Below are 1031457 nucleotides of genomic sequence, written 5' to 3'. Positions count from 1 at the left end.
GATAAAAATGTTATGTAGCCTGTTCTTTCTTTTTACAGTCCATTTACAGCTTTAGTTCTTTTACTAAATCTGTGTCTTTAAGCTTCGTTAATTTAGGCCGATACTGATGTCCATTAATTCTTTTAGTACTGATTTTTTCCAATTAATGAGGTAGTTTTAAAGCTTCCTCTCAGAATTTGGTGGATAGGATGATCCATAAAGCAGGAGTCCCCCAAACTTCGGCCTGCAGGCCATGGACCCTAGAGCTGAAGAAGGCCATTGATGGGAAGGCCAGGCCCTGCCAGCTGGAGATGAAGCCAGGCTGTGCTTCTGAAGACACCACTGGGAGGTGAGTAAGGGAAAGGATGAAAGGGAAGGGAATTGAGGGATAAGAGAGGAGAGAAGGGTGGAGGGAAAAGGGGTGAATGAATAGAATGAGAGGGAGTAAAGTGAAAGGTGGGGAGTGAATGTGAGTTGTGAGGGAAAGGGGGTAAGTGGGAAGAGAGGGAAAAGAAGTGAGTGAGAGGTGTGAGTAAGGGTCAGGGAGGTGACAAGAAGGGATGTGAAGGGGTGAAAGGAGGGGAGTGCGGGGTGAATGGGAGGGGTGAGAGTGAAGGGGAGGGAAGGGAAAGGTGGGAATGAGAGAGAAGGGAAAGGAGGGGTTAAATAAGAACTGAAGTTGGGGAAGGGGTGAATGAAGGGAAGGGATAAGTGGGAAGGGGAAAAATGAGAGGTGAGTGAGTGGGTAAGAAGGGGACGCGATGAGAGTGAAGGTAGGGGAGTAAATGAAATGGAAGGGAGGGCGCACACACACACACCTCAGGCAAATGCAGGGGAAGGAGAAGCCAGGGTACAGGGTGTGGCAGGATCTCCATCTTCCAAGAAATGTAAAATTATTATTAGTGCCACTCCATCTAGTCCTTGGGAACCCTTTCCCCTCTTTCCCAGCATCTGAAAGGATACAAAGGGTCAGACATGCCCCCCCCCCACCTACCTAGGAAACTCCAAGGGGTACTTCCCCCCCTACCTCATCCCAACCCTCCTGGCTATTTGAAATTTGCTATGTGGCCCTTCCCTTAGAAACATAGAAACATGGTGTCAGAAAAAGACAGTATGGCCCATCCAGTCAGCCCATTTTCATCACTTCCTTAGAGATCCCCTGTTTTATCCCATGCTTTCTTGAATTCAGACTGTTTTTGTCTCCATCACTTCTACTGGGAGGCTGTTCCACACATCCACCACCCTCTCTGTGAAGAAATATTCCATAAGAGTCTGCCTCCTTTCAACTTCATCGCATGAGCCCCATTGAAAAAGGCTCACCTCCTGTGCATGGAAACTTTTGAGATATCTTATCTCCCCTGTCTTGCTTTTCCTCTAGGGTATATATATTTAGATCTTTAAGTCTATCCCCTTGTACTTTACAATGAAGACCACTGACCATTTTAGTAACCACCCTCTGGACTGACTCCATCCTCCTTATAGCCTTTTGAAGATGCGGTCTCCAGAATTGTACTCTGAATTCCAAACGAGATCTCGCCATGGGCTTATACAGGGGCAATATCACCTCCCTTTTTGGGCTCCCAAGCATTTTTCTGGCTTTTACTGTCTCTTTATCCACCTGTTTGGCTACCTTAAGATCATCAGATACATTTACTCCCAGATCCCACTCTTCTTTGTGCTTAGAATAATTTTTACCCCCTTAAAAAGTTAGGGGATGTCTGTCTTAAAGCAAAGTCCCATATCTCATACCTTGAGTCCTATTGTTCAGCACAAAGTTCTTACTCCTTCTCCTTACTTCCCTGGTTGGTATTCCTGCTTTCTACATCCTGATGATGTAGATGTGGTTAAGACAAGATGGGTGCCAAAGATCTTCTTTACTGCCTCCTCCTTTCCAAGAATGAACCCAGATCCATCCCTCCAATGAGGACTCACAGGAGTCAGGGTAAGAGACACCAGTCCTCTTAGATGACAATCACTGAGCCCTGAGCCCTAGGCTACTCGGACATGTCGGAAAAAGTAAATCCTTCATAAGGGGTAACCAAAAATAGAGAAAGGTTTCCAGAAAGTCATGGTAAGGTTAGGCAAAGACACCCTTTCTATTTTCATATACTCAAGCTTCATCCTTAGAGGCCCAAGGATCCTTTCCTAAGCATATTGACATGCTACCTGTTCAAGGTATAACTAAAAGTCCACACCCTAAGATGGTGGCGTGGGTTTACGTACTCACAGGACTCACCATTCTCATCTCCCACATGGGGGAGCTGTAACCTACAATAATTCTGTTTCTGTTTCCCTGGGACAAATGGAACAGTCCTCTTTGGTAGAGCTCCTTTAGGCTTTCTACATACAGATAGTGAAGCTGGTTTGGACTAAAACCAAACCTCATTCAGCCACAGAAAGAGAGAGAATCTGGCAGCAAATAAGAATTAGTCTGCCTAATTTCATTCCCCGAGCAGTGCCATTGAACCTGGCTGATTCCTGGCTTTACCCTCACTTCTTCGCAACCAGGCTCCCTTTTTCTTGAATTCTGTAATTGTTTATGTCTCTACCACCTCTGCCGAGAGGCCGTTTTGTGGGTGGGTGGCGCCATGGCAGCATACGAGGTAGTTGGTCAAATTGAGGCAGGTTTGTGAATCTGGACCATTAGTGGGACTGCTTGAGCCATACCTATTGCGATGCACCTGCAACACTCACTGTGTGCGTTGCCTTGCGATGTGGCTGTGTGATCAATGTGCTGTGTACAGAGGTAGGCAGAGGCCAGAATCCGCCTGCCTGCCTGACCTGCAGAGAGTGAATAAAACTTGTGGCTTTGTTGAGGTCAGCCGCCGACGCCTGTAAATTTGACCTAGCCATGATTTCTAATCCCTGAACCCATGCACCTGACCTGCTGTCCCCCTCAGACCCAGCAACCCACACGGAAAGTGGCGTTTTCTGGACAGAGAGCTCTTTTCTATGGCAATCTCTCTCATTTCTTTTTTTATTTCTTTGTAATAGTAATTACACGTTTGTGGAGTTGGATTATTCACAGCTGTCTGCACTTCTGCCGCTGTCTGGACCCCTGTCTGTTTCCTGACCCAGAAACGACACCCAACAATGGCCTCGATCAATAAGACCTTTAAACCAGTTCTAATAAAAATACATTTCATTTCAGATAAGAAAGAGGAGGGAGGGGAGAGGGAACCCATAGCTGCTTCTCTGTTCTTCCTTGGCTGTGAACATTGTGACTTTAATACAAAAAAAAAAAGAGGCACATTGCAGGGGTATATTTTATAGTCACACATGATTGCATTCTAGCTAAGTAAGTGCAATCCAGCCAGACACTATAAAAATGAAATCCTGGACTGAAGTTGCTTTTTATTCATGAACATACAAGGAGCTGTCAGAGCTGAAATCTTTCAGGTACTTTATAACAGAGATGTGAAGAGAGAAGCTGAGGATAGTCAGGAGTGTGGTGAGAGAAGATCCCCAGTAGCCCAGGCAACGTCTCGTAAGGTCTGACCGGGCATGGTTAGCAAAGATTTTCTCCTCTTCTGTGTGACCGCTGGATCCCAGTGTAAAGAGCAACATTTTAACTATTTCATGCTCTTGTAACTATGATCTGTGTTATGGTATACCTTGTTGGTGACTAATAAACATGAAAATTAAAAAATATATATATATAGATAATCCAGTCTGCCTCGGAGGACAGTTCTACCCAGCTGTTGAATTCTCTCTTTTCTCTCCTTTGCTTGTTTGCACCTTGTTGCATGAATGGGCACAACCATGGCACTCCTTCTTTTCTTGGAGGTATAGATCCCTGACGAGCTGCATTGCCAGCTGCCAAAATCCGCCAGGGTTGCCCGTAAGAGTGGGCAGCAGTGGTACTGGCCCTCACAGGGCCTTTCTAGGGGGGATATGGTGAGCCTTCACTTTAGATCATGATGGAGCTCGTTGCCTAACCAAATCAATTCAAGGCTCCAGGTTTGCTGACCTTTCCTGATGACTTGTTCCTCGTGACTGCTGTAAAACTGTCACCCAGCCTTCGGTGATAGAACAAGAGCTCACGCTGTCCTCCATTTGAAAGCGTTTTCTACCGTGTTATACCTAGGCAGGCGCACTCCACTTTGCCGATAGCCCAGAAACCATCAGCAAGCGGAGCCTGCCCGCTGGGTGGTGTTAACTCTTCCATTTCTGTTCTTCTAGAGGAGCTTCATCTCCGTGGCCCACTGGCAAGTATAGCATGACCTGCTTTTTGGGTTCCAGCGTCAAGGTGGAGAACTCTTCTGCCTGTATATCTATCCCTCCATGTGTTTTCTGGGGTGTAGCTGGATATGCGTATGAGCGTGCAGAGCACAGCTTGGATAGCAGGGACTTCTGTCCCGGGCTGGAGCACTTTGGGCTGTAGTAATGATGAATTCCTCATTCTGCACCTTACCGTCTGTCTGCAGGCAAATTTGGTACACATGGCCCTATTATACTTCTTGCCCCTCTCAATGTCTGAAAACTTCTTTTTTTAAAGAAAGTATTCTTAATCTTTACTGATAACAAAATATATATTTTAATCAGGATCATTACATGCTTTATAAATAACACAAAGGGCAGTTCAGCTATATTGCAATCATTAAAGTAGCATCAGATATATTGCAATTAAAATAAAGTGATCAGACACAAGACTGTTATACATGGCAGGTTGTACAAGTATTTTCCATGCTGAAAGCAATGTAGAAAATAACTAAATATAGGGAGGGGGGGAATCCTTCTATTTTTGATAACTGCTGCTCTCTATTTCTATTACATTTCTATTCCACCTTATCAATCTCAAAGGATTGCCCTAAGCAGCTTACAACAAGATGAAAAATGCAATTTGTCAAAATACATTTGATAAATAAATTTCATAAAATCAATATATAATAATATAAACAACACAACCCTATCACACGGTTTGAACTTGCTGTCTACTCTCACCCTGGAAATTACCAGGACTGACAGCCATCCACACCTTCTTCTCTTGATCATTCAGCTGCTGATCCTTCCCAAAAGCCAGGGCTATGATGGTGGGGACTCTGAGCCAAGGCCAGAAGGACTGGGCAGTACGGTTCTTGATGCTCTTCGGCAGGTTCGCTCATGCCCCCGCCGCTTCTTGCTCGGCTCACATGCCCTTTTGCTGACTATATTGATCAATAAGACGTTTACTTAGAAGCTGTAGTGCAATATGACCAGGGAGACCGCTGTCAGGGTACATCGCTGTTCCTTGCTGCACTTGAGAATTTTATTACAGTTTCCATAGATATTCACTACGAGTCAGGCGTTGTGCATCCTGGCCTCCCCACTCCTTGTCCTGTTATATTTGCTGCTGGTGAATTGGAATGCTTTGTACAACAATCACTAAATAAAATCAATCACAGGCTGGGGTTATTGTAACTTTAAATAGTAATACAATGGGATGCAAGATATTGCAAGACCATTCTCTTTACTGCTGTCTGTCGTTTCTGTGCTCCCTCTGACCCCTTATCCTTTCCTTCACAGTGAATGTGGTGCCAGAGCGAGTTAAAAGACTCAACCACGGCTCTTCATAAGCTTTAGCGAGCCTGAGGTCCCCATTAGTTTTACAAAGTCTGGTCTGCCCCTGGCCCTTTTCTTTCTTACTTCCCCTTTTCACAGATTCACAGGGGAGGTGCAGATGTGTGGAGTAAGCGGTGGGATTTCAGTTCAGTCACCTCCAAGAGGACTTTGTATGAGGCGCCCCCTACAGGAGCCAGGCCAGGTCGTTGCGATGCAGATGGAGAGCTTGGCAGCGCCGCACTGGCCTAGGGCCCCAGAACCAGTGCTGGCATCGCTTCTTTTCTGCATCAAGGATGACAGGGAACCTTGTTAAGGAAGGTCAATACTTTCTGTAGTTCAGAGGCGGTGGATAATTGAAAACGAAGCCATTAGAGTTCTCGGGAAAAGTTTCAGTATTACATCTCTCTGTCGGTTGTGCTGGAGATAAGGGGTGGCGTTTAGCTCCCTTTATGTTCTGTTTTACTAAGTTTAGTAGTCACCACTTGCTGCAGCCTCTGTAAATAAATGAAATTGTTTTATTTATTGGGGGGGGGGGGGGGGGGGGTGGTGACTGCATCAAATGTAAAATCAGGGGAGTTCCTGTTTTATGGGGCCTGGCCTGGCTGTGCTTCCTTGGCTGAGTCATTTTCTTTCCCCATGTGTTGGTTTGCCCAACTGGAATGGGGGTAATATATGACCTTGTTCCTTCTTCCCTCTCCCATACTGGAAGTTTCATGCAATCTGGTTGTTGGAACTCTAGAAAACAGCTGCATATCAGAATAAGGCAGTGCACACATAACAACTGCATCAAAGAGATGGACACAGGAAGAGCAGAAAAGAGTTAGAACAGATGTTTTGCAGAGGATCCTCTGTGTTTATCCCACACCCTTTTGAATGCTGTCACTGTTTTTGTCTTTGACACCCGCTCCAGGAGGCCATTCTAGGCATCCACCACCCTTTCTGTGAAAAACTATTTCCTGATGCTGTTTTTCACTTTATTCCCCTTGAGTTTCTTATCATGTCCCCAAGTTCTTCAGCTTCCTTTCCATTTGAAAAAGTTTGTCTCCTGCACATTTTTAATAGCTTAGCTGCAGAGAAGTGAAGGGCAAGCTGGAGATCAGCTGGGGATCTCGGCTGTAGCACTAGGAAGTAAACTGGGCATAGTAAATCGGCCTAATGGTCCTTACCTGTCCTCAGATTCTGTGCTTTTATGGAAGCTCTGTGAGACAGGGCTCAAGTGCATTACAGCATCAATAAAAACTGGAACTCACTGTTGCCAGATATACATAGATATAGATAAATCTCTTTCTGTTGTTGAGTGTTTCGGAGTCCAGTGTGGGCATTTTAAATTAATTTTACTGTTCCTCTCTTGTTAAGCTGGGCACTTTACTTTATTGAAAGGGTGCTGAAACTGCTAAATCAGTTAGAAATCATTATGGATAAACATGGCAAAAGCAGCATTTCTGCTAGTGCCAAGGGTCACTTGCGATCTGAAGCATGCCTTATCAGCACAGCTGCCCCTGCTAGTGGGTGCTGCTTGGACTGTGCATGCTTACTGGGTGCACACTGCAGGGGCTCACCTGTCTGCTTTCTCATGGACCTGCATTATAATATTTTAGGAGACTGTACCATCATCAGGTGCCAGTTTGCTAACACTATGAAATGAACCCCCTTCAAGTATCCCAAAATTAATCTCCACAGTTTGGGCAGCAGCAACAGGATACATTTCCCCCTCCATCCACACACACTGCCCTCAACCTTTCATTAGCAATGTTCCCCTAACACCATTGCAAACTAAGGGCTGGATTTACTAATGCCGCAAGGCATAATGAATTCGGCGGTAACGGGGGGCAAATGGGAGGCTGTCCTGCGATAGCCAGCATAATAGGTGTAGTTATTCGGCACGAAACTAACAGCGAAAACGCAGCGTACCTTTCACTGTCGGCGAAGTCTTCGCGGCGTCAGCCTTGGTGCCACCCCGACTCCTCCTCTTCCGGGGCTGACGCCACCCTGACTCCACCCCGATCTTGGTATCGCACGCGATAAGGGACTTTTCGTGTGCGATCTGCTTGGAAAATGACCCCCTAAATCATTAATTTGTAAGAAATACATTTCTATTACTCCTTCTCATTTCTATAGAGCTGTACTAGTAGACATATGCAGTACTCTAGTATACACCTAAGGAGACAGTCCCTGCTTCCTAGAGCTTTCAAAGTAGCTGGTTCAAATCAACAATGCTATAATCAAGGAGAGCCAGGGTTTAAGATTTCTTGAAAAAATTCTAGGTAATGTGTGTACCTAAACATTAAGGGGCCAAAAATTGAAGGATGGCTGCTCAAGTAACTTAAGCTGGACATGAGTTATCAGGCTAAGTTACAAGGAATATTCAGCAGCATAGCCAATGTCTGCGGTAAGCCGTTACGTAGCCTGATAAGTTATACCCGCTTAAATTAAACTGGCTAAGTAGCATCACCCATATCCACCCACTATCACACCAGCTAAGAGATAGCCGGATAAGTGACTTATGCTCCTAGGCTTACATGGCACTGTACAGATATAAGCATGAGACAGTTCCTGTTCCACGGCGCTTGCAGTTTAGTTAAGACAAACAAGAGTCAATGGGAAGTGCATTTAGGGGGTAATTTTCAAAGGAGTTACGCATGTAAATGTGACATACTATCGTAGCAATTTTCAAAAGCTATTTACTCGAGTAAAGTGCACTTACTTGAGTAAATCCTATGGACAATTCAATGGCATATATTGTAGCAATTTTGAAAAGCCCACTTGAGTAAAGTGTATTTACTCGAGCAAAAACCAGTTTTGCTCGAGTAAATGCTTTTGAAAATCTGGCCCTTATTGTATAGAAGCCGGTTCAAAAAGGTGAGATTTTAAACTGGATTTGATTATGGCCAGAGAGGGAGCACGATGCAGGCATTCCAGGCATTCGGTGCAACAAGGTAGAAAGCCTGGGGTCCGGTGTTGGCGGTGAAGGAAAAGGGCACAGGTAAGAGCAACCTGCCTGATGAACAGAATTCACAAGGAAGGGTGCAGGGAGCAAGAAGATAAGTAAAGGAGGAGCTGCAGAGGGAAAGTAGTTGTAAGTGAATAAGAGAAGCTTGAACTGTACACAGAAGCAGACAGGGAGCCAACGCAGCGACTTGGCCACAAATGTTGCTGGAACATGCTTCATAAGCTGCATCATTTTACTTTAAAGGAATGGAAACGAGGATGGAGGTGCACGGGCATTTGTCATGGCGGAGGGGGTGGTAGGCGAGTTTCATGTTCTGGCAGCAGACCAGGTGCTCTCAGCTGAACCTGGGAGTGCCCTGGCAGAAGGATCGTTTCTTACTGACAAGCAGGGCTTTCAGTGGCAGTGGATAAGGACCGTGCAGCCCCTCTGGAAGGTCACCACACACACAGTTCCCCAGCCCGGGTGCAAAGGGGCTGTTTTCGTGCTTCGCTGTTTAACACACCCATACAGCAGATCGTTGTCAATGAAATGAATGAGTTTCAGAAAGGGAGGGAAGAGGGCTTGTGCACTGCCCTTGGTGGAGACCAATGCATCATAGCACATTTCGGCTCTGCTCACCTGACCTGCAGATTGAATTGCAGAGCTGAGCAAACATTAATCAAAGCTGACAAGTAGGTTGAATTTTTGAATTTTCTCTCTTCAGAGCTCTGAAAATAATATCGCCTCACACTCTTAACAATGAGGCACACACACAATATCCTTCGGAATTGTCTTGTCCAACACTTACAGCGGAAAGTCCTTTCGTGCTGTGAAATTACTCTTCTTTGAGGTACTGTGAAAATGAGAAACAGGAAGATTTTCATATTAAGAAGAGATTAGTTTCTTTAAAAAAAAAAACAACAAAAAACCCCCACAATATCCTACCTTGCCTCCTACCCCAGCATCTCGAGAGAACTGGAGGATCATGTATTAAAGAGCAAAGCATCAAGCGGTGTTACTGTTTAAAAGAAAGGCAAAAGAACAATTTGGGGTGTAAAAATATAGTGAACATTTTTGATTCTCATAAGAGAATTAGAAATCTTGTTAGAGGACTTTCTGATTAACAACATTGCTACCGCTGTAGGGTGCCTGCCCGAGGATAGACCTTCTTAAATAACTCATTTTCCAGGTAGCAACACCTTTTTAAAAAGAGAACTTGAGATAACAAAATGATCTGCAGGCCGGGACAGCACTAATATTGTGCCATGAGTTGCCTTCATGGATTTGTTCCAAATGCTGAGCACCTTTTGACTCTTGTGTGTACTGAACTGTTCAACATTTTCTACATGCTTTCTTTCCTGGAATATCTTTTTTTTTTTCCCCCACTTGTCTAGCACCTGAGCTCATCTAATGTGCGAGTATGCACGTCCTAGGCAGAGCTACAGATGTTAATCCGAGCTGAGAAAGTATCTTGTCAGTTATACAGAAGCAGAGAGTCCTAAAAGGCTGTCAGCCTGATCTGGCCTTTTATTTTGCTAGCAAACCTTGGAAGAGACCAGATTTGCTTGGGGAATATTTCCATTGTTATTCCCTTTTTATTATTTGAGCATGGTGGCATTCCGACACAAACTTGCCATGTTTTTGTATGTGGAATGTAAAAAATGACATCAAGGCGGTGCAGTGTGTTGATGATACCATTTATTCTGTTTCCTGCACTGCTCTGTGCCGGCATGTGTCACCTTGAACTCACTTTAAGTAGGTTCTCTCTTGCTGCAGGGATGTGTCATGGTTCATATGGCATGCCCAGCCAGGTGACATTACCTTGTGGCTGAATGATACTTCTTCTTATATGCTTGTTAACTGTAAACTCGCTGATATTGAAGATGGCGCCCTGCTTCTTCTGGAAGCATCCATTTTGTGCCAGAGGTAGTAGCAGAACGTGTGCTGGGACCTGCTTCTTTAAGTGAGTCCCAGATTTGGTCCCAGATCTCCGCAGGCCTGGTTGTGAGTAGTGATGTCTGTGTAGTAGGTGTGTCTGTGGGTCATGGCATTCCCCAGCGGGGGGGGGGGTGCCCTGTGTTTAATAAAATCCCATGCCCACAGGAGTGCAAAGGGAGTTGAGTGCCTTTCCAGCAGGAAGGAACTGGTGGAAGAGTCAGTGCCCCCTCCCATAGGGGAGTGCTGGGAGGGTCTTTCCCTCTGCGGGGAGAGCACCCAGGAGCTGCCCACTCCCAAACAGAGGGGGTGCTGTGCTGGAGGAGGAGGCCCCAACTCAACTTCCCCTCCAGGGAAGGTGGTTGGGGCCCAGGGGCAGGGTTCCTGGGTCCTTCAGAGATGGAAGAGACCTTGGAGTTCAGGTAAGCGAATTCCCGAGAAGTGTTACTGTGGAAGTTTGAGTTCTGCAGGACCAAGGAAGAGGGATTTCTTCAGACAAGGAAAGTATTGGAAAAGCGTGGAGGAACAGAGGATTTTCTCTTGAGGAGTCCAAAGGAGGAGGGTCCCACAGAGTTGCTGACTGACAAAAGGATTCAGGTAGAGGCTTCTCGGAGTTTAAGAAGTAGGAGAAATAACAGATAGGGAAAGAAGGAGAGCTGCATCCCAAAACATTTAGGGCCGGATTTTAAAAGCCCTAAGCGTGCCGGGCCTATTTTATAAAGGCCCGGCGAAGTGCGTAAAGCCCCGAGATGCGTCTAAGTCCCGGGCCTTTACAAAAGGGGCGGCCTGGGGCGGGGGTGGGGCCAGAGACCTCCAGCACAGCAGCCATTTGCCGCTGTGCCGGGGGATCGCGTACCGGCAGGCTGCAGAAGGTAAATAAAAATTTGGGGGGGGGGGGGTTTAGGATAGGGCTGGGGTGGGGATAGGTTAGGGGAAGGGGGGGGGAAGTTTAGGGGAAATGGGGGAAGGCCGCGGGCGTCGGCACGCTCAAGATGCACTAGTGTGCACCCCCTTGCGAGCGCCGACCCCCGATTTTATAACATGTGGGCGTATATGTGTGCACGTGCCGGGTAGCACACGCACATGTATACCCATGCATATGTATGAAAATTCACCCCTTACTGGGGAAGACCCTGGAGAGGAGAGCCCATGCCCCAGACAGCTTCCTTGACAAAGGTCTACAGCATTGCGATACTGTGGGAGAAGGAGATATTTTTATTTGAACTTGGATTTTTTTTTTCCCTGAACTGCTTGGTGCTTTAGTTATTGGTGTATCACCTGTGAACTTTGTTTTACTGCCATTGGCGCTGGTAAAGAACTTTATTTTTGAACAGCAGCCTTGGAGTCAGCTTGATGATGTTTTGGAGATACTGGATTGGAGTTACTGGCAGACGAGTAATCTTTTCCTCCCTGTGCGGGAGCCCCAAAAGATCATGGGGCCCTACCTAGTCCTTGAGGCTCCCAGTGTGCTCCTGTGCCCAAGAGCTGACCAGGAAGAAAGCTACACCTTCATCACTACTCTTTCGGATAGTGCAAAATGGCTCCTTCCTGAAGGGTAGAGACCTTTACAAACTAGATCAATGGGCTGTGAACTAGCTTCACTAATTATTGTTCAAGTGGGTGAATGTTGATTTGATCAAAGAGCCATCTTGAATTCTGACCATGAAGGTTTTCCTTTGGTGATATCCCAGCACATGTTATTTATTTTTTGGTGCTACAGTTGGATGCATTGTAGACAGTGAATGAGATAAATGAACAACAGTATTTAAAAAGAGAAGAAATTAACGTTTTTTTTTTATTTTTACCATGCTGCCATGTGAAGCAAGATCATTTTAAAAGATAAAAACTTGGGGGGGGGAGTAATGTCTCCTTGAAATCTAAAAGGGGCTGACCCTATTGCTCAGCAATTGGGTCAGCACTGCCATGTGGAGGGACTTGGGTGCGACTCCTGGGTCAAGTATTCCTCTCCCTTGGCCAGCTGGGACTGGGGGATGTTGTGCAGGCAGCATTCCTAGCCCTTGGGTGGAGGTGGAAGCCGTAATCACTGTGCCATGTTGACGCCTAGCAGCTGGATTTAGGGCCCACGATCGCAGGGATGCGGAAGGAGCCCCAATGCGTGATCCCTGGACAAAGGTCCTTCACTGCACTGACAGGAGCAAAGTCAGTTGCCAAAGGAAAAAATCCTTGGGTAGTAGTGAATGAAGGCTCATGACGCTGCATCCCAACCCTTGTTCCAATTGAGCCAGAAACCAAAAGGAGCTGGAGGAAAATACTAGGTCCATAAAATGTGGTACAACAAAAACAAACAAAAAAAATCTACACCTCCTGGCAAGTTTCAGGGAGTCAGTTCAAATGTGACTGATGGGCTTTTCTGGAATGTGATTCGCCTGTGGACCCATTGCATTCGAATTTGGACCTGAGTATATTGTGATCTCAGTTGTCTTGGTAAGTGACAACCATTTTACGGTTGTCATTGATTTGTAGGTAAAAAGTATCTTTAAGCACTGCGGGACTGCAGCACCTGCCCATCCATCATTTTAAAGCAGGCAGTAGATGATTCTGCATAAACATTAAATATGAGCCCTGGCAGAAGCTCCGACCATAAAATAAAAATCAATTCCTTATTGACATCTGGATTTGGTGCTGAGCTCTTCATTCAATATCAAGTGTCAGTAGCAATTATTTCTCCACAGTCACAGACATTCCGGGCAGCGTGAGGTAGCCGTTCTTCCTCCGAGTCCCCTTCTGAATGTTGTGGTAAATGTATGGTTCAGGATTCAAGTAGCCAAGGTAGTATTGAAGTGCTCAAGTTTTTCAAAGCTGCACACAGGAATTGTCTTCGGATTAGGGATGCTCTTGTTTGAAACAAAACAGGAAAAGTTAACAAAATTTTCTGTCGTCTTTCACTTCTTTTGGAAAACAAAATGAACCATGAATGAAATGTTTCTTGGGAGGGGGGGGGGGGGTTGTTGTTGTTTGTTTTTCCTTGCTAAGCAGCTCAGACTCCTCACTGATCCATGTCCCTACTGCAAATACAAAAAATTCAAAGCCCCTTCAGAGCTGCCCCACCCCTGATTCCTCTGTGGCCCCTGCTTGGCTACTATAGTGTATTAGAGTGTGGTTTTTGACTTAAAATGCATAATCTTTCAGTAGAGGGTTATCTAAAAAAGGTCAGAGGTGTCCTAAAGTGTGCGCTATTTTTTACTACGGGGACCATCTAGAAAAGAAGTTCAGAGGAAGTTCAAGGGGTGTATGTGTGTTTTAGCTGAGTGACAGGGTGGCTCTTCCCCCAAAGGGATGTACAATTTGAGGATTATAAAACATGCCTCCCACGAGGCACAGGAGGGGACTGAAAAGGCTGAGGAGTTTCTGTTTGATGGTTGAGTTTTTGGATAAAGTCTGAGCTAGTGTTCCCATGAGCAGTGAAGTAAGAATTAAGCTGAAGTTTGATTTAGAGAAGATCTGTATGTGTGAGTGAAAAGCTGGAAGAAAGGGAGGCCAACAGGGAGAAGTTGCCCTTGAAAATAAAAGGAAGTCTTCTCTGGATTATCTGTCTTTTGGCCCTGGGAAGACTGCCCCTGGGAGAGAGTGGAGGTATTCTTGCAGGTCTAGCTACTGAAATGTGAGTACTGTGTTCAAGACCAAGAGAGACTCTAATTTTTACTGGGATCGCAGAAGACCTAGTGAAGAAAGAAAAGAAGGCTAACCTTGGGACTAATTGCAGTGTTTGAGATTTGAATTCTTTTATTTTTTTTGTAACTATTTATTTAAAGCAATTTTTATGAATACACCATGAGCCTGACCATATAAAAAACATATACTGTACTGGTACATAGTAAATTAACACACAGCATAACCAAGAAAAACTGTAAGGAATGACTCAAAGATAAGAAATAAAAAGATGAACATTACTGTAAGGTACACTGTCCAACCACCGACCAGACACCAATAGTCCAGACTTAAAGGAGAGACCTCTGCCAGGTCCAATATGGGGCCCAAATTTTGTCATAAAGAGTGATTTTTTTCTCCAGGAGAAAGATTGGCCATTCCTTGGTGGCTACCTCTGCCTGAGATCTGAATTCTGAAGATGTAATTTGAATGTCTGTACTTTGATCTGGATTTTTTTTATTACTTTGCTATAATTTTGATTTTTTTTGTACTTGCTGAACTGGTTATTTTTCAAGTAAACTTCTTTTTCCGTTTGGAGCACCAACTACTATATGGACTGCACTTTATTTTTAGAAGTGACCTCTTCCTAATTTGGTCTTGCAGGAAAGCCTGCTCCCATTCCACGGGACCCAGAGATTTTATTCCCCTACACCGGTTAAGTGAATTCAGTGCTCTCCGAGGCTGAGTAGGTAACCTCCAACTGAGTGGAAGGGTTTACATCTCTTACCCCATCATTGATATTTAAAGTCCAAATGGGGCAGATGCAATCCCCTGTTGCCTCTGCCCTGTTAGGTTGATATTTTAAAATTGTGCCGGCCAACCCTGAGGCTGGCACCATGTTGTGCAGACATACAACAAAACGTCTGTACAATAAAATGGTACCGGCCTTAGGGCTGGCGCCATTTTGAAATACTGAGCCAGTCAGGGCTGGAAGACAGTTTATGACAGGGGATTGGAACCATGAGGAGAAATATGCCCTCATACAATGAGGTGTTGTGTGATGTACTCAGCCCATAACCACACGATCCTGTAAGTTGGGTAGTATAGGGGAAAAGCGAAGATTTTGATCAAAACGAGAGGAGAGGAAGGGGGAGGGTGTGGTCCTTCCCTGATATTTTCCATGAGCAAGGGGCATTTTTGGATCACTTTCCTGGGTTTCAATAACATCTCAGAACTAGATGAAGGAATTTTAATTTTTAAGCTAATTTTTGGCAGATTGTTAAATTCCCCGTATGGATCATAATCCAAACACAAGGTGCACTTGTAAAATACCCAGTCCAGTTTGGGTCACAGTTCTCGAGGTATAAAAATTGACTCAGCTCTGCAAACCAGTTTGTCACAAGCCACGGTGATCAAATTGCAGAGCTGGTTGAGTGCTAACCAGCAGAAACAAAATAAAGACTGTTTGCTACACCCAGTTTTCACTAAACCAGTAGTGGTTCATATTAAGCTTATCCTTGGGATCTATATCCTCAGAAGTCAGCAGAACAAGTTGCTTGACTCATTGGTCCAAGGCATGTACTTAATCTTGGCCACATGCATGCTTATTTTTTGTGATGCACATGTAATATAATGTTCAGCCAGATGCAGCATGTTGATAAAGTTGTCAGCAAAGGTTATACAGCACCAGAGGGCATCTTGGAAAAATAAAGTTCACTGTTCCTGTTCAGACTGTGTGCCGAGTATATCTCTAGGATGGGGCCTATTTATTTACTTATTTCTCATTTCTTATATACGGCACATCAGATTCCAGATCTGGCCAGAGCGGTTTACAATTAAAACATAATAAAGTACATTCAAAATAAAAAATTCAAAACATTAAAAACTCCCAAATCTTTCTATACCACTGCCCAAGCTATGATAGAAAAAGCCAGGCCTTTACCTTTTTCCTGATGCTGAGAGAGTTCTGTTCCATCCTCACTGCCAAAGGAGCCGAGTCCCACAACTTGGGACTGCTAACAGGGAACATCCTTTTACTATTAGACACTCTACAGATATCCTATCTAGATGGAACCAACACTAACGCCGCTGATTTAGAGTGTAAATTATGCATAGGGACATAACATCTGATCTCTTCTTGTAGATACCCTGCACCTCCCCCCCCCCCCCCCCCCATTTATAAACATCAGAGTCATTAACTTAAAATTTGCCTTTCTTCCATAGGTAACCAATGAAGGCAACTTAATAATGGTGTCTCAGTCTTTCCATGTGAAAGACCAAAAATCAAACATGCAGCCATATTTTGTACAATCTGTAAATTTTTATACTCTTTATTGGGAGACCCACCAAAACAACATTACAATGATCTAATATTGGACAGATTAACACCTGAACCATCAATCTAAAAACCGGTGTCTCTAAGAAATTTCGAAGTCTCCTCAACTGCCTAAGCCGGAACCAAATCCTCTGCACCACCGAAGAAATATGTGTATCCATAGTTAGAGCCTCATCTAATAACTCCCCTAGACTCCTCATTTTTTTACTTCTTTCAACTACCACATCCCCTATCTGCAAATTGATAACTTCCTTCGAAATTCCCTCTCTCCCTAGTTGTATATAGGGATAAATGTGCTGGGGTACATTTTAAAACACAGCGCACGTGCGTACTTTTGTTCGCGCACCAGGCGTGAACAAAAGTACGCCGGATTTTATAAGATACGCGCGAAGTCTATAAAATCCTGGGTCGGCGCACGCAAGGGGGTGCACATTTGTGCAACTTGCACGCGCCGAGCCCTGCGCGCGCTGCCCGTTCCCTCCACCTCCCCCCACCTTCCCCTCCCTTCCCCTACCTAACCCACCCCCCGGCCCTATCTAACCCCCCCACCTCTGTCGCACAAGTTACGCCTGCTAGAGGCAGGCATAACTTTGCGCGTGCCGGGCCAGCTGCCGCGTGCCATGTTCCGGTCCGGGGGCTGGTCTGGAGGCTGCGGCCACGCCCCCGGGCCGAAACCATGCCCGCGGCACCACCCCCGGATGACGTGCTGACCGCATCAAACCCCCCAACATGCCCACCCCAAGAAAGCCCCGGGACTTACGTGCGTCCCAGGGCTTTACGCGCGCCGGAAGCCTATGCAATATAGGCTCGGCGTGCGCAGGGCCGTTTTAGAAGGGTTACGTGCGTACCTTATGCGCGTAACCCTTTTAAAATCCAGCCCATTCTGTCTTCTCCACGTTTACTAAAGGCTGTTGAGAGACAAACATCCCAACATGTTATTTAGCCCTCCATTAATTCTAGACAATGATTCAGACAAATCTTCCTTCACTGGAAAAATTAGTTGCACATCATCAGCATAGATAAATCCATTGAACCTCTGTTCCTAAATAAGAGCACCCAAAGGCTGCAAAAAGAGATTAAACAGATGAGACAAAGGGGGAACCCTGTGGTACCCCATAATCTAATCTATATTATTTAGACAGGCCCCCCCCCATACATACCACAGAGGACCATCCTGTCAAAAAAGAAGATAACCAATCCCAAACTTTTCTTCCTAAGCCTAATTGTTTACATCTTTCTAAAAGTAACCCCGGTCTACCATGTCAAAAACACTAGTCAGATCTAACAATATCACAACTACAGGCACCCCCTTATCCCTATATCTCAATATCTCCTCCTGTACTGATATTATCACTGTCTCCATACCATAGTCCTTTCTAAACCCAGACTGACATTTATCTAATACCCTCTCTTCTTTCAAATAGTCAGACAACTAAGAACACACTACCTTCTCCAAAACTTTAGCTAGAAAAGGACAATTAGAGATAAGACTTGTGAATAGTTAAACTTAAATAGTTAAACTTGTGAATAGTTAAATAACCTTATCTCTCCTACTCTCCTCAACAGTTTATCATGTATCCTCCTCATAATCCACCTATCCTAAACTGAATTAGTTGTCATAATGTTTATACACTCTAATTTATTGTAAAGCTAAATAATGTTTATCTATACTTATCTACTCTAAATTATTGTAAAGCCTGTTGCTACGTTACGTTACAATGTGAACCGAGGTGATGTTTTTGACGTGCCCCGGTATATAAAAAATTCTTAAATAAATAAATAAAATAAAATAAGACGATAGCTAGCAGAGTTAGATCTATCCAATGAAGCCCGTTTCAAAATGGGGGTTACTACAGACTGTTTCAAAGCCCCTGGCAAGATACCATCCTCCAGGGATGCATTAATCAACAACTGTAGTCTTGCTAAAAGATCTTCTGCCAAAGACCTAATCAAAAACGAGGGACAGGGATCCAATTTACAAGTGGTCATCTTACAACTTTTCAGTAGAATCGGTAATTCAAGGATACCCACCTTATCGAACTCTAAAAGAATCTTCCTATCCTTTTTAATGTCCAAACTCACCACTTTCTTAACCCACTTCTCCCTCGTTTCAACAACTGACTTCTGCCTAATCAATTCACCGCTATCCTGAATTTTCTTATGCCCAAAACACACAAAGCTATCCCCGTTCAACAGCTCTGGAATCTCCAACTTAGGACAACAATCTCCCCCTAACAAAGATTGTGTGATCTTAAAAATTTCTGATTCTCTGCTTTCTCAATCCTGGTTTTCAGAAAAATTTTTCACGTATCTGACTTAAAAAACATATCTATTCGCAGTTTTACACCAATGTAATTTATCTTCCCATGCATGAGATTTTATCCAAATTCTTTCTAGTTTATGTAGTTCTTATCATTGTTTATTCAAATGTGGTGAAAACCAAGGTGCAGATGCCCCCCTTTTATTTAACCTCTGTTTTTCCGTAGGAAAAAAATCAGCAGAACCAGGGGTCATGATTTGAAGCTCCAGGGAGGAAGATTCAGAACCAATGTCAGGAAGTATTTCTTCACGGAGAGGGTGGTGGATGCCTGGAATGCCCTTCCGGTGGATGTGATGAAGACCAGAACTGTGAAGGACTTCAAAGGGGCGTGGGATAAACACTCTGGATCCATAAAGTCAAGAGGCCGCCAATGAAGAGTGGGTGACTCGGCCAGAATGATGGCTACTGCCTGGAGACAATACCCTTATTAAATAAACATACACATGCTTACTGTGACTCCAATATCGCTCTAAGCTTCAACAGCAAGAGGAAATGTGGAAAAAAGGATTCACACTCACAAAGAGGGGAGTAGCTGGCTTGTTACGGCGGTTACTACCCCAAATCAAATAAGCCTGAATACTTCACTTTCAATGCATATACAGCATAGTTCTCTGCTTCAACGGCAGGGGAGAAGAAAAACTGATACTTCACACATCCAGGAGAGCTCTCTGCTTCAACGGCAGGGGAGAAGAAAAGAGGGTTCGCACTTACAAAGCAGGGAGTAGCTGGCTTGTTACGGCGGTTACTACCCCAAACCAAATGTGCCTGATACTTCACTTTCGATGCATATCCAGCATGGCTTTCTGCTTCAACAGCATGGGAGAAGACTGATACTTCACGCATATCCAGCATAGCTCTCTGCTTCAACGGCAGGGGAGAAAAAAAGAAAACTGATACTTCACGCATATCCAGCATAGCTCCCTGCTTCAACGGCAGGGGAGAAGAAAAACAACCAATAAGGGCTGTATAACATAGTCTGGGTAAAACAAATAAGCATGGGTGTAGCTTGCTTATTGCGGCGGCTACTACCCCTAACTAATCAAGCTAGATATTTCACTTGGATGCAGCTCCATCACTGCTCTCTACATTAAAGGTGGGGGTGGAAGGGAAATAGAACCAAGAGCTAAGAGAAACAGATAAGTATGAGAGAGAAAATGTGTGAAGCTTGCTGGGCAGACTGGATGGGCCATTTGGTCTTCTTCTGCCGTCATTTCTATGTTTCTATGTTTCTCTGGGGCGATCCTATCCAACACTCGCTTAATAGAGGAATTCCACTGGCCCACCAAATCCTTCACCTTCCCATTCTCTAATAACACATTTTCTCTCCCCCCCCCCCCCCCATTTCAAATAAAACAAATTCTCAAATTTGTCTTCCAAGCTATAACTAAATAATCAATACATAACAGTCTACAACATGACATGGTGTCAGAAGTTTGAACCTCAGGCAAGTTTAACAGTTTCAGAATTAATTTCCAGCCAATGGTGAGCCCCTCAGTGAATCAAGGTGGCAAAGCTCAACCCTTCTGCTGGCCTCAACTGATGAACACGCATCCCGGCCTAATCGGCATCAGCTGTTTTTACAGGTACAGGATGGCAACCAAGCTGCATACCGAGGATAAGTTGGTGCAAATGTGCACATTCATTTACACTCTGAGGCCTAAAGATAAACTTATCTTCAAGTAATTTGTCTTCCAAGCTGAGGGAGACAGGAACAGATATGAAAAGATCCTAGAAAAATACAAGGAGTACTTTTCCCCAGGTGCAATGTAATTTGTTCACCAGCAATCTCAGCTCAAGGGGGAACCGGTGGAAGCTTTCATTAGGCAGCTGTACGAGTTGGCTGAACACTGACTTTGGAGTTGCTAGAGGAACAGATCCAGGACAGGCTGGTGATTGAAATTCAGGACAAAGGTACATCACTGAAGCTGCAATTGCAGAAAGCCATGACACTGCCACAGCCATAGTGATGACTAGGCACTCTAAACTAGTTAAGGCAGAGAACCAGGCTCCAATTAAAGAGTACATAAAGGAGATATTACTTGGAAAAAATAAGCATCCATTTATGAATCAAAGCTAGAGCAAGTTGCAGAATGAAGCAAGAATTCAGAGACTTAAGCCCCAGAGAAAAATGAGAAAATGTGGAAGATCATCTGCCCACCAATGCATGTCCAGCCTTTGGCAGAAAATGCAATAAGTGCCAGAAAGTTGGCCATTTTGCAGTTGTGTGCTGCATTCAGGGCTGGTGGAAGCACTAGGCGAACTAGGTGGCTACCTAAAGCGCCACAGTTTAGGGGAGGTCGCCTAGTGTCCCTACTGGCTCTTATTGGCTTTGCCCGACAGAAGGAAGAAAAGACCAGGTTGGCATGACCTGAAGGAGCATCAGATGGGGCTATGGAACTGGAACGAGGACTCAAAAGGTAGAGCAGTGTCCACTGGGCCTGCACAACCCAAAGAAGTAGCAGTAGCATTGGCCTCACTGTGCAGGCTGAAGAAGCAGCAACATTAACTGGGCCCATGGGGCCAGAAATAAAGAAAGAGAGAGCAACATTGGCTAGGTCTGCACAGCTCAAAAAAGCAGCAGGAGCACAAGTATTGGCTGGGCCCGCGGGGACAGATAAAAGGAGAACTCAGGAAGCACAGCATCAGCCCGGTGCATGGCCTGAAGGTGCAGCAGCAGTTTTTATTTAGTTAGTTAGTTAGTTAGTTAGTTAGTGGTTTTTTTATACCGGCATTCACGATAGGCATCACATCATGCCGGTTTACATTAAACAAGGGGTGAGTAAAATTAGAAAATACAATAAAACCTTGACAAGTGTGAAGCTGGAAGTGTTGCAGTTACAATAAAACAGTTTCAACTGAGCCGCGTGGTTGAAGACAGAAGAAGGAGTGGTATTAGCTCCTTTTCAATATATTTATAAATGATCTGGAAAGGAATACGACAAGTGAGGTTATCAGATTTGCAGATGACACAAAATTATTCAGAGTTGTTAAATCACAAATGGACTGTGATAAATTACAGGAGGACCTTGCGAGACTTGAAGATTGGGCATCCAAATGGCAGATGAAATTTAATGTGGACAAGTGCAAGGTGTTGCATATAGGGAAAAATAACCCATGCTTTAGTTAAGTTACACGATGTTAGGTTCCATATTAGGTGCTACTAGAGATGTGCAAAGCCTGAACCTTTTGGTTCGGGCTTTGTTTTCAGCCCGCCGCAGGAAACTTTGTATTTCCCACGGTTTGGGCCTTTGTAATTCAGGGGGACCCAAATTTCGGGTTAGTGCGCGCTAACATTTTAACGTTAGCAGCGCTAACCTGAAAACTGAATGGATAACACATTGAAATCGTCGGTTCAGTGTCCTGCAGCAGTCAAAAAAGCAAACAGAATGTTGGGAATTATTAGGAAGGGAATGGTTAATAGAACGGAAAATGTCATAATGCCTCTGTATCGCTCCATGGTGAGACCGCACCTTGAGTACTGTGTTTAGTCCTGGTCACTGCATATCAAAAAAGATATAGTTGCACTGGAGAAGATACAGAGAAGGACGACCAAAATGATAAAGGGGATGGAACAGCTCCCCTATGAGGAAAGACTAAAGAGGTTAGGGCTGTTCAGCTTGGAGAAGAGATGGCTGAGGGGGGATATGATAGAGGTGTTTAAAATCATGAGAGGTCTAGAATAAATGTAAATTGGTTATTTACACTTTCGGATAATAGAAGGACTAGGGGGCGCTCCATGAAGTTAGCAAGTAGTACATTTAAAATTAATTGGAGAAAATTCTTTTTCACTCAACGCACAATTAAGCTCTGGAATTTGTTGCCAGAGGATGTGGTTAGTGCAGTTAGTGTAGCTGGGTTTAAAAAAGGTGTGGATAAGTTCTTGGAGGAGAAGTCTATTAACTGCTATTAATCAAGTAGCTTAGGGAATGGCCTCTGCTATTACTGGCAACAGTAGCATGGGATCTTTTTAGTGTTTGGGTACCAGGTTCTTGCAGCCTGGTTTGGCCACTGTTGGAAACAGGATACAGGGCTTGATGGACCCTTGGTCTGACCCAGTGTGGCAATTTCTTATATTCTTATGTTCTTAGAGAAGAAGTGTCCCAACAGCGGAGGATGCCTAAGGAAGAGGCTGCTGCAACCGCTTGTTGTGAAGAGAAAGAAGATTAAATGAGCATGTGTGTGTGAGAGCACGGGATAGTGTGTATGAGAGAACATGTCAGATTATACAGTATATGTAAGTGTGAGAGAGATTATATGTGTGTGAGTATGTGTATGAGACAGCATGTGTATGAGAGAACAATTGAGAACATATATGTGTAAGAGAATGTCTATGTGAATGACAATCTGAGAGTGTGAGCATGTGTAAATGTGTTAGAGCATGTATGCATTTGAGTGCAAGAGCATGTATGTGTGTGAAAGAGTATGTATGTGAAAATATGTGAGAGAGCATCTCTATGTGTAAAAGCATGTGAAAGAGCATGTAAGTGTGTGTGTGAAAGCATGTATGAAAGAGACTATGGGGTCGATTTTAAGACCTGTGCACGTATGTCCATGTGCGCATAGTTCCCGGCGCACGTAGATGGAAGTGGCTATTTATAACACGCATGTATTGGCACACATTTGTTCTAAAATACAATATCCGCATGCACATGCGTGGCGGATTTTAACATCCGCGTGGGCAGATGGCTTCCACGTGCAATGGGAGTAGGACCTCCCCAGTCCTTCCTAGTCCACTCTAATTAAGGAGGGAACTTCTGTATACCCCTACCTAACCTTCCTACCTTTTTCCCTCTCTTCCCCCAACCCCAAACCCCTTCCTAGCTACTTACCTTTTGTTGTTCAATTACTTACTGCTCCTCAGGAGCAGTAAGTAATCTCCGGCCCGCGCTGTCCTGGCCTGCCCCAGCCCTCCCCACCCAGATCAGGCCCCTGGCTAGCACTTTTCAAAGGCCAGGCACTTCGGCGCATAACCCCCATAATTCGCGTGCGCAGGGCTTTTAAAATGTACTTGTATGTGTACATGTGAGAGAGCATGTGCATGAGAGTCAGTATGTCTGTGTGTGGGAGAGAGCTAGAGGGGAAAGTTTATGCACGACCACTCCTCCCTTCCACTAATCCACAGCAATCTCAGGATGACTGGAAATTAAAAGTTCTCAGGTATGGAGAGCGGGTATTTGTTTTAATTCTTATTAGTTTTAATTATTACTGAGTGTTATTTGATGTGTCTGCTGTTTTGAAATATTTTATTGCTGTTTGGGAAATTTTTTTTAAAGTTTATATATTATTGGATGTTATTCTTTTTGACAGCTGTTTTGATTCATATAGTTTTATTATTATGATAGAATTTTTAATTATTGGATGTTTTTCTATTCATCAGCTATTTTGAAATATTCTTTTTATTAGTATGGTTTTACCATTATGATTTTATTTTTTTATTTAAAATATCTTATTGACCACATCCCTGACCCAAAAGAGTCATCTAATGCGGTTTACAAAATCAATATGCATAATTAAAACTGCATTTAATACAAAATGTTTTATATTTCTTGATTTTATTGTTTTCTATTTTCTGTTATGTTTTATATTGTTGCATTGCATAAAATGTCTGGCATCTTGCAGTTTCCAATTTTGGTTCAGTTTTTGTCTGCACATTTCTATTTATACTTTATGGTTTCTTTGTTCTGTATTTGGCGAGGGCGCCTAATAGCCTTGCACCAGCCCTGGCCGTACTAAGCAGGTACAAGAAATAATCACACAGGAAAGTGAGGAAACCTTAATTTGTAGGCTCTGTAAAATGGAAAGTAGCCAGTAAGAAGCTGATTGTGAAGAAGTTAGCATCAGATCAGGAGCCTGCATGATACAAGACTCTGCAGGTTGCAGGTACACCAGTGAAATTTAAAATGGATTCTGGAACAGACATCTCTATCATAACTGCAACTGTTACTTTGTAGGAAACCTCCTCTGAAGCTGATGAGCTCAGTGGTTTTGGTACCCACGTGAGGTCAGTTCATTGTATGTACTTACCTTGACACCCATGATGGACCCAGGGAATATTTTTTTCCAGCTAATGGCAATAGATTCAGCAGGTGAAAATCTACTGAGTAGAGCAGCAGGAATTGCACTGGGACTCATTCACTAAGTTAAAGCAATAAGTGTTTTCTGGTGAGATGTGACTCTTAATGGGGGAGCTAGTCAAAACTGTCTTAAAACAAGGAGTAGAACCTTACAGTAGAACCCTCCACTGTTGTCTGATACTACTATTATTGAAGATCAAGGCAAAAAATGTATGAAAATAGCTTTGTGTGATTGAAAAAGTAACTGAACCAACTAAGTGATTTGCACCTATGTTCCCAGTGGCCTAATGAAAAGGGAGCCTGTGTGTGAATCTGACAAAACTCAATGAAAATGTCAGAATGGAGAAATTCATCCTTCCCAACGTAGAAGAGATAGCATCCAAGCTGGCAGGAGGAACTGTGTTCTCCAAACTTGATGCAGCCAGTGAATTTTGGCAGATCCCATTAGATTGGAAGACAGCCAAGCTGAGTACATTCATAATGCTAAGGGAACATCACTGCTTTCAGAGACTTCCATTTGGTGTGACATCAGCCCCTGAAATATTCCAGCGCAAGATGATGAAACTTCTTGAAACCACAATGGCATAGTGACTTACATGGATTACAGGTTAGTCCATGGGAGCACACCTGAGGAACATCACCGCTGACTGGAAACGCTACTTAAGACAATAGTGGCCTCAGGATTGAAATTGCAGAAAGAAAAATGCCGGTTCAGACTACCTGAACTAGAATTCCTATGACAACTCATTGGAAAGGAGAGAGTGACCGCCAAGTCTGAAAAGGTTGGAAGCAATTACAAACTCCTCAAAATTCTAAGGAGCTCAAACATTTCCTTGGGACAGTGGACTACTTGGGGCAAAACCTATCATAAGTTTCTTCATCTGCTCAACCTTTGAATGCTCTCTTGAAACATGGGAATGGATGGATATGGGACCAGCCTCAGCAAGCAGCTTTCAAAACTCAGAAGTAGGTAGTTTCTGAAGCTCCCATATTGTCTTTCTTCAAGCCTAACCTGCCAACCATGGTGAGCGCTGATACAAAAAGCTATGGCATAGGAGGAATCCTGCTCCAATAGGACAACAAACACGAATCATTCTGGCAGGGAGGTGATACACCCCAAACAGAAAAAGAATGCTTGATGATTGACTGGGCTTCTGAAAGATTCTACTAGTATCTTTTTGGCTTGGAATCCTTCAGACTAATGACCGACCACAAGCCTCTGATTAGCCTCATCAACAGCAAAGGCCTAGAAGAAACACTCTTGCGATGCCAAATATTTCTCATCTGATTGATGAAGTTCAGCTGAGTGGCTGAATATGTGCCTTGGAAGGACTTGATAGTTGCAGACATGTTGTCCCATCATCCTTGATGCCACTCTGCCCACAAGCACCGGACCAGGAAGTTTCAGCCTATATTTGGGAATCAGAAAAACACAGACTAATAAGGAGCCCACCACTGATAGGCCTGGTTGCTGCGACACAGGCTGATGATGAGCATCGAGCTGTTCAAAAGTACATAGAGAATGGTAGGCCAGACTGCGTTCAAGATGTTCTGCACATAGCAAAAGAATGTAATTCAGCCACAGGACATTTCTCTCAGTTAGATGGAATTTTGACATATGATAATGGCACTGAGGCTCCTAAAGAGTCTGAGAGCTGAGATAGTACAGAGAATATATCTTGGTCATTTAGGACTTACAAAAATGCAGGGAGAGTTTGTTGGCCAGGCACTGAATGCCAGGGTGAAGAGAAAGTTCTCTCTTACCAACATTGCCTCATCCAGAAGTCTGGCCAGTGCAAAGAACCTCTCTTCCTGTCAAAGCTGTCCAAACGTCCTTGGCAGAAGGTGGCAGCTGACCTATCTGAAATTAAAGGTAAAACTGACCTACTAGTCATTTGGATACTTCTTTCGCTGGATCAAAATCCTGCACTTACCTGCCCTCTCTCATGCAGCAATAATTAGAAGACTAAGAGCCTCTTCACTCAGTTTGGATACCCAAGACCCTAGTAACTGATAATGGACCACAGTTCAAGGCCCAATATTTTTCAGGCTTCTTAGCCATGTAATAACAAGCCTATGTTTTCACTAAGCGAATTAACTGGCAGAAGGAGCAATAGCCACCGCAGAAAAGATCCTGTATCAACCTGATTCTTATCTTGCCCTTCTGACCTTCTGCGCCACACCAATAGAACCTACAAAGAGCCCAGTTGCTCTTTGCACCACTCACCCTTTGCTCCCAGTGATGCTTGCACCACAGTAACCTGACTGTACTGCCATGCAACAAAATGATGCAAAAGCTAAAACGGAGCTATGAGACTTCTACAATAGACCTCAATCAGTGAAACTGCTCCTAGGTCTCATCCCAGGAGATCTGGTTCACCTTCAAACAGATGGCAAGAAACTTTGGGGCCGGTCAGTCGTGGTTACTGAATAACATGACACTGCATTTTTCCTTGCTCCAAACCTCAGATGACATTTTGACCATGTATCATCAATGGTATGTCCAACTTATCACTGGTGAAGTAGACCCTGTACTAGACGCTCCAAGCTCTTGGGGCCTGCTCAAAGCAGTGATCTGTAGAAAGACATGACCACCAAATAGTGAAACCCATTACTTGACTGGATTTATAGTCTGGAGATGGACTGCTGGGGGATCAACTTTAGAAGGAATATGACAGTCTACTCAGTGCCCCAGGGTTATTCAGAAATGCTACATTTGTTTTCTAATATGTGAAAGTGTTCGCTATATAAAAGGGGGAAGATGTGATGGGTATGATGCCCAGTAGTTCAGCATGTGTAAGTTCAGTCAGATGCTTCATAGATTTTGGTGGCTGTGTGGATGGTTGCAGGGTTTGGTGGTGGTGGACATGGAGGTGGGGAGTGGGGCTGGGAGAGGGGTAGGAATTGGATTAAGTACTGGTCTTGTGAGACTCGACGAGGAAGATGGCAAGCCCTGAGTTGGCCTGCCAGTGAAGGTAATGGAGGCAGGTGCTTCAGTGGAGTCGGAATGTGCTTGAACACATGGTGGTAGGCAGGGGTGGGGTTGGATGAAGGACATGGTGGGGAACTTGTATCCGTTTGGATTTGGGAGTTTGTATGCTTGTCTTCCCAGAGTGGTAGGGATCCAAAATGGAAGAATATCAATTGGGTAGACTGGATAGGCCAATTGTCTTGATCTGCAGTCATTTGTTATGCTGCTATGTTATGTGTCTTTGAACTCTGCAAATAGTTGATTTACAAGCTTGTTCCATTCATTTACTTTATTAGTGTAGAAAAATTGTTTCTAAATGTCCTTGCTTTCATATCTCAGCCTTCCAATCTCATTTAACACTGCCTCTCCCCCCTGGGTCTGCATCCAGCTGCAAGCATGCCTCCTTTCATTTCTGGGAGAGTTGCCTTTTGTGCTTGCTATGTTCTCCAGGAGGTCTTGGAAAACGTTCTCCTTTGCAGGGGACAGACTTGCCTAGGATTTCCAGCTAGCTTTCAAAGCGATCGGCCCTCTGATCTGAAGACTGCAACCCGTGGGGGCACGCACTTAGTGACTCAAAAATGACATCAAGGGGGCTGCAAAACTTCTCAGGCACCTGAAAAAGAAATCAAATGGCTTTCATTTTCTCTTGACTCTGGAACGCTAGACTGTTATTTTCGCTGCTCTTAACATTTGAAATCACTAATTATTATGTTTATGCATGTACCAGAGATGTGAAGGTAGCGAAATACCTGCTGTAATGTACTACCTGGGGACAGTGCAAAATGCCTTTTTCATGTAGATATCTCATCTGCTAAAATGCTGCTGGTCTCTGAGCAGATGTGTGCAAGTGCCATGACTTCCTGCTTTGTGCCAGAACCCCTCTGGGAGCTGTGGCAGAGAATTTCATCTATAAGGAATTCAGAAATGAATCAAAAACAACTTCTCAGCCCTGCGCTTCAGGGTGCTGGATAATATGTGCCAAGAAAGTCTAAGCAGATTCTGCATTATTTCCTTCCTGTCAGGTGACCAGGGGGCTCCCTGTTATAAGGCAGAGAAGGAAAGAGTAATGGATACCTGCAACCACACTTCCCAGGAGGAGGTGGTGAAGACAAAACAAAATTCAGGAAGGTCTGAGATAAGCATGGAAGATCCCTCGTTATGAAAAAGTGAAGGAAAAGTCAGAGATCAACTAAGGCCTAAGGAAGTGCACCAGCGATATGCTTTCAGTTTGAAGTGACATGAAAATATCTGTAACATTAGTTAATTTTGTGGTATTTCCATAACCAAACAGCAGGAAAAACCTTTTTTTTTGTTTGTTTTAGAATGTAAGCTAAAACAAACAAACAAACAAAAAAACCCCCCCATCTCCTGTCTCCATTCCCTCCAAAATGAAACGAATTACAAAATGAAAATTTTTCCCTGCATACTCTTAGAATAAAATTGGGCAGACTGGATGGGCATTATGGTCCTGCCATCATATTCTGTGTTTCTGAATTTTTATCCACATTGCCTTCATGGACTTGTAGTTAGTCGTGCCAGTTCAGGAACTAGAAGTCAACAGATATAGTATGGGGAAAACCAGAACTGGCTCTTCCTATCCCATTTGACAAGAAGCTATCTGGTCACTGTAACAGGACGGTGCCTTATCCCTCTTCTGCCACCTCTCTCTCTCCTATGATGTGCTCTTGGAGTCCCACCGATAGCATCAGTCAGTTGGATGCCTTCACAACCCTGTTAGCAAGTCTTGGTTACTGGCTACATTTGGGAACATGTTGACACCAAGACATGGATTGTTTTCAATGTACTGAATCCATGGATTAGAACCAATCAGCTAGAAGAGCATCACCAAATCGGGACACCCATTAGTACCAGTGAATTTGTTGCCATGTGTAACATGAATTTTGAATTGTCATTGGTAGGTTTGATTTTAAAATGTCCATAAATAATTATCAGAACTCACTAATATTCCTGGGAGGCTACAAAAACAATCCTTCTATAGGAATTCATCCTAAATCTGAATAGTTACAACTGGGACACCCCCAACTCCATGATCAAAGCATGGACAGTGACCTCCTGGGACTCAGATGTAGGCCGTACACAGCTTCTGCCAGAGCCCTGGACATATGCAGCTCTGTGCACACTGACTGATGGTTGCTGCTATTCATGTTTGCTCTTGTCTGGTCCCTGTGATCCTGATTCAGTGATGCTTCCTTTGCTTCTACATGTGAAAGAGAACAAGCAGGCTCTAATATCTGTGCTTGTCGAACACTGTCAGTAAAGCACAGGGAGAGGGAACTCGTCCTCCAGGTGATGCACACATCACGTTCATACTTGTCACACCAAGTTAACAGCAAGTGCAGAGGGAGTTCATGTTTCCAGTTTCTTAGACCTAGCCCTAACCAGCTACTTTCTGCATCTTTCCTTGCTGTAGCTCACGACTGTTTGCATTTGCAATGCTCAAAACTTTGACAAATAATAAGTTTAAAGTCCATGGGCAGTGTTTTGAAGTAACCTGCTGACAAAATACCTTCATAGCCTGACCATGCTTAGTATCTCCTGTGTGGCTCCGATTTTAGCATATCACTCTGAATAAGTGGGGAAGCTTGCACAGCCTCAGTGGGATCCCAATCCCCTAATCCACACAAAGTAAGGGCATGGTGATAATCTTAATTAGACTGCGTCTTGGAGGCCTGAGATAAAGAATTCTGTAAGAAGGCTTACCCTGCCTTACCTCAGTGTGTCCTCCGGTGATAAGTCACTTTCTGAAGATGAGACTTCTTCTGTTTGCTCAGCCATGGAAGCTGTCTTTACCATCACTTCTACTGGCTTATTTTACTGAACAACAAAAACTTTAATTGTCATTGCTCAGCCACTGCAGAGGGCATAAAGAGTCCAACGCTCAAGCTGTGTTCTGCCAGCAATAAGATAGCTATCCTCAGGTAATGTAAATAGCTTCCCTGATGTTAGCGCAAGAAACGACACAAACTGAGCGTCACATATTATCTCACCATGTAGGGATTCTGTGCTTGGGAAAAAAAATTTTTTTTCAACTGCTTGTCCTTGTAAATACAGTCAGTGATGGAGTTAGGATTTTGCCACCCTAAATACTGTTGTTTTCCTCCCTTCTATAAGGGGGCTATAAGGTCAGAAACAGGGAGCAGACAGACTAAGGCACAGCCTCCAGTTCCTGCAGCTGCTCAGTGGTAGATTCTGTGGCACATTATTTTTATAATATAAAATATGGAAATGTTAGATTATAATTTATTTTCTTTGTATTGGGTGAGGAATAGGTGACCTCAGTTATCATTACAGGGAGGGGATCTCAGGAATGGGGAAACCAGGGACAGGATGAAGAGAAGAAGAGGACTGGGGTTAAGGCAGGGAGGGAGAGGGAGAAGACAGAGAATCAGGGCCTGTGGGGATGGGAGATGGAGAAGATCAAAGGGAGGAGAGAGCAGGAATCTGGGATAGAGGAGGGAAAGAGGGAGTTTCTGGAATTGAGGATGGTGGAGGGGAGGAGTAGGAGGAATTGGAGGATCTGGGGAGAAGGGGAAAATGTGCTGGAGGGATTTCCCAGGGTATGGGAGAAAGAATCTGAGATGAAGAGAGAGAGGATCTGAACTGTGATGGAGGGGAGGTGGGAGGGAAGGAAACTGACGTCCCTACCATGCTCCAATCCTGATCCCAGTGGCTCTAGACAGAATGATGGTGGGGTGGGGGGGACAGCAGAGGAGAGGCCAAACTGTCAATTCCATACCTTGCCTTTTAATTCTCTATAAAACACAAAAAGAAAAAGCTTCAAGGTCCTTCTAAGCAGTATAACCAGTTTCAACTGCCAATAAGACTACCATTAAAATTATTTGATAGCATTATTTAACCAGTTCTTCTATATAGGAAGGGAGTTCCTTCTGCAGTATATGTAGGATGGGACCATTTTAGTATAAACCCTGCACCTTCAGTACAGTACAGTAAAATACACTCTATATCCACAGACATTCCTTCAGCGATGGGTGCAGAATAGACCTAGGACATTTCCCTTTACAACTTATCATACAGAAAAGATATTCAAATTCTGGTATCACTTCAGAAGCAAACAGCAAAACAAACTCCATGCATTATCAAACACTTTGTGAAGTTACACAGAACCCTTCATGAAGACACTCAGAAACTATATACTAAACCTACCCTACCAAAACGGAACTCCCAGGACTGGCTGAGAGCATGTCCAAGATAGAGGATGTCGTGCAAGTGTACTCCATGAGCATGGTTGAAGGCTCCATCACATAGATGACAAAGGGCAAAAGCAAGCCCCAAGTGTACCCTGTGGCCTCAGTGGCTACAATATCTGCTGGCTCGATGGATGCTCATGATTTTAGAGTGGGGCTGCCTGAATCGTCTAGAGCTTCCCCCAACTGTGTAAGTTTGTGTGTGTGTTAGAGAAAGTGATCCTATGTGTGTCCCCTCTATCCCTCATACACAAAGGCTCTATAACAAACTCATGCACACAGGCTCTCATTCTCTCTCACCGCCACACACTTCCAGGGCCGTGGCAGGATGGGGTCCACTGTAACCCTGCCGGGTCTCTCTTTGGGCCACAAGGGCATAGGGTCTGCCATGGCCCCACTAGGCTTCTATTTGGGCTGCGGTGGGATGGAGTCCACCACACCTCTTCCAGTCCTCTCTTCATGTCACTGTGGAATGGGGTCTGCTGTGGCCCCCATAGAACCTCTCTTCAGACAGCAGCAGGATGGGATCTGCCACGACCGTGGCCAGGTCTCTTTTTAAGCCACAGCAGAATGGGATCAGCCATGGCACCACCATCAGCCCTCTCCTCTGTCTCCGTGGGTTATGTTGGTAGTGCCAGCAACCACCTATCTTGCTCACTCCAAATATTGGCTCTGTGGGAAGGCATATAAATACTGAATACTCAAAATTCATGGGATGCAACAGAGTAAAATCTCCCAACCATATGCTATCTGGTACCCCCAAGAATAACCATGCCAATTGCTCAACTTTCCCTTGAACAGCAATTATATCTCCCATCTCATGTATGGCTTACATCCCTTCTCTTTACAGTACTTAAACTCTCCATACATTAGGAACTCTTCCCATCTCAGCCCAACCAATCATAAACACATAGAATAGGCACATTACTCCCAGATTCCTCATCCTTTTGAACAACAGTTTCCATGTTGGACAATTTGAGTTATATCCTTTACTTACAGGCCCTTTCACTCCATAACCCACACTGTTATCACCTCCCTGGACCTCTCAAACTTGTTTGCACTCACTTCTCCATATTTCCAGCAGTGTACAGGGCCCACCTGTTGCCTCTACTCTCTGGAACTCACCTAGGCCTTCCTCATCTTGGATTAACCCAAATCTCCTTTCCCTGCCAGCTTTTCCCCTCAGGTGGAAGAAATACCTTGGTGCTCCATTGTTCTTTTCCCATTTATTCAGGAGGAGGAAATCCTTCCTTCACACCATGGCCTTGGGTCTTTTTCCTTGATGGGAAACACCCCTGCAGTGCCCTTTCTATACTGGAGAGGTTCCCTGGCCCCATAAGCCCATGGACTGGCTACTCCAGGCTCTTTACATCCTGGAGGTCTCTCTCTCTCTCTACCAGCTCCTTTCTAGGAAAGGCAAACTCCTCCAAATGCTCCAGAATTTATACTTCTCGGGGACACCTCTTCCACTAATCACCTCAACCTATACTCTTAAGGGGACCAGTATACCACTCCACATTCACAACATTAAAATATAATATTAGGCTTCCCCACTACAAGTGCCATCCTATGATCACTCAGACATATTCAAACCAGTTGAAATATTTTAGATACAAATTTGAACAATGAGAATTCTGGGGCCTCCCCCACCTAAAATATCTTGTACCACTAGAAGTGAAAAAGAGCACAGTTTTGAGGGGCTCCCCACAATAAGTTGGAATTCAATTAGGAATTGGATATTGCATTTTTTTAAATCTTCCTAAGCTGTCTACTTTGCCCCCATTGGCTTTGTTGAAATCTTGAAGATTCCAAAAAATTCCTGTCTTCCAATCTCGGAAGCTTATCTTCTTTCTCCACTAGCTAAACATGAAGTTTCTGAAGGCCAAGTTGGAGCTCCTCAACTCCTGATTTCCGTGATGTTTCAAAAGTGCTGGAGAAGGAAGAAAGAGAGGATCCTGAATTTTTGACACTTATTGTAAAAGTTGTGTTAGAACCAGATAAGGCTTGAGTCTTGAAATTGTTGTTTTAGTTATAAAATACTTTATTCCTTAATGGTTAGGTTAGTGTTTTCCGTGATTTAGTCAGAGCTATGCAGAGGAAAAGAAAACAATTTATTCTAATGTGTCCTCAGGATCTGTAGTAGGGGGTCATTTTTTCCCTAAACATTTATCCATGTAAATGTTTTGGTAAGTATCAAGGCTTAAAATATGTATTTTTTGGCCCTCTTTAGCATTCTGCCTTTTTGAATGCTAGAATAGAATCAGTTGGGCATCCTTCCCTATTCCATCGGTTTGACTGAATTTCTTAGATGAGAAATTTGCTATGTTAATTATAGGCAAGCGCCTACTTGTTCGCTTCCCTTTTTCTCTTTAAAATTGTTCTTTTTTGTTCTCTTATATTTTGATGGCACACTCCCCCTATGTTGTGGACTGTTTGCGTAGCATCATTGACAGTGTATTTTGGAATGTATTTCATTATTCTTTATTTATTGTTCTCTTGATGATTTTCTTTTCAAAACCAAGTCTATTCTTAATCTTCATTTGTAATGTTGAAACTGATTAAAAAAAAACCAACTCCCAGGACTTACATAGCAACAAACCTTCCTATGAAAAGGCAACACTGAAAGTATTACACCAGGCCCTTTGAAGAAACTAGGGATGTGCAGCAGGGACGGATTCGTCCCATTCAGTATTCATATTCGTCGGGACCCATCCTACCTTGTCACAGGGGCACAAGATGGCGCCGGCCGTCCATTGCTCCTACCATGTGACAGGGGCTGACCAATGGCACCGGTAGCCCCTGTGACATAGTAAGGGCAAAGACTATCGGCGCCATTTTGAATACTGGCAACCGACGGCCCGAGTGCAGAAGATCACTCCAGGACCCCCGCTGGACCACCAGGGACTTTTGGAAAGTCTTGGGGGGGTCAGGAAGGTGGGGGTTTATTCGTTAGTGATACGTTGTATTCGTGGGGGTTCGCCATACATTTCGTGACCCCCATGAATACAACAAATATGGCATATACTTTGCGGATTGCCAATACATTGCAAACGAATGCACACCCCTAGAAGAAACCAATCAAGTCAGATTGCTACACAAACACTACATGTGTCTAGCAGAACCCCTCACCTTAGTCACATAAGCAGAATGCAGACTGATCCTTACCTAATAAAGAATAGGGACCACGAATCAGAAACAAAAACATGCAGATAAAATCTGAAATGAAAACCCAGAGAAGCCAGACTCTGTCAGCAGGGCATCACTGACAAAGAGAAATATATTTCCACCTGAATTAAGCAAAATACAAAGATATAAAAAATACACATTACTAAAGTTGGCATATTTCAATCACTAAAAAATTGAAAATAAAATTCTTTTTTCTTCCTTCGTGGTTTGGGTGGTCCCAGATTTTCTTTTCAACTTTTCTCATTGGTCTTCTCCTAGTTCTTTTTCCAGGGTCTCCTTTCTATTTTTAATTTATTTTCTCTTCCTATGTGTTCTTACCTCCATCTATCTCTAACTTTGTCTTCTCCTTTAATAATTTTTCTCCATTTCTCTTTTATTAGCCTCTATCCACACTCATAAATATCTCCTCTCCCTTTCAAACTCCAGTCCTCAATCTCTCTCTTTTCACATCTCACCTACCAACTTTTCACTCCCATTCTCATCCTTCCCTATTGCCCCATCTCTCTTTCCCTAGGATCCTATTCAACCGACTTTCATCTATTCCCTAGTCATCCATTTCTACCCTTTGTATTAACCCTCTCTCAGGTCCTCATCTACCTTCCTCTGGCTTTTGTTTCCTGACCAGCCCCAGCACCCCTCCCTGGTATCCAGCCTATTGTTTCTTTAACCTAATACCCAGCTCCCCCATTTCCACTCTTGCTCATCCCTTTCACAGATCTGTCCCTTTTTACTGCCTCTCAACCTCTCCCCATTCCCACCAGGTCCTTCACAACATCTCTCTATTCCCCTCACGTTTTGCACCCTGTCTCACACCTCAACCTAACATACTCCTCCCCAATTACCTAGTCCCTGAGTCCATGCTCAATCTTTCAGTCTAAACTCTCCTCCAACCTCCAAGACTCCAAGGAATTCCCACTCTTCCATACAATCTCTGAATTTGTGCACTTCCACTCTCCCGCAGAATCCCTAAATCCCTGTTCCCCTTCCCCTCATTCCTGAGTCTCTACTTCCCCCTCCCACCCCCACTCCGAGCATGCAGCTTGTTTCTACTGCCTCTTAGGGGCCTGCCTTTCCCGTACCTCCTTCCTCTCTTTTCCAGCACATAGTAGAAAGCAGAAGAGAGGTGCCATTAAAAAGTTTCTTTTTAACTTACTTGTTCCTCTGCTGCTGCTACTGTTACAGGTACCTCTTCCTACCGCATGGTTCAAGCAATTAGCTAGAGAGCACTGCAAGGTTAAAACATCTGATTGCAATTTGAACTGCAAGGGAGGAAAAGACACTGACGGCAGCAGAAGAGTAAGTCATTTAGAAGCACCCAGACACCAGTGACTTTTCCATGCTCTCTACTGTACCATGGGGGAGGGAGTTTGGCAGGTCTGGTTTTAAACAAAATGAGGTCCAGCGCATAAACTTAGGAGGAAGTCCTGGATCCTTGGAACTAGCCCTCCTGCTCTCCACCCATGACCTGTTCTTGCCCTCCTCCTCCTCATGGCCTCTTGCTGGGTACCCCCCTCTTGCCTTCCTCCCCCTTATGGTCCCTTCCCAAATGCTTACCTTCCTGCCCTCTTCTCTCTGACATCCCCCCCCCCCTTAGGTGCTGTCCCTATGTTATGGGATTCACCTGAGCCTGATCAACTCAGGTCAAATAAAGTTAGTGAAGCCTATGGACCTCAGAAGGACCAGATACTGACCCCGAAATCATAAGATGTATTTTACGACGCTTGCGGAAATATGCAGTGCTTGGGCAACCTGAAAGCAGTAGACATGCTAAAAGGAAAGCACCAATAGATACATTTGAGCTTGGCCTACAACATTTAGGCAAGTTGTAGTTAGGCTGAGGTAAGCGAGTGGGAGGGGGATGCTTCTCCTACTACTGGGCGGCAGCTATTTTGGATGCAACACAGAACTAAATGATCAGACCTGTCAGAGATTAGATCTCTTCAGACTTCAGGCTTGCAGAAGTGATACAACTGATTTCTTGGGCCCTTACATAGCATCAGTAAGGAATGTATGCCTATTATATTATATTATTATTCTTGTGCAATCAACCAATCAGTGATTATTTACTTATTTACCATGTATTTTATCTGATCAGTATATACCGGTACTCATGATAAACCTGTTACTATTATTTATCTGGAACTGAACTGTGTGTGTGTGTGTGTGTGTGAGTGTGCGTGTGTGGGTGTGTTAGAACCACTGTACCTGAAGTGGGTATGAATTATAGTGAACTACTATAAGGAAGAAGCAGCAGAGCGCTCTGAGCAGGCAGGTTGCAGTGAGTCCCTATAAGAGTTAAACTGTGTGTTGTGTATATACTTGTAGGGTAAGCCCTGTAATAGTCACAGATAGATAAATCCCGTTGTGTCAAAGCTCGGGATCTAGGGGACCCAGGTAAGCCCTGTCAAGGTTAAAGGAAAATCACAGGTAAAACACAGAGTGAACCCCATTGTTCAGAAGCTATAGTGAGCTTAGGAGTTGTAGTCTGTCTTTTTCCTAGTTTGTTGGTCTGAACCTATAACACGCTCCTGCTCTCCAATGGTCTTTAACTGAGTGATCTCTTTCCTGCCTTCCCCCATCATGGCCCCTTCCTGAGTGCCTGTACTCCTTGGACCCTTCAGTGCTTTCTTATCTACCTCATCTATTACCCCTTCTTGAGTGCTCAGTGTCTTCCTCCTCCTCCTTTCCTGTGGACCTTTCCTGAGTGCTCTCCTTCTCCTATGGCCCTTCTGCCCTCGCCCTCATGATTCCCTTCTGGGTGCTCTTCTTCTCTCCCCCTGATGGCCCCTCCTTGGGTGTTCTCCTTTCTGCTTCCCCCTCTCTCTTTCCCATCCTTAGGCTCAATCCCTCACATTATTTGGTTGACTCCAAGGTCAGGGTTGGAGAGCAAGCAGAATAATTGCCCTAAGGCCCCAAGCCACAGGGAAATCCGTGTCCTGCCTGAGGTGAAGCCAAAGAAACCATGATCCAGGCAGTGGAAATCATAAAGAGAATATTCACAGTGCTATGATATGCACACACTCATAGGCCCTACATCAGCCACACCCCTTTCTCCCAGCAGAGGGCCTCCTGTTACCTAGGAAACTCAGACAGGAAGAGGGAGTGGGGCTGCCGGAGGGCCTAGAAGTGCATGCATCTCATAGGGATCGTGAAGATTCTCTCTGATTTCCATGGTGCCAGCCTAAAGATTGCCACTGCCGCGATCATGCTCTCTTTGGTTTTGCCTCAGGCAGGCTGTGGAATCCTCTAAGGCTTGGAGGCTCAGGCTGTAACCCTGTTTGCTCCCCCAAAGCCAGTTCTGCAGAATGGAGTAGCAAGGGGGTGGCAAGCCTTAATTTTTGGAAGGGCACTTACCAACCCTTGTCACCAAGGCCCCTGTAATGAGGCCACTGCCTGATCCTTCTTGCATCCCCTCTTTAACTTTCCACCCGATCTGGCATACTCTCTCACACATTCTGTACCAGTCCCTTCTCTCTCACTCACACACAAACTGCCCCTACTTCCATAGCCCTTGTCTCTCACACACAAGCCCACTTACTCCAGCAGATCCCCTCTTATTCCTCAGCCTCTTTCCTCACCCCCTCAGTGATCCTTCACTCAGTCCCTCCTAATCTCCCCAAAATAATTCCCCTTTGCTCTATCTGTACCAGGCTTACCACCCCCCTCCCCAGTCCATGAATGACAAGAGAGGAGTTGCTGGATTAGGGAGCAGAGTAGCTCTTCTTTGCTTTGCTAAGTCTGCTTCAAGCTCACCCCTTCCCCCTCTTGTTTCCTGCACATTGCATGGGAGGGAACTTCAGCCAATCTGCTGCCCCTAGATTTTCGCCATGCTAAGCACAGATCTAGTGTTCCTAATTGACAAATCCAGGCCTGCTTCCCAGTCATGTATTCTGCTACTGGCTTGAACTTCATCAGTTGGATGCGTAATCTTTGACATTGTAAGAGTATTTGTGTTGCAATTCCTGGCCGTGGTAGCCCCCGGCCAGGACCCCTACCTTCTCGGGTGCACGAGAGCAGGACCCTCTCTCGATGCAGCAGACGGCACGTGGGCCGCGACATGATTGCCCCGACGTCCCTGCAAGCAGCGTCGGGGAGAGCGCGGCAAGCCCCGCCTCTTAAAGGGGCCTTGGTGCGAAGACCAGGCCGGCCCCGGAAGAGGACGTCAGCACCCAGGGAGATTTAAACCTCTCCCTGGGACTCAGTAGACGCCTTGCAACGAGGCCTCTGAGTTGCTGCTTATCTTGATGTGTGTTTGCTCCTTTGGCTTGATTTTGGACTGGTTTGTGGTTTCCCCTCTTGTTAGCCGCCTGCCTGACCCTGCCTGGATACCGACCCTGCCTCTAGCCGCCTGCCGACCCTGCCTGGACACCGACTCTGTCTCTAGCCGCCTGCCTCGACCTTGCCTGGACACCGACTCTGCCTCTAGCCGCCTGCCTCGACCTTGCCTGGACACCGACTCTGCCTCTAGCCACCTGCCTCGACCTCTGCCTGGACTAGGACTGCCGTCCATACCACCTTCCGGAGACGTTTCCATCGGGGCTGTTCCTTGGTGAGTTACCACTCCTTCTCTCTGGACCAAGGGTCCACAACAGTATATTTGCTTGTGATCAGGCTAACTAGAGGCTTGCAGTTGGTCACTGGTCTGTAGGATTCCATACCACAAAGATACTGATGAAATCTTTTAGAAGTCCAGACAATTAACAAGTATTCTTTTTCTGTTTGGAGCAAATCAACTCTCTGCCTTTGTAGGAGTGTGAAAACAGAATGCTTGGAAATGTTGTAGTGTTCTTGGAGCAGGATTCCTCTGCGCCATAGCTGCTTGCATCTGTGCTACCACCATTGGTAGGTTAGGGTTGAAAAAGGACAATATTGGAGTTTTAGATATCATCTGCTTCAGAGTTGCAAAAGCTACTTGCTGAGGCTGGTCCCATATCCATCCAGTCTCATATTTCAGGCTTTTATGCAGAGGTTCAGCACTTGAAGAACCCTGCTGTAGGTATTGCTAAGGATGTGCTTTTGTTTGAAACGAAACTGGAAAATGTAACATTTCCTGTTTTATTTCATTTCATTTCCCTCTTTAATATCTCTTACCTCACCATTGGTCTTTAAAGTCCAAATGGAACAGGAGCGATCCCAAGTCATTCCTGCCCTGCTGGGTCGCTATTTCAAAATGATGCCTGCTGGACCTGAGGCTAGTGCTCTTTTGAAATACTGACCTGGCAGGGTAGGAGCGACCGGGGATTGCTCCTTCCCCATTTGGACTTTAAAGAGCAAGGATGGAGTAAGAGGAATCAGAGGGTGGAGGCAGGCTCAGAAGAGGGCCTTGAATTTTTTCATTTTTGAGGCATTGGGGTATTTTTGGTGAGGGGGGGAAGGGTCCCGTTTCATTTTGTTTTTTGTTGTATTTCTCATTCGTATTGTTTAGTTTTGTTTCAAATTAACAAAATGAAACAAAATAATCCACAAATTAAACAAACAATGTAAAAAGGAATCAAAACAAATAAATGTGTGTATTTACATAGTTTGTTGCTTCCTTTTGTTTTTCGATTCTTTTTTAGGCATTGCCCCAAGTAGTTCCCCATCCCAAGGGAACGATTGAGCTGCCTAGAATTTTGAGAAGTTTCTACATTTGTAAATGACTCCTTTCCAACGAGTTGTCCTAGGAATTCCAGTTGAGATTGGTCTAAACTGGTATTTCCCTTTGATTAATTCAGTCCTGAGGCTGCTATTGTCTTTTCCAGTCGGCGGTCATGTTCCTCAGGTGTGGTCCCCTATCACCCATGTAAGCTGGTATGCCATCATGGCCTTCAAGAAGTTCAGATTAACACCGGAGCGTTGGTGCACTCTACTGTGTAGATAAACAATACCAAAAGTGCACAGAAACTTCACTTGGACTAGTATTTAAATTAAGCAATGTTTTTTATTTCTTCTTAAACGGTGTCTCCTGAATTATAAACTGTCACATATCAATATTTCTGAACAGCAGTCCCCGACACGGACCGTGTTTCGCCTGTCCAGGCTGCTTCAGGGTTTTTTTGGTCCGTGTCGGGGACTGCTGTTCAGAAATATTGATATGTGACAGTTTATAATTCAGGAGGCACCGTTTAAGAAGAAATAAAAAACATTGCTTAATTTAAATACTAGTCCAAGTGAAGTTTCTGTGCACTTCAAGAAGTTCAGCCATCTTACATTGGAATATTTCAAGGGGCTGAAGTCAAACCTTATGGAAGTCTTTGGAAGCAGTATGAATGTAGTCATCTCGGCACACTCTCCATCTAACAGGATCTGTCAAGATGCACTGGCTGCGTCACGTTTAGAGAATCTCCAGGGCTGGTGGAAGCACTAGGCAGACTAGACAACCACCTACAGCACAGCAATCTTGGGGGCGGCAGCCGAGTACTTCTACCGACTCTGCTCCGCTGTCACATTTTAGCAGCAGAATAAGCTCAGAACTGGTGCCCGCAGGTAGGACTTTTGGTTACTGTACCTCCTTCTTCCCTCCCCCACGGTGTTGCTTGGGCCGCCGGGGTGGGAAGAAGGATGTTCAACAACAACATGAAGGAGCAGGAAGAGCACTGGCCCCACGGGCCAGAAGAAATGCTTCCCAGGGTGGAGCAGTGACAGCCAGCCTTCGCAGCTGGAAAGGAGCAGGAGCGATATCGGTGTCCCAGGCAGTTTCAGAGATGAGCAGCTTTGCTTGGGCCCATGTGGCAGTGAAAGGAAGAGAGGAGCACTGAGCAGGAGCAGCCTCGGCTGGACTTGTGCGGCTGCAAAAAGAAAGAGCGAAAGGAGGTGTCGGGACTATGGGCCTGCCCAAGGAGGCTGCTACTACTGCTGCTTACGTGTTCTGAGAGGAGGGAGGGAGAAAGGAAGCATGACTTTGTGTGCATGTGAGGGAGAGCATGAGTGTGTTTGTGTGTGTATGTATATGTATGTGAAAGCATGTCTGTGAAAGCTTGTATGCATGTGAAAGCGTGTGTTATGATTGTTTTATGTTGCTTGATGTTCTATGAGGCATGGTGATGTTTCTGTTTCTCCATTGTTGCACTGCATACAGAGTCTGGCTTCCTGCAGTTTCCAGTTCAGTTTTTGTCTGCATGTTTCTATTTATACTTTATGGTCTCTTTATTCTGAATTTGGTGAGAGTCCGACTGTGTTTTGTATGTGTGACCAAGGTGAGATATTCTATTATCATTTATTTTCTAATTAGGGATGTATAGCAGCCTGGCTTAATCCATTTTCCTAATAGGAGGTGTATTGGTGTTTTAGAGCCTGGTGTAAGATTTGCAGGGTTGACTTTTCATAGGTAGGGTTGTTACTGTTTGAGTGCTGGTAGTTAGTACTCTTTTGGTATATTGCAATTGCAATTCAGTTTACTCATGGCTTTCTGAGGGCCAAGCTCATACCAAACAAATGTTATAATAGACCTAATACAAGTCCAGATATTGAGGGGAATAATATACCTCTATAACTCTTTCTGTTAACCTCCCTGGTTACAGAGACTTCTTTGTAACCAGGGAGGTTAATAGAAAGACTTATAATAGGCCTAATAGCATATAAGTACCAAGCGTCTCTTTTCCAGGGTTTTCTCTTGGTATCACAGTAGTGCATAAAAATATAATATGTATGTTGTGATTATTTTTACCTGAGAATCTCCTTTTGCATATTTTGTAATTGTGTATGTGGGGAGGGGTGTGGAGGTTGAGACGCAAGGCTATACGGTTCGCCTGAGGCACCTAATTCCCTTGCACTGGTCCTGAGCATACCATTCCTCCTGCCAGCTTGGGCATAAACTCGTCTAGTGTGGGATGGATGAATTGCTCCCCTTTGACATCTTTATTGAATTCCCATTTCATTTGGTCACTGGAAGCACAGATGCACACCATTCTGTTGGTTCAGTTATTTTATCATTCACACCGGTCATTCGTTTCAGCTTTGCCTTGATCTTTGGTAATAGTGTTATTGGAAAACAGTGTGGGCTGCTGTACTGTAAGGTTTTCCTTCTTGTTTTAAGGCAGCTATGACAGGCTCACTCCTTTACTCAGTGGATTTCCATATATCGAATCCAGATAAGTATGACTTATCCAGGTAAGTGGCGGCGGCTGAATATCTGCCTGGGATCAGTGGCTGCCACTTAACTTAGCTAAATAGTTAGCCGGTTAAGTGGCGGGCAGGGTGAGTTAGCCAGATACCTTATCCTGTTAACTCTGGTCAGGCCGTAGATCTGTCCTACAGTTAGCTGGATAGACTTATCTAGCTAACTTTAAGATAGCAGGTATATTCAGCAGCACGCTCACGCCACTGAATGTATTGGCTAGGTTAGCCGGATAGGTTTCTCCAGCTAACTAGCCGAGCCGCACAGCGGCTGAATATGGGCCTCTTAATAGTTTGGAGGCAAGGTAGAACAGACATTTATTGCCAAGGAACAGAGAGGCCGGGGGATCTGAACATTCTTATAATGTGAGACAGATCTTGAGAAAAAAGGGGAACTGTTAAACCTCTTTTCCTAGATAATTTAGGAGTGCGGGTGCGAGAAAATGTGAGCAGGCCATCCTGAGCCCCAGCTGAAGCAAACACCAGGGGAATCCAGAAGGGCCGAAGCCAGCACGTAGGGGCAGAGACCGCATGCCTGCTTTGGAAACGTTGCTGAACTAAGACAGAGTTTGGGAAAACAGGGCTTGCTGCTGTAGTTATGGGAAGAGGACCTACATAGAATAATTTTGTTTTGTATGAATGACTGTAAGTGGCGACAAGGGAACTATCATAGACAAAGAAGGATGTTTCCTCTCACACACGAGCCGATACGGTACAGTGTTCTCCGGTGGAGCGCACTGTTAGCCCGGGTTTGGCCGCGCGTTTTCAAAGCGCTAGCTTTACCCCTTATACAGTAAGCGGTAATAGCAAGTCGAAAACGCGCGGCCAACCCCCCCGAAACTAATAGTGCCCGCAACATGCAAATGCATGTTGCGGGCACTATTAGTTATTCCCGCGCGATACAGTAAGTAAAATGTGCAGCCAAGCCGCACATTTTACTTTCAGAAATTAACATCTGCCCAAAGGCTGGCGTTAATTTCTGCCGGCACCGGGAAAGTGTACAGAAAAGCAGAAAAAACTGCTTTTCTGTACACCCTCCGACTTAATATCATAGCGATATTAAGTCGATATTAAGTCGGAGACCCGAAAAATAAAAAAAATTAAAAAAAACATTTTTATTTAAAATTGGCCCGCAGCCCGCGGGTCAGAAGACGGACGCTCAATTTTGCCGGCGTCTATTTTCTGAACCCGTGGCTGTCAGCGGGTTTGAGAACTGATGCCAGCAAAATTCAGCATCGGCTGTCAAAAAGGAGGCGCTAGGAACGTGCTAGTGTCCCTAGCGCCTCTTTTTACCGCGGGCCCTAAATTGCATAGGCCACCCTCCTGAATCGCGTGCCCAGGAGAGTGGCCTGTGCGTGCGCCAGGAGATAGGGCGCTCGCCGGCTCTCCCGTGCATTTTTCTGTATCAGCCTAACAGTCAGTGAGGCCTACTCCAGCGCCCATTACAAACTGCTGTCATCTGAAAGGATAGGGAGGCAGGTAATTTCTGGAAGGCAGAGCGACAGGAACAAGAGGGGCTGAGAATGCCTGCATCAAGAGACCTGCTTCACGGCATCTGCCCCTGTCCGTGGGACTGGACGACAGCAGCTGTGCATTACCACTGACTAGGCCCCGTCCAAGTGTAACCGTGAGCTCACAACTGTTGGTCACACATACACTTGCATGAGACCAGAAATTCTGATCAGATTTTCATTGCTATGGGTAAATCCCACTAATAGATGTGCTGAGAACTGAGTTGCTGTCCAAGTGTTTTCCACACCACAGTGCTCTTCTGTTGGTGCTCATACGTGGGTTATAATCTATGCCATAAAGAGAAATATGGAAAGAAAGTATAACTAAGAGAGTAAAGTCTGAAATACAAGACTGTTACACCCACTGGCCACAGCAACCCGCGGCCGGCACAACTCACCCTGTGCCTTACTTTGCTTCTCGCTCCTGGTGCTTTTAGTAGATACTAGCTGAGTATTTACATCGAGCCTTGTCTCTATATGTTGACAATATTAAAGGTAATGTTGAATAATTCTTCCCTGTTCTACATCTTACCTGTTCTCCTCCTTCTCCTGTATTATATTATAGTTATCTATTTTATTTATCAAAAAAATTTTTTTATATTAAAATGATTGGGTTGTTTTATTATTCATTTTAATTATTATATTTTATTGTAGAGCCCCTGATGCAGCCATAGGGCGAAACTTTGGCCAGAGACAGGCACTTTCAATATTGTTCAATAAAATTCTCTCCAAGGCATCGGTCTAGCTTTTGTTTTCTTCACCTTCGTTGCTTTTCTAGACTGTCTACCGCCTTGCTTTTTGGGACCTGCTCTACGGGGTTCCTGCTTCAGCTTCTCGCTACAGAATCCTGCTATTGTGCTCTTGCTCTGCAGAGCCTGCTTTGCACTCCTACTCCACGGGATCCTGCTATCCGCCACATGGCAAAGACAAGTGAGATGCAGAGCCACGCAGCAGCCATGCGGCGAAATCAGGAGGAGCTGCAGGGCCGTGCAGCCAGATGAGATGGAGAGCCGCGTGACCAAGATGAGGAGGTGCAGCCTGCAGGACCACGTGGTTCCCAAGCAACCAGAAGGAAAAAAAAAAACTGCGAGGATTTCCCAACCTACCTCGCAGCAGAAGTGGAGGGCCAGGGCTGCTGGGAGAGGCCTTGGTGTAAGGGTGTGGGTGTCTGAGCTTGTGTATGTGTGTGTGGGTGTTTGAGCAGAAGCAGAGTGTGTTTGGATGTCTGAGCATGTGTGTGTGAGAGGAGGCATGTGTGTATGTCTGAGCATGTATGTGAAAGGGGGGCATGTGTGTGTGTGTGTGTGTGAGGGAACACTGAGATAGATGCAAGGTCTAAGGATGATGGTTCTAGGTGACCAGAAGGAAAAAAAAAGCCACAAGGCAGTTCCCAACCTGCCCTGCAGAAGAAGTGGAGGGCCAAGGCTACTGGGAGAGGCCTTGGTGTAAAGGTGTGGGTGTCTGAGCATGTATGTGTATGTTTGTATGTGGATGTCTGAGCAGAAACAGAGTGTGTGCTTGTATCTGAGCATGTGTGTGAAAGGGAGCATGTGTGTGTATGAGGGAGCGCTGAGACAGATGCAAGCTCTAGGGATGATAGAATAAGAGGTCTAAATAGTAGTCGTTTTTTTGTGAGAAATCCATTCTTCGGTTTATATTAGGAAAGGTTGTGGTATTGAAGCATAGGGTGTTCTCTTTATGTGTGTGTGAACATGTTGTGTGTATGTCTGAGCATGTATATGTGAGAAAGAGAAGTATCTTGTGTGTGTGTGAACATGTATATGTAGGAGGGAGTGTATGTGAGCATGTGTGTGAGTCTGAGAATGTGTGTGAGAGAGAGAGAGCGCATGTGCATGATTGAGGGAGAGAGCATATGTATGTATGTGTATGTATAATTATATATCTATGAGAGAGAGAGGAGAAAGTTTATACATCCCTCTCTCACTAATCCACTATACTCTCAGTGACTGGAAATCAAAAAGTTTACAGGTATGGAGAGCGTGAATTATTTTATCCTTACTAGTTTTAAATTCTGGATGCTGTTTGATGTGTTTGCTGTTTTGAAATATTTTATTGGTGTTTAAGAGATTTAAAACATTGTTTATGACTTTTTAATATTGGATCTTCCATTCACCAGCTGTTTTGAAATATTCTTATTAGTATGTTTATACTGTTATGATTAATGTATTTATTATATTTGTTGATTTTATTGTTTAATGTCTGAGGATTAGTGGTGGTTTCCCATTGTAGCACTGCATAGAATCTGACTTGTTGCAGTTTCCTATTCAGTTTTTCCTTCATGTTTCTATTTATACTTTATGGTCTCTTTATTCTATATTTGGTGAGGATCTGTCTGTGTTCTGCATGTGTGAGCAAGGAGAGGTATTCTGCTAGCATGTAGGAATCTATAGCAGCTTGGTTTCTTCTGTTTTCTTAATAGGAAGCATACTGGTGTTTTAGGGCATATTGTAATATTTGCAATGTTGCCTTTCATAGGTAGGGTTGTTATATTTTTAAGTGGTGGCAGTTAATGCTGTTTTGGTGTGATAGGTTTATTATATTTTAATTGTAATTTACTCATGGCTTTTGAAGGTCAAGCCCACACCTAACATGTATTACAGTAGCCCTAATGCCATATGGGTTCCAAGTGTCTTTTTTTGTAGGGTTTTCTGGTGGCACCAAAGAAATGAATGCAAATACTTGTGATCTTTTTTTACCTCAGAAGACTGTCCTTTGACTATTCTTTTTCATGTAAAACCTGAATAATGAATGCATAATTTTTACTGTGTATGTGAAGAGAGCAGGAGGGTATAAGATTTGCCTAGGGCACCTAATACTCTTGCACCAGAAATGGATTCCAGGGGAGGGGGTGAAGACCCAGAGGGTAGAGGGGTGACACTAATGTCCAGCCACACAGTTCAACCACTAAGGGCCTCATTTTCCAATATCGCATTGGTAACGCATTAAGGGGCGTTTCCCATGCAAATGAGGCTTTTTTCGTGCAGCGGGGAAACTTCGCATACACTCCCTAGACAGGTATTTGTATCCCTATGGGAGGCCCACCCAGTAACTCGAGGTGGGGATTAGGTATGAGTGTAGGGGGTTGGGGCCACTTTCACATTCAACATGAGACGTACGAACAGAACAGTGGTCTCTTGTGAAGATTTGATGGCCTTCGGAGTAAGGAAACTCACTCCAAGATGAGATTTGGGCAATGTTCTCTCCACCTAGCTTGATGGACAACAACAAGCTAGGTGGAGAGAACATTGGCCAAATCTCATCTTGGAGTGAGTTTCCTTACTCCGAAGGCCATCAAATCTTCACAAGAGACCACTGTTCTGTTCGTACGTCTCATGTTGAATGTGAAAATGGCCCCAACCCCCTACACTCATACCTAATCCCCACCTCAATTTACTGGGTGGGCCTCCCATAGGGATACAAATACCTGTCTAGGGAGTAGACATTATAGCAAGTCTCTCTCTCTCTCTCTCTCTCTCTCTCTCTCTCTCTCTCTCTCTCTCTCTCTCTCTCTCTCTCTCTCTCTCTCTCCCCCCCCCCCCCCCCCCCCACCCCACATGAACCTTTACTGGGCTCTAGTGCACAACAGATCACAAATGACAGGGTTGTAGCTGTTAGTGCAATTTGCGAACTTATCTCCTTACTCCTTGGAAAATGACCCCCTAAAATGTAAGAGCAATGAAGATGATTGTTAATTTGCCCATTTTAGGTGCTCCCTCTCTTCTCACTTCTCTTGCACCATTATCCATGGAGAAAAACTGCTCCCCTTGCAATGTAGGAAAACTGGAATGGGTTTCCAGCATAGAAAACCCCCAAGCAGAAAAGTATAGCCCTTTGGGTCCTTGTATCAAAATCCTCTTACCCTTGCTTCTTCAGGTCGCTCAAGCAACCAAATCCTTGCCCCAATCCTCTGGGGAACGCCCTTCCCTTAAAACTGGTTAAGTCAAAGTCCACAATATCTTTTATCCAAAAGTCCTTCAATATCAAAATGCAAAAGTGATGAGCAAAGTCTTATTCAAAAGGTACTAATCTATTGTCCTTTGAGACCCTGTTGAAAGCCTCAATCTCCTCTTTCCTCCTTATAGATCCTGGAGAGGATCCAAAGCTCTGCAAGATAGTGCAAACCCTGAAGGGATCACTTACTCTCCTTTCCACTATTACCTTCAATCCACTGCTTCCTTGAGATTTTGGGGAAATCTCTTTACACTCTCTCTGCTCCTCTTCCCACTGAAGTTGTGAGCATGCTCCTGGGAAATAGATACTCCTGGTGCTATTTTGTACTGTTTGTCCCAGGATGTGGGTTTTACAGAAAAGAGGCATCCTGGCCTGACTGGAAATTTCAGAGAGAGGGGAAAAGTTTATATATTGTCAAATAGGGAAACCCTTTTTGTTTTTCATTTCTCTGTCCTGCAGAATAATACACCCCCATTGCCTTCTCAGGCAGGTCCAAGCCAACATTTTACCCAACCATTGTTTTCAAACCCACAGAGCTGATGCCAGGACAGAAAACCACAGCATCAGGAGTCTTTATTCAATGTGCCCCTAGCAGAAGTTACAGATTGAAGTATAAATGAGCGTGCACAATTGCATCACCTTGTCCTCCGCAAACTGCTGGTGCCAGTCAGGCCAAGATGCCGGATTTACAAAGTTGAGGGTTGAATTTCACCATCAGGATGCACTGAGGGGCTCACTAGGGGCTGGAAATTGGCTCTTAGGTTGTCTGAGTCACCTAAGGTTCAAACTTTTGACACCACATCCTATTGTAGATGTTTACATGTCAGTTATTTAGATAGAACTAGGCCCCCATTTCCAGTCAGTCTCAACCATACAGTATTTCTCAGAGCACCCTTTAGTGACCCATGACCTTTGTCACAACTTTATTAACACAGCCTGTGGTTGAACATTATACACGCTGAGCATTCTACTCCACATCACATCCCACTAGCCTGGGTCCCTGGATTGAACCTGGTTGCCCAGAATAGAAGAAATTAACCAACTGGTCTTGAGAGAACAATCGGAAGGGTGACGTGGGAGCTCTGGCGCTATGCCTACCCTTATCTCCCACTGTTTATTATGAGCATTATGGGGCTGAACAGGGATGAATGGGTCAGCAATGACATTTATTATATGAATGCCATGGATGTGGCCTGTAGAACCTTTCCCCAAGAGCACCGTCTGATTCAAACAAGGAGGAGTGGAAGGTGGGGAGAAGTATCCGGATGCATGCCATGATATTCTTAGCAGCAGATGGAACACCAATGACCTATTCCAGTTCCAGTACCCGGATTTTGCCGGAAGGGCTCACAGCGAATATTCCAAATCCTACTTGGTTCAGCCCATTGGTTTCTGAAGCTGTTCCAGACTGTTGTTGGGATTGAACTATTTCAGTTTGTGTGCTTGCCTGTTACAAGAACCCCTGTTGTTTCCAGTAGAGAAGAATCCAAAAGAATTAAATAGACATTTTGTTTCTGTGTGTTTGTGTTACTTTCTCTCCCGGCAGGAGCTGAATCATCTTGTCAGTTGCTAAGGAGAAAGGGATGGGAATATGCTTGATTTTTTACGTTTAAACTAACTGTTGCTGATGGGGATAACAAGATCCCTGAAGATGACCTTGTTCAGTCCTAGGTATTGATTACCTGCACTTGAATAGTTGGCTTGTGAAGTGCAAGGACTGATTTAATTAATAGCTTAATGTTGTTTCTGTGAAAAACCAAAGAAGTAAAAATGAAGAAAATGAAAAAATATAAAAACAAATGTTCCATCTATTTCTTTTTTGCCTGTCTTCTAATTTCTATATGTGATATTAATTCTACTAATTGGTATTTTATTCCCAGTGGTTTTGGTATTGTCAGAAAGCAGTATTCCAGAGGAATGGATATCCTTTTTCATTAACTGAGGACCCAAGGTAATAAGCTATGCATTAAAACAATGTGCTGAAACTGAGCATAGTTCCTTAATGCACATGCTAAAAAAGGTGATGGCATGCTAATGTATCAGGAGTTTAAAAAGTGTGCAGAAGACATTTTTAGCACACATAACTTACAATTCATGCAAATAAAACATGTTTTCTGCATACAAATAGGGCCAGATTTTAAAAACTACATGTGGGCGTAGATTTGTGCACGCACAAATCTAAGCCCAATTTTATAACATGTGTGCGCAGCCGCGCGCATGTTATAAAATCCAGGGTCGGCGGGCGCAAGGGGGTGCACACTTGTGCGCCAAGCTCTAGGGGAGCCCCGATGGCTTTCCTTGTTCCCTCCGAGGCCGCTCCGAAATCGGAGCGGCCTGGGAAGGAACTTTCCATCCACCCCACCCCCCCTACCTTCCCCTCCCTTCCCCTATCTAACCTGCCCCCCAGCCCTACCTAACCCCCCCCCCCCCATATCTTTGTTATTCAAGTTGCGCCTGCCTCTGGGGCTTGTGCGCATCACCGGGCCTATGCAAAATAGGCTCGGCGCGTGCAGGAGCGGGTTTTCGGCGTTACGCGCGTAACCCTTTGAAAATCCGCCCATAGTGTTTTCTGTGTGTAAAGCATGATTCGTGTGCACAAAATCAGTTTAGTCTACTCGCCTCTGTCCATTGGGGGTTTGGGGGGGGGGGGGGCAATAGCTAATATCTTCATTAACGTGGAATTTAAATGGAGGAATGCTAGTGTGTGTGCACAGTTTTACATTGGTTTCTGCACACATTTTTTTTTGCGTGCAAACTCCTTGCTGCATGGAGAGTAAATTCTGCACGCAAAAAAAAAAAGGTATGGACCTTCACAGGTAAAGCTGTTATTATGGCATGTGGCATTGCTTCCACTGAATTATTCTTGCAAGTCATTTGTTTATGCTGGTTCGTATGTTTGAAGGATGAAGCTTGTTACGTTATCTCTTGAATAAAAAAAAAAAAATTCAAAAAAATAAAAAGCTGTTATTAAATCAGGGCCGTAATTTTCTTTCCATTTTCCCTCTATAGGTCTAGGAGGAAGGAATCAGTTTTCTAGTCTGCTCATTTTGATAAATGTGCTCACATCAACCAAGTGAATAGCAGTGGTGGCAAGGGCCTCCTCCACAGGGGATCTTAGATAATAATGGTGTATCGTGGGCATCTAACACAGAGATCCAATAGTGTATCTAAGTGTGTGATTTCTCCCCACGGAGATCATACTATAGAAGGTTTTCTGGTTTTTCTCCTGACTTGGGAAGTTTACTGGGAATTAGTAGAACCAGACTGGTCACTCTCTTCTTGTGATGGTTCTAAAGGTACTGCATGTACCATTGTGGTTCTAGGGATGGGTTCTAGGTCATCAAACTCATTGCCCTTGATGTGAAGTGGTACATTTCTCCCCTTTCCATGTGGAGTAAGCATAACTGTTGTCAAAAGAGTTTTTATGTACCCGGGGTGTGTGTTAATTTTAATTTAGACTTGGAGAGTACAAGTCTCAGATTTCTAGGTAATGTCTAAAGGTGCTGCAGAAAGCTTTGGAGTCTGTTACCTGCTGCTTAGTTTCCATTACTTTTTTGACCTAAAAGAAATGGGTTATGAGATTTAATGTGTTGTGATGTGTCTTAACCTGTTTCATCAGCAGGTGGCAGTATTTCCATATTTTCTCTTTTCTAGGTGGGACACCTGTGCTGACTGCAGGGTTATCAAGGAGGTGCTCCTTGATGTATGTCCTCTGGATCACAGAGATACCATCTTATGGGTTTTACCATTTTCATTTGCGACACGTACTGTCCATATACTGTATGTGTGTGATATAAAAAAAAATAATTGTCCTTTGTGATTCCTAATTTTTTTAATGGGGGGTGGAGGGAGCGTTTGTAGGGATGGCAAGGCCCTATAAAAGAGAAAATGTTCCAGCAATGGGAGTGTAACACAGGCACCTTTCCGGGTTACCATAAGGCCTTGGGAATAGACCTGTTAATGCAGTTAGAGAAATATAATTAGGGGGAGGATCCATTCGTTTGGCAGCCTGCCCGTTGCGGAGCTATAATGGATATCCCTGGCAGGAGGTTTTATAGCAGAGTTCTGCAAAGGGCTCTGGGGGCAGACCAAGCTGAAAGATAGAGGGGGAAGTTGCAGGTTTCTGGGCCTACCTGGAGCCTTGGAAACCCTTTGAGACCCCTCCAGGGCAGGTCAGGGCTCCACTGCTGTTCTCTCCACACACACAGTGCAGAACAGCTGCTCAGGGACTGATTTTGATTTTTGGACCTTTGATTAGAAGGAGCCCTGCTGAAGGCCTGGGCCTTTCCGAGACTCAGGTTCTGGGGAACCCTGAGCTGAAGGGTTTAGGAAAAATCTGCCCCTGAAGTGGTGGTGACCCGTTGCAGAGGACATCCGGTGTTCTCTATTTTGGGGAATAAAGAAGTTAATCTTAAGACCTGGGAGGAAGGATTTTCTGGCCCTCTTCTTACCTATCGGTGGACCTGCAGTTCCATTCGGGATCCCTCCCACCAGGGATCCACATCCAGAGAAAGGACAACTAACTGTGAGTAAATATTAGATCTAACGGGAGGACACCCAGCTGGAGTCTCTGAAACCCTGGGGCGATACAAACATTAATCCTGTGCCAAGACAGATTTTTGTTCCCATCTGGGAGGGGCTTCCACCCAGAAAAGGGGCCCTAAGCTAAGGGGAACACTGCTCAACAAGCCAGGAGGGTGGTGGGATTCCCAGCCTTACAAAGACTCTTGCACAGATAGAGGCTGCAAGAAATGTACACTTAAGGGCCGGATTTTAAAAGCTCTACTCCCGTAAATCGCCTTACGCGTGTCGCCGGGCCTATTTTATAAAGGCCCGGCGACACGCGTAAAGCCCCGGGTCTTGCAAAAAAGGGGCGGGGCGTGGGCAGGGCAGTCCGGGGATGGGGCCAGAGGCTTCTGACACTGTGGCCATTTGCCGCAGGGTTGGAGGATCGCGCGCCGGCAGCCTGCCGGCGCGCGCAAAAAGGTTTGATAAAAATTTGGGGGGGGGGGGGTTAGAGTAGGGCTGGGGGGGGGGGAAGGTTAGGGGAAGGGGTGGGAAGGTTAGGTTAGGGGGAAGAGACCGGGGAAAGCCCGCGGGCGCCAGCACGCACAAGGTGCACTAGTGTGCACTGCCTTGCGCGCATTGACCCCCGATTTTATACTTGCGCACGCAACTTATAAAAACGGCCATACATGTGTGCAGACCAGGTAGCGCGCGTACATGTACGCCTGCACGCAGGTCTTAAAATCTACCCCTAAGTGAGAGAGAGAACGAGAACCGTGGAGCTGGAAATCATATTTATTATGCCACCAAACCAACTTGTATACAATGAAGTATTAATTTTGGACACTAATCTGGTGGTCCTGGTGTTTTTCATTGGGATGCACAGTACACATTCACCTAACCCAGGGAATTCAGCCTAGGAAGTCAGTCAGTCAGTCACCCCACACTGGGACCTGAGAGGACTCCTTTCTACCCCTAGTCAAAGAATCCACTCCCTGGGAAGGGAGAGAGATCTAAGAGGTGGTCAGGGTTCCTGCCCCAAAGAGTATAAATAACTTAATGGCCTCACCAGTGCTGGACCACATACCGGGGGTGGGTTTACAGGAGGTTCAGGAAATGTAAGTGTCTATCTGAGTGATCGGATAGGGTGATCCAAAGGGTGGATCAGTGAGCTAAAGATTATAAAGGGGAGGAATCCTGGGGGAGAGGCAGCAGAGGGGCTGTACTCTTCCAGAGCTCCGGTGAAGGAAAGAACAGTCACCTTTCCATTGGCAGAGTGTGTCTCTCCCATCTGCTGCTTGTTGGAGGGAGCTCTAGGGAGGTTGCAATGGGACTATGGGAGCTGATCAAGGGAGGTTGCAATCCCTAGGACATGAGATGGAGAGCTTGTCTAAGAGGCAGTTTTCACCAGCAAGGTATTTGGGAAACAGTACTAAGTAGGAGAAGAGGATTCCTTAGCACTGAGAGGTATCTGGGGGGAAAAGGGCCAGATTTGCATTTCTAGCACTCACAGGCAGTGTAGTGAGAGAGGGGGGTGCTCCCTTCCTCTGAGATGCAGGGGTTTCCACTTCCATTCCACCCTCTACCAGCAACGTACTAAAATGGTGGCTTTCCAATCCCGCAGCAACAGCAGTGGCAACGTAAGAAAAGAGATTCGGCGCAGGGCCTGCAGCAGCCCATCTTACGCTCGAGGCCCTGCCCCTCGCACTTTCCATAGTAACAGGAAGCCCATGTGGGAGGAGGGGTTGAGGCCTCCGCAGTGCCTTCAGCGTGAGATGGGCAGCTGAAGACCCCGTACAATTTATTTTCCAAGTTCCTGCCATGGGATCAGGATGCCACAGCTTTAGCTAAGTAGAGGCAGGCCGGGATAGAGACATAGCAGCATTGGCAACGCTCCGCCACCTATCAAAGTCTGGTGCCGGAGGCAGTTGCCTATGTCTAAATCCAGGCCTGCAGGAATCCTGGGAAGTTCAAGCGTTCTCTGCTTAATTTCTTCAAGGAGAAAGAAGATTTGGGGTTGCATTTGTGGAATCTGTAAAGGCTGTGTTTTCCTATTTGTATAGTGTCTGCTATTGTTAGAAAACTATTTTTTGTGCTTTTTCATCTGCACTGCTGAACTTTGATTTGTCTCTAAAACAACACTTGGAGTGGACTAGTTTTGTTCGGCTGATCCCCTCATAGGTGAATCCTGATCCCCACATCAAGAATCTGTGCTTCTCCAGGACTCTACAACGAATGGTTTAGAGCTCAGCAGTCTCTGAAGGCAACTCTCTTGAAAGGGAGAGGGTTTTGTAAAATGAAGGAAAACAAACACAATTTTGTTTTTTTTTTTCTTTCATTTTGTTTTAAAATGAAATGAAACGGGAAATTTCGTTACAATTTTCCATTTCATTTCAAACGAATGCACATTCTTACTTTGTATTGTCTTGATCAAAAATACGGCTGCTTGTGGGATAAGAAAGCAGGGCCGGGCCACCTCGCTTTCTGATTGGCTGGTCTCGTGTAGTTCTAGAATTTTCGCGCATTGCTCTTTCTGTCTGATCTGTCTTCATGCAGGACTACCCGCCTCCAGTCCCTGGTTCCTCCTTGGATCACTTTGCTCACAATCTTTTACCCTCTCGGACTATCCCTGTTCGGGTTTTGCTACAGTGTATCACCACACTGCACATTTAAGCCTTCTAGTAGATACCCCTTGGGCGAAGCCTTCTTCTACTAAACATTTGCCTGCCCCTGCAGATCTTTCAGTCATGTTTTAAACTATAATGGGTCCAGCAGTAGTTACTGCCCTTTTTTCTCTGCGTGTGTTCTTCATTTTGATCATTCTGTCCATTATTGCTGTCAGAATACCACATTTAGTCTTTGGTAGAGTAGACAGAGAAATGTATCTGATGTCACATCAAGCAGAATGTATTTAAAGCTCTGCCCCTTGAAGCATGAATTGGAAAAAATGAGCTTTGATTCATGATTACATGAATCCAGGACAGCTACAGAATGCAGTATATGTCAGTTAATCTCTTCTTTTTTTTTGTTTTGCAACAGTCCTGCAGAGATGCAGGGGGTTACCAGATCAGAAGTGATAGACTAGGCCACTTTAGGTTTTGCACCACTGTAATCCTAGCTTTCACAGAAAAATGAAAAATTATGCATTTAGCCAGATTATTGGACAAAACCAAGATAGTGTAACTCTTATGCAATGTGGAGTCCTCTGGTAATCCTAAAACAGGGCATCCCAAGCCTATCCTGATGACCCCAGAGCCAGTTGAGTTTTCAGGATCCCTGCCATGAATATACATGAGATATATAACTGCATACACTGATATACTGGTATATGCACATTTATCCTATCCATATTCATTGTGGATATGCTGTAAACCTGATTGGATAAGGGGTCAGCAGGACAGGTTTGGAAAGTCGTCGTCCCCCGCCCCAAGATCATAAGATTAATATAATATCCAACTTCTGGAACTATCACTAGAAGGAAGAAGACAAGTAGAAAGCAAAATACAAGCTAGCCCAGAGGCAATGGAGATGCGCTTATGAAATCTAGGGCTCCACTGGGATCCTAAAAAGGAGGAGAGCCTAGTTAATAGGCCAGGGCAGTGCAGAGTAAAGTAGCGCTTTTATCTTAGCGCCCCCACTAGAAGCTATTGAGTCGGCGTATTCCTGCTTGCATAAAAACAAGTGACCCCTAGTATCTGTGTGAATTCTTAGTTTGGATTTAGAAAAAGAAGGAGCTTTTCCTTTCAATTCCCTTAATTTGCTCAGTGTAAAAGGCCCAAAGTCGTGGCTGAGGACTTTTAGAAAATATTATAATGAGATTAACTCCCAACTCCCAACCCAGTGGCTATTGAGACTTTTTGTAGTAATTGTATTCTGTGTGATTTTTGTTCGGGAGCAAGCTTTTATCCAGCCTAGCCAGAGAGAGGTGTAAAAAGATAGGGTTTTTTTTTATCATCTTGGTGTCCCTCAGACCAAGGAATTCCCTTGCTCATCTGGCAAAAGCTGGAGAAGGTGTAGAAATATACCCATCCAGGATCCAGCAGAGGAAGCAGGAAAGAGGAGAAGTGTTGTCCCATAAGGTGTTCACCCATAACAGATACCTATTCTATAGGTAGAAGGGAGTCAATGATGTAGCTGACTGGTACAGTAGAGCCCAGGTGAGCAAACCTTTTGAGCAATGGCCCCCCTTACATTCATGCAGTTGGTTGGGGAGCCCCCAAAATGGATTATTTCCTCTATCTAAATCTATCTAGCTATCTAGTATCCATCAGGCAACCACAGCCAGTGAATCAAAGCCCCCCTTTTGTTTCTGAAAGGAGCAAGCACACACACAAACAAACACACAAACACAGACAACAAACAGGCACAGAGAGCCACACCCTCCACAGCCAGACAGACACAGATACCTCATATCCAGACAGACATATATACCCCACACCCAGATACAGAGACGCCACAGAAAGACAGAAACCCAAACAGGCACAGAGACTCAGAGAATTGCAGAAAAATATCAGCCCGAGGGATTTCTTTCAAAACCGGCTTATGTGGTAACTGTCTGACTCCCTTGTGTGCTTTCCCTGCAGGATGTGTTACAACAGTTCCCAAAAGCACACCAAACTGACGCTTCAGAGGTACATCATGTAACCTGGGGCCTGGCAGAATTGAGCCAAAAAACCTGCAACATAAATTTCACATTTTTCCTAAATAAGTAGAACTCAACCTACACCAGGGGTGAGTAACCAGAGCTGTGGACACTCTTCCATCCATGCAATCGGTTGCCATCTGTCCTCAAAACTAGTTACAGCTCTCATATATATCTTGAATTCATGGTCTGCATTAAAGTCTCTTGCCATCCAATCAGCTCTTCAACCAGTTGCCAAGTAATGTGACAAACACTACCAGATACGCACACACAGTCTCTCAATTTCAAACACCCACATACACTTTTTCAGACACCCACTTTTGGGCCGATACAGTACAGTGCGCTCCGACGGAGCGCACTGTTAACCCGCCATTGGACGCACGTTGATGGCCCTATTAGGTATTCCCGCGCGATTCAGAAAACAAAATGTGCAGCCAAGCCGCACATTTTGCTTTCAGAAATTAGTGCCTACCCAAAAGGTAGGCACTAATTTCTTCGGGCACCAGGAAAGTGCACAGAAAAGCTGTAAAAACTGCTTTTCTGTGCACCCTCCGACTTAATATCATGGCGATATTGTCGGAGTTCCCGACGGGTAAAAATAAGTTAAAAAAAAAATTTGAAGTCGACCCGCGGCTGTCGGGTCGAAAACCGGACGCTCAATTTTGCCGGCGACCAGTTTCCGAGCCAGTGGCTGTCAGCGGGCTCGAGAACCGACGCCGGCAAAATTGAGCGTCTGCTGTCAAACCCGCTGACAACCGCCGCTCCTGTCACAAAAGAGGCGCTTGGGACACGCTAGTGTCTCTAGCGCCTCCTTTTGCCTGTTTCTACCGCCGGGCCTCATTTAAATACAGCATCGTGCCTGTAGGCGAGTGGCCTGTGCACGCGCCGGGAGAGTGGGCATTCGCCCGCTCTCCCGCGGACTTTACTGAATCGGCCCGTTTGTGTTTGAGAGTGTCTGCAGGTGTCTCTCTCTGACATGAAAACACCCATGCACACACTCTCGTTCTATGTATGGGTATGTCATAGAGAAAGAGTGTGTATGGGTGTCGTTCTGTGTCTCTAAGAAAGACACCCACATACCCACACACACACAGTCTCTTTCTGACACACACAATCTGTCATTGTGCTACTGCCTATATGCTCACACAGCGAGTGCCGCAGAACTGCACAGCATTATGTAAAAATCTTTTGCTTATTGCCAGCCCTTCCCCTCTCCCATTCCCACCCCTTTTTTGCACCCCCACTGGGGCCAGCTAATCCTTTCAGGAGGAAAGATCAGCCTACAGAAGCCTCCTCAACACCACAGGCACTTCCTCTTGGCTTACCCCATCCCTTTTTGTGACTGTAACTTGCCTCCACTTCTCCATGCCCCTGCCACCATTCTAGTGAAATTTCCATTGACTGAGCACTACAGAGAGGGTTTTCCACAGACTAGGACTAGACACTTGATGACCAGGGATGGGGACGGGGTTAGGAGTATGTCCCCTCCCCTTTATTTGCATAAATATGTAAACATTTGCATATATTTAAATCCTGCTGCTTGGAACCCATATGATGTTAGGCCTGCTCTATAATACATGTCGGGTGTGGGCTTGACCCTCAGAAAGCAATGAGTATACTGAATTACAATCACAACATCATAAACCTCTCATAGCTAAACAGCACTAACTGCTAGCACTCAGAGTAACAACCCTACCTATGAAAAAGGCAACACTGCTGATATTACACCTGGCCCTAAAACACCAATATACCTCCTATTAGAAAACAGAACAAGTCAGGCTGCCATAGATCCCTACACACTAACAGAATACCTCATATTGGCCAAACATGCATATTACAGAAAGACCCTCACTAAAAGCAGAATAAAGAGACCATAAATTATAAATAGCAATATTCAGACATAAAATGAAGTGGAAACTTAAAAAATACAGACTTTATATGCAGTGCAATAGAGGAAAAACAGAAATAACACCATTCCTCAGAAAGCATCTAACAATAAAATCAGAAAATATAAAATATCATAATAGTAAAACCATACAAATAAAATGAATAAATATTTCAAAACAGCTGATGAATAGAACATTAAAATATAAAAATGTTTATACATTTCCCAAACACCAATAACCGACCCCAAACCTTGAAGGGTGCAAGATACAAGTACTTTTTATATAAATAAATAACATTTCAAAACAGCAGACTCATGAAATAGTATTCAATAATTAGAACTAAGGATTAAAACATTTCCTGCTGTCCCTACCTGTGACTTTTTGATTTCCAGCCACCTTGTGATTGTCATGGATTATTGGGGGAGGGAAGGTGGGGGGGGGGCCCACATAAACTTTTGCCTCTCATATACACACTCATTCATTCACAGACGGATGCACATGCATGCTCACTCACATGCTCTCATTCATACACACATACATACACACACACACATTTTCATTCACATATACATGATCTCTCATGTTTTCTATGAAATACACACTTGATGTCTTTCACTGCTTTCACTGGCACAGCATGCTCTCATTTTTGCTTTCACTGACACACACATGCTCTCACACACACACACACACATTCTTACATATGCACTCACTTATGTTCTCACTGACATACTCACATATGCACTCACATATACGCTCTCATGCACATGCTTACATATGCTCTCACTGACACATCCTCTCACATGTTTTCACTGACACACACATGCTTACATATGCTCTGAAACACACATGCTCACTCACATATACTGTCACACACCCCCATGCTCTCAGTGAAATCCAACAAGCTTACGTATGTTCTCAGTGTGATACAAAAGTAGGAAGGACTGTCTCAGTCAAGTATATGTTGTTTTTTCAGGCATTGTGTCTTTCTCCCACTCCCAGCAGCAACAGCATTCCGGAGCAGGACACTGTGGCCACCTCATTGTTTCCTCCCTCCCTCCCCCATTTCTACTCAGTACTTGGCAAATCGATAGCACACTAGAGAGAGGCGGGCTGCAGACAAAAACCTCAAGAGGCACAGAGGGAGCACAGCGGGTGTTGTGTTCACGTTGCTGTGCTCTGCTCCACTGCCGCTGACAGAAATCACCAGCGGGCAGCAGCACCGCCGATGCCTTCCCTCCCCATCCTTGCATTCCCCCTCATGGTCATAATGACTGCATCCAGTCCCAAGAAGGGCGGCATGGAGCCCGCTGTGGCTGTTGCAAGTAAGGTGCCGGGAGGGAGGGAAGAAAGGTACATAAGGGCGGCGCCACATGGGTCAGTACTGTGTAGGAGGGCAGAGGGAGGCAGCAACAGCCACTGCGTGTAGCTCAATTTCCAAACTTACTAGAAGCAATTAGTTGAGTCAACTCCGTTGAGTGAAACAAAAAAAAATGGCAGGTGCAAGATACCGCAGCTGCGGGAGTCACATCTGCTGGCACACTTGCATCGGAGAAGAGCCAGAGTGGGGAGGTAAAGTAAGCGTCCCATGCCCCTGTCTGAGGTGAGAGAACAGGACAGGTAGGCAGGCATCAGCTGTCTAGGAGAAGGAGGCCTGACTTGAGGGAGGAAGGGAACAGCTATCGGGCCAGCCAGGATAACGGAGAGCTCCTTGAAAGTTGCAGCCCAAGGCATTGAGTGAGCAGTAAACACTGCACAGCAGCAGTGACTGGTGCTCTACGAATCCTGACATGCCTACCGCTGATTGGCCCCTGGGCTTGCTTGACCGGATTTTACAGTGTCCGGTTACACTTGTAACCGGACACTGTATTAGTGGCTGCAAAACCAAGCTGTCCGGGCCAAAACCAGGCAGTTGGTCACCCTAGCTACAGAGCCTGCTGCTTTTATGGTTTCCTAGGCTCTGCAGTGCCTACCTACTCCAGGGGCCGGCCGGGAAGATCAGATGTATGTCTGTTCCTCCAGGGCTTAACAAAAGAAAATGAAGCCCTGGCCCAGTCTGTAGAGAGCCACAGGCTCCAAAGCAGTACAGCTCCAGAATCCTGCTTTCTCACGTGGATCCAGTGCAGCCAGGGCTGCTGCATGGGTATTAAGCATCATAGGTAAACCTAACAGCCTTGTACCCCCAGCCCCTTCCTCCCCACACACAATTATAAATTATGCATTTATAACTGCTTTTACATTAAAAAATGACATTCAAAGTACAGTCTTATGAGGTAAAAGTATCACTTACAGCACATACAATATATTTATATGCACTGCTGTGCTGCCAACCAGAAAATCCTGCAAAATAAAAAATAAAGAGACACTTGGCATCCCATCTCATTAAGCCTGTTGTAACAGATGTTGGATGTGGGCTTGGCTCTCAGAAAGTCTTGGGTAAATTGAATTACAATTAAAATATAGTAAAACTCCACTATCAAAACAGCAATAACAGCCAGCATTTGAACAATGACAACTCTACCTATGAAAAAGAAACATCACAAATATTACACCAGGCCCTAAAACACCAATTGGGAAACCAGAACACGTTATGGTACTATAGGTCCTTATACAGAAACTACATGCTAGCAGAATACCTCACCTCTGCCACCCATGCAGAACACAGATCAACCCTCACCAAATACAGTATAAAGAAATCATAAACGTATAAATAGAAATGTGCAGACAAAAACTGAATTGGAAACCGCAAAAAGCTAGATCCTGTAGACAGTGCAACAATGGAAAAAGAGAAACATTACCATTCCTCATAAAATATCAAATAAAGAAATCAAGAAATATAACCCTAACCCTAAGCCATATTAATAAAAGCAATAAATATTATAAAACAACTGAACATCCAATAATTAAACTCATATAAAACTTTTTAAAATTTCCCAAAAAACAATAAAATATTTTAAAACAGACATCAGATAACACCTAATAAATAAAACCAATAAGAATTTTAAAAATCCCCCACTTTCTATACTTTCCAGTCACCCTGAGATTGTTCTGGATTAGTGGGGGTGAGGGAATGCACAAACTTTCTCTTCCATCACATGTCTGCTGATACATGCACCCACTGACACACACATACTCTCTCACATCTACTGATACACACACACACACACACACATATATGCTTCCTTGCATCCACTGACACACACACATATGTTTCCTCACACTCACTGACACACACAGGCATCCTCAAACCCATTCACACACACACACAAGCTTCCTCACACCCACTGACACACTCACACATACTCTTCCTTGCATCTACTGACACACACACACGCTTCCTCGCACTCACGGACACTTACACACATGCTTCCTCAAACCCACTGACACACACGCAGATTTCCTCAAACCCACTGACACACAAACACATACACACACACACAAGCTTCTTCACACCCAATGACATACACACACATGCTCACTTGCATTGCTAACACACACACTCACACAGACTCACCCACACGTCAGTTACACCCACTGGCTCAAACAGACACACACATACACATGCTCAGTCACATCTTCTGACACATACACACACACACTCTGCCTTGCAGCCACTGACACACAGGCACACATGCATGCTCCCTCGCACACTCCCACTCTCACTTCTGCCCTGCTACCTCTTGAATATGTAAAAAAAAAAAAAAATGTACTTATACTGGTGAGCAGGAGGGATCCAGGCAGGACTATCAGCTGATGGCCCTGCTGTGGGAAGAGGTAGGAAGAAAGGTCCAATGTAGTGGGGTGGATTATTTTTTGCTGCGGCCCCAACATAAAGGGGGCTGTCAACAGAAATCAGTCAGAGGCCTTCAGCCATGGTGAGGCAGCAGCAGAAAGTCTGCTGGCTGCCTCACAGGGCAAAGAGAGCAATGGGGTGGTGTGAGGGAAGGCCTCAGGTGCGTTTCTTGCCACCGCGGTGGTGAAGGGAGGGGGTGGGGCAGTCTCACAGGAAGCCACGGGAAAGAAACAAAACAAAAATGCAAGCATATAGGGGTAGATTTTATAAATGTAGGCCTGCTCCAGGCAGGCGTAACTCGCGCGCGCCGATCGCCTGCCGCCGCGCGATTCCCCGACCCGGGAGTGATTTCGGAAGCCTTGGCCACGCCCCAAAATGCCCCCAGGCCAGCGCCATGCCCCCGACACGCCCCCAGAAAGCCCCGAACGTCACGCCACCCCCTGACACGCGCGCGCCGCCGAGCCTATGCAAAATAGGCTCGGCGCGCGCAGAGGGGTTTTGAAAGGATTACGCGCATAACTTATGCGTGTAACCCTTTTAAAATCTACCCCATAGAGCCTCGCTGCAGGTTTGGATACAACAAAGACAGTTACATCACACTCGGACCCAGAGAGAGGCACAGACACACCGAGACACAGGGAGAAGCACAAGCAGACAAACACAGAGACATACACTCCACACCCACTGAGTGACAACACACATAGACAAACCACACACCACAATGTTAAGGGCTGGAAAACTTTTTAAAAAGCTTAAGTGGCAGTCAAAATTTTTAAGGAACTGAAACCCCCTTCCCCATCTCAACCTGCCCTATTAATTTCTTTTTGCTTTTTCACTGATTTCATGAATTTTTTTCCTATTTTTCTCTCTATTTTTGTATTTTCCTTAGGGTGCTCCTCTTTACTTACTCACGTTTAGATTTTCTTATTTAATCTTTTTTTTTTTCACACTTTTTGCCTTTATTCTCCCTTCGCCACCTCCTCATTCTCTCTGGCCTCTCTTCCCACTCCCCTCCCCTCCCCCTCTCTCCCTGGGTAGGGATCCAGCAGCAGGAACTCTTCCTGGGCCCAGGTCTGAGATGGGCAGTACTTCCTGCATTCTGGGACGCTGCAGTGGCTCCTCCCATTTTCAGTTCTGCCGCAGAGTAAGCAGCTCCCCTGCCCGGGGCCCAGGGCCCAGGGCCCAGGGCCCGCCGCAGCCAGCTGCTTCTCTCTCCAGCCCACCGAAAAAGATGCATGGCTAAGCTGTGGCAGACTTACAAGGATGCCACTATGCTCTTGCAGCTCCCTCCCTCCTGAGTGTGCACGGCACTAAGACCTGACAGTGTAGCCATTTTTTTTTCTTGCCTGATTGGGCAGCCAGCGTGCCCCCCTTTCAGGATTGTTTAAGGCTCCCCCTGCCCAGTTTGCTTAGTCCTGACATACACAGGGCTAGGAGGTTTATCCTTCTCCACTATGATAACCCTTCAACCAGGGACAGAAGGACAACGTGATACCACCAGAGACTTAGCCCTAACATTGAGTATATCCTGCGACTCACTCAGGAAAGCCCCCAAATATGGGAGGGTTACTGAAAGGTTCGCAAAAACAGGAAAACCTTGTCCTCTGGACATACCAGCTTTGCATTAACACTAAATACGTCTATGAGCTATCCCAAAGCTCCCTGCTTCTGAACATTCAGGTCTGGAGAGGTCTAATGTCCAATGATTTATCTGGACTTTTCTGGACTACCGGGTTTTGATTTTTCCATTGCTGTGTTACTTTTTTAAAATGTGCATTAAAAAATATTAGGCTCTTGACTTTAGTTTACTTCCTTGTCTTGGCCATTGTCTGCTCAGGACTGATGTGCTGCTGGCAACCTTTCTTGTGATCGTTTCTTCTTCCTCCTGTCCTGAAACCTCTCTTAGCCTCTGTCTGAAGTCCCTGCTGGATTAGTGTTAAAGTGAGAAGGAGGCTTAAAATGTACCTTCTTGATTGGAAGCAAACAATTTTATCCCAACCCTTCACCCCCACTTTCCCCCATACCTGAAAGACTTTATAAACCCCAGTAAGCCATGCAGCATGCTGCCAAGTAAAGTTTTGTTCTCTCAGGGACGCTTCAGGTTTCCTTTTGCTCTTTTTGAGTTTTGCAGGTGGTCATATATGCTTCTTAACTGGACAATTGCAGCCCTGAGGTGTAATAATCATTGCTCACAGCCACCATTTAAAATAACAGTGCTTTAGTGCTGCATTTTCTCCAAGTGGCTCAAGGAGAGCAGAAAAGCTTTTTTCCCCCAGCATCTTGCTGTCAGTCTGAACAAGAGCCAAGGACAGCAAGACAGGAGAGCGATGGAGTCAACCAGAGGAGGGAGGCGAAGCCGCAGCTCACTTAAGATTCCAGCTTGCCTTTTGTGAGTGGCGTCTGCAAACTGCAATAAGATCGGCCCTAGCACTGCACCGAGAATTCAAAACAAAGGAAGAAAATGGAGGCGGAGGGCAGCCAGAAGACTCTCTATACTAGATAAGGATTTATTTTATCCCTCTTTTCATGTTGCTTAATCATCAGCCTGATAGCCCAGCCAGATCAAATCAACCCTGTAATAAAATCAGCCCAGGTATCCTAATGAGTATGCCCATGTTTTAAAGAACACTTACCAAGCCGCTGAGTGTCTGTTTGCAAAATAGTTGATATATGTGGCTTCCAGGGAGGAAGGGAATAGCTCATCCCTAGGAGAAAATCACCACCTGGTATTTGCCAGAGGAAGAGCATAAGCGCTGTGCTGGAACATGCAGTGAAACCAAATGGGAGAAAATGGATGGGACCATAACTCACATTCTGGCGGCTGATAAAATATGGAGAAAAAAAATGTAATGCCTCTGCCGATCTGCCAAGGATAAAGAGCAGGGAGCTGATACGGCTGTCATTTTTAGCATTCGTTTTAATTATCCAAGCATCATCCGCGTACCCAAGCTCGAAAGCTGGTCAGAATGTACAAGAAAAGAAATGGATGAGCCAGGCCCAGGTGGGATACAGCGGGGGTAGGAATGCAAAGTGAGCAGTGGTCTGCGAGGACTAAGGGAGACGTGAGCCATGGACAGGGGATTTGGCAAGGCACTTTAAGGGGGAAGCGCAGTGTATTTGAAGCAGGCTTTAAAGGTGGGGAGGCAGGCCCAGATTTAGGCACAGGCAACTGCCCAGAGTGCCAAATACATAGGTCAAAGAGGAATGCAACTGTGCCAATGAGGAGCCTGCTACAGCTGTCCATTTCCACGGGGCCCTGCTAGAGCACTCTGAGATTTTAGGGGTGGGGGAGAAGGGACATCTCCCTCTTTTCAATCCCCAGGATCTCATATCCCCCCCCCCCCCCCCCCACATACACACACACACACTCTCTCCAGCCCTGCCTATGGGTGCCAAACTCTTATATCCGGCCCTCTGGGGAGGGAGAAAGAAGACATAACCAGTTCAGTAAAAGATTTGCAAGAGGAAGACTTTTAAACTCCAGTGCATAAGCATACGGTAGAAGCAGAAGAGTGTAACAGCAAAGAAAGACCTCCAGGCCCATTCAGTCTGCCCATTTTCTGGGCCTGCTACCACACCACAGACCCTATTTGGCTTCTGGCTTGTCCCGCATTTTCTCACCTCTGTGCATCATTTGTGCCATGCTTGTTCTAGGAATATATATTTCTTTTACTGAACAGGTTATGAAAGAGCAAAGAGAAGGTCCAGTGTAGACTCAGCTTGGATTGTCCTATCTGAGGGCCGACATTCACAAAAAAGCTGAACACTTAAATTAGGTGCCTATTTTCTGCCAAACTTTGGCACCTAGGTTTTCAGCTGGAAATTCACCGAAATATAGGGACCCAATATATAGGAGCCTAAATTGAGATCTGCAATTCATTTGTCTAGAATTAGGATCCTAAGCTAAGGGCCTTGTGCTGAAAATCAGTGCTAAACTCCTAACTTTGTTTCCTCGCCCTAACTCCCCCCCCCCCCCCCCCCATCTTAGCCATCTACATTTTAGGTTTCTAAATTTAAAATCCTAATGACATTAGGATCCTAAATTTCATAACTCAGCCCAGGGGCGGTTCTATAATGAGGAAGGGTTAAGCAGCCGCTTCAGGCAGCAAGATTTTGAGGCTGCAAAATTGCCCCCTGAAACCTTCCTGCCACAGCCACCTCACCCTTCATGCAGGCAAACTCTGGCAACAGGACTGGCAGTGTGGAGCCATGACATGTTGGCAGGGTTTCCACTCCCCGCCAGCAAAAGATAGATCATAAGAAATTGCCATGCTGGGTCAGACCAAGGGTCCATCAAGCCCAGCATCCTGTTTCCAACAGAGGCCAAACCAGGCCATAAGGTCCCAGTATCCCATGGCAGCTCAGCATTGTGACATGCTGGCAGAGTTTCTCCCTGCCAGCAAAAGAAAGGTCCCATGGCGGTGCTGGCGCAAATAAACATGACAGAAAAAGAGCTGGGCAGCGCAGTGGCTGCAGCCCAGAGTCCATGGGCTCGAGTTGGGGTGTGTGTGTGTGTGCGTATGAGAGGTGGTGGGGGTGGTGTATGTATATGGTGTGTGTATATGAGAGGTGGTGGGGTGGAGTGTGTGTGTGTGTGTGTGTGTGTGTGTGTGTGTGTGTGTGAATGAGAGGGTGGTGTGTGAGTGTGTGTGTGAATGAGAGGGTGGCGGGGGTGCGTGTACTGGATTGGATCGGAATGACTGTGTCCCTCAACCTCTCTGGCTTCATGGAGGAACAGAGCCTTGAGTGGGAGCCTATAGAATTGTCACAGCCTCAAGCCAGCACATCACAACACCAGTCTGAAGCATCACACCCTCAGTAGAAGCAGCCCCAAAGCCCTATCATGCCACATTTAGAGGCCCAAAGTCCTACACTCTATACCACCATCACAGCACCAGCACCAGACCCAGCACTAGTACCAACAACATCTCCGCCACCAACAGAGGAATCCATGCACGAGCAGCTGGACCAGCTGGAAAGGAGGCAGGGGGTACACCTCTGACACATATGAGCAGAGCTAGTGCGCCTCAGGAGGGCTGTCAACAGGCAGAACCAGATACTGCGAGATCAGACAGCTGCAAACACACAGAATGTTATGACGTTGGCTGCAGCAGTCAATAGCATGTTGAACGTGCTGACGCAGATCCTGTAAAGGATGCCTGAGCAGTAATCCAAGTCTTCCCCAGCATCACTGGAGTCCATATGCTGCAGCAGTCCCTGGGCTGATAGATGCTTGAGGTGTAGGCCCCCAAAAGAGATGCCCACCCCCCCAAGTGGTAAGCCACAATGTGGCAAGAGGCCATAAAGGATCAAAGGTTGTGGCATCGAATGGCAAATAAGAGTTGTACCAACATTCCTGAGCGGGCCCTTCTACAGAGTTCCTGTGTCGGCTAGATAGAAGAAGCCTGCTGGGCCTGTCCTCACTACAGAGTTCCTGTGCTGGCTAGATGGAAGAAGCCTGCTGGGCCTGTCCTCATTACAGAGTTCCTATGCCAGCACAAAGAGGAGATAGTCTACTGTCAGCCATTGTGATTCAGAGACCTACCTCTAAAGCCACATTATGGCTTTAGGAAGCAAGACCAGGTAAGGACAGGTGTTTTAATTGGGACAGGAAGACCTGGTAGATGTGTCCGTTATAATTTCTTTTTTTATCGCGCCGGATAATCGCTGTGATAATACTTTGCGATATCGGCCGCGGGAGCATGTTAGCTTTTTTCACTGTACCGCAAAAAAAAAAAAAAAAAGTTTAGTTATTTCCAGCGTTAAATCCCACGATAGTCTGCGTTTATCACACGCCACGCTAGCAGACCCTCATTTCCATTTACTCTGCCCAAACTCCTCCCACTCAAATACTCAATTTTTAATTTGCATACGCATGTTCCGTTGCATTCTTTATCGTGCACATTACGGAATTATTGCACACAATAAGACCCAAACATGAAATGATAAATGAGCCTGTAAGTTAGGTACCTAATTCTGAAAATCGGTGCTAAGCCCCTAACTCCGCCCCCGCAGCCACCCAATTTTCAGGACCTAAAATTTAGGGACTCAGCTTTAGTACATTTTCAAAAGGACCAATTTAGGAGCTGAATTTCAAAAGTAAGGAGCCTAAGCCCTTTGAAAACTGACCCCCTAAATTTTAGGATGAAAATTTGGGAAATTTTAGAAACCTAAAACTGAGGCGCTTAAACCTAGGCCTGCTATTTCCTTGTTTAAATATAGGCCTACAGTGCCAGAAACCAGCACTGCGCTGTTAACTTTCTTTTCCCACCGTGACCCCCTTCCTTGCCCCGCTCACATTTTAGGTGCCTAAATTTTAGTTTCTAACAAAAATAGGCACCTAAATTTACGTGCTTAGCGAGAGGAGGTATTCATTTATGCAAATCTAGTAATTTAGGTGCCTAGATCTTTTGAATATTGACCCTTGTGTAGTCTGAGCTACTAGTTTGCTCTTTGCTCCTTTATCTCCTTGTACCTCAGTTGACCTGACTATAGTTGATTAATTACAGTAACAGTGGCATTCCTTCTCTCCTTGCCCCTTCGGAAACTTTCAAGGAAGTACGCCAGGGCATCCGCTCCAGAGGTTACTCCTGTATGCTCATTTCTTACTTATTAAAGTAAATCGGGATCCTGTTGAAAGAGAACTCTGTAATACATTTATTTATTTATTTATTTAAATAATTTATATACCGGAGGTTCCTGAGGATACATGAGGATAAGCTCCTGGGAATGTGTGGCGTGCTTCTCTTGAGGCACGCCCTTTCATTCGTACTCCCAGGGCAGGGCACACATCCCTGCTTGTGGAATCCGTTTCTTGCATAGACACTTAGGATCCACTTCACAATAGTTATGCAGCCATACAGAGGTGCTGAGGCAGGTTTTAGCCATTGGGATTGTCTAAGTCCATCAGTTGGACTGGCTAGTTCAGTCTTTTCCAGTTACTAAATACCTGGGCGCACATTTCTGAGAAGAGTTTTGCCGTGGTCACAGAAATGGGAGAAAATGTTTTCGGAACGGAGACATGGGCTCGTAGCGGCCGCCCGAAAAGTTGGAATCGGGCCCCATCAGTGCGCATCCTGCCCGCCGTCTGAGCAGTTCAAACTTTGCTGCAGCAGTGCGTCTGCATCCACAGTCTGAGGTAGCACTGAGGAATTACATCTGGTCTGTGTTACCTCCCAGAAAAGTGGTTGGAATTGCACAAGCTTGAAGCTTGTCAGCAGTGTTGCCAGATGTCAAGGGTTCAGCCTTTTCTGTTTCTGTCTCAGTTGCTCCCTCCTTTTGTCATTCAGGCCGCATGCCCAGCTTACAAGCTCAGGCTAGGCAACAGAGACTGTAGTCAAGGTGGCTCTCTTTGTTACATTGTTTTCCAGAGAATGCTTTGTTCCTTTCTGTTCTTTTGCACCTCATACACAATAGCTCATCTTTCCGATAGCACAGGGCGATGATAGTAATGAAAAGTTGGTGGCATCCCTGGTAAATTACTCCTGTTCCATTACTGCTCTGCCAGCAGCTGAGTAATAGATCATAGTGAATGTGTTATGGATGGCTGAGCTGACCAATTCCAACCTGCCTGGCCGCGCGCGGCTTCTGAAATTTTGCCTCAGTATCTTTCTGGGAGAAAGTCCAGATCTAACCTGTGATTCTCAGCACGCTGTAAAAGCTGTGCTCTCCTCATATTTCTTGGCGTCTTTGCTCAAAAGACTGTGAATCAGGCCAGTGTACCGAGAAGGAGCTCAAAGTTGTGCACTCGGTCGGTAGAAAACCCGTTCCCTTGCCACTATTTCAGACTGTCTGTCATGATCTTTTCCAGGGGTGCTGGACATCTGCTTATCATGCTAAGAATGTGCACAACAAAACCCTGAAATGTGCCCAGGTTACCTGTGTGATATGGAGTGTAATGGTCACTTAAAGACTATGTTAATAAACTTGTTAGCAAAAGTCCTGAGGCACCCCAAGGCACGCTGAGAAATAACAAAAAAGTTCACTGTTCCTGTATGGACTGTGTGGCCAAGTCTCTTTGTCATGGGACTTTACCATACCTAAATAACTTGTATGTAGCAGTCTATAACATGAACTAAACAATACAGAGGTAAGTGTGTTAACTGAGTATTTAGATATTCTCATAAACAACAATTTTTCAATTTTCTGTAACCAAATTTTATTTCAGATTTACTTGCCTTACTAACATAGTTCTACTAACTCACTTGGATTTAAAATAAATGGTTTGGGTGGGGTTGAATGAACTGAGATTGTACTGGTGTATGTGTGTAAGAGTGGGTGATATGAATGTACGTTAGGTATGGATCTTAGATTTTGAGAAAAAAATTTCACTGTTAATATGTATTGTGAGAAAGTTTGTTCATTGTTTATGAATATTTTGAGTAAGTTAGTAGAACTATGTTAGTAAGACATGAAAATTTGAAATAAAATTTGTTATATAAAATTGAAAATTTGTTTTGAGAACATTTAAATAAACAATTAATATACTTACTCCAATGGTGTTTAGTTCATAAGATTCTTTTGGAGAAGTGACCTTGAATATAGCCAGATTTTGTGATACTATATTGGACAGTCAATAACATCACAACTTGTAAATAAATAAACAGCATGACTCAAAATTGGGACTTGAGCACCATGAGATGGAAGGGACCCAATTCATTAAGGTCTTCCCACATAGAAAAGCCTTTGTGAATCAGGCCCAAGATCTTCAGGTTCTTGTGGTTGTTGCTTTTTAGGCATTCTTTAAAGTGAGTTCTGGACGTATGAAACCAACCTCCCAAGGGAGAGAGGATAAAGAGCATGCTACCATTTAAGTGAACTGCAGCAAAGATAAAAAGAGGACAATGCAGCTATGTAACATGAGCCACCAGCACAGGAAACCCAGAAAGAGATTGAAAGGTTTGTCAGGCCCCTTACTGTGAAAGTGCTTAAATGACCATTGAATAGATGAGTTAAAGACTCAGGTAGGGGAATTTGCATGCCATAGCTCCCTAGACTACTGCTAGTAACTTGCAGTGAAATATCACTTTAAAGCATACAGAACTATGACTGGAAAAGTCCTACATTGGAGAATTCTGAATGAAAGAGGGATTTATGAGAGAAATGTACTGAAAAAACAGTCCTAGGAAACAAACAGATTCTCACCCTGACTATCAAAGGGAGTCAGATCCTTGGGTACCCAGTTCTCAGACAAAAACAAAACAGACAGAATGGAAGGGTGTTCACATATTCATTTCCCATGGGTCTACCTGGGTCTAGAAGGTGACCATCCAGACTAGGTAATAGCAAATGACTGACCATGAGCTTAATAGAGCTAAAACCACTAAGAGTTGAGACTGCAGAGGGCCTAAATCACTGAATGCTAAACAAGCCATGTGCCTAGTGGAGCTGTATATCCAAAGCCAGGAAAAGCCATCCTACCAAGGGAAAGGAACCGAAAGACAGTGGCAGATCCAGAGGTAGAGCTGTCCCCCCAGGAGGAAGGGGACCCCAGGAAGGCATGGACCCCAGCAGCAGATTGAGAGGAGGCACTGGGTCCCTCTTGAGCAAGGGGACACCAGTGGCAGATTGAGCAATCCCCCAGGAGGGCGTGGACCCCAGCATTTGCATGGCCTTTTAGTGGAGCGGAAGCAGCACCAAGGAGATAGCAAGGTTTAGATACAATGGACCCCACCAGCCCAACACTGCCCACCAGCCCAGTTGCATCTTTTCACATAAGACTTGGGAAAAAAGGGAGAACAATAATACTTGATTAAATGGGAAATCAAGAGGGTAATTCTATTCTACAGGGTGGTATACTGTGGGGGGCCAACAACCCGAAATTGCCAAATATTAAATGCTCTTGCTACCTTGTAAAAATGAATATAGTTTGTGGCCTGAGACTATTAACCACAAGTAGATAAGTGTGCTGTTTGACATCCTCTTAGCAATGTATATAGTCATGTAGAAATGTATATATTTGTATAGTCTAAGAAACCTGTATGTATTTGTACATACTGCCAGTCTTTTTCTGAGTCCCATTTGTTTTCCTGGGGTGAAGGGAGGGAAATCCCACCCACTAACACCTTCTTCTCCAGATGGAGGCACCAAGCGCCAAGAACATGAGAACTGATAGAGTCTGCCCTAGGGGGGCTCCCACCTGGTCAGTCCCGAACCCAGGAAGTGGTCAAGGGTACCTATAAGTTGGTTTATTATTTTTCAACTGCATGTGCAACTTTTCTGGAAGCATAAAGTTACACAGGCGTAACCTCCCCCCTTTTCCTGGGGGTCACCTTTGTATGCTGCAGAGGTGGTGAGCTACACTTCTGCGGCCCTGGGCACAGTAAAAGTCCACCAGGGAGGCCCAAGGGAAGTTTTACCAAAACACGAAGTCCACTGTCCACATTTCTAATTGGTTTCGAAATAGAGGTTTTTATTTTGTAAACATAATTTCTTCAGAGAAAGGCTTCTTAAATTTGTAGTGTCAGGTTACAGTTCAGCAACTCAAATACATTTTTTTCCCTGTCTTCAAATATTTCTTTGAAGATGAGGCTCCAATTCAGACTTCAGCCCCAAGGCCTTCGGGGCATTATTCTTTCAAATGACAAAAATCAAAAGGATCAAAACAACAAAAATCTTTTCTTTCCTGGAGCTTCTCCAGCAGGAATTTCACCCTTTCTCCTAGGGTTTCCTCCTTCTGAATGGCTAACAGGAGCCTTCAATATAGTCAGATTTCAGAATTCTTCCAGCTCAGGACCCCTCTTCTCTTCTTCCTCTCTCTCTCTCTTAAGATGCCTCTCACAGCATTTTAAATAACTTCTCCCCAACTCATTCCCCCCCCCCACCCCTGACATCATCCTAATCTTCTCCATGCATCTCAGGCTCTTCCAGCAAGCATTACCTTAGTAGCCCTCCTTACAGAGGAGGATTTGTGGGGGTGGGGGATGGGGGTGGACGCAGAAACAGCGGGGACACTCCACGAGGAACGTCTTTCACCCTGATCAGGTCCCGGGATCAGTCGGGCTAGGAACAGGAGGAGGCTTTTTTTTGGCCCCCGTGGGGACCTGTGAGGGAGCAGCAGGAGGGTGTTGGAGAGAGAGAGACAGGGCTGAAGCAGGGGTGGAGAGAGCAGAGGATAAGAAAGGGAAGAACGTGAAAGGAGAGCGAACTGGCTGAAAGTGGAGGGAAGTGGAGAAAGGGCTTACACCTGGGTGGCATCGGCAGAGGCAGGAGAAGGTAGTGAGGAGAATGTTGCTGCTGTGGAACTTGCTGAGGCTCCGGTGTGACCAGAAGCTTTACTAGAAGATGGAGGTGGGAGGGGCCATATAAAGAAAGCCTTTGGAAATCGTGTGCACTCCCTGCAGTGCGCCTTGCCAAACTTTTTCACCTATGTTCTTGACACAATTTGGTGGGGAGAAATGGTTCCTACCTCAGACCACAGTTCTACTTTTCCCCCCATGGAAACTTAGTTTCACTGCATTGAAATGTTAAGTCCCTGTGATTAAATGAAAACAAGTTATTTAGTGATATTTTCTGAGCTGAGAACTTATATAACTCTTGGTGTATGTTGTAAACAGACACAAAAATACTTTGCTGAAAACTAAGTAGGATAAAATGAGAGCTAACTCTTAATTAATGTAATTACCGTCATTGTAATTTTAATTTAATTGCTGCTTGTGCTGCTGTAACACCCGACCTGTCACATTTGCAAACTGCTTAATTACACAGATCGGGCCCCATCTCTGTCGCATCCAATCTATCAAACGTGCTATTTATTGTATGGTTAAACATATGAGGAAAGTATATATGTTAAACTGAAATACATCACAGTACTGCCGTGAAAGCTGATAAAGGGCCGCCGATTCCTGTGGCCCACCTGTACTGGTTTACACTGTGTGAACCAGGGACTGGCCACAGATTGCCAGCTGGCCAGCAGTTTGTGCTTTGTGGCAGGTAGAGGGGAGGAATCGGCGGGGGTTTCACCCTTTAAAGTCAGTTGGGGAAAAATATTTCCACTTCTAAGTTCCTTTTGAAGTTTTGGTCCTTTGGGATGAACCTGGCCTTTAATGGGCTTTGGCAGGTCTGCGTTGCTTATGTTGCCCTGACTGCACCTGGCACAGTGTCCCTGCCCGCCTCTTCCTTACTGTCAAAGGCTGACACCGGATGCTCTGGGGGCTGCCACTGCCCCGAGCTTCTCTTCTGAACTGAACACAGCCAGAGCAGGCTAAGAGTTAACACGTGCCTGAAAAGCCAAGAAGAAGAAGAAGAGGGCAGCAAAAGAGTGGCAATCTGTATCTTTTCTGATCTGCTTCAACCTGTTTTCTGCCAGAGATGAGAGCAATTTGTGAAAGAGAGCTTGAGGCATGATTATTATGTGCCTCTGTCTATGTATATATCTGTCTATGATTAAAGCTTTCTGTAACTCGTGATGAGGTTCCCATGCATTATAGGATGAATGCATAATGAAATATTAAATGGTGGCACGTGCCTTTCATGATCACGCCACATTCAAGAAGAAGGGAAGGAAAAATGTCTTCATGGCAAGGAAAGCAAGCGCTCTGGAAGTGTTTGGGGGGGAGGAGGAGGGGAGGGCTGCAAAATGGTAGCGGACCTGAAGATCGACCGGGACAGGTTCAGACAGCTCTGGTGTGTGGGGAAGCCCAGGTAAAGGGCATGTGCTGTGGGTATGGCAGTAGGATGGGGAATGGGCAGAGTAGAAGGCCTTTAGCCTCCCTCGTATTTCTGTGTTTCTCATGACTGACCATGAGCTTACGAATGGTCAGATCTTAGACAGGTCTCTCCCTTGCCTTTTCCCTTTGAGAAGCAAGTGTCCTCTTTTGATCTGCTTTGCAATTGATATGACCTGAGTGCAGTTTTGTTGGTGTTCATGAAACAGAACATGATTCAGTCACCAAACGGATCAGGATTTCGGATCTTGGAAGACAGATCAGAAGGCAGCAGTAATTGCCTTCTAGGAAGGAATCTTTTTTTATTTTTTTCATTTTGATCAGAAGGAGGAGAAGATGCCTGATGAGAACCAGATGGCTAGGCGCAACAAGAGAGGTCGTGGATGACGACTCCCTGACGGCAACATGATGGGAAGGAGTAATGAGAAGAGAGAGGGAGATAAACAGGTACAAAATGATGAATTCTTTTATTGCAGCTCGTGATTATAACCTTGAAGTGTAATCACAAAATCATTCCCCAAACCAATTAAACAGGTGACTTTAGCTCTCATTTCCTTTGGCATTTTGATGCATTTGATTTTAATGACAGGGATGATGGGGGTAAGTATGGCAGAGATTGTTACTGATTCATACGACTGCACAACAGAAGCAGGTGCAATTAGAGACCTTTGAATAGAGTCGCCCAACAGAGCGAGCATGCCCAAACAATCACCATAGTCATTCCATCTGACAGCTCCTTAGAGATGCTCAGTGCAAGCGTAATTAGGAGTTTTCTGTAGAGGAAGAATGCAGACATGAAAAGTTTTTTTTTTGTTTTTATGTTTCCTTCTTTTTTTTTTTGTTGTTGTTGTTATATTAACTTCTGCAAAAATACATCTGGAGCAGCATCCATGCAGCCTGAAGTGGGGCCTATATATTAGGGGGGGGGGGAGGGAGAGGGGCCGTTCTAGCTGCATCTTAGCAAGCTTCAGGCCTCTGCCAAATTTTTGGGGGGGGGGGGGGGGACCTGACTTCAGGCTTCCAGCCTGCAGAATAATATTCTTCAAGCCTGCTCATGGCCCCTGTTTGCCGGTGCGACGTCAGCAGTCAAGTGCCTAGAAAGAAAAGCTTGGCTTCAGCAGACTCAGTGTGTACCCCAGAAATTCTGTCTCAGATCCTGGGATGGGCTCAAGTAGACTGTCTTGGAATTTGAATTTTGGGCTTAAAATTCTCTCTAAAGCTATGGATTGTGTTTCTCTGCCGGGCCTTATAATAAAGAATTATTTAGGCTAGAAGTGATGGGTACTAGACCTTGGGAAGGAAGAAGGCTAGGAGAAGTGAAAAACAAAACAAAACAAATTAAAAAAAAAAAAAGTATTAGTCCCATCAGATTCTTGAAAGCAGCAGCACCACTGGGACCCACAGAAAGAGTTTGGTGAAAGCTTCTTCCCTTCTGCTGTGAAATATGAGTCCTTGCCCTTCCAGGGGTACACGAACAGCAAAACCTATCTCACAGAGTACTGTGGCCATATGCAAAATATCCCCGACATGTTTTCAGCAAATTTCTCTTATTTTCTAGAGCCAAGAAGGGAGAGAAGACAATGGGGGTGGAGAAATCCTGATGTATCACTTAGGCCCATGTTTACTAAATCTGGTTATCCAGGCCCCCAATCCAGCCTGTGTTTCAGGCCCTCAATCATTAGTATTCATCAAACATATTTACATACATTTAATATCAAGGGATAGATTGGTTTAAATATTTGGATAATCCCCCCTGAAGCCCGGATCACTTTGGGTGTCTCAGTGTAACGACGGACCCTACAGTCACGCTGCCGATAAGTCCTGGATATTTCCTACAGAGATAGTGCGGTTAAAGAGAATAATTAGGGGAGGGGGGGGCTGGGATGGACGTCCCCCTCTGAGAGTTTCTTTTTAAGCAGCTTCCTCCTGGGACGCTGGGGGGCAGTGTGGCTTGCTTTTGACGTTATAGCAGTTGTGTAGGAGCTTTTCCTAAGTTTGTATATTGGGTAAGGACTGATCTCGGATTACTTTTTTTTTTTTTTGGGGGGGGGGGGGTTTAAGAGACCTTTAGTAGTAGGAAGCCTGGTGAAACCCTGTGCAGCTCCTGGGCTCAGGGCATGGAGAATCCTGTGTCTGGGGCTGCCCAGATTGGAGAAGGCCAGCCCCTCTAACACCCTCAACGAGGACAGAGGAAGGTGGTGACCCAAGGCCAGGACCTTCTGGGGGTTTATCTCATTTTTGGGAAGAAGATTTTTGTAAAAAGATCTGGGAGGAGGTGTTTAGCTGCCTCTCTCCCTGCCCACCTGGAGAACGTTGGGAGCTGCGTGCTTGATCCAGAGGGATCCCTTCCATTAGGGATTCAAAGGAGAAAAAGAAACAAGTAAGAGAAACAGGATCCTACTAACTGTGAGCCAAGAGATAATTACGAACATTGAGGACACCCATCCGGAGTCTCCACACCCTGGGAGAGCGAGAGGTCTGGACTCTGTGCAGAGACTGTGAGTTATATTTTTACCAGTTTGGAAGGACTCCACTTATGCTGAACCTGGAGGTTGCCCTGCTGAAGGAAACACTGGCACAGACAGAGGGACAGAGACTATAAGAGAAAAGCAGGGAATTTGTGGTGCTGAAGGTTAAGCTTATTGTGCCACATCTCGTTTGACTTTTTTTGCAACAGTAAAAACTTTAATTCTGGACACTAACCCAGTGGCTCCAGTGTTTTGTTTGGCACCCACAGTGAAGGGAAGGTGCCCCTCTCCCAGGGACAAGAATGAAAGGTACAAAGGGTCACCAAGCTTCGCCCCCATCAACAAAGGATCCCGAGCCTGGAGGTAAAGAGGAACATGTTAGAGCTAGCTTGGAGTGGTTCCAGCCCCAAAGAGACTATAATTTCCTTTATGCAGTAAGCTCCCCGGGGTCGGGGGATTTGGGAGGAACTACTGCACTCAGGCAGAGAGCACAAAGAGGTAAATCGTATTTGGACTCAAGGAAAGGCAATGCTCACCCTTTGAAGAGGGTTGACATCCTTTCACTGGCTGCGTATCTGCCAGTGTTGGCCACAGGAAGAAAATAGTTCCCAGCCAGCACCACTGAGCTGAGAGGATGCACTAAGGGTCTCCCGCCGGGGGATGCAGGAACATCACAGGAGACGGAGAGCAAGAAGTCCCATCAGCCACTGCATTTCGAGAGTAAGGTCAGACTTTAGCATTTGGTAATATTCATCACAGATTTCTGCCAGACCTAAAATGTCAGGGAAATATCAACAGCCGAGTTTAATAAAAGGTGCGAACAGGTCTGGTAGAGAGATGGGATTGCAGGGCAGAGAAGGCAAGTCTACTGTCATCACACTGCCATCAGTGGATAAGAAATTTAAAAAATTATTTACAAAGCAGGGGATAGTTACTGTTACAAACGAGTAGCATACTTTCCTCCTGGTCCTAATTCCTTGGTTAAACTAATGGAGGTCTGTAATTTGTCCAGGAAAGGACCTACATTGTAACAGTCAGTCGGAGGAGTTGTAGAGCTGAGAAAGAATAATGCAATATTCTGTTCTCATACAGTATGAGTCACCCATCCAGGCCGCTATGCACAACATACAGTGACTGATTCTGCAGCCGAGTAAATTATTGTAAATGAAGAAATCTTTGTTTCAGAGCTGTGGGATTCGATAGGAAATAAATCTCTAATCATCTGTCCCCACAGAAACCCACCAAAAGGCGTAATTACTGTATTTAAAAGCCATAGGGAAGAAATCTGTAACCACCACAGGTGTGATTCAGAGAACGAAGGACAAAGGTAAGCACCTACCACTGCGGGTTAGTGACCTAACTGGGACCTCGTCACCTTAACTTATTCTTTTCATGCATGCTTTTGCCAGTGTTTTGGGTGAACTGTAGACATTTAATGAGATTATGTCAGGATAGGGTCATACTCTCCCTTTTTTCATGGCTTCTTTAAATACTTTGTGAGGAAATGTGATGAGGAGGGCTCTAAAAGTCAATTTGGGAGAAATTAAAATATAGTACACCTCCAGGTATTGTATTTCCTAATGGGAGATGATGACTTGAAAAGTGATAGTAAAAACAAAATTAAATGCAAAACAAGTACACAGGGGGCACTCCAAGTGGGTGTACGCAGAGGTGGGAGTAGAATTCTCATGTACCACTTATTTTGCATCCCCTGCCCTTGGAATGAGTGCATGCTAATTCATTTTTCTCCTACACAATAGACAGTGCTTGCAAATGCTGAGTTCAATGCAAGGGAAGAAAATGGAGCAAAAGTAAATAAACTCTTTAAAAAAGGTTTAAACTATCAGCCGCAACTATTCTATGCAACTGTAACATCTTAAGTATTATCTCAATCTCTCAGTGCCGGTGAAAGGATGTCCAGCCTCCTAAGGCAGTGATGTCTTCATTTGATCCCCCCTCGCTCTCTCTCTCTCTTTCTTATTGCACACGATAAACGACCCCAGCTCCTATTTATTTATTTAAAACCTTTTTTATACTGGTGTTAGTGTGAACATCACATCGGTTTACAATATAACAAAATGAATAGAAAATACAATTAACAAGGGAATAAAACAGGTGGGCGAAGAGAAACGCGAGAAAGCAGCATAGAAAGATAGTACAACTGGTGTAGAGTTCTTAACATAGGTAACTATTGGAACATATTATGTTGGAGAATATCATTGGAACATATCATGTTGGATAATATCATGAATGCTAGTTATTATATACATTAATAGAACATAAAGATCACAGTGTACGATGGTAGAAGAAGATGATTGATGGTTATAGCAGGGGGGGTTGCTAGTCAGGAAATGCCTGTTTAAATAACCATGTTTTTAGTTTCTTCCTAAATTTGAGAGAACATGATTCGAGATGAAGTGCTGAGGGCAGGGTATTCCAACGTGAGGGGCCTGCGATAGTGAGGGCACGTTCCCTTGTGGTGGAAAGGTGTGCTGTTTTTAGAGAGGCCACGTGAAGGGTTCCTTTGTTGATTGTTCTAGTGGGACGATTAAGGTGTGCAGAGGTGAAAGGAAGGTCAAGCCAGTTGGAGTGGTGGGAGTAAATGGCTTTGTGGATGATAGTAAGTGTTTTGTAAAGAATGCAAGAGGGGATGGGGAGTCAGTGGAGGTCTTTGAGAATGGGGGTTATATGGTCTGTTTTACGGGCATTTGATATGACTCTTGCCATAGCGTTTTGGAGCATTTGGAGAGGTCTTATTGTGGAGTACAGGAGACCCAAGAGTAGAGAGTTGCAATAATCCAGTTTAGATGTTAGTGTGGTTTGGATTAATATCTGGAAGTCATGGGAGTGTAGTAAGGGCTTGAGTTTTTTTCGTACATTAAGTTTAAAGAATCCTTCTTTGAGGATAGAGCTGACGTATCTCTTGAGATTTAGTTGTTGGTCCAGGAGAACTCCAAGGTCTCTTACAAGTGGTTGCGAGGAGATGAGCTTGAAGGCTGGGTCTAGAGCAAAGGGTGGTTTAGGGGTGGTGTGGTGGGAAATGAAAAGTAGTTTGGTTTTTGTGGTGTTAAGTGCAAGGTGGAGATTGGTGAGGAGAGAGTTGATAGATTTAAGGCAGGTGTCCCAGTGCGATAAGGCATCTGTGATAGAGGAGTGGATTGGTATGATGATTTGCACATCATCGGCATATAGGTAGAATTTTAGTTTGAGATCTGAGAGGAGTTGGCAGAGTGGGGTGAGGTAGATATTGAAAAGGGTGGAGGAGAGGGAAGAACCCTGAGGAACCCCATGTAAGAGAGGATAGTGGGCAGATGTGGCATTACCTATTTTTATAGAGAATTTTCTGTTAGAGAGGTAGGAAGAGAACCAAAGAAGGGCTAAGCCTGAAATGCCGATATCTTTTAATCGGGTGAGGAGGTGGTGATGGCATATTGTATCAAATGCGGCCGAAATATCGAGGAGGGCAAGAATGTAGCTGTTCCCTTGATCCATGCCTCTGAGGAGGTGGTCGGAGAGCATGAGGAGGAGGGATTCCGTGTTAAAATGTTTGGCTCCTCAAAGAAATATATACCCAAAAGTGGAAAATACCCTCTGTGCGTCACCAATCTCATCCATCCTTTCAAAACTGCCACCCTTACTGGCTAATCAGCCAACCCACCCACTTCCGGCACCCTAGGCCACCGCCTACCCCACCTAATGCTTCCGCCAGCCCTGCTATCTCTTCTTTGGTTGTCGCAGATAAATGGGCAGACAGTTACTCATAAGGCATTCTTTACTATATGTCATATAAGGACATCTAAATTGTTTTGTTTTTTTAAAGCATGTCATATTTCCATATTTCTACAACCACTTATATAGGACAGAAACATAGACGGAAGCAAAGAACCTCTGGTGGTTAATTGTGGTTAATCCTGCACTCCAAAGAATAAATAAATTACTGTGGACTGATTAATTATGATATTAATGCATGAAGTTCTGATTTACACAATGACTACATAAGAACTTCAAAGGAACTCTCCAGTGTGAAACTGCTAAATTGGAACTCATCAAAACACTATTGCCCTAGGTCTGAACAGAGACAATGGCTTCATGACTCACTACAACTATCTATGTAACTGTTATCAGATTATTCTGTCTTTTCACACTTACCTCAGTTGTCAATAGGCTATACTATAATGCTATTAACATTCTCTCCCCCACCAGGTCCTGCCTAATCCAATACCTTCTCTTTGTTTTGTATATATTTTACCTATCTCCTCCTATACATCACTTCATGCATCTGAGGAAGTGGACACTGTCCTTGAAAGCTCATGCTTCAATAAATTGGTTCGTCTATAAGGTGCTCCCTGTCTCCTGTCATTTTTTGTTACACCAAATTAACAGGGCTTTCCCTTTGAAGATGCTTGTAATTAAGAATTCTTTCATAGCTCAACTATTGAAATTAAACAATCCAGCTAATGGAATACATTGCAGATTATATGGCTGAGGGCTCAGAGGTATATGAAGGAAGCAGATAGTGGTCTGGGAAGGTTGGAAGAGACGAGTCCTGTTCTTCAGAGCTCTGAAAGAATCATTACAGCTGTGCTGCTAACCGGGGCTGTTGATGGAGCTGGCGGCAACTTTTCTTTCAGGCCCCAAAATGGCTTGGGATAGTCAGTTTTCAAACTGATTAATGCAGATTTAAAATAATAATAATAATAATAATACTTCGCCTGCGTAAACCGGCTGGCGGCTGAGTTTGTGCATTGTTCCACAAGGCCCAGATTTGTAGTTGCATGGAGGGGAGGTGGTCCCAGAGTGCACGTAGCAACATAGCAAATGAGAGCAGAGAAGGATTATCCGGGCCATCCGGCGTGCCCAGGTAAGCAGCAGGGTAGGTCAGGGGAGGAAGTGTAGCTGGGCATTTTCCAATCTTCGTGTGCACTTTTTGCAGCAAAACCTCTTTCCCGCCCAGAAAGAAGGTGCAAGTGGTTGCATAGCATTTTACACCCATGGCACTTTCAAAGAGATGGAGCAGCAAGACTGGATTTAAGAGTTTCACACCCATAGGCATGGTTGGAGAGTGGAGAGGTGGGTCAGAGACCTTAGAGATAGTAAAGTATACATACATATATATATATGTGTGAGTGTGTGTGTGTGTGTGTGTGTGTATGAGGGGAGGGGGGAATCCCTTTCCCCTTATCATCCCTCCAAGTCCTTGACTCCTATAGGAGCACTGCTTTGAAGTGGATTGCTGGAAAAGGTTTCTCCCAAGCACCGTTGCACTCCTCTTTGGCCTGGGTATTTGGCACCATAGGCTGTTGCCTATGCCGCCTACGCCTATATCCAGGCCTGTGGAGCAGAGGAGCCGTGGCTTTGAGAATTGCTGCGTAAGCCTGTGGGTAAAAAGCATGGCCCATCTTTGTCCCGATATGAACAGTGTGACAATGGCCCCTTCACAATGACTGACCATGAAAAGTTTACACTTTGTTCTATATAAACTGCTCCATAGATACTTTGCAGGTCTGTAATGCTCCTGTTTGACCTTCTGAATCTGAATGTAGGCATTTCAATATTCGTTCCCCCCTCCCCTTGCCCCCCACCTTTCTGTCACATTGAAAATTTAGCTGGTGCTATGAGCAGTGTAAGTTATGGGATATAGAGGAGATGTTATCTCTTGTTGGTTGGATGAAAGAGCTATGAATGTATAAATACACCTCATGCCATTCTATGTCAGGCGACAATACTCAGCTGCCAAATTTTCAAAACTATACCGAAGGACATTTGAAGGTGACTATCTTAGAGGGGCCGTAACCAGTTTTCGGAAGGATTAAGTATAGAGGAACTTTCTTGAATGACAGAGTGGGTGAAAAGGCATGTTTTGTACCCAGAATGAAAGATCTTTGACAGCTCAGTCGGTGAAACAAATGAAATATTCTGCACAGCACTTTCTTACTTTGAGGATTAAGGACTCTTATTTTTAGCGAGAAGGGAACCTTCTCCAACCAGGATTTGTGAACATTTGGTTTTATAATTTTAGTCAACTTTAACTGAGTTCAAAGCTGACGGATTCTTTTTTTTATATATTTCAGATTTACTCAGGTTGGTTCAGCTATGTGCAAATATTTTTTTAAGTTCCTGCTATTTGAGGTATTCAAAAGGAATTCAAGTTATTATTATGGATCTGCAAATATCAGCATCTAAACTACATAAAACAAAGATTCAACCTCAGTGAATATGGAAATGTAAATCAAAGGCCTGGATTTATCCAAGCAAAGCCATGGATAGCTCAGATATATCCCCAACATGAACTGAGCCCTACCCTGGTTTGACTCTGATTATCCAGCTCCCCAGCCTCCATCTGCAATAGTTCACCCTGATTTTTGTGGTGCATTTTTCAGTGTTTACAGAACATTACCATTCTTAAGGAAACAATGACATCTAATCTGCAGCTTTTCAGCCCCCTTTCTGCATATTTGGGTGCACTGATTGTATAGGGGGCAAGTTAACAGAACTGCATCAAGCTAATGCCATGTCTTCAGGATCTAGTGGTTAACTCCTAAGGCAGTGCATTCTGCAGGCCAGCAAATAATTCATTGTATTATTATAATGATAGATGCTAGAAAACCAGGACTGGAGTAGAATCTTATACTAACAATGATTTAGGCTGGCAGTTCTGTAATGGGCAACCTTTTGTTACTAATTGTATGTGACAAACACAGCTTACGTCCATTTTGGGACTAAAAATAACCCATCAGAAGGATTTCCAAGTCACACTGCTCTTCCAGCAGGCTTCCTCTTTGGAGTAACATGCAAACATGCATTTCCTCCGACATACCCAAAGCCCTCCTAAGCTGCTGATTTATAAACTAGGGTTTGATGTGCACCTGGAAATGTGGGCTTGTTGTTCTGAGTTAGGTAGGCAAGTGTGTGTGTGTGGGGAGGGGGGGGTCTTATTCACCAAAAATGTGACCCAGTGTTAGAATTTTGTTGATTGAAGATACATATCTGAATGGTAAGTCTTTCCAGCATGTTTTACAATATGTTATGTTAGTAAACCTGGGCATTTGTAAACATTCAGATGTCAGCTTTGAAAATAAATCCAACTTTTGCCTAGTAGCAGTCAGTATGGAAATATAAATGGGTTCAGACGAGAGCATGGGTTTTCAGTTCTGTAGCAGTGTTTTAATAGCAGTAGAAGAGGACCGGAAGTCGCATCTGCATACTGCTCCCAGCATGCCCCGGGAGAGGACTCCAGAGGTCAGAGCAAGCAATCCAGGTTTCAAACTCCACAGCCCCAGCTTCCAGGAATTGAAGCGTGGCTCCAGCCACGCACGGAGCGGATCGGCGGCCTCCAGACCCCTTGCAATAGAAGAGGCCTGGAAGCATGCGCCACTAGACACGCAAATCTCAAACCACTCAAGCCTTTGAGTGAAGATCAACTTAATGGTGGTTGAAGAGGATTGGAAAGTATAGCTTTGGAAATTCTTAGCACTTAAAAAAGTTTGGAGAGAGGTTTAATAAGTGGGATATATTCTATAGAGTTTGTGTGTTTCTGAGATAATAAGCAAGCCAGAGGGAGTTAATTCTAGTGTCTTCCTTTCCCTCCCACCCACTCCTCACTCAACCCTTGATTTTTAGGCAAGAGACAGTTTCTCAGTAAAAAATCAATCTTTTCTAAATCATACCATTGCACCAGCCATTATTGAGAGTTTAATCATCCCCTTGTAGGTCACTAGCAGATTATTTAGTGAATATACCTATAAATTTAAAGTACTCTAATTCTAACTCCCTTAGCAATCTAACTTAACTAAGAACTCAACAAAATTAAGATGAAGGCAGCAGTCCAGCAGCAAGAAGGAGACTTTGCAGTCCTTTGCATCAAGTGTCACATGTATGATTTTTTTTATCCCCAAGTGAGAGATCATATGTGTGCACCCGGTGCAAAGAGCTCCTAGATCTCAGAGAATGAGTCTGATCTCTGAAGGCTAGCATGGCAGACCTGAAGGAGCTGAGGCAGCAGAGAGGTACATTGATGAGACCTTCGAGAAAGCGTAGCCAAGTCCCAAATCCAGCCTGGTAGCCTCGGTGGTGCCTTGGATCAGAAAGTTCTCCCACTTTGAGAGCATTAGCCTGGTGTAGCAGGGAGTGATCCTGAAGCAAGGACCTGCAATCTTAGAAGCACAGTCCAGATGCATTCCATGCATTAAAAAAGGTGAGGGAAAGGCAAAACGATTACCGGCATGGTTAAAAGGTGAGGTAAAAGAGGCTATTTTAGACAAAAAAACATCCTTAAAAAATTGGAAGAAGGATTCAGCTGAAGAAAATAGAAAAAAACATAAACATTGTCAAGTTAAGTGTAAACCTTTGATAAGGCAGGCTAACAGAGAATTTGAAATGAAGTTGGCCAGAGAGGCAAAAACTCATAATAAAAACTTTAAAAAATATATCCGAAGCAAGAAACCTGTGAGGGAGTCGGTTGGACAGTTAGATGACCAAGGGGTTAAAAGGGCTCTTAGGGAAGATAAGACCATTGCAGGAAGACTAAATGAATGCTTTGCTTCTCTGTTTACTAAGGAGGATGTTGGGGAGATACTGGAGATGGTTTTCAAGGGTGATGATTCAGATGAACTGAACCAAATTACTGTGAACCTGGAAGATGTAGTAGGCCAGATTGCCTCACAAATCTGCTTCAGTTTTTTGAAGGGGTTAATAAACATGTGGATAAAGATGAACCAGTAGTTATAGTGCATTTGGATTTTCAGAAGGCATTTGACAAAGTCCCTCATGAGAGTCTTCTAAGGAAACTAAAAACTCATGGGATAGGAGGCGATGTCCTTTCGTGGATTACAAACTGGTTAAAAGACAGGAAACAGAGAGTAGGATCAAATGGACAATTTTCTCAGTGGAAAAGGGTAAACCGTGGAGTGCCTCAGGGATCTGTACTTGGACCGGTGCTTTTCAATATATTTATAAATGATCTGGAAATACGACGAGTGAGATAATCAAATTTGAAGATGATACAAAATTATTCAGAGTAGTTAAATCACAAGCAAATTGTGATAAAGTGCAGGAAGACCTTGTGAGACTGGAAAATTGGGCATCATAATGGCAGATAAAACTTAATGAGGACAATTGCAAGGTGATACATATAAGGAAAAATAATCCATGCTGTAGTTACATTATGTTAGGCTCCATATTAGGAACTACTACCCAGGAAAAAGATTTAGGTGTCATAGTGGATAATACTTTAAAATCCTCGGCTCAGTGTGCTGCAGCAGTCAAAAAAGCAAACAGAATGTTGGGAATTATTAGAAAGGGAATGGTGAATAAAACGGAAAATGTCATAATGCCTCTGTATCGCTCCATGGTGAGACCACACCTTGAATACTGTGTACAATTCTGGTCGCCGCATCTCAAAAAAGATATAGTGTTGCGATTCTGCCCTGTTTGGGCAGTCTCTCATCTTTTTTTTTTCCTTTTTCCATCTCTTCTCGCGGTCCGGAGGCTGCCGACGAACTTCCCACGCGGCTAGAGCCGCGCTACATTAGTCCTTGCACTCAGGGACCATCCCTGCTCAGCTGTTGCATGGTGGGCCTTGCCACCATGTCTCCCTGTGGCCCAGAGGCCGCCAATGCGTTCTACATGCAGCTGGAGCCCCTCTATTACATCTAGCATGGTCCGGAGGCCGCCGACCCGCTCCATGCGTGGCTGGAGCCGCGCTGCTATTCCTTATGTGGAAGATGGCCGCCAACAGCATTGCCATGTAGCCCGGAGGCCACCGACCTTACCTTAAGCTCCCTCGGGAAGGGCCCATCATCCCCGGGCTCTCCTGGGGCATGGAACCGCCAGCAGCCTCTCTTCTGCGGCAGGGAAACCGCCAACCATCTCTGAGCCTGCTTCAGGGCCTAGCTCCTGCTCCTGCAGTCTTCCTCTCAGCAGGGCCGCTGTACAAGGTCCTGCCCCTTTTTCCTAAGGGGCGAGGCCGCGTCTCTTCTCTCTTCTTAAAGGGACAGCATGGGACTGGTGCACCTCTGATGTCATCAAGGGAGTTTCCTCTTCAGCCCTATCAAAAGGGTCTGGCTTCACTTCCACCTGGCCTTCGCAAGGAGCCAGTCCTCTTTAGGACTTTTCTTCATTTCCAGCTTCTTGTTGGCACTCTGTTTTTCATGGACCAATACTAGAAGGCTCTGGAATAAAAGTTTTTAAATAAATAAATAAGGGAAAGCTACGATTTACTGCATGAAAAATCGAGAAAACCTTTGACTTTGATGAAAGTGCACATGGAGTGCTGCATCCAATTTTCAGGTACCTCTGCTTTCATTTAATGCTGTGGATTTTTGTGTTTATTTTGCTGATATTGGTTTAAGTATATGGGAAATATTTATGTAAGTATATGCATGTTTGCCACTTAGGTATTGTTTTTGAAGGGCATTTAATCAAATTAATAAAACAATCAAATCAAATCCAAAACTGGCTGGCCTTATGACTGGTGAGGGCAGCAGGGAATAACTGAACAGTACACACTATACTTAACCAGACAGCAGAGCAATGAGTCTGGGTATTGCATGTGGGAACTGAAAAGAAAATCAAATGGCAGCATTACCAACCAGTATAAATTCTTCCATCTCTCTTGTTACAGGTGCCTACTTTAATTTTCAGGGCTTGCCCAAAATCAATAGGAGGAGAACTGGACCTCAACCCATATCCCCCACCTGTAGATTAGGACAATTTTGTCAGATGGTTACTTGTCTGCAGTCTACTTTTATGTGCAGGTTTTACCACTTTTTACACTGGAAATAAATGATGCAGCAATGTCCCTCCTATAGCTGGTACCCTGTACTGCTAGGTGTTTAGTTAACACAGTTTCACCTTTAACCAAAGTCATTGTTGCTGAGTTTGTAGTTGTGTTCCAAGGGTTTGAACCCTTCAAACCCATTTCTTCAGACATACAAGCACCAGGTGAACACAGCACCCTCAATTGGGCATAACTTGGTTCTTGATTCTATGTTTCTATGGTTACAAATAGCCTAGAAATCACACAAAGTTCAGAAAATGATCTTCCAAGGAAAAAGCATTGATTGAAAGTGGAAAACATTAAATTCCTCATTAGAAAAAGGAAAAGGCAAAACTGTTTAGTAACGGTTTTTATTTTATTTCAAGAGACAGCTCACATCTAAAAAAATATATAATGATTATTACTTTAATATCAACTTGTGCAATATTGTGTAAGATCCCTTTACCATGCTAAAAATAATTTCCTAACCCAGGGTTGGTCAAATCCAACTCCTAAAGCAAGGAGGAGTAATGTCACAATCATGTACACCTTTTATCTGGACACAGGGTTAGATTTTCAGACCTAAGCGCATGTTATAAAATCGGGGGTCGGCCGCGCAATTTTGGAGCAGCCTGGGAGGGAACTCCCCAATCCCGTAAACTAACCTCCCTGCCCCTTCCCCTAACCTACCTGCCCCTAGCCCGGACCACCCCACTCCGCCCCCTCCCCTTTTCTGAAGCCCCGGGACTTACTCGCGTCCCAGGGCTTTACGCGCATGGCCGGGCCTTTTTAAAATAGGCCCGGCATGCGTAGGCCTTTTAAAATCCGGGCCATAAGGTTTATCAGGAGGTGAATGCAAGAGGTTCTATACTGAGAAGAGAGAAGAGCTCAAGAAGGCAAAAAAAAGAAGAGCATGGTTGAAAAGGTTGGAGATTCTAAAATTTGTTTATAGATGATGCTGACTCATCCTCTCACAGGACCAGTGAATAATCTCCCTGTGGGGACATTTGTTCCGGAAGATTCTGTTGTAATACTCCTATGGGATGGGCAGGATGATAAAATGGTGGCAGGAGGATGCCCTAAATAATGACAGAGAGAAAAGCTCCTGGATAGTATTTTGTTGGAGAATTTGAGAGAGATGCCATTTTTCTATTCAGCTAGTACCTGCTTTTCAGATTTCAAATTCAAAATCTAGTGTACGGCTTGCCCCCTAAAACAGAGGAGGAGGGCAGAAGGAATAAATGTGTTGATTATAGTGCTTGGTTTGGACTGGATGTAAATAAATTCTTTGCTGCATTTATTCACTACAACCTCTACCTCATGTCCACTGGAGCAACCAACACTTGTATGGAGCTTACAGTTTGTGGTGCTTCCCCACCAGAAGGCTCTTGAAGACCATTTCACCCCTTATGGAAAGGAACCCTTAAACTTACGTTATAATCTTCCCGCTGTACAAAGTCTACATCTGTATTACGCTTGCATGATTTACTAGACTTTTTCAGTAGTTCAGATTTCTAGGTGCCATCTTGGTTTTGGAAAAAGTTTAATTCTTGTGAGGCTGTGGCACTTTGTTGTGGGCCCATATAAAAGAGTTTTCCAAACAGCACGAAGAAGAAGGGACCCGTGCGGTCTCCAAAGCTCATGTACGGAAATCCTCGGATGATTCTTAGGCTGGTCCAACAGGAAAAAAAAAACCCCCCAATTCCGTCCCCCCCCCCCAAAAAAAAAACAATTCAAGACCAAGTTACATACACCCACAACAGGGCTTCTCAACTTCAATCTTCCAGGACCAGCAGACAGGTTTGGCAAAGTAGCCCTTTCCTTAGATCATTTTATTCAGCCACATTTGATGAATACTCATTATAGGTTTCGTGAGAACTAGAACCATTTGCAGCCCTTATTAACCCCCCCCCCCAACCCCGACAGTGCAAACACCCCCTGCCTTCTTTCACAAGATCCGATAAGCGTATGGGACAGCAGGAGGCTTCCCTCTCATTTTTTTGTCACCTGGCCCTTACTACCCCAGCCTGATACCCTCATGAGGAGATGATGCTTTATTTTTTTTTCTTTTGCATGGGTAGCTTGGGGGTTGGGAGCAAAGGGAAGGTTCTTGTTGAAGGTGTAAAACAACCAATCAAGTGTGAACACACGCTGCCAGGTGAACAAGCATGCTTGAGCTTAGGTTGCTGCTGCAAACCAGTTTGACCTTCAGCCCCCCTCTCTTCCTTCTCCAGAGATTATTGTACCACCCAGGCTTGCACAGCAAGAAAAGCAAAGCCATGCATAATCAGCTTCAATTTCCATATTTCAATAAAGTCAACAGGATCTTGGGATGCAACTTAAATTCTTTTTTACATTCGCTTTTTCAAAATGTGCCAAGTAAGGTTGGTTTTTTTGTTGTTTGTTTAAATTCCACCTCTAAATCTGCTTAAATATTTTCATGTCCTTATTGTTAATTTTCTGGTAGCATTCTTCTCTCCTGCTTCATGTCAGCTGTTTCCTTATGGCCTTAATCTTTCCATAACAAAAATTATACACAGGGAAAAAAAAAATGACTTTAGGACAGTGAGGAAAGAATCCACAGTCACCGGGGCGGGGGCAGAACTGCATGTATTATGAGTTTGAAATTGCTTCTGTGTCAATCTTTGTTTTCTGTCAGGTCACAGGCATTCTGCCGAGGGCAATGAGTTTCAAGACCCATTCTTTTGCAGTTTTTAGTGATACAGTGTTTTGAAAGATATTGCACATACAATTCCTGAAGAGAAAATTCATTGCTTTGGATAAAACATGACTTCTGAGGCCATTAGTTGAGCTAATGTACTGAAAAAAAAGTGTTTCAGGTTTGCAGGAAGAGTTTCTGTGTCTCCAGGGCTTGTCTTCCTGAGCAGAGGTAGACTAGACAAGGACAGAAGTCAATATTCGCAGACATTAGTTTGAGTCTAGGCAACCTCCAGAATCCCATGTTAAGGCAGCCTCGCAAGTGACTTCATGACATCAGCGGAACTAAGACAGATTGCCATGGCATAGCTGTAGGACACCTGTGGATCCCTGCAGCATATACTGCATAAGACCCCAGGGCTGTATATTGTATACTATTCAGAAACATTCTTACAAAGGAAGAGACAAGGTCAGAGTTTGGTCAAAGAGGAAATCTGCTTTCTAAATGTGCAGAATTGATGACTCCGGGGTATGTATGACATACATGGGCCTTTCTTCAGAAGAATGTGTACACACACACACACACAATTTTGCGTTGCCAATGCTTTTCTCGCTTCAGCATGCCAGCTGTCAGAACTTTACTCCTATTTTCCAAATGATGACAAACATGAATCTTGCAAATGAAATTGTGTGAATTTAGGGACATTTCTGAAAACGATATCTGCAAGCTGTTTTATCTTTGTTTTGTTATTACATTTTTGTGTATTCTTTTTTTTTTTTAATGCCCTGATGCTGTTTGTTTTTTGGATTGTATTTTGGTTGAATGTTGTGTATTCATCCGTTGCCCTGGTTGGAGGGATGATTTTATTAATGGAAATAAATAACACTTGAAAAACTTTGGAAAGGGAGATTTAAATGGGGCAAATAGGATTGTTTCATTTCCCACTGAACTGTATCCAAGTAAATGAAAGTTTAGAAAAGAATGTGCTTGGCTGATATTTTGGGTGAGGTGTTGAGCGCAACTGTGAAATGTATTTCCTCCAAAGAAGAGAATCTGGCATCTTGATCTGCTCATGAGTAATGTTTTGGTGTATTTAAGATTCTTCTCATCAAGGCTTAATTTGTAGGCAAAAAGGAAGTAGAGCAGGGAAGGGATTGAGGCCAGGGAAGTGTGTGACCTGTGTGAGGGGCCAGGGCTGGGGTTGGATGTGAACACACTCTTACTTTATTTATATGATTTATATTCTGCCTATCAGGCACTTCCAAGTGGATTACATTAAGGTACTGTAACGTCCTCCTTATCCCAGTGATCCTCCATCCTCAGCTCTCACCACTGCTCATCACTCAAGCTGTTCTTTACCCATTAGTGCAGTGGGGCCAGGAAACTGAGAGACCCATCAATGACAGAGACGGTGGGACAGACAGGCATTCACCCTATGTGTATTCGCACACAGCCATTTTCTGTCACAGCTGGGAAGTCATGCAAAAATCAAGGCCATGGGACGGAAAGCAGCTCCAAGTCACTCTGCTATGCTTCTTCTAGGGGTTGTGCCGCCACCAGCTCTGCTGTCTTTTCCATGGGTTCTGGGGAAAAGGCGGTAGAACACTGTTCTGGGACATTTCACCAGAAATCAAGCCCTGGATAACAGACAGAAAAATGGGGTTTAATGAGCACAAAGCTGAAATTTGTGAGCAGTAGTACCAGTCTCAAGGCTAGGATTAAAAGTTTGACAATGGGCACCAATCCTGACAATTTTCAAACTTGTGCTAATTCAGTCCCTGTACTTTAGAGTGTCTGCTTCAGGATCACCTCTTCCCTTCCTGTTCCTTGCAGGAGGGTGGGGAGAAACAACAGGGGTGGAGAAACATGACAGCAGAAAAAGACCTTTATGGCCTATGCAGTCTGCCCATCCACACCAACTACTCAGCTTCATGATCCCTACCACACCTTCAGGAGATCCTGTGTTTATCCCATGCTTTATTGAATTTAGATACTTATCCTTGTCTCTATCTCTACAAGCAGGTTGTTCCATGGTACCACTAAACTCTCTTCTAAAGAAATATTTCTTTAGATTACTTTTGAGTCCATTCCCTTTCATCTTTATCCCATGACCACTTGTTCCAAAGCCTCCTTTCCTTTGAAAGAGTCCTGCCTTCTTTGCAGAGAAAGCTTGGAGGTATTTAGATGTCTCTATAGTATCTCTCCTGTTCTGCCTTTCCTCTAAGGTACATATGTTGTGATGAAGTACAACCAGCTCGGGGGCAGGAGAACCTGGGCTGGATTAAGGCTGGGAGAACCAAGACCCGAGTTAGGCAGCAGGGAGCGCCTGAGGGCCGCCGAAGAACCACAACTCCCAGGTTCACAGAGGCACAGCTGAGCCAATGGGCAATAGGAGACGCTGATCAGGCAGCTAAGCTGAGCTCCGGTGAATCGGACACACCCGAACCAGGGGTGGTAGAGGAGGAAGGTGTGCCAGAGTGGTTCGTGTGGCCTGAAAAGCAGAGCTCCTCAGGGAATGAGGAGGAGATGGACATTGATTCCTCAGTGGAGGAACTCTCGGACTCCAGCATGGAAACGGGGTGAGTGATACTGCTGAAGGAGGGGGAATTTAATGTGGTTTGGGGAATGTTTTTACTTTAGTTTGGCTACACTGTGCTTTTCTGTTTATTGGAGTGGGAAGGCCGCAACCTGCTGCACAACCGAGGGGAGTTGGGGCGGGTTGTGCAACTCCCAGGCAGGGCGGTTTGTTGGCTGGAGAAGCCAGACGGTGTGTGTCCCTGTGCAAGGGGGAGTTTTGTGGCCCTTCTGCGGTTGGCAGTGGGAGCTGTAGAAAAGTAAAAGATTGATACATTTTGATCACGAACTGTTTTTGTGTTTATTCATTGGGAGCTTGGCTGGGACTGGCTGCCAGGCAGTTCCCTAGCACAAGGGCAGGCTCTGCAGAGGCCTGGAGGCCCACAGCAGGGTCTGGAGAAGAGAAGGGCAGATGAGCCCAGCAGCGGAGATCCCTGTAAAAGGGAAAGACTGGGGACAGTGCGGCGCTGGAATACCCTCCTGTGAGTGACGTCAGAGGTGACCCACGACAATGGTTAGATTTTTAAGTCTGTCTCCATATGCTTTAGAATGAAGACCACTGACCATTTTAGTAGCCTCCCGCTGGATTAACTTTAACTGGTTTATATCCTTTTGAAGGTGCAGTCTCCAGAACTGTATACAGCATTCCCAATGAGGTCTCACCAGGGACTTACAGTATATAGAGGCATTGTCAACTCTTATTCTGCTGCCCATTCCACTCCCTATGCAGCCAAGAATCTTTCTGGCTTTTGCCATCAACTTATCCACCTGTTCTGCTACTTTAAGATCATGACATATGAACACCCCCAGATCCTGCTCTTCTTTCATGCTTGGAATAATTTCACCCTCTATACTTACTTCTCATGTGGGTTTTTGCAGCCAAGGAGGTTCACTTTATTTTTTTTTCATTTTAGTCTTTATTATGTTTTAATTATTTAACTGATATATGACATTTGATGACACCAAAATTAGAAAAAAAAAACCAAAAATTCATATCAAGTCCACAATAAGGAGGAGAACAAAGAAATAATAGAGCATTTCAAATAATAACAATATCTACCCTATCCCCATACTGAGATCCCACCCAGTTTGAACTAAAGGAGATCAAACAGATTTATTAACTAGGAAAGTCTCCAAATGTGTTGGCTCAAAAAATATATATATTTAAGAATAACTGTTTGCGCACACCATATGCTTATCTAACCCAGTATTTTATAATCTGCACATATCATATATGCACAGGTTCTAAAATACATGTAAATCTACCCTGCTACATTCACACGCATGTAAAAGATACACTCAAAATGATATTCAAGTTAGCCAACCTGATCTTGCCCCTGTCATGTGACTGGGGCAAGGTCTGGGGATCAGACCTAAGCCATGAGTAGGGGCCTAGCTCTGACTGGAAGAATTGGAAGCAGTCCCGTGATGGCATCTGGGGTGCCCCCTAGTACTCAGCTTGGTCAACACCATTTTTCAAAATAAAAGATACACCCCTCCCCTTTCACCAATTGGAAACATCGCATGATAGATATGGTGACAATGGAATATCATGCAGTGTTTTCACAGCTCGCTAAGCTATAATGCTTTCTGTCAAATTTGGAACTCCTTCATTGAACAACTGAAGACTTCTGGAAGATGCTACATCTCTGCAAAAATAAATATTAGGTTCTATGAGTGTAAGTTGATTGTACTATTAATCTAAATCTAATTCGATAGAACTACATGATGCTCTCTTTTTTTCAATGTGTTGGGGTATAATATAAGTCACTGTGAACCTGGAACATGTAGTAGGCCAGACTAAAAAGTAGCAAATCACCTGGATTGGATGGTACGCAACCCAGGATTCCGAAGGAACTCAAAAATTAAATTTCAGATCTTTTAGTTAAAACTTGTAATCTATCATTAAAATCTTCCATTGTTCCTGAAGACTGGAGGATGGCCAATGAAACCCCAATATTTAAAAAGGGCTCCAGGGGCGATCCGGGAAACTATATACCAGTGAGCCTGACTTCAGTGCCAGGAAAATTAGTGGAAACTATTCTAAAGATCAAAATCATAGAGCATATAGAAAGACATGGTTTATAATGGAACACAGTCAACATGGATTTATCCAAGGGAAGTCTTTCCTCACAAATCTGCTTCATTTTTTTGAAGGGGTTAATAAACATGTAGATAAAGGTGAACCGGTAGATGTAGTGTATTTGGATTTTCAGAAGGCGTTTGACAAAGTCCCTCATGAGAGGCTTCTACGAAAACTAAAAAGTCATGGGATAGGAGGCGATGTCCTTTCGTGGATTACAAACTGGTTAAAAGACAGGAAACAGAGAGTAGGATTAAATGGGCAATTTTCTCAGTGGAAAAGGGTAAACAGTGGAGTGCCACAGGGATCTGTACTTGGACCGGTGCTTTTCAATATATATATAAATGATCTGGAAAGGAATACGACGAGTGAGGTTATCAAATTTGCGGATGATACAAAATTATTCAGAGTAGTTAAATCACAAGCAGACTGTGATACATTACAGGAGGACCTTGCAAGACTGGAAGATTGGGCATCCAAATGGTAGATGAAATTTAATGTGGACAAGTGCAAGGTGTTGCATATAGGGAAAAATAACCCTTGCTGTAGTTACACGATGTTAGGTTACATATTAGGAGCTACCACCCAGGAAAAAGATCTAGGCATCATAGTGGATAATACTTTAAAATCGTCAGCTCAGTGTGCTGCAGCAGTCAAAAAAGCAAATAGAATGTTAAGAATTATTAGGAAGGGAATGGTTAATAGAACAGAAAATGTCATAATGGCTCTGTATCGCTCCATGGCGAGACCGCACCTTGAATACTGTGTACAATTCTGGTCACCGCATCTCAAAAAAGATATAGTTGCGATGGAGAAGGTACAGAGAAGGGCAACCAAAATGATAAAGGGGATGGAACAGCTCCCCTATGAGGAAAGGCTGAAGAGGATAGGGCTGTTCAGCTTGGAGAAGAGACGGCTGAGGGGCGATATGATAGAGGTCTTTCAGATCATGAAAGGTCTTGAACGAGTAGATGTGACTCGGTTATTTACACTTTCGAATAATAGAAGGACTAGGGGCATTCTTTTTCACTCAAAGCACAATAAAGCTCTGGAATTTGTTGCCAGAGGATGTGATTAGTGCAGTTAGTGTAGCTGGGTTCAAAAAAGGTTTGGATAAGTTCTTGGAGGAGAAGTCCATTAATGGCTATTAATCAATTTTACATAGGGAATAGCCACTGCTATTAATTGCATCAGTAGCATGTGTTCTTCTTAGTGTTTGGGTAATTGCCAGGTTCTTATGGCCTGGTTTTGGCCTCTGTTGGAAACAGGATGCTGTGCTTGATGGACCCTTGGTCTGACCCAGCATGGCAATTTCTTATGTTCTTATGATGTGATAGAAGTCTTTTAAAATCATGAGAGGTTTAGAATTGGTAAATATGAATCGGTTATTTACTCTTTCAGATAATAGAAGATCTAGGTGGTACTCCATGAAGTTAGCAAGTAGCACATTTAAAACTAATCGGAGAAAATGTTTTCACTCAATGCACAATTAAGCTCTGGAATTTGTTGCCAGAGGATGTGGTTAGTGCAGTTAGTGTAGCTGAGTTTAAAAAAGGTTTGGATAAGTTCCTGAAGGAGAAGTCCATTAACTGCTATTAATCAAGTAATAGCCACTACTATTATTGGCATGATTTCATTTCATTTATGAAGATTTATTAATTGCTTAACACAAAAAGATCTAAATGATTTACAATAAAATAACAATGTTTGGGTACTTGCCAGATACTTGTAGCCTGGATTTGCCACTGTTGGAAACAGGATGCTTGGCTTGTTGGACCCTTGGTCTGACCCAGTAAGGCAATTTCTTATGTTCTTATGGCTCTACTTGTATTGTATTTGTATGTGCTGCTGTGAATTTTGCCAATAGGCCATAATATGCCCTTTTAGTTTTGCCCACTGCTCTTCTACTACTCCTTTCCCGTCCAGCTAATGACTCCTTGAAATACTCCCCTATATCAAAACAGTGTTCCTGAACTGTAGGACCTTTGCCGTTGAACTCTTTGCCACCTGCACTCTGATACTCTGTTGTCTGCTCTGACTGTTCCTGGCTCACCTCTTCGTCCTCTCTTCCCTGAGAATTGCCTGGAGGGAAGGGCAGGGACAGAAAAGAAAAAAACCACTCCTGCTACTTTGCCTCTTAAGACTGAAAAGAAATGGCAGAATTAATTTCCCGACCTTTCGCCCAGAAATTAAGTCCCTTTATCTTAGAAAGCCTAACTTTAGATTCTATCTTCAGTTTTTTTCAGCGTTTTGTAAATTTATTCATGAACACCAGGAGGCACCAGAAGGAAGATTTTTTTTTTTTTATTGCTTAGGTCTGCCTAGGATCTCTCTCCTAGGACAGTGCCTAGGTTTTTCCCCCCTCACTTAAACACTTGGCTTACCGGCTTCAGAATCAGTGTCTCCAATGAATGACAAGTGTCAGTCTACCAATGAAAAGCCAGATGGGAAGGGGGATCAAAAGCAGACCTAGGCTCGAAGAGGCCTTTGAAGAGCGATCTGTACCAATAGATGAAAGAAAACAAAAAGTATGAGGGGAGACAAAGAGTATTCCAAGACACGAAGGGCCAGATGTGCAGACAAAGAAAATCCTCCGGTGATGGTAATCACCTGACCTGCATCTGGCACAACTTTAAGGCAGTTTCTATGGCAGCAAGCACTTGGCTTCGCTGTGAAAGCTCTTAGGATCAGCAAGTTTTCCCCAGCCATAATTATTTGCGTCTACTCTGCTGAAAAACATACACTGTTTGTGAATATCTTTTCTAAGCTCTTGGTCCCTGTAAATCTGGACTAACTCAGACTTGGAGAGAGAAGCAGGACTATAGCTCAAGGACAATTTGATGATATTTATTCAATTCAACATTTAGTGCCAATATAAATGCAGAATAAATCCCAGCTGAACCATAGTGACTGCATAAAGTCAGGGTTTTTTTTTCCCTATTATTATTTCTGTAGGTCCTCCACATTGCATTAAATCAGTTCCCAGTAAAAAGCATTTTCTTGCTATTGTTCACTTAAATGGTTTTAACAACCTTGGAAATATTCATGAGTTCAGGTTACCTCAGTCTTCTAATCATGTTGGCTTAAAATTCACATTTAATTAACCTTCTCACCCCAGGCATAAATCAATAATGCAACTCCAAATTCTTTTCCATACTGACAAGGAGTTTCATTTGGAGAGAGACTTTGAAAATACAGACATTGGGATGCCTATAGGAAATGGTGAACTTGCTTGGAGCAGAACTAGTATGAAGACTGTGACCCGGATGCAAATCCATTCATAGAAAGAGAGAAAAATGATGGATGACAGGAACTGCAGGACCATCTGGTCTGTTTATTCCCGAGGTAATACCGGAGATCCCGCCCACCTTCAAGCTTCATTCTCACAGCCCTGCATCAAGGGATCTTCTATGCTTATCCCAGGCTTTTCTGAATTGTGTTATTTATTATTTTTATTTATTGTTTTCTATTTGATATTCCACTTTTTTTTTTCTTCAAACACAGCTCAAAGCAGATTCCATAATAAAGACAACCGCTCTTGGCTTCTACCACCTCCACTGGGAGGCTGTTCCATGCATCCACCACCCCTTTTGTAAATAAATATTTCCTGATATTGCTCCGGAGTCAACTCACTTTGAGCTGCATATCATGACTCCTTATTGTATGGAAGGTCATCCCTGGAAACATGGCTAGTGCAGAGGACACTGTTTCCTCAATAGTAACTATCACTGGGGGGGGCATGGGGAGAGAAAGATGGACTGTTTTCAGGTAGTACCCCAGGAACTGATGCACGCCTACAGTTCAAAATAGCAAATCTCCACTGAGTGCAAGCTGTGGGGCAAGCAATAGCAATGCAGCTTTTTCTACTAAGTCATCTATCCCGGAAGAAATTTGGAGGATGGATTAAACAGTGTATGAAAAGGTAAAGTCAGTATAACACATTTGCGAAATATATATTTTAATGATGCATAATAAAGATGAAGGTCATCCCTTACTAAAATTTAACGAGTTAGATCACAGAAGCTAAGTAGGGTCAGCCCTAGATAATACAAGGGGGGGGGGAGGGTGCACAAGGGAAAACTGCGTGGGCTAAAGAAGGCGCTGGCAAAGCTCAGCAGTTTTCTGCCATGGAAAGGGCACAGGCACAGTCATGGTGCCACGATAACCTGACCTTTGATGACTAAAAATAGGCAGCAAGAGGATAGGAAAAACCCGCCACAAGAACTGCTTCATTTGGTGGTGGTTGATAGCCTTTGCACTATCACCAGCCTATTTTGTTTAATTATTTATTTACTTTTTTTTTTAATATACCGACATTCGATCTGAGATATCACATTCATGACACACCTACTGCTAACAGCATGGATGGATACCGCATTCATGTATTCATGTTCTGGATTTGGATCACAATAGCATGGTATTGGTCTACTTTGGCATTAAAAGAATAATATAATAACAAAAGTAGATACTGCATGCACTAAATTCTGGAACACTATTGCTTTACTACAACTGTGATGCTGTTATGGATTTGGTATCCTATACTGTTTGTAGGCTTAGTATAGGGCAGGGATGGACATAAATATCAGCTTAGCATTAGTAGTGAGGTTAAGGCTTCTCAGCCTCTTTTCAGCTTTGTGCCAGCATGCAGAAACACTTCTGGATGGCATCATGAAGGCTGTTACTTTCCCACAGAAGAAAATAAATTATGCCCAGCAACAACGTTGCTATTTCAAGGGCCATGGAGATCTAACAACCAGCTGCAAACAGACACTACCTCCAGTGCATGAAGCTTACATGACTAAAGGGGTTATTTTCTAAAGCTAGCGCACGCGAAAGCTAGATCGGGCAGGGAGTCGGGGAGGAGTAGCCACCGGAAGGGGAGGAGTCAGGGCGGCACTGAGGCGGACGCTACGAAGACAGCGCGGACGACGAAAAGGTAAGGAGCCTTTTCGCTTCCAATTTTGCGTCCAATAGCACCACCTTTTACAATGGCGTTCTTGGGTGCGAAAGCCAGCAGCGATCGCACCGCGGAGGTGCGATCGCTGCCGGCTGTCGCAGGCCCACCCCCCGCATCGCTCCCCACTGCACCGCGTAATTCATAGAGCTGTGCGTCGTTAGAAAATCCCGGCCTAACTCAAGGACGAGATGGTTCTCCCATACGTCTCTCCCTCACTGCCTATACAAACATTCTCTATCTCCCCCGCCCCCCTTCCTGCAAGAGATGCCCAGCCAAGTGATGAATCAACAGGTCTCTACTGATATTTGCAACAATAATCGGAAAGGGAGAAATCTTCAGGTATGGAATTGCATCCATCTATGTGCAAGGACTATAAAGAAACTAGCAAAGGCAAGAATTCCTCATCATGAGCACATCCGCATCTACAAGAGAAACAGCATGGGACCTGAAGAATGGTATTTCTGTTTCCTTCACTTCTGGCCACAGTGGGGAACCGGTTGATTGGGTGTGAAAGAAATCCTGTTCATCTGATTAGTCAGGAAGAGAAAGATGCTCTGTGTGGAACTGCACACTGTAAATTCGAATTTTGTGCTTTGTGTACACACCAGGGCTGGGCCAGGAACTTGCCTTGGTGGCCAAATTCTGAAGGGGCCCAAGAAGTGGGACACCTGCCTCTGTCCGACTTCCAGGACATAATCTCCAGGCTCTGGTCCTCTGCCTATGGGCACCATGATCTTAAATTTGGCCCTGTTACCAGGGTTAGAACGTGACAATGCTACAGATTTAGCATTTAGTTTTAGTCTTTTGACCTGGCACTTTCCTCCTGCTCCTTTAAGTTTACAGCATAATCAGAACCAGGGCTGGGATTTGGTGCCATGAGCCTTCATGCAAAATGTTTTCCCCTTTTCTTTAAGGCATGCATTGGGGGGGGGGGGGGGGAGAGAGAGAGAGAGCAAGCCATAATGACCTTTTTTTTTTTTACTTTTTTTACTCTTCGGGACCTCTGACTTAATATCGCCATGATATTAAGTCGGAGGGTGCACAGAAAAGCAGTTTTTACTGCTTTTCTGTGCACTTTCCCGGTGGCGGAAGAAATTAGAGCCGACCTTTGGGTAGGTGCTAATTTCTGAAAGTAAAATGTGCAGCTTGGCTGCACATTTTACTTTCTGTATCCCGCGCGCATACCTAATAGCGCCATCAACATGCATTTGCATGTTGATGGCGCTATTAGGTGCCGCGGGTTGGACGTGCGTTTTCTTCCCCTTACTGAATAAGGGGTAAGGGAAAATGCGCGTCCAATAGCAGGCTAAGCGCACTGTACTGTATCGGCCTGTATGGGAGGCCCACCTAGTAACTCGAGGTGAGGATTAGGTGTTAGTGTAGGGATTAGGGGACACTTTGCCATTCAATATGAGACTTACAAAAAGAACAGTGCTCTCTTTTGAACATTTGATGACCCTCGGAGTGAGGAAACTCACCCAAAGATGAGATTTGTGCAGTGTTCTCTCAACCTGGCTTGATGTTACCCAGATAACTTAGTTCTTCACATAGGTATTAGCGCAAATTGTGATAAACTCCCTATTACCATAAAACACGCCCCTTTTCCCATTTTAGGGTCTATGGCCTAGATTTACCGCATTTCGATAAATCCAGGCCATAGACCCTAAGGCCGCTCACTAGGTGCTGCCACTGCGCCATACCTATTACTTCCTCTCCTCCAGATAGATTTGGTGTTTAGTATTGTGATACAGTAGCATAGCAAACTATGGATTAAATATAGCATACTACAGCTACTATACCGTGGTAACCCTAGGCCTGGCCAGAGTTTTGGAATCTATACATTCAGCATACTCTAAAGATGGAGATGGAACTTCTAGGGCTGGATTTTTCAAAAGGAATTCCATGTATTATACCTGGTTTTATGCACACAAATGGGCTTTTGAAAACTGCCCAGGGAGTTGTGTGTGTATAGAGGCACATGCAAAAGCGATACTTTTACGTGCGCTGGAAAGCGATGTTCTGGAGTGGAGTTCGGGGGGGGGGGGGGGGGGGGGGGGGGCATAGGGCAACCATCCACAGACATATAGTCGAGAGCATGCGCTTAATTTTGCACACACACACACACACACACACATCTAGTCGGCCAGGGCTCCACACGCACTGATTTTCAGAGCAGAGTTACGCACGTTAAGTCTGCTTTGAAAATTCAGGCTAACATCTGCCTGTGCCTTTCTCCATGCAGACATTAACCCGATGCGAGCTGTGGTAAAATCGCTCTCTAAATGCTGGTAGGGCATTACTCAAAGCCGTGCAATGGGATGATTAGCATTGCTGTACAGGCAGCATGCCTGCAGTACTGTAACAATGTTCCCGTAATTTGGTTTCATTTTGATTGAAAAACGAGTACCTCCACATCCATCAACACAGATTTAATGATACAATAAGGTCAACAATTTGCCCCCCCCTTTTTTTTTTTGTTTCTTTAATTGAGGGACTCAGAGAGGGATTTTTGTATATAAAGCAAGTAATCACACACTAAATGCTGCTGGGGGTTAGACTTATGTTACCATAGTTACAATTCTCCCTCCTAAGTCATAATAATCAAGGTTATATTATTATATCACATATTCTAGTACAATGAGATCTAACCACCAGGGAGCAGATGGTATCTTTATTTGCTGTGCTTTGTACACCATTAATATAATGTGGGTATGTAGAATTAGTGCTGTAATTGTGTTATGGATCCTAGGATTTTTAAAAGAAATATTCCTGGTAAAATTTAGTATTCATAAAAAAAAAAAAAAAATTCCAGGTTTGACAGCACTGAAAACTGCATTGATCCTTTATCTATGGAGCAGAATCCCAACACACTGACTGCCCTGCCTTGGCTGCGCTCAGGATGGACTCGCTTCTGAGGGTATCAGAGAGGCAAAAGGGTAATTCAGCTGTCAGCCCTGTCCTCTCTGAACACATTGAAAACAAGGCTACCAAGCAGGGCTGTAGCCCGGCAATTTGGCACCTACGGCCAAGTATAAAATGCACTATCATCCCGTACACAACGCTCTACTAAGGGGCTTCCCAAGCCTGACCTGGGGACCCCACAGCCAGTCGGGTTTTCAGGATATCCACAATGAACATGCACGAGATACATTTGTATATCATAGAGACTTAGCATAAGCAAATGTATCTCGTGCATGTTCATTGTGGATATCCTGAAAACCCGACTGGCTGAGGGGTCCCCAGGATAGGTTTGGCAAGACCTCCACTACTACATCGTGAGCTGAGACCTCAGTGAAATGTTTTGGGTGGGTGAGGGGGTATTTAAAACCTATTATTATTTATAAGTAACCTGTGGCCCTATTACCAAAAATGTGGCCCTTAACCTCTACCCACCTAATTAGTAATCTATACATTGTTAAGCAGTAGCAGTTGAAAAGAGAGTGTGCGCCTTTAAGTCAAGATGATGGCATGCCTTTTTTGCTTCTATTGAATTATGTGATTTTTTTTTTATTATATTAATTAGGTTCTAGATCTCATTAACAGCAAAGCAAACCCCCTCCACTATTAGGCACATTGTGATGTAGTACAAAACCCTGTCAAAAAGAACCTCTGGAGCACCCTGCAGTACCATAACATCACTGACACCCAGGACTTGCACAACAACCTTACTGCAGCGGCCTGTGGCTCCTGTTATCTAAAGCCCTTTGCACAGCAGGCTCCTCTCCCCACAGACCTGGCTGACCCACTCACTAAGCACTTTTCACTGCTTACCTTCTCACTAGGTTTTCCTATTTGCCACTTATTTTGTCAGCCGTATGTTTCTCCTTCACAGCTGCTTAGTTTTGTAACCTAATTTTTTTTCTTTTTACTAGGAACTGTGACCCCAGTCGCTTCGCTGGCCACTCCTGCCAGTGGGCTCTCTGCTCCATGTTCATGCCGAAGTGTAAAATGCAAGCAATAGTTGGGTGGAGCAAGTGACCTTAATGATAGGAAGGGTGGGGAGAGAGGTAGAGAATTCTAAACCCCGCCCATCTTTTATATTCTCTTTGACCAAATGTGCATGAATGCTAAGGGAACTCCCAAAAGAGAGAAGGTGATAATTGTTATGACAGGATGGAGGAAGGGGGGAGGGGGGTCGGTGTCTGTGTGTGTGTGTAAGAGGGGGAGGCATTTAGTGGGAAGGCATGGGGACGGGTGTAGATCAGAAGGCTTGCGGGGGGTGTGTGTGAGGGTGAAAGGGGCATGAATATATATGTGGCAGTGGATGGAGTGTATGTATGCGGTGGGAGTGGTGGTGTAGGTAGCATGTGTTGTGGGATTGCTGTGTGTGTGTGTGGGGGGGGGGGTGTGTGAATGGTGAGGGTTGGGGTGTACATTGTTTTCCCTTGCATTTTCCATATTTTCTTCTTATCCATCCCCCTCCCCACCATTGTGGGGATGGTGTGTATGTGCTGTGGGGTTGTGGGGTTGTGGGAGTGAATGGGAGATGCTTGAATGGTATTGGAAGGTGAGTGGTGTGTGTGTGTGTGTGTTGGAGGGGGGAATCTCACCTCCCATTTTTCCCCCTACTTTCCCTCCCTCATACCTACCTCATTCCTCCCCTGTGTAGATAAGTGTATACTCTTTCCCCCTCTCCCTCATTGCATTCTCCACTTTGTACCTCTCCTCCTCCCCCCATGTATGTATGTATGTATGTATGTATGTGTGTGGGGGGGGGGGGAGGGGGGATGTGTGTTTTGGGGGGGAGTACACTTTATCCCTTGCACTCTCCACATTCTTCTCCTGCTCTCATGTAAATGTGTTGGAGTGTGTGTGTTTGTGTTATGGTGCTGGTGTGGGGGTGATTTGGAAGGGTGTGCATGATAATGGGCAGTAAGCTGTGTGTGTGTGTGTCTGTGTGTGTGTGTGTGTGCACGCACTGTCCCCCTCAGAATCTTCACTTTGATCCCCCATCCCACCCCCTGTGTGTGGACTGTGGCGGGGGGGGGGGGGGGGGAATGTGTTACAATATTGGTGTAAGTGATCTGGCATTGGTGAGTCTGTGTGGTGGCATCAGGGATGACAGAGCATGTGGTGGGGTGTGTCAGGAAGTGACCAGAGGTGTGTGTGTGTGTGTGTGTGTGTGTGTGTATAGAGGGCTTAGGAAGTTACTGGAGTGGGGAGGAGATTTTGGTAAGTGACTGGAGTGAGGGTATGTATGGGGAGAGGTTTTGGGGGAGTAATTGGGGATGGGGCATGTGTGAAAGGGATGTCAAGGAATGAAAGGGGATGTGTATGTGTGTGTGAACATAGGGGTGTCACAGTGACTGGATATGTGGTGGGTGTTGGAGGGTGTCTGGGGGTGGATGTATGTTTATTTATTGAAAAATGTATACCCTGGCTATAGTCCTAGGTAGGTAGCAATAATACATGCAAAGTAGTAGAGATAATATAGCAGTACATCAAATGAAAAAACAAAATAACTATACAATGGACATTAAAAATATAAGAAAGAAAGAAAACAAATAATAAAAAGCAAAAACACACAGTCTAAATTAAAATACACCCTGCACACTTACCTACATTTGGGAATGACTAAGTGTGTGTGTGTGTGGGGGGGGGGGTAGTGTTGGGGAGTGACTGGGGGTGTTTGTGAGGGATGCCATGGAAAGACTGGGTTCTATATATGTGTGAAAGGGATGTGTCAGGGAGTGACTGGGGTGAGGGTGATGGTGTGGGGGGCAGTGTCTGGGTGATGAGCGTGTTGGGAAAGCGACTGGTGGAGGGTGGCAGGTGTTGTGGCAGGGGAGTGATAGAGGGATGGAAAAGTGTCAGAAGTGACCCGAGATGGGGCATGTGTGTATTTTTTTTATTATTTTACCCCAAGAACTTTGATAGTTATTAATGCAGCTAGCTTACAGTTAAACACTCACAGTCAACAGAGTCAATACAACAAAATCATAATTATAACATAAAAACTACATAAGACAAATTAAATCAAGAAATGGCCTGAGCATAAGGGGTGTCAGGGAGTGACTGGGGGGTCGGAGAGTATCTTTGGTAAGGAATGACTGTGGTTGGGATGTGTGTGTGTGTGTGAGGTGTTAGGATGTTATTGGAATGGAGGGGAGTGACTCTCCTCTCTCTCTCTTCTTCTCCCCCTCCTGTGTGTGTGGGTGGGGGTGGGTGGTTTGTATGTGTTGTGAGACTGGAATGGTGGTATGTGTGCTAGGGAGGGGTGTGTGACAGAACTGGGATGTAGGGAGGGTGTGGGGTGGGGAGGTGAAGATGAAGGTGGCTCAGTGTATAAGGGGAGGTAGGGAGGGAGTGTTTGGGAGAGGAGGTCTGGCGGGAGAGCTGTGTCAGGGGCAGTGGAGCAGTTTTTTGATTGGATAGGGCCAACCTAGTTCTGCCCCCCTCCAGCTCCTCCCCCAACTCTGCCCAAGCTCCACTCATGACAGTTTTAGATTTTTATTTATTTTATTTTATTTAAGGTTTTTATATACCGAGAAACGTTGGGAACATTTTCTCGGTTTACAGAAAAAATATAATGCAGCAACACGCTTTACATTGAATATGGAACACAGAATGATCAATCTAGGGGGTATCCAAAAACCAGAAGAGAAACGTTGAAGATGTCTACTTGGTTTACAGAAAAACGTAATGCAGTAACAGGCTTTACAATGAACAAGGAGCACAGGGTGATAATAATTCTATAGGGTATCCAAAAACAAGAAGAGGAGTTATAAATAGAACGCATAGCAGGAAATTGTATAATAGTTCTAAAAAAATATTTAGATAGGGAAGCAATGCTCTGGGGATGAATAACAGAGCAATGTGTGAGGCGAAGGGGAAGGTGTAGTTGAAATTGAGGACGTTAAGTGGGAAGTGAAAAGAGGGGCAAAGGCTAAAGGGTAGGGTATGTAAGGCTAAAGGGGTATGGTGTGAAAGGGGGGGGGGGAGGAGGAAATTGTTGTTTACGTGAAGGCTTGTTTGAAAAGCCAGGTCTTGAGGTTCTGTTTAAATTTCTTGGGGCATAGAAGACTGGGGGGCATGTTGTTCCAAAGTGTGGGACCTGCTATGGAGAGAGCACGGTCTGAGGTGGACTTAAGTTTTGAGAGCTTGTAATAGGGTGTGTGCAAGGTTGGCAGATGTTGGTTTCTGGTGGGTCTGCTAGAGGTACGAAATTGGAGGCGTTCATTGAACCAGTGCATATTTTTGAAGTGTAGAGATTTATGGATGACAGTGAGGGACATGTATACAATCCGGGAAGTGATTGGCAGCCAGTGTAGGTGTTTGAGTACAGGGGTGATATGGTCATTTCGGTGGGCATTAGTGAGGATCCAGGCGGCCACATTTTGAAGCATCTGAAGGGGTTGGATAGCGTGTTTGGGGAGGCCTAGTAAGATGGCATTGGAATAGTCAAGTTTGGACAGAATGGTGGCTTGGAGAATAGTGCGGAAGTCGTTGAGATGTAGTAGGGGTTTGAGTTTTTTTAGAATACGAAGTTTGAAGAAACCGTCTTTTAGAGTAGCATTGATGAACTTTTTAAAATTAAATTGATTGTCTAGGGTGACGCCGAGGCTACAGACATGGGGGGCGAAGGTGATGGGAGATGGTGGTGTGTTGGGTAAGGATAGGTTGAAGTTGATATTGAAGGGTGAGATGACTAAGAGCTCAGTTTTAGCGGTGTTGAGGGCAAGGTAGTTGTCAGAAAGGAGGGAGCTGATTGAGGCGAGGGCCGAATCCCAGGTTGTCATGGCACTGGACAGTGTGTCAGAGATGGGTATGAGGATCTGTACATCATCCGCGTATACGATGTGCGGAAGCCCAAGATCTGATAAAATGTGGCAAAGGGGAGGAGGTATATATTGAATAGAGTGGAGGAAAGTGAGGAGCCTTGAGGGACGCCTTGTGTCAGGTTATATGGTTTTGATTCACAGTTCCCAATTTTTACCCTGTATTGTCTATTGTCGAGGAATGATTGAAACCAGTGGAGAGGGGTGCCAGAGATGCCGATTTCTTGGAGGCGTTTTAATAAAATGTTGTGGTTAACAGTATCAAATGCGGAAGAAATATCCAATAAGGCAAGGATATATGATTGGCCCTTGTCTAGGGCTTTTAATATGTAGTCTGAAAGTGAGATGAGGAGTGTTTCAGTGCAATGGTGTCTGCGGAACCCGTATTGGGAGGGGATGAGGATGTGGTTTTCATCTAGGTATTCCGTAAGTTGACGATTGATTATTTTCTCTAAGATTTTAGAAATAAAGGGGAGGTTGGAGATGGGGTGAAAGTTGGAGGGATCATCAGGGTTAAGGGAGGGGTTTTTAGAATGGGTTTTATGATGGCTTGTTTGAGTTGGTTAGGGACAGTTCCCGAGTGATATGGATCTATTGATGTTGGAGATTGGTTTGGAGATGATGTTAGGGATAGTGAGTAGGGTTTTAGTGGGAATGGTATCTGAGGGATGCACAGCGGGTTTGATTTTCTTCAGGATGGATTCTATTTCCATCGTTGTGTTCTCGAAGGAATTAAGTGTGGCCAAAGCGTTGGAAAGTTGGGTAAAGGAGGGTAAGATAGTGGCGACATTTGTGTTATTGGTTGCTTGGATTTTAGGTGGAAAGGATGGAGCAGTGAAGCGTGACATGATTTTAAGTATCTTATTGTGGAAAAATAGGGCAAGGTTTTCACAGTTGACTTTGTCAACTGTGCTGGGGTGGAAGACAGGGGAGCTTTCGTTAAGTTGGACACAAATTCGAAAATGGCTCGCGCATTAAATTGGAGTTGATGGATTCTTTGGGAGAAAAAGTCTCTCTTGGTTTTGTCTATGGCCTCTCGGTAGGTGTGGAGGTAGGCTCTGAATTTTGCTAGCTGGGCTGGTGTGGAATCTTTACGCCAGCTTTTTTCTAATTTATGTAGATTATGCTTCATGTTTTTTAGCTCCTTATTTGCTGGGTTGATTACTCGAGTTTGGGTAGGGCATACTTTGTTGGCAACTGTGCTGGTTAGGTGTGACCAGGAAGCGATAGCAGATTCAGCATTGGTCAGGTCGAGTTTGGTAAGTTCCTCAGTGAGGGCTGCAATTAGGTCGTCGGTTTTGCAGGGTCTCGGGAAGTGAATGTTTTTTTAGATTGTGTAGGGTTGTGAGTATTTTTTATGGTGCCAGTGGTTTTGATGCAGAAGTGGTCGGACCAGGGGATAGGATTGCATGTAGGAGGATCTGATAGGATCAGGGCGTTGGTGAAGATGAGGTCGAGGGTGTGGCCTGCCTTGTGAGTGGGGTCAATAATTATCTGCTTGAAGCCAAGGGCATTCATTGATCCTAGAAGGGCATCACATGAGGAAGATAAGGGTTTTGTGTCCATATGGAGATTGAAATCCCTAAGTATGACTGCAGGTGAATTTATGTCAATGTTTTTGGTAACATATTCAATACATATTCAATTACAGTTAAGTCATTCTGTCTTACATACATTCTTCACATTAGTCAAAGTATAATTATTCATTCCCAGACATATTAAATGCTTGATGCCTCAAAACCAAACATAGTGCTAAAGGAGGAAACAAACAGAGAAATAGAAAAGACAGCATTACTAATAGAAATATCAGTACTAAGTAACTATTTGTGATCACGGACTACCCACCCCAACACACACACGTGCCCTCTAACAATGGGGCAGAACAAGGTATTTCCCCCTGCATTTCATCACTGAAAAATATTCTGACGTCATCTACGTAACAGAAACGCAAATCTCCCCCACTGCCAAGCACATTGTGAAATAATACAAAACCCTGGAAATAGAAAGCACATATGATGCTGTCCCACCTGCCACCACAGAAACTTTACCTTCCGTTACTGGTGGAAATCCTTTTTGGGAGAGCCATTGGCCCCCTTCTTTCTGACGCCTATGGTGCGTGTGTAGTAAGAGAGGGGGTGTGGGGGAAGAGTGAGGGGTTTTAGTGTGTGCAGGGGATAGTGGAGGGATGTGGTGAGTGAGTGTTGGGGAAAATGGGAGAAGTGACAATTATAGGGGAGTGGGAGAGTGGGGGTGTGTGTGAATGTGGGGATGCTGTTATGGTTATTGATGTTTGGGTGGATCCTTGGACACTGTGGCAGCTGACCAGCAGTCCTGTGAGGGACCACAGTGTCAGGCTAGACTCTGGACACACAAACACAGATTTGAATCTTTTATTAAACAGTCTTGGAACCACCAGAGGTGGCAGTAGTGAGTAGTGGATGTTGAGCCCGGCTGGGCAGGTCTCTCACAGAAAGCTGGAACAGCAAATCCTCTGCTAGGCTGTGCTGTAGTGGAAAGAGACTGAGAGTTATGAGTACATGATAAGAAGCATTCACAGTCCCAGGTAGAATTAGGAGAAGCTCCGAGTCTGGGAGAGCAGAGAGACTCAGTTGTAATGTACTCACGTTGCAGTAACAGAGATTCCACCAGACGGAATCTCTGTTCTGGTATCGGAACAGAGGGCAGGCCCTCGAGGAGAGAGTACCTGGTTCCAGTGATGCAGTACTGTGGAATAGATGGTAGTTGTACTCACAGATGGAAACTGTTAGTGAAGTCTTCCAAGTAGAAAGGTTTGAAGATGCAGGCAGCGACTCAGGGAACATGGGCCCTCGAGGAGCGAGTACCAGTTTCCTGATAGCACCTGAAAGAAGCAGAAGAGGCCCCCCGAGGAGCGGGTACCCCGTTAGCAACCCCGAAGGGTGCAAGAGTTCCAGATAGCGCTGGAGTGGCAGAGCAGCTTCGATATGGAGAGCAAATCCCATCCGTAAGGATACCGTTGCTTACTCGATGAGCTAGCAAATATTGTAGGCTTAAATATCCGGGCAGTGTGACATCATATCAGGGGGACGCTGCTGAGGTTTGCACCAATGTGGAAATAAAGATGAGGGTGGCGTGTGCGCGCACGCCCTAAGGTACCTTGGAGGAGCATGGTGGGAGGCAGCACCAAAGCCGGTCCGGGGACGCCGGAGAGGATGGCAAACAGACGCAGCAGCCAGTAGTCCAAGGTGAGCGGGAGGAGCCACAAGTAGTGAGAGGTAGGCGGGGCGAAGCAGTCGAAGACCGACTGTCATAACAGATGTAATGGTTTTTATGTGTGTGGGGGGGTTTGCACACTCTTCCCTTCCCCCCTACTATCACCCACCCCTCCAGCCTCCCTCAAGCCAATCTTCCCCTCACTCTCCCACCCTGTCCCCCACCCCCATATACTCCGGCACTTTACTCCCTCCCTTCCCCTCCCTCTCGGGCTGGGACATCATATTCCTGCCACTGGTGGGGCCTGGGAACCCTTACTAGTCTTTCTGCTACAGACTAGGGATGTGAATCATTTTTCTGATGATTGAAAATATCGTACGATATTTTCAAAGTCATCAGAAATCGGGGGCTCCCCGAAACCGATAGGAAAACCCCACGAAATTGTTCGTGGGGTTCTCTTATCGTTTTGGGGGAGGGCGGGAAAGACGGCACACAAAAACAACCCCTAAACCCACCCGACCCTTTAAAACAGCTCCCTTAGCTTCCCCTACCCTCCCGACCCCCCAAAACATTTTAAAATTACCTGGTGGTCCAGTGGGGGTCCCAGGAGCGATCTCCTGCTCTCGGGCTGTCAGCTGCCACTAATAAAAATGGCACCAATGGCCCTTTGCCCTTACCATGTGACAGGGTATCCGTGCCATTGGCCGGCCCCTGTCACATGGTAGGAGTAATAGACGGCCGGCGCCATCTTTAAAAATGGTGCGGGCCATCCAGTGCTCCTACCATGTGACAGGGGCCGGCCAATGGCACGGATACCCTGTCACATGGTAAGCGCAAAGGGCCATTGGCGCCATTTTTATTAGTGGAGGCCGACGGCCCGAGAGCGGGAGATTGCTCTCGGGACTCCCACTGGACCACCAGGTAATTTTAAAATGTTTTGGGAGGGGGGGAAGCTAAGGGAACTGTTTTAAAGGGTCGGGGTGGGTTTTTTGTTTATTGGCTCGGGCGCAGCCGATAAAAAAAAAAACCCGATCGGGCGAATGGTAATGTGCACACATATTAAGTGCACTAAAAATAACACTACATTAACACACCTAGGGGCATTACAGTCAACCAACCAAGGACATAATTTTGATTTAACATCATTTTGAGGTCCATATTAAAAGCAATTTTGCCAGATAACTCACAAGTTATCCTGCTAATTGGCAACATATTGAATGGTGGGGCCTTTGGATAAATGATAGCTGAAGAAAAAAAAGAGGCTTACTGAGGCAAGCCTAAGCTATCTGGCTTAGCTGATTTTCACTTGTAACCAACTAAGGGGGTCATTTTCTAAAGGGATCGCACGCGAAAAGACCTTTTTCGCGTGTGATAGCTAAATCGGGGAGGAGTCGGGGCAGAGTCCACACCAGAAGGGGAGGAGTCGGGGCGGACTCTGCAACGAGTTCTCTGATGGCGAAAAGGTAGGACACCTTAACACTGCCAGTAGTGTGCCCAATAGCGCCACCTTTCAAGGTGGCGCTATTGGGTGCAAAAACCAGTAGCGATTGCACCGCGGAGGTGCGATCGCTGCTGGATTTCGCAGGCCCCCCCCCCACCCGCTTCACTCCCCACCCCCCCATTACCGCCGGATTCTCTACAGTCTGCGACCTTAGAAAATCCAGGCCTAAGTTATCCAGCCTTGCGTGGCCAGATAATTTTCCACTTAACTGGGTATCTTCAAAGATATCGGGTTAAATGGTACTGTTAAATGTTTATGACGCGCCTTCCTGTCCCCTCCCCAATGTGTCATACATGGATCTGCTGAGCCACTCCTCCAATGTTAAGAAATATATGCGATCCACAGGTCGGTGACCCCCCCCCATCCCATCCCCCTCCCCCCCTTTTTTCTTTTAATTTAAATGTAGGCTCTCTCCTGCCTCTCTCCCCACTTGCAACCTCTGTAACCCCAGGCCACAACCTCCATCCCCTCTCAGACCCAGAAACCCCCAGCTTGGAGCGAGGTACTCATCATCCTGCTTCCCAACGCCTCCGGTGCTTCTCGTGTCCGAGCACGGCAGCAAGGTTCTGGGAGCTGGTAAGGGAACGCTCTGCACCTAGCCGAAGATTTCTGGGTCCAGGAGAAGGGAGGGATTTGGGTTGCATGGCCTGACCTGTTAAATATCCAAGACAATTTATCCGGCTAACTTTTGAGGGAAAACTTGTCCGCTCACCGGTTTACCGAATATGGACATCCATACTTCCTGGTGGGGTGTGGTTAGAACCAAGAGGCTCCACCATCACTGCCATGCACAGAATACAACTAAGAATGAAACATGAACAATCACTATTTCCATAAATAAAGCATTTTGCAAGTTGGAGAAAAATCAGTTTCCTCCTCCTAAATCTTCCTGTAATCAATAAATGTAAATGTTTTGTTCCCTTTCTGCTGTGCCGGAAGACGGGGCTTTGGAAGAATGCCCTGCTGCCTTTTACTCCGTCCTTCTCTCTAAGAGCTCATTTGTAGATGGGCTCTTCTGTGCATGGCCACTCTAGCACACAAGGACGTGATATTTCCTGCTATATCTAGAACAGCTGTCAGAAGCTGCTTTCCTCAGGTCGGGGAGCTGTAAAGTAGCTTCAGGTTGGAAAGCAATTGGTAGAGATATTTTACCATCTTGCTTGTTGGCCATTATCTTGTTATAGCCTATATAGCACGGATGTAGGAATCTCTGCAGGGCTGAAAACACCCGATATCGGACCAGCATACGAATAATCCAGAGATGTAGTACAGGAGCTTTCATAGACCTTAATCAGATGTGTTCCTGTAACACACAGACCAAGACTGCCTGGTGCCAATGACTCTTGCATGACAGGGTTCAGTTCAAAGCAAGGTATTTCTCTTAATCTGACATTCAGAGTAAGAAAATCAAAAACACATACCAAACCCTCTCTGTGGCACCACTGAAGCGCCCTGTGCCAGCCATTCTATTTCCCCGAGTCTTAATTTACACTACTGTAATTGAAACTAATAAAAATAATCCTGTTCCCACTTCCCTGTGGGATCCTTGTGCTGTCTGAGTGCCAGAAATTGGCCCTGCTAGGTCATTTACCCCAGAGACTCCCCGCTGCACTTTTCAATGCAAGCAAAATTTACTCACTGTACAATCCCACTCTTTATTTTATTTCCAGATTAACAGACATGCCTGCATTTTTTTTCCACTAAGTTTTTGTTTGGTTTACGCTGTATATAAACACACACATACACACACATCTGGAATGAATGCAGCCTTCCAAAATATATAACCAGCTGGAGATAGGGTTTATTTGGCAAGTCCCTTTAAAATGCTACAGTGCTCTATGGCTGAGGATATATGCCAGCAGAAAGTGTAGAAAAAAAAACAACCCTTTGCCATGTGCAGTGTGATAAATCTTCCAGGGCCCATGATAAATAAAGAATATTGCAGCATCTGTACACCCATCTGACCAGATGGAGAAAAAAAAAAAAGAACCTGGTGGGTGAGGAGCTGAGTGCTGCATCTGAAGACCTCAGCAGTTTGCACCGTTTCAGTCCCATTCAGACATTGCCAATTAAAGATGCATTTTTTTGTAGCCACTAATTCATTTTCTAACAATGAGCACTGTTTGGGGGAAAATAAGCTTTCTTTTTGCCAGTTGAAACAGTATTTCCACAATGAGAAGTGCACTTAATTATTGTTTTGCCTTTCTTCTGGAGAAGCAGTTGATAGGCGGTGTACGTGTGTGGCCTGTGAGTTCCTCTGCCAAAAAAAGGCAACACACACACACACACACGAAACAGCTTTGTTCCTCCTTACAAAATGGCATCCATAAAATTAAGTAATTTGTTTGGGGATGTGCAAGCATGTGACCAGGGCCAGATTTATGCTTTTGGTGTCCATAGTCATAGGGTGAAAGCAGGGCTAGGCATGACTGCAGGGTGAAAGTAGGGTCCCCCGTCCCCTGCCCCCAGGAGTTTGTACAGTGGGGGGTTTCACCACCAGAGAGTGCCTTTTGGAAGTAGCAGTGGTTCACAGCCTTAAAGTAGGAAAAGGCTCCTCTTTGGTCTGGATATTTGGCTTCTTCAAAATTTGGCACCCTAAGCAGTTACCTATCTTGCTTATACCTAAATGTGGCCTACATATTTCCCCCGCCCCAGGCTTTGAACCTGTGATTTTTCCTTCTGCTGCCCCATTAGATTGGGCAGGGGATGCTTTAATTCCTCCTCAGCTACCTCCTGCAGAATCACACACTGCAAGCAGAAGGCGCTACGGAGTTCAGGCTGCAGGAGAGCTCTCATCTGTTGGTTCCTATATTCCTTATTTATCATGGGCCCTGGAAGATTTATCACGCTGCACGTGGCAAGGGAAGCCTGTTTGGAGAAAGTAGAACGTGAGGAAAGGATTAGAAGAACGTTGGCTGAAAAGGTTATAGAGATCAGAGAATAGAAAGGCTTTTCTAAGACCAGAGGGGCAGATTTTAAAAGCCCTGCGCGCGTAAATCCAGCTGGATTTACGCGCGCAGGGGACTTGTGCGCCTATGTTGCATAGGCCGCCGGCGTGCACAAAGCCCCGGGACGCGCGTAAGTCCCGGGGCTTTGCTTGGGGGGGGAGGGGGAAGGTTGTCGGGGGCGGCATGGCATTCGGGGGTGTTCCAGGGGCGGGGCTGTGGGCGAGGCCTCTGAACCAGTCCCCGGGCCGGGGAATGGCGCGCCGGCAGCCCACCTGCGTGCGCAAGTTACACCTGCCTCGGGCAGGCGTAACTTTCTTAACAAAGGTAGGGGGGGATTTAGTTAGGGCTGGGGGGTGGGTTAGATAGGGGAAGGGAGGGGGAAGGTGGGGGGGGGGCCGGAAAAAAAAGTTCCCTCCGAGGCAGCTCTGAAATGGCTGCTTGGCATGCGCAGGTTGCACAATTGTGCACCCCCCTGCTCGCACACCGACCCTGGATTTTATAACATGCCCGCGTATGTTATAAAATCGGCCATCGATTTGTTCGCGCCGGGTTGCGCGAAAAAAATCTACGCCCGTGCATAACTTTAAAAATCTACCCCAAAGCATTTAAAGCGAAGTGGCATATCACAGATTTTATTTTTATTTTATATTCATGAATTGCTTCACAGATTTAAAAAATAAAAAAAAACACCCGAAGCAAGGTACAAAATCAATACGTACAATTCACTCAATAACATATATAAAATAGAAAATTAATAAAACAATACACCGTAATAATATGGGACTCATTACCTACATTCCTCCATACATCCTACTTTCTCACTGCAACAATTCAGATGTTCAAAGACTGAGTGGTAGTGTAGTCCTTCAACTTAAAATGATGATGTGTTTTCTTGGACACACAGTACTGCTTCATGAGCTCAATATTCAAAAACAAGCGAGTAAGTTTTCTGGTTAAAGCTATGCGTGTAACTTTATCCCATGCATGCATGCGTCTGCCATTGAAAATACCCAGATAAAGTTAGGTGCATAACTTCAAGAAGGCTATTTTTCTGAGCAGACTACACATAATTTTAGCTGCCTCTTTTTTTTTGTCTGGATAAATTCTGTTCACACATGTGGGGCCGATGCAATAACAGTGCACAGAAAACAGGCGCTCGTGGTTTTCCTAACACATGCCCAGCCACCTCTTCCATATTCAAATGAGGGGGGGTCACGCTAAAAAGGAGGCGCTAGGGGAAAAACGTACGTCCCTAGCAGCTCTGCATTGGGCGCACAGGAGAGATGGTCGTGAAGCAGATTGGGAGAACGGACGCTCAATCTACGAGCGTGCTTTTTCTCCCGCTACCGGCTTAGACACGCATAATTTACATGGCCTGGACTGTGTATATTGGGCTTCCAGAATTTTATTTTTTTTTAACTAAATACCGCTTTATTTGGTTCCTCTTATTTAGTATCGTGACAATTCTATTGAGAGGAATCACAGAAAAGAGGATTTTTCTTTTTTTTTCAATGCATCCTTGAGTGTGGCTTACCTTTATGCCAGCCCCAGGCTGGCGTAAAATTTTCCGTGTTTCAAGGGTACATTGTCTATGCGTAAAATGTATTGGATCGTGGGGATTAGCTAATAGCCTCATCTACGTGAATTTGCACGTGATGAGCGCTATTAGCTATGCGGGGATTTGGACGCGCTAATCCTTGTATTGGATCGGGGGCTATGGACGAGGCGCGCGTCCAATCACGTGTTAAGCCATGTGCAACAGCTAGTGCATGGTATTCCATCGGCCTTAAAATGTATCCACTGGGGGGGGGGGGTGGAAATGGAACAATTAGATCTTACTTGCTAATTGAATTTCCTCCAGTCCTGACAGACCAGTAACCTGTGGGATTCCCCCTCCCACCAGCAGATCGGGGCAGAGTGCAAAAGCTTCCTCCTCTGATGTCACTACCATAAAGGCTGGCCCAGCAGAGGGGAAGTCAGTGGTCTTTAGCCGAAGCATGGCTTGTTGTTTGTACCTTTATAGCCTTTTTCTGAACCACACTTTCTCTCTTTTTTTTTTTTTTTTTTGTAAGGAGACTTATCAGCTCGCTATCCGGACTGCTCCCTTGTCTGTTCGTCCTCGTCAGGGTGATAATTCCCCTGGTATTATAGAACACTAGTTCCCTACTTCTTGCAGTAAGGAAATCCAGAAAAAAAGAAAACGTAATGAAAATGGTAAAAAAAAAAAGTGGAGAACAGCCTGCCTTCTCATTCCGCTGTGCTCCCTTGCTTCTTCTATTCTCATTTACTTATCTAGGTACATATTATCCTCTTTATTTGTTTATTTTTTTACTTATTTATTTATTTATTTATTTTTATTTTTTTTTATGGGAGGGATCTAGACTGGTCTGTCAGGACTCGAGGAAAGCCAATTAGCAGGTAAGATCTAATTGGACCTTCCTCATTGTCCTGCCAGACCACCTGTGGGATTGTACCTAAGCTATACTCGCCCAAGTGCTGCTTCTTGGATCCCTGTGCTAAAACTTTACACCTCCAAGACAGAGAGGAGACATCTATAATGCTTTGTAAAAGTGTGTAACCACTCTGAATTCTGCCCAAGACGTTGCCTGTGCTCTTGTAGAATGCACCCTTATGCCCTCTGCTACCAGTTTGTTTTCCATTATGTAAGCTGCTGTCTCCCTGATCCATCTAGCGATTAAGGCTAGATGGATCAGGGAGACAGCCTGAACATTTCTGGGCACTGTGAACATGATAAATAGCCTGTCTGACTTCCTGAATTTATTGGTCACTTCCAGGTACTTCAATAGGCACCCACGAACATCTAGGAACCTCACATCTCTGTGTTTTCCTATACACTCCGCCTATCTAAATCCGGGAAGAGAGCTGGGCTGATTGAGGTGAAAGTCCGATACCATCTTGGGTTGGAAGGTGGATACTGATCTGCCACTTTTTCTTTTGAGAAGGATAGGTTCGGAGCACTGCAAGATAGCGCCTGCAACTCAGAGATCCTTCTGGCCGAAAACAGGGCTACCAACATCACCTTCTTCAGTGTTAGATCTCTCAGGGAAACTTCCCTAATGAGTTCAAATGGTGCTTTGGCTAGAACCTCCAGTACCAAGTTCAGATCTCTTGACGGCAGTACGACCTTTCGAGGTGGTCTCACCTGCTTTGCTCCCCTGAGAAAGTGCAGCACGTCTGTGTTAGTAGCCACCGAGATCCCTTTGCATGGCCCTCTGAAGCATGCGCTCGCCGCTACTTCTACCCTCAGTGTGTCGACTACTAGCCCTTCCTGTAAAAAAACTGCAGGATCGAGGCAATCTCTGCTTTCATCTGGGCCAACTTTGTACTTTGCACCAGGATTCGAAAACTCGCCAAATGTAACTATATGTGAAGGAGGTGGTCCTCTTCCTGGCCTTTAACAGAGCAGCGATTACTTGGTACTGGAGGTGCTAGCCATCACTTTCCGAGTTTGCCATCACTATTGGCCCCTGCTTGAGGGGTGCTGGCGCCCTCATGAATGAGACTAGTTCCACCTTCTTCAGTCTCATTAGATCTGCGTACCAGGGATACCTTGGCCAGTCTGGTGCTATTAGTACCACCCGTCCTGGGGGTTGAGAGATCTTCCTGACTACCTTGCCTATCGGCCAGGGGGGGAATATGTATGCCATCTGATCTGCCGGCCAAGATTGGGACAGTGCGCCCACTCCCCTGCAGCCCTGTTCTTTCCTTCAGCTGAAGAACCGACTGGCCTTGGTATTCCTCTTTGTTGCCATTAAATGCCGCTTTGAAGTGCCCCATGCCCTCCTTATAAGCGCAAATGCTTCTGACAGCTCCCCTGGGGTCTAGCTTCCGCTGCCTGAGGAAATCTGCCTGTACATTTTCCACTCTTGCTCTGTGCACTGCAGAGAGATCCAAGGAATCCTCTCCACCACCTTCATAATGAGGTCTGCCTCTTTTGTTAGGGCTGTGTTCCTTGGGAGTGGGATTTCCAACAGGGTTCATATTTATTCCTGCAGTTTCCCTATCCTTCTGTCCGTTAGATACACCTTCCCTAATTCATTAGAGTTACATAAGAAACTGCCATGCATCAAGCCCAGCATCCTGTTTCCAAGAAGCCAAACCAGGCCATAAGAACCTGGCAATTACCCAAACACTAAGACGAACCCATGCTACTGATGCAATTAATAGCAGTGGCTATTCCCTAAGTAAACTTGATTAATAGCCGTTAATGGACTTCTCCTCCAAGAACTTATCCAAACCTTTTTAGCTACACTAACTGCACTAACCACATCCTCTGGCAACAAATTCCAGAGCTTAATTGTGCGTTGAGTGAAAAAGAATTTTCTCTGATTAGTCTTAAATGTGCTACTTGCTAACTTCATGGAATGCCCCCCAGTCTTTCCATTACCCGAAAGTGCAAATAACCGACTCACATCCACTTGTTCAAGACCTCTCATGATCTCAAAGACCCCTATCACATCCCACCCCCCTCCAGTCATCTCCTCTCCAAGCCGAACATCCCCAACCTCTTCAGTCTCTCCCCATTCGGGAGCCTCTCCATCCCCCCATCACTCCGATTGCTCCTCTCTGTACCTTCTCCATCGCAACAATATCCTTTTTGAAATGCAGCAACCAGAACTGTACACAGTATTCAAGGTGCGGTCTCACCATGGAGTGATACAGAGGCATTATGACATTTCTTAGTCCTTCTTGTACTTATTTTATTTTTTTTCCCTTTTTTACTTGAGTTAAGTACAGAGTATTAGTTTTTAGTTTATTAAGAAAATACATACAATTTTGCATAGGGATTCGAAATGAATTATATTTATCTCTAACTTTTACTATCTTTTGTTTTACCTTTTTATTTTTCTTAATTACTTGATGTTATGCTCAGGCTTGTGAACCCTTGGCCAACGAAAGGATGGTATACCTTTCGGAAGATCCGTAGGTTCTCTCGTTGGGAGGCAAGGCAAAGCAGAAGACGGGATCAGCTGACCCTCGGCACTGGAGACTGAGGCGACTGCGGAGGCGGATGGAGAGACGAGAAGAGGAGCTGTGTCTTCACCACTGGAAGTCTGCGATCCTCCCAGGAGGAGCCCGTAGGGACCCAGACCGCTGGGGCTTAGGTGGACCTTTGAGAGGTCAAGGTATCGCTGCAAGGGCTGACTGGAGCTTCGCCCTGGAAGCCCGCGGTCCCCCCGGGAGGAGCCCGTAGGGACCCAGACCGCTGGGACTTAGGCGGGCCCTTGGAGTCGGTAGTCTAGAAGGAGTCCTAGGTTGAGTGTCAGAGGGTCGTCGCTCACCAGTCCGAGGTCACACACCGAGGGTTCACCACTTGCCAGTCCGAAGTCACACACCAGAGAATCACCGCTTGCCAATCTGAAGTCGCACACCAGAGAATCACCGCTTGCCAATCCGAAGTCAGGAACCGGGAACACCAAGACGAAACAGGAACAAGATCCAAAGCTCAAGGAACTCACCGAAGCAAGCAGACTAGACAGTGCTGGAGGACGTTGCCAAGTCACTGAATGAGCAGAGGAAGCTTCCCTTTATACTTCCCCTGCTCAGGATGATCAAGAACAGGTGAAGCTGGTTAAAGGGATCAGGTCCCTTTAAATCAGTAAAGGAGGCGCTGCCTCGCGCCTAAGGATGGCGGTGGCCATCTTTGATTTCCCCCGCGGAGGAGAGACGCCGCTGGACACCGCGAGGGGGGAGCAGGACGGCTCTCCCTGCAGCGAGCAGCACCGAGGGCCGCGCAGACGCGATGGCCCAAGTCAGAGCCCTCCCCTGGGGCTCCCGTGGCGGAGGAACGCCGCGGGCAAGGAAGGGGGGCCGCGGTCGTGGTCTGCCACGGCCGTGGAACACAACACTTGATTTTTATTTTTATTATTTAACTTATGTTAAAACAAAGATGGAAAGTAATTATCGCGTTTTTATGTGTAATTATTTGATTGTTATTTATTTTGTCTTATCTTTTATTTGACTATGTAAACCGCTTTGATCAATTATGCAGTTGCCAAAACTGTATAGAAATAATTTAAATAAATACAAATTTCCATTTTATTAGCCATTCCCTTCCTAATAATTCCTAACATTATGTTTGCTTTTTTTGACTGCCTTAGCACACTGAGCCGATGATTTTAAAGTATTATCCACTATGATGCCTAGATCTTTTTCCTGGATGGTACCCCAGCATCTGAGCTGGATGGAATTGACTCTGTTTTGTTCACAATCCCGCCCAATTTCTCCAGGACCTGAATTGTTCTCTCTGTGGCCTGTCCTCCTTCCTGTAGGGAGTCGGCTTTTATTAGCCAGTAATCCATGTGAGGGTGCATTTCACCCCCTTCCTTCTTTACAAAGGTGTTGGTGGTGCCCTTCCTAAAGGTCCTTGGCGCTATAGCCAGCTCAAAGGGGAGCGCCCTGAACTGGTAATGCTGACCGGCTATTTTGAATCGTAAGAAGCACTGGAAATCCTTCCTGATGGGAATATGAAAGTTACGCTTCTGACAGATCTAAGGCTTCTTCCAGGAATTCCCCTGTCCTTGCCGCTGCTTTACTGTTGCTAGTGACTTCCCATGCGGAAATGGGGAACCCACCAAGGCTTTGTTTACCCGCTTTAGGTCGAGCACAGGCTGAAAGCTCCCTTCTTTTTTGGGTACTAGAAAATAAACTGAGTGTACTCCCCGTGCCTTCTGACCGGTGGTACCAGGATGATGGCCTGGAGCTGGACTAACTTGTCCGTCTGCTTGACAGCCTCTCTCCTGCTTGCCTTGCATGGGGAGGAAATGAAGGAATCTTTTAAGGGGAATTTTAACTCGAGTGATACCCTCTGCTTATTATATCCAGGACCCATGGGTCCTCTGTTATCTTGGCCTACTCCTGATAAAAGATCTGTAATCTACCCCCCTACCTAAGGAGGCCTGCTCCCTGACATTGCACGTTTTTGTCGCTTGGATGTTGGCTTCCTTTGGAAACCATCTGTTGCCCCAAAAGGGTTGAAATCTGCCAAAGATGATAACGGGGGGGGGGGGGGGGGGGGGAATCTGGCCTCTACCGCCTCTCTGTCTATACTCCCTGGACCTTTGTCTCCAATTACCCCACCCCCTCACAAAGCCTCTGGGCTTCTCTTCCGGTAACCTCTGGGGTCTTGTTCCTCCACAGTCTTTGACCATCTCTTCTGCATCCTCTCTGAACAGTAGTCTCCCTTTAAAGGATAAGCTCCCCTAGCCTGGTCTTGGATGCCGAGTCTGCCGCCCAGTTTTTCAGACATAACAGCCGTCTTTGCCATGATCTCCGTTGCTGCTAATTTAGCTAAGACTCTCATGAGGTCATACAACATAAGGCTCTTGCCGATTCCCCTAGGGTGGCGTCCGCCCTATCCCCCCAGGGTCCTGCTTCCTTGGGACCCTGGATCTCTTGCTGAGACCAGATTAGAAGGGCCCTGGCGCTATGCAATCTCCAGGGTCGGGGATGATAGCGCAAAATCTTTCTTCAGTAACGTCTCCACTTTCCTGCTTTCAGGGCTGCCTCGCCTTCATAGTTTTCTTTGCTACTGCTGTGATAGCTGCATCCACTCTAGGAAGATTTAGAAGCCTATCCTTATTCTGCTGTTCCATTAGATACAGCCTCTGCATAGTTTTATGGTTTCTAAGCCTAGACTCTGGCACTTCCCACTCCGCTGTCAGTATGTCCTGGACTGCTGAATGAATGGGAAATGCCTTGCACGATTTCTTTATCCTTGTCAAGATGGGACTTCCCTTTATTCTAACTTTGGGCATTTCTTCCTTCAAACTCAGGACCCTCAAGACCTTTGAAATTAGGACTCCCAAGTCATCTGACCTAAACAAACACACAGCTGAGTCCCTAGTCTCAGGTTCCTCCTCCCCCCCAATGGGGCTCGGGTGGCTGGTACTGCTTGGCCGGGGCTGCCCCACCCTCCGACGCTGCAGAGGAATGCCATCCACCGACCGCCCTGAAACCAGCTCCAGCAGGGATGGAAAGGACGCGCTTCCCAGTGAGTGCTGCTCAATTGGCCTGGCCTTTGTGGCAGTGATGTCAGAGGAGGAAGCTTTCGTGCTCTGCCCCCATCTGCTGGTGGGAGGGAGAATCCCACAGGTTACTGATCTGGCAGGATGACGAGGAAACTTAAAGCTTGGCTTCTGTCCGGCTAACTCCAAAAGCTAACCAGACAAAGCCTTTGAATATTGACCTCATTGTATCCCAAAGCTGCATTTTAACACGCTGATTGTGCAAGGAGGGTCAGCAGAACACGGAAGGGCAGTGATACCAGATAATGGATAAAAAGATACATTAAAGTAGAAGGGCTCTCGAGTGTTACCAAAAGACTCTTTGCTACAGTTATTGTAGTAACACTCCTAGGTTAGGTCCGGGTGAGGTATGAAGAAATTGCTTGCTGACGATTCCAGCCTGCTTACCATACGCATTAAAATAGTTGAAAAACAAAAAAAGAATGGACGTGAACCAGCTTATCTCAAGACAAATTTCAGTCAAGTTGCTTGTTTCATTAATTGGATGAATCTACCCCTTTTAGTGATCGTCCAGGCAATTTCTCTCCTGTTTTAAAATGTTATCACTCCCGTTAAACAGCACATTAAGTAGAAGGCTTTCTAATACTGAAACAAGAATAATGATTAAATATTAAGTATGCGGTGCCCTTAAGCTTGCAAAGATCCTCTCTCACCCAAGCCTCTCATTTTTCTCCTGTATGAGGTCCTGCTAGCAGAACACAGAAGGTCACGGGAGTTATTAAAAGATGAATCTGTCTCCGCCCGCTGCTCTTTAACGTGTGCTGTAAAGGTTGAATAGCGATGGGGAGGACAATATTCAAAGTCACAGGCCTACTGAACACTGCCTTCTTCAGTCTGGTTAAAAGCCTGGGTGGGTCTCCATTTGCATGCAGACTTTTAGCAGGAATGTGCAGAGGACGGGCTAGGGACACACGCCTTGATTTGATTTTCACATCTACACCCCTAGTTTTCCCAAGAAAATTTGTGCCTGCAGGAAAAGCAGTGCAAAGTTCACAGGTCCTTCAGATATGATTGTGTAGCAATTTTCAACATTTGCTACAAAGATTCATGGGTACTCGGTTTTGTGGTTATGGAGAGGTGAGGGTGTTTCTGAAAATGTGCCCCCCTTCCCAAAATTCATAACTGTATATGTGTAGTGATCTCTTTGGCCATGAATCCATGAAACCAGTAAGCTTAATTAACAGGGGCGTACATGAGAAGAAAAAAAAGATAGTTTCATTTCTGAACAGGGGTTGGTTCCTCCTTTGAAAATGAAATGAATAAAAGAATAACAAGCTGAGGTTAACCCCCTCTACCAGCAACAGAAGAAAGGCTGCACAGGAGTAGGGAAGAGGTGTTTACTGCCTCTTGCTGGCTGAGTGGGGGATGGGAGGGGGCATGTTTGCAGGGTCTTTTCCTCACTGGAGTTGCTGAGGTGGGAGGGAGATGTCCCAAGGGATGCCAGCATCTTTTTCTTTGGATTGGGTTGCCTGGAGAAGTAGGGGAATTCTTGCTAATTGGGCAGGAGGGAGGGAGAGGGAACTCACTAAAATGGTTTAGTGCTTGAAAGTAAGGTCAGTTATCGAACATATAAACCACACCAAACAAAATGTGGTATCACGTAAAATGACAAAAAAAAAGAAACAGGAAATGTTGTTGGTGTGTGTGTCCTTTGTAAACAGCGCATCTTTATCCATTAACAATTATCGACTGTAAAATTGTGTTAATTGGAAGTCTGCAATTTTGAAGGAAATAATGATTTCTGATTGAGCTAATGACCTGAATTATCTTGCAGTCCCTCTCTCACAAGAAAGCATGACAGGCCTGTTAGAAAGGGCTGAAATACTGAAATGCTTTTGGGGGGGGGGGGGGGGGGTTATATGCTGTGTTTATTTTAGACTACAGCAGAGTATTTTCTTGGGATGTGCTGTCATTTTAAAATGACATGAAAATGTAATGGATATCATTTGTGTCCTCTCACATCCACAGGGGACGTTTTTCACTGATTTGAATGGCTAATTGGTTTTTGTACTACTACAAAAATCACACCATGAGTTGTAAATCGGTATCAATACAGAAAAACAACCCAGTACTGAGGATGAAACAAACATACTACTCTTGCTATTGACAGAGACCTCCAATAATTAGACCTCAACAATGCCTATCATTCCATTTTTTTACATCCCCATTTTTTTTTTTTTTTTTGGTTATGCACCTTCTCCTACCCCAAAAAATCTCTGTGGGCTCTCATGCAACTACCCCTGGCCTTGAGAGAGTAGTACATCAGGAAGATAAAGCAGGGTAAATGACTGAACGCTCCCCCACTTTTTAAATGCTGTTAGCAGCCAGGCTCATCTTTCACCGAAGAGCCAGGGTCCACAGGATGTGGGACACACCTTTCTGGGATTCTTTTTCGGACCAGAGCAGGGCACCTTTTTGGCGCCCTGCCCTGTCGTTTATCCATAAAAGTAGTGAGAAGAGCCAGGGGTAGCTCCTAAGGGGGAACAGGGTCTTCAAGGGCAACCCCTCCCCCTCCGGTCTGGATCCCTTTGATTGGCTGGAGGGAAAGGCACTTGCCCATCTAAACTTCACCGTGCCCCCTCCTCCGGGCCACTCTCAGCCCTCGTACGAAAATGTCTGGAGCCCGCAGCTGAGAAACGCGAGCAGGCAGGGGAAAGGGCGCCACATTATTCTCGCCTCTCCTACGTAGTGTAGCACTGCAAGGCCGCCGATAGAAACAGAATTGGCCCAAGCCTCCTCCAGCGGCAATTTTTCTACCTATCTCTTTTCAAAAGGAAAATTCACTCACAAGAAATAATTAAAGCTGTCTTCAATTAAAAGAGAAGGAGAAAATTAGTTTACAGCTTTATCGCTACCTGAGCATCACTTTTTTTTTTCTTTTTTTGCTCCATTCCTCATTATAAGTCGCCTGTTCTCCGCGGCGTCCTCAGCACTCATCCTGCCCCTCCCCCTCGGAAATGTTTGCCCTATGCAATATGACCAGATCGGCGACTTTCAAGGTCAGGTGTCCTGCTGCGAGGACATTTTTTTTTTTGTTTGTTCCCCCCCCAGGGCCACGCGACGCCTCCTTCACAGGGCGCTGATTAAACACTGCCGCACCTTCCTCTCAGAGTAGCTGGAAAGGCAGAAAAACTGTTGTGCTGCGTCGGCCTTGCAGCTCTGTCTCGATGCAGTTTTTCAGCCTGACAGGATGAGGGCCCCCTCGCCTCAGTAAAACAAGCAAAAAAAAAAAAAACCCGCCAAATGGCGGCTTTAATCACCAAAACCTCCCCCCTCGTAAAAAAGTGCCTCGTCGGCGCCCGTGCACCGGGGCTGCTGGCTCCACAGAACACACCGTGCCCGGAGAGGCTTCCGTGTAACAAGAAAATGGTTTGTAATTGTGTGGGCAATTCACTTCTATTAGCTGCAGTGGGATGAAACCTGCACAGTCTCGAGTAGCTTTGACAGCAGAGAAAAGGGAAGGGGGAGGGAAACCAACCCAAAACCCCCGAGAGCGTACCATTTTCATAACTTATTTCATAATGAGACAGAATCTGAAACCAGAGAGCCACCTGAAGTAAAAAAGCGTTTCGCCCGCTTGTTAGCTGATTGGATTCATGGAAGCCAGAAGCTGCCAGTCTGCTCCTGAAAGGTAGCTATTATCACGGCAACTCTGACAGGAAACGGTGAACCCGCCAAGGCGACCTAACAGAATTAGCATGGGTTCCCCGCTAGCTCCGCACGGCTCGGCTGCTCATTAGAAGAAAGGCGAGGCGCTCGTTCCTAAACAACGGGGACAGTAATGTTTAATGAGAAGAATCAATAGAGCCTGATATACCGCCCAAGGACGAACTTCCCATGCCGGCAGACTTGTCACTCTTTCAATCCTTCCCCCACTCCCAGCCTTTGTTCTGCGGGCTGGTGGAGACTGGAGCTGAGCAGGGGAAGTGGTATGCTGAATTTGCGAATTGCAAAGACATCTCTGAAGATATTTCGGAAAGTGGCTTAGGAGAGCAGTTGTAGGTCTGCTGGTTTTGCAGGGTGGGTGACATCCGCCTGTGGCTACTGGCGGCACTTTCATTGAAAGTAGTTCTTCAAGTCGCCTTGTTCTGATAGGTTAGAACCCAAATGTAAGACACTTCCAACCGAATTAAGAATACAACCGAACCTAAAAACCTTCAAGAGAGAGCTAAAAAACCTGGCTTTTCACTAAAGCCTACCAAAACAACAACTGAATACCACACATAACCTCCACCAATTACCAAGACACTGGACCCTCCATGTATGTATGCCCCTTTACACAGGAACCCAGTAACTTACCACTCTTCCAGACGAACCCTGTGACCCCTATCCACACCATGTGAACCCTACCCTTATGGACCTAAGCAACCATTAGACACTGTATAACCAACAATCAGGCCGATGGAGCGCACTGTTAGCCTGCTATTGGACGCGCGTTTTCCCTTACCCCTTATTCAGTAAGGGGCGGAAAACACGCGTCCAACCCGCCGAACCTAATAGCGCCCTCAACATGCAAATGCATGTTGATGGCCCTATTAGGTATTCGCGCGCGATTCAGAAAGTAAAATGTGCAACCAAGCCGCACATTTTACTTTCAGAAATCATGGCGATATTAAGTCGGTGGTCCTGAAGAGTAAAAAAAGTTAAAAAAAAGGACAAAAAAAGTTGGAAGTCGGCTGGCAGCTGTCGGGTCAAAAACCGGACACTTCAGACGAGAACCGATGCCGGCAAAATTGAACATCGGCTGTCAAACCCGCTGACAGCCGCTGCTCCTGTCAAAAAAGAGGCACTAGAGACGCGCTAGTGTCCCTAGCGCCTCCTTTTGCCTGTTTCTACCGCCGGGCCTAATTTAAATACTGTATCGTGCGCACAGGCAAGTGGCCTGTGCGCGCACCGGGAGAGCAGACATTCGCCCGCTCTCCCGCGGACTTTACTGAATCGGCCTGAATGTAAATGTATAAATGTATAACTAACCTCTTTTCTACGATAACAGTACATCTGATCTTAATGTATATGATACCTCTGATCGTAATGTATACTATAATGCATGCATTAACTCTTTTGCATTGAAAATTGTAAACCGTTATAATGGCGATAACCGAATGCTTTATATATCTCTTGATATATAAAACTCGATAAATAAATAAATAAAATAAACTGCTTTGAAGTGCCTGTAAGGTGAATATATCTCAAATAAAAAGAAAGCTGGGCAAGCTTGTCTTGCGCAGCGACTATAACTTGGGGAGAAGCAGCGAGAATAGGAGGAAGCAAGGGGGGAGGGTTTCGGAGGAAGGCGGGAAGGGTGGCCAATAGGAAGGGACAATGCAGGATTAGAGGGGCCAATAGAAGGGGAGAGTAGGATACAAAAAGAAAAAGTTGTGAGATAACGGTGCAGATTAGTGGGGGAGAAGCAGGCGGCAAGTCTCTGTGCTGCGTGAAGGCAGCACACATATATATGACAGGGGCTTGCAACCTTAAAGAATTTTTCCCTGTGACGAGGCAAGTGGTGAGGGAATAGCGCAGTGAGGAAGGGTGGCTGGGAGACGGCGGCACGAGTCTGTGCATATTAGGGGAGGGGGTTCATGCCGCGTAGCAAAGACAAAGCGTGTAGGCCGGAGCAGGGGGCAACGGAGAAGTACCACAGGGGGCGAAAAGCCCCGATGCAGGCGGCGGGAATGGCGGAGCGAGACGAGCGCGGGAATGTTGGCCCGGAGGCAGCCCCTCTGCATCACAGATTGGTGGTTAGCTCGGGAGAGAGCGGGCCCGAAGCGGCTTCGGAGGACGATGAACCGGAGGTGCAGGGAGCGGGGCAGGGCGCAACCCCGCAGAGGCTAGAATTGTCGTGTAGTGCGTCGGGCAGTGATTTCCAAGCCTCGCCTCTCAGTGATCACGATTCACCCACCTCGCCAAGCGTACTCCCGGAATTGGGGCGAGAGTCCGGTTCCGAGTGTGGGGTTGTCCCGGTGGTGCCAGAGGCGGGTGGAGGGCTGACGGAAGGCCAGGCGGCGACCAAAGTGGCGGCACGAGGACCAGTACGAGCGCGTGCGCGCAAAATGGCGCCGGAGAGTGGAGAGCGGGAAGGTGCAGGAAGAGCCGCGGCCAGCTCGAGCAGGCAAGGAAGAGGGAGCACGAGAGGGAGTACTGGAGCGATACCAGCCATGCGAGGGAGACGTCGAGGCATGCAGCGGGTGACTTTTGAAGAGCAGGGAAGGCCGGGAAGGAGAACAGGGACTTCGCACCAGGAATTTGGTGAGTGTGGGGCCGCGATAGATGCCAGTAAACAGTCTATAGTAGCTCACAGAGGCTTGAGGTTGGGACGAGGGAGTGTGACGCCAGCGTTAAGCCAGGAGCGGGGGCTGAACTCACAGACTGAGCGGAATGATGAAGAAGGCGGTGGGGATTTCGGGTCACAAGGCCCAGTCTACAGAGGGAGGGACCTGAGGGAGGCGGAAGGGGGGAGGAATATGCCCGGGCGGGGCGGGAATCAAGGGTACCATGGAAGTGAAAGTAGGGAACCAATATTTGGGCGGGAGGTTGGCGCTGGTTTGTCTTCCTTCACAGGTAAGGCTTGTCAGAAGGACATGGATTTACGTGCACGGGAGGCTTGGAAGGAGCCGCCCGGGTGTGAGATGTCTTACCACAGCGGTTTGCAGGCCTGGTTGGCAAGTAGGGGAGAGCAAGAGGAGGCGACGCTGGCGGTTCCAGGATACAGAACAGGTAATGATGAAGGGTCTGGGGAAAAAGAGGGAACAGGAGGAGGAGAGAGCATGTGGGGAGTTCCAGTTATGGTTCGGATTCTTCAGAGTCGTCCACATCAGACAGTAGTGACTCGGGACAGCAGCGAAGAGTCTCAGGGGTGGGACCTTGTCAGGACATGGGACATCCGGCCCTAGCGTCTTTAACGGAGTTATGGGATGGGGTGCCCAAGAAACTGCGGCTGCGGATTAAGAAAAGGAGATATGTAAATATATTTAGACTGTTGGAAGGAAGGCGGGGTCTGCAGCAGTCACGCAAGAAGGGCAAGAAGAAGTAAAGGGACGGCAGTGTCGGCACACGAATTCCCAAGAATATCATCAACTGGGTAAGGGGTTTCCTCAGATTAGCCAGCGTGGTAGGGCATTATCAGCCAGGTAAATACGGAGCACTGTTGTCTTACTGTGATAGTATCCTGGGCGCATTCAAGGATTACGAGGGGTGGGCATGGTTGAATTATGATGAGCGATTTAGGGAAAAAATGGCCGGGAATAAATTTATGTCATGGGGTACCCAGGACATTAACTTATGGTTGACACAAATGACTAATAAGGGGACAGGGGCTGGCAGGGGTGGGCGAAGTGGGAGCACAGTGAGCACCGAAGGGGTTAGCGCTAGTGAAGGCCCTTCAAGTGTAGATAAGGTCCCGGGGGCAACGGCGAAAATGAGTGAGAGGAAGATGGCGCCCAGTACAGACGTATGCTGGAGATTCAACCGGGCCACATGTTTATTTCCAGACTGTAAGTTTCGGCATGCGTGTTCCGCATGCAATGGTGCACACCCAGTGGTTAAGTGCATGACAGCCCATTCGGTCCAGGTCGAAAAACCGCTGAAGACTGGAAAGTGCAGTTAAATAAAGGGGGGGCGATTGCTATAAGGGTAGGGGTGTAAATAAAAAAAAAAGAAAATCAAATGTATGGGAAGGGAGGATAGCGGTAACTGAGGAGTGATGGCGACACGGACGTGCTTCATGTACTTGCAGGCGTGTCGGGGTACGCGCGGATTGACGAGCGTGTAGCAGGCGTCAGGCGGGGAGACGAAGAGGAATGGGAGCTGATACGCTGTTCCGTTGCCCCAGCGACTTGGAAGGCCTACATGCAAGGAGCCAAGACCGTGATAGGTTTCTTACAAGTTCAGGGTTGGACAGCAGGTCTGGTGTCGGAGCATTTGGTGGGGGAATTTATTTTATGGGCCAGGAGGAGAGGGTATTCGGTAGCGTCAGTACGGTCGCATTTAGCGGGTTTTGCTTTCTTTCAGAAGATACGCGGGTGGGGTAGTCCACTTAACAGTTTTAGGGTCAAGAAATTGTTACAGGGATGGGAGAGAGGGCTAGGTAAGGCCGAGGACATACGACGACCCATTAGATATGAAGATTTGGAGCAGTTACTGGCAAGTTTGCCGCAAGTTTGTTGGTCTAGATTTGAGGTACGGTTATTTCAGGTTTCTTTTTCGTGGGCATTTTTTGGAACTTTAAGGGTCAGCGAGCTGGTAGCCTTATCTAGCTGCAGTGTCAAAGACACCGGGATTCAACGACAGTTTGTTCAGTTATTGGAGTCGGAGGTACTGCTTTTCATTGCAAAATCTAAAACGGATTAGGGAGGGCGAGGAGCAGTTGTTAGATTGGAACGGGATGAGAACTGGAAGATATGTCCGGTTAGGCTAGCGGAACGGTATGCGGAGATGCGGCCCAACAGGGATGGAGCTTTTCTGATGCATGATAACGGTAGCACATTGATGCGTTATCAGTTTACTAGTGTGCTGAGGGCGGCGTTGGGCACAATGGGTAGAGACTTGCGGGTATACAGCGCACATTCCTTTAGGATAGGAGCTGCAACCTCGGCAGCGGAAGCGGACGTCTCGGATAAGGGAATCAAAGGGTTAGGTAGGTGGCGGTCTAGCGCTTTTCAGTCTTATATTCGTTCGTGAGGAAATCAAGGTAAAAGAAGGGGATCGGGGGGGGTGATGTTAACGCTGTGTGTTTCTGTTGCAGATCGAAAGGGGTCACGGAACTTCGTGGGATGTGCCTGGATAGTGGGCCATTCATACATTCACAGGGCGCAAAGAAGAGCGCTGAAACGGCCTTACGGCGAAAATTTAGAGTTATACAAAAAGGGATGGAACTTGGCCTGGTTTAGTAAGCGGGGCATGACGTGGGACGAACTCCTGCCTTTCCTGTACGAGAGGATCGACATGTGGGGCGCCCCGAACATTTTGCTCATTCACTTGGGCGGGAACGATGTTGGATACAAAACATGCAGGGAACTTCTCACTTGCATGAAGAAGGACATTTCCCAGTTATGGAAAAGATGGCCTAACATGAGAATTGGTTGGTCGGATATAATTATCCGGCTGCGTAACAGGGAGGAGTTAATCTGGAGAATAGGAATTAAAAAACTAAATAGGCAGATGGGCAAATGGATGGGGTGGCAGGGAGGCTTCTGGGTTAGGCACCAGTGGTCGTGGATGGAGGAAGCGGGATTGTTTGCAGGGGATGGGGTGCATTTATCAGAGATTGGTATGGATATGTTTAACAATGCCATACAGGAAGGGCTAGAAAAGGAGGTAGCAGCATGGTAGGGGGCAGCAGTTGAGGGGAACAAGTTGAGGTCCAACTTGTTTGTGGCAGAAAAACCCGAGCCCAAGAGGAATTTGTAAGGCGGGCTTGGCGGAAGGGGGGGCGGAAATGGGGGCAAGCCTCGTGTAGCAGGGGGGGGCCGCTATACGGGGGACAGAAGAACTAAGGGGCTTGGTTCTCGGTACCTAGCTTACTCTCGCTGGTACGAGGCGGCGTGAGTGGGGGGGGGGGGGGGGGGGGAGGGTATTGTTACTTCACCATTAGGGAAACAGTGGTGGAGAAAGGGGAGGAAAAGCGGAAGGGAGGGGGGGGAAGTTTGGGAGTTGTTTTATGCTGTTTGTAAGGGCTCGGGTTTAGAGTTAGGAATAAACTGCGTCCTATTCAATCCCATCTACTGTGTGGAGTATATTGATTTCAGGGGGTAGGGAGGATCGAGCGGGTATTCTATCCACAAGTTAATTTAAAAACAAACAGTGCTTGAGCAGAAAAGGGAGCCTTATTTTCAGTGTACTCTTCCTTGTGTGGGCTCTCTCTACTCAGGGCTAGATTTAAGATTTTGGTGCCCATAGATATGACCATAGGGTAAAGGCAAGGATCCTGCTCTAGGAACTCGGAAAGCCGGGGATTTCACCACCAGAAATAGAAAAACAGGGGAAGAGGTATTTGGTCAGGGTGCCATAGTACTTCCTCTTGGAAGTGGCAGTGGTACATGGCCATAAAGTAAGCGGGAGAAGGCGTCTCCTAGGCCTGAGTATTTGGTGCCTTTGAAATTTGGCATCTTAGGCAGTTGCCTATGCCCAAATCAGGGTTTGCGTCAACTGCCCTCTCTGTACCAGGAGCCGTCCTCCCTGCATGTTTCGTTTTTATCTATTTATTTTTATTTAAAAGATTTTATATACCGTCATTCATAATCACATCACAACGGTGTACAAAGACCTTAAGAAACATTAAAATGCATTGGTCAAGGAACAATAATCAAATACAGTACAAAATATAACACAATTAAAAAAACTTCAAATATACAGTACAGTAATCAGAGGTAATTACTTCTTAATTTAAAACTATGCTTGTGGCTTATCTATAAAGGCTTGCTCAAAGAGCCACGTTTTCAACCCTTCCTTGAATTTCTTCAGCTCAGGTTCAAGTCGCAACTCAGCTGGCAAGGTGTCCCAGTTGCTTACTGCTTCACCTCTGTTTCTCATTAGAGAACCTTCCTGCAGTCTCCAGCATGAACTCCTCCCCATCCTCTCCTAAGCACCAGTGACTTCCTGTGACTTACAGGAGAAGATGTGCAGCAGGACAGGAGTCTTAATTGCATTCCTCATCCTTAGGTAGCTCTGGATGAGTTATGTCCTGGGTGGCAGAATGCAGGGGGGGGGGGGCTAGGAGCTTTTTTTTTTTGTTTCAAGACCACAGATTCCTGAAACCTGTGGATCCAGGTTCTGAATCTGCCCGTGTCACCTGTTTCTCATGCTTGGGGGACAGACAGCCTGTGTGCAAGCGTTTTGCCTTGCTGTGAATACTTGATGCCACGTTCCATAATGGCAACATATTGACATCCTTTTTAAAGGCGCTTTCATCCTAACCTGTGGGGCCGTGCCCTACTTATGCTGACTCCTCATCTTCCTTCCTTTCAGTCCTAGCAACAGTCACTAAGAAATAGCCCCTAAATAGCATTTAACTGACACACAGCTGAATCTTGACAAGCTGGAGCCACAGCTGAATCTTGACAAGCTTTCATCTGCTGGCAATGTTTGAAAATTGACACTTTTTTTTTAAATTTGTTCCCACCTCTTTTTTTTTTTTTCCTTCCAGCTCTGCTTCTACCTGTGCAGTCTCAGGTCTATAGAATATTTATTTGAAGTATTTATTTAAAATCTTTTATATTCTGCATTCTCCAAGCTATTGTTCGGTGTGGGGTTACACACACAGTTACACTCATAGTTAATATAAATGCAAGACATATTACAAAACTAAAACATCTTAAAATAACACCAAAAAACCGCCAGCTTTAAAAACGTAGCCTAATGTGCTAAATGGTATGCTCGGGGCTTAATTTGTGTGGGAAGGCTTGCTGCTCTACAGACTTAAGAGGTAGCGTAGCAGGGGTGCTCTGCTCCAGCCCTCTCCTCTTTGGGGGGAACCTGCAGGGAAGAGGGAGAAGAGAGGATGAGCCTGGAGCAGAACAGCAGTTCTGCTACCTAATCCAGCTCCTTCCCTCTTGTTCCCCCTCCACAAGGAGGAGAAGGGGGGTGATCCCGAAGCTGACGTGGCAGATCAACAAATGGGATATTAACAGGGGTTGAACTGGCAAAGGTTTGAAACTTTAGTGCCGGTCATCGAGGCTGCAACCCTGGCAGGCCCAGATTCAGGCACAGGGAAACATAGCCACCTGCCCCCCGGTGCCATATACTTAATAGACGCTGGAGCGTTGCCGGCATGCTGCCTAAATCTAAATCCAGATCTGCTGCCCCACTGCGGTTTTCCCTCCTCCTGTGGGACAGGCTCCGGTTACTGCAAGGAGGATGAAAAGAAACCCAATAATATGGGAGCCTTCGTCAGCCCTCTGGTGCTGATGGACTCTGCAGCACCCCCCGCTCCTGGCACGGGTTTCCCGGGTATCAGGAAGCCTGTGCGAGAGGAGGAGGAGGAGGCCATCAGGTCCCGCAGTGCAGGAGGGGCTGCTGGAGACCCCGTGCTGATTTTTTTTTACCTCTTCTGTTGCTGCTGCGGCCCAGACTTCAAGTTGGGGAGGGAGGGAGTTTGCCCTTCTGCCCTCCACCTCCCACCCCCACCGCAGGTAGGAGGAGGAGAACTCACCATTCCCCATTGCCTATGAGCAAAAGCCCCCCTTAATCCAGCCCTAAACCCTGGTACTTGATAAACACTGCAGCTCACAAGTTTCAAACTTCTGCTAAGTAGCCAGGGCTTAATTTCTGGTACAACCCAGAGTGGTGATCTGCCTCCTTTTTTTTTTCCCAGGACACAAGGAGACAAGAGTAGAGCCGGTGGTGTAAATCAGTCCCAGCTCCCTGCAGAACTGGAGCGGATCTGGTGGTGGCTGGATCATTTCTGGCCCCCCAGGCCTCAGAGAAAGCAGATCAGACAGTATTGGTGCTGCTTACCCAAAGACGAGAGCAGCCACCTGGACTTAAAAACATAAGAAGTTGCCATACTGGGTCAGACCACAGGTCCAACATCCTGTTTCTAATAGTGGCCAATCCAGGCTACAAGTACCTGGCAAGTACCCAAAAACGAAGTATATCCCATGCTACTGATGCCAGTAATAGCAGTGGCTATTCCCTAAGTCAACTTGATTCTTGTGCAATTTCCAGACACAATTGCAGACCATAAGAGAGGATGGGAAAAAGTGAAGAGACAGGAGGTGAATGACATCAACCAGAGCCGTAGAGTGCCTATGACCAATATGGCCACGGGCATTGGTGCCGCTACCAAAAGGCACCATAGTGCTGCCATGTGCTAATGAGAGCAGTGAGGCTGGTGGGTCCTCAGCAAAAGAAAAAGCAGCACGATCCCGTCAAAATAGACAACGTGGTCGGTGCGGCTTTAGTAAGTGGAAAATCAGCGCAGCCCCGCTGACAACGCTGCTGATTCTGGTGGGGCTGCATTGCTTTTCCACTTACTGAGGCTGTGCTAACCATGCCATCATTTTTGGTGGGGCCACACTGCTTCAGAGGAGGAGGAGGAGCGCGCCCTGCCAGAAATAGTCCAATGCTAGAGCTGTCTTGACCAAGTGGCCGAAAGTCATTCCCTTGACCACGGGGTCTGAAGAAGGAGACTGCTGCTCCCTGCTAAGTCAAGGACAAAGTGAGTGAGAGCATCTGTGTTTGTGTGTGGGAAAGTGAGAGAGAGCGTGTGTACATGTGTGGGAGAGTGAGAGCATGTGTGCATGTGTGTGGGAGAGTGAGAGAGCATGTGTGTGGGAAAGTGAGATAAAACGTGTGTGGAAGAGTGAGCGCATGCGTGCTTGTGTGTGGGACAGTGAGCATGTGTGCAGGAAAGTGAGAGAGAGCATGTGTGCATGTGTAGCAGAGTGAGAGCATGTATGTGGGAAAGTGAGAGAGAGCATGACTATGTATGTGGGGGAATGAGAGAGAGCATGTGTGTGCACAACTACCCCAGTTACTCTCTGCCTTATAATCCATGGCAATTTCAGGGCATCTGGAAATAAAAAATTCCAAGGCATGGATAATGGGGAATTTTTAAAAATCCTTATTTTAATTGTTGATTGTTATTTGATGTGTCTTTTGAAATATTGAATATTCATTAATTGTTTCAAATTATTCTTTTTGTTGGTATGGTTTTACTAATTTTGTTTTATGAGGAATGGTAATGTTTCTGTTTTTTACATTGTTACAGTACATACAGAATTTGGCTTGTTGCGGTTTCCAGTTTGTTTTTTTTGTCTGTACATTTCTATTTATAGTGTTTGGTCCCTTTATTCCATATTTGAGGATCTATGCATGTGTGACTGAAGTGAGTTATTCCATTAGTGTGTAGTTTCTATGTAGGGACCTATAGCAGCTTGGATTGTTCTGTTTTCCTAATGGGGGGTTATTACTATTTTAGGCCTGGTGTAATATTGTAACTTTCATAGGTAGGGTTGTTGCTGTTTTGAGTGCTGGCAATGTAGTGCTGTTTTGATAAAGACATTCTTTTTTCTCGTGGCTCTCTGAGGGTCATGCCCATGCCCAAGATGCATTACAGTAGGCCTAATACCATATGGGTTCCAAGTATCTCTTGCTTTTTTGCAGGATTTTCTGGTTGGCACCTCAGCAGTGCATGTAAATATAATATACATATTGTAAGTGATAATTTTACCTCAGAAGACTGTGCTTTGAATGCTCTTTTCATATAGAATCTGTTATTATAAATGCATAATTTTTAATTGTGTGTGTGTGTGAGGAGGGTGTGATAGGGTGGGGGGTGCAAGGCTGTAAAGATTTCTTAGGGCACCTAATACCCTTGCACTGGCCATGGGCATTGCTGTACAAACACTGAACAGAGTCTCCCAACTCGTGGTGTCATGTGTTGTGAAATGGGTGAGGGCGCAGTTTTTCACTTGGCCATAGGCGCCAAATTGCCTACAGCTCTGCCATCAGCCCTGCTGCTACTGGGTGTTTTCGTATATATGTGTGTGTGAAAGTGTATGTGTGTAGAAAAGAGTACACACTTGGCCCCTCCCCCTCGCACAAGTCATATCTGACCTTGCTCCTTCCTGCTCCGCCTCCCCTTATCCCTCCCACTCACTCCACAGTTCTGCTTCCTTTTTGTCAACAAATTAAGCTCTGGTTATGCTTCTATAAAGTAGAGAAGGCTTTTACTTTTTTATCTAAAACATTTTATATTTATCTCTTCCCTCTATTCTGCTGGCAATGTATTCTGCAAAGTGGGCCCATCGTAGGAAAGCGCTCTCATCTGATTATGTTGCAACCTCTAATTCCTTGTCGCTGGAATAGATAACAGTTTTGAATCAGAGGACCTCAGCGTACGCATCGGGACATGCCATTTCAACTTCTTTATCAGACAGTACGAGCCCTCAAGAGTAAAGCATTTTGTGAATTATGACTAGAACTTTAAAGTGAGCTCTCCACTTTGTCTCGCATGTAAGAGCTCACTCTCAGAAGCATTCAGATTATAGGTTATTCTAGATCTGCAGGGCTCTAAGCTTCATCGCTACCAGAGGACTTATTGTCCAAGGCCCTGGTATTTCTCAGATCCCCTGGCACGTAGCCTCTTCCAGCTGTTGGATTGCACAATAGCATAATGAGTAATAAGCCATTCTAGCACTAAAATTCATCATAGCTGTCTGACTTTTCCAAAAGGTTGTCTTTCATTGGTGAGAACTACTTAGAAGCCACTATCCTTGTGTCACTCACATCTGGGAAGACACGTCAGCACAGCTATTACCCATCACTTACACTTCTTTTTCTGGCAGTATGTGGCTAGTAGCTACTAATTACATTTTTTGCACCAGGCCATCTGAACTAATCAGGGTTAATTGAGCATCTTTGCGCAGTAGCTACTCAGACACCGTTGTCTTGGAACCAGGAGCTGAAGGACATGCAGTGTTTTGTTACTAGGTCAGTTTCCCCCTGTTCTGTCAAGGCCTGAGTACTTGCTCTTTGCTTTCCCAGAACGCTTACTTCCATCGATGGCCTTTTCACAGAAGAATACCATTTCCATTGGACTGCAGACTCTCAGACGACTTGGGTGTTCAGTGCTTGCCTTTCTAAACGACTTTATTCCTATTAAATTAAATCTAATAATGTGCTGAGCTTTAATTATCATTAAGAGCCAGAAACTCCCGCTAGCTGCCAACATAACTGAATTTCAGGCTTTTCATTCTGCACATCATATAGTCAGTATTTTAAACAGAAAGGCAAGATGGCAGTCACTCTAGACTTGGGATATCCCAACTGGCAGACCTGTGGTCCAGCAGCTCCCATGCACAGCCAGCAGTGAAATGGAGCATGGACCAGGGTGAGGAGACAGAGCACAGTCAGGTGCCTCACTAGTTAGCTGTTTTGGTCCTTCTGAGCAAAAGAAGATACAGCTCAGCTGAATCAATTCGTGAGAAGTATTTAATATCACTTTTTAATGCAGGCATGGAAATCGGATATTGCAGCCGGAGCTGCAATGACAGCTTTGGTGGGTGACACATTCTTCACCAAGTTACGGGGACAGCTTGACCCCATAGGATCCTTCCTGGTGTGGAAGATCCTCCCAAGCGTGGAGCAGGGAAGGCATCCAGCCAAAGCAGCTGGACTATTGTAGGCCGATAGTCCACTAGGTCTTGGAAAAGTTTTGGAGGTTAGCAGTGACTGTGTGTTTCTCCTCATATGAAAAGGTGTTATTTCAGACTGCATTTTCACTAGCATTTTTCACAGCCTTGCGGGTTAACGAGTTAGTGCCGCCCTCTAGGTGACTGGGGACAGAAGGTGGCTTGCGGGAGGATGATGTATTCTTACACCTGAAGGGGTCTAAAGGTAAAGATCAGAAGGTCCAAGACAGACCAAGATGCTAAAGATGTGTGGGCTAGTCTGCAGGAGTTGGTGGGAATTGCCAGTTGCCCTGTAGGCAACACACACACGGTCTTTCATGCAGGTTAGGAGCGGAGTCATTTTTGGTTCATCAAGATGGGTCTGCCCTGTCCAAATTTCAATTCGCATTTCTTTTCAAGAAATGCTTACTACATGCAGACTTCAACCCAGTGACTTTTGGCACGCACTCATTTCGTATTGGCAGAGTGACATTCGCGGCATCTGATATGCTCAAAAGCATTGGAAGGTGGAGGTTGGGCAGATTTAGAAACTATGAAAGGTCACACAAGGTAGTGGTGGGTTAATTAGGAGGTGGGGGTCGGGCAGATTTAGAGGCTACGTGAGGCTGCACAGGGTAGCAATAGGCTAATGGGCAGGAAAGTTGGGATGGGGTAAATGTTTAAAAAAAAAAGTATAGGATCGTGATTGGTTCAGCTATTATTAACTGAATCTTGTGGTTTGTGTTTTAGATCAGTTGAGGCAGGTTTGGATAGGCAGCCACTCAAATGTTTTTTGGGCAGGGAAGAAGGAGCATGTGGGATTCGCTCAGACAGGAGTTAGGGTTCAGTGGATGGGTGACCGTGGCATGACATAGGACTGGTTACCCCCGACATTGATTCATGTAGCGTGCACGAAACCCCCACTGCTCGCTATACTTATACATCCAGCCAGCAACAACTTGGTGAGCCTAGAAGGGGCTGAGATCATTTTGAGAATTATGTTGCAAATAATAATATTGTCTCATGATATTCCGAGGAGAGTGAGGCGCTTTGACATGGAGTTGAAAGATATAGAGAAAAAGGGTTAACTGGGAAATCTCCCAAGTTTGTTTCCATTTTAGGCAGTTTAGCCCTGAGACGTGATCTGATTTTGATGGATTGCCCAGGGCTGTATAAGCTCAATGCATGCATCTCTCTGACATCAGTATGGACACAGTGCAGACAGCGCTACATACCAGGAATTCAGCCACAGCATGTGAGGGGGAGATAGGGTAAGAAAGTGTGCTGTCCTGTTCCTCGGCAGGAGATACCATAGATTATAGGTTCGGCATGACAGTAGCAGGATGGATGATTGTAAAGGGGCCTAGCGCTACTCTGAAGACCTCCCCAAAATAGGCTAAGAGGAAGCTAATTCAGTTGAGAACACAGCCGGGTCAGTCTGGCAGACTGGTAGCACAGTAAACGAAGCCGAAAAGCAGCTGGGTTGGGCTGGCAGGCTGCAGTCACAAAGCGTTTAAAGCAATCGCAAGCAGGCATAGCCGGGTCGGTCTGGCAGGTTGATGGCCAGCCACGCAGGTGTGCCTGCTGCAAGCGACGACTTAGGGTAACTGATTAACAGAGGGAATATTATATTGTAAAAGCCAAACCTTAGCTGGTTAGGATGCATAAGACATGACTGTACTCTTAGATTATGAATAATGCTGCGGCCAGAATTCTTCCACAAAGAGACTGCCTGCTGATTCCTATTATGCTTTCTTAGGGCGCCATGAGGGTAGGTAATAAGGAAGCAGTGCCGTGTTGGGCCGGGACTTGCAGTGCCCATGTTAAGTCCTTGGGGAGAGGTGTCTAGACTTACTTCCAGTGCTGTTCTTTAGTCGACACCATCTGATGTTGCCCTAGGAGCAAGGCTTGATTCTCTGCCCTGCGATCCCAGCCAGCTTCATGAGGGGCTTGGCCACAGATTTGAGAGATCAAGATGCAGTCAATGCTATTTCTTCCTGTGCAATTTGGTAACCTCCCCCAGGTTCTGAGAAGTTTGCAGTCCCATTTGCTTAATTCTTCTGGCTTCCTCAGAGGTGGGCTAGGGCTGCTGACGGCTTGCACTCCTTTCAGCCGCTTGCCAGAATGCACATACTGCAATGGGTGTGCCATCATCTCAGGTCAGTAGATTTTTTTTCTCTCTCTCTGTTTCCTACCTACCTGGTATTCTTTCTCTTTCTGACACTAATCTCTTAATCCCTACTGCAATCTGCTATGAACATTGGGATGCATATTGAGTGGCACTTAGCTAGATAGCATGTGAGTTATCTGGCTAAATGCTGACTTTTGAATATTTCTGCCATTTGCCTGGCTAAATTTTAGCTGGATAATGTAGGGGTTTTCAAAGGGGGTTCAGGGGTGCAGTTAAATTAGCCAGGAAACTTATCCAGCTAATGCTGGTCATGCCTTAGAATCATCCTAAAATTATCTGGGTAAAGTTAACTGGCTAATTTTTTAAGATAGTTGGGTATATATTCAGTGGTGTTGCTGCGCCACTGAATATCCCGCTAAAGTCAGCCAGATAAACTGGTCCTGGTTTTATTTCGCTGCACGCAAGGAATTGTAGTCTTGCCTTCATTAGGGGGCTACAATAGGGAAGTCATACTACAAGGTCTTGCATGCAGTAGGAGGATCAACGTGACCAGAAAATCTGGAGTCTGTTGGCAGCCCTACGGCCAGTGGCTGACTGTCACCCCCCCATCGAGTCCATCGTATCTACGTTCTTCATGTCACCAGCTGTTCTGCCTTCCGCATTATCCACTGCTCTTGAGCTTCAAAGTTTTTCTTCCTCTTGCCCAGCCATCTCCATGCTCCCTGAGAACATTCCCCACTCCCCCTTCTCTTTTGCATGTTCTCCTGATCCTCCTCAGCTGGGAATATCAATCCCAATCCTGGCCCTCCAAGGCTAATCTCACCCCCTTCGGTACACATCAAACCGTTAACCCTCCACTCTCATTACTAACCCATCTCCTTTTTTCCTCTTCTCTCCCTGGGCAATGCCTGCTCTAGTTCCACCAAGGGTGTCTTCATTTATTACTTCCTTATTTACTCCATCTTCTCCTTTAGCCTGAGTTTTGGCTTTCCCCTGAGGACAGTGCCTTAGTTGCTGCCCTCTGTCATGGAGATTACCTTGTCTCCCATACACCTTGTTCAGTTGCTTGTGGTGGTGGTGTCAGGCTGCTACTCTTCTCCTTCCTGTCGGTTTCAGCCCCTTCTTCCACCTCAATTCCACTTCTCTTCCATTTGAGCTCCACTCCATCTGCCTGCTCACCGCACTGCCTCTCCAGGTACCTGCATGTATTAACTTTCTCATACTTTTCCACCTCAATTCTTCCACTCTCTGAGCATCATCTTGATAACTTTCATACTTAATCACCTCCCCCACAGTCTCATCTAGTCACCAGCAGTACATTTAGGAATCTCCAGGCTATTAACTCTTGCATTCTCACCACCACTCTCATCTCTCTTCTCCTTCACTATTGTATCAGAGTCTTTGGATGAGGCAGTTTCTGTGTATAACACTATACTCTCCTCTACTTTGGACATCCTTTCTCTTCCCTTCCCCGTCCTGTAAAATATATCAAACCCCAGCCTTGGCTAACGTCTAGAATTCACTTCCTCCATTCCTGTGTCCACTCTGTCTATGCTGACATTTCAAATTCATGCTGATCTACTACCAGTCTGTTATTGCGCTCTTCAAGCAAGACTGTTATGTCCATCTGATAAACTCCCTTGTCTCCAGCCCTCCCTGTCTCTTTGCCACACGCAACTCCCTCTTCAAACTGCCTTTGCCTCCCACCCTCTCCTTCACTCTCTGCCCAGACATTGGCTGATTACTTCCATGACAAGTTTCTTGAGTTCTGTACCAGGTTACCTTTACCTCCCCTTTCACCAGTTCATTCCTCTCCTCTTCCCGTGGTCTCTGCTACCCTTTCTTCCTTTTTGAAATCAGAGGAGGAAACTGTGTGCGCATCGTCTCTCCTCCTCCAAACTTTCCACCTGTTCTTTTTACCCCAAACCCACACAACTCCTGAGTTGTTTCTCCCCTGCCATATCATATCCTCAATCAATCACTTTCCACTGCAATTATTCTCGCAGTCTTCAAACAAGCTGTGATCATACCACTCCTCAAAAAAAAACCTCTCACTGCTCTGCTAACTTTTATCCTATGTCCCTCTTCATTTTGCATCCAGACTACTTGACTCTCTTTCGTCTCAAGCCATTCTTGATCCACTCCATCTGGCTTTCATCCTCTACATTCCAAAGACTCTAGCAACCTGTTCTTGGCCAAATCCAAGGGCCTTTATTCAATCCTCATCCTCCTTGCTGTATCTGCTGTTTTAAACACTATTTATCATCACCTACTCCTTGATAGTCTACGCCATCCTCCCTTGGATTTCAGGCTCTGTTCTGTCTTGGTTCTCTTCTTACCTCTCCCATCACACGTTTTGGGTATGCTCTGGTGGATCCTCCTCCCTCTGCTATCACACTCTCAATGAGTGCGCCTCAGGATTTCATTTTGGGACCTCTTTTTCTCCCTCTCCATACTTGTTCCCTTGGTGCTCTGATCTCCCATGGCTTTTACTACCATCTTTATGCTGATGACTCCCAGATCTCGCTCTGTACACCAAAAGTTTCACCAGACATCCTGTCCCAAATCTCAGCCTGCTTGTTTAATATTGCCACCTGGATTTTCCATTGCCATCTTAAAGTTAAGATGGTCCTGAAGCAGTGTTGCCCCCCTCTGCATATTATTTGCCACCTAGAAATGGGAAGAAATTAAGGAATAGGAAAGCTAAAAAGGATGCTCAGAGAAATATTAATTCTAAGATCTTGTTGGCGAATCATTAGGGCTTTTACTGGATTCACTGGGTAAGGCAACCTTGTGAGTAACAGTATTGTTAGAATGAGACTGGGACTGGATTTTTAAATTTTTCTTCCCCAGATGAAACAAAAAGATTTTGGGACAAGTTATAAAATAATTTTCTCAAATGTTACAAGGGAAAAACGAGCTCAAAGACAGAAATGTTTGGAGTTAATGTGACTGTGGGTAGACCTTTGGACCGTGGCAGGATTGGCTTTACTGCAGGGAGGAGCTCTGCAGGTTCCTACTATCGACAGGCCGACCGAGGTGAAGCAGAGACCGGTCAGGACCTTCACCTATAACAACCCACATTCCCCTCGGGTTGAGCCTTTGGGTGCTAGGGCCAGCAGGATTTAGTTGCAGTCTCTGCTGATGGCAGGAGAGGTCTGTAGTAAGCTGGGTCGTAGGCAGGCGGCAGTTAGATGTATCAGGGTTCAGGCAATGGTCTGAGGCAGACAGAGGTCAGTGGTATCTGAGGTCCAGGCAATGGGTCAAAACTAGGTATCTGAGAGAGGAGAAGAGGGATGGAAAGGGAGGGCAGGCAGGCGAGGACAAGGACAGGTGGGCAATGTAGATGGAGTAGACGGGGATGAAGACAAAAGACAAACTGAAGACAGCAGGACTGGAGATGGCAGGATGAAGACTGAATGCAAGGCTGGAATGCTGAAGCAACATGCTCCACATGAAGTAGTTGGACCTGTTGCTGAGGCAGTGAGGGAAAGACAGCAAGAGCCTTTTATAGACCTGAGCGTCTGAAGTCATCAGGAGGCGCCATGGGGCTTTTCCTTCTGCGGGCCCTTTAAATGCAGAGAGATCAGGCACATGCATGCCTAAGGAGGCGTACAGCTTGGCGGCAGCTTCTGGCCACTAGAAGCAGCAGTGATGCTTCAGCACATTGGAACGTGGAACCAGCCGCGAGGAGGCCCAGAGACATGGGACTGTGTTGGGAGCTAGCTAGAGTGGGCCAGCCAGGAGAGTGAGTGAGGGGGATCACGGGAGCAGTCCACAGACTACCAAGCATAACAGTTAAAACCAAAAGTACTTCCTATAGGGACTATTTTTTCTATTAACTATCCATTTAAATGAATTTAAGATATCTTAACAGACAGGTTATATTTTTACAGACAGATTAACTGTTAAGCGTATTTTTTTTAATCATCAGAAGGAATATGAGGAAAGGTTAAATGGTTCTGAATTGTCAATAGAAGACTGATTATGCATGTGATATTTCTATAACAATTCTTCAACATAATTTCCTTGGTTGCTTTTATTTTTATTTTTTTCTCTTGGAGCTCTTGAATTGCGGACTTAATTTTGTTTTCTTTTTTGAGTATTGAAGGTATTAAGGTATGTTATTGTTTGATTCCTTTTTATTTTCTTTGTTGTATTTCTTGAAAGACCTAAAAAAATAAGCATGGCCAAGCCAGAAATTATCATCTTTCCCTGCAGACTCACCTCCCACTTTCACCTTTGCTCTAGTTTTGTAGATAAAACTGTCATTCTTCCAGTCTCCTCAGCCCATAACCTTGGAGTCATCTTTGACCTCTTTTTCTATACACATCCAAAACATTGCTAAAATGTGTTGCTTTTTTTCTATATAACATCTCCAGAATTCCTTCCTTCCTTTCTGAACACACTGCCAACATCCTTAACCATACTTTTCTCACCTCCTCCTTAAACTGCTGCAACCTACTCCTTACAGGTCTTCCACCGAGCCATCTCTCTCCACTACAATCCATTCAAAATTCAGCTGTGTAACTTATCTTTCACCAATGTCACTCCACCCATATCAAGTCACTACATTTGCCTGCTATCCATTCCCACATACATTTCAAACTTCTCTTACTCACCTACAAGTGCATTCATTCTGCAGCCCTCATTACCTCTCCTCTTATCTCTCCCTACACCCCTCCTCATGAGCTCCACTCATTGGGCAAATCACTGTTAGCTTTACCAGTGTTTCCCAGTCTTTTCAAGCCCAAAGCACATCTACATTAGCAAAACTGTTGTGTGGAACACCAACCTCTATGGAGAAGACTCGTATGGCTAAAAGAAGACTCAACCAATCTCTCCCAAATTTTAAAATGGAGAGAGGGAGCAAAGAAAAATGAACCTATCACAGTGGATCTGCTCCATCTATATACAAGTGCAGGATCAGGGAGGTCATTGTGGTGCAGGCAGCTGGCTAAGGGGGGTCATTTTGTAAGGCTCATTACGTGCGAAAAGTCCCTTTTCGCGTGTGATAGCTTGCCGGGGGCGGAGTCAGGGTGGTGAGGAGGCGGACGCTGCTGTATCTTCACTGGCGATGATAAGGTAAGCATCGTTATCAAGGCCAGTAGCACGTCCAATAGCACCACCTTTCACGGTGGTGCTATTGGGTGCAAAAGCCAGCAGTGATAACACCTCGGTGGTGCAATGGCTGCCGGCTTTCGCAGGCCCGTCCCCCCTGCCCGCTGTTTTCACTGGATTCACCATTCTGCGATTGAATGGTGAATCCAGGCCTAAGTTAGTTACCTTGGCTGCTGTATGTGGCTGCCAGAGCTCCTTCACTGCTGCTACTCCCTACACTCAGGATAAGTCACATCCAGTGCTCCATGCAGATTTTCCTCATCTCACTCAGCTTGGGGCTAGAAGAGAGTCTGGAAAGACTCAAAGAATGAGAAAGATAAGGAGGTGCTGTGGGCGATGAGTACTGCACAAAGCCCGTCCCAGCTATCCATGCCCTGATGCAGCCCATTAATTAACACACTCCAGGCTCATGTTGTAGCTAGAAGAGGCGTGCATAACACACGTTCTCAGAAAGGAGCTCCTATACTTTTAAATGCCGCCACCACTAGTGTCTCTGGTCACTGCAAGGTGGTAAGAGCAGAGCCCAGGTGCTGGCCTGGATCTGAGCATCAGGCAGTAGTGACTTTTCTGTGGCACACTTGATCAGCTCTGAAGATTGGGAAACCATGATCTACCCTTCTCCTCCTCTATTGCCAACCCCAGACTCCATGCTTTCCACCTTGCTGTGCTGTTTTCCTAGAATAAACTTCATGAGTCAGTGTGTCATAATCCCTCTCTTTGGCCTTATTCAAATCCAGCCTAACAACCCATCTCTTTGAGACTACTTTTAAATCTTAACCCTGATTCTCCTGATCACATCCTTGTTGATTTTCACAATTTTCAGTAATAATTATGTACTTTAATTCTCTCATCTGCCCTATTTGTCTGTCTTGAATAAATCGTTAAGTGCTTTGAAGAAGGGATGTCTCATATATGCATTTGTACAGTGCTGTGTACATCTAGTAGCCTTATAGAAATAAGCAGTTGTAGTAAGTGAGCAGCTCTTTCAGTTCCAATGACTCCAGTAAATCGCCTATGTACCCAAGTCAGGCACTTCCATGGCAAAATGGGAATATTTGACCAGATCTGAGACATGTGTACAATTCTGGTCGCTGCATCTCAAAAAAGATATAGTTGCGATGGAGAAGGTACAGAGAAGAGAGACCAAAATGATAAAGGGGATGGAACAGCTCCCCTATGAGGAAAGACTAAAGAGGTTAGGGCTTTTCAGCTTGGAGAAGAGACGGCTGAAGGGGGATATGATAGAGGTCTTTAAGATCATGAGAGGTTTTAAATGAGTAGATGTGACTCGGTTATTTACACTTTTGAATAATAGAAGGACTAGGGGGCATTCCATGCAGTTAGCAAGTAGCACATTTAAGACTAATTGGAGAAAATTATTTTTCACTCAACAAACATTAAAGCTCTGGAATTTGTTGCCAGAGGATGTGGTTAGTGCAGTTAGTGTAGCTGGGTTCAAAAAAGGTTTGGATAAGTTCTTGGAGGAGAAGTCCATTAACAGCTATTAATCAAGTTTACTTAGGGAATAGCCACTGCTATTATTTGCATCAGTGGCATGGGATCTTCTTAGTGTTTGGGTACTTGCCAGGTTCTTATGGCCTGAATTGGCCACTGTTGGAAACAGGATGCTGGGCTTGATGGACCCTTGGTCTGACCCAGCATGGCAATTTCTTATGTTCTTATGTGTTTGAGGTCAGACAGACCATGCAACACCTTTTAGCCTGCTCTGCTTGAAAAAAAGCCCCTGCATAGTGTGGGATCTTGCTGAGGCCAACTCCAGAGCTTTGACATACTCTGGTCAGTGGAAAGAAATATGACTTTGATGGATGGACATGGGAAGAAGGAAGAGCTCTAGCGACCATTGAGGAAGCAGGAGCCCCAGGCACAAATTATTTCAGACTCTATCACTAGGCACTGCCCACTGAACCCGGCAAATGGAGCTAGCTTACCCTTCACCACTGAACACAGGTTTTCCAACCCTGAGTGCTTTCTTGGTCTTGGCACATTCAGATATGTGCAGGGCATAACACTGGTTTAGTCCTTGCTCATTTTATTCTTTCTTTGTGCATTGAAATTGTAATCATATAATAAAATAAAAGCTTTTCCCTTTGTACCTTCCGCAACCTCATGTCAAGGATGTTAAACTGCTGATTCTTTTAGGAAAAGAGAGCTATAGGCAATGCATTAACGCGGTGCCTAATTATTACGCAGGGGACAGCAAGAGCAGTAATTGGAAACTGGGAGCCGTGGCTAAAATGTAAGACACTGGTATTAAGATTTATGATAATAACACAGCTGATAGGTAGTTTTATTTTATAATGGCCAGTTTAAAATTTTAGTGGAAAAAAAAAATCTCACAGCTGAGCACAAAGTTGAAAGAATGGTCTGCAGTATTAAGTGCCTGGCGCTGGCTCGGTTGGATATTGATATGCATATGCACACCTCCTCAATTATTTCTGCTCTGTATCTTGCTGCCCCCCTGCCCTGCTGATTAATATTAATTTTGCAGTCGTGGGCTGTGCTTCGCTGCAGCTCTTACTGCGATGCCCGGAGCTTGGGGGGGGATTTTACAGTTCAGAAGAGGGGGCGGGAGGGTCCCCTGCCACTCCGTATTCTGTTTGTTTCGAGAGGGAGAGAATACTTGTTTAGTGGGAGAGTCGCTGACTCCTGGTATCGCCCGTCAGCAGAGATGGCAGCAAACAAAAGGGCGACTGGATCCACACAAGCATGGGACAAAACAGTACAGAGCGCGATGGAGGGGAGATGACCAGAGATGGCGTGGGGGAGGGGGCAACTGAGTACACTGAGGGTGCCAACAACTCTGATCCAGAGCTTCGGTTTAAAGGGATATCTGCCACTTGGTTTTAAGGGGGGAAGTGAACAATCTCTGCTTGGTATACATACGTTCATAAGCTGATGATTAGTAGCTGCTAGACTCAATAATGGTTGACAAGATCCGTCCTTTTCTTGAATGCTAGCCATGCTCTGCTTCTGTCTGTAACCAGTAAACAGGCAGGGAGAAAGCCAGGATTTGTGCAGACTTCCCCTCCTGCTCAGAATTTTCGTTATTTTTGCGCAGAATTTGGAGAGAGGCCCTGTGGCCCTGAGTGGAGCCCATCCTGCTCACGGCTGAAGATCAGCAGGTCTGTGACCAAAGAAGACAAGAGAAGGCCCAGCGTGAGAAGCAAGAAAGCTTGTGAGCCTCAGTGAGAGAGAGGGGAAGCTGTATGTGAGAGAGGGAGCCTGTGTGAAGGAGAATGGAAGTGAAGAGGGATTGGGAGAGATTGGGAGCCTGTATGTGTGAGTGAGGGTGTGTGTGAAAGAGGGATTGTGCCTGTGTGTGTTTGTGTGAGAGGTAGCCTGTGTGTAAGAATGTGTGTGTGAGAAAGAGAGTTAGCCTGTGTGAGGGGATGTGTGGCAGAGAGAGAGGGAGCCTGTGTGAGGGTGTGAATGTGTGAGAGAGAGCAAGGGAGACACACACGCACGCCTGTGTGCGTGCGTGTGTGTGTGTGTGCCTGTGCTAGAGGGAGCCTGTGTGCAGGGCTTTATGAGAGAGGGATCAAATTCTGGGAGTGGAGGGCTGGGGGTGAAAATAGAATGGAAGGGCTTGAGCCAGGAGGGGGAAGGGAGAGATAGTGGAGAGTGGAGGAGTTGGGGTCTGAGAGGGCAGAGTGAGAGAGGTATGGCCAGGGAAGTAGGAGGAGAGGAGGAGGGGACTTGCGTACAATGTACTTCTAGGGGAATTCTGCTTAAAATATTTAAAATGTGCATTTTTCAGTATTAACTTTTCTGTATTACATTTTTAATTACTCAAATAATGTGATGTATATTGTTTTATGACCAATATAAAGTATGCATAATTTTGCATAAAGCACTTCCAGATCCAACCCCAGTATGCAGGAAGTGATGGAGAATGACAGCCTCAGGATCCTAGCACAGCAGAGACTGCATTAACTGAAATCTACCATCATAGTTCTTGCGGATCTTTACATGAATTATTGCAGGTACCAGCACCCCAGAAGGATCTATAGGTTGCCAGCTTCAAAGTTCTTGATGAAATTTTATTCTGACACATGAACTTTGATAAAAGTCCTGCCATAAAAAAATCATATTTCATGCAGTACAAATGAACATAGTATGCTACGAAACTACCATGCAGTGCAAAGGAACTCACCCAATGGTGAAATGGAAGGCTACAAAGCCCATCAAATCTGAGAAGAAAAGTGAGACCTGTAGGTTCTATCTGCGTGGCTGTATTTTAAGAGTGCCCAGTCAAAAAGTTTCATTTTGTGTTGCTTTTTTTTTTTTTTTTGCTTTTAAAAAAATCATTTTATTTAATGTATCTTTTGTTTCTTTCAGTTTAAATGAATGAAAGTTAATGAAATTCTAAGGACCATTCCACCCAAATCCCTTCTACCATTTGCCGTTTTCAAAAAGATGGTGTCGGACTGGTGGCTCTCCGTCTTTCCTCATGCAGTCTTGTTAAAAGAAAATTACTCCATACCCCCTAACCTTCTTTGATCTCTCTCCCCTCAGAACTGCCTAGGCCAAATTAGAAGCAAGACTCCCCCCTTCCTTGTTTCCAGCTTAGTGTCCATCATTGGTATGATGTTATAGTTAGGCCAGATAACCAGACTAATATTCCCATTGTGAAAGCGAGGCTATACTGTGCCAGAGTCTTTTTTTTTTTTTTAAAGAAAAGTAAATTGATGTGGTAGAGGATGGATTTTTTTTTTTTTTTTAAATGGATGGAGGGAGACTCCCTGGCCCTGATGTCCTCTTCTTGAAAATGGCGAATGGGAGCGGTGGATCAAGAGGTGGCTCCTGGACCAACCAAATTAATATATACTTTTGTTAAAAGGCAGGCTTTGGAAAGGCACAGGCTACGTAAATGAACTTTTGTTATGTGCTGTATGTTGTTTCAGATGCAAAATGACATAAAGAATATGGAAATATTAACTGGGCAGACTAAATAGCCCTTATTTACTAACAGGCCGATACAGTACAGTGTGCTCCGGTGGAGCGCACTGTTAACCCGTGATTGGATGCACGTTTTTGATGCGCTAGCTTTACCCCTTATTCAGTAAGGGGTAATAGCGCATCAAAAACGCGCGTCCAACCCCCCGAACCTCATAGCACCCGCAACATGCAAATGCATGTTGATGGCCCTATTAAGTATTCCCGAGCGATTCAAAAAGCAAAATGTGCAGCCAAGCCGCACATTTTACTTTCAGAAATTAGCGCCTACCCAAAGGTAGGCGTTAATTTCTCCGGGCACCGGGAAAGTGCACAGAAAAGCAGTAAAAAATGCTTTTCTGTGCACCCTCCGACTTAATATCATGGCGATATTAAGTTGGAGGTCCAGAAAGTTAAAAAAAAGTTAAAAAAAAAAAATTGAAATCAGCCCGCGGGTTGAAAACCGGATGCTCAGTTTTGCCGGCATCTGGTTTCCAAACCAGTGGCTGTCAGCGAGTTTGAAGACCGACGCCGGCAAAATTGAGCGTTGGCTGTCAAACCCGCTGACAGCCGCCACTCCTGTCCAAAAAGAGGTGCTAGGGACGCGCTAGTGTCCCTAGCGCCTCTTTTTGCTGTGGGCCCTCATTTGAATACAGAATCACGCGCACAGGAGAGTGGCCTGTGTGCGCGTCGGGAGAGCGGGCATTCGCCCGCTCTCCCGTGACTTTTACTGTATCGGCCCGTAAGTCACTACATTTCCATGTCATTTGCAAATGAAAGCACATCCCTGTGTAGGTCCCCTTTCCAAGTACACTTTTAATCTGGAGTCACATGTAATGCCAGGGCTTAGTCCTGACTCAGTCTTGTCTGATCCTTCCATGGGGAGAAGGCTTGCTTTCAGGGCCCAAGGCATATAGATAGTATATAACCAGAGCCCCCGGTTTTCTGTGGCAGATTTTTCATGATTCTGTGGCAAAAGTTAGCAAGTTCCGTGGCAGATTCTTCAGAATGCTGCAGCAATTATGTGGGAAAATTTGCCTATTAAAATGTATATTTTTTTTACTTTATAAAAATATTCATTTTCTGACATTTTGGAGTCCAGCTGGTTTATTTGGTCCTTTATTAGAGGGAAAGGGATCTTAGTGAATGGAGCTCGGAAGTAAGGAGGGGAAGGGATCTGGGAATGGGGAGAGAGGAGATGTCAGAAGAGGAAAGAATCTCAGAGGAGGGAAACCAAGAAGAGATCTCAGGCAGGAGGGTTAGCGGGATGGATGGATGGATGGAGGAGGACAGAGGATTCAGGGAGGAAAAGGAAAGAGGAGAGGGAAGAGGGATCAGGAATGGGGAGGATAAGTGGGGATCAGGGATGAGGTGGCAGAAAAGGAGAGGTTAAGGAGGAGGAAGATACAGGGATGGGAAGGAGGAGAAGAAGGAAGAAAAATCAGAGATGGGAGAGATCCAGAGAGAGGAGAGGGACGTATCCCTCCCCTGGTTCCAGTCCTGCTCCCCCTCACATCCCAATCCAACTCCCAGATCCCTACCCTCTCTCTCCCCCTTCTTTTTTTCATTCTGTTCTTTTATTGTTTCTCATCTCACCCATACACCCCCCCACACACCCATACACCCCCACACACACCTCTTCCCCAGCATCTGTTCCACAAACCCTTTTCCATAACCCCTCCAACCTCTCTATCACAACCCAGTCACATTTCAATCAACCCCGATTCCCCCTTTCCCTTACCGCCCCCCGGTCCTGCCTTACCCCCACCTGTTTCACACAACGTGCCCCCACCACTATTATGACACCTTTCGCATCGCCTCCTTCCCTTACCCCCCCCCCCTCTCTAATACCCTGTCCCCAGTGGTGTAGCGAAGGGAGGGGAGGGAAAAGCCTCTGGGTGCTGTGCTGTAGGGGGCCCCCGGGAGCCTCTTGTATTTTCTTTCAGCCGCCAGCAGGTAGAAATCGAGAAGAGGGTATTATTTGAATCGTCTGCTGTTCCCGTGACCTTAAGCATTTCCCCCAGGAGCGTAGTGGTAGGAAGGGGGTCATGGGGGAGGCAACACAAAATATAATGGGCCCTGGGCGCTGGAGACCCTAGCTACACCAGCACCCTGCCAGCACTGATCTCGCTGGAAGGAGGAGGAGGAGGAGGAGAGTGGCAGCACGTCGGGCTGTGTCTTACTCCTCTGCTGGCCAGGCCTCCTTACTTCTTCAGCTGTGGGAAAATGTTTTTTGTAAGCAGAAATAAGCCTTGGCCGGCAGAAGATCCCAGCTGACATTCTGCTGCTTTCCTCCTCATGCCACTTGATAAATGTCAAGTGGTAAATAAAATAAAATTGGTCCTACCTGATGCCCCTTGTAGTGTCCAAGTGCCCATGCCCGGGCATACAGTGCTGGGGAGAAGCGAGAGAAGAAGCCGGCACGTACGGCTGGTGTGGTGAATGGAGAGGGCCCAGCCTGTAATAGGGCCCCTGTTGCACCTCGGAGGATGCCGGCGAGTGAAGGGAAGGGGGCAGTACCAGCCCAAAAGAAAGTGCCCAACAGAGGCTATTGGCAGGAAGCAGAGCGCCTCGTGCCTTCTGCAGGGAAGAGGGGAGGGAGGTCTCCGGACAACAAGGCAGAGGCTCTGTCGAGCAGTGGGAGCCTTGGGGGAAGCTCCCGCTTGCTACTTTTGTGGCAAAGTTGGGCTCAGCAGAGATGGCGCCGAGGGTTCTGCGAACCCAGATTGTGGGGCCCAGGTTACAGCGCCGTCACTCTCTTTCACGCTGTCACATTTAAATAAATATGTGGTGGTGGTGGTGGTGGGGAAGGGTGCATTAGAAGGAAGATTGATGCAGTGAACCAGGACGTAGGGTGGAAGAGGAAGCAGTGTGGAGATGGTGGCTCACGGAACAGCAGCCTGGGCTTTAAAGTTTTCTGATTCCACCTGGCTCCCTGGTCTCATGCAGCGCTTCCATGAGGACCAGCAAATTCCTGGGAAGGGGCAGGTTCTGTAGCTGCGGATATAACAAGGGAGACATTTGACACAAGGTTTTGGTGCTGCAAAATAAAATGTCTTCACTAACAGAGATCAAATCAGAGAGTTGCAATTTGCAGTTCTTTCAACAGAACAAATCCTCCAATAGGCACTAGATTTTTCCCAAAGTAGTTCCTAAATCATGCTGTTACAGTCTCCTGGGAACCCCCTCACTCCTTTTCCTGGGGTTAAGGTTCCCATGGATGGATGTTCGGTTCTCTGACTCCCAAGGACCGTTTCTGGTACCCGTTTCTCCAATACTTGGCGGATTCCTGAACCAGTACGTTGGATGAGCAGCTCTCTCCTTTCCAAACTGGACAGGCACCTGATACTCACTTCTCACCCCGCCTATGTTCACACACATTTCAGGACCCTCTTTCCCCCACAGAAAGACAGACCGAGGGTTAGAAATTTACCCCTTCAAAACAGGGATACTCTCCACCTCACTGCTTCCCAAATCTTTAGCCAATGTGATCCCAGTTTTAGCACTTCGAAATTCACATGACAACAGAGAACGACTAAAACAAATTTGCAGGGGTGCAGGCTCTCTCCAACAATGACTCCACTCTCACACCTCCTTACTCTAGCTTATCCCAGGGCTGGTGCTTTCATTAGGCAAACTAGGTGGTCACCTTAAGTGCCAAAATATTGGGTCTGCAAAATCCCCCCCCAGCACAAGTCCCCGAGGGGAGCTGTGCCAGAGCCAGCACTGCCAAAGAGAAGAGTGTTGTGCTGGAGCCCTGCCACTGGTAAGAGGAAGCTCTCGCTGGAGCCCTGCCACTGGTAAGAGGAAGTTCTGCGCTGGAGCCCTGCCACTGGTAAAAAGAAGCTCTGTGCTGGAGCCCTGCCACTGGTAAAAAGAAGCTCTGCGCTGGAGCCCTGCCACTGGTAAGAGGAAGCTCTGTGCTGGAGCCCTGCCACTGGTAAGAGGAAGCTCTGCGCTGGAGCCCTGCCACTGGTAAGAGGAAGCTCTGTGCTGGAGCCCTGCCACTGGTAAAAAGAAGCTCTGCGCTGGAGCCCTGCCACTGGTAAGAGGAAGCTCTGTGTTGGAGCCCTGCCACTGGTAAAAAGAAGCTCTGTGCTGGAGCCCTGCCACTGGTAAAAAGAAGCTCTGCGCTGGAGCCCTGCCACTGGTAAGAGGAAGCTCTGTGCTGGAGCCCTGCCACTGGTAAAAAGAAGCTCTGCGCTGGAGCCCTGCCACTGGTAAGAGGAAGCTCTGTGCTGGAGCCCTGCCACTGGTAAAAAGAAGCTCTGCGCTGGAGCCCTGCCACTGGTAAGAGGAAGCTCTGCGATGGAGCCCTGCCACTGGTAAGAGGAAGCTCTGTGCTGGAGCCCTGCCACTGGTAAGAGGAAGCACTGTGCTGGAGCCCTGCCATGGGTAAGAGGAGAAGCACTGTGCTGGAGCCCTGCCACTGGTAAGAGGAGAAGCACTGTGCCGGAGCCCTGCCACTGGTAAGAGGAAGCACTGTGCCGGAGCCCTGACACTGGTAAGAGGAAGCTCTGTGCTGGAGCCCTGCCACTGGTAAGAGGAAGCTCTCTGCCGGAGCCCTGCCACGGGTAAGAGGAAGCACTGTGCCGGAGCCCTGCCACGGGTAAGAGGAAGCTCTGTGCCGGAGCCCTGCCTCTGGTAAGAGGAAGCACTGTGCTGGAGCCCTGCCACAGGTAAGAGGAAGCTCTGTGTTGGAGCCCTGCCACTGGTAAGAGGAAGCTCTGTGCTGGAGCCCTGCCACTGGTAAGAGGAAGCTCTGCGCTGGAGCCCTGCCACTGGTAAGAGGAGAAGCACTGTGCTGGAGCCCTGCCACTGGTAAGAGGAAGCTCTGTGCTGGAGCCCTGCCACTGGTAAAAAGAAGCTCTGCGCTGGAGCCCTGCCACTGGTAAGAGGAAGCTCTGCGCTGGAGCCCTGCCACTGGTAAGAGGAAGCTCTGTGCTGGAGCCCTGCCACTGGTAAGAGGAAGCACTGTGCTGGAGCCCTGCCATGGGTAAGAGGAGAAGCACTGTGCCGGAGCCCTGCCACTGGTAAGAGGAGAAGCACTGTGCCGGAGCCCTGCCACTGGTAAGAGGAAGCACTGTGCTAGAGCCCTGCCACTGGTAAGAGGAAGCTCTGTGCCGGAGCCCTGCCACTGGTAAGAGGAAGCTCTGTGCCGGAGCCCTGCCACGGGTAAGAGGAAGCACTGTGCCGGAGCCCTGCCACGGGTAAGAGGAAGCTCTGTGCCGGAGCCCTGCCACTGGTAAGAGGAAGCACTGTGCCGGAGCCCTGCCACAGGTAAGAGGAAGCTCTGTGTTGGAGCCCTGCCACTGGTAAGAGGAAGCTCTGTGTTGGAGCCCTGCCACTGGTAAGAGGAAGCTCTGTGCCGGAGCCCTGCCACAGGTAAGAGGAAGCAGTGTGCCGGAGCCCTGCCACGGGTAAGAGGAAGCTCTGTGCCGGAGCCCTGCCACGGGTAAGAGGAAGCACTGTGCCGGAGCCCTGCCACTGGTAAGAGGAAGCTCTGTGCTGGAGCGACCACCGAGAGGTAGATAGGGAGGGTGCATAACCAAAAGTTTGCCTAGGGTGCACAAGCCCCGGCTGATCCTCTCTCTCAACCTCCACCCTCTGTAGTCAATCTGTTCTCTTCGCCTCCACCCCTCCAAAGGACCTCCTCACTGACCTTCCTCCCGTTCAGCGGACTCCCTCTCTCAAGCTCTGCCCCTCCAGCAGATCCTCTCTTATATTCCCCCTGCTCCTCTCACCTCACCAGTCCACCCTTTCAGCCCTTTATTGCATCCCCCACCTGAAGCTGTCTTACCCCCCAAACTCTTCTTATAAGCCTAACTGATCCTGTTACCCCCTCTCCCCTCCCCATCCCCGCTCACCTCCCAGCCTCACTCCTCCCCACCAGTCCTTCTCAGTCACCCTAGCTGATCTCCTCAGCCCTCTGCTCCTCTCTTACATCCCCCAGTTCATCTTCTTTCATTCACCCCTCTCCCGCTCCACAGTCAATCCATCTCCAGCTGATCTAACCTCCAAGCCCCTCTTGCATCTGATCCTTTCCTTCAAACAGCACTTTTTCCAAAGAACCCCCTGGCCAGAGTCAGCGGCAAATTTTCTTTTGGGCCCTGGGCCAAAGATGGATGACAACTGGTGAGGGCACACTGTTGATAGGGGCAACATTTTTCTTTTAGGTAAGTTTAGTGGTGGGTGAGGTGAGAGGAGCAGGGGAAATTGCTAGTGGCCCATGCTCACTCAGGTCTCCCTTTCCCTGCCCTCCCCTTCCCTCGTGGCTGGCTCCAAACCCGATAGTGATCTACAAGCAGCAGCAACATTAGTAATGAAAGTCATTGCAGGGGGACCTGTGAGCCAGTGTGTAAGCTCCCAGACCCTTCAGCAGCTCCAGTTCCTCCTCTTGCAGGGCTTCCTGTAACCACAGAAACTCATGCAAGGCTGTGGCCACTGGAGGGCCCGTGAGTGTGTGCTGGCTCACAGGCCCCTCGCTGACTTCCACTGCTAATGCTGCTGCTTCTGGTGCCTGTGAATTTGAAGCATTTGTGACCCCCAGCTGAAAGTTTTGTGACCCACACAGTTTGTGATACTCTGCCTTTGGAGCAGCTACTTGTAGTGCAGTATCAGCAACGATTCTTCAGGGACCTTCTGTGTCACCCTCCCTACATACTGTAGGATGCTGGAGACACGGGGGAGGGCAGGAGATGGGTTCTTCCCCCTTCCCCAAATGCCTCTCTCAGCTCCAAACCCTCTGAGCAGAATATCCGTGGGGTTCACTAACCAAACCCTGGGTAATGCCACAAATGGTTTAGTCCATTCACTACTCTTCCAGCCTCATTATGTCCTCTGCTGGGGTCTCAGAGCTGTCAGACATGGCAAGGGGATAATTTTGTATTCTTTTATGTGGATTAGAAACCTTCTAACTAAACCAGATAGAGAAAAATGTGTGTGTGGGGGGGGGGGGGCAGATTTTAGGTTATCTTCTGATTGTGACTCCAGGGATGCTGTTTAGCAGGTCTCTTAATGTGGATCTGCAGCTGTATGGACCTGTGTCTCTTTTATAAACACATGGGGATCAAGTCTGGATGTTGACTTCCTGGCACACATCGCTTACTTATGGAGGATTCAAACTGAAGAAAAGCTGACTTTTTATTTAAATACCTGTTTATTATGACATCAGAGGAGAACATTACAACAAAATGTACACATAGTAGAACAGCATAAGTTTAGAAATCACAAGCAAGGTTGTCTTAATAAACCTAACTCACTAACCTCTCCTCCATAGATTTAAGACACTGTAAAACTATGGAAAAGCTTCAGCGAAGGGTGGCCAAAATGATAAAGGGGATGGAACGGCTCCCCTATGAGGAAAGGCTAAAGAGGTTAGGGCTGTTCAGCTTGGAGAAAAAATGACTGAGAGGGGATATGATAGCAGCCTATAAAGTCATGAGAAGACTAGAACATGTAAGTGAGAATCGGTTATTTACTCTTTCAGATAATATAATGATTAGGGGGTCACTCCATGAAGTTAGCAAGTAGCACATTTAAAACAAATCAGAAAGTTATTTTTCATTCAACACACAGTTAAGCTCTGAAATTCATTGCCAAAGGATGTGGTTTAGGCAGCTAGCATAGCTGGGTTAAAAAAACCCAACTGCTATTAATCAAATAGACTTAGGGAATAGCCACTGCTTATTACTGGCATTAGAAGCACGAGATCTATTTGGAAACAGGATGCTGGGCTTGATGGACCCTCGATCTGACCCAGTATGGCAACTTTTTACGTTCTTTTGATATTGTGCGCCTCTGCACCTTACCCCCTGGCCCTCAACATATCCATACTCATTCACACTTAAAATAAACATAAAAGAACGTAAAAAGTTGCCGTACTGGGTCAGATCGAGGGTCCATCGAGACCAGTATCCAATGCTGACTTGTTGGTGCTGAGCATCACATTTATGGCAGAGATATGGAGATGAACATAAACCATGCAATCCCCTAGAGGTGCTGACACTCCCTCACAGTTACCCTGCCACTGCCTTTGTTCTGCTTTTTCTTTTCTTTTTTGATCTGGCAGCTTCCTCCTGCTCCTTTGTATTTCCAGCTCGGTTGCAATCTAAGCGGTACCACGAGCCTTTATTTGCAAACTCCCAGGGGGGGGGGGCTTTTGTTTTATATGCTGGACCCACCACGCCTCGCCTCCAACATATCTAGTTTGGCCATTGCAGCAATGGTCCATACCTGTGGCCCTTGCACTAGGGCTCCTCCCAGGATCCTGCAGTCTAGCCAGCAGCTGTCACACTTAAGTGATGCATCGTTTTATTTAGAAATATTAAGGAGGTAGAACCTTCCACTCAATAAGAGTGCGTCCAGTCATTACCCTTTAAATACACTGATGGAGCTTCACATGGACAGACACAAACACAACGCACAAACACGCACACAAATTAGGGAAATGAGGCTGGGGGCAAGGTGGCTGAGAGAAGGAACTGAGGCTGTGGAGGGGGCTGTTGACCCCTTCTGCTCTGATAAGGAAATGAGCTGCTGAGAGGGGAGACTGAGGGTCCAATGCAATAAAGTGCACCCAGCCTAGCGCACAGGTTTACACGTGGTTGGACGCACGTTTTGGATGCGCTAGACTAGCATTCGATGCAATGAGATTAGCGCATCCAAAACGCATGCCTAAATGAGTGCGTAGCCGGAAGCGCTCATCACACGTAACTTCCACGTAGATGAGGCTGTTAACTATTACCTCTGATGCAGAAAATCGCCAGGAGCCCAACACACCCTTTTTAACCCTGCAAATTTAACTCCAGCACCGGAGCTGGCATTAAGTCATTCCGCCAGTCAAGGGCTCATGAAAAATTAAAAAATACCGTTCTGTGCGATTACTCCTTCTAAATATTGTTGCAATACTTATATCCACTATCTGTGGGTGTTCATTATTCCTTTAATCTTGTTATGACCTGATCTAAAAAAAAAAAAAAAAAATTTTCTGGACACACAATATACAGGTGCCAGACGTGCATATTGTGCATGTATATTGGACAAAATCAACTGATGTGGGATAAATCGGACACTCGTATTGAGCGCCTGTTGCAACTGTCGGCGCACGGCCATATCTCCTGGGCGCTCGATGCATTCCAGCAGGAGGGACACAAAAATCTTCCCTAGCGCATCCTTTTTAATGCGGCAGCTCATAAATATTGCATCAGGTGCTGTGGCTGTGCGCGCATTAAAAAAAAAAGGGTGCCCAGTTTGGATGCACGTTTTTAAAGCCCCTCGTGAGATGGTGGCGTGGGGCTGGAATTAAAGCTGTGGGATGGGCATGGGGGGTGACTGAGGCTGAAGAGGATTGCTGGGGGGATGCTGAGGGGGATTTCAAAAGGAGATGGAAATTTTCAAAAGGACATCTGTGGGTAAACAATGTTCTACATGCAGAAATGGACTTTGAAAATATTGCCTGCTCAATATGAAGATAAACTTGCATGCATATGTCATATTCTCGTGTTAGTTTACCCAGACTGAACAGTAGGGTTGTGCATTTGTTTGAAACAAATGGTGAAAATGGATGAATGAACTCATTTTCACTTCATTTCAAATGAACTAAAAATGTTTGCAAAAACACAAAAAATATACATATTTTTTTCATTCTCAGTAAATAATAGCACTATTATAATTATGCAAATACATTCAGAGGGATGTTTATCCTGCCGAATATCCGGGATAAGCTATCTGGTTAATTTTAGCTAGATAATTTGTCCACTAGCTGGCTCACTGAATATGGACCTCTAAATGTGCTTTCTAGAAGCTGATCATATCATCTGGCAGGGCAGAACCTGAAAGACAGGAATATAAAAAAAAAAATTAAGACAAAGAACAAGGTTCAAATTGAATACAAGTATAGAATACAAGAGTGTTTGGAGGACCATAAATTTTTATCTGATGGTGATCTTGTGTACAGTACATCCTAGAAGATAAAGAGAAACAGGAATTAAAAAGGACAAGATGAAAAAGTTTAGATTGTTAGATGGGGTTTTTTTTGCTACTTACCTGTAACAGAAACCAAAAAGGGTTATCAAGAACATGTTGAACCTGATGTGGGTAGAATAAAAGTGAAAGAGAGAACTTACCTATCGCCATACCTCTTTTTGGAAGGAAAGGAATACCTGTTAACAAGAGGAAGTGTGCTTGTTCATAAAAGAAAGATGTATTTTAGAGTGTACAAAATCTCCCCAGTTATCTTCTATGTATTTAAAAACCTTTCATGACTTATCTGTTTCTTACCAAATTCCATTATTCTGATAACCAGCCCCTTTTCTTTCTTAAGGAACAATTGTTGCACTCCTTTAAAGTCTGGTTATTTGAATAGTATAGTTCATTATACTGCTCCCCCCCCCCCCCTCAGAAATCCTCCGTTCTGCCTAGAGTAGAAAACAGTTTTCTTGTATTTTTTCCATCCTAGACCCTCCTCTCACCCTCCAAGAGAAACACTGGGATTCCCCCCAGTTACCAAGTAACTCTGTAGAGGGGTAAAATCGTGTCGGCTCTGTATCTCCCTCTCCTTCGTGTAGACCCCTGGAGAAGGGCATCCGGTATTTCCCCCAGCCCAAACTGCAGTGTCCCAGTGTGTACTACACAGCAGTGGGAGGGACCCAGGAGTGTTGTATATGTGCTTGGCAAGTTGTGCACAACTTGCCAACTTATTTTATGCACAGTGTTACAAGATGACGCCCTCAGTGTAAGGAACGTTTGTGGCCCTCCCTGAGTATACCTTTCCAGCCTTGAGCTGGAATGCACCCTGTGTATACCACAGCAGGACGCTTTTGAAGTCTCAAATCCTTTCATGTATGATGGCTGTTCTGCTGCTGAATACGAATAGCTGTAATTCTCCAGTTTCAGCACCTGGAGACTTTGTTTCCTTCTTCCTGGTGCAGAAACTGCAGCCTCAGGATGAATTTCCGTGACTGAGGTGCTGCATTGCCCCACTTAATGCTGCGTTCACTATCCCCGAGAAAGGTGTTTTATTAATTCATGATGACTTCATTTCACATTTAATCTGTCATGGATTTCCGCATATTCAGCAGCGTTACACGTTCCTGCCTGCCCCGTTTCTAACCAGCACTTCTGATTTAAAGACTCCTTATGCTTCAGCTCCAGGTGTTCTGAAGGAATATATTTTTAAAGAAGCTGTTTGGAGTTCCAGTGCAACACAAATAGAGTGCCATTGCTTTTCACATCAATCTATAGTGTTCCCTCTTAATATGAAGCCTCAGTTGCAGCAAACTGTTCTCTCCCCTTCCCTCACCTAAGAAATTCTAGGGTATTCTTTCTAACAAGTGAACAAATTCCACTCTCACAAACCCTTTCTAAACAAATACATATACTGGCTTTGTGTGAGGAGGGAAGAGGTAAAAAGAAGAGATCTAGCCACGTTCTATTACTGGGAGGGTGACTGGGATCACAAGAGATTGGTTACTTGGTTTTGTATATATATATAGAAGTCAGCTTGGTACAAAGTCATCTGTGAGGAAGTTCAACAACAGAAGGGCACATAAAGGTCAATTAAGTAATGCTGGAACCCAACTTTTAAGGGATTCATTGTCTGTGTGTAAGACTGAATCAGAATACCTAGCTAGAGAGCATGTCTTACAACCTTATCTCCCCCAGCCCCATGCATACACTTCACCTCCTCTTCATTGAAGGAAAGCTGAAATATATTGCCCAAGATATCAAGTTATCACAATGAGGTACAGGGGTGACACCAGCTAACCTGAAGAAGGACTTGTCTTGAGTCACAGTGAACAACACTATCTAACTATACCCTTCATGTTAACCCAATAAGATGTATCACACCCTGTTAAAAAAAAAATTCAGTTTTGTACCGAACCGGTTTGGTTATTAGAACTCTGCCCCACAGAATATTCTGTGATTGTATGATGACGCGGTGGCTTCATACACACTGAAGCAGCCTGAAGAGATGGGACAGTTAGAGACTCCAGAAAGCAGAGGGAGCTCTAAAGGGAGATCCAGGGGGAACAGTGCTTCAAAGTGGAAAGAAAAACTATACTAGAATTGGTTAGAGGGCTGTAAAAGCCAGGAGGAACAGGAAGCAGAGGGCTGCTGGGAAATGTAATTTGGAGATCCTTGGCAGAGAACTAATTAGGGATCAAGGTAGCAACCACAGAAAGGTGTGTTACTAATTGGAAGGTACAGCTGAGGCTAATTAGAGACTGCACAATATCAGCATGTCTCTTAAGAACGAGAACACTGCCTTTCAGACAGAAAGAGAGGGAGAAGGGGGCTCTGCCAGACCCTGCTACAGAGATGCCCTCAGGCTCAGGTCAGGGATTTTTTGAATTAGCAAAAAGCTACAGTTGGGAAGTAGGTTCTGTATGATTCTAGGAAACTGGGCTGGCCTACTGCTGTTGTCCGAAGTATCTTATTGGGGACATCCTGGTGTCTCAGGAAAGAAACTGAAAGTTTCAAGTGTGAGGTGAACACTAATGCCTGGAATAAAGGTGTTTTACCACAAGTGTCTGGCTCTGAGCAGTGTGTTCCAGAAAACTGTCTGCGGGTCCTGAAGCACTTAAGGCAGTGGCCTGTGACGGTCACACTAGATTGTGTTCACTGCAAGCCATGCTTCTCATGGGCAATAAGCTCTCTTTGAAAACTGGTATAATTTATGTACATATTGGCTGCTTAAGTTACCCATGATTTTACAAAATTGCCCTCTCTAAATTCAGGGAGTGGGTTGCTGTGGAATCACACTATTTAACACGTCAAAAAGGCAGAACATGCATACATGCACTTTGAAAACTGTCCAACTGAAAGTACCCACTTAAGTTACAGCCACTAGCCACAGTGCATACATTTCCCAAGTAAACGTATGCACATGTTGTTATACGCATACCTTTTGCTTTTAAAGTTAAAATGCCATCCAATCCCACCCCTGGTAATGCCCCTCCACAATTCCGGTCAATTTACATGCTAGATGTTTAAGTTTACCTGTGTACTTGTTGGCAGTTGTACAAAACTTAATTTTTATGTGTAAAACAGTGTTTTACATGTGGAAATGCATTTGAAAACTACCCTTATACTTGTATTAATTGCATAAATATGGACAGTACTGCAGAAGGGCAAATAATGGATAAGATAGTACTGTTTCCCAACCAGTGTACTGTGGCACACTGGTGTGCCTTCAAAACTGATCAGGTGTGCCACAGAAAAACCACCACTGCCTGATGCTCAGATCCAGGCCAGCACATGGGATCTGCTCTGAGCACCTTGCAGCAAGAAGAGACACTGATGGTGGCATTTAAATACATAGGAGAGGTTCTTTTCTGAAAATGTGCGTAATGATGCACGCCTCTTCCTACCTACAGCATGAGCCTGGAGTGTGGTAATTAATGGGCAGCCTCAGGGCAAAGGATAGTGCACATTGCCCACAGCACCTCTCCAACTTCCTGAGCCTCCTTTGAGTACTTCCTGACTCTGTCCTAATCCCAGACTGAATGAGATGGAGAAAACATGCATTGAGCACTGGAAGTGACTCACCCTCAGGCTGATTCAGAACGGATTGCGGGAGAACGGGTGCTCCGTGTTGAACGCCCACTCTCCCAACGCACGCCCAGGCACCTCTCCTGGGCATGCGATCCTATTTTTAAATGAGGGATCACGCTAAAAGGAGGTGCTAGGGACAATTACGCACCCCTAGCGCCTCACTTTTACCAGTGTCGGTTTTCCAAACTCACTGACAGTGATCAGTTAGGAAAATGGACGCCGATAAAACTGAGCATCCGTTCTCCTAATCGGACTGGCCGCTAGGATATTAAGTCGGAGGAAGCCCAGAAAAGAAGTATTATTTTCTGCTTTTCTTTACACTTTTTCGGGCTGCTCATAAATTAACACCCGCCCAATTTGTGAGCGTAAAATGTGTGGATTGGCCGCACATTTTACTTACAGAATGCCGGGTAACTAACTAATAGCCTCATCAACATGCATTTGCATGTGATGAACACTATATTAGTTTTCAGGGGGTTTGGCCATTCGTTTTCGAGGTGCCCAACCCCTTACAGTATAAGGGGTAATAGACACCCCCTCGAAAACCCGCAACCAAGCGCACTTTACAGAATCAGTCCATCTGAGTGTTGGGAGTAGCAGCAGTGAATGAGCTCTGGCAGCAAGATACGGCAGGCAAGGTAAACTAACTTAGCCAGCTGCCTGCACTGCAATGACTTTTCCCTCTAATCTGCACTTGTATGTAGAGGGAGCGGGTCCATTGTGTTGGGTTCATGTGCCTTTGCCCCTCCCTCCCTTTGTTTTAAAATTTGGAAGAGCACGTGATGGAGCTTTCAGTGCTCCCCTGGGTCTTCTCATGGCCATATGAGTCCTCTCCATGTCCTCACTGCCTACTTACTCCGTGGAGGTTGGTGTGCTGCAATACGTTTTGTTAAATGCAGGTGTGCCTTGGGCCTGAAAAGGTTTTGGAAACACTGAGATAGTGCCTTGTGCTTAGGTTATAACACTGCAGGCCACAAGGTAGTCAGTTTGGTACCTGTAAGCATGGCTGAATTTAAGGGATGCGCAATATAGGCAAGTGCCTCAAGTGCCAAATTCTGAAGGCGCCTAAAAATAAGGTCTCCCCGTTGCTCTCCATCTCTGAGGCAGTCTCCTTCCCCTCTCTGATGTCTGACTTCTCTCTCTTTCTCTGTGGATCTACTCTCAGTTCTCACTCACACTGGAGCCTCTGGCTGATTTGTGTGGTCAGTCAGACCTTCCTCTGGCAGGCAACTTCTCTCTTCTTCTTGGCAATAGCACGTTTCTGAAGGAATCCTTGGGTTCCTCATTACTCAGAAATTCCACAGGAATACTTCTCTCAGCACATCTTGCAATCCCAGGCTTCCTCCTCTCCTGGACTCCCTTCACCTTCCTCTCAGTAAGGCCTGGCTAACCTCTTCCATAGGTGCCAGTCACCTTAAGAACATAAGAAATTGCCATGCTGGGTCAGTCCAAGGGTCCATCAAGCCCAGCATCCTGTTTCCAACAGAGGCCAAAAACCAGGCCACAAGAACCTGGCAATTACCCAAACACTAAGAAGATCCCATGCTACTGATGCAATCAATAGCAGTGGCTATTCCCTAATTAAAATTGATTAATAGTCATTAATGGACTTCTCCTCCAAGAACTTATCCAAACCTTTTTTGAACCCAGCTACACTAAGGGGTAGATTTTCAGAGCCCTGCTCGCCTAAATCCGCCCAAAACCGGGCGGATTTAGGCGAGCAGGGCCCTGCGCGCCGGGAAGCCTATTTTACATAGGCCTCCCGGCGCGCGCAGACCCCGGGACTCGCGTACGTCCCGGGGTTCTCGGAGGGGGGCGTGTCGGGGGCCGGGCCCGGTCGTCGCGGCGTTCCGGGGGCGTGTCGACAGCGTTTTGGGGGCGGGTACGGGGCGTGGCTACGGCCCAGGGGCGTGGCCGCGCCCTCCGTACCCGCCCCCAGGTCGCGGCCCGGCGCGCAGCAGGCCCGCTGGCGCGCGGGGATTTACGTCTCCCTCCGGGAGGCGTAAATCCCCCGACAAAGGTAAGGGGGGGTGTAGACAGGGCCGGGGGGGTGGGTTAGGTAGGGGAAGGGAGGGTAAGGTGAGGGGAGGGCAAAGGAAAGTTCCCTCCGAGGCCGCTCCGATTTCGGAGCGGCCTTGGAAAGAACGGGGGGAGGCAGCGCGGCTCGGCGCGCGCAGGCTATACAAAATCGATAGCCTTGCGCGCGCCGATCCAGGATTTTAGTGGATACGCGCGGCTCCGCGCGTATCTACTAAAATCCAGCGTACTTTTGCTTGAGTCTGATGCGCAAGCAAAAGTAGGCTGATCGCGCTTCTTTTAAAATCTACCCCTATCTGCACTAATCACATCCTCTGGCAACAAATTCCAGAGCTTAATTGTGCGTTCAGTGAAAAAGAATTTTCTCCAATTAGTCTTAAATGTGCTACTTGCTAACTTCATGGAATGCCCCCTAGTCCTTCTATTATTCGAAAGTGAAAATAACCGAGTCACATCTACTCGTTCAAGACCTCTCATGATCTTAAAGACCTCTATCATATCCCCCCTCAGCGGTCTCTTCTCCAAGCTGAACAGCCCTAACCTGTTCAGCCTTTCCTCATAGGGAAGCTGTTCCATCCCCTTTATCATTTTGGTTGCCCTTCTCTGTACCTTCTCCATCGCAACTATATCTTTTTTGAGATGCAGCGACCAGAATTGCACACAGTATTCAAGGTGTGGTCTCACCATGGAGCAATATAGAGGCATTATGACATTTTCTGTTCTATTAACCATTCCCTTCCTAATAATTCCTAACATTCTATTTGCTTTTTTGACTGCTGCAGCACACTGAGCCAACGATTTTAAAGTATTATCCACTATGATGCCTAGATCTTTTTCCTGGGTGGTAGCTCCTAATATGAAACCCAACATCGTGTAACTACAGCAATGGTTATTTTTCCCTATATGCAACACCTTGCACTTGTCCACATTAAATTTCATCTGCCATTTGGATACCCAATCTTCAAGTCTTGCAAGGTCCTCCTGTAATGTATCACAGTCTGCTTGTGATTTAACTACTCTGAATAATTTTGTATCATCTGCAAATTTGATAACCTCACTAGTTGTATTCCTTTCCAGATCATTTATGTATATATTGAAAAGCACCGGTCCAAGTACAGATCCCTGAGGCACTCCACTGTTTACCCTTTTCCTCTGAGAAAATTGACCATTTAATCCTACTCTCTGTTTCCTGTCTTTTAACCAGCTTGTAATCCATGAAAGGACATCGCCTCCTATCCCATGACTTTTTAGTTTTCGTAGAAGCCTCTCATGAGGGACTTTGTCAAACGCCTTCTGAAAATCCAAATACACTACATCTACTGGTTCACCTTTATCCACATGTTTATTAACCCCTTCAAAAAAATGAAGCAGATTTGTTAGGCAAGACTTTCCTTGGGTAAATCCATGTTGACTATGTTCCATTAAATCATGTCTTTCTATATGCTCTACGATTTTGATCTTGAGAATAGTTTCCACTATTTTTCCCGGCACTGAAGTCAGGCTCCCTGGTCTATAATTACCCGGATCACCCCTGGAGCCTTTTTTAAATATTGGGGTTACATTGGCCACCCTCTAGTCTTCAGGTACAATGGATGATTTTAATGATAGGTTACAAATTTTAACTAATAGATCAGAAATTTCATTTTTGAGTTCCTTCAGAACCCTAGGATGCATTCCATCCGGTCCAGGTGATTTGCTACTCTTTAGTTTGTCAATCTGGTCTACTACATCTTCCAGGTTCACGGTGATTTCGTTCAGTTCGTTCGTTCACCTTCCCTGAGTAGGACACTTCTCCTCTGGCATATGCCCCATGAAGGGTGTCACTCTGTGGGAAATGGATACCTTGGAAACCTCTCTTCTTTTGCCTGCTGCCTCTCATGGGTGCAGTGCATTTATATACCCTCCCCACCCCTCCCAATGGGGAGTGGTACACCTGCCTATCATACCAACACACACTAAGGGCACTCATACCAGCTGAAGCCACTGCTGACATTTTTGTGAGGAGCAGAGCTACCTTTTAAGGGGCAGAATCGGGCACTTCATCACAGCTGTTTAGACTATTATAAAGCTTGATGGTAAGATATTGAGAGATAAGGGTTAGATAAATTATGGAATCTTAATGCTCATCTATTGAGGACGAAGAAGAATAGGGGTGTGCAGGCAAAAATGTTTTGCTTTGTGTTTCATTTTATTTTTTTCTTATTTTGTTCATGGGTTTTGTTTTTTTTTTTTTTCATTTTATGTGCTTTAGATTATTTTTTTAGTGTATGGTATTTTCAAATAGCATGCACTAAGGGGCCTAGCATGTTCCTGCCTCCCTTTGATTAATCCTGCCCCCTACATTTTTTAAAAGCTCCCCCATCCTTCCTACTCCCATGGACTCCCCCTCTAGCTTATCCAATCCAAAGGGAGCAGAAGTGATCACCATTTGCTCCTGCCTCACTGGTGCTATACTTCAAAATGGTGCTGGCTGATCCGAGGCTGGTGCCACTGTGGAGTATGGGCCACATGAACGGGTCCATACCTAGTCAGTACCCGGTCTGTGCTCCTGATCTTCTTCATCAAAAAAAATTCAGAAATGAAGGAAGAGCTGTTCCACCTTCAGGAGGTGGAGTGCAAAAGATTCCCCTTTCTTTCCGCTCTAAGACCCAAGTTGTGCACCTGCATTGAGAACAAAGGATGTGTGTGACAGCATGAGAGATTCCAAGTGTCAGCCTGCCAAGAGGAGCAGACTGCACTGAGGTTCTCCTTCCCATGAGGCTGTGAATCCCATCTGTTCCTCCCCACTGCACTCTGACAGAAGCTGTTTCCAGAAAACAGAAAGCTATTTGCTGATGAATAAGGAATAAACTGCACAGTGGGTGTTGTCAACGCGCTGTTCTCTGGGCTCTGCTCGTACCTGTGCTTGCAATCCGCTCGAGCATCTTCAATAGTCAGCAGAATGCCACAGAAGTTGTTCATTTACTGTACAATTGCTGTAAAATCGGTGGACCCCGACTAGTAAAGAACACTTATAAAAAAAAAAAAAAACAACCTTTGTTTGCCTGTCCACATCCCTAGAGCCCTGCTGTGTATTATTCAATTATCATCTAGTCTGCAAGGGCTGACCGCGGAGTGATAATAAGTAACCACCCTGTTTATCTCTGCCTTTTTTATTCCAGGGTTGAGGGGAGAGGAAGGGCTTTATCTACCACTTTGGGAGCCTGTTGGACTCTTACCTGCCTCCCGTGTCGCTCAAGCTGAGGATGAAAGCCGTGTGCTTGCGGGCCATTGGACTTACATCGGTCCATTAATGTCGGGCGGCACCACCCCAGTGAGGGGAGAGCAGACGGATGGTTTCCAGTAATGCACACCCTTCCTTCTCGGAGCCTTTCAAATCTACAGGTTAATCCACTTTTTGAACAGAGCACTGGCGAGGCAGCTCCTGCACCGTTAAGATTACCATTGTGGGTAAACTGGAGAGGGGTGGGGAGGGGGAGATAGGAAAAAGGCCCCGCAGAACTTTGTTTTATTTTTTAGAACTGGAATTTTTTTTTTTTTGGCTGGGGAAGGGACCTTTGGGCTGGCTGTTACTGTCTTTAAAAAAAAAAAAAAAAAAAGAAATATGTTTTGTTTGTTTTTTTTAAAGACAAAACGAATCAAAATAAAAAACAAACAACCCCCCCCAAAAAAAAAACAACAAAGAAATGAAATCAAAATTAAAAAAAAAATTTCTTGCACACCCCTAGTTGGTATTGTTCCTGTTCTAGCTCATTCCAAAATGAAGTCAATATTGCCTATATGAGGCATGAAGTAATGCTGTATCAAAATGTTACAAAGGTCAGATCATAAAAATTATTGCACAGAGAAGGAAGGCCTCATTTTAAACCAATGCTATCTTTATTGATTCAAACATTTAAAAAGCATATCCATATAAAGAAAAAAGCAAATACAAGAATAGCAGTATTTCACTGCCCAAGGAAGCATCAAACAGACACAGGATGTGCTTTTTGAAATGAAACAAAATGTCATTCGTTTTATTTCATTTAGCACTGCCATTAAAAAATAAAAAAAAAATTTGAAACAGCCCTCCCCTCCCCCCAACATCCTTTATGGGTTCTTCTGGACATCCTCATAGCCGACCCACCCCCAGTTTTCTCTTACCCTATCCGAGGATTTAAAAGGGCAATCCCCAGGAACTTGTGTCCTGGGGCTGCCTCAGGTCCTAGCTCCTGCCTGTAAATCTGCCAGAGAGGTCCAGAGGGGCTGAAAGGCCAATTAATTTTCATCGCTTGGGCAGGGTCCCCAAACAGAAATTATTTTGCTTTTTTTTCCTTTTGTTTATTTCTATAGAGACCCCCTGGTCTGCATCGTATGGCCCTAGTTCCCGGCCCTTGGTTATCCAGCTTACAGGCTGATTCAGAAAAATGCGCGGGAGAGCTGGCGAGCGCCCGCTCTCCCGGCGCGCGCACAGGCCACTCTCCTGGGCGCGCGATTCAGGAGGGTGGCCTATGCAAATTAGGGCCCGCGGTAAAAGGAGCGGCAGCTGTCACCGGGTTTGACAGCCGACGCTCAATTTTGCTGGTGTCGGTTCTCAAACCCGCTGACAGCCACGGGATCGGAAAACGGATGCCAGCATAATTGAGCATCCCTCTTCCGACCCGTGGGCCGATTTTTAATTTAATTTTTTTTTAATTTTTACTTTTTTTTTTACTTTTGGGGCCTCCGACTTAATATCGCCTTGATATTAAGTCAGAGGGTGCACAGAAAAGCAGTTTTTACTTTCTGTATCGAGCGGGAATAACTAATAGGACCATCAACATGCATTTGCATGTTGCGGGCGCTATTAGTTTTGGGGGGGTTGGACACGCATTTTTGACGCGCTGTTACCCCCTTTCTGAGTCATGGGGTCATGGGGAGCTAAATGGTTAGCTCCTTTGGGCACAAGGGGGAGCTAAGAAAGTAGAGAGTGTGTTTTTTCTGGTTTTGGCTTTTGGAGACTAAGGAACCGTTTTTGTTTCTTCTGTTTTGGAGTGAGGGCCTGCTGACCTAGCTTATGTTCTGAGAGCAAGATTCTTTACAGTGCATACCTGGCCCGGGGGGGGGATCTCTCACCTTTTTAGTGAAGAGACTTTAATTAGAGATTTGAAGATTTTTTTTTTTATTTTTTGTATTTGACTCAGGTGAGAACCTGGTTCACCGTGTAAGATCACCCCCTGATCTGGTGGCCAGGGGCAGCCTGGACAATGTGTGCTGCATCCCTTTTCACTGACAGGGAAAGGTCAGTGGAGGATCAACCCTTCGGAGGAAATTTTTTTTCGACTTTAAAAGTGTTTTGCGTTTTTGTGTTTTGGGTTCTAGTCGTCCAGTTGGGCTCCAACATCAGCCCTTTCCCTGAGAGAGAGGTCACATCAGATGTACAAGGGAACAGAGATAAGAGAAGGGAGACCCCACTGTTGCATCTCTATCCTTTCGGACACAGGCTGGGGGGAAAGAAACTGGACTCTGGTGAATCTCAGGTGGGCTTTTTTCTGGGACTAAGGGGATCCCCTAACTTTTAGGAGTTCCCTGCACTACTGGGACAGCTTAATGTCTACTCAGTTCAACAGTGATGAGCTTCCTCCGAAGTCCCTGGGCAAAGAGCACGTACCCGGAGAGAAATAGCAAGGAAGTCGGTGAAAGAAACCAGTTTAAACCCAGAGGTAAATTGGACCATTTATCTGCTTGATTGGATGTTTATTTATCTTGAAGAATCACAGTAAGCTTTCATTTGAACACCCAAACTGTGTCCTGTCTGGTCCCTGCAGCAGCCCACAAAGGGAAATCATTACAGAGCCTGGGCCCCCCCTCCCCCATAGAAAGAATCCACCCCTTGGGACAAGCAAAGAGAGAGACAGCCCCAAGAAACAGATGCTTTTATGGCCCTTTGGGAGACAGCACCCCCACCAAAAAAGGGTTACATTTCATTCTAATTAAGCAAAATAAACAAAAAGAAAACTAAACATTTTTTTTTCCAGTGCACATGGCTGCACAGAAACCCTCTGGTATTTTCTGTCCCCGCATATGGGATTTCCTGTGGTGTGCAGTGATGAAACAAAGTTGAACATCTTCTGTATGGTTCCTTCTTTCCATGTGTGATCCTTCTCTTCAGCTGCCCTTTGAACATAGGGAGGGAGATAATCGTCAGATACGGCGGATGGTGGCAAGGGTGAGGGAGGGAGGGAGATTGATTAGAGATTTAGTAGGGTCTGAGGTGACACAGTGGGGCAACTGGACAGACTGCTTGGGCCAAGAGGGATTTATCTGCCAGTAACAATCATGTTACTTATATGACGTATGATTATGCCCAACGCTATTCCCCATGGCGTTGTTTGTACCATTAGCACTCCAGTCATACTGTGATGGGACTTTGTTTTTTTATGGGGGAGTGGGGTGGTAAAAGAGGGATTCAGGTTACAAAAACATCTGTAGAAAGCCCCCTAAAATAAGAAGCTGTGATAGAATAAATATTTGACTCCCTTCAGATCTGGGGGTACTCCTGCTCCACAGACTTGAGGACAAGACGACTCTCTGAAATTGAAAAACTCGGTTGGTTTTAATAAATACAGCAGGAGTGAAGCCATGTCATATGCATAACAACAGCAATACATGCTACTGTAGTAGTCACATCCTCTGTTCTCATTCCTACCTCACATGTAACTGAACCTGCTGATCCCTTATTAAAGTTTTCTCACGTTAACCAAAGCCTACTGATTCCTCAGCTTCGGAGTGCAGGAGTGGCACTTGATCTTTTTCAGTAGTTACTCTCTCAGACCGCAGAAGCTCATAGCAAACCAGGAAAGCAATTCTGCAGGGCAGCTGTCAAGAATGGCACTGTTTCATACTCTGGCAGGGAGATCCTATCTCCATCACAGGCCTCACTAGGAGTTATTTACTGTTAGCAGCTATAATTAACTCCTGAGAAAAACTTGCTCCTGGTCACCCGAGGTTAACCTGTCTTTGAGAAGCTTCGGGTTATGCAGTTTTGCTAGTGGCACCCCTAAATAACAATACATTTTGCCAAGAAAAAATAGAGCTTTTTAGAAGGGTGACCGAGCAGACCAGGGCTATGTTTGGTTTCTCCATACTTGGCAAGTTAGACTTAAAAGAAGGGTCTTCCTTAGTTCAACCTCATTGGTGAGGGAGGAAGAAATGATAATTTGTTGCTGTTAGCACCATAATTGTCTGCAAGCCATGCTGTGTTAATGCCTCAAACCTCTGTGACTGGCAACAGCATTTAAAGTCTGTGAGCAGCTAGTTGCTCTCTAGAGCCAGGCAAGGGAGAAGCCTCAGGGTACCTGTCAGTCTCCGGCACCTGGACGCCGAATCTCTGCAGGCATCGATGCACGCGTGGCACTGCTGGCTTCAGGTCCGAGTGGCTGCAGGAGAGCTTCTAACGTGCTGTGAGTCCCTCACCAGCCACCGCTGCCAAGTTCCAAGCAAGGCTTCCCCTCCGTGATTGCTGAAAATCAAAACCGAAGCACGGCCTTGCTAGGTACAAGTGAGCCTCTGCCAAAAAACAGAAGTGCTGCGACTCGGAGCAGCTCCCTTGATTTGAAATTTACATCTATAATCATTTCATTTCAGTGGGATTGATTATGGGCTCCATCTCAGACATGTCACCCTGAGTGTGTGTGTGTATGGGGGGGGGGGGGGGGGGGGGGTTTGCATTTGGCTATGCTCCCATGGAAGACATCCACATCTATCTTGTTGTGAGAGAGTCCATAGTCCAGCCCTGTGGCATCATCCACATTCCTGCTGGAGCTGTCAGAATGACTTACGAATGAGATGCTCCCTCACTCCCACAGGTGTTCTGAGAAATTACAAGCTGGCAGTGGCATTGCTCTGACATCCTCATCCTTACACTGAGCTGTCGTGTGGTCTGCCCTGCTGTATCTTCCTGAAGATCTGTCTGACACTACTGCACAGCATACTGTAGTGTGCAGGCTTGTCTTACTGTTATTAGTACTGACATGGTTTGCACACCAAAGGGATGCCTCAGCCCATCATTAAACATATAGTATCACTGCAGCATGGCCTCTGCTATAGTCCACCTCATGAACCAGGCTGAGGTCCTCAGACGGGTGCTGGCCTTTTTGCTGCCCTGTGCAAACAATTACTGTGCTGCCCCCTGTGCGAACATTTATTCTTTTTCCCCCTCCCTGTTCGTTCTTTCTTTCTTTTCTTTTTTTTAACACAGAATGTTGTTTTTCCCAGTAACCCAAATACAATAGAAACTGTCAGTCTCACACTCTTGCCACAGGCCTCCTTCCCCACCGAAAAAAGCCATGCTCCTTCTGGTGCCTCTAGGCTCCCATTGGCACACACACACCCCAGTCAGGTTCCCATTCACACGCACACACACACACGTGCCAGTCAGGTTCCCATTCACACATACACACACACACACACACGTGCCAGTCGGGCTCCCATTCACACGCACGCACGCACACACACACACACACGTGCCAGTCAGGTTCCCATTCACACATACACACACACACACACACACGTGCCAGTCGGGCTCCCATTCACACGCACGCACACACACACACACACGTGCCAGTCAGGTTCCCATTCATTCACACACACACGCATACCATCAAGAGCAGATGGGAGAGCCTATTCTGCTGCTTCTCCTTGTACACCAGCCCCTGCTCTAGTAAAAATCTCGTGGGGCTAGCTCTTCATCTATGCTGATCTCATGGCATTGCGAGATCAGCACAGAGTGCTTGCTAGCTGCATGGGTGTCTTGGATGCCACACGCTGGCACAGTGATGGAGCAGGAGATCAGGCTCCCTCCTGGTGGGCTCCTCTTCTTTTGGCCTCCGGTGGGATGGAGTCCACTGGCGGCCTTGCGGACCTTCTCTTCATCTCCACCGCCGGTGGGATGGGTGGCCACTGGTGGCCTCACAAGCCTCCGGGCCCTCCTCCACTTCCGCCGCCACCATGTGGTAGCTCCGGGCTTGCTCAGACTGCATCCAGAACTGAATAGATCTGATCTGTTGCTGGGGGAGGGGCTACATGTGGCCCTGCCTCCAGCCAGAAAGGCGTCCCTGTTTTGTAGTGGATGGGGGGATATTCTGCCATAGCTAGTTTATCCCCTTTACAGTTATGAATCAAGAAATAAATTCAACAAGGCCAATTAAGTTGTTTCTGTGACTCATTTGTATCAGACCTGGTATATAATTATGATAATGTAATGAAAGAGGGAGACATTTTTCCTTACTGGAATATGTTTGCTTATTTTACAGCTAAACATATTGAGCCTGAGGGAGCCTTGAGAGCAGAAGAGCATTTTGCTGGTGGCTGATGAGGATCAATGAGTATCGTTTTACCGGGTAATTTAGGGACTAAAGATTTGGGGAGAGTAAGATTGTGGAGTTCATTAAAAAATAAAGGTAGGTAATTCTAAGTGTGTGTGCCTGATAAAAAGAAAAGAAACGTAGGCAATTGTAAGTGCGTCTTTCTTTCCTTTCCACCTACCCCAAGCAGATTCTTTGATTTATAGACTCTTATCCCATTTAAGAGGACCAGAAACATTTTCACACCAAAAATCAATCAGGGATTTATATAAAACAAGGGAATGACCCAGTCCTTATCAGTTGTCCCCTTGCAGACGTTTGCCAAATTAACATTAAATACACCACATGAATTTAAAGAACTTTAGGTCACACATCCCTACTCTCTTAGCTGCCTAAATTAACTAAGAACACAACAAATTTGAGATGCAGACAACAGTCCAGCAGCGAGATGGGGGCCTCCCAGTCTTTTTACAGTGAGTGCCACATATATGATTATCTATTGTTGGTGAAAGGTTGTATGTGTGAGCCTGGTGCAAACAGCTCCCGGCTCTCGGAGAACTAATCCAATCGCTGGAGGCTAGAGTGTCAGACCTGGAGAAGCTGAGGCAGACAGGGAGGAATATATATAGGAGACCTTCACGTAGACAAGTCCCAACTCCATTCTGGAAGCCCCTGTGCTGCCTTGAAGGAGAGCATCAACTTGGTGTATCAGGAAGTGATCCTGTAACTAGGGTCTACTCTTCAGGTGATGCTTATCCTTTCACACTGAGGATGGGTTTCCAAGGACTTGTGTCCAGAGAGGAATTGCTTAACATCTACCTCCCCCCTCTCTGCCAGCTTCTTACAGACCTAGGCCTTCCTCACTTCCTATATGCGGATGATGTCCAAATTCTCATCCCCATCCAAGAATCGTTACCCAAAGCCATCAAAACATGGGAGAATTGCCTTAGCGCAATAAACCACCTTCTCACCAACCTTCACCTTGCTCTGAACACAACGAAAACAGAACTCATCCTTATCTCGCAACAAAACTCCCCCAAGCTCATGACGGACAATAACCAACACACTAACACCATCCCATTCCAACCACATGCAGTGTAGCCTGGGAGTCACCATCGATAACCAACTCAACTTGTAAAAAATTCATTAACACCACAATAAAGGAATCGTTCTTCAAGCTTCACATCCTTAAGAAAATGAAACCCTTCCTACACTTCAATGACTTCCGCACCGTACTACAGGCTATCATCCTGACAAAAATTGACTATTGCAATTCTATCCTCCTAGGCCTCCTCGCCTCCTTCATCAAACCCCTACAAATACTCCAAAACGCTACAGCCAGAATACTAAACAACACATGTAAAAACGCACACATCACACCAATCCTCAAGGAGTTACACTGGCTCCCAGTTGTATCCCGCATCCTCTACAAAAACTTATCCTTTATTTATTTATTTATTTATTTATTTATTTATTTATTTATTTATTTAAAGGCTTTTATATACTGACTTTCTTGATACAAATCAAATGAACTCGGTTTACATCGAACAAGTAGAAACTATAACCAACCAAAAAAATAGAGACAATTTGAAGGAGCATAAAGTTACATTATAACATGTAACATTAAGTGGACCAACAACAAAACGCCTACATGCCTTCAAGCGCCCCACCAGATCAGTATACAAAGGCACTCTTCACATCCCCCAACACAAGATCTATCAATTAACATCCACTAAACTGCAAGCATTCTCTATAGCAGGTCCCACTCACTGGAACGCTATGCCACCAGACATTCGCCTAGAAATAAGCACTCAACAATTCAAAAAGAAGCTGAAAACCTGGCTTTTCAAACAAGCCTTCCCGGAATAACTAGATTACTCCACCACCCCTGCCAATGCTCTCTTCCACCCCTCCGTTCCCCCCCCCCCCCTTGCCAGTAACCTTTAGCTGCTCACCGTTCATGTATAGTCTTCCTGCAAAGATATATTTATGTATTAACTTATATTTATTATCCACAACTCCATGTTATTTTATTAGCCATGTTATGCTTATTATCCACAACTCCATGTTATACTTATCAGCAACTCCATGTTAATTGCTTATATTTATTATCTACTTGATCTTTCCAAAGCTTGTTATATACCTCTGTATACTCTCCAAGTTCCGCCTATCTCCCTGTTTTATTGTATTTCCCTGCTGTTATAAGTTACATGTAAACCGATATGATGTCTCGACGAATACCGGTATATAAAAACCCTAAATAAATAAAAATAAATAAATTGATTGGCTGTCATAGTTGGTGATTCGATTATTAGGAATGTAGCTAGCCGAGCAGCTGGTGGACATGAGGATTGCTTGGTAACTTGCCTGCCTGGTGCAAAAGTGGGCGACCTCAGGTATCGCCTAGACACTGACACCTGAGGTCCACCAGGTGACACTGTCCAGATGCTGGGGAAGGTATGGGAGGGAAGTTCTGGAAGACATATTTAGGATTTTAGGTAGAAAGTTGAAATCCAGAACCCGCAGGGTAGCTTTCTGTGAAATGCTCCCTGTTCCATGTGCAGGATCCCCAAGGTAGGCAGAACTCTGGAGTCTCAATGCGTGGATGAGATGATGGGGCAGGTAAGTGTGCTTTGGTTTTGCTAGGAACTTGGCAACATTTTGGGGAAGGGGAAGCCTATTCTGAAAGGATGGGCTCCACCTTAACGAGAGTGGAATCAGACTGCTGGTACTAATCTTTAGAACGGATATGGAGCAGCTTTTAAAACTGAACAAGGGGAAAGCTGACAATCTCTCAGCAGCATATAGTTCAGAGCAAGGTATCTTCAGAGGATACTAAAATAAAAGGGAGTTAGGGCATACATAGCCCATTTGCCTATAAGTAAAAAACAGATTGTATTAAAAAATTCCAAATTATCCCTGTCGACTACTAAAAAAGTTATATATACAAATACAAAATGCACTTTGAAATGTCTGTATGCTAATACCAGAAGTATAAAAAGTAAATGGGAGAATTAAAATGTATAGCACTGAATGAAGAGGTAGACTTAATTGGCATCTCTGAGACCTGATAGGAGGATAACCAATGAGTGCTATACCAGGGAGGGAACTTCCCAACCCCCTAACCTAACCACCCTTCCCCTAACCTTCCTGCCCCCTTGCCCTCACCTAGACCTCCCACCGACCTTTGTTTTACCTGTTGTGCCTGCCTCCGAGCAGGCGCAGGTTATGCGCACCGGCAGCTTGCCGGCATGCGATCCCCCAACACAGCAGCAAATGGCTGTTGTGCCAGGAGCCTCTGACCCCGCCTCGCCTCCCTGGACCACCCCACCCCCTTCCCACCCCTTTTTCGAAGCCCCAGGACATACGCGTGTTATGGGGCTTTACATGCATTGCCGGGCCTTTCTAAAATAGACCCAGCGTGCATAACCCCACCTACGTGTATAAATACAATGGATTTACGCACGTAGGCTTTTTAAAATCTACCCCTTAATGCACAGTTGGAAATTTTATGTGTGATGGGGAAGAGTATAGTGGTAGGGATATACTATATCTACCTGATCAAAATGAACAGACAGACGATGAAATGTTAATGGAAATTAGGGAAGTAAACAAATTGGGCAGCAATTTGGAGATTTCAATTACCCCAATATTGACTGGGTAAATGTCATATCAGAACATGCTAGGGAGGTAAAGTTTCTAGATTAAATAATTGAATGCTTCTTGAAGCAGCTAGTCCAGGAACTGATGAGAGGGGGAGCCATTTTAGATCTAATTCTTAGTAGAACACAGGATTTGGTACAAGATATTATCATGGATGTGAGCCTTATAGAAACATAGAAACATAGAAACATAGAAATGACGGCAGAAGAAGACCAAATGGCCCATCCAGTCTGCCCAGCAAGCTTCCCTCATTTCTTTTCTCATACTTATCTGTTTCTCTTAGCTCTTGGTTCTAATTCCCTTCCACCCCCACCATTAATGTAGAGAGCGGTGATGGAGCTGCATCCAAGTGAAATATCTAGCTTGAGTAGTTAGAGGTAGTAGGGGTAGTAACCGCCGCAATAAGCAAGCTACACCCATGCTTATTTGTTTTTACCCAGATTATGTTATACAGCCCTTATTGGTTGTTTATCTTCTCCCCTGCCGTTGAAGCAGGGAGCTATGCTGGATATGCGTGAGGTATCAGTTTTTTTTCTTCTCCCCTGCCGTTGAAGCAGAGAGCTATGCTGGATATGCATTGAAAGTGAAGTATCAGGCACATTTGGTTTGGGGTAGTAACCGCCGTAACAAGCCAGCTACTCCCCGCTTTGTGAGTGTGAATCCTTTTTTCTTCTCCCCTGCCGTTTAAGCAGAGAGCTCTGCTGGATGTGTGTAGTAACAGTTTTTCTTTTCCCCTGCTGTTGAAGCAGAGAACTATGCTGGATATGCATTGAAGTGAAGTATAAGAATGGAGTGATCAAGCTAGTTGAAAGGCATCAGGAATAGAGGAAGGTGGAGGTAGTAATTTGGATATTTGGTTTGGGGTAGTAACCGCCGTAACAAGCCAGCTACTCCCGTCTTTGTGCGTGCAAATCCTTTTTTCCACATTTCCTCTTGCTGTTGAAGCTTAGAGTGATGTTGGAGTCACAGTAACCATGTGTATGTTTATTGAATAAGGGTATTGTCTCCAGGCAGTAGCCATCATTCTGGCGAGTTGATGCAGCCTATCAGGCGGACCCACTCAGCCCACGATGATAGCAGATGGACACAACTCTCACAAGGACCAGGTCTAGAGCTTCACCTATACCAGCCCCATTCCCTGTGGGTTGAGCCTTTGGGTTCCAGGGCTTAGGCGAGAGTCCTGTTAAGGAACGGTCAAGCAAAGTCAAGTAGCGGGCCAAGGTCAAGGCAAGCAGCAAGCAAGCGGCATCCAGGTCTAGGCAGAGATTGGCGCAGGCAGAGATCAGGGCAGTTGGTAATCCAGAAGTGAGGTCAGAGTCCAAGACCAGGTTCAAAACCAAAAGACAGGCAGAGACAAACGGACAAAGACAGGGCAGTGGGGATCAAGAAACGGCAGGAACTAATAGGGCAAGAACAACATAGCATGAAGAAACAAGGAAAGGAAACAGCGAGGCATGACAGGGAAACAATAGGCAAGGCAAAGCAAGGGACAGCGAATAGTAACGTCCAAAAGCAGGAAGACCTGTTGCTGAGGAATCTGCTGTAGCCTGGCTGAGGTTTAAATACCCAGCTACATGACATCATCCTTGGGTGCCGGCATTGGGTGTTCCTGCCGCGGGGCCTTTAAGAAGCAGCGAGATGCGCAAGACCCAGAAGAGAAGCGGCATCATGGAGTCCCAGGCTGTGGTAAGTGTGGCCAGTTGTTGGCCAGCCAAAACATTACAGAGATAATGGTAGTGGGGCTGATCGACAACAGTGATTATTGTGCAATCAAATATGACTAAATGTTCTCCCTCCAGTCATTAAGTAAATCTACTGCTGTAGCATTTAACTTTCAAAAGGGATACTTTGATAAAATGAGGAAAATAGAAAAAAACTAAAAGGTGCAGCTACAAAGGTAAAGAGTTTATATTAGGTGTGGACATTGGTTAAAAATACCATCTTGGAACCATATGCATTAGAAAATTGGAAGGAAAGTTGAAAAAGATTATTTTAGCTAAATTAACCTCTTTCAAAAACTGGGGAAAGAATTCATCTGAAGAAAAAGAAGAAAAAGCATAAGCATTGGCAAATTTGATGTAAACTTTGATAAGGCAGGCAAAAAGAGAATTTGAAAAGAAGCTGGCCATAGAGGCAAAAACTTGTAATAAAATCTTTTTTTTTTAATTTTAATTTTTTATTTATGCATTATAAAAATTATAACAAAAATATTATAAGATATACAAGATAAAGAAATACTGTTAATTCACAATGGGGCGGATTTTCAGAGCCCTGCTCGCGTAAATCCGCCCAAAACCGGGCGGATTTACGCGAGCAGGGCCCTGCGCGCCGGTAAGCCTATTTTACATAGGCCTACCGGCGCGCGCAGAGCCCCGGGACTCGCGTAAGTCCCGGGGTTTTCGGAGGGGGCGTGTCGGGGGGTGTGTCGGGGGCGGGCCCGAACCGCGCGGCGTTTTCGGGGCGTGTCGGGAGCGTTCCGGGGGCGGGCCCGGGGGCGTGGCCGCACCCTCCGGACCCGCCCCCAGGTCGCGTCCCGGCGCGCAGGAGGCCCGCTGACACGCGGTAAATCCCCCGACAAAGGTAAGGGGGGGGTTTAGACAGGGCCGGGCGGGTGGGTTAGGTAGGGGAAGGGAGGGGAAGGTGAGGGGAGGGCAAAGGAAAGTTCCCTCCGAGGCCGCTCCGATTTCGGAGTGGCCTTGGAGGGAACGGGGGTAGGCTGCGCGGCTCGGCGCGCGCTGGCTATACAAAATCCATAGCCTTGCGCGCGCCGATCCAGGTTTTTAGCAGATACGCGCCTGGAGCACAAACAAAAGTAGGCTATTCGCGCTCCTTTTAAAATCCGCCCCTATATGATTAAATCATTATCATATCATATAACAAATCATATCTGTTTTTTCTCTAAGGCAATTCCAGGAGATACAGATTATACATGAGCAATATAACACAAATTAACTAACCACTGAGAGGGGAGATACATTGCACCACCCCACCCTCTTTAGCAATCAGAGATAACAGCAAACTCTACTTTTACTCTTAACCCGTTTCTGCGTTTGGGGGATGGGATTCTAGGAAAGCCTGTAGAGAAGATATTTCATAAAAAACATATTTATGCTCCATATACCATATTTCACATCTACATAGGAATCTCAACATGAATCTAGCACCTTTAGCAAGGACATCTGATTTTAATCTAAGGAATTCCTTCCTTCTCATCTGTGTTGCCCTTGCCAAGTCAGGATATATCCATATCAATTGCCCATGGAACTTCTCCAATTGATGTCTCAAAAATAAGCGTAACACAGTATCTCTCTCAGTTGGAAATAAAAATGAAACAAATAATGACGCTCTTTCAGATATTTCAGTATTAATCATAGTTTCCAATGTTTCAGAAACATTAATGGATACCTCTGGTTGTACATTTCCCTCTTGACTTCCTAAAGGTGTTTTTTGAGGAAAGTAATACACTTTCCTATAGCAGGAATAGACTGCTCTGGTATTTTCAAAATAAACTGTAAATATTCCTTGAACATTTCCCTAGCTGATATTAATTTCTGAAAGGGAAAGTTCAAAATCCTTAAATTAGAATATTTTAAGGTATTCTCTATATATTTCAATTTCTTTGAGTTGGATGACTGAGTCTTAACGAGGTTTTTCTGAATATTCTCAACTTTTTCCATTCTTTCATTGTTAAGAACATAAGAAATTGCCATGCTGGGTCAGACCAAGGGTCCATCAAGCCCAGCATCCTGTTTCCAACAGAGGCCAAAACCAGGCCACAAGAACCTGGCAATTACCCAAACACTAAGAAGATCCCATGCTACTGATGCAATTAATAGCAGTGGCTATTCCCTAAGTAAAATTGATTAATAGCCATTAATGGACTTCTCCTCCAAGAACTTATCCAAACCTTTTTTGAACCCAGCTACACTAACTGCACTAACTACCTTCTCTGGCAACAAATTCCAGAGCTTAATTGTGCGTTGAGTGAAAAAGAATTTTCTCCGATTAGTCTTAAATGTGCTACTTGCTAACTTCATGGAATGCCCCCTAGTCCTTCTATTATTCGAAAGTGAAAATAACTGAGTCACATCTACTCGTTCAAGACCTCTCATGATCTTAAACACCTCTATCATATCCCCCCTCAGCCGTCTCTTCTCCAAGCTGAACAGCCCTAACCTCTTCAGCCTTTCCTCATAGGGAAGTTGTTCCATTCCCCTTATCATTTTGGTTGCCCTTCTCTGAACCTTCTCCATTGCAACTATATCTTTTTTGAGATGCGGCGACCAGAATTGTACACAGTATTCAAGGTGTGGTCTCACCATGGAGCGATATAGAGGCATTATTGTTAATTCCCCACTTATTATTATTACTCTGAACTACAAAGTTTTTCAGGTCAAGTACTCTTTGTTGGGAATTTAAATTGGTTTTAGTCAAATCTATAATTGCCTTTTCTAAAGATTTGATAGCTTGCCATAAGTTATCCAATCCATGGTAATTTCTGCTCCCTTGTTAGTTGCAATTATCACTAACTCAGGCCTATCCTCCCCCACTCCCCCGCAGCTTGGTCTTCTCCCCCCTACCCATGTCCAAGCGGAAAATTTAAATCTCCAGAACCCTCTTCTATTGAAAGAGGATCCTTAAATTTATTAGAAAAAGTAGATGGTGGGGAAGGCGTGTTAGGAGCTCTGGGGCTCAATAAGATGGCATCAGCCTGTGGTGTAGGTTCTCGCTCTGAAACTTCAACCAATGCGGCCTTGTCCTCTGGTGTCATGTCTGCTGCAGCCATAAAGAAAGAGGATATCTGAGGCTGAGTTGGCAAAGGTAGGGGAGATGACGATATTGCCTCCCTTGCCCGAGCCTTTCTTTTGGTATGTGGCATAATGTTAAAGGAAATAAGCCATATGGGTAATAACCAAACAGAGCCCTCTTTCTTAATGTGTATCTCTGTTCAAATAAATCAGTCTGCATTCTCCTGGAATTGGGGGTAATCAGAGGAATTGAAAAATGATTATTTACTTACTAGGAATCCAATAAATCCTTCCAGTCATTTAATCTTCCGAAAGAAAAGAGTTAAAAATACAAGCTGGCAGAATCCAAAGAAAGCCGCGCGCTGCTTTGGCGCTCGCGCTTCGGCAGCTACATGCCACAGGAGGGGCCGGTTTCATGACTTTCAGGTCCCTCCCAGATGATGTCAAAGGCGCGCCTGCCTTCTGTAGGGCCGGGATTCCTCCTCACCCTCGTTCAGGCTAACAGCGAGACAGCAGGTAATTGTAGCAATCAAGCTGGAAATCATGAGCACTCACAGGGGCAGATTTTAAAAGGTGCACGCGGGAGTAGATTTGTTCGCGCAACCAGGCGCAAACAAATCTACTCCCGATTTTATAACATGCACGTGCTGCCACACGCAGCCATCCTCTGTTCCCTCCGAGGCCGCTCTGAAATCAGAGCAGCCTCGGAGGGAACTTTCCTTCTGGCCTCCCCCACCTAACCCATCCCTCAGCCCTAACTAATTCCCCTCCCACCTTTATTTTACAAGTTAACTTGCGCGCGTCGGCCGGCTGCCGGCGCACCATGTTCCGGTCCGGGGGCTGGTCCGGAGGCCGTGGCCTCGCCCCCGGAACACCCCTGGGCCGGAACCACGCCCGTGGCCCCGCCCACGGAATGCCCCCCGATGATGCGCTGCCCCGACACGCCCCCCAGGAAAGCCCTGGGACTTACGCGAGTCCTGGGGCTTGTGTGCACCACCGAGCCTATGCAAGATAGGCTCAGTGTGCGCAGAGGGTGGAAGGGGCAGCTTTTCGGGGGTAACGCGCGTATCTTATGCACGTAACCCTTTGAAAATCTGCCCCACAGTTTGTTCTCTCTCCTCTATTTCCCCCTAATAAAATTTTTTTTAAATATATCCACAGCAAGATGTCTGTGAGGGTGCTAGCTGGACCATTAGATGACTGAGGGGTTAAATGGGCATTTATGGAAAACAAGGCCTTGGTGGAAAGACTAAATTAATTCTTTGCTTCTGTATTTATTGAAGAGGATATTGGGGAGATACTTGTGCTGGAAATTATATTTACTAAAGATGATTCAGAAGAACTAAAACAAATCATGGTGATCCTGGATGATGTAATAGGGCATATTGACAAACTAAAGTGTAACAAATTGCCTGGACCAGATGGTTTACACCCCAGAGTTCTAGAAGAAATAAAAAAATGAAATTGCAGATCTATTGTTAGTAATTTGTAACCTGTCATTAAAATCGTCCATTGCAGAATAAAATCACAGAACATATAGAAAGGCATGGTTTAATGAGACAGTCCGCATGAATTTACACAAGAGTTTTGCCTCATCAATCTGATACATTTTTTGAAGGGGTTAATAAAAGTGCATATCTAGTGTATTTCACAGTTTCCAAGATTGCAAGCAAAATTTGACCTTAATACTCAAAATTTCTTCACTTATCTACAGGTGAGACACTGTCTTACTACTACAGGTCTTACCAACTTCCCACCAAACCAACAGTCGAAGTTAGAGGAGCTCTTATTGGAGAGATGGTCAGGGAAACCCTTGTGTGCCAAATTTTTAAGAGTGCTTAAGACTTTTGCAGTAAAGAGTGATTACTCTGAAATTCTTATGCGTTGTCTGAGGGTTTAGCCCTTTCACTGACTTTCAAAGATGTACAGTATTGTTTCAAACAAATGGATCACGTTACCGAAAATGTTGATTTGAGAGAATTACAATTTAAATTTCTTTGGCAATTGTTTTATACACAAGAAAGGGCTTACCAGGTTAAATTGTGTTCTTTGCCTAGATGTCCTAAGTGTGAAGCCCCCTACCAATGATTTCATACACAGATTCGGGAACTGTTCAAGTGTATGTCTTTTTGGAAGGCTGTAAGAACCCATTGCTCTTTTATACTGGGGGTTGCTATTTCTGATAATCCCAGAACTTGGATATTTGGGTTGTATAATACCGAATCCCATATCACCTATAAAAGCCAAAAAAATGTTCTTGATAAAACAAGCCTGATGGCTGGGAGGGGAGACACTGAGTATAAAACAATGGGAAAACAGAATAATCAGATTGCTTACACTCGAGTATATCTCAGGCAAATCCTTGCCACCACCTAAATGTGAGGCTTTATCCAAAATTTGGCAACCATATTTTGACAATTAGCCCCGAGTGATAAAGGATACCATGGCTTCATGGTGATTAAGCTGAGACTCCCATCTAGTCAGCTACAAAGATCCTAGATTTTCCTTTTTTTCAGTTTAAGACATGGGAACTCTCATTTTAACTCTACTCACGCTTTATTCCTCAACTGCCCTACTCTCTAAATTCCTCAACTCCTTTTGTTTGAGTGGGGTGGGTGGGGGTGGAAGGAGGTAAAGGAAGGGTTACGAAGTGGTTTATGCATTGCGCTCACCTATTATCTCTACATTGTACGCTATTGATACATAATATTATTGTATCTACAGTTAAAAGTTAGTGTGCTTGCCCATAAATAGATTAAATTTAAAAAAAAGTGCATAATGGTGATCCAATGGATGTAGTGTATTTGGATGTTCAAAAGGCATTTGACAATGCCCCATGGGAGATGCCTGAGAAAAATAAAAAGTCACGGGATAGAGGCGATGACCTATTGTGGTTTGGGAACTGGTTGAAAGACAGGAAACAGACAGTGAGAATAATAATGGTGAGTTTTCTCATTGGTGAAAGGTAAGTGACTCAGGAGTCAGTACTAGGACCAGTGTTTTTTAATATATTTATAAATGATCTGGGAAAAGGGAAAGCTGAGTGAGGTGATCAAATTTGTAGATGACACAAAGTATTCAGAGTAGTGAAATTGCAAACGGATTGTGAGAAATTGCAGGAGGACTTTGTGAGACAGGGAGATTGGGCATCCAAATGGCAGATGAAATTTAATGTGGACAAGTGAAAAATGATGCACATAGGAAAAGTAATCCGCACCTTAGTTACACAATGTTAGGTGCCATATTAGAAGTTACAACCCTGGAAAAGGACCTTGGCATTATTGTGGACAATACTTTGAAATCCTTGGCTCAATGTGCAGTGGCAGCATTTAAAAAAGCAAAGAGAATTTTAGGAATTATTAGGAAAGCAATGGAGAATAAAACAGAGGATGTCATATTACCTCTGTATTTCTCCATGATGAAACTACACATAGAGGTAGATCTTAAAAACATACGTGCGCGCGTACTTTTGTAAGATACGCGCGTAGCCACGCGTATCTTATAAAATCCGGGGTCGGCGTGCGCAAGGCTGCGCAAAATCGGCAGCCTGCGTGCTCCGAGCCGCGCAGCCTGCCTCCATTCCCTCCGAGGCCGCTCCGAAATCGGAGCGGCCTCAGAGGGAACTTTCCTTCCACGTCCCCCCACCTTCCCCATCGCTTCCCCTATCTACCCCACCCCCCCAGCCCTACCTAAATCCCCCCCCTACCTTTTGTTGTGCAAGTTACGCCTGCTGGAAGCAAGCGTAACTTGCTCGCGCCGCCTCAGCATCCCCCGGCACAGGCCGCAGTGCCAGGGGACTCGGGACCGCCCTCCCGGCCCGCCCCCGAACCATCACCACGCCCCCGGACCCGCCCCAGACCGCCCCCCTGACCCTGGACATGCCCCCGGACACGCTCCCTCTTTCCCCTTTTACGAAGCCCCGGGACTTACGTGCATCCCGGGGCTTTGTGCGCGCCGGCGGCCTATGCAAAATAGGCGCGCTGGCGCGCGAGTGCCCTGCGCGCGGAAATCCGGCAGGATTTATGCGTGCAGGGCTTTTAAAATCTAGCCCAATGAGTGTAATTCTGGTTGCTGCATTTCAAAAAAGATATAGCTGAATTGGAAAATGTAGAGAGAAGGGCAACTAAAGTGGTAATGGGGATGGAACAGCTCTCCTATGAGGAAAGGCTAAAGAGGTTAGGACTGTTCAGCTTGAAGAAGAGACAGATGATAGAGGTCTATAAAATCATGAGTGGAATAGAATGAGTAAATGTGATTCAGTTATTTATTCTTTCAATTAATACAAAAATTAAGGATAAGTTAATAAGTACACCTTTAAAACCAACTGGAGAAAATTCTTTTTCACTCAATGCACAATTAAGCTCTAGAATTCGTTGCCAGAGGATGTGGTAAAGGCAGCTAGTATAAATGGGTTTAAAAAGGTTTGGAGAAGTTCATGGAGAAGTCCATAAACTGTTATTAACCAGATAGATTCAGGAAAAGCAGCTACTTATCCTTGGGCATTAGCAACATGTGATCTATGTACTGTTTGGGATCCTGCCAGGTATCTGTGACCTATATTAGCCATTGTTCGAAACAGGATACTGGATTCGATGGACCCTTGGTCTGACCCAGTATGGCAATTCTTATGTGCCCAACTTTGAAAACTGTCTGCGGTACACCATTTGCAAGAAGGGCCGGAGACATTTATGCTAGTATCTTATTAACTGTGTGGCGAAAGTCATACAGTTTATAAAATACCATGTATCTTTGCCCCAAAAGTATGTGTATATGTTTCAGTTTATGTATATATTTGAAATGTAAGAACAAACAAACTTTCTCTACTCGTTTTATAAAATTATGCATGCACATATATTTTACTCAGAAAATAACGGCTAGGTTGCAAAAGGGCTGCGCATGCACCCTTAAACGCACGTGCAAAGATATGCGCTATTTTATAATGTATACATGTAGGTTATAAAATAGTCTTCATGTGCGTATATCTGCAGCTTTACACACACATCTTACACGAGAGAGAGAGAGAGAGAGAGAGAGATTCTTTATAAGGCTCAGCTTGACACTCAATATATGGACCACTGTAAGGGGGCACTTTGATTCGGGGTTATTTTCAGGAGGTGGGTTGGAGGGGGTGTTGTTGTAGACACATTCAGAGGTATTCATTGTAAAATTGACATCAGTGAAGAATTTTAGACCTTATAAGTGATGAAAAGGAGTTGATTTGTACAATGCAGCTAACAGAGCCTGCAGTGTACAAATCAACTCCTCTTCTTAGACTTTTCAGGTCCTCGACTTTTTAAAAAATATTTTTTTAACCGTATGTAGTAGGCACCATGTTGTGACCCACTGATGGCGTTCCCACCTCCTAGCCAGTGATCAGAGTCTCCGTGCTGCAGTGCTGGGTTGTGACGCGCTGGTGGGGTTCCCACCTCTATGGCAGCATTTAGAGGCCCTGCATGGCACCAGATTGTGATGCGCTGGTGGGGGTTCCCACCCCGCAGCCAGTGATTACAGGCCCTGCACTGCACTGGATTGGAATGTGCTGGTGGGGTTCCTCTAAATTGGTGGTAGGGTGGAGGGGAATTAGGGCTGGAGGGTACTGGAAGCCAATAGTAACAGGTGGGAGAGAGAAAAAGGGGAAAAAATGGATAAAGTGCGTAGCTTGCTGGGCAGACTAGATGGGCCGTTTGGTCTTCTTCTGCCGTCATTTCTATGTTTCTATGTTTCTATATATGTTTCTACCTTCTGCCAGTGATTAGAGGCCCTGCGCGGCAGCACCTGAGGACTACCTTGGAGGAGAGGTGAGTCACATGGCATTGTGACTGAGAGGGAAGGGAAGGGGGTGAGTGAGGGACTGAAAGGCAAATGGAGGGAATGAGAGTTGAAGTGACTGAAAGGGAAATGGAGGGAATGAGAGTGGAAGTGAGAAGGTGAGTGACAGAGAAGGGAGATGAGAGTGAGGCATGGGAGCTTAAGTAATAAAGGAGGGAGGCAGGAGTGAGTGGGAGGAAGGGTATGAGTAATACAGGGAAGACTGTGAGTGGGAGTGAGGGGGTGACTGGGAGTAAAGAGAAGTGAGAGTGGGGGAAGGGATAAGTGACTGAGAGGGAAGGGAAGAGGGCTGAATGACTGAGAGATGAGTGAGGGAGGGGAAGGGGGAGTGAAGGAGAAGAAGAGAGAGTAGAAGAGTGTGTGTGTGTATATGAGAGAGAGAAGAACATTTTCTGTGTTTCCCTGCCTTCCCTTTGCCCACACACACACACACACACATACCTCACACCACTAATCCATGACAATGTCAGGGTTACTGGAAATCAAAGGTTCCCAGTTATGGAGTGGGGGACATTTTATATCCTTATTAGTTTTAATTTTTGGGTGTTATTTGATGTGTCTGCTGTTTTGAAATATTTAATTTATTTTGGGAAAATGTTTAAAGATTTTTTATCCTTATTCTTTTTCTTTATTAAGTTTTCTATTCATTTGTTTTAAAATATTTGTATTAGCATGATTTACTATTATGATTGATTTTAGATTTCTTGATTTTATTTTATGAGGAGTGATGTTTCTGTTTGCATTATTGCACTGATATGAGTCTGGCTTAAAGGGAAGGGGGCTGGAAAGCAAGGCTTGGAACTGGGAGGAGTAGGAAGCTGAGACTACTATTGCTTCTGTTTCTCTGAGATAGGAAGTGGGAAGAATTTGATTTTTTCTGTGTCATTTTTGGGAAACGGGCATCCAAATATTTCTAATTTTTACAGTACAAGGAAATCACAATTGTTTATATTTCTCTGGTATTATACTGCAAGAAGAGTCTGTCTTTTTGGGTTTCCAGTTCAGCATGTTTCTCTTTTTAATTTGCAAAAAAGATTAAATGCCACGGTCTTTTTCAAAAACTTTATTGAAGTGGAGACGTCTCTAAAATGTTACAGCCCGACTCTGGCCGAGTTTCGCCGCTTTCAAAACGGCTGCCTCAGGGGCTTCGATACGTTTGGACAGGTTCGTTGAAACAACTGTGAACTTGTATGTCAATTCTTTCTTTACAAGTATACTCCGCTGTGATATCGATTCTTTTGTTTTAAATATGATTCATATCGAGTGGAGACGATGACTCGGTTGTGAAGCGTAAGCTGCGTTATTCGTAGTGCATATCCAATGTGTAGTCTGATTGGCGCACCAATAGACAAATCACATTAACAAGATTAAGAATCATATTTAAAACAAAAGAATCGATATCACAGTGGAGTATACTTGTAAAGAAAGAATTGACATACAAGTTCACAGTTGTTTCAACCAACCTGAGTCCAAACGTATCGAACCCCCTGAGGCAGCCGTTTTGAAAGCAGCGAAACTCGGCCAGAGTCGGGCTGTAACATTTTAGAGACGTCTCCACTTCAATAAAGTTTTTGAAAAAGACCGTGGCATCTAATCTTTTTTGCAATCCTGATGGCTTTTTTAGATCGCCTACCTTCGTGTTTTCTGGGACCTTCTCTTTTTAATTTGTAATCACTTATTCTGTATTTGGTGAGGGTCTGTTTGGGTTTTGCATGTGTGACTGAGCTGTTTTGCTAGCGTGTGCTTTCTGTGTCGGGATCTGTAGCCATTCAACTTGTTCGTTGTTTTTTTTTTTTATCTGCACCTTCTAGTACAAAAGTGTGTTATGTTGTACAACAGTGAGCATATGTGAGAGTGAGAGAGCGAGCACGTGTGTGAACCTGAGAGACTTCCCAGGTAGGGGGTGCAGGGGAATTGTCTAATCCTTATTAGTTTTAATTATTAGGTGTTATTTGATGTGTGCCGTTGTGAAATATTTTATTCACACTTGAGAAAATGTAAAACATTTGTAAGAGTTTTAAATTATTGGATGTTCTATTTGTCAGCTGGTTTGAAATATTTATTCTTTTTATTAATATTAGAATTTAAAGAAAGAAGTAATGCTATTCTGTTTGGAGGTTTTTGGGTTTGTTTTTTCTCGGGGAGGGGGGCAATGTGTCCACACGTCTCGGTCTGGCCCTGAATGGGAGAAGGAGGAGGAGGTGCTGATGTCAGCACCTTGCAGCTAACTGCAGGACTGAAAAGGCAATACGAGTGCTGCACGGGCTGAAGAGGAAGATGCCATTAGGCATCAAGAAGAAAAATGAAAGCTATTTCAGGGCTGTGCAGCCAAAGAGGAAGAGGAGTAGAGGGAGGCGGAGCTTGCATTTGTGGGCCTTGGAGGTCTGTGTCCCCGGTGAGTTTGCTGTAGGGTGGCATGTGACTGCCTTTGCCACCCCAGCTAGAGCCCCACCAGGCAGGAGGAGCACTGGGAGCCTGTATCCTCACACACACACACACACACACACACACACACACACACACACACACCCTACCTTTCTTTTTGTGACTGTTATGGTGCCTGCACCGTGATCAAATTCAAAGCTTGCAGGTGGAACTTCTCGTTTCTAATCTCGCATGAAATGCTGCTAGCCAGTGGCGAACATGCTGGAGGTGCCAGTACCATGATAAAGAAGAGCTGTGGAGAGGGGGAGGACATGCTTGTGCTGCTTCATTCATCTGAGGGAGGGTGGAGAGGTAAGAAGAGGTGAGGCAGATGCTGTACAGGAAGTGAGAGACAGAGGAAGGGGTTGAGTCTTCAAAGGGGATGAGAGACGGTGAAAATGGAGGAGGTGAAAGGGGGAATAGGAGACTAGGAAGGAGGTAAGAGACGAGGAAAGGGCTTGGTAGCAGGGGAGTAGATGTGACAGGGTAGGAGCTGGAGCTGGTGAGGGCATGAGAGGCAGAGGAAGGTAGGTTGGGGTTTTTTAATATTCTACTTTTCGGTACTTCAAAGAGGATTACATCTAGTTACTGTGGGCATTTCCCTACCCCCAGAGGTGCTTAACAATCTAAAGGCCTCGTTAAACGGCGCCATAACACCAGGCGTCAGCGCTTAGGGAGGCCACCCTCCACCACAGCCGGGCACCCTAAAATGACATTGCTGCCATGAAAAAAGAAAAAATGAGAAGGGCTGAGACTTCACCTAGAACTGAGAGGGAAGCGCGAGGAGAGAGTCCCGATCTCAAGACACGCCCCCTGACGTCGATGATGATGCGGACGGTCTGTTAAACGGCGCCATAACACCAGGCGTTGCGCGCCGTGCATCACGTGCCAAAGGGGCGCGACAAAGGGACACTCCCCTTTGTGCACCCCTTCATGCAATCCGTAGTACTGGGCATATTTAACATCAAAATTAATCTTTGCGAATGGACGTCTCTCTATTAATATTAATATGTCTGTAACCCTTACCATCTTTACCATGTTTGTAAACCGTTATGATGGCTTTATAATTAAGCCGAACAACAGTATATAAAACCTGATAGATAGATAGATAGATAGATAAATAAATACTATAGGCACAGAATGGAAGAAAAGCCTTAGTAAATCAGGCCCTAAATTTGTACCTAAGGCAATGGAGGGTAAAGTGACTTGCCCAAGGTTAAAAGGAGTGGCAGTGGGATTAGGGCTCATGTGGGGTTTAGTACAGTGGGTAGAAATGATGAAATTGAGAGCAGGTGAAAGCAGGAGAATTGAAGTCTGATGAAGGAGTGAAAAATAGAGAGGTGGAATGAGAGGACTGGGGAGGTGAAAGTAAGAGATGGAAAGCTGGTAAGTAGGTGAGACGTGAAAAGAGGCAGATTGAAGATGAGGTGAGAAGGGGAAGAGGAGGAATAAAATCTGGCTTTGAGTGGATAAAAAGGCAGATGAGATAAATGGAGAGAAAAGATGAAAGGGAAAAATCACTGTCAGAGATAAACGGCAGAGAGGAAGGGAAGAAGACAGGAGGAGAGAGAAGAAAATGGAAAAGAGACTCTGAAAAAAAATTAAGAAAAGCCCGACATGGGGAAAGTGAAGAAAAGAGACCAAGACCAACCGGATTAGAAAAATGAAAAGATCAAAGGTCCAAAAAAGCTTTCTATTTTGAATTTTTAATGATTAGAATATTCCATCTTTGGGAAAGTGCATTTCTTATATTTTTGTATTTTGTTCTTTCTTCAATGTTCCACTGTTCAGAGTTTTCTATCTCAGGTTTCCATGTAGTTTTGTCTGCCTGTTTCAGTTTCTAAAGTATATTCCCTTATTCACACCCTCAGGATTCCATACCCACCAATCTACTCATCGCTTGCGCTAAAACAATATCCAAACCCATTGCACAAATCATCAACTGCTCCTTCTCCCAAGGGCTAGTACCTGACCCTCTAAAAATGGCAATCGTAAAACCACTTCTAAAAAAATCTAATCTTTCTCCAGAAAACCCAGCCAATTTTCGCCCAATTGCAAATCTACCATTCATCGCAAAAATCTTGGAACGAGTTGTAAACAAACAACTAACTGAATACCTAAACGACCACAACATTCTTTCTCCAACGCAATTCGGTTTCCGCCAATCTCGAAGCACGGAAACTCTCCTTATCTCACTAACGGATTCCATATTACTAAATCTGGAAAACAGACACCCTTGTCTTCTCATCCTACTAGATCTCTCAGCAGCATTTGACACGGTCAATCATAACACATTAATAGATCGTCTGTCAGACATTGGCATTAGAGATGAGGCCCTCAAATGGTTCAAATCATTCTTACAGAACAGACAGTATAAGGTCAAGGTCGACAAAGAAGAATCTCAACCAGTCACAAGCAACTCAGGAGTCCCACAAGGATTGTCACTCTCTCTCCAACCTTATTCAATATATACCTTCTACCACTCTGCCAGCTCCTCTTCAACCTAAATCTCATACACTACTTATACGCAGACGATGTGCAGATACTGATTCCTATTACTGAATCTCTCCAAAAAACTCTGGACTTCTGGAACTCTTGCAAACAAGCCATCAACAACTTGCTCACTAGCCTCAATCTGATTCTAAATCAAAACAAAACAGAATACCTCCTTATCTCCCAAGACGGAACCTACACACATCCCAGTACCATCCTGTCTACTCAATTAACAATGTCCACACAAGTCAGAAATCTAGGTGTTATCCTTGATAACCAAATGAATTACAGATCTCTCATAAATAATATCGTAAAGGATGGATTCTTCAAATTACAAGTTTTAAAAAGGCTGAGACCTCTCCTCCATTTTCAAGATTTCCGTTTAGTTCTACAAGCAATCATCCTCACGAAAATAGATTATTGCAACTCACTTCTACTAGGCCTCCCAGCTAACGCCATAAAACCGCTACAGATGCTGCAAAACGCTGCAGCAAGGATCTTAACCAAGTCCAACAGGAGACCACATATCACCCATTTTAAAAAGCCTACACTGGCTTCCCATCAAATTCAGAATACTTTTTAAAGTGCTCTCTGTAACCCACAAGGCACTACACAACTTGGCACCACTCGAGCTCAAAATCCCTCTCCAATTCCACACCTCTACCAGACCAGTGAGAAAAGCCTATAGAAACAACCTTCATATACTACCGATGAAGTCAGCATTAAGCAAAAGAGCTTTCTCCACAGCGGGCCCCAAAATCTGGAACACTCTCCCACCAGAACTCAGATCAGTGCAATGTTCCTCTACATTTAAAAAAAGACTCAAGACTTGGTTATTCAACCAAGCTTTCCCATAACAGCAACCTGCGGAACATCCCTGACAATGATCTTTTCGGTGGTAATCCACTTGAGAGCCACTTAGATCATCTATAGAACTCACGTAAACTTTGGCAGTCGAAGATCATAACCCAGTCTTATAATTATCAACTGTTTATTTAACCTACATTAGGCACTATATCTTTTACTTATGCCTACATTAGGCAATGTATCTTTTTCTTTTACTTATGTTATTATCCCCATATATACTTATCCAAGTTATATTGACCTGTTCATTGTAAGACAGTTACTTGTCAATGTTATTGTTAAAATGTAAACCGAATTGATCAGTAATTCTGTTATTGGAAAGTCGGTATATAAAAATGCTAAATAAATAGATAAATAAATAAATAAGGGTTGTGTTGTGTTGTGTGTGTGTGACTGAGGTGCAGTATTTCTGCTAGTATGTAGTTTCTGTGTAGGGATTTGTAGCAGTCTGGCTTGTTCTGTTTTCCCAGTAGGAGGTGTATTTGTATTCTAGGGCCTGGTGGACTATTTACATTGCTGCCTTTTTATAGATACTGCTGCTGTTTAAATCCTTGGAGTTAGTGCTGTTATGGTATGGCAAGGTTCTAGGTGTGTTTTTTGCAAGGGTTTCTGTTACTTCACAAAGGGGTAGATTTTCAAAATGGACTCACGATTTTATAACATTCGGGTCAGCGCGCGCAAGGGGGGTATAAATTTGCAAATACAGCAACGCTTCGGGGCCTTCCCCAGTGCCTTCCCAGTCCACTCCAATTAAGGAGCGGACTGGGAGGGAACTTTCCAACCCCTACCCTAACCTCCCTTCCCTTTTCCCTATCTTGCTCTCCCCCTATCCCTATCTCTATCCTAACTACCCCTAATTTTTTAACCTAACCTTTTGCTCCTGCAAAGGAGCAGGAGCAAGTTGCATGCGGGGCACAGCAGCAAATGGCCACTGTACCGGGTGCTTCTGGCCCTGCCCCGGAGCACCCTGCCCCGCCCATAAAACGCCCCCCGGCCTGCCCCTTTCAGAAAGGCCTGTGCTTATGCGCATCCCAGCCTTTATGCGCGTAGCCGGGCCTTTTTAAAAATAGGCTCTGCACGTGCTAGGCCCAGCCACGTGCATAAGCACGAGCCTGTCTGAAAGGGGCAGGCCGGGGGGGGGGCTAGAAGTGCCTGGTACAGCAGCCATTTGGAGGAAGTTTTCTTTACTGTTACTGAGGTGACACCAAAATTGAATATATATATTTTTTCATACTGGGTTGTATCTGTTCTAGTGCTGCTCTGCACCCATTGGAAATCTTGAGTTCTTATGATTGAAGTCAATATTCAGCACTGGCTATCTAAGTAACTTAGCTGGATATGACTTATCCGGCTAAGTTACAAGGGATATTCCTTGGCATGGCTATGCCGCTGAATATCTGCGTATGTCTCGCTACTTAGCCGGATAAGTTATACTGGCTAAGTTAGACCAGCTCTATGGCTGCTCTGACTTATCCAATTAACTTAACCAGATGAAAGTAAATATCGCTACTTATCCAGTTAAGTTATCCAGATAAGTAGTGCCTCCCTGATCCACCCACTGCCCGCCACAGATTGACTGCTAAATGATAGCCGGAGAAGTGTCTTATCCGGCTATCTAGCAGCCACTGAAAGCGCTTTCAATATCAGGCCCATTATTGCTATTTTATTGCAGTTATGATGTTCTCTGCCTTTCTCGAAAGGGGAATCATAAAATAATGCATTGATATTTTTTTATTACTTGATTGATTGGATCCGATGGTTCTGAAATGTGTTCTTTGTTTTTTAAATGATATTCTTCTTGTGTTTTTATACACTGCAATAAATATCAAATAAGACTTCAAAGGAATTCACCTGTTTCTAGAGGTATCTTTAAATATAACTGAATTGTTTCCATAAGTGTGAATGTAATTTAGTGTTGGTAAGTGCTTGAAATAATTGAGTTAAAATATTTTAAAGTGTCACTCATGATGCATGACAGATGCAGGTAGACATGCATGGTAGGGTACACTCTAAAGCATTATGTATTGATAAGAGTACAAATAGTAGGGTTCAGACTTGGATGACTACTGCCCACCTATGTTAACCTTGGGGCCCTCCAAAAAAACAGTTAGTGGTTCGTCGCTGCTGCGTACATGCTACTTACGTGCATATATGCTAAATTTACACGTGCAACCCCCATGTAACGCTTTGAAAATGTCCTCCTTTGAATGTATTTTAAAGGCTATTTCTTTTCATTTTACTTGGTTGGATAGAGGAACAGAAGATCTTTCTCACTCTCTCTCTCTCTCTATTTTCTGCATCTGGAAACATTTCTGCATCCAACAATTTAAGAAAAATAATCTCCAAGTCTTTAGACTTTTTTTTTTCCCAATCAGTTTTTCCCATCATATTTAGCTTTGTTTGTTTTCTCGTTATGTAATCCCAAGGTATTGATTTACAAGATAATGTGCTTCATCATAATGAGGGAAATAACAAAACAATTATTCTGGGGTATTTGTATTTTCTTTTTAAATTTAACATGATGCAGTGAGCTGTGCAGACATGCTTTGGGGCAGCTCCGGCTGCCACCCTCTTCTCTGCATTCTTTGGACCAGATTTAAATATATATAGTTTTAAAATTAAAACTTAATACATAACATTGGTCAAGTAACACCCAAGGGCCTGGCTTGGTTTAGTATGCCCAGCAGAGGCACCAAGAAAGAGAAGGAAAAGATTACAATACCTGATCCTAAGATGGCGGCTGAGGTTGTAGAGCAGGCTGGGTTCGATATGACAAAGATTATGAGGGACGCCTCTTCCTGGGTGATAGCAGCTATGGATGGTAAGCTGGAAAAAATCAGTGTGTTGGTGGTCATAGTGGACTTTGCTCACTGCTTCTCAGAGATCGAGGCTAGTGCTCATGACATGGAAGTTAAAGTTCAGACACTGGAGGCCGTGATGAGCCTGGAGTGTGCTATGCAAGTGGCACAAGAGAAATTAGACAATTTAGAGAATTGGAGCCACTACAACAGTATTAAGGTACTGGGAATCAATGAAAATATGCATGAATCAAAATTGCTGGAGCTGTTCTTTGTTACCTGGCTTTTGAAAGAATTGTAGCTAGATAGGTCCCAAGCTTGCATTGAGCACATGCATCGTTTAGGGGCCAGAGGATACATACATGAGTGGCCAATGGCATGGATACTTGATTTTAATGACAAGGTAAAAATTTTGAAGACACATAAAGCCATCAGCTAGTTGAAATATGAAGGTGTGAAAATGCTGATCTTTAACAATTACACTCAAGAGTCACAAAATGACGCCATTTTGTTCATATTTGGCGAAAAAAAAGATGAAGCTTGGCACCCATGAGCAGTCAGGGCTAGTTGCTTCCATTACGCAAACTAGGCAGTCGCGTAGATCACCAAACCTTTGAGGGTAGCAAAATCCTGCCAGTACAAGAGCCAATACCAAAGAAGGGAGTGCTGTGCTACAGCCGCTGGCACAGGTAGGAACTTCCGCCAATAGGCATAATGGGGAAGAGGTGCATGACCAAAAGTTCACCCAGGGCATCAGATACTCGGGCACTGGGCCTGGGCAGAGTGCCATGCCAGCTTTCTTTTGAAGCTCTGCTGGCACATGTTTCTAAATCAAGCAGAAGCAGGCTCCTCCTCTATGACCTGGATATTTGGTGCCTTCACAATTTGGTGCCCTAGGCAGTTGCCTCTTCCTAAATCCAGGCCTAAGAAAAACAAAAAAAATTAGAGGGGCCATGTTGATAATGTAATGTTACACTTATGCATATTATCACTCATTTCTGATTATAATTTATCATTAATCTCTCACCTAATATGACCTGATAAATAGGGCCGGTGCTAGCTTTTTTGCTGCCCTGTGCAAACAATTAGGGGCGGATTTTCAGAGCCCTGCTCGCCTAAATCCGCCCAAAACTGGGCGGATGTAGGCGAGCAGGGCCCTGCGCGCCGGTGAGCCTATTTTACATAGGCCTACCGGCGCGCGCAGAGCCCCGGGACTCGCGTAAGTCCCGGGGTTCTCCGAGGGCGGCGTGTCAGGGGCGTGTCGGGGGCGGGCCCGGTCGTCGCGGCGTTTCGGGGGCGTGTCGGCAGCATTTTGGGGCGGGTACGGGGGCGTGGCTATGGCCCGGGGCGGTCCGGGGGCGTGGCCGCGCCCTCCGTACCCGCCCCCAGGTCGCGGCCCGGCGCGCAGGAGGCCCGCTCGCGCGCGGGGATTTACTTCTCCCTCCGGGAGGCGTAAATCCCCGGAGAAAGGTAAGGGGGGGGTGTAGACAGGGCCGGGCGGGTGGGTTAGGTAGAGGAAGGGAGGGGAAGGTGAGGGAGGGCGTTAGAGGATTCCCTCCAAGGCCGCTCCGATTTTGGAGCGGCCTTGGAGGGAACGAGGGTAGGCTGCGCGGCTCGGCGTGCGCCGGCTATACAAAATCGATAGCCTTGCGCGCGCCGATCCAGGTTTTTAGCAGATACGCGCGGCTCCGCGCGTATCTACTAAAATCCAGCGTACTTTTGTTTGCGCCTGGAGCGCAAACAAAAGTAGGCCTATTCGCGGAGTATGAAAATCCGCCCCTTATTGTGCTGCTCACCCCCACCCCGGTCATTCATTCATTCTCTGTGTCAGGTCCACCCAAAAAACTCCCAGTTTCCTTCAGTGATACAAACTTTAAAAACTGACACCTCCCCCCCCGAACCCCATGGCTGGTGCAAGGGTATTAGGTGCTCTAGGCAAACCTTATATCCTTGCACAACGCCCCCCGCTCCATTCCACAAACACAGTTAAGAGTGATGCATTTATATTTTACATGAAAAATATCAAAGTACAGTATTCTGAGGTAAAGATATCACTTACATTATATTTACATGCACTGCTGTGATGCCAACCAGAAATCTCTGCAAAAAAGACACTGGGAACCCAAATGGTATTAGGCCTATTGTGATGTGTGTTGTGTTGTGTATGGGCTTGACCCTCTGAAAGCCCTAAAACACTAATATACTTCCTATTAGGAGACTGCCTCACCTCAGTCACATATGCAGAGCATAAACCTACGCTCAACAAATACAGAATAGAGCAACCATAAAGTAGAAATACAAACACGCAGACAAAAACTGAATTGGAAACTGCAAGAAGCCAGACTCTCTATGCAGTGCAACAATGATAAAAAACCATCACCATTCCTCAATCATCAAACAATAAAATCACGAAATAAAATAAATACATAATCATAATACTAAAAACATACTAATACTATTTCAAAATAAGCTGATGAATAAAGGATCACATGTACAAGTTTTTTTAAATATCCCAAACACCAATAAAATATTTCAAAATAGCAGACACAGCAAATAACACCTGAAAAATAAAACTAAAAAGGATTTTAAAAATTCACGCTCTCCATACCTGGGAACTTTGATTTCCAGTCATCCTGAGACTGTCATGGATTAGTGGAAGAGGGATGCACAGACTTTCTCCTCTTTCTTATATACACACACACATACAAGCTCATACACACATACGCTCTCTCTCAGACAAACCCACAAGTGTCTCCAGCTCTTCTTTGGTTGGGATCTACCAGCAGCATCAGGCCCTCATTTTCATTTCAGCTGCTGGCAGGTTGGAATCCACCTGCAGCACCCATTCTCTCTCTCTCTCTCTCTCTCACACACATACACATACACACAGCTCCCATTCATACACATGCACACACTGAAGACAGACCCCCCTCTCTTTCTTTTGCCAGCAAGCTCGGAGCCTCTCTTATTCCTCTGCTGCTGCTGTCACTGCTGCCGCGTGGCTATTGGGGAGGCGCTGATTGCTGCTATTGGCACTGAAGCCCATTCTGCTGCCTCCTCTGTGCAGGCCCCATGATATTAAAATTTTGCAGGGCTTCCAGTTCCTTCATGCTGATCTCGCACATAGCGAGATCGGCTTAGAGAAAGTGCTACTCTTGCACATTCCCAAAGATAACATATGCCAGTCACTAAAAATTACAAAATAATTTTATTTTTTTTTACTTTGCTGCCTGATCTTAGTTTTCTAATTGGTTGGTCACAGGCTTTTTTTTTTCCACATTCTCTTTTGCCAATTCCTTTTACAGGTCTCTTTTTTTTTCTGTTTCTTCTCTATCCACCTGTCTTCTTCTTCTCTTCCCTCAAACACACACTCAGTGTTATGTTTTAACTTGGTTAGTGGGCCCTTGGGTCGTAGAGAGATCTGAGCTCACCCATAGGGAGGAGCCCAGTGGGGACGCTCCACGACAGGCGGGGTCTCAACAGTGATGGACACAGGAGTCAGAGCGTATTTATTATACAGCAAGAGAAACCTCAGGAGCGGGTTAGTAAACTCAGTCCTGGAATTAGAAGACCTGAGATGGATTCTCTGGTAGTGGTCCACAGAGCGGGGTAACCTGGGGAATCCTTACTTCTCGATAGGCTTTGTACGTGATAGCTTCGGTAGTGGTCCACAGCGTAGGGTAGGCCGGAGGCAGATGATGGTAACTGGTACAAGACAGTGTGAATCCGGTAGTGGTTCGCAGAGCCGGGTTACCTGGAAAATACTTGCTTCTGGTATACCTTGTGCGTTGAAGCTCTGGCAGTGGTCCGCAGCGCGAGGTAGGCCGGAAATAGATATTGGTCACTGGCACAGGACGGCGTGGATCCGGTAGTGATCCACAGAGCGGGGTAGCCCGAGGATCCACAAAGCAAGACAGACGTGGTAAAGCAGAATAGGTCTTGTACTCACGATGCAAAAGAGAATTCGTAGTAGCACTAGCAGCAGAGATCCAATGCAGGAGAACTCACTTAGCTGGTAAAAGTGGTAGCACTCAGGGCTATCCGAGGAGCAGATAGCCAAGTGCAGCAAGGCCCCAAAGGAGCCTGGAACGCAGGAGCAGTGATGCGAAGCATCTCAGAGCAAAGGAATTAAGCAAGATGGAATCCTTGCTAACTCGTAGGTAGGAAAGTCCAGTAGGTTTAAATACATGTAGGCAGTGACGTCATGCGGAGGGGACGCCCCCGAGGTTCCCGCCATGACATGTTTAAGAAGGAGGCAGGCGTGTGCGCACGTGCGTGCCCTCAGTCACACCAAATTCAAGATGGCGACTGGGATCGCCTTCGCCGTCCCGAGAACGCCAGGGGGCTCAGCATGCAGAAGCAGAGGCGGCCATCTTAGCCAGAATCGGAGCTACTGGGCAAAATGAGATGAGCAGCAAAGGTCGCAGCCATCTGCGACTGACGGGCGCAACACTCAGGCTCTCATTCTCAAACGCTGTCTCTCTCTCTCTCTCTTACACTCATATACACAAATGCCCTCTCTCATACATAAATACACACTGTCTGTCTTTCACGTGCTGTCTCTCTCACACACACACTCTCACTCTCACATTCTGTCTCACACAAACACACAGGCCCTCATTCTCACATGCTGTCACACACACACACACACACACATAGGTTCTCACATGCTGTCTCTCCTATCATATAGGCTCTCACTCCCACACACAGTCTCTCAACTCACTCTCTCACACACACACACACACACACACACACTCTATAGGCCTCAGCCTTTCTGTCACCTCTTGGCCTCCTCTTCACGGACCGCCGCAGGATGGGCTCTATGGCAGCCCTGATCTTTTCGGACTGCTGCGAGGTGGAATCTGCAGCAGCCCTGCCACTGGGCCTTCTCTTCTCGGGCTGCCGCGAGGTGGGATCCACGGCGGCCCTACTACAAACTCTACTGCTCCTCTGCACCTGGCTGATGCTCCTCCTCTTTCCTGCCCGTGCAGCTCCAGCAATGTTTTTCTTCCAGAGCCGCACAGGCAGGAAAGAGGGGGGTACCTGGACGTGAATTTTTCTTTGGGCCGTGGTGGGATGAACTGCACCATGGCCCGCCAATCTTCCAAAAAACAAAATTCTTCCGCCGCCGATGGGATCGGGTCCACTGGCGGCAACACGAGCCTCTCCTTGCCCTCCATGCTGTCCCACCAGGTATGCTGCCCCATGCAATTGCATGGTTTGTACACCCGGTGGCACCGAGCCTGCTGATAAAATCAGTGTTATCAGTACAGTGCAAAATCCTTTGGTACATCATTGCCTTTTCTGTGTTAGCGCAATGTGTGCTGATTTGGTAAATCTGTGACTTGTCCCTGATATTAGTGCAATGTGTTCTGCTTTAGCAAATCTGCACCGCTTCATTATTATTCTTGCAACATATGCTCCTTTGATAAATCAGCACCTTGTTAATACTGCGACTGCTTCAGTAGAATGCCACTTGCTGGTGTCATTGCCTTATTCCTGCACCGGTTGCATCGTGTGTCCGTCTTCCACGCCATCTGTCAGTGGCAAATCCGCCATCCACTAAAATAAGGCTAATAATAGCTCGCACTGCTGTGTTGGCTCTAGTTCAGTTAGGAGCCTAAGATTTTCCCAGTCTGCCTCTCTCTCTCATGTGCTTGTTTCCCCTTCTGTTTGTCTTCGATAAGATGAGGAAGTAATTAAGTGATCGCTGCCATCCTGGCCCATGAGGGAACTCGCTGGGACGTGAAGGCTTGAGTTGTACCTGACAGTTTTCCAGCTGTGGAGAACGGAGTCCATGCCACGGTGCCTTTTCTTGCTGGATAAATTGTACAAGCGAGACAAGGGCAGGATGTTAGCGACAGACCTTGGGAGGATGTGCTGGGTCATTATTCTAGCCGTTGAAGCCAATGAACAAAACCGTGATCCCTGACAGGCTGTAGTACTAGTTTGCAGCACCGATCTGTCAGCTCATTAACGGGATTAGTGTCTTGTCACAAGACTCTGGTGAGCACACGTTTCATTTCTTATCCTTGTCAATGGCAGTAATAGACTCACAATTTAATAATGCACCACTCCTTTTCCTCTCCCTCCTTCTCTTCCCTTGCATTCAGACAGCTCACCACCAGTGGACGTGTTAATGGGTTTAATTAAAACGCAAGCACTAGTAAATGGACTGAAAGATTCCAGTTAATGCACACCTGATGTCTTTGCAGAATTGGGAGGGCATTCATAATCATTTTCTTGCACAGTGGCTACCAAAGTGGAGACGTCTGACATGGCTGATTTCTTGGCCATCGCTTTTTCAGTGGCTGCCGCTTCCACCAGCTCAGACTCTGTAGGGTGTGAGACCTGAAGAAGACATCAAGCACTAAATGCAGCTCAATGCTCTGACGTTGCTCTGATCTAAGTGTTATTGATTTTATTGTTTTCAACCAGAAAGTGAACACAGTCCATTCCAAATTTCACAGATGATACTCCTTTAGCTTATTTTATTGTCATTTACATTTTAAGAATAAAGGTTTTGTTTTGCAGTCAATGGCACTTTTTGCCTGATACGAATTTCTTAATGATTAGCACTTTCCTTCTCCTTCAGCTGCAAAGTAAGTAAAATGTGGGCCTCACAGAAAAAAAATTATGTGCTCCTCTTTCTTGGAGGGGCGGCTGCCAACAGCAGTAAACAAAGTCCATAAAAGGTCATTCTGGATCAGGATAAGATGAAAAACTACCACCCAGTATCAAATATCCCATTTCTGGGGAAACTATTAGAACAGGCAGTTTGCACTCAACTCAATGCTTGGCTGGAAGAGAGAAACTGGCTAAACCCATATTAATCCGGGTTCAGCCCCAGGTACAGAAGAAAGATCATCCTCTTCTCCCTGCTAGATGATCTCCACAAGAACCCTAGCAGGTAATTCGCCTCTGTGCTCGGCTTGCTGGATTTATCAGCAGCATTTGATACTGTCAACCACAATATCATGGCTAGCAGAGGCAGGTGGTATGAGTGATGTAGTATTGGCCTGGTTCAGATCCTATCTATCAGAGAGGAAACAGCCGGTACAGCTCATCTGCACCTTGGCCCTGACCTGCAAGTTACCACAGGGATCTATACTATTACTTATTCTAATCAATATCTACCTCATGCCACTAGTGCAGCTGATCTAGTGTTTGGACCTAAAATTCTATATTTACATGGACAATGTACAACTACTCATACCCATAGAACAAGACCTCCCAACAGCAAAAGGGAAGCTGACAGTTTTCTAATGATTCAAGAGTGGGCAAAAGTAACTGTTAGGATTTGTAGGTATGCGGACCCTGGGCCGAGGTGAGAGATGATACCGCCCACAGGGAGGAGCCCTGTGAGCCTCACCGTCGGGAAGCGAGGTCTCAGCGGACGTCAGACACAGCTGTGGAATAGAGTCTTTATTACAGAAATAGAAAGGCACTGCCCGAGGAGGGGGGAGTGCAGGAGAAGTCACAAGTCTGTGTGGTGGGGTATACCCAGAGGGAATACCTCGGTGGAGGAGATCCGGCAATGGTCCGCAGAGCGGGGTACACCAATGAGGTTCCTCTGTAGCGATGATTCGGTAGTGGCCTGCAGCGCAGGGTACATTGAAGGGATTCCTCACTTGGAGTTGATACAGTAGTGGCCCGCAGCACGGGATACACCAGAGAGGGTTTCCCACTAGAGATGGTTCAGCGCGAGGTGCACCGAAGAGGTTTCCTACTAGAGATGGTATGGTAGTGGCCCGCAGCACAGGGTACACCGGAGAGGATTCCACTTCTAGAGAAGGTGCGGTAGTGGCCCACAGCATGGGTACACTGGAGAGAATTCCCTACTAGAGATGGTACAGTAGTGGTCCATAGAGTCAAGGTACTCACAGTGATGAATGTTCCAGCAGAAGCCCCGGGGAACGGGGGTAGGCAGTAGTCAAGGCAAGAAGGCCCTCCGAGGAGTGGATAGCCAGAGACGAGGAAGGGCCCCCGAGGAGCGGGTACCCAGAACGTCTCATGCCAAATGTGCAGGAACAAGAACAGGAAGTCCCTAGTGAGCGAAATGGATTCAGCGATGAGGGAACTCGTTGCCAAGTCATCAATAGGCAGGGCCAGCCAGCTTAAGTATCGTGGAGTGAAGACGTCATCCGGAAGGGATGCCCCCGAGGTTCCCGCCATGATGTGCTTAAGACTGGCCCATGCACGCGCGCCTAAGTGATCCCGAAGGCAAGATGGCGATCGGCAGCAGCCCACGCCATCCCGGGAACGCCAGGCAGGTCGGCGGTAGCTGGCAGAGGCTGCCACTTTCCCCAATGGTGTTAATGCAGCAAAGAAAGAGGTGAGCATTAGTGGTAGCAGCCATCTGCGATCGACGGGTGTAACAGTAACAAACTTTTTCTGAAGTTGAACCCAAGTAAAATGGAGTTTCTGTGGGTTCAAAATGCTAGCTCAAACTCCCATTCGGGAACCATGAACCTCCACTAAAACCACAGGTCAGGAATCTTGGGATCCTGCTGGACTTGATCTGAGTTACCCCAAATGCAGGCAACTTTTAAAAGTTGCTTCCATCATCTGTGATGAATATGTAAACTCTCTCCGTACATCGAGAATGTGATCCTGATCACTGAAGCCCATGCCGTGATGGCATCATAGCTGGATGACTGTAATGTGCGGTATGACAGACTGACTATGAAGCATCTGCACCGGCTCCAGCTAATTCAGAATTGCTATAGCAAGATCACATTAGAAAATGAAATGAAAGAAAAGCCCTCAGAATTCAAGGAGATTCCACTTAAGAGTCAACTGGTTGAGCTCTAGCCTTGATGAGTTATTTGCAAAAGTAGCTGCGCAAGCAATTCAATGGGATTAGGAATATTTGATCAAACTGGGTCTAACTAGTCCATTGAAATTTTGGCAGATATGGTAATTTATTCAGAGCATGATGTGGTTTGTGTTTTGTTAATTGAAAAGGCCAGGAAGTGTACGTCCAACTATTGATTGTAAAGGACCTATGCCTGTGATAGGCGGAATCCTGTCCCCTAGTAAAATGGTACTTCAAGGTAGGCAGGTAAGATTACCCTTTCCCGGTAAAATATTTCAGTATTTTGTGGTTTGTTATTAGTGGAGAAAACAATACTTGTTTTGACTGGATCGGCCAGCACAAGCAGAAATTATGTCTGAAAATGCAAAATACTGGAAGGGAGCAGGGGAAGAGAGGGGTTTGCCCTCATTTTTTTGGGTGTGTGTGTGTGTAGTGAGGGAGGAGAGGATCGATGCAGTTGCAGAGGAAGAAGCCTGAGAATCAGCAAAGAGGCAACGTCTCGCGGTTGCAGCATCTCAGAAACGAAAGCTGTTTGGAAAAAAAATCATTCAAGAGCAGGTGAGAACTTTTCTATCAACATTTTGTCAGTTTTAATTGTAAAACATATTGTAGAAATCAAAGGGAATAACTCTTTTTTTCCAAATGTGTTGAAGTATTTAAAATATTCTCCTCGTATGCAGGTTTCTGAGCTCAGAGGAATTAATCAAGCTGTCAGGGCCTTGGACCAGAAGTTTTAGAAGGAACAAGCAGGCACATGCACACGTGCGCATGTCATGGTTACCTAGCAACCAAAGCTGAAGACATTAAGGTGGAATATGCTGTTATTTTCACCCTATTGGAGATGGGGGATTTTTTTGCCTTCAGTCCTTATTTTTTTTTTTCTTCTCAAGTCTTGTGAAGCGCGCTTCTCTTCTGTTTTCTTTTTCTTTTTTTGAATGATTCTGCTGTCCAATAATCTGTCTTCAGAGGAAGATATGAGTTAACTGTACTAGCTGTTTGGCATGGCCTGGCTTTTGGCACAATCCGCTGATGCAACTCATGGTCCCTTTGCTTATAGTTGCAGGGCTGCTGTAGTGAACCACGATGGAGCTACAGCAACCCTGATGGTTCATGGTTCGTGCCATATTTTTGAGGCTGTTTTTAAATCTTAAACCCTGATTATCCCACTTACAGACTTATTGATTTTAACCATTTTCTTAATAAATGAAATGACCAAAGTCTCTCTAGCCCTGTATGGGGCCCATGCAATATCATGTGCATAAAAGACATGTATCCAAAGTGGATGCACCTTTTTTGAATGCATGCACATCCACCTCTCCTGGGCGCTCGATGCAATACGCAAATGAGCTGCCACACTAAAAGGGATGTACAATGGATAAGTTGTGCGTCCCTAGCGCTCTGCATCGGGCACCCAGGAGAAGTGGCTGTGTGTCACAACAGCCTAACCAGAGCTCCCTCCCCACCCCCATCAGGGCTCTTCCCGATTGGTCCTTTTCACTGACAAGTGTCAGTGAAAGGACCAATCCCCTTTCAGGACAGCCTTCTTTCACTGACATGTGACAGTGAAAGGACCAATCAGCAGTAAGTGAAGCAGTGAATAAATTAATATTAAGGGCCCTGTGTGTGCAGGTTACCAAAATGGACGCTCAATTTATGAGCGTGCATTTTATCCTTCAGCAGCTAATTTACTGGCACAATATGCACACAAAATATACACTGCCCTGAGCATGTTTATTGTGCGCCCCCCAATTTCTTTTTTTTTATGGCAAGACTTTTGCATGGTGCTGCTTCCAGTGGTTCCTCCTGCTTAGTATCAGTAGCAGTTTTTTTGTTTTTAAGTTGAGCCCTTGAGGCATGAGAAGACTTTACGCCTGCTCCGGGCAGGTATAAAATTGGACGGGTTAAAAAGTGCACCTCGGGCGCACGGGGATTTTTTGCATCGCAAAATAATAGCTAATAGCCTCATCTTCACGTGGATCCCCTTATTCCATGGGGAGTTATGGATGCACGTCCAAAACGCGCGTCCTAGCACTCAGTAACCTGTATGCTGGGCTCACAGTTTGTAAGCTCTACAGCGCAGGGACTATCCGTTATATAATTTTGTACAGCAATGTGTATGGCGAGCAGCACTATAGAAGTGATAAGTAATAATAGTAGTAGCTATAGGACCCCACAGATTACAGTGATTTCTAATGGGCCAACAGTTTGCATATAGACCCAACACAGAAGGCTTCAGATTATCAGGACAGGGCGAGCCAATCCAGATTTTACCCCCACTGAATGCAGGAACTTGTAGTATTTATTTTTCCATTGATTTGACAAAGAAAATGAGAACTGCAAATTCATGCATGCAATGGGGCAAAAGCAGGACTGAATACTGTTACCAGGGGGGGGGGCGCTAGGAGAGCGGTCCCCATTAGAGAAAGTGTGCCCTTGGGCCCCTGGCACGATCCCGCACCAAGGGTAGGTGTAGCGTGGGCCCGACCCCCAGCCGGACCTGCCTGCCTCTGGAACCAACATGTGGAGTGTTGGTGATGAACAGTCCTCCGACCGTTCCCGGCCCTTTCAGACCTGCCACTGAGATGGCAAGAGGCAGCAGGCCGGACTCAGGGCATGGGCTGATGAAGGTTCAAAAGCAATAGATGAAGACTCGGGAACCACAGACTGTAGACGTAGACTCTAAAGCAGGATACTATAGACGTAGACTCTGAAACAAGTTACTGTAGACGTAGACTCTGAAACAAGCAGGAAGGGTGACATTGGCACTGTCCCTCAGGGCGCCCTACACAGCCAGTACGACTGGTCTGGTCACGGACCACCCTGTCCCACATCCGCGGGAGCGGAACCAGCGCAGGAAAGGAAATGCTGCACAAAGCAGTCCAGGATAATGTACTGCACACCGGCAGTCAAAAGCAAAGTACTGTACACCAGCAATCTGAAGCAGGCTACTGCACAGCGGCAGTCTAAAGCAGGTTAAAACATCAGGGTCAGGAACAAACACCAAGGAACATCATGAAACATCAGGGCGTGCAAGACAAGGACACCAAGCTGAAGCAAATACGGAGGGCTGACGGCACGCTGGAAAAGAAGACATCCAGAGAGGTGTAACTCCAAGGCAAGGCATGAGTGCTGGAGCAAAGCTTTTATAGCCCAGGAGCAGGCAACTCCCTGGGAGGAGTCCAGATGGGTCGTCTCTCGCTGGCTCTATAAGAGTGGAGAGGAGCCGCGGGCCCGCCCCTTAGGAGAAGGGCGTGGCCCACACCAGAGCATCCAGGCTGCAATGGAGCAGGCCCCGAACAACACCGAAGGCCTCCCAGACCGTGGAGCAGGACCCGGACAATTGCTCAGGTGAGGCCCCGGCCTCGGAGTGGCCTCCAGAAAAAGGTAAGATGCCTCCTGTGGCACAGCTACAGGAGGAATCGTAACAATACGACTGTCCTGAGAAAAATGGAGACATCTGGTAGCCCTACACAGAGAGAATTTTGAGTATAATATGATATTCCAGGCTGATGGTTTATAATGGTATATTTGTTTCTAGTAATCACTGCATAAAACTCATTTACTGAATTTGTGGGAAACATTGCATGTGTTTCTTCACCAAATGGATGAGATACCTCTGCCCTGGAGAAGGTCAAGGGCAGTACACCTTAAGCAGTACTAAGGTGACATCACAAACTTTGCTGAGATTTCAAATGAGACATTGAACAGACAATAAAGAAATAGTTTTCTTTTTCTATTCTTATTTTAGAATAAAAAAATACATGTTTAGATCCCAGGACCTTTTTTTTTTCAATAGGCAGTCTTGCAGGTTGGGAGAGGTATGGAGGAAGTTATTTTTACCATGCTTCCCAGCTGCAGATGGGATTCGGCCGATGGCCCGCCTGCTGCGACGTGTGATTTTGGAACCTTCGGTGCTGCTCTGGCATTGGAATACAATGATGCGCCAGCCATCTCTGGCCAGTCAGGAGTGATCTGAAGTCATATAGTGCCGGCAGCTCTCACTGTGGTGGATCTGTCAACTCAGACACCCAAAAAGAAAAAGAAGAAAGTGCAGTGCCGCAGAGTTTTTCCCTAGTTCTATGGTTCCTCAATTGCCTATGGTGGGGGTGTTAAAAATGACAAGAGTGCAGGAAAGTTTGATGAAAACCCCCAGGGAAGATTACATTTTAACATAAAAAGCAGTGAAGCCTAGGAGACGTTAGTGGTGAATCATTTGAATGTATGCTGCAAGGATTCCCAGTTTGTTGTAAAGCCTTGGGGGTCAAAGTCCCTCTAACTCCAGTTTGCAATAGGAGGTAATTCAGGGAGTCAAGATCTGCGCTTAGCTCCTCTCCCTCACCCCCCAACAAAGGCAACAACAACTTTTGGCGTTATAAAAGGCCGCAGTTTATTAACTAACCCGAGCCCGTACAATACATATCAAATTAACACATATAACATACCCCCCCCCCCCCACACACCACCTTGATCCATATCTTCCTCCTTATCCTCCTAAACCACCACGTCCCAGCGGGAAGGCATAAGGAATAATTTCCCGCCCCCCCTTGTCCCAGCGAGAGGAAGCTCCAGCCTTGAGCTTAGCCCCTTGCTCTTTGGCCGCCCCGTGTAGCAGCCCCCCCAGCTACACGGGACTCCACCCCCCCCCCCCCCCAATGTCCTTTTAACAATACATTATCAAGCTCGGGTTTCCGCCACAAACTAGGGTGACAAAGTCACCCTTGTTCCCCCACTGCGGCCCTTCACACTGCAGCAATTGCTTTTTCCAGTCCTTCCTGCAAGTCGTTGTTAAAGAGGTCTATCCCTACATCCGACAGATGCACCCCATTCCCTCTGAATAATCCCTTATTCTCCTCCCAAGACCACTCATGTCGAACCCAGAAGCCTCCTTGCCTCTCTACCCACCATCCCTGTTTAATTTTTTCACCCCCCGCTTCCAGATTGACTCCTCCCTGTGTTTCCACCGAACTATTACGTCAGACCATCCCACTATTACGCTAGGCCACAGTACCGCTATTCGCGACAAATCCTCTCTCATGTTAGCGATGTTCCCTACATGTGCCTTTCCCGATGTCATTCCCCCCCCTTCCCCCCAAATGTACCAGAATCATGACCGGCACCCCCAAGACCTCTGCTCACTCTTGCAAAAAAGACAAGACCTCGGACCATCGCATTCCCCTTTTACCCAACCATTGAACCCTCCGACCCAACCTGGCCAAATACAAATGCTCCCCGTAAGGTCTGTGAATTGCTCTCCTTTGAGCCCAATGAATGAATGAATGGCCCACGACCCAAGCACATTCCTGCTGTAAAGGAAGAAAACAGAGTCAACTCCACCGCTCTTCACCTCACACCTTACTTGCGGACATAATATTGATAGGCTTTTGACTTCCACCTGCCAATAGCCTTTATCTCTCCCGCTGACCATCCACATTCCTCTGCTATCGTCGCTGCTCCAATGCGAAATGAATGAGAACTATACACATCAGTATCCCATCCCAATCTACCCACCACTAACTTGAGAACCTTCGTGAACTGACAACTTGTTAACGGAACTCCGTCCGCATGTACTAAAAAGGAACCCCCAATCCTGGGACACACTTGCAAATATGCTCAAATGGTTCTCACCTGGCAAACTATTGCATGCCCAACTTGAACTAGCCTGAGGAACTGTCCCCTGCCTTTCTGGTCCATTTTTGACCACTGCACAAACACCGAGACAGTCTCTTCCCGTACTTGCACCTGGCTGACCATCAATCCCGCCCCTTGTTTGTTATCTTTTGAACTTGCCACCAGTTCACTTATTCGCAGTGCCCTGAAAAAAGCAAGCGAGAAGGCCGCCCTAAATAATAAAATTTCATATCCTGACCAGCATACCTTCACTAACTCTTCAGCAATGCTGATCAAGTCATTGCATCTGATCGGGCGCCTTTTATCTACCCCCCCCCCCCCCCCCCCCCCCCCCCCGTTCCCTTTGCCAACCTCCCATAACAAGCTTCACCACGAAGCTCGCTGCTGGATTTCCCCATCCCTTTTCTCGCTCACGCACCAGTCTTCCTCACCAACCCATCTTGCTCATAAAACGAGACACCATACCGCACCCTGCCACATAAGCTCTCCATGTAGCCGGAGCCAACAAATTCCTGTTCATTTGCCATTCTTCGTCAGACCAAGCCTCCATAGTCGCTCTGGAAAACGCTCCACCGTCAGACTCGCATGCGGCGCCAGCTCTCGAAATGCGGTCCACGTGAAATGAGATAAAGCATCTGCGATCACATTTTGTACACCTGGAACATGCCTGGTCCTAATAGTAACATTCCATTTTAGACATAAACCAACAAGCTCCTGCAACAAGGCAGCCAGCATTAAACACTTCGCTGCCATCCGGTTGATCACCTGTACTACCCCCAGGTTATCACACCATTACACTACCTGCCTATTTCTTAACTGCCTCCCCCAAATCTCCAAAGCCACTACTGTAGGGAATAACTCCAGGAAAGTATTATTCCTCGTTAAACCTTCTGTTACCCATGCCTTGGGCCACGGCTCCGCGCACCATTGGCCTTTAAAATAAACACCAAATCCCGACATGCCGGCCACATCTGAAAACAGCTCCAACTCGACATTTGACACTTCCCCTTCTGGGATAATTCGCACCCCATTAAAGAGAGCGAGAAATCCCTCCCAAACTCCCAATTCCTCCTTTATCATCCTCGTTACCCTAATGAAGTGATGCCCGGCTCGAATCCCCCTTGTGGATGCCGACAGCCTTCTAATAAACGCTCGGCCCACCGGAATGACACTGCGTGCAAAATTCAGAGACCCTATTAATGACTGCAGCTGCCGCAACGTTACTTTCTTCACTTGCTGTACCCTCACCACCAATTCCCGCAACTTCTGCACTTTGTCCCCTGGCAAGCACAACGCCATTTCCTCTGAATCGAGTTTGATACCCAAAAAGGTCAACCTCGTAGACGGCCCTTCTGTCTTGTCCTGAGCAAATGGCATTCCTAACCTCTTTGCCACCTCCAAAAACCCCTGTAACTGCCCTGACAGCACCGCGACTGCCCTGGCCCTACAAACAAAAAATCATCCAAGTAATGGATCATACTTGTAGAGCCCGTATGTCTCTCGGTCACCCATTGACTAAATGAACTAAATGCCTCGAAGTATGCCATGAAATGGCGCAACCCATGGGTAAACACCTATCCAAGTAATATTTCTCCTCAAACGTAAAACCTAACAATGATATGCTTTCAGGTTGAATAGGCAACAGCCTAAAAGCGGATTCTATATTTGCTTTGGCAAGTAAAACTCCTTTACCTGGCCTACGCACCAGCTCTAACACCGCGTCGAAAGAGGCATATCGAACAGAACACACACTCTTGGGGATAAAGTCATTAACTGATGATCTCTTTGGATACAAAAGGTTCAGGATCAGTCTATACTTACTCGGAGCCTTCTTTGGGATCACTGCTAATGGGGAAAGGTGCATTTGTTTGAAAGGAGGAACATCAAATGGCCCCGCAATTCTCCCCAACTGAATTTCTGCTCCCAATTTACTCCTAGCCACCTCCCTCAATTTGCTCACCGACCTAGCATTCCTTGCCCTTCCCCCTGCCCCCAGACCACCATAAGGGATCCTAAAGCCCTCCCGAAAACCTTCCCTCAAAATTCCGCTGCCCTTTTGTCTGGATACCCTGCCAATTCCTTACATAACTCCTCCACATTAATTGGAGAAAACGCTTTACTCTTCTATGCCTCCTCATTTAAGTCCCTTTGGACTAGCCCCTCCCTGCTCATGCACGCATTTACTAGCTGGGTGTGGACCTCCACAGGCTCCGCACACATGCCTGAACTTGTAGCTAGGGAACAAGCAAGTGGCCTTATTAAAACGCCAGCAGACGTCGGATCCTCCTCCCACACCTTTGCTACCCGCTCCAGCTTTGCTATTGTTCCCAGATCCTCGAAAGGACCCCAACCCCCCCCCCCCCCCCCCCCCCCCGCTCCCGCATTCGCCCACCCCGATTGACCCGCTCCTGTCCCTAACCCCGCTTTCGTGTTACATGCGCTCTTATTCGTCATTTGAGTGAGCCATAAATTGATATCCTGAGTTCCCCAAGGAATGAACCTATTCCCTGCCATTTTGTCCCGGAACTACTCATCATAGTTGAGCCATGCCCAACCTTCATAGTCCTTAAAAGCCTCTAGTATGCTGTCAGCATACGCCAACAAAGACCCATATTGAACTGGATCATAATGACCCACCACGCTTGCCATCCTTAAAAAATCTCTCACCCAGTTAAGGATATTTTTAGAAACCTTGGGCCCTCGATCTCCCTTCTTATCCTTCTTTTTACCTTTCTTTTTGTTCTTCCCATCCCCCCTTCTACCTTCTAGCAGGTGAAAAACGTTCACGTATTTCCGCTTACAAATTCTCATCAACTTCCTTGGCACTTCCTCCCAAAGCTTCGACAGGGATGCCAATGCCGGGTGCCCATATCCTGCCTCGGCCCCAACCCTTCCCCCCTTCATCGCCCCACATCTGATCCGCTGGAAGTAGAAGTCAACGACGACTCCGAACTGGACTCGGAATCAGAACTCTATCTCCTAGCCCGTTTTTTTTCCTTTCCCAACTCTTCCCCCCTGCCTCTTGTCACTCTTTGTGCCCAACTCACCAATTTTCTCCCCATCAACACTCGCCAATCTCCGCACTGTATCCCCCTCTGCTCCTGATCTCTCGCTCCTTCCTCTGGCTTCCGCAGATCGCCTGTCCTCACGTTCCATCCTTGCTCCTGGAATGTATGTACCCGGAAAGACCGCATTCTCTGCATCTGCCAAAACAGGAACACCAGTAGCAGCCCCGCCCCTCTGAAGATTTCCACTGCTTTGCCTGCCTGCCGGACCTCCATAATCTTCCCGCCCCACACTCGCCACCATCTGCTGACTAGTACCCTCCCCGGCCTCCATGTCCCTAAAACGCCTGCCATATCTGTCCCCTGTAGCAGCTGGCATCTCCCCGAACCACACCGGGCAACCTCTCTCCTCGCTCCACCCCCAGAAATCATTGTAACCCTCCATACCCTGCAGGGGTCTGCCTTCCTGCGTCCCTGCTAAACCACCTTTTCTGCCTAGCCTGGTAGGCTCCACAGTCATGTCTTCCTCCCTCCACCTCACTCCCTTCCAGGGTCCGCTGCCCTGCCTTTCGACCTCCACCACCGCTGCCGGAAGGCCACTCTCTGCCTTTCTAGATCCTTTAATACAGAAAAAAAGCCTTAATGGGTAATCCGAATTGACAATTGCACACACAAAAAAAACAAAAAACCGTATCCACCACAATTTATAATAATATTTTAAGGGACCTTCATATCATCCCTTCACTTTGACATCTTTTAGAGCCTTACATAATGCTCTATCGATGAATCAAAGGGGTATTCCTTTTAATCATTGGTCCAACATTTTTAATGATTTTTTAAAAAATATTTTTGCAAAAAACTTTTGAATATTTAAAAAGTGCACTACTTCCCCATTTCGTTGAAGTTAATTCATGCCCATGAATTAACATGAACTAACTTCAACGAAATGGGGAAGTAGTGCATTTTTTTAAATATTCAAAAGTCCAGGGCTGGACCAGAAATTTCCACTCCCATTTTCTTTTTGTTCAGGCTGCATTAGAGCCAGTAAATGAAAAGCTACATTCCAGTTTTAATCCAGTCAATCTAGGCCCCTGAGAGTAGATCCTAAAGGGCTTCAAAGGCAGCCAGTGGAGACCAACGTGCTGCAGGGACAGCTGCTCCCGTTTAAAACCTATTATTGGATTAAAATACAAAGAAGCCTGGCAATTATTAGCACATGGACAGAGCAGCCTGGCAATCTCCCAATTAGTGAATCACCTTGGTGAACCTAGGCAGGTTTTGGCCAAATCTTGCAATTAGCAATGCTGAGAAAAGTGGGTATCTGGGATGAAGACACATAGGACTGAGTAGTCCTGCTGTAACAAATGCTAACTGGGCCAATTGTCAGAACTATGTAGATTGTTGCAAAGTCCGCAGCTATTTTTCCTCATGGAATTTGCACCAATTTTCAAAGGACAAGTCTGTGCATACGTCCCCTTTGAAAATTGCTTTGGAGGAAAAGTGCATGTAGAGGTTTGCACTTGCTTTTTTTTTTTTCTGTGGATACTTTTCCCTTGAAAAACATCATATGTAGTTAGGAAAATGCAAAAAGCACCATTGTTGCCTCTCCTGATTTGACCTCACCTACCTGCACATACTGTGACCTGTATACAGGGCTGGGCATGGTTCAGATGGCCTACTTACCAGGGTGAATGGCTTTTGAAAATTGCCTTCATAAGAATAATTTTCCTAGTACCATTCATCCCATGCATATCAGCCACCCTGGAACTTCAGAGGCAATTATGCAGCTTGTTGTCAGTGGGACATTCCTTGCACCCTGCATATAGCCAAATGTTATCTGAGCAAAGAAGATTAGAGGGGCTTGAGGTGTGACACCTTCTTGGTGGAGGGTTTCTGAGCAATCCTACTTTTATTTCCCTGGGTTCAAAATAGTGGGAGCAACTACGGAGAGCTTTTACAAAATGCTAAACACAGTATCTCCTCTGGAAATGGATCCAGATAAACAGCAAGAAAGTTGATCTCAGGGATTGTTAATGGCTGGTCTAAAGAAATGTTTTACTGTGCTTCCCCTCCCCCAGCCCTGCTGTGCACATGGCATTGTTTGGGATATACCCTCCTCTTTCCTTTAGAGACCTTGACACCCAACTCATTGCCCCCTCACCTGTCTGCAAACTCTCCTCTTATGGAGGCAGCAGGTTTAATGATCGCCAATTAACCTGAATTAATTAAATCCAGCCCAATCTACCTTTGCTCAGAGACACAGTTCCCTTTACAAGGCCTGTGGCTAAAAGAATGCCCTGCCATGAAAGCACCTGATGGAACGCTTAATTGGAGAAAGCTAGAATTTAAATTGCGATTTAATGATGTCTCCTAGGTTCTTAAAATGATACTAAGGGAGTGGCTTTCCCAGTCACTCTTAAACCCTTCCTAATCCTCACAGGAATTAATTCTGTTCCAGGTAATTAATCTGAAACTAACTCTTCCCCTGGGAGGAAGCTGTCTGTTGGAAAAGTGCCTTTCATAGCTGATTATTTACTGTTTACAGCTGGTTAGGAATAAACTCTTCTCTTGGAATTAAAGGACCTGCCAGTTCCATCTGCACATGAAACATCTCAGATAAACCATCCAATCGTCACCCCCCCCCCCAGCCTTGTTCCTGTCCACATGAACTTCGAGTTAATATCCCCAAATTCACTGGCATCACCTACATCTAATTAAGGAAGATTGACGCTGATTAAAGGGAGTAATGCTTACAGGATAAGTATTCCTGCATGAGGTAAACAACCCAGAGATTCTCAGCTCCGGCCTGCGAGGACCACAGCTGGGTTTGGATTTCAGTGTAACTAAGCTCCAGTTCTCAGACCATATGTATGCAAATGCTTCTGATAAATATTCATTGTAAATGTGCTGAAAATCAGACTGGTTTGTGGCTCTCATTGAGAGCTCCTGCATTAGCCCTGTCAACATATACCCACCTACCAAATCCCGCGGATCAGAGGGCTTTTCTTCCAGACTGAGCTGGAAAATGCTTCACACAATTTTCAGAACTTCTGGGGTGGATGGCCTGGCAGTGCATGTCTGGGGGCTGGACTTGCATGTAAGATTCCATCGGGAAGAGCAGATAATGCTGCTATTATTTTACCCACTTACAACGTTGACAAGAGAGGCTGGGGGAAATAAAGTGACTTGCCTAGGGCCACACAGAGAGTCGGTGGCAGTGCCAGGATTAGAACCGAGGCACCTGCAGATTAAGCGAAGCTGCTTAAGGACATAAGAGAAGAGCACTGCACTGCACCTGCTCCATGTACTGTCCACAAGCAGAGAAGCAAGAGCAAACAATGGCAGGTACCCTCTAGGACTGCCCAGCGTTCTTCCTGCTGCGGCGCTATCAACCCCAGCTGATCTTTGGAAAGGATTTACAAGCAGCCTGTCTGCCACCAGACTTAAAGCACTGCCTCCAGTCTCTCAGTAGAGAGCTGCTTGTAAATCCTTTCCAAATGGACCACCATCCCAGGGTGCTTTGCAGCAAACTAGGTACAGGTATAATGAGTTCCTTCTCCAGAGGGTTTATAATCTTAGTTAAATGCACACATGATGAAATAGGAGATAAAGTACCTTGTCCAAGGTCAGAATGAGTGGCAGAGGCAAGATATGAACCCAGGTCTCTGGTTCTTGATCTGTTATTCTAAGACCACTACAAGGCCACCCTGTGCTTTCATGACTGTTTCGTCAAATTAAAACCACAGCGCCATGCATTTCTCAGGGTAACACCAATATCAGATCAGCCGGTCAGTAAAAATAACATGGAGCCAACTTGAGGCTGTTTTTGACCAACAAAATGCTGTGGCATGGATAGCACATGTGATAAAAAGAAACAGCAGAAAAGCGGGGTCTGTGTTTCTGTGATCTGGGCTTAAAACTGTCCCGGGTCATGCCAGAGGGAAGGAAGTGCCCTGATAAACCTGCTTGTGCATCACAGGGCTGTGTCAGAGAGCCAGGCTGGCGCAGGTTTGAAGAATCTTCCTCAAACCAAAGGAATGTTTGTTCTGTGTTTTTACATCTCAGATGATAAATTGCCAACTTTATTACTTTTTTTTTTTTTTTTTAAACTTTCTTGCCAACCTGGTTTGTGTTTTTCCTGTTGACGTTCAGTTGCGGGAATTACGTGCAATCATGGAGCCCTTGTTCTTTAGAGGCCAAACAATTAAATTTAAATGAGCACAATTAAATAAATAAGGAGCACTATGCTGATTTTTATTTCACCCTTCAATTTGTTTTTCTAAAATGCTGAAAATGAAGGGACAGGGACAGATTGGAAAGATACGTTTTACAGTACACTGGAAAGCTGTTAAACGTACTCTTTTCCAGAAAAAAATACATTACCATTTTATTCTTTTAAGAGTTATTGGTTTACAAACGTTCCACTTGTGTAAGAAATGAGTTTTGGACTGGTACACTGGTTCATTTAACAAATTATTCTTTTATGACTGCAGTTTTCTATTCAATTTAGTCTTCCAGTGCACCAGACCTTTCTCTTAGCAACTGAGTGGATTTTTAAAAGCTTATTATCCCTTGCTTTTCTCCCTATCTATCTCCAAGGAAGACTTGGCTGGGACAATTCAGACTCCCTTGCTGCCCTGGAGGCCGGAAAGTAGCCTCTGCTTTCAGGTTCAGTCTTTTATAGTCTCATGGGCAGGTGCCGTGACCTCTTTGGGTGCCAGGAACCCTGCGCTGGGGTCTGAGCCTCTGTGATATGTCCCCCACCTTGCAGGCTGTGCCAGCCCAGGAACACTGTCTCTGGATCACTTGCATAGCGCTGTGGTCCTAGCCCATGAAGCTGGCTAAATTTATGCCTTGTGTGAGTTGAGCATGTAATGTGGTTTCATTAGGCAGTGCAGTAGTTGGCTCAGATGTTGTCCTCCACCTCAAATTGCAGCAAACGTGACCCATCCAGGCTTGGCAAGGTTGGGAGAAAATCTGGTTTGGGATAAAGATTTGATTGTAAGTCCTCTGGGCATAGGGAAATACCTACAGTACCTGAATGTAATCCGCTTTGAAGTGCTGAAAAGCGGAATATAAATCAAATAAATAAACATGTCAGAAACCTCATCAAACCTCATCAGTTTTTACAAATGTTGACTCCTTTTTGGAGGCAGACAGAGCACTTCTGCTAACCTGCATTAGAAATCATTCTCCTTTCAGGAAAACATGAAAAGTGTCTACATTTCCAAGGTTAGAGGTGTTTGACGTTCAAAGAAATAGCCAATGTAACAGCAGATAAGGACCCCCATCTGGTCCCAACCAATTTCCTTTCCTGTTGCAATACAATACACCTCACTTGTTCTCTGGCTTTCCTTCCACTTCGTTTCAAAAAGGTGGTGCTCTTTACGCTTAAAGGGGGCAACTTCCACACTGCGCAGAAGTGTAAGTCTGTGGGCACTTTTAACCCACAGATTTCACACCAGTCTTCAAAGGGAAAAAGTTCCTTTTGAAAATCGAGTCAGAAAACGTCCATGCACAGACCTGCACCTGCTATTTGTGCAGGTACTGTTTCCAGGAAAATATGCACATGTACTCCTCACCAGCCTCACCCGCGGGAACCCTTCTCCAATCTATATGTAAAGTTACAAGTGTGGTGCCACCGTGTGCTTAACTTCCTACTCAGATAGGGTTGGCAGTTTTCAAAGACCCCATTTCCATGCATGAACCACTGTTTTATGTGCAGAGATGGCTTTGAAAACATTGCCCTCAAAATCTTTTTCGGGGGCAGTATTCAAAAGGTTTTATACAGTACACATGCACTTTTGCCTGCCTAATAAGGTGGTTGGAATTAGGTTGGAGGAAGGAAAGTATGTATGGAGATTGCAATTTCAACTCACTGCTTGTATGTTCTGGCATGTATATTGTACCTGCTTCCGTGCAGAGGCAAATTGCATGGGTACAAATGTACTTGTGTTGTATGCATTGCTTTAATTTTCAAAGGGAAACTCTGCAGGGAGTTTCCCTTTGAAAATTCACTGCTAGGCCTGTGGGGGTTTCAGACTACCCTCATTTTGATTTTCCAGGCCTGGATTTATGCACAAGCTCACTAGCCCTGTACCAACAGTGGCAAATTTCTGGCGCTAGCAAAGTTTCTACCTCTGCTGCCCTCCAGTCCTTCCACTTTCTCCTTGCCAGCCATCACTGATGCCCCAGCTGCCCTGCAGTCGGGTTGAAAACTCCCTCCCTCTCTTCATCCAGGCTTCTGATTCTTTTTCGCTCCCACCGATCTGAAAGCTATGGCTCCGGTACATGCACTGTTCTTCTGACAAGACAGTGTGCGCAGGGACTGAGTGAACCCGTGGTCCGGCACGCCAAGGATTCACCCACCACATGGAAACCCAGAGTGGATAGGGATGCTACACTTCCTGTGAAACATGGATTGCAGGCTCACTGCAGTCCCCACCCCAGAGCTGCAGTTTTGAGATTCTTGGGGTAGTAGGGCATCAGGAGGGAAAGAAGAGAATACCCGGCTAGAATGGTGGGAAATGAATCATTTGGGGGAAGAGTGGGGGCAGGAAGTCACAAATCTGTGGTTCAGAGTTCTGCTGGGAGCGGGGGTGGCAGCGGCAGCACAACTCCACCACTCCTGCACTGATAGTGCCTAGGGGCAGCAGAAGACAAAATCCATTTCTGCCAACACATGAGAAGTTTTTCAAAAGTACTTACCGTACATTTTCCACTCCCCAAAAAAAATGCAACCAAAACCTATTGATGGGAAAGTCAGACATTGCCCTTCGGCTCCAGCCGTTAAGCTTTCAAGTAAAATTATACAAACTTCTGGATGGAATCTGTAGGCAAAGGGTCAAACTAGGCTTGGGCCAGAGCTGCTAAGGGTTTGGGTTTTGCAGGCTAACCAGAATCTCTTAGACTCAGAGATGGGACGAGGGAAGAAGGAGAAATTTTCAGTCTTAGCAAGGCTCCATTCATCCTGAGTTTTGCTGTCTTTTCGTGCTTACAGTTTTCAGTTTGATGCATTCCCAAAATATCATAGATTGCCAGTTCTAAAGCTCCTCTTTTAAGTGCACTCAGCAAGTTCTTATTTATTTTTACGCTAAGGGAGCGGTAAAAAAAAAAAACGAAGCCTTTCTTGGTTCCTGTAATGTTATCGTCCTTATATTTATGACTCCCTGGAATTCTAGGCACTGTAGGGTACCATGCAACTATTAAATTTATTTACAGGGAACTATTAAATGAAGTAATAAAGACCTCAGTTCCAGCTCCCCAGCCTGTTACTGATTTATATGACTTATAAAAGCCAGCAATATTCTGCATATTATAATCTACAAGGTATTCATATCTTGTCAGGTAAAAACAGAAACAGAGCAAATATTGCCAAAGCTACTGGTTTAGCTTCTGTTGATGAGTGATTTATTCTCCTGGTTTTTCTCTGTTCCTTCCCCAAAATCATGCTAGAATCTTTTTTTTTTCCTCCACCCCAAATAGCAATATATTTGTAGCACGGTGGATTCCGCTTACAAAGATTTTGTTGTGCCCAGGTGGAAATTTCCATCCTGGAGTAAAAAAATTGCTTCTACAGTAGGGACCCACTTCCAAACATGCTGAGACCTTCGTGAAGAAGATGTTCTGGAGTGGCTTAGTGAGATATTCCCACGCAGCAAATTTTAGTAGTCCTTCGGTTTAAGAGTTTGAAGAATGGGCTTTGTTCTAGGGATCCGAAGGCTGGCTCTGCAGTTTGCATACACATAAACTAGCCCAGCAGTGATGGGTTTTCTCGTGCCTCAGCATGATGTACTACAGCGTGTACACATTATATCCGCGTGTTCTACATATGCAAGCTCCAGCACCAGGAACGAGAACAGCATGCGCTTTGTAGCCTCTTCACCTTTAAACCTTGGAGCCTCATTATCTCTGTGGAAGGCAGAATGCATAACGCGCTGCAGATGGTATGCCGGAGATGGACACAATTCGTTGCTGAGCATGGCCCTCACAGACAATGGAGCCGGCAATGATTTTCTATGCTTCGTTGCATGTACGGATCAGGCAAGTGTAAGAAGGATATGTTTGATAGATCAGACAGCCAATTTGAGATTGCAGACAATGGTGGGTAATGGAGTTGAATAACAATGACCAAGAGCAGCTTGTCTATGTTCATCACTTGCAGAGCTGCAGTTAGTTGATTACTTACTGCTAAAACGTGGCAAGTGGTTTGTCAGGACTCCAGAAAAGCTGAGGTTAGCGGCATAGTGGCTTCTCAAAAAGCTTTTGCTTGGGTCGCTGGGTGCTAAAGGGAACTAAGTGGGGCTTTTGCATGCTCTTCTAACTGAGATAGTGGAGCATAAAGGAGGAGGATTAAGAGGTGGACCTAGATAAGGAGAAATATTGTAGGTGGTCATAATTTGTGGCTGGCATCTGGGATATAACTTTAGCAGTGGGGACAGAAAAACTGGGCAGATTTGATGGGCCAGATAATGTTTTTCTGCCATTATTTTTTATTACTACACTTCACTTTACTACCGGGGCCATTTTCGAACTGCCTGTAACATAGTACCGTCCATAGTAATGACGGCAGAAAAGGACCGAATGGTACATCCAGTCTGCCCAGCAAGCTTCTTGTGGTAGTATTATCTGCCGCGCTGTGCAGGTTACCCCCATATTTCTCTTAAGGGTAGCAACTGCCACTCCGTGTGGTTATCCCCAAGCCTTATGATAACCCATAAAAATATACTGCTAGCAATATTTTTACCAGGTGATGAACCTTTTTGAAAATTCAGTGCTGCTTGATGGGCCATGCTTATGGGCTTGGCCATAGAAGCAGTTTGTGCTTTTTCACTTATGCCTGTGTGTATCAGAACCCCAGACCGTCAGGGCCCATGTTAGTTGTCATCTGAATCCAATTCCTCCTCCCACTCCTCACCCCCACTGCTAAAGAGGGGAGCGATGTTGCAGTTGCATCAAAAGCATCAAGGCTTATTGGTTACTCCTGGGGGTCTGCTGAGCCACAAGTCAAAAATGAAAACAGCAATCAACTAAGCAAGGGGAAACCATAAGAAGCATAAAACAAAATACTTGTGAGAATGTAGACGAAATCAAAGTACAGATGCCAGAGGCTGCCTTTATCACTTAGGAAATGAGCATACCTGGGAACTCTCCGGATTTGGCCTGGAGACTCCGGAATTCTAAAGGAATTACCGGGTCTCTGGGCCAATACCGGAAATCTCCGGGTGCTGCAGCAAAACCAATCTGCTTGGACCTGGAAAGAAGAAAGGAACGGCATTGGTCTTGCGCGGCTGAAAAAGGAGGAACTTGACAGTGATTTCTACCATCTCCGGACCTTTTTAACTCTTAACTTCGCTTCCTCGTGACACCACCTGCTCCTGCACAGCCTGTTTCCTGTATCCGGCCACTTGCCCGCCCCATCCTGTTTGCCTTGGCCAATCGACATTGCGATTTCCTGCCCGTGCATCAAACGAGGAGTAAGAAACAGGCAGCGTCCACTTCCACAGCACAGGAGGAGAAGGAAGAGGCTGCTGCTGCTCCAGGGGCCCAAGTTAGTGTCTGCTGTTGCTAGTGTGTGTTGAAAGGGGGGGAGAGAGAATGAATGAGCAGGTCTGTGAGAGTGAGTGAGTGTGTATTTGTGTAGGAAGAAGAGATCTGTACGTGAGTAGGAGAGAGCTGACTGCAAGTGAGCATGGGTGTGAAAGTGAGTGGGCATGTGTGTATGGAAGAGGGAGAGACGTGAGTGAATGAGTGTGTGTGTGTTGGTGAGAGAATGGCAGAAGTAAAGGTGTAAATGGACATGTGAGAGACTGAGCAGTGAAAGTAAGTGTGAACATGTAAGAGTGTCTATGAGAGCAAATTTGTGAGCATCCGGTCCCACTGTGCAATTGCCCTCCTCCCCACTAATCTATGGTAATCTCAGGGTGACTGGAAGTCAAAAGTTCCCAGGTATGGAAATGAGTGACTTGACTTGGGTCAAAGAATACATAGGACACATTTGTATACTGAAGAAAATTTCAAAAAGAACACTGCACCTAATTGAATTACCCTCAGCAAAAACTAGGGATGTGCAGGAGGAAATAATTCATTTTGCTTTTTGGTTTGTTTTCAGAAGCAGTTTTCCCTACGAATTTCAATTTGTTTAATGTTTGATTCATTTCTTTCATAAAAAAAAACAAAACATTTTAAGAAAATGAAAAAGGAAACGGGGACTCCCAAACTCACCACCCATCCCTCCCCACCCTGAAAATTGCTGAGTACAGGATCCCCTTCAGCCCCCCTTACGCAGTCGATGGGGATCCACTAGTGAGGCCTAGGCCTAGTCCGAAGCCGAAGCCTTGCGTAGACCAAGGCAGCAATGGATCACCACGACCTCAGCCTAGGCTTTTGCAAGGCCGAGACTAGGAGGCCTGGTCCTGACGCCTCGGCTTAGGCCTGATGCCAGGGCTTTGGCAGGAGCCTCGGCCCAATGCTGGGGCCCTACCAGAGGCCTCTGCTCAGGTCCAGGAATGATGTTGGGGCCTGGCCAGGGCCTGACCTGGAAGCTGGGTACTGACACATTGGCCGCGGCCCAGGGCCAGGCCCGGAGCTCCTTGCAACGCATCTTCTTTCTTCTTTGTTCTTGAACTGATGCCGTCTGTTGGGGTTGCACCACATGGGCCCTGGTGTTTGGTCTGGATCCAAGCTGCAGCCCTGGTGCCAGAATCTGGTCTTTGGGCTGGGCTGTGGCATTGGGCCTGGGCCCTGCCCTTGCTTGGCTCTCAGCTGAGATCCTGGCTTTTCCCCGGGCCTAGCTGGGACTCCAGCATTGTGCTTGGGCCTAGGCCACATCCCTTCAGGCCTAGGTCGAGACCTTAGCGTTGTGCTCAGGCCTAGGCTGCAGCCCCTGCTTTGGGTTATGCCCTAGGCGAAGCCCCGGCTTCTGGTCTATGCAAAGGCCTGACCGTAAGTTTTAACTCAATTAAATAAATAGGATTCATTTAATTTGAGGGGTTCCTTAATTCATTTTGGGGCCGCTGTATGAAACAAATGGACCCTTATTAGTTTTGTTTTGCAAATTCAGTTAAAATGAATTTACATCCTTAACAAAAACCACCCCTACTTTTTCTGAGAAATCTTGGCTATGTCAAGAAATACCCTGACCTTCATCTGAAGAAAAAGCTCTTTCTGATGCCTAAAAAAAGTGTAACACATCTGGGCTAGTGTCCCTTTACAGGACCCCAAAGTCCACACCTCAATTTATGGGCTTAAATGTGTAACTTTCCTCTCCTGATGTTAAGCCTATCTGAAAATCCAAGATTCCCTGTTATGGATATGGGGTTGTCATGCGGTAGAATATCTCCTGGCTCTTGAGTGTTGTTCATTAATTAATTCAACATTTAAAGTCTCTTGAATACAGCAGTAATAATTATGCTGGACGCAAAAACTTTTACTGATTACAGATGGCGAGTTGAGGAAAATATGAAATGACAAGTTCTTGGTATTTACAATCCATTTTACAGCTTCAAATATTTCTAGTAAATCTATGATGTTAAGCTTCCAGTTTATCTTGTTAAGGAAATCCATTAATTTATTACATTGGTTTGGACCTTCCTCCCAGAATTTGGTAGATAGGATGATTACTCCCAATTTATTTGTACTACAATAAAATCCCGTATCTCATCTCTTTAGTCTAGTTGTTCAGCACAAAGTTCTTACTCCCTCTCCTGACTCCTTACTTCCCTGGAGGGAATCTTCATTACTCCTTTTTCTTTTTCAGCATCCTGATGATGGGTAACACCGGATTGGTGCCATGGATCTTCTTCACTGTTTCCTCCCTAGGAATGAACCCAGATTCATTCCTCCACCAGGACTTCCAATAGTCTATTGGTTCTCTCTGGAAGAGAGACATCACTCCCTTTTAGATGGAGCACACTGAGCCCCTGGGCCCTAGCGTACTCGGGCACATTGCAAAACTAAACCTGGAAAAGGGGAACTAAAATAGAACAAGGAAGGGGGGAATGAACTTCCTTCTCTACAACCTAAAAGCTTCCAAAAAGGCATCTTAAAGATGGGCAAAGGCAGCCTTTCTTCTTAAATTTTAGAGGCCCACGCTTCCTTTCCTCAAAAACAAATAAAAACAGGAATCAGCATAAGAACATGCTGCCCCTACCAGGGATAACTAAAGAGTCCACACCCTAATATGGTGGCACTGGGTTTCGTAGTTTGACTCCACCATTTCCAGAATCCCACATGGGAGAGCTAAAACTCAATACATTATTACTTCTTCTGTTTCCTCTCCTATAATGGGACATTCCTTTAAGTAGGAACCCCAAGGAGTAGATTTTAAAAGAAGCACGCGCGCACACGGACACGCCAATTTTATAACATGCATGCGCCGGTGCGCGTATGTTATAAAATCCGTTGGCCACACGCACATGCATGCTGGATTTTATAATCCGCATGAGCATGGGTGGGTGGCGCACATGGGGGGGTGAAGTTTATCAAATTATACGCGACGATGCAATCGGGCCTCCCACAGTTCCCTACCCCCCTGCCTAACCTTCCTTCCCTTCCTTCCCTTTCTCCCTCCACCCCGACCCCTACCTAAGAATTATTTTTATTTTTTTACTTACTGCTCCGTTGGAACAGAAGTAACTTGTGCGTGCCGGCCAGCTGCTGGCGCACACTTCCCCAGAACAAAGGTTAATGGCCACTGTCCCTTTTTCAGGGCCCTGCAGTTGAACGCATATCGGCAGTTATGCGCGTGGCCAGGCCCTTTAGAAAATGCACATGGCACACACAGGGCTGAGCCTCACGCATAAGTGCCGATATTTGAGTGCGTGGCCATTTTAAAATTTAGCCTATAGGGTTCTCTCCAAAGGTTTTTAAGGAATCAGTCTGTATTATGATCTAGTGTAGAGGACACAATTAAAATTAAAGGCTTTGTTGAGTTCTTATCAGATGTTTTCAAAAGAGTTGTTAAATCCAAATTGTCATCAGATATTGAGGACAATTCAGTCTGAGAGACTTCAGTCTTTTTCTTTCTAAATGCGGGTAGATAAACCCTTGATACCAGAAGGATAGATTAAGAACATAAGAAATTGCCATGCTGGTCCAAGGGTCCATCAAGCCCAGCATCCTGTTTCCAACAGAGGCCAAACCAGGCCACAAGAACCTGGCAATTACCCAAACACTAAGAAGATCCCATGCTACTGATGCAATTAATAGCAGTGGCTATTCCCTAAGTAAACTTGATTAATAGTCATTAATGGACTTCTCCTCCAAGAACTAGGACATTCAAAATTTACACCAAGTATCTTTTAAACATCTTTGAAGCATACACCATGAGCATTTTAGGAAAGTTTATAAAATGCAGGTTAGATTGCCTCACCAATTTTTCCAAGTTCTCCAGTTTTGATGATAGATAAGTATTATCTTTGGTAACAGCTTCCTGCACTCCCACAGATTTCTCAGATTTATTCTGCAGATCTGTCATTCATGCCTCAATATCCATCTTAAACCTCTTCAAATAAATCAAGCTGTTTTCCAGAACCAAATTTTATGCACCATTAAAGCAATCCAGGCCATAATAAACTTACCAGTCCCTTCAATTGCCTTCCAGATTTCTTCCAGTGTTAACTGGGAGCCCTCTCCACAGGGGCATCTTTGGCACTGGGCACATGAGGTCCAATGACCCAAGTCTCCAGCCATCAGTGGAGCAGAAGAGGCCCTGTGGAGCCGCCAACATTTCTCTGTAGTCAGTGGCTGAAGAATAGGCTATGCGGGGCCACCGGTGTTTCCATCCAGCTGGCGACTGAGGAAGAGGCCCTGGGGGCTGCCTGTGTTTTCCCTGCAGCTGGTGGCTGAAGAAGTACAAGATGTCCAAAGTATGCCTGTGTGTGTGAGTGAGAGTGAGAGTGAAGGACTGCATGTGTGGATGTCACTACCCAGGAAAAGGATCTAGACGTCATCGTGAATAATATGTTGAAATTCTCTGCTCAGTGTGCAATTGCGGCTAAGAAAGCAAATAGAATGCTAATAATTATTAGGAAAGGAATGGGGAATAAAACAGAGAGTGATACATAATGGCTCTGTATCACTCCATGGTGAGACTGCAACTTGAGTATTGTGGTCACTATATCTCAAAAAAAATATAGTGGAATTAGAAAAGGTACAGAGAAGGGCAACCAAAATGATAAAGGGGATGGAATGAATCCCTTATGAAGAAAGGGATAAGAGGTTAGGGCTCTTCAGCTTGGAGAAGAGATGGATGAGGGGAAATATGATAGAGGTCTATAAAATGAGTGGAGTGGAATGGGTAAACGTGAATCGGTTGTTTAGTCTTTCAAAATGTATAAAACTAGGGGACACACAATAAAGTTACTAAATAATACATTTAAGACAAATAGAAGAAAATACATTTTTATTCAATGCATAATTAAACTCTGGAATTCTTTGCTGGAGGATGTGGTAAACACTGTTAGTATAGCTGGGATTAAAAAAGGTTTGGACAAATTCCTGGAAGAAAAGTCCGTAAACCATTATTAAGGTGGACTTGGGGAAGGTCCTGCTTATCCCTGGAATAAGCAGCATGGAATCTATCAATCTTTTGGGATCCTGCCAGCTACTTGTGACCTGATTTGGCCACTGTTGGAAACAGGATACTGGACTTGATGGATCTTTGGTTTGACCCAGCATTGCAGATCTTATGTTCTTATGTTCACTCTATCACACAAATCGACGACCTTTCTCACTCTGTATGTACATGTGAAAAACTGCCTGTGTGTGAGAGAGTGAGAGAGAGACTGCCTGTGTGTGTGAGAATGACTGCCAGTATATGTGTGTGGGTGAGAGAGAATGCAAGACTGCTTATGTGTGCTAGAGAGACTGACTGTAATGTATGAGAGAGTACAAAAGACTGTCGGTGTGTGTGTATGAGAAAAACTGCCTTCTTGTGTGTGAGAGTCTGACTGTGTGCATGTGTGTGTATGAGAGAGAGGTAAGGTTTGTGCTTTCCCTTCCAATCTACAACAAGTTCATAATGACTGGAAATAGGGAAAGTTCTCAGGTATGGAGAGCAGGGGATTTTTTTTATCCTTATTCATTTTATTTATTGGATATTTTTTGAAATATTTTATTGATGTTTGGTAACATTTTTTAATTTTTTTTGTATGCATTTTTAATTATTGGATATTGTACTATTCATCAGCTGATATGACATATTTATTCTTTTTACTGGTATGGTTGATGTTTTATATTTCTTGGTTGGATTTGATGTTTAACAAGGAATAGTGATTTTTTTTTCCAGTGTTGCACTGCATACAGAGTCTGGCTTGTTGCAGTTTCCAGTTCAGCATTTGTCAGCACATTTCTATTTATACTTTATGGTTTCTTTATTCTGGCAAGGGTCTGTCTATGTTCTGCATTTGTGACCGAGATGAGGTATTCTGCTCGTATGTAGTTTCTGTGTAGGGATGTTTATTTATTTAAAAAGTTTTATATTCCACTTACATTGGACAAACTATGCTAAGCAGCATGACTAGTTCTGTTTTCCTTAAAGGAGGCATATTCGTGTTTTAGGGTCTGGTGTAATATGGGTAGGGTTGTTGCTGTTAGTATGTTATAGGCTGGTTGGATCTAGGAAAAATGGCCCCTGAGTGAAAAGTGCCTCCTCACCCACAATGGCACCCTCCTGAATCAAAATCCCCCCCACATTCCGAGTATTAGACTCCATTCCCTTTCCCCAGGCCCTCCCCACACAAAGCAGTCCCTGGTAGTCTAGCTGCACTCTGCCGTGTCCCCCCGATCACCTTATCTAAAAGAAATTTCACTGCTAGTCTAGTTGTGGCCTGGAGCACCCCTTAGGTTTGATGTGGAGAGGAGCATCACATACAGTATGCAGAATTGGTTAGAAGTAGAGAGATCCTGGACTTCTTTCATGGAGCTTTCTTCAGGCATTTGGTAATGAAAAGCCCCAGGGAAGAAGGGGGAAAATCTGGATGTGGGACTCACAAATGGGGAAAGTTTCTAATGTGCAGGTGGGCTGTCTTCAGAGAGTTAAGTGATCCTCAGACTGTGTGGTTAAATGTAAGAAGAAAGGCAGAGAAAGAGCGCACAAAAGTAAGAGTCCTGAGGGATCAAAGATACTGACTGTGAAAATGGGAGAGAGCATTAGGGAGGTGCCAGCTGGGTGGAAAGGGTTTTTGGGACGTAGTAAAAGAATAGAGGGCTAACCTAAAAGAGCTATAGGACTAGAAATCATTAGATTAGGAAGGTAAATTAGCAAACGGAAAAAGAAACTATAGTTTTATTATGTTTTGTCAGATGGTTTGCATCAGACTATGTTGTTTTATGTGCTTATTATGTATATATCGCTGTTCCCTGCTGAGATTTGTTGATCAGTGGGATATACATTTTGTAAATAAAATAAATAAGTCGCCAGTCGGGTTTTCAGGATATCTACAATGAATTTGCTCTAGCGCCCCTAACATTTCCAAGACTAACCCAAGTCCCTCGGGAACATGAATAATGGCTGAGAAGCACCCAAGGAAGAATCCAAAGGTGCTGCTCCAGCAGAACCACCCTGCAATTTCTTTTTTTTTCCACACAAGCTGCAGTAGGTTACAGCAGCATAAGCTTAATTTGTTCTTAAAAGCCCCTCTGGTTAGCTTTATTTGTGTGTAGGGGAAGAAAGCTGGTTCCTACAGGCTGTTCCTTTGATTGCTTCACTAGCAAAGAGAAAGGGAGAGGAACTCCAACATCCCGGGAGCTCACCTGCCACAATAATTCCAGAGCTGTGCAGACTCTGCCATGCCTGAGGGTAAATGTGTAGCCCCCCCATTGGAACTTCTCCATTTGACTATCAGAAGGAAAGAGGCTTAAAGAGCCTGGAATGCTGACCTATTTATATAATAATAATTATTTTTTTTTTGGCCCAAAGCATCAGTAAAATGGCTATTAAATCTCTGAAACAGATGCACTGACCAGGCCAAGTTCCAGGTGGATCACAGCATTGCCTTCCCCAGTTTTACTTTTGGCTGGTTGTTGACCTCCTACGTGGTACTACCTGCCTGCTTACGAGCCAGGCAGAATGCATCGACTGACATGCTGAGCTGCTGTAACTTACCTGCGGTGCCTCAGCTCCCTTTTTTTTTTTTTCTATTTATTTTCCCCACGGAGAAACTGAAAGCCAACAGGAGGGGAAAGTGATCACCTTTGACCCCCCCCCCCCCCCCCCGACCAAGTACAAATCTGGAGACTTTTCTTCTTCTTTTTAGGCTCCTGCTCTAATAGGGAAATCAGCCCAAAGATTGTTGCCCAAGGAACCCTTTTCATACCTCTTGCTGTCAGATGCACCAAGAGAGCAGCCACTTGAAGTGCCTGGTGCTTGATCCATTGGTGTGGGAACTCAAACCCCAACTGAGTTGGTTCCCAAGGTGGGAGGGAGAAAGAACACCCCACGACTCAGCCTACCCTCCACCGGGAACCTGGGCAGCCTATTCTTGGGCTGAAGAAAGGATGGCAGCACCAGACCCTTACGTCAGTTTTGATTTTTTTTTCCTCTGTCTCCATTGGCTGGCAGAAGACATAACTCACTTGTCTGGATTGAGCTGGCATGGACGATAAGGAATTCAAAGCTGCCCGGGTTTTGGGAGTGCAGTTGGAGAGAGATGGCGTAGGGCAATTGAAGGCGGCACCTGTGATTCTGTCCAGTTAAGAGGGATTTAAACAGCGAGTATCCCTGTTGATTGGACAGTGAGAGATTAGTGGATGGTATAGGAAGAGACCAATTGTTACTCACTAGGGTTACAGTGCCAGTTCTCAGCTGAACCCATGTTGATGCTGTTGTAGCTGAGAGTTGCTGCCAGGCCCCTGTAAACTGTGAGTGAGGTGCTGTTCGCTGCAGTCTATGAGCAAAGGATAAAGGTCCCACAGACTGGAGGGAAGACCACTACTCAGATAAGTCATTTGGGGAGTGTGAGTAACCATTACATTTACATTTATTAGAATTTATGAATCGCCTAACAATAAAAATAAGTCTAGGTGATGAACAAGGATACATACATAAAACTTGTAATAAAAGTAGCAAGAGGACTAAAATAACAATATAAAATAGAAGCACAATAAATAACTTATATTAAAAAAGTATAACCAGATAAAAACAAATTAAAATTAACAGATAAAAATAAAAAACATAATACATTAAAAATAGACTGCCTTAAACAAAAAAGGTCTTTAAACGCTCTCTAAAGCTTTTAACCAAATCACACTGACGTAACTCAATTGGTAGAGAATTCCAGAGGGATGGGCTGGCAATTGAAAAAGAGTATTCTCGGGTGATATGTAAATGCACAACTTTAGGGAATGAAACATCTAATAAGCCCCGCTGGGAAGAACATAAATTTCTTGAGGGCTGATAAAATGTCAAGATTGCATTCACCCATGGACAAGATTGGTCGTAAAGCAGTTTAAAAATAATCATGACAATTTTATATTTAATTCTCTCACCAATTGAGAGCCAGTAAGAAAGCCATACACCCACAGTGAACCTTTACAGCAGAGGTTCCCAAACCTGTCCTGGAGGACACCCAGCAAGTCGGGTTTTCAGAATATCCATAATGAATATAGATGAGATACAATTTGCATGCTGTGGAGATAGTGCATGCAAATTTTATCTCATGCATATTAATTGTGGATATCCTGAAAACCACCTGATTAGCTGGGGTCCTCCAGGACAAGTTTGAGAACCACTGCTTGAGACTATACTCCAGTGATATCTATCACTCCATTAGAAGCAGTTATTCATCTTCATCAGATGTAAGCCTGTGATTTACAATTAAACTCAGAATCTTTATTGTTTCTAATTTTAACCTTTGAATCCTTTGTCCCATCACACTACCGGATGAGATCCCCTTGCACATCACATTCTTCATTATTGCCTGTTGTTCATGGAGGGACTGAAGGCACATTATGTTGCTGCTAATCCCCAAGGGTTAAGGGACTATATAGATCTGTAGCACAGCAGCTGCCTTCTGGGGGCCTGGGAGGGATTGTATATGTTTATGCATGTGTATTACTGGGCTCAGTTATGAATGTAAATATATATACCCTCACGGGATATAGGAGCTCACTAATACTGTAAAGGTATACAAGACCTTGGTACCAGTAGACTTAAGGTTATTGTTTATTGCCCTAGAGCAGAGTATCACTGGAAACCAGGTTGATAGTGTATCTATATTCATACCTGTTTATGGTTAACTTTTATGTGTATGTTTTTTTTATTGCAGCTTTGGTTTTTGAAATAAAAGCTGTACAGGTTTACCTTGGTGTGTTCATTGGCTGACATGTAAAAGGGGATTAGATGTGCTACTAGAATACTCCTACTAAGAGCAGTTCCCCTGTTCTCCGAGGGGGAATCCGTCATTATACAGACCACACCTCTGGGTGGGGCTGCATGCATTCAGACTCTTACTGGTTTTGGTGCAGCTGGGGAACAGGTTGCCAACTCTCAGTAAATTTATTGACAGTCAGCAAAACACAAGCAAAAAAGGACATGTCCATAAAAATAATTTTATGTCAGTAAAAATAGCACAAGCACTTGGCCTTCCAGGATTAGTTGCTAAGCTTGGGCCTGTGTCTCCGGTGCTGTGCGCTCAGGCATCAGTGGGCAGTGGCTACATCCTAGCCACTGTATGCGTGATTATGGTGCTCTGCTTCTGCAGGCAAGTACCTCTCAGGTCTTCTGCTTACTAGGCTGCATCTGACTTTCAGCTGGTACAGTGTTGTGGGAAGCAAGGATGTCTCCTTCAGGAACACTCACTGACTGAAGCATGTTCTAAAAGCCCTAAGGACTTTCAGACAATGTGTGTGTGTGTGTGTCTCTGTGGATGATGTTACGATTCTAGGTTGGGTCACTCTCAGCCCTGCTGGCAGCAGAACTAAGTTGATACTTGGTGAAGAGGAGTAGGCCTTCCCTGTCGATGCAGTTCTGTGGCTGATGCAGGCAGAGGAATTTCACGACACATCAGTAAAACATGTGCCAGTAATAAAGTGAGGCTGTCAGTAAAAATCTGGCTATCAGTAAAAGAAAATGTTCATCAGCAGGCAACCCTGCCTGGGTAATGTTCGCTACATTTTAAGGTACTTTAGATGTTGCTGTCCCTGAAATCTGACATTGAGCACCAAAAGAAAGAAAGTGCAAGATCTTCCACTTCAAGGTGAGTCCTCACTGACTAATCTTGGCCTGCAGCGAGTGCACCTTTGTGACTGCCACAGTCAAATTTTAAAAAATACAAAAATAAAACATAGCATTCACTTGTTAATTTCTATTCAGTCATTTCCTGGAACAATATCAGCTAAAATATTCTTAAATATATAATACAAAAACAGATTTAAAAAAAAAATATGAAACTGCATTTAAAAAAAATGTGCACACATGAGAAACTGCATGCATTAAAAAAAAGTTTCATTATGATTTATCTATGTTAAGTGCAGGACAGACAATGGAAAGTAATTAATTTCTGATTTACTTTGCAATCTGTCAAGAGAAGAGCAGACCTGGCGTGGAATATGCATTTGACAATAATAGATGGCGTCTCTTTGAATTTGTGCTGGGTAAGGAGAGCAGCAGATTTGCTTTCTGTTGTTAAGAGCTGTTATGTGGCATTAATTGAGTGTTACAGATCGCTGCTTGCCAGGTTTTAGGTGTTCCGATTCCCTGTACAACTAAAAGAGAGATGTATACATCCGCCATGCAGTGCACTGGTAAGTGGATGCATTTGACTGATGTTGTCTTTTTACTGATTTTGAAGGAAGCAGTCTATGCCTCTCTGTATTTAGACTGTACCTGGTGCAGCTTTTTAAAATGAATCTCTTCCCTTTGGGGGTGGGGCGGAGGGACTCACTCTTCAGTTCATAGACACCAGCTCTGTGGGTGCTTAAGTACCCCCAATATTGAGCAAACTGTCTCCTTGTGTCCAGGAAGGTGCATTGAGTTTAGCTCCCTGTGCTTCAGTTGGTACCAGTGCTTTAGGGGTACATGAGTGCGGCTGGCAGTGGATAATAGATCATAGAAAAGCTCACTCTCCAGATGGACAAAGCGGAGTAACTAGAAGCACTTCAAATGCCCAGATCACCTACAAAGATGCAACAGAAGCTGGCAATTAGAGGCATTTTGTTAGCACATAAAAGATCCGGTGCATGGGCCCATAACTGTTTCTTTTCCGTCCCACCGACAGTTTGATAATTCACTCATTCACGATCAGCAGCTTCCCCTCCCCCAAGAACACATGATTAGACATCACACAAATGATCCCTGTTCTACATTCCCATACAGATGTCTCTAGACAGAAGGACCTTCTAAGTAACAAAGAAATCCCTGGCCAGTTTCAACCAATTAATACAGCTACCACTAAAATTATTTGAGAATATCAATCAATAAAAGTTATTTGATATGGGAGTGAAGTCTGGGATTTATACAGGAAAGAGCAGAATTCAAAATCAAACCTGCACCTCAAGTTCTACAATACTCTGTGCGCAAAGAAACACCCTCAATAAATGGTGCAGAGCAGAACAAGAATATGTCCCCTTACTACTTGCCATAGAAAAATAATATTCAATTTTTGGTGTCACCTCAGTAACAGCAACACAAACTTCTTCCACTACCAGGAACGTTGTATTATAATACAAAATCCTGCAAAAAAAAGAAAAAATTACTCGGAACCTATAGGAAACCTGCCATACTATAACACTCTCGCTGCTAGACTCAAATGGTAAGAAGCCTACCTATGAAAAGGTATCGCTACAAATATTACAGCAGGCCCTAAAACACCAATACACCTCCTATTAGGAAAATAACAAGTCAGCATGCTATAGATCGGGATGGGCGAACTACAGCCCACGGGCCAAATCTGGCCCATCACCATGTTTCATCTGGCCTGCCTAACTCTTTAAAATTTATATTTTGTGCGGCCTGTGCTGCATGTCAGGCATGTAGGCCAGAGCATTCGCTGGCGGGGTTCCCACCCTTGCTAGCAAGAAGAAGAGCTGTACCGCAACATAGCTTGCTAGGGAGGTTCCCATCCCTTGCCAGCAAGAACAGGCCCCATAATGCCATGGAGTGACATGCTGGTGAGGTTCCCACCACCCCCTCCCCGCCAACAAGATTGGATTTTGCATGGTGCTAGGCCTGAAGCTGACCTGCTGGTGGGCTTCCACCACTCACCCAGCAGGAAGAAGACAACGATGATGCCAGCAAGAAGTGTGAGTCAGATGGTGGAAAGGGAAGGGTTATGAATTAGGAAAGGAAAGGGGGTGAGGGTGGGAGTGACTGAGAGGGGAAAGGGTGTATGTGACTGAAAGGGAAGGAGGTGAATGGGGAGGGTGTGTGTGACTGAGAAAGAAAGAAAGGAGAATGACAGAGGGAAGGGAGTGAGTAAGGGGGAGGGAATCTGAGATGGAAGGGAGTGAGTGGGGGGAATGGAGCCTTACTGAGGGTGAAGGGAAAAGTGTGTGTGTGTGTGGTGGGGGGGGGGGGGGGATGGAAACTGACTGAGATGGAAGGAATGACATGGGAAAGAGGAATCCTGACAGAGGGAAGTGAATAAGTGTGTGTGGGGGGGGGGGGGGGGGGGGGCGGGGAGCCAGACTGAGAGGGAAAGGAGGGAGTGGGGCAGAGGGAGCCTGACTGAAAGGGGAGGGAGGGAAGGGAATGAATGGGAAGGAGGGGTGAGACAGAAAGAGATGGGATTGAAGGTTGAAAGAGGGAAGAGAGGGCATTGAGAGGGAGGGTGAGTGACTGAGACGGGAAGGGGTGAATGACTGAGTAGGTGGAGGGAAGGGGGTAAATGACTGAAGGGTGAGTGAGAGGGAAGGGGGAGAGAGAGGAAGTGGAAGAGGGGGTAAGGTTTGTATATGCATGCAAGTATGTATGTGTATATATGAGAGAGGAGAAAGTGTGTGTGTTACCCCTACTGCTCCTCCACTAATCCATTACAATCTCAACGTGTCTGGAAATGAAAAGTTCATAGGTATGGAGAAGGGGAAATTTTTATCTTGACTAGTTTTAATTATTGGTTGATATGTCTGCTGTTTTGAAATATTTCATTGATTTTGGGAAATCTTTTACCTTTTTTATCCTTATTCATCTTAATTATTATATTTTCTATTCTTCATCTGTTTTGAAATATTTTTATTAGTATACCATGATAGATTTTATATTTATTGATTTTGTTTTATGAGGAATGGTGATATTTATGTTTTTGCATTATTGCACTAGCCTGTAGTGATTTCCAGTTTATTTTTTGTCTGCATCTTTCTTGATCTTTTTATTCTTATTTGGTGAGGGTCTGTCTGTGTTCTGCATTTGTGACCGAGGTGAGGTTGTCTGCTAGCCGGGAAAATGCCATGTACCTCTTGGGTTGAAGGTCTTGCTGATTTTGGTAGAGGTTGGGATCCATGATTGAAGGGGCTCCTTGGGTGCTAAAAATGATGGTGCTTAAGCCTGCTAGATACTGAAATGCCTGCAACAAGTGTTGGGGGTTTGGTTGTCTTGTTGAGGAGCTACAAGAGGATTCCCCCCCCACCAGCCCTCGTTGCGGTCAAAAACTTGTGATGTGGTCCAGGACAGAAAAGTTTGCCCACCCCTACTATAGATCCCTATACAGAAACTACAAATTAGCAGAATACTTCACCTCAGTCACACATGCAGAACACAGACCCTTGCCAAATACAGAAACCAAAAAGTAGAGATACAAACATATAGACAAAATCTGAACTGGAAACTGCAAGATGCCAGACTCTGTATTCAGTGTAACAATGGAGAAACAGAACCATCATGACTTCTCATAAAACATCAAATAATAAAATCAAGAAATATAAAACATCAATCATTATTGTAAAACCATACTAATAAAAGAATAAATATTTCAAACAAATATAACATACAATAATTAGAAACTCATAAAAGCAAGTTTGCTTCTGTAGACTGTGTATTCCGTAGATAGCAGGATGAATTAGCCATGTTGTCTGTGAGCGCCCCCTGGCAGCCCAGAGTGGGAACTTCTCATATAGCATTTAGAGCTTTGTTCCTGCACGCCTGCATAGTGCCTTCCCGCGTGCCTCCCTGCATCACCCCAGTTTGTTAGAAAGTATGTAAGCAGCAAGAACAAGAAGAAGAAGAAGGCAGGCAAGAGGGTTTAGACTGTCCAGGGAGGAGGGTGGGGGCGCATGGCTATTGGCTAATTCATCCTGCTATATACAGAAAACACTGTTTACGGTAAGCAAACTTGCTTTTTTCTCGCAGATTAGCAGGCTGAATTAGCCATGCTGTCTGGGAGTCCCTAGCTAGGGAGACAAAGAAGCACAGGATTTATAGCTTGTAATGCTTTCAATATCTGGAATGTGAAAGAACATCTGTGTAGCATATCCCTGTAAAGGGTGGACAGTCTTAAGAATTAGTGGCATGACTCACTATCTTCTGCCCCATGCCGACATCAGATTTGGTGTGGTGCTGGAGGCAGTAATGAGAGGTGAAGGTATGCAGCGAAGTCCACGTTGCCATTTTGCAAATGTCCTGAATAGGCACTTGTTGAAGGTGGGCGATTGAAGCAGACGTAGCCCTCAACTAATGTGCCTTAACCCCCGAGGTTAAATGTTCGGGTCTTGTAGAATAGCAGAAGTAGATGCATCGAGTCAGCCAGTTTGCTAGTTTTTGTTTAGTTACTGGTAATCCAGGAGCATTCGGGTTGAAGGAAAGAAAGAGCTGGGAATGTCTTTTCAATGTGCTAGTTCTTTTCTTGTAGTAGGCTAACACTCTTTTACAATCTAAGTGTGCAGTCTAGATGAATGTGGTTTAGGGTAGAAAGTTGGCAACGTTATGGTTTGATTTAAATGAAAAACCAAAACTACCTTCGGTAGGAAGGTAGGGTGACTTTGTCATGGAAGTAATGGAGGTACGGAGAATAGTGAACCAATGCTTGCAACTCACTCATCCCCCTTACCAAGGTTATAGCTACTAAAAACAAAAAACTTTCCAGATAAGAAACTTTAATGAAGATGACTGCATTGGCTCAAATGGAGGGGGCATTAGCGCTTCCAAAACAACGTTTAAGTCTCAAGATCGTGAGATTGATGGTTGAAGCCATAAAGCACCCTTGATGAAACAAGAGACTAGGGGATGCATGGATATGGAAGCCCCTTAAACAGAAGAATGGTAAGCCGCTATAACAGTAAGGTGTACTCTGATTGAAGATATCACTAACCCAGAGATGTATAGGAAATTTAGGTATTTTAGTAATTGCTCTGGTGAAGAATGGAAGGGGTCAATTCCACCGACATACACCAATGGTGGTATCTATGCCATTTGGCTGCATAATTTTTCCACATAGACGGCCTTCTTGAGGAGATAAGAATGTCCTGAATTTCCACTGGCATGTTTGTCCTTGTGAATTGCGCTAGCTCGGAGCCAGGTGATCCATCTGGATGCTATAGCTGCTGCCGACGTGCGGGCCGATGTGTCAAACACTTCGTAAATTGTGTGAAATAGGTATCGCAATCCTTCTTCCATGTCAGTCGTTTCATGTCTCTGGTCTGTCACCGGCAACTTGTTCTCCATTGCTCTTTAGGTTCTGAAGGCATTCATATAAATATTGAGTTATATAGAATTGGTGCTGTTGGATTTTAGCGTTAAGCATTGCACCTTGGAATACCTTCTTTGCAAAATCATCCAAATAACAACTATCCTTTCCTGGAAGAGTGTTTGAATAGAGCCTGGTCTTTCTGGCTTTTTTCATCACAGATTCCATGACAATAGATGTGTGTAGAAGTTATACTAGACTGTAGTTTTTCGATTTTTGCATCCTGAATTTCAGGTCTGTCCTTCTAGGAATTGGGGTGACTGTGAATGGTGTCTCCCATGCCCTATCCATCACATTGTCTAAAACATATTGTGAAGGTAAAGCAGTTTGCTCCGCAAGGACATCAAATATTTTAAGTGCCCATGCATCTCTGCTCTAGGATCTGGGAGTTTTTTAGTCTCCAGTTTCAGGACAGTGCCCAGTTTCTGTATAAATGTTGAGTATGTAAGATCCTCCGGAGGCGATGATGGTTCTTGTGGTTCCTTCGGAGGGTCCAATGGCATACCTTTTGAAGATCCAGGAGATGGTGGAGAAGAATATACCGGTTCTTTATCATAGTCAGGGTCTGGTTGAATTTCCTCTAAGAATGGCTCTTCACTCCCCGACGGCACCCAGTGGGGGAAGAGGGAACTGAATACTCCGACTCTCCAGCTGATGGGCTAGAGGGGGCTTGTGCCACTTGAGTGGAGATCAATGTGTCAAAAAAGGTATGGAGGATACCTGTAATTTGTGACAAGGATTGAGAGGCCGCAGTCTGTAAACCTTGCACAGTAGATGTCTTCCTCTTTTTGGCTGGCAGAGAAGCTTCATGACTTTTTAAGGGGGGAGTAGATTTCCCAACCCATTCTATATAGTGTTCCAGGTCTCGTTCAGGTATTTTTGATTGCTCTCTGGTCCGTGGTCTTTTACCAGTAGAATGTTTTTCTGAAGTTGAGGAAGAAGAGTGTCTCGAAATCCATGGGGTATCTCCCTCAGAGGTACCAGAACCTGCTATGTTGGAGAAGGACAATACTAGAGGCAACTCCCTCTTGGTACCCTCAGACATATGATGTTTGTGCGTCGGGTGCGTTGAGATTTTTGTGTGTGTTGACAGTCCATTAGGTTTTATAAGTTTAAATGGGTGCGTCGAATGTGGTTGCGTTGGTCGACACATGGCACTCACAGACATAAGATTTGTCGTACTAGCTTTCTTCTTTGAATGCGTCAGTCGACGAGGCTCATTGGCTAGCCTGCATTGGTCAGAATCGTGCATCAGTCTCGAATCCTTGTTCCGATGCCAGTCTGTAGTCAGCATTTGTGCTGACGCATTCGACGCACGGGTGGTCGGGTGAGCATGGTGCGCCATGTCAGAGCCTTCAGCAGGCTGTAGCAATATTTTATGCCCTGTTTTACCTTTAGCTGACTTCCTGGAGGCTGGTTCCAAAGACGATGCCCATTTCTGTTTTTCTGATTTATCAGGCTGCCGGCCTGGTGAAAATTGTGTGGCACGCTGGCTGGGGGCATACGATCCTGAAGGACCTTCCTCCACATGTAGCCGCTCTATCTTCATGGCCCTTTGTCGTTGAGCCTGCGGCAAGATGTCTGGTCATGTTCCAGGGCCAAGAGATATATAACAATAATTATGTCCATCAGTTATGGATATTATTTTACCGCATTGGCAAAATTTAAATCCCAGTCTTCGGGGCCATTATGGCACTGAAAAGTGCCGTTTGGGGTTCACCTGTGAAGATTAGAGAAAAAAGTAGAAGTGAAGAGGCAAGAGTGAGAAGAATCCACGACCACTGCTGCGCGGGAAAGAAAGAAACTGGGGTGATGCAGGCAGGCGTGCGGGAACAAAGCTCTGCACGTTCTATGAGAAGTTCTCACTCTGGGCTGCCAGGGAGTGCTCCCAGACAGCATAGCTAATTCAGCCTGATTATCTGCGGGGAAAAAAACTTTAACAATTACCAAACACTAATAAATATTTCAAAACAGCAGACACTTCAAATAACAGCAAAAAATTAAAACTCATAAGGATAAAAATCCCCCTCTGCCCATACTTGGAAACCTTTTGATTTCCAGTCATGCTGAGATGTCTTGGATTAGTGGAGTGGGGCGCAAAAACTTTATTCTCTCTCTGTCATATACACACATTCTGTAAAACACACATGTTCATTTTCTCACACACACTCTCATATACACACTTTTCACACACACACACACACACACACATACACACACACTCTCAAATACACATCACCCTCTCTCTCACATACACACACACATGCTCTCAAACATTTCCCTTCTCTCTTTCATACACACACATGCTCTCTGACACACTTCCTCTCTCACTCACTCAATCCCCACAAGCTCCCTCTCTCAAACACACACACACCTGCTCTCACTCCCGCAGGCTCCTTCAAACACACACTTCCACAGTCTCTTAAACCCACATGAGCCCTCTCATAACACATACCCACAGGCTCTCAAACCCACTGGCTCCCTTTCACACATAAAGGGTCTCACTCCCACAGGGCTCCACGCTCACATATATATTCTCTGTCTCACACATACACTCATATGCTTTCAAATCCACAGGCTCCCTCTCACACACCCACATTCCCACAGGCATACTTTCACACACACACACATGCTCTCACTCTCACAGGGTTCCTCATATATACGGACACATTCACTCAAACATGCTCTCTCTCACTGACACAGACTGTCCCTCGGGGTCTTCCCCTCTCTTCTGGAGTGCTTCTTCAGTCACCCCTGGTTGAAGTCCGCAGTGGCCTGTCGGACCACTTCGGTCACCATGGGATGGGATCCCAGTAGCCTATTGGGCCTCTTTTTCGGCTGCTGTGGGATGGGATCGACTGTGGCTCGGCCTTTTCTTTTCTTTGCGGCCCGACAGATACTGAAGGAGACTCAGGGCACCAATGTTACGACTATGGCTGCTGTGCAGCCTCCTCACCACCAGAGGCTCCCCATGAGCACGCTCCCCTGGCTGGCCCGGTCTTCCTTGCCTATCTGCTCCATGTCCAGAACTCCCTATTTAACCCCGCCTAGCCCATGCCTCGGTGCTTCGGCATCGAGTTCCTTTGGACTCCCTGCTTTAGCCTTCTGTTCCTTGCCTTACATGCCTTCGGGCATCCTGCTTCCCTGCCTTGCTCTGTGGCCTTTGGGCCTCTGCTGATCTTGCTCTGTAGGCCTTGCCTGCCTTCTTGTCCCCTCTGTCCCTGAATTCCTTTCTGTTGTTGCCCTATTACTCTCCTGCTTCCCCCTGCTTCCTTGCCTCACTGCCTTCAAGCATTTTGTGGTTTCATGTTAGGTGTGGTCCTTGTCCTGGTTTGTCTAGTCCTGTCATTGTCTGTCTTACTTGCCCTGGTTCCCCTCCTCCAGTTCATGCCCATCCTCATCCAGTCTCACGCTTACCTGCACACTATCCTGATTCCACCCATACCTGCACTCAGTTCCAGTATAACAGGCCACGCTTACCTGCATTCACATCCACGTGTACCCACATGCTGTTCCAGTATTTCCTGAAGTTCACCCTTACCCCACGCTCTCAATTCCAAAGACCCTTCTCAGCCAGCACCCAGCACCAGAGACTCTTCTCAGCCAGCACCCAGCACCAGAGACTCTTCTCAGCCAGCTCCAGAAGGCCTCAGCCGAGATCCAGCTCCAGGAATTCTATCATCCTGCACCCGGCTCCAGAGACTCTACCCAGCCTCACCAGATCATCTGCTATTGCTCCCATCCTCCTGTCCTGTGTCACTCCTGTATGTGGTGTTCACCACACCAGGCTACAGCCTAAAACTGTAACAGCATGCCAAAGCCATCCACCTCCAGATACAGGGACAGGAGTCTGCATCAGTTCAGTGAGTCAACTTATTTTTATGCTCTACACAATATTCCTGATACTCAGCAGTATCTTACCTGTACTTGTTGTCAAACATTGAATTACCCACATTACCAAAACTGTCTAGCCTGTCAGCTTTCAGATCAGAAACCCTGGGCATGCAGTAGCTGTCAGAAGAAAAATGTTTCAGCATACCAAGAATGCTTGAACTGTAACATTCCTAAGCCAGGATGGTGGAAATGTCCCTGTATCCCTAACTTACTACCCCCAGACAAAGCTTGCCCCGGTTGCACAGCTACCAGACCAGCTGTTCCACAAGTAACATCAGCCTGTTTAATTAGCCTAAGGTTCTGCTCCTAGCCAGGCAAACTATCGGGCCAATACAGTAAAAGTTGCAGGAGAGCGGGCGAGCAGGTGAGTGCCCACTCTCCTGTGAGCGCGATTCAGGGTGGAAGAATATGCTAATGAGGGCCCACAGTAAAAAGAGGCGCTAGGGACAATAGCGCATCCCTAGCGCCTCCTTTTTGACAGGAGCAGCGGCTATCAGCGGGTTTGACAGCCGATGCTCAATTTTGCCAGCGTCGGTTCTCGAGTCCACTGACAGCTATGGGTTCGGAAAATGGACGCCGGCATAATTGAGCGTCCGTCTTCCGACCCGCAGGCCACCAGCCGATTTAATTTTTTTTTTTAAATTTTTGATTTTTTTTAGATTTTGGGGCCTCCAACTTAATATCGCTATGATATTAAGTTGGAGGGTGTACAGAAAAGCAGTTTTTTCTGCTTTTCTGTACACTTAACGCCAGCCTTTGGGCTGGCGTTAATTTCTGAAAGTAAAATGTGCAACTTGGCTGTACATTTTACTTTCTGTATCACGTGGGAATAACTAATAGGGCCATCAACGTGCATTTGCATGTTGCGGGCGCTATTAGTTTTGGGGGGGTTGGATGCGCGTTTTCGACGCGCTATTACCCCTTACTGTATAAGGGGTAAAGCCAGCGCGTCGAAAACGCACATTCAAACGCGCACTGTACTATATCGGCCCTTATGTAGTTACAACAGGCATACCTTCTCATGGCACCTTAGAGAAAACCTCTCAGAAAAAATCAGAATATCTACCAGAAAGCCCTGGCACTCACCCTAGTCAGTAATGTTCCTGTGACGTCCTTGCTCTGTCCTCAGAAACAAGGTTCTCTAGAGCAGAGAACACTAATGAAGCCAAGCAGAGCTCTGCCTTTCACAGCTGCAGGTCAGTCACGGCTGGCGAGCTGCTTCCCAAGGCGTTCCAGAACTACCTGTGCTTTTACTAATCTGCAGCCCCACACATCAGAACCAGGGACCCGTGATCAGAGGATCGGCAGCTTGTCTCTACCCACCACTTGCTCTGTACCCAGGTCTAATCACTTGTCTCAGTCTAACATGGCCAGCTCAGTCATGGAAAGAACTACACCTTGTGGCCAGTTGCAGCAGGCTCCTACATCCAGCCAGTTGAGCTTGCACGAGATGCCTGCAAACCGGCACCAAGACCAGCAGCAGGCAAATTCTTTCAGCAGACAGCATTCACTCCCAGCAAGTCCAGCCTACAGGGGGTAGTTATTCCCAGCCAGCTAGTCTTGAAAGGGACATCTGCTCCAGTTGTGTCGCCCCACCCCAGGACAGGTCTGAGCCTGCTGCACCACCCCAGGAGGGGTCTGAGCCTGCCTTGCCATCCAGGAAGGGTCTGAGCTTGCTGTGTTACTCCAGGAGGGGTCCGAGCTTGCCCTGCCACCCCAAGAGAAGTCTGAGCTTGCTGTGTTACTCCAGGAGGGGTCTCAGCTTGCTGTGTTACTCCAGGAAGGGTCTGAGCTTGCTGTGTTACTCCAGGAGGGGTCTGAGCTTGCCCTGCCACCCCAAGAGAAGTCTGAGCTTGCTGTGTTACTCCAGGAGGGGTCTCAGCTTGCTGTGTTACTCCAGGAGGGGTCTGAGCTTGCCCTGCCACCCCAAGAGAAGTCTGAGCTTGCTGTGTTACTCCAGGAAGGGTCTGAGCTTGCTGTGTTACTCCAGGAGGGGTCTGAGCTTGCCCTGCCACCCCAAGAGAAGTCTGAGCTTGCTGTGTTACTCCAGGAGGGGTCTCAGCTTGCTGTGTTACTCCAGGAGGGGTCTCAGCTTGCTGTGTTACTCCAGGAGGGGTCTGAGCTTGCTGTGTTACTCCAGGAGGGGTCTCAGCTTGCTGTGTTACTCCAGGAGGGGTCTCAGCTTGCTGTGTTACTCCAGGAAGGGTCTGAGCTTGCTGTGTTACTCCAGGAGGGGTCTGAGCTTGCCCTGCCACCCCAAGAGAAGTCTGAGCTTGCTGTGTTACTCCAGGAGGGGTCTCAGCTTGCTGTGTTACTCCAGGAAGGGTCTGAGCTTGCTGTGTTACTCCAGGAGGGGTCTGAGCTTGCTGTGTTACTCCAGGAGGGGTCTGAGCTTGCTGTGTTACTCCAGGAGGGGTCTCAGCTTGCTGTGTTACTCCAGGAGGGGTCTGAGCTTGCTGTGTTACTCCAGGAGGGGTCTGAGCTTGCCCTGCCACCCCAAGAGAAGTCTGAGCTTGCTGTGTTACTCCAGGAGGGGTCTCAGCTTGCTGTGTTACTCCAGGAGGGGTCTCAGCTTGCTGTGTTACTCCAGGATGGGTCTGGGCTGGCCTCTCAGGGGCCCCAGATGTTCCAGGAAGGGCTCGACCCGGCCTCTCAGCGGCCTCAGCAGTTCCAGGAGGGGCCTGACCCAGCCTCTCGGGGGCCCCAGCAGTTCCAACATGGGCTTAAATCAATTGCACCATCCCAGAGCAAGTCTAGACAACTTTACCCTGCAAGAGGCACCCATTTCCAACAAGCCTATTTAATGAAAGAAATCCGTCCACGCCAGCCCATAGCATCCTCTTTTAGTCAGTACCCCCTGCAGAGCTGGGATCCAGGAGGAGGAGGAGGCCTTAAAAGGGGGGGGGGGGGGTACTGTTACGACTATGGCTGCTGTGCAGCCTCCTCACCACCAGAGGCGCACCAAGCTCAGACCCCTCCTGACACGGTCTTCCTTGCCCATCTGCTCCATGTCCAGAACTCCCTATTTAACCCCGCCTAGCCCATGCCTCGGTGCTTCGGCATCGAGTTCCTTTGCACTCCCTGCTTTAGCCTTCTGATCCTTGCCTTGAGTACCTTTGGGCATCCTGCTTCCCCGCCTTGCTCTGTGGCCTTTGGGCCTCTGCTGATCTTGCTCTGTAGGCCTTGCCTGCCTTCTTGTTGCCTCTGTCCCTGAATCCTTTTCTGTAGCTGCACTATTACTCTCCTGCTTCCCCATGCTTCCTTGGACTTCCTTGCCTCGCTGCCTTTGGGTATTTTGTGGTTTCATGTTCAGTGTAGTCCTTGTCCTGGTTTGTCTGGTCCTGTCATTGTCTGTCTTCCTTGCCCTTGTTCCCCCCCTCCAGTCTCCCGCTTACCTGCACGCTATCCTGATTCCACCCATACCTGCACTCAGTTCCAGTATAACAGACCACATTTACCTGCATTCACATCCACGCGTACCCACATGCTGTTCCAGTGTTTCCTGAAGTTCACCCTTACCCCACGCTCTCAACTCCAGAGACCCTTCTCAGCCAGCACCCAGCACCAGAGACTCTTCTCAGCCAATTCTCAGCCAGCACCCGGCACCAGAAGGCTTTCTCAACCAGCACCCAGCACCAGAGACTCTTCTCAGTCAGCACCCAGCACCAGAGACCCTTCTCAGCCAGCACCCAGTACCAGAGACCCTTCTCAGCCAGCACCCAGCACCAGAGACTCTTCTCAGTCAGCACCCAGCACCAGAGACCCTTCTCAGCCAGCACCCAGCACCAGAGACCCTTCTCAGCCAGCACCCAGCACCAGAGACTCTTCTCAGCCAGCACCCAGCACCAGAGACTCTTCTCAGCCAATTCTCAGCCAGCACCCGGCACCAGAAGGCTTTCTCAACCAGCACCCAGCACCAGAGACTCTTCTCAGTCAGCACCCAGCACCAGAGACCCTTCTCAGCCAGCACCCAGTACCAGAGACCCTTCTCAGCCAGCACCCAGCACCAGAGACCCTTCTCAGTCAGCACCCAGCACCAGAGACCCTTCTCAGCCAGCACCCAGCACCAGAGACCCTTCTCAGCCAGCACCCAGTAACAGAGACCCTTCTCAGTCAGCACCCAGTACCAGAGACCCTTCTCAGTCAGCACTCAGCACCAGAGACCCTTCTCAGCCAGCACCCAGCACCAGAGACCCTTCTCAGTCAGCACCCAGCACCAGAAGGCCTTCTCAGCCAGCACCCAGCACCAGAGACCCTTCTCAGTCAGCACCCAGCACCAGAGACCCTTCTCAGCCAGCACCCAGCACCAGAGACCCTTCTCAGTCAGCACCCAGCACCAGAAGGCCTTCTCAGCCAGCACCCAGCACCAGAGACCCTTCTCAGTCAGCACCCAGCACCAGAGACCCTTCTCAGTCAGCACCCAGCACCAGAAGGCCTTCTCAGCCGAGACCCAGCTCCAGAAATCCTTATCATCCTGCACCTGGGTCCAGAGACTCTATTGCTATTGCTAGCTCCCATCCTCCTGTCCTGTGTCACTCCTGCAAGTTGTGTTCACCACACCAGGCTACAGCCCAAAACCATAACAACCAAGGAGGAGACTCAAGGCAGGGGTCCCATGTGCCCAGGGCTAAGGATCCCTGTCCTGGAAGGATAAAAGGAGGAGTAGGAGATGTGTGTATGCTTTCAACAGAACAGTTTTAAACTAACAGGAGCATTGCAAGTTTAATAAGATTACTTACTGAATCATAGGGCAGCCAAAAAAATCAGTTGTTTTCTTGTTTACAAGCAAATCGTGTTCCTTATATGGATCAAGAAGAGCAATGCATGAAGGTTTACTAATTAAAGGTGTTGGTAGTTAATACCCAGGTCAAGAGCAGAGATGGGAAATCCCCAGGAGGAATATTGAGGAAACAAAGACTATTGAATTAACTTAATTGTCACTGCAGAGGCTGCCCAATTTAAGGATAAACAAATGTTAGCTGAAAGGCACTCTCTTCTGGAGTAGTGAACTGCAAGGGATTTCAAATGGCTAGGAACTACAAATTGAAAACAGAAAACCATACAGTTTTGATAAGCTGGATTCATCTGACTTATTGATTGGGGACTCCAGACAGGAGACAGTGGCGGGAAGTGAGGTTCTCCCAGATAAGAAGCTTGCCCCTCTAGTCCGCCCCCAGTCTGGCAGTCTAGTTGGACCACTTTGATGCTTTGGAAAGAAAGACACTTTGTTTACCCCTGAAATTCACCGTGCCACAATGTTTTCTGGAGCCACTGCTGAGCGTTTTTGATTTGGACTGAGTTTGGGCCATTCTAATGGACTTGATGGGTTTCTGCTGTTTTTTGGGAGGGGGATAGCCCAGGGTTTTCCAACCCTCTCCTGGAGGCACACCTATCCAGTTGTGTTTTCAAGACTGCTGCAATGAATGTGCATGACGTAGATTTGCATGCACTGGAGACCAAATGCATGCAAATCACTCATGCATATTCAATATGGATATACTGGTTAGATGTGTCTCTAGGAGAGGGCTGGAAAACACTGGGATAGCCCAGTGTTTCATATCATTTGTTCAGGGGATTTATCATGTGTTTTATGATTTTCTATTGTACTCCACAATGATATCTTGTGGGAATAGCAGGTTATCAAATTTGGAATAAATAAATAAAAGCAGCTTGGATGTTGTGAATATTGATAAATAACTTTCTCTGTGTTCTGATGAATATTGTGAATATTGTGCTCTGCCTGAGCCTAAGGAGTGCATGGCTCAACTGATTAGTATATCCCATAAGATCTATGACCTTTAGCTCACCCATTTGAGTAGAAAAGAATTGGAAATCATTGCCTCTTCATTATTATTATTATTATTATTATTATATTTGTATAGCACTACCCGGTATACAAAATCCTTTACAGATATGCACAATAGACCGTCCCTGATTCTTGAAGTTTACAATCTAATAAAGCCCTTGAGATGTATATACTTTTTTCACTCTGTTTTTCATTTTGCCTTTAATTTTCAATTTTTGTTTCCTTTGTTGTTTCCTTTGTTGTTGTTTTTTCATTTCTTTAAAATAAAATTTAAAAAACACAAAAAACAACATTTTTAAAACTGAACGAAAATGAAAACCAAAATGAAAGTAAAAAAAAAAAATGTATGTCCACAGTAAAAAAAAACAAAACAACCCCCTCACTCCCAAACTTTCCCCCAACTCCCCAGTGTCACCCCCAACAAATGTCTTACCCTTTTGCCCTCTTGTTGAAAATTCCTTCATGGGGTAAACAGAATCCGGTTGCTCCTATCCTGCAGCTAACACTATTGCAAATTGTATCCATAGCCCAAGGCTGGCGCCACTCTAAATGTTTGCTTTACAAACTGGCACCAGCCTGGGCTATTAAGGAGCAAGAGTGTCTGGGCATTGTTCCTGCCCCCTATAGAAATTTTTAAGAAGTGGGAGGAGGAGCTGGGAAGGGCCCCCTACTGGATTTTGTTTTTTTGTGGCAGTGATGCTTTATTTTTTGTATTAAATTAAACAAAGGAAATGAAATGAAATTTTGTTTCATTTTGTTTGATTTTGTTTCATTTAAAAAATGAACTGAAACAAAATAAAAAGGTAAGTTTCAGTATCATTTCCTGTATTTTTTCCAATGAATGCACATCCCTAATAAAGACAGACAAAAAAACATAGAGAAAATATTAGGGGGGGGGGGGGGGTTGTCTGAATTAAAACAGGCTAGCTACAAGGAGTGAGGTCTCTGAAGAGACAATGTGAGAAAGCAGCCCATGGGTAAGTCAAGGAGGCCATGTGCTGGAACAACTAGAGGAAAGAAGTCCTGGGAATTCTGAAATGTGCACTTGTGTAGCACAGGGAAGGATAAAATGTTATTTTCAGGGAGTTCCCAAAGATAACTTTAATATTCTATTCTACTATTCGTTAGCTTGAGGTATGGTTCTGCATTCCTATTGACTGTCTCCTTAGTTACTTGTAGTAAATAACTAGTTAGTGAGCATTAACATCCAGTTAGTGTGCTCTAAGTCTTATTAGGGCGCACTAACTCTGAAATTAGGGAAACTATATGCTAGTGCGCACTAACTCCAAAATCAGGGAAACCCGAAATAAATACCTCCCGAACTATTTTAAAAATGAAATTTAACAGTTAATGACGTCCTTTTAATCTCATGCAGGATCTTTATCCTGTTGGACTCTATGCCATCCCGGACATAAAGCGCCACCCTGTCACCAAGATGCTCCTCTCTGCATTACGATATAATTTGTACCCTGCTATAGCACTGTCCCATTGGTTATCCTCTTTCCACCATGTCTCTGTGATACAAATTAAGTCTATGTCATCATTCACAGCTATCCCAAAACAATTGTAATCTCACCTTATTTAAAGTTCTTATGAACTATCCTCTTTAGTATAAACGATTAATAAATAATTTGAAAAGAGATGAGGTAAGTTTCATATGTATAGATGCATGCCTCCACGGCCTTGCGTCTTATTTTTCAATGTAATCATTAACTTACCTCCCTCCCACTCTCTTTATTTTATAATTATTTTTTTGAAACAAAATTTTTTTCTTCAATATTTTTGTAATTTGTTTTCTTTAAAAGCATTGTATAATCTCCACCATATTTGATAGGATTACTCAATTTTGTGTATGAAGGCTTCAAAAGCTTATATTAGGTACGCAACCTTATATCCTAAGGTAAATGGCATTTACAGAATAGAAAACTGGCGTTCATGTGAAATTCTCCAGATTGGAGATTTAAAAGATATTTCTCCCCATTGGTTAGGATTTAAGGTTGCGTACCTAATATAAGCTTTTCTGTTATTATGAATGCATATTTGTAGCTGTGTGTGTGGAGAGGGTGGGGGTGGGATGCAAAGGTATTAAGATTCGCCTAGGGCACCTAATACTCTTGCACTGGCCATGGTTTCCAGGGGAGGGGTGAAGGGTGACAGTTTTTAAAGTTTAGATTGTTGGAAGGAGCTGGGCTGTTTTTGGTGGGCCCAAGACAGAGACAAAATGAAAATGGCAGGGGGGGTGGGGGAAGGGCAGCCCAATAATTGTTCACACAGGGCAGCAAAAAGGCCGGCACCGGCCCTGTTTCAGAGCTAGGAAAAGTAGGCGGAGGGCGGAGTATAATTGAAGACCATGATCAATTTGGGCTAGCAGACAAACCTTTGCTATGAAAAATGCAGAGCGGGGGGGGGGGGGGGGGGGGCGGAAGAGTGAGCCAGTGGCAGGCAGCTAAAAAATGGCATTTCTTTTCCCACGGCCAAACTCGCCGGCGATGCAGAGAGGTGCGTTCAGGTGAAAGGGCAGCTTTACCAGCACCGGTTTGTGAGCGTAAATGTAACGGGTGGCTTCATGCAGCACACGTCACACGTCACAAACACCAGCCCAGTCACTTGCAGTCAGCAGGATTTCTTTAGCTGGAATCCGCTCAGAAGTCAGGACAAACTTCTTAATAATTGACATCATCTCAGCTTTGCAGGAAAACACAGCGAGTGATCATATAATGGATTTTTTTTTAACATATAAAGTAAAGCACACAAAGGGAAACAAACTATAATACATTTCTCCTGCTTATCAAGCCACAGATTTAGCCTGCTAAAATAAAGCTGCTTCCTGAGCTCCTAGTTATTTTCCCACCTAGCCAGAAATAGATACCAGGCAGACTGAGGCAGGTTGGAGAAAAACTCCATTTCTAGCATTTTTCATACTAAAAACACAGAGACGTTACTAGGGATGTGCAGGGGGAAAACATATGTTTCCGTTATTTGGTTTGTTTTCGGGAGGTTTTTCCCCCCCATTCATTTTGGTTCATGGATTGCTTGATTCATTTTATTCATGTGAAAAAAAAACAACGAATCAAGTAATTAGAAAAAAAACCAACTAAAAAATGGCCAAAAATTAAAGCAAAGCCTCCCTCCTACCCTCCCAGAAAAATGCCAGGGCCAGGACCCCCCCCCCCCCCCCCCAGCTCCCACTTAGTCTGGTGGGGATCCATTGGAAGGACTAGGCTGAAGCCTCAAACCTGTGTAGGCCGAGGATATGGGGGTTTGCTGAGGCCTCGACCTACTCAAGGCTGATGCCTCAGCCTAGGTTGGTGTCCGGACCCAGGCCCAAAGCCGTGGACCGGACGCCACAACCTGACCTGGGGGTTGGGTCCCAACACGGGACATCAGCCTGGTCCCATGTCTAACACCGCAACCTGACCTGGAGGCTGGGTCCTGATGCGGAGCCGGAGCCCAGACCCAACACTGCAATCCAACCTGGAGGCCGGGTCTCGGCCCGGACCCAAGCCTGATGCCACAACCTGCCCCGGAGGCCGGGTCCCAATGCCTGGGCATCAGTCTAGGCCAGAGCCCAAGCCCAGGCCCGATGCCACAACCTGACATGGAGGCTGCCCCAACGCCAGGACCTTAGCCTGGACCTAAGCCCGACGCCACAACCCGCCATGGAAGCCTGGTCCCGATGCCTGAGCCTCAGCCTAGGCTGGAGCCCAAACCTAGGTCCAACACCAAGGCCCCAATCCTGGGGCCTTGGTCCGGACCCAGGCCTGACGTCGCAACCCGACTTAGAGACCAGATCCCGACACCTCGGCCTAGGTGAGAGCACAAGCCCAGGCCTGACACCTTGACTCAACCTAGAGGCCGATTCCCGACAGTGGGGCCTAGGCCAAGGGCCAGATCCAGACCTCGGAGCCCAGGCCTGGGAGCTCCAGTTCCTCTCCTTTCTTCAGCTCTTCAATGCCAAATGACGGCATCTGCTGGGGTTACGCCAGAGTTAACTAACTCTGGTGCATTACCCCAGTGGATGGCGCCATTTTGATATACAGCAATGGGACCTGGCCTCTGAGTAAGGTCACAGTGTTGGGTCTGGGTCCAGGCTGAGGCCCTGGCATCGGGATCCAGCCTTTGGTTCGGGTGGTGGCATGAAGCCTGGGTCCGGGCTGAGGCCCCGGTGTCGGGAGCCAGTCTTCGTTGGATCATGATGGATCAGGTACGCCTTTTTGTTTTTTTAAATTTTCTGAGACCCTGGCATTGCGCTCAGGCCTAGCAGTTCTTGCTTTGAACCTTCCTGGCTTCAGGCCTAGGCTGAGGCGTCAGCGTCTCACTCAGGCAGGAACCACGGCCTGTGCCCTAGGTGAGGCCCTGGCTTTGGGCCTAGGTCTAGGCCTGATGCATTAGTTTGAAACAAAATGAACAAATAAGGTTCATTTCATTTGGGGGGGCCCCCGATTAGGTTTGGGGCCTGCCGAATTAATCAAATTAGCCTTATTTGCCACGTCTTACATTTTTGTTTTAAACAAATGCACATCCCTAGAAGTAAATCACCACATCTTATCTGCCAGAAGTCAGATCAAATTTAATGACCTCTGAGACAGGCAAGTTGATAATGGGAGAGAGAAAGAAGAGGGAATCAGAGGGGGGGAAAAATAACAAATTACTCAAAGCTCAAAAATAACAGGGTATTTCCATTATTATAACTTTGATATTATCAAATAGAACTGTACAAAAAGGAACAAGAACTTTTGCTTGTTTGTGGAAATAATCAGTCAGAACAAGCTCACTCCCCTGCAGATTACACATTGGAAAAATCCAGCACAGCTCACAAGTGCACCCAAATAAAAAAGCACTTTAGTTAGAAATAAATGCAAGTTCTATCACAATATAATCAATGGGAAGTAATATTTCTCATACTATTGTTATGCGGCTACATACACCTTACTGATGCTACAGCAAGGAATTCTACACTCACAAAATGTGCGCTCTAAAATGGGAGTCCTGTTTAACGCCCTGGCGTGGAAATCCCATGCAAATGAGGGCATTAAGTAGCGCTCCCCAACGCAGAGAGGTGCGCTGGCCAAACACGGCGTTTCTTAGCACTGTAAACTTAACTCCTGGGGTCATAGATGGAGTTAAGTTTCCAGCACTACTTAAAACCCTCTAAAATGGATAACAAGTTTTAACAAAAAAAAGAAGTCTGGACTTATCGGGCTTACCGCTGCCTCTTAACTGGCTAAGTGACAGAGATAGCGAACGGGACTGCATCGGCCTGGTACACCGCCCCCCCCCCCCCCTGAGAAAAAATGTGCGTTTGGCCTGTGCATAGCATTAGCTGACTGCATTGGGAGTTACAAAAAATGTAATCTGAGCATTAGAACTGTGTGCTGAATACCAGCACACAGTTTCTTAACGCTCATTGGCCTGTTAAAACTCTGTGTCTGCAGACGTCCCAGCCGAGTGGCTGGCTCAAGGGAGAATCAGAAGGCCTTTTTATGTACAAATCGTTCAAGAGTTATCTTTAGGGAGATGTGGACTTGGGCGTCCACACCAAACCCTCTAGAGTTGCACTGCACAGGCCTAAAGACCCCGCTCTAGACTGGGCTGGCCTCAGCAGGGAGCCGAGGGAAGCTGCTGCTGCGGGTGCCATTCTTGGGCCTGGCTACCCGGAGAGCAGGGGCGGTTCTATCATGAGGCAGGGCAAGGCGGTGGCCTCAGGCGGCAGAATTATGGAGCGGCAAAAAGTGCCCCTCCAAAACACCTCTCCTGCAGCTGCTGCCTCACCCTGCCTCCAAAGTCAAACATCGGATCGGGCAGGGATAAAACAAGCCCCTGCCCGAGCCGAGCCTTTGCAAACATCACACGCTGTCTAAGAAGCCGCGTACAAGCCTCTTCTGTGAGGTTCGCGGGCCCACCTGAGGGCAGCAGGCACCACCAATCCCGGGAGATGTTCTGGAGGCAGCAGGAGATCGGATCACTAGCCCAGCCACTCTGCCGAACAAGTCCTCTGTGATCAGGGCTGCCGTGACCGCGGCCTCACTACCTGCAGCCCGACGCGATCGGGTCGCAGGCGTCCCGGAGGAGCCCACCGCTTGCCTGGCCCTTGCTCTCTTCATGCTGCCAATCCCAGAACGACTCTCATGCGGCTAAAAAGCAAAAAACCGACCGGCAAAAATAGTCAGGAAGGACAACCAAGCAAGAAGCAGAATTCTGCCGCTTGCTTCGCTGTTTCTGCCCAACTGCCAACTCTCCCCCCCCCCCCCCCTACAACCTGCTCTCATAGCCCCAGCAGCCAATAGCAAGGCCGCAATTCAAAATTGCTGCCGTTGCCAATGCCTGCCTATGCATTCCCCACCCACCCTCTCTAAGCTCCCTGCCCCTTGTACCCATGTTACCTGCAGCAGCGCAAGACAAGCTCACGCTGCTCACTCTCCAGGATGGCTGCGGCTTCGAGCTGCACTTTTTCTGTTTCTCATTCCTCGCTTAGGGCTGATCCAGTGCAAAGGAGAAGCTTATGGTAGTCAAGGTAGGGAGGGGGATAATAGCAGGGAGAGAGAGAGATTGGCAGAGGGAGGGGAACAGAGGCAAAAAGGAGGGGGAGAGGCGAGCATGTACCAGAACTCGAGAACTGACCTCTTGTTGTCCTTTTTGGACCCTGTAATGTTGTCTTGCTCTTCCTGTTGCTGTTATGTATTTTTTTCTTTGGCATCACTTTGGCAGTTCCTGGACAAATTGTCAGACCAGAAAGTTTCCTAAAATTTGAATCTGAAAGGAAAGAGAGACAGACTGAGAGGGAGGGAGGGGCAGGAGGAGAGGAAAGAGAAAGGGAGCCAGAGCCCTGTCCTTTCCGTACCCTGTACTTGTATTTTACTGGGATGCATTGTTTCTCCTGCATTCATTTTTTTTTAAAGATTTTATGTATTTGCAAATTGTCCTGCCATGTCCCCAGGGGAGGATCTATCATGAGGCAGGGTGAGGTGGTGGCCTTAGGCAGCAGAATTTGGTGTGGCAGAAAGAGCCCCTCCAAAACATCTGTATCGCAGCCTCCGCCTCACCCTGCCTCCAAAGTCAAACATCGGAGAAGGCAGGGATAAACTAAACCCCTGCCTGATACACTCAGTGGCAACACACGTCCCTAATCCCAAGCAGCAGGAGTCGCATTTATCCCGATGTCATCTCCTGTTGCCTAGGGTTAGGGATGTGTGTTGCCACAGGGGTTTAGTTTATCCCTGCCTGATTAAATGCTGCCACGAGACTGGTTCCCTGGCAGTAGGAGATCATGTCGGGATAAGCGTGACCTCTGCTGCCTCCCACCCCACAACTGGCAACCTAAAAGGAGGAGGAGGACGCGGTGGCCAACGGTGAACCCCATCCTACTGGTGGCTGAAACAAAGGCCTAGGCCCTATGGGTGTGTGTGGATGATTGCCTGTGGTATGCATGTGTATATATGTATGTCTTTGTGCGTGTGCGGGTGGGTGACTTCCTGCCTGGGTGAATAGGTGACTGCTTGTGTATGTATTGGAGGGGGATGAGAGCCTGAATGTGTAGATGAGAAGCTGTATGGGTGTGAGAGACCGTGTGTGTGTGTGTGTGTCGGTGGGAGGGTGAGAGCTTATGTGTGTCTATGGGGGAGTGAGAGTCTGTGTGTGGGAATGTATGTGGTAAATGCTTGGGAGTGGGTGGGTGAATGAATGGGTGCCTTCCGGGGGTCTGTCTGTGTGAGAATGGGTGCCTGCATGGTTGTGTGTGTGTGTGTGTGTGTGTGTGTGCGTGTGTGTGAGAATGAATTGGTGCCTGCCAGGGTCTATGTGTGTGTGTGTGTAAGAATGAATGTGTGTATGCCTGGGGGGGAGTGGTATGAGAATGAATGGGAGCTTGCCTGGGTGTTTGTATGCATGTATGTGAGGGAGCCAGTGAGAATGAGAGCGTGTGTGTGTATGAGAGAAAATCCAGGGGAGTGTGAGAGCTTGTGTGTGGGGGTGGGGAGACAGAGAGAGTCTTAGAGCCTGAGAGTGTGTCAGTGTCTATGAGCGAGAGTTTGTGGGTGTGTATAAGAGTATGTATGTGTGTGTATGTGACAGTGTATGTGTGAGAGAGAGAGAGGATAAAGTTTGTGCGCCCTTCCGCCCCCCAATCCACAACAATTTTAGGGTGACTGGAAATCAAAAGATATCAGGTATGGAGAGTGGAGAATTTTTTTTTTCTTATTAGATTTAACTGAGGAATGTTATTTGATGTCTTGTTTTGAAATATTTTATTGGGGGTTTTTTTTAAAGCATTTAAAACATTTTTGATGTCCTGTTCATCAGCCATTTTGAAATATTCTATTAGTATAGTTTTACTATTATGATGTTATATTTCTTGATTTATTATTGTTTTATGGGGAATGATGGTGTTTCTAGTTTTCCATTGTTGCACTGCATACAGGTCTGGCTTCATGCAGTTTCCAGTTCAGTTTTTGTCTGCACATTTCTGTTTATATTTCATTCTATATTTGGTGTCGATCCATCTGTGTTCTACATGTGTGACCGAAGGGACGTATTCTGCTGGCATGCAGTTTCTGTGTAGGGATATAGCAGCCTGGTTTATTTTGTTTTCCTAATACAGTGGTTCTCAACCCTGTCCTGGGGACCCCCCCAGCCAGTCGGGTTTTCAGGATATCCACAATGAATATGCATGAGAGAAAATTTGTCCTAATAAGAGGTGTATTGGTGTTTTAGAACCTGGTTGTTATGTTGGGGCCTCGAAAGGCCTTACATTCTGTTAGAAACGGGGTGTTTTAGTGTGCCCTTGGGCCTCAGCCTGACCCCAGACGGATCCAGGACCGAACCGAGGGTTGACGGCGTGATCCACCATGGCTGACGGGCTTACTCTCTGCCAGGCCTGCAAGCTCCCAAGGCCAACAACAGAATGATGTTGGAATGTGAATGGTCCTCCGACCATTCCGAGCCCTTTCGGACCTGCCACTTGGATCGGCATGGAGCAGCAGGCCTGGCCTGAGGTCGAGGGCAGACGGGCCTTGACACGAAGACATGGAAGACTAGGATTGATGCGACGGCATCACAGACATGACGAGGAACTTGAAATCCAAACAAGGCAAGATGCAAGGCAGGAGGACATTGGCACTGTCTCTCAGGGCGCCCTACTCAGTCCACCCGCGGGACTGGACGCAGACCACCCTGTCCCACTGAGCGCCCTACACAGCCTGAGGAGGCTGGTCATGGACCACGCTGGGAGCGGGACAAGCGCAGGAAGGATCCAGTCAAGGTAGGACTCCGACGACGAAGCCGATGTCATCCGAAGCACCAACACGGCTGGCAGGACGAGACTGCTCAGGAGCTCAGGACACCAGTCCACCTGCAGGTCTCTCCAACCCGGGAAAGACGTCGTCCAAGGGAGCAGGACCGACAGGACCAGAAGGCTCAGGAGCACAGACGTGAACACCAAAGAGGGCAGGATACCAGGAGGCGAAACACCAGGAGACGAACACCAGGGCACCTGGACGAGGACCTCAGGCACGAAGACATAGCATGAAGACATAACTTGACATGGCGAGACGAAACGAAACGAAGAGGAGCTCCACGAAGAAGACCTGACGGAGCTCTGGCAGGCAGGAGCCTCCAGAGTGAAGTAACTCTGATGCAAGGCGAAGACTGAAGTGATGGAGCAGCCCTTTATAGGGCTGGAGCAGGAAGTCCACTCCCTAGAAAATGGGGCCAGCACACTTCCTGTGCCTGGCCCTTTAAATCTTGTAGAGAGACGCACGCCGGTGCCTAGGAGAGAAGCAGGAACTGGCTATGCAGGACCGTGGACAGCGGCCTGCACAGCATCGACGTCGCAGACGCAGGGCTGGCCTGGAAGGCAGGCCTTGAAGATGGCAGCAGTTCCAGCCGCTGCAGGAGGCCCCGGGGACGGCTCCAGCAGCTACTCGAGCCTGGGGCTTGCGGCCTCCGTGCCGCGAAGAGGAGATGATGTCGGCGGCAGCTCCGTGCCGCAAAGATGGACAGGAAATTCCGCGGCTCCAGCCGCGATGAAGACTGCTGCCAGGGACGGCCTCCAGGCCGCAGGTGGAACTTCAGTCCGCGGCTCCAGTCGCGTAGGCAGGCCCAACGTCGGCGTCCATGCCACGTCGGGTGAAGGCAGCATGGGGTGAGTGCCTGCTCACGGGGGGGGGGGGGGGGGGGACCTGGGGGCAGGGTTTCATAACACTGGTGTCATATTTGTAGTGTTGTCCTTTCAAAGGTAGGGTTGTTACTGCTTGAGTGCTGGCATTCAGTGCTATTCTGGTATGGGAGGTTTATTTACTTATTTAAAATATTTCTAGGCCACTTATAGCAAACATATTATACTAAGCAGATTACAATGTAAACATAAAATACATCACAATAGCCTTATTATATTCTCATTGTTATTCAGTTTACTCATGGCTTTCTGAGGGCCAAGCCCACATCAAACGTATTTTACAATAGACCTAATAACAAATGTCTTTTTTGCAGTTTTCTGGTTGGCAGCAGTGCAGTGCATGTAAAAATAATATCCATGTTATTGTGAGATTTTTACCTTGGAAGACTATGAATATCTTTTTCCATGTGCAATCTGTTATTATAAATGCAGAGTTTTTAATCGTATGTGGTGAGGGCCAGTGTGTAAAGTTCACCCAGTGCACCTGATATCCTTGCACCGACCTGGAGAGAGTGCGCCACACACCGACCCCCCCCCCCACTGTGCACCCATTTCCCACTTCTCCAGGGGGCAAATGCTGTGGAAATGTGGGAAACATAACATGCATAATCCTCGGAAAAATCAGCAAACCAACATATTGAATCAGAGGTCCTAGGCTAATTTGCATGCCATACTGTATTTTTTATTTTATACAATCTGTTTTACAGCAATGTTACAAACACACAATTTTTTCATATATGGACCACGTTATCAAATACTACCATTCAATATTTATCTAAAATCCTACAACATATCCCCCAACTATACTTTACCCTCCACTCATTCCATTCATCCCATTCACACATCCCTCACATAAAACCATATCCATGCTGAAACTTGCTTTACAAGTACAACCACAGTTGTCTCACTTTGACTGTATCTGCTTGTGACACACTATACACTGATGTACTATAATACTTTTTACATATTACATTTATCATTACATCAAACAATTCAGATATACTTGAAAAAATTAATATCTCCTGATTCTAAATTTATACTCAATTCTCCAACTGTTTTTCATCCAATATTCCTTACATAAGGCATCGATAATATTCCCAGGCACTACATTGAAGTTGTTACATCATATTATCCTCATTCTGTCCAACTGAGCGTCCCTTTTCCTAACCTGACCGTTGGCACCCATTTTAAAATTTTGGGGGGGAGACATTTCGAATTTTTTAGTTCCTCCGACTTAATATTGCCACTTAATATTTCTCCTTTTCTGTACACTTTTTGGGCTCCTCTAAAATGAATGCCTGCTCGGCGCAGGCATTCATTTTGGTGAGTAAAAATGTGCGCGTTAGGCGCACATATTTTTTTTTGCATCGGGGGGGAATAGATAACAGCCTCATCAACATGCGTTTACATGTGATGAGCGCTATTACCTACACGCACAATTGGACGTGCGTTTTGGACGCGCTAACCCCCATTTTGCATTGGGGGTTACGGACACGCAACCAAAACGCACATCAAATCACGCGTTGAGCCGTGCGCGGCGGCCAGCGCAAGGTACTGCATCGGCCTGCTTGAGAGCAACAACGGAAACATCTCACGAAAGACAGGAAGCTTGTCTACCACTGGTAAGCTCCGCAGGATGAATCGAGGAGAGGATTGTCAAATTCTGGTGAGAAAAATAAACAGCACTGGCAGTTTGACTTTAGGCCTGCATTTTCCAGCTGCATTGCACCAAGTTAGCGCACTTTAATGGTTCGTGCTGAGATAGAACTCAGAATCTGGGGATAAATTAATTGTTTGACTGCAAAGGATACTCAGATTGCAAGCGACTTATTCCCATGGTTCATTTAATAGAGAGCAGTCTAGGGGGAAAGCGAGAAAATAAGGAAACTTCTTCAGCGGTACTTTTGCAAGCCAAAATGAATGCACCTCACAAATCCCCGTCAAACCTCAATTCGCAGAAGTGTTCTGCTATTATTTTCCTTTGCGGTGTGATTATTTTTCAAAGGTGCATTATTAAACCTGGAAGGTTTTGCAGAGAAATTACAGAGAGATCAGGCACAGATAACTCCCTAGCTAGACTACAAAACAAATTACCTGTACATCGGTTTAATTGCTTTGAATAGTTTTTATTTAGGTTTTTGCAAAAAGGCAAAAATTGCCCCTTTCGGAGGGAATGGCAATGCCCGTACTACTTTAGGTGATCATGAACATTTTTGGGGAAGAGGGTGCCTAGATCTTAAGAGCTGAACTATTTCTCCAGAGCAAGCTGAATACTCTCTGCTTTAAAATAATGTGTAAGTGCTTTCTTAGTGACACTTTGTGCATGCCAGAAATTCTCATTCATAGAATTAAGCAACATACCCCTAATGTGACTCTTAAAAGATTAATAAATATGTTGAGCTTAAAGTGTTAAATAAAATAATAGTAACTATTATTGTGTTGTTCCTGTATTCCCTTCAGGGTGTATAGAGAGCAGGCTCCAAAAGTCCCTGTTTAAGTATTTCCATCTAAGTGTTTTTAGAGGCGTTATTGATGTGTTTTAATTGTAACTGCTTTCCCAAATTAGTTCTCCGCTGCAGTCCAGTGGTGCACAATGAAATCATTAGAAAAAAAGAACTTGAGTTAAATGTATTATGGATGAACTTTTCATATGGAACAGTCTGTACCCTGTGAAATCTTGCCAAGTAATTCAGCAGCCTCTGTGTTTCAAGAACACACTACCCGCATTTCCCAATACAGATTCCTAATTTAACTTACATTCCCACTGCGTCACTTCTCTCCCCCTCCTCCCAGCAGTTCCCTCCGCCCGCTGCTTGCCCCTTGCCTACCAATCTTGAGCTAAAGCCAGGAAAATAGTTTTCATATTCACAACATTGTTAGGCACTGTACATAAATTATTGAGCACTGCATTAAGTTTAATCAGATATAACATAAGTAAAGTGCTAATTAACCCATACAGATAGCTACTCTGTTTCTGATGCCACCCAATTAATTTACTGGTAGGAATCCATGGCTAGTGGCAAGACGGTGCTGTCGTTTTATGTAGCCCAAGCACAAATGGAATGAATCTGGTAAGGTGCTATCTTAATCCCAAGACAGATTTGCTCACATAGAAGAAAAAATGAAAATCAAATAATTTGCCAACAAAAGTGGATTTCAAGCTTACATGGCTGTGATATGCCAGCAGTTTGTCCCAACACAAATATCTCAGAAAAAAAAACAACTATGCAGCAGTTCAGGGCCAGATTTAAGATTTTGGTGCCCATAGGCATAATGCCATGCCTTTGATCCCTCTGCCAACACAAGGCCCTCAAACGAGCAGGATCAGGTTCTGCCCTAGGCAGTTGTCTAGGCCAAAATCCAGGCTTGCAAGAGTTAAAGAATGTCTAATTAGGGATGGGTTAGTCAGTTTGGATTAAAACCTGACCCTATCCAAATTTAGGTATTAGATGGGAGGTTGGATAATCAGGGTGGAACTGAATCCAGGCATTAATTCTGGTCTATAGCAGGCATTCTTCATTTGCCTGGAATAAATCACAGCCATTTGTGGCATGACCCAAATATCCATGTTCACCTGGTTTAGAACCTTTTTGTCCAGTTTAACATATGGGCCCGACAGTTTCTCACAGTACATTCAAAATATTTCAAATGTTAACACTCTCTGAGACGAGTCACCTAAATTTGAACCAAGCCAAATAAATGTGATGTTGAGGGAGTAAATACTTCCAGATCCAAATGTGGGTTTGCACCAAATCAGAAGAAGTTCTATCATCCCTTACAGACATGGATTTATTTTGCTTCCAGTTCACTGTTGGCATAAAGAAATGTGATTTGTGGCACTGAAAAAAAACAAAAAAACAAGAAGGTGATAGTTTTGTTTCTTGTGAGATAAGCAGTGCTAGCTTCCAACTGATCATTAATATGTGAAGACCCTCACCATACCCGGCTTTTGGCTGCTCTGAAACACACCAGTGGGGGACTAGAGGGTTCCAGGGACTCAGCACAGGGTTCCAGAGTCTTTCACGGCTAGTTACCTGTTGGAATCCTGCTCAGGACGGGAGTGAATACAAGTCATTGCCATCTGAAAATCCTTCGCTGACCCTTGTGAAATGAGGTGGGCTCAGTCCAGTTCCCAGGGGACACGTGGCCATACTACCAAGCCATCGTCATGGTTGGGCACTGAGTTGACACTCTCGTTGACGGTCTGAGCACAGATGTCAAAGATTGCTCAGACATGGAGACTGAGTCGTCCTTTTACCTCAAGAAGTGGACTCTCCAAATCAGGATAGGGGGCATTGTAAGGGAGAGGTGGGGTGGAGAGGTGGGTTAGCTTGCACGACTGCCATCCATTCTATATTTGCTGTGTGGATAAATGGAAGCCTTTGGTTTCCAGAGCTGTAAATTTATAAGAAAAATCTTTTAACATTTAAAAAATACACACAAAGGAAGGCAATGAGACTTCAGGAAAGGTTCATGAGAACAGGGCGTCATCCCCTATAACAGAGTTTACTGTCAGAGAGTCGGCCCTCTTGTATTTTAAATCTGCCATGCAGTAGGCTGGCAGTTGTTTCTCTTGCAGCCTGAGCTAGGAAGAGAATGAGGGCTCTAAAGGAATTCCAGCTGGAAAACTGAACAGGAGTAGCCTGGAGCTCTGTGCTAACTTAACAATCCTGGAACAGCAGTCCTCCTGGAAGACAGCAAGCGGAGAGCTGCCAAAGATTGCATTCTCGCTGAGTGGCTGTTTGATTCTCAGAGGCATCCGTCTGTCTGCGAGGGATGCTCCTCTGGCCCTGGTCACTAAATTAATTGTGATCATCCAAGCCCATGCAGGCTTTTTCTGCCCTGGTGAGATCCTTAAGTGAGCCGGGATGAAGCCGTACGAGTGTGAGTGCGGGAAGGAAAAATCATTTCCAATTACTGGCGGTGTCCAAGCCGCGTATGGATACCGCTGAAGAGGAGACCAGCATCGACAGCTGGGAAGATTGTGTGCAAGTCCACTGGGAATCGCCGAGTGATGCAGCCAGTAAATGAAAGTCTTCTTTTGTTGTTATACGAATTGAACTTCTTTCCTGGTGAAGTCTAGCTTCTGAAGAGTATTGTGCATCTCAGGAGAGCGTGAAGAGCATTTTCCTCATTCTCACTGATTTAGTTAATGCCACTTAGCCAATGAGGAGAAATATGTTGTGCCAATATCTGTCTCTCAGCTGTCTGCGTCTGGTGCGCTCAGAAAGGTTTGCCATCGTGTAGGGTATAAGGGAAGATCACATTCATGTTTAACTGAGCTTCTTGGCCATTTCGGTGCAATAATAAAATGATAGCTCAGCCTTTCCCTGCAGAGCCTAGGCAATTGGAAACTCCCTCTCATTCTGTTGCTATAGCCAAGACTCCTAGCAGATACAGGGGTCAATGTAATAAGGTGCACTCAGTCCAGTGCAGAGTTTAACCCGCTGTTTACTACACAGTTTTTGTATGCAAACTTTTCTACTGATGCAGAAAGGAGTTTTGTGCTTAAAAAAAAAAAATTGCATACAACATGTACACAGGTTAGCGGCCTCTCCTGCAGATCCCATCCTAATGATGGCTTTAACTATTATCCTCCCCTCCCCAATGCAGAGAGGATCGCTGGCTTGACTTGTATTTTCTTAGTGCTTAGTGGGAGATGGAGTTTCTAGGGATAATGTCAGACTCTGGCTAGAAGCTGGTGCCGGAACCTGTAGTTGGGATTTGAAAACATGTTTTCTTTGCTCAAAATCTGATTTCTGTGCACAAAAATTGTTTTCTGCACTGAAAGCATTTTGTGTGCATAAAGTCAAGTACAGCATTAGCGAGGAGCACAATGCTGTGCCCTTCGCATGGGATTTACAGGTAGTGAATATTTTTTTGTGCACATAATTCATGTTTCTGTGCCCGCTGAGCATTTTTAATGCATATTTTTGGGTTAGTGTGCTTTATTAAACTTCAGTTCATTAGCATGCTATTTACTTACTGGATTTCAAGTTAAAAATGATTTTTAGCATATGCGTTAAGAAGCACACAGTTTTATTGCATGGCTTACGAAACCGGCTTCACAGGTAAGAATATTAGGTGGGTCATACAGTTTATGTCATTGTTGAGTCCATGAATAAGTCTCTAGCTTTCTGGAGCAATATACATTTTTATAAACTTTATGCTGTTGCCATTAATGATGGGTTCCCCAAATTGAGGCTACTTCTAGAGGTTTGGTATTTGGAGATATTTTGGGTGGGGCAGCCCTATGGAGTCTCTGTTGGGAGATTAAGAGAGGAAAATGGTATTGGGTTGCAGTGCCAGGGAATCACCACTAGATCACATAAGAAACAGCTGTGACCTATGTTACAGTATATGCTGGTTAATAAGAATGCTCCAGATGTTCAGGGGTCTGGCATAGGTTTCCCTTTAAGAGAATTGGAAAGATTATCCTACAGAGGAATGGTCTAGGAGGGTATATAACCTGGATCAAGTTTGGCAGCAGGGATGAATCAGTTGGAGACTGAGGACCCTCCAGTTTGGACTGGTGGGCCTGGGAATCCCTCCATGTAGAGTGGGCCCTGCAGGGGCTCTTTACCTCAAGTTGAGAGGCTCAAGGCCTGAAGTGGATGATGTTTCCTCCTCCAGAGGAAATGGCATGAGATCAAGAGAGAGTGGAAAAGAAGGCGTTTTCCAAAAGGAGGAATGCCCCCAAGGAGGACCAGAGTGTGGAGGAGACTGAGGAAATCCTAAGCACATTGGGCAAGTGGTCACAGGTGTGTTAGTGACCCCCAAGACTTCATTTATAGATGTGAGCCCCATGTCCCACATGTGAATCAGGTGAAGGGGTGCGTTGTACTTTTAGGGATGTAAGCCAAATGTTTCTGCTGAAAGTTGGTTCCAAGGCGTAAAGGGAAGTAAGTTAGGGATGTGAACTCTGCATTCCTGTGGGGAGTAGGTTTTGGAGGAGGAAATAAAGAGGAAATGTTCTATTGGAGATGGTATCATAATTCTTGTGGTGCAGTCTACCCGACGTTGTAAATATACCTTGCCTGAGAATCCTGTGATCTCTTGACTTATTCAATCATTTTGTTCTGCCCTCTACATTATTGTATATAGTTGCTGGCTAGTAACCCAAGAAAATAAAGAGTTCATGGTTTGCATTATACTTTGGTGTGGATTGGTGATTTATTGCATGCCTTGGGTGGCCAGAGACATACAGAGGGACCCGGGTTCACAGAGGGGAGAACCAAGGAGGGGGTCTCTCAGTCTAGCCCAAGAGGAGCGACCTATCCCCACTGCCTGTAGCCCAGGACCCGCACTGCTGAACCCTAAAATCCTCACACTTAGTATTCCAGTGGTGTCAGAGCCCCCTCCTCATTTTATGTGCCCCACACAGCCCTGCATTTGTCAGTAGGCACCCATTATACCTGTGCCGAGGGTGGAAAACATTTAGGAGCAGCAGGGCTGGCTAAGATTCACTGCTTCCCTGTAACAGACCCTTACAGGTGGTGGAGGGATGAAAACGCCAAAAGGGCCTAGGGGTAGCAAACCCTTAAATCCATCTGTGGCCCCACGTGGGGCTGCACATGCTTTGACACCTCCCAGTCCTTTGAGGCATGCAGTCTGTGGGGAAATTGAGAAGATTATTGAAACCAATTTTACTGCTTGGATCTGAGTCCAAACAAGAAAAAAAAAAAAGCAATCTGTGCTCTTTGACCGGAGCCCATTCATTCATGCACACGATCTCATGCACCTCAGTCCATCAGTTTCTGTAACATTTCACTTAGATGTATTGTTGTCAACTTTCATCTGATCCATACGGGCTTGACTTTTCACGGAGGCAAGATTTAACGTCTGATGCTTTACTGGGATCATAATTTTGGGTATGTGCATTTTCAGTTGTGTGCGTGAGAATTGTGTAATCCCCCGCCAAGAAAATAACTTTAAAAGAACTGCGCGTGTATGTGGCCGCATGTAGTTTGGTCATACCACTGCATAACCTGCGCCTATCCCATACAGGCAGATTATAAAATCTGCGTATGTTTGCCCCACAACATACGCGTATATGTAGGCCAATGCGCAAATACATGCAATGCATTGAACCCACGTATTTTAATGCATTGAACTTGCATACATTTACCCACTTATTTTTGAAAATATATGCACATATAGCTTACGTGCGAAAATAAAGGATGACTTATAATGTGTGAGTCGGGATTTACACACGTAAATCGGTGTATTTTAAAACATAAGCACATGAGAAAATTTCCAGTTTAACTATTTAGTCAACAAGTTTGCCCAGTCCTTCACTAAGTCATCAAGACCCTCCTTGTTCTTCAGCCTGAACTCCCCCCAGTTCACCCAGACTTCCCAGCCTGTCACTACTACACAATAGATACACTTATGCCAAATAATTATCAGGTGTAAAAATACACGAGTAAGTTGGAAACTGTTTGCGCATAAGCGATTTTTTAAAATAGCAACTTCTGTTCATAACTGTTGGCCCCATCCAGGAATGCTCCTAGACCGCCCCTTTTTTACACGCCTATACGTGCACTCAAAAGTGAAAATATACGCGTATTTTGGACTTTTATAAAATATGGAATACACGAGTAGCGCCTACTTGTGTGCGTATGCACTGATTTTTACGCACGCTAACATTTCGAAAATTCACCTTCATGTGTATACAATCAAAATTGACTTTGCAATGTCTCAGTTCATATAGAAACAAAGAAAACGATGGCAGAAAAGGACCAAACCGTCCATCTATTCTGCCCAACAAGGTTATAGTAGCATCTGCTGTGCCATACAAGTCACACCCTTACTTCATTTCCCAAACCATCAAAAGTCAGGGCCCTTGTTGCTTGCTGTCTGAGTCCAATTTCCTGTTACCTCTTACTGTTGAAGCAAAGAGCCACATCGAAAGTTGGAGTTACATCGAAAGTATCAGGCATGTTGGTTAAGGGTAGTAACCGCCACACTAGCAAGTTACACCCATGCTTATTTGTTTTCCCCTTCAAGCTTATTTATTTTCCCAGACCATAATCCAATGTCCTTGTTGGTTGCTGTCGGAATCTAATTCCCCTTTTCCCCCTGCCGCAAAAGCAGAGAGCAATAATGAGTTGCATCAAGAGTATGAAGTCTTGTTGGTTAAGGGTAGTAACCGCCACATCAGCAAGTTACCCCCATGCACCCTTTTCTTCATTTCCATCTTCTAGCCTTTAGAGATCCACAGTGTTTATCCCATTCCCCTTTGAAATCTTTCACCGTTTTTGTCTTCACCACCTCCTCTGGAAGGGCATTCCAGGAATTCACCACTGTCTCCGTGAAGAAATATTTCCTGATGTTGGTTCTGAGACGTCCACCCTGGAGTTTCATTACGTGACCCCTAGTTCTACTGATTTCTTTCAATGGAGAAGGTTTGTCGATTGTACATCATTAAAACCTTTCAGGTATCTGAAAGTCTGTATCATATCTCCCCTGCACCTCCTCTCCTCCAGGGTATACATATTTAGGTCCAAGCTCTCCTCATAAGTCATTTTATAGAGACCCCCCACCATTTCTGTTGCCCTTCTCTGGACCGCCTCCATCCTGTCTCTGTCCCTTTTGAGATACTCTGTAATGTTCTTTACATGTATCATCACTTATCAAGGTGTCAAAGAAACTCCAAAATAATAATAATAATAATAATGTCTCTGTGGACAGTTTTCATCTTGCAGATTTCTTAAAACAAATAAGGCATAAACAGATAGATAGATAGATAGATAGATAGATAGATAGATAGATATAACTGTCACAGAGAAAGCAATTAGCTGTATGGGGGTTTCCCCCAACACTAACTGCCTTAACCACATCCTCTGGAAACAATTCCAGAGCTTAATTATGCATTGGGTGAAAAAGAATTTTCTCCGATTAGTTTTAAATGTGCTACTTGCTAACTTCATGGAGTGCCCCCTAGTCCTTGTATTATCCAAAAGAGTAAATAACCAATTTATATTTACCCATTTTAGACCTCTCATAATTTTATAGATCTCTCATATCCTCCCCTCAGCCATCTTGTCTCCAAGGCCAGAGACAGTCTGAATTAGCAATAAGATCAATCTAGGGAAGGCTAACTGGGAAGACAAGGCAAAGGCAGTACAGGGGAACCAAGCGGGAGCTGCGGACTGGCACTGGAGGTAAGAGCTGGAACAGGAGGCAAGGCCTGGGACTAGAGACAGGGACTGGAATTGGCGGCAAGGCAGATGTGGGAGACAAGGAGCCACAGGGAGCAGGAGCCACAGGGAGGACCGGGCAGGACAACACAAGGACCGGGCTGGATGAAACAGGGACAGGCATACCTGGGACCTCTCTGGATTTGACTCAGAGACTCAGGGCTTAGAGACTGGGTGTTCGGGAGAGCACTCAGGATCTCGGGTTGTAAACATCCTCCCCGCTTCGTGTGGTTGTCTTTTTCTCTAGCATAGGGTAAAAAGATGGTAGGCGCTAGAATGCAGGGGAGGCAGGCAGGAAGCCAGCTGGGAGAAGCCTCTCAAACTGCAGCTACTTCCCCAGCTTTCCTTTCTGATTGGCTCTGGGTAGTTTAAGGAGCCAACCAGCATAAGAGGAGGGGAATCAAGGGCTGTACTCAGGAATCACTTCTGTTAGTTAGTTAGTTTATTGAATTTGATGGATCTGCTGGGTGTCCTTCCTGCTGTTTCAGTCCTCACAGTAACTATGCTGACCAAAGGGGTAAAGAAGAAGAGAGAGAGACTGATTGTGTGAGAGCAGTGAGAGGAGGAGGAGGAGGCAAAAGTGAATGTGTGTGAGAGGGGTAATCAAGAGATAATGGGAAGGGGGCAAAGAGTAAGGATAAGTAGAGAGCAGGATGAGCAAGGATATGAACAGAGCAAAAAGGATGAGCAATGAGAGCAAGGAGTGGGGGAGGGACAGAGGAAGATAAAGGAGAGAGACAAAACAAAGATGACAGGAAAAGAACATAAGAACATGCCATGCTGGGTCAGACCAAGGATCCATCAAGCCCAGCATCCTGTTTCCAACAGTGGCCAATCCAGGCCACAAGAACCTGGCAAGAAGACCCTGGATTGGGGGGAGGGGAGGCCCTGGGGAATCCAGGAAGGTAACATAGGAGGAAAGGGTAAGAGGAATGGAAGAGTGAACACAGGAGAAAGAGGAGGTAAACGAAGAAAGGGTAGGAAGAATAGAAAGATGCAAAAGTAGAAGAGGATAGAAAAAGATGAGAAAGTATTAAAAAATTAGCAGCTGAAGGAAAGACACAGCAAAGAAAGAACTGAAACAGAAAAGAAAAGGAGGGAAGCCACGAGATTAAAAAAAAAAAAAAAAAAAGAATAGAGAGACAAGGGCAAACGATGATAAGACAGATGCTGAGCCAGAATATCAAGTCAGAAACATCAAGCGTTGAAAACTATTTTATTATCTGATAGTGAATATTAATTATGAAGAAAGTAGTTCCCCACTGTGCAAATCTCAGAGTGAGCATAACTCAAAGGTTCTCAATTATGGGGACAAGATAAGACAAGGACTAGACAGGACAAGAGAAAGCTAGGACTGAAAGGACCACAAGAACAGGGCAAGGAGCATGCAAACACAGGCTATCCAGAAACTAAAGCAAAGCAAGGAGCATATAAGTCAAGACACGGGAGAAACAGACAAGGAGGCTTAAGCAGGCCAAAAGACAAGGCAGAGCGAGATTAGAAGGCCCGAAGGTCACAAGGCAGGACAAGGTAAGAAGGCAAGAGATGAGGTAAGAAGGCCACAGGTAGACCAATACAAGGAGCCAAGGTGACTCAATGAAGAAGCACTGAGTTGTGGGATAGGCAGAGCTAAATAGGGCTGGCTGTGTTGCATGATGGAGCCATCAAGTAGGTGGCTAGAGTGCGAGAGACCGTGGCTCAATGAGGGCCCCTGCTGGCAGGAGGCTGCCTAGCAGCCAGAATAGTAACTAACGTTTTAAAAAAACTCGTTATATTCAATAACTCTCCAGTCACTGAACATGTATTCATGTTATTTGATTTTCTTTTCAAAGTATTAGAACAATCTGAAATAATGGGGTTAATTTGACTGACTACCTATGGCTCCCAGTGAGACTTTTGGCCTGTTCATGTTCCTTTTACCTTGGTTAGATTTAGTTGGATAAGTGAAAAATAGGGATGTGCACAGCAAAAAATGTTATTTAGTTATTTTATATATTGTTTCAAATTTTTTGCTTTGGTTTTGGAAAAAACCATCATGTGACAAGGGCTACCCAATAGCACTTGTAGTCCTTGTCACATGATAGAAGCAAAGGGTGGATGGCATCATTTAGAAAAAGGGCAGATGCTGGGTCTGGGAGTAGAAGGGTCACTCCCAAGTCCATAAGACCACCAGGGAGAATATGGTGAGTGAAGGGGGGGGGGGGGTTTGTAGGCTAGGGTGGGCTGTGGGGGGTCTAGCTGCCAGGGGGGTGAATTTTTTAACAAAGAGGAAGGGCTGGGGTGTGGGGATACGGCATGTGACTGGGTTTTATTTTACAAAAGAAACTTTTTTTTGGAAACGGACACTTCCAGGGGCGGCAGGGGTGGGGGTTGGCACAGGGGGGTCTCTGGAGACCCCTGGGTTGTGCTGTTTGCTTTGGATACCCATGTGCACATACCTTTGTGGGGTATTTCTATCATTTTGTTTCAAAAATGAAATGAAATGGCATAGGCAGTGTCACTCATATTGTCTAGGTTGTTTCAAACGAATGTGCATCCCCGGTGAGAAATACTCAGCACTATAGGCAAACCAGCTTCCCTTCAAAACTGATACCTACACCCACGTTCCATGTTTATTTTGCCCAGTCACAAACTTTTTTTCTGAGTCTATGAAGTTTCCTAGGCAATCTGCGGATCCTCAGGAACGTCCCTGCCGAATCCTTGTTCCTGGCTGTTTACCAAGTTGCCTTTCAAGTTTTGGCCTCCAGCAACAGCAGCTCGTTCAGTCGGCGAAACCCGCTGCTGCAGATCAATGGGGAGACCACTTTCAGCCATTCTATACACCTTTTTCTTTCACAGCAAACATGAGTGGGATGAACACTTGAGCTGATCTTAAGCGAGAAGTGCTTGCTGCCTTGTTCTTCTCCCTTTGAATGAAATAAGCAGAAGAAGAAGAAAAAAACAGCAGGAAAATGAGTCCCTGGAAGCAAAATTCATCAAAATATTGTTCTTCTTTGAAGCAGCATACTTGGCAGATTGAGCTGGGAATTTTTTTTTGTACTGTTTCATTTTGTTATTGTAAATAACAAAAAAAAAAAAGTATTTCAGGCTTTCAGACTGTGAATATAGAGAATTGGCAGTGCAGCTGCAATTAAAGTACAGATGATCATCAGTCCTGGTAATAGTCATTTCTATTGCAGTGATATGATGCATCATAATGCAGCGGTTCAGTGACTGCTCTTGCAGGAGAATTGACATGGCATTACAGTAACTGTTCTGGGAGAGAATGACCCCCACGATACAGTGTTACTGTTCTGTGAGAGAATGACCCCCATGATGCACTATTACAGAGACGTACTGTGGGGAGAATGATCGCAGGATGTAGTGTTATGGAGGTCACCTGTCATGGGCTAAAGGATATAAATAAGGACTGTTGAATATATGATGCAATCTATGACAATTCTTCAAAGTAACATCATCTTATACCATCAATGTTTGCTGTAGCCCATTAGTAAGCTAGATAATGAGACCTCATATATACTATGGCAGGGTACTAGTGGGTTAGTCCCTGAATGCCAATAGTTCAATAATGCGGTGATAACTTCTGCATACACCGTCACAAAATTATAATCATAGGTCTCACAGAACGATCAGAGTACCGGCAACGTGTTGTCAGTTACTGGAAATTATAGACAGTAGAAAGGATAAACACTTATCGTAGCTTATGTGTGGTTGCAGTCAGGGACTGGCGTATTGGCCTGACACGGCTCGTGTTTCTGGGGAACCTTCTTCAGGGGCCGCAGTGTGCCAGTGCTGCAATACAATGAGGCAAAGTTAACTCATCTCATGTTCAAGACAATCGCAGTATATGCTGTTAGATGCCATAAACTTACTATTTTCCAGACTGCCCGCTTTTTCTGCTACTTGGCTGCAGCGTTGTTTCGGCAGCAGGATCCGCCATTTTAAATTACTAATTATATACCTACCGCTGTGGGCGGGATCAGGTAGCAATGACGTCAAAACAATTAGCTAAAACAGGAAACTAAATGAGTGAAACCCATTCAACAGAGTCATTGAGACCGAGAGGTGTTACGGACATTAAGGTGAAAATCCACCACTGTTCACGGAGGTTGAGGATTTGTTTAATATCACCTCCACGTGGACTGGGTAAAATCTGTTCAAGGAAGGTCCATCGTAATTGGTCGAAAGTGTGGCCACAGAAGTAAGATAAGGGACCAAGTCCACTTTTGTTTCCTTTTCCAGTATAGAGGGAAAAGGATCTAAAGCAGATGTAGTGGGTCTCACAGTCTGTAAGATTTTGTTGCTTACCCACTTGAGTCATTTACTACACAAAGTCAGGCTCGTAGTACTGAGAACTGGGACAGCTTCTTAGCATTCAGGGCAGTGGTAAGACTAAGGGAAGATGTAGTACAAGCAGGGATAACTAGGCAGACTAGGTGGACCAGATGCACCTGCCGCCTTATCTATTTAAACAAACTATATTATCATATGATAGATGCTGCGGCTGGGATTTGAGCTGCGGCTGGGATTTGAGCTGAACTCAAGTTTCCAGAGCTGAACTCTGGAAACTTTTGAAACATCATTGCAGCTGCTTTTAATGAATATCCTCATTAGATGGTTAGTGTGTGTGGCTCAGCTAGCCCTATTACTATTACACTTTAGTAGCCACATCTTGGCAACATCTGGAAGATGAACCTCTGGGGTGGACTTCTTTTTCTTCCACTGGTTTCTTTTCTGCCCCAAATGGTAGCCACATTTACTGGTGGTGATTCCCCTAATGACCATTGCTGCTGTGTTGGTAGTCACCAGTCAGGAGCATCTTTGTACAGCAGTGGCGTCCAGTGCTGTCTTGGGGGCAGTCTGCGATTAATATTAGGGGTGTGCACTTACATTATTCTTGTTTCATTTTGCTTTTTTATTTTTTTAATTCAATTGAGGTTTACTTTGTTTCATAAATTAAAAAAATTCAAATGCCCTCGGGCCAGACCCCTCCTCCCTGGACGTCTTTTATGCCACTGTTGCTTTAAAGTAACAAGGGATCGCTACTGCCCTATTTGGTCTTTAATTCCCAAGGATAGGGTAAGGGGCATATCTGTGGAAGGGGTTTTGAAGTTTTTAATTATTGAGGTGGAGGCAAGGAATAGAGTGAGGAAGATGAAATGAAAAAAATTATATATATATATATTTGTTTTTCTTTGGTTTTGTTTTCCCAATGAAATGAAACAGGAAATGTTAAAATGTTCTATTTTGTTTCAACTGAAAGCACATCCTTAACATAGCTACATGAGAGATACCTGCATACTTTGGAGACCCGTCGCATAGTCCCTGTGACTACGCCTGCCCATTTTTCAGCCACCGTGCCAGGTGCATTCTGGGGGAAGCTAAGCACAAAGTGGACTCCTTGGACCAGTGCTGTGCAGTAGACCCAGCACAGCGCACTGCGTAGGAACTGGGGAGTAGATGCAAGCCCTGTGCACACTCCTGTCCACCTCAGTGGGGGACTCGGCAGTGGTGAGATGCTCCTCACGCTGACAGCTGCTTTCTCTTTTTAAGAACCGTCACCGTACTGATGGATGGGGGGGAGGGGAGGCGGATGGAGATGCGCATTTGTGCTGTACCGCTGCAAACCTGAATATTTTATGGCGAGCAGCCCACTAAAGGGAGATGGCTTTGAATATTACAGCGGACTTGCTCAGGGTGATTCAACATAGAAATGCAAGGCAATGGCTTTGTAAGTTATGTTTGCTTTTCCTGGACTGCACAGCGGACACATAACTCCCATCTCACTCACTTCCTCCTCCTATCCTGGGGCTACTTGATTTTCTCATGGACCTGGGAAAAAAAGCTGCTTTATTAAAAATGGATACTAAAAATGTTTTTTCCCCTGAATTTTTACCAGGGTGTACAGGATAAAGTGATCCATAGGGTCCTATCTTCTTACTGTTTCTTCCCGTACAGACACAAAACCTGCTTTTGTACACTACAGGGGTCAGGAGACAGCACTTAACAATACTCACTCAGGGGCCAATGTATTACACCCGGTGTTACCACTGGATGCTGAAAATCAGTGCACAGTTTCTTAATACAAGCACTAAAAAAACAAATTCCTGATGCAGTAAGCAAATAATATCTTAGTGCATCAAGAGTTAAAAATGTGCGAGAACACAAAAATGTCCACACCTAGAGTTAAAATGTTGGCTCAGCATAGGCAGGTGGCAGGAATCTCTCAGACAGGATTTAAGCACTGTGTGCATAAAATACTTTTGTGCACACAAAACATCATTTATTCTTGTTTTGTAAGCATAAAATAAGATTGATACACACAAAAATGCTTTCAGTGTAGAAAGCAGTTTTTGTGCACTAAAATCATATTTACGCACAGACAACATGTTCTGTGTGCACAAGGCCTGTTCTCTGCATATAAATCCCAGGTACAGATTCTGGCACCAGAACTCAAGCTGCTGCCCATGGACTAGCAGTGGTGCTGAAAACTACTCCACCTCAGACCTGGAGGTGGAGTAATGTTTTGGGGGTAGCTTGCATGGCATAGCAGTTGCTATTAGGGATGGGAATGAGAAAACATTTTGTTTTTGGGGGTGGGTTTTCCAATGAATTTAATTTCATCAAATGTTTATTTAGTTAAAAAAATGAAATAAAGTTAAAAAAAATCCTCCCAAAAACGGAAAAACAAACCCAGGAGCCTCCCATGCCCTCCACCCATCCCTCCCACCCAAAAAAATGCTGGGGCCAGGATCCTCCCTGGTCCCTACTTAACCAGTCCAGGAGGGATCTGACGCCAAGGCCTAGGCCCAGGCCGTACATCAAAATGGCCCCCTCTGCTGGGGAGGATGTGTTGGAGTTAATTAACTCTAGTGCATCCCTAGTGGATGGCGTCATTTCATCGCAGAAGACAGAAAAAAGAAGACCGAAGAAAGAAGACCTCTGAGGCCTGGGCACTGGGTCTGGGCCTGACTCTGGGACCCAGCCTCTTGGTTGGGCTCTGGTGTCAGGCCTGAGTCAGGCCCAGGCACCAGGACTCGGTCTCCAGAATGAGCGTCAGCATCGGGGTTGGGTCTGGGCTTCGGCCTAGGCTCTGGCTTGGTTGAGGCCCGACCCGGAGGCCCAGACCCTGTCCTAGGCTAAAGCTCAGGCATCAGGGCCCAGCCTCCAGTTGGACTCCGGCGTCGGGTCTGGGACCGGGCCAAGGCCAGACCATTGGGACCTGGATTCTGGACTAGACCCTGGTATTCTGCCTGGCTCTGGGCTCTGGCCTAGGCCAAATCTCAGTTGGGCCCTGGCTGAAGTCCAGGCGTCGGCCCAGGCCCTGGAATGCAACACTGGATCCCTGATGGGGCAGGTATCTTTCTACAATTTTTCAGGTCTCGGTCAAGGCCCCAGCGTCAAGCCTGGGCATAGGCCGAGGCCCATTTTGAGCCCCGGCCTATTCCCTAGGCAAGGCTCCGGCTTTGGGCCTGGGCCTGGGCCCGACGATCACTTTTTTATTTTCAAAATGAAACATGAAAGCCAACAAAATTTCATCAGTTTTCAATCATTTTGCTTTGAGAAGGAAATGAAATGAAATAGGAAATTTCATTTAATTTCCAGTTTCATTTCTCCCAAATGCCCTTCCCTATTTGCTACTTGCTAGGCAGACTAGATAGACCATGTTGGTCTTTATCTGCCATCTTTCACTATGTTACTATGTTTTTAGTGCTAAGGAAGAACAAAGTAAGTCAATGCACCTGTCTGCATTGGTAGGGTAATAGCTATGCTAACGCCTTCAGTAGCATGGGATTTCCATGCAAGAGCACTAAGCAGTGCACACAGTTTTATGTACACATTTATTGTGCACAAAACTTGCTGCATCAGGAATAAAGTTTGCCTACAAAAAATGTGTGCACAACTGCAAGTAAAACTGCACTCTGCTAGGCACACCTTATTACATCGGGCCTTCAGTCCTTAAGGAGTAAATGTTCAATAAAACACCTGACAAACCACGCACTTAGGAGGTAATTTTCAAACGATTTTACATGCATAAATGGGCTTTTGAAAATTGCTATCTTTACCTGTATAACTAACTCTTTTGAAAAATCACTTCTTACTATTCATATAGGGTCGATTTTAAAACCCGCGCACGTGTGTCCATGTGCACGCACATGGATGCCGCTATTTTATAACATACGTGCATCAGTACCTTAGAATTTTTTGTTTTGTAGCTTACCTTCTCCACCGAGCTGGTGTAAGTTCTGCGTGCTGGCCTGCTGCCGGTGCGCACTTCCCCAGGACAGGGCGTAATGGCTGCTGTCCCGGCCGGCTCCCACCTAGACCACACCCTCGGCCCGCCGCTTTGAGACAGGCCAGCCCTTCTCCGCATACCAAGGTAAAAGCGTGTGGCAGGGCCGTTTTTAAAATGTGCAGGGCCTGGCCATGCTCGTTTCTCCCAGTTTTAGCATGCGCGGCGCTTTGAAAATTTGGGTGATATAGAGTAGACTGTAACATTAGTAATGTTGGCAGATAAAGACCAAATGGTCCATCAGATCTGCCCAGAAATTTGCTTATGGTAGTAACTGCCGCTCCGTACAGGTTACCCCCACGCATTCTGTTAAGTGTAGTAACTGCCGCTCCGTGCAGTTTACCCCATGCATTCTGTTAAGTGTAGTAACTGCCGCTCCGTGCAGTTTACCCCATGCATTCTGTTAAGTGTAGTAACTGCCGCTCTGTGCAGTTTACCCCATGCATTCTGTTACGTGTAGTAATTGCCGCACCATGCAGGTTACCCCCAAGTGTTCTGTTACGTGTAGTAAGTGCCACTCCGTGCAGGTTACCCCCAAGCATTCTGTTAAATGTAGTAACTGCCGCTCCGTGCAGTTTACCCCAAAGCGTTCTGTTAGGTGTAGTAACTGCTAGAGATGCGAATCGTGTGATCAATCGTCTTAACGAACGATTTCGGCTGGGAGGGGGAGGGAATCGGATCGTTGCGGTTTTGTTTTTTTAAATATCGTGTAAATCGTAAATCGGGGGAGGGCGGGAAAACCGGCACACTAAAACATCCCTAAAACCCACCCCGACCCTTTAAAATAAATCCCCCACCCTCCCGAACCCCCCCAAAATGCCTTAAATTACCTGGGGTCCAGAGGGGGGGTCCCGGTGTGATCTTTTACTCTTGGGCCTCCGGTGCGTTGTAGAAATGGCGCCGGCGCTACCTTTGCCCTGTCGACAGGGCAAAGGTAGCGCCGGCGCCATTTTGTTTTTTGTCCCCCGACATCAGGAGCGTAGGAGATCGCTCCCGGACCCCCGCTGGACCCCCAGGGACTTTTGGCCAGCTTGGGGGGGCCTCCTGACCCCCACAAGACTTGCCAAAAGTCCAGCGGGGGTCCGGGAACGACCTCCTGCACTCGAATCATTTTGCCGTACAAAATGGCGCCGGCCATACGGCAGGAGGTCATTCCCGGATCCCCGCTGGACTTTTGGCAAGTCTTATGGGGGTCAGGAGGCCCCCCCAAGCTGGCCAAAAGTCCCTGGGGTCCAGCGGGGGCCCGGGAGCGATCTTCTACGCTCCTGACGTCGGGGGACAAAAAACAAAATGGCGCCGGCGCCATTTCTACAACGCACCGGAGGCCCGAGAGTAAAAGATCACACTGGGACCCCCCCACTGGACCCCAGGTAATTTAAGGCATTTGGGGGGGGGGGTTCGGGAGGGTGGGGGATTTATTTTAAAGGGTCGGGGTGGGTTTTAGGGTTGTTTTAGTGTGCCGGTTTTCCCGCCCTCCCCCTTCCCCCGATTTACGATTTTTGACAATAAATCGGGGGAATTCCTATTAAATATCGCCTCTAACGATTTTTGACGATTTAAAATATATCGGACGATATTTTAAATCATCAAAAAACGATTCACATCCCTAGTAACTGCCGCTCCATTCAGGTTACCCCCATGCATTATGTTAAGTGTAGTAACTGGCACTGCTGCTCCGTTCAGATTACCCCCCATACAGAAATATTACATCACCCCCTTTAGGAATTCGTAGTGTTTGTCCCATGCTTTTTTGAATTCATTTACTGTTCTCGACTTCACCACATCTTCTGGGAGGGCATCCAAGCATCCACCACTCTCACCTTGAAGAAATATTTCCTGATATTGGTTCTGAGTCCTCCTCCCTTTTCATATCGTGACCCCTAGTTCTACTGTTTCCTTTCCAAGTTGTGTTTCAAGATCAGCCTGTACAAACCAACCTGATCTTCAGACACAAACTGGGTAGTTAAATGCATGAAAAGTATGTGCACACTGGGTAGATCTGGCCGTTCTACCCATGTAACCCCTGACTTTTATCGGTGTAGTTACAACTAAGTCTTTGAAAATGTATTAATCCTTAGAGACTTTGTAGTAGTGCTTTAGCCACAAAAATGGCCCTTTAGAAAACTGTATGACTGATATGCATACTTAGTGTATGGGTGTAATTTTACATGTGTGTCTGTGTGTGTGTGTGTGTGGGGGGGAAGGTTCCAAGGAGTGGAGTCTATGTGGGGGTTGGGACTTTTGATTTGGAAAGTATGGAGATAACTTTCAAAGGAATTACGCGCGTACAAGTAGCATATATAGTAGCAATTTTCAAAAGCCATTTATGCGTGTAAAACGTTTTGAAAATTAGCTTCTTAGAGGGTAACTTTCAAACAATTCCATGTGGCCCCATATATACGCGTATATGGCCACATAGAGATCTATGACAGCATTTTATAACCTGCGCATATGAGGTAGGCACAGATTATAAAATGCATGGCTGTATGGTTATGTGTGAATACCTGCAGCGCACTGAAACCATGTATTTCAATGCCCTGAAAGTGCGTACTTTTCCTACCTATTTTAAAAACATACGCATGTAAAAAATTGCAACTTGCTTGGATAAAACCTTGTTTTCATGCAGAAGTCGGTATATTTTAAAACATACACATGTAATGGAAATCATCGGTTTGCCGAAATCACCCAGTCTTTCTCCAGGCCATTGAGACCCTCCTAGCGCTTCACTCTGAGCTCCCCCGGTTCACCCAGACCTGCCACCCAACCAATAATGAATAAGAGATGAGTCCGATATCAATTGCACAAGAAAATTATTTTTTAATGTAAATTTATGCAAACAAGTTGCACATGGCTCTTGGCCCCTCTGCTGCAGAACACTTCTTTTCTTCGCGCAGAAATGAGCATGCGAGACCGAGAATACATGCGTACTTCTGATGTTTTTAAAATAGCATGTATGCGAACACAAGCTACTTACGTGCGCATATGCTAATTTTGCACACATAAATATTTTGAAAATTCACCCCTTAGTGCAGGGGTGGGGCAGTTCCGGTCCTCGAGGGCCACAAACCAGTCTGGTTTTCAGGATATCCCTAATGAATATGTATGAGAGAGATTTGCATGCACTCTGCCTCGGTTGTATGCAAATCTATGTCATGCATATTCATTAGGGATATCCTGAAAACCAGACTGGTTTGTGGCCCTCGAGGACCGGAACTGCCCACCCCTGCCTTAGCGCGTAAATTATTTCTGCAAAATTGCAAGCACCAAATAGCAGAAGTAATTGTGTGTGCATGACATACTTAATTGTATAGAACAGAATCGGAGACCAGCTTGGCTCTGGCAATATTATCCTTCAGGCCTAGCAATACAATGCTGTGCACTGCTAAGCGTTAACTCAGAAACAGAGTAAAAATATTTTGCAAATGAGCCTTAGGATGGTCAGTGTCTCTTAGGCAGAGATATAGTTACTGACACAGATGTGATATAGATAAGATATTGATAAGGTCAGTATCACGCTGGAAAGTCCCTGACTTTTCTAGGAACACCAGAATGGTCAGAACTGTATGAAGAGAGCTGTGAAGCCACCTCTGTCATCATGGGCGAGGGATGGAGATTTTTCCCTCCAGGAGCTCTTAGAAGAGCATCTGGGTCTGTGGTTAAGATTTCTTGCCTATGATGAACCCTGTGGGCTGATTATGGGCTAGAGCTTGGTCCTTAACCTGCAACAACAGGGAAATTTCCAATGCTTGGAGCCCCTCTGTGGTTTCTGCTTTCCTGAGAATTTAGGACAGATCTTGGGTCATGAGATCAGCACTTCTGAGTCTAGGCATGTAAATCTGGAAGGTCCCCGGGAACCAAGTGATCTCCATATTCCACCATTGTATTGTTTCTCTATATAAGCACTGTGCTAAGTAACAGACCTCAGACAACTGTTGTTGCCACCAAATGTGCGTGTCTATGCTGTCGCAGCAAATAAAACCTTACCAGTGTGGCTCTTGTCTTACGCTCAGGCTGGTGGAAAAAATCTCAGAGTGGCCCTCAGATGTGCTGACAATGTGTGAAATTGATGTAACGGGTGCATAATAGACCGCACATTTATGTGGCCTTTTATAAAATTACCCCCCAAAAATATAAGGTGTTCTACTTAATCCCACCAAAGCAGTGGAGAAGGGTTAGAGAAGAGAAGATGGAAAATGAAAGGGGCATAGCTGGGAACTTTGATTTCCAGTCATCCTGAGTTTACTGTGGATTAGCTGGGAGGGGAGGGGAAGGAGGAGGGAGGTAGGATCGGATGCACACAAACTTACTCATACATACACACTAACATGCTCACAAGTTCATGCTCATTCTCACACACTTCCACTTCTCATTCTTTCTCACATTTTGACTTGCTCACACCTTTATTCCTCATTCTCCTACATATACTCTCATACACATGCTCGCTCGCTCACTCACTTCTGTCCCTCTTCCACACACACACTCACATGCCCACACGCTCTCACACACATGCTCAGTCACACTCTCACTTCTCTTCTTCCTTCACACACTCAGACATGCTCGCTCATTCTCTTCCCCTCCCTAGAACCCAGCAGAGATAGCAGCCTCCTCCTTGGGCCCCCGGAGCAGCAAGCTCTTCCTTTAGGCCGACTCAGCCGACTGCTTTCCTTCTCTTTCTCTCCTGCAGGAGCGGACGCTGCCCGTTTCTTCTTTAGCTCCAATGCTCCTGCTTTGGCCACATGGGCCTGACGCTGCCCCTCTTCCTCCTAGCTCGTGTGGCTTGATGTTCCTCCTTCTACAGCCATGCAGACCCCATGCTTCTTCTTCCTGGGCCCCTATGGGCCTGTTCTGCTGCAGCACCAAGAGTTTTCCCGTGTTGGCCCACAGACCCAACAATTCTTTAAGAATTCTCCATGACAAATCTGGAGAGTTCCCAGGTGTGGTGAGGAGGGGACAAATGTAGAGTGCAATGGGGAAATTGTGCATGCATACGCACACAGCCTTCTGTCCTCCCTGTCACATCCCCCATACACCACCACCAGGCCCGCTCCATCCCTCTACACCCATCCACTTCACACACATACTCCATCTACACCAGGGCTACATACGTGGATGCACGTATTCTCGGTCTCGCATGCTCATTTATGCGCAAAGAAAAGAAGTGTTCTGCAGCAGAGGGGCCAAGAGTCATGCACAACGGTTGCTATTTTATAAGCGACTTACATGCATACATTTTGTCAACTTGTTTGCATAATTTTACATTATGGGGATCCCACAGCCAGTCGGGTTTTCAGGATGTCCACAATGAATAGGCATGAGATAAATTTGCATGCCATGGATAGTATACATCAGTTTATCTCATGCCTATTCATTGTGGATATCCTGAAAATCTGACTGGCTGTAGGGTCCCCAGGACAGGCTTGGGAAGCCCTTATCTGCACCCTAGCACCTTCTTTACCCCACCATCAACACCCACCCTAACCCCCCTACACACACACACACACACATGGAGGAGAAGAGAGGGAGGAGCAGGAAGTGGAGAGTGGGGAAGGGGACAAAGTGGAGCATGTCAGGGGTAAAGTGTGTGCACACACAACCCATCCCCAGCATAACTGATCGACCTTCTTACCCTCTTCCATCCCCTCTACCCTCCCACACACACTCTACATCACTCTCCCCTTTCACATCAATCCCTCCCCCATCGTCACATAATATCACCACTCCCTACATGACCAGTGGTGGAAGGAGGAGTGCACATTCATTTCCCCCCCCAAACTCTCAGCCACTAAGACCCACACATCCAATACCTCACCTCTATCCTCCTTCACACATGCTCCCACACTGCCACCCCCCCCCCATGTCCACTGCTAGACCCCCACACATCTCACCTATACCACCATCATCCCTGCACGCATGAGGAAGGAGAGAGAGAGGGGAACAGGACAAAATGTAGAGTTCAAGGGGGAATGTGCCCTTACCCCTGCACCACATGTACCCCCCCAACTACCCCCCCCACACACACACATTTCCCCCTATAAGCCTATCAACCCACACCTCACCACGCCGTCACCACTGAGCCCTACAAACATGCACACCCCTACCCCAATTCCTCCAGCCCCACAGAGCAAATACAAGGGACCCACACAACTGGAGTCTTGGAGTCATACGATGAGCCCTTTAAGGTTGGCATGCAAGCAATTTTAAGCTTCTGTTTGTTTGTTTTTTTTTGGGGGGGGGGGTTCCCTTAATGTACAGACATGCTCAGTCTGAGGAAAGAATTGGAGGGGCAGGGTCAGCAGTTCTGTAGCTCTCGTCCCAATCAGTCACCCCCGCCCAGGCATTCCTTGCATTTTATGCTTAGGCATTAGGCAGCGACACAGAGTCCAAAACGTCGAGTTTACCAGCGGGTTTGGCGAGCAAAGTGCGCAGGCTTGCAGCCCCTAGTAAACAAATAATATTATAACAAAATCAATAGTAATTACATCATAATTCACAATATAATAACGGGGGGGCTAACCTAAAGGAAATAGGAAAAAAAGAAAAAAAAAACAGTAAATGAGCCAGGATTATCCCCACAGAACAAAACAGAATTATATCATTGCCTTTGCAAGCTAAAAGAGCCACCACCTTTATCTTGGTCCCACTTTCTTACTTTCTTGGCATCTAGGAAATATTGTCATTGTGTGGGCTCAAAAAAACAAACCAGCATTATCTGACATTATCAATTTTAAGCAAACATTTACATGGAAATCTGATCACAAAAAGTAGCACCTAGCAGGAAAGAACTCCTGCCGCATGGCAATAATTGTATTTCTCTGTTTCCAGGTAGCCCTACACAGATCTGGAAAATCCATATTTATTTTGGCCCACAAATAACTTCTGACAGTTTCAAAAGAACAAGTGAAAGACTATATCTCGGTCCTGAAAAAAAAATGAAAGAAACCAACAGCATAGCTCTTTTAGATTTATCATCGGAGCAGTCCTCCCATAGTTTCGTTCAAGTCCTAACTATCTCTACTGTTCAATCTCTCTGGGATTCTAATCTTTTCCCCGGGGGCAGAAAATATATCTTATATTAACTGGTGGAATAGCTTCCCCTGGAATATCCAGGCCCTCTCGCAAAGATCTCTTGAAAAGTTCCAGGAGAGAAGTTAGAGAAAGTTTTGGAAAATTCAAAACCTGAAGGTGAAGTTGTCCAGCTGAATTCTCAAGGTTCTCCGGCCTTCAATGGGCAGCCAATCTGTCCTGCACCCACCCCCAAGTCCACTGATGAAATCTTAGATATCTGCTGTACCTGGATCCCCAAGCCTACCAGCATAGGACCTGAGAACAGTACCCTGGGCCCGGACCTTCGACAAAACTTCAGATGAAACAAGCGACAGCAAAGAAATCAATTTTTCCAGCGAGGCCAAGTCTGACCAGATGGAATCTAGCAGGTTTCACCAGGGAAGGTTGCACTGCTGCCAGACCCAAAGCAAATGAAGACACCACGGAAGGATTCTTTCAGTCACTAAAGCTGATCCAATGGCTTCTGGCACATGGGACTGCCATTGTCACACCCCCCCCCCCCATTTCCGAATCCAGGCCTGGGCATCTCTCCCAACATTGGCAATTGAGCCGGCATTCCTTCCGGAGCAGCTGCGGCAGTTGCTCTTCGCCTGACCCGGGCCATGCAGGATGTCTGAGCAGGCCGCTGTCACTCGGGGCTGAGGGAAACCTCAGTAACGCCTGCTGAGCTGCTGCTTCCAAACTGGCACCGGCACTCTCGAGCGAGGAGACGGAGGCTGCGCACAGACGTTCCACCATCGGCGCCTGCTGCAGTGAGAAACACGCTGAGAGGGTTCGGAGGGAAACTCCCTGGCTTTGCCCTCAGACTTGAAAGTTATGGCGAAGCAAAGAAAGGAAACTTCAGAAGGTAGCTCAAATCTGCTCGCAGACCTCGACGGCTGCGTGTCTCACTCAACAACCATTTTGGTTACGCCCCTGCCAGCTCTGGTTTCCCACCACTACTACTACTACTATTTAACATCTCTACAGCACTAACAGATGCAGTGCTGCATGGATACATATAACAGAGACAGCTCCTTCACCACTGAGCTTGCAATGCGGTGGAGACACATAGACCGGACAATTTCAGTTTCCCTCCCTGTAAATGAGGAAGGGCAGTAGCAGCTGTACTCGCTTTCTCTCTCTGTTCTCTTTTCTGCAGTTCAACCACCAGGAATGTTTGGAGAAATTATGATGCATGAGTATGTCTAAAGTGGTGCAGTTGAAAAGTGCACTAACATTCTATTGAGGGGTAAAAAATCCCGCCCCCCGACACACACACACACACACACACACACACACAGTAATTACTGTGAAAAATATTTTTGTTCACAGTTGCTTGGAATTAAGCTTTATAATCTCCATTAGCAGAGTATTTGCTGGCAATTAAAGCCCCGTCCGAAGGGAATTACTGCTGTCACAGGTTGAAATGCCCTTGCTGTATACATTTATTTATTTAAAACCTTTTTTTATACCGGTGTTAGTGTGAACATCCCATCGGTTTACATCACAACAAAATGCTTAGAAAATACATTGAACAGGGGTACAACATGGTAAGGGCAGGGTGCACGCGGAGAAAGCATAGAAATACAGCGCAACTGGCGAGAGATTCTTAATATGAGTAACTATTGGTATGTATCATGCTCGATAATATCATAATTGTATGTTATTATATACATTATGTACAAGAGTGCATATAATCACAGAGTACAATGGTATACATTCATTGCATCATGATATATTTCAGAAAGGGATGCTTTATATTGATGCAGTATATTGCATAAATTGTCCAGGAATGCTCTGGATAATTTAATCTGTAGGATGGCAGCATTTTTTTTTTTTTTGAGAAAGGAGTTTAAGGTTCTGTGTCCCAGTGGCTCTTACTCTTCCCTCCTTACCCCAAACTCTCATAAATGAATCTCCAATGAAGTTACGCTTGTAAATGTAATATACTAACATCACAGCAATTTTCAAAAGCCATTTACCCACGCTATGTCACTTAACGCGGGTAAAACCTTTTAACCATTCAATTTTCAAAAGCCCACTTACACAGGTAAAGTGCATTTACACATATAAAACGCAGTTTTGCGTGTGCAAATGTTTTTCAACATCAGGCCCTTAATGTCTGCAGCTGTTATAACACTGAACCTACTTTAGGCTAGGGCAGAATAATCTGGATCTCCGGAGAGTCATCCAGGGACATGATTGCTGTTGGGTTTGTTAGCAGAAGCTAAAAGATGAGTAAACTGATATGTCTGTCCTGTTTCCATGCTGACAGCTTATTGTTCCTTTTAAGCTGCTGTCCTGGTAACAGTTTTGTAGTCTCTGAAGGCTCGGTTTTATGCTTAAGATCACCAAAAGTTCAGACTACTCTGCTGGAAATCAAACTTAACCTTTAAGAAGCAGGCAGATGGCTATATCAAGTGACCTATTTTTGGTATGAAAGAGCTCTGTGTCTTGTTAAAGATACTTTTAGAAATTTCTGACATGGCATTTTATCTAAAAGGAGAGGAAGGTGAGGGGTGGGGGTATGGGGAGCAGGAGGAAGTAGAGATGCTTGTTCTGGAGTGCTAAAAATACTCTGCCAGGATAATGATAAGATCAGGACACATCTGAAAATACAAAATTGCAGTTTGTCCGCTGCTGTTACCATAAGAACCTGTCAGAGATTATATATCAAAATCAGATCACTTTCTCTCTTGCCTGCTGTTCTCAGCTAATGACTCTATTCTGTCTCAAGGATCTTCTGTGTCTCCTAATTTTTATCATGACTTCTTCCTTCAGGCAACTTGGTTTACCTAGGTGTCGTTTTCCACTTTCTTGGCATGGTACTATGGATCTGTCCTCATTCTGTCCTCTACCTGTTTCACTCCCAATGTATCTCTCGCCCCCCCCCCCCCCCCCCATCTTGTCACTGTACTGTGCAGTGACTGCATTGCCATTGAAGCAGCAACTCACACACACATACAAGATGCATGTGACCCATTGCTGAGGTGAAGAGAGGGTGTCCTGGGAAGCCCTTTATAGGGCTGAGGTGGTGATGTCATCCGGAGGCACCACAACCACTTTCCTGCATGCCTAGAGGATCCTCAGAGGAGAGCAGGGAGGTAGGCCCCGCAACCCATGAAACATAACAGTACCCCCCCCCCCCCCCCTCTTAAACCCCCTCCTCAAGGTCCAAGGTTTTGGCTTAGAAAGAAATTGACAGGGGAATTCCTTCACCAGAAAGGGAGAATTGAAATTAGCTGCTGGCTCTCAGGAATTATCTTCTGGACCGTACTGTTTCTCTGCAATGAGGTATTCCAATCTATTGTGTCGTCTGTGAGAGTCCAGAATTTCCTGTACCTCATACCAATGTCATAGCCACGGGTGGGCCGTGGACCACCTACTTTGAGCTCAGGCCAACCCACTTAGCCTGGCAACCTCAGAAGCAGCAGCCAAAGAGGAAAGGTGGCCCAGGAGGTTGCCGGAGGACCCTGTCCCACAGGCAACTGAAGGGAAGGCGCCCATGAGGCAACCGGTGGCTCCCATCCCACCGGAGGCCAGAAACAGAATGAGGCTCGGGAGGCCACCGGTGGACCACAACCCACTGGCGGCCAAGAAGAGAAACCTGACCGGAGAGAGCCCTTTCGTCTGCTCATCTTCCTCGTGTGCCAGCCCTACTGAATTGAAAAGGCTGCGGCTATCACGTTCTATATGCTGATCTCATGATGCAAGAGGTCAGCATAGAGGAAGTGATAGCCATAAGAATTTTGAATAGCCCAGGGGCCTGCCCACTGGAGCAGCAGCACAATGGACTCCTCCTTCTGCTCGTCATGGGGAGACTGCCTGTCTGGATGTGTTTTCAAGTGAATGAGATCCTGCCGTGTGTAGGTGTGAGCCTGCCTGGGGGAGGGGGGTGTTGGTGTATGTGTGAGCCTGCCTGGGGGAGGGGTTTGTTGGTATGTGTGTGAGCCTGCCTGGGGGAGGGGCGTGTTGGTGTGACTAGGAGTCTGCCAGGACATGTGTATATGTGAGAAAACATGGAAATGGAGAAGCTATATGTGTGAGGGAGAGTATGTGTGTGGTTCAAAGCCTACATGTGAGGGAGAGTATAAGAGTGGGAGCCTCTGTGTGTGTGTGTGTGTGTGTGTGTGTGTATGAACCTGCATGTGAGAGCCTGAGTGTTTGTGTGGGAAAGTAAACCTGTGTGTGAGAGAGAATGTAAGAGAGAGAGCTTGTGTGTGTCTATGAGGGGGAATGGGAGCCTACCTGTGAGAGCACAAGCCTGTGTGTGTGTGGGAGTGGGAACCTATGAGTGAGAGCTTGCATGTGAGAGAGAGCATGCAAGAGTGGGAGCCTGTGTGAGAGAAAGCATGGGTTTCAGAGAGTGCATGTGAGAGAGAGTGTGTGTGGTGTGTGTGTGTGTGAAGGAGGAAGGAAAGAAGACAAGAGGAGAGAGAAGAAAGAATAAAAGAGATCCTGAAAAAAGAATTAGGAAAAGACAGTCAAGGGGAACAAAAAGTCTGGAACCAACCAATCAGAAAAATAAGATCAGACAACAAAGGTAAAAAAAAAAAATTGACTTTCAGCAACTGGAATATGCCTTTTTGTAGATAAGTTTGCTGCTGTTTGAGTCCTGAGATTTATTGCATTATGTTATGGCGGTTCTAGGTGGTTTGTTTTGTTTTTTTGTTGGGATTTGTTTTACTTCACAAAGTATTTGGCATTGGAGGGAGTTTATTTTGCTGTCAATGAGGTGGAACCAGCATTTGAATATATATATTTTTTGCATGTTCTGGTTCTGTTCTGCACCTGTTGCAAATCTTAAGTTCTTATGATGATTATTATGATTATTGCTGTTTTATTGTAGTTATGATATTCTCTGCATTTTTGGAAAGAGGATGCATAAAAGAATACATTGATATTTGTTTTACGTAATTGGATCTGATGTTTTTGTTAAACTTGTTACTTCTTACATGATGTGTATTTCTAAACTGCAATAAATATAAAATACTTATGAATCTAAATTATTTTTAATGTTGATAAGTGCTTAAAATAATGAAATTAAAATATTTTAAAGCACTTTAAGGCATTAGGGCCTAGACTTGTATGTCAACTGCCCACCCATGTTAACCTATGCTACTCCTCATACTACATATCTTCTTCCGAGGATATGTTTGTGGGTTTGACAGATGGTCAAGATGGCCAGGAGAGAATCAGTGGCTTTAAAGAGACACATGGAATACGTTGTGTATCCTCGGCGTGGTTGGGTGTTTAAGTTGATACATCGCTCGTTCCAAATTCGACGCAAGACAGGAAAGGGACCTATGAAGCGAGGTGCCAGGTGGAGAGAAGGAGCGTGGAGGCACAGGTGTTGCGTGCTTAACCAGGCTAGGTCTCCCACTTAGAAGTGTGGAGCTGGCCTGTTTCTGAAATATGTGTGTTTCTTGGCCTGAGCAGCAGCCTTGGATATTAACAGGTTTGTGTGAATCCATAGGCCCTGGAGTTCCTGTGCCATAAGCTGAGCTTCTGGGCAAGCCACTGAGAGAGGAAGTGAAAGAGGAACTCTGGAATGTTTGCCGTAAACCACTTGAAATGAGGAGGAGCCAATAGCGTTACTCATGTGATTGCTGTGTGAGAACTCAGCCCTCAGTAGCAGGGTGGCCCAGTCAACTTGGCTCTCATTGACATGTAGACGGAGGAAAATTTTGAGCAATTAGTTAATTCTCTCCATTTGCATGTTGCCTTGAGGATGGTAGGTGGTGGTAAAGTCCGGGGTAATGCCGAATGTTTTGCAGAGTCCTTCCAAAAGTGGGCTCTAGATTGGATGCCCCTGTCGGACAGGATATGCGAGGGTAATCCGTGCAATCTGAAGACTTGCTGAACAAACAGGAGGGCTAACTCAGGAGCAGAAGGAAGTCTGGGGAGTGGTACGAAATGTGCCATCTTAGAAAATCTATCCACTATGACCCATATCACAGTGGAGCCGTGTAAGAGGGGGAGGTCCATAATGAAATCTGTGAACAAATGGGTCCAGGGTTCTCTGGGGGCTGGCAATGGTTGTAACAGCCCCCAGGGTTGGGCACGAGTAGGTTTATGCTGCACACAGACAAAGCAGGAATCCATGTAATTTTTTACATCTGTCTTTACTTGTGTCCACCAATAGTGATGCTGAAGGAGATCGAGTGTATTGGTTCCACAGGATGTCCTGCCAGGTGAGAGTCATGAGCCCATTTTAACATTTTTTTCCGAAGTCTCTTTGGCACTACCATTTTCCCAGGGGAAACAAGTGTAGCAGACATGGCTATGATTCTTGCAGGTTCAATGATGTGCCGAGGGATCTCCATTATATCCTCTGTTTGAAAGGAATGAGAGAGTTCATCTGCCCTCTGATTCTTGGCCGCTGGTTGGTAGTGGAGCTCAAAATTGAACTGGTAGAAAAAGAGGGACCAGTGAGCCTGTCTAAGGTTGAGTTGTTGAGCTTTATAAAGGTACTCCAGATTTTTGTGATCAGCGTAGATCAATATAGGAGTGGAGTGGTTAGAGCAGCAGGCTACGACCTATCAGGGTTCAAATCCCACTGCCGGTCCTTGTGACCTTTGCATGTCACTTTACACTCTGTTGCTTCAGGTACAAAATTAGATTGTAAGCCCTGTGGGGAAAGGGAAATACCTATAGTACCCGAATGTAATCTGCTTGATGTACACTTTGAAGTGCAGAAAAGCGGAAAATAAAAAAATCTAAATAAAGATCCAAAACTTGGCACCTTCTAGGAGGTGCCGCCATTCTTCCAATGCCAATTTCACTGCCAGGAGTTCACGATCCCCAATCATGTAGTTTCCCTCAGCTGAGAAAAACTTCCTGGAGAAGAAGGAGCATGACAAGAGGGTCCTTTTGGCATTGTGTTGACTGAGGACAGCCCTGACCCCAAGGATAGAGAGGCATCTATCTCCAGAACGAAGAGACGATCAGAATCCAGATGTCATGGACAAGGACCTTGAGAGAAGTCATGTTTAAGAGCCTGGAAGGCAGTGATGGCTTCCGTGAGCCAATTCCGGGTGCCAGCACCTTTCTGATTAAAGCAGTGAGAGGAGCTGCGAGAGTGGAATACCCAGGATGAACTGATGGTAATAGTTGGCGAATCCTAAGAAGTGTTGTAAGACATGAAGACCGACTGACTGGGGCCAGTCTAGGATGGCTTTCTGTTTTGCAGGGTCCATCAGGAAACCAGTCTGAGAAATGATGTAGTACAGGAAGGGAAGTTGCTCTGGTTCAAAGAGACATTTCTCAAGTTTTGCATAGAGACGGTGGTCTCGTAGTTGTTGGAGAACTTGTTTAACATGTTCTTGATATGATACCAGGGATTGTGAGTAGATAAGGATGTCTAGGAATAAAGATCTCGAAAAAATTAATTTATTGTATTTTGAAGCACGGTTGGAACATTGCAGATTCTAAATGGCATGACGAAGTATTCATAGTCCCCATCTCGAGTTTTGAATGCTGTCTTCCACTCATCCCCTTGTCTAATGCGAATGAGATTAGAAACTCCTCTTAAAACCAGTCTGGTAAAATCTTGGCTCTTTGCAGGCAGTCAAACAGCTCCGAGATGAGGGGCAATGGATAGCAGTTCTTTTTAGAGTTGGCATTGAGACCCTGTAATCAATACAGGGTCTGAGGGTCCCATCATTTTTGCCCATGAAGAGGAAGCCCATTCCAGAAGGGGAAGAAGAAGGGCCGGATAAAACCCCTTGCCAAGTTTTCTTTAATATACTCACTCATGGCCTTGGTTTCAGGAGGTGTCAATGGATAGACCCTACCTTGTGGGGGCACATTGTCAGGGAGGAAGTCTCATCGTAGGGGCGATGTGGTGGTAGGATCTCTGCATTCTGCTTGGAAAAGACAGTGTAATCTGCTTACTGTGGAGGGAGTCCTGGCAAGGCAGCCACTAGGATCACCTGAACTGGAGTTAGAACGAATGTGAGGCAGGTGGTAAAACAGGAAGGGGCTCCACTGGGCTAATTCCAAGGAGGTCCAGTCAATTATTGGTTGGTATTGCTGATGTTAGGTCAACCCTAGATGATGGGTTTATAGCTTGAGGGATTACATGAAAGGAGATGGTCTCCAAGTGAAGGAGACTGGTGTGAAGAGTTATAGGAACTGTCAGCTCAGTGAGCTGGCCAGGAAGAGGATCTCCATAAACAGAGGATATGGTCACTGATTGCTTCACGATGATGGTCAGTATCTGATGTTGGCAAGCCAAGGCTTGGTCTATAAAGTTCCCTACTGCTCCAGACTCTAAAAAGGCCTCTGTGTGGAACTGGCCCCATACAGCTGAGATCAAGATGGGAACCAGTAGTTGGGGGAAGGATGATATCCAATTTGGGTTGCTTCCCTGGTCAACCCTCGGCACGTGAGTTTTCCTGCTGAATGGGGAACCATGTGTCCCCAGCCTGCACAGTATAAACAAAGGCCCAACTGCCTACTGTGAAGCTTTTCTTCAGGAGAGAGCCTAATTCTGTCCATTTGCATGGGTTCTTCTGAGGTTCTAGGATCTGGATCAGGTGCCAGAGTCAGAAGATATTGGAAACAAGGCACCAGAGAGATTTGTCACCGTTAGCTGTATTTTCCCAAGCCCTTTCCTGGAATTGGCGATCAGTACAACCAGCCAAGAAGATCAAATTATCCAGAGAGATGGGGATGTCTCGACTAGCCAAGTCATCTTTAATTCTGCCGAAAAGTCCCTGCAGAAATGTTGCAGTAAGACTATCCTCTCCTCAATGTAACTCAGAGGTTAGAGTGAGGAATTCAGTGGCATATTGGACCTAACAAGAAAGAAACTTGTTGATGAGCTTTTTGTACAGCAGCACCTACTCTATGGAACAGTCTCCCCTTAGCAATTTGTAAAACAAATGATTATAAAAATTTTAGGAAGTTGTTGAAGACCCATTTATTCCATGAAGCATTTGCTAATTGTAATTGATTTATGTTTGTGATGTTTATTATCATGTAATTTGAATGATTCTTTCTTATTACTGTATTATTGATCATGTCTTGAACACATGTCTTGCCAACATCAATGACTTCCTCACCAACATCCACCTCGCTCTAAACTCCTCCAAAACAGAGCTGCTCCTTATCTCTCCTCACCTCCCTCCCAAACCACCGATCTCCAACGATCCAGCTTTCAACGTCATAACACCCCAACCCACAGTAAGAGACCTTGGGGTTATCATAGATCAACAACTCAATCTCAAAAAACAGATCAACTCCATCCTCAAAGAAGGTTTCTTCAAGCTTCACATCCTGAAGAAAACTCAGACCCCTCCTCCACTATCATGACTTCCGCACCGTCGTCAAGCCACCCTTTCCTCAAAGCTGGACTACTGTAATGCCCTCTTCCTTGGCCTACCCTCCTCCACCACCAAGCCCTTACAAATGCTCCAGAATGCCATCGCCAGGGTCATCACCAACTCAAGGAAAGCTGATCACATTACCCCAATACTCAAAGAACTCCACTGGCTCCCCATCGCATCCCGAATTCTCTTCAAAATTCTAACCATAGTGCACAAGTCCATCCACTCGCACAATTCCAATTGGTTGGATGAACCTTTCGTCCTATACGCACTGAACGACCCACTCGCACTGTCAACAAAGGCACCCTCTCCATTCCCCCTTTGAAAAAAGCCCACCTCTCCTCTACTAGGGACCGTGCACTATCCATTGCAGGCCCTAAACAATGGAACACCCTCCCTACCACTCTCAGGCTAGAGCCATGTTACGCCAAGTTCAGAAAAAAACTTAAAACATGGCTCTTCCGACAAGCCTACCCTGATTAAGTACAACCGACTTCTGCAAGTATCTTGCCTACGCCTTGTATATTCCTGTAAATAGTCCGTTGCAGTTTTTATTTATTGCTTAATTCCTCCACCTCCTGCTCTTTGTATACTCCTCCTTGTTCGCCCTCCCTGTTCATTGTAATTTCTACCTTTAAAGTTACATTGTAAACCGGTATGATGTATGCATACTAATACCGGTATATAAAAGTTTTTAAATAAATAAATAAATAAATCATGTTAAAACGTACAGATTCTGTATTTTATGTTAAATGTTTGGAATCCGCCTAGAACAAGACCTGGTAATAGATGGAATACGAATTACTGTAAATAAATAAATATTCTCCAAGAGTTTGATAACCCTGGAGGATACGAAGCAAGTTGACAGCCAGCGAGGAGGTCCGACCGTGTTCCTCAAAGACTAACCAGAACTGTTGGAGAGAGTCTGGAAGGCTCTGGAGCAGAGGATCCTCACATTCCCATATGGGGGAAGCCCAGGCTAATGCCGTGACACCAAGCAAGGAAAGAATAAAAACTGTTATCAGTTGCTTCTAAAATGTATTAAGTTGTTTTATCTGTAAACCGGAGTGAAGGCAGATAGCTAAACTTCGGCATATAAAAGCGTTAAAAATAAATAAATAAATAAATAAATATAGATTACCTTAGAGCGATCAGTGGGGAAAAGATTGGACTGCAGCTCAAAATGCATATGACACATTAATATAAACTGCGGCATTCTTTGGGATTGCCCATGTAGTACGGAGGTGCCGGGAGTTGAGGTACCGGTCTTGAGGAGGTCATGGTGCTAGTGGGAGGCAGAGCCATGGGAGGCGGAGCTGGTGCAGGCATCAGAGCATCCATGCAGTGTGGGAGCTTCTCCAGAATCACAGTAACCTGATTCAGTACACCTTGGATTCGTTGGGCCAGATCTGGGATTGCTGGAAGCGAGGACAACTGCCAGGTCCATGGCCTCAGCAATCTGCAAAATTCATGGACCCTTGTTGCTCTGGTGAGGTGAGCTTAATCTACAGGGAAAACCCCATAGGTCCTCACCGACAACTGGCAGACCTGGGCTAGGAAGAGACAGATTTGGAGCTTCACCTATACCAATCCCTTTCCCCTTGGGTAAAGCCCTCTGGTTCCAGGGGCCGCCAAGTCTTAGGCAAGAGTCTCTTCGGGTCTGAGGCAGGCGGCAGACAAGAAAGGCGACAGGCAAAAAGGGTCAGAGTCCAGGCTAAGGTCAAATCCAGTACAGTCCGAAGGCAGGTGAAGAAGGCAAGCAAGAGGGCTGATACCACAGGGCAGGAAGGAGGGCAGAGGCTGGACAAGATGAGACTGGAAGGAGGAGGCAGCCTGGGCTGGAGAGATGAGGCAGACGCAGGAATGCAGGACGAAGCAGCAACTCACATGCACATGAGATGCAGGCGACCCATTGCTGAGGAGAAGAGAGAGTGTCCTGGGAAGCCCTTTATAGGGCTGAGGCGGTGATGTCATCTGGAGGCACCGCGGTCACTTTTCCACTACTGGTCCTTTAAAGGGAGGAGAGTCCAGCGCACATGCGTCTAGGGGAGCCGCAGAGGGAAGCAGTGATGGTGGCGTCCTGCCGTGGAGCGAGTGACTGTCGGCATCCCGCTGCAGGGAAGGGGAGAGGCTGGCTGATCAGTGGTGCAGGGTATTTTATTTATTTATTTATTTATTTATCGATTTTTATATACCGTCGTTCAGTTTTGCCATCACAATGGTTTACAAAGTTACGATGTTTAACAGTGTTTCCAAAAACGGTTCATATGGTTGCTAACATAGAAGATATCATTTATGAACTAGGTTTGTAGATTAATCAAAACATATTACAGAACTGAGAAATAATCACAAGTTTCTTGGGTCCATCTGTTTTCCTAGTGTTATAGGATGGGAGTGGAGTTTGAGTCACTGGGTGAGTTGGTAGGCTTTGGAAAACATCCATGTTTTTAGCTCTTTTTTGAAAGTTTTTAAGTTTTCTTGTATTCTGAGTTCTATTGGGAGGGTGTTCCAGAGTTTGGAGCTTCCAAGTGAAATTTCTCTCTTTTGAGTTGAGGTGAGTTGTTTGGATTGAGAAGGAGGAATCTTTAATAGTCTTTTATTTGCTGATCTGAGGTTTCTGTTTGGAGCATGCAGTTTTATGGATGAACTAAGCCAGTTTGTTTGTTTTTCATATATTATTTTATGTAGTATGGATAGAATTTTGTATTTGATCCTAAATTTTATTGGGAGCCAGTGTAGAGATATAAGTGTGGGAGTGATGTGGCCATGTTTTTTAGATCCAGTGAGTATTCTTGCAGTTGCGTTTTGCAGGATCTGTAGTGGGCGGATTGTATTAAGAGGTAAGTTGAATAATAGGGAATTACAGTAGTCCAGGTTGGAGAATATGAGAAGTTGAAGGACTGATCTGAAGTCATTGGGGGAGAGGAAAGGTTTTAATTGACGTAATGTTAGGAGTTTGTGATAACCGTCTTTGATTTTAGCTGTGATGTGATTTTTGAAGGAGAGTTCTTTGTCAATTATGACTCCAAGGTTGCATGCATGATTGACTGGAGTGATAGCCACTTTTTGGTTTATTAAGTTGAGTGGAGGTGGTTGAGGAAAGTTGTTCTTTCTATCCAGTATGGTAGGGTAGGCCCCGCAAGCCGCAAAAACGTAACAATTTTATTGCATTGGAAATATTTGTGCATACTGAAACATATATGCATACTTTCAGAGCAGAATTATAAAGTATTTATAAACCGTGCAGCTCCCGCCACACAATTTATAGAATACCAGCATAAATCTCTTCGCTTCCATTTACACGTATAAATGCTTTACCGCAGATAGGGCTGAAGTTTGGGCTCCCTATTCCTCTTCTTCCTCGTGTTCTTGTCAGAATTCACAGATTCATAGGAATCTGGGCTGAAATGTGAATGAACAGTCTGCAGATGTGTTTGGAGTTCAGCCAGTAATGAAAGGAACTATAATATTTTTGAAGTGGCTAATTGTGAGCCAGTTTAGGTAAGAATATTGAGGTACAAATCAAAATTTCTTTCAGAGCAGGCTTGAGAGGATGAGAGAATGCAGGCATAACGTCATATGGATGGGATTAAGAAACTGAACAGACTCCTTTCCCACCTAGAATCAGATTCCTTTGGTTACACACGCACTGCTCACAGGCTTTGCATCTGTTCTTACCATCGAGTGTAATCTGTTCCAAGTAACGTACAATACAAGAGCACACATGGACCAAACTAATCAAGCTGTACATAATATATCTAATCCAATTTTAATAACCTGTAACCAGCTGAACTTTCTCACAGTCAGGAGTGTAGGATTAGGCGCTGCCAAGAGGAATCACTTTTTCAGAATGTAATACCTGTTGCATACCAATAGAAAAGACATGACTAGCAGACTGATTCAATTCTGAAGAGGTGTAGCTTTGATAGTTTTTGGAACTGCCCACTAAAATTTAATCTCCATCCACTGATGAAAATTCTGATGGACATGCCCACATTTATTAATCTTGTAAGGTAGCGTTCCCCTCTGCTGCTTTTCCATCGGAAGCCGAGTTCACCTGTCATCTTAGCTGTCAGCATCAGAAAGAACAGTTCAGGTTGCTCTGATATCTGCATTAACTTGTTGCTATCTACCAAATTCTTATGCAAAGACTAAGAGCAAGAGCAAGGTTGGTTCTTCTGATAGGAGAACTAGGCAAGGGTTTTGTTATGCATGGGCACACAGGGCTCTGCCTCAATGACTCTATTGGCCAGTACCCCAATCTTAGGCAGCTTCCTGCTCCAGCCTCTACCCTCCCAGGCAGTGTGCAGGAAACAAGAGGGCAGGGGATGAGGCAGGAGTGGACAAGAGTTCAGTTTTTGTCTGCATATTTCAAGTTATAATTTATGCTGTTGCGGTCCCGACCGCTTCCCTTCTGTTAGGGCTCAGGCCCGCCTACCTTAGCTTCAGTGATCACCGCATTCCGCCCGCTCCGGACCCCGGGGGCTTCTCTCACTCCACGTGGCGGCCGCCATTACGGGCCTGCTTCCCTTCGGTCTCTCGCGCGCGCGAGGACGTCCATCTTGAGCGCCCAGCTCCCGGAAGCCCGGCCCCGCCCGCGCTGCTGACGTCACGCCCAAGTCCCGATATAACCGGCGTTCAAACTCTCTCTCATCGCCTTGCAACGAGGTTCACAACCCCTTAGTTGTTCTCAGTTGCGTTCCTGTTGATCTCCACGTTGCCTATTTCTGACCCCGGCTTGCTTCTGACTTTGCTTCAGCCCGCTGCCTGCCTCTGATTCCGGTTTGCTTCTGACTCCGCTCCAGCCCGCTGCCTGCCTCCGACTCCGGTTTGCTTCTGACTCCGCTTCAGCCCGCTGCCTGCCTCCGACTCCAGTTTGCTTCTGACTTCGATTCAGCCCGCTGCCTGCCTCCGACTCCGGTTTGCTTCTGACTCCACTTCAGCCTGCAGCCAGCCTCTGACTCCAGCCTGCTTCCGACTCCGCTTCAGCCTACAGCCTGCTTCAGACTCCGGTTTGCTTCTGACCTTGCTTCACCCACTGCCTGCCTCTGTCTCCGGTTGCTACAGACTCTGCAGCCGCCCGCTGCCCTGCCTTCAGCTGGCCCTCGGCCCTGTGCAGCCGGTTCCCTGCCTTCCGGGTACCTTGGACTTCCTATCCTTTCTGCTTGCTCTGGTCCCGGCCTACGCCCATCTCAGCCTCTGGACTTTCTGTTGTCAGTTCCTAGTCCCGAGGACCCGGGACCCTACGGGCTCCTCCCGGGGGGTCCCTGGTTCCTGGGTGAACCCTTCCAGCTTGTGGCTCCGCCCCCCGGCCTACCCTGTCTCCCTAGGTAGGCCGGCCCAAGGGTCCACTATCTCTCCAGCAGCATCAAACTGCAACATATGCTCACTTGTCCTGCATTTGATAAGGGTTTCTTTGTGTTCTGTGCATGTAACCAAAATGAGGCAGTCTGCTAACATTAGTTTCTGTGTAGTTCAGCTTCTTCTGCTTACACAATTTATACATCTAGGTGTTTATCGGGTGAGCAGTTTTCAGAAAACCTTTTTACCTAGGTAAATCGGTATTTACCTCTGTAAATGGATTTTTGAAAATTATCCTCCCTGTGTCTAATTATTTGTTTTTACAGGATTGTTCTGGGAGTGGTGGCGGTGGGGTAATCAATATTGTTGAGCTTAATTATCAAAATTTTGGGTGAGGTGAAGCCTATAAGTTTGAAAGTTAATTGGGGGGAGGGTGCAAGACTGAAGGTTTGCTTACGGTGCCTAATACTCTTGCACCAGCCTTGACCAGGAACCTGTAACTTCTGTGTGATCAGTCTAAAATCAGGCTCTGGTGTTTGGTATTTAGCTGGTCCACATCGGGCCCTGGTGTTAAATATGGAACTCTTTAGGGATTTCCCAAAGCATAATAGTCCCATCTTCAGGGAAAGAATTCTGTGTGATCAAACTTCGCTTTCATTTGGGTGCACCCCAATCTTTCCATAAAATGTCCATGTCAATGTGTGAAGCGCTAATCCACATGAAGGTAGCAAAACTGAAATTTGATAAGGCAATAGAGCCAGATGGCACATAAAGAAAGCTTAGAGAGAAATTGACAATCCTCTTGAGTCACTTGCCAGAAACCAGTGTGGTGCCAGAGGACTGAACAAGGCCACCTGTAGTACCTCTCAACACAGAAATAGTGGGAGAATTAATGGAATCACTGCCGAACCTAATGAATTGGTTGGCAGTTTGTAGAGCACTCTTCTGACTCTTTCTAGCTCCTAAAATGATGTCTTCACATTAGTTCTAGAACTTCCTAAAGATGCCCCTCGAGGCTCTATCAGACCCAAAGCACATCTGGCGGAAACATCATTGGGTAAAATATTAGCCAAACAGTTGAATCTGTCAGCAGAAATGAAACATCAGTAAGGCTGACGGCCCAACAAATCGAATGGAGGGTTTTTTCCCAGTGTGAGCTGTTCTTTCATTACTTCTTGGTTGAGTCCTTATTTTCTTCATCAGAAGAAACCTGTCACGCTTGATGTGTTGCCTTCCGCATTTTTCGTTGAGCCAGCTGTTTATTCATCTTTACTGTTATCAAACTGCCGAGCATAAATAAGCTAGTTAGCAAATCCTTTCAAGCATTTAATGCTTGTTTGGTGATGTGTAACAAGAGAAAGGTTTTGATAATGGAAGCTTCAGAAACAAGTGTTCTTTTTTTTGTTTCTTTATTTGTTTTTTAGGGTCCAGCAGTTTCCTCCCGCTCCTTTGGCTTTCTCACTCAGTTGAAATTAGGGTGAGATCAGGTGCCGTAAGCCTTCATTCAAAACTACCTGGGGTTTTTCCTCCCTGTTTCATATCCCCTCCCAGCTCCCTTTACTCTGGTAGTGGAGGTGACGGTTCTTTGCTGGGGACCTTGAATCAGGCCTTCTTTCTGAACCCTGCCATCATGGTCTCAAAATCCGGCCACAGGATGTTGCCATTATATGATGACTATGATTCTCTTCCCCGCCCCCCCCCCCCCCCCCCAGAGGTTGTGAATCTGCCTCCGTAGCATCATCGGCCCCAGATAACCCGGGAAGTGGAAAACCTGAGGCTAGATCCTCTTCAGATACATTGGGCAGGCCTCAGAAATGAGTGTTCAAACGAACTGGCAAGACAATAGAAATGAAGGAGAATGATTAGGCTAATTTTGAATCTGTCATCTATGATTCTGATTAAATTTAAATGTATGCCAAGATTTTCAGACATTGTCCTACTGTACAAATATATGAGAGAAGCAAAGGGATATTTTATTTCAGGGATTCTTAAGAGTGGATTCAGGTACAAATTGAAAAAGAATTAATTAAAGACAAATGCAAGTTAAATAAAGGGCCTTATTGTTCATGTTAAGGGGAGGACTGGAATAGTCACGAGAAACATTCTCAAGAGGCATGTCAAGAACAATATTAGGAGATTTTCTTATGGAAAGAGTGATGGATGCCTAGAATATTCTCCCGGAATGGATAGTAGAAGCTAAAATGGTAACAGACTTTAAAAAGTTATGGGGCAAACAGAGAAGATGTTTACTTGCCAAAAGTGAAGGGATAACAGAAGCATGATCCAGTGTCATCAAAGACCAAGGGGTAGCCAAGGGGCAACCTGCAAGGATCAGTGGTCATGATCCATACAGCAATGGCATGACTATAACGGGCTTCCAAAAAGGCAGTGGGATAACCTGCATGGACTTACAACCTAAGAGAAGTGGGCAAAATTGACCTGGGCTTCCAATAAAGCTGTTGCGATCCCAGGTTGTGCCCCGGGATCTCCACTCACCTCTGGCCCGCCGAACCTGAGACGCAGCCGTCCAGGCCTGAGACGCGGCCTACTACGGCGTTCCCCCTGTGAGGGAGACGCCGCCGGCCCCGCCCCCTAGGCGCGCGCGCAGGGGCTCTCTATTTTAGGGGCCAGCACGGGAAAACAGAGGACGCCTCCCTGCTGACGTCAGATGCTGCCGGGTTATTTAAACCCGGCATCCACAGCTAGCCAGTGCCTTGCAACGAGGTTGACTCTTCGGAGTAGCTAGTTGTGCTTCCTGCTTCTCGGTTCCTGCTTGTTCCTCTCGTCTGATTCCTGGCTCCTGACCTTGCTTCGTTCCTTCGACTCCGGCTTCTGCTTCCGTCCCTAGTTTTGGCATCCGACGTCTGATTCCTGGCTCCTGACCTTGCTTCATTCCTTCGACTCCGGCTTCTGCTTCCGTCCCTAGTTTTGGCATCCGACGTCTGATTCCTGGCTCCTGACCTTGCTTTGTTCTTCGACTCCAGCTTCTGCTTCCGTCCCTGGTTTTGGCATTTGATATCTGACTTCTGGCTCCTGACCTTGGCTTGTTCCTGGACTTCGGTTTCATCTCTTCCCACTGCCGCAGGTACTTGTTCATCACCACCCAGAGGTTTCTCCTAAGCCCCAGCGGCTCGGGTCCTCACGGGCTCCTCCCGAGAGGACCGCGGGCTTCCGAGGGTGAAGTCTCTTCTGACCTCCTAGGCATCTTCTCATCATTGGATTACCGTGGCAGGCTGCTCTTCTGATCCTTGGTCGCATAGGATCCTCCTAAGACCAAGAGGCCCGGGTCCCTATGTGCTCCTCCTGGGGGGGACCTCGGGCTTCCAGTGGTGAAGCCATCTTCGAAGTCTCTCCTCAGCACCGCCTCCCAGCTGAAACACCCACTGTGGGTATCCACAGCACGACACCTGCAGTCTCAGCCAGCCCAAGGGTCCACAAACATAACAAAAGCATTGGGATAACATGCATAGGGTAGTGGTTACGACATTAACAGCACTGGCAAAACTGTAACAGGCTTCCAAGAACATAAGAATATAAGAAAGTGCCATACTGGGTCAGACCATGGGTCCATCAAGCCCAGCATCCTGTTTCCAACAGTGGCTAATCCAGGCTACAAGTACCTGGCAAGTACCCAAAAACTAAGTATATCCCATGCTACTGATGCCAGTAATAGCAGTGGCTATTCTCTAAGACAACTTGATTAATAGTAGGTAATGGATTTCTCCTCCAAGAACTTATCCAAACCTCCAAGAACTTATCCAAACCTTTTTAAAACCCAGCTACACTAACTGCACTAACCACATCCCTTGGCAACAAAGTCCAGCCAGGCGCTCAGGTCGCGGCGTGCGTTCATGCACCTTCCCGCTGCCTTGAGCGCCCAACTTGGAGGTCCAGGCGGGCACTCAAGGCAGCGGGAAGGCGCATGAATGCACGCCATGACCTGAGCGCCGTGACCTGAGCGCCCGACTTGCTGCCGCTGTCATGTGTGTTCTAACAGGTATTTTGTAATCGAGCACTGTTTTAATTTTCGACATAGTGACAAGAATACATCATTCAGATAAAAGTGTTAATTTTCAACATAGTGACAAGAATACATCGTTCAGATAAAAGTGTTGTTTTGCCATATATTAAATATTTCGTTCCATGAATGATTAATATTTGTAGTTATATCATTCATTATTCACCATCCGATATTTTTCATTTTTAGTTTTTAGTTTTTAGTTTTTACTGCCCATGTTTAGAATATAGTAGAGTTGATTTCATAAGTCATTTTTTCACATATTTTGCCATTCTGATATATGCTACGTACGTATCAGTGGGGTTAGCTCAGTACTGTTTATTTTAGCACGCTTAATGGGATCTTTCGTTTTCCTGCATTAATAATTCATCTAATTATACCACTTTGGTTTTTTGTCTTGAAATCCGCCTTCAAATGGCATCATTTTTGCCTTTGAATTAAGAGGAGATGTGTTGGTACATAGACAATAAGTAATGCTCGCTGAATATTCAAACATGGATCGGTTCACTACTAATATGCAGGATTGTTTCATTCTTTTCTACTTTGACCATTATTGTATCACACTCATATTATTATTTTTCAAATGACTATTAATGGAAAATAAAAAAAAAATTTTGACATTAAAAAAAATATTTTTTTTGACACATCAATTCGAGATCGCGCTCTAATAGTATTGATTTAGATCGCCGTTTTGACACAATACACAGTTTTTGTGTTCATATACCTCTTGATTTAGTCACTAGTTTCCACACATGTAGATTTGTTTAGTTTTGACATAATTAGAGAAATATATTATTTAGAGAAATTCTTCTCATTCTAAATATGATTAAATTGTAAAAAAACAAATTTTGTTCTTAATAACACGATACATATCTGTTCAGTTTTGACACACTTAAAATTTTTTTTTCTAAAATACATGAATATAATCTGAATAAGAAACAAACAGATTGATTGATCGATATTAAACAACAATGATATTCAACGATTGAGTTTATAAAAGAAGGGGATAGTCATTTCATTAATGGAGGGGGAGATATGTCCTCCTATTTAATATATAGCTGACCTTTTTATCTATTTATTGTTTTAAATAGATATATGTATACATTTGACCTTATCCGGACCATCACCCAAACATTGTTCTTTGATTAACAAGGTACTACCTTTTGATGCTGCACTGTGCTCTAATCTCTGTTGATTTTATTATTTTATTATTTTATTTATTTTGTCATGTTCTTATTCCACTGTCACTGTAAGTTATTTATTTTGATGTTTTCTGAAGATTTGATTTTTATTGATTTTTATTTGTTTGTGTGTTTTTTTAATTATTTATGTTTTTATTATTCATGTTTTTAAATGTATTTATGATTTATTAAACACCTTTATATGTTTGTTTGTAGCCCCTGAGGCAGCCACCATAGGTGGCGAAACTCGGCCAGAGTTGGGCATTTGTACATGATATTTCACGTCTCCTTGATTAAAGATAGAAAAAGACTCTTTTGTGGCATCCACCATTTTGTTATTCCCGCTGCCTTCAGCACCCGACTAGGCGCTCAAGGCAGCGGGAAGGCGCATGAACGCACGCCGTGACCTGAGTGCCCGACTTGCTGCCGCTGTCATGCGCCTTCCCGCTCTATACAGTAAAATGGATTGCGCACGCCTACCGCTTCATGGACGAGCTTTGGATGCCGCTTGCATTTGCGTCTCATTTGAATACTGTATCGAGCGGTATGTGAACCAAATTGTGCGCACGGCAAACGAGGGTGCTCCCGGCACTGCCGCACTCTTTCTTACGCATCCTTACTGTATCGGCCTGATTGTTAGCAGAGACCTCTCCATTATCATTCTCGTCCAAGATTTGCTCCATTTCCCTACTAAGTTTATCGCAGAAGTCGCTATCATCTAGGAGATTCTCATTTAACCTCCAGAAACCGTCCCCGCTTTGACTCCCCAGACTTTGTTAGGGAGTGCCAGATTGCCGCATGGTCTGACCACATGATAGGCTCAATCCCTGAGGAGTAAACTTTATTGATCAAAGACTTATATAGCAGAAAGAAATCGATTCTCTAGTAGTTCTTATGTGCCTTTGAGTAGAAAGTGAAAGTTCTCTCTGAAGGATGAAAGAGGCGCCAGGCATCTATTAAGTTCCACTCCATCATGAGTGTTTTCAGGCCCTTTCTATTAGCTCATGAATGGCCACTACAACCTCCACTGGAATCCAAAAAGGGGAATCTTGTTAAATTAAAATCCCCCCCTTCTAAAAAATGTCCCCTGTCCTGCATTTGGAGCGTAAACGTTTACCAGGGTGTAGACCCTCGAGTCTATTATAAATTTGATTATTATATATCTGCCTTCCAGGTCTCTCAAGATTGAGATCACATCAATTATTATATATTTTGAAAATAAAACACCCACTCTGCTATATCTGTTATTTACTGTTGCTGCTGCAAAAAATTGTGTGGGGAAAAGCTGAGAGGTCAACAGTCTTTCATATTTTTTCTTTAAATGTGTTTCTTGGCAGAGAAGGATATCTACTTTGGCTTTAGTTGCATCTTGTAGTAAGAATTTTCTCTTATGAAAGGTATTCAGCCCTTTAACATTCCATGATATTAATTTGAATTCCCCCATCCTGAAGAAATCAACAAAAGATGCTCGTCATTGTTAGGGACCGCAGGTAGTGGACCCATCTCTGCTGGTGACGTGTACCCCTGGGTGACGACTCAGCTGTAGAGGAGCTCCAGCAAGCGCCAAGGCAGGTGAGAGGCATCCGAGTGCAGGCTGGTGGAGATAGACCTTGACCACTGTCACACCTGTATGCAGTAGAGAGGCCCAGAAAATGTAATGTTTGGTCTCATGAGTGGTCCTCCAACTACTCCTAGCCCTTTCGGACCTGCCACATGGAGCAGCAACTGCGACAGGGTGAATGGTGGTCGAAGGATGAAGACATCAGACGAAGACGAAAGGAATGAGACAACACTCAAAATATGTGAGGACATCACGAAGACGAAGTTGCTTTAAGAATTAAAAAGGATGACTCAAGGTACGTGAGGATTTCACGAAGTCACAAGGTCACCCATCCTGAACAGGTACTGCCATGACATGCGCCCTACACAACCGATGAGGGCTGGTCGCGGACCATACCGGCCGGCGCGTCCTACACAACCCGACATGGCTGGTCGCGGACCACAGATGTGGTTCCCCAAACAGGTAGAGAAAAAGAGAGATCCAACGATGACTCAGACGAGGCCTGTTCAGGATGGGTGACCTTGTGACTTCGTGAAATCCTCACGTACCTTGAGTCATCCTTTTTAATTCTTAAAGCAACTTCGTCTTCGTGATGTCCTCACATATTTTGAGTGTTGTCTCATTCCTTTCGGGGTTCCGGACCGCCGCTGAACGACCTCCTGCAGTCGATCTCCTGCCGGCGCCATTTTCCGTACGGAAAATGATTCGCGGCAGGAGATCGCTCCCGGACCCCCGCTGGACCCCCAGGGACTTTTGGCCAGCTTGGGGGGGCCTCCTGACCCCCACAAGACTTGCCAAAAGTCCAGCAGGGGTCCGGAACGACCTCCTGCAGTCGAATCGTGTTGGTCTATGGCCGCCGCCATTTTGCCGCCGCCATTTTGCAAAATGGCGCCGGCTGAAGACAACACAATTCAATTGCAGGAGCCCATTCCGGACCGCCGCTGGACCCCCAGGTAATTTAAGGCATTGGGGGGGGGGGGGTTCAGGAGGGTGGGGGATTTAATTTAAAGGGTCGGGGTGGGTTTTAGGGGGTTTTAGTGTGCCGGTTTTCCTGCCATTGGTTTAGGGCAAGTAAGTACTTCCCTCCCAAAGTTGATGAAGTATTAAGGCATTTGGGGGTGGGGGATTTAATTTAAAGGGTCGGGGGTGGGTTTTAGGGGGTTTTAGTGTGCCGGCTCACGATTTTAACGATTTTCACGATATTTTAAACACCCAAACGGCAACAATACGATTCCCTCCCCCTCCCAGCCGAAATCGATCGTTAAGACGATCGAGGACACGATTCACATCTCTATCAAGTAGTGTCCTCTCTAGAGGCATTAGATCCACTTGAATGTCTACGGAGGTGCTTTCCCCCATGTTGCACCCTTTGCCATCGCTGTGAAGCTTCCGAGGGGAGCGTTATCTTTAATGTAATATCTGTCTTTTTCATTAAATCAGTTGCCTGGAGAATTCATGTAGCTTCCTCAACAGACTTGACACAAGATATAACTCCATTAATGGTAAATTGGAGCCATTTGTAACACTAGTTTCCTGCACATAGTGCTCTAAGAACCTCTTGAAATTCTCATCTTTTCCATATTATAATGGGCGAGAGCTCTTGAAAAACTTCCACTTTAACCCCATTCCACTGCAGGTCTTTGAGCTGTCTCACTTGTCGCATGATCTTTTCTTTTATGGCAAAGTCATGAAAGCAGACTACAATGTCTCTAGGGGTATTCCCCTTCAGTTTGGCCAATGATCTTTGGGCTCTGTCTAGATGTATATTTTGCTCAGTTTCTTCCTCGCTCTGGGGACTCAGAATCAGCACACAAATATCTTTTGCTACCTTTTCGCAGTGGAGCCACCTCTGGTGCTCTCCCATTGGCTTGGGAGCAGCTGAAGGACTTGGCCTGGTTTGCAGCCTAGCTCCAGTTCCTGCTCTTGCAGTCTTCAGCATCTTCAGCAGGATCGCTGTCCAGGGTCCTGAACTGCTTCTTGCTTCCTCCTAGGGGCCTAGCCCTGCTCTCTCTTCAGTATTTAAAGGAACAGCGAAGTGCTGCACTCACCAGGTTGCTGTGAGCTGAGTCAGCCTGCTCACCAGTGTCTTTATTCTACAGGCTCTCTGATTTTTTCTCCACAGTGTTTTCGAATGAGAATTGCTTTAGATCAGCGGTTTTCTTTCGCACTGACATTGCTGTCAATAGGTAATGCAGGATTATGATTTTGGCTGCTGGATGGTTAAGGATTCCCCCGCTGTGAGAGGGATAATATTAATGGAGGGGAAGAGCTTCAGCTTCACGCGACCATTCGGGTGGCTGATGTCACTTCCTCCCTCTCCAATTAGTTTTAAATGTGCTAGATACTAACTTCATGGAGTGCCCCCTAGTCCTTCTGTTATCCGAAAGAGTAAATCATGGATTCACATTTACCCATTCTAGACCTCTCTTGATTTTAAAGACCTTTATCATATCCCCCCTCAGCCATCTCTTCTCCAAGCTGAACAGCCCTAACTTCTTTCCTCATAGGGGAGCTGTTCCATCCCCTTTATAATTTTGGTCGCTCTTCTCTGTACCTTCTCCAGTGCAACTATATCTTTCTTGAGATGCGGTGACCAGAATTGTACACAGTATTCAAGGTGCGGTCTCACCATGGAGCGATACAGAGGTATTATAACATCCTCTGTTTTATTCACCATTCCCTTCCTAATAATTCCTAACATTCTGTTTGCTTTTTTGACTGCTGCAGCACACTGAGCTGATGATTGAACCTGAGGAGGCTAGATGTTTTGGAGAATGGATTTGCTAGTTTTGGCAGCTGTGTGGATTATTACAAAAGTTGGTAAAAAGACATGGAAGGGGACCTGGGCCTTTTGTTGTGCCCATTGGTCACAGATGGCTGCGACCTCTCATGCTCACCTCTATTTTCCCTGCACCACCAAGTCTGGGACGAGTGGTGGCCTCTGCCAGTCACTGCCAACCTCCCTGGCATTCCTGAGACGGTGTGGGCGCTGCCGACCGCCATCTTGCTTCTGGAGTCACATAGGCGCGCGCGTGCATGGGCCAGCTATATACTCATCATGGCGAGAACCTCAGGGGCGTCCCCTCTGGATGATGTAGTCTCGCTACCTGTACTTAACAGACCAGCCCTATGCACTAACAAGTTAGCAAGGAGTTTCCTCGTTGCTGAATCCACTACTCTTGGACTATTGGTTCCAGTTCCTGGCTTGCTGTGTGAACGCTCTGAGTACCTGTTCCTTGGGGGCTCTTCCGCATTCCTAGGCTATCCGCTCCTCGGAGGGCCTTCCTGCCTTTGAACTTTTGTTTGTTCTACTCTTCAGGCCTTCCTGTGGAACCACGCCTCATGAGTACTTTCTTCGCACTTCAACTACCAAGCCTTGCTGGGATTCCCTGTGGTGTACCCTGTGCCTCGGGCCACTACCGTGCTCTCCTCAGCAGGATTCATCTCATCATTACTACCTTGCTTCTACAGGTACCTTCTGAGCTTTCGTATCTCTGACTACCTCAACTTCACCATCATTGTACAGTCATCCTCGGCATACCCCACGCTGTGGGCCACTACCGAATCTGCACACCTGAGGTAATTATTTCATCATTGAAAAGACTGGCGTACCCTGCTCCGCGGGTCACTACTGGATCTGCATATCGGAGGTAATCGCTTTACTACTGGGAAGGCTGCTTGGCATACCCTGCTCTGCAGGCTACTACCATCTGAGGTATCACCCTGGGCATATCCTTTGCTCAAGAACTGTATCTCTACTGCAGTCCCTGCTCCATGGGTTCTGTTCAAAAACTGTTCTTTAACTGCAGCTCTCTGCTCCACGGGTTCTGCTCTTTCTCCTCTATAATAAAGTTTCTCTTACAGTTGTGTCCTAAGACTCTGAGACCGCGCCTACCAATGGTGAGGTCCACAGGGCTCCTCCCTGTGGGCGGAGTCATCTCTCACCTCAGCCCAGGGTTCACATCCATACCAAAACATAATACTTTTGATTTAGTGTTGGTCTTGCAAGAATCATAGACAAAGATAAGAAAGCCTGAAATGGCCTACTAGTGAAAATGGTGGAGGCCAGTACTTGAACAGATCCTGGGCATGCTTGGGAGTGACATGGAATGCAGTGGTAGGAAAAGGGATGACAGTTTAGGTAAAAGACATGGGACTAGGGAACTGGTGTTGTATTGAGTATGGGAACTTATATGCTTATCTTCCCAAAGCATGCAAATTTGGTCTTTTCTGCCATCATTTATTATGTTATTTTGTTACATCAATGGATACAGGTGTACACAAAAACAGAATTTATTGGACATATTCATGCCAATAGCCAGTATATAACAAAGTCACTCGTAAATCAGCTGAAAAAAATAGACGAGTGAAAATGTCACATCTATTATTATGGAATTTTCTTAGTCAAAAAAGGGTCCCACCTGCCTTCCAAAAATGACAATTTGTTAAAATCAGACGAACTAAGCAGCTGGGTAAAGAATGCATCATCTATCCCAGGATTAATACAGAAAGCATCACCCAGCCCATTCCTAAACAGGAATCTTTCGCTCTGTTACTGGGGAAGCAGGAGTGTGTTAGTAAATCATCCTGTTTGCAGCTCTGACCTCACTGCTGAAGTGGGACAAGAGTAGGAAATTCTGAAGTGTATAAGGGAAAAAAATTATTCCCCATGTACTATTGCTAGATAAACTCAAAGCAATGTATCGAATATAGATAAGGCCTCCTACTCCTGTTGATGTTCATTAGCAGACAGCAAGACATCCATCTTTGTCACTTCTTGCTTGAAGAGCTGTATTTGGATTGCTTGGTGTTCACACAGATTATAAAGACCCACTGATGGAGCAATAGATCTTTTTTACACACTGGGGCATTGAAGAGTTTTATAAAGCAGTAAAACCTTCTTTAGGCATGACAAGTGTAGACTGACAGGGACCATTTTATCTGCAAAGCATTAAAAGCACAGGGTGCCACAATGGACATGCATAACTGAGGGATAAAAATAATCCAGCACAGGATGGGCTGTATTCCAGGGCTAGAAAAGAATTGAAAATGTGCCACTCATGAAGGCAAGCATGAAAAGTGTCATTACCACTAGGGATGCTCAAAATACAGTAGGATTTTCCTTATTAATACATAGCATTTGAGGATTTGAGAAAAGAAATGTATCACACTAGTGACCAGGGACAGCTTTAGAGGATGGCAAGAAGAGTAACTTCCCCAAACTCCACATTAGCAAGCCATGAACAAGCAACTCTTGCACTGCCACTAGTCATCAACTTCTGTGGCACCCCATCATCCTTCTTATCTCCCCGCTTCCCCTCTCCCCCTCCCCCCCTCCTGCTTTCCCATTGGTCATTACTTTTTCTGGCATACCCTTTTTTCTGGACCTTCTGCCCTAGGCCTTACACCTTTCCCTTCCCTCCTTGCCTGCCCCTACCAGCAATACCAGTCAAATGCAGACTGGGGAAACAAAAGCTGGAATCCTGCAAAATACTTATTTCCCTTCCTACATGGAAGGTGATACTTGATAAATCCAAACTGAGCAGTATGTGTGAGCTAAATGAATGCCCTTAACATGCACATCACAGCCAGAATAAGATGATTTCAGGTCTTAGACTCTCTGCGGATATTGGTGAGTTACTGCTGCTCCACCAAAATGTTTCAACTATATTATTCTGCCAAAGAACCATTAATTTACATCTTCCTCATTGACACCATCACAGCATATTTATTATTGGGAATACCATAGCCTGGAGTGACAATAGCACTGGGCTTTGAAAAAATAATGGCTGGGGTAAGTGCATACATGTAACCCAGCCAATACACTGCTTGTGGCTTCAGCAGTCTACTGAAAAGTTTGCAAGGGTTAAACTTTGCATAAAGTGTGGACATTGTTAAAAACACCATTTTGGAAGCTCAGATAAAATGTTTTCCTTGCATTACAATAGACTGAAGGAAAACCAAATGACTGCCAAAGTAGTGTAATGGTGAGGTAAAGGAGGCAGTTAAAGCTAAAAAGGCATTGTTCAAAAAATGGAAAGCAGACCCAAATGAAGATAATAAGCAAGAGCATAAGCACTGGCAAGTCGGATATAAAACAGACAGGCCAAGAGAGACTTTGAGAAAAGGTTTGCCAGTAAGCAAAAATTAATAAAGTATATTTGAAGCAAAAAGCCTGTGAGAGAGTCAGCTGGGCCGCTAGATAACCAAGGGACAAAAGGAGTGCTCATAGAGGAAAAAGAAACGGCAGAAAAACTGAATTAATTCTTTGCCTCAGTCTTTACACAGAGGAGAATGTTGGGAACATACCTGCACCTGAAAATTTTTTTGATGGTGGAAATTCTAAAACAAATATATGTGACAATGGAGAAAGTAATAGATTAGACTGACAAACTAAAGAACAACAAATCACCAGAACCGGATGGCATCCACCCCAGAGTTCTAAAATAATTAAACATGAAATCACTAACCTGTTGTAGCATATCCGGGCCAGCTGAGGCCTCAGGAACAGTCCAGAAATACCATGAGACTTGACTAGTTCAGTTCTGGTGTATTATCTTACAGTGCTTCACAATTACAGAAACCAAAATAGTAGCTCACCTTGCATTAGATACAACTGCCAGGTGATCATATTCCGTAGATATACCCGGATGTCCTACCAGCTCCCTGGGGCCTTCTCCAGCTTTCTAGGCCTGGATTTTATGGTAGGGTAGAATCCCTTGCGGTGTTCTGTCTTAAGAATGACTGGGTTAGAAACCTGAACCAGACTCAAGATAGAATGAAGGAGTTGTTGGTTCACTCCGTCACACCTGTTACTAGTAATTGTAGCCTATCATTTAAAAAGCCATGATTCCTACTACTACTACTACTACTTAACATTTCTATAGCGCTACATGACATATTCAGCGCTGTATAAACACACAAAAAAGACAGTCACTGCTCAATACAGCTGACAATCTAATAAGACAAACATATAGAACAAGAGACTTGGGGCATTTCATAAAGCAAGGAACAGAAAAGGAATTTATACTAAAATCTTTACCAGAGAATATACTTATGGTGATTGAATCTTAGAAGATATTAAAAAATTAGTAGAACAATAACACCTTCCAATAGTCTGGACTTGTATGTAATATTGCTAAAAAGCCTGGCTGACTACCCCAGACCAGACCCAGGAGTAGAACCCCAGTGTCATTGAGGACTGGAAAGTGTCCAATGTGACGCTGATTTTTAAAAAGGGCTCCAAAGGTGATTTGGGAAATTATAGACTGGTGAGCCTGACATCAGTGTCAGGCAAAATGGTAGAAATCATTCTTAAAAACAAAGTCACTGGCCATATAAATAGACATGGCTTAACTGGGAAGAATCAACATGATTTTAGCAAGGGGAATCTTTTAGAAATTACCAAACTTTTAGAAATATTTAAGGTGAAATAAATAGGTAGATAAAGATGAGCAAGCTGATATAATGTATTTGGATTTCCAGAAAGCATCTGACAAAGTCACCCATGAGAGACTTCTCAGGAAATTATAAAGTCATGGGCTAGAAGGCAGTGTTTTATATTGGGTTGGTACCTAGTTAAAAGGCTGGAAACAGAGGGTAGGACTAAATGGTCAGGTTTCCAAATGGAGAAAGTTTGTAAGTGGAGTACCCCGGGAATCGGTACTGGGACCTGTGCTGTTTAAAGTAATCATATAAATTGGAAAAGAGAATGACACACAAGTGAGGATATCAAATTTGCAGTTGACAAAAAAATTATTCAAAATAGTTTGAAAAGCAGTGGCTTGTGAGGAACTGCAAAAGGACCTATCAACACTAGGCATCTGATTGGCAGATGAAATTTAATGTGGAAAAGTGCAGAGTGATGTACATAGGGGAAATTATTCCAACTACATGTACACAATACTGTGATCTGTATTGGGAGTCACTACCCAGGGAAAAGACCTTGCAGACGTAAATGACTATATGTTAAAATCCCCTATTCAGTAGTGATGGCCCATCTTAGAAAATGGCGCGGGCCATCCATTGCTCCTTCCGTGTGACGGGGCTGACCAATGGCACTGGTAGCCCCTGTCACATAGTAAGGGCAAAGGGCCACCGGCGCCATTTTGCTTACTGGCTGCCGATGGCCCGATAGCGGGAGATCGCTCCAGGGACCCCCGCTGGACCACCACGGATTTTAGGCAAGTTTTGGGGGGGGGGGGGTCCAGAGGGTGGGCGGTTGTAAATAACTAAATTTTAAGGGTTGGATGTTTTGGGTTTTTTTCGGCGAAAATTGCCAAGAAAAAAAAACACGACCCGATGGAAAACGAAGTTTTCCACAGGTTGGCCGACACATAGCCTGACCCGGGATAAAAAAAACGAAGCACATCTCTAGTATACAGTGGCTGTCAAAAAAGCAAATAGAATGTTAGGAAAGATTCAAAAAAGAATGGAGAATAAGATGGAAAATATCATATTGCCTCTGTATTGAGCCACCGTGAGTATTGTGTGTAGTTTTGGTTGACCTAGCTCAAGAAAGATATAGCGGAATCAGAAAGATTGCAGAGGAGGTGACAAAAATGATAAAGGGGATAGAACATCTCTTCTGTTATGAAGTCTCAATTTAGTGGACCCTTGGGCCGACCTGCAGGAGACTGGGAAAGGTGGTCAATGTCTCTAGTATGTGGCAGGCCGGGAGGCAGATGTTCAGGCTGGACATAGAGGTGCTCTTCACCCTGGAAGCTGGTACTCCCCCGGGAGGAGCCCGTAGGAGCCCAACCGCTGGGACTTAGGCGGCTTCACCCTTGGAAGCCGAAGCCCACCTGGGAGGAGCCCATAGGGGCCCAGCTGCTGGGACATAGGCGGGTTGTTGATCAGGACTGAGAACTGGAACCAGACTAGAATAGTAGGTCAGTACTGTAACGGGACTCGGGTACTGGAACCAGACAGGCAGGAACTGTAGCAAGACTCGGGTACTGGAACCAGGCAGGAACTGTAGCAGGACTCGGGTACTGGAACCAGGCAGGAACTGTAGCAAGACTCAGGTACTGGAACCAGGCAGGCAGGAACTGTAGCAGGACTCGGGTACTGGAACCAGGCAGGAACTGTAGCAGGACTCGGGTACTGGAACCAGGCAGGAACTTAGCAAGACACGGGTACTGGAACCAGGCAGGAACTGTAATAGGACTTGGGTACTGGAACCAGGCGGGTACTGTAGCAGGCAGGCAGGAACCAAGCGGGTACTGTAGCTGGCAAGTAGGAACCAAACAGGCGCTGTAGCTGGCAAGCAGGAACCAAACAGGCACTGTAGCTGGCAAGCAGGAACCAAGCAGGTACTGTAGCTTGCAAGTAGGAACCAAGCAGGCACTGTAGCTGGCAAGCAGGAACCAAACAGGCACTGTAGCTGGCAAGCAGGAACCAAGCAGGTACTGTAGCTTGCAAGTAGGAACCAAGCAGGCACTGTAGCTGGCAAGCAGGAACCAAGCAGGTACTGTAGCTTGCAAGTAGGAACCAAGCAGGCACTGTTGCTGGCAAGTAGGAACCAAACAGGCGCTGTAGCTGGCAAGCAGGAACCAAGCAGGCACTGTAGCTGGCAAGTAGGAACCAAACAGGCGCTGTAGCTGGCAAGCAGGAACCAAGCAGGTACTGTAGCTTGCAAGTAGGAACCAAGCAGGCACTGTAGCTGGCAAGTAGGAACCAAACAGGCGCTGTAGCTGGCAAGCAGGAACCAAGCAGGTACTGTAGCTTGCAAGTAGGAACCAAGCAGGCACTGTAGCTGGCAAGCAGGAACCAAGCAGGCACTGTAGCTTGCAAGTAGGAACCAAGCAGGCACTGTAGCTGGCAAGCAGGAACCAAGCAGGTACTGTAGCTGGCAAGTAGGAACCAAGCAGGCACTGTAGCTTGCAAGTAGGAACCAAGCAGGTACTGTAGCTGGCAAGTAGGAACCAAGCAGGCACTGTAGCTGGCAAGTAGGAACCAAGCAGGTACTGTAGCTGGCAAGCAGGAACCAAGCAGGCACTGTAGTAGGCAAGCAGGAACCAAGCGGGTACAGTAGCAGGTAAGCAGGAACTGAGTGAGTTCCAAGGGCAACCGGATGGTAGACCCGTTGCAAGGCAGACTGGGTGGCCGCGGCCGGCTTATCAAGGCCGCGGCGTCTGACATCAGGAATTGGGCGGGGTCACCACTGGCGGGAAACGGCCTAGAAAAGCACCCAAGTGGCGCGCACGCGCGCCTAGAGACAGGGTGTCCATGGAAGGCCTCCCGGTGGTGCAGCCCCCACCGGGACGCCACCAAACAGGACAGGAACTAGGCCAGTGAAAGCGGGAACAGGTCCAGAAACACAGAGGTAAGGGTTTGGTCGCGGCACTCGCGGCCAGAACCACAACATCACCTGGATTGCTGTGTTCAGTTCTGGAGCCTGTATCTCAAAAGGGACAGAGACAGGATGGAGGTGGTCCAGAGAAGGGCGACCAAAATGGTGGTGGGTCTCTATCAAATGATTATGAGGTTGAAGGTCCTAAATATGTATACCCTGGAGGAGAGGAGGTGCAGGGGAGATATGATGCAGACCTTTAGATACCTGAAAGGCTTTAATGATGTGCAATCAACAAACCTATTCCATTGGAAAGAATTCACTAGAACTAGTGGTCACGAAATGAAAATCTAGGGAGGACAACTCAGAACCAATGTCAGGAAATATTTCTTCACAGAAAGGGTGGTGGATGCCTGGAATGCCCTTCTGGAGGAGGTGGTAAAAACAAAAACAGTAAAAGATTTCAAAGGGGCATGGGATAAACACTGTGGATCCCTTAAGGCTGCTAGAGGATGTGAATGAAGAAAAGAGTGCATGGGGGGTAATTTGCCGGTGTGGCGGTTACTACCCTTAACCAACAAGCCTTTATGCTATTGATGCAACTCCATCATTGTTCTCTGCTTCAACGGCAGGGGGAAAAGAGGAATTAGATTCAGACAGCAACCAACAAGGACACTGAATTGCATAGTCTGGGAAAACGAGTGAGCGTGGGAATAACTTGCTGATATGGCGGTTACTACCCTTGACCAATAGGCCTCTGTGCTGTTGCTGCGGCTCTAACATTGCTCTCTGCTTCCATGGCAAGATGTAACGGGGAATTGGACTCAAACAGCAACCAACAAGGGCCCCCGACTTTGACAGTCTGGGAAACTGATAATTATAAAGGTGGCCTGTATGGCCAGTAGTTACAACCAAAAGCTTGCTGGGCAGACTGGATGGACCATTTGGTCCTTTTCTGCTGACATTTCTATGTTTCTATAAGTGTAAGCTGTGGGTAGTTATGAAATATTGGAAGAGATGGGGTGGTTGTTATCGGGCCACAGGTCTGTAGTGCATCTTGCTTTTTTCTATATATACAGTGCCACTTAAATGGCTAAATTCTTTTGAACATAGCCACATTAAGTCTTATGTTATCTGGCTAACTTAGCTGGATCCAAAATAATTGGCTAAGTTAGCCCTATAATTTAGGACCATCCCTGGAAAGCCTCTTTTTTGTTAAGCTAATGTTTAGCCAGATAACTTACCCAGCTAAAATCTAGCGGGATAAGTGGCTCAATATTCAAAATCTTGCCATTTAGCAGGATAACTCACAAGTTATCCTGCCAAATGGCTTTGAATCTTATCTTCAGTGTGTGCTACCAAATAATTCACATGGTTGCACGGTGGGTATTATTAAGCCCATAGAAACTACACATTGTTTAAAGCCACAGAGGCTGATAGAGGAACTGTGCCAGACATCTCCAGGTATACATTTCTGCTCAATCCTGTCACTTTGTCTATATTTTTTATCTCTCAGGCCACACTCACCAAGACAGGAGAAAATCCTTAGTGCAACTGAGTCATAATCCATTAAGACATTTTAACAAAACAGAAAACTGTCTCTGAGCTACTTGTCTCAAAGAGACCCAGGACATTAAATAAAGATTACTAATATTCATCCAAAACGTTATTAGGCATAGATGCATATATTACCTGGAATTCAACTAATTTACAGTTTACCAAGAACTGGAGATGACTTTAACAATTCATAATCGTTGCTGTAACTGTCTTATTATTTCATGGATGATCATCTGCAGGTTAGCACGCTTTAGCCAGGTACAAGATTTGCCACTTCAGGAAGTCAGTCCTAAAGTTAATAGCCTATAAAGTTATAAAGTTACCCTTTTTTTCTCCCTGTGAACTCAGCTAAACAGCCATTACCTGTATTTTTATTGCAAGGCTTTTTTTTTTTTTTTCACAATTACCAATGCAGCATAGACACTGAAACCCAGTAAGCGTAATGAACCCTACTTAGGACAACATTGCTGAAATGGTTGTGTTTATGTTTGCGGCTGGCGGGAGGGGGAAGAGACAGAAAGGGAGTGTGTGCGAGCACATTTGCATAAAGAAAGCTATTCCTGACCACAGTAAACAACAGCCAGTGATAAAGGCAGACATGAACCAATAAAATGTTTACTGTAGGGAACCATGCCTCATAAAAAGTTCTAGTCTAAATATTTTCCCTTGGAAGCTCAGGATAGTAACAGGTCTGTTAAGGGAGCGCAGTAGGCTACATATTAATTACCAATTTCATGGGATGTTAAGTAGCTAAAAATAACCGCTGATTGTCTTTTTATGTGAAAAGCAATAAACTGCATGAGATTTTGGGAGCTGTTGGGTTGAGTATGATCCATTTTTTCCCTCTGCCCTGAAAGCCCCAAAGCGTGTTGTAGATGGAGAGAGATGGTGTAGTGAAGAGGTTACATCTGCTAGCCGTCAGCCGAGAGGTGGATGAAAGATGGTTCTTTATTTCCCATTGCACAATAATCTGACTAGGGATGAGAGATTTTATTTATTTATTTATTTATTTATTTATTTATTTAGCATTTTTATATACCGACATTCTCGATACAAATATCAAATCAGGTCGGTTTACATAAAACAAAACTATCGCGGTGAGGCGTTACAATAAACAGAGTATCAGAACATAAGAATATAAATATTAAATAGACAACAGTGACTGATCAAATAACGTGAAAATATATGATAAATAACATGTAATAAAATAAATAATAGTGTAATTAACTAACATGTAATAAAATAAATAATAAACTAAAATAGAATGGTATAAATATATATATATATAGACGACAGTAACTCGTCAAAATACGTGAATATATGTAGAAAATAATTAAAAATAAATGATGTGCTATATATGTAGAAAATAATTAAAAATAAATGGTGTGCTAATTTGGGAAATATCGGTAACAGAGGCCAATGTTTATGGGCCTGGTTATACGTAATGCATGGGCTAAAGAATGAGCTTGTAGTGAACTATTTTGTTCTTTGGCCCGTGTCAGAGTGTTCCTGCGATTCTGGAAAGGCTTGCCGGAAGAGCCACGTTTTCAAATTTTTCTTAAAAGTTATATGACAGGTTTCTTGGCGTAGGTCCGGTGGTAATGAGTTCCAGAGTGTGGGTCCAGCTGAGGAGAGTGCTCGTTTGGTTCGTGAAGTTTTGATCGGGGGAGCATATAAGGAGCCTTTGTAGTTGAATCTGATAGGTCTTTGTGATGTGTGAGGACGGAGTTGCGAGTTTAGGTTTAGGTGTGCGATGCCCGTAATATCCTTGTGGATCATCGATAATGTCTTGAATGTGATTCTGGCTTTTATGGGTAGCCAGTGCAGGCTGTGGAGAATTGGTGTTATGTGGGCTCTTTTATTTGTGTTGGTGAGTAACCTCGCGGCAGCGTTCTGCACCATCTGTAAGGGTTTTGTAGCTGTGATCGGTATACCTAACAGGAGTGAGTTGCAGTAGTCTAATTTGGATAGAATTAGACTGTTAGAATCCCATTGGATTCAGATTTTACTCTGAGCTAATTTCAACCAAGCTTGCTGAGCTTGGTTTCAGATTTACGCAGATATTTACAGATCTGAACTCTCCAAACCTTTCTGAAGATGCTTTGAATGTACAGTGTGTCTGCAAATACCCACCCGAGAGCCAAGCCAGAGACATCCAGCTGAGAGTGAATGTGGCTCAGTTTTATCCTGGTCTAGCTATCTGCCCATCTCCTGGGTTTGGTTTTTACCTGAACCAGCTCCAGATTTACCTCTCTCTCAGTTTTTGTTTGGATTTTGATTTGTAGAAAACTACTCAGAATGGTTAAAAAAAAAAAAAACCAAAAAAACCATCAGTATTCCAAGTTTATTTACCTTGGTTCTATTTACCTTGGTCATTCTTTTGTTATCTCAGTGTTAATCTCTCTTTTGCCTTCTCTTCATTCCAAGTTGCATTTTATCCCTGTTTTATTGTAACTGCTACCTTATTCTTCTATCACATGTTAATGTTTTTAAGTTATTAAGTATTTATTCTGTTGTCACACCTTGTTATTTGTAAACCGGCATGATGCGACTCCCATCGCGAATGCCGGTATATAAGAAATTTAAATAAATAAATAAATAAAATAAGTCAAAACATGGTTGAGCTCAGCAGCTGAACCATCACCAAAAGTATTGGGTGAGGAAGACAGCAGCAGGTGGTGGATCATAAAATAAACGGTGTAACAGGGTGATCTTTCCACTTCTTTCCTTTTTTTTCACTCCCTTCCCTTGCCCTCTACCCTCCCCTACTTTCTTTGAGGAAGGCGGTATAAACAAATGAAAACAGAGCATCCGATTCTTTATTTTTCTTGTAACGGCAGCTCTCAGCTAGTGGTCCCTCTCCGGCCCAGTGACAGTTCAGGCTCCCTCCTAGCTCCTCTTTTTGGAGGGGTCCCCAGATCTGCTCCTTCCACCTGGGAATTCTCTGGCAGCTGCATCTTTTGGCTGTCCTGTTCCACTGGCAGATCTCCCTCCTTAGCTTAGCTCCATCATCACAAAAAGGCGGCAGCATTCACACTGCCCACACAGCTGCAGAGTCCCCGAGCCCTGTTTATCTGCCACCTTCACACCAGCTTTCAAAGAGAAAATGTTAGGATAGGAGGTTGTTTGCAGGGACTTAGGCTTAGTCTAAGAAAGGATAAGAACATAAGAAAATGCCATACTGGGTCAGACCAAGGGTCCATCAAGCCAGCATCCTGTTTCCAACAGTGACCAATCCAGGCCATAAGAACCTGGCAAGTACCCAAAACCTAAGTCTATTCCATGTTACCATTGCTAATGGCAGTGGCTATTCTCTAAGTTGGGGAAACTCCTGCATTGTCTATCCTTATACCTAAGGCCCAGAGATCGAGTAGGCCTCAAAAAGGCACTGTGAGCTCTAAAGAAATAGACATTTGAAACAAACATTTCTGACATTAAGGACAAACATTTTCTGTGAAAAGCAAGCAGCTTCTGTGCACAGCTGGGAGCTTTCTGATAGCTTGGTAAAAAAAAAGATTGGAAATAAGCCAGCAAAGCATGGAAGGGGGTGGATGAAACTTTGAATTTTAATGGTACATAGAAACTTCTCTCCCCACCCTCCCCCATGATAAAAGGGATGAGCTATCAATGCATGACAGATCAGGCACATCAATCAGCTAAGATATTGATGCGTTCTCAAGGCAACCCTACCAATTATGATAGGAAGCAACTATCATAATTGGTAGGTTGCCACATCCCATGGCAAAAAGTCATCAAAGGACTGACCAATTGCAAATACTTAATAAGGTATTACTTAATAATACTTATAGGCTACAAAAATACCCACCAGAGAACTGAGGGATATTCAAGCTTATGGACTAAAATTCTATAAAAGAAGGGATTTGAAAATAAACGTTCGCAGTCCAGCCTCGATGCTCTCGAGACCAGGAAGGAGAGGAGGACCAGATGATGCAGAGGTGGACACCAGTTCCAGAGACACACCGGCCATGGTGCAAGGAACTTCAATCCAAGAGAGTATGAGGGAGATAATATCCATCTATGTATATAGAAGGGCATAGCATATGCTACAGGATGAGAATGAATGAAAAGAAGCATGGGGGTAGTGGGCCTGGGGGTAACCTGCATGGAGCGGCAGTTACTACCCTTAAGAGAAACATGGGGATGACCTGCAGGGAGCGGCAGTTACTACCCTTAAGAGAAACATGGGGGTAACCTGCACGGAGCGGCAGTTACTACCTTGGGAAGCTTGCTGGGCAGACTAGATGGACCATTTGATCTTTTTCTGCTGTCATTACTATGTTACTATGTTAAATTATATTATAGAAGCAGGGAGAATACTGGATATTCTGATAAATCAACCTAATAAACGAAGGTTGACCGACGTGCCGCAAATGCGCAGTAGAGAGCAGCTCTACTGCGCATGTGCGGGCGAGCACGTCGGTCTTAGGCAGCGTAAGGAAAAAAAAAACATGGCGGCGGCAGGTGGCAGCGGCGGCGGCGGTGGCGGCGGCGGTGGCAGCGGGCGGCAGGAGCTGTGCGCTTAGGGTGGCTGGATGGGTGGTAGCGGGCAGCGCGGTGGCGGCAGCGGCAGTAGCGGAGGGGAGGGAGGTAGGAGAGAGATGAGGGACTGAGAGGGAGGGAGGGATGGAGAGAGGGAGAGGGAGGGACTGAGTGAGAGGGAGGAGGTAGGGATGGAGAGAGGGCAGAGGGAGGGACAGAGTGAGAGGGAGGGAGGGAGGGACTGGGAGGGAGGGACCCTGAGTGAGGGGGAGGGAATGGGAAGGAGGGACTGAGTGGGAGGGAGGGACTGGGAGGGAGGGACTGAGTGAGAGAGGGGGGGGGGGGGGGAGGAGGGGACTGGGATGGAGGGACTGAGTGAGAGAGAGGGAGGGAGGACTGAGTGAGAGGAGGGAGGAGTGGTGTGAGTGTGTGGGAGGGAGGTAGGGGGTGGGGAAGAGTGAGGGGAGAGGGAGAATGAGGGAGAGGTGAGAGACAAGGACTTGTGAAGTAAGTGGAACGGGGGAGAGGGAGAATGAGGAGAGGTGAGAGACAGGGATGTGAGTAAGTGGAAGGGGGAGAGGGAGAATGAGGGAGAGGGTGAGAGACAGGGATGTGAGTAAGTGGAAGGGGGAGAGGGAGAATGAGGGAGAGGTGAGAGACAGGGATGTGAGTAAGTGGAAGGGGGAGAGGGAGAATGAGGGAGAGGTGAGAGACAGGGATGTGAGTAAGTGGAAGGGGGAGAGGGAGAATGAGGGAGAGGTGAGAGGTGAGAGACAGGGATGTGAGTAAGTGGAAGGGTAAGAAGTTGTGGAGCAGAGAAAAAGGGAGTGGAGGAGGGCTGAGAGGGTGGGGAGTGACTGAGGGAAGGGGAGAGAGGTGGGAGTGACTGAGGGAAGGGGAGGGAGGTGAGAGTGAGGGGAAGAAGGCAGTGGGAGTCAGAGGGTGAGTAAGACTGAGTGGAGGAAAGGGGAGGAGTGAACGAGGGGAAGGGGGAGAGGGAGAAAAAGTGTAGAAGGGTGCTTGTGTTAGAAAATGGACTGACAAACAAATGTAATGTAGCCCGTTTTAACGGGCTTAACGGCTTGTTTATCATATAGCAGTAGAACAATTTGAGCATTATTTGAATCTGTGCCAGTGTTTATGAGTGGGCTCTGCCCGGTAGTAGGTACTTACTGCCCTTTGCCCTGTCTCCAAGTGGGCCACCCATAGGGCACAATTTATACATTTATTACACATTTCTATAATGCCAGCCTCTTCCACCATAACAAAAAGAACCCATCTACTTTCACTTTGAAAATTTGCCTATTGAAAAAGTATCCACAAAGACCTTTTCTGTGGTTACGTTTCCTAGCTAAAACATCACGGGTAGTAATAAAAATACAGAACTGCATGCTTTTCTTTCTCTCCCGGACTAGCACCCGGGAACGCCTCCACTGCCATGCAGGGAATGATGTGCATGTTGTGGGACTACCTGCATACGTTTACCCACACTCAGGGTGGGCAAATTTCAAAGAGCCTGTGCCTAGGAGCAAAACGCTGTTTTTACCCGTGGAAATAGCTTTGAAAATTGCTCTTTAAGGTCAGGAGCACAGAGCAACTGAGCTAGTGGCACCTGAGGGTCTGGTTACAGCCCGGCTTCTATTGGACAACGGAGCTCTGTCCTTCAGGGGAACCTCCCCTCTCCCTTCCCATTGGCTGTACCCAGAACAGTTCAGGGATGGGAATACTGCTCATCAGGGAAAATGAGGGCGCCAGAGAGACCTTGGGCTGCTCTGCACAGGGCTGATCCCTATGAGGAACAGTTATTTTGGTGCTGCGATCATACTGTCTCAGTGTAGCATCTGTCCCTATGAGAGGACGGGATGACAGCATGGAGGGAATACTCAAATATTTATTGCTTTTGAGAAGGGAAAAGGAAGGGTAGGATGCCGAGAAGAAAAGATGGCGGGTGAGGAAGAGAGACAAAAGAAAAGACAAGTGAAGGGCGAGAGCACTGAAAACCAGACTAAAGACTCTTTTTGTTTTCTTTCTGTGCAGTACCTTTTATGACTGTGCAAAGAAAATCAATAAAACGTGTATCAGGATAATTGCCAGAACACGTCAGTTCATGTTTTTGACCAGTTCACATAATTGAACCCATGTACTCTAGAAATCTAGATAGACAGAAGGGTTTTTCCCATTTTCCTCCAGCCTCTCTTGTTTCTTCCCCCTTTAACTTCAAAAAATTGTTCTGTTCAGAAAAAAAAAAAAAAAAAAAGTAGCAGCTAGCTATTTGTTTTGAAGATGTGGAAAACTACCTGTAGGAGATGTGGGTTTGGAGTAAACTACATCTCGCAGGCAGCCAAGATATTAACCTCAGCTGCCCTGTGATTTTTTTTTTCTAATAGAAGAAAAACTTACGGTTGGATGGGAAGTACGTGAGCAGAATGTTTTCTTGGATCGTATAGCGTAAAGGAAATGAAGTTTAGGCAGGAGTATTAAACTTGCCAAAAAAAAAAAAATATATAGCACCAGCAACAATTTCAGATACTGAATGGGTTGGGGTTTTCTTTATTTTAGGCCAAACGCTCTATCATTTTTCACCCTAGAATGGGAATATATCGATCTCGTCTGATGTGATATTACAAAACCATGATCTCGTCTGATGTGATATTACAGGACCCATGAGAACAAGAATTCAGTTCATTTTTTGGCCTATCATGTGCCTCTGCGATGCATGCCTTTAGGTGCTTTATTAAGGTGTCATTACAAAGGTTAGCAAAATATGGCCTGACCATGAATAAGGGGCAAAAGAGGGTATAGCCAGGGGCAGGTAATGACGGGCACTTGACTCTGGAGGTCAACAAGGGAGCCAATGTGTTCCCCATTATGGAGTAAAAGTGGCAGTCTCTGATTGCCTAATGAAAGTCTCCCTAGAAACCCAAATGAAACGAAGTCTGGTGATATCATCCTGCTAATTGTGGCCTGCTACATGTGCTAATACTGAGCTGGAGGTGAACAGTGCCTGCTCTCGCCAGTTTTCTGTTATGTATGCTAGAGAGATATCCAGTATTTCAACAGGAAGTGCTTTTTTGCCTGTAGTGCTCCCTCCACCCCACCATGGACACACCGCCCTCTCTGTTTATAATCCAGGCTCATTTTTCCATCTGCCAACAGTTCAAGTACTGGTCAGATGCCACTAATGGGGAATCTGACCACACACCTTCACAAGCAAGGTGATGAGCTTTGAAAGGAAGAAAGGCTTTATTAATTAATGCACAGTCTAGCAAGTTGCTTAGGCTAGCACCGACCCACAGTGCTGCATATTTCAAGGAAGGAACTGGGCCTACCTCGAAAGAGGTAGGCCCAGTTCCTTCCTTGAAATATGCAGCACAACTGATAATGACTGTGATTTGGAAAGCAGCCGGCCACTGTCTGGACAAGTCGGGGCTTGTATCCTCAGCGGCACCCTGCTGTGGAACATGAGCAAAAAAACTCCCCAGTGCTCCTCCGCAGCTCCAGGCATGAGGAGATTGCATTCAGCAGCATTTGTACAACAGGGTTGTACAGCTCCATCTAGCAGTCAGCTCATTTCAAGGACTTTCTAATCAGATCTCTGGTTATTGATTTTATCCACCTCTTTATCGCTTTAAAATTGAAAGGCCTATTTTTATACATGAAGCTTGCTCCTCGTGCCTTCCTCCCGTCCTATCACATACAGCCAGATACTGGTACTACTTATTCTTTCCCCCTAACTAGTTGCTGTGTCTTGTCAGGTACATGAGATGTGTCATTGGCTGCTCCGGTAACAGGACTGTTTTGTTTTCTCTGTCCAAGCTTCACCCAACAGAGCAGAACTTGGATCAGAATAATGTGGCACACACGGGTCCTTCCAGTCGAACGGCAACTCACGTGATGCTGAAAGGACTGGGGATAGGTAGCAAAAGGAAAAATTTTCCAGAGGTCAAAGGAAGAGTTTTAGAGTGTCATACTGAGCGTCCTGCTCGATATTTATTTTTTCCCCTGTGAAAAAAAGTAAATGATCATGTCTCCTTGGCACCCGCTCGCCAGACATTTCTTCTCATTTGCCTCATCCGCATTGTCTCTGCCTGATCTCGGTCTGAGGCAGAAACAGCAGAGTCAACCGCTGAGTCTTTAAGGGATAAAACGTTTCACAGTACAAACACCGCGCGTTTCTGCATCGCCTGCCTGACTGGTAATCAGGTGAGAAGAGCTGCTCCTGCTCTCCACGTATTTCCATCCCTCCCGCCAGGGACAGTGTGAAACGTTCAAGTCCATTTTTCTGGACTTGTGCTTATGGCTGGGCAAACTGATGCAGACTAAATCTGAACCTCCATCTGAGCTAGGGGAGGACGGGTTTATGGGCATCTGGAGAGGAAATGGGCCAGGTTGTGAACTGGTTCAGAAAGTAGTGTTCTGGTAGCTCTATGTGGTCCAGCAAAAGGCAGCAAAGCATCAGGATCAGATAAGTCTGAACCACTCATAGTTTGTCATTCCACAGGGACAAACCAAGACTGGTCAGCACTCTGTATTCATCTGATTCAAATCTATATGACCCTGCTTTTATTTGGATGTTTACAGATCATTGCTTAAAGTATTTGAAAATTAGCTGAAGTTTTTTAATATTCTGACTTTATCCTAGATTTATCAAAATATTTCATGTGATAGGAAGAGGGGTGTGTTTTATGGTAAGAGCCTCTTTATTACAATGTGCATTCCCCTACATAATTGCATTTTCCTACTTGCAAAGTGCTCATTTCACCGCTGGAGGGAGAGACAGAGAGAGAACCTATCTACATGGTACTGCTAGTAGTTAGCTATTTATGCTACTATAGGAGGCCCACCTGGTAACTCAAGGTGAGGTTTAGGTAGTAGTGAAGGGGTTAAGAGCCACTTTTACATGCAGAGTGAGACGTACAAACAGAACAGTGCACTCTTGTAAAGATTTGATGCCTTTTGGAGTGAGGAAACTCACATAATGATGAGATTTGTACAGTGTTCTCTCAACCTAGCTTGATGGACTCCTACCTGGGTAACATCAAGCTAGGTTGAGAGAGCATTGTACAAATCTCATTGTGTGAGTTTCCTCACTCCAAAAGACATCAGATCTTCACAAGAGTGCACTGTTCTGTTCATATGTCTCACACTGCATGTAAAAGTGGCCCCTAACCCCTACACTCCTACCTAGACCTCACCTCAAGTTACTTGGCTGGCCTCCTATAATAGCATAAATAGCTGCTTACTATGGTGCTACCCTCAGAGGTGTTCTCTCTCTCTCTCTCTCTCTCTCTCTCTCATTCATTTTATGGCTTCATGAAGCCAGCCCACTTTTCCAAAATTCCCAACCCTGACTCCTCCTCTTTTAAAAATTAGCATCGCACCATGTGTTATGGTGCTTTTCGCATGCATTAAGGCGTTTTTGCATGCAAAAACGCCATAGCGCAAGTTGGAAAATGACCCTATTGGTTTGAATATTTGAATCCTGATAATAAATCCAAACCAGACTAAACTTGGAAGTTTTGACCCCTCACACACACACACCCCCCCCCCCGGCAAAAATCTTTGGAGTCAGATTTGAAAGGGGTCATAGATAACACTGATTATTCAAGCAAATTCAAGCCAAATGTTTTCAGATGGAATTTTGGATTTAAGCCGGGTTGCCTGAGGCATGGACATGGAATTTAGGGATTATTGAGGCATACTGTAGAGTGAGCAGTCAGGGCTAGTGTTAGGCACTGTCCAGAGTTCCGGTCCTTTCCCCAGCCTATCCTTTCCCTTCGTGGGGATTTACTGCCACTGAGCAGTCTTGAGGATAAGCCCCGTTCCATCAGAGCCCATGACTGTTGGAGTCAGTTGTATTGTATTGGTTTGTTTCTTTAATTCTCATCTCTGAGCTTTCTGGAATTTGTAGCCCTGATGTGGTAGACAGATGTTGACAGGCAGTCCTTAGGGGGCTGGCAAATAGCCTCACCCCTACACTCTATAAATTCTTATCAGCTTGGGACATAGCCATACATGCCAGCATTCTGGAGTCCTGCATCCCTTAAAATCAGCCCTGAAAGTTGATATACATCATTCGAGAATATTAAAATAATATAAAACGGGTTAGATATTATAAACTTCTGCATGCACGTCCATGTGCGCGTGCTACCCGGTGTGCGCACACATGGATGCCCGATTTTATAACATGCGTGCATCGATGCACGCATGTTATAAAATCGGGGGTCGGCGCGTGCAAGGGGGTGCACATTAGTGCAACTTGCGCGCACTGACGCCTGCAGCCTTCCCCCATTCTCTCCCAAGCTGCTCCAATTTAGGATCGGCCTGAGAGGGAATTTCCCTACCCCCTAATCTATCCTTCCTACCCCTTCCCCTAACCTTCCCACCTCCTAGCCCCCCCCAAAAAGTTTTAACTTACATGTTGCGTCTGCTGGCAGCCTGTCGGCATGTGATCCTCTGACACAGCAGCAAATAACCGCTGGGCTGGGGGCCTCTAGCCCTGTCCCGCCCCCCCGGACCTCCCCGCCCCTTTCTCGAAGCCCCAGGACTTACACTCGACCCGGGGCTTTATGCACCTGGCAAGGCCTTTTAAAATAAAATAGGCCCAGTGCACGTAGGCTTTTGAAAATCCGGCCCATCATGTATTGTTAAGGGTCTCATCTCGGCAATGTTGCTGTACCAACTACAATTGTTTCATTCTCTAGAAGACTTCAACAGTCTTTATATATTTTTCTCTTGTATATTACTCTTTGCCCAATATCACTTTCATTCTTTCTTTCTTTCTTCATTTTTTTTGGAGGAGAATAAAAAGCATAACTCCTTTATCCGTGTCCCTGGGTGACTTTAATCTTAAAGGAAATGTTCATCCTTATTAGCTGTGCCAAATGTATACCTGAGCCTTTCACCACTTTCCTACATATTTACAGCACAAAAATGGAGGGAAATCTTTAAAGATGGCTGTTTGGCATGACTGATTTGGCGATCGATCCTGTATACCACCATCACATCTCAGAACTGGGTTGCAAACAGAGTGGAGTATGGGAAACTGTGATTTATAAAAGCTAATAATTGATTTGAATGTGGAAGATTGTTCTCACTACATGGGGCAGATTAACTTGGTATACGCTTCCTGCGAATCTTCCATTTCTGCTTTCTAATTTATTTAAATACATTTTACTTACATCTTTTCCGGGTTGGTCCATTGCGAGTTACAAGCAGGCCAATTCAATACAGTGCATCAGGGGATTAGCGCGGCCAAAACACACAGCCAACCCCCTGCGAAACTAATAGTGCTCATCACATGCAAATGCATGTTAATGAGGCTATTAGCAGGCGTTAATTTGTGAGCAGCCCAGAAAGTGTACAGTGTTTTTCTGTACCCGACTTAATATCATGGCAATATTAAGTTGGAGGAACAAAAAGGACAAGAATGTAAAAAATAAAAATAATTAAAAAAAAAAAAAAAGTGTGCCGGTGGTCAGGTTAGGAAAAGAGACGCTCAATTAACGAGGGTCCATTTTACTAACCCGTGGCTGTGCACGGGTTAGGAAAATGGACACTCGTAAAATTGAGCGTCCGTTTTCCTAACCTGCCGACAGCCACCTGTCCTCGTGCCTGCTGCCAAGAAGGCGCTAAGGGGTGCACATTTGGCCCTAGCGCCTACTCGGCAGTGCAACCGCTCATTTAAATATTCATTCGCATGCCCAGGAGAGGTGGCCGGGCGCCCGTTAGGAAAGCGGGAGGTCAACACCGAGCGCCGGTTTTCCTCGCTGCTTATTGAATCGGCTTGAAAGTGAGCGGCCGATGGATTAAGCTGGGTGCTGAAATTCAACGCACAGTTTCTTAACGTATGTGCTAAAAATAAAATATTTAACTGCCAATGCAGACAGCAAATGGTGTGCTAATGCACCGGGAGTTGACAAAAGCCGCAGACCTGACTTCTGAGTCGCGCTCTGCCTTTTGCATAGGCTGAGCGCACATTTTAATTTGGAAAGGGGAAAGGATTTTATGCCCATACAACTACAAATCATAACGTTTTGTGCGCATAAATATCAGACCCGCAAATAACGATTCGTGCGCATAAATCTTGAGGCAGATGAGGTAAGAACTGAGCGGGCAGCAAGAATCCAGGGGTGGGGGGTGGGGGTGATGGGCTGCAGCGACTCGGTCGTGACTCCCGCCAGCTCTGTTTGGGGGGGGGGGGATGTCTGGGGAAGTGTCGCCATTTTCTCCCAGGATGCAAGCTGGTGATCAGAGGTGTGACAGAAAGCAAAGATCTGATTGCCTGAATTTCCGTTCCCCTCCCCCTCCCCCTAGCCACCCTCTCCCCTGACATCCTTTTGCTTTGGGATTGTTAATGATAAGTTTTCCGAATAGAGATCTGGGCTCAACTTTGCCTCATAAGTTAAAGATTGGAGAAAATTACACCAGTTCCCACTGCCTTCCAGCCAGTGTTCGAAATAAGCAGATTTGACGTGCAGAACTGACAGACTTGCCATGCATGTGCTGCTGGCAAAGGCAAACAGCAAAGAGGTTACTTCTCCGTCTCCAGCCAGCTGCTCTGTGTCTTTGGGGACCATCTCAGCTTGCAGGCCAACAAAGCTGAAGCACTAAGCAAAATATATATGAATCTCATGAATCACAGCCTCCAACTAAGGCACTTAATTACCACCTCAGTTAGACTGGGTTCTCCGTGTCATGCTTGAGCTGGAGGCTGTAGCAGGGCTCTCAGAAAATGAATGATTGAGCCAGGGATGCACGCTACCAATGGTTCACTGCATGATTGCAGTGGGAAGGTCTTGGCATGTTCTCTCAGGGCAGTTTCTCCAAATGTTTAAAAAAAATTATTTTTTTTTGTGCATACCTTGACAGGAATGAACGTCATTGGTAAGCCATGACATGTTGGGAATGATCTCAACCTCTCAAATTTACTGCCAATGCCCTTCTTAGTACTTGCATTGTATCAAAGAGAGCCTCCTAATGGAGATCATAGGGTGTAATCTGTATAGGTAACATATCAAGGTGCCCTTGGAAATTCTTCTTAATCAGGCCAGGGGCACCCAATATGATTGGTACTATTTCTGTATCTTTCTGTCACATTTTCTTGGTCTCTGATTGTATCTCTTGGTACTTAAGGATCTTTGCTTTCTCCATGTGATCTGCAGAATAGTCGCTGGGTACTGACACCTCTATCAGCAGTGCCATTCTTGTGTTCTTCTCCTTCACCACAATATCTGGGTTTCCCCGCATCAATCTTCCTGTTGCTAGGAGTAGGAATGTCTCAGCTGATCACAACTTCTTTGGTCTCTTGTCTTCTGTTAGGATTGTAGTCCCTGTGTTTATTTTGCTCACTGATGTTATAATTGTCACACAGTTGCAATAAATAAGCCATGCCACTTTGCTGTGCCTCTCTCCGTACAGGCCTTCTGATATCAGCACTTCACACCCAGCGACGGGATGTGTAATTGTTTCCAATTCTGTTCCGCAGAATCTGAGTTTATCCATTTTACCAGTCTTTTCTATGCTGACTGTGAACCATCTTGTGCTAGTCCATTATCCTCTGCTGCAATTATCAATCTCTCTGTTGTGGGTTCCCACTGGATCACCAAGGTTACCTTTTAAGGTAAGAGGGGGGTCTGGAGGTAGTCCACTAGACCACAAGGAAATATGTTCTGTGTGACGGGTGTGGAGATCCACTAGATTACCAGGGAATATATTGTATGTTAGGGAGAGAGATCTCGGGGGGGGGGGGGGTTGGATTGGGGAGGGTCAACTTTTGACAAAAGGGAGGGGTTTGGGAAGGGGGTGGGCATCACCATGCTCTTATTGCATCTATTTTTGGAACATTTTCCCTGCAAGGCCATCTCTACAGGCAGGCAGGCAGAGGTCTTCCCAGACCCCTGGAGGCCATTTTGTCACACTGGGGAGGGGGTTGTTTCTGGGCTGCCTGGCCCTTTAAGATGATGGTGGCTGTGGACAAAGAATGCCATTATTGCATATATTTGACCCTTTCTTCATGATATTTTTTCTTGCAGAATTTTTCCAAGAGAAAAAGCATCGCAGTGAAGCTTCCCTGCAATATTTTTCCCCTCCCGTGATAAAATATTGCAGCATGGTAAACGACCCCCCCTTCGTTAGCTTCTTATTTTTGGTTTTCTCTCTAGTGAAGTAACAGGAAATTGCTGAGCATCACAGGAAGGACTCATGGGTAGCCATCACTTTTAGAGCACTGTTGGCGATAGGGTACCAGTGGGAAAAGACAGCTCTTTCCAGGCAACAAGCACCAAAGGTCTGGAACGCAAGTGCCAACTCCACCAGCAAACCCTGCACCCATTTTAAGCAGTCAGTGCCAGCAAATTGATTTGATGTATCCAAATATCACTGGAAAAAAAAATTGGTGCTTGTTAGCAGTACAAATGTGATGTCATTTTATAATAATAAGGAAAACACAATGATATTTGTTGTTTCTTTTTGTTTTTTTGCACGTGTTAAAATTATTTATCTCACATTAGAACCGTTTAGCACATGTTAAAATGATAAAGGAAATTAAACAAAAAAAACCCCCCACTCAAATAAATAGAAAAACTAAACAAAAAATGAAATCAAAGTTTTTCTATGCATACCCCAAGTTAGCTGTGATGTGTGTATCGACTGGCGCTATAGTCATCAGGAAAAGGCATTGCTACAGAAATATTAGTACTACTTCAGCTTAACAGCTCAGCTCCTCCTTAACAACTGGAAGGAGAGCTCCTTCTCAGAGATGCGTGCTTGGTGGAATATGTGGTATATTTGATGTTCAAGGATATATACCTCCAAAGTTAGCCAGCGAACTTTGCAATCCCGACAGTTACTGAATATGGACCTCTGGGAATGGATTACAAAAACGTATGACCACACACACACACAGATACAGAAAAAGAGCAGCCAGGCAGAGCACTGATGTTAGTTTATGTTTCCATGTGCAGAAATGCCCGTAAGATCTGGGAGAGGGCCCTCTGGGTGTTCTCTGAGAAAAGCTGCCTTTATGACAAGAACCAAGTATCATCATTACATATGCAGCCTAATTGGTATCCTTCTTTCTGAGTGGACTGTCCTCCTCCACCCCCAGCCCCCCCCCCTGCTCACCCCCCCTTGCCTTCTCTTCATCTGTTGCTTTTCCTGTCCATCTCCTGTGTGCTGTTCACCTGCATAAAAGGTTCTTGGAGCTTGACGCTAACACTTAAAACATATTCTTATGCAACAAAGCTTTCTCTTCCAGTCCATCGGCCTGGACAATGCTCTACAAAGCCCCCTTGCCGTGCACTGATGGCTTTTGCGTTTCTGTAGTTCGCTGCTGCTCGCTTTCTCCCATTCCTGCCAAAGAACACACAGATGAAGATCTGTATGGATACAGCACTTGTTTTCTTTATTACCTCCTGGTGCAATTGAGGGCTGTAGTGTTTATTCTATGCCAAGGAAACTCCATTGAAGGAAGCGTGCTGTTAGCTATAACTTGCACGCTAATTTAGGGAAATTTGGTGGGGCAAACACAGGGGTGCTGTTAAAGTTAATGACCCAGGAGGTCGCTTATTAACACACCTTTTGTGTTCATCCATTTGAATTAATTGGCAGGGTGTATGGATTGGATGGGCACCATCCCATGTCTGCAACAGACGGCCCATAGCAGAATCTTTGCCACATGTTACCAGATAAAACAGCAGCAGCAACAGCAGGTGTGGGAAAGTGGAGCTGCTGGCATTAACCACGTATTATTAGCACAGTAAATCAGCAGTTAGCACGGCGCGTGGCGTTGACTTTCGTCTGGGCCTTCTCGGGTTTTTAGTAGAAATGCTAACCCCTACCAGAAGGGAAGAACTGATTTTTCGACACTCATATTGAAACAGAATTAGAAAAACCAAACGTAAAATAGAGCATATAACAGGAAAAAGCACAGATCAGTCCTTCCTAAGAGAGAGTCTTAGACACTGTTAAAATCAGTAAATTAATAGAAATTCTGCATAAAATATTGCAGATAGATGTCATGGCAGGCCTAAGATAGGTGAATTATACATAAATAAAATGTTTAACTTTGTACCAAAGAACAGTCCCAAACAAATTTTAGGAAGGACATATATAATGCAAATGAAATGAGAGTCCTAGCCCAAATACAAAGCAAACTTATAGGCCAAAATCCTTTTAAGAAAAATGGAGCATCATATCATGAAAAAGAGGAAACACATTCCCTTGAGGGCAAAGTCCATTTCCTCACTCAGAATTAAGCAATAACATTATTAACTTTTAAAAATAAAGGACCATCCTCCCAAGAACCTACCAATTAAAAACAGTGGAGTTTTGGATTTTTTAACCATGGGTCTTCATCAAATCATTGAGTTTCGCTCTTTTTAAATTTTCTGTCAGTCTTATACATGTAAAACTATGGCAACTTAACTTGAGGCCACTGATGTCACTCCCCGACAGGGGCCATGTTTCAAACATTTTGCTTCAGGGAGATACAAGTCCTTCAAGGTCAGACAGATTTCTGGTGCCTTCACAACATGTTTTCTATGGAAGAAGAAGGAGCGTGATCAGTCCTATTAACAAAAAACTGACCAAACAGAGATAATGATGCCACAAATGATGCACACACAGCATAGAATACCATTCTAATTCTTCGTTTAACGGCATAGGCTGTTCAGTTCCCAAAGTAAAGATCCAGAATTGTTCTCGAAAACGGAGGAGTGATATAATATCACCACCTCGTCCACTTGAGCTCAGAAAACACATGGTCATTGGTCAAGCAATGTGAAACAATAGGTACCTGTTGTTTAGATTATTAAGGCAACTGTGATGTTCAGTCACTCTGATCTTAACAGCTCTTTTGTACGTACGACGCAAATCAATGGACAGGGACATAGTATTAGTAAAAACAACATTACATGACAAACCTGCAATTCCTGCATCTCTTTTATATTTTTGGCCATTGATAGGATGTAGCCAATAGACCCCCTTCTAACATATGTTCCACGAGCTATATAGCCAGTATTAGGCACATCCCAAACCCTTTCACTTCTAGCCTGTAATCCACTTGGTAATGCCTGAAAGGCAGAATATAAATCAAAGCACACATAAATAAGTAAATAAAATTCTCTGATGTTCCTGCGCTTAGACTAGGTTATACAGATTAGTATTACGAAATGTTTCATAAAATGCCGAAACATGGCAATATTTAAATAAAGCTGCTGTTACGCTGCAAGATTTATCAATGTGATGTAATACATAAACCAATGAAGATTATTGCTTGGATTGTTGATAAGGTAGCAGAGGCTGTTGATTGGCATTAACACGCTAATCGTATCATGAACCATTTGATCAGTATTCAAATATCTAATCATCGGTACAAAGCACTGTGTCCATAAAGCCACACAATTATTTCATTATTTTTTTTTCTATACAAAATAAAATTAGCAGTAATACAGAGCTCAGCCCCAGCATGGATTCATGTTTTGCAGATAGACTCTGCATCAGGGGATCACACTACCTTGAGCAATGGCCAGAGATATCCATTTTGCATCTTAAAAAACATCCTTTTGGTGTGACTAGAACAGAGTACATTATTTAAAATGGCAAGCAGAGAGCATGTTAAACAATTACATAACATTACTACACATGTCATGACTGGCTAGAAAAAACAAGTCCATCTTAGACTACAACAGATCCAATAAAAGGAAAAAGAAAGTATCCACCAGCACATGTACAACCTTTGATGAGAATAAACCGTTTATATCATTGTGCAGGTTTTGACCTAATCATTAAGTTCTGAAGGTTTCACAATGCAGAATGTAAAAATGCAATAATGTACCCCATAGTTGAGATGGCCTAAAAAATTGCCTCCTCTCTAAGGCGAGCAGATCGGCTCAGTGATGGTCCAACACAGATCCTGAAACTGATGACACAGTTCAAGACAATGCACGACTGTGGGAGCTTGTGTCTTCCACGTTGATATGCAGCTCTTATGCTCAATTAGTCATGTTTTTATCAAACGTTTAGTACGGCCAACATGCAGACGAGTACACGGACACATTATAATATAAATCACACATTATAATATAAATCATACATACTGATGGATAATTGGTATTATTACATCAATAATATTTATCCTAAACTAGGGTACATCCACATCTCTCCCTCAATGGTCTGTATACCCAGATCTAACCACCGTAACCCTAATGTTTCCGTCTATAGTGTACGCAATGCAAAAAGAAATTTTGAAGATGTCATAGCAGGCAAGTATATGCCATTTGTTTCTTGCTTTGTTTGTATTTAGTTTTGTACTATGTAGAGATTGTGTCAGACATTCATTGAAATTCATTGAAACATACAATTTGACCAGGAGTTCCTAACCTTTTGCACACAACTGTATTTTTCTGTGTTCATCTTTCTGTGGTTGTATGTACAGGATCTATCCTGTGTGTTGGGGTGTACGTGTATATGATAAACAATTCTGTATTTGAAACACTGTGTACCAATAATCTTTAGCAGAGAGACTGTTTTGCAGATATATTTGACTCCATAGAACTATTCTGGTCTGGGGTGCTGTTTTCAAAAAAAACAAAACAAAACAACAAAAACCCCAATAGTTTGTATTCCTCTTGGTATTTCTGTGTCAGAACTGACAGGTCCTGTGCAACACCTGGCTTAACCCTCTCCTAAGACCTAAGGGCCTGGATTGATTAAATGAATAGCTGGCAATCAATCTGTTGAATATAAATAGATTTTTCCGGTAAAGTTTGGCTGGAGCAGTCAGGCTGTAAGCTGGGGCATTACAATGATTGCCCTTCTTTGCTTAATTGCTGGGGTTTATTTTTTAAATCAAAGTTGTTTATATGTTGGATCAGATCATTACTTAGTTCTCAAACTTTCAAGCAAACTTGGTGGCTGAGAGGGAGACAAAGGAAATTGTTTCTGACATTTCTGTTGCCTTGCCTATGTTATGACAGTTGGTCGCAGACAGCTGCGACCGCGTCTACTCACATCTTGTGTTGCTCTGCTCCCCTCTCCAGGCCTGCTCGTGGCAGGGGCTAGCCTCTACCACCACGTACCTCAAGGTTCCTCGTGGCGGCCAGGACACTGCTGCCACCCATGCCGATTCTGGCTCCTCCTAGGCATGCGCGCACACCGGGCCCTCTTTTGAAGATGCTAAGGTGGGAACCTTGGGGGCATCCCCAACTGATGACATCACTTGGTCAGGCTTCTTAAGCACTACCTTCGCCCCTTGCTAGCTGACTTGGCAACGAGTTCCTTCGCTACTCTGCTTGCTCCTGTCTCCTTGGACCTGTGGTGATTGTCTCGGACCTTCCTTGGACTCTAGACCCTGGCTCAGGTACCCGCTCTTCGGGGGCCTGCTGGCGCTCTCTCTGGGGACCTTGTCTCCTGGCTTCCCCCGCTCCTTGGGGCAGTGCCTACGCTCTACAGCAGAGACTGTCTGCTTCCTCACTCCTCGGGGAAGTGCTTACGTTCTACACTGGAGACTGTGCTTGCCTCGGGGCAAGTGCCTACGTTCCACACCGGTGACTGCCTGTGCTTCCCTGTCACTTGGGGCGGTACCTTCATTCTCATCAGTGACTGTACTCTCACCTTCCCCGCTTCTTGGGGTTGCTTACGCCATTACCTGGAGACCCGGCTCGGGCTTCCCCGCTCCGCCGGTTAACCTACATCACATCATCAGTACCTTCCTTGCTATGCAGCTCTGCCCCTTGGGGCTCTCTCAGCAGTATACCTCCTGCACTCCCTGCCTCGTGCTTCCCACTCCTCGGGCCTGCCTGGCACCACTCTCTCAGAGGTATCTGCCCAGATACTTGTCTCCAGTCCAACCTGAATACTTTGGGGTTCCTCAGTGCTCTGTCTCTCAACCCCGCTCCTCGGGACCTTCCCACAGACTCACTCCTTGAGCTCCTGCTGCAGCTGACCTCGCCTCCTGATGGTATGGACCTGTGGGGCTTCTCCCCACAGGTGGTAACAACTCTCATCTCAGGCCAAGGGTCCACAAAACCCACAAACCATAACATATTGCCAAGTCCATGGACCTGGCAGAGGTCTCAGCCATCCAGGCCATCCCTGGCCTGGCACAAAGAATCAGCGAACAGCAAAAAGTCTTGGAGACACTGGCAGCTGCCATTAACAACTTGAGCACTTGTTTATATGACACTGTGACTACCACCATGATGGCTACCAAGTTCAATACCTCCATCTCTATGCCGTTTCCTCGGCCTACTGTGCCCTTGCCAGTACCCCCCACGCTTTTCAGGGAACACTCTTATGTGCAGGGGTTTCTTGAATCAATGCAATATGCACTTCTGTCTGCAACCAGCTTACTTCCCAGATGTGATCACCAAGAATACCTACATCTTTCCCCTTCTGGATGGTAAGGCTTTGGCCTCGGCGTCACCTCTCTGGAAGCATGCTGACCCGGTTCTTTGAGATCTCCCGGGGATCCTGGCCTTATTCTGTTCCATCTTCGACGATCCTGGCCGAAGAGCTGTTTCTGGATCATCACTTCTCCATCTCCAACAAGGCCCTCGCTCATTAACGGACTATGTTATTGAGTTCAGGACCCTCTCGTCAGAACTTCACTGGGACTCAGACTGTTTACATTCCATCTTTCTCAAAGGTTTGAGCCCTCGGATTAAAGATGAGTTGGCAGCTCGCGAACTGCCTGCATTGTTGGATTCCTTGATTGACCTTACTGGTCGCATCGACCGCTGTCTGCAAGAACACTCACAAGAGTCTAGAGCATCCCGGAAGTCTACCTCGGGCTCGTCCTGAAGTCGACGTTCATCTTCACCCAGAGTGAACACAGCTCTGAACAAAGTGGAGGATGAACCAATGCAGGTGGGCCGAAGCAGACTGTCTCCCAAGGAACGACACTGCTGCCAGCAGTCCAGTCTCTGCCTGTACTGTGGTCAACCTGGACATGCCATAGCCTCATGTCCTGTCTGTCCGGGAATCTCCCAGGCCTAGGTTCTGCTGGAGGACTACTCCTAGGCCTGACTTCACCTTCTCCTCCATTGACTGTACCCGTCTCCATTAAAATGGATAACCAGGAGTTCCACACTCTGGTGTTGGTGGACTCTGGGGCTGGTGGGAACTTTATATTAAAACAACTAACTGAACATCTGCGGATTTCCACCATCTGCTCCCCTGTGCCTTTACTCCTCTCATCCATCCATGGAGAACCTCTCCCTGGTAAGGCTACTCACACCACGGCCCCAATTCAGCTCCGCACATCGACCTTGCACGTAGAAACCATTTCTTTCCACATTCTGGACAAAGCCATTCTTCCTGTGGTCTTGGGACTGCCATAGTTACAGCAACACACTCCGCAGTTCGACTGGGCTACCCTACAGCTCTCTAGTTGGGGCTCCTCCTACCATGAGAATTGTCTAGAGTCCGTCTGTCTAGAGTCCGTCTCACCTCTGCCTTGCTGGACTACCTCACTCTCTCTTCCTGGCCTTCCACCGCAATACGTCTCCTTTGCCGATGTGTTCTCGAAGAAGGCCACGGACACTCTACCCCCGCATCGCTCCTATGATTGCACAGTTAACTTGCTGCCCAACACAGAGCCCCCTCGGGGTAGGATCTATCCCTTATCGCTAACTGAGACCCAAGCCATGTCAGAGTAGATTCGCGAGAACCTGGCAAAAGGCTTCATTTGGCCCTCTAAGTCTCCTGCAGGAGCGGGATTTTTCTTTGTAGGGAAAAAAAGACGGCTCCCTCCGTCCCTGCATCGATTACTGGGGCCTAAATGAAATCACTCTCAAGGACCGTTACCCACTGCAGCTGATCTCGGAGCTTTTCGACAGGCTTCAGGGAGTGAAAATTTTCTCCAAATTGGACCTCTGGAGAGCCTACAATTTGGTCCATATCCGCAAAGGTGACGAGTGGAAGACTGTGTTTAACACACGTGACGGTCACTTTGAATATCTGGTGATGCCATTTGGTCTTTGCAACGCACCTGTAGTTTTTCAGAATCTGATGAACGAGGTTTTCAGAGATATGCTTTACCAGTGCATAGTAGTGTACCTCGACGACATCTTAGTCTTCTCGCAAGACCTACAAAGCCATCGCCGGGATGTCTCTTGTGTTCTCCAGCATCTACGGGATTACCAACTTTTTGCCAAACTCGAGAAGTGCTCCTTCGAGCAGGAGACTGTTCCTTTCCTTGGCTATGTGTGTCAAGCCAAGGGTTCAGAATGGATCCTCAGAAATTGAAGAGCATTCGCGATTGGCCTCAACCTACGGGTCTCAAGTCACTTCAGAGATTCCTCAGCTTTGTCAATTACTATCGGTCTTTTATTCACCATTATTCTACTTTGACTGAACCACTCATGGCCATGGCTCGTAAGGGGGTCAACCCCTCTCAGTGGTTGCCCGAAGCCAAGACCACCTTCCAGGATCTTAAGACTGCTTTTCTCAAGGAACCATGTCTCTGCCATCCAGATCCCAGACGTTCATTTGTCGTTGAGGTCGATGCCTCTGACGTTGGGTAGGAGCCGTTCTGAGCCAATACTCTACTACCTATACTCTACACCTGTGTTCATTTTTTTCCAGGTGTTTCTCTCCAGCGGAATGAAATTACACCATCGGGGATAAAAAGTTGCTGGCCATCAAGTTGGCCTTTGAGGAATGGCGCCCCTGGCTCGAGGGAGCCCAACACTAGATCACCATATACACGGATCACAAAAACCTCGAGTATTTGCATCATTCTCAGCGTTTAAACCATCGCCAGGCCCGTTGGGCCCTCTTTTTTACTCGATTCAATTTCCTGCTGCATTACCACCCAGCCAATAAAAATTGCTGTGCCGATGCTCTCTCCAGATCTTTCACAGAGGATGTACCCGATACCCCGTGGTACATAATTGACCCTGCCAAGGTCATCCTGTCCACCACATTTCCAGTGCCATCTGGGAAGACAGTGGTCTCTCGCCAACTACGACAGAGGGTTCTTTGATGGGCCCCATGATTCCTTGACCGCAGGTCATCTGGGCCAGTCTAGAACTCTCGTCACAATCCAGCGGTATTATTAGTGGCCTACCACGAGAAAAGACACTCAGACTTATGTAGGGTCCTGTCCCACTTTGCCCGTCATAAGCCTCCAGCAGGAAGACTGTGAGGACTCTTGCAACTGCTACCCATTCCGAGCGAGCCATAGACCCACATCGCGACAGATTTTATAGTAGACCTGCTGGTCTCCAATGGTAACAACACTATCTGGGTCACCATCGACCGTTTTTCAAAAATGGCCCACTTCATGGCTCTACCCGGTCTTCTCTCTGCACCACAGATTACTAAGCTGTTCATCCGTCATGTGTACTGGCTCCACGTCTCCCCAAGCATATCCTCTCGGACTGTGGAGTCCAATTCACTGCACACTTTTGGAGGTCTCTCTGCAAAAAATTCAACATCTCATTAGATTTCACTTCGGCTTACCATTCCCAAGCCAATGGACAAACAGAGAGGACTAATAGAACAAAGCAATTCTTGCGGGCCTACGTGAGCCTACGGCAGGATAATTAGGCCGACCTCCTTCCATGGGTGGAGTTCGCTCTAAACTCTCATCAGTCCACCTCCACATGTTCATCTCCCTTCCAGGTGGTCTATGGACATCAGCTTCTGCCACAGCTGCCACTCCCTCTGTCCGTGTCCTCGCCAGCGGGACAGTCAACCGTCCAAGAGTTGCATCAATTGTGGCACAACACCCAGCAGCTGCTCAAGCAGGCTGCGCAGAGATCGAAGAGATTCTCTGATGCACATCATCGCGAAGCACCCCAGTTCAAACCTGGTGATAAAGTGTGGCTCAGCACCCAGTATATCTGACTCAAGCTGCCCTCGGCTCGCTTCGCTTCCAGGTATATTGGCCCCTTCCCTGTGCTCCGCTGTCTGGGTCCTGTCACCTACAGACTCCAGCTGCCTTCCTCGCTCAAAATTCACAACACTTTCCACATTTCTCTACTAAAGCCTTTGGTGCTATCCGGGTTCTCTAAAAGACTACAGGAGCCTCAACCACTGTCCTCGGAAGCAGATATCACATATAAAGTCCGAGATGTCCTGGACGTAAGGAATCGTGGTAGGAAGTGGGAATATCTCCTTTCATGGGAAGACTTTGGACCTGAGAAGAACAGTTGGGAACCTGCCGCCAATATCCTGGATAAAGACCTTATCCGGCAGTTCCATGCCACACATCATCGCAAACCCAAACCCCCGGGGGGGGGGGGGGATCTTAAGAGAAGGGGTACTATTATGGCCGTCGGTTGTAGATGGTTGTGAGCGCGTCTACTCACATCTTGTGTTGCTCTGCTCAGGGCCTGCTCGCGCCGGGGGCTAGCCTCTACCGCCGCGTAACTCAAGGTTACGCGGCGGTAGAGGCTAGCCCCCGCACCCACGCCGACTCTGGGCCTTCCTAGGCGCGCATGTGCGCCACCAGGCCCTCTTTTGAAGATGCTACGGTGGGAAGCTCAGGGGCATCCCCGACTGATGAAATCACTTTGTCAGGGTTCTTAAGCACCGCCTTCGCCCCTTGCTGGCTGACTTGGCAACGAGTTCCTTCACTACTCTACTTGCTCCTGTCTCTTCAGACCTGTTGGTGATTGTCTTGGACCTTCCTTGGACTCTGGACCCTGGCTCAGGTACCAGCTCCTCGGGGGCCTGCTGGCGCTCTCTCTGGGGACCTTGTCTCCTGGCTTTCCTCGCTCCTCGGGCTAACCCTGCGCCTTCCAGGAGTCCTACCCGCCGGCTTCCCTGCTCTTCAGGGTTGTCTCTGGGAACACTCTCACCACTTGGGAGACTTATCTCCGTGCTTCCCTGCTCCTTGGGGCAGTTTATACATTCTATGTCAGCGACTGTCCATGCTTCCATGCTCCTCGGGGAATTGCCTATGTTCTACACCGGAGACTGTGCTTTCCCGCTCCTCAGGGCAAGTGCCTACGTTCCACACCGGTGATTGCCTGTGCTTCCCCGCTCCTCGGGGCGGTGCCTTAATTCTCATCAGTGACTGTACTCTCACCTTCCCCGCTTCTCGGGGTTGCTTATGCCATTATCTGGAGACCCGACTCGGGCTTCCCTGCTCCGCGGGTTAGCCGACATCATAGCATCTGTACCTTCCTTGCTACGCAGCTCCGCCCCCTCAGAGCTCTCTCAGCAGTATACCTCCTGCACTCCCTGCCTCGCGCTTCCTGCTCCTCGGGCCTGCCTAGCACCACTCTCTCGGAGGTCTCTTCCCAGGTACTGCTCTCCAGCCCAACCTGAATACTGTGGGGTTCCTCAGTGTAGTGTCTCTCAACCCCACTCCTCGTGACCTTCCCACGGGCTCGCTCCTTGAGCTCCTGCTGCACCTGACCTCGCCTCCCGACGGTGTGGACCTGAGGGGCTCCTCTCCACAGGTGGTAACAACTCTCACCGCGGGCCAAGGGTCCACAAAACACACAAACCATAACAGCCTATTGTTAAAAGTCAGTAAAGTCTGTCTGTATGTACTGATTTTTATGTTCAAATCTGTTTCATTAATATTTTGAAAACAGTAGAATAGATAGCTGACACAGTGGAATCCACCGGTTCTTTACTCACAATGTCCAAAGCCACTATCCATAATAGTAATAATGTCAACAGACCCTCCCCCACCCTCTCCTGGAGCTATTACCCTCTATACCACAAAAAACATATGCAACACTATATTACACATTCCACTAGCATGGACAAAACAAAATTTACCCTTGCATACAAAATCAGAAATGAATAAAAGTCATTGAGGATTTGACTTCTCACTTGATGAGACAGAGTTCAAATTTTCAAGAAAGCATGCTGTTTTGTAAGCAATTCTTCTTTAGAACTCAGCTTCTTCATAATCAAAAGATGATGCAGAGAATTCTTCCAGTGTGTAAAGCTAGGAGATTGGTCTTCCCTCCAAAAATGATAGGTTTTTTTTTCCAAGCAAAAAAGCCTTTTTCAGCCACAATTTAATATACTTATTACTTCCTGGAAAAGAAGACAAGTCAGCAAAAAGAACATACACAGCATGACAAGGTATAATCAAACCCAGAATTCTTTGAATATACAATGACAATTTATGCCAAAAGCTCTGAACTATAGAACAAGACCAAAAAGCTCGCCCCAGGGTACCAACTGCAGTCTGGCACTTAATTCACATCTTTGGAGACGTTAATTTAGCTAAGAAGGCTCTATACTGTGAAACATAAAAAATACACTAAGAACTGATATTGAATCTCCCTCAAAAGGGCATTGTAAGATATAGCATTAACCCCTTTAAAACATGAAGAGATGCAGTAGCATCAAAGATAAGTGAAGATCCTGTTGCCATTTGATTAAAAAAAACTGGAAATCATTTGGAGAATCCTTTTGTTTCAACAACTTGCATAAAACAGTTACAGAAGAGTACTCAGGCTCTACCATATCAAAAATTTCAAGGACAGGAGACCATTTTTGAGTCGAAAGAAGAGAGGAATTTAAGCTCTTGAACATTCTGTCTAGTTTGTAAATAACCAAAAACAATCCTTCTGAGCCAAACCAAAAGATCTTTGCAATTCCTGGAAACAGAGAACTTGACCTTGAAATTCCCAAAATTGAAGTAGGGTTACAAGAACCTTTTATTTCCAGCTATGAAAGGCCATTTGGCAGAGTCCTAGAGGGAAATCTTTGTTACTGAGAAAAGGAATATAAGGAGAGCATGCATGGGGAAATGGGGGAAAAAAAACATCTCCAGGTTTTCAATAGAGGCTGAACTAAAATGCTGGATTTAAATTCTAATGGGAGTTCTATGAAGTAGAATGCAATGGAAAGGCTAAATGCAACAGTGAGATCAACAAAGTCTTTACCGCATATGGTATATAGGAAGAAGAATGCATTACCTAATCACCCACGTGCCTTAAATTAGCAGCCCCAGGGTAAAATTTCAAATGTGGTAAACCCCAGCGCCCTTGCAACCATGGTTTCATCATGGAGGGTATCGACATGCACATTCTCTTTCCACTTCAAAGGAACTTTCTCGATAGCTTGTAAACAGGACACAACATAGAGTCTGAGGCTTACATCCTGCCCCTTCCTAAGGCAAAGGATGCCTTCTCCTGCAGCAACAGGCAGCCAGCTAACCAGGACCCTGTTAACCCGGGGCTTTGCCTGCATCCCCCTAACCACCAATGTGAATAAAAACCTTTTAAAAAAAAAAAAAAATAAGACTACTTCTACTGCTCCTGCATTTTTTGGGGGGTGGGAGAAAGAGAATGTGTGAGTGATCCAGTCAGAATTTGAGTGTGTGTGACTATATGTGAGTAAGCATGTGTGACTCAGCATATAAGAAAATACGTGTGAGACTTTCTGTGTCAGCATATGAGGTGTGCGTGAGACAGGGCGGATTTTAAAAGGGTTATGTGTGTAAATTATGCATAGTACCCGCTGCTGCGCCCATCGAGCCTAATTTGCATAGGCCCGGTGACGCGTGCAAGCCCCAGGATGCGCGTATGTCCCAGGGCTGGAAAAAAGGGGCAGGGAGAGGGCAGGGTGGGGCGGTCTGGGGATGGGGCGGGGGAGGGACTGAGGCCTCCGGCACATCGGCCGTGCCGGGGGATTGCGCGCAAGCTACGCCTGTCCAGAGGCAGGCGTAACTTTAAAAACAAAGGTCAGGAGGGGGGTTTAGGTAGGGCTGGGGGGCGGGTTAGGTAGGGGAAGGGAGGGGAAGGTGTGGGGGGGGGGGGCGGAAAGAAAGTTCCCTCCGAGGCCGCTCCGATTTCGGAGTGGCCTCGGAGGGAACAGCGAAAGCCATCAGGGCTCCCCTAGGGCTCGGTGCGTGTAAGGTGCACAAGTGTGTGCATCCCCTTGCGCGCACCGACCCAAGATTTTATAACATGCGCGCGCAGCTGCGCGCGGATGTTATAAAAACGGGCGTAGATTTGTGCGTGCTGGGTTGCGTGCACAAATCTACGCCCGCGCGTGCCTCTTAAAATCCGGCCCTGAGTGTTTATGTATATCAGTGAGCATGTGTGACTGTGTGTGCGTGACTGGGTGTGTGTACGAGTCAGTGAGTGTTTGTGTGACTGTGTGAGAGTGTAACAGTGTTCTGTGTGAGTGAACATGTAAGCGCATTTCAGTGAGTATGTGAGAGAGTGTGCATGTGTTTGTGTTTGTGTATGAGAGCGAGAGGAGAAAGTCTGTGTACATCCCTCAGCCCCGACCATCTCAGGGTTTTTGGAAACAAACGTTTATTTATTTATTTTGATTTAAGAGTAGGGGATTTTTAAAAATATTGGTTTTAATTGTTGGGTGTTTGATGTGTCTGTAGTTTTGAAAAGGGAAATTTTTTAAACATTTTATATGAAATTGTAATTATTGTATATTCTATTTATTAACTGTTTTGAAATATGTATTCTTTGTATTAGTATATTTTTGAAATTATGATTGATGTTTTATACTTCTTGATATTATATTGTTTGTTGTTTTATGAGACATTGAGATATTTCTGTTTTTCCATTGTTGCACTGTACATAGACAGTGGCGTACCCAAAGTATTTGGCACCCGGGGTGGATACTTCCTTTGCCTCCCCCCAATTCACTTCTCTGTCCCTCCTCCCCCCCATTCACTTCTCATCCCTCCTTCCCCCCTCACTTCTCCATCCGTTCTCCTCCCCTCAGTTCTCCATCCCTCTTATCCCCCGTCCATGGACCTTCGGTTCCCCTCTCCCTCACACAGGCTCCCTCTCTCTTACATACACTTTCACACCCCTGCACACAGGCTCACTCCATTTCTATCTCTCATACATACAGCACTTCACACAAGCTCCCGCTCTCACACATAAACACAGACACACTCTCTCTCACTTCCTACCCCACTCCCCATCAGAAGCACAGCAGCAGCAGCAGCAGCAGCAGCAGCATCCTCCTTCATCCTCCACGACAGATGTGGACTCTTCATTTTTCTTGAGGCGGAACGGGGGCTGGTGTGGTTCTGCTTCCTACATCTGCGGTGGAGAGGATGGGAGGCAGTGCTGTTGCTCTTCCTCCTGCTTCAGGCCATGACTGCATGACCTTTCCTTCTTCACGCCCCACGGACCCACCATTTCCTCTTCCAGGCCACGGGTGACGGGAAGAAGAAATGGCTACGCAGTTGCCATCTCCAGACCCATGGAGCTCTAGGTGGCCACTTAGTGCTCCTACCGCTTGCGGCCCAGAGTGTTATGGTCGTGGACCCTTTGGCCGGCTGAAACTGCAGGTATTGCACTGCAGGAACCCACAGTGGGCATTGCAGGTGGGAGGCGGTGCTGAAGAGAGGCTTCGAAGAAGGATTCACCACTGGAAATCCAAGGTCCCCCCAGGAGGAGCCCATAGGGACCCGGACCTCTTGGACTTAGGTGGGACCCTGTGTGACCAAGGATCCAGGAAGCTGCTGAAGAGATGGTCGATGAGGATGGCAGGACCCAGGAGGCTGGAAGAGTCTTCACCCTCTGAAGCCCGAGAGGAGCCCGTGAGAGCCCAAGCTGCTGGGACTTAGGAGAATCCCCTGGGCCAGCAATAACCGGATACCTGAGGAGGCGGAGGAAGCAGAAGTCGGAGTCCAGGAACAAAGCCGGGTCAGAAGCCAGAGATCCGAAGCCAAAGCCAGGGGCGGAAGCTGGAAACAGAGTCGTTGGACGGAGCCGGGTCAGAAGCCAGCAGTCAGAAGTCCAAACCAAAACCAGGGGTAGAAGCGAAGATGAAGTTAATGGATGAAGCCAGGTCGGAAGCCAGAAGTAGAAGAGATGATCCAAGATCCGAAGCAGCAACTAGCAACTCAGGGGACTGAGTGAACCTTGTTGCAAGGAACTGAAGATGTCCTGAAGCAGGGTTTAAATACCCTGATAGCATCTGATGTCATCTGAGGCAGGGCTTGAGTTTTCCCGCGCTGGCTCCTTTAAAAGGAACTCCTCCTCGTGCGCACGTGCGCCTAGGGGGCGGGGCCAGCCAGGGCGGATTGCCGGCGTCTCCCCGAGGAGGGAGAGATGTGACGGAGGCAGTGCATGCCTGAGGCAGCTTCGAAACGGCCCGGGCCATCCCTGAGGTAGGTGGAGGGACCGGGGCACGGCCCGGGACCGTAACACAGAGACCTTCCTTCTCTTCTATTGCAAGGGGGATGGGCTCTGCTCATGGCCGCTGACCTCCCGGCTGTCACCTGGGGCGGACTGCACCCACACCCCCTTAGTACGCCACTCGATATAGAGTCTGGCTTGTTGCAGATTCCAGTTCAGTTTTGTATGAATCTTTTTATTTATACTTTATGGTTTTCTTTATTTGGTGAGGGTCTGTCTGTGTTCTGCATTGTGAGGGATTTTGCTAGTATGCAGTTTGTGTAGGGATTGGTAGCAACCTAAGGCCAAGATTCATCAAAATGCTATAAATTTTGCATGAATAAGGCAAAGGTTTGCATAGTAGTCAACAATTTATACCATTATAGGAGGGTACTCTAGTAACTCGAGGTGAGGTTTTGGTGGTGGACAATGGTTTGGGGGCCAGTTTTACATACATAGTCAGACTTACGAATAGCACAATACACATCAGTGAAAATTGGATGTAATTAGGAATGAGGAAAGATACACAAAGATGAGATTATAGTTTCTTACAGTCCACCCCTGTACTAGCATATCTCCTGGTTTGGGCACATGCAGGGCTTTTAAAATTCATCTGATAGCTTTTCAGGGATCCCATCATAAAAACCCAATCAACCCTGTCAAACGAACGCTTTCTCAGAGTCAAAATCATAATATATGTGATCAGCTGTATTTTTTAAGTGCATTGATATACAATATTAGACTGGGACCTTTTAAGAAGAAATGTAATATTAACAGATAATGTTATAAGGTGTAACATATCAATTATTTTTTCTCTGAGCATTTTTTAGTGCTTTTTGAGATATGTAATGATTAGCTATGTTTCACCCATCTAGTATTAACTGTCAGCAATTCATTAGCCTATGAATATATCACTTTTTCACTCAATTTTTTTATATAAAACATTTTTGAGAGGTATATTTAAAATTTAGATTTTTTTAAACTGTATTAATTATAATTTATAATCACATTGTGAGGACATATTTGATTTGTGGATGGTTAGTTTTTTTCACCTTCTTTTTTTTAATCATCCAGAAAAGGACCGGAAGAGCACCAGAAGGGAACTGGAAGAGGACCAGAAGAGGGCTGGAAGGCTCCTCTGCATGCCATTCCCGGCAATCCCTGGGAGAGAGCGCCAGAGGTCACAGCAAGCGATCCAGGCTTAGTCCCAGCTTCCAGAGGCGCCCCACCCTTGCAACAGAAGAGAACCAGAAGGCTTTTCTGTATACTGTTCCCAGCAGCCCCTGAGAGAGGACTCCACAGTGAGCGATCCAGGCTTTGAACTCCACAGCCCACGTTTCCAGCAGGAGAGGACCAGAAGCATACACTGTTAGGTGTGTGCACCTCAAACTTCCTTACTATACGCTATCCATTTACCTTGCTATACCTTATCTGTTACTAGACCTTATCTGTTTTTATATGTTTTTATTTTACATGGAAATTGTGTTTGGTAGGAGTAATTTGGTGCAGATTTTATACAGAAGGAATCTAATTCAAAACAAGAGTCAATAAGGTGGGTAACTAGGAAAATATAGGAAGATTAACTGTAGTGTTTGAGGGTCATTGGCAGACAAATATAAAATAAATCTATAGACTAAAACTATTTAATGTTAGCTTTACATCCCTGCTCCCTTAGAAATTTTAACTTGATAACAAATTAACAAAATTAAGATGCAGGAAGTCGTCCAGCACTAAGCGAGAGGAAGGCTTTCCAGACTTTTTCACTCATTATCTCCCAGCTGGAGAGAGGTTGTATGTGTGCACTAAAGAGTAAATTTTAAAAGGGACACACTGATTTTATTACATGCATGCGTCGCCGTGCACATGTTATAAAATCCGATACCCGCGTGCATGTGCAGGCAGATGCCATCTCGTGTGAGCAAGGGGGTGGGGGGTATTGTAGTTAGAAGCATGCAGCCACGCGATCGGGCCTTCCCCAGTCCACTCCAATAAAGGAGCGGACTGGAAGGGAACTTCCTTAAACCCCTAGCTAACCTTCCTCCCTTTTCTCCTCTCTGCTCCAACCCCTAAACCCCCGCCCCCAACTCACCTAATTTTTTTAACTTTTGAACTTACCTGCTCTCCCGAGCAGCAGTAAGTTCCACCCGCTGGCCAGCTGCCGGTGTGCACGTCACCGGGACAGCACCTAATGGCACTGCCCAGACCACGCCCCTGCCCCGGCCTGCCCCTTTTTTGAAACCAGTACCGGGAGATATGTATGTGGCTGGGCTGCTTTGAAAATGCGTGCGGTGCGCGCGTGACCTGGCCACACGCATATCTCCCAGTATTGGAGTGCGCCGGGGTTTAAAAATTAGCCCGTAAGTGTAAAGAACTCCAAGCCCTCAGAGAACGAGTCCAATCTCCGGAAGTTAGCATGGCAGACTTGGAGGAACTAAGAGAGACACAAAGGGATATAGAGGAGACCTTCAGGGACATAGTAGAGAAGTCCTACCTCTAATCTGGTAGCCCCTGTGCTGCTTTGGAGGAGAAAGGTCACCTGGAAGGAGAGCATCAGCTTGATGAGGCAGGAAGCAATCCTGTAACTAGGACCTGCCCTCAAGGTGATGTAGTATCCTCTCACCCTTAGGATAGGTCTCCAGGGGCACGTGCCCAGGAGGGAAGGGTTAGGATGGTCATTGTAGTTGGTGATTCAGTTATTAGGAAGGTTGATAGCTGGGTGGCTGGAGGACATGAGAATCGCTTGGTAACTTGCCTGCCTAGTGCGAAGGTGGCGGACCTCACGCATCACATAGATAGGATTTTAGGTAGTACTGGGGAGGAGCTGGCTTTCTTGCTATGTGTGGGTACCAATAACATAGGAAAGTGCGGGAGGGAGGTTCTGGAAGCCAAATTCAGAGTTTTAGGTAGAAAACTGAAATCCAGTACCTCCAGGTTAACATTCTCAGAAATTCTCCCCATTCCATCTGCAGGACCCCAGAAGCAGGCAGAGCTCCAGTGTTTCAATGTATCGATGAGACAATGGTGCAGGGAAGAGGGCTTTAGGTTGGTTAGGAACTGGCCTTCATTTTGGGGAACGTGGGTGGCCTTTTCCAAAAGGATGGGTTCTACCTTAACTAGAGTGGAACCAGACTGCTGGCACTAACCTTTAAAAAGGAGATAGAGCAGCTTTTAAACTAGATGATGGGGAAAAGTAGAAAGCCACTAAGAAGCGCATGGTTCAGAATGATGTATCTTTGAAGAAAACAGAGAAAATAGGGCATCCCAGTATGGAGGTTACAATAAATGCTAAAGGAGATCAGGTGCCTTGAAGTAAAGTATAGAAAGATTTCAAATTACCCCTGTCAACTGATGAGCAGGTTCTTAATACAAACAAGAAACATACTTTGAAATGTCTGCATATACAAATGCTAGAAGTGTAAAAAATAAGATGGGAGAGTTAGAGTATATAGCACTGGATGAAAAGGTAGATATAACTGGCATCTCAGAGACCTGATGGAAGGAGGATAACCAATGGGACACTGTGATACCAGGGTGCAAATTATATCGGAATGATAGGATGGATCAAATTGGTGGAGGGTTGGCACTATATGATAAAGAGAGCATTGAGTCAAACAGGATAAAAGTTCTGCAGGAAACAAAATGCAATGTTGAATCTTTATGGATAGAAATCCCAGGTGAAAAAGGGAATAAAATAACAATGTGGGTATATTACTGTCCACCTGGCCAGAATGAACTAACAGACAATGACATGCTAAAAGAAATTAGGGAAGCTAACAAAATCAGCAGCACAGTAATAATGGGTGATTTCAATTACCCCAATATTGATTGGGCGAATGTTACATCAGGACATTCTAGAGAAGTAAAGTTCCTGGATGTAATAAATGACTGCTTCATGGAGCAGCTGGTACAAGAACCAAAGAGAGGGGAAACTATTTTAGACCTCGTCCTTAGTGGAACACAGGATTTGGTGCAAGAGGTAACAGTGTTGGAGCCACTTGGCAATAGTGATCACAACATGATCAAATCTGATTTAATAATTGGAAGGAGGGCAAAAACAAAATCGACTATGACACATTTAACTTTCAAAAAGGTCACTATGATAAAATGAGGAAAATGGATAGGAAAAAACTGAAGGGAGCAACTGCAAATGTTCCATGCATTAGAAAAAGTGGAAAGATGGCTAAATGACTACCGGCATGGTTGAAAGGTGAGGTGAGAGAGGCTATAATATTTAAAAGAACATCTTTCAAGAAATGGAAAAGGAATCCGAATGAAGAAAACAGGAAACAGTATAAGCACTGGCAAGTCAGATGCAAAGTATTGATAAGGAAGGCAAAGAAAATTTGAAGAGAAGCTTGCTGTGGAAGCAAAAACTCGTAATAAATTTTTTTCAAGTACATTCAAGGTAAAAAGCCTGCAGGGAGTCAGTTGGACCATTAGATGATCAAGGAGTAAAAGGTGCAGTTAGGGATGATAAAGCCATAGCAGAGAGACTAAATGAATTCTTTGCTTCAGTATGTTATGGCCGCCGGCCACGGCAAACCGCGACCAGGGCCGACCATCATGGCCGCCGGCCGCAGCGGTCCGCGGCCGGGAACAAGTACTCACCCGCGATGCAGGGTGGACTCGGGGGCTCCTGCAGGAGCAGGGAGCCTCCTTCGGCGTTCCTCTTGCGGCCTTGGCCGCTGCCCGGGCCGGGCGTGGAGCCCAGCAGGGCTGCGATGACTCCTCCCACTTCCTGGCTGCATAGGGCCGCGCGCGGGGCTGAAGAATAGATTTAAAGGGGCCACGACAGGAAATGTCGTGGCTCCCTCCTGAAGACTCCTCCCTTCTTCCAGGTATTTAAGGCAAGGTCTGCTCCTCAGACCTTACCTTGGTATTGAGGCTCAGTTCCTGGTTTCCTGTTTGGTGTTCCGGATCCGCTTCTTGCCCCGCTTCTGCTCTTCTCCCCGTTGGACTGATTCTTTGGCTCCTGACCCTTGGACTGGTGGTAATGATTTTCTGGCTTTGACGTGGACTGGCTCTGGACCCTTCTCCTTCTTGTTCCTGGATTGGCTTCGGACCATTCTCCCGTCTGCTCCTGGACCGGCTCTCGACCTTTCTCTCTGGACTTCGACCCTTGGACTGGACTGGGACTATTCTTCAAGTATACTCCCCGACTTCTCACGACCTGCTGGAGGCGCCAGCTGTCTGGAAACCACGACCTGCAGGAGGCGCCTGCATCCAGACCATCTTCATTCTTCAGGGAGTCTCCTAAGTCCCAGCGGCCGTGCCCCTACGGGCTCCTCCTGGGGGGGTTCACGAGCTTCCAGGGTGAAGTCTTCAGCTCTACCTCTCCAACAGGCCTTGCCATCCGACGGTAGAGACCGACTAGGGTTAACTCCCTTCTCGGCAGTGCTGACTCTACCTCGGAACAGGGGTCCAGTCTCCAAATCATAACACAGTATTCACTGAGAAAAATGTAAAAGCTATACCCATGAAAATCACTAAAATAACGGCTCACTTCCTCAAATTAATACAAAATAATTAATTAGAATCTTTGAGGAAAACTGCAAACTTGCAGATTTTGTATTCATAAATACCTATTTAAGATACTTTCAAAAAACCAACAGGGAATGGTATCAGAATAATTAGTGCTTCCAATCTCATGGGCTCTTGCCCTTACAGGGCTACAACCCCTCTCTTGTGTGAGCACTATCTGATCACGTCACTTACCACTTCCCATATGGTATTTTTTGTGTTTTTTTTTATATATATATTTTTCTATTTAGCCCTATTTTAATGTGCAAAAACCTCCCATTTAAAATTACCCATTTAAAACGCACACCTCACCTTCCCATTTAAGTCATATATTAACTTTTCTCTTATAGTGTAGTCACCTCTCTTATTGTTATATATAAACTTATCTCTTTTATGCCAAATCACAATCGCCTTTCTCGTTGTTATTTTCTGGTTCGCCCGCCCGACATTGGCAATGTTTCGGCGCACTCCCTGCGCCTGCTTCAGGGGCATTCAACTACATTCCTACAAAAAGAAGACAATTTTAATAATCCTTTTCTTAATTATACTCAATTTTTATATGACTATCACGGCGGGACTTACAATTTAGCTCGGCATGACTTCTCCCAACTTCTTCCTGCATTCAAATATGGCGCTCAGACGCTGTCTTTCTCCTTCTACCGGAAGTCTGCTATTTATGACTCTGTCAAGGATGATAGCCTATCCTATCAGCTTCTCCCTACAGGTATACCGACCAGTCTACTTCCTTATTGAGCCCTGCTGGGGCTACCGTATTCAACTTAAAAATCCATCTCTGTTCTCGCTGAAGCAGACAAAGGTTTAAATCCCCTCCACGCTCATCTCCCCCTAGTCCTTCTATTATCTCATGATTTTAAACACCTCTATCATATCCCCCCTCAGCCGTCTCTTCTCCAAGCTGAACAGATCTAACCTCTTTAGTCTTTCCTCATAGGGGAGCTGTTCCATTCCCTTTATCATTTTGGTCGCTCTTCTCTCTACCTTTTCCATCTCAACTATATGTTTTTTGAGATGTGGCGACCAGAATTGTACACAGTATTCAAGGTGTGGTCTCACCTTGGAGTGATTCAGAGGCATTATGACATTTTCTGTCTTATTCACCATTCCCTTTCTAATAATTCCCAACATTCTGTTTGCTTTTTTGACTGCCGCAGTACACTGAACCGACGATTTCATTGTGCTATCTACTATGACGCCTAGATCTCTTTCTTGGGTGGTAGCTCCTAATATGGAACCTAACATTGTGTAACTATAGCATGGGTTATTTTTCCCGATATGCATCACCTTGCACTTATCCACATTAAATTTCATCTGCCATTTGGATGCCCAGTTTTCCAGCCTCACAAGGTCTTCCTGTAATTTATCACAATCTGCTTGTGATTTAACTACTCTGAATAATTTTGTATCATCTGCAAATTTTATTACCTCACTCGTCATATTCCTTTCCAGATCATTTATAAATATATTGAAAAGTAAGGGTCCCAATACAGATCCCTGAGGCACTCTACTGCCTACTCCACTCCACTCCACTGAGAAAATTGTCCATTTAATCCTACTCTCTGTTTCCTCCTGTCTTTTATCCAGTTTGTAATCCACGAAAGGACATTGCCACCTATCCCATGACTTTTTATTTCTAGAAGCCTCTCATGAGGAACTTTGTCAAATGCCTTCTGAAAATCAAAATACACTACATCTACTGGCTCACTTTTATCTACATGTTTATTAATTCCTTCAAAAAAGTGAAGCAGATTTGTGAGGCAAGACTTGCCTTGGGTAAAGCCATGCTGACTTTGTTCCATTAAACCATGTCTTTCTATATGTTCTGTGATTTTGATATTTAGAACACTTTCCACTATTTTCCTGGCACTGAAGTCGGGCTCACTGGTCTGTGGTTTCCCGGATCGCCCCTGGAGCCCTTTTTAAATATTGGGGTTACATTAGCCACTCTCCAGTCTTCAGGTACAATGGATGATTTTAATGATAGGTTACAAATTTTTACTAATAGATCTGAAATTTCATTTTTTAGTTCCTTCAGAACCCTGGGGTGCATACCATCCGGTCCAGGTGATTTACTACTCTTCAGTTTATCAGTCAGACCTACCACATCTTCTAGGTTCACCGTTATTTGGTTCAGTCCATCTGAATCATTACCCATGAAAACCTTCTCCGGAACGGGTATCTCCCCAACATCCTCTTCAGTAAACACTGAAGCAAAGAAATCGTTTAATCTTTCCTCAATGGCTTTATCTTCTCTAAGTGCCCCTTTAACCCCTCGCTCTTCTAACGGTCCAACTGACTCCCTCACAGGCTTTCTGCTTTGGATATATTTTTTAAAAGTTTTTACTGTGAGTTTTTGCCTCTACTGCCAACTTCTTTTCAAATTCTCTCTTAGCCTGTCTTATCAATGTCTTACATTTAACTTGCCAACGTTTATGCTTTATCTTATTTTCTTCTGTTGGATCCTTCTTCTAATTTTTGAATGAAGATCTTTTGGCTAAAAATGGCCTCTTTCACCTCACCTTTTAACCATGCCGGTAATTGTTTTGCCTTCTTTCCACCTTTCTTAATGTATGGAATACATCTGGATTCTGCTTCTAGGTGGTATTTTTTTAACAATGTCCACGCCCCTTGCACATTTTTTACCTTTGTAGCTGCTCCTTTCAGTTTTTTTTTCTATTTTTCTCATTGTCTCAAAGTTTCCCTTTTGAAAGTTTAGCACTAGCGCCGTGGATTTGCTTACTGTCCCCCTTCCAGTTATTAATTCAAATTTGATCATATTATGATCACTATTGCCAAGCGGCCCCACCATGTTACCTCTCTCACAAAATCCTGTGCTCCACTGAGAATTAGATCTAAACTTGCTCCCTCTCTCATCGGTTCCTGAACAACTGCTCCATAAAACTGTCATTTATTCCATCCAGGAACTTTATCTCTCTAGCATGTCCCGATGATACATTTACCCAGTCAATATTGGGGTAATTGAAATCTCCAGTTATATTACCTCACTACCAATTTGGTTAGCTTCCCTAATTTCTCTTAGCATTTCACTGTCTGTCTCACCATTTTGGCCAGGTGGACGGTAGTATACCCCTATCACTATGCTCTTCCCCAACACACAAGGGATTTCTACCCATAAAGATTCGATTGTGCATTTAGTCTCATGCAGGATGTTTATCCTGTGGGAGTCTATGCCATCCCGGACATAAAGCGCCCCACCGCCTCCAGAATGCTCCTCTTTGTCATTGCGATATAATTTGTACCTCAGTGTAGCACTGTCCCATTGGTTATCCTCCTTCCACCATGTCTCTGAGATGCCAATTAAGTCTATGTCATCATTCACTGCTATATATTCTAATTCTTCCATCTTCTTAGACTTCTGGCATTAGCATACAAACATTTCAAAGTGTGTTTTTGTTTGTAATTCCATTCTGCTTTTTAATTGATAGGGATAAGTTAGCATTTTTTAGCTCAGGTAAGTTTTTAGTTACAGGCACTTGGACTACTTTTCTTGTTAGTGTAGCTGTGTTTAAAAAAGGATTGGATAAATTCTTGGAGGAGAAGTCCATTACCTGCTATTAATTAAGTTGACTTAGAAAAAAATAGCCACTGCTATTACTAGCAACGGTAACATGAAATAGACTTAGATTTTGGGTACTTGCCAGGTTCAATGGCCTGGATTGGCCACTGTTGGAAACAGGATGCTGGGCTTGATGGACCCTTGGTCTGACCCAGTATGGCATGTTCTTATGTTCTTAACCTCACTTTTGGGATGCCCTAATTCTAATGCGTCATTAGTATCATTTGAAGATACCTCCCTCCAAATCATGTGCTGCTGAGCGACTGTCGGTTTTCCCCTTTGTTCTAGTTTAAAAGCTGCTCTATCTCCTTTTTAAAGGTTAGCGCCAGCAGTCTGGTTCCACCCTGGTTAAGGTGGAGCCCATCCTTTCAGAAGAGACTCCCCTTCCCCAAAAGGTTCCCCAGTTCATTACAAAACTGAATCCCTCTTCCTTGTACCATCATCTCATCCACGCATTGAGACTCCGGAGCTCTGCCTGCCTCTGGAGACCTGCACGTGGAACAGGGAGCATTTCAGGGAATGCTACCCTGGAGCTTCTGGATTTAAGTTTTCTACCTAAGAGCCTAAATTTGGCTTCCAGACCCTCCCTCCCACATTTTCCCATGTCCTATGCCCACTTTTACCATGACAGCCAGCTCCTCCCCATAGTTCAATGGACAAAGCCAACATGGATTTAGCCAAGGGAAGCCTTGCCTCACAAATTTGCTACATTTTTTTGAGGGCGTAAATAAACACGTGGATTAAGGTAAGCCAATTGGTATAGTGTATTTGGATTTCCAGAAAGCATTTGACAAAGTCCCTCAAGAGAAATGTCTTAGGAAATTAAAGTCATGGGATAGGGGTCACTGTCCTGTTGAGGATCGCTGACTGGTTACAAGATAGAAAACAGAGAGTAGGGCTAAATGGTAAATTTTTCCTATGGAAAAAGGTGAATATGTACTGCCCAGGGATCTGTTCTGGGACCGATGCTTTCTAATATATTTATAAATGACCTGGAAATGGGACAACAAGTAAGGTGATCAAATTTGCTGAGGACACAAAATTATTCAAAGTTGTTAAATTGCAAGAGGATTGTGAGAAATTGCAATAGGACCTTGCAAAACTGGGAGACTAGGCATGCAAATGGCAAATGAAATTTAATGTGACAAGTGCAAAGTGATGCACTTAGGGAAGAGTATCCCAAATTATAGCTACAAAATGCAAGGTTCCACATCAGGAGTCACCACTTAGGAAAAGTATCTAAGTGTCATCACTGAAAATATGTTGAAACCTTCTGCTCAGTGTGCAGCAGCAGCCAATAAAACAAATAGAAGCTAGGGATTAATAGGAAAGGAATGGAGAATAAAACACAGAATATTATTTATATATCAACATTTGATCTGAGATATCACATTGGTTTACATTTAGGTACTGTAGGTATTTCCCTATCCCCAGAGGGCTTATAATCTAAGTTTGTACGTGAGGCAATGGAGGGTAAAGTGACTTGCCCAAGGTCACAAGGAGTGACAGCAGGACTCAAAGCCTGGTCTCCTGGTTCATAGCCCACTGCTCTAACTACTAGGCTATTCCTCCTCCTGACAATATCATAATGCTTCTGTATCACTCCATGGTGTGACCTCATCTTGAGTATTTTGTGCAGTTCTTTTGAGTTCACATCTCAAAAGAGATATGGCAGAATTAGAAAAGGTACAGAGAAGGGCGACTACAATGATAAAGGGGATGGAACAATTCCCCTATGAAGAATGGCTAAAGATGTTAGGACTCTTCAGCTTGGAAAAGAGATGGCTTTGAAGAGATATGATACATGGCTATAAAATAATGAGTGGAATGGAAGGAGTAAACATTAATCAGTTTTTTACTCTTTCAAAAATTACAAAGATGAGTCACAGAATGAAGTTACTAGATAATATAATTAAAACTAATAAGAGAAAATATTTTTTTACTCAATGCATAATTAAGCTCTGGAATTCATTGCCAGAAGATGTGGTGAAAGCTGTTAGTAAAGCTGTATTTAAAAAAGGTTTGGACAAGTTCCTGGAGGAAAAGTTCATTAACCATTATTAAGGTAGAGTTGCAGAAATCCACTGCTTCTTCTTGGGATAAGCAGTTTGGAATCTTTCTACCCCTTGGGATCCTGCCAGGTACTTGTAACCTGGATTGGCCAGTGTTGGAAACAGGATACTGGGCTTGATGGACCTTTGGTCTGACCCAGTATGACAAATCTTATGATCTTATTATTTGAAACTGTTAGATTAGGTCAATCACCTGCAAGAGATCAATCATTTCTAATAATAATTGTTGCCAGTCACAACAAGGCAGAATTCAACTTCAAGGCCACCTGTGACACCAGAGTAAAGGTCTCCTAAGAGGTAATGGAGGGCTAGATAAAGCTGGAGCTGACACTTTTCTAGCTTGCTCCCTTCTGCAGCTTGGTATCAGTGACTCAAGTCTCTAAGAACCGATAATCCAAAGTGACTGATTATACACGCCAGGTAGCAGGGAACATTATGATCATATTAAACCCATAAGGTACTGCCCAAGAGCAGAACTTGTACAAGTTTAAAATTACAGTACACACTTAGACTCCAGTCTGTTGGTGTTAATGAGAAAAGAACAGGCGGTTATTATAAATACATTTACTTTCCGAAGCGATAAGGAAGAAAACATATGTCAGTCTAATAAATGTGTCGGCTCTGTTCATCTACCTTGTTGGTTCTTGCTGAACTAATCTTATTTATCTTTAGCTATCACTGCTCACTTTTTATTTACTGAGTCCTGTGATTAATTTGTGCTCCTCATATAATCACTGTTCTCAAAACAGCTGACGGGGAAGGTGTGGGCCAAGATTACCTCCGTTTGCAAGACTCTCCTGTGAGGTAGTGACAACCTGGTCTTTGAGGGCGGCCCCTAACCAGGCCAATCTGATTTTCAGCATCTCCACAACACAAACACAATCCCTGTTCTCAGGATTCTCACTTAGAAGGCAAGGGCCATCTCTGAGTCCTGCCAAGTAGGGAAAGAACGGCTGCAGACCCAGATCAGGATTTTTCCAGTGGAAGATAGGTCAATGCTGAAAGGCCATATGGAAGCTTTTAACTTGCGGTCACTCTGAGATTGCTGTTGATTGGGAGTGGTGGGGAAGAGGAAGAAATAATACATAGCAACTTTCTCTGTTTCACACCCTCCCTACTACTAATCCACACTCTCTCTCCTCCAGTGCCACCACTTTTTCCCCCTTCTATGGATGACCCCCCATGTAATTTTCCCTTTCTTCCAGTACTTTCTTTGCTCCCACCCCCATTATAAGTCATATCTCTCCCATTATAAGTCATTGCTTCCAGACTTGTGCACCTCACTTAACCCTCAGCTGAACCCCAAATCCTGGAAGCACAGCTGCAGGCTGAGTGTGTGTGTGTGTGGTAGCCTCTCTCCAGTTTCTCCCCACATGCTTCCTGCAGTGTGTGTGCCCCAGACTGACTCCCTCTTCTCCTGTTCCAGGCAAGCTTCCTGAAGGGGGAACAGCTGGAACTGTAAACGAGAGGTCCTGAGCTTTTCACTGTTTCCTGGGGATTGGCAATTGATGCAAATTCTCTGAGTTTCTGGGCAAAATCCTTGCCCAGGTATGTGTAAAGGCCCAAGGAGATCACACACATAGTCAATAAAAAAAAAAATGACACTTCACGAAAATATTCCAAAACAAAACAGATAATGAAAAGTAAAACAAAAAGAATCCTATCTAGACTTTTGGATTCTTCAAGCATACAGTCCACAGAGAAACAAGAAAATACAAAGCAATGAATAAATCTCAAGGGATTTTTCTGGCATCCCCTACTTCCAAGACCTTCCCAGAAAAATGCAGATTCTGCTGTACAAATCACCACTTCCTTGAGTACCCACAGGTGCTGCAGTCCTTCCACAGAGACTCCCCTTTTTTCTTGAGCTGGGCACCCTCCAAAGATTGCACCCACAGAGTCCTCACCAGCTTCTCTTGCTTATAGTGGGGTGAAGGAAGAGAGTTATTCCTGTGGTGGTGGGTCCTGAACTATGGAACTCTGCCCCCTTGGATATCAGGTTTAAGTCTAATTACCCGGCCTTTAGGAAGAGGGTAATTTCCTGTGGGGGCTACTAACATTAGTGTCAGAGATTTTTTATTTTGTTAGCCTCTAGGCTATGTACTAGGTTTTAAAGCTGTACAGATTTATTATTATTGTCTGTTTTATAGTATGTTATTTTTAACATGATTTTATTGTATTTTATGTATTGTGTATTCTGACAGATGGTTGTGCACCATTCCAGTCAGTATTTTCCGAGTGTATGGTATATAAAGCTGGAAATAAATAAAATCAACAGAATGCAGCCCAAGCTATGGATTTCTAGTACCTCACTAGATAACCTTGGACACAAAGGATTTGCAGAGGGTTCTCCTTCGCTGGAAAAAGAAAAGGAAAAGTCTCCCATTTACATAAAATTCAGGATAAGATAATATGGGAAACAGGCCCACTCTGTCTCTGTAAAAAAAAAAGTGGCCATAGCGAGGAACTGACCAGATTTGCCCAGGAAGCCTAGGGACTGGTCTCCAGAAAAACACGATAAGGCTTAGGAGCTCTCTGTTTACAGCTCCAGTCCCTTTCTGTCCTCAGCAAGCCTGCAGGGAACAGGAGAGAGGTGAGTCTGGAGCAGAAGACACTCACTGTAGGCACCCGGTGGGGAGAGGGGCTGCAACATACAAAATGCAGTCTGCAGCTGTGATTCCAGGACTTGGGGTCACTCAGCTGAAGGCAAAGTGAGAGTTCACAAGTCAGGGAGATATGACATAGGGGGCTGGGAGCAGAGAGAGTGCCTGGTGCCAACGAGAAAGGAAAAGACAGAATGCTGGGGATCATCCATGGATAAGTTTGCCAACTTTCAACTGTGAAAAATTCCAAACACTTGCACGCACGTAGTAACATTTTCACCTTTGTCCTTCCTCACGACTATTAAAAAAAACCAAAAAACTTTATTAATTGCCTTATTACTAGAAAACTGTGCACGAAGTGAGGTGCAATCAAATGATCCAAAATATAAACATACCAATAACTGCCACCCCCACCATTAGGAAAGATGCATTTGATTTGAAGAATCACAAACACTTGTCATTTATCAGGTCGCACAAGCTTTCCAATAACTTATTAAATCTCTTTTGCCCCATTACTGTTGCTCATCCCTTGAGCCAGTGATCAGTTAAGATGTAGATGATGGCAAATAAAACTCAAACTAGTCCATCCACTCTGCCCAGTTGAGATTCCTCTGCTTCGGGTAGATGAGCACACATATTCTCACAAGCAACCCAATACCAACTTTCCCCCACTTTCTTCACCTGATATCAAACCCCCATTGTAACGTGTGCGGGTTCAGAAAGCCATGAGTAAAACTGAATTACAATTACAACTTAGTAAACCTCCTAAACAAAAAAAAAGCACTAACTGCCAGCACACAAACAGTAAAAACCCTAGCTAAGAAAACGACAACACTACAAATATTACCCCCAAACCCTAAAACACTAAAACACCTATTAGGAAAACCAAACAAGCAAGGCTGTTAGAGATCCCTGCACAGAAACTACAAGTTTACAGAATACCCTCCCCTTGGTCACACATGTAAAATGCAGGCAGTCCCTCACCAAATACAGAAAAAAAAAGTGAGCATAAAGTATAAATAGAAACATGCAGCTGGAAACTGCTACAAGCCAAATTCTGTTTACAATGCAAGAATGGAAAATCAGAAATATCGCCATCCCTCACAAAACAAACAATAACACCAATAAAAAAGAAAACATCTTAATAGTAAAACCATATTTTAATATGATTCATAAAAATTTCAAATGAGCTGGTGAATAAGATAAATTCCAATAATTAATAGCTCAAATTAAACATTAAAAACAGTTACCAAACACCAATATTTCAAAACAGCAGATACATCAAATAAAGTCTAAAAATTCAAACAAATAGGGATAAAAAGTATCCTCTGCTCTCCATACCTGGGAACCTTTGATTTCCAGTCACCCTTAGATTATTCTGGATTAGTGGAGAGGAGGCAGGGTGCACACTTTATCCTTCCTCTCGCTCTCATACACACACACACTCCCTAACACACACATTCATTCTCTCTCTCACAAATACATTCATACACAAAAATACAGGCTCTCATACACTCACAAGCCTTCTCTTATATGTTCGCTCTCTCTCTCATACACGCAAACAGGCTCTCTCTCACATACTCATTGTCTCTCTCCCTCACACACTCACTGGCTCTCTCACATACACAGGTTCTCTCTCCACCCACCCCCCCACCCCCCGCCACCTATAAGCTCTCACTACAGAAAAATAGGCTCTCTCTTCCTTACTGGGGCTCTCTCGCTCACACACATAGGTTTTCTCACACACACTGGCTCTCTCCCCCACCATACACACACACACATAATCATAGGCTCTCTCATACTCATAGGTTCATCCCCCCTCTTCTGCTCTCTCATACTCACTGGTATGCTCTGCTCCCCATACATACACAGAGGTTCTCTCACACTCAGAGGCTGTCTCTCCTTCTCCCACAGACACAGGCTCTCACATTCACAAATTCTCCCCACACACACACAGGCTCTCAGACTCTCATACTCACTGGTACTCTTTCACACATACACAGGCTTTTTTACACCCCACACATCCTCTCACTCACTGGCTCTCACATACTTTGGGCCTCTGCTTCAGCACACCCAAGGCCCACCTGGGCCTCTTGTTTTGCCGCAGTGGAAAGAGAGGTGCCGGTTGCCTTGTTGCACCACAGCAGGAAGGAGAGGTACTGGCAGCCATGGGCAAGAGTTGAGGAATTAACAGTCTAATGGGGCATTTTCTTTTTTTGCCACAGGTGGGAGGGAAAGTATCAGTGACTCCACTTTGCCTATTTTATTTTATAACTTGGACCATGGGAGGGAAGGTAGTTGTGGGCAAGAGGCCTCGCAGGACCTTCTCTTGTTTCACCATGGGTGGGAGGGAAGCTGTCAGGAGCCCCACAGAGCCTTTTGTTGATCCATGGGCATGAGGCAAAGTGCCAGCAGCCCGCTGTGCCTTTTTTTCAAATTTAATTTGGGCCACGGGTGGGAAGATAGCTGCTGCCGGCAGAGCTTTCAGCAGGGAAAGGGGGCATCGTGCATAGGCAGGCAGCTTTCAGGAGGTAGAGCGCCACCCTTGGCTGTGGAGTTGAACCACAGCTCCTTCAAGTTAGATGACCAGATGCGATGCATGGGAAAAATAAGAACATAAGACATTGCCATGCTGGGTCAGACCAAGGGTCCAACAAGCCCAGCATCCTGTTTCCAACAGAGGCCAAACCAGGCCACAAGAACCTGGCAATTACCCAAACACCAAGAAGATCCCATGCTACTGATGCAATTAATAGCAGTGGCTATTCCCTAAGTAAACTTGATTAATAGCCATTAATGGACTTCTCCTCCAAGAACTTATCCAAACCTTTTTTGAACCCAGCTACACTAACTGCACTAAGCACATCCTCTGGCAACAAATTCCAGAGCTTTATTGTGCGTTGAGTGAAAAAGAATTTTCTCCGATTAGTCTTAAATGTGCTACTTGCTAACTTCATGGAATGCCCCCTAGTCCTTCTATTATTCGAAAGTGTAAATAACCGAGTCACATCTACTCGTTCAAGACCTCTCATGATCTTAAAGACCTCTATCATATCCCCCCTCAGCCGTCTCTTCTCCAAGCTGAAAAGCCCTAACCTCTTCAGCCTTTCCTCATAGGGGAGCTGTTCCATCCCCTTTATCATTTTGGTTGCCCTTCATAGGCTCTCTCATACTCATAGGTTCATCACCCCTCTTCTGCTCTCTCATACTCACTGGCATGCTCTTGACTGGAGGGTTAAAATCCGGACAACTTATGAACATTTTAGCCCTCCATCTGGCTTCCGGACAGTACCTTAAAATTATATGCTCTCTGGAGAAAAATCTGTACAGTTGGCAACCCTATCCATGGAGGAGGAAAAGTGGTGGAGGTGAGTGGGTGGAGGGATGAGAGAGAAAGTGTGGATTAGTAGAGAGTGGAAGAGAGAAAGCTGATATGCATTATTTCCCCTGGCTGCTAATCAACAGCAATTTCATGGTGAGCATAATTCAAAAGTTCCCAGGTATGCAAGTGATCTTCCCTCTGGAAAAATGAGAAATTGCAAAAAAACATCTGAAAAGATCAAACCAGCACACTTCTCCCCGGTGTTGATTCTCATCTATAAAGGTTTTAGAAAACGTCCCTCCCTTTTTGGGGATGAATCATCCCAGTCACTATGAGATCCATATTGAATAGGCCGGATAGTAGACAAGTTATCTGGCTAAAGTAGCCGAATAGCTTGTCCCATATATTCAGCGGAATAAATGTCCCACTGAATACACCAGCCTAATGGTATCCAGTTGCATATAGATGGATAACTAAAAAACCTAACCCACTATGTTTGAATATAGCCGGTTAGATTTTGAAGTTATGCAGCCTTGTATGGCCGGATAACTAGCTACTTGACCAGATATCTTCAAAGATATCCAGTTAAGTAGAGATCGGTAAAAGGAAAAAAAAAAATGTAAAGGGACCTGTGGCCCATTTCTCTAGATCCCTTCTCCAAATTATAGCTGAGGCCCTGTTGGCCTTGCAGCTGCCAACCCTTAAATCCTGTAAAGTATGGATACATTTCCCGGCCCGTCAACCTCACTACCAATTTAAAGAAATTGTAAATCTTCCCCCATGCACCCAAGGTTTACGATCTAGCCAGTACACCCACATCTGCCCCGAAACCCTTCCTCCATTCCCCCTGTCCGTGGTAGGAGCAAAGTATTTCCTTACCCGCTCCAACGCTGAGTCTGTCAGATTCAGCACTGGAAGCATAAGTTAAGCTACCATATCCGATTAAGTAGCTAGTTATCCGGCCACACAAGGCCGCATAACTTTACATCCTCTCTGACGCAGTTCTAAAGATATCCGGCTATCCTAACCAGATATACCTGATATTCCGCTAGATTAGTACCTGATTCACTAAGGGGGTCATTTTCAAAGGAGTTACGCATGTAAATGTGACATACTATCGTAGCAATTTTCAAAAGCTATTTACTCGAGTAAAGTGCACTTACTTGAGTAAATCCTATGGACAATTCAATGGCATATATTGTAGCAATTTTGAAAAGCCCACTTACTTGAGTAAAGTGTATTTACTCGAGCAAAAACCAGTTTTGCTCGAGTAAATGCTTTTTAAAATCTACCCCTAAGGATGTTTTCCATAGATACAAAATAGGAGAAGAACCTTAATGAATCTGGCCGTTAGCTGGAATTCTCAGCCTCTTCCTGTATTGCCCCTTTTTTTTATCAGGCTAAATTATAGCTGGATAAGTACTTAATTTAGGAGGATAAGTGGCTGGATATGCCACATGTGAATTATCCGTCTAAAACAGCTTTTGAATATGGACCTCTATATGTCCATGGACACTCTCATTTTTGGAACGTTCCTTAATTTATGGTGAAGCCTAGCGGGCTTTACAAATATGCATGACAGAAATTTACCTGCACGGGCTACGCTGTATGCAGAACTGTCTGATGCATATTCATTGTGGGAGTCCTGAAAAGCTGACTGGCTAGGGGGTACTCGAGGGCAGCTGAAAGAGGTGGCATTAACTGGGTGCATGTCACAGCTGAGTGCTGGAGGCTGTAGGTAACTCGTGCGCAGGGGCGTGGAGCAGCAGTTTAAATTGCAGAGTTTCAAGCTGAGAAGCCAGCGGGACTTTGTTTTTAGTCATAGTCTTGTTGTAAAGAATAGATCTCAAAATCCAAAAATCAAAGTCAATTCGGGATTTCCACAGACAGGAATGATTTATGGTACATGTTACTGTTCAATAAAACCACAAAGAAGAGCACTTTACATTGAGCACTTTAGAACTGCTTCTTAGAGAGGAGCTGCTTCATAGTGAAAGATCTGGCCAGGTAATAGGGATGTACATTTGTTTTTGTTTTTGTTTTTTTTGTTTGTTTTATTTCATTTTGATTAGTGAGCACTACAAAAAATTTTATCTGCACTAAATAGAAATAGTACATATTAAAAATAAATGCAAAAAAAATAGTAATGAAAACAGAAAAAAACTAAAATGAAATAAAAAAAAAAAAAGAAAACTTTTTGGATGCACATTCCTACTGTGTAGGGGTTAGGCCCACTTTTAGTACCTTGGCTAGAATATCTGTCAGACTGAAACGTAAATCAGGGAGTGCTCCACCTGAGCCACGCACTGCACGTGGTGACGGGCTCTTCTGCTGAAATCCAGGACATGGGGACGGGGTGGTGAGGCTGAAAGGGGAGCCTGTCCCCCTCCTTCACCGCACATCTCTGCCAGAGTCAGGCAGGCTTGGAAATAATGTTCCCTCTTTCTCCTTCTGTTCAGAGTCTGCGGCTGCTGTGGGTAGTTTACACCGCCTTTACTAAGTAATTACAAACTTGAAGTTGAGCTGAAAGCCCTGGTGGATACAGCTAAGTGCAGTTTATTGACTGAGGTGGATGAAAACAGTTTTAAAGCTTTTTTTTTAATGCCTTTGTAAGGGTAAATAGAATACCGTGTATGCCGGTGCTTAATGGAATTAAAAGATATTTTTGGCTTGGCATTTCCCATGCAGAGAATGAGGATGATCAAATGTTATCTGTGGAAGTCTGTGTGCGCCTAGCCTGGAAGGGAAGAGTGAGTGTCATTAGAGTTTAATACTAATCTGTATGACATTAAGAACAAAAGACACTTAAATCGATAGACTAAGTAAAGGAGGTGAAAAGTAAGGTGAATCGCATAATCAAATATAGCCTCAGTCACACAGGCATCCATCCATTGCAGAGCAAGCTCACAGGAACAAGAGGACCAAAAAGCTTTTGTAGGCTTTCACCAATCATTTTCAAAAGTAAAATATTGATGTAAATAGAATGTGAAGAGATAAATAATCAACGGCCTTTAATGAGACCTCATTCGTCAACCTTGACTGGGTACAATCCATTTTCCAGCTGCAGGAAGAGCTAGCAACTTAACAAATCAAGGAACAGAAGCGTAGTCATGGAATCTGCTGAGTCATCTCAGCGCGACATGAGTTCAGCTGATGTTTAATCCCTGGCGACTAATCATGTTCTTCTTGGTCACTGCTTTGCTAATCAAAGTCCTTTTGAAGTTCTTAAATGAGAATAAACCATGATTGATCAAAGAGTCTTGAATCATTTTTTTTCTAGAGCAGCAGGTGAGCAAGCAAAATCTCTTGGCTTGTTTCTCTTTACTCACAGCCATGGCCTGCTTTTTGGAATATGCAACTTGTGCAGCTGCACAGGGTCCCCACGTACAACCTATCCTGACGCTAATGATAAGACGAAACAATTTTTAACTTAGAAGTGAGTGACCATCATAATAGGCTTCAGAAGGAAGAGAACACCAATCCGCCATATTGTGAGTGAGTAAACTGGCCAGTGTTGTTTGAGAGGAAGTCGTTCGTGAATGTACATTTAAATGATTCAAAATTAGTTCAAAGTGATGCAGCTAATGTACGTGGTGTTTTTGACGCAGAACATTTCCCTTGATAAAGGACTAGTATGTCCGAAACACGGTCCCATGTCGGGAGACCTGAGTACAGCGGAGTTAAGAGCCAGTACTAAGACATTTAGAAGATTATTCAACAAACAATAATGTGGAGATAATCGCCCATCGGGAAAAACCATAGTTGCAATGGAATGATTGGCTCACTGAATTAAGCTAAGTAGTTCATGGATGGACTTTTTAATGCTGCGTACATAAAAAAGCTGAAAAAAATATTGTTGCATATAATATCTAGCAATTAGTGACTTATGATTATACATAAGGCAGAGTCTTAAAGCGTCATGCTATATCGATGAAGCCTATTATGATGGTCACTCACTTCTAAGTTAAAAATTGTTTCGTCTTATCATTAGCGTCAGGATAGGTTGTAAGTGGGGATGTATTTTGGAGTATTTGAAAGGTAACAGTTGGCACCAACCATCCATTATAAAAATTGTTGTCACTCTCTGGATCATATTCAGCTGTACAGGGTGCCATGCTTAAAGGGGTGCCTATGCCCTGTCCCTCCTGTACCCTTTCTGTATGTCTGTAGGCAGAAACCCTGTTCAGGAGAAAGGAGGCTTCAGCCTGTGATGATAGGTAATCCGCCTGCCAGGGCCAGTGCTAGCCTTTTTTGCTGCCATGTGCAAACAATTACTGTGCTGCCACCTCCCCCTCCCACACACACACAGCAATGCAGTCTCTGTCCTGAGCCCATCAAAAGAAGCCTAGCTCCCTCCAGCAAACTTATTTTTAAAAACTGACACCATCCCCCAAACAGAACCCATGGTCAAGGGAAGGGAAGGGTATTAGGTACTTTAGGCCAGTGGTTCTCATTCTCAACCTTTTCTCGGTTAGGACACACCTGACGGACAATGCTCACAAGTGTGTGACACGCTGCTCATTATAATCATGGCAAACATTTTTAAAAGGGCCCAGTATTATTTTTATTGTTAAGAATGACACAAGGGAAAGATAAGCACTCTTTCTGAACAGAAATTACTTAAATAGTAAACCAGAAAAGAACCAAATTCCAGCACTCAAACAATAACCATCTTACCTAAGAAAAGGCAGCACTGAAAATATTACAGCAGGCCTTAAAACTCCAATACTACTCCTATTATGAAAACGGACCAAGCCAGGCTGCTATAGAGTCCTACACAGAAATTACACACCAGCAGAATACCTCACCTCAATCACATCTACAGACCCTCACCTATCAAAGAATAAAGAGACCATAAAGCATAACTAGAAACATGCATACAAAAAGAACTGGAAACTGCAATATGCCAGAGACTCTGTTTGCAGTGCAACAAAGGAAATAGAGAAATCACCAGTCCTCAAAACAAACCAAGAAATATAAAATCAATAGTTGTAAAACCATGCTAACAAAAAGAACAGATTATTTCAAAACAGCTGATGAATGGAACATCTAATAATTAAAAACTCATATCAAGAGAGGTCACGTGATGTGGTGGGATCGGTAGGATGTGAGAGGACTGAGCTCCAGCCACAACTCCGCTATTTTTACATTTCTGCTGTTTCTATTTGATCACTTCGAGCTCTAAGGCACAGGACTGCAGTCTGTAAGCTCAGGCTGAGTATTACAGTGGGGTTTTTTTTGCTTCTAATGGCTACTAACGCTCTTAAAAAAGTCAAAGGCAAAACAAAGGCCTTAGAATTCAAAATGGACATGGCCAAATCCGACTCAACCTATGTTCTTGTCAAGGACTCGTTGGAAGAGAAGGTAACCACAGCAGTTGTAGTGGTGTTAGACGCGAAACTTACCCAAACGTCTGAGCAAATTGCGGAAGTTCAATCTACCATGTCCGAATTTGGCGCCTGCTGGGCAGGAAAGGGGAGAGAGAGAGAGAAAGAGAGAGAGTGAAGTGGATGCTACGGAGACAGAGATGGAAATGCTAGGCACTGTGGGCAAGAGAGCAAAGCAGAAAGTGAGGGAAATGTGGGGAGAGGGGTAGAGATGGGTCTAGTGTACTGGAGCCACTGTCACTGCCAAAGGAGTACCATGCCAGAGCTGCTGGGGGTGGGGGTGAGAATGGGGGTGGGGGGGGCGCCAATTTCAGTTTTTGCATAGGGCACCAGCTAGTCTTGAGGTGATCCTGCTCACAGCTAATGCTAACTCTAAAATGTCTCTGTTATTTTGGAAACTATGGTACATCACTTGAGCAAGGCCATCAGCACTGAAAGAAACCAACATTTCTGCTAAAAACAAACAAAACCATTTCTGAAATATTGCATATGAATTGATTTAATTTGTCATATATTTCTTGTTTCTTTGTATATCCCAGAAGCTCTTGAATAGCAGAACTTTTTAAACGGCTTAAACTTTTACAAATAAAATAATATATGCATTTTACAATATCGATCAATACTGCATCATCAGATTCTTTTAAATAAACAAAAGAACTGTTAAAACTGGCAGATTACATAAAGTATTTCCATAAAGAAATAGCTGAACTAAAATGTTTAAGCAACTGTTAGCATTCAACTCTCACAGTATCTGTTGCGCTCCCGACAACCTCCCCCTCGGTCGGGCTCGGGGCCGCTTACCTTCCTCCAGACCGCGGTGCGGAACGCAGCTGCCCTGGCTCGGTAGGCCGCATGGTCTCGGCGTCTCCTCGTGGGGCCGCTGCCGAAAGCCCCGCTAAACTCCACCCACTGCATCTGCCACGCGCACACGCGCGTAAGCAGGGCAGTTAAGGTCCCGCACCCGGAAGTCCCGGACCGCCCTCGGAGTGACGTCAGACGCCGGCAGAGTATATTACCTGGCGTCTGGCTCCTTTGATTCGCCTTGCAACGAGGTTCCTTCTGCGAATTAGTTGCGTTCCTGTTCTGCTGCTGCTGACACCTGGTTCCTGACTCCAGTTAGTTCCTGATACTCTTGATCGCTGCCTGCCACGACCTCGGACCTGCTCTTGACTTCTCTTGCCTCAGCCCTCCGGTCCTGCTGCTGACACCTGGTTCCTGACTCCGGTTAGTTCCTGATACTCTTGATCGCTGCCTGCCACGACCTCGGACCTGCTCTTGACTTCTCTTGCCTCAGCCCTCCGGTCCTGCTGCTGACACCTGGTTCCTGACTCCGGTTAGTTCCTGATACTCTTGATCGCTGCCTGCCACGACCTCGGACCTGCTCTTGACTTCTCTTGCCTCAGCCCTCCGGTCCTGCTGCTGACACCTGGTTCCTGACTCCGGTTAGTTCCTGATACTCTTGATCGCTGCCTGCCACGACCTCAGACCTGCTCTTGACTTCTCTTGCCTCAGCCCTCTGGTCCTGCTGCTGACTCCTGGTTCCAGACTCTGGGTGATTCCTAAGACTCTTGAACACTGTCTGCCCCAGCTCCAGTAGTCACCGGCGCCCCGGCCTCTGGTAGTAGTCCCTGCGGCCCAGTCCCTACGGGCTCCTCCTGGGGGGACCCTGGGTCCGCGAGGGTGAAGACCTCGCCTCTCCAGCTCCAGCTCCGCCTCCCGGCCTTCCTAGTAAAGACTCTCTCCTTCCAGGCCGGCCCAAGGGTCCACTGCTCTCCCGAGTACAACAGTATCAGATACATTTGGACTGATTTAACACCCCTTCATCAGGGGTCACCTTCGGGGCGGCAGGGGTGATGAGAGACCCTTCTGGAACCCTGGAACAGATTTAAAAAAAAAAACCCAAAAATCCAGAGTTCAACAAGTTGGGGGACCAGTAAAGGATGGGTCGCCCAAGGGGAGACTTGGACTTCATTGAGAAACAAAAAAAAGCGGGTCCTTACCCAAGTGTTGTTCTAAAGCAGAGACAAAATTTACTCCAAGAAAAGAAAAAATAAGGCAGATTACAGTGCAGTCCAGAAAAAAAAGAAAACCACCAGAAAAGAATCCTTCAAAAAGTTTCACCACAGATTCAATATCCTACCCCTCACTCACAACAGCATCAGTCCTTCATTCTTCTCCAGACCCTCTGAAAGAAAAACATTCCTGTGTTTCTTTGTCTCTCTCTCTCTCTCCCTCTTTCTAACTACGGCTTCCCCAGGCAGAGCTGATGTCCCCTTACGCCCTTGGGTCCTATTCCTCCCAGCTGGGGCACAATTAGCAGTAGCAGGAAGTTGAACTTCTCCTGAATGCCTCCCGCAGTCTCAGCACACACACACACTGACCTCTTGGCTCACGGAAGCCTCACAAAACGTCCATCTCCTCCTCAGCACATCTCACCACATTCCTTCTCTGGACTGCCCTGTGGACCACTCCCTTGGGCTTTTGAACGGCCCTTTTATTAGCTCCTCCCATACGATGAATATGCATGAGATAAATTTGCATATACTGAATCTCCATGATAAGCAGATTTATCTCGTGCACATTCATTGTGGATATCCTGAAAACCCAACTAATTGTGGGGTCCCCAGGACAGGTTTGGGAAGCTTTGCTTTAAGACTTCCACAAATCTTGCAAATCATCACAGGGGGGTCTCTTATCTGCCTGTGAGTTTGTAGCATAGCAGACAAGCAAAAGGATGGCGGTGGAAGTTATTTCCAGAATTAACCAAGCTCTGAATGCTGTGGAAGGACCCTAATTAGATTAAGAGTTAATGGTACTTGTTCAACAAGTGACATAAGTGCAATTATTGTGACAAAGGTTTCAGTGGCAAAGAGTTTCTTTCCATTGCTGTGTTTTCCATTCAAGCAACATGTAGAAAACTGGATCAAGGACGAGCACTCAATGTAATTTACTTGGATTTCAGCAAAGCTTATGATATGGTTCCACATAGGAGGTTCATGAATAAAATGAAAAGCTTGGGAGTGAGCACCAAGATGGTAGAATGGATTACAAACTAGTTGACTGACAGGAGACACAGTGTGTAAATGTAAATGGAACCTACTCTGAAGAAAGAACGGTGTTAAATGCCACAGGGATAGGTTTTGGTAATGGTTCTGTTCAATATCTTTGTGAGTGACCTGGCAGAAGGGATAGAAGGTAAAGTTTGTCTATTTGTGGAGGATACTAAGATCTGCAACAGAATGGACATGCCTGAAGGAGTAGAGAGAATGAAAAGTGATTTAAGAAAGCCTGAAGAGTGGGATTCAATGCCAAAAAGTCCAGAGTTATGCATCTAGGGTGCAGTAATCCAAAAGAGCTGTATGTGACAGAGAGCGAAAGACTAATTTGCACAGACCTGGAGAGGGACCTTGGGGTAATAATGTCTGGCAATCTGAAGGCAGCGAAGCAATGTGACAAGTTGATAGCTAAAGCCAGAAGGACGCTGGACTGCATAAAGAGAGAGGAATAACCAGTAAGAAAGAGGAGGTGATAATGCGCTTGTACAGGTCCTTGGTGAGGACTCAACTGGAGTACTGTCTTCAAGTCCGAAGATGGTATCTCAAAAAGAATAGAGTCAGGATGGAGGCAGTCCAGAGAAAGGCGACCAAAATGGTGTGGGGTCTGTATCAGAAGACTTATTGCTGAGGGTGTGGACCTTTGGACCGAGGTGGAGTTGGCACAACCTGCAGGGTGGAGCTCTGCAGGTTTCCACTGTTGGCTGGCAAAATTGGAGGAGGCAGAGGCCCAGCTTAAGCTTCACCTATACCAGCCGTCATTCCTGTAGATTGAGCCCTTGGTTGCCGGGGCTGGCAGGTTTTAGGCCGGGGCCTTTGCTGATAAACTGTAAATCCGAAGAGATGGTCAGGTAGCAGGCCAGGGTCCAGGGCAGGCAGAGAACAGACATAATCAGAGAGCAGGCAGTGGTCAGTGGCAGGTGGAGTTCATATGTAGTCAGTGAACAGGCAGTGTTCTGTGGCAGGCAGGCAGAGGTCAAGCGAAATCTAAGGCAGGTCAAAGTCAGAACCCGAGATCTGTCCAAAGGAAGGCAGGATGGATAGGCAGGCAGGGAGGCAAGGAACAGCACAGACTGGCCAGCAAGGAAACAGAAGAACTGAAGACTGACTACAAGACGAAGACTACACAAAGAACTGAAGACCGACCCCAATAAAGAAGAAGACCAGTAATGTAGGTAGGCATATTGAGGTAACTCACTTTACTTACAGTAGTGGACCTATTGCAGAGGCAAGGAGGAGCTACTGCTGTGGCCTTTTATAGGCCTTTGTTAGTGAGCTCATCATCGGGCGCTGCTGGCCTTTTCTTTCTGCAAGCCCTTTAAATGAGTCAGCATCAGGCGCGCGCACCTTAGGAGGGCCCGAGGGGAGTGGCGGAGCGTAGCAGCCTGCTGGCGTCCATTCGGGGGCCTTCCCTGGCATTGGACTGTGTTCCCCCAGGCTCAGGGCTCGAAGCAAGTGTGGTGGTCCAAGGGGGAAGCCCATGAACCGCCAAACACAACACATGAGGAGGGACTGAAGGATCTTAATATATAAACTCTGAATGAGAGGAGGTGCAGGGGAGGTATAATACAGACCTTCAGATACCTGAAAGGTACTAATAATGCACAAATTTAAAACCTTTTCTGTTGGAAAGAAAACTGTAGAGCTAGGGGGTCACAAAATGAAACTCCAAGGGGGATGATTCAGAACCAACATCAGGAAGTATTTCTTCACAGAAAGGGTGGTGATGCCTGGAATGCCCTCCTGGAAGAGGTGGTGAGGACAAAATAGTTAACGAATTAAAAAATGCATGGGATAAAAACTGTAGATTCCTAGAGGCTAAATGTTGGAAATGAAGAAAGGGATGCAGTTACTACCCTTAACAGAAAGCATGGAGGTAACCTACATGAAGCGGCAGTTACTACCCTTAACAGAAGGCATGGACGTAACCTACATGAAGCGGCAGTTACTACCCTTAACAGAAGGCATGGAGGTAATCTGCATAGAGCGGCAATTACTACCCTTAACAGAAGGCATGGAGGTAACCTACATGAAGCGGCAGTTACTACCCTTAACAGAAGGCATGGAGGTAACCTACATGAAGCGGCAGTTACTACCCTTAACAGAAGGCATGGAGGTAACCTACATGAAGCGGCAGTTACTACCCTTAACAGAAGGCATGGAGGTAATCTGCATAGAGCGGCAATTACTACCCTTAACAGAAGGCATGGAGGTAACCTACATGAAGCGGCAGTTACTACCCTTAACAGAAGGCATGGAGGTAACCTGCATGAAGCGGCAGTTACTACCCTTAACAGAAAGCATGGAGGTAACCTGCATGAAGCGGCAGTTACTACCCTTAACAGAAAGCATGGAGGTAACCTACATGAAGCGGCAGTTACTACCCTTAACAGAAAGCATGGAGGTAACCTACATGAAGCGGCAGTTACTACCCTTAACAGAAGGCATGGAGGTAACCTACATGAAGCGGCAGTTACTACCCTTAACAGAAGGCATGGAGGTAACCTACATGAAGCGGCAGTTACTACCCTTAACAGAAGGCATGGACGTAACCTACATGAAGTGGCAGTTACTACCCTTAACAGAAGGCATGGAGGTAATCTGCATGAAGCGGCAGTTACTACCCTTAACAGAAAGCATGGAGGTAACCTACATGAAGCGGCAGTTACTACCCTTAACAGAAGGCATGGAGGTAATCTGCATGAAGCGGCAGTTACTACCCTTAACAGAAAGCATGGAGGTAACCTACATGAAGCGGCAGTTACTACCCTTAACAGAAGGCATGGAGGTAACCTACATGAAGCGGCAGTTACTACCCTTAACAGAAGGCATGGACGTAACCTACATGAAGCGGCAGTTACTACTCTTAACAGAAAGCATGGAGGTAACCTACATGAAGCGGCAGTTACTACCCTTAACAGAAAGCATGGAGGTAACCTACATGAAGCGGCAGTTACTACTCTTAACAGAAGGCATGGACGTAACCTACATGAAGCGGCAGTTACTACCCTTAACAGAAGGCATGGAGGTAATCTGCATAGTGCGGCAATTACTACCCTTAACAGAAGGCATGGAGGTAACCTACATGAAGCGGCAGTTACTACCCTTAACAGAAAGCATGGAGGTAACCTACATGAAGCGGCAGTTACTACCCTTAACAGAAAGCATGGAGGTAACCTGCATGAAGCGGCAGTTACTACTCTTAACAGAAGGCATGGAGGTAATCTGCATAGAGCGGCAATTACTACCCTTAACAGAAGGCATGGAGGTAACCTACATGAAGCGGCAGTTACTACTCTTAACAGAAGGCATGGAGGTAATCTGCATAGAGCGGCAGTTACTACCCTTAACAGAAAGCATGGAGGTAACCTACATGAAGCGGCAGTTACTACTCTTAACAGAAGGCATGGAGGTAATCTGCATAGAGCGGCAGTTACTACCCTTAACAGAAGGCATGGAGGTAACCTACATGAAGCGGCAGTTACTACTCTTAACAGAAGGCATGGAGGTAATCTGCATAGAGCGGCAGTTACTACCCTTAACAGAAAGCATGGAGGTAACCTACATGAAGCGGCAGTTACTACTCTTAACAGAAGGCATGGAGGTAATCTGCATAGAGCGGCAGTTACTACTCTTAACAGAAAGCATGGAGGTAACCTACATGAAGCGGCAGTTACTACTCTTAACAGAAAGCATGGAGGTAACCTACATGAAGCGGCAGTTACTACTCTTAACAGAAGGCATGGAGGTAATCTGCATAGAGCGGCAATTACTACCCTTAACAGAAGGCATGGAGGTAACCTACATGAAGCGGCAGTTACTACCCTTAACAGAAAGCATGGAGGTAACCTACATGAAGCGGCAGTTACTACCCTTAACAGAAAGCATGGAGGTAACCTACATGAAGCGGCAGTTACTACTCTTAACAGAAGGCATGGAGGTAATCTGCATAGAGCGGCAATTACTACCCTTAACAGAAGGCATGGAGGTAACCTACATGAAGCGGCAGTTACTACCCTTAACAGAAAGCATGGAGGTAACCTACATGAAGCGGCAGTTACTACCCTTAACAGAAAGCATGGAGGTAACCTACATGAAGCGGCAGTTACTACCCTTAACAGAAAGCATGGAGGTAACCTACATGAAGCGGCAGTTACTACTCTTAACAGAAGGCATGGAGGTAATCTGCATAGAGCGGCAATTACTACCCTTAACAGAAGGCATGGAGGTAATCTGCATAGAGCGGCAATTACTACCCTTAACAGAAGGCATGGAGGTAATCTGCATAGAGCGGCAATTACTACCCTTAACAGAAGGCATGGAGGTAATCTGCATAGTGCGGCAATTACTACCCTTAACAGAACGCATGGAGGTAACCTGCATGAAGCGGCAGTTACTACTCTTAACAGAAGGCATGGAGGTAATCTGCATAGAGCGGCAGTTACTACCCTTAACAGAATGCATAGAAGTAACCTGCATGAAGCTGCAGTTATTACTCTTAACAGAAGGCATGGAGATAATCTGCATAGAGCAGCAGTTACTACCCTTAACAGAACGCATGGAGGTAATCTGCATAGAGCAGCAGTTACTACCCTTAACAGAAGACATGAGGGTAATCTGCATAGAGCGGCAGTTACTACCCTTAACAGAACGCATGGAGGTAATCTGCATGTAGCGGCAGTTACTACCATAAGCAACTTGCTGGTCAGACTGGATGGACCATTTGGTCTTTATCTGCCATCATTACTATGTTACTATGTTAAACTGTAGTTTTAAACTTTATTTATATTAATATTGATATTGCTTTGCATTACTCTTTGTAAGAGAAATTTGGGTTGAAATGCATAGTGTTAAATTTTAATGTAAAATAATTTAAATTGCATGTCTCGTACATAGCAGACAAGCAAAAGGACTGAAGAGGAAATCAATTCCAGAATTAACCAAGCTTTGAATAAAATGGAAGGACCCTAATCTTTTTATTTGCTTGAAAACAGTGGTATCTAGGAGATGCAGAGCAGCAAGCAAACTGCAAGATGAGTGACTACCCATCCCTCTGCAGTTTTGAAGTTTCACCAATGGAGACAGTAGGACTGCATTTGCAAATAATCTGTGCACAAACACAAACCAAACTGAACTGGTATTCACCTACAGAGCCAAGGAACTGAGCTCAGCAACATTATAGGATTGTAGTTTAAATAATCTAATGCTAGCAGAGTGTTCTACATAATATTTTCTGAAAATAGTTGTGTTAATTCATACATATTCATTCTAATGTGAAAGTTACTTTTCCTTATCTGATTGCTTCAGTAAAACCTCATCTGTTGCAATTACTTTGCTGTGCTGAATTGTTTATTGTTACCGAGTGCCCTAATCATTGCATGCTAAGAAGTAGCAAGCATACAGGAGATAGATTGGATTTGTTTTCCTTTTAAAGGGCAGAAATTTGCAGCCTAATTCCATTGTGAAAAAACCTGGTAAAAGTGAGGATGCTGCTGTTTAATGTTATGGGTTTTTTTTCTCCCTCCTTCCTGTAACTACCACATTCCACCTGGAGAGCTTCAATTGAGAAGTGAGAGAGGGTAACATTGACACTGGCTGTGACCCTTCTCACTTTTTAGGAACTACTAGTATTACACTACTAATCATTTTTAAAGCCCTAGTAGACATGCACAGTGCTGTACAGACATATAAGAAACAGTTCTTGCTCCTTGGAGCTTACAATCTAGTCAATACAAACATACATGACAAACAAGAGTCTGTGGGAAGTGTATTCATTATAGAGCTTACCTAAATTTAGGTGCTCAGCAGGGAGGATTTTCATTTATGAAGATCTAGGCACCATCTCAAGTTAAGTGCCTGGATCTTCTGAATATCAGCCCCACTGCATCTAGAGGAAATCAAATGGTGACATAGTACCATAGATGGCACTTAACTATGACCAAACTGCTGGTACTGAAGTGGTTATTTTCTGGGTTCAGAGGGTTGGTATCAACATGGCTACCCCATCGCATACAGTATTGTTAGATTAAATTATTTATTGCTGAAGGCTCTGTTCTTCAGCTTCCCTCTCAGGCATCATTACAGAGAAAGCTCTGGATCAGCTTGCAGCAGGCCTGGATGGACACTGCCTCCATTTGGAGCATAAAGGCGGTTTCTGGCATAGAGGAGGATATTCCTGATGCAGCCAAGGAGCCTCCAAGCATCTTGAATGGCTCCCCCAAGTATGTATGTTTGGAAACAGTCCATAGAGCATAGACTGGTGGGTTCTGTTCTTCCTTAGGATACAGTCTCTAAAGCCATCGTCCATAGCTTTCAGTAAGTCCTGTGCAAAAGACACTTCTACGACAAATGTCTTTTCTGCTGTGCAACCTCTTGGACTAATTCTCTACGTGCAGAGGCTCCTTTACTTGCATGAATGACTTTAAGGGAAGGCTGCCATGTATGAGATGTCGCTGTGCTGGCTCATTGGTCTCTTGGATGCAATGTTTTGCCACAACATGCTGCAGATGGCTCTCACGATATTGTTTATGGGTTTGTGCAGATCAGCTTGTAGATGGTTCTTGGTATCTATAAGGCTAGTGAGGAACAGAAATATTCAACAGAAACCTATTAGGAAACTAGCAAAGTGCATAATGCTTTCCTTTAGAAACAATTCACAGTAAGTACAGCCCTCACATCATTTTTTCCTCAAACTGGGTTTGTGATGTATTTCATCTTCATCTTGCAACCACAATGGAATAAATGCATATGAAACGCCACTGGAACGTATGGAGGGTTTTACTGTACAAGTACATCTGCGTCCTAAGTAATCAGTTCTTTTTAATGCTGTAATTTATGACTAAAATAAATACAAACATGATGTATAAATTAACTCCCTGCAAAAATAAACTCACCCAGTGTGTCCCGCACCTGCTACAGACATTGGAAGATGAAGGCAGGTGCACGTTGACTCCTTTAATCTTGTGTGCTGCTACTAGTTTTCGCTGCTTAGTGTAGTATCTCAGTGTCTGTGTATATTTATGTATATTTGCTGATTCAAAATATTCTCTTGAGAGCCCTTCATTTGAATACTCAGGCTTTATGCCTGGCCCCACTGGTAGCACAGCATCGCTTGCAAAATACATTTTTGGGCTGTTGATTTGCTACATTAAAGAAACACCATTAAGTCCATGTAATCGGGAACGTTTTTATTTATTTTGATATAATTTGGTTGATAGTTGCCAGTAGCACAGAAATAGAAACTCATTTTCTTTGCAGAACCCCACCCATCCCTCCTTTCCCCCTCCCCCAATCAACTTATTAAGCCTTTTGCTTTGGGTTTAGTATGAAGCAGGTACTTACAATTGCTAAACGAGGAGGCATTCATTTGGCACCGTCAGGCATTATCATGGCTTAACTCCTAAACTCTTTGCTGGGCTACCCAAGAAAAGAAACATCAGAATAAAAAACTGTAAATACTAAGTCATACTAACATTGCTGCCCAGTTGTTGGAAGAGCAAGGAAACCCGAAGACTCAGCTTCTTGTCCTACTTCCTCCACTCCCTGTCTGACCTTGTATAATGTGTTTATCTGGTCTGTAGATGGTAAAATCATTGGCACAGGGAACCAATGTTTAGAAACTAAGCAACATTTTGGGAAAGAGAGAGCCTGTTCCAAAAGGATGGCCAGTTAGGGTGCTTTGAAAAAGGTTTTCCTATGAAACTATCATTATTGCACTGTGAAATTGCATTGATCAGACTTGTAAAACTATTCAAGGTTGCTGAAATGCCAGAATACACTGAAATGCTAGAATGTAGGCTAGAAGTTAAAAAGTATGTAAAAATTCAGCCTTAAGTTTCGTTCCTGCCTTCCGGCAAGATTTACAAGAATCCCATCCTTATTAACATATGAGATAAAATTATAATGCCAACCAATCAGGAAATTGTTATATAAATGAATAAACTAGCACATTGGTGTGTTAATTGGAAATGGTAATCTATTTAATTTATTGTGTCCAGAATGCTCTGAGAGACTGCTCTTGAATTGCCTTGTACTGCCTGGAATATCCACACAACATGAGAGAGATGCAAAAATAGTAATGGTCCAAGAAATAAAGTTAATCTTTTCTCAAGTTGTCATTTATTATTTTTTCATTTTTTCAAAGTAAAGTGGCTGCTCCAGAACTCAACATACTGAATTACAGTTCTCAAACAGGTCCTCCGACACGGACCCGTGTTTCGCTCCAAGCTGCGTCGGGAGGGACTAGTAATTGTATTTAACACTGTAAATCAACACAAGAAATACAAGTATGTAAATTACAATGGACCAAGTAAAAAGGGACTAGCTTTTAAATAACGCTGAGGAGAAAAGATTAACTTTATTTCTTGGACCATTACTACTTTTGCATCTCCCTCATGTTGTGTGGATCATTTTTTGGAGTGCAAATCTCTTCTCCTTTTTCTGTGTTGGATTATTACTGCCTGGAATACGCCATACTTTAAATAAATGTTTTCCATAAGCTGCTGGTATTGTGTTTATTTTGGTCACTCCCAACAGGGCATCACCTTAACCAGGGTAGAGCCCAGCTGCTAGTGCTAATGTTTAAAAAGAAAATAGTAATTACAAAAAACATGAGAGAAAATCAAAAAAGCACAACTGAAAAATTAACAGAAATCTTAACAAACATTTTTTAAACACAAATTTTAATAATTTTAATCCATCATGTAATATAAACATGTGCCAATCACATCAACATATACAAAATATCAAATGACATAAACCCTCTGCAGGACAAATCCCATCCAATTCCTTGTATCCTAAAAATCACACTATTACCATCAAACATATCATATGCACCAACTCACTCATACCAACCCCCCCCCCCATATAAAATAATAAAAATATGAAGCAGAAAAATACAGAAGAGTATGGAAGTGAAATGTTAAAGATTTCAATCACTGATGATTCCTAAAAATGCCAGAAAGTCTTTTCAAAGAGTGATGTCACTTCAACTATAACTTGCCAATCTTAAGAACATAAGAAATTGCCATGCTGGGTCAGACCAAGGGTCCATCAAGCCCAGCATACTGTTTCCAACAGAGGCCAAACCAGGCCACTAGAACCTGGCAATTACCCAAACACTAAGAAGATCCCATGCTACTGATGCAAATAATAGCAGTGGCTATTCCCTAAGTAAACTTGATTAATAGCCGTTAATGGACTTCTCCTCCAAGAACTTATCCAAACCTTTTTTGAACCCAGCTACACTAATTGCACTAATCAAATCACATCCTCTGGCAACAAATTCTAGAGCTTTATTGTGCGTTGAGTGAAAAAGAATTTTCTTCGATTAGTCTTAAATGTGCTACTTGCTAACTTCATGGAATGCCCCCTAGTTCTTCTATTATTCGAAAGTGTAAATAACCGATTCACATCTACTCGTTCAAGACCTCTCATGATCTTAAAGTCCTCTATCATATCCCCATTCAGCCATCTCTTCTTCAAGCTGAACAGCCCTAACCTCTTCAGCCTTTCCTCATATGGGAGCTGTTCCATCCCCTTTATCATTTTGGTTGCTCTTCTCTTCAATGCTTCTTCCTTTACCCTTCCCATACTGTATATTCCATCTTCTCTTAACATTCCCAATGAAGAATTCTCCGTTTCACCCTCACATATCAGGAGTTCCTCAGGGGAAATTTAAAAAGTGCTCGAACCCTTGAATGAAACAATGTATCATCAATAAATAAATTGTAAACCTTCATCCATCAATAATGTCTCAAAAAATCAAACCTATTCCTTAGATGTTGAAAACTGCCTCTTTTGGGAAGTGCTAGGGAGCGGTTCCACTTTCAAGGAGAGAGAGTATGTTTTTGGGCCACGGCTCGACCCCTGAGGAACTCTGAAGAAGTGCCGAGGCAGGCGAGGTGTGCCCGAACATGGGCAGGACAGGAGCAAGGCTGGACTGAAGACAAGCAATGGAATCCGGAACAGGAACAAGGCTGGGCCCGGCCTCCGCTGGACCTACATGCACCAGTGTGACCCAGCAACACAATGCTGGTCACAAGAGTAGCCCTCCAGCCACTCGAAAGCCCTTTCAGACCCGACGCTTGGGAATGACAAGTGCATGAGGCCAGACAGAGGCTGAGGGCAGGAACATGAAGACTCAGGAGAGTCAGACGAAGACTTGGATACTCAGGAGAGTCAGACGAAGACTTGGATGCTCAGAAGAGTCAGACGAAGACTTGGATATTCAGGAGACTCAGACTGGGATACTCAGGAGACTCAGATGAAGACTCAGGCGAGGATTCAGGTTACTCAGGAGTTTCAAGCAAGGATTCAGTTACATAGGAGTTTCAAGCAAGGATTTGGTTACACAGGAGTTTCAGGCAAGGGTTCAGGATTCGGGCGAAAGTACTGGGTGAGAACTGCATCGCAGCGTGCCCTACACAGCTGCCCATGGCTGGTCACGGACCACGCTGAACGCAAAAGCAGACTCCAGACGAGGTAATGGAAGTTGAGACTGGAACATGACGAAGATTCAGTAGAGGCCTGCACCGGTGCACGCCCTATACAGCTGCCTGTGGCTGGTTGCAGACCACGCTGAAGCGGAGCAGGTTCTGGCAGAGTCTTAGGCATTGTTGGAGCAGGCACAAGGGGACTCCGTAGACCAGGAACAAGATACTCAGAAGCAAGGCATTAAAAACAGAAGTCTCCCAGAGGCTTGTGCTGCAGACAAGAAGGAGGCCTTGTACCACGAAGCGCCTTACACAGCCTCCCCGGGGCTGGTCACAGACCATGACATGGCACGCCAGGAAAGGTGGGCACAAGGAATCTGGGAACTGGTTGCAGAGGTGAAGACCAGGGCTTCAGGACCAAGACATCAGGAACACGGAACATCTGGAAACATCAGGACGTAGAACATCAGGAGTTACAGGAATGGAACCACAGAACATCAGGACATCTGGATCATCAGGACATAGAACATCAGGATATTCTGGAACGGAACCACAGATGAAGACAAAGGAGCTCCAATGAGAAACATAGGACCTTGAAGAAGTGATAGACCTCAGAGGCCTCCTGGATCGGTGGACAGGAACATCCAGGAGCAGACTGGCTCCTTGCGAAGGCACTGAGGGACAGACGAGGAGCCCTTTTATAGGGCTGAAGCAGAGCAAGTAGCTGACATCATCATTGAGGGCTGCTGGCCCTTTAAAAATGGGAGAGAGGCGCACACCCGCGCCTATACTGAAGCAGGAAGCAGGAGATACGTCTGCGGTTTCCCTACCACGTGGGAGGCCCGGAGGACAGTGGCATCGGCGGCAGCAGCCCTGCCACGAAGAGATGAGACTGGCTGCAGCAGTGGCTCCATGCCGTGAAGAGATGAAGGAGGCATTGGGCTGGACGGCGATGCTAAGACCGCAGAGGTCCTGACAACGCGGTTGCCTTGGACTGCACTTGGGAACGGCGTAGGTCGGCCTGGCTGGCCGCATTCGCAGAAGGTAGATGGGGACTGCCCGCAGCTCGCGGGCAGGGTCACAACAGTCTCAATATAAACGTTTTAATAAACTGTATTTGTTCCACTTTGCTCTCCAGCGGGGAATGTTGATCTATAAAAAATAAATAAATTTACCTTCCAAAAAAATGAAAAAAATATCCTAAAAACTCCATGGAATAACCAAAACATGTGCAAGAACAGAGTAGTTACCTTGCAGATGACAAACCACTGAGTTCATCAGAAAACATGTCAATGGTCCTACAGAGCCTGAGACCAGCGCAATGGCAACGTATCTTCTATAGCTGAAAAAATCCACTAATGATGAGTTAATTAATAAGCTCTCTGATGGAAAAAACAACTTATAAGAAGCGGACCATTCAGTCTGATTGTTTAATCCCTCTGGACTAACAGTGCGTCATGTAAAAATTAATCACTGTTCTAATATTAATAAAGTCTGAGAAATATCACCCCCCCCCCCACTTTATCTAATTTAACTTGACGTATATCAAAAAATCTTAAATCATCTACACTATGTACACTATGTGACATATGAATCTAATGATGAACTAAGGGGGCATTCTTCTTCCGCAGCTTGATATAACTTTTATGTTCAATAATTCTCAACTTAATCTTTCTCTTGGTTTGCCCGATATAAACAAGACAACATGGGCATATAATAGCATAAATCACACATTCAGAATTACAAGTAAAATACTCCGGCAAGTGATATGGATGCTTTAAATGAGGATGAGAAAACATTTGTAACATTAGAGCATGAATACACACCGAGGAAGACCCACAGCTGCTCTGTCCTTTTTGCGTATCAGGTGATAATGGTTCTCTGTGTCGCTGCTTCAAACAGGATCTCAAATTCTTTCGTTTAGTCACTAAAAATTGGGGTTGTCAGTACATGTAAATAAAGAAGAAACTATCGGCCAACACTGTAAGATGATCCTCTTAATGGCTGCAGTTCTTGTTGGATATGGGATGGTGCACACTAAACAAAATAAGGGATCCTTAGAGGTTTTAATAAGGAGGTTATCTCTATTGGCGTAAAGGGATTTCTTATAAGCCCTCCTAACAGCAGTTCTAGAATACCCTCGGGCTAAAAACCTATTACATAAATGCTGAGCCTGGATATTGTATTCAGTTGTTGTAGTAGAGCATAGCTGACGAAACCTTAAAAATTGCCCAATAGGGATATTATCCCTCAGACCCTGAGGGTGGAAACGAGTTGTGAAACAATGTGTTCTTATCAGTGGGCTTCCAGTAAAGAGTAGTGCAAAATTTTGTTTCATGTTTATAAATGCAAATGTCTAAAAATATAATAGTGACCTGACTGCTCATAATGGTAAATGATATTAGAGTCAACTGTGTTAAGCCATGAGCAAAATTCAGTGAAATCATCATCCTTACCAGTCCAAATCCAAAAAGGATCGTCTATATATCTTTTCCAAAAACCAATGTGTTGAAAATGAACTGAAATGTATATAAACCGCTCCTCAAATTGACCAACATATAGACAAGCTACTGTAGGGGCCATGGGAGAACCCATGGGAATCCCCTTAATCTGTAAGAAAAAATGTTTTATATACAAAATCAATGTGAGTTCAGCCAACTGTAAAATGAATATACGTTGTTTAGAGGACATATTTATATCTTCAATGGCCTCTTCTATTATCTTCAAAGCTGCCTTTTGAGATATGTTAGTGTTTAATGATGATATGTCTGTCATGACCATCAAATAAGATGGATCAGCATGGTAATCTCTGTAAGATGGTTAATAAAATCTGTAAAATCACAAACACTTGAAGGGTCAACGGTTGTAATATAAAATCTATAAGTTTGGCTAATGGATCAAGAATTGAACAAATGCCCCACACAATGGGCAGACCAGGGGGATTATTCAAAGACTTATACATTATTTTTTTAATTTTTAATTTATCATTTTCAACATTATATCTTACAGATATTTTGCCAGTTACAGATATATTAAAGATCGTTCCAACATAACACAGCCTTCATTTTTACAGCATTTTCATATCTGTATCATTCTAAGAAATCCATGAAGGGAAATATTTAAGCGTTCTATTAAATTACAAATAGTTTCCAACATAGTAACTAACACACCGCATGAATTAGCAGATGACAGAACATAACTTGCACTGATCACACATCAGGACTCTCAGGTACTAAAGGCTTAAAAAACCTTTGCAATTGTAAAGGTTCAAAAAATATGTATTTGGAATTCTGATGCCTTATAATACATCTACTGGGGTATCTAAGATTGAAGCTGGCTCCTCTGCCTATCACTTCCGGTGGCATGGATAGGAAATGTTTCCGCCTTTCTTGGGTCAGTCTTGAGATATCTGGATATATCCATACTTTTCTACTGTTAAACAATTCTGTACGGTTACGGAGAAATCTTTTCATTATCAGTTCTCTGTCAGCAATGAATGTGCATGATAGAAACAAAGTCATTCTATTTGAAACTTCCGCATCATCAGACATTTCTAATATTTGGGTCAAATTTAATTCTTTATTCAATCCTAGATCTTTCTCCTTTTTTCTCTCTTTCATAGGTAAATAATAAATTCTTGAGATGACCGGTAGACCTTCCTCTGGTAACTTCAGTATTTTAATCATATACATCTTAAACATCTCATATGGGGAAATCTCTCTCACAAATGGAAAGTTAACCTCTTTAAATTCAAATCTTCAACCCTTAAAATCTCAGTCTGTATTGTTTCCACTTTCTCGATTCTTAAATCCATTTGTTGGATCTTATTCGCTTGCAGAGGCATTTCTTTTTCAATATTCAGAAATCTCTGATTTGATTCGACAGTTATTTTAGTCAAGTTGAAAATTACTGTTTCTTAACTTTTTATAGCGTACCAAAGAGTATCCATGTTTATGACTTTCGGTTTCTCCATCGGAGTCAATATCTCAGTTGAGGTTTTTTTCGCCATAGCTTCCCTTCCTGAAATGCTCCCCCTAACTATCTCCTCGATGGCCTTCATTTCCCACTCTTCATTACATCTAGGTGAGTCTCCCTTCAATAAATCCAAACCATGTTGAGGGGAAAGTCCAGTCATATTTCCAAATCTTTGAGGACTCACCTCTATTGACGCTGTGTAGGATGGGATAGGAGATGGGGGGGGGGGTCGTCGGGGCTCAGGGTGATTTCATCAGCCAACAACGCCGCTGCCCACTCTACTTCAGCAGTTGTAGCGGCTGCTTTGTCTCTGTGGCGGTGGCAAAGAAGGTCTCGATCCTAGTTTGTTGGTTATCGATTATTGGAGATGAGGTAGCTGCTTCTCTTATTTTAGCTTTTCTTTTGGAGTGTGGCATTTTCTTCTATATAGGTAAGTTATTTCAAAGAAACAAGGAGAGAGCGTCTTGCTGACCTGTTCATGTGGCGGCCATCTTGCTTTTTTACGGGATAGACAGAAAATGAACAGACAAAAAAGAAAACTCATTAGATGTTATAGTTTTGTCCTTAACTGCTTGATCTAACAAGGCATTCATATCTCATTGTAGCTCTGCTGTGGGATCATGTGTTAGTACCAAATAATGTGCTTTATTGTTCAATTGAATGTAGTTTCCTTATCATAACTCTCTGCATCCAAAACGACCACCCCTCCTCCCTTGTCTGCTGGAACAATAGTTAATGAAGTATCCTATCGTAAAGAAGTAATAACCGACTGCTCACATTTGGTTAAATTGAAATAACATTTCTCTTATTGTTCTCCAGTCTCCCTAAATCTTTTAATACCAGAGTCTGAAATGCATGGATCAAAGGACCCGGCAGTTTTTTTGGAATCCACTTTGATGGTTTATATAATGAAGATTTTGTGTATACGTGAGAGTTTGGATCAAAACGTGTGAAATGTGTAATCGTCTAAAGAACTTAAATAGCGTTTCAAAAGGATCATACCTACTTGTGGGTACAAAAGAAATATCTTTATTCAAAACAGATATCATAGCCAGGGTTAATGTTTTAAATGACAATTAAAAACTACCTTTTCATTAGCACAAGAGTAACACTGTCTCTCTATTGCACTAAATGGCCCATGGGTCCTATTTTCCGCCGCAGGTTGTAATTGGCTTGTATATGAGTTCCTCTCTGAGATCGTGTGTTCCGTTCCACTCTCGTGATTCGGGAGCATGGACCCAAAAAAGGGGGGATAAGGTTAGAGTTTTGAATAGGTGTACCCGAGGAAACTGTTGTTTGAAAAGCCATTTTTTCCCCATTATTGGAGGGTTTAGAAGATGAATCATCAGATGAATCATCTGAAGATGAAAAATCTCCACACTGTCATAATTTAGTGAGTTTGTTTTTCTAATTCTTTACTATAGTCCTTTTCATCCCTATAAAATCTATTCAATTTAACTTTTTTAATCTCCATCTTGAAATCATCAAGCAGTTTTTGAAGCTCACTTATTTGAGCATCAAGAACATTTTTGGAAACGTGTGCTGTAATGTAACAAATTCTGTCTCATTCTCATTTTCTGATGGAATCGGTGGTTTGTCATCTGCAAGGTAATTAATTACTCTGTTCATGCACATGTTTTGGTTATTTCATAGAGTTTTTGGGATATTTTTGTTTCACTTTTTTGGGAGTAAATTTATTTATATTTTGTAGAGTGACATTCCCCGCTGGAGAGCGAAGTGGCGTATTAGCGGCTATGGACTTATAATACTATTTGGAGCAAAGACAGCGCATTATAACATTTATATTGAGACAGTTTTCATCATCTAAGGAGTAGGTTTGATTTTTTTAGACATTATTGATGGGTGAAGGTTTACAGTTTATTTATTGATGATACATTGTTTCGTTCAAGGGCTCGGGCATGTTTTAAATTTCCCTGAGGAAGCCCTGATATTTGAGGGTGAAGCAGAGAATTCTTCATTGGGAATGTTAGAGAAGATGGAAGAGTAAAGGAAGGAGCACTGAAGATTGGCAAGTTATAGTTGAAGTGACTTCACTCTTTGAAGAGACTTTCTGGCATTTTTAGGAATCATCAGTGATTGAAATCTTTAACATTTCACTATCCATACTCTTCTGTATTTTTCTGCTTTATATTTTTATTATTTTATATGGGGGGGGGGGTTGGTATGAGTGAGTTGGTGCATATGATATGTTTGATGGTAATAGTGTGATTTTTAGGAAACAAGGAATTGGGTGGGATTTGTCCAGCAGAGGGTTTATGTCATTTGATATTTTGTATATGTTGATGTGATTGGCACATGTTTGTATTACATGATGGATTAAAATGATTGAAATTTGTCTTTAAAAAAATTTTTGTTAAGATTTTCTGTTAATTTTTCAGTTGTGTTTTTTAAATTTTCTCTCTTGTTTTTTTGTAATTGGTGTTTATAAGAGGGAGAACTCAATAATATTATCCTTTAATTGTATGTGTACTTAAAAAGAAAATAGAGCAACCTTTAAACTAAATCATGGGGAAAGCCGGCAGTTATTCCGGAGTGCATAGTTTAGATTGTGGCATCTTCAGTGGATATTGTCATAATGGGAAAGTTAGAATATCCCAAAAGAGAGGTTGTGATAGAGACAGAAGTAGCCCAGGTACATTTAAATAAAGGGCATACAGAGATAAATGATTCCAAATTACCCTTTTCAACTGTTAGATAAGTAGTAAATACAATTACAAAACATCGCCTGAATTATTAAATGCCAAGCATTGCACGCATTTTCAAAAGGGCCTGGCCAGGCGTGTAACCCCTGTTATGCGCAGAAGTGCCGGGCCAAGAGGAAGAAGCAGTCCGGGGGACAGGGAGGGGCGGTACAGCAGCCATTTGCCTCTGTGCCGGGAAAGCACATGCTGGCAGTCGGCCAGCAAGTTGCTTCTGCTTCAACGGAGCAGTAAGCAATAAGACAAAAAAAAAAAAAGGAAGGAGTCAGGGTTTGGGAGTGGGGTGGAGAGGGGAAGAGGGAGGCAGTATGGGTAGAGGAGTAGGGAAGTTCCCTCCCAGTCCGCTCTTTAATTGGAGCAGACTGGGAGGGAACTGGGGATGGCCGGGATGCGTCGCCACACAGAAATGATGTTAGTCTACCCACCCTTGCACGCGCCGCCCGTATATACGCGTGTGGATTATAAAATCCGCACACGCATGTGTGCATGGCGCATGGATTTTCTAAGATGCGTGTGCTGGTGCACACATGTTAGAAAATCAGCGTGTCCATGTGCGCACGCCAGGAAGTGTGCATACATGGATGCACGCGCGCACATTTGAAAAGCTACCCCCATACTTTGACTTGTCTGTATTCGAAAGCCAGAAGTCTAAAAATTAAGATTGGAGAGCTGAAATATATGGCACTAAATGAAAAAGTACACACAATAGGCATTTCAGAGACCTGGTGGAAGGAGGCTAACCAATGGTATACCTCGATACTTGTATATAGAAATTATATAAAAATGATAGGCCAGGTCAAATTGATGGAGTGGATGCGCTATAGATTAAGAGCGGCATAAAGTCAAACGGGATAAAAGTCTTGCAGGAGACAAAATGAACTGCAGAATCTCTATGGGTATAAATTCCATGTGTGATAGGAAAAAGTATAGCGTTTGGGTATATTTATCATATGTTTGGCCAGGATAAAGTGGCAGACTATGAAATGCTAACAGAAATTAGGGAAGCTAACAAATTAGGTAGCACAATAATAACAGAATATTTCAATTACCCCAATTTTGATTAAATAAATGCATCATCGGGACAAGCGAAGGATGTAAAGTTTTTAGATGCCATAAATGGCTGCATTATGAGGCAGCTGATCCTGGAACTGATTAGAGTGGGAGAGCACGTTACATCCTACTACTACTTAACATTTCTATAGCGCTACACAACATAACGCAGTGCTGAACAAACATACAAAACGTAAGTCTCTGTATCTATAGAGCTTACAATCTAAGTGCAGGATCTGATGCAAGAGGTAACAGTGGTAGGACCACTTGGCAATACTGATCATAACATAATCAAATTTAACATAATCACTGAAGGAAGGACATTAAAGAAAATTACTACAGTAGCATTTAACTTTAAATAGGGAGAATATGATAAATTGAGGAAATTAGTAAAACACTAAAAGAAGTGGTTGCAAAGGTTAAAAGTTTGCAAGAGGTTTAGATGCTGTTTAACAACACCATCTTGGACGCCCAGACTAGATGTATTACATGCATTAAAAATGTAGAAAGAAGACTGAATGACTGCTAGCATGGATAAATGTTGAGATGAAAAAGGCAATAAAAATGTTATGTTTTGTTGGGTTTGGGTGAACCCTTGGACACTGTGGCAGCTGACCACGCCCATGGGGGAAAGCCCCGTGAGGGGCCACAGGTCAGGCTTAGCGCCGGCACACAAACACAGATTATATCTTTTATTAGACAGATTATGAAGCCACCAGAGGTGGCGGTAGTGAGTAGAAGATGGAGCCCGGCTGGGCTAGTATTCCCCAGGGCGCTGAAACAGCGGTTCCTCCGGTAGCAGTGCTGTAGGAAGAAGAACTGAGAAAATGAGTACATTGAGATATTCACTAGGGATGTGAATCGTGTGCTCGATCGTTTTAACGATCGGGTTCGGCTGGGGGGGGGGGGGGGGGGAAATCTGATCGTTACGAGTTGTGAATTGGAATCGGTTCCGATTCCAATTCACATCACTAATTTTTTTTAGTGAGGCCCGCACCGATAAAAAAAAACCCCACCCCGACCCTTTAAAATTACCCCCGTAGCCTCCCCCACTCTCCCGACACCCCCCAAAAACTTTTTACATATACCTGGTGGTCCAGGGGGGCCGCGGGCAGCGATCTCCCGTTCCCACGCTATCAGCTGCGCTAAAAAAAATGGCGCCGATGGCCCTTTGCCCTTACCATGTGACAGGGCAAAGGTAGCGCCGGCGCCATTTTGAATATTGGCAATACGGCCCGCGTGCAGGAGATCGCTCCCGGACCCCTGCTAGACCCCCGCTGGACCCCCGCTGGACCCCCAGGGACTTTTGGCCAGCTTGGGGGGGCCTCCTGACCCCCACAAGACTTGCCAAAAGTCCAGCGGGGGTCTGGGAGCGACCTCCTGCACTCCGGCCGTATTGCCAGTATTCAAAATGGCGCCGGCGCTACCTTTGCCCTCACAATGTGTCACAGGGGCCGACGGTCGCGACCTGGAGGCTGCACCCACCTGCATCTCTCTGCGGCCTAGAGCCGCCGCCAACCTGTCTTTTGGCAGGGAGCTGCCGCCGAGGTCTTCTTGAGTGACAGCAGGAGGCCGCTGCCGCTCCAACGTCATCCTGCGGCCTGGAGGCCGTCCCAAAGCCTGCCTGTTCCTCTCTGTCCTGCGCGGTGTAAGACACCGCTGTCCATGGTCCTGTCTTCCTCCAGGGCCCTCCTCTAGGTGCTGGCATGCATCTCTTCTATGTATTTAAAGGGCCAGTATCAGGAAGTGCTCCTGGCCCCACTGGAATCCACCTGGTCTTCATTTCCTGCTTCAGCCCTATAAAGGGATTCTTCTTCAGTCACTCCGGGCCTTCAGATCGGGTTCCACAGTTGTCTGTGTCTTCTGACCGGTCCAGGTTGTCCGTGGTCTCCTTCTGCTTTGACGGCTTCGTTTTCATGTTTCTGATGTCCTTCGTCCAGGTCTCCAGTCGTCTTCATGTTCCTGATGTCCTTCGTCCAGGTCTCCAGTTGTCTTCTTGTTCCCGATGTCCGTCCTGGTCTTCAGTTATCTTCATGTTCCTGATGTCCTTCGTCCAGGTCCCCAGTTGTCTTCATGTTCCTGATGCCCTTCGTCCGTGCCTTCAGATGTCTTCAGGTTCCTGACGTTCTTCGTCCGTGTCTTCAGATGTCTTCATGTTCCTGACGTTCTTCCTTTGTACCTCCTGATGTCCGATGTTCTTCTGATGCCTTTGTCTTCGCCTCTGCCTCCATGCCTGGTTCCTTGATGTCCACTTTCCTGGCGTGCCATTGTTGTGGTCCGCGACCAGTCCCATGGGTGGGCTGTGTAGGGCACCTCATATTACAAAGGCCATCCTCATCTCCGCAGTGCGACCCTCCGGAAGACTTCTGCTTCAGTCCTAGGTTTTTAATCCTTGAGAATCGTGAATCCTGTGCTTGAATCTTATCCTGGTCTTTGGAGCCTATTGCAATTCGCATCCATCCATGTCAAGACTCTGTTCGACCCTGCTCCACACCAGTGTGGTCCGCGACCAGTCCTGCAGGTGGACTGTGTAGGGCGTGCCCCGGTGCAGGCCTCTTTGGTATCTTCGTCATGCTCCGGTATCAGCTTCCACTATCCCTCCTGGAGTCTGCTTCGAGCCCAGCGTGGTCCGCGACCAGTCCCGCGGGTGGACTGTGTAGGGCGCACTGCGTCGCAGTCTCGACCCAGCGCTTTGATCCTTGCCTTCGTCTACAGTGTCCTCGCTTCAGCCTTCGACTTCAGTGTCCTCGCCTAAGTCTTCGTCTACAGTGTCTTCGCCTGAGTCTTCGTCCAAAGTCTTCTGTGTTCTAAGTGTAACCCATAAGGGTTAAAATAAAAAAAAATGTAATTTCCTGGATCTCAGGCTGGGAAATTGGTGTAGGGGGAAAAGCAAAGGAGGGAAAAGAAATTAAAAAAAAAAAAGTTCTAAAAAGAGGTAAGGGGGAATAAAAAGGGCAAGTTTAGGTGTGTCTGAATGGAGGTTCTGTATGGATGTGGCTGTCACAGGGTCACTGAGCTTGGGACGGCTGCTGTCAGCATTCCAAGTGTGACAGTTAAACAGGGAGTGGGTGGGCAGCCTTGAGAGAGGAAGGTTGTGTATAAGACGATCCTCTCTCTCAAAGGCATTTTTTTGAGTTTTTTATGACAGTCTGAGAGTGTAAGGGGGTGAGGGTATGAATGAGAGTCTTAGTTAACTCAGAGAGCCCCGTGGGAGTTTGGCTCTAGCTTGTGATTGTGATAGGGACTCTTAAAAGGAAAGGAAAAGAATTTTGTTGAAGTTTTGTTAGTTTTAAGCTGACAGTGGCTAGTTATTGTAACAAACCTCCTATCTGAACTGGTTGAACTGAACCCTGGCTGCTAGGAAGCCAGATCACTGTTAAGCTGTTGTTACTGTCTGAACTGAAAAGGAATCATTTAGGAATCTAAGGATCCTATATTGATTTAAAAGGAATTTCTTTAGCCCTAAGAAACTTTTGTAAGAAGTTTGTTGGTTTTGAACTGACAGTGGGCTAATTAATTTCCTCTCTGAAGCAGGTTGAGCTTAAACCTGGCTGCTAGGAAAGCAGGACCTCTGTTAAGTTACTGTAATTGTCTGAAAGTAAAGGAATCGTTTAGGAGTCTGAGGATTATATATTTATTTTAAAAGGTATTTCTTAAGCTTTAAGAAATATTGTGAAAGCTGAGGCACAAATAAAAAGAAAAAAAAATCACTATATTTATTTGCCTAAGTGCCTATAATTAAGCCTTTTCATTTTTACTTTCCAAAGAGGGTTAGTATCTGTATACTATGCTGATGCATAAAGAACCATCTCATCTATGTGAATATATTTTTTTTAAAGACTGTCTGGTTAAGGGTTTAGTTAGAGGGATTATAATTATTCATTTATTTGCATTAGTTAGATAGTGTTAAAAAAATAGAATAGATAGTTTCTTTTAATTAGTTTTTTTAGATAGGTAGTAGGTGCCTGAGGAACCTGCAGCGGAGAAAACTGGACTCTTTGAAAAGAAGAAGTGCAACCTGAAAGAAAGGGCTCCACCGGTCTTCAACTGGTGACCTCACTAAACCAAAGACAATATAAAAAAATTCTTTGTAGGAAAAGGAAAGGAAAAGGAGAATGGACCGAAAAGCATGATAGAGGTTATGTGTAAAGACTGAAAATTAAAAGGAAGGATACATAATTGAAAGGATAGAGGAAGCACATTTTGTTGTATTTATATTTTTCTGACTTATGTTGTTGAATCTGTTGTATTTGAGATATCTTCAGAAAGTTATGTAACAAACTAAAAGTTTTTTTTATAAAGAAGTTATTAGCTCTAACAAAACTATCAGTTTGAGTCTAAGTGGTTTTTTTTTCCTACGAAATAATTCTTTATTCTTGTAAACCTTGTTGCCCACAGCTAACAACCACCCCTTACATTAAACGGCCAGTTTAGCGGCTACTCTAGCGGGGACTTGGGGGCGTGTGTTGTTTCCCAGGGGGCGGGGTTTACAGAAGGACTCCGTCTGCCCTCGTCCTCTGTCCGGCCTGCCGCCTTTTGCCGTACCCAGCGGCAGGTCCGAAAGGGCTTGGAACGGTCGGAGGACTGTTCATCGATCAACATTGCGTTGTTGGTCATCCTGGGGCGTGCATGTCCGGTAGAGGGTCAGACCTTGTATCCTTGTCTTCGCTTCAGCCTTGTCCTGCTCCTTGCTACCCATGCTCGCACTAGCTCACCTCCCGCGGTGTGTCTTGGGGCTCCTCCCTGAGTCATGCCGTGGCCCAAGAGCTCACAATACCCGCTTCAGAAACGACTGCGCCTCTGCGCTCATAATAGTAGCCGAAGGTCCCAAACCCTCGGTTCGTAACAGCCGCCGGAGGTAGCGCTCTTAACACAGGAGCTCTTTGCAGCAGGTGCACACATACACAACCATCCCCCAACAGGTAGTTAATCATACATGTGGCACGCGGTGCAAGAGAATAGAAAGCCCCCCTCTTGCTGCTGGGCTTCTGTCTGCATCTTAAATTGATGAGTTGATAAAGGCTGGTAAGAGGTGGATTTTTTTCATTCTAAGTGTTATTAATGTGATTAGGGTTTTTAAAATTTATTTATTAGGTGTCTTTTAAAATCTGTTTTTCAAATTTGATAACTGGGTGATTAATGTTAGTGAATGACCAACAGTAGGACTATAATTAGTCAATCACTAAACACCAGGGTTAATTTCATTTTATTTTAATTGACTAATTGACTTATATTGAAGACTTTCCTCCTAGTGTGAGTGATAATCTATATATCAAAACATGAGACCAGGGTGGGTAGAAGGATGGGAATTAAACTAGTAACTAGTTGCCCAGGAACCAGTACTCTCACCTTCTCAGATCAAATAAGTGACCTTTGCAAATTCACATTTCAAACACTGGCAACAAATATTATCTTTTACCAGCTCAGATAATCAAAGTTTAGTTTCCCACTATAGAAACAAATCTTTTTTTTTATTTTAATTTATATAGATGTAGGTACAATCCATATACAGTAAAGAGAATAAAAATACAGATATAAGAAAACAGTAATTCACTGTAGAAATAACAGAAATTACAAGTATAACATTATGTCTGATAGTCCAGAAGCAAAATCCACAACTAGTTTTCTTGCAATACACAAATAGTAATGCAAGTGTTACCTAACATAAGGTATCCATTCATTCATCCATGTTCATTCTGAGGTAGATTTTAAGAGCCACGTGTGGGCGCACGCACATGGACAGGACGATTTAAAAACCTGTGCGCATATATGCATGTATACGCGGCCGTGTTTTTAAATTGGCTACTCACACATACATGTGCGCACAATTTCATATTGACACGTGAAGGTGCACGCAAATGCCATCTTGCGGAAGTGGGGGGGCGGTGGGGATTTTACTAGACGTGCACTGACACAATTACCTCTACTCCAAGTTTGTCCCCAGTTCGCCCCAGTAAAGGAGATAACTTCCTAATCCCCCCCCCCTCAGCTAACTCGCCTTCCTTTTAACCTATTAGGCCCAAGCCTTAAAACCCCATTGACTACCCTAGTTTTCTTTGTTTTACAACTTACACCTGGTCCACATCAGAAGTAAAGTTATGCGGTAGGGGGCCCCGCCGCGTGCTTCTACACATAAAGTCATGGGCAGGCTTCATGGTGCAGTTCTGGCCCACCCATGCCACGCCCCTTTTTGCAAAAATTATTTTTGTGCATGTACTGGGAGATATGCTCATACCCGCATGGGTTTTAAAATCCGTGTGTGGCACGCGCTGCGCCAAGTCACACACATATCTCCCAGCTTCGGCAGGCGTAGGGCTTTTAAAATCAACCAGCATCTGTTCCAAGGTAGAGATGTGAATCGGAACAGATATCGGATCCGATTCTGGTTCCGATTCACATCTATAGAGATGTGAATCGGAACTGATATCGGATCCGATTCTGGTTCCGATTCACATCTAATCTTTCAGTATGAATCCAGTCCAACATTATAGTCAGCCAAAAAGAAAAAGAAGGAGGATCTGAATGTATCCAAAATTTTAGGATGGAAGAAAACACCAACAGTAAGGCCACAAATTTCATGTAGAAAGAGGCAATCTAAATTTCGAAGATCCCAGCAATATAAGATGTCCATCAAACACAGGATGCACAAGAGTTACCTTTTCAATGGTGAAGAAGATCTTACCCCAAAAGGGAAATAGCGTATGGCACAAAAGAAGTTTATGAAGAAATAGCAAAACCAAATTTGTAAAACTTAACATTGTCAATATAACTATGATGCAAAAATTAAAAAATCATTTCTTGATATTTGGTATCCAATGATATTTTCATACCATGTTCATAACATTGCTTAATATTTCATGCAGACATTTCTGTCCCAAGAGACTGAGACCGATAATATGCTAGGTCAGAAAGTGAGTTATGATTAAGTAAACGAAGTTTATACCAGCAAGATAATCTATTTTTCTTTTCCTCCACAGAGAGATGATTGGCAGACGAGGAGTCTGGATGAAACAAATCAGCCAACTCTTTTATTAAATACCTAATATAATGCCAAGCCTGAAGATAAGCAAAAAAAAAATGAGAATGTGGTAAATGATATTGTTCTTGCATATGTTAAAAAGAATAAACAGATTCAATAGTTGAAGAATAAAATGAGGAAACATCTAAAATACCTCTTGTCTGCCATTTATTGAAAAATTCACCGACAAGACCAGGGACAAATGATATATTTCCCACGAGAGGCAAGAGACTGGACAATTTAGGAGAAGATCCCTGCCATTTATGAACAAAGAACCAGGCCAACAACACAGGTAGAAACAAACAACAATTCAATAATTATTCTGGCAGCTCAACATCTTAAGCATAAAGTGCTCCTATTGGTGACAGAGGAGTCACTCTACAAACAATTCTAATACTGGCAAACAAATACTACCCTTTACTAGCTCAGAGAATCAGCCTGTTTCCCCATTATACAAACAAGTCAAACATTGGCAAACAAATACTAACCTTAAAACCAGCAAATAGTTCTAACACTGTCAAACAAATACTAACGTTACGACTAGCAGACAATATAAACAGCCAGTAATAGTTTACTCTCCAAGAATTTTATTTTTAATTCTGTCAAGATTGAACTGCTTCTTCCCAGTAAGTCCAAACTCACCATCAGCAGATGAAGATTCCGTTGTCAGCATTCCCTCTGTTCCTTTTTCCCATGCAGCTGTCATCAGGGAGTCATCCTAGACGACCTATGACAGGGAAACTACCCTATTAGTTTGAAATTGGTGGGGATCCAAAGGCTCTCTCCATACCCATCTTTTACCAAATTCTGTCCATGCAATGATAGGACACTCCCACTCATAAATTAGGAGTCACTGCTACAAATATTGTGTCCATTGTCACAAGATGCTGGGCATGCATACCAGCAGCATTAGACAGAAGATGCTAAACAACAAAGAAACCCCTGGCCAGTTTCAACCATCTAGTAAACTACCACTAAAATTATCAAAAGCATCAATCAATAAATATTCTTCTATATGGAAGTCCAGGATCTATGCAGGATAGAACAGAATCTCAACATAAACTCTGCACATCAAGTTCTACAATACCCTGCATTCATAGAAACTCTCCCAAGAAAGGTTGCAGAGCAGAAGAAGGACATTTGCCCTTACCATTCGCCATAGAAAAATAATATTCAAATTCTGTTGTCACCTCATTAACACCAATACAAATGCTCTCCACTACCAGGAACACTGTGTAATAATTCATAACCCTGCAAAAAATGAACTTATAGCAAACCTGCCATATCAAAACATACTACCAGACTCCAACAGTAAGAAGCCTACCTATAAAAAGGCAAATATTACACCAGGCTCTAAAACACAAACACAGCACCTATTAGGAAAACAGAACAAATCAGACTACTAAAGATCCCTACACAGAAACAACACACTAGCAGAATACTTCACTTCAATCAAACATGCAGAACACAGACAGATGCTCATCAAATACAGTATAAAGAGACCATAAAGTAGAAATACAAAAATGCCGAAAAAAACTGAACTGGAAATCACAACAAACCAGACTCTATATGCAGTGCAACAATGCAAAAACAATGAAAATTGCAACAAGTCAGACTATGTATGCAGAGCAACAATGGAAAAACAGCAATATTACTTCTCCTCATAAAACATCAAACAATAAAATAAAGATATATAAAACATCAATCATAATAGCAAAACTGTTATACACACACTTCCCCTACATAAATACATACACACATGCTCTAATATTCCCTCTCCCTCACACATACATAAACACATAAATACACACTCCATCTCTCTCTCTCTCACACGTTCTAACACTACCTCTCTTTTATACACAAACACACATGTTCACATTCCCTCTCTCTCTCTCACTCACACATACATTCACATACACATATGCTTTCACACTCCCTGTCTCTCTCACCCATATATGAGGCCAATACAGAATGTTTGGACGCACGTTTTTAATGCGCTATTATTACCCCTTATACAGTAAGGGGTAATAGTGCGTGGAAAATGAGCGGCCAAAACCCCCCCCCCCCCCGAAACTAATAGCGCTCATCACATGCAAATGCATGTTGATGAGCCTATTAGGTATTAGGGGTGTGCAGAGGGACGCCATACGTTGCATTCGTGATTCGGATTCGTTGGGGAGCAAATGCGTTGCATTCAGCCGTATGGCGCCCCGATGCATTAATACGGCGATTTATATTCGTGTCCCAGCTAAAATTAAAATTAACTACAACCCCCCACCCTCCTGACCCCCCCAAAACTTACCAAAACTCCCTGGTGGTCCAGCGGGGAGTCCAGAAGCCATCCCCTGCACTCTCACACCCTCGTGCTGGTTTCATCATGGCGCCGATAGCCTGTGTCACAGGGGCTACCGGTGCCATTGGTCAGCCCCTGTCACATGGTCACCGGCACCATCTTGTGCTTCTACCATGTGACAGGGGCTGACCAATGGCACCGGTAGCCCCGTGACATAGTATGGGCAAAGGCTATCGGTGCCATTTTGAGTCCTGGCATCGGACGGCCGGAGTGCAGGAGGTCGCTCTGGGACCCCCGTTGGACCCCCAGGGACTTTTGGCCAGCTTGGGAGGGCCTCCTGACCCCCACAAGACTTGCCAAAAGTCCAGCGGGAGTCCAGGAGCGACCTCCCGCTGCCCACGGCCCGTGGGTTGGAAAACAGACACTCAGTTTTGCTGGCATCTGTTTTCCGAACCCATGGCTGTCAGCAGGTTCGACAACCGAAGCCAGTAAAATTAAGGGTTGGCTGTCAGACTTGCTGACAGCCGCCATTCCGCCAATAAGGAGGCGCTAGGGACGCGCTAGTGTCCCTAGTGCCTCCTTATTAGCTCGGGCCCTAATTTAAATAGTGAATCGCGTGCCCAGGAGAGGTGCCTGGGCGCGTGTTGGGAGAGCGGGCGCTCGCCTCGGAGCGCCGGCTCCCCCGTGCACTTTACTGTATGGGCCTGTATGTTCTCACACTCCTCTCTTTCATATACACTCATACACATGCACTCACACTCCCCTCTCTCTCTCTTTCACATACACATACACGTGCACATATATGCTCACACTTCTCTCTAACATTCTCACACTCCCTCTCTCTCACACACACACTCTCACATGCAAATATGCTCTTATACTCCCTCTCTCTCTCATTCTCTCTCTCACACACACACACACACACACACACACACATACACATTTGCACATAATGCTCACACTCCTCTCTAACACACTTTCACACTCCTTCTTTCTCTCTCTCACACACACACACTCTCACACTCCATCTCACACATGCACATATGCTCTCACACTCATTCTCTCTCACACACACACACATACACACATACATGCTGTTACATGTCCTCTCTCTCTCACACACACGCACCCACACTCTCACATTACCTCTCTTTCTCTCTCTCACACACACACACACATACTCATACACACACACACATATACATGCTCTCAGGCACACTCTCAGCTTCTCGCTCTGCTCCTCCCTCTCTCTTTTGGGCCTCTTCTTTAGCACTGCCAGTCCTCTTCTTGGGCTGTTGTGGGATGGGGTCCATGGCAGTCTTGTGGGCCTTTTCTTGAGCTACCATAGGATGGAGTCTGTGATGGCCCACAGCCAGACCTCTTCTTGGGCCACTGTGGAATTGTGTTAACAGCGGCTTCTCTGGGCCTCTTCTTGGGCTGCTGCAGGACGGGGTCCATAGCAGCCCCTCCTTTCTTTTGGTTGTGGCTAGCCCGCCAGGCATCTTCTTTGGCCGCTGGCTATGGCTTCACCAGGCCTCTTCTTTTCTTCACCACCTGAGACTCAGAGGACTGAGAAGGAGACTAGGGCACAGGCCCCATGTGCCCAGAGCAAACGCACCCATGGTGGCTATTTTGAAAACACATTTGTTTGTGGCACTCCAGACCAGAGTTGGCTATCCCTGGGCTAAAGGACAGAAACAAAGTAGCACTGAATGGTAATTTCTCTTACTGAAGGGATCTGTATTGGGACTGAAGCTATTTAATATATTTATAAATGATCTGGAAAAGGAAGTGATGAGTGGGGTGATCAAATTCACAGATAACACAACAGAATGCAGGTGTAGCCTAGTGGTTAGAGCAGTGGGGTACAAACCAGGGAAACCAGCATTCAAGTCCTACTGCTGGTCCTTGTGATCTTGAGCAAGTCACTGTACCCTCCATTGCCTTAGATACAAACTTAGGACCTGATTTACTAAGCATTTTTCCCGAAGACATAGAATGGGGGGAAAAGCCATAGTAACGCAGGCCCTTAGATTGTAAGACCTCTGGGGATAGGGAAACACCTACTTTACCTGAATATAATTCACTTTGAAGTGCTGAAAAGTGGAGTATAAATCTAAATAAATAAATATTCAGAGTTTTTAGAGCACAAACTGATTGTGAGGAATTGCAAGAGAACCTTGGGGTATTGAGTAAATGGAAGATGAAATTTAATGTGGATGAGTGCAAAGTGATGCATATAGGGAAGAATAATCCAAACTAAAGGTTCCACAGTAGTTGTCACCAGCCAGGAAACGGATCTTGGAATCATGGTGGTCAATGTGCTACAGCAGTCAAAAAAGCAAATAAAATGTTAAGGTATTATTAGGAAAGGAATGGAAAATAAACCAGAGGATATGCATCCATGGAGTGACCGCACCTTGAGTATTGTGTGAAGTTCTGGTCACCCCATGTAAAAATGACATAGTGAAACTAGAAAAGGTACAGAGAAGGGTGACCAAAATGATAAAAGGGATGTAATAGTTCCCTTGTGAAGAAAAGTTAAACAGGTTAGGGCTCTTTAGTCTAGAAAAGAGAGGGCTGAGAGTCAATATGATAGAGAAGTGTTTTCCAACTGGCGTGCTGTGGCTGCAGTCAGGTGTGCTGCAGTTGCAGCCTTCATTTTTAATATCTTTATGACCTGCAAGATGGCCTCCTGCCAGTAGGGAGTAGTGGGGGCAGAGAGCAGCACTTCTCTGTAGCTGCTCCTGCTTCCCGCTCTGCTGGCTTTCCTCTGCAACAGAAACTACAGGTGGTCCTGTAGTCTTGCCAGACCTCTTTGCCCCATGCAGTCCGGATTGCAGAGGGAAGCTGACTAACAGAGGAGGAAGAAGCAGAACCAGATAAGTGCTGCTTAGACTTCTGCCAGTTCCAGAAAGGGGGGAATTTGCCATAGGGTGGAGGAGAGGAGAAGGAAAGGAAAGGGATGAGAAGGTGATGGTGAAAGCCAGGACTTGAGAGGGGGGGGGGGGAGAAGGAAGATGATTATGATGCCAGCTGGGTGGGGTAGAGGAAAGAGAAGAGAAAGTGATGATGGTGAAGGTGGTGGTGTGCTACAATGAAGCGAACCCTGTGCCAAGTGTGCCACAACATGAAAAAGGTTGGAAACCACTGTAAAAGTAAACAGGTAATAGTTATTTACTTTCAAATAGTACTAGAACTATGGGACATGCCGTGAAGCTAATAGGTAGCACATTTAAAACAAGTTGGGGAAAGTATTTTTTTACTCATCACACAAACTGTGGAATGTTTTGCCAAAGGATGTGGTGAAAGCAGTTAGGATAGCTAGGTTTAAAAAGGGTTTGGACGAGTTCCCAGAGGAAAAGTCCATAAACCACTATTAGCCATATAGACTTGGGGAAGCCACTGCTTATCCCTGGTTATTAGCAAGAAGAACTGGCCATATTCTTTGAGATCCTGCTGGATATTTGTGATCTGGTTTGGCCACTGTTCAGAAACAGGATGCTGGGCTGGATGGACCTATGGTCTCACCTACTATAGCAGTTATTATGTGCTTGCAATCAAGTGTTTACAGCATATTTTACAGAGCAAACTAATCTAGTAAATATTAATTCAAACCTAGAAAACAAATGATAGTATGCAACACAGAAACACAGAAATATAGAAATGGCCGCAGAAATGACGGCAGAAAAGGTCCATCCAGTCTGCCCAGCAAGCTTATGGTAGCATCTGCCACACTGTGCAGGTCACCCCCATACTTATCAGTTTCCCAGACTGTAAAAGTTAAGGCCCTCGTTGGTTGCTGTCTGAGTCCAATTCCCTGTTATCTCTTATCTCTTGCTATTGAAGCAGAGAGCAATGTTGGAGTTGCATCAAAAGTATCAGGCTTATTGGTTAAGGGTAGTTACAGCTGCATCAGCAAGTTACCCCCATGCTTATTTGTTTCCCCAGACCATAAAATTCAATGTCCTTGTTGGTTGCTGTCTGAATCTAATTCCCCTTTTCCTCTTTTCCCCCAGATGGAGATCATGTTATTATTATACATATATACGGGTTTATACACTATGTTAAAGTTACTATCTTTTCTTCTTCTTGCTCCTAGTTGTACGACTCCTTGTTTATTGTAACTGCATCTATAATATGTATAGCACATATTATTTCGTTCTCTGTTCCGGTTATCACCCCATTGTTTATTGTAAACCAGCTTGATGTGATATTATCACGAATGCCGGTATAGAAAAAAATTAAAATAAATAAATAAATAAATAAATAAATTATTATTAATATTATTATGATTTATTATCAACCACCATTTTGAAAAAAAACTTTCACCCAAAGTGGTGTACGGTGGATATTGCCTCTTGCCCCAAAATTCTTACAGTTCCTCTGGCGGAAAACTGAAGGGGCATCAATAACAACAACCATAACCAGAGCTCTCCTTAAATGTTTACATCCCCAATATCCCCTCTGATGATACTCAGTCAAAATCCTCCAAGGAAGCTTCTTGGATAGTTTCCATGGATAAAACTGCTTATTCCATGGAAATGGGCTTTTACAAAATTGCCTGCCCAATATGTGGATCAAAGTATGCTATGCACAGGGCCTGCAGGCGCGTACGTTTACCCCTGCTTTGAGGAGGCGTTCTTGTGGATGGGGTGGTGGGGATGTTGGATTTCCATGCAGATGTTTGCATTTTCAAAAGCATGTGCATCATTTTCCATGAAAAAAGCCATGCGCTGACATTAGTGTTAGTGTGTGTGATTTGAAAATGTTGCCCTTCCCCACTCCCTGACTATATTTTTGACTGGCCAAGTGATCGCCCACACACTGGGAGGTGTGTTTAAATTTCAGGATAACTTTACTCAGGTATATTCAGCAGAACACTTATCTGAGGTTCTTCTGCTGAACATCTGTGTAAAGTAATGTGGTTAACTTTCCTGCTCAGCGGCATACCTGGGAACTTTTGATTTCCTGTACCCTGAGATTGTCATCGGGAGGGGGGAGGGGAGGGCAGTAGCATGCTGTGCAAAAACGCTCTCTCACACACTAACACACTCACATGTTCACTCACACACGTACATGCTCATTCTCACACACTCACTCACTTCTATCCCTTGTCCACGCATATTTTCACACTTACTTCTTCCCTTCTTCCATACACATGCATGCAGACACACATGTACTCACTCCTCTCCCTTTTTCACACACACAGTCACTCTCTTCCACACACATGCATGCACACTCACTCACTCTTCTCCTTCCACACACATACATGCACTCACTACTGTTTTACACACACACACACTCACATCTCTTCCTCTTCCATACATATACATGCAACTCACTCCCTCTTTTCCACACACACCCATACATGCATACACACATATACACTCATTCACTTCTCTCCCTCTTCCACAGACACATGCACTCTCATTCTCTCTTCTCAGCTCGATTCTCATTAGCCACAGGAGTCTCTTCTTTCCCCAGGCCCGCCGGACATTCGCTCTATTTCCTCCTCCTCCTGCAGCGTCGGACCGCTCTGCCCATATTTTATTTTCGGCATGCAGCCCTACGCTGTAGCTCCTTCTCCTGTGTCTGCAGTGAAGATTTCCCACGGGGGAGGGCCAATGCTCCTGCTCGTCTCGCCATTCACATCGTCTTCCTGAGGCACGGGTGCTGACACTCCTCCTTACTCGAACCCGCGCTGCTCCAGACCCTTGCTCTTCCAGCCTTCTGCAGCAGGGCACCCGGACCTTTTGGGTGTTGGCCCGGAGACCCAGCAATTCATTCAGAATTCCAGAGTCTCCGGGCCAAATCCGGAGCATTCCCAGGTATGCTCAGCGGCCCACTGAATATCGACCTCTGTGTGTCAGTCCTGTGTTCCAAAAGCCAACGTCTTGGAAGGGATTCCTTCTGCCAAGGGGAATACAGCAAAACAACTGAAATGGGTTGGTTTTGCCAAGAGTAATGCGGCAGCAGTGAAGTCAAGAACTGAGGCAGTGGGCAAGGGTGGAGGAGGCCGAGATTAGACGTGGAGGAGGGGAGGGGACACTAAGATGTCTCTCCAGGGCAAATTCTAAATTGTGTGACAGCAGGTCGGGCGAGCTGCAAACATTAATCCACATGTGGTTTTTCAGAAAGTGCAGGTCGGAGGGCACGTCCGCGGGTCACACCTTCCCGCCTTAGGTGCAGCAGCATCACAGGATGATTCCTTTCAAGGACAGCTAATGGTCCCCAATTGTGAGCACTTTCTGTGCTTCAGCTATTGAGGCAGAATCTTTGCCACTATGTAAATATTTAGAAATAGTCTCCAGGAACAAATGGAGGAAAATAGGTTTAACTTTCTCCATCCTTTCCATAACAGATAACCTTGCATACCACAGTGATACAAGCGAATTATTGTGTGAGAGAATGTGGGTTGGGTTTTTTTTGGGGGGGGGGGAGGGAGGGGGGGTTGCAGCCGCATTTTGTAAGCTCCAGGGCATTGTTCACCCTAAAGAGGTGGAAACTACACTCCAAAGAGCTGCTGGTCTCTGTACATCATGCCGTACCCGACTGTCAGCTGCCTGGACCACCCTAATAATAAAAAGAACAGTGGAGGAAAGAGGAGTTATTTTGAATCACTGTCTTCCATTCTGCCGGGCTCTGCTCTTGGTTTAGCATCTTTCATACTGGTGATGGGGGAGTGTTTCACGCTGCCCGGTCCCGTCAGGGCACGACTTGGAGAAACCGTATGGTGTGCGGGAATCTTAGCACTGGCACCACAGGATTTCCATCCAGTGCACCAACTGCAATCAGCAAAGTGCTGGCAAATTTCAAAGATGCACATAGCAAGAAGCATTAACCCCCTCCATTCATCCCCTGTATTATTAAAGAAATATTACTTTGAGGCTTGTTGGTTTTTAAGTTCTCTAAGCTGCTTCTCTGCAGATGACCTGGGCTGTGGAGGGGCGGGGCAGGGGAGCTGGAGGCAACCGTGTTCAGAGCAGTTTCTCCTCAGATGCTGATTGGATCATGCCGTGTGTGTGATGCCGTGAATGACATCATGGCTAATATAGGCCAATCAGATACCATTAAGAACATAAGAAAATGCTTACTGGGTCAGACCAAGGGTCCATCAAGCCCAGCATCCTGTGTCCAACAGTGGCCAATCCAGGCCATAAGAACCTGGCAAGTACCCAAAAACTAAGTCTGTGTGATACAGTTAGTGTAGCAGCTCCTGAGGTTTTAGGGAAACTGCAAGAGGAGCGTCTTAAAAAATCTCTAAACTTACAACAGTAGAATTTTCAGTGGGCACAGGACGGGCCTTAGCTTCTTATTTGCCATCTAGACTACTGAGGTTTAATGCAGTGCATGGTAAATGCAATTCTTGAGCCCAGTGGCTCTATGGAGGATCCAGCTTCAATGCCCAGCTTCTGCTTCTTTGGCTGGCCAGGTCTAGGGAGGCAATGTTCACAGCAGTGGTAGGGGTGGAGGGAGGAATTCTAAGCCATCACACAATCGGGCCGATTCAGTAAAATGCGCGGGAGAGCCGGCACTCCGAGGCGAGCACCCGCGTGCCCAGGCCACTCTCCTGGGCATGCGATTCAGTATGCAAATGAGGGCTGTCAGTGGGTTTGACAGCCGACGCTTAATTTTATCGGCGTCGGTTGTTGAACCCGCTGACAGCCACGGGTTCGGAAAACGGATGCCGGCAAAATTGAGCGTCCTTCTTCCAACCTGCAGGCCACAGGCAGATTTCTTATTTTTTTTTTATTTTTGGGGCCTCCGACTTAATTTCGCTATGATATTAAGTTGGAGGGTGTACAGAAAAGCAGTTTTTTCTGCTTTTCTGTACACTTTCCTGGTGCCGGCAGAAATTAACCCCAGCCTTTGGGAGGGGTTAATTTCTGAAAGTAAAATGTGCGGCTTGGCTGCACATTTTACTTTCTGTATCGAGGGGGACTAACTAATAGGCCCATCAACATGCCTGTGGAAGCTGACCAGGGTGGGGAGGGATTCCATCTAGTCTGCTCACTTGCTGGTTGGGATATCCCTCTGGGTATATTTTCAGGGGTTTTCTTGGTAGGAGGCCTAGGGAGACCCTGTGCACCACCTGGACTCAGGGATTGGGGAACCCTGTGTTTGGGGCTGCCCAGGTTAGGGAAGACCTGCCCCTCTACACCTCGACGAGGACGGAGGAGGTGGTGACCCGGTGCCAGGACCCTCCAGTGTTAACTCGTTCTAAGGAAAAAGATTTGATTAAGACTAAGGAGGAAGCGTTTGGTTGCCCCTTCCTGCCTGCAGGGAACATCAGAAGCTGATGTTCCAGTGCAATCCCTCCCATAAGAGATCGTCATACCAAGAGAACAACGAACTGTAAAAAATAAATTGAGATCACTGAGGACACCATACAGGAGTCTTCATCCCTGGGGAGAGAGAGAAATAGGATTTGCAGCTCTCTGTGCCAAGACTGTTTTGTCTATTTTTATCCAGGGTTGGATGGGAATCCCTTCCACACAACAAAGTTGGGTTCCTTTTCCACCCAGGCCCTTCACTCCTCCACTCCCTGGAAAGTGGGGACACCCTGGGTCCTTGTGAGGGATACTTCTGCCCAGATTGAGAGAAAGAACTGTAAGGCGAATAGCTTAATTGTGGGGCTGAGAACTGAATCATTTGTGTCCATATACCACTGCTTATCTGTAAGTTAACTTTAATTTTGGACACCACCTTGGAGTTTGGAAGGATTCTTGTACAATGGGCCCACAGTGTGAACTTTCTCTCCTCTTCCAGGGGTGCACAAACCTACCAGAGTCACCCAGAGCACTCAGGGCCTTGAAAGGCAACTTCCTCCCATCCAACAAAGGAACCACACCTCGGGGAGAAGAGAGACAGTGTCTGCCGCTAGCCTGGGTCTCCCTGCTCCGTAGAGACGGTAAATAAGTTTATGGTCCCACCCGTGCAGGACAGGCAGACCGGGGTGGGGTTACAGAAACATCTAGTGCCCAAATTCAGAGTGTGAACACACCGGGTTACAGAGGCGGCCTTGTTCCACGGCCCCTGGCCCAACACTGACACTAGCCCAAGCTAGGCTAAGCAGGAGGCAGGAGAGGGTTAGAAATGGGGGAAAATCCTGGGTAGTTGTGAATGAGAGCGCGTGGTGTCATTATAGTTCCAGCAGAGAGCATTTCTGACTGAACCGCAAGCCCAGAGGATCAAGAGGAAAGATGGCATAGGTTTGCTTTTCATGTGAGAACTCAGGCCTCTGTCAGAAGGTGAGGAGCAGACAGGAGTACTGTCCAAGCAGGCGACCTTGCCAGCAGCAATGCAGGCGTGCCTTTCACAGCTCACTGTTGGGCTCAGGTTAAAAGCGCCAGTCTTCCTCATGCAGAGCCCAAAAGCCCCCAGATTGCCGTAATATTTTCAAAGCCTGTGAAGTGGTGGGGGAGAGGGGTGTGTTAGAAGGAGGAGGGGTGTAAACAATCTGAAGAAAGCAGGTTCGTCAGTGTATTCGCCTCTAAAGCAACAGACTCTTCTACTAGGAATCGCGCCACAGGTGCCAGCTTAACAGGGAACAACGTGTAGCGAGAGGGGAGGAGCCTTGAGGAAGTGCTTTCATACGCCAGGTATTATGCAGTGCCAGCCTCCCCAGCTTTAGTCTCCATCCAAGTCTCTGGCCTTCGCCCATATCCTTAGTTTCGGACCAGGCATTGCCGGCCTTTGCCCTTCCGCCCAGCCTTGGGCTGGCTTGCTGGCCTTCACTCGTATTTCATGTCTTGTAGTGCTCCTCCAATCTTTTTCCCATCTCCACCACTCCTTATCTGCTTCATACTCGGGATGCTACTCCCAAAACTTAGTTTTCCAGTGATGGCAGCAGAGGTCATACAGCTACCTCGAGAATAACTGACCGAAAAGATGTGATTTCTCTGGAAGCCCTTCAGCAATATGTCAGAGAGCACAGTAGCTTGCAAAGACATTTCCTTACCCAAATATATATATATATATATATATATATATATATATAATATAAACATACACACACACATTTTTTTTTTCTTTTTTGCTTCTCACACCACTCGCTGGGGATAAAGATAGAGGAAGACAAACTGACACTCTGTCTTGACAGGATGGCAGTTAGCTGTTTGTCCAGCTCCAAAGAGACTCCATTCTGAGCTATTTTAATGCATCCAGAGCTCGCACATGACAAAGGAAACGGTAACATTTCGGCCCCTTGGTGCGTCAGTGCGTTCTAACAGTTTGATTCTTTGGGCAATGAATTGTTCAAAGGTTTCATTGTATGCTGCCTGTGTAAGCTAAGCCTTTTCCTGCTACGCATGAGGGTGACCTTTATTTAAAAAATAAAAAAAAAACAGCAACAACAACCCAGTGCTACTTCCAAGAAGTTTTCTTTTCCTGTGCAACAACAGAAACCACAAACAAATAAAAATAGAGAGAAAGGGTATTTGTATGTCTCTGTAGGATTCAGTCAGCCGGCGTGCTCATATTGTACCTAACACATAGCCAGTGTTAAGCTGAAAAACAAACAACATTTTTCTTCATTTATTCCGGTGGGTTTTTCTCCACCATTGGAGATCACTGTGAAAACGTGTTTGCTTATTCTGCACAACCCAAACCACTGAGCCTGCAACAGAGCCATGGTGCACAGGAAGCACAAGGTGTAGGGCCTGCACGGCTGTCCAGATGTTCCTTTTCCACAACTGTGTTCCTGACTGATGAGGAAAGGGTTGGCTTTGGTGCCATTTGGACTTCAGGTGCTCCGCGTGAAGGGGTAATTCAGCAGCTTCGTCTAATGAAATTAAAGAGTGCCGTGCAGCTGCCAGGGTCCAGCATAGCTTGGACTGGAAATCAAAGCAGAGGGAATCTGTGGTAAAGGGTGACTGCCTGCTCACATGGAAATAACCATTGGGGTGGAGAGGGAAGAGATTCATCTCTTAGGCCCACCAGAAAGGGAACATACTCTTTTATAATTCCATTGGATATCACAAATAAAACACACCCCACTGGGCTAATGTTCCCACAGACCTCTCCCTTTACTTGGGTTAGCTGGAACAAACAGTAAGTAAGTTTTTACAGCAGCATACGAGGAGGCAGCCACGGTTCAAATCCTGCTGTCGCCCCCTTGGGACCTTTGTCAAACCACTTCACCCTCTATTGTCTGAGGCACAAACTTACAGAGTCATTCACTAAACTGGTAAATGCCTTAATGCAGAGATAATGTACAGTATTTTCCATGCCGTGCATTATCTTCCCTTCTAAAAACCTGGCGCGGTTTTGCATGCACATGAATACAAATCAGATCATTAATAGTTGATCATATGCAAATCAAATAACACAGCTTGCCTCAAAATTTACAAGCCATGTTATGTGTCTGAAAGTAAGCTGCACCTTAAGAGGTGCATATAACTTTCCCTGGGAGCATCGGGACAGTAATGCATACCCCCAGTGCTTCTGGGATGTATCCTTAAAGGGCCTGAGTGACCTGCATACTGCCCTCCCTTCTTTAGACTCAAAAACCCTGGGGAGGTCTATTTCGACACACCCTGCCACATCCCCCCATCCCTGCCGCCCTCTGAGGAGGCCAGAGAAGATAAGGTAATGTAAAAAAATTACAAAGTCCCTGTTCCCACCCCCCTTTTCCAACCCTGCCTCCTTTGAGAAAAACAGTCCCGTCCACCCTCTCTGGCCTACTTATCTTCCCCTCATACCACATGTCCCCGATAGTCCAGTGGAGCCTGGAGTGCCTCTAGGGCTCCAGGTCTGGCATCGCTGTTTAAAACATGGCACCAGGTAGCCTTTTAAGACACTTGTCACCAGTAGGACTTTGTTCAGCTAGAGAGAGAGAGGGAGAATAGGTGAGAGTGAAGGGAGGATCCATGCAAATACAGCCCCTCCCTCTGCAGGGTCTGGAAAGGCCAACCCACTCGAAACAGTATAAAATTGCCTCCTTGCTACAGCTTGGGAGGCAGTCCTTTTGTGTTAGCAGGAGTGCAGAGGTGTTAGGAGTTTAACTATGTTTTTTTACAGGCTCAGTCAGTAAAGGCAGGCTAACCAGGGGCGGATTGGCCTATTGGGGGCTCGGGCATCCCCCGGTGGGCCGATCGCTCCAGTCACGTGGTCTGCCATGCGCGGCCATGACAGAGCCGCGCTCGGCAGACCACGTGACGTGTCCTGGGCCGGCCTGGGCGGCAAATACCTGGACCGGTCCGACATCGTGAATCCGCCGCTGAGGCTAACCCAAGCTGTTGGTCCTGACCAGGGTCGGTAGGGATTTCCTCTTCCAGTACACAACCTGTCTGGTTGAGTTCCCTCTGGGTCTAGTTTAGGGATTTTTGAGATTTTTATTAGGATCCTCACTGGGCACCTGGGCCTGTCTTACGCCTAGGGATTGGGGAACCCTGCGTGTGAGCCGCCCAGGGATAGGGAAGATACACCCCTGAAGTGGTGGTGACCTGCTGTGAGAAGGGGACTCTGCTGATAGGAGGAAGGTTTTTGGCTGCCCCTTCCTTCCTGCTAGAAGGAAGAGAACTGCTTGTTTCAAAGAGGGTCCTTTCCGTGGAGGATCCAGAGGGGACTGGGTAAGATCAAGATGCTGAAGATCTGCTAACCAAGAGTAAAAGAAACAATATCACTAGGGACACCCATCCAGTGTTCACCACCCTGGGAAGAGAAAGAGAGGATTTACCCTCTGTGCCACAGGCTTTTACCCTTTTTATCAGCCTGGAAGGGGTTTTAACCATCCTAAAGACCCTGCCCTTGTGGGAGCTCCACTTTACCTTAACCCAAGAGAGTGGATGTTTCCCCTGCCCTGATATAAGTGAGTCCTGCACAGACAGAGGGAAGAGGCTGTAAAGGAACTGAAGAGAGATTTCTCTGCTGCTGCAGTCTGAGTTTTGTGACGTTCACCATCAGTGCTTATTTTGGACACTAACCCAGTGGCTCCAGAGAATTTATTGGTGCACTCGCTGCACCCACATCAGGGACCAACATCCTCCCCAGGGGAAACACAAGGGAATTTGCAAGGAAACCACCCCTGTCACATCGGGACCTGAGAGGACTCCTTTCTTCCCCCAGTCCAGCGAATCCTCACCTTGGGAAGTAGAAGAGGTACAACAGCTGGTCAGAGTTCCTGCCCCGAAGAGTATAAATAACATTATGGCCTCACCTGTGCTAGACCGGCACAACCGGCGCGAACAAAAGTACGCCGGATTTTATAAGATACGTGCGTAGCCACGAGTATCTTATAAAATCCGGGGTCGGCGCGCACAAGACTGCGCAAAATTGGCTCCGAAATCGGAGTGGCCTCGGAGGGAACTTTCCTTCCGCGTCCCCCCACCTTCCCCTCCCTTCCCCTACCTAACCCACCCCCCGGCCCTACCTAAATCCCCCCCTACCTTGAAGCAGGCGTAACTTGCACGTGCCGCCTCGCATCCCCTGGCACAGGCCGCAGTGCCGGGGGACTCGGGACCACCCTCCCGGCCCGCCCCCGAACCGTTGCCACGCCCCCGGACCCGCCTCCGGACCCGCCCTCCTCCCGCCTTTTTTACGAAGCCCCGGGAGTTACGCACGTCCCGGGGCTTTGCGTGCGCCGGCGACCTATGCAAAATAGGCGTGCCGGCGCACAAGTGCCCTGCGCGCGTAAATCGGGGAGGATTTACGCGCGCAGGGCTTTTAAAATCTAGCCCATAGTGTCTGTATAGGGACCTGTAGCAATCGGGTTTGTTTTGTTTCCTCAGTAGGTGGTGTATTGGTATTCTAGGACCCAGTGTAATATTTACCCTTGCTTATTCACAGGTAGGGTTATTGTTGTTTGAGTCCTTGGTGTTATTACTGTTATGTTATGATGGGATTGCAGTATAGATTTTAAGTGTCTTTTTTGCGGGGTTTTGTGTTAGTTCACAATGTGCCTGGCAGTGGAAGGTGTTTGTGCTGCTGTTACTGTGAGGTGACACCAGAATTTGAAAATATCTTTTAGCATGATGAGCTGTAAGGGAAACATCCAAGCTCCATTGTTTGGGGGAATTTCAGTGGATGCACAGAGTTACAGAACTGGAGGTGCAGGATTTGTATTGACATTCTGTCCCTTCCTATATATTCCAGACTTCACTCTCATAGCCATATAGAATTAGTTGAATGAGGCCATCAAATAATTTTATATTGTGAAATTGGCCAGCTTATTAAAATTACGCAGAAGACCCTTTGGACTTTTTTTATTAACACTTTTTTAATATCCAATTTTAAAGCAGGATCCATGCTATAGAGGTGGGTGTGATGAAGAAATGTCATTTTGGCTCCCCCCCCCCCCCAACAATTCTTCTGTCTAGATACGCCACTGATTTTCTGTGGCCTTAAGCATTTGTACAAGAAGGATTACGGGGGGGATGCACACAAATGCATTGGCCCCCGGGTGCCGGAGACCCTTGGTGCGCCACTGGGTGCGAGCCATATGGAGCCGCAAGCGGTGGCAAAGAGGAGTGGAGATTTGGCAGGCCGTGAGCAGTGCCCAACCTGCTCGTGACCCAGAAAACCACACAGTCGGCGGGCGTGATCGAGAATGAGGTAGGCGTCGTGGCCGAGACCAGGGATTGGCAGTGTGACCCAGGGGAGGGGGGGGCGCAAGGGAGAAGGCTCGCCTATGGCGCCAAATCCCCTTGCACCTGCCCTGATGAGAGAGAGGGCATGCCTGTGTGTGTGTGTGTGCGCACGCACGCACGTGTATATGTATGCATGTATGTATGAGAGAGAGAGCAATTCTGTGTGTGCAACTCTGAGAGAGAGAGAGAAGGGATGTCTGTATATGTGTTTGAGTGAGAAAGCATGCATGTATAATCTGCTAATCTACAACAATCTCAGAGCTCTGGAAACCAAAAGATCCCAGATATGGATATTAGGAGATTTTTTAATCCTTATTAATTTTAATTATTGGGTGCTATTTGTATATGCTGTTTTTAAATTGTTTATTGGTAGTTAGAACATTTATATGACTTTTAAATTACTGGATGTTCTACTCATCAGCTGTTTTGAAATATTTATTCTTTTTAATAGTATAGTTTTACTCTAGTGCTACTTTATATTTTTTGATGTTATTGTTTGTTTTATGAGGAATAGTGATGTTTCTGTTTTTCCATTGTTACACTGCATACAGAATCTGGCATCTTGTAGTTTCCAGTTCAGTTTTTGTCTACACGTGTCTATTTATAGTTTATGGTGTCTTTATTCTGTATTTGGTGACGTGTTCTGCATGTGTTAACAAGATGAAGTATTCTGCTAGCCTGCTGTTTCTCTGTAGAGATCTATAGCAACCTGGCTTGTTCTGTTTTCCTAATATGAGGGATATTGGTGTTTTAGGGCCTGGTGTAATATTTGCAGTGTTGGATTTTCATGGGTAGGGTTGTTACTATTTGAGTGCTGGCAATTAGGTAGGAATAATGGACAGCCGGCGCCATCTTTAAAAATGGCGCGGGCCATCCAGTGCTCCTACCATGTGACGGGGCCGGCCAATGGCACGGATACCCTGTCACATTGTAAGGGCAAAGGGCCATCGGTGCCATTTTGATTAGTGGCATCTCCAGAGATGATATTTTTCTCCAGGATATTCAGCTTTAGAAACTAAAAGATTCCAGGGAGAAAGGTATCACTTGTAAAAGTATTAAAAGAGGCACCTAGAAAACCCAGTTGCCCTGTGGTTAAACCCACAATGGTTTCCCCCATCACCTCACCATCCTTCCAGGTAGCCACTTAAGTGCAGCACAGTGCATAAACCACTAGCAGACACATCAGTGGGCTCCAATGCCAGCCAGCCGAGTCAATACTGACATGGTGGTGGTGGCTGGCCATTGTCCGCAGGGAGAAAAGGAGCAAAGGGACAGATAAAGGAAGTATGACCTAGAGACACCACTGCCTATGGGGTAGCCAGATTGGAAGCAATAGAAGCCAAAGAGATAAAGGATGGCAGGTTAGTGGTAACATTCAGCAACGTCACAGAACCTGGAAAGCCAGATGTTCAAGCAACAACCTCACTAGTTTCATTAGCTGCACAGATTATTATAAAACTTAAAGGTAATACATGGGGGAGGGCAAGGGGAGAATTAAGTATTGGATTAAGTATGCAAATATAGACGCTGCTCACCTTACCAGAATGTTAGAGAACCAAAGAGGAAGACAAGAAATCCTGACATGGATAAGGAGTGATATCCTATAAACGGCCAAGCTTCTGTAGTTGGCAGGTGGGATATAGCCTTAGCAGTGCAGACCCAAATTACTGAGCAGACAGAATGGGCCGATTTATTCTTTACCTGTTTACCATTTAACCATGGAACACCTTTTCTTCCAGGCATTATAAACACATTAGCTGTACGTGTGCTGTTCCTCAGCCTACTCGTGTTGGAAAATGTTGAATAATCAAATAAGTCATTGCTGCTCAAATGCTTGAATTTATTATCCCATCAGAACCCAGGTATCCTGAATTCTAATGAAAAGTATTTATCAAACCAGCCCATGTCATTCCTGCTTTATGCTCTTATTAAGCCTTATAATTTTTTTATTTTTTTTTTTTTTAGCACACGCTGACAATTACCGGAGCCTGATGTGGCCCCCTCCCCCACCCCGCCTTCAAACAGCACGTGCGTATGTGTCCCGCTTGTCACCACTAAAGACTGAATGATTTAGGCCATGCGAGCAGCCCGAAGTGATAGTTTTATATCCTTGACAGGATTATATAACCAGAGAATGGCTGTTAACAAATACAAAGGGATAAGCAGGTGGATAAAAATTATACTAAATGTGAAGGCAAATCTTTAGATCTGCCGGTTCCTAATAAAAAAACGCCCTTCATGCTGCAATTTAATGAGCTAGTTTATCCATCTGAAGAGGCAGGGAAAGCCTCTTATCCTTAGGCGTCCCATGGATTTTTGCACAATACGCCTGCGTTTCAAGCGACGAGATCAGGGACCTGAGCCAGTTGACAGTATGGCTGGCCTGATTAGGATACACAACTCAATTACTGCATTTGCTGCAGAAGGAGCGCTGACAGTATTAAAGTTCAAACAACTTCCCAACAAGCAGACTTCCCTGTAAAATTGCCACTACAGCCTGAATAATGCAAAGAAGGATGAACTTTTCTTAGCTGATGGTTATTTTGTAGTTGAGGGGAGAATGTGTGGCCCTGCAGTGGCGTGGCCTCTGCCTTCTTGTGGGCTTCCATCTCCCTCAGAATCAGTTCCTGCTGGTGCCCGGGCTCTGCGAAACTTCATTTTCTTACCCCCTCTGTCCCGATTTGTAACCCCGGTCGGAGTGACCACAGTTCCCTGGCTTGAGCATCATGGAGCGGGATCCGTTTCAGAACCTGACACAGCTTAAGCCAAAAACGTAAGCATAGCAACTTCCTCCTCAGCCCCAGCCGGCCTGAGGAGCGAAGGAATGAAAGCCGGGCTGGAGAAACTCTGACAAAGCAGTGGGCAACACTGCATCTGAAGCACTAGGCCATTCCATGCATTTGTTCTTTTCCTTCTAATGCGGTGGTAGCATTAACTGGCAGATGGGTCTGTCGGGCAGGCTGCAACTACGGTAATAACTAGGTATGTGTGGCCCCAAAATGCTTGTTTTTGTTCATCTTTTTGTTTTGGAGGTTTCAAAAAAAAAAAAAAAGGTTGGAGTTTGTTTTAATGTTTATGTCTGTTTGGTTCATTTGCTGAACTGAAATAAACATTAAAAACAAAAGAAAAAAAAACCCCCAAAATGGGAGCTCCCTGGGCCCCTGATCTGAGCCAAGTCAAGCTTAGCTGGGGCCTCCCCAGACCTCTCTGATCCCTTCCCACTTCCCGCAAATAAGCAGAGGCTGGGGTCTTCACTTACCCCTTCCATGCAGGTCTTCCACAAAGAAAGTGGCAGAAGTGATCTCCAGTTGCTCCTGCCTTGCCAGTGGCCCTCTAAAGATGGTGCCGGCCAGCTCCGAGACCAGCACCAAGTTGACATCAACAAAATGGCACCGGTCTTAGGGCCAGCTGGCGCCATTCTGTTGGATGGATGTACAAACATCCAGGGTGGGGGTGGGCCACTTTTCAAAATGTACTGCTTTTGGAAACAAATCAAAAATACCTCAAAATGTTTTAGTATTTTCAAGCAAGTCTATTTTCCAGTTCATTCCATTTGTGTCAAATCGACAGGATCAGTGCAGCAGGTTGGTGATGGCATGACATAACCAGAAAGGACCCAGGGAGCCCAGAACACTGGATGTTTGGGTAACGGCCACGCTGTTATAGTAGCTATTTAGATTATTACAAAGCTTCGTGGTTGCCAAAGGAGGAAAAAGACAAAATACATCCTAGATAAGGAGTGATATCCTACAAGTGGGCACTCTTTAAGGCTGACAGCTGGGTTATATATCCTTGGCAGTGTGGATAGGATATTCTGAGCAGACTAGATAGGGCAGTAGGTCTTTTTTTCAGCCATCATTTACTAAGAAGTTTATATTAATCCTGTTCTTTTTGATTGTTGATGTTTTTATACTTCTTGTACCTGCTGCCTGCTGTACTGTAAAATTCCCTGGAGACATTATGGGTCCTATGGCTTCTTCTCTGAATTAAAAGGCTTTTGACCGTATCACCGGTTGGCTATCCTAATATACGCACTCACCTATCTGCCTCTTTGGGTAACTAATGGGCATGAAATGTTTGTGAGTTTCAGTAATCATAAAGGGGAAATTCTGGTAAGAAGTGAGCATGGTCGGAGCATGGTTGGAGCAATCACAAACACAGTTCTGCTGAGAAGAGGTATTATCCTCAACATGAAATGGCTTGCGATGACATCTTGCAGTTACAATGCTGCCTCTCAAACCCCCCCTATACCGACGTGGTCTTATTTTATCTCAGTGATAGGGGCTCACCGGACAGGCACACAGTTCCAATAAAAAAAAAAGCCTCATTTGCTGATTTATTCATTTCAAGGTGTGTGGTGGAGGATGAGGGTGTAAAGGCTACGGTCTGTGAAATCAGAATATTTTAGGTTTGATTAAGACTTGGTCAGTTCCCAAAATACTTTTAAACCACATCTTGCTCTTCAGATTAGCATAGTCTTGGCTTTTGCTGCATTTTAATGTTTGGTGTTGTTTTACAGGGAGATCACGTGTTGAGATGGTGCAGCGTTTAGATCTGCTAAGCCAGTGGGGCAATGGAAACCGCAGACTTGTCTGCAGCACAGCTGGTTCGTGCCTTTGGTGTATGCGCTGACTCTCACAGATCTGCAGATTTCGGATGACACGTCAGCGTTATTCCAGTGTAACCTTTAAAGCATAGTGGACTAGTGAGAGCAGTGGGCAAGGATTAGGGGAGCAGCTGGTGGAGTCCAGTCTTAACAGCAACATTGTAGATGGTGGCAGATAAAGACCAATTGCCTCATCCAGCCTGACTAGTTATTCCTGTTTTATACATTTAAGGATATGTCCCAGGCTGAACACTGTGGAAGACCTCTGCTTAACCCAGCCTCCATCGTAAAACTCCACGTCCGTTTTCCTAACCCGCTGACAGCCACCTCTCCTGGGAGCCTGCTGCCAAGGAGGTGCTAGGGGCGCGCATTTGTCCCTAGCGCCTCTTTGGCAGCGCGACCCCCCTCATCACGCGCCCAGGAGAGGTGGCAGGGCACGCGTTAGGAAAGCGGGTGCTCCCCACTGAGTGCCCATTTTCCGTGCTTCTTTCTTGGATCGGCCTCTAAGTGTAATATGCAGGGAAATTCAACATTAGTTCCCCAGCCAAGCCCATCCCCCTTCTCTGCCTTGTTTGACGGACTCAGAGTTTCTTGCAGTTGACTTGGCAGTATTTATGGGGGTAATTTTCAAAAGGATTTATGCACATAAACCCCCATCTTTATACACATAAATGGCCTTTAATAATTAGTCAGGGGCTTATGTGCAAAAGTGATTTTGTATCTACTTTTATGCGCACCATCAAGAGAGATTCAAGTGGGTGGAGCTGGGGTGGGGACATGATTTACACACATATGTTTGATTTTCGAACACTTGCATATAGATTTACACCTATTCTCGAGCAACTGTCACTTTGCGCTAAAGAGCTGGTTGGTTTTGTTAACACGGCTGAAAGTTAGCGTTCTACGTTTTTTATTTGGTGCTCTGTAAATCGCATTGGGCTCATATGGACTATGATAAATAAATAAAAAGTGATGATGACTCTGCACATTTTCAAAGCAGACTCATGCACAAAATCTGGGCCAAAGGCTGCAGGAAAGGGCAGCAGCAGACTTTGACCTATGTGGGCTATTTGAAAATGACCCTCCTTCCTCATGCCTAAGCATCCGATGATGATTAATGTCTTAACTCTTTCACAGGGATTTTTATGTGGGTAAACGTGTAAAACAGCCTTTTAAAAATTCTACCCCCTCCTGAATGCAGGGAAAGAGAGCATGCGTTAGGCTGGGGGAGGAAGACTGCATGTGGTAATCTCAGCAGGTGGAAGGCCACATGCACATTTTCAAAGGGAAACTCTGCAGAGGGCTGGGAGGGCTTTCCTTTGAAAATGAACGTGCAGGTCCATGGAGACTCTGTCACCAGTTGTCCTATGAACTAATTGGCACAGGCGATCTTTCTGAATATTACATATAACTGCTTATTCTGTAAGCTAATCACTTTTAGGTTTTCAGCTTCCTTCAGTTTGAAGAGATTTATTTATTTATTCATTCACTATCTCAGGGTCAGCCAAGTGTTATCTGGTTGAAGACAAATCAATGTGGTATTGACCATGCTTCAGTTTGTCTCCTGGCATCCCCCATATATGCTAAAAACAGGTGTCCCCCAAGTGCATATTCTTTAATCAGCCTTAAAATACCAGAAATAAATAAGCAAGTGTGAGAATAAATGAATAATTATTTTAATGGCATCAGGAAAGCTTAGGGGCAGATTTTCAAGGGGTTACGAGCGTAACTTACGCGCGTAACCCTGAGAAAGTGCCCCTAGGCACGCCGAGCCTATTTTGCATAGGCTCAGCGATGCGTGCAAGCCCTGGGTCGCACCTATGACCCGGGGCTTTGAAAAAGGGGCAGGAAGGGGGCAGGGCCAGGGTGGGGCTCCATTCCGGGGGTGAGGCCGTGCCTGAGGATTGCGCGCCGGCCAGCTGCAGGCGCGCGCAAGTTACGCCTGCCAGAGGCCAGAGGCAGGCGTAACTAAGACAACAAAGGTAGGGGGGGGGATTTAGGTAGGGCTGGGGGGCGGGTTAGATAGGGGAAGGTGGGGGGGGGAGCGGAAGGAAAGTTCCCTCCGAGCGGCCTCGGAGAGAACAGGGAAAGCCATCGGGGCTCCCCTAGGGCTTGGCCCACGCAAGGTGCACAACTGTGCAGCCCCTTGCGCGCGCCGACCCTGGATTTTATAGTATTAAAATAATGGCATGAGGTACATTTGTGCCAGGTAGCGCGCACAAATGTACCCCGCGCACGCAGGTTATAAAATCTGCCCCTTAAGGTGAGGGGAGGAGGATGCTAAACCAGCTACTCTGCTGAATATCAGACTACAAAACAGTTACAATTTATTTTTTGGCCAGGACGCAGGAACTGTGACAAGTGGAAGCACTTGTGGTTGCCTCTGGTCTCAGCAAAGACGTCAAGCTTCTCCTTTCAAGCTCTGGTCATCCAGAGCTGGATCTGGGCATCCGATTCCTGGCTGAATGGCACTGTGCATACAGAAATGTCCACAGGACTGCTCTAGTTTGTATGATAATAATGTGGACATTTATAGCTGCTTCCATCCTAGAAGGATCCCACAGTGCCTTACAGTCAAGGAGCCACCCCTGGGCTGCATGTCGCCACGGCTTTTTCAGTTCGTGGACACTGCAGATGGTGAGAGAGGGATTCTTTTCTAGTGTAAAAGCTAATTTGATAATTGTCAAGAGTATTAGTGTCTGGTGATGTCATGGAGTAGGCCAATGGACAAGCAGACACTTCTGTTCAATGAATACAAAGTCGTTTTCAGTCTGGAAGTAGGGGAGCTTGAGGTCACATGCAGCCAGTGGCAAAACCAGGATCCCAAGCCAGGACCTTCCAGCTGCAAGGCCTTGGGTTCCACCAGCTGGACTGCAGCTCCTCCTTCACATGGCCATCTTAACTTAGGGCAGATGTTCCCAGACCTGTCCTGGGGGAACCCCTAACCAGTCGGGTTTTCAGGATATCCATAATGAATATGCATGGCATAGATTTGCATATATTGCCTCCATTGCATGCAAACCTGTCTCAGGTTAGGGAACCAACTGACTTAGGGGTCGATTTTAAGACCCAAGTGCACATGGGCAGGGGGAATTTTACAATGCAACGCGCAGCGACATGAGTAGCGCTTCCCACCCAGTCTGCTCCAATTAACGAGCGGACTGGGAGGGAACTTCCCTATACTCCTGTCTAACCTTCCTACCTTTTCCCCTCTCCTTCCCAACCCCTACTCCCTACCTAACTCTTAAGATTTCTTTTATTTTTTACCTTGCCGGCTGGCGCATGCTTCACCGGATTGATAAAGCAACAAGGAAGGCTGTCTAACAAAGATATTCAGTTCCACAATAAAGAATCCAAAATATTTGGACATTTTGGCTTCTAATTCTCAACTGGTTGCATGCTTCACCGGGACAGTGGCTAATGGCGCTGTCCTAGCCCACCCCTTTGGAGAGGCCCAGCACGTCGATGCGTAACACGATGCGTGCAAGGCCCAGCCACATGCACAACACCCCATTTTTACGCACGTGGCCCTTTTAAAATCGGGCCGTTAGTGCATTCCCTGGAATGGAGTAGGCCAATGGACAAGCAGACACTTGGAGTCACTTGTGGTTTCCTAACCAGTCAGGCCTTCTGGATAGGAGAGATTCAGGTGGAAATATTTCTCCACTTAAATTATGTGTACATTGATACTTTGAAAGCCTAGAGCTGAGACTTTAAAATAATGATGTAGTAATGACCAGAGAGAGACCATAAAAAGGAAGAGACAAACAAGTTGGTGTCTGGTTGGGTAGAAAGGAGAGCCTCCTAAAGTTAATGAAGGTTCAAACATGCAAACTTCAGGACTCCTTCCTCAGGCAGGGTTGAGCATTATTAGCGATGAGTGAAGGAGGGAGATAGAGAAAGGGGATTGAGTGGGGGGCGCAGGGGAGGGCAACTGAACAAAGCATATTGGAAGTAAACCGTTGCGAGAGACAAGGAAAAGGCTTCATCTGCTGTATAAAAGGGAGAGAGAGAGGAAATTGGGCAACCATACAGCATGACTGAGGTAGAGAAGGGGGGGAAGAATTTAGCAAGCGCGTGTGGGGGAGTGGGCTAGCCCAGGAGACACGGGACCACCCGGGGTATTGATGGGGTAAATCATACAGTTCTTTCCCCCCCCCCCCCCATTCTCCAACGTCTGTGATCTATATTTTCCAAGGGCTAGACAAACGGGGAAGGAATGCCTCTGGGTCTCTCATGCAGCTCTTTGAGCACATTCCTTTAATAGTTATTTAATGCATGGGGTGTGAACAGAAAGCTAAATCTCACACTTCAGGAAGCAAACCCAGCAGCACTGAATTCTCCTTCTTCCAGAAATCTACAGGCCTCCGCATTAATGACCACTACCACTGTTGTAATAGCAGGTAGGGCTTCTTAAGCAGAAAAGGCAAAGGTGATCCTGGGCCAGGGCTGCCTGCAGTGCCGGGCTGGCTTTTTTCTTCGGGCGGGGGGCACATATTCAGAATCATGCCCTCTCCCCCCCGCCCCCTTGACTGGCACAGCCGTCCCTCTGCTGGTTGTGGCTCCAGTGAACGACGCCCCTTCTGCCTAGCATCCTCCTTTTTCTCTTCCCCCACCCTTTAACCAATACCACCCCCCTTTCGTTTCCCCTCCCCACTCATTGCTCTGCATTTCCCTCCTCCTCTTCTTCCCCAGCATTGCTTGCCCTGACTTCCACTCTCTTTCCCACCCACTCCTTGTCCTGCATCCTCTTCCTCTATCCCCTCCACTGCAGTATCCCTTCTTTCTCCCACTCACCCCTGGTCCAGCAGCAACTCCTCTCTATTATCCATCTCTGTCCTAGCAGCTCCCCTTTCTCTGCCCCCCACCCCTCCCAAACTCCCGTCAAGCTGCAGTCTCTTTTCTGGCTCCCTATTTCACCCCCTGCTCAGCAGAAGCTCCCTCTCCTCTCTCCTACACTCCTCAGGCCTCAATATTGTAGATCTTTGTGCAGCAGCAGTGGCAATAGTTGTAGAAACTTGAAATAAAATCAGCACGGTGCCTGGGAGCCACACCCTTATGGGCCCCGAGACAGCCCCCAACCCTGCTCCCACACAAGTGTACTCATTGCTGATATCCTGACTGACTGAGGGTCGGCCACAGGGACGGTTCTGGAATGAGGCAGGGCGAGGCTTCTGCTTCAGGCAGCAGAATTTTGAGGTGGCAAAAATTGCCCCCCCCCTCAGGTCGCCGCTGGGGCGTCTGCCTCACACTGCCTGCCCCTACCGCCGCTGCCGACCCAAGCTATACCCCCCCCCCCCCCAAGGTTAACTTTCAGGCCTATAGCCCCCCACAAGATTTTGAGAATAATCCTGTAAAATATATAATTGGACATCATACTTTTTAAACATTAAACTAATAAATATATAATACACATACATAATACAAATATTTTTCAGAAATCATGTCTACGGTGTCTAATGAATGTGTCATCTGTGATTTTGGGAGACAGACAGCAAAAACCTACCCTAAGAAACTAAACTTATCATTTAAAAGAAATGTATTCTGCATTGGTTGAAATAGCTGGCTGGGCTGAACTGGGATGTTTCCCTTTACTACTCATCACAGAAAAAAAACTTCAGATTCTCTTGTCACTTCAGTAACAGTGACACAAATTCCTTCTATTACTAGGCATGTTGTGAAATAATAAAATCCTGTAAAAAAAAAAAAAAAGTAAATCAGAACCTATATAGCAAACCCATCATACCAAAACAGCACTGACTTTCAGAATGCAAACAGCCACAGCTTCGTATGAAAAGGCAACGCTGCAAATATTTCACTGCACCCTAAAAGACATAAATACCTCTTATTGGGAAAACAGAACAAGTTGGACGGCTACAGTCCCTGTATAGCCTCAACATACCAGCAGAACAGCATACCTGACCTCAGTCACACCCACAGAACACAGACCCTCACCAAATTCGGAATAAGCGATTACAAATTGGAAACAGAACCATGCAGGCAAAAACAGATTCTTCTTTGTTCTGCTGTCACCTCCAGCTTCACCCCCCTCCCTTCACGTTCCCAGCAGACAGGTTGGGAGGGGGAACAAGAGGAAAGGAGAGCAGAGAGTTGTTCTTGGCTTTGTATTGTGCTCTGTTTGCTCCAGGCTTCCCCCCCCCCCCAGTCCCTTGCATGCCATCTGAGAGGGGAGAGGATACAGCAGGCAGCAGATGGATGTCCTTTGTTGCCAGAGATTAGGGACACTGGCCAGTAGAGTCATCGGGGCAGAGCCCTGTGGGGTAGATTTTATAAATTTGCGCACACGCGTACTTTTGTTCGCGCACCAGGCGTGAACAAGAGTATGCCCAAAATCAGCAGCCTGCGTGTGCCCAGCTGTGCAGCCTGCCTCCGTTCCCTCCCCCCCCCGCACTTTCCCCTCCCTAACCCCCCCTCAGCCCTATCTACCCCCCCCCCCCCCACCTTTGTTGAACAAGTTACGCCTGCTCAAGGCAGGCATAACTTTGCACGCGCTGGGCCGGCTGCTGCACGCCATGTTCCGGTCTGGGGGCTGGTCCAGAGCCCGCGGCCACGGCCCCGGAACACCCCCAGATGACGCGCCGGCCGCATCACGCCCCCCGATGATGCACCAGTAGCGATACGCCCCCCCCCCCCCCAGGAAAGCCCCTGGACGTACGCGCGTCCCGGGGCTTTGCATGCGCCGGAAGCCTATGCAAGATAGGCTTGGCGCGCGCAGGGGGGGGGGTTGGGGTAGGTTTTTGGGGGGTACGCGCGTAACTCTCTGAAAATCTACCCCTGTGTGTTCATGCAGGGGGCGCCACTGCAACGCCCAGAGGTAAAAGCAGCCCTGATGACCACACACCCTTGAGCCTGATACCAGAGGTAGCCGGTCCCGCTGGCCCCAACGTTGGCTGCATGATCAGCAGGTCAAACAAATGAAAACAAACACAAAAAAAAAATCAAGAAAATCAGCTGGAAAAAGGATGAGCGTCATCAGTTGTTTCCTTGGGTGAGTGCCACCTACCTGTCAATTGATTTCCATTTCAATATTCCAAAAAAAACAAAACCCAAAACCCAACAACAACCCACTGCTGTCAGGGAAAGGACCAGAGCTGGCCAGACCACAGACGAAGGCTGTGCCTGCTAAATAGAAGTTCAATAAATCTGAAGGTGATGTTATGTTGAAGTACATGGAAGACCTGTCTTTGTCATTCCTTCTCTGATCTGCAGGTAGCTCTCGTCTCCATTTAAGGATATAGAGAACTGTAGAAAAAAATCCTAGCACCCCCTACAAAGACTAAGGGCCGGATTTTAAAAAGGTTACGCGAGTAAATCCAGAGGATTTACTCGCGTAACTGGTCTTTCGTGCGCCGGGCCTATTTAAAAAAGGCCCGGCGACACGCATAAATCCCCGGGACGAGTATAAGTCCCGGGGCTTGCAAAAAGGGGCGGGGAGTGGGCGGGGCAGGGGTGAGGACGGGATGTGGGCGTGGTCAGAGGCTCCAGGCACAGCGGCCATTTGCCGCTGTTTCAGGGATCGCACAATAGATTTCAATTTGTTTTGTCTGTTAAGCTTTCTAAACTGTCGCTAAAGAGCCCCGTATCTACAGTATTTCCATTCCTTGTTGCTTAAAATATTTTAGCAAATCTTTATTGGAGTTGCCTCAATTAAATGGTATACTATATTAGAATCTTATCATATGTACAGATCTTCATTGCTGGAGGTATGGTTATGATTACTGAAGAAACAAGGTCATTAGAAGTTAGGCTAAATGCTAGCTGGACTCCGGAAAACCAAAAAAGTGCAGTTTTATGAACAGTTTACAGGCGCTCATGGCTGCTAAGACAATTAAAACCGTTTCTGATCTTTGCAGCGCTTAAAATCGGTGGCGTGTGCTCTAGTAATTGCAGAACTGGATTACTTCAATGCCATATACTGGGGCCCTCCAGGTAGTTCAGAATATGGCAGCGAGAATTATCATGGGCCGGTCTAGACGGGAACCTGCTACCCCTCTTTTAGTAAAATTGCATTGGCTACCTGTGAGGTTACAATGTACATTCAAACTATTGGTGCTCATGTTTAAGATCTTGCTTGGCACCTGTCCTCCACATATATCTCAAAGGCTGTGTTGGAAATCATCAATCAGAGATGTGTATCCACAATTTTGCCATCAGCTTCAACTTCTGCCAATAAGAGCTTTTCGGCATGTTAAGTTGCAAAACAGATCATTCTTTATGACTATGCCCAAACTATGGAATGATCTTCCTTTGTCCATCAAGGAAAAGCATAATTTAATACGGTTTAACCGTAAATTGAAGACCTGGCTGATGGTTTCCAAGTTATAAATTATGATTGTTCTAATCTGTAACCAGCAGTAGGAATGTACGCTTTTGTCTCTGGAGTATTTTTCTATAATGGTATTCTATGCATTGTTGTTTTATTGTTTTTATTTTGTGTTTTGTTTTAAACTCTGTTGTACATCACTTTGGAAAATTTCATTGTAAAACCTGGAAAGCAATTTCTAAATGTCATAAATGTCATAAATAAATAAATAAATTAATTAGTTTAAAAAAAAAAAAAAAGAAAAGTTAAATAAAGATGCTTTCCATGACTTTAAAACTGAAATCTTTGAATGTGGTGCTGCTTTTTCTTGAACCGGCATCAAAAGATGTTATAGTACATGAGTTCAGAACCCAGGGGTGCCTTTTTCTAATATACTGTAATGCTCTGTTCTCTCAGCCCTGCAGTAACATCTAGGTCATGACAATGAATGGAAATTTCCACAGTTGACATGGGCAGGTGTCTTGGGTTTTTTGTGTTTTGTTTTTTTTTAAGTTTAGCAGCTTCCTCCTGCTCCTTTCAGCTTCCAGCTCAGTCATAGTCAGCTTCTGTGGCATTACAGCACCATGAGCGATTGTTCAGAACTAGCAAGAACTTTTGACCTATTTTACATCCCCCTCTCAACTTTTAGCCCAGTCATTACATTATAAAAGTGCCCAGCTGGGGGCCGTGTACCAGGGCTACTTCCAGAACCCAGCAATAACGGGATGATAAATCTGGCCACTAGGTGTTGCTATTGCACAATGACTGGGATTCCCTCCCTACCTCTTTAGCATCTCCAGCCCCTGTTGACCCGGGAGGTGGAATTTAACCCTGGAGCCTGCCGCATGGCAGTGAGACACCAAGCTAGCTCCCACAGTAGGGTTTTTAAGTAAATTCATGCTTGACAAATTTCAGCTCTGGCCTTCTGCAGTTCCTTGTGTCACATGGCCTACACTTTGAGCAGCCTTTTATAGGAAATAAATCTTTTATAGGAAATAAGTCTTCTTAGATACTTGTATAGTGTTTCTCAGAGCTCTCCAAAGTGAGCGTGCCCAGTCTTTCTAGTCACTTGGGATGTGATGGATATTAAAATCCTGTCCATGCTGCTCACTCAGACAGCAAGGGCTGTCTGAGTGAGCAGTCCCGAAAACTCCACTCTTTAAACATTCATGGGCCTCACAGAACTCTCGTCTCTACCCAAATTTAGTGAAAAGGTCCAGAGCGGTGGGTCATGGCGCAAGGCTGGGAGTGGACTCCAGAGTAACCTAAGGGAAGATCTTTTTGTAGAAAGGGTGCTGCGCATATGGAACATTCTCCAAAGAAAGGTGTGGAAACAGCAAAAAAAGAGTGACAGAATTCCTGGGATAAGCACAGAGGACTGGCTGTGGGAAAGCCACGGGTAGAAGTAGAGCTCACACAGGTTCTGGAGAACTGGAGCAGGTGGGGGGGGGAGGAAGAGGGCAAACTTGCTTGCGCCTAGCCCATTCCCTTTGCAGTCCTGCTCTGTGTTTTTAAAGTTACTTTTCAAGTCCCTCACGTTGCCACTGCTTTTCATCTTTCACCATCCAAGACCACATTATAAATCAGCTGCATAGTTTGCTGTTAAATTTTGAAAAGAAAGCCAGCAAAATTGTATTGTGGAACGAGCACCACTTAAGGCAGAGCATCACGCTTGCTCTCCAAAATGAAGCATTCAACTCACTGAATAATCTCTTTCACCGAAAGACCCTTTTTATTCATAAATAACTGATATGCATTCATTGACTTCTGTGCATGTATTCTCAAACGGCTGCAGCCATACAGATTTTGCAAACTCTACAGAAAGACATCCAAACTGTCCATTATTTTGTTTTTTTTTTCTTCAATACAACACAGCTGTTTGGCATTACCAAATATATTCATATATTTATATATGTACACGTTCTGGAAAAAAAAAGAAAGAAAGAATAAAGGCCAGCTATTGCAGCCTTTTACAAGGATCCCATCCAAATATTAATGTACAACATTCAGAATTTACATCGAGAGTACAAGGCACAGAGAGTGTGGTACAAAGCCAAGGCCATGCTTTGTCTGAATGTTCTTCAGGCTTGCTTGTTCCTTTCACTTGAAATTACAGAACATAGATTTGCTTTTCTGTTCTTTTTTTCCCCCCCCCCCCCCTTTTCTGTGTATTCAGCAAATCTGGAGGGTGCAGAGTAGGGGAGGCTGGGAGGCCAGAACAGTTACCTCGCTGATAAAAGAAACACATCATCAACAAGAAAAATGCTACAGCAATAACCACACAACAAGTCCACAACACAGCTGTCTCCTCCCGGACTGGAACAGCAATATGCTAAAAACCCTCTGTCCGTAGTCACATTCAGAAGTTTTACACAGGTCATAGGAGTTGAAAACATCTGCCATTTTGTCAAGGGCAGGGTTCAAGGAGCCATCTTAGTCTTAGACAAAACTGGACTCTGTGTGGACTTTTAAACCTTTTATTGTACCATCAAAGAAGGATGTCATTGGTACAGATGAAGCAGAGGGCTGGTGTGGTCTTAAAAGCCCCCTGTAGCTAATCATTTTTGGATTATTCTTACATTAGTCTAACCCAAGGTATTACAGTCTGCTAAAAAGCCAATAACTGCCAATAAATACATTGCTGAAACACCCATCAATGAGCAGCTGACTGTGCGTGTCTCTCACTGTTCTTTTCATGGGGAAAAACCTTTACCGCGCGTAGTCTGCAGTGGTTCAGCACAGATTACTGGTGCTGCACGAACTGTCTCTTAGGTACTGATGCAGCAAGAAGAGCCATACGACAAAAATGAAATAATTTTACAAGGAAACTCCTCTGCACCGTGCATCAGGAATACTGTGCCAGGTTAGGGATCGGGCTGCTGCTGCTGCTGTATAACTAAACAGAAGTAGAGGTCTATGTTTTCAGTTTTTATTTTATTTTTTTTCCTGGGAATTTCAACGATGTAACAAAAAAAAAAAATTCAGTGGAAAAATGACTTTGTTATATATAACACAGGAGAAAAATTAATGGAAAAGTCATTTTTTTCACTATTTGTTTCTTGTTATAACATTAAAATTACCAGGGGTGGGGAACCCCCTTGAAATCGAAGGTCTCTAAATATAAGGAATGGAGATTGGTAAAGCCTGACCGTGCTTCACAGTGAGCGTTACATGCAGTACCACTGTATTCAGGAACCTGGGTAACTCAATACAAAACTGTACGGGTGCAAAAGGACAGCCAACATTTATTTTATGATGCTTCCTTACGATACCAGGGGATGGTGGGAGACAGCACGAACCACTGGGTTTTAGCTCTTTGTAGTCTCAAAATATCATTTGGCAGCAGTGGCATTATTTTAGGTGGAGACAAATGGGAAGAGGACAGCTGCTCCTGCAATGCTAACTGGGGCCATCTGATGGGGTCAAGTCTTGTCTTCTCAGCCTGGGTTCTATGAAGCTGACGTAGAAACACCACAAGTAAGGGTAGCTCTTTCTAGCAGAAGAAAATATCAGCATTGGTTATTTATTAATCCCAAAACTTCCAAACCTATGGAAGGAATCGGCGTTTTTCACTTACTATTAAATTATATCAGCAAGAAACCTGTGCATATGGCCTCCCCTTGCAGAAGTACGAAGGTTGCACACGTAAGGCGATGAAAGGCGCCTGATTAAATGATGCCTTCCCCACATTCTCTGCAAACCAGGTGAGCTCCTTTCTCTGCACGCAGGCCTATTCTGACCACATCATGCCATTCTGGTTCCAGGATTCCCCTTCTACCCTTGCCTCTTCACTAAGAGACAGGTGCGAGGAAAGGTGGTTCACATGATGTCCGTTGACTTCACCAACTAGAATTACCCTGTGATGAAGAAACGTGAAGATTGGTTCTCCCAATCCTAGCCTCTTCTTGTTGAACTATAAGCTTGGCTGTTCAATAGAACTGAACAGCAGCAGACACAGCAGGTGCTTGCATTTTCACACCATAAAACATAAAACTAGGTTACATTCAAGAAGATAACTGTTGGGTTTTCAACAGTGTATTTCTGCATCTAGCAGATAGAGAGAAAGTAATTGGATAATTATCCGAACAAAACAACAACAAAGCACAACAGTTTTCCAAACCAAGGCCATAAAAAATGAAACAAATGTTACTCAGATGTTATTTAGACACTTTGCTCCAGCCTTGCATTTATTCTTCTTCTGTCCTTACTTTGTAGATTTAATGACTGCCTGATACTATTACAATGCAGGAAGGGAAAGGCAGATGATAATTAACTGAGCTTGAAAGAGTTCAGAGCAGGTTTTTTTTTATTTATTTATTTATTTATATATATATATATATATATATATATATATATATATATATATATTTATTTTTATTTTTTTTTTTACAGCAAAAGCCCAGCAGAATTGGACCTCATTTTACTCCCCATTATTTGATAGGACCATTCAAGTGTTAGATGAAAAAATCAATTAGATTAAGTGAGATAGTAGATCAAAAAGACAGGTCTTGAACTGTCTCTCGTGGATTGTATGGTGCAAATTCCTGCCCCTTAAAACTTAATTTCGTGGTTATTCCCAACATTAAGGGGCTGATATACTAAGCATCCCCCCCCCCCCACCCCTCAAGAAATAAAGAGAATAATTTTCAAAATTAATTTACATTTTCAATTTACCTAGGTAAATTAGCCTATCTGAAAGTTGTTGCCCTCCAAGCAGCTAAAAAGTATATGCAGGATTCACTTCCTTTCAGCTGCATTAAAAAGGGGCATTCCTGGGGTGTGTTTAGATGAGGGGAGTGAAGTACACGCACATAAGAAGCTGCCATACTGGGTCAGACAGAGTCCGTCAAGCCCAGCATCCCATTTCCAACAGTGGCCAATCCAGGCTACAAGTTCCTGGCAATTACCCAAACATTAAATAGATCCCATGCTACTAATGCTGTTAATAAGCAGTGGCTATTTCCTAAATCAGCTTGACTAATAGCAGTTTATGGTCTTCTCCTCCAGGAACTTGTCCAAACCTTTTTTCAATGCAGCTAAGCTAACTGCCTTAACCAAATCCTCTGGCAATGAATTTCAGAGCTTAATTGTGCGTTGAGTGAAAAATAATTTTCTCTGATTCGTTTTAAATGTGCTACTTGCTAACTTCATGCATTGAAACCCCCCCCTCCCCGGTCCTTCTATTAACTGAAAGAGTACACAACCAATTCACATTTACCCATGCTAATCCTCTCATGATTTTGTAGACCTCATCAGAATGGCATTTTCAAATCTGCATCACAAATACTCCCCCCCTCCTGCCAATCTTCCTCTGCCTGCAAAAAGAAGAAGCACAAAGTCTGGGCAAGTGAATTTTCACAGGAAACTTATTTGCATAGTTTTCTTTGAAAATTCCCTACCAGACTCCGCAAGCGCAAAAATCTACCCACAGACTTTGCACCTAGGTATGCGACTGAAAATTGCACCACCCCTCCCTCATAATGGGAAAAGGCTTTAATACATCTGGCCCTCCGTGAGCTCTTTCTACCACATGGTGGAAGAAAGCCAGCCATGGACAAAAAGTAAAAGTAACTTCTGTAAAGGAGCTGAAAAAAATGCAGAGCACAGAAATTTCTTACACTTTTTAGCTTCATCTCAATTAAAATGTTACCAATGAAAGAACAGTAATTCCAAGAATGGTAATTGCATGGTCATTCAGAGCACTTTTTGCTTTAATGTTAAATTGAGAATAGTATTAAAGAAAAAGGAGAACATTAGTCATGTAGTTCCCCCATCAGAGGAATGTGATTTCTGACATCCCTAAAAGCATATCAGCCCTAATGCCTGCAATCTTGTGGGCTTACAGTGTCCTATACTGGCCCAACTTACACATTCTTTGATGCTAGAGTTGAACCCCCTTTCACATGGCTTCACATACAGATCTAGCTTTTGGACTAACCAGGGGCAGGGCAAATATTAATGCCATGTACACATGCACGTAAGTGCCGATTTTCTCTGATAAAAGGGGATTTCTGAAAATTGCCTGCCCTTAACCCAGCTAAAAGTATCCACGGGGTTCCACAATGCCCCTACCTTTAGTCACATTAGGAGGTGGCATTCCCTTGGAAGGGAAGTGGTTTGTTTGAGAGGAAGAATATAATACAGGTAGATTTGATTTTGAAACGGACCTGCTTTATTTTCCATTGGATAAGTACCTGCAGATAAAAGCCGTGTCCGGGGGTACTTTTGTACGCACTTACTTTCGCTTTGAAAGCTGGTGCAAAGGACTGTGGGCAAAAAGCACCCATAGTCTTAGCAGTTTGAAAACTGGTTGCTAGTCCATCCATGAATAACTATGTCTAATGCAGATTCACTGCTTCTATCAGGACCATGAGGCATGGAGGTGAAAACCTACCGGTGGGTGTGTGCGTATCACACAACAGGATCAGGTGTGAGCTCATAAAACACCAGCAGCAACCATGATGAACCCAGCCCTGTCTTCACCAGCTAATGCTTCTGGAGTTTTCCCAAACCATATCCCAGTGCCTTCTGGGATTACTAGCCCACCTTTTTTTTTTTTTGTAATAGGAAAAATGCATTTCCCAAAACATAGCAATTAGTGTTTGGAGTTTTAGACTGAAGGTATTTCCCATACAGAAGGAATATATTTTCTATATCTTGGTTTTGTAATCAATAACCCATAGATATAAAGAGCATGCCACAGACATCACAGCACATGCCTTATATCACACGGGATTTGCTTAGTTTCTGCATATTTAAACTGGCTGCTTTGGTAAAACTTTTAAATAATAAACAGTTGGCTTCACACATTGTTATATCACCTATACATCAATCAAAAAATGATATAAACATATCTCATACAAGAAACTTTATTTAACAAAATAAATAAAAAATATATCACGCAATAACATATCAAATACAATTGTAAAATACAGTAACTATCCTTTCCTTACAGGATACACCCATAATTATTCATCCAAAAACATTCATAACACACCATGCATGACAAACAAAGATTCCAAAGATGAACTTCACATTCCATTCATTTGTCACTTTCTATAAGGATTAAAGAGGCCAGTAGAAGTGTGATTCTTTCTGCAACTCATCTCATATTGCCACAAGTTCAAACCCAACAAACATTCATTGCTGTAAGATGCCATCATTATTCGAAAATGTCACCTTGAGTTGAGTGATTTAACCTCCCAGAGTTTACACTCTATATGAAGATTTTGATCAAGTGATTTGTATTTTCAAACAGAGAAAAGCTTTGGGATTATTGTAATGTATATTCCATTTGACTTTCATCACATTGTGCCAGTTTGAATGTCCTGATGAAGTATGAAGATTTGAGACAGATTTAATATAAGAATCATGCTTCTACTGGCCTCTTTAATCCTTATAGAAAGTGCCTTAAATGAATGGAATATGAATTTCATCTTTGGAATCTTCGTTTGAAATGTTCTATAGAGTGTATTGGGATATCAACAGAGAACTACAAATGAAATTCCTCTGAAGAAGCTTTGTTAGATGAAACATGTCTAGATAAAAGCATGTTTTATGAGACTGTGATTGATTGTTGGTGGTGTGTTTGTCATGTGCGGTATATTATGAATGTTTTTGGATGAATGATTACTTGTGTATCCTGTAAGGAAAGGGTGGTTATTGTATTTCACAACTGTATTGGATAGGTTATTGTGTGATATTTTTTTTTTATTTATTTTGTTAAATAAAGTTTCTTGTATGAGATATGTTTATATAATTTTTTTGATTGGTAGAACATTTGACATAGTGTGTAGGCACCCACAGGGACACACAGAACGAACCTGTCCATCCCTTGATCCCGTGAACATGCCGTTCTCATTAAGTGAGCGCTCAGGCACGTGCTGTGCTGCTCCTGACCGCTGAAAGCAATCCTTGTTTTAATGATACAAATCTGGTACTGTTACATGGTTCGTGATCTGACAAATGGTAGCACCATCGGGGCGGAAAGGGGGAGGGGGCCACAGCAATTCTACCAACGTCAGTGGATCACCTGTGGCTATCTGTAAGCCTCATCAGCTGTACAAGAGGGGTAACGCTTTTCTTGGCCACAGTACTGGGGTTTGAACTGCAATGGGGCTTGAAGTGGGGTGCCATGGGTTGGGAGTGGTTGTCAGTGGCCTGATTTGTAGTTGCTCTCTAATGTCATGTCAGAAATCTGCTAATCATATGAGTGACGTCAGAGCCTGGAAAAGCTTTCAACAGCTCCTTTCTTGCTTGCGTCTCCTGTCATTGTTTAACACAGTTGGGGGTTCTTGTGAGGCTAAGGAAGAAATTCATTGAAGAATATGGTGTTTGAATATGGTCTAATTTTAAATCCTCTGTATTCATTTCTTTATAAAGCTCAACCTGTCTCTAACCGCAGAACAACTGGTACTGAATGAGATGAGCTTTAGGACTAGAAACTGCTATTATAGAGCACCCCTATAGACTCATATCCATATCAGAAGGGCTGTAAATGTATCAGGGCTTATCAGTCACTAAAAATCTCCCTACACCTTTGTTTCCAGGGACTTTGGAAGCCAGGGGTATTAACTACAAGATTTTACAGTATATGATGACGTTGCAATCCAAGGGAGCTATAGCAAATTTCCTTCTAATTAAAAATGGCAAAGGCTGTGAGTCACACCAGTTTATTTCAATTTTGCTTTCTAAACTTCCTTAATAACCAGTGACAGCTCAGCAGATGCAACCCTGCCACTAACCAGCTTTCCTTCAAGCTATTTTACATAGTCTCAAGTGCTGACAAGATATTCATCCCTCTAATTCATATGTTCCCCCCCCCCCCCTCAGGTTAGGCTCTCTGTGATTCCCCATCTACAGGCAGGCAGGTCCTGGTGGTCCTGAGACAAGCCTTTCACGTTCCTCTGGTTTTCAGCAGGCAGCTCCTTGCACCTGTTTCATACACCCACCACAGTGAGATTTGTGCATGACTGGGTGATTGGGGAAATACATTCAAAAGTCCGCTAATGACAAACACAGTACGGCAAATTCAACAAGCCTCTCTCTAAAAACCCTTATTTTAATGAACCTAAAGTAATTAGAAACGCAGCAATCAGCAAGAAAATAAAACCACCCCCCCTAATGGCTAGAACCTTGAATACCATGTTATTTAATAGCTGCAAAGCTATAATTATGTATTTCAGGGAACTGCAGCACATTCCAACCATAATTTCCTTCTCTGCTGGTGGCACTGGGGGTCCTTTGGTTTTCTCCTGACTTTTATTTATTTGTTGTTGGTTTGGTTTTTTTTTTTTTGCATTTATGGCTCTGCAGAGGAGAACAGGCTCCCAGAGCACATTTCAAACTCAAGTTTCAAAAACGGCCTACAGGAGAATGAATCACTTATGAAGAAATGTGAATGACTTCCTTCAGGGTCAATGAAGCAATAGAACTAGACATGGTAACCTTTGCTGCTAGAAAAGTAAATAAAGGTAAGAAGGAAAAGAGGCCACTATGGTTTTCTAAAGAAGCAGCTCAAAAGGTAAGGGAGAAAAGACTAAGCTTTCATAAGTTACAAGAGATCGCAGAGAGCGGAAGACCGGTGACAATATCTGGAAAAGCTATGAGAAGCTGGGAAAGCAGTCAGGAAACGAAAATGCGAACGGAAGAAAAAATAGCAAATACGGTAAAATGGGAGAAGGCGGCATTTATTGGATACATTGGTAACAGGAGGAAGTGCAAAAGTGGCGTGGTGAGGCTCGGAGATGTGCAGAGCTACCAAGGAAAAAGTGGGATTGCTTAAGAAATATTTCTGTTCTGTGTTCTCTGAGGAAGGGCCAGGAGAAGGACTACAGGAAACAGACACAAATAAGACAGGAAGTGAGAGAAAGCTCAAAATGATTTTCAGAAGACTGTTCATGAGGAGCTTAACTAACCTAAAATAAGATAAAGCAATGGGGCCAGATGGGATTCATCCAAGGGTTTTAAGGGAAGAGAGAGGTTCTGGCAGCTCTACTGGCTGACTTCTTCCATGCTTTTTTAGAAGCCGGAGTAGTTCCAGGGGACTAGAGACAGGCAGATGTTGTTCCTGGTCACAAAAGTGGAAAGAGGAGAATGGAAATGAAAGCCCAGTCAGTGCAACCTCTGTGATGAGAAAATTAATGGAATCGCTGCTAAAACAGAGGAAAGTACAGTTTCTGAAATCCAAAGGATTACAAGATCCAAGGAAGCATGGTTTTACCAGAGGTAGGTCTTGTCAGAAGAATATGATCAATTTCTTTGACTGGGTAATCTTACATTTGGATCTTGGAGAGCATCAGATATAATGTACTTGGATTTCAATAAGGCCTTTGACATGATTCCACATAGGCAATTTATAAATACACTGAGCACCCTTGGTATGGGCGCTAAAGTGACTGACTGAATTGGAAACTAGTTGCATGGGAGGGTGACAAAGGGTAATGGTAAACGGAGTCTACGCCAAGGAAAGGGGGGTTACCATTGGTGTGCTGCAAGGATTGGTCCTTGGATCGTTTCTATTCAACTTGCTTGTAAGCAATATTACAGAAGGACTATTGAGAAATGTTTGTTTTTTTTGCAGATGACATCCAAATCTACAACAGGACAGACATGCAGAGAGGTGTAGAAAACATGAAGAGGGTTCTAGCAAAGCCTGAGGAATGGTCTAGAGTCTAGCAGCTAAGATTTAATGCTAAAAAATGCAGGGACATGCCTTTGGGCTGCAAAAACCCAATGGAGTGGTACAATATCGGGGTGAAATTCTTCTAAGCACAAAACAAGAGCAGGATCTGGGGGTGATCATATCTAATCATCTCAAGGTGGCCAAATAGGTGGATAAGATAACAGCAAAAAGTGAAAAAGTTGCTTCAGTGATTAGGGAGAGGAATTGTCTGCAGAAAAAAAAGGAGGCAATACCCTTTGTAAGTTCCTGCTGAAACCTATTTTGGAATACTGTTTACGATTCTGGAGATTGCACCTTCAAAAGGATATAAACTGGATGGAGCCAGTCCAGAGGGCAGTTACTAAAATGGTTAGTGGTCTTCATTGTAAAGAATATGAGGACCGAGATCTAAACATGTATATTTTATTTATTTATAGACATTTAAAATCTGCTTACAATAATGATAGAATCATGCTAAGAGACGTACCCTAGAGGAAAGACAGAATAAGGAAGATATGATACACATTCAAACATTCCAGGGTATCATGCACAGGAGGTGGGCCTCTTTCAATGGAAAGGAGGCTCTGGAACGAGGAGTCATTGGATGAGAGTGAAAGGAAGTGGACTCAGGAGTAATCTAAGAAAATATTTCTTTACAGAAAAGGTGGTGGATACATGGAACCGCCTACCTGAGAAGGTAGTAGAGGACAGTATCTGAATTCAAGAAAGACTGCGGCAAGCATAGAGGATTTCTGAAGGAGTGACAGAGATTGTAAGGATGAACAGTTGTTGTAGATGGGCAGGCTAGATAGGCTGTATGGTCTTTTCTGCTGTCATGTTTCTATGTAAACATATACAGAGCTACTGTTTCCCTATGAGCTCTGGGGATCACAATGCTATCCCAAAGACAAAGGGGTAGATTTTTAAAGAAGCATGCGCGGGGTACATTTGTGCGCGCTACCCGGCGTGCCTAAATGTACACCCAATTTTATAAAATCCGGGGTCGGCGTGCGCAAGGGAGTGCACACTTGTGCACCTTACACACGCTGAACCCTAGGGGAGCCCCAATGGCTTTCCCCATTCCCTCTGCTCCCCCCCACCTTCCCCTTCCTTCCCCTATCTAACCCACCCCCCAGCCCTATCTAAATCCCTCCCCCCTACCTTGTTTTAAATAGTTACGCCTGCCTCTGGCAGACGTAACTTGCGCGCTCCAGCCAGCTGCTGGCGCACCATCCCCCAGCACAGCCGCTGTGCTGGAGGCCTCGGGCCCACCCCCGGACCTGCGCCATGCCCACGCCCCCCTTCCCGCCCCTTTTTCAAAGCCCCGGGACATACGCGTGTCCCGGGGCTTGCACGCGCTGCCGAGCCTATGCAAAATAGGCTCGGCAGCGCGCAGGAGGGTTTATAAAGGATTACGCGCGTAACCCTTTGAAAATCTACCCCATACTGTGGAAATGAATAACCAATCAATGGATTCATTACAGCTAATATAAGAGATGCTAGCAGACAGGGACCAATTGGTCCACTCAGTTTGCCTGGTTAAACTGGGAGAGCAAAATCCATTAGGCTTATGCAAATCTTGATGGAACTGCCCTGGCCTACTGTGGAAGCTTCTCCAGTGGTCATTCAATCATTTTTAGCAGATGGCTCTGCAGGAGAGGATATCACTCCCCTCCTCCATATCACAGAATTACTGAGTGCTATGCCTGTCAGTTTAGCTGTGAAATTCTGATGGCAGCAGACAGTGAGATCGACATGGACAGAAATTCTATCACCATAACATTTGTCTTTACCAGGGCATGGGACATGCAATAGTGCAGCCAAAAACATAGCTGTCTATACAGCCTAGTGGTTACAGCAGTGGACTGAGAACCTGGGAAACCAGAGTTCCAATATTACTTCTCCATTCATGCTCCTTGTGATCTTGGGCAAATCACGTCACAGTCTACTGCCTCAGGTAGAAACTTAGGCCCAGATGTAATAAGGTGCACGTGTATAAAAAAAAAACATTACTCCTGATGCAGCAAGCAGTTTTGCACACAAACCTGAGTAAAAACATGTATACGGTTTAGCAAAGCCCCTGTTAATCCAGACATTAGCTGGATGTGGAGAGATGCATAGGGCTTCATTCATGTTTTCTTAAAGCTGGAAATTTAACTCCTGGTTAGAGGTGGAGTAAAGTTTCTGGAGCTACTGTTAGTCTATGGAGGCTGAACTGGGAGTTCATGGGGATGAGATTTAGGCACAGAAAACAGGTTTTCTGCACACAACTTAAAAGCACATATTTTATGCTTCTAACTCGTTTTTTTGCTCGTGTAACTTTTATGCCTATAAACCATGGCTGTCCTAACATGCTTTGTGCCCCTAAATCATGTTTCCTAAGCATAAACTGTTTGTGCATACTGTTTTTTTTGCGCACATCTAACGAAGAATGGCAAAAGAATAGCTCCCCAGCAGATGATACTGTATTGTTGATTATATGTTTTGGTATTCTTTATTTTTTACATGTTATTTGGTATGTACATAGATATATTTTATTGTGTATGGTATATTTGTAAACTGCTATGATGTGTGGAGTAGCAGTATTAAAAAAAAACTTTTTAAGTAAAAAAAAACAAAAAACTAACACACATTTATAGGTTTACGTGCTTTCCTAAACTTCCACTGTATCTGTATATTATTAGCTTTACTGCATCGGGAATTAACTTTGTTTTTGGTGGGGCAGAGGTGGAGGAGTACAAGACTGGGGGCTTAATATCCGTGCACTGGCCCTGCCTACTGCATTCACCTGCAGCTCATCTTAAGCTTGGACTTGGAAAGATTTACGCAATGCAAATCCAGACCTCGGCTACACGAATTACCTGCCATTGCCAAACATGTGTCGGGGTCGCTAACTTGGGAGTTCATGGCTGGATGCTTTTAGTGAGAGTCCAAAAAGGTCTCTGCAAAACAAATCAGGCAAGACTACGGTGGCGAAAAGTAAGGTTGACAACCCGGAACCTGATGTCAAGACTGGGCAGCAGCATCACAGCCTCAGCCAGCGGCAAAACCCTCCTGTTCTACAATAATGGGAGGCCCGAGGGGAGAAGCCCCGCCTGAAGGCATAGCCAGGTCCTCTACTTCATGCAGTCTGTGGCATTTTGGGTGAAGATTTGGGGTTCAACTCCTGCCTCTGCCACTTATTGTGGCTTTGGGCAAGCCACTTTATCTCCCCCATTGCCTCAGGGGTCCACTTAGATAGTAAATTCCCTAGGGAAGGGACTCCTAGCTATACGTAATCTGTGGTAAAATGCCCTGTTGTAGGGCACTTTATAAATAGCGAAAATAGTAATAATAACGTGTTGGATCATCTGGCATGATACAGACCTTTGCTTTCCTGGCTGACACCCTCCTATCCTCCAAAGACCAAAAAAAAAAAAAAATCAGTGCATCAAGAGAAGTGAGCCCCAAACACATGGTGTCGTCAACCCTGGGAAAACAACGTAATGAGAGAAAGCGCCACGGGGATCAGAGGCTGCTTCCTTATGCTTCGTGTCTCTGTAGTAACGCCTGAAGATGAAACCCTGAGCTGTATTCTTTTGCTATTTGCAATTAGATGGTGGAGCAGGTGTCAGCCCAAGGTTTCCTCTTAAAATATATTTCTTGTGCTAACTCTAAGAGTGTGACAGCAGGCGCTGTGTTCACAGGGATTCTGCTCTGCTAGTGATATGCTGCAGGGACACATTTACCATAAATCAGGACATTTCCTAGAACTGGGCTTCATTTTATTCTGCGGCCCATATGGGCAAGGCCATGAACCATACTGGGTCATCTTCCTGGTATAGTTTTGTACAGGGTACGATTTGGACTCAGGTCTAATGCTTTTCACAGCATTGGGTGAGCATTGATCCTCCAGTACCGAGGCAGGGGGTTTTATCAACTCTTAGGAAGGGCTGCCCATTGCATGCCAGGGTGCTGGGATGCTACCAGTTCCACTGCTGTCACCAGCAAAACCTCCCCGATACCTCTGAACATAAGGTCACTGGACACTGCGATTACAAAACGAGCCTCCAGCGTGAAAAGCACCCATGAGCGACCCCAAGCCTCCTGCCTCAGCTCCCTCAAACCCCCTCAGCCATTTGCCTATCTGCAAGGCAAAGGCAGCGTAACATGCCTTACTGCGATTTCGTATATCTGTAGTAGTGTGCGAGCTGGTTAATCTGTCAGCAGATTCAAGAACTGCGGACACAGGATCTTAACACAGTTAGAGGACCCCATTCTAGCTGGTAACTATAGGGGTAAACCTCAGCAAAATCAGTGTAGCATGTTAGGTCAGAGCTGAGTGACCTCCTCTAGATTCCACAATCCCTCCCCCCTCCCCCCAAAGCTGCCCCTCTCATTCTGTGAAGGCCCAGCCTGACTCTGGGCTTCCCCCTTTGGCCTTCTGCACAGAGGTGGTGAGTGCTTTTCAGCTTCCCTCTGCTTTACCATAGCCAGTACCGTACACATTAAGGGAATGTTGTCAATAATAACCTGCGTTACCCCTTCAGCTACAGTGCCCTGATTGGGGGAAAAAAAAAAAAAAGTACAAATTTTAAATAAGGATAGCTGGGAAAAATGAAGGCCAGGCACCACGAGAAAGTAAATTGCTGGACATGTCATTGCAGGGGCACAGCATTCCAGAGGGACTTTATTTTAAAAACCTTAGAGAGCCTGTGTCCAAGGTGGCCCAGTGAGACCCTCGGGTACTGTGGCCTTTGCGACTGGCTTTGAGCAATCATTTTGGCTCTGACTCTCCCAGCCAGGCACTGGAGAGCCACCTCCCGCCTCCTCACAGAGAGATACTGTGTGTCGCGTGTCTGTATCTCCGTTCACACTGTGACCTGATGAGGAAGCACCTTTCCTTTCAGCTGGTGCAGAATGAATGGCTCTCTGTTCCCGGCTGCCTAAATCAGTGTAGACTGGGAGAGACCAATCGTTCACAACAGGAAATAAGGCAGGAGGAATGGGGTTGGTGGCATAGGACAACCGCACACTTTGGAGCATACAGATATAGTGGGGCATAGGTTGCTGTACTCCCTCCAGGTGCACTATAACCGCTTAAGGACCCTCTCCCCACTGCTTTACTACTGAGATTATGCCCTTACTGCTTTGTCCGTCACATCACAGAAGACATTGGTGAAGAAACATTAACTGCTTAAACGCAGCCAGTACAGTAATGTTTAATGGTCATCCATGTCAACAAAACCTAGGCATAGCGCCATCAAGCAGTGTTAAGAACGCCCTTACTGCTGCCTCCAAATAAAACATACCAGGGAAGTTAAGGTGGAGCTGTAGCAAAATACTGCACATCTAGAACTTTTCCAGTCAATGTGCATTTGGTGTTAAGAAGATTATATCACTTTGTCAGGGGTTATCTACAGCCCCGTAACACTTTTGCGTAGGCATAACCTCTCACCCAAGTGTCCAGCTGTGGTAGCAGGTGACATCAGTGCCTTTTTGGTGGCTTTGAATCTATTGAAGATGTAAGCAACTAGAAAGTTCTACATGGCCATGCAACCACAGGAAGGCCAATCCATGTCCCTTGAATTTTCAATTGTTGAAAATGGTGGCAGTAATACCCTGGCTTTCAGCCCGTGGTACCATGAGCCGCAGCATGTGCTGCCACAAGACACTCGCTGCAACAGGGAACTTGCTGTCACGGAGAGGGGTGCACTTTCATTTCTGAACACAACCTGCCGCCTTGAGTGTGCCCCTCACGTCTTGCAGAAAGATGGGTGACAGGGTCCGCTGGTCCCATGCTGTGGACGTCCTCTGCTCTCCGACACGAAAGGTTCCTCAGTGGAAACCGATTCGGCTTTGTCACTCCATGAGCACATGGAGAAAGGCTTTCTTTCTCCCCCAGAAGCCAAGGAACCTCTGGGTACAAAGTCTGAACGCTGCCCACTGGCTCTCGCGTGGAGAGCGAGATTTTGTTTTTCACTAGAGCGGGTTCTGCTGGCTGTAACTGAAGTCGGACTCTTCTGTCCGAGTCTCTGTAATCAGAGATATTTTGGACTGTGTCCTTCCGATCTCTTCCAGTGCACAGGCGAGAGAATCCAGATCCCCATCGTAGGGGTGCCGAGCTTCCCACAGGTCCAAAATGACAGCTGAGGGGCTTTTCTGTGTGGCAAAATAAGCCAAGTTCCTGAAAGACAGAAAACAAAGAGTTAAGTCTCCAGCAGGCTTGGGCTGGCTGATAGAGTTGCTGGTTTTGGTATCATTATCCCTTGCGTTTTTTTTTTATTTGAATTCTTCCGCTCATTTCATAAGAATAAATACACACTGTCGCTGATCAAAGAACATTCATTGTGTTAGCCTGGCATGAAGCTTGATCCTGCTTCATAGGTTTTTCTGTTGCCACTGGAGCCTTAACTTGACTGGAAAGCTTTGCACATACCACTACCGCTACCGCGAAATCTTTGCATTACAAATTGTTCTACAGGGCACAAGAGTATTTTAAGCCTCCGCAGTAGAATCGCCCAGGTTATGGGTCAAAAATAAGTAACTTGTCGTGGGATATCCTGGGAAAAAGACATTTCGAGTCCTGCATGGTTTATTATTTGTATACGAATGGAAAAGTGAGGCTGTATCTCCGTGCAGGCCATTCTTGGGTGGGAGAGGAGAGGTCAATAGGGGCAACTGCCCTGGGCCATGGTAACCCTATCTGCAACACTATCATTTCAGCATTCCAGGGCCCCACACCTTCCTAAGGTCGGCCCTGCCGACACGCATCTGAAGGTTGCCAGTCACTAGGCCAAGACTCAATTTTGTAAAACTGCACTTTGCACTTTAAAAGTTAAATATCACAGCGGGTTTCATGCATCAGGCATGCACACATATACCTTATGTTCACACACACACAGCAATTTAACTGCAGGGGTATGTGAGAAAAGTCATGGATGGGGCTGTGTTCTAGTCCTGGAATGGTTCTGGACCAGCTGAGCTAAGGGAGCCAGATTCTTTAGCCTGTGGGAGCCGAGATTCCATGTGTACAGTATATGATCCAGAGGAGGAGGCCGCTCTGTGCTGTGGCTGGCAAGGAGATACAGCGTGACGTCTGCAATCCAGCACTGCCACAGCTTTATGGCTTACTGTAATGCACATCTATCAGTGTGCTTTCAGAAATGAACAGACAGAAAACCCCAACTCATGCAATCTAACACTAAACAGCAGGCTCTTTGGTGCTTTAAGAACACATGGTGAACATTTCCTGTAATTTAGCGGTTTCAGTTGTTCCCAATTTTCAGATAGCGCTCATAAACATGTCAATGTCTGAAAGATTGTTTCTAGCTGCAGAACAAAAAAACATGAACATTTGAGGCTGCACCAATGGCATCAGTGCTAGAACACTTCTTCTTGCTCGCACTACGTTACCCATCTCTTAAGAAGTGTATGCAAGCATGTGCCCTTGTTCACAGGTTGCACTTTTCCTTCGTGTGAATCTCATCAGTCATTACAAAAAAAAAAAAAGATCCGGCCTGAGTTTCCAAGCCCAGCTTTGGTTATCCTCAGGAGGGGGGGGGGGGGAGGCGGTAGAGTCCCGTCCCCCCCCATTTAAAGGGCACTGCCCTTAGTGACCTGACTCCAGGTGCAGGCTGAGGTGATCTGTATGCTACCATGCACATGCACCGGGGTTCAGAGAGCTGCTGTCAGTGGTGTTTGGCCCAGGCCAGTCACTGTGACAGGTGGCCTTCATGGGGGCTGGAGGGAAAAATGCTCAGTTACTGGTGGAAAGCACCGGGCTCAGCTGTTACTGGTACGTGGTGGATGGTAGGGCTTTAGGGTTTCCCAAGAAAAGAATTAGGCCACCGGTTGGTAAGAACCCAATCAGCTGTTAACGAAAAAAAATGTTAATTCAAGCTTAGCACTTACATTTAAATGATGATTTCAGAATACAGACAAATACATTTTATTACAGCAGGAACAAGGCTATTGAAATAAGCTGGCAGGTTTCACCTTTAGCAATTCTTCAGCAATACTGTTGCTCCTGCAGGAATTCTGTGCTACTGCGGGGGAGCAGAATTTGTGCAGAATTCCCTTCTTGCGCAGAATTTTCTTTTTTCGCGCAGAATTTTAAGCTGCCCAGTGGGCCGTAAGCGGAGCCAATCTCGTTCATGGCTGATGTGGAAGGAGGCCTGGCGAGCCACGAGCAGAGCACATCCCACTTGCGACCGAAGATGAAGGAGGCCCCAGTGGGTCGCGAGCCAAACCCATCCTGCTTGCGGCTGAATATGAGGGAGGTGCCGGTGGGCTGTGAGCGGATCGCGGCCCAGGAGCAATGAACAGCTGACTTCTATGTGGCCTGTATCAATGCAGCCTGTGAATGTGCGTGTGCGCGCAGAATGATAGGCACAGGAGGGTGTGTGTGTGTGATTTGGAGCCTGCGTGTCTGAGTGAGCGTGTGTGTGAGCTAAGGATTTTGTAAGGATGTGTGTTTGTGTGCAAGAAGGAGCCTGTGTGATGGCTCTGTGTGTGTGTATGTGTGAAGGTCTGGTGCAAGGGTATTAGGTGCCCTAGGCACTTTCTGCCTTGCGTCACCCCCCCCTCGTCCCGTGCCCCTCCCCCCAATGCGCTGCCCCTCCCTGCTCAGGCTCGCGCACTCTCTCCCACTCCTCCGCGCGGAGAAAGCTGTCAGTACCTGCGAGGGAGACTGAAGCGCTGGGTCGGGTAAGGACGGACGGGTCGCTTGTCACTACCGTGGCTGCTGCCCCTGGGACCCTGGCGCCCTAGGCCCCTGCCTAGCTCACGTAGTGCTTCCACTGGCCCTGGGTGTGTGCAGGGGTGTATGAGTGCACAAAAGAGAGAAGGAGCCTGTGCGTGTGTTTGCCAGAGAGAGAGATGGAGCCTATGTGAGTGGAGATGGGTGTGTGCAATAGAGAGAGGGAGTCTATGTGAGGGTGTATGTGTGTGCGCAAGAGAGAGGGAGCGTGTGTGTGAGAGGACAAAGGGAGCCTGTACGAGTGGGTGTGTGTATGCAAGAGAGAGAGAGGGAGCCTGTATGAAGGGGTATGTGTGTGAGAGAGAGAGACAGAGAAAACCTGTTTGAGGGTGTGTATCTATGTGTGTATATATATGTGTATGTGCAAGAGAGAGGAAGCCTGTGTGAGGAGGTGTGTGTGTGTGTGTTTGTGAAAGAGGGAGGGTGCCTGTGTGAGGGTGTTTGTGTGTGTGAGTGTGAGAGTGAGAGTGGGACAGGGACAGAGGGAGTCGGTGTGAAAGACTGTATGAGAGAGTTGTCAAATTCTAGGAGTAGAGTGCTGCGGGGTGCAGATAGTGGAAGGGACTGAGCCTGGAGGGGGAGGGGAGAGATAGTGGAGAGCGGAGAATTTAGAGCCTGAGAGGGCAGAATGAAAAGGGTCTGGCCAGAGGAGTAGGGAGAGAGGGTAGAAGGGACACTCCTACTTTTAGGGAAATTCTGCTCAAAATATTTAAAACTCTGCATCTTTGAATAATCATTTTTCTGTATTACGTTTTAAGCTAATTACTCAAAGACTGTGATGTATATTGTGTTAATTTGACCAATATAAAGTATGCAGGACTTTAAAATTTTGTGTGTAGAATTCCCCCAGGAGTATACTGCAAACAAATACGGTTATGAAATTTTACAATTTTCAGTATGAGACGCTTTGAATAAACTGTAATATTTAACCCTGACAATTTATTATTTTAACATACTATCTAGTAATATTTGCAATAAACTTTACTTTAAATCCCCAACAATGCAATAAGTGTAGCATTCTCAACCAGACAGGTCTGAAATGCAGCAACAAGGTAAGAATTCTTCTCAATAAGGCTACAAACTTTTCCTTGAAAATTCACCCCTTCTCTATAAGAAGACACCCTGTGATGAAATCTTTATATGCAGAATGCAGACTCTCACTGGACAAGGTAAGTCATCTCTGAATTCTTTTGGAATTTTTTTTTTAGGATGTTTAAATTTGGGTTTTTTCTGCATCTATTCTGTTACTTTCAGTTGAAGATATTGATGAGTGCACTCTTTTCTGAGAAAAATATTTACTTCTTCTCTCTAGCCAGACTTTGTTTGATATGTCAGTTTGTGTCTGTATGCACTTATTACAGGTCACCAAGTATACTGGCTTCACCCCTGTCCACCTAGCCAGCGCTGCTTGAGACTCGCTGTTAGGAACTTGCGTGGCTTGTGTGGCCAGGGTTATCTATCCTCCCTCAGCTCGTCCCCTCTCAAGCATCTCCGCCCATTCTCACTTTCACAGGGAGGATGCATTTCTTCTTCTGGAAACCCAGCTAGCTTTAGTTAAAATAATAGCATGTTCCCTATTTACCCTGTCGCGCAATTCTTCCGATGATGTTTCTGAAAATCTTTCTAGATTTTGTCATGAATATAACTGAATATGTCTATCTCGTGTGAGAAAAATAAAGAATAATTTGCACAAGCGAGATGCGTTCCACAGTGGTGATTTCCCACACTCTTACATGCAGTTTCTACCAGTTTCGGTATTTGAGCTCAGAACTTGTGCAAAGAATTTTAAGTGATCTTTTCCTCTCCTAGGGACTTATGGACTAGGTATTCTGTTCAGCACTAAGATAATATGCCTGGGCAGCATTTACTTTCCACATCTGCTGCAGTACACATACACTATAAACACCTGGTGACATCTTCAGGACCCTAATCATTACTCGCTTTCCCAAACTGTTAATTTCAGTCACAGGTAAAGAAAATCAGTGACCTTTAGAGATGCGTAACCGATGGCCGTTTTCAGTTCCTAATAAGCCCTGGGTGCGCCCTGTTTTCAAGGTAGAGCAGTGCGGGTCTCTAAGGAGGAGGTTTCCATTCAGATGCAGCCCCTCCCTTTGAGGGCTCTGGAGGCATTTTAAGCAGCTCCCACCTAGAGGGAGTCTGTGGGTAGTCCTTTATGGCAGTGGTGCTCAACCTTTTTCTGACAGACCTCGCTCACATGTGTGACAGAATGCTCATTACAATTCACGGTGGAAATAAAAAAATAAAGGTTATTGTTAAGAATGACCCAAGGGAAAGATAAGTACTGTCTGAACAGAAATTGCATAAATAGCAACCATACCATCCCACACCAAAACAGCACCAATTTCCAGCACTCAAACACTAACTACCTTACCTAAGAAAAGGCAACACTGAAAATATTACACCAGGCCTTAAGACACCTCCTGTTAGGAAAACGGAACAAGCCAGGCTGCTATAGAGCCCTACACAGAAACTACATGCCAGCAGAAAACCTCACCTGAATCACATGTGCTGACCCTCACCTAACAAAGAATAAAGAGACCAAAACGCATAACTAGAAACATGCAGAGAAAAACTGAATTGGAAACCGCAACAAGCCAGAGCCTCTGTATGCAGTGCAACAAAGGAAAAAAAGAAATATCACCAGTCTTTATAAAACAAATTAAAAAATATAAAATCAATACCAGCAAAACCATACTAACAAAAATAACAGATTATTTCAAAACAGCGGATGAATGGAATATCCAATAATAAAAACTCATATCAAAAATTTCTAGATACCAATAAAATATTTCAAAATAGCAGACACAAAGATCCAGTAATGAAAAATAATGATAAAAAAAAATGCTTTACTCTGCATACCTGGGAACGCTTGAACTCCAGGTACCTTTAGATTGTTTTGAAGTCGCAGGAGGAGGTATGGTTTGCTTGCAGCTTTCTCCTTACTCTCTGTCACACACAAGCTCTCTCTCTCACACTGGCTCTCAGTCACACACATACATATGCCATCTCTCTCACTTATATAGGCTCTTAATCACACATTTACACACATGCTGTCTTTTTACACACACACACACACACAAGCTTTCAATCAAACACTAACATACATGCTGTCTCTTTCTCTCACACACAGTCATTCACACATGCTCTTTCTTTCTCTCACTTACACACAAGCTCTCAATCACAAACTCACATGCTCTCTCACCTACACCAGCTCAGTCACACATACTCTCTCTCTCTCTCTTATACACACAGGCTCTTAATCATACATGACCTCTCTCACTTACACATACAGGTTCTCAATCAGACACTTACATTCATGCTATCTCTCTCACACACAAAGGATCTCAATCACACACACATATTCTCTTTCACACAAACAGGTTTTCAATCACACACTTACACATACAGGCTCTCAATCACTCACATACATGCTGTCCCTCACACACACACATACACACAGGATCTCAGACACATATGCTTGCTCATTCACTCTCTCTCTCTCCTCACCATACTAGTGACAGCAGTACCATCGTCCACTTTCAGCCCTCACAGCCTCAAGAAAGGAGTTCCATTGGCTGTAGGGGCTGACTTTGCTCCTGTTTTGCTCCGCACCGCACTGCCCTTCTTCAGGCCGAATCTACACACACTAGCATGGTCTCTTTTTCCCGCGCGCTCGGCCGCTGCACACCACTTCCTCTTCCGGGCCGCGGGGGGCGGGAGGAAGAGACCATGCTGGTGCCGCTGACTCCAGCTCTCCTGCCGCGCTCTGCCCGGACTATCAGCATTTTAAGCCTGGACGGAAGATGAGCTCCTATTTCGCTGGGGCAGGGGGGAGCAACTGGGTCAGCAGGAAACCGGGAAGTGTGGTGATACACCTGCGTGTGCTTGGTGACACACTGGTACGTTGCGACACACCGGCTGAGAACCACTGCTTTATGGATTTTGTGAAGTTCAGGAGCTTAGCCTTTATTGTTTTTCACGCCCAGTCAAGGAAAAAGGCTAACCCAGTCTGTGGAAGCTGACCGTGGTCGGGAGAGTTTCCATCCATTCAACTAACTAGCTGGTTGGAATATCCCTCTGGGCAGGGATGCGCTGCAGGAGAATATCAGCTCGGGGGATTTTTTTCAAAACTGGCCCATGGGGTTTCTGACGCCCTCATACACTTTCCCTGCAGCACAACTGTCAACAGCCCCCAAAAGCCTGCCAAGTCAACCCTGGAACCTGGTAGAATTGAGCCAAAATATCTCCAAAATAAACTTCATCTTTCCTATGAAACTAAGGACATTCTAGACCAGGGGTGAGCAGAGCTGCAGCCCCTGATCCATCCATGCAAATTTGTTGGGCCCCCCTACACATCTGCTTATATCTCTTATGGAGATTACATTCTGGATTCCCGGTCTGGCTCTTGAACTAGTTGCAAGTAATGACACTGCCAGCCAGTGTCAGACACACACACGCTCAGTCCCAAACAGATTTTTAGACTGCAGAAACTTTATTGGCACATACACAAAGACACATACCTTTTCTCAGGCACAAAGACACACCCACACACTGAGAAAGTGTGTGTCAGAGAGAAAGATACCCTCAAACACATTCTCTCTCACAAAGGGCCGGATTTTAAAGCTCTACGCGGGCCGAGCCTACTTTATAAAGGCTCGGCGACGCGCATAAAGCCCCGGGATGCGTCTAAGTCCCGGGGCTTTACTAAAGGGGCGGTCCAGGGGCAGGGCCAGAGGCCTCTGACACAGTGGCCATTTGCCGCTGTGTCGGAGGATCGCGTGCCGGCAAGCTGCTGGCGCGCGCAACCTGCGCCTGCCTAGAGGCAGGCGCAAAAGGTATGATAAGAATTTGGGGGGGGGGGGGGGTTTAGAGTTGGGCTAGGGTGGGGAAGGTTAGGGGGAATGGAGGTTCCCTCACTGGGAGGGAATGGGGAAGACAGCGCAGCTCAGTGTGGGCTCGGTGCGCGCATGTTATAAAATTGGGCGTACGTGTGCTCACCAGGTAGCATGCGCACATGAACGCCCGCACGCAGGTCTTAAAATCTACCCCAACGTGTGTCTGGGTGTGTGTCTCTCTCTCACTTTCTCTGACACAGACACACACACACTCTCTCTGACATGCTTCTATTGTGCTGCTGCTTATGTGCTCACACAGTGAGTGCCCCAGGCCAGCACTGCTACATCATGGTGTAAAGTTCTTGCTTTCTGCTAGGCTCTTCCCTATTCTGCAGCAGTCCCCTCCCTTTCCCAATCTCATTCTCTAGGAGACTCGCTGGTTCCACAGCCAGCTGCTTCTCTCAGAGCTCAGTACAGTCACCTCAGACAGAAGCCTCCCCAGCAATGTACAGGCACTTCCTCCTGGCTTACCCCCTTCCTTCCTGTGCCTGTAGCTTGCCTCCACTTCTCTGCAACCCTCCCACCACTAATTCATACCCTTTGACTGCAGGCTACATAGTCTGCTGCTTTTATGGTTCTCAGGCTGTGCTCTCCCTACTGACTCCGGGTGGGTTCAGGATGGACCAGAAGTGATCCATACTGTTCCCTGAGTTTATAAAAAGAGAAAATTAAGCCCTGGCCAAGACTGGGGAGAGCCACTAAGCTAAAGTAGCACAACTCCTGATGGAATCCTGCTTTCTCTTGTGGAGTCAGTGTAGCCAGGGCTGGTGCAAGGGTATTAGCATACGTGGGATCTGTCCAGATTTGACATGGAGAATCGAGAATTCTAATGGAATTGCCAGGTCTCTGGGCCAATACCCAAATCCTCCAGTGTTCTGCTTCTATTTTGAAGCAGCCTGTGCACTTGCAGCAACCAAGAGGAAACCTCCTCCCTTCTTCCTGCCCCTGCAGACAATTCAGAAGCCTCCTCCCTTCTTTCTCCCCCCAAGCCAATCAAAAGTCTCCTTCCTGCCCCCATTGGCCAATTGGAAGCTTCCTCCTTTCTTCTTGCCAGTAGGAATAGGAAGAAGGAAGGAGGTCTTTGATTGGCCAGTGGGGCCGGAAGACAGAGGCATCACATGGTCCACAGCAGAGGTAGAAGATGAAGAGGGCATGGACTGAAGAAAGAGGAGTCGTCATTCCATGGGCTGTGGGGGCCCTAAGGAGGAGATTGCTGCCACTGTTGGGTTCAGAGTGGGGAGAATGGAGGGGGGAATGTATGTGTGAGAGAAGAGAGGAATGTGAGGAAGCTTGTTTGTGAAAATGAGTACAAAAGTGAACATGCGAATGTGTTAGAGTGAGTGTGCATGGCAGGAGAAAACTTGTGCCTGTATCTCCAGGCCTGCTCCCACCTCAGCTAATCAACAAAATCTCAGGGTGACTGTAAATCAAAAGTTCCCAAGTATGGGGCAGATTTTCAAAGGGTTACGCGTGTAACATATGCGTGTAACCCCGAAAACCTGCCCCTGTGCGAGCCGAACCTATCTTGCATAGGCTTGGTGGCGCACGCAAGCCCCGGGATGCGCGTATGTCCCTGGGACTTGCAAAAAGGGGCGGGGTGTGGGTGTTCCTGGGTGGTCCGGGGACGGGGCAGGGGTGTGGCCGGAGTCTCCAGGCACAGCGGCCATTTACCGCTGTGTCTGGGATCACGGGCCAGCCGTTGGCTGGCGTGTGTAAGCTACACCTGCCGGTAGGCAGGTGCAACTTCTCCGACAAAGGTAAGGGGGGGAGTTAGGTAGGGCTGGGGGGCGGGTTAGGTAGGGGAAGGGAGGGGAAGGTGGGGGGAGGCGGAAGGAAAGTTCCCCAAAAGGGCAATCCACTCTTGGCTCTGGGTATATTTTCAGGGGTTTTGCATTTTCTTGGTAGGAGGCCTGGTGAGACCCTGTGCACCACCTGGACTCAGGGTTTGGGGTACCCTGTTTTTGGGGCTGCCCAGGTTAGGAAGGCATGACTTTCTACACCTCGACGATGACAGAGGAGGTGGTGACCCAGTGCCAGGACCCCCTGGTGTTAAATTCTTATTTAACACCCGAGACCACGTGGCAAATGACAGGACATCCTCTCCCTGAGCTCCACACACCAGCAGCCAATTGTAGGTGGGAGCCGCGCTGACATCAGCGCCTGGGAGGGAGGTTTGAAAATAAAAGCCTTTAACTCGGGCTACTACCCGGGGCGATGCGCGTCACGCGCATGAAGGAGCACAACCAAAGGGGCCTGCCTTTTGGTGTGCCCCCCCCCCCTGCGGCCACCAGTGAATCAGTGAACCACTTGGCGTAAATTGCTTAGACTGTCAGGAGATCCGGCAGCCTGACATTCCCGTTCTTGTCTGTAACCATCCCAGCACACCTTGCCAAATCTTTACATTTATTCCTTCTGTGACTGTCCAACATTGCGCTACCGTGAACCAGTTTGCGAGCCTTTGCACTGCCAGCTACCTATTGTTTCTACCCATTGCACTGTACTGAATAGAGATGTGAATCGGAAACGGAATCGGTTCCGGTTCCGATTCATATCGTGAATTTTTTTTTCATGCAGTCCGATCGGGGTTTGTTTTTTTTTTTTTAAATCGGCTGCGCCCGAGCCGATAAACAAAAAACCCACCCCGACCCTTTAAAACAGCTTGCTTAGCTTCCCCCACACTCCCGACCTCCCCCAAAACGTTTTAAAATTACCTGGTGGTCCAGGGGGGTCCCGGGACCACCAGGTCCCAGGTCCATTACTGGATGGCCCGCGCCATTTTGAAAGATGGCGCCAGCCGTCCATTACTCCTACCATGTGACAGGGACCGGCCAATGGCACAGATACCCTATCACATGGTAAGGGCAAAGGGCCATCGGCGCCATTTTTATTAGTGGCTGCCACGGCCTGAGAGCGGGAGATCGCTCCCGGGACCCCCAGGGACCACCAGGTAATTTCAAAAGGTTTTGGGGGGGTCAGGAGGGTGGGGGAAGCTAAGGGAGCTGTTTTAAAGGGTCGGGGTGGGTTTAGGGGTTGTTTTTGTGTGCCGTTTTTCCCGCCTTCCCCCAAAACGATAAGAGAACCTCACGAACAATTTTGTGGGGTTTTCCTATCGGTTTTGGGGAGCCCCTGATTTCTGACGACTTTGAAAATATCGTACGATATTTTCAATCGTCAGAAATACGATTCACATCCCTAGTACTGAATCTGCACTGCTCTGCTCCGAATCTGTTCTATACTGAATATGTACTGTACTGAATCTGCTCTGTACTGAATATTGTGCTGTACTGAATCTGTTAGCTACCTTTCGCATACCTCCCCCTCTTCCATCCACTCCAACCGACCCCCCTTCTCCTCTCTTTTAGCCTTACCCACCTCAGATTTTCCACCTTTATCCACCATGCCCCCTCATTCTTGCACCATACCTATCTCATTCCCCATCCCCCGTATACATCACCCCTTGCACAGACTACTTTTTCTCCACTATGCGAACCCGCAAGCCCAGTGCAAATCCCTCCTCCCCATCCTTATCTCCCCTTTAACTCAATTCTTTTGCCTCACCACACTATCCCTCATGCTATTTAATACTCACTCCCTCTCCAAAAAACCCCACATCCTTGATGACCTCTTACATGACTACAAACCTGAAATTTGTGCAGTTACAGAAACTTGGCTCAAGGATACTGACACTGTTATTCTGAACCAACTCCCCACACTTTCCCATGACATTTTCTCCATTCCCAGATCGAAAAAAAGAAGAGGTGGTATCCTCCTAGCCGCCAAAAAAAACCTCAAACTCAGGCCCATGAATATCAGCCCTCCACCCAAGTTCGAAGTTGGCCTATTTAAGTCTACTGATCTTCAAATCTGCCTTGTCTACACCCCCCCCCCCCCCCCAGGCCTCCTGGAACACAATCCCTCCCCTCTCATTGAACTCATATCCAACAACATTAATAATGAAAAACCAGCCATAATACTAGGAGATTTCAATATTCACGTAGATTCCATACCACTCTCATCATCTTGAGAAACCTTCCTAGCTGCCCTACAGGCCCTAGGCTTCACCCAAATCATATCCGCCCCCCCACACAAAGCGGGGCACACCTTAGACCTCATTTTCATCAACTCTTGCATCCATGCACAATCACCTGCCTCCTTTACCCTGGTCTAACCACTCCCTTATTGAGACTCACCTCAACATAAGCGCCACCACCACCTGTATTCATCCATAAAATAACTCCTCCTTCCGCAAAACTTGCTCGCCTGAGGAGCTAATCACAGCACTCTCCGAATCCCTAAACAAACTTGACTGCTCCTCCCCCGATGCCGTACTCAACTCCTGGGATAACCTCACCTACAACATAGCCAACAATCTATGCCCTCTCATCACCCGCAACACACCACACCCTCTAACAAAAAACCTTGGTACACAACAAAACTGCACCAAATGAAAAACAACCTTAGATTTAAAGAGAGATCCTGGCATAAAGACCCAACCCAACAGCATTCCGCCACCTACAAATCATACTTACACACATACCGCCTCGCTATTCAAAAAACCAAATGTGACTACTACGCATCTAAAATACTTCAATACATTTACAACCCCAAAGCCCTTTTCTCTTATGTTGCTGCTCTCACCAAACCCTCCACCCTCTCATCGCTGACGAAGAAGCCAGCACAAAATGTGAAGAACTCGCTCGTTTCTTCCATAATAAAATATCCAACATACTTCTCAGGTTCCCCCCTAATACCACTCCCACACCCAGCACTCCCATACCCAATAAGCACCCCTCCTCCCTCAATAATTCACTCGACACCATTGACCTCACCTCTTCCAAGGCAATTGAATCCATCCTCAAAAAAACCAAGCCCGCATCCCACCCATCTGATACTATCCCCACTAAAACACTCCTTTCCATCCCTAACATCATCGCTAAACCTTTAGCAGATATCAACTGCTCCCTATCCTCCGGCTCAGTTCCCGATCCCCTAAAACACGCTGTAGTCAAAACCCTTATCAAGAAACCATCCCTTGACCCCAAAGACCCAGCCAACTACCGTCCCATCTCTAATCTCCCCCTCATCGCCAAAATTATGGAAAAGGTGGTAAACACACAACTAATGGACTATCTTGAAGACAACAACATCCTACACTCCTCGCAATTTGGCTTCCGTAAAAATATGAGCACAGAAACCCTCCTATTATCCCTCACTGACTCCCTCCTCACTGGCCTTGACCAAGGTCATAACTATCTCATTGCTTTCCTCGACATCTCTGCGGCTTTTGACAAGATAAGCCACAACCTCCTCATATCCCGCCTAACCGATATCGGCATCTCTGGCATAGCCCTCCTCTGGTTCAAATCCTACCTGGCCAACAGATGTTTCTCTGTTAAGCTAGGCACCTCAGAATCCACACACTACACCCTCTCCCAAGGAGTGCCACAAGGCTCCTCCCTTTCTTCCACCCTCTTTAACATCTACCTCCTACCCCTCTGTCATCATCTATCAGTTCTTGGTCTCAAATTCTACATCTATGCAGATGATGTTCAAATCATTATCCCTCTCCGTGAATCATTATCTGCAACACTAAGCTTTTGGGAGAAATGCCTCTCATCCATTAACTCATACTCACTTCCCTACAACTTGCCCTCAAATCAAAAACTGAGCTCCTCCTCATCCACAACCACCAAACCTTCAAACTCCCTCCCTCCAATGACCCCACGGCCATCTCCCTAACCTCACAGCCCCCTGTACGAAACCTTGGCGTTCTAATCGATCCACATCTGAACCTAAAAAAACACATAAGCTCTGTCCTAAAAGGAGGTTTCTACAAGCTCAATGTTATAAAAAAGCTCAAGCCCCTACTCCACACACACAATCTCAGAACCGTCATCCAAGCCACCTTATCATCTAAACTTGATTACTGCAACTCCCTGTACCTTGGCCTCCCCTACTCCACCATCAAACCCCTACAAATACTACAAAATGCAACGGCAAGGATAATCAGCAACGCACGCAAAACAGACCACATAACCCCCATCCTCAAAGACCTACACTGGCTCCCTATCTCTTCCCGCATCCTATTCAAAACTTTCACTATCATACACAAATCTATCCACAAAAATAACTCCTCCTGGCTCAGCGAACCTTTCCGATTCACACAATCGGCCCGCCCCACCACAGCAAACTTCAAATGCACCCTACAAGTCCCACCTCTCAAGAAGGCCCGACTCACAGCAACAAGGGACCCAACTCACTGGAATGCACTACCTTCAAACTTCCGCCTGGAGCCATGCCCATTTAAATTCAGGAAAATGCTAAAGACCTGGCTCTTCCACCAGGCTTTTCCAGACTAACTTCTGTAATTACTGTTCCTCCCCGCCCACCCGTCCAACCATTCTCGCATCGCTCCATGCAACACGCATTTTGTAATTATGTAAATATGTTCCCTTTCAAGTTATTCTTACCTTCCTAGTTCCATTTCTCAGGCTCCCCGTTAGAGCCTCCTATTTCTTGCTTTTTGTTGTCCACCCCCCCACCTCCCCTGTTCATTGTAATTTCCACCTACTGTTGAGATGTAAACCGATATGATGTGTATTCTAATGTCGGTATAAAAAAGCGGTTAAATACATAAATAAATAAATACATACATTGGTTTACAAGGGAAGAAACTTCACGTTTGAGACTCAGGAGGAAGTGTCTGACTGTCCCTTCCTACCTGAAGGGAACATCAGTAGCTGCTGTTCCATCTGGATTTCTTCCATAAGGGATCCAAGCAGAAAGAGAACAGTGAACTATGAGTAACAAATAAATTGAGAACACCACAGAGGAGATTTCGCTCTAGGGAGGAGAGAATTTTGCGACTCTGTGCCTAGACTGTTTTGCCTATTTTTATCCAGGGTCGGAGGGGAATCCCTGTCACATTACCAAAAGCGGGTTCCTTTTCCACCCAGGGCCTCCACTCCTTGGAAGTGGGAACACCCTGGGTCCCTGTGAGGGATACTTCTGCACAGATTGAGGGAAAGAACTGTAAAGTGCACAGATTAATTGTGGGGCTGAGAGTGAATAGATTGATCTCATTTTATCACTGCTTATCCGCAAGTAAACTTTAGTTTTTGGAGTTTGGAGTAGTTTGTTTTTTTTGCATAATGGGCCCACAATGAGAACTTCATCATGGGATGCTCCTCTTCCAGGGTCACACAAACATACCAGAGACACCCTTAGCATGCGCAGCCTTGGAAGATAACTTTCACCCCATCCAACAAAAGACCCACACCTTGCAAAAAAAAAGAGTCTATGTCTGCCGCTAGCCTGGGTCCCTACCCTGTAGAGACTATACATTCTTTTATGGTCTTACCCGTGCAGTTCAGGCAAATATAAATCAAAGTTCAATCTAATTATTGAGATTATCACAAATCTATTAATTAACTCTGCTGGTACATGCCATTCAGCATTTATCAAACACATATGCTGTAGCGAATTTATCTTTAAGAAACCACTCGAATTAATCCCCTCCCACAAATGTTAGGGTTTTTTTTGTTTTTTTTTTTTTAATTATCTGGGAATTTCTGAACAATTTCTTTCATAACTACCCTCCCAAACACCTCAAAGGCTGCTAAATAAAACCACAAACAGCCATAATTTAACAGTATCTAAGCTTCCTCTCCTTACCTGAGTTCTGTTCATTTTAAAAAGAATTCTAACACTGTTCATTCATACCAAACATCCACACCAGTGTAAGAAAATATTTTTCTCGGTATTTTTACTGTAAATTTTGTTATTCAGAGGCCTCTATGAAAGAGTAAAGAGCACACAGCTCCTGTTTCTCTGAATCTCTCTCTCTCTCTCTGCAGCGCAGCCACTGTCACACACTGATTTTTTTTTACACAGAAAATATTCCTGCACTGATGACATCATGGGAGTATAATTCTACACTTAACTGATGCTTATCTGGAATAAATAGAAATCTCTTGGAAAATATACTGGTTATTAATTTTAGGAGATAAAGATTTTTTAATAACTTAGAAAACTGCCTCTAAGTGAGATTAATCAATAAAAACTATTGTGATTTGATATGCTTACAGTAACCTGTTTACTTTTCCAGTCACTGTAAAATATGCGATAACCATGACGTCACTATAATAACCACCCCATAGCTTTGATTTTTCTTCAGTTGATGATTAAGCTTCCTGTTGCGGAGCAGTACATGACTGTCTAGGGAGGAGGGTGGGTTTGCATCCTGCTATCTACGGAAAACAGCCTCAGCCTTTTGTGGACAGCCCTTTTCTTTGTACGTGATGCAACACTACCGATCCTGGCGCCCTGTCCACCGCTGATTGTTGATCAAGACAGTAATGGGATGTGAAAGTATGAATTGTTGACTATGTCGCTGCTTTACAAATATCCTGAACGTTATATAGGTGTGCTAACGAAGTTGCTGTTGCTCTGACTTTATGTGTCTTTACAGCATTTGGCTGTGTGTGTGAATGTGATACATAACAGAACTGAATACACTGAGTTATCCAATTTGATAATATTCTCTGTTACTGCTTTTCTGAGATTGTTTGGGTTAAAGGAGACAAGAAGTTGAGACGTATATCTAAGTGTTTGGGTTCTTTTCTTGTAATAGGCCAAGGCCCTTTTACAGTCTAATGTGTGAGGTGCTTTTTCCCTTTTATTTTGATGAGGCATAGGGAAAAAGAAGGGCAGAGAAATGGTCTGATTTAGACAGAACGCAGATACCACCTTTGGCAAGAAGGACGGATGTGTACAAAGTAAGAACTTGTCATGGTGTAATTACAACTATGGAGAATAGGTCACTAGGATCTGTAACTCATTTACTTTCCATGCAAATGTTACTGCAAACAGAAGAGTACTTTCCACATTAGATGTTTCAAGGATGTTGATTCCATAGGTGGAAGGGAGTGGGCAGTGGAGTGCCTCAGGGATCTGTATTAGGAACCGTACTTTTCAATATATTTATAAATGATCTGGAAAGAAATACGACGAGTGAGGTAATCAAATTTGCAGATGATACAAAATTATTCAGAGTAGTTAAAAATCACAAGCGGATTGTTAAAAATTGCAGGAAGACCTTGTGAGATTGGAAAATTGGGCATCCAATTGGCAGATGAAATTTAATGTGGATAAGTGCAAGGTGATGCAAATAGGGAAAAATAACCCATGCTCTAGTTACACAACTAGGTTCTATATTAGGTTCCACCCAGGAAAGAGATCTAGGCATCATAGTGGATAACACATTGAAATCATCGGTTCAGTGTGCTGCAGCAGTCAAAAAAGCAAACAGAATGTTGGGAATTATTAGAAAGGGAATGGTGAATAAAACGGAAAATGTCATAATGTCTCTGTATCACTCCATGGTGAGACCGCACCTTGAATACTGTGTACAATTCTGGTCACTGCATCTCAAAAAAGATATAATTGCGATGGAGAAGGTACAGAGAAGGGCGACCAAAATGATAAAGGGGATGGAACAGCTCCCCTATGAGGAAAGACTAAAGAAGTTAGGACTGTTCAGCTTAGAGAAGAGACGGCTGAGGGGGGATATGATAGATGTGTTTAAAATCATGAGAGGTCTAGAACGGGTAAATGTGAATCGGTTATTTATTCTTTTGGATAATAGAAGGACTAGGGGGCACTCCATGAAGTTAGCATTTAAAACTAATTCGGAGAAAGTTCTTTTTCACTCAACGCACAATTAAACTCTGGAATTTGTTGCCAGGGGATGTGGTTAGTGCAGTTAGTGTAGCTGGGTTTAAAAAAGGATTGGATAAGTTCTTGGAGGAGAAGTCCATTACCTGCTATTAATTAAGTTGACTTAGAAAATAGCCACTGCTATTACTAGCAACAGAATATCATGGAATAGACTTAGTTTTTGGGAACTTGCCAGGTTCTTATGGCCTGGATTGGCCACTGTTGGAAACAGGATGCTGGGCTTGATGGACCCTTGTTCTGACCCAGTATGACATGTTCTTATGTTTGAAGGGAGGGCCCATCAAACTGTCCAAGACAACATTTATAAGCCATGGAACAGGAGGTTCCTGCAGTGGTCGGTGAATACTTATTAGTCCCTTCATAAAGCATAAGATTAGGGGGTGAGAGTTGTCCCCCGTTGTATGATATGCTGCTATTGCAATTAGATGTACTCATATGGATGTTATTGCTAATCCGGAGGTGGAAAGCGAGTGCAGGTAGTCTAGCCAGCTTTCATGTGAGAAGGTGAAGGGGTCAATTCCTTGAGCTTTGCACCAGTTTGAATATCTTTTCTACTTGCAGGCATAAATTTTTCTCATGGACGGATTTCTAGACGCTATCAGAACCTCATTAATGTGAGAAGGGAGGTGGAAACATTCTAGCACCGCCCATTCAATCTCCATGCCGTGAGTTGGAGGGAGGAATGCATTGGATGAATAAGCATCCTGTCTTCCTGTGTTAGGAGCTGCGTGCTGTCCCCCAGGAATATTGGTGGATGACTCAAAGTTGTATTAGATAGCAGGGGTGGTTCTACAATGATGCAGGGTGAGGCAGCCACTTCAGGCAGCAGAATTTTGAAGTGGCAAAAAATGCCTCTCTCAGAACGCCACTGTGGCATCCACCTCACCCTGCCTGCCCCTGCTGCTGACCCAGGCTGGCGGCAGCAGAAAAGAGGAGGGTCACTGCTGCGGGCCGCTGCCGGAGGCCAGGCCAGCGGCATGGATGAGGGCCACTGGAGGCCAGGCCAGTGGCATGGAGGAGGGCCGCTGCCGCTGCCAGAGGCCAGGTCGGCGGTGGCTGAAGGGAGGAGGGACGCTGAAGTTGCCAGAGGCCAGGCCAGCTGAAGGGAGGGATGGGGGCGGGGCAAGCAGGGGGCAGAGCGAGAGTGGGCACCATCTCATCCCTCACCTCAGACAGCAGATCTTTAGCCACCCCTGCTAGATAGGTATACCATGGCTTTCTTGGCCACGTTGGAGCTATGAGTATCATGTTCGTTTTGTCTGAAATGCATTTTTGTCCAAAACGCTTCCCTTAAACCCCTCCTTAAGAAACATAATTTAGACCCTAGCGAACTATCTAATTTCCGCCCCATCTTGAATCTACCATTCTTAGCCAAACTTACAGAGAAACTGGTTAACATACAGCTTTCAGATTATTTAGAAGATCACAATATACTTTACCCTTCCCAATATGGTTTCTGCAAATCACGCAACACAGAAACTCTGCTCATCTCACTAACAGATCATATTATTATGGGACTAGACAAAGGACACTCCTTTCTTCTAATCCTCCTAGACATCTCGGCGGCTTTCAACACAGTCAACCACTCCATCCTCCTGAATCGCCTATCAGACATAGGCATATCCGGATCAGTCCACAACTGGTTCAAGTCTTTCCTTAGTAACAGAAGCTTTAAGGTCAAGATCAACAATAAAGAATCACCGTCAACAAATTCTTCTCTTGGCGTACCCCAAGGATCCTCCCTGTCTCCCACCCTTTTCAATATCTACTTCCTCCCCCTTTGCCAACTCTTAACAAATCTCAACCTTATTCACTACATTTATGCAGACGATGTTCAGATTCTGATTCCCATAACAGAATCCATTACCAAATCTCTCTCGCTCTGGAACAACTGCCTACAATCTATCACTAGCCTCCTCAACAGTCTAAATTTGGTCCTCAATGCCGCTAAGACTGAACTCCTCTTCATTTCCTCCAACCAAGACAACCTCCTGTCACAGACCCACCACAACTACCTTCTTACCCATACTCATGTAAGAGATCTTGGGGTAATATTTATTTATTTATTTATTTATTTATTTATTTATTTATTTAACTTTATATACCGACTTTCAAAATAATATCAAGGCGGTTAACAATGATTAGAATTTGCAGTAGCAGAATTCATAAAAACCAAGAACTCGTAAAACAGGTAACTCACTAAAAACTCACTAAAAATTACATAGTTGATTCCAATATAGTAATAAGCTAAAAATAAATAAAATCCATTAGATTAAAAAACTTAAAACATAAAAACAAAATAAAAGTCTTAAAACCTAAATTTTACCATTTAAGCCCTTCTAGCTACCCCTCTATCATTAACCAGGCCTAAACCTTGGCAGTTCTTGTCATGTTTTACGCCTTATTATCCCCTCGACAACCGCCTTAATCTAAAGAATATGATCAACACCATAACCAAAGATTGCTTCCACAGACTACAGGTGTTAAAAAGACTCAAACCCCTCCTATATTTCCATGACTTTAGGACAGTTCTTCAATCCTTGATATTTGCCAAAATAGACTACTGCAGCGCTCTACTCACAGGCCTTCCCAGCTCAACTACCAAGCCACTACAGATGATACAGAACGCTGTGGCCAGAATTTTGACCAGCACCAACCGGAGAGAACATATTACACCCATCCTCCGAAACCTACACTGGTTACCAGTCAACCACAGAGTCCTACACAAATCACTAACTTTAATACACAAATCCATCCATAATCACCTTCATCTCGACCTTGAAATCCCTTTCAAACTCCATACTTCCAACAGACCAATGAGAGAAATCTACAAAGGAGCGCTACAAGCCCCTCCAACCAAAGCCACGCGCCTCATCTCGACCAGGGACCGAGCTTTTTCGACAGCAGGCCCAGCCATCTGGAACAACCTCCCTGCAGAACTCAGGCTGGAACCTTGCCTCCTAACATTTAAGAAAAAACTCAAAACTTGGCTGTTCCGCCAAGCCTTCCCGGATCCCTCGGACACACATTAGATGATTAATCTGCTCATGAGCAATGGAACTCCGCTCCTCCTCTAAGCACTTCATTTACATTAGCACTCCCTCTAATAATTTATCTAACACTAGACCGGATTCCGTTATGACTCTCTTGTTCTTAATTTAATGCCCTCTTCGGGCCTTTCCTTCCAGCTGTTTAAGCTTCCAAGTTTACGGTCCTCATTAAATGTAACTTTTGTTTCTTCTGATTATAAAAAGTTGTTCCATCCGTTACAGTTATATATCCCTGTTCAATGTAAACCGATCTGATATGGTATTTAACCATGAAGGTCGGTATAGAAAAATGCTAAATAAATAAATAAATAAATTTTTGTACTGTCCGAGAAATTAAGGAAATTGGTGGATATGTGTAAAGAGGCTTGTTGCCCAAGAAATCAGGAAAGCGTCCCGAGATATTCCCTGTTTGTTGGGAAGGATTGAACAAAACGTGCTCAGTTTTGCAGTGATCTCTGACACGAACAGATCTATATACGGAAGACCCGAGCGATTGAAGAGATCGTCCACTACACCCTGGCTTAGAGACCATGCGTGAGGATGAAAGATCCTGCTTAATGTCTGCTTCTGTGTTCACCAGTCCTGGTAAGTAGGATGCTTGCAGAGTGATCCTGTTCCTTTTTACCCATTCTCAAATCTGTACTGCCTCCTTGCACAGAGTCCTGGAACCTGACTCTCCTTCTTTGTTTATATAGAACATCACTACTTGATTGTCCGTGTGGATCATCACACACTTTCCTTGAAGTGTTGATGCAAATTTATTCATTGCATACTTTATCGCTCTTATTTCCAACAGATTTATCTGATACTGGCCTTCTGTTGGGGTCCATAGGTCCTTTGATTCAAATTAATTAAATGGGGTCTCCAACCCTTTGTTGAGGTATCTGTTTTGAGAATTAACTGATGAGTGGGATTCCTGACAGGAGCTCCTTCTGTCATGACTGAAGGGGTCAGACACCAAGCTATGTCCCTTTTCACAGAGACTAACACAAATGCTCTTTGACATGGGCTGCCTGTGTTCATTCCATTGTGACTTTAAGTCCCATTGTAACCTTCTCATGTGAGGACGGGTGCAAAGGACCACATGTACTGCCGCTGCCATGTGTCCCAATAGCACTAGAACCTGGCATACTATCGTTTTGATTGGTTTGTGAAGAAATAGGCATAGGCCACATAGAGTCTGGGCCCTGTCGTCAGGCAGGAATGCCCTGCATAGGAGCGAATTAATCCATGCTCCTATGAACTGAAGAGTCTGACAAGGTGTAAGATGGTACTTTTCATAATTTATGATAAATCCCTGGTTCTCTAGGCTTCGAAAAATCTTCAGCGAGCGATCTTGTAGGGTTTACGGATTTGGAGAGACAATGAGCCAATTGTTGAGATATGGGAAAATCCAGATTCCCTGTCTTCATAAGTGAGCCACTACCATTGCAAGACATTTTGTGAAGACTCTTGAGGCAGAAGAGAGTCCAAAGGGGAGGATCTTATACTGGTAGTGCTGATTGCCCACCTGAAAACAGAGGTAGTGCCAAAAAGAACTGTGGATGGGAACGTAAGTATAACCATCCTTCAGGTCCAGAGAACACATCCAATTGTTGGATTCTAGAAATGGGAGGACTGATTTCAGGGAAGTCATTTTGAATTTCTGTCTTTTGATATATTTGTTGAGAGAATGCAGATCCAAATTTGGGCGAGGACCCAGTTTTCTTGGGAATGAGGAAGTATTGGAAGTAGTATCCCTTGTTGAACCGAGAGGGTGGGCGAGTGTGGCTCACTCGTTGAAGTAGAAGAACCTGTGCGAATTTAGGAAGGGTCCCGTGTGGGTGCTACCAGATAAGGCATCAGTGGATATTGAATGAAGTCCATTTTTTAGCCCTGAGAAATGATATTCAGCACCCATTGATCTGTTGTGACTGTGGAACATGCATGGGAAAAAAAAGTTATTCTGCCCCCAACATGTGATGGGTGTTGTGTGTGAGCATGTCTCGAAAAATCTGATGAGGCTTTTGTGGTTGTAGTTGTTGTCCTGTTTTGGGGGTCTTTGACCTCTTTGCTGGCTCCTTTGTTGTGGCTGCTGGCTTTGAGGCTTTGGCTACTGAAATGGTGGCTCTCTTTAAGGTTGGTACTGCCTATAGTAGAGATGTGCTTCAGGTTAGAATTTCGTATCGGGCTTTGTTTTGGGCCCCCCCCCACCCCCGCAGGAATTTCATTTTTCCAATGGTTCGGGGGTTTTTTTTCCAAGGGCCCCGACTTTCTGGTTAGTGCACGCTAACTCCCGATAGTGCACACTAATGTGGCAGAGTTAGCGCGCACTAACCCGAAAATGAATTTTTTCTGAAATTTCATTTTTCGGTTCTCCTGAACCATTCCGAATTAGGCAAGAAATTGCCTAATTCGGGAAAAACGATTGCACATCCCTAGCCTATAGGGCTTTCGTTGGTAGTAGGATCTTTTATATTGTGAAAAATACTTTCTGGTTGTGGAAAGATGATCTCCAGGTGAAGTTAGTAATTTTCTCTTCAGTTTCTCACCAAAAAGGTTGTCTCCCTTACAAGGCAGGTCTGCCAGCTTTTCATGGACATCTTCACAAACTGTGCTAGTGCGCAACCAAGCTATGCGTTTCGCAGCGATGGAAGCTGCCCAGGTCCGAGCTGAAGTGTCAAAAGCCTCATAGACAGTTCTGAGGAGGTGTCTTAAACCTTCTTCCAAGTCTTAAAGCTGAGATGTTCCTTGATCCCCCTTGCCTTTTGACAAAGGGTTTCAAATTTTGGATACATTCATAAAGATACTGCATAATATAAAATTGGTCTTGTATACGCGCTTTTAACATGGATCCTTGAAACACTTTTCATCCAAAATTATCGAACACCTTGTTGTCTTTGCCAGGGGGTGCATTAGTGTGTAATCTCAAATGTTTTGCCTTCTTCTTGGCCGATTCAATGACAATGGAGTCATGTGGGATCTGAACTGTGCCATAGTGATGACGTCTGCATCCTGAATTTGAGATCCAATTTACTTGATGCCATGACCATGGTATGAGAGGACTCTCACATTCTATCCATAACAGAATGCAACAGCTTATTTAACGGAAGAGCCGTTGGTTCCGATGGCACCTGAAAGATCTTTAAAATACCCATCATATCCGCTCTAGGATAGGGAATCTTGTGGATCTCCATTTTTAAGCATGTGCCAACTTTCTCCATGAATTTGGAGTGAGTTCCTTAGGTGGTGAAGAAGGTTCTGGGGATTCCTCTGGCAGGACTGAGGGGATGCCCATGGAGCTCCCTGTCAAGTCTGGTGGTAACTCATGAGGCTGGTCACCTAGCTGTAGAAATAACTGTGGTCTCATGTGAGGATCCGGACTGATCTCCTCCTCTCTAGGGGATGAAAGATATTCCAAAAGCAGAGAAGGATTCCTCTTAGATGGAACTGAAGAATGAGGCAGTCAGGGATGATGATCTTAGGGAGGCTCGCGAAAAAAGACTTTAGAATGGAGGTGATCTGAGACATTGCCTGGGAAGCTGACGTAGCTGGAGCCCTTGGAGATGTTCCACCCTTTTGTGATACCTCCTTTCCAGATAGGCTGTGAGATGAGGAATAGAGGACCAGAAGGCTCATCTGCATACTGCTCCCAACCAGAAGGCTCATCTGCATACTGCTCCCAGCATCCCCCGGGAGAGGAGTCCAGAGGTCACCATAAGCGATCCAGGGACTGACTTCCACAGCCCCAGCTTCAAGAGGCCCAGCACCCTTTGCAGTAGAGGAGGACCGGAATTATTAGGAAGGGAATGGTTAATAAAATGGAAAATGTCATAATGCCTCTATATCACTCCATGGTGAGACCGCACCTTGAATACTGTGTACAATTCTGGTCGCTGCGTCTCAAAAAAGATATAGTTGCAATGGAGAAGGTACAGAGAAGGGCAACCAAAATGATAAAGGGGATGGTACAGCTCCCCTATGAGGAAAGGCTGAAGAGGTTAGGGCTGTTAGTTTGGAGAAGAGACGGCTGAGGGGGGGATATAATAGAGGTCTTTAAAATCATGAGAGGTCTTGAACGAGTAGATGTGAATCGGTTATTTACACTTTCGAATAATAGAAGGACTAGGGGGCATTCCATGAAGTTAGCAAGTAGCACATTTAAGACTAATCGGAGAAAATTATTTTTCACTCAACGCACAATAAAGCTCTGGAATTTGTTGCCAGAGGATGTGATTAGTGCAGTTAATGTAGCTGGGTTCAAAAAAGGTTTGGATAAGTTCTTGGAGGAGAAGTCCATTAATGGCTATCAATCAAGTTTACTTAGGGAATAGCCACTGCTATTAATTGCATCAGTAGCATGGGATCTTCTTAGTGTTTGGGTAATTGCCAGGTTTTGTGGCCTGGTTTGGCCTCTGTTGGAAACAGGATGCTGGGCTTGATGGACCCTTGGTCTGACTCAGCATGGCAATTTCTTATGTTCTTATGAGCAAGATTTTTCACCCCTGCCCCCTGGTGAGGCTACTGCCGCCATTAAGATGTCTGCGTCTGGAACCCTGGATCTGAGCGCTGGAGATTCTTTCAGTGAAAGTCTGGTTCTCTTCAGTACAGGTTCCTGAAGGATAGGAGAATAGTGGCGTCTATGACCCCTGGAGGAGAGGCTGGAATGGACTTTTTATCCAGAGTAGGATGACAGAGGGGAGACAGATGATGATCTTAGAACTGGAGATTCCTGTCCTTCCTCCAGGTCCAAAAGATTAAGGAATTCTTCTGATGTATTTAATAGCTGTTTGTTATGCCTCGATGAAGCGTCGAGGGGTTTTATGGCCGAATGATGCATCAAAGTGCTGTGTGGATATTGCCCAGAGTGTCCATGTGTGTCGTCTGCATCAAGGTGCATCGGTTTCCTTGATGTCTTGCGTTGTAGTATGCGATGCTTTGAGATCCATCAATTTCTCCAATGCTTTGGTCTGCATCAACCGGTCAGATGCTCTACTCTGCGTCAGTTCCTCTGATGCTTTCCCTTGAGTTGAGAGGTCCGATGTTTTCCATTTGTTGACGTGTCCGATGCCTTGATCTGTGACTGGTTTGATGCCTTAACTTGCGTTGACCCAGTCCAATGCCTTTTCTTGCCTTGAGTGCTCTGACGTTTTTCCATGCATTTCTCGCTCCTTGGGCCTCTCTGGTACTTGTGTCAGGGCCTTCTTTGTTTTTTTGGATGGTGGTAGCACGCTGGGAGCTTTCCCCACCTGGCTACTTTTGATTTCCATCAAATCCATGGATGCCGATTGCCTTACCAGGCTTGGCTTCTGTTGGAACTTCGGCCCTGGGGACAAGTGGACAGACTGTACTTCAGCCAATGCAGCTGGAGTGTAGCTGCCCGAAGATTCTTGCCAGAGCCTGAAAATGTTGGCAGCCCTTTGGTGCTGAGCGTAGGGGAACATGCATCCTCAGTCCCTGCAGGCCGACTGATCATGTTCGGGACTGAAGCACAGTTAACAATAATTGTGCCCATCGGTCACCGACATGATTTTACCACACTAGCAGGTTTTGAAACCAGGTGCTTTGGGCATTGTAGCACTTTAAAGTGCTTTTAGTTCAAGAATTTTTTGGAAAAAAAAAGTTTTTTGAAGAAAAAAATAGAGAACCTATAGACCTCGCTGCCCTGAGGAGAGAGGGAAAAAAGAAACTGAAGAAACCATAGAGCAGTGCAGGAAGAGTCACGCAGCCGTACTATTGAAAGCTCCGCAAGCTTAGAGAGAGACAGCTCCGTCCCGTGACGACTAGATGACGTCACCCAGGATAGCATGACTAAATAAGCCTGCTTCTCGAAGAAAAACATTTTTAACAGCTTCACACAAATTTTAATATGATCATAAATAATTTTAAAATAATTAAACCAAATCCCATTCACAAAGATCTCAAAAATCCTCAAACTCACCTCAGATCATCACAGAAAAAAAATACACACTGAGAAACCCCACCTTGCCAAATCCAAAAATCTCCTTGAAAACATTCCTAATACACTTTAATCCATATAGTGAGAACAATAAACCCTACGCTTAAAATAAAAATTGAAAATACCCTTTAAATTCTTCCTCAGCTGTGCACTGATAGAGTTGATTTATTTATTTATTTTTTAGAGGACCATAAGCTATTCTGAGTCCTGAAGAAACTCTCCCCCAAAACGGGATAAATAACTCTTATAAAAATAAAGCTTGGAGTCAAAGTCCAGAGATGGCAAGGTTATTAACCCCCTCTTACTTGATCACAACCGGCAAAGTAAAGAAAGTTTTAATTTTAAACAAGATATTTAATGTTTATAAAAGCGATTTTTTTTTTCAAAATTCACCCCGGGGCTATGAAAATTTACAGGGATCTTCTCTGACCTCCCCTCACCCAAATCACCATGGCTTTATCATTTTAAAATATTTAGTTTGTGCTTTATTTAACTTTAAAAACAGTCATGTGACTTTCATGAAGCGGGACCTGCTGATATCTACGATGACGTCGGCGACCCAGCCTGCACCACTCCAGCATGTGATATGGATTAGTGTAAGAAGGGCCGCAGCCTTCCCCAGGATTCTGCAGCACTCTGCCTGCACGAACACACACACAGCTACATTTTCATTACAATTCAGCCAGCAACACATGCTGCTCTTTCACCTTTCTCTCTTTTTTCTTAATTGTCAGAAGTTAATTGGGCTCCAAACTCCCAGCACTGAAACAGATCTTTTTTTTTTTTTTTTTTTTTAAACAATCAGGGCACAGCTTTCCAGTCTCCAGCCAGGTGGATATATTTTATTTTATCCTTATTTACACTGGAAAGGTGCCATAACCATAATACAGGCTGATTCTAATTGAGCTGGAAGGGCAAACTGCAGAGCCAACACTCATCTCTCCCCACCCCCCCCCCCCCCCCCAATGCCCCACCAAAAAAAAAATCCCTGAAATAACTTCCCTTCCAAATCCAAATTATATCAGAGTTGAAAGTATGCAGCAGAAAAAGATGTAAGAATTCAAGCAAGCAAAGGGGCCTTTTTCATTGGCTACTTTGCATGCCAGGACCCGCCAGAAGGCTGCTTTCTTCTTAGCAAGTGGACACTACAGACGCGGTTATCTCAAGGGGGGGAGGTGGAGGGGAGAGGGAGCCCACTTCTGAGGTACATTTCCCCAGACACTAGCATTCTGTTTAAATAAGAGACATCTCCAGATTCACTTTGGTAGGGGCAATCTCAGTGACATTTTCCATCCCACACTGGGAAAGTGAAAACTACTGAAATGCCCGGCTTTTGATATGAACACATGCCTAGAGCTAAACAATACACAGTAACTCAACTAAAGGATGGTGAGAGCCCCTAAAATAAGATTCTGACTCGCTGTAAACTGGTTAGCTCACATACTGCTTCTGAATTTGGTTTTATACCCCGCCATCTGGACGTGATAAGACTGTACTATTTAGGAGAAGGGGAAACATTTCATTTGCTACTGAGGTTCCCCATGAAGACACCCTCAGCTGTGATGCAAATACAGTACTGGTGCAGCCTGGAAACTGTGAAGTGCTGTGTGCAAGAATGCACAGGGACAGAATTTACTGGTCAGGTACGGGCACTCATCCAAAGCAAAGAATGAGTCGACTCTGAATTCTGCTTAAAATTAGACCTCTCAAAACCAAAGGAGATGTATGCAAGGACCAAAAGCAATGGAAACACCTGTCTGCTCTGCTGGCACCACAACTTTTTATTTTGGGGGGGGGGGAGCAGCAAAAACTCAGAAACCGCCAGGTGCCGCCTACTCACTTTTAAGGCATAGCACCACAGCAGAAAGGGGAACAGATGAGGTGTAAGTGGGCGGGAGAGGGTGGAGACAGAGGAAAGTAGATGGGTGGGGGAGTTCTGGAGAGAGGGTGCTGGACATGGGGAGATAGAGAGAAGAGAGAAAGGACACTGGGCAGGGTAGGGGGTGGGGGAGAAAGTATGCTGGTCTTTACAAAAAGGGGGCAAAGAGACTGGGGTGATGCTGTTGTGCTGAATGGGGCGGGGAGAGAGGAGAGATGCTGGACAGAGGGATAAATGCCGGGCACTATGAACAGGAGGGAAAGGGATTTGGCAGAGGATGAGGAGAGTCAGAGCTGCTACTGCTAGGCAGGTGTATAAAAGGTTTGCCTAGGACCCCTAATGCCTGTGCACCGGTCCTGTTGTTGCGAGGTCTTGGTACTGCACCAGTAGGGAATACTGTAGGGCAGGAGTAAGGTGCATGGGCAGAGTTGTGTGGTAGGGTCTCAGTACTAGTAAGGGAGGGGCTGAGGCAGGTCATGTGTGTGCATTATGTGCAGTAACAGACTAAAGTGTATAATGGGGAAGGGGAGTTAATTGTTATTACCATGCTTGTCTCTAACCAGTGCTATCAACGTCATACTTTCACACACAGTGATAGTCGGCCAGGAATTAAAAGAAGAGGACAGCTACCTGATATTGCAATCACTGGCCTCAAGAAACAAATCACAAATGCAGACACGCTGGACGTTGTGCCTGTCGCTTTCCAGAAATGCAGATACGCGTGGCGCTGTGAGACTGAACCCCTACTCCCTCAACTCTTCTCCCCCCCCCCCCAACCCCCACCAAATTCCCTCAGGAAGACAGATGCAGCAGCAATTTTCCATAAAAGCCCATACAGTGACAAACAGATCACTGGAAATAATCAAATCTAAAAGGTGGTGTGAAAAACACTTCAAAAATCTGCCAGAAATTCCCAATAGCAATATCTCAGGGACATTTTTTCAAAGCCAGGACTGTTGAAATGACAACAAGTGATTCAGTGTAACAATTGCTGTAAATGGAAGACATGAAAGACAATTTAAACTACAAGCTTATTTGAAAAAAAATAAATAAATAAATAAATGCAAAGAAAAATCACAGATGCACCAAGAGGATTCCATGAAGCATGAGAAAGTGCCCGAGGTCATGTGGACCATTCAGATGGGTCCTCCTATGTGTGTGTGAGGTATGGGAGTGGGGTGTTTGGCCCAGCAGCTTCCTCTTGCTCTTTGGGCTTGCAGCTCAAATCAGAACCATCCTGAGCCTTCATTCACAATTAGCTGGGGAAGGCTTCATTTTATAACCCTTTTTCGTCACCCCCCAGGAAGCAGGGACTCACAGAATGCAGCTCTTTTTCAGACTGGGTATGTGTACACCTTTCTGAATCTGGCTTGGCGACTGCATCATTAACCTATTCCTCTCCCCTGCCCCCCCTCAGGGACTGCCTAGGGCACTGCTTGGCCTGCGAGTGCCGCCTCGGCAGAATCCTTGGCTGACCCGAGGGTAGCAGAAGCCCAAGTCGGGGAAGTGAATTCAAGTTTCCCGCATGGCAGTGCAGAGGAGCGTTGCTGAGCCCCTGGGTGGCCAGCACGTACACTCCCACACCTTCCTTTACTCTGCCCACGTGAAACTACCTCCTTATTAAATTTTACATTTTATATAGGTGGGCCCAACATTAAAAGATATCTGGGTATCTAAGTTATCCAGATATAACTTATCCAGATAATTTAGAAGGGAGATTCAGCGGCATGGCTATGCTGCTGAATATAACCAGAGAAGCTCTAGTTAGCTGGATACGTTATATTCGGATAACTTTACACCTGATATTGTGCAGGTCTAACTTATTTGGTTAACGTAACTGGAAAAGGCTGAATTGTAGGTACTTCTCCGGTTAAGATAACCGGATAAGTTGCCCCACCTCAATCCGCCTATTGCACGCTCCCAAGATCTCAGACTAACTACTTGTGGCCGCTGAACACAGCCGGATATTCAGTGGCTGCCACTTAGCCACATAAGTCCCTATTTATCCAGCTAAGTAGTGCTAAATACTGGCCTCAAAATTCTTTCTTTTTTGTACTTTCAGACTAGTGAAAATTAAACATACAGAGGACGTGATCCAATTTTGTTTTTTTACTGAAGGTGTCATCCTGTTTCTATCACTTAGTATCTGTGGTAAAAGTGACTTACGGAGACCACTACTGGGTGGATGAGAAGTGGCAGAGGGAGTCATGTACTTCTGGCCTTCTTGGATACAAGTTCTTATTGCACAGACTTCAGCCCCTCCGTGAAACCCTTGTAGTAGTAGCAGCTCAGAAAACATAACATCATGTTATTACCCTTGGCTGCTCTGTATTTTCTTTCTTTTTTTTCTTTTACTGTCTGGGTACCTGGTTATGCTGAGCTTCTGTGCTAACAGCTGCCAATCTTTGCCTTTGGAATTGGGCGTGTCGAACGTGGCACATATCCTCTGTCGGATGGAGTAAGGGATTTTGAAGGCTTTCGGGCCGGTCTGTGCAGGGAAAGTGCTTTCATCTTGTGCAAAGAAAGCTGTGGTTTCTCTTTCATTCTGGACAGAAATAAAAGAAGGTGGTCAAAGCAATCATTCGGTTCAGACAACACAGCTACACCCATTCACCCAAGGTGTCAAGTCATTTCTATTTTGAGTACCTGGGTGAGAGGTCTGACGAGAGAAAGCAGAATTATTTTATAGCAGTCTCGCTGATGAGCACTGAACAAACCTTTTATAGGAGGGAAACCATGCAAAAATGGTAATTTGGATTAAGAAACAGGGAAATCTCTTTGCCAAAAAATAAATTCAACAGGAAAATACTTTACTGTGAGCCAGAAAAGAGTGGCTAAAAATGTCTTCTCATTCATAAAGTCATCTGGAAGATGTATTTTACCCTAGGGTTGGTATGAAATCAGCTTTGCACAGGCCACATGGAGTCACAGAAACTGATAAGATCATAGGCGATAGAGACTGCAAGGCTCATCCAGTCTGCCCCATGTTCCTTTCCTGTTGCAATATCATAAACCCTAATTGAACCTCACTACTTCTCCATGCCGTTTTTAAAATTTCAACTGCTGTTATTTCCCCTGACCGCCTTCCCTGGGAGGCCATTCCATGCATCTGTGCGTCCTTTTCCAAGGAGAAATATTCCCTTATGTTACTGTGGAGCCTGCCAGTCTTTCAGCTTCCTACCAGAAACCCTTCTAAACCTGCATCTCCACCAAACAAACCAGCCAGGCCTGTCTCCACAGTGTGTGAGATTCCCTTCACGTCTGCTCTTCTTTTGGGCTCTCTTAGGCGACTCATTTCATTAACCAAGTTCACTGTAGCTCTTCCCCCCGCCCCCACTCCTTTCTGATTAGTCAAATAATTCGTCTCTGCCTTTTGATATCTCCCTGCCGCATCAATCCAAAGGTAATGGAACTGCTGAAAGATGCATTACATTTTCTGATTGCTCAAATTAAATGCACAGAAGAAGAGGGACTTATCTGTACAACTGCGCTATGCCACTGGCTCCTGCCTCGGGGGAATTGTAAAACAAGCAAAGATCTCTTCTTCTGCAGCCCCGGTAACCCCTGTTTCTTTGTATCACCTTGGGAACGGAGGGCAGAGCTGCATTTGCCAATCAGTTTTATGGAGAAAACTTCTAACCTCCTGACGCAGTCTACTTTCTGGAGGAAGGGTGCGGCATTGCAACTGACAGTGAGGAGAAGCTTCATGGAAAGGCTTTGATTTCTTCCTCTACCCTCAACCCCCATCACCTTCCTTATTTCACAACCTTTCTGTCAAATGGCAACCTTTCTAAGGAAGTAATTCCCACTATAGACTATTGTGCTCATGGGAAAATCCTCAGGTGTTACATAGCAGGAAATGGAGAACTGCAATTGATTCAAACATCTTAGGGGCTCTGAGGCATAGGTGTAGTTTGTGGGGGGTGGGGGGTGGGGGGGGGGGATTGGGGTCGTGCCTCCCCCCCCCAAAAAAAATCAAAACTCCATGTGCTAGTGATGGATTGGGCCTCCTTCACCCTTGGTACCCGTATCCCACCCCTTCTGCCGAACTAAACAACCTATGCTCAGCGGAGAATGAAGCTGCCACAATCGGAAGTCTCATATAGCGAGGCGATCAATAGTGTAACAATATAGATGCAAAAATACAAAAAAAATCCAATATGTCCACAATGTATTTCTAGCATCACAATATATATATACTTACATGCTAATTACCACTAACCAAAATATACCACTAAACAATTAAATTAGGTGGAGTAATTTTCTGAGTTGAACTTCAAAACATTGAATAAACGTGCTGAGTAGATAGCAGCTGGCTCTTCTGTGAGTCATGAACCTGTGTTCTACAATGTACCTTAACATTCTGTATATTCAATGTAATGTCTTGACAATTCAAATTTAAAAAAAAAATCATGGTGAATAATTTGAGTTGAAAAATCACTGAATAAACCTGCTAAGTAATTAGCTGCATGCCTTCTGTATGTTGCTGATTTGTTTCAACCAGTCCAGGGCCCGTTTCAAGGTTGTAACATAAAAATATATCACCACAGAGCAAACCTACTAATGTTCAAAGGCATTTAGCAGGATAACTTTCTAGTTATCCAGCTAAATTAATATTTGGGCACTTATCTGGCTGGATAAAGAAGGAGTGATCCCAGTGCGTTTCACGGAGGAGTTATGTTAGCCCAATAAATTAACTTATCTGGCTAAGCCTGGTCGTGCTGTAGAACTGTCCTAAAGTTAACCAGCTGACTTTAAGATAACCGCTATATTCAATATTGCGGCTGCACTACTGAATATACTTCTAAAATCAGCTGATAAGTTTATCCAGCTAACTTTGCTATCCAGACTGACTGAATATGGACCTCAAAAATGTTTAATTTAAAGACGCCAGTGCCCAGCTGAGAATGGTTGCTGCTTTTCTCTTCAAAGGAACCATTTTGTTCCCAGTCAGAATTAGGCTCACTGCGGGGATGAGCATTCTCACATGTACCTTTGAATGCTAGCAGTGATTTGGTCCTTTGGAAGCTGACATTTTTGAATGATAAAAATTTCCTCTGGATGGCCTGGATACAAGGTTCTCTTTAGGAGTCAGCATTTATATCCTTGTGTTCAGCTTTTTTGCATAGACGCTGGATTCTTTTGTCACAATTAGCAGATTCACCATTCAGTGGCATATTTTTATGTTACAACCTCAAAACAGGCCCTAGGCTGGTTGATACATGACAGAAATATGCAGAAGGGCCAGCTGGTATCTATTTAACACGTCTGTTCAGTGTTTTGATGTTCATTCAAATTATTCAGTATGATTTTTTAAAACTGAATTTGTCAACACAGTACATTAAATATACAGAATATCAAGATATACCGGTACTTAAAACCACAACTTATACACAACTAATACATAACTTAAGATACCTAATATGTTGGAGGATCCTACTTCAAACCAGTAAATGCAGTTGTAATAAGACACATGAGGAAATAGAGTTGTACTACCCCACTTAATACAGCCCTCTCATTGATAACATAGTAAATCATGACAGATAAAGATCAATCAGACCATTCAGTCTGCTCAGTTGTCTTCCTCTCTGGTTTTCTACCACTTTGGGTACATGAGCATACAAATTCCCATACTTAAACTAACACCAGCTCCCCCCCCCCTCCCCCCATGTCCTTTATCCAACCTCTAAACCCCCGTTTCCACATCCCAAGCCTATTCATTAATGTTAGGTTTATAACCATGACTGCTCTGTGCTGGTTACCGCAGTCATCATAGAAGCCTGATACCATTGGACCACTGCTGTTAGGGTTGTAATCATGGCTGCAGCCTTCTCATAAATCTAATGCAATCATCTACAGTTCTCTTCCTATGGGCTTCTATTCACCTCTGGCCCTCAAGTTCCATGTGATTGAGCAAACACGCAAACCCTCTCCATAATTTCTTCTACCTATTACTCTTCTACCTGCTCTTATCACTTCAGTTAGTGTCTATCCAAAGCATGTTTAAATTCTGACATGGTTTGGCTATTTCTGCCAGTAGGTTATTCCAGGAATCTATCTTATCTTACCTCTGTAAGACAATCATCCCTGACACTAGGTAAGTTTTTCTATAGGAAAAATATTTCAAACGTTCTGAACCCACGAATCAAAAAATATTTTTTTTACGTATTTGATAAATATTCTGCCTTTCAAAGAGATATTTCCCTGTCCCCAGAGGGCTCACAATAAGAGGTGAATTTTAAAAGCCCAATGAGTGCATAATTAGGAGATGCACAGAAAGAGGATGATGCCCCTCCTCTTTCTGTCCTACTGGAAACATTACCTCCGGTCACCGACATTCAGGTCAAAGTCATCAACAAAGGTCTGTGATGTCAGGCCATTGTTGCAAAGTGCCTGTGGGCAAACTGAGGAGGAGGAGGGCCGGAAAAAAATCTGTCATTGGACCGGGTTTGGCCCACGGGCTGTAGTTTGCCCATCCCTGGTGTAAAGGGAGCTCTGCTGTGACAGGTTCTTGTTCAGCCTTCATAAATCCAGGATGGGTCAAAATTCCCCTGATTTCTAGGAAATAAAAGAAATAGCGGGAGCAGAACCCCTTGCCAAGTTCTTTGAGAAGGACAGGTTCTAACGCCTGCTGTCTTGAGAAGAGACCCCCCCACTGCACAATGAAGCTGGACCGAGCGAGACAAATCCAGGTTGAAGGCCAAACATTAGTGCAGCATTAGAGAACAGGAGAAGTGCAAACAGTATCCAGATTCCACAATTTTGAGGACCCAACAATCCTTGGTAATCTTCTGCCACTCTTCCAGGAAAGGTGAATTCTCCCCATTACTGGAGGGGGTCAAGGCCTGAGGGTTGAATCTCATCAAAATCTAGGCCCAGGTTTAAGCTCAGTCTGTTGCGGCATTTTTTCTTGACATCTCTTGCGCTGAAATCTGCTTGCCAGAAACTGCTGTTGTGATAGCGCAGGTGATGTATGATACTGCTGAAATTGGTGGAAGGGGCATCTCTGGAAGAAGGAGCATTTGAAAGTGAAGTAAGGATGCCTACGGGAAGACAATTGCTCAATTCCCGTCAGTAGAGACTGAATGACAGCATGCTGCTCCTCAATTTGGGCAACTGTTTCCCTGTCCTTGTCTCTGAAGAGGTTATCCCCCAAACAAGGGATATTCACCAACTTGTCATGAACATCTTCATGCAAGCTGCTGGCTCTCAATCAGACCATCTGGCAAGCTCTGATAGCCGCTGCAGAAGATCTCACTGCAGTAGCGAATGATTCATACACTGAACAAAGAAGATGTTGTTTACACTCTTCTGCATCCAGAAGAGCCTGCTGATAGCTTTCCTGCTATCCATCCAGTGACTATCAGGGGTTTCAGCTTGTTGATACAACTGTGCAAATACTCTGTACCATGTAGAATTGGTGGGCTGCATGAACAGATTGAACATCAAATTCTGGAAGACCTTTTTCCCCAAACTGTCCAACAATCTAGGGTGCTTACCTGGAGAATTGTTGGAGGTGATTCTATTCTTTTTAGCTTGTTTTAGTGCTGACTCTAGTACCAGGGACTCTCAATGATTGTTCTACCTCGAGGGTGTCAACTGCATTGATAGGACTGGGGACCAGTACTCTGACTGCACCAGGGTGAAAAGTTTTGATGGTTCTGAAGCTAGGTGGCATTGACAAAGCTGCAGGAACTGTGGTCTGATATGTTGATGGTGCTGAAGGCTTGTGTGTCACTCAGTGTGACGACAGCACCAAGGGCTATGTCAATGAAACTGACGCTGACCTTAATTTCAATGGAGCCAGCAACGTATTTGGCATCAATGCATGGCGCTTTTTTTCTCTTGTGCATCAATGAAGGGTTCAATGTGAAATCCATCTTGGCAGCCAGAAGAATAAGACACCTCTCTGGACAGATTTAGGGGTTGCAGCGTGTGAGAGCCATATACCCAGTGTTAGGGTAGCATAGTAGCCCCTGATCCTGAATGATCAGCATTGGGGAACTCCTTAACCTGAAGGGATCCCTGATGGACATTTCCTGAAGGAATGGGAACCAAATCTGTCTCCGCCAGTAGGGAGGTATGAGGATCATAGTTGCTTGGTCTCTTCTGAGTTTCTATAAGGTCTTGTGACTATAGAGAAATAAATATACACTTGAAGATCTGGATGCAAATCTAGGGCGAAGGTATCCAATGTTATTTGCCGTGTGCTCCTCTCTTGTAACAAAAGTTGGGGGACCTTTCTCTCCAGAGGAGGTGCAAACAGAGCTACCACGCAGAATATCTAGTTTGCTACTTCCCTTATCCAGGGACCATTTGAGGGGTACCAGGTTCCGACTCAGACTGTCCCCATGGACAGTCATCTCACCCTACCCGATAGGTGGCTCTTAGGACCTTTCTGTGAGAAAAGGCCCAGTACCACATCTGGATATTTTCCTGTCATAGGAAGTATGATCCCATTCTTTCTTGTTTTGTGATGCAGATTCATAGAACATAGCTACCTGAATGTCTGCTTGGACAAGGACCAATTCATTGGCCAAACTCTGGAAGCCTTCAAAGCATACTTTACCGCCCTTAGCTCAAGGTAGTTTATCTGATGATATTCCTCCTGAGCAGACCAGAGACCCTGGATGCGGAGCCCCTCAGTATGAGTCCCCCAACTCAGAATGGACACATCTGTGGATAGAAAACCCTGTACCAGAGGAATTTTGGAATAAATTAACCATCAGAAGCAAGTGTATAGGGTGAGTGCTGAAGTTGGTGGTGCACCAGAAAAGTTGCTGCTGCTGTGAGCCCTAGAACATAGAACACCCTCCTTCATTATCCTGTGAGCACTACTTTCTTTGATGCACGAAGCCTATCAAATTTATGCTCGCAGCAACCCGGTCCTTAGAGGGAACATTAGCTAATCCCAATAATTACTTAATCTAATAGCAGTTGCAATAAAATATGTGAATGAAAAAATATTTTCTGCAAGAACATTCAAAACTGCTTTCTGTATGCAAGTGAAATTAATAAAGAACAAACTTCTCTTTAAAATAGAAATGAGGAAGAGATAAACATAATGCCATAAAAGCCAGTGGTAAGTATCATTATTTTCACAGCAAGAATTAAAGTTACACAAGAACTGGATCTTTAAAATACAGAAAGACCCTCACCAAATACAGAATAGAAATGTGCCAACAAAAACTGAACTGGAAACCACAAGCCCAACTGTGTTATGCAGTGCAAGAACTGAAAAACAGAAACATCATTCATAATATTAAAACCATGCTAATAAAACCATGCTAATGGTCGCTGTCCCGGCCGGCCTCCATCCCACCCTGCCCCGCCCCCTTTGAGAGGCCCGGCACTTGTGCGCATAGCGAGGTTTACGCGCGTGGCTGCGTCCATTTTAAAATGTGTGTGGCATGCGCAAGGCCCGGCCACGCGCACAAACCCCGCTTTTTATGGGCGCGGGTCTTTGAAAATCAGGGCTTGTGTGTGTGCACATTCTCTTGAAAGCCTTGTGTGACACATAGGCTGTCACAGGCACGTCCTCACACACACATATGCATTCAGGCTCTCACAGACACATAATATACACACAGTCTCTCACACAGACATGCATATATAGAGGCTGTCTTATAGACATATATATATACAGACACACAGGCACACAAGATGTCACACAGACTTACATGCATGCACACAGGCTCTCACACAGACATATATACACACACCCCCACAGGCTCTCACACAGACATACACACACACACAAGATCTCACACAGATACACATACATGCACAGGCTCTTACACATAAAGGCTCTCATACAGACACACAAGCTCTCACACACACATGGCCTCCTCTTCACTTTGGGCGGTGGCGGGATGGGCTCCGCCATGGCCCGCCAGCCTCTCCTTCACTTCGGGCAGTGGTGGGATGGGATCCACTAAGGCCCTGCCAGCCACCTCTTCACTTCAGGCAGTAGAGGGATGAGCTCCTCCATGGCCCAGCTGGACTCTTCTTCACTTTAAGCAGTGGCGGGATCGCCACGACCCCGCCAGCCTCCTTTTCACTTCGGGCCGTGGCAGGATGAGTTCCACCACAGCTCTGCCAGCTTCATCTTCAGTTCAGGCCATGGCAGGATGGGCTCTGCCACAGCCCTGCCAGGCTTTCTGCACTGGGAGAGGGGCAAGCTATGCGCGCCCGCAGGAAAAATTGTGCACACGCCCACATGTGCAGCTTAGAACTGCACGCGCACGCAGAACTTTTCCTGCGCACATGTACAGCTTAGAGAGAACAGCAGTGGTGGGTGGCAGCAGTTATTGTTCTGGTGGGAGAGCCAGAGAAGACCATTTTAAAGTTGGTGGTGTCTTTCAGGACCGAAAGTTCCCCCTCAAAGGCTGGATGGTGCAGATGTTTTCCTGGAGATGCTGAGCAGCTGAAATCCACTGAGATCCACTGCCTCTTCGTGTGCAGTCAAAGACATAAGGATCAACAACCCCAACACATCCCACACTGATATGCATTAATCTTTTAGTGTGGGAGAAGGGCTTTCACCGTAGTTGCATCTGGCAGAGCTCCTATAAATCGAATTGAGATGGTCTCAGGTGTGTTTTGGGGTAATTGATAACTAACTCTAGCAATTCCAATATTTGGATGGTTTTGCTTATTAATTCTGCAGCACCACCTTGAGTTGTGTTCTTGACTAACCAGTTGTCCAGGTTGGAAAAACATGCACCCCCCAACTTGTGTGGGTGCACAGGCAACACCGCAAGACCTTTTGTAAGCACATGGGGGGGCTGACAGAGAGGCCAAAATGGCAGCATGCAGTATTGGAAGAGGTGATTCTGTGCTATGAATCTGTGATACTTCCTTTGAGCAGGCAAGATCTCTATGTGAGTGTAAGCATCCCTTAAGTCTAGGGAGCATAGTCTGCCCCTTTGTCCTAGAATAGGAATCCAAGTGCCAAGGGAAAGTAGCTTAAGCTTTCCCTTACCAGGTTCTTGTTTAAATGCATTCAGGTCTAGGAGGGTACTTATTGCCCCCCCCCCCCACCCCACCCCACACACATACACATGCCAATATGCTTGGGTGTCAAGAAAATACTTGAAGTAGAATCTCGACCTTTTATCAGGTTTACCTCTAAGAAAGGTAAGCTCCTCTTGCAGATTCTGATGCTGACAAGCTGTTCAAGTGCTTCCCAATGGACGATTTGGAGGAGTATTCAATAGGCATATTCCCCTCTTCTAATTATGCTGAGAACCAGAGTGTCTGAGGATACTCTGGGCCAATGGTTTACTTAAAACCTCTGCCTTCCTTCAACTGGAAGGTTCTCAGACACCAACACTGGAATCTGGGCTATGCTCTCCCAATCTAGTCAAAGCCCCTTGCCAGGATTTAGCTGGTCTGAGGGTTGTGGCTTTTCTGGCTCCCTGATGCCCAGGACAAGAGCAAGGACCCTACTGACTAATGGGGGTGAGGGAGCAGCAGCATCTTCTCCTTCTTCAGTGCCCCATTTGAAAGTCCCCTTGCCATAGATGGTGGATCTACAGAGACAGTGGAGAGGGCAAAGTGCTTCATATCTAAGCCACTGCTTCCTTGACCCTACTGCTAACGAGATTCTCTCCATATTCAGAATGCCATAGGTTGAGCTTACCATGTGTTTTTTGCACTCGAGTACCTCAACACTAGTGACTTTACAAATTCACTGGCATCTAAAGGGCTGATAGGAGGCTATGCAGGCATTGAGTATAGCCCTTTAATACATTTTCTTCCCAAGAGCACACAGGGTACAGTGGGGCCTAAACATCTTCTTGAGAGCAGATCCGACCATCACAACTAATATAAGAACATAAGAAACATAAGAAATTGCCATGCTGGGTCAGACCAAGGGTCCATCAAGTCCAGCATCCTGTTTCCAACAGAGGCCAAACCAGGCCACAAGAACTTGGCAATTACCCAAACACTAAGAAGATCCCATGCTACTGATGCAATTAAAAGCAGTGGCTATTCCCTAAGTAAACTTGATTAATAGCTGTTAATGGACTTCTCCTCCAAGAACTTATCCAAACCTTTTTTGAACCCAGCTACACTAATTGCACCAACCACATCCTCTGGCAACAAATTCCAAAGCTCTACTGTGCGTTGAGTGAAAAAGAATTTTCTCCGATTAGTCTTAAATGTGCTACTTGCTAACTTCATGGAACGCCCCCTAGTCCTTCTATTATTCGAAACTGTAAATAACCAAGTTACATCTACTCGTTCAAGACCTCTCATGATCTTAAAGACCTCTATCATATCCTCCCCTCAGCCGTCTCTTCTCCAAGCTGAACAGCCCTAACCTCTTCAGCCTTTCCCCATAGGGGAGCTGTTCCATTCCCTTTATCATTTTCGTTGCCCTTCTCTGTACCTTCTCCATCACAACTATATCTTTTTTGAGATGCGGTGACCAGAATTGTACACAGTATTCAAGGAGTGGTCTCACCATGGAGCGATACAGAGGCATAATGACATTTTCCATTTTATTAACCATTCCCTTCCTAATAATTCCTAACATTCTGTTTGCTTTTTTGACTGCTGCAGCACACTGAGCCGATGATTTTAAAGTATTATCCACTATGATGCCTAGATCTTTTTCCTGGGTGGTAGCTCCTAATATGGAACCTAACATCGTGTAACTACAGCAAGGATTATTTTTCCCTATATGCAACACCTTGCACTTGTCCCAAATTCTTATCTGGGACTCTTGGAAGATCACATGAATAGCACTACCACAATGTCCCTGAAAGGAGCTATGAACTAGTCCTGGACTCTTCCTCCTCCTGTGGAGAATATGGTTCAGAGGGTCAATGACCCCTCCTGATCAAAGAAATCCTCAGATCCATAATTCTGTCCCAAAGATTACTCCACTCAAACCTGACAGGCATTCCAAGGTGTGGATCAGAATCTCATGCAACTAGCAGGCAATGCCCCAGCAAGGACTCAGTTACCTATGGGACCCAGTTGGACCTTCTGCAAGTTGGGGGAGCTTCCCCCACCAATGCACTGGAAAGTGGAAAGATGCATCCGTGCAGATTGATGCAATTCCTGGGACTGTGATGAGGATGAGCTCTCCTCCCCACAGCATGTTTGGGCGGATTCATGATTGCCACTAGAATATCCCATCTCCTGGTACCAGGCATCAACCCATTGTCAATGCCTCTTACTCCTTCCTGGTGCCTGGAGACAAAAGTGTATGTGTGTGTGTGTGTGCGCGCGCGTGTATACGTGTGGGAGGGAGGTCAATTGATGCCATCCTGATGTTGATGCACTATCAACGGCCAATGCCTCTCTACCTAAAGGCCGGGCTAAAGTTTCCTGAATGGCTTCTAGGAGCTCCTGCCTGGAACAATTTCCTCCAAGTATCATAGCCTCACTGAGGGAGCAGCCCGAGACGCTGCGGTCAGTCTCCAGGAAAAACACCCATTGATCATGGGGAGGAATAGAGTTAACCTAGTCATGCAGGGGGCACTTACATAAACCACAGGTCTTCCAAGGCATCAGATAAAAAAATACACAGGTGAATCAAATAACTACTCAGTGGTACCTTGGATCACCAGAACTGGTGCACCATGCAGCCAACACTTAAACCATACAACAAAAAAAACTTTTCGAGGACTAGAGGGTGAAAAACAACTTGCGGGGCCCTGCGAGAAACACCTCCTGACAACCTTTACTATGGCAGCTGTGTGTGTGAGAGAGAGAGATGAAGAGTAACCGGCAGGCTCCATGGAAAAGATGAGACTAAAAGGACCTGCTTGGGATGTAGGGCAGTGGTCTGGACTGCACATGCCCAGCAGCGCATGCTCAAAGCTTCTAGAAGCTTTGATGTCAAAGTTCCTTGCCAGGCTTCATCTGATGATATCACCCTTGAGTGAGGATTGCCATCCTGCTTGTCCTCAGAGAATACTATGTATCCAAGCCAAATTTCTGCCCAATAAATTAGATTGGTCAGGCAGTTCCGTTAAATACGAAGAACCAAGCAATTTTTCCTCACATTTTCCTTAACCATTTGATATAGAACTAAGCTCCATATTCTGTATGACTTTATTTAGTTACACTCTCTCATTTAATTATGATGCTTGGCATATGGCATAAACCTCAGCGTGTTGGGTATCATTCATATCTATCTAAATGTTACACTCTTATCTCTCTGCATAAGACTTGTTTTCTTGGCTCCATTCTGAATTTACCAGACCATCCCACAATCATGATGTTCTTATAAGAGTCCCAGCTTGCTCATTCATAAGCGAGTTATTTCCTCTTATAAACAAATTCTGCTGGTAAGGAGCACTGTTTGGCCCCAGGAAAGCAGAGATTTTCACGGTACAGCTTTAGGCAGGAGAGGCTGCGTAGATCCTGCGGATGATCGTGTGGAAAGGTCGCACAGCGAGGTGTCACCTGGGACACGGCCATGTCTGCCTTCAGCTGCTCTTGGCTATAATTCTGAATTCACATTTGACTACAGTACAGCGGCAGAGACTGACACTTAATAATAATGATATCTTCAGCACAATCATCACTTCCATTTGAGACTGTCTTTTGCTTGTTATCTTGTCTGCACTTTAAATACCACTCCACCGCATTTGTGAAAGTTAGCAAGAGTGGCACAGTTCAATTTTCTTTTCTTTTTTTTTTTTTTGCTAGGTCCATGGCATTCAAAATTCTCTGTTTTCTCTCCTTCTACTATAAATATTTATAACCTTCTCTGGAAGTTGTGCATCGTCATCTGGTGTAACAATTTAGTGATCCTCTACGCTGGGATCATTCATGGGTCTGGTGCTTTTGAATATTTTTATATGTGATATTTCAGAAGTTCTGGCAATAGTAGAATGCTCAAGGAATGATCCGGAGTTTAGCAAATAACATTTAATGTGAAAACAGAAGGGAGCCGTACGTGATGGGGGAGCTACTGATGCGCTCCATTTGAGAGAAAGATATTAGGGTGATCATATTCGAGGATCTCAAGCTAACAAAACATTGCAGCAGCCAGAGCCAGAGGGATGCTAGAGGGTGTGAAGCCAGGCATCACTAGTGGAAAAACCAGGACACACATGAGACCTCACTGGTGTATGATGAGGCAGTACTTCCAAAAGGGAGCAGACAGAGTACAGGCAGGCCAGAGAAGGCCCACAAAACGGTGCAGGACATATATTGTAAGCACTATGAAATGAGACCCCGGGACCGATGTCTGGTCACCCTAGAGCAAAGAAGAGAGAGGGATGACATAACAGAGGCATTCAAATACCTCAAGGGTATAAATGAGGCATAAGAAAAACGTTTTTTTCCAGAGGAAATGAAGTTCTAGACTACAAGATGACGCTCAAGGAGGTAGGGCTCAGAAACAGTAGTAGATACAGTATACGGAATGGACTCACAGGGAAGGGGATGGTTCCATGTTTTAATAACGCAATGACAACGAAATATTTTTATTCTATTTGGAATCTGCATTTACTCAGCAAAAGATGAAAAAAGACATCGCCCCTCCGCCCCCCAAAAACCCCAAGGCTTTCTGTGGATTTTCCCTCTATAAATCAACCAGTCCAACAGGTGTGTTGCAAAATAGGTTACAATGGTCCATATAGAGAAACCCAGAACAAGCAATTAAACAAGAGAAGTTCAATCATTCATTTGGCATCTTGGAATGATTGAACTTCTCTTGTTTAATTGCTTGTTCTGCGTTTCTCTATATGGACCATTGTAACCTATTTTGCAACACACCTGTTGGACTGGTTCCTGTGGATTTTGCCAAAACTGAATTACATTAAAGCCTATGGTGATAAGTCACTATGAAACAAGGACTTTTTTTTTTAATTGCTTGAGTGTGTGACTGCTACAGGATTTCCAAGGTAGGCCTGCCTAGTTCACTACTTAAAGTCTTCTTGTATCTTCTCTTCCTGCAGAGTGAAACATGGACACAAAGTATAGGCTGCTTTGGTTAGCAGATATCCTCAGGGAACAGGACAATACTGTTTTTAAATTTAACTTCTACCTCTGATGCATCACATGGATAAATCAAGTCAAGCTCCCTTCTGACGTGGGCACCCTGCTTGTGTGGGCATCACTCGCCCCCCACCCCCAGTAGCTGCTTAAATCATTTGCCAATATTAATTAACCGGGTTTGAGTGGACAGTGATCAGCACCTGGCGATCCTCTGCAGAAAGGGTCCGGCTATCGCTGTGAATGGCAATACAAATTAACTGAAAACTGGCTACAGTGGTACACTCCCCCCATCATGGGCTGTTGCTCGGTAAACACTTAGCGGAGTTAGTCTGGTGATCTATCGCTGTACATTACATTCATTTCTGCCCCTGCTGTTTCATTCCCTAGAGCCTCACGCTGTAAGACAGTGCAGAGGAGCTTTGGAAAAGCACAGCCTACCTCTACAACTGATGTGTCCACTTGGAGGATCTGCTCATGGCCTTTCACCTGTCGTGCACAGACCTTGCAGGACAGCTGTGTGGTGGCAGGGGTGTAGCGCTCCAGGGAGAAGGCACAGTGCAATGGCTGCTGGTTACTGCACCACACACGGGAGAAAGGGACTTCCTGTGACAACAGACAAAAGAAAAGATCAGTCCCAGACGGATGGAGACGGAATGCAGTGCATTCTGCACAGAAGAGTTAAGCTACGGTTATTGCTCTTGATCTCAGGAAGGAAGCAATAGTTTCCAAATCTATAATCTGAGAGCATGACGGCAGAATAAAACTGCCCATGATGGAAACTTCCATGAAACTAATACCGTCTTCAGCCAGCTCATACTTTCCCATGTATATTCTCATGCAGAAACATTGAGATTGCCCTCGGTTGCCTTGTCCAATTGCTCTCAAACCAGTCCTCTGGACCCATCTGTCAAGTCTGATTTTCAGGATATCCTAAATGAATATGCATGAGATATATTTGCATACATACTATATTGCATGCATATTCACTGTGGATATCCCGAAAACCCAACTGAGCAAATCCTAAGGACAGGGTTGAAAATCCGTTCACCTACTCCTTTCCATTCTACAGAAAGATGTTTTCCAGTTCTTATTTGAAGTCATGCACACCCCCACCCTACAACCCCCACAACAGACCCTGCTCCCCATACTTAACCTATCCTGTTAAAAAAAACCCTCCTCTCTCCTGACTTCTCTGCTGGCCATTTTAAAAAGGAAGGAAGTTCAGCTAAGGTCACTGTCCAGTTGAACCCCCCCCCCCCCCACCACCATTTAAAAAAAAAAAAAACAAAAACAGACTGGAAAGACAGAAGGAGGTGGAGGCATTTTAGAGAATAGGTAAATATGGGGTGGAGGGGGGGCTTGTAGGATGGAGGTGGGAGATCAGTGAGTGGGTGAGGGTTGGGACTCTCTGGTCCCGGGCAGAGTCCCTATGACTAGAGGGTCCTGGACTTGGGTTGCATAAGTGCTTAGTCCGGTTTTAGACCTGGACATGTAACCTTTGGGTCAGAGATGGCGTAAAGATATCTCACATTTCAGTGGCTCGTGTTGGCCTGTGGTGCTGTGCTAGTGTGGTCCTACTTCTGGGATTCCTGGGTTCGGTCATCCATCATGGACTCGGGAACCCCAAGTCCAGGACCCCACACCCAAGAACTTCAGGTCTGGGACCATGGCGGGACAGCATCATAGACTAATATTAGCCCCAAAATTGGAGGGTTAACTTACTCCACCTCGGACCTAGGAATTACATTTCAAGCATTAAAAAAATACGTGAGTTAGCACTCAGGGCTTTAATGCACCTCCTTGTACTGGGGAGTAATAGCTAATACCTTCCTTTAAATAGGATTTGCATGGGGGGGTGCTAATCTTACTTTTTAATGTATTTTTTTTTCAGAATTAAAGATTAAACTGTGAGTAAAGTTTAGTGTACAAAAATGTGTGCTAAAACATTAGTGAAAAGATACACTCAGCTTGCCGCATCCTCGGCCTTAAGTGAGCTGCTGGAGTAAATAACCAAGAGACTAGAGTGAGTGAAACCATCGGCTTGCTCACGCAGAGCTGCTAAATGTCAACCTTGCTTTACCACAATTCCCAAATCAGAGGGTTGCAACAGATGATCCCTACCACCCCCAGCCCCTCAAACTGACATTTTTTATTTGCTCCCTGCCAGGCAGGATGACAGAAACCTCCAGGTCTCTTACTGTTTGCCAGCGTCTGGTAACATTTTGCCCACCAGCCCCAGGCACTGCTCTAGCTAAGTTGCTCCTGCTCGAGCTTTAATGTCTGTTGTCAGTTAACAGCACCGATAGCAGGAAGCGTACATGTGGTATTAAAAGTAATAACAGTCAGGCAACCGTAATTAGCACTTTCCAGCACCATCATCATCCCTTTCTATTGCAGGCGTTTGCTCAGCCGAGAAGAATGATGGAAAAGCCAATATGACGGGACAAAGCGGAGTGGAGCGATGAGTGCTTAACGTAATCGGGAAATGTTATTATTTTGATTCTTATTATAATTAGGCTGTTGGCAGATGGGGAAAAATGTAAATCATTTCTGAGCAAGAGAGAGAGAGAGAGACGCTTCACCTTACTACAGCAGAGGATTTCTGCAACAAGCTACAGTTTGCTTTATAATTTATAATACTGTTTTACTACTGTTATAATTCCCCAGATGGCGAACAGCACCATTTCTCAGGGAATAGCCTGCGTCGACTACCGTCCCCAGCTAAGGGCTAAAATGAGAGAGCTCAATCTCCTGCAGGAGGGCTAGCTTGTAGGGCTGTAAGCTGAGAGATATCCTCAGCAATGGTACTATGAGCCTTATTTGCCAACATTCACTATCATTACTATGTTAACGCCTGTAATTGAGCATCCTGAGTTAACAGTGCCTTTATAAGTGGTAGGAAAGAACAAGAAAGCTCTATTCTTCCTCCCAAAAAACAATCCCAAGACAATACGAGGACAATATTCAGTCACTATCCAGATACCAGTTAGCCAGCTAGAATTTAGCTGTATAAATTAGGGGCATTCCAGGGCATAACTGGGAGGAGTTGAGTTATCTGGCTCAACTCCGATATTCAGAGTTAGCATGTCCGGCTAACTCTGGTCAGCCCATAGGCCTGTCCTAAAGTTAGCTGGAAATACTCAGCGGCACGACTAAGTTACCTGGATACGTTTTTCTGGCTAACTAGCTGAGCCGCATGGCGGCTGAATATGGATGCGTTATCCCAAAGCTTGAAGAGGCCAGATGTGGCTTTTCCTGGAACACAGTCTGACTAGGAAAGATCTTCAGGGTTAGTCTGAGACTTGGAAGCAGCACCACTGCAAAGAGTGGGCAAAAAGGGCCAACTGCCCTGGGTGCCAGGGTGGAAGGCAGAGGGAGCCATCGCATCACCCTTCGGAGTCAGTCTGAGAGCATGTTGGCCCAAAAGGGAAGGGGGAAGCGCCAAACACAACACTTGCCCAGGGTACCATTTTGTCCACCAATTGCCCTGCTTGGGATGCCACAGACAGCTCATTTCTTGGGGCCCATGCTGTAACTTATCTGGAGGCCTTGGAGTATTCCATGTGACTGGCCTAACCCAGGGACACGGTTTCTCTAAAACATGTGATTGCCGAGTCAAGAAGAACTTACTATATTAGATTAATGGGAATAGTAGATGTGAATGTAGCTCACTGTTGAATGAAAAAGGCTGGCTTTTACTCATATAAGCACAAAGCATTCAAAGTAGGGCTGCTGACACTTATCTACTATGTATGGTGACTACTGGAACAAGAAGGAAGAGGAAGTACTCTTCCACTAGTTAGCATCACTGAAATTGTTAGGTTTCTAAGCAGAAGATTTAATCTTTCTGCTTTGGTAATAGTTATGACAACTTCATGTACCCAATGAGGGTGGGAGTCTGGGGCATTAATCCCCGCCCCCCTCCCACACACACACACACACACACACAATATAAGTTCTCAACCTCAGCCAAATGGCCAAGAAGGAACCATCCTCAGCTCATAGCCCTATGTTACCCAAAAGACCAAGAAGTGACTGGAAGGATTGGAGGTATTCTGCACCGCTTCAGATTTTCCCGTGGTTTATATGTCATCTGTTTCCAGCTCAGAACTCTTCAGATTTAACAATTCCTTTAGACCAATATTTACCATACACCAATGTTTCTCACAGCTGGAATCAAATACCAGCCTGTTGGAAAGCATTACTTCATTTTATTTCCCAGTTATAGTTACTTAGGACTGTGCCACTTAACATTACCAGCCAGCACAGTTAAGTCCTGGTTATCCATAAAGGTTGCATTCTTACTTAAAATTTACATTCTGACTAGGTTCCCCTGCATTCCACATTTCTGTCCTGGGTTGTAATGAGGGATGGTGCTAGTTAACAGACTGCAAAGACCCCCCCCTGCCCCCGCCTCACCTCCAATAAACACAACCACATGCACAACCATGCAGCAATGTGCTAAATCCTGAAATGTTTATCAACACTCCTGAACTTTACATTCTTTTTTTTTTTTTGACACTTTAAATAAAAATAAATTAAAAACAAAAAAACAAAAAAAAAACTTTACATTCTTGTCAACGAGGCCTATTAGATGTTCCATCTCCCCGAGCCGCATGCTTACACACCGCTCGAGAATGCTCCTTCTCTGTAGCTGGCCCAGAATTTTGGAATTCTCTTCCTTTAGAGATTCGCCAGTGTAACTCAGTCAAGACTTTTAAGGAACTTCTTAAAACATTTTTGTTTAAAATTTATTATTAATTTAATGCCTGATTTTAACTTTATTTTACTACTGTATTTTATCTCAGTTTCATCATGATTTATTTTTTTCATTTACATTGTTTTTAGTTTTGTGTTTTTTAGTCTGCTTTTATATTTATTTTCATTTTGCTACTTTTAATTATGTATGTTTTATTATGTTCATTGCCTAGGCCTGTTTTGAGTTAAGCGATTCACAAATTTAATAAATTTAAATGTAAATCCTGCCACTGGGCTATACTGTACATCGTTCACAAGGAATGGGGGTAATCGCCACTCACTGAGACATTGCACTGTACACAGAAGCAAAGACACAAAGAATCCCAGCTCCCAGTATGGTAAATTGGATTTGTTTATGAGCACACTGGTTAGGCATAGCATAGAAGAATGCTACCATTCTTATCTTTCAGCTTAACTGTGCTGGTTTCAAATTGACAAAAACCTGAGCTCCGGACGTGCAGGAAAAGATATCAGTAGACATCAACTAGAACTATGTGGCTTTCCTACAAGAAAGCAAGGAAAGTAGCTGGGTAGAAGAGGCATCTTGATTGGGTTAGCAAATGTTTTAAAGATGGAAGTTCTTTTTTAGAAAGTTCTACTTTTTGGGAAAGGAGGGCATTAATACAGTTCAGCATATGATTTCTGTTTACCATACTATTGCTATTTCAGGCCGATGCAATATTGGCGTGTAGAAAGCAGGCACTCAATGCTGAGCACCCGCTTTCCTAATGTGTGCCCAACCACCTCTCTTGGGCACCCGATGTCATATTTAAATGACCTGCCGTGCTAAAAAGGACGCAGTAGGGAAAATTGGGCATCCCTGACATGGCTGGGCACCCAGCGGCTGACCTGCCCTAAGCTCCCTCCCCCAAGGTTTGACCGGATGGGCCAAGAGATCCGGATTGGACCCAGGGGTCCAGTACCTGAATTTGGGAATTGGAGGTCCTTAGGAGAAAACCGTCCTTGCCAGACTGCAAATATCAACCCTCCAGCAGGGCTGTTCCCAACTGGTCCTTTTCACTGACATTTCACTGAATAACTCTTTCACTTATTGCAGATTGGTCCATTCACTGTCACATGGTAACCCTCGTTTTGCATCTAAAACGCGCATTGAGCCGTGTGCTGCGGCCAGCGCACAGTACTGCATCGGCCTGCTTGTTTGCAGAGAGCTGAAGGAGGAGGATGATACCTCGTCGTGTCCTAACATAAGCTGCTGAGGCCTTTTAGCTGCTAAACAAAGGCCAGGAGAAGTAAACTTCATCTTACTTTGCAAATGTAAAGCTTTTCTAAGACTCTTTGTCCTGAAGAATAACACGTTTCCCTGGTTCAGGCTTTATGGTGATTCTGCTCCACACAGGTAATCAAACGATTGTTCTAGCTGTGCAATTTCTGCTCTTAACTGCCTTCTTACAGGCCGATGCAATCTTAGCGCGCGTTAAACGGGCATGCGTGACTGACCGCCCGCTCCCTTCACACGCGCCGATCCACCTCTCCCGGGCGCCCGATTTAATATTAAATCGGGTGCCGGGGTAAAAAGGAGGCGCTAGGGGAATTTGCGCGCTCCTAGCGCCTCCTCGGCCGTGGACGCCGGGGAGAGGTGGATGTCAGCCGGTTAGGAAACGGGACGCTCAATTTTAAAGCGTCTGTTTTCCCTAACCCGTGCACAGCCACAGCTTAGGGAAATGGACGCTCGTGAATTGAGCATCCCTTTTCCTAACCTGACTGCCAGCACCCTTTTTATTATTTTTTACATTTTTTTTCAGGGCATTCTAATTTTTTTTTAGTTCCTCTGCTTTTCTGTACACTTTTTGGGCTCCTCCAAAATTAACGCCTGCTCGGGGCAGGCGTTAATTTTGGCAAGTAAAAATGTGCACATCGGGCGCACATTTTTTTTTTTTTTTGCATCGGAGGAATAGGTAACAGCCTCATCAACGTGCATTTACATGTGATGAGCACTATTACCTATGCGTGCAATTGGACGTGTGTTTTGGACGCGCTAATCCCCATTTTGTATCGGAGGTTATGGATGCGCTTCCAATCGCACATTGAGCCATGCGCTGTGGCCAGCGCACGGTATTGCATCGGCCTATTAGTGTCTGAAAGCCTTCCTTGTCATTGCACGCATCACTGGGGCTTGTAAAATCCACCTCTGCATGCACTCCAAATCCTGACAAAAATCAACTGGTGTCATGACTTGAACCCCTGCCTCTCGACTGTATTTAATAAAGCAACAAAGCAACGATGTGATTCAGCATCAATTATTGGTTTTAAAAGAACAGAGGGAGGAAGTGACGTCATCCCGGGGCAATGGCAGCTTAGTCGTCTTGCTCGCGGTAGCTGAAAGGGGAAACCTGCATGCAGGGCGTGAGCATCGGCACCCCGGCAGTTTAAACGAGCACGGCAAGCAGGGGAAAATGTCGGGCTCTGAGAGGGACTCATTGCAGGCGGAGAGCGGCAGCCGGCAGTGAGCACGGGGCAGAGGAAGAGGGAGCCCCGCGGGAGATAAAGACGGCAAAAATGGCGCCGGACCACGAGGAGGGGTCCGGGATCGTGGCGAAGTAACTCCCCTGCGTTCCCCAAAACTTAAAAATCAGACTGGTACCTGCTGGATAAAAGCAGCCCGAAGCCCCCGCTGTGCATGGTGCCTATTTCCCTGAAGAAACCGGCTGCAGGTAATACAAGCGGTGCGATGGAGGAGGGTGCTCTGTGGGCAGTGAAGACAGCCAAAATGGCTCCGGGCCACGTGGCAGAGCACGGAGCAGCGGCGAATTAAACCTACAGAGGCCCTGAAAAGCAGCGGACATAGAGGGGCAGCTACAGCTCGACCTCTGGGGAGGCTTTTACAGTAGGATCTGCGCTGGACCGGAGTGGGGGAGAGTCCAACGGTAGCTGTACATGAGCCCTGCAGCCCGACCCTGAGACGGAGGACGTGAAACACGGGAATCCCGAGGCGGGGTCAGATCAAGATAGTAAAGGGGAAGCGAATGGCAGCCCGCAGGAAAATAATTGATCTGTCAGCATATGCCTATGGTGAGAATATGGAGGGGGAAAAAGGAGCCCTAAGGGGGGACGAAGAAGGTACTGTGACATCTGCCCCAGCTGCAACCGGCGGATTGCATGGGGCTAAGCAAGATGAGAATAGTCCCACTAAGCAAGAGTTGCAGACGTGGTTACAGGACATGAAACAGGAAATCATTCAAACCCTGAAGCTGGAAATAAAGGAAAGCATGGGGGCGCTTAGAGTGGAGGTGGAAGAGCTTGGAGAACGCGTCCATGTGATGGAGCAGAGTGTGGATGAGCAAGCCGTCGCCCTGGGGCAACACAATAAAGACATCCAAAACTTGCAGCAGGTCACGGAGGAGCTTCTGACGAAATTAGAAGATTTGGAAAACCGGCAGCGACGATGCAATATAAGAATTCGGGGCATACCGGAAGGGGAAGAAACTGTGGATTATGGACTGGTAGTGCAAAACATATGCCGGTCCATCTTGAGCACTGATGCGGAGAAACCATATGGACAACCGATTCTTATAGATAGAGCTCACCGGGCTCTGGGTAAATCCATTAATAACAAACCACGGGACATTGTGGCCTGCCTGCATAACTTTCCTACCAAAGAACTAATCATGAATAAAGCACGTGGCCTGGGGCGAATAGTGTGGAAAGGAGCAGAGATACAACTCTTCAATGATGTGTCTGCAGTTACTTTACAAAAAAGAAGGGCGATGAAAAATGTTACTGAGACGCTGAAAGCGGAGAATGTGCGATATAGGTGGCTGTACCCGTTTGGACTTATGTTCACCATAAGTGGGAATTCCTGTGTTGCCAGGAGTCCGGAGGGCGCAGAAAAATTTCTGAGACAACAGGGCATTGAAGTTCAACACAGCCAGCAGGGCAGCCGTCATCGAGGGGGGATCCCAACCCCACGCTGGCAACGAATGGGAAAAGGTGGAAAGAGGGCTGCGACGTCAGTAGCTTGCCAAGGACGGAGGAGGTAACCGGAGAGGGATGAGGAGGCTACCATGCAGTAATTGGAATACACCTCTACATTGTAGGGGGGGAAGTTCAAGATATGGAGATCTGTATATGTTGTAATGGGGGATGGCCAGTGGGCTGAGGGTGGGGGTACCAGAGTTAAATACTAGTAAGGTACACAATATATGGTTCAAACGGTTACGTTTTGGGGGTTAAATGTATTGATGGTTATGTTGGGGAACGTTCTATGATGTGTTCACAGCTATTACATGCGATTGTTTAGACTATGTTATGAAGCTACGCGGGATGGGGTCATTCCTCCTATGGCTTGGGTGAGGATGATTACCTCACGGATGGTGGATGGGGTTGGGGGGAGGGGAGTGGGGGGGTGGGGGAGGGGGTTGGGGGGTACAGTCTTCTGGTGTTTCGGAACGAAGGGGGCTGGGAGTACCTTGCAATATACAAGTAGAGGTCGTTTATGGGACAGCAGGAATGGCTAATTTGACTATAGTATCTTTGAATGTGAAAGGGCTGAACCACCCAAGGAAGAGGCAACTGTTATTTAAGGATGCCAAAGCGCATAAAGCACAGATCTATTTTATACAGGAAACTCATCTGCTGAAGCGAGATGAGCGGTTAATGAGAGATATTGCATATCCGCATGTATTTCTGGCTTCCAACTGTGAGGCGAAGAAAACGTGTGGAGTGGGCATTATGCTGGGTAAAGACCTGAGGGTTGAGATCTTGGATATTAGAAAAGACCGGCAGGGCCGATATATAGCTCTAGTGTTAAAGATTGATAATGTTGTGATGACACTTATTAACGTCTATGCTCCTAATCAAAACCAAGGGCTGTTTTTCATCCAGCTGGAGCAATCTCTCAGTGATTTTATCCAGGGCCCAGTGCTAGTGGGTGGTGATTTCAACACCACTTTGAGCCCTACTATGGATCATAGTGCGGGGCGGGGTGGAGGTAAGGGGCACCGAGAAAGGCTAAAAACCCTGATGGAGCACTGGGGGCTACTGGATATTTGGAGAACTCGCCATCCCAAGGATAGGGACTATACCTTTTTCTCTAGAGTGGCATGGGGTATACTCCCGCATAGATATGTGGTTGGGGAGTAAGAAATGGGTGGTGGATTGTGTAGACTCACGGATTGGCCAAATTGTTTGGTCAGACCATGCCCCAATATATGGGACCTTTCGATTGATGCAGGAAGAAAGGGGGGTGAAAATATTGGCGGCTTCATGACAAGCTCCTTACGGATGCAAAAACCTATGAGATTCTGCGACTAGACATTGAAGACTATTTCGAGAGAAATAATAATGGGGAAAGTCCCTTCCCGGACGGTGTGGGACTGCTTTAAAGCTGTCCTTCGGGGGGCGTTTGATTGCCAGGGACACAGCGAGGGCTGCGAGAATGAGACAATATAAGCAGGAGTTGACAAAGGCCATTGGGCATTGGAATCGGAACATAAGAGAGTAGGGGATGGAGGATCCTCCGAGCCTTAGACCAGAAATGTAATGAATTACGCACACTGTTGGATGGGGAGATCTTGGATAAGTTGGATAATAGAAGGGGGGATCTACTTCTTGGAAGGCAACAGGCCGGGCAAATGGTTAGCAGGGGCAGTTGAAACGACAAATAGCACAAAATAACCATCCTCAAGGTTAAAGGCCTCTAATGGCAGTATATTATGACAATCAGGGGAATAAGGAATCGGTTTGCCCAATTTTATCAGCAGTTATATACGGAAGAGCTCAATGTGACCGCAGAACAAAATCGATGATTATTTGGGGGGGATCACACTCCCCAGTTTAGAGGCACACCAGCCCGAATTTTGGATATGCCAATAACTAGTGGGGGAGATTTCTGATGCCATTACTAGTTTGAAAATTCATAAGGCCCCTGGGCTGGACGGATTTACCGGGCTGTTTTATAAAAAATTTAAGGATCTGCTCGTCCCGCACTTACAAGAGGTCTATAATGATCTCCTCGAGACTTCAGCTCTGCCGGACACTATGAGCTTGGCGGGGATTACGGTGTTGCCCAAGCCGGGCAAGGATAAAATGCTATGTGGCTCCCTATAGGGCCGATATCCTGCTTAATGTAGACTTAAAGATCCTGGCTAAAGTGCTGGCTAGACGAGTTAAATATGGTATTACCTTCCCTTATACAGCCAGATCAATCTGGTTCATACAGGGCCGGCAAGCCGGGGGATAAACGTTCGAAAAGTAGTAAATCTGATGTGGGCCGCACAGCAACAGTGGGTACTCTTGGTCTTAATGGCGGTGATGCGGAAAAGGCCTTGACCGGGTGCACTGGGGGTTTTTGTTTGGGGTTCTGCGTAAGGTGGGACTGAGGTCATAATTTCCAACAATGGCTTCGAGCATGTATACCAGCCCTAAAGCTGTGTCAAAGTAAGATGGCTATGTACTCCGAGGCGTTTGCGCTGGGGAGGGGTACCAGGCAGGGGTGCCCCTTATCCCCTCTTCTATTTGCACTCTTTATGGAGCCACTGGCTGCAGCTGTTCGCCAAAAATGGGGATAATAAACGGATTGGCGGTAGGGGGGGGAGATGTTCTAAAATTACGTCTATTCGCAGATGACCTCCTGTTTAACCGTAGCTCAACTCAGAGTACCCTGGTCGGTATTAAGTTAAAGAGCTGGACAGATTTAGTGGCATGTCTGGGTTCAAAGTCAATATGAATAAAACTGAGATTTTGAATGTGACGATGCCGGATTAGCAGATCCCGGCGTTACAGGCCAAATTTCCCTTTAAATGGGCCACAAAGGGGATAAAATATCTAGGGATCACAATGTCTGCAAATTGCGACAGCTGTTTAATCTCAATTATGTACCCTTGATGACGCAAATGATTAGGGATTTGGATGTATGGTTTCCCTATAAGATGTCCTGGCTGGGGAGAGTAGCGGTGATCAAAATGAATATCTTACCCAGATGGTTGTATCTCTTCCAGTCCGCTGCCGATAGAGGTGCCCCTCAGAAATTTTTAAGATCCTGCAATCTAAGGTGTTTCATTTTATATGGCGGAGAAGACCACCTCGAATAGCGAGGCGGGTGCTGTACCGTCCAAAGGGAGGAAGGGGGGTGCTCGCGGTTCCCAACTTGAGTAAGTATTAATCAGGCGGCAACAGCTCCGGGTCATACTGGAATGGGCCCGGCAGGGCGACGTCTAAAACTATGGGCTAAATTGGAGCAAAGCCTGGGGGGGGGGGGGGGGTGTGCCTCTGCATACCAGGGTATGGGGGCTCAAGATGAAAGGGCACCCCAAAGAGGTAGAAAAAACCCCTTTACGCAGGCAACGCTAAAAATTTGGAGTCAATGTAGGGGGGAGGTTGACGGGGGAAGGAGGAGGTGACTCTCCTCCTACCTATTGGGCTGTATCAGCAACGCTGTGGGGTATTTGAGGGGGGGGCTGGTCTGGATAGGTGGAGCAAATGGGGGATTGTGCGGTATGGACAATTGATCCAGGACTCTCGCATAAATTAATTTGAGGACTTACAGCGTAAATACGACCTCCCCAGAGGGGAGTATTACCAGTACCTCCAGATACGACACTGTCTTCAGGACCCGTATATTCGAGTAAATGTTAGCAGGCAAAGTTCGGCGTTTGAAAGCCTGTGTAGTACTATGGAACGAATTGAAGGGGACTATTTCAAAATATCTACGTTTGGCTATCTGAAACACGACCTGACCCGCCACTGTTTTCAGCAGGCTTGGGAAAAGGACTTAAACTTAAAATGGACGGAGTCGCGCTGGAATAAATTGCTTTTTACAAGCCTCCCGAGGGACTATCTCGGCCAACATCATGGAGACTAATTACAAAGTACTGGCGAGGTGGTACTTGACGCCAGCTAAGTTGCACAAAATGTACCCATCACAAGCTGAAACTTGCTGGCGGAACTGTACGCAAAAGGGGACATTTTTGCATATTTGGTGGGGGTGCACCAACATAACACCGTTTTGGCAATGGATCCGGCGGGCGATAACACGGATGTTATGTATTTCGGTGCCTAATGAACCGGCACTATTCTTGTTGTCAGACTTTCCAGAGGTGTGGCCCAGGAGGGTGAGAAAGTTGGTACACTATGTGCTTAGCGCAGCAAGACAGGAACTGGCGGCAGGACAGGCCACCGGCCGTGGAGACGGTTATACAGAGGCTGTGGCTCATGCACTCGTGGTTCTACATGAGAGCCCAACAACAAGATATGGTGGTGAAACATGTCTTAATTTGGGAACCCTTTTTACAGTGGTATAATGCGTTATGAGATGTAGAAGCCTAAAAGGTCCGTGAATGTTCACAGGGGAGCTGAGGCCTGGAGTGGCTGGACTATACGGACATGAGGACATTGATGGGGTCCCGCAGGACGAGCAGTAGGCAGCCATCCTGAAAGCCCCAAATCCGGAGTATGTCTTAACCAGGGGAGAATGACATGGGAGGGGGGGGGGGGGGGGGGGGGAAACAGGGAAAAAGCATGGCACGATAAAGGTTGTAAAAGCTTTATTATAAGTATTATTGTTTTGTATTTGAAGTGAATATGGCTATGTTGTTATTGTTTCTGATGCCAATAAAAATTAAATGATAAAAAATTAAAAAAAAAAAAAAGAACAGAGGACAGTTGTCTAAAAAGAATGTGAGAGAGGGGACATTAAAAAAATAAAGCAGGAAAGAAGGCTTAGGGGTGAGATAAATATTTATGTATGTGTATCTGTAACTCCGCACTAACATTACGTTTTGGACCATATGTACTAAAGGGGCTTTTCCTAATTTGTATCCATGGGGGAAGAATGCTTAATGCATAGGCTCCGTGTTTAGAATGGCTCAAAGATTAAACGGTTTTGCCATGCTTGTTTGCAGGAAGCCAGAGCTAGTTAAATACAGACTGCATGCATCAGACTTGGGATTGGCTCTTACCTGACAGGCTGTAAATGGTTTTATTCTCCAGAGGAACGGTGGGATATCCAAGACGGAGATCTGAAGACTACAGGCATTCCCTCTGAAGTGCAAACAACTTTGGTTCTTCCAGCAGCTGCCCACCTTGATGCTTTTCACCTGCAACTACTTCCTGCAAAGAATAAAAAAAAAAAAATTTTTAACCCACAAAAAGAAATCCAAAAAAAAACCAAAAATGAGGCATCCAGTCCCTGGCTTTATCATCAGCAGGCAAGGCTATTTTGAAATGTGGCCTACTGCAGGAGCCCCGAGGACAACTCCCTTAGTGGTCCTCAGCTCTAGTCCTCAAATTATCTGCAGTCGCTCTCCAGGAGATATATTTGAACATTTTAGCTATTCTGAAAGCCCAGCCTATTTAGGGCCACTGCTTGAGGCTTGCATCTGAAAAAATGAAGGTCAGCAAACAAGTGGCAGGTAATGCCTTGTTATGGGAGTGATTTAATACCTCACTCGTGTTTGCTGATCTGCATTTCCATGTTTCCAAGTGATGAATATGGTACCCGCATGATTTTATTCGAGGCTTAAATCTGAAAGGTACATCTCCAAGATGAAGAAAGTTATATGAAACATGAGCCAGTGCCTCTGCAAATCTGCGGATTATCTGCAACTTCTCATGTAGAAGAATTGGGCAAACTCTGAGAGGTAGCTCGGCTTATGACTAGGAAGATCTATTAACAGTGGAAAGAATGAAGGAAAAAGAAAATCTCCTCAGCCCTCTCAAGAGTCTAGTAGAGATGTGCACTTGTTTGAAACAAAATAGGAAATTAAACTTTTCCTATTTTGTTTTATAATGTTTTCAAAGCAAAACAATAAAAAAACCAATGAGATTTTGTTGTTTTTGAAAAAAAACAAAAGGGAAAAAAACCCCTTGAGCCACCTGCCAAATATTTCCAGGGTCAGGAACCTCCCTGGCCCCCATACTGCATCCATGGGGTGTTCCGTCGACATGGCTGACTCAAGGCCTAGACCCAGCACTAGATCCCAGCCAGAGGCCTGGTCCTATTGCTGAGACCTAGGCCCAGGCTCGATGTCAGGGCCTGACCTGAAGGCCAAGACCAAACATAAAGGCCTTGGCCTAGGTTCAGGTTCGGAGGCCGAATCCTGATACATGGCCTCGGCCTAGCCTAAGCCCGGCTAGATGCTGAGACCTTGACCTAGGCTAGAGCCCAATGCTGGGGACCAGGCCTCAAGACATCCTCTTCAGTCTATCCTCTTCAAATGATGCTTTTCGAATGGAGGGCACCATTTGAAGAGGATGTTGAATGGAAGAGGCTCTGGTAATGAGAATTACCCTCCGGGTCAGGCCCTGTGGCATTGGGCCTAGGCTTACACCGAGGCCCTGGCAATAGGATGCAGACCCTGGGTCTGTTACGAGACCTCAGCATCAGGACCTGGCCTTTAGGCTGGGCCCTGCCTTCGGGCCTGGGCCTAGGTCAAGGCCTTGGTGTTGGGACTCAGTCTCCAGGTCAGGGCCCAGCAATGGCATATCCCTAGAGCAGTGATGGCAAACTCCAATCCTCGAGTGGACAAGCAGGGCAGGATTTCTGGATATCCACCATGCATATGCATGAGAAAGATTTGCATATACAAATCTTTCTCATGCATATGCATGGTGGATATCCTGAAAAGCTGGCCTGTTTGTGGCACTCAAGGACTGGAGTTCGCCATCACTGCCCTAGAATCTAGTACTATGAGATGCAATAAGAGGCCAGAATAATATGACAGAAAAGAACAGAAATAGTTCTAATCATCTTGGGTGCCACTAGCCTAATTAGAAAAAGTTTGCAAGCTTACCTCGATAATTTACCTATATGTTACATCTTATGAGATCCAGAAGGAAGCTCTCTTTGTATCATACAATGCACGTATGAAGAAGAGAACTAATGCTAAAATTGAGAGACTGAAATTGTACCCAATCTGTCCGATTTGTCTTGCCAGTACAGCAGCCACTCTGACCTTGAGGTCACACCCCCAGCAGACTACGCCATCACAGTTTATTGTTCAGTACAGGAGGAAACTGATTTTTGTTTCTATTTCTCCAATGTTACACGACGTGCAGAGTCTGCCTTCATGGCAATTCCTATTTTCGTCTGCACATTTCTATTTCTAATTTGTGGTTATCTTAGTCTGTATTTGCTGATAAAGCATCTGTGTTCAGCATTTGTGACTAAGTTGAGGGATTTTGCTAGCATGTAGCTTCTATGTAGGGATCTACAGCAGTCCAGCTTGTTTTGTTCTCTCAGTAGGAGGTGTATTAGTATTCTAGGGCCTGGTGTAATATTTGCAATGCTGCATTTTTAGAAGTTGGGTTATTGCTGTTTAAGTCCTGGAAATTATAGTCAAGCTGAGTGGGGGACAGGAGGTGGGAGAGAAAGTTCACCATTCTACCCCTAACCCTCACCAATCTGATTTCCCTACCTCTTGTCTCCTCTCCTACATTAAGTAGTCAAACTATGGCTATGGAAAAAATGCCCAGTAAATCTAGTCCTCTGTGATAGGTATTGCACATACATTATAGGCCCAGATCAGACTCTATAGCATGCCATGAGGCTGTTGACTAATATTTTTACAGAGAAGATTAATGGTAATATTGTTAAACAGATATACAATACTTATTACCACATTGCTTCTGTTAAGTGTTTCTAATTGTTAATAAGTGTTGGGATCTTTGTAAAGCATGATTAGAGTCTGTTAGCATCATAATGTGAGCATGCATAGTTAACACAGAGACTGATTTTGCAAACAATTTACATATTTCTCACATATTAATAATGGCAGGTGGTGGTGTAGTCTTGGTGGTTTGCGTATGAAACAAGACGTCGAGAGAAGCTCCAGGATGCAAATTCAAATGCCCTTTTACCGCTGATGTTCTCCGAAACAAGGCAAGTTGTTTTAATTTCCTGTGCCTCAGATTTACTCAGCGGGAGCCGGGTAATGTTTAATATCATTCCATCTCCTGCTCATTCTGTGAATGGCTTCCTGCAGTCCATTTGCTAGTAATATCCAGCCGGGCCATTCACCCTAGTGGTGGCTGCAAGCCAATCTCTGAAACAGGAAATTGTAAAGGAGGTTGTGCTTCTATTCAAATGATTCTTACTATGGGGGGATGCCTTAATGCAAAGGTTTACTACTTTTAAATTTCATTTCATCAAGAGTGGGGGGGGGGGGGGGGAGATGAGGAATTCATGTTGCCTATTTTACAGCTACTGCAGAAGGTAAAGCGAATGTTCACATCCTGAAATTATTTTGGCTCTGTTCCATCCAAAGTTTAGATTCAACTGTGGCCTTCGGAAGGCTTCTCTCAAATCAGATGATGACCAAGGATGGATGACTGAATCGTTCTCAACAGCATCTTCATCCCTAGGCATGTCACAGCCGGAAACAGCAACCAGAGGAAAGCAGGCTCTTTTTCTGCGATAAGAAAGCGATGTCAGACATCCGCGTTTCAGTCCCTGAGCACCCCACCTCGGTCAGCTGACCTTCCTGTGACAAGAGGCTGCCTTGAAGGATGTTTTCATTGTAATGTTTTAAAATGAAGATGCATCTGTGGCACCATCATTTCCAGCGGGGTCCTCTTGTTAACCGACCACCGTAAATGCTTTGAAATGCATCCCACTGGTGTTTCAAATGCAGAGATACATTCGGGGACACTCAGCTGCTCTTCTTCAGAGCTCCAAGTCAGAGGTACTTAACCAAAATATCTGGTTCTCCGGATCCTGACACTGCTCAATTTTAGCGTACGTTCCCAAGTGGCTTGTGCATGTGGTGACCTCAGGGAGACTGCCACTAAATCTAGCACCAAAAAAAATGCCGTCTATTTCCAGCCTGGCTCTACTGTAGCTAGCAAAATTTCATTCAGTTAAAGAAATCAGCATAAAATGAATTTGAAAAATTCCTAAATGAGCATAGATATTTGAAATGTATTGCAAATTGCTGCATTTTTTCAATATTATGCTGAAAGAAAGCTTAGCTAATGCATTTCCTGTGAAACAGCGGTGACCTTGGAAAGGGGTTAAATGTCCCTTTAAGCTGTTACAGCACAAAATATGCAAGGTTTTTTTTTTAATTCTTCTTGCATATTCTGTTCTGAACTGAGCAGCTGCTAAAGAAGCTACACTTGACAGTATCGGTGAGCCAAATCATCCGTTTTGCCATAACTAGGGCCAACAGTGATTGCATGCTACCTTGTCAGTGTGCCTAAAACAACCTGCGGTGGAAGGCCTGCAAGGCTGCCATCATGCATGCCACCTTGATTCAGTCGTGAAGGCATCGAAGGAGTGAAAGCAAACAGTTTGGGGGAAGTGCACTGAGACACCCCCCCCCCCCCCCCAACTCATTTGATGTGGTCAGTGACTAGGAAGCAGACTAAGACTCACCCCTCTCCACCTCCCCAATTCCGTTATCCAACACTCACCGCAGTTTTCTTGCCAGCCCTTCTCCCTTCTTTCTCAGCCCCGCCCCCGATCCCTTGCTTCTCTCACTTTCTCTTCCTTTTCCCTTCTCATGGTGCTCCTGACCCACGGAATATATTCCTGAGAGCACCAGAGCCGGAGGAGAAAGGTAGATCTCGTCTCCGGTTTCTTCCACCCACCCCCACCCCTCCTCACCCCGGGATATACACATTGGGCCGGATTTTAAAAGCCTTACGCACGTAGGGGGGGGGGGGGGTTACGTGCCCCGGGCCTATTTTAAAAAGGCCCGGTGATGTGCGTAAAGCCCCGGGACGCTTGTAAGTCCCAGTGCTTGCAAAGAGAGGCGGGGGTGGGGCGGGGCCAGAGGCCACCGACACAGCGGCCATTACTGTTGTGTCAGAGGATCACGTGCCGGCAGTTTTTTAAAATTATACTTGTTATTAAATATGATGCAGGTATAAATGGACAAGATTTATCACATTCACCAAATAGTATTTATCTCAAAATTATGTAACCGAACCTTTATGGCACCTGTTTAGATTATATGATTCTATACACTTATTCAGCATTAATTTATGTGCCTTACTGTAAACCGTTGTGCTGGTACTTAACGACGGTATAGAAAAGTTTTAAAATAAATAAATAAATAAAGTCGGGGGGGGGGGGTTTAGAGTAGGGCTAAGGGGGGAAAGTTTAGGGGAAGGGGTGGGAAGGTTAGGTTAGGGGGGAGGGAAAGGGGGAAGGCAGTGCGGCTCAGCGCGTGCAAGGTGCACAATTGTGCACCCCCCTTGTGCGCCGACCCCTGATTTTATAACTTGCACGCGCCTGTGAGCGCAAGTTATAAAATCGGGCGTACATGTGCACGCGCGCCGGGTAGCAAGCGCACATGTACGCTCCTTTTAAAATTTACCCCATTGTCCTGCAGCCTTCAGTGTGCTAGAACTGAGGTCAGATTGTTATTTATCCTTAAAACCCCCCCCCCCCCCAAAAAAAAAACATCAATTATAACATTCCAAGCTAGACCATGCCATCACCAAAAGCAGCATTTTGCCATTTCCAGCGGGATCATAGGGTGAGAACACAGTGAACCTCATTCATCTCAGCCCGATACCTACTGAGCTCGGCACCAGGGCATAACGAGCTCCACTCACCTGAAAGGCATAAGGCGTATTATCCACACAGTACACCCTCAGGTTGTAGTCCAGGGAGTTGCATGACATGCAGCCAAAGACCGCCAGCTTCACCTGTTTCATGGCGCAGTCTGTGAGGGGTTCACCAATTAAAGCATAGGTGCCAAAACTGTCCAGGAGAATGTGGCAAGCATAGGGGTCCAGCAGGCAGTAACAGGAAGTTGTTTCATCCTCTGTTGACATCAATTCCTGAGGAGAACAAAAGTGCAAGGCAAGACATACTAAAATAAAACCTCTCTGGGAAATTTTCAAACAGGATTCTAAGAATGAAACACAGGATCTTGGCAAAATACCATTCTGCTTGCGTGAACACTCTAAAATTAATAGATTGCATCGTCATCATGCTACCCAGTGTCTTAGCTTAGTTGACTGATTAGCTGTACTTTACTGGTCAAGGGATCATAACATTTGCTACATACATGTACAGTGATGGAAAAGGTGGGAGGTTTCCTAACACATGTGCTGCATGCACCAGTTCCTGCTGTAAACACTCTGCAGAATGACATCGGGATAAATACATTTTCCCTGGGTCTCCTGGGGAGCTTGGCCTACTTGAGCATGTACACCTCAAACCCTTCGGCCTGGTTTCCAAGATCCAACATGCCGCACGAGAAGCCGACTTACCTCCCACTTTCCTTGATGGATCTGTCTTTTCAATCGGACGTTCCAGTGTTCCGGATTCACCTCTGCACAGTGAGGTATCGTCAAGGCTGTGGGGGTGGCCAAGGCCACATCCAGGGGCCCGCAAATAACTTCAGGGCTTAGAAGCACCTCAGCCGCATCCAGCTGTAGACTTTAAAGAAGTAAAGCTAATGTGAGCTGGGCAGAGAGAGCTTGAATCAGTGCATGCACAGAGCGTGCAGGGTCATAACTCAGAAATGAAGAGAAGATGAAAAATAAATGTCAATTTCCGATGCACAAAACCAAATGAAATGATATTGATGCTGTGAAAAGGCTAGAGGAAACATAACCTTCCCCTCCCCCATCACCAACAGCATGCATGTGCACACACACACACACACACACACACACACACACACACACACAGACAGCTACGCCCCAGCATAGGTACAGTATAGGCAGAAGCAATGCAAGTTTTCCTCACAGTGCCACCACCACAGAACACACAGAGCACAGGCAAAAAGCAGTGTAAGATTCACACACACACACACATACACACAGGCCCACCCAGAACAGGGACAGCACGGGCAGCAGCAGTGCAAGCTTCACACACACACATACACACAGGCCCACCCAGAACAGGGACAGCAGTGCAAGCTTCACACACACACATACACACAGGCCCACCCAGAACAGGGACAGCAGTGCAAGCTTCACACACACACACACACACACACACACACACACACAGGCCCACCCAGAACATGGACAGCAGTGCAAGCTTCACATACGCACATACCCACAGGCCCACCCAGAACATGGACAGCAGTGCAAGCTTCACATACGCACATACCCACAGGCCCACCCAGAACAGGGACAGCAGTGCAAGCTTCACATACGCACATACCCACAGGCCCACCCAGAACATGGACAGCAGTGCAAGCTACACACACACACACACATACCCACAGGCCCACCCAGAACATGGACAGCAGTGCAAGCTTCACACACATACACATACCCACAGGCCCACCCAGAAAATGGACAGCAGTGCAAGCTTCACACACATACACATACCCACAGGCCCACCCAGAACAAGGACAGCAGTGCAAGCTTCACACACACATACACACAGGCCCACCCAGAACAGGGACAGCAGTGCAAGCTTCACACACACACACACATACCCACAGGCCCACCCAGAACAGGGACAGCAGTGCAAGCTTCACACACACACACACACATACCCACAGGCCCACCCAGAATAGGGACAGCAGTGCAAGCTTCACACACACACACACACATACCCACAGGCCCACCCAGAATAGGGACAGCAGTGCAAGCTTCACACACACACACACACACACGCCCACCCAGAACAGGGACAGCAGTGCAAGCTTCACACACACACACACACACACACATACACACAGGCCCACCCAGAACAGGGACAGCAGTGCAAGCTTCACACACACACACACACACACACACACACGCCCACCCAGAACAGGGACAGCAGTGCAAGCTTCACACACACACACACACACACACAGGCCCACCAGAACAGGGACAGCAGTGCAAGCTTCACACACTCACACACACACACACAGGCCCACCCAGAACAGGGACAGCAGTGCAAGCTTCACACACGCACACACATACGCACAGGCCCACCCAGAACAGGGACAGCAGTGCAAGCTTCACACACACACACACACACACACAAACACACACACACAGGCCCACCCAGAACAGGGACAGCAGTGCAAGCTTCACACACACACACACACACACACACACACACACACACACACACACACACACAGGCCCACCCAGAACAGGGACAGCAGTGCAAGCTTCACACACACACACACACATACCCACACACACACATACCTACAGGCCCACCCAGAACAGGGACAGCAGTGCAAGCTTCACACACACACACACACACACACACACACACACACACACATACACACAGGCCCACCCAGAACAAGGACAGCAGTGCAAGCTTCACACACACACACACACACACACACATACACACAGGCCCACCCAGAACAAGGACAGCAGTGCAAGCTTCACACACACATACACACACACACACACACACACATACACACAGGCCCACCCAGAACAAGGACAGCAGTGCAAGCTTCACACACATACTTCCCGATTCCAGGGACTGCAAATAAACTAATCTGACTTGAAGGGGAATAAGGGATAGAGGTATAGGTGACTATTCAAACTGTTGATTTAGACATCCGGGAGGGGTAAATATTCAAAGCGCGTTCAGCGCTATCTAGCTGGGTAAGCAGGACTTATGTGGCTAAGTATTGGTCGCTGAATATGCTCCTAGTTTCAGTGGACGCCCCATAGAGCAGGTCTAAACTTAGCCGGGGAGACTTATCCGGTGAAGTGCACACATATATGCAATTATTCAACAGCTTTGCAGTGCCACTGAATATACTTTGTAACTTAGCCAGATTATTTGTAACCAGCTAAGTTACTTACTAGAGATGTGCTTCAGGTTCCTTTATCACGTCAGTCTTCGGATCGGGGCCCTCCCCCCCCCCCCCCCCCCCCCCCCCCCCCGTGGGAATTAAGCTTTTCCCGCAGTTCGGGGTTTGTTTTTTTTTCGGGGGCCCTGATTTTCGGGTTGAAATTGCCTAATTCAGGAAAAACGATTGCCCATCCCTATTACTTACATGGCCAGCTTTGAATATATCTACCCCAGGTTTCCCAGTCACCCTTTGCACAAGTTGTTCTAACTAAGATTTGCTATAAGAATCAGTGTGCAGCCTTTTCAATCCCATGCCACGTGACCACTACAGGACTATTGAGACAAGCAACTCATTCTTCATCAGCTACTGAATCACTGGACGATAACAGTAGCCAACATATTGGATTGCAAAGCTATGGAAGGGATCATCTTTATTAGAGAGCCATCCAATCTCTCCCTTCTCCTTTGTCGTTACCAGACTACCCATCCTGTCCCTGGGTGCTAAGATACATACCAATACAGTACAGTGCACTCCGGTGGAGTGCACGGTTAACCCGCTCGCTCCACCAGGTGCACGGTGGAGCGAGCGCACGGTTAACCCGCGATTGGACGTGCGTTTTCGACGCGTCGAAAACATGCGTGCAACCCCCCCGAACCTAATAGTGCCTGCAACATGCAAATGCATGTTGATGGCCCTATTAGGTATTCCCACGCAATATAGAAAGTAAAATGTGCAGCCAAGCTGCACATTTTACTTTAAGAAATTAGCGCCTACCCAAAGGTAGGCGTTAATTCCTGCCGGCGCTGGGGTAGTGCATAGAAAAGCAGTAAAAACTGCTTTTCTGTGCACCCTCCGACTTAATCTCATGGCGATATTAAGTCAGCTGCCCCAAAAGTTAAAAAAAGAAAAAAAAATTGAAATAGGCCTGCAGCTCGAAAATCGGATGCTCAATTTTGCCGGCGTCCGGTTTCCGAACCTGTGGCTGTCAGCGGGTTTGAGAACCGACGCCGGCTGTCAAACCCGCTGACAGCCGCAGCTCCTGTCTGAAAAGAGGCGCTAGGGTCGCGCTAGTGTCCCTAGCACCTCTTTTTACCGCTGGCCCTAATTTAAATAAATTAAATTACTGTATCGCGTGCACAGGAGAGTGCGTGCTCCTGACTATCAGCCAGATAGTCAGGAGGGACAGAAGACTAGCTCTCTATTTTCCTTTTCATTCTAATAAGCATTTAGCAGCTGATTTTAACATTATCAACACCTTCCCTGCATAGAATTACTGAAGGATGAGCCCATGTGCAGGCAGACAGAAGATTATTTAAAATGTCAAACATTTGGTTGAAAATCTATAAATAAAAAAGAACATTACAAAAATAAAAAACTAATGCCTATTCTAAGCTGCATGGATCTCACATGGGTTCCATACTTTGTGAAACTGAAATGTACGCAAAGAATCAACATATCGAACTGAACTCCAAGCTGAGAAAATGTTGATCAGGTGAAGTTCAAACTGCTAGCAATTAATGTCCAAGGACACACCGCAAGTTATGGAGAGTAAGATGGCAACTTTCAAAGGGGCGTGCGGGCACGCTTGTATGTGTGCCCGCCGGCGAGCAGCAATTTTGATAACATGCGTGTACATATGCCTGGGTGTGCGTATGTATGCGTCCTATTTGGCAGCTGGACACATCTGGGGATGAGCCACGCAAGTGGGGGAATGTTATCACCGGCGCACATCCTCGCCATGACCAGTTTCATCCACCGGTTCGCCCAGTGTACTGCTAGTTCCTCCAAACCCCCCCTGGTTGAATAGCCTGCACTCCCCCAGATACCCCAGACACTTTAAACCCCTCAGCGATGGCTGGAGGTTTTTTTTTTGTTTGTTTTTAATATACACCTCCTCCATAGCAGAACTAAAGTTACACGGCACCGGACCCAGGCATGCACCCAGTCGCGTAAGTATTTGTGCGCACATCTCTTAGCCCCACACTGGAACGCCCACGCCCTGCCCAAACCACGCCTTTTTTTTTTTTTTTTAATCGGAGTAAGATATTCACACCAGACTTTTAAAATTGACCTCTAAATGTCATAAGTTGATGATGGCCGAGTCCAATATTTATTGTATTTTCCATGGTCAAGAGGGTAGTAATGTTCTTCTTAGGCATGGTCTGTTCAGTTTTTTTTTCAAGGTTATGTCCTAAAGAATTAAAAAATATTTAAGCCTCCCCCCTGGAAAGTAGCCCTCACTACCATCCTACTATCTCCTATCAGGTACTATGCATTGTTCCGTAATTAGAAGCAGGAAAGAACCAGACTAGCATATCCCCTTCCCAAGGGCTGCTTTGCCTTTCGGGTGCTTACTCCAGCACAATCCACTTCACTGCCTTTGTCTGTCTTGCTTCCCAACACGGCTCTACTCCTTCCTTACAATCTGACTGCATCCAGAAAAACAGAAAGCAAACACTTATTAAATATTTAACACAGCAAAGCAGTATTAAAGAAAGCAAACAAAGATTTATTTTTTTTTTTGCATTTGTTTGTGGAGAAGGAGGGGGAGAAGAGTGTATTTCCTGAATGCCACGCACGCTTGTCAAAGAAAAAGAAATCCCAAAGTATTCCCTGCCTGGTTCTCGCTGCCAAAGCAGACAATTAAAATATAGTCATGTCCACTTTAAAGAGGCGGCCTGCATGGACAGGTAGTGGCACTGATTTAATTCTCCTATGCACGTGGCACCCGACTGGACCTTATAAAAATTGGTGGCCCTCACGGAGGAGGATGGAAAGAGCACAAGATTAGGATGAAAACGTGCAGGGGGGGGGGGGGGGGATGCTGACCATTCCTGAATGAAGCAGTCATTAAGGAGAGACCCCCCCCAGCCTTGGCCTATTCGTGGAGCCACTGCTGTAAGCAACCTGAAAGCAGCTGAATCTGAGACACAGCCTACCGCTTTGTGTTTACTGATTCATGTTTTTCCAGGGCATGATCTGTTTTTCACTTTACTTAGTTTTAGCTGTTGGAATAAGGATTTCTATTTCACCATCAGTTTTCTCAGTTGGTGTCACCTGACTTTGTTTTGGGCATTTTTTAATGGAACGTTATTATCCTGGGCACGCTTGTTGTAGCCTATCATGACTGTGCTTGATGGAATCTGAGTACTGAGGCCTATATGTATTTATATTAGACTGATCTATTTTACTGTGTGCATTTTTACTATTGCTTTAAAGTTTGTTATCTTTTACTCATTTTAAATATTTTTATTGTATATGTCGATTGTTACCCGTCTAGACCCGGAGATAATACTGGGTGCAAGTTTTTTTTTTAACAAATAAACATGGAAGTCGTTATTTGATCCACAGGGGACCAGAATCACCTTTCAGATTAATGCACCCAAATTTGGCATCAAATTTCCCAGCCAAGGCAGTGGGACCAACAGCTTGTCTGCACACGGAATCTCATTCTGTGCAAATGCACAATCCTACTGCACATGAGCACTGGAACTTCGGATCATTTTCTAAATGGACACATTTTTTTGTGAGCAGAAAAGGCAGCTGTTCTGACCACCACCGTGGAAGGAAAGAGTTCTTAGGGAACTCAAGCTACTACAGAAGTCACCAGAGGTGTATGCTAATTCCAGCATGGACACATTACCCTTACCTTGCTCCATTTAACTCTGCCCTGTGCTCTACATATGCCACTTCAAGGATAAATAAGTTCCTAGTCATGTAACATCAGCAGTGTGTAATTCATAACTAGGGATAGCCTCAAGTGAAAACAAGCCCATTCTACAGGGCGTTTAGATTAGCTAACATGTCAGTCAGCAATATATCCAGTCACATAACTGTCCTACATCCTGTGTGCTTCCTGCTGTAGAGCGATTAATGTATCCAAAACAACTGTAGGGCTCCAGTGGGATCCCAAGGAGTGTGGCCCTAGTAGCAAGGTCAGGCCACAGTGTAGGGAAGATTAGAGAAATGTCCCCGCTTTGCCACAGCCCCTTCCATAGGTGGCTGCTGCTACACTTTACTCCTGTTTCTAGATAACAGAGCGATCCCTAGCATCTGCGGGGATTTTTAAGTTAGAGATTTAGAAAGCAGAAGCATTTTAACTCCTGTTCCCCTGCAAAATATCTGCAGGCCTGTGGCCTTTGAAGAGCACAGGTGTTGGGAGAGATAAATGCTACTGGTTCATTCACCGTGACTACGGAGATATTTTGTCTGTACGGTACAGTTTAGTTTGTGGCGGGAAGTTTTGTTCCACCCTTTCCATCCTGGAGAGAGAGGGCAGAGGCCATCTAATATCTGGACTAAGGCCTCATCTCCTCTAGGGCCTTGCCTCTTGTGAGATAAACCCTGGATTTATTTCATTTTTTTGAAATGAGGAGTTTTATTTTTGTCACTGGAGGTTTCTTTGAGGTATATGGAGCTTTTATAGTAACCATGGAGTCACTCAGCCAGAGACTCAGCTCCCATTTGGCATATTTTGGAAGATGTGGATACTGATCTGGTATCATACTTGGGTAGAGAACTGAAGAAGAGCTACCAGTCTGTGCTTGCCCACCAGAGACAGAGATGTCAACCTGGTGAGAGGTCCAGTACCAAGACCTAAGCCCAGGGCTGGCACTAAGGCTAGGTCTCAGCCCCAAGGCCTAGGCCTGGTGCTGGGTCCTGGTGCCAAGACTTAGGCCTGGGCCTGGTTCTGCCCCAGTGCCTAGGCCTGGCACCTGACCCTAAGGCCTGGTCATCGCCGAGGCCTGATCCCAGTGCCTGATCCTGAGGCTGGGCCTCCCTACATCTTCTTTGTCTCCTAGCATTTCAAAACTGACACGTCTGCTCTAGAGAAAGGCACCATAGTGACGTCACTTCGGCGCCGGCCTCCAAGCAGACAGCATCATTTCTGAAGCACTGGGAAATGAAGATGGTGTCAGGAGGCCTGAGTCTAGGCCTAGGCACTAGGACCTGGCAGTTTTTTGGTCTGGGAGGCCCATTTTTTTTAGCAATTCTGTGGGGGGGGGGGGGGGGGTTTGTTTGTTTCAAGGTTTTGTTCTAATTTAATTTTTTTTTGGTTTGGCAAATATACAAAAAAAAAATAATTAAATAAATCAAAATTCAGACACAAATAAACTCCTGAGATGAGAAAACAAACTAAACCAAAAATGTTGGGCTGCACATCCCTAACAGATGCAGATTTTATGGAATTTATTTCTGTAAAATGTATGTAAGACGACAAAAATATATATAATGCCAAAGATTTACCATGGACCAAATGATTCAGTAAATATTTATGTTGAATCAACATTCTAGAGTCCTTACTTTTATTGCCACTTAGAAAAGCAGACTAGGGCCTTGGTTTGTCCTTCCTCTCGATGGGGACCTGCATCAGGGTTGAGAGTGTGAGTTCAGGACTTAGCCCGGTACTGACTGTGAGCCTCTCCATCTTGGGACAGGCCTGAGGTGGGGTTATACAATAAATCAAATCTCGTCTGAACCAGCTTTGAGTGTTATCTTCTATAGAATCATGTATCAACATACATTTCTTTAAGGAGGTTTAAGCTGTGTCATATAATGGCCAACCCTACTTTCGCAGAACACCGCTCCTACGCGGTAATTAACCAGAGTGAAGACGATGATTCCTCATAAACATCTTAATAGGGCTAGTAATAAAAGAAATGGTGCATACAAATAAAAATAATTATATGGCATTCCTTTACAATATGCAATCAAATCAGTGTGAACACCGCCGGTGAAACAAGACACAAGCGCTATTCAAATCTATTAGCAAACACTCACAAATCATTGTTATCTTTTCAATGGCATCTTTAATTAAGGCTCATTTGTGTGCTTCTAATCACTTGCACATTGTACGCAGAACAGTTTTACAATGTGTTTGATCAAAATGACAATCGCTTATAATTCTGCCCACCTCTTTTCTCTGCTCCCTCCCTCTACTGCATGGAATGGCTGAGGTCTGGCTACAACAAGGAAGCCATGAAAAGGGAGTATTGGGGTGAAAACAAAAAAATCCCCCAAAACACAATACTGTAATCTCTGTTTCAAGAAAGGCACCAGGAGCTTGGCAGAGTTGAGCAGTGTGGAGGCCAGCATGGGTTTTTTTCTAGCTTCTGCTCAGTGCAAACACCCGGGCCCATCTGAGCAACGGTACAATCAACTTCAAAGCCAGATCATAAAGCCAAAGCCGCTTCTCATTGCTAATGCTTCAGTTCAGTGTTTTATGACTGGTCTTATCGTCTGACTGTGCACTCCTGATCACTGGAGGATTGATGTTAGGATGGTAATCTTGAAACCATGCCGAATGCATCCTGGGGCAAGTAGACGTACTTTTCCACTGCAAACATGTAACAGAAATTGCTCAAATCTTATGCTGCTTGGCAAATATCATCGCTTCATTTCGCAGTAACATTTATAAAAGTTCTAAGTAGGTCCCAGATCCCTAAAGCCATTTAAGTGACAGAGACTTCTTAGGGCCAGGCTCTTGAACCTGGTAGATCTTGATGGGTCTGAGTTTTGGCAGTCATAGAAAAGGTTTTGGTTTATGCTGGGACAGTTCAGAGTTATATTTTAGCCCACAATCATGCTGCTCCCCCTCTTTCAATGATTGCTGGGGGCACTGCCAGCCAAACCCAGAACTGATTCCAGGCACTCAGAGACAGGACAATTTATCCCAGCTGATAAAGCAACTTCACTTATCTGGCTAGAACCTGTATCAAGAGATAGGTTTTAGTGATCTGATGATCTTGATATTAGATTGGCACAAAGAAAATATGGAACATGAGTAGAGAGAACAAGAGGAGAGGGCAGGATGAAAGCTACTACAGTATGCATGCAGGACATGGAGTGAGGCAGGTGAGTGCTTACTATTGTGAGTGAAAAGGACACACGGTGAGGAGCGATAAGAGGGGGCAGACTAAATGACTTAACCTGTGTTACTAGCGTCCATTTAATGTACATAGATGTATTCTTTAAACTCAACAAGCTGATACAAAAAAAAAAAAAAAAAGCTACCAAAACTTACGTTTCTGCTAACCCAAAACATTCTGCAAAAACCTCTAGGGGTCTTACAAATTCAAGAACTCAAGCCATCTCATTATTCCTGCTCCAAAAAATACAGTACTGTACTTCTCTAGGGAGGTGTCAGCAAGGTGACACCAATAACTCTAAAACCCAATTCCTCCTAGTGCATTCCTGTTCACTTCTAATCTGGCTGTAATAAAAGAAAAATAAAATCAAACCTAAGCGGATAACTTTAAAACATGCTCAAGTGTGCCCATGTATGCAGCTATACCACGGTTTGTGATATTGGCATTTGCATATCGGCCATCAAACAGTGGCTTCAGTATAATAAACTCTCATTGAATGTAGCCAAAACTGAATTCCTGAGTGTCAGATGTTCCAGCACTATCACCATACCATTGAATATTGTCCTGAATAACATCAATGTTTCAGTTTAAAAGCCTTGGGGTTTGGATTGACTCCACTCTATCATTCCATCACCATAGTAAGATGGTGATCAAAAACGGCTTTTTTAAGTTGAGGGTCTTGCATGGTTTGAGAAACCTGCTTGAACCTTGCGACTTTAAATTGGTGGTCCAAGCATCATTGTTACCAGTCATACATTATTGTAATGCCCTCTACCTTGGTCTTCCTGAATTGACTTTAAAACCACTTCAGCTGCTCCTCAGTTCCACAGCCCGCTAATCACTGGATCTAAATGCTGTGACCATATCACACCGTCTTTATACCATCTCCAATGGCTCCCTGTTCACCACAGAGTTCAATCAAAAATCCTTCTTTCTTTTGACTCACAAACTACCCAGCACCTCTTCCTTATCTTGGATAAACTTTCTATTGCGCATATGTCAACCAACTAGGACCCTCAGATCACAAGAGAGAGGCCTTCTTAAGGTACGTTCGATACGAGCAGTGAGGTTATCATCTACCATAGAGACTGTGCTTCTCAGGCACTGCTCCCACCCTTTGGAATTCCATTCCCGCATTGCTGAGACTTATGGAATGTACTAAAAAATTCAAAGCAGCGTTAAAGGCCTTTCTGATCAAACAGGCGTTCAGCTAATTTTAGCCTTTTAAGATCTGGACTATGTGGATGGTACGACCTTTTCTGTCTTATTGTTGTTCGTTAATTTTATTTTTGCTTACTATTTATTATGTATGTTAATGGCTTAGAGAGTACGCATTAATTGATCAAGAAATTTTAATAAACTAAACTATATGGACACAAGCACACATACAGATGTATTTTATATCGTGCATGCAAATGTGAGCACAGAATATAAAAGTACACATAAATCTACCCAACAACAGAACATGTTTGCATATCAAAAAATACTCATGTATTTTAAACATAGCCAGATACGTTTTGACTTATCCAGCTAAGTGGCGACAAATATCCGTCTACGTAGTGCTGTGGCTACTTATCCGGAGAAGTAAGCCTGTTTAAGACTTATCCGATTAAGTAAGATTGCTGGCTACATAAAAGAAAAGTGCTACATAGGCAGATAAATAAGATAGATGGATAACTAGCATTTGAAGACTTATCTTATTTATTTATTTAGGAATTTTATATACCGTCGTTCCATGTATAGATCACAATGGTTTACAAAATGACATTCATAGTTATAACTCAACAGACAAACAAACAAAGATTGGTTACGGAGGTTAAGTAGTGCTTTTTAAGACTTATCCAGATGTAAAAAATTATCCGGCTAAGTGGCAGACATCTGCTATACATGCGTCTTTGTGCTCCTAATTATAATCATTTACACAGGAAATTTACCTCACATATTTTCCTTAGAACTTGTCTGCTTTTACAAATGTAAATTATCAAATTTTATAACATGAGCATGAAGGAAATTACTAGTTAAACCAATTAGCCCATCAGTTTGTCTATCTCTAGGTCACCAAGACCCTCTTGTTCTTCAGCCTGCATTTCCCCCCCAGTTTACCCAGACCCCACAACCCAGTCAGTATTTGCATAAAAAGAATTATATTCTGACTTGCACCTAATAATTAACAGGTGTAAATATGCGCAGGTTTTAAAATAGCACCTTATACACATAAATGCTGGCCCCTCCCCAGAATGCCCTGGCCCGCCCATAGCCTGCCCCTTTCTTCTACGAGCAAATGTATTCACGCATCATTACTTGCCACAATCTGGCGCCTATGGCCAAGTGAAAATCTGCACCCTCCCCCCTTTACATAACACATGATACCATGAGTGTGAGACTCTGTTCAGTGTTTGTACAGCAATGCCCATGGCCAGTGCAAGGGTATTAGGTGCCCTAGGAAAACTTTACAGCTTGTACCCCCCACCCTATCACACCCTCCTCACACACAATTAAAAATTATACCTTTATAATAACAGATTTTATATGAAAAAAACATTCAAAGCACAGTCTTCTGAGGTAAAATTATCACTTACAATATGTTTATTATATTTACATGCACTGCTGAGGTGCCAACTACAAAACCCTGCAAAAAAGCAAGAGATACTTGGAACCTATATTGTATTAGGTCTACTGTAATGCATCTAACTGCATGGCCAACACTTAAACAGCAACGATCCTGCCTATGAAAGCTAATACTACAAATATTATACCAGGCCTAAAATAGTCATACACCCCCTATTAGGAAAATAGAACAAACCAAGCTACTATAGATCCCTACACAGAAACTACAAACTAACAGAATAACTCACTTCAGTCACACATGCAAAACACAGATAAATCCTCAAATACAGAATAAAGAGACCATACAGTATAAATAGAAATGTACAGACAAAAACTGAACTGGAAACTGTAACAAGCCAAATTCTGTATGTACTGCAACAATACAAAAAACACAAACATTACCATTCCTCATAAAACAAAATTAGTAAAACCATACCAATAAAAAGAATAACAAAACAATTAGGGGCAGATTTTATAAAACTATGCGCGCACGTACTTTTGTTCGTGCACCAGGCGCAAACAAAAGTACGCCGGATTTCAATAGATACGCATGTAATCGCGCGTATCTGTTAAAATCCGGGGTCGGCGTGCGCAAGGCTGCCCAAAATTGGCAGTCTGCGTGCGCCGAGCCGCGCAAGCTGCCTCCGTTCCCTCCAAGGCCACTCCAAAATCAGTGCGGCCTCGGAGGGAACTTTCCTTCCTCTCCCCCGAACCTTCCCCTCCCTTCTCCTACCTAACCCATCCCCCCAGCCCTATCTAAACCCCCCTACCTTTGTTGCACAAGTTACGCCTGCCCAAGGCAGGCGTAACTTGCGTGCGCCGGGCTAGCCGCCGGCGCGCCATGGTCCAGTCCAGGGGCTGGTCCGGAGGCCGCGGCCACGCCCCCGGAACACCCCCGATGATGCGCCGGCCGTGACATGCCCCTCTGACATGCCCCCCCTGACACGCCCCCCCCAGGAAAGCCCCGGGACTTACGCGCATCCCGGGGCTTTGCGCGCGCCGGCAACCTATGCAAGATAGGCTCAGCGCGCGCAAAAAGGGGCGGGGCATGGGCGTTTCGGGACTTTCACCAGAAATGTGTGTGTCAATACCTATGCAATCTGATGCGCACCAAAGTCCCCTGCCACGTAACTTTACTTCTGCTATGGATGGTGTGTAAGTAAAAACAAAAAACAATTAATGAGCCATTTGGGAGGAGTGTAAAGAGTCTGAGTTAATTGGGGGGTATGCAGGCTATCAAACCAAGGGAGTTTGGAGGACCTAGCTGTTAACTGGTGAACTGGGGGTGAACTGGTAAAACTGGCAATGGCATTAGTGCACATCCCTTTAAAAATTTCCCCTCTTCTGCAGTAAAATCGGCTTTGAGCACACAGGCTATTTTATAATGTGTGGCCAGACTATTTTATAACTTGTGCATATACACACGTATGTTATAAAATAGCCATGTCCCTGGGCGCAGGGTGGCACACTCGGGCATATGTGTGCACATGTGCTGGGTTCAAGATTCACCTTTTTGTGCAAACATCAGCTAATTTTTAAACAACATAACTCATTTAAAATTCACCTTTTAGGCTCTAATTAAGGAAACAAGATATAATAACGGGTAGTTGTGCACATACATGCTCCCTCTCATATACAAACATGTTCTCTCTCACTCCCCCACAAAGATACACACATGCTCTATCTCACTTTCTTACATACAAGCACACATGCTCTCGTTTACTCTCCCACATGCATGCTCTCTCTCTCTCCCCCACACACAAGCAAACATGCTCTCTCTCACTGTCCCACACACAAGCACACATGCTCTCTCTCACTGACCCACACACAAGCACATATGCTGACACTTTCTCATTAAAAATCAGGCTCTTATCTAAATCATACTATTGCACCAGTCCTTATTGAGAGTTTATTCAACCCCTTGTAGAACACTAGCAGATTAATTAGTAAATATATCTATAAATTTAAAGTACTCTAAATCTAACTCCCTTAGTAACCTAAACTTAACTAGGAACTCAACAAAATTAAGATAAAGGCAGCAGTCCAGCAGCAAGAGGAGGCTTTCCAGTCTTTTGCACTGAGTGTCACATATATGATTTTTTACCCGCCGGTGAGAGATTGTATGTATGCACCCAGTACAAAGAGCTCCTGGATCTCAGAGAAGAAGTCCGATCTCTGGAGGCTAGAGTGGAAGACCTGGAGAAGCTGAGGCAGACAGAGGTATATTGATGAGACCTTCAGGGACAGACAGCCAATTCCCAAATCCAGTCTGACAGCCCCGGTGCTGCTTTGGATCAGAAAGGTCTTCCGATTGGAGAACATCACCCTGGTATAGCAGGAAGTGATCCTGTAGCAAGGACCTGCTCTCCAGGTGATGCATTGTCCTCTTGCACTAAGGACAAGTCTCCCAGGGCTACTGCTCAGAAGGAAATGGTTAGGTTGGCCATCATAGTTAGTGATTTGATTATTAGAAATGTAGATAGCTGAATGGCTGGTGGATGTGAGGACCGCTTAGTAACTTGCCTGCCTGATGCAAAGGTGGTGGACCTCACGCGTCACCTAGATAGGATTATAGACAGTGCTGGGGAGGAGCCGGCTGTCGTGGTACATGTGGGCACTGGGCACCAATGATGTAGGAAAATGTGGGAGAGAGGCTCGGGAAGCCAAATTTAGGATTTTAGGTAAAAAACTAAACCTCCAGAACCACCAGGGTGGCATTCTTTGAAATGCTCCCTGTTCCACGTGAAGGTCCCCAGAGGCAGGCAGAACTTCAAAGTCTCAATGCATGGTTGAGACGAAGGTGCAGGGAAGAGGGATTCCATTTTGTAATGAACTGGAGAACCTTTTGGGGAAGGGGAGACTTTTCCGAAAGGATGGGCTCCACCTTAACCAGAGTGGAACCAGGCTGCTGGTGCTAACTTTTAAAAAGGAGTCAGAGCAGCTTTTAAACTAGAACAAGGGGGAAAGCAGACAGTCACTCAGCAGTGCATGGTTCGGAGGAATGTGTCTTTGAAGGATACTAATGAAACAGGAGAATTAGGGCATCCAGAGAGGTTCCAATAAAAGTAAACATAGTCCATGTGCCTAAAAGTAAACAATCACCTGAGATGAAGAATTAAAAATTATCCCTATCAACTGAAAAACAAGTTGCTAATACAAACAAAAAATGCACTTTTAAATGTCTGTATGCCAATGCCAGAAGTCTAAGAAGTAAGATGGGAGAGTTAGAGTGTATAGCAGCAAATGATGAGATTGACATAATTGGCATCTCAGAGACCTGGTGGAAGGAGGATAACCAATGGGACAGTGCTATATCAGGGTACAAATTATATCTCAATGATAGGGAGGATCAACTTGGTGGGGGTGTGGCACTTTATGTCCAGGAGGGTATAGAGTCCAACAGGATAAAGATCATACAAGAGGCTAAATGCTCAGTAGAATCTATATGGGTAGAAATCACATGTGTGTTGGGTAAGAGTATAGTGATAGGAGTATACTACCGTCCACCTGGACAAAATGGTCAGACAGATGATGAAATGCTAAGAGAATTCAGGGAAGCTAACAAATTTGGCCATGCAGTAACAATGGGATATTTCAATTACCTCAATATTGACTGGGTAAATGTAACATCAGGACTTGCTAGAGACAAAGTTCCTGAATGGAATAAATGTCTACTTCATGGAGCAAACTGGTTCAGGAACCAAGAAGAGAGGGAGCTATTTTAGATTTAATTCTTAGTGGAATGCAGGATTTGGTGAGAGAGGTAATGGTGGTGGGGCCACTCGGCAACAGTGATCATAACATGATCAAATTTAACTAATAACTGGAAGGGGGACAATAAGTAAATCTGCAGCTCTAACACTAAACTTTCAAAAGGGAAACTTTGATAAAATGAGGAAAATGTTAGAAAAAAACTGAAAGGTGGAGGTGCAAAGGTTAAAAGAATACAACAATGCACAATTAAGCTCTGGAATTTGTTGCCAGAGGATGTGGTTAGTGCGGTAAGTGTAGCTGGGTTTAAAAAAGGTTTGGATACGTTTTTGGAGGAGAAGTCCATTAACTGCTATTGATCAAGTTTACTTAGGGAATAGCCACTGCTATTACTGGCATCAGTTACATGGGATCTTCTTGGTGTTTGGGTAATTGCCAGGTACTTGTGACTTGGACTGGCCACTGTTGGAAACAGGATGCTGGGCTTGATGGACCCTTGGTCTGACCCAGCATGGCAATTTCTTATGTTCTTAATATTTATCTAGAGAAAGGCATTTTTTACTGTTTTAGAATGGTTAGATAAATAGCAGCTTCACATTCCGGTTTGCCTGTTGTGAATTGCTCTTGTTTGTAGCGGAGCTGTGTTGGATGGGACGCATTGCAGGTGCAGAGGGGGAAGGAGTAAGCATTACGGTGTGCCGCGCCTGAAACCCAACAAATATATGTGTGGGAGCGGGGGAAGGGAAAGGCAAGCTTCCGGAAATCGTGCAGAGGCTGGAACTTGGCTGGCAAAGGTACAAGGAGCTGTTTTTGTTCAGCACAAAAACCCGCCACGTGTTTTGCAGTTTGGAATGGAATAGCACCATCAATCCAATACCCCAATCCAATACACCAGTGTACCAACTAAGAAAGAAAGAGGAAAAATGAATGAGAGCAAGATTTGTTGCAGGCCTCCAGCACTGATGGGAGAAATAGAGAGCGCGTGAGAGAGAGATCAGGGCAGTTTCCTGCATTGAGGATCCTGCGAAGGTCAAATATGATAAAGAAAAAAAAATACTATGGTGCAACTGCCAGAACGGGAAATTACCTACAGTAATCAAATACTGAACATACCGTGAGGGGGCACGGATAAATTCAGTTGTCACTGACTACTTTGTTTAAAGGCAGAGATTGTGAAACAAAGATGCTGAAGGTCTATGTACTAACCAATGTTACTAAGGGCATGTACTAAGCAATGTTACGAAGGGGCTGTGTACTAAGCAATGTTACTAAGGGGCTGTGTACTAACCAATGTTACTAAGGGCGTGTACTAAGCAATGTTACGAAGGGGCTGTGTACTAAGCAATGTTACTAAGGGGCAGTGTACTAAGCAATGTTACTATGGGCGTGTACTAAGCAATGTTACGAAGGGGCTGTGTACTAAGCAATGTTACGAAGGGCAGTGTACTAAGCAATGTTACAAAGGGGCAGTGTACTAACCAATGTTACTAAGGGCTGTGTACTAAGCAATGTTACTAAGGGGCAGTGTATTAACCAATGTTACTAAGGGGCTGTGTAATAAGCAATGTTACTAAGGGCAGTGTACTAAGCAATGTTACTAAGGGGCAGTGTACTAAGCAATGTTACTAAGGGGCTGTGTAATAAGCAATGTTACTAAGGGCAGTGTACTAAGCAATGTTACTAAGGGGGTGTATTAACCAATGTTACTAAGGGGCATTGTACTAACCAATGTTATTAAGGGGCTGTGTACTAAGCAATGTTACTAAGGGGCAGTGTACTAAGCAATGTTACTAAGGGGCAGTGTAATAAGCAATGTTACTAAGGGCAGTATACTAAGCAATGTTACTAAGGGGGTGTATTAACCAATGTTACTAAGGGGCATTGTACTAACCAATGTTATTAAGGGGCTGTGTACTAAGCAATGTTACGAAGGGGCTGTGTACTAAGCAATGTTACTAAGGGGCAGTGTACTAAGCAATGTTACTATGGGCGTGTACTAAGCAATGTTACAAAGGGCTGTGTACTAAGCAATGTTACAAAGGGGCAGTGTACTAACCAATGTTACTAAGGGCTGTGTACTAAGCAATGTTACTAAGGGGGTGTATTAACCAATGTTACGAAGGGGCTGTGTACTAAGCAATGTTAGTACACAGCCCACACAGCCAAGAGGAATATTCCCAGAGAATGAAATTTGTAAAGAACGAGCAGAACCAAATTGATTATAAGCCCTGACGCAGCTATACAGCGAAATGCTGCCAACGTCGGCGTTTTTGCGAAAAGCAAAAAACAGAGGCAACTAAATATAAGAGAAGTTTCAAAAGATAAGTGCTCTTTTTATAGCCTTAGCTAATTTGTGAAATCCAATAATTCATTTAGATCTGAAATACTTGCAAAGAAAGACACCAATGAGAGATTTTAACTTGATCTCAAGATAAGCGGACGTTTTTCACATAACAGTTTTTTTCATTACCGTGTACGCTGCTGTTTTTAATAAAAGTTTAGAAAACTGAGACAGTTAAATAAAAGACTGTAGGAAATAGAAATAATCAAAATAAAAAAAGAGAATTTTTCAGACCCATGATTGCAACAGCTGGTACTGCATTTTGTCACTGACGTTTCCTCTCAGTACCAAGGTCTTTTCCTCACACCAAAACATTTTTTTTTTTCATGACTAGTTATAAGATATTAAAAAGAAATGTATCATTTGAAATGTGACTGAAGAGCACACAGCAGAAGAAGCATACAATATACACTAGCTATTTTTTGTGCTAACCAGTGTTAATCCAGCACGAGTTACCTGCAGGTTTTAAAGCCATAAGTACTAAGCTAATGAAATGCCGAAGGAGACAGCCCCGGTAAGCAGGCCATGCTCTGCATATCAGCTTTCTCCCTGCTAAGCCTTCTGGAGGGGAAAGGTTCCTGGGAGGGGGGCAATTGGCTTTGAAGACAACCCCCCCCCCCCCGGCAAAAAAAAATCTTCAGGTATTTTGCTGCGGGGTGTTGGGTCCAGAGACTTCATCATGTTCCTGGGGATGCAGGCACGGCTGTTCTGGCAAAGGGTAGGAGCGTGAATGTAACTTTGCAAATTAAGTCGCCCTTGTTAAGCCTCTCAGATATCAATGCTGGATGGACTATCCTACTGAGGTCAAGGGCTTCAAATTTGAAGTCAACCAGTCATTTGGATAAGCATTACATTACCACATGATAACACTAACATGCATGCAAATAACACATGTTGAGATAGCAAATTATGTCTTATTAGATATAACACAGGCATATAATAAATTCAATTTAGATCAGGGCTTCCCACCTTTTATCCAATGCGACCCTATTTTAGTACTTGAAAATTCACTTCAGAGGATGATGAAAACAAATTAGTAGGGAGTGCAGACCCCCCCTATAACAATCACTCCCCTGTCATGCTACCTGCATTCCAGCTGATTTCCTCTTTCAAACTCCACCCTCTCCAGTCGATGCCCTCTCTCAACCTCCACCTCAATCACTCTCTGTCCTCCAATTCACACCCTCTTCCAATCCCCAGCTCCTTTCACCTCCCCAGTTCATCCCCCTCTCTTTCACCCCCCTCCAGCCCTTTTCACATCTCTCAGCTGATTCTCTCACTCTCCTCTTTTTACCTCTGTCATTCCCTCCCTCTCGCTCATCCCATCCCCTATCTTCTCTCTCATTTCCCAGCCTCGCCTCCAGTCCATCTCTCACAACTCCCCAGCTGACCCCCCCCTCTCATTCCCCAGTCTGATCTGTCATTCTCCTTCTCTCTCACACCCCTCCACAGGCAAACCATCGATGGCCAGCCGATCCAATCCTCAAACCACTCCTGCATCTGATCCCTCCCTCAAACATCCCCTTAGCCAGGGCCAACAGCAGCATTTCCTTTGTGCCCCCGGCCAAAGGTGGATGACAGCTGGTGAGAAGAGAGGGCAGCTGATGACAGGGACAATATCATATCATATCATGGGGCTGGGGGGGAGGGGGAGAGGAAATCTGATGTACACTCTTATGCTTTTTGGTTTTGTGCGGTTTAAACTGTTTGAAGAGACATGTGAATTGTTGCCAAGATCTATAAGATCTATAAGACATCAATCAAACATAGCCCATCTTCCCCCTCACATTCACTTCTCCCCCCCCCCCATCCCCCTTTCCCTCCCTGCCCTCGGTTTTGTTTTGTTTTGGGTTTTTTTTTTCCTCTTCCCCCCCCCCCCCCCCCCCTCCGTACTCTGCCTGCCTTGGACATGTACCAAGGAAATTATGTAATCAAATATTTTGCCTTTTACTATGTCATTTAAGAAAATAGCTAAATATCTGTTGTTGGTTTTTTTTACTGTTTATCATTGTTAATTCCTGTCATTTCTCGCTCGCCTGCCTCTATATTTCCAGCTGTCTTTACCCCTTACCCCCCTCTTCCCCTTCTCGCCTGCCCCCCTTACCCCCTCCCCCTTGTTCATTGTAATTTCTACCTGCTTCAGTTAATTGTAAACCGGTGGGATGTGTCCTACGAACGTTGGTATAGTAAAAGTTCTTAAATAAATAAATAAATAAATAAATAAGGTTAAAATCTAATAAATATATTTATAAAACAATATATATATATATATATATATATATATATATACACACACACACACGCACAATGCCAGAGAGCCTTTTTCAACAAGCACCAGATTTTCCATATTTGAAGGGCTTTATTTCCCTCTTTCTTTAAATTTTATTTTAAATGTTATAATGACTGACTCCCTGAGGTGTTCCAGGGGTGGCAAAACCTGGTCATCTCAATTCAATAAAAAGCTTTAAAACAAAAAAATAACCCAGAAAGGACCATTTCTGAAATCTGATAATCAAATAAATTTCTCGTTTCATCAAGCACCATTCACTGAAATTGAGCCAGACATCTATTAAATTAACAGTCGTGTTCTGGCATACAGAGACAAGAAAACACAAAACAGGGAAACACAAATGACAGGACGGTAACAGCAGCTGCCAAGCCAAAGACACACTGAAAAACTATTCTTCTAAAAATACACATTCCCTCTTCACTTTGTTTTGGTTTTCATAGTTGCAAACTAAAGTTAGCGACAGAATACCTTGCACCGGGCGGGTCGCGTTGGGGTGCGTCTCTTGTACCCCAACCCAGGACGCCACAGTAGGGATTGCACGAGCTGCTGGGGGAAGAACACAACTGAAGGGCACTGCTCCCCGCTTTTGGTTTTCCGATGGGCTCTTCTGAGGCTTCACTGCCTCAGCTCCGTACAGTTAAAGGTGAATTTTAAAAAGCCCCGCACGCGCCAAAACCGGAGAATATGTGCCCAAGTTGGGCCGGCGCACTCCAAGCGAGGACGCGCGTATCTCCCACGGTGCGCACAAGTAAAACGTTTCCAGAAAGGGGTGGAGCGTGGGGGGTGGACTGGGCGGGGAGTGGGCGCAGGTTATAAAATCCAATGCCCATGGGCACATGCGCGGCCGGTTTTATATTGGGACACGCGCGAGAGTGGGGAATTTTCTTTGAAAGCACATGGCGACGCAATCGGGCCTTCCCCAGTTTCCTAACCCCCTAACTACCTTTTCTCCCTTTCCCCCCCTCTGCCCCGTCCCCTAATCCCCACCTAACTAATCTAATTTTTTGGTTGTTCTTAAACTTACTTGCTCTCAGGAGCTGAAGTAAGTTCCGCGTGCCGGCCGGCTGCCAGTGCGCACTTCACCGGGTCATCACCGCCCCCGGCCTACCCCTTTTCAAAAACCCGGCACTTCCGGGCGTACAGGGAGATATGCGCATGGCCGGGCAGCTCTGAAAATGCGTTTATCTTCATTCATAAGGGAACATCAGGATCTTTGTGGCACTTCTGATACTTCCGTCTCTTAGACAGCAAAGATAAATGTAACGATACAGATAGGGTCATAAAGCACGTTGGCCGTTACTTATTATCTCTTTTTATACCTAGAGATAGATCTGTTTTACTACGACGCTGCTGTCTATTACGTGCACATCTGGTTCCTCCGTGTTACGCTCTGCTTATTGTCACTTCACTCAAAACACATGCAGCCTCCCCCAAGCTTTTCACAGCATGCCAGCGGGGAAAAAAAATAATGTACCCAGCCCGTCCAAATGAAATTAAAGGTCGATTATATCATTTTGATTTTCTTCCATCCCCTTTGTTTGAAAAGTGAAAGCCATTCCAAACCAACAAATTCTTTAAGGAAACAGCAATCCAAATCTGTTCGAACCATCTGTTTCGCTGGCTGTTACAGCTTCAAGCATTTTATTACTGCGACCAAAAAAAAAAAAAAAAAGCATATCTGCTGGAAAAACAGCAGAGAAACCGGAGGTGAACGCTACGGACTTTATAATGGGAATGGGCAGTGGGAGACCAGAACAGGGGACAATCACACAAGGTACCCAATTAAAGTGCTCGTTAGCAAACTAGTAGACATCCCGCTCTCCCTATCCCTTTTGACAAAGCCCCACCACAGATCCTATCAACACCGCTGCCAGCAGGATCAAACCAGGGAGATGTCGGACGCTCATCAAGCTCCCCGGATAACTGTTCCCCTGACACCATGACATCTCGGGCCTGTCCTAATTTTTCAACTGCCAGCCCCAACAAGTGCTGGGCCTGGTAGCCTTGATAAGTCCTCACCAGGGGGGGGGGGGGAAGGGATGCATAAACTGCAAAGGAAGCTGGGAGCTAGGCATGGGCTTTAATCTCCTGCTGGCAGGGAAGCAGGTCCGCGAGGCTGCTTTTTGGCACAATTCCTCTGCAATAAAACTGGGCTGTTCCATACACAAAGCTAGTCACAAATGCACTGAGTTAGTCTAATAAAAGGGTATCACCTCGTCTGTTGATCCTTATTTCTCCATACAGAAACAGCAAAGCTGGATCTCTTGGATGCCTGAAAAGGTTGTTACCTATCTAGGCAATAATTATTACTTTAACAAGATGCCCACTCGTTACAACAGAGATGCACTATTCACCTTTAATCCTGCATGTTCAATTTTCATCTCACCTGGATTCTCCTTGGGTGATGGACATGTAGACTTCCCTGGAGCTCTCTTCTGGAAGAGCCCCATGTGGTATCAGTAAGCTGACTCCTAAAACACAAAGTCATATTTTCTGACTGAAATTACTCACAATGAGGTCCTTCACATAGGACGGACTTTGTTTATTGAAGATTTACTATTCTACGATCAAAAGAGACCAAAAGCCAGATACGTTTTAGGCAAAAAGAGGCCATACCTGCCCTTTCTCCCTCCCCCCCTCCCCCCCCCCCCCAGATCGCTGCCTCTGTTGCCAAGATTTGATTTCTCATCACATATGAAAAGAGAAAATATTTTCACAGGAAAAATAAATATCATTCAGGCAGAAATCTTGTACAACAAAAAAAAGGGCGCTTTGGAACTTCTGTCAGACTTAAAGTCAGCATTTTAAGTGCATTCTGCAGGTGTTTTGGCTTATACAAGTATTTTCCCCCTGTGGATTTCATCCCATCCCTAGGGAAAAATTGCAGGAAATTATATCCTTGGGCAATAGATTCAAAAGTCTGTAAAGTAAACTGACCTGCAGAGTTTGGGCATTTTAATTGGAAACTTAAATCTGGCCCCAGAGAAAAATAATGTTTTAATGCTTAAAAAAATGTATAATAGCTTCGGGTTTATAAACTCGAATGACCCCAGTCCCCATACTACTGTGCACCTTAACGGACTACAGTCACAAGTTTGCCCCATTTCTAACAAGATACTGTATATTGCAACCTATAAAAAGTGGGTTGGATCATATGCCTACAGTTTGGCAGTAGGCCAGAGTCTATTTCAGATGTGCAAATATTTATCAATGCCAAACTCTGAGAAATGGACTAATTTGATTCCCCATGAGGTGAATGTGTCATCTACATACTGTACACGTGAATATCGTCAGCAATGCTGTTAAAGAAACTCATCATGTGGAGAGTGCAGACTGAAGGAAAATTGGTTCTTACCTGCTAATTTTCATTCCTGTAGTACCACAGATCAGTCCAGACTCCTGGGTTTTGCCTCCCTGCCAGCAGATGGAGACAGAGAAAGTTTCACTGACACTGTATATAACCCAGTGTGCCACCTGCAGTCCCTCAGTATTGACCTGTACCCACGCCAAGATGACAGCAACCATAAATTTCTAAGCAAGCTTCTAAGCAAACTCGCTCCCCTCCAATGAGCCGGAAAAAGATGAAGCTGCCTAAAAAGACAATATAAAACTCGTTTCCCAAATTTAACATAAGCGATCAGCATTGAAAACCTCCAAGAACTTCGCATTATATACAAAGCAACAGTACAAGCGGCAGACTCTCCCCCCCCCCAGTTAATGGGCAGGTGCCTAGACTGATCTGTGGTCTACAGGAACGAAAATTAGCAGGTAAAAACCAATTTTCCTTTCCCTGTACGGGGGACGTGGAGAGTTCTGCTCGAAGAACATTCTCACTAAAGCACATGGAAGTTGGAGCCCCGACATCCAAGTGATAATGCCTAGCAAAAGTGGGCAACGACTTCACAGTAGCCACTCAACAAATTTAATGCAGAGACACCTGATGTGACTCAGCGCAGAAAGTTGCCTGAGAACGCGTCAAGTGTGCCCCTAAACCCCCTGGCAGCGGGCACCCTTTAGAAATGTAGGTTGATCGCTTCCTTCAGCCACTGCACAATTGTAGCCTTAGACGACTTATTTCCCTTTTCTGGACCATTCCATAGTACAAACAGGTGGTTCAATCTACAAAGAGGAGATGCGATCTATGGAAATCATAAGTGACCTTTAGATACCCTTATAATGCATTCCTCCAATCTAAGAGCCTAAGCTCCCCCGCATGAGGCGTAGAGGAATCCAAATCCATAAAAGCTGGAAGCTCTATTGTCTAACTAAGATGGAAGGCCGAGACTACCTCAGGCAGAAAAGAAGGCACCATGCATAAACATACCCCTGAATCAGACATCTGTAGGAAGGGATCTCAACATGACATGCCTGGAGCTCCAAAATTCTCCGACCTGAACAAATAGCAACCAAGAAAACCATTTTAAGAGTCAAGTCTTTAACCATAGCTCTCTTTAGTGGTTTAAACAGAGCCTCACACAATCCTCTAAGAACTAGATTCAGATTCCAAGATGGACAAATGTTCTGCAACTGAGGACACAAGTTCTTAGTTCCCTGAAGGAACCAAAGAACATCCGAATGTGCGGACAGAGGATATCCTTGCACCTTACCCCGGAGACAACCCAATGTCACTACATGGACACTAGAGGCCAGTCCCTTGACCAGAACCTTCCTACAGAAAAACCAAAATATGCAACACTGTAGCCTGAACAGACTGAGGCTGCATTCCATCAACAGCAGACCAGGACTCGAAGATCCTCCAAATTCGCACATACATCCACGTAGAAGGTTGGAAATAATTGCTTTGAAATATCCCCTCCATCTCAGTTGTCTCCTCTCAGAACCGAAGCCGCGGGACAGAAATGAGCCACCGGACCCAAAAATATTGGGTCCTGGTGGAAAACAGTTGACCAATGTCTGAACCTCAGGGGCCCACCTATGGCCATGTTGATTATATCTGGGAAATATCGTCGATGTGGTCACTTTGGAGCTACCAGGATCATGTTGCCTGGATGTTTCTCTATTCACTGTAATCCTTTGTCCACCAGAGGCCACAGAGGGAAGACAAAGAAGAATCCCTCGAGTCCACGGCAGCACCAGAGTTCCAGTTCCTTTGTACCATGTTCTGTTCAGCAGCTTTAAAACCGTGATGCCTTGGTGGTCTCTTTGGATATTCCCATCTTCCGTGATTGAGACACATCACTGCCTCCGACAACTTTCATTCCCCAGGGTTTAACTTTCTTTGTCTGATAAAATCGGCTTGAACGTAGTTCACTCTGGTGATGTGAGATACTGTCAGCCGCTCCAAGTGCTGTTCTGTCCAGAGAGTCAACTCCTGGGCCTCTCAAGCCGCTGCCTGAATCTTTTGTTCCACCTTAATGGTTGATGTAGTCCACTGTCGTCACATTATCTGATAGGATCTGTACTGGAAGGCCGCGTAACCTTGGCAGACAGGCAAGCAACGCGAAATGCACCGCTCTCATCTCTAACCGATTGATAGGCCATGAGGCCTCCTGTTTCAACCACTGGCCCTGTGCTGACTGATCTTGCCACACCGCCCTCCAACCAGAGAGGCTTGCCTCAGTGGTGACTATTATCCAATTTAGAATCTCCAATTCTGTACCACACTCGAGACTGGTGCAAGTAAGCATCACAAAAGACTGTCCCTGGCTTCCCCCTCTAATGGATGAGGAAGATGAAACTCTTCCAATAATGGATTCCAGCAGGAAAAGAGCCCCCTGCAGAGGCCGCATATGTGCGAACACCCAATGCATTAATTCCAATGTTGATGCCATAGAACCCAGACCTGTAAATAGTCCTAGATCCTAGGCACCGAAAGCTCTAGCAGAAGCCTAATCTGCAATTTCAGCAATCTCTCTCTGTAAGAAACACTCTTTCCGCTAGTGTATTGAATTGAGTTTCCAGATACTCCAGAGTTTGTAAGAGGACTAAATGGCTCATTGCTAGGTTCACCACCCATCCTAATGACTTCAAGTGCATTGGTACCTTTTGTACTGACTGACGACAGAGGTCATTTGATTTCTCATGAATAAGCCAGTCATCCAGATACGGATACACCAATACACCCTTCTTTTGCAATGCGGCTGCCCCCATCACCATCATCTTGGTGAAGGTACGTGGCGCCATCGCCAGTCAAAGGGAAGGGTTCGAAAATGAAAATGCTCCCTTAGGACCATAAACCTCAGGAATCTCTGGTGCTCCGGCCTGATGGCTATGTGCAGATATGCCTCTATCAAAGCAAGAGATGCCAAGAACTCTCCCTTGTGTACCACTGCTATGACGGACCTCAGAGTTTCCATATGGAAACAGGGAACCTTGAGAGCTGCATTTACCTTCTTTAAATCCAACTTAAGTGTTCAGGGTCTGAGCCAACTGACTCGAGCCACGCCGAGCGTGTTTAGGGTCTGGGCCAACAAACTCAGTAAGACATCTCTGTGAAAAAAAGAAAAAACTTAGTCCAAAGCGGCTCTCAATCATATGCAATTTCTCCCTCTTCTAGAAGCAAGAAAGCCAATTCCCAATCGGAATTCTCAGATGTTTCATGATCCATACCTCCTTGCAGATTACCAGGGACAGCCTCCCTGTGGCATTTGCCCGCTGTGATTGACAAATGAGAGGCCAAAGCATGTGATCCCTACATAGTAGGTTGCTTCATCTTTGCTGGGCACCCGTGCAGAAAGGTCTGCAGGCCCTGGAAATATTTCACCCTGGCAGAGGAGGATGGATCTATACCAAAATCCATAGGCCCAACCTTGCTCTCACTAACCTCTCTCGGGGAAGCTTTTGCCATTCGGAACAAGGGAGGAGAACTGTCCAATGCCTCACCTCCCACTCCACTCCTCCTCCAGAGACACCATAGGTCAAGGGGATGTCCCAACATGGGCAAAAGCTGTAGCAGTCAAATCGCTTTGAGCATCTAAATAGCGCTGACCCAAAAGTAGAGAGAGTGAAGACTGAATTGCTATCAGACAGCAAGCCTCACAGATAGCAAGGCGCTTAGACCTGTTCGTCCCTGGCACCTAACTCTCCAGGACGCAAGCAAATACGTGCTCAAGACTAGGACGCGGTCGTACGTGCGCAAATATGCACTCATATAGCCCATGGTCATATGCGCACAAGTAGCTGTGCAAATACACGCTCGAGTTTAGGTTGCAGCCTTACGCACACAAGTAACTATGCAAATACGCGCTCAAGTACCTGTGAAAATATGTGCTCAAGTCTAGGTCGCTCAATCTAGGCCATGGCCTTATGTGCACATCCCAGCACATGCAACCGCTGTGAAGAGAAAGCACGCACATGCCTAGGCACACAAGAAAAGAACTACTGTAGTGGCCTACCACATGGCTAAGTAAAGCCTGCCTGCACCTTCAGTGTGTTTAGGCCTAGATCTGTTTAACATCTGGCACTGAAAATCATTGGCCTGAAGAGCTTCTCAACAGCTTAGGCCTCTTGACTGGCCGAGAATCCATGGAGACTGGGGCCAAAAGGCAACATCTTGATAAACACGCTTTGCGCATAAGCAAATTAAAACCGGCAGAAAACCTCTACTCCTCCTCAATGCAAGTGCCTCTATGTCTCTCTGAGGGACAGGGAACTGCCAACGATAGTTGAGGAGGGGATTCCCCTGCTTCTCCCACCAACACTGCTAGGGAATTGAAAATGGTCGCCGTTTCCACGCTGACAGGGAAGCCTCAGTGCTAGACCCCGTCATCAGTGAGGCTTGTTCTAACGATACAGTTATGCTTCCACACACACTGTTCCTCCCCGCACCCACGGCACCACCAGCACCTCAACGGCAAGCAGGGGAATAATCCCTCAGCGCCATGGAGTCAACATCCGATCTCCTCCATAGGCAGAGAAGCTACTGGAAAAAACCCTTCGCTGAGCTTCCCGAGCTGCTAAGGTAGCTTCCCCCCAAGAACCTTGCTGCTGCACAGATTCCTCGATCTAGTTCCTTGTTCTTTTTTTTTTTTTTTTTAAACTCTCTGAGAACAAATAAAGTACATAGAAACCAATATTTTCCTTTGGTGCAGAGGTTCTGGTTCCAGGAGCGCAGGCCACATGGCAGATCAGAAAAAAGCCAGACCACCTTTTTTTCTTCAAAGCTTTGCCAAACTTACAATACCTACTCCCTAGAATGGAACACAGAGCTGCTAGCAGAAAAAAAGAAAATCAGTCAAATTAAAAAAGGAACCAACTAAAAGAAAACAGCTGCCCTGAACCTGTAGCTGCCTCAGCAGCCTCATGAAGGGGAGGGACCGTCAGATTTACACCCCACAGAAGAAAGGAACGAGTATACAAAAGGGTCACCAACCCTTAGCTTGTCCACCTCGACCAGACAGGGAAGGACCCACTAGGACCCAAAAACCCCCTGGGAGGAGGCTCATAAATCCACAACAGTCTCCTGACTCCAGAACTGCAGGTTTTATACCATCTACCATCTGCTAGGCTTGATGCTAGACTTGAAGAACCCATGATCTGACCCAGTATGACAATTTCTTATGTCGTCATGTTGTTATGATTTAACTTTTACAAAAAAGATTGGTTGAACTCCCTCCTATATCCACACCAAAAAGATTAATGTTTGCAAACTAAAGTCAGGAGGTCAGAGTACATTTGAACCAAAACAATATATTCTTCCAGTCAAATGCTAACCAGAGAAGATGTAAATGCCTTTCAGCGTTTGTCGCCAAATGAGGTACAATGTAAGTTAGTTTCATGTACAAGTTCCTGTGGGGCAATAGAAGGTGGAAGCTAATACAATTTCATACATTTCAGAAATGGATCATGCACAGTTTGTTGATGAGGAAACTGTGAAGAAATAATCAGCTTTGGTTGTGGTGCAGAAATGATAACGGGAATGGAACAGCTCCCCTATGAGGAAAGACTAAAGAGGTTGGGACTTTTCAGCCTGGAGAAGAGACGGCTGAGGGGGGATATGATAGAGGTGTTTAAAATCATGAGAGGTCTGGAACGGGTAGATGTGAATCGGTTATTTACTCTTTCTGATAATAGCAAGACTAGGGGGCACTCCATGAAGTTAGCATGTGGCACATTTAAAACTAATCGGAGAAAGTTCTTTTTTACTCAGCGCACAATTAAACTCTGGAATTTGTTGCCAGAGGATGTGATTAGTGCAGTTAGTATAGCTGTGTTTAAAAAAGGATTGAATGAGTTCTTGGAGGAGAAGTCTATTACCTGCTATTAATTAAGATGACTTAGAAAATAGCCACTTCTATTACTAGCAATGGTAACATGGAATAAGCTTAGTTTTTGGATACTTGCCAGGTTCTTATGGCCTGGATTGGCCACTGTTGGAAACAGGATGCTGGGCTTGATGGACCCTTGGTCTGACCCAGTATGGCATGCTCTTATGTTCTTATGCTGGAGACAGAGAAATAGTGAGGGACTGCAGGTGGCACACTGGGTTATGTACAGTGTCAGTGAAACTTTCTCTGTGTCCATCTGCTGGCAGGGAGGCAAAACCCAGGAGTCTGGACTGATCTGGGTACGTACAGGGAAAGTCCCATATACCATGCTTACAATTACCTGGCACATGCCTAGACAGCCAACAGCGTTTCCGTAACATGAGTTAGCATGTGCAGTCCTATTTAAACCATGCTAAGCAAGAAGTAGAGGATTTCAATTTTTTAAGGAAACCTCAGAAACCTTGCAAATACAATCGCCCACTCTAACTGCCTCAGATTTTAGAATGCTTTTTTTAGCTTTGAAACTCAAGATGACAGAAGCTATACACTCTCAAGACAGAAGCTAAACTTTGTGGTAAACAGCAGACTGACTGGTAGCTCTACCCGCATCCCCATTCCCTGCCCATTACATTTTCAAGTTATATGTCGCTCTACTCTGACCTCAGCAAATACACATCAAATACAAGAAATACATAAAACACATTAGATAAAATAACATATCAGATAAATAGCATATTCAACAAATAATCAAAAAGCAATAACGATCCATTCTCTATCCCCTTCTCTCACAAGCAGTAGAAATGACTAATATCCTACACCATCCCACTCAAATACTACCAAAAATACTACCTTCCACTCCCTCCTGATCACTCCCGAAGGAGCTCCCAAAGGAGTCAGTCCATGATTACATCAGTAGGAAGGGGGCGTGGCCAGTCATGTAGCAGGAGCAGGACCAACAGCAAAAGCTTCCTGCATCACAAGGGAAGGTCTTGGGGGCAGACTCTTCTACTGTGGCTACTCTCAGCTCCATCTCCCAGCAGAGCGTTTACAGTTTTTCTCCATGCCAGTCCATCAAGTGACCCTGATTGGAGAGGAGTAATTCCATCTATCCTATCAACTTTAAGGGGTTACATTTTCAAAAGGTTTTCAAGTATAAAATCAGCATATAGTTTGGTTTGAATTATTGTCAATTTAACAGTTTATTTTATTCTTTTGTGCTTATTATGAAAGTAAAATATATTATGTCACCTAGAGTCCTGGCACCAGGCGACTAATAAATACCCCATATACAAATACATACACAATTGAGCTCAGAAGTTTGCATACCTCTGGCAGAATTTATAAGATGTGCAGCATTTTAAGAAAACATGAGTGATCAGACAAACTACATCTGTTATTTCTAATATGTTTCAAATTAAAGTCAAGTACACCCCTTTGAAAGCAGCAATCCTTCATCTGAATTCCAAAACTTTTCCTGTTTGTTTTTGACTATTTTCTACAAGTTTGACGAATGTATTCTTTACTCTGTGTAGCATGACGACAAACCTATGTATCTCCATATTAATAGGGGTTAAGTCCCATTTTTCATTACTGCGAGCTGTAAGTTTACATAGGAAGCTCAGGTAGTAAAAGCTGTATTTGGCAGACCTTGTTTCCGTCATGGAGAGTTTAATGAAAAAGTGTCTGAGCAGCTAATGACCTAAAGCAAGTTGAAAATTTGTTCTGGATGGTTTGAATTTGGTGGCAGAGAGCTGCATTTTTAAAATCGGTAAGCGCTCCCTCAAACTACTAACTGATCCCCTAATTTGCCCACCAGAAAAGCTTGGTTGTACAAACAGCAATTATTTATTTTACATTCTGCTTTTCAGCACTTCAAAGCAGATGACATTTAGGTAGTGTATCACGTTTGTTTGGTGGGAGAACACTGGCTTGAACTGAATAGGAAGAACATGCTGCTTTAATGAACTAAATAGGTGCCAGCTGCCATTTTCTGGTGGTTGCAGCCTAACCTCTACAAACACAATATAGGTGGCCCGGGAGAGAGCGGCAGGCTAGGGCTGAAGGAAGAGAAGGTTTGTCCCTAGTTCTCTTCTGTCTTTCTCAATGAAATCCCTTTTCTTTTTTTTTCAGCCACCAACAGGGGAAAAAAAACCCAAAACCTCTCTGCACAAGTAGTGTCAACACCCACCAGAGGAATTGTACTTCTCTGGGCTAGTATACAGGGGAGAGAGTGACCGGCCCACCGGTAAATACTCCCCCCAGCTCACCAGGCAAGGTATCAGTCTCCGGGAATAAAGGCTGCAGGGCAATGCCCTGCCTTGCCTGCCCCTAGAAAAGTCCACCGGACATCCAAAGAGTTATTTAATATATATATATATTTTTTTTTTTTTTACAAGGTTGATCTAGTCAAGAGTCAGAAACCAAACCTGTTAGAAAGAATATATAAATCTGTAAAATTTGACAAGGATCAGGACCGCAGGTTATGCTCTCTTGCATCTGCTGGAGTCAGAGAGATACTGAAGGATCGCAGGTGGCACACCGGTATATCTATGGGGTACTTTTCAGCTTTTCTCTGACTCCATCTGCTAGAAGGGAGGCATTACCCAGCAGTCTGGACTGATCCTGGTACTTACAGGGAACTGCCATTTTCTGGTGGTTGCAGCCTAACCTCTAGAAACACAATATAGGTAGTTCAGGTGAACCAAGTCTTTTGCCTCAAGTGTGAAGGTGTCAATTGTAAGACTGGTCTCCACAGACAACTTTGCCTACAAAGCTAGGTGGACTTACTATAAGCCTCAACGGAATGGGTCACCATGCCCAAGTTTTAACAGACCCACCTGTGTTTGGCATCACCAGTCTACCCCCATGATGACCAAAAATGCCGGATGTCCGCAGGTCAGGCCTGGATGGAATGGATGAGAGATTCTGGATGTACGGTGCTTTATTCCTGGTGTGTAGTGTGCCAAAACCTTGGTTATTTCTGTTGGGAAATGTCCCAGAGTGCGCCTTCCCATGATACTCCACTCTCTCAGTTACTCCCAGGGAAACCATGAATGAACTCTGCACTTTGACTTTGATGTCCGACAAAGGATTGAAGATTGAAGACTCGGTCATGAGTTCCTTATCTAGGGGGTCCTGGAAGCAGATGGGTCCACTGTATGTCCTGCTCACTGTTAGGTCTGGCTGCATTGAAGAGTTCAGAAGCAGGGAATTACCTGCCAAAAGGAAAATGCTGATTAAGTTAGTAGCTCCCTTAATTGTCATTACCGAAAGCAAACAATATCCTTTGCATATTCTGTAATATCTCAGAATTACACCAAACACATCCTGAATCAATTCAAAACATTATATAAATTCTGTAGACTTCTCTCTTGAACCCTTAACACTTTTGTGAGTTGGAATCCAGTTACCTATTGCACTATTTGGAACAAATCCTCAGAGAATTTATGAATAGTGGATTAATTTTAGAGATATGATAAACTTCACAGCTAGAGAGAAAACAGCAGAAAGATAAGATAGTTCTTGGCCTGAAGTCTCTGTGAAGGTTCCCATGATGGATATTCTTTTACCAAACCCATAACATTATCTAAGATATTTCAATCAAAGTTTTAGGAAGCAAGGGAAATGGCTGCGCAATGCCCATCTTCCTAAAAAGGATGCAACTTTTAGTGGGTTTTTTGAAGACTCAAATGCTAATCAACTAAGCTTCTGTTTCTCAAGATGGCACCCACAGATCAGGACTTGAGATTCTCCCGGCCCATGGACATCCCAACTCTCCCACAGATGCTGTTATTGTAAGGACGCCCCTTCTTTAATACCATTTTATCTCAAGATAAGAACCTATTTTGTAAAGTAAGAAAAATCATCTGAAAACAAATGCTTATCCAACCGAAGAACCTAGGAAGAGAATCCTGTTTTTCATGCTGAGATCTTTAAAGCTAGAAACACATCCCTTGTATGCACAATGCTACCAAAGCCTTACTCAACAGGCTGAAAATACTCCGATGCTATACAAGCAACTGATGGTGGTGAACATCCCCAAAACAAATCGCTATTTTTTCAGTCCTCAAGGGAGGAAACAGAAATCTGCCCCTTTGAATGACATAATCTAACATAACATGATAATTATCATGAGTGGCACATTGCTAATTATTCCTTTAGTAGTCTCTGGGATCACATGAATTAGGATGAATTATTTTGCTGTCCATATTTTCCATATTTAATAAATGCAGTTATATTCTGTGCATGCCTCATATGGCAGAGTGAGTATGCAGGTCACCATTTTTCCTGTGGGGGAAGGTAATGTGTTATAATGAGCAGCAGGAAACTTATTCCCCTTTATGCAGGTTGCATAGATTATCCTGAATAAACTGATTATGATGGATTGCTTCTTGCCCTTCTTTGTCGGAATACAGTAACTAAGTTTGGGAAGCATAGGGGGGGTGGGGAGGGATACACTGCAGTTCACAAATTGGTTTTTTTTTTTTTTATTGACTTCTCCTGCTCTTGCCTCCAGAAATGGTTAATGGCATGATACGCTTTGAAGACCCTGAGACATCTGACAGCACCCCACAGATCAGCCACGCTACTCCCAAAATGCACGTGTGGGAGGGAGAAGGGGGCGGAGAAAAGTTCACCAACTCTGCCTCATGTTCCGTGGCCAAGGACATAGGAGCCATGATGCAATCATAGAATTCCGCACTCACAGGAAGTTGAAGATGGAGGGAACCTATGATCTAACACGAGAGGTCCTCCCATCATATGGTGGGAGCTCTTCTGGAGGCCACAGCTTTATAAGGATAAACAGCTTGGAGGTGGTTCACAGAAGGACACCTAAAAAGGTGCAAGGTCTGCACCAAAAGCCATATGAAATTAGATTTAAACATTAAATATTTACCCCCTAGGGGAGAGGAAGGAGAGGTATGATTGAGATTTGTATAAACGATGCACAGGCAGCAAATATTTTTCAGTGGAAAGGAAAATTTAGAGCAAGAAGTCACGACATGAGGCTCAAAGGGGATAGACTTGGGCATAACATTAGATATTTCTTCACAGAAAGTATAGTGGATGTACGGAACAGCATCTCAGTGAAGATGGTAGAGGCAAATGCATTAGCATAATTCGAGGAGTTCTGGGATGAGCACAGAGGATCCTTATTGCAAAGCAATGAAGGGAAGTCTAGTGATCGACTGGGGTTTATGACATTACAAATGGAAGCAAAATTAGGCCTTACTGCTCTTAATATGCTGTCATATTCCATTTCTGCATGATAAACTGATTAAGTGCTGAGATGGGCTGCTTGGCACTTTGAGGTGCATAAATCATTTGCCAAATTACGAGAGAAACACAGAAAGGAGAGAAAACTTCCTTGACCAAGTCTTTCCTTGGCTCCAACCAGACTGCTGGTCTTAGGCATAGTGCCAATCAAGGACATGACACATCGCATGCTGCAGTTATCATTCAGGTCCATGACCAATCCCAGACTGCAGAACAGTTTCTTCTCATCCTGTAGCGATCAAAAAAGCAAACTAACAGACCGATTCAGTAAAAGTTGCGGGACAGCAGGCGAGCACCTGCTCTCCTGGCGCGCGCACAGGCCACTCTCCTGTGCGATTCAGGGGGGAAGAATATGCTAATGAGGGCCCGCAGTAAAAAGAGGCACTAGGGACACTAGCGCGTCCCTAGCGCCTCCTTTTTGACAGGAGCGGCGGCTGTCAGCGGGTTTGACAGCCGACGCTCAATTTTGCCGGCATCGGTTCTCGAGCCCGCTGACAGCTACAGATTTGGAAAACGGACGCCGGCATAATTGAGCGTCCGTCTTCCGACCTGCGGGCCGCTGGCCGATTTAAATTTTTTGTTTTAAATTTTACATTTTTTTTAAATTTTGGGGCCTCCGACTTAATATCGCCATGATATTAAGTCGGAGAGTGTACAGAAAAGCAGTTTTTTCTGCTTTTCTGTACACTTTCCCGGTGCCGGCAGAAATTAACCCCAGCCTTTGGCTAGGCGTTAATTTCTGAAAGTAAAATGTGCGACTTGGCTGCACATTTTACTTTCTGTATCACGCGGGAATAACTAATAGGGCCATTAACATGCATTTGCATGTTGCGGGCGTTATTAGTTTCGGGGGGGGGGGGGGGGGGTGGACGCGCGTTTTCAACACGCTATTACCCCTTACTGTATCGCTCCATGGTGAGACCGCATCTCAAGTACTGCGTACAATTCTGGTCACACATCTCAAAAAGGGTATAGTTGCACAGAGGAAAGTGCAGAGAAGGGCAACCAAAATGATAAGGGGCATGTAACGGCTGCCCTATGAGGAAAGACTAAGGAAGTTAGGGCTGTTCAATTTGGAGAAGAGACGACTGAGGGGGGATATGACAGATGTCTACAAAACCATGAAAGGACTTGAACAAATTAATGTAAATCAGTTATTTACTCTCTCAGATAATAGAAGGACCAGGGGGCACTCCATGAAGTTAGCAAGTAGCTCATTTAAAACAAATTGAAGAACATTCTTTTTCACTCAGCACATAGTTAATCTCTGGAATTCATTGCCAGAGGATGTGGTTACAGCAGTTAGTTGAACAGTGTTTAAAAAAAGATTTGGATAAGTTCATAGAGGAGAAATCCATTAAATGCTATTAATCAATAAGGAATAGTAGCTTGGGATCTATTTAACATTTGGGTACTTGCCAGGTACTTGTATCCTGGATTGGCCACTGTTGGAAACAGGATGCTGGGCTTGATGGACCCTTGGTCTGACCCAGTATGGCATGTTCTTATGTTCTTATGAAGAAATGTGTATGACTGGAAGATGCTTCTGGCAGACACTACTCTACGGACTGCACCCCCTGAGATGAATTGTGTTTCTGGAGTATTCTCACAAATTTTCTACTCTCCAGGCAATCTTCGAATGGGTCAATGCTCATTTTAAAGCTGCGGTATCTAATTTAGAGGGGAGCTTGCACGCTAAGAATGAAGGCATTCTGCTATTCAATAAAACATTTGGAGACAAACTGTCTACAGCTTGGCAATTCAAAAGGCCCTCCATAGAAAGCGGAACGTTTCTGTGTATTTTCCCTAATGAAAACACGACTTGTCAGGAGGGACCATAATTTATGGGGGGGGGGGGGGGGGGGGCTGTGCTCCGTACCGATATGGACCACAGAGCAACTGAGGTTATGAGCATCGCCCACACAGCAGCACAATTACAAACTTGAGGAATAAAACAGCAAACTGCTCGGTGTAACCGAGTAGGCATGCATGACAGTGTCTCCCACGTTTCTCCATTATGGGTGCTGCTTGTAAAAGTCGCTTTGATTTGTTTAATATCAAATCTACTGTGTTCCATTTACTTTCCTTCCAGCCAGCTCCTGCACTATGAAAGGTTTCTAAAAGTCAATTTGTGCATACTTAAAAAAAAAAAAAAAAAAAAAAAAGGGTTTCTTTTTTCCCCCAGCTATAAATGATTTAACAGACCAGAGGATGCTTGGCAGGCTTTGATATTTCTTTCTTCCCCTGTCATGGAAGCCTCAGCCTACGCTGTCAGCTTATAACTTTGTTATCTGGTTGCAGGAGTGTGAGGCAGGGCCCTCTGACAAAGCAGGGAGACAGCAGAATGTTTAAACACACCAGGGGCAGGGGGATGAGCCATCCCCACATCCTGTTCTCTATTGTCCCCTGGGATGGCATAGGCATTAAGTCGCCCAATCAAAATATAGGAAAAACTTTTTTTTTTTTTTGCCTTTTTAACTATCTTCTGCCTCTGGGCTTCTGGAAGTGCGATATTTTATTTATTTGTCCCTGTTGCCAAAGTACACCGTGTAACAGTGGCTCTTCCGCTAATGACGGGGAATCAGGACCTCTGTTTACAAGTGAATGTTTAAGCCATATACTTTCCATACCCTGCTGAAAAAAAAAAAGAAAAGCAAGCAGGAAAGCACAAATCCTCTGAATGTAGGGGGCTGGGAGGGGAGGCAGTGGAAGTTAGTGATTACTTACAGGTGGGCAAAGCTGGTAAATAATATATGCTTATGTTTATGTATGCTTTCAGAAGCTGGGTCACAGAGGGGAGCTTTTTCAGTCTAGCTTTCCTCCTCCAGAGATGCGACTGTAAATCTAACCTGGATGCCTCCAAGGTATAAAGAGCACTGTCAGCAAAAGAAAAACCCTACAAGTGACATATTTATATTGCACGCACACAAACAGTGACTGTCTCAGGAAGGCCAGGAAAGCGGGACATATCGTTCACCGGACGGTGTCTGAACTCCAGTTTATATGGGACAGCTGTCCACATCTTAGGGATAATGAGCCGTTTGTGCTCTTGAAGGGCAGGAACAAGGGGCACGCTGCAGGACTGGTAGGGAGAGGGTGTCTCAGTACTGGAACAGAGGGAGGCACTGCTGGGCGGGACTGAAGTTCATTGGCAGAGCTGTGTGTGTATGTGTGGGGGGGATCCTCAGTACTGGAATAGTAGGGGAGGTGCAGCAGGGCAGGAGTGAGCTGCATTGGCAGAGCTCCATGTGGGCTCAGTGCTTGTGTGGACTGAGATACACGTTCTGATTTTTGGGTTTTTCAATAAAGTGCAGGATTGAGTACAGCCAGCTGTTTGTCACTTAGGATTTAAAAATACTAAAATAAACTACTTTCAATAAACAGAATGGTGACAGGGCCAAGAACATTTACGCTTCTGAGAGAGAGAATGAGAAAAAAGAAATGCAAATTAAAGAAATATATCATGTTAACACATATTAACCACTGGACATCCTGACACATAACCTTCATGTAACCTTCTTGCAATGCAGTGGAAACCAAATTCAAACAGTTTAATTGTATTCCAGACTGGCTGAATATAATTCATTTTCTAGTTTATGATCAGTTTGAAAAGAGTTCTTCATTGGGTAAGAAAGATAAATAAGAACCGGGCTTTACCCTCACTTAGAATGGGCTTCCTTCAGGCGAGCTATACCTGTTTGGTGCCCTACAAGGAAGCCTTCCTGGGAAAGGGAGAGAGGGTGGCAGTGAAATGAACCGAGAAGTCACAGGGCAGGGGCTCCAGCTTCTGGCATCTTAACGTTGGTAAACAGCTCACATCAGCAGTAAAAGGTCTTGGTTTGGGTTTGCTTCTGTCAGTGGGTATACATAGAAAGGGCGTGGGGAGAAATTGTTAGGTCTGCTGCCCTCAGGGCATGCGTTTTCCCATGCCTACTTTGACTTTAAATGAAGCCTGTACTCGCCAAGACATTTTGCAGTGCTGAACCGAGCCCACACTGTCAATTGTATGACCTCTCGAGGCACCTTGATCGCTTTTACAAACAGAGCCGAAGAAAGAACCAATAAGGTCTCAGGGGAGAGGAGTTTGGGGAAAACAGGCTAACCTTGACGGACGGTTTTGAAGTTGAAGGTCTGAAAGCCTCCAGTTAGGGCAGATGAGTCAATGACGTCCACTCCGTATTCACTCTGGCTCCTTCTGTAAAGCGTGACACCTACCACAAGCACAGCCACAGCGATGACAGCAGCTCCCAGGCCGGAGTACAGGGCAATGTCACTGGCGTTCTCAATATCTGAAGAGAAAACAAAGCAAAGGTCATGGTAGTCATCACTTAATTCCCCTGTGTGTTACACTTTGAAAACTGTAATCAGGCAGTTAGCTATCTCACCACCGCACTGAGCATTTATGGAAACTGTGCTTTATAAATATGAAATGATAAATCAATGAATCACAACCAGCAGACTGTACATTAGAAAGTGTAGAGACTACAGACTCGGCTATTTGACTTTGTTAGACGGCACCAAGTTCCAGTGGCCAGGTTGGGTCCCAGAAAAAATTGGCTCCATTATTGATTATAATTTCCCTTTCTTGGGTAAACATACGAATTATTCGGAGACGATGATGTCTATTTGAGATGATGTCTGTAGGATCCCTTCTTAGGTCATCTTAGAAAAGGGTGGTCAAAAGTGGCCTGAAGATAGGTCCTGTGTGTGTGGTCTTAGAAGCTCCTGTTTAACAAGTTTGGATAATTCTTATCCTGGTTTGGTTAAAAAATAAATAAAAAGGAAAGTATCCCAATCTGCAGAGACTCCACTGTGCGAATCAGAAAATGCAGCCCTGAGACAACTGCTGAGAGAATAAAGGATGGTATTGACTAGAAAAAGACTAGCAAGTTATTTGTTTGTACACTATGTTTATAAGCACTGCTGTGATTACGAAGTTTCCAGCATCCCACTGAATTGCAAATGTCTCACTCTTTTCATTGCTTTGTTTGGAAACTGTTCCGAATCTCATCTCATGCTGCCTGGTAGGTTCTTGGATACTTTCCAGCCTGCCTGCTGCAAGACGGTCTCCTTACAGACCACAGAACTGCAGTCAGCCCCGCAGATGGTCCACCTGGCTGTACCAGGAGAAGAGGGCGGCTTATTGCCTGCTTTGACAGGTGACGCAGAGTTTGGGGAATTAACTCCATTGCTGAGAACTCTTTCCATGGAAGCAACCCATTCACATCCTTCCTCCAGCCTTGTACCGATTGCCCAGAAGAGCATTGTGCATCCAAAAATGTTCTTCCAAGTGGCTGAATGAAGTTGTTTTGAGTCGGAACCCAGGACATGGTCTATCATTTTGCCAAGGCCGGGGCAGGCTTGTTCGTTTCTCTCTATTTCTCCAGCACAGCAATAGCTCTCATTCTGGCTGCTGATTTCAAGAGCAAGACATGCACAGTCCTACCCAGACAAGCTACACAAATGGGGAAGGAGGAAATAAGTTGTGATAAAAGGGAGATTGAATTTCCCCATAGCTGAGCTGTCAGTCAATACCCTATACTACTGATAGCACATCAGATTATTAGTAATTCCACTTCTGATTGGCAGCTTAACAGCAGATTGTTAAATTGAAACTGCTATTGCAAATTAAAAAAAAAAAATTCCAGATGTGCAGTGCATTATTTTCCCACATAACCCATAAGACATGATGATATCACAAGATATTCTATAGTCATAAAATGCAATAAATAAACCAACATTCACAACAAGGCTTGCGGGTCCATATCGGGGCTCTGACTGTTAGTTTGTACTAATGGCTGTCAACAGATACCATTTTTGTTTAGTTTCTCTGAAAACAAAATGGAAATAAAAGGTTAACAAAGGAAAAAATAATAATCTAAGGCGATACCTTTTTATTGGACTATTAAACTGTTCTAACAAATAGGTATCACCTTGCTTTTTTTTTTTTTAGTGCATTAACCTTTGTTTCCATGCATTAATGTGGCCTAACACAGCAACCACACTACTTCCTCCATGTAAAAATCAAACAAACCACCTTTTTATGAGCCAACAGCACTTGCTCACACACGTGCTGGGTAGGCCAGATGGTAGGACCAAGCATTTATCGCTGTGCTAATTAAGACTCACTTAGATGGGTTAGGTCAATATAACATTTTTTATGATGCATTAAATCTGACTAAAAATGGATGTGCAGTCACTGAACACAAGAGCCTTGGACACAAGTACAGGAATGGATATGTTGGGTGTGTCAATTTGCCATATGCTACTTTTCTCTTAACATTTAACAAGATGTTTGATCAGCCATCTAAGGGGGAAAAAAAACCTAACCCACAACAGCTTTTTACCTCAGCTCCGCTATTTTAGTCTCAGCTCCGCTATTTTAGTTCTCTTCTTCCAACACATCTTCCATCCTATATGGTGAACAAGGGAAATGATTCTTCAGCTTCCTCTGCATCACCCCGCACTATAGGGTACAGTAGCTGCGCAGAGTAAAAGGCTATAAAGCTCCATCATGGCAGGATTTTTGGCTTGTCCCAGACTTGAGTGCTGGGTGTGGAGAGAAACAAGCTTCAGGTGGAGATGAAGCTTTTCCAAATGCAAGGAAAATAAAAAAAAACACCACGAGCGTTGTCATCAAGCTTCTAAAACTCAGTAACTTCTGGGCACCTCATGCTCCGCCATACTGAGCTAACTCCACTCAGGGTACTGTTGCGTCCGTCGGTGCTAGACGGCTTCGCCCCGTTTGCCTCACCTTATTCACGGTTCCTCCCGCTTACCTGGGAAAGATGGCTACCACAGCGTTTTCAAGCCGACCTCTCCGGTGTCCCCGGAACGGCTATGGTGCAGCCTCCCGCCATTGCTCCTCCCAGGTACCTACTAGGGTGTGTGCGCACCCCACGTCTTTATGCCACCCTTGGCGCGAACCTCGAGGGCATTCCCTCATGCTGTCGTCATGCCATCCGGGTATATTACCTTCACTAGTTTGCTAGCTCATTGAGTTAGCAAGGACTCAAATTCGTTCTTGTCTATGCTACTCTGCCGCTTCTGTGCTGCCGCTGGAAGCTCTCTCTCTGCCCTTCGGGGTAACTGCTAACCTGGGTATCCGCTCCTCGGGGTCCTCTGCTTTATTTCAAGTGCCTTACAGGGAACAGGCACTCGCTCCTCGAGGGCCTGCTCTCCTTTCCTTGGTGCCTGTACCTTCTTCAATATATCTGGTGGAATCGTACACCAACAGCAAACACCTAGTGAGTACTCTAACTCTCAGTCTATCTCATCCACAGTATCTCCTCGCTGGGAGACCTGCTGCGGAACCTCCTGATGTCATCTAGGAGAGAAGGGCTCCCTCTGCCGAGGTCCCTGAGACTGCAACTACCAGACTGCCTCCCTACTGCCACCTCTGGTGACTCTCTTCAAGCTGTTTAATAAAGAACTAACTGTGTTTTGTACATTATGAGTCTAGCCCAGTGCTGTGGCTCTTCATGGGGCTCCTCCCTTTGGGCGTGGTCATCTCCCACAGCACCCAAGGATCCACCAAAATACGCTCAACCATAACAGGTACGTGATCCTACTTATTTCCTTTTACAGTTTAAGCCTGAGATGTTTCATTTCGCTATCCCCAGTCCTCAGGACAACATCCCAGGCTGCCATGTTTTTTTGCAGACATGCTTCTCTCCAAGCCCACTCCTCCGCTATTGATGTTTACATTTCTCAAGGAAACACCTTAAAGAGTTCTCAGCCTGAGTGCTCGGCTAGAAATGTAATCTTGCCAGGGACAATATGGACCAGCACCAAAACCTAGAACTTCTCCTGGTTATTGATGTTTCTGTACACTGGACTTTTATTTTACTATTACTACTATTTTGTAATTTTTTTCCCCTATTTATTTTATGGCATTTGATATTCTGTCTTCAACCAAGATTGGTCTCAGGGCAGATTAGAACAAATTTAAAGAACAGGCATTAGAACAGCTGAATATGAGAATCAGAAATTATAATTAGAGTAGATTGGGATCCAGCATTTGTGTGTAACTAAAGAGTCCCTGTTGTGTTCCTATTTGGGAGTTCAGGTAGTTAGGTTGGGAGGTTGAGGGACTCTGAGCGGAAGGCCTGGGTGTTTTTTTCTGAGCTTTAGGTAACATGATGAAAGGTGCAGGGCACTTTGTTCCAAATTTTTGGTGCGTTCCAGTTCAACGCATAAAATCTTGTGCAGGACAATCTGGCAGAGGTCAGAGGAAAAGAAGAGAGAAGACCCGTTTGGGAAGATCGGACCTCCTTTGAGGGCACGTACGGGGAAAGAAGTTGGGAGAGGTGCTCAGGAGACAAAGCAGAGAGTATTATAAAGTAAATCCTCTTTTCACCTGGAAGGCAGCTCAAAGCAGGATAATTGTTAATCCTGATGAAGCCAATTTCCCAAAACAGGCTAAACGAGGTTATCATGTGTAGATAATATACAGCCAGATACGGTATCAGGAATATTCATCAGGATAAACCTCCTGCTGAACATCCCTGCATAAAGTTATCCCGCTACAGGCAGCCAGATAACTAAAAACGTAACCAGCTGTCTTTGAATCTCACCAGTTAAGATTTAAAGTTAGCCATGTTTATGTACCCGAATAACTTTAAGCTTATCTGGATATATTCAAAGAATACAGCTGCACGAGCAACTACAGAATTAAAAAAGAAAGTCTAGCCCCCCTTCCCACTGTGGTTTTCAAAATTGGGCTCGCAGGCCTGTGCCCCCCATTCCCTACCCCCCCCCCCCCAATAAAGTGATTAAAAAGTGGCGGCCTGAAAGACCTGTATAGGTGGGCCAGCCCCCATTCCTTGGCGATTCAAATGTTTTCTCCTATAAGGGAGCGCCCCCCCCCCCCCCCCCCCAGCACCCCAAGTCAATCCCTTCCCTCCCACCTTGGCCGGCACCCCTAAATGGAGAAGGCCACTGGGGCTGTGGTACAAGCGTACCGCTCCCAGCAGCGTCAGTCACTGTCTTGACAGCAATGCTGATAGTGTAGGCCACTGACATTGCTGTAAGAGCGATACTGCAAACCTGGGGGGGCTTTAAACCCTGTCGGCTGACTCATCTCTGACCCGGAACGCTCCCAAAACACCCCTAACTTTTACATCAACCTCCTCAGGAATTACTTTGCCAACACATGAAAAAGCCGCCGTGCCAATAAAAGTTTTCTGAATCATTTCTGATCCAAGCATGAAGTTAAGTAATGTGAGATAGATGTACTCTCCATCCTAGGAGAAAATTTTCAAAGGGGTCTCGCGCATACAGATAGGATGTACGGGATACGATGGCTGGAATTGTGACTACCTTCAATGGTTTTAATTCGAGACTGGAGCATTCAGCATTACAAAACACAACAATTAACTCACAGATGCAAAATCAAATAAATGCTAAAGTTACTGCTATAGAAGAGAAGGGCTCTGGAAATTTAGGCTTCAAAGCAGCTATGGTTAGAGATAGAGAAACTCTGGCGAAAAGGATTGAAACATTGGAAAATAAATCTAGGCAATTACATTTGAGTATATTGGAGAGACTCCACACACTACCCTGAAAAAAGTTATGGGGGAAATACTGGGGATAACCCAGGAAGAACTTCCATCAATAAACAGATGCTATTTCATCCCAAAGTCTGCTGTAACAGCTATTGCACAGAATTGGCAGGGAAAACTCACCGAAATAATAGAAAACTCAGCCACTGAAGTATTGGAGAGAGCTACACTTCTGGTCTCCTTCATTTCCTTAACTGATTTACAATTAGTAATGAGAAAATATTTTAGACATTTTCCTGTTTCATATATGTTAAAATCTCCCCCGACATGGCCGCTGTTACACAAATAAGACGAAGGGGCTTTTTAGCCCTCCGTCAAGAGGCCATTGGCTTAGGTTTTTCCTTTACGCTTAAATTTCCGTGTAAAGAGAGGGAGAGAAACCTTTATATTTTGTGTTCCAGAGCAATTGAGGATTTTTATAGATCTAAGAAAACCAGCCACCTCAACTCCAACAAATATATTTATTTTATTTAGATTTTTTATATTCTGCTTTTCACACTTTTTTCAGTGTTTCAAAGGGGATTACATTCAGGTACTGTAGATATTTCCCTATCCCCAGAAGGCTTACGATCTAAGGGGCAGATTTTCAAAGGGGTACGGCGCGCGCAAGCCCCGGGACGCGAGTAAGTCCCGGGGTTTTCCTGGGGGGGCGTGTCAGGGGCATGTCGTGGCGGCGTGTCATCCAGGGGGCAGGGCTGCGGGCGTGGTTCCTGCCCGGGGGCGTGGCCAAGGCCTCCGAAACAGCTCCTGGGCCGGGGAATCGCGCAGCCGGGGCAGGCGTAACTCTTCAAACAAAGGTAGGGGGGGTATAGATAGGGCTGGGGGGGTGGGTTAGGTAGGGGAAGGGAGGGGAAGGGAGGGGAAGGTGTGGGGGAGTGGAAGGGAATGGAGCCAGGCTGTGCGGCTCGGCACACACAGGCTGCCGATTTTGCACACCCTTGCGCGCGCCGACCCCTGATTTTAAAGGATACGCACGTAAAATCTGGCGTACTCTTGTTCGCAAACAAAAGTAAGTGCGGGCGTACTTTATTAAAAGCTACCCCTAAGTTTGTACCTGAGGCAATGGAGGGTAAAGTGACTTGCCCAAGGTCACAAGGAGTGACAGCAGGACTCGAACCCTGGTCTCCTGGTTCATAGCCCACTGCTCTAACCACTAGACTACTCCTCCACTCCTATATAGTATATATGAACATTTTTGTTGTGTGTAAATGCTATTTTCCTTTAAGGTTTATGTTATTCCTGTAATTCTCTCTATAAGTTCCAGGGAGTCTTGAGATTATTGATTTATGGTTAAATGGAAAAATTTGGTTTAAAACAGATAGGGGTCGATTTTCAAAGGGTTATGCGCGTAACACTTTAAAACTCCCCCTGCGCGCACCGAGCCTATTTTGCATAGGCTCGGGGGCGCGCACAAGCCCCTGGACATGCGTATGTCCTGGGGCTTTGAAAAAGGGGCAGGGCCGGAGGCGGGGTGGCGGGCCGGGGGCAGGTATAACTTAGACAACAAAGGTAGGGGGGGGATTTAGGTAGGGCTGGGGGTGGGTTAGATAAGGGAAGGGAGGGGAAGGTGGGGGCGAGCAAAAGGAAAGTTCACTCCGAGGCCGCTCATGGACGCCCGCGTGTGACTTTGAAAATGTCCCCCATACTGTATAAAATAGCTGCCTCCAGGTATAAATTGAGGTTATTACACATTCATGTTATTATTTTTTTTACATGCCTAAAATATACGTGTGTATGTTTATAAAAAAATGTCAGAAAGTATGTGTTTTCTTGCCCTGGAAATATTCAGGCCTACTGAAACATACGTGTCCTCTTTCATACGAGAAATAAGTGTAACTTTATAAACTGAGCAGTTCTCAATGCTCAGGTTATAAAATGCAAGCATTAATCTCCATGAGTCCACTTACACGTGTAAACATTGTACCGCAGATAGGTTTGAAAGTTAGGCTCCAACATTTTTTTTTTATAAGATGATTGAATTATTACCGATGGGATCGCATTACCCCCAACTCTGCTTTTTCCACTGGCTTACAATTTCTCATAAATGCCAATTTAAGGTAATTTGTTTTAATTGTAAAGCTACATATGGCCTAGGGCCAGAATAATTGTCAAATAGATGTAAGAAATACATCCCTAAATGGTATTTGCACTCTATGTCCGACCTAACCTTGTGTGTTCCTACTTTTAGAGAGTATATAGGCTGATGAAAACCTGGAAATCAGCTTTCAGCTGTATGGCTTCAATGCTGCATGTAAAATATGTCTTATCGTGACTGTAGGCGATTATATTGTACATTGGTCAGAGGTTGAAGCTAAAATAAAAAAAATAAATTATACATGTACATGAAAGTCGCACAATTAGACGGCAGTCAGGGTTGAAGGTCTTGATGATTGCTGTCGTTTCTCACGGGTTTGAAACTTGTGTTAATTCATAGTAACATATAGTGAATGGCAGCAGAGAAAGACCCATCTAATCTGCCCAGTAGCCATTTTAGGCACATTCACCCAGAGCAGACACGGAACCCAGTTCCCAATCAAGACTGTGCCTCCTTTAGGGTTAGAATTGCTGCTCCGTACAGGTTACCCCATGTCATACGCCAAGCACAATGCAGCCATATCACTGCTGCCCTGGGCTGCTGTCGTCGCTCACCAAAGGTTGCCCGGTGCCTTCATTAGCATTATCTCTATTTATCCCATGCTTTTTGAAGTCTGTTGCTGTCCTTGTCATCAGCACCTCCTCCAGGATGGGCATTCCAGACATCCACTACCCTCTCTGTGAAAAAATACCTCCTGTCATTGTTCCTGAATCTACCCCCTGAAGCTTCATACTGTGACCCCTGGTTCTACAGCTTCCTTTCCTCGAAAAAGCTTGGCTTCCTGTGCATTAATACCTTTCAGGTATGTATTTATCGAGTGATTTACATTCAGCCTTTCAGCCACTTCGTGGCGGATTGCATTCGGGTTTTTCAATGCCTTATCACATCTCCCCACCTCGCCTCTCTTCTTGAGTACATTACATGTGAAGTTCCTTCAGTCTCACCTCATAGGGCTTTTGGTACAGACCTCACAGCATTTTGGTTGCCCCTCTCTGGACCCTCTCCAGCCTTTCCATATCCTTTCTGAGATTCAGCTTCCAGAACAGAACACAGCACCTCAGGTGAGGCCTCATCAACAACACCAACCCGCACCGAGGCATTATCATTACCTCTCTTCTTCTACTGATTATGCCTCTGTCCTATGCATCCAAGCATCCTCCCAGCTACCTTGAGATCAAGCAACACTATCACACCCCTGCCCCCCCCCCAAACATCTCCTGAATGATGAGGCAAGCTTGCAAATGGTACTGCAAATATTTACAGGCCAAGATGGGGGGGGGGGGGTGTCAGCTAGTTGCCCAATGGATCCATTTTTTCCCAGGTGGAAGAGGGGCCTCTTACTAATACTTATGGCCCCTTCCTTTAATTGATATTCTGGGAGTACTGGTTTACGTGTTAGCTGTTCTTGAGGTGTAGCTATTTCCTGAAATATTGTGGCTTGCAAAGTTGAACACAAGCCAAATTATTCTGCTGGCAGATTAATGAGCTGCTTTGAATGCATTTGAATGTGACACAGCTCATTAACATGCCTGCATTACCCTGGGTAACGCACCTTGGAGGTAATTTTCAAAAGAGCTAACGCATGTAAATGTAACTACTAGCATAGCAATTTTCAAAAGCCTATTTACTCAAGTAAAGTGCATTTGCATGTGTAAAACCCAATTTTGCATATGTAAATATTTTAGAAAATTAGGCCTGTAACTTTCAATTTCCAAGCGTGATTTCCTTCTTTGCTGTGCTGACGATATTTAACCTCAAGCAAACGCATTTGCACAGCTTAGTAAATAGGATCCTTCATTCTAAATCTTTTATACACCATCAAAATATGAAAAATATTCCACATTAAGGCAATGTCTTAGCATGGAGAAGCTGGAAATTATAGTGAACCTTTGCTTCCAAAAACTTAAATCAGTTAGTCATTTAAATTATGCTTCTAACAGTTTGGGATGCAAAACTAAGGCAAAAGGATATATATATAGAGAGAGAGAATATTTTTTTTTTGTAAATAAAATGTAAGGGATGGATAAACATTTTTGTACATCTCTGCCCTTTATGGTCATAATGCCCTCTCACTTGGAATGACCTCCGTGGTGCCCTTCATCACTGTTGTTCGTCAGCTGTGCTCGTGTGCATGCACGCACAGGCTGTGAACCCTGTGCACACAGCAAAACTTGGGATAATTTTCAATACGATTTACATGCTTAAAACTGGGTTTTATATATGGAAATGCACTTTAGGCGGGTAAATGACTTTTGAAAATTGCTGCGATAGTGTGTTGTCACATTTACATGTGTAACTCTTTTGAAAATTACCTCCACAGCGAAAACATAATAGTATATATATCTTTACTATATAATTATGCTTAACTATAACAAGAATGAAGTCAAATTTATTTTATTTCAAGTTTCCTATTTATTTAAAACCAATGATATGCTAAAATATCTTCATATAGAATTATTTTCATCAAAACAATGACTTAAATAACACTTTCAAAATCCTGATATTAATTGCATTATTCTTACTCAGGCACCCTTGGCTCATAGCACACATATTTGAACTCAGCTTTATCAAAAGCTGCCCAAAAAAAAAACTTTTTTGCGCACTCTATAGCCGGTCAGAAATGAGAGGGAACGTTGCTTTCTACCCAAGGATCTTCTCAAGACGTAAAAGGAGAGATCTCTTAATCAGCCGAGACCCCAGATCTGCAATCCAAAACTCCGATGCACTAAAGGCCAAGTCAGAGGAGTTGTGTGCGTTGTCTGTCCACAGCACACTTTTATCTTATTTTAAATCAGGCCTGTACAGTAGAGGCTTGAGTTATGACCGAAACGGCACAGCTCACCCTGCCACCGATAACGTGAGCTGAGCTCCTGAGGAAACCCGTTATGTTTCATGAGAAGTCGGACGCAGTAACAAATTATTGCAACCACCAGTCTGTGCTCTGTGTGCATCCAACAGGCAACACTCTCCGGCTGCCTGTCAATAAACAAGAGGGGAAGAGGTAGCGGTGGCTGATGGACAGGCATCTCGGCGCTCTTCCGTGCATCCTCTGCAGTTGCTTAGGCGCCGCACGACTCAGTTCATGTGATAAATCTCCAAAGAAGCACAGCATGATGTAAATAAACAAATCGCCTTGCTGAGTCCTGTTTTGGCTGCCCAGGCATGCCTCTTTATTATGGGGTTTGTTTGCAAAATATGAAATTACTATCATTAATCTAAGTTTCAAGGTTCATTAGGCTATTATACCCAAGCACAAGCAATCCATCCAGTTACGGGGGAAAAAAAAAAAAAAAACACCACCAAAAAGACAAAACTGAAATTACCATTATGTCAGGCAATGTGGATTTTAAAGAGCATGAAAATAAACTGAAGATGGGAGAAAATATGCAACCGTCACAGTCAGGAAGGTGGGCCAGGCAGTCATTTAGCAAACAAATTTACTGGTGCAAACACCCATGCACTGATGCTACATTCATTTTTGCTGACAGTTGAGGCCACTTGCAAAGCCTATCAAGACTTTTCTTTCTTTGACTCGCGCAGCAGCAGCTTCTTTTTGATTTTACATAATAAGAAACAGCAGCAGTCCCTTTTGTTTCAGCTGGTTCTCATTAATATTTCACCCAGTCCAATACTAACCCCACCGGCAATTCCCTATTTAATGCAGAAAGTAAAAAGCAAAGTTCGCTTTATGAGGTCAGAGCACGTGCCAGCTTAGCCAGCAATGGCCTCTGTATGTGCCTCAGGAAGAGCAATGAATGTGCAGAAGGGAACGACAGTCGCATCTCTCGTCATACACTCAGTTTTGCTGGGGACACTCTTTTACTCACTGTGCTCACTGACATATAACAAAACACTGAGCAAGAAAAATGTTTTTGATCCCCAAAATGTAGGACACTAAAGGTTAACCTTCTGGGAGATTAGCTGTCCAGCTGCAGCCAGAGTTTCAGGCCCTACCAATGCAGATGCAACATTAATTTGATTCTCGTTTCTAGCGAATCTTGCGTGTTTCAGGAATATTCATTGCAGGTCTTCTGAAAACATGAGAGTGGGGTAAGCTTGGGAGACTCAGGAGTTGGGGGGCATCGGCCTTGTACTAGTGCTCAACCCGTTAATAGTATTTTTCTCTCCCCTATTTTAGGAGGTCCTAATGAAAGATGGGTGTCTAACAGAAGAAGCCAGACTGGAATAGGGAGCCTGTCAACGGATACTCTAAGCATGAAACGGAAGCTGAAGAGATTTTTTTCACCACCTAGAGATGTTTATCACAAATGGTCCACTGACAATCCTGATCGATGCTCATTAAAAAGGCGGAGAAGCAGCAAAAAGACAAACGCGGCCGCAGTATCAAGGGGACAGGCTGGGCCTTAAAAAAAACCCAACAACAACAACTAGAAAGGCAACCAAGGTGAAGGACGTTCTGAGGTGATGCCAGAGTGGAAACAGACCGGCTGAAAAGCAAGAGAGTAAGAGATGAAACTTCACCGGTCATTCAGGACAACGCTGGCAGAAACGAGCTGAGAAACAGCGAGGATGCTGGAAGCCATTGCTGGAGCGGAGGGGGTCACTTCTGGCTCTCAGGACACCGTCGGTAGCGCAGAAATGGATGAGAGCAAGGTCTCTCTTTCTCTCTCTGCCATGGATGCTGTTTGGTAGGGCTGGGTTTAGAGAATCCTGCGTCCTTTGGAGCTGATCGTCTGTTGTATCAGTCTTCCATTATCAATGGGCCATGTGGAGCCTATTTGCCTCACTCAGCTCCTGCCACAGTTGTGCAACACTTACGGAAAGCATATTAAATGGTAATGAAGTTTCTATTAAATATGATTATATTTCAGAAAGCACCTGAAGATAATTTAAGATGTGCAGAAGCAGAAAATGAAACATTCTGTTTAGTGCATTAGGAAACATAATTGATTAAATTATCTCATTTACAATAAGTGCCTTCATGAGCCATGCAGGGCACACAGTTCTCCCCTCCCCCCACCACCCCACCATTAATTGTTAGTGCTACTCGACGGGGATTCTCCTTCTCCTTTCATCTCTTCCTCTTCCCTTCACTCTCTGCTTCTCTCCTCCCTTCATCTCACTGCCGTTCCTCCTTTCTTTGCTTCCTTCATGGGGGGGTGGCCATTCCTGCAGGCACATTAACAGTCTGCCGACTGCTTCCAGGCCTCCATTAGAGCTATAAAAAGGTGTGCGGCTGTTTACTAGAACAGCCTGTTTTTCAATTACCTTCATAATTGCCTTTGATTTTGCTTCTGCGTTGATTCATATAGTGTTAAATGAAGAACCTATTAGGACTGAACTGCAGCAAGTTTACCGTATCGCTTAATGCACCAATCCCCCTTGGTGACCCCCGTACAGAATTCTGCTTCTGCCCGTGCAGTAACTTGCCGTCTGGGTTGATTTTTCTTTTTTTTTTTCCGGCTAGTGCTGATATGGAAGGCAGAGGACCCATCATACCACGAAGAAACCTCTGTCACAGACAAACCCATTGATTTGAGGGGGGTAGGGGTGAAGGAAGAAGGGACTGGCGGGGGTGGGGGAAGAAAAGGAGTTAGCGAAAAAGAGTTGCCAGCAGTTACTATCCATTTCTGAGGGATCCCCAATCCTCCCCATTGTCCACGAAAAAGGGAACTCAGCTTTAAGGGAAAAGATGCAAAAAGCATTTTGGGGGCAATTTTCCAAGTGTCCACATTTGGGCAAAGACTGCACCGATTTTCAAAGAGAAAGCCCACACATACTTTAACCTTTAAACCTGCCACGGATGCAAAGTAACCCGTGGGCATTTCCACCTGCTTTTTGTGAGGTTTCTACAGAAAGTTCACGCAGACCTCTCAGCACAATCTATGCCATATTTGCTCTCTGATCCTGCTCGACGCCCTTCCACCCCCCTCCTTGGGAAACACCGCGCGCACTTTTAGCCCTCTGGGGGGTGGGGGGGGGGGGGGCGGGGGTCATTTTCAGCCAGCCAAATTCACGCCCATCACTGCAAATGACCTTGGAAACTGGCCTCTGACAGAGGGCGAAACTCATCCTCTCCGCCCGGCCTCCGGTTCTCCTGCAGCCCGCCGCCCTTAACAGAGCGGGAATTATTTTCACAGTTTGGTATTTAACCTCTTCCTTCTTCGGCTCCACCGTGCCTTGCCACCTTCTCATCCCCTCTCCATGGGATTTCCTGTAAATATTTTAATCTTGAAGCCCGTGAGTCGCTTGAGGACACAGGATGGATGCTGCTAAAGCACCATTTGTAAGTGCTTATGTGGTTGCAAGATTTAATAGCTCCAAAGGCTACTGCGCTTCCCCATGAAAGAGAGGACATGCAGTGTGCACTGCTGGGACTTTCCTATGCTGTTTTTACATTTGCTTTGATCTGCTATAGTAACGTGGGGGGGGGGGGGGGCCCTTGTTTGGGGAAGGGATTTGGCTGTCATGTCACAGTGTACGGTAAGCAGCTCGCATGTTATCCAGTCTCGTGCACATGGAAGACTGCAAAAAAAAAAACAAAAAAAAAAACAAACCTTCAATGATTACAAGTCAGATGGTGTCTGACAAGCAAAACACTGAATAGTAAGTGGAGCAACTGAAATCCCCTCTCAAGCCTGGTAGCCATTTGACCACCTGCAGATGAAAGCTAGTGGCCAAATCATTTTTTCTGAAAATCTGGAAGTTTCCTCTTGCTCCTTTGGACTTCCAGCACTATGACCCTTCATGCACAGGTACCTGGGGATTTTTTTCCTCTACTTTAATACCCTCTCCTAAATCACCTAGCATCCTAGCCCAAATGACAGTAGCAGTCTTTAACCAGGGGCCACACACACCAGGGCCCCTTCTGGAAGGCTGCAATCATGGGTCCTCAATCCGGCTGTTGCTGTCGTGCTTTCTCCCCTCGGGAGCAGTGAACCCGGCCCCTGCAGCATCCCCAGTCGCAGCCTTTCTGAGAAGTCAAACCCAGGTTCTCGGCATGGCACTGCTCCCGAACCAGATCGGCCCACAAATCATTTTTTACATTGGTCGCTGGCTAGTCGAGTTCTGCCACAATAGCAGGAACACTGGGAAAAGAAGCTAGGCCTGAGTTTTAGTGGAAGGTTTGCTGGTGCTCACAGTATGCCGTAGAGTTACAGTCTCATTTAGTATTTGGTTCGGTTTGGGTCTTTTACACGCATATCAAGGAATGTAAGAATAACTGGGAAAACTTTACTTTTCAGTGCAGAAATACACTTACATCTGTTTTGGTTATCGAACTTCATGGTTAGTTTAGATCAACACTAGGTCCAACAGAACCTTACATGAATTACAATAAATTATAGAAGTGTAAATAATTATACTACTAACTATGTTGCTATTACCTTACATATTAATTGAATTACTGTGTATAATTTTCTATGACATTCATAATGAAACTATTAATTGGGATTATTAGTTTAAATCAACTGTGCTGACTAATGACACGGTTTCCTTTTATGATGACTTTCCAAGGAGTAAGCTCCCGGTGACAGACTATAAAAAGCAGCATCCAGGTCCAAGTCTGAGGGATATCATAGTGGTAGAACGGAGAGCAAGGGGCATGACCAGGAGGCAAAGGGAGGAGACACAGCTGAAAGGGATGGTGGGATGCCACATGGTTATTACTACTGCTTTGGACGGGTAAAGAAAGCCCACAGTATGTGTTCCTGCCCCATGTAAATAATGGTAATAAACTAGGGAGGGGCGTGCTAAGTATGCCTGTAATAGCAACGCGGGCCACGTCAATGCCCCGTACTCTGCTCTTGCCTGGCCACAGCGTTCCACCATCATCTCCTCCTCCGGCACAAGAAAAGGCCAGCTCTTCACGCACAGCAAGGTAAAAGCTTCACCAAATAAATTGTCATCTTACAAGAGGAAAAGTAACTTACTTTGAGGTTTTATTTCATGGAGAGGTTTTTTATCTACAAAAAAGAACAGAGAAAGAAAAAGACAGAGAGAAAGTTGGACTTAATACGCAGTTTCTCTGTGGAGCTTCTGCAGATTACCTAGTTCCAGTCTATACCTACTCATGAATCAGGTTTTTTCCCCAGTTCTACAGACGATTTAAATTACCTGCAGCTAAATGGAAGTGATTTTTGGTTCTCCCCTCCTTGGAACCTTCCTTCGCGTGGGCCTGCAAGGTTAGACCTGTGCTAGCATCCCCGCTTGCCTTCTCGTTATTCATTAACTCATTAAGGATGGATTCACCTTCTGGAAATGGGCAGTCTTCTCCACCTTCCCGTATTTTTATTAATAAAATGCACCATATCCTTCCCTTCATGCTAAGGGGATAGAAGGCAATGAATCGCTGGGGTGCAAAAGCCCAATTCAACCACCTGTGATTTTATCTAGCAGTCGGAATACGTTTTAGTGTGTGGGAGGGAAGAGTTTATTATTAAAAAGTTCAAGAAACCAGAACTTACACACAAGAGTAAATCTGCGATAAGGTGGAAAATGAGATTATACAAATGAGTGCCATAATCCCTTGTCGCTGGAGGTAATGGTGTCTTTGAAAAATTGGCCCTTTTGTATATTTTTAAATGTAGGGCTGCAGTAATAGAGGTGGGGGCGCATCTTATGCTATTGCACACAAGAAATTACTGCCGTGGTGTCAGCATAAGTCCAAGTCAAGGACATTAAGGCAATCCGAAATGTTTGAGGCAGCAAATATGAGCACTGGCAGGACCGGAATGGTGACTGGACAGTACCGCATTTGCTAGGTTGGCCAACAAACATTGGGAAGACCTCATGGACTCAGCATCACGATCCAATCCGTCAAAGAAACTTAAATAAAAAAGTGTGTGTTTCAGTGCTTAGCAAAGAGTAACACGTGAGGAAGCATTGCTGGATGTGTGGTTATACTTAGATTGCTATTAATATCTTAGGTTCAGTGCTCCTACCTACACTGTATCAGCATAATGCTGTTAAGCATCACCATTAATGCTTGTCAGCACTGCGTAGGCTTAGTGTCATCACACTTCTAACAGGGAGGAAAAAAAAAAAAAAAAGCAGTTTGATTCTCAAACACAAGAACCAAAAACGGGCTGACTCTAGAAAGCATCCAGGAGCAACGAAGCCAGCGTTGACTCGGAGCAGGCCATAGAAAATTACAAGGGAAAGAAGGGTTAAGTCAAGGCAGCAGAGGCTAATGTTTGTATCAAATACGCAAAAACCAGCTATTTATAAAAGCACCCTAGCAAATATTAGCTTTAAAAACAGGGATGGATGTATTTGGCAGCAAGAAGGTGGAGGTGTTATGCAGCAGGAGGAAGCCAATTATAAGAGCACAGAGAAGTCACGTAAAAATCAGAAATAAAAAACGCACGCAGGGTGAACGTGCTGAGAAAGCTGCATTTGGATGTGCAAGATTCCCACAAGGCAAAGGAGCACATTGCTGTCGTCCATGGCGCAGAGCAGCCAAGACATAGGGAAAGGGGTTCAGTTTGGGGGTGGGGGGCAGGGAGGAAGAGCCATTCTGCACCCCTCACATCAACAACTGAGCATGCCCATAGTGTAAAGAGGACAGGAAGCTAGCAAGGGTCTAAGGCGATGGCTGGCTGTTAGTACCCTAGGGCACAAGAGCGGACAACGTCGATGCCCTTGTGCTGCACCCCGGTCGGCATCTCACAGCACCCAAGAAAAGGAAGAGATGGACTTTGCAGACAAACCAGAATTCGTGATTAGTTCGGAAGAGCCGGGGGATCCACAAGAGTCCCCTCTCTCTTGCCGCAGTCTCTTCTCCTCGGCTCACTGTGACATGGCATGTCTTTTCCTCCTCTTAGACTTATGGAACTGTAGAGGGTAATTTCCATGCCCCTCCAAGCACACACATAGCTGCAAAGTCCCCAGGAACTTTTTACTTTGCACTGATTTTCAAAGTAAAGCCACCCACGTATTTTCCCTGGGAAAACTGCCCCAGGGAAAAATCAGCCACGGAGATTTCCACCTGCTCTTTCCACAGCTACTTTTTTCTGACAGAACCCACGCCTGCCGTTTTCTCCTCCGATCCAGCTGCGCTCCCAAGAATGTGGGGTGTGGAACTACACGCTTACTTGTACTCACCTGCGGGGTGGGCATATTTTTTTTTTTAAGACAGCCGACTGACGCAGATAAAAAAAAAAAAACCAAACAAACCGCTTTTTACCCATTGCAATCCCTTCCAAAACTGCCCTCAGACCACATGCGACAAACGCTGCTCACGTTTTCTCTTTCCGAGGCTGTTTTCGCGTCTTAAACCCTGGATCTTCCCAATCGCTGTCTTTTCGGTTTGAAGCATGTCCTCCTCTCCCTCTTCTCTGTCTGACCTGTGCTTCACAGCAGACTGTCAGCTCCTGGGAGAAGGGACAGTCTCCTGTGGGTAGCCCTCTCTCTGGCAGCACGGTGGAAGCAGTAAGTTAAAGGTGGTGGGAGTCGGTAACCGGTCGGTCGTTCTCCTGCCCAGTCCTGTGACCTATAACCCCACCTTCCCCAGCTTGCACGGCTAACTGTAAATATTCCATCCATAACATTCCACCATCGAATGGGGATAGAGGTTAATAGCTTTGAAGAGATGAATTCCAAAGCAGAATTATTTTTTTTTTTCCTAAATTTCATTTACAATTGCCTTTGGGTTAGAAATGACAATTGGAGAGGCATATGTACAAATGCGAGTGCGAGAATGAATGGCTTCATCAGTTCTTATTAGCTCTGAAGCAATTATATTCTGAGAATAATTTGACATAAGTGTCGTCTGATATAATGATCCATGAAGAGGCGATAACATTAAACTCAAAAGTAAAAGGATTAAAGGGCCTTTCCATCTTTCAATGTGACTGAAACCATGGATACGCCAACTCCAGGTTTTGAGTTACAAAAACTGAACAAGTCTGCAATATCTAGGGCTATAGCAGGGTCCTCACTGAAAACTTTCCTCATCAACACTTTGGAAACCATATTCCCATCAGTTTTTGTCTTCAACCACCATGGAATGCAGTTACCGCCGGTTTGAAATTAGTTTTCTGTGACCTGAGGAAATCTCCGCTTAGAACAAGAGGTCACATGACTGAAGGCAAAGGCAGGAAATTTTCATTAGCCCGTGCTAAGTGCTACATAGGCAGGCTGTTTCAGTCCACACACATTGCCAATTCTAGCTACTCACCTTTCCTTTGAGAAGTGAGCAGTTGCAAATTACTTTCGTTAAAAATGTACATGTACTTTGCAGTGTGTGAGTGTGAGTGACAGGACAGAAGGAGTAGATAGGGATGTCAAAATGGCATGGCCAACTTTTGGAAATCCCATACGTGCACCCTGTTTCCCTCCATGACCAAAACAAGCCACAGCACAGCACCTCTTTAATGCAGCTAAAGTCTGAGCACACCACGAGGAAGGCCATTCTCTGCCGGGTCCTTTTACTCAGGTAAACACCCCGTAAAATGGCTTTGAACGTTGTCCTCTGAGTGAAGAGCTGACATTAAGGGCTGGCAGTCTGCCGGAGATCCAACCACTTTCCATTCGCTTTCCAAGCTTCAGAAAGGTTTCACACAGCAAATACCAACTGATCTTGTTTTGGTCTTTAAAGCAAGTCATCATCCTCAGAATGCAATGGTGATGCCTGAGATGATGCTTTCCCCAGTGCTCAATCAGTCGCTATTCCCTCGGATGTACCCGATGGATCCTTTGCCCGGGACTGTGTTTTGGAGGGGAGGGGAGTGAAAGGCACTCCCGGGTGTGTGTGTGTGTGTGTGTGTGTGTGTGTATAAAATCTTTTATTAATTAGCTACTAGTTCTTCCCTGTGGTCAGGGTTCTTATGGTTTGTTTGGGGGATTTGGCTTCTTTGTTTTACTATAGTGAGGATAATTTTCAAAAGCCATTTACCAGGTAAACGGTCAGTCTACCCTTTCTGCAGGTTGGAGCACATGGTAAACGGAGGCTGACTTGGAGGCGGGGTTAGATAAGGGGAGACAACAGCGTGCGTAGTTTTGCATTTTGAAAGCCACACTCATAGTTAAGAGAGAAAAAGAAGCCACAGAAAACGCAGGAGCAGACCTCTGTGGGTACCCCGCCCCCCCTCGCCCATCACAAACCACCCCGAGAGGCAATTTTCAAATTGTGCTTGCACTTTTCCCTTTTGAGAACTGGTACAAAGCCCACGTCTGAAAGTACCAGCAGACTGTGCAGGCTGTTTTGAATATTGCCTCCGATATAAAATTATAAATAGTCGATATACATATTGCATGGTGAAAAAATACACTAACGGGAGGGGGAGGTGTGGCTAGGAAGGGATTGAGTTTCCACAGTGCTAAATGCCAACGAGGTCTCTAGCCTGTCCATTTTAATGGGCGAGGGAGGCTTGGCGTGAAGGCTCTTTATTGGACACATCTCAGATGCCTCTCCCAGAGTTCGGGGTAAAATTCAGCGAATTTTACACGAACCTGATGAAAAGAAGTCCGACTCCTGAGAGCCAGTCATAAACAGAAGCTTGATGCAGCCTCCTGAAGCTTCAAGTGATGACAGAAAAGGCCGGTTTAAGGAAACCGTGCCATCAACAGAAAAGAACGGAGTCCCAGAAAGCCAGCCACGGATTCCACGCAGAGACTGTAAGTTGTACGCCGAAGTTTCCTCCTACAGGACTCCACATCTACCCCATTTTAACAATGTGCCTTCTTCTATATTACAGGCTGGGTATATTGATCTCCGTGTTCCACGGCATGCACAATTAACTACTCCTAAAAATTAATAAAAGTAGTCTGCGAATTCAGAAATCATGTGAGAAATAACAATAGCATGGTATAGGATTACTCTTTCAAATGTACCCCAGTTTAGCGGTTACCTCTTGATTTCCTAACCTGGGCACTGAAAGCACAGTGCATGTCTAGAAGAAAATTTGGAAGTCATCTATAGGAGTTTCTAATATAAAGCTATCTATGCAGGTTTCAGTTGGTGGGGGGGACCGGGACCCCCTCTTTTGTTTGCTTTGGAGACCATCATGAAATTTCACTCTGTATCCTGCAGACAACTAGCATCATCAGGGACGTGCATCGTCACACCACAATGAAGGCCATTGTTTTGCAGAGGCCACTGCAGTCAGGCTAAACTCAAAGGGGCCTGGCTTCTATCCTCAGAGGCCATATTACCCGTGTGCAATTCAGCTGCAGCATTAAGGCAGCTTTTACAAGTTCAGGCATTAACAAACATCTCCACACCTACGTGCTAGTGGAATCATGGTAACGTTTCCTGTTCCCTTGCAATAGACTGCGGCAAATCAATCTAATCTGCATTACAATACATTGTTTGGGGAAGAAAAACTTGCCTACGTATTGTTTGAAGAGCATACGAATGAATTCTGCAGGCCAGTGGTGTATGAAGGACAAAGTACCATGCCAGGCATCACTGGGGAAGAAAACCTGATACAGAAACATTGAAGTCATCGGACAAGGACCACTTAAGCCCACCCAATCTGCCCAGATGCCCCTACTCCATCTCCAGTCATCAACTTCCCGTGCTTTTACCACTGCCCCTCTGTATCTATCCCAAGCTTGTGTGAAATCTGACAATGACTAGGGTGTCTGGAATCATCTATTGGCAGAAGTGGCAGTAACCAATGCCCTTTCAGCTCTCCTAGGGCTATGCTGTAGAAGATTGTCAAGACACATATCAAACTAGCCAGAAATCTCACATGCAAGGGTTGGCTGAATGCCATATAACCACTCATGCCACAGAAAAGTGTTGTAACACCATACATAGATCTTCTTTAATCCTAAAGCTGTTAAGTTCCAGTTTCCCCTCAGAGGAAAGCATAAAGAACATATCTGAATAGGCAGACATGTGAGCTAACTTTGCACAAGAGAACAAGAGAATTCTGGTATTGCTTTAGTTTCTGGAATGGCCTACTACCGCTTTACCTTGAATACAAAGCCCCTCGGTGCAGTTCTCCGACTCTTGACTCAGGCCCTCGCAGAATTTTCCACCATTCCTGGGAGGCGGTGCAATACATTCTCGGTTTCTCTGATGCTCACATTCTGGGCTGCAGATGGACCACTCACTCCACACTTCCCAGCTGCCATCCACTAAAAAAAGTCAAGAAAGATGGATAGATGAAAGAGTGTCCTTTAGAGCCAAAATCCTGCACTATCATCCTACCGTTTCTGCATTGCTTTATGTACATTCACAATGAATGCTTCATCAAACCGCCAAGCAAGAGCTTCTTCCATTTTTAGGAACAGAAGCATTGCTGGTGCAGTTCTGTTCTTTTAAAATAGGAATCTGATTTTGTTACATTAAGAGTGTGTACATGGACTAAAGGACCGGACAAAATAAATGCTTGAACACTTGTCAAATGGCACAATTACTTCAGCCGTTTTGCAAACTTACTTTTTGACAAAGGCACAGCACTTAAAAATCGAGCTGCCACATCTACTAGTAAAACTGGGGCCTTAGCCAAAAATGAGCATGAAAGGAGGCTGAGATAAGTGCACGACCGGTTTAAGAGCATGAGTATTTGTTTTGATGGCTTTGAAAACAGGGTCCCAAGACTGGGGCCATATGCCCGACCCCACTTTGCACACAGCGCATGGAGCCCAGCAGTTCTCGTCAATACTGCAGGACATAAGCTTTACACGGTCGACCCCCTCTGCCGCAGGCAGCTGTCAGTATCTCACCAGGGCACAGCGAAGTGCAGGTGATTTTCTGCACAGACATTCCCTCGCAGAAAGCGCCTCCGTTGAGTGGAGCCGGGTTGGTGCAGGTGCGGGATCGTTTTTGCCATCCTCTACCGCAGCGCACGTTGCACGAAGACCATTCTGTCCAAGATGACCAGCCTCCATTCACTGCCAGAGAGTTTACGGTAACATGCGTTAGGCTTCTACGTTTTTTCTTCCCTCTGAACAGTAAATGTTGTCCAACCTTCCATTGCTTGGGGGCATAATTACATAAAGATGTCAGTGCTGCAGAAATGTCTGTTTTTGTCTGAGTTTATATATCTGAAGGCACGAGGGGCAATAACCTGGGAAAACCACCCCTTGGGACTGCCACCTAAATTCTCTTCTGATATGTACCTCAAAACTGTCCTTTGGAAAGAGTCCATAAAGAATCTTTTGAATGTGTATCTACTTTAGCCAATCCCTGGTTCGATAACTCTATCCAACAGCTCTATTTTCTGCTCAGTTTTTACGTTTCACTTACCATAGACCACGACAGTGGCAGAATTGCTCCTTCTCTTCGCGACTATGTTGGAGGCCATGCAGGTGTAGTTCCCAGAATCAGAGAGACGAGCCTGGCGAATGATCAGGTTGTGATCAGCCCTGGTATCAATGTTCTCATCCACAAGTGAATCTATGGTCTCTTCGTTCTTCAACCATTCTACCTGTACAAGTGAGAGGGGGAGAAAGGAAAACGTCCAGGAAATTAGTTAACGAGAATGAAAGGTATGGGTTTTCAGTGGCATAAAGGTGAGGTTTCTGCCTCTGCTATTTTCAGATTTTTGGATGAACGCTAAGAGAGAATTCTGAGTACAGCCAACCATGAAGTTGATATCCAGACCCAAATGAAGAGCCAAGACACAATAATTCCAAATGTGAACCCTATCCATGTTTTCTGATAGCTCATTGCCGATCCACAGTAAAACCAAGCCTCTTGCCTACCTTTTACTACAAATCTTTGTCGTCAAAACATGTAAAGTCAGATTCTTTATTAACGCCTCCTGTTTCCTACAGGGATTAAGGTTTATCATTGCTCTTTTGTACAGATCCTGCCCTTGATCCTTATTGATTCACTTTTACTCAGTTAAGCCATGGTTGTATGCAACATGTTCATTTACCCTTCAGACAGGGGAATAAGAATCACATGGATGTGTTCTACAAAAAAAGAGAGGAGGAGGACATTAGGAAAAAGACTAAAGCACAATGAGGGATAAGTCCCTTTAGCAGATTTCAAAAGCTTGCTTGCTTGTAATGAAACAGACAATGCAAGCTTAGCAGCCTGATGGTTAGAGCATCAGGTTGCAAGCCAGGGATGCCAGGATTCAATTCCCACCAACACTCCCTTTGATTTGTACAAGTGATTTCACCCTCCAGTGCCTCAGGTACAAATCCCTCTGGGGATCGGGAAATACCTACATTACCTAAATGTAATCCACTTTGAAAAGTCATGAAAGGCGGAATAAAAATACAAATTAATATTATTCATCTTAACTATTAACTTTTGGTGAATTTTCAAAACATTGCACACGTATTCCATATTTTATAAAAGTTGAAAATACGTGCGTATGTTCATTTTCGTGCGCATATATATGCATGTTTAAAAAGTGATGGTTTATGGCTGTTCCAGGGTGGGGCTAACAGTTGCGTACGTAAGTTGCTATTTTAAGAAACACATATGCATGTACATTTTCCAACTTCCTCATATATATTTACACCTGTTAATTATCTGGTGATATTAAAACTGTTTATTGCAAGCTACTGACAGGGTGGAAGGTCTGGGTGGACTGGGAGGAAATTCAGGTTGAAGAACTAGGAAGGTCTTGATAAGCTGGAGGAGCACTGGGCGAACTGGTTGACTAATTGGTAAACTGGTTAATTTCCAATTTTCACATGTGCGCATGTTTTAAAATTGGCTGACTTATGCATGTAAATCCTGACTCTCGCAAGTCCTAGTTTACTTTCAGGCATAAAATATATGCACGTATCTACAGTATTTAAAATAGGTAAGTAACGTAAGCGCATTCAATCCATTGATATATGTGGTTTCAATGCATTGCATGTATTTGTGCGTAAGCCTACGTACTATGTTGCGTGGTAGAATTACGTATATTTTATTAAACATACACGTATCACATGCTCGTATTATAAAATACTATAGCAAATATGTGCGCGGCCATATACCCGCATATATGCCACCGTGAGCAATTGTTTGAAAGTTATCCTCCCTGAGAGCAAACCCAGTGTGTGTACAAGCTGAAGCTTGTGGGCTATGCTGCTAGCACACAAGGACCACATCTTCAAACAGAAAAAACAAACAAAAAAAAAAAGTAAATCAAGTACCACTGACAAGTCCTCCTCTGTGCCCTGAACTCTCTGTATTAAACATGCTCAAACACACGAGCTCACAATGCTCACCTACACTGAGCAACCAAAGGAAAAACCATTTTAAAGTGGTTCTTTAGTTAGTTTTTTAATTTTTAAAAAAGGATTTCTCTATTTCATATCTATGGCAAAACTGTCTTGAAAGCAGAGTGTACCTAATTCACAACATAGGACTCCTAACAAACACTATTAAGACGATGTTCATGCAATCATTGACGGGATGAACAAACAGAACATACAAAATCAAGTGGACCTGCTGCATGAACAAGACTAATATCTTATTCTAAATATGAACTCTCAATAGTCTGGATTTTTCCCTGAAGTCAAGCAATTACTCTTCCTTGTACCATTCAGTTCAGGCGAATAACCTCAACTTGGAACTTGTGGTGAGGCTAGTGGCTGAGCAATAATGAGTTTATGGATTGGCTCTAGGCATTTGTTCAAGTACAGCCCAGCTGCAGATGGTTTGCAGCTCTCTGGATTTTCCAGTTTATAAACAAACCTGTAAAAGGAATCCACGAAGAGCCAACTAGATGGCATGCCAGAAGGGCAAGCTCTCCTTCCAGTATAATCAGTCATTCTGGTTAGCTGGAGACAGACGGTATTGGTCTGCAACTGGCATATTCATAGTTATAGCCAAATGCCTTAATAGAGGATGAAGGCACTGCAGGCACAAAAGTGGGAATGCACTGGTTATAGCACTGGAAGAGAATGACTGAAAAAAATGGCTTTGCTGATTAACCGCAATTACGTGCTAATCCCAATTTCTCATCTTATCCACCCCACTCCCAACAGAGAAGTCCAACATCCAAGATTCAGAAACCCTGGAATAATTGGATAACAGTGGGCTCTGGCAGAATAAGGCCCGTGATGAAGAGACACCCTCTCTCTCCGCTGTTACCCTTGCATACCGCCTTTTCTTCATTGGAAAATGAAGAAGCCCCAGCAATAGAATACGAAGTGATGTCTGAAAGGAAAGTAGACACTCAACACACCCAGAAACCCTCCCAAAGGATCAAATGTCATAAAAGGAAGCTTCTTATGCTGGGAGACAGTCATCAGAGGAACCAATTTGGGAACACACTTTGATGGGGACAGTTAAATGTCTTCCAGGATCCTCAGCCAGTAGAAATACCAACCAGACAGTCAAAGCAATTATGGAAGAAAGTAGGGACTCTGATACCAATGTTATCATCCATCTTGGGACCAATGACCACGTTAGAAATGGTATCCATAAAGTACAGAATGGCTTCCAAAATCTAGGGAAGAAGATCAGACACATGGCAAAAACTATTGCCTGTTTGGAAGACTTACCTGTTCATGGAAAAGGAAAGGAAAGGCCCAATATCAATTCCTGGCTCAAAACCTGGTGTAAATAAAGTGGTTTTGGATACATTGGAGGCTGGAGTTGTGTATGGAGCAATAAAAGGTTATATGGTAAGGATGGCCTATTTATATCTGTGGCAGGAAAGAGGATGCTAAGTGAGAAATTCAGATCATGCATTATCAAGCATTTAAACTAGGAAGTGGGGTGGCAGGAGGTGGCCAGTGAAACTGGAATGTCACCCCCAAGTAATATAGGAAGTGGAAAGGGAAAGTAACAAAATCAATCAGTTCAAAAAAACAGAAAAGGCAACTAGGAAGAGCAGCTGGAAAACTATGACCACAAATGCTCGTAGTCTGGGCAATAAAATTCCAGACCTGCAGGACCTAATGGTGGAGGTGGATTTGGACACTGTTGCTGTTACAGACATGGGATATGGCCATCCCGGGCTATAACTTGTTTAGGAAGGACAGAGAGGACAGAAAAGGGGGAGGAGTAGCTCTTTATGTCAAAAAAATATCCAAGCAAATGAATTGCAAGGGACGTGGAGTAGAGAAGAAGCATTTTGGACCATCCTAAAAAAAGATGATGCTTCCGTTTTTACTGATGTGATCTACAGGCTTCCTTCTCAAACAGAAGAACTGGACAAAGATCTGATTGAAGACATCCAAAAGGTTGGAAAGAAGGGAGAAGTGTTGCTCATTGTATATTTTAATCTGCTGGATGTGGATTGGAGCATCCCTTCTGAAGAATCTACAAGAAGTAGAGAGATAGTGAGTGCCCTTCAAGGGGCTTTGTTCAAACAAATGGTAATGGAACCCACGAGAGAGGGTGTGATACTCAACCTAGTGCTCACTAATGGGGATAATGTCTCTAATGTCCAGGAAGGTGCCCACCTGAGCACCAGAAGTCATCAGATGGTATGGTTTGATATCGCGAACAGAATGGGGGTAATTTTCAAAAGGAGTTACATGCGTAAATGTAGCTACTATTGTAGCAATTTTCAAAAGCCATTTACTCGAGTAAAGTGCACTTACGCAAGTAAATTCTATGGACAATTCAATGGCATATATTGTAGCAATTTTCAAAAGCCCACTTACTCGAGTAAAGTGCATTTTCTCAAGAAAAACCCAGTTTTACTCGAATAAATGCTTTTTAAAATCTACCTCAAAATAGAGAGATGACACAAAGACCCGAGTTTTGAATTTCACAAATACGGATTTTGTCAAAATGGGGATGTACCTGGAAGATGAACTGGAAGACTGGGAGAAAATGGGTAAGTGGAACAGTGGGCCAAATTAAAAGGAGCTATTACAAAGGCAACAAATCTTTATGTTAGAAAAGTAAACAAAAGTAAGAGGAAATAGAAACCATTCTGATTCTCAAAATAGGTGGCTGACAAAATAAAGGCAAAAAGAACAGTGTTCAGGAAGTATAAAGGATCCCAAAAAGAGGAACACAGGGAAGAATAGCTGATGATGCTGAGGGAGACGAAGAAAGAAATCAGGAAAGAGAAAGATCAAGTGGAAGAAAGGATTGCCAAAGAGATAAAACGAGATGACAACCATTTTTTCAGATATATCAGAGAAAGAAGGAAGGCCCAAAGTGGAATAGTGAAACCGAAAGGTGGCGAGCAGCAATGTGTGGACAGAGATGAAGAAATGGCAGAAATGGCAGAAATATTAAACAAATGCAGGACCCCTGTTGGTTGACAAGACCATAGATGGGGATGGGGTAGATGAAACTCTGTTTACAGAATAGAATGTATGGGATGAGATAAGTAAACTGAAAGTGGACAAGGCCATGGGGCCGGATGAGATACACCCCAGGAGACTGAGGAAGCTCAGAGATGAGCTGGTGAGTCTGCTGAAAGACTTGCTCAATAGATCCCTGGAAACGGGAGTGGTGGAGAAGTGTGTTGTGGTCCCTCTTCACAAGGGTGGTAAGAGAGGAGGCTGGAAATTATAGGCCAGTTAGCCTCACCTCGGTGGTGGGAAAATTAATGGAGACTACTGAAGGAAAGAATAGTGAACTATCTACAATCAGATGGCTTGCTGGATCCAAGGCCACATGGATTCACCAGGGGAAGGTCCTGTTAGACCAATCTTATTGATTTTTTTGACTGGATGACTGGAGTATTGGATTAAGGAAAAGCACTCGATGTGATCTACTTGGATTTCAGCAAAGCTTTTGATACGGTCCAGCTAGGAGGCTTGTGAATAAAATGAAAAGCATGGGAGTGAGCTCCAAGTTGGTGACATGGATTACAAACTGGTTGATTGATAGGAAAAAGCATTAATGATAAATGGCACCTACTCTGAAGAGAGAACCATATTAAGCGGAATGCCACAGGGATTGGATTTGGGACCGGTTCTATTCAATATCTTTGTGAGTGACATAGTGGAAGGGTTAGAAAATAAAGTTTGTCTATTTGCGGATAATGCAAATGTCTGCAACAGAATGGACATTCCTGAAGAAGTAAAGAGAATGAAAATTGATTAAGAAAGCTTGAAGAGTGGTTGAAAACTTGGCAGCTGGGATTCAATGCCAAGATGTGCAGTCATGCATCTCAGGAGTGATAATCCAAAAGAGCTGTATATGATGGAGAATGAAATATTGATGTGCACAGACCAAGAGAGAAGCCTTGGGGTAATAGTATCTGGCGATATGAAGATGGTGGAGCAATGTGACAAGATAATAGCTAAAGCCAGAAGAATGCTAGACTGAAAAGAGAGAGGAATAACCAGCAGGAAAAAGGAGGTGATAATGCCTTTGTACAGGTCCTTTGTGAGGCCTCACCTGGAGTACTGTATTCAGTTCTGGAGTCCATATCTCAAAAAAGGATAGAGAGAGGATGGAGGCAGTATTGGAAGACTTATGAGAAAGGGCTGAAAGATCTAAATATACATACTCTGGAAGGTTTTAATGATGCACAAACTTCAAACCTTTTCCATTGGAAAGGAAATAGAAGAACTAGGGGTCACGAAATGAAACTCCAGGGCGGACGACTCAGAATCTATGTCAGGAAATATTTCTTCACTGAGAGGGTGGTGGATGCTTGAAATGCCCTTCTAGATGAGGTGGTGAAGAAGAAAACAGTCAATGAATTCAAACAAGCATGGGTTAAATACTATGGATCCCTATAGGCTAGAGGACAGAAATGAAGAGGGTGTATGGTGGTAACTCTCACAGAGCAGCAGTTATTGTCCTTAACAGAAGGCATGGGTATTACTACCCTCAATCAAGAACTTTGATGCTTTTGATGCAACTGCAACATTGCTCCCAGCTTTGACGGCAGGGGGGGAGGGGGGAGAGAAGGGAAAGGGAACTGGATACAGACAACAGCCAACATGTGCCCTGACTTTCATGGTCTGGGGCTTGACATGCAGACATAAGGGAGAAAGCACAGGATGGCTTATATGGCCAAGTCCCAAAGCAAAGAATGTCAGGCAGCATTTTCTGAATTATCAAGAAGGCTCCTCATCCAGTAAAGATGTTTCTAGCAGTAATTTGTTATGGGTTTAATAGCTGCTTGGTTTTGATTTTAAATATTACTACCCTTATCATAAGGCTTAGGGGTAACTGCACGGAGCAAGAGAAACATGGGGGTATCCTGCACAGATCAGCAGACACTACCATAAGAAACTTGTCGGGCAGACTGGATGGGCCATCTGGTCCTTTTCTGCTGTCATTACTATATTACTATGTTGAATGTTGCATATCCAATGGGCAGGCCTCAGTGGTTTTGTCCATCGGGATTCTCCCTCCTGAGTGCTGAACATGCATACACAGACAACATGCTTCCTCTGCAAGTACATCTGTGCAAATCTTTGCCTTGGGATTCATTTCATGTTTCCTTATTATCCCTCTTTTAATTACAGAAGTGACTTCCATGCTGGGATTCTTGTTTAAATGGTGGAAATACATTTCTTTCCTAATTTGGATTTTCAAAAATCAACCTTATGTGTAATAACATATTTCTGGGTGATTTTTAAACTTATTATAACAAACTGATATAACATAACTTTTTTGCCCTGGTACATGGTAAACCTCAGTTCTTTTCCAGGTGTATGCATGTAAAAAAAAAGGTTTTTTGTATGTTTGCTTTGATTTTCCAGTTTTACCATGCGCAAAACCGATTAGTGGTATAGTAAAAAGCTTTTATATGAATAAAAAAAAAATAAACATTTCATTGTTTGTATTTCAGATTGGAAACGATACAAAATGAAACATATTTTGGGGGTGTTCTGCTTAAGCAGGTCTGCACAGCCTTAACACTTTCACTGATATGCTACTTACTGTGGTAGAGTTTATTGACTAATAGCAGGTACCCTCTACTGGGAAACCTGCTAATGCACGGTTTAACCTAGGGCTTCCCAAACCTGTTCTGGAGATCCCATGGCCAGTCGGGTTTTCAGGATCTCCAGAATGAATATGCATGAGATACACTTTCATATATGGAGTCTCCATGATATGTAAATGCATATTCATTCTGGATATCCTGAAAATGTTGATTCGGGCATTACTGGAATATTGTCTTTTTAATAAAATACTTCTGAGGACTTCGGCTACTTTGTATTATATTCCTCACGGCTTATCCTGAAAATGTGACTGACTGTGAGGTCCCCAGGACAGGTTTGGGAAGCCCTGGTTTAAATTCTGCAACAGTTGTTTTCAGCTCATTTTCACGGAAAGCATTCATGGAATCTGTTTTATATCATCTACTTTCAGCCATGTGTCCAGAGGAGTTCAATGCTTACAGTAAAAGCCTTTCACAAAGATGGCCCTTGATTCAGCAGCTTGCATGATCAGTATTTACCAACTTTTAGGAGGAACTGTTGAATAGCCTGCCGTTTGCAGTGTACGTTAAGGATGTGTAGCCGCAATTTTTGATTCAGTTCATTTTTTTGTTTCATTTGGATTTGTTTCATTTAGTTTTGTTTTCATTTCGGTTCATTGGCCATACTGAAAAGAAATTTACATAGAAACCCACCCCCAGAAACAAACCAAAACAATAGGTCTCTAGCAGCCTTGGCTGAGACATACTGGGCCAAAAAATGACTACGGCCAACAAATGAGGCCTAGGCCCAGTCAAGAGGCCCAGTGACTGAATAGAACGAACTTAAAATAGAATACCTGCCTATGAAAATACCCCAAAATATTTTGATATTTTTATATTCAGTGCACTAAAAAAAACGGTCTGCAGTGCTGGGCCTAGACATTGGCACCAAGGTGTGTCCAGGCCTAGGTTTCAGTACCAAGGCCCTTTTTTAAGCAATCAATTCAAAAAATACCCCAAATTTTTGGGGGTATTTTCATAGAAGGCGATTTTAGTTTCACTCCATTTGGAATGAACTGAAAATGGTCTCATTAGTTACATTTTGTGTATTCGTTAAAAATGAATGCACATCCTTAGGGGTAGATTTTCAAACTATGCGAATAGGCCTACTTTTGCTGGCGCATCAGGCGCAAGCAAAAGTACGCTGGATTTTAGTAGATACGTGCGGAGCCGCGCATATCCACTAAAATCCTGGATCGGCGCGCGCAAGGCTATCAATTCTGTATAGCCGGCGCGCGCCGAGCCGCGCAGCCTACCCCCGTTCCCTCCAAGGCCGCTCCGAAATCGGAGCGGCCTCGGAGGGAACTTCCTTTTGCCCTCCCCTCACCTTCCCCTCCCTTCCCCTACCTAACCCACCCACCCGGCCCTGTCTAAGCCCCCCCCTTACCTTTGTCGGGGGATTTACGCCTCCCTCCGGGAGGCGTAAATCCCCGCGCGTCAGCGGGCCTCCTGCGCGCCGGGACGCGACCTGGGGCCGGGTCCGGAGGGCGCGGCCACGCCCCCGGGCCGCCCCGGGCAGTAACCACGCCTCCGGGCCCGCCCCCGAAACGCTCCCGGCACGCCCCCTAAACGCCGCGCGGTTCGGGCCCGCCCCCGACACGCCCCCCTCGGAGAACCCCGGGACTTACGCGAGTCCCGGGGTCTGCGCGCGCCGGTAGGCCTATGTAAAATAGGCTCACCAGTGCGCAGGGCCCTGCTCGCCTAAATCCGCCCGGTTTTGGGCGGATTTAGGCGAGCAGGGCTCTTAAAATCCGCCCCAGGGCTCTTAAAATCCACCCCTTAGGGGTAGATTTTCAGACGAGCGCGAATAGCCTACTTTTGTTTGCGCTCCAGGCGCAAACAAAAGTACGCTGGATTTTAGTAGATACGCGCGTAGTCGCACGTATCGGCTAAAATCCTGGATCGGTGCGCGCAAGGCTATCGATTTCGTATAGCCTGCGCGCGCCGAGCCGCGCAGCCTACCCCCGTTCCCTCCTAGGCCGCTCCGAAATCGGAGCGGCCTAGAAGGGAACTTTCCTTTGCCCTCCCCTCACCTTCCCCTCCCTTCCCCTACCTAACCCACCCGCCCGGCCCTGTCTAAACCCCCATCCTACCTTTGTCGGGGGATTTACGCCTCCCGGAGGGAGGCGTAAATCCCCGCGCGCGAGTGGGACTCCTGCGCCCCGGCCCGCAACCTGGGGGCGGGTACGGAGGGCGCGGCCACGCCCCCGGACCGCCCCGGGCCGTAGCCACGCCCCCGTACCTGCCCCCAAAACGCTGCCGACACGCCCCCGCAACGCCGCACGCTCTGACCCCGCCCCCCGACACGCCTCCCGACACGCCCACTCCGAAAACCCCGGGACTTACGCGAGTCCCGGGGTTCTGCACGCGCCGGTGAGCCTATGTAAAATAGGCTCACCGGCGCGCAGGGCCCTGCTCGCGTAAATCCGCCCGGTTTTGGGCGGATTTACGCGAGCAGGGCTCTGAAAATCCGCCTCTTAGTGTACACAGTCACTTTTAGCCCTCATACAGTATAGTAAATTTTCAAAGTGAAAGCACGCACAGGGGCGGATTTTCAGAGCCCTGCTCGCCTAAATCCGCCCAAAACCGGGCGGATTTAGGCGAGCAGGGCCCTGCGCGCCGGTGAGCCTATTTTACATAGGCTCACCGGCGCGCGCAGAGCCCCGGGACTCGCGTAAGTCCCGGGGTTCTCCGAGGGGGGCGTGTCGGGGGCGGGCCCGGTCGTCGCGGCGTTTCGGGGGCGTGTCGGCAGCGTTTTGGGGGCGGTCCGGGGGCGTGGCTACGGCCCGGGGCGGTCCGGGGGCGTGGCCGCGCCCTCCGTACCCGCCCCCAGGTTGCGGCCCGGCGCGCAGGAGGCCCGCTGGCGCGCGGGGAGTTACTTCTCCCTCCGGGAGGCGTAAATCCCCGGAGAAAGGTAAGGGGGGGGTGTAGACAGGGCCGGGCGGGTGGGTTAGGTAGAGGAAGGGAGGGGAAGGTGAGGGGAGGGCGTTAGAGGATTCCCTCCAAGGCCACTCCGATTTCGGAGCGGCCTTGGAGGGAACGGGGGTAGGCTGCGCGGCTCGGCGCGCGCCGGCTATACAAAATCGATAGCCTTGCGCGCGCCGATCCAGGATTTTAGTGGATACGCGCGGCTCCGCGCGTATCTACTAAAATCCAGCGTACTTTTGCTTGCGCCTGATGCGCCAGCAAAAGTACGCCTATTCGCGTTTTTTGAAAATCTACCCCACATTGTTTCACTTTGAAAATCAGCAGCTGCAAAGTACGCATACTAAAAGTTATGTATTTTTCACTTGCCAGTTGTGCAGGTGGCGGCTGACAAGTATCAAGTTTAAATTAAATTTGATTGTAATTTGCCTTCAGAGCATTCTTTGAAAAAGGCGGAATATCCAATGTTTATAAATAAATTAATTAAAATAGCACAAGTACTTTTGAAAATGGCAAGTACACATGCTCTTTTCCACCCAACCTAAACTCGCCCCTGGGAATGTCTCTTCAGAACTTGGCTAAGTGCCCTCATCCTGTGACAACCCAGTGCCTGCTTTCATCTGGGCACCAGAGGGGAGGGCTCGGGTCAATTTGCAGCCAAAACTAATTTAGCCAGGTAAACAGATTTGAAAACTGCTCTGCAGGAGGGTAACTTTGAAAGCATTTCCAAATTGCCATCCCTGTGTGCTAGTAAATTTAGTGGTGTTGTGCCACTGTATGCGTAACTTTACCAGTAGTGAGAAGAGATCATTCCCGGGGCAGCGCTGAGGAAAGGGCTTACACTTGCATATATATATTTGAATTTTCAAAAACCAGGTGTACATGTGCATGGGGCGTTTTCCTGAAATAATTTTCAAAGTGAAAGTAAGCATGTACTTTAATTTTGAAAAGTGGAGCAAAAGCCGCAGATAAAAAGGGACCCCCCATGACTTTGCATTAATGTGGACAATTAGAAAACGACCCTCTTACAGGTGAATTTTCAAAGGAGTTACGCGAGTAAATGTAACATGCTATCGCAGCAATTTTCAAAAGTTATTTACCCATGTTAAGTGCACTTAACATGGGTAAAGCCTATTGACAATTCAATGGCATATATTGTAGCAATTTTCAAAAGCCCATTTACACCCATAAAGTGCATTTAAACGTGTAAAATCCATTTTTAAGTGTGTAAATGCTTTTGAAAATCAGTTCTTTAGTGCATACAGACTGTCCAAAGCCTTAAATTGTGCTTCCATATTTTTTTCATAGTGTTGTAGAATGAAAGCCTTTTACTTTTCGTGCTCCGGTCCCACCCACCCCTGGATTACTTTAGTATATACTCTTCCCTGGTCTCCTAGATAATTAGCTTCCATTACCTCATCCCCAATTACCTAGTAGTTCCTTACAGCCTAGATATAACTTATACTGTCATATTGTTAATTTGGTTTGCATTCTCTGCCTATTAATCTTTACTGGATAACACATACTTTTAGTTCAAATACCTATTAAATTAAAAATCTTTGCTAGGGACAAACCATACCTTACCTTATCCTTAGGATTTTAATTAATCAGAGAGAATGGCTTTAATTCAGTGCAACAATTGTGGTGCTTATGTCCCAAGGCCTATCATTTGGAGAACCAAGGGCTGTCCCTTTTGCCTTCAGATGTCCAAAATTAAAATGGAGCTGATCCATCTAAGGGAGCAATTGGCCAGGATTCAATTAAACACCCCTTCCTTGAAACATCCATCTGTCACCCATCTCCCACAGCGGTTACAGAATCCCAGGGAAAACTATTTTACAGTGGGCTCAGGTAGAACTAGACATGTGACAATTAGGCACCCACCTTCCCCAAGTTTACAGCAACCTGTACCTCAACCCCCACCCCCACTCCCACAGAGTTATCAGACATCCAGGATTAGAAAACCCAGAATCAGTCGGATAACAGTAGGTTCTGGCAGAAAAAGACCTGTGATGGTCAAGCAAAGGGAAAATAACATAATCAATCAGCACAAAAAAAACAGAAAAGGTTCTTAGGAAGTGCAACATAGCAAGGGAGAAAAATTGGAAAGCTATGACTACAAATGCTCGCAGTTTAGGCAATAAAATCCCAGACCTGCAGGCCTTAATGGTGGAGGCAGACTTGGATGTTGCTGTCACGGAGACATGGTTCACGGGTTCTCATGACTGGGATTTGGCCATACCGGGCTATAACTAGTTAAGGAATGACAGAAAGGACAAATAAGGGGGAGGAGTAGCTCTTTATGTCAAAAACAATATCCAAGCAAGTGAACTGCAAGGAAAGAGGGGTAGAGAACAAGCATTATGGGCTGTCCTAAAAAAAGATGAAGGTACATCCATCTTTACTGGAGTAGTTTACAGGCCTCCGACTCAAACGGAAGAACTAGACAGAGATCTGATCAAAGACATTATAAAGGTGGGAAAGAAGGGGGAAGTGTTGATTGTTGGTGATTTTAATCTGCCAGACGTGGACTGGAGAATCCCTTCTGCAGAATCTAACAGAAGTAGAGGGATAGTAGATGCCCTGCAAGGGGCTCTCTTCAAACAAATGGTAATGGAATCCACAAGGGATGAAGTTATACTTGACCTAGTGCTCACTAACGGGGATAATGTCTCTAATGTCCGGGTGGGTGTCCACCTCAGCACCAGCGATCATCAAACAGTATGGTTTGATATTGCAAATAGGATCCGGAGAAGTGTCACAAAGACCCGAGTTTTGAACTTCAAAAAAAACAGACTTTGTCGAAATGGGGAAATATCTGGAGGCAGAACTTGAAGACTGGGCAAAGTCGAACAACAGTGGGCCAAACTAAAAGGAGCAATTACAAAAGCAACACATTTGTATGTTAGAAAAGTAAGAGAAATAAGAAACCAATCTGGTTCACAAAGGAGGTGGCTGATGTAATAAAAGCAAAAAAAGCAGCTTTTAAGAAATATAAAGAATCCCAAAAAGTGGAACACAGGGAGGATTATCTGGTGAAACTGAGGGAGACGAAAAAAGTAATCAAGAAAGCAAAAAGTCAGGCAGAGGGAAAGGATTGCCAAGGAGATAAAGCGAGGTGACAAGACATTTTTCAGATATATCCGAGAAAGGAGAAAGGTACATAGTGAAATTGAAAGGGGATAAGGATCAGTGAGTGGAGAGAAATGATGAATTAGCAGAAATATTAAACAAATACTTCTGTTCAGTGTTCACAAAAGAAGACCCTGGAGAAGGACTGTCATTTGTTATCAAGACTGTAGAAAGGGGTGGAGTAGACAAAACTCCATTTGCGGAAGATAATGTTTGGGAAGAGCTAAGAAAACTGAAAGTAGACAAAGCCATGGGGCCTGATGAGGTTCACCCCAGAATACTGAGGGAACACAGAGATGTGCTGGTGGGTCCGCTACATGACCTGTTCAATAGATCTTTGGAAAAGGGTGTAGTGCCTAATGACTAGAGAAGAGTGGCGGTGGTCCCATTTCACAAGAGTGGGAGCAGAGAAGAGGCTGGAAACTACAGGCCGGTTAGCATCACCTCGGTGGTGGGAAAATTAATGGAGATGCTGCTGAAAGAAAGGATAGTGAACTATCTACAATCCGGTGGGTTGCTTGATCAGAAGCAGCATGGATTCACCAGGAGAAGGTCCTGTCAGACGAATTTAATTGAGTTCTTTGATGGGGTGACTAGTGAACTGGATCAGGGAAGAGCGCTCGATGTAATTTACTTGGATTTTAGTAAAGCTTTTGATACAGTCCCACACAGAAGGCTCATCAACAAAATGAGAAGCATGGGAGTCAGCTCCAAAGTGTTGGCGTGGATTACAAACTGGTTGATGGATAGAAGACAACGGGTGATGGTAAATGGAACCTACTCTGAAGAGAAAATGGTGTTAAGTGGAGTGCCACAAGGATCTGTGTTGGGACCGGTTCTGTTCAACATCTTCGTGAGCGACATTGCAGAAGGGTTAGAAGGTAAGGTTTGTCTATTTGCGGCTCTACAACAGAGTGGAAACACTGGAAGGAGTACAGAGAATGAGACGGCATTTAAGGAAGCTGGAAGAATGGTCGAACATATGGCAGCTGGGATTCAATGCCAAGAAATGCAGAATCATGCATCTGGGGTGTGGTAATCCAAAAGAACTATATGCGTTGGGGTTGAAGGGCTGATGTGCACAGAGCAGGAGAAAGACCTTGGGGTGATAGTGTCTAACCACCTGAAGTCGATGAAGCAGTGTGATACGGCAATAGCCAAAGCCAGAAGAATGCTGGGCTGCATAGAGAGAGGAATATCTAGTAAGAAAAGGGAAGTGATAATCCCCTTTTACAGGTCCTATGTGAGGCCTCACCTGGAGTACTGTGTTCAGTTCTGGAGACCGTATCTCAAAGGAGCCAGAGACAGGATGGAGGTGGTTCAGAGAAGGGCGACCAAAATGGTGGGTGGTCTCCATTGAATGGCTTATGAGGAGAGGTTGAGGAACCTGAATATGTATACCCAGGAGGAGAGGAGGAGCAGGGATGATATGATACAGACCTTCAGATACTTGAAAGGTTTTAATGATCCATGGTCATCAACAAACCTTTTCCATTGGAAACAATTTAGTAGAACTAGGGGTCACGATTTGAAACTCCAGGGAGGAAGACTTAGAACCAATGTCAGGAAATATTTCTTCACTGAGAGGGTGGTGGATGCCTGGAATATCCTTCTGGAGGAAGTGGTGAAGACTAAAACTGTGAAGGATTTCAAAAGGGCATGGGATAAACACTGTGGGGCAGATCTTAAAACCTGTGCACGGGCGTAGATTTGTTCGTGTAACCCGGCGCAAACAAATCTACGCCTGATTTTATAACATGGGCGCGCGCAGCCGCGCCCATGTTATAAAATCCAGGGTTGGCGCACAAGGGGGTGCACAATTGTGCAACTTGCGTGTGCCAAGCTGCGCAGCCTTCCTCTGTTCCCTCCTTCCGCCTCCCCCTCCCTTCCCCTACCTAACCCGCCCCCAGCCCTACCTAAATCCCCCCCCCCCTACCTTTGTTCCAAAAGTTACACCTGCCCGAGGCAGGCGTAACTTGCGCGCGCTGGCCGGCTGCCGGTGCCCCATCCCCCGGCACAGGCCGCTGTGCCAGAGGACTCGGCCCTGCCCCTGGACCGCAGCCCCGCCCCTGGCCCTGCCCCCAGACCACCCCTATATCGAAGCCCCTGACATATGTGTTTCCCAGATGGGAATAAATAAAAAAGCTAAACCGGCAAGGAGCGGCAGTTACTACCCTTAAGAGAAACATGGGGGTAACCCTGCACGGAGCGGCAGTTACTACTCTTAAGAGAAACATGGGGGTAACCTACACAGAGCGGCGGTTACTACCCTTAAGAGAAACATGGGGGTAACCTGCACAGAGCGGCAGTTACTACCCTTAAGAGAAACATGGGGGTAACCTGCACGGAGCGGCAGTTACTACTCTTAAGAGAAACATGGGGGTAACCTACACAGAGCGGCGGTTACTACCCTTAAGAGAAACATGGGGGTAACCTGCACAGAGCGGCAGTTACTACCCTTAAGAGAAACATGGGGGTAACCTGCACGGAGCGGCAGTTACTACTCTTAAGAGAAACATGGGGGTAACCTACACAGAGCGGCGGTTACTACCTTGCGAAGCTTGCTTGCCAGACTGGATGGACCATTTTGGGTTTTTTCTGCCATCATTACTATGTTACTATGTTATTAACTGCCCCTCAAAAAAGGATGAAATATGGAGGTTTGGAAAGGAGAAAATTAAGTGTGAAAAGTCTGGACAATAGTAAATGGGTGCATTACCAGAAATGCCCAATAAATTCAGGATCTTTTTGCCCTGAGTATACTAGTTGCAATCCCAGGTACTAAAATAAATAGATGACAGCTTTAGAAACACAGACTACACATTTATTCCATAATATTAGGCTCACAGACCATCATATTAGATATAGAAACTAATTCTCATTACATCTAAGTATTTACATCCAAAGAGCATTCTCACCAGCACCAGAGAACGTCTCTACAGGGGCGTCACAACTGGTCAGTCTAGTGTTACTCATTACTATTCAAGCAAGATTTCTATTCTGTTCTTTCCCTGATGGATTATTTCTCTCTGCTCCATCTTTGATTTCCTTTGCACCCCCTCTTTCCTGATGGATTCCTTAGGTTCTCTCTTGCAACTCTGTTTGGTTGTGAGTCTCTTACAATCTATTTTCAAGGCAATTTTCAAAACTATGCATTTTGGGACAAAGTCTGGACTGCCCCAATTTTCAAAGTCAAAGTGTGCCTGTAATTTTTGCTCTGAACCTTATTGCCAGCACAAAGCAGCCGTGGATATTTGCATCTGCTTTTTCTGCAGGTTTTTTTTTTTTATGGCAAACAACACACAGAGAGAGTTGAAAATACAGTCTACAGGTGCAATTTCAGACCAAAATGCATCCCCTGGGAACAACGCTTCTTAATGCCACTTAAATTATGTCCACTTTGAAACATTGCATGTATTTTTAACCACACAGAAGGCAATTTTTCAGAAAGCCAACTTACACATGTAAATTGCTGCTCACCAAGTTTTGAAAATTGGCTTGCCAGCCTCCAAAGTTTACCAGCCTTTCCGACAGGCTAGTTCTTTCTGCAATGACTTGGCATTTTCTCATTGTGAGAAATATTGTGTCTTCCTTGTGAAACTTCATTGACAGTAACAGTTTATTTAATTTGCTTAAAGCTTATTTTGATCTTTGAGATATCTTGCTCTAATAGTTTACCAATGCACCAAAGACATGTTTTTACTTATCTGGTCTAGCTTTCGGTTTACATTTATCCTTAAAGTCTGTTGTTGGGTAAGATGTCTTTACATTTCATTTGTCCAGTTGTTTGTGGATTGGCAAGGCAGGTTACCCAGATGCCTTTGCTTTTCAGTTTGGTTCCATAATGCTCTACAAACTTTAAGCAGGGCTTGGCCAATGGCTATGGCCTAGAGCTGCAGAATTTAGTGAATCGGGCAGAACTCAAATGAATTCCTCCCTGCCAAACAGTTCTACTCATATGATAAAAGGCTTGCTGGAATCTCTTATCCTGATAACATTCATGATATTCATCCATAATTGCCTTCACATGCATAAAAATAGCAATTGTCAAAAAGCAGTTTTACATGCGCAAATCCTTTTCAAACTTACCTCCTACATGTGCTGTTGTCAAAGTCCTTCAAACACATCAAAGGCTAAAAATGTCCATTGAATGTCTACACAATTGAGATTAATGGAAAGCAAACTGATTCTTGCACAGGTATTTTAAACCATCTTTGGGAATCAAAACATTTGAATAACCAGATAGAAATAAAACTTTTTTTTAATAATCAGTCTTTGATATGTAAATATCTGTATCCTGCTAATGAAAATGTGATGTTCCCTTGCATCTCAGTCACCTGTACTTTAAAGCATTTTGGTATAATACCTAATTTTGCAAAAAATTAGACCCACTCTTGTATTGCTCTATTTTTCCTGGAATTATCATCTTTAACAGTCTTCTGGTGGTGGGGGCCGTGTTTCTGCTAACTTGAGGAACGTGTGTAGGGTCAACCTAAGCACAGCTAAGCTCTTCTTCCTTTACGCATCCTTAAATACAAGACAAAGATGACAACTGAAAAATGCTAATTATCAGTCCTCGTATATGAAGAAGCAAGAACATAGCGGAAATCCCGACATCTAAAAATTAACTCAATAGTAAAAGACTAGCAAATATTCATGGCCAGATATCCTAGGTGGTTTGTCCCTTATTTGTCTATGGAAAAATAATTAGCCTCTGTGTCCCTTAGTTTAATATGTAAAAGAAAAATACCTAAATGGAGTCAAATGGTATGTACTTCTACAATGCCCTGGAATGGAGACGTGATCTCACAGAGCAGCAGGCTGAGAACTAAGGAAGCCAGGGTTCAAAATCTTGATTCTCCTACTGACACTTCTTGTTATCCTGGGCAAGTCACTTCACCCTCCATTGCCTCAGGTACAAACTTAGGCCTAGATTCATCATTTTGCTACCTGGGTTCTATCAAGCTAGGGTGAGAGGACACTGTAGAAATCCCATCTTAATGTACCTTTCCTCATTCCAAATTACATCAAATCTTCACTGATAATTACTGTGCTGTTTGTACATCTGACTGTGCATGTAAAACTGCCCCCCCCCCCCAAACACTAGACCACCACCAAAACCTCACCTTGAGTTACTAGTTCACCCTGCTATAGTGGTATAAACAGGTGACAAATATGGGTGCCATTCCAAAGGCTCTCTCTCTCCCTCTCCCCAAAATGGGATTCTCGATATACACCGGGAAAAAAGGTGTAGTTATTTGCGGCGTTAAAACATGCATATGAACATAAGAAGTTGCCATACAGGGTCAGATCAAGGGTCCATCAAGCCCAGCATCCTGTTTCCAACAGTGGCCAATCCAGGCCATGAGAACCTGGCAAGTACCCAAAAACTAAGGGGCGGATTTTCAAAGGGTTACTTGCGTATATTACGCGTGTAACCCCGAAAACCTACAAATGCCGAGCCTATTTTGCATAGGCCCGGCGACACGTGCAAGCCCCAGGACGCACGTATGTCCCAGGGCTTATAAAAAGGGGCGGGGAGTGGGCAGGACGGGGTGGGGCGGTCCAGGGGCAGGGCATGGACGGGACCGAGGCCTCCGTCACAGAGGCAGGCACAACTTATTGAACAAAGGTAAGGGGGGGTTTAGATAGGGCTGGGGGGCAGGTTAGGTAGGGGAAGGGAGGGGAAGGTGGGGGGAGGCAGAAGGAAAGTTTCCTCCAAGGCCGCTCCGATTTTGGAGTGGCCTCGGAGGGAACGGGGAAAGCCATCGGGGCTCCCCTAGGGCTCGGCACGCACATGTTAGAAAATTGAGCGTAGATTTGGGCGCGCCGGGTTGTGCGCACAAATCTACGCCCATGCGTAGGTCTTAAAATTCGGCCCTAAGTCTATTTCATGTTACCATTACTAGTAATAGCAGTGGCTATTTTCTAAGTCAACTTAATTAATAGCAGGTAATGGACTTCTCCTCCAAGAACTTATCCAATCCTTTTTTAAACACAGCTACACTAACTGCACTAACCACATCCCCTGGCAACAAATTCCAGAGTTTAATTGTGCATTGAGTGAAAAAGAACTTTCTCCGATTAGTTTTAAATGTACCACATGCTAACTTCAAGGAGTGCCCCCTAGTCTTTCTATTATCCGAAAGAGTAAATAACCGATTCACATCTACCTGTTCTAGACCTCTCATGATTTTAAACACCTCTATCATATCCCCCCTCAGACATTTCTTCTCCAAGCTGAAAAGTCCTAACTTCTTTAGTCTTTCCTCATGGCATGCAATATTAAACACCCCTCATTTTCATAAACCCTGCCCAAACTCCTCTACTACATTTTCGAAATCTGCATAATAACACATGCATTAGGGTGTTAGGGTCCGCATTTTGATGAATGACCCTGTTAGATGGTAATTTGTACCTGCAGGGATGTAACTACCTACTATATCTGAATGTAACTTCCTTGAGCATGGATTTTGAAAGGCGAGTAATTAAACCTAAAATCTAAATCCAATCCATAGTTCTATTTTCTCAATGGACAGTTTTGGCTGTGTTTCCTTACTTAACCTTCTCCGTTTCGCTTAGGGACATCATCTTCATTTTACTTGTACTTTTTTTTTCCAGCTGGCTGAACAGACTCCATGAAAGAGAGAGGGCTGATCCACGGCTCACCAGGACACTGAGGCAAGAAGATGAAAAATGGCCATGCTGCACAGCATTTGAAAAGAATGATGATCAAACATAAGGGAAACGCCATTAAACATATCAAATGCAAATGCGAATGGACTTGGGTGTATACATTAAAATGATGTATCACCGAGCGCTCTGGGTCTGCTTGTTTTGAAAAGCACTTTACCAATCCTTTTCTCCGGACCCTCAAATGTTTTGGAAGGGGGGGGCTTTGTTCCAGCTCTCACAGGGGGTTAAACATGGGCCTCGTTCATGTCTGGACTCCAGACCTAGGTGCTTCAAGTGCAGGATGTGCTCACTCGGATGCCACCATTTGTCCACACCAGCAGCACAGTTTTTATCACCTCTGGTGGCCTGGGCACAGGAGAGATCTGGCAGGGGGGGCCGGGCGGTCCAGGGGAGGGAGGACCAGCAAAGCAAAATCTGGCAGCTGGTGCAGTACTGATCAACACCATAGCCAGAGCTGCACTTCATGGCCAATCAAATCAGCAATAAGACAGCTAATATATATATATATATATTTGTTTTTATCAGAGAAGGCACATCACCAAAATTAGATCGGCTCCCAAAAGAGTGGAACTGAGTAATATGGTAACATAGTAAAAGATGGCAGAAAAAGAGAGAAATGGCCTCTCCAGTTTGCCCAGCAATCTGCTTAGGTTTGTAACTGCAACTCAATGCAGGTCATCCCCAGTGCTCTCTTAGGAAGCACAATCCGAATGTTTCGATGCAGTTTGGGGTTGAATCGCTGATGCATGCAGGTCACCCCCGGTGCTCTCTTACAGGCCGATACAGTAAGGAGTGGTAGGGAGAGCTGCGTTAGTGCCGGGCGCACCCGCAGTTGCCGCACGCACAGTCCGGCTCACCTACCGCTCGATACTGTATTTAAATAGCTTGCAAATGCAAGCCGCGTCCAAGAAGCGTCCATGAAGCATTAGGCCCGCGCAACTCATTTTACTGTACCAGTTAGTGGACGGTTCTCCTACGCTCGGGATTGCCAGTCCTCTCTCCCCTCCTCCTGAAGCAAGGCGCAGGGAGGGGGGGATAGAGGACTGGTGAAACGACATGTAAAGTGTAAAGCAAAGAAGTGACTTACTTTTTTTGCAGCCTTCCTCCGGAGATGGACATCGGCGGAGACGGACCGCGGCTCCCCTGCCTCCCGGGGGGTAGCCGGCGGCGAAAGTGGCCCCGCCGGCAAAGATGGATGCCTGCACGGGCGAAAGCGGCCCCTGTGCATGCAATTTGGCCGCTCAAGACGTGACGTCACATGCAGTGACGCCAAACGTCGTGACGTCACGCCTTGAGCGGCCCAATTACACGCACAGGAGCCGCTTTCGCCCGTGCAGGCATCCATCTTCGCCGGCAGCTGCCTCCGGGAGGCAGGGGAGCCACGGTCCGTCTCCACCGATGTCCATCTCCGGAGGATGGCTGCAAGAAAAGTAAGTCGCTTTGTTGCTACTTTTTTTTTTCTTCGCTTTTTCGCTTTTTTTTTTTTTTTTTTGCTTTTTTGCTTTTTTCCACTTTCGTTGCTTCAGGAGGAGGGGAGAGAGGACTGGGGCTGCCCCGGAGACCAGCACCCATGGACGCGGCCAGGGCAGGTGAGCGGGGGCTGGGGGAAAGTTTGCCGCCTACCCTTACCCCTGCCTCTAACGCAGGGGTAAGGGTAGGCGGTAAGTTAGCAGGTTAAATGCACAGCAAAACTGCAGGTTAAAAAAGCGATAGTCCGGACGCGCGTTACTGTATGGGAGGGAATAGCTAATTCTATCGTTTACATCTAATATATATGCCGCGGGCGGAAGGGGTTACCCGGTGATTTAAAGAGGCGGTAAGAATGGGTTAAAGGGGATAGTGCATCGCGGGTTGGACTAACGCGACCGAAAAGTGAGTAGAAAGCGGGTTAGAAGCAGGGTAACCGCGGCCGCACTTTACTGTATTGACCTGTTAGGAAGCACAATCCGAATGTTTTGAGGCAGTTTGGGGATGAACCGCTGATGCATGCAGGTCAACCCCGGTGCTCTCGTAGGAAGCACAATCCGAATGTTTCGAGACAGTTTGGGGATGAACCGCTGATGCATGCAGGTCAACCCCGGTGCTCTCGTAGGAAGCACAATCCGAATGTTTTGAGGCAGTTTGGGGATGAACCGCTGATGCATGCAGGTCAACCCCGGTGCTCTCGTAGGAAGCACAATCCGAATGTTTCGAGGCAGTTTGGGGTTGAACCGCTGATGCAGGCAGATTACCTCAATGCTTTGTTTCCATCTTCTTGCCAAAACATTACAGGATTGGGTCACAAATGGTGCAATTAGTTCTAGGGTTCTTGTTTTTGCTTTTTTTTTTAGTAGCACAAAACCTCTCTCCAGCATTTGAAAAAAAAAGAAAGGTTTAAAAGATAAGCTGGACCACTTTCCAATTCCCATTAAAATAGCCCATTGAGTTTAACCCCAGGTCCATAAAGCCTGGGATTAGATGCCATTAGCATTCACGCTAACAGGTCTTATCAGCGCACGCTGTACAATTGCTTACAACATGCCCAAAATAGCAGCACTGTGAGGATTAGAAGCCTGTGAAAAATCGCTAATGCTTGTATCATGAACTAAGTTTGAAAACCCCTGTCTATAATGCTCCTTGCATAAAAAAAAAATTTCCTGCCAGAAACCAAGGCTGCTCCAAATGAGAATGCCCCTGTCAAGCAAAGCAAAGGGTAAGCACATAATAATCTATAAAGGTAACGCAAAGACAAATATGGATTAGCTTGGCTTCCCTGCACAGGCTGGCAAAGGACGAATTAGCATAATCGTCCATTTGTTCCAATTACAGAAGGCAATTATCAGAGCCCATCTTGCAGCTTTCTCGGCAAGAAACCGGTTGCATGTGTACCATATTCCGCATAGGTTTAGTGGGGTTAATGGGGGATCCGCTCTCTCATCCATCTTTTCTGTTCACTCATGTACAGCACAGTTTACTGATGGAAAACACCCACCCACCCACCCACACACACAAATAAACATGCCAAGGTTCAACCTCCCATCCCACAGGTGCTGCATCTTATCCAAGGAGAAGCCAGGGGAGGGCATACTCCAGCATGCCCAATAGTCTTTGAAAGCCTAGGAGTGTGTCAAGATTGAGCAGCCACCCTGGGCCTGGGGAAAGCTGAAGAATCGCCTTCTGCCAGACCAACGTAAGACTCATCCAAAGGATCTGCTGCATATGATCTTACGGAGACCCCCACAGGCCCCCGACTTCACACACCACAGCACAGCACATACGGGGGGAGGGCAGACACAGGAAAAAAAATATATAAGGCTATTATATAAAACATGAGAGCAATATTCAGAAAAGCCAGCGAGCGGGCAAGTTATCCGGCTAAAGTTAGTCCCAGAACTCGATATTTAGCGGGATAAAGGTCCCTCTGGATATACTCGCGTAATGTTCTCTGGCTACCTCTAGCCAGAGAGCGTTCAAACCCAAACATTATATTTGAATATGACCGGTTAGGTCTGCAAGCTATTCAGTCACCTGTAGTCAGATAACTTGATACTTAACCGGCTATATTCAAAATACAGCCAGTTAAGTAGCTGCAAAATAAAACTTGAACACAACAAACAAACTTTGGAGCCTTCTGGCTCAGTTCCCTCACCCCGGAAAACACTTTAAAATAAGTGCAGCCCCCCACTCCCTCAAATTGAAAAAATAAAAGCAGCGGGTGCTAGCAAGACCAGCCCCTTCCATGATATTAAAAGCAGCGGGTGCTAGCACCCCAAGACAAGCCCCGTCCATGATATTAAAAGCAGCGGGTGCTAGCACCCCATGACCAGCCCCGTCCATGATATTAAAAGCAGCGGGTGCTAGCACCCCAAGACCAACCCCTTCCATGATATTAAAAGCAGCGGGTGCTAGCACCCCAAGACCAGCCCCTTCCATGATATTAAAAGCAGCTGGTGCTAGCACCCCAAGACCAGCCCCGTCCATGATATTAAAAGCAGCGGGTACTAGCACCCCAAGACCAGCCCCTTCCATGATATTAAAAGCAGCGGGTGCTAGCACCCCAAGACCAGCCCCGTCCATGATATTAAAAGCAGCGGGTGCTAGCAAGACCAGCCCCGTCCATGATATTAAAAGCAGCTGGTGCTAGCACCCCAAGACCAGCCCCGTCCATGATATTAAAAGCAGCGGGTGCTAGCACCCCAAGACCAGCCCCGTCCATGATATTAAAAGCAGCGGGTGCTAGCACCCCAAGACCAGCCCCATCCATGATATTAAAAGCAGCGGGTGCTAGCACCCCAAGACCAGCCCCGTCCATGATATTAAAAGCAGCGGGTGCTAGCACCCCAAGACCAGCCCCGTCCATGATATTAAAAGCAGCGGGTGCTAGCAAGACCAGCCCCGTCCATGATATTAAAAGCAGCTGGTGCTAGCACCCCAAGACCAACCCCGTCCATGATATTAAAAGCAGCGGGTGCTAGCACCCCAAGACCAGCCCCTTCCATGATATTAAAAGCAGCGGGTGCTAGCACCCCAAGACCAGCCCTGTCCATGATATTAAAAGCAGCGGGTGCTAGCACCCCAAGACCAGCCCCGTCCATGATATTAAAAGCAGCGGGTGCTAGCAAGACCAGCCCCGTCCATGATATTAAAAGCAGCGGGTGCTAGCACCCCAAGACCAGCCCCGTCCATGATATTAAAAGCAGCAGGTGCTAGCACCCCAAGACCAGCCCCGTCCATGATATTAAAAGCAGCGGGTGCTAGCACCCCAAGACCAACCCCGTCCATGATATTAAAAGCAGCGGGTGCTAGCACCCCAAGACCAGCCCCGTCCATGATATTAAAAGCAGCGGGTGCTAGCACCCCAAGACCAACCCCGTCCATGATATTAAAAGCAGCGGGTGCTAGCACCCCAAGACCAGCCCCGTCCATGATATTAAAAGCAGCGGGTGCTAGCACCCCAAGACCAACCCCGTCCATGATATTAAAAGCAGCGGGTGCTAGCACCCCAAGACCAGCCCCATCCATGATATTAAAAGCAGCGGGTGCTAGCACCCCAAGACCAGCCCCGTCCATGATATTAAAAGCAGCGGGTGCTAGCAAGACCAGCCCCGTCCATGATATTAAAAGCAGCGGGTGCTAGCACCCCAAGACCAGCCCCGTCCATGATATTAAAAGCAGCGGGTGCTAGCAAGACCAGCCCCGTCCATGATATTTTCTTGAAGTTCCCAAGCCTCTCCTGCACTCTATCCCCCACCCACCCACCTTCAACCTCTACGCCGTGCCCCAAAACCCCAGCCAGGAGCACGGCTGTGCCTTACCTGGAAACACTACCATCCTCCCGGCTTTGGCTGGGTTTTTGGGGACCTGGGGGTGGGGGGTGGAGAGAGAGTAGAACAGAGGGTGCGGATGGGTGGGTGAGGGGCAGGAGAGGATCATGATTTTCAAGAAAATATCAGGTAAGTAGGGGTATGGCCAGCTTCGGGGCATTAGTACCTCCACTCTTGTTTTGTTTGCTTGTTTGTTTGAAATATCTTCAGCCCTCCCCTTTTTTATCCAGCTAATTTTTTTGTAGGATGTCTTTTACCCAACTAAAATGTGGCCGGTTAGTGGGGAGACAACGCCAGGTTTTTCCAGCCTAGTTTGGGACTTAGCAAGTCAAATAAATCCTTTTGAATACTGACTTGTATGAAACCCTAGACTCCCGCACCATATCCAATTCAATTCCCCCGAAACAAAGCTGTGATGGGCAGGGTGCTGTCAGCCAGCAATAGTGCAGTAACATCCTGTCTCTTCTGCCCCGACCTTCCTCCCTCAGCAAGAGCCTGAGACCCAAGCAGTAATTAACACAGAAGATGCAGGCACTCTGTCTTCTTGGCAAGATATAGAAGGACATAGGTCAGAAGACTGAGAACTCTGCTGCTTTGCTCTTGGATTAAGTTATTCTGCCCTTTTAAGTACAATGTTTAGCTTGCTGGTGTGGTCAATAGGATGTGCACAAAGTTACACACTGCAGCTGGAAGGTCAGCTCCTCTGGAAAAATAAAACCACTGGTGTTCTGGATGCAAGATGAAGCCTGGGCAGCTTACTACTGCGAAAGCCAATAAGGAGCTCACCGTTCATAGCAGACTGAGAGTTGTTTTCCTTAAGATTAACAGGTTTCTTTAACCCTGCAGTGTGCAAAGCGGTGATTATTTTCCTAGCAGTAATTATTAACTTTCAGAGCGGAAAATACCAAAATCCACAATACTTGGGAAAACAAACAAACCAGCCAATCAATCCCACAGAACAGTTAGGCACTGAGCCATCCAACACTTCCTGCAGACATGTCATGGTCGGCAGAAAAGGATTACCATCTTATATTGTTGGGCAGTCTGGTCAATAACAGACTGTGTGCGGAGGACCTGTGCCTGTGTGTGGATGCCTCTGTCAGTCTGTGTTTGGGGGCCTGTGCCTGTGTGTGTGTATACGTGTGTGCGAATTCTTGTGCAATCCAATGTGAGCACAGGTGGGAACCTGTGCACGCTTTGGTGAGCGCGTGCACACTTGCGTGAGTTTGTGTGAGTTTCTGGCATGCCCTTCTGCAAACTAGTGTGAGCTTGCACACAAGCTCGTGTGCACCTATGCCTGTCTGTCCCTGTGTGTGGGAGTGTGAGAGACAGGGCTTCACAGTCAGAGCATATTAGCGAATATTACCTGGTGTTGTTCAGGTTGCCTGGTCAATAACAGTCTGTGTGTGTGTGTGTGGTAAACATTTTGGGGCACTGATTATTCAGCCACAATTCCCCCCATCACCCTCCTCTCTTTAGGATTCAGACCACAAGCAAGCTGGTCAGGACTAAAGGGAACACTCCTGCTGCAGTGTCTGGGCCCCAAGCAATGCTTGTTGTCCTTCAGGCCTCCTGACTCCACTCATAGCATCAAGCCTCGATGGCTTTATGCATGCATTGGGGTGACACTAGGCCACCGTGCTGCACGAAGAAGGAAACTAGGTCAACTCAGCTCCTGCTTTGGTTGGCACCTTTGAAATAATTTTTTTAAGGATTTTATAATGGCAATTGAAATCTGTTACCACAAACATCTGTTCTCTGATAAGAAGCAGCTGCTACAAAGCCACATGCATGGGTGAGAAAATGGAGTCACCTGACCTGTGAATGTTCTCGTTGCATTGCTGTCTGCAGAGAACATAGACAACATATACATTCCCATATGCACCACAACACCATCTCCACTCTTCCTCTCCTATCCTTTTACCTAACCTCTCAACCCTTTTCCCCACCACTGCTCTCCACATCCATCGCAAGCATGCCCAGAAGCTGTTAAAGTACTAACCTCTATTGGTAGGTCACTTCATGCCTTTTCATCTTCTTCCAATACCCAAGTCCCCTACCGTGTTTTATAACCACGGTCTATAATAATGCACAGTGTCACAAGAACTAGTGAAACCACTGTACAAATCATTCAACAACCCCCCCTGTGCTCATTGAAGTATGGGTTTTAACCATGATCGACCTATGCAAATTACCACAATGCCTTCTTGGAACTTGAACCAGCCATGTTAGGGTCATAACTGCTGCTCCATGCAGACTACCTCAGTGCCTGCTTGGACTACTGAGGCAGCCTTGCCACTGCAGATTACCCCAATGCCTTTTTGGAAGCATAGGCTGGTTGAGTGGTAACCTCCACTCCATGCAGATCACCCCCAGTACTTTCTTGGAAACATAAACTGTTAGGTGCTCTGTGAGGGAGTCTATAGGAAACTCCCTTAGAATACCTTAAGGAACCAGGCAGAGCTGTCTTTGCCAGTTCCTCCTCAAGATCCAGACCCAGGGGGAATCCTGGATGAAAGGAGGAGCCCTTCACCAGAGTGTGCAAACTCAGGCCTAGAAGGATTAAATAGGCCCTGGGGAGCAGGCAGAGACCCACCATATGCCAAGACCTGTTACGTTTAAGGACTATGTGTTACCTGAAGTTAAGGTAAGCTGTAGAGATGTGAATCGTGTCCTCGATCGTCTTAACGATCGATTTCGGCTGGGAGGGGGAGGGAATCGTATCGTCGCCGTTTGGGTGTTTAGAGTATCGTGAAAATCGTTAAAATCGTGAACCGGCACACTAAAACCCCCTAAAACCCACCCCGACCCTTTAAATTAAATCCCCCACCCTCCCGAACCCCCCCCCCCCCAAATGCCTTAAATTACCTGGGGGTCCAGCGGCGGTCCGTAGCTAAATCGGGGGAAGGGGGAGGGCAGGAAAACCGGCACACTAAAACACCCTAAAACCCACCCGACCCTTTAAATTAAATCCCCCCACCCTCCCGAACCCCCCCCCAAAATGCCTTAAATTACCTGGGGGTCCAGCGGCAGTCCGGAACGGTCTCCTGCAATTGAATCGTGTTGTCTTCAGCCGGCGCCATTCTGCACCGCCATTTTGCAAAATGGCGGCGGCCATAGACCAACACGATTCGACTACAGGAGGTCGTTCCGGACCCCCGCTGGACTTTTGGCAAGTCTTGTGGGGGTCAGGAGGCCCCCCCAAGCTGGCCAAAAGTCCCTGGGGGTCCAGCGGGGGTCCGGGAGCGATCTCCTGCTGCGAATCTTTTTCCGTACGGAAAATGGCGCCGGCAGGAGATCGACTGCAGGAGGTCGTTCAGCCGGGGTCCGGTCTATGGCCGCCGCCATTTTGCGCCGCCATTTTGCAAAATGGCGGCGCAGAATGGCGCCGGCTGAAGACAACACGATTCAATTGCAGGAGGCCATTCCGGACCGCCGCTGGACCCCCAGGTAATTTAAGGCATTTGGGGGGGGGTTCGGGAGGGTGGGGGATTTAATTTAAAGGGTCGGGGGTGGGTTTTAGGGGGTTTTAGTGTGCCGGTTTTCCTGCCCTCCCCCCTTCCCCCGATTTACGATTTTTTGACGATAAATCGGGGGAATTGGTATTGTATCGTGGCCCTAACGATTTTTGACGATTTAAAATATATCGGACGATATTTTAAATCGTCAAAAAACGATTCACATCCCTAGTAAGCTGTACTGATTGTTTTTGATTTTGGTTTTTCCATTGTAAATAAACTACACCTAAGGAATAGCCAGTCTACCTCCTTATTTCTCTGGCTGTTTCCAAGCCGCTATTGCCCAAGTTATTGCATGCTCCTTCACTATTTCAGGACTCCTGTCTTATTGGTAGAAACAGGGCCAGAAAATAAGACTACCGCACACGGTCACTAATCCAAGGCTCTACTACACTATTTCTAGGACTTTGCTACCCATGGTCAAAGGCTCCAACCATTACATGATCAATGTAGAAAAAGTCTCAATTTAGAAGAGTACGAGCAATGCCCGATGGGATTTTAACATTGTCCTGTGCCATTCGAAATTCCATATCCCCTCCCTTGACTCTCCTTTATTCACCCACCCCTCCCTTCCCCAAGATGAACATATCTACAAAATGCACTTGTTGGTACAGATTAAGTTTAGTGGGTAAGCATTGCCAACAGATGTCACGATGAGTCCCTGCTTGTACTGGCAACCAGTCTGGTGCCCAACCCAATGGCTAACACCGTGCGAAAAATTGCTCATGTCCCATCTTCTGCTCTGTGCTTTTTAACGATTAACCGTTATAATGTCAATAGTTTAAATAGATATATATTTTTTACATTTTTATAATATTTTCATGCCTAGTTTCATAACCTTACAATAGATGAGCTGAAAGTCATGGGAAAAGTATTCAAGGCTTTTCAGTCCTATTGTAATCAGGTACTGTTAAAATACGCATCCTCCAATACTCATCATGCTCAGAATAAAGGAATCCAAGTGGTAGACTAGAAATAGTGGGATGCCCTAAGAGGTCTAGAATACGGACTAGCAGGCGCGGTGCATTCTGAGGCCTTGTCAAGTCTCTCTTTTGTATACACCACTGATTACTCTCATGACAATCCACAGCTTTAAGCTTGTGCTCGCACAGTTTTGAGTTTGTGCCGTAAAACTAATTAAATCTTGTGCAAGACTAAACAGGGAGAAACCTCGCATGAAAACGTTCCTATTATTCTCCGTATCAATGAATACAAAATAGTAAAAAAAAAAAAAAAAAGCAAACCCCCCTTCTCCCAAGCCAATTCAAATGACATTTTCTCAATGCAGGCAGAATCCTCTGGGGCTGAATGGGGGTTTTAATTACCGAGAGCCTTCTACACATCCAATAGCCACTTGTGTGTGACACTGGTATATGGCTTTGTTTTCCATTTTGCCTGGATTCAGTTTAAAAAAAAAACCAACCCACCACCCAGCAGCAGCAGCAGCAGCCAGACATATGCTGTCAGCATAAAACATATTGGAGGTGATTAATCAAAAACCAAACCGAACAAAAAGTTTGTTAATTTGTTTTGTTCCCATGCAGCTTTAAGATCACACTTATTTCATTAACTCAATCAAAACCATTAATCTTCAGTGCACGCAAGGCATTCTTGGAGTGTTTTTGGGAAAGAGGGTGGTGAGTGGGGGAGGTGCAGGGACCGCAGGGTTGCCAGCTGGCTCCATATTTTCAGGACAGGTTGATCCAGTCCTGGTTTTACTCCCCTGCATGCAGGTACGTTTAGTTTTGCTTTTCTTAGGGAATGCAACAGGGAAATCAGAATGAGCCCCAGCATGCAGTAGGGCAAAACCAGGCCTGGATCAACCTGTCCTGAAAATATGGAGCCAGTTGGCAACCTTAGCAGGGAGAGCCGGGCTATGTTACCTCTAGCCAGGCTTAGATATGAATACATTTTTTGAAAAGGACTCAGTTGTTTAATCATGATACAATCATTACTGTGCTGGAAAGCACATATCCCTTTCATTAGATTTCTATGTGTTATTTCAAAAGCTCATACTATGTCGTCATCTTTGGTTTATAGTGAGACTGAGCCAATAAAAAGGAATAATTTAATAAAAATGACACAGTGGCAATAACTCTTAGGTTCTGCTTTAACAAAACAAGCTTCTCTCAAACACTTAAAACAGAAGAATATAACTTTATAACCAAGGCTCTTCATTTATAAAGCCATTTAGTCTTTTGCACTCCTCTTCCGCCTCTGAAATGGTAAAAAAAACCCCAAAACGTATCACTCACTTATTGATTGATTTGCTTGATTGGCTAGGAAAGATTAATTAAGGGCCTGATTTACTTTGAAGTGTCACAAAAGGCAGAATATTAAAAAAGAAAAAAAAACCAAAACGCCTTTTTTCCCCAACAGAAAGTTAGACAAAGGAAGCAGATGTGCACCAGCACAATCAAATCTACCCCCAGAACATCTTATACACCCCGCAGAAATAAGAGGCGGAGGAGTAGCAGCCTTCTTCAGAAACACTCTAAGCCTGATTACACCCCTCCACCCAATAACCAGGAGTCAAATTCACCGTTTTCCAGGCCTAACACTCATCCCAAATGGGGGATCCTCCCCACTATACAGCCCACAAACAATCACCATTGCGACCTTATATGACACAGTAGTTAAATCACAGGCAGATCGTGATAAATTGCAGGAGGACCTTGCAAGACTGGAAGATTGGGCATCCAAATGGCAGATGAAATTTAATGTGGACAAGTGCAAGGTGATGCATAAAGGGAAAAATAACCCTTGCTGTAGTTACATGATTTATGTTTCATGTTAGGAGCTACCATCCAGGCTAAAGAGGTTAGGGCTGTTTAGCTTGGAGAAGAAACAGCTAAGGCGGGATATAATGGAGGTCTGTAAAATCATGAGAGGACTAGAATGGGTTAATGTAAATTTGTTTACTCTTTCACATAACAAAGAGTAGGGGAGCCCGCCATGAAGTCAGCAAGTAGCACATTTAAAACAAATTGAAGAAAATTATTTTTCACTCAAGGCATAATTAAACTCTGGAATTTGTTGCCAGAGGATGTGGTTAGTGCAGTTAGTGTAGCTGGGTTTAAAAAAAGGTTTGGATAAGTTCTTGGAGGAGAAGTCCATTAAATGTTATTAATCAAGTTGTCTTAGAGAATGGCCACTGCTATTACTGGATCAGTAGCATGGGATCTTCTTAGTTTTTGGGTACTTGCCAGGTTCTTGTAGCCTGGATTGGCCACTGTTGGAAACAGGATGCTGGGCTTGATGGACTCTCAGTCTGACCCAGTATGGCAACTTCTTATGTTCTCACATTCTTATGTCTACAATTCCTATCCAATATCACCCCTAGAATACTAATGCTTGAACAGTTAACATCCATGTACACAAACCACAACTCGATATCCCTCAAGAATTCTTAGCAACAGAGGCGCTAGACTTAATACAACTGGTAACTGAGCCTACTTATTCAGCAGTGAACTCTGATCTGATAGTTGCGTGGGTTCCTGTTCAGTGCAGGTGCTTAGAGCAGGAATCCCACATCTTCCACCATTTGTAAAGCCATGGGAGCAGCCTGTGGCTTGGGGAATGTGCTGAAGGACAGAAGATTCTGGACTCTGGCCATTTCTTCACAAAAACATCATTTACACAAAAGAAGCAGAAAAAAAGACTGCTTACCTCAGCAGTCTTAAAAATAAAGTTGCAGCAATTAAACATAAGCAGTTTTGGCGTATGCTCAGCTTTCTTCTCTTCCCTGGGACCTCTCTGTTCCCTCCTGGGTCTGCCTTCCCTTTCTTAGGGAAAAGCCCTGGGACCAAGATTCCCTTCTGGTGAGGGTAAAAAAGGTGGACTGGACCAGATACATGTAGCCGATCCCTTAAGATGTTCTGGGTCTCCCTCTTATACGCTCTTTTACAAATCCCTATTCTAAAAAGCCTACCATTGGCTCCCGAAACTACCACACTAAATTCAAACCATTAGCATTGGCTTATAAAACACTCAAATGTCTGGCTACCTCATGAAATCTCTGACTCCCTACACACCTGCCTACTCAATGTGCTCTCAAACCCAGGTACAACTGGAGGTACTATCCCCAAAAATCATAGGCCTAATACCAGGAAAAGAACCTTTACAGGCCTTTACATATCACTACAGATATGCCCCAGATCTCACAACCTTCAGAAAATGGATAAAAGTATGACTCTTCAAAGCAGTTTCAGTCCTAACTAAAGTCACAAATCCATTGTACCCCAACCAAGGGTGCAAGTGGAGGAGCAACCTAATGGTTAGAGCAGTGGGCTGCAAACCAGGGAAATGATGTCTCAAATTCCACTGCCACTCCTTGTGACCTTGTCACTTTACCTTCCATTGACTCAGGGATGGTAACTTTCAAAAGGGCGCGCAGCGCACATATACGCATGTACAATGGTGCATGGCCAGAAACATGGACATTTTATAACATGCACACACATATGCATACATGTTATAAAATAGCCTAAGGGTGTGTATTAGGCATGGGCATTCATTTGAAACGAAACAGGAAATGCCAACGAAATTTCCTATTTCGTTTCATTTTGGAATAAAAAAAAATGATAGGAAAAACCCCCCCACAAAATTTCATGTTGTTTCCCTATCTTTTTTTTTAGGTTGAATAAAACAACTTAAAAAAAACCCAAGCCAGCCCCAACCCTTCTCTTTTAACATAATATTAAACCCCCTTGCACAGCTGAACATCCTAGCCCACCCTCCTGGTGTAGCGGGGGAACCTGGGGCACAATCTCCCAATCCTGGGTCAGCGGCAGCCATTATTCAAAATCGTACCGGCCGTCCTTTGCCCATATCATGACTGGAGCTGCCGATGCCATTGGGCAGCCCCAATCACATGATAGGGACTATTTGTGAGTCCTGGGTGGGGGGGGGGGGGGGCAGGAGGGTAGGCTAGGGTGTTCAGCAGTGTGAGGGGAGTTAATATTATGTTAAAAGGAAGTGTTGAGGTATGTTTGGGGGGTTTTTTTTTTTTATTTACAATGAAAAATACAGTCAAAAAAGAAGAACAATCCGGGGGTGGACCTGAAATGGCCCATCCCTGAAATGAAAAAAAAAAAAATCCCATAACAAAATTTTTTTGGGCTACCACCCCACTGTGTATCTGTGGGCCTAATTTTAAGCAGCGAAAGTCGGCTTACAGACGCACAACTGCCTGTATTTTATAACAGATGCACATGCAGCTGAGGACTAGTTTCATCATTTCATCCACCAGTTTGCCCAGTCTACAGCCAGGCCCTCCAAACCGCCCTGGTTCTTTAGCCTGCATAGCCCCCAGTTACCTAAGACCCCTCAAACCCCTCACAGATGCCCGAAACTGTTTTTATTTTAAACTTACATCTCCTTCAGGGCAGAAGTAAAATGATGTGGCCCTGGACCACATAAGTACTAGCGCTCACATCTCTTGGCCCTGCCCCAGAATGCCCACACCCTACCCTACAACCTTGCCCTTTTCCTCCAATGCAAGATGTTACAAAATCGGGTGGACATGCGCACGTGCCAGATGCACGCCCATTTCCCAATTTCGACGCATGTCCAGCTTTTAAAATTCACTATTTAGATTATAAGAACCTGAATGTAAACCGATCTGAAGTGAGAAAAAGGCGGAATAAGAACAAATAAAATAAATCCCTACTAAAAGCAGAATCCCATTATGTATGCAGATTGCACTACTTATGTACTGTATCCCAACTAAGAACACAGAGCCTACCGAAGATTGCACTCAACTATATATACATATTACGTTATTGTACTACTTATGTGATACATTTGACCTCAGCAATGTTACTTAACTATTGTAGTCTACCAGTCACTTGTTTATCTGGCATCTTATATTTCATCTACTAGTTATCTGACACACTGTGGCCCAACATGGGCTGCTTAACTACTGTCAGCCACTCAGAGGGTGATATCTAGCGCTACATAGCCAAAAAAGGTGACTTATCCAGCAGCGGATAAATGGTTCGTCAGCTAATGGTGGATGGGCGAGGGCATTCTGGGGAGGAGATGACATAACCAGATAACTTATCATGCTAACAGAGCGATTTACTAAGCTCTGATAGTTTATCGCGAGGGGCCAAATATCGTGGGGGTGTCCTCCTTGCAAACTCTCGTGGCGTGATTTATCGTCACAGCACAAATGCATGACAAATAACTTGCCCCCCGGCAGGGGCCTTCCCGCACGATAGCAGCCCACCTTGCTCTGAGACACAAAAGTTTGCACCCCCCCCCCCCCAAATCTTCAAATGAATCACCCTGGGAGTCTTTGGAAACCACCACCCACCCACCCACCCACCCTCACTGCCTTCTGAGGCGGTTGGCCCATAAAGGAAAAAAAAAAAAAGGTCAAATTGTGTGGCAACCCTTACCTCTCCCCTTAATTCTCAAAAATTCCCCTTAGCCAAAGAATTCCCCTCGCCTCAGCCCAACCCTGCCACCCCCCATCTAAATAATGTAAAATCCCTGGGGTCTAGTGGTTGCCCCCTACCCATCACCCAAAAAAAAGTAGCCTGCTGGTCTGAGGGGAGCAGGCAGACCCTCCCCCCCATACCTGAAAAAGAAGTCAGCGGGGTTCAGTGGGTACCCGTAGAACCTGGTGGTTAGGCTACTTTTTTTTTGTTTTAGGGGAACCCTAACTTTATTTGGATGGGGGGAAGGGGCAATTGCTAAGGGGCAATTTTTGAGATTTAAGGGGAAGTGTCACTAAGGGGCAGACCGTCGCCATGTGATTTGCCCTTTTTTTTTTCCTTTATGTGGGCCAGAGCCTTCTCAGAAAGTGGAAAGGGGGGAGAGAGACCGATGGGGGGGGTCTCCAAAGACCCCCGCATTGATTTTCTGCAAATTTTGTGGGGTGTGTTTCAGGCACCTTGGCCCTTTAATTTTCCTGTGGGACCATCAGGGACCTGCATTAGAAGCCCAATACTCCCTCTGGAAAATAACTACACCTCCCTCAAACGTGCTAAAATAACAGGGATGACTTTTTTTTTTTTTTTTTATAAGACAGCCGTGTTATTTTATTACCAAAGGAGTGCCTATGCATAAGCTGCTTTGCATCCATTAGGCAAATGCATGCAAAGTAGCTTATTTCCCTAGAAAGAGGAAATCTTTACGTATATCGGGCAATAGTGCTGCAATATGGTGATACTGCGCTATAAAGAGCATTTAACGCGCATTACATGCTGTTTTAACTTGCAATATCTTTGTGGCTTAGTAAATCCAGGCCTAAGTCTGGCCAGCCCATAGGGCTGTCCTAAAGTTAGCCAGATATACTTGGGGAGAGCATTCCCCAAAGTGGGTGATACGTATGAAAAGGCTCTAACTCTAGTTGATTAGAATCGGTAATCACAGTAGGGCAAGATAGACAGCATTTTTGTACCTGCTAAATGCAATGCAAGACGTAGTTCATGCCAGCAGCTTACTAGAAACAACACACCCCATGTCAAAATACAGTAGCTTGTGAACTATTTTATTTATTTATTTATAGATTCTTTTATACCGCGGTACGTATAGATATACATCACCTCGGTTTACAGTGAAACAGTTTACAGTGAAACTAGTACCAATAATTTGAACTGGGACCTATAGTTTACTGGCAGCCAATGAAAATGCCACAAAATAGGGGTAATATGATCACCCCAACCACAGTCACTCAACAAACTAGCTGCAGCATGTTGTACCAAATGCAAAACCTACAAAAGCTTCTTTGGAAGACCAACCCAAAGAGTGTTGCGGTAGCCCAGCTGGCCTAATACCAGGGATTGGAGAACTGCTCCAAACATCTTTCCTGGTATCATCTATAAATTAACGTCTTAGCATGCACTGGATTTTTATATGGACCAAATTGAGGGGAAGCATGAAATACTTACTCAAACACAGTTTGACCTACATACACCTGTAGCTGCCAGCTCACCTGCTGCAGTGAGCATGTTGATAAATGTACCCTGTACCAAAGCAATAAATTAATTCCTCCTCTTGCATATGCGATCTCCAGACTTCAGCTGCTTATTTATTTACTCCTCATCTTTTTGAACAATTAGTCACCCAAGCTGGGGGGTTCAGCAGCTAAGTAAAAAGGTGCAACAGCCTAAAAGGATAAATAAATTGAGATACACTAATACACAGGCAACCAGAGTGATACAGCACTTAAATAAAAAGCTTACGTAAATGAAAGGTTTACAATTTAAATAAATAAAAGCATAGCCATATAAATAAGTAAGTAACTTACATAAGCAAAAATGCAACCGCATAAATAAACAAGCCAACAACCAAATGGATACAGCACATAAACAAACTAAAAGGGAAATAACAACACAAGATGGAGCAATAGAACAAATAAACAAACCAACCAACCGAGGTCACACATTAAAGTGGATCATGAAGGCAGGGGCCTTTTAAATGCTACAAGGAGTGAATACCCATCTATAGGGATGAGAGTTAGGGACATCAGAATATTGCGAGAACCGGCATCCAAACCTTCTAGGTAGGATGTGTAGGGCTAGTCAGATATTGCCATCGCCCCTTAACGTCATGACCAAAAAAACCCATGCTTTCCCATGCCTCCTGAATCAAACCCAGTTCTGGATTTGGCAAAGCTCTTCTGGCAGCACCTTCCAGAGGGTGGGAGCAGTACCCAGGAAGGCCTGCAGATGGGTTACACCTTTTCTTTTGTTGCTGGCAAGATTAACCCATTAGGTCCCAATTTTTTTAAGAAGCTATCCTCTAAACAGGACACTGGGATGTAATAGATTAAGGAGGCTCCTTAAAGGCCTAGCAGGAGCACAGAAAGCCAGCCTGTCTCTGTCCTTCAGGTAATCTGCACCTTTTCCTAGCAGGGATTTGAAAGCTGGGATTTTAAATTGGACCTTGTGAAATATGCAGAGTGGGTCTGATGTGATCTTGTCTCTTAAAACCCTTTAACATTTGAGATGTGTTGTTCTGAATAAGCGGGAGCTGGTATAAACCCTTTTAACGTTCTTGCAGTGAGTATTTTAGTGATAGGAAACATGCATACGGTTGTCAGAGAAACTGCTTAATGATGACGTGACTGATTACCTGCGTCCACTTTTACCCAGCTATTTCTGGTGAGAATAACATCATTTCACATGTAAGACAAGTGAGGGTTTCAAGAAACACCTCATTAAGTTCTTATGAATCATTTTGCTGGTAGAAACTGGGAAATATATGGGCTGACTGGGAGGTCGCCCTGTGAAGCTACACAGTTTTAGGGTAGATGAATTGTAACTGAGCACCAAGAGATCTGTTGTTGAGAAAAATTATGTGTTGTCAGTCATTGTTCACCCTGAGCAGTTATGAAATCAGCATGCAAGACAATCGCATAATGATAGGGTCTTGGACTATGATAACATAAGTCTATTGCTGATGTCCAGTTATCTGGCCACTATAAGGCAGATCCACACATGTGCGTGTTCACATTTTCAGGCAGCAGGAGCAAATTAAAAATAATATGCAGGGGCCCAACCACCAAGATCCACGGCAAAAGACAGAAGGGCACCGTAGCAAATCAAAGAACAGCGTTTTCTGGAGACTATGCCAGGGGAAACGAAGAGACCACTCAAGTATGCTGAAAAAAGTGCAACACCAAACTACTAATGCTCAGCATGCCTGTCATTTCAAGGTCATTTAGGCCGATATGTATAAGGGCAATTTGCCCTCAAGATCCCACCTGCCCTATGGCTTTACCTGCACAACAACCCCCCATAATCTATGGTGGATGGAATAGTGGCGACGAGGGAGCCACAGCTGGGGATGCAGTTCTGCCTTCCATACACCCTCGGTCCTCATCCAGGAATTTCCATCCCATTCTTCTTTCCGGTTTCAGCACCCGACAGGAGGCGCCATTCGCCTTGCATCCATTGGTAGCGGTGGATACGGTGAAGTCTTGCCGGTCACTGCCTGCTGCCAGCGAGGTTCGTTCCTGGCGTGGCATGGATACAGATCCATTTGGAGACACAACCCCCCAGCGGAGGTGAGTCTCCTTCCACTCTAGTGGGTACAGGAGGGGGCAACTCTCAAAGCAGGGCAGCTACCCTGTAAAGTCCGGGGCTACTTTCGCCTAGGGGTTTTCCCTTTCAGAACTACTGCCACCTGCTTTTCTGTAGATTCTTTTTCCTTTCTAAACTATGGGGCCCATGCAATAAGAGCGCGTAGAGAATGGGCGCGCGCACCGAGTGCAGGTTTTCCTAACGCGCGCCCCATCCACCTCTCCTGGGCGCCCGATGAAATATGCCACGCTAAAAAAAGGGCACGCTAGGGATAAATTGTAGGACCCTAGCGCGTCCTTGGATTCGGGCGCCCAGGAGACGTTCAATTTAAGCACTAAATTCAGCGTCCTTTCACCTAAACTGACCGCCATCGAGACTTTTTTTTTTTTCACGATGCTGCTTTCTGTGGTTCCTCCCACTTAGCATCGCCACATTATTAAGTCAGAGGAGCCACAGAAAAGCAGCATTTTTATTTTTTTTTTTGCTGTTTTGTTGAGTCTTGGGGGGGGGGGGGCGTGAAGACTCAGCGCGTCCAAAACGCACGTCCACCCACGCGTCAAGCTGTGCGCTAGGCCGAGCCCACTATATTGCATCGGCCTGTATGCGTGTTATAACATTCCCCGCACTAACCCTGCCCCCAGGAGCACCTTTTCCAACATGGGTAAAAATTACGCGCGTTGCAGGACAATGTGCGTGGTTTTCCCCACAGGGAAGTCAGGCGATTTTCAGACAGCCGATTCATGTGGGGAAATGGCTTTTGGGAAAAAAAAAAAAATTGCCCTGTCTGTGACTATCTGTCATAATCCAATTACAAGTTAAGTTTAACACAAAGGAGGAGGATGTCTTTACTGATACAAGTAATGTAGGATTTTTGTGCGTGCGTGGGGTATGAGCTGGGATAATGGGTGTTTTCATTAATTGGATAGAATGTGGCTGACTGGAGCAGGAGCAATGGCAGGCAAAACAGCAACATCTGCTCGTTTCTCTCTCCATCCTCCCCCTCCCCAGCCTCCAGCACTCCGAAAATGTGTTCGAAGGCTTTCCTGTACCATCGACTGCGCCACACAATGCACAGATGGTGCAGTCTGCTCCGCTTAGTGTGATTACCTGTGCATGCAAATAAGCAGGCAGCAACACATGACAAAGCATGTAGTAAACGAGACACGTGGGGGGGGGGAGGGGGGAGGGAAACAAAATCCACCCACCTGCCAAGTGCATGGCGAGGCTCAGGGGCAGATCACGGCAGCTCCATCAGAAACCCTTTGATGCACAATGTTTATAAAGCACCCTGGACCAAAAGCCGTCTTGCATGGCACAAATGTGTTTTCTCCCAATCCAGTTTTCACTGTACTTTCAGCCGACTCACCTGACATTAGATTGTTGATCTGGCAAACTGTTGGCATTCCCCTTTCCACTGGTTGCAGCTTTAGGTTGCACTTAAAGGAAGTTTATGTAGGGCCGCATGGTGCTGTCTGACAAACCGCAATGCTTGGAGCTTTCTTCATCGCGTTGTACTTTGCAAGCGTATTCTTCAACACTCCTTGTGCGATTATACCGTAAGTATTAGAGCACTGCTTGGGTGATCCCTGATCTTTTGCTGCTGCCGCAGGGGACATGGTTTTATTGCCTGTGGCAGCCTTTAGCCAAGACACCCCCTAATACAGAGATCGGTCCTTAAAGTATTGCCCAGACTACAGCATGAATGGGCCCCTTACAGGACTGGGATCATTTGCTTTTGTTTACCACAAATCTCATCCATGCAGCATGGGATGCTCTTTTATGGGGGACCAATGTCATCATATAAAGGGGATGGGGGAGGGGTGGGGGGTTTGGCAGTCCCTTCCATCTCTGAAATGTTCGTGGTCTATCCAGACAGAGTAGGAGCTGTGCACTGGAAAGGCTTCCTGGCTGTTCCACCATGCGATCACAAGGTGGTAGCACAGGCCCTTCATGGCTATGACCCAAAGCTCTGATGAGATGAGACAGTTAGCAAATGATTTTTCCCCTGTGTGTATTATTATATTTTTGAATATATACCGTAGCTATTAGCAGCTGTCTTGTTTGATACTCTGTAAACACTCTGACGTCCTTGTGCAGGACAGCCTGCTCTCGTTCCTGCGGGAGCAATGGGTTTTTTTTTTAATTTACTTCTATTTTTTTTATTTTTTTTTTACTATTTCTCTCTTTTTCATGACCTCCCATCTGGGTACAGGCTGTGCCTCCCCGACTCTCCTCTGAAAAGTGCATCTGACAGGTTTTATTTTCTTTGGCACCAGGCTTCTGTACTTGCAGCCATAAAATGCTGTGACCACATTCAACAGAAGTCCTGCCTGGGTGAGGATCAGTGTGCTATCAATAATAGTTCTTTCAACACTAACAACTTAAAGGAAATAAAGTAGTTAAAATGCTTTTCCCTCATCCCCAAACATTGTTTCCAGCTGGCTCTGTGTTTAATGTTTCATTTTACATTTTCTGGATTTTTTTTGTTGTTGCCTTGGTTTGCTCAATGCCCCTGGATCTGCCCCCTCCCCAATCTCATACCCGATGTAAGAATTTATGTCCTACATGGCTACAACGTGCAAAAGTCAGAGAGCTATGCTAACTTAGTAATGGAACATAGCAGATGTCAGCAGAGAAGGACCATTTGGTCAACTGGATCTATCCAGTTGCCACCCTCCCCCACCCGCAACTACAACTGCTGGTTAAAAAGTGAGGTGAAAGAGGTTATAATAGCTAAAAGCACATCTTTCAAGAAATGGAAAAGGGATCCAAATGAAGAAAACAGGAAACAGCATAAGCACTGGCAAGTTAGAAGCATAGCACTGATAAAGAAGGCAAAGAGAGAATTTGAAAAGAAGCTTGTGTGGAAGCAAAAACTTGTAATAAAATCTTTTTCAGGTACATTCGAAGTAGAAAGCCAATGTGGGAGTCAGTTGGATCATTAGACAATCAAGGGGGTAGATTTGGCGTACTTTTGTTGGCGCATCAGGCGCAAACAAAAGTACGCTGGATTTTAGTAGATACGCTCGTAGCCGCGCGTATCCGCTAAAATCCGGGATCGGCGCGCGCAAGGCTATCGATTCCGTATAGCCGGTGCGCGCCGAGCCGCGCAGCCTACCTCCGTTCCCTCCGAGGCCGCTCCGATTTCGGAGCGGCCTCGGAGGGAACTTTCTTTTGCCCTCCCTTCACCTTCTCCTCCCTTCCCCTACCTAACCCACCCACCCGGCCCTGTCTAAACCCCCCCTTTACCTTTGTCGGGGGATTTACGCCTCCCGGAGGGAGACGTAAATCCCCGCGCGCCAGCGGCCCGCTGGCGCGCCGGGACGCAACCTGGGGGCGGGTCCGGAGGGCGCGGCCACGCCCCCGGGCTGCCCCGGGCTGTAACCTCGCCCCTGGGCCCACCCCCGAAATGCTCCCGACACGCCCTGAAAACGCCGCGCGGATCGGGCCCGCCCCTGACACGCCCCCGACACGCCCCCTCTGAAAACCCCAGGACTTACGCGAGTCCCGGGGCTCTGCGCGCGCCGGTAGGCCTATGTAAAATAGGCGCACCGTCGCGCAGGGCCCTGCTCGCCTAAATCCGCCCGGATTTAGGCGAGCAGGGCTCTTAAAATCCGCCCCAAGGGGTAAAAGGGCATTTAGAGATGACAAAGCCAAAACAGAGAGAAACTAAATGAATTATTTCCTTCAGTTTTCACTGAGGCAGATGTAAGAGAAATACCCATGCAGAAATGATATTCAAAGGTGATGATTCAACAGAACTGAATAAAATCTCAGTATACCTGGAGGATGTAATAGGGTAAATTGACAAACTAAAGAGTAGCAAATCGCCTGGACCAGATGGTATACATTCCAGAGTGCTAAAAGAAGACAAATGAAATTGCAGACCTGCTATTAATAATTTGTAAACTATCATTAAAATCGTCTATGGTACCTCAAGACTGAAGGATTGCCAATGTAATGCCAATTTTTTAAAAAGGATCCAAGAGTGTTCAAGGAAATTACAGATCAGTGAGTCTAATGTTTGTGCTAAGCAAAATGATAGAAAATATCATAAAGAACAAAATTGTTGAACATATAGATAGGCATAGTGTTACGCACCCCGTCTGCGCCCGGCCCGCACACGGGCCTGCTCCCCTCATTGGCTCCTCTGCAGGTCACGGGTCGGCCTCCCCAGCGGCAGCCGCAAGCTCCTCCAGGCCTTGGCGCCCCGTGGCGGTGGTCGCTGGGCCTTCCACTATGCACCAGGCCTCACGCCGGAGTTCAGTGTCTCCAGTGGCATTGGCCATGCCCCTACTCGCGCGCTCCACTTGGTCTCTTGTAGGGCCAGGGGCGGGTCCTAGCTCCACGGGGCACCCTGATTGAATGCCCAATATAAGGAAGTTCCTGCTTGCACTTCCTTGCCTTGGCAATCGGGTCGACACTGTTTGTGTGCTAGTTTGCCTCCGTGTACACAGTCTTGTTCCAGCCTCGTTCCAGCCTTGTTCCAGCATCCTACTGTTCCAGCCTTGTCCCAGCATCCTTCCGTTCCAGTGTCCGTCTGTCTCGTCTCCCCAGGTAGTACCCTAGGACTGTCTCTCTGGTACTGACCTCAGCCTGTTCCTCGACCATTCTGCCTGCTGCCTGGATCCTGACCTCTGCCTGCCTTGTGACCTCATCTGACCTCCGGAACCTGACCTTTGCCTCGTTGACTACTCCTCGGACTGATCCTCGGATTCTGACCTCAGCTGCCCTTGACCACGCCTCTGATTCTGGTTCTGTCCCTTGCCTTGTCATTGCCTACGTTGTTCTGGTCCTCCTTGCTCCATCAGACCTACAACCTCGAGACCGACCGCGCTCCCTTGTTGTCCATGGGCACACCTGTCTACTACCTCTCAGGAAGATTCTGTGAGGGCCACCTAAGTCCAAGCGGCCCGGGTCTCTACGGGCTCCACCCGGGGCACCGCGGGCTTCCAGTGGTGAAGCTCATCCTAGCCTCTGTCTCCTCCAGTGCTCCGCCTCCTGGGGGCAGGTGCTTCCTGGTCCCTATCAGGGAGCCATTCTCCACTGCTCCAGGACAAGGGTCCATCCCCGAGCGCAACACATAGTTTAATGAGACAAAGCCAACATGGATTTAGCCAAGGGAAGTCTTGCCTCACTAATCTGCTACATTTTTTTGAGGGAGTAAATAAAAATGTGGATAAAAGTGAGCCAGTTGATATAGAGTCCCTCATGAGAGACTTCCTAGGAAATTAGAAAGTTATGGGATGGGTGGCAGAGTCCTATTGTGGATTGCCAACTGGTAAAAAGATAAAAAAAAAACAGAGAGTAGGGCTAAATGGTATATTTTCCCAATGGAGAAAGGTGAATAGTGGAGCGCCCCAGAGATCTGTTCTGGGGCCTTGGCTTTTTAATATATTTATAAATGGGGACGAGTGAGGTGATCAAATTTGCAAATGACAAAAATGTATTCAAAGTTGTCAAAACACAAAAGGTTTGTGAGAAACAGCAAGACGACTTTGCAAAACTGGGAGACTGGGCACGCAAATGGCATAGAAAGTTTAACGTGGACAAGTGCAAAATGATGCACTTAGGGAAGAGTAACCCAAATTATAGCTACACAATACAAGGTTCCACATTAGGAGCCACCATTCAGGAAAAGGTCTGGCATCATCATTCAGTGTGCAGCAGCAGTCAAGAAAGCAAATAGAATGCTAGGGATTATTAGGAAAGGAATGGAGAATAAAACAGAGAACATCAGAATGCCTCTGTATCACTCCATTGTGCCACCTCATCTTGAGAATTGTGTGTAGTTCTGGTCACCACATCTCAAGAAAGATATAGCAGAATTAGAAAAGGTACAGAGAAGGGCAACCAAAATGATAAAGGGGATGGAACAATTCCCTTTTGAGGAAAGGCTAAAGAGGTTAGGACTCTTCGGCTTGGAGAAGATACAGCTGAGGGGACATATGATAGAAGTCTATAAAATAATGAGTGGAATGGAATGAGTAAACATTAATTTGTTGTTTACTCTTTCGAAAAGTACAAAGACCAGGCGACACACAATTAAGTTACTAGGTGATGCAGTTAAAACTAATAAGAGAAAATATTTTTTTACTCAATGTATAATTAAGCTCTGGAATTCATTACCAGAGGATATTGTGAAAGCTGTTAGTGTAGCTGCATTTCTAAAAGGCTTGGACAATATCCTGGAGGAAAAGTCCATAAACCATTATTAAGGTGGAGTTGCAGAAATCCACTTCTTATCCCTAGGATAAGTGGTATGGAATCTGTCTATCCCTTGGGATCCTGCCAGCTACTTGTGCCCTGGATTGGTCACTGTTGGAAACAGGATACTGGGCTTGATGGATTTTTGGTCTCGTCCAGCATGGCAAGTCTTATGTTCTTATCTCTGGGCATCACCCTTCCTTGCCTTTACCAATGCTCAATGTGCTAAAGGAAGCAGCAAATACTGGATCCGTAGGGTTTGGAGAACTAATATCCACTCTGGTTCTTGTATGGTTTAAGTCAAGTTTGGGACTTGGTGTAAATTATAATTTTGCAGAAACTAATATTTGTATTAGGATATTTTTGATTCAATATTTACTAATTTTTATTTGATTGCTATTGTATTTGTATATTTGCTCATGATGTGTATTGAAATAAATATGCTGAATTATCTGCTTTTGGCTGCTTTGAACAGGATTTCTTACTGCAAAAGTGGAATACAGACCTAACAGATAAGATTCTTTACAGACTATTTCTAATATTTTTTAGGAAACTGTGAGTGAAAGCATTGTTTGGGTTACTTTGCCGCACTGTTGGCCTCTTCAAATGTGACCATCCATGAGTGAGTGGGAGGCACTGCTGCTTTAGAAACCCATTAATCTCCAAATTTGCTATTCTTTGCCAACCGAGACCTTTCAAAGAGCCACAGAAAGGATTCTCCCAAGATGTTGCTGTGCGTGATTTTTGGAGACCATGTAGGACCCCTTCAGACCTGACCAATGTGGCTTGAAAGCTCGTGGTCTTCCAGCCCTCAAAGAGTCCAGTCTACTCCTGGAGCAGTACGATGGCTAGAGGTCAGCACGCACCAACTGGGTAATAGTTTAGCCCCAGCTTCCCCGGACATGGTGATACATGGTAAGATGATGTCTGGAGCAGACAAGATTGTACATTTCTTTATTTATTTAGAAACTTTTATATACCGGTATTTGTGGGGACATCATACCGGTTCACATAATAACTGCAAGGTTGGAAAGTACATTTCAACAGGGAGAGTAACTGGGCGCGGGGATAACCAATAGGCAGAATGAAGGATAGAAAACAAGAAGGTCATAACCAGAGAATAACAATTAAAATATTGCACTGGTGTCCATGTAGTGTTCCTGTGACGAGATGTGTACATGAGCAGGGCATGCAGGTGGCTGGGGATGGGTGGGTGTACAGAGCATAAAGGTAGACGAGGTCTTGGGTATGTGAGGGCAGATGTGTTTTCTCTCTTCCTTTAGTCCAGGAGTCACCAAACTATCCAAACTCACTCCTGGCTTCCCAAGCTAAGGCATCCTGCTCCTACCTCTATAGCAAGTAGCTCCCACTCGACTGTGGGAGAAGAATGGGGTGCTACACAGTGCAGGTTGATATAGATTTTTCCAGGGTTCACCGATGCCCAAATCCGTTCAATGGTGTGTACAGGATATCCTCCTCGGTATGGTACAAGGTTTGTCCATCAGCACTATTTCTAGCCCTGCAAGGCTCACTAGGGATGGGAAATGAACAGGAATGTGCACGGCCTCAGGATTCAATGCTAAAGAAAGCTTGGCAAATTGAACAGCAGTGCACTGGCAGAGATGAAGGAAAATCGACAAGTTGTTTTATGAGCCACTGGATTTAATTACATGTAGCAGTTTTGTTATCTAGGGAAGCCTGCTAAAGTCAGAGAATAGGTAAGACAGCCAGGCAGTTTACTTGGGAACTTCAACCCCAGATATTTCTTTGGAGGTCCTGCTGCTTTTTTTTTTTTGGCAGGGTTTTAATCCACACTGAAATCTTAATTGGAGATCAAGCAGATACATGCCAGGCCAGAGCCAATTTATGGACACGGACTGTGGTCTCATTTGGCCACCTCGGCAAGACGCTTGCCCTGCTCTGACCCTCCTCCCCATCTCACCCTCCAGTGCCCTGTGTTCTGGAGACCAAACAGGAGGAAAGCAGCCACAAGTCCTCCCCCCGCCCCCCAGGAATCAGATCCCCTTCCAAAAGAACAAGGAAACCTTTCAACTGCTCTTTCTGGAACGGTTCCACCTACTGAAGCCTGTATCTGTTCTGATGTACAGTATCTTCTTGTTCCTGCTAGGTTTATCTCAATAAAAACATGTTGCAAACCAGACATATAATGCAGGAATCTCTCTGTGAAGACTGGTTTTATTTTTGCAGCGGGAACATTTCTTCGGACTGAATCCAAGTGTTCGGCCTCCAACTCTCTATTCTCCAAGGTACAGCACTGATGCGCTACTCTGACTACAGAACAGAGGGTCTCAGCCATGGCTGTACACTGCTCAGGTTTTCAGGATATTCACAATGAATATTCGTCAGCTGTATGTGCTACGTTCATCTAGTGCACTATGGAAGCAGGGAGCGGTGAGGACATTAATGGCTTTTCCTATGCGAAGACATCGAGCCTGAATTGCCCCTTTTACAAAAGAATTCATTGCTGGCAGCCTTTTATTTTGTGGAAGTTAATATCGTGCAGCCAGATGCCACCCAATAATACTTTTCAAATAAGCTGTGAATCTGATTTGTACACAGTCTGGTGGTGTGTGGCAGCTGAACAGGCCCGCAGTTTCATAGATTGCGCACCGGCTTCCTGGTTAGCATGCAGGGTCACAGAACTTGACCTAAGGCTGGAGGACTGAATGATTATCAGAAACATTTTCCTTTGATCCTGATTTTTGATTGCTATCGTGCTGCATTCTGTGCTTAAGTAAGACTAGGAGCTGAAGTCTGCTAAGAAGACAATCGCTGACCCATCTGGGAACCCTGAGCAAAGGCAAAAATCCAAAGATGCGCCGTCTGATCAGGTCATTCCGCTGTAACAGAATCGCACACTTTTCTCATCCTTCTCCCCCCAATTACAGGTGTATGAAATTCTGAGCTCACGCCACGTCCATGAAGGCTTGATATGAATAATGCTGAAGAGATTTTTTTCTTCTTCTGACTCCACTTGCAATGATATTTTATGGAGCAACTTGGTGCAGTCCTCCTCCGGCCCAACGCAGGAATTCGCCCCATCAGGTCCTCTGCTGTTGTGAAGAGAAGCCACGTGCGTGCGCTTCATGCGAGCAGGGGAGGATATGCAAGAGGGTAGGACTCTTCCCACCTCCCACAGGTGAGGCTGGATCCCAAAACAGCCATCCCTGTGACTTCAATGTTATTTTAATTTTTAAACAGAGCTAATATTCTTTGCTAGAAGACAGGCACATTTCAAAGGAAACAAGAGTGAGACAGAGAGATAGAGACATAACAGAGGCCTGCTTAACTGTTAAATGTAAGTGACATTGTCAGTCATGGGAACGTCTCGGCTGAATCATGAAGAGAATTCAATACCAGTGATAAGAGGGTTCCAGGACAGCAGCTGCTTTGATCTAGAAGCAGGCACATACCTGGATTAATAATTTTGCTGTAACAGATTGTTTGATTTCCTCGGTGCAAACAATCTCGGGTTATGTATGCCAAGAGCAATAAGGGTTGCCTGCAGGGACTGAGGCTACACTTACTACAACAAGCAGAGGGCACATATTGCACACAGCGCCTCACCACTCCTCACCACCCACAATCTTTGCTTCTCCTCCCAGGGATAGGATCACATATTTAGGTGGTCTGGGTTTTTGTTGTGGGTGGCACCAATTCTTCCCTGGATTTGTGGGACAGAGCCCAGAATTTGAAAAGAAAAGCAACTTAAAAAACCATGGTTTCTGTTCAGAAGTTCGAGAGCCTTGAAGACGGCATCCATTTCTGATACGAAGGCGATCACAATACAAAAAAAATTTACAAACCAAGAGCTTTCGTATTTTCACCGACTGAGGCAGCGCGTGCATGAAGCCAATTCTGCAAACATTAAGGATCACAGCCTCCTTCGCCTTTGAATGCAGCTCTTCTGTTTGAGCCAAAGGATTTCTTCAGGCGCCGAGTCGTGGCCGCTCTTGTAATACCTCATCCAAGGATCTAGGCAGAGTGCGAGGATGCTTGGGGTTACAACAGAACTTTAAAGAGCCACCTTATCAGCGGAAGAAACCGAGGCATTTAAAAACGTTTCCCTTGTATGCTGTCAGAGGCAGGAAAGCAGGGGATTTGAAAGTCAAACTACAGAGCCTGGGACAAAATCAAAATGTACCACAGAGCAGTTCACAGGGCTGGTAAGTTCAGAAGAAACTTGAGGAAATACTCTTTTACTAAGAGGGTGGAAGATGCAAGGCTGGCTCTTCCAGCTGCCTAGGGTGCCCAATTTCCTTTTTTTTTGGGGGGGGGGGAGGGTGGAGAAGCTGAGAACCTCCAGGTGCTGTCAGAGCAGCGAGGGATGCTAAGCAGAGAGCATGGAGCTTGTGTCCTTCTGGCTAAGCTTCCACTCCTGGTCCAGGTGGAATTTTGGGGGCGTGGGGAGAAGGGATGGGGGGGAGGGGGGAGGGTGATTTTGCCAATTGTTTTCATTTTGGGCAGGTGGGAGAGAGATGTGAAAGGAGGCATCTAGCATTACTTCCAACGTAGGTTGCGAGAGTGAATGTTGCGGGCGGGGATGATGCAGGAGTTGGCGACTCCCCCCCCCCCCCCCCCCGGCATAACCTGTACTTCACGGAAAGGAGGTAAGTGCTTCTCTTACTCTTGCAGGGATGATGGGACCTTGGCGATTTCAGGAGGGTACAGGGAGTGGTATCTCACTTTTATAAGCAAGGAAGGGGGGGGGCAGGGAATCAGATTTCTGCAGCTCTCACCTTTTTTTTTTTTTTTTTTAACATGAGGGATGGTCAGTGAGAGTTTCTTTTTTACTTTTTAAAGTTACCTGGCTCTTATATGCTTATTCGAGCCAGGTAGGCTTTAAGTTAGCCCAGTAAAGATACGCAGACAGCTTTAGACCTGCTCTCCCCCAGGACCAGGCTTACCCAGCCTCATAGCCCTGAATGAATGTGAGCGCTACCCAGCTGAGGTCGCGCCCTGCGCCCCCCCTTTTTATCTGGATACACTTATCTGGTCAGCTGGGGGGGGGGTATTTAAGCCCAAAATTAGCTGGACAAACCCTTCTGAATATACGCAGCTCCTTGTCTCTCTAAATCTCCATGGTAATAAATGACTAAAGATGAATAAAATGACCATTTGGATGAGCAGCAGCATGGAATCCAAACAAGTCCCAGCTGGCACCCAGGTGACTCCGCTGTCAGAAGCCACTTCATAAAGCTCAGGTTTTCCTGGCTCCTTTCTCATGATGTTCCTGTCACACTGACTTAATGTTACAGGCCCCTGATCCAGCCCAGCTCTTCTCCTATTACAAGCCTGCGGCACAGTTCTTAAAACAGCAGGGATGGCGCGATTCCTTCAAACACATCACTGGTACCTTTTTATTCTTAGTTCCCGGTCTTAGTTTGAAACTTTTTCTCGGCGGGGAGGGGGAGGCAGGAAGTTAATATTACAGCTTTACAAACAAGGCCCTAGATAATTTCTTAATGGAAGCAGAGCTCCCAGATAACGAGGCAGAACACAGCGCCCATGCGAACGCACCACTGGTGTCTCTGAAATTCCCTTATGTGGCCCCTGAGGAGATTCTGGCAGGCGAGAGGCGTTTCACCAGGGTAAATCATCTGAAACTGCCTTACCTTCAATGCAGTTGGAAAAACCACACGGCCCTCCATGCACGTGCCTTTAGCTGCACATTGAGAGGCAGCATTAGCGTGGGGGCGGGGGGCAGAAAATGCACTAAGACTGCATTTTCAAATCTCCGCACCTACTTTTGCAGCAAAATTCCACCGGCAGGAGCCTGCATCCGCGCTTATTCTGTATTAGCCATAGGTTTCCAAGCCAAAAGGGCCCCTGCACTTTTATTTGGAAGATTCATGCAAAGCCCACAGGCACAGAAACAGGCGCCATCTTTGGCTGGTGCGGATGTTTTGAAAAACTGTACACCCTGTGCCTAACAGCCAGGGGATTTCAGTTTCATTACGGCATCAGCTTAATACCCGTGACAAAGACAAACTAAGTCTCCTCCTTACAAGCTGTGATATCCTAAAGTGCTGCACATGGTATTAGGAAGAGACAGCGTGATACAGTTTCTTGCAAGTGCAGAAAAAAAAAAACAAAACAGAGTTCCTCCTAGCTTTTTCTGATGATGCGCTGCCAGTTTCTTACCTTGGGATTCTGGCTGACAATACTCTCAAAGGTTTCCATGCACAGGAGGTGAGCCCCTTTCAACAGAAGAGGGGATCTAGAACAAGCAGTAAGGGATGAGGGTGACAGGGGAGTAGACTCAGGAGTAATCTTACGAAATATTTCTTTACAGAGAGGGTGGTGGATGTGTGGAAAAGCCTCCCAGTGAAAGTGGTGGAGACAAAAACAGTCTCCGAATTCAAGAAAGCATGGGATAATTACAGGGCATCTCTGAGGAAGTGATGAAAATTATTATGGTAAATTAATTGGACGGATGGGCAGACTGGATGGGCCATACGGTCTTTTTCTGCTGTCAGGTTTCCATGTTTCATTCTAAAGCATATGGGGATAGATTAGGGTTACCGACTGGCTCCAGATGTTCAGGACAGATTGATCCAGTCCTAGGCTTTATCCCACTGTATGTAGGGACCTGTAGTTCTGATTTACCTATGCATTAAGAAAAACAAAACGACAAGTTCTTGCATACAATGGAATAAAACCAGGACTGGATCAACCTGTCCTGAAAATCTGGAGCCACTTGTCAACCCTAGGATAGACAAAGATCTAAATATCTATACCCAGGAGGAAAGGTGAGATAGGGGAGATACGACAGAGACATTCAAACAGCTCAAAGGTTTCCATGCATAGGAGGTGAGCCTTTTTCAATGGAAGGGAGGCTCTAGAACGAGGAGTTCATGAGAAGAGGTTGAAAAGGAGCAGATTCAGGAGTAATCTTAGGAAATTTCTTTACAGAGAGGGAGGTGGATGTGTGGAACAGTGGAAGTGGTGGAGACAAAAACAGCATCTGAATTTATGAAAGCGTGGGATGAATAGAGGGGATCTCTGAGGGAGTGATGGGAATTGTAAGGGCTACATAAATTGACCAGATAGGCAGACTAGATGGCCATATGATCATTTTCTGCCATCATGTTTCCATGTTTCTAAGACACATTTTGTCGTCAGAAAATAATTTAGCAGCCTCCCTGGGGGGGGGCCCCCTCCCCCCTCCTTGCACATCCCTAGTCCTCCCCATCTAGCAAGCGATGGGCAGTCTGCAAATGCATCGTTTGTGCCTGAAAGCAGGAACTTTAAAATGGAAAGGCATTTAAGAAAAAAGGAAATGAGGAAGTCTGCCAGCACCGCTGGAGAAGTATACACCCGCTGCAATTAACAGTTGTCTGCCCAGATCCCATAGTTTTCTCCCCTTGGCTGTTTGTACAGCAACACAGGAAAACCTTTTCTGACAGCCTTAGGACACAGTCAGACCCGTTGGGGGGGGGGTCCTCATTCCTTGCAGGAAGCAGGCTGGCAAACACCGAGTAATGATAACCGTTTGGCACTCTTGGTTTAAATTATATTAAAAGCTGTACTGGAATTGAAAGGGAAGGTGGCCGGCAGATTTATGACTTGTTTGCCAGTTAACGTATGAACCAGCTCCAGGAGAGATTCACTTTAAAGCTGCCATTAATGAATGAAACTCTCAGGGACAAGGGGGTCATCACAGGAAGATGAAGGGAGGGAGGTGCAGAAGGAACGAGAGGAAATACCTTCCCCCCCTGAGAGGATGATGGACGTCTGGCCTAGACTTCCACCAGTGGAGGCTACAGGAATTAGAAGAGCTGCAGAACTCAAGCACGCGGGAGGCAAGACACAAAGAACGGTGGTGGAGGGAGGGCAAAAGACCACAGATCCAAGTAAGACCTGCAACAGCACCACAAGCAGGCAACAAATGGGCAGACCCCAGGGCACCAGCTGATCCTTGCAGCCAACATCTTCTCCATTGCCAAGTAGCCATCCAATATGACTGGGCTGTGCCTTTTAACACTATGGCCAATGGTCATATGAGTGACCTTAGCCTCCTTAGGACAGTGTCCTGGATGAACAAATGAGCTGAAAAAATACTGATGCGGCTGAACTAAACCCTGCCTGTTTGATTTACACAGCATATAACAGTTTGCTCTGACTGCACAACGCAGATTTATTTAATAACATTTATATTCCACCATATTCCTCCGTCTGAACTTTTCACGTGAGAAAGCTGGAGTCTGTGCCTTTGTCTTGCATCTCCAGGCCCGGATTTAGGCAGAGGCAAGTCGCTAGGGCCCCAAGTTTTGAAGGTGCCAAATATCCAGACCAAAGAGGCGCCTGCTTCTGCTTGCTGCAGAAGGGGTGCTGTGGCACTATGGGTGCCCAAATCTTAAATCCAGCCCTGTGCATCTCCATAGGGCAGGCTAGAGAACACACAAGAACATTTCCCTTTCATTTGCTGTTTTTGCTTAAAAAAAAAAATACCGAGAGAGATCTCAGAATAATTTGGGATAATTTAGAAGTCGGGGATAAGGTAAAATATTTCACTGTTCAGTATGGAAATGTGTGTCAGCATATTAGAGCTGTAGGTACATATTTCAGACACTGAGAACTGTTACTGTGTCTGGGACAATGTGTTAACGATGTATAGTTAATGCATGTACAGAGGTGTCGACAGGAGTCATGGGGTGGCTTAAGACATGGACGTTCACACCCTTGGTCATCTAAGTTCTGATATGTGTTAGCAAAGGAATGGACTGTCAAAAACACAAGATAAAAAAAAGAACATGTTTTCTGAATAACAATACAATTTACATAATTAGTCATCTTCCAATTAAGAATGCCACCTCCTAAATGTCACATTTTTTATAGGTTATCTGTGAATATATGGCTCAAAAGGGGACAGAATGTCAGTGCTGATTTCAGCCTGGTATCTCCCAAGTCTGAATTATTCAAAACCACTTTGTCTCCTGCCATTTTAATTAATATGCAGAGCAGCTATGTAGAGGATGGGAATAAAGTGTCCAATTTATCAAGAGCCTCGTTCTGTAGGAGTAAAACGTGAGATCCTCTGACAAATGAGGCCTAAAGATTTACCTGGCACACATTCTGGTGGCCTCGATGCCACACACACTGCTTGCTTACTATGCCACCCCACAGTCTAACCCGGGCGCCCATGGCAAGCTACCAAAGATGGCTGCTGAAAGGCTACGAGAACCAGTGACCTGCCGGAAGCCAACGGGCATAAGTGGCAGTCTGAGAACATAAGAAGTGCCATGCTGGGTAAGGCCAGGGACCACTGAGCCCGGTATCCTACCTCTGACTGGGGCCAGTTCAGGTCACAGTTACCTGAAGTTCCCATAAAGATGATCTGTTCCTTGTTGCCCATTACCAAGGGATATGAAATGGCCCTTTCCAAGTCCTGCCTGGGCTACCTCCAGGACCTCGTCCCAAGCCTTTTTTTTTACGCCCCGTTATGCCTGTCGCCTTGACCACATCCTGCGGCAAAAAAATTCCACAGCTTGATTGGGCGTTGAGTGGAAAAAAAAATCCCTTTCTATGATTTGTTTTAAATCTGCTACCTGTTGGTTTCATGGCCTGTCCCCTTGTTTTAGTATTATTTGAAAGGGCAAACTGTACCCTATTTAATCATTCCACCCCATTCAAGATTTTATAAACCTCTGCCATTTCTCCTCCCAAGTCATCTCTTCTTCTACAGGCTAAGAGCCCTAACTTGTTTAGCCTTTCTTCGCAAGAGAGCTGTTCCAACCCCTTTATCGTTTTTGTTGTCCTTCTCTAGTTCTGCTGTATCTTTTTTTTTTAGATGGGGCAAACAGAAGTGCAAACAATCCTGATTTCGGAGCGGCCTTGGAGGAAACAGGGAAAGCCATCGGGGCTCCCCTTGGGTTCGGCGTGCGCAAGGTGCACAAGTGTGCATCTCCTTGCGCGCGCAGACCCCAGATTTTATAACATGCGCACGGCAGCGCATGCATGTTATAAAATCGGGTGTACATTTTTGCGCGCCGAGTAGTGCGCACAAATGTACCCCGCGAGCGTAGGATTTAAAATCGGCCCCACTGTGTGGCTGGATAACTAGCTACTTCCCCGGATATCTTCAGAGATATCCGGGTAAGTAGCGCATCTTAAGAAAAAAAACCTCAAGTCATGGGCCTCCCGGCCCGATGCCCACCTCCCATCACTACATGTCTCAGCCCCCATCCCCTCTATGCTCTCTCAGAGAGCTGGCACCTAAAGATATCCAGGTAAGTAGCTAGTTATCTAGCCGCATGAGGCCAGATAACTTTAGACCTGCTCTGAAACAGGTCTAAAGTTATCTGGCTGACATAGCCGGACACACCCGATATTCAGCTAAGTTAGCTGGATAACCAAACTCTTTCCCAGAACACCCCTGGAACGCTCCTTTTATATCCAGTTAAATTGTAGCTGGTTAAGTAGTCATTTGATTATAATTTAGCCGCATATGTGTCTGAAATTGACAAATTAGACATTTAGATGGATAACTTTTCAGTTATCCATCTAAATGGCTTTAAATATGGACCTCATCATTTTTAAGAATAGCCACTATCATTTTGCCCAGCACTGATGTCAGGCTGATGGGTCGAGTTTTCTGGATCAAGCTGGAGCCCTTTTCAAAACTATCCAGCAATCTTTAGATATTATGGCTATTAAATGACAGGTTACTAATTTCCAGGAACAGTTTTATAATTTAAATAAATACATTTCATGTTTAAGTTCTTTCAGAATTCTGGGGTGAATACTATCTGGTCCTAGTGATTTGTTACTCTTTAGTTTGTCAGTTTTGCCTATTAAATCCTGCAGTTTGACAGTGATTTGCTTTAGTTGCTCAGAATGATCACCATAAAAGAAGATTTCTGGTGTGGATACACCCCCAATTTCTTCCTCAGTAAAGACCAAGGCAAATAATTAATTTAGTTTTTCTGCTATTTCTTTGTCCTCTCTGAGCAGCCCTTGATTACCTAGAGGTCGAACCTACTTCCTCATAGGCTCGTTGCCTCTTTTGTATAGACATATGAGGGGCATAGGTGTTAGGGTCTTAAAACTAGTAGATGCAGCAAAGAATAAAAAGATGGCCGGGAGCTTTGACAAGTCAAGTCGTGCTTGTCACAGATTGTCACAACAACCTGTACCAAAACCACAGCACTGCTGCAGAATTACAGCATTTCTGAGCAGCTGATGAATCATGCAATACTGTAAAGGGCTAGCTCTTCAACCATGCCATCACTATGTGGTCCAATGAGAAATGCAGAAGGTTGTCGTGGAAACCCAGATATGGCTCCAATGCAAGCAATGAATCCAGTTACAGGGTGCACGGGATAGTGTAGAGTGCTAGAAGCACCCAGCAGCCACTACTGTGCTGTCAGGTCAATACAGTAAAGTGCGGCCGCGGTTACCCTGCTTCTAACCCGCTTTCTTCTCACAATTTGGCCGCGTTAGTCCAACCCGCGATTCACTAACCCTTTTAACCCATCCTTACCGCCTCTTTAAATCAACGGAAACCCCTTCCGCCCGCGGCATGTATATGAGATGTAAACGATCGGATTAGCTATTCCCTCCCATACAGTAATGCGCGCCCCGATTATCGCATTTTTAACCTGCAGTTTATCCGCGCGTTTAACCTGCTAACTTACCGCCTACCCTTACCCCTGCGTTAGAGGCAGGGGTAAGGGTAGGCGGCAAACTTTTCCCCAGCCCTCGCTCACCGGCCCTGGCCGGTGAGCGAAAAAGGGGCAGCCCAGTCCTCTCTACCCTCCTCCCAAAGCAACGAAAGCGAAAAAGGAGAAAAGCGACATGTGAAGTGTAACTTACTTTTCTTGCAGCCCTCCTCCGGAGACGCACCGCGGCTCCCCTGCCTCCCGGGGGCTGCCTCCTGCGTCCCGGGGACAGCCGGCGGTGAAAAGACAGCCGGTGGCGAAAGGCAGCACGGGCCCTCTGACATGATCGCTCCAGCTGCGGCCACTTCTCCTGCGTGCATTCAGCCTGTGCATGCAATTTGGCCGCTCAAGGCGTGACGTCACTACGTTTGGCGTCACGGCGTGTGACGTCGGCGTTCGCTGATGCACTGCCTTGAGTGCCCAAATTGCATTCATTCACCTTCGCCTATACAGTAAAATGGATTGCGCGGGCCTAACCCTTCTCGGACGCGGCTTGCATTTGCAAGCTATTTAAATACAGTATCGAGCGGTAGGTGAGCCGTACTGTGCGTGCAGCAAACGCGGGTGCGCCCGGCACTAACGCAGCTCTTCCTACCGCTCCTTACTGACGGATCGATACTGTAAAACCGCGGGAGAGCGGACGAACGCCCGCTCTCCCGGCGCACGCACCGGCCCTTCGCCGGTGCGAGCGATCCAGTATTCAAATGAGGTGACGCGGTGCAAACGAGGGAAAGGAGGCGCTAGGGACACTAGCGCGTCCCTAGCGCCTCCTTTTGGCCTGGAGCGGCGGCTGTCAGCGGGTTTGACAGCCGACGCTCAATTTTGCCGGCGTCGGTTCTCGAGCCCGCTGACAGCCACGGGCTCGGAAACCGGACGCCGGCAAAATTGAGCGTCCGGTTTTCGGCCCGACAGCCGCGGGCCGAATTCAAATTTTTTTTTTTTTTTTTTTTTTTTACTTTTTTTTACTTTTGGGGACCTCCGACTTAATATCGCTATGATATTAAGTCGGAGGGTGCACAGAAAAGCAGTTTTTACTGCTTTTCTGTGCACTTTCCTGGCGCCGGAAGAAATTAGCGCCGACCTTTGGGTCGGCGCTAATTTCTTAGAGTAAAATGTGCGGCTTGGCTGCACATTTTACTTACTGGATCCCGCGCGCATACCTAATAGGGCCATCAACATGCATTTGCATGTTGAGGGCGCTATTAGGTGCCGCGGGTGGGCCGCGTGTTTTCCTCCCCTTACTGAATAAGGGGTAAGGGAAAACACGTGTCCAGAGCAGGCTGACAGTGCGCTCCGACGGAGCACACTTTACTGTATCGACCTGTGTATCGGCCCGTGTGAAATAAACAGCTTTAAGCAACATTTTTCACCTTACAAACCAGCCCCTACAGAGTAGTCCCTTAGTTGCCCTTTTCCAGGGTGTGTTAAGATTTCAGTTACTACACAACTGTAACTGTGCCCTATTCTGCATGGATGGAAAAGTAGCCAAGAGAGTAGGTAGCTAACTGGCACTGCTCAGTGCGAGAGTACTTCTGATGAGGCTCAGAAGCAGCCCATATTATTTACGCTGTATCCCTAAGTTTGCACTCTCCTCTACCCCATTCATCTCTCCATTGAAATGCAAATCACTCTGTAATACATGTGATTAAACCAGCTCCTTATGAAATTCTATCTGATTATCTGCCGCTACAGCCAAGGAAAAACTAAATTATCATTAAAATCAAATAAAGCTTAAAAGAATGGTATAAATTACACACACACAGCAGCCACCAGAAATTGTAAACTAAGATAATGTATTAACAGGAGTACATTTTCAGATCTGAATACTACAGCTGGTTTTATAAGCTTCAGAGTAACCCGCAGGTTACACAGCTAACGCAGATCTTCCATGCCGGGGCACTGAATGCCTCAATTTTAAATCCAAAGCCATTTGCTTTATGGATTGGGTTAACCACTCTGGACTCTATATTTTACCTGGAAGTCCAGATGGCCACCTTGAGTCCTATCTGTGCAAGCATTTGTAATGATTAGTGTGCTGCATTCTGGGGTCTAGTGCCATGTGCTTAATGCAGGAAAGGTTCTGACTTGCACTGTATTACTGTTTCAAACAGATGCCATTAAGCAATGAGATGCAGGAGACAGAGTTACAGACCAGCTGACAGACAGACAGACAGACAATGGCAAGAAGCCTCAATTTAAGCAACTGTGGTGGTAAAGTGAGACAGAATCAGAGAAGGGGATTACTGTGCTCACAGACTGTTATTAAAACGGTTTCCTTCACAGACCCTGCAAAACGGGGTTGCCCTGCGGCAAGTGTAGGGCGCACCTGTACCCCAGCTCCAGAAGGAGCTGCAGTCTTTGGCCCCTAGCCAAGGACTTGTCGCTGCAGTGCCTGCATAGGAGTGGGGGGGGGGGGGGAAGTCGAGTAGCTATAAATGAAAACTCATGGTGCCGTAACCCAACAGAAACTGGTTCAGATTGAGTGGAAAGCCCAGAGGAGCAAGACGAAATTGAAGGGTCAAAGAAAACATTCTGCAGTACTGTTTATGTGGCTTGGTGTTACCAGCAGAGAAAGGAAGAGAGAGAGAGGGAGGGAGAAATAGTTTGAGGAAGAGGACATGAGAGAAAGCATTAAAATCTATCACTGCAGGATGTCGGGGAGGCATACAGATCTATAGGTTAATCCCTCTCCCTACATATATGTATATATATATGTGTATATATATATATATACCTGGCCTCAAAAAGAACCAGCCATATTTATGGCAGATGAATCAATCGTAGGCCAACGTGACAGTCAAACGTCAGCCAGGGTTCGTTGCTCCCCTAAACTATGACTGCTGGATGGGCTGACGGGGGACAGAAGCCCTCTATATACTCCCTGATGTTGCACGCTTCCTTGTTTGTCTCTGTCACAGACAGGATCCTGGGTTAGACAGACCTCTGGCAATTCTTACGTAAACTCTCAGCACAGCACCGGGTGCGGGTGAGCTGGCAAGCTATTCAGGAGGAATGCCAGAGGGTGCTCAGAGCTCCTGGGATCCATGAGACGCCACCCCAAAGTTCTGCTTCAATAAAACAAAACGGAGAGGGCATTAACAGCACCGTAATTAAACTCCTTTTTCTGTGCAATTTCACGGGCTTCAGAAAAAGGTCTCTTTTCTCAGGCTGCTTCTCGTTAGATTTAAAAAAAAAAATGTTTTTATTTATTTTCGGGGGGCTATCAGGGCATTTTTATGGTCAATAATTATTAAGATATATATCCCCCCTGAGTTGTGACTGGAGAGCAGTCTATTCTCGATGAAAAATGAAACGCTGTTAGTAGATTTGTAACTAATGTACCTTACAAGTCAAACACATATTGGTATTCCAGACACAAGCATGAAGCCCCAGATCTATAATGGAGCGTATGAAATGCACCCTGCCTGCATTTAGCAATCAAAATTTTTATTCAATAACTGGAAACGAGCACCATTGACTGCAATAACTCACTAACCGTTTGGTTTGGGGTTTTTTTTTTTCCTTATTATTACTTTTTTTTTTTTTTTTTTGTTGTTGTTGTTGCAACCAGCACCGTGCCATGTAAAACTTTTTCCCTGCCCAAGGCTCTAGGAAATATTCTGGCCACCTTGGCCCACGCAGGAACAGGTCAGTCAGCCTCAGGTAAGATTTCGGCCTGGGTGCCTCCTGGGATGTGCGTGTCTCTGTGGTGTGCCTGCAATAAACCCCATGCCCAGAGAGAAGATCTCTTACATAATTCCCTTGAAAAATTGCAGCAGTAAATAAACCATCAAAGTTTATGTAGATGAGCGAACATATACAGCAGTCCATTAAAATGTCAAAAAGCGCGTTAAGCTGTTGAAGAAGTGGCCTCTTTAAAGCACATTCACAATATTTTAGAATGATGCAGAGTGGGTTGGTTTTTTTTTTACTATTTTACAGGACTGTACAAACCTCCAAAGAACACTGTAACATGAATACTGTTTTATGTTAGGAAGTAATGGAGGTACCCAGCTGTGCTCTTTCTGAACAGGCGTACCATGGCATACAAACTGAGTAACACAGAGACAGAATCTGACAACAGATAAGGACCATAAGGTCTATCTAGCCTGCTCAATGTCCTTCCTGTGCAGATCCCACCTTTTCACAACTAGGGATCCTCTGTGCTTGTCCCATTCTTTTTTTTAATTCCGTTACAGTTTTTACTTTCTGAAAGGGCATTCCAATTATTCCCTAACCTTTCCATGAAAACAAATATTTTCTAATGGAACTCCTTAGTTTAATTCCTTGGAGCCTCATATCATGAGCTTTAGAACTTACTTTCTACTGAAAAATGTTTTCTTCTTGTGCATTATTTATACCTCTGAGATATCTGAATTGCTCTATCATACCTCTCCATCTCTTCCTCCTCTAGGGGATATGTATGTACATTTATATATTTATTTATCTTTTTCACTCCCTTGAGATCATTAGATTGGGATCACCTCAGGATCTCTTTCCTGCTTGGTGGACAGCAGTATCTCACCACCCATCATGCACCACTTCCAGGGGTGGACTGCAGGAAAATATTGGCCCGGGAATTTTTTTCAAAACCAGCCCACGGGGAATCTGATGCTCTCATGCACTTTCCCTGCAGCACATGTGTCAACAGCTCCCAAAAGCACACCAAGTCAACCCTGGAACCCAGCAGAATTGAGCCAAAATATATCCAAAATAAACTTTATCTTTCCTAAATAATTAAGAAGTTGAGCACATTCTAGAGCAGGGGTGAGCAGAGCTGCAGCCCCTGTTCCATCCATTCAAATTGGTTGGGCCCCCTATACATCTGCTTATATCTTTATAGAGATACATTCTGAATTCCCGGTCTGGCTCTTGAACCAGTTGCAAGTAATGACACTGCCAGCCAGTGTCAGACACACATATGCTCAATCACAAACAGATTGCAGAAATTTTATTGGCACATACACATTGAGACACACAAAGACACATACTCTTTCTCAGAACCAAAGACACACCCACACACAAAGGGGCGGATTTTAAAAGGGTTACGCGCGTAATATACATGTGTAACCCTTTAAAACCCCTCCTGCGCGCGCTGAGCCTATTTTGCATAGGCCCAGCGAAATGTGCAAGCCCCGGGACGCACGTATGTCCCGGGGGTTGAAAAAGGGGGCAGGGCATAGGCGGGGCAGTACGGGGCGGGGCAGCGCCGTTGGCCGGCACACGCAACCTACACCTGCCCGGAGGTAGGCGCAACTTCTAAGTTAAAGGTAAGGGGGGGTTTAGGTAGGGCTGGGGGGAGGGGAAGGGAGGGGAAGGTGGGGGGGGCGGAAAGAAAGTTCTCTCTGAGGCCGCACCGATTTCGGAGCGGCCTCGGAGGGAACGGAGGAAGGCTGCGTGGCTCGCGCACGCAAGGTGCACAAGTGTGCATCCCCTTGTGCGCGCCGACCACGGATTTTATAACATGCGCAGATTTGTGAACGCTAGGTTGCTCACACAAATCTACACCTGCGCGTGGCTTTTAATATCTGCCCCAAAGTGAGTGAGTCTGTGTCAGAGAGAAAGACACACACAAACACTCTCTCAGAGACAAAGTGTGTATGGGTGTGTCTCTCTCTCTCACTTTCTCTGACACAGACACACGCTCTCTCTGACATGCTACTGTTGTACTGCTGCTTATGTGCTCACACAGTGAGTGCACCAGGCCAGCACTGCTACATCATGGTGTAAAGCTCATGCTTGCTGCCGGCTCTTCCCCATTCTGTAGCAGTCCCCTCCCTTTCCCAATCTCATTCTCTAGAAGACTCGCTGGTTCCTCAGCCAGCTGCTTCTCTCAGAGCTCAGTACAGTCACCTCAGACAGAAGACTCCCCAACACTGCACAGGCACTTCCTCCTGGTTTATCCCCTTCCTTCCTGTGCCTGTAGCTTGCCTCCACTTCTCTGCAACCCTCCCACCACTCTAGCACATTCCCATTGACTGCAGGCTATACAGTCTGCTGCTTTTATGGTTCCCAGGCTCTGTTCTGCCTGACTCCAGGGGAGGGGGATCAGAAGTGATCCACACTGTTCCCTGGGCTTATAAAAAGAGAAAATTAAGCCCTGGCTGAGACTGGGGAGAGCCATTAACCCAAAGTAGAAGAGCTCCAGATGGAATCCTGCTTTCTCTTGTGCAACCAGGGCTGGTGCAAGGGTATTAGGTATCATAGGTGAACCTTACAGCTTTGCACACACTCCTAGCCCCACCTTCCCCACAAATAATTTAAAAAATATGCAATTATAGTAACAGATTTTACATGAAAAAGAACATTCCGTGTTCTAAGGTAAAAATATCACTTACAACATGTATATTATTTACATGCCCTGCTATGGTACCAATCAGAAAACTTTACAAAAAAGACACCTGCAGCCATATGGTATTAGGACTATTGTAAAGCATGGCGGCCTTGAGAAAGCTTTGAGGAAACTGAATTCCAATATAGTAAACCTTCCATACGAAAACAGCACTAACTGCCAGCACTCAAACAGTAACAATCTTACTTATGAAAGGCAACACTGCAAATATTACACCAGGCCCTAAAACACAAATACACCTGATATATAGAATAACAGAACAAGCCAAGTTGTTATAATCTCTACAAAGAAACTACACGCTAGCAAAATACCTCACTTCAGTCACACATGAACACACAGACCCTCACCAAATACAGAACAAAGAGACAAAGTTTAACTAAACAAAAACTGAATTGGAAAACATAACAAGACAGACTTCATATGCAGTGCAATGATGGAAAAACAGAAACATCACCATTCCTCATTAAACATCAAACAATAAAATCAAGATATATAAAACATCAATCACAATAGTAAAACCATACTCATAAAAAGAATAAATATTTCAAAGCAGCTGATGACTAGAACATGATTAAAAATATATAACTTTTATTTATTTTCCAATCATTAAAATATTTCAAGACAGCAAATTCATCAATAACACCCAATAATTAAAACTAAGGCTAAAAAAAATCCCTTGCTCTCCATACCTGGAAATTTCAGATTCCAGTCACCCAGAGATTGTCATGAATTAATCAGGCATAGGAAGTATTCACAAACTTTCTCCTCTCTCTTATATGAGCATATATGCTTTCTAACATGTATGCTCATATTCACACAAACTCCCTTATATTCTCTCTCACACATATGCTGACTGGCTCACAAACTCTGGCTCACACACATGCTCACTGGTTTAAATAGTCTTCTTGGTTACACAAATGTTCATTGGCATGCTCATTTTCTCTCACTCACACACATGCTCTAGAAACCAAAGCAAGCCTGACTATCATGCAGTGCAACAATGGAAAAACAGAAACATCATTCCTCAATAAAACACTAAGCAATAAAGTCAAGAAATATAAAACATCATTCATAACATTAAAACCATACTAATAAAAATAATAAGTGTGTCAAGCAGGCAACAGCCAATAAACACCCAGTAATTAAAATATCTCACAAGTTTTTTCTAATATTTCTCAAACATCAAATATTTCAAACAGCAGACACATGAAATAACATCTCAAAATTTAAGATAATAGGATTAAAAATCTCCAGCTCTCTATACATAAGATCTTTTGATTTGTGGATTGGGGAAGGGAGCTTCACAATTTTTATCATCTCTTCCCCCAACACACACACACACACACATATACTGTCATACACACGGGTTCTCTCTCACTCACATATATGCTGTCACATACACAGGCTCTTTCATTCTCCCACACACACACGGTCTCTCACATACACACACAGGATCATTCTCTCACAGACACATGCAGGCACTCTTGCTCTGTCATACATAAGCATTCTCTCACAAAAACACAGGCTTTGTCGCTCTTTCATACACATGCAGGCTCTAACACACATGCAGGCACTCTGATACATACATGCAGACTCTCTCATATACACACACCCAGGCTTGCTTTCTCTCTTACACACACCTAAGCTCTCTCACACATACATGTAGTCTCTCTCTCATTCACACATATAAATGTATAGCTTTCAGGCTCCCCCTTCCTTTCTTCTGGCCTTCCCTTTTAGGCATCCCCCTTTCTTCTGTGGCTGTGGGCAGTGCTGCTCCTCAATGCAGGAAGGGAGGTGGAAGAGAGACACTGCTACCCCCTGCTCCTGCAAGATGGGGAGGGGGAGGGCCTCGGCTGCGGCTGCATAGGCTTCTCTTCAGGCCACGACAGGATGGGGGTCTGTCGCAGCCCTGCAGGTTTCTCTTTAGGCCAGAAAAGTAAAAAGAAAAAAAACACATGATCGAAGCGACCAGTCCACTGGGGGATGCCTGACCCTCCTGATAGGCCAATCTGCCCCTGACTACTCCCTTGGATTTCTCTGACTCACCAGTCTTATCCTATCAGAGCCCACCATAAATAATCTATTTCTAGTTCTATGGATCTTTTAGGGGAAGACCTGCTAAAGTCTGCATGTAGGACGAGGCCCCTTTTGTTCTGTCCAAGTCTGCCCTGAGCTGGGTCAACTCCATCCTAACCTAGAGAACTGGGCAAAGACAGGCAGCACTGAGGCCTCCAGAAGGTCTCTGTAAATACTAAGCCCCCACAGTTATTACACTGCACATCTCCCAGTAAATGATGACGGAAAAAGACCAATTGGCCCATCTAGTCTGTCCAATTCTATTCCTCTCTGGTTTGCTACCATTGTGTAGATGAGCATATTCATTCTCATACTTAAACCAACAGCAGTTTCCCTCAGCATGATAGTGGGGTTTAAAAGAGGGTTGGGCAAGTTACTAGCCAGGCAGACTTGGGAAAGCCATCGTTTACCCCTGGCAGTGAGATACAAGAAAGAGATCGGCTATTGAGGATCTGCCAGGTACTTGTGTCCTGGACTGGCCACTGTCAAAGACAATAGGCTGGGCATGATAGACCTCATTCTGACCCAGCATGGCACTTCTTATTTTCTTAGTGCATCTGGACTTTCAAAAGGCATTTAACCAAGTCCCCCATGAGAGGCTCCTCAGGTCATTAAAAAGTCATGGGGTAGGAGGCAGTGTCCCACTGTGGCTTGGTAACTGGATAAAAGACAAGAAACAGAGAGTGGGACTAAATGGACAGTTTTTCCAATGAGAAAAGCAAATAGTGCAGTGCCCCAGGGAGCAGTACAAGATCCAATGCTGCTTAACATATTTATAAATGATCTGGAAAAAAGAGCAATGTGGCAGGTGATCAAATTTGCAATGATAAAAAATTCTTTAAATATGTTAAAACACAAGCAGATTGTGAGGAACTGCAGAAGGACCTTGCGAGACTGGGGGACTGGGCATCTAAATGGCAGATGAAATTTAACATGGATAAGAGCAAAGTAATTGCACATAAGGAAAAAAAAAGCCAAACAATGCTGAGTTCCATGTTAGGAGTTATCACCCAGGAAAAGGATCTCGGAGTCATTCAAATCCTTAGCTCAGTGGGCGGCAGCAGTCAAAAATGCAAACACTGTCTCGCATAATTCGGAAGGGAAGGGGTATTACAACTGAGAATATCATCATACCTCTGTATCAGTCTGTGGTGTGATTACACCTTGAGTACAATGTGCAAATCTGGTCGCCCCCATCTCAAAAAAGATATAGCGGAACTAGAAAAGGTTCAGAGAAGGGCAACAAAAATAATAAAGGGATGGAAAGGCTCCCTCCCGAAGAAAGGAGAAGCAGGCTAGAGCTTTTCAGAGGTATGACAGATGGAACAGGCATATGGGAGTGGGGAAGTTATTTGCCCTATCAAATAAACAATAAAACAAAGAGACACACTCCATGAAACTAACAGAAAGCAGATTTAAAACAAATCGGAGAAGGTATTTTTTCACTCCATGCACAATCAAGCTGTGGAATTTGTTGCCAGACAACATGGTCAAGGCAACTAGTGCAGCCTGGTTTAAAAGGAGTTTGGACAAGATCCTGGAGGAAAAGTCCATAAAGCATTATTAGCCAGGTAGATTTGGGGAAGCCAGCACTTATTCCTGGGAGACAGCGACAAGAAATGATTCTACTCTTTGGATTCCAAGGGGTGCTTGTGGCCTGGCTTGGCCGCTGTGAGAAAGAGGATGCTAAGCTCGATGGACCTTTGATCTGATTCAGCGTACTGTATCGTTAAGTTACAATGCCACAAAACTAGGTCCTAATATCTTGCGATAGTGCATGGTAGAATGTGGGCAACTAGGTCACAACCACGAGATGGCTATCTGCTACCGCTGTTCCTGACCGCATTATCCAAGCTCTCCAATATATCTCAAGTTATTTATTTTCACTACGCTATTCTATTCTATTGCATATGGAAACGTTAGGATTCCTTAAATATAGGAGATCATTACAACCCAGATACAGGTGTGCTGGTTGCATGCCTCTAATCAAGAAATCTGCAAGCAGAGGGCAAAGCTCTCATACTGTATATGAGGGAATCTTAGTTATAAAACAAAAAAAACAATAACAAAATTCACAACAGCAAGGGCACTGGTAGAATTTTGTTATCAGCCACAGGCAGAAGTTATAATGAATTCTTTCTAAAGTTAATGAAGAAATATTTGATGCAGGGCAAAACTTAATCTTAATAAAGCTAAGTATAATGGAGGGAGCCCTGAGATTAGTGAAAAAAAAGCCAATAGAAAGCTTTTAATGTTAAATAAACATACTACAGCTCTCTTTCTCCATCCTAATAAAGATTATCTTTAGCAAAAGGCAGCAGGCAGAAAGAGAACTGAACACTGTAATGGATTTTTCTACACCTCCTAGGCTGGAAATTTCCTAAGCTGCCTCATTGGCAAAATATCTGGAGACAAAAAAAAAAGAGAATGATATCTGGGTCAGCACGGGAGACTATTATTATTCTCCATGCCATGGATATTTATGGCTTAGTATAATTTTGTGTGCCCCACTAAAATGGCTGCAGTGGAACCTTAGGCGTGCAGAGTTGAAGGAGATCTATTGGCCTCGGAGAGAACTGGCTGCTTGATAGGTTCTTATATCTTGGACTGGGTCATTGTCAGGATTTTAAAAGACATTGCAATACAGAAGCATCTGAAGGCAGGGCCGGTGAGGTCTTGAGAGATCACATACATTATCGTCTTTAAACTATGCATATATGTGTCCTATACAGCCAAAGAGAAACCCCATCCTAGTACATAAATTCAAACCCAAGCCCCCTACAGAATCACCTTGTGCACCCTTGGACAAGCTTCATTAGCTGAGCTTGAGCTACCCTAGATATAACTTGATAATTACATCATCCTCCCCATATACTGTATTTCTCTCCTAAAAATGTATAATTTATAATTGTGTGGCAAAACCTGACACACAGACTAAATCCTTCCCCGATGGGTCAAGACTGGCAGCCTCGTCAGGTAACATCATCATGACTCTCCCCCAAATTGAGCAGCAAGAAGGAACGGCTGTCACTGAAAAAGAAAGAACAGGAAAATAGATTCTCTATTCTGATTGTCACATGGAGTCGGACTCCATTAGTCTTATTGATTCTGGATATTCTACCTTGGCTGGAACAGTCTGCCTGGAATGACAGCATCAAGATATTCACATTTCTCATGGTTTTACTCATAAAAGTAACTGAGTTTGTCACTGAGGGGTGGAGAGTGAAAGGTTTCACAGCTCACCACAGCCATCAGCAATACCCTGGAGACTAGCATGGATCTCCGGCAAACCCCCCCCCCCCCCAAAAAAAAACAAAAAATCCCAAACAGCAGGAAGCTTTGCAGAAATGGCTTCATGGTTTCCGAGGACAGGGGTGGGGTGTGGAGAGACGTGGGGGGAAGCAGTTCATGTACATAGCAAACATAATTCTGACTGCTATCCAAGGCAGCAAGCTGAAATGTTCCATTTCCTCCAAAATGCCAATAGCTGCTCTCCACCTGCTCCTCAACATACCTCTTCCAGCAGCAGAGAAGAAAGCACGATTGAAAATGGCAGGCTTCGCCACTTAAAAAGTCTCTTTAAAAACCAGACTTTTTCATTGGTCATGTACAACATTGCATAACAGCGTTGCAGACCCCCAATCATCTCGGTCTGCTCACAAAACGTTTCAACTGACAAAGGACAACCTTTCAGGATCTGTGTGCCAGAGTAGAGGATGTGAACAGGAGAAAACAGAAAATAGTAATAATGAAAAATATGATTCCAGAGAGAGAGAACATAAATGGTAGAAAGGAGGTGGAAGAAAAATAAGCATAGAAAAAACAGAGAGAAAGCATGTCTGTATGAGACCAAGAAAAAGAAACCAGAGAGAGAGAGACAGAAACAGAGACAGAAAGAATAACAGTGTTAAATATAAAACCAACTGTGGTACGAGAGGCTGCAAGATAAGCAAACAAACCAAACTCATCCTTGTGAAGTAGGACATGAAAGGAAAGAGATCCAGAGAGTGAGCTTAAAAAGACAAGATCTAAACTCAACAGAACAGTTCCTGGTGGAGAATGCTAATGTCGGCGGCCATCTGAGAGAAAAACACCAGGACCGGCGAAGTCTGCTGCAGTGTGCTGGAGGATGACACACAAGCATTATTACTGATGCAGAGACTAAATTCTAAGCATGAGATACATTTCCATGTTTAAAGTGCTGTAACTGCACTGGAATGGCAAGCAACGTTAGTGCCCTTAAACAATAGGTGCCTGGGTAAGGACTCCACTGCCAAAGCCATTCTTCAGTATTGCCCATATTGGTGACGAATGAGCAATTAACTTTTGCCTCCCTTGTCCCTTACACATGACCAGTTCTGAAGGCCATACTACCAAAAAGATATAAAGGTGATCCAGAGGAAGACAACTAAAATTGGTGCAGAGCTTGCACTGAAAGCCCCATGAGCTGAAACAATGGCCTGAATATGCATACACCAGAGGACAAGATAGAGGCATTAAAATACCTCAAAGATATAAAGAATCTACATGAAGAAATCCTTATTCAATGAAATGGAAAGGAAATTCTACATAAAGAAGCCAAGATGGTAGACTTAGGATTACTGTTAGAAAATAATTCTGTATAGGAAAGGGGGGGTGGTGAAGGCAAGAATCATAATAGAAGTTAAGAAAACCCGGAATAAGCGTAGAGGATATCTAGTTGCAAAGAAGTCAAGGGAAAGTCAGAGATCAACTGCTGTCCTTGGCATTATACTAGGAAAAAGAGTGAGCAGACTAAACGGGCCCTTACGGCCCTGATCTGCTGTCAGATTCTGTGGTCCTGTGATGCTTATATTGATGGTATCAATACTTCTGAAAGCAGAGTGTTACCAGACAGCCCACGGAAAATAAAATTATGGAGCCAGCAATCCCCTCTATGATGTCTGCCACGAGAAGCGACTGACGGAGATTGATGCCACTGACACTGTTCATTCAGATTCTATGAGACTTTACTTGATAGCTGCTAATTCAGGGATGGATCTCCTCCATTTACCATCTTGGGGTATCATGAAATAGCCATTGCCTACGACTTGTTGGTTGGCCTTTGTTTCTATACATGCCAGGGTATGACATTTTCACCTTCCTAGCATGATGAAGAGAGACCCTTTGGCATTTCTGGATGGCCACGATGTTAAGATGATAAGAGAGGAGTGGGCCGTGCCCAGCGGCACCTCCCGTGAGAATGCTGATGGTCTCCTGTTCTGCCCAGCTGTCTCCATCTCCAGGCCCCCCCACAGCCAGAGACATAATAAAAGAGGAGAGGCATATACGTTTACAGTATGCAGTCTGCCTGGTGGGATTTGCCTCAGGGTTTTGAGCAAGTGATTTATTCTGCTTGAAATTCATTTGTAAGTCCCTAGTCCTGCTTTAGGGAGAGAAGAGCTCTGCCTTGGGAAAGATAAGGCTACAGAAGACCTGCTGGTCCCATCTCACAACCCATGGAGGCTCAGTGGTAATGCGTTTCAAGGGTTTGCGGTTTTGCGTTTCAAGGGTTTGTGGTTTATGAAGATTTGGTTCCCATCCTTCCTGCCCCGTTGCTGGGGGAAAGAAGAAGAGTTTACCAGTTCTTAGCTGCAGGACCTTTCAGTCTGAAATATCCAGATTTACCGTTTTGAGAGAAGAACCTGGAGTAAGAATTGTGTCATCTGGAGACAGTGTCTTCCCCCTGTGAGAAAGGACAAGGACTGGTAATTTGGAGACCTGGCGGTACAACCTGACCTCAGGTACTGTGGGGAAGGGATTCCACCACACACAGGATATCCCCACCCCCCACCCATCTGGGACTCTTATCATTGCAAGCCCTGGGGAGTAAGAATAATTCAGGACCTGGTACTGAGGGACACCGTCACAGCTATAAGGGCCATTTAAAAACCGCTGCTTGGTCATGGATGTAACTAGGATCTTCCAGTGTGCCAATCGATCGCACTGGAAGATCTACAGTAAAGTTTGTGTTTGGAACACCCAGCCAAAATGTCCAGCCTGTTTATTCTGCACTCACACATACTTAACAACAAAGCCTCCGAGAGAAAAGGGTCCCTCCCTACCCCCCCCCCCCCCCTCACATCTTGGGCCCCGGTCATCTATCTTTTCCCTATATTGGAGAATCCATGCCTGGGGACTCTTCAGACTTTGTGACTGTGTGCAGGGACTTAGCTCCAGGACTGAGCATGACCCCTGGTCTTCACAGACAAAACCAGAAGAGGGGCTACAGTGATAAAATATTCCACCTTCAATCAATGAGTAACTCGAATGTTTGGGAAAGTATCAACCTGTTTGTGGTTTTGTCCCGGGTTTTTTTTTTTTCTTTTCTTTTAATCTCTGTTGACAAGCTTTGTCTTCCAAAAGTGAGATAATGGGATGGGCGGGCCTGGATATCTGCTAACAAGAGCCTTTACTCCAGACGCAGGGATGCCGAGCATTGTATGACAATAGAAGCAAAATGAGCATTGCCTATAAGTCAGACTTAAAAGTCTCCAATGAGATATTGGTTGGAAAATGGAGATCAGATCCCTGAAGGGAAGGTGTTAACTGAGCAACTGTGAGAACCCGTGATCAATAAACAAGGTCCTTCTTGGTTGACTGCTCTAACTAAGCCTGACAAAGCATGAGACCGCAAGTAAGGTATCAAACTGAGCATGCCCTGAAGCTTGTAGTACAAGCATCCTGGAAACAAGATGATGAAATGACCCCCACGTGTATTCCCTAGGAGTATATTGGTTACACTCCGGCTTCCTCTGCAGTGTTGTTCTTCTTTCTTCAACACTGTACCACACAATTTAAAAAGCATTAAAAATGCCAGGTTAGAGATCTAAATGCCAAGGCCAGAGGGCATAATGCATCAGAAAAAGGTCCTTGGATGGTGCATGTGTGCAAGCAGATCCCTCCTTGCTTGACCACTGACAGACTCTGGGTTTGGAGTTTTCAATAGATACCATTTTGTGCTGGACTGCGCCTCGTGATTCACTCAGTAAGCAACTGCTGTGGTTCTTAATTAGTGCCTGTTCCAGTAGCTCGCAGTACGAATTATAGCTGTTGCTCTTATTGTAGTGGTAAGACAGGATAAAGGAACTATTTCAACTGCATGAAGCTCCGGTCAGGAGAGGCTGTTATATTTAATTCAGCATCCATCACAGCAGGGGGATTATCAGATATTCTACCTTGAATGCCTGCTAACGGTTTGATGTGTAACTCTCATGAAGCTGAATTGATTTGGGCTGGGTTCATTGCTGACATCCTGCTGTGCAGTACTACCGTTCTGGCACAGTTGTGTGAATTAATTTTTTTTCTCTCGTCTTTCTGCAGTCTACATCAGAAATTTCATGTGAGAGCTGCACTGGGCTACAGGTGCCATGCTCAGTAGAGCTGATGACAGTTCGTACCTGCCCTACTTCTGTTTGTGTTTAGAAATGTAAAGCATGGTAACGCTAAAGACCTCAAGGGCCCATCTTGTCCACACATTCTCCCTTCCTACTGCAGTGGTATAGATCCCATTTGATCTCCAGTTTTATCCTCAAAACTGCAGATCAGGGCTCGACTTATGCTTTCCTGAATTCAAATACTCTCCATGTCACAATATGAAGAAAATGACCATATTTTCTTGGAAGTGCAACATAGAAATGACTGCTGATTTTTCTTTTTTATAAAACTAAATACACTTAAAAATGTAAAAATCCTTTGTGAATGTGCACACACCCAAACGCTCACTCCTTCCCCGCATATTATCAGGTAAACTATGTCCCAAAATTAGCCAGGAAAAAAGGTGGCATCCTGATTGATAGTAATACTTGGCAAAAATGGTGTAGGATTAATTGGCAATGTAAGCAGAGAATATACTGAGCAGCCATGCACACTCAAAAAAGCAATTTCCTGAATGCATTTTTCAAATGCTACTTATCACTATTAGTGCCTGCCCCAGGGCATCTCAGGTGCTGGTGGCTCTGTGCAAAATCAGGCCCACCAGTTTTCCCTTGTACTCTTTGAATCTCCCTCTCCTGCTCACTAACGGGCCGATACAGTAAAAGTCGCTGACAGCCACAGGTTCGGAAACTGGACGCCAGCAAAATTGAGCGTCCGGTTTTCAACCCGCGAGCCAATTTCAAATTTATTTTTTTTTTAATTTTTAACTTTTTTTTTACTTTGGGGGCCTCCGACTTAATATCGCCACAATATTAAGTCGGAGGGTGCACAGAAAAGCAGTTTTTACTGCTTTTCTGTGCACTTCCCCAGCGCCGGCAGAAATTAACGCCTACCTTTGGGTAGGCGCTAATTTCTTAAAGTAAAATGTGCGGCTTGGCTGCACATTTTACTTACTGTACCGCGTGGGAATACCTAATAGGGCCATCAATATGCATTTGCATGTTGCGGGTGCTATTAGTTTCAGGGGGGTTGGACACGTGTTTTCGACGCGCTATTACCCCTTACTGAATAAGGGGTAAAGCTAGCGGCCCATAAAAGGGTAACTTTCAATCAGGTGCATAGCTCAGCATATAAACACTCTCAGGGTCATTCATCAAAATGCGTTATGGCGTTAACGCCTGCGATAACGCCATAACGCAGGCACTAACGCCACAATGCATGCGATAGTTATGGTAACGTGTTACGCGAATGCAAAGTTTTCAAAGGGGCGGGATTGGGGAGGAGTTTGGGTGGGATTCAAGAAAATGAGGGGCATTATCGCACTGTGCGATAGCGTAACGCACGCTTTTAATGCTGGAAATAACGACACCATTTTTCCTGGTGTTATGCTGTGCGAAATCCCTGAAACAGTCGTAACGCAATTCGCGATAAAGACTGCAAATTGCATTTCGGGCTGGGGGGGTGGAGAGGGAGTGAGCCTCTGGGGTGGTACATATAGGGGTAGATTTTAAAAGAAGCGCGATCAGCCTACTTTTGCTTGCGCATCAGACTCAAGCAAAAGTACGCTGGATTTTAGTAGATACGCGCGGAGCCGCGCGTATCCACTAAAATCCTGGATCGGCGCGCGCAAGGCTATCGATTTTGTATAGCCTGCGCGCGCCGACTCCCCCCGTTCCCTCCAAGGCCGCTCCGAAATCGGAGCGGCCTCGGAGGGAACTTTCCTTTGCCCTCCCCTCACCTTACCCTCCCTTCCCCTACCTAACCCACCCACCCGGCCCTGTCTACACCCCCCCCCTTACCTTTGTCGGGGGATTTACGCCTCCCGGAGGGAGACGTAAATCCCCGCGCGCCAGCGGGCCTGCTGCGCGCCGGGCCGCAACCTGGGGGCGGGTACGGAGGGCGCGGCCACGCCCCCGGGCCGTAGCCACGCCCCCGTACCCGCCCCCAAAACGCTGCCGACACGCCCCCGGAACGCCGCGACGACCGGGCCCGCCCCCGACACGCCCCCGACACGCCCCCCTCGGAGAACCCCGGGACTTACGCGAGTCCCTGGGCTCTGCGCGCGCCGGGAGGCCTATGTAAAATAGGCTTCCCGGCGCGCAGGGCCCTGCTCGCGTAAATCCGCCCGGTTTTGGGCGGATTTACGCGAGCAGGGCTCTGAAAATCCGCCCCATACTGCTGTAGCAGGGCTAGCTAGTAACTCCAGGTGAGGTTTTGGTGGAAGTGTAGGGTTCAGGGGGCCAGTTTTACATGCAGATTGAGACGTACGAATAGCACAGCAGACCTCGGTGAAGATTTGACGTCATTTGGAGTGAGGACCATGATGAGATTTCTACACTGTGCTCTCGCCCTAGCTTGATGGACTCTCTCCCAGGGTTCTATGGAGCTATGGCTGTGCAGTGGGGGAGTTGCAAAGTTTATAATATACTGCACATCTCTGCCCTGAAAGTATGCACGGGTGTTTTAGCACACGCACATTTTTTAATTGCAGGGATCCACACAGCTTACACAGTTATTTTATAAATGTATTCGCATAGATTTTGTGTGTTAAATAATCGTACATTTGTGGGTATAATAATCTCAGGTTATGCGCATAGGCGAGAATTTTATAAAGCTGGTTGATGAATGCCTGTATCTCGCTTATGAAAATGCTTACTTGTGCCCGTACTTCCAAGCACCAGTTTGCTGAGTCCTACACCAGTTGATCTAGGCTTCATCAGTTCACCCACATCCTCCACCATTTGCTCCAAACTTACCCTACCCCTAAACTGCAGACAAAGATTTAATTTCTGTGACTTGATTAAAATATAAAAGCATGCATGCATGTGTACTCTGATTATACTGTAAATATCCGTGCACTTCCAAACACTGTCTCTGGAATGCCCTCGAAATGCCCTCTTGGTACACACATACTTTGCCACCTGGCCTTGACAGTACACGTGTACTCCCCGCCCTTCTGAAAATTCCCTTTTCACACACAGAGGCTACATTTACACATTTATGCCAATTTTACATGCACAAGCCCTGCCATAAGTCTTTGAAAATGAATCCAATAACTGGCCATGACATGCTCTCTCCGCCACATTAGACTGGTTACTCATTCTTTCAACCTCACACAAAACAGCAGTGGATTGCAAGGAAATTGCAGAAGGATCTTGCAAGGCTATGAGACTGGCAATCTAAATGGGAGATGAATAGTGATGGTTCTAGAAGTTTTTGTATAGGAGGGTGCATAGAGGGGAGTTCAGTGAATTTCAGGGTGGGAAAGTGCCAAGTGCCTTTCCATTCAACCAATCAAAATGGCCTGGCCAGACTTGAAGGGTAGCAGGGGGGAAGTTGCTTCTGGGTGGGGGAGAGGGGGAAAGGACCATGACCATCTGCAGATGAAATTTAATGTGGGCGAGTGCACAGTGCTGGGTTCTTGGGTTTTTGGAGTCACCACCCAGGAAAAGGACTTTGGAGATCATGTGGAGCACACATTGAAATCCTCAGCTCAGTGTGCAGCAGTGGTCAAAAAAGCAAATAGAATGTTAGGACTGATTTGGAAAGGAATGGAGAAAAATCCATATCATAATGGCTCTTATCGATCCATGGTGCGATAGAACCTCGAGTATTGTGTACTGTTCTTAGCAGAAGCAGGAAAAATACAGACGAGGGCGACAAAACTGATAAAGGGGATGAAATTGCTTCCTTAGGAAGAAGGGCTAAAAAGGTTAGGGTTCTTCAGCATGAGGAGGGAACTGAGAAGGAATATGACAGAGGTTTATAAAATGAGTTGGGTGGTACAGGTAAGTAAAGGATGGCTATTTGCTCTATCAAATACTAAAAACAAGGGAACACTACATGAAACTAGTAATCGGCAGATTTAAAACAAATTGTAGGAAGTATTTTTTCACTCCGGGCACAATCCTGCTAAGGAATTTCTTGCCAGAGGACATAGTCAAGGCGGCTAGAATAATGGGATTTAAAAAGATATTTGGACAGGCTCCTGGAGGAAAAGTCCATAAACAATTATGAGCCGGGAATGCCATCCCTTATCCCTGGGAGTGAGAAAGCAACAAGAAATAAGTCTACTTTTTGTGAACTGGTGGTCCCTGTCAGACAGGATGCTGGGCTTGATGGACCTTGGTCTGACCGAACATGGCATATCTTATGTCTGCAAAAATGGCAGTCAGGATTGTGTTGCGTCCGGACGCAGACAGCTGCGACCGCTCTGCCTTACTTCTTTTTCTCCCCTTTCATTCTCTTTGGGTAAGATGGCTGCCTCCGGTGCTGAGTGCTGAGGGCCTCGGCGTTTCCAGACCAGCATGGGTGTCCCCATCTGCCATGCTCACTCCCGTGGCCTCCTAGGGCGCGAGCACACATCTCCGACGCTCAAATACTCGTCATGGCGGGAACCTTGGGGGCGACCCCACCGCATGACGTCAGTACCTCCAGGTATATCTAGCCTCCGCTACCACTTTGATTTAGCAAAGACTTTGCTTCACTACTCTGCCTGCTCTAAGCTGTACGCTTAGACGCCACTTTCACGCTAAGGGCCTCACTCCAGCAGAAGCTCTAGACACCCACTCCTCGCGGGTCTCTCGCTTCCAACTTCCCTTCGGGGTCCTCACTAACCAAGACAACCGCTCCCCGGGGGGTCTTTTCTCTCTATTCATTTTCAGGATATTGGACCATTGGGTACTCACTCCTCGAGGGCCTATCTACTTCATATCCTGCACCACGGACCTTCAGTCCCACCATTCTGCCATCAGGAAGACACTTTCACTCTGTGAGTACCTCTACGAACTGGCGCTCCAACTCCACCCACCAGCCGTGGCGTTACCCGCACTGCAGGCTCCTGCCTATCGTGAACATCTGGGTGAGGTTATACTTCAGAGCCTGTTGAGCGTATTGGCACCTCATGGATCAGTGCCTTACCTTCCTGCTTCACCATCTATTTATAGCAGTTCAATAAAGCCTCTATCCATTCTATGTCTGCTGAGTCAGCCTATCGCAGTGGTTCCCCACGGGGCTCCTCCCCATGGGCGGAGTCATCTCCATTGCGACCAAGGGTCCACAATGCCTCAAGCACAACAGATTGATGCATTAATAAAGGCTGTATCTGTCCTAAAACAATGGTGCTATGATAATTCTCAGTGCAGCAGATGGTACATGCAGAATGTACCACAGAACGTCCAAACGCACCTTCATATGTTGCCTGTACATATTACACCCTATGAGCCCCGGGCTACCCAGCAGTGTTCTTGCCATGTCCCACCTCATGCTGCATTTTCATATGCATTTCCATCAGAGCAAGGGACAGCTTCAATGTCATGTCGGTGGGGACAGAACCCAAAGGAGAAAATCAGTTCCACAAGTTGTAGGGCAGTGTAATAACTAATCCACACTTCCCACATCTTTTACACCTCAGAGTTTCAGAGTCACATACTAGATGACATTTTACCAAGTTATTACAGTCCACAGTGCTAAGGATATATATCCCAGCTGCCAGCCACAGAATGAAGTTTGGCCATGTAGAAGATAACGCTCCTTTTTCTAATCAGTTGTTTGTTGTTTTTCCTCACTGGTTTTCTACCATAGAATAGTCCTGGGGGAATTCTGCGTTATTGCGAAGCGCAGAATTTGTGCAGAATTCCCACCCCCAGTTCTGCAGAGGAGACTCCAGCATCCCGCGAATGGTGCACACTCCGATTGCGGTGATGAAGGCCCCCCATGTGCCTCAGGACACGCTCCGCTCATGGCGAAGATGAAGGCCCCGGTGAGAGTGAAAGTGTGTAGAGAGAGGTGTGTGTGTGAGGAGGGGGAGGGGGTGTGAGAGAGGGGAGGGATGCGAGAGAGGGGAAGGGAGGAGGGATGGCAAGAGAGAGGAGGGGGGTGTGAGAGAGAGAGAGAGAGAGTGGTGGGAGGGGATGAGAGAGAGAGAGCAGGGGGGTGAGAGAGCAGGGGGTGAGCAGGAGGGTGAGAGAGAGCAGGGGAGGTAAGAGAGCAGGGGTGTGTGAGAGAGACCAGAGAGGGTAAGGAGGGGTGTGTGTGAGAGAGAGTAGGGTGGGTTTCAGAGAGAGGGAGCGTATATGAGGAGATTGTGAAGGAGTGTGTATGTGTGTGAGAGATTGGGAGCTAGTGTGTATGAAAAAGGGATCGTGTGTTTGTTAGGGTGCTAGCCTGTGTGAAGAGTTTGTGTATGTGTGAGAGAGAGCCTGTGTGAAGGGGTGTGTGAGAGAGAGCGATATAGGTAGCCTGTGTAAGGGTATATGTGTGAGAGAAAAAGGGAGCTTGTGTGGATATTTATGCAAGAGAGAGAAACCCTGTATGAGGGGATGTGTGTGAGAAAATGAGGGAGCCTGTATGAGGGTGTGTGTATGTGCACTAGAGAGAGGGAGCATGTGTGTGAGAGAGGGAGGGACAGAGGGAGCTTGTGTGAGGGGGCAGTACTGAGAATGGGGTCAAACTCTGGGACTGGTTGAGCCTAGAGGTGGAGGGGAGAGATACTGGAAGGTGGAGGAGTTGGGGCCTGAGAGGGCAAAGTGGCCAGGGGAGTAGGGAGAGCGAGTGGAAGGGACACACTTAAAGTGAACTTCTAGGGAAATTCTGCTCAAAATATTTAAAATTCTGCATCTTTAAGTAATAACTGTTTTCTGTATTAAAATGTAATTACTTAAAGACTGTCATGTAAATTGCGTTATTTTGACCAATATAAAGTTTGCAGAATTGTAAGTTTTTGTGCGCAAAATGTTTAATTTGTTTGCGCAGAACTCCCCCAGGCGTACCATAGAAGTTACTATTCTTAATCCAACACCCATCCTCATCCCTGCCCAATTAATTCAACACTCAGTTCTCCAGTAATTATGCAGCAGCCTACAAAAGTCTTGAAGTATGGGCTAGAAGCAGAACCTAAGAATTAAGGGTATGACTAGTTCCAAAAGACTTTATATTTTGCAAGAGTTATTTGCACCTAATCTGTACTGCCCACAGACACCAAATCTTCCCAGGGCGCTGGTGACGTGAGCTTGGCATTGGTAATAGCCGACATGACAAGCTCATGGCATGACAGCTATCAAGACCAGCTGACCCCCGTCACTTCACTTCCTCTGAACAAAAACCTGGCGAGTCAGGGAGAAGGAAATCAGAAAACAATCAGAAAAAGCCAGCGGCGGCCACAGCTCTGGAGAGAGGATGGAGAATCAAGTAATGATCTGATAAGAACACCTGCTGACTGGTGAGAGTGTACATCAGCAGACTGCTCTTAAGGCCACGGGCAGTAATTGCCTTTACAGCAGGAACACGGGCAGTAACGCACTCACCCGGCATTACAACAGCTGGCTGCAGTGGCAACGCCGAGCTTCTGTCCTCTTATACCTTTACTTGTGTCCCTATGTCTCTCTGCTTCACCCCCCACGATATTCCTCCTGATGTGCGGTTTGGAGTGCTCTTATTCTCTGCTAACACTGTATTTTTATAGCTGCACTGTTGTAAAGCATTCATTGTAGATATATTGTAACTTGTGAGACTGCGTAATATAAAGATTTAAAGGCACTGTGGCAGTTTACACTGAATATTAATCAGGACAGTCAGCCCACTCCTTTGTACTGTATTTAAATTATTTGCATAAATATTAACCCTTTTCCCACTATATTCCTTCACTACAGTAACAATACTTCCAATCATTAGATCTCAGGAAAGACATTTAATGATACTTAATTACTACTATTTAACTCATCAAATGTATCCATTTTAGAGTCCATTAGGTTTCTATTAAAACATTAGACAACCTAATTGAATGGAGCTCATTCAAAGGGCTCATTATAAGGATCTCGCTTATAAAGGTTATCTGTACCGGTAATTCTTGCTTTTATTTACAACTTCCTACCAAAGCCAGCATCTGGAGTTGAAATTCCAACCAAAAGGTGTTTTGTGTTACCAAGCAACTTTGCAGATCATCCACAGCTTTACCAAAGATTTCGCCTTCACACTTTCTGGAGGCCCCACATGGAGATCTACCAGTAAAGCACAACTGGTCATGATCATCCAACACTGGTGGGTTCTCCAAGTAAAAGTCACCATTTCATCTGACATAAGTCATACCAGATGCCAACACTTGACTTAGAAATTGTGGAATGACTATATTAATGATGCTATCACTGTCCTACGATAATAACTGCGTATTGTATTGGGTGCCACTGTCTTGATTAACAAGAACTTCCAAGCGCACATTGATATGTGGCCTGCACGTATTACACACTATGAGCTCCAGAAAGAAGCTCTTTAGCGCAACACAAGGATTAAGAAGAGCTCTAGCAGTAAAGTATGGGAGACAGAGATCATAGCCAGCTTATCCCCAGGCTTACAAATGAGCTTCATTCCTGTCATGGCATACGCACATCAAACTCCTTAGGAGGCACTCGTGTATGAGGGCTGCCTGCAAACTGACCTCACTCAATCCAGCTCTAAATATATTCAGTCAGACCGTGAGGAGCCATTCCATAGTTGTGTTTAGACCAGGAGAGGAAAACAGCTTGCGAAAACTGGATTTTCAAATCAGATGCGTTGTTTTCCATTAAAATTTCATCCAGACAAAAAAAGCAGTTACAAGGATTTCAGGTACTCTGGACCTTAGTTTTCAAAGGAATACCTTCCCTTCGAAAATTATAAACAAGGTTCACCTAGGCACAGAGCCTGATAATTGCCCCCCACAATCATCATCTAGACCAATTATCCTTAATCTAAATTTCAAAACAGGAAAATTCTGTAACCCAGTGGAAAATGTTATATGCAACAGAATGGCAAGATTGATCCAGTGTTCAAAGCTGCATATCTAGATGTTTGCATATGCCACATTGCTTATATCATCATACCTACACAGATCAATGGGATTCAATCTATATGATGTAATCCACAACCCTCTTCTGAGCAAGCAAGGCAGGATTTCTGTGAGTACCCCTAAGCAGGCTTGGAGGAAGCAATTACAAGGACTTAAATTCATTTCATAAACAACTCCAAAACCAAATCTGCAACTGATGCAGGCTGAGTGTTACCACTTGCCATGTACCTTTGAAGTACTGCCCAGTAGATAATATGAATGGGTAGAGTTTACTTTAAAATTGTGATATGTACTGTAGAGATCTTGTTTCTGGAACTCACTCAGGGCAACCTATCTTCTTCCTCTTTTTAGGCTCCTTTGGTCTTGAGAAACTATGGATATGCATCCTTTATGGTCTTCTCAGTCTTTAGGTAAGCAATGCCTTCTTTGACAATAAAGACTCACATGGCATGGCAGTCTATTGCCAAGACTGCAGCAATAAAATGGATGGGATGCAGCTCTCTAAGCATTTCTTCTTCTTCTTGTAAGCTTTGTCTTCCTGGATCCACGTCAGTCTTTCCTCACATGTTTCCATGGACAAAAGAACATAAGAACATAAGAACATGCCATACTGTGTCAGACCAAGGGTCCATCAAGCCCAGCATCCTGTTTCCAACAGTGGCCAAGCCAGGTCATAAGAACCTGGCAAGTACCCAAACACTACGTCTATGGACTATGATCTTAGGCAGATGTTTCTCAGGTGCTAATGTCAAGGTCAAGAGTCTTAAGGTCTTGCTTACACACACCCTTGAATTGCAGCTGTAAACAAGAGGACGGCTCCCCACATTAAGTATTTTACAGGAATTCTCTCATCATCCATACAAAGAGCATAGCCATGCCATCGCAGGCATCTGTTTTAGCAGGATGAAGAGAGAGGAAATTTGAGCCTCCTCCTGGCCTTTAGCATTTGAGATTTTACCCTTCTAGAAGTTGTTAGGGATGCATTGTGATGATATGATTACAGTGTCCATATCTTGCTGCCATACAGGAGAGTATTGAGAACGTAAGCTTTGTAGATGTGTTGTGTTCTTTAGCTTTTCTATTTTTACTGACTCTTCTTGTAAGTTTAGACAGAGTAGTGAAAACTTTTCCCATGTGTAGATTTAATTCTGCTTCAAGTGAAAGGTTGTCTGTGATGGTGCATCCCATGTATGTTAACTTATCAAATGACCTCTAAAGTGTGGTTGTTGACAGTGATTGGGGGGATGGGTTGTCAACATCTTGTCCCACCACATTTGTCTTCTTCAGACTAATGGTGAACCTGAAGTCCTGATGAGCATGAGAAAAATTATCCATAAGGCACTGGAGATGTTCTTGTACCCTCCAGAGCTAATGTCCAGGACACTGTAATTGGTTTGCCTTCCAGGATCCTATGACACAATCATTTTATGTGGACCATCTCAAGCAAGCTGGACAAAATGCATTACTTCAGAGCAGGGCTTTATGTGACGTTTTACTAGCCAACTCAAATCAGACCTGTTAAGATTTACTGGTTTTATTAACGGCAATAACATTTTACAACTAACATCAGTAAATCAGATTTCATTGAGAACTCAGCAATTTTAATCTGCAAAAAGGCCCATTAAGATGTCTGGATTTCATTGGCTATAACTCCTAAACTTTGTGAAAGATAGATTTTTTTTTCCATTGAACTAGTGAGTATAAGAAGTAGAGTTTGGGATAATGAATTGTCATGAAACCAGTAAATTGTTTTCATCTAAATAATAAGTGTCAGAGTGAAGCTGTATGAGCAAGGGATCATGGAGACACAATAGAGTGGGTGAGGCGATAGAGGGAATGTGGGCAAAAGAACAGAGGGTTTTCATGTGGCTAATCCTCAAAGGATACAGTAGCATTACACACTATTTATATGATTGCAAAAAAGAATCAGCCCTACCTGTCTGTCCCGACCAGCCTTTCCCTTAAGTTTCCTATCTTATTGTAACAAAGCCGCTACTTTTTCTCCCCCCCCCCCCCTCTTAACCAACCCTGCCCTACCAGTTTTTCACCCTTCTATTTCATCTCACTACGGTTATACCTTGCTTTCGCCCAAATGATGGTTAGACAAGTTTTCTCCACCCTGTTCAAAAAGTCAAGACTCTGGCTCTACTTTCCCCCAAGTTTTGTTTTATCCAGGTTTCTCTACCTTGTTCAATGTAAGACAAGACTCTGTCATTTGTTGTTTGCTGGTTGTAATGTAAACTGAAGTGATAATTAATTCTGTTAATTGAACCTCGGTATATAAAAGTTATAAATAAATAAATAAATAAATAAAAAATTAAGTCCTTCGTAAACTTTTGAGATTATCAAGGTTCCTTCCTCAGGCAATGCCTTGACTCTTCAGTTTACTAACTGTGGCGCATGAAGTTCCTAGAAATGCATTGACAAAAGTTCAAAAACAGAAAAGAAAAATAGTAAAGTGAGGGGGACATGGTGTAAAAAGAGTAGCAGATAGAACAGAACAGAAACAAATACCACTTAAATAACTGAAAAGCCAGGGAGGGTAGGGAGAGAAGCCTGCTGTCAGGACAGGATAGGGGATAATTATCAGCTAATTACTTCATGGCAAAATACTAACATTTAAATCAGTATTCCTCTACAGACCAATGTGTGTGACTTAATTCACACAATTAACACTTACGGACAAAAAAGCAGATGCCTCAGCTACCAGTAAACCTGAAAATACTACTTCTCCCCATACCAGTATTCACAAATAAATGGCACTAAACAAACATGTGATTTCACACTCTCCTGCACGCTCTTTGCCATTTAATCGTTTTTCTATAATATTTCAAGTTTTAAATAAGAATAAACTGCCATATATTCCTGAGAAGTTTAATAAATATTAAAATTGCAAAAGTACCCTTTTTGTTGTATCGTTACATAAAATGTCGCAATCTATTTAACTTTTTGAAAGATGCTCAAAGTTTTTTGGTTTTTAGAGACTTTTAATGCATGAGTTATATGGCATGTTTTATTACTTTTGTTTTATTGTATTGTCGTAAACTGATTTTATTATGTATGTATATTGTAATCCGCAAAGGTTCTTTGAGAATTGCGGAATATAAGTGGAATAAATAAATCTGGTGGTATCATCCTCCCAGATGAGTTAATGTTAAGTTCAGGAAATGGCAAATGAATATACAAATTCTTATGAATTCAATGAAAGCACAGGAAAAAAATCACATGAATACCAGGTGAAACCAGAAAGGACTCAGTCTCTGGGAGGGCAATTTGCCTGGGTAACTAAGCAGTTATACAGTAACACAGTAAATGATGGCAAATAAAGACCAAAATGGCCCATCTAGTCTGCCCATTTGATTTTCATGCATTTGGGTAGATTAACATGTGTGTTCCCACATGCAACCTAACACCAACTCTCTCAACCAATATTTTTTTAACTACCTCGCTACCCTTTTTCTACCACTGCTCTACCAATCACCTGCAGTGACATTAAATGAAATTCCACCCAAGAAATTCTGCTAGGGCCTCTTTCTGCCCTAGCAGAAAGAAGCCAGATTTGCTTGGGCAAAAACTTATTCCATCAATGTATACTGGTGAAATGACAGTCTTAATTCAAACATTCAAATAATCCATGGATACTTTTTCACCTCGTTTTTTTTTTTTTGCAGAAAAACAAATGATCCAATTTTGTAAGAACACTGGTAACCATCGGGAGAATTGAGGCACTAAATGAATTTGCCCATATCATACAAAAGCAACAAAGAGGCATCTCCTCAAACTGAACCAATTTCTACCAGTATTGCTATCTTCAAGATAAGGAGCTTTAGAAAAATCACCTCAATAAGCACTAACAGAGAACCTGCTAAAAGGGATAATACCAAGCTCAGGTCCAAGACGAAAGAGTCCCTCACTGGGGGGGGGGGGGGGGGGCCAATATGTAGGAGCCCTATCAGAAAACAAGAAACATCTGGAAAAGAAAACAAGGCCCCTTTACACATGGCCCCTAAGCACACAAAATTGCAAACTGCGCCTTTAAGGAAGTAAAAGCCAATCCCTTGGATAGATCCTCCTACAATTCCAGTTGGGCTGCTGGGGAAGGGACGGACAATGGGACTGGCAGCGGAGGAGAAGGCTGTCTCCCATACACAATGCTGAATGGCGATATCCCATGGCAAAGCTAATATGGGAATTATGAGAGAATTCCGCCCAAGGAAAAAGGGCAGCCCAATTGTCCTGGTGATCATTGGCACAGGCCCTCAGGAAGGCTTTCAAAATCCAGTTAGTTCGCTCCAACTAGCTGTTGGCTTGTGGTGGTAGATAGTAGTGTAATCTAATATGATGTTGAATTTATGCAAAGAGAGTGCCAGTATTTAGCAGTAAACTGGGTGCCCCGATCTGAGATGATATGCTTGGGCAAGCCGTGCAGGCAAAAGAAAGTGGTTGGTAAACAACCGAATCAGTTCAGGTGCTGAAAGAAGGCCAGGAAAGGGAACAAAATGAGCTATCTTTGAGAATTGGTTGATAATGACCCAAATAGTGCTGCAGCCGTTCAAGAGGGGAAGGTTCACCACAAAGTCGGTGGACAGATGGATCCACGGTTCCCTGAGGGCCAGCAATTGCTGTAAGCTCCCAGGATCATCCCACCAATGGTTTTTGCTGTGTGCAGGTAGGACAACAATACATGTAGGCCCTGACATCTCTCTGTATCTGGGGCCACCAGTAATACTGATGGAGCAGCGCAAGAGTCCAAGCCCGCCCAGGGTGACCTGTGACATGGGAGTCATAGGACCATTTCAAAACCTTCTCTCGAAGTTAGCGTGGAACGATCGTCTTCCTGGAGGGACCATCACAGAAGAGGCGAAGAGGATCCAGGCTGAATCGATAATGTGCCTAGGGAGATCAGGCATGTTTTCTGCCTCAAAAGGGAGAGGTGGTCCACCCGAGCGTTCTTGGATGCAGGCCAGTATTGCACTTCAAAGTCAAAACACATGAAGAACAGGGACCATCGTGCTGGTCGGATATTCAGACGTTGTGCATGGTGAAGATGGTTCTTGTGGTCGGTGTATATCGCATTCCGGTGTTGCGCACCCTCTAACCACAAGACAAGCGTGCAGGAACTCCGAAGACACAGGAAAGAACCAGGAACACAAAGAAAAGACACATTCAGAGGCATTCATAGTAAAACTGATATCAGTAAAGAATTATGGTCCTTATAAGTGATGAAAAGGAGTAGATTTATACAATGCAGCAAGCACTGCAGTGTACAAATCAACTCGTTAGACTTTTCTTTACTGATGTCAGTTTTACTATGAATACCTCTGAATGTGTCTGTAACAACACCCCCCTAACCCCAACCCACCTCGATTCAAAGTGCCCCTCTAGAGTGGTACATATATACAGAGTATCAGACTGACTCTATATAGAGTCTCTCTCTCCCTCTCATTGCACAAGATACACGTGTAAAGGCTGTATAAGTATGCACAGCAACAACTGTATTTTAAATGCTATCCACGTACTTTATAAAATGAGGTATGTTTTTGCTCGCGTGTTCCTTTTAAAATTTACCTGTTTTTGAACAAAGTTGTATCTGACATCAAGCATAAAAATTCAGGGAGGGAATTCCACATTAATGGACCTGCAAGTTTCAGCAAGATGCACAAGTTTAGAGAAAGGCTCCTCTAAAAGACCAAGAAGGATCTAGACAGCTCCTTAACCCAAAGGCTGGTGCCCATCAACATCATTACTCAGGTTGAAGACTTAAGTTTCTAACCTCTTTCTTTGAACTCACCCTGCATTGCATACTCTTCCTGATTGTATCTGGTACCAGAAGACTCATGAAATAATCCCATGACTGAAGATCCCATCTGGACAAACAGGTTTGCTGAAGGATTCTCATATGCTCCCTCATCCAGGAAACTAGTCCAAAGGCTGCCAACAGGGAATTTAGGAGCCATAGATAACCCCACACTGTAGGATTCCAGAACAACCTTAAGAATCAGCTTGCTGTCATATTCTCTGCACTCAGTGCTTCATAAACACACACAACCCAGTTTTGTGACTAACAAAGCCCCCCAGATAGTTCAGAGCTCGCAAATATAACTCATCCATGTATAAGTGTACCACTCCCTTAGTGGCCCAAAAACTCTCCTGTACCAATGCGGTTCTGAGGACACAACTGTAGAGATAGGACGCACATAAATTCCATCCTCTCGCAGTGCCTAAGCCACACTACCATCCCTTTTGAAGAGATTCTTAGGTCGAAGCCTACCTAAAGACTTGAATTTTAAAATGCTCTCCTACCACTACAAAATGGGTAACTACTGATAACCTTTCCCGAATGGTATGTGCATGGCCAGATAAGTCTCCATAAGGTCCAAGAAATTGCTCCTGCTGATCTGCCAAAAACACTGACATCAAATTTCTCCTTATGAAGGGTGACACCCTAAGCAACTTGCTGACCTTCTACCAATCTAGCACTGGCCGATAGGAACCCATTTGATCAGGAACCACAAAGTAAATTGAGAACCACCCTGACCCTTTAGGTTACGGGACTAGCACTGTCAGAGGAAATGTTAATGTGTCACTCCTACTGAGTCCTCCTTTTTGGCGGAGTGACATGGGAAAGCCATAAGGTGCCTGAAAAAAAGAGAACGGGAAACTCTAGGGCCAAACTTTTCGTTGTATCTCCAAGCGCCACCTAGCCGATGAAATGTGGAATAAAAAATGGAAAACATGGCAACCATCTTCTGAGCCAGAGATTGGGCTCCCAAAAAAACTCCTTAGGAAATCCCGTCAACCCTTAAGGATCCATCCTTACTACTCCATTGGCTAAACAATGGGCCAGAAATCTGTCCAACAGCCTAGATCCTTGAAACTTAGGAGACCTTCCCAGCATCAATTCCTTGGTTTCTGAAACCGATTACAGGCTTGAGGAACATGAGACACATTTTTAGGCCAGGCTACAAGGAGCCTCGAAACTCTGGACTCACTCCAAACCTTGGTCAATATCTCAATGTCCTCACCCAACAACCAAATCCCCGTAAAGGCAATTTCACCAACTGAATTTAAAAATGGAAACCCGCTGACTATTCTCATAATGACAGCAGAAACTCCAGCTGGCACTATGGAATCCCTACTTCTTGCTGCTGTATGCACTAAGTCAAGGAAAATATTTGCTAGATGCACCACTCCCGATTTTCTAAAATCTCCCCACTAACTCTCAACACTTCTTCCTGTATGTGCTGAGGTAAATGCAATCCAGATTGTGCAAGCTGTCCTCTGAAGCACTATATTATGGGCTTCAAAGATCTGTCTCAACTTTCAGCCATGAAAGACAGTGTCTCCTACCACTGGAATAATTGTCCTTAATGCAACAGAAAAAGTAGCACATCTGGGTTTTCTTATTCCCCTAGGGATGGGAATAAGCGTGAAAATGTGTGCCCTTCTTCAAAATCACTTCTCTGTAATGTTCAATCACTGACCAAATCCAAAACATCCACTCCAGGGAATCTCAGATTTCTCTCTCCAAAGAAATCCAAGGTTACAACATAGCCAAAGAATGGGCCCTATAACATCAGATTCTGAGGACACCCATCCAAGGCCCAAGAAGATCCTTAATCAATGTCCTTGCAGAGGAAAGGATCAAAAAGTAGTACAGGGAGGATGCTGGCTGTTACCATGTCCGCGGCCTTCCCAGGTTCTTCCGGGAGGTGGAGAGACTGGACCAGCACATTGCAATGACATCATTCTTAGCGCCCAAGCAGAGCCCTCAAATTCAACTGGCGTGCGGTTTGCTGAAGCCATGCGCTAAATAGGGCATGCCACTTCTCTCCATTTTTCCTGAACATGGTAAGGAAACAAAAGGGGAAGATAATTGCTTCTCAGACAGTGTCAATCCCTCTTAGAGGATCCATGAATGACCATATTCATCATCCAGTTATTATTACCTCTCAGGTAAATGCTTCTAATGGGTCTGGGGATGTCTCTCTAAGTCCAGGGGGTCACCCCCTACCTATTCGGTCCTAGAGAATCACCGATGGAGGTGAAGGATAGCATCTCAGTTATGCAAGATGAAGTTGGTCCCATGCTCCCTGGTGCCATAGATTTTCCATCTTGCTCTACTAATCTTCTTCCTGGAGTCCCTGTGACTGCTAATTCAGAACTTACTGCCTCTGTGTCTAATTTTCCTGGAACTTTATATTTCCAAGCTTCCAATCCCTTATTCTGTTTCTTTTGGAGTTAGACTGGATAATGCATCTTTGGAACTGGAAGATGTCTCCCTAAAAGACATCTGGAAAGTTATTCCTCGTATGAAAGCTTCCTTAACACACACTGTTTTCTCAGTTATGTACTTATTTGACAGAAACTTCCTCTAAATTGTTGGAATTTGACCAAAGACTTGAGAATATCGAGACCAAGGTCCAATCTTGCCCTTTTTCAACTCCTTTGCAATTAGAACCCTTAATTAAGGATAATTTTCTTTTACATTCTAAATTAGAGCAACTGGAGAACAGGGCTAGAGTTAAAAATCTTAGATTTCTTAGTTTTCCTAAAACTAGACTTCTGTCAGGTATTGAATTATTGCTGTCTTCTCCAGAAAGAGTGTTTCTTTTATCTAATTGGTACTATATTCCTGATGTGAGAAGATCCTTAAATGACAGGAATATTACTTCTGATGTGTTGGAACCTATTATAAGCTCTGACTTATCAGTTTTGCAGAGATCTCAGGACACTGTATCCGCTCGAGCTACTCATTTCATTTATGTCAGAAATTCATACAAATCTTGTTTTTCGACAGTATTTTAAATTTAAGGATATTTCTTTTTGTGGGTCAAAATTCAAATATTTCTAGGGAGACACAGGAAAGGAGGAAGCCTTTTCTCAATTTGAAGCAACGTGTTTCCGCTATTGGTGCTTCCTTCTTTCTAAAGTTTCCCTCTAAATGCGAGTAGTTTATCAGAAGAATAAGTTTCTCTCTTTGACTTTAGTCATTTAGAGTCTTTTCTTAATGATAAAACACAGGAGTAGGTCTGTATGGTCGGTGAGAACGTTTGGGCAGTATTATAGTACTAGTACGGCTTCTTGATTTATCCTGCTTCATTATCCTACAAGATGTGGTCTTGTGAAATTGATGCTTAAAATCCCTATTTGGTATTTCTTCATATGTTCTTTCTTTTGTAAATTTTGTTGTCTTTGTAATTTAATTCAATTTATTTGATTTAATAATTCATTGTATTTTGAATTAAAAATTTCAACAAACAAATATTAAAAAAAAAAACAATAAAAAGGAAGTACAGGTGTTTGTGATAACAGAATCTTCCACAGAGCTTGGAACCTCCTCTTTCCTGTCCTCGGCTAGGTTCCTACCTGTACGGGAAAAAACAATTCTCTCTTATGACAAAATGTGAACCCTGGAAACCCAGCTTCCCCTTCTGGAGGTTATTTTCTAATTCCTTCCAATTAGCATCTGTTCTGAGAGACTTACTCCCTGAAAGAGTCCCCAGACATAGGAGGGAACCTCATTCCACGCCCCATCTTCCTCCCTCCTGAGTCCTTAGAACACCAGGCGTGGATCTCGGGACTAGAAATATCCCATACAGAACGTTTAAAGGTGAATTTTAAAAGCCCAGAGAGTGCATTAATCAGGGAATGTGGGCACAAGTCGTGCTGGTAAGCGCCAACCAAATTTTAAAAGCCGCCCAGATACGTGCGTATCTCCCAAGTTTTCAAAAAGGGGCAGGGTATGGGCATTTCGGGCATGGACAAGAGATGTGCGCGTAAACACTTACGCACCTGGGAGGACCCGCAGATCCAGTGGTACATAAGTTTACTTTTGCTAAGGAGGTGTAAATTAAAAACAATAAATAAAACCTAGCCATAACTGAGGTGATTTAAAGGTCTGGGGGGTAACTGGGGAGTTTGGAGGACCTAACTGTTAACTAGATGAACTGGTGGACAATAGTGAAACTGGCGTGCGTCCCTTCTAAAATCCCCCAACTTAAGCAGTAGAGGCAGGATTTGCATATCAGTGCACACACTCACTTAAAATTGGGCACACATGTGAGCGCAGACCTAACATGAGCGCCTACATCTGTGTGTAAGTTATGAAATAGTCACACATCTGGGTGCGTACAGACGCGCACGCGCCAAAGAGTGACTGGGCGTGGATTGGAAGCTGCTGTCCTATTGTACAGATTAATTTCTGTGTCTCTTAAGGCTGCCTGCCACCCAGGCCACCAAAAATCGGGAAGAAAGGTGCTGCAACCCTAAAAGGACAGTCACCATCCATTCCAAGAAGGGTCAGTCTGATCTGCGTCCCGAGAGACTAAAAGAGAGAGGGAGCCCTTTGCTCCTTATCTCTCTCTCTCTTGCTCTCCAAACATGACCACCATTCTGGCCTCTAGGTAGGACACCAGGCAGGAACTGAAATCGCGGCCAGCCCCGCTGATGCGGCTCCCCCAAAGCAGCAATGGCACTTTTAGCAGTTCTGCTCTCATCTCATCTAGTACGACAAAATGTATCTGCTCATTCTGCCTGAAGCCGGCATGCCCAACAATGCGCAACCTTTTTCCCCCCCACACTCCTCCAATGTGGCCCTGTCCCCAGACACCAGCACTAAGTAAAGAACAACTCCCCACCGCAGCTGGGACTGACCATGAAGTGGGGATGGCTCCAGAGCTCAGCCAAGTACCACTGGAACCAGGCTCGCCTCTCATAAATTCTTCTTCCTTTTTTTTTTTTACTTTAACTTTTTAAAGAACGAGATAATCAAGGGAGAAGGCAAAGCAACATAAAAAGAATTTCTGTTGCCCGATGTTAAATTCTCTCATTTTTTTTTTTTTAAATCCTGTATGTCTCCCTCTAAGAAAGCAGGGGGTGAGGGAGGAGGAAGAAATGCTAAACACTAATTTATTCCACAGCCCACTCCAGAAGAAACTGGTAGCCCACTGACCTAGAATGATGCTCAACTGAGGGAGGGCTAGCCTTTCACCACAAGAGCTGCTCCCCCTTCCATTGTAGTCATCTTTACCCAGCCTAACCAAGCCTCAGCTCACAGCATGGGATGCTCACCCACCGTCTGTTGGAGACAGAGAATACTGGCAGGTTGAGATCAGCACAGATCCATATAAAGGGTGACATCAGACATCCATCCTCTGATTGGTGGACATAACCCATTTGCTGGACTGGTCTGACTGGATGAAGAGGAATGTGATTTTTGGGCTGCAATAGCCACTCCGTGCAGGTTACCCCCAGTACTTCATTTTCATCACCTAATCACCAGGGATCCTCTGTGTATAACCCACCCATTTATTTTTAATACCATTATTGTTTTAGCCTCTACAACGTCCTCCAGAAGGGCTTTCCAGATTATCTGTCACCCTTTCCGGAAAAATGTTATTTTCTGATGTTGCTCCTGAGTCTTTGCCCATTGGGTCTGATTTTCAAAAGCATTTACAAGCTTAAAACATGTGCAAATTCACCTGGCTAAATGGCTTTTGAAAAATGCTACGATAGTATGTTACATTTATATGCTTCGCTCCTTTGAAAATTCACCTGGAACTTCTGCACCGATGAATACCCATTACCTGGACAAACTCCCCTGGATGAAAATTACCTCCATCACGTGAAACACTGCACATACTTTTGGTCGCTGAGGTGTGGGCAAAGCACGCATAGGGAATTCATTCAGCACCCCCATGGTTCCTGTAGGTCTATCCTCAGGCATCTGCAGTTTTTAAAAACTGCCTCCTGAGTGACAATCCATGCCAGCTCTGCCGCACCGCTGGAGTTGCGCCACAGCTCCCACCTTTGCCGAAAAACTGGCTCGTACCACTAAAGATATTTCTTTTTAGTTCAGGTTTACAAGTTTCATCTCTACCCTACAGTTGAGCTGTAAATGACCGACAGTGTGTTAAATAATCTCACAGCAAAATCATTTGTCATAGTTATTTATACAGCAGGGTCACTGTAACCAGTACTATTCGCCGTACAGCTCTCATGGTCTGTGCGCCAAAGCATTTGCAATCTGTGTTTCAGGTGGGGAGAAGTTCAATGACCATACTCAAGGTCACAGGGAGTAAGGAAGCCTGTTCTTTAGAATCTGCTGTTCAGCGCTTTAACTACTAAAAAAATGGAAGCACTTTTTAAAAAGCAGTCCCTAAAAGGCAAATGCTAAAACATTTAGACAGCAAAGGAAATAGGAACGCTATTCTGCCCCTGAAATTACTTCCAAACTGATAGCATCAGTTGCAAAGCAGAAAGCCACCGTCCCCCACAAAAAAAAAAAAAGAAACTGTTTTTTCAGGAAGTTCTAATTAATAATTGTACGGTACAGATCTGTAGTCTCACACCTCGAGTTCTATTTCTTTGATTTCTCTTTCTTCTATTTGATGCTGACATTAATGCACAACCAGCCACAGCAACCTCTGGAAAAGATGCACAACACGCGCAGTGCAGGGGAATCTCGCTACTGGAGGCAGGCTCCCATTCCCTGCCTGCAGAAGAATCCCTCCTAAACCATAACAGTAACAAAGAGGCACAAAGCAAACCCAGCGATGACCCACAAGATTAAAATAAGGTCGCAGGCTGCATTAGCACAGGTGTCCTGGCACAACCTATGGGAAGACAGCAGTAAAAATGTCCGAGGACATCGCAGTGTAACAGAAACAAAGTCAAAGCAAGATTTGAAGTATACAAAACCCCAGATCAGGACCATATAAATACTAGGAATGTGAGATGAACCAGGCCATTTTCGATTTGTCCCAAATGGAGCAAACCAAAAATGGCCTCTCACGAAAATACCTGAAAATTATTATTGTTTTCATTCTCAAAATTAAAAAAAAAAAAAAAAAAAGGCCTCTGAGGACCCCCTCCAACCACCCCTCTCACCCTGTGAAGTCAAATCCAGGGCCCAGGCCTACCCAACTGAACTGAGCTGGGCCCAGACAGAGCCTCCATGTACCCCTCTCACCCTCCCTAGAAACATGTGCTGGGGCCAGGGACCTCCCTCCCTGTCATCGTCCCCGTCCCCCCCTTTACCCTCAGGTCCAGCTAAAAAGGTTGAAAAGGGCAGAAGCCCACTCTCTCTTTCCCCAGTGCTTGGATATTTAAAAATAGTGCTGGCTGCCCTGAGGACGGCCCAAAAGTCACATCATTCGGTGCCTGTCTCAGGCGCCATTATGTTGTACATCCGCACAATGTAATGGTGCCGGCCATACCTAAGACAGGCGCTGAAGTGACGTCAGGGTAACCAGCACCATTTTTAAAATATGAGGACATTGGGGCAGGAGCAAGTGGGCTTTGCTTCTGTCTTTTTCATCTTTTTTTATCTGAACGCATGGGAAGGGGATAAGAGGGGGTCAGGGAGAGAGGTATCCGGCCCTGGCACATATTTCTGGGGTGGGGGTGGGGGGAGGCAGAAGGGCCCAATTCAGCCCAGTCAGATAGACCAGGGCACAGAGCTGGATTTTGCAGGGCAGGAGGCCATTCAAAGAGGCCTGGGAAGGCCCAGCTTGGTTTTTATTTATTTATTTATTTATTTTTTTTGGGGGGGGGTGTTTAATATTTTTTTTTCAGTTCCGGAAATAATCCAAACCAAAAACAAAACACAAAACCATTAAAAAAAAAGCAAAGAAACAAACACCCCCCCCTCCCCCCTCAAAGCAAGCGAAAAACTTTGGGGCTTCATATTCCTATTAAATGCCCAGGGCAGAAATAAAATCTCCACAAAATTCTGTGTACTGAAACCCAGTCTAAAATGAAGATATGGCCTGCAGCTCTCTGCTAAAATATACCAGCTCTGCTTAACCTTTAAAGACCCCTCAGGTATATATATAGCTCATTCAATGAATGGGTAACAGTTCTCATTAGATGTGCTGTGCTGTGTAATAACTCAGCTCTGCCTTTCACACACAATAGGTGTGGCTACTATCCTCTACACAAATCACATCTTTCCCTGTCTTATTTAAGAAAAGAGCTAGCCCTAGAGAGCGTGCCCTACTGAGAGCCATCTAATACCTCAGGTGGAGAGATTATCACAGTTTTGGTCTCTGGGTGGCTCCAATTTATTAGCAATCTGAGCATCTGAGTGTCTGACTATGGCAACTGTCAATTTACAAATTTTGGGAGAAATTTTAAAACCCATTGTGGAGTCCGAAGGTCTGCATTTCCCTTTGAAAATTCAGGACTGACAATGATGTTTGCACCTTTTTTTCAGCAGGTACAGAAAGTAGAAAGGTATGCGTGGGAATTTCAAAATTATTTCCCTCTCTCTCTATATTTATTTATTTAAACCTTTTATATACCGGCATTAGTGTGCAAACATCATACCGGTTTACATTAATGTGCTTGGCCAGATGCATGCTGTTTGTTGCTGGGGAGTGGGATGCATGTGCACATACACAACCCACCAACCACTAACCCCAAAATTCCTATTATAAAAAACCCAAATTAAACAATCCCTGCCAGCAACACCAAATGAAATTCAGCCAATACCTCCAGAGCAGCTCTTATCTGGTTCCAGGTCCGCAGGGTGTTGTGTTTGCAGTCTGCGGGCTCCTCCCGCAGACCGCTGCACTTACCCCTCGGGCTGGGCCTCCTGTGGTGCTCCCCAATGCTGTTGGACTGTCTCTCTCTCCAGCACGACGGGGCACTGGGCCTTGACGCAGAGGACCGTTGCCACCCACTCCTGTGGCAGGACGCTTCCCCTAGGGTGTACGTGCGCCCAACATCCTATAATTCAAAGGGCCAGTGGCAGGAAAGACCAGAGGGCGCTCTTTGATGACATCATTCTCCTGGCCTATAAAAGACCCCTGCAGACGCTCCTCCAGTGCCTGCCAACAGGTCTTCCTAATTGTGAGTAGTGCATGTTGTGAGCGTTCCCTGTCTTCGGTCCCAGCATTCCAGCTTCGTGCTCTTCAGTTCCAGCTTTGTGTTCTTCAGCTCCAGAGTCTTGCTCTTCATTATAGTATCTTCATTCTCCAGTTCCTGGGGTCCTTTTCTTGTCCGTCAATCTCCGTGGTCTTCTATTCAACTCTTCAGTGCTTTTGTGTGCCTTGCCTCCTGTGCTGCTCCTTGCCTTCCTGCCCTGTCACGCCGTCCCATCTTCCCTATGGATGGATACCTGGTACTGACCATGGCCTACCTCCTGGACATCCTTGAACGCAGCCTGCCACTTAGCACTGCCAGACTCTTGGACATCATTGAACACTGTCTGTATGAGTGAATACGGGACAGAGGTGCTGCCGCTGACGCTTGCCACCGCAAGCCCATCTAATATCGGTACATGAATACCTGCGTATTTGTGAGTGAATGAGAGGCAGGGGCACCACTGCCCGTACATGTTTTCCAAAGTCTGTTTAATAATCAGCTGTTGTAGAGTCTTATTTAAGACCTGGATATTTATTAATCAAAACACGACACAAGTTGAGCCCCTGATGTAGCCCCATTGAAAGAGGGCGAAACTCGGCCAGAGTCGGGCTTGTTTACATATTCGTGTTACTGCTCAATAAAGAAATCCAGTTTGGACATCTGGCTGCTAATCCTGTTTTGCTGCCCTCATGGCTTTGTTAGACAGCCTTCCTTGCTGTTTCTTCACTACCTCCTGGACATCCTTGAACGCAGCCTGCCACTTACCACTGCCAGACTCTTGGACATCATTGAACACCGTCTGCCTCTGATCATTGACCCACTCCAGAACATTCTTGAATGCTGCCTGCCACCCACCCCAGCCTGCTCCCAGATACACCTGTTCTATCTAGTGACCTCTACGAACCTTATGACCATCAGCAAAGGCCCCCACCTAAGAACTGCCGTCCCCGGCACCCAAAGGCTCAACCCGAAGGAAACGTGGACTGGTAAAAGCAAACTGTCAGTTGGGCCTCTGCCTCATTCAACTCCATCTGCTGATGGTGGAGGACCTGCAGGTTGAGCCAACTCCACCTCGGTCCAAGGGACAATGCTTCCAACAAGTGCTCTGGGGACAGGAGCAATCCTCTGTCACTCTTGCCTCACTGCTCTAGTTTTCCAAAATGGCCACTGGTCAATCCAAGGCCAACACCATTATGTTGTACAGCAGCTATACAACATAATGGTGTCAGCCTCAGGTTGACCGGCAGTCATTTTGGAAAACCAGAGAAGTAAGACAGGAGCGAAAGAGAATCACTCTTGCCCCAAGAACACCCTGTGGATCCACGACCAGGTGAGGATTGGGTTGGGCAGAGGTTGGGGTCCTGGGAGCATTTACACACATGCAAGTGCTTCCTGTTCAGTTACCCTCTGATTGCATTCTATAAGCAGGGAGTGGAGATGTGACCATCATGCAGTCAGGCTTTCTCTTCCCTCAAACACAGACTCATATGCCCACTAACATATACTCTCACAAATGCCCACTCATTTATACTCCCTCTTATACACACATCATGTGCCCTTATACATACATCTTTCCCTCTCCTCCACACATATACACTCACACATATTCACTCTTTCTCCCACCCCGAAACCTGCCTCCCTCCACAAAAGCTATGCTCAAACATAGACATCCCTGCCACCTCCCATACCTCCAAGTCACAGACACCCAGACCCCTTAGGTGGGAAGAATGATGGACAACACGGTGCTGGGGTTCGGCTAGAGTGGGAGAAGGGAGAGCTGTGGCTGGACTGGATAATGGGTCAGAGTGCTGATTTGGGACTTACATATATTCACACATACATACACTCATGCCTACTCACACATACCCCTTACCACTGACAAGTTTACTCTCATATACTCCCTCACATACATACACGCTCACACACTCTCACGTGTCCACTCTCATATACTCCCAGCACAATTGTATGCCCCACACATTTTTCCCTCTTCCCCACACATATTCCCTCATTCTCTCTTCCACCCCAAACCCTGCCATCATCCTCTCCCACAAGAGCCATGCTCACACATAGACATCTCTGCCCCCCCTTCCATACCTCCCAGCCACAGACACTGAGGACTCCCCACTCCCAGGTAAGGAGAGTGATAGGCAACTCTGGGCTGGAGTTCAGCCAGGAATGGGTGGGAAGAAATAGGGAGGGAGATCTGCAGTTGGGCTGAGCAATTGGTCAGAGATTGCTGCATTCAGGACTTACATATACCATCATACACTCATAAGCACACTCACATACCCACTCATATGTACTCCCTCACACACACCCACCCACATGCCCTCTCATATATATCAAATACTCTCATACACACCCACATGCCCACTCACACTCACGTGTTTCCCGCTCCCCTACACATACACACATGCTCACATATATTCACTCGTTCTATCTTTCCCGGACCAAACCCTACTTCCCCCAACAAGAACCATGCTCACACAGAGATATCCCTGCCCCCTTCCATACCTCCCAGCCACAGACACCCAGATCCTCCCTACATGAAAAGAGTGATGGGTAACACAGTGCTGGGGTTCAGCCAGGGGGGGGGAGGGAGGGAGGTGGAGCTGTGGGTGGGCTGGCTAAGGGATTCAGGAGACAGTCACAGTGTGTTGAGGTTGGGCTGCTTAGGGAAGGGTTGGAGAGTGTCATGACTGAACTAGGATGGGGAGAGAGAGAGAAAACTAGAACTGAGTTGATGAGGGGTGACATGGAGCCTGGAGTGTGCTGATATCAAGCTCTGCAAGGGGAGCCACTGAGTGCTGGGTCAAGCTGGAGGGGAGACAGAGTGTCAGGGCAGGAAAGGAAGAGGAGGATGGAGACTGCTGGAGATGGGCTGGGTGGGACGAGAAACATACAAGACTGGCCTGGGGGGAGAGTCTCACTATGCTAGGGTCAGGAAATTCTGGCAGGGAGACAGTACTGGGGCCAAACTGAAGAGGAGTTGGGGGTCGGACTGGGGTACTGGGAGAATGTTGAGGTCTACATGTGGAGAAGTGTCAGAGTGTGCTGGGGTCTGCCTATGGAAAGAGGTTGCTGAGTACCCCCATGGTGACAAACCCTCCACTGAATTTTCAGTGGGTGTCAGCCAGTTACTACTGAGGTCCATATTCAAAAGTATTTAGCAGGATCACTCAGAAGTGAGTACATATGAGTGGGCTAATACGTTTATCCAGCTAACTAGCCGAGCCACACAGAGGATGAATATGGACATCAATATTATTATTTATTTACTTAATATAATCACAATTCCAGTAAGCATCATCAAAGATGTTAATAAAAAGAAAAATTAAAAATAGCGTCATTTCATACAACAAAATAAATGTAGAAAATAAAATAAAGAAATAACACATATACATGTACCTTACCTCCCCTGCCCTCTCCTTCTTCTTGTCCCTGTTGTCCCGCAGTTAAAGCACGAGTGTTGTCAAACAGTGTGTGCACTTTGGACCTCTGAGGAGTGAGCAATTTGGGGCCCAGGCATAAACATTGGAACGGGATGGGCCATCCAAGCCCTGACCCCCCACCAATTTAACTGCACCAACCCAGCAGTAGTTTCGCAGGCATCGCATGGCTCTGCAAGTCCGAGCCATGCAGATGCCTGTATTCTCGTGCTAAGTCTCGCGAGATTCAGTGCAAGACACCTGGACGACTCAAATTCATGTTTGAAGCATGGGAGGTGTTTTGGGGCCACTGAGCTCCTGTTTTGGTTCCTGTGGGTGCTGGGGGTGAGTTTTATTTAACAAAAGAGCCTCCATTCACAAGAAGGACAAGGACATGAGTTTGGCAGTCCCCAAGTAACCGTCCACCACCAATAATGACAATGGGGGCTTGGGTAAAGCACGGGAGGGAATGCATTTCTGCTCCTAGTTTTCCAGGTTTTGCACTGCATACTGTCTCTGGCTTCTTGGAGGTTTCCATGTCAGCTTTTGTCTGCACATTTGTAATTTGTGGATTTATTTCTGGGATCTGCCGGATACTTGTGACCCAGACTGGCCACTGTGTGAGGCAGGATGCCAGGCTCAGTAGAATTTGACCTGACCCAGCATGGCACTTCTTATGCCTAATGTGGTCAATTAGTCTGTATTTGGTGAAGATCTGTCTATTGTTCTTCAAGTGTGACTGACTGATCCCAGAACAGATCCCAGAGGTCTGTTCTGGGAAACATTGTGTTTTTAAACTATTTATAAATGACCTGGAAATGGGAACAACAAGTGAGATAATCAAATTTGCTGATGACACAAAATTATTCAAAGTTGTTAAATCACAAGAGAACTGTGAGAAATTGCAAGAGGACCTTGCAAAACTGGGAGACGGCATGCAAATGGCTAATGAAATTTAATGTGGACAAGTGCAAAGTGATGCACTTATTTATTTATTTATTTGTTAAGATTTCTATACAGCTATTCAGTCAGGCCGTCACGGCGGTTTATATATTTTAAAAGAACAAGAGAATACATAAATAAATATAGCCTAAATAAAAGCAAACACAGTAAAATACAGTATCCTAAATAAAACAAGATAAAATAAAATACAGTATACTAAAATTATTTTTAAGAAAATACAAAAAGTAAGATGAGATAAAAGAATCAAGTAGAAGACTTCTTTGCCTATTTTCCTTCCAGGTTCTTAAAAGCAATACCAAACAGCCATGTTTTAAGGTTTTTTCTAAACACTTTTACATCTGCTTGTAATTTCAGTTTCACTGGGAGTAAGTTCCAGAGTCTTGGGCCTGCTATTGAAACAGCTCTGTCCCTCACTTTTAGGGAAGAATAACCCACATTTTAGCTATGCAATACAAGGTTCCACATTAGGAGTCACCTCTCAGGAAAAGGATCTAGGCATCATCGATAATACATTGAAATCTTCTGCTCAGTGTGCAGCAGCCAAGAATGCAAATAGAATGCTAGGGATTAAGAGGTTAGGATTCTTCAGCTTGGTGAGGAGACGGCTGAGGGGAGATATGATAGAGGTTTATAAAATAATGAGTTGAATAGAACGAGTAAACGTTATTCAGTTGCTTACTCTTTGAAAAAATACAAAGACTAGGGCACACACAATGAAGTTACTAGATAATATAATTAAAACTAATAAGAGAAAATATTTTTTTTTACTCAATGCATAATTAAGCTCTGGAATTCATTCCCAGAGGATGTGGTGAAAGATATTAAGCTAGCTGCGATTAAAAATGGTTTGAACAAGTTGCTGTAGGAGAAGTCCATAAAACATTATTAAGGTGGAGTTGCAGATATTCACTGCATATTCTTGGGATAAATAGCTTGGAATCTATCTAACCCTTGGGATCCTGCCATTGGCCACTGTTGGAAACAGGATACAGGACTTGACTGATCCTTGGTCTGACCCAGTATGGCAAGTCTTATGTTCTTATGTGCTGAGGGATCTGCAGTAGTCTGGTTCATTGTGTTTTCTCAACAGGAGGTGTACTGGTGTTCTAAAGCCCGGTGTAATATTTGCAGTGTTGTCTTTTCATAGGTAGGGTAATTGCTGTTAGAGTCCTATGAGTTAGTGCAGCTATGGTAAGGCAGGTTTGCTATATATGGGCTGAGTGGTATTTTTTGTTTGTTTTTCCGCATGATTGTGCAGTATTTCACAATGTGCCAGGGTGGAGCTGGGGGCAGAGTTAGGGACAGCGCTTGGCTGATTTGCTTGGGACTCCCCCATCCCCCCTGCACTCTGTGAATTTACCCAAGTAACTGCTTAGTTATCTGAGCAAATTAATTTGAACACTGCCCTCTCCCTGTGTTTATTTTTAGACAATACTTTTACTTTAGTTATTTATTTATTTGGTTTATATTTCCCTTTTCAGGCACTTTCAAGTGGATTACATTCAGGTACTGTAGGTATTTCCTTAACCCCACAGGGCTTACAAGCTTTAAGTGTGTATAGTGGCGAGGGCATGTGCAGTCACATGATAATACATAACCAACGGTGCAAGGAACTCAGTCAACTACCAATTTAACTTCCTGAGCATGCTGTGTGGTAGGACAGTGGGACCAAGTGACCTTCCGAACCCTGGAGGGGGTTCAGTGATGCACCCACTTCACATGATACATTGCTGGAGCATCAGGAAAAACGGAATGGCAAAAATCTGCACATGTCTAATTTCACAGATATACTTCACAGCGGGCTACATGCCCTCTCAGATATATCAAATACTCTCATACACACCCACATGCCCACTCACACTCACGTGTTTCCCGTTCCGCTACACCTCCAGTCACATAGTAAGACAGTAAATGGCAGCAGACAGAGGACTAGTTGGCCCACCCAGTCTGTGAAGCTGTCTTTCTCTTTGGTTCTCTAACACTTTGAGTAGGTAAAGCATATAAGCTTCCATACTTAACACCAACAGCTCCCTCCATTTCTTTTATGAAACTTCCCAACCCTGTTCCAATCACTACCCTCTTAATCTGCTCCAGGCAGCTGTGGCCTCCACCTCCTGCACTAGGTAGGCTATTCCAGGCCGTGACATCTTCCACTTTGGTATTACAAGTCCTCTACTCAATCCAACACCAGGCCCCCTGCTCTGTCTTTCCACCAAGTTTTCCAATTAAACATGCAGTTACCAACCAAACCTGTCGAGGCTGTTGTCTGAATCCGTGAATCGGACCACTCCTCTGAATAATCACAGATTCCAAAACCTCCGCAGCGGCAACAGCACCAAACAGCGCGCAAGGATCTTTGATTCATTTCCTACCTCGGCTGTTGGCACTCCCTCCGGAGGGCGACAATGGAGTACGATCATTCCTTCTATGGGAACTTCCTTGCTTTGCGGGTCTTGTTCAAAGTTTTTTCGTAAATCTATAAGGAAGGGAAAGCAGCTGTTATGCCTCAATGATGCATATTGGTTTCATCTGATTGATTTACTGCCTAATTGAAGATCTTAGATTTGCAGAAGAATGTCTCTGCAAATCTTTACCTTCATGCTATGATACAGCGTGGATAGTTACAAAGTAATCTCCCAAACCACAGAGATGGATCTTCAGAAGTGATGAGATTCTCCCATTTTCTGACAATATGAATGTCATCACTGAAGGGAAATAAGAGAATGTGTCACTTTTCTATTGGCTCATTAAATCATAGCCCTCAGCAGTTCATCAATGGCTAATCTGACATCAGCACAACTCATGAAACCAGATTATATGTGACTCTGAAGTAAGTCCTTGTGAGAAATATCTCTTGGTATATAAAGATATCCATCATATGCAGTTTGGGACTGCAAAGTGGATCCCTTTGCTTCAGGAACTGCACAGGACTGGGGATGGGTAGCCTTGAGTTCAGGAGATCTAATTGGTGTGAAGTGGTAAGGGACAGAACGGCTGAAACGAATACAGAATTGAGTACCGGAGTTAACTAATTCAGAAGTAGTATGGTCTGTGTGTGAAAAGAATATATGGAGAAGCGAGAAGGAAGAGAGCGATGCAGTATATAAAAGTGGAGGCAGAAACACCAAACAGAAAGTTCAAATGACTAGGTCATGTTGTGAGAGTGGAGAAATGGGATTGAACCTTAAATTCTGCAGGTTTCACGGCTGTGTGCTCCAACAGGTCAAAACAGTGCAATAGAAAAAGCTGTCACACTGACAGAGCTGCCGTGTAAGCTTCACTCTGTTTTCAATAATCCTGTATGACATTGTTGAAAAAAAGTCATTGTGTGCAATCTAATGAGAATTTGTATGGCAAAGGTAGGGGGAGAGGGAGGGAGAGAGAGAGAGAAAGAGGGAGAGAGACAGACATGAATTTACTCAGTATACCCCAGACACAATTTTACAAGATCATAACCTGGTGCATGCAAGATCTTTAACAAGGATACAGAATTACTGATGTCTTATTGTGTTCCCAGCCATTCTATATAACCTTAAGGATTCTAGAGATTTGGACTTCAGAACTTGATACTTTCCAAAACAGCCTTTTTTTTTTTTTGACACAGCAGTTTCTTCTGGCTCTTTTGGGTTTCTAGCTCAGTTGGAACCAGGGCTAGGATACTGGATGCCATGAGTCTTCATTGTAACTGCCCAGGAATTTTTTCCCTATTTACATTTCCTTCCCTAAATGTACCTAGTCTAGTCATTGCATTAATGGTCCTGGGCTGGGGTCATACTCCATTGCTCCTTCTGGACTCCTGCAGTCAAGGACCTTGAATTCAGCCACTAGGTGTCACCCTTAAGCAATGTCCATGACTCCCTTCCCTGCCCCTCCCCAACAGGCTGTAAATGCTAACCTTCACAGCATCCCCAGCTCCAGGCAACCCTGGGAGAGTGGAAGATCAAACCAGAGATCTTCCTCATGGCAGTTCCTACTGCTACAGAGCCAGTGGGCCGGCCCACAAAGCAGCATTTTTAAACCACCAGCTTTTCTTTTATAAACGGGGACAAAACTGGTAAAACACGCATTGGCAACTATCAAATAGTGATTCTACTTACAGGCTATGCGCACTGACGCCTTCCGGCTTTTCGATGTCCCAAGGTGGCTCCATGCCACACACTGACACCAGTAATCCTCTGGGCCATGGAAATCTTCCACTTGCTGGCGTGTTACATTGATAAACACCTCTCGAACCTTCAGACCTGAACATATATATCAGACGAAAAGAGAAAGAGAGAGAAACACACAAAAACACAAATTAGCTGACAAGCAGGTTTCTGTTTCCAGCATTAAAGGAAGACTTGAGAAGATCTTGATCTCTTTTTAAACAGTTTCATTCTTTATGAAGGTAAAGCTTTAATTGCTTGCACAGCAATATGCAACTACTAATTAAAAATCCTAACAGCTGAGTAGGTCAGAATGAGCAAGCTGAAAAGAGTGCCAGGAAAGACTGATTTTATTTCTCGCACACACACCGTTAGCAGCCCTGACTCTTTTCTCAAATACCAGTGACCATCCAAAATTCGAACGGGTTTCTTGCTTAATGTCAAACATTAAGGCTTCCTTTTAATCAGATTGCACTCTAGCAGAATCTTGGCATTGTTCAATCTAGACCTTACAAGGGAAGACAGTTTACATTTTTCTGCAGAATAAGGCCTACATTTCATTTTTAAAACAGGCACTGATAGAGCAGCCATGGAATTATCCAAAAAAAAACAAAACCCACTGCAGAGGAACAGTATGGAGTTTTTCAGATAGGGCTGCCTTAAATAATTTTTCCCCCATCGAGGCTGCTCTAGTCCTGGCATTACCCCTACTGCACCTACAGAGTTGCTGTTCCAAGCTTTTCAAGAAAAGTAAGTTTCTCCATATATCCTAGAGGATGAAACCAGGGTCAGGGACTGAATCAGCTCGGCAAGAGGAGGGGAAAAATTGAGTCAGCTAATAAGAGCAGTGCAGCGATTTGAGTAATTTTCATTCTTCATGGTGAGATATAGCCCCCTGCAATGTACTATCCTGCCAAGATGTTCACTGTCACAACATCTTATCCCAGGCTGATGCTGGAAGCATTTTACCCATGGATGTATTCTTGCTCACGTGCTATCGCCTATGCATGCTGCCACGGAAGGTGCTAATCCCTCATAACTCTGCATCGCATCACTAATAGCTGATCTACTTTAGCCCCCTGAAAGGTACCTCACCAATATGGCATTTTATAAGAGATACAAACCCATGAGCTGCCATGTTCAGTGTTTTGCTGTTGCCCCACTAATGAATTTCTGGTGCAGGGCAAGGGGAATGCTAAACTCCCAGATCTCCCAGAGACTTCCTGCAGGGATGTACAAGCATCACGTTGCTGCACGCTCAGTCCATGCGAGCAAGGTGTTTGTTGGTGATGATGCAGTAACTGCTTTGAAATGCTGTGTGCCCTGCAGAGCACTCTCAGGGTATTCTAGAACCCACTGATCATCCATAGACTTGTTTCACGTTCTTGAACCTGAAGATTTCTTGCAGTGCAGAATTCACTGAGGGGCTAACTGCAGAGTTCAGTAAAGTCCAAAGTGGGCACATCTTAGTTATTACCCCTCTGGGTTACTCGTCACAAGATACCTATATCTTGTCACAAGATACCTACTTATCCAGGTATATTCAGAGGCAAGGCCGCACCACTGAATATCCAGGCTAACCTAGCAGGATAAGTCTTATCCAGCTAACTTACTGTTGCGTCCGTCGGTGCTAGACGGCTTCACCCCGTTTGCCTCACCTTATTCACGGCTCCTCCCTCTTACCTAGGAAAGATGGCTACCGCCGCGTCTACAAGCCGACCTCTCCGGCATCCCCGGAAAGGCTATGGTGCAGCCTCCCACCATGCTCCTCCCAGGTACCTACTAGGGTGCGCGCGCATCACCCACATCTTTATTCCAACCTTGGCGTGAACCTCAGGGACGTTCCCCTTTGCTGACGTCACGCCATCCGGGTATATAATCTATTCTAATTTCCTAGCTCGTTGAGTTAGCAAGGACTTGAATCGGGACTCGTATTTGTTCCTGTCTACGCTACTCTGCCGCTTCCGTGCTGCCGCTGGAAGCTCTCTCTCTCTGCCCTACGGGGTAACTGCTAACCTGGGTACCCACTCCTCGGGGGCCCTCTGCTTTATTTCAGGTGCCTTACAGGGAACAGGTACTTGCTCCTCGAGGGCCTGCTCTCCCTGTCTCAGTGCCTGTACCTTCTTCTACAACCTGGTGGAATCGCATACCAACAGCAAACACCTGCAGGTCAATACAGTAAAGTGTGGCCGCGATTACCCTGCTCCTAACCCGCTTCCTACCCACTTTTCAGCCGCGTTAGCCCTTCCTGCGATACACCATCCCCTTTAACCTACTCTTACCACGTCCTTAAATCACCGGGTAACCCGCCCGCGGCATGTATATTACATGTAAACGATCGAATTATCTATTCCCTCCCATACAGTAACGCGCGCCCCGACTATCGCTTTTTTACCGTGCCATTTTGCGGCGCGTTTAACCTGCTAACTTACCACCTACCCTTACCCCTGCGTTAGAGGCAGAGGTAAGGGTAGGCGGCAAACTTTCCCCCAGCCCCCGCTCACCTGCCCTGGCCGCGTCCATGGGTGCTGGTCTCCAGGGCAGCCCCAGTCCTCTCCCCTCCTCCCGAAGCAACGAAAGCGGAAAAAATCGAAAAAGCGAAAAAAAAAAAAGTTGCAAGAGAGAGAGGGGAGAGAGGACGGGCAATCCTACACTCGGGATTGCCAGTCCTCTCTCCCCCCTCCTCCCGAAGCAAGGCGCGAAAAGCAGCCTTGCTTTCCGGGAGGAGGGGAGAGAGGACTGGCAGTGAAAAGCAACGAAGCGACTTACTTTTTTTGCAGCCCCCCTCCGGAGACGGACATCGGCGACGAGGGACCGCGGCTCCCCTGCCTCCAGCTGCCCGTGAAGATGGACGCATCGCAAGGGCGAAAGCGGCCCCTGCAATTGGGCTGCTCAAGATGTGACGTCACATGCCGTGATGCCAAACGTTGTGACGTCACATCTTGAGCGGCCCAATTGCACGCACAGGGGCCGCTTTCGCCCATGTGATGCGTCCATCTTCGCGGGCAGCAGGGGAGCCGTGGTCACTCGTCGCCGATGTCCGTCTCCAGAGGGGGGCTGCAAAAAATGTAAGTCGCTTCGTTGCTTTTCACTGCCAGTCCTCTCTCCCCTCCTCCCGAAAAGCAAGGCTGCTTTTCGCGCCTTGCTTCGGGAGGAGGGGGGAGAGAGGACTGGCAATCCCAAGCGTAGGATTGCCCGTCCTCTCTACCCTCTCGCTACTTTTTTTTTTTTCGCTTTTTCGCTTTTTTTTTTTTTATTTTCATTTTTTCCGCTTTCGTTGCTTGCTTCGGGAGGAGAGGAGAGAGGACGGGCAATCCCGAGCGTAAGAGAACCATCCACTTCCCACGCTGGTATCTGTCATTTCAAATGTCATTTCAAATGTCATTTGAAATGACATTTGAAATGACAGATACCAGCGTGTCCGTGAAGCATTAGGCCAGCGCACCCAGGATACTGTGTAGCGCTCTATACAGTAAAATGGGTTGCGCAAGCCTAACGCTTCACGGACGCTTCTTAGACACAGCTTGCATTTGCAAGCTATTTACATACAGTATCGAGCGGTAGATGAGCCGGACTGTGCGTGCGGCAACCATGGGTGCGCCCGGCACTAACGCAGCTCTCCCTATCGCTCCTTACTGTATCGGCCTGCTAGTGAGTACTCTAACTCTCAGTCTATCTCATCCACAGTATCTCCTCGCTGGGAGACCTGCTGCGGAACCTCCTATCATCATCAAGGAGAGAAGGGCTCCCTCTGCCGAGGTCCCTGAGACTGCAACTACCAAACTGCCTCACTACTGCCACCTCTGGTGACTCTCTTCAAGCTGTTTAATAAAGAACTGTCAGGCCAATACAGTAAGGACGTGGTAGAAAGAGTGCGGTAGTGCCGGGCGCACCCTCATTTGCCGCATGCACAGTTCGGATCACATACCGCTCGATACAGTATTTAAATGGCATGCAAATGCAAGTCGCGTCCAAAGCGCATCCAAGAAGCGTCCATGAAGTACAATCCATTTTACTATATAGAGCGCTATACAGCGCCTATACAGTATCCTGGGTGCGCTGGTACCTGTCATTTCAAATGTCATTCCAAATGACATTTGAAATGACAGGTACCAGGAAGTGGATGGTTCTCCTACGCTCGGGCATCGGGGATTGCCAGTCCTCTCTCCCCCCCTCCCGAAGAAAGGCGCAGGGCGAAAAACGACTCGACATGTTATTAAGAAAATAGAAATTGTAACTAAAGTAAATTTACTGCATGCTTCCAGCAGCCCCAGTCCTCTCTCCCCTCCTCTCGAGGCGCCCACCTCGGCTCCCCTGCCTACCGGGGGCAGCCGGCGGCGAAAGCGGCTTCCAGCAGACCCGCCGGCGAAGGTACATGAACGCACAACCAATTTGGGCGCTCAAGGCACCTTCGCTGGCTTGAGCGCCCAAATGGGACGTACAGGCGGTGCGAGCTCATCATGCCAAAAAAATTGCACCGGCAGGCAACTGGAAGATTGCCAGAGCGACGGAGCCAGGGCGGGGCGTCGGCTCCCCTACCTTTCCTGCATGTGGGGCAGCTCCGGCTCGCCTGCCTGCCTGCCTCCCTCCGTTCTGCCGCTCACTGCCTCCCCAGCGCCATCTTGCAGCTTGTGACGTCACCCCTGACCCTTGAGTGCCCAAACGCTGGCGAAAGTGCATGAACGCACGTCCAATTTGGGCGCTCAAGCAGCGAAGGCACATGAGCGCACACCGTGACATGAGCGCCCGGATGGACCTCCGAGGTCACGGCGTTCGCTCATGCGCCTTTGCTGCTTGAGTGCCCAAATTGGACGTGCGTTCATGCACTTTCGCCAGCGTTTGGGCGCTCAAGGGTCAGGGGTGACGTCACAAGCTGCAAGATGGCACTGGGGAGGCAGTGAGCGGCGGAACGGAGGGAGGCAGGCAGGCAGGTGAGCCGGAGCTGCCCCACATGCAGGAAAGGTAGGGGAGCCGACGCCCCGCCCTGGCTCCGCCGCTCTGGCAATCTTCCAGTTGCCTGCCGGTGCAATTTTTTTGGCATGATGAGCTCGCACCGCCTGTACGTCCCATTTGGGCGCTCAAGCCAGCGAAGGTGCCTTGAGCGCCCAAATTGAAAGTACAGGCGTGCGTTCATGCATCTTCGCCGGCGGGGGCTGCTGGAAGGTGCCTCGCGGAGAGCGCCCGATCCGCCCCGGGCTGCTGAAGCGGAAGAAGGAATGCTGAAAGAGAAAATGAAGGGACAACATGAGCCAAAGCGGAAGAAGGAATGCTGGAGGAGAGAGTGAAGGGTTGTGAGCCAAAGCGGGAGAAGGCATGCTGAAAGAGAAAGTGAAGGGACATTTGTGAGTCAATGTCCCTGTCCCCGTCAGCACGGGCCCGTATGGGAGACCGGCACCCATGGACGCAGCCAGGGCAGGTGAGCGGGGGCTGGGGGAAAGTTTGCCCGTGAAATTTCATGGGCAAACTTTACTGCCTACCCTCTAACGCAGGGGTAAGGGTAGGCGGTAATTTAGCAGGTTAAAGACGCGGCTAAACTGCAGGTTAAAAAGGCGATAGTCGGGGCGCACATTACTGTATGGGAGGGAATAGCTAATCGGAGCGTTTACATATCATATACATGCCGCGGGCGGAAAGGGTTACCTGTTGATTTAAAGAAGCGGTAAGGATGGGTTAAAAGGGATAGTGAATCGCGGGTTGGACTTACGCGGCCAAAGTGCGGGTAAAAAAGCGGGTTAGAAACGGGGTAATCGCGGCCGCGCTTTACTGTATCGGCCTATGTGTTTGTGCATTCTGAGTCTAGCCTAGTACTGTGGCTCCTTACGGGGCTCCACCCATGGGTGTGGTCATCTGCCACAGTACCCAAGGATCCACACAAACACCGCTCAACCATAACACTTAGCTGGCTGTCTGATTATGGACCTCCTTGCTCTAATTATCCTGCTATATTTTTCTCCATATACTGTATTTATTTGATGTGATTTCTCACTTTTCCCACCATACCTCGGTGAGCTGGCCTGCAGGTGGTGTTTGACCATTACACTGTAATTCAAACTGAGGCTTGGACAGCATGCCTATCCCAATATCTTAGAGGAAACTATAAGACTATAAAATCTGGCACTGCCATTGGCCAGAAAGCTATTGCTAGACAGAAGGGCATTGGTCAGGGAACTAATGCTAGTACTTTGTGCCCTGATTGGCCCTTCAGACAGAGAACTAGCCCTGAAGCTGCTAGAATTCTCTAATCTCAGCTAGAAGCATAGACGGATCACTTCTGTGCTGAGACCTTCTATGCAGGAGTGTACAGAAAGCTCCCTCAGACTAACTTAAAGGACCAGGCACAGCTGTCTTATCTGGCCCTCCTTAAGGTTGAGACCCGCAGGGAATCCTGGGTGAAGGGAGGAGCCCTTCACCAGAATATAAAACCTCAGGGCCTAGAAGGGTTAGATGGGCCCTGGGGAAGAGAGAAAGTTGCACCATATCAGAAGACCTGCTACGTTTGAGACTGTTAAAGGTTTGAGGGTATGTGGAGCCTTGGCCCGAGGTGCGAGTTGTAACAGCCCGTGGGGAGGAGCCCCACAGGTCCGCACCATCAGGAGGCGAGGTACCGGCACAGTGGTGGAGAGTCCCCCAGGGACCAGGAAGTAACCCCCATAGGGTGATAGACAGTTGGTGGTTCCTGGCGTGAGACTCTGAAGAGAGAGGTGCCAGGCGGACCGCGGAGTGGTAGGCACAGGATTAGCTGTGCAGAAGGTTCTCCGGGAGGACAGCCCCGAGGGGCGGAGCTGCAGCATGGTGGGCATAGGTTAGGAGGCGCAGGCCAACCCATGAGGCAGGAAAGCCCGGTCCCGATTTCAGCTGCTGACATAGGCAGGAGAGCGGAGGAATGCCGACAGTGTAGTAGAGAAGCAGGTCAGAGGAGTGGGACAGCTGACAGTCGTTGGATAGGCAGAAACCCAGCCCCGAGGAGCAGGGAGGCTCTAGGTAGTCTCTTGAGTAGTAGGCGCGGCCTGAGGAGCGAGAGAGCGCAGACAGTCTTGGTAAAAGGTAGATTCAACCTCGAGAAGTGGGGAAGGCTAGCCAAGGAACTCACAGGTTGCCGCAGTGTTCTAAGGGAGACCCGAGTAGCAGAAACCAATGCAGAGCAGGACCCAGGAGGCGCAGAGCCAGCCCGAGGAGTGGGGTAAGCCAGAGGAGCAAGTCCCCGTAGGAACACACACTGACCCCCGAGGAGCAGGCGCCAGACAGCGTCGAGGAGCAAGGCACGAAGCAACGTCTCAGGAACACAAGGCAGGAGTTGAAGACTCATACGGAACTTGTTGCCAAGTCGGCTAGCTGGGGGCAAAGGTGGAGCTTAAATATAGGTGTCCGATGACATCATCCAACAGGGATGCCCCCGAGGTTCCCGCTCAAAGGCGGGGCCTGTGACGCGCACGCCTAGGAAGGCCCGACGGAATAGGAAGTTACGGCATCCATGCCGCCGGAGTCCCGAGGAACACTGCGGTGTAGGCAGGCCCGCGCTGCGAGCAGCCCCAGGGAGGGCAGGAGAGCGGTGCAAGAAGTGAGTTCTCGCGGGCTGCAACCGACAGGCATAACACTGCCATTGTTGAAACCTGCTAGCTTAAAGTTGGGAACTTGCCTGAAGTCAAGGTAAGCTGCCTCCAAGTGTTTACTTTTGCTTTGCACTTTCCTTTGTTAATTGTGACATACCTGAAGCTTAAGTGAACTTCCTAAGTTGTTTTGTTTTGCTGTGCACTGCACATTTGAGTGTTTTCACTATAAATAAACCACACTGAAGGAACAACCAGAGTCCACCTTCGTTTTCCCTCTGGCTGGCCCCAAGCTGCTACTGCTCTAGTTACCACATATGGGATCTCTTGCCTAAGCGAGAAGAACAGACAACAGTCCACAGCTGCAGCAAAAGAAGAAAACAAAACAAAACCACCCTACAGATTTTTTTTAAAAATTTTTCCTGGGGGCCTCCCAATTCCACTCACCTTACTTTTGTACCACAGGCCAACGGGACAGGGAGGAGCCCTATCTGTATAGTCAGGGGTCAAACAGTGAGTAAGGGCTGGACAGGCCAAAAGATTTTGTTTTGTTTTGTCCAGTTTTCCTATTCCTGGAGAGGAACATTATTTGGAGGCAGCGTGCTAAGCCGACAAGATGGAGCAGATCACCTGCTACATGGCAGCAACAATTACAAAATGCCCTGGAAATAGAAATTGACCAACAGCAGGCACTGCAAGAGCAGGTGGTGCAGCAATAAACAGTGTTTACGCAGACTGCCCAAGCTGTGCAAGCAGCCATAACCAGTCCACTTGCAGGGCCACTGATACTCCTTAAGATGACACCTGGAGAAGTCCCAGATGGGTTTTTTAAAAACTTTGAGTCACAGCACGAGTGACAAGCTGGTCAGACGACAGGTGGACTAGCTATTTGGGGGCCAGGGACAGCCAAGATGCCTAACAAATAGCTAACCAGGAAGGGAGTGTCACTTAACAGGAAGTCAAGCAGCCATTTTCAGTCAAGCAGCCATTTTCAGAAGCGAACCAACAGCGGTTTCGGCGCGGAATTCTTCAGGCTTATGAAAACTCCAGGAACCTCTTCCAAAGACTAAAAGACATTGCTTGGAAGTGGCAGCACCTGGAAGGGAAGACCGGGGTGGAGGTAGTCAAAACAGTGCTACTGGAACAATTCCAGAACAGGCTAGAATGGCCGATGCGACAGTGGATCTGCCAACACGCAAACTTTATGCTGGATAAGGCCCTAGAAGTAGCGGAGGTCTATTACTAGGCCCAGACCATGCTGGAGGCACAAGGTTCCTGGAGACGCCACCTAATCCAGGGAGAGGTCGACAGAGTTCTAAGAATCAGAGGCCCGGACAACCAGTACTGCTGACCTGGGCTGGACTTTACATCTCAAGCGAAACTCTCCGCTGGACCACCATGTTTCAATTGTGGAGAAAGGGGCCATTTTGCTTGACTGTCCTCATAGGGGAGAGCAGCTGATGGACGTTAATGCAGTGACCCCACACATTTGTAACTTCATGGATGATTCCAACCAGGGAATTTCCACTTTCATGATCTCAGTCGAACTAGATGCAATTCCAACAAAAGCCTTAGTGGACTCGGGGAGTGTAAAAATGCTTGCTTGGAGAGACTTGTTGAAGTGAGACCAAATTGACTAAGACAAGATAGTGACCCTGGCATGCATTCATGGGGACCATTGAAAATATTCAACAAGCTGGGTACGACTGAAGATCCCAACCAATCAAGATATGGTTGAGGTGGGAGTATTTCCTTGGCTACCCTACCCCTTGATCTGTGGATGGGTGTCCAAAGTTCAAATGTCTCTGGAACCAGCTTACAATAGGCTCGTCCAGCTACAACCAGGAAAACTGGAGTTTCCAGAATGCTTTCAATTGGTTGACCCTGATCTTTTCTATAAAGATTCTAAGTCCCAGAGGCAATGCTGACAGAACAAGTAACCTCTGCTTCTAATCTAGAGGCAGCCAGGGAGGAGGGTTTGGAGTTGGAGAGAAAACAACCATCCACCCAGAATGTCCTACTGGACCACTTGGAGTGGGACCCAAGGGGTGATCTGGGAAACTAGATTAGCTCAGAGGGATGATGAATCATTTAAGTGGGCCCAGAAGCATATACAACAGGTAGACAGTTCCTGGAGTGCAGCTTATAAACCCTGTTCCTCCCTAATTTTTTATGAAAGGAGTTTTACTTTACAGAGTCACAAAGGGTAGTATGGAAGGGGAAGTGATAGAACAACTCCTAGCATTCCAAAACCCTGTCGTCAGCAGGTCATGCAGTTAGCATACAGTCACCTTCTGGGGGAGGAAAAGACAGAAAAGATGCTGGCACAATTCTATTGGCTGTGCCTTCATAAACAGGTCCAGTTGTATTGCCGGTCCTGCCTTATCTGCCAGCTCACAAAGCCTGCTACAGTACTGGCAGCACCTCTCATACCAATGCCTATAATCAAAACTCCATTTAAAAGAGTGGACATGGATCTTGTGGGGCCAGTAGAGAAATTGACTCTGGGAAATAAATACATTTTCATCACACTAGACTATGCCACTAGATATCTGGAAGCAGTGCCGCTAAGGAATATGAAGACCCCCCGATGGTGCTGACTGCTCTAATGGTGGGTTTTTCATGTCTTGGGCTGCCCAAGGAGATCCTGATGGATGAGGGTACTCCTTTAATCTCAAAGGTCATGAAACAACTCTGCACCTTGCTCAAGGTAAAAACTCTGCTGACCTTGGTGTATCACCTGCAGACCGATGGCCTGGTCGAGCGCTTCAATCAGATGTTCAAACAAATATTGAGGAAATTTGTGAACAAAGACGGTAAAAACTGGGACACACTACTACCCTATGTGCTGTTTGCAATCTGCAAAGTACCACAGAACTCAATGGGGTTTTCCCCATTTGAGTTTCTATAAGGAAGGAGACCGAGAGGAATCTTGGACATAACTCATGTGACCTGGGAAGATGAAGTGAACTCCTGGCAGAACCTAGTGGACCTCATGTTCAGAGTACAAAATCGCTTTAAAAAGGTTGAGAAAGCGGCCCGCCTAAGTCTGAAAAAGGCTTAGAGTTCCCAAACTCGAGCTTACAATCATTCCACAGTTCAATGAGTATTCCAGCCGAGGAACTATGCCCTTGTCTTTCTCCCATCATCAGAAAGCAAGCTGTTAGCCCATTGGTAAGGATCCTATGAAGTTTTGGAGAAAACAGGGCCCATGGATTACAAAATGGCTCAGCCAGATAAACAGAAAAAAAATCAAAACTACCATGTAAACCTCCTGAAGAAATGAGTGGCATAGGAGTGCGGCATGGTACAGGAAGGAGAATTTGGCCCAGAGGTTGGACCTGAAGTGGACCAAACAAGTTCCTTTTGGAGATCAGCTATCCAGTGCACAAACAGCTGACTTGAAGCAGCTAACAGAGAAAAACAAGGAGATTTTCTCGAATCTGCCTGGTTGTACCCACCTGGTGCAACATAACATCATTACGTTTTTGGGAGTTGTGGTATGCCAACGACCCTTTCAGATTCCCAAGGCCAGGCGCAACATCTTTGAGACTGAAGTGAAGGATATGCTCCAGCTCTGGGTAATGGAGGAGTCTAACAGTAATTGGTCCTCACCCATGGCATTGGTACCAAAGCCAGATGGGAGCATAATGTTCTGTATCGACTTTAAAATGGTCAACGAGGTCTCAAAACTCAATGCCTATCCAATGCCATGAGTGGATGAAATGATTGAGCATCTGGGACTGGACCAGTTCAAGATCCTTGATCTTACCAAAAGGTATTGGCAGGTGCCTCTCGTGCCTTCAGAGAAGAAGTGTTCTAAACACCCGGTGGATTTTTCCAGTTTACTGTACTACCTTTTGGCCTTCATGGCACCCCTGTAACATTTCAATGATTGGCCGACTGCCTGCTCTGCCCACATCAAGGGTATGCAGGCACCTACTTTGAAGATGTAGTGGTCTAAAGCCCCAATTGGAAGGCACATCTTAGCCAACTCCAGGCCATGCTAACCAGTCTAAAGAAAGCTACCCCTATGAAGTGCTTGATGGGAGGGCAAGAGGTCCAGTATCTTGCCTTCATCCTGCAGGAGGGCAAGGTCCATCCACAGACCAGGAAGATCAAGGCAATCACCCAGGTGCCAGTCCTGCAAACAAAAGCGAAAGTAATAGCATTCCTAGGCCTTATAGGATATTACAGAAGGTTTATTCCCAACTACTCAGAGAAAGCAGAACCTCTCACAAGGCTGTTGATAAATAAAGCACCAAAGAAAGTCCAATGGTCAGAGAAAGCATAGAAAGCCTTCACAGCCCTGAAGGAGGCGATATGCTCTGAACTGGTCCTGATAGGCCTGAACTTCACCAAACCCTTCACAGTGCAGATTGATGCCTCAAACGTCAGCTTGGGAGTCATCTTAGTCCAGGAGAAGGATGGTCAAGAACATGCTGTGACATACATTAGCCTGAAGCTAATGCCATGCGAGAGGCGTTACTCAACAGTTGAAAAGGAGACCTTAGCAGTCAAGTGGGCCTTAGAGGCCTTGCACTATTATCTGCTGGGACGGCAGTTCACGCTCATAATGGACCACCATCCACTCTTATGGATAAATAGGAACAAGGAGTCCAACGCGAGAATGATGAGATGGTTCATGGCTGTACAGCCCTTCAACTATAAGATATGACATAGGGCAGGAAGGGAGAATGCCAATGTGGATTTCCAGTCAAGAGAAGTGTCCCTTGTACAGGCAGATGCTCTCCCGGCAAGGCTGAGCTGAGAGGAAGGGTATGTGAAGGAGTGTACAGAAAAATTCCCTCAGACTACCTTAACCTGGTGCACAGCTGTCGCACCCGGTACTCCTTAAGGTTGAAATCCACAGGGAATCCTGGGTGAAGGGAGGAGCCCTTCACCAAAGTATAAGACCTCAGAGACTAGAAGGGTTAGATGGGCCCTGGGGAAAAGAGAAAGTCGCACCGTATGAAAAGTCCTGCTACATTTGAGGTTGAGAGTGACATTGTTAAAACCTGCTAGCTTAAAATTGGGAACTTGCCTGAAATCAAGGTGAGCTGCCTCCAAATATTTATTCTTGCTTTGGAGTAGTAGCCTAGTGGTCAGAGCAATGGGCCCTGAACCAGGGAAGCCAGGCTTCAGTTCCCATGCAGTGATTACTAAAGGCAAATTACCTCTCCCTCTGGCAAAAAAAATGCGGTGAAAAATCTTTGATGGACTGAAGGTGGCTCACCAGGTTAAGTTTCAGTGTCAGTAAAACTTTCTCTGTCTCCATCTGCTGGAAGGGAGGCAAAACCCAGGAATCTGGACTGATCTGCAGTACTACAGGAATGAGAATTATCAGGTAAATACCAATTTTCCTATACAGACAGATATAGATACATTTTGGAGGCAAAGTGGAGTAGCCTAGTGGTTAGAGCATTGGGCTATGAACCAGTGAGATCAAAGCTCAAACCCCACTGTTACTCCTTGTGACCTCAGGCAAATTACTTTACCCTCCACTGCCCTTAGACCTGTCTACAGGCTAGATAGTGAGTACAGTCAACAAATTTACTTAAGAAATGTTCTTGAAGCCAAATTTAGGCTCTTAGGTAGAAAGCTTAATCCAGAACCTCCAGGGTAGCATTCTCTGAAATTCTCCCTTTTCCACGCGCAGGTCACCAGAGGCAGGCAGAGCTCCAGAGTCTCAATGCGTGGATGAGACGATGGTGCAAGGAGAAGGAATTCAGTTTTGTAAGGAACTGGGGAACCTTTTGGGTTAGGGGGAGTCTTTCCCGAAAGGATGGGCTCCACCTTAACCAGGGTGGAACCAGACTACTGGCACTAACCTTTAAAAAGGAGATAGAGCAGCTTTTAAACTAGAACAAAGGTGAAAGCCGACAGTCGCTCAGCAGCGCATGGTTCGGAGGAAGGTATCTTCAAAGGATACTAATGATGCATTAGAATTAGGGCATCCCGACAGTGAGGTTCCAATAAGAAAAGTAGTCCAAGTGCCTGTAACTAAAAACTCACCTGAGCTAAAAAATTCTAACTTATCCGTATCAATTAAAAAGCAGAATGAAAATACAAACAAAAAACAAACTTTGAAATGTTTGTATGCTAATGCCAGAAGTCTAAGAAGTAAGATGGGAGAATTAGAATGTATAGCAGTGAATGATGACATATACTTAATTGGTATCTCAGAGTCATGGTGAAAGGAGGATAACCAATGGGACAGTGCTATACCGGGGTACAAATTATATCGCAATGACAGAGAGGAGCACCCGGGAGGCGGTGTGGCACTTTATGTCCGGGATGGTATAGAGTCCAACAGGATAAACATCCTGCATGAGACTAAATGCACAATCGAATCTTTATAGGTAGAAATCCCTTGTGTGTTGGGGAAGAGTATAGTGATAGGAGTATACTACCGCCCACCTGACCAAGATGGTGAGACAGACAGTGAAATGCTAAGAGGAATTAGGGAAGCTAACCAAATTGGGAGTGCAGTATTAATGGGAGATTTCAATTACCCCACTATTGACTGGGTAAATGTAACATCGGGACATGCTAGAGAGATAAAGTAACAGGATGGAATAAATGACAGATTTATGGAGCAATTGGTTCAGGAACCGATAAGAGAGGGAACAATTTTAGATCTAATTCTCATTGGAGCACAGGATTTGGTGAGAGAGGTAACGGTGGTGGGGCCGCTTGGCAACAGTGATCACAATATGATCAAATTTGAATTAATGACTGGAAGGGGGACAGTAAGCAAATCCACGGCTCTAGTGCTAAACATTCAAAAGGGAAACTTTGATAAAATGAGAAAAATATTTAGAACAAAACTGAAAGGAGCAGCTACAAAGGTAATAAGTGTGCAAGAGGCGTGGACATTGTTAAAAAATACCATCCTAGAAGCACAGTCCAGATGTATTCCACACATTAAGAAAGATGGAAGGAAGGCAAAACGATTACCGGCATGGTTAAAAGGTGAGGTGAAAGAGGCTATTTTAGCCAAAAGATCTTCATTCAAAAATTGGAAGAAGGATCCAACAGAAGAAAATAGGATAAAGCATAAGTGCTGACAAGTTAAATGTAAGACATTGATAAGACAGGCTAAGAGAGAATTTGAAAAGGAGTTGGCCGCAGAGGCAAAAACTCATAGTAAAAACTTTAAAAAATATATCCGAAGCAAAAAGCCTGCAGGGGGGTCAGTTGGAACGTTAGAAGATAAGGCCATCGCGGAAAGATTAAATGATTTCTTTGCTTCGGTGTTTACTGAAGAGGATGTTGGGGAGATATTCGTTCCGGAGGTTTTCATGTGTAATAATTTAGATGGACTGAGCCAAATCACGGTGAACCTAGAAGATGTGGTAGGCCTGATTGACAAACTGAAGAGTAGTAAATCACCTGGACCAGATGGTATACATCCCAGGGTTCTGAAGGAACTACAAAATTAAATTTCAGATTTATTAGTAAAGATTTGTAACCTATCATTAAAATCATCCAGAAGACTGGAGGGTGGCTATGGTAACCCCAATATTTAAAAAGGGCTCCAGGAAAAATAGTGGAAAGTGTTCTAAATATCAAAATCACAGAACATATAGAAAGATATGGTTTAATGGAACAAAGTCAGCATGGCTTTACCCAAGGCAAGTCTTGCCTCATAAATCTCCTTCACTTTTTTGAAGGGGTTAATAAACGTGGATATAGGTGAACTGGTAGATGTAGTGTACTTGGATTTTCAGAAGGCATTTGACAAAGTTCCTCATGAGAGGCTTCTAGGAAAAGTAAAAAGTCATGGGATAGGTGGCAATGTCCTTTTGTGGATTACAAACTGGCTAAAAGTCAGGAAACAGAGAGTAGGATTAAATGGACAATTTTCTCAGTGGAGGGGAGTAGGCAGTAGAGTGCCTCAGGGATCTGTACTGGGACCCATGCTTTTCAATATATTTATAAATGATCTGGAAAGGAATACGATGAGTGAGGTAATCAAATTTGCAGATGATGCAAAATTATTCAGAGTAGTTAAATCACAGGCGGATTGTGGTAAATTGCAGGAAGACCATGTGAGACTGGAAAATTGGGCATCCAAATGGCAGATGAAATTTAATGTGGATAAGCGCAAGGTGCACAGACGTTCAGATACTTGAAAGGTTTTAATGATCCAAAGTCAACGACAAACCTTTTCTGTTGGAAAAAAATCAGCAGAACCAGGGGTCTCGATTTAAAACCAACAGGGAGGAAGACTCAGAATCAATGTCAGGAAGTATTTCTTCATGGAGAGGGTGGTGGATGCCTGGAACGCCCTTCCGGAGGAAGTGGTGAAGACCAAAACTGTGAAGGATTTCAAAAGGGCATGGAATAAACACTGTGGATCCATAAAGCTTGGAGGATTGGAATGAAGAGAAGAGGTAGGGGGGTGGCTTGCGGGAATGACAGCTACTACCTGGTTATTAATTTCCTTATTCAATAAACATACACACAGTTAATGCGACTCCAACATTGCTCTATGCTTCAACGGCAAGAGGAAATGTGCAAAAAAGGATTTGCATCCACAAAAAAGCAGGGGAGTAGCTTGCTTGTTACGGCGGTTACTACCCCAAACCAAATAAGCCTGATACTTCCAAATAAGCCTGATACTTCACTTTCAATGCACATCCAGCATAGCTCTCTGCTTCAACGACAGGGAGGATGAAGAAAAGATTATTTATATTCAGACAACAACCAACAAGGAATGAATTACATAGTTTGTGTAAACAAATAAGCATGGGTGTAGCTTGCTTGTTATGGCGGTTACTACCCCGAATCAATTAAGCCTGATACTTCACTTGGAATACATATCCAGCGCAGCTCACTGCTTCAACGGCAGGGGGGGTGAAGAAAAAAGGATTTATATTCAGACAAACAACAAGGACTGAATTGCACAGGCAGGGTAAACAAGCGTGGGAGTAGCTTGCTTATTACGGCGGTTACTACCCCAAACCAATTAGCTAGATACTTGACTTAGATGCAGCTCCAGCACTGCTGTCTGCATTGATGGTGGGGGTGGAAGGGAATTGGAACCAAAAAGTTACTTATAAGGGCCAAGAGTAACAGATAAGTATGAAAACAATTAGGTGTGAAAGCTTGCTGGGCAGACTGGATGGGCCGTTTGGTCTTCTTCTGCCGTCACGTCTGTGTTTCTATATGTTTCTATGTAGAGGTTAGGACTGTTCAGCTTGGTGTTTCAAATCATGAGAGGTCTAGAATGGGTAAATGTGAATCGGTTATTTACTCTTTTGGATAATAGAAGGACTAGGGGGCACTCCATAAAGTTAGCATTGGCACTTTTAGAACAAATCGGAGAAAGTTCTTTTTCACTCAACTCACAATTAAACTCTGGAATTTGTTGCCAGGGAATGTGGTTAGTGCAGTTAGTGTAGCTGGGTTTTAAAAAGGTTTGGATAAGTTCTTGGAGGAGAACTCCATTACCTGCTATTAATTAAGTTGACTTAGTATCAGTAGCATGGGATAGACTTAGTTTTTGGGTATGTGCCAGGTTCTTATGGCCTGGATTGGCCACTGTTGGAGACAGGATGCTGGGCTTGATGGACCCTTGGTCTGACCCAGTATGGCATATTCCTATGTTTTTATGTTCTTTCCTTTTTTAATTGTGAGGTACTTGAAGCCAAGGTGAGCTACCTAAATTGTTTTGTTTTGCAGTGCACTAAACCTTTTGTGTTTTCACTATAAATAAACCACACTTAAGAAACAGCCAGAGTCCACCTCCTTTTTTCCTCTGGCTGTTCCCAAACTGCTACCACTTGAGTTCTCATACCTTCCTCCAATTCTGGTGTTCTGTACATTTCCTGAAGCTCCCCAGGCACTGATAAGTACAGAGAAAAAATATTTAGCTAACTTTTGCTATTTAATCCTTCCTATTTTACCTGTTATTTCTTGCAAACTGAATCTTTTTCTGTTCACTGCTTCCACGTTTTGTCAATAAACTCAGTAGTTTATTAACTCTCCCTGATTCATTATCCCAGTATTTTTTCTGTAATCGGTCTGTAGGTGCATTTCTAGGAATTGTGTGAATCCTAGGAATTGTGTGGTCTCAGTTTCCCTAGAAACCAACAGGGAAGAGCTTACAGGCAGGGTACTTACCCAGAGGCAAGTGAGAACCTAGTTGGCAGGTGGGAGGCTGCAGTGCAGGGGCATGTGAACAGGTGTAGGCAGGCCTAAAACGTACTGGGCAGGAGCCTCAGATTAACTGGGTGTTAGTGGGGGTTCCACTGAGGCAGTACATGACAACCTCAAAGTGAACTACAACAAAAAATAGTAAAATACAAATACAATACTAAAATGGCATAAAACTCTTGAAAACCCACCCATAAGGCAAAGTCCAAATGAAAAAAAAACAAACCCAAGCCAAGGAAGTATTGGCCCATGTTCTCACTGCTAAAAGGCCGGTCTTAATTTTAATGATACATTCATTAATTTCAAGCATTTTAATATGACTTACCTGAGGACCCCCCCTCCTCTCCAGCTTCCCATCCACCGTGGTATTTACAAGAACAATACTGCAAACAGCGTGGGCATGAGCAAAGTCCACAGATACTCTTACCTGTGGATTTTGCACCTATTTCAAAGGGAAAGCGGGTGCAGAGCTTCCCTTTGAAAAAAGCACCGATTTGCACCTGCTTTTCCTGCAGATACTTTTTCCCCCTGCCAAAACGACATGTGTTGTCACCTCCCACGACCGACCCCCGCCCCCTCGAACGCCACCACAAAAATGCGAGTAAAGTATATGAGTTGTGGAACGACGCACAGGGCAGGCTATTTTCAGACAGCCCGGTTTGCACGGGCAAATGGCTTTTGAAAACTGGCCTCATTAAAACGACAGAGGATCAGTTAGAAATGAGTTGAGCCCGCTGTGTATTACTCTTAACTTTCTTGTAAAGTGTCCCAGTGGCTGAACAGAGGCTGGAGGTACAGGGAATTACCTATATGAGCAGCTCCATGCTTGCCCAGCGTCCCCTTGTGCCTGGGCGGCTGTACGCCCGTATGAAGCACTAAGTCCCACCTTCCTAAACAACTGTACAAATTGTAACCCGCACTCTCTCTTCTGCAGCCTAATCTTGCAAACTAGAACCTTCTGCCTTTGGCAGCGATGTGCTGTGCACTGCTGGGTGGCTTTGTCACTAATGTTGGCATCGGATGAATTAATTGCACTGGATGTGCCATGCATAACAGAATAGCAAAGAAGCTTCAGCTCTTTTCAAATGTATTTGTTTAAATGAGAAGGCGGCGGGCAGTGGCGGGGATTACTGGACTTCCATCTTGATTGGGAGCAGGAGGTGGGGGGGAGGGGTGGAGAGTCTTTGGCAACTTCTAGCAGGTTTAACCTTTGGTGGAGGGGGGGGGGGGGGCGCGCTAGGATGGTGTAAAAGAGGGCCAGGGTTACTTAAATTTCAATACAGTGCAAACCTGAGTGTTTGAGGGATAAGAGGAAAGGGAAAGGCAGGAAGGAACAGACTGGACAGAGCTTAGCTTGTTCCACGTCCCTTGTCACAGGCATGGGCCCCCTCTGTTAACTTCTCTTCCCTGGACATCTCATGACCTCACTCGCTCTGATTTCTCATTCTCCCGCCTACACCTGTGCTACTCTGTCAGTCCCTCGCCGTCGCAGGTCCCTTTCTTTCCACGTTTTCTCTCTGCCCCCCTTCCACTAGACGAGCAACATTCAGAATGGCCCACTCGTCTCCAGCTTCGCACAAGGCTTCCCGATCTGCCTTTGTAAACATCCCCTCCTCAGATCTGCAACCCGTCCTCAGCTTTTGGCCTTCTTTCATCGTTTACACTGAGTCATGTATCGACGGGACAGTTTCATAATTGCATTGGCGCTACCGACTCTGGAGAAGGGCGCTAGAGAAGAGATGCATGCTAACCGAAGTACAAGCGAGCACACGGAGAGAATATTTCTGCCCGACAGCCATCAGACACATCACTAGAAAATCACAGGGATCCGGGGGGGGGGGGGTGATTTTAAGTCAAAATCAATGCCAAACGGTCAGGGATGGTGAGCCCCTGGGTCGGAATTAAGACCTTAAGCTAGTTGCTGCCGGCTGAAGGATTTCAGGAATTTCCGTAGCCCCTGCACAAGGGATAATAAAGTTATCGCTTTTTTCCTGCCAGATGTTGCGGGGCTAGTCTTCCCTCTGGTGCTGCAATGCATAGGTTTTGGTTTGGTTTTCAGTTAGACAAAATCAGTTACTTGCTTTCTCCCGCCTCTTTCCCCAACCACGCCACACCAGCGCGTTTTGTGGGCGCTCGGGAGTGTTTCTACTCCGTGACCAGAGGCAACCCGGTCCCACCCGTCCGCTGCTCACCTGTGCCGTCGTCCACACTTTCCTCCGACACGTGCTCGTTCTGGTGCACCCACTCGCCGTTGCACTTGAAGAAGATCTGCGTGGCGGGCATGGCGCGGCACCGTAGGCTGATGGGGTTGCTCTTGATGATGTAGGCATCATCCGGCTCCAGCTGAAAGTGTGGCAGGGTACCTGGGGCTGATGGCAAGGACTCCGGAAGGTTTTCACTGTTCTCACCTCCGGCACCTAGGGGGAGGGAACACAAAATTACCGGTCCACACTGGTGATAAAACTTTGACAGGTTCAGTAAAAAAAAAAAACCTTGAATTCAAAAGACGGTTGCAGCACCTCGAGCAATTGAGAACCCTCAGGACCCTTCCTCAGACTGCAACCGAAAACCAATTCCATTTCAAACCACTGCCATATTCAGCGGAGCAGTGACAACACCATGGCAAACCATCGGAGCAGTGCTGTGATCGACTCTCGGGAGAACAGTTGAAACAGACTCAAACAAATGAATACAAAAACGTTTTGCTGCATAATTTTTTTTCTTTTGCCTTCTAAATGTGTTGCACCAAAGACTGGCCCCCCCTTTTCTGTCCACCCTGAGCTGCTCTGCCTACCCATCATTTCTCTCTTACAGCGGTCATGCTATAGCACTTGGATTTAAGGGACGACGTGAGATCTGGTTACTAGAATCTGTAGCTGCATCCAAGTTCGTAGTCCCTTTCCACACACTCTGCACAACCCTGGGCAAGCTATTCCCCACCCGTGCCTTCATTTAACCCACATGGAACCGGGGGGTAACAATAACACTTACAACATCGCCTCCCTTCCTGTTCATCCTTCAGGAATCTTTCGTGCACTTCAGACATGAGAAAAGCACATAGATACTACACAAATCTCACGTGTGCACTTGGATATTCTTTCACTGATTTACCAGGCTGTTTCCCAACCAACCCTCGACCTTACTGTATCGACCTGTGTCAGGTCGATACAGTACGGTCGAGGTAGAAACAGTGAGGTAGTGTCAGGCGCACCCTTCCTCCCCGCACGCACAGTTCTCTTCACTAACTCCCCGATACTCTCCTCTAATCGCATGCAAATGCATGCCGCGGCTTTAAAGCGGTAGGGAAGGGTTATGCCCGCGTAACCCATTTTACTGTATAGGCGCTTAATACAGCGCCTATACAGTAACCTGGGTGCGCTGGTACCTGTCATTTCAAATGACATTTGAAATGACAGGCACCAGGAAGTGTAAAAATCAAAATTTTTAAATACCTGTCGGAGGGCCGCGTGGGTCCAGGCGGCCGGCGGGATCCGGGGGGGCCGGTGGTCGCGTGTTAAATCTAGGCCGCGGGCGGGTGGACGCGCGTTAGTTTCAGACGGCCGCGTGGGTCCAGGCGGCCGGCGGCGGCGGGAGCCGGGTGGTCGCGTGTTAAATCTAGGCCGCGGGCGGGTGGGCGCCTGTTCCAGGCAGCGGCGGCGGGGGGACACGCGTTAGTTCGAGACGGCCGGCGGGCGGCGGGTGGTCGCGTGTTAAATCTAGGCCGGGTCCGCACAGGCGCGCATTCATTCACTGCCGGTGGGGGCTGCCGGAGGCAGCCCCCACCGGCAGTGAATGAATGCGCGCCTGTGCGACCCCTGCGATTCGGCGCTCAAGGCGTGACGTCACGGCATGTGACTGCCTTGAGCGCCGAATCGCAGGGGTCGCACAGGCGCGCATTCATTCATCCAGGCGGAGGAGCTGGTGGCGAAAGCAGCCGGCTCCTCCACCTGGATGAATGAATTCATTCACTGCCGGTGGGGGCTGCCTCTCCGGCAGCCCCCACCGGCAGTGAATGAATGCGCGCCTGTGCGGACCCGGCCTAGATTTAACACGCGACCACCCGCCGCCCGCTGGCCGTCTCGAACTAACGCGTGTCCCCCCGCCGCCGCTGCTGCCTGGAACAGGCGCCCACCCGCCCGCGGACTAGATTTAACACGCGACCACCCGGCTCCCGCCGCCGCCGGCCGCCTGGACCCACGCGGCCCTCCGACAGGTATTTAAAAATTTTTATTTTTTCTTCTGACAGGTTTTATGTGTCCCACATCATTACATTTTCTCGATCATCTCTGTATCGCTTTTTTTTTAAATTGTGTTTTATTGTTTTTGAGTATCTTAAGCGGTGTCGATGGATTTGTTACTAGACTCACAGTCCTAACTCCTACTAGGGGAAGGCGGTAAACTAACACGTTACGGCCGCGGCAAAACAGTGCGTTACTAATGAGAGAACCTGAGTGCCCGTTATGGTATCGGAGGGGAATAGCTAATTCCTTCATTATACAGCTAATTCGTTCATTTACATGCCGGGTGCGGGAAGGGTTACGCGTCTGTTTTAAGAAGCGCTACGGACGCGCAAAACTGGAGACTGTATCGCTGGTTTGCCTTACGCGTCCGAATTGTGCGCAGCGAGCTCGTTACAGACGAGAAATCTTCAACTGAACTTTACTGTATCGAGCTGACAGAATGGGGAGAAAAAGCCTTAAACTCCTCCCCTAAATGTATGAAGTTAACTCAATCCAAGGTAATACCGCTATCTCATCCATCCCATGCTCTCCATCTCCAACACTGTCCCCTCTGTCCTCCTTTCTCATTTTACCCAGGCCAACCGCAACCCACTCTCACCACACACCCGCTTCCTTCCTCCCTTGTCCCTCCCCCACTTCCAGCCCTCCCCTCCCCCAGCTTATGATAGAACACAGAGACCACCCCCCTCCCTCCAATATTTCAACTTCCAAACTCTGCATGCTTTTCATCAAGGGAGGCAGTGAGCGAGCCTCTAGAAATCTCAGCACCTTCTATACGATTTACATGAATCCATTCCTGCAACTGACTCTCTTCTAACCCCCCACCTCTCTCACGCCTCCATCTCTTCTGACTGTGAGCACTATGGGGCACAGACTGCCCTCGGTGTGTGTACATCTTGTCCATTGCTGTGTGCCCTGCTAATGCACTCTTCCCCTCTCTCACTCTCGCTGTATATCCATGTTCACACATAACACAACCACGCTCAGCTTGCTGCTTTCCTCGCTATCTTTTTCTTGATGTTTTCCCTTTCCTAGCTCCTCTGAAAGTTGCTGGAATATCTGCCCTTTTTTTTTTTGGTAGCTTTCAACCTCCTAATCACTTGTCATGGGCTGCGGACAGCTTCAAGGACTCGAAGCCCACTCAGTTATCACAAGACGATGGTTTTATGACCAAAGATCAAGCCATCACAGGCCGCTCCTGTCTCTTTCATTCTCAGAGAATGGCTTTCCACGCAGCAGCTGTGAAGTTTATGCAGTAGGGAAGAAAATACGATGAAGGACTTTAAATCTTTTTATGATGGTTTAACAAAAAAAAAAAAAAAAAAAGTCAAGAAACAATGGAATCCTTTATTTGATGAAGCCTTTACTATTAAGGAGCGGGGAAACTGATATCCAAAAATGACAGAGGTTATCTGGCAAGCTTACATGAGACAGGATGACACTGAAGGGGGGGGGGGGGGGAGGGAAGGGAGGTAAATATATTTAAAAAGATATTCAAAAGAGCGCTGTGCCTCCACACACACAGCCAATTTTCAACCACAGGGTGCCCAAGTGCATTGTCATGGAAGATTGGCTCTGGGGATAAAGGTGCAGGCGCACACTCGCATGCTAAAAGTCACTGTCTCATGCCCAATATCTGTGGACATTTATTAAACTTTGTGTACAGCTTCCAACCCCCGTCCCCCTCCCCCACGCCATATCCCTTTTCAATGTGGCTAAGAGAGCCACCTTTCAGGCAACTAAAAATCCATAAAGGCAGATTCATGTTACCGACCACTCTACACTCAGAGATCCCAAATGAGCCTTTGAAAATGTCCTCTGTGATTATCTGAATTGATTTTCATATCATTAAACAACATCATTGGATACCACTCTGTGTGTGGGTTTACATTTATACCTAGATAAACGGTGAAAGAGAGAGAGAGAGAGAGTGAGTGAGAGTGGGCTATTTCTGTGCGAGACACAGCACTGTTCTAGGCGTATAGATCACACTTTGAGAAACAGTTTGTGAGTCCTGCGTGTAGAAGGGTGCACGGCGCGTAACCTGTTTCAGTGCACGCTTTCACCTGCAGTGGAAAAGGGTTTTCCAGGGCATGGAGTTGGGGGGTGGGGAAAGGATTTACACGCATGCTTTCATTTTTCGGGAGCAGGTGTAACATCCGGGGCATGGTAAGCACGCCTGCAAATTTCTAAAGTGGCCTTGTGCACATTAAGTCCTGTTTGAAAATTCAGGGTAAAATCCAAAGGTAAAAAGTAGCCCACGGCAGGCAGTTACATCAGGTACTCTCAAAGGTGGATATATACGTAGATAAATATGCACACATACCATGTGTGTGCGGGATGAGTGTGAGGAAGGGTTTGGTGACCAGGTGTGTACTGGGCGTATATTTCGTGCATGGGAATAGTGGGGACATATGTTGCAGGGTACGTGTTGGGGAGTGTGCCGGATGTGTGTATTGGGTATGTTGTGTGGGTGGGTGTTGGGGGTGTATACTGGGTGTGGGCATTAAGGCTTCTGTGTTGTGGGGCTCAGTGTGTGTTTTTGTTGGTGGGGGGAGGGGGGGTTCCAGGGGTGGGTACTGGGAGAGGGTTGTGTTTTTTGCACTGTGCTTGGCACGTGCGAGTAGTGGTGGTGCTTGCTCTGTAACTCGGCATTTGCATAGCATGAGGTTTATCAGAACTTTGTCATCTGTGGGAGTGAGAAGCAATTTTCTGGGTCTGCAGTAAATGGAACAGGGCGTAATGAAAGCAGAGAAGAGGCAATCTTCCCAGCCGCCGTGTCCAACCCTCTGGGAGCCAGGGGAAGCGCTGTGAAAGAAAGCCAATCAAGGCAAAAAAGAGGCTGATGCCCATTTCTGTCTCGAGAGAGAGGAAAGGCCGAGATAATTATATTTGTGTGTAATGAGGGAGAGTAAGCAAACCGATTCGCTGGCAGAGCTCTGCTTTGTTCCAAAACTCAGCCTAAAGTTCACTTAATATTCTATCCCGCCAGACTGTCCAACGTGCATCAGGGGGAAGCTTTCCCACTCATGCTTAATATTTATGATGTTGAAAGGAGACATTCCCATCTCAAGCTTTTAGAAACCCAATTACAAAACAGGGGTTTCTTAGCTTAGGCGACATCAACCCCGTGCGGCCCAGAGAGAGGAGACCACAACACAACTGAATAGGTCTACCTGCCACAAGCACCAACACAGATGTCTGTAAGAAAATACTGAGGGTGACTTTCAAACAATTCCATGCAGCTGCATATACGCACGTACATGGCCACATGGAGCAATATAGTATCTTATAACCCATGCACATTATAAAAGATGCATCTCTCTACCCTGCAACATATTCTGCTTCTGCGCGAATACATGCAATGCACCGAATGCGCGTTCTTTATCTACCAATTTTAAAATATAGACACATATATTTTACATGGAAAAAATAAATTAGGACATGCACGCATAAAACCTGATTTACACATGATAGTCAGTATATTTTAAAACACGCACACGTAATTGAAATCATTTTCCCGATTCCTCCACCTGTTCACCCTTCTTCCAAGTCAGCAAGACCCTCCTGTTTCTTCAGCCTGAACTCCCCCAGTTCACCCAGACCTCCTACCCAGACAATAGGACACAATAAACAAGTCTGATATCAATTATGCATTATAATCAGCAAGTGTAAAATTACGCGATTAAATTGTCAAATGTATATGTTTAAAATAGCAACTTCTGCATGCAGCTGTTTGCTTTGTCCCAGAAGGCCCCATAGGCCATCCGTATTTTTGCATGCATATGTGCGCGTGAAACGTAAAGTATGCGTGTCCTTTCGATGTTCATAAAATGGCAATTATGCACACATACGCTGATTTTTAGGTGGCTAACGCTTTAAAAATTCACCCCCTTAGGCACAGCAGTTTTCCTGCTTATTGATGAACAGAAGGCGTCTCGCCTTCCCCCGTTTCTTTCAGCAGGACAGCTCGTTACAGTAGTATCACCTCCAAACCATCGCGGACTCCAGGGTCGGGCAGGGGAAACTGGAACAGTCACAAGCAGGGCACTCGACGATCATTTTTTTTTTCTTGGAGAAACGTTCAGAGGGACATGCAGTCCTCACTCTCACACGGCACATGCAAGCACGCGGGCCCATACAATGCAGGGAATAAGAGTGGTTTCTGAGGCGGTTGGGTGCTGTCGGTCGGTCTGGCCACCTGGCTGGCGGAGGGCTGTACATCAATGGAAACAGGATCAAGAGTGCAACAGTGGTCAGGTGCAGCAAATATATTCCTGTCAAAACCAGATTACTGGGAAAATAATACCTAGAACCAATAACACAGGAATGCAGTACTAATACCTTACCAAGTGCGTGTCACTAAAGACTAAACTCAAAGCAAAACTAACCTGGACATGGCCATGGTTTGGCGCCTTAGGACCATCCTGAGATAAATAGTGAAAATACGATAAACCAAAGCAAATCTGCAGTTATAGAACATTTCTTCAAGAGCACAAAAATTCTGCCGAACAATATTACAGGCTTCCAAAGACAAACCGTCATGATTACTTCTCATTCGGCATCAAAGCTTAAGACTTCTGGGGCCTGTGCCCACATTTAATGCACATTAACACTGGCGTTAATTAACACTCATAGACAACACATGTCATTTGTATGTGTGTTGGCATTACCTTGTGGTAAGGTAATGTGCACACAAATGACCTAATTAAAGCAAAAATGGATGCTAATGGATTCCTTAAGTATTAACGCTGGATGCTTAACTGCACTAAAAGGGTTAATGTGTGCCACTTAACGCAGGAGAATAAACTGCTCTTCAGGGGGTGTGCTGGGTCTCCGGTGCATGAAAATCCGTCTCCTGCATATTCATGATAGACATCCAAAAGACAAGACTGGCCGGTGCGACTCCAGGGCAGGGCTGAGAATCGCTGCCTTCTAGCCTGGGTGGCGAAAAACTACAGGACCCACCTCAAAGGTTCTGCCCCCCCTCCAGGCCGATCCAATATGATTCAGCGCCCGCTTCTTTTAACGCGCACCGATCCACCTCTCCCGGACGCCAGATTTAATATTTAGATCGGGTGCTGCGTTAAAAGGGAGGCGCTAGGGGAAATCGTGCGCCCGTAGAGCCTCCTTGACAGCGGGCGCCCAGGAGAGGTGGCTGTCAGCGGGTTAGGAAAACGGACGCACGTTAATTGAGCAACCCTTTTCCTAACCTGACCGCGGCACAATTTTGTTTTTTTTAATTCTCCTATTTCAGTTCCTCAACTTAATATTGCAACAATATTAAGTCATGAGAACCAAAAAAAGAAATTGAAAAGCAGCGTTTTCTGCTTTTCTGTAATTTTTGTGGGTTAAAATGCGTGCGTCGTGCACATTTTTTTTTTTTTGCCTCGGGGGAAATAGGTAATATAGCCTCAGCCTCACAAGCCTGTTTTGCATCAGGGGTTATGGACATGCGTCCAAAACACACGTCCAATCGTGTGTTGAGCCGTGCACTGTGGACATCAGCCTGCTAGTGCCTTACTGCTTAATACCAGCCTGTGCCCTAGTTCCACCCCCTTCAAAAAAAAAAAAAAAAGCAACCCACAAAATTGCATGCTGCACTCTTAAAAACAGTCGAAGTGAGACTGCACAGTTTACCACTGTGGGAGGTATGGGGGTCACGTTCTGGCAACAATTCTCATAGAACGGTAAGCCACGTTCAGTGAACTGGTCACCAAAGATGAGTGCAGCAATTACACTGAAATCATTGGAGAAATGGAAATTTAAGCTGCACCTCCCCACTTCCTGCATCGCTGTCTTTCAAATAAAGGTCAACAAACATGCTGTAGGCCAGACTTTTTTATTGGACTAGCTGGAAGTTAAGTAAGTTCAAATAAGAAGGTCTGACCTACAACATGTTTGCTGATCATTATTTCTATGGTATCTAACAGGCCTGACATGGCAATCCACATGAAATTATTCATGAATTTTTCGTAAAGCTCCAGACTGGCTTGCAAATTGTTCCTGCCTCTTTAGAATCAAAAGCATTCAGGAGACAAGCAAGCGTGGGGAAATGGAATCGCCTTGAATGCTTTCACACACTGACATTTTGCTGGTTGGTAGAGCGTCAACATGACCTCCCTGACCCCAATCCCCGCCCCACCAACACAAAAGCCCAGAGCCAGCTGCTGATGCTCTGTGGAGCATCTCACCTTCCCCTCATTAGCATCGCGCTCACTAGAATCACCTCAGGCTCCCAAATTAATATCGCAAGCGCATTTCTGTTTACTGAGCTTCAGACCAACAGCTTGCAGGATCCAACGCTCTGCGAGACAGTACCATATTGTTTGGGAAATTAGCCACAATGTTGTGCATAAATATGCAAAGCAAAATTAGAGACGGGGAAAGTGCATCACAGAAATCCTTGCAGAGCAGGTGGCAAGAAGACAAGGGACTACAAAAAAATGCCACACTGGCTGTCCCCTTTATCTTATGCAAAGCTGAACAATAAGCAAACATTCAGTTTACATTTTCCAGGAGGTTCAGAGACACTATCCATAGCTCTGACGCATTCTACGAGCCCAGGTAATCTAAGCTCCAATCACAAAAGACTGTTCACTTTCCCTAAGTTCGTACATCTAGAATAGCAGGCAAGGAGTGAGATCCATTGCTAGAACTGTGTGGTGGGGCTCTCAGTACTGGAATAGAAGGGGGTGCTGCAGGGAAGGGGTGGAGCAGGCTTGTAGAGGTTCCGCATGGGAGGGTTTCCGCACTGGAACAGTAGGGGGTGCTGTAGGGCAGTAGGGAGGTGCACTGATGCAGACACATGAAAGGTCTCAGTGCTAGAATAGTAAGAGAGCTGCCGCACAGGATCAAAGACCGCCAACTCACTTGCTCTAAGAAGACAATATCAGTCAGGAATCGCTGACCTGAGACATCTGAATTGTGCCCATAACCTTGTGCCAATGCCCCGGAGCCATCCAGTCTCTCTTCCTATCAGTGAAGCTGACATACCCCCATGTAACCCAATCGGCGCTAAGAGCTGGTGAAGGCTCATAAGCCTCCGCTCTGACTTTATAACTAGTAATAGACCCTGATGGAAAGCACAGCCAGTTTAATATCTATAAATTGGAATTATGCACATATCAACATATTGAGGAAATCACATTTCAGAGTTCAGATAAGTAGAAGTTAGCCTAAAAGCCAGACATTTCAAAACAGGCTGCTTTTCTGTGATAATATTGAAGAATTATTTACACAAGTTACTGCACATTTATTTCACAGTTTTTTTTCCCTTCGCAGGAAATTGCCAGAAGGGATGAATTTTGTCTCCCACAGTCGGTAGAACAATTTTCCACCTGTCACCTGAAATATCTTGATGGGGAGGATTACAGTACAGGCGCAGGAAGTTGATGCATTCAGGGGAAATAGTTCTAACAAAACTAATATTCTGATATCAACAGCCGGCAAGGCAGCGTTTATAGACTGCATTTACAGGGTATTATGCAAACAGCGAGGACAGGGAAGGTTTTCGGTTATATAACAGGGCCCCCGGAGACCTCTGGGGCTCTGCAGGACACAGAAGGCAAATCTGATTACAGGGTGAGGACGCTGACGACCGTGCCCTTACAGTTTGCCCATCTATAACCGGACAACTGCAGCCCATCTTAAAACCTAAACAAAGCAAAAAGGATTTATCTTCCTACTGTGCAGCTTCCCCACGACCACACCCTTCCCTCCGTTACCTGAGATCCTCACCTAACTCACAGCAGCCTGCTCTGGAAATGTTTTCACATGTGAGATTAAGGTAGCTGATAAACTCCCAAAAATTATTAAGGGGATAAGGGAAGGTGGAGTAAAACAAGTTGTTCGCTAGATCTGTTAAATATGTATTTCAAATAACCATTTTGAAAGGGGCATAAAACATTGTGTGCCATATGGTCAAGCATGTAGATATGTGCCCAAGGTGGCATTTCTGTGCATTACTTTATGGTCACACTCTAGTGTTCATTCTTCTCTAAGTACAGTCATCATTCCTGAACTTTGTTTGCAGTCCATCCCCTAGGCCCACACGCATCACAAAAGCCTCTAACTCTGCTCAAGAGTCAGTTGCCACAATATGGGCAAAGAGCTTTGACCTAGCCAGCTGCCCATCTGAAGACTGGAGAAGATCCTCGCCACTGAGTTACCTTTACCTCGGCACAGGCTGAGAGAGCGAGAGAAAGAGAATGTCAGGGCAAAAACAGCATTTGGTGGGCCTTGAACCCGGCTCCAGCCAGCCAAAGGCTGGTGTGGTGCTAATGAGGCCACAGAGTAACTTAAATTGAGGCAGCTTCATACCAGGGCTAGCCTGGAACATGGCCCCGCCCCCGAGGATCCGAATTGGTCCTCGGTGAGCTTAAAGGGTTGCTGGGAAAGGCCCAGTGTTCGGGCAGTCAATGGCTGAGGGCTATGGTGGAGCTGGACTCCTAACTGGAATGCTGTTGAAGCAGACAAACTGGAAATAAACCTGTGTCCCGCAAATACAAACCCCTTGCATTCACGTGGAAAAGAGAACTGTATTGTGTCCAAAGGGCCCTAACCTGACAGGGTCTGGATTGTTCACAACAAACTAGTAAACCCTCACCAGTCACAGGCAAAGCCCAAGAGGAGAAAAATCTGAACACCACTTGGAAGAAAGGGGAGTTCACTCTCCAGCCAGGCCCTGCAGTCCCCATCCATCCAACTTCATGACAGACAGCACCTAGATACAATCAGGGCTCTCATGCATGCTGCAGCACCACAAGCTCATTTTCCTATTGAGAATGTGGCATGGGAATCTTTTGCTCATGACCTTTAGGCTCTAAGGAAGGAGGTACAGAAAGCAACGTCCCCAAGCTGAGCCAGTAAGGCATCCCCGCTTCTTGCAGCCAGGTTGCTCAAATGCTTTCCTTGGCTGCCTCACTCATTCACAGCACCCAACGAAGGACTTGGGGTAATGGGGCAGCAGGAGACCTACAAGTTACATGGATAAAGCCGTGCCGTTACTTTCTTTACTAACCCAGCAATTTTGAAAGAAAAAGTAATCCTCACCGGAGCCATTTAGAATGCCGGGGTCAACCATAAATAATTAAAACCAAAAAGGCTCCTGAAACAAAACCCTATAAATAGCCCCAGCCAGCAGCTGTGGGGCACAGATCGCATTCAAGGGGGTTCCAGACTGGTGCAGCAGAAAAGAATGAAAGGTTAAAATCGCAGAGTGAAAATGGGTCAAACCTTCTAGCCTGCACCAGTTGGCGATGGGAGAAATAGGCTGAGTTAGTCTCCTCCCCTAACCCAGGGCGGATTTCCCATCCTGTAGGCAGAGGGTTTCTGAGCGGACGTCACCGAGCTCCATGACATGATCACTTTGGACAAATAAGATACAGGTCTCATGATGATTTTTTTTTTTTTTTATGCTTGCTGTATTTATTTTACTTTCACTTCCTGGAAGACAAATCATCAGGTTCGGCACCTACAAGAGGTTTGCTGAAAAATGTCAGTGCTGGTTCCTTTGTTGTTTTACCCTGTTACAATGACAGAGGATAATGTTGCATACCCCTACAGAGTGCGGTTTTTACACTTTCTCCTCTTAAGACACGTGTGTATATATAGGGATTGGGGGGGGGGAGGGGAGAGAGCAGGGCAGGTGCTGGATATTCTGGTCTCCCCTCCTTTATTTCACATTCTTTGGTGCTCATCTTAGAACTACCTTACCAGGGGAAATATTTCAAGTCAGTTCCTTCCCAAGACCTGCCAAACGGAGTCAGACTAGACCAAAGGTCCAGCGAACCCCAGCATCCTGTCTCTGAACAGCCTTCTGTTTGGAAATTCTGGCACTCTTTCAGGATTAAGTGAGCATCTTGTGGAACATATAAAGAACAGTAGTCATGTCCAACCAGTGACTTGCATATGTAGGTAAGACTTGCAAGTCCTACAACAGTGACATATGCAGCGCAAAGAACTTGCTTTTACAGAACAGGACTCTTATTGAACCAATGAAAGAATTATGTGGACATTTATTTATGTATTTGATACACCACTTTAACCAAAACATCTGCGCGGTCAAGATGATGATGTGAATGACGCATGAAGCCAATGTAGGTCCTGTCTTGAGATATGACCTAAACGCTGGGGCGGATTCCGGATGAAGACCGGCCCGGGGATTTGCCGCCCAGGCCGGCCCAGGAGATACCACGTGGTCTGCCGAGCGCGGCTCTGTCACGGCCGCGCTCGGCAGACCACGTGACTAGAGCGACCGGCCCACCGGGGGATGCCCGATCCCCCGATTGGCCAATCCGCCCCTGCCTAAGCGACCTATGTGACCCCCAGAGCTTGTGCATGATAAACAGCAGGAGTGTCAGAGCCTGCAAAGAATCTAGCTTACACCTAAACCAGTAAAAGTTACTAGAAATCAGCTGTACAAACCTGTCTGCACGGACCCTTACCTGAAACCCAGCATGGGCGTTCAAAAAGCAAAAGCCATGCAATCTCTCCTGACAATATGTTTTCCAAGTTACTGGACTAAAAGTTCAAAAGGACATACTTCAAGGCCATTTCTATGCGTAACTAGCGATTTACCTATGTAAGTTGGATCTCTGAAATGTGCCCTCCCTCAATATGGCTAAGAGTGCAGGTGGTGAGCCACAACCTGCATACTTTTAGCCTCATTTATAAAAGGTGGGGGAAGGAAAACACCACAGATAAGATTGCGTTTTTGACTTCACACACATGCAGGTTATTTCCCATGGAAAAGAGTGCCCACACCAAAAGCAGGTGTTACAGTTTTGGCTGCAGTGCAACCGCCTCACCACCAGGGGTCCCTCTAGTGCTGGCTTTCCGGACAGGCCCAGTCCATCTTATCTGTCCACTCTGTGCTCTGGGTGTGTCCTTATAACCCTGCCTGACAGTTGCCTCGGTGCTTCGGCATCGAGCTCTCCTGGGCTCCCTGCTCTAGCCCTGCGCGGCCTTCGGGCCTTTCCTTGCCTAGCCCTGCGCGGCCTTCGGGCCTTTCCTTGCCTAGCCCTGCGCGGCCTTCGGGCCTTTCCTTGCCTTGCCCTGCGTGGCCTTCGGGCCTTTTCCTTGCCTTGTGTGGCCTACGGGCCTTCTGACCTGCCTTGCTCTGCTTACAGTGTGTGGCCTACGGGCCTTCTGTGTATGTGTGGCCTACGGGCCTTCTGACCTGCCTTGCTCTGCTTACGGTGTGTGGCCTACGGGCCTTCTGTGTATGTGTGGCCTACGGGCCTTCTGACCTGCCTTGCTCTGCTTACGGTGTGTGGCCTACGGGCCTTCTGTGTATGTGTGGCCTACGGGCCTTCTGACCTGCCTTGCTCTGCTTACGGTGTGTGTGTGGCCTACGGGCCTCCTGTGTGTGTGTGTGGCCTACGGGCCTTCTGTGTGTGCGTGTGGCCTACGGGCCTTCTGACCTGCCTTGCCCTGCTTACTGTGCCCTGACCCAGCCTGAACCTAGACACTGCTTTCTGCCGCCTGCCCTGACCCAGCCTGAACCTAGACACAGCTTTCTGCCGCCTGCCCTGACCCAGCCTGAACCTAGACACTGCTTTCTGCCGCCTGCCCTGACCCAGCCTGGACCCAGACACTGCTATCTGCCGCCTGCCCTGACCCAGCCTGGACCCAGACCCTGTATCAGCCATTCTTGTCTCTCTCAACCTGGAGCCACCCTTCTGGGTGGTGTTCACGACTCCTGACCGGAGCCCAGTCGTAACAGCAGGTGCAAAAGACACATTTCAAAGTGCAAGTGCATGCATACCCTCTCTTTGACACTTGGTGCAAAGTCTGTATGTGAAAAGTGCCCTTTCGCTCTGACCCAGTGCAGACAGATTGAGAACCGCTCCCCCCCCATAAAAAATGTCTGGTCTTGACAAAGATCACGGTGGATTAAACAAGTCTTTAGCATTACACTTGGAAGCACCACACCTTACAGCTGAGCATCTTCAATTTAACACACAATGTGTTTTCCCATTACTTGGTGTAGGTCTCTGTTGCAAGTGAAACAAAAGGTGTTACAAAGGTTAATTGCTTCTAGCAGTGCTGATATTTTTAAGTATGGGCCTTGGATCCTTTCATTGTGTAAAAGCGTTCCTTGTTGGCAAATGAGCCAAATTCTATAACTCTGGGGCATTCTAATCCAAGAGAGTATTCTCTGCCGGTGATGTAAAGCCTATTGTAAATTTTGAACAGATTGCTCCTGTGTATACTCCACTCACGGACTGCAAGAATACATCCAAGAAAAAGCCACCCTCAGTGCTGAAACCCCTTCAGCAAGACTGAGCCAAACAGCATCCGAAGCAGGGCTCTGAATTTGGAGGTGCAGGCATATCCGACCCAAATTTTGCAACAGAATGCTGCTTTATCCTTTATTTATTTATTTGTTTGTTGTTATTTTATCATGCACAAACAACAAGAAGGGAAGATTACAGCCTAACCATTGGAAATGAGCACCGACCTGTACCAATCAGTACCAGCATTCCCTGGGTTCTAGCCCTGGCTCTGCTGCAAACGCTGTGTTTGACCTTGGCCACAGTGCTATAGTTAGAGAATTTAGTTCATGTTGGAACGACAGGAAACACATTCCTCCTCCCCCTCCTTTGTCAAATGGGCAGAAATAACAGTACTGTTTACCAGCTCATCTGGTATTTTGGGCATTGCATGTTCCCTCCTGCTTCCTTTTTGGGCTTTCAGCTCAGTCAGAACTGGCCTCCAATGGGCTACGGCGCCATGAGCCTTCATTCACAGCTATCCGGGGTTATTCCGCTATTGTATATTCCCTTCCAATTCAGACCAGCCGTCGCAGTAGCGGTCCTTAGCCAGGAGCCACAAAGGGCAGCTTCCTCCAGAACCGACTAGCAAGAACCTCATGTTTGGCCACTAGATGTTGCTGAGCAATAGCTAAATCTCCCTCCTACCAGTGGCTGTGAACACTACCTCTGCAGCATCCCCAACTGGCCCAGTAAGCTGAAACCAAGCCTGGGTGTGACTGTCATTCATGAGTTGCCTCAGAAATGAGAGGCCTAGTGCTAGGGGCGTCAAATCCAAGCCAACAATAATGGGACTTCTGCCTATCCCAGCCACCTTCCCTTCAGGTTGAGCTATCCGATGAGGATGGCCAGCGAGGCATGAGAAGTGGGGACTGACCCTGGCACAAACAGGGATGGCAAGGCCTGGTGCAGGGTGAGGTACAGGAATCCAGGAACCCAGTAATAGAGAGCACTGAATGTAGACTCTGAATGCAAAGAAGTCTTCCAGATGCGGGAAAGGAGACAGAACACGAAGACAGGCAGATAGGACAAAACTCTGGCAAATACAGGTATTTGCAGGAAACAAGATGTCCACCAGGGGAAACAAAGGGTAGAAGTACTAGCTAGATAGTCCAAAACTCACAGCGCCACCTGAAGGTTGGGGAAGAATCCAGCTACAGATCATTACACTGGGAAATTGAAACCAGGTCCGCTGCATGGCAGTATGCTGAACCACCAGGCTGACAGTCTAAGATCCCTTTCAATGACACACCCTCTGCCACTGCATTTCTCACGCCTACGTGGGTCACTGTCTTCCTGTACCTCCATTCTAATCTCATTTGCCTGAGTTATAATTCAAGCCAAAACTTTTAAGTTCCAAAATATCTCATTAAACCTAGGTTACGGAATATATTGATTGACTTCAGTCCCTCAAAGATCTGACCAAAGTTGGTCATTCAGTGCTGCTCATGCCTTTTTAATCAGACTTGGCAAGAATAGATTTTAGAATATTGTATGTAGAAAAACACAGAGATGCAAAGAATAGTATACTGTTCATTTCTAAAGAACAATTTTCAAAAGGTCATTGGCTAAAATGGTCCGACTGAAAAACACCCTCCTCAAATGGAGCTAAACGTGGTGCAGATAACTTCATAGCCATAGAAGAAAAGAGAGGGGAAGGAAGATAGCGCACGTTCATTGATTTTCAAATGTACATGTTATTCTGCCCTCCCTTTCCCCCTCCCCCACACACACACACAAACAACAGATTCAAAATATGTAGCCGCTTTTGGTGTGTGTGTACTTATATATGTTAATTTTGAAAGAGAAACCAGGTAGTTTCTCCTTTAAAGTCTGAACGTATTAAGACTGCCAGTGGGCAACTGGAAAATTGCTTTCCCTAATGATTTAAAGAAGACACTCATTATCGATAAATACTGACTGTAGTGACGTGGTAGTCAATGTTTAAATGGGGTGTCCTGCATAGTTCAGGACTTAGCCGGACAAACATGGGCTTTAAAATTTACCACTGCTCTGAATGCTCCAATTTACCTGCCCATCTGTTTAGGAAGATAAAAGTTAGCTCAATAAGTTGGAGGTGCCCTAGGGCAGAGCTAAGTTATACAGCTAACTGGGGACAGCTCAAGGCAATCTGCTGCCTGAGGCGAGGGATGACATGGCACCTCCCCCCCCCCCAAAAGCATAGCACAGGTCAAATCATCAAGAGGGTGGGGGGGGGGGAGGGAGTCTCCTATGCACATGATCCTTTTGGTGAGTCAAAATGTTGCAGAAGGTGGAAAGCTGGGGTCAGGGTCCCCAGAGAAATGTCAAATAAGAGTGTCAGTGATAACAGTAAAGGAACCCTACAACATGCCTCCCACGTTTCCCTAGCATTTGCTCCCTGGAGAAATGGGAGACGGATGAATGGTTGGGGTCTCTGTGAGGTGCACTCTCTCCAGGTCAGTGCAAGCATATTAGGCACCCTAGGCGAGCCTTAGAGCTTTGCACCCCCCTCCTTCCCAGCCCTCACCACACACAATTAAAAATTATGCATTTAAAATAAAAGATTTGTACATGAAAAATGACATTCATAGTCTTCTGAATTAAATATATCACAACGGGTATATTCTTTTTATATGCAGTGCTGTTGCCGAACCAAAAATCCCTGCAAAAAAGACCCTTGGAAACCATATGGTATTATTAAGCTTATTATAAAGTGCATATGATGTGGGCTTAGCCCTCAGAAGGTCATGAATAAACTGAATTACTATTACAATACAGTAAACCTCCCATTCCAAAACAGCACTAACTGCCAGCATTCAAACAGTAACAATCATACCTATGAAAAAGCAACACTTCAAATATTTGGCCCTAAAACACCAATATACCTTTTATTAGGAAAACAGAACAAACAAGCTGCATTAGATCCCTACACAGAAACTGCATACTAACAGAATACTTCACCTCGGTCACACATGCAGAATACAGACGGACCCTCACCAAACCCAGGATAAATGCCCCATAAAGTATAAATAGAAACATGCAGACAAAAACTGAACTGGAAACCGCATGAAGCCAGATTCTATATACAATGCAACAATGCAAAAACATAAACCATAAATCCTAATAAACAATAATAAAATCAAGAAATATAACACATCAATCATAACATTAAAACTATACTAACAGAAAGAATAAATATTTCAAAACAGCTGATGAACAGAACATCCTTCAATATTTAAACTAAAAAAATTGTAAAAAGTTCTCAAAATCTAATAAAATATTTCAAAACAACAAATACATCAAATAACACCCAAGAATTAAAACTAATAAAAATAAAATATTCCCCGCTCTCCATACCTGAGATCTTTGTATTTCCAATCATCCTGAGGTTGTCATGGATTGGGAGCGGTGTTCTGTGAGATGTACATCGCTTTGAGAGATTTATTTAATCTGTAAGGTGATTTATAACTGTTCCTAAATAAATAAATTACTTTATCCTGTTTCACATACATACTCTCTCTCTCATACACATACTGGCTCTCTCTCCCTCACTCACACACACACATGCATACACAGTCTCACCCTCATACACACATAGGCAATCACATTGTCTCTCATGTGCACCCTATTTTTCTCACACACACTCATGCATACACACAACATTTCTCTCACAGGCACACAAGCACTCCGTCACACCCCTTTCTCTCTCTCACACACACACACACACACAGGCACTCACTCTCTCAGACACACACATACATACAAGCTCTCTCATACGCACACATGCATACTGGCTCTCACTCACAATCACACATGCATATGGGCTCTCTCACATGCACACAGGCACTCGCTCCCTCTTTCTCATTCACACATGTACACAGGTTACCTCAAACATGAATACAGGCTCTCTCTCGCACATACACATGCTCTCTCTCACACACACACACACAGGTTCTCTCTTACACATGCATACTATACACACAGGCTCTCACTTACTTTTTCATACCACCCACACAGGCACACAGGCTCTCTCACACTCACACATATATGCATCCAGGCTCTTATTCTGTCTTATACACACACACACACACACACACACACACACACACACACACAGGGCCTCACCCTCTTTTCCTCAGGCCACGGTAGGATGGGGTGCACTACAGCCCCACTGTGCTTCATGCCGCAGCGAGATGGGGGTCCGCTGCATCCATGCCACTCTTCAGGTCCCACTGGACTATCCCGCCACTGCATGAAGAGAAGAGTCCGCCGCAGCCACACCAGTCTCCTCATGTCTCTTTTTGGTTTGAACAGGCCACTGTGGGATGGGGTCAACCATAGCCACATCGCTCTTCAGGCTCCATTAGGTCTCTCTTGAGGCTGCAGTGGGATGGAGTCTACTGCAGTCAGCCTCTTTTTGAGCAGCAGCCCCGCCATTCTTTGGGCCCCAGGCATTGTGGTATAATGAATGTGTCAAGATGAGGCAGCTGCCATAGAAGTGGGGTTGTTTTTGGGAAGGGGCTGCTCCCCACATTTTGCCACCTGAGGTGGCTGCCTCACCTCTTGATAGAACTGCCCCTGCAGATAACTTATCCAGCTAAGTTAGGTCATACCGGAGAGCAATCCTAAAGCTGGCTGGAAAAGTTTAATTGACTAACTAGGGCTTTATCCATCTATACTCAGCAATGCTCCTAACTGGTAGCACTCTACTGAATATCCATGATACCATTCTGCTCAACGTGCTACTGATTATTAACCTCTAAGTAAATGAAAGCAAAGAAAAATGAAAATGGCCCATCCACCCTGGCCAGTATGATGTTTAGGGTTGTAAGTGCTACTCCGTTACCCCCAGGTCTTAGAAGCACAATGCAGTCATTTCACTGCTGTTGACACACCACTTCATGAAAAGAATAAGGGGAGGTCGGGCTATACCAAGATCCTTGGCAGACAAGGATGGCAGCTCCCCACCTTGAGGCTCTATGCGCTTAATACATTTTTACAAAAATGCCTGGATCGACCCCCAGGCTTTTACTGTAAAAATTTGAAATGTAATAAAGAAAAAAGCTGCAAACATATCATTCTCCACAGCTGAGTCTGCACCGTCATGCTTGATATATGCCCAGTTCTTGGAGGGAAGGGGCAACAGGAGATGGGGCAGATGGAGGGGATTAGAAGGAAGGAATCGTGGCCAAGCAAGTTTGAGACCGCTAGCCGCCGTGCTGTAGGGAGGCAGAGGGCACAACATGCCTACTTTCACATGACCCAGCAAACGTCCCCAGCTCAAAAGAGTGGCCCAACCTCTGACCCTGGAACAGGGTCCTTGTTGTGTGGTGAGGTAAGGTCAGGATGGCTGCAATAGCTAATAGACACATGGGGGGGTCCAGGATGTCCTGGGGATTTAAAAGAACTGCGTCCAGGCCAAATCAGCCTCTTTCTCCACCCCTGCAATGAAAGAAGCTGAGCCAGCTCAAGGGGGGCAGTGAAAGAGGCTGAGCCAGCCTGCTGGGGCGGTGAAAAAGGCTTACGGCCTATCATGATCTTCCATCCTGCTGAAAGACAAGACAGGGAAGAAGAGGCTGCTGGTCTGTCATGGCCCTCTTTTCATCACTTGCACATCCAGTTTCTTGTGCAGAGGTTCCAGAGTGTTGAGGTATACAGTGCACAGAAGAGTGGTCCTCTGAAAACAAGGCCTTGCCAACAGAATGTCTGCGTATGCTCCCCCTCCCCCCTCTCAATAAAGAAAAATACAGAAGCTGACACCGAAGGACACGAAAATCTGCTGGGGTCTTGCCTTTGAAGCAGCAAAACAACAGGTATAGATTTCCACTAATCATGCTTGCAGCAGGAGACAGAGGTCTGGCAGCTGCTCAGTCCAGGGGTAACACAGCACAGCTATACCCAGCATGCAATCTGACTCCTCCCTGGGGACCATGTTTCACAGCATATAAAGGCACCTAGTCTAAAATAATAAACCCACAAGCCCTGCACAGAAAGACAAACATCAATGTCTTATGAACAAAAGCTGCTTATTGTCCTCCAGATCACCTCTCTGCATGTCGCCCTCCCCCACCATCTCCCCATTTAGAAGCATAACCACTGCAGCAAAGAAGCAACAAGCAGTGCTAAGAGAGGGCCCTGAGAGTGAAAAACCTCACCATCAGGAACAAGAGGACAAAACTGAAGATCAAAACTTTGTGGAAGCTGGATTACATGCACACCCAATGGCGATCTTTAAAAACTCGGCCTCTTGGCGAAGGTCCAAGCCCAGGACCTGAGCTGTGAAGAAAGGGCGGTCTCTTTTTGGCCGAGATCCCATGCAATATGGAAGGGGATGAATGTCCCATCACTCAACCCCACTGGGGACATGATGATATATAAGAATCATTGCCGAAGCAGGATTACAGCTTTTATTTATTTATTTTTTAGCAGGAGAATTGTGTCACTAGTTAAAATATCAAGTTAATGGGAGGCAGAAAGATTCCATATGAACTTTGCCAAATGGTAAACACACCTTAAAAAAAAAACAACCCAACAGCCGCCTCCTTTCCTAAATCTCTTGAGTAATCCATTCTCAGCAGCATCTGGCAGGCTCCAGGCTCTCATCCCATGCCCCCCAGCTCCTTAAAATCTAGCAATCCATCTGCCCCCGCCCCCCGCTGCGCAGACTGACTTAAGGTGAAGAGACAAGCCCGGTGCCCAGTAATTTTTCTTTATCTTAGATTTAACTCACACCTTTTCATAGGTTGCTCCAGATGAGTTACATTCAGGTTACCCTTAGGTTCTTCCCTGTCCCCAGGTTTGTACCTGGGGCAATGGAGGGCGAAGTGACTTGCCTAAGGTCACAAGGAGAAATCTTGTCGCCATCATAGCGACAGTGGTAATCCTTATTCTGATTTCAGTGAATCTTGGGGAAGGCCCAGGGGCGACCCAATTAAGTAGTATATGACTACGCAGTCCAAAGCACTCGCAGTCACACTTCCAAATTCCGTTTACTGCAGATGCAATGAACACAACAAAAAGCATAATTGAGTTCTCTGCAAAAATACTCGGTGCAGCTTACCACACTATAAAGACACCAATATTTGTTTTTTCTTGCTTGGTACTTTCTGAGTCTCAGCAAATAATATATTGTTACGTAAAGTGTGACATATGATGTGCACAAGAAATCGCAGGGTGACCAGAAGCTTCAAACTGTAGTTGAGCAGCAGGAACTTAATGTCTTGCACAAGATAACCTAGAGTTAGTTGGTCAACAAAGCGACAGAAGCTCAAGTGTCAATGCTACCCCTTACTGAATAAGGGGTAAAGCTAGCGTGTTGAAAACACGTGTCCAAACGCGGGTTAACAGTGTGCTCCACTGGAGCGCACTGTACTGTATCGGCCTGTTGGTCAGCTGGCAATTAAAGATACAACTCAGTCCCATCACAGCTCATCAACAGCCTCTTTAAACCTAGACCCCAGCCCAGCATGGTGATGTGCGACTCTTCTACTGAAAATGGAAAGACAATGGTGGTAGATTTTCAAAGAATGCAAGAATCTATTCACATCAAAACAAGCTACCATCTCAATTTGACAATAAGTGGACATGATTGATGTCTTTTTCAGCACTAGGGTTGCCAACTGCCCAGGTTTTGGACCGGACAACCAGGTTTTCAGCTTTGCTGTACAATGTCTGGTCAGTACTTCTGAAAATCCGGTTTTTACAAGAGGCTCCTCTTTCCCACAGCTTCCTGGTTATAGAGAAAGACAGAAGAACCCAGAGCTGAGCTGTGTTCCTGCCCACTTACCACCTTTCCTGTATCCTGATTGGATGGAATGGGGAGGGGAGGCGGGGCGTAGGGCAGCTCTCAGTTCCCAGTGGCTCCACATATCTCTGCAGGGATGCCCTCTGGGTCCCTCCCCTTCCTTCAGTGAGTGCTGGGCCAAGCCCTAAGAGAGAGGCTGCGGTGAGCCAGCTGAGGGCTACAGGAGCAAAGAGGGAAGTTGGAGAAAGAGACAGTTAAGAATCACAGGGTTGGGAAAGCAGAGAGACAGAAGGGGTGAAGAAAAAAGGAGAGGGAAAGGAAGATAGACACATGGGGAGCAAGGGAGGAAAGAGACATAGGGATGTATGGAAGGAAGGTCACGGAAGGAGAGACACAATGGAAGCATACCTGGGAACTTTTGATTTCCTGTCACCCTGAGATTGTCATGTGGGCGGGCCGTAGAAGCATTCTCAATTACATGTTCACTCACACACCTATGTGCCCATTCTCACACACTCACTTATCTCCCTTGTCCACACACACACACATGCACTCCTGTGTTTTCCACACATACACACGCACTTCTCTCCCTCTTCCATGTATATGCATGCGCACTCACACACACATGCACACTCAATCCTCTTCCTTTTCCACACACACCCATACATGCATACACCATATACACTCATTCACTTCTCTCTTTCATACACACACGCACTCTCATTCTCTCTTCTCACCTCGATTCTTATTAGCCACAGGAGCCTCCTCTTTCCCCAGGCCTGCGAAACATGCGCTCCATTTCCTCCTCCTCCTCCTGCAGCGTCGGGCTCGGCCTCCCTGTGTTTTATTTTCGGCGCACAACCTGACACTTTTTCTCCTCCTCCTGCGTCTTCAGTTTCTTCTTTCCCGCGGTTGAGGGTGATGCTCCTGCTCGTCTCATTCTTGCCGCGCAGCACCAGGCTTCATGTTGTCTTCTGGGGGCACGGGTGCTGACATGCCCCTTCTTTGAGCCCGCGCTGCTCCAGGCCCTTTCTCTTCCGGCCTTCTGCAGCAGAGCACCCAGAGTTTTCGGGTGTTGGCCCTGAGACCCAGCAATTTGTTCAGAATTCCAGAGTTTCCCGGCTAAATCCAGAGAGTTCCGAGGTATGACTGGGAGCATGAGGGAAGGCGGGAGACATAGATGGACGAAGGGAAGGAAGCGACAGAAGAGGCACAAAGAAGAGAGGGGGACACAGGAAGAAATGAGATAGATAAAGAGGAAGGTTCTGGGGAAGAGAGGGAGGCATGAGGGAAGGAGGAGGGAGAGAAAGAAGAGCATGGGGAGGGAGGGGACTAGAGACAGGAGTGCACAGAGGAGGGGAGGGAATATTGAGAGACAGATGGCACAAGGGAGACACAGATGAAAGGCTGGAAAGGTTTTAAGGAAAGAGAGCAAACCATCTGTGTCTGAGAGAGGAGCCTGTGTGCTTGGGAGTGTGTGTGTGTGGGTGTGTCTGTCAGAGGATGCTGTGTGTATGAGAGAGGAGGTTGTGCGTTTGGGAGTGTGCATGTGTAGATGAGAGAAGAGGCTGTGTGTTTATGGTGAAATATGGAGGTGGGTATTTAGTTATGATAGCGAAACTGCATAAGACAGGCTGATGTGTTTATGAGGATAGTTGAAATAACATTTTATAAAACAAAGTATATTGAGGGGGGTGCTTGAAAGCCAAGTAATGAGTGTATCGACAACTGACAGTAGTCTGTTACCTCCCCCCACACTGCCTCCCTTCCCAAAGCATTAGTGGGGTGCCCAGTTATGTTCCATGGAAACGTTGGTCACCCTACACAGGCCCTACACAGGCCAAAGACCACATGCAAGCACGGAGAATGAATTACCCTCTCATCCTTCGAGTTGCCCCTCTACTCCCAAAAGCAGGTTGAGGTACACTGGGAGGACAGCGTATGGGGAAGTTCATGTTCCTTCTGCCTGTGCTGGATCTGTCCCTGGAGGAAGGGGTGAAAGAGGGGTGGAGGTATATATATAATTAAAAAAAAAAAAAAGATGATTTTGGTTTCCACTGCTGTCAATCCAAATATCTTTGATAAGCACAAAATTCACAGCAAAAATAAAAATGAATTTATTTTAAAAAGTGCCAGACTATCACTAACAGCGTTTATGCCCTTCCTTGAGCTGATAGTTGATGGAAGATCAACCTAATTCTCTGTGCAAAGCAGAATGAGGAAGCTGGCAGGAAGGGTGGCAGTAACAAGCATAAAGTAGGGCGTGGGGCACTTGTTATTCATTCCACGGCCACAATTAATCTGACAAATAGAAAACAGGGTGGTTGCGGTCTGTTGCATCACGGAAGAATAACTGGCTCCCAAAGCATTAATTAAGCCTTAGCTGGGAGGAAAGGGAAGAAGAGGGAAGAGAGACATGATATATGTAAACTGAAGGCAGGGCTGGAGGGATACAGAAGGACTCCCACTGTTTTACCAGAGAAGTGCTTTTAAGGCTTTTAGATTTACTACAATGCTGCCTTCAACGTCACTAAAACTGAAATAAAAATGGCACTTAATCTTGGTGACCGTGATCCAGTACAAAAATTCTTTGATGCATTTATTGCAGAATTTAATAGTTCTGCAATCTCCTGCCAGGTAATTGCTCGGGCAATTAATAAAATATGTGTCTCTCTCTCCTCCTCTTCCACACATGCCTCTCTCTCTCTCTCTCTCGTCTACACTCACACAGATTTTACTAAATGTGACCATGGGTTTCTAAGTTAATGTCCTCAACCTCTACCAGAACGGATCCTTAACCTCTCCCAGAACTGATCCTTATCCTCTACCCAAAATGACTAGTAATCTCCATTTTGTTAACCAGTGGGATTTGGATAAAGGATTTGTGCCTTTAAGAATGGATGCTGTCATCAGTGACCTATCATGGGCCTAAAGGTTGAGACATGCAGTTTGGGTGCCCTTTTTCATCTTGCCTTTCTCCGAGTTCTGCAGAGAGACAGAGAGGGCTGCAATAACTGTGCATGCGGAAGGCAGCCACATTTCTCATGGAGTACATGTAATATACTTCTCCTAGGCCAAAGGCCTCTATCCTGAGAAACCCCTGGGAGGATTATGAGGACAAAGGGAAAGGAAATCCTGCTGTTGGAAGTCTCAGCTTTTATTTCAAGTCTCAGAATTAAGTGGATCATTTGTGTTGAGAATGAACTGTACTGGACTTCCAGAGAATGAAGCTTGGCTGTAAGGAGATTTAATTACTGCTGTAATGTGCTACCACATGCTGTGAACTTTTACAGTGGAGCCTGTGACTTTGAACTTATTCAAAAACCCCTGAGGCCAATATTCAGTAAACGTGTTAATGGACAAGTTATCCGGCTATTATTAGCCAGCTAGCCTGTTCCGTATATTCAGTGGGATAAACATCCCACTAAATATACTTTCCTAAAGTTATCTGGTTACACGTAGCAGGATAACTAAAAAATCCTAACGGGCTGTGTTTGAATGTAGCTGGTTAGATTTATTAGTTATCTGGCCTTGTGTGGCCGGATAATTTCCTATTTAACCGGATAATTTCAAAGGATAGCCAGTTAAGTAGCACTATAAACAGTAAGCACAGGGCCCGGGGTCCATTTCTCTGTCTTTTCCCCATAAAACATATCTTGATATCTTGCCTTGTCGGGCCATGCACCCCTCATCCCCTTTTAAAAGAAAACCAATGCTTCAGATCCGTGAGCCCCCCACCCCAATCCTCTTCCCTGGCTCTTTAAATATTAGATAGGGCTGCTGCCCCTGCACCCTCCCACAGTGATAAGGGGCGGAGCTGGCCCAGATCACAGCCCCGCCCCACCCCTGGACCCTCCCCCATTCCGAACGTACCCACTCCTGCGATCCAGTTTAGCTTCCGTCAGTGAGCTGACTGGAAACATAAACCACATCACTGCGGGGGGTGGAAGGGTGCAGGGGCGGCAACACTATCTAATATTTAAAGACCCGAGGAAGAGGGTGGGGGCACCCATGGACCCCCGGAATTTCTTTTTTTTTTTTTTTTAAGAGGGGATTAGGGGGTGCTGGTGCATGGCCTGACAGGGCCATATATATGGATTTTTTGTGGAGGAAAGTCAGAGAAATAGGCCCTAGGACCTGACTTATCCGGCTAAAATCTAGCCGAAGGAGCTGAATAGGCAAAAACTTGTAAGTTATCCATCCAAATGGTTTTGTGCTTGAATAAATAGGCAACGTAGAACTACCATTCTATGCTGTGGACTGAACTGCTTTTCCAAGATCTGGGTTTACGTGCATGCTAGGCAGGTTCTGGGGCACTGCTTCTCCAGGTGGAGCTATTCAGCCAGTTCTGTACTGTTCCCAGTCCTGTTATCCCACCCGTGACAAGCCCTTGTTGTTAGGGTGTTCCTGCCTCACCTTTGGCTATGTTCCCAGCTGCTGACCATATTCTAAAGAATCCAAGTGTAACCAGAGAGGGGTATGGGACCATTCGCTAGGCAATAACAGGCACTCTTACAGACAGAGCTTTACTTCATAAAATATGAACCCAAAGCAGTCTTCAACTAAAGTAAAAATACAAATAATATAGTAATCAATATAAAGTATGCCCCTACATATGATCTAACCCCATTTCCATTCATTACGAATATGACAAAGCTATATATTAACAATACTATAAAACAATTAACACAAACTTGATACGTTATCCCAATTTACAGCAACATCAAAGACATCCTCACACAAATAAAATACTCCAGCACACCCCATTCCCATCAATCACAAAGGAGGAACACCAAGTCCATTTCAGCCCATCCCAATAAACTTAAAACTCCACCACCATAAAGAGCTAAAGCAGCAAAGACAGCAGAAGGGTCACAGACATCATCGCAAGACAAATCCTTGGCACCAAAGTCCCAGAAAACTTAGAAGGTAGGCCATACATTGAAAACTGGGCTCTTACCTCTATTGCCATGAGTGCGCCTCCGTTCTTAAAAACTTGGCCAGACCTTCACCCAGCGCCAGCATCATGCCATCTGCATATACAACTGAGTCCAAGGTCTCCCCTTTGGTTCGTCTCTTAAGTGGCAACCCGTCATCGTTAGCATCCCACACACCCACCCCTTGTGGCTGGCCACCTTTTCAGGTCAGCTAGCGAGGAGACCAGCGGGAAGGGAACAGTCAGAACAGGGCTGGAGTTGGGCAGAATGGCGGTTGATAGAGAGAGGCCAGGATCTCCTTCAGCGGTGGGAGGGAGGATGCTGATGGCAGGACACCTCACAACTCCCGCAGTGATCAACATGTCTTTATTCCCTCCCATGACTGGCTACCTTTTCAGGTCAGCCGGCCAGGACTTCAACGGAAGGGACAGGTAAAATGACAATCGACGAGAAATGATTCAAAATTTAGTACAATAAACCACCAGAAATAATGCTCCATTGTTTAAGTTCTCAAACTTTTGACTTGATTTGGTTATTTTTCTTGACGACAAAGAGAATGCTAATGGGACTGGTGCTTGGGCCTGTTCAGCTGTAACAGTAGCAAACAATGTGAATAATGTATATGCATAACAAATACAAACTATGAGCTTTAAAAAAAATCCCAGGTTAAAACTTGAGCCCTGGAGCAAACTGCATGCAGTAAGTAACAACATCCATAGTCTTAAATGAAGCATTTGTTTAAAAGGAGCATGACAGAACTAGGGGGAAAAAAAATACTGAGCAACCTGGCTGTAAATCTCCCTTCCAGTCACAGCACCATGCTGGCCTTTTGCAGATGAAAAGCAGCGTTGATTTCAAGTGTTTAAAAAGCAGTTCCTTCCTCAAAGAATCAGCAGGTGGACAGACAAAAGGTAAATTGTAGCAATCCTAGATGCCTAGTGTACAGAAGCATCTCCCACCACCTGAGAACACTTTGCTGTTCATGCAGCATAACCAACTAGTACAAGCTCCCAGACACTAGAGGAAAGAACACCTCGAGGAGACAGTGCAGGACCCCCCACCTCTCCATCCCCTTCTTCTGTGGTTATACAGCCGTGTGCCAACAAACCTCTTTCTGCTGGCACTACGTGCTGTCATTTTAAAACAATAGGAAATTTAATGACATCTGTTTCATTTTCTATTTCCCCATCTGAAATAACACAAAACCAACAAAATGTTTTCATTTCTATCATTTTAGAGCATGCTAAAACAGAAACGAACAAAAAAAAAAAAACCCCCAACCACAAAACATCAAATAAAAATGCAAAAAACAACAACCCACCACAAAAGATCAAATAAAAACATGAAACAAAACTTTCCAAACACATCCCTAGCCTACAGTTTTCCCTAAAGCTAGAACAGCAAGTCACTTCGGTCCTGTTGGCATCCAGGGATGGATTTAGGATTTGGGTGCCATAGGCAGGGGGGGTGGGAGACCCTGGAGATCAGTTAGTAGGCGAGGCTCCTCTACCTCCATTCCCCTACAGAGTCCCACAGAGCCATAGCAGCAGTGCCCCTCTGAAGTGGATGGATAGAGCAGGCTCCTCCTTGGCATAGCTGCACTCCTCTTTGGTCTGGGTATTTGGCGCCCTAGGCAGTTGCCTATGTTGCCTAAATCTGGGCCTGTTGGCATTTAGTAGTCTCCAGAAGGGAATGCAGAGGTGAAACTCAAATAGAAGCAAGGCCTGGGAATTCTGAGCAGATATGAATGGATCAAGCTACAATACAAAGGACAGATCAAGGGGAGACCCAGAGTTTGAGCTCAGAACAAATACTTGAATAAAATAGGGCTCACAACATCATGAGCTGGTGTCACAAGAATAGCCGAGTACCAGCAGTTGGGAGGTGTGATTAACTCCGTTCTATGGAAAGTGCAGGGCAGGGGGGAGCGATGGAAGAGGCAAGCCTGCACAGATGCAATTCCACAGGAGCATAGTCCAGCGACAAGCTTCCCTGTGGTATCAGTTGTTTCTGCTTCTTACATGCATGGTACATGGTGCACAAGGCGGTACTCAGCAACAAGTGATCTGGGAAGATCTCATTTAAGCCAGTGTAGCACAGTATGGCTAAACTGCAGGGACCATTTAGTTTGTAAAGGGGCTGAGACTTCATTATGACGGCGTCCCTCGTGGGTTCTTGGATTCTCTCTCTAGATCAGTGGTTTTCAGCAGGTGTGTCGGCACACACTAGTGCGTCGTTAGTTCCTGGAAGGTGCTTCACAGGGCCAGAAAGAGCTTGCTCTCTCCTCATAACCCCAGTGGGAGTTGGTTGACTTCTCCCTTATTGGCTGTTGCATCCGTCAGTCGTAGACGGCTGTGACCGCTCTGCCTTACCTCTTTTCTTCCCTTTTCCTCCTCCTTAGGCAGGATGGCTGCCTCCGGTGCAGAGGGTCTCAGCGTCTCCAGTTTAGCATGGGCGTTCCAGTCCACCATGGTCACTCCCGTGGCCTCCTAGGGCACGCACACGCGCACACATCTACTACGCTCAAATACACGTCATGGCGGGAACCTCGGGAGTGTCCCCACCGCACGACGTCAATACCTCCGGGTATTTAAAGCCTCCGCTTCGCTACTACCTTTGAGTTAGCAAGGACTTCAGTTTAAGCTACTCTGACTGCTCTAAGCTGCTCGCTTAGACTGCCGCTCTACACTCCAAGGGCCTCGCTCCTTTAGAAGCTCAAGACACCCGCTCCTCGGAGGTCTCTCGCTTCCATCACCCTAAGGGGCCTCTACTAACTGAGACAATCGCTCCTCGGGGGTCTCTCTCTCTTATTCTTTTCAGGATCTTCGGACTATCAGGTACTCGCTCCTCGAGGGCCTACCAGTCTATGTATCCTGTACCACGGACCTTCGGTCCCATCATCTCACTACCAGGAAGACGCCTACACTCCTGTGAGTACCTCTATAATCCGGTGCTCCAACTCCACCCACCAGGCTCGGCATTGCCCGCACCATGGGTCCCCACCTCTCTTGAACATCTGGGTGAGATTCTATATCTGAGACCGTTGAACTTATTGGCACCTCGCGAACCTCAGTGCCTTTCCTTCCTGCCTCATACCATCTATCTACAGCAGTACAATAAAGCCTTCCATTCATTCCGTGTCTGCTATCTGAGTTTAGCCTATCGCTGTGGTTCCCCACGGGGCCCCTCCCCGTGAGCGGAGTCATCTCCATAGTGACGAAGGGTCCACAATACCACAAACACAACATTGGCCTGACAGTGTTGCGCCCGTCGGTCACAGGCGGCTGCGAACTTTTCTGCTCATCTCCTTTCTCTATGCAGCTCCAAGTCTGGGCAGAATGGCGGCCTCCGCTTCCATATGCCGACCCTCATGGCATGCCCGGGACGGCGTGGGTGCTCCCGGCAGCCATATTTCATCCAGGGTTATCTAGGCGCGCGTGCCTACCCCCTTTTTAACTACGTCATGGCGGGAACCTCAGGGGCGTCCCCACCGCATGATGTCAGCCGCTCACGATACTTAAACCCAGCTGACGATCTGAGCTACAAGTTAGCAAGGAATCTCGTCCTCTGGGACTTCCTCACTGACTACTGAGTGACCTAGGTACCCGCTTCTCGGGGGCCTTGCCGCACTCAGGGCTATCCGCTCCTCGGAGTGCCTTCTCTCTCTCTTCTCATTTCAGTGAGTTCCTGCATCATTCTCATCTACTCCGGCTATTCCTGCTCCAGTCATCCTCGGGGCCTTGCTACATCTGCCTCTACTTTACCGGTGTGAGTACATTACCTTTGTGGCACGGATTCTCGAGTTACCCTGCTTGCGGACCACTTCCGGATCCATTTTGTCTTGTGCCTACTACCAGCAGCTCCCGGCCTACCCTGCGCTGCGGACCACTCCTGGGATAGCCAGCACAAGCAAGACTAGATAAGGTATTCATCGGACCTCTGTGCTACGGAGTTCTACTGGACTGATCAGCTACAGTACAGACTCGTTGCTCTGTTCTTCAGGATCTATTGCTGTACAATAAAGTTGTTTTCCTCTGTTGTCATCTCTACTGTTGGGGTAAGGACCCACAAGACTCTTCCCTGTGGGCAGAGTCTTTACTCGTCTCGACCCAAGGGCCCACTATTAACATAACAGACAGGAGGCCACTCTCACTTCCTTCTCCTCTTTCTGACCCATGAGAAAGTCCTTTCTTCCTTTTCCCAGATCAGAGCAGGACATTGCCAATTCCTGCTCTTCTGGGCCTAATGGGAAAATCCTTTGAAATCCTCAATTCAAAGTATGGCAGCAGTCAAACAAGGAAACAATGTTAGGAATTATTAGGAAAGGAATGGAGAATAAAGCAGCGAATGCCATAATGTCTCTGTATCACTCCCTAGTGAAGCCGCACTTAAGACTACTGTGTGCAGTTCTGGTTGCTGCATCTCAAAAAAGATATCATTGCATTGGAAAAGGTACAGAGAAAGGCAACAAAAATGATAAATGGGATGGAACAGCTCCCCCTTTAAGGAAAAGCTAAAGGAGTTGAGGCTGCTCAGCTTGGAAAAGAGACGGCTGAGGGGGGATATGATAGAGGTCTATAAAATCATGAATGGAATAGAACAAGTAACTGTAAATCGATTATTCACTTTTTCAAAAAAAATACAAAGACTTCATAAATTCTATGAAGTTAGTAAGAGCACATTCAAAATAAATCAGAGAAAATTATTTTTTACTCAATGCACAATTAAGCACTGGAATTCATTACTGGAGAATGTGGTTAAGGCAGTAGCATAGTTGGATTTCTAAAAGGTTGGTTCAAATTCATGGAAAAGTCAATAAACTGTTATTAACCAAGTAGATATAAAAAATAGCCACTTATTACTACGAGATAACAGCATGCAATCTATTTGGAATTTTGCTACATACCTGCAATCTGAATTGGCCACTGTTAGATAAGAACATGCCATACTGGGTCAGACCAAGGGTCCATCAAGCCTAGCATCCTGTTTCCAACAGTGGTCAATCCAGGCTGTAAGTACGTGGCAAGTACCCAAAAACTAGGTCTATCCCATGCTACTGATCCTAGTAACAGCAGTGGCTATATTCTAAGTCAACTTGATTAATAGCAGGTAATGGACTTCTCCTCCAAGAACTTATCCAAATCTTTTTTAAACACAGCTACACTAACTGCACTAACCAAATCCCCTGGCAACAAATTCCAGAGTTTAATTGTGCATTGAGGGAAAAAGAACTTTCTCCGATTAGTTTTAAATGTGCTACATGCTAACTTCATGGAGTATCCTCTAGTCCTTCTATTATCCGAAAGAATAAATAACTGATTCACATTTACCCATTCTAGACCTCTCATAATTTTAAACACCTTTATCAAATACCCCCTCATACGTTTCTTCTTCAAGCTGAACAGTCCTAACCTCTTTAGTCTTTCCTCATAGGGGAGCTGTTCTAGCCCCTTTATCATTTTGGTCGCCCTTCTCTGTACCTTCTCCATCACAACTATATCTTTTTTGAGATGCGGCGACCAAAATTGTACACAGTATTCAAGGTGCAGTCTCACCAAGGAGCGATACAGAGGTATTATGACATTTTCCCGTTTTTATTCACCATTCCCTTTCTAATAATTCCCAACATTCTGTTTGCTTTATTGACTGCTGCAGCACATTGAGCTGGCGATTTCAATGTGTTATCCACTATGACGCCTAGATCTCTTTCCTGGGTGGTAGCTCTTAATATGGAACCTAACATCGTGTAACTATAGCATGGGTTATTTTTCCCTATATGCATCACCTTGCACTTATCCACATAAAATTTCATCTGCCATTTGGATGCCCAATTTTCCAGTCTCACAAGGTCTTCCTGCAATTTATCACAATCCACTTGTGATTTAACTACTCTGAATAATTTTGTATCATCTGCAAATTTGATTAGCTCATTCATCGTATTCCTTTCCCGATCATTTATAAATATATTGAAAAGCATGGGTCCCAATACAGATCCCTGAGGCACTCCAATGCCTACCCCACTCCACTGAGAAAATTGTCCATTTAATCCTACTCTCTGTTTCCTGGTTTTAACCAGTTTGTAATCCACGAAAGGACATCGCCACCTATCCCATAACTTTTTACTTTTTCTAGAAGCCTCTTATGAGGAACTTTGTCAAATGCCTTTTGAAAATCCAAATACACTACATCTACCAGTTCACCTTTATTTACATGTTTATTAACCCCTTCAAAAAAGTAAAGCAGATTTGTGAGGCAAGTCTTGCCTTGGGTAAAGCCATACTGACTTTGTTCCATTAAACCATGTCTTTCTATATGTTCTGTGATTTTGATATTTAGAACACTTTCCACTATTTTTCCTGGCACTGAAGTCAGGCTATCTGGTCTGTAGTTTCCTGGATCGTCCCTGGAGCCCTTTTTAAATATCGGGGTTACATTAGCCACCAGTCTTCAGGTACAATGGATGATTTTAATGATAGGTTATAAATTTTAACCTAATAGATCTGAAATTTCATTTTTGAGTTCCTTCAGAACCTTTGGGTGTATACCATCCGGTCCAGGTGATTTACTACTCTTCAGTTTGTCAATCAGGCCTACCACATCTTCTAGGTTCACCGTGATTTGATTTAGTCCACCTAATCATTACCCATGAAAACCTTCTCCATTATGGGTACCTCCCCAACATCCTCTTCAGTAAACACCAAAGCAAAGAAATCATTTAATCTTTCTGCGATGGCCTTATCTTCTCTAAGTGCCCCTTTAACCCCTCGATCATCTAACGGTCCAACTGACTCCCTCAAAAAACGATTCACATCCCTAGTGAGTACTAACACTCTCAGTCTGTTCCACCTTCAGCGCTTGGAGTCTACATCCGGGTCCTGCCTCTGCTACCTTGCGCTGCCTTTCATCTACTCAAGAGTGGGACTGGTCTCCTCTACCGAGGACCCCTGGACTGCTTCTACTGGGTTGCCTTACTACTGTCCACCCCAGGCAGTACCATTACGCATAATAAATACAAATTCTCTGTGTCTGCGTGTATAGAGTCTAGCCTAGTACTGCAGTTCCTCACGGGGCTCCTCCCCGTGGGAGTGGCCATCTCCACAATACCCAAGAATCCTCTCCAACACCTCAAAACGCTAACACAGTCTTGGTGCTGGATCCCAGCCCTAGTTCTGATTGAAATGAAAGCCCAAACGATCAAGAGGAAACTGCCAGGCTAGGCCTCTTCCCCATCAAACAATATTAAGACATAAAAAAGGGGTGGTAAGAGCTCTATGGCCCATCCAGTCTGTCCAAACGGCTTCATTTTAAAATGCCACAGACCCCAATTGATCTCTGGCTATCTTCACAGCCAAGGATCCAATCTCTCTATGCCTGTTCCAGGCTTTCTTGGATTCTTTTACTGGTTTTGCCTCCACTGATAGACTCTCTCTCTTTGAAGGAATATTTTTTCTCTATGCATCTATACCTATATTACACACATACATGCAAACGCATGAGCACGTGTGCAAAAAGATTAACAGATTCAAAGCATACAGAAACAGCAACCTAGGTTTGATGTACAAGCTTTAAAAAAAAGGTTACCAGAGTGTTTCATCTCTGATGGAAAAGGTCAGAGAAAAGAGAAAAAAAAAATCATTACCAAGATTTTCTTCAGTGAAACAAGCTGCATCGAGTTTTCCACACAAGCAAACAGGGGAAACTGCCCATGCCCCACTTGCATCCTGCTTCCCCCAGCAGAAAACAGTGGGAACCCTTGAGAGATGGCCTCCCGACAGCCATCTGTCCTCTACCGCTTCTTAAGAGTCGTCCGTGTTACGGCGCGTTTGCGACCCTGCAGCTACAGTTCTTGCTGTCACCAGGCAGAGTCTTTCCATCAAGCATACACATTACCAGACGCTTAACAACTAACGCAGTTATTTATGGAAGTTACATGCGTTTTTTGTTGGTCTTTTCTTTTTTGCAAAGTTGAATAAAATATCAATTAGTGCATGCCATGATTCATTACCGGCTCAGGAAACCTGAGGTCTGATCCAAGCTTCTGATGGCTGACGGATATGTGCTCATTAGCATAACTATTCCCCTCACTCCCATTTCTCTGGGGTTGTTCTCAAACGTAAAACATACAGAGCAGACATTTGACATTTTCCTCATTCACTGTGGGATGCACCTCTCCATCTGCGGAAAGACCTGACCTGCATAAATGAGATTTTCAGGAGGCTCGGGGGGATAGCTGGCTCTATCCCATGGAGATTCACTTCTGTGCATAGTGTTTTTGTAAACCTCTAAATAGCACCAAAGAAAGGCGGAAAGGTTTAGATAGTGAGCTGCCACACCTACCGTGGGAAAAGGGAGGCCTCCATATGCACAGAAACATGAGATGACTCCAGAACAAAAAGGACTACCTGATGCACCAAGTCTGCCCATTTGCACCTCTCTAATGCTGTGCCACAGATCTTAATCACCAAGTCCTGCCACAATTAAGATCCTTTTCTAGCTGTCCCATGCATGCTTGAACTCTGTCACTGTTTTGACTCCTCGAAGCTCCCCCGGAAGTTTTCACTAGGTTGTCTACCACCCTTTAAGTGAAAAAAGTGGTTGGGTGGCAGGTCTGGGTGAGCTGGGAGCAGTTCAGGGTGAAGAACTAGGAGGGTCTCAATGACTTAGAGAAGGACTGGGTAAACTGGTGATTTCAATTACACGCGCGTGTTCTGCAAGTAAAAGGGTTTTACGTGAGTATGAACCAATTTTATTTGCATGTAAAATATGAAGTGTATTTTAAAAGCCCCAGTACTTACATCAATTGGGGGATGGGCGCACCAGTTGGGCTGATGCACGATGACCGAATTCTAAAAGCCTCCCAGATCCTCACCTATCTCCCGCTGCGTGCACATCTCAAAAGTTTTCATAAAGGGGCGGGGCATGGGCGTTTTGGGCACGGCCAAGAGATGCGCATGTAAAGACTTACCCGCATGCCCAGGTCCAGTGGCACATAAGTTTATTTCTGCTATGGAGGAGGTGAAAATTGCAATAAAATAAAAACTAGCCAGAACTGAGATGATTTAAGGGTTTGGGGTAACTGGTAGGAGTGAAGGCTATTAAACTAGGGGGGTTTGGAGGACCTAGCTGTTAACGGGACGAACGGTCGAAACTGGCAATGACGTGGGCACATGCCCCTTTTAAAATACCCCGACTTAAGCGGTAAAAGTAGGACTTGCGTGCCCATGCCCACATCTACTTAAAATTAGATGCACACATGTGCGCAGATGGGCTGTTTTATAACATGCATGCATATACGTGTATAAGGTTATAAAATGGCTGCATATCTGGGCACGTGCCTGCCTGCGAGGTTTGAAAGTTACCATCCCTGCGTGTATGTTTTTAAAATGGGTAGGAAAAGTGCACGCTTTCAATGCATTGCAGGTCTTCGCCCATAAGCATGCATGTATATTTTATAATCTGCGCGTACCTCATTTGTGTAGGTTGTAAAAAGACAGTGATAGATCTCCATGTGGCCATATATGCGCATATATGATGCTGTGCTGAGTTATCTGAAAATTGCCCTCATACTATTGTAAAGCTGCAAATGACCTTTGCTCATAAGCTGCTATTCTAATGTATTGGAAAGTTTCTGCTTTGGGTGAATCAGGCATTCAAAAAAGTAGAGAACAAATCTAAATAAACAGTGATCTCTTTATGTACCCACTATTAAAGGTGAATTTTCAAAACTTTACACGCATAAATATTAGCATATATATGTGTGAACAAGTATCCTCTCCTTACATATACCTTTATAAAGGTCCCAAATACATGCAAATTTTGACTTTCATGCGCACATATACGTGTGTAAAAACTGGGCAGTCTAGGGGGCGTTCCTGGGCGGAGCCAACAGTTACGCGTGCAAGTTGCTATTTTATTTTCCAACTTCCATATTTTTACACTTGCTAATTATAATGCATAATTGGTATCAAACTTATTTGTGTACTATTGCCTGAGTGGGAGGTCTGGGTGAACTGGGGGGAGTTCAGGCTGGAGGACTAGGAGGGTCTCGATGACCTGGAGAAGGCCTGGGAAAAGCGGTGGACTAATAGGTTAAACTGGTAATTTCACGAATGCGCTTATGTTTTAAAATTCACCAATTTACACGGCTGAATACCGACTTGCGTGAATAAGTCCTACTTTAATTTTTGCATGTAAAATATCTGTGCGTATATTTTTTATTTTATTTATTTATTTAAAAAATGTATAACCCACCCGTCCAAATAAAGTTTTTAAATTGATGGGTAAACTATGTGCATTCAATGCATTGAAATATGTAGTCACGCCTTGGTAATCATGCATGTATTTTATAATATGTACATACATGAAGTGCGCATGTTATAAAATATTATGGCAAAATTACCTGCGGCCACATAGACGCTTATACGCTGCAGTGCACAGTTTGAAAGTTATTCTCTCTGTCTTTCCAATTAGTTTGTCACACTGACCGACTAACTTGAGGTCAGAGATGACCCTCAGGTCCCTTGCCGTTCTCTCCTTCCCAGATGGTATTTAGTCCCTGGATTTCTACACTCCGCTTCCTCTTCGCTCTCGCTCTTGTGAAGCAGTACCACATCTGCCCTTCTCCAGGCTCTTGGAACCGCTCCCGTTTCAAGTAATAAGTTGAACAGTTTCTTATTCTCTACCTGTTCTTTCCTTTTTAATCTATGAACTGACTTAACCACTACATCTACCTTCCATTGCGTGGTTTCCATTATTAAGCAGCTGTCCTAATAACCTAGGAATTGCACCAGGCTCCTGAGCACTACTTGCTCTACCTCTCTAGAGGACCTTGTGTTAGGACCTGGAGCGTGGACCCTTGTTCTGAGGTAGAGTCGGCACTGCCGCGAAGGAGAGAACCCCTCGTCGGTCGCTACCATCAGATGGCAAGACCTGTTGAGGATGTAGAGCGGACTTCACCCTGGAAGCACGTGATCCCCCCAGGAGGAGCCCGAAGGGACACGGCCGCTGGAACTTAGGCGACTCCCTGAAGACTGAAGATGGTCTGGATGCAGGCGCCTCCTGCAGGTCGTGGGTTCCAGACGGCTGGCGCCTCCAGCAGGTCGTAGGTAGTCTCAGTAGAGAAGTAGAAGAAAATCCGAAAGCCAGTCCAGGAGTCAGAGTCCACAGAGCGGTCCGCAGCCAGTCCCGGGGTCTGAGTCCAGAGAACGGTCCAAATCCAATCCAGGGGTCGGTGTCCAGAGAGCGATCCAAAGCCAGTCCAGGGGTCAGTGTCCAGAGAGCGATCCAAAGCCAGTCCAGAGGTCGGTGTCCAGAAGAATCAATCCAGCAAGGAGGGCAGAGCAGAAGCGGGACGAAGAACCAGGTTACCAGGAACACAGGAACCAAGCGAAGACCTCAATACCAGCAAGGTCTGCTCCTCAGACCTTGCCTTGGTCTGCTCCTCAGACCAAGGCAAGGTCTGAGGACCCAGGAGGAAGTGCTTCAGAAGGGAGCCACGACACTTCCTGTCGTGGCCCCTTTAAATCCTGTCTTCAGCCATATGCGCGGCCCTAGTCTAGCTGAGAAGGGGGCGGAGCCACAGCAGGAGTCAGAGACCCGCGGCCAGCCACGCAGCGGCCCAGGCCACGCGGAGAACGCCGTCGGAGGCTCCCTGCACCTGCAGGAGCCTCTGCGGAGACCCGACACTGCGGGTGTTAGGTCCCGGCAGCCATGACAGTCAGCCCCGGTCGCGGACTGCCGCGGCTGGCGGTCATAACACCATGATTGATCCAGAGACCGAATATTGCCAATCTCAGTTACACACCCATGATTTCCTAGAGCATGCCTTCCCCAGTTTTTCAGATATAATTAGGGGGAAAAAATTAGAAATACCATGGTCAATAATTCCTTTTGTGCAATGTTGAGTTTACTAAAGAAAACAGGAAATGAAATGGTAAAATCTATTTTGTTCAGATATCTTTGCAGTTAAAATTATATTTGGTGGATATACAGTGGCTTGCATTAAACAAATTAAATAATTTGCAATTGTGGTTTAACAACATAACCAGAATGTTTCACTATTGTAGACAGCATGTAGTGATGGGGATTGCGGGATCCATGCTTTGACAAATGACCATTTTTCTGGGCTTTGTGGTTATGGTAATTATACCGTGTGCTCAATTAAGAAGACAGATTGCATTGAAAGCTTTAGAATCTTGAATGCATCCCTATCTTGATCATTCTTCTTTTTTTAAATTACACTTGATAAAGACTTACGAATCTTTCTGTTGTATGGGACTTCCAGCTGCTGAACAACGAGGCTGGCAAAGAATCCTAATTATCAAGGCTAAAAGACCACATGGATTCTGATCAGTCCTTGTACGATCACAATCTCCACAGTTAATTGCACACATTTTTTAAACTAAGACACCAATGTGCAGGTAAATTTAATGCTCTCATTTTCATGTACATAAACACTCAGATATTAATATGTAAATGCTAGATTGGAGGCACCAGAAATGCACCTGGTGATTCTTTGAAAAGATAATAATCATAAATGTGTTGACAAATTCAGAACAGACACATGTGAAGTAATAGTTAATGCCTTCCGGACAAATGGTTAGTTCTTTATGGTTTTGCAAGAAAGAAGCAAAGTAAGAACAATCCTCTAGCACTTAGGATGGGAGGGGAAGGGTGTATTAAGCAGCTAAAAATCTCTAGAGGGAAGGTGTAGTCCAGGGATAGGTAACTCCAGTCTTCAAGTGCCACAAGCCCGTTGGATTTTTAGGATGCTTTTTCCTATTTTCTTCAGATGGATCCTTCTTCAGAATTTTGAAGGATGATTTTTTTGGCTAAAATAGCCTCTTTCACCTCACCTTTTAACCATAACGGTAATCATTTTGCCTTCCTTCTACCTTTCTTAATGCATGGAATACATCTGGACTGTACTTCTGAGATTGTATTTTTAAACAATGTTCATACCTGTTGAAAACTTTTAACCTTTGCAGCTGCACCTTTCAGTTTTTTCTATTTTCCTCATTTTATCAAAGTTTTCCTTTTGAAAATTTAGGGTTAGAGCTGTAGTGTTACAGTTACCTAATCAATATTGGGGTAACTGAAATCTCCCATTATTACTGCACTGCCAAATTGGTTAGCTTCCCTGATTTCTCTAAGCATTTCATCATCTGTCTCACCATTTTGTCCAGGTGGACGGTAGTATACTCCTATCATTATACTCTTACCCAACACACATGGGATTTCTACCCATATAGATTCTACTGAGCATTTGGTCTCTTGTATGATCTTTATCCCTTTGGACTTTATACCCTCCCAGACATAAAATGGCACCCCCACCCCCACCAAGTTGATCCTCCCTATCATTGCAATATAATTTGTACCCTGATATAGCACTGTCTCCCATTGGTTATCCTCCTTCAACCAGATTTCTGAGATGCCAATTATGTCAATGTAATCATTTACTGCTATACACTCTAACTCTCCCATCTTACTTCTTAGACTTCTGGCATTGGCATACAGACATTTCAAAGTGCATTTTTTGTTTATATTAATAATCTGCTTTTCAGTTGATAGGGATAATTTGGAATTGTTTAGCCCAGGTGATTCTTTATTTATAGGCACATGGGCTTCGTATCGTTTTATTGGAACCTCTCTGTTGGGATGACCTATCTCTCCTGTTTCATTAGTATCCTTCAAAGATACATTCCTCCGAACCATGCGCTGCTGAGTGACTGTCGGCTTTCCCCTTTGTTATAGTTTAAAAGCTGCTCTTTTTTTTTTTTTTTTTAAAGTTAGCGCCAGCAGTCTGGTTCCACTCTGGTTAAGGTGGAGCCTGTCCTTTCGGAAAAGTCTTCCACTTTCCCAAAAGATTCCCCAGTTCCTTACAAAACTGAATCCCTCTTCCCTGCACCATCGTCTCACCAACACATTGAGACTCTGGAGCTCTGCCTGCCTCTGGGGATCTGCACATGGAACAGGAAGCATTTCAGAGAATGCTACCCTGGAGGTTCTGGATTTCAGCTTCCTACCTAAAATCCTAAATTTGGCTCCCAGAACCTCTACCCACACATTTTCCAATGTCAATGGTGCCCACATGTACCCCAGCAGCTGGCTCCTCCCCAGCACTGTCTATAATCCTATCTAGGTGACACATGAGGTCCGCCACCTTTGCACCAGGCAGGCAAGTTACCAGGCGATCCTCACGCCCACCAGCCACCCAGCTACCCACATTCCTAATAATCGAATCACCAACTATGATGGCCGACCTAACCCTTCCCTCCTGGACAGCAGCCCTGGGAGACTTGTCCTCAGTGTGAGAGGACAATACATCACCTGGAGAGCAGGTCCTTGCTACAGGATCACTTCCTGCTACACCAGGGTGATGTTCTCCTACTGGGAGACCTTTCTGATCCAAGGCAGCACTGGGGCTGCCAGACTGGATTTGGGACTTGGCTACTACGTCCCTGGAGGTCTCATCAATGTACCTCTCTGTCTCCCTCAGCTCCTCCAGGTCTGCCACTCTAGCATCCAGAGATCGGGCTTGTTCCCTGAGAGCCAGGAGCTCTTTGCACCGGGTGCACACACACAATCTCTCACCGGCGAATATAAAATCATACATGTGACACTCAATGCAAAAGACTGCGCACATATGTTTTCCCAACATATGTGCGCAAAATCAAATCCCTCCCCAACTTTGCTGCCAGGAACACCTTCCGAACAAACCTACACATGCACAGGACATATCTGCCAACTCTCAACCGTCAAATTTCTGAACACTTGGAGATGCTGCTTAATAAGTGATTTAAATATGTGGTTTCCATACATGGAACGTTTATTGCCACTCTTCATGATTAGAAAAACACAGAAACAGAGAAAATAATAGCAGGTAAGGACCCATCTAGTCCGCCCAATTCACTTCTTGCTGTAGTGTCGTAGACCCCAGTCGATCTCCTCTCTACTTGCCTCACGCTTTCCTGAATTGTTATTGTATTTATATCCCACCTCTCAGGCACTTCAAAGCGGGTTACATACCTCCATTGCCTCCACTAGGAGGTTGGAAAAAATATTTCCTGATGTTACTCCTGAGTCTAACCCTTTGGTCCTCATATTATGATCACTACTTTTCCAACTTCTGTACTATGACCAAGGTTTGCTTGTGGCAGTTCAGGGGCCAAACTACGTTTTTTGTAAAATGTTTTAGGCCTCTAAAGTCTATGTAAGTGACAAAATAAAAGTATCCAACACATACTGAATATGGGGTAGCTACCAAAGCATGCCCTGTATTACAAAATTGCAAGGGTGGATCAAATGCTAACCTGCAGCCGGAGGGCTAAAATCAGAACAAGTTTACCTACCAAGCCCTTGCTTTCAGGTGAAATACCGTTTTATTCACAGAAATGCTTTTGAAAACGACCCTCTAAATTGTCAATGAATGAATGTTATCCCCTAAAAAACTAATTACCTAGCAGTGTAAGTGCAAAGAATATTCTAGGATAGGGGGTGCTGAAACCAGTCCTATAGGCCCCTCCAGCCAGTTGGGTTTTCAGGATATCCCTCATGAATATGTATGAGAAATATTTGTATACACAGGAGGTAGTGCATGCAAATAAATCTCATGCATATTCAGTAGGGATATCCTGAAAACCCAACTAGCTGGGGAGGGGGGGGGGGCGTAGGACAGGTTTGAGCACCCCTGTTCAAGGTAGTAAGTTATAGGGAATCAAAACAAACCCCTTTGTGAAACAGGAAGGTCAAAGGTTAGAGACACAACAGGCTTCTGTTTTGATACAGCCAGTGTAAGTGTTCAGCAAGGAGACTGCTCCCTCCTCTGCAAGTGATGAATAATGCAGAGGATAGTAGCAGGTTAGCAAGAATCTTCTGCCTGTTACAATGGAGTTAGTGTCCTTTTAATTCTTTCCTGCCTAATGCATGGCACAACCTTCAGATCAATAATTCGAACATCTGCCCCCAAACGTCAAAAGGCTTGTGTAGTGAGCAGCACAAGACGACTGCGAGCCTGAGTTTGCTACAAATCTCAAAATTAATGAAAGTTCAACGGCAGCTGGTCTCAGACAATATTTCATCTCAAAGGAATGTTGTCCAGAATTAGAGAGCAGAAACTTTGGTATCCAACAAACATCACCAGACTTGAATGCAAGCAGCACAGGTCTCCCCAGTTTGTTCTCACCTGTCTTTTTTTTTTTTTCCCCATGTTTCCATGGTATTTGGCTTGAATAAAGGCCTTGGTCCATAATACTGAGCCTTCTCGAGAATGCAAGAGAAATACAGTGGGCATGTAATCGCATGAACACAGGGATACTGAACACATGCTCCCACCACCAACCCTTTGAATACACTGCTGGATTTTTTTCCCTCAGTTATGTCCAAATCTTATTCTTGATGACCTCTGTTTCAGAAGCTCTTACAACCCCAACATCAAACAATCAAACCACCTCCATCCTTCCCAGGAAGAGAAGGGTCCCTGATTTTAGATTAAATGCATTTTTCACGTTTGGCGGAATACAGTACAAAAATGTCTATTTCAGTCCATGAAATCTGGTAGCTTTGGAGCACAGAGCTCTGAAAGGAAACCACTGTATAGCACAGGCATAGACTGCGAGGGCATGGGATAAGGAGGCCATATTGTCTGAAGGTAGGGAAGGGAGAGGGGCCAATTCAGAATCGGCATGCAGATTGTTGGGGTGGCGGAGGCACTGCCCTTCCATACTGTACCTACGCTGTATAGTGTTTTACATTGAATGTATCACAACAAAAGCAACCAAAAAAGATGTTCCACCCAGAACTAAGGTAGCATGTTCATGACATGGGGAAACCGTTAGATCTGAAAATTTGGAGAGGAGAGGACACAGAACACAAAAGCTATTAGGAGACACACAGAAATAATGATCCTATTAAACCTATTTCCTTTTGGAAAATAAGCTAAAACACAGAACATGCAAACATCAGTCTCCCTTCAGACAGGAAACAAACCCTTGCAGAACTGGTGAAATCTGGAATATGCAAAACACACTGTGACGGCATAATGAATAGGACAATAGTTCATTTTCACCGTCCTGCGTCGCAAACCTTTTTTTTTTTTTTTTGAGATATCAATACTTCTCTTCCCAAATTAAACAACAAGATTAGAACAAACGTTCTACGCTTATATTAGAAATAATTCCTCTCCGATACTTGTGCACCCTTATCAAAGATCCCTTTGGACAGTTTTTGTCCTATGAGTAGGATAGGACAGCTTCCTAAATAGCTCCATAGGGGATACGTTCCCCAAAGCCCCTTCTCAACATTTCTGCTCTGCTCCAGCTCCCATCCGTGTTCTATCAACATCATTATGCAGGTTTGTCTGGATACCTACCGAGCAAAATGATGATTGGATTTAGCTGTTGTAGTACCTTCATTATTAATAAAGAGTAAATATTATTTAATGATTTGCCGACTGTAATTTGTGAAATATAGAAGTTAGCAGTTTATAGGAAACTGTTAATTACCAGCGCACATTTCTCATTACTTTGCCAGCATGCGATGGAGCACTGGAAGTCAGCACTGTTCTGCACTCATTTTGTTTTTAATGCCATTAATTAAGTCGTCTGCATTTGAGAGCCTGGGTGGATAGATTCCCAGGGCTAAAGGTTAGCGAGAGATCAGGGCTTCAGCAGATAGGAACATATCCCTACATCCGCAGGCACCTGCGCAGAGCCCGGTCCCCAGTATAGGAAGAGGTCACAAGCTAGCACTGAAGCACCTCTTGTAATGCACCAACCACATCCTTAATAGCATTACAGATGAGCATTAAGGGTGATTTTAACTAAAGAAGTTCTAACCATGGAGACCTCTTCACAGCAGAGAGGATGCCATAAAGTAATCCGTGGTATCCTCCCACTCCCTTTTTCTCTGAAAACTGTCATGCTTCTGTGGTGAAGTTTTCTATGCCATGGAATGATTCTGTGGCTCAGTGTCTATGTTATGTACCAGTGTGTACAGCTCCCTGATCTAGTGACTATGTTGTAAGTCGTGGAGCAGTTCTCTGGCTGTGTGCCATGCAGGGCCAATGCAAGGGTATTGGGCGCCCTAGGCGACCCTTGCGCTGCCCCGGTCACGCCCCCCACCTGTTTCGGCGTACCGACTGTGTGCTTCTCAGAGCGCCGAGCCGTAGGGGGCGCCGAAGAGCAGCCACGTGGTGCCGCAAACGGGGCCTATCCCGCTTGCGGCAAAGAGAAATAGAGACTGTGTGCACTATTTCTCTTTGCCGCAAGTGGGATAGGCCCCACTTGCCCTAGGCGACCGCCGAACTTCGCCTAATGGACGCGCCGGCCCTGGTGCCATGCCACCGTAGCAGATAAGTTCAGATCTTGGGTAGACTGGATTCTCTGCAGGCTGTAACGCCTTTCACTGGACAGAGATTATGTAGCACATGGGGTTGCAAGATCATGTTGATCCCCTCCTGTGCCAGAGAAGGTGCTGGCATGCAGCAGAGGGTGATGAGTTAATATCTAAAGTGTGAGGGTTGGCAGTTGCGCCCAGTCTGGATAACCCTCTACTGGACATAAAATAATAATCATGGTTGATCCTTGGAGGCCGATTCCCTCCCTACAACCAGGTAAAAACTGACAAGGTAATGTTGGATTTCCCCACACGAAGGAGAAAAATCTTGCTATGTATGCCTCACAAACCTTTGCAATCCGTAACCGCTATAAAGCAGACACAAACTTTTAGCTGTCCTCACTTTCCCAGCATGCAGAGAAAATTTACTGCGGCAGACGGCAATAAAACTAGAGCCTTTCAGATATCACAAACATGATGCTTAAATTCAGTCCCTCTGCTGCTAAGTGAAGCTTTACTAGCTATAAAAAAAAACAAACCCCACCAACTTTCAGTTACGCATGTGCTGTAAATGCACTGGCATCTTAACCTATTGATATGTGGGATGGCTGAGGTTCATCCGGTGATACCTGTCAAAAATTTCATTAGCAGGTGAAGAGACCTATGGTGAATGACAGTAAAAGCCAATCTGGAGTCAGTCAAAATTAATTCCTCTCAATCTAATGAAGCAGTACAAGATTCACCAGTAGAGCTGGGCTAATCTTTGGATTGCTATCCAATAAGATCAGGTATACTTGAATTGTATATTAGGCACAAATCCATTTTTGGATTGCAAGCTGCAATCAGATTATTATTATATGTACTAAGTTTTTACCCTGTTTCAATGTAAACCAATGTGATGTGCAAACGAAGGTCGGTATAGAAAAGCCTTAAATAAATAAATAACTAAATGTGACCAGGTATCCAAGGTCACTGACAGCTGTCTGACAGGCTGCAATATGTCATGTGAGCTGATGATTTCAGTCTAGCACCTGGGAGGCTAATATCCACATTACACATTACAAAACCTTGCATATATCCACATTACAAAACCATGAAGCCAGCTAGCAACCCTATCAGGATTTCACAATAGTCAGGTCAAAGAATGAATGGATCTAGTCCATTAAACTCCTCTATCATGTCTAAGAAGGTCGCACCTGAGATAGTACTTATGTACAGGTATACACAGAAATGACGCACATGTCAAACCCTATGGTGATTATTTGCTGGCTGTGACTAGGGTTGTGCATAGAAAAAAAAAAACTTGTTTCATTTTCCATTTCTTTTTCATTTCATTTGCTTTACTACCGCCACTATTTATCATTTCTATAGTGCTACTAGACATACGCAGCACTGTACAGGCACAATGAGACGGTCCTGGGCTCCATGGAGCTTACAATCTCATCATGACAAACAGACATTGACAAATGAGAGACTATGGGAAGTGTATTTAGTGTGTTTCAGAGCACCCTAAAAGGACAGAAGCGACACTGCCTGGTTTCCTGTGTCATTTCAGACGGGAAATGCCATAAAGCAAATGTCATTGTTTCCTTGTCATTTTAAAACGAAGGCATCTCTCTGTTTATGGCTAGAGCACGCTCATCCTGAAAACCCCCAATCGCTTTGTGTCCATTCCGGGCTGAATGGCGATGCTGCTGTAGATTCAGCTGACTCTAGTGACGTATCACAAGGTGCTCTGTCCTCACTTAAGTCATCTAGCATTGCCAAGGTTGCCCTGCCATTAGTTAGGACCTCTTGGCGCTCTCACTGTACAGTAAAGGACTTTTGATGCTTGGTCACATGATGTCGACCAAACCAAATCACAGGGCCCTTCTCTTTCCTAACCATTTCAAAATTTTTCTTAATGTATATGTGGGGTAATTTTTCAAACCGTCCACATTGGGACACATTCTGCAGGTGCTTTTAAGCTGTGGACTTCGCACCAATTTTGAAAAGAAAAAGACACCCGCGCTTCCACTTTGAAACTGGTCATGGATAAAATGTACTCACAGACTTTATGCCTGCTTTTTCTGCAGGTGCTTTTTTTTTTTCATGGAAAATAATCAATATAGGGTTGAAAATACAATCACATGTCTGCTGTTTCCCACCCCAAGATTGCTTCCGCTAAGTACGGACCTGATTTACAAAGGCCTTACCCATTCTCCGTCTATGGGGGGGGGAAGGCTTAGGAAGTCTAGCCCTGAGGGTGGGCAACTTTCAGGCAGCCAATTAACGTAGGTGAAAAGCTTTTAGCTGTGTAAATTATCTGGAAAAATGTCCTCCTTACATCATAAATAACATGACCAGCACCGGAATCAGAGTGCCGCATCCCTGCCTCCTTAGTGCAGAAAGAGCACATTTTGGATTTTCTGTTGCCATCCTCCTCATGGACAAAAGACACAGAGCACTTTAATATTTACTGGGCGGCCATTCATACTTTGAAGGATGTTTGTGCGATCGCAGGGCAGATTGGCAGAGTAAGGTAGATGTTTACAATTTATACTATATATTGCTAGCTGTCAAGATGTGTGTGTGTGGTAATAGATCTCTCCAGGGTCAGTCTGGGTTAGGGCAGAATGTTCTTACTTCTCCTCCTACCTGATAAGTTTTGACACAGAAGGATGAACGAGTGACTGTAATTTGTTTTCTCTTGAGAGGAAAGATACCACGGGAAGCCTCAAAGTTATTCACTGTCAGGTAGATGTGGGCAAGCTGCTGGGGGTGCTAGGTAGCCCTCTCGGATAAAATGACTATTAATCTCCCGACATAATCTGTCATGGGAGTCATATCTCTAAGTTAGCAGGGTCTGAGATTTAAAAAACATTTTTTTTTTTTTTTTTTTTTAGAACACTCCAGTACAGGGAAACTAAGCCTGTTGTATTTATCAAATAGTGAGACGCTAATAACGGACTGCTGGCCGGTGGAATTCCAACACAGTAATTTATCAGGCTGCTCTGCTTTGTTCTTTGGACTTTCATGGTTAAGCGAGCACAAATTGCACTCTGCATCATGACCCACAAAGTCTTTGGGATGCCTGGTTCTAAACTGAACCTCTTAAAACTGTTTCAACATTTTCTAAATGTCCCTGTGATCCTACGAATGTGAAGAAAATGACCCCCAAAATGCAGCATTACACTGACTGGCTCTGGGCAAAATGACCCCCCCACTATCCTCCATAGGGTTTAGAATGGTCACCGTTTTGGTCCTGTATCTATATCCCGTGCAAACAATTTCCAAGTGGCTTTAAATGTAGTGCCTGTGGAGCGCGGAATGCACCACAGCGTGCCACACTCATTAAGAACGTGCTAAATTTAATAAATATCTTTCTAGGACTCCCTTCATTAATGTGCTATTAATTATAAAACAGTAGAGCAAGTCAATAAGTGCATAACGGAAGACACGGCAAGTTCAGCAGAGCTGCAGTCATCCATCACCGCCACGGTTGCTCCGGCTAGCAGCAAAGCAAGAAGCATTTCCCTATCCTTCAGATCGCTTGATCTTTTCAAATTTAGTGAAAGTGATGCACAAATGGAAGTAAGAGAGGACCAAAAACAAAACGCAGCAGAGAAGGTTAACATAGCAACCTAAGAGCGGCAAATGTCAAAAACTGGGGGAGTGGCAGGGAGCATTCATAATTCCCTTCTCTAACCAGGTCTGTGCCAGGAAATTAAATATGATCCTCATCTACCATCATATTCTGCATTTCTGCAGATGCTCTTCTTGTGGAGGGGGCCTCCATTTTTTTTTGGTTTTGTTAAACATATTTATTACCACTTCAATAGGCAATCATAATTTTATACTGTATAACATTTTGGGTAGTTTCTCTTTGAAGGCTCACTAAAAAGGGACATCAGTGGAGGGACTCCATGCTTGAAAGTATGCATGTATATTTGAGCATTTTATATACATGCCTATACCCCCCATGACACCAGAAATAACCTTTTTTTTTTTAGTGGTTACGTATATTGCTCTACAGGGGCCAACTTTTAAAATCCCAGTTAAGCCAATCAATTCCCTAGTTAGCGGGTTAGATAATTCTTAAAACTGCCCTGCCCGAAGACCATCATGTGACCAGATGTTTTGGGCATCTCGTGCAATGGAGGGATATTGCATGTATGCAAACAAGGTTTCTGGGGCTTGCAATACCACTCTTGAAAGAACACACGGGCTGATACAGTAAAGTGTGCTCCGGCGGGGTAATAGTGTGCTCCGTGCTCCGGCGGAGCGCCCTGTTAGCCCACGTTTGGCCGCGTGCTTTCGACACACTACTTATTCAGTAAAGGGGTAATAGCGCATTGAAAACACGCGGCCAACCCCCCCCGAAACTAATAGCGCCTGCAACATGCAAATGCATGTTGATGGGCCTATTAGTCATTCCCACGCGATACAGAAATAAAAACATGCAGCGAAGCCGCACATTTTAATTTTGGCCAGCACCGGGAAAGTGTACAGAAAAGCAGAAAAAACTGCTTTTTTGTACACCCACCCCAAAAATAAAAAAAATTTAAAAATCTGCCCGCAGCCCACGGTTTGGAAGACGGACGCTCAATTTTGCTGGCGTCCGTTTTCTGAACCTGTGGCTGTCAGCGGGTTCGAGAACCGACGCCGGTAAAATTGAGCATCGGCTGTCAAACTCGCTGACAGCAGCCGCTTCTGTCAAAAAGGAGGCGCTAGGGACGGCACTAAGGAGGCGCTAGTGTCCCTAGCACCTCCTTTTACCACGGGCCCTCATTTGCATGCAGGCCGATAATGAATCGCGCGCCCAGGACACTGGCCTGTGCGCGCGTCGAGAGAGCGGGCACTCGCCGGCGCTCCCGCGCTTCTTTCTGTATTGGCCCGACAGTGTCTGTCTCAGGTTAACAGGGACTGGATGCAGTTTTTTAATTCTAAATCAAAAGGCAACCCTGATGGAATTCCTACAGAGGGCAATTCTCAAAGTCATTTACATGAATAAACAGCCTGGGTAAACTGATCTCCTGGGATGGACTAAGAGGTATACAATGGGCTCATAACACTTGTACTTTCTGTTACACTAAAAAGGGGTACTCCTTCAGTGTGATTAGGTATGTGTGCTAGTTCCCTCCACCCCTGTGCAAATAGCAGGTATAAAGTATGTGGGATCATTTATGCTAGCTAATTTTCAAATTAGTTACAAAGTGTGGTGCCTCCTTAAAGTACAAGTCGAGTACGGAGGGGGACAAAAGTTATTTGTAAGTTCTTTAGGGCAGCTTTTACTTCTCCTCCCATCCCAAGGTAGAGGTCCTTCGGACTAGGGGTGGTAAGGAATCCTCTCTGGTCCCAGTACGGGGCGACTGGTGAGCTGTGCTGGAGCTCCCTCATTCTCCTGTGCGCTGGGTGTTGTGCGCCAAACAAACCACATTTGGACCACGTAGGCAGTGTCCAAAATAATGCTTTACTGATTCAGTTTCGTTGAATGACAATTAAATATGGTAAATCACACACCACAGTCTCTGCAGTTTGTATCTTAATTGCAGATCTTTTCTCCTCTATCTGTGCATTAGTCTTATTTTCCGGTGCCAAATTTTCTGATCATATTACTACTGTGTTGAACAATCTTCATTGGCTACCCATCAACTGGTGCATACAGCATAAATTGCTCACCATCATTCATAATCTAATTCATAACAAAAATTGCTTGCTTTCTTCAACTTTACATTTATACACTCCCTCTCGCACCCTAAGATCCCAGAATCAAATGCTACTGCAAGTACCATCTCCTAAATCTACCAGGCTAGACATTATACGTGAAAGATCCTTCTCCATTGCTGGCTCTATTATTTGGAATACTCTTCCCACACACATAACTGATACCAAGGAATTTAAAAAAGCACTAAAAACTAATCTCTTCAAATCTGCTTTCTCCGACTAGTGATCCTCTTAATCTCTCCCGTTTTGCTCTCAGAATAACTTCTTCTCTGCCTTTTTTCCTACTATTCTTTATACTCTCTCATCTTGTCTTATGTATTGTTTCTTATTTTTTATTTTATTTGTTTAAGCTTACTTTTTTATTTTTTAATGTAAATGTTATATTGTATTTTATTTATTTACATTTTTATTCATTATGGGGTAGATTTTATAAATCTACACGCGTGCGTACTTTTGTTCGCGCACCAGGCGCAAACAAAAGTACGTTGGATTTTATAAGATACGTGCGTAGCCGCACGTATCTTATAAAATCCAGGGTCGGCGTACGCAAGGGGGTGCACATTTGTGCACCTTGCGCGTGCCGAGCCCTGCGCGCACTGCCTGTTCCCTCTGAGGCCGCTCTGAAATCGGAGCGGCCTTGGAGGGAACTTTCCTTCCACCACCCCCCCTTCCTTCCCCTATCTAACCCACCCCTCCGGCCCTATCTAGACCCCCCCTACCTTTATTCGAAAAGTTACTACTGCCACACGGGGGTGTGGCCAAGTGCCCCGACACAGGCCGCTGTGTCGGGGCACTTGGCCACACCCCCGGACAGCCCCCACGCCCCGAACACGCCCTGAAGCCAGCACCACACCCGCTGGCCACGCCTCCGACCGCCCCTTTTTGCAAGCCCTGGGACTTACGCGTGTCCCGGGGCTATGCAAAATAGGCTCGATGCGCGCAGGGGTTTTTTTTTTAAGGGTTACGCGCATAACTTATGCGCTAAACCCTTTTAAAATTTGGCCCTATGTATGTTCCATTGTAAACCACCTCGAACTGTGGAGGGCGCAGTATATAAGTACAAATAAATAAGCTCATAAATAAATAAATAAATAAATAGATAGATAGATAGATAGATAGATAGATAGATAGATAGATAGATAGTCTTTATTAGGCCAGGAATGCATCCACACTTCTGGATCTGATAGTCTACTGTTGTTTCCTAGAATTGCACAACATTTAATAGCCAGAACAGAGTTGCTAAATAATGAACTTACATTGTCTAAATCAAAGGAGTGCTATAACAGACTATAAAGGAAACACAAGCCCCTGACGCAGCCCTTTTTAGAGGCGAAACAGCCTGAGTCAGGCAGTTGGAAGTTGTTTGTATTGTTATTGCATCTCCTGAATAAATAATCTCCAAAAACATAGACAACTAGTCTACGATTTTACAAATAAATTGAGCCCCCTTAGTATGAGCCTTAACGTTACTGACTAGGTAAGAAACTAGTTGAGTGGGAGGTGACAAAGGGTAGTGATACATGCTCACTTCAAAGAGAGGGAGTTTTCTAGTAGAGTGGTGGGATTGGTCCTTGGAACAGTTAAGAACATAAGAACATAAGAAGTTGCTATACTGGATCAGACCAAAGATCCATCAAGCCCAGCATCCTGTTTCCAACAGTGGCCAATTGAGGTAACAATCACCTGGCAAGTACTCAAACATTAAATAGATTCCATGCTACTAACGCCAGTAAGTCAACTTGTTTAAAGGCAGTTTATAGACTTCTCTTCCAGGAACTTATCCAAACTTTTATTAAACCCAGCTACACTAACTGCCCTAACCACATTCCAGAGCTTAATTGTGCGTTGAGTGAAAAATAATTTTCTCTGATTTGTTTTAAATGTGCTACTTGCTAACTTCATGGCGTGCCCCTTAGTTCTTCTATTATCTGAAAGAATAAATAACCAATCCACATTTACCTGTTCTAGTCTTCTAATTTATTTATTTATTTATTTATTTATTTATTGTTTTTGTTATACCGAGTTTCATGATAGGCATCACATCAACCCGGTTTACAAATAACAAGGAGTGTAAAGCATAACGTAACGTAAAAAACAATATTTTCAATAAGAACCTTGAACTTTAAATAAAGTGAATCAGAAAAAGGGAGAGGGAAAGTTACAAAAAACAAGGAAAATAAACTTGGGATGGAAGGGGAGAAATTGAACAGCACAATATTTACATTTCAGCCTATTGATACATTAGAATAGCAAGTGAAAAAATAAGACTATGAAACGGTACATAGGTAATCAAATGAATAAATATGACAGTTGTGAATGGTAATAGTATGATAAATATTCAGCAGGAATTAGTGAGAGAGGGTTTGAGGTTGGTTGATTCGTGTTTACATTCCATTATTGCATACGAGTTAGTGCTAGTGAGAGGAGGTTTTATTCAAGGCTTGGAAATGCTTTTTTGAAAAGCCAAGTTTTTAGTCTTTTCCTAAATGTTAAAGAGCATGGCTCTTGTCTCAAATCAGGTGGGATCGAGTTCCAGAGAGCTGGACCTGCTGATGAGAAGGCTCTGAGACTCAAGGATTTATGTTGGTAGGTTTTGGCCTTTGGAATTTGGAGTGACTCTTTGTAGTGTTCCCTGATAGGCCTGGCGGAGGTGAATTTTTTAAGTGGTATTTGTAGGTCAAGTTGCGTGTGTTGGTTGATAGTTTTGTATATGATGTTAATGGTTTTGTACATGATTCTATAGTGGATCGGAAGCCAATGGAGGTTTTTGAGAATAGGTGAAATGTGGTCAATTTTCCTGGAATTTGTAAGGACTCTGGCTGCAGAGTTCTGAACCATTTGTAAAGGTTTGGTGTAAGAAGCTGGGAGGCCTAATAGTAATGAGTTGCAATAATCTAGTTTGGAAAAGATTATTGCTTGCAAGATTGTTCTGAAGTCCTGAGTGTGAAACAGCGGTTTTATTCTTTTCAGGATATATAATTTGTAGAAGCAATCTTTGGTGGTTTGGTTAATGAATGTTTTGAGGTTGAGACGATTGTCTAGGATGGCTCCTAAGTCTCTTACGTGGGTTTGTTTGAAGGAGTGTGGGTGGTTTAGGAAGTGTGTTATTGTTTTCCGGTGATATGAGCAGGAATTCTGTTTTCGAAGCATTGAGTACAAGGTTTAGACTGTTGAGGAGAAGTTTAATTTCTAATAGGCAACTGTCCCAGTATTCCATTGTTTTTGAGATTGATTCTTTTATAGGGATTACGATCTGTACGTCGTCTGCAAAAGGAAATGTTTTCAGGCTTAATTTTGTTAGTAGTTGGCAGAGTGGTAGCAGGTAGACATTGAAAAGGGTGGGTGAAAGTGATGATCCTTGCGGCACTCCTCTATTAGAAGGGTGGTATTGGGATTCTTTATTATGAATTTGACTCTGTATCCTCTGTTTTCTAGAAATGTTTTGAACCAGTTTAGTGTGGCACCTGTTAAACCAATGTTTGCCAGCTGTTTTAGAAGAAGGGCGTGGTTGACGGTGTCAAAGGCCGCCGAGAAGTCAAGGAGGATTAGAAAATATGCTTGGCCTTTATCAATACCAGAGAGTAGGTAGTCCATGAGTGAAATTAGTAGCGTTTCGGTGCTTGCGGCTTTGCGAAAACCATATTGGTTTGGGGACAGAATACTGTGGTCCTCTAGGTAGTTGGATAGTTGGGTGTTTACCAGTTTTTCCATGATTTTAGCTATAAATGGTAGGTTGGAAATAGGGTGGAAGTTGTTGGGATCACATGCATTTAGATTTGGTTTTTTTAGCAGTGGCTTGATTGAGGCAGTTTTTAGGTCATCTGGGTAGATGCCATGTGATAAGGAGCAGTTTATAATATCTGCTAGGGTTTTTGCTATTGTGTCCGGGATAAGAAGAAGCATTTTGGTAGGGATTTGATCAAATGGGTGTGATGACGGTTTCATTCTTTTAATACATTTTGTATCTCTGTGATTGTGATGGGTTCAAAGGCATTAAGCTGGATGTCTTTATTTTGGGGAAGATATGTGTTATCTGGAGACGTAGTGTTTGGAATCAGCTGATTAAGGAGATCCGATATTTTTTTGTTAAAATGAAGAGCCAATTCGTCTGCTTTAGTCTGGGCTTGTTCGGGTGGTATATCTGGAGTGATAGGTTTAGTGAGGCTGGAAACGAAGGCGACTAGAGCTTTTGAGTCAAAGCTGAGATGATGAACCTTTCGGGCATAGTAGTCTCTTTTGATTTTCAACGTGGTACTTTTGTAAAGATGGAGTGATCGTTTGTAATCAGAGAGTGAGGCTGGTGAAGGGGCTTTGCGCCATTTTCTTTCTTTTTGCCGAAGTAATTGTTTGAGTTTTCGTAGTTCATCATTATACCAGGGTTGACGTTTGGATGTATTAGCAGACCTTGTTTTGGTTGTCAGTGGGCAGAGAGTGTTTGCTATAGATTTTGTTATTTTGGACCAGGATTGGAGGGCAGCGTTAGGGGTAGATACTTCAATGAGTGGTAGATCCGAGGTTAGAGCTTTACTTAGATGTTCCGAGTTGCAAGGTTTTCTGTATAGGAAAGAGGGTCTTGAGTTGAGTTTGGAGTCTGATCGAGGTAAGGAAAAACTGGTGGAGATTAGAGAATGATCTGACCATGGGACTTTTTTGCAATTTGGTTGTTTTGTAAGAGAAATACCAGTGTTTGTAAAGAGTAGATCGAGCGTGTGGCCTGCTTTGTGGGTGGGTTTATTGATTTGTTGTCTGAATCCCATCGCTGACAGTGCGGTGAGGAGGGCTTCACAGTTTGTAGAGAGGGGAACTTTGTCAACATGTAAATTGATTTTAAAGACCTCTATCATATACTCCCTCAGCTTTCTCTTCTCCAAACTGAACAGCCCTAACATCTTCAGCCTTTCCTCATAGGGGAGCCATTCAATCCCCTTTATCATTCTGGTTGCCCTTCTCTATACCTTCTCTAGTGCAACTATATCTTTTTTGAGATGCGGCAACCAGAATTACACACAGTATTCAAGGTGCAGTTTCACCATAAAGTGATACATTCAGTTCCCAAGCTGAATGAATGTGAAAATTATGTGGAAGCAGTTCTCTTGAATACAAAATTTGTTCAGTCTTTGTAAATCCAGAATGGGTCTCAGTTCCCCGGTTTTCTTAGGAATGAGGAAGTAACAGGAAAGGAACCCCTGGCTTCACTCCTCTGAAATAAACGGTTTTGTTGCCTTCTGCTGAAGAAGCAATTTCTCCTCCAGCTGAAGACAGACAGATAAATGGGTCTGAATTGAAAACTGAACAAGCAAGTGGTAGTCACACTCCACATTTTAAGACCAAGCTACACGTTGTGTTTTTCCACTCAGAAAGAAAGAATTGGAGTCTCCCCCTCAATTGGAAGTGGCACAGAGTTGGGCCCGAGACTCATCAAAAACCATGTCCAGGCTTCATCTAAAGTTATTGTGGGACCTAGAAAGATATCTTTCTTTTTATCCTCATCCTCCCTGGCAAGAAGGTGTTGCTGCTGCATGACAGGGGTGGACAGATGACACCAGTAGGAATGGAAAGGGTGTCTCTAGAACACTTGTCTATAAGAGAAGCATTGGCACTGGGGGGTGGAGGCTGGTTGCTACCTCCCAACAGATTAAATAATGGCTTGATATTCCTTAATTTGAGCTACAGTTTCCATGATTTTATCTCTAGCAAAAGGGACATACATAACCCGATAATTAATATCTTCCCATAAACTAATGGCATGTAACCAAACCATCCTGCGAGTCCCAGTGGTCACCATTGATGTTCTAGAATTTACACTCCTCTCCATCATCCACTGCTTTCTGAACCAAGGCTTGATCCAGGGCTAGTGATTGTTAGAGGCTTCAGCTTCTTAACACGCTTGAACAAGTGTTGCACCATGTACAGCTAGTGTGTTATCAAGAGCTCAGCATATAATTTAAAAAGAAAGTGGTCCAGAAAGTACCCGGGAGCTTTAGATCTATTCCCAGATGGCATTAGAGATCTCCCAAGTCTTCTTGGCCTGCTTCAAGGCTGGACACTATCACAAAAGAATGAGGAGGAAACTGGAGGACACTGGCTCTACTGTGGACTTTAAAGTTGAGTTTCCTGGCAACCGGCAGACAAGTGGTGAGATTTGGCCACATACTGGTCTGGAGATCCTGGAGCAGCTTGTGCACGGGGTTCGCTGCTGAGTCTACTGAAGGTTGCAGCAGCCGTATCAGGTCAAAAACCTCTGTTCTTACCTCTTTTTCATGACACTGATGCCCAGAATGTTTTCCAGTTTATGCAGAAACCTGGAACAGCAGAAGTCCTCAGAAGGAGAGGTGCATTGCAGCAGATCAGGAATAGGTTTGAACAGAATTTTCAAAGATCCTTCTACTAACAACAGGGCAACTCTACCCATGGCCCATGTTCTTTTCAACATTCTCATGAGTGACTTTGTGGAAGGATTATTGAGAAAGGTTCGTCTTTTTGCCAATGATACTAAAATCTGCAACAGAGCAAATAGCCAGGAAGGTGTGAAAACATGAGAAGGGATCTACTGAAGCTTGAGGAATGGTCTAGGGCAGAGATTCTCAGACTATGGCCCAGGGACCAGAACCAGCCCTCAGAGCTCAATTTTCAGACCTGTCATACTGTTCCTTCTGGTGGTTTTCCGCAGAAGACCATTTTTGATCCCTGGGGATTTTTCCCCCCCACAGGTGCAGAGACAGCAGCAAGCATGGTCAGGTTTTCCAGGCCCCATCAGCGGAACCAGAATTCAATGAAAGCGGCTGGCGGGAGGGGTGAATGAATAAAGGAAGGGGAAAAGTAAAGAGAGGGGATGGGTAAGAAAATTGAGGGGGGGGGATGAAGCGAGAAGGAAGAGGAGATAAAGAGGGGATAATAAGTGGAGGGAAGAGATGGTGAGGCAAAGAGGGAAGGTAAGGAGGGTGAGTCAATGAGAATGAAATGAATTAATGGGATGGAAGGCAAGGGTGAAAGGGAAGGGAGGGGCATGAAGGCCATGAGAGAGAGGGGATGGGGGTGACAGAGAAAGAAGACATGAAACAGGGGATAGGGTGAAAGGTGGAAGGGCAGGAGAGTGAGAGAGGGAGAGGCCACACACGCAAACATCTACACTTCAGGGGGCAGGTGCAGGCGACAGGGTTCCTGGGGGGGGTGTAGTTGCCAACTTCAGAAAAATCAGTAAATATGTTTACCGACATTTATGGGTACCCTTGTCCCTGCTTTCTCCCTTTGCCAGCATTTCATGAAAGGGCCCTCTCTATGTCTGCAAAATTTGAGGAACACCCCCCCCCATCCCAGCTCTCTTGGTTTAAAATGTCCTGTGTGGCCCTTCCCCTGAACTATTTGGGGCACACTGGTCTAGGGTCTGGCAGCTAAGATTTAATGCTACAAAAATGCAGAGTTATGCATTCAGACTTACAAAAGAGAGCTACAGTAGAGAGGATGAAATTCTTCTAAGCATGAAAGAAGAGCAGGATCTGGAGGTGATAATATCTGATCATCTAAAAGGTGATTTTTAAAAGCTGGGCGCTTAGGAGATGGGTGCACATCAGGCACTCGGGCATGTCTGCCCGATTTTATAAAACACTCAGATGCGAGCGCAAGTGCCAGTGCGCACACAACTCGTATCAGCCAAAAAGGGGGCTTGGTGTGGGTGGCGCGTGGCTAAGAGATGTGCTTGAAAGTACTTAAGCGCCTGGGTGTGCACCCAGATCCACGTAACTTTTACTTCTGCTATGGAGGAGGGGTGCAAGCTAAAGAACAAGGTGGGTTTGGAAGACCTAGCTCTAGACTGGTAGACAAATTGGTGAAACCTGGTCATGGAGTGGATGTGCATGTGTTATAAAAATCCTTCACTTACACGGCTCACTTGTGCTGCTGGACATGCACGAGCTTAAAATTAGGCGCACAAATGCGCATGCTGCGTCTCCAGGCACGCGCTGATGCACACGTGTATATGTGCACCCGCACGCCCGTTTGAAAATTACAATCCCTAGATGGCCAAATAGGTGGGTAGGGCAACAGCAAAAGCCAGAAAGCTGCTTGGGTGCACAGGGAGAAGAATGGTCAACAGAAAAAAAGATGAGATTGCCCCTATATAAGTTCCTGATAAGCCCTCATTTGGAATATTGTGTACAGTTCTGGAGACCTCACCTTGAAAAGGATATAAACGGGATGGAGTCGGACAGAGGGTGGCTACTAAAATGGTCCGTGGCCTTCATTCTAAAGTATATGGGGACAGACTTAAAGATCTGAACATGGTGGGATAGGGAGATTTGAGAGAGACATTTAAATACCTCCAAGGTTTCCATGCAAAGAAGGCACGCTTATTTGAAAGGAGGCTCTAGAATAAGGAGTTATGGGATGAAGATGAAAGGGCGTAGGCTCAGAAGTCATTTAAGGAAATATTTCTTTGCGGAAAGAGATGCATGGAACAGCTTTCCCAAGGAAGTGGTAGAGCCAAGGATAGTATCTGAATTCAAGAACGCATGGGATAAGCAGAGGATCTTTGAGAGAGTGATAATAATTGTAAAGCTGAATAGTGTGTGTGTTTGGACAGACTAGACAGGACATAATGGCCTTTTTCTGCTGTCATTGTTCTCGGTTTCTAAGTGTAAGGAACCATTGGTTTCCTTACCAGAAGGAATGTACTGACTAGTTGGGAATGTTTAGAGCAATTTATTAAAGTTTGGATTTTGCTCCCCTGTGTGAGAGACTGAGATGGGGTACTCTTAGCACCATTTTAGGTTGTGGAATTTTTGGTGTTCATTTTTGGGGGGCAGGAGCTTTCTGCTAAGTTTTGTACTTTAAGGGAAAAATCCACTAGCTTCTCTCATTCCTTAAAGCCAGCTGAACAGACTGACTTATTTGAAGCTGTGTTTACGATTTTGTCCAAGTTTTGAGATTGTCCCTGTAGAAGCCTTGGCACCCCTTCACAGCGGACTAGGGTATCCCTGTGTAAGGTTAGATCAAGAGGTAAGGAAGACTCTGGCAGTGTTCTGTTACTCCTCTAGGGTATGGGCCTGTTGGTGACCTGATGCAGAAGAGTTTCGACCTTCAGTTGTTTTTCTATCAATAACTGTCTCCTCATTTTGAGGCAAGGAGGTTTTTCCACCCTTCCTGTTTCTTGTTTATTTTTCTATTTTTGAAGATCAATGTCTATTTTTTTCTATCTGAAGCTGAGTACCTTGGGTAGCAGGGAATCAGTTTCCATTCTACTGGAAACAGGCGCCTTTTCAATGGGAAGAGCCTGAGGAGTGAGGGTTACATCTGAGCAATGGAGTCTTGTTCCTGGCTAAAGGGAACAAGCTGAAGGTATTTGAGAACTGTCAGGCCGATACAGTAAAATCGGCGGGAGAGCCGGCACTCCGAGGCGAGCTACCAGGCCACTCTTTTGGGTGCGCGATCCAGTATTTAAATGAGGGCCCGCGGTAAAAAGAGGCGCTAGGGACACTAGCGCGTCCCTAGCGCCTCCTTTTTGACAGGAACGGCAGCTGTCAGTGGGTTTGACAGCCGATGCTCAATTTTACCGGCATTGGTTCTCAAACCCACTGACAGCTACGGGTTCGGAAAACGGACGCCGGCAAAATTGAGCATCCATCTTCCAACCCGCGGGCCGCAAGCCGATTTAACTTTTTTTTTTAATTTTGGGGCCTCCAACTTAATATCGCTATGATATTAAGTCGAAGGGTGTACAGAAAAGCAGTTTTTTCTACTTTTCTGTACACTTCCCTGGCGCCGGCAGAAGTTAATGCCAGCCTTTAGGCAGGCGTTAATTTTTGAAAGTAAAATGTGTGGCTTCTGACATATTATTGGGACTTCATTCTAAGCATTCTACAGTGGGGAGAAGATGTGATACATTTGGGAGTGGAAGGAGGATTGAACAATCTGAGTAATTGGAAAAGGTGTTAGAAGAAGGAATCAGCTTCCAGAGAGAATCAGAGACTTTACTAGAAGAGTGAGGTCACAAAAATTTCTTCTGCCTAATTCTTTTTTTTACTTTATTGGAGATCTGATTTGAGTGCTGTAAATATTCTTCAGTCATTTAATCAACTATTTGTAAAGAAGGGGGCAACCATAATGCTTCTCAGTGTGATTTTTGGATGCACAAGGCTGTGACCAATTATCAGTGTTTACAGAGAAGGAAAAAGGGCTTGTACAAGTTTTAATGCAAAGGGGCCTTGGAGCTACACTTGCCCCCACAGAGAGCCCTGGAAATCACATGTGCAGAGCTATCCCTGGAGAACTCTTTCTCTGTGCCCCAGGTTCAATCTATGGGAGCCTTTCCGCTCAGGGGTTTCATAAGGTAAGCTCAGCATGTGCATGTAACTCTTATCAGACGTACATGACCTACTGCATACTTTAAGATTATGCAGAGCCCCACTGGGATCCCTATGAAGTGTGGCCTTATAGAAGGGCCATGTATTAGATAAAAAGAAAGGAACATACTATCTAATCCCCAGCACCCCCAGGTGAGGCTGCTGGAGTGCTTGCATTCTACGTTTGTACTAGACACAGCTCCTACAGCAGTTGTGGATTTTTGTGTTGAAAGACTAAGGGACAGGAGAGTTATTTTCAGTTCTATTTTTGTTATGGCTCTGGTCCAGGCGGCGTCTAGGGGGACACCACCCTCGGAGTGGTGCAGGACAAAGTTAGGGCTGGTCTTGCGCCTAACCAGCCCCCTCCCCCGCAGGTTAAGCCCGCGGGTTCTGAGGGCCAGCAGGTCTCTGCGGCAGCAGGCCAACAGGATGAGTTTGGAGCGAGATATGGACAGGCTGGTAATGCTAGACCAAGGCTTGGACAGGCTGGTAAAGCTGGGGCAAGGCTTGGGCAGGTCTGTAAGGCTGGAGCAAGGCTAGAAAGGATCAGCGTGCAAAGTAAGGCTAGAACTGAGGCTTGGACAGGAACAGCGTGCAGATAAAAGGTTGGAACTACGGTTTGGACAGGAATAGCAAGCAGGTAAGACTGGAACTGAGGCTTGGACAGGAACAGCGTGCAGGTAAGACTGGAACTGAGGTTTGGACAGGAACAACGTGCAGGTAAGACTGGAACTGAGGCTTGGACAGGAGCAGCGTGCAGGTAAGACTGGAACTGAGGCTTGGACAGGAACAGCGTGCAGGTAAGACTGGAACTGAGGCCTGGACAGGAACAGCGCGCAGGTAAGACTGGAACTGAGGCTTGGACAGGAGCAGCGTGCAGGTAAGACTGGAACTGAGGCTTGGACAGGAGCAGCGTGCAGGTAAGACTGGAACTGAGGCTTGGACAGGAACAGCGCGCAGGTAAGACTGGAACTGAGGCCTGGACAGGAACAGCGTGCAGGTAAGACTGGAACTGAGGCCTGGACAGGAGCAGCGTGCAGGTAAGACTGGAACTGAGGCTTGGACAGGAACAGCGCGCAGGTAAGACTGGAACTGAGGCCTGGACAGGAACAGCGTGCAGGTAAGACTGGAACTGAGGCCTGGACAGGAGCAGCGTGCAGGTAAGACTGGAACTGAGGCTTGGACAGGAGCAGCGTGCAGGTAAGACTGGAACTGAGGCTTGGACAGGAACAGCGTGCAAGTAAGACTGGAACTGAGGCCTGGACAGGAACAACGTGCAGGTAAGACTGGAACTGAGGCCTGGACAGGAACAACGTGCAGGTAAGACTGGAACTGAGGCCTGGACAGGAACAGCGTGCAGGTAAGACTGGAACTGAGGCCTGGACAGGAACAACGTGCAGGTAAGACTGGAACTGAGGCTTGGACAGGAACAGCGTGCAGGTAAGACTGGAACTGAGGCCTGGACAGGAACAACGTGCAGGTAAGACTGGAACTGAGGCTTGGACAGGAGCAGCGTGCAGGTAAGACTGGAACTGAGGCTTGGACAGGAGCAGCGTGCAGGTAAGACTGGAACTGAGGCCTGGACAGGAACAACGTGCAGGTAAGACTGGAACTGAGGCTTGGACAGGAGCAGCGTGCAGGTAGACTGGAACTGAGGCTTGGACAGGAGCAGCGCGCAGGTAAGACTGGAACTGAGGCTTGGACAGGAACCAACGTGCAGGTAAGACTGGAACTGAGGCTTGGACAGGAACAGCGTGCAGGTAGACTGGAACTGAGGCTTGGACAGGAACAACGTGCAGGTAAGACTGGAACTGAGGCTTGGACAGGAACAGCGTGCAGGTAAGACTGGAACTGGAGCTTGGACAGGAGCAGCGTGCAGGTGAAGACTGGAACTGAGGCTTGGACAGGAGCAGCGTGCAGGGTAAGACTGGAACTGAGGGCCTGGACAGAACAACGTGCAGGTAAGACTGGAACTGAGGCTTGGGACCGGAACAGCGTGCAGGTAAGACTGGAACTGAGGCTTGGGACAGGAGCATAAGACTGGAACTGAGGCTTGGACAGGAGCAGCGTGCAGGTAAGACTGGAACTGAGGCTTGGACAGGAACAGCGTGCAGGTAAGACTGGAACTGAGGCTTGGACAGGAGCAGCGTGCAGGTAAGACTGGAACTGAGGCCTGGACAGGAACAGCGTGCAGGTAAGACTGGAACTGAGGCTTGGACAGGAGCAGCGTGCAGGTAAGACTGGAACTGAGGCTTGGACAGGAGCAGCGTGCAGGTAAGACTGGAACTGAGGCTTGGACAGGAGCAGCGTGCAGGTAAGACTGGAACTGAGGCTTGGACAGGAACAGCGTGCAGGTAAGACTGGAACTGAGGCCTGGACAGGAGCAGCGTGCAGGTAAGACTGGAACTGAGGCTTGGACAGGAACAGCGTGCAGGTAAGACTGGAACTGAGGCTTGGACAGGAGCAGCGTGCAGGTAAGACTGGAACTGAGGCCTGGACAGGAACACGTGCAGGTAAGACTGGAACTGAGGCTTGGACAGGAACAAGCGTGCAGGTAAGACTGGAACTGAGGCCTGGACAGGAGCAGCGTGCAGGTAAGACTGGAACTGAGGCTTGGACAGGAGCAGCGTGCAGGTAAGACTGGAACTGAGGCTTGGACAGGAACAGCGTGCAGGTAAGACTGGAACTGAGGCTTGGACAGGAGCAGCGTGCAGGTAAGACTGGAACTGAGGCTTGGACAGGAACAGCGTGCAGGTAAGACTGGAACTGAGGCTTGGACAGGAGCAAGCGTGCAGGTAAGACTGGAACTGAGGCCTGGACAGGAACAAGCGTGCAGGTAAGACTGGAACTGAGGCCTTGGACAGGAGCAGCGTGCAGGTAAGACTGGAACGAGGCTTGGACAGGAGCAGCGCGCAGGTAAGACTGGAACTGAGGCCTTGGACAGGAGCAGCTTGCAGGTAAGACTGGAACTGAGGCTTGGACAGGAGCAGCGTGCAGGTAAGACTGGAACTGAGGCTTGGACAGGAGCAGCGTGCAGGTAAGGCTGGAACTGAGGCTTGGACAGGAACAGCGTGCAGGTAAGACTGGAACTGAGGCTTGGACAGGAGCAGCGTGCAGGTAGACTGGAACTGAGGCTTGGACAGGAGCAGCGTGCAGGTAAGACTGGAACTGAGGCCCTGGACAGGACAACGTGCAGGTACTGGCTAGGCTTGAGAACCAGGTTAAGACTGGAACTGAGGCTTGGACAGGAACAGCGTGCAGGTAAGACTGGAACTGAGGCTTGGACAGGAGCAGCGTGCAGGTAAGACTGGAACTGAGGCCTGGACAGGAACAACGTGCAGGTAAGACTGGAACTGAGGCTTGGACAGGAACAGCGTGCAGGTAAGACTGGAACTGAGGCTTGGACAGGAGCAGCGTGCAGGTAAGACTGGAACTGAGGCTTGGACAGGAGCAGCGTGCAGGTAAGACTGGAACTGAGGCTTGGACAGGAACAGCGTGCAGGTAAGACTGGAACTGAGGCTTGGACAGGAGCAGCGTGCAGGTAAGACTGGAACTGAGGCTTGGACAGGAACAGCGTGCAGGTAAGACTGGAACTGAGGCTTGGACAGGAGCAGCGTGCAGGTAAGACTGGAACTGAGGCCTGGACAGGAACAGCGTGCAGGTAAGACTGGAACTGAGGCTTGGACAGGAGCAGCGTGCAGGTAAGACTGGAACTGAGGCTTGGACAGGAGCAGCGTGCAGGTAAGACTGGAACTGAGGCTTGGACAGGAACAGCGTGCAGGTAAGACTGGAACTGAGGCCTGGACGGTAGCAGCGTGCAGGTAAGACTGGAAACTGAGGCTTGGACAGGAACAGCGTGCAGGTTAAGACTGGAACTGAGGCTTGGACAGGAGCAGCGTGCAGGTAAGACTGGAACTGAGGCTCTGGACAGGAACAACGTGCAGGTAAGACTGGAACTGAGGCTTGGACAGGAACAGCGTGCAGGTAAGCTGGAACTGAGGCCTTGGACAGGAGCAGCGTGCAGGTAAGACTCGGAACTGAGGGCTTGGACAGGAGCAGCGTGCAGGTAAGACTGGAACTGAGGCTTGGGACAGGAACAGCGTGCAGGTAAGACTGGAACTGAGGCGGAGGAGCGTGCAGGTAAAGGACTGGGAACTGAAGGCTTGGCCAGGAAACAGCGTCGCAGGTAGACTGGAACTGAGGCTTGGACAGGAGCAGCGTGCAGGTAAGACTGGAACTGAGGCCTGGACAGGAACAGCGTGCAGGTAAGACTGGAACTGAGGCTTGGACAGGAGCAGCGTGCAGGTAAGACTGGAACTGAGGCTTGGACAGGAGCAGCGCGCAGGTAAGACTGGAACTGAGGCTTGGACAGGAGCAGCTTGCAGGTAAGACTGGAACTGAGGCTTGGACAGGAGCAGCGTGCAGGTAAGACTGGAACTGAGGCTTGGACAGGAGCAGCGTGCAGGTAAGGCTGGAACTGAGGCTTGGACAGGAACAGCGTGCAGGTAAGACTGGAACTGAGGCTTGGACAGGAGCAGCGTGCAGGTAAGACTGGAACTGAGGCTTGGACAGGAGCAGCGTGCAGGTAAGACTGGAACTGAGGCCTGGACAGGAACAACGTGCAGGTAAGACTGGAACTGAGGCTTGGACAGGAACAGCGTGCAGGTAAGACTGGAACTGAGGCTTGGACAGGAGCAGCGTGCAGGTAAGACTGGAACTGAGGCTTGGACAGGAGCAGCGCGCAGGTAAGACTGGAACTGAGGCTTGGACAGGAACAGCGTGCAGGTAAGACTGGAACTGAGGCTTGGACAGGAGCAGCGTGCAGGTAAGACTGGAACTGAGGCTTGGACAGGAACAGCGCGCAGGTAAGACTGGAACTGAGGCCTGGACAGGAACAGCGCGCAGGTAAGACTGGAACTGAGGCTTGGACAGGAGCAGCGTGCAGGTAAGACTGGAACTGAGGCTTGGACAGGAGCAGCGTGCAGGTAAGACTGGAACTGAGGCTTGGACAGGAGCAGCGTGCAGGTAAGACTGGAACTGAGGCTTGGACAGGAACAGCGTGCAGGTAAGACTGGAACTGAGGCTTGGACAGGAGCAGCGTGCAGGTAAGACTGGAACTGAGGCTTGGACAGGAGCAGCGTGCAGGTAAGACTGGAACTGAGGCTTGGACAGGAGCAGCGTGCAGGTAAGACTGGAACTGAGGCCTGGACAGGAACAACGTGCAGGTAAGACTGGAACTGAGGCTTGGACAGGAACAGCGTGCAGGTAAGACTGGAACTGAGGCTTGGACAGGAGCAGCGTGCAGGTAAGACTGGAACTGAGGCTTGGACAGGAACAGCGTGCAGGTAAGACTGGAACTGAGGCTTGGACAGGAGCAGCGTGCAGGTAAGACTGGAACTGAGGCCTGGACAGGAACAACGTGCAGGTAAGACTGGAACTGAGGCTTGGACAGGAACAGCGTGCAGGTAAGACTGGAACTGAGGCTTGGACAGGAGCAGCGTGCAGGTAAGACTGGAACTGAGGCTTGGACAGGAACAGCGTGCAGGTAAGACTGGAACTGAGGCTTGGACAGGAACAGCGCGCAGGTAAGACTGGAACTGAGGCCTGGACAGGAACAGCGCGCAGGTAAGACTGGAACTGAGGCTTGGACAGGAGCAGCGTGCAGGTAAGACTGGAACTGAGGCCTGGACAGGAACAGCGTGCAGGTAAGACTGGAACTGAGGCTTGGACAGGAGCAGCGTGCAGGTAAGACTGGAACTGAGGCTTGGACAGGAGCAGCGCGCAGGTAAGACTGGAACTGAGGCTTGGACAGGAGCAGCTTGCAGGTAAGACTGGAACTGAGGCTTGGACAGGAGCAGCGTGCAGGTAAGGCTGGAACTGAGGCTTGGACAGGAACAGCGTGCAGGTAAGGCTGGAACTGAGGCTTGGACAGGAACAGCGTGCAGGTAAGACTGGAACTGAGGCTTGGACAGGAACAGCGTGCAGGTAAGACTGGAACTGAGGCTTGGACAGGAACAGCGTGCAGGTAAGACTGGAACTGAGGCTTGGACAGGAACAGACTAAGAAAGGACAATATAGGAAGAGACAAGGACAAGAGAGAACAAGGAACAAATAGGCCCAAAAGCAGGGATACAGGAAGCCTGTAGGGGCTAGACAGGGTAAGGCCCTGAGGGCAAGGCAGGGAGAGGCCTGGATAGATCACAGAGCAAGGCAAAGCGCAAGAAGGTGTTTAGGCCACAAGGCAGGGCAAGGAGCAGGAAGACCAGGTGTCCACAAGGCAGGGCAAGGAGCAGGAAAGCCAGGTGGCCACAAAGCAAGACAAGGATAGGTATGGGTAGGCCGCAAAGCAACGGTGCTTAGGGCAGGGCGCCAAGAGCAATTCAATATGAAAGCATCTTCAGTTTAGTAAGGCAGGGTTATGTAGGCCTGGACTCCGAGTGTGGTGCAGGTAGGGAGGAGGAGCTTGACAGGGCAAATGGCCAAGCTCACTGAGGGATCCTGGAGGCTAGGAAACCGTACCACCGGCTGAGCTCGATGAGTCATGAGGAGCTGATGGCGACAGCACGGGATGGGGCTTCGATGAGACCTCTGCTGGGAGGCGTCACAGTCAGGCTACACTAAGACTTCACAGCAGATGAAATCGTAACAATTTATTTTTGGAGAAACCTTAAAAGGTGAATTTTCAAAACATTACACATGTAAGTGGCCTCTATTCGCCTTTTACTTATTTTATAAAAGTTGAAAATATGCATGTAAAAGAGGGGCAGTCTGGGGGCGTTCCAGGGCAGGGCCAACACTTGCATATGTAAGTTGCTATTTTAAAAGGCACTTACACTTGTACATTTTCCAATTTACTCGCGTCATTTTGAAGCTGCTCATTATCTGGCGTGATATTAAACGTGTTTATTGTGTTGTACTGACTGGGTGGGAGGTCTGGGTGAACTGAGGGGGAGCTCAGGCTGCTCTTGATGACCTAGAGAAGGACTGGGTGAACTGGCGGACTAATTGGTAAAGCTGGAAATTTCCTTGACGCAAGTCTGTTTTAAAACTGGGCAATTTACACACATAAATCAGGACTTGTAAGAGTAAAGTCCTACTTTATTTTCACGCGTAAAATATATCTGTGGATATTTGTTAAAATAGGTAGGAAAAGCACTTGCATTCGATGCACTGATTTACGTGTTTCACTGCATTACATGTATTCGCATGTATGCCTATGAAATATGCAAATTTTATAAAACACGTATATATCATACATTGGTAAAAGTACATGTGGCCATGTATGTGCGTATGTTCGTGGTAATGATATATATATATGTTTATAAAATATGTGTATCATATTATGGTAAAACTACACATGGCCATAGACGCTATGCCACCGCATGCAGTTGGTTGAAAGTTATCTTCAGTGGGATAAGACGTTTTGGAATCTGAAGAGATTTTTTTGTTAATAGGTTTATCTTTATAAGAAGGAGAAGAGCCTTGACTTTTGAATGCCATTTGAAAGGAAGTTTTTTTCCTACCCTTCCTTTCCCATTTTTTAAGGGAACTGATTCCCCCGGGGAGTAAGAGAAACAGGGCCTTGCTACAGACCAACTGCTTGCTGAGGAGCGAGTACCCATATGGTAGCCAGAGAAAGAAGGAAGAAGAGGCTTAACTTCTAGCACCGACTGTGACAAGAGCAGTCTTCGATGCACTGGGAGCGGGGAAGTGTTTACTTCGCTCCCAGCCGGGCATTTTACGGTATTGGGAAGGGGATGGGGTGGACGTCAAATTTACATTGCAGGTGGGTGGGTGGGCCAACTCCATCACTTGGGAAGAGGGGGTCCAACCTGCAGACCCAGAGGCTTTAACTATATGTAAGAGGGACGCGGGGGTTGGAGGGTACATGGCCTGAAAGGGTCATGTATGATGTTTTGGAGGGGAGGAAGGGGATTGAGCTGTTGGCACTTTTATTTATTGTTTTGGGGGGGGGGGGGGGTGTTTGTTTTTTAACTGCTACTTAAGTGGATATCTTTTAAAAATATCCAGTTAAGTAGGAAGTTATCTAGCCAAACAAGGCCGGATAACTTCAGACCTGTACTAAAGCAGGCCTAGAATTATCCTGCAACTTAGCTGGGAACAACTGAAAATCGGCAAAGTTAGCTGGAGAAATTGGTCATGCCCCAGAGCACCTCTTTTTTTATCCGGGTAAATTATAACCGGATAATGACTTATCCGGCTATAATTTAGCCAGATAAGTGGCTGAATATCTCAACACCTATCATTTAGTCTGATAAGTTGTAAGTTATCCGTCTAAAAGCATAAATGCCTTAGTTTTACTCTAAAAAAAGAAAGATCTTATGTGCTAACAGAGCAATACATAGTTCATTCTGTCTTAAAAACAGTAAAGTTTAAATCTTACAAAAAAATAAGCAGTGTATATTCAAATTTTTCCCCCTCCAAAAAAAAAAAAAAAACCCCAGGTTTTTTTCACATTACTTAAAATTTCCAGAAATCGTATATCTTTAACTAGGGCCCAGCCTGTATTTGCAAGCACTTGGCTTTGCTAATTGCCCTGGAGGTGCAACTGCAAGCTACAGTGGGGTTTAGCTGAGATTCAGTCTGTACAACACAGGCAGCATAACAAGGAAAAAAAACCCAGATGACCAGCAAAGAGGAAATAATGACACCTACCTAAATCCTAGAAATCTCTCCTCGCAATCCCTTACCAGTAGCAGGCTTATAGCTTCCGGTGTGAAGATGACAAGCCTGCCAAAGAAACTCATTTCTTTTCTGCTGTCAGAGAGGACATGAGACATACAGTGTTTAGCCCAGGGTTAGCAGTGAGGGCAGCCAAGAGATGTGGTGCAGGAGTGGCCTCAGGACTATTGTTCCAGATCCTGGGAAAGGTCAACAGTAACTTTGGACACATCATAAATACTGCAACTGGATCCCTATGCAGAGCCACGAAAAGGAGGTCACTAGATCGGAGGAGAAGAGGGACAGGGGTCCTACTACTCAGGCCATTCCCCCTCCCGTGGCGTTGGCCATGCCCCTACGCGCATGCAGACCGCCCGGCCTCTTGTAGGGCCAGGGGCAGGTCCTAGCTCCGTGGCGCGCCCTGATTGAAGGAACTGCTTAAGGAAGTTCCTGCCTGCACTTCCTTGACTTGGCAATCGGGTCGGCATTGTATTGTGTGCTAGATTGTCACTGCGATCTAAGTCTTGTTCCAGACGCGTTCCAGCCTTGTTCCAGGATCCTACTGTTCCCGCCTTGTTCCTGCATCCTACTGTTCCAGCGTCCCTCTGTTCGTCTCCCAGGTAGTACCCTCGTACTGTCTCTCTGGTACTGACCTTGGCCTGTTCTTTGACCTTCCTGTCTGCTGCCTGCATTCTGACCTTTGCCTGCCTTGTGACCTCATCTGACCTCCAGAACCTGACCTCTGCCTTGTTGAATATTCCTCGGACTGAACATCGGATTCTGACCTCTGCCTTGCAGGCTACTTCTCGGACTGACCCTTGGATTCTGACCTCTGCCTGATTGACCACGTCTCCTGATTCTGGCTCTGTCCCTTGCCTTGTCATCGCCTACGTTGTTCTGGTCCTCCTTGCTCCATCTGACCCACAGTCTCGAGTCCAACCGTTCTCCCTTGCTGTCCATTGGCACGCCTGTCTACTACCTCTCCAGGAGACCCTGCGAGGCCCACCTAAGTCCAAGCGGCCCGGGTCCCTACGGACTCCACTCGGGGGGACCTCGGGCTTCCAGTGGTGAAGCTCATCCTAGCCTCTGTCTCCTCCAGTGCTCCGCCCCCTGGGGGCAGGTGCTTCCTGGTCCCTACCAGGGAGCCATTCTCCTCTGCTCCAGGACAAGGGTCCACCCCCGAGTGCAACACTAGCTGGGGCTTTTTTTCTTATGAACGCTCACAAATCAGTTTTTTTTAAATCGGATCTTTCAAAAAAAAAACAACAATAAAAAAATTAAAGAGCTTAGGGTCAGATTTGTTTCATTAAGTTTCAAGCAAATGTACAACAAAAATTACAAACACACTTACTTATACACAGGGGCGGTTCTAATCCTGAGGCAGGGTGAGGCGGCAGCTTCAGGTGGCAGAATTTTGAAGCGGCAAAAAGAGTCCCTGCAAAATACTTCTATCACTGTTATGACTGAGCTGTGGTAAGCAAGAAGTGGACCCTTGGGCCGGCCTGCAGGTACGACACAGAGCAGGCCAGGAGGCGGAGTCAATGCCTGGCAAGGATACCCGGAGCCTGGAATCCCCCCGGGAGGGGCCCGTAGGGACCCAGGCCCTGGGGACTGGAACAGTCAAGGTAGTCCAGAGAGGGTACGTCCGGGTGTGGTCTGGAGAGAGGTCAGAAAGTTCAGAGAGAGCTACCGGTGGACAAGGCAGATAGCTGGCTGGCAGGCAGGTCACAGAAGTAGGCGGAGTCTGAGCTGGTGGCGGCTAGGAGGCTGGCCCGCGAAGCAGACCAGAGTAACAGCAGGCGGCGGGTAGCAGAGAAGGCCGCGAGGCAGCCCGGGATCAGGAGAGGCGGCAGGCTGGCAAGGAGTCCGTGGCAAACCGGGATCAAGGCAGGCTGCAGGCTAGCGAGAAGTCCGTTTAGGCAAACCGGGATCAAGCCAGGCAGCAGACTAGCGAGAAGTCCGTTAGGAAAACCGGGGTCAAGGCAGGCAGCAGGCTAGCGAGAAGTCCGTTAGGCAAACCGGGATCAGGAACCAGGATACAACGAGAGTCAGCAAGCAAGGACAGGAACAGGAAGCAACTAGTCAGCAGGAAACCTCGTTGCAAGGAGTCTTGTAGGGGACTGGACGCCGGTTAAATCTGGAGCGGGGCGTGACGTCAGCAGGCGAGGCGGAGCTGGGCTTCCGGGTGCTGTGCGCTTAAGAGAACCCTCCTCGCGCGTGCGCGGCCAGGCAGGGGTAGGCCTGTAATGGCGTCCTCCTCGTGAGAACTCCTCGGGCGGAGGCCCTGTCGAGCCGGGGTTCAGGCGGAGTCCTGTGAGAGCTGAAGAGATGGTAAGCGGGCCTGACCCCGAACATGAGAGGGGCGGTCGGGACCGCAACAATCACAGCCGCCACCTCACCCTGCCTCCAGAGTCAAACATCAGATCGGGCAGGGATAAACCAAACTCCTTCCCAATCTGCTCAGTGGCAACACATGTCCCTAATCTAGGGCAACAGTAGTCACATTTATCCCAACATCATCTCCTGATGCCACGGGGCCAGTTGCCTTTCAGATTTCTGTGCCATTCCTCCTGGACAGTTTGGGGATGGTGGCAGTGGGCTTGTTGATGGGCATTGTTCAAGTCTGTACTGACCACTCATAACTTGATCCTTTATTTTTCCCCACAGCGAAGGTGTTTTAGAAATCCTGGCATTCAAATCTCAGAGTTGCAGTTGTATAATCCTGGCAGGAGGATCATCTGGCGAGGTGATCTCTTTTCCTGCAGGTTGTCAAGGTGCAGGAAACGCCGCTCTCCTTTTTTCTAAAGCTGATTCCAACGAGTCCTCAAGGGATCTCAGGGCAGAAGGCAATGCAGACGTCCTGCAGTTTCCAACTGAGCTCTCACAGTGCAACGGTCATGTCAAGCTTCCCACCTGGGTTTGTAAGTCTGGGGCAAAAGTTTGAAAGGGAAGTGCCACTGAGTTGCTACTGAGCGGATCGAGCAGGGGTCTGTGGGGGTGACTGCCTGTATGTGTGTGCGGATGGGTGACTGCCTGCCTGGGTAGATGGGTGACTGCTTGTGTGTGTGTTGGAGGGGGGTGAGATCCTGTGAGTGTATATGAGAGGGTGGGTGGGTAAGGGGGTGTGTGAGGGTGAGGGTGTGTGTGTGTGTGTGTATATGAGAGAGTGGTGGGGTGTGTGTGTATATGAGAGGGTGGTGGGTGGGTGTGTATGAGAGAGTGTGGGTGTGTGTGCGTGTATGAGTGTGGTGGGGTGGGGGGTGTATGCGTGTGTATGAGAGGGTGGTGGGGGTGAGTGTATGCGCATATAAGAGAGGGTGGGGTGTATGTGCATACGTATGAGAGGGTGTGAGTGTGTATGAGAGGAGGTGTGTGTTATGAGAGGGGGTGGTGGGGGTGTGTGTATGTGTATATGAGAGGGTTTTTGTGTGTGTATATGTGTGTCTATGAGAGAGAATACCTGCACACGTGTGCATGTGTGAGAGTTCCTGTATATATGTGTGTGAGAGAGGTTAAAGTTTGTGCACCCTCTTCCAATCTACGACAATCTTAGGACTGGAAATCTAAAGTTCCCAGGTATGGAGAGTTTTTTTTTATCCTTGTTAGTTTTAATAATTGGATGTGATGTATATGCTGTTTTGAAATATTTTATTAGTGTTGGGTAATATTTTAAACGTTTTTATACGTGTTTTTATTTGGCTGAATTTATCAGCAGATTTGACATTCTTTTTATTGGTATGTTTAATGTTTTAGATTTTTTTTATTGTGTTTGCATTGCTTAGGGAGTTTGGCTTGTTGTGATTTCCAGTTCAGTTTTTGTCTGCACGTTTATTTGTACTTCATAGTATCTTCATTCTGTATTTGATGAGAGTCTATCTGTGTTCTGCTTGTGTGACTGAGGCTTTAGGTATTCTGCTAGCATGTAGTTTCTGGGTAGGGATTTACAACAACCTGGCTTTAATCTGTTTTCCTAATAGGAAGTTTATTGGTGTTTAGGGCCTGATGTAATATTTGCAGTATGGGTTTTCATAGGTTGAGTGCTGGCAGTTATGAAATGGAAGGCTTACTATACTGAAATTGTAGTTCAGTTTATTCCTGGCTTTCTGTGGGCCAAGTCCACTTTACCATAGGCCTAATACCATATGGGATCCAGTAAACTGCCTTGATTACTATGAGAAAGGGAGTTTATTAAGTCTATAAAACTATTATTATTGAAAGTGTATTTGTTTTGCAGTGTATGTCTATATAATATATATGCTATTGCAAGTGATATTTTACTTCGGAAGATTGTACTTTGAATGCCTGTTTTCCATATGCAATTTGCCTTTTTAGAATGGGGAAGTTAATAAATTTTAAAATGGAAAAGAATGCAGAAATTTTAATTATGTGGGGAGGGGAGGGAAGGGGTTTGTCTAGGGCATCTGATACCTTTGTATGAACTCTAAGAGAGAGTGAGTCACACACACAGACTCCCATCATTCACCAACCTCTCACACCACCAGGGGGCAGATCCTGAAGAAAGGTGGAAGGCAGGCAATAGGGAATGGAGGAGTCCTATTACTAGATCCAGGGAGTAGGGAAGCCAAAGGCCATCCCGCCCCGTTAAACAACCCCCTAGTACGGACACTGAGAACCAAAAATAACAGACCCAAAACTGAGTGGTTAGAGCACTGGGCTGCAAACAAGGGAAGCCAGGGTTTTAAATCCTATTGCCATTCCTTGTGACCTTGGGCAAGTCTCTTCACCCTCCATTGCCTTCCCCCTGCCCTGGCCCTCAGTGATTTCACCTGCACGGGCCTTGGGGGGTGGGGGGCGCCATTTCACCCTTCACCTCAGGCAGCAGATTGCCTTGAGCCGCCCCTGCTTATGCAGGTTTGAAATACCGGGTATTACATAATCTTTGCCTCCCCCATTGCAGCAGCAAACAGAAATCTGATAGAAACATACAATACACCATTTTAATCAGCATTCAAAAGGGAATTAAACATATAATTAATAGTTGGTGTGCCCACCATTAGCTTGCAAAATGTCTTTAAAACGAGCAGGATATGAACACATATTTGAATTAAATAGTTATTTTCCAAATTTAATGAGACCGATTCCAAATTCTGAGGCAAAGGTTTGGTGGAATAACATCCCTGACTATTTTCCTTCATCATTAATCTCTCCATCTTATCCTTAATAATGGCACCTATGTTTTTGTCAGTATTCAGGTCTGGAGAGTTCCCTGGCCAAACAGTCGTTACCCCAAAAATCAATGCCATTTTCTTTAAGCAGCTGTTATATGGCATTGGCTTGCATACATGGTGCCGTATCTCGGACAAAAGTAGCTTTGCCTTCTTCCAAAAAGTTTTCCAGATCACTCAAAACTGGGATAACATTTTCAGCTAAAATCGTATTCCAAAAACAAGCCCCATCCCAAGATTCCCCACAATGTTTTCTTTGCTGTGAACATGTTAAAAAGACCACTGCAAGCAGGGTTTATGGCAATTTGGCAATAATGTTCCTCATCGCTAATTTCATTCAAAGATTTTGACCAAACGATCATTTTCAAAATTTGGTACTAAATGAATGAAATCTTCTTCATCCACATTTCGTAACTAATTCGCCAGTCAGAGCCTATCTAGGATATGGGTTTCAGTTTTCATTGGTTTCGAAATAACATGAAACACATGGATACCAGCCCTGATTCGATAATGATAAACTGTCACTCTATCAACTTTTTTCCTCCTCTCATTCAAAATCATTCATGCCATCTGGTAACAGATTTTTTCTGCTTGTTGCTGGAATTTTCAATCATTTTTTTACTTTCTTCAGAAAATGTTATGTGTTGACTGTCTCCAAATTCCATAAAACACTTGTTGGCAGTCTTGCCCCATGTCCTCTGAACCCAGCTTTCACTTTAGCCTAATTTTTCACCATCTACTTTTTCATAATAAAGGTTGCTCCAGCATCACATGCCTTACAAAATACAATATACTTAATACAGTCAATCTGACGCTTTTTGCTAATGTACATTCCAGCCATAACTAATAAATTTAAGTAATGTGTAAGGTACTGTTAAATTCCATATTCAATGGCCTATAAAATGGTACAAAATTATATTAGTGGGATAATCCAGTGGGTCACGGGAAGGGGGTGGCAGGCAAAGCTAATGCAACACCCGGTAGTGATATGGTAAAGTAGAACCTAGGCCCTGAATTCACCCCTCAAGGCGGTATGCATTTTGTTGGGGGAGGGGGGAGCATGGACATTTGGGGGGGGTGATTTATAGGGGACAGTGTAGGGGGTTGGCGGGAGGAAGGATGTGGCAGTTCTCAGTTGTCTCATATTTATTTATTTATTTACAGATTTTTCTACACTGCCTATAACAGAAAAACTATGCTAAGTAGTGAACAATTACAACAAAGCAATACATAATCATATCAAAACAATACAATACAAAAAAAATCATAAAAATTAAGAGGCAGATTTTATAAATTAGCGCGAGCGCGAACAAAAGTACGCTGGATTTTATAAGATACGCGCCTCGGAGGGAACATTCTTTCCACCCCCCCCCCCCCCCCCCGCACCTTCCCCTCCCTTCCCCTACCTAACCAACCCCCCGGCCCTATCTAAACCCCCCCTACCTTTGTTGGCAGATTTACGCCTGCTGAAAGCAGACGTAAATCTGCGTGCGCCAGCAGGCTGCTGGCGCGCCATCACCCGACCTGGGGGCTGGTCCGGAGGCCTCAACCACGCCCCCGGGCCGGTACCATGCCCCCGGTCCCGAACCGCCTCCTGACCCCGGACACGCCCCCTCCCCGCCCCTTTTACGAAGCCCCGGGACTTGCGCGCGCTGGCGGCCTATGCAAAATAGGCGCGCCGGCGCGCGAGGGCCCTGTGCACGTAAATCCATCCAGATTTACGCGCGCAGGGCATTTAAAATCCGGCCCTAAATACATATTAAATACAACTTCTCCCAATTTAACATCCTTTCTTGAGGCTTCAGGGGCATGATATTATGACAAGAGCCACTTTAATAGTAGCTTTTGTGTTGGAAATGGAGAAAAATCTTGTGATGCAAAAATACTTTAGAAATAAAAAATTCTTATTCTGTGGTAGAACAGTCCAAGTATTTCCAGATGTCTCAAAAAGTACTCGGGCAAGAAGAAAACAATTCTTGGTATTGAGGGGAAGAGTGTTGGTCCTTGGGGCCACATTCTTCCTCAAATTTCCCTGTAAGTGTTTAATTACCTATCAGAAGAATAAGTTTGTTTTTCTTCAGCCTTAGCATTTAGAAGTTTTTCTGTCAGATATAGGTGGATAGGGGTTTACAACTAGCCTATAATATGGATATATAATCTGGTTAGTTAAGTAATAAATCTCTCTAGAAAGGTATATGTTATCTGATTTTTTCTTTGAAATATTTTATTTGAAGGCTTCCCAGATAATGTGGACTTAATAGTTGGAATTATGATGTCTTTGAATTTCTTGTATTTAAATTTTCTTTGAAAATTGACATGTAATCCAAAGTTTCCTGATTTCTTTTCATTGTAAATGATTTTGGAAATTTAATAAACTTTAAATAAATAAATAAATAAAACCAAGAAAAAGTAAAACAAAAAATAACACATTTCCATATTTGCTGGATGGAGTATTGTGCCTGGGTTAGATTTTGTTGGGGGAGGGGAGTTTGCTTAATGTAAAATGTTTTAAAACAATTGTAAAATGTAGATAATATATGTTATATATAAGTGGTGACAATAATCAGCCATATTTCCTCATTTATGCTACTCTAGGCAGTGAAGATAAAATTATTAGTTTTGAGGAATGGTCTCTCGTTCACAGGTATGTGATTATCTCCTCCCCTATTAAAAGAAAGAGAATGGTACATTATATTAAGCAACAGCATGTGCGGGTGGCTCTCTTGCAGGAGACGCATCTGACAGATGCTGAGCATGAAACGTTATGTGAGAATAGGTTGGACAGCTTTTCTTAGTCATCTTAAAAATTTCAAAAGTAGGCGTATATGTGTTTAATTCATAAAGCTTTACCTTTCAAGGTTAGCAAAACACTTGAGGATCCTGAGGGGAGGTTTGTTTTGCTCTAAGGGGCACTGTATGAACATTGTGTATGTTTATGGCAAAAGAGAAGAGCAAATTTACAGATCGACCCATAGTGGTGGCAGGGAACTGGGACGTTTGTCTGGCTCTGGAGGTGGACAGATTGCCCTAAGATGGGCCCTGCAGAGAACGGAACAAAGGCCTTAGATTCTTCCCTTCTGGACTGGGTTTAGTGGACATGTGGCGACGGCAATGCCCCAGCAGTAGAAATGACATTTTTTCTCCCCAGTTCACAATTCTTGTAGTATTTCGGATGCTTTTTTTCTTCGTTATGGTACTTTTCTGGGCAATGCTGGTACGGCAGATATTCTCCTGATATTCAAGTGACTTGGAACTTAGGAGAAGGCACTGAAGACTTGGATCTTAGACAAAGGCACTGAAGGAGCCCTGCACCATGGCACATGCTCAAAGCCCATGGGCTGGTCGCAGACCATGCCAAACTGCGGCGCAGACTCTGGACTAGGAACATCACTTGGAACGAGGAACAAAGTGATCCACCAGCTGGAAATGCTCCACGAGACCGGAACCAGGAACATAACTAAGAATTTGGAACTTGACTTGGAACTTAGAAACAAAGACAGACTTCGAGGACTTTATCCAGCGAAGACGGACTTGGAAACTTGAAAGCAGGCCTTGTGCTATGAGGTGCCCTACACAGCCCACCATGGGCTGGTCACGGACCACAATGCTGGCACGCCTGAAGGAATTTGGAACAAAGACTTGGGCTGACACTCAGGAGACAAAAGTCTAGGACTCTGGAAACACAGAACTCCAAAGACATAGAAGACTTGGCCCCAGGACTTAGGCAATGATGTGACCTTCACAGCCTGCCATGGGCTAGTCATGGTCCACGCACTCGCAGGACTTGGGTGCAGGGCTCTGAGGGCTTGGAGTACTTGGACACAGGAGCATGGCAAAGACTCGGGAAACTTGGAAGACTAGGACTCAGGAACAGGACGAAGGCTCGGGAACCAGGAACAAGACGAAGACTTAAACTCTGAACAACGGTGAAGGCTTGGACTAAGGACTTCAGATGCTGAAGACAGGAACCAGGAACTGATGAGAGACCAGGAACATGTAATATGGAACAAGAAGCCCATCATAACAGAAGCATGACCATGGGAGACCTTGAAAGCAAAGTACACCATGGACAACCCTGAAGGTCTTTACGAAGGCCAGGAGGGAAGACTGAAGAGCCCTTTTACAGGGCTGGCTAGAATATGACATCATCGGGTGGCACCATGGCCCCTTTAAATATGGAACTGAGGCACGCGTGCCTAGGGGAAGCTAGCAGGAGAGGCACAATGGTGTTCAGGCCGCAAAGCTCAGGCAGCCTCGGCAGCGCTCCACAACCAGCTGCAGGAATTAGTGGTGTTGGGAGCTGAACAGCACCTCTGGCCACGAAGACAAGCAATGTCGGCGGCAGCCCCGCCACAAGAAGGCAGGGACGCTGAGTCTCATCAGTGGCATCTTGCTTGGCTTTGACTGACCGGCAGCAGCCTCGGGGGTGAGTGAAGCCGCTCGTGGCTTGTCCTTGAGCATCAAGCACAACATAGGATCCCTTTATTTTTCTCCAGATTCTCTCCTATGGCATCTGGATTTTGTTGGCCAGGGTACGGTTCTGAGGGGGGTCTTATCTTCATGTATGGGGCACCTGAACGTTTATTAAACAAATTTTGGAACAAAGTTGAAAATAAAACGGGGGCTGTCTCATGAACTCAAATTCACCGGTCCCCTGCACTTTGTTTACTGGGTGGTGACAGAGAGGGATTGTGTCTTCTTTTCAGCGCAGACTTTGCGACCAGTTAATTCATTCAGCTCTGCTCACAAGAGCAACTCACTAGAAGTCTGATCCTCCCATCTCGCAGTGGTCTGCGCAAGTGCAAGAAATAGCGCTAATTGAAAAATGGACTTGCTCCTTGCAGAAGAAATCTGCTTTATATGACAAGATATGGGGTAAATATTGGTCACGTGTTGGGAGATAACTGAATGGAAGACTCAATGCCAGCTTTGAATGTCTTGGTTATATGCATGATTTACACTTGTGATCTATTTTTGTGTATTAGATTCTTATATTTGCTACGGTAATTTCTTTTATCTGAGCATTATTTGTCTACTTGTTTGTTAAATAAAGAAATAGTAAAACTTTCCTCATATCTTTAATTTTTGGCAGCCCCAGGACAGAAGAAAAAAGCCATTAAAAAAAATCATCCATGCAAAACACTTTCTGCAAAACAAGCACAAGTCCCAAAAAGCGCTAAATTTAAGAAAAAGACCTGAAGAAAAGCTTTTTGCACAAGTTCGAATTCACACGTTCTTTTCTTCTGTGCAATTTTCTTCTCCTTCTAGAAGTTTGCAAGAAATTAAATCTTTGGGCAAAAGCTGAGCCATTTCAAAACTGGGCAAAGCAGACTGACCTGCAGAATTGTTGGCACTTTTTATCTCAAGCTTAAATCTGGTCCCAAGAAATATAAAAACGCTGGAAAGGCTGCTCTGGGTTAACGTTGAACTGTTTACTGAATCAGGTTCTGGAATCCTTCGAGCTCTTAAGCTAGGCAAGTGCAATGAAACTGCTTGAAAATGGAGGGGGGAAAAAAACAAGCTATAAATCAGTTTCATGCTGGTCGACCTCAGCCTGAATTTATTCAAACTTGCAGATGGATGGAAGCTAGTAACGTCTACAAAGCTTTAGAAACCCCGAGTTACCGTTACAGTGCCGCTGCTGGCTGCCATCCTATAACGCAGTTCTGCAAGTCCAAACTAGTCCATGAACTAATGACTCAAAGCTTGGGTTCAACCCTCACCAACATCTGCATATCTCAGAGAGGCCGCTCCGCACACACTGACTGCACCCAATAAGCAGCAGGCACTTTCCCCTGCTCCCAAAGCAATCAGATTAAATTTAATATTGGATGCTCAGTAACTTCTGAATTATTAAGATAAAGAAATGAGAAAGAGTGTGTGTGTGTGGGTGTGTGGGGTCAGTCTACCCCAGCGCTTAAAGCAGAAGGCACCTGTGTGTCTGTAACAGCACAGAAAGGACGCTAAACCTTATAGCTACATGAGGGGTCAGGGAAAGGAAACATGCAGGTTCTTATCCTTTCGTTTAGCAAACCCTTTTCAGCAGAAAGGAAGTTCCAGAAAAACAAGTCACCATATTAGCAGGCCCGGATTTAGGCAGAGGAAACCTAGGCAACTGCCACCGGCACCAAATTTTCATAGGCACTGGAACGTGGCCGCTGATTTGCCTCTGTCTGGGCCTGCTCCCACCACCCCAAATTTCTTTCCAATTATGGCTGCTGCAGGTCAGTGTCCTAAGGCCAAGGCCAGGTCCAGGTCCCCCACACTTCCAATGGCCTGGGGGGAGAGGAAGAAGAACTTCCCCCTGCCTCCTAGAAATATTTCTAAGGGGGCCCCCTCCCTTTCCCTGCCGGCTGCCTAGAGGCGCAGTCTTATTTTTTATGCTTTAGAAAGAAATTGAAAGCTCTTATTTAAACGGGCCTTTTTATGATTATTATCAGTGGATTCTGTATTGGTTTTAATTTACACTTTTATTTGTTGCCGCTTTAATTCATTTTTGTTTGATTTGTATTGTTGATGTTTTTAGAGTTTATGTAGGTATATCGTGGTCTGTGTTGAGCATTTTGGAAATTATGGAATATAAAATTGTATAAAATAAATTCAGCCCCCTTTAATAAAGTATAAATAAAAAAATAAAAATAAAAAAAAAAAAATAAATTCAGCCCTCCAGATGAGGCACAAAGAGGTGAGACTCAGGCCTAAACAGCAGTGATTTTCTGTCAGGTCACCCACTCTCAGAGGCGGGGCTAGGTATGTAAAAGGTCCAGGGGTGGGGCCCTTAAGCCCTCATCATCCCTCCCCTTGAGATTTTGATAACTCAATCAGCTTCCCCATTCCCCCAACCTCAATCCTATAAAACCACATAATTGGACATCACACAAATGATCTCTGTCATCAGGGAGTCACATGTGACAGGGAAACTATCCTGTTGGTTTGATCCCAGCAGAGGATCAGTGGCTCTCTCCATTACCCGCCTCTTACCAAATTCTGTCCATGTAGAGACAAGAAAGCAGGAGGCACCACTACTAACATTTTGCACCTCTGTCACAAGGTGGTGCCCGTGGTGTCTCTAGACAGAAGGCCAAGCAAAATTTACAGGGACCCTCCATAAATGAAGTCATGCTCCGACAGGGGGTGGGAAGGGGATTATCACTTTTGTGTTGGGGGGGGGGGGGGATTGATCATATCATGAAGTCACAATGTCAGAGTCGTAAGAATACGTTGCTATCACGGCAGCAGTGGTGTAGCAAGGGTCTCCGGTGCCCGGAGGCCAATGCATTTGTGCACTTCCCCGCTCCTCCCCACCACTAGTTTTTGGGGGCCCCCCCCCGACCAACATTCCTTTGTATTCCATATGACCTGTACTAATCCATCAGTGCAGTCAGCACTGAGTGATAGGATGTGCAAGGCACGACATTAATATTTTGCTTCCGTGGTGATGCTTGGAAGGCGCACAGCAACGCACAAACATCAGGTAGTTCCAACCCAAATTCTCAGAACACCAAGAGTGGCTGACGGCGATCACTGCACATGCAGAGAATGTAGAAACTTTGGAGTGGCAAGAGGAAGACAATCTAGATCTACGTGGGCTATCTGTTCCAGAAAATGTTTCTGTCAGCAGCACCCTCTCTGCACAATGGCAGCTCACTTTTCATCACCATGGCAGGATGAAATGGTTCTTGCAGCAAAACAGTTCAGCAACACTGACTGACTTTGTAACATTGAACAGCTTTAATTATAATACAAACCGACTGCAGTGTGTGATGAATGTCTAAACCGTGTACAGTACTAATGCTATTTTACTCAAGTATAACTTGGACTGATAACGGTGTGCAGGTTAATATAAGGGGGGAGGGGGGTTTCTTACGACTCTGACATTATAATTGAAAGGGGGCTTGGAGATTTGTGATGAAATGCGACGAGAGGAGGGGTAGGAGTTGATTTCATGCCAAAATAGTGTGATGTCATTTGTGGACCCCCCCAGGGGAACAGGTTTTAGCTCCGCCCCCCAATGAAGGAGCCTGAGATGGTGAAGCTTTCAAAGTTTATAAACCCCTGCCACCTTCTTAGGGTGAGGACTTTTGAGTTATCCTTTGTAGGGGCAGCAGGTCAACTATGCTGTCCCCTGTTCTGTTTGTTTTTCCACTTAGGGAAGGATCCTTGGGTCTCCAGGGTTGAGACCTGGGTTTAGAAAAGTGGAACGGGTGGCTTTTTGTGGAGGAAGTCTGTCCACCCTTCCTCTCTCTCTCTCTTTTGATTTCCCCTTTTTCTAAGGTTTTCTTTTCAAAACCTGCCCGAGTACCCTAGGGCCCAGGGGCTCAGAGCGGGTGGGGTAAGGGAAGAATAGATGGACTATTGGAAGTCCTGGGGAGAAATGAATTGACTTGGGGTAATGTCTGAATGAAATATCTAAGCTGCAAATATGAAAAATAAATTTTATTACTCAACTCATTTTGTTCCTTTAACTTCTGGGAAGATAACATCTGACCACCATCACCCACAATCTGCAGCAAGTACATGATTCCCTTGGAAGCCCATCACTGAAAATCAATTGAGTTGGAGCCTGGAGAAAAATTCAAATTACCTTGGATGGGCTACAAGAGTGTAATGGGAACAGTAGATTCTTAGACAGTCTGGTTCATGCCCCTCTGACTGGAACAATCACTGGACTTCCAGACCATTCTCTGGGAAGATTTTTAGACTAAGTATGCAATACATATCGTAAATGAATTGGAGACGGCAACGCATTTTCTTCCTGAATATTCACAAAAGTAGAATCATCATTCAACTAATCCTTGACTATTCTTAAAATACTAGTTTGATTATGAGCCAATAAAAAGGGTATGTGTCCAATACCCTTTTAACCAGACCAGTGGAATCCTTGATTTCTTCCCTTTCTGGATAAAATTACGAAGCAGCTTATCCAGAATCTTTCCATCTCTTTGTTTCATCTGTAATGGGAGATTTTGAAACTCACAGAGCCACTTGGGGAATAGAACCATTTAAAAAATGTTAGTCCTCCCTTCCAAAGACAAGAGTAAATCCCGGATATAATAGTATATCCCTGGTAAATTCAAGTAGCTTGGATAAACTTAACCCATATAAAGTTGATAAATTGATGGATACTTGTAATCCCAAATATCAAATTGCACCAACAGCCCACTTCAAGGGAAACCAATCTCCCCAATCTGTTTTAATAGATTCTGGAAAAGCTAAAGCTTCCAACTTGTCAATATTTAATTTAAAACTAGAGAATGATCCAAATTCTCCAAAAATATGCATCAATTTCTCAAGTGACTGAGCTGGATTTGTAAAAAAAAAAAACAAGATGTCATTGGCAAAGGCTGCATATTTAAACAGCTGGGTACCCAATTTCTTCCCTTGCACTTCTTCCGAAGACTGAATGTATTCCAATAGTGGCTCTAGGGTCAATAAAAACAAAAGTAGAGATAGGGAATATCCTTGCTTAGTTCCATGGCCTATATGAAAAAAATCAGAATGCATGCCGTTTGCCATAATTAGTGCCAAGGGGTGATTATATAATAATTTCACTATATAAAGGAAAAAGCCAATTAAAAGTATCAAAGGTGACCACCAGATAAGGCTCCCCAATTGTCTTACAGAGATCTAGTGAAGTAAGAAGTAGTCTGACAGTCAAGGCATAGTGCCTTCTAACAAAAGGGATGATAGGATGCCCGGGATGTCGGGTCTTTCCCGGACTTGTGAATGACTGTAATGTCTGCCAGAAAAGTATGCGAAGGATAATCCTCTTTATCTACCAGAGCTTGATATAACAAATGCAGGGGGTCTAATAAAAGATCAGAAAGCATTTTAAAGAATTCTGCACTATACCCATCCAGACACAGAGCTTTAAGAGATTTGGATTCTTGGACACCCACAGAAATCTCTTCTTTATTAATGGGTCTAATTCAACCATTCCAATTGCTCTTTAGTATAACTTGGCAACCTCAGTTTACCACAGAAATTCCTACATTTCTCAGAGTACCAGTCATCGGAGGAGTAGATTTGATTCTTGATTTGAATTAGTCAAATTACCTGATTTGGTTTTCAGTGCAGGTACATACTTAGCACAACCATTTGTTTTGATCATATTAACCTTGACCTCACCCACCTTATCACATTATTGATAGAGACTGAATTTATAGTATAAAAGGCTCTTTTTAGTTCTCTGATGAATCAACAAATTAAATGTCACCTGTGTAGGCATATAGTTTTCTCTATTTATTGTGGACTTTGACACTGACAGAGAATGTCTGGCTTGATGAAGCTGGTGTTCCCACTTTAATAAATGTTTATCAATATCCCTTCTCCTCCGAACTACATAAGAAATAACATCCCGCCTATTGTGTACAGCCATAGCAATATACCAGAACAGAATGGGTTCGTCCACATGATTACTATTGTTAATATTTATTTATTTATTTAATTTCTTTTACTATACCGATGCTCAAGACTAGGTCTTATCGTACCGGTTTACAATGTAACTGAGGGGAAATCAATTAACATCAAGGTAGAAAGTAAAGTTACATTAAACAGGGAGCGTAAAACCTGGGCAATGGAAGACAGTACAGAATTTAAACTAAGAAACAATTAGAGAGAGATAAATATATAATCAACAAAAACTATAAGATACGTAAACATAGATTTATCCTAGGCAGTTATTAGCATGGTATGTCCAGTGGGAGAAAGGAAAGGGTGAGGTTGGGTGGGGGGAAGGGGAGAGGGGAAAAGAGGGGGGGTAGGGATTAGGGAGGAGTGGGAGAATGAGAGTCAGTGATGGTTGAGGAGATCCTTCAGCGGTAGGCTTCTGCGAACAGCCAGGTTTTCAATTTCTTTCTGAATGTTGAATGGCATTGTTCTTGGCGTAAGTCTTGGGGAAGTGAATTCCAATGTAGTGGACCTGCTGTTGAAAGAGCACGCTTGTGAATAGAGTTGTGGACCGATGATTTGTTGGGGGGGGGCCTTGAGCGAACCTTTGTAGGCAGTTCTGATCGGTCTTGCGGAAGTATGTAATTCGAGTGGGAAGGTGAGTTGGAGAGTGGATTGCTGGTAGACGGATTTGTGGATGATGGTGAGAGCCTTGAAAAGTATTCTATATTGGATGGGCAGCCAGTGTAGGATTTTTAGGATTGGTGTGATATGGTCCTTGCGACGAGTGTTTGTAAGGATCCTAGCCGCTGCGTTTTGCAGCATCTGAAGAGGTTTGGTGGACGAAGCGGGGAGACCAAGTAATAGAGCGTTACAATAGTCGATCTTTGAAAACAGTATGGCTTGAAGCACCGAACGGAAATCCTTGAAGTGTAAGAGCGGTCTAAGTTGCTTCAGGACCTGTAGCTTGAAGAAGCATTCTTTGGTTGTGGCGTTAATGAATTTTTTGAAATTCATTCTAGAGTCAAGGGTGGCCCCAAGATCTCTGACCTGGTTTGCTAATGGGATGCTAGCATTATTATAATCCTTCCATTTTGTTCTCACATAATCCTGAAAGTGGGGGTCATTAGCCAGATAATATGGAAATCGCCAACTATGAATCAATCTCCTACCCGATAAGTAAACTGGGCCCAAACCGGAGCATGGTCAGAATCAAAATCTCATCAATGCCCATATTAATGACTCCTGAGAAAATATTCTTTCCAACCAGTATATGGTCCAATCTGGAAAAGGTGGAGTGGATTCTTAATAAATGTGTGTACTCCCTCTCCAAAGAATGTAACACCCTCCACGCATCCACCAATTGTAACCCTTCCTCCAAAAATGGAGCTCTTGTCACGCTTAACCAACCCCGATCTATCCAGGGTGAGGTCACAGACAACATTAAAGTCTCCTCCTAATAATAAACCATCAGCCACATATGGAAGTAATAATTTGTATATACCCCGAAAAAAAGCATGATAATAAATGTTAGGAGCGTATATATTGCATAACACTAATGTTTTATGATCAAGCTCAGTCACAAAAATCGAATACCTACCCTTTGGATCTTTAATCTCCTGTTTAATAATCAATAGCAATTTTTTATGTGCAAATATTGCAACACCAGCTGATGTGGTGGAGGCTGAGGCACAATGAACAATTCCAACCCATTATTTCAGCAATTTAGTGTGCTCAAGATCACTTAAATGTGTTTCTTGCCAGAAAGCAAGGTCTGCTGCTTTTTTTTTTTTGTTTTCCATAGCAGTTAGGCTTTTAGCTATTAACTACTGAATGTATTCTACACACATTCCATGAGATCAACTTCATTGCTTTGGATGCCATTTATCCACACCCAGACCTCTTGATCTGCACATCAGAAACAGCAACCATCCTGGATATGAACCCACCCAGTACACTCAAGCCCCCATTCCAGCATACTGTGCCCATCACACATAACCTGCCAAGAACTTGTTGAATCAAACATAGAACAAATAAGACCAGCCCTCATTTCCCAAAACTCCAGCGTTGTCCCCCTCCCAAACCCATATAACTTTAACTGAGACCACTTTCAGTGCATCCGATCTCCCCACTACCCATTTCACCCCCTTCTTCCCCAGGTTAAAGTGCTATAAGCTGTCACACAAATAGTGCAAACAGTAAAGAACCATTTTGCAAGAAAAATGAAATCTTCTTCACAGTGCTGAAGGCAAGTAGCCCATGAAATAAATCATAAATGTAGAAGGGTGCAAAATACTTGCATGCCACCATAAAATGCAAGGCATAACAACAAGTTCTCACCCAGTTCTCATCCGAGCCCAGAAACCCCATGAAAAATAAAAAAAATTTAAAAAGTAACGCAAAAATATAATAAGTAAAGGAGTAGAAAAGGTCCCCTGCGATGTCAATGTTCCAAAGAAAAGAATTGCACAGACATCTGGAAATAAACCATATCTTCACATATGCCATCGCCCAGGCAGAATAGAGGACCTCTCTCGTAACTGGGTGAAATGGGGACAAACTGCTAAAACTGGGAATGGCGTAAGTATGCAAAGTTTTTAAAATCCCCTGACTTACGCAGCAGAAACAGGATTTGCGTGCCTATGTGCGCACCCACTTAAAATTCGGCTCATGTGTGCATGGCCAGGCTATTTTATAACATGCCTGCTTACATGCACGCAAGTTATATAACAGCAATGACCCTGGGCACGGGCGGACCTATGCATGCAAATGTGAACCCACATGCCGGTTTGAAAGTTATCGATCAACAGTAGCAACTCTATCTATGGAAAGGCAACACTGCAAATATTACACCAGGCCTTAAACACATATTAGGAAAACAGAACAACTCAGATTGCTACAGATCCTTACACAGAAACTATAGATTAGCAGTATACTTCACCTCAGTCACATGCAGACCCTCACCAAATACAGAAATACAAATATTAGAAATACAAATATGCTGACAAAAACTGAACTTGAAACTGCAATAAGCCAGACTCGGTATGCAGTGCAACAATGGAAAAACAGAAACATTACCATTTCTCAAAAAAACAATTAAATCAAGAAATATAAATTTTCAATTATAATATTAAAACCATAGTAAGAAAAAGAATACATATTTCAAACTTGCTGAAGAATAGAAATAACATACAATAATTAACTCATAGATTTTTTTTTTAATTTACCAGATACCAATAAAATATTTTAAAACAAATACATCCAACACTACCCAATAAGAATAAACAAAATCCTCTGCTCTCCATAGCTGGGGAACATTCGACTTTTTAGTCACCCTCGACACTGTTGAGGATTAGTGGCCATACAAAATTTTATCCTCTCTTTGTCATACACACACACACATGCTCACACCTCTCCCTCTCTTCTGGGTCTCTTCTTGGACTACCATGGGATGCGGTTTGTGGCAACCCCGCTAGGCCTTTTCTTATGCCTTTGGGATGGGGATCCATGACGGCCCTGCCGGGCTTCTTCTTGGGCCACCCACAGGATGTGGTCTCTCTTCTGGTTGGGGCCGTCGCGCCAGGCCTCTTCTTTGGCTGCAGGCTGCATTAGATCTGGCTGCAGCCCGACCAGAGACTCATGTGCCTAGAGCAAAACGACACCTCTACGAACCTGGAGCCTTTTTCAACTTGCTTCTTTTTCCCCACTGGGAAAGCATGAAAGGTGGAGGCTGCAGCTTGATGTGGCCCAATACCTTTTAAATTTAGACAGTGACACTGGGAGTAAAACTGGAAAATACTGTATGGATGCATGCAACAGCCTTCTGGGAGAGATGGAGACGAAAAAACAGTAACAGGATTAAAGAAGGCTTGGCATAGGCACAGTCAGGATCCCTAGTTGTGAAGATGTAATGGAAAACCTGGAGATCAACTGAGGTCTATGGCACTGCACCAGAAATCAAACGGTGCAACCTGGATGGGCCTTATCTGCTATCAGATTCTATATTGAAATACACCGTCTGTTAAAGACCCAAGCTGCCTTTACCCATCTAAAAAGGACAGATTATTCTCCTGGTTCTTGAGATCAAGTGCGCATGGATTCTAGAAGATGTTACTCTTAGTGACAGAATACGGATGCCATAAACCAAAGATGGAATATAAATGAAATAAGCTAAAATAATGAAATAAATGTCTTATATCCACTGCCACACTGACAGTTATAGCATCATTCTTTGGGATAAGTGGGTCCTTATTTTTACAATCACTTCCAGCTTTTTGGTTTCCACAGAGGTTCGCAGATGACACCCACAAGCTTCCCTCAGAGTAGCCCCCCCCCCCCCCCCCCCCGGCATCTCAGTAACCAGCTCCCTGCCACTGCTCCCCATTTTATGACGTAGTAGGGAACCGGGATCTGCAGAGCACCTGTTGTTTATGACAAGGTCATGGCCTTCAGTAAAAAGGACTGGAGCCTTCACAGATCACTCTAGGGTGGAGACCTTTGTGCCTTTATGTGGCAGCAATCCCACCAAGAAGAGGACCCCAGAAGTACATCTACACCCTCCAAAATGCATGAACAGAGTCCACTCTACCAAGCCAGAAGCAGAGAGTGGGGGAGGGCCAGGAGAAGGAATACAAACTGCAGCTTTAAAAGAGAAGCAGCATTTGCAAGAGCAGCAGACCTTGTCCGTGTCAGATATTCAGGTGCAGGGCTGTGGGCAGAATCCTGCATATTCTGTGACGGGAGGGGGAAGTACATGCTGTGTTCTGGCTTCTCCTTTCACTGGCCCCTTTGAAGAACAATAGGCTACCGATCCCGAAGACTTCATCAGCCAGGCAAATACTTTCACTTTAGCTCCGAGTCTGCACTCTGCAGTTCCTGGTGCCAGCACCATGTGAAAGAGCGCTGGTTTCCTGGATGCACTCACAGCACTGACTGCCCACAAGTGGCCCCTTGATACCTTTCAACAAAAAGTACTGCCTTACCAGTCATGGGCAAGAACTGTGTGGATAATGAATCTCTTTTTAATCTCCAGTGGACAATCAGAGATAAACCGTCCTCCGCTGGCTTTTGACTTCATGTCCTACTCAATTCTCTCATTTCAAAAACCCAGTAGATTCCACAGCATTCATCCGCCTCATCTATTGTGAGGAAGGGCTTTTCTTCTAGGACCTGAAAATGCATTTTTTCAGGCCTAGATGCAACAAGCGAAGCTCTATAGCTGGAAACTGTGTTTTGCAAAGTATTACAGCGTGCTGAACTCTAAAGGACTGGCAGGACATATAACAGTTTCCAATTGAAAATCTGAGAGGCTCCCCAGCTTTTTAAACATGCAAGAGCTTATAACATGAGATTAGTTACAGGGAGACGTTTAAGTAACTTGCTCCTAGTTGCAAGGGCTGGACCAGCACTGCGATCACCTTCCTTTAGGTATAAATTTAGATTGTACCTGAGTGTAATTTGCCTTGAGCTACCAATGAAAAGGCATGAGCTAAATCTAAATAACTGACAGACCGATACAGAAAAATGCATGGGAGAGCGGGCGAGCGCATAGGCCACTCTTCTGGGCGCGCGATTCAGGAGGGTGGCCTATGCAAATTAGGGCCCGTGGTAAAAGGAGGCGCTAGGGACACTAGCGCATCCCTAGCACCTCCCCTTTTTGACAGGAGCGGCGGCTGTCAGTGGGTTTGACAGCCGATGCTCAATTTTGCCGGCGTCGGTCCTCAAACCCGCTGACAGCCACGGGTTCGGAAAACGGACGCCGGCATAATTGAGCATCTGTCTTCCGACCCGCTGGCCGATTTTTAATGTTTTTTTTTAATTTTTACCTTTTTTTTTTTACTTTTGGGGCCTCGTTTTAATATCGCTATGATATTAAGTCGGAGGGTGCACAGAAAAGCAGTTTTTTCTGCTTTTCTGTACAGGCGTTAATTTCTGAAAGTAAAATGTGCTGCTTGGCTGCACATTTTACTTTCTGGATCGCGCGGGAATAATTAATAGGGCCATCAACATGCATTTGCATGTTGCGGGCGCTATTAGTTTCGGGGGGGTTGGACGTGCGTTTTGGACGCGCTATTACCCCTTACTGAATAAGTAGCGCGTCGAAAACGCGCGTCCAAACTTGGGCTAACAGTGCGCTCCACCGGAGCTGTATCGGCCTGTGAGTGCACTGATAGTGGGCTATATCATCAGCCCCAAACACCTAACAGCAATGTGCAAATGTCTTCAGGAGTCCTTGCCTGGTTAGTTTTCTAGGGGGTGGAGGTCCATTAAACATTCTGTCACGTACCTCCTTCATGCTTTTCTCTTCCAGTTAAGGTAAAGGGTTTACCTGGCCAGCCTGCAGGTGCCCTTTGGCTGTGGGTCTCACTTCTGTCCTTGGGGCTACCCCTGGTCTGGTTTTCAGGATATCCCTAATGAAGCTGTATTAAAAAGATTTGCATACACTGGAGACAGCGCATGGTAATGCATTCCATGCATACTGATTAGGGATATCCTGAACCTTCAATCTGCTGAGGAGGGGGTCTGAAAACCACTGCCTTGCAGGATGACTGCTCTACCACACAAAAGCAGCCACAGTTTGTTTTTTTTTGTAATTGTGAATATTTCCGTGGTATTGCTCTCACATTCATGCATGGGTGAACCTAGTGAAATCAAAGAGCAGAGACTGAAAGATGAAAAGGTAAGACAGCAATTCAGCGCACAAGAGACGGCCGATATATTGAGCAGATAGCACATATGAAGGGCATATGCCACCACCGACTAGTGCAGCCACTACACCATTCAGAATAAGAGACTCTGAAAGGCAGATATGCAGCAATACAAGCAGAAGATCACAGCCTTAGTTAAAAGAAGTGCTTGGCTTATAATGGGATATAAACAGGACCTGCAGAGAACATAGGCAGAAGACAAGATGGTCCCAGACTTGATGTTACAGAGACATAGACATAGAAAGATAAATAATACGATAGCTTATGGGCCCAAGTATCCTCTAAAGATAAGAAATGGGTGTGTATGCAGAAACTCCTGATTTAAGGGGCTAAAACAGATAATGAAAGGCTTTGAGAAACAGCTGATCACACCATTCAAACGGGTTCAAGGATTTGCTGTTTGCCCTAAACACCTGCCTGAAGTCTTTACCACAGAAGAACATTTCAACCAATCTGATTGGGAAAAGCAACAAAACACTCCAGTCAGGTAACAGAAGGTGGGCATACTGTTAACAAAATGAACCAAGCCAGCAAGGAAAGCAGCTCTGCTTTTGTAATAATCAGTGCTTCCCTATAGAGTCGCTCTGGATCAAACTCCCCTGTCATTTGCCACTTCAGAGATCAGTGCCCAAGGAGGAAATGGGACAAGGGGGATAAGAGAATTTAACTGGCCATCAGGTCCTCTATGATTTGGAAACAGTGGCAAGCCAGGATTTCTAAGTAGAGCTATTGGTTTTGTGATTGTTTACCGCACTTATTTGCGTATTTGCTAGTTCCAGACTGAAATGAGAGGTGACATTGTGGTTTATCTCTGATTGTCCATGAGAGGTGACACTGTGGTCTTTATAATACACCCAAGTTGGGGGTAACACTGGTACTTCTGAAGCCAACGCACCCCCATCACATTATGGGGTTCTTGAATCAAAATCTTTTTCAAAACTGCGCAATTGGGACCGGTTTAGCACAATGTAAACTGGGCCACCACCGTGACAAAAATCCTTCACTTTTCCAATCCAACAAAGGATAAAAAAAAAAAAAAATACTCCCCACCCCTTAAAAATCAATTTCCATCTCTTCATTTTTGCCCATTTTTTTAAGATCATAACTCTCTTTCAGTGATGGCCTTGAAACGCAGATCTCACAGATAAAAGGTCAGTACAATACAGCAAAAAGACAACTACATTCACACTGAAAAGATAACCAACTGGTGAACTATCTTTTGAACAAGATAAACATCTGGAATGGAGGTTGCACTTGTTCTAGTCACTCATCTGACAGAATGAGCACATGTACTTCTTTAGCCCCAGAAATCCTTTCAGTGAGTGTAATGATGCCTTCTGATTTACCCCAATCAAGATTTCCGAGGACTCTCTCACAGAGTGGTGGACACCTGCAAGACTTCCAATGGAGATCGTGAAGTCATAACAATGGCATTTTTCCAGACACAAAAGGGACCTTAGGGACGGGGCACAGGACGGAGAGGTTCAGGACCAAGTAGGACCTACAGCAGCACAGCAGACAGGTACAAGTGGAAAGACTAGGTAGACCAAGCAGTTTTCATTTGCCATCTGCTGTGTTTCCCCTGTAACAGATCACGTTGCTAAACTGAAATCATGATACTACAAGGATATTCTCTCCCCTGCGATTCCCAGGTCATGGGATCTTAGCTTGCTTGTGAAGGTTTTCAGATGCAACACTCACAAAATTAGGTCCCAAAGCATCTCATCAAGCAAAAGTGAAGCCAGGTTTTAACTACTGCGTGCAAGGGCCTATGTGGTAACAATATAAATCCCAGGAAGATACAGGAGAGGGAAGGAGCAGTCCTAATATAACCATTATTTTTATTACATATGACATTTTATTTATTTGTTGCTTTACTACTAGCTCACTTTATGGTATTGTTGCTTCAAAATAATGTAGTCACAAGACGTTACGTTGGAAATATAAATAAAACCATCCAGCAGTCTGACTAAACCTAGCAAGTTTTTTTAAAAAATGGCCCTGAATAGCTCGACAGGAAAACAAAATAAACCTGGTTGACAAACACTGCATTCAAACTGTTCTCAGGTTTCGCTAAGTGCTGCTATGCCAAAGTCATGGGAATAAATCCTGGAAGGTTTATTTCACCTGATGGGAAGCTAACAGACTGCAAGAGGTGGCTGCTTCATCATCTTCCATCACCGAGAAATTTAGCAAATGGTCGCCAGGACGGAAGTCAATAAATGCACTTTGAATAATTCCCTTCGCTCTTGCTCGCTGAGCTTTTCATTTGTGCATGAATGCCTTTCACTGGCCGCACACCCCGGGGCCCATGCTGGTGTGGATTAAGAGCTCCTTCAGGGCTGCAGAGCCAAATGGATCTCAGAATCTAAGCTTTGAAACATTTCAGCCGAAGTCTCCCTGCTGTTTAATTCCAAACATTAAAAGGAGGTGCACGGGAGGGGTAAGAAAAACCACAAAGGCAAAAAAACAGAAACCATTTTATGCTCTCCTTCGTTCCTTCTGATTACACTCAGATGCATGAATCTTTGCATGGAGGAACAGAGGTCTAATTAATCTCTGAATGCTGTACCCACAACCCATTACCTATTAATGGGAGTTAATCCTTTGACACAGGATTTTGTTTTGGCTAACCAGGTAAGCAAGTTGTACCGTTTGACAGATTTTTCTTATTCTAGAGATGGTGGATCTCAATAATGTCAGCCACACGAGGAGGTGCCACTCTGGCCACCAACCTCTAACCTCCTCTTTGCCTCTCTCCCACCTCACTCCCTACCCTACCAGCATAAACCAAACTCCACAGTTTTACCTTGCAATGTAATAAACATTTGTAACCAACATTTAAACGGATATTAAACCAAAATACAAATCAAACAACCTATCGAAGAAGGATAAAAGATACAGGACAATCTCCTGGAACATTCAATATCTACTTCAGATTATAATTACATTCGGGTCGATACAGTAAAAATCGCGGGAGAGCGGGCGAGTGCCCGCTCTCCTGGGCGCGCAATACAGTAAATTAATTTATTTAAATTAGGGTCCGCGGCTGTCAGAGGGTTTGACAGCCGACGCTCAATTTTGCCGGCATCGGTTCTCAGACCCCGCTGACAGTCACGGGTTCGGAAATTGCCATGATATTAAGTTGGAGGGTGCACAGAAAAGCAGTTTTTACTGCTTTTCTGTGCACTTCCCCGGCGACGGCAGAAATTAACGCCTACCTTTGGGTAGGCGCTAATTTCTTAAAGTAAAATGTGCGGCTTGGCTGCACATTTTACTTACTGTATCGCGTGGGAATACCTAATAGGGCCATCAACATGCATTTGCCTGTTGCGGGCTACTTTAGGTTCGGGGGGGGGGGGGGTTGGATGAGCATTTTCGATGCGCTATTACCCCTTACTGAATAAGGGGTAAAGCTAGCGCATCGAAAACGCGCGTCCAATTGCGGGTTAGCAGTATCGGCCTGATAGTCTTATCCAAGAGGAAGTTCTTCCAAATCAGAGTTAGCCATAAAAGCCTATCCCAATGGCACATCTGGCAAAAGAGATCATCGGAGACCACCCAAGTTTACCTCGCCATTGTAGCTCCCCTTTGACTTACTAAATATCACCATAGCATCAAAGAGGACCTAACCTCATCCACTGAAGAGCAGAAGTGAATCTCTGCCCAAAGTATAAGATATTCCAGATGTAAGGGCCCAGCTCCAGCTGCAGAAGCCAAAAATAGCCTGAGCTTTTCCCCTCCAACCCCCCCCCCCCCCCCATTTTCTATTTACCACCCGTTATAAAAGGAGGTAGGACGACAACCCTATGCCAGGAAAACAAAAACAGCCACCAGGGTAAGATGGGTGGAAAACATGACTGAGAAAGAGGGTGGCTGCAGCTGGCAAGCCACTGCTTCTGCCACTCCAGCTCCCAACCCCAATGGCACTTGCTCCTGCCAACATTGGAAAAGGTTCCCTGCCATTGCTGGTTTGGACTTGGGCATCAAGTTCCTATGGCCAAAAGTCAGGAAGGACCCGAAAATATACCAGATGATGTCATTCTCCACCCCGCTCCTTCCCCTGCACCAAGGGCAGCAGTCATAGGCCTGATCCGTGCATAAACAGAATTACTTTTAAGCAGAAATTCTGGCACCTAAAGTTACCACCCAAGGATGCACGGAGTCTAGGATGAGGCAGGGCACGTTACTAAGGCAGAAGGGTAAAGAAACTTGCTTAAGGCAGGGTAGAAACCACAGAAGTCCCCTACCACATTTTCATGTGCTTGCATGGGCTGGTCACTCACTCTGGCTGATATGTTATTCTGAGTCACTTCTTTCAGTATTTCTGTATATTCCTAGGCAGAGGATAATCGTATAACTTATAACCTGTGCATAGAATTTCAGAAAATATATTGGCTGATGCAGAAATAATTTATTTAGATTTATTTATTTGGATTTTTATATTCCACTTTTCGGCATTTCGAAGTGAATTACCTTCAGGTATTGTAGGTATTTCCTTATCCCCAAAGGGCTGATAACTTCGATAGGGCCTAATTTTAAAAAACATTTACACACTTAAAACTGGGTTTTACATGTGCAAATGCACTTTACCCATGTAAGTGGGCTTTTGAAAATTGCTACAATATATGCCATTGAATTGTGCATAGGTTTTACCGTGTTAAGTGCACGTGTATTGTAGCAGTTTTCAAACACCTTTTAAATGTGCTAAGTGCACTTAACATGGGTAAATGGCATTTGAAAACTGTTACAATAGTATGTTGCATTAACATACATAACTCCTTTGAAAATTCACTTGATAATGCACATCAAGAGGAATGATATAGTAATGATTTTTTGGAGGGTGTGGTGTAGAGCAGAGGTCACAGGCTGGATCCTTAGGGAAAACATGGTGTCCAGTCCTTCAGCTTTTCATTACTGAATTCCTTTCCTTGCAGATTCTGGACTAATTCTACCCCATTTAACTTGGATTAAAAGACACAGTGCACTCTCTCTTCTGTAAACACTTTTTGGTTCTGCATTATGCAAAAGGTTCATCCACCCTGTCAAGGACCCCTTGGGCATAGCCAAATACAGGCAACAGTAATGTGGGTGCAGAACTACAGGAATAAACCAGGAAAGAGAGAAAGACGGGAAAAGACTGAGCCAAAATTTGGAAAGAAGGAAAAAAATAAATAAATGAGCCATCTCCAGTGAGAGGTTCATTAGAAGGCCTGCACCAGTCCCATCATCAGAGAGCCTCTGCTTTTCAAGTTTATGTAAAACGAATATTCCAGGTTAGTTTTCTGAAACTGCATGAGTGGCCAACTTTAGTACAGTGGAACTTACTTAACCCCTGTCAGCCAGCAAAAGTTTAAGGACCCACCTTGAGCAGGGCTTTTCCCATTCATTTTTGGGATGTCGAACTGCAGCTTTCTGGACTTATTGTCTTTTTTTTTTCTTCCCCAACCCCAGGGTCCAAATCCTCAGTTGGAAAAATAGTCTGTGGCACTCTGGAGTGCGCAGGAAGCAATGGAAGCCTAACAACGCTCGTCGGAAAGCTTTCCGTCAAGAAGGCCCTGGATACAGTTTATAGGCATCTGCAGAAAAGGAGAGCAGGCCAAGAGAAGGTTTACATTGCCAAAACCTAATTCCAAGTCTTTCAAGATGCAAGTCTGCACCTTGTTTCCAGCCTCCCGTCCCGGGGTGGTCTGCTGTGCGACATCCTGCAGAATGCACTGAAGCCAGACTTGCAAAACTGGCTTCAAAGGCCTCTCAGGTCTGTAAGGTTCAACACGTGCTGGAAATCCAGGATGGAGAACCCCCCACAGCAATGCCAAAATTCAAGACTAATAGGAGCAGGTGTCCTTTTCATGTGAACTTGTCCTCAGAAAGGAGATAAAAGGCAAGCAAAAAGGATATTATGAAACCATTCACTAAATAAAATATCCTTTGCACAGAGGGTCAAGCCATTAAGCAGCTTTCACTGCATCCAATTCAATCTGCTCAGTCACGCCATGGTACATGAAAAAAATCTCCTCTGGCCTGTGCTCGATAAGGTATTGATCATAAAGGAGCAAAACAAAAAAAATATATAAAGCAATATAAAAAATATGTCTAAGCTCTTGATTGCAAATTGAGATGAAAAGTAAACAAATATAACTAGTATGTTGGTCTTTCAGAAGTGCACACCCCCGTCTCCCAAGGATGTTGCATCAATCTGTACAACTGAATCAAAAATTGAACAGAAATATTGAGGCAGCATATAAAATTGCAATAGATGATTATAATAATTAAACAAATACAACTTTCTGACCTGCAGCAAAATAAGCACCAGTGTGCTGCAGCCTTTGATTTTTTCTACATTCAACTGCTTTTTGCGCAATAACATTTTATTTTTTAGAGGGAGGGAGAAAGCAGAGTGATAAGATGGTTTGTTTTTCATGGACCAGCTAGAGAAAACAAATCTGTGGTGCTCCTTCCCACATTTATCCCACTAAAAATATATATCGGAACCAAAAATAATGTCACATGTGATCCATCTCAAAGAATCAGATGTAAACAGAAAATAAGACATGGTTCATTCCCAAAGCTGAAATACATTCTGTTTCTCCATCTTATCTACCTCTCCCAAATCACCCCCCTGAAAAAATATAATACAATACAACTTATTTAAAGGTTCTTCTTAACTACCTCCCTGGCCCATCCAGGCCACCCAAAGTGAAGTACAGACCAACATGCACCACCATTTTTAACAAAAATACAAATAAAGACAAATATTAAAATAAATAAAAATAAAAACCAAAAATAAATGCCAACCTAGCAGATATATAGTGGCTTGTAAAAGTCTTCACACCTTTGAAGACTTTTCACATGCTGTTATCTAAAATATATAAATTAAAATGCATTAAAGTAGATGCTTATTTCACTGATGCACACTCTCTTCACTTTCATCCTGAAAAAAACAATCATAGAAATATTCCAAAAGTAATTCAAATAAAAATTGATTGCCTACGTCATTACACCCCTTGACGCAATACTTAGTAGAAGCCCCTTTCACAGCAATAACAGCCAGTCGCTTCGGATACATATCTACAAACTCTGCAAAGCAGGTCTTTATCCTTCTTGGCAGAAGAGCTCCAGCTCTTTCGAGTTGCTTGGGGTTCATCTGTGGCCTGCAGTCTTCAAATCTTGCTGCAGATTTTCTGTTGGGTTTGGGTACAGGCCTTGAGTTGAGCCACTTGAGGACATTCGCTTTCTTCATGCTGAGCCACTCCACTGTTGCTTTTGCTTTGTGCTTAGGATCATTGTCCTGCTGAGAGGTGAACCTTCCCAGATTCAGTTCCACGGCAGATTGGAACAGATTCTTCTCCATGATCTGCCCTGTACTTTGCACCATCCATCTTTTCCTTGATCTTTACAAGCCTCTCCGACTCCGTGCCTGCCAAGCATCCCCACAACATAATGCTGCCACCACCATGCTTTACTGCAGGGATGGTGTTAGCAGGGTGATGTGCTAGGTTTGTTTTATGCCACACCTATTGCTCAGCACTGAGACCTAAAAGTTCCATTTGGTCTCATCAACTTTCTTCCACACGCGCACAGTTGTCTCCCAAGTGTTTCTTTGCAAATGCTGTGCAACATTTCATTTCATGGCTTTCCTTCTTGCCACCCTCCCATCCAGGCCATGCTTGTGGAGCAATCTTGCTATTGTTAAACAGTCAACATTTTCCCCAGCCTCAGCCTGAGACCTCTATAGTTCTTTTAAAGTAATCTCAGGCCTCACAGTGACCTTCCACGACAGCTTCCTTAACCCATAGCTACTGATTTCGGAGGGACGACCAGATCACGGCATTGCCTGGGTGGTGCCAAACGATTTCCACTTTAGAATAATGGACTTGACATGATGGTGTCCCAAGGGATAGTCATACATATTGGAATTTTCTTATAGCTTTCCCCCAATCTGAATATTTGAATAACGTTAGTTCTGAGTTCTGTCAGCAGCACTTTTGTTCGACATGCTTTGACCTTTGCTTCAAATTCCCTTCATACAGTAGAAACAGCTTGACTCTTCATCCAGGAGAATTCGAATCAGCTCAGGTAATTTGATTTTACAGAGGTGTGCTCTATCCAAGTTATTATGGGACTTGGTAAGGCAGTTGTCTGAGACAGAGCTAATTTGGGTTTGCTATGACAAAGGGTTTGAAGACTTATGCAACCAAAGTATTGTGAGGTGAATTTTAAAAGCCTGGCGCTCACATCAATTGGGGGATGTGTGCACAAGTCGGGTTGGCGCACGCAGACCGAATTTTAAAAGCCGCCCAGATACATGTGAATCTCCTGCTATACGCAGATCTCAAAAGTTTTCAAAAATCAGTGGGGCGAGGCATGGACGTTTTAGGGTGTGGCCAAGAGATGTGCGCATAAATACTTACGTACCTGGGTGCACACCAGGTCCAGGGGCGTGTAAATGTATTTCTGCTAGGGATGAGGCGAAAGTTGAAATTTTTTTTAAAAAAGAGCCATTTATCAGGGGTTTACAGGGTCTGGGATAACTGGGTGGAGTGCAGACTATCAAACCCGGGGGGGTCAGAGGACCTAGCTGTTAACTGGGTGAACTCGTGGATGAACTGATTAAAACGGGCAATAGCATGTATGCGTGCCCCTTTTAAAATTCCCCGACTTACATGGTGCATGTTATAAAATGACCGTGTAAATGGGTGTGCGCAGACACACATGTACCAAAGAGTGCCCATGCACCACTTTGAAAGTTACCATCCCTGTTTTTTTATTCTTAAAAATTACTTTTGGAATATATCTATAATTGCTCTTTCACACAGAACGTGTAGAGTATATTGAGTAGATTTTAATGCATTTTCATTTGTATTTTTTTAAAGAGCAGAATGTATAGGGGTGTGAAGACTTTTGCAAGCACTATACATCACCTATCATAAAATACAACAAAAAAAGGACTTCTTACTAGGGAAAAGTACTCCAGCTAGCAAAAAGAATATTCCCTCAATTTCTATTATACACAAACATTTTTACTATATCATCTAATTAAGCTCACCAACCAACTTCTCACACCAAGGAAACCATACCCGATCTAAAAAAAATACAATTCCTATTCATATCTTTCTAACCTTACCCAACCCAGAACATCACATTTACACAAAATCACCCACTCTGAGAAAAGAGCCAGGTTTTCACCTTTTTATGGTACACCCAATAGCTCAGTTCGAGCCCAATATCCACCGGCAGCATATTCCATTATGTATGGGTGCTACAATTCAAAAAGCCTTGGTCAGTAGTCGAGCCCGCCCCATATCTTTAGACGATGGAACAACTAACAGTGCACGTTGGTTAGATATTAGTTGATGTCTCGGGGTATACCACGTCAATTTGTTCCTAAGATAACAAGGGCCATTTTCCCTTATGGTCTGAGAACATAAGAACTTGCCATGCTGGGTCAGACCAAGGGTTCATCAAGCCCAGCATCCTGTTTCCAACAGAGGCCAAACCAGGCCACAAGAACCTGGCAATTACCCAAACACTAAGAAGATCCCATGCTACTGATGCAATTAATAGCAGTGGCTATTCCCTAAGTAAACTTGATTAACAACAGTTAATGGACTTCTCCTCCAAGAACTTATCCAAACCTTTTTTGAACCCAGCTTCACTAACTGCACTAACCACATCCTCTGGCAACAAATTCCAGAGCTTTATTGTGCATTGAGGGGAAAAAGAATTTTCTCCGATTAGTCTTAAATGTGCTACTTGCTAACTTCATGGAATGCCTCCTAATCCTTCTATTATCCGAAAGTGTAAATAACCGATTCACATCTACTCGTTCAAGACCTCTCATGATCTTAAAGACCTCTATCATATCCCCCCTCAGCTGTCTCTTCTCCAAGCTGAACAGCCCTAACCTCTTCAGCCTTTCCTCATAGGGGAGCTGTTCCATCCCCTGTTTCATTTTGGTTGCCCTTCTCTATACCTTCTCCATCGCAACTATATCTTTTTTGAGACGCAGCGACCAGAATTGTACACAGTATTCAAGGTGCGGTCTCACCGTAGAGCGATACAGAGGCATTATGACATTTTCTGTTTTATTAACCATTCCCTTTCTAATAATTCCTAACATTCTGTTTACTATTTTGACTGCTGCAGCACACTGAGCCGACAGTTTTAAAGTATTATCCACTATGATGCCTAGATCTTTTTCCTGGGTGGTAGTTCCTAATATGGAACCTAATATTGTGTAACTATAGCATGGGTTATTTTTCCCTATGTGCAACACCTTGCACTTGTCCATATTAAATTTCATCTGCCATTTGGATGCCCAATCTTCCAGTCTTGCAAGGTCCTCCTGTAATGTATCACAATCCGCTTGTGATTTAACTACTCTGAATAATTTTGTATCATCCACAAATTTTATAACCTCACTCGTCATTTTCCTTTCCAGATCATTTATATATATATATATATATATATATATAGAAAAGCACCGGTCCACGTACAGATCCCTGAGGCACTCCACTGTTTACCCTTTTCCACTGAGAAAATTGACCATTTAATCCTACTCTGTTTCCTGTTTGTTTTTTTTAATTTATTCTTTATTGAAATATAACATTTTAAACAAATGATATAATCAGGAATTCCAAGGAAACATTGACCAGTCATTATTATCATTACTCATATTTAAGGATATCTAGCCCACATCTAGGGGGGGTGAGAGGGCAGAACAGATATGCTGATACATTTCTAATTACAACCATTTATACAGCCAGCGTATTTACTGATGTCTTATCCCTTATAAATCGCTCTAAATGCAATGGATCAGTAAACACAAACTTATTATTCTGATACATTATCTGACACTTACAGGGGAATTTCAAATAAAAACTAGCCCCTATATCTAAAACTGATTGTTTATGAGACAAGAACTGCTTTCGTCGTGCTTGGGTAGCACGAGAAACATCAGGAAAGACCTGTATCTTCTGACCACAAAAATTCTGATCTTTATGTTGGAAATATTTTGAGAAGAATAGATCTTTTTCTTGTCTTAAAGAAAAAGATATTAATAATGTTGCTCTAGAAGGTATATTATCCATGGAGTCCTCTAAAAAGGTAGAGACCCCTGGACTTTCAATGATATCAATACCACCTTCCTGTGTCAGTAATGATCTTCCTTTTGGGATATAATACATCTTAGAAAGTATAGGAATCTGTGTAGAATCATAGGATAAAATCTCAACTACATATTTTTTATATAATTCAAAAGCTGAAATTAATCTAGACATCGGGAAATGTAACAATCGAAGATTGCATGATCGCAGCTCATTTTCTAATAATTCAATTCTATTATGTAATACAAGATTATCCTTAATGGATGATGCAGCTATGGCTTGAAAATTACTAACAGTGGGGTTCAGATTTCCAATTATAGTTTCTATCTTACTGGTCCTATCTTCTAACTCCACAAACTTCTCCCTGATTTCCACTGAGAAAGTGTGGATCTTAGTAATAGAACCAGATAATTTCTTATCAATTTTAGTTGTCAACCTCCATAAATCTAATAACGAGACATTTTCTGGTTCTACCTCATTATCTAATCCTTCATCACTTGGATTAAAAATTATGCCTGGACATTGAACTATTGTATTGACAACTACATCCTGACCACGCATATTGGAACCATCAAATTGTATATTCCCACATGGTATTCCCACCCCCTTTACTACAACAGGGGATACACTTCCCATGGGGTCTATACCTATATTAGCCTCAGGTGCATCTTCCCTTCTTGGCTGTAAGGGAGGTTGTGAGGACCTAGGACTTAAGGATATCCCCAGCTGGGAATTTCCTTCTAACATGTCCTCAACAATGGGCTCACCCATACGAATTATGTGGGAGTCCATGGGTCCTGTCGTTCTCGGCAGTGATGATATTGGAGATGAGGCAAAATTCTTGGATTTCCGTTTCCTACCCATTATTATACTACAAAATAATTTTTTTTATCAGGGGCGCGCCCCTTTGGAGCGCAGCTTTGGCTGCGTGCCGCAGGGCCCAAGATCTTATAGTATCCCGATGGCGCCCGTTGATGACATCACAGCCCAGGTCCGCCCACTCGGTCTGGGCTCGCTCTCACCTCATCACAGAGGGAATGGTAAGTCTCTTAGCTGCTCTCCAGCAGCTTAACGAGTGCCTCTCAGCTCTCTGGCTGCCTTCCTCCACGCTCCCCCTGTTTCCTGTTTTTTAACTAGTTTGTAATCCATGAAGGGACATCGTCTCCTATCCCATGACATTTTAGTTTTCTAAGAAGCCTCTCATGAGGGACTTTGTCAAACGCCTTCTGAAAATCCAAATACCCTACATTTACCGGTTCACCTCTATCCACGTTTATTAACCCCTTCAAAAAAATGAAGCAGATTTGTTAGGCAAGACTTCCCTTGGGTAAATCCATGTTGACTGTGTTCCATTAAACTATGTCTTTCTATATGCTCTACGATTTTGATCTTTAGAATAGTTTCCACTATTTTTCCTGGCACTGAAGTCAGGCTCACTGGTCTATAGTTACCCAGATTGTCCCTGGAGCCCTTTTTAAATATTGGGGTTGCATTGGCCACCCTCCAGTCTTCAGGTACAATGGATGATTTTAATGATAGGTTACAAATTTTCACTAATAGATCAGAAATTTCATTTTTTAGTTCCTTTAGTACCCTAGTATGCATACCATCCAGTCCAAGACAAGAGAAACCAAGACAAGAATCTGAAATTGTGCATGGGCCTTAATGAGTAGCCAGTACAATGCTGACAGAGTAAAAGAAATAGAAGACCTTTTAGTACCCACCAAAACCACTCTAGTGGCTAAATTCTGAACCAGCTGTAGCCTGAGTGAGAATATAAATTCAATGTGACCATGGCCTGAATTGCTGTCTTGAAGGACCTCAAATCCAAAAAAGGACAAATTCTCTGAAATAGCCTTAATTCCCAGAAAGTGGTACAAACCACTTGTGAGATGTGAAGTTCCAATTTAAAATTGTAATCTAAAACTCCTCTCAAATCTCACCTTTACGATATTCAACTCCACCTTCATTGGAACAGAGAAGCTATCCAACCCTGTGCCACCTATTTTTAAAACCATTTTTTCTTTGAATTTAACACCACCAAGTTATTCATTAGAAACCAATCGGAGACCACACTAATATTCTTATTCAGACTAGTAAAGGCCATGGATACATTATGCCCAACCAAAATTGCAATTTGGATGTTGTCAACACAACACAGAGATATCCCTTCAACCCTAAGGAGGAAAACAATCAAGCCAAGGGATGCAAAATAAAAGAAAAGGGGGATAAAAGGGAACCCTGAGAGCTGCTCCATGAAGCAGCCATTTATTTCATCAGGACATTCTAGAGAAGTAAAGTTCCTGGATGAAATAAATGACTGCTTCATGGAGCAGCTGGTACAAGAACAGACAAGAGGGGAAACTATTTTAGACCTCGTCCTTAGTGGATCACAGGATTTGGTGCGAGAGGTAGCAGTGCTGGAGCCACTTGGCAGCAGTGATCACAACACGATCAAATCTGACTTGGTCACTTTTTTGAAAGTTAAATGCTGTCATAGTAGATTTCTTTTTTTTTTATGCACCCTCCAGTTATTATGATAAAATGAGGAAAATGGTTAAGAAAAAAAACTGAAAGGAGCAATTGCAAAGGTTAAAGGTTTAGCTCAGGCATGGATGTTGTTTAAAAACCATTTTGTAAGCCCAGAAAAGATGTATTCCATGCACTAGAAAAGGTGGAAAGAAGGATAAATGACTATCGGCATGTTTGAAAGGTGAGATGAGAGAGGCTATAATATCTAAAAGAGCATCTTTCAACAAATGGAAAAGGAATCTGAATGAAGAAAACAGGAAACAGCATAAGCACTGGCAAGTCAGATGCAAAGTATTGATAAGGAAGGCAAAGAGAGAATTTGAAAAGAAGCTTGCCGTGGAAGCAAAAACTCATAATAAATTTTTTTTCAGGTACATTTGAGGTAAAAAGGTGAAGGAGTCAGTTGGACCATTAGTGATCAAGGGGTAAAAGAGCACTTAGGGAAGACAAAGCCATAGCAGAGAGACTAAATGAATTCTTTGCTTCAGTATTCACTGAGGAAAATGTAAGAGTTAAACCCATGCCAGAAATTATATTCAAAGGCGATGATTCAGAGGAAATGAAACAAATCTCAGTGAACCTAGAAGATGTACTAGGGAAAACTGATAAACTAAAGAGTAGCAAATCACCTGCACCAGATGGTATACATCCTAGAGTGCTGAAAGAACTAAGAAATGACATTGCGAACCTGCTATTAGAAATTTGTAAACTATCAATAACATCTATGGTACCTGAAGACTGGAGGGTTGCCAGAGTAACGCCAATTTTTAAAAAGGGATCAAGGGGTGATCCAGGAAATTACAAACCAGTGAATCTAACGTCTGTGCCAGACAAAATGGTAGAAACTATCATAAAGAACAAAATTGCTGAACATATACATAAGCATAATTTAATGTGACAAAGTCAACATAGATTTAGCCAAAGGAAGTCTTACCCCACAAATTTGCTACATTTTTTTGAGGACATAAATAAATATGTGGATAAGGTGAGCCAGTTGATATAGTGTATCAGGATTGCCAGAAAGCATTTGACAAAGTCCCTCATGAGAGACTTCTTAGGAAATTAGAAAGTCATGGGTTAGGTGGCAGTATCCTATTGTGGATCTCCAACTGGTTAAAAGATAGAAAACAGAGAGTAGGGCTAAATGGTAAATTTTCCCAATGGAAAAAGGTGAATAGTGGAGTGCCCCAGGGACCTGTTCTGAGACAGATGCTTTTTATATATTTATAAATGACCTGGAAATGGGAACAAGAGAGGTGATCAAATTTGCTGAACACACAAAATTATTCAAAGCTGTCAAATTAAAAGAGGATTGTGAGAAACTGCAAGAGGACATTGCAAAACTGGGAGACTGGGCATGCAAATGGCAAATGAAATTTAATGTAGACAAGTGCAAAGTGATTCATTTAGGGAAGAGTAACCCAAATTATAGCTACAAAATGCAAGGTTCCACATTAGGAGTCACCACTCAGGAAAAGGATCTAAGTGTCATCATTCAAAATACATTTAAATCTTCTGCTCAGTGTGCAGCAGCCAAGAAAGCAAATAGAATGGTAGGGATTATTAGGAAAGGAATGGAGAATAAAACAGAGAATATCATAATGATTCTGCATCACTCCATGGTGTGACTTCATCTTGAGTACTGTGTTCAGTTCTGGTCACCACATCTCAAGAAAGATATAGCAGAATTAGAAAAGGTACAGAGAAGAGCGACCAAGATGATAAAAGGGGTAGAACAATTCCCCTATGAAGAAAGGCTAAAGAGGTTAGGACTCTTCAGCTTGGAGAAGAGATGGCTGAGAGGAAATATGATAGAGGTCTATAAAATAATGAGTGGAATGGAACGAGTTAACGTTAATCAGTTGTTTACTCTTTCGAAAAGTACAAATACCAGGGGACACACAATGAAGTTACTGGGTAATACATTTAAAATTATTGAGTAAAAAACATATTTTCTCTTAATGCATAATTAAGCTCTGGAATTCATTGCCAAAGGAGGTGGTGAAAGCTATATACACCCAAAACCTATAGGAGTGGATAGTTTGCCCTTGATTCATAGCTGAGCAGATCCTTCTGATAAAGAAGCAATCCGTGCAGCACTTCATCACACACAATGAAGGGTTGGCTTCCAAAAGGCCTTCAGGATGATAGGAGGAGTAGAAAATAAAGTTACAGAAACCATAGCCACATCATGAAAGGCAGTAAATTGCTTGTTATCTTTGGTATTTTGCTAATTAATATCTAAAATATACAAGAGCATTTGGGATGACTCCCAGTGGTTAATGAAGACCCCAAAACTGATGTCTGGCCAAGCCCTATAGCAACTAAGTAATAGAGACCTGGTTCTTTTACTGGAAGACCTTTGTATCTGGAATTCATGACAGATTTTGTAATATAAGGAGCGCCTCATCCCCAGAGCCTCCAAACTATAATCCTGCCCCACCAGAAGACATAATAAATAGTTTCCAATAGATGTTTTAAAATGAACTGTAAACATCAAAAGGAGCGAAAGCTGCTCTCCACACTCAATATGTAAATCACCACGGAGAGACAGAAGAATTAAATCCCGGTGTTAAGTTAATTCTGCATTTTTGAGCAATGGAGTTGCCGACATGAAAAATAAAAACACTTGCATATTTAAGAATTTGGATGCTTTGGGACTGATTTAATTCTTCTGTCTCTCCGTGGTGATTTACATACTTAAAATGAACTGTATCATGAAGGACAGACCTGTGGAAGAGAAGGGCCACTGCCTTTGGGAAACTATACATTGTGAGACTTACAACGGTCAGAAGCGAATAATTCAGGGATGGCAGAGATACAGTGAACAGGGGCTTAAAATGGATATTCTGACTTGAGAGAAAACCAGAAAGAAGCAACACTAATTTATAACCTCCAGATAAACAAAAAGAATCAAATAATGCTTCTTCTTTTAAGTCAAACACAAATCTATCCATACTCCGTCGGTGGATCATTGAGCATAACACTGTTATTCTCCTTAAATCAATGGTATTGATGCCAATGTCTGTGTTCTGGTGCCATTGGTTTCTCATTGGCTGACCCTAAAAGCTACCAAGCTCCTCACCATTCACAGAGAGAAAACAAAACTGTTTTGTTACATTTAGAGCAGAATTGGAAACCTTTGAGAGCTTTTTTCCTCTCTCTGAAATCCAGCCTCCCATCATTTTGAGGAGATAGATGTTAAATGCTATGCCAGTATTCAAGGTTCAGATGGATCTCACTAGAGGAAATATTCATAGACCAATCTGAAAACAAAAAACAGCATCCTACATTTTGCAGAAACAAGTCAGGCATACTCAATCTACAAAATATCACCAGCTTCCAAATTTGGTTCTCAAAATCCACCCATCCCCCGCCCCCATACCAGGTTTGTTTTTCAGGATATCCACAAATAGATATTCAACAGATGTACTTGCTTAGTGTATTTTGCCCACCTGGAATCCAGGCCCTTTGAGGGAACCACTGATCTAGATTAATGCACATTTCAGTTCACCTCTTTTTTTAAGCTGCTATGAATTTGCCTATGATAAGGGTACGCCAGCACACAGCATAAGTATCTCAGGTTAGTACACCATTGTCTTCTAAAAATCAGATCTGAGTTTGCTCCCAGACTGAAAACTTATAGATCAGTGGCCAGCAGTAACATGGTTTGTTTAGTGCTGGATTACGCTGATTTGCTTATTGTGGGTGTGCACCAGCTAGTGGAGCTCAGAAGATTTGTGGGCAGCTCTCAGAATTAAAGTCCAATTCAGAGACTTCTACCCAGGAGAATTAAGGTTAAAATACAGGACAAGAGTCCAGAGTTTGCAGCTAATTCTAAACAATGGACAGGACCAGGTTTACAGCTGTAAATGTGTAGCAAGTGCCTCATTTTGATCTGGATTTTCATACAGCCTTATTTGATGGTTCATCCTTTACTTTTTTAGCAGCTCATAAGTGGGTTCCAAATAAAACACCTTCAACCCCTAAATTAAAAAAAACCCTAAAAACCTGGCTGTTTCTACGGGCCTACTCCTAAACAGTCTACTAACCCATTTCTCTACTCTTATTCCTAATCCCCTTAACTCCCGTTCCACTCATCAAAACAATCTCTCAATTGCCACTCCACTTCCCACCCTCACTTTGTCTTTCCGCTTAGATCTGTTCTTTTAATCTAATGATGTATAACTAGACTAGATACTCAAAACCTATATTAACCTTTCTACATACATCAGGTATTTTTTGAGTCGCTCCATATACCATGTATACTATAAATTTTTATAAATAGCCTGTAAATTTACTCCTACTATCCATTTATTTATTCTCTCTAGTTATTGTTAATTCCTTAACCGAATTTTCTATTATGTTTAATCTTATAATTTTGTTACAGTTTTATGTTCTATGTAAAGGATATGCCCCTCCTCTGGCACCTTATTCTGTTTTATGTAAAACCGGTACGATGTGCAAACGGTTATCGGTATATAAAAATGTTAAAATAATACATAAAATAAATAAATAAAAACATCTGGGAAACACAGGGCTTGGCACCAGTTCCAAATCCTGAAGCCCAGAGCACAGCTGGTCAGTATTTTTAGCTCTGCTCCAGTGTCAAAATGGAGCTGGAGCTGGGATTGCAAGGGCTGGAGCAGAGGTTCTAGGGCTGCTTCACTCTCTAGTCCCATAACATATGGATAAAAAGGTACTGAATGAATGAAATTCATTTCATAAAACAATCAAACCTCATTCCAGTTATTAGGGAAAGACCACTTTTGATGCCTTCCCTTTCTTTGATCTAGGGTTGATTTACCCAGTCTCAATCTGTTTGAATTCCTAAATATGCATGGAGATTGGAGGAGATTAGGTGACAGGATTCATGGAAGAAAGCAGCAGAGACAAAAGGTTAGTTTCACTTGGGCGGAAGCAGTATTCCTCTAGTGTGACCTTATAACTGGAGGAACAGCGGAAGTATAACGAAGTTATACAGGAGTTGCTAGCAGTTTTGAAAGTTTACATCAGGGCAAAGCACAGTGCAAGTTCTGCCACGAGAAGCTGACTGAAAAAAAAATCTTTCAATCAGAAGAGACATTTGGAAAGATCACTTTAAGCTTTGCTATATTGCATAAAAGATTGCTTTGCCTCTGTATGTAAACGTGTGGTTCAAAACAAGCACATTTCTAAGTTTAGCTTTGCACCTTAAATTTTATTCTGCAAATGTTGATAAACCATAACCTGTCCGCCAGTAGGCAATGAACAGGGGGGCTATTGGAAAAAAGCAGTTAAACAAGTGACAAATGGAAATACAATTTTTTTTAGAAAGTTTGGTTTTAGTTGTTTTAGTGTGCAATTAGTGTCATACAAATGAAGCTTCTGTGCTAGTTAATTGTTTAAAAGAGAAATATACTACCATGTTCCCAATCCTATTCATTATGCTATAGTTGCTGATTTGTTAGATATATAAAACAAACAATTCATATTTAATAAACAGCTTTTAAGTATTATCTTTTTTTTTCACTCAGATGCATAATTAACTTGGAATATTTATTATCCAGTATCATCAGTTAGAAAATGTTATTAAGCTTATTACAATACCTTTTTTTTTTTTTTTTACATATTTTTCCCAATAGCTCCGGAGTTGGAGTCTAATAAAAGTAGCGGGAACAGTTTGGAGCTGCACCAGAGCCAGGATGCCTGGAGCTGAGGGTCTGCTCTCTCTTAGCACCTAAGTTGAGCTACTCCGGGCAAACCCAGAGCATTGCCAACCCTAAAGCACAGCTCTTAATATGCAAATCCAGCCCTTCCTAACTACCTCCTCACTTTTGGTATCATCACTTAAACAAAGCTTTCTACAACATGCTTTTCCCTGCACCTTGTTTGATTTTGCTTTTATCTACCATAGCCACATATGCTCTTAAAAAATAAAGCAACAAGAAGGGGCAGGAGCAGTGACAGATACAGAAATGATTTTGTACATGACCTGAAACTCTAGACATCCAGGCAGGAATCCTCAAGTGCTGCAGTCTGACGAGTCCGCGCCGTTCCTTTTCTGGGGCCATAACCATGACTTACGGGCCCATACACAGCGCAGCAATAAAACCAACAGCCCAGCCACTTTGTTTTGCTACAGTGCAAGGATGCTCCAGGGCTTCTGGTTAAATGGCTCATTTCAAAACTTGGGGTGGTTGAAGCTGTCTGACCCTCTGCTTCATATCTCACATTTTTCTTGAGGGGTATTTAAACAAGCAGAGGTGCACTTCATTGCTTAATTAGCTGTGAGATGGGGGTGGGGGATGAGAAATAGAAGCTTTTTTTTCCCCCTCTCCTGGTCAAGTATCCATAGCTGTCTCTCGCTCTGTCTTCCTGCTGTCACATTATTACACCTCCTCCAGGCATCTTATAGTAGACTCTCTGGTAAAGGAAAATGCACCTGAAGGATTTATTGCATCCATTACATAGCTGAGAGAGTGCAGCCTAGGGATTAGTACTTCAAAGTTCAAATCACATCTCTACAAGGAGCATACCCGCCAGCTCTGTGGGTACTGAGAGCGCTTCAGCACCCCCAGTTTTCTCTCCTGCATGTTGCTGGTCAGGAGCTGAGAGCTGCGGGGGAGGCCAGGCAGGACTCTCACTGGACAGAGTAGAATTTCAAGCAGAAAAGGACACCCTGTACTTCCAACTCCCTCCCCTCCCCTCCCCTCCCCTCCAAGGCAGCCTACACAGAATAGAAGAAGAGGGGAGCAGGCAGAGCAGCCTCTACAAAACAGGGCAGCCAGGCAGTTGACTAGAGCCAAGGAGAGTGATCATGCCAACCCAATTATGAGAGCACTATATTGGTTGCGGAGAGAGCTTCAGTTACAATTCGGTTATTTAGCCTTACAGTTACAATTAGTTATTTAGTCTTTCAGATAATAGAAGGACTAGGGAGCACTCCATGAAGTTAGCATGGGGCACATTTAAAACTAATAGGAGAAAGTTCTTCTTCACTCAACGCACAATTAAACTCTGGAATTTGTTGCCAGAGGATGTGGTTAGTGCAGTTAGTGTAGCTGTGTTTAAAAAAGGATTGGATAAGTTCTTGGAGGAGAAGTCCGTTATCTGCTATGAATTAAGTTGACTTAGAAAATAGCCACTGCTATTACTAGCAACAGTAACATGGAATAGACTTAGTTTTTGGGTACTTGCCAGGTTCTTATGGCCTGGATTGGCCACTGTTGGAAACAGGATGCTGGGCTTGATGGACCCTTGGTCTGACCCAGTATGGCATGTTCTTATGTTCTCAATTATTTTTAAATGTTTACAAACGGTGGTCCAACATACCTAGGAATCTGCTGTCCTTACTTCCTGGAGAAAAGCCTCAGAACCCCTCAACATGCTCTCTTGGCTATCCCCATTCTTGGTATTGGCAAACTGACAGTAACACGACAGCATGCATTCACTTATTGCAATCAAACTGTGGACTAGTGCTCCCTGAGAATTATGACCGGAAATGAGTTATTTGTGGTTTTGAAAACATATAAAGGCCTGGCTATGTGAAAAGGCATTCGATTCGTAGTTCTAATCGGTTCAGAATTGGAGTGACAATGTGCAAACACAGAAATCTAGTTTATGGTCATTTGCATGTCTATGTGATATTGTGCAATCAGTGTGTACATGTCTGCAAATTTTTATTTGTAAATATTTGCATTTTTATATTCGCTCTTGCTTACATGCATTACAGAAGGTGAAAAGTCAAGCTATTATAAAGTACTACCATGCTCCATAACCCAGCCCCTCCCTTCCTTTCTGTCATTGATTGACAGGAGGGGGGGGGGAGAGAATGGAGCAGACACTGCAGAGTCCCTATTCATGCTGCTAGTGCCTCCCTTTTCCGCCATTCCCCAAAAGACAGCATGGGGGAGGGAGCAGAGTATTTTGTTCTGATGTGTCACCTCCAGCCTCTTCTCTTTTTTCTCCAGCACTGTCTGGGGGTTGGTGAAGGGCGGGGGTTGGTGAAGGGCAGATGCAGAAACAACCTGCAAGTGCTCTGTGGGGAGGTAAAGGAAGCGAATAAAGGGGAGTCAGAGAAGGGATGAATGCTGGGAGGAGGTGAGGAGGGAAAGAATACTTGAGGGGGAGAGGTACAAAAGGGACATATGAAAGGGGGGTAAATGTTGGGAGAGGTAAGGAGGGAGTTGAATGCTGGGGAGAGCAGAGTATTAATAAAACTGGATTGGACTGAGTGAAGGAGAATGCTAGGATCGGGCCTGGGGAGGGGGGAGAGAGGGAAAAGGAAAGGGTATTGGAGTCAGAAGAAATTCCTGGGGAGAGTGTGCTGCTGAGGACATCCCTGGGGGGCAGAGATGCATGCTTCTGTCTTTTGTGCTCCTGCCTCCCTCTGCTGCCTTTTGGCGGACAAATTAAGTTCTGACCAATGGGCTGCAAGGGAAGGAGGAAGCAGCAGCAGCAGTGCAGGAAAGACACTTTACTACCTGTCTGGATACCGGACAGAAAAGAGCCGTGGACAGAGAGAGAGGGAAAAGAGGGCTGGGAGTGGGACTGAAAGGAGCTAGGAAGAAGTAAGAGACGGTTGTAGAATACAGGCTGTGAGGAGCTAGGAGGAAGTAAGAGACGGTTGTAGAATAGATGCAGGCTGTGAGAAGCTAGGAAAGGAGCTAGGAAGAAGTAAGTGGTTGTAGAACAGATACAGGCTGTGAGGAGCTAGGAAGAAGTAAGAGACGGTTGTAGAATAGATACAGGCTGTGAGAAGCTAGGAAAGGAGCTAGGAAGAAGTAAGAGACGGTTGTAGAATAGATACAGGCTGTGAGAAGCTAAGAAAGGAGCTAGGAAGAAGTAAGAGATGGTTGTAGAATAGATACAGGCTGTGAGGAGCTAGGAGGAAGTAAGAGATGGTTGTAGAATAGATACAGGCTGTGAGAAGCTAGGAAAGGAGCTAGGAAGAAGTAAGAGATGGTTGTAGAATAGATACAGGTTGTGAGGAGCTAGGAAGAAGTAAGAGATGGTTGTAGAATAGATACAGGTTGTGAGGAGCTAGGAAGAAGTAAGAGACAGTTGTAGAATAGATACAGGCTGTGAGGATAAAAGGAAAGGAGCTAGGAAGAAGTACGAGACGGTTGTAGAATAGATACAGGCTGTGAGGAGCTAGGAGGAAGTAAGAGACGGTTGTAGAATAGATACAGGCTGTGAGGAGCTAGGAAAGGAGCTAGGGGGAAGTAAGAGACGGTTGTAGAATAGATACAGGCTGTGAGGATGAAAGGATCTGGGTGGGCACTGGCTGTGTGGGAGGAAGGGGACGTGATCTGGGAGGAAGGAAGGGCTGGGATCATGGAGAGAGAGGAATGGCAGGAAGGGGGTGAGCAAAAGAAGGGAAAGAGATGGCAGGAGAGGGAAGGAGGAAGCAGGAGGGGGGTGAGACCAAAAGGAAGCCAGAGAAGGTAAGCGGCAAAATCAGGCTGTGGATTGAGAGAGATAGACATAGGAAAGAAAGAACAGAAATGAGAGGAAGACACGGAAATATTAAAAGTGAAGGAAGTGTGGCTGCAATGAGGGAACTTTTGAGAAGAAGAACAAGCAGAGACAGAGGACCGGCGCAAAAGTTAGTGAAGATTTCTGGGCTGGCTGAGCTGGGTCAAGGGTAACAAATCTGGGAAGCAGCAGGCTGGCGGAAGAAATAATTGCCCTCTTCCAGCTGTGCCAACTCTCATTTGGCAGAGCACAGCTCTCTGCTGCCTGATCCTGCTGCAGAGAAGGAAGAACCTGGCACAACCAGAGCCCAGAGGGACGTTAGGAGGGGCTGAGTGGGACTTCAGTGAAGGATGAGGAAAGGGGCTAGCAGATGAGGGGATTGGCTAGGAGGCAGGGGTGTGTGTGTGTGTGTGTGTGTGTGTGTGTGTGTGAGAGAGAGAGAGAGAGAAGGCGGTGTTTGTGTTTCAGAGTGAGGGGATTGCCGTCGGGCATGCGTGAATGTTAGACTGGGTGGGAAGTTAGAGAGGGGTGCAAGGGGGAGTAGGACTGGAACACGCTAGGGACATCTCCTCCTCCCCCCCCCCCCCCATTGCAATTTGGGCTCCCTCTCTCTTTTGATCTCGGATTCCAGTTCCTTAGATCCTGGAACCTTCCTCCCTTCTCCCAGATCCTATAATCCTCCCTGTCAAGCCCTAATCCCAGATCCTCCCTCTTCTGATCCCCCTCCTATCACTTTTTTCCCACCATTCCAGGTTCCAAATCCTGCCCCCCGTCTCACTGTCCTCTCCTTCTCCTTGCCACATATCCAAGCTGTCCTCCCTGGACTGACACTCGAGATCCCTTTTCCTCGTGCAATAAAACAAAATACATTCTACAGACACAAGCAAGTTTGGAGAACTGTTATTTATTTATGTTTTATAAAAGATGGAAATGTTTGTCAATGTGCTTCAGAATTTTCTAATCCTTGCTGCAGAAAACTGGGGGTCTGTGCCTTAAATATTCTGCTCCCTGTTGTCTGACCTTCTGAAAAGGTACATGGGGAGAGGAAAGGGGGGCACAGCACCAACAGTGCCTTAGGGCCTGCAAAACCATAAATCCGTCACTGAATCTGCTACTCCAAGACACAAAACAGCACCCACACAGGTACAACTGTAGGTTCCAGAAGTAGGGTTATTCTTTTGTACTCGCTTATGCGTCGGATATAGCCTGAGCTAGGATCATGACAGTAAAGTGGAATATTTTTCCTACACTGTTGTCAAAAGGGCCCAGGAAAGCAGAAAAAGCTCTGGAAGGTCTGGAAGTTCAGGAAGGGAAAGGAAAAAGGGAGGACGAGGGGAATCCATGTCCTGTGCCTCTGTCAGTTACTCCCTTCTCATCCGCACATTTGAAAGTGGGTATGAAATCTCCCAAAACGTAGCCCAGAGTAAGAAACAGCTTGCTTTCTCCCGTCATCTGCTGGTTCTCTCTCTCTCTTTCCCACACTTGTTTCACGGTCACATGACCTGGGTCACTGAGGCCCTACCTCCTGAATACATTTTTAGGCAAGCTTGTCAGACTTAGGCCCAACAATCCTACTGTGCCTTTCTACCAGGCCACACATACATAGGGATCCCAATCAGGCCCTACACATAAGGCATTTTATTGGAAGGAAACAGTTGGGGGAGGGGGGTGGAATGAGAGAGGTTTTTCTGTCAAACTGTATTGCGATTTTGCTGCTATTCAAATTTGTTTACACCTCTGTAATGTGAGGCAAAGAATGACCTGTCTGTAAGCTAATGTGCTGTACCCACTTTGAGTGAATCCTGTATTCCAAAAGGCAGATAATATATCCAAGTAAAATAATAGCAGCTGTGAAACATAGAAACGATGGCAGAAGAAGACCAAATGGCCCATCCAGTCTGCCCAGCAAGCTTTCACTCTTATGCCATGGGTTGAAAATCTCTCTTAAAAATTGTTCCCTCTTGTTAGTTCCAAGTGAGAAGGGTCAGTCAGGGCTCAGAGTGAGGAAGAATGGAGGAGAGAACACTGTTTCCCTTGTTCACAAAAATAAAATAGTAATTCCCCTTATTATATCACATGGGAGGCAGCACGTGGAACCAGAGTAGCAGCAGGACAGCAGCAGGAAGAGATGATAGAAGAGATGCTGGAGTTTTGAATGGGGCAAAGGGCGCAATGTTCCTCAAACTCTGAGTTTCTTTGTTTGGCCTCCCTCCTGACTTTGCTACCAAATCCTTGCTCTCTTCCTCACTCCCAGCAAAGTTCTGCAGCAATCCCTCCAAGCTCTCCAAGCCAGCCACTCTGCGGTCAGAGCTGTGTCAGGTGGGGCGGGCGCACCCTGGGATTGATGAGTACATGCTTCCATGCCCAGGACCACTGGAGCACTTCCTGCTCTCCCACTCGGGCTGAGGGCAGGAAGCACCATGTGCAACCGCAGCCCTTAGGACGAGCAGCCGCCGACGTCTGAGCTGCCAGAGCATCTTCAGGGCATCCAAGTGGTGGAACAGCTCACCTGACTCCTGCAGGCATGGGACTGCCCCTGGTCTGGAATCAGAGTACCAGGAGCAGGAGATGGGGAGGCAAGGAACATCCCCAAGGAACAGGGATGTTTCACCAGAATTCGAATGCCGCTATAAGCCACCTTGTAAGGTGGGCTAAAAATCCAACTATTACTTTAAGTCACTTTATGCCCCAGTTCTCCAGCTGGCTTTGTTATTTGCGCTCTGTGGGATTTTGCCCTTCTCCTTGCCCTTCTCAGTTCACCCAATTATAAGTGGGTAATACTTAACTCGGTTTGCGCTCTATCTGTTGATGAGGGGATCGGGGCAGGAAGAGCAGGGTTTCATCATTCATTTGAAGTTCTTGAAATGAGCTGCCAGAACATTCACCCCCACCGTCCCCCAGTGGTTGCAGGTATGTTCTGGTAAAGCAAACTGGGTCGCTGCTTTTTTAAAGCATGCTAACTGCAAGCTACTATCAAATATGAAATATGAGCACACTCATCTTTACCCTCTGCTTGACCCTAACAAAGTATGACTTGTCAAGCGAATAATTTTAAACAGTCTAACTTCATATTTTAAAACAATTTAGCATAACATTCATAGGAGCAGATATTTGGTATTCTAAATGATTGCTTTTCTAACTTTTGCACTACAGGTGCTGATGTATATGGCCCTTGCACTGCAGTGAGATTACAAAAAAGGGCTTTCTGGACCCATGAGGGAGGCACGAGATGCCAATACATCGTCTTCTTTTATAACAAAGCAGCCAACTTCTTGTAAGGAGGGTTTTTTATGGCAGAACCTGACTAGTATGGCAAGCATGCAAGGGGAGCCATGGATGGACAGAACTTCACTTGCTTAAGATTGAAGATTGTTATAATGGGGCCATTGCAATGCACAGACTGTAATAAATGTGGTACTACAGATTATGTGTGACCCTAGTGTGTAGGGATAATTTTAGGCAAGCTAGTTAGATCTCTGAAAGACTTTGTACCGAGAATAGCCAGCTATGGATCAGAACAGACTCAATGAGGAGTACGAATTAATATATTGCATATGATTTAAGTACAAAGATTGAACAAAGGCATGACACTATCACCATTTGTTCCCTCATCCCTGAGACTTCCTGGCACCAATGTGCTGATAAAGAGTTGAGAGTTGGCCCCAAGGAACATTCCCTGTCCCTGGGAAGATCAAAGGCCATGACATTTGGTATTCCTTTATCCCCTGGGAAGATCAAATGCTAAAGATTAATACAGATACCAATGAGCTGATAACAACAACTGATGTCTTTTACCAAATGGGAGATCAAAGGACTGATACTGAAATGCCTTTGAAACATCTAACTTGCAGAGGGATATATAAAGCATAGCATTTGTTTATTTTAGTTGACTGAGCTGAAAAGACCAGAGTGCATGTCTTTTTCAGGATCCCCGAGCTTGTAAAGTGCTCCAGATTTCTATGAACACTGGCTTATATAAAGGAGGGCGAATAAGGGAGGTGTTCTTTTGTTCTTTGATTAATGTTCTATCCTTATTTCTGTCTCCTAATTACCTGTATTGATTTATGTACAGCTTACTTTGATACTGTATTCAATTTTGATATTAATTCGCTGATTTATTATCCAGATATTTATAACTTTTAATAAATTAACCCCATCATTCATCAAAATACGTTAAGGCGTTAACACACGCGAGAACGCGTTAACGCCATAACACATGCGAAAGTATGATAACACATGGCGCGAATACAAATTTTTTTTTTGGGGGGGGGGGAGGATCAGGAGGAGTTTGGGCGGGATTTAGTTAAATTAGGGCAATATTGCACCGAGCAATAGCATAACGCATGCTATTGCACGGTTTTAATGCCGGAAATAACTACACCTTTTTTCCTGGTATTAGGCTGTGCGATATGCCCGAAATGGCCATAATGCAATTTGCGATAAATTTTTGGAATTGCATTTTGGCCATTTCTGGCTTGGGGAGGGAGAGGGGGAGTGGAATGGAGTGGAGTAGAGAGAGAGCCTCTGGGGGGGGGGGGGCCCTCATTGTGTGCACCTATTTATATCTCTATAGGAGGGCCATCTAATAGGTTGAGGTTAGGTGTTGGTGGTGGTTTAGGGGTCCATCAAGCTAGTGTGAGAGAACATAGTAGAAATTTCATCTTTGTGAGTCTTTCCTCACTCCAAATGATGTCAAATCTTCACCAAGGTGTACTGTGCTGTTCATATGTCTCACTCTACATGCAAAACTGGCCCCTAAACTACCACCAACAGCTCACCTCGAACTATTAGATGGCCCTCCTATAGAGATATAAATACTTCCCTACTAGGCAGGCCTTGTAAATAGGCGCTCTCTCTCTCTTGCTCATTCTCTCTCAGGGTGTGAAAAATAAGGATTACTGCAGGGTACGCTAAGTTTACCACACCATGTGATAATACCCATGCAAAGCGGTAAGTTACCATATGGTGCAGTAACTTAAAAATTTCCAAAAACATGCTCCTTCTTGTTATCACGGGCGTTATCAATGCATTATTATCTTTTTTTGATGAATCTAGGGGTAAGTTTTGCTTTACCAGATTATGCATAGAGTGTTCTATGACATAATGGGGCAGATTTTCAAAGCCTACGCATGCTGGGCCTATTTTCAAAAGGCCCGGCGGCGCGCATAAAGCCCCGGGACGTGCGTATGTCCTGGGGCTCGAAAAAAGGGGTGGGGCGGGGCCTCCAAGCACAGCGGCCATTTGCTGCTGTGCCCAGGATCGCGGGCCGGCTGTTGGCCGGTACGCGTAACCTACACCTGCCCGGAGGCAGGCACAACTTATAAAATAAAGGTAGAGGAGGGATTTAGGTAGGGCTGGTGGGCAGGTTAGATAGGGGAAGGGAGGGGGGCAAAGGAAAGTTCCCTCCGAGGCCACTCCAATTTCAGAGCGGCCTCAGAGGGAATGGGGAAAGCCATCGGGGCTCCACTAGTGCTCGGTGCGCGCAAGGTGCACTAGTGTGCACCCCCTTGTGCGCGCCGACCCCGGATTTTATAACATGCGCACGGCTGCGCGCGCATTTATAAAATCGGGCGTAGATTTGTGCACGCCGGGTTGCGTGCACAAATCTTCGCCCGCACGTAGCTATTAAAATCTGGCCCAATATGAAATATACCCCCATATGGCCACTGCGCACACCTAGTCAAGGTCATGTAGATGGGAGGTTGCCCCATGCTTTATTGGAATGTGTGAAGCTTAAGATTTTCCCTTACCAAGGGCCACAGACTGTGAGTCCTGCGGCCAGTATAAGAAAAAGCCTTGGGCCTGATTTTCAAAAGCATTTACACACTTAAGAATGGGTTTTACACCCATAAGTGGGCTTTCGAAAATTGCTACAGTACATTGAATTGTCCATACGATATTACTTTACACAGGTAAATGGCTTTTCAAAATTGCAACTGTAGTTAGATTTACACATGTAAATCATTTTGAAACACCCCCCCCCCCCCCCCACCTCACTGCTGGACCAGAATTCATTTTCTTTGAAAAGGACTGTTAATCTTAAATTAGTGATGTTTGCCCTCTGCTTCCACCACTTGGCATAACATATTCTTCTTGGTTGAGGAATGAGATTCCCTTTAAGAGAATCTTCTACCTGTGCAAGGCTCATTCAAGCATGGCCAGGATGTTTTCTGCATATCCAACAAGAAACACAGGTTTGGAGTTTGTCTAGACTGTCTACCTATACTTTCTTCAGTAACCCTCATATCTGCAGTCTCTATCTTCCTGTTTGTCTCTTGTCATATGGCATCCATTGGATCTACAATACATGCAGTGTGCACCTCTCCGTGTTCTCTGTCTGTAAAGTTGGCCCTCAGCAGCTCGCTGACCTTATGCTGCAAATCCTTAAGTACTGCCATTCGGTACAAGAAGTGGACATCTGGAAGCTGATTTTTCTAGCCAGGTCCACAAAAAAAAAAATAAAAACCCCGTCAGCAAAGCCCATTCAGCTGTTTTACTGCACTCGTTAAAAGCAAGAGCAAACAGATAAAATGTTAGCAATTGCATTATTCCACACCATCCATTATAAATGCAAAATTACTGAGCTCAAGCATTTTGCTGCCACCTGGGTCAAACCTGGGATCTAAAAAAAAAAAACTTGAAAGAGTAACATTTGGAAGACTCTATATTTTTCAGATGTCTCCAGTAAGGTCATGAAAACACAAAACACATTTGCCCTGTTCTTGCCAAACACTCAATTGAATCCATTATAGATAAATTCCCTTTCCTCTTAGGCAGTCCAGGAAGCTTCCCTCCACAACACCCCCGGGACCTAAAAAAAATATATATATATTTTAAGCCAAAAGCACCACTTACCAAGGGTTCGCATATTAGACAGGAGGGCCCAGTGGCTTTCGGATGATTCACCTACACACTTTTGACATTTTGTTTGAAGTGAGTTGCAGTCCAGCTGCTCGTAAGACTTCCCCACAGACAACCTCTAGTTGCAAAAAGGTTAGGGGAACGTGGGAGATCAGCTGACATCATTGGCACCACACTGGAAATGAAACCAGGCAGACTGAATTGGCCTTCTGGTAGTTATCTGCCTCCTACTCTACGCTATCTTGTATTCAGAAAAGGGTAATCAGGGCAATTTTCAGAGTCTCCAGGCAGTTTGCAGGTACCCAGGGACCTGCATGCTCATTTTCGCATGTGCTGGCACACACACACCAAGAGTACTAGAGTACCTGCAAAATTGGCTTCTGCTCTACAGTAGGTGGAAAGCACACAAGGTGATTTCAAAATGAAATAAGCATGCATACTCTTCCTCCCTGACCCAACACTGTCCCCTTAACACCAAGGGAGGGAACTTTCAAAAGCCCATTCACCCACATAAAACCTTTCAAAATTGTCTTGTAAATTCCCAGTATCAGTATAAACTGTCCTGTTTTCTGCATGCACAACCTTAAGTGCATCAAATCCCTCTCAGGTGCAGAACTGCTCCTTTTAATGCAGACCTTCATGTAAACCTTACAGGAAATCTATAAAAGAGCAAGGGATGTGTGTGTGTGTGTGTGTATGGGGGGGGGGGGGGGGGGGGGAGTAAGAGTTGTGTTTTTAAAGCGGCATGTGAATAGAGGAGTATCCGCGAGCACTGCACTAACTTCATTTTGATCATAAGATGAGAGTTTACAAACATCTGCACCATTGGGAAGGTATTAAAGAAAACAGTATTGATTCAACTGGATGAGCTTCTACAAGATTATGAGGCTTTGAGCTTCTGGCAGTGCAGGTATACAGACATGGACCTGGTACAGAAACCCTGACGCTATCCCTATGCAATTTTCTGCTGTACGAAAGGGATGAAAGGGGTGGGGTTCAAGTCTTTTGAGCCTCCATAATATATCAGCCACCTTTGGCATGCTGAGCCATTCAGTCTTACTCAGCAGTCATCTGCTCCTGGAGTTGATGGAACGGCCCACAATCCGTTTGCCTTTCTTTCTGCCCGGTTATAGTGACTGAGGACAAGGCGTCAACTTGGCAAGAGGTGATGATGGGAGTTCCTCCTCGTTGTTTGTTTATTGGAAGCCACTTTATCATCTTATGGACAATCTAGGGTGGTCTTACAAAATATATGAAGACGACACATACAGCAGTTGTATTTTCCAGTACAGGAGTGTTTGACTGAAATTACATTGTTTACAGGGCAGGGTTTAAGAGACATTCAGGCTTGGCCGTGTGCTAGTAATCTATGTCTGAATCCCGCATACAGGTGAGCTGCTCTTCTTCCCCTGCAATTTTATTGGGGGTTGACATTAGATGGAAATTTGCTGTCATTTGTGGATAATGTAAAGCATTTGGGTCTTTGGATTGATTCCCGCCTATCGTCGAAAGTGCAGATAGGGCCTGTCCTTACAGCAGGCTTTTTAAAATTGAGGTTATTAAGGAAACCTTGATATTTTTTGGCAATGAATGATTTTTGGATGGCTGTCCAAGCCTTTGTATTAACCTCCCTGGACTAGTGTAATTCCCTTTATGTGGAAACAGGATGCTGGGCTTGATGGACCCTTGGTCTGACCCAGTATGGCATTTTCTTATGTTCTTATGTTCTTATGGATCTGCCCAGTTGTCGGCTTAGGCCGCTAAAGCTTTTGCAGAATGCGGCCACCCGATTAGTATGGGGCAGGCCCACGAGGAAGCATATTACGCCTATGCTGAAACAGCTTCATCAGCTGCCAGTTTTTTTTATAGGATTAAGTTTAAGGTGATTTGCATGGTGTTTCATGCCATTAATGGAGTTGGGCTGGGTTATTTGTCTGACGTATTGGTTAGGTATATCCCTGGATGGAGCCTTTGCTCTGTGACAAGGCAACTTGGTTGTTCTGTCTGTTAAAGACTCATGCGTCCGGGAGACAAGAAACTAGGCCTTTTCAGTGACTGGGCCAATGCGTCAGTGTGCTCTGTCATCTGAGCTGCAGATGATGTCTGATTATATTCTGTTCAGGATAAAGTTAAAAGAATTGTTCTATTTAGAAGCTTTTCCTAATGATTAGATGTGATATTCTTGGGTTGCGCACTTGCTCAGTTGTAGAGGTGGTGTTGTAGCTGATTTAAGCTTGTATTTTATGATTTGTTGGTTGAAACAAATGTTTATCATGTGATGTGATTACTATGGCTGGTCCGTATAAGCAGAATATAAATATGTTTAAATAAAACAAACACCCGCAGCTCCATGAATGCAGGCCAGCAGCTGACAGGTCTGCACATATGGCCAGGGTTTTAAGTCATCACACACACACGCACACATGGGACTAGCCTTTATGAAGACGTCCAGTTAAGGCCGAAGTAACATTTTCTTTGTTTCCATGATAACTGGATGATGCCGAAGCATTCATATTGGTCGAGCATTCAGTGCGGTTGCATACCCTTTGTAATCTGATCGTTGGCTTTAGACTCAGTCCTCCCTCAATGATATTTATATGTGAAATGGACAAAATCATTACCACCCACAACACGGAGAGCAAAGTACCCGGCACTTATTCAGTGCATTTTTCTTCTCTGCAGGTCAGGCAGAGGTCGAAATCCCCTCTCAGCCTCGGATTCACTGTTTGCTGTACATATGCCAAGATTGATCAGCACTGTAGAAGTTGAGGGAATGGACAAAAGGGCTGGTAGATAAATGGAGCAATCTCTGCCACCTCTGACCACCTGTGCAGGCATGGCCGCCGCTGCAGAGAAATCAATTGGTATGTGTTAAGTGTCTGTCTGGATGTTTGCCATAGAGTCTGGAGGGATCGATATGAGGCAAGGACGTCACAGTCAGGAACTGTAGTATATCTTGTGGCTGTACCCACACTGGCAGGGATGCTGAGCCCTAAATCTCAACATTAAAAAGGGGCCATATGCTGAGTTAAAGGTTCCAGGACAAGGAGATGATATTTCGGCAACAGCACCCAGCTGTGGCTCGACTTCCATCCAGTCCACGACTTGCAGCCACTCAGTTTCCTGCTTCCAGTCCTGTTTTCCCACATTCTGTTGCACAACGCCCAGTTCAAGATGTGCATTTCACTGCAGGGAGGTGACAGTGAGAGTCTGAATTGCGCGCACTGGTATTTGGAGATCAGAGTTAGGGAATAATATTTACAGGGAAGTTGGCCTTGTATGCAGTTATCCCAAAATAAGTTATATTCCTGTAAACTCCATAATCCAAAGAGTTTATAATCCAAGTGTGAGGACAGGAAGGCCATATATACATTATTCAAGGTCGCATGGAAAGTGATGGGGATGGAATTGAAACACGGGTCTCATAAGTTTATGCTTTAAATCCTTGCTTCCATTCTTGTCCAATGAGTAAAGAACTGAAAGCCAGAAGAAGGGGAACGGTGCTTTCCAGCCTGCTTTGACTACTACTACTGGTACTACTCTAGTACCAGAATGTAATCTGCTTTGAAGTGACTGAAAAAAGCAGAACAAAAATAAGGGAAGATCTACAATTCTTGTGTTTTACTACTGCGAAGAAAAGCCTCCTACTGGGTTAAAAGGGAAGATTGCCCCAGCAACTCCAGCCAGCAAATTCTCTTTCCAGGTTTAACTCTGCCTATACCTAGTTCCCCCCTTACTCACCAGCACAGAGTCACCCGTCTCTCTGCTCCTGCTGCCAGCTCCCTGATCTCAGGGTCGTGTACAACACTGGTTCCAATAAATACATCCAGACCGGAGCCCTCCCTTTATCTTAGGAAATCAGAAGGAAATGTTAGCTATAATTTTATATATTGATGCTCAACTCTCAGAAGTATATTTGTACTTACGGTGAGATAGATTTCTGCTTGGGCTTTGATGCTTTGTCTCCGTTTTTGGGCTCAGATTGTATGTACGGTATATTCTTTTGCTCCCCACCCCAAACCCTGGGAAGGGTGTGGGCAATAAATCATTTCAAATAAATAAATAATACACATCTTACTATTATTGGACGCTTGTTTCATATCAAGTTTTCCTTTTGTGTTATTTTACAGAAAATGGTATGTATGTATGTTTTCCTAGTTTGCACTATGCTTACTATGATTGTATTACTTGTTTCATGTAATGTAATCCATCATGGGCATTTTTGGGGGCAATGTGGAAGAACTGTAAATAATTGTTTGGATTTATGGAGGAGACCAATAAGCAGCTTCAGCATGGAGGATTCAAATTTCCCAATTTTACCAAGCACTTTGGGATCCTATTTGGCAGAAAGGCACTACATTATAAACTGTCATCATTAATTACAACAGCAATAACAGAAGGAGCTAACTTCAATGTGAAAACATAAAAAAAAAAAACCCGGTGAAAATGGATTATTTTCTTTTTACCTTTCCTTCAATTCGATTGCAGTGCACGATTAGGAGGCCATCCTCATCTTTCACAGGTGACAGAGTGAAGGCAGACTCCGGTTTTATTGCCAAGTACAGGGAAACCACCAGGGCAATGAAAAAAAAAGGGCTATTTTGTTATAAATATGGTCTGGAGTTTGTAAGGACGCCTGCCCTACACCCAGCAGGCATCACAAACAGTCTCTTATTAATCACCAGGAATTAGCAGGTATCACACTATTTGGATGAAAAGAAAGAAACAGTAGGGGAAATTCTTTGTCCTTTGAGTTTATTATTGTGCATTCATGCCGAAGTGTGAAGGAGGTGGCTCAGGCCATTCAGAGGTAAAGGGAGGAATGCGGCGGGCCTTCCCCACTTCTGCTCCTCACTGGGCAGGAGCGGAGCGCTTCGGAAAGGGAGATGGGGGGGGGTGCAGTTTCCGAGGCCCTCCGAGAAAGTGTCTGGGCCTTCCTTCAAAATGCCTGTCCTGAAAGCTTGCTAACGCCATTATTAACTGCGAGGACAGGGAGTGTGTGTGTTTGTGTGGATTTTTTGGGTTTGTTTCTATCTAATGCTATCAGCAGAATGGAACCGAAAGTTTCTGAAGCTGGGACTCCAGGCCTTCCGCCTGTCGGAGGACCGAGAGCAATCCCCCCTAGACCAGACGGCTGCGCCTGCCTGCCTGCCTGCCTAGCGTTTGCTCAGCAGCTCAGCCCCTACGAACGGAACCACGGATCGTCTGCTGCCAGTAAAGAATCCCGACTCGTTTCTCCGGGACATGTGGCGCTGCACACTCCCCTCGGTTCTGATCCTGAACAAGCAGGCTGGGCCTGACCGGTACCTGGAAAAGAAGAAATGTCTACTCAACACCAAGTGAGAAGGCGGCACCTGCTCAGCATTACAGCGCCCCCTTTTTCACTGATCATTTTTTTCTTTTGTTAACGAAATGTATCTAGCACTGCGAATGCAAACTCTACCCTACGCGATGGCTCCTTTTGGTTCCTAACAGGCCGATACAGTACTGTGGAGCGCACTGTTAGCCCAGGTTTGGACGCGCGTCCGAGAGACTTCCAGTCTAAAAACTGCACCTCCACTTCCCTCTAGCCAGTGTTGAATTCATTTACATTCCATCGTGTTTACAGCCAAATTATATTAGCATCCTCCTTTAATTTTAAAAGAATCCTTTGGACTACGCATTTTAAAATGCGTAGTCCAAAGGATTCAAGATTTGCTTTGGTCTCAGTTTTTGATCTATCACTCAGCACGGTTGCCTCTCTAGAGTCCCAAAAAGCCTTCCATTGGATTTTGCTGGGAAGGAAGGGGCACGAAAGAATCGATCTCTTTATTATTAAAAGGTTTCCTCAGACAAAAGCCATTTCCTTGCTACCCTGCATTAGCAGCTTCGTCTCGATGCCACCGTGGGGTCTGGGGTGGGGGCGGGCGGGCAGGACTGGACGCTCCCTTCCGGCTGAGATTCTGCTCGCTTCAGTGCCGTTTGCCTTTGACGGCTTCAAAGGCATCTCCTAAACATCTTAACCTCTGGTCCACTTCATTCAGGGTTTACAGGGAGCCAGCTTTTGAAGACTTTTGGCCAACTGTGGCTTCTTTTGAACTTCCATCCCAGTGCATCATGAGATTTATAGCCTTTTGTTTCACTCTTGCAGTCAGTCAGCACTACAAGTATTTGCAAGGGCAGTGTCACACAGCGAGAACTGGCCTAGAACTTCCCTCCAAAATACCAGGGAACAGCACGTCCCCCAGGGGTTTGCTCGCGCCGCGAGAACAAAGGACAGCGAACTAAAAAATGGCTTGCTTATTAAAAGAGAAATGATTTGCTGTTCCAAACGACTGAATTTCCAAGCAGGTATTTTGGCCCAGACAGCAATTCTGATCAGCTGGGGAAAGAAGTGCTAGCTTGGATCAATGGCAGGCCGCATCTGATTCAAACTGTGAGCGCTCTTTCTCCCCCCCGTTGTTAGTGGCATCCTGCTTTCCGATTCCTTCCACTGCCGCTGTTGCCCAGCTCAGAATATTTTTATTTTTTTTATGATTATTTTAACAGCACACTACTTCATACTGTTTATAAAAATCAATACCCGCTCTCAAAATTGATTTTTTTCTTTTTGTCCTTACAGCACAAAAACTTATTTTTTTGCGTTTGAGTGAGGCATTAAGTGTTCACCGGGACCAATTTCTCAGATAATAAACACTGCATATCCCTCTAACGTTAAGTAAATTCCAGGTGAGGCTATCCATAGAGTTTCAGATCCATCAGCGGAAGATTCTTCTCATGCCTCGTTAATGATGCATCGGGAGGTTGTTTTGGGGTTTTGTTTCCTAAAGCAGCTTCTGTTTCTCCTCCAGCTACTGGTCTCGTGTTACCGGTAACCGAAGCATCCTCAGACGAGGCAGTGAAGAATCCTGACCAAAAGCAACGCACAGCAACCAGTCCAGCTTTGACTATTAAATTCGCAGATGTAAGGATACATCCGAACAAGAAAATACTAAAGAAAGATTGGGGTGTTGGAGAGGGAGAAGGGAGTAAGAGCTGTGTCACCAAAAAGATGGGGGAAACTAATCTAGTGAGTGGGCCCGGTTTTGAAAACTTACCTAAACCGGACCTAAAAAGCTCTGTCAAGCAAATTCATACAGCTCTATAGATTCTCATTAGCGAGAGACACCATAGGAAGAGTAAGCGTGCCCTTCAGTATTTCCCTGTCCCAACATGGCTCGCAAAACACAAAATGCTCCCATTTTAGTTTTTAACTCGGAAGTGCACCTTCCACGCCCCCAAATTATATTTTTCTTGCTCTTATCATGATTATAGATTAGGCAGGAGCAGTACACTTTTGAAAGGGAGGGAAGGGGGCCCAATACTTCTAGAGGTGGAAAGGGGAAACATTTTTTTTAGTTTTTCATTTCATGTTTTGTGGGCTTTTCCCCCACAAATTTCATTTCGTGCAATGTTCATTTAAATTTCTTTAGTTTAAAAGAAAAAAACAAATAAAAACATTGAAAAAACCCCCAAAAACAGAAAAAAAAAAAAAAGAAACGGGGCCTCCCATGCACTCCTACCCGTAAAAATGCTGGTGCCGGGATCCTCCCTGGCCCTTCACTTACCCGGGGTGGGATCTGCAGACAGGGCCTTGCGTGCAGCCTAGGCAGAGGTCACAGCAATCTATTATGACCTAAGCAAGGTCGAGGCTTTAGCCTGGCCCTATGCATCGGGCCCAGCTGGTCCTGAAGCCTAGTCTTTGCGTAGGCCTAGGCCATGGTAGGTCGCTGCAACGTCGGCGAAGGCCCTACTCAAGGCCCAGCTTGGAAACCTGGACCCAATGCCTGGGCCTTGGCCTAGGCCAGGCCTGACCCCACAGCCCAGAGGCTGGGTCCCAACACCTGGGCCTTGATCTAGGCAAGAGCCCAGACCCAGGCCCGATGCCCTAAGCTGAGGCTCAGGCATTGGGATCCGGCCTCTGGGCTGGGCCCCTGAGTTTGGCTTTGGTCCAAGCCCTGGCCTAGGCTGAGGTCCTGGCATCGGGACCCAGCCTCCACGCCGAGCTGCAGTGTTGGGCCTGGGACCATGCCAAGGCCCCGGTTTTGGCACTGGTCTAGGACACAGGATCAGATTTGGTAAGTATGGGGGGGAGATGTTGGGAAATTTCCCAGGCCTGGGCCTTTGCTTAGGTCAGTCTATGCTCTGGCATCAAGCCAGGACCTAGGCCAAGACTCTGGCGACATGCACAGGCCAAAGGCCCTTTGTCGGGTCACGGCCTATGCCTAGGTGAGGCCCAGGCTTTGGGCCTAGGCGCCAGAGTCGCACTCAGGCATAGGCCAGACCCCTATTTTGAGTCTTGGCTTACTCCCTAGGAGAGGCTCTGGCTTTAGGCCTAGGCCTGACCAACTTTTTTTTTTAAAATAGGTTTTCAAAACGAAACACGACTGACAAAACTTCATTGGAATTTAACTTGTTCCATTTTTTAAATTATCCACAACAAAATAGGAAATTTCGTCTCATTTCCTATTTTGTTTCTCCTGAATGCCCATTTCTAGTGCCTTCAGACCTCAACATGTGTGCTACAGAAAAGTCCCCACCTGCCCGATGTTCAGATCCAGGTCAGCACCTGGGTTTTGCTCTCACCTCACAGCAACAAGAGACATTAGTGATGGCTCTTATACGTATAAGAGCTCTTTTCTGAGAACATGTGTAATCATGCATGCTGTTCAACACCACAACCTCATGAGTTATGGTCTGGGTTCCATGATAGCCATGTCATAAACTGACACGTGGATAGCTCTACATATTGTCTGCCACACATGTGTTCATAGGGCCAAGAAAACAGAAAAATCTGACCAAGACAAACCAACTGCCTTTTATAGATAGTAGGATGTTCTACTTTCAGCCCAGTCACCAAAAATAGTAACAGTTTAATGGACAGAAAGCAGCAGGCTACCAAATTTCTTAGAAGGGAATGACAGTCAGTGTGACAAAACAGTGGGGAAAGCAAGGTAGCAGCTGAGAATTCCCTAAATCTAGCCCTCTAAAACTAGATTTAAACCAGTTAGCCCTACACAAAGAGATAGCCACCTTGTGCTGAAAATTAGTGTTAGCCAGCTAACTTGCTCCCTCGACCTAACCCTGGGATGACCTGGAATCTGATAGTAGAACTAGGTAGCTTGATTTAACCTAGGCAGCTAGGTTTTAACTGCTCAGAAGTGCTAAATTTTCAAAGGGGCTGATCTAGTCGCCTAACTTCACAGGCAACTAGATTGTTTTGAAAATCTACTCCAGGGAGCCTGAAGGCGCTGAAGAGTTGCTCGCTAAGAAATAAGGGAAAGGGGAAATATGATAATATTAAAGTACCTTACAGGCAGGAAGGAACATTTTCTATAAGAATAAAAAGTTCAAGGACCACAGGTCATTTATATGAAGTTGAAGGGGGAGAAACACAAAAGGAATATGAGAAAACATTTTTTTTCACCGAGAGGTTGGTGAATAGCTAGAAGATTCCCAACAGCCAAAACATGCATGGGATAGACACCAATGTGGTAGAGGGAAGAAGAAGACCACAGATAGAGTAAGACCTGCGAAAGGACAGATAGGCACAAAATTAGCAGACTGAGCGGACCAATTGGTCATGATCTTCTCCCATCTTCTATGTGACAGAAACCCAAGCCATAAAGACCTGAAACCGAGATGGGAAACGGAAAATGCTTTGGTAATCAGCGTCACCCACCTAGCTTTGGGAAAAAAACAAATCACTAAATTCTTACAACTTCACTTCCATCAGAAGGGTTGAAAACAGCTCATTTAGCAATGAGATATACTGGGAACATATCGAGTGTGCGCCAAACCCCAGACAGAACTTACTTTGGTGCCTGGCAGGTATCGCATGTCCTGCCACCCCCCCCCCCCCCCCAATCATAGCATTTTCCAGTATCAGGAACATTTCACAAAAGTAGTATTTAGCCTGGTAAGGTCTTCCATGGCACACGGCACTTCCAGGAGCCATTGTACCAACAGATGTGCCATGGTATGTGTTCCAGCCAGCAGTTCAGAGGTGGTGAATGTGAAAACTGTTGCATTTGTGGACCCTTAGTTCGAAGCGGGGTTGACACAGGCTGCAGGGAGGAGCCCTGCAGGTTCCAACAGTCAGCAGGCGGACCCAGATGAGGCAGAGGTCCAGTTGGAGGTTCGCCTTTACCAGCCCACGTTCCCCCTCGGGTTGAACCTTTGGGTGCTGAGGCTGGCAGGTCTTGGGTGATGGTGGAGAGCTCTGTCAAGGTAGCTGGATCGGAGTATTCGAGGCGAACCTGGTGGCAGGTGATGGACAGTGGCAGGTGGCGATCAAGAGTATCCAGAGATCAGGCCGGGGTCAATACCAGGTATCCGTCCGCAGGGAAATGCGGGACAGACAGGCAGGGCACGAAGGCGAGAAGCAGAATTGGTAGGCAGGCAAGAAAGACAAACTGAAGAACTGAAGATGAGGAACGCTGGGGCAACACGCACCACTGAAGAGTAGGGAGATCTGTTGCCGAGCAGTGAGGAAGAGGAAGTGAAGGCCTCATATAGGCCTGAGCCTGTCAGTTTATTAACGGGTGCCGCAGAGGATTTCCTGCCACCGACCCTTTAAATATCTTGATGTCGAGCACGCATGTGCCCAGGGGAGGCCCAGCTGAGTGGCGTTGTCGTCCTGCCATTCAGGTGGTACATCGGCGGTTGACAAGAGTGGCCCGGACCAAGGGGTAAGAGAGGCGGTTCGTGGGAGAAGCCCACGGACTGCAAGTGTGACAAGAACAATCTCCCTTTCACACGCTACTTGCTGCCAAACAGGTTCACAAACCGACCCGGGCGATGCATCGCAGCCTTACAAGTAGGGCAAGTTACTGGATTTTAAAAGCAATTATATTGTTGTTGCCAAACTACAAATTGCACTGATGTTGCCACTTTAGATTCTGTTAAGAGCCACTAGCACAGTGCATGGAGGGAGGGCGCCTCATTTATACTAAGTATTAATGAAACTGATGTATATGACAGTTTGGTATAAAAAGCTAAATGCAAGTCATTATTTACTGGAGCTAATTTGAAACAGTGCCGTGTCAAGGGAGACGTTAGATGACGGAGGGTAAGGCGCAGGAACAGGTAGCGATATTTGCATAATCAACCAAAGCGGGAAGGGATTCTCACATGGGGCCAATATCTTAACAGCAAACAGACTTGTACCAAGGCTGCCTTTGTCTTAATGTGTGAGGCCAGGTTTGCTCAATTCAGTACAAACAAGAGCCATCCAGCCAGAATCAAACCAAATCTCTTTCCCTCTCCAACTGAAGTGCTTTGCTACAAATTGCAATCAAGATGCTGCACCTGGAACAAAAAAACCCCCCAAACAAACCCCAATTTCACCTGTGCAGCCAAGCGCTGCCTAGACTGGACAGACCCCTGCTGCAATGGTCTGCTGACCCCCACCCACCCATCCAGCCACACAGTCTGCCTTTTACTGTTCTGAAGACAAAAACTTGTCAGCGCAAACAAACCCAGGACTCGAGCACTCTCCATGGATTATGAAGCAGGTTGCTGGGTACCAGCCACATGCACGCTGGCAGTCCATGCTTACGAGAAGTCCCCTGCAGCAGACGTGGCAGGGTGCATGCGCGCTCCACCTCAGGAGCCTTTCAGGAAGCCTTAAACTATTACCATCACAGGAAATGTAGGTACTTTCTAACCAAAACATACAAAAACGATGAGGGTAAATGCTGCCATTGTTTCCTCTGCAGAGAAAACACTGGCAGGCTCCTAGGAGGGGGGGATTTTGTGGGAGAAACAGAAGGGCCCACAAACACAGCGGCTCCTGTCACACCTTGGCATAAAACCAAAGCTGAATCGGATTTTCAAATGCACTTCACAGTGGCAAAGGGCAATTTTCTTTTGTAGTTTTAAGATGGTTTTGAAAATGGTTTCCCCAACTGTGGGCAGGTGGGAGGAGGAGGAGGGGGGGGGGGAGAGACACTGCTTGTTCTCTTAATCCCATCCACTCCCACTGGATTTATTTGGGCTAAATGTAAGAATCAGACCAAGGGGACAAAATAGGTGAGCTTTGGCAACCACACAGGGTGTCGTGTTCAAGTGTGTGCTAATGCCTTAATCTTTCACCGCGATGCGCTGAAGAAAGGGAGTAAGCGGAAAATGATCATTTGTTCAAACAGGTAATCATCTCTCCCTTTCAGAGAGGAAGTCTAGACATATCCTCTCTAAAGCTATATTTAACACTTTTTTTTTTTTTTTTTTAAAATAAAGACATTTTGGATTATAGCAAGCCCAGTGTTTGAACAGATATTACTCTGCCAGTCCCCAGTAATATTCCATCTCACATGCACACGAATCTCTATGGAAATTGCAGCTTTATCATGTAAAGTGGAAACCAGAAGCTATGAATGAGTGAAAAGGACCATGAACAGACCCAATAAAAAGCACACAATTTCTGTGCAGCAAACCGTGACGCACTCGAAGCAGACTTACAGAAATGCACTGCTTAAAAGGGAAGGGCCAGCAGAGGAACAAGAAATTACAATAAACTCGCTCCCAGCAGACTCAAAGCTCAAACACAAAACAACAAATTGATCTGCAGAAGAAACAAATCTGTTAAATGAACACACGTCTCTGAGCCTGCAGACTGGTTTCTTGCTGCCTGAATTCACAGAGCAATCTCAGTAGCTAAGTATGCGCACATCTCGTTTCCACCAAGCACTGCTGCTGTTCAGCCTGAGATGCCCTCTCCTCCCCGCACTAGAGGGCCCGAGCTTTGCTATGAAGTACACTTCCCTGCTCCACGTGGCACAGGGTACACACTAAGGGTTAAAGCAGGATTCAAATCCTGCTTCTCCCACTCCCACTCCTTGTGATTTTGGGCAAGTCACGTCACCGTCCATTATATTGTAAGCCCTCAAAGGCAGGGAAATGCCTACTGTACCCACTCTGTAATTCACCTTGAGTCTTGACTCTGAGAATAATTAAATGAAAACATCAGATTTCAAACTGTAGCATGGTACACTGCCATAGGTCATCTCCTGCCTAGCAAAGCCTAACGGGGTGATATTGTGATGTTATATCGCAGATGTGAAAGCAATGGCTCTTCATTTAACTCGGGGGAGCATAGTATTGCACATAACACAGTCAGAAGTGAGGTGCAGCCCTCTGCAGGAGTCTTAAGAAGTTTGGGCGCTGGCTTACAGGTTTGCTGGCAACATTGTGCTACCCACCCAAATCACTGTCAGAGCTGGCTGTGGTCTCTTTCTGGGCTCCTATACAGTGCCAAGCATATGGGGTTCTATGTTTAGGTGAAAGACACGATTCTACCCAACTCCAAATACCCAACAACTGGAAATATATGCCCAGCTCATGCTGTGCTCAAAAGCCTCCAAATATTAACCAATGGGTTTCGGTTTCTCCTTCCTTCGTTGCTTCCCCTAAATGGAGAGAGAAAATAGTTTGATACTGGTTTTTTGTTTTTTTTTTGTTAGATTTGATGACAACGAACAGCATCAAAAATCCATTAAAGGCCAATTACATCCGTCAGCTGGGGCTGCGGGCTCTTGCTGGTGAGCATCAATGTTTAATCCATAATGAGGAACTGAAGAGAAATTTTGAAAATGGAATCATGCCTCAGTAACTTCAGAGAGGTTGATTTGGTGGGGTGGAGGCACGGAATTAATCATCTGCCACCTCGCTATTAACACAGTGATATTAAGTTATTCCCCAGCTCTACTTTCCGATCCAAAAAAAAAAAAAAAATTATCAAAAAACCTCATTAGCCATAAACGTTCTACTTTTCTTTGGGGTTTGGGCGCTCCAAAAATATTGTAAGGTTCTCCGAAACCCAGCTTCCTTGAACCCCTGACGTGGATGAAGGACATTGCACAACAAGGTTTTCCGGCAATCCTACAAAGAAGCCAAGTCAAGGCAGCTGCCCTCTGGCTTGAGTGTGCTGCTGCTCCCAGCTTGCCAAACCTCTGCTGATTAAAGATATTCCAATCACCACCACACCTGCTTACAAGAGCCTGCGCGAATGCTGCAAAGACCTTGGGACATTCTCCAGCTGAAGGCCCATTTCCTCACTGCACACCGCACTGCCAGGGATGAACAGAGGTTATATTTCTGGAGATGTGGACCACGAGATCGAAGAATACTGAATTCATTTCAACGAACATGAGTGACACCCCATATAGTACAGGAAGTTGGTGACTGAGACTCCGTTAAGGATGAGCTGGTCTTTATGGCTATACAGGATACTTGTAGTACTAATGCTTGTATTTCTATGCTGCCTTTTCAATTTTAGCTCAAGCCAGTTTACAAATTTTTTCTTGTACAAGTCCCTGCTCAAAAGAGCTTATGATCCAAGTGGGTACCTGAGGCAATGGGAGAAAGTGACGATCCCAAGATCACAGGGGATGCTAGTGGGAGAAACAAGATTTGATCCCTGGCTTTCCTGGTTTGCAGCCCATTGCTCTAACTACTTTCCTCATTCAATACCAAAAAGATCGCTGTGGCAAATTCAGTGAGCTTCCAACACTATCCCATTTTGCCCTTGCAGTATCTTCTACTTCACTCTCATTTGAAGAAGGGCAGCCTCATAGACTCACCCTATTTCCATTATCATGCACCAGGCTTTTCTCCATAGTACAACCTCAGTGAAAGGGCAATATTTTATCTCTCAGTCTTGCTCTTGTCCCTTCTTTTCAACTGTGAATTGAAATGTGCTGTTGCTTTAAAAGGACATCCAAACCACCACCAAAAAAAATGAAATGCTATTTGACATTTTAGTACATGCTAAACGGTTTCAGTCACCACTAACATTTTTTAGCCTGTGCTAAAACAGAAAAAGAAATAAACATAAAACGAAGCAAACAAACCAGACCCAAAAGAAAATGAAAGTATTTTCCCCTACTGTAAATATGCAGCAAGAGTCACAGAGGAGTATATTCCGAAGGGAGTCATTGGTTGCATCAACTGGAAACCCAACGGCTCTCTCCATGTTAACCAGATTGCCTTCTGAGATGGGCACATAAAAGTCTTGAAGACAGAAATACTTTTCATTTGCTTCCATAATTATATTATTGTTACTGCCTTCTGAAAAAATACACACACACACAGAGTTAAAGCACAGAATTGGCAGCAAATCTGAAGCAAAAATGACAAATCTTAGGAGGCTTTGAATTGTGGATTATAAAAAAAAAATCTCAGTTGCCCTGTCTAATACAGAAATGATGAAAAAAAATTGGTGGGTTTAGAACACACACAGCAGATATATTATATGTGGTACAGCTGTAATCCTTTGGAGTCTACCAGCTCTGACCTCTTCCAGGTTCAATGCAACTCATCACCTGAAGACCCTCCATCAGTCCAGTGTCCAAATTCAAAGAAGAAAGTCAACATTTTTGCTTCCACAGCAAGGAAATTCTATCAGCCCGAGATTAGCAGGAGTCTAGTTTTTTAATAAAAGAATTTCTTTAATGAAACATGAGGATGTTGACTCTCACGGCTCTGGATACCTTGACCGGAATAGTCTCTGTGAGATGTATTGATCCAGCCGAATTTTATTATGCTGTGGTTTATTGGATGTCTCTGTCCCCCATGTATAAGTCAGTCTGTTTCCTTTTGTTGCTGATCTTGTACTTCCAAAGTTCCTACAATGATCTTAAAATGCATTTCAACAGCAAGAAAATCTCAACTTTAAAAAAAACAAAGTCATGCCAATTCACTTCACTTATATTCATAGGGAATCATTTTGAAAGAGCAATCTAAGTCACAAATGTCCAATGTGGAAAAACAAATACACACACACAGCTCAAATGAGCTATCCGGGTGACGTCAGACACTGTTCCACGAACGATCCCTTGAGGAACGCTGTTGAATGAATGATCCCCTGAGGAAGAAGGCTTCTCCTTTGAAACCAGATCCGCGTTCCGCTTTGGGTATTGACAGATGGGCAGCGTGGTTATCATTTTTGAGTTGCAGTTCCATAGTAGAAAAACTGGGAAAGACTACCAAATTTTGAAAAGTTTTTTGGATTCCTGGTTTGGGACATTGGATTGCTCGATCTGGTCGTTGGCTTCAAAAGATAAGTAACACATTTCAAATGCATAAAAAAACGTTTACATAAAAAAGCGAGTGGGCAATGAGTTTTTCACCGTTTGAAGCTTTGCAACGGTATTGCCCTAAAAATGAGGGCCCTCATATTAATTAATTAATTAATTATGTTTGGTGCATTTTTGTAAGATTTTTTCATTAAGAATTTTTGTGTGGAATTAGGTATCGCTGTGTGAATAATTGTGAAAGCCATTTACATGGATAAGAAGTACTTTAAATCAGTTTTCTGAAAATACACTCCCTCAGTGTGGATTAAAGTCATCATGCTGTGGAATGTAACCAGGTCCACGAAGAAGAATATAGGCCTGAATTCAAATGGCCCCCACGCGTATAAAACAGGGGTTACGCACACAAGAGCCGGGCCTCGGCAAAGGGGTGGTCCGAGGGGCGGTCAGGGGGGCAGGGCGGGGCTGGAGGTGGCCGGTACAGCAGCCATTTACCACTGTGCCGGGGGATCACATGCCGGCACCCTACCGGCACGCGCAACCTGCTACTGCTCCTTTGGAGGAACAAAAGGTAAATTTACAAAATTGGGGGTACCTAGGATAGGGGGCAGGTAGGAGAAGGGAAAGGGAAGGGAGGTTAGGGTAGGGGATAGGGAACTTCCCTCCCAGTCCGCTCCTTAATTGGAGAGGACTGGGAGGGAACTGGGGGAGCCCCGATCTCGTCGCCATGCAACTTAGCGAAATTCTACCCCCCCCCCCTTGCGTGCGCTGCCCAGGCTTTTATTTATTTTTTTTTTTTATAATGTAAATTTTATTGAACAGTTCGAACAACAATACAACCATTACAATTGTGTATATGAACAACGCCAGACTAAGCGCACACTGATACAATACTAAAACAATCTTATACCATACAGAAAAGGCAGTTACTGATAAGCTCCACAATAACACATAGAATGTAGACCACTGTACATTGGAAAGCTAAACATATAGCGGATGCGTAGGTAACGCTACCATCCAGACCCCCAGTGTAAAATGCAAAAGGAAATATATGCATGTGACTTGGAAACTAGAGAACGTACCAGATCTCAGTGTCGTATGAGCGTCTCCCATCAGGAAGACCCACGTACCTAAAGCTCAGGAATGTACGTACAGCTTGGATACAAAGAAAAGAGATAACCCGAAGACAACAAATTGGCGTAGAAATTAAAGAAACACATCCGGGGAACAAAAATCAGCATTGAGAGGCAGGTGACCCAACCGTTGCCAACATTGTCTCCCTCCAGGTAAGATACGGTTGCCACACCCTTTGAAACCGTAAAAACTGGCTTCGCTTTTGGGCTGTAATCTTGTATAGGGAACACATAGCATCGAGTTTCTGATAAAGAACTTCCCTATCAGGGACTCTGTCCTGCTTCCAGGAAGCCGCCAGGGTACATCGCGCTGCTATACAATATTGATTAATTAACAGGCACTCATATTTTGAACCATCAACCGACATATTGAGTAATCCCTGAACAGGGGTTAAAATGATCCGTTGGTGCAAAGTACAAAAAATGGTATCCATAACATCCTTCCACAGTCTCTGAACATGAACACATTCCCACCATACATGGATAAAAGTTCCTACGGAGCCGCACCCCTTCCAACATTGGGCATCAGAACTAAGACCTGCTTTGTGCAATCTATGAGGTGTCAGGTGCCAGCGAAAGAGTACCTTGTACCCGTTTTCTGTAAGGGAAGTTGCCACGGAACTGCGTTTAGTATTGGAAAATATCTGATCCCACTCTTCAGGTGCCAATGACCGACCGAGTTCCATCTCCCACTTGTGGGCATATGCGGGTTTCCCTGGCAATGCACCCTGCAATACCATGTAGAGCTTGGACAATCCACCCTTGATACGGTCAGCTAGATCACACCAACCCTCAAATTGGGACTTACCCCTGCGAAGGTCCACCAGTATATGCTCTTCAGTCAAAAAGTGCCGAATTTGGTGGTAATAATAAAGGGTAGAATGTGGAATAGAGTATAGCTCCTGGAGGTGTGAAAAAGACAGTACCCCATCCCCATCACATAACTGCCCCACAGTGTGCAGGCCCCTCTCCCTCCAATAACGAGCTGAGGTCGAGTCCCAACCGGGAGAAAATCGAGTGTGGTAATATAAATGGGTGTGGCAAGAATAGTGTCTGTGCCCTATGATAAGATGTTTCCACTTTCCCCAGCATTGAAGAGTCGTTTGTAGAGGGTCAGTGATGCTGCCCCCTATCTTCAAGGTCGATCTAGGTTGCCAAAGAAGGGCTTGTAATGGTATGTTGCCCACTAAAGATTGTTCGATGGTCACCCAGGCCTCTCAGCTTTTTTATACCAAGACAGAATACATCCTAGTTGAGCAGCAGCATGGTACCACTGTAAATTGGGGACCCCCATCCCACCCCTCAATTTATGTCTGTACAGTGTCGCCCGTGCTACCCGAGGTGGCCTCCGTTTCCAGAGGAAGGCAAAGAAACGTCTCTGCCAGCGTTTTAGCAGGTTTGTCGGAACGGGAATAGGTAAGGACTGAAATAGATAATTAAATTTGGGTAGAATGGACATCTTCAATATAGCTATGCGTCCAGTCCAGGTAACTGGTAGACCATCCCAGATATCCAAATCCCGAAACACTTTAGCCACCAATGGGGTATAATTCAAACGAAACAAGTCCGCCAGTTTAGGTCCTATAAAGATTCCTAGATATTTGAGTTTGGCACCCGCCCACTTAAAAGGAAACTGTTGTTGTAACGGAGCCACTTGGTCCGGGGGCATAGAAACATTCAACACCTCCGATTTAGCAAGGTTTAGTCTAAAACCGGAAACCAAACTAAATTCCCGAAGATGGGCCACTACCCCATGTAAGGACTGCTCCGGTTTAGACAAGGTAAATAGAATGTCGTCCGCAAAAAGTGACAACTTATGATCCATCGCTCCCACACGGACTCCCATAATAGTCCCCGCTTCCCGAACTTTAGCAGTAAAGGGCTCTAAAAACAACGCGAATAATAAAGGGGACAACGGACAACCCTGTCTCGTTCCTCTCTCAATTGGAAAAGGGTCCGAATATACTCCATTAACTTTAACACTGGCTCTTGGCCGATCATAGAGTTTAAAAAGCCAATTGAGAAATTTGGGGCCAAAATTCATTTTCTTCAGTGTTTTAAACAGAAATTGCCAATGGACCATGTCGAATGCTTTTTCAGCATCGACTGCCAACAAAATCGCTGGAATCTTAGTCCGAGTGACTTGCCAGATGAGATCCACTATTTTCCTGACATTGTCTGCCGCTTTCCGCCCGGGAATAAAGCCAGCTTGATCCTGGTGAACCAATTTATTCATAACTGAATTAAGGCGATTGGCTAAAATTTTGGCGAGTAGTTTTAAATCTATGTTGATCAAGGAGATTGGGCGATACGACCCACAATCCACAGGATCCCTCCCAGGTTTGGCCAAGATGGTTATACCCGCGACATTCGCCTCAGAGGGTAGAACTGCCTCCCCTTGCAGTGCATTAAAAGCTTCCAACAAATAAGGGGTAATCTGAGAGACAAACTTTTTATAAAAGGAACCAGTGTATCCATCCAACCCTGGGGCCTTATTAGGTTTGAGGTCCTTGATAGCATATAATATTTCCATGGGTGTAATAAGACTTTCAAACCTCAGCCTCTCAGCCTCAGAAAGAGTCGGGAGGGTGGCGTCAGCCAAGTAAGCATCAATACTATCATCTGCAATTTGAGGATCCACAGAGTAGAGGGCACCATAAAATTGTTGAAATCTGTGTTGGATATCTTCCGCAGAATTCAACAACGAGCCATCTAACGCTTTAATGCGTGTGATTTGACATTGTGCAACTTGGCGTTTTAATTTCCGAGCCAGCAGACGACCCGCCTTATTACCCCACTCAAAATGTTCCTGACGAACCAATAGCAACTGGTGCGCTACGTCTTCAGCCCGCAACAAAGCTAAATCATTACGAGCTTGTTGAAGGGAAGCATAGGCCCTAGTGGATAAGGTGGCTTTATGTTGTTTTTCGAGGCATGCAATATCAGACAATAACGCTTCAATTTTTTCACCCTTCACCTTTTTCTGATAGGAAGCTTGTGATATTAATCGGCCACGCAACACCACTTTTAAACAGTCCCACAACACTGGTGGTGAATGAGAATGTGGAGAATTAAATTGCTGATAATCTGCTATAGCATCCTTTAAGGTTTGACAGAACGATTCATCAGCAAGCAGGGTGTCGTTCAGGCGCCAAAATCGGAGGCCTGCCTTTTTGTTGTGTAGATGCAATGTGAAACCTATAGGGGCATGGTCGGACCAAGTAATAGAACCTATCTTTGGTTGCACAGCCTGCAGACTCAATACCTTATCTATTAGGAAGTAGTCTATACGAGAATAAGTGTTATGGGGATTAGAATAAAAAGTGTAATCCCGCTCGTTAATATGGCGGTGCCTCCAGATGTCTATCAAATCCCTATCTCGGACGAACTTTCAGAGGGATTTACGATCGTATGATGGTCCTCCACCTCCACCCGCTGAGTTATCTACATGAGGTTGTAAAGTGAGATTGAAGTCACCCCCTAGGATGAGGTGCTCAGGGGTTAGTTTATTCAAAACCTCTCCTATCTGAGCTATAAAAGCATGTTGGTTGGTATTGGGAGCATAGATATTGAAGAAAGTGTACGTAGTCTTCTCCACCAACAATTGTAAAACCACATATCGCCCCAAAGGATCAGCCACCGTTTTAGTAACTGTACCTTGGATATCTTTGTGGAGTAGAATACTCACTCCTGAGTATTTCGCAGATTTAGATGCAGCAGCATGAAACTGCTGCGGGTATTGAGCCCAAGATAATAAACGCTCATATCTTTTCTTAAGATGAGTTTCTTGAAGAAACAAGATATCAGCCCCAAGCCTTTGCACATCATAACGGAGAATCCGCCGCTTATAAGGGTTATTCAACCCCCTAACATTAAGGGACCATATGGTTAGTTTCGCCATGATTTAAAAAGAACAATGGCGCCACTCAGCCATTCCCCCCCAAAAAAAAAAAAAAAAAAAAAAAATCGGGCCTGGGACCCGCACACAGCACAAAATCCCACAGACTCCCCGTGGGAGGCCCGCTTGACAAAACCAGCATGAGAATGATGCAGTGGATGTGAAACAAAGAAAACAGTAACTCCCAAAGGTCCGGTATACACATGCAACTGGAACTGTGCTATACTTTCTGTTCCCACTTGCCCTCCCCCTCCCCCTCCCCCCCTCCCTCCCAACTCCCAATGCACTCCACAGACATGTGCTAAAGGCACCCCTGTGAAGGCTATGAAGGACATTATCATCTGCAGAGCCCTCCCCTACCCACCCCCGAGCCTCCATCATTACTAAGCAACCTGGGTATAGATATATAACCATCAACCAAAGAAACAAGAAATGGTAATAAACTCAGTCCCAAAATATGAGACAGTCTCACGTCCCGCGACATGAGTCCATCCAAGTATGGAAATCCCTGGAACTGGGACAGACCGCTCATCCTGCCCCCTTATCCGGGGCAGAAACTCGTTCTCCTGATTGTCTCCGCAGACGTTTGCCTCCATGGCGCACCCGTTGCCATCGTGGAGTTTCCAGCACGAAAGTGGAGGGCTTCTTTGCAAGAGCAGTATGCTGCACCTGGTGACCGGCTGCTTTGAGTACTGCCACTGCGCCTTCCACTGTCTCTGTTTTCGTCGTCGAACCATCTATGGTAATTGCAATTCCAAAAGGAAACAGCCAACGATACCGGAGACCATCCTTGCGCAGCACTGCCGTGACTTCCTTAAATTCCATCCGTTTTTTGAGAGTCATGGGGGACAGATCGGCGTATATTTGTATGTTATTATTCTCCCATGCCCAGGAATTGCGTTTTCTAGCAATTTGAAAGATGCTGTCCTTAATAGTGTATTTAGTGAAACAGACAATTATGTCCCTAGGCTTACCAGGCAATTTTTGGCCCAAAGAGCGGTGAGCCCGGTCCAACTCAATATCAGCTGCTGATAGCTCCGTAGTCCCGCCGCCATCTTGAGCGTATAAAAAGGAGCAAAATCTCTGAATCGTGGCCCCACAGTCAGCGTACTTCTCATCTTCGGGGATACCTCGAAACCGCAGATTATGCCGCCTCCCACGATTGTCAAGATCTTCCAGTTTTGCCGCGAGTGCTGTATAATCCGCCTGGGTTTGGACCGAATTGTGTTGTAACTCCTTAAGCTTGATGGCATGTCCCTCCAGCCTCACATCGCATTCATCCGTACGCCGCCCGATCTCTGCCATCTCCTCTCGAATCTCCGACATGGCCTGCTGCAGTTCCTGCTTATATTCTTTAATTTCGCGGCGCAGATCCCCGAACCAGCATCGGAATTCCTCCCGGGTCGGGTGGGTAGATGGCGCCACGTCCGTCTCGCCCTGGTCCCGCTCCTCCCCAAAATGGCGTTTGCTCGTGTCCGGGGCTTCTAACACTGCACCAGGCCCGCCGTCAGCAGCCTCATCGGGAGCGTAAGCAAACTGCTTCAAATCCGGCCCCTTTTTTTTCTGAGCCATCCTTAAGGCTGCGGAGACTGAACGGTGCTAATTTTAATCAAATTCGCCAGGTTGAACGCTGCAAAAAAGCTGCAAAACGGCTCGGGGTGGGCGGGAGCTCGAGGTCATGCGGCCATCTTGCTCTGCAGCGAGAGCGCCCCCCCCTGCCCGGGCTTTTATGACATGTGCGTGCCAGCGCACGCATGTTGTAAAATCGTGCGTCCATGTGCTCGCACCGGGTAGCGCGCACATTTAAAAAAAAAATCTACCCCCTAAGAGCGCAGATCCAGGAGCGAGCAGGGAGGCCCTGGGGACACGGAGAAGGAAACTCCTGTAACTTTTGATTTGGAAGTGCTGGGGTAAGTAGACCTTTCTGCCAGTTTTGTTGTGCTGTAAATAATAAAGCTGATTCTGTGGAGAAAAGGCCGGAGTCCGGACTCCTCTCTTCTCCTGGTATCCTTACAAAGCCAGAGACCACTCGAATGTTATCACATGGAGCAACGAGTGTACCTTTATCACATGGAGCAACGAGTGTACCTTTATCACATGGAGCAACGAGTGTACCCACTGAGGGGCGGTGTTCCTGAACTTTATCCCAATGCAGACGTTTGAAAGTTTCCCTTTCCCCTCCCCTCTTTAATTAGGCAGATGCATTCTATGCTTTGTCATCAAGCTTGTGAGAAGGCAGTGGGGTGACCTGCACAGAGCAGTGCAGTTCTGATCCTAATAGCAGTAATAAACAGTATGTCTGCATTAGACTAAAAAGGCTGGGGTAACCTCCAAGAATGAAAGAGGATAATGGGGGGGTGTTACGACTGTCGCTGCCCGACGTCTCCACTCCGCCCCCCTTACCTCTCTGGCGACTCCTCCCGCGGTCGACGGACATTTGGCTGCCGCGGTGTTTGCCTACTGTCCTCTCCGGCATCCCTGGTCCGGCTTGGGCGCTGCTTCCCGCCATGCTGTCCAGTTGCCTTAGGGTACACACGCCGCACAGCCCTGCTTCAAATACTTTCTTTGGCGCGAACCTCAGGGGCGTCCCCCTGTGATGACGTCACGCATCCCGGATACAAATAGCCTACGCTACTGCTAGCTAATCAAGTTAGCAAGGGTAATGGTAAAGGGATACTCCTTATGGATGGGATTCGCTCTCCGTACCTAGCTACTCTGCCTCTCCATTATTGGACTTACTCTATTTGGGGTACCCGCTCCTCGGGGGCCTCTCTCTTCTCTTTCAGGTCGCTGTCCGGAACCGGTACTCGCTCCTCGAGGGCCCATGTTCCCGGACTCGCTGCCTGAACTCCACTTCTGCCTGGAAGATACCGCTGCCTACACCATCAGTGAGTTACCATCTACTTCTCTCAGAGCCGTTCCCTGGAACCAGGTACTCGCTCCTCGAGGGCCTGCCTCTACTCCAGCTCCTGTGTTTCCTGCCGAGAGAAACCGCTGTGTGAGTACTCAACCAACGAGGCTCTATTCCAGAACCCTGCATTCTTCATTGTACTCACTATCTCAGTTTCTCTTCACTACAGCACAGCTATTGAGGGATCGCTGTTCCAGAGCCCTGAGAGACTACAAGCCCAGCCGGGCTCCATCTCTGCTCACTACTGCCACCTCTGGTGGCTCCTCAATACTGTTAATAAAGATCTATCTGTGTTGTGTGTCCTAAGCTGAGCCTGACCTGTGGCCCCTCACGGGACTTCCCCCCATGGGCGTGGTCAGCAGCCAAAGTGTCCAAGGGTCCACCCAAAACCTTACAAACCATAACAGGGTGTAAGGTGGCCGGTCAGCAGAGGGGGCTGAAGGCCGGTACATTAACAGATTCTGGGCAGGCTTGGGACTATGTGGAGAGCAGCAGTGGGGAAAGGGTTGAAGGATCAGGTGGAGGAAGTGTGGGGAGCTGGCGTTGGGCTCCATATGGTGGTTGTATGCTTATGATCCAACCAAAGAGGAAGAATCTCAGCTGGGCAGACCAAACAGGCCACTCTGGTCTCTCTGCCATGGTTTACCTTGTTACTATACTGTCTGTTAAAATTTAAAAAACCAGGGAGTAAACTGAAAGCACAGAATAATGTGGATGACACACACTTGACTTAATCGCACTTAATGGTTCTAAAGAGAGTCCATGGATAAAATATTTGGGGAAAATATGATATAATAAAACAAAGAAGAAAACCTTCTGACATCTGCTCCACTGGTGGGTAATTCAGTGCTCATCTCAGGCAGAGCTGGCATCCAGAAGTACTCAACACACCAAGACCAAGAAAACCCTCCATAACCGCGGCAGGTGGGAAAAAAAAGCCTGCAATCAAACACATGGCATCACTGTTTGCTTCAGATACTTTTGATCCTGCTCCAGGGCAGGAACGTGGAACCCGAGTCCCCTTTTCTGATGAATCCAATACATTATTAAACAGGTAAAAGGTATTTGCTAGTTTCTTAGCCAAATTGAATTGCTTGCTGGTCTTATTTCAGTTTCCCTTTACTTTTTTTTTTTTAAGTAATTCTAGATCTAATATTTTTTCCTTTTGGCATTAAAACAGTTTTATTACAGCCACACGCATTGCTTTTGGAAATCTCATCCTCCGAGTCACTGTTCACCCTCTTATGCTGCTTTTATACTCTGAGGCCAAGAGCCCATTCTAGTGGTTCTTAAACCTGCCCTCTGGGACATCGCAGCCAGCTGGATCCTTAAGGTGTCCACAGTGAATATGCTACTCATTTCTACAGCACTACTAGACACTGTACAACGTTTGTTTGTTATAGTAATCCTGAAAACTCAATTGGCAATGGATCCCAAGGACAGGTTTTGGAAATTGTTATTGATCAAGATTTCATAACAAATAGGACAAAAACAAGACCGATGTCTTGGAAAGAAAATGTATTCAATATAACCCAGGCGGGTACTGTTATATTGAATATATTTTCTTTCCCAAGGCATGGGTCTTGTTTTTGTTTTTTCACATCCGTGGCTACCCTAGGCCGATCACCGCTTTGTTTTTTGGGTCCTTCCATGACAAATAGGACAGCAGCAGCCGTCTCTTTGCCTATGTTCATTTTAATGGTAGGAGTGAATACGAGCAGGAAACATTTTCATGATATTTGGGAGATGAGGCCAGTACAATAGTATATAACTATTTTGGATCATCGGTCTTTTATTTATGTAACTCATGGATATTAATTAAAATGGTGCTCAAGCACCCCTTATGGGATTGTTAATGTTTTGTTGTTCTTTTATCTGAGCATGCTCCAGTTTTGGTAGAGTCACTCTTTGGAGAGCTCGGGAACAAGCACGATGTCTCTCTACGGCATGCAGCTTTGGAGGATCCCAGCTTCATGGAGAGCTTTTGGAAGCTTCGGGGAGGACTATGCCAACTAATTCAATTGGCCTTCTCTTGCATGGAGCAAACCATCTTTTTGTGAATACCATGTGGTTGCATTAGTCCCCGGTTTAGTGAAATCTCAGATTATATGAGCATTACGCCTGATGTTGGATGATAAAATTGCATCAGACAGAATTATCATTTGTTGATGCACCAGCAGTCTGGGATTTAATTGAATTGTGAACCGCCACCTCCTATCTGGAATCTCTGTGAGTCGTGTTAAATGGGTGCAAGGAAATACACAAGACAATTGAACTCAGCTGGAGTGATCCCATGTTTTATTTTGGAGTCATACAAGAGCAGGGAGTGCAGAAGGACTACTGAGGAAAGTACACCAGAAATCTATCCTTGGAGGGATCCTGCAGTTTTTATGTGAGCAGGGGTGGTTTAAGGCAATCTACTACCTAAGGCATTGCACAAGTCAAATCATTGAGAGGGCCAAGGAGAGGTGCCCTTGGCATCTAGATGTTCGATGTTTTTAAGTGCTGCAGAAGGGGGAAAGCAGGAGTTTCCAGAGGAATGGCAGATAGAGTGTCAGTGATAATGTTTCTAGGAAGCTGGCAACCCTGCCACACTCCCAAGACCCTACCACCTTCCCCATGTCTTCCCAGCATTTGCCCCGAAATGAAAGATGGGTGAATGGTGGAGGTGGTCTCTTCAGATCGGTGCCAGGGTATTACATCCTCACCATACACAATTAAAAAGTGTGCCATTATAGTAACAGATTTTACATGAAAAAAGGACATTCATAGTCTCCTGAGGTAAAAATATCATTGGTGGGGGTTGCTACTATTTGAGTGCTGGCAGTTAGTGCTGTTTTGATATGGGAGGTTTACTATATTGCAATTGTAATTGTTAACTCATGGCGCCATGATGAAACTGGCAGCGAGGGTGTGAGTGCAGGGGATGGCTCCTGGAACCCCCGCTGGACCACCAGGGAGTTTTGGTAAGTCTTGGGGGGGGGTTCAGGAGGGTGGGGGGTTTGTTTAAATTTTTATTTAGGTGGCCGTATAATTCGGGGAAGATTTGTGTATTCGTGGGGAATTGCGATACGTTTCGCTTCCCCACGAATACTACGAATAGTGTAATATACGTTGCGGATCGTCAATACGGCGAAAACGAATGCACACCCCTACTACATAGTACTAGGCACCCACTGAGAGCAATTGGCTATAATCCCTTTCCAGTTATCTCTCAGGTCCTTAATCTCTGCCTGCCTGTGACACCCCTCATCTCTATAGATGTCCTCCCCCAAAGCCTACGATAGTGGCACCTCCACCCCCTACATACCTGCATTCCCTCTACCAAAATCTGCCCTCAGTAGTTGCCTAGTTCACTCAACCCTGTCAGTTGTTTACAAATGTATATGTATAATGGTTCCCCCTCCCTCAATACCTGTAGTTGTAATTAGTTATTCATTGATCTGTGTATAGAATCCTATAACTTTAATTGCAATTAGTGATTTGTTGATCTATAAATAGAATCCTGCTTTTCACTTGAGCATTCGGAAGACAGACTGCAGACTATAAACAGCTACCATCACTAAACACTGTATACCCTAAAATTGCACTGCAAAATCAGTCTACTGTAACATGCTTTGAACTCTTTGCTGGAAAAGTGTGAAACAATTAGAATGAGGATGGCGATGATTCTAACAAGCCTAAGCAGTCCACCGGCATCATCAGAACCAGTCTAATCAACCCTAGGCCTGCCTTTCCACAAATAGGACAGACTCAAAATTTGCACTTTGGAAAAAATGACACATGATAAAGGTAATTGAACCTGTTGATAACAAGTGAGAACACACCATGAAAATGCCTGGATTTAGAGTGGAGTTGGCAATGCTCCGGAATTATTTATCGTATTTATTTATAAACATTTCATAATCCACCTTTTCCAAGCTAGCCTCAAAGCAGATTTCAATCAGATTTAAAATTAAATTCCCATTACATTAATGCACAGTTTACAAACATAGGGAACATGAGAAAGAGCATGTAAATATAGGATTAGGTCCAAGGGAGATTAAATGGTTATCTAGGGTAGTATAAGGAATATGGCAGTAGAAGTCCACTAGGTAGATTAGGGAGTGAGAGTAAATGAAGATACAATAGTGCCCTAATGGGGAGACAAGAACCAAGTGCAATGGAAGAGAGTAACTAAGTAGTATATCTGATGCTAGATGATGGCGAATAACTCAGGTGCTTAAAGCATGTCCTTGCCAACTTGAGATGTGGGTTTCCATTGTAAGGCTATGACTGCTTTGGGCTCCCAGATTTCACACTGAATCTTTTAGTGGTAAGGGAGTATCTGACAAGCTGGGCAGAGAAAGTAAGGGATGTCCTGGTCAACTTAGATAGAAGAGTTCAGATTTGGAGGGATTGAGTGAGTTTGTGGTTGTAGAGTCTCTGGGCTACTGCTGTAGGACAGAGATTAAGGTTTGTGATGGATGAGGTTTGATTTGATCCTACTTTGATGCATGGTTGGATGACACTAGCTAACAGGTGGATGAGGTTACAGATTGGATGAATGTAAATAGTGAAAAGGATCAGGGGTAGCACGAAACCCTGAGAAACTCTGCAGGTGAAATCTTTGGGCAAGGATGATTTGTTGACCCATGATACAGGTTACTCAGAAAATATTCAAACCACTTAAGGACTATGCCTTCAATCACATAAGGTAAAATTATACTTACCTAACAATTTACTTCCTTGAATACTGTTAGACCAGTCATTACAACTGTGGTTTTTCCTCCTCTAGAGCTGATGGAGACAGAGGACACACCTTTTTCATGACCTCACTCGGGGGCTATAAAGGAGGTGTGGCCCTATTTGAAACCAGTATCCTACTGCCAAAGCACCGAGACCACTAGAAATCCCCTTTATACCTTTTTCTTGAACATACACTGCAGGGTAGTGAGACTCGTTCTGAGCAAGGCACAAGTTTCAGATGAGGGCAGGACACAGACAGAAGAAGGAAGGCGCTGTCAGTTGCGCCTCACTCATCCTGACTCTCCTCGCCCGTGTCTTCCTGGTTGGGATTCTGACTGTTCGAGCAGTATTCCAGGAAGGTACCATACCCTATATTACAAGGTACCAAGACTGTTTCTTTTTTAGGATCTCTGAGGTCAGAGTCCTCGAACGTATCCTCACCAGGTTGTACTTATCCCCTGCCCAAAATGCTAAGGCTATTGCCATACAGGCAGAGCCTGGACTGACTGGTCCTCCCCTCCCATATCTGGAGCTCAGGTCCCATTCCTTCCAGAAATGGAGCCTTGCAGAGCTCTCACTCAAAGGGGCCTAGTTTGGTCAATATGCTGACCTTCAGTGCTGATCCTCCCTTCTACTCTGATGCTAATCTTAAGCATACCTGCTGAGACCGGTCATCCACATGGGAGATTGTGAGTGGACTATTCCCCGACCCCCCATGCAGCAGGAGATTGCATTGCCTAGCACTTCTCTTTTTCCTTCTTGTTTTTATATCCACTTCAGTGAGCACCCTTGCTCCTGAGGGGGGCATCCTTGATGACTTCTCAATACCTTGGTGGAACGAGTCCCCTTCCATTGCCAAAAAGAATTTGCAGCAGTAAGTGATATCACACACGCCATTATCCTAGAAAAGAGGGCATCCGGTTCCTTTTATCTGGAAAAGGCATATTATGTAGGAGTCATTGATATGTAATTCTAATTCCCTTTCTTCCTCCAGGAGACCTGGAGGCCTGGGGCTTGGGAGTCCCCTTACAGGGGTTTAAGATTGCCCCTCGGCTCCTCGGTGGCTGTCTCTGGGGGGATGAGTGTTTAATTCTTTGGGACCCGAGAAACTAGAATACTTAGGGCCTGCACTGCTAGATAAGCTTTGTACCTTAACCTCAAACTCAGGGGCAAGGCTTCCCAGCCAGGGAACCTTATAGTCCTCCTTAAAGTCCCCTCTCCTTTGGTGGGGGAGGGGATTTCCCTGGATATTATTCTGGCACTGGCCCCTAGTATACCCCCCAGAGAAAAACTTAGGTTCTCTTCTCCTGATGGTTCTGAACTGTTCCGATCCTGTGGAATCTGCCCTGGATCAGCCCCATAGCTCAGCTGTCGATTGCTTTTACCTAGTCTGAGGGATCGAATGATGGCATTCACCTTTGAGATACTCTGCTAAGTTTCCCTTGAGGCAGCAGGGCCTCTGCACAGCCAGAGCCTTCTCAGCTCCCATCTGTATTCCAGGTTCATTACATCGCATGCTAACTGAACCTGTAGCGCTGTGGGGCTGCTGCGAGTTACACATGCCACTTTAAGGGCTGCTGGGGTGAGATTGCTAGCCACCATCGAAGGCGGAGTGGCCTGCAACCCAACTGCAACATTCTCTAAAGCAAACCGCCTCTTAGGCGTGCCCTGCAGCTGGAGATAAGCAAGTCTCTTAACAAGTGAGGTGAGCTGGCTACATTCTGATCTGTTTGGGTGGTTTTCGTTTAGGTTAATTGTAAATACTTTTAAGAACTGTACCATTGTGCTTGCTGTTCTCCCTTATTAGTATGGAGCTATTTGAATTACTTTGAGCTTACATATACTCCTTGTTTTAGCTACTAAGCCTCAGCTGCTAAACAAAGACAATTTGATCAGAAGAAATATGCACAAATGCAGCCAAAGGCAATCCATTTGGGTATTTCCACCCAGGGCCAGCGCATCCCAATAGGCGGTTGCCTAGGTCACCAGTCAGTATGGGGCGGCAAAGAGCAGTCATGTGGGGCTGCAAGAGGAGCCATCCCACTCATGGCCAAGAGGAGTAGAGACTCAGCGAGCCACGAGCAGCGCCTCTGTGTGAGTGTGTGAGTGAGAGGGAATGTGTGTGTATGAGAGAGCAATGGTGTTAGTGAGAAAGAGGGAGGGAGCCTGGGTAAGGGTGCGTGTGTGAATGAGACAAGGAACCTAAGTGTGTGTAAGAGAGGGGGCATGTCTGAGTGAACAAGGTCGGGGGCCGGGACTTGGGGGCGGGGGGTAGAGAGGAGGTGGCAGACGCAAGGCAGAAGGTTCGCCTAAGGCGCCTAATACCTTTGCACCGGCCCTGGATCCACCACACTTCTTTACCTCATGCAGAAGGGTCACGCTGTAGACCCATAGGACATCGAGCTGTACTGCTGCAGGCTAAAAAATTTCTGAGCTCTGAGATAACCGTGCTCTGCTAATTATCAGTGAACTGCAAAGTCTTTGGTGTCTTATACTATCTGCTGGGTTAGCTCTTGAACTGCAGGAACTACAGTTCTACCTTTGCACTGCTTGAAATTGGCAACTTTCAGAAGAGGTAGCGTACTACCAGCCCTTTGTGCACATAATACAAGGTTACAGCTATTACTGTCGTGCCCCAGAGACAAGCAGAACCCAGCAGCATCACGGGGAGTTGGGCTTCTCTTTCCCCATAGTAAACAGGCACTCTCGCCGTTGTTCTCTCTCAGCCGTGGATAACCTCACAGCAGCCACAAAATAATATCAGGTAGCCTGGCTTTTTTTTTTTATACACAAAGGATTCAGCATTACCTCCTCCCAAGAGCCCCTGCCTGCTGACAAACAGACATAGTTTCTACTTCTTCTATTCCTTCACCAAGGAGAGGGACAGAGGTGGGATGGGGGAGAGGGAGCAGAGAGAGGAGGAGCATAACTGCAGCCTTATTCCCCCTTTTTTTTTTTTTTTTTATTAAATAAGAGGCTGCCAGATTCCTGTTGCGTTGGAGGTGGATTCTTGGGCTGAGGTGGGCTTGACGCAACCCGTAGGCAAGGGCCTATGGGTCCCCATTGTCAGCAGGTGGAGTGGGCTAAAGCCAGAGGCCGCTGGAGCTTCACCTATACCAGCCCACGTTCCCCTCGGATTGAGCCTTTGGGTGCCGGGGCCGGCAGGACTTAGTCGGGCCTCGAGATTGGACGTCAAAGGCAGGTAGTTCAGCCCAGAGACAGCAGCCAGCAGGTGGCGTAGTTCTTTCATAGAGGCTGGTCCCAGTACAGGAACCCAAGCACCAAGGAACGAGGATGGACTGAAGGTGCTTGAGCAAAGAAAGGCCGGAGTCTTAGGAGTCCACGTCCAGAGGATAGGGACAGAGGCGTCAATGTCGTGCTTGAATGAGAGCTGGCGGCAATTGGAAGGTGTAGCAAGCAACGCAGAACTCTGGACACAACGGAGTCTATAGAGTGGTCATCCGTAGCAATGGTCAGGACACAGAGAAGGAAGGCATGGTCAGACGTAGCAATGGTCAAGGCACGGAGAAGGCAGGCGTGGTCAGGCGTAGCAATGGTCAAGGCACGGAGAAGGCAGGCGTGGTCAGGCATAGCAATGTTCGAGGCACAGAGAAGGCTGGCAAGGTCGGACGTAGCAGAGGTCAGGCTTGGAGAAGGCAGGAAAGGTCAGACGTAGCAGAGGACAGGCTTGGAGAAGGCAGGCAAGGTCGGACATAGCAGAGGTCAGGCTTGGAGAAGGCAGGCAAGGTCGGACTTAGCAGAGGTCGGCACCAGGAGGTCAATCAAGGAACAAGGAATCAGGTCCTTGGAGACAAACTGGAATATGGATCAAGGAAGCACGGAGGCAACGAGTACTCAGAACCAAACAGGGAACCGAGGAGACCTGTTGCAAAGGCAACGCTTCAGTGCAAGGCCTGAGCATTTATATGCTGAAGGATCTGATGTCAGCATCCGGGTCCACGGCCAGGTTCCCGCCGCGGGCCTTTTAAAAGGTTTAATGATGCGCGCGCGCCTAGGGAGGGGGTGCGGCGCTGCTGGTGGCGTTTCTCTGCGAATCCCGCGGAGAGGCATCCTGGCCGGAAGTCCCGGGAAGTGGAGCGGGGCCGGAGGCGCTGGCAGGAGCCCGAGGACGGAGCTGGCGGAACCACTACCGCAAGCGACGGGGAACTGGAGCCTGGAAGTTGCTTAGAAAGGTGAGAGGGCCGCACTGCGGGGCTGCCGCGGGCGGCGAGCGTAACAGTTCCTGCATCCAGGAACCACTCTCCAGGGGCTCACAGACCCACCCAAGGATGTGGGTTAGCTCTTACTCTCTAAAGGCTCCATAGATCCCATATGGTACTGGGATGAACTTCTAGGGGCTCAACCAGGGTAGGTCCTGGGAGGAAACCCTGCTGGAAAAAAAATCAACCCTTAGTGGCTGTTTGTCCCAGGAGCAACATTGCCTCTCCATCTTTTAAGGGGAGCCTGCTGGGCTACCAACCACTTGCTTCATAGCCAGAGGGGCATGCAGGGCTGACCCTGCCTGCTTCATAGGGCATTTACCATTCAAAGGGAGCATGCAGAGCTTATTTGCCTGCTTCATGGCCATAGCATTAATTTCTCAGGGGGGAGCATGCAGGGAGACCCTGCTTGATTCAAAGCAAAACATTTACCTTTTCGCCTACTATGATGTTTTAAAGTATTATATATGTTTTAATTTGTTTGTAAACCGCTTAGATCCACCACAAATTGTAGAGGTGGCATATAAGAATTTTAACTAAATAAATAAATACATAAGAGGAGCATGCAGGGCTGACCGTGCCTGCTCCATGCAGACTCTAAAGTAACTGCCTTAAGGGTCATATTCCCCCTGACTAGTAAGCAAGTGCTTTCAGCAAAACAAACCCATTAGTATTAGTAGAAGGTGTGAGCAGGAAGCTTACCTGTGCTCTTTGACCTACAGCTGGAGTTAATTAGGTTATTAACAGTTCCTTCCATCTCTCAGCAGATACTGAACTGTAATGGTTTGTTACAGAGATTCTCACAGGACAGAGCCTGGGATACTGCTCCCACTGGGAGAAGTAACCCCTCGGGGTAGTTGTCCCAGAAACAACAAGGCTGTTATGATTCGTGGGTTTTTGTGCACCCTTGGCCCGAGGTGGATGTTGAGGCTACCTGAGGGGGAGGGGCCCCACAGGTCCGCACCGTCGGGAGGCGAGGTCAGCTGTAGCAAGAAGACGACTGTAGTTAGAGAAATGAGAACATCCTGCATCACTGCCACATGATCGCAGGTACCTGCACTAGGAATTACTGTGAGGCGCCCCGAGGAGCGGGATGGAGAGACACAGTCCAAGGCAGTCACAGTATTAGGCAGGGCTGAGGGTACAATGTACCAGAAGAGAAGCTCCTGGGCAGAGGTTCGCTGGGCAGGCCCCGAGGAGCGGGGAGCGCAGAGACAGGATCCCTGAAGAGGTGATGCGGAGACTGTCCCGAGGGGCGGGACAGTGCAGCAGTAGAGTCTCTAGTGATGACGTAGAGGCTGCCCTGAGGAGCAGGGAAGTGCAGAGTCAAGATCACTGATGAAATGATGTAGGGACTGCCCCGCGGAGAGGGATAGCCTATAGTAAAGTCTCCGGTGTAGCAAGGTAGAGGCTACCCCAAGGAGCAGGGAAGTGTAGAGATGGAAACTCTGGTGAGGAGCACAGGAACTGCCCCAAGGAGCAGGGAAGCCTGGAGATAAGGTCTCCCGAGAGAAGCGCAAGCAGACCCCCGAAGGATGGGTACCTGAGCCAGAGTCCAGCAATCAAGTAGAGATCCAGGGCAGGAATCGCGGGTCCGGAGACGCAGGAGCAAGCACCAGTGAGGCAAAGGAACTCGTTGCCAAGTCAGTATGCATAGGCCACAGGAGGTGCTTAAATATCCCAGGGAGATGATGTCATCAGTCGGGGACAGCCCAGAGATTCCCGCCAATGGTACTATAAATAGAGCAGGGATAGCGCTCGCGCCTAGGAGGGCTCGGAGCTGACGCGTGGGCCGGCGGTGTCCCAGCCGCCATTGGAAGCAAGGAGGGTCAGGAACGGTGCGGCGACAATGGCTGGCCAGAGCTGCGAATACCCCTGTTGTAGTGGGCCAAGCATGGCAGAAAGTAATTTGGGTTGACCGCGGGCAGCCGCGGCCGACAGTCATAACAAAGGCCTCAATCTGTATAGGGTAGATCCCGACTCCAGGAGCAATGTCCGCGTCACTTCTCCATTGCTGAAGAGAAGCTCAGGCCATACCTCCTTTACAGCCCTGAGTGGGATCATGAAAAAGGTGTGAGCTCTGTCTCCGTCAGCTGTGAAGGAGAAAAATCCCCAGTTGTAATGACTGGTCTAGCAGGATGATAAGGAAGCATTGTATCAGGAGTTGTTGACTGACAGTGTCAAAGGCAGTGGAGATATGTAGTAGGATGAAGAAGGAGTCTGTTCTGTGTCCTTTCTTGACCCAGACTGGTGAGGATGAAAAATGTTGCCCTCTTCTAGGAAGACTAGGAGTTGGAAGTAGATTACATTTTTGATTAGTTTAGACAAAGAGCAGGCTGGAGACTGGATGATAGTGGTCGACTATTCTTTCCAGTTCTTTTTCTGAATCTGCTCCAGTAGTCTAGCACCTGACCCAGGCTGACTCCTAAGCCAAGAAAGAGAACCTCAGCTTCAGTTCCACACGGCTCCAGGAAACCCTGCTCCGAAATTGTTCCAGTACCGGAACAGGTATCTTCTGGCTCAGGCTGCAGGTTGGAGCTGAAGCTAGACGACTGAAGCTTCTCCAGAGCCGGGGCAGGTAACCCTGGAGCACTGCCAGCCCTAACTGGAGCATTTTACAACTTGAAGCCTATTAAAAATCGCATTACCCTAATCAGATCAAGGTCATTTTCAACAGGGCAGATCCTAAAGCCATGTTCCACTTTCCTCCTACTCTACCCAAACTGCAGCTCAATTGCTGTAGAGGCAGGTTTTCCAAACAGATGAACTTAACCAGTGCAGAAACTCTTTTATATTTCAGCTGAAAAGTAAGAACTGTGTTGTACTTGAGTAGCTAACCTTGAGTGTCCAGTTGACATAAACCATGAAAAGGTAAAGCAAAGCAGATTTGGGAACTTCATCGTAGATCGCCTTGGGGGGGGGGGGGCTCAGAGTATCACCCCCATTGCCATCTTTTCTCCCCTCTCCCCTCCCTGAAAGTTTGTAAAGTCACCCATTCCTGTGCTGCAGAGACTTGGCACATTTCCCCGATTCACACTCCAATAATCTCTGGCTGGTGAGCTTTTGTGGCTCCCATGGCTCTCTTGGTGGTTGCTTTAAGGTTTAAGCAGTCTTAATGTCTTTTCCTTTAGCATCCTGCTGGCGTGTCTGTTTCTTCATTAAAAATTAATGGAGGGGAAGGGTGGCGAGAAAAAAAAAAACACACTTTGATAAAGAACAGCCAGAGATCTAATCTTGACACAATCTACTCAATTATATTGTATTTTGCCATCCAAGCAGGATAAGAAGAAGGCCAAACTGCAGGAGCTCCACTGCTCTCCTAAGCTTCTTTTTTTAATTTTATGTCTGTGTGTTTTACTCTTTGAAAACTGCACACACAATTCAGGCATCTGGAAATTGTAATCTAGTTTTGCATTTCTCTCTTTATCTGACTTTACAGTGGAAGGCCTCGGGATGAGGCTTTGAGTTATTGTGATTCGCTGCATCTGTGCTGCTAGTCCAGCTCCAAAATACAGATCAGATCCATGGACCCTACCCTCCCCACCATCATTGTCTGACCTGGAAGGGTTAGGAAGGGAGAGGAAGGGTTAGGAAGGGAGAAAGAAAGGAATTTGAGTAGGGGAGGATGTGGTCCGGTACAAAAAAAACCCCAAAATGATCAGCGTGCATATAATTCCAGGTTCTGGAATGCGCATACAATGATTACTGATGCCAAACATGCAGTAGAATTGAATACTATAGTGCAGTGCCGTGAAATCAATGGGAAATGGATGTGCACTATACCCAGTGAGGAATGAAATGGAATCAAGTCAGGTCAGCTTTCTTGTCTTGCTCACTGGGACAGACACAAAAAATGTTTTCAGCAACAATTAGCCAACAGATGCCAGACACCATCCTTAACCAAGCTGCAGTATTCTGTAGCTAGCTGATACACATAGGTACCATCTACGGTCACGAACCTAACACTCAACTGTATTCTTAGAAAGGTTCCACCGTATACCGGAGAGTTCCATTTCTCCACCTTTATGCCTGTGAAATATGCAGACAATACAGGGCTGCACCATACAGCAGGTGCTTCCGGACCATGTCCTGTCTGACGACCCTGCTCGGGAGGGATCGCTTCTGCACGTAAAGACGGTATCTGCAACACCCTTTATGGAAACTACTGTAAATGTATCTCAGGTTCAGACACTTAATGGTCCAAGGTCCCAAGCCTGCCTTGTGTGGCCTTTGCTTTTCCTGCATTAATCTTTCTGGTTTCTGATGAATGTGGCCAGCCCATCTCCATCCACTGCAGGAATTCACGCCTCTGATTTAGGCAGCCCAAAACTGTCCATGGTGCAGAGTTTGCATATACAAGTGGAAGCATAGAGATCTATGCAGATAATTTATAAAACTCTGTGGCGGCTGCCGCACAATTTATAAAATACCAAATGTTTCTGCCCGAGAAATATATACATATGTTCTAGTAAATGCACATATTTCCAATGCCAGAAAACGCCTATTTTCTCTACCTATTTTATAAGCATACGCATGTATGTATACAACATGCCAAATGCTTGAATCAGAGCTGTAGCTAGCTTATGGGTGCTATGGCATCGGCCACAGGCGCTATCAACCTGGGACGCTGTCTCGCGAAAACCATCAGCCTCCTCCTCCTCCCTCCCCCTCGACCCTGGCAGAGAGCCGCAGCAAGGCCCAGAGGGCCGTGAAGAGCATCAGGCTCCTCCCTCTCAGCCCCAGCAGTGAAGTGCGCCACGAAAAGCATAGGCTTCCTCCTCCTCCTCCTCCAACCCCCCCCCCCCCCCCCGCAGGCCCTAGCAGTGAACAGCAGAGCAGCCCAGAGGGTCACAAAAAGTATCAGCCTCCTCCCTAACCTCTGCCCCAGCAGTGAAGAGCAGCGTGGTCCGCAGTGCCACAAAAAGCATTGATCTCATCCTTCCTCTTCCCGCCCTGGCAGTGAAGGGCAGCAGAGCCTCAAGGAACAGTGACCTCCTCCCCCCACACCAGCAATGAGGGCTGCTGAGCGCAAGAAGCATTGGCCTCCCTCCCCATGAAGCAGTACTCATGAAGGCTAGGAAGGAGAGAGCCTATGAGAGAGACTGTGTGTGTGTGTGTATATGTGTGTTTGTGTGTGTGTGTGTGTAATTGAGCATGTGAGAGGCTATGAGCGTGTGTGAATGATTGAGAATGTGAGAGCATGCGTGAATGATTGAGAATATAAGAGAATATAAACATGTGTATGACTGAGCACATGAGAGAGCTTGTAAGCGTGTGTGAACAATTGAGCATGTGAGAGCATGTGTGAATGACTTAGAATGAAAGAGCGTATGAGGTGACTATGACTGAGCATGTGAGAGCCTCTATGAGCATGTATGTATGATTGAGCATGTGAGCGTGTGTGAATGATTGAGCATGTGAGAATGTGTGAATGACTGAGAATGTAAGAGCGTATGAGCATGAGTATGATTGAGCATATGAGAGAGCCTATGAGCATGTTTAAATGACTGAACATGTGAGAATGAGCGTGTGGTGTGTGTGTATTTATGACTAAGCATGTGAGAGAGCCTGTGAGTATGTGAATGATTGAGCATGTGAGAGCATATGAGCATGTGTGTACGACTGATCATATGAGAGAGCCTGTGAGCATGTGTAAATGACTGAACATGTATGTGTGAGTATATAACTAAGCATGTGAGAGAGCCTGTATGTGAATGATTAAGTGTGTGAAAGAGAATGAGTTTGTGTGTGTGTATGTGACTGAGTATGTGAGAGAGCCTATAAGAGTGTGTGAATGATTGACCATGTGACTGTGCATAAGCATGTGTATTTATGTATGAGAGAGTGAATGAACATGTGTGTGTGTGTGTTTGTGTGTACAGTTGAGCATGAGAGCATGAACAAGTATGTATATAAATATGATTGAGCATAAGTGAGAGAAAAAATGTTGAAAGTTTGTACACAACATCCCCCTCTCCCTCTCCCTGCTAATCCATGACAATATCTTGTCATCTGGAATCTTTTTTTATCTTTATTAGTTTTCATTATTGGGTGAAATTTAATGTATCAGCTGTTTTGAAATATTTTAATGACATATGAAAAAGTTTCATATGAGTTTTTAATTATTGGATGTTCTATTCCTCAGTTGTTTTCAAATATTTATAATTTTGATTAGTATGCTTTTACTATTATGATTTATATTTCTTGATTTTATTGTTTGATGTTTTATGAGGAATGGTGATGTTTCTGTTTTTCCATCATTGCACTGCATACAGAATCTGGCTTGTTGTGGTTTCCAGTTCAGCTTTTTTCTGTATGTATCTATTTATACTTTATGGTCTCTCCATTCAGTATTTGGCGAGTGTCTGTCTGTGCTCTGCATGTGTGACATATTCTGCTAGTGTGTCATTTCTGAGTAGGGATCTATAACAGCCTGGGTTGTTCTGTTTTCCTAATGGGAGGCGTATCGGAGTTTAGAGGGCCTGGTGTAATATTTACAGTGTTGCCTTTTCATAGGTAGGGTTGTTACAATTTGAGTGTTTGCAGTTAGTGGAGTTTTGGTATGGGAGGTTTACTTGTGGCTTACATTGTAATTGTAATTAAGTTTACTTGTGGATTTCTGAGAGCCAAGCCTACAACTAACACGTGTTGCCATAGGTCTAATACTACATGGGTTCCAAGTACTTTTTGTCTTTTACTTTTTTGGAAGGGTTTTGTGGTTGGCACCACAGCAATTCATGTAAATATAATATACATGATGTTGTAAATGATATTTGTACCTCAGAATGTCCTTGTTCATGTAAAATCTGGTATTATAAAACGCACAATTTTTAATTGTGAGGAGAGGCATGACCGGGAAGGGGGTGACACCTAGTGATTGGAGTGGGAGCCCATGATTCGGGTCTGAAGGGAGCCTTGGTGCACATCTCCCAGCCCAGGACTGACACTGCAATGACTGGAGTAAATATAGTTGGGGGGAGGGGTAGTATAAAATATAGGGGAAAAAAATTGGTGGTAGTCATGAATGAAGCCTCATAGCACCAGGACCCCATACTGGTCCTGACTGAGCTGGAAGCCCAAAGGAACAGGAGGAAATTGGCAGGTAAAAATAGAAATCAAAGCCCCTCCATGTAGCAGAGGCTCCCTGCTCGTGGTGCTGTATGTTAGGTTCAGGGTGAGGGGGCACTTTTTCGCTTGGCCATAGGGCCAAATAGCCTGGCTTGAATTAACTCTGCTAAGGCAGAGTCCAAATGCCGAGGGTAATCAAGGCAGAGCCTGCTTCTCCACCTTCAGTGGCCTTATCCTGTGTTAGGTTGACTGCAGCCTTTAATTATAGAAAGAATGACAAAAACGCTCCTGCTCAGGACCTGTTCTACAATTGCCAGATCAACCAACCCTTATCTCCAGGCTTAAGAAATCAAGAAAAATAAAGTTGTTCCTGATTAGGATACCACATCAGATGGTGTGCGACACATTGCTGCTTGCGCTTCAGGGGGACCTTATGTTAAAACATAGCAATGCATAAAGGTAAAAATGAGCTGCTCGCACCTATGTGGCTCCTATGTATTGCCTCCCTATTATGCACATCTTCCAATTCCATTACTGTTCTCAATAAAAAAAAAATATATATATATTTAAAAAAAAACAACTTGCCCCTTATTTATTTCTGGCTTTCAGCAATGCAAAAAGATAAAAAGGTACAAGAACAGTCTGCATCAAACTTTCTGCAATGTGTCACAGACCTGGGATGTCAACTCAGGCCCTGCTCATGTATTTGAGAGTGGCCCAGTGATGACAGTAATGAAATCCAAACCACAAGACCCAAGTTCTGATCTATGGGTATATGTTTACTGAAAAAGATTTTGTAAGAGATAAGGTGGCTTTATATTGTAAGGGAGGGTAACAGTAATCTACACTTTTATACCGTGTTTATCTTATTGCTAGGTACAGTGTACACAGTGTACTGCTACCTATCCTGTTGTGCATCGTTCAATTCACAGTTTTCTGTTATTTTCCTGTAAAGAAGGGAACTTCAGCTCAGCGAGTAACAGGAAGGCCAAGAACAGGAGGAGAAAGCCCCAGAATTACACTAAAACCCTGTATGTTTGATTATCTGACTTTTGCTCTAGCACTGCTAAGATAAACAGGTTTATTTTTGCTGCTTTTCTGTTAGTGTAAATAATAAAAGGGATCGATATTCAGCCACTGAGTGGTTAGCTAAGGTAGCCGGCTAACCTAACCGGGATATTCAGCACCACTGAATATACCCAGCTATCTTAAAAGTTAGCCAGATGGGTATATCCGGCTAACTTTAAGCCTGCCCTACAGCGTGGCCTGAGTTAGCCGGTTTACCTAACTAGCTAACTCCACTCCTCCCCAGAATGCCTAGTATCGCCCACCCCAGAAACGCCCCGACCTATCTGGTTACATTCTAGCCAGTTAAAGAGTTATACGGGTAGAATTTAACCAGATAAGTCATCTGAAATAGCGACTAAGCCATTTAGAAGGATAACTTTCACGTTATCCTTCTAAGTGGCTTTTAAATATCGGCCCCCAAAGTGTTTTCTGTTGGGAAAGTCAGAGTGCAGACTCTCACTTCTGGCACTCCTTCTTAAAACCAAGGGGCACCTCACGCTATCACAGTCCCCTTCCTTCTTCACTAATTAAAATCTCTGTAATCCGCCATGGGCCTTTCCTAGGAAAACACGGAACACCAACAGACAGCTTTTCCTGGTGTGCTACCCGGACTTGTGCCTTATCAGACAGCGCTCTGTAGGGCAAAAGGAATATGTTGGGGATTCTCGGGTGGGGCATTATCAATTATAGTGTTGTTCAACAGGTAGCACAAAGGGGGTGTGTAACACTTATGTTGCATCTTTTTCTGTGTGTATATGGCATGTTGCTGATTCTTTATTTGTATTACTTACAGTAATTCCATTTTGTGGAAATGTTTTCATGCTGCAGCATGCTTAAAGTGTCATGGCGACTAGGCATGTAATAAATAAATAAATGTGACCAAGACATCTTCAACACTTTCAGTGAATTTCCAACTAGGGCAGCCTCACGCACCATTAAGCAGTAAAGAGAGACGAGTTTGGGCCTCAGTCACACCAGAAATGATCGCCTTCCTGGCCACAAAGGAATCAGCTTAAATTTAAAAAAAAAAGGTTTACCTGTGAGCTCAGAAAGACAGCGCGGTAGATCTTAGGCCTTTGGGAAGGGATTCCCCCTTGCCCCACTCCCAGGAACGCACAGACTAATCAGCGCCTTGCTGAAAGCCCCCGAGCCAGGAAACCTTTCACTCTGGGACTGGGGCTCAGAAGCCATCGCGGCTGGTATTTAAAGCTAAGCGACAAAAGCCAACAGACAGCGTGGTGACCTTTACGTATCGTTCACAAGAGAAAACAGAAGTGTATTAATTCCCCATAAAAAGACCTTTGCATGGGGCGAGTGGAGCGTGCGTACGCGTACACAGAACACGTATCAAAAAATGAAGAGCATTTAATGGATTAACAAATATTTACCAGAGCCATCCCGCCCCTCATAAAAAGCATCAAGTGGAAGCAGCACCAGACGGCTTTCTCTAACCAGGGGCTGAACGCTTAGTCTTACACCCTGCCTTCCCAATCCTAAAGGATTGCCCAGAGCCGCTTGCTACAGATTGATAATCGATTCATAAAATACGGCAGAGTGGCAAGTGCTGTACACTCCCCTGAGAAATGTCCCTCGTTTGATCCCCGAGTCTTCAACTCCCTGGAACGGCTGGCGATGCGGTGGAACCAAAATTCCCAATCCCCTGGTGAGGGCGGGGGTGGAGAGGGAAGTCATGGTCATTGCTTAAGGGTCACATAATTACACCGTTCTGGAAGAAGACCTGGTGCATGGCCCCCAGCCCAGGAACATCACTGCAGTGACCAGACTGGGTATGTTGAGATTTGGGGGGGGGGGGGGGGGGGGAAAGTTTTATAAAACTAAAAAGAGAAATTCCCCAGGTAGCTGCAAATGTCGGCTCATGACACCAGATCCCAGCCCTGCAGGAAGTCAAATTCATAAATCAAAACAAAAAAAATAAATACAAAAATTACACAAACATAAGAAAAATGCAAACCCTGTCCCGTCCCGTCCCCCCCTCGTTGGATTCAGTATCCTACTCATGAGGAACTAAATCAGTTGCAGGACAATAAAATGAAACAAACAAGCAGCCTAGTATAAAAATGCTAAAATATCTTAACCTGAGACATAAGCAATTTAAACCATCCAATACTTAAATAAATCCCCCTCCACCCAATGCCACAAAACCTCCGAAACATTCTTCCCACCACCCCGGGCAGGGGCAGAACAGAGCAATAGAAACTAGGCCAGCCATTACCCAGTTACTTTCTAAGGGGCGACCCGAAGATCAGCCCGCCTGCATGACGCCAGCAAGGAGGAGTCCACCCGGAAGTCAACCGGGATATTCATGATGGCGCATCCAGTCTGCTTCCCTGCTATCTTCTCCCCTCCCATGGCAAGCTGCTTTTTCAAGCCCATCCACAATATCATCAGTGGGCGAGGGCAGAGTATAGCAGAGCCAGGGAAAACTAGCAATAAACTACAGAGATGGCCAAGAGCAGTGGTTCCCAAACCTGTGCACAACCTGTCAGTTGCATATTCATTGCTGCTAGCCTGAAAAAACCGACTGACTTGGGGGGGGGGGGGGGGGTCCCTCAGGCCAACTTTGGAAGCCACTGGACCTCAGACCTGGAAATTGTTTTCCAGTTTATGAAGGTGCCTGAAAATTGGGAGGTGGGCCTAATGGTTTTGTGTTGAAGTGACCTGCATGTGGTCTACAAGCCGGATCCAAAACGTTTCAGGGGTGTGCCTCACCCTTATGAGGTTGACACCTGGCTCCAGGTCACAAGGAGCATGTTCTGGTATCGCTCCGCTGCATGCACGAATGTATCGCTCTGGCTTTCTCAGCAAAAATCAGTTTGAAAATGAGAACTACAAGTCCCTGCCTTCAGTGGGGGCAAATCTGGAATCAAGCTGTTTCCTATGACACGGAGCCAGATGGAAACCCCCCATGACCCATTCCTAGAGTGCAGTGTCTGCTCTACCCGAGACTAATTATTGCTTTGCTTTTCCAACACTTGAAGTGGCTGCAGAGACAGCCAGCTAGATCCCCAGATGTGAAAGTTTCCTCCTTATCCCCACTAAAGGCAGGTTTAGATTGGGAAGAGAACGTAGCTGGCTAGCCCCAATTTTCACCACTAGCTGGCTAAGTTTAGGTGTCCACTTGTTCCCTCTAAGCTACTGCCTATGTTTTAACTGTGTCCATGCTATGGCCCTTTCAACTGATGGATCACAGTAGTCCTGTGAGGCCCCGGCCTATGCATGCCCTGCAGTTAGGAATAGGGGCGATGGACTCCCACACAGTTGAGATGGAGCCCTGCGCCCAACATCCAGAGCCAATGCTGCTGGGTGGCGTCTATCCAAGCAGACTGCGACTGGAAAAAAAAAACGTTACGACGTGCGCTCGACGCCTCTCTGAAAATCCACCTCTTGGCTATTTTTTAATTTTATGTCTGGAATGGACGGTACACGCCCTGAGGTACGCAGCTACGCTGTTTTATATCCACACTGTTTATTCCAACACACACACATTTGCTGTCATTTCCACTGTCCTCTGGCTCCTTTGAGCACTTTCCTCGCCAGCAATGATAAAAACGCTGAGCCACCTGAAAAATAAATAAATAAAACGACCCTGGCAGACATGTCTAGGAAGGAAAGATATTTAACACATCGCAAAATAAAACCAAACAGAATGTATTATGTTTACAGGGAATGTAGGAGCTGTGTAGTACTATATAATTTTATGAAGGTAGCTACTGACATTTCACCAGCAAGAAAGAAAGAAAAAAAAATGCTAAATTCTATCGCTTCCAGCTTACATCACAAAATAATGAAAGATAAAGTGTTTCAGTCTATCAGGCTTAATGGCTTGTATCATCCTGGTGAATTCTAGTTCCAGCTGTGAAGAGCTGGAAAAGGTCACTTGGGTTGTTTTCTGTTGATTTACTAAAACAGAGCTCCTTAAGAAGGAATGGCAGCAAAAGATACTTGAAGCTACGGGCCTGGTTTGCACTTCCTTTGCCTCCTAAAAAAAAACAAAAAACAAACAACATTCCTTCAAATCCAGATGGACCCTCCCTGGTTGGTGTTCAAACACTGTGTCTCAAGACAGGAGAAATATTCTCTCTCTCCCAGGCCTTCCTGCATAATCAAAAGCTGTTTTTCTAAATTTTGTCCAGCTTGAAAAGTATTCTGATGTGGAATTAAAATCAGCAGGGAAGAAAGGATCTGCGCTAATAATGTAAAGAAAAGCTCAGGCAGAGGAAGGAAAGACCAAGCGGATTCCCACCCAGACCCTCACCAATTCCAGAACAACGGGAAGCCGCAGAGTCCTCACATTATCTGCTCCATTACAACATTCAGGAGGCGCATCATCTCTTCTCAGCAAAGAAAGCCGCTCGCCTGATATCGGCAACATCTGAGGAAGAACCCGGAGCATGTTCAAAGCATAACGTCAGCGCAAGCTTAGGGCAGAACCTCACCTTTGCCTCAGCTTCTTTCAGATCTGCACTCCACTATCTACATGGCCTGGCTGCATCAGAGACAACAGGAGAGCGAAGCAGCAGCAGCAGGACACACACACACACAAAAAACATTCAAGGAAGAAAAGCAAAGCATCAGGAAGGTGTGCAGCATGACCAAGTGATGTCATGGAAGGCCAGCGTTTACCCCAAGGCAAAAACTAAAACCTTTATCACCTAAGGCGATGGTAAGATGCAGATAGGGACAAGCAACTCTGTATTCTCCATGAAGATGTAACACTGTCTCCTCACAAGCAGCAATGCACGCTTGTCACTTTCCGAGAACTTTCAACAGTCAACCCCTCCAATGCTTCAGCAGCCTGGGAGCTCACAATAGTATTCAGCAGCACGTCAGTAGAACAAGCAAGGGCAGGGAGAGTGGGTCGTGGGACGCACATAAGCGCTCAGTCTCTGCACAGGATACGCCCACTACGTACGAATATAGGGCGCTCTGCCTACAAACGTGGCATGCATGGCAGGACACGAGGAACCTGAACTACCCCATGCCCCAGCACTCTCCTAAATCTAACCTTAGCTGAGTGGGAGGAGGACATGGCCTTACTTCCTCTCATCTCAGCTAAGCAGCGAGTTCACTTAGGATTTATTTATTCGCTGCGCTATCAAGGCGGGACCAATTCCCATTCAGAATTAGGACCATATTTTATATGTAAAAACGTTATACGGGGAGCAACGAGCCTGCTTTCATATTTTAGTAGCAAGTCAGGGAGGCAGGAGGGGAATTTTTTTTTTCTTTACCAATTATCTATTGACTGGTGACATCAGAGTATAAATAACAGATTAGACAAGAACTGAATTTGTCACTAGCCATGGATTCCATTTTCCGCTCCGTGCATAACAGAGCATCACCTTTGAACACAAAACGGGAAAAGCTTTATCAAGTGGATATGACTGAGGGATGTTCTAATGATCTGCTCAGCCTTTCCGAGGAGAGATAGATCTGCCTGCTTGTCCCATTACTTTAATGCTACGGTAGATTATTTCCGACGAAACACCTGACAGTACTGTAAATGTTAGCACGTTTTAAAACCTACAGAGCTAGGTTGAAGGCTGCTAGTGGGTAAGAGCTGCAATGTGTTTGGTGAATGAAACTATTGGGTGATGTCAAAGACAGTGGTATGACATCATAGGCCTTAAGAATCAAAAAGTTAAAAATAAAAATCCCACCCTCAAAACAGTTTCCTGACAACAGCATTACGGCACCCAGACATTGCACTTCTAGAGAACTCCCAGTCTCCTTTATGTAGCTTAATGTATTAAGAAGGTTTTTCCATCAATCATATTCATGTACAGGTCATTATGCCAGATGTAGTCTTCTTGCTGGTCAACGGCTCTGTAGTAACATGCCACTTAAATCATTCCTTCCAGTGACTGCTGGCCAAACACTAGTGCTCAGGGAAACAATTACATCTTTTTCCTCAAAATGTGGCAATAGTAATAATGCCCTCTGGGATTACCAACTACTGAACCAGCACCTCTACCCAAAGCATTAATTCTGGCCATTAGCTAGCGATTGTGAACATAATGTAACAGCTGTATCCCATGCCGTTAACCTGTGTGTTGATAAATTTTTCCACCTAATTAATTTTCTTCTCTAAAACAAAGACATTTCCAAAGTGTCTAATTTATTCCAACTCAAACGTACAGAACAATAAAAGGATTACAGTAGACAGCCTAATTAAAGATTAATCTTAATCACATACAATAATCCTTCTAACACCCCATAAAATGGCAGAGAACTCATATGTTCAGCATCAGCAGCAGCCTATGGGTTATGAATGGTAAGGATGTCTTTGTCAAGTGTACTCTGAACAGGAAACCTAATCTTTGGGAAGTGAGTGGAGAGCCAGTCTTGACATTGGGGTGCTTTGGATTCTATTCCTCACCTAATCCAAAACGCCACAGAGGAATCCTCGGCCAAGACACACCCTTCTGCAAGCCTCCCCTTTACCCAGTTCTGCCATATTAAAGTTGGTGGGTCATGACCTTTAAGCTGTGCCCCCATCTGCTGGGCTTAAATCTGAAAGGAAGGTCTGGCCACTCTGGGATCACGCTTATCCTTGTCTAGCCAGAGCACACACAATCCCACTCAGAACATCCCATTTTGATTTTTGCTCCAACGTTCAGCATAGCTGTAGCATAACATGTTTTGAATTCTTTCTCGCAATGATACTTGGATTGTAATCCAGCTTGAGATTAATTTGGGAAAGGCAAACTATCAAATGTTTACAAATATACTGTCAGTGCCTCAAAGTCTGTCTGAGACGATGTCCTACAATGCAATTTGTTTTTTTTGTGGGGATGGAAGCAAAAAAAAAAATAAAAAAAAATGGGGCATTACTAAGACCTCCGTTCTGAAGACATTCAGACCCTGACAGTTTATAACAAGTCTGGAAATAGAACGTGCCATGCAATAATGAAAGGCCTGCTGTCATATACGTGACGCCACTGTAATTGCTATCCAAATTTCACATCGTAACTTAAATATTCTACTTCCCAGTCTGTTTATTGCTTGCTATATACAAGGTGGAAGGGTGGATTTATATGAAGTGTGAAGAAAGCCAATTTACTACTATCTTTTTTTTTAGTACAATTATCATTCCATATTCAATTTAATACTACAAAACACATTTCTGCGAGGGGCTGCCATATGGAGCTCTTCTATCAAGCTAAAACATGAAAACATACATTTTTCCATTCCAAAAAAAATTATTACACATTTCTACATTTTTTTAAAGATGGATTAAAGCCATGAATTCCTATTTTCCAAAGTACACTGGCAACAAGATGGTACCAATTCAATTTGCTAGTGTAGCAATTTCTTTTCTGCATTAGGAAGTGCAGCCTCAGTCAAAATGAAGCAGAATCGATAGTTTGGAGGGGAGGGCGGGCGTGGAGGGGGGAGGGAGTTGGTGACCTTTATGGAAAGCAAGAGAGTAAATACAGAACGATAAAAGATACATCTTTATTTCCTTCGTATACCTCAACTGTTTAAAACTAAAAGGTGCAACTTTCTTAAAGGAGAGGCAGATCTGGGTTTCCATTCCCACGAGGAGCTCCCAAAAACTGGTTTACCCAACATTTTGTAGGTTTCTTTTTCTGCATCTTGGTTTCAAAATATCTATCTATCTATAGATACGGTATATACATGCACACCTATATATATATTTAAATGACTAAAATGTTCATGTCTTTCCATGCCCAGGACCTCCGCACTTCTTTCCTAAAGATTTGTTACAGACCCATCTCCCACCCCCCACCATGCTGTGAAGGACGCTTCGTACTGAGGCAAACCTAGCAGTGGTGGGGGTAGGGTAAGGGAGACGCTTCAATTTCAGCCTTAGAAAAAATAATTGTGCCCCAATGTGCTCTGTCTAGAATGGCTTCTTCCACCACTTGGCAACTACCACCATCTCTCTTCTGCTAGATCACGAGCTGCCGTTTGATGGTTTTATTTCGCAGTGCATTCCATCCTGTTCAGTCCAGTTCATAAACTAAAAGCAGCAGGCTCTATGCACATTAGGGAGACAAACCAGAAACAAATGAAATTATGCCATTCCACTAGCCTAATTACACATAGCATGGGCCACTGGGTTGAAAACCTTCATGAAATCTAATTTCAATCCGCCTCACTCACTCTTCTGTTGCACTGTCAGCAAGGTTTGATTTACCCCTACAGCAGAAATGCATAATGTACTTAATGCTAAAGGGAAAATATCAATGCACGTAGCAGAATTTAATATGTCACAGGCTAAGCCATGTTCTATCAGATGGCTGGAAGTGCTTTGGAAAACTGAAGGTGACTCCCAAATGCCAGCCACTACAAGGACGGATAGGAGATCAATCTTCTCAAAATGTCGATCAGCTGGCATGGAGCAGGTTCCTGGCGAAAAGTACATATGCCAGAAGGGATCTAAGGAAGAATCCAGGCAACTACAGCCCGCATTCATTCTGGAGAAAACATCAGAAGGCATTGTGAGAAACAATTAGCAAGAATCAGCTTTGGTTCAACAAATACTAGCAGGCTACACTTAGTGAGATTTATGGGACGTTCACAGCTGATCTGACATAGGAAATAGGATTGATATATCTGGAGCTTTTTACAGATTGATATATACTGTATATATAGATAGATAAGCACAAACATATACATATATATAACCACACAAAAACACCCAGTCTGTTACCATTGAGGCCTGGGTGTGCCATAGTAAGCCGAGTATAGGTTAGTGAATGGGAGGGGTATCCATTCAGATTCAGCCCCCCCTCTGTGGGTTCTGGAATGGTCACACCCCCCCCCCCCCCGGCAGGCTTTATATTAACTCTCTCCCGGGAGTCTGTGGGCAGTCTCTTATGGTTTGCTCAGAGTTAGGAGGTAGAGAGGAGCTTTCACCTGATTTGTATTTTTCAGGCCCAGTCAGAGGACGCAGGCTAACCCAGCCTGGAAATCCTAACCAGGGTCAGGAAGGTTTTCCTTCCAGTCTTCTCACTAGCTGGTTGGGACCTCCCTCTGGGTTATTTTTACGGGCTTTGATTTTTCGTGGTGGGAGCCTTGTGAAAGCCTGTACACGCCCTGGTCTCAGGGAATGGGGAACCCTGTTTCTAGGGAAAACCTGCCCTCCAAACCCTCAACAAGGATGGAGATGATAGTGATCATCATCTTGTTTGAAAGGGAAAACGGATATTAAGTTAAAAGATCCAGAAGGAAGATTTTTTTTTTGGCTGCCCTTTTCTTCCACCTGCATCCAGGGATGCCTCCTATCAGGGATCCAGAGGAGAGACGGAGTATGTGAGAAATCTAAGCAATCTGAAGAGCTGCTAACCGTGAGTAAAAGATCTGTAAAGATCGTTGAGGACAGCAATCCGGAGTCCACCTCCTGGGGAGAGAGAGATTTGGACTCTCTGTGCAGAGACAGGAAGTTATACATTTTTGCCAGCTTGGAAAGGGGTCTCCCACCCAATCTAGGGATACTCTCCCCACGTGGGAACTCTGGCTATCCAAACCCTGCAGGCCAGAAGATCTTCAACCCTGGTATAAATTACTCCTGCACAGACAGAGAAAAAGGACTGTAAAGAGAGCAAGAAAGTCTGTGGTGCTGGAGTCAGATTTATTGTGCCATTATTCATTCATCAGCATTTGATAGCAAAGATTTTATTTTGGACACTAACCCAGTGAGTCCAGGGGGTTATTGGGGCACCCAGCACACAAAGAGAAGAAAATTGCTCCTCTCCCAGGGACAACCGAAAGGAGGCCAGTCATCCCCAGCACTGCGCCCTGAAAGTAAACCATTCCCCCCATAAAAAGGATCTACACTTTGGGGAGGAGAGGAGCTGGTCAGGTGTCCCTGCCCCAAAGAACTATAAATACGTTTATGGCCCCATTGGAATGCAGTCTGCACACTAGGGTGGGGTAACACAAGGGCAGTATCTGAATTCAAGAAAGCATGGGACAAGAACCGGGGATCTCAGAGGGAGCAGTAGGAGATTGTAGAAATGTGTAGTTCATGTGAATGGGAAGACTAGATAGGTCATATGGTCTTTTTCAGGATATGCCCTCACATGCATATCTGCAGGTACATGCGGAAACCCACAAAAATACCCTTCATGGTCTTCTTTGACCACATGACGAATCCTGAAAAACTGCTGTGGACAGTACACCAAACACAAAAGTTATTGTGTGTGTGTAGTATGGGGGGGGGGGGGGCAGGGAAAATATGAACATAGAGCAAAGACATGGTGATCTTCCTTCAAAAAGTAAGTTAAAAAGGCTGTTTTTCAAGTTACGAGTGATGGATTTTGAGCTAACATTTGGCAGTGTGCATGTAAATGGCTGACAAGATAGCAATAGTTGGTTATAATTAATGGTATAAATTCAGCTGAAATGTGACAACAAATAGGGTCCTAGTCTGGCCTGTTCTGGGACCACTATTTCCCAAAACAGGGTCCAGCATTTCCCAACTGGACCAGCATTTCCCAACCAGTATGCTATAGCTGTAGTTCTGGTGTGCTGCGACAGTCTTCCATTTCTCTTTTCCCAACAACTGGCCTGCAGGATATCCTCCCGCCAGCAGGGGGAGACAGAGAGCAGTACTTATCTGCTGCTGTTTCTGTTTTCTCCTCTGCTGGCTCTCCTCTGCAATTGAAACAGCATGGGGGACCCTGTAGTTTCACAAATCCTGCTGGCCCCATGCAGTTCATTACAAAGGGAAACTGGCATAGAAGAAAGAAGCAGCAACAGGTAGGTGCTCCTGGAAGAGGCAGTTGAATTTCCTAGGAAGGTGGGGGGGGGGGGGGGGGTAGGGGTGTAGAATAGGAGAGAGGTTCGTGGAGTTTATATCAAAAGAGGGGTGGAAGGAGAGGATAGAAAAGGGAAACTGATGGAAATAATGTCAGAGGGTGGAGGGAGAGAATAGGAAGGGGAAGGTGATGGTGATGATGCCAGTGAGGGAGAGAGAAAGAAAGTGATAATACCAGTGGGTGAGGGGAGAGAAAAGGAAAGAGAAGGTAATGATGCAGGGGGAGAGAGGGGAGAGAAAAGGAAAGAGAAGGTGACGATTTAGGAGGTAGAAGGGAGAGAAAAGGGAAGAGAAGATGTTGATGCCAGGGGTTAGAGAGAAAGGGAAGAAAGGGTAATGATACTGGGAGATGGGGGAGAGGGATGGAAGGAGAAGTGTTGATACCAGAGGTGGTGGGGAGGGAGAGAGAAGGTGATGTTGCCAAGGGTGGTGGAGAGAAGATGAGGATTGCAGTAGAGTGAAGGGAGAGGGTGAAAAGCTGGTGATGTGGGGAGGCAGGAGCAGGGGAGGGGGAGTGAATGGAAGGGAAGGGAAGGTGATGCCAGGGGTTGGGGGGAAGGAAGAACACAGAATGATGATGCCAGGGGGGTGGGAGATAGGGAAGGTGCTGGTGTGCCATGGTGAAGTGAGCCCAATGCCAGGTGTGCCACGACACAAAAGAAGGTTGGGAGCCGCTGATCTGGAGGAGGACGCATGCAGTGATACTGCCATTTTTCTAGGTGGTTACAACCTAAGACAGACTGATTTTTTCAGATGGATTTAAATGAGTCATGCACATGGGTAAAGATGCTGCACACGAAATCTAATTTTCACAACTTCAGGAATAACAGTAGGCTGACTTTTAAATAGGGCTCCAGATGTGACTCGGAAATCTACAGATAAGCAAGTCTGAATTCAGTGCCGGGGAAAAATCATAAAAACTTTTATGAAGAACAAAATCACCGGACGTATGGAAACTCACGGTTTAATGGGCCATAAGCAGCATGGATTTACATGAGGGTAGTCTTGCATCATCAAAATGTTAACATTTTTTTAAGGAGTTAATAAACAGGTGGATAATGGTGAGCCTGTGGATAGTGTATATGGATTTTCAGAAGACAACAACGTGCCCTATGAGAGATGCCTGAGAAAATTAAAAAGTCATGGGATAGGAAGCGATGTCCTTTTGTGGATTACAAACTGGTTAAAAGACAGGAAACAGAGAGAAGGATTAAATGGTCAATTTTCTCAGTGGAAAAGGGTAAACAGTGGAGTGCCTCAGGGATCTGTATTTATATATTTATAAATGATCTGGAAAAGGGAAGGATGAGTGTGAGGTGATCAAGTTTGCAGAAGAAACAAAATAATTTTCAGTTGTTAAATTGAAAGCAAATTGTGAGAAATTACAGGTGGACCTTGTGAGACTGGAAGATTGGGCATCCAAATGGCAGATGAAATTTAACGTGGACAAGTGCAAAGTAATGCACATAGGGAAAAGTAACCCACACTATAGTTACAGGATTTTAGATTCCATATTAGGAGCTACCACCCAGGAAAAGGATCAGGGAGTTATCATGGACAATACTTTGAAATTGTTGGCTCAGTGTATGGCAGCAGTCAAAAAAGCACAGTGTTAGGAGTTATTAGAAAAGGAATGGAGACTAAAACAAAGAATATCATAATACCTCTGTTTTGCTCCATGGTGAGGCTGCACCTAAGTACTGTGTGCAATTCTGGTCACATCTCATAAAAGATATAGTTGCACTGGGAAAGGTACAGAGAAGGGCAACCAAAATGATAAAGGGGATGGAATGGCTCCCCTATGAGAAAAGGTTGAAGAGGTTAGGCTAGTTCGGTTTGGAGAAGAGACAGCAGAGGGCAGACATGATAGAGGTCTTTAAAATCATGAGTGGAATAGAACAGGTAAATGTGAATTGGTCATTTACTCTTTCAAAAAAATACAAGACTATGGGACACTCCATGAAGTTAGTAAGTAGCACATTTTAAATAAATCGAGGAAAATTCTTTTTGACTTAATGCACAATTAAGCTCTGAAATTCATTGCCAGAGGATGTGTCTGTAAACTGTTATTAACCAAGAAGACTTAAGAAATAACCACTACTTATCCCTGGCCATTAGCAGCATGGGATCTATTTACTGTTTGGGATCTTGCCAGGTACTTGTGACCTGGATTGGACACTGTTGGCTATAGAATTCTGGGCTTAATGGACCATCGGTCTGACCTGTATGGCAATTCTTGTTTTTATTTATGTAAGCTGTCTGGTCAGGGCACATTTTGCTAAAAGAAAGAAAACATGGGGATACTAGTTGAAGATAAATTGGGAATGAATGCACACTGTTTGGCATTTGCAACAAAACCTGGTCAGAATTTAAGGTGCGCTGAACTTTGGAGGATAAGGGTTTGTAGAGCCACAGGCGAAAGCTGTCATTTTCCTACAGTATAAAGGCCCGCCTCTAGCCACATGTGCAGTTTTGGGTTCATTTCTGCGTGCTCATCTTTACAAAGCAAGGTCATGAGGCTGTACGCACGGTAAGAGATTGTTCATACTGGGGTTTTTGCAGGGGCAGCAGACAAAACAAGAGGGCACCCCCCTCTCAGATTAAGAGGCAATAGAGTTCACCTTTACAAGACAGGATTCCTGAACTCAAAAGAGGTGAAATTATGGAACATTTTGTCAGCTGAAATAAGACCAGACAATGTTTTGGTGGAGGAAAAACAATAAATACAGGTGGGTCTAATGCAGTTACACACTTGGGGGAAAAGTGCTGACCTAGTGATTCTGAGCCAGCTGCCATATTTGGGGCTTTGCACCTTCCCCTGGGTTGCCCCACAGTGTTCTCCGCAGGCAGATCAGAAATAGTTTGGATTCGGTGGATGTCTGGTCATCTGCCAATCCAACCCACCATCTAACCATGCAACTGCAAAACCCATCTTTTACTCTTCTCCCATCCCAATGGCTGCTTTCCTAAAGAGGGTAGGATATTATTTTATAATAAATAATCCTGAAAGCAGAAGATACCGTCATATTGTGAAGCGAGGAGGGAGGAGTTCATGCTTTATTGGTATGGACTCATCTCAGCAACACGGGACAGTAAGAAGACGATATAGGAGAAGACAGCAAGTGCACAGTTTTCTGATACTAAATCTTTCTCTTTCCTTTTTTCAGGGAGCTCTGAGTTCAGCGAGGTACCTGCAGTATCAATTCCAGTCAATCAGCAGGCCCAGCTTTCCTGCACAAACCCTCCCTGCCACATTCTCAGCTCCTTCTCTTGGAGTCACGCCGCTCAGCAGAAAATGCCAGCACCACATTTTTTTTTTTTAAACCAATTATCAAATCTAATGAAGAGGGCACCTTGATAAGGTGCGGAGTGAGGCCTGCACTTAAAAGAGTACAGCTGCAAACTCCCTCCAACCCTTGCCATGCTAATAAGCCCCTGGTGTCACAATCAGGATTAAGATGCAGAAACTCAACCTCGCAGCTGCCCAAGGTAAAAGTCAGAAAGCTGTCTAATTCACCCTCAATACCCCCATTTTAAAAATGTACAAACTATTGAAATGTTGACAAATGTTTTAGCGGGTGGAGGCCAAGAAATTCCAGCCAAGCTACAGAAGGGAGAGGGAGTCTGACCAGCCATGACAGGGGGCTGCAGGGCTGGCTTCATGCAGAAGAGCTAGGTTCAGTTTTCAGCTGAGGCCCTCCATTCCTGGAGCTGACCAGGGCTGGGAATGCAGGGGAGGCAGCATTCTGTGCCCCTAAGGGGAGGTGAGGGAAGTCGCTGCTCAAGGCTGACACCAACTGGCCAAACTTGGGGGTGCACACCTACTGGGCTCCAGCGGACACTGTGGTCTGCCACAGGCTAACTCTGCGCTTACCCGGCTGGATGCCTTTGAAAACTGACCTCAAAACTTTGCCAACGAACAACAGCAAAGCAGAGAACAAATTCAGTGTAATAACATTTATTTTTTTTTTCTGTCAGCAACAGTTTAATTTTCACTACTGAAAACCTTCCAGCTGTAATTATTTTTTTTTCCTCAACACAGAAAAAGACTCCATGGCTAGAAACGTGTGTAAGTAAACCCCTGGTTAAATGCAGCATTCAAGATTCATTACGAATTAAATATTTAAAAGTGTCAGCTGATCCATATATAGCCCAATTCCATCTGTTCTTTTTCTTATAAACTTTTTTTTTGTCTTTATCTTAAAAAGGTAGCCATATGCCACGTAGTAATTGTCTTATTCCATTTTTTTTTTTTTAATTCAAAACTCTACTCTGAATTAAATGTCACAGCAGAGGCTTTCGGCGTGCATTTAGCACCTATCAGCTTGCAGGAGCTGAACAGCCGCAGACAGGTCACCCTGTCTTCTAGGCGCTGTTCAGTCCAGGAGTTCCCCCCACGGGACAGGACGCACAGTGAGTGAGGAGAGAACCTCTTCTCTAAGCAAATTCGGGTTCAGTTTCCGGTGGGGGAGCCGGGGGATTCACCTCCAATAAATATTTTTTAATGGCAGCAGAAACTCAATCAGTTGTGAAATAGGAGACTTCATGTGACAGAACTACAAATCTTTGAGAGACAATTGGTAAAAGATGAAAGGATTAGTCATATGCCAAAAAAAAAAAAAAAAAGGCAGGCAGTTCCAGCTTCTACCCAGGTGAGACCGAGTTTGGCTGAATGCTAGTTGGCTAGTAAATGTGTTTTCCGGACCTCCATTCTGTGAAACGGCAGCTATGCCAGCAAATAGCCAATCACTCTGACAAGATGGATGCACTCAGCAGCAGACCTTGGAACCCATCTACCTATTTCCATTTCTTTTATTAAGCATACAGGAGGAAGCAATATTTCTTTAGCCTGGCAGTGGGACACGGCTTCTTTTCTTGGGCCCTGAGATTCCTCTTCAGATTATGATGTGCAGCACGGGATCCTGCAACACATGGTGGATGGTAACCACAGTATTTACTTTCATTTATTTACAGTCCATCTTTCGGCACTTCAGAGGGGATCATATTCGGGTACTGTAGGTATTTCCCTATCCCCAGAGGCCCCGCAATATTTTGCCCCTCCTCGACAAAAAATATCATGGCGCAAACAGGTAATAAAAAATCCTGCCGTAAAATGGGGCCTACACATGCAATGGTGGCCCAACTTGGCTACGGCCACCATCACTTTGAAGAGCCAAGCAACCCAAATGTTCCCCCCCCCAGGGGGTCTTTTAGACTCCATCCTTGCACACCCCAGGGCCATCTATCAAGGCTGCCCTGACCCCCAAAATAAATCAAAAAGGACAGTAAAAATCACATGGAAATTCCCCGCCTCCTAACCTAAACATTCTCCTTTCCTTGAAATACCCCCTCCCCCGAACAAAGCCCTCTCTGTAGCCACTCCCCCATGGTGGCCCAACAACTCCCTCTCCCCCAGACCCCTCTTCCAAAAGAATCCCTGATGGTCTAAGTTAGGGTCCATCCCCCACCCCCTCCCTTACCATAAAATACATTCCTGGTGGTCTAGGGCTCCATCCCCGGGATCCCCCCAACCTATTAGAAGCTAATTTGGTGGGATAGTAGGGGTCTGGAGTGCCCTCTAGCTCCGGGCCTGGTTAATACCATTTTTCAGAATGGCACTGACCAATCTTTGCCCCTACCACTTGGCAGGTACCTTTGCTGACCGGCACCACATGATGGGGCAAAGGACGGTTGGTGACATTTTGGAAAATGGTGTCAACCAGGCCTGGAGCTAGCCCACCAACGTGACTTCTAATAGGTAGGGATATGTCCAGGTGATGAGGGTGGGGACCCTAGACCAGCCAGTATTTATTTTATGGAAAGGGAAGGGGTGGGGAGGATTTTTTTGAAAGGGGCTCTGGCTATCGGGAGGGGGGCTTTGTTGGAGCAGGGAGTATAGCCACACGATGCACACTGTAATTTTTTAATTTGGAGATCAGGGCTGCCTTGACAGGCAGCTCAGGGGTGCACAGGGGGGATCTAACAAGACCACGGAGTAGGAGGGGGATTTCCATACAGGGGGTGTAGTTTTTGGAGGCCTGTAACAGGCCTCCCGAGGACATCAAGATGCACATTAGTATCCTGATGTCCCTAGGAAACAAGTAACTACACCTCCGTGAAACAGGCTAAAATAACATGGCTGAATTTTTTCAAAGTCAGCTGTGTAATTTTATTACCATTGAATTGCCTATGCATTCGCTGTTTTGCATGCACTAGGCAATTTCATGCATGCAAAACAGCTAATTTACATAAGGGGAGGAAGTCTTCAAGGATATCGAGCAATAGTGCTGCGATATGGTGATATTGTTCGATAAACAGCATTTAACGTGCGTAAAACTCTGTTTATCACGTTATCGCAGCTTAGCAAATCTAGCTCTAAGTTTGTACCAGAGGCACTGGAGGGTGACAAAGTAGATGTCAGCACTTAAGGACCATTTGGCCTACCTAATTTGCCTAGCTGCTTCTGCTAAGGCTCTCTCTCAAAGCCATCATCCATACAAGCTTGATAATTTATAATGCTCTGTGACCATCACTCTTCATTATCTGGTTCTAAGGCTATCTCCCAGCTGTCAGCAATACAAGCTTGACCACCTGCAGGATCTAACTCCTTCTCCCTAGTTTTGCAGCCCATGCTAGGAAACCTGACTCTTCCAGGCCCCCCCCCCCCCCCTCCCCACTCCTCCTAGTTATAGCCCAAAGCATTCCAAAGTTCTACCTGGGAGATTTACACAGCCTAACATGGTACTTTGCAGATCAGTTTTGTCTTCTTTATTTTTTGTCCTACTTTTCCATGGGATTGAGGATATAGGTATAAGTAGTCCAACACCCAGGCCCACCTCCCCAATTTTTACCTAATGCTCCCCAGACTGTTCTTACTATTGCTCCCTGCTGTATCAATATCCCAAGCATGCTTACATTCCATTACTTCCTCTATCGGTGGCTATCAAAGGCATCTATCACATGCTTGGTAAATAATTTCCTCATCCTCCCTTCAACCTCTCGATTATTTACTCTTTCTATAGTCACCTGTTCTATTCCAGTCATGAATTTTTTTTTAAACTGTTTATTTTAAGTCACCATGACAGAATACGGCAAGTTAAAGTATGGGAACAAACAGCACAAAACTTATACAAAGCACAAAATAAATGCACACGTAAATAATTACAGAAAAGCAAGAGCAATATAGCTTACAATAAAGCATCAAATCCCTTATCTTATTATCCAACCCCAATCCCCCCCCCCCCCCCCCCCCCCCCCCCGCTCAATAAACTACTCGGAAGTTGTTGTCCCAATAAGGTTTCCATATCAAATGATATCCAGCAGATTTATTCCGCAAGCCATAAGTTATCTTCTCAGGTATCGCAGTCTCTGCCACAACTCCTTTCCCAATGTCTCAGAGAAGGATTCCCTTTCCAAAAATAGGCAACAGTTATCCTAGCTGTGTGTAAGAAATGAGAGATCAAGTGTTTATGTCGCTTACCCAGATCCATGGAGTCCCAAACGCCCCAATAAACACAAGCAGATAAATCCAATGTAATACGCAGAAGTTCAAATATACGCCCAAAAAATGGATTCGCCAAACCTCCCCACCACATCACAACTCCGCCACACATGAATATATGAGCCTCCCTCCCCACGGCCGTGCCAGCAAAAAGGACTAGCAGCACTAAATTTGGAGGAAAAAAAGTCGGACATCGACATGTGTGAGGCAACAGCTTGTACATGAATTCCTTATTCTTACTGCAGATGGATATTTTCAAACAGGCGCACCAGATATCTTTCCAATCATCCTATATAAATCAGCATTCGATCTTTGAATCAAAGACTCTGCTGTCTCAGTATTTTGTGTCTCAGCCTGCAAGTATCAATAACATTTTTTGATCAATTTAACAAAGGGTCCTGGTCGCATTATCCAGTCATGATTTTATAGGCCTCTGTCATATCCCCCCCCCCTCCCTCAGCCGTCTCTTCTCTAAGCTAAGAAGACCCAACCTCTTTAGCCTTTCCTCATGGGGGAGCCGTTCCATGCCCTTTATCATTTTGTTCGCCCTCCTCTGTATCTTTTCCAATACAACTATGTTTTGAGATGCGGCGACCAGAACTGCACACAGGACTCAAGGTGAGATCTCAGCATTGAGCGATACAGAGGCATTATGACCTCCACCAGTTTATTCACCATTCCTTTCCTTTCACTGCACTGAAGCACAGCTCACAAACATATGAATATTCTTCCAATTTTTCAAATCCCTTTTCACTTTTTCTTCTCCTCCCAATTTGTCCAGCCCCCTCAAGTCATCTCTGCAATATCACGAATAAAGATATTGAAAAGAATTAGTTCTAGTACAGAGCCCCAAGGTGCCCCATTGGCCATGTCACCATTACTAAAGTGGACTTCATTAAAAACCACCTTCTGAGTTCAGTTGCTTAACCAGGTCCTCATCCAGTTAATCAAGTTTCTGTCCAACTCCCATACTGTTCAATTTGCTCGTCAGTCTATGTGGAACAGTGTCAAAAGTTTTGCTTAACTCCAGATAATCAATATCTATTGTTCTTCCCTGATCCACCACTTCTGTCATCTCACTCACGTTTCTTTGACAGTATCTGCCCCCTCATTAAGCTCTTGTGTGGCAGAACTTCTGGGCTGCACACTTTAGCATTTGCAAGATTTTTTTGTGACAGAAAATTGAAATTCAGACTCAGAATCGGAGGAGGGGGGGGGTGTTCAAATCCTGCACCAGATTCTGATTTTCCAGTGAAGCAGAGAATTTATGTCATCAAAATATTTAGGTTTAAGCAAAACTGTTCAAACCTTCAGGTCGCACAAGCCCAATGACATTAATCCCACCATCAAAGTATTTTGCAGGCTCGCTGCTCTATCTGCACAGGCTTTAAAGCTATCCCTCCAGCTGTATTGTAGGTTTCACACAACAGCCAAATTTTGCATTTCACTATCCTCTTGATTAAAACACTCATACAATGGTTCCCAACTCCTTTGTTATACAGAAAGACCTATAGAAAAAAAAAAAAAAAGCTGCATTTCCCCTTCCAACCAGCCCTTGACACAAACAGCCATCGACGTACAGGATAAACCAAGCATGGCTGAATCAGATCCGTAAACTGCAGTGAAAATGCAGATAAATAGACAGACTGGGAGCCAGAACAATTTTCTTCCTCAGTAATGACTGGTAACCCACAGGCACTGCATTAAAGAAGACGGATTACAGAACGCTGAGGCACACTCGGCATTCCCAAGTATGTTAATAACAGCATTATTAAGACAATCGCTATTTGCAGCAAGCGTGGGATCAGGGACCAGATCCTCCATAACTCTGACTTAATGAATTCCTTAAATGCATGACTTAGATAATACAAAAAAAAAAAAAAAATCTGCTACGAAAAGTCTCCAAACACAATATGGGAAAATGTGTAAGCGTTAGCTGCTAATCCGTGTGCAGTGAGGACTAAATGAGTGGATTGGGGTTTTATTAGTATTCACTGATCTTAAGGCTGAATCGTTATATAAAACATACAGACAGATTATAGACTTTATACTTGGGCAGAAGTCATTAGGACTCCTTTGGAGGAAAAGGGGGCAAGTGCTCCATTATGCAGTCATATAGCAGATACTCAAATCCAGACTAGATTTTAAAATCATTGACAAGATGGAGGCTAGCCCATGCCTCAGATGGTAACCGCTGTGCCCTGCATGTAGAAGTTCCCTAATTCCATCCCCAAGTCGGCTCTTCCACAGCTCAAGTCATCCGGGGCTGTGAATGCTGCATTCATAGCCCCTGGGTGGGGAGAGGGTCATGGTCACCGAAGGGTGACACCTGGTAGCCGGATCTGGAACCCAACAGAGAAGGTTCAGGAAACAGCCTTGCCTTGCTCCCCGTCTCAGGACCACTGCTGCAATGATTAGCCTAAGAGCAGAGAGAGGGTCTATTCAGGTAAGGGGGAAATCCTTTGCTAGCTGTGAATGCAGGCTCATGGCCCTGGGAACGCCAGCATTGGTTCCGTTTGAGCCAGAAGAAGAAAAGCAGAACTACTGGGACAAGAAAAAAAAAAACCAAAAATCATTGATAAGAAACTTCTTCAGATGAAGAAATGAGTGCCTACTGCTTTCCAAGTGTGCTGCAAAGTCCACCATGCCCTTCATTGAACGATCACTCCAAGCATGACCAGGGTCCACACAGACTTTGGCAATAGTAAACAGACCAAGATGATATAGTCCAGGGCTTCCCAAACTGTGGGTGGGGACTCCAAATTAGGGGGGGGGGAGGGGGCACAAAACTTTCAGCTACGTCTCAAGTGCCTCAGATGACAGCGCTCTTCAGGCATTAGCAGTGGAAGTCAATAGGGGGCCTGTGAGCCAGCACGTGCTCACAGGCCCTGCAGCGGCCCAGCCACTATGTGAGTTTCTGTAATAGCAGGAAGCCCTGCATGAGGAGGGCTCAGAGCTTGCACTGGCTCCCAAGCCCCATGCTGCCTTTCATTTTTAATGCTCCTGCCGCTTGCTAATGATTGTCAAGTTCAGGACCAGCTGTGAGGGGAGGGGGGGCTGCGTGTGCACAGACTAATGGCGATTGCCACAGTTCCTCTTTCCTTACCCACCACCAAACTTACTCAAGAGAAAAATGTTGTCCCTGTTATCAGCCTGCCCTCTCTTTCCCACTGGTTGTCATCCACCTTTATCCAGAGGCCAAAAGAAACTTGTTTCCACTGACCTTGGCCAGGGGAATGCTTGGAGAGAAAGATAAGATGCAGGAAGGATTTGATTTTTGCATCAGCTGGAAAGAGATTGGCTGTAGAAGGTGAGAGGGGAAGAATGACAAAAGATCTATTGGGTAATGTAAAAGAGCAGATTGGGTTCAGAGGGCATCAACTTGGGGGGATGTGAGGGAAAGGTTAGAAGGAAGGAGGTGGTGAGGCAGGGAGGTGAGAGAGGAGATGGGGATAGGATGAGAGAAGGAATGATAGAGGATAGGGGGTCGCCGCATCTCAAAAAAGATATAGTTGCGATGTAGAAGGTACAGAGAAGGGCAACCAAAATGATAAAGGGGATGGAACAGCTCCCCTATGAGGAAAGGCTGAAGAGGTTAGGACTTTTCAGCTTGGAGAAGAGATGGCTGAGGGGGAATATGATAGAGGTCTTTAAGATCATGAGAGGTCTTGAACGAGTAGATGTGAATCAGTTATTTATACTTTCGAATAACAGAAGGACTAGGGGACACTCCATGAAGTTAGCAAATAGCACATTAAGACTAATCGGAAAAAATTCTTTTTCACTCCATGCACAATAAAGCTCTGGAATTTGTTGCCAGAGGATGTGGTTAGTGCAGTTAGTGTAGCTGGGTTCATTAACGGCTATTAATCAAGTTTACTTAGGGAATAGCCACTGCTATTAATTGCATCAGTAGCATGGGATCTTCATAGTGTTTGGGTAATTGCCAGGTTCTTGTGGCCTGGTTTGGCCTCTGTTGGAAACAGGATTCTGGGCTTGATGGACCCTTGGTCTGACCCAGCATGGCAATTTCTTATGTTCCTATGTTCTTAGCTGGGGAGATATGAAAAGGGCTGGAGAAGGTGAGAGGAGCTGGTGGATGTAAGAGGGGATCAGTCATCGTCGCGGAGGTTGAGGCGGGATCAGCTGGAAAGGAGGCGATTAAGAGAGATCCTCTGGAAGGGGCAGAGGTTGAGATAATCAACTGGAGTGTGGAGAGAGAAGATCAGCAAATGTGCAGGGAGGGTGAGAGAGCGACTGTTGGCGAGGGAACGCTATTCTCTTTTCATTGTCCTCTGGGGGTCACGAGAATTCTCACGTGCTAAAACGGGAAGCCCTGAGATAGGCCCTACCCTACGTGCACTTACTGTCCCGCTGAAGACCTAATATTAGCACCCAAAAAATCATGGGGCTGGGGCACAGGGCAAGCGTTTGGCCAGGTCACCTTTTAAGAGTGTCAGCCTTTTACAGGGAATTGGATTAGTGCCATAAATCCTCACCTTACTGCTGGATTCTGTATTATGGGGTTGAATTTAAAAGCACTGTCTGCGCTTATGTGGGCCGCATGTAAGCAATGTGGATTTTAGAAATCTCCAGACTGCGCGTGCAATAAAATAAGGGGCGGGGCCAACAGTTACGCACGTCTTTCCGCATTTTAAAACCCGGGGTCACGATGCACGGCAGCTTGTTAGCCGCGTGTATTTACCGCTGTTCCCGATGAGGTGTACGTCTGCAGAAATCACGTTTTAGGCCTAACACGACAGGGTGAGGGGGTCCAAGTTACCCAGGGGGGAGTGCATGACGAAGAACCAGAGGGGTTCTGGGTGACTTTGAGACTGACTGGGCAAACTGGTGGACTCACTGGGAAAAACTGGGAATGTCCCTCGCAAAGGCACATTTTAAAATCCGCTTCCATGTGAGTGTTCAAGCTGGCAAAGTCCGAAGAAAGATACGCGAAGTCCGTTTGCTTGAATAACCACTTAAAATTAGGAGCATACTTATGCGCGACAGGCATATTTTAAATATTTTAAATATGCGCAATTGTGCACAAGATTTAAAATTGCAACATATCTCTGCTCGCTCACCCTCATGCGCTCGTTTTAAAATTAGCCTGAAAATTAGTACATTCTCTGTTCTACGTTTTCTGAAATGTCCATTTCATGTCCCACATTCATTTTGCTAAAGTTTATGGGGTTAATTTGCGGGTAGAAGAAACACAGTTCTGCACTGCTAATGAGACTAAAATTATATAATTTCAGTCAACCCTTCAAGACTCCATCAGACACGACAAAAGGAGAGCGCCCATGGGGGGTCATGAAAGCTCATCTTTGGTTAGGTACTGTACCAACAAAAAGTATCATAACCCGCAAAGAACCCAGATTTTTCCCAGGTTCAGAACAGCCATGAAAATTTTGCAGCAAAAAATACAACTACAATAACTGAAGAACTCACACACCCGTTGCTTACAGCAAGCCAGTGCATACATCAACTTATTCTCTCTTTGTCAGGCCGATTCAGTAAAGTCCGCGGGAGAGCGGACGAACGCCCGCTCTCCCGGCGCGCGCACCGGCCCCTCGCCGGTGCACGCGATGCAGTATTCAAACTAGGTGGCGCGGTAGAAATGGGGAAAAGGAGGTGCTAGGGACACTAGCGCGTCCCTAGCGCCTCCTTTTTGACAAGAGCGGCGGTTTTCAGCGGATTTGACAGCAGACGCTCAATTTTGTCGGCGTTGGTTCTCGAGCCCGCTGACAGCCACGGGCTCGGAAACCGGACACTGGCAAAATTGAGCGTCCGGTTTTCGGCCCGACAGCTGCGGGCCGAATTCAAATTTATTTTTTTTTTTACTTTTTTTACTGCTTTTCTGTGCACTTTCCAGGTGCCGGAAGAAATTAGCGCCGACCCAAAGGTCGGCGCTAATTTCCTCCCCTTACTGAATAAGGGGTAAGGGAAAACGCAATGGGAGTTCACTGGTAGAGGCCAAAGGCCATCTGGACCCCATATGCCTGGGGAAACCTGCAGCCGGAGCTGTATGCGAAGGCCCCTAAGGTTTTCTTTTTTCTGTTTTCCAGGGAGACTGGAAGAGAAATGGAAGTTTTAATGGGAACCTGGGAGAGAGAATCCTTCTGTGAAGAATCTTAAGCAATATAGGTGAATAACTATTTTTGAAACTTGTAAACTAAATTGTTTTGGGGTTTGTTTGCTTGTTTTGAACCATGCTTGCTGATCTTTTCTTGTCTTTTTCCTGAACTTCTGGAATTGAAATTCTAAATCTTTTCTCTTTTTTGGAACACCAACCTTGTGTGGACTGTATTCTGTGTTGCTGATCCCATGGGCCTCGCAGATCATTCTGCTCCCCAAAGCACAAATCTGTGCCTGGTTTTCCAGAGGCTGCACTGAGTGGGTCAGTGCTCCACAGCCTCTGAAGTAAAATCCCTGTCAAGAGTGTTACATGTATTTATCTTTTTTATAATAGGCCTGCGCTATTTTCTCCATAGGAACTGGGATCCAGACCAATCCCAGTGGCAGCTTCCTTCTGCTACTTTGGACTTCCAGAAGAAACACAACCAAGGTGGGGATCTGGAGCCATGAGCCTTCACTTGCAACTACCTGGAGGTTTCCCCCTATTTTTTAATATTCCCCTCCCTGTTCAGACCTCAAGCAGTGGGGCAACAAAACCATAGCTCCCTAGAGAGAACTCAGCTAACACAGTCTCCAAGGTTGACCACTAGGTGTCATCATGGAGCAATGACAAACCTCCCTTCCTCTAAGAGGCTGTGAGCAGCACTGCTTCTGCAGCATCCCCAGCCCTAGTCCTAGGATGTAGAATCCCTGCCTGGAAATCAAACCCAGATCCCTCCATATGGCGGTGCACAATATTTGCCACTAACCCTTCAGGCTGGCTCAAGAGTGATGCTTTTTACAAAATGAACTCTTAAGCCTGGAAGTGATCAGAATTAGCACATTAAAAACAAGCACAAGCATAACTGGAGCAAGACTAACAGAAGCGGCTTCCACGTCTTTGGCCCTGCAGCAATTACCACCTTAAAAGGGGGGCGGTGGTAGAAAGAGGCTTGAGAGGACAAGTCAAAAGACAAAGGGGTGCAAGTGGACAGCTGGTGTTGGGTTGTATGTGGGAATTTAGGGGTACGTCCACATCAAAGTGGATGAACCTCAACTGGGCATACTGGATGGTAGCCTTTATGCGTCATTTACCTCGCTTCTAAACTCATACAGAAACGCCAACAAATAAGCCTTTAAGAGTAAAATGTCTCATTTTCTAAACCTCTATTCACATACAGCAAATATTTGTTTTCAGCATTGAAGGGTTGCTCAGTTGGGAAGAAATTTTCATTTTTTGCAAACCTCAGGACTCGAGTGGCATAATGGATTCAGAATTTGATCGTCTTAAACTTGGGCGTCAGCAAAGGCAACATTACCATGCAACAGCAATGATTAAAAAACAAACAACCCTCTGGACTCTTCCATCGTCTTCAAGCCAACATTCCAAAGCCTTGAAGCTAATGTCTTCACATCAAGTGGTGAAGCCTATCTGCACCCAGAGGCTGGAGATTCAACGTGTCAAGTCCCCTTTATGAGCCTCCCGGACTGCTAGACAAAAGGGTAAACGGAGAAGCGTAGATTGCTTTGATTTGGAAAATTGTTCCCATTAGGCAGTTTACAAAAGAAGCAGTGCGTTTCTGCATCATTATCCCCAATGTGTCAAAGTCAGCATGTTCACAATATTTAAAGCAATTTCAACTTCCTTATGAATATCATTCATATTTTGGCAATGTATCGCAGAGGGCTAATGGCAGGCTTCTGCGGGGGATACGATATCATCACCTGCCTGTATGCCGGCTCAACCCTGATGGAAACGGAGCGCTCATTAAAAGAGAAATTCTGTTTTAGGGGGACATTATCAGTTATGTCTCATCTGAAAGGAAGGCCCTTAATAAAGCTATATTAGAACTTACCAAAAAATTGGGGGCCTGTAAACAAAGTTTTAGTGTTACTGGACAGGCTAAGTGGAAAGAGGAATTTTTATACACCCAGAAACTGCTCAATGATCATTTGCACCAGCGAGCAGTGAATTCTATGTTTGTGTTTAAACAAACTTTACAACTACGGTAATAAGCCTGGTAGATTGTTAGCTAACCTAGTGTGTGCACAGAGAGGTTCAGTCCATGTCAAAGGCCTGCAGGTTGGTAAGGGGGCGTGGCTTTCTGACACTAATGGGATAGGGGCAATATTCAGTAGGGATGTGCAATTGTTTTTCCCAAATTAGGCAATTTTAATGAAATTTCCTAATTTGGAATGGTTTGGGAGAACCGAAAAATGATTTAATTTTTTCCAAAATTTCAGAAAAAATTCATTTTCGGGTTAGCGCGTGCTAACTCTTGCAGAGTTTGAACGTGCTAACCCGAAAATCAGGACCCCAAAAAAAAAATCCCAAACTGCGGGAAAAACGAGATTCCTGCGAGGGGGGGGGGGAGGGGGGCCCGAAATGAAGCCAGACACGATAGTGAAACCCGAAGCACTGGTTCAAGAGGAATTTATATTTCGTGAGGTTACCGCAAGTGGGAGAGGTGGGTTTGGCAAAACTAAATGAACCAATTACAGAGGATGAGATAACACTGGTTATAAAAGAATTAAAATCTCTTCGAGTCTCTTGGACCGGATGTTCTCCATGTTCTCTTTTACAAAGTTTTATTGAATCAAGTACAAGCTCCGTTGGCATGTTTGTTCAACTCTATGGGCCAGATTTTCAAAAGGTTACGCACGTAAATCCGGGCGGGGTGAGGTCAGAGGCTCCTGGCACAGTGGCCATTTGCCACTGTGCCGGGGATCGCGCGCCGGCAGTTGGCCCAGGGCCGAAGTAAGTTTCGAAATAAAAGAAAAAAGAACAAAAAGGTAGGGGGGGAAGGGCAAGGGAGGTAGGGGAAGGGAAGGTGGGGTGGGGTGGGGTGGGGGGTAGAGAAGTTCCCTTTGAGGCTGCTCGAGCAGCCAGGGAGGGAATGGGGGAAGGCAGCGCAGCTTGGAGCGGGCTCGGTGCACGCAAGGTGCACAATTATGCACCCCCCCCCCTTGGGCGCCTGCGTGTGCATGTTATAAAATCGTGCGTATGTGTGCGCGTGCCGGGTAGCGAGCGCACATGTACGCCCGCATGCAGGTTTGAAAATTCATCCATATGATTCATCTTGGGAGGATGCCGGAATCCTCCCGGGCAGCTGTGGTGATTGCTCTGCCCAAAGCGGGCAAAGATCCTGGCTGCCCTGCATCATACTGCCCCATCTTGTTGCTTAACTCAGGCATAAAGATTTACGGTAAATTGCTTGTCAATAGATTAAAATATATACTACCATCATTAATCTCAAGGGAACGATCTGGTTTTGTTCATGGGAGGTTGTCCTACACGAATATTCGACATTTGCTATTAGCGATGGAGGCGAGTATGCGTAATCAGTAGAGATGTGAATCTGAACCGGAATCGGTTCCGATTCCGGTTCACATGTGGTTTTTTTTTCAATCGGGCCAGATCGCGGTTTTGTTTATCGGCTGCGCCCCAGCTGATAAACAAAAAACCCACCCTGACCCTTTAAAAGTAACCCCTTAGCTTCCCCCACCCTCCTGACCCCCCAAAAAAACGTTTTACAGGTACCTGGTGGTCCAGGGGGGTCCCGGGAGTGATCTCCCGCGATCTCCCGCTCCGGGCCGACCTCCCGCTCCCGGGCGTCGGCTGCCACTAATCAAAATGGCGCCGATGGCCCTTTGCCCTTACCATGTGACAGGGTATCTGTGCCATTGGCCGGATCCTGTCACATGGTAGGAGCACTGGATGGCCGGCGCCATCTTGTGCTCCTACCATGTGACAGGGGCTGACCAATGGCACCGGTAGCCCCTGTGACATAGTAAGGGCAAAGGCTATCTGCGCCATTTTGAATACTGGCAGCCGATGGTCCGAGTGCAGGAGGTCGCTCCCGGACCCCCGCTGGACTTTTGGCAAGTCTTGTGGGGGTCAGAAGGGTCCCCCAAGACTTGCCAAAAGCCCTGGTGGTCCAGCAGGGGTCCGGGAGCGATCTCCTGCACGCGGGCCATCGGCTGCCAGTAAACAAAATGGCGCAGATAGCCTTTGCCCTTACTATGTCACAGGGGCTACCGGTGCCATTGGTCAGCCCCTGTCACATGGTAGGAGCACAAGATGGCGCCGGCCAGCCAGTGCTCCTACCATGTGACAGGATCCGGCCAATGGCACAGATACCCTGTCACATGGTAAGGGCAAAGGGCCATCGGCACCATTTTGATTAGTGGCAGCTGACGGCCCGGGAGCGGGAGGACGGCCCGGAGCGGAGATTGCGGGAGATCGCTCCCAGGACCCCCACTGGACCACCAGGTACCTGTAAAATGTTTTTGGGGGGGGTCACTTTTAAAGGGTCAGGGTGGGTTGAGGGTTTATTTTTGTCTGCCGTTTTTCCCGCCCTCCCCCAAAACGATAAGGGAACCCCCACGATCAATATCGTGGGGTTTTCCTATCGTTTTGGGGGGAGCCCCCGATTTCTGACGATTTTGAAAATATCGATGATATTTTCAATCGTCCGAAGCCCGATTCACATCCCTAATAATCAGTTCCCAGGGTCTTTGCTTGTTAGTTTTGATGTGGAGGCAGCCTTTGACAGGGTCTCATGGTCTTTTCTTCATTTCATATTGGGTGCCTTTGGCTTTATGGGAATATTATGGCTGCGATAAGGGTCTTGTATTCTAACCCACTGGCATATATTCAGGTTAATGGGCCACTGACGGAGGCATTTCCTTTATTTCGAGGAATTAGACAAAGGTGTCCATTATCACCTCTATTATTTATTTTAACTTTGGAACCCTTAATACAGAGAATCAAACAGGACCATTTGGTCCACTAGACTCGAAAATAATGCTATTTGCTGATGATATTTTAATGACCCTGACTGAGGCTTCCTCCTCACTTCCATGGGTGTTGCAGTTGATAACAGAGTTTGGAACATTTTCAAGACTGAAATTCAATTTAAATAAATCAGAAGGGTTAGATCTGCTGGGGAATTTAGAGCCTGGGTGGCCTGGATTTCCCAAGTTTTGGTTTACCTGCAACATACAACCGGTAATAAAAGTTATATTTTGGCCGGTAAAGGCATTTCAGGCTCGAGTTGTTTCTTCAGATCAGTGCCTCAAATGTAAGGGCGGTACAGCCTACTTTTTTACACTGCCTCTGGGAATCTGTCCATATTCAAGAATTTGGGGATAGTACATTAAGATATTTGAACTCCCTGTTCAACTCTCAACTAGTGTCTTCAAAGGCCTTCTGTATATTAGGTGTGCAGGGGGACCCAATTCAGATGTGCAAAGCCCGTAAATTTCTATTAATCAATGCAAGACTGGTGGCAAATCAATGTATAATGCTTAAATGGGTGGATGCAGGGGGGGGGAGGGGAGAGGCATCTGTGGGAATGTGGAAAGCAAATATAATAGAATTGATGATGCTAGAATATAAATCGGTAGAGCCTACTAACGTGAGAAGTAAGCAATGATTTTTGGAAGTGTGGAAATTGTTATTGTCTTTGTTACCGGATGACATACGGAGCACCGTCTGCTGAGAAGTATGAACTCCTTTCCCTTACTAGACATATAATACAAATTTATGGGTTAAGGGGTGGGAAGTGAATGCGATGAGTGGCAGTAGAAGATTAGCTTGTTCATCCAATCTAAGGCGGGGGGGGGGGGGAGATGGGGAATCATATGTTTGGCAGGAGGTGGGTCATAAGGCACATTTGTTGTTTTCTAAATGGCTAAATGATGTAGTTCCACTGGTGTTACATTTCTTTGTGGTGTATGTTTGGGCCGTTGGAGGTCCTTTTATATTATATTGTTGTGGAATTTTTGTGACAAACCCAATAAATATAATGACAAAAAAAAAAAAAGAAATTCTTAAGGTGTATTAGGGAAAATGTAAAAGAGGAGCTGGTAGAAAGCAGCACACCCGGGGAGAGGACTGCCGGCTTTCATTTTACACAGAGACCAACGGGGGTTTTCGGCACCTCCACTTTTAAATCTTTCCCAGCGCCCCCAGTTTGAGGGCTTCCAAAATAACATTCTTTTGCTTACTCTGCTCCGTGTCGAGGTAGGTCGCAAGTCGACATCTACTCTGCAAACCCGAGCTCAATTTTAAGACACCATATAAATTGGTGTTTCTCAACCTTCTTCTGGAGGCCCTTCTAGCCAGTCTGGTTTTCAGGATTACCATAATGAATATGGATGAGATAGATTTGCATATACCAGGTCGCTAATATATGCAAATTTCTCATATACGTATTCTTTTGGATATCCGGAAAACAAGATTGGTTACGTTTACTCCAGAAGAGGGATGGGAACATCAATATAAATAATTACAATTCTGGCACCACACAATCACCCTGGCAGTTGTAGTATCCCCTCTTGCTTCCTGCTGACATCGGTCAGCTGACCTCATAATGATAGCCACTGTTTTGTGGAAAAGCAGAAAGTGGAATCTACAGAGCAACAACTTTATTAATAGAAGTATAAAGTAAACAATCTAAACACTCATACCCAAGTCAGACCCACCTATATTTTGTAGCCTGCCTTTCTTAGGTATCCAAGCCAACATTTGATTTACAACCTTGTGCAGCCATTGGCTCACTCAGTTCCCATGACCCACCCGGCAGCCTCCTGGAGAAACACCTCACATTTGTCTCACTGCCCCATTCTATGGATCTGTTGGTTTCCTGGGGATCCCATCCCTTCATTTCTTTGATTCCATTGTCACCCCACCACCAGGAAATTGTTATATCACCTATCCGAGAAAGGGGTTGCTCTTTGGGGAGACAGTTGCCACCTCATGGAGTACAGCAACTAACCCCCCTCTTCACCCCCCCCCCCCCCATTACTGCCTACTGAATCAGGGAATCCCACTACGACATACCTTCAGTCCTAAATAACCCTCCTTCACATTCCTAGCTAACCCTAAACTATGAACATTTGCCACTGCTAGAGTGGGAGATCACCACAAAAGGAGGAAAGCCAATCCAGTTCACCTTGTGTTAAGCCCTCTCGGCAGACCCTTGCCTTCATTTCCCAGCAGCCCCCAGCATCCTCATCGGAAGCCTGAACCACCAATGAGGAGCATGGGGGACAAGGGCCCAGGATGTTGTGAGAGCTGATCGTGCAGGAGGTGCGGAAGCTATAGTTTTTTTCTTCTGCTTCTCCTGCCTCTCAACCCCCGACCCTCCCATAAATACAGCTGGAGGAAGAGCGTTTCATACATGGGGCTCCCTCTGTGACAGCCGACATGCAGGTCAGACAAAATACCGGCACACCCTTAACAAATAATCAGTGTACTTACTAATAAACATAGTAACAATGTGTCTGTAAACACAGCCGCATGTCTGACACTCAACAGGAAGAAAATGAACGCATTTCAACTTAACTTTCTACCATGTAGGGTTTTTTTTCCCATTTGTAATGTTACATGCCACCCTACTATTAAGTATAATTATTATAATATATAGAGAAACTGAAAATAAAACCATATTGTTTTCCAAAGAACTCCTGCTTGAAAACCCTCAACAGGCAGCCACCACTCCTGAAACCTCAACAATAGCGTGAGCAGTATGTGCTCTTATCCGGATGGGGCATAGCACGCCCACCTCAGAAGGAAAAATGCAACTATAGTCTACTTTATCGTTCAAGATTCATGAGCACTGCAGCATTTCTAAAACTCACTCCACTCATAGGAGAGGGTCAGCAATTTGCATTATGCTATCTGCCGGCAGAGAAAGATGGTGAGCAGTTTGTAACATTTCGCTCACTTTGCCAATGCTCTAGAAGAGGTCATGATGATATGAGACTCAAATGGAGTAGACTCAACAGCAACATAAAATATTTATTTATTTATTCATTCATTCATTCATTTTTATATACCGTCATTCGGTTCAGCCATCATAACGGTTTACAAAGTCAAACAAAAACAGATAAATTAAACATAGTTACAAAAAAGTAACAATGGGGGGGGGGGGGGAATGGAAGGAAGGGGAAGATGGTGGGGTGAAAAAGGGAGGAAAAGGGAAAAAAGGGAAGTAACAGTAATAGTATTAATTTATCATAAAGGAGGGATTCTATCATTACTTCTTATAAGTTCCGAATTGTCATGAATATGGTTGATGCTAGTTGTAGATACTTTTTCTTTTGTGCCTGGGTTTGGTTGGTTGAGTTGATTGTAGATGGATTGTTGATATAGATGATCATTAATGTAGACTGTATGAAAAAGGAAAGTTTTTAGATCTTTCTTGAACTTTTTGATATTGGTTTGAGTTCTCAAATAAAGTGGTAGAGAGTTACATTTTTTTGGACAAACAATGGAGAAAGCTCTATTTCTAGTGGATGATAGTCGAGCATCTTTGATGGGAGGAATATTTAGACAATATTTCCCCAAGGAATGGATAGTAGATGCACAAAAGAGCCTCCCCAGGAAGGTGGTGGTGGAAACAAATTCATGAAAGCCTGGGATAAGCACAGAGGGTCCCTAGTTATCGAGAAGTAGAAGGAAAGCCAGAGATTGTGGGATCTGCAATATTTATTTATTTATGCCCCACCTTCCAGGCACTTCAAAGCGGATTACATTCAGATGCTGCAGGTAGTTGCCTGTCCCTGGAGGGCTCACAATCTAAGTCTGTACTTGAGGCAACAGAAGATAAAATGACTTGCCCAAGGTTACACTTTGTGACTTGAGAAAGTCACTTCATCCTCCATCACTAAAGAAGGGTGAACAGGATAAGCAGTTGGGCCTACGGTATTTATTTGCAGTCATATTCTATGTTCCGAAATTGGTTAGCTTGAAACAAGAGAACAAAGTAAAGTGAGGTGCAAACAGTTCAAAATAGCTGATATCCGCAAGCTAGGATACCGCAAATGAAATATCCTTTATTCAAAGTTCAAAATTCATGGTCAGCTGTCCAAGTGTAAAACAATCCTTTCAGCGAAAGTCAGTCTCCTGACATGATCGTGTTTTGCATACAAGCTACATCGGGATGGACAGGGTACTGTAATTAAAATACAAAAAAAAAAAATTCAGGCAAGAACCAACGTAGGGAATTAACATTCATAACCAATACCAAAGCTACTCTGGGAGAGAAAGTAATCAGAGATTTAACACGCAAATGACCGCTGACTATTACAGGAGAAAATACGGTAGATACTAATATAAGTTAAAAAGGCGCCAAAAGCAGTCATATGAGTGTTCATAGCCAATGAAAACATAGGGGAAGGCTGGGAAGGAAACAAGGAGGGACAGACAAGAGGGCAGGAGTGAAAAGGGGAGGGGCTGGAGGAGAGGAAGAGGGTGCGAGGAACATGAAAGTTTGAAGACACCACGCATAATACTCTCCTCCATAGACACTGCCAAATGTAAGACAGCGGCCGAACAGGATCACATATAGTAAACATAAAAAGTCAGGGAAATCACTGAGTAGGGAGAAAATACATAGGAAAAGGAGATAGGGAGAATAGGTAGAAGAGTGTCAGTCAAAGGGGACCAGTCAGAAACCTGATTGAGTCCATGGGAATGTAAATGAGTTAGAAGAAAAATCCAGCTCTGTTGGCACCACAGCAGCAGGTTATCATAATTACTGCCTCTTGGGCAGAGCGGAACCTGGTCAATAACAAAGAACCGGAGCTCCACAACTGTATGACTGGTGAGCTTCCAATGGGACACTAGAGTTGCCTCTTCACGTGAAGGTCTGAGACAGCTGCTGTGTTCAAGGATGCGAGTATGCACCTTAAAGATAGTTTGCCCAATGTACAGCAAAGGGCAAGGGCACACAGTAATGTAGATCACACCTGAAGGGTTGCAATCCAATGAGATGTGAAGACTGTAGGTTTTATGTGGGACTGGATGGCAGAAATCTGAGAGGGATAAGAGGCTTTCACTACATCCACTACATTTTTTTGTATTTTAATTACAGTATCCTGACTCTCCTGATGCAGCTTGTATGCAAAATACGATCGTGTTGGGGGACTGACTTTTGCTGAAAGGATTCTTTTACATTTGGACTGCTGACCATGAATTCTGAATTTTGAATAAAGGGATATTTCATTTGCTATATCCTAGAGTGTGGATATCAATTATTTGAACTTTTTGTATCTCTCTTTACTCTGTTCTCATTACTAAGAGTGAGGTTGACTTTATCCAATTCCTTTTAGTAGCTTGAAACAAGGTCAGAGGCCCACTAAATCCAAACAGGATTGCCTAACAGCTGTCTGACTTGGATAGGAATGATATCCTACAAATGGTCAAGAGACAACAGCTGGCACCTGGCATATAGTCTTAACATAAGAATCTAAGAAGTGCCATGCTGGGACAGACCAAGGTCCATCGAGACCAGCATTCTGTCTCTAACAGTGGCCAGTTTGCATTACAAGCAGATCCCCAATATTTTATCTATTGCTTGTGTCTCACTCCCAAGGTAAGGGCTGGATCGTTGTAATTAGGCAGACTGGATGGGTCAATTAGTCTTTCTACCATCATCTACTTGTCACATTAGGAGGCAAAACTGGAGGTGAGTTATCTCTCCTTTGGAAAATGATTAAGGCCTGCTAGCTGTTTATCTTAATCCTACACCTCTATCCATCTGTTCCTAAAATGGATGGTTAAAAGGGTCAGTAGACATTGAGTCTTTTTACTATTTTAACAATTATCTATCATTTATAAAGCACTACTAAACATATACGATATTGTAGAGATACGCATAAGACCTCACAAATCTAGGCAAAACAAACAAGAGTCAATCAGAATGTGACCACTCCCTCACTCTATCTTAAGGAACCCAGTTCAGGTATCTAACCCATTCCTCCTTAAGGCAGTACGCTGCAAAGGATTCTGGGTGAAGGAAGGTCCCCTTCACCCTTCCATAAGAGCCCAGGCCTAGAGAGCTAGAGGAGGCATCAGGGGAAGCTGGTAGGCCCTCATGGGATATCCGTATGCTGTATGTCTACCTAATGTGTGTGCCTGATGAAAGGTGAGTTTTACTTTGATTTATGCATTCGTGACAGACTGTAAATAAATAATTGCACCCAAATCAAGTTAATCAAGTTTTGTGGTATTCCTAAAGCTGTTCCTGCGGCTGAGGCAGGCCCAGATGCACTACACGGAAGTATACTCATTATAGAGCAATGGTTAGGTGTTAAAAGCAGCCTCAAAAATATGAGCTCTTAGATTGGAATTGAAGGTGGTCAGACAGGAAGCAAGACAGGACTCAAAGAATCTACTCCAAGTATATGGTGCAGCAAAGTGAAAAGAACAGAGGTGGGAACTGACAGTGGAGGAGAAGGGCACAGATTAGAGTAAACTGCTCGATGAATGGAGTTCACATGGAAGGATGTAGGGCAGAGGTGGCCAAATCCAGTCCTCAAGAGACACAAACAGGCCTGGTTTTCACAATGAATATGCATGAGATATAACTGCATATAATGGAGGCAGTGCTTGCAAATCTATCTTATTTATTACTTATTTAAAATATTTATATGTCGCCCAATCACTATAGCTCTGAGCGGCCTATGCAGTGAACATTCATAAAATCAAAACAAATACAAAAACAAACATATCACAGCTCCAAGAACTTATAAGTTGAATCTTCAGTTTCAACTAATTCAACCACTGTCAGGGAAAGGCCACTCAAAATAAAAAATGTTTTTAGCTGCTTTTAGAGAGATTTTGCGTGAGTTGTTAATCGCAAATATCCTGGTAAAATGTTCCAAAGTTCGGGGCAGCCACAGAAAATGGCTCTCTCTAGTCTCCGCCATACGTATGCTGCACATTGAAGGGACCTTCAGCAAACCTCCGTCATGACCTTGATGCTCTAGAGGGATTGTGTACATAGTGCACAGAGTTAAGCCAAGGTAGATTCTCCATGCATGTCATTTTACAGACCAGACAGGCTACCCTGTAGCAAATTATCATTTCCACTGGTAATCAAAGCAGATCAGAAAGAGTTGGCGAAATATGTGCCCTCTTGTTAAGCTTGGTAATGGGCCAGGCAGAGGAATTCTGCAGCAGTTATAAACCTCCTAATGCGTAGGCAGGAAGACCAATGTATAATGCACCGAAGTAATTTAAACTAGGCAGCATCGTAGCCTATATACCACCATCTTATGCATATTCATTATGGTTATCCTGAAAACCAGGCCTGTTTTTGGCTATTGAGGACCAAAGTTGGCCATTGTTGGTATAGAGAGAAGTGAAGACAGATAACAAGGAGATGCACAGTGAATATGCTTCTAGGCAAGTAAGACAAACCTGAACTGTATGTGGAAGCAGGCGGGGAGCCAATGCAGTGGCTTGAGAAAAGGGCTTTCATGGTCATAGCGACGTCGAAGGAAGATAAGCCGTGTTTGTCAAATTGTGACTAGGCTGCAACAGATAAAGATGGTTGAGTGAGAAGCCAAAGCAAAGCAAGCTGCAGTAGTCTAAACAGGAGTTGATAAAAGCAGATGAGCATTTCAGGGGCAGGCTCGGAAAGGAAGAGATGACTTTTAGTGACGTTAGAAGAAGAAACAACAACATATTTTAGCAGTGTTTTGGATGCGCATACACATCAAAGATAGCCTCCAAGGTTACAGGCCGAGGGAAGCAAGAGGATAGGAGCGCCATCCACACAGGCAGAAAAAGAGGGAAGAGGGGAAGCACTTGGGTGAGTGGGGGAGGGGAGAGGAACGAAAGACAAGAAGTTCTGCCTTGGCCATGTTAAGTTTAAAGCAGTGACAGGATATTCAGTCAGTGGATTCTCGATGAAATTTCTGCTGTGGAGAGGTAGATCTGTGAGTCATCAGCATAAAACTGGTACTGAAAGCCATGAAACTGTTTTATGCGTACGTACCCTGATGTGTGTTGTTAATGATGTAGCTGTCTATATTGGAATTTTATTGTTGTAGCCTGCTTTGGGCTTCATCTATACAATCAGGATATCAAGACCCACTAAATAAATGTTACAGCTGTTTTACAGAGTAAGTCTCTTAGCTGGCTCAGCTTTTCAGTCCTCTTGGGACTCTCGTTAAGCACAGACGGCCACTGAAATGCTGGCACCAAGCACCTGTTCAGCATCGGAACATGCAATGCTGGCACCGGCCAATGAGCACTGGGCTGGTGCCTTTGTCATTATGAGAGAATTGCACTTGCTCTGGCTTGGGGGCCTCTATTAGCACAAGGACTATTGTCATGATAAATGCCCGATGCCATGGGATGTTCCTACTCCATCATATCCAGCTGAACAGCAAGCACAGCTGGCAAGCCACCAGAAAAAAGAAGAAAAAAAAAAAAAGTCTTTCCCATTGGCAGTGCAGGGCACCCCTTCTTTGGATTTACAAGATCTGGGTTTTAATAAGTAACTACAGATCTTGAAAGCTGAAGGTGTTTCATCAACGATATTTTTGTAATGATAGATCTTATTTATTTAGGGAGGGGGAAAAAGTGTTCTCATCTGGAAACCATTTGCAAGAAGATCACACACTGGGAATTCATCTTCAATGAGATTATCAGTACCCCAAGCCTATCTGCCATTTAATTGGCTGGTTTGATGTTTTATCTAAGAAGGAATAAATATAATTGACTAAGGTCACTTGGTAGACATGGGAACCCACTGTCTTCCTCCTAGGTCAGGTTTCACCATTTTCAGCTCAGAGTCAGTAACTGGTTTTCAGCACAGACGATATAAAATGACAAATATGCCACCGCTCTGTAGCTTTTGTTCCTTTCCTTCAAACTTGCATCAGGGCAGCACCACCGTCATGAAACTGAACAATTTAAAAAATAAAATAAAACCCTCACAAATATGGAAGCTAACAGCTAAAAATGCACTTTTTGGGGCATTTTTTCCAAAGCAAAGCCAGGAGTCTTGTATACAGATGGGTTAAATGTGCTTATATGGGACTTCCGGTCGCCTCAAATGACACATGTAAGTTCAGAGCACACAAATTTGACCGCATTAGAGAAAAAAAAAAAGACCTTCCCCGGGGGAGAAGATGAGGGCATGTTAGAGATCCATGTTCAAAGAATCTACATGCAACTGGCGTGCCAATGAAGCATATAACTTTATCCATTTCTAAACGATGGCACAAGCTAAGCGTGTACGTTCAGCTGCACAATGACCCCAATACTCGAGTTCTAGGTATCTCTATCTCGTGCTTAAAGATCACATTGTTTTCTGCAAAGTACATGCACATAACGCTGCAGTCAGGCGCTCGACTGAAAATTGACCCATGAGAAGCAGCAACAAGATGGTGTTCCACCCCCTCCCTTGGGGGCAAACCACTTTTATGGAGGACCACACTCCACTTCCATGCTCGGTCTCCCACTCCCTCCCCACCTTCTTCGCATTCGGTAGAATTTGAACACAGAATAGAGTGGAGGCTAAAGCCCATTAAAGTGAACTGTCAAAGTTCATACTGAGTTTAAATTTCATTGTTCTGTGTAGATTTCTTGTCATCTGGCGTCTCTACATTCAATCTCTCCCGCACCGTGCACGAAGTCTCATAGTTAACGATTAATTGTGCACTGTTACCTATTTCCCCCTTTTCTTTGGCCTATTGTTTACCTCAGTTTTGTCTTCTTTGGCTGGTAGCTCACTATTTGTCTATTCCTGCCGTTGTCACTTTGGGGGGGGGGGGGAGGAGAGGGAGGGAGGGAAATTAATTTTCACGGTTGCTGTATATAGTGGGGGGTTAAGGAATGAATCCTCTGTTTGTTGTATTGTTGTTAAAAATTAATAATAAAAACAGTTTAAACATAAAAAAAAAAATTTCATTGTTCTGTTTTGTTTGGGTTTTTTTGGGTTGTTTTTTTTTTTTTACATTATGGCCAAAAGCTATATCCGTATAGGTGGTAATCAAAGAAGCCGGAGCAGTGAAAGTGTGCCTGTATTTCTGATCTTTAGATTACCAGCTAGAATACATTTTAGTTTTTAAATGCACTTAAAATATTGGATAAACCCTCTTAAAAAAAAAAAAAAAAAAGCAGCACCCTATCTGGTTCAGAAACAAAATCTGGAATTGCAGGATGCTGCTTCTGTTGTTACTAAACCCAAAGTTTACTTTCAACTCGGAGGTGCCTCTTCTCACCAACGACTGTACAAATCACCATGAAACTATATGCATGGTACATGCCTTAAACATCCTCCCCTCCCCCCCAGTGCCTTCACATCCGACTCTTAGGCAATTTTCAAGACGCTCATGTGATTCAGAGCGTCCCCCTCCATTTATATTAAATGTTGCATGCTTTCACACACAGAGTGGAAGGACAGGTGGCACTCAACAGGAAAACTAAAGACCTAGACAGTCGGACAAGTGCTTTGAGGCAGGACTGGGAGTCGGTAGCTGCTAGTACAGGATGAGCACACCCACAACCTGCCCATCGTGTGCTCCTTTCTCTGTCACTACCCTGCCATAACGCTTGACCCATACAAGAAGAAAACACTATAGTAGAGAAAGAAAGGAAAAAAAACAAAAAGTCGTCCCTATTACCAATGTGCTGTTTGCCAAACTCCTTGCAATAAGATGTTCATGCATTTATGTGGTGCAAGTACAATTATTATGTACCCTTTCCAGGTAAATCAAATACATACATTTGTGCATCTGAGTCGTCAATGGTGTGGATAAGGCACAAAATTGGGATGGGAGATAAAGGGGGGGTGAGAATACCAAAGGAAGAAGTATTTTTCAGGTATTTTCCCCCCCATCAGGGGTGTTTTATCAGTGTTTACTTAGTTAAAGCCTAAAATCTGAAGCCCTATTCCTACATTAACCTGCAGACACTTCATGATTCATACCGCACCAATATGCCCTGTACACCACTCTTCCAAGTACATTTCCAATATCAATGTTGAGGAAAGGCTGAAGAGGTTAGGGATGTTCAGCTTGGAGAAGAGATGGCTGAGGGGGGATATGATAGAGGTCTTTAAGATCATGAGAGGTCTTGAACGAGTAGATGTGACTGTTATTTACACTTTCGAATAATAGAAGAACTAGGGGGCATTCCATGAAGTTAGCAAATAGCACATTTAAGACTAATGGGAGAAAATTCTTTTTCACTCAACGCACAATAAAGCTTTGGAATTTGTTGCCAGAGGATGTGGTTAGTGCAGTTAATGTAGCTGGGTTCAAAAAAGGTTTGGATAAGTTCTTGGAGAAGTCCATTAATGGCTATTAATCAATTTTACTTAGGGAATAGCCACTGCTATTAATTGCATCAGTAACATGGGATCTTCTTGGTGTTTGGGTAATTGCCAGGTTCTTGTGGCCTGGTTTGGCCTCTGTTGGAAACAGGATGCTGGGCTTGATGGACCCTTGGTCTGACCCAGTATGGCAATTTCTTATGTTCTTATGAGTCTTTATAGAGGGGCATCTCATTTTCACACGAGCGATGTTCTACTATTCTTACAAATGTTATGATCTGGAAGTGTCTTAGCAATCCTACTGCACATACATTTCTTACTTTTTTGAACTACAGCAATTCTATTGCACCCAAAACAGCTTCTCCACCTTCCTGGCAGGTGCCCACTAAATCGCAGAATATCACCTTAAAATGCTCACAAGGAAACCATCTGAGCTTTGGACCAAAATGTTGAAGACATACACATTTAGAGACAGCTGGTGAACCACGCTGCTCCCCCCCACCTCTTAGAAGTCGCCGTGGCAAGCCACGGTGCTCCCCTGAAGTCACGAGTCAACGGCAGGTTCCCCCGGCATTCTGTGGGACGGGACAGGGTGCTGCAGGTACAGCATTCTGGATATACATCATTACACAAACAACTGGGTACCAACTCTTTCTGCAGTCATGGTTTTCAAACAGCACAATGAATCTAGGTCAGACCTTCCCGAATGGGGGTCACAAGTGCCTCAAACAGCAGCAACTCTTCAGGTGCCAGCAGCATTAGTAGTGGAAATCAGCTCAGAGCCGGGATCAGGTTTTTCTATGCCCAGGGAAGATATTCAGAATTATACACCCTCCCGCCACCCTCCCGCCACCCTACCCCACCCCTGGCTCTCCTCACATATATATACACACACACTGCTATGATGGTAATTAATAAGCAATAGTAGCTTGGGATCTATCTAATGTTGGGGTACTTGCCAGGTTCTTGTGGCCTGGATTGGCCACTGTTGGAAACAGGATGCTGGGCTTGATGGATCCTTGGTCTGACCCTGTATGGCATGTTCTTATGTTCTTATGTGGATTTATCATGCATTCCACATGCCACAGTGAGCCTATCATACCAATATAACTAGTGTAATGTAACAGTAACATGTTAGTATTAGAAAAGAAAAAAATTACTGGGGAAAAGAAGAAAAACAGTATTCTTTGTTCCAAAAAATGTAGAGCAGCTACAAAACTCGGCATCACAAAGATGTAGCCAAAATAATCTACTGGCAATTACAAATATGTCTAAACAGCCAAAATTACAATTTCACATTAGAAAACCAGTCAAGATAGAGCTCTCATATTTATGAAGCAGCATAATCACACAGGTTTCACTGCAGTTTGAATGTAGTGATACAGTCCATTGTCCCGAGTTATTTCTACATACCCAAAAAATGTCAGTGACATAGTAATGACAGCAGATAAAAACAAATGGTCCATCTATTCTGCCCAGCAATTTGTCACCCATGCAGGTTATCCCCATGTAGAAATGTTACACTACCCCGTTCTTCTTTTTCAACCTCAAGCCTTTAGGGATCCTTCTGTGAAGAAATATTTCTTAATATTGGTTCTGAGTCTTCCTCCCTGGAGTTTCATATTGTGACCCCCTTGTTCTACCATTTCCTTTCCAACGGAAAAGGTTTGAAGTTTTGCATCGTTGATACCTGTCAGGTATCTGAAGGTCTGAATGTTTTCTCCTCTGCACCTCCTCTCTTCTGGGTATACACATTTAGATCCTTCAGCCCCTCCTCGTAGGTCTTCTAGAATAGACCCCATACCATTTTGGTCGCCTTCCTCTGGACCGTTTCCATCCTGTCTCTATCATTTTTTAGATACGGTGTCCACAACCGAACACTGTACTCCAAATGAGGCCTCACTAAGGCCCTGTACAAGGGGATGATCACCTCCTTTTTCTTACTGGTTATTCCTCTCTCTATGCAGCCCAGCATTCTTCTGGCTTTAGCTATCACCTTGTCACATTGCTTCACTGCCTTCAGATTGCCAGACACAATTACAAGATCCCGTTTCTGGTCCATGCATGTTAGCCTTTCGGCCCCCCTCCCATCACATACAGCTCTTTTGGATTATCATACCCCAGGTGCATGACTTTGCATTTCTTGGCACTGAATCACAGCTGCCAAATCTAAGACCACTCCTCTACTCCTTCAGGTGTGTCCACTCTGTTCCAGATTTTAATATCATCCACAAAAAAGCAGACATCCTTCTAACCCCTTCACAATGTCGCTCACAAAGATATTGAACAGAACCGGTCCCAAAATCGATCCTTGAGACATTCAGTTTAACATTGTTCTCTCGTCAGAATGGGTTACATTTACCATTACACTTTCTTACCTGTCAGTCAACTAGTTAGTAATCCACTCCACCACCTAAGCACCTACACCCAAGCCTCCTAGGCAGGCCCGTATCAAAAGCTTTGCTGAAATCTATGGACCGAATTTTAAAAGCATTGCTAGTGCTAAAAATCCCTTGTTCGTGAGTATGTGAGCTGCACGGGAATGATGTGTATTTTGAAAAGCTGGAAATTACTCATGTATATATGCGTGCGCGAGTAACTAAAAAGGGGCGGAAGGGGTGGAGTTGGGGGCGGGGCATGGATATTCCAGGGCGAGGCCAATTGTTACTTACATATCTCCATATTTTAAGACTGCAGCATGTGGTGGCTTATTAGCCACGTAACTTTACTGCTGCTCCTGATGAGGAGCAAGTCTTCAGATCTCACATTTTTTGGCCTTACACAACAGGGTGCGGGGGTCTGAGTCAACTGGGGGGTATACAGGATGAAGAACCAGAGAGATCTGGATAACCTTGAGATTGACTGAGCAAACCGATGGCCTAACTTGAAAAACTGGGAATATCCCTCACGCAAGCATGTTTTAAAATCCACTTACATACATGCGTTAAAGCCGGCAAAGTCCTATGGAAGATATGTGAAGTAGGTTTGCTCAAGTAACTTCTTAAAATTAGGAGCTTATTTACACACTGTACGCATATTTTAAAACATGCACATGCAAGTGTTCCAATGATTTAAAATTCATGCATATATCCACTCTTGCATGCGGATACGCATATGGATGGGTGCACACGTGTTCATTTTAAAATTGGCTTGTAAGTATATCACATTGACTGCTCTTCCTTGATCCAATTCTCTAGCTACCCAATCAAAAAAAAAAAATCAATCGGTGAAGTTCTTTCCTTCAAAATATCTCATAAAAAGTAAATGCTGGGAAGAACACAAATATGACTTATTTCTTTTCCTGAGTTAAAAAATCCCAATACTTTTCCAAACATACTGGACCAATGACTGACTTTAATTCTGTCAGATAATCAATATGAAAACTTCAAAAAACCCTACAATTACAAAAACTAGCTTGTACTAAAATTATATAACTTTAGAGTTCAATTCTTCTAGCTTTTATGGATGCAAAATCATCAATTGTACAGTCATAATATATATTTTGCACTATTTCAGTTTCAATTGAAATAATCGACATATTGGAGAATTGCTCTTGTCCTATTGATGATCTTAGGTAGTTTTTAATTAATTTCAATTTGCTGAATGACAATTCACAAGTAGCTACTGTAACTGGTAGTGTAAAAAATATTTCTAATAATACTTTGACAGTATATTCGGCTAAGATTGTAAAAGAGAATATTCATGGATCAGCTGAAGAAGATGGATTGGGAGAGCTGATTTCATGGCTGGCAATATTGACAAAGCTTGATGCTTGAAGTTTTCCATTTCTGAATTATTATATCTTCTTTAAATTTTAATGCTAGATCAGCATCTGGTTTTGTAAGTCAGATGAATTCACACCTGTAAGCGAAGTCCCACATAGAAACTCAAAGTTGGATGACATTTCATTTAATTTTTCATATCGCCAGTTTGTCGGCCATATTATTGCAAGCAAAACATTTGTAGTTTGAATCTTAAAGTGTTGCTCTGCAGATTATCGAGCCTTCATCAGTTGATTAATAAACTTCCATTTTTTTTCTCTTTTCTTCTTCTCCTTTCTGGAAATGTTGTAGGTATTCCCATCTTTTCAGCTGCTTGAGTAGCTTATATATAAAAACATTGAGCATTTCACACTCACACTTTTCTTGTAAAGCATTTATAAGCCCATGAATCATTGACTTGCTTGAATTATACTAAGACTTTTGGCTTATAAAGCTTGATTGATGCGATCAACTTGATTAAGAGCCTTGTCCATACTGCTAGAATGTACAGAAATTGATAATCAACCTGTAGGAGATTTTGTGCTATTGTGATTGATTCTGCATTTGATGTTGCTTTGTCCACAATATTTTGCAAGATTTCACCAACTTCAGTGATTTGTAATGCTTTGATGGCTTGTGCTTTTGATGTCCACCTTGTATCTGTGTTGGCTTTCAGTGAACATTTTAAAGTAGTTATTAATAGTTACCAGTGGTTAGTAGAACTAGCAAAAAAAAAAAAGTAAACCATTTTTTAACTATCTCAAAGAAGCTGATTATGGCAGGGGTAACTGAGGTCACACTCACACAAGCTAAGGCCTGGATTTATCAAAAGGAAAAGAGAGGAAGAGAGAGCGAGAGAGCCTAGCCATAATAACCTCCTACTAGGTAGGTATTTATACCTCTATATTAGGTCCACCTACTTACTCAAGGTGAGGTTTAGGTATTAGTGTAGGGGTTAGGGGCCACTTTGACATTCAGAGTGAGACATACGAACAGAATAGTGCTCTCTTGTGAAGATTTGATGACCTTCGGAGTGAGGAAACTCACCCAAAGATGAGATTTGTGCAATGTTCTCTCAACCTAGCGTGATATTACCCAGGTAGAGAGTCCATCAAGCTAGGTTGAGAGAACATTGCACAAATCTCATCTTTGAGTAAGTTTCCTCACTCCGAAGGTCATCAAATCTTATTTATTTATTTAGAAGAATTTATATACCGATGAACATTGGGAACATCTCATCGGTTCACATTAAACGAAAATCAGCAACAAGAGAGCGCTGTTCTGTTCATACGTCTCACTCTGAATGTCAAAGTGGCCCCTAACCCCTACACTAATACCTAAACCTCACCTCAAGTAACTAGATGGGCCTCATATAGAGGTATAAATACCTACCTAGTATGAGGGCATTATGGCTAGGTGCTCTCTCTCTCTCTCTCTTTTTCTCTCACTCCCTGATAGCTAGGCTGTATCTCCGGCAGCTTAAAATGCTATTAGCAAAAAAAGCACAATAAAGCCATATCACACAGCTTAACACAAATGAAAAAAAATGCCATATAGCACTTTCATAAATGCCCCCATAATTTAAGACTATGGGCCAAACATGACAAATCTTGCAAATTCCCTTAGTTTTAAAATTCTGGCTTGAATACCTTTGTATTTTCCGGCCATGTTCATCCCATTGTTGTACCATTGGCCCCTTGCATTTTTAATGTCGATGCCATCCTTCAACAATTTGTCACAAATTTCTTTAGCTAGACCATTACCAGTATTTTCACCTGTATGAATTAAACTGATAAAACTTTCTTATATCAAAATGTTTCCATTATTGACATGCACATAGTGAATTATTTGGCACATTTGTTCATAATGAAATATAGCAGGAGTGCAATCAAATAATAATGAATAATATTTGGCCTTTTTAATTCTTGAAATGATAGCAGTGCAAACTGCATCCCTCTTTAAACATATAAATTAATTTTGAATGTTATTAGATAACTAACTCTCCCCTTTCGATGGCTTGTCATGTGTTGCTTCAGTTCATGACTTCTCAGTTCTCTGAGGATCAGAAATATCCCAGGCTTTGGATTTCCAATGATCTCATCTGAACCTCTGAGAGGAAGATTATTGCATCCAAAATTATTCTCACTATTTGTCTCCATCTTTCTTTTTCTGAATAAATTGATCTTTGCAGAGTATCATCAGTAATACCAGCAGTTTTTATTTGTTTTTCCATTGATTTCCATTTGAAAAATGTTCATGATGGTGGAGTGAATATTCATGTTCTGGAATACTATGGTACAAGTGTTTCCACATTGAAAAACTTCCTTTGGATTTGCTAATGATGATGAACGCTTTCAAAATAAAATGTATGGAAAGCAAAATAAAGATTTGCTTCTCTTAGAATGCATCATCCAGTTTCAATCTATACATTCCCCATTAGGAACTTTCTTCATAAACCAGTCTACAGAGAACCGTCGTCTATTTTCTGATAATGAACTGAGAAAATCAGCATCTTTGCCCTGATCTGGACCATGTTCTATTAAACAACATCTTACTTTATTAGTAATATCTGGCCAAGATGAGGGATCATTAACGTTTAGTTCAATATTGCTATTTTCTTCTTGGGCAGCTTTAGCAGGCTTGGATTCATGACCTGTTTGAGATGTCTCTTGGAGATTGGGATTGTCAATAGATTCAGTTTGAGGCATCTCTCTGAAATCATCTTGCTGACCTACAGCTAGCCTGTGAATTTTTTTCCAGTGCTGCCTTCTGCAGTTGTAAGCCTTTTTTTTTAATGTTTCGACATCATTTTTAACTTGTCCCTCACTTCTTCTTTCAGTAATGTGCTTCACTTGGTCATTTTGAAGCCATTTTCTGATTTAAGGAAGTGATCCAAGAAAGTCTGAAGATGCTTGACAGTTAAGATTCAATGCAAAAAAAGTTCAGAGTCTTGCATTTTCGGTTCAGAAATCTAAAGGATCAATACATGATGGGGGTGGGGCTGATGTGCACAAGGACAGAGAAGTTGGGGTGATAGTGTCTGGTGAACTCAAGGTGGTGAAACAGTGGGACAAGGCATTAGCTAGAGCCAGAAGGATGCTGGGATACATAGGAAAAGGCATAACCAGCAGAAAAAAAGAAGGTGATAATGCTTTTCTACACATAATTAGTGAGGCCTCCCTTAGAATACTGTACTCAGTTCTGGAGGCCATATCTCAGAAAGTATAGCGATAGGCTAGAGACGATCCAGTAAAAGTATGGGTCTGCATCAAAAGCCATATGAGATGAGAATGAAAAGCCTACATATACCCTAGAGCAGAGCTTCTCAACCACTGTGCCATGGCACACTAGTGTGCTGCAGCAAGATTCTTCCTGTGCCGCGGTGGCAGTGGCGTGGGCAAGGGGGGACAAGCCCCCTGGATGCTGGGTTGGTCGGAGCACCCGGGGGTAATGTTCCCTCCAAGATGCGCATAGGTTTTACCCCCAGGAAGATCAATGGGGCCATGGTGGAGCTCATGTGACAGTGAGAACTGTGTGTGTGCGACAGCATGTGCGTTTGCGTGAGAGTGAGACAGCATGTAAGAGAGAGAGCCTGTGTGAATGAGAGAGAGACAGCATGTGCAAGTGAGAACCGTGTGTGTGAGAGACAGCCTATGAGAGTGGGGAGCCTGTGTGTGTTTGAGAAAGTGAGTGTGTGTGTGTGTGTGTGAGAGAGAGAGAGAAAGCATGTGACAATAACAGCCTGAGTGTGTGTTTGAAGGAGGAAGAGAAGACAGGTGGCGAGAGAAGAAAGAAAAAAAAAAGACCCTGTGAAAGCAGTTGGGAAAAGAGCGAGAAAGGGAACGTGGAAAAGAAAAGGCTGGGAACAACAGACTGAAAAAATAAGATGTGCAACAAAGGTTAAAAAATAATAATTCTGAATTTTTAATGATTGGCATATGCTATCATTGGGAATGTGCATTAACAATGTTCTCTCTAAGGATTGGTTTGCAGTGATCATAAAATTGATGGGCTTTTTGCATCAAAGAGAGAATGAAAACAAAAATATTTGCTGACGAGCAAACATTTTTGCACACAGCAATCCAAACCATAGAGGGAACATTACCCAGGAGCTTTTTTTTTTTTGGTATTTTCAGCATATACTGGTAGCTTTCCTGAAGACTGCAGGCCCAATGAAAACATCACAGGACCACATGCCTAAGGAAGCGGAGCAGAGGCGTCCTTAGCCCTGTGTGCATGGGGCCTCCGGCAGCTGTTGGGCAACAAAGAAGGAAAAGTCCTTCTAGGCCACCATGGACCCCCCTCTCTCATTAGCCCAAAGAAGAGGCCCACTGAGCTTCCAGCACACTCTAACCTGCCCGCCAGTCACCCAAAAATCAAAAAGATGCTGTGGGCTGCACACCTCAATCGCCACTGGTGTAATCAAGAAGCTGCAAGGCCCCCAGCGCACCCCAATCTGCTGGCGACCTGAGTTAGGAGGAGGCTGTATGGACCCCCTCCCCCTTTTTGTTTGGTAAATTTTCTAATCCTGTTTTAAACCCAGCTATGCTAACTGTTTTCACATCAGCTGGCAACAAATTTTACAATGGAGTTGTGTGCTGGGTGAAAACATATTTTCTCCAATCTGTTTGAAAAGTGCTACCTATTAGCTTCATGGAGCATCTGCTGATGTTAGTACCGTTTGATAGGGTGAATAGCCGTCCTCTTGTTTCCCTTTCAAGATTTTATGGACCTCTTGTATCATCTCCCAGAAGTCCCTTCTTCTGGGTATGGTTTTAAATAAATCATTTGATTGCCCTGTGATGTTTGGACATATGACAGGTGTTTCGGAAAAAAAAGTTTATAATCTCCTTTATAAGCCGGATGTAGTGAGTGTTATTTTTCATAATAAAATTTACAATTTCTGTGTTTGTTTGAAATATTTGGTAAACCAGTTTAAAATCGTAAATGATTTTAAAAGCACTATCTACTAAATTAGGGATAATTTTTCTTTTTTTATCGACGCGAGAAAAAGATTTTATTTCTCATTCATTGGTCAGTCAGTGAGTGGACACTCAAAGGGGCTGAACTGGCACAAGTTTGAAACTTGTGTGCAGTGGCTCCAATCATCACAGCTTCAACCCTGGCTACTGTCCATTTGCACATCTTTCATAAACCCTCATGATTCAGTTACCTTTCATACTTTAAAAAAAAAAAAAAAAAAGAAGAAGTTAAATGAAACTAAATCTTACATTCATTCATCTCACTCAGTATGTTTGGATCAAAACTACTGGCTTGGAATTTCTAAAGACCACTGCTGGAAATTTAAATATCAGTGTAGAATGGATGCCTGCAGGGGAACATGGAAGCTAAAATCACAAAAACACTCTAACAGCTGAATTTTCAAAGGAGTTATGCATGTAAATGTAACATCTATTGTAGCAATTTTCAAAAACTACTTAAGCGCATAAAGTGCACCTTTGCACACAGATCCTAAGAACAATTCAATGGCATATATTATAGCAATTTTCAAAAGTCCACTTACATGTGTAAAGTGCATTTACATATCTAAAACCCATTTATAAGCATGTAAATGAGTTTGAAAATCAGGCCCCAAGTGCAAACATTGCCATAGAGTCTGCAGTGATCCCCATTGGATAGTTCTAAACTTGTCTAACTATATTTTAGGCTTTCTAGATGGTTCAGTTTAGTTAAAAGTGCATTTCCTGGCATTTTTACAGTTGTGAATGTACAATACTGTAAAATCTGGTTCAGTGCACCACGAGGATCAAGCACACTTGAAAGTGTGCCCCGAAAGAAAAAAAAAAAAGTTTGAGAAGCTTTGCTCTAGAGAAGCGTTTCCCAAGCCTCTACTGGAGATGCACCCAGCCAGTCAAGTTTTCAGGATTGCCACAGTGAATATGCATAAAAGATTTGCATACACTGGGTCTCCAGTATGTCCACATCTATCTCATGCATATTCATTAGGAAAATCCAGAAAACCAAACCATTATGTGTGCTCCAGGACAGGGTTGAGAAAAACTGCTGTAGAGGAAAGGAGAGCGAGGATGGAAATGATAGCGACATTTAAATACCTTAAAGGTATAAAAAATGCACAAGAAGGAAAGGAAGCTGTAGAACTAGGGAGTAGTCTTGGTATCATCAGGAAATATTTTTTATTGGAAAGGGAGGTATGTAACTGAAATGTCCTTCCAGAAGAGGTGATGGAGACAAAAAACCGGTAACAGAATTCAGAAAGGTACGGGATAAACACAGTGGCAAAAGGCTGGCAGTGAAGCACTGAGGTAGCCGGCATTGTACAGAGAAGGGCTACCAAAATGATAAAGGGAATGGAACAACTCCCCTATGAGGAAAGACTAAAGAGGTTAGGACTTTTCAGCTTGGAGAAGAGACGACTGAGGGGGGATATGATAGAGGTGTTTAAAATCATGAGAGGTCTAGAACGGGTAGATGTGAATCATTTTTTTTACTCTTTCGGATAATAGAAAGAGTAGGGGGCACTCCATGAAGTTAGCATGGGGCACATTTAAAACTAATCGGAGAAAGTTCTTTTTTACTCAACGCACAATTAAGCTCTGGAATTTGTTGCCAGAGGATGTGGTTAGTGCAGTTAGTGTAGCTGTGTTTAAAAAAGGATTGGATAAGTTCTTGGAGGAGAAGTCCATTACCTGCTATTAAGTTCACTTAGAGAATAGCCACTGCCATTAGCAATGGTTACATGGAATAGACTTAGTTTTTGGGTACTTGCCAGGTTCTTGTGGCCTGGATTGGCCACTGTTGGAAACAGGATGCTGGGCTTGATGGACCCTTGGTCTGACCCAGTATGGCATTTTCTTATGTTCTTATTGTGCTTCCAAGAAGGCATGGGAGTGACACACATGAAACAGAAGTTATTAGGGGTGTGCATTCCGCAACGTATAATTCGTGGGGGTCACGAAACATATGGCGAACCCCCACGAATACAACGTATCACTAACGAATAAACTCCCACCCTCCTGAACCCCCCCCCCCCCCCCAAGACTTGCCAAAAGTCCCTGGTGGTCCAGGAGCAATCTCCTGCACTCGGCCGTCAGCTGCCGGTATTCAAAATGGCGCTGATAGCCTTTGCCCTTACTATGTCACAGGGGCTACCCGTGCCATTGGTCGGCCCCCGTCACATGGTAGGAGCACAAGATGGCGCGGGCCATCCATTGCTCCTTCCATGTGACAGGGGCTGACCAATGGCACCGGTAGCCCCTGTCACATGATAAGGGCAAAGTGCCACCGGCGCCATTTTGATTAGGGGCAGCCAACGGCCCAAGAGGGAGAGATCGCTCCCGGGACCCCGCAGGACCACCAGGGCTTTTAGTAAGCCTTGGGGGGGAATGTAATTAAGTAAATTTGAAGGGTTGGGGTGGGTTGGGGGTTTTTTTGGTCCATTTTACCAAGAAAAAAAAAAAAGAAATGTAGGAAAACGAAGTTTTCCACGAAGCGCCCGACCCGAAAACTTAAAATTAAGCACACCTCTAGTAGGCAGAGACCCCTACGATGCCAGTCAATTTCTTTTGGTACCGAGGCGAGGGCAAGAGGCCCCAGCTACCACCATAGACCGCTGCCACCCCATGTGGTACGACACCTGGGTCAGCTGCCCTGTTTGCCCCCCTCCGTCCCAGCACAGAGTCAGCATGGGGCCTGTGAGCCAGCACGCACTCATAGGCCCTCTAGCAGCCATGGGTTTCTGTGTGAACAGGAAGCCTTGCACGAAGATGGATCAGGGCTGCTGCAGGGCCTGTGAGCTTGCACTAGTCCACAGGCCCCACTGTCTGCAGATCACTGTCAGGCTTGGGACCAACCATGTGGAGAGGAGAGGGCAAAGCATGCATGGGCAGTGGAAATTACTACCCTCTTCTCACCCGCCACTGAACACACGAAAGAGAAAAATGTTGTCCTTGTCATCCACCTTTGGTCCAGGGCCAAAAGTAAAATGTTGATGCTGAATCTGGTTAGAGGGATGTTTGAAGGAGGGGCTATTTGAAGGAAGGGAGGATATGCAGGAGGGATTTGAGGGTTGGATAAGGTGGAGCATGATTAGCTGTGGAGAGTGAGAGAGAGGGTCATGACAGAAGAAAAACTGGGGGATGTGAGAGGGGATCAGCTAGGGGGTAATGTAAGAAAAGAGCTGGAGGGGAAGAGGGAAGGCTGGGAGATGAGTGAGGAGGCGATAGGGTGAGAGCGAGGGATGACAGGATCAGTTGGCAGTTATAAGGGGTTGGGGTGACAGAGAGGATGTGAAAAGGACTGGAGTGAGTGAGACAGAAGGGATGGGCTGGGGAGGTGAGAGGAGGAGAAGTTGTGAGAGGAGGGTCCTCTGGAGGGGGTGGAGGTTGAGAGAGGGGATACACTGGAATGCAGGGAGCATGAAGCGAGATTGTTGGAGGGGGACTGCACCCCCGCTAATTTGTTTTGGGCGTCCTCTGGGGCTCATATGAATTTTCGGGCGCTAAAGTGTCAGCTAAATGTTTTGGAAGCCCTGATCTAGGTAGATGTCAGTGATTCTAAAATGGAAGCCCCTTCTATCAGATTAACTATTTCCCAGCTTATGCCTGAATTCCTTTTCAGTACGGAGACAAATCCTTCCTCCCTGTTCCCCAAAAGACTTAAATGTGCTGGCTTACATTTATTTCCATCAGCACAGAGGGGACTTATGGAGGCACTCCCGCCATATTCCATATGAAACGTGTAAAAATGTGAAAACATGTAACAGCCTCAATGCAAGAGAAACGTACAATTTTAAACTGTGTATGGGGAGGGCGGAGTTGTGCAAAGCTGTTAGGGTACTAGGTGGTCTATGTGAACCTTGCAGGCCCTGACTAGCTTACTACAGTTTTTCGCAATCCTAGACAATCCATCAAAAATGAAATACCAGGGGAAAAATACAGCTAAATGAGCAATGAAACATCCATATTACTAGCTGAACACAGCACCCTGCAGTGACAGCAAGCATGCGGTTTCCTTATCTGAAAAGCCAAGTTGGTTTGTCTGTAAGCAGGAAAGCTCCTGTGACTTCCCAAAAGCAACTTCAGTAGACTGATGCAATGCGTGGATCCCACAGCAATCTTTGGATGGTGATGGGCATTTATAACAGGTTTTACATGAAAGAGGACATTCAAAGGTAAAAATATCATTTACAACATGCACTGCTGTGGGGTTAACCAGAAAATGCTACAAAAAAAGGAAATAGACACTTGGACCTATTGTAATGTGTGTTGGGTGTGAGCTTGGCCCTCATAAAGCTATGAGTAAACTGAATTACAATCACAATATAGTAAACCCCCTATACCAAAAGAGCACTAACTGCCATATTAAAAAGAAGTAACAACCCTACTTATAAAAAGGCAACACTGCAAATATTACACCAGGCCCTAAAATCCACCTCCTATTAGGAAAATAGAGCAGAAACTACACACTAGCAGAACATCTCAGCTCGGACACATGTAGAATACAGACACCAAATACAGAATAAAGAGAGCACAAAGTATAAATAGAAACATAGTCAAAAACTGAACTGGAAACCAAAGGATGCCAGACTTTGTATGCAGTGCATGAATGGAAGACAGAAACATTGCCATTCCTCATAAAACAAACAATAAAATCAAGTAACATAAATCAATAATAGTAAAACCATACTAATAAAAATTATCATGACAGCTGATGAATGGCATATCCAATAATTAAGTAATATAAAAAAAGGTTAAAATTTTCCAGAGCACCAATAAAGTATTTCAAAACAGCAGATAAATACCAGTCAATAATTACAACTAGCAGGATAAAAAAAAATCCCCTGCTTTCATACCCAAGAACTCTGGATTTCCAGATGTGCTGAGATGGAATAGAAGGCTGACAGCTGGGGGGTTGTGACACTAAATTTTCTCCTTCCTCACACACAGACACATGCTTCTCTCTTGCTCACTCTGGAAGCACTAGCAGCCTCCTCGCCTTCAGCCCCTGTGACCAACGAGACCCCTCTTCTTTCTTCAGGCAGCAGGGGCTGACACTCCGTCTTTTCCTCCCTTCGTCTGCGTTAGCCGACGGCTGCAGCCTTTCCAGCTCCCTCCCTTGGCGGTGACGGCATCCTCCTCCTTCCCGCCCGCATGGGCCCAGGTGACAGCACTTACTCTTCCAGGCCCATGCAGGAAGCGTCACTGTCATTGCCATGCTGTCCCAAAACTGTGGCGCTCTGGGTAGCCACCTAATCTGCCTAGTACTTCCAGCATCCCTGGAGCTAGTCTGGCTGTCAGTTCAGTGTGTCTGAATATAGTCTTGCTGCAACCAATCCAGCTCACTGCTTGTGGCTTTAGTTAAAGTTACCTTTTCCTCAATTAATCCCACCTATGGTCCACATGGTTCAGTTGTTCTCAGTCATGGCCTTACTGTTTTAACTCTAAACCTCTTATTTGTTTCTTGTTGTGTATCTTGTCCGTCTATCTTGACTTAACTGTAAGTGTCAAGGAGCATGGACTGCCTCTTATGTACTGTGCCTCGTACGCCTGGTAGCACAATTCAAGCATACAAAAGGACAACAATAATGAAGCACCTTCAGTGGACAGACCGAAGACTGCAACTGGACCCACCGGACTCCCCCTCCCCCAATCTGAGCCTCTGGACACATCAGGCTGAGGGTAAAGGGTAACAGACAGACATACGATCAAGGTGGCCAAAGCAGAAAGCACTAGATATGGATGCAGAATCCACTACACCTACAACTGCTGGCAAACTGCACAAGATTAAAAAAAAAAAAAAAAGTTTTCTGTAAACTGAGAGAATTTTCATCTTGCCTCGTGCAGAAGTGTTAAAATACGTGACGAGATTGAAGAGACTGCCGTTCTGCACCTTCTCACCACCTTGGTATGCAAAGTTAGTGAAGCATTTCATGAAGCGTGATATATTGCACAGATGTGTTTCTCCAGAGCAATTATTTCCATCCTGCTAATGCTACTCCCTCCCCCCCCCCCCCCCCCCCAGCCCCCTACTAGCACTGGAAATATTTACAAATACACCTTGCCCTAGCTAAATGGAAACCCAAATAGGTGTAGCCAGATGAGCATCTGAAAAACAATCACAAGCCAAAGGATGCCACATTGCAAGCATCTTTCAGAAGGCTGCCAGTTGCAAAGAGATGAACACCTGCAGCTGTGACGGGAAACACTGCTTTAAAATGTCCCGGCATGGAGACACCTTATGGCTGGGAAGACCAAGAGGGCTAATTGATCTTTATCTGCCTTCCTCCACTCTTGTTACATCAGTTTGCAATGCTGTCTGTGCGGAGTCGCTCTGACCTGTTTCATTCACTGGAACTCCCCCTACCCACACTGTTTTTTTTCCAAACAGGCGGCTCAGTTACAGTCTCCCCAGCTCTCGTGGCCCGCAGACTGTCCAAGACCAGTCCCACGCAGGACGAACAAAGACCGAGCTTCAGAAGCTGTCACTGCGCAGGAATCAACATGCGGAGATGATTTCCTGTTAGAGACCCCCCCGAGAGGACCCACATGAGATAAACCCACAGTGCGTCCCCTGAAGTTCTCAAGCCCGTGTCATGAATGATAAACAGCAAGCATCCTGTGAATTCAAGTAAAAACCAACAAACATTATAGCATCATCTACCCACTTCATGGCCTCAGAATACATTTGAGGCCTGCTATTAGCCCCTAGATTAATGTCCAGCGTCATTTAGAATAGCAATCTCTGCCTGGACATGACTATGTGAATCAGCAAGGCAGTGGGGAGAGGGGGGGAGGGGATGGGGAGCAGATGGGCCAACTTCCTACTAGCTCAGTTTGAGGAGAACTCGAAGGAAGGGTACAAACTGCACGAATCTGCAAAATGAATAAGTGAGCTTCATTTTATCTTAGGTCTCTGAATGTGCAGTAACATTGCAGTGAATCAACCTATTTATCAATTACTTCCGATCAGATATTTATACAGCACAGGCATTCTACAGGGCAATTTAAACACACACACAGCTAAGACTAGGAAGAACCTGCATCCAATGGATAGTGAAAGTCATACAGCGCTGTCTATATACCCCAATACAGGGAAGGCAGGGGAAATCATGCTTAAACTTTGACCCTACTGAACACGACCTCATCCTTAGTGGGTTATGGACGTTTTCCATAGTGCAGGTGCCAGGCCCATAATCCACCAGTCCCCTAAAGTCTGGGCACAATTATCCAACTGATAGAATGATGCTATTTATACAGTGTAGGCAGCAAAGTATTGTGATCGCTGTGTTAGTCCATCTGAATACGTAGAAATAAGGGTAAAAAAACCCCCAAATTCTTGGCAATACCTTTTTCGTGGACTAAATCAAAAACTATGTGTGCGGTTTTTTCACTGACCTGATGAAGGAAGTGTAGCTCTCGAAAACTAGTCACAGCATAGCAAGATCTCACCTACAACTTGCTTGTTAACTCCAATTTTTACATTAAAAGTAGACAGAAAAGGACCATTTAATTAACCACCTGCTTCGATACCAAACTTTAAAATACATGCAAGGCTTTTATGATTTTTTTTTCTTTTTATCCTTGCAAACTGCGTGCACAAATTGAAAAACTTCTGAATTAATGAGTTGCAATGTTATATTTTTTATTGGTGAAGTCTAAGGCAGAAAGCAGCTGAAGACTTACAATAAACACTGTAGTTTGGGGAGAGTGGGGATGAAGACCATCTGAAAAACTGCAAAATTAAGGAAGGAAGTCTAAGACTGGAATCTATAACAGTCAGTAAAAAGCTTGGGGAGTGAGGTTGGACAGTGTGGGTTACTGGCTATGTTCCTTTCTGTAGCCTTGCTGGAACTAAAAGGGAAAGGTATTATAATACAGTACGAAAATAACAAAATGCAACTTTAATAACCAGCTCATAAAACATGCAGCTGACCTGGCAGAGTGGTGATTAGACCTAATGTGTAACAGCTTAAACATATATATTGTAAGTTGTGAAAACAGCACAGAAATTGGCAAGAATATCCATCTTTGCAAGATTTCATTTCAAAAGGCAGCTGAATGAATACATAGGTAATGGCTGTAATGGATAAGTTTTGTTTTCTCCCTTTTCAATTTCAATCACGTCTTCCCTAGACACACACTTTATGCATGGATTTTCTACGGCTTTTAAAAGCTTCGAATCTATTGAACATGACCTCACCCAGAGGCACCAGGCCCATAATCCATCTTCCCCCAAAGTTTGGACCCGATTTATGGTGTCTGATCTGTGATGTTATCGTGCCTGATCTGGTGGTAGCAAACAGAGAGGCCCAGTGCCTTATTTCAACAGATCCCAATTCCAAACATACAGACCTAGCACAAACCATTAGCTCATTTACCTGATGGAAAATGCCAAACCTCACGCTCTGCTTCTGCCTTTCCCAAAAAAATCATGGTGAGGTGCATGGCTGTAACAGTGTCTAAATAAAAAATGAAAAAAAATATACACCATACAGAAGACGAGCACATAACAAGACCACTGGAAAGCAGAGTTCCTTACCTGTAACAGGTGTTCTCCCAGGACAGCAGGATGTAGTCCTCACATATGGGGGTGATGTCACTGGACAGAGCCCTATCACGGAAAACTTTTCTGTCAGTTTCTAGAACTTTTGACTGGCACACTGAGCATGCCCAGCATGACATAATTCCTGTAGCCACAGGGGTCTCCCTTCAGTCTCGTTTGTAGCAAAAGGTGTGAGCGAAAAAATAAAATAATAAAACGTTTCGGACCCAACTCCGTGGGCTGGTGGGTGGGTTTCGTGTTACAGGTAAGCAACTCTGCTTTCTCCCAGGACAAGCAGGATGGTAATCCTCACATGTGGGTGATTAGCAAGCTACAGGCTGACTCATATTTGTTTGGATCAACAGTGAACAACTTGTGCAACAGGCAGAACAACCGGTGTACTGTTGGGGAAAGTGAGGCAGCCTGAAAATCACAGCAGATTGGATGTGGAGGGAGTTGGGATTATACTGGAAATAAGTTCTTTAAGACAGATTGGCCAAAGGCAGAGTCTTGACTCTTCCTTGTCCAGACAGTAATGTGCTGCAAATGTGTGAAGAGAGCTCCATGTTGCAGCTTTACAGATCTCAGCAACCGGTACTGAACGATAGTGTGCTACTGAGGTTGCCATGGCTCTTACCGAGTGCGCCTTCACTCATCCCTGGAGAGAAAGGCCTGCTTCTCACTGAGTGCGCCTCCACTCGTCCCTGGAGAGGAAGGCCTGCTTTGTCATAGCAGAATTCGATAAGTCTGCTAGCCAATTGGAGAGAGTTTGTTTGCCCACTGCAACTTCTGATTTGTTTTTATCAAAGGAAACAGAGTTGGGTGGATTTCCTATGGACTGTAGTGCGGTCTAGGTAAAATGCAAGTGCACGTTTACAGTCCAAAGTGTGTAAAACACTTTCGTTCTGGTGAGAGTGGGACCTTGGGAAAAATGTGGGCAAAACTATAGACTGATTCAAGTGGAAGTCAGTAACCACCTTGGGAAGGAATTTAGGGTGAGAACGGAGGACCACTCGGTCATGTTGGAACCTTGTATAGGGGAGTATGTGACAAGTGCTTGTAACTCACTAACCCTTCGAGCAGATGTAATGGCTACTAGGAAGAGGACTTTCCATGTAAGAAATTTAACACCGCAGGAGTGCAAAGGCTCAAATGGGGAGTGCATGAGCCTTGTAAGTACTACATTCAGGTCCCACTCAGTGACTGGTGGCCGTAGAGGGAGCTTGAGTTGTAGTAGGCCCCTCATAAACTTACTCATAAGGGGTTGCGCTGTTACTGGGGCATCCCCAACTCCCTTGTGGTATGCTGAGATGGCACTTAGGTGTACCCTCACCGAAGAAGTCTGGAGACCAGAGTCTGAAAGGTGCCTGAGATAGTCTAATAGAGACGGAGTAGGGCAGGAAAAAGGGTTGATATCTTTTTGCGTGCACCATATGATAAATCTATTCCACTTAGAACGATAGGATTTTCATGTGGAAGGATTTCGTGAAACTACAAGCACTTGAGAAACATCAGTTGAAAGTTTGAGCGGTTGCAGGATCAAGCTTTCAACATCCAGGCTGTGAGGGATAGGGTCTGAAGGTATGGATGGCATAACATGCCTTGGTTTTGAGTTATAAGAGTGGGTGCTACGCCCAGGCGAATGGGTTCTCTGATCGAGAGGTCAAGAAGCATGGGGAACCATACTTGTCGAGGCTAATTAGGGGCTGAGTATCATTGACCCTTTATCCTGTTGCAGCTTCACGAGAGTTTTGGCTATCAGGGGATACGCGTATAGGAGACCTGTGTTCCAGGGGCAAGCGAAGGCGTCCATGGCTAACTGGTTTGGTTGTCTGTGCAGGGAGCAGAATCTGTCCACTTTGTGATTCAGTTCGGATGCAAAGAGGTCTATTGTTGGTTGACCCCAGCGTTGGAAGATTCTGGTCATTACCACAGGATCCAGAGACCACTCGTTGATATGATGGTTCAGAACTTTGGCTCATTTAGCCATTCCCAGAATCCTCAGCAGGCTGCTTCAGACTGACACTGCTGAGGTACAGTGAACTTCTGACCACTTCAGACTCAAGAATGTGGAAGATCTGGGAAACCTGTAGGCTCTGCAAAGCCTATAATTAAAGGCCAGGAGGGCATCAATGGCAATATTTAAATCATAATACAAGGACCATAATATAAGTTTGGTTCTCACAGAAACCAAAATAGAAGCTTGTTTCTCACAGATTCCTATCTCGACTGACAGAAGCCAGGTGAACTGAAGATTCCCAGAGGTTACAGCTTTAATTAGAGGTCTGGCACCAACAACAGAATTCAGGCCTACTATCTATTCAGAACACAGACCTACTATCTGTTTACACAACACAGAAGATCAAAAGGAGATCAGAAGAAACATGATGCATCAAAGCCATGTTGATAAAGGAACTTTTATGGTGGGAGGAGATTGTTTTCAGGATAGACAAGTTTAGTTTATGACTGACAAATTGGTGAAGGATTTTCTCACAAGCATTTTCTATGTATAGTTGAAAGTATAAAATAACAGCGTGTACTAGAGATTACAAGACACAGCGTTGCTATGCCCATCTTGAAGGATAGCTCCTGTTCTTCCAAAGATATGAAATATTAAAATTATATTTGTTCTAACTGAAATTCTGATTCATATCTGTTTGAAAAAGTGCTGACAAGCATCTTATAAAAGTCTAATATTTAGACATCGTGGGGTTGGAACTGTTGGCTGAGGCGATCTGCTACTACGTTCTGTATGCCTGCCAGATAAGTGGCCCAGAGATACATGGAGTGTGCAAGGGCCCAGGCCAGATCTGCACGGCTTCTTGGTAGAGGAGATAAGAGCCTGTGCCGCCCTGCTTATTCAAGTACCACATTGCAACTGTGTTGTCCGTTTGTATGAGAATAGTCTTGTGTGAAAGGCAGTCCTTGAACGCATATAGAGCATAAAATTATAGCTCAAAGATCTAGGAAGTTGATCTGAAAAGTTGCTTCGAGCTGTGTCCAAGTACCCTGAGTTTGAAGGTTGTTCACATGAGCTCCCCAACCCAAGTTGGATGTGTCTGTGGTTAAAGTTACTTGCGGAACTGGTTGGCTTTGTTCGTCCACCAGAGAAGTGATAAACATAACTGGTGGGTTACTTGAATCTGGGATGAAAGTGGTTGACTGGCTTGGAGCCACTGAGATTTCAAAGTCCATTGAGTTATTCTCATGGCCAGCCTGGCCATAAGAGTGACATGGACCATGGAAGCCATGTGGCCCAGCATCATTAAGAATTGATGAGCTGAGGCTGTTTCCTTAGTGCGCAGAGATGCAGCTAGTCTGGAGAGTGTGTCTGCGCGGTCGTTGGGCAGAAAGGCCTTTGCCACTGTGGTGTCAAAATCTGCTCCAATGAAAGTGAGGAGGTGAGATGAAGTCAGGTGGGATTTTTGATAGTTGATGAGAAATCCCAACGAGTGCAGCATATTGATAGTGAGCTTGAGAGCGTTGAGAGCTCCTTGCTTGGATTGGCTCTTGATGAACCAGTCGTCCAGGTAAGGAAAGACGTGTATGTTTTTCTTGCGTAGATGGGCCGTAGCCACTGCTAGGCACTTTGTAAATACATGGGGTGCCGAGGCAAGTCCAAAAGCCAGGACCCGGTACTGAAAGTGTTGATGTCCCACTAGGAAACGCAGGTATTTGCGGTGATGTGGGAATATGGGAATGTGAGCGTAAGCGTCTTGAAGATCCAGAGAACAGAGCCAATCTCCGTTTTGCAGAAGGTGAAGCATGGTGCCCAAGAACACCATCCTGAATTTTTATTTTCTTGCGGAGGTCTAAGATGGGATGGAGGCCGTCTGATTTCTTTGGAATGAGAAAATAGCGGGAGTAGAACCCTCTGCCCTGCTGTGCCCGAGGAACGGGTCCCACAGCCCTGGCTCCCAGAAGGGTGGACAGTTCTGACTCTAGAAGGGTCGTGTGATCTTTTTGCATCCACAGTGGATTAGGTGGTGAATCCGGGGGTACTATGAGGAGGTTTAGATGGTATCCCTGGGTTATGATGGATATCACCCATTGGTCTGTGGTAATGTTGAGCCAGCTGATTATGAAATGATGAATTTGACGTCCTACTGGCCAATGTGGATCGGCTGCTGTTCTCTGGATAGGTTTCAAAATCCAGAGGCTTGGCCTGTTTGCGGTGGTGGTTGAGGCCTGGATGTCTTGGGCTGTTGAGGATGTACTCTCTGAGACGGCCTACTTGGCCTCACATGAGATGCAGGTGGGTAGTATCTGCGTGGGTGATAAAATGGTTTTCTAGGGTCCCTTCTAGTGGATCTTCTTGCAGAAGAAGGGGCCTCATTAGTCACTGTGGATAATTGCTGCAGGGTCTCATTATGGTCTTTTAATTGAGCCACCGCGTCTTGTATCTTGTCGCCAAATAGGTTTTCACCGGTACATGGCAAATCAGCAAGTTTGTCTTGGACTTCAGGTCTCAAGTCATGCTTTCAGCCAGGCCCACCTCCTGGCGCTGATTCCTGTCACTGACATGCAAGAAGCTGTTTCAAAGAAGTCGTAAGCAGCACGAATCTCATGTTTCCCAGCCTCAAGACCTTTCTGTAGTATGGCGTTGAGACTATCTTGCTGTTGTTGGGGAAGAGAGTCGGCTATTCCCTGAACCTGCTTCCAGAGATTCCTTTGATACTGTGTCATATAAAGTTGGTATGCAGCTATTCGTGACACTAGCATAGAACCTTGAAATATCTTGCGACCCAAGATATCAAGGAATTTTTGGTCCTTGCCAGGAGGTGTTGAAGAGTGTGGTCACAGTCTTCTGGCCTTCTTTTGTGCAGACAACTACAACCGATTGATGGGGTAGTTGTGGTTTTTGGAATCCAGGAATATGTCGGACCAGATAAGTTGCATCTGTTCTCTTATTTATTGGCTGAACAGCACAAGGATGCTCCCAGAGACAATGTTGCAGATCCACTAGCACTTCATGTACAGGGATAGCCATGACTTCTTTTGGAGCATCAACAAGTTGGAGAACTTCCAATGTTTTATGGCGTGTGTCCTCCTCTGTAATTAGATCAAAGGGAATTGTCTCTGACATCTCCCTAACAAAATTGGCAAAGGAGAGATCTTCTGGGGGAGATTTTCTCCTTTCTTCCAGAGGAGATGGTTCTGATAAGATAGCCTCCATGGATGTGTTGGTGTCAACATCTTCCCATGTGTCAGAAAAGGTCTCTAGTCGAGATCCTGAAGGAGGGAAGAAGGTTGGTACAATAGGACGTGTTGGCACTAATGGATCCTTCGATGGCCTCGATGGATCCATTTGACGGCACCGGAAGCATCAATGGAAAATGAAGGCCTCTCGGTCCCGAGAGCCCTGATGGACCAGGCATCAGTTCCGGCATTGGTGAAAAGGGACTGGAATCCATGCCTTCATTGTCTAAGGACCCTGGAATGGGAATCGGGGCTTTCAGAGGCTTTGCGGGTTGCTTTGGCATCGGTGGCCAGCGTTGTGTTGGAAGGGCACCGATGAGTGTATCCAGTCAGGTCAGCAACGATGCAAATATAGATGGCTCCAGTGTCGGTATGGGGGCCGGCATCGATGAATGTAGGTCTCGGAGAGCATCGAGCACTGCCTGGCGGATAAAACTGTCCTGTTCCTCCCTGAAAGCTGGTGTAGATATTGCAGCTACAGGGGGAGGCAGGCTAGGTGCTACTGGCACCTCCATAGGGACTTGTGGGGGCTCAGTACCCGGCACCGATATCGGTGGGGATCACCTTGGTTTTTCAGATGGAGGGGGTGTTAAAGGCTCCTCTACCCATGTCCTCTTCGCAAGCGGCTTGATAGCCATCGAGGCTGATGCGGTGTTGGTGCCGGCACTGGGAATAGACTCACGTCGGTGCTGGTGTCAGTGCTTCCCTCGGTGCTCGGTCTGGTCTTTCTCCAGCACAGATGTAGATGATATAGATGTCTTAGACGGAGTCGGTGACAGACGGTCACTGCTGCCCTCATGCTCCCGGCGAGGTTTGATGACTAATTTCTTCAATGCTCTTGCCGGTGACGATTGGGTGGATGTCGATGAAGTTAACTTGATTTTAAACAGGGTCTCCATCTTGTCGAGGTGAGCCCGCCTACCCTTTAGAATCATCTGGGCACAACTTGGGCAGTGAGAAACTTTGTGTGATGAGTCGAGGCACAGCACACAGATATCATGTCGGTCGGTAATCGACATGGTACGGGGGCACTCCGGACATTTTCTGAAACCTGTTGCCATAATGGCAGAGGTTGAGGCCCAAAAAACTGTTGATGGCCTGCGGACACCGAAAAAAGGTGTGAACGGAAACCGACCGAGGACAGTGAACTTTACTCACCGAGCGATGGAAAACACTATCACGATGGGAGACCCCTATGAGGGAACTTTTTAATGAAGTAATCTTTAATTTTTTTCCGTGACAGATGGAAGGAGTGACTGCAGGGGAAATAGCACTGAGGAGGTGGGCGGGAATGGGGTCAGAGGAACAAGTAGTGAGTTTGGAGGAGAAAAGATGGGCAGCTTCCTGCACTGTGACTTCAGAAAAAGAGGATAGAGTGACAGCAGGAGGTAGAGGTGACCTGGTTGAGAACTCAAGACCAATTTGCTGACTCCTGTCATGGAAGTGCCCCTTCCACCTTTGCTGCCTCCCCTCCCATCTGCACCTGTCCTACCTCAGAGTGCCAACGAGAGGCATCGAGGCAACTTCCGCCCCTGCCTCACTGATGCTCTCAGTCGCCAGCCCTCCTCATGCTGGGGCCGCGGCAAAATATAATTTATAAAACAACCACCAGGGCCTTCCAACCTCTCCCCACACCAAGCGATACCACTTTCAGGTTGGGAGCAACAGCAAGGAGCTGACCCAAATCCTATAGTTTTGGAGCCATTCTGAATCCCCCCTCGACCACCAATGTAAGCAAAAATACTTTTTGTTTTTCTTATATAGAAGTGGAAAGGCAGGAGAGTGAGAGCACACATGTGAGTCAGGGAGTTTGTGTGTTAGCTTTAGAGCGTGTATGTGTGAGTCAGTGAACAAATGTGAGGGAGTGTGTGAGTCAGTGATCATGTGTGCATGCAAGTTAGTGAGAGGGACACTTGAAGCACTAGGCGACCACCTAGAATGCCATAAGAACATAAGAAATTGCCATGCTGGGTCAGACCAAAGGTCCATCAAGCCCAGCATCCTGTTTCCAACAGAGGCCAAACCAGGCCACAAGAACCTGGCAAGTACCCAAACACCAAGAAGATCCCATGCTACTGATGCAATTAATAGCAGTGGCTATTCCCTAAGTAAACTTGATTAATAGCAGTTAATGGACTTCTCCTCCAAGAACATATCCAAACCTTTTTTGAACCCAGCTACATTAACTGTAAATAACCGATTCACATCTACTCATTCAAGACCTCTCATGATCTTAAAGACCTCTATCATATCCCCCCTCAGCCATCTCTTCTCCAAGCTGAACAGCCCTAATCTCTTTAGCCTTTGAGGGAAGGATTGACGGCCCCCTAGGTCTTCCACCAGCCCTGCTTGGATGCCTTCAGGCACAGAGCAAGATGCAGGACCCTGGCAATGGCACCTCCTACGTCCTGTCCATGGGGGCCGGAAGAAGTGGTGTCCTGTGGTCCCACGCCAGAGAAAGAGGAGTCCCAAATGTCCTGGCCGAAAGAAGCAGCAGCATGCACATCAGCCCTACAAGGCAAGAAGAAAGGCCTAGACAGTGTGGCTAAAAAAAGGAGGAGCCTGCTGACTGAAGCATTAGGAACTGTCTTCGGTGGGCCCCATAGCTGAAGAGAAGAGGAGCATTTGCAGGCATTCAAAGTCTGAAAGTGCAGGAACGGTGTTGCCTGTTCACCCTGCTGACTGAAAGAAGAGGGCGGCATTGGAAGACACGGAGCGAAGGAGCAGGAGCAGGAGCAGTGTTGGCTGGGCCTGCATGGCTCGAGGAGAGGTGGCATCTGCCCCACAAACGGGAGAGAGAAGAGGCATACAGACCCTGCACCTGCCCAAGGAGGAGGCTGCTGCTGCCGAGACAGCACGAGAGCCTGAGCGACTGCTTGCATGAGAGAGCATGTGGGGGGAGGGGATAGAAATAGCATAAATTTATGTGTTAGAGTGACAGTTAGAGCATGTGGGAGAGAGAATAAGAGAGAGCATATATGTGTGTTAGAAAGCATGTGTGGGGGGAGGGGAGAGAGAGCGAGCTGGTGTTTGTGAGAGAGTATGTGTGTGTAGATGAAAGACTGCAGAGAAAGTTTGTACATCCACCCTCTTCCCACAGCCCACTACTCAGAGTGACTGGAAATCAAAAGTTCCTATGTATGACAAGCTATGGATTCTTTTATCCTTATTAGTTTTAAATATGAGTGTTATTTAATGTGTCCGCTGTTTTGCAATATTGTTGTTTGGGAAATATTTTAAAAAATGTGTTTAATTATTATTTATCAGTTGTTTTGAAATATTTTTATCAGTATAGTTTTACTGTTATGTTTGATGTTGATGATTTATATTTCTTGATTTTGTTTAGTGTTTTTTGAGGAATGGTGGCGATTCTATCTTTCCATTGTTGCAAAGCATACATCTGGCTTATTGAGTTTTCCAGTTCATTTCTAGTTATACTTTATGGTGTCTTTTTATCTGTATTTGGCGAAGGTATATCTGTGCTCTGCATGTGTGATTGAGGTGAGGTGTTCTACAGAGAGATCTTTATTTATTGAATTCTTTTGGCATTTATATTCTGCTACTTCCAATAAATATTAGTTTTTTAATTTCTTTCTAAATCATTTATACTCTTTCACATCCTTCAAACTACTGTCCATAGCGTGCCACGAAACAAACATGCCCTATTACATGTTTCCTGATCATGATAATCCTTCCAGTTAGGGATACTTAAAATGTTGATAGGAGGAATGCAGGGGACGCACATAAGTGTAACCTTTTACACAATCTGCCAGGAGATCTCTCTCAGCAATTTAAAAGTTATATACTCTGCAACTGCCAGCCAGTCTCATTGTAGCAGTATGGGTATAATATGTTCATGATACTTAGTTCCAGTCATCACACATGCAACCCCATTATGCACCAGCTGCAGCACCCAAATCACGTTTTTAAGTAAGCCATTGTATAAAACATTATAATACAGTCACCATATGAGAAGGGCTGAAAATCAGGACTAGACTGTAACAATTTGAATGGACAAAATTATTGTACTTTACTGAGAGCAGATGCAGCAACCAGTTTAACCTGGGATTTCATGGATAATTTTGTATCCAACAAAAGTCCCATGTTTCAAGGTTCTGATACAATCGACAATATTACATTGCCAAAGGGAATCTTCTGTATTTCTTGAACCCCCCACTCCTGCCTGCTAATCCACAAAATGACAATTTTAAATGTTAAAAAAACTTAAGGGAGCCTAACTGATCCTGTATAGACTGCATACAATAATTAAATCTCTGAAATGGTAGTGAACCATCCATATCATATTGCAAACAAAATTGTAGGTCATCAGCTTGGCTTATTCCATTTCCTTAATAGGAGGCGTACTGGTGTTTTAGGGTTTGATATGTTTAGTGTGTTGCCTTTCCAGGGTTGTTACTATTTGAGTGCAGGTAGTTTAATGTTTTAATATAGGAGGTTTACTATATTGTAATTCAGTTTACTTATGGCTTTCTGAGGTCCAATATGAATTACAATAGGCCTAATACCGTAGGGGTTCCAAGTGTCTTTTTTACAGGGTTTTCTGGTTGGCACCACAGTAATGCACATAAATATTATACATATATATTTCAAAACAACTGATAAATAACAATAATTAATAAACATTTTTAAAATATTTCCCAAACAATAAAATATTTCAAAACAGCAGAATATATATATATATATATATATACACATACATACACTCATACACATACAAACTTTTGTGAGTGATATTTTTATCTTGGAATATACTTCTTCATTTAAAATCTTATAAGTACAGAATTTTTAATTGTGTGTTTGTGTGAGAGCTCACTCATATACACGCACACCCATACATAGAGAGGGGGAGCATGTGAGAGAATGAACATATATAACTGTGTGTGTGAGTGTGTATGTGAGAGCCTGTGTGTGTACATTCATGTGTGTGTATTAGGGAGAGGGATCCTGTGTACATGTATGTGTATATAAGGGAGAGAGTCTTTGTGTGTGAGAGCATGGGTATGTGTATGAAAGGAATTGTGTGAGTGAATGAATGTGTGTGTGAGTGTGAGAGAGTAGAAGAGAGAAACAGAAACGTGCAGACAAAAGTGAACTGGAAATCACAACAAGGCAGACACTGCATGCAGTGCAACATTACCATCAAACAATAAAATCAAGAAATATAAATCATGAATCATAATAGTAAAACCATATTAACAAAAAGAATATTTCAAAACATCTGATGAATAAAACTTGGATAATTAAGTTATTTTATTTGTATTTTGGGAAATCTATATTTCAAAACAGCAGAAACATCAAATAATATTCAATAATTAAAACTAATAAGGATTAAAAAATTCTCCTGCTCTCCATACCTGAGGTCTTTCGATTTCCAGTCACTCTAAGATCATCGTGGACTGGGGCTGCACAAACTTTATTTTATGCTTTATGGTCTCCAACGTTAACTGACACCTGTGGGTATATTTTGTGTACTTATGAGGTGCTAAATATCATCTCAATAAGATACTGTATCCATTTTCTAAAATTATTGATACAATGCTGTCAAGTGAAATTACAAATAATTTTCCTGGGTGGTTGGTTCTGGCCAGGGCTTTTATTGCAAATAGAGCTCGTAAGAGTTTTTCTTGTAATGTCTTATAGCCAAGTTGCCAGATACAGTTAATGGCAGGCCAAGGTATGCAGAATCTAGGGATGGGCTCTACTTCTTGGCTATTTAGACAAAATTTGAAATTTGTGTTGGGAGATTTTTCTGGTTCAGTTCTGCTGGTGACATGTGACCCAGGCATACCTGATTGATAGAAAATGAAAATATATGTCTTTTTATTCTGTAGATGCAGAATTTCGATGGGTAAAGAATATGTATTTCTATACTTCTAATGCCAGCACAGGAGTGTTAATGGTGGGGACAGGACGTGGGGAGTGTGCTGAGGTCATTGGGGGGGGGGGGGAGAGAGAAACCCTGAATGTGCTGATCTTGCTCACTGCCGCTAATCCATGTCAATCTGAGGTGGGGGGGGGGGGGATTTTTGCCCTTCGTCTGCATCCTCCCAGTCTGATTTCCTTTCCCTTTTGCCCCCGAAAAGTTAGGGGGCGCCATCATAGATCTTTGCACAGATGCCAGCCTGAGAGGATAGGGGACCCTCTCTCAAGGTCAGATGGCTCAGGGGCAGTGGTGAAAGGAAGAGATACAATGGATGATAAATAAGTTAGAGGCAAGATCAGTCAGCTTAGTGCTCCAAAGCTTTCTCCCTTTATTGAAAGGGAGAGCAGTCAGAGTGGTGCCAGACAAGGCCACGGCAGTAACAAAGGTGAACAAAAGAAAGGGGGCACCTGCAACCATGCGCTAGCGCAAGAGGCAGCCCAGCTGTGCGAATGGGCAGAGGAAGAAGAAGAAGATGCCATACTGGGTCAGACCAAGGGTCCATCAAGCCCAGCATCCTGTTTCCCACAGTGCCCAATCCAATCTGCTCCTGCTCTCAGCAGCGCACATACAGCCTGCGTGCGCCCATTCACACATGAATCAGCGTACCAGCGGAGATACACTGTAACTTTAAATCGTGCATGCAATTGCACACGTACGTTTTAAAAATACACCTCACACGCATAACTATGCGCCTAATTTTAAGAGATTGCTCAAGAAAAAACACTTCTCTAAACTTTTCCTAGTAAGCTGGCTTCAACGCATGTATGTAGGTGGAATTTAAAACATGTTTGCGCAAGGGACGTTGCCAGTTTGTTCAATTACTCCACCAGTTTGCCCAGTTAATTTCCAGGTCTTCAACATCCCTCTGGTTCTTCATCCTGCAGTTGACTCACGCCCCTCACGCTGTTGGATAAGCTCTAAAATTTGAGATCTCCAGACTTCTTCCTCATCTGGAGCAGCAGTAAAGTTAGGTGGATAACAAGCTGATGTGCACCGTGGTCTCTGGCTATAAAATAAGTGCATAGCGGTTGGCCCCACCCTTGAATGCCCATGCTCCGCCCATTTTCTGCCCTCATTTTTGACGCTCACATGGGTATATAGGCACTTCTCGGCTTTTTTAAGTCCTCGTGGCTCACACGTGGCCTACGTACATGCGTATGTGGGCATTTTTGCACAAGCATTGCTTTTAAAAATCAAACTCATGGCAGGGAAGGACGAACGCCAAGCCAACTTTCTCAGCAGGAACAGCCTGGACCCAGAAATAGGAAAAACGATCAAGGATGTCCTCAGACAATGTGTGGCAGGGACAGAGAGAAAGACAGCACTGTGTGAAAGCGTGCGCCCTCATCAGTGCTGTTAACTCCACCCTTCCCTTAGCCACGCCAAGCAGTTATCACTTACATTTACAGATCCCCTTTGAAACTCAGAGCTGGGTAAAGGACCCTGGGTGCATGCTGTCAGGAGAAGCTGACTGCAGCATGACTGTGTATCATACACCAGGATGTTAAAAATAAACCCGTGTAGCACAGGCTACATCCATCTTCATCCTACTCACATGTGCTAAACCCGTGCTGCTGCTGCTGCTTTATCACCTTTCTGAGCTGTTTCTGCACACACACACACACACACACATATTATATATTAAATTATCCCTATATTATGAAAATATTAGGGGCTCTGAGTGATCACTTCAGCACATATGCAGGCACCGCTGCACACATGGACTAGACATTATCTGTGGGAGAGCAGGCCCCAGCAGCGGAAACAGGAAATGCGGGACTGCTGCAAACGGCTTTGAAGTGAACACCTGCAAGTCACTGACCTGAGAGCGGGCACCACGGGTACATGAGGAGCTGGCAGCCCTGACTCTGCAGCACCTGGGAAACTTACTAAGGGGCCAGCCAGCCAGGAGAGACACAGCACAGAGCCCTCAATCAAAGCAAACGAGCTTAAAGAAAAATGCAGGTCATGTGGCCAAGGAAGAAGAGGGAGGGGAAGACTAGGGGAAGTAGGCTGAAGGGGAGAAGTGCAGGGAGTCTGCTAGAGGGATGCGGAAAAGGTAAGGATGGGAAAGTGGAGAGTAGAATGAGAAAAGGCTGCCCACACTCCTGCACTCTCCTCTCACATCCCCACACCTCCAGAGCATGCAACCCACAAACACATCCCTGACCCCACTCAACATAATTCACACCCGCTCACATCACTACACACCACAAATACTTATCCTGAAACACACCCACATGCAGCCCCCTACACTGCCAGAAAGCCACTGACACCAGCACCGTACACCACTCATAACACACCTCTACTCCCATACAATCACATACACCACTGTAAAGCCTGACATTACTGACAGTATCACTACCACCCACAATGCACCTGACACCTTCACATAAGCATGCTCACCGCCACAAACCCAGTCACAACACTCATCCCCGCCCTTAGAGACCTACTTTCCCCTGGCAACTCACCCTCCACACACCCCTAACCACAGCTACCTATATCATACATACTGCTGGAAACCCTGTCACAACACTCATCCCCCCCCCCCCACACATACACCCATTCGCCCCTTCACCCGCACATGCCCCCAACTCTTCCACCTGCACACCCACGCAACCCAAGTCACACCACTCAAACCCCCTGCACACCACACACAACCCCTCCACAGCCTCTCACACCACACATCCCCTCCTGGCACCACACCCATACATGCACCTTTCACCTTCACTCTACTACCCACACCATACAAATCACAAATCCGGCTGCAACACTTGCCCTACCTGCACACTATCGCACATCACCCACTCAGCTCACATCATTGACGTTTACCAGCACCCACACAAACCCTCCACCTCCACCATCACAAAACCACAAACTACCAACACCCACCCACTCCCCCAATTACAAACATACACCCTCCACATAAACCCCCATCCTCAAATCCTGTGGCAGCACATTCCACTCTCAGAACCTCAAACCCAGGTTAGCATTGCTTCTGTGAATGTGCGCACAGTTAGCAAGGTTCATCTGGGGCAGAGGGACAGGCTGGCATACCATCCGAGCCAATGCAGAAGACCTCAGGCAGGTCGGGCAGGGTGAAGCAGCAGAAAGGCTCTGGGGGGTTTCTCAGGACTCAGCATCAGGAGAGGCGTGGTGGACGTAGAAAGAGCTGGTAGCATTTCCCAGGTCTCACCAATGGCAGGAAGATGAGGCTGGAGGCAAGAAGCAAGGGAGGGGGCATGGAGGGGGACAACACACATGCTCCCCCACCATTACCACCCCCCACATACATCTCATCTTTACCACCACCACCACCCCACCCCCCCCCCCAAGCACAGGAGTAGAGGAGAGGGAAAGGAGAGCAAAGCAAAGTGTAGAATGCAAGGGTAAAAGTGCCCTCATTCCTATACCACATGCACCTCTCATCTACACCCCCCTCCACTCTTCCCCGTAAGCCACAACACCTTCCCCACAAACACATGCACACCTATCCCCATTCTTCTATCCCCACAAAGCAAATGCAAGGCACCCACACTGCTGGAGCTTCTATAGTACACATGTGGGTCTTGGAGTCATACAATGCGCTCATTTGAGTTGGCTTACAAGCAATTCTAAACTCCTCTTTTTTTGGGGTGGGGGGGGGGGTTCCCTTAACATAAGGGCACATTCAGTCCAAGGAAAAAAATGTGGGACAGGATCAGGAATTCTAGAGCTCTTTCCACAGTCAGTCCTTACATTTTACGCATAGGCAAGAACAGAGTCCAGCGTGGCGAGATCACTGGCAGGATTGATGAGCAAAGCAAGCAGGTGCACAGGCCCTAGTGTGTCTGCGTATATTATATCTATATCTATACGCACACACACACACACACATCATGCTGTCATCTCCCAGTCTTGCCCCATCCCTGAAATAAGAACTTGTCACAAATTTAAGACATCACGGTTTGTTTCAGCAGTTGACAAGCATTGCAGAAACACCACAATGTCATCGGCAAACTGATGCACTGCTCAGCTTTGATTGCAAACATTATGCCTGTAACACCATCTGCACAGAAAGTGCAGAAAGACATTAGATTTGGAACGACTTCAAACACACACTCTCCATCTAGTGCATGTATTCCTCGGTGCAGCAGTACATGACACTGCTGCATGCTGAGAAAAGAGCACACGATAATGGAGGCAAATTCCAGTTAACTACAGGTGCAGTATATTGGGCAATGAAATGCTATGATGGGAGACTCTTTGCTCTGCCCAGGTGCCATAGAGGTCGATGACTAGCCCTGGGGATGTCCCTTCTGTATCATCTTCACAGCAACCCACTGTCAAGGCCACATGACTGGGGCAACTAAAATACATTGCTCAAAATATGGATCATTTCCACTCTCCCCTTTCCTTTCATCCTTACAGGCTCTCGTTGGCAATGGCTTTCAGAGAGTGATTCTCCTGCGAAACGACTCTGCAGCCCAAGGCGAGATCAGCCAGGAAGCAAATTCTCGAACAGGCAGCACTGATTATACGGTCTAACTTCATAACGCTCATTAGATAATAAACCTATGCATTTTTCAAAAAAACGGTTTTCACTATAGAGGCATCTTCCACTGCAAGGGACTAGGAAACAAATGTTTGGGGCTTCCAACAAATGAACCCCCTGGACAAAATCTCAGTCATAACTTAAAAAAGGTCCAACAACTACATCATGTTATGCTTCTTGAGCAAGACAATGAGATTCCCCATTATTGTCGGAGTTCTCCACTGCACGCCATATTCATGTTCTTTGTTCTGGTATGAAAAGGGTCTTTGTTCTTCCACTTTATGTGCACCTGAGGACAGCCAGTCAGCAGCTAATCCACACGGCAAGATTCAGCTGCTTTGCTGGAGGTCACACAAGACGAAAATCAGACTATGTAAGAGGAGACCCTGACCGCAATCGAGATCAAGGCTTTAATAAAATGTATAATTACGCTCTGCTTTGATTAAAATGTATGATCATTTCCATTAACGCTCATCTGACCTTTCTATTAAATTTACAGGGAGCCTGCCTATAAATCAATTCTGGCAAGCTCCTGTGTTCTAAATGCCCCATTCTGTGGCTTTGAAAAGAGCCAATGAATTATGCAGGTACAGTATCTGAGACAGGGATCAGCACCGCTGCTCACGTGGACCTTGGAATAAAGGCGGCAGAAAGCTCACAGAAGCCGGAGACACTGTGCCCAGCATCCTATGTCTTATCAGTTGTCATACAAGGCCTGGAAAGTACATTCCGTTTGGTAATGGAAAATGTAGCTCCATTACTGTCAACCCCACAACTATCTTCCTTCACTGGAGTTTCTTCAACTCTCCAGGAAGAAGGGAACCTTGGTGAAGATGGCGCCCCGTGCTAATGTCTCCAGGTAAGGAGGTAGCCAAGGCCTCTCTGCATCAAGTCTGCTGGCTGCTCTTCTATTGCATCATGGAAGCAGAGATTAACCAAAAAACCCAAAAAAACATTTGACTAGTTTTCAGAAGTTTACACCAAACGAGAAATATATTAAGTTAGTCCAATAAAAAAAAAAAATACCACCTTGTATGTTTTGTTTGCTGTCATTTCTGAGTATTCGAATGGACTAACGGCAACCACACTACCTTATCCAAAGCATTTTCTTCAAACCCATGCTAGCCTAGCACCTCGATCGGCTGATGAATAGGAAACTTTACAAGAATGTCAGTTGGACATGCAAATAATGAAGGCATTACTGCAAATAAAGCAAGAAAGAACATGCTATTAAAGAAATTAAGAGCAAACTTCAAGTGCAGAAGAGCCACCGGTTTAACAATCACAGCCCATTTACCTTATGCTCTGGTCTCTCTCAAAGATTCTTCTTCAAATTACTTCCATAGTTGTACTATTGTACCACTTTCTTCTTGTTCATCAATATATGCTCTAGGCCAGAAGTGCTAAGTATTTTTCTGACAGATAAGCTGGAGAAACTCCTTAGTACATCTTGCCTGTAGTCTTTATAATGGACAAACAAAGAAAGAAGAGAGACTCTATATGTTGTGCTTAGCTACACGAACACCATAAAAACTTACAACAGGTGACGGATATAAAAACCTGGCTGTCAGGACCTAATCACTAGGGATGTGCATTAGATTAAAATGAATGTACAAAATGCAATGAATAAGGCAGAATTGAATCATTCAGGGGGCCCCGAGATGAAACAGATTCTATTCATTTCATTCGTTTTAAATGGCCAGAAACTTCGCTAGGACATAGGCTGAGGCCCAAAGTGACACAGAGGCCTCGGTCGAGCCCCACCTGAACAAACTTACCTGATCCATCAGGTATCTGTGGAAGTGGCCAGTCCAGGTCCTAATGCCTGGGCCTTGGCCTAGACTGGAGCCTGGACCCAGGCCTGACACTGTGGCCCTGTCCAGAGGCTGGGTCCTGACACCAGGGCCCAGCCTGAAGGTCGAGTTCCAATACCTGGGCCTTGGCTGGAACCTGGCCCGGAGGCCGGGTCCCAATGATGAGGCCTCGATTCAGACCCAAGCTCAATGCCAGGGCTTGACCCAGAGGTTGGGTCCCAATGCCTGGGCCCATCCTGATGCCACAGCCCAGCCCAGATGCCAGCTCCTGACTCAGATGCCCCGATCTGGACCCAGGCCTGATGCCTGGGCCTCAGCCTAGGCCCGAAGCCCAGGCCTCAGAGCAGCTCCGAAGCATCCAACATCCTCTTTTCTTCTTCAAATGATGCCATCTCTTGGAGTCGTGCCAGAGTTAACTCTGGTGCAATGCCATACATCAAAATGGCACCATCCACTAGGGTGAATGCGCTGGAATTAACTCCAGTGTGACCCCAACGGATGGTGTCAGTTGAAGAAGAAAAGAAGCGGAAGTTGGATGTGTTGGAGCTACTCTGAGGCCTGGGCTCTGGGCCTGACCCTAGGCAAAGGCCCAGGCATTGGGACCTGGGCTCCAGGCCAGGCCCCGGTGTCAGGCCTGGATCGAGGCCCTGGTATCAGGACCCAGCCTCTGGGTCATGTCTGGTGTTGTGCCTAGGTTCAGGCTCTTGTCTAGCCCAAGGCCCTGGGTGTAAGGCCTGGGCCAGGGCTCCAGCCTAGGCTGAGGCCCAAGCGTCAGGACCCAGACTTCAGGCCAGGCCCCAGCATCAGGCCTGGGTCCAGATCAGGGCCCTGGCATCATGACCCAGCCTCTGGCCAGGCCGCAGCGTTGGGCCTGGGCCTGGGCCCGGGTTCCAGCCTAGGCTGAGGCCCAGGTGTTGAGACCTGGCCTGTGGGCCAGGCCACGGCATCTGGACTGGGCCACCTCATTGGGCCTGGGCTCTGGCCTAGACTGAGGCATTGGCCTTGAGTAATCCAAGACCTCACTGGTGGATCCCCACTATACTGGGTAAGTGGGGGCAGGAGGGGAACCTGGCCCTGGTATTTTTCTAGGTGGGTGGGAGACCTTGTGAGGCTCCGTTTTCAGTTTTTTGGTCATTTCTTTTTTTTATTTTAAATGTTTGATTCATTTATTTCACATGAATGAAACGAATCAAACATTCCACAAACTGAAATTCATGGGGAAAAAAAAACCTTCCTGAAAACAAACTGAAAAACGAAAATGTGGTTTTTTTCCTGCACACCCCTACTAATCACCAGGCAGAGGTCCAAAACAGGGGGTGAACAATGCCCACACTAGATGGAGGAAGGCCGCATCTCTCAGTGTCTGTTTTGCAGTTTCACACTCTCTGCTGTGCATCAAACCCTCCAAAATGCTTCAGAAGGCAGTTTCACATATTATAATGAATCTGGAAAGCACGAGTCAGACATTCCCAAGTTGACACTGTGTAGTTTTCTTTCATCGTAATAGAGAAAGTATGATGTATTACATATGTGTATAGGTATAATGTGGCATATTAGGGCAGGGGCCGGGATCCAGTGCGCAGCAGTCCCCGCGCCCACTAACCCTGCTCCCTAACCTAACAGGTAACAGAAGGCTCTTGAATGGTTTCACGTAACCTTATTTATTTGTGGTTGTTTGGGGCGGACTCCTGCTCTAGGTTTAAATTTCATTCGGCACGATACATCTGTTTTTAAAAGCTCCCCAATATACTGAGCTTATCTCCCTGTGGTCTGCTACTCCGGGGGCCAGGCCATTTCTTTACTGTTTCCATACATTATCTTAGGCTGTAACTTTATGCTGCTAATTTAGTCTAATTTTGCCTAGTTTGCTTCGCTTTTGCTTTCTATACTTAGTTCTTTTTTTTTTTTTGGTTTACGTGGTTTTGTGTTTGGTTTAGGTTATTTTTTATTTTCATACTTTGATTTGTTTGGTATGTGTTATGTTTCTCTCGGAGGCCTTGCTGGAGAGGCAGTTTTATAAATGTAAGATATAAATAAGTTGTGCAGTAGTTCTCCCTTTACATCCTCCCCCCCTTTCAGACACCAAGTTCTCTCGTTGAATTTCCTAGCAGACTTGCATTGTTTAGGGTCTATTGCTTGGTTGTCTGCACCTCAGCATTGCACTACAGTAAATTTTGAATAAAAAGGGTATCATTTAATAGAACCGGTTACAGCACATGAAAGGAGTGAATTAAGAAATTGTTGTACTAGAAAAACAGAAGACAGAAAACAGCAGCTGACATAATTGGCCTGCGTCTAACATTATTAGCATAATGTATTTACCTCAGATTGCAAAGAAAGCAACAAACTCTGCAACTCTCCAGCTTCAGGCAGGCGACTAAAATACAACTGCTCGTTTCAAATGTTTTTGGAGATTTTTAAACCACAATGGCAAAACAAGACAAGAAAGATGGCATGGAATAAGGTCCCCTCAGGTTTTGTGAAAGATATCACCAGTTAGAACACCAGTGCAAGTTCCCTGGGTACCTCGACCTGTCATCTGCAAAGTCAATTCCACCAAGGGCTTTCTTTTCACTGGCTCCTGTCTTCTCTGATGTAAGAGGCTCAAAAGCTTCTCCTTTCAAAGCAGAACAGCCAAACACTCATGGGAGTAGGGGCAGTTGATAAATGGAAGAAAAACCAAGCTCTGGGCTAGTCCTGGAGTCCAGCGTTACGACGGAGCGGAACCCAATATGAGAGACCACAGCGTCTTTTCCTCAGCTTTCCATTGCCACCCTCTTCAACTGTATTCATGGAAGGTCCATGCACAGACAAATAATGGTCCCATCCAGTCCACCCAGTTCTTGACTACACTGCTCAACCTAAGGATGAATCCAGCTGCTAGCTGTAAAAGCTAGTCTACCTGCAGGACAATCGCTCCTTATCTAAGTCAGTGTTGTTGTATTTCCTCTCTGGCCCTCCGCCACTCTTGGTAGATGAGTATACAAGTTCCTATACTTAAAAATCCAGGCCTACTCCATCTCCACCCCAAAGGTCTTTTACATGCTTTCTTGACCCTGCTCTCACCACAGTCCTCTACCTGTCCTCAGCATGCATCAATTCTGTCACAGCATTGGCCTCCACCACCTCCGCTGGTAGTGTAATGCTAATTAGACCAGGTCACATTCCAACAATCCTGGGCCCTCTTACAGTGTTTGAGAAATGAGGCAGATACAAGAATTCATCAAAGTTTATTACACAAACATTCAACCTTCTTTGCTATCCTGAGTGTTGCTAATCAGTAGTTACCATATAAACTAACTGAAAGATACAAAGTCAATTTCACTCAAAATCTTGGACTGCTAAGGACTCCAGCGACCAGCTAGCCTTCTCAGCATGGCAGCTCCAGTGCTGTCCCTCTCTGTTCTTAGTACTTCCTGTTATCTGTTGCAAACTCCTGGTATCCATATTTTAAAGTTCCACATTAGGACTGTCCCACCTGAGCATATAGGTAGAGTTAAGCACTGAGGATTGGCTAGTGATTTACTGTCAGGCCCTGATAGGCCAGAATCTTGCTACTGGGCCCTGATAGGCTGACTAAACCATGAGGCACTCCATGCCTATTAGCCAAGTCAAAAAGTAGCAATCCATCGCCTGTCCATTCAACTTTAGGATTTTCCAGGTATGTTTTGTGATCATTAACATCTGGTATCCTGCAGAACTTGCAAATATAATAAAGTGCAAGAATAGTCTATGCAAGAAATATCTATCCAAAGGAGGAAGAAACCTCAATAGGACAAAGCAGAGTTTAACTGTGTATATTCTGTCTCTGTGAGACAGCTCAAATTTGTGTTACAAAGAGAAATGTGCTAATAATCTATTATATAGATATATGAATAGCATAAGAAAATGTACTCTACACTGACCTCTAGCTTACAGTAGGATATTTATTCCTGGCATCCAGCATATTCTCAGTAAAGTAGCACCTCTTTACGTTTCCTCCAAGACTCACTCCCTCCAGCTTTTGTATCATGACCCCTTGTCCTTGAATTTCTTTTTCTATGGAAAACTGTACTTTTCTGTACTTTATTACAGCCTGCTAAAAATGTGAATGTTTCACTCATATTTCCCCTTGCTCTTTTCTCCAGCAAAAAAAAATATATTTGGAGTATCTTAAGCCTCTTTGTAGGGTTTGTGTGGCAGGCCTTCTATCGTTTTAGTAGTCTTGCCCGAACCACTTTCATACTCTCAATTTCTTTACAAATTTATGGCCTCCAGAACTAAATACAGTATCCAAAATGAAGTCTCATTAGTGACCTATGCAAGTGCTATAATATTACCTCCTTTTTCCTTCTGGGCATACTATTAGCTTTTCCCGTTGCTCTATTACAATAATTGGCTACCTTCAGGTCAACCAAAAAGATTACTGCTAGATCTCTTTCCTCTTTCAGCTGCCAGCTTTTGTCCTTTCAACTGATAAGTGGCTAGTGGGATTTTGTATCCAAGATGAATGATTTTACAATATTTTATGTTGAAGCTCAGCTTCCAAACCCTTGACCATTCAAAGTTCACCGACACTGGTATGCAATTAACTGGTTTGGGAGCCACTTCAAAGTTCTTCCAGGGGGCCATCTGGAATTGTAGAACACGTAGGATGAAGCTAGAAATAAGATTTTAAGGTTGCAAGATATTCACCTTTTCAAATGGCTCTCTAAATGATAGGGCGTATGATGTAGGACTGCTCTCCACAATGAATTCTGTTTGGCCACCATGAAAGAAAACAGCCCCTGAAAAATACAGCATTTCCCCAAACAACCCTGTTAATTCCTTGGATCTTCTTGCTGACACAGTTTTATTGGAGGGCTTTTGCAACAAACTCGTTGAAAAAGGCAAGGAGGCAGCTCCAAAGAGTGGTGCCTCCCTTTCTATCCTCTTTCCCATATCCTTCTTTGGTCCACCTGTGGATTCCTCAGTCTCAGAACAAGCTCCTTTTCCCTGAGGGCTTCAGGAGGACTTTCCCAGTTCAACACAGTCAATTTGCATAAGACACAAGCAAGCATGAAAGCTGCCGACACTCTGATCTCAGCAGGGCCACTTCTGGGGAAAACCTCAAGGGAAGAGGATTGGTTTCTTTACATTATGTTGTGCCACAGTCCAATTGCGTGCATCTGCGAAAGACACAATTCTGGGGAGAAGAAAATGACAAACTTCCCACAACAAATTAGAGATAAGACGTCATCTAAAACTGGCAACTACTGGTGCCTCAAACCAGCTCTAGCAGGCACACTCACCCTAGGGAAAAAACCGTGATTTGGTGATGTCTGTAAACAGGCCAGTCTCATAACAAATAAAACAAAAATCCGATAAGCCACATATTGAGAATATGGTGTATCATGATTAAAAGAGGGATTACTTCACATTGAGTTTTTATGCAATTTACTGCAGATAAAACAACCTAAATTCCACTGCCGATGTGATGACCTTTGTGTTTTTCTCCTATGACTCTGCCATTTCTAATGATGCTATTGATGTATTTAGCCTGCTGTTGCTATTTTCGTTAAACGTCCCTTCAATTTAAGCTGTGATTAATTTTTATTCAGCCTAATGCATATTAAACTATTATGAAATGAACTAAAATGGTCTGCATGTAAGTTGATACCTTTCTGAACTGTTCCTTCTCCTTTTGGAGGGCGGGTGCACTAAATTGAGATAGTGGAGGCAAGAAGAGATGGTGGAGGAAAAGGGGTTTGCTCCTTTCTAAAGTAGATACCCCATCTGCTGTATCTTAGCAGAGAAGAATGCCCCATATTACACCTATCAAACCTGTAAACAATTAGCCACGCAAAGCATCACTCAGGAACCCTATTCATAACAGATCAGATGATATTTGAGTTGATAAATGTTCTTTTTTTTTGCATTCAGATTCCAAGATGAATTCTGTGACTGTAGCAGGAGAAGCTGGTTTCAAACTTTTTCATCCTTCTGATGGATTTCCCTGGGTTCTTTCAGAACCCGGTCACTATGTGGAGATTGTTGGTCCTCCTTCACTGAACCAAGGCAAAAGAACATCTTCTGGGCTGAGCATGAAAAATGCAAAACCAGAGAAGGTGGCCAGCCTCAATTAACGCCACACTATCAATGAAAAGGGACGAAAAGTACTCCAGTGACGGGAATGTTCTCGCAATAGAAATGGCCTTAAAGTCAAGACTCTTCAGGAAACCCTCGCTCAAATAAACCCATCACAGCTCCTAAAGCAGTGGTTCTCGATCAAGTCCTTAAAGGACCACTCAAGCCTGACTTGTTTTCAGGATATCCCCCAAGGAATACACATGAGATATTCATATACAATAGAGGTAGTACAAACCTGTACTCCTGGGGGAATTCTGCGCACAAAAACTTAAAAGTCTGCAAAATTCTGCAAACTTTATATTGGTCAAAATAACACAATTTACATGACAGTCTTTAAGTAATTACATTTTAAATTAATACAGAAAAAGGTTATTACTTAAAGATGCAGAATTTCCCTAGAAATTCACTGTAAGAGTGTCCCTTCCACTCACTCTCCCTACTCCCCTGGCTACTTTGCCCTCTCAGGCCCCAATTCCTCCACCTGCCAGTATCTCTCCCCTCCATCTCTAGGCTCAATCCCTTCCACTCTATCGCCAGTCCCAGAGTTTGACCCCATTCTCAGTACTGCCCATCACACAGGCTCCCTCTGTCCCTCCCTCCCTCTCTCACACACATGCTCCCTCTCTCTAATACACATACACACAGCGTCATAGGGGCTCCCTCACTCTCTTGCACACACACACATCCCCTCATACAGGGCCCTCTCTCTTGCATACACACCCACACAAACTCGCTTTCTCTCTCACACAGGCTACCTATGTCTCTCTCTCACGCACCCCTTCACACAGGCTCTCTCTCACACATACACAATCCCCTCACACAAGCTAGCAACCTCACATCCATAAGATCCCTTTTTCATACACACGAGCTCCCAATCTCTCACACATACACACTCCTTCACAATCTCCTCATATAGGCTCCCTCTCTCTGCCATCCACACTCAAGCATCCCCCCCACTCTGTTACCTCCCATGCTCTCTCTCACTCTCCCCTCTCACACCCCTCTCCCTGCTCTCACCCTCCCCTACACCCCATCCCATTTCTCATAACCCCTCTCCCTCTCCTCTCACACTCACACATTCTCTCTCACCGGGGCTTTATCTTTGTCGCGAGTGGAGCACACTCCATTCGCATTACACGGGGGCCTTCCATTTTCGCCACGAACGGCACGCCCGGGCCTTCATCTTTGCCACAAGCGGAGCACATCCCATGGCACGTGGGCCTTCGTCTTCACACACTCCGTTCGCGGCATGCGGGGGTCTCCTCTGCTATTTTCTGCGCAGAATTTGGCAATTCTGCGCAAGGGGAGAATTCTGCGCAAATTCTGTGCTCCGCAGTAGCGCAGAATTCCCCCAGGACTAAAACCTCTTTCATGAATATATATTAGGGACATCCTGAAGTCCCAACCAGCTGCATGGGCCTCAAGGACTAGGTTAGGAGTCACTGGTCTCTAGGATCCCCAACGTGTCTGAACAATTATCAGGTACCACTATATCGCAACATCCACAAGCCTTTATCTCAGCAACCCTGGATTACATTTTTAGCCCAAGATGGTGGTTTCAAACTAAGCATTCCAGTCTGGGCCGTGCATGCCACTATCATAGGGTCCTCCTCAACTTTGCAGTCCTATGTTACACTTGGCAAAGGAGGTGAGGGTGGGTGGAGGGGGGGGGGGGGGGAAGATGTTACGTTGTTGGAAACGCATCATCTTTCAAAGCTCAAACTCGCCTACCATTTATGTATTTAACATAGAAAAACAACTGTACAGACACTCCTTTGAAATATGTCTCTGCTTTTATAATCCTAGGCCCCTTTTGCGTACCTGTCATTGTGTCTGCAGCTCTGGAGACAGCTACGACACCTTCCGACAGTACTACTTTATTCACAGATACTGGCAACCACAGACATGGCAAGGCCCTTGTTTCTTCCTCCTCAAGAATCACCTCCAGTCTTAAAACTAATTTAAACAAGGAGCTGCTCTTGCTTTGGTCCTTTTTTTTCCCCCTCCAGAACAATTTCTCAGTTGTCGTCTTGTGAGTGTTAAATGCAAGGAAGTCAGAAGGGTTTCTGCCATTCCACCTGCCAGGTATGGGCTGCTAATTCATTATACACGGGCCGATGCAGTAAAGTGCGCTCAGGCTGAGCGCACTGTTAGCCCCCGTTTGGCCGCGCTATTTTTACCCCTTATACAGTAAGGGGTAATAGCGCGTGGAAAACGCGCGGCCAACCCCCCCCCCCCCCCCCCCCCCCCCCCCCGAAACTAATAGCGCCCGCAACATGCAAATGCATGCTGATGGGTGCTCAATTTTGCCAGCGTCCGTTTTCTGAATCCGTGGCTGTCAGCGGGTTCGAGAACCGATGCTGGTAAAATTGAGCGTCGGCTGCAAACCCGCTGACAGCCACTGCTTCTGTCAAAAAGGAGGCGCTAGGGATGCGCTAGTATCCCTAGCGTCTCCTTTTACCGCGGGCCCTAATTTGCATACGGGCAGATACTGAATCGCGTGCCCAGGACACTGGCCTGTGCGCGCGTCGGGAGAGCAGGTGCTCGCCGACTCTCCCGCGACTTTTACTGTATCTGCCCGACAGTGTGCTATAGGGCACCCATATGCCCCAGGACAAACGTGTCAAACCATGTCTCCACGACAGAGACAACAGAACTCCACAAACTGCAGCATCATGAGACAGCCTTGCTCCTCATCCCACAGGCATGTTTCATCACGCAACTGATGGGCAGATGGCCACATCTTGCGACCAGGGAGACCATGGCGCAGAAGGCTGCTAACATGACGGTCCAGGAGTTTGGGTTGGTCTATTATGACCTGGCATTTTTCTCTCTTCTTTGGTCTGCATGACCCAGTACAACCAGTTTTACTCATGGGCTTTTCTAAAGAGAGCCATAAGCAGCACCAGGCTGGATCGGATCAGTGCTACACTGAGCCCAACATCTTATCAGACAGTACCTAGTCGGGGTCACCTGGAAGCACCTAGCAGATCCCGATGCCTGCCTGCCTAATGAATTGTTAATGGATCTGCCCTTCAGAAAGCCGCCCCAACCTTTTTGAAACCCAGCTGTACCACTAACCTTGACCACATCCTCCAGAAAAGAAGAAGTGAACCCTCTCCCACTCTGCACAGCTTCCACTCGTGCTAGCTGCCTGCCTGCCTCCCTAAACTCAGTGCTCATGCCTCACAAAACCCATAAAGTGCTCATCTGCAACAGTGCTTACCTGAACAATGTCTCTCCAACCCAATGCTGGAAATTTTTTTTATGCGTTTCTTATAGGGAAACTGGCCATATAAACATCATTTGTGTCTGTCAGCCCCTCCCTAATAATGTTTTATCCATGCATCTCATTTAGTTCAAATATCTGACTCCTACTAGTGACGTCCCTCCCCCAACATGCCCTTTACATGTTTCCTCAATGTCCTAACACTCAGACTCCCTTCTTGTTTCCTAGAAGAGAAACACGTCAAGTCAGTTCAGCTGAAATCTCAGGGAAGTCAAAAGCACGTACTAATGTCATCGAGCACTTTTAAAGCTGTCCTACCATTGGTTAATGCCTGCAGTCACCAGCTGACTCCATTTTCCATAGGAAAACACCAGGTCTAAGGTGTCATGGTGGGCTTATCGTGCAGAAATTCACATAGCAAAAACGTTGTCAGGGTAAATTGCTATACCAAAGAGGAAAACGAGGCATCCTGAAATGTTCACACATCACCTTTGCTTTTTTTTTTTTTTTTTTCCTGTTTGATCTATGAAGCCATACTAGAAACCCAGGCAGCTGTTGACAGAGCTCTCCTCTGACCACCAGATCAATACAGTGGCATGAACTCTGTCTAGAATCTGCAAACTCTGCCCGGCGTATCCCGATAGGCCGCGGCTCTTCATGCAACGTCTGGGTTCAGCGACCTGAGAAACGCCAGGCACAGCTGCCCTGTGACTGCTCGGGGTTTTATGCTTCTTCCTTCCTTCCAACATGGTATTTTTATTATTTTAAGAACAACATTAGAAATGACTAAACAAAAGGCTATGCTCATTAGCTCTTTCTGTTGAACAGTAGATTATTCTGAGAGCTGTTTCTGCCTTTTCTTCCATGTATAAATTGGAAAGAGGTGCACATATGGATGCACTCAGTTTGGCAAAATGGATAGAAAAAGCCTTGAATGGGGGAGTCACTTTTCACAGCAAGTTGGGTTGTTGCAGAGCTGAATTTGTTGTTCAAACCTAAAAATTGTGTTGTGGGTTTGGGCTGCAGCCAGGATGTGGTGAACACTAGGGGTGTGAATCGTGTGATCGATCGTCTTAACGATCGATTTTGGCTGGGGGGGGGGGGGGGGAAATCTTATCGTCGTGTTTTTTTTAAAAAATCGTTAAAAATCGTAAATCGGGGGAGGGCAGGAAAACCGGCACACCAAAAAAACCCTAAAACCCACCCCGAACCTTTAAAACAAATCCCCGACCCTCCCGAACCCCCCCCCAAAATGTTTTAAATTACCTGGGGTCCAGTGGGGGGGTCCCGACGCGATCTCCAGCTCTCTGGCCACGGCTGCGTTGAGAAATGGCGCCAGTGGCCCTTTGCCCTTATCATGTGACAGGGCAAAGGTAGCGCCGGCGCCATTTTGGTTCCTGGCTCCCGACGTCACGCGTGCAGGAGATCGCCCCCGGACCCCCGCTGGACCCCCAGGGACTTTTGGCCAGCTTGGGGGGGCCTCCTGACCCCCACAAGACTTGCCAAAAGTCCAGCGGGGGTCCGGGAGCGACCTCCTGCACACGGGCCGTATTGCCAATCTTCAAAATGGCGCCGGCACTACCTTTGCCCTCACTATGTCATACGGGCGACACCATTTTGAAGATTGGCAATACGGCCCGTGTGCAGGAGGTCGCTCCCGGACCCCCGCTGGACTTTTGGCAAGTCTTGTGGGGGTCAGGAGGCCCCCCCAAGCTGGCCAAAAGTCCCTGGGGGTCCAGCGGGGGTCCGGGGGCGATCTCCTGCACGCGTGACGTCGGGAGCCAGGAACCAAAATGGCGCCGGCGCTACCTTTGCCCTGTCACATGATAAGGGCAAAGGGCCACCGGCGCCATTTCTCAACGCAGCCGTGGCCAGAGAGCTGGAGATCGCGTCGGGACCCCCCACTGGACCCCAGGTAATTTAAAACATTTTGGGGGTGTTCGGGAGGGTGGGGGATTTGTTTTAAAGGTTCGGGGTGGGTTTCAGGGTTTTTTTGGTATGCCGGTTTTCCCGCGCCCTATTTAACGATACAATACAAATGCCCCTGACGATAAATCGGGGGCATTTATATTGTATCGTGCATTCTAACGATTTTGGACGATTTTAAAATTATCTGACGATAATTTTAATCGTTCAAAAACGATTCACATCCCTAGTGAACACCACCTCCAGGATTGGTGCAGGAGAGCAAGGCAGGAGCTAAGCGTGAGTGGTCCGGTGAGGCTGGAACAGGAACAAGCGCAGACTGTGCTGGAGCTCAGGGATGAAATGAAGATGGGCTGGAGCGAGATGCAGGCTGGGACTGGGCTCAGGAATTAAGTGCAGGAACAACTGGAGCTGGATGCAGGTAAGAGTGGCACAGGGAATGGGACAAGACAGGACAAACCAGGACAAGGACTACACAGACCATGGAACACTGAATGCCCAAAGGCAGAGGGGCAAGGAACGTCCCGAGGGGGCAAGGCAGAGAGAGGCCTAGGAGTCTCAGGGCTAGGCCGGGGGTAGGAAACAGAGAGGCCTGGAAACAGAAGAGACTTGGGAGTCTCAAGCAGGCCTGACATGACAGAAGGCCGGGGGCCACAGGACAGGCAATGGAACCAGGAAACAGAAGGCCCAAGGAACAAGGTTCAAGGAAACAAGAGTCAGAAGGCCCTGAGGCCATGAGGAAATACAGAAAATGGCCTCGAAAGGCCACAGAGCGAGAGTGACTAAAGCAAGGAGCCAACGAGGACTCGATGCCAAAGCACTGAGGCATGGGAGAGGCAGGATTAAGTAGGGCAGGAGTATGGGAGTGGTGCAGGCAGAAGAGAGAGGCTTGGCCAGCCAGGGGCGAGAGCTCGTGGAGGTCCTCTGGTGGTGCAGAGGCTGTAAGACAGGCAGAGGCCAGGGACCAAGGACATGCTGGTAGTTCAGAGCCAGGCTCACCGGGATCCTCTGGTGGAGGGGAGGCCATGCAGTGGCCAGAAATGCGACAAATTCAAGATTCTTTTAATGTGTAGGGGAAAAAAACAAAACAAAACATTGCAATTCCAGCAAAAAAAAAAAAAAATTTAATTCAAAAGGCATTCAAGAAGCCACACCTGTGCTCTTTGCACACTGCATTCTTGTTCCTGGATTGTCCGGAATATCTGCATTGATCTTCTTGTACTCCTGCACGGCAGATCCTACCTTGGGCAAACTCAGCCTTGGTCCTTCACTAATCCCTCAGCACGTTCTTCTGCCAGGCTGCTTGTGCTCCCCATGTGTGCGTCTTTCTGTGTCTCCTGCTGCTCAATCTCCTCTTGTACTCTCTTTGCAGTTTGTTTGAAAAGCTCAGGGTTGAAGCACTTGACTTGTCTTTCTCATAAGTGTTTTCATGTTCTCGGTATTCGCTGATTCTTGTAAAGAAGTCTCTGTCTTGATATTTAGTCTTTTTGTCTGCATTTTTTGGTCTTCAGCACTCATATCTTGTCCTTAGTGATTTGTACAGTTACAGGACACTTTTCCATCAATTTTGTCTTTGGCGCCCGGTCCAAATATTCAATACACCTACACATTCTGTCCTTTATGTCCCAAAATGTTTTCTGTATGTCACCTTGTTTTCAGCCACTGTATTCTTTCATTAATTATTCCAGTCGTCTGCACACACCTCTGATTTTGACAGCAACATCAGTATACAGAGAACTGTACAAGCTTTCTTCTTCAAAAGCCTACAACTGGAGTTTGAACAAAAGGAGATTATGTGATTTCCTTCAGTGTGTAATCTTGAGTAAGGCAGAGATGAAACCTATGCCGGGGCAGCCAGGGCTCACCGATTGGTCTTTCGGGCACTAGAACCCATTGGTCCCCAGGTCCCATCAGTCTGGCTTTCAGGATATTCACAAAGCGCGCACCACACAATACGGTTAACAAAGTCTTGGTCACTTGCATTTCAAAACTGTCAGAAGTGTCCACGCGGGGAACTGGACACGCCTGTGCCCTGTAAGAAATGCTTGTGGCGTCACCTGTTCAGACTGCAATAAAAGAGATTCGAATCCTGCATCCGCTTCCCGTTACCTCGCCTAAGAAAAACAGGAGTCTTTGCGTACGCTCGCTTCTGCTTTCTCGGTTTGTACTCGGCTGGACTGCCCCAGGCTCCTTAACCTCACCTTTGATTTAGTAACCCCCCCTCTGTGCTACCTGTTATTTTCCCTGAGCCAATATACACTTTCCATGCATCTTCTCACAGCTGCCCTCTTCTACCCTGGCTACCATGCTGAGCCATCTTCAGTTTTCTTTTCTTTTCTTGAACAGACAAGCCGATCCAATCTTAATTTTATCCCACTGCAGTCAGAGACTTGTAAAAAAAAAAAACCAAAAACAAAAAAACCCCCCAGGAACTACAAGTCTGTACATGCAATGGAAGCACAGCCAGGACTGAAATGCACTCCATTAACAAACCTAATCTCCAGCTCATCTGGGGTCAGCCTTAGTCTGTGTTGCGCTCCACAGCCGGTCCTGCTCACCTCTCCCATCCTTCCATAAGCTCCGGGCTTACCTCCTCTGCCGCCACAGCCTGTTCGTGGTGTCCCCGGCTCCCCCGCTCACTGTCTCCGATGCCGGCCTCACAGCGGAGCTCCCGTAGGGGCTCCGCGTCTTCCTGCTCATCGGCCCCGCCCCTAGGAGCACACGCGGCCGATGTCGCCCTACTTAAAGGGCCAAGCGCGGGAAACCCGAACACGGCGCTCCCTGATGACATCACGCTACCCAGGTATATAAGGCAAGGCCCGTTCCCCTGAACGGTGCCTTGGCAATCGGGTCGTACACTACCGGTGTGGCTAGTCTGCCTTCCAGTGTCTCTGTTCCAGCGTCTCCTGTTCCTTCATCTCTCCATCCTTGGTAATACCCTCCAGACTGATCTCACGGTACTGACCTTTGCCTGTTCCTGACCATTCTTGATCGCTGCCTGGAACCAACCTCTGCCTGATTATCGACTATCCTTGACCGCTGCCTGGAACTTGACCTCTGCCTGACCTTACTACTTCCGGATTGACTACAAGGTATTGACCCCTGCTTCGGCTCACCATTTGTTTCTCGCTATACACTCAGACTTCCTGTTCTGGCCTCCTGTGACCTCTGGACATTCTGCTCTGAACCTCGACCGCACACCCTTGTTCATGGTGGGCATGCCCCTATGCTTCCTCTCGAGGAGATCCTGCGAGGCCCACCTAACACCAGGTAGCCCGGGTAACCAAGGGCTCAACCTGAGGGAACCCCGGGTTGCTATTGGCGAAGCTCCAGCTAGCCTCTGTCTCCTCCTGGTGGCAGGCGCTCTCTGAGTCCGACCGGAGGGCCATACCAATCCTGCACCGGGCCAAGGGTCCACTCCCAGTGCAACAGTCTGGACATCTGGCAAGCCTTTCACCAGGAATCATATGGCATGCTGATGTTTTTCAACTTAAAGGGCCCAGGCCAGTGGTTCCCAAATCTGTTCTGAGGAACCCCAGCCAGTTGGATTTTCAGGATATTCTCAATGAATATTCATGAAATAAATTTGCATGCAGTACATGCAGATCTGCCTCGTGCATATTCATTGTGGATATCTTGAAAACTTGACTGGTTGGGGGTCCCTCTGGAATAGTTTGGCGCCACTGGTCTAGACAAACATGTCACTCAATTTACACCATCTACAATATTTGAAACGCAAACGCATTTACCCACCCAGTGGGTCTGAAACATAAAACGTTTATGAATTAACTTAAAGGGGGACGTGAAATTGCTTTCATTGCAAACACTGCTACCCAAACCCCAGTATGCAAAGAACAGGAAGGGAGAAGTCCAATAGATAAATGCACTGATATTTTACTGCCACGGTAAATTAGCTGCCAAAAGCATTGAGGAGACAACATGGAAGTTCACTGCAATGTGTTAATTCAATCAATGGCCAATCCATTTAGCAGAGGACATCAATGAAAGTAGGTGGCCCTTTTTGTGATGGAGGCTGCAGACTATGCTATCTTGGCTATGCCACCAATTTTGGATAAGCTCTGCTGGGTTTTGTTTTTTTCAGAACACATCTGTTTCTTACCTATTGCTGCTGGTTCTGGTCCAAATCATCTCCTATTCGTCACCTCACACTTAGGCCTCCTTAGCTCTCTGTATGTCATGCCTCCTCTACCCATCTCAGCTTTCTATGATCTCTGCTGCTTCCCTTGCTCCGGCCTTTCACATGCCCTGCGACTCTGCAAAGGTAAGTTACAAGCACCAACCTCTGAAGTGGCAGCAGCAATGTCAGTAATGTCAAGGCACACTGCTGGAATTACGACCCCAAAAGGAGGAGTGGACTGGACACAAACGAGGCAGGATTGAGCAGGAATAGATACAAGGTGTCTTCTGCCTGTACCAGTCACCTTCCTCTCTGGTTGAGTGCTCAGGTGCTGGTGGTCAGTCCAGCAAGGAGAAGGAACATTCACACCAGGGAACTTGAAGGCGCCCAGAGGAGCAGGGCAGAGCTGCTGCAGAAACAGGAACCAGAAGATGCCCACTAAAACAAGAACAAGACCAGGACTAGACAGGAATCACAAAAACGGACTAGGATAAGCAGGCGCACAGGAGCAAGGACAATAAGAACTCAGAATATGTCAGTTCGAGGGGACCCACGTAAAACTGGAAATAAGGGCCACGAGGCCGGACCGGAGTCAAAACAAGACTGTTTTTTTCTTTGAATTTAGCAAATTCAAGAATTGATCCTGTACCCGCTCAGATCATTATTTCATCAACAGTGTCATATCTTTAAAGACGTCTGCCTCTGATTTATCCAACGAGAGTTCCCCCATTTTTAAATGACCACACATTGAGCCGGATTGTTTTAAACTGAAATTAGCTCCTTTGATGTCCAATTTTCCAAATGGCTCATTGGATAATATGGTTAACACATGGTACAATAACAATGTCTCCATAAACAGATGAGTTGGGCTCCTTTGCAACTGAAATCCACTAAAAGGTAGATTTTAAAAGGGCTGCGTGTACCCATAAATGCGCGTATCTCGCGCGCACAAAAATACACGCTATTTTATAACCTACGCGTGTAAGTTATAAAATACGAGGGTAAGTCAGTAAGTAAGTCACAAACATACATGGGATTAATATTCATGAAATTTATTTAAATGCAAAAGATGAATTATTTACTGTGAAATATACAGAATATAGTCACAAACAGTTTTTCTGGAAAAACCAACTACTTTTCAACGTAATCGCCGCGAACATTTATACATTTGTCCCAGCGTTTGAAAAGTCCGTCAAAACCTTCTGTGTAAAAGTCTTTTGGCTGGCATCGTAACCAGCGCTTCACCTCTTGTTCCACTTCTTCATCGCTGGTGAAATGTTTACCACCGAGATGGCTTTTCAGTTTGCCAAACAAGTGAAAATCACTGGGTGCCAAATCCGGACTGTATGGTGGATGTTCAAGAACTTCCCAGTGCAGTCTCATTCGAAGTGTGTGGTCTGGCATTATCGTGAAGAATCAGCACACCTCTTTTTTCCAGATCTGGGCGTTTTCTATGAATAGCTCCTTTAAGCTTTAATAGAGTAGCACAGTAGGAAGCCAAATTAACAGATTCACCACGCTTCTGAAAAATGGTTGAGTATCCCATCTCGGTCCCAAAACCCAGTCAACATCACCTTTCCTGCAGAAGGCACAAGCTTGAACTTTCTCGGTGTCGGTGATAGTGGATGCTTCCACTGCATAGAATCGCGTTTCGTTTCTGGTTGATAGTGGTGCACCCACGACTCGTCACCAGTAACAATACGTGCCATCATTGATTCACCTTCGTTTGCATAACGGCAGAGATTTTCCAAACAGACACCCATCCGGTTGTTCTTATTGTCTTCGGTCAGCTGTTTGGAAACCCATCTTGCACAGACTTTGCGAAAGTTCAATGCATCGTGCACTAAGGAATATGCTAATCCGTGAGAACACCCAATTTCTTTAGCAACTTCGTCAATTGTTACCCTCCGGTTAGCGCGAACCATCTCTTCAACCTGCTTCACAGTTGCCTCTGTCGCAATCTCTACAGGTCGACCAGGTCTGGTTTCGTCGTTCACGTTGGCACGTCCTTGTGCAAATTTATCGGTCCAGTTATAAATTGCTTTACGCGAGAGACATTTCTCTCCATATACTGGATACATTTCTTTATGAATGTCTTTTGCCACTAAGCCCTTAGTGGCAAAACATCGGACAACAGCACATTGTTCTTCAACCATACAATCTGTCAACACGGCAGCCATTTTTCTTGCGTACACAGCCCCTGTGCATGCACAGTTTAAATAACTATTTATGTACATAAGCACTTCTAAGGTGCTGCCATCTATGGAATATGACAACATTACAGATATATGTTTTATTACCTTAGTAGAGAGATTTGTGACTTACTTACTGACTTACCCTCGTACTCTCCACACGTCTGGAGCTGTATGCGTGCCACTTTGCTACTGCTCCTTGTTAAGAAGAAGGGAGAGAGAGAGCTCAGTCTAATACTCTGTATATGAACCATTGTAAGGGGGCACTTTGATTCAGGCTGAGTTTTCGGGAGGTAGGTTGTGGTTAGGGGGGTGTTGTTCCAGACCCATTCAGAGGTATCCATTGTAAAATTGACCTCATTAAAAATATTTGACCTTATAAGTGATGAAAAGGAGTTGATTTGTACAGTGCAGCTACACTGCACAAGGCTTTTAAAATCTACCTTTAAATGCACAAATAAAATCCTGTGGTTCTCTAATGCACTGCTTCAGCTTAAATGAATATTCTGCAGAACTGAAGCCAAATAGCATAAATTTCTTACGCCAGAGAATCTCGAAATTTATCCCTCTAGTCTTTCTCAGAATGGGTCTGCTATAAATCTGGCCAAACAGCGATATTTATGTGACAGGATAAAAATATCAGAAAATACATCTAAGGATGTATTTGCTATTGTAAAATGCCTTACTAATCCTCCACCCAAAACTATTACACTTCCCCCTGATGATCCGGGAGTGAGAGACTGAACTGTTTGTAAATTCCTTCTCATCCAAGACCACTAATCTATGTGAACATTTTCCACTATACACCCCTCCTTCTGACCCTGATGACTCCTCTCTGCTTGATCTCTGGGCAGAATTGGAATATACACCCCAAACTGAAATTTTACAGATATTCTTTTTTTTTTTTTTTTTTCAAAATCATTTTTATTGAGAACGCATAAACACAACTACAACCACCGCAAGACACATGACCAATAGTAGCCCGAAGCGGCCACCAAACATCAACATATTATAAGACATTTGGAAGAAAACAGATAAAAACAATGCATGTGCTGCAACTGTATATACGTCCCCATTTTCTAATTTATATTTACCTCCCCTCACTCATCCCTCTTGCCATCCATCCCATTCACATACAAACAGTCATCCAAGCCCCCCCCCATAGTGCCCCCCCTCCCCTTCCCCAGGGAATAGTGCATTACAACCAACAGCAAATGAGCTAAATATTCAAACATTCAACTATTCAAAGAGATGACGCGTTCAGGTCCATGTGGTATTATATCCAGTATTTAAGAGTTGGGTTTGTATATCCATAGGTAGTAATACAAAACAAGCAGCCCAATAGGCCACATAGGAGGTGTTCAAAGTGCGTCCCGATGAAAGAGCATCTAAACGTTCCAGTTGCATGGTGGACGCCAGTCTATAATACCAAGCTTGCATAGTAGGTTGTGTCGTAGGTTCTATCCAAGAGGCCAGTATTGTCCGGCAAGCTAACAAAATTCCAGTGTGGCCGAATCGATCAGCCGCTGCAGTATAGAACGACATATTGCCTCGCAGCCCAAACAATAGCAGGCTGCCTGATCTCGAAACAGTAGAAGCTATACAGCAGGCTGTGAGTAAGGACACCGTCCCAGAATGTCTGGAGAGTCGGGCACTGATAAAGCCTGTGAGCCAGTGTGCCAGTTGCGTCCTTACATTTAATACACTGGGGGGATGTCAAGCGACCCATTCGGTAACGACAAACATCATCACAGATGACATGATGCAAAATCCGAAATTGAAGTTCCCTCAGGGTGAGATCAGGTATTGAATGAGATAAGGTTCTAAAACAGGTAATGATGTCTGTGTGAGAAATAGGTCTCCCCCAGACCTCCGTCCAATAACTGGCTAGGCTGCGAACATGCCGCGGTTCTCTGCATCTTTGCCCCTCGCCACTCCAGCCCTTGATAGAGTTGTGATGAAAAGCTGTATCAAAGAAACGTTGGGCAAAACTGGACACCTTGCGAAAATCTTCCGCCGTCCACTTAAAAGATTGTAGATAATGTGGAGTCTGTAAGTAGGCGAAGAAATGTCTGTTGGGAAGCGTGTATTCCCGAGCCAGAGAAGCGAAGTCCCGTATCGTTGGGGTATCCAAAAGATAAAAATGGAATATAAATGGTAATCCTTTCTGAAGCCAATCTTGAAAAATTGCCCAGCAATCCAAGCCGGGCAAAAAGGTCTTATTTCCCAGGAGCGGCATAAGCAACGATGTCAGACCTTTGAGTCCCTCCTGCTGGCGCAGCCAACGCCACGCCTGCCGACATGGTTGCAGGAGTTCTTTCGGGATTTTCAGAGCGCTATAAGTGATTGTGTCAGCTTGAACAAGGTATACTGGAGACCAGGGAGCCACCATACTAATAAGCAAATTATCCTCACAGTAGGAATATTGGTCCAAGATCCACTCCCCAACAAAGCGGAGTTGACAGGACGCGTTATACATTCGGAAGTCTGGCATACCCAAGCCCCCATTTTCTTTAGAGTGCACCAGCACTGAGTATTTCAGCCGAGCTCTCCTCCCCCCCCACAAAAACCTTTGAAAAGAGCGCTGTAGCCACAGAACATCAGCCCTTGTGAGCCAGCAGGGCAGCATGTGAAGTTTATACAGCAATTTGGGGACTAGTATCATTTTAATCAAGGCGCAGCGCCCAAAGAGAGATAACGGCAAGGTATGCCAAGCATTCAGCTGGGCCCCCAAAGTAGATATGGTGGGCTTAATATTGAGGGCATAAAGAGCCGATAAATTCCTAGGTATCCACACCCCCAAATATTTTAGCTTATCCGGGGCCCAAGCAAAGGGGAACCCCGCACCCCACTGTCGAACAGTGTCAGGTCCAAGCGCCAATGCTTCAGATTTAGCGTAGTTAATAGTCAAGCCCGCAATCTCTTTAAAGAGAGAAAAATGTCTAATAATCACAGGCACACTAGTTCTAGGGCGTCCCACAAATAACAGGATGTCATCTGCAAACATCGCCAACTTCAACTGGTGTCTCCCTATTCGCAGCCCCGGTAAACTCAGGATCTAAGCGCAGTTTAATAGCTAACGGCTCAATAGCCAGTACAAACAGCAACGGGGACAGGGGGCAACCCTGGCGCACTCCACAATGTAAGGAGAAAGGCTCAGTCAGCGCTCCATTAATAAGGAGGCGCGCACCAGGGTTACTATATAACACCTCCAGCCAGGTGACAATATTGCCTACAAAGCCATATTGACGTAAGCTCCAAAACAAATAACCCCAGGAAAAAGAGTCGAACGCTTTCTCAGCATCCAGACTCAAAATTAATGCGTCTGTCTGGCAATGAAAACTAAGAGCAGCTATTAGTCGGCGGACATTCTTCACCCCCTGTCTACCCTTAACGAAGCCTGTCTGGTCTGGATGTATCAATGTTGGGAGAATCAGGGCCAACCGAGCCGCCAGCACCGCTGCAAATATTTTTAAGTCACTATTTATCAGGGAAATAGGGCGATAAGAGCCCACTTCAAAAGGATCCTTCCCCGGTTTAGGGAGAAGCACAATAGTAGATTGGTTCGCCAGATCGCTTAAAGACCTATCTTTAAGTAAATCATTAAAATATGAAGTCAAAATGGGCAGTAAGGGGAACTTCAAAATTTTATAAAATTCAGGCCCCAGGCCATCAGGCCCCGCCGCCTTTCCAACTTTTAATGTGTGGATAACAGCATGTACTTCACAATCCTTAACCAGGGCATTTAACGCCTCCAACTGCAATGAGTTCAAGCGCGGCCAGGGGAGGTCTTTAAAGAAGTTAGCCGTCGCCTCCAATGGGCTAGGCTTCTCCCCATAGAGGCTCTTAAAGTATTCTAAAAAGCGAGCCGCAATTGCCTCAGGCGCAAATTGGTGTCGTCCCTGACTGTCCTTAATACTGGAAATAGACTTCTGCCTTCGTGCGTGGATCAGCCTGGCTAGCAATTTACCTGGCCTATTACCATGTTTATAAAGCTTCAATTGGTAATATTTGAGGGACCACAGATATTCAATTTATTAATCTATTCTTGGTGTCCTCTTAACCCACGTTCCACTGGCCTTTTTAAATTTGTATCCCATGACATCACTAAACCAGTTTCCAAAATTAACTGGTCTCTTATCTTCCCCTAATCTAAAACAAGCTTCTTACAACCGATTTTGAAAAGCCATCCACTGATCCCACCAGCTATCATAATTTTCACCTCCTTTCATCGCTTCCATTCTGTCCAAGATCATTGATTTTCTGCAGTCTTGAAACAACTTACCCAGTTTTTCTATAACCAGTCAATCCTAGACCAATACCACTTAGGTTTCAGAAATTTCCACAACAAAGAAAAGTTACTCCTGTCTAGTCCTGACTCCATACACAGAGGATTTTATTCTGGCACCTCTTATCTGTTACTATTACTTGATATTACTGCAGCCTTCGACACCCTCAATTACAGTATACTTCTCACCAGGCTTACCAAGACTGGCATCATTGGATCTGTCTTCTCTTGGTTCAAATCACATCTGTCAGACAGAAGGACACAACAATTTAAGACGGCAAACAAGGCTTCTTCCCGGCTCCTTCCACAAGGTGCGTTTTTATCAGCTCTGTTCTCCTTTGTCATCTACTTTCCACTCTGGGCCCATCATATAAGGCTATACACAGACAACATACAATTTTATTTCCCTCGGAAATCATCGTGATCAGCTACTATTCTATTTGCTTCTTTCTGCCTTTCCTCCATCAGAGCCTGACTTAGTCTCAAAAGGCTGTCTCCGAACCTCATGAAAACTAAAATTATGATTTTAGATCATCCTTCGCCATATGATATTCCATCATTTTTTCTGTTTGATAAGCATATCATACCAAGTTCCCCAAAAAAGTATAAAACTTAGGAGTGTTCCTGAACTCCACTTTTATCTATGTAGGAACACGTAAAATTTGTTGTAAAATCTTCTTTCTTTAAGTTAAGACGCCTGCACCACCTTAAACCAGTCCTGGACCCACATAACGTTTGAACCATCTTGCAACCATTAATACTTACTTTGCCAGATTACTGTAACTCTTTAGATATTGGCCTTCCACAAAACACACTTAGGCCACTATAAATAGTTCAAAACGCTGCTGCACATTTGCTTTCTGGCACCAATATCCGTGAATACATCTCACCTGTTTTGCAATCTTCATGGGCTTCTGATTCAGGCACGGATTCAATAAACTTGCTATCTACCATAGGGCCTGATTTTAAAAAGCATTTACATGCATAAAACTGGGTTTTACTCAAGTAAATGCATTTTAGTCGAGTAAACGGCTTTTGAAAATTGCTAAGATAGCAGTTAACATTTACACGTGTATCTCCTTTGAAAATTCACCTGTCTATGCATAATTTCCTGAATAATGTTACTTCTCCTAGCTAAGCACAACCCTTGGATTTTACATTCCCTCTAGAAAACTCCAATCTGCCTCTCAACATTTCCTCAGAGTTCTTTCTCCATGAGCAGCTCTGTTATCAATCACACGCAAAAGAGCTTTCTCGGTAACAGGTCCTGTTGTTCGGAATTCCCTTCCACAACAACTTTGCAGCCTGAAAGATCCTAAAGAATTCAAGAGAGCTTTAAAACCCCATTTATTTACAGCTGCTTTCCCCCCTCCATTCCTATACCAGCACTATCACTCCTTAGCTAATAGTACTGCTCCTTACATGTTCTGTGCTGATATTGGGGGTTGTTTTTTTAATGAGTTGTCTAGTTTTATATATATCTATTTTTATATTCCCAGTCCCAAACTTTGGAGAGTGTAGGTTACAAGTGATTTTAAATACATAAATAAGAGAAAAGACCAGGAGTCAAAGTACAGACTGAGAAGCTGGAATACAACATAAACAAGACAGGAACAGCATGGCCACCAGCAGGACACAGAAGCCATCAAGCTGGGAGCACTAACCAGAGTGTCTAGGCAGCAGGCTATGGAGTTGGAAGGTCTAAACAGACAGTCCATGAGCCCCACTGAGACCCCCTGGTGGCAGGAGGCAAGCACTTCACAACAGGACTTCGCCAAGTAGGACCATTAGCCAAATACACAGGCTCAGAGGTATCAGGTGTGCATGGGGCAGTGGCATCCGCAGCCAGCCAGGGTGGGTGGAGTCAGAACCAATCTGCCTCTGCACCCAGCCCAACTCCTAAACCCACGTTACCCTCAAAATGTCTAAACGGGGCAGGAGAAAACCAAAAGGCACTTCTGCCCTGCGTACCAGTATTTAAAAATGGCACAGGCTGGCCCTGTGACTGGTGCCTTTTTTAAATGCTGGCAGGAGGGGCAAGAGCACCTGGGGATCACGCCTGCCCCACTTAAGCCCCAGGATGACTGGTAACTCATCAATGAGAGTTAAAATGTAAAGCACCAAAGGAGGGCCAGCCCAGCAGCTCAGTTAGGTTCCTGGACCAGGTCTTCACTAGGTTGGCAGCATTCCCAGATCTTAAAGGAAAGGAACTGGTCATCATACAAAAGCAACAACTGCTGGCTGGATTCAGGGTCCGAGATTGCAGAGTTCTGGTAAGAGCCACTGGCTGAGGTCTGTCACTACAATGACTAGGCTAAAGCAAGTTCAAAGGAAATTATAAAACAGGGGGAATGATACCAGCTCTGATTCCGCCTGAGCTGGAAGTACAGAGAAGCAGGAGGAAACTGTGGGGCACCCCCTCCCCCCCAAAAAAAATTCTAATCCTGCAGCCTCATCTAGCAATGTTTGTGGTAAGCCTTTTAAATTCAATACACCATCGAGTGTCATGCAATAGCTGCTGAGTTAATATAGTTCAACAGCATGCTAATGCAGCTCTTAACGACTTACTGATTTGTGTGCCACCATGCCATAGAAAATTTGCTTTGTGCAAAGGGTCCCCTCTCATTTAAAAATACCCCAGAGTGCTCACCAAGGCGCATACTTTCAGCTGGGCATAAAAATACCGGTCGCGCATCGTGACTTTCCATTAAAGAGCTGAACGTAGGGGGCCTGCGTGGCCTGGCGAGCAGATGTATTCCCACCGGCGTCAGATAATTCTTTCGCTGGGCCGACAACAGGTATCACGACAAGCAAGGCAGGTGGTCCTTGCCAGGCCACGGTCCAAGGCCTGTGCAGGACCCGAGTGAGCTAGGAGACACCGAACAACGCGAAAGCATCTTTTTAAGCACGCCGTGAGCATATTTCAAAGAGGGGCGTGCCAGTCCGTTGGCGCCTGCAGGAAACGAGGTTCAGCCAGCCACAGCCAGGCCTCACAGGGCTATTTTTAATGCCTCAACCGTATGAACTCCCTCTGACAATCTGATTTCTTCTGCAGCTAATTGGGAGGCGGGGAGCTCTACCTGTGGGAAAAATCCAGCAGCTACTGCAGCGAGCCTTCACCCTGCTTGGTCTCTGTGAAATATAGCAAGGTCATCGTGAGGGATGGTTACTGCAAAACATGAAAGGGGGAGGGGGGGGAAGAAAATGTAACGAAACAAGAAGCGCCAGGCTGTAATGAGGTAGCGCTGGTTATTAACTGCTCCAAAGATGACAGAAAACAAGAATTTACACACTTTGCACTCTGCTGCTCGGTGCGTTCTTCATTATTTGAGATACCCAACGCACACAGCTTAAAGCAAGCGTTCCCAATTTAAGCTGCACTTTGAAAGGGGGTGATGCAGGCTGGGAGCAATTTACAACCTGTGAGAAACAGGATTTTTATGATTGTATATTTGGATTGCAAGGTAAAGACCCCCTCCCCCAGCTAAAGCAAAGTTATCATATTATTGCTCTCCCAACCATTCAGCTGAGCATGGCTTTATCACCAGTCCTTCTGCAGAACGTCTACCAGTTCTCCCACACGTCACCAAAATGTCCAGGTCTGCTTCACGGACATCGTGGCGCCCTCCAGCACTGAGCAGGTTGGGCTGCTGTAGAGAATGAGAAGATGGCCGAGATTTATGGAAACATCCAGAATAGATTTAAGTGGGTCAGACCAATTTGCGAGGAGGGGCACTGGGGAACAAATATGGTAACGCAACGGGAGAGAGAGCTGCCTTCTCGGCCCTTTGGAAAGCCTTACTGGTTAGGTATAGCACCCTTGGCTGTGTCCTGGGGACTGCGGTCCTGTTAGGATTTTCATTTTACTTAGAAAGCCTGTAGAGACTCAAATTCAAGTGACAGTGAAAAAAAAAAAAAGGAAAGAGAGGATACCAAAACTGAAACGCCATCTGATTTTTACAAAAGGAGGAACTCTGACCATTGGATACAGCAAATCTCCAGTGACTGGAATTTTAGTTGGCATCCATCTGGAAAACTGTTGGCATATTGTAAAAATGTCTAATCAAAAAATGCAAAAGGATGATCAGGCTAGTGCACCAGACTTCCTCTCCCTCCCCCCCCCCCATAAATTTAGTAACTCTAGTCCTGCGCTCTGGAGGGGGTGAGGGCAGAGACTCATTTGATCTTACTGCGCACTAGTCCACTATCTTCAGTGTAAGCTGAAGCAGGAAGACTCAGTCATTGAAAGGCCTCCCTCGTCCAACTCCAGTCTGCTTGTTGGGATGTCCGGTGAGCCATTCTCTTTAGTAGCCCCGGAAAGCTGGTTGGCCAGCCAAGTCATGCTGCACGTCCAAAGCATTGCCTTCTTCTGGAAGTCTTTACCACAGCTAGGTTAAGGGGAAAACAAACGGGACCAAGACTGCTTCATTGGGAAAGCTCACGGATGCTCATCTGGAAACATGCGGAAGGCAGTTTTTCCTAGCGATTCGGGTGGGTAAAAAACGCATGTTACCTGCGTTAATCGGCTGGCTGAAGATTGCCCACCCTCGCTGCGGCCAAAGGCCCGTGCATACTTCCCACTGAGTGGACACAGTCCCAGGGACGTGTTTAGACTGTGAGAAAGAAAAGTACTTATGCAGACTGAATTTCCACTCTGCACATGGACTTCCCTAGCAAATTCTTCCCACACAAAAAAAACCGCAGATTCAAGAGACTATGGTGAACGTGCCGAGGCCAGTTTTCCAACATTTTATCCATGTTGATAAGCTGTCCGAAAATTGCCCTTCCTCAATATATTAATTTTTTTTTAAAACTTGTATATCTCATAATATAATATAATAAAAGCAGTTTACAGCAAATTGCATAATCCTATTAAAAAAAACACATATCATACTCTAAATTAATATATAATAAAACAGATAATTAAAACAAAAACACCTACTTCAATCATAAAAAAATACAAATATTAAATAATAATATCAGGTTTCTCCATTCATATTTCCTTTCCCATTTAAGCTGGGAAAGGAAAACACACCGAATACATTTTCAAATCTATGCACAAGGAAGGGACTATAAATCTGAGCAAATGGGCAAACTGAATGGGCCATATGGTCTAGTACCCATACAAAAAGCAGGTGCCTTCCCTCTGGAAGCTGCTGTAGGTTCACACATAGGAGTGTGCAAGCTGAAATTTTTCTTTTTGTTTTGGTTGGGGAAGGTTCTTTTTTTTTTTTTTTCCGCTGTTTTCTGCTTTAAGTGCGTGCTATTTCCAAATAGCATACACTAAAGCTCCCAGTCTACCCAATCCAAAAAGAACTGGAGCAATCCCCCAGTCGTTCCTGACTTGCTGGTGCTGCCCTTTAACACTCCACCAGTTGACCAAGGCTGGCGCTATTTTAAAACAGGACTTTGACGGGGCTGAAGTGACTGAGGATCAACCTCCTTTACCCTTTGGACCAGGGAAACTGGGGTAAATTGGACAGGGTTTCAAAAAAAATAAAAATCAGCAGAACCTGGGAGTTGATGTGTTTTAGTGCGTGCTACTTGTAAACAGCATTCATATCAAGGAAGAACAGCACCATGTCTTTGGAATTCCCTAAACTTTGGAAAATGTTTGAAGGCTTGGGGGGTTTTTCCCCAAAAAATATTCTCAATCTTATTTATATATTTTATTCGCAGTTTTATAATTGGTTTTATTGTTTCGTTATTCCACCCTAGGGGAAGGTAACTTTCAAACGGGCGCACAGGCGCACATATACTCATGTGTGTCGGCACACACCCAGAGATGTGGCAATTTTATAACATGCACGCATGTTATAAAATAGCCTAGGCGTGCAAATATATGCACCTAAGTTTAAGCTTGTGCGTGCCCAGGAACATAAGTCGGACTGAGGCGCATGAGGGACTTTTATAACAGGCGTGCATCCATGACATGATCAATTTCACCAGTTCATCCAGTCTAGAGCTAGGTCCACCAAATCTTCCAGGTTCTTTAGCCTGCACTCTTTCCAGTTACCCCAGATCCCTTAAACCCTCACAGATCCCTGAAAATAGTTTTTTTTTTTTTTTTTTATCATTTGTAATTTATTAGAAGCAAAAGTAACAGTAAGTTGAAAAAACATCATGAACATCCACCACAGTGGTAATCGTCAAATAAACAATAGTTTTAAGACTTACACTTCCTCCACTGCAGAAGTAAAGTAATGCGGAACTGGACCTGGACGTGGACCTGGTGTGTAGGTACTTGCATGCACATCTTTTGGCTCTGTCCAGAACACCCAAGTCACACCCACATTCCACCCGTTTTTTGTCTGATGTGAGATATTCGTGCATCGGGACTTGTGCGCGCATGTGGGCAGCTTTTAAAATCAGTTGGGCACACGTGTGCATGTCCTACATGTATGCACATCGCCTAACTTTGGTGCATGCCTGGCTTTTAAAATTCAACTTTAAATGTGTACATTCCTGTGATTGGTTTTAGTTGATTTTGATTGTTGTATTATTATTATTTGCATATTGTTTTAATCTTTTACTTCTATTTTATATTTTCGCTTTGATTTGTTTTAAAGAAAAGGTGATCAAGAAAATTAAATAGATTAAATTGTGTCATTTCATTTTAGAAATGAATCAAAATGATGCAACAGTATTTCACATGTCATTTGGAAAGCCACCAAAAAGTCATTTGAATTTAAAGCATCAATATGTTCAGCCGAATGAGACTCTACAGATTGTCCTCCATCCCCTACCAATGGCAAAAAACATAAGCCCTGGTTATGGGAGGAAGAGCTTCTGGTGGGATCAACAAGATCTTCAAGAGTTACTTCTTAAAAGTATCAATTGGGACACACAAATCTAATTTTGGAAAATTAAGTACACAGATTTAAATATCTAATGGCATTCTCCAAATTCACCAATTTCCTCTCTGTTAGTTTTTACCAATTAACAGGGTCATTCATCAAAATGTGTTATCATGGGCGTTAAGGCCCTAAAGCCCACGATAATGTCATAACGCATGTGATGTTTATCGCAACGTGTGGCGTGAATGCAAATTTTTTAAAATTTATTCAAAGAGGCGGGATTAGGGAGGGGTTTGGGTGGGATCAATGAAAATGAGGGGCGATGCTTTTAATGCCAGAAATAACTACACCTTTTTTTCCTGGTGTTAAGCTGTGTGATATGCCCGAATTGCAAATTCGGTTATGGCCATTTTCAGGGATAGACTTTATAGACTCTCTACCAAGGTAGGATCAAGCTAGGACGAGTGAACATTGTACAAATCTCATCTTTGTGTGACTTTCCTCACTCCAAATCACGTCAAATCTTCACTGATGTGTACTGTGCTGTTTGTATGTCTCACTATGCATGTAAAACTGGCCCCAAAACCCTAGACCACCCCCAAAACCTCATCTCGAGTTACTAGCTGGCCCTCCAAATAGTGGTATAAATAGTTGACTACTATGAAAGCCTTATGAAGAATCTCTCTCTAGATTTTTGTAAAAGATGATATCTCACCTCCAAAGGGGGAACTCAGCAGACCCCACCAAAGTTTGAATCGCCAAAATCTCATGTTACTCTTCAAATATGATCAACCTGCAGGATCTCACAGCACTGTGACCATCCAGGGTAGAAACGGAGAAGGGGCCTTCTGATGACAGAAGGGAAACAATGCACCTCCTTCTATATCCCCAGGAAACAGAGGAGCAGGAACTGCTGCCACTCCTGGGGTCAAAGATGTCACTGTATCAAGACTGTGGATCGGCTCAAGCCCCTCCAGTCAGTAATGAACTTCCGGGAGCACCAAAACCTACCTGGGCTAAGAAGGCTACTATAGTCTGCTGCTTCAAAGGGGTTCCTCCAGAAGTGGCTGAAGGAACTATCCGGGTCTCCCTCTCTTCTTGACCATGGCAAAACAGGCAAAATGGCAGCAAAGGTAAATTCAGCAGAGACCTCCCAGCACGTCCTTACTTCAAGAAGTTCTGCTGACCTTGTGGTATTGACTAGACGGCCACTATTAGCAACTTTTTCCTTTTCTCAAGATCATGATATCATCCTGAAATTTTTCTTTAAGCACAGGGCTGCTTTTTTCCTTGGACAAAAAAATTTGGATTTTCCCTGATCTTTCAAGAGTTACTCAGGTCCATAGAAAGAAATTTCTTGCAATGCGCCAAGAAGCTATTGCTCTTGGGGCTTCGTACGTGATTTGTTTTCCTTGTAAATATTTACTCTATTTTGGAAATATTTTCTTTGAATCTGAACAGTTGAGTTCTTTCTTAGATTCCAAGAAACCATCTCAAGAAATCTAGATGTTTCTCTGCGCTTGTTAAGTAATTAACCTGCTTTCCTTCCTATTGTGAGAGTCCTTTTATTTTTTTTTTCCTTTTTGGGTTCTGGCTCGGAACCTAATGGATCTCCCAATATTTGTGGACTTTAGTACAGATGCTGTTTATGTATTTTCTTATTTTGCTACTCACTTTTCTTTTGATGTATTTATGGTATCTTGATTTCTGTTATAAGTTCCTCGAGTGCTGTTTATTTGAAATTAATATAAATAAAGTAAAAAACAAAAAAAAAGTATCTCCAGACTTTGTCCGAATGCAGTTTGAAAATGGTCCCCATAGTTCTCGATAGCACAAGTACTGGATTTTATGCAGGCCAGAGGTTAGGCAGGGTTCTCTTTAAAACTCATATTTACTATAATTCTCTATTTTCATCTTCCAATGCTGCTAGTTTTTTTTTAACTCTGTAATTAGCTGATGTACACGTGCTTTTGTTACTTGTCCTTATGCCTTTTTAAATAATCATCTAAAAGTACAGCAATGAGAAACTTGTGTTTTCATTAGAAACTTGATTGAAAATTAAAAACGAAAGCATGCTTTCCTCTTTCTAAAGCAAAAGCGGGCTGCTCACCCACTGGTGTGTGATGATGCAGCAGGGCTTGGAAAGGTAAACATTACACCCACTACCCCTTGCAAGTGCTGCTGTCAGATCCAGACACCAGGATGCTGCCAATCACGTTGAGTCTGTAGATGGTAAGGAATCAGGTCTTCAGCATGATGAGCCCAAGGCTGGGGTGGAGGGAAGGCCGACAATTCAATGTTGATTAAATGAAGGTACCACTAGACTGCTGAGTGGATACATGTCACTGCCCAGAAACCGAAGGTATTAAAGACAACTAGGGCAGGCACCTTGCTAAGGGGCACAGCAGGTGTCTTGAGAATGCTTCACTTTGTCTTCTCATTAATTTACTGGAATTGATTTTAGAGGGTGATTTCTTATGCATTTTTATTGGCTTAAGTGGTTAACAGTAAACAAATTATCTAAGCAAAGCAGGGCCGTCCAACTCCAGACCTCTATACATCAGGTTTATTTGCATAATTAGTCTTTTAAGTCAGAAAACAATTTACATACGGTGAAGGCAAATTTCATTCTTTGTCTCTCCCAGAACCTGTCACTGGGCCGCTGGGTGGGGGTGGTAGCTTCATCAGCAGGCCCTATACTGCAGTAGATGACAACACTAATTCTAAGAAGCACCTTTGAGAATGCAGACAATACTTTGGTTGCCCTGAAAGCCTAATCAGGGGTGAGCAACTTGGGTCATTGAGTGCCATACGTTGTGTGCGTTTTCAGGATATCCACAATAAATATGCATGAGGGTATCTGCATGCCATGGAGGCAGTGCATACAAATATATTTCATGACTATTCAGTGTGAAAATCTTGAAAACCAAACCATATGTATGTGTGCGTCCACACACACACACACTTATAGGTCGATTTTAAAACGCATGTGCGCGTGGTTCCCGGCGCACACACATGGATGCAATCATTTTATAGCATGCGCACGGATTTTAACATCTGCGTGTGCATGTGCGGGGGGCTCGCGACTCTTGCACACGCGCGGGGGGGGGGATTTTCCAATTACGCGCGGCAATGCAATCGGCCTTTTTCCCAGTCCGCTCCAATTAAGGCGTGGACTGGGAGGGAACTTCTCTACCCCCCTACCTAACCTTCCTCTATTTTCACCTCTCCACCTCCGACCCCTAACCCCAACCTTGGTACCCCAAATAGTCTTATTTCTTATATTTACTGCTCCTCGGGAGCAGAAGTAAACTCCGTGCGCTGGCTGGCTGCCAGCGCGTGCTTCCCGGGATAGTGTCTAATGGCCTGCCCCCCAAACCACACTCCCCCAGCCCACCCCTTTTACGTGTAACGGCAGTTACACGCGTGGCCGGGCCCTTTGTAAAATGTGCACGGCGCGCACAGGGCCCGGCTGCACGCGTAACGCCCATTTTTTACGCACGCGGGCCTTTTAAAATCGATCCTTATATGTCTATAATATAAGAACACCATATATTAAATGTAAATTACCCTACAAAATATTGTGATATCACTAATAAAGTGACCATCTCCATTGGGAATAAAAGTCAAATGAATATTCTTGGATTGCTTAAAGGTTTTTATATAATTTGTTTAGCTGACATTTCTGGTATATTGTACATATGTGTGTGTGCTGTATATAATTGTTTGTAATTCCATTTCTAATTTCTCAGGGACGGTAACTTTGACAGTGGTGTGCGGTCATATGCCAGCTCGCACCTGTTCGGTACGGGCGCAGCCATATTATAACATACGCGCGTATATGCACGCATGGTATAAAATAGGCTGGACGCTCATACATGTGCGCACAATTTTATACGGATGCGTGCATGCCGCCTCTACCGTGTAAGTGGGGGGATTTTAGCAGACATGTGCACCCATGCAATTACCAGTTGCCCCAGTTCGTTCCCAGTTCACCCAGGTAAGGGATAGGATTTTCTAACCGCTCTAGTTAACTTGCCTCCCTTTTACCCTGTGAGCCATGATCCTTAAAACCCCGCTGACCAGCCTAGGTTTTTTTGTTCTAAAAAAAAAAAAAAACACTTACACGCCATCCATAGCAGAAGTAAAGTTACTCAGTAGTGGGCCCTGGTGCACGCTTGTGCGAGTGAGTATTTATGCGCTGGTTTCTTTCATAAATCCTGGAATGCCCAGAGCACGACCCACCCCTATTCCGGCAAAAAAAATGTGCGAACATACCAGGAGATACACGCATATGTGGGCACCTTTAAAATCCATGTGGCGCGCACCAGCCTGACTTTTTCGCGGATCTCCCAGCTTTGGAGCAGTGCTGGGTTTTCAAAATTCACCTATAAATGAACAGGGTATGATCTGGAACCCATCACTGTTTGGCTTTCTTTGGTAATGAACCTCTTGGCTGAACAGACACCTGCTTCATGGAAGTTTTAAAACCGGTTGAGAGCATGCATATCAAATCCTTAAGAGCATAAGAACATGCCATACTGGGTCAGACCAAGGGTCCGTCAAGCCCAGCATCCTGTTTCCAACAGTGGCCAATCCAGGCTACAAGTATCTGGCAAGCACCCAAACACTAAGTCTATCCCATGCTACTGATGCCAGTAATAGCAGAGGCCATTCCGTAAGTCAACTTGATTAATAGCCGTTAATGGACTTCTCCTCCAAGAACTTATCCAAACCTTTTTTAAACCCAGCTACACTCACTGCACTAACCACATCCTCGGACAACAAATTCCAGAGCTTAATTGTGCGTTGAGTGAAAAAGAACTTTCTCCGATTAGTTTTAAATGTTCCACATGCTAACTTCATGGAATGCCCCGTAGTCCTTCTATTATGCGCAGGAGTAAATAACTGATTCACATTTACCCGTTCTAGATCTCTCATGATTTTATAGACCTCTATCATATCCCCCCTCAGCTGTCTCTTCTCCAGGCTGAACTGCCCCAACTTCTTTAGCCTTTCCTCATAGGGGAGCTGTTCCATCCCCTTTATCATTTTGGTTACTCTTCTTTGTCTTCTCCAGCATAAGCAGATCTTTCTTGAAATGCAGCAACCAGAATGGCACACAGTATTCCAGGCATGATCTAACCACTGAGCAATACAGAGGCATTATTACATCCCCTGTTTTATTAACCATTCCCTTCCTTATAATTCCCAACATTCTGTTTGCTTTTTTGAATTTTGCAGCACACTGAGCCAACGATTTCAATGTGTTATCCACTATGACGCCTAGATCTTTTTCCTGGGTAGTAACTCCTGATATGGATCCTAACTTGTGTAACTACAGCAGGGGTCATTTTTCCCTATATGCATCTACTGGTTCTCCTTTATCCACATGTTTATTAACCCCTTAAAAAAAAAATGAAGCAGATTTGTTAGGCAAGACTGTTGCGGTCTCCACCGCTTCCCCTCTGCCCACTCTGCATAGCACTTACCTACAGTGGTGGAAACGCCGTTCTCGTGGCTCTGTTGATCCTTCAGGACGTGCGCCATTGCCGGCTCACCTCCCTGCTGCCACGCGCGCACATGAGGACGCGCACTATGGACGCACAGCCACCGGAAGCCAGGCTCCGCCCGGGTTAACGACACCATGCCCCAAGCTCGATTTAACCAGCGTTTGCTCCCCATCTCATTGCCTTGCAACGAGGGTCACTACTGGATAGTAGTTCTAAGTTGCGCTTCACTTGTTCCACGTTCCTGACTTGACTTCAGCTCGTTCCTGACTTCGCTTCTGTCTGCCGCCTGCCATCGACCTCAGCCTGTTCCTGACTCCGCTTCTGCTCGCCGCAGACCACCGGCCTTGCTCGTGCCTGGTTCCGCTCCGGCTGTTGCCAGCCAGACTTGGGTTCGTCTCCGTTCCAGCTCACAGCTTGCTCCAGCTCATGGCACGCTACAGACTCCGTTCCTGCTCACAGCTTGCTCCAGCTCTCAGCACGCTACAGACTCCGTTCCAGCTCACAGCTTGCTCCAGCTCACAGCACGCTACAGACTCCGTTCCTGCTCACTGTCTGTTCCAGTCCTCAGCACGCTACAGACTCCGTTCCTGCTCACAGCTTGCCTCAGTGCTCAGCACACTAAAGACTCTGTATCTGCCCCTTCTGCTCCAGCACCGCTGGACTCCACTAGCCCCAGTCTACTGGACTACCGTACCTTACTTTCTGCCCAGGCCGTCTGCTACTATAGAGACTTACACTGTGCTCCTAAGTCCCAAGGATCTAGGACCCTACGGGCTCCTCCTGGGGGGTTCCTGGTTCCCGGGTGAAGACCTCTGCCTGTGGCTCCGCCTCCCGACCTGCCCTATCTTGGGGTAGTTCGGCCCAAGGGTTCACTCCTGGTCTGCAGCTTCCTGGACTGCAACAAAGACTTCCCTTGGGTAAATCCATGTTGATTGTGTTCCATTAAATCATGTCTTTCTATATGCATTACAATTTTGATCTTGAGAATAGTTTCCACTATTTTTCCCGGCACTGAAGTCAGGCTCACTGGTCTATAGTTTCCCGGATCGCCCCTGGAGCCATTTTTAAATATCGGGGTTATATTGGCCAATCTCCAGTCTTCAGATACAATGGATGATTTTAATGATAGGTTACAAATTTTAACTAATAGATCTGAGCATCAGCTTCCCAAACTTTGGAGTGAGCAAAGGCTGCGAGTCCCTTTTTTTCGAATGGTGAAATGTGCCCTCCAAGCACGCAATTAAGTTCACTAAAGGTTGAATTTAAAAAGCTTGGCACGCATCAAAACTGGAAGTTACGCACACAAGTTGGGCCAGCATGTGCCGAGCGGATATCTAAAGCCGCCCGGATACACCTGCACTTGCCGCTGTGTGCACAAATGAAAAGTTCAAAAAGGGGTTTTGCATGGGTGTTCCAGGATTTTAACCTGAAATTAGAACATAAATACTTACACGCCCAGGCGTGCACCCTGCATAACACGGACAGTCAGGCTATTCTATAACATGTGCGCAGGCCGACACATGTGCACACTTGTTCGCCGCAATGCCAGCTTGAACGTTACCATCTAAGCTTCCAAAATCACAACACAAATGTCAGCAGTTAGTGCACTGCCTGCTATCCTAGAGAATGAATCGGAGTGGGGGAATCCACCCTTCTCCAGCACTCAAACGTAACTGATGCCACAGGGTTCGCACTTCTCACAATGGTGGACGGGACTGCAAGAGCGCTGTCGAGCCAGCACCCAAGACTTGTCAGAAACAGGCACATTCATTTGGCACTGGCATAAAAAAAAAAAAATACACCACACAACTTAACTTTATGGCTGCCCTTTAAACAGAGGCTTGATGCTCACAGTTCTCTCAAATCGATTTTACCAATGTGTGTTTTCTCCTTGACCAAGTGATAAACCACCCCCTTTTACTTGTTAAGCTGTGTAAATGTTATCCAATGTACAGCCGCCCAGCGATCTCATCCAATATTACACACTCAAGGCAAGTTTGTACAGCTGGCGAAGTTGCAAAGTACGCATTACTGCTCCCAAGTGACCATTCAACCACTTAAGTGCATTCGTTACCACGTGTCCAACAGATTGTGCACGTAATTTACAAAAATGTGTGTGCAATCTTTAGCTAATGTCTGGAGGGGAAAAAAAAAAGTTACTTGCTCTTTGAAAAATGCGTGCGCTAGAAGCAACCACATACTTTGCGCCTATTTGTGCAGGTGGCGAGGCTGGCGGCAGAAGAGCCTGCGTACATTTACAAATCAAATGCATGCATGTTGTTTTTCTCCATCAGTCTAAAATACCCTCGGGACAGCCTCGGTGTACATAAGAACATAAGAACTTGCCATGCTGGGTCAGACCAAGGGTCCATCAAGCCCAGCATCCTGTTTCCAACAGAGGCCAAACCAGGCCATAAGAACCTGGCAAGTACCCAAACACTAAGAAGATCCCATGCTACTGATGCCAGTAATAGCAGTGGCTATTCCCTAAGTAAACTTGATTAATAACCCAGCTACATGAAATTAGTACTTATAAACCACCTTTCTCCCCCAAAAAGAGAAACCCAGAGTGTTTTACAGCATAAAGGGGTAGATTTTAAAAAGCATTTACTCGAGCAAAACTGGTTTTTGCTCAAGTAAATACACTTTACTCAAGTAAGTGGGCTTTTCAAAATTGCTACAATATATGCCATTGAATTGTCCATAGGATTTACTCAAGTGCACTTTACTCGAGTAAATAGCTTTTGAAAATTGCTACGATAGTATGTCACATTTACATGCGTAACTCCTTTGAAAATGACCCCCAAAATATAATACAATATCATAAAATAACCCTTAAAAACCCCTAATACAGACCAGACCCATCTCTCACAGGAAGGAATAAGCAAAGCCGCATCATTTATCTGAAATCAAGTAGAAAAAGTAAATGTATACACTCCCTCCCCTAAAAGGGACGCGTGCTACGGAAACTAGATGGGGGGAGAGGATTTCCAGCTAAACCAATTTACCCTCACAAAGTTCCTGGATCCTCCATGCATTGGAGCGCAGATCATCCTCTGGCCTTTTTTTTTTTTAAATCTTTCCAGGACACTTGCATATTTTAGCAGGTGACAAGTTTGCCTCTTCTATAAGCAGTAAGTAGCTGGTTTTATTAGCCCTGCTTGTGCAGCATAAACAGAGTTCATTTTTCAATGGAAATAACAGGAGGAAAGCCGCGTCAATTGCAGAAGGCTCTGGGAAAGGAAAAAAAAAATCTCATTGGGCAGAGAGGGTGCTGGCAATAAATTAGGAAAAAGCCTGCTTTATTTACGAGTCTCAGGCATTTCCTCCACGGTGGCTACAGCGTATGAATTTTAAACAGCAATTTAACAGGCAAGACCGTCAGACAGAATAAAACTAAGATTGTTTTTACCAAGAATCATTCCTCCATGGTCAACTGTACAACACCCCACTCCCCAACGTGCAATTTTGCCATTTATCAAATCATTTCACACTAAAACCGAACCTCCGCTTTGTTTCTCCCTGGACTATGAGCTGCCAATTCCATTGGCTCAAAGGCCAGTTATTAATAGCAAAGGTTCACCCCAAAATGTTTCTTTAACCCCCACCCCCCCCACACACACAGTTCGGTGGACTAAAGATCTATAAACTGATACTTCCCTGGACTGTACAGAGCTATGTACAGTACGGCACTAGGGATATATAGTACAGAGCTAAGAACATTTGTGGCACGGGACGGTGTGAGCAGCATGACAATCTGGCGCTGTGGGCATGCACAATTCATTCTATGGCTTAGTCACCAGCCCAAGTGACTCAATGGGTGACACAGCTACATGGTTCACACAATAGCCTCTTCCTAGAGTCAGATGCTAGCAACAAAGTCATTGAATGGAGCAGATACATTAAAACAGATCTAGCAAAAAATAGTAAACAATGGAAGATAAAGACCAAAATGGTCCATTCAGTCTGCACAATTGAGGTTTCTCTATTTTGGGTAAGACATAAGACTTGCCATACTGGGTCAGACCATCAAGCCCAGTATCCTGTTTCCAACATTGGCCAAGCCAGGTCACAAGTACCTGGCAGGATCCCAAGGGGTAGAAAGATTCCAAGCTGCTTATCCCAAGAAGAAGCAGTGAATTTCTGCAACTCTACCTTAATGATGGTTACTGGTCTTTTCCTCCAGAAACTTATCCAAGCCTTTTTTAAATGCAGCTACACTAACAGCTTTCACCACAACCTCTGGCAATGAATTCCAGAGCTTAATTATGCCCAGGGTCTTATTTATTTATATATAGACATTTGATCTCATTTGAGATATCATCACACCGGTTTACATTCAGGTACTGTAGGTATTTCTCTATCCCCAGAGGGCTTACAAGCTAAGTTTTTGTACCTGAGGCAATGGAGGGTAAAGTGATTTGCCCAAGGTCACAAGGAGCAACAGCAGGACTTGAACCCTGGTCTCCTGGTTCATAGTCCACTGCTCTAACCACTAGACTATGCCACAGTTATTGACCTTAATACCTGCAGATACAATCTTACTTGAGAAGCTATGGAGGTCAACAGCTCCCTCACCTGTGCTTGCAGCTTGGTGATTCTCTTGGTCATATAACACTTTCCCTAAAATTATCTGAAACCAGGCTCCTACATAAAGCAGGGACTGAGCCAGGTGAAACTGGCTTTTTTCTCTGTTGACTACCTAATCTAGGGCTTGCTGGAGCTGAAAGCCTCTATTTGTAGCCATCCAACTCTCCTGTTTCGACTTGGCTCTGATTAGCCAATCATCCAGACAGGGATTTATTAATATTCCCTCTTCGTGCAGGAATGCTTCCACTACTACCATCACCTCCAAAAAGGTTTGCAGAGCCATGGCCAAGCCAAAAGGCATGGCTCTGAACTGGTAGTGTTTCTCCAAAATCATGAACCTCAACAAATTTCTGATTTTCTTCCCTAATGGGGATAGGAAGATATGCTTCGGAAAGCTCTAAGGAGGTTAGAAACTCTCCCTTCCTTACCACTAGCATTACTAACTTTAGGATTTCCATTCAAAACTGGGGCAGTCTAAGTACCATTTGCCATGCTTTATGTCCAAGACTAGCTGAAACCTGCCCTCCTTCTTCAGAACCACAAAGTAAATGGAGTATCTTCCTTTCTTGATGTCCCTCTCAGGAAATGGCACTGTAGCCTACAACTGGAGCAGTCAAAGGTCCCTTGGATGGATGGCTTCCCTGACCTCAGTCTGCATTGGGACTTGACATAGGCTTCTGGGAATAAGGGTGGCCAATTTGAGGTAATAGCCCTGCCGAATAATCTCCAGGATCCATTTGTCCATGGTAATCCAGGTCCAATCCTCAGAAAATTGTGCCAAACAGCAACTGACTGGTGGAGGCGGCGAATGGACCCTCATAGCCTCATTTCAAGCTTCAGGTATCTGTGGCACTCCAAGCTCCTCTTTCTCAACTCTCTCTTTGGCGCCTCCGAAAGCAGTGGGCAGATATTGGTAGCCTAGCTCAGTGTTTCCCAGTCAGTGTGCCTTCAGAACTGATCAGGTGTGCGCCACAGAAAAAGAGTCAACACCTGGGCTCTGCTCTCAGCAACAAATGACACCAGTGATGACTTTTAAATGAGTAAGAGCTCCTTTCTGAGAATATATGTAATCATGCATACCACTTCTTCCTAGCTACAGCATGAGCCATGGAGTGTAATGGGCAGCATGCAGACTGTGGCTAGCTGGGTCCTGCTTTGTTCAGTACAGTGTATATGGCACCACCTCATCTTTGCTCTCCTGTCCTTCCTCCTTTGAGTTCTTCTAGCCTCTGCCCTGGGCTGAGTGAGATGGGGAGAGCACGCACTGAGCCCTGGCTGTGACTCATTCTGAGTGCTGGAGCAGCAGCAGTGGAAGGGCTCTGGCAGCCACGTGTAGCAGCCAAGGTAACTAACCAAGCTGGCTGCCCACATCACACTGACTTCTCCCTTCTCCTGCACTCATATATACTGTAGAGGGAGCTGACTCATTGTGATAAGTCTGTGTGTTGCTGTTGCCCTATCAGTCCCTTTGTTTTAAAGTTTTGAAGAGAAACTAAATAGGACGCAATACTTCCCTAGGTCTTCTGTTGACCAGAAGCAGCCTCTCTATGTCTGCATTTTCTGCCCCATGGAGGTTGCTGTACTGCACATTTTTGTTAAGGTAGGTGTGCTTTGGGTTTGAAAAGGAAAACTGGCCTGGCTTTCTGAGTGGTAACATATCTCCCGGGTCTATATTGCCTAAACTCCCTGTAATGAGCACAAGAGCCTCTCACCACTCCCCTGTTCCTGTCCTTTACCAGCTTTTCTAGCTCTTCCCCAAACAAAACTTCCTTTTGAAGGGGAGCCTACACAGCCTACAAAGATAGGCTTTGGAGGTTGAATCTACTGCCCCATTCCTCAGGCACAGCAGCTTCCTAGCTGACAGTGACACTGCCATCACTACCTGTTTGATCGATGACCTGAATAAGTCATCTCTCTATCCCAGGTGACTTGGGGTTCCTCTGCTCATGGTTACAAATGCTGGGCCCACCAAATCAACGATCTAACCACATACCTATAAGGACAAACTGGCACTCTCAAAGTATCTTTTTAAAGCCACTTCACTCTTCCCATCCTGGAGGTTCCTTCAGGGCCATGTCCCCTTCCACCAGGATTATTGTCTTTTGTGCGACTGCAGCCATTGATGCATCCACCTTTGACATATAAAACAGATGGCATACTTCTGCTTGCTGGATTGGGTAGACTATTGGCATGGATCTCCTGATCTAAGAAAGGAGTCTGGGTCTCTGATTCTTACATAAGAACATAAGAAATTGCCATGCTGGGTCAGACCAAGGGTCCATCAAGCCCAGCATCCTGTTTCCAACAGAGGCCAAAACCAGGCCACAGGAACCTGGCAATTACCCAAACACTAAGAAGATCCCATGCTACTGATGCAATTAATAGCAGTGGCTATTCCCTAAGTAAACTTGATTAATAGCCATTAATGGACTTCTCCTCCAAGAACTTATCCAAATCTTTTATTCTTCCATAATCATCTCCTATACCAATGTTTCCCCAACCCTCTCCTACAGGTACACCTATCCAGTCAGGTTTTTAGGACTGCAACACTGAATATGCTTGAGAGAGATTTGCATGCAGTAGATCTCCAATATATGCAAATCTATCTCATGCATATTTATTGTGGCAAGCATGAAAACCCAAATGGTTAGGTGTGCCGCCAGGAGAAGGTTAGGAAGCATTGTCCTATACTGCTGGACGAAGAAGTAAGGCTAATCCCGCTAAAATTTGAGCTCCTTATGTAGATGCTTCCCTTTCCAGTTTATCTGAAAGCTTCAGAGATGGGGTGCTTATATCCCAAATAATCCAAAGTTCACCCTTCTTAAAGTCTCACCACCAAGTCCTCATATCCAAGTCATGTCATTTCTGCTTCTTTGGAGCTTTTCCCCTAATTCCTGTGTCTCAGCTTCCCTCCCTTGGGTCGCTCTGGATGCTGAAGTCCAGGATTGGTCCGGAGAAGGACCTTTTTATGGTTCCATATGGGGTCGCCTCTCCAGGCTTGGGGGTTAACCGAGCCTCTGCTGGCCCCTACTTCCTCCTCTTTACATTGTTCAATAAACCTCCACCCCCAAACCCTAATTTGTTTTTGGGTTTTTTTTCTTTGTTTTGCAACTTACTTCAGCTCCTGAGCTAAAGTAAGTTGGGCGTACCGGTCGGCTGCCGGCACGCAAGTCTTCGGGACAATGGCGCTGTCCCGGCCCACCCAGAATACACCCCTTCGAAGAGGCCCGGCTTTTAAAACCTGGTCGTAAATTTCTTCTGCCATTCAGTCTCACAAGATCCATCTGCAGTTCCTCGCAATCTGCAGCTGCTTTAACAGACTTAAATAATTTGGTGTCATCTGCAAATCTGATCTCCTCACTCATCGTTCCCTTTTCCAGATCATTTATGAGTATGATAAACAGCGCAGGTCCCAGAACTGATCCCTGGGATACTCCATTAATGAGCTTTCTCCATTTGGAAAATTGTCCATTTAACCCTACTCTCTGTTTCCTGTCTTTTAACCAGTTTGTAATCCACAAAAGGACATCGCCTCCTATCCCATGACTTTCTAATTTCCTGAGGCGCCTCTCATGGGGAACTTTGTCAAATGCCTTCTGAATGTCCAAATACACTATCGGCCAGATTTTAGAAGCCCTATGCATGCAAATCCCAGCCTGAATGCGCGTGGCTGGACCTTGCAAGCGCCGGGCGAATTTTCAAAGAGGCCCAGCCACGCACGTAAAGACCGTTGCGTGAATAAGTGCCGGGCCTCTTCGAAGGGGCAGGCCAGGGGGCGGGGTGGGCCAGGACAGCACCATTGTTGGCCGTCCTGAGACCCGCGCGCTGGTAGCCGGCTGGTGCGTGCAACTTACTTGCGAAACAAAGAAAAAAAACCAAAAACAAGTTAAGGTTTAGGGGGTGGGGAGGAGAGGGGAAGAGGGAGGGAGTTTAGATAGAGGGTTAGGGAAGTTCCCTCCCAGTCCACTCCTTAATTGGAGTGGACTGGGAGGGAATTCGCGTGGCCCGAATACGTCGCTGCGCGGAGGTTGCATAAAATATCTCCCCCACCCCCCCCCTTTCGCGCACCACCCGCACGTACGCGTGCAGATTATAAAATCCGGTGCGCAAGTGCGCGCCGCCCACAGATTTTCTAACATGTGAGCGCCGGCGCAAGTTTGAAAATCTACCCCTAAATTTACAGGCTTATCTTTATCTGCATGTTTATTTATACCTTCAAAGATTGGAAAGACCTGACTTCCCCTTGCTAAAGCCATGTTGACTCTTCCTCTTTAAGACATGTTCCCTATGTGGCCAGTGATTCTGTTTTTAAGAATAGCTTCTATTATTTTGCCAGGCACTGATGTTAGGCTCACCAGTCTCTAGTTTCCCAGATCACTCCTGGAGACCGTTTTAAAAATAGGCATCACATTGTCCAAATTGTAGTCTTCAGGAATTGTGGCTGTTTGAAATTATTGGTTCCAGATGACTAGTAACTGGTTAGCAATCAAGTGTTAGTTTTTAGCCGGACTGAGTAGACACACTCCTAGGGGCAGGGTTGGGGAAGGGATTGCACTGAGGTGCATACTTTTGCATTTTCAGAAGTATGCAAGTGTAATTGTGTGCCGGTAGTTTTGGCATGATAATTTTCAAAAGAAAACATGTAGAACTTGAGTGGTTAATTCAGTAAACACTGACCAGTTTTCTCTTCATGTAAGAACTAAAACCCATCTCCGGTTAAGGAGAGCCGTATTCAGAAAGGGAACTTTGGCCACTGTTAAGCCTACACATCTAGCTGCTCCAGTTAACTTCGAATTGTTATTCTAGGGAGCCCTCCATTTTTTCCACATGAATTATCCAGCTCTGCTTGGCCTGATTGGTCAGGGAGAAAGGGCGCTCCATCAGAACTTCACCCTGCTTCTCTTACAGAGCACCACAGAGTATGCCAAATCCCTACAGAGCCCAAACTATGTGCTGCGAATCAAGCTTATCACTAACTTCTCTACTCATGGCCCCATGTTGGGTTTTAGATCTGCATAAGGTGCCTTCCGCCTATAAAGATGTTATGTGCACAGCAACTAAGATGCAATGTGCAGCAATCAGGGCGTCGTCTTCGAAAGCCCCTAAAACTGTCCAGCAGAGCTTCTCTTGAAGAAAAATCTCTCACCACGGAGCATTTTGGTACACCAAATTTTCACCAGGTGTGTTATCCTTTCACGACAGTTATAGGTCACTAAAGGTGGCCATGTCGAGGTTAATTTGGTCTGGGTTCAAGTCTTTAGTGACACGTGTTCTATGTTCTTGGTATTATTTGCCATCTGCAGTGTTATCGGTTAGGTACAAAATCTGTTTTTGACAAGAAAAGAACTTGCCATTCCTGAGCACCCTTGATTCAGTTTCCTGCAGTTGGGTTGCATGGCTTCTCTTCTATCTATAATCACACACACACACGATGCCTAATGGAGCTAAAAGGTTCACTGCATCCTGAGAGTGGGGAAAGGGAAGCGGAGCAAGGCTCTGAGTGAGCTGCAAGGGGGCTACAGGTACAGCGACGAAGGCGTCTAAAGCCCTGAACTTACCTACAGAACACGCATGGTGGTTTAAGAGCCTCGAGGCGGTGAAGCCGGGCACCCATGCGGCTTTAGCGCCCTGCATTCTGGTCAGCGAGAATGCTCAGACTCTACCCACACCAACTCCGATTAATCACAGAGCAAAACCGCCCGTTCCTTCCAAATTTTCTGCTGCTGCTTCTGGGAAGCAGCACGCGCCCTCCCTGGGCTCTGGCAGCATCTGCTCCCGAGCACACGCAGAACCGCCAGACATCGGACGCTGTCCGTTTTCACTGGAACAGCCAGGGCTTCAGACTCCCCGGCAGTTTCCATCAGGAAGAGCTACCATGGCCCAAACCCTTCCACCACATATTTTTATTTTGAATTTTTCCCCGGCCTTGCTTTTGGTTTTCTCGTAGAGCGATATACAAAACCCCAACAGCTTCTACGAAAGGCAGCACTCTAGCGTGCCGGTAATACTCTGGTGAAAGCAAAACGTCACAAGTTTAATAAAAAAAAAAAAAAAGCTATAAAAATGCTCATAAACAAAAGAAGGCCAACCTTGCTAAAAAAAAAAAACCATATATATCTCTTTCATACAGGCTGAAAAACATGAAATATTCTACAACAAAAAGTTCCTAGGAAATACAAGAGGGATAAGGAGAGATTTGTGGAGGTGCACAAAAATTCAGTATACCTTCCCCCCCCCCCCCCCCCCCCCCACACAAAATCAGACTAAATGCATTCTGACAGCCTGAGGAAAAGGAAACACAAAATCAAGGGCACTGAGCATCAAGATATTCCAACATTTACAGGGCCACAGAATTTCAATCAAAAAAAAAAAAAAGGAATCTGAATGGAAAAACCAAATAAAATCAAATGCATCAAACAAAGAAAGCACAGCCAGTACCATCCAGGAGTCCGGCAGGCACTGCCAAAGTATCTGCGATTAAAGGCGTTCTCGGATGGGCCCTGCTGGCTCAGTGCCTGCATTCTGCACTGGCATGCACAGGCTTCCGTTCCTGAGCTGGCCAGAGCTGGGAATGCCACCGAGGCCCCTGGGGGGAGAGTCACAGTGAACGTGCAGTGGCGACCGCAAGTGGCCCGATTCAGGGCCCCATGACTGCCAGGTTCCACAACGAGGGACCACTGCTCTAACGGCCGGACCAGAGCCGGTCAGGGGATATTCTCAGGTAGTTGTGAATGAAGGCTCCTGGCACCAGATCCCAGCTCTGGTTCAAATTGAGCCGGAAGCCCAAAAAAGGAGCTGTGTCCAAAAAAAATAAAAAGCTTTCAAACCGAAATAAAAGCAGAAGCATCCTAACACCAATCCAGGGGCCTGCAATCAGAAGTGGAGCGCCTCTGCTGGGCTTTCGCTTTAGTTTAAGTGCCTGGGACACGGCTGGCTGACAACATGGGGGTGGTGGCAGAGCCAGAGAGCATCCTGCCCGAGTCTCTGCCGTTTGTCTCCATAAGTGTACCCTGTCTAGGCAGCAGCCCCTGCCCGACAAGAAAACAAGATTCACTTAAGCATTTTGCTGCCAAGTCCTTGCTGGCTACAGGTTGGCAACTGCAGTCCCAAGGACCGGCAGCAAAGAGAACTGAATGACTCTAGTTCTTTGGTAACGGTCTAAGCCAGGCCTCGGTTTACCCTATTACATCTGTGACTCTACTTTGCCTGTCAATAAGTTATTGCTCTTATTTTTTTTTTTAGCACAGTCGAAGGTGAGTAATTTTAGGGGATCCTCCTTTGCATTTATCCCCACCTTTTTGTCTAGCGATGTCCTGGGGGCAAAACCTAGACTGGCTTGGCCTGCACCCAATAAACACAGACAGAGTCTTCCGTAACTTTCCCTTAGAAGTTTTCCGATGCTGGCCTGTCTGCATAGGCCGTATCTTCTGTTAAAGGACTAGCAAGAGAATGCAGTGTGCATTTCCTGGAATTCTTGACTGTAACTTATTGTTTTCCCATGATACAATGGTCTGAAGCATGTACACATTTAATTAAATAGATCCCCCACCGTTTAGGTTCTGGGCTGAGCTGTGATAAGAGGAAGCTGTCTAGCAAGGACATCTGATCAATGGAACAAGCAGCAGCATCCGCTTTGCAGCTCAGCACTTCAACAATAATCACAGCAAACTGGAAAGCACCAGAATGGAACTTTCCAGCTATAAAATCAAAGGCAGATACTGGGTCAAACTTATCCAAACCTGTTTCGCTCCTGGGATTTAAAATGGAAAAAAAAAAAATTAATTGATAAGGACACAGAGTAGCCACAGCTGTTGCCTGAACCAGGACAGTCCTGTCAGATATATTTAGTCCCAGTGGTCTTCCTTTGTCCAATCACCGGTCCCTGTAAGCTGTGCAGATGTGCGCACGCACACAGGTCGTGAACCTCGCGCACACAGCAAAATACAGCACGCACAAGAAAAGCTGGAAAAAATGATACTTGCTTAGGCACATTTGGCTTGTAGCACACAAATTTGAACTCAGTTTACAAAAATTTTTCAAATAGGATTTACACACCTAAAACTGGGTTTTATACATGCAAATGCACTTAACCCATGCAAATGGGCTTTTTAAAATTACTAACAAATATGCTACTTTTATGCATGTAAATCCTTTTGAAAGTTACCTCATAGCCTGTCAAAAATTAGAAGGAATTTTGCCCCCAACACCCTCAAAAATGTATTCTGAGGCTTTTGCTATTGTAAAACTACAAATCCCAGAATGTAATTGGAGAGCAATGAAGAAAATCTGGCCTGGATTAGACTATCACGGATAATTGGGCAACACTTAAAAGTGTATTTTAATGTGATTCCACATTAGGACCTGGGAGCTTCTACTCAAAACAAATCACAATTCACTAGTGATATTCAGCAGTGCTCCCCTTGAATATTTGCTCCCGGGTCTAATTTTTTGCCCTCCTTAGGATTCTGAAAGTGAATCCAGTTTTTTTGGGACAACTTTTAGCACATGGGAATAACCCCAACCTTTAACCAAGCACATGTAAAGATATCTCAAATATTCCCTGCGGTTAGCTCAAAACCCTGACTAGTTTGTGGCCCTGGTGGACCATAGATGGTCATCCCAGATTCAAGCAATGTTAAATATTCTAACCATACCGGATCAGAGTAAAAGTCCATCAATCCCAGTATCCTGTTTCCAACAGAGACCAATCCAGATCATAAATATCTGGCAGGATCCATTCTGCTCAATAAGGGCGGATTTTCAAAGGGTTATGTAAAGCCCTGGGACGCGTGTAATTCCCAGGGCTTTACTAAAGGGGCGGAGTCAGATGCTCCCCACATAGCGGCCATTTGAGGCTGTGCTGAGGATCGTGTGCCGGCAACTTACTTCAGCCCCAGGGCTGAAGAAAGTTTTCAAACAAAAGTCAAAAAAAGAAAAAGGTAGGGGGGAAGGGCGGGGGAGGCAACGTGGCTCGGTGCACACAAGGTGCACAATTGAGCACCCCCTTGTGCGCGCCGACCCCCAATTTTATAACTTGCGTGCGCCCACGCGCACCTTTTAAAATCTACCCCTAAGAGTTTATGAAATTTTCCTTCAGGAACTTATCCAAATCTTTTTTTAAACCCAGTTACACTAATCGCCTTTACCACATCCTCTGGCAATGAATTACAGAGCTTATTTGCACACTTGGTGAAAAAATATTTTCTCCAGTTTTAAATGTGCTACTTAGTAACTTCATTGTGTGTCCCAGAGTCTTTATTTTTTGAAAGATTAAGTAACCAATTGGCATTTTCCCATTGCATGCCAGACATTGATATTATAGACCTTCAGTCATCTCCTCTCCAAGCTGAATAGCCCTAACCTCTTTAGCCTTTCCTCAGAGAGGAGCCATTCTATCTCCTTTATCACTTTGGTCACTTTTCCCTATACTTTTTGACGATGCAGCAACCAGAACTCCACATAGAATACACTATGGAAGGATACAGAGGTTTTATGATATTCTCCATTCCTTTCCTAATAATTCCTAATATTCTGTTTGCTTGTTTGACAGCTGCTGCACACTGAGCCGAGGATTTCAACGCATTGTCCACAATGACACCCTACATCCTTTTCCTGGGTGATAACTCCTAAGATGGAACCTAACATCATTAAAACTAGTCTGGGTCATTTTTCCCCTATGTGCATCGTTTTGAACTTCTCCATATTACATTTCACCTGCCCGCACATTTTAAAACCGACACCACCTAGTGTTCGCTGCAAGCACTGCAGGCTTCAAGGAAGGTGCCCTGCACTGAAAACCAAACCCGTTTCCCTGCTGCATGTTTCCCATGCAACCCTAGACAAATGAACTGAACAAGCAGCAAAATCTGGCAAAGGAAAAACACCGCACCTCCCCCAAACTGACAGAGTACCAAGCCTTCCCCATGCCCCGTCTCATGCCCGCGTCAGACAGCATCTGTGATCTCTGCGTGGCTCCAGAAGCAGCCTCCTAAGAGAAGACTGTAATGAGGCTCTGAGCAGAGCAGCCACAGATGGGTTTCAGACAGGATTCTGTCAACTCAGCTTCACATCCTCCCCCCCAGATCCCTGCTTCTGATGTTTGGAGCAGGGGAGCGTTTTCTTTCAACACAGCACTTTGCACATTTCCCTCGCCTTTTTACTTTTATTTTTTTTTTCACGTTTACGAGCAGTTCTTTCTTATTCAGGAAAAACCACCAGCAGAGAGCTTTCCTTAGGGTTTCTGGGTTGCACGCCGGAAAGAAAAGCCTCCCACGTCACAAACAGCAATGCTCTGCACCACCACCCTTCCCTGTGTCCGCTGCACAGGGGGGAGGATCTCTGCCCTGCAAGCAGATACTAAGCACCAAGTCCTACCTTGCTCATTCTTTTAGCCAGAAAGGATTTCTCTTCAGCCAACTCAGTTGCCAACAGCAAAATCAGTCAAATCAAGTCGTGCCCCCCTCCCCCTTCCTTCTGCCAAGGTTTCACGTGGAGGATGTGTACAGAGTGAGCAGAAGGAGGGCAGCTCGTCAGTGCTCATCACAGGAGGCCTGTCCGAGGTGCCATCTCCCTCCGGGTCATAACAGGCTCCTTCTGTCCAGGCTTTATCCTCTTGCATGCATGGATGTGTCATTCCCGTTTCCCCATCCATTTCCCTAGGAAAATCAGAAGTGCGAATCCCTTGCATGCGTTGGGTTAGAGGTAGAACAGAATCAGCCTTGTTCCTTATGGCATGGAGCCAGTTGGCAATCCTAAAAATACTGATTCTGCCACTTGGACAGTCGGCACTTCTGACCTGGCAGATGCAGAGCAGAGAACTCGGACACCTTGTTTTAACAAAGCAGAGATGCTAAGTCTCTGCCATCAGCTCTCCTAACCAGTTCTGCTGCCTACAAGCATGGTTTTCTCAATTTGCTTGTGTGCATCGGGCGCACCTTGATGTGTATGCAAACACTCTTATGCGAGTCTTCCTTAGGTGCCAATCATAAAACAAGGGAGATTGGAATGGTTCTCACTGCTGGAGGAAATCTGCTTAGTTCAGAGCAGCCTGCTTCTGCAACCAGAACCAAAATATCATGTTATCAGGAATGTGCAGCACAGCCTGCTCTGGAAAATAATCAAGTACTGCTTAGTCCTCTTTCTAACTACAAAATGTGGAAGGCACACGCTCAGCCTGCTGAATCAGGTCCCTTTCAATGGACGGGCTAAAGGGTTCAAGCTTTCCATAAAACAGTTGGTCTATAATCAGGGACAGGTACTCTAGGAAACATTCTCGATCTGGTTGTAACCCAGTAAAAGGTAATGTCCGGGCATTTTTTGAAGGGAAAATCTGAACTGACACTATGCAGTGAGGCCCCTAATTTGGGGGCGGGGGATGGTTGAGGAGACCATCAGCATGCCAAATACTCACTCCAGCGTACCACACACCCTGATCTGCTTTATTGCAATTATATCATTTATATTTAAAAAAAAAAAAAAAAGTGAACCCCTTAAGTCATTTACCAGTAATTGGATCTAACCGGGACAGTGATATAAGAGAGCCTTCACCAGCCAATCACAGTCAAGATTATCTTATCAGAATTTGCTAGGTTTGCGTGTCAGTCGCACTCCAAAAAATGCATATTTATGCTGCTATTTCAAATCAGGTGATGCTCGCTGAGGCACGCTTCCCAGCGTCCCACCCAAAATTGTCCCTTATGAATCATGATTAAAGGAAAAATGCAATCATTTAAATGATTTTTGCCTTCTGTGCATTTCTCAAGGGCGTGAAGGAGCACAACTTCCAATACCATCTGGCCTCTGTGCGGGCGGAAGTGTGCACAGCTGTCCAACAGCGTGCACACTTTTACCTAAGAAATATGCACACGTGTAGTCAATATAAGCTTGAGAGATACCGCACTCCCGAGGGGGAAGGGGAGGCTGGTGTAGCGAGGTTACATGCGTGGAAGCCTGTGTCCCTGTCATTTTTGACAAGCCTAGCCACTAACATAATACAATAACATTGCATGGATGCTAGCAGCTGAGATCATAAAGAAACAACGTGGCAAAGAATTAAAAAAAAAAAATCCCAATAACCCCAAAACACAGTTGTTAAAACTATCAATGCAGAGAGGAAAGCTAGTTTTTTGCTTTCTATATATGGATGCAGCCATCTGCTGCACCACGGCAGAAGCAGCACGAGAATCCAGATCAGCAGAAGCAAGGACCGCTGGTGTTAACACTCAGTTCTCAGGCTCCTATCGCACAACTAACCTCACAAGACAAGATGAAAAATCCCACAGGCTCAGAAAAGCCGGACCAAACTTTCCAGAGGCGTCACTTGCATCATAATCAGTACTTTCCATCACTTCTTACCTGAATTCTCTGTCTCACCTGACCAATGATGCTTTCCTCCTGAGAATTATTTATCATAACAGGTTACAGTACAATCTCTTTTTCGCCTTCGTCTGTACTCACCGCAGTGACCCTCCTGAAAATGATGCATCCCTATAACACGAAAACTGTTTTTATCTCAGGAAAAAAAATGCTATAAAAGTAATGGGGGGTGTGTCTGTACACGGTTTTCCATAATTTCACCGTGAATGTATTATCATATTTAGCACTTTCCAGAAATATTGGTGAACATGAATGCTGTGGCATGCACGCCGAGGTGCTTTTGGCTAACGTCCCCTGCAAACATCATGATAGGTTATTCAGCTTTTGTAATGCAAAGTGAAGACAGAATAGGCCATCAACACGTTTCCTGACACGACCACATCCAACGCACATTTAAATCGGGACTAGGCACATCGAAATGTAAACATTAAAGAAGAGTTTGTTCCACATCAGCATCGGAGCTCAAACCTCTCTCCCTGCACCAGGCACATTTGCTGTCCCAACTAATTGCCATTACAAGAAGGACTTCAATGCAATAAAATGTTGCCACTATAAACACACATACACACACAAATCCATCACATAAACATGTCGCTGTGCCTGCAGCATCATTCTATGCATTCTCAGAAACAGAGATAAGATGGAAATGAAGGCCCTTCTATTTGCTTTATTAACATTTTCTCTTTTGTGAAGGCATTTTTTCCCTCTTCCCTCTCATACTAATCAGGAGAGGCTAGATGCAGCCCCATCAGCATTTATCTCAGATTCCGATTACTTTATTGGCATGACAATTTTACATGTTTTGCTAACGTAATACACAGAATGATTTAAAAAGGAAAAAAATTGCTGTTATTATTTTGTGACATTAAATGTTATGGAAAGCACAGTATCTGGGACAAGTCTCAGGCTGTGGTGCTGGTTCATTCTGTCCCTGGTCAGATTTCACTTCTGGCCCGGTTGCAGGACACCACACATTTTGCTGCTATTTTTCTGAGATTATACAGAGTTTTTCCTGTTCATTCTTTGGTGGAAGTCTAATTTTCTCTATCAGTTTTGGGACATGTGCATCTCTGATATTGTTGTATTTTCATAGCACAGGACAAAATGCATTTCTGTTTCTGTTTCTCTGGTATTGCACTGCATAGAGTTTGGCTTCTTCGCGTTTCCAGTTTATTTTTTATCTGCATCTTTCTATTTCTACTCTTTGATCACTTATTCTCTATTTGATGAAGGTCTGCCTATTTTATGCATTTGTGACTGAGGTGACATATTCTGCTAGTGTATATTTTCTGTGCAGGGATCTATAGAGGTCCAGCTAGTTCTGTTTTTCAATTTGCCTCTCCCAATAGGAGGTGTTCTGGTGTTCTAGGACACACTACAATATTTGCATTGCCATCTTTTCATATGGCAGGTTGTAGATGCTTGAGATACAGGTGTGCTAACTTGGTATAGTAAGGTAAATTAGATGTATAGCTGCCGAATGTGTTTTTTTTTCCAGGGTTTTGTGTGATTTCACTGAGAGCTTGGTAGTGGAGGGACTTGAGTTGCAGTTATTGAGACAAGACCAGAATTGGAATATTCTTTTTTTTTGCAAGGTGAGTAATAAGGGGAAGCATCCTAATTCTGCTCTGCACCCATTAATAAAGGTGTTTCTATGGACATAGGAGTGTCTGTTTGTAGAATGGGAGGTGTAGGATTTCTATTTGGGTTCTGCCTATTCTGTATAGTTTGGTATTAATGATAGGCCCCATAATTTACACCCATATAAAAGGATTGGTTGAATACAGAGAACAGCCAGAACTGAATTTTATGTTGGGTGGAGGCATGGGGGGCAGCTCAGAATTAATGTGGGTGGGCACTGTGGCCACACACACATATACCCATCTCCCCCTATTCTATGTGGGTCTTCAGGGCAGTGGCTACAAAACCCTTTAAATTTCTAGCAACACTGTCTCTTTCTCCGTCTCTACCCTATCTCTGCTGTTTCTCACTTTCCCTCTGTGGTTAAGGTAACTACTTTATTCAAGTTTTAATCTTTCAAGCTGCTGAACAGCAATTATGTAAATAGATTTCCATCCATCCCAGGCCTGCCTGAACTTTGAAGGGGCTGAGAGAGGGGAGATAAATAATTCCCTGTTAAATGTAAACAAAAATGTTGATGGCCTTAAACTTTTACCTGTCTAGCCCCAGGGGCAGTGGTGTTTCCCATTTAAGTTAGCCTCCTTAAAGACACAGGGGACCATCTACTGGTAATGATTCCAACACCTCCAAGCCCTCTGACCACTGCATCTTTTAAGGAGCTGACTCAGATTGGACATGACCCTGCTGCTAGAAGAGGGACCCTCAGCCAAAGGTGAGGGGGACACAGGCCCCCCCCCCCCCCCCCCCCGAGACCCACCTGTGGCTATGCCTCTTGTTGAATGATCTACTGAATAATTCCAATGGTTGTTTTAGTGGGAGATTGTATTTGTTCAGAGAGTTCTTTGTTGCATATAAGGCTCTTAGCACTTTTTCTTGTGAAGTCTTTATAGCCAATTTGAAACTCCCAGATGCACTTAGTCACTTAGTTTCAGGCTTATACGTAATCTAGAGTATCCTCAACTTCTTGTTTATTTAAAAGAATTTGAATTTGTGTTGGAGATATTTTAGCCTTTTCTGGCTAATCATAATTTTTTTCAGGGGGGAGGGGGGCTTTCCCAAGTTCATTTCTATGTCATTAGCATTTTATGTTCTATGTAATTAGCATGCTCTCATGCTTGTTTTCAGTTTCAATGTAAACCGAGACGATATGCAATATCTTGTATGAATCCCGGAATAAAAAAAATGTTAAATAAATAAATAAATAAATTTCTAGGGCCCATGATTTGCAGTAGGTCTCTAGCATGATTAGATTCTCCTGTAGACCCACTGATGTGGGGAATAAAATATCCATGTCATCTGCATATAGCAGGCATTTGCTTTCTGAGCCATTTCGTTTTAACACTGCAGCTGAGACTTATCTTCACTCTCCTATCTGGGTAGCCCAAATGCCTGATCCTTCTTTCAATGGACATGTAGGTGTACAACCAGTGACCACTGCTCATTCAGATGAAAAATCCCTAGTATAGCAGCACAGAGGGTCAACAGATGCCTGCGTAAAAACAACTAAAGTCATACTTGTATATGAACTCTAGTCTCGGAGGGCTTTCCAACAAATGAAGCAGTCCAGCCTTTGTGGAGTAAAATTACTCCAGAATGCAATATAAGTACATAAAATTTTCCATACTGGGTGAGTCCAAAATTCCATCAAGCTCAATATCCCGTTTCCAACAGTGGCCAATTCACATTACAAATACCTGGCAGGATCCCAAAGGGATAGATAGATTCCATGCTGCTTATATCTCAGGTATAAGAAGTGGATTTCTGCAGCTCCACCTTATGGACTTTTCCTCCAGGAACTTGTCCAAATCTTTCTTAAACACAGCTACACTAATAGCTTTCACCACATCCTCTGGCAATGAAGTCCAGAGCTTAATTATATGTTGATATAAAAATATATTTTTTATTAGCTTTAAATGTATCACCTAGTAACTTCACTGTGTGTCCCCTAGTCTTTGAACTCTTTGAAAGAGAAAACAACTAATTAATGATTGTTCCACTCCACTCATTATTTTATAGACTTCTATCAAATCTCCCCTCGGCCATCTCTTCTCCATGCTGAAGAGCCCTAACCTCTTTAGCCTTTCCTCCTAGGGGAATCATTGTATCCCCTTTATCATTTTAGTTGCCCTTCTCTGTACCTTTTCTAACTCGGCTATATCTTTCTTGAGATGTGATGACTAGAACTGCCCACAATACTCAAAATGAAGTCTCACCATGGAGTGATACAGAGGCATTATGATATTCTCTGTTTTATTCTCCATTCCTTTCCTAATAATTCCTAGCATTCTTTTTGCTTTCTTGGCTGATACTGCACATTGAGGAGAAGATTTCAACGTATTATCAACTATGACACCTAGATCTTTTTCCTGAATGGTGACTTCTCATGTTGAACCTATAATTTGGATTACTTTTCCCTATGTGCATCCCTTTGCTCTTGTCCACATTAAATTTCATTTGCCATTTGCATGCCCAGTCACCCAGTTTTACAAGGTTCTCTTGCAATGTCCCACAATCCTCTTCTGATTTAACAACTTTGAATAACTTTATGTCATCAGCAAATTTGATCACCTTACTCGTTGCTCTCATTTCCAGGTCATTTATAAATATATTAAAAAACAGTGATCCCAGAACAGATACTTGGGACACTCCACTACCAAATCTCTGGGGTACTTAGGCTAGCAAGAAACTTTTAGATTTCAGTCAAGACAAATGATTTTTGAGCATGTGTTAGTCATGTTGTGGCTTTAACATGTAATGGGACAGAATGGACGAGACTCCTGTTTTACTGATAAGGATATTTTAATGCTCCTGGTTATAAGAATACACAGCTCTGAGCTGGTTTTAAGTGAAACCCATTATGTGTGGATTCTTTTTTGATTTGTCCTTAACATAGAAACATAAAATATCATAGCAGATAAGGACCACTAGGTCCATCCAGTCTTCCCAGTTTGCTTTCTACTGCAATGCCATAGACCCCAAACAATCTCAGACTTTCTGACGTTCCTTTACTGTTTTTGTCTCCACCATCTTTCCTAGGAGGAAAGATGCACCCACCACCCTTTCTGTGAAGAAATATTTTCTGATGTTACCCCATACTGTGACCCTTGTTCTAGAGCTTCCTGTCCTCTGAAAAAGATTTGTATCTTGTGCCCAATTTATACCTTTGAGATATTTGAATGTCTGTTCTATTTTATCTTCCAAGATGGCGACAGCAAGAGAGAGCTGAATGGTCTTGATCATTACTAAGTTTGCTCCTGCAGCACTTGCAAGTACCTTATTTAGCTTTATTTCTTCTCTTTCCTACAATAATTCAAGGTGAGGTACAGATATAGATAAACACAGATTTTATGGAACCTCAGCTGGAACCAGCACTGGGGTCCTGGTGCCATCAGCTTTCATTCACAATTTGACTTTACCTCTGTTCTAATATCTCCTGTTCCAAGGCTGTCAGCTTCACTTGCACCTATGCAGGGCTTCACCCAAGACCTTGACTCTCTCTCTCTCTAGTGAATCACGATGTGGGCCATCATGACTTATTTTAATAACTTGGTCCAAAAGTGGACTTATTGTTCAGCTCCTGCAGAGAAACACATACATTCTGTTTCTGGAAATTAGTGGGCACAAACTATGTGGACCTACTTAGCAGAGGACAGGCCAGGCACAATTTTGCAAACTGCTTCCTTCAGACTAACAGCCAAGAAGGAAGATTCCCTTCCATCTCTCTCGCAAGGCATGTAGTCTCTTGCAATGAAATTAACTTTAATCTGTCATTCTTCATAAACAAGGCAATTAAAATTGCACATTTTCCCCTAGCAAGGCAGAATCAACATCTTTGTGTCAGCAAAAAAAATGCTGTTAGAAGGGATGATTAATCCAAATTGTCAGAGGCCCGATTCAAGAGTGCTCCCGGTAGTGAAAGAGTTAGACATCAAGCATTCGTTACTGCACATGGGCAGGTGTTCCACTGAGGGCATCAACTTGCTATTTAAAATATTTATCACGCTATCTGGCACGATCTTCTTGGGAATATTATCAGCTCCTGGAAGCGCCTTCATAATGGCAAAGCTTCACAATTAAGCCTCCATTCACTTCACATTTTTATCAAACTTTGCTCTGGAGATGACTTAAACCACTTCAAAGCTGGTTTCCCTTGCAGCTCAGCGGGAGAGTCGGCCACGTCCTCCAAAGCTGAAACTGTATCCCAAAGTCAGAAGAAATAGAATTAAAAAAAAAAATTGTAAAGGTTGACCTAACAAAAAATCTCACTCTTACTAAGCTATACAGATATACAATTTTGCATAACTTTGAATGTTAACCTTGCTTGCATTATATCTGAGTTACTGAAAAGCATCTGTTCCCTACAGCAACCAAGTATTGCTTGCTTTCCTTGGTACTCCTTGGGAAGCTGCATCACAATCTTAAAAAAAAAAAAAAAAAGCAAACATTTCCCCCCATACAATACAGAGCTTGCAATCTTCTAGTATTATATGCAGTGCGTACAAAATCGTGCATGCTAACAACAGCCCAAACCTTTTCAGACGTGCAGCACCCTACCCAGGCAGTACCTCACACACTAGCTGCTTCACACAGGTAACTAGAAAAAGACGGGAGAGTCTACCTACGGGGAATCGGCAGTTATAATTAACTGCGCACTGATGACTTATTCCCGAGGTCCACGAAAACGGAGACCAAGCAGGAATAGACAAGAGAGGAAATAGTTTGTATGTAAAAGCAACTTGCTCCTGCTGTTCACATGAAGATATATCTTTGAAAGGGCCACATTCTATAGACAATTGGTTTTCTCCCCTGCACCTCGCGGTTGTGTAAGTTCTCAGGTCTCTTTTACGGCGCATATAACCTACAACTTTGTTTGCTGGATCTTCTTTATTTCTACTTTTATGTCACTCTTTCCAGGTAGGTGAATTGATGCTTTTTTTTTTTTTTTTTTTACTCAAATAGGGACGGGTCTCCCGAAAGGTCCAACTACTCCACTCTTCCACTGCAGCCAAGGCTGAGGGAACTCAAAGTCCAGAGTTCCCAAGGCAGGAGGCAGCGGCTGATCGCTTCCTGCCACAGCGCCAGCATTCCGCCTCCCGGCTCCAGGGCTACCTGCGTCTCTGCGGGACTCTCTTATGAAACAAAGGGGAATAAACGGAATCGTAAAGCTGCCGAATGACACTCTCCAAATCAGGACCCGGTTAAGTGCCCGACAAGGGCTGGGGGTACCACTGCCGACTCTCTCGGGGCCGCCTGTAGTATCTTGAACTGAGTCAGTCCCACAAAATAGAAAAACAGAACAGTCAAAAAAAAAATAAAATAAAATTAGACCACGCATCTCGCTGAAGCCAATGACATTCCCAACAGAGGATGCTTGCAAACCCTGCACAAGAATAAAATACAACAGCAGAAAGGTACAAGGCTAGTGCAGGAGGGTAGCAGACTCACCAAATCTCACTTATTTTCAGCAAAGCCTTCCTGTGAGCAATAATGCGAAATATCTGGATTTACCCTCTTTCCAATCGCATCCCAGTGCCACCGAGCCCATCACACCTGCCTCCTTCCCCGGGTCTCATCACTTCGAATCAGTGCAAGTAGGAAAGAAAGAAAATGCCAGCGATAAGACCCCGAGCAGAATTACTGCGGCTTGCCATCAAGGCGAGGAAAAAAAAAAAAAAAGAGGCGACATAAATCACCAAGGCTTTTGATCTCTGCAAATGCAACCTGTAGGATGCAAAGGGCAAAGCTGCAGAAACTTCCCCAGTACCGAGGGGAAGTGACCAAAAAAAAACCAAAACAAAACCCAACAAGTGCAATAAAATAAAACGAAGAGGCAAAGGGGCTCCGCTGGCGCAGCACGGAGTTAGCGAACTGTTGCAAGGACACATTTCCTCACTTGCACGCCTAGTCCAGGCGGGAAAGTGGCTGTTGCGCCCTCCTTACCTTTCAGTGCGGAGCCGAACCCCAGCAGCAGCAACAGCAGCACCGGCAGGCGGTGCGCCCAGGGGTCGGTACCGGGCCAGCATCCTGCCCTCCCCATGCTCCTCCAGGGCAACGCCGCCGACTCCTCCTCCTCCTCCTCCTCCCAAAGGCCACCAAAGCCCCAGCAAGTCCAGCGGCCCCTGGATCCGGCTGCAGAAACAGCCGCCGCCGCTCTCCCTGCGCCACTCGCCCTTCCCCGGCTCGGCGGCACTACCCGGTGTGTATCAGCCCAGCCCAGGCACCAGCCCCTCCGGCCCCGCCCCTCCGCCTGCAGGCAGCCAATGGGAGCGCCGAAGCGGGAGAGGTGGGGTTTTCCGCGGGAAAGGAGGCGGATCATCCGGCGGCGGGGAGCGCTGGGCATCCGCGAAGAAGTTCTTGCAAAGATTTTCTTTTGGCCCAAACCCCACTGTCCCCGGTAAAAATGTGCCTTTGAGCTCACGCTGTCGAACTGTGATAAAGTCGAGGGGGGTGTCGTGCGTTTTGCTTCTTGCATGAGGAAGGGTGCAAGCAAAGAGAGCTGGGGGGGGGGAGGGGGGGGGGACTGTAAATGGCAGTACTACCACCGTGGCGGAAAGGCTTTGCAAAAAGAGCAATTGAGCAGCGAGGTATGAAAACGCTAAGTTTGGGAGGGTGGCGCAAAATGACTTGGCTACGGCAGTAGGTTCGACTCGGTCAGTGCGGATGCATGAACGCGGAAACTGAAAATACCCGGGGTTTCCAACAACGACTTAATGTTCTGTAAAATGTAGCGGATGGGAATTCTGGAATCTAACAGAATGCAAATGTTAACCGGCATAAAACTCGATATTCAATGGTGGATGGTTGGAGCTTTAAATTTTACCCCTTTGCTTCAAGCTATTAATTATATATATATAGTATATATATATATATATATTTTTTTTTTGCAAGACGCAAAACTTATCACATCTCTCTATCTACTTTGCTTAGATTACTATCAATTACCGTGATTTTTTTTTTTTTGTTCTCATTTAAAAGAAACTGGTACCATGGAGAGGGCGTAATCTAGTGTTGAAAGCAAAATGCTAGGAGTCAGGAAGCCAGAGCTCCAATCCCTCCTCTCCTGTGACCTTGGGCAAATCACCCTATCTCCCATGGCTTCAAGTTATTGTAAACTCACAGGGGATTGTCTGCATTGTACAATAATACATACATCCAGTAGTACTATGAAAATGAAGCGTATTATTACTTAAACTAGATGTTTGTGAAAATTACATTTTTCTTACAGCAATTCAGTGTTGGTCTGCTGTATTTTTCTTATTTAATTAAAATGATCATCGATGGGTTTTTTTGGTTTTTTTTTAATAATCCCATCTGTCACTCGCCCTCATGTGCCTCCTCCCTCCCACCATCATGTTCAATTATATTCTTTTGTTTATTTATCTCTATTGTTAAATATATTTTTCAAATAATCTAATTTCTAAGAATCCATCTGCCCAATACTCATTTATAATTTTTTATGTGGGTGTTTGATGAGACACTAACAAATTGTAAAAACAGGTGGACAAAAAAAAAACAAACCCCATCTATTTTTCATAAGGAATAAGGGGGTAAAGAGAGAACATCTTTCAAAGAAGTCATATTTACAGTATTTAGTTTTTATGCAACTTTCCCAGGCTAGTGCACACTGAAACAGCTGATTATATTTTAAAATATCTTGGAATTCAAGCTAGCTTGGGAGAGAGGAAGAGGGGAAAAGATGACTAGAAATTAATAGGGTGTGCGGTGATAGAACGGAGAAGGTTTAGGTTCCCTTTCCATGGGACATGAAAGCAAAAACCCAATATTTTAAATTGGGGGGGTGGGGGGTGGGAAGAGAGGCTGAAATCTACAGTACATGGATGTTCCTAGCTCCATTATTTGCCCAGCAAAACCACATATGGCCAGGGCTGGATTTAATAGGCAGGGTTGGAGAGAGTGGGGGGGTTTGGGAGACACTACAGTTCCACAGCAATGCCCCTTTGAAATGGACAGTGGGAGCAAGATCCTTCCTGGGACAGCTGCACTCTTCTTTGGCCTGGACATTTGGGACCTTCAAAATGTGGTGCTCTAGGGTCCAGGGGTAGCCAACTCCAGTTCTCGAGAGTCACAGATAGGCCAGGTTTTCAGGAGATCCACAATGAATATGCATGAGATAGATTTGCATAGGCAAATAGGCCTGTTTGTGGCTCTCGAGAACTGGAGCCGGCCACCCCTGCCCTGGGCAGTGGTCAGTGTTGGCACCTGGAGATGAAAGGAGTCTCAGAATGCAGCAGAGCTAACTGACCGACTGGATGGGCCAAGAAATCCTCATGAAAGCAGGCTATTGCTGAATAAGCAGCCACAGATGCTTTCCATATATGAAGGACAGAGATAGTGACTTCATTTCTTATGAGGCATCAAGGTTATTCAGCTCTTAAACTGAAAAAGTAACTTTTGGAGCATTATTAAGGTGGTGAACTGAAGACTGTCTGGCACTCCAGAAACTCTTGGGTTTTAGGCACTCTGTGGGGTTGTTCTTATGCCATATTAATCATTTTGCATGTAGTGAAAATGATTCATAAGGTACAAAATTAATGCAACATTCATTTAATGTAAGATCATAACATTGTAATAGTGCATGCTTGATGCTCCCTGATGAAAATACCAGTTGCCTCTATTAATATAATTATGCTTTAAAACAAAAAAGAAAACTGAAGTTGAAAAAAAGGCAACAGCTGGTGCCTTCAATCAATGTCCTCCGAAATACAATGAAATGGAATATTCTACCAGGAAAGATTTCTGGGGGAAATAGTCAATCAATGGTATTTCCAAAGGGAGTCCTCCTTCAGTCAGAATTCTATTTAGACTTGTTTGGCTGCTGTCTTTGTGCATTTTGGGAAAAGATGAACCCCTTTTGGAACAGGTATATGTTAGGATGAGAAGTGACTACTCTGTGCCAGTCTTCCTTGACCCCCACACTAGTTCAGCTCTCTTGATTCCTCCCCCCCCCCCCCCCCCCCGGCTGTTCCCCGGCATGGTGAAGAGCACGAGAAGGCGATGAGGAAACAAACTGGGAAAGGGATGCCATCAGCCCAAACAGGCTCATCCCAGTTCTGGTTTAGCCCCATTGCATGCATGGAGTTCCCTTAGAAAAGCAGAGCTATGTTTACATGCATGAGAAAAGGCAAAAACCAGGACTGGATCATCCTCTTTGGCTTGACAAGAACGATGTGGCAACTCTAAGCCAGGGAGGGGGAGAAATGTTGAAAGATAGATGAGGGTAGGGGGTGGAAAGGTGAGAGAAGAAGGATGGATGGAGACACTGGAGCAGCTAAGAACAACAGAGGAGAATACTCACCATTTCTTTCCCACTTCAGCCTTTGAGTACAGTCCACGTCTAATTTTCTCCACAGCGCATCTGAAAGTAGACTTTGCAGTTGATTTGGGAGAGCGATGTGCTAATGAGTTCTTTTCCTCTCAGTGGAGGGCAGGAGGGCTCGCCATGGAGAATGGAAATAAACTTTCCATGACCCCAGGAAAACGCCTCCCCTTACCTGACTGTGCCCTTGGGGGATTTTAGCTGAGTGTGACAGGCAGCAAATTGCTGATGCAGAGATAAGAGCAAATAAAATAACTTTCTCGTGCTCTGCTCTTCACCCATCACGTCAAATGATATTTTGTCACTGTGGATGGATGTAAAACGTGCATAGCCCACTTGGTGAATCTGAAAGTTGCTTGTGAAAGGGAGTAGGAGAGGTGTGAAAGTAAGAGCCTGGGTGTGACCTCAAAGTGAACTCCAAGGGAGATTCTGTGACTCATAGCTGAATTGATTTCATTCTAAGATTTAGACTCAGTCAGGATATCAAGAAAACCTTGAGTGTGAGGCTCCCAAGGCTTCTGGGAGCCATCCATTTTGTGCCAATTCAGCAGTTTTCTCAACTCTTGTCCTTGAGATAAGATGAGGTAAGGTCAGAAGTAAACAATCAAAGAAGAAAGGACAATAACACTGGGTTGGCTGTCAATTAACTTTTTTTTTTTTAATTTATATTCAGCTTTTCGTGACTGGTACACCACTTCAAAGCAGATTACATTCAGGTAGCATAAGAATGTATCTGTTCCCCAGAGGGTTTACAATCTACCTGGAGGATGGAGTGACTCGGCCAAAGTCAGAAGGAGTAGCAGCAGGACTGGAAACTTCCTCTCCCAGTTCTCAGCCTGCTTCCACTAAATCATTAGGCCATTCCTCCACTCTACTTATGCTACAAGAGCTGCTGAGTTGATAGGGGTCTATGGTCAAGGGCTGGTTAAGACCATTAAATGGAAACAGAATAACTTTACTACAAATGGGAATGAATTACAAATTCTGCCCTCAGCTGCAGCTTTACTGGGAGTAATTGGCCAGTGCTTGGATAATAATGTAGAAATATAGGAGATGCCAGCAGATAAGGACCATTTGACCCATCCTGTTTACCCAATTGCCCCTGCATATACTAATTTAGCTAAGAACAACTCCCAATAGTCATCCTTACAAGCTTAATTTCTTCCACTGCTCTTCTAGCTGTGATCATCCCCCTTCTTTACCTTCATACCAGCGCATTTGTGGGCCTGCACCCAGGGAGGTGGCTATTTTCTAACATACACGGGTGCATGCATGCACATAATAAAAGAGGCTGGCTATGCGTACAGGTGCGCCCAATTTTAAGTGGGCACGTGCAAATGCTGCATCTACTGCGTCGGTGGGAGAATTTTAAAAAGGGTGTGCGCTGACGCCATTGCAACTCAAACCAGTTCGTTTCCAGTTTGCCCAGTTAAGAGATAAGATAGGTCTTCCAAACCCTAGTTTAATAGCCTTCCTTCTTCCCACTTAAAACCCTGCTGATTTGCCTAGTTTTCTTTATTTTATAACTTACAGGGCATCCATAGCAGAAGTAAAGTTACACGGGAGAGGGGCTTCGGTGCACACCGGATCGCGTAAGTATTTACAGGCACATGTTAGGTTGCATCCCAGAAACGCCCATGCCCTGTTCACCCCACACCCTGCTCATTTTTTAAAGCTTCTAACTTGTGCACACTGTGGCATTTACGTGCATAAAATCCTCTCGGCGTGCACGAGCCTGCCTTATTCACGCACCCCCCAATTAATGCAAACATTGGGCTTTGAAAATTCACCTTTAAGATTATCTCCCAGCTGCCTGCTGTCAGAGCTTGACCGCTTGCAGCAGATCACTCCTCTTGTCCTGAGGTAGGAGGTGTCATCAGACCCCTGCTAGGTAACCTGCCATCTCTCCTTGATCATATCTGGGAATGTACCAAAGCCCTGCCACCATTCATTTTGGTCGACTTTGCCTCTTCTTAAAAACTTGTTGCAGCTGTACCACCACTTTGTGCAAGTTGACTTTGTTATCACTCCTTTCAGCCCTCCACTGTTCCATGTGATTGACCATCATAGGTTTCCTTAACTAGTCCAACACCCACAGGGCAAGTGCAAGTATATTAGGTGCCTTAGGCAACCTTTGGTCTTGCACACCCCACCCTCCCACGGTTGAGACTTACCTACTGTCAGCAGCTCCTGCACTCTTTGGGTTCTGCAAAGTGGCTCTGGCTCACTTCCTATGCTCTTCGGCCACCACTGGGTTGGGTTCCCACCAGCAGCCTTGGGCCTCCTCCCACATTCTTCAGCCATCAGCAGGATGGGCTCTGTCAATGGCCAGGGGCCTGCTGCTGGCAGGATTGTGCTGCCCCCTGTTGGTGTTGTGCTCTAGGCAACCCCCTAATTCACCTAATGGAAGTGCCAGCCCTGAAGTCCCAGGCTCCTCTCACATTTCTTTTACCCATTGCTTTCCCACTTGCTGTTACCATTGTCCTCTACTTCAAATATTTGCTGTACTTGCTTCAACTTGATTTATTTTTGGCTGGAAAAGCCAAGCTTCCCGTCTGAATAGATCCATACAAATAAGATGGTAATGAAGTACCTTGATTAACTGTAGCTAGTTCATTTAATTCTAACATACCATATACCACTTATCCCATATCTGCCTTTCTTAAAGAAACTGGAACTACTAATCCAGAGGTGCAATGGTTGTAAAACCAGGACTGTCTTGGTCTGTCCAGACTGACATGGAGATTGTTGATGATCCTGCTAGATGGTGACATTCTTATTTTACATGCATGTGTAAAATATAACATCTGCCATTTTTCTAAGCAAAATATTATAAAATCTTCAATTATATGCAAAGTACATGTTTTGTGAAGCTTCTTCTCTGTAGGCTTAGGGGGTGCAATTTTTCTGCATGTACATTTCCTGCAGAATAATTTGTGACTTGGGAAATGCAGAAGAATTTTTAGGTGACAGTAACTGAGGAAAGGATCTGTCAGTCGGTCTGGTTTTTGCTAAACACGCACAACCCGATTCAAATCTTTTCTGTAGCCCAGTACAATATTTGATGCCCTGGAAGGAATTTGTGCACCAGAAAGGCCCAAATCATTCTAGTTCTTACTCATCCCAAGTCCTGAACGCTGTCGTGTTACTGTACCTCTTTCGGATGTGATCCAACATTCCAGATTAGCAATTAAAAATTCCTGGCTTCTGGTCAGGGCTGACTTTAGGCTAACCTCTGCCCTGTGCAGAAACTGAAATCGGTGCTCCCCTCTTCCACGTGGTAAAAAAATACCACTGCCACTGCCTTTAGCCTCGCTCGTAACTTCCATGTAACTTCCATACTCCTCTGCTCACTCTTAACCTCCATCCCTAACTCCCTCATACCTTCTGTTTCTTGCTTTCCACCTCTTCCATTCTTGCCCCCTCACCTTCCATCCTTCTTTCCTTGCTCTTACCTTCCCTCCCCGTCTTCTTCCATCCTTTTCTCTGCCCACCACATGAAGAATAGTTACTGCTGAGGGCAGCCCTTTCCCCTAGGCCCAGGAGGCCAAAATGCTGCTGCTGCTGCTGCTTCCCTCGCACCAACAGAAGAGCAGCACTGGGGGGGGGGGGGGGGGTCTCACGCTTCTAGATGCTGCTTCCTGCCACCATAACCTTGTTCTCCCACATGTCACACTGTATGCACCAGGCAGGAGACAGAGACAGACAGACAGACAGACGCTGGCGGTCAGAAGCAGTGACTCCAACGTTACTCTGCTGCCAGTGGGGGGCTGGAGCGGAAGCAGCATTTCGGGCCCATGGGCCACAGTCGAAAGGGCAGCACTCAGCCAGCAGTAACTCTTCTTCACACCAGGAGCGAAGAGGCAGTGTGGGAGGTGCCTGACTCCTGCACTACTCTCCTTTCTGCTGGGTCCATGGGTTGCAGGGCAAAGGGCGGCCACTCAATAACAACCCTTCTTCGGGCTCACAGGCCCCCTTGGACTGCTGCTTTTCTTTGGTTCAGCGGCTGCCTCGAGATGGGGCACTGATGCCCCCTAATGCTTGAGGTACGACCATAAAGGACCCGCACCCCAAAAGCCAGCCCTGATTCTGGTCCCAGCTCAGTCATACATTCACTGGTAGAGATGTGAATCGTGTGATCGATCGTCTTAACGATCGATTTCGGCTGGGAGGGGGAGGGAATCGGATCGTCGCGGTTTGGGTTTTTTAAATATCGTGTAAATCGAAAACCGGCACACTAAAACATCCCTAAAACCCACCCCTACCCTTCAAAATAAATCCCCCACCCTCCCGAACCCCCCCAAAATGCCTTAAATTACCTGGGGTCCAGAGGAAGGGTCCCGGTGTGATCTTTTACTCTCGGACCTCCGTGCATTGTAGAAATGGCGCCGGCGCTACCTTTGTTGCTGTACGGCCAGCGCCATTTTGTGCAAAATGGCGCCGGCCGTACGGCAACACGATTTGACTGCAGGAGGTCGTTCCGGACCCCCGCTGGACTTTTGGCAAGTCTTGTGGGGGTCAGGAGGCCCCCCCAAGCTGGCCAAAAGTCCTTGGGGGTCCAGCGGGGGTCCGGAACGACCTCCTGCAGTCGAATCATTTTTCCGTACGGAAAAACGATTCACGGTAGGAGATCGTTCCGGACCCCCGCTGGACTTTTGGCAAGTCTTGTGGGGGTCAGGAGGCCCCCCCAAGCTGGTCAAAAGTCCCTGGGGGTCCAGCGGGGGTCCGGGAGCGATCTCCTACGCTCCTGACGTCGGGGGACAAAAAAACAAAATGGCGCCGGCGCTACCTTTGACCTGTCATATGACAGGTCAAAGGTAGCGTCGGCGCCATTTCTACAACGCACGGAGGACAGAGAGTAAAAGATCACACCGGGACCCTTCCTCTGGACCCCAGGTAATTTAAGGCATTTTGGGGGGGTTCGGGAGGGTGGGGGATTTATTTTAAAGGGTCGGGGTGGGTTTTAGGGTTGTTTTAGTGTGCCGGTTTTCCCGCCCTCCCACTTCCCCTCCCCCTTCCCCGATTTACGATTTTTTAACGATAAATCGGGGGAATTGTTATTGTATCGCGGCTCTAACAATTTTTGACGATTTAAAATATATCGGACGATATTTTAAATCGTCAAAAAACGATTCACATCCCTATTCACTGGTGGTGGCGTGGTGCTGTCTAGGCAGCCAGATTTCCGTTGAGATTTCTATTGCACCTTTCGCAGCTGGTATACCAGTTCAAAGTGCATCACAATGAAGATAATGGTTAAAGCATTACAATTGCAGAATGTAGTTTGCATCAGGATTGAAAGTTACAAAACATATTCAGTTTTCATCAGGGATAGTAATAGATCAGGTATGTTTGCTCCATGGATCTGCTGCAGAGTATGCTGTGTTTTAAGTCCATGTGTTGTGCTTGCTCACAGGCCTGTCCAATGAGTGGCTCCACTCACTGTCTCCGATGCCGCCGATGAAGCTGCGGCTCGAGTGCCACTCACTCCTGCTGCCATACAGCAGGGAGCCGCCACCTCTCCATCCTTGGTGCAGCCTGGAAGGAACCCCAACACTGCTGTGCCGCCACTCCCATGCAGCCCTGATGCTGCCAACTCCTGCCTGTTTGCGGCCTGAGTGCCACCGACACCGATGCCTCCAGCTCTTCGTGGCTTAAGACGCAGATGCAGTCGCAATCTCTCTCAAGCAGCTGGGGGCCGCTGCCAAGGTCCTTCTACGTGGCTGGGGTGGCCAATGCTATCTTCGTGGCCTGAATGCCGCTGACCTCATCTGCACCTGATGGCTCTAGGCGCACGTGTGTGCCTCTTCACAATTTAAGGGGCTTGCAGTGGGAAAAGCCCTGCAGCCCTTTCTGATGATATCATCCAGTCAGCTCTATAAAAGGGCTCTGTAATCTTCACTCTGGGTCTTTGCAAGGGATCCTCAAGTTCATCCATGGTCTCTTCATCCTGCAAGGTCTTCCGTGGTCAAGCTCCTGTCTTGATGGTCTTCATGTTCCTTGTTCCTTGTTGGATGTACCTGGTCTCCTTGTTCTTTGTCAGAGATCCTTCATGTTGTCTGCTCTATGTTCCTGGTCTCTCGTCAGTTCCTTGTTCAAGTCTTCTGAGTCCTCTTGTCGTCCAAGTGTTCTGAGCCCTCGCCACATCCAAGTCTTCTGAATCGTCAGTCAAGTTCCTGATTTTCCTGTCTTCATTCCAAGGTCTGCCTTCTAGATCCTCTCTCGACACTCCTCCAGGCATGCCAGTGATGTGGTCCGAGCCCATCCCATGAGGGACTGTGTAGAGCGCTTTCTGGCACAAGGCCTATCTTCAAATCCGTCTTCGCTGGATCAAGTCCTCAGAGTCCATCCTTGTTTTTAGAGTTCCAAGTTCCAAGTCAAGTTTCGCGTTCCTAGTCATGTTCCTAGTTCCAAGTCTCGTGGAACTTGTCCAGCCAGCAGATCTCCATGTTCCTCATTCCAAGCCATGTTCCTCATTCCAAGGGATGTCCTGGCTCCCGTCCTCATCCAAGTCTCAGTCCATAGCCTGTCTCATTCCCGGTGTGGTCTGCAACCAACCCATGACGGGTTGTGTAGGGCTCGCAGCGGGACAGTGTGGTCTGCGACCAACCCACGATGGGCTGTGTAGGGTGCACTGTGGTGCAGTGCCCATAGAAGCTGAACTCTAACCTGAACCAGAGCCTTCATCCATGTTCCTCATCTCCAGAGCCTTTGTCCTAGTGCCAAGTCTTCAGTGTCTTCGTTGATGGTCCACATCATGCCATGTTTTGTCTCAACTTTCGTCTGTCCTGACGCACTCATTGTTCCAAGCGGCAGGTCCAAAAGGGCTATCAAGTGGCCGGAGGGCTACCCCAGTGACCAGCATTGCATAGTTGGGTCTCACTCTGTGAGTACAGTGTCAGCGGAGGTCTGAGTGAGCTACATTCCTATTCCAAGCTACGTTCCAAGTCCAGCCCGTGCCTGGATATGCTCGCCTTCCACAGTTCCTACCTTGGAGCCTTGCCCTGGCGTTATGCCATAATCCAAAGGCTCACTCTCTCTCAAGCAGCAACTGCACCCCGCGCTCACAACACTATGCTGGTCTGCTGGCAGAGGGTCAATGCTTTCAGTTGGCACTGGAAGTCCAAGTAATAATTAATGTTTTGTACAGATGGGGGGAGTGAGTGTTCCACTCCCCTCAAGGCTCTGGACCTTGTTTTCTTCAACTGGAGTGTTATGAAAGATAGGGTAGCCAGATGTTGTTTTTGATTTAATTGAAGATTTCTGGAGTGGTGATACTTGCTTACCTTCTCCATCAGATAAGAAAGGCCAATGTTCAGGCAATGGCATCACTAATTTGGTAGCTGTTTAGATTATAGAAACATAGAAATGACGGCAGAAGAAGACCAAACAGCCATCCTGGATACAAACTCTGTGCTGCCTGTCTGGTCCATGATGCTCTTCCATCTCCTGAGTGATAAAGAGTAAAACCTTTCAGCTGGACTTTGTGCTGCTCAATTTTATTTTTCATTGAAACAGATGCTTACCCCTTTCATTAAAAAAAAAAACTTCAAGTCTAAGCGCTCCCCCTGCACATCCCACAGTTTAAAGCACAGGAGCAGGATGGGCAATCAGAAGGCAGCACCTTTGATTATATTAAAATCTATATTATTTTAAGCTGTTTAGCGGAGGTAAAATGTGGATGAAGTGTTTTCACTTTTCCGTCTGGTTATACTTTCCACAGCTGACAAGCACCATCAGGCACAGTTAATCTGATAACAAGAAAGAAAGAAGAGGAAAGTGGCTGGATTTCCATCAGGAAGGAAATCTCGGGATTAGAATGTGAGTTGGATAATCAAACATTGGAAGACTGCTAAGCCATTTTAAATCGTAAGCCTCATGAATTTAAACAATGACTGCACAAATTCAAATCCCAAACTCAGGTCCTGCTCAGAAACTAATGGAATGCGTTAAAAAAAAACCCAAAGCATTAATGCTTTATTAAATTCAGTTAACGAAATGCACCAACTGAGCTCTTAACTCCTAACCTGGAGTCGTTTAATTAGATTTTCCCTAGTTAGAGTAGGCTGATGTGGCATGGTACCCTTTAGACACCGCTGGCATTATGTTGGGATCAATGGCTCCTTAATCAAAAAGGACCTTTTCCCATTCAGTCCCTATGAAAAATATCTTTAATGAATGAGGACCAATGGGATTAAAGGAGTATTTACATTTTTCTCTTCAATTGTAGCTCCTAACCTTTGCTTTAGTTTTACGGACACCGATCGCTAAGGTTTTACGTATCCTCCAGCCTTACTTCGGTTTCGGGCTTTGTTTAGTTTACATTATCATTATGTTAGCTTTAAACCCTTTGGGGTGCAATTTAAAAGAGTTGCCTACGTTAAAAGGTCCATATACATGACTCATATTTTAAAATGGCCCACTTATGTGTATATATGCATGTGCGCAAGCGACCAAACGTGCGGGAAAAAGGGGCAGAGGCAGGGCATGTCAGGGACGTTCTGGGGCAGGGCCAACATTTACATGAGTCAATCTATATTTTAAATCCACCAGCTCTTGATGAGGAGCAAGACTGTAGGAAACTAGGAATCTCTTTTTAATCCTAAAATGACTGGGTGATGGGTGTGGGTCGCCTGTGGAGAGTGCAGGCTGAAGAACCAGAGGGATCTGGATGGCCTTGAGATAGACTGGGCAAACTGGTGGACTAATTGGTAAAAAGTAACTGGGTTTGTCCTTCACATGCACATGGTTTACAATCTGCTTACCTGTGCGCGTTAAAGCTGACAAAGTCCTGAGGAAGATACTTGAACCATGTTTGCTCATATAACTGCTTAAAATTAGGTCTTCGCATACGCGTGGCAGGCATACTTTAAATCATATGTGCGCAATTATACACACGATTTTAAAATTCCTGCACATGTGCGCTCACATGAGCATATGCATATATACGGTGCCCGCATGCTCGTTTTCAAGTTACCATCCCTCATTTTTGTTTCCAGTTTTAAACAGGGTCAGTGCAAATGTATTTGGCGCCATAGGCAAACCTTTGGTCATTTCCCCCCACCAACTTACCTATTATTGTCAACTCTCTCCTCCTGGCAGTAGCAGTTCCAGCACAGCACTCCCTTCCTTGGCAGTGTTGGCTCTAGTACAGCACCTTTCTGGGCTTCCTGCTGGTGGGATTTTGCCGCCCCCAATATCTTGGTGCTCTAGGCAACTACCTAGTTGGCCTAATGGAAACACCAGTTCCCAATATGCACTGCAGTATAAATAGTGCAGCAGTCTTAACACAGGTGCCCCATAAGAAAACATTCTAGGGAGCTCACTAGACTCTGAATGGGAAAATCTTTTACTATATCTGGTACTAAACGAAAAAGTAAAATGAAAAGTGAAAAGTTCTAGTGCTTGTGTGTGGTCTCACTCACTCCTGTGCAATTCATTTTTGCACAGCTTTTGAGTTTCTCCAATACAAGGGATCAGGTTGTCATTCCTTTGAGTCTAAACTTTGCTCCCAAGTCTGAAATGCTCACGGTCAGAGCCTTTCCGTAGGTGAATCCACTGATACAAACTAACTTGGATTTCAGTATAGATGCTTCTGCTGTAAAAGTGATTTATCTTTGATATGGCTTTCAATTCATGAAATATCCCAAGTTTCTTGTCTTGTATAAGAACATAAGAAATTGCCATGCTGGGTCAGACCAAGGGTCCATCAAGCCCAGCATCCTGTTTCCAACAGAGGCCAAACCAGGCCACAAGAACCTGGCAATTACCCAAACATGAAGAAGATCCCATGCTACTGATGCAATTAATAGCAGTGGCTATTCCCTAAGGGGCAGATTTTAAAAGGTGCACGTGGGAGTAGATTTGTTCATGCAACCCAATGCAAACAAATCTACTCCCGCGTTGATCCCGCACGGGCCATCCAGTGCACCTACCATGTGACAGGGGCCGACCAATGGCACCGATAACCCCTGTCACATAGTAAGAGCAAAGGGCCATCGGCGCCATTTTGATTAGTGTCAGCCAACAGCCCGAGCGTGGGAGAATGCTCCCGGGACCCCCGCTGGACCACCAGGTATTTAAAAATTGTTTTGGGGGGGGGTCTGGAGGGTAGGGGGATACTAACAAACTCATTTTAAAGGGTCAGGTTGTGTTTTTAGGTTGAGTCCTTTCTTCCCCCCCCCCATAACGATAAGAAAACCCACTAAATTAATCGTGGGGTTTCCTATCACCATCGGGGACCCCCCGATATCTGACGATATTGAAAATATCGGATGATATTTTCAATCGTCAGATAAATGATTCACATCCCTAGTAACTACAACAAGGGTTATTTTTCCCTATATGCAACACCTTGCACATGTCCACATTAAATTTCATCTGCCATTTGGATGCCCAAACTCCCAGTCTTGCAAGGTCCTCCTGTAATGTATAACAATCCGCTTATGATTTAACTACTCTGAATAATTTTGTATCATCCGCAAATTTGATAAACTCACAGCCTGTTTGTTTATGGACCACTTTGAGTGTCAGCATGTTTACCCTTCTGAATGGTCTCAGTTCATTTACGCATGGCGTCGTTACATAGACGATGTTCTGCTTATCTGGACTGGTACAGATATCCAGTTTTACTGTTTCTTGGATTGGCTTAACTCAGTCAGTTCACATATTCAATTCAATTTTTGCTTTCATCCACGGACAATAGCGTTTCTGGATATCACCATTACAACTGGGGCAGATGGTTTTGACACCACTCTATACCGTAAAGACACGGATCGTAACATTCTGTTACAGTATCAGAGCTGCCATCCCCGCGCTTTACGGGATAATATCCCCTCTGGACAGTTTTTACGCTTACGCCGTCTATGTTCCACCCGTTCAGAATTTCTAGTACAAGCGCGTTCGATGAGTGACCGATTTATAGAGCGCGGCTATCCTCACAGAGTGGTCAAAAGAGCTTTCAAAAGGGCGCTATACTCTGACCGGGAGTGGCACCGAGGCAGGGAGAGAAGGCCCTTGAGGAGTGAGAACCTGATCCCTGTAAGGCAGCTGAAATAAAGCAGAGGGCCCCCGAGGAGCAGGTACCCAGGTTAGCAATGCCCCGAAGGGCAGAGAGAGAGCTTCCAGCGGCAGCACAGAAGCGGCAGAGTAGCTTAGACCGGCCGAAACCAATCCTTTGCTAACTCAACGAGCTAGCAACAAAGTACAGGCTATATACCCGGATAGCGTGACTTCAGTAGAGGGGAACGCCCCTGAGGTTCACGCCAATGCTGGAATAAAGACGTGGGTGGCGTGCGCACGCGAACCCTAGTAGGCCCTTGGGAGGAGCATGGCGGGAGGCAGCATCATAGCCGTTCCGGGGCGCTGGAAAGATTGGCTTGCAGATGTGGAGGTAGCCATTTTCCCAAGGTAAGTGGGAGGATCCGTGAACAAGGAGAGGCAAACGGGGCGAAGCCGTCTAGCACCGACGGACGCAACAGTACTATGGACTGTCCTAAAAAGAGAAGATGGTGCTTCAATTTTTACTGGTGTTAATTACAGGCCTCCAACCCAAACGGATGAACTGGACAGAGACCTGATCGATGACATCCAAAAGGTGGGAAAGAAGGGAGAAGTGTTGCTCATTGAAGATTTTAATCCTCCAGATGTGGATTGGAGCATTCCTTATGCAGAATCTACAAAAAGTAGAGAGATAGTGGATGCCCTTCAAGGTGCTCTCCTCAAACAAATGGTAATGGAACCCACAAGGGAGGGTGTGATACTTGATCTAGTGCTCACTAATGGGGATAATGTCTCTGATGTTCGGGTAGGGGCTCACCTGACCAGTAGTGATCATCATACAGTATGGTTCGATATCTCAAATAGAACACAGAGAAATCACCCAAGGACCCAAGTTTTGAATTTCACAAATAAGGACTTTGTCAAAATGGGGGTGTACCTGGAGGAAGAACTGGAAGACTGGGAGAAAATGGATGAGGTGGAACAACAGTGGGCCAAATTAAAAGGAGCTAATGCAAAGGCAACAAAACTATATGTTAGGAAAGTAAAAAAGAGTATGAGGAAAAAGAAACCAATCCGATTCTCTAAGGAGGTGGCTGAAAGAATTAAGGCAAAAAGAACAGCATTCGAGAAGTATAAAGGGGCATGGGATAAATACTGTGGATCCCTAAATGCTAAAGGATGGAAATGAATAAAAAAGTGCATGGGGGGTAACTTGCTGGTGCGGTAGTTACTACGCTTAACCAATACAGTCTTTATACTATTGATGCAACTCTATCATTGCTCTCTGCTTCAACAGCAGGGGGAAAAGAGAAAAAGGGGAATTGGATTCAGACAGCAACCAACAAGGACCCTGACTTTTACGGTCCAGGAATACAAATAAGCATGGGAGTAATTTGCTGATGCGGTTGTTACTACCCTTAACCAATAAGCCTGATACTTTTGATGCAACTCCAAACTTGCTCTCTGCTTCACTAGCAAGAGATAACAGAGAATTGGACTCAGAGAGCAATAAACAAGGGCCTGGGTCCAGGTTTGAGGCCCTGGCATCAGGACTCAGGCCTGGGTATAGGTTGAGGCCTCAGCATCGGGATGCAGCCTCCACGTCGGGTTGTAGCATTGGACCTAGGCCCAGGCATTGGGACCCGGCCTCTGGCTGCTTCGCAGCTTTGGGCCTGGGCCTGGACCCCCGGCCTAGGCCAAGGCCCTGGCATCAGGACATGGCCTCTGGATCGGGTCACAGCATCGGTCCTGGGTCCAGGCTGATGCCCCAGCGTCAGGACCCAGCCTCTGGGCTGGGTTGCAATGTCGGCCCAGCCTAGGCCTCAGTGTTGGGACCTGGCTTCTGGGCCAGGTCATGGCATTGGGCCTGCATCCAGTTCCCAGCCTAGCCCAAGGCCCTAGTGTCAGGACCCGGCCTCCGGGTTGGGTAGCAGTATTGGGCGTGGATCAGGATCCCTGCTTAGGTTGAGGCCCCAGCGACAGGCCCCAGCCTTCGGGTCAGGTCTTGGCATCAGGCCTGGGTCCGGATCTTGGCCCCAGCATCGGGACCTGGCCTTCATCATATACCCGACAGATAAGATAAGGCTTTTTTTGTTGCTGTTTAATTTTTGGCGGTCTCAGCCAAGGCCCCAGCGTTGGCCCGTGCCTCCACTGAGACCCTGACTTCATGCTCAGGCCTAGGTCATGGGCCCTGGTTGGGCCTCGGCCTATGCGCTAGGCAAGGCTCTGGCTTTGGGCCTAGATCTAGGCCCGAATCATTAGTTTAAAACAAAATGAATGAAAAAGATTCATTTTATTTAGGGGGCTTCCAATTCATTTCAGGACCCCCGAATGAAACAAATTAGCTTTATTCATTGTGTTTTGCAGTTTTGTTTTAAACAAATGCACATCCCTGTCTGTCACACTGTTAACCCCAAGTTGCACGTTCTCCAGTCCTCTTCAGAGAGGAAACCCTCTTGGAGTGGTGGATCTTGACCTACCATGGTCCCACTCTGGCATTCCTTCTCAGGCCTCTTTCTGCATCACTGGCAGTCTCCTTTCCTAGAGAGAATCTTTTTATATGTCGTCGTCATCATCATCATCATCAGCATCATTATCAATCCCAAGTTAGGCAATAGGGCCTGTTCTGGCTTCATTATAGATCACCATTGATCCATTTTCCCTAGATCTGCTAAGTTAGGGGTTATGCTACAGGCTGGTAACCTGTTCCACATAAAATTATCTTACCCATCAACTTCTCTTTAAATAAATCCTTAATTTGCCTCACTTGGGTTCCCCAATTTAATGTCGCATTCCTCTGCTATCAGTTCCTTCTTATTCTTGGTTCATTTAAAGCCAAGTCTCCATGGGACTGCATTTCTCTGCGATTTCTGCTTTCTACCCCTCAATTTCTTAAAACAGCATTATCATTTTCATTATAGCATTACCTTTGTACTTTATCTCTTCTGGGATGGGGAGGAAGCATCTAGCCAGAGACACTCTGTGTCTCTAGCTAGATGCTTCCTCCCCATCTCTGGACTGATTTTTCCAAGGAGCACCTATATTTGACCATTAAAGGACTTCTGCCCCACCCAAGATCCATGTTAAGCATTTCGAAGGTCCCCTGGCTTTAGCCACAGCAGCAGCTCACCTCAGCCCCTCTCTAACACCTCCATCAAGACAGTGATCCGGAGCTTATCCAAGCTTCAGTGTCTTAAAACTTTTGTTATCACCTCACAGGGAAAAAGACATTTTCTCGTTTCATCTCCATCCTGTTCTCTGCCTGACATTACACAGACGTCAGATTATCAGGATCTGACCCCACCTGCTCTTCATTTCCACTCTCAGCATTTTAATTAAAGCCCTGTCCTACAGCAGTGACAAGCAAATGTCCATGCACTCTGATAACATTGTGCCTCGGGGAGCACATAAAATCCACAATAGTATTCAGGCCAGCCCGTGATTATCTGGTGCTCAAGAGTGTTATTAAAGTGAACCCTGCTCAGTTGCTGCTATATAACAAAAATGTTGAAATTTGTGCATGTAAGAATATTAGGGATATGAATATAAGAAGGGTAGTAGTTGTGTGTCTTACAGAATTCTCAGTCACTCTAATTGTGTAACAGGGGTGCACAATTCTGGTCCTTGAGGGTTATAAACAGGGTTGGTTTTCAAGGCAGCCAAAATAAGTAAATGAACCTGATTCTGTATGCAAATGTATCTTCTGAACATTAATTGTAGATATTCTGAAAACCAGAGCTATCTATGACAAGGTCAGAAGCATGAGTGACCAACAAGCACAATAGAGTCTGAGGACCTATTAGTGTGTGGAGAAGTCCAGCAAGAAGCTGGACAACCATGAACCAGGCTGGCCAAATTTAGGCACAGACTTCAAGAAAGGTTTTCCAGAATACTTGTAAAAGCAAGGGAGCAGTAAAGTCCTAGTGTTTAAATACACTGATCAATCAGGAGAGATTCCCTTACTGGGTCAATGAGGTGAGTCCCTGGATTCTTGCCTTACTCTGGACTCAGAGGTTAAGTTACTAGTCCACTTGCTTTAGTCCTAATAGGTGCTACAGTTCCTCAGATAGGCTCCCTCACTCTTTGTCTCTGAGGTTGGCAGTTAAAGCTCTGAGAGGCTTGTCAGTTACTCCATATTTCTTCAGGGTCCCCAGGGGATGGATTCTACAGGTATTTTTTATGGAAGCATCTCACCAGGTTCTCTGCATGCATGTCACCAGCTGGCAACCATGACCATCAGTCGTCTGGACTGTATTCCTCCCAAACTACTAGATAGTGGAGTTGATATCAGATGATTCTAAGAACATAAATGCCATACTGGATCAGGCCAAGGTCCATCAAGTCCAGCATCCTGTCTCTGACAGTGGCCGATCCATGTCACAAATACCCAACATGATCCTTCTTGCTCATAACCGGGATAAGCAGTAGCTTCCCAAAGTCTACAAGGCTAACAGTGGTCCTATGCATCTTTCCTCCAGTAACTTTTCAAACTCTTTAAACCCAGCTATGTTACCAGCTTTCACCACATGATTTTCGAGTCCAGAATCTATTTCACTGCAAATTCCTGTAGGTCTTCTATCCTCATTGGAAATAGCATCTGGTGGTCTTGGAATGAATTTCTGGGTGGATTTTGAAATATGATGGGAGTTGTAACTTGAAGACCATCAAATTTTCCCAGCAGCCTTAAAAATTAGTGAGGATGTTGCCCAAAATATATGGCCTCCCTATGTTCAGCGAGGTTTGGGTTTTAACTTCCAGGCAGATTACTCCAGCCATCTAGGATGCCCAATGCTGTTGTACCACTGCTCTTCAGGAGTTTAACTGCTGCTCTGTGCAGATTACCCCATTGCCTTTTCAAGAACCCAATGTAATCATCCCACTGCTGTTCTGGATTGTATCTGTTGCTCTTATAGGCTGTTTGTCTCTTCTTTTTTTCTTTTTTTCATTTTTAATTTTGCAAATGTCAAACTTGAATACAATTCAAATAGAAATAATCATAAATCAGGAGAACATACCACATTATTACATATATTACCCCTAGGGGAAATATATATTATATCTATCACAACATTACAAATTATAAAGATCTGTATCTCCCTGTTACAAAACAATGTGAGAGAGGATCCTTCTTTAGAGCAAAATATACCAAATAATTCAAATTTCAAACATTGGGAGATTACAGAGCACACTTCCTTTTCCTTACAACTAAGAAGAAGGTGTAGTTAGCTCAGTTCCTAGGATCCGTCGACTTTCTAAGTATTTCTCTAACTGTTCAGGTTCATAGTAAACAAATCTTGTTCCATCAATTTTCATTGTACATTTACAAGGAAATCTGATATTTAACTGTGTACCAAAGGTTCTAGCCTGATTAGCCAACACTAGAAATTTCTTACGTCTTAACTGAGTCTCCTTAGAGACATCAGGATAAACCCATAATTTTTGCCCTAGATATAAGGAAGATCTTTTACTTAAAAATAACTTTAATACATTATCTATATCTTCTGAGAATTTAAATTTCACCAATAAGGTTCCTCTCATTTCAGTTTGAGAACTGTAAGAATATCAATTCTGTAACATTCAGTGAGGTTCCATCTGTTTGTCTCTTCTGTTATCCCGATACTCATTCTTCCTCCCCTAGCTTTATTCTGTAAGACAGTGGTCCTCAATCCTGTCCTGGGGGCCCATCAGCCAGTCGGGTTTTCAGGATATCCACAATGAATATGCATAAGAGAAAATGTGCATGTTAAGGAAGCAATGCATCAACAGATATCTTACTGATGTAAGATATCTGTTGATGCAGATACATTGAGTGATTACAACTTTAGGATCCCTGGTGGGGGATCTAATTTTGCAAATCCATCTTTGATCTTGTTTGTTAGTGTAAGGAGTGCTTTGCTCCCTTACTAACTGTTTTGCCTTTTCCCTGTTATGGAGAGAGGGTTTTGCATTTTTGAGACCAGCCCTAAGATTTTTCTCCACTCAGGCTGCTGGGATTGGTTAAGTTCCACATATATAAACTGGGTTGATATGGTTGGATGTAATTTGCTTTTTGAGAAGTAGAAGAGTGATTTCTGTGGATCCCCTACCTGAGAGGAAAAGGATTGGGCTTCTGTGGGCTGTGATCAGTTAAAGTAGAGTCAACCAGTTATCCACATACTACTTTGCCCTGCATCCAATGAACAGTGGGGACTGCGGATGCCAAGTTTGAGAATTGTGTTTTGGAGAAGGTTTTTCTTTACCTTGGATAGGAGAGGGGTTTTTTTCCCCCACCATTACCTTCCTATCTTTGGAGAAGAGATTTGTCCTTCTCTCCCATTACTGGAAAAGGGATAGTGATTCATAGACTGAAAAATGTGAAAAAGGTTGTAGCAACTGGAGTTATCATCCTTCTTTTCATGCTTATGATTTTTGCTATTTTGGTTTGGATCCTATTTTTTTTAAGTTACAGTAATTTTTTTGTTGAATACCAGTCCGAGACTCTTCTTGTATGCTCTTTTTTGTTAATAATATCTTCAGAAGTGAGTACTATAGAGAGAGAGGCTGACTGTATCTGAGAGGCTGTGAAGTGATACCCACCTATATTGCACCTAGAGCCCTGGAGGCTTGTCCTCCTCCCCGCCAGTTGAACCCCGGCACCCCAGTCACTAAAGGTGTGTGATTTGAGAAGAGTGAGAGGTCCAGAACATTGAGATTAGCCCTGGGGACAGTGTGGCCCCCTTAATTCTGGCTCTTAACTGAAGAGGAGGTTACATTAGTCTCCCGTTGAGGTTCCACTGATAATCTTCCACTCTTCTGTGGCATTCCACGGCACAGTGTTCTTGTCACAAGGTCATGAGACTCATCACTGTGAACTGAGCCCTGTCTGATTCACTGAGGGCTTTTTACATTATGGCTATGAGCTATTCGAGGCGGTACAATAAAAGACTCTTCTGCATCAAACCTGCAAGATGGTGTTTTTCACAAGCAGACTGACTATGAGTCCCACTCTTAGGGAGATTGTGCTACGGGTGCTAGATTGTAACCTGATCAATAATTGTCACTGATTTAGAACCCACAGAAGTCTATTGGGGTTCCATCAAATATTTCTGGCTCAGGTGACAATGCAATGGTTCAGCAGGTGCTAATAAGGGCTCAACAATGAGTTCCCTAATTTCTGCAGGTGGGATAACTGGGTTTTCCTAGCCTAGATGATTGTAACTAGGGATGTGCACTCATTTTTTAACTATATGAAAAAATGCAGTGAAAAACCTTGTTTTTGTTTCCTTTTGTTAGAAAAAGAAATGAAAAATTCCACAAAATTGTTTTAAAATTTCCTTCCATTTCAGAAATGAAAAATATCTAACTTCTGCAGAATTCAAGCATATGGCCAACTGGCTTCATTATGAAGATGAGACCCAGTAGGGCAGGAGTGACTGGGGATCATTTCTGCTCCATTTCTCCTTGGGAGATGCCATGGATGGGGCAAGAAGTCCCTGGGGGGAGAGGAGAGACAGAAGAAAGCCCAGGGGAGTGAGTTGGTTTCAATATTTTTATGTTAACAAAACTTTTGGGGTTTTTTTCTACTTTGATGTTTATTTTGCTTTATTAAATGAAAATAACCAACATAAACAACAAAATGAAAAATAAATACAAAAATGAAACAAAAAATATAAAACAAAAAGTTTTTCTATGTCCAGTCATAGTAGCCATCAATTCCTGAATGAGTTCTGGAGATATGGTAGAGGTCTCCATCTATGTTACCCAATGTTTGGCTTGGAACAAAATGTCAGGTATGGTCAGGAGCATGAGTGACCAAGAAATACAACAAGAAGTCAGTCAAACAAATCCTAGGAAGGAATCCAGACAGGAATCCAGGTAGGGGAATAACAGGCAGAAATCCAGGCAGGCAAAGACCAGGCAGGAATCCAGGCAGGTGAAGGTCAGGCAGGAACCAAAGTAGACAAGGACAAGGCAAGGATTCAGGCAGGCAAAGATGAAGATCAGGCAAAGATCCAGACAAGTAGGCAGAGATACAGGAAGGCAAACACCAGGCAGGCAAAGACCAGATAGGTGTTTCAGACAGAGCAAACACAGATGCAGACTTCAGAATGGTGACAGCAAGGGTGCAGTAAAATCATAGGGTTTAAAAAACTGATCAGTCAGGGGAGGTTCCCTTGCTGGACCAGTGAACTAGTATCCCTGGATCCTCTCCATGCCTTGGACTTATTATTATTTTAATTTTACTTTCCTTAGTATCTGGGTTGCCAACTGAAGATCAGAGTTGTGAACTGGTTTATTTTAGTTTACTAATTTGATAGGTGTGTAGAGGTTTCCCTTCAAAGGAGGAAATGATGGAGCCTTGGCATGCAACAGCTCAGAAAGTAAGCTCACCAAAACAGCACCTGGGTGGTGTCTTTACTCAATATTGTGGAAATTCCTCATGGGTTGAGTCCACATATGCAAGCTGCAGTTGGACTTGATGGTCTGAGGAATACCTGAGGGCACAAGCACATTGAGGCTTTGGGCCTAGGTATGGATCAGAAGTCAGGCATCAGTCAGAAGTCAGATGTGGATCAAGACTCTGGTGTGGATCCAGTCAGTAGTGGATGAGAAGTCAGAGGCCAGTCAGACAGCATTTACATAGGCAAGACCTCAGAAGATTGTTTGGACCGGCAAGGTATATTGAGCAGGGTCTCCTTATATTCATCCAAGGCTAGTCAAATCAGGAGCTTCCAGGGGCATGGATCACATCTACCAGGTAGACAGGATAATTACGGCCAAGGTGTTCTGTGATCAGCTGGTCCTATAGCTAATAAATAAATACATAAATAATCCTGAGGATCTACTCCTCAAACTCTGAAGGGGTGCTGGTTCAAGACCCACAATTCAGTACAGTAGACTCCTTTCCCTTAAGAGATCAAGGTCGTTAACAAAGCTAATCATTTGGAGGTAAATTATCAAAGGGTTTATGTGCCTAATCTTGGGAATTAGAAACCTATATTGGCCCTTTTGAGAATTTACTAGGGCTGAATGCCTAAGTTTAGGCTCCTAGTTTCACTAAGCTCCTCAATTTAAAAGTGGGTGGCTAAGGGGGTGTAGTTAGGGTTGGGAAAAAAAGGTGGATAGTACTGATGTTCAGCACTAGTCACCTAAATCAGGATTTTGCATTTAGGTGAATTTTCAGATGAAAACTTAGGCTTCTAAGTTCGGCTGAAAATAGGCATTGATGCCACTGCCTTAATGTGATTTCAATCATTTCTTGCCAACAGAATGCAATGAGGGCCAACAATCCATTCTGCCCTAGAGTATATAACTGTGGAGTGCCTCATGGCTCAGTCCTCTCCCCAATACTTTTCAGCATTTATATGCATCCTATCAGTGTCCTCTCAGTGACCTCATCCAGTCCTTCAATATTGAGTGTCACCTATTTGCAGATGACATCCAACTCTGTATCAAAATGAGATCTGACCAAACTTCATCTATTTTAAATCTCAATAACTGACTTACAGTGGTATCACAATGGCTTAGCAAACAGAACTAACCCTTCTAAATTGGAATTCCTCTGGCTCAGCTGCCAAGGTCAACCCCTTTAATTGCTTTCCTCACTAGCAGGTACTACCTTTTATTATAAGGAGTCAATACAAAGCCTAGCAGTTCAACTCAACCAAAACCTCAAAATGGAACCCTACATCTCAATAGATCAGTAAACAATGTAATTTTCTTGACAAAAACAATCTTGCTACTGTAATCTGTTCAATAATCACCAGCCAAATTGATTACAGCAATTCCCTATACATGGCATCTCACAATACAGTTCAAAGTGCCTCCAGCAGGACCAGATTTAGGCATAGGCACCATAGGCATGTGCCTAGAGTACCAAATACTGTCTGACCCGGAGGGCTGGCCCAAAAATTAGGATGCCCGCCTGCTGCTCTCTGGTTTATGAGGACAAAAGCCTCCATCCCCAATCCTTTGCCTATGGACACCATAATGTTAAATCTTGTCCTGGCCTACAGCTTCTACAAAGTACTGCCACAAGAATTTTGGTAGGTGCAAAGCAACTGATCATTAGGGATGTGCATTCAGTTAAAACAAAACTGTAAAATGCAATGAATACGGCTAATTTGTTTCATTCGGGAGGCCCCAAACTGAATCGGGAGCCCCCAAATGAAACAAAGCTTATTTGTTCGTTTCATTTTAAACTAATGATTCAGGCCTAGATCTACACCCAAAGCTAGAGCCTCACCTAGGGCATAGGCCGAGGCCCAAGGCAGGGGCCGCAGCCTAAGCCCAAGCATAACGCTAATGTCTCGGCCTAGGCTCAAAGCCAGGGCCTTGTCTAGGGCACAGGCCAAGGCCCAAAGCAGGAACCGCAGCTTAGGCCTGAGCGTGAGCCTTGGTTAAGACCCCAAAAATTAAACAAAAAAAACAAACCACTTACCTGATCCGTTGGATATCTGACAAAGGTGAGAGTCCCAATGCCGGGGCCAGGCCTAGACCAGGCCCCGGATTCAGGCTCGACATTGTGACTTGACTCAAAGGCTGAGTTCCGACCCATGAACTCTACCTAGTGCAGGGCCTAAGCCCAGGCCCAACACTGCGACATGACTGGAGGTTGGGTCCCGACAATGGGGCCTCGGCCCGGACCCAAGCCCTCTGGTTTGACTCCAGCAGACTGTGCTGTGTCATTTGGCTTGCAAGTGCCAAAGAACAAAGAGGATCAAGAAGAGGCTCCCAGGCCTGGACTCCGGCCGAGGCCCCAGTGTCAGACCTAGGCTGAGGTCCTGGCGTTGGGAACCGGCCTTCGGGTCAGGTTGTGGGGTTGAGCCTGGTTCCGGGCCGAGGCCCCAGCATTGGGATCCGGCCTCCTGGCTGGGTTTTGTGATGGGCATGGGTCCAGTCCCCAGCCTAGGCCGAGGCCTAGGCATCGGGGCCAGCCCTCCGGGTCAGACAGTAGGCCAAGGTCTCAGCGACCTACTGTACCCTCAGCCTATGCAAGGCTGAGGCTTTGGCCTGGGCCTAGGTTGAAGCCAGCAGATCCCCACTGGAGCAGGTAAGTGGGGTCCGGGGGTGAATCCTAGCCCCGGCAAATTTTTGGGCAGGCAGAAAGCCCCAGGAGGCCTCATTTTCATGTTTTGGCCATTTTTTTTTAAATTCTTTGATTTGTTTTTTTTCTCACAAATGAAAACGAATCAATCCACAAACCAAAATTCATGAAAAAAAACCCTTCTGAAAACGAAAACATTTTTTTCTCCTGCACATCCCTACTGATCATATCAAGCCTATTCTATATCAACTTTACTGGATCCCAGTAGAAAACATGACAAAATTTAAACTCTCTGATTTGTCTTCAAAAGGCCCCTGAATTCCTCTCTCAACTTCTCTCCCCTTACACGCTCTCAAAGTAACTCTGGTTTTCCGAAATAACTCTTCTTTCCTCTCCCCCACTAATTGCTGCCAAATTGTCCTGCATAAGACTCGAGGCTTTCAGAAGTAACACACCAAAAATTTGGAAAAAAAGTATCACTAACCTTGCACCTGAAGCCATGCTATCTTTGATCCAACCACCTGAGCTAAGAACAACAGGGACACAACTAGGTCTTGAAACTATTCACAAATGGGATTTCCTATACGGGATCCCAATGCTTCATTAGTTGCAAATTCTGATTTGATCATAAGCTGTTCTAATGGCTCTGTTTATTAAAAATTATTGTAATCCATTTTGAGACCAACTTTGGGAAAAGGCGGAATGTCAAATGGCCAAGAATAAATAAATAAATAAGAAATAACTGAGGGCCCTATATTCAGCACCACTTGCTTTTGAGGAATGAGGGTGTGGGAGGTTCAGGGGGAGGAGACCCTCACTAGAAACCAATGCTTTTGGAATACTTGGAGAGACCAGGAGAGGGGGGAGGGGGATCCCACTAGAGACCTACAAGGGCTTTTATTGATTTTGGTGATTGGGGGCCTGGGGGGATGTATGGCCAATCACTCTTGAGTGGGGGCATGGGAGGGGGAGAACTTTGGCCATTATGGCCTACTTGAAAATTGACAGTGGGGGAGGTCCATCGTTGCGCGACTACCCACATCTTCTTTTTTACTTTGGGTGTCGGGGCCGCTTTGTGGCAGCCTCGGAATGAGCAGGGGGGGGGGTCAAGGCTGAGCCCTGGACACGGGTGACCCGTGACAACTTTTTTTTTTATGGTTATGGTGGCCCTTTAAATCTAACGCAGGAGCCTCAGGACCCACGTTAAGGTCCCGAGGCTCCCACATGAGATTAACAATTCCTCAGGAAGTGTTGTTAAATTAACACTGCTGACAACTTTCTAAATTGGCCACATTAATTTATTAACATCAGATTGCCTGGTCATGAGCTGCACTGCATGGGTTTGCAAAATTCATGCATGCATATCCCATGCAAAACAGCTCATTGTAATAGGGGAGGGAATCTGAGCAGGGCTATGCAAAACATTGCAAATATTGCACGATATCACTGCAATAGAGCTATATCCAGTTAGCTGCATAATTGGCAATATTCACATTTATGTGGCTAATTTAGTTTATCCAGCTATCTTAGGGCCTGATTTACAAAGACCTTTCTCCCATTCTGTGACTATGGGAAAAATACTTAGTAAGTGAGGCCCTTAGCTAGCTAGCTGGCTAAGCTTTCAATATGGATTTCTAAGGCAGGGGTTCTCAACCCAGGCCTGGGGACACACCTAACCAGTCTTGTTTTCAGGATCTCCACAATGAATTTGTATGAGATAGATTTGCATACATTCCTGACTGGCTAGGTGTGTCCCGGGACTGGGTTGAGAACCCGTGCTCTAAGTTCCTAACATAGGGCGCTATTTACTAAGAATTTTTCCCATAGACTTAAAATGAGAGAAAACATTTATTACAGTGGTTCCCAAACCTGTCCTGGAGGATCCCCCTCCAAAGCTTGCAAATTTTATCTCATGCATATTCATTGTGGCTATCTTGAAAACCTGACTGGCTAGGGGTCCTCCAGGACAGGTTTGGGAACCTCTGCTTTAGTAAATAACCCCCAGAGGAGCCTAAATATGGATGCTCAGCTTTTTTAAAATATTGGTCTCTCAATATATTGCATAAAAATAATAAAACAAGTTCATTTCAGTAAATAGAAAGCACCTATAAATATTATTTAAACCAATAAAAAATCCCACTTACAAACTGTTATTTTGCATGAATTAATAATGGTAAAAAGAAATATAGTAAAAACCTAGACTGACAAATTAATCATAATAAATCATAAAAGAATCATAGTAGATCATAAACAGCTGAAAATTACCCATTGATAATTCTCAGAACTGCCAACTAACGCCAAGTCATGAGGGACACACAAGTCTCCCTCCCTTCTTATGCATGGACCAGATATAAACCAGTGCTAGCGACAGGGTTAGGAGGTTGCACAGTTACAAACATCTCATCCTTCACTTCCTCAAGAGCAGAGATATGGACAGGTGATAAAAAAAACCAAAAACAAACCAGGGGTTAGGAGTATGCAAAGCTTTTTATTATTTTGTTTTTATTTAATTTCTTTGGTAGGGGAGGGTGTTTGTTATATTTCATTATTTTAAAATTTGTTTCATTTAAAAAAAAAAACAAAAAAAAAAAACAAAAGGCAGTAGCCACCAGCCCTGGGGGTTCCAATCCTCCCCCCCCCCCCCCCCCTGAAAAAATTGTGATTCTAAAACATAAAACAAAGACCAGCTGGGCCTTTTCCCCATTCCCCTACCTACCTGGAACTCCCCCTCAGCTTACCCGCAATTGTAATCATCTTTACAGTTCTGGAGCGATCCCCAGATGCTCCTGCCCCACCAGTACTCTATTCAAAATGGTGCCAGCTGGTGCTATTTTGTTATATAGAGGTTCCCATGTAGGGAGGAACAGATATACCTCCATACAATAAAGTGGTGCCAACCTCAGGGCCTGCCAATGTCATTTTAAAATGGAGACCCAGAGGGACAGAAGCGACTGGATTTCACTCCTACTCCTTATAATCATGGAGGGGATAAGTGGTTGGAGAAGCGGCCAGGGTACAGGGTGAGAGCACTGGGAGAGGGCAGGGCTTTCATAGTGGCAGCAGCCGCCATTTGAAAATACAATTAAAGCAAATGAAATGTCATTTGTTTCATTTTGCTGATATTTTCCATTTTGCATAAAATGAAATCACTTCTCTAATATTTGAGTTCTTTCACAACTCCTGGGTGAACACCCACACCTCCCCAGAAACCAACAGAGTGGATGCCAGCAGGTTGGTGGTGGCCAAGAAATATCCAGCAAGGTCATGGAGATCCAGGTGGAAAGATGTTCAGGCAACAGCCGTGCTAGTCTTGATATTTGGTTAGAGTATTACAAAACTGGGTGGTAAAACATGGAGGGGGTGGAGGGGGAGCAGTGCTGGGTATTAGATTTAAGAACGAGAACTTGTATGCTTGACTCAGGAAGGTAGAGAAATAATAAGGAAGGTAACAAAAACTAACTAGGATAAGGGGCAATATCCTCCAAGTAGTCAAGCTTCTATGATTGGCAGCTGGGAAATATCCTTAGCAGTGTGGGCTGGAATACCTGGGCAGACTGGATGGGCCATCAACTACTATGTTACTAAATATGGTCTCTAAGCATCATATGTTTATATTTTATCTCTGCTATTTTTAGTTTACATTTTAAGTTTGCTTTTTATGCCTTGGATGGTATGTTATGTATGCTGCTTTGGGCACCTTATTATTATAGACTAATTTAAGAGATCTGCAGTATAAAATACAATTCTTGTATGGTTTTTCCTATTAATCATATAAAAGGACAAGATCCAGATCACGCATCATATACCTTATATTATGAATACATGTTACCGATAAATGTTTTGGCACTTTGTTAGTAAGATTTTAACCAAATATAAATTTACGTGCCTCTCTGTAAACCGTTGTGATGGTGCATTACTAAACGACGGTATAGAAAAGATTTTAAATAAATAAATAAATAAATAAAATAAAACTAGATTGGATTTTACTTGAAGCACCATTTGTTTGTTTGTTTGTTTGTTTATTTGTTTATCCAAATTTGAGTATATGCCCCTTTGGGAAGCCATCAAGGCAAGGTACAAGTTCTAAAAAAATAACAAAAACCCAATTATAGTTTTCTCCATTAGCCCCCTATAAAGTTTCATAAAACATTAATATCTAACTACCTGCTATCACCAGCTCAAGGTTCTTTCCCACTCCTACTTCATCATGAGCCCCCATATCCATCCTCCTAACCTAACACTTGGTTAAATAACCACATCTTTACCTTTATCTTATATTTCAAATAACCCTCCTTTTTTCTAATCTCCAAGTACAATTTGCTCTACAGCATGAACCAAAATAACTAATAGCTGTTTGCCATGTAATCACCAATTTAAAGCCCACTAGGGATAAATATCTCCAAAAGGCACTGTGATCTTAATCCTTATGTGGGTGCATACTTCGAAAGCAAATTTACCAAGTACTTAGGAAGACCCTGATACACATATTTGAAAATTAACATCAGTACCTTGAACTGAATCCTTGCCTTACTCAATAACCAGTTTAATTCTCCTAAAATTGAGGTAATGTGGGTCACATTTCTGCACCCCTCCCATCAATCTAAAATAACTACAGGTCCTTCAAGCTCATCCTTGTCAGCCCCTGATACAGTGAGTTATTGTAGTCTGTTTTACTGGAGACAGAGGTATGAACCACTGTCACCGAATTCTTCAGAGCCAGATAGTGCCACAATCTAAGTCCATAAAATTATGTCTGTACTACTGATGAGATCTGAGTTATCATGAACAGCTTATGGTCAAGTTTTACCTCTAGAGTAGTCACAATCTCCTTAGGTAAGATCTTCATACCTAATATTTTTTGATTTATTGACAACAGCCTCTCTCTCCAACTCACCCACAAGGCCTCCACTTTCCCTCTGTTAAACTTTAGTAGCCACTTAGCTACTGCCTGTAAGACATAACTTTACCCTACTCATATCTATAGCCTGAACCATGCCAACGTGGGTAAGAATTTGAACATCACGGGCACACACATGACATTCAAGGCCATGCTCCTCAATTAACTCAGTCAGTGGTGCAATATATACATTAAACCACAGAGGAATAATACTGATCCACGAGGAACCCCACAGTTTATCCATAGAGCCTCTGAATCTCTCATGTCCAATGTACTTGATATGACCTTCACTTCATAAATGAGTGAATCATTGTATTACCCTTCTTCGCAATCCACAAGTCGCTTAAGCAGCAACCTATGGTCCAATGTGTAGAATGCAACGGTTAAGTCAAGGAAAACTAACAAAATATTTCCTTCTCATCAGTTTCCCTTCTGATATTATAAAACTTAGCAGTATGCTCTCAGTTCCTCACCCAAATTGGAATCCTGACTGCTTAATATGCAGAATATTCTGTTCCTCCAGGAATCACAGAATCTGGTTGTAGCATAACTTGTCCATCATTTTGCTCAAGAAGGGGAGGCTGGAAACCAGATAGCAATGATCTATTTTCTCCTGGTCAAGTCTCCCCTTCTTTACCACTGGCCTAACTATTACTTCTTTCAATGTTGGGGGCAACCTCTCCTGCTGCAATGATAGTAAATCTATCAGTGCCAAATCATTGTACACTTTCTTCCCTAACTCTAAGAATCTCTGAGGATGCCAGTCCGACTTACATCTGGTGAGATTTACCAGCCCCAGTACCTTCTCTACTTCTATAGATGTAATTAACCTAAATTCCAAATGCTTACCTGACCCATCTTCCTCTTCTTTACATTCCTCACTTGCAATTTACTAGACTGATCAATGCTATCTCCCCCCTATACTCAGCCCAAAATTCTTTCCTTCAACGCCAGCCTGGTCATGCCCAGAGCTGGATTTGGTGCCCATAGACAGAGTGCCACGGCGGTGCCCCTTTGAAGCTGTGCTGGCACATGGCCCTAAAGCAAGCAGAAGCAGGCTCCTCTTTGGCCTAGATATTTGGTGCCTTCAACATATGGTGTCCTATGCAGCTGCTTATGTTACCTCTACCTAAATCCTGGCCTGGTCATGCAGCATACCCGCCCCACTCTCAATTCCTAATCCAGGTTGCTATGAGTTTGCAAAAATGACCTCTGGATCTACTTAATTTTAGCATTAAAATATTTGGCAAAATCCATACACGTCAATAAAACAGAGTGGATATCCTCAGTTTGTTTAGGACCCATGCTCAGATTTTACTACTTAGAATACTTGCTTAGGTTGGCAAACATTTGCCATTACTTCCCTTTCAATGCATTGTTTCTTGGTTTCTCTCTCTATCTCTTTGTATTTCCTCAGTTGCAGTTTACATAACCTTTACTTTTCCTCTGATTTATTTTTCCTGTTTCCTTTCTAACTGGTGCACTTGCTGTTTAGCTAATTATAGATTACTATGATACCACTCTTTCCTTTTCCTGGAATTACAGAACTTTTTTTGGGGGTGAAAGGGGAGGGCTACCTCATCCACCACTCTGGTCAATACTGTATCCCATATGAATACTAATTGTTCATTTGATAGATCAAAGCATTATAAAACTTGCCTCCTAAATGCAGCAGCCCATTTTTCCACTGCCATATTCTTTAAATTGCATTGTTGAACTCAACCCTCTGTGGTTAGAGCAGTGAGCGGTGAACCAGAGAAGCCAGGGTTCATATCCTACAGCCCCTCTTTATGACCTTGGGCAAGTCACTTCACCCTCTATTGCCTCAGGTGCTACTTACAGTACCTAAATGCAATTGGCTTTGAAGAGCAGAAAGGCAGAATATAAATCAAATAAAGAAAATTCCACCTGCATGGCAGAATGATCACTCCAGGATAGTGACAAGAGTTTCACACAATGATTTCCTTCAACCCCTCTGGGACAAAAACTAGGTCTAATGGGAGACTGGCTAGAGGTGTAGGGACCCTCACCATTTGTACCTTGTTCAAATCAAGTAAACAGTCCAGAACATACTTGTTCCCTCTGGTACTGGCAGAAACAGGAAAACAATCTCAGAATGTTTAGAGAGGAGAAATATAAATATCAGGTCCTGGGCTGGATGGCATTGGCAGCTCATATATGCCTTCAGGT

The 1031457-nt window shown here is 45.3% G+C and overlaps 1 protein-coding gene and 3 long non-coding RNA genes across 5 annotated transcripts; 2 read left to right on the top strand and 2 right to left on the bottom strand.

Moving 5' to 3' along the window:
* Positions 1 to 39416: 39416 nt before the first annotated feature.
* Positions 39417 to 52494, top strand: LOC115091593. The gene is made up of 3 exons (XR_003856779.1): positions 39417 to 39654; positions 50563 to 50633; positions 52337 to 52494. It is a non-coding gene; the product is annotated as an uncharacterized LOC115091593 (long non-coding RNA).
* A 39610-nt stretch (positions 52495 to 92104) lies between these two features.
* Positions 92105 to 105572, bottom strand: LOC115091592. The gene is made up of 3 exons (XR_003856778.1): positions 105440 to 105572; positions 99096 to 99210; positions 92105 to 93691 (listed from the first exon to the last, which is right to left on the bottom strand). It is a non-coding gene; the product is annotated as an uncharacterized LOC115091592 (long non-coding RNA).
* Positions 105573 to 449908: 344336 nt separating this feature from the next.
* Positions 449909 to 999184, bottom strand: UNC5D (unc-5 netrin receptor D). Its single transcript, XM_029603886.1, is given in 18 exon segments — positions 449909 to 450889; positions 481351 to 481529; positions 495392 to 495556; positions 508627 to 508719; positions 508721 to 508777; positions 514229 to 514456; positions 514892 to 515060; positions 537600 to 537684; positions 547278 to 547655; positions 553821 to 554006; positions 569268 to 569300; positions 575260 to 575424; positions 576016 to 576183; positions 576539 to 576719; positions 679883 to 679986; positions 681608 to 681751; positions 701559 to 701783; positions 998947 to 999184. Coding segments are annotated over 18 exon segments (2862 nt in total). The 5' UTR covers positions 999044 to 999184; the 3' UTR covers positions 449909 to 450684.
* Positions 812088 to 827830, top strand: LOC115092688. 2 transcript variants are annotated; one of them, XR_003857051.1, is made up of 3 exons: positions 812088 to 812227; positions 812325 to 812427; positions 826531 to 827830. It is a non-coding gene; the product is annotated as an uncharacterized LOC115092688 (long non-coding RNA). The 2 variants fall into 2 exon arrangements; XR_003857050.1 differs by lacking the exon at positions 826531 to 827830 and adding an exon at positions 820141 to 820356.
* Positions 999185 to 1031457: the final 32273 nt, after the last annotated feature.

This window comes from Rhinatrema bivittatum, chromosome 5 (assembly GCF_901001135.1).
Source record: "Rhinatrema bivittatum chromosome 5, aRhiBiv1.1, whole genome shotgun sequence".
Taxonomy (NCBI): Eukaryota; Metazoa; Chordata; class Amphibia; order Gymnophiona; family Rhinatrematidae; genus Rhinatrema; species Rhinatrema bivittatum.
Note: the sequence above shows the minus strand (reverse complement) of the source record. Positions and strands in the feature narration are given on the sequence as shown.